The 1,112,976-nt window shown below is 41.8% G+C and overlaps 5 protein-coding genes, 2 long non-coding RNA genes, 1 other non-coding gene and 1 pseudogene across 22 annotated transcripts; 7 read left to right on the top strand and 2 right to left on the bottom strand.

Moving 5' to 3' along the window:
• The first annotated feature begins 32,323 nt into the window (after positions 1 to 32,323).
• Positions 32,324 to 78,885, top strand: LOC129541373 (cytochrome P450 2J2-like). Its single transcript, XM_088834854.1, has 9 exons — positions 32,324 to 32,602; positions 41,952 to 42,114; positions 44,708 to 44,857; positions 45,084 to 45,244; positions 51,617 to 51,793; positions 54,929 to 55,070; positions 55,422 to 55,609; positions 73,282 to 73,420; positions 77,964 to 78,885. The coding sequence occupies exons 1-9, from the start codon at positions 32,393 to 32,395 to the stop codon at positions 78,140 to 78,142; spliced, it is 1,509 nt and encodes a 502-aa protein (XP_088690980.1). The 5' UTR covers positions 32,324 to 32,392; the 3' UTR covers positions 78,143 to 78,885.
• A 28,587-nt stretch (positions 78,886 to 107,472) lies between these two features.
• LOC129541501 (cytochrome P450 2J2-like) lies at positions 107,473 to 137,867 on the top strand. Its single transcript, XM_055403450.2, has 9 exons — positions 107,473 to 107,781; positions 113,681 to 113,843; positions 116,299 to 116,448; positions 116,813 to 116,973; positions 120,289 to 120,465; positions 122,151 to 122,292; positions 122,640 to 122,827; positions 126,140 to 126,278; positions 134,884 to 137,867. Exons 1-9 carry the CDS (start codon positions 107,473 to 107,475, stop codon positions 135,060 to 135,062), a joined length of 1,608 nt encoding a protein of 535 aa, XP_055259425.2. The 3' UTR covers positions 135,063 to 137,867.
• A 13,092-nt stretch (positions 137,868 to 150,959) lies between these two features.
• On the top strand, positions 150,960 to 186,414 carry LOC129540938 (cytochrome P450 2J2-like). The gene is made up of 9 exons (XM_055402505.2): positions 150,960 to 151,268; positions 157,716 to 157,878; positions 160,408 to 160,557; positions 161,235 to 161,395; positions 163,820 to 163,996; positions 177,908 to 178,049; positions 178,397 to 178,584; positions 181,242 to 181,380; positions 186,083 to 186,414. The coding sequence occupies exons 1-9, from the start codon at positions 150,960 to 150,962 to the stop codon at positions 186,259 to 186,261; spliced, it is 1,608 nt and encodes a 535-aa protein (XP_055258480.2). The 3' UTR covers positions 186,262 to 186,414.
• Positions 186,415 to 194,435: 8,021 nt separating this feature from the next.
• On the bottom strand, positions 194,436 to 265,516 carry HOOK1 (hook microtubule tethering protein 1). The gene is made up of 22 exons (XM_055402022.2): positions 265,268 to 265,516; positions 257,778 to 257,863; positions 253,165 to 253,237; positions 249,044 to 249,094; positions 247,506 to 247,638; positions 243,965 to 244,032; positions 242,721 to 242,783; positions 241,931 to 242,014; positions 233,708 to 233,874; positions 225,686 to 225,826; positions 224,355 to 224,556; positions 223,260 to 223,370; positions 217,947 to 218,034; positions 217,800 to 217,860; positions 209,603 to 209,743; positions 207,279 to 207,372; positions 205,446 to 205,480; positions 204,740 to 204,822; positions 204,032 to 204,132; positions 200,938 to 201,039; positions 198,991 to 199,059; positions 194,436 to 196,835 (listed from the first exon to the last, which is right to left on the bottom strand). Exons 1-22 carry the CDS (start codon positions 265,328 to 265,330, stop codon positions 196,665 to 196,667), a joined length of 2,187 nt encoding a protein of 728 aa, XP_055257997.2. The 5' UTR covers positions 265,331 to 265,516; the 3' UTR covers positions 194,436 to 196,664.
• Positions 265,517 to 265,902: 386 nt separating this feature from the next.
• Positions 265,903 to 328,441, top strand: LOC148778029 (uncharacterized). 2 transcript variants are annotated; one of them, XR_016037187.1, is made up of 4 exons: positions 265,903 to 266,363; positions 280,581 to 280,659; positions 316,666 to 316,759; positions 327,998 to 328,441. It is a non-coding gene; the product is annotated as an uncharacterized LOC148778029 (long non-coding RNA). The 2 variants fall into 2 exon arrangements; XR_016037186.1 differs by lacking the exon at positions 327,998 to 328,441 and having other exon boundaries at positions 316,666 to 316,784.
• Positions 293,608 to 295,546, top strand: LOC129541629 (isocitrate dehydrogenase [NADP] cytoplasmic pseudogene; annotated as a pseudogene).
• On the bottom strand, positions 316,899 to 833,671 carry FGGY (FGGY carbohydrate kinase domain containing). Of its 11 annotated transcripts, XR_016037181.1 has the most exons (17): positions 833,564 to 833,671; positions 802,741 to 802,955; positions 791,208 to 791,319; positions 784,864 to 785,015; positions 751,999 to 752,087; positions 646,427 to 646,542; positions 574,104 to 574,232; positions 532,932 to 533,035; positions 486,365 to 486,472; positions 463,802 to 463,863; positions 450,017 to 450,164; positions 430,080 to 430,154; positions 423,090 to 423,210; positions 416,794 to 416,888; positions 323,689 to 323,750; positions 317,633 to 317,798; positions 316,899 to 317,000 (listed from the first exon to the last, which is right to left on the bottom strand). XR_016037181.1 is itself a non-coding variant. In XM_055403664.2 (16 exons), exons 2-16 carry the CDS (start codon positions 802,939 to 802,941, stop codon positions 317,717 to 317,719), a joined length of 1,656 nt encoding a protein of 551 aa, XP_055259639.2. In that variant the 5' UTR covers positions 802,942 to 802,955; positions 830,681 to 832,138; the 3' UTR covers positions 317,343 to 317,716. The 11 variants fall into 11 exon arrangements, 10 of the variants coding, with proteins under 10 accessions (XP_088691462.1, XP_088691463.1, XP_088691464.1 ...); XM_055403664.2 differs by lacking the exons at positions 316,899 to 317,000; positions 833,564 to 833,671 and adding an exon at positions 830,681 to 832,138 and having other exon boundaries at positions 317,343 to 317,798; XM_055403661.2 differs by lacking the exons at positions 316,899 to 317,000; positions 833,564 to 833,671 and adding an exon at positions 833,332 to 833,485 and having other exon boundaries at positions 317,345 to 317,798.
• On the top strand, positions 389,859 to 425,334 carry LOC148778028 (uncharacterized). 4 transcript variants are annotated; one of them, XR_016037183.1, is made up of 11 exons: positions 389,859 to 390,059; positions 390,576 to 390,810; positions 400,627 to 400,689; positions 401,865 to 401,913; positions 404,346 to 404,446; positions 405,135 to 405,184; positions 408,029 to 409,654; positions 410,917 to 414,120; positions 422,739 to 422,815; positions 423,961 to 424,048; positions 425,021 to 425,334. It is a non-coding gene; the product is annotated as an uncharacterized LOC148778028 (long non-coding RNA). The 4 variants fall into 4 exon arrangements; XR_016037185.1 differs by lacking the exon at positions 423,961 to 424,048; XR_016037184.1 differs by lacking the exons at positions 422,739 to 422,815; positions 423,961 to 424,048 and adding an exon at positions 401,110 to 401,239.
• A 161,506-nt stretch (positions 833,672 to 995,177) lies between the features above and the next one.
• Positions 995,178 to 995,281, top strand: LOC129541858 (U6 spliceosomal RNA). The gene has a single exon (XR_008682916.2). It is a non-coding gene; the product is annotated as a U6 spliceosomal RNA (small nuclear RNA).
• The last annotated feature ends 117,695 nt before the right edge of the window (positions 995,282 to 1,112,976 follow it).

Genomic DNA, 1,112,976 nt, shown 5'->3' with positions numbered 1-1,112,976 from the left:
TCTAGCCAAGTTAACTAAGAAAAAGAGAGGTGGTGTAAGTTACTGCTATAAATGAACATGCAACATCACTACTCATCTCATGGACATTGTAAGAAGGGAATATTATGAACAACTGTGTGCCCACAAATTTGATAAATGGGTCAATTCACTGAAACACAGTCTAGAAAAACTCACAAGGAGAAATAGATATCTCAATAAGCCTGTATCCATTGAAGAAATAAATAATTAATAAACTTTGAAAAGTGAAAGCACCAGATCCAGAAGCTTCCAAATATATGTTCTACTAAACTTTAAGAAGAAAATTATAGCAAGTTGCTACAATTTCTTCCAGAAAATCAAAGCATAGAAAATACTTCATAATTCAGCCCTTGAGACCAGCATTGCACTAATGAAAAAACAAAAACCAAAGACATCAGAAAAAGGGAAACATCAATCTCTCTCTGATATAGGTGCAAACATCTTCAAACAAGTATTAGTAAATCAAATCCAGAGATTACACAAAGAGTTATACAGCATGATCAAGTGGAATTTTTTCTATGGTGCAAAGTGGGTTTGAAATTCAGTTAATGAAGCTCCATCACATCAACAGGCTAAAGAAGAATATTCGTATGATTTCATCAACAGATGCAGAAGGAGCATTTGACAAACTCCAACATGCATTAATAATAAAAACTCTTAGCAAATGAAGAATAGAGAAGGACTTCCTCAACTTGATAAAAAAAAATATCTATAGAGAACTCATGGCTAACATCATAGTCAATGGCGAAAAGCTAGATGCTTTCTTCAGAAGATCAGTAAAAAGATATGGGTGTCCAACTTATTCAAGATTGTACCAGAAGTCCTAGCTAATGCAATATGACAAGAAAATGAGACAAAAGATAAATATATATATATATATATGTATGTATATATATATATATATCAGTAAAAGATATGGGTGTCCAACTTATTTAAGATTGTACCAGAAGTCCTAGTTAATGCAATATGACAAGAAAATGAGACAAAAGATATGTGTGTATATATATATATATATATATATATATATATATATACATATAAACTACCAAGAAAGAACCAAAATGTCTATGTAGACAATCACAAGAAATTAACAAAATGCCTTCTGGAACTAGTAAGCAATGATAGCAAGGTTGTAGGATAGAACATTAGATTATACTACAAAAGTATTAAGTAAAAAAAGATTAACACAGAAAATTTAATTTCTTTAAATACAAGCAAAGAACAATAGGAGTTTGAAATTAAAAACTTAGTATCATATGCAATCTAAATATGGGAACTTTCTTTGCTTATCTCTCATTTTATGTAAATTTATAATACAAAGTTGACAATCTGTTCCTAAAGTTTTTATGGAAAGACAAAAGATCCAGAATAATAAACACAAAATTGAAGGAGAAGAACAAATTTGGAGGACTGACACCAGCAGACTTCAAGACTTACCATAAAGCTGCATATCAGGATGTGTGGTATTGGTGGAGAATAGACACATAGATCAGCAGAACAGAATAAAGACCCCAGAAATAGACTCAGAAAAATACAGTCCTTTGATAAAGGAGCAAATGCAATTCAATGGAGGAAAAATAATATCTTCTGAAAGTGTTGCTAAAATAACTGGACATCCCTAGGGAAAAAATAAACCTGAACACAGATCTTACACTTCTCACAAAAGTTGACTCAAAATGGATCACAGATTTAAATGTAAAACTCAAAACTATTAAACTCCTAGAAGATAACAAGGAAGCTATTTAGATGACCTTGAGAGTTTCTCAATGATTTTCCATACAACACCAAATGCATAATTTATGAAACAAAAAAGTAAGCTGGACTTTATTAAAATTTAAAAAATGAACACTTATTTGAAACTACACTTTTAAAATTAGCCATATTTACTTCAGATAGTAGCTGTTCCGGTAGCTGTGGTTGAGAACATCTAGTGGACTGTATCCAGAGGAAACTGATTAGAATGGATAAGATTCCCAAATTGACCGAAAGCCTAGTAGATATCAGATATCTCAGAACTTTTGCCTTAATCTGATTTAATTCTTACAACTCTCTGCATGAAGTGAAAATATTATTCTCATTATATAGACAGCCCAAAAGAGTGAAGTGTTTTGCCAAAGCTCACCAAGGAAGAATGAATGGCACAGCCAAAATAATAACCTGGGTTTTTTTAGTCAAAGACCTTTGTCAATTATATTCAAATATGACTTATAAAAAATTAACTATAACAGTGGTAGCAATGAAATAGGTTACCAGTGAGTGCTAAACATGACTTATCATTCAGTTCAGTTCAGTTCAGTTCAGAACCTAGTCGATCTGTTCACATGGACCACAGCTGAATGTGGTTCCCTGGAGAAGGGAATGGCAAACCACTTCAGTATACCTGCCTTGAGAACCCCATGAACAGTATGAAAAGATTTATCATTCAGTTCAGTTCAGTTCAGTTGCTCAGTCATGTCCGACTCTTTGCAACCCCATGAATCACAACATGCCAGGCCTCCCTGTCCATCACCAACTCCCGGAGTTCACTCAAACTCATGTCCATTGAGTCGGTGATGCCATCCAGCCATCTCATTCTCTGTTGTCCCTGTCTCCTCCCACCCACAATCCCCCCTATCATCAGACTCTTTTCCAGTGAGTCAACTCGTCGCATGAGGTGTCCAAAGTATTGGAGTTTCAGCTTTAGCATCAGTCCTTCCAATGAATATCCAGGACTGATCTCCTTTAGGATGGACTGATTGGATCTCCTTGCAGTCCAAGGGACTCTCAAGAGTCTTCTCCAGCACCACAGTTCAGGGAAATGTAAATGTCAATGAGCTATCCCTTCATACTTGTCAGAATGGCTATTATCAAAAGACAAAAGATCAAGTGTTGGCAAGTACATGAACAAACCATTGTACACTGTCGATGAGTAAGTAAATTGGCACAACCATTATGGAAAACATTATAGATATTACTCAAAAATTTAAAATAGATCAACCTCATGATCCAGTAATCCTACTTCTGGGTAAATATCTAAAGAAAGTGAATTTGTTTAATGAAGAGACATCTGTACTACTATGTCCACTGTAGTATTATTGACAAGGACCAAGACATGGAAACATCATAAGCCTCTTTCAAGGATTGAGTGAATATACAAAATATAAAGAATACATATAAACAAATATATATGTATATGAAGTGAAGGTCACTCAGTCGTGTCCAACTTTTTGCAACCCCAGGGGCCATACACTCCATGGAATCCTCCAGGCCAGAATACTGGAGTGGGTAGCCATTCCCTTCTCCAGGGGATTTTCCCAACCCAGGGATCTAACCCAGGTCTGCCCCATTGCAGGAAGATTCTTCACCATCTGAGCCACGAGGGAAGCCCATATATGTATGTACATAGTCACTTAACACAAACACACCAATAAGGGTAACTTCAGAGATGACCTATGTTAATGTTGCTTCATTGCAGTGATCTCTCATTTTATGTACTTAACATATAAAAACATAAAGTTGTACTTCTTCAGTTCAGTTCAGTCACTCAGTCGTGTCTGACTCTTTGAGACCCCATGAACCCCAGCATGGCAGGCTTCCCTGTCCATCACCAACTTCCAGAGTTTACTCAAATTCATATCCATTGGGTCAGTGAGGCCATCCAACAATCTCATCCTCTGTCATCCCCTTTTCCTTCCAACTTCAACTTTCCAGGCATCAGGGTCTTTTAAAATGAGTCAGCTCTTTGTATTAGGTGGCCAAAGTATTGGAATTTCAGCTTCAACATCAGTCCTTCCAATGAATATTCAGGACTGATTTCCTTTAGGATGAACTAGTTGGATCTCCTTGCAGTCCAAGTGACTCTTGAGAGTCTTCTCCAACACCACAATTCTAAAGCATCAGTTCTTCAACACTCAGCTTTCTTTGTAGTCCAACTCTCACATCCAACATGACTACTGGAAAAACCATGGCCTTGACTAGAGAGACATTTGTTGGCAGACTAATGTCTCTGCTTTTTAATATGCTGTCTAGGTTGGTCATAACTTTTCTTCCAAGGAGTAAGCGTCTTTTAATTTCATCGCTGCAGTCACCATCTGCAGTGATTTTTGAGCTCAGAAAAATAAAGTCAGCCACTGTTTCACCATCTATTTGCCATGAAGTGATGGAACCGGATGCCATGATCTTAGTTTTCTGATTGCTGAGTTTTAAGACAACTTTTTCACTCTCCTCTTTATCTTTCATCAGGAGGCTCTTTAGTTCTTCTTCACTTTTTGCCATAAGGGTGGTGTCATCTGCACATCTGAGGTTGTCAATGTTTCTCCTGGCAATCTTGATTCCAGCTTGTGCTTTATCCAGTCCAGCATTTCTCATGATGTACTCTGCATATAAGTTAAATAAGCATGGTAACAATATGCAGCCTTGATGTACTCCTTTTCCTATTTGGAACCAGTCTGTCGTTCCATGTCCAGTTCTAACTGTTGCTTCTTGACCTACATACAGATTTCTCAGGAGGCAGATCAGGTGGTCTAGTATTCCCAATTCTTTTTTTTTTTTTCAATTTTAGGAATCTTTACTTAAAGACAACCTTATCTAAAATGGAGTAACTTTGGTTTTACGAGCAGCAAGAGGCAAGCAAAGTACAGAATCAAAAATTGCATTACAGAAGCATTAAGTTCTGCATTAGGTTACAGCATTTAATCTGAAATCACACCCATAATATCAGTTTTCAGGATATCTGGGAAATAGTCATTTCCCAGGATGTCTGAACCATAGCTACTCTATTTTGACTTTTAATAGTAAAATTTTTTTCATAGCCAAAGCAGATGTCACCATTAATGACGTCAGTGTTTTTCTAGGTATGAGAAGATGCAAGAATTGTAACTCATAAAACCTTTTTCTGAAAAGATCTGACTATCTGAAGGCTTGTTCTGCCAGTTTTTTCAGAGCACAGAGTGCCTCATTCCTGATTTTCACCCTGAACTTCTTTCAGGGGGTGTTGAAGTTCAGCAGCTTGCAATGGTCATGACATAATCTTTGTAGAGGCAGCTGGCAAGTACCAACTTCTAGTCAGTAGGGTCTCTTCATAGCCACATATCCGACCATGTGACACCATTTTATGGCCATTGTGTCCCACGGTGCTGGGAAGGCTCATTTCCCAGGTCTAGGGAAGCGATGGACCACTCAGTGTGCTAAAATTGGACCAGGCCTTGCAATTCTTAAAGAATTTTCCAGAATTTTTTGTGGTCCACACAGTCAAAGGCTTTGGCATAGTCAATAAAGCAAAAGTAGATGTTTTTCTGGAACTCACTTGCCTTCTCTGTGATCCAACAGATGTTGGCAATTTGACCTCTGGCTCCTCTGCCTTTTCTAAAACCAGTTTGAACATCTGTAAGTGCATGGTTCATACACTGACTTGGAGAATGTTGAGTGTTACCTTACTAGCATGTGAGATGAGTGCAATTGCATGGTCCTTTGATCATGTCCATCGAGTCGGTGATGCCATCCAGCCGTCTCATCCTCTGTCGTCCCCATCTCCTCCCACCCCCAATCCCTCCCAGCATCAGACTCTTTTCCAGTGAGTCAACTCGTCGCATTTGGTGGCCAAAGTATTGGAGTTTCAGCTTTAGCATCAGTCCTTCCAATGAACACCCAGGACTGTTAACAACTTGCATGTTATAATTGATGAGTCCGTATTGATATATTATTTCTAACTACATACTTTATATTAGTCTGTTGTACATTCCAAGGGCCTTTTATCTTTCCATAATTTTTAGAATCAATTTTCAATTTGTCAACAACATTTTAATAACCCACTGGAATTTTGTTTTCAGTTCAGTTCAGTTCTGTCACTCAGTCATATCTGACTCTCTGCGACCCCACAGACTGCACCACACCAGGCTTCCCTGTTCATCACCATCTCTTGGAGCTTTCTCAAACTCATGTCCATCAAATCGGTGATGCCATCCAACCATCTCATCCTCTGTTGTCCCCTACTCCTCCTGCCTTCAATCTTTCCCAGCATTAGGGTCTTTTCCAACGAGTCAGTTCTTCACATTAGGTGGCCAAAGTATTAGAGTTTCAACTTCAGTGTCAGTCCCTCCAATGAATATTCAGGAAAGATTTCCTTTAAAATGGACTGGGTGGATCTCGTTGCAGTCCAAGGGACTCTCAAGAGTCTTCTCCAACACCACAGTTCAAAGCATCAATTTTATTTAGGAATTCATTAAATTATATACACATTTTTCCATTTATGTATATATTTGGGAAGAATTGACACCTTGATAATATTTTCTTCCTATCTATGTCCATAGAATATATCTCCATTCTTTTGTATTTCCTTTGGTTTCTTTCATCATGGTGTTGTAGTTTTCTTCTTGTTGTTAATATATAACTAAATATCTCATCATTCTTTTGTTTTTGTTTCTGTTTTGGTGCTCATTGATGTCGGATGGTGCCTGGCAATTCTGAAGCATTTCATAAAAACCTGTTGGATTGAACTTGAATTTGATTGCCACAGACTGTTCTCAGAAACCTGGCATAAACCCAAGAAAAACTACCTTTGAAACCTGGAATCTTAGTGGGTGTTCACGTACTCCCGGGGATTGGTGAACCCCTGAAACTATATTCATGTGTATAGGATTTTCGTGGACATACACTAATTTCTCAAAGGATTCTATGATTCAAAAAATATGAACTACTGTTATGAGACTTTATTCTGTATGTCCTTAGGTTTCTTTATTGCCCTTCATTGACTGGAAACACTTGTTAACTATAAGAGCAATGCAAGCACATTGAGACATTTAAAAACACAATTCAGCAAGTGAGAGAATCTTACCCTTCCATGTGCCTAAGCCTTCACCAATCCCCCACCACCGCCCCTCCAACACACACACAGAGACACATACACAGACACAGTGGGAGTAAGAATTGGTATAAGGGTAGGAAGTCAAAAAACACCTGGAGTAACAGGCAAATTTGGCCTTGGAGCACGAAATGAAGCAGGACAAAGGCTAATAGAGTTTTGCCAAGAGAACGCACTGGTCATAGCAAACACCCTCTTCCAACAACACAAGAGAAGACTCTACACATGGACATCACCAGATGGTCAACACCGAAATCAGATTGATTATATTCTTTGCAGCCAAAGATGGAGAAGCTCTATATAGAAAGCAAAAACAACACCAGGAGCTGACTGTGGCTCAGATCATGAACTCCTTATTGGCAAATTCAGACTGAAATTGAAGAAAGCAGGGAAAACCACTAGACCATTCAGATATGACCTAAATCAAATCCCTTATCATTATACAGTGGAAGTAAGAAATAGATTTAAGGGACTAGATCTGATAGATAGAGTGCCTGATGAACTCTGGACAGAGGTTCGTGACATTGTACAGGAGACAGGGACCAAGACCATCCCCATGGAAAAGAAATGAAAAAAAGCAAAATGGCTGTCTGAGGAGGCCTTACAAATAGCTGTGAAAAGAAGAGAAGCAAAAGGCAAAGGAGAAAAGGAAAGATATAAGCATCTGAATGCAGAGTTCCAAAGAATAGCAAGGAGAGATAAGAAAGCCTTCTTCAGCGATCAATGCAAAGAAATAGAAGAAAACAACAGAATAGGAAAAAAAAGAGATCTCTTCAAGATAATTAGAGATATCAAGGGAACATTTCATGCAAAGATAGGCTCGATAAAGGACAGAAATGGTGTGGACCTAACAGAAGCAGAAGATATTAAGAAGAGGTGTCAAGAATACATAGAAGAACTGTACAAAAAAGATCTTCATGATGAAGATAATCATGATGGCGTGATCACTCACCTGGAGCCAGACATCTTGGAATGTGAAGTCAAGTGGGCCTTAGAAAGCATCACTACTAACAAAGCTAGTGGTGGTGATGGAATTCCAGTTGAGCTCTTTCAAATCCTGAAATATGATGCTGTGAAAGTGCTGCACTCAATATGCCAGCAGATTTGGAAACTCAGCAGTGGACACAGGACTGGAAGAGGTCAGTCTTCATTCCAATCCCAAAGAAAGGCAATGCCAAAGAATGCTCAAACTACAGCACAATTGCACTCATCTCACACTCTAGTAAAGTCATTCTCAAAATTCTCCAAGCCAGGCTTCAGCAATCTGTGCACCGTGAACTCCCAGATGTTCAAGCAGGTTTTAGAAAAGGCAGAGGCACCAGAGATCAAATCGCCAACATCCGCTGGATCATGGAGAAAGCAAGAGAGTTCCAGAAAAACATCTATTTCTGCTTCATTGACTATGCCAAAGCCTTTGACTGTGTCAATCACAATAAACTGTGGAACATTCTGAAAGAGATGGGAATCCCAGACCACCTGACCTGCCTCTTGAGAAACCTGTATGCAGGTCAGGAAGCAACAGTCAGAACTGTACATGGAACAACAGACTGGTTCCAAATAGGAAAAGGAGTACTTCAAGGCTATATATTGTCACCCTGCTTATTTAACTTATATGCCGAGCACATCATGAGAAACGCTGGGCTGGAAGAAGCACCAGCTGGAATCAAGATTGCTGGGAGAAATATCTATAACCTCAGATATGCAGATGACACCACCCTTATGGCAAAAAGTGAAGAGGAACCAAAAGCCTCTTGATGAAAATGAAAAAGAAGAGTGAAAAGGTTGGCTTGAAGGTCTACATTCAGAAAACAAAGAACATGGCATATGGTCCCATCACTTCATGGGAAATAGATGGGGAAACAGTGGAAGCAGTGTCAGACTTTATTTTTTTGGGCTCCAAAATCATTGCAGATGCTGATTGCAGCCATGAAATTAAAAGACGCTTACTCCTTGGAAGAAAAGTTATAACCATCCTAGATAGCATATTAAAAAGCAGAGACATTATTTTGCCAACAAAGTTCCATCTAGTCAAGGCTATGGTTTTTCCCGTGGTCATGTATGGATGTGAGAGTTGGACTGTGAAGAAAGTTGATCGCCGAAGAATTGATGTTTTTGAACTGTGGTGCTGGAGACGACTCTTGAGAGTCCCTTGGACTGCAGGGAGATCCAACCAGTCCATTCTAGAGGAGATCAATCCTGGATGTTCATTGGAAGAACTGATGCTAAAACTGAAACTCCAATACTTTGGCCACCTCATGTGATGAGTTGACTCACTGGAAAAGACTGATGCTGGGAGCGACTGGGAGCAGGAGGAGACGGGGATGACAGAGAATGAGATAGATGGATGGCATCACCGACTCGATGGACATGAGTTTGAGTGAACTCCGGGAGTTGGTGATGGACAGGGAGGCCTGGTGTGCTGTGATTCATGGGGTCGCAAAGAGTTGGACACGACTGAGCGATTGAACTGAACTGAACTGATGACTGATTCATGTTGATGTTTGACAGAAAACAACAAAATTCTGTAAAGTAATTATCCTTCAATTAAAAAATAAAAAACAAGAATTGGTATACTTTTCTTTTTTTTCCTTTTTCTCTTTTTGTACCTTTGGTCAGTTGGTTTTGGGTTTAAGAACTTGATAGACTCTCCCTCAACTTATCTCATCTCACTAACTCACCACTTCTAATTTTTTTATTCTAATCATTTATTTTGCTCTCTTTTATTATTTAAGTGCCTGGAAAGGATTGGGGAAGGGAGGAATCAGGGACGACAGAGAAAGAGATGGCTGGATGGCATCACCGACTCTGTGGACATGAGTTTGAGTGAACTCCAGGAGTTGGTGATGGACATGGAGGCCTGGCGTGCTGTGATTCATGGGGTCGCAAAGAGTCAGACATGACTGAGCGACTGAACTGAACTGAATCCTACACTTGATATTTTTATCCTTCATAGGATAAACTTCTTGTAACCTATTACTTTTATTTGCCTTTTTTTTAGCTTCTATGTAAATCCTTGTTTTTCTATAATCATTTCTGATTTTATTCTGTGTTAGCCTCTTGAACCACCTTATTTTTAACCTTTTATTCTTGTAAACTGTTTCTTTTTTGATGACTTGCCTGTTGTACATGGAAGAATATTCTCTCCCTGACAAAGTATTCTCAGATGACTTTGGTTCACACATTTTTTTCCATGTAAAGCAATCGGCCCAGTGACTGGCATGGTGTGCTCAAGAATTGGTAGACATTACCATCATCAATACCAGGGCTTCAGGACTCACTTGACCTATCCATGTTTACATAGTACCATTACAGTGTTTGATCCAGTCCCCTTGGACTGAAAATATACATGGACAGAGAATTGGCAGAGATGAAACTCTGAAGAAATTCATTTCAGAAGGTGCTTCAAGCTGAAATTCCAGGTTGTACACCTTGTCAGTGAGGAGCCCCTTAGCTTAAACTGAGATTTTCAGCAGTTCCAAAAAAATCCTTATTATATATTCTAAATTAATTGAGAAATCTTTTTAAAATAAAACCCTAGAAGTTCTTCCAGGTGTTCAACAAAATGAAGTAAAAATCTGATTTCCATCCTACCCTTTCTTAGAGAAAGACATGTACTTTAGAGGCAGACCAAACTAAGATAGAACCTTGGTTCTGCTCTTTCTAACAAGACAGACTTACTGTGCTAGGGATGAATAAACAAGGCTGGACGGCTCTAGACCTACTAGACAATGGAAGGCTTGAATTCAGGCTTGTTCTTTCATATGGGTGCAGGGTGGTGGAATGAGACTAAATCCATGATGTTTTCTCTCATGGGGTGACACAGTCCATGGAGTTCTAGGTGACTTGGGAGAGCATCAGTGCATGGCAGTTGAGTCGGTGGGGCAAATCTGGAGGAAATGAGGGCTCCTGTTTAATACCACAGCCTGCAGCAAGACAGAGCCCTACAGACTGGAAGGAGAGGCAGGGTCTACATAGACCCCTCTCTTGATTAAATTTGTCAGGGAAGATTTCGACTAGTGATAACTGATTCTCCTCTGTTATATTTGCACACACCTGCACATTTGTGTTGGAGAAGGCAATGACACCCCACTCCAGTACTCTTGCCTAGAAAATCCCTAGTAGGCTGTGGTCCATGGTGTCGCGAAGAGTCGGACGTGACTGAGCGACTTCACTTTCACTTTTCATGCATTGGAGAAGGAAATGGCACCCCACTCCAGTGTTCTTGCCTGGAGAATCCCAGGGACGGGGGAGCCTGGTGGGCTGCCGTCTATGAGGTCACACAGAGTCGGACACGACTGAAGCGACTTAGCAGCAGCAGCAAGTAGCATGGTATCTGATTTTGGGCTCTACCCCCATACAAAGTTTTGCTTTGTACATTCAACCTGCAGCCCCTCCCTCCCCCAAAGCGCATGGAGTTGGGATTCTTAAACAGTAAACAGTTAAAATAATTCAGTGTTCTTGCTTGGAGAATCCCAGGGACGGAGGAGCCTGGTGGGCTGCCGTCTATGGGGTCGCACAGAGTCGGACACGACTGAAGTGACTTAGCAGCAGCAGCAGCAGCAGCACATTTGTGTACATTTGCAACACACCCCTACACACTTCTTTTCTCTCTCTTCCTCTCCTGACCCTCACTCTCATTCTCACATTCATGCTCTCACATCCATGAAGCTGTAAGGTCCTAGTGCCATCGTAGGTTCATGTCTTTATCCTCAAATCTTACATAATGCCTAGAAAATAGCTCCTATCCCCAACATGTTTACCACCTTGGCTAAGTGACTCCTGCTGACTCATTTCCTCCAGAGAGATGCTGACATTCATCACTACCATAGGATGGTTGTGAAATTAAATGAAATACAACACAAAAGGTGGTTAGCATGGCACCCAGTGGATGTGGTTGTCTGTGCCACAAGACTCTCTCTCCTGCATATCATACCTGTACTGGTCCTGTCACCAGGTGTGCATGCATCCATGTCCGTTTGCACACAGAGTCTCAAGTGGATGTCGGCCAGCCGATAAACAAAGTACCTTTCACATTGCTATTCTCATTCTTCCTCACAGAAGCTTTGTGGGAGGAACATTTTTCTCCCTTTATTGCTGGGGAGCTGAGACTCCAAAAAGTGAAGCAACTTTCCCTGGAGCTCACAACTAGTCAGCTACAGAGTTAAGATTTGCACAGGGCCCCGGGAGTTGGTGATGGACAGGGAGGCCTGGCGTGCTGTGGTTCATGGGGTCACAAAGAGTCGGACACGACTAAGCGACTGAACTAACTAACTAACTAACCAGAGCTAGAGTACTGTTCTCCATACCTGATCCCAGCCCAGTAATAAATTTCCTGTCTTTTGAACTTCTTGAGGAAAGGGTCATTCTTGCCTGGTTAAGCAGAGAGAATTTACTAAGTCCATACCTGCAACACCATTGGTTTAATAAACATATCTTGCCTTCACTGATGAGTCACATGCAATGATCTCTCTTCCTTCTTTAGACTCCAAGATGCTTAAGGATATATACCTTGTTTATTTTATTATATCTTTTTGCCTTATTCTCAAGCTGCAGTGGTTTATGCTCACTCAATTCGAGTAGGTTGAACATATGAGTGAATGTTTATAATGAGTGCCCATGTCCTATAGTGCAGTCTAGTTGAGAGGAGGATAAATAGAGACAAGTAGAAACATCCCCATCCTACCAAGGTGTACACACAATGCTCCACACACAGACTCCTCTCTATGTGCATTCCATCAGCAACATACACCCTTCATTCCTGGACAGACATTCGTGTGCTTATTTACCTGTGATTATTCCACTGTTTTTCATTTGTGAAGAAATACGGGAACATGATTAGCCTGGAAATGGGTGGATTTTCCACAGTTTTTTTAAGTGGATTTCCCGAAATCAAAGAAGCCCTTGTCCACCAGGACCAAAACTTGTGAACCACCCCATATACAGCCTATCCAAGAAAATATCTTTAAGAAAAATGGTTTCTTGACTAATGTAAAAGGTGAATGTTTGATATTCTTGTAGTCTGTGAAATGTACTTTTGTGACTGTAATTCTCCAATACTCCAGGGACCTGCCCCCTCGTAAGTTCCTGCCCCTCAAGGAAGCTGAGTCCCTCATTTCCCTGTTGAAGACATCCCCTCAGGGCACCTGGCAGGGTCAGTGCTAATATCATGGATTTGGGAGAAGTGACTTTACCTGCATGAACTCACTCAGGACATTTTGGTAAATAAGTATCCTCATCACTCAGTGATGTAATGTGTTGTTTAAGCAAAGGAAAAGCTCTATTTCTGCTTTCCCACTCAGATCTCTTCCCCAGGAAAATGGAGGTGTATCAGCTTCCTCCTGCTGACTATGTGATCCCTTCTTGCCTCTAATTTCTTATGTCCTGTTATTAAGGCTGTGCTCACCAGGTACTTTGAACATACAATCTATAAGAGTTTGGCATGAATACTTAAAATGATCATAAAATAAACTTGCACGTTTAAAAATCTAAATGAAAAGCTCAAATATATTATTCTACCCAAGTACCATTTTTTCAAGTTTTTCTCAATTCCTCTTTGTAATATTTCATCCATTAACTCTACATCATGTCACTCTGTTATTTGTCATGTGAAACCTGGTGCTAGGCACCAGTGACAAAACAGTGAGGAGAGCGACGAAATCCTTGTTTTTCTGTAACTTACACTCCATTCAGGAAACCAGTATCAATTACTCTAATAATTTAAAGCCATAGTGTTCTGAAGATAAGAGCACAATGCACTTCTTAGGAGTATCTAACATCCTGCGACTCAGGAGAAGCTAACATAGGTAACAATTAGTTTAATAAAGTGAAGAAACTATCAGACAGAGGGAATATAATGGGAAACATCTCTTGAGTGGGAAGATGAACACAGAACTGAGGCATTGAAGGTGGCTAGTGTAGGAAGAACAGAGATTAAATGGAGATCAGATCAGATCAGATCAGTCGCTCAGTCGTGTCCGACTCTCCGCGACCCCATGAATCACAGCATGTCAGGCCTCCCTATCCATCACCAACTCCCAGAGTACACTCAAACTCATGTCCACAGAGTTGGTGATGTGATCCAGCTATCTCATTCTCCGTCGTCCCCTTCTCCTCCCGCCCCCAACCTTTCCCAGCATCAGAGTCTTTTCCAGTGAGTCAACTCGTCGCATGAGGTGGCCAAAGTATTGCAGTTTCAGCTTTAGCATCAGTCCCTCCAATGAACATCCAGGATTGATCTCGTTTGAAATGGACTGGTTGGATCTCCTTGCAGTATAAGGGACTCTCAAGAGTCTTCTCCAACACCACAGTTCAAAAGCATCGATTCTTCGGCGATCAGCCTTCTTCACAGTCCAACTCTCACATCCATACATGACCAAGGGAAAAACCATTGCCTTGACTAGATGGACCTTTGTTGGCATAGTAATGTCTCTGCTTTTTAATATACTATCAAGGTTGGTCATAACTTTCCTTCCAAGGAGTAAGCGTCTGTTAATTTCATGGCTGCAATCAGCATCTGCAGTGATTTTCGAGCCCAAAAAAATAAAGTCTGACACTGTTTCCACTGTTTTTCCATCTATTTCCCATGAAGTGATAAGACCAAATGCCATGATCTTTGTTTTCTGAAAGTTGACCTTCAAGCCAACCTTTTCACTCTCGTCTTTCACTTTCATCAAGAGGCTTTTGAGTTCCTCCTCACTTTCTGCCATAAGGGTAGTGTCATCTGCATATCTGAGGTTATTGATATTTCTCCCAGTGTACTCTACATATAAGTTAAATAAGCAAGGTGACAATATTCAACCTTGACGTACACCTTTTCCTATTTGGAACCAGTCTGTTGTTCCATGTCCAGTTCTAACTGTTGCTTCCTGACCTGCATACAGGTTTCTCAAGAGGCAGGTCAGGTGGTCTGGGATTCCCATCTCTTTCAGAATTTTACACAGTTTATTGTGATCGACACAGTCAAAGGCTTTGGCATAGTCAATGAAGCAGAAATAGATGTTTTTCTGGAACTCTCTTGCTTTCTCCATGATCCAGCGGATGTTGGCAATTTGATCTCTGGTGCCTCTGCCTTTTCTAAAACCTGCTTGAACATCTGGGAGTTCACGGTTTACATACTGCTGAAGCCTGGCTTGGAGAATTTTGAGCATGACTTTCCTAGCGTCTGAGATGAGTGCAATTGTGCGGTAGTTTGAGCATTCTTTGCCATTGCCTTTCTTTGGGATTGGAATGAAGACTGACCTCTTCCAGTCCTGTGGCCACTGCTGAGTTTTCCAAATCTGCTGGCATATTGAGTGCAGCACTTTCACAGCATCATCTTTCAAGACTTGAAAGAGCTCAACTGGAATTCCATCACCTCCACTAGCTTTGTTCGTAGTGATGCTTTCTAAGGCCCACTTGACTTCACATTCCAAGATGTCTGGCTCTAGGTCAGTGATCACGTTATCATGACTATTTTGGTCGTGAAGATCTTTTTTGTACAGTTCTTCTGTGTATTCTTGCCACTTCTTCTTAATATCTTCCGCTTCTGTTAGGTCCATACCATTTCTGTCCTTTATTGAGCCCATCTTTGCATGAAATGTTCCCTTGGAATCTAGATGTAGAGTTAGGTTATTTAGTTGATTTTTTTCTTGTTTCTTGAGGTGTGCCTGTATTGCTATGAACTTCCCCCTTAACACTGCTTTTACAGTGTCCCAGAGGTTTTGGGTTGTTGTGTTTGCATTTTCATTTATTTCTATGCATATTTTGATTTCTCTTTTGATTTCTTCTATGATTTGTTCATTATTCAGCAGCGTGTTGTTCAGCCTCCATATGTTGGCATTTTTAATAGTTTTTCTCCTGTAATTGAGATCTAATCTTACTGCATTGTGGTCAGAAAAGATGCTTGGAATGATTTCAATTTTTTTGAATTTACCAAGGCTAGATTTATGGCCCAGGATGTGATCTATCCTGGAAAAGGTTCCATGTGCACTTGAGAAAAAGGTGAAATTCATTGTTTTGGGGTGAAATGTCCTATAGATATCTATTAGGTCTAACTGGTCTATTGTATCATTTAAAGTTTGTGTTTCCTTGTTAATTTTCTGTTTAGTTGATCTATCCATAGATGTAAGTGGGGTATTAAAGTCTCCCACTATTATTGTGTTATTGTTAATTTCCCCTTTCATACTTGTTAGTAGTTGTCTTACATATTGCGGTGCTCCTATGTTGGGTGCATAAATATTTATAATTGTTATATCTTCTTCTTAGATTGATCCTTTGATCAATATGTAGTTTCCTTCTTTGTCTCTTTTCACAGCCTTTATTTTAAAATCTATTTTAACTGATATGAGTATTGCTACTGCTGCTTTCTTTTGGTCTCTATTTGCGTGGAATATCTTTTTCCAGCCCTTCACTTTCAGTCTGTATGTGTCCCTCGCTTTGAGGTGGGTCTCTTGTAGACAACATATATGGGGGTCTTGTTTTTGTATCCATTCAGCCAGCCTTTGTCTTTTGGTTGGGGCATTCAACCCATTTACGTTTAAGGTGATTATTGATAAGTATGATCCCATTGCCATTTTCTTTATTGTTTTGGGTCCGAGTTTATATACCCTTTCTGTGTTTCCAGTCTAGAGAAGATCCTTTAGTATTTGTTGGAGAGCTGGTTTGGTGATGCTGAATTCTCTGAGCTTTTGCTTGTCTGTAAAGCTTTTGATTTCTCCTTCATATTTGAATGAGATCCTTGCTGGGTACAGTAATCTGGGCTGTAGGTTATTTTCTTTCATCACTTTAAGTATGTCTTGCCATTCCCTCCTGGCCTGTAGAGTTTCTGCTGAAAGATCAGCTGTTATCCTTATGGGGATCCCCTTGTGTGTTATTTGTTGTTTTTCTCTTGCTGCTTTTAATATTTTTTCTTTGTGTTTGATCTTTGTTAATTTGATTAATATGTGCCTTGGGGTATTTCGCCTTGGGTTTATCCTGTTAGGGACTCTCTGTGTTTCTTGGATTTGGGTGATTATTTCCTTCCCCATTTTAGGGAAATTTTCAACTATTATCTCCTCAAGTATTCTCTCATGGTCTTTCTTTTTGTCTTCTTCTTCTGGGACTCCTATGATTCGAATGTTGGGGCGTTTAATATTGTCCCATATGTCTCTAATATTGTCCTCATATTTTTAAGTTCTTTTTTGTTTTTCCTTCTCTGTTTCATTTATTTCTACAATTCTATCTTCTAGCTCGCTTATCCTGTCTTCTGCCTCCGTTATTCTACTGTTTGTGCCCTCGAGAGTGTTTCTGATCTCATCTATTGTATTATTTGTCATATATTGACTCTTTTTTTTTTCCTCTAATTCCTTATTGAACATTTCTTCCATCTTCTCAATCCTTTTCTCCAGTTTATTTATCTGTAACTACATTTTGCTTTCCAGATTTTGAATCATTTTCACAATTAAAATTCGAAATTCTTTATCGGGTAGGTTCCCTATATCTTCCTGTTTTGCTTGTGTTGGTGGGCATTTATTCTGTTCCTTTACTTGTTGGGTATTTCTCTGCCTCTTCATCTTGCTTATATTGCTGTGTTCGGGGTGGCCTTTCCGTCTTCTGGCAGTTTGTGGAGTTCTCTTTATTATGTAGTTATCTCGTTGTGTGTGGGGTTGGATGGGTGACTTGTCAAGGTTCCCTGGTTAGGGAAGCTTGAGTTGATGTTCTGGTGGGTGGAGCTGGATTTCTTCTCTCTGGAGTGCAGTGAAGTGTCCAGTAATGAGTTTGAGATGTCAGTGGGTTTGGGGTGGCTTTGGGCAGCCTGTATATTGAAGCTCAGTGCTATTCTCCTGTGTTGCTGGATAGCTTGCATAGTATGTCTTTTACGGAAGCTTGTTGACCCTTGGGCGGTGCCTGGTTTCAGTGTATGTATGGAGGCATTTGATGAGTACCTATCAATTAATGTTCTCTGGAACAGGAGATCTCTGGTGTTCTCAGGATTTGGCCTTAAGCCTCTGCCTCTGGTTTTCAGTCTTATTCTTGCAGTAGGCTCAAGGCTTCTCCCTCTGTTACTTCCAAGGCAGTTCCTTCTGTTGAAAAAGCTCTTCTGTTTTCTGGTCTCCTCAGTGTCTGATTCCCGTCCTGACACCAGGATGCGGTGGTGGACACTGTTTATTTTTTCCCCCCGCTCACCTATTCAGTCCTGCTATGGGGAGGGAGGAACAGCTAACAAATATCCCTGGCATCTGTGGGGAGTGCTCGCTGTGTCTCGGCTACACTGGGAATGCTCCCGCTCGAGGCGTGTGTGCTTTCCCTGTTTATGCTGCTTAGGCTTTAGTTTGCTCTGCTGCGAGCTGTCCGCGGCTGGCGCTGGGTTGCATGTACTTCCCAGGTTTGAGCGGCTCAGGTTCAGGTCCTCGGGCACTCGACAAAGGCGCAGACTTGGTTGGGCCTGCGTTTTGTGCCTTCCCCGGTCTGAGCAGCTCAGGTGACCAGGCGTTTGGCGACCATTATCGCCTTCCCGGTCCCTGCCGCTCAATTTTCTGGGAGTACAACCGGCGCACTTTCTCAGGCGGATATCGACCGGCCCAAACCCAAGAAGTCCTGGCCAGCAGGGAAGCCTGCCTGCAGCTTGGCAGGGAAGCCTCTCTGGGGCCACGGCTGCCCTAGCCCTGGCGCAGGCTGCCCTCCCCGCCGGCGTTGATGGGGGCTGGGGGAAGGGCCGCCCGCTGCCGGCTCGCTCTGCTCTGTGCCCTGTTTGTGGGCAGGGCTGGCAGAGTCCTGGCCTGGGGCTTTTCCCAGGCTTTTCCCAGCCCTCTCGCCCTTCAGCTGCAACCTCTGCTCTGGAATCTTAAGTTCAAGCCCTCAGTTTGCCCAGGGGCGTTCAAGCCCGGTTCTCCCTCTAAGCCTCCCTGCCCAGCCCCCGCCTGCTAGTGAGGGGCGCCGGCGTCTGTGCCGCTTCTCCGCTGAGAGTTTCCTCTGGGCACTTAGTCTGTGAGTTTTAATTATTTATGTCTTTTGTCTCCCAGTTATGCGGCCCTCTGAGGGTCCACTCGCCAGTGTTTCCAGGTCTCTCTTTTTATCTTTTTATTATTTCCTACCTCCTTTCGTCGACTATGGGCTGCTTTTCTGAGTGCCTGATGTCCTCTGCCAGTATTCAGAAGTTTTTTTGTGGGATTTATCCAGCGTTCAAATGTTCTTTTGTTGATTTTGTGGGGGAGAAAGTGGCCGCCCCGTCCTATTCCTCCGCCATCTTCTTTGAAAAAATCTCTCCTGAGTTTTATTCTTAAAAAGAAATGAGATTCTGGCTTCTTACTGCTGCTCTACCAAATCACCAAAAATGTGGAATCTTAAAAAAACACAGATTTATTCTCTTATAATTCCAGAGGTCAGAAGGCTGAAGCCAGTTTCTCTGGACTGAAGTCAAGGTGGGGGCAGGGCTGCTACTTCTGGAGGTGCTTGGGCAGAATCCATTGATGGACTTTTCCAGCCTATAGAGGCTGCCTGTGCTCCTTGACTCAGGGCCCCTTCCTCCATCGTCAAAGCCATCACTTAGCATCTTCTCTGCCCCCCATCCTCACATCTTCCCTTTATGCCTTTCTTGTACCCCTCTTAAGAGACTCTTGTGATTGTATTGGGCCCACTAGGATAATTCAGCATAATCTTGCCATATCAAGATCTTTAAGTTAATTGTATTTACAAAGTTCTGTCTGACATTTAACACTCATGGGTTCCAGAGATTAAGACATGGACCTCTTTGTGGGTCTTTATTCAGCCTACCACAGGGGAGGAAAAATATAGGCAACATTTCATAGAGTGTAGGAATAACATAACTCAGAATTGTTGATACAAGTAAAAATAAAGATAGAGATTTAATGGTATTTGACTTGAAGTCTTTGGAAAGCTGAAATACTGCCTTTTTGAGGTCCATTCTCTATTCTTTCCCCATATCTGAAGGACATACACAGAAAAGGAGAACTAAGTATTGTTTCATGATTCGTTGGATCAATACTCAGTCTCCTACCCTTTTCCCCAGCTCCCCAGTGCAGAACACAAGTGAAGCTGAGTCAGAAGCCAGAGTTTAAGCATGAGGAAGTTTTGCTTTCCTCCCTCATCCCCATGTCTTGCACTTTTCCAACATTATAGGCCAGAAGCAGGAAAAAAAGTGAAATTGTATGTATATTCTTTAACACAGTAACCCCTCTGGTTAATACACGTCACTGTAAAGTGATATCATCTTTGACATAGATTATTTCTTCCTTCTCCTCAAGTTGGCAGAATTGTACATTTCTTTACAGCTCCTTTTTTATTTCCCCTTATTGGCATACCATTAATAGAAGCATTGATACCTCCACAGAGGAGGATACTTCACTTGCTATAAAGTGTGCAGGTGTGGAACTACACACAGGGAGGAGTGTTGACACACTGAAGCTCCTGGAGGAAGGTGGGAAAGATGCTGGAGTGCCATGAGGAATGGCTGATGGAATCAGACATGTTTAAATTAACCTAAAAAGTTGAGCATAGTGAAGGACACCAACGGATATGCACCTCACAGAAGCAGAATATATTAAGAAGAGGGGGCAAGAATACACAGAAGAACTATACAAAAAAGATCTTAATGGCCCAGATAACCACGATGATGTGATCACTCACCGAGAGCAGTAATTCTTGGAGTGTGAAGTCAAGTAGTCCTTAAGAAACAATTCTACGGACAAAGCTAGTGGACGTGATGGAATTCCAGTTGAGCTGTTTCAAATCCTAAAAGATGATGCTGTTAAAGTGCTACACTCAATATGCCAGCAAATATGGAAAACTCAGCAGTGGCACCAGGACTGGAATAGTTCAGTTTTCATTTCAATCCCAAAGAAGAACAATGCCGAAGAATGTTCAAACTACTGCATAGAAGCACTAATTTCACATGCTAGCAGAGTAATGCTCAAAATTCTCTAAGCCAGTCTTCAACAATAGATGAACCGAGAACTTCCAAATGTTCAAGCTGGATTTAGAAAAAGCAGAGGAATCAGAGATCCAATTGCCAACATCTGTTGGATCATAGAAAATTAGCAAGAGAATTCCAGAAAATCATCTACTTCTGCTTCATTGACTATGCTAAAGCCTTTGACTGTGACTGTGTGGATCACAATAAACTGTGGAAAATTCTTTAAGAGATGGGAATACCAGACAACCTTACCTGCCTTCTGAGATACCTGTATGCAGGTCAAGAAGCAACAGTTAGAACCAGACATGAAACTACAGACTGGTTCCAAATAGGGAAAGGAGTATGTCAAGGCTGTATATTGTCACCTGCTTATTTAAATTATATGCAAAGTACATCATGCAGAGGTGGAATGAGATGGGGTCAGCCCTGCATGGGGAGCCTTGGCAGGGAGATTCCAGGTCACGATGGAGGGAAACATGGTGTAGAGACAAGGTACCTCATACTTGAGAAGGCTTGATCTGATGTTCACTTTCTTATACTTCTCAACAGTTTTCTTTTGAAGATTGAAAAAAAATTAAAACAGAATTTTGCTTTTTGTGTGTTTTTATAGTCATGTTTGCTAATGGATGTTTGAAAGAATTTAGGCTAGATGTCATTTGGAGGTCAACCCAACCCCTCACTTGTTCTATCCACAGCCTGCATCTTCACCCTGTACCTCACCTGCCTGACCCCTGAAGGTACTGAGTGTGCACTTGTGGACTTAGGTCCTTGGGCTTCAGTTTACCCAGGTGGCTGTGATTAAATAAGTCGAGTACATAAAGCCTCAGGACCTAGTCAAGTACATAAAGCCCCTCCCTTTGCTCAGATTGTGCAGAACTTCATAGAAGGTTTCACTCCTTGCTCCACACAGACACCACCTAATCAGGAAGCTTGACTCATATTTTTGTGTTTTAGGAATGCGGATGTGCCCTGGAGAACAGTTGGCCAGGACTGAGTTGTTTATTTTCTCTACCTCACTTCTACAAAAATTTACCTTTAGGCCTCCAGGTGATGAGAAGCTGAGCCTGCAGTTCAGAGTGAGCCTCACCATCTCCCCAGTCAGCCACTGGCTCTGTGCTATTCCTCGAGTCTGATTGTCGGGGAGCAGGAGGGGAAGGAAAGCAGGAAGAATGAGCTTGTACCCCTGCCCCCCCATCTCATGGCAGGGCACCTGCTCAGAAGTGAGGGAGCAGCATTCAGTGCCTCTAGGACAAGTCATAGGAACTGGACTCAGAGGAAACTGGATCCAAACCCCAGCTTTACAATCTCCAGTGGAACGTTGAGCAAATCAGTTACATTGTGAGTGATTTCATTTTATATAAAGTAGAAAATGATCCTTCTCTAAAGAATGAGTTGCTGTAAAAACCAGAGGAAATAATGGGCTTCAAGTGGCTTGGAAACCATAAAGTGTATCATAAAAGTCATAATTCTGGTCTGGCTCCTTCTGTTTCCTTCCTTAGATAGGGACTTGCTTCTGGCCTGTTGAGATAGCCTAGGTGAAAGTAGTGCCAAATGGCAGATAAGAGTTAAAAGTTTGGCCTGGGGCAGCCATGGAAGTCACTCAGAAAGGCCCTCACAATTGGTAGCTTTGGGCAAGTTTATCCTGCTTCTTCCTCAGACTGGCCCCTGGGAAGTCAGTGGACAGGTAGATTCCTGATTGATAGACAGAGTTCTATAGACAAGAGGTTTATCTGGTTTACCTAAGAAACACTACCTTGGCCTTGGACACTGGAGCTAAGAAGAATGTCACTACATATATACAAATGTGGAAATCAGGTTAGGGGAAAACAAGTATGGAAATATTTCCTATCTGTAAGGTGACTTCTTACTTTCAATCCTCTCTCATCCATTTATTCTCAATCCCAACTCCATTATTGCTGTTAACAATGTGGTGGTTGTGATCTTTTCTTGAAAATTGATTGTCTGCTGTGATTGACAAGCATTTCCAGCCTAAACACAGCTGATGAGCACTGGTAGCTGAAGCTGAAGCACCAATACTTTGGCCACCTATGTGAAGAGCCAACTTTTTGGAAAAGACCCTGATGCTGGGAAAGACTGAGGGCAGAAGATGTGGGCAACAGAAGATGGGATGGTTGGATGGCATCACCAACTCAATGGACATGAGTTAGAGCAAACTCCGGGAGATGATGAAGAACAGGGAGGAGGCCTGGTTTGCTGCAGTCCATGGGGTCAGAAAGAATTGAACATGACTTAATGGCTGAATAGCAACAACAACTGCAGAGTATTTTATAGCAGGAAACAGAAATTTGGGAATCCTGCTCAGTCCTCCTGTGTGTGGTCACTGAGGGGGGAAAATGGCATCAACCAAAGGGCCAGGTTCCACTGAGCATCCTGGGGTTTGGATACCGACCCCAATTCAGATAAAATGAAACCTGGTAAACTGCCCTAAACCTTGTAGAAGGTCTTTTTTCCTCAGGCTGTTAGAATTAAGGAATTTAAATAGCTCAGAACGAAAAGGACCATGAGAACATGGGGATATTCGTTCCTATTGCTTTCAGTTCCAGGCCTCCCTGTCCATCACGAACTCCCGGGGTTCACTCAAACTCATGTCTATCGAGTCGGTGATGCCATCCAGCCATCTCATTCTCTATCGTCCCCTTCTCCTCCTGCCCCCAACCCCTCCCAGCAACAGAGTCTTTTCCAGTGAGTCAACTCGTCGCATGAGGTGGCCAAAGTATTGGAGTTTCAGCTTCAGCATCAGTCCTTCCAATGAACACCCAGGATTGATCTCCTCCAGAATGGACTGGTTGGATCTCCTTGCAGTCCAAGAGACTCTCAAGAGTCTTCTCCAGCACCACAGTTCAAAAGCACCTACTCTTCGGCAATTAACTTTCTTCACAGTCCAACTCTCACATCCATACATGACCACAGGAAAAACCATAGCCTTGACTAGGTGGACCTTGGTTGGCAAAGTAATGTCTCTGCTTTTCAATATACTATCTAGGTTGGTCATAACTTTCCTTCCAAGGAGTAAGTGTCTTGTAATTTCATGGCTGCAATCAGCATCTGCAGTGATTTTAGAGCCCAGAAAAATAAAGTCTGACCCTGTTTCCACTGTTTCCCCATCTATTTCCCATGAAGTCATTGGACCCGTGCCATGATCTTTGTTTTCTGAATGTTGAGCTTCAAGCCAACCTTTTCACTCTCCTCTTTCACTTTCATCAAGAGGCTTTTGAGTTCCTCTTCACTTTCTGCCATAATGGTAGTGTCATCTGCATATCTGAGGTTATTGATATTTCTCCCAGCAATCTTGATTCCAGCTTGTGCTTCTTCCAGCCCAGCGTTCCTCATGATGTACTCTGCATATAAGTTAAATAAGCAGGGTGACAATATACAGCCTTGACGTACTCCTTTTCCTATTTGGAACCAGTCTGTTGTTCCATGTCCAGTTCTGACTGTTGCTTCCTGACCTGCGGATTCAGTAAAAGCCAATCCAATGAATACCATTAGAAAAGGAAATAGACCAAGTGAGGGGGAGAGAAAGAGAGAGAATCTGGTTGGAGCCAACCTGAGCCTGTTGGAGCCAAGAGTAAGTCTCGGTGAAATGGTTTTGTTTCCTAAACAGGAAAAAGGGAGAGTTTGGTGTAAACTAGATAGGTGTGGCCTGGAACCCCACCTTGGGGTGCTTGTCAGTAAAAGCTGTGTCTCATCCAGAATGTCACAGAACTTGTCATAGAATCTGAATTTGGTCATAGAATTTGGTCTGAATCCCCAGCCACTTCCCACCAGAATGCACTTTCTGTGTAACTTCCTGGAAAGTTGCATGTCTGCAAAACACCACAAGTGATATTTCTAGAATAAAACCAATATAACCAGACCTTGAACTTCCTGAATATCTGAGATCTTGTCTTCCACTTCTTTTTCCACCAATCAGATCATCCATATAGGAAACTGAGAAAAATGGCTGTTTAATGAAGGACTGTGTTGGAGTAATATCTGAGGTCCACTCCTGCTCTGCTATGCATTTTCCATGATTCCAGAAGGAGAAGCATTTACCTTCACCAGTGGAATCAGTGGAAAACCCCTGAATACTCATCCTGCCTAACAGATGCAGTGGGACCCAGGCGAAGTAGCATGTGACCACAGCTAACCTGAAGCTTGGGGACACAAGACTGAGAGTAGCTGAATTTTCTGACCATGTAAAATGTCCCTTTTTTCCTCAAGCTCATATTTTAGAGACTCCAAAATATGAATTCTCTACTGTAAAAGCATTACACAAGGATTTTGTTTTCTGTCCTTTTGTAACTCTCTTATTCCTCATCTGTTTTGGAAGCTCCAGCTCCCCTTTCCCTCTTCCTTTGTATCTGACATAGTGTGGCCAGCATATGACCTGTTCTGTGACATTGTGGGTGAGATGCAGATTTTACTAAAAAGCACCCCAGACTTGAATATTCCCTTCACCCTTGCCCTGCCTTAGAGACCCTGACATGCATAGGCTGCTGTGAAAATTAGAGTCAGATTGGAGGTTGGACTCTTACAAGCAGATGAGGAACATGGCACTCTGGATACCCTGAGTTGTATAGAAATGTGTTCTGGTTCGGATGGCTGGAAGTTGTGCACCAGAGGGGGATTTCTCAGATGGGGCCCCCTCCCAGGCCCCTATGTATTTATAGAAGCCTGACAGGAGGTGGAGGCTGGCAGATGACTAAGAAACAAGGGCAGCTACCTGGATGTTTCTTTGTTAGACCTGGGAACTCCACGGTCTGCCTGCATGTCAGGCTCTTCTCCCTGTGATCTGATTCAAGCCTGTTTGTTGCTAAGATACCAGGACAGAAGCTGGAGGGCACTAAGAATGAGAGTCTAGGGACATTTGTCCATGTCAATCATCCCAAACTCCAATCTATATTTTCTCTTCTTAGCAAGATGAGATTCAGTTCAGTTCAGTCGCTCAGTCGTGTCCGACTCTCCGCGACCCCATGAATCACAGCATGCCAGGCCTCCCTGTCCATCACCGACTCCCGGAGCTCACCCAACTCTGTTCTAAATCCACCCCACCCCCCAACTTTCTTGTGTTTCAGTGAATTGGCCCATTTCCTCTAGGCTATCAAATTTGTGGGCTTATAGTTATTCATAATATTCCTTTCTTATAATGTCCATAAGATGAGTAGTTATGGCACTTGTTCAGTTATGATAATAATTTATACCCTCTCTTTCTTTTTCTCAGCTACTTGGCTAGATGTTTGCCAATTAAAATTTTTTTTTTCAATTTTGATTTTCTTCAATTTCTCCGTTTTGTTTCTATTTTCGATTTCATTCATTGCTGCTCTTGTTTTTGTTATTTATTTTCTTGTACTCTCTTTAGATTTAATTTTCTTTCTATCTTATACAATCGTGAGTTTGTCATTTAGATTGTTTATTCCAGACCTTTCTTCTTTTCTAATATATGAATTCAATGCTTTAAATTTTCCTCAAAGCACTGACTTCACTTCATCCACATATTTTGATAAGCTATATTTTCATTTGTTCAAAGATATTTTTTATTTTTTGGAGATTTCTTCTTTGAGCCATGTTTATATATATCAGTATGTTGTTCAATATTCAAGTGGTTTGAAGTTTTCCACCTGCTATCCTTTCATTGATTTCTAGTTAACTCAATTTTGTTATGAAAGCATAATTTGTGTGATCTCTATATTGATATTTGATAACATGTGTTTTATATGAGAATATGGCCTATTTGGTGAAAGTTCTATGTGAGCTTCAGAAGAACATGCATGCTGCTCTTCTTGGATGATGAATTCTATAAAGGTTAATTGGATCAAGGTAATTGATAATGCCATAGACTTCAACTTTGCTTTTATTGGTTTTCTGCTGCTTGGTTCTGTCCGTTGATGGTAGAGGGGTATTCAAGGCTCCAATTATAATAGTAAATTCATCTATTTTTCCTTGCAGTTCTATCAGTTTGCCTGCATGTATTTTGAAGCTCTTGCTGTCTTTTTGGAAAGCTGACCTTGTTTCATTACATAATGCCCTTTTAAAATTTATGATACTTCTGCTTGCTCTGATATCAGCAATTCATACAGTTACTTCAGTTTTCTTTGATTGGTGTTAGCATGGTATATCTTCCTTTAACCCTTTAATTTCAATCTATCTATGTCTCCATAATTAAAGTAGGTCTGTTCTAAACAGCATATAGTTAGTTCTGTGTGTGTTTGTGTGTGTGTGTGTGTGTGTTTGTGTGTGTATGGTCAAAGCCAGTTAATAGATCTACTTGCTTTAGGAGCTTCCCAGGTGGGACTAATGGTAAAGAACACGCCTGCCAATGCAGGAGACACAAGAGACACCAGTTTGATCCCTGGGTTGAGAAGATCCCCTGGAAGAGGTCACCGCCACCCACTCCAGGATTCTTGCCTCTGTGCATGGAGAATTCCATGAACAGAGAAGCCTAGTGGGCTACAGTCCATAGGGTCACAAAGAGTTGGACACAACTGAAGCAACTTAGCTTGCACACCCTTGTTTTATAACTTCTCTGGTGGTTCAGTGGTAAAGAATCTGCCTGCCAAACAGGAGACATGGATTAGATCCCAGTAGGGAAGATACCCTGGAGGAGATGACAACCCACTCCATTATTCTTGCCTGGGAAATTCTATGGGCAGTGGAGCCTGTGGGCGACAATTCATAGGGTCCCAAAAGAGACATGCCTTAGCAAGTGAACAACAGCTACTTGCTTTGTTAAATTTATGTATACTGTACAATACTGTTAACTCTAAAGACAGTATCGTGCATAAGACTTCTAGAAATTTTCCATCTCCCATGGCTGGAACTCTCTACTGATGAAACAGAAATTTTTCATTTCCTACTTTCCCAGGAGATTCCAGGTGGCACTAGTGGTAAAGAACCCACCTGCCAATGCAGGAGATAAAAGATATGTTGGTTCAGTCCTTGGGTCAGGAAGATCCCCTGGAGGAGGACCTGGCAACCCACCCCAGTATTCTTTCCTGGAAAACCCCATGAACAGAGAAGCCTGGCGGAATACAGTCCATAGAGTCTCAGAGAGTCAGACATGACTGAAGCGAATTTCATGCTCTCCTGCCAGTCCCTGAAAACTACTAAGTGTAGGGGAAATTGGGACATTGGCACTGTTGGTGAGAATATAAAATGGTGCAGTCAGCACAGAAAAGAGTTTGGAGGTTCTCCCATTTTATCCACCATTATGTGGCATTTATCAGAAAGAATAGAAATCAAAATCTTGAAGAGAGATTTTCATTTCATTGCAGCATTATACATAATAGCAAACAGGTGGAAACAAATGTCTATTAATGAATGAAGAGATAATGAAATTGTGGACTGTACGTACAATGAAATATTCCTTAGGAGTAAAGAAGGAGGGAACCCTATCAAATTCTAGAAATAGATAAGCTGTGAGAACTTTATGCTAAGTGAAATAAGCCAGCCCAGAAGGACATGATTATATGATCCTGCTTCTCTCAATTATCTAGACTAGACAACTCTTAGATGAAAGGGTAAGGTCTCCAAGGCTGTCTGGCTATTTACAGTTTTGAGGTTTCACATGGATTTTAGGATTATATTTTCTATTTCTGTGTAAAACATGCCTTTAGCATTTTTATAGGAATTGTTTTGACTAACATGAACAGTTTAATAAAATTAATCCTTCCGGTTCATGGACATGAGATATATTTCCATTTATCTGTGCCTTCTTTTATTTTCCTCAGCTATATTTTATAGTTTTCAATGAATAAGTCCTTTGCCTTCTTGGTTATATTTATTTCTAAGTAGCCTGTTCTTTTTGATGCTGATCTAAAACTATCTCCGTGTGCAAATGACATTATCTTAATGTGTAAAAAATCCTAAAGATTACACACACACACACACACACACAGAGTCATAAATGAATTCAGCAAAGCTGCAGGATAAAAATCAACCTACAAAAATCAGTTATGTTTCTGAACATTGAAAACAATTATCTGAAACAAGTCTTGGTTTGTTTTTTTTTTAATGGGCTCTGGGAAACTGTCTTTTATTTGGTGTGTTTAGAATATTAACATTTAATGTGGTTATCTATACAGACTGCTAACTACTGTAGTCATTACTATTTTGTATTCATTGCTTTTAGGGGTTTTTGTCTTTCACTTTTTCTTCTCTCTTGTCTAGTTTTAACTGAGCATTTTGTATAGTTCCATTTTCTTTTCTGTCTTAGCATGTGAGTCATATTTCTTTTTAAAAATATCAGTGGTTGCCCTATAGTTCAACAGTATACATTTCCAGCTGATTCAAATCCACTTGGAACTTCACTACACTGCTTGATTGTTAGTGCAAGTACCTTATAATAGAATTTTCCTAATTCCTTCCTTCTGTCCTTTCCAACTACATCATACATACCACTATCTCTAGCTAGAATCATTGAATACAATGTTAATATTTTACTTTGAACAAAATCTTATGTATCAGATCAATTAAGAAAAAGAAAGTAAGAGATTTAATGCACCTTAAGTTTTTTCTCTAATATTCTTACTTTAGATCTGAGTGTCTGACCCACATATTTTTCCTTTTTTATGAAGAACTTGTTTTAAAATTTCTTATGAGGAAGTTCTACTAGCAACAAATTTCCTCAAATATTGTTTGAAAAGATGTTTCCTTTTCCTTAACTGCTAGATGGAACAAAGAACTGTATCTGCACAATTTTATCATTGAAGAAATCCATGTAAACAGGTAAGTTCAGTGCTTCAAATATAAGAGCTCACAAGAAATGTGGTACTACTGTTTTTCTGATTGTTCATGAGGCTGGGTTTTAATCCTTTGGTGAGAAGTTGATTGAAAAACACATAGCTCAAGTGTCTCTGGTGCACTCTGAAATGCAATGACCATAAACCTTAGAGCACCATTGGTCTCAGAGAATGACACACTTGGAGGTGGAACAAAACAAAAAAAGCAGGAGGAGAGGATCAGGCGGGGTCCAGTTGGCAGGATGTTGGCAATTTGATCTCTGGTTCCTCTGCCTATTCTAAATCCAGCTTGTACAGCTGATAGTTCTCAGTACATGTACTGTCCTCTGATGGATAAGAATCTTGTGCAAGCCCCCTGATTGGAGGGACTCGTTTGTTCATTCAGTCGCTCAGTTGTGTCCAACTCTTTTCGACCCCATAGACTGCAACATGCCAGACCTCCCTGTCCTTCACGATCTCCTGGAGCTTGCTTACGTTCATGTCCATTGAGTCGGTGATACCATCCAAGCATCTCATCCTCTGTTGTTCCCATTCTCCTCCTGCCTTCAATCTTTCCCAGCATCAGGGTCTTTTCCAATGAGTCAGATCTTCCCATCAGGTGACCCAAGTATTGGAGTGTCATCATGAGTCCTTCCAGTGAATATTCAGGGTTGATTTCCTTTAGGATTGACTGGTATGATCTCCTTGCTGTCCAAGGGACTCTCCAGAGTTTTCTTCACACCACAGTTCAAAAGCATCAATTCTTCAGCACTCAACCTTCCTTATGGTCCAACTGTTATATCCATGCATGACTACTGGAAATGCCATAGCTTTGACTATACAGTCCTTTTTCGGCAAAGTAATGTCTCTGCTTTTTATTATGTCATCTAGGTTTGTCATACCTTTTCTTCCAAGGAGCAAGCATCTTTTAATTTCATGGCCACAGTCACCATCCACAGTGAATTTGGAGCCCAAGAAAATAAAGTCCATCACCGTTTCCATTGTTTCTCCACCTATTTGCCATGAAGCAATAGGACCAGATGCCATGGTCTTAATTTTTTGAGTTGAGTTTTAATCCAGCATTTTCACTCTCCCCTTTCACTTTCATCAAGAGGCTCTTTAGTTCTTCTTCACTTTCTGCCATAAGGGTGGTGTCATCTGCATATCTGAGGTTATTGATATTTCTCCCGGCAATCTTTATTCCAGTTTGTGCTTCATCCAGCCCGGCATTTCTCATGGTGTGCTTCCCTGGTGGCTCAGAGGTTAAAGCGTCTGCCTCCAATGCGGGAGACCTGGGTTCGATCCCTGGTTCGGCAAGATCCCCTGGAGAAGGAAATGGTAACCCACTTCAGTATTCTTGCCTGGAGAATCCCATGGACGGAGAAGCCTGGTAGGCTACAGTCCACGGGGTCGCAAAGAGTCGGACACGACTGAGCAACTGAAGGGAACGGACTCTGCATATAAGTTAAATAAGTAGGGTGACAATATACAACCTTGACGTACTCCTTTCCTGATTTGAAGCCAGTCTGTTGTTCTATGTCCAGTTTTAACTGTTGCTTTTTGATCTGCATACAGATTTCTTAGGAGGCAGGTAGGGTAGTCTTGTATTCTCATCTCTTTAAGAATTTCCCACAGTTTGTTGTGATCCACACAGTCAAAGGCTTTAGCATAGTCAATGAAGAAGAAGTAGATGTTTTTCTGGAACTCTTTTGCTTTTTCTATGATCCAATGGATGTTGGCAATTTGATCTCTGGTTCCTCTACCTTTTCTAAAGCCAGCTTGTACATCTGGAAGTTCCTGGTTTACATAACTATTGAAGCCTAGCTTGGAGGATTTTGAGCTTTACTTTGCTAACATGTGAGATGAGTGCAATTATGTGGTAGTTTGAACCTTCTTTGGGAGGGACTGGATGTGGGGAAAACTGGGTCTTGTTCTGGTTGGCAAGGCCATGCTCAGTAAGTCTTTAATCCAATCACTGCTGATGGTGGGGCTGTATTCCCTCCCTGTAGTTTGGCCTTAGGTGGTAGGGGTAATGGCAATAATGGCTACCTCCTTCAAAAGGACTTAAGCAAGCATGCCATGGCTCCCAGGAATGTTGTAGTCAGTACCTCTGACACTGCAGCAGCCCACTGTGGACCCATGCCTCCATCAGAGACTTCCAAACACACAAAGGCAACTGTGACTCAGTCTCTTGTGGGGTCGCCTCTCCTTTCTCCTGGGTCCTTGTGTACACAAGGTTTTGTTTCTGCCCTCCAAGAGTCTGTATTCCCAGTCCTGTGGAAATTCAGTAATCAAACCCCACTGACCTTCAAAGTCAGATTCCCTGAGGATCCTCAGTGTCTTTGCCTGATCCCCAGGTTGGGAAGCCTGTTGTGGGGCCTAGAACTTTCCCAGCAGTGCGAGAACTTCTTTGGTACAATTGTTCTCCAGTTTATGAGTTGTCCACCTGGCAGCTCTATAGTGGGGCTAATGGTGAGCTGCAAGAGGACTTCTGCCATACGCTGTGCCTCCCAGCACTGCTGTTGCCAGAGCCTCTGCCCCTGCAGCAGGCCACTGCTGACTCATGGCTCAGGGAAGCCTGATGTGCTGCCTCCATGGGGTGGAAAAGATTCAGACAGGACTTAGGGACTGACCAACAAATTGGCAAGAGGAGAGGAAAAGGTGGGTCATGGAAGGGTGGAAGGGTACAGTGGACCAGGTGCCAAGGGGAGCAAGGGGCAGGGCTCATTTGAGTGGAGGGGGAAGGGAAGAGTAGAGGTGGGAGCAGGGAAGGACAGAAGAGGGAGGGAGGGAGGGCAGGGTCTGACAGGAAGGGCGGGACGTGGGCTGGACACAGGGCAGGAAAGGCATGGTGTAGGGATTATAAATTCACAGGTGCATGGACCTTCCTTGGCTCTGATTGCTGAAGAGGAACCAGACAGCGCAGCCATGTTGGAGGCGTTGGGCTCCCTGGCGGCTGCCTTCTGGGCCGCGCTCCATCCTGGCACTGTCCTGCTGGGGGCCTTTGTCTTTCTCCTCTTTGCTGATTTCCTCAAAAGGCAGCGCCCAAAGAACTACCCACCGGGACCCCTGCGCCTGCCTTTCGTAGGCAACTTATTCCACCTGGACTTGGGGAAAGGAATCGTGGTTTCTCAGCAGGTAGGAACAGGTGAAAGTGCCCAAGTACATCCTGACCTGCAGGACCAGGGCCATTCTGGGCACTGAGTATGGAAACATGGGTGTTCTGAGCCTAAAATGATCACTCGGGTACATCCTGCTTATGAGCCGCTCTCTTCTCCCCAGCAATTGGCATGATTCAACCTGTGCTTTGTAGGGATGAAATATTGTTAACTGTTTACTGTTTAAGTGTGCTAAACAAGATATGCTTTGGGGGGATGGTGGTGGTGCAAGTTTATTGTACAAAACAAAAAGAGCTTCTTGGTCCATCTAGTTGATGGAAATAGTGTAAATATTGAACTGTAGCGCTCAAATGAAGCCTCACATACTGCCAGGAGCTTTGTTGTTGTTTAGTCTTCTCTAGCACCACAGTTCAAAGACATCAATTCTTCTGCATTCGGCTTTTTTTGTTATTCAGCTCGCGCATCTGTACATGACTACTGGAGCTGTCATCTGCATAGTTTCTCTCATATCAGGGATCCTTGGATAGAGTATAGTTCAGAACCCACTCTGCATCCTCCGTAAATCTTTTTGATTGACCAAGTGACCCTTTGTCTCTTTGTTGTTGTTGTTGTTGTTTTTAACTGGAGCCTCAAGAGTAACAGACACAATACGTATTTTAAATCATTTAGTTATGTCTTTTTACATATTACTGGGACATTCTATTTAGAGCATGATCACTTTGTCTTTTTAATATTATTATCCCTGGTGGGGGGAGGGGGGAATGCTAAGCTTTCACTCTTAGAGGTTCTGTTTCCCATGTGTAAAATGGGGATACTGCTACCTAAGTCCTTACCATTTTTCAACTATATCCCTACCAAGACAGAGCCCCCACCTTCAGGCTTGTCCATCTGCAATCACTCTCAAGTATTAATTTAAAAATGTCATTCCTCTGCCTAGGTTTTCTTCGTGCTTCCTGCTGCTTCCCAGCTCTGTGGTAGGTGGTTGTGATGATGAAATAAAAGGAATGTTCAGTGTTAACATAGCTTATAGTTGGCGCTCAACAAATAATAGGTCTAGTTCCCTAGGAATGGCTGGAAAAGTTTAAACACAAGCCTATAGTACAAAGTTCAGATGCAGATGACTTTACCAGTTTCTGTAAGAAACACCCCATTGGTGTTACTAAGTCATAGGATTAGTATTTAGAATATTAAAGCCCTAAACCTATACCCTTTTTAAGAACTGTGTTGTTTTTCAAGTATTGTGAAATATTCTTGTTTTCTTAATGTTAATAATTTCCAACTGGAGTCCATTAGAGCAGAGGGCATACACTGATTTCAACCTTGAACAAGTATGTAAAGATCGGTTTTATGACCCATGACAGATACTTGAAGCAATATGTCTTCTTCTATTGTTCAGAGGAGTGTTCTGTACTCTGTGTCAGGTAGACCTTATTAGATGTTTGTGTTGTTTAAGTATGTCTGTACCCTTGTCGATTTCTTTTCTACTAATTCTATCAATTACTATAAGAATCCTGATATCTGCAACTGAAAAATACAGGTTTGTCTATGTGTTTATTTATTTCTGGTGTGTGTGTGTTGTTGTGTTGTATGTGTTAGTCACTCAGTCATGTCCGACTCTTTGTGACCCCATGGACTGTAGTCTGCCAGGCTCCTCTGTTCATGGAATTCTTCAGACAACAATACTGAAGTGGGTTGCCCTTCCCCTTGCAGGGAATCTTCCTGACCCAGGGATCAAACATGTCTTGCGCAAAGCAGGCAGATTCTTTACCATCTGAGCCACCAATGAATTTGGCAGCTCTTTTATGGCATACACACAGACATTAAAATTGCTATGTCATCTTGGTGAATTGGCTATTTAATTACTACATTTATCTCTGATGACTGTCTTTGCCTGAACTTTATCCAATATAACCACAACAGCTCTCCTTTGGTTAATATTTGCATTGCATATGCTTTTCCATTCTTTCACTTTTAGCATATTTATGTGATTATATTTGAAATGAGTTTTTGTATATAACTTTAGGTGGACTATTATTTGATTCTACCAAACTCTCTTTTAATTGGTGAATTTAGACTATATATATTTAGTGTATTTTTTGATGTGTGAACACTAAAGTCTACTGCTTTATTATTTCTGTTTTTCACTTTGTTTTCTATTCTTCTATTTCTCCTTTCTTCTCTTACTGTGAGTCACTTAAACATTTTGTAAAAACCCCATTTTAATGTATCTGTAGTGTTTTTTAGTACATCTCTTTGTATTGCTGTAAAGCTTACAGGCTATGCATACATAGCTTATTGCCTCATCTGATATTGTTTCCATTTTAAGGCTGAAGAAACTGAAATCTGTCAAGTTATTTGCCTAGGTTATTCAAAATTGATAATGATCAAACAAGGACTTGAACCTAAGACTCTTTGAATCCTACACACAATCTCTACTTAGGCTACGTGACTTTTCCTGATATAGTTAATGAATAATTGATTTATTCAAAGGTTCATTTATCCAAGAGATATTTAAGAAGTGCTTATCATATGACAGGTATAGTGCAAGAGAGTGTATGATGTAATGTGTGGTATAACCCACGTTAGGGTAACCAAATGAAATATCATTAGGGGGCTTCACTGTGATTGGGAAGCTCTGGGAGAATCTCTGTAGAATGTTGAAATAAATTTGGCTGAACTTGAAAGGCATGTTATGCAAGTGGTTATATGGAATAAAGTAGACGGGAGATTTTTAAATAGGGGAAAGTGACATGAAAACTATAATGCTTCTGTCTTACTGCTCTGGTCCTGCAACAGTGCCATGTGTGAGTACTGTACCATGACAAGGGGAAAATGGGAGATGATGGGAAGCTAATTTCTTTTAAGACACGACCTAGTGGATGCACACATCACCACTACTCACGTCCCATTGGACTCATGTGAATTTGATAGAGAAATAACACGGCCTGTTAACCCTAGGGAATTCATCACTCAGAAGAACAGAGAGTATCTCCATGCTTTCATTTAAGGATGAGTCATACAGAGGGAGCTAGAGAAAGCCCTACTTTATGCTCATTAGCTAGGCTCTATATCTCTGTGCCTCTCTTTCTGAAAGCTGGGAGTAAATTCTAGGGTTGTTATAAGAATTAAACAAGTCATGAATATCAGTTAACTGCCAGGATGCCGAGCACATAGTCGATGCTTATTTCTATATCTCCCACCCTCTCCCATTCTTCAGAACTTTATAGTAACAAATTCAAGGAAAAACCAATTGTTGGTTGCATACCAGGCATCACTTGTCTGACCTGATCACTGCGTGGGCTCCACCCAACCAGTCGCTGGCCACTTCCCCTAAATCCTTTCACTAAAATACACTTCCTAAAATACACTTCCAAATAGATCAATAACCATAAATAATTTATTATTAATTTTAGTATTATGATCACTATTTTTGCTGGCCGAAATCTTGACTTTCTCTGTCCACTGAAGCCAAATAAAAGAGAAAGACAGGAGGATATAGAAAGTTGGCTTTAACTCTCAGCCAACAGATAGGGGGAACACAATAGGCTCATACCTCAAAAACTGTGCCCCTCCTCTGCCCCTGAGGAGTCTTCAGTTCAGTCGCTCAGTCATGGCTGACTCTTTGCAACCCCATGAACTGCAACATGCCAAGCCTCCCTGTCCATCACCAACAGCCAGAGTCTACCCAAACCCTTGTCCATCGAGTCGGTGATGCCATCCAACCATCTCATCCTCTGTCGTCCCCTTCTCCTCCTGCCCTCAATCTTTCCCAGCATCAGGGTCTTTTCAAATGAGTCAGCTCTTCGCATCAGGTGACCAAAGTATCGGAGTTTCAGCTTCAACATCAGTCCTTCCAATGAATATTCAGGACTGATCTCCTTTAAGATGGACTGGGTGGATCTCCTTGCAGTCCAAGGGACTCTCAAGAGTCTTCTCCAACACCACAGTTCAAAAGCATCAGTTCTTCAGCACTCAGCTTTCTTTATAGTCCAACTCTCACATCCAAACATCACCACTGGAAAAACCATAGCCTTGACTAGACGGACCTTGGTTAACAAAGTAATGTCTCTGCTTTTTAAAATGCTATCTAGGTTGGTCATAACTTTCCTGCCAAGGAGTAAGCGTCTTTTAATTTCATGGCTGCAATGACCATCTGCGATGATTTTGGAGATCCCAAACATAAAGTCAGCCACTGTTTCCACTGTTTCCCCATCTGTTTACCATGAAGTGATGGGACCAGATGCCATGATCTTAGTTTTCTGAATTTTGAGCTTTAAGCCAAACTTTTCACTCTCCTTTTTCACTTTCATCAAGAGGCTCTTTAATTCTTCTTCACTTTCTGCCATAAGGGTGGTGTCATCTGCATATCTGAGGTTATTGATATTTCTCCCGGCAATCTTGATTCCACCTTGTGCTTCCTCCAGCCCAGTGTTTCTCATGATGTACTCTGCATATAAGTTAAAATAAGCAGGGTGACAATATACAGCCTTGACGTATTCCTTTTCCTATTTGGAACCAGTCTGTTGTTCCATGTCCAGTTCTAACTGTTGCTTCCTGACCTGCATATAGGTTTCTCAAGAGGCGGGTCAGGTGGTCTGGTATTCCCATCTCTTTCAGAATTTTCCACAGTTTGTTGTGATGCACACAGTCAAAGGATTTGGCATAGTCAATAAAGCGGAAGTAGATGTTTTTCTGGAATTCTATTGCTTTATCGATGATCCAGCAGATGTTGGGAATTTGATCTCTGATTCTTCTGCCTTTTCTAAAACCAGCTTGAACATCTGGAAGTTCATGGTTTGTGTATTGCTGGAGCCTCACTTGGAGAATTTTGAGCATGACTTTACTAGAGTGTGAGATGAGTGCAATTGTGCATGAGTTTGAGCTTTCTTTGGCAGTGCCTTTCTTAGGGATTAGAATGAAAACTGACCTCTTCCAGTCCTGTGGCCACTGCTGAGTTTTCCAGATTTGCTGGCATATTGAGTGCAGCATTTTCACAGCATCATCTTTCAGGATTTGAAATAGCTCAACTGGAATTCCATCACCTCCACTAGCTTTGTTCATAATGATGCTTCCTAAGGCCCACTTGCCTTCACATTCCAGGATTTCTGGCTCTAGGTGAATGTGAGTGATCACGCCATCATGATTATCTGGGTCGTGAAGATCTTTTTTATATAGTTCTTCTGTTTATTCATGCCAGCTCTTCTTAATATCTTCTGCTTTTGTTAGGTCCATACCATTTATGTCCTTTATTGTGCCCATCTTTGCATCAAATGTTCCCTTGGTATCTCTAATTTTCTTTCCCATTCTATTGTTTTCCTCCATTTCTTTGCATTGATCACTGAGGAAAGCTTTCTTATCTCTCCTTGCTATTCTTTGGAACTCTGCATTCAAATAGGTATATCTTTCCTTGAGGAGACAAGGGGCTTATATAAGGTAAAGGTTCACAGTCATGAGTTAATGATGAGGAACACAGGTGTTAGCATTTTTTTTTTTTTCCTTTTGCATTGTTTCAAAAACAGTCATAGGCTGGGTTAGGTATCCCAGTAATTGAGTCTGGCAGTTTGGCGGTCCTGTGGCCTTCTTTCTGATGTGTAAAATAGAACTACAAGGGGAGGAGTGTGTTAGAAGGATCAGCACCAGACAGAGGATGTATTCAACACAGTCAAAGGAAAATAGGTGTGAAATGTTGCTCTTGCAGAGAGCTAGGGGGCAGAAAAGTAAACTTAGTTACAGACACGTTGAGTTAGGAGTGCAGAAAAGCAAACTTACTTATGGACATGCAGAATTAGGAACAGTTGGGTGGTGCTAGTGAAAAAGAAACTGCCTGTCAATGCAGGAGATATGAGACATGGATTTGATCCCTGGGTCAGAAAGAGCCCCTGGAGGAGGGCATGGCAACCCACTCCAGTATTCTTGCCTGGAGAATCCCATGGATAGAGGAGCCTGGCAGGCTACAATCCATAGAGTCACACAGAATCAAACATGACTGAAGCAAATTAGCATGCATGCACACACCCACGCAAAGTAAAAAAACTCAGAATGTTTTTACTGCACACTGTTCTTTTATCTGCATTGTTTTCAGGAAAGGGAAGGAAAAATTCCTCTTTTGTTTCCCCTTTTCATTGCAGCACTATCACCAGAATCCCAAATTGTAAAAGGTGTCATTTTATACATTTTGAAATTGAGACAGAGGGACTTTAAATAACTGGACTAAATATCACACAGAAAGTAACAAGTGGAAGCTGAATGAAAGGGATTTGTAAGACTTCAAAATCCAAGCTCTGAGGCACTCACCTTACCTTATCTATTCAGTTTTCTGATTACAAGCAAAACAAGATCTAAAGTATTTCACTTGTCATTAAGACATCCTTGGTCCAGCTCACAGTACCCCGCCAGCCTGTATCCCATCTCTCTACACAGTGAGAGCTATTTTTTCCAGGAACCATTCCTAGCCGCTGGGTCCCTTATGTGTCTGTGACACACCCACACACTCTCCCTTTCCCTTTCTTTCTCTCTGCTCCATTACTCTCATTCTCACTTTCATGCCGTCACATCCACGAAACTCTAAGGTCCAGCACCATCTCAAGTTCATGTCTCTGTCCTTACACGTTACATAATGCCTGGCACATTCCCTCCAGCCACCAAAGCTCTGTCACATTGGCTAAGTTACTTCTACATGACTAATTTTCCTTACTAAAACCTGAATAAAATCATTAGTACTGTAGGTTGGTGTGAAGGAAATGAGATAAAAGGTGCAAGTAGTTCACATGGCACCCAATAGCTGCGGTTGTCTGTGAACATCGGTGCCTTTCTTCTGCACATCATCCATGTGCTCTTGTCCTGTCTGTCCCCTTGAGCAAGTGCATGCATGTCTCTTTGCACAGAGACCATTCATTCCCTGCACTATAGAGAGGCTATCTGACATGACCCATGGCACAAAGTGCATTTCACATTATTGTTCCCATTCCTCCTCACAGAAACTGTTTGGGTTCTAGAGTGTGCGGTTTTCCAGCACACCGTTCTGCTTGTGGGGTTTTTGTTACCTGTCCAGGGATCATACCTGGGTCCATGGCAGTGTATGCCCTGTCCTAATCCAGACTTTATTTTGGGGGCTCCAAAATCACTGCAGATGGTGATTGCAGCCATGAAATTAAAAGACACTTAATCCTTGGAAGGAAAGTTATGGCCAACCTAGATAGTATATTAAAAAGCAGAGACATTACTTTGCCAACAAAGGTCCGTCTAGTCAAGGCTATGGTTTTTCCAGTGGTCATGTAAGGATGTGAGAGTTGGACTGTGAAGAAAGCTGATCGCCGAAGAATTGAGGCTTTTGAACTGTGGTGTTGGAGACTTGTCTTGAGAGTCTCTTGGACTGCAAGGAGATCCAACCAGTCCATCCTAAAGGAGATCAGTCCTGGGTGTTCATTGGAAGAACTGATGCCAAAGCTGAAACGCCAATACTTTGGCCACCTCACGCAAAGAGTTGACTCATTGGAAAAGACTCTGATGCTGGGAGGGATTGGGGGCAGGAGAAGAAGGGGACGACAGAGGATGAGATGCCTGGATGGCATCACCAACTCAATGCATATGAATTTGGGTGAATCCCGGGAGTTGGTGATGGACAGGGAGGCTTGGCGTGCTGTGATTCATGGGGTCGCAAAGAGTTGGACATGACTGAGTGACTGAACTGAGCTGAACTGAATCACTGAAGTGCCAGGGAGTTCCCCGTCACAGAAACTCCAGTGGAGGGAGGGAGAGAGTTTTCTGCATTTCACAACTGGGGAGCTGAGGCTCCAAGAAAAGTGAGGCAACTATTCTGAGATCTGAGTTGTCAATCACAGAGTTAACATGACTCCAAACAAGTGTTCTCTTCTCCATATTTAGTCCCTGACTCAGAGTGACTTTTTTTTTTATCACCTAGAACCTTTTGAGGAAGGGGACATTCTCTTGTGATTAAACAGTAAATTCTGAAAGAGATAGGAATACCAGACCACCTGACCTGCCTCTTGAGAAACCTTTATGCAGGTCAGGAAGCAACAGTTAGAACTGGACATGGAACAACAGACTGGTTCCAAATAGGAAAAGGAATACGTCAAGGCTGTATATTGTCACCCTGCTTATTTAACTTATATGCAGAGTACATCGTGAGGAACGCTGGGCTGGAAGAAGCACAAGCTGGAATCAAGATTGCTGGGAGAAATATCAATAACCTCAGATATGCAGATAACACCACCCTTATGGCAGAAAGTGAAGAGGAACTCAAAAGCCTCTTGATGAAAGTGAAAGAGGAGAGTGAAAAGGTTGGCTTGAAGCTCAACATTCAGAAAACAAAGATCATGGCATCTGGTCCCATCACTTCATGGGAAATAAATAGGGAAACAGTGGAAACTGTGTCAGACTTTATTTTTGGGGGGCTCCAAAATCACTTCGGATGCTGATTGCAGCCATGAAATTAAAAGACGCTTACTCCTTGGAAGGAAAGTTATAACCAACCTAGATAGCATATTAAAAAGCAGAGACATTACTTTGCCAACCAAGGTCCGTCTAGTCAAGGCTATAGTTTTTACCGTGGTCATGTATGGATGTGAGAGTTGGACTGTGAAGAAAGCTGATCACTGAAGAATTGAGGCTTTTGAACTGTGGTGTTGGAGAAGACTCTTGAGAGTCCCTTGGACTGCAAGGAGATCCAAACAGTCCATTCTAAAGGAGGTCAGTCCTGGGTGTTCATTGGAATGATTGATGCTAAAGCTGAAACTCCAATACTTTGGCCACCTCATGCAACAAGTTGACTAACTGAAAAAGACTCTGATACCGTGAGGGATTGGGGGCAGAAGGAGAAGGGGACAACAGAGAATGAGGTGGCTGGATGGAATCACCGACTCAATGGACATGAGTCTGAGTGAACTCTGGGAGTTGGTGATGGACAGGGAGGCCTGGTATGCTGTGATTCATGGGGTCGCAAAGAGTCGGACATGACTGAGCGACTGATCTGAACTGAACTGAACTGAGCTGAAGATTCTTAAGATAAAAGACTTTTGTTTACTTTATTATATTTTTATGCCTTATTCTCAGGACACATAAGCTCACTCAATTCAAGTAAGTTGAACATATGTATGAGTTTTATGATGAACGTCTATGTCCTCTAGTAGATTGAAAAGAAGTCTAGTTGAGCACAGGAGAAATGGAAACAGGTAGATATATTCCCAACAGCCCAAGATACACACACACACACACACAGATTCCACTCATTACAAACCTCCCCTCCGCACCCCTCCACACCCCCCACCTCCATCGCAGCTCTGCACATTCTCTATCCAGGACACATACACCTGTACATACCCAACTGTGACTCTTCTACTGTTTTTTAGGTTGTGAAGAAATATGGGAACATTATTAGCCTGGATTTTGGTGCAATTCATTCCATTATTATAACTGGATTGCCCTATATCAAGGAAGCCCTTGTCTACCGGGAACAAAACTTTGTAAACCGCCCCGTGATACCTATTCATAACCGTATCTTTAATAATAAAGGTAAGTTCCATTACCAAAATAAGAAGCATATGTTTGATATTCCTGTAGTCTCTGAAAGTGCTTCCAATGCTCCCAGGGACCAGGCCCCTCATAAAATCTCTGCCCCTCAAGGAAACTGAGTGGCCCCATTGCCTGTTGAAGTCACCTCCTCAGGGAACCTGGCCGGGTCAGCTCTAATGTCAGGGATTTGGGAGAAGTGGCATCACCTGCATGAACTCACTATGGATATTTTGATAAATAAGTATCCTCATCACTCAGTGATGTGATGTGTTTTTTTAAGAAGAAGAAAGGCAATGCTTTCAAGCCCTCTTCTGTTTTCTCATTCAAATCTTCAAATCTTGTCCCCTAGGAAAATATGTAGATCAGCTGCCTCCCACTGACTTTGTGATCCTTTCTTGCCTCTAATTGCTTGTGCTCTGTTATTAAAGCTGTGCCTCACAGAGTATCTCAAGCTTTCTGTCAATGGAAGAGTTTGGCATGAATATTTAAAAAGATCATAAAATAAACTTGGTAAATGAACTTATATTTTCAAAACTCTGAATGAAAAGCTAAAATCTATTCTCCTACCAAAGCACTCTTTTTTTTCCCCCCTAGGGGTTTCTCAATTCCTCTTTGAAATACTGCATCTATTAACTCTATGTCCATTTATTCTGTGTCTGTAATGTGAACCTAGTGGTTGGCTCTAGTGATAAAACAGTAAGTAGAACAGACAAAATCCTTGGTTTTCTATAACTTACAAGTGATTAAGAAAGACGATATAAATTACACAAATAATTTAAGGCTATGAAGTGTTATGAAGTGTTACGAAGAGTACGGTTCACCTATTACTGGTATCTAATCTAGTCCTGAGACTCAGGGAAAGCTAATGAAGTAAAAGACAAGTAATAAAGTGAAGAAGCAATCCAGAAATCCAGTGAAGAAGCAATCCAGAATAGAATATGAAAAGTCTCTGAAGTGGGAAGAAGAGTGAACTGAGGAATTGAAAGGGGGCCAATGTAGTACACACGGGGCTTAATTGGAGATAATTAACTGGACATAAAGCTGGGGAGTTTGGCCAGAAACAGTTCATGCAAATTCTTATTAAGGATGTTGCTTTTTATCCTAATAACAATGGAGGCTCCTGAGTGATTTCAGTAGAGAAAGGAATCACCATATTTACACTGTACATTTTAAGGACTTATCTAAGCTGCAATGTCAAGAATGGAATAAAAGGAGCAAGAGACTATGGAGTCTTGGAGGTTGGAGGAGGTGGTGGCCTGGATGCGGGAGATGTCCAGAAATGATAGCGTAGTAGGTTATACCAGGAAAGTGAATGTGAAGATACATGGATTTAAGCTACTCGGGAGGCAAATCCAATAGGACATGATGACCTAGACAGAGGGAGAATGAAGTGCTGAGGTAGATACCCAAGTGGGTAGGTTTAGGAAAGAAGGGAGATGTGAAGGAGGACAGATGTTGGCTGGCCTGGGTGGGGAGTTGTATGGAGCAAACGATGAATTCAGTCATTGATACACTGAGTGTGAAGCCAGGAGAGATAAGCAGCAGGCAATTGTGTATGCATCTGAAGCTGAGAGACAATAGCACATGTTGGCTATCAGTAGATGTCATTTGAAATCTTGGAGTGGAGATTTCCTAGAAATGGAGGATAGGGTAAGAAAAGAAGAGGCTTCAGACCTAGTCTTGAAGAGCTCCATCATTTCAAAATTGGATCAAAGAAGATAAGTTAACCAAAGGTTTGATAATTTCTCTGAAGTCAGAAAATTAGCAGAAAAATCTGGAGAGTGTGATGTTCTGGGGTCCATTGGCAGAGAGTGTTTCAAGAAGAAAATATTTCATGCTGCTGAGACATCAAGATGAAGCTGAAAAGGATTGTGCAGTAAGAAGAGCCATTTCACTAAGGTGGTGGAAGCCAAAGGGAGATATTAGAAGGAGTTGAATTGTGAGACGAAACGAAGAAATAAGGGGATGTTGGCCTCACCAGTGTTATAAAATAAATGCCTTTATATGACGGCATATTAAGACATATTCTTTTTTCCTTTTACTGTGGCATTCTTTCTACACAGTGTTCACGTTTCTTTGTTTTCTTGGGTGATTTATTTATCTTTTCAAGACCTTTTCTCCTTATGAGTATTGATTTTGTCTAATCCATAAATTCATGCTTAGTATGTAACATAGCAAATTCTTAAATGTGGTTATGTGACAAGTAATCAAAATGTGGGTTTTGGAGTCAGGCAGACTTGAATTTGAATGCATGTTCAGGTGTGTACTAACTCTATGACCTTGTAGTGTGTAGATTTATCCTTTGAGCCTCATTTTTCTCATCATCAAAATTGGGAGGCTGATTTGGCAGTAATGGCTATACTTACATCAGAGAGATTCTACGAGTACTAAATTACATAATGCATTAAAAATGCTAATGTACCCAGCATTGCAAGCAATCCATAAATTCAAGCCATTATATCCATCGCTTAGGGATTATTTCTCTGAATAATTTTCAAGTGCCTTCAAGTGCTTCTCCTTCCTTCCCTCTGATACGTTATCACCCATGTACCTTGTTGCCTTGCTTTTCATAACATTGCATTCATTTTCCCAGGCTTGATCAGGTCCAATGGCCAGGTATGGAAAGAGCAAAGAAGGTTCGCCCTGACAACTCTGAGGAACTTCGGTTTAGGACGGAAGAGCTTAGAGGAACGCATTCAGGAAGAGGTCACCTACCTCATCCAGGCAATAGGAGAGGAGAATGGTGAGCGGGTCGTAGGACAGATGCAGGGACTGTGGTTCACGCTTTCTCTAACCAGAAGCTCATCAATACCTACATATCTGTCCTAATACCAGCACTTTGTAGGGTACTGGGGTCATAGTCTTAGTGGTGGTTCTATAGTCTTTATGTCATACATCATGTAGAGTAGACTTTTAGTGAAATGAGAAGGAAACCTTTCTGAAGGCTCCGTCTCTTCTCCTGCCTCCAGGACAGCCTTTTGACCCTCACTTCCTAATCAACAATGCCGTTTCCAATATTATTTGCTCCATCACCTTCGGGGAGCGGTTTGACTACCAGGATGATCAGTTCCAGGAGCTGCTGAGGCTGCTGGATGAGGCCATGTGTATGCATACATCAGTGTGCTGCAAGGTAAAACAGTTCACATTTCATATCTTGAAAAAACTATTGGGTTGATGTCAGAATCAGATGAAATAGAGTCACCCTTTCCTTTTTAGCTGAAATCTAATCTTTTTCAACACAAGCTTATTTGAAATCAATCTGTTGATTTTACTGTTTGGGGGTAATATTGTTTAATATTTACTATGCTGCTGCTGCTGCTAAGTCACTTCAGTCGTGTCCGACTCTGTGTGACCCCATAGACGGAAGCCCACCAGGCTCCCCCGTCCCTGGGATTCTCCAGGCAAGAACAGTGGAGTGGGTTGCCATTTCCTTCTCCAACGTGTGAAAGTGAAGTCGCTCAGTCGTGTCCGACCTTTAGCGACCCCACGGACTGCAGCCTACCAGGCTCCTCCATCCATGGGATTTTCTAGGCAAGAGTACTGGAGTGGCTTGCCATTGCCTTCTCCGAATATTTACTATAGACAAAGGAAATTTCCAACATTCATATAAAGTACAAAACTTTACATGACAAACCATGTATGCATTTGTGTTTTTTTCCTTGAAAAACATTACATTGCCATCACTTCTGAGTTTCTCCTATCCATTTCCTCCCTAGTTCCACACCTGCATGATCCTCACATGTGTGCTTCTATGCCTGGCTCTTCCTTGGTCCATTGCTTTAGATTCATTTCTTAGTTGCTCTTCTTTTACTCTGCATAGTTTTCCACTGCATGAACATGACACTGATTTTTATTCTCTTAAAAAACACTGTGGGACTGATGAACACTTAGGGATGTTATGAATAAATCTGCCATGAACATTCTTGTTCAATCATTCCTGTGAACACATCCACTCATTTTTCTTGCATATGCACGTGGATATAAAAATATTTAAAGCTGTCCAAGTGGTTGTACAATTTACATTCCTATCTATACATGATATCATCAGTTTCCTAAACTTGTGAGATATGGATTTAAGGGATTCAAACCTCACCCCTTCCTTAGTAGTCCCTGGCCTTCCCTTTTGTCCTGCTAGGGTTTTGAGCCTGTCAAAACCTCTGCTCAACCCATTGGCATCTCAGTCCCTTTACTGGATTTGGAAGACACTTCTAGGGGAAAATCAGACCCAAGTGTTGAAGTAAATGCTTGAGTATCTAGAGGAGGATTTATTTTCATTCATTTTTAACAAACAATATTGCCTGGAAGTTTATGAAATCTCACCAAACCTGAATAAGAAGTTAACATGAATCCTAACACAGTAAAAGTATAGAATATGCCTGCAGTGCAAGAGACGCTGGAGACTTGTGTTTGACTCTTGGGTCAGAAGGTCCCCTGGATAAGGAAATGGCAACCCACTCCAGTGTTCTTGCCTGAGAAATCCCATGGACAGGGGAGCCTGGTGAGCTACAATCCATGGGGTCACAAGAGTCAGACATGACTGAGTGACTAAAAAAAAAGAATCCTAGTACAGTAAAGGGGTATAATGAATGTGAGCTATTATAATTATTATTGTTAATGTTATTTTTGAAAAACATTCTGTATTGTCATCTCTAATCTCAGTAATTCCGTTTTCTACCCTCTTAGGAACTCTGAGACCTCACTGAGTTCCTCACTGAGTATTCCCACTGAAAGGAAATTCCTGGGATGGTTGGATGGGGTAGTAGGTCAGGGGTAAAGGCAGGGGTACTATGCGTTTTTATTTTTTTATTTTATTTATTTATTTTTTAAATTTTACATTATTGTATTGGTTTTGCCTTTCACTGACATGAATCTGCCCTGGGTGTACATGTGTTCCCCATCTTGAACACCCCTCCCACCTCCTTCCTCATCCCATCCCTCTGGTTCATCCCAGTACACCAGACCCGAGCATCCTGTATCATGCATCGAACCTGGACTGGCGATTTATTTCACATACGATAATATATATGTTTCAATGCCATTCTCCCAAATCATCCCACCCTCGCCCTCTCCCACAGAGTCCAAAAGACTGTTCTATACATCTGTGTCTCTTTTGCTGTCTTGTATACAGGGTTATCGTTACCATCATTCTAAATTCCATATATAAGCCTTATTATACTGTATTGGTGCTTTTCTTTCTGGTCTACTTCACTCTGTATAATAGGCTCCAGTTTCATCCACCTCATTAGAACTGATTCAAATGTATTCTTTTTGATTGCTGAGTAATACTCCATTGTGTATATTTACCACAGCGTTCTTATCCATTCGTCTGCAGATGGACATTTAGGTTGCTTCCATGTCCTGGCTATTATAAACAGTGCTGCGATAAACATTGGAGTACACGTGTCTCTTTCAATTCTGGTTTCCTCGGTGTGTATGCCCAGAAGTGGGATTTCTGGGTCATATGGCAGTTCCATTTCCATTTTTTTAAGGAATCTCCACTCTGTTCTCCATGGTGGTTGTACTAGTTTGCATTCCCACCAACAGTGTAAGAGGGTTCCTTTTTCTCCACACCCTCTCCAGCATTTATTGCTTGTAGACTTTCGGATAGCAGCCATTCTGACTGGCGTGAAATGGTACCTCATTGTGGTTTTAATTTGCATTTCTCTGATTATGAGTGATGTTGAGCATCTTTTCATGTGTTTTAATTCGTTTTTCTTTTTTCCTCTCTGTTTCATTTATTTCTACCATTCTATCTTCTACCTCACTTATTCTATCTTCTGCCTCCATTATTCTAGTGTTGGTTCCCTCCAGAGTGTTTTTTATCTCATCTATTGCATTATTCATTGTATATTGACTCTTTTTTATTTCTTCTAGATCCTTATTAAACCTTTCTTGCGTCTTCTCGATCTTTGTCTTCAGGTTATTTATCTGTAACTCCAATTTTTTTTCAAGATTTTGGATCCTTTTCACTATCATTATTCAGAATTCTTTATCAGGTAGGTTCCCTATTTTCCTCCTTTGTTTGGGTTGGTGGGCATTTATCCTGTTCCTTTACCTGCTGGGTATTTTTCTGCCTCTTCATCTTGCTTATATTGCTGTGTTTCAGTTCAGTTCAGTCGCTCAGTCGTGTCCGACTCTCTGTGACCCCATGAATCACAGCACACCAGGCCTCCCTGTCCATTACCAACTCCCGGAGTTCACTCAAACTCATGTCCACAGAGTTGGTGATGCCATCCAGCCATAGGGTGGCCATATTCTGGCAGTTTGTTCTCTTTATTGAGTAAAATAAATAAAGAGGGAGTTCTCTTTATTGTGGAGTTTCCTCACTGTGTGTGAGGTTGGACAGGTGGCTTGTCATGGTTCCCTGGTTTGGGAAGCTTGTGTTAGTGTTCTGGTGGGTGGAGCTGGATTTCTTCTCTCTAGAGTGCAATGAAGTGTCCAGTAATGAGTTATGAGATGTCAGTGGGTCGGAGTGACTTTGAGCAGCCTGTATATTGAAACTCAGGGCTATGTTCCTGTGTTGCTGGAGAATTTGCGTGGTATGTCTTGCTCTGGAACTTGTTGACCCTTGGGTGGTGCTTGGTTTCAGTGTAGGTATGGAGACGTTTGATGAGCTCCTATCGATTAATGTTCCCTGGAGTCAGGAGTTCTCTGGTGTTCTCAGGATGTGGACTTAAGCCCCCTGCCTCTGGTTTTCAGTCTTATTCTTGTAGTAGCCTCAAGACTTCTCTGTCTGTCACTTCCAAGGTGGTTCCCTCTGTTTCAGCTTCTTCTGTTTGCTGGTCTCTTCAGTGTCCAATTTCCATCCTGACGCTAGGGGGTGGTGGTGGACACTTTTTAATGCTCACTTTTTCAGTCATGCTGTTGGGAGGGAGGTACGCCACTGACAAATATCACTGGCGTCTGTGGGGAGTGCTTGCAGTGTTCTGGCCACAGTGGGTTTGGCCCCGCTCATGGCATGTGTGCTGTCCCAGTCTACACTGCTCAGGCTCTAGGTTGCTCTGCTGAGTACTGTCTGTTGCCGGTGCTGGGTTGCATGCACATCCCAGGTCTATGCCGCTCAGGTTCAGGTACTCAGGTACTCCACAAAGGTGCAGACTTGGTTGGGCCTGCATTTTGTGCCCTTCCCCGGTCCAAGCAGCTCAGGTGACCAGTTGTTTGGCGAGCACGGTCACTGAGACTTATCACCTTCCCTGTCCCTGCCACTCGGTTTTCTGGGTTTACAACCGGCGCACCTTCTCAGGCAGATGTCGACTGGCCAGAAACCCTAGAAGTCTTTGTTAGCAACGAAGCCTGCTTGCAGTTTGGTATCGGATGCCTCTCTGGATCTGCGATTGCCCACTTCCGGCTCTGGCTGTCGTCCCTTGCCTGTCTCGGTGCAAGATGAGCCATCTGCAGCTGGCTAGCTCTGCTCAGTCCTTTGTTCTGTGAGCAGGTCTGGCAGAGTCTTAGGTTAGGGCTTTTCGCCTTTTCTCAGGTTAGCTATCCCAAAGCCTGCTTTGCTATCTCCAGTTAGCTGTCTCAGATTGCCCTTGTGGCTTTCAGGCCTGGTCCTCACTCTAAGCAATGCAGCTGGCTCCTCCCTACCCAGACCCCACTTGCTAATGGCGGATGCGGGTGTCTGCACTGCTTCTCCACTGGAAGTTACTGTTGGGTGTGTAATCTGTGGGTTTTGTTTATTTCTTTTTCCTCCTGGTTATGTTGTCCTCTGAGGTTCCAAGGCTTGCCCCAGACTCACCAGTGAGAGTGTTTCCTGGTGTTTGGAAACTTCTCTCTTTTTTAAGCCTCCTTCCCGGGATGGAGCTCCATCCCTACCTCTTTTGTCTCTCTTTTTATCTTTTATGTTTTACCCTACCACCTTTCGAAGACAATGGGCTGCTTTTCTGGGTGCCTGATGTCCTCTGCCGGCATTCAGAAGTTGTTTTGTGGAATTTATTCAGGGTTCAAATGTTCTTTTGATGCATATGGGGGAGAAAGTGGTCTCCCCATCCTATTCCTCCGCCATCTTCTTCCCTCCTACTATGCATTTTTAGAAACACAAAGTAGTTCAGCAACTTTGATGGACAATTTCACACACTTTACCTCAGTTAATTATTTAAACAATTCTTTAAGGATGAAATGAAATACCCTGATGTGTACAAACAGATATGGGAATGTGTAAGCAAATCCACATAGTGGTCCACTATGTACACTAATGATCTCATGTGATTTGGTCATGAAAATAACCCTGGTGCCCCAATGTCATGACAAATTACATCACCATCATTATCATCATTCATCATTCTTGAAGTGAAGTGAAGTGAAGTCACTCAGTCTTGTCCGACTCTTTGAGTCCTCGTGCACAGTAGCCTACCAGGCTCCTAAGTCCATGGGATTCTCCAGACAAGAGTACTGGAGTGGGTTGCCATTTCCTTCCCCAGGGATCTTCCCAACCCAGGGATCGAACCCGGGTCTTCCACATTGGAGGCAGACGCTTTAACCTCTGAGCCACCAGGGAAGCCCATCATCATTCTTATTGTCCCCCAAATTTGTGAGAAAGCAGCAGAGCTAATAGTCAAACCCATGTCTATTTCATTGTAAGTCAAGGAAATTTTCTATTATGTTGTGCTATTTTATACCAGAAAGTATTAGAGAAAATATACCCAAAAGTCACTTAATTTTATTAAAAATATCTTACCCACATGGAGAATATATTATAATGGGCAGATAATCAAATACATATCTATTTTTAATACAGATGGCTACCTAGCTAGACAGTGGTATTTTACACACATACCCACAAATACAAACACATATGCTAGAGACAATTGCCATGAAAAAAAATAAAGCAAAATTAAGGGAGTGGGGAAAGGGTTCCAGAGGTGCTGCTACTTAGGGGATTATCAGGATGAATGAACTAAAAGGCTAGTGTTATACAGATTCCAGAGGAAGAGCAATTGCGATTGAAAAAATAGGAAATGCAAAGGACTAAATATTGTCATCTTTGACATTATCACAGAGACCAGTGGGAATGGTCTAGAAAGACTTAAGAGAGAGTTAAGACGGCAGTGAGTTACAGCAGAGGAAGGGACACGAGGGTGAGGGGTCAGGACATGCAGAGCTCCAGGCCAGGAAAAGGATGTAGAATTTGTCTAAACATCTTCAAAAGTCACCAGAATATTGAGGAATAAACAGTGAAACAATCTATTAAACTGTCAAAGGATCCCTCAGGCTGCTCAGTAGAAGAAAGACTGGGAAGGGGGTTAAGGAGAGAATCAGGGAATCTGTTGCAGGCTTTACAGAATCCGGGTAAGAAATGGTGGTGATTTTTATTAAACTGACGAATTGGCTATATTTTGAGTGGAGGGCTGAAATGCTGTGCCAGAAGAGAAAGAAGAGGATTGAGGCAGAGAAGATGAGTCGAGGGTGACGCCAAGGGTCAAGCGTAAGTAAAGAAGAGACATAGAATGTAGAACACTGTCTCACTCCCTTGTCCACTTGACTGTGTTGTTTTCTCCATCAGCTCTACAATGCCTTTCCAAGAATAATGGATTTCCTTCCGGGAACCCACCAAACTCTCTTACGTAAATGGGACAGACTGAAAATGTTTGTTGCTAATGTGATTGAAAACCACAGGAAAGACTGGAATCCTGCTGAAACAAGAGACTTCATTGATGCTTACCTCCAGGAAATAGAAAAGGTGAGGGAACCTGGGTGTTTTCCTGAGTAGAGTTCTTAAAGAACAAGAGGGGATTCTGATTTCTTCTTGCTGCTGTAACAAATCACCACAAACTTGGGGGCTGAAACCAACCAGGGCCCCTTCCTCCATCTTCGAAGCCATTGATATAGCATCTTCTCTGCCCCCATCCTCACACCTTCTCTTTATGTTCTACTTACTTCCCCTTATAGATTCTTGTGACTATAATGGTACCCTGGGATAATCTAGAATAATCCTCCCGTATCAAGATCCTTAACTTCATCATATCTGCAAAGCTCCACCTGTCAAAAAGTATTCACCCATTCCAGAGATTAGGACATTCATATGTTTGTGAGTCATTATTCAGTCTATCACAGGGGAGAAAGAACAGAGACACTATTTCATAGTGATGAATATCATTCGGAGAAGGCAATGGCAAGCCACTCCAGTACTCTTGCCTAGAAAATCCCATGGGTGGAGGAGCCTGGGAGGCTGCAGTCCATGGGGTTGCGAAGAGTCGGACATGGCTGAGCGACTTCACTTTCACTTTTCATTTTCATGCATTGGAGAAGGAAATGGCAACCCACTCCAGTGTTCTTGCCTGGAGAATCCCAGGGACGGGGGAGCCTGGTGGGCTGCCGTCTATGGGGTCACACAGAGTCGGACACGACTAAACTGACTTAGCAGCAGCACGAATATCATTAACTCAGAATTGATGATACAATTAGAAACAAAGATATTGGTTAAAGAGTATTTGGCTTGTGTGCATCTCATTCACTAAGTCATGTCCAACTCTTTTCCTCATGGTCTGTAGTTCACCAGGCTCCTCTGTTCATGAAGGTTCCCAAACAAGAATACTGGAGAGGGTTGCCATTTCATTCTCCAGGGGATCTTCCCATGTCTCCTACATTGCAGGCATATTCTCTGCCTGGGTAGCCCATTTGATCTGAAATCTTTGGAGAGGCCAAACACTGCCTTTAGTAATCTATTCTATCCTCTACCCATATGTGAAAGACCTGTACACAAAGGAAAAAGAGGCATTGTTTTATTTTTACTTGTCTATACCCAGTCTCCTACACTTTTCTCAAGCTCCTCAGTACAGAACACAAAAGTGAAATTGAGTCTGATGCTTAGAGTTTAGCCTCAAATGGAAGGGACTTTTGCCTTCTTTCCTCATCCCCATGTCATCCACTTTTCAGTATTATTTGCAAAAAAGCAGGAAAAAGGCCAAATTAGATGTCTATCCCTTAACATAGTGAACCCCCTGGTTAATGTTCACCATTGCATCAGTGTCATCATTTTGGACTCATTAGATTGTTTGTTCCTTCCCTGGAGTTGAAAGAACAATGCATTTTTTCTGTCTCCTCTTTTTCACCTTATTGTTATAACATTCAGTTCAGTTCAGTTGCTCAGTCGTGTCCGACTCTTTGCAACCCCATGAATCACAGCACTCCAGGCCTCCCTGTCCATCACCAACTCCCAGAGTTCACTCAAACTCATGTCCATCGAGTTGGTGATGCCATCCAGCCATCTCATTCTCTGTCATCCCCTTCTCCTCCCGCCCCCAATTCCTCCCAGCATCAGAGTCTTTTCCAGTGAGTCAACTCGTCGCATGAGGTGGCCAAAGTATTGGAGTTTCAGCTTTAGCATCAGTCCTTCCAATGAACACCCAGGATTGATCTCCTTTAGAATGGACTGGTTGGATCTTCTTGCAGTCCAAGGGATTCTCAAGAGTCTTTTCCAACACCACAGTTCAAAAGCATCAATTCTTCAGTGATCAGCTTTCTTCAGAGTCCAACTCTCACATCCATACATGACCACTGGAAAAACCATAGCCTTGAAGCATTAATTCCTCCTGAAAGGAGACTTTACTTGCTATGAGGTGTGCAGTTGTGGACGGCACACAGGGCAACACTGACACATTGAAGCTCCTGGAGGAAAGTGGTAAAGATGCTGGACTGCCATTCAGAATGGCTGTTGGAATCAGAGATGCTTAACTGGGGACACGTGAGAATTGTACTTTACTGTAATGCATTTTATTCTTTTTAGTGTCAGTAAAAGCATTTGTTGAGGATTTGTTGTATGCCATTTCATACTCACATAATCCATAATGCCACTTGATGGGTGAATATTGTTATTTCTATTTTATGGAAAAGGCAATTGAAATATAGACAGGTTTGTGTGTGTGTTAGTCACTCACTTGTGTCCGACTCTGCAATCCCCTGGACTGTAGCCTGCCCAGATCTTCTGTCCATGAAATTCTCCAGGCAAGAATACTGGAGTTCATTGCCATTTCCTTCTCCAGGGGTCTTCCTGACCCAGGAATCAAACCCTGGTCTCCTGCATTTCAGATTATTTACTATCTGAGCCACCAGGAAAGCCCATATAAGTTGTGGGCCTTAGTTCAGGGCTGAGATTAAAGCCCTGGAGGAGCTGGGATTTGAACCCAGGGCCTCAGCACAAGCTCTACCACTGAGCTACACCTCAGTTATAGACAGGTCTAGTGGTTTAGAACTTGACCAAGTTGTACACATGGTGAATGCTGTGGTTAATGTTGGAACTGAAGGCTGTTTTTCCAGTGAAATAATGTGTATGTGTGTGTGTGTGTGCACAGTTCCTTAGTCCTGTCCAACTCTTGTGGTCCCGTGTATATAGCCCACCGGGCTACATGGACAGAGGATTCTGGTGGGCTACAATCCAAGGAATTTTTCTGGAGTCTGGTGGGCTACAGTCCATGGTATTTTGCAGGCAAGAATACTGGAACAGGTTGCCATTTCCTACTCCAGGGGATCTTCACAACCTAGGGATCAAACCGGTGTCTCTGGTGTCTCCTGCATTGGCAGGCAGATTTTTTACCACAAGACCCAGGATAATAATAGATTCTCCCAAATTATGGTAGTAGAATAAATTAATTGACCCATTTTCATCCACCAAAACTAACAAAAGTTTCCAGCACTTGAGCAGGAAGATGATAATGATACTTCAGTAATAAGTCTCTGCATCCTGGGATGTCTAAAGGGAAAGTCATTTCTCCTGGGGGGAGCAGGTGTCTCCTTCCATGTTCTCTCTTGGGTGAAGCCCCCTGTGCTGTGGCAACTTAGAATCATCTGAAAAGTCAATCATCACTATGCTTTCTAGCATAAAGGCAATGCTACTTCGAGTTTCGATGACGAAAACCTCATCTGCAGCACCCTGGACCTCTTCTTGGCTGGAACAGAGACAACTTCAACCACCCTGCGCTGGGGGCTGCTCTACATGGCCCTGTACCCTGAAATCCAAGGTGAGCACATCAGTGTGTGTGCCTGGACCAGGTCAGAGTGCTTCCGTAAATCAGTTCTTATAAATCTTAATGTTCCTAAAAGGAAAATTGATTTATCCTCACTAGTAAGATGAAACTAAGCTTCTACAAGCTTCAAGAACTAGCAGCAGAAATGTTGTTGAGCAAGAGTTTGGCACCAGACTAGTCTCACACCAGGGCCCACTTCGCACTTACATACCTCCCTGAGGAGCCATCTGGAGAGCTCACTATAGCTTTAGCCATTTAGATCCTGGTTATTCCATTCCTTAGCTTAACCAGGCCTAAGGAAATTTATGGAATATTAGAATAATACAGCCTCCTCTTATTTCCCAGAAAAAGTCCAGGCTGAGATCGACAGGGTTCTCGGCCAGTCACAGAAGGTGAGCACAGCAGCTCGAGAGTCCATGCCCTACACCAACGCTGTCATCCACGAGGTGCAGAGAATGGGGAACATCGTCCCCATGAACGTGCCCAGGGAGGTGACAGTGGACACCACCCTGAATGGATACCACCTGGTCAAGGTAATTAGAGACTCACTCACAGCCTCACATCTCCAAGCATATATTTTATTTATTTATTTATTTTTATTTTAATTGGAGACTAATTATTTTACAATATTGTATTGATTTTGCCATACATTGACATGAATCTGCCCAGGGTGTACTTGTGTTCCCCATCTTGAACCCCCTCCCACCTCCCTCCCCATCCCATCCCTCTGGTTCATCCCAGTACACCAGCCCCAAGCATCCTGTATAATGCATCGAAACCTGGATTGGCATTTCGTTTCACATATGATATTTTACATGTTTCAATGCCATCCTCCCAAATCATCCCACCCTACCCTCTCCCACAGAGGCCAAAACACTGTTCCATACATCTGTGTCTCTTTTGCTGTCTCGTATACAGGGTTATCATTACCATATTTCTAAATTCCATATATACACCTTATTATGCTGTATTGGTGCTTTTCTTTCTGGCCTACTTCACTCCGTATCATAGGCTCCAGTTTCATCCACCTCATTAGAACTGATTCAAATGAATTCTTTTTAACTGCTGAGTAATACTCCATTGGAACTCTGCATTCAGATGCTTATATCTTTCCTTTTCTCCTTTGCTTTTCGCCTCTCTTCTTTTCACAGCTATTTGTAAGGCCTCCTCAGACAGCCATTTTGCTTTTTTGCATTTCTTTTCCATGGGGATGGTCTTGGTACCTGTCTCCTGTACAATGTCACAAACCTTTGTCCATAGTTCATCAGGGACTCTATCTATCAGATCTAGTCCCTTAAATCTATTTCTTACTTCCACTGTATAATGATAAGGGATTTGATTTAGGTCATATCTGAGTGTTCTACTGGTTTTCCCTACTTTCTTCAATTTCAGTCTGAATTTGGCAATCAGGAGTTCATGATCTGAGCCACAGTCAGCTCCTGGTCTTGTTTTTGCTAACTGTATAGAGCTTCTCCATCTTTGGCTGCAAACAATATAATCAATCTGATTTCGGTGTTGACCATCTGGTGATGTCCATGTGTAGTATCTTCTCTTGTGTTGTTGGAAGAGGGTGTTTGCTATGACCAGTGCCTTCTCTTGACAAAACTCTATTAACCTTTGCCCTGCTTCATTCCGTGCTCCAAGGAAAAATTTGCCTGTTACTGTAGGTGTTTCTTGACTTGCTACTTTTGGATTCCAGTCCCCTATAATGAAAAGGACATCTTTTCTGGGTGTTCGTTCTAAAAGGTCTTGTAGGTCTTCATAGAACCGTTCAAATTCGGCTTCTTCAGCATTACTGGTTGGAGCATAGGCTTGGATTACTGTAATATTGAATAGTTTGCCTTGGAAACAAACAGAAATCATTCTGTCATTTTTAAGATTGCATCCAAGTACTGCATTTCGGACTCTTTTGTTGACCATGATGGCTACTCCATTTCTTCTAAGGGATTCTTGCCCACAGTAGCAGATATAATGGTCATCTGAGTTAAATTCACCCATTCCAGTCCATTTTAGTTCACTGATTCCTAGAATGTTGACGTTCCCTCTTGTCATCACCTGTTTGACCACTTCCAATTTGTCTTGATTCATGGACCTAACATTCTAGGTTCCTATGCAATATTGCTCTTTACAGCATCGGACCTTGCTTCTATCACCAGTCACATCAACAAATGGGTATTTGTTTTGCTTTGGCTCCATCCCTTCATTCTTTCTGGAGTTATTTCTCCACTGATCTCCAGTAGCATACTGGACACCTACCGACCTGGGGAATTCCTCATTCAGTATCCTATCATTTTGCCTTTTGATACTGTTCATGGGGTTCTCAAGGCAAGTATACTGAAGTGGTTTCTGGCAGAGTTCCAAAGAATAGCAAGGAGAGATAAGAAAGCCTTCCTCAGTGATCAATGCAAAGAAATAGAGGAAAACAACAGAATAGGAAAAACAAGAGATCTCTTCAAGAAAATTAGAGATATCAAGGGAACATTTCATGCAAAGACGGGCTCGATAAAGGACAGAAATTGTATGGACCTAACAGAAGCAGAAGATATTAAGAAGAGGTGGCAAGAATACACAGAAGAACTGTACAAAAAAGATCTTCATGATGAAGATAATCACGATGGTGTGATCACTCACCTGGAGCCAGACATCTTGGAATGTGAAGTCAAGTGGGTTTAGAAAGCATCACTACGAACAAAGCTAGTGGAGGTGATGGAATTCCAATTGAGCTATTTCAAATCCTGAAAGATGATGCTGTGAAAGTGCTGCACTCAATATGCCAGCAAATCTGGAAAACTCAGCAGTGACCACAGGACTGGAAAAGTTCAGTCTTCATTCTAATCCCAAAGAAAGGGAATGCCAAAGAATGCTCAAATTACCACACAATTGCACTCATCTCACACGCTAGTAAAGTCATGCTCAAGATTCTCCAAGCCAGGCTTCAGCAATATGTGAACCGTGAACTTCCAGATTTTCAAGCAGGTGTTAGAAAAGGCAGAGGCACCAGAGATCAAATTGCCAACATCCGCTGGATCATGGAGAAAGCAAGAGAGTTCCAAAAAACATCTATTTCTGCTTCATTGATTATGTCAAAGCCTTTGACTGTATGGATCACAATAAACTGTGGAAAATTCTGAAAGAGATGGAAATCCCAGACCACCTGACCTGCCTCTTGAGAAACCTGTATGCAGGTCAGGAAGCAACAGTTAGAACTGGACATGGAACAACAGACTGGTTCCAAATAGGAAAAGGTGTACGTCAAGGTTGTATATTGTCACCTTGCTTATTTAACTTATATGCAGAGTACATCATGAGGAACGCTGGGCTGGAAGAAGCTCAACCTGGAATCAAGATTGCTGGGAGAAATATGAATAACCTCAGATATGCAGATGACACCACCCTTGTGGCAGAAAGTGAAGAGGAACTAAAAGACTCTTGATGAAAGTGAAAGAGGAGAGTGAAAAGGTTGGCTTGAAGCTCAACATTCAGAAAACAAAGATCATGGCATCTGGCCCCATCACTTGATGGAAATAGATGGGGAAACAGTGTAAACAGTGTCAGACTTTATTTTGGGGGGCTCCAAAATCACTGTGGATGCTGATTGCAGCCATGAAATTATAAGACGCTTACTCCTTGGAAGGAAAGTTATGACCAACCTAGACAGCATATTGAAAAGCAGAGACATTACTTTGCCAACCAAGGTCCATCTATTCACGGCTATGGTTTTTCCAGTGGTCATGTATGGATGTGAGAGTTGGACTCTGAAGAAAGCTGATTGCCCAAGAATTGATGCTTTTGAAACTGTGGTGCTGGAAAAGACTCTTGAGAGTCCCTTGGACTGCAAGGAGATCCAACCAGTCCATTTTAAAGGAGATCAATCCTGGGTGTTCATTGGAAGGACTGATGCTAAAGCTGAAACTCCAATACTTTGGCCACCTCATGAGACGAGTTGACTCACTGGAAAAGACTATGATGCTGGGAGTGATTGAGGGTGGGTGGAGACGGGGACGACAGAGAAGGAGATGGCTGGATGGCATCACCAACTCGATGGGCATGAGTTTGAATGAACTCCGGGAGCTGGTGATGGACAGGGAGGCCTGCCGTGCTGTGATTCACCGGGTTGCAAAGACTCGGACATGACTGAGCGACTGAACTCAACTGAACTGAATATTCCATTGTGTATATGTACCACAGTGTTCTTATCCATTCGTCTGCTGGTGGACATCTAGGTTGCTTCCATGTCCTGGCTATTATAAGCAGTGCTGCGATGAACATTGGGGTACACGTGTCTCTTTCAATTATGTTTTCCTCGGTGTGTATACCCAGAAGTGGGATTTCTGGGTCATATCGCAGTTCTATTTCCAGTTTTTTAAGGAATCTCCACACTGCTCTCCATAGTTGTTATCCTAGTTTGCATTCTCACCAACAGTGTAAGAGGGTTCGCTTTTCTCCACACCCTCTCCAGCATTTATTGCTTGTAGACTTTTGGATAGCAGCCATTCTGACTGGTGTGAAATGATACCTCACTGTGGTTTTGATTTGCATTTCTCTGATTATGAGTCATGTTGAGCATCTTTTCATGTGTTTATTAGCCATCTGTATGTCTTATTTGGAGAAATGTATGTTTAGTTCTTTGGCCCATTTTTTTAATGGGTCGTTTATTTTTCTGGAATTGAGCTGCAGGAGTTGCTTGTATATTTTTGAGGTTAATCCTTTGTCAGTTGATTCATTTGCTATTATTTTCTCCCATTCTGAAGGCTGTCTTTTCACCTTGCTTATAGTTTCCATTGTTGTGCAGAAGCTTTTAATTTTAATTAGGTCCCATTTGATTATTTTTGCTTTTATTTCCATTACTCTGGGAGTTGGGTCATAGAGGATCATGCTGTGATTTATGTCGGAGAGTGTTTTTCCTGTGTCCTCCTCTAGGAGTTTTATAGTTTCTGGTCTTACATTTATATTTTTAATCCATTTTGAGTTTATTTTTGTGTATGGTGTTAGGGAGTGTTCTAGTTTCATTCTTTTACAGGTGGTTGACCAGGTTTCCCAGCACCAGTTGTTAAAGAGATTGTCTTTTCTTCATTGCATATTCTTGCCTCCTTTGTCAAAGATAAGGTGTCCATAGGTGCATGGATTTATCTCTGGGCTTTCTATTTTGTTCCATTGATCTATATTTCTGTCTTTATGCCAGTACCATACTGTCTTGATGACTGTTGCTTTGCAGTAGAAGTGAAGTCCAGCAGGTTGATTCCTCCAGTTCCATTCTTCTTTCTCAAGATTGCTTTAGCTATTCGAGGTTTTTTGTATTTCCATACAAATTGTGAAATTATCTGTTCTAGCTCTGAAAAATACCATTGGTAGATTGATAGGGTTTGCATTGAATGTTGCTTTGCAGTAGAAGTGAAGTCTGGCGGGTTGATTCCTCCAGTTCCATACTTCTTTCTCAAGATTGCTTTAGCTATTCGAGGTTTTTTGTATTTCCATACAAACTGTGAAATTATTTGTTCTAGCTCTGTGAAAAATACCGTTGGTAGATTGATAGGGGGTGCATTGAATCTATAGATTGCTTTGGGTAGCATACTCATTTTCACTATATTGATTCTTCTGATCCATGAACACGGTATATTTCTCCATCTATTATGTCCTCTTTGATTTCTTTCACCAGTGTTTTATAGTTTTCTATATATAGGTCTTTTGTTTCTTTAGGTTGATGTATTCCTAAGTATTTTATTCTTTTCGTTGCAACGGTGAATGGAATTGTTTCCTTAATTTCTTTCTATTTTCTCATTATTAGTGTATAGGAATGCAAGGGATGTCTGTGTGTTGATTTTATATCCTGCAACTTTGCTATATTCATATATATAATTTTCTGGTGGAGTTTTTAGGGTTTTCTATATATAGGATCATGTCATCTGCAAACAGTGAGAGTTTTACTTCCTTTTTTCCAATTTGGATTCCTTTTATTTCTTTATCTGCTCTGATTGCTGTGGCCAAAACTTCCAAAACTATGTTGAATAGTAGTGGTGAGAGTGGGCACTCTTGTCTTGTTCCTGACTTTAGGGGAAACACTTTCAATTTTTCACCATTGAGCATGATGTTTGCTGTCGGTTTGTCATATATAGCTTTTATTACGTTGAGGTATGTTCCTTCTATTCCCACCTTCTGGAGGGTTTTTATCATAAATGGATGTTGAATTTTGTCAAAGACTTTCTTTGCATCTATTGAGATAATCATATGCCTTTTATTTTTCAAATTGTTAATGTGGTGTATTACATTGATTTGTGGATATTGAAGAATCCTTGCATCACTGGGATAAAACCCACTTGGTCATGATGTATGATGCTTTTAATGTGTTGTTGGATTCTGTTTGCTAGAATTTTGTTAAGGATTTTTGCATCTATGTTCATCAGTGATAATGGCCTGTAGTTCTCTTTTCGGTGGCGTCTTTGTCAGGTTTTGGGATTAGGGTGATGGTGGTCCCATAGAATGAGTTTGGAAGTTTACCTTCCTCTGCAATTTTCTGGCAGAGTTTGAGTAGGATAGGTGTTAGGTCTTCTCTGAATTTTTGGTAGAATTCAGCTGTGAAGCCGTCTGGACCTGGGCTTTTGTTTGCTAGAAGATTTCTGGTTACAGTTTCAATTTCCGTGCTTGCGATGTGTCTGTTAAGATTTTCTCTTTCTTCCTGGTTCAGTTTTGGAAAGTTGTACTTTTCTAAGAATTTGTCCATTTCTTCCAAGTTGTCCATTTTATTGGCATATAGTTGCTGATAGTAGTCTCTTATGATCCTTTGTATTTCTGTGTTGTCTGTTGTGATGTCTCCATTTTCATTTCTAATTTTCTTGATTTGGTTTTTCTCCCTTTATTACTTGATGAATATGGCTAATGGTTTGTCAATTTTATTTACCCTCTCAAAGAACCAGATTTTGGTTTTGCTGATTTTTGCTATGGTCTCTTTTGTTTCTTCTGCATTTATTTCTGCCCTAATTTTTAAGATTTCTTTCCTTCTACTAACCCTGGGGTTCTTCATTTCTTCCTTTTCTAGTTGCTTGAGGTGTAGAGTTATTTAGTTGACTTTTTTCTTGTTTCTTGAGGTATGCCTGTATTGCTATGAACCTTCCCCTTAGCACTGCTTTGACAGTGTCCCAGAGGTTTTGTGTTGTTGTGTTTTCATTTTCATTCGTTTCTATGCATATTTTGATTTCATTTTTTATTTCTTCTATGATTAGTCGGTCATTCAGCAGCGTGTCATTCAGCCTCCATATATTGGGATTCTTAATAGTTTTTCTCCTGTAATTGAGATCTGGTCTTACTGCATTGTGGTCAGAAAAGATGCTTGGAATGATTTCAATTTTTTTTTAATTTACCAAGGCTAGATTTATGGCCCAGGATGTGATCTATCCTGGAGAAGGTTCTGTGTGCGCTTGAGAGGAAGGTGAAATTCATTGTTTTGGGGTTAAATTTTCTATAGATATCAATTAGGTCTAACTGGTCTATTGTATCATTTAACGTTTGTGTTTCCTTGTTAATTTTCTGTTTAGTTGATCTATCCGTAGGTGTGAGTGGGGTATTAAAGTCTCCCACTATTATTGTGTTATTGTTAATTTCCCCATTCATACTTGTTAGCATTTGTCTTACATATTGCAGAGCTCTATGTTGGGTGCTTGTATATTTATAATTGTTATATCTTCTTCTTGGATTGATCCTTTGATCATTATGTAGTGTCCTTCTTTGTCTCTTTACACAGCCTTCGTTTTAAAGTCTATTTTATCTGATATAAGTGTTGCTACTTCGGCTTTCTTTTGGTCTCTATTTGCATGCAATATCTTTTTCCAGCCTTCACTTTCAATCTGTATATATTCTTTGTTTCGAATTAGGTCTCTTGTAGACAACAAATATAGGGGTCTTGTTTTTGTATCCATTCAGCCAGTCTTGGTCTTTTGATTGGGGCATTCAACCCATTTACATTTAAGGTAATTATTGATAAGTATGATCCCATTGCCATTGACTTTATTGTTTGGGGTTCGAGTATATACACCCTTTCTGTGTTTCCTGTATAGAGAAGGTCATTTAGCATTTGTTGGAGAGCTGGTTTGGTGATGATGAATTCTCTGAGCTTTTGCTTGGCTGTAAAGCTTTTGATTTCTCCTTCATATTTGAATGAGATCCTTGCTGGGTACAGTAATCTGGGCTGTAGGTTATTTTCTTTCAACACTTTAAGTATGCCCTGCCATTCCCTCCTGGCCTGAAGAGTTTCTATTGAAAGATCAGCTGTTATCCTTACAGGAATCCCCTTGCATGTTATTTGTTGTTTTTCCCTTGCTGCTTTTAATATTTGTTCTTTGTGTTTGATCTTTGTTAATTTGATTAATATGTGTCTTGGGGTATTTCTCCTTGGGTTTATCCTGTTGGGGACTCTCTGGGTTTCTTTGACTTGGGTGATTATTTCTGTCTCCACTTTAGGGAAGTTTTCAACTATTATCTCCTCAAGTATTTTCTCATGGTCTTTCTTCTTGTCTTCTTCTTCTGGGACTCCTATGATTCGTATGTTGGGGAATTTAACATTGTCCCAGAGGTCTCTGAGATTGTCCTCATTTCTTTTAACTCTTTTTTTTTTTTCCTCTCTGTTTCATTTATTTCTACCCTTCTGTCTTCTGCCTCATTTATCCTATCTTCTGCCTCTGTTATTCTACTGTTTGTTCCCTCCAGAGTGTTTTTGATCTCATTTATTGCATTATTCATTGTATACTGACTCTTTTTTATTTCATCTAGGTCCTTGTTAAACCTTTCTTCCATCTTCTCAATCCTTGTCTCCAGGTTATTTATCTGTAACTCCATTTTTTTTCAAGAGTTTGGATCATTTTCACTATCATTATTCAGAATTCTTTATCAGGTAGATTCCCTATGTCTTCCTCTTTTGTTTGGTTTGATGGGCATTTATCCTGTTCCTTTACCTGCTGGGTATTTCTCTGCCTCTTCATCTTGCTTATATTGCTGTGTTTGGGGTGGCCTTTCCATATTCTGGCAGTTTGTGGAGTTCTCTTTATTGTGGAGTTTCCTCACTGTGGGTGGGGTTGGACGGGTGGCTTTTCAAGGTTTCCTGGTTACGGAAGGTTGTGTCAGTGTTCTGGTGGGTGAAGCTGGATTTCTTCTCTCTGGAGTGCAATGAAGTGTCCAGTAATGAGTTATGAGATGTCAGTGGGTTTGGAGTGACTTTGGGCAGCCTGTATATTGAAGCTCAGGGCTGTGTTCCTGTGTTGCTGCTGTGTTGTTGTCCATGGTATGTCTTGCTCTGGAACTTGTTGACCCTTCTGTGGTGCTTGGTTTCAGTGTAGGTATGGAGGCATTTGATGAACTTCTGTCGGTTAATGTTCCCTGGAGTCCGGAGTTCTCTAGTGTTCTCAGGATTTGGACTTAAGCCTCCTGCCTCTGGTTTTCAGTCTTATTCTTAAAGTAGCCTCAAGACTTCTCCATCTGTCACTTTGAAAGTCGTTCCCTCTGTTTTAGTTTCTTCTGTTTGCTGGTCTCTCCAGTGTCTAATTTCCACCCTGACACAATGGGGCGGTGGTGGACACTTTTTTAGGTTCTCTTGTTCAGTCGTGCTGTGGGGACGGAGGAACGCTACAAACAAATAACACTGGCATCTGTGGGGAGTGCTTGCAGTGTCTTGGCCACACTGGGTTTGCCCCCGTTCACGGCATGTGTGCTTTCCCAGTCTCTACTGCTTAGGCTGTAGGTTGCTCTGCCAGGAACTGTCTGAGGCTGGCTCTGGGTTGTATGCACTTCCCAAGTCTAAGCCGCTCAGGTTCAGGTACTCGGGTACTCCACAAAGGTGCAGACTTGGTTGGGCCTGCATTTTGTGCCCTTCCCCTGTCTGAGCAGCTCAGGTGACCAGGTGTTTGGCGAGCATGGTTGCTGCGACTTATTGCCTCTCCCATCCCTGCTGCTCGGTTTTCTGGTTTAACAACTGGCGCACCTTCTTAGGTGGACGTCAACTGTCCAGAATCCCAAGAAGTCTATGGTTAGCAACGAAGCCTGCTTGCAGTTTGGTAGATGATGACTCTCTGGGGCCGCGATTGCCCCCTTCTGCTCTGGCTACCCTCCCAGCGGGGAATGGGCCAGTCCGCAAGCTGGCTAGCTCTGCTCAGTCCTTTGTTCTGTGAGCGGGCCTGGTGGTGTCTTCAGTTCAGTTCAGTTCAGTTCAGTCGCTCAGTCATGTCCGACTCTTTGCGACCCCATGAATCAGAGCATGCCAGACCTCCCTGTCCATCACCAACTCCCGGAGTTCACTCAAACTCATGTCCATAGAGTCGGTGATGCCATCCAGCCATCTCATTCTCTGTCATCCCCATCTCCTCCCACCCCCAGTCCCTCCCAGCATCAGACTCTTTTCCAGTGAGTCAACTTGTCACATGAGGTGGCCAAAGTATTGGAGTTTCAGCTTTAGCTTCAGGTTAGGGCTTTTCACCTTTTCACTGGGTAGCTATCCCACAGTCTGCTTTGCTATCTCAAGTTAATTCCCTCAGATTGCCCTCGGGGTATTCAGGCCCATCCTTACTCTAAGCAATGTAGCCCACGCCTCCCAGCCCAGCCCCCACTTGCTAGTGGTGGATGCAGGTGTCTTTCCTGCTTCTCCACTGGGAGTTACCATTGGGCATGTAATCAGGTGGGTTTTATTTACTTATTTATTTTTCCTCCCGGTTATGTTGCCCTCTGAGGTTCCAAGGCTTGCCACAGACTCGCCAGTGAGAATGTTTCCTGGTGTTTGGAAACTTTTCTCGTTTTTAGGACTCCCTTCCTGGGACGGATCTCTGTCCCCACCTCTTTTGTCTCTCTTTTTATCTTTTATATTTTTTCCTACCTCCTTTCGAAGACAATGGGCTGCTTTTCTGGGTGCCTGATGTCCTCTGCCGGCATTCTGAAGTTTTGTGGAATTTACTCAGCGTTCAAATGTTCTTTGGATGAATTTGTGGGGGAGAAAGTGGTCTCCCCGTCCTATTCCTCCACCATCTTAGGACAGCCCCACAAGCTTATGTTTTTAAATGGTGTGAATCTCAACTGAAAAGTGACATGTTTTCTTCTCTTAAGGAAACACTTATCGGGAGAGGTATTTTTGCGGATGGAATACTAGATTTTTTCTTTCATTTGGGATCTTTAGAAGATTAGTTCAAATATATATAAATGTGTTCTGGAGGAGAAAGGGGATTCCTAGGTAAATGTGTTTATATTAAGACTGGCTTTTCTTTGCTATGAGATTGCTCAGTGTTCTTACTCCATGATGTGCCTTGTAAATATCTCTGGGGATACAGCTGAAGCAATTCTAAGTCAGACTTTGCTAGGAGGTCCTTTTGTTTGCCTTGGGAGAGCTTCTCACAGGATAGTGACCTGCCAGACTTACACTGGAAAATTCTGCTTCTTAATCCTGGGGGCAGAAAATGTTGACTTATGAGAGACGTGTGGGACCACTTGAACCAAAATCACATTATTACTGCTGTTTCTAACATAATATCCCCACAGGTATTGTTTCCAGAGTTAACTTACAGCCCCTTGATGGGACTACCTCAAAAGGGAAAAGATTCCAAGCCTCTGCAGTATTAAATAGCAGAAAAGAGGAGAAGGAAACCAATGCTTCCTTGGTTCCTAAAGCAGTCGGGACTATATAGATTCTTTCAAAATGTCTGATTCAGTCCTCAGAATAATTCTGCTATCCTCATTTTACGAATTTTAAATCCAGGCTCAGAGAGTGATTAATCTTGTTTAAGAATTCTCCGTTACAAAGTGGCAAGAGTTGGGTTCCAGAAACAGACTTGTTCTGAGTCCCAGGCTCATCCTTGTTGTCTACACCATGCTCTCTCTGTAAGAGTTGCTTTACTTTGACTTTAGAAGAGTCTCCCTGCAATTGTTCTCAATGGTTCTCTTAAATTCCCTGTGTTCACAGAGGAAATTCTGCTCTCTCTCTGCCCTGCTCTCTTAGGATCTCAGCAGATAGCTCTGATGTGCCCCCTAGTGCCCTCTCTGCACACTGCACATTCACAGTCTGCTTTCTCACCACCTTGGTCCATCTCTGTAGATGCATTGCAGTTGGTCTGAGTCCCTCTGTATGTGGAGCCCGGGTTGATCTCAAGGGAAAAGCACAGGAGCTTCTCCCGTGGACTCTCCTTGGTCTCTGTCCCTACAGAGCCTGTAAATGCAGCTATTCCTGCAGCAACTGCGTTTTCGGTTTTCTTGCTGATTGACCATCTTGTGTGTGAAATATGAGGTCTAAAGGTTTTCACAGGTGATCTTTGCATATTCACAGCAATATATTTAACTGCAAAGAACTATCATAACTCAAAAGATTCATTCCAACAGATTTTGTCTGATGTAATGTTCTATGAGACCCAAAAACAAACTAAATCTGATTTTTATTTTATTTATTTTAATTTGAAGAAAATTACAATTTTGTGGTGGTGTTTGCCATACATCAACATGAATCAGCCACAGCTGCACCTGTGTCACCATATCCTGAACCCCCCTCCCACTTTCCTCCCCACCCCAATCCTCAGGATTGTCCCAGGGCACCAGCTTTGAATGTCCTGCTTCATGCATCGAACTTGCACTGGTCATCTGTTTTACATATGATAATATACATGTTTCAACGCTGTTCTATCATATCTTCCCACCTTCACCTTCTCCCACTGAGTTCAATAATCTGTTCTTTACGTCTGTGTCTCTTTTGTTGCCTTGCATATAGGATCGTCATTACCATCTTTCTAAATTTATATACTGTATTGGTGTTTCTTTCTGACTTACTTCACTTTGTATAATAGGCTCCAGTTCCATCTATCTCATTAGAACTGACTCAAATGTGTTCTTCTTTATAGCTGAGTAATAGCCCATTGTGTATAGTACCACAACATTCTTATCCATTCGTCTGACAATGGACATCTTGGTTGCTTCCATGTCCTAGCTGTTGTAAACAATGCTGAAGTGAACATTGGAGTAAATGTGTCTCTTTCAATTCTGGTTTCCTCTGTGTGTATGCCCAGCAGTGGGATTGCTGGGTCATATGGCAGAATGGAACTGGAGGAATCAACTTCCCTGACTTCAGCCTATACTACCAAGCTACAGTCATCAAGACAGTATGGTACTGGCACAAAGACAGAAGTATAGATCAATGGAACAAAATAAAAAGCCCAGAGATAAATCCATGGGTCCCTTATCTTTTAGAAGGCAAAAATATACAATGGAGAAAAGACTATCTCTTTAACAGATGGTGCTGGGAAAACTGATCAACCACCTGTAAAAGAATGAAACTAGAACACTTTCTAACACCATACAGAAAAATAAACTCAAAATGAATTAAAGATCTAAATGTAAGACAAGAAACTATAAAACTCTTACAGGAAAACGTAAGCGGAACACTCTATCACGTAAATCACAGCAAGATCCTCTATGACCCACTTCCCAGAGTAATGGAAATAAAAACAAAAATAAACAAATGGGACCTTTGTTTATTAAGTAAAGTTAAAAGCTTTTGCACAATGAAGGAAACTATAAGCAAGGTTAATAAGGCAGCCTTCAGAATGGGGGGAAATAATAGCAAATGAAACAACTGACAAAGAATTAATCTCCAAAACATACAAGCAGTTCATGTAGCTCAATACCAGAGAAACAAACAACGCAATCCGAAAGTGGGCCAAAGAACTAAACAGACATTTCTCCAAAGAAGACACACAGATGGCTAACAAACACATGAAAAGATGCTCAACATCACTCATTTTTAGAGGCAATGGCAAGCCACTCCGGTACTCTTGCCTAGAAAATCACATGGATGGAGGAGCCTGGTGGGGTCGCTACTAGTTGGACACGACTGAGAGACTTCACTTTCACGCATTGGAGAAGGAAATGGCAACCCACTCCAGTGTTCTTGCCTGGAGAATCCCAGGGATGGGGGAGCCTGGTGGGCTGCCGTCTATGGGGTCGCACAGAGTTGGACACGACTGAAGCGACTTAGCAGCAGCAGCAGATCAAAACCACAGTGAGGTATCATCTCATACCGGTCAGAATGGCCACCATTAAAAAGTCGATAAACAGTAAATGCTGGAGAGGGTGTGGAGGCAAGGGAACCCTCTTACACTGTTGGTAGGAATGCAAACTGGAGCATGTCATGTGCAATGCTTCTCCACACAGCCCCAATATGGGAGTTCTGAAATATGGTTGCCAGGCTTCAGGATGAAACACTCTTTAGCAAGTGAAACTGACTAAAAACAAGAGAAAAGAAAATGAGGTAATGGATGCTTAAGAAAGCCAGGTACCTGACCAAGTATATACAATGAAAGTGATCCTCAAGTCATGTAAGATTTAGGTCCCACAAAGCTGGCCTTGTTGATTAGTTCAGGATAATGAAATAGAAGGACATCAACTTAACTCTTCTTATGTAAACACAAAAATCACAATTTTCTACTGGATGCTCAGTTGCTAAGTCATGTCCGACTCTCTAAGACTCCATGGACTGTACCCCACTAGGCTTTTCTGTCCATGGGATATTCTAGGCAAGATTACTGGAGTGGATTGCCATTTCCTTCTCCAAGGATCTGCTGAATAACCATTAACAAAATGGGTGAAACTTAATCAAAAAAGACATCCTAATTCCAGTTTTTAAGGAATCTCCACACTGTTCTCCATTGTGACTGTACTAGTTTGCATTCCCACCAACAGTGTAAGAGGGTTCCCTTTTCTCCACACCCTCTCCAGCATTTACTGCTTGTAGACTTTTGGATAGCAGCCATTCTGACTGGCTTGAAATGGTACCTCATTGTGGTTTTGACTTGCATTTCTCTTATAATGAGTGATGTTGAGCATCTTTTCAAGTGTTTGGATAAGAAGGCTGTGCACATATACACAATGGAGTATTCAGTTCAGTTCAGTTCAGTCGCTCAGTCGTGTCCGACTCTCCGCGACCCCATGAATCACAGCACGCCAGGCCTCCCTGTCCATCACCAACTCCCAGAGTTCACTCAAACTCATGTCCACAGAGTCGGTGATGCCATCCAGCCATCTCATTCTCCATCGTCCCCTTCTTCTCCCTCCCCCAACCTTTCCTAGCATCAGAGTCTTTTCCAGTGAGTCAACTCGTCGCATGAGGTGGCCAAAGTATTGCAGTTTCAGCTTTAGCATCAGTCCTTCCAATGAACACCCAGGATTGATCTCCTTTAGAATGGACTGGTTGGATCTACTCAGCCATTCAAAAGAATACATTTGAATCAGTTCTAATGAGATGGATGAAACTGGAGCCTGTTATACAGAGTGAAGTAAGCCAGACAGAAAAACACCAATACAGTATACTAAAGCATATATATGGAATTTAGAAAGATGGTAATGATAACCCTATATGTGAGACAGCAAAAGAGACACAGATGTGTAGAACAGTCTTTTGGACTCTGTGGGAGAGGGCGAGGGTCGGATGATTTGGGAGAATGGCATTGAAACTTGTAAAATATTATATGTGAAACGAATCGCCAGTCCAGGTGCAATGCATGAAACAGGGTGCTCGGGGCTGGTGTACTGGGATGACCCAAAGGGATGGGATGGGGAGGGAGATAGGAGGGGGGTTCAGGATGGGGAACACATGTACACCCAGGGCAGATTCATGTCAATGTATGGCAAAACCACTGCAATATTGTAGTTATTAGCCTCCAATTAAAATAAATAAATGTATATATATTTTAAAAAGACACCCTAAATACATAGCCAGTGGGAATTTGCCATATGATTCAGGGAGCTCAAACTGGTGCTCTATAACAACACAGAGGGGTAGGGTGGGGTGGGAGGGAGGATCAAGAGGGCAGGGACATATGTATACCTATAGCTGATACATGTTGAGGTACAGCAGAAACCCAGCACAATATTGTAAAGCAATTATCCTTAAATTAAAAATAAATAAAATTTTTAAAAGATACCCTAAATCCAAAGACAAAGAAGAAGCCACCACAAGATATCAGGAGGGGTGGAACTGCAACAAAATCAACTCCCATACCCACCAGGTGCTGTGCTTAGTCGCTCAATCCTGTCCACTCTTTGTGACCCCAAGGACTGTAACCCGCCAGGGACCTCTGTCCATGGGGATTCTCCAGGCAAGAATACTGGAGTGGGCTCCCATGCCCTCCTCCAGGGGATCTTTTCAATCCAGGGATCAAACCCAGGTCTCCCACATTGCAGGTGGATTCTTTACAGTCTGAGCCACCAGGGAAGCCTACTTGTCGGGTGGGCAACCTGCCAACTGGAAAACAATGATACTACAGAAGTTCTGCCACAGTAATGAAAATCGTGAGCCCCAAGGCAGGCATTCCAGCCTAGGGGTCTGGTGACAGTAGGAGGAGAACCCAGAGAATGTAGCTATAAAGATGAGCAGATTCTGATCTCAGGAATTCCACAGGGCTGGAAGGAAAAAGGACAGTCTTGGAGGGCACACACAAGACTGTGGACTGTGTGCACACCAGCACACAGGCAAGTAAAGCAGTGACCTCATAAGAGGTCACTAGTGTTGGAGGGTCACTAGTGTTGGAGGGTCACCTTTAGAGGCAGGGGCAGCACAACTCACAGCAGGAACAAAGACACTTAGAGCAGCAGCTCCAGCAGATACTCATTGGCATGAGGATGCCCAGAGGTTGCCATGCAAAGCGGCCTGGAAAATAATTGGGAACAAATGACAAATTGAGAAACCGAAAGAGACTTGATGTAGTAAGCATGCAGGCAGAAGGATGATGCCTCAGAGTGGGCAGGTGATGTGCCTATAATCTAAGAGAGATGGAAGTCATTAAGGGGTATCTCAGTTCAGTTCAGTCGCTCAGTCGTGTCTGACTCTTTGCAACCCCATGAATCACAGCACGCCAGGCCTCCTTGTCCATCACCAACTCCCAGAGTTCACTCAAAATCATGTCCATCGAGTCTGTGATGCCATCCAGCCATCTCATTCTCTGTCGTCCCCGTCTCCTCCTGCCCCCAATCCCTCCCAGCATCAGAGTCTTTTCCAGTGAGTCAACTCTTCTCATGATGTGGCCAAACTATTGGAGCTTCAGCTTTAGCATCAGTCCTTCCAATGAACACCCAGGATTGATCTCCTTTAGAATGGACTGGTTGGATCTCCTTGCAGTCCAAGGGACTCTCAAGAGTCTTCTCCAGCACCACAGTTCAAAAGCATCAATTCTTCGGCAGTCAGCTTTCTTCACAGTCCAACTCTCACATCCATACATGACCACTGGAAAAACCATAGCCTTGACTAGATGGACCTTGGTTGGCAAAGTAATGTCTCTGCTTTTCAATATGCTGTCTAGGTTGGTCATAACTTTCCTTCCAAGGAGTAAGCGTCTTTTAATTTCATGGCTGCAATCACCATCTATTGAGGTCCAAATATGGTGGGTGGATAGGAGTGACATAATTAAATCATGTCCAAAGCTAACTCAGCTTTCAATGTTTCCAGCACATTGAAGGGGAAAGAAAGGATATGGATGTAGTTAGGACTAATGTAGGAGTGTCGGAAACCAAGGTAGTAACTTGGACCAGGCAGTGATGAACCTAAAATGGAGGTGATAGAATCAAGCGAAAACTCAGGTGAAGTTGCCCAGCCCAGTGAAGCGCTGGATGAAGGCAAAATGAGGGAAAAGGAAGCATTAAGGTGGACTCCTGAGTTTCTTGCTGCATACCAGGAAGGATAGTGGTTTCTTCCACTTGGTGACCTTATTCTATTATTAAACTTTCTGTGGAATTTACTATATAATGGAGGGAAGAGAATGTGAGAAACTTAGATGAATGAGACATTTTTCATGTTGGACAAACTGCCATAGTTACCACTTGAGTAAGCAGCTGGGTCAATTTTGATCTAGAACTGCCTGCCCACTGTCACATTATTTATATATGTTTCATACATGTTCATTGATGCATATGTGTTCCCTCCCAAGTTCTACACTGACAAGTCCCTGCAGAGATCCATTCTGCACTAAGAACAGTCACACTTCCCTGATAAATTCCCAGCAGACAATTCCAGTCCATCAGTGTAAGCTGTCCCATGGCAAAAAAACAGTGCTAGGGACTGGGTTGAGAAGGTGGTGGGTTGGTGAGGCTGAGGGAGTTCAGGGTGCTGTCAGCCCAGGTGTGGGAGAGCCAGAGGACTGCCGCCCCTCTGTACATGTATGTTGTGTGGGTCAAGTCTTGCCTGAGAGTCTTCTGCTTTCTCCAGGGATCCCTGGTCCTGACCAACCTGACTGCACTTCACAGGGACCCTGCAGAGTGGGCCACCCCTGATACGTTCAATCCAGAGCATTTTCTGGAAAATGGACAGATTAAGAAAAGGGAATCCTTTCTGCCTTTCTCAATAGGTGAGTAGTAAGAAATTTGTGTGTGGGAACCCAGGACTCCTCTCTCTGCCCTTGCCTACTCTTCTCCTTGTGATGCTTTGCTTTAGTTGGAACGTCTGCAGATAGCCCTGCCCAGGATAACTCACTCTGGCTGTGGTTGCACCTCAAGATTCCCTGGGCTGAGCATCCCCAGGACTCTTGCTTTTACTTCCTAAGCCCTGGCTTGACTCTGATGGAGATTTCAGCTTCACATTGTTTTGTCCCTGCCAACAATGGGGACAGAAGCTTAGCCTCCTCCTGTTGCCCATAAAGAAGTTTGGAACCTTACCATCTGAGTAGAGTTTTAAGTGTTCCAAGATCTTTTTAGGGCTTCCCACTCACAAAAATGTAAAGTGAATTACTACGAAAGGCATGGGGGAAGTGCCAGTAAAGGAGCTGCTTGTCTGTCATTATGGGCATCGGCAAGGGACTCGGTGCCATGGACTTAGGTAGATGAGATTCTACTCTTTAAGATCTTCCTGAAGAGGTCTTTTTAAATTTTGCCTTTTTAAATTCTAATAACCCTTTACAAGTATAGTTACATCATTCACATGGTGCACGACCTGACATGTATGAAAGAGAATGCAGGGAAACGCTCTCTCATGTTTCCAAGGCAGCCAGTTCCAAAAGCTCCAAAAGCTCCAAATGTTTTTACTCATAACTGTGAAATGAGTAACAAATTTCTTCGTATGTTCCAGATAATGAGTTATGTATTTTGTTGAGATCGTTTCGAATAATTTCCCAAATCCTTAATTCTATAAATGTTTCCTGAGCACCTGTTATGTGTAAAGTATTCAGTCCTGAGGATATGAAAAATGATTCAGTAGACAAAAATACCGTGCAACTCTCGTGAACCATTTGTTCCCCTGTAACCTTCCAAGGTTCAAACTTGAATCACCACTTTGGGTTTAAGGAAGGTATCTGAAGTTTAGCAGGGTCAACTATGGAATGTACTGTCATAGAAGTCATGGGGGCAGTCCTAGGACGGAGAGCTGTTCAGGTTTATCAACACTAATGCCTCTGCCTCTTCCTAACTGTCTCCTAAAACAGTAACTATTGCTACACTGAGTTGACATTCTGAAATTCATAGTAGTTTTCTTATCATTCAGTTAAATTAAATACAGATTAATTTTATGTGACAGTATCATTTTGCTGATCATGCCACAAAGGCACAGAGAGGAAGGCTCTGGAATTTGACCCCATGTAGGCATGATCCAAAGGCCAGGCTTTCCTGCTATAGGACACTGTCCTGAGTGTATCTGAACTCATTCGATTAGATCTTCTGTGTCTTTCCTGTCCAGTTCTGTGCCACCTTTGCTCACATTGGGCAAGTCACTTTCTAATCTGAAAGCAGAAATGAGATGTAAGAAAACCTTCTAGTCTTCCTGTCTACAAGAGCTTCAGGTTTCCTATTATACTACAAAGTTTTAGTTGTTTTAAGTGTTATAAGTATTCTTCCTTAAGTTTTTGTTGTTGTTGTGAGAGTTGTAACACACCCTTCTAATTACAGATTTTATTTGCAAGGAAATTATTTTATTTAATATGTACAGCAATCCAGTTATTAGCATTTTGACAGGAAAGACATCAGTATTTCCTTTCCCAATGTAAAGAAATTAGGATTTAGAGAAAGCTGTTTCTTACCCAAGGTCATGTGCCCAAGGAATTGGCAGAAAACAGCCTAACACTCGTTTGTTTTTTTTATAAAATTTTTTTGTAAAGTAGAGTCAATTTACAATATTGTGTTACTTTCAGTAACAGCAAAGTGATTCAGTTATACATTTATATTTATAAATATATATATGTGTGTGTGTGTATATATACACACACACACCTTTTTTTTTTGTCGTTTTAGTTTTTTTCCCTTACAAGTTACTACAAAATATTGGTTTACTTCCCTGAGCTATACAGTAGGTCCTCATTGGTTATGTATGAAGTTCTAATCTAGTGTGCTCCCTAACACAATTAGAATGTAACACGTTTACTTACTTAAAAGCCCTTCCTTTTTAAGATTCACCAAGTTCATGTCATATGTATCAATTGTTATATTGCTTTATTACAAAGGTGGTAAACTCAGTGATGTAAAACAGTAAGTACGCATTGTTGCCGGAAGTCTCCAATTGGGCTGGGAGCTTGCCTGATCTTATCTGGGCTCTCTTGCCTGTGTAGGAGGTCAGATGACTGAAGACTGATCTAGGACTACCTTGGCTGGGTCAGTGGGGCTCTTTTCCAAGTTTCCTCCTCCAGCAAGCTAATCCCAGCTGGTATACGTGCAGATGATAAGACCAGGAGGGAGAAAAGCACACAGTGCCTCCTAAAGGCCAGGCTGGGAACTGGCAACCATCATTCCCACTGCATTCCGGGGCCCATGCAGGTCATACTGTGAGCCCCAGTTCAAGGGAAAGGGGAAAAAGCACAGTTTTTATGGGAGAGGGGGAAAATGGAACAAGTGTTGCAATCAGGTAATATCACTCTTTCTGCCTGAGAAGAATGAAATTCATAGAAGGTAAGCAATTTGGGGTTTTCCTCAGCTGTGGCAGAATGCAGCCTACCTAAATGGAGTAGGAAAGAGAAACCTGAGAAATGCTCTGAATCAAAAAGTCAACACTGCTATTAGGCTTTTCTCTCACCACACTCCCATTTGGGGCACAGTTGCTTTGACTCATTGTTGATCCAGCACTTTGTAAAGAAAGATTCCTTGAAGAATGGGGTGTGGAGAGCTCCTTCCCTTCTCTTGGAGAGGCGATCACGTGTGGAATTAGGACACACACACACAGTCAGGGCAGATGGCAAAGGTATTGTTGCAAACATTTTCTTTTTGTTCTTCATTTAAGTTTTTCCCTTTTGATGCAGCAAAGCAGCAGACATCTTCATGAAAGACAAGAGGCTGAGTCCTCATTTTTCAGAATAATCACTGGATCACAGGAGACAAGAAGAGAAAGATCTTTTTTCAGAAACCCTAGACCAATTCTCTCATTCCTGGTGAGATGATTGATCTAGTTATTTAGTGGGATCACCAAGAAGAAGGTCCACATTTCCCGTAGTCCAGAATGAAGTTGTAGAATCAAGTAGCCCTCCTTTTCATGATTTTAAAATCAAATTCGTATCTCCTGTATTACTCATATCTTTGTCCAGCCACATAATGTAGTTAGGAGATTATTTCACAAGTTTGACAACTGAAAATGGTTTAGGTTGGGGATAATATTTACTCATAGCCCACAACTGGTTACTGATGAAACAAACACTGTAAACCTGGACCCTGACTCTGTGGGTCCATTTTTGTCACAAATCTGTATTACTCGAGGAGAATTTGCAGTATTTACAATACAGCTGGTTTGGTACCATTTGAACAAATTTCTTCATTTGCTGCATTTTTAACTTATGTCCTCATTGTTCTATTAGTGATGTGTTAAAGAGATCAGAGAGAGGGGAAGAGAGATGATTAGAAACTGCTAGTGGGAAACACAGGCACACAGGCACAAAATTATATAAAAAGGACATAATTCTGAAGCATATTTTGATTAAACACATTTGCAGACATTTTCTAATCTTATTTTTCAACAACGGCTTACAGGCAGAGGACAAAACTGAGGCATACATACAATAACTATTTTTGAAGAGTATTTTATGACATGGGGGAAAACCAAAGTAACAATAGCAATGCCTAGAATTAAGTACAGAGAGTAATCACAGTGACGGGTGTGCAGGAGAATCTTTACAAAGACAGTGAGGAAATACGTCAAATGTTAACAAGGGTTTTGTCTGGATTATGGGATTACAAAGATCTTCTATATCTTTATACTTCTCAGACTTCTTTTTTCATTTTTGCAGTGAACATGTATTGATTAGTGAGAAAGTAAGTTATTAAAACACCCACAAGAGAGATAATGGAGACCCGAGTAGGGTATTGTAAACCAAGTCGGGAGGAGGGCATCTCGAAGGGGAGGGGCTGGGGGAAGCCTGGAAGAGATGGTGCAGAGGTGGGATGAGAGGGGGTCAGCCCTGCCCGGGGAGCCCTGGCAGGGAGATTCCCAGTCATGATGAAGGGAAACATGACGTAGAGAGAAGATGCCTCATACTTGAGAAGCCTTGATCTGATGTTCACTTCCTTACACTGCTCAACCGTTTTTTTTTTTTTTTAATACAATGATGGAAAAATATTAAAACAGAAGTTTGCTTTTTGTCTGCTTTGGTCATCATCATTTCCTAATGGATTTTTGAAAGACTTTAGGCTAGACGCCATTTGCAGGTCAACCCAGCCCCTCTCTTGTTCTGTCCAAGCCTGCACCTACACCCTGTGACTCACCATCCTGACCCCTGAAAGCACTGAGCTGTGCAATTATAGATTCTCTTAGCTGGGCTTAGGTTTACAAGGTGGTTGCCATGAAATAAGCCAACTACATAAAGGCCAGGGCCTATCAGGCTCTCACTTTGCTCAGGTTTTTTAAGACGTGGTACAAGATTTCAGTCCTTGCAAGACACAGTCACCACCTGAGCAGGTAACTCAAGTCATATTTTTGTCTTTTAGGAAAGCGGATGTGCCTTGGGGAACAATTGGCCAGGATGGAGTTGTTTATTTTCTTTACTTCACTTCTGCAAAAATTTACCTTCAGACCTCCAGAGAATGAGAAGCTGAGCCTAAAGTTCAGAGCAAGCCTGACCAACTCCCCGGTCAGCTACCGCCTCTGTGCTATTCCTCGGGTCTGAAGTTGTTGAGATGGGGAGGAGAAGGAAAGCAAGAAGAATGGGCCTGTTCCCCCCAAGGCAGAGCGCATGCTCAGAAGTGAGGGAGCAGCATTCAGTGCCTCTAGGACAGGTCATAGGACCTGGACTCAGAGGAAACTGGATCCAAACCCCAGCTTTACCGTCTCCAGTGGGACCTCGGGCAAATCAGTTATGTTGTGAGTGATTTCATTTTCAAATGGGAAATATAAGGTGTACAATAATTTCTTCTCTAAAGGAAAAACTAATGGAATGATCAGAGGAAAGAAAGGGCTTTAAATGGCTTGGAAATCATAAAGCACGTCATAAAATTCATATTTGTGATCTGCCACTTTCTGTGTCCTTCCTTAGACAAAAATTTGCTCCTGGCCTGTTGAGATAGCCTGGGTCAAATTGATGCCAAATGATGGATAAGAGTTAGAAGTTGGGCCCTGGGGCAGCCACGGAGGTCAGCCAGAAAGACCCTCATACTTGGTAGCATTGGGCAGCTTATCCTGCTTGTGCCCCAGACTGGCACCTGGGAAGTCAGGAGGGCAGGTAGATTCCTGATTGATAAGCACAGTTCTATGGAAAAGCAGTTTCTCTGGTTTACCTAAGAAAACACTACCTTGGCCTTGGACACCAGAGCCAAAAAAATATCACCAAATTTAAACAAACATGGAAAGCAAGTTGGGGGAAGTAAATGTGGAAATATTTTCTGACTTTAAGGTGCCTTCTTACCTTAAACCTCCCTCATGCATTATTTCCCAACCCCCTTATTGTTGAGAACATGGTGGTTGTGAGATATTTTCTTAAAAATTGATTGTCATCTTTGGAGAAATGTCTGCTTAGTTCTTTGGCCTGAGAAATTAGCCTGCAATTAAAATTTTAAAAAATTGATTGTCACTGTGATTGACATGTATCCCCAGCCTAAACACAGCTGATGAGCATTGACAGAGTATAGTATCGAAGGAGACAGAAATGCAGGAATCCTGCTCAGCCCTCCTGTGTGGGTGCTAAGGAGAGAAAATGCCATCAACTGGAAGGCCAGGTCCCACTGAGAAACCATGGGGTTGGGATGCCAACCTGCATGCAGACAAGCAGTGAAACCTGGTAAACTGCATTAACCCTTATAGAAGGTCTTTCTTCCTAAGGCTGTTAGAATTAAGGAATTTAAATAGCTCAGAGTAAAAAGAGCCATGAAGACATGGGACTCTTAAATCCTGTTGTTGAGATTCAGAGAAAAGCTGAATCAGTGGGCACCATTAGAAAAGGAAATAGAAAGAGGGAGGGAGGGAGAGAGTGTCTGACTGGATCTATCCTAAGTCTGTCAAAGCCGATTGGAAGTTGAGGAGAAGTGGTTGTGTTTCCTAAAGTGCATGGGGAGCGTTTGAGCTAGACTAGAACTCACTTCATGGAAAAGAGACAGGGAAAAAGTGGACACATTAGTGGAGGTTATTTTCTTGGGCTCCAAGATCACTGCAGATGGTGACTGCAGCCATGAAATTAAAAGACGTTTGCTCCTTGGAAGAAAAGCTATGACAAACCAAGACAGCATTAAAAAGCAAAGACATCACTTTGCCAATAAAGATCTGTATAGTCAAAGCTATGATTTTCCAATTGTCAGTCATACAAATGTCAAAGTTGAACCATAAAGAAGGTTGAGCGCTGAAGAATTGATTCTTTCAAATTGTAGTGCTGGAGAAGACCCTTGAGAGTCCCTTGGGCAACAAGGAAATCAAACTAGTCAATCCTAAAGGAAATCAACCCTGAATATTCATTGGAAGGACTGATGCTGAAGCTGCAATACTTTTGGCCACGTGATGCAAAGAGCTGACTCACTGGAAAAGACCCTGATTCTGGGCAAGGTTGAGGGCAGGAGGAGAAGGGGGCGAAAGAGGATGAGATGCTTGGACGGCATCACCGACTCGATGGACATGAGTTTGAGCCAACTCCGGGAGTTGGTGATGGACAGGGAAGACTAGCATGCTTCAGTCCATGGGGTCACAAAGAGTTGGACACGACTGAGTGACTGATCAACAGCAGCAGGAAACTGAGAGCGCCAGCTGCATCACCCGAATACACTTTCTTTGTTCAGTTCAGTTCAGTTCAGTCGCTCAGTCGTGTCTGACTCTCCGCGACCCCATGAATCACAGCACGCCAGGCCTCCCTGTCCATCACCAAATCCTGGAGTACACTCAAACTCACGTCCACAGAGTCGGTGATGCCATCCAGCCATCTCATTCTCCGTCGTCCCCTTCTCCTCCCACCCCCAACCTTTCCCAGCATCAGAGTCTTTTCCAGTGAGTCAACTCGTCGCATGACGTGGCCAAAGTATTGCAGTTTCAGCTTCAGCATCAGTCCCTCCAATGAACATCCAGGATTGATCTCCTTTAGAATGGACTGGTTAGATCTCTTTGCAGTATAAGGGACTCCCAAGAGTCTTCTCCAACACCACAGTTCAAAAGCATCGATTCTTCGGCGATCAGCTTTCTTCACAGTCCAACTCTCACATCCATACATGACCACGGGAAAAACCATTGCCTTGACTAGACGGACCTTAGTTGGCAAAGTAATGTCTCTGCTTTTTAATATACTTTCAAGGTTGGTCATAACTTTCCTTCCAAGGAGTAAGCATCTTCCAATTTCATGGCTGCAATCAGCATCTGCAGTGATTTTGGAGCCCAAAAAACAAAGTCTGACATTGTTTCCACTGTTTTTCCATCTATTTCCCATGAAGTGATGGGACCAGATGCCATGATCTTCGATTTCTGAATGTTGAGCTTCAAGCCAACCTTTCCACTCTCCTCTTTCACTTTCATCAAGAGGCTTTTGAGTTCCTCTTCACTTTCTGCCATAAGGGTAGTGTCATCTGCATATCTGAGGTTATTGATATTTCTCCCAGCAATCTTGATTCCAGCTTGTGCTTCTTCCAGCCCAGCATTCCTCATGATGTACTCTGCATATAAGTTAAATGAGCAAGGTGACAATATACAAACTTGACGCACACCTTTTCCTATTTGGAACCAGTCTGTTGCTCCATGTAAGAAAGACTTCCTCAGTGATCAATGAAAAGAAATAGAGGAAAACAACAGAATAGGAAAAACAAGAGACCTCTTCAAGAAAATTAGAGATTCCAAGGGAACATTTCATGCAAAGATGGGCTCAATAAAGGACAGAAATGGTATGGACCTAACAGAAGCAGAAGATATTAAGAAGAGGTGGCAGGAATACACAGAAGAACTGTCCAAAAAAATCTTCACGACCCAGATAGTCACGATAACGTGATCACTGACCTAGAGCCAGACATCTTGGAATGTGAAGTCAAGTGGGTCTTAGAAAGCATCACTACGAACAAAGCTAGTGGTGGTGATGGAATTCCAGTTGAGCTCTTTCAAGTCTTGAAAGATGATGCTGTGAAAGTGCTGCACTCAATATGCCAGCAGATTTGGAAAACTCAGCAGTGGCCACAGGACTGGAAGAGGTCAGTCTTCATTCCAATCCCAAAGAAAGACAATGCCAAAGAATGCTCAAACTACCGCACAATTGCACTCATCTCACACGCTAGTAAAGTCATGCTCAAAATTCTCCAGGCCAGGCTTCAGCAGTATGTAAACCGTGAACTCCCAGATGTTCAAGCAGGTTTTAGAAAAGGCAGAGGAACCAGAGATCAAATTGCCAACATCCGCTGGATCATGGAGAAAGCAAGAGAGTTCCAGAAAAAACATGTATTTTTGCTTCAATGACTATGCCAAAGCCTTTGACTGTGTGGATCACAATAAACTGTGGAACATTCTGAAAGAGATGGGAATCCCAGACCACCTGACCTGCCTCTTGAGAAACCTGTATGCAGGTCAGGAAGCAACAGTTAGAACTGGACATGGAACAACAGACTGGTTCCAAATAGGATAAGGTGTACACTTTCTTTGTAATCTCTTGGAAAGTTGCCTCTCTGGAAAGCACTGCAAGTTACATTTCTAGAATAAAAGGAATCAAACCAGACCTCCAACTTCCTGAACATCTGAGACCTTGTCTTCCACTCTTTATTCCCCCAATCAGTTCATCCTCTTTGGAGACTAACAATTGGCCCAAATACTTTTCATTATGTGCTCAGTCTCCTAAATTATAAAATATAGGGCTTTGTATAGTCATCTCTGAGGTCCATTCCTACTCTGTTGTGCATTTTCCATGACTCTATAAGGGCAGGCATTTACGTACTCCCATGGGATCAATGGAAGACCCCTGGACACTCATCTGGCCTGATAGATGCAATGGGGCCCAGACCCAAGTAGCATGTGACCACAATTAACCAGAATCTTAGGACACAGGACTGAGGGTAGGTGAACTTTCTGCCCATACAAAACGTCTCTTCTTTTCTCAAAAGCTCACTGAGAGACTGTAAAATAAAAATTCTTGATCTGTGAAAGCATTACAAAATAATTTTTGTTTTCTGTCCTTTCATAAGTCTCTTATTCCTCATCTCTTTTGGAAGCTCCAGATTCCCTCTCCCTCTTCCTTTGTGTCTGTGTCTGACACATAGCATGCCAGTATATGACATGTCCTGTGACATCATGGATGAGGCACTGACTTTCCTGAAAAGCACCTAGGTTGTAAATATTCCTTTCACCTCTGTCTTGCATGGGTCTCAAACAGACCCACTTTAGATATGGAGACACAGAAGAAATTAAAGAGTTGGAGGAAGATATACCATCCTGAAAATTGAAAGTTGAAAGTGTTAATCTCTCAGTCATATATGACTCTTTGCAACCCCATGGACTGTAGCCCACCAAATTCCTAGTCCATGGGATTCTCCAGGCAAGAATACTGGAGTGGGTTGCCATGCCCTCTGCAGATATACCATCCTAACACCAATCAAAAGAAAAGTGAAGTAGCTCTACTAAGTGCTGATATCAGAGCATGGAAAATTATCATAAACTTTAAAACAGAAGTACATAACAAAAGGTTCAGTTCTCCACGAAGACATAGCAATTCTATAATGTGTATGCACCTGCAAACTGATGGAACTGCAAGGGAAAATAGATGAATTTCTTATTATACTTAGACACTTGAATATCCCTCTACCATCAGTGGACAGAACCAAGAGTCAGAAAATCAGTAAAGGCAAAGGTGAACCATGCAATATAACCAATTACTTGGATTCAATTGACATTTATAGAATTCATAATCTAACTAGAGCAGCACGCATATTCTTCTCAAGCTCATGTTGAAAATTCACCAAATAGGCCACATTCTATGTATAAAACACACTTTATCAAATATCATATGGAAATCACAAAAATTATGCTTTCATAACAAAATGGAGTTAACTAGAGACCAATAAAAGAACAGTACGTGAAAAACTTAAAACTATTTGAATATTGAACAACACACATAAACATGGATCAAAGAAGAAATTTCCAAAAAGTATCTTTAAACAAAGAAAATATAAACTATGAAAACATGTAGATGCAGTGAAATCAGTGCTTTGAGGAAAATTTATACCATTGAATAAAGAAAGGTTTAAAATAAACCATCTATGCTTCTACCACATGGTTCTAGAAAAGGAAAAGAAAATTAAATCCAAAGAAAGAATAAGAAAATAAATAATAAAAATTAAAGTATCAGTGAATGAAATTGAAGATAGGAAAATAGAGAAAATGAACAAAACCAAAAGTTTAAAAAAGTTTTTTTGGTTTTTTTTTTAAATTGGCAAACATCTAGCCAAGTTAACTAAGAAAAAGAGAGGTGGTGTAAGTTACTACTATAAATGAACATGCAACATCACTACTCATCTCATGGACATTGTAAGAAGGGTATATTATGAACAACTGTGTGCCCACAAATTTGATAAATGGGTCAATTCACTGAAACACAGTCTAGAAAAACTCACAAGGAGAAATAGATATCTCAACAGGCCTGTATCCATTGAAGAAATAAATAATTAATAAACTTTGAAAAGTGAAAGCACCAGATCCAGAAGCTTCCAAATATATGTTCTACTAAACTTTAAGAAGAAAATTATAGCAAGTTGCTACAGTTTCTTCCAGAAAATCAAAGCATAGAAAATACTTCATAATTCAGCCCTTGAGACCAGCATTGCACTAATGAAAAAACAAAAACCAAAGACATCAGAAAAAGGGAAACATCAATCTCTCTCTGATATAGGTGCAAACATCTTCAAACAAGTATTAGTAAATCAAATCCAGAGATTACACAAAGAGTTATACAGCATGACCAAGTGGAATTTTTTCTATGGTGCAAAGTGGGTTTGAAATTCAGTTAATGAAGCTCCATCACATCAACAGGCTAAAGAAGAATATTCATATGATTTCATCAACAGATGCAGAAGGAGCATTTGACAAACTCCAACATGCATTCATAATAAAAACTCTTAGCAAATGAAGAATAGAGAAGGACTTCCTCAACCTGATAAAAAAAAATATCTATAGAGAACTCATGGCTAACATCATAGTCAATGGCGAAAAGCTAGATGCTTTCTTCAGAAGATCAGTAAAAAGATATGGGTGTCCAACTTATTCAAGATTGTACCAGAAGTCCTAGCTAATGCAATATGACAAGAAAATGAGACAAAAGATATGTATATATATATATATATAAACTACCAAGAAAGAACCAAAATGTCTATGTAGAGAATCACAAGAAATTAACAAAATGCCTTCTGGAACTAGTAAGCAATGATAGCAAGGTTGTAGGATAGAACATTAGATTATACTACAAAAGTGTTAAGTAAAAAAAGATTAACACAGAAAATTTAATTTCTTTAAATACAAGCAAAGAACAATAGGAGTTTGAAATTAAAAACTTAGTATCATATGCAAGCTAAATATGGGAACTTTCTTTGCTTATCTCTCATTTTATGTAAATTTATAATACAAAGTTGACAATCTGTTCCTAAAGTTTTTATGGAAAGACAAAAGATCCAGAATAATAAACACAAAATTGAAGGAGAAGAACAAATTTGGAGGACTGACACCAGCAGACTTCAAGACTTACCATAAAGCTGCATATCAGGATGTGTGGTATTGGTGGAGAATAGACACATAGATCAGTAGAACAGAATAAAGACCCCAGAAATAGACTCAGAAAAATACAGTCCTTTGATAAAGGAGCAAATGCAATTCAATGGAGGAAAAGTAATATCTTCTGAAAATGTTGCTTGTAAAACTCAAAACTATTAAACTCCTAGAAGATAACAAGGAAGCTATTTAGATGACCTTGAGAGTTTCTCAATGATTTTCCATATAGCACCAAATGCATAATTTATGAAACAAAAAAGTAAGCTGGACTTCATTAAAATTTAAAAAATGAACACTTATTTGAAACTACACTTTTAAAATTAGCCATATTTACTTCAGATAGTAGCTGTTCCGGTAGCTGTGGTTGAGATCTTCTAGTGGACTGTATCCAGAGGAAACTGATTAGGATGGATAAGATTCCCAAATTGACCGAAAGCCTAGTAGATATCAGATATCTCAGAACTTTTGCCTTAATCTGATTTAATTCTTACAACTCTCTGCATGAAGTGAAAATATTATTCTCATTATATAGACAGCCCAAAAGAGTGAAGTGTTTTGCCAAAGCTCACCAAGGCAGAATGAATGGCACAGCCAAAATAATAACCTGGGTTTTTTTAGTCAAAGACCTTTGTCAATTATATTCAAATATGACTTATAAAAAATTAACTATAACAGTGGTAGCAATGAAATAGGTTACCAGTGAGTGCTAAACATGACTTATCATTCAGTTCAGTTCAGAACCTAGTCGATCTGATCACATGGACCACAGCCGAATGTGGTTCCCTGGAGAAGGGAATGGCAAACCACTTCAGTATACTTGCCTTGAGAACCCCATGAACAGTATGAAAAGATTTATCATTCAGTTCAGTTCAGTTCAGTTGCTCAGTCATGTCCGACTCTTTGCAACCCCATGAATCACAGCATGCCAGGCCTCCCTGTCCATCACCAACTCCCGGAGTTCACTCAAACTCATGTCCATTGAGTCGGTGATGCCATCCAGCCATCTCATTCTCTGTTGTCCCCGTCTCCTCCCACCCCCAATCCCCCCTATCATCAGATTCTTTTCCAGTGAGTCAACTCGTCGCATGAGGTGTCCAAAGTATTGGAGTTTCAGCTTTAGCATCAGTCCTTCCAATGAATATCCAGGACTGATCTCCTTTAGGATGGACTGGTTAGATCTCCTTGCAGTCCAAGGGACTCTCAAGAGTCTTCTCCAGCACCACAGTTCAGGGAAATGTAAATGTCAATGAGCTATCCCTTCATACTTGTCAGAATGACTATTATCTAAAGACAAAAGATATCAAGTGTTGGCAAGTACATGAACAAACCCTTGTACACTGTCGATGAGTAAGTAAATTGGCACAACCATTATGGAAAACATTATAGATATTACTCAAAAATTTAAAATAGATCAACCTCATGATCCAGTAATCCTATTTCTGGGTAAATATCTAAAGAAAGTGAATTTGTTTAATGAAGAGACATCTGTACTACTATGTCCACTGTAGTATTATTGACAAGGACCAAGACATGGAAACATCATAAGCTTCTTTCAAGGACTGAGTGAATATGCAAAATATAAAGAATACATATAAACAAATATATATGTATATGAAGTGAAGGTCACTCAGTCGTGTCCAGCTCTTTGCAACCCCAGGGGCCATACACTCCATGGAATCCTCCAGGCCAGAATACTGGAGTGGGTAGCCATTCCCTTCTCCAGGGGATTTTCCCAACCCAGGGATCTAACCCAGGTCTGCCCCTTTGCAGGAAGATTCTTTACCATCTGAGCCACGAGGGAAGCCCACATATGTATGTACATAGTCACTTAACACAAACACACCAATAAGGGTGACTTCAGAGATGACCTATGTTAATGTTGCTTCATTGCAGTGATCTCTCATTTTATGTACTTAACATATAAAAACATAAAGTTATACTTCTTCAGTTCAGTTCAGTCACTCAGTCATGTCTGACTCTTTGAGACCCCATGAACCCCAGCATGGCAGGCTTCCCTGTCCATCACCAACTTCCAGAGTTTACTCAAATTCATATCCATTGGGTCAGTGATGCCATCCAACAATCTCATCCTCTGTCATCCCCTTTTCCTTCCAACTTCAACTTTCCAGGCATCAGGGTCTTTTAAAATGAGTCAGCTCTTTGTATTAGGTGGCCAAAGTATTGGAATTTCAGCTTCAACATCAGTCCTTCCAATGAATATTCAGGACTGATTTCCTTTAGGATGGACTAGTTGGATCTCCTTGCAGTCCAAGTGACTCTCAAGAGTCTTCTCCAACACCACAATTCTAAAGCATCAGTTCTTCAACACTCAGCTTTCTTTGTAGTCCAACTCTCACATCCAACATGACTACTGGAAAAACCATGGCCTTGACTAGAGAGACATTTGTTGGCAAACTAATGTCTCTGCTTTTTAATATGCTGTCTAGGTTGGTCATAACTTTTCTTCCAAGGAGTAAGCATCTTTTAATTTCATCGCTGCAGTCACCATCTGCAGTGATTTTTGAGCTCAGAAAAATAAAGTCAGCCACTGTTTCCCATCTATTTGCGATGAAGTGATAGAACCGGATGCCATGATCTTAGTTTTCTGAATGCTGAGTTTTAAGACAACTTTTTCACTCTCCTCTTTATCTTTCATCAGGAGGCTCTTTAGTTCTTCTTCACTTTTTGCCATAAGGGTGGTGTCATCTGCACATCTGAGGTTGTCAATGTTTCTCCTGGCAATCTTGATTCCAGCTTGTGCTTCTTCCATCTCAGTGTTCCTCATGATGTACTCAGCATATAAGTTAAATAAGCAGGGTGGCAATATACAACCTTGACGTACTCCTTTTCCTATTTGGAACCAGTCTGTTGTTCCATGTGCAGTTCTAACTGTTGCTTCTTGACCTACATACAGATTTCTCAGGAGGCAGATCAGGTGGTCTAGTATTCCCAATTCTTAAAGAATTTTCCAGAATTTGTTGTGGTCCACACAGTCAAAGGCTTTGGCATAGTCAATAAAGCAGAAGTACATGTTTTTCTGAAACTCACTTGCCTTTTCTGTGATCCAACAGATGTTGGCAATTTGACCTCTGGTTCCTCTGCCTTTTCTAAAACCAGCTTGAACATCTGGAAGTTCATGGTTCATACACTGACTTGGAGAATGTTGAGTGTTACCTTACTAGCATGTGAGATGAGTGCAATTGCATGGTCCTTTGATCATTCTTTGGCATTGTCTTTCTTTGGGATTGGAATGAAAACTGACCTTTTCTAATCCTGGGGCCACTGCTGAGTTTTCCAAATTTGCTGGCATATTGAGTGCAGCACTTTCACACCATCATCTCTGAGGATTTGATATAGCTCAACTGGAATTCCATTACCTCCAGTAGCTTTGTTTGTAGTGATGCTTCCTAAGACCCATTTGACTTCACATTCCAGGATGTCTGGCTCTAGGTGAGTGATCACACCATCATTGTTATCTGGGTCATGAAGATCTTTTTTGTATAGTTCTTCAGTGTATTCTTGCCACATCTTCTTAATATCTTCTGCTTCTGTTAAGTCCATACCTTTCCTGTCTTTTTTTTGTGCCCATCTTTGCATGAAATGTTCCTTTGGTATCTCTAATTTTCTTGAAGACATTTCTAGTCTTTCCCATTCTATTGTTTTCCTCTATTTCTTTGCATTGATCACTGAGGAAGCTTTCTTATCTCTCATTGCTATTCTTTGGAACTCTGCATTCAAATGGGTATATCTTTCCTTTTCTCCTTTGCTTTTTGCTTCTCTTCTTTTCACAGCTATTTGTAAGGCCTCCTCAGACAACCATTTTGCCTTTTTGCATTTCTTTTTCTTGGGGGTGGTCTTGACCCCTGCCTCCTGTACAACATCACGAACTTCTGTCCATAGTTCTTCAGGTACTCTATCAGATCTAGTCCCTTGAATCTATTTGTCACTTGCACTGTATAATCATAAGTGATTTGATTTAGGTCATACCTGAATGGTTTTCCCTACTTTCTTCAATTTAAGTCTGTTTTCTTTTTTTTTATTTTATTTTTTATTTTTTTTACAGTTAAAAGTATTTTTATTAAAAAAGCACAAATGCAAAGAAATGAACAGAGGAAAATTTATGCATCGAACCTGGACTGGTCACTTATGATAATATACATGCTACAATTCCATTCTCCCCAATCATTCCACCTTCACCCTCTGAGTCTGACTTTTGCAATAAGGAGTTCAAGATCTGAGCCACAGTCATATTCCAACCTTGCTTTTGCTGACTGTATGGAGTTTCTGCATCTTTGGCTGCAAAGAATACAATCAGTCTGGTTTCAGTATTGACCATCTGGTGATGTCCCTGTGTAGAGACTTCTGTTGTTTTGTTGGAAGAGGGTATATGCTGTGACCAATAGGTTCTCTTGGCAAAACTCTATTAACATTTACCTGGCTTCATTCTGTACTCCAAGGCCAAATTTGCCTGTTACTCCAGGTGTTTCTTGACTTCCTACTTTTGCATTGCAGTCCCCTATAATGAAAAAGACAACTTTTATGTGTGTTAGTTCTAGAAGGTCTTGTAGTTCCTCGTAGAACCGTTCAACTTCAGCTTCTTCAGCATTACTGGTCGGGGCATAGACTTGGATTACTTTGATATTGAATGGTTTCCCTTGGAAGCAAACAGAAATCATTCTCTCATTTTTGAGATTGCATCCAAGTACTGCATTTCAGACTCTTTTTTTGTCTATGATGGCTGCTTCATTTCTTCTAAAGGATTCTTGCCTACAGTAGTAGATAAAATGGTCATCTGAGTTACATTCACCCATTCCAGTCCCTTTGAGTTTGCTGATTCCTAAAATGTTGATGTTCACTCTTGCCATTTTTGTTTGGCCACTTCCAATTTGTCTTGATTCATGGACCTAACATTTGGGGCTTCTATGCAATATTGTTCTTTATAGCTATCAGACTTTACTTCCATCACCAGTCACATCCACAACTGGGTATTGTTTTTGCTTTGGCTCCATCTCTTCATTCTTTCTGGAGTTATCACTCCATTGATCTCCAGTAGCATGTTGGGCACCTACCAGCCTGGGGAGATCATCTTTCAGTGTCCTATCTTGTTACCTTTTCACACTGTTCATGGGGTTCTCAAGGCAAGAATAATGAAGTGTTTTGCCATTCCCTTCTCCAGTGGACCAGGTTTTGTCAGGACTCTCCACCATGACCTGTCCATATTGGGTGGCCCTACATGGCATGGTTCATAGTTTCATTGACTTAGACAAGGTTGTAGTCCATGTGATCAATTTGGTTAGTTTTCTGTAATTGTAGTTTTCAGTCTGTCTGCCCTCTGATGGACAGGGATAAGAGGCTTATGGAAGCTTCCTTATGAGAGAAACTTACTGAGGGGGAAACTGGGTCTTTTTCTGATGAGAGTTCCAGAAAAATATCTACTTCTGTTTTATTGACTATGCCAAAGTCTTTGACTATGTGGACCACAACAAACTCTGGAAAATGCTTAAAGAGGTGGGAATATCTGACCACCTTACCTGCCTCTTGAGAAATCTGTATGCAGGTCAGGAAGCAACAGTTAGAACTGACACAGAACAACAGGATGGTTCCAAATAGGGAAAGGAGTACCTCAAGGTTGTATATATTCATATTGCTTATTTAACTTATATGCACTCAGACATTATTTTTTGGGCTCCAAAATCTCTGCAGATGCTGATTGCAGCCATGAAATTAAAAGACGCTTACTCCTTGGAAGGAAAGTTATGACCAACCTTGATAATATATTAAAAAGCAGAGACATTACTTTGCCAACAAAGGTCCATCTAGTCAAGGCTATGGTTTTTCCCGTGGTCATGTATGGATGTGAGAGCTGGACTGTGAAGAAGGCTGATCGCCGAAGAATTGATGCTTTTGAACTGTGGTGTTGGAGAAGACTCTTGAGAGTCCCTTGTACCACAAGGAGATCCAACCAGTCCATTCTAAGGGAGATTGATCCTGGGTGTTCACTGGAAGGACTGAAGCTAAAGCTGAAACTGCAATACTTTGGCCACCTCATGCGACGCGTTGACTCATTGGAAAATACTCTGATGCTGGGAAATGTTGGGGGAGGGAGGAGAAGGGGACTACAGAGAATGAGATGGCTGGATGGCATCACCGACTCTGTGGACGTGAGTTTGGGTAAACTCCAGGAGTTGATAATTGACAGGGAAGCCTGGCGTGCTGCAGTCCATGGGGCCTCAAAGAGTTGGACACGACTGAGGGACTGATCTGAACTGAACTGAACTGAACTGATGGGGGCCATGCTTAACAAATCTTTAATCCAATTTTCTGTTGAAGGATGAGGCTGTGTTCCCTCCTTCTCTGTGTGCAGATGATACCAGATTAATATGCAGGATACACTAAATATACCACATACACAAAAGTTGTTAGAAATAACAAATTAATTCAGTGAAGTTTCAGGATCCAAAACCTACAAAACTCAGTTGTGTTTCTGTACATTAATAAAAAAACAATCTGTAGGAGGAAGGAAGATGGTGGAGGAATAGGACGGGGAGACCACTTTCTCCCCCACAATTTCATCAAAAGAACACTTGAACGCTGTGTAAATTCCACAAAACAACTTCTTAAGGCTGGCAAAGGACATCAGGCACTCAGAAAAGCAGCCCATTGTCTTCAAAAGGAGGTAGGAAAAAACATAAAAGATAAAAAGAGAGACAAAAGAGGTAGGGATGGAGCTCCATCCCAGGAAGGGAGGCTTAAAAAAGAGAGAAGTTTTCAAACACCAGGAAACACTCTCACTGGTGAGTCTGTGGTGAGCATGGAACCTCAGGGGGAAACATAACTGGGAGGAAAAAGAAATAAATAATTAAAACCCACAGATTACGTGCCCAACGGTAACTCCCAGTGGAGAAGCAGCGCAGATGCCTGCATCCGCCATTAGCAAGTGGGGGCTGGGCAGGGCAGAGCTGGCTACACTACTGAGAGTGAGGACCGGGCCTGAAAGCCACAAGGGCAATCTGAGAGAGCTAACTGGAGATAGCAAAGCAGGCTTTGTGATAACTACCCCGCGAAAAGGCGAAAAGCCCTAACCTAAGACTCTGCCAGACCCACTCACAGAACAAAGGACTGAGCAGAGTTAGCCAGCTGCAGATGGCTTATGCCCCATCACCCACCGAGACAGGCAGGGGAGGGCAGCCAGAGCCGAAAGGGGGCAATCGTGGCCCCAGAGAGGCAACCGATACCAAACAGCAAACAAGCTTCGTTGCTAACCAAGACTTCTTGGGTTTCTGGCCTGTCAACATCCGCCTGAGAAGGTGTGCCAGTTGTACAACTGGAAAATCAAACAGCAGGGACTGGGGAGGTGATAAGTCGCAGAGACCGCGCTTGCCAAACACCTGGTCACCTGAGCTGCTCAGACCGGGAAAGGGCACAAAACGCAGGCCCAACCAAGTCTGCGCCTTTGTGGAGTACCTGAGTACCTGAAACTGAGCGGCTTAGAACTGGGATGTGCATGCAACCCAGCACCAGCCTCAGACAGTTCCCGGAAGAGCAACCTAAAGCCTGTTCAGTATAGACTGGGAAAGTACACATGCCATGAGCAGGGGCAAACCCAGTGTGGCCGAGACACTGCGAGCACTCCCCTAGACACTAGTGATATTTGTCTGCAGTGTTCCACACTCCCCACTGAACATGACTGAACAAGAGAACCTTAAAAAGTGTCCACCACCGCCCCCTAGTGTCAGGGCATAAGTTAGACACTGAAAAGACCAGCAAACAGAAGAAGCTAAAACAGAGGAAACCACCTTCGAAGTGACAGATGGAGAACTCTTGAGGCTACTGCAAGAACCAGAGGCAGAAGGCTTAAGTCCAAATCCTGAGAACACCAGAGAACTCCTAACTCCAGGGAACATTAATTAGTAGGAGTTCATCGAACGCCTCCATACCTACACTGAAACCAAGCACCACCCAAGGGTCAACAAGTTCCAGAGCAAGACATACCATGCAAATTCTCCAGCAACACAGGAAAATAGCCCTGAGCTTCAATAAACAGGCTGCCCAAAGTCACTCCAAACCCACTGACATCTCATAACTCATTACTGGACACTTCACTGCACTCCAGAGAGAAGAAATCCAGCTCCACCCAATAGAACACCAACACAAGCTTCCCTAACCAGGGAACCTTGACAAGCCACCCGTCCAACCTAACTCACAGTGAGGAAACTCCACAATAAAGAGAACTCCACAAACTGCCAGAATATGGAAAGACCACCCCAAACACAGCAATATAAGCAAGATGAAGAAGCAGAGAAATACCCAGCAGGTAAAGGAACAGGATAAATGCCCACCAACCCAAACAAAAGAGGAAGAGATGGGGAACCTACCTGATAAAGAATTCAGAATAATGATAGTGAAAATGATCAGAAATCTTGAAAACGAATTGGAGTTATAGATAAATAACCTGGAGACAAGGATCTAGAAGATGCAAGAAAGGTTTAATAAGAATCTAGAAGGTATAAAAAAGAGTCAATATACAATAAATAATGCAATAGATGAGATAAAACAAAAAAAACTCTGGAGGGAACCAACAGTAGAATAACGGAGGCAGAAGATAGAATAAGTGAGGTAGAAGATAGAATGGTAGAAATAAATGAAACAGAGAGGAAAAAAGAAAAACGAATTAAAAGAAATGAGGACAATCTCAGAGACCTCTGAGACAATGTTAAACGCCCCTACATCTGAATCACAGGAGTCCCAGAAGAAGAAGACATAAAGAAAGACCATGAGAAAATACTTGAGGAGATAATACTTGAGGAGAAAATTTCCCTAAAATGGGGAAGGAAATAATTACCCAAGTCCAAGAAACACAGAGAGTCCCAAACAGGATAAACCCAAGTCGAAATACCCCAAGACACATATTAATCAAATTAACAAAGATCAAACACAAAGAACAAATATTAAAAGCAGCAAGGGAAAAGCAACAAATAACACACAAGGGGATTCCCATAAGGATAACAGCCGATCTTTCAATAGAAACTCTTCAGGCCAGGAGGGAATGGCAGGGCATACTTAAAGTGTTGAAAGAAAATAATCTATAGCCCAGATTACTGTACCCAGTAAGGGTCTCATTCAAATATGAAGGAGAAATCAAAAACTTTACAGACAAGCAAAAGCTCAGAGAATTCAGCATCACCAAACCAGCTCTCCAACAAATGCAAAAGGACCTTCTCTAGACAGGAAACACAGAAAGAGTGTATAAACTTGAACCCCAAACAATAAAGTAAATGACAATGGGATCATACTTATCAATAATTACCTTAAATGTAAATGGGTTGAATGCCCCAACCAAATGACAAAGACGAGCTGAATGGATACAAAAACAAGACCCCTATATTTGTTGTCTACAAGAGACCTAATTCGAAACAAAGAATATATACAGATTGAAAGTGAAGGCTGGAAAAAGATATTGCATGCAAATAGAGACCAAAAGAAAGCAGCAGTAGCAATACTCATATCAGATAAAATAGACTTTAAAACGAAGGCTGTGAAAAGAGACAAAGAAGGACACGACATAATGATCAAACGATCAATCCAAGAAGAAGATATAACAATTATAAATATACAAGCACCCAACATAGAGCTCTGCAATACGTAAGACAAATGCTAACAAGTATGAATGGGGAAATTAACAATAACACAATAATAGTGGGAGACTTTAATACCCCACTCACACCTACGGATAGATCAACTAAACAGAAAATTAACAAGGAAACACAAACGTTAAATGATACAATAGACCAGTTAGACCTAATTGATATCTATAGAAAATTTAACCCCAAAACAATGAATTTCACCTTCCTCTCAAGCACACACGGAACCTTCTCCAGGATAGATCACATCCTGGGCCATAAATCTAGCCTTGGTAAATTAAAAAAAATTGAAATCATTCCAAGCATCTTTTCTGACCACAATGCAGTAAGACCAGATCTCAATTACAGGAGAAAAACTATTAAAAATCCCAATATATGGAGGCTGAATGACACGCTGCTGAATGACCAACAAATCATAGAAGAAATAAAAAATGAAATAAAAATATGCATAGAAACGAATGAAAATGAAAACACAGCAACCCAAAACCTCTGGGACACTGTCAAAGCAGTGCTAAGGGGAAGGTTCATAGCAATACAGGCATACCTCAAGAAACAAGAAAAAAGTCAACTAAATAACATAACTCTACACCTCAAGCAACTAGAAAAGGAAGAAATGAAGAACCCCAGGGTTAGTAGAAGGAAAGATATTGTAAAAATTAGGACAGAAATAAATGCAGAAGAAACAAAAGAGACCATAGCAAAAATAAACAAAGCCAAAAGCTGGTTCTTTGAGAGGGTAAATAAAATTGACAAACCACTAGCCAGACTCATCAAGAAACAAAGGGAGAAAAACCAAATCAATAAAATTAGAAATGAAAGTGGAGACATCACAACAGACAACACAGAAATACAAAGGATCATAAGAGACTACTATCAGCAATTATATGGCAATAAAATGGACAACTTGGAAGAAATGGACAAATTCTTAGAAAAGTACAACTTTCCAAAACTGAACCAGGAAGAAATAGAAAATCTTAACAGACCCATCAAAAGCACGGTAATTGAAACTGTAACCAGAAATCTTCCAGCAAACAAAAGCCCAGGTCCAGACGGCTTCACAGCTGAATTCTACCAAAAATTTAGAGAAGAGCTAACACCTATCCTACTCAAACTCTTCCAGAAAATTGCAGAGGAAGGTAAACTTCCAAACTCATTCTATGAGGCCACCATCACTCTAATCCCAAAACCTGACAAAGATGCCACAAAAAAAGAGAACTACAGGCCAATATCACTGATGAACATAGATGCAAAAATCCTTAACAAAATTCTAGCAAACAGAATCCAACAACACATTAAAAAGATCATACATCATTTTCAAGTGGGCTTTATCCCAGGGATGCAAGGATTCTTCAATATCTGCATCAATCAATGTAATACACCACATTAACAAAATGAAAAATAAAAACCAGATTATCTCAATAGGTGCAGAGAAAGCCTTAGACAAAATTCAGCATCCATTTATGATAAAAACCCTCCAGAAGGTGGAAATAGAAGGAACATTCCTCAACGTAATAAAAGCTATATATGACAAACCCACAGCAACTTCATGCTCAATGGTGAAAAATTGAAAGTGTTTCCCCTAAAGTCAAGAACAAGACAAGTGTGCCCACTCTCACTACTACTTTTCAACATAGTTTTGGAAGTTTTGGCCACAGCAATTAGAGCAGAAAAAGACATAAATGGAATCCAAATTGGAAAAGAAGAAGTAAAACTCTCACTGTTTGCAGATGACATGATCCTCCACACAGAAAACCCTAAAGACTCTACCAGAAAATTACTAGAGCTAATCAATGAATATAGTAAAGTTGCAGGATATAAAATCAACACACAGAAATCCCTTGCATTCCTATACACTAATAATGAGAAAATAGAAAGAGAATTTAAGGAAACAATTCCATTCACCGTTGCAACAAAAAGAATAAAATACTTAGGAATATATCTACCTAAAGAAACAAAAGACCTATATATAGAAAACTATAAAACACTGGTGAAAGAAATCAGAGAGGACACTAATAGATGGAGAAATATACCGTGTTCATTGATTGAAAGAATCAATACAATGAAAATGAGTATACTACCCAAAGCAATCTATAGATTCAATGCAATCCCTATCAAGTTACCAATGGTATTTTTCACAGAGCTAGAACTAATAATTTCACAATTTGTATGGAAATACAAAAACACCTCGATAGCCAAAGCAATCTTGAGAAAGAAGAATGGAACTGGGGAATCAACCTGCCGGACTTCAGGCTCTACTACAAAGCCACAGTCATCAAGACAGTATGGTACTGGCATAAAGACAGAAATATAGATCAATGGAACAAAATAGAAAGCCCAGAGATAAATCCACGCACCTATGGACACCTTATCTTCTACAAAGGAGGCAAGAATATTCAATGGAGAAAAGACAATCTCTTTAACAAGTGGTGCTGGGAAAACTGGTCAACCACTTGTAAAAGAATGAAACTAAAACACTCCCTAACACCATACACAAAAATAAACTCATAATGGATTAAAGATCTAAATGTAAGACCAGAAACTATAAAACTCTTAGAGGAGAACATAGGCAAAACATTCTCCAACATAAATCACAGCAGGATCCTCCATGACCCACCTCCCAGAATATTGGAAATAAAAGCAAAAATAAACAAATGGGACCTAATTAAAATCAAAAGCTTCTGCACAGCAAAGGAAACTATAAGCAAGGTGAAAAGACAGCCTTAAGAATGGGAGAAAATAATAGCAAATGAAGCAACTGACAAAGAACTAATCTCAAAAATATACAAGCAACACCTGCAGCTCAATTCCAGAAAAATAAATGACCCAATCAAAAAATGGGCCAAAGAACTAAACAGACATTTCTCCAGAGAAGACATGCAGATGGCTAATAAACACATGAAAAGATGCTCAACATCCCTCATAATCAGAGAAATGCAAATCAAAACCACAATGAGGTACCATTTCATGCCAGTCAGAATGGCTGCTGTCCAAAAGTCTACAAGCAATAAATGCTGGAGAGGGTGTGGAGGAAAGGGAACCCGCTTACACTGTTGGTGGGAATGCAAACTAGTACAACCACTATGGAGAACAGTGTGGAGATTCCTTTAAAAACTGGTAATAGAACTGCCATATGATCCAGCAATCGCACTCCTGGGCATACACACCGAGGAAACCAGAATTGAAAGAGACACATGTACTCCAATGTTCATTGCATCACTGTTTATAATAGCCAGAACGTGGAAGCAACCTAGATGTCCACCTGCAGACGAATGGATAAGAACGCTGTTGTACATATACACAATGGAGTATTATTCAGCCATTAAAAAGAATACATTTGAATCAGTTCTAATGAGGTGGATGAAACTGGAGCCTATTATACAGAGTGAAGTAAGCCAGAAAGAAAAACACCAATACAGTATACTAACACATATATATGGAATTTAGAAAGATGATAATGATAACCCTGTATACAAGACAGCAAAAGAGACACAGATGTATAGAACAGTCTTTGAAACTCTGTGGGAGAGGGCAAGGGTGGGATGATTTGGGATAATGCCATTGAAACATGTATATTATCATATGTGAAATGAATCGCCAGTCCAGGTTCAATGCATGATACAGGATGCTCGGGTCTGGTGCACTGGGATGACCCAGAGGGATGGGATGGGGAGGGAGTTTGGAGGGGGTTTCAAGATGGGGAACACATATACACCTGGGGCAGATTCATGTCAATGTATGTCAAAACCTCTACAATATTGTAAAGTCATTAGTCTCTAATTAAAATAAATAAATTTAGAAAATAGATTAGGTATTTTATGAACAATTGCACATAGTTTATCCCAGTTAGTTTTTACAGTATCCTTCAAAAATGAAATGAAGCACCCTGATGTGTGTAAGCAGATATTTATGGGTTTTGTAAGCAAATGCACAGTTATCCACTGGCTCTGTGTTGAGTGCACCATGGACCTCATGCCCGAAAAACAAGAGGTTAAACTAACTCATGAGAAATTACATCAGCATCATCAGTATCATCATTATTCTTATTATTCCCAAAGTCTTAAAGCTAGAAAGCAGCAGAATTGATAGTCAAACCCATATATGTTTCATTTTAAGTCTATGCAATTTTCCTTTATGTTGTGCTATGTTCTACCAGACATTTTTAGAGAAAATATATCCAAATGCCACTTAATTTTATTAAAAAATATCTTACATAGAGAATAATCATATGGGCAGATAATCAAATACATATCTATCTTTAACATAGCTAAGTAGCTAGGTAGACAGAGGTGTTTTATGCACATACAAAGATATATACACAAACATATACCTGAGACAATTGTCATGAAAAAAAAAGATAAAACAAAGTAAGGGAATGGGAAGCGGGTTCCAGAGGTGCTACTATTTAGAGGATTACCAGGTAAGATTGGTCCAAGTTAGTCACATCTGAGCCATCCTGAATGAAGTAAAAGTTTAGCAATATACAAATTCCAAAAGAAGACCAATCTGCATTGAAGGAATAGCAAATGGAAAGAACTAAATATTACCATCCTTGATGTTTTCACAGAGACCAACAGGGCTGGACAAGGAAGAGTAAGAGAGAATAAGATTGCAGGGAGTGACAGCAGAAGAAGCTACAGGAGGGTGAGGGGCCAGCTTATATAGAGTTCCAGGCCATGAGAAGGAGGCAGAATTTGTCTAAATATTGTAGAAAGTCATTGGAGGATTGAAGGATAAACAGTGAAATTATCTATTAAATTGTTAAAGGATCCCTCAGGTAGCTCAGTGGAAGATAGACTGGGAAGAGGGTTAAGGAAAGAATCAGGAAACCTGTTGGAGGCTTTACAGCATCCAGGTAAGAAATGTTAGTGGTTTGTACTTAGGACACACAAAGATACATACACAAACATATACCTGAGACAATTGTCATGAAAAAAAAAATGATAAAACAAAGTAAGGGAATGGGAAGAGGGTTCCAGAGGTGCTGCTAATTAGAGGGTTACCAGGTAAGATTGGTCCAAGTTAGTCACATCTTCAAAGTAGATGAAGTTGTCAGAATTGGTCTGAAACAATGCTTGGCCAGAGGGGAAAGAAGAAGGTTGAGAGAAGTCAAGGGTGCCTGTGTGCATGTTAAGTCACTAAAGTCGTGTCTGACTCTTCGATCCTATGGACCATAGCCCACCAGGTTCCTCTGTCCTTGGGATTCTCCACACAAGAATACTGAATGGGTTTCTGTGCCCTTCTCCAGGGTACCTTCCCGACCCAGGGATTGAAGCCGAATCTCTTCTGTCTCCTGCAGTGGCAGGCGGGCTCTTTATCACTAGTGCCACCTGGGAAGCCCTGACTCCTAGGGTTAAGTGTAAGCCAATAGAAGACATGGAATGGTAGGATGACTTCCATGTCTTCAAAAGTAGAAAACTGTCAGCCCCTTTACTCTATGACTGTTTTGTTTTCTCCATCAGTTCTACAATGTCTTTCCAAGAATAATGAATTTCCTTCCGGGACCCCACCAAACTCTCTTTCGTAAATGGGAGAAACTGAAAATGTTTGTTGCTAGTGTGATTGAAAACCACAAGAAGACTGGAATCCTGCTGAAACAAGAGACTTCTTTGATGCTTACCTCCAGGAAACAGAAAAGTTGAGGGAACCTGAGTGTTTTCCTGAGCAGTGTTCTTAAAGAGTACATGAGGGGACTATTGTATCTTATTGCTGATGTAACAAATCACCACAAACTTGGCGGCTGAAAACAACACACATTTATCAAGTCAAGGTGACGGCAGGGCTGGCTCCCTCAGAGGCCTGAGGGAGGATCCACTGATGGACTTTTCCAGTGTCTAGAGGCTGCCTGTACTCCTGGACTCAGGGCCCCTTTCCCCATCTTCAAAGCCATTGATGCAGCTTCTTCTCTGCCACCATCATCACATCTCTTTATGTACTCCTTACCTCCCCTTATAGACTTGTGATTATAGTGGGCACAGTGGGATAATCCAGGATAATCCTCCCATATCGAGACCCTTAACCTCATCCTATCTACAAAGTTCCGTCTGTCAAAAAGCATTCAACCATTCCAACATGTACATCTTTGTGTGTTATTATTCAGCCAACCACACGGGAGGAAAAATAGAGGCAGTATTTCAGACAGTGTTGGAATATTGTTAACTCAGAATTGATGCTACAATAAGTTTTGACTTCCTCCCTCACCCCTATTTCATCCACTTTCCAATATTATATTCGAGAAGCAAGTAAAAGGCCAAATTGGATGTATATCCTTTAACAAAGTAAGCCTTCTGGTTGACGCTTATCACGGCATCAGTGTCATTATTTGGACTCATCAGATTGTTCATTCCTTCTCCTGGAGTTGAAAGAACAGTGCACTTTTTCTGTCTCCTCTCTTATTCCACCTTATTGTTATAACACTAATAGAAGCATTCATTGCTCCTGAGAGGAGGAGACTTCACTTGCTATACAGTGTGCAGATGTGGGACCAGGTTGTGGTTGACATAAAGTGTGGGTGATAGAATTAAGAGAAATTTCAAGTGAAATGGACCAGCACAGTGAAGAATGGAATGAAAGCAGAATGAGGGAAAGTGAGGCTCTAAGGAAGACTCCTGGGTTTCTTACTGCATTCCAGGAAGGATAGTGGTTCCTTACACTGGGTGACCTGATTCTATTATTAAACCTTCAATGGAGTGTGCTTGATAATGGATGGAAGTTAATGGGAGAAAGTTAGATGAATGAGATCATTTTCATGTTGTAGAAGCTCCCATAGTTACCTCTTCACTGAGCAGCTCAGTTGATTTTGGTCCAGAACTGCCTGCTCACTGTCACATCATTCATACATGTTGCGTACATGTTCATTGATACATACATGTTCTCTCCCAAGATCTGCACGAAGTCCCTCCAGAGATCCATTCTTTACTCAGAAGTAATCACAGTCCCCTGATAAAATTCCCAGCAGTTAATTCCAGTCCATCATCTTAAACTTTCCCATGGCAAAGAGCAAGGTCCTAGGGATTGGGCTCAGAAGGTGGAGGGTTGGGGATGCTGAGGGACTTCAGGGTGCTGTCAGCCTTGGTGTGGGAACCTGGGGAACTGCTGCCCCTTTGCACACATCTGTTGTGTGTGTCAAGTCTTTGTGAGGTTTTTCTGCCTTCTCCAGGGTACCATGGTGCTGACCAACCTGACTGTACTGCACAGGGACCCCACAGAGTGGGCCACCTCTGACACAGAGAATTTTTTCGAGAATGGACAGTTTAAGAAAAGGGAATCCTCCCTGCCTTTCTCAATAGGTGAGTAGCAAGATATAGGCATCTGAAAATCCAGAGTCCCTTTCTCTGCCCTTGCCTACTCTTCTCCTTGTGATGCTTTGCTTTAATTGGAATGTCTCCAGATAGCCCTGCCCAATGTGACTCACTCTTGCTGTGGTTGCACCTCAGGATTCCTTGGGTGGAGCATCACTGGGACTCGTGATCTTACTGCCTAAACTCTGGCTTGATTCTGGTGATGATTTCAGCTTCAAGTTGTTCTGTCTCCCAGAACACTGGGAACAGAAGCTTAGCCTCTGCCTGCTACCCACAGAGAAGGTTGGAACATTGCCATCTTTATAGAATTTTAAATGATCCAAGATCTTTTTATGGTGGCATACTCCATAGTGGCTCGAGGGCTTCCCAAATGGCTCAGATGATAAAGAATCTGCCTGCAGTGTAGGAGACCTGGGTCCAATCCCTGGATCAGGGAAGATCCCCTGGAGACAGGAAAGGCTACCCATTCCAGTATTCTTGCCTGAGAAATCCCATGGACAGAGGAGACTGGCAGGCTACAGTCCATGGGGTCGCAAGGAGTCGGACACAACTGAGTGACAAGACACTTACACTTTGCTTCTCTGGTGGCTTAGATGGTAAAGAATCTGCCTGCAAAGCAGGAGACCTGGATTTGATCCCTGGGTTGGGATCAAAACTAAAGCTAATTGCTAAGAAAGGGATGGAGGAGGCACCAGTAAAGGGGCTATTTCTTTATTATTATGGGCAACGCAAGTGACTCTAGGTGCCTTGGACTTACCAGATGAAATTCTATTCTATATATTCTCTCTGAAGAGGTCTTTTTGCCTTTTTTAATTTCTAATAACCTTTAAAAAACCTAGTTAATATATTTACAGGGTGTGCAACCAGAAATGTATATGGAGAATGCAGAGATATTCTCTCATATTTCCAAGTCATCCAGTTGCAAAATGGTGTAACTCTTAACAGTATGAAATAAGAAAAAGTCTTCATATATACCAGATAGTTAGTCAAATATGCTCTTGAGATCGTTTCAAATAATTTCCCAAATCCTTGATTCTATAAATGTTTCCTGAGTACCTATTATGTGTCAAGCATTCAGCCTGGAGGATATGACAATGATTAGGTAGGGGAAAAAAAAATTCAACTCTCATGAACCATATATTGTAGTGTAATCTTACAAGGTTCAAATTCCAGTCACCACATTGGGGATAAGGAAGGACTCTGAAGCTTAGCAGGGTCAAGAATGGTACCTACAGTCATAAAGCTCACAGGGGCAGAGTTAGAACTCAATGTTAACCAGGTTTATCAAATATAAAACCTGAGTTAGGAATGTGACATGATTAGATGCATCATTTAGGAAAATAGCAATTAATACAGCTACTTCAGTTTTCTTTGATTGGTGTTATCATGATATATCTTCCTCTAACCCTTTAATTTCAATGTATCTGTGTCTCCATATTTAAAATCAGCCTGCTCTAGGCAACATACAGTTGGGTTTGTGTGTGTGTGATCAAAAACAAACAACAGGAGATCTACCTGACATATAAAATTTTAAATGTAGAGTAAATCACCAGCTGTGGGGTTTCATGTTGTAATGGTTAGCACTCTGGACTCTGAATCCAGTGACCTAATTTCCCTGGTGCTTAGATGGTAAACAATCACTCTGCAGTGCAGGAGACCCAGGTTTGATCTGTGGGTCAGGAAGATGCCCTGGAGAAGGAAATGGCAACCCACTCCAGTATCTTGCCTGGAGAATTACACGGACGGAGGAGCTAGGTGGGCTACAGTTCATAGAGTCTTAAAGAGTCAGACAAGACTGAGTGACAAACACTTTCACTTCTAAGTATATAGGACAGTAGTGTTAACTCTAACCACAGCATTTTACACATGATCTCTAGAAATTTTCCATCTCATATAGCTGAAACTCTATTCCCATGGAACAGAACATTTTCATTTTCTCCTTCCTCCGGTACATGGAAACCACAAGTGTGGGCAAACTGGGAGACTTATGCACCATTGGTAAGAATGTAAAGTGGTACAGCTCCTATGGAAAACAGTATGGAGATTCTTTACAATTAAAAATAGATCTTCCCTATGAAACATTGGTGCTATAACTGGGCACTTATCCACAAGAATAGAAATCAGAAAATTGAAGAGAGAGCTTTTCATTTCAAAGCACCATTATTCATAATAACCAAGAGTTAGAAACAAGCCAAATATCCTTTAATGAATAAACAATGAAAATGTGTACTATACATACAATGAAATAATCTTCAGTCATAAAGGAGAAAGAAACCTTATCAAATTCTAGAAATGAATGACCATTGGTGACTTTATACTGAGTGAAATAAGTCAGCCATTGAAGGACAAATATTACATGATTCTACTTCTCTCAATTATCTAAAATAGACAGCTCATAGACGAAACTGTGAGGTGTCCAAGGTTGCTTTGACTATTCAGAATCTTCATGATTTCATATAGATATTAGGATTATATTTTCTATTTCTAATAAAAATGCCTTCGGGATTTTGACAGGAATTATATTGACTAACATGAGCAATTTAATAATATTAATTCTTCTAGTTCATGAGCCTGAGATAGCTTTCCATTTATCTGCATCTTTAATTTTCCTCAGCAATATTTTACATTTTCAATATAAAGTCCTTTGCCTTCTTGGTTAAGTTTATTCCTAAGTATCTTGTTCTTTCTGATGCTGGGCTAAAACTGTTTCTATGTGTAGATGACATTATTTTAATATGTGTGTGTGCGTGTGTGTGTGTGTGCATGCTCACTCATGTCCAATTCTTTGTGACCCCATAGAGTGAGTCTACCAGGCTCCCCTGTCCATGGAATACTTCCAGGCAAGAATACTGGAATGGGTTGCCATTTCCTTCTCCAGGAGATCTTCCAGACTCTGAGACTGACCTGGGTCTCTTTTACATTGGCAGGCGATTCTTTACCACTGTGCACTTGGGCAGCCCATCTTAATATCTAGAAAACTCTAATGATTACACACATACAAAAACTGTTACAAATAATAAATGAATTCAGCAAAGTCTCAGGATCCAAAACCTACAAAAATCAGTCATGTGTCTGTATCTTAATAATGAATCATTTGAAAGGAGTCCTTTTTTTTTTTTCATGGACTCTGACAGTCTTTTAACAAGTGTGTTCAGAATATAAATATTTACTGTGGTTGCTGATACAGATTATTATCTATCATAGTCATTATTTTGTTTTTCTATTCATTGCTTTTTATTTGTGTTTCTTTTTTGTCTTTCACTCTTTTTCTCTCTCCTTTGGTTTTAACTGAGTATTTTGTATAAATCCATTTTTTCTTCTGTCTGAGCATACAGTTATATTTCTTTTTTAAAACTTCAGTGGTTGCCCCATAGTTCACAGTATACATTTCCAACTAATTCAAATCCACCTTCAAATAATACTACACTGCTTAATTAGAAATTCAAGTACCTTATAACAGAATTTTCCTAATTCCTTCCTTCTGTCCAACCAACATTGCATCTTTCATATCACTTATCTATATGCTAAAATCACCAAATACATTGTTGCTATTTTTTTGAAGAAACTTTTATTATCAGCTCAATTAAGAAAAAGCAAGTAAGACTCAATATGCTTTACTTGTTTCTCTAATGTTCTTTATTTATATTTGTGTTTCTGACCTATATATCTTTCTTTCTGACGACCTTAAACATTATTAAGGCAGGTCTACTAGCAACAAATTCCTTCAAACTTTGTTTGAAAAGATGTTTACTTCTCCTTAACTGCTAAATGAAACAAAGCATGAATCCGCATAATTTTGTCACTGAAGTAACTTATATAAACAGAAGAGTTCAGTCCCTTGTTACAGAGTACCTCACAAAAATTGTACGGTTCTGTTGTTTTTCCAAAGTTCAAAAGGCTGGGCTCCAATCCTTTGGTGAGAAGGTGACTGAAAAATACAAAGCTCAAGTGTCTGTGGAACTCTCTGAGATGTAATGAAACCATAAACCTTAGTACACCCTTGGTCTCAGAATGACAGGCTCTCTAAATAGAGCAAAACAATAAACAAACCAACAAATGAGAAATGGAATATTTCCTGTTGTATTAGTAAACAAAGTATGTCAAAGTCATCAGCGATTGAAGTAACTGCACATGGTGAACTGATGACCCTTGAGGGAACTTAGGAAAGAAAGAATACTTGCCACCTAGGAGCCATCAGACTGCAGCTACTCCCTACTCAGGATGTGATGACACAGGATACTGGCCCCAGATAGGTGAGGTGCCTATCAAAGGAATGATTTCAGTGAGCCCAGATTCTTGCATCATCCCATATATAAATAGAAAAGAGTTAATTCCTTAATTTGCGATATCTGGTTTTACTTTAATTGACAATAATCTTTTGCCATTCAGACTACCTGTCCCCCCACCAACTCCTCTGAGCAGTTCTCTGTTACTTGAAATGCTGCTGTCCTAGCTGGTGACTGCAGCCATGAAATTAAAAGATGCTTGCTCCTTGGAAGAAAAGCTATGACCAACCTAGACAGCATATTAAAAAGCAGAGACATTACTTTGCTGATAAAGGTCCGTCTAGTCAAAGCTATGGTTTTTCCAGTAGTCATGTATGGATGTGAGAGTTGAACTATAAAGAAAGCTGAGCTCCAAAGAATTGATGCTTTTGAACTGTGATGTTGGAGAAGAGAGTCCCTTGGACTGCAAGGAGATCCAACCAGTCAATCCTAAAGGAAATAAGTCCTAATATTCATTGGAAGGACTGATGCTGAAGCTGAAACTCCAATACTTTGGCCACCTGCTGTGAAGAACTGACTCCTTGGAACAGACCCTAATGCTGGGAAAGATTAAAGGCGGGAGAAGAAGGGGATGACAGAGGATGAGATGGTTGGATGGCATCGCCGACTCAATGGACATGATATGAGCAAGTTCCAGGACCTGGTGATGGACAGGGAGGCCTAGCATGCTGCAGTCCATGGGGTCACAAAGAGTCGGACGTGACTGAGCGACTGAACTGAACTAGCTTGAAGTCCAAAACTTCTCATGGAATAAAACATAACTCTCAATGTTTAGGTTGTGAATATTCTTTCAGTGGACACAAAAAAACCTCCCAGCCTAGCCTTTTCTCAGATCCAAGTATGTTTTCCAGGGGATCCCATGCCTGATATCTCGTGGGTAGCAGGCAGGCTGGGCTCCAGCCCAGAGAAGGACAGATACAGGTGGGGGAAAGTTGGGGCGAGGGGAGGAGGAGGAAGAGCAAGGAGGGGTAAGGTGGACCCGGTGCCACAGGGAGCCAGGGGTGGGGCTTAGCTGAGCGCTGGGGGAAGGGAAGAGCAGTGCTGGGAGGAGGGAAGGGCGGGTGAAACAGTAGGATGGGGCGGGGCCTGGGAACTCTGCTGACAGCACTGAGGCACAGACCCTCGGGGACTTTTGCTGCTCAGAGCACAGAAGACGGACAAGGCATCGCAGCCATGTTGGAGGTACTGGGCTCCCTGGCGGCGGCCCTCTGGGCGGCTCTTCGTCCTGGCACTCTCCTCCTGGGGTCTGTCACTTTTCTCTTCTTTGTTGATTTCCTCAAAAGGAGGCGTCCAAAGAACTTCCCGCCAGGGCCCGCGGGCCTGCCCTTTGTAGGCAACTCGCTCCAGCTGGACCCTGAAAAGGTGCAATCGACGCTTCAGCAGGTAGGACTGGGTGAAGGTGTCAGAGCCGCGTCCTGACCGTTCCTGCAGGACAAGGGCCATTCCGGGTACCGAGGACCGGAGCATGGGGGTTTCTGAAGCATTAAATCGCGAACCGGGTGCACCCTGCTTTGAGCTTCTCTTTCCTCACCGTCAACTGGAATGATTCCAGCTGTGCTTTCTAGGGGTGAACTGTTGTTAACTGTTTACTATTTAAGTGTCCCGACACGATCCGCTTTGGGGGAGGTAGGGGCTGCAGGTTTATTGTACAAAACAAAAAGTGTTTCTTGGTCCATACAGCTGATGGAAAAAGTGTAAATATTGAACTGTAGCTCTCATCTGAAGCCTCACATACTGCCAGGAGCTTTAACATCTGCATATTTTCTCTCATGTCAGGGATCCTTGGATAGAATATAGTTCAGAATCCCCTCTATATGCTCAGTAAATGTTTTTGACTGACCGAGTGACCCTTTGTCTCTTCTGTTTCTTTTATTAGAGTCTGGAGTGTGATAGACACATGTTTTTAAAGTCACTTTGAAAAAATAAAATAAAATCATTTCGTTGTGTCTGGTTACATATTACTGGGATATTCTAGTGTGATCACTTGTCTTTCAATAATTTTATTCTTGGTGGGGGTAGGGGTGAATGCTATATTTCCCCTCTTGGAGGTTCGTTTTCCATATGTAAAATGAGGATGTATGTGCATGTGCTTAGTTGCTCAGTCATATTCAACTCTTTGTAATCCCATAGGCTGTAGCTCACCAGTGTCCTCTGTCCATGAGATTTTTTTTCAGGCAAGAATACTGGAGTGGGTTGCCATTTCCTTCAGGGGATCTTTCAGAATTGGGGATTGAACCCGAGTCTCCTTTGTCTCCTGCACTGCAGGTGGACTCTACCTGCTGAGCCATCCCTGCCTAAATCCTCATGACTTTTCAACTCCAGTGCTTCCATCCACACAAGGACAGAGTTCCTCAGCTTCAGGTTCCTCCATCTGCAATCCACTCTCAATAAAGTACTCATTTAAAAATGTCATCCTCTGCCTAGGTTTTCTTAGTGCTTTCTGCTGCTTCCTAGAGTTCATATTCCTTAGGGAGCCACATGGATCCCTTCTTGTAGCCTCTTTTCACTTTATAGTCATCTCCCATCAAGGCTCCCTAACTGTGGCCACCCTGAATTTCTTAAAATTCCCTTCATCACTCAACACTGTCTCAAGAATCAACTGCCTCCCTGCCTCTCAGCACAGGCACCTTCCTGACCGACGACACTGTGGTAAGTGGTTGTGATGATTAAATAAAAAGAATGTTCAGTGTTAAAATAGCTTACAGTTGGTGCTCAAAAAAGAATAGTTCTAGTTCCCTAGAAATTTCTGGAGCACTTTCAACACAAGCCTGTATTACAAACTCAAGTTCAGATGGAGATGGCTTCATCACCATCTGGGAGAAACAGCCAATCGGTTGCACTAAGTGACAGAAGGAGTATATAGAATTTTAAAGCTAAGATGCTAAGATTCTAAACCTATGCCTTTCTTTAAGAATTGTGCTGTTTAATTTCCAAGTATTGGAAGATCTTCCTGATTTCTTTCTGTTAATGATTTACAGTTGGCACTCATTAGGGTCAGAGGACATATACTGTATTTCAACTTTGAACAGATATGTAAAGATTGGTTTTATGACCTAAAATGGAGTCCATGCATGCTTGAAATAATGTCTTCTGCTGTTGTTGTTGGAGCATTCTGTACTATATATCAGATAGACTTGAAGAGGTGAGTGTATTGTTTAGTGCTTCTATATACCCTTGTTGACTTTTTATCTACTGATTCTGTCAATTATTAGGAGAGGCATGTTAAAGTTTCCAACTGTAATTGGAAGTTTATCTATGTGTCAAAGCAGTTCTGATAGTTTTACTTTATATATTTGGCAGCTCTTTTTATTTGACTCATGCACATTAAAATTGTTACGTTATCTTGGTGAATTGGCTCTTTAATTATTACATGTTCTTCTCTATCCCTGATGATTTTCTTTGCCTGAATGTTATCTGTTATAATAGAGCCACACCAGCTCTCTTTTAATTAGAGTTTGCACACTATATGCTTCTCCAGTCTTTCACTTTTAACCTACTTGTATGATTATACTTGAAATGAGTTTTTATATAGAACATATAGGTGGGTCATTTTGTCATTGTGCCAATATCTCTTTTAATTGGTGAACCTAGATCATTTGTATTTAGTGTAACTTTTGATGTCTGAGGGATTCCCTGGTAGCTCAGCTGGTAAAGAATCCTCCTGCAATGCTGGCGACCCTGGTTCGATGCCTGGGTCAGGAAGATCCCCTGGAGAAGGGAAAAGCTACCCACTCCAGTATTCTGGCCTGGAGAATTCCATGGACTGTATAGTCCATGAAGTCACAAAGAGTCGGACAGGACTGAGAGACTTTCACTTTGATGCGTGAACACTGAAGTATGCCATCTTACTGTTCCCTTTCTGTTTTTCACTTTGCTTTTTGTTCCTCTATTTCTCCTCTCTGGTCTTCCTGTGGGTCACTTGCACATTTTTGAGAATTCCTTTCTAATTTAGCTGTAGTGTTTTTAGTATGTTTCTTTGTTTGGTACTTTAAGTGTTTGCTCTAAAGTTTATGTGCTATGCATACATAGCTTATTGTATCATCTGGGGTTGTTTCTCCATTTTAAGGCTGAGGAAACTGAAAACTAAATGATTTGCCTAAGTTACTCAACACTGAAAATGGCCAAAGAAGGACTTGAATCTTAATCTGGCCTCTACTTATGCTACTTGACTTTTCATCATATAATTAGCAGATAATTGATTTGTTCAGGGTTGCACTTATCCAACAGACACTTAGGAAGTACATATCATATGAGAGGTATAATACAAGAAGAGTATATGGTGAAATGTGTGGTATAAATTTTTGGTAACCAAATGAGATGTCATTAAGTGGGTTCATTGTGAATGGGAATCCATGGGGATACCCTCCATAGAATGTTGAAATAAATTTGGCTGAACTTGAACAGAGGCAAGTGGCTCTGTGGAGTAAAGTGGACAGGAAATTTTAAGTTGGAGAAGCGACTTGAGCTGAAACAAAATAAGAAGGCAGTGAAGAAACTGGATGATTTGTTTAGCATGATTTTCCCCCCATTTCCTCAACATTCTCTACCATAGCTGTCTGGCTTATTATAGAAACATTTATGTGAATAAGAAAAATTTCTTAAATTGGACTAAGAAGGGGAAATTGTAGATAAGGTGGTTAAATGCACTATGAGGGTTTATATAGAGTTGCTTGTAACAAAAGGATTCCAAAATACAGTAGTATAAAAAAGATTGGAATTTATTTGTCTCTCACAAGTAGGTTGAGATGTAGGCAGGAAGGCTGCTTTGCTCCACAATGTTATCTAAAACTGCAGTGTTTCTGTCTTGTTGCTCTGGCCCTGCAACAGTGTCATGTGTAAGTTCTGTGCCATGAAAAGGGGAAAGTGAGAGGTGGTGAGAAGCAACTTTCCTTTAAGAACACAACCCAGAAGATGCACACGTCACCACTACTCATATCCCATTGGATTCACGTGAAATTGAGTGTGAAGTAATGTGACCAGTTAATCCTAAGGGAGTTCCATCACTCAGCAGAAGAGAGAGAGAATGTGTCCATGCTTTCTTTAAGGATGAGACATACAGAACAAATTAAAAACAGTCCTACTTTGTGCCCATCAGCTATGCACTATATCTCTGTGCCTCTTTTTCTGAAAATTGGGCATACATTATAGAGTAGTTATAAGAACCAAATTAACTAGGATTATCAGCTTACTGCCCAGGTGCCTAGCATACAGTTGGTGCTCAGTTTATATATCTACCTCCCTCCCCATCTCTTCAAACATTTATAGTAACCAATTCAAGAAAAAAATTTTTTTGATTGCAAATGAGGCATCACTTGTCTGGCCTGATTGCTGCATGGGCTCCCTTCATACACTCTCTGGCCACTTCCCCTCCATTTCTTTGTCAATATCTTACAAGAAATCTTTTGCTAAAATACACTCCCAAATATATCAATAAAAATACATAATTTTATTATTAACCTTAGTATTATGATTACTAACCCCAGAATCCTAAAGATAAGAATTTGTAAGAGCCCTCATTTTATTCATTTGGAAACTGAGACAGAGAAGTTAAATAACTTGACCAAGTATCACACAGAAAATAACCAGTGGAAGCTGGATACCAAGGGATGTGTATGCCTTCAAAATCCAAGTACTAAGCACTCACCTTACCTCTCCTATTCAATTTTTAATTGCAAACAAAACAAGATATAAAGTGTTTCACTTGACATTAAGACATCCTCGGTCTAGCTCATAGTACCTTTCCGGCCTTGTATCCCATCTCCCTACACAAGTAAGAGGTACCCTTTCCAGGAAGCTGTCCCAGCCCCAGGACCCTTCTGTGTGTGTGACACACCCAGACACTCTTCCTTTCACTCGCACTCTCTCTCCCCTTCCTGCCCCATTACTCTCATTCTCAGTTTATTGCTGTCACGTCCAGTAAACTCTAAGTTCCCAGTGCTATTTCAGCTTTATGTCTTTGTCTTTAACTCTTACAAATACCTCCAGTCCTTAATATCTTTGGCACTTTGGCTCAGTTACTTCTCCATGACTCATTTTCCTTACTAAAACATGAATAATATCATTACTGCCATAGAGTGGATGGACGAGTAGTTAAGAAAATGTGCTTCCACCACAGGAGGCAAGAGTTCGATTCCTATTCAGGGAACTAAGGACCCACAGCAATGTGGTGCAGTCAAAAAAAGATAAATTTGGTCTAGCTTCCCTAGTAGGGAATACACACCATCATAGTATGGTGTGAGGGAAATGAGACAAAAGGTGAAAGGTGGTTAACTTGGCACCCAGTGGATGTGGTTGTCTGTGACCACCAGTGCCTTTCTCCTGTACATCATCAGCCCTTTGGTCTTGTCCTGTCTGCCCCCTTGAGCAACGGCACCTATGCTCCTTTGCTCACGGAGCCCATTCATCCCCCAGAGTCTAAAGTGGCTGTCTGCCAGAATCGAAAATAAACTTTCCCATTGCTGTTCTCTTTCTTCCTCGCGGAAATTTTCTTTCTCCTTTTTCGGGGCTGTAGAGAGCACATTGCCCTGCTTGTGAGATTTTAGTTCCCCATCCAGGGTTAAACCTGTGTCCAAGGCACTGAAAGTCCAAGTCCTGACCACTGGACAGCCAGGGAATTACCCTTCCCAGAAACTGTAAGCAAAAAATCATTTTCTCCCTCTTATACATGGGGAGTGGAGGCTCCAAAAAAAAGTGAAACAACTTTTCCGAGATCTCACAGCCAGCCAACTGTAGAGTTAACATGGCTCCAGCTAGTGTGTTCTTGTCTATGACTGGTCCTAGCCCTGTAATGAATTTTTTGCCACCTAGAACCTGTTGAAGAAGGGGACACTGTCTTGTGGTTAAACAGATATGATTTTCTATGAAGTCCATGCTTTCTACCCCAGACATTCACTAAACGCATCTCTGCCTTCTCTGGTGAATCACATGGACTGAATTCTCTAGCTTCACTAGACTCTAAGATACTTGAGGTTAGAGACCTTGCTTCTTTTATTGTATCCTTATGCCTTATTCTCAGGTTACATATTCTCACTCAATCCAAGTAAGATGAATGTATGTATGAGTATTTATAATGAATCCTATAGTGGATTGAACTGAAGTCAAGTTGACAGCAAGAGAAATGGAAACAGAAATATTTCCAACAGCCCAAGGTATATACACACATACACAGAGAGAGAGAGAGAGAGACTCCCCTCATCATAATCTCCTCCAACTCCACATACCCTCCATTCCAGGACACACAGACATGTGCATGTATAACTGTGACTCTTCTACTATTTTTCAGTTTGTGAAGAAATATGGGAATGTTTTTAGCTTGGATTTTGGTACATTTCCTTCTGTTCTTATAACTGGATTACCCTTAATTAAAGAAGCGCTTGTCCACCAAGGCCAAAACTTTTCCAACCGCCCCATAATGCCTCTCCAAGAGCGTATCTTTAACAATAAAGGTAAGTTCTTACATTGGTCAGCGTATGTTTGATATTCTTACGGTCTGCGGAAAGTATCTCCAACAATCCCAGGGACCAGGCTCCTCATAAGGAACCTGAGTGCCCACATTTCCCTGTTGAAAGCACCCCCTCAGGGCACCTGGCAGAGTCAGCTCTAATGTCAGAGATTTGGGAGAAGTAACATCACCTGTGTGAACTCACTGTTGATAAATAAGTATCCTCATCACTCAGTGATGTGATGTGTTGTTTAAGCAGAGAAAAGGAAATCCATCCTCAGACTCTCTTTCTGCTTTCCCACTCAGATCTCTTCCCCTAGAAAACGGATGTGGATCAGCTTGTTCCTGTTCATTAAGTGATCCCTTCTTGCCTCCAGTTCCTTATGCTCTATTACTAAGGCTGTGTCCCAAAGGTATCTCAAGCCTTCTATCTATGTTAAAAGAGTTTGGCATGAATACTTAGAATGGTCACTAAATAAACTTACATTTTCAAAATTCTAAATGAAAAACTTAAGTCTATACTTCTACAAAAACACCATTTTTTCAGGTATTTCTCAATCCCTCTTTGAAATACTTCACCCATTATTCTACATCCATTCACTCAATTATCTGTCATGAGAACCTAGGACTAGAGGCACCAGTGACAGAGTAGTGAGTAGAACAGAAAAAAATACTTGATTTTTTAATTTATATGCTATTAAGAGAGACAGTATCAAGTACGCTAAAATTTAACACCTCAGTTTTATGAAGATAAGAGCAGAGTTCACTTAGTATGGGTATCGAATCTGGTCCTGAGATTCAGGAAAAGCTATTGTAAGTAAATAATAAGTAATAAAATGAAGAAGCAATCCACTAGAGGGAACAGAATATGAAAAGTTTCTAAGATGGGAAAAAGGACAGACAACTGAGGAATTGAAAAGTATCCAGTGTGAGAAGAACAGAGTTTAAATGAAGATGAAGATGCTAAGTTTGACCAGAAAGAGTTCATGTTTAAGGATGTTGCTTTTTATCCTAATAACAATGCAGGCTTCTAAATGTTTAAATAGTAAGAGGAATCAACATACTTATAAAGACTTCTCTAAGCTTCAATGTCAAGAATGGAATAAAAGGAGCAAAACACTATTGTAGAATTTTAAGGGAGAAGAGGTGGTGGCCTAAACTAGGGAGGTGGCAAGAAATGGCAGTCCAGTAGATTGCACTAGGAGAGTGACTATGAAGACAAGTTGATTTAAGCTATTCAGGAGGCATATTCAATAGGACATGATGACCTAGATGGAGGGAGAATAAGGTAGATACCCAAATGGGTCGGTAAAGGAAAAAAGGAAGATGTGGAGGAGAACAAGGTGTTCGTTGGCCTGGGCGGCGAGTTGTATGGAACAAATCATTAACTCAGTCATGAAAATGCTGAGTGTGAAGCCAAGAGAGTCAAGCAGAAAATTGGTTACGTGTCTGCAGCTGAGGCACAGATACAGACGTTCACATAGTTGATGTCATCTGAAATATTTGGAGTTGATGAGATTCCACAGAAATGGAGGATAAGGGTAAGAGAGAAGAGGCTTTGACCCAAGCTTGAAAAGGTCCATCATTTCAAAATTTGATAGGAGATAAGTTAACTAAAGGTATGATGATTTCTGTGAAGTCAGAGAATTAGCAGAAGAGTCTGGAGAGCGTGGTGTCCTGAGCATGACTGGAAAAAGAGTGTTTCAAGAAAAAAGCATCTCATGCTGTTGACACATCAACATGAGGCTGAAAAGGATCCTGGACTGAACAGCAGGGAGGGCCACTTCACTGAGGTGGTAGAAGTGAAAGGGAGAGATTAGAAGGAGTGGAAGAGTGTACTGGAATGCAGAATTGAGAGGGTGGTGGTCTCACCTGTGTTATCTGCACACCTCATGATGGATTTTTTTTATCCTTTGTTGTGATTTTCTTTTTGCATATCATTCACAATTCTTTGTTTTCTTGGGTGATTCATCTATCTTTTTAAGATCTTTAAGCACTTCCTCCTTATGAGTTTTGATTTTATATAGTCCATTAGTGCATACTTAGTATGTAGCATAACAAATACTTAAATATAGTATGTGACAAGTAATCAAAGCATGGGCGTTGGAGTCAGGCAGACTTGAAAATGAATGCCTGTTCTGCTGCTCCAACTCTGTGACCTTGCAGAATGTACTTTTACTCCTGTGCCTCAATTTTCTCATCAACAAAATTGGGGTGCTGGTTTGGCAGTAGTGATATATATAGGAGTATATCAGAGAGTGAGTTCTAAATCCCAGAATGCATTAAAAATGCTAATGTCTCCAGCATTGCAAGCAATCAGTAAATTCAATTCATTATATCAATTGCTTTGAAATTATATCTCTGAATAGTTTCAAGCATCTTAAAGCCCTTTTTTCATCCTTCTGATACATCATGGGTCTTGTTGGCTTTCTTTCATAATGTTGGCTTTCTTTTCCCAGGCTTGATCATGTCCAGTGGCCACATATGGAGGGAACAAAGAAGGTTTGCCCTGACAACTCTTAGGAACTTTGGTTTAGGAAAGAAGAGCTTAGAAGAACGCATTCAGGAGGAGGCCTCCTACCTCATCCAGACGATAGGAGAGGAGAACGGTGAGCATGTCATAGGACAGGTGCAGGCACTGTGGCTCATACGTTCACTAACCAGACGTTCATCAGTGCCTACCCCTTTCCTGAGCCAAGAATTTGTGTAGGGTGCTGAGGGGATAACAGGGAAGAGCCCCTGTAATGGGGCTCATGAATTAAGAAAAAGATGGGTAGTAAACATATTGGTTTTAAATCCTGGTCATCAGTTTGACTTCCCATGCATTGACTAAGTACTTGCCCAGAGTCAGACCCTGGGGTCACAGTCTCAGAGGTGGTTCTGTAGATGGTGTGTCATATGAAACAAAGAGTAGGATCTCTGAAAAATAGAAACAATCCAATATGAAGCCTCCATCTCTTCTTCTTCCTCCAGGACAGCCTTTCGACCCTCACTTCACAATCAACAATGCCGTTTCCAATATTATTTGCTCCATCACCTTCGGGGAGCGGTTTGACTACCAGAATAATCAGTTCCAGGAGCTGCTGAGGCTGCTGGATGAGGTCTTAAATCTGCAGATGTCAGTGTGCTGCCAGGTGAGGCAGTTGTCACTTCCTCTCTTGCATAAAGATATTATGTTGATGTCTGTCACAGATTAGATGGGGTCTTCCTTTCCTTTGTAGCTAAAAGATAACCTTTTGAAATTGACTTTAGCACAAACTTGTTTGTAATCAATCTGTTGAATTTAATGTTTTTTATAATATCATCAAATATTTACCATTGATAAATAACATTACTAATATTTGTGTAAAATACAGTACTTTACATGACATACAGGTGTACACTACATTCTTTTCCTTAAAAAACAGAATCCTGCCATCACTTTTGACTCCCTTCTGTCCGTGTCCCTCCCTAGTCCCACACCTCTGTGATCCTCAGATGTATGCTTCTGTGCCTGGCTCTAACTCAGCTCATTATTTTGAAATTTATTTATTGGGTCTTCTAATTTACTCTGTGTAGTTTTCCTCTGCATGCAGGTGCCACTGATTGTTATTCTCTTGAATAATGCTTGCAGATTTGTTGAACATATGAGGGATTTCTAATTTGAGGATGTTATGAATAAAACTGCCATGAACATTCCTGTTTTATTGTTCATGTAGACACATCCACTCATTTCTCTTGCATATGCTGCTCCTGCTGCTAAGTCGCTTCAGTCGTGTCCGACTCTTCGCAACCCCACAGACGGCAGCCTACCAGGCTCCTCCGCCCCTGGGATTTTCCAGGCAAGAGTACTGGAGTGGGTTGCCTTTGCCTTCTCTGTCTTGCATATGCACGTGTATGTAAAAATCCTTAATGGTTTCCACCGGTTGGTCTATTTCCATGCCCATCCACACTTGTTACTACCAGTTTTCTAAGTTTCTGGGATATGGATTTAAGGGATTCAACCCTCACCCTGTCGTTGGCAGTCCCTGAAATAAAGTATATGCAATTGTCAATCATACTGCCTGATCTATTTTGGGTCTCTAAAAAATGCATATTACCCCCTGCCTCACTGCCTCATCCAACCTATTCTGGTGGATGGGCATGGAAATAGACCAACCGGTGGAAACCATTAAGGATTTTTACATACACGTGCATATGCAAGACAGAGAAGGCAAAGGCAACCCACTCCAGTACTCTTGCCTAGAAAATCCCATGGATGGAGGAGCCTGGTAGGCTGCAGTCCGTGGGGTCACTAAGGGTCGGACACGACTGAGTGACTTCACTTTCACTTTTCACTTTCACACATTGGAGAAGGAAATGGCAACCCACTCCAGTGTTCTTGCCTGGAGAATCTCAGGGACGGGAGAGCCTGGTGGGCTTCCGTCTATGGGGTCGCACAGAGTCGGACACGACTGAAGTGACTTAGCAGCAGCAGCAGCAGCAGCCATCTCCTTTTGTCCTGCTAGGGTTTTAAGCCTGTCAAAAGCTCTGTTCATCTGCTTGGTCTCTCAGCCCCTTTTGTTTATTTGGAAGGGACTGTTAGGGGAAAATCAGTCCTAAGTGTTGGGGTAAACCCTTGTGTATGTAAAGGAGGATTTACTTGTAATCATTTTTAACAAGTAACATTGCCTGGAGATTTATGAACTCATCTCACCTAACCTGATAAAGCAGTTAGCATGAATCCTGGCACAGAAAACGGACATAATGAATGTGAGCTACTATGATTATTATTGTCAGTTTTATTTTTGAACAACGTTTCTTATTGTCACTTCTAATCATGCTGCTGCTGCTGCTAAGTCACTTCAGACGTGTCCGACTCTGTGTGACCCCATAGACGGCAGCCCATCAGGCTCCCCCGTCCCTGGGATTCTCCAGGCAAGAACACTGCACTGGAGTGGGTTGCCGTTTCCTTCTAATCATGGTAACCCCTAAATTCAGTAATTCCATTTTCCTCCTTCCTATTAAGGCAGAACTTAGGAAGTCTGGGGCCTCAGTGAGCATGTGTTGACTATTCCCAGGGAAAAAAATTCCTGAGAAGGTTGGATGAGGCAGTGAGGCAGGGGGTAATATGCATTTTTTAGAGACCCAAAATAGATCAGGCAGTATGATTGACAATTGCATATACTTTATTTCAGTCAATTTTTACAACAACCCTTTAAAGATGAAATGGAGCATCCTAATGTGTGCAAGTAGATATGGGAATGCTTAACCATATTCACATAGTGATCCACTGGCTGTGTGTTAAGTGTGGAATAGATCTCATGTGACCGAGTAAGGAAAATAACCCTGGTGCCCCAATGGCAGCGGATTATACTAAGCCCGGACAAATTAAATCATCATCTTCATTATTGTCATTATTACCATTATTATTATCCCCGAAGCCTTATAGCTAGAAAGTAGTAGAGCTAATATTCAAAGGAATGTATGTTTCATTTGAAGTCTAGGCAATTTTCCATTATGTTGGGCTATCTGTTTTCTACCAGATATTTTCAGGGAAAATATTTCCAAAATACACTTAATTTTATTAAAAATGTCTTATCCGCATGAAGAATACATCATAATGGTAAGATAGATAAACACATATCTATGTTTAACATAACTAACTAGCTAGCTAGAAAGAGATGTTTCATGCACAAAGATATATACACACATATTAGAGGAAAATGTCATGAAAAAATATAAAATAAGGGAATGGGAAGAGGTTCCAGAAGTACTGCATTATAGGATTATCAGGTAAGATATCTCCAAGCAAGAGCCAAACTGAATGAAATAAAAGGCTAGAATTATACAAATTCCAGAGGAAGACCAATCTTCATTGAAGGAATAGTGAATGGAAAAGGCTGAACATTGCCATTCTTGATGTTGTCACAGAGACCAATGGAGTTGGACTAGAAAGACTAAGAGAGAGTAAGATGGCAGCGAGTGATAGCAGAAGAGGGGACAGGAGTGGAAGAGGCCAGCTCATGTAGAGCTCCAGGCCAGGAGAAGGATGTAGAATTTCTCTAAATGTCATGGAAAATCTTTGCAGGATTGAAAGATAAATAGTGAAATGATCTGATTAAACTGTTAAATGATCTCTCTGGCAGCTCAGTGGAAAATAGACTGGGAAAGGGGTTGAGGAGAGAATCAGGGAAATTGTTGGGAGGCCTTAAAGCACCTAGGGAAGAAATGTTGGGGCTTTGTCCTAGAATGATAAACACATGGAGTACTGAGAAGTGGTCTGAAAATGGTTCTATTTTGGATGGAGTGCTGAAATGTTTTACCAGAGAGGAAAGAAGAGGGGTGTGACAGAGAAGATGAGTCAACGGTGACTCCAAGGGTTAATGTAAGCAAAGAAAATACATATAGAGATACAATGGTTTCTTTGTTTTCAAAAGTAGAAAACAGGTACCTCCTTGTCTCCATGACTGTTTTGTTTTCTCCATCAGCTCTACAATGTCTTTCCAAGGATAATGAATTTCCTTCCGGGTCCCCACCAAACCCTCTTTAGTAATTTGGAGAAACTGAAAATGTTTGTTGCTGAAATGATTGAAAACCACAAGAGAGACTTGAATCCTGCTGAAGCAAGAGACTTCATTGATGCTTATCTCCAGGAAATAGAAAAGGTGAAGGAACCTGAGTGTTTTCCTGAGTAGTGTTCTTAAAGAGCACATGAGGTGATTCTGATATCTTATTGCTGCTGTAAGAGATCACCACAAACTTGGTGGTTTAAAACAACCAACATTTATCAAGTCAAGGTTGGGGCAGGCTGGCTCTTTTGAGGCTCTAGGGCAGAATCTATTGATGGGCTTTTCCAGCATCTAGAGGCTGCGTGTACCCCTGAACTCACGCCCCTTTCCTCCATCTTCAAAGCCATTGATGTAATGTCTTCTTTTCCACCGTCTTCGCGTCTTCTCTTAGTTTGCTCCTTGTCTCCTCTTATACTCTTCTGATTACAATGGGTGTGCTAGGATAATCCATATCAACATCCTTAATTTCATGATATCTACCAAGTTCCATTTACCTGTTCCAGAGAATAGGACATAGACATTTTTCTGGGTCATTATTCAGCCTAGCACAAGGTTGGAAAAATAATAGAGACACTATTTCAGAGTATAGGTATATCATTAGCTCAGAATTGATGATACATTCAAAATAAAGATATTGGTTTAAGAGTATTCAGCTTGAGGTCTTTGGAAAGCCTACATATACTGCCTTTTGATAGTCTATTTCTGTCCTCTATCCATATCTGAAAGACCTGTACACAACAGGAAAAAGAAGCATTGTTTCATTATTACTTGAACCAATGTCCAGTCCCCTACCGCTTCCCCAGTTTCCTAGTGCAGAGTACAAGTGAAGCTGAGTCAGGTGCCAAAGGTTAGTCTCAAGTGGAGGACTTTTGCCTTCCTCCCTCCTCCCTATTTCATGCACGTTCAGATGTTGTTTGTGAGATTCAGGAAGAAGGCCAAATTGGATATAGGTCCTTTAACATATTAAGCCCTGTGGTTAATACTCATCACTGCATCAGTGTCATCATTTTTTATTCATTTTCAACTTTTAGAGTTGAAAGATGGTGAATTTTTTTTTCTGTCTCCTCTCTTATTTCACCTTATTGTTATACCATTAATAGAAGTATTGATTCCTCCTGAGAGGAGGAGACTTCACTTGCTATGAGGTGTGCAGGCACCCAGAGGAACACTGACACACTGAAGCTCCTACAGCAAAGTGGTGAAGATGCTGGAGTGCCACGAGGAATGATTGTTGGAACAGAGGAGTTTAACTTAAGGAGGATGTTATGAGAATTGTACTTCAGAGAAACTAATTTTATTCTTTCTGGTATCAATACAAGCATTTGTTGAGGATTTCTTATATGACCTTTATATTTCATATATTTCTTATATGACCTTTCCATCTCACATAGTTCATAATGCCAACTGAGGAGTGAATACTGAACACAGAGTGTTTAAGAGGTTTAGTAACTTGGTCAAGTTGTACATATAGTGAAAGGCATGGCTAATATTGCAATGCAAATATTATTACATTTCCAATATAATAATAGATTCTCCCAAAATATGGAAGTAAAGAGATTCTCTCAATTTTCATCCATCCAACGTGACAAAAGCTTCCTGCACTTGGGGCAGGAGTATGCTAATGATACTGCAATAATAAGCCTCTGCCTGCTGAAATGGTCAAAGAAAAAGTCATTTCTCTTGGGGGAGTCTTTCCTCCCATGTTCTCGCTAGGATGAAGCCTCCTATGTTGTGGCAACTAAGAACCATCTGGATAAACCAATAATCACTATATTTTCTAGCATAAGGGCAATGCTGCTTCAAGTTTCCGTGAAGAAAACCTCATCTACAACACCCTGGATCTCTTCTTTGCTGGAACGGAGACAACTTCAACTGCCCTGCGCTGGGGGCTGCTCTACATGGCCCTTAACCCCGAAATCCAAGGTGAGCTCATTAGTGGATGGGCCTAGGCCAGCTCAGTATGCTTCCATAAATTAGCTCATCTATGTCTCAATATTCCTAAAGGGAAAGTTGGTTCACCCTCACTAATAAGAAGAACTTGAGGCTCACACAGCTTTAGGAACTCGTAGCAGGAATGTTGTTGAGCAAGAGTTTTCCACCTAATTTGTCTCACATCAGGGCCCACTTCTCACTCTCATACCTCCCTGAGAAGCTAGTCTGGAGAGCCTAAGATAGCCATTTTGGTGCTGGTTATTTCATTCCTTAACTTAACCAGGCTCAAAGAGAGTTATGGAAAAACAGAATAATAGAACCTCCTCTGCTTTTTTCAGAAAAAGTCCAAGCTGAAATTGACAGGGTGCTTGGCCAATCACAACAGCCAAGCACAGCCACTCGAGAGTCCATGCCCTACACCAACGCTGTCATCCACGAGGTGCTGCGAATGGGGAACATTATCCCTCTGAATGTGCCCCGGGAGGTGGCAGTGGACACCACCCTGGCTGGATACCACCTGCCCAAGGTAATTAGGGGCTCACATCAACAGCCTCAGATCTCCAAGCTCATATTTGTAAATGATGGGATTCTCAATGGCAAATGTGATGTGTTTGCTTGTCTTAGGGAAACACTTAATTGGAAAGGGAGATATATTACCACTGATGTAATTCTAGATATTTTTCCTTATGTGGGGTCTTTAGAATATTAGTTCAAATAAATGTTAATAGTTGTTCTAGAGGAGAAGGGGGATTCCTACGTCAAACACGTTGAGACAAAGGCTGGCTTTTCTCTGCTGTGAGATTTCTCATTCTTTTTACTACCTGACGTGCATTGTTAATTCTTGTGGGGAAAGAGCTGGCAGGAATTCTTAGTCAGACTTTGCCATGAGGTCCTTTTCTTTGCCATGGGAGAGCTTTTCACAGGATAGGGACCTGCCAGACTTATTTTGGAAAATTCTGTTTCAAAATCCTGGGGGTTTAGAATGTTGAAATACGAGAGACAGTTGAGACCTTCTGGGCCAACATCATATTAAACTGGGTTTCTAACATAATATCCCCACAGGTATTGCTTCCAGCCTTGACTTACAGTCCCTTGATGGGACTACCTCACAAGGGAATCAATCCAAGCCTGTGCACACTGAATATCACAAAAGCAGTGAAAGAACGAATGGTTTTTAAGCAGTGATCATGTCCTATGGACTATATAGGTTCTTTCAACTTAATCAGTTCTCAGAATAATTCTATCTTTTATTTTTGTTTTACAAATTTATAATGAAGGCTCAGAGCTGATTAATCTTGCATAAAATCTCTGGTGTACAAAGTGATAAGAGTTGGGTTAAAGAAATAGATGTGTTCAGAGCCCCAGCCTCATCTATTTTGTACTATACCATGTTTTCTCCACAAGCATTGCTTTACATTGCTTTAAAAGAAGCTCCTTAAATTGTTCTCAGTAAGACCCTGTTATGGAGAAGGCAATGGTGCCCCACTCCAGTACTCTTGCCTGGAAAATCCCGTGGACAGAGGAGCCTGGTAGGCTGCAGTCCATGGGGTGGCTAAGAGTCGGACACAACTGAGTGACTTCACTTTCACTTTTCACTTTCATGCACTGGGGAAGGAAATGGCAACCCCCTCCAGTGTTCTTGCCTGGAGAATCCCAGGGACGGGGGAGCCTGGTGGGCAGCCATCTATGGGGTCGCACAGTCGGACACGACTGAAGCGACTTAGCAGCAGCAGGACCCTGTTGAGTTCCCTGTCCTCACAAAGGCAATTCTGCACTCTGCCAGTCACTCTTAGATCTCAGCAATCAGCTCTCCTGAACCCACTAGTGCCCTCTCTGTACACTGGGACATTCACAGTTCTGCTTTCTCAACACCTTAGTCCATTTCCATGGATCCATTTCAGTTTGTCTGAGTCCCTGTTTTTGTGTCGAACCTGGCGTTGATTTCAATATAAAACCAGAAGAGCCTCTGCTCTGGGCTCGCCTTGGTCATGGTTCCTGCAGCCCTTGGAGAAGCAGCTATTCCCACAGTGATTTCATTTACTATTTTCTTGCTGATTGACCATCTTATGGATGAATTCTGAGGTCTAGATGATATTACAGGTGATCTTCACATATTCATAACAATTCACTTAGCTCCAGAGAACCATCCTAGCTCAAGAGATTGGTTTTGTAAGATTTTTTTTTTTTTCTGATGTACTGTTCTGCAAGACCCTTACCCATTGGGTGGGCAACTTGCAAACTGGAAAACAATTATACTACAGAAGCTCTACCACAGGAGTGAAAGTCCTGAGCCCCAAGGCAATCTTCCCAGCCTGAGGGTCTGGCTTCAGGAGGTGGAGCCCCCAAGAATCTGGCTTTGAATGTCAGCAGCCTTTTATTGCAGGAATTCAACTGGACTAAAGGAAACATCAGCTCAACTCTTGGGTCATGTACACACTGAGACCCATGGAGCAATAGCGGTTACCTCATAAGAGTCTGGACCAAACCTACCTACTAATATTGGAAGGTCTCCTGCGGAGGAAGGGGGCAGCTGGGGCTCACGGCAGGGACAAAGACCCTGGCACTGGCAGGTCTAATGAGCAGTCACTGGCATGAAGATGCCCAGAGGCCACCATGCAAAAAAGTATAGGAGCAAGTGGCATGATTGAGAAACTGAAAAAGGCTTGATATAGTGGGAGTGCAGGCAGAAGGACTATGACTCAGATAGAGGGCTGGTGATATGTCCTTAATCTGAGTGATGAGAACTATCTATTTGGAGGGTTTTTATCAAGTTCCAGGAGTGTTAGGTGGATAGGAGTGACATAACTAAATCATCGGAGAAGGCAATGGCAAGCCACTCCAGTACTATTGCCTAGAAAATCCCATGGATGGAGGAGCCTGGTAGGCTGCAGTCCGTGGGGTCGCTAAGGGTCGGACACGACTGAGCGACTTCACTTTCACTTTTCACTTTCCACTTTCACACATTGGAGAAGGAAATGGCAACCCACTCCAGTGTTCTTGCCTGGAGAATCCCAGGGACGGGGGAGCCTGGTGGGCTTCCGTCTATGGGGTCACACAGAGTCGGACACGACTGAAGTGACTTAGCAGCAGCAGCAGCAGCAACTAAATCATGTCCAGGGCTAACTCTGCTTTCAGTGTGTGAAGCACTTTGAAGCGGGGAGAGGATATAGAGTTGCAGTTAGGCCTACTGTAGGAGTGTGGACAACCAAGGTAGTACCTTGGACCAGGCAGTGGGGGGGGAAATAACATGGAGGTGATAGAATCAAGAGGAATTTCAAGGAAGATTGACCAGCCTGGAAAAGGATGGAATGAAGGCAGAATGAAGTAAAGGGGGTTGTTAAGGAGGACTCTTGGGTTTCTTGCTGCAAGCTGGGAAGGATAGTGGTTCTTTCCACTGGGTGACCTGATTCTATTATTAAACCTTCTCTGGAATGTGTGAGATAATGGAGAGAAGAGAATGGGAGAAATGGATGAATGAGACATTTTTCATGTTGGGGAGGCTGCCATATTTACCATTTCACTGAGCAACTGGGTTGATTTTGGTCCAGAACTGCCTGCCCACTGTCACATTATTCTCTCATTGATGCACACACCTTTGCATTCTGCACTAAGAGTAGTCACATTTGCTGATAAAATTCCCAGCAGACTATTCCAGTCCATCATTGTAAGCTGTCCCACGGCAAAGAGCAGGGTCCTAGGGGTTGAGCTCCGCAGGTACAGGGTTGGGGAGGCTGAAAAAGGTCAATCAGCCTTGATGTGAGAGCCCGGGGGACTGCTGCCCTTCAGCACACATCTGTTGTGTGTGTCATGTCTTTCATGAGTTTCCTGCTTTCTCCAGGGAACCCTGGTCGCGACCAACCTGACTGCACTGCACAGGGACCCCACAGAGTGGGCCACCCCTGACACCTTCAATCCAGAGCATTTCTTGGAAAATGGAGAGTTTAAAAAAAGGGAATCCTTTCTGCCTTTTTCAATAGGTGAGTATCTGGAAATATGAGTGTGGGAACCCAGGGTCCCTCTCTCAGCCCTTCCCTCCTCTTCTTGTGATGCCTTGCTTTAGTTGGCATGTCTCTAGATAGCCCTGCCTAGCGTGACTCACTCTTGCTGTGGGTGCATTGCAGGTTTCCCTGGGCTGAGCATCAACAGGATTCATTCTCTTACGTCCTAAGCCCTGGCTTGACTCTGATGGAGATTTCAGCTTTAAATTGTTCAGTCCCCAGAACTTTGGGGAGAAGAACTTTGCCTCTGCCTGTTACCCACAAAGGAAGGTTGGGCACTTGCCACCTTTATAGAACTTAAAGTGTTCCAAGATCTTTTTAGTGCCTCCCACTCACAAAAACATAAAGCTAATGGCTAAGAAAGGGGTAGGGGAGGTTCCAGTAAAGAGACAGCTTCCTTATCATTATGGGCATTATAAGTGACTCTAGGTGCCATGGGCTTAAGTAGATGAGATTCTATCTATACATTCTTCCTGAAGAAGTCCTTTTACTTTTTTAAATGAGATGTTTTGATAGCATCACCAGCTCTATGGACATGAGTTTGAACAAACTCTGAGATATAGTGAAGTACAGGGAAGTCTCTGTAGTGTGGTACATGGGGTTGCAGAGTCAGACATAACTTAGTGACTGAATAACAGCAATCCTTTACAAATCTAGTTAATACATTTACATGGTGTATAACTTGAGATATATGAAAGAGAATGCAGAGAAAAATCTTTCTCTCATGTTTCCCAGCCAGCCAGTTCCAAAGGGGTGTTTTACTCATAACTTGGTGAAATAAGGAAGGAAGGAAAAGTCTTATATATATACCAGGTAATGAGTTAAGTATGTTGCTGAGACCATTTTAAATAATTTCCCAAATCCTTAATTCTATAAATGTTTTCTGAGCACCTATTATGTGTCAATTATGCAGCCCTGAGAATATGACAATGATTAGGTAGAAAAAAAAAAACAGTGCAACTTTTATGGACCATGTGTTCTACCTTAAAGTTAAAAGGTCCAAATTCCATTCACCACACTGGGGATAAGGGAGGAAACTAAAGCTTAACAGGGTCAACTATGGTATCTATAGTCATAAAGCTCACAGAGCAGAGGCTGAACTCAGTGTTGACCAGGTTTATCAAATAAAGCCTATGCACGTCCTAGAAACCTCTCCCAAGAAAGTAACTAAATGCTACAGTGAGTGAATGCTCTGAATTTCGCAACAATTTTCTTATCATGAAGTTCAATTAAATGTATATTGACTTTCTGTGACAGTATAATCTTATTGATCATGCCACAAAGGCACAGAAAGGGAGGGACTGGAAATTGACCCCATGTAAGCATGATACCGGAGAAGGCAATGGCAAGCCACTCCGGTACTCTTGCCTAGAAAATCCCGTGGATGGAGGAGCCTGGTGGGCTGCAGTCCATGGGGTCACTCAGTCGGACACGACTGAGCGACCTCACTTTCACTTTTCACTTTCACACATTGGAGAAGGAAATGGCAACCCACTCCAGTGTTCTTGCCTGGAGAATCCCAGGGACAGGGGAGCCTGGTGGGCTTCCGTCTATGGGGTCACACAGAGTCGGACACGACTGAAGCGACTTAGCAGCAGCAGCAGCAGCAGCAGCAGGCATGATACAGAGCCCAGGCTTTTCTGCTATAGGGTGCTGTCCTGCGTGTATCTGGACTGATTCCAATTAGATCTTCTGTCTTTCTTTCTCTGGTTCTATGCCTCCTTTGCTCACTTGGACAAGTCACTTTTTAATATGAAAGCAGACATGAGATGTAGAAAAACCTTCCAGACTTGTTGTCTGCCTTGGTGTGTGCTAAGTCGCTTCAGTCATGTCTGACTCTTTGCAACCCTATGGGCTATAGGCTGTCAGGATTCTCTGTCCATGGGATTCTCCAGGCAAGAATACTGGATGGATTGCATGCCCTCCTCCAGGGAATCTTCCCAACCTAGGGTTTGAACCCATGTTTTCTAAGTCTACTGCATCGGCAGGTAGATTCTTACCACTAGTGCCACCTGGGAAGCCTAGACTTCTTGCCTACAAGAGCTTTATGTTTCTTATTATAGTACAGAGTTCAGCTGTTTTAAGTGTTATAATTTTTCTTGCTTCACTGTATTTTTGTTATTTAGAGTTGAAACACATCCTTCCTATTACAGATTTCATTTGCAAGCAAATTATTTTATTTTATACTTACAGCAACCCAATTTTTAACAGTTAGGAAAACGATTAGTATCTCCTTTCTCAGTGAAAGGAAATTAGGATTAAGAGAAAGTTATTTCTCATCCAAGGTCATGTGCCCAAGGAATTGGCATAAAAGGGCCAAAGACTCAATTTTCTGGTTTCTTTTAAATTTTTGTTGAAGTATAGTTGATTTACAATATTGTATTAGTTTCAGGTGTACAGTCAAGTGATTTAGCTATGTGCTTAGTTGCTCAGTCATGTCTGACTCTTTGTGACCCCACAGCCTACAGCCTGCCAGTCTCCAAGGTTATTGGACAGGAGATCCCCTATCCAAGGGGATTCTCCAGGCAAGAATACTAGAGTAGGTTTCCATGCTCTCACTCTGCCAGGGGGTCTTCCCAAACCCACAGATCAAACCCAGGTCTCCCACTTTGTAGACAGATTCTCTGCTGACTGAACCACCAGGAAGCCCAAGTATGCTGGAGTGGGTAGCCTATCCCTTCTCCAGGGGATCCTCCTGATCGAAGGATTAAACTAGGATCTCCTTCACTGAAGACGGATTCTTTACCAGCTGAACTACTGGCTTACATGGTAAAGATTTAGTTAAAGATACATATATACCTTTTTCTTTCTAGGTTTCCACCTTACTGGTTATTACAAAATATTGAATATAGTTTCCTATGCTATACAGTAGGTCCTTGTTGGTTATATATGTAGTTCTAATATAGTGCTCTCCCTAACACACTTAGAATTTTCCTACTTAAAGTCCTTTCCATTTTAAGATTCACTAAATTCACATCATATGTATCAGTTGTTACATTGCTGCATTACAAAGGTGGCAAACTCAGTGACTTAAAACAATAAGTGTATATTATTGCTCACAAGGCTACAGTTGCACTGAGAGCTCCACTGTTCTTAGCTGGGCTCTTTTGCCCATTTGGGAGGTCAGTTGGCTGAAGTCTGATCTAGGATGACATCAGCTGGGACAATAGGGCTCTTTTCCAAGTTTCCTCCTCCAGCGAGCTAGCCCATCTGGTGTGCATGTAGAAGACAAGACCCCAGGAGGGAGGAAAGCACACAGTGCCTCCTAAGGGCCAGGCTGGGAACTGGCGACCATCATCCCCAGTGCATTCCGGGCCCAAGCAGGTCATACTGAGAGCCCCAGTTCAAGGGAAAGGGAAAATAGCACAGTTTTTATGGAAAGGGCTATGAAATCACATTGCAAATGATGGGGGTACAGGGAGAGGGGGGAAATTGGAGCCAGTATTGCAGTCAGGTGATCTCACTGTCTTTCTTTCTGCTCAAGAAGAGTGATTCAGACCAGGCTAGCAATTTGGGGATTCCCTCAGCTGTGACTAAACGAGGATTAGCTAAACAGAACAGGAAATAGAAACTGGAAAAATCCACTGACTTAAAGTGTCAACACTGCTGTTAGGTTTATTCCCACCATACTCCCATCTTTAGGGCTCAGTTGCTTTGCCTCATACTTGATCCAGCACTTTATAAAGAAAGCTTCCCTGAAGGAATGGGGTGTGAAGAGCTCCCTCCCTTCTCTTGGAAAGAAGGTCAGGTGTGGAACTAGGAGACATGCACAGTTGGGGAGATTACAGAGGTGTTATGCAAACATATATTTTCTTTTCTTCATTTAAGTTTTCCGTTTTGATCCAACAAAGCAGCAGATATCTTCATGAAAGGCAAGAGTCTGAGTCCTCAATTTTCAGAAATATCACTGAATCATGGAGATAAGATTAGGAAGATCTCTTAAAAACCCTAGGTCAATTCTCTCACTTCTAGTAACTGATCTGGTTAGTTAGTGATGGCGAGTTAGTACATGCACCAAGAAGAAAGTCTGTGTTTCACATAATCCAGGATGAAGCCTTGAAATAAGGTAGCACTCCTTTTCATGACTTATAAATCAAACTCAAATCTCCTGTTTTACTGGTATCCTTTATCAGCCATATATAGTACTTAGGAGAGTAATTACTTCACAAGTTTGACAAGTGAAAATTGTATATGTGGATGAAAATAAGTAATTTACTCAGAGCCCAGAGCTGGTTACTAATGGAACCAGTAATGTAACCCTGGATCCTGACTCTTAAGGGTCCAGTTTTATCCCAATATATGGATTTTTCTAGGAGAACTTTGGGTATTTGTAATACAACTGACCTGGTACCAGCTAAAACAAATTTTTCATTCGCTGCAATTTAAGCCAATTTCTTCTTCTTCTTTTTTTTTTTTTTTATTCAGTTCGGTTCAGTCACTCAGCTGTGTGTGAAATTTGCGACCCCGTGGACTGCAGCACAGCAGGCCTCCCTGTACATCACCAACTCCGGGAGTTTACTCAAACTCATGTCCATTGAGTCAGAGATGCCACCCAACTATCTCATCCTCTGTTGTCCCCTCTCCTCCCGCCTTCAAACTTTCCCAGCATCAGGATCTTTTCAAATGAGTCAGTTCTTTGCATCAGGTGGCCAAAGTATTAGAGTTCCAGCTTCATCACGAGTCCTTCCAATGAATATTCAGGACTGATTTCCTTTAGGATGGACTGGTTGGATCTCCTTGCAGTCCAAGGGACTCTCAAGTTCAAAAGCATCAATACTTCAGCGCTCAGCTTTCTTTATAGTCCAAGTCTCACATCCATACGTGACTACTGGAAAAACCATAGCTTTGACTAGATAGACCTTTGCTGGCAAAGTAATGTTTCTGTTTTTTAATATGCTGTCTAGGTTGGTCACAACTTTTTTTCCAAGGAGCAAGTGTTTTTTAATTTCATGGCTGCAATTACCATCTTCAGCGATTTTGGAGCCCAGAAAAATAAAGTCTGTCACTGTTTCCACTGTTTATCCATCTATTTGCCATGAAGTGGGACTGGATGTCATGATCTTAGTTTTCTGAATGTTGAGTTTTAACCCAACTTTTTCACTCTCCTCTTTCACTTTCGTTAGGAGGCTTATTAGTTCCTCTTCACTTTCTGCCATAAGGGTAGTGTCATCTGCATATCTGAGGTTATTGATATTTCTCCCGGCAATCTTGATTCCAGTTTGTGCTTCATGCATACTGGCATTTCACATGATGTACTCCGCATATAAGTTAAATGAACAGGGTGACAATATACAGCCTTGACGTACTCCTTTCCCTATTTGGAACCAGTCTGTTGTTCCATGTCTAGCTCCATGTCTGGTTCATGGCTGTTGCTTCTTGTTCTGCATACAAATTTCTCAGGAGGCAGGTCAGGTGATCTGGAATTCCCATCTCTTAAAGAATTTTCCACAGTTTATTGTGATCCACACAGCCAAAGGCTTTGGCATAGTCAATAAAGCAAATGTTTTTCTGGAACTCTCTCGCTTTTTCGATGATCCAGCAGATGTTGGGAATTTGATCTCTGGTTCCTCTGCCTTTTCTAGATCCAGCTTTAAAATCTGGAAGTTCATGGTTCACGTACTGTTGAACCCAGGCTTGGAGAATTTTGAGCATCACTTTACTTGCATGTGAGATGAGTGCAATTTTGCAGTAGTTTGAGCTTTCTTTGGCATTGCCTTTCTTAGGGATTGGAATGAAAACTGACCTTTTCCGGTCCTATGGCCACTGCTGAGTTTCCCAAATTAGCTGACAGATTGAGTGCAACACTTTCACAGCATCATCTTTTAGGATTTGAAATAGCTCAACTGGAATTCCATCACCTCCACTAGCTTTGTTTGTGCTGATGCTTCCTAAGGCCCACTTGACTTCACATTCCAGGATGTCTGGCTCTAGGTGAGTGTGAGTGATCACACCATTGTGATTATCTGGGTCATGAAGATCTTTTTTGTATAGGTGTGTGTATTCTTGCCACCTCTTCTTAATACCTTCTGCTTCTGTTAGGTCCCTACCATTTCTGTCCTTTATTGAGCCCATCTTTGCATGAAAAGTTCCCTTGGTATCTCTAATTTTCTTGAAGAGATCTCTAGTCTTTCCCATCCTATTGTTTTCTTCTATTTCTTTGCATTGATCACTGAGGAAGGCTTTCTTATCTCTCCTTGCTATTCTTTGGAACTCTGCATTCAAATGGGTATATCTTTCCTTTTCTCCTTTGCTTTTTGCTTCTCTTCTTTCACAGCTATTTGTAAGGCCTCCTCAGACAACCATTTTGCCTTTTTGCATTTCTTTTTCTTGAGGATGGTCTTGATCCCTGCATTCTGAATAATGTCAGGAACCTCTGTCCATAGTTCTTCAGGCACTCTATCAGATCTAATGCCTTGAATCTATTTGTCACTTGCACTTTATAATCTCAAGGGATTTGATTTAGGTCATACCTAAATGGTCTAGTGGTTTTCCCCACTTTCTTCAATTTAAGCCTGAATTTGGCAATAAGGAGCTCATTATCTGAGCCACAGTCAGCTCCTGGTCTTGTTTCTACTGACTGTATAGAGCTTCTCTATCTTTGGCTGCAAAGAATATAATCAATCTGATTCTGGTATTGACCATCTGGTGATGTCCATGTGTAGAGTCTTCTCTTGTGTTGTTGGAAGAGGGTGTTTGCTATGACCAGTGCGTTCTCTTGGCAAAACTCTATTAGCCTTTGCCCTGCTTCATTCTGTACTCCAAGGTCAAATTTGCCTGTTACTTCAGGTATTTCTTGACTTCCTACTTTTGCCTTCCAGTCCCCAATAATGAAAAGGACATCATTTTGGGGTGTTAGTTCTACAAGGTCTTGTAGGCCTTCATAGAACCGTTCAGCTTCTTCAGCATTACTGGTTGGGACATAGACTTGGATTACTGTGATACTGAGTGGTTTGCCTTGGAAACAAACGGAAATCATTATGTCATTTTTAAGACTGTATCCAAGTACTGTATTTAGGACTCTTTTGTTGACCATGATGGCTATTCCATTTCTTCTAAGGGATTCCTGCCCACAGTAGTAGATGTAATGGTCGTCTCAGTTAAATTTACCCATTCCAGTCCATTTTAATTCACTGATTCCTAGAATGTCTCCGTTCACTCTTGCCATCTCCTGTTTGACCCCTTCCAATTTGCCTTGATTCGTGGACCTAACATTCCAGGTTCCTATGCAATATTGCTCTTTACAGCCTCGGACTTTACTTCTATCACCAGTCATATCCACAACTGTGTGTTGTTCTTGCTTTGACTCTGTCTCTTCATTCTTTCTGGAGTTATTTTTCTACTTTTCTCCAGAAGCATATTGGACACCTACCGACCTGGGGAGTTCATCTTTCAATGTCCTATCTTTTTACCTCTTCATAGTGTTTATGGGGTTCTCAAAGCAAGAATACTGAAGTGGTTTGCCATTCCCTTCTCCAGTGGACCAGGTTTTGTCAGAACTCTCCACCATGACCTGTCTGTCTTGAGTGGCCCTACACAGCATGGCTCATAGTTTCATTGAGTTAGACAAGGCTGTGTTCCATGTGATCAGATTGGGTAGTTTTCTGATTGTGGTTTTCAGTCTATCTGAAACTCTAGTTTTATTTTCTCAACAACTGGTTACTTGTAGAGTACAGAATAGAGGCATGGTGCATTAACCATTTTCCAAGAATATTTCATTACACGGGGAAGCAAAAAGTAGCAAAAGTCATGCTCAGAATTAACTGCAGAGGATAATCCCACTGATGGTGTCCAGGAGAATCTTTACTGAGATAGTTAGGAACTATGTCAGATGTTAACAAGGGTTTTTCTGGATGTGGGAATTAAAGCATGTTTTAATATTTTTATACTTTTCACACTTTTTTTTTTCATTTTTGCCGTGAACATATATTAATTAGGGAGAAAGTAAGCTATTAAAACACCCACAAGAGAGATGATGATAGAGTCTATTGTGGGGTGTTGTTGCCCAAGTTAGGGAAGAAGGCACCATGAAGAGGAGGGGCTGGGGGAAGCCTGGAGCAGGCAAACACAGGTGGGATGAGATGAGGTTGGCCCTGTATGGGGAACCCTGGCAGGAAGATTCACGGTCATGATGGAGGGATACTTGACATAGGGAAAAGATGCCTCATACTTGAAAAACCTTGCTTTGACATTTACTTTCTTTTAACTTTAACAATATTTTTTTGAAAATTGAGAGAGTTAACCAGAGTTTTTTTTTTTGTCCTTATCGTTTGCTAATGGATTTTTGTAAGACTTTTGGCTAGACCACATTTATAGATCAACCTTGGCTGCTCACTTGTTTCATCCACAACCTGCATCTTCACCGTTGCTTAACCATCTGAGTCCTGAAGGCACTAGAGTGTGTGATTGTGGAATGACCTCACTGGGCTTAGGTTATCCAGGTGGTCATGACTAAATAAGCTGAGTGCATAAAGGTCCAGGGCCAGACAGGCCTGCCGTTTGCTCGGGTTTTGAAAGATGTGGTGGAAGATTTCAGTCCTTGCTGGCACAGACCACCTGAGCAGGTACTCATGTTTTTGTCTTTCAGGAAAGCGGATGTGCCTTGGAGAACAGTTGGCCAGAACTGAGTTGTTTATTTTCTTTACTTCACTTCTGCAAAAATTTACCTTCAGGCCTCCAGAGAATGAGAAGTTGAGCCTGAAGTTCAGAGTGAGCCTGACCCTTGCCCCAGTCAGCCACCGTCTCTGTGCTGTTCCTCGGGGCTGAAGTTGTTGGGGTGGGGAGTGAAGGAACACATGAAGAATGAGCTTTCCCCCACCACCCCAAGGCAAGGCACCTGCTCAGAAGTGAGGGGACAGCATCCAGTGCCTCTAGGATATGTCACAGGAACGAGACTCAGAGGAAACTGGAACCAAACCTGAGCTTTGCCATCTCTAGTGGGGTCTTGAGCAAATCAGTTATGTTGTGAGTGATTTTGTTTTCATCCAGAAGATTTAAGGTGGACAATGATTCCATCTCTAAAGGAGGAACTACTATAAAGATCAGAGGAAATAATGGACTTTAAGTGGCTTGGAAACCATAAAGCACATCACAAAAGTCATACCTGTGATCTGCCTCCTCCCTACTTCCTTCCTTAGCTAGGTTTTGCTTCTGATCTGTTGAGATGGCCTGAGTCAAAGGTGTGCCAAATGGTGGGATAAGAGTTAGAAGTTGGGCTAGGGACAGCCATGGAGGACAGCCAGAAAGGCCCTCACACTTAAGGTAGCCCTGGGCAAGCTTATCCTGCTTCTCCCTCAGACTGACCCCTGGGAAGTAGCAGGGCAGGTGGATTCCTGATTTATAGGCAGGTTTCTACGGAGAAACAGTTTATCTGGTTTATCTAAGGAAACACTACCTTGGACACCAGAGCCAAGAAGAATGTCACCACAATAACCAAACATGGAACTCAGGGTAGGGGAAAACAAATGTGGAAATATTTTCTGTCATTACTGTGCCTCCTTACCTTAAATCCTCTCATGCATTTACTCCCAGGCCCATGATTGGTGTTAACAACATGGTGGTTGTGATCTTTTTGTATGTATTGATTGTCAGCTTTTGATTGACAAGTATTCCCAGCCTAAACAGAACTGATGAGCACTGGTTAAGTATAGTATAGAAGGAAACAGAAATGCCAGAATCCTGTTAGCCCTCCTGTGTGTGGTCACTGAGGGGAGAAAGTAACATCAACGGAAAGGCCAGGTGCCACTGAGAGTCCCTGGAGTTTGGATGCCAACCTCATGCAGACAAATAACACACCTAGTAAAATGGACTAATACTTATACAAGGTTACTTTTCTCAAGTGTTAGAATTAAGAAATTTAAATATCTCAGAACAAAAAGGCACTTGATGATGTGGGCCTTTTCATCCCTGTTGCCTGGGATTCAAAGAACTAAATCATGGCACCATTAGAAGCAGAAATAGGAAAAGAAAACAAGAGAAAGGGAGTGAGAAAGTCTGGCTGGAGCTAGCCTGAGCCTGTCAGAGTCAAGAATAAGTCTGGGAGAAATGGTTGCGTGTCCTGAAGGGCAGGGAGATGATTTGCATTAGAGTAGAAAATGAGAACCCCAGCTGCCCACCAGAGTGCACTTTCTTTGTATCCTCTTGAAAAGTTGCATCTCTAGATAACACCCTAAATTATATTTCTGAAATGAAACCAGTCAAACCAGACCTTGAACATCCTGAGCATCTGAGACCTTGTCGTCCGCTCTGTGTTTCTGCAGTCAGATCATCCTCATAGGAGACTGAAAATTGGCCAAAATATTTTCCCTTATCTACTCAGTCTCCTCAACTGTTAAATGAACTCTGTTGAATTATCTCCAAGGTCCATTCAGCTCTGCTGTGCATTTTCCATGATTTACTAGAATCATGTTTACTAGAGTCAGTAGGGCAGGCATTTACCTACTCCCTGTGGAATCAATGGAAAACTCCTGGACACTCATCCTGCCCTAATAGATGCAGTGGGACCAGAGCTAAGTAACCTGTGATCACAGTTAACCTGAAAGCTACAGGACACAGGGCTGGGAGTAGCTGAATTTCTGAACATGCAAAATGTCTCCCTTTTTCCTCAAAGCTCATATTTCAGAGACCCTTAAATATGAATTCTCTACTGTAAAAGCATTACACAAGGATTTTGTTTCTGTCCTTTTGTAACTCTCTTATTCCTCATCTATTTTGGAAGCTCCAGGTCATCTTTCCCTCTTTCTTTGTGTCTGTATCTGACACATAGCATGCCAGCATATGACATGTTCTGTGACATCGTGGATGAGATGCAGATTTTACTGGAAAGCACCCAGACTGTGAATATTCCCTTCACCCTCGTCGTCCCTTAGAGACACTGACAGGCACAGGCTTCTGTGTTATTTAAAGTCAGGTTGAAGGCTGGCCTTTTACAAGGAGACGAGGAGCAGGGCACTCAGGATACCCTGATTGTATGGAAACGCATTCAGGTCGGGCATGACTGGAAGACATGCACCAAGGAGGGGGTCTAGCAGAGGAGCCGCTTCCCACGCCCCTGTGTGTTTACAGACAGGAAGCAGGCACTGGCAGATGACTAAGAAGCAAGGACAGTGTCCTAGTGAGTTTCTATGTTTGCCTGGGAACCCCAGAGCCTACCTCCATGACAAGCTCTTCTCCCTGTGATCTAACTCAAACTTGCCTATTGCTAAGCTACCAAGAAGGAAGGAGGCAGGCACTGAGGATGAGTGTCCAGGGACACTGGTCCATGTCAATGATCCCAAATTCCAATATGTTTTCTCCTCTTAGCAAGATGACACTGCTATGTTGCAAATTCCCACCCTCTCCTTCTTGTAAGGGATTCAAGTCAATGCCTCCAGGAAGCCACTTATTGTTCATATTTAACATATTTTGTTTAATATATTAAATATTCATATATAATCAATTAGATTTCAATTATATAGTATATAAACATATTTTATTTGAATAAATATAAATGTAATATACATATTAAATCAAGTAACAGTTTACTTTGCATATAATACCTTAAAGTATAGCTATAGTCTTAGAAAAGTACAACTTGCCAATAATGAACCAGGAAGAAATAGAAATTATGAACATGCAAATACAAGCACTGAAATTGAAACTGTAATCTAATAACAAACAAAAACCCAGGGCCAGATGGCTTCACAAGCAAATTCTATCAAATGTTTAGAGAAGAGCTAACATATAGTCTCCTCAAATTCTTCCAAAAACATTGCAGAGGGAGAAACACTCCCAAACTCATTCTATTAATATGAGGCCACCATCACCCTGGTACCAAAACAAGACAAGGATACCACCAAAAAAGAAAATTACAGGCCAATATCACTGATAAACATAGTAGTATAATATCCTCACATAAAATACTAGCAAACAGAATCCAACAGCACATTAAAAGGCTCATATACCATAATTAAGAGGGGTTTATCCAAGAGATGCAAGGATTCTTCAATCAATGTGATACACCATATTAAAACTCTGAAACATAAAAACCACGTAATTTCAACACATGCAGAAAAAGCTTTTGACAAAATTCAACATCCATTTGTGATAGAAACTCTCCAGATGAAAACTCTCTAGGGCATAGAAACAACCTACCTCAACATAATAAAGGCCATACATGACAAACAAACCCACAGCAAACATTATTCTCAGAGGAAAAAAACTGAAAGCATTTCCTGTTAGATCAGAAATAAGACAATGGTGCCCACTCTCATCACTATTATTCAATATAGTTTTGGAAGTTCTAGCAATGGGAAGCAGGGGGAAAAAAGATATAAAAGGAATCCAGATAGAAAAAGAAGTAAAACTCTAACTGGTGGCAGGTGACATGACACTATACACAGAAAATCCTAAAGATACCATCAGAAAATTACTAGAATTAATCTGTGAATTTAGTAACATCACAGGATATAAAATTAAACACAGAAATCCCTTGCAAACCTATAGACCAACAATGAAAAATCAGAATGAAATTGAGGAAACAATCCCAATCACCATTGCAACAAAAAGAATAAAATACCTAAGAATAAACCTAAGGAGACAAAAGACATGTTTGTAGAAAATTATAAGACACTGATGAAAGAAATAAAAGATGAAATAAACAGATGGAGATATATAGCTTGTTCTTGGATCGGAAGAATCAATATTGTGAAAACAACTATACTACCCAAAGCAATCTACATATTCAATGCAATTATTTTTTACAGAACTAGAATAAAATTTTACCATTTGTGTAGAAACACAAAAGACTAGAAATAACCAAAGCAATCTTTAGAAAGAAAAATTAAGCTGGCGGAATCAGGCTCCCTGACTTCAGATTATACTACAAAGCTCAGTCGTCATGATAGAATGGCACAAAAATAGAAATATAGATCAATGAAACAAGATAGAAAGCTCCAAGATAAACCCACTATGGGCACCTTAACTTTGACAAAGGAGGCAAGAATATACAATGGAGAAAAAACACTCTTCACTAAGTGGTGCTAGGAAAACTAGACAGCTACATATGAAAGAATGAAACTAGGACAATTCCTAACACCATACACAAATATAAACTCAAACTGAATTAAAGACCTAAATGTAAGGCCAGAAACTATAAAGTTTTTAGAGGAAAAGCTCAATAGAACACTCTTTGACATAAATAACAGCAAGATCGTTTTTGACCCATCTCATAGACTGATGGAAATAGAAATGGAATCTAATCATACTTAAAAGCTTTTGCACAACAAAGAAAATTATAAGCAAGATGAAAATACAACCCTCAGAATGGGAGAAAATAATTGTGAATGAAGCAACTGACAAAGGATTAATCTCCAAAATATACAGTCAACTCATGCAAATCAATATCAGAAAAACAACCCAATCAAAAAAAAAAATGGGCAAAATATTTAAACAGACATTCATCCAAAGAAGACATATGGATGGCAAATAAACACATGAAATAAATGTTCAACATTGCTGATTATTAGAAAAACGCAAATCAAAAGTACAATGAGGTGTCACCTAACACTGGTCAGAATGGCCATCATCAAAAAAATCTACAAAAAATAAATGCTGGAGAAGATGTGGAGAAAAGAGAACCCTCTTGCACTGTTGGTGGGAATGTAAATTAATATAATACAACCACTAGAAGAACAATATGGACATTCCTTACAAACCTAGGATTAAAATTAGCATATGACTTAAAACTCAACATTCAAAAACTAAGATCATGGCATCTGGTCCCATCACATCACGACAAAAAGATGGGGAAAAATAGAAAGAGTGACGTTTATTTTCTTGGGCTCAAAAATCACTGTGGACATTGACTACAGCCATGAAATTAAAGACTCTTGCTCTTCAAAAGAAAAACTATGACAAACCGTGACAGCATATTAAAAAGCAGAGATGATATTTTACCCACAAATTCTGTATAGGCAAAGCTATCAAAGCTATGGTTTTTCCAGTAGTCATGTATGGATGTGAGATTTGCACCATAATGAATGCTGAATACTGAAGAATTGATGCTTTTTACCTGTGGTGTTGCAGACTCTTGAGAGTCCCTTGGACTGCAAAGAGATCAAATCAGTCAATCCTAAAGGAAATCAACCCAGAATATTCACTGGAAGGACTGATGCTGAAGCAGAAGGTCCAATACTTTGGCTAACAGAAGTGAAGAGCTGACTCATTTGAAAAGACCCTGATGCTGGGAAAGATTGAGGATGGGAGGAGAAGGGGATGACAGAAGGTGAGAAGTTTGGATGGCATCACCGACTCTATGAGTGTGAGCACACTCTGGGTGATAGTGAAGGACAGGGGAGTATGGTGGGCTGCAGTCCATGGAGTCAGAAAGAGTCAGACATGATTTAGTGACTGAACAGCAACTGACCCATCAGTCCCACTCGTGGCCATATATCCTGAAAAAATATAATTCAAAAAGACATATGTATCCTAGTGTTCACTGAAGCACTATTTACAATAGCCAGGATGAGGAAACAATCTAGATGTTCATCAACAAATGAATGGTAAAGAATTGGGGTACATATATACAATGGAATATTACTCAGCCATTAAAAGGAATAAATTTGATTCAGCTGAAATGAGGTGGATGAACCTGAAGCCTGTCATACAGACTACAGAAAGTCAGACAGAGAAAAACAAATATCCTACAATCATGCATATATATGGAATCTAGAAAAACAACACTGATAAACCTATTTACAGAGCACAGATAAACATGCAGATGTAGAGAATGGACTTGTGGACACAGTTGAGGAAGGGAAGGGTGGGACAAATTGAGAGAGTGGTACTGAAATGCATACACTACCATGTATAAAATAAATAGCTAGTGGGAAGCTGCTGATAACACTGGGAGCACAGCCAGTGCTCTGTGACAACCCAGAAGGGGAGGCGGGGAACTCAAGAGGGAAGCCATGTGTGTATACTCCTGGCTGAGTCATAGAAAAAGCAAGAGAGTTCTAGAAAAACATCTACCTCTGCTTTTTTGACTACGCCAAAGCCCCTTTGTGTGAATCACAACAATCTGTGGAAAATTCTTCAAGAAATGGGACTACCAGACCACCTTACCTGCCTCCTGAGAAATCTGTATGCAGGTCAAGAAGCAACAGTTAGAACTGGACATGGAATAAACTGTTTCCAGATTGGGAAAGGAATATGTCAAGACTATATATTTTCACCCTGCTTATTTAACTTATACACAAAGTACATTATGTGAGATGCCAGGTTGGATGAAGCACAGCTGGAATCAAGATTGCCGGAAGAAATATCAATAACCTCAGATATGCAGATGACACCAGCCTTATGGCAGAAAGTGAAGAAGAACTCTTGATGAAGGTGAAAGAGGAGAGTGAGAAAAGTTGACTTAAAACTCAGCTTTCAAAAAACTAAGATCATGGAATCTGGTTCCATTACTCCAAGGCAGATAGATGGGTAAACAATGGAAACAGTGAGACACTTTATTTTCTTGGGATTCAAAATCACTGCAGACTAAAAAGCAGAGACATTACTTTGCCAACAAAGGTCTGTCTAGTCAAAGCTATGGCTTTTCCAGTAGACCATGTATGGACATGTCTACTGTAGACATGTAGACATGTAAGAGCAGGACCATAAAGAAAGCTGAGTGCCAAAAATTGATGCTTTTGAACTGTGGTGTTGGAGAAAACTCTTGAGTCCCTTGGACTGCAAAGAGATCAATCCAGTCAATCCTAAAGGAGATCAGTCCGGAGTGTTCATTGGAAGGACTGATGCTGACGCTGAAGCTCCAATACTTTGGCCATCTGATGCGAAGAACTGACTCATTTGAAAAGATCCTGATGCTGGGAAAGATTGAAGGTAGGAGGAGAATGGAACAACAGAGGATGAAATAGTTGGATGGCATCACTGACTCGAGTCGACATGAGTTTGAGGGAGTTCCGGGAGTTGGTGATGGACAGGGAAGCCCAGCGTGCTGCAGTCCACGGGGTCACAAAGAGTTGGACACGACTGAGTGACAACTGAACCAAGCTGTTGGCTGATTCATGTTGTTGTCTGACAGAAACCAACACAACATTGTAAAGCAATTATGCTCTAATTAAAAATAAATTTTTTAAAAAAGTGTAATTGTAAGCTTTATGATTTCTCAGATAAAGCCTCTAGCTATTTCTACTTTTTTTTCTAGGCCATTTGATTTCTTCCTCACTGGGTTCACAGAGCAATTACTGTGCTTCCTATAGACTACAGGAAGAGGAAGTTCCTAACAACAGTTACCTGAGCAGTTACTCTCTGAAAGAAATATGTCATGCACTTCCTCTAATTTTCAAAAGTGCACTTGCAGATAAGTAGGATTTTTAAAATCTTAATGAAGTCTAAATTACATTTTTTGTTTCATAGCTCATGCTTTTGGTGTTTATCTAAAATCATTGACAAGAGATGAAGGTTATCTCAGCATTTTCCTATGTTATCTTCTTGGAGTTTTAGCTTTGAATTTTACGTGTAAGTCTGTGATCCATTTTGGGTCAACTTTGGTGAGAAGTGTAAGATCTGTGTCCAGATTCCTGTTTGCATCGAGATGTTCAGTGTTCCAGCACCACCTGAATGAATATTACCCTTTTCCCATTGAACTGCATTTGCTCCTTTGTCAAAGGACTATATATTTCTATTACTGTGATCTTTATTCTTTTCTAATGACCTATATGGAGAAGGAAATAGCAACCCACTCCAGTATTCTTGCCTGGAGAATCCCATGGACAGAGGAGCCTGATGGGTTATAGTTCATGGGGTCCAAAGAGTCGGACATGACTGGGTGACTAAACAACAACAGTGACCTATATGTCTTCTTCCACCAATACCACATGCCCTGATATATGCAGCTTAATAGTAAATCTTGAAGTCAATGGTATCAGTCTCCCAAAATTGTTCTTCTCCTTCAATTTTGTGTTTACTATTCCAGGCTTTTGCCTTTCTATATAAACTTTAGAATTAGATTGTCAATTTTGTTTTACAGATTTACAGAGAAAAATACGAGTGAAAAGTAGTTACCATATTCAGTTCAGTTCAGTTCAGTCGCTCAGTCGTGTCCGACTCTCCGTGACTCCATGAATCACAGCACGCCAGGCCTCCCTGTCCATCACCAACTCCCGGAGTTCACTCAAACTCATGTCCACAGAGTCGGTGATGCCATCCAGCCATCTCATTCTCTGTAGTCCCCTACTCCTCCCGCCCCCAATCCTTCCCAGCATCAGAGTCTTTTCCAGTGAGTCAACTCGTCGCATGAGGTGGCCAAAGTATTGCAGTTTCAGCTTTAGCATCAGTCCTTCCGATGAACACCCAGGATTGATCTCCTTTAGAATGGACTGGTTGGATCTCCTTGCAGTCCAAGGGACTCTCAAGAGTCTTCTCCAACACCACAGTTCAAAAGCATCAATTCTTCGGCGATCAGCTTTCTTCACAGTCCAACTCTCACATCCATACATGACCACGGGAAAAACCATAGCCTTGACTAGACAGACCTTGGTTGGCAAAGTAATGTCTCTGCTTTTTAATATACTATCAAGGTTGGTCATAACTTTCCTTCCAAGGAGTAAGCGTCTTTTAATTTCATGGCTGCAATCAGCATCTGCAGTGATATTGGAGCCCAAAACAATGAAGTCTGACACTGTTTCCACTGTTTTTCCATCTATTTCCCATGAAGTGATGGGACCAGATGCCATGATCTTTGTTTTCTGAATGTTGAGCTTCAAGCCAAACTTTTCATTCTTCTCTTTCACTTTCATCAAGAGGCTTTTTAGTTCCTCTTCACTTTCTGCCATAAGGGTGGTGTCATCTGCATATCTGAGGTCATTGATATTTCTCCCAGCAATCTTGATTCCAGCTTGTGCTTCTTCCAGTCCAGCGTTCCTCATGATGTACTCGGCATATAAGTTAAATAAGCAAGGTGACAATATACAACCTTGACGTACTCCTTTTCCTATTTGGAACCAGTCTGTTGTTCCATGTCCAGTTCTGACTGTTGCTTCCTGACCTGCATACAGGTTTCTCAAGAGGCAGGTCAGATGGTCTGGTATTCCCATCTCTTTCAGAATTTTCCACAGTTTATTGTGATCCACACAGTCAAAGGCTTTGGCATAGTCAATGAAACAGAGTTACCATATACCCATTCTTTATTCCTCACACATTTTTCTCCTATTATTAATATTTTGCATTGGAAAGTAAGTTTTTAATTTCAAACTACAATTTTTCATTGCTGGTACTTAAGAAAGAAATTAACTTTTCTGTGTTAATCCTTTTTTTAATGAATGCTTTTGTAGTGTAATCCAGGACTCTATCCTACAACCTTGCTATCATTGCTTACTAGTTCCAGGAGACATTTTGTTAATTCTTTGTGATTGTCTACATAGACATTTTGTTTTTTTCTTTGTAATCTAAATACAGCTTTTGTTTCCTTGTCTTTGTCACAGTGTATTAGCGAGGATTACAGGTACAATGTTGAATAAGATGGTCAAAGAGGCCACATATACCTTTTTACTGATCTTATAGAGAAAGCACCTGGTTTCTCAACCTTGACTATGGTGTTAGCCATGAGTTTTTTGTAGATATTATTTTTCAACTTGAGGAAGTTTCCTTCTATTCTTTATTAGCTAAGAATTTTTATTGTGAATGGATGTTGGGATTTGTCAAATATTTTGTCTGCAGTTATTGATTTGTTGTTCAGTCACTAAGTCATGTCTGACTCTTTGTGACCCCATTAACTGTAGCTTGCTAGGCTTCCCTGTCCTTCACTACCTCCCTGAGTTTGCTTAAACTCATGTTCATTGCATCAGTGATGCCATTCAACCATCTCATCTTCTGCTGCCCCCTTCTCCTTTTGCCTTCAATCCTTCCCATCATCAGGACTTTTCAGTGAGTCAGCTCTTTTCATCAGGTAGCCAAAGTATTGGAGCTTCTGCTTCAGCATCAGTCCTTCCAATGAATATTCAGAATTGCTCTTCTTTAGGATTGACAGTTTGATCTCCTTGCTCTTCAAGGGACTCTCAAGAGTCTTCTCCAACACCACAGTTCAAAAGCATCAATTCTTTTGCACTGCCTTCTTTAAAGTTCAACTCTCACATCCATACATGGCTACAGGAAAATCCATAGCTCTGACTATTCAGACCTTTGTCAGCAAAGTGATGTCTCTGCTTTTTCATACACTGTCTAGGTTTGCCAAAGCTGTTCTTCCAAGGAGTATCTTTTAATTTCTTGGCTTCAGTCACCATCCCTCAGTGATATGGAGCCCAAGAAAATAAAATCTGTCACTGTCCGAATTTTTCTCCATCTATTTGCCATGAAGTAATGGGACCAGATGCCATGATCATAATTTTGAATGTTGAGTTTTAAGCCAGCTTTTTCACTCTCCTCTTTCACCCTCTTCAAGAGACTCTTTAGTTCCTCTTAGTTTTCTGCCATTATAGTAGTGTCATCTAATGATAGAAACTATTGATAGAATCATATATTTTTCTTTAGCCTGTTGATCTCCATCAGGAGACACATTAATTGAATTTCAAATATGGAGTACACTTTGCATGTCAAATATGGAGTCCACTTTTCATGTCTAGCAGAAAATCCCTCTTGATCATGGTGTATACTGCTTTGTATACATCTCTGGATTTGAATTACCAATACCAGTTTGAAGATTTTTGCAACTATGTTCACGAGAAATACTGATTTTCCTTCTCCTGATGTCTTTTTATTTTTTTTTAATTAGTATAATGCTAGTCTCAAGGACTGAATTATAAAGTATTTTCTGTGCTTTGATTTTGTGGAATTGATTGTAGCAACTTACTGTAATTTGCTTCATAAAGTTTAGTACAATATATCTTTGAAAGTTTCTGGATCTGTGTTTTCACTTTCGTACATTTATTAATGATTTATATTTTTTCTTTAATAGATACAAGGCTATTGAGATCTCTTTTTGTCCTTGTGTGAGTTTTTGCAGACTGTGTCATTCAATGAGTTGGCCCACTTCATCTGTGTTTTCAAATTTGTGGACATAGAGTTATTCATAACGTTTCTTTCTTATAATGTCCATGAGATGAGTAGTGATGGCACTTGTTCATTTACGATAATAATTAACACCCTCCGTCTTTTCTTAGTTAACTTGGCTAGACATTTGCCAATTAAAAAAATTTTTTAAACTTTTACTTTTGTTCAGTTTTCTATTGTTTTCCTATTTTCAGTTTGATTTAATGCTACACTGATTTTTATTATTTATCTTCTTGTCCTTTCTTTGTATTTAATTTTCTGTTCTTTTTCTAGAATCTAGAAGGTTAGATTGTTTATTTTAGTCTTCTCTTCTTTCTAATATATGCATTCAATGGTATAAAATTTCCTCAAATCACTGTTTTCACTGTATCCACACATATTGATAAGCTTTATTTTCATTTGTTCAAAGATATTTTTTATTTTTTGAAGATTTCTTCTTTGAGCCATGTTTATTTCTGTGTGTTATTCAATAGTCAGGTAGTTTGAAGTTTTCTACCTCCTATTCCTTTATTGATTTCTAGTTAACTCTGTTTTGTTATGAAAGCAAAATTTGTGTGATTTCTATATTGATATTTAATAAATTATGTTGGATATTAGAATGTGGCCTATTTGTTGAATGCTGTACATGAGCTTGAGAAGAATAAGCATGCTGCTCTTGCTGGATGATAAGTTCTATGTATATAAGTTGGATCCAGGTAATTAATAATGCCGCATGGTTCAACTTTGCTTTTATTTGTTTTCTGCCTCTTGTTCTGTCCATTGTTAGTAGAGGGATATTCAAGTCTCTAGTTATAATGGTAAAGTCATCTATTTTTCCCTGCAGTTCCATCAGTTTGCCTGCACGTATTTTGAAGCTTCACTGTTAGGTGTATACACATTATAGAATTGCTATGTCTTCTTGGAGAATTGACCCTTTATCATTATGTAATGCCCTTTTACAGTTAATTTATATTTTCCTTGCTCTGATATCAGCAATTGATATAGTCACTCCAGTTTTCTTTTGATTGGTGTTAGCATGGTATATCTTCCTCCAACCCTTTAATTTCAATCTATCTGTGTCTCCATATTTAAAGTCAGTCTGTCCTAGACAATGTATAGTTGGGTTTGTGTGTGTGTGTGTGTAATCAAAAACAAATAACAGGAGATCTACCTGGTTTATAAAATTTTAAGTGTACAGTAAACCACCAGCTGTGTGGTCCCATGGTGTAATGATTAGTGCTCTGGACTCTGAATCCAGCAATCCGGCTTCCCTGGCGGCTCAGATGGTAAACAGTCTGCCTACAATGCAGGAGACACAGGTTCAATCCCTGGGTCAGGAAGATGCCCTTGAGAAGGAAATGGCAACCCACTCCAGTAGCTTGCCTGGAGAATTCCATGGACAGAGGAGACTGATGGGCTACAGTCCATAGAGTTGCAGAGCTAGACATGACTGAGGGATTAACACTTTCACTTTCAAGTGTATAGTACAGTAGTGTTAACTCTAAGCACTGTGTTTCACACATGAACTCTAGAAATTTTCCATCTCACATGGCTGGAACTCTCTTCCCATGGAACAGAAAATTTTCATTTTCTCCTTCCTCCAGTCCCAGGAAACCACTAGTTTGGGCAAATTGGGAGACTTGTGCACCATTGGTAAGAATGTAAAATGGTGCAGCCACTACAGAAAACAGTATAGAGATTCTTTAAAATTAAAAATAGATCTCCCCTATGATCTACTCATGCGATTACTAGACATTTATCCACAAGAATGGAAATCAGAATCTTGAGATATTTTCATTTCACAGCACCATTATTCATAACAACCAAGAGGTGGATATAAGCTAAATGTCCATTAATGACTGAACAGATAATGAAAATATGGACTATACACACAGTGAAATATTCTTCTGCCAATAAGAAGAAAGAAATCTTTTCAAATTCTAGAAATAGATGCACCTTGAGAACTTTATGCTAAGTAAAATAAGCAAGCCACAGAAAGACAAATATTACAGATTTCACTTCTCTCAATTATCTCATAGACAGCTCATAGACGAAAGTGTGAGGTGTCCAAGGTTGTTTTGACTATTCAGAGTCTTTGTGCTTTCATATAGATATTATATTTTCTATTTCTGTAAAAAAATGCCTTCAGGATTTTCATAGGAATTGTATTGACTAACATGAGCAATTTAATAATATTAAGTCTTTCAGTTTTGAGCACGAGATATCTTTCCATATCTGCATCTTCTTCAATTTTGCTGAGCAATATTTTATATTTTTAATGTATAACTCCTTTGCCTTCTTACTTAAGTTATTCCTAAGTATCTTGTTCTTTTTGATGCTGAACTAATTCTGTCTCTGTGTGCAGATGACATTGTTTTAATATGTGTGTGTGTGTGTGTATGTGTGCTCACTCATGTCTGACTCTTTGTGACCCTACGGACTGTAGCTGACTGTGCTCCTCTGTCCATGGAATTTTTCAGGCAAGAATACCAGAATGGGTTGCCATTTCCTTCTCCAGGGGATCTTCCAGACCCAGTGATTGACCTGGGTCTCTTTGTGTCTCCTACACTGGCAATCAATTCTTGACCACTGCACCAAATAGGAAACCCATATTAACATCTAGAAAACCCTAAAGATTACATGCACACAAAAACTGTTAGAAATAATAAATGAATTCAGCAAAGTCTCAGGATTCAACACCTACAAAAATAAACTGTGTTTCCATATTTTGATAGTGAAGCATCTGCAAGGAGTCTTGGTCTTTTATTTTTAATTAACTCTGATAAACATTCTTTTAATTAATGTGTTCAGCATATTAATATTTAATGTGGTTATTGATACAGATTATCTACCATAGTCATTACTGTTTTCTATTCATTGCATTTAATTTTTGTTTCTTTTTTGTCTTTCACTCTTTTTCCTCTTTGGTTTTAACTATTTTGTATAACTCCATTTGCTCTTCTGTCTTAGAATGTTGATTCTATTTCTTTTTTAAAACTTCAGTTATTGACTTACAGTTCACAGTATACATTTCCAACTAATTCAAATCTAGCTTAAAATAGTACTACACTGCTTAATTCGAAGTTCAAGGACCTTAATGGAATGTTCCTAATCCCTTCCTTCTGTTCAGCCAACATTGCATCTTTCATATCACTTATCTATATGATAAAATCACCAAATACATTGTTCCTATTTCTATTGTTAACACACTCTATTATCAGCTCTATTAAGAAAAAGTAAGATGTAAATATAACTTTATTTTTTCTCTAGTGTTCTTTATTTAGATCTGCGTTTCTGACCTATATATCTTTCCTTCTTTCTGAAGACCTAAACATTATTGTAAGGCAGGTCTACTAGCAACAAATTTCATCAAACTTTGTTTGAAAAGATGTTTACTTTTCCCTAACTGCTAGATGGAACAAAGGATTCATCTGCATATTTTTTCACTGAAGCAGTTTGTGTGGAGAGCCCAGTGCCTTATTGTAGAGTAGCTCACAAGAAACATCAGAGGATGCTATTTTTCTGATGGTTCACCAGGCTAGGTTCCAATCCTTTCGTGAAAAGTTGATAGAAAAATAGGAAGCTCAAGTGCCTGCGGATCTCTCTGAGATACAACAAAACCATAAACCTTAGAGTCCCCTTGGTCTCAGAATGACAGGCTCTCTAAATAGAGCAAAAGAAAAAACAAACCAACTAAAGAGAAATGGAATATTTCCTGCCGATATCACTAAACAAAGGATGTCAAAGTCATCAGCGATTTCAGCCACTGCAATGGTGAGCTGATGACCCTTGACGGAACTCAGGAAAGAAATAATATCTGCCATCTAGCAATTCTTCAGACTGCAGTCACTCCCTATGTTGAGCCCTGAGGAGACTCAGGATGTGAAAACACTGGATACTGACTCCGGATAAGTGAGGTGCCTAAATCAAAGGAATGATTTCAGTGAGTCCAGACTCGCATTTTCCCATACATAGAAAAGCGCTAAATTCCTTGAGATACCTGGTTTTCCTTTAATTAACAATAATCTTCTGCCATTCAGACTACCTGCCCTTTGTTGCAAGACTTCTGCATAACTTGGTTCCTGCCCACACCACACTGCTGCTGCTGCTAAGTCGCTTCAGTCGTGTTCGACTCTGTGCGTCCCCATAGACAGCAGCCCACCAGGCTCCTCTGTCCCTGGGATTCTCCAGGCAAGAATACTGGAGTGGGCTGCCATTACCTACCCCCCAAATCATCCCCCCTCCTCTGAGAAGTTCTTTCAGAGTTAGTTGAGATGCTGTCTCCCAGGCTTGAAGTCCTAAAATTCTCATGGAATAAAACTTAACTCTCAACGTTAAGGCTGTGAATATTCTTTAGACAGAAATAAAAAAAAACCTCCCAGCCTGGCCTTTTCTGACATCCAGGCAGGTTCTCCAGGGAATCCCATGCCTGACATCTCGAGGGTAGCAGGCAGGCTGGGCTCCAGCCCAGAGAACAGACCCAGCTGGGGGAAAGTTGGAGAGAGGGGAGGAGGAGGCAGGACCTAAGGGAGAGCAAGGAGGGGTAAGGTGGACCCGGTGCCACCGGGAGCCAGGGGTGGAGCTTAGCTGAGCGCTGGGGGAGGGGAAGAGCAGTGCTGGGAGGAGGCAAGGGCGGGGTGAGACAGTAAGATGGGGCGGGGCCTGGGAACACTGCTGACAGCACTGAGGCGCAGATCCTCCCGGACTTGTGCTTCTCTAAGGACAGAAGCGAAACCAGACATCGCAGTGATGCTGGAGGCCCTGAGCTCCCTGGCGTCGACCCTCTGGGGCGCGCTCCGTCCTGGCACCGTCCTGCTGGGGATACTCGCCTTTCTCTTCTTTGTTGATTTCATCAAAAGGCGGCGTCCAAAGAACTACCCGCCGGGGCCCCCCCGCCTGCCCTTCGTAGGCAATTTGCTCCAGCTGGACCTTGAGAAGGCGCACCTGGCCCTTCAGCAGGTAGGAGCGGGCGAAGGTGTCAGGGCCACGTCTTGACCCTGACCTGCAGGACAAGGGCCATTCCGGGTACTGAGGACAGGAGACTGAGGGGGCTCTGAGGTTTAATCGGAAACCCGGGTACACCCGACGTTGAACTTCTCTTTCCTCACCGTCAGCTGTGCTTTCTACGGGTGCTGCTGCTGTTGCTAAGTCGCTTCAGTCGTGTCCAACTCTGTGAGACCATAGACGGCAGCCCACCAGGCTCCCCCGTCCCTGGGATTCTCCAGGCAAGAACACTGCTGCTGCTGCTGCTGCTGCTAAGTCACTTCAGTCGTGTCCGACTCTGTGTGACCCCATAGACGAAGCCCACCAGGCTTATTGTTAACTGTTTACTATTTAAGAATCCCGACTCCATGCGCTTTGGGGGAGGGAGGGGCTGCAGGTTGAATGTACAAAGCAAAACTTGCTTCTCAGTCCATCTAGCTGATGGAAAGAAGTGTTAAATATTGAACTGTAGCACTCATATGAAGTCTCATATGCTTCCAGGAGCTTGGTTATCTGCATAATTTCTCTCCTGTTAGGGATATTTGGATAGAGTATGGTTCAGAACCCCCTCTGCATGCTCAGTAAATGTTTTTGACTGACTAGGTGACCCAGTGTCTTCTCTTCAGTTTCTTTTATTAGAGCCTTGAGGGTGAAAGATAAAATACATTTGTAAGTCATTTAGTTGTGCCTTGTTACATATTACTGGGACATTCAATTTATAGTATGATAGTCTTTTTAATAATTTTATCCTTGGTAGGGAGAGGAGGGATGCTATACTTCCCCTGTTGGAGGTTCCCTTTTCTAAGTGTAAAATGAGGATGTGTGTGTGTGTGCCTAGTAGCTCAGTCCTGCCTCTCTCTTTGTGACCCCGTGAATGGTAGCCCACAAGGGTCCTCTATCCATGGGATTTTTTCAAGCAGGAAAAGTAGAGTATTGCCATTTCCTTCTTCAGGGGATCTTTCAGACCCAGGAATCAAGCCCAAGTCTCCTGTGTCTCCTGCACTACAGGTGGATTCTTTACCTGCTGAGCAATCACCACCTAAATCCTCATCATTTTTCAATCACATTGCTTCCATTCCCACAAGGACAGAGCTGCTCACTTTCAGGCTCCTCCATAAACAGTCCACTCTCACTAAAGTATTCATTTTAAAATGTCATTAAGTAGCATTAAGTGATATGATTAGAATATAAATTTTAAAGCTAAAATGCTAGAATCCTAAACCTGTACCTTTCTTTAAGAAATGTTTTTTAATTTCCAAGTATTGGAAGATTTTCTCTTTTCTTTCTGTTAATGATTACAGTTGGTGTTCATTAGGGTCAGAAGACATATACTATATGATTTCAACTTCAAACAAATATGTACAGGTTGGTTTTATGACCCATGATAGACACGTAAAAAAAAATTCTTCTGCTGTTGCTGTGTGGAGCGTTCTGTACTATATGTCTGTTGGGCTTGAAAAGATGAGTGTGTTGTTTAGTGCTTTCATACCCTTGCTGACTTCTTATCTACTCATTCTATCAATTGCTAGGAGAGGCATGTTAAGTTTCCAACTATAATTAGAGGTTTATTTCTTTGTTTGGTCAGTTCTGGTAGTTTTACTTTATTAATTTGGCAGTCTTTTATTTGGCTCATGCACATTAAAATTGTTATGTCATCTTGGTGAATTGGCTTTTTAATTATTACATAATATCATTCTTTATCCCTGATGATTTTCTTTGCCTGAACTTTATTTGTTATAATATAGCCACGCCAGCTCTCTTTTGATTAGTATTTGTGTAGCACATGCTTCTCCTTTTTTTCACTTTTGACCTACTTATATGATTATACTTGAAATGAGTTTTTATATATAACATATAAGTGTCTCATTATATCATTCTACCAATATCTCTTTTAATTGGTGAATCTAGATTATTTGTATATAGTGTAATTTTTGTTGTGTAAACACTTAAGTCTCCCATTTTACTATTTATTTTCTATTTTTCACTTTTATTTTTATTCCTCTATTTCTCCTTTCTCCTGTGGGTCACACAAATATTTTTTTAAGAATTCCTTTTTAATTTATCCAATGTTATTTTTTTTAGTACATCTCTTTATATTGTGCTTTAAGTGCTTGCTGTAAACCTTACATGCTATGCAGTCAGTCAGTTCAGTCACTCAGTCGTGTCTAACTCTGCAACCCCATGGACTGCAGCATGCCGGGCTTCCCTGTCCATCACCAATCCCGGAGCTTGCTCAAACCCATGTCCATCGAGTCAAAAACTAAGTGATTTGCCTAAGTTATTCAAAATTAATAATGGCCAGAAAAGGACTTGAAACTTACATCTGGTCTTTACTTATGCTACTTTTCATGATATAGGTAGCAGGTAATTGATTTTTCAGGGTTTCATTTATCCAACAGGCATTTATGACATACTTATCAAATGACAGCATAAAACAAGAGACTATGTGATGAAATGTGTGGTATAAATTTTTGGTAACCAAGTGAGATGTCATTAAGTGGTTCACTGTGAATAGGAAACCTTGGGGATAACCTCTGTAGAATGCTGAAATAAATTTGACTGAACTTGAACAGAATGGTAGGCAAGTGGTTGTGTGGAGCAAAGTGGACAGGAGATTTTAAAACTGGAGAAGCGACATGAGCTGAAACAAAGTGAGAAGGCAGTGAAGAAACTGGCTGATCTGTTTGGCATGATGAGAACCTTCCTAATTTCCCATGCCCCATTTTCTAATAGAATCATTTATGTGAATCCGAAAAAAAATCTTATTGGACTATGATAGGGAAATGGTATCGTCTCTGACCATTTCCCCTCTATTTCTTTGTCAATATCTTACAAGGATTACTTGCTAAAATACACTCTAAATATATCAATAATAATATTTTAATAATCAAATAATAATTGTATTATTAATTTTAGTATTATGATTACTAACACCAGAATCCTAATGATGAGATTTGTAAGAGCCCTCATTTTATACCTTTGGAAACTGAGACAGAAGGAAGTTATATAGCTTAACCAAACAAGGAGATCCAACCAGTCCATTCTAAAGGAGATCACTCCTGGGTGTTCATTGGAAGGAATGATGCTAAAGCTGAAACTCCAATACTTTGGCCACCTCATGCGACAAGTTGACTCACTGGAAAAGACTCTGATGCTGGGAAGGATTGGGGGCGGGAGGAGAAGGGGACGACAGAGAATGAGATGGCTGGATGGCATCACTGACTCGATGGACATGAGTTTGAGTGAACTCCAGGAGTTGGTGATGGACAGGGAGGCCTGGTGTGCTGTGGTTCATGGGGTCGCAAAGAGTTGGATACAACTGAGCGACTGAACTGAACTGAACTGAAATATAACATAGAAAGTAACCAGTGGAAGCTGGATACAAAGCAATTTGTTTGCCTTCAAAATCCAAGTTCTTAAGCACTCACCTTTTGACATTAAGACATTCTTGGTCTAATTCTAGCACATTTCCGACATGGTATCCCGACTCCCTGCACAAGTGAGATGCATTCTCTGCAGGCACCTCTCGTAGCCCGGGGTCCCTTCGGTGTCTGTGACACACCCACACACTCTTCCTTTCATGAGTGTGCCCTCTCTCTCTTCCTCTCCCTGCCCCGTTGCTCTTAGTTCTCAATTTATTGCTGTCACACCCAGTAAACTCTAAGTTCCCAGTGCTATTTCAGGCTTATGTCTTTGTCCTTAAATCTCACAAATACCTACAGTCCCATACATCTTTGTCACTTTGGCCAATTACTTCTCCATGACTCATTTTCCTTACTAAAGCATGAATAATATCATTACTGCCATAGGGTGGTGTGAGGGAAATGAGATAAAAGCTGAAAGGTGGTTAACGTGGCACCCAGTGGATGTGGTTGTCTGTGACCACCAGTGCCTTTCTCCTGTACATCAGCCTTTTGCTCTTGTCCTGTCTGCCGCCTTGAGCAAGTGCACCTATGCTCCTTTGCTCATGGAGCCCATTCATCCCCCAGAGTCTACAGTGGCTGTCTGCCAGTATCAGAAAACAAACTGTCTTTCCTATTGCTGTTCTCCTTCTTCCTCACAGAAACATTTTCCCCCTTTTTCAGGGGTGTAGAGAGCACACTGCCCTGCTTGTGAGATTTTAGTTCCCCGTCCAGGATTAAACCTGTGTCCATAGCACTTAAAGTCCAAGCCCTGACCACTGGACAGCCAAGGAATTACCCCTCCCAGAAATTGTAAGGGAAGAAAAATTTTCTCCCTCTTATAGCTGGGGAGCACAGGCTCCAAAAAAATGAAACAACTTTCCCAAGATCTCACAGCTAGCCAACCATATAGTTTATGTGGCTCCAGCTAGTGTGTTCTTCCTTTTTTTTTTTTAATTTTTAATTTTTTGTCTTTTTTTTTAAATTATTTTTTATTGGAGGCAAATTATTTTACAATATTATATTGGTTGGTTTTGCCATACATTGATATTAATTTGCCCTGGGTTTACATAAGTTCCCCCTCCTGAACCCCCCTCCCACCTCCCTCCTCCCTTTATCCTCCCTCTGGGTCATCCCCGCATGCCAGCCCCGAGCATCCTATAACATGCACTGACCCTGAACTAGTGATTCGTTTCACATATGACAACATACGTGTTTCAATGCCATTCTCCCAAATCATCCCACCCTCACCCTCTCCCATAGAGTCCCAAAGACTGTTCTATACATCTGTGTCTCTTTTGCTGTCTCGTATACAGGGATATCATTTGCATCTTTCTAAATTCCATATATATGTGTTAGTATACTGTATTGGTGTTTTCCTTTCTGGCTTACTTCACTCTGTATAATAGGCTCCAGTTTCATCCACCTCATTAGAACTGATTCAAATGTATTCTTTTTAATGGCTGAATAATACTCCATTGTGTATATGTACCAAAGCTTTCTTATCCATTCGTCTGCAGATGGACATCTAGGTTGCTTCCATGTCCTGGCTATTATAAACAGTGCTGCAATGAACATTGGAGTACACGTGTCTCTTTCAATTCTGGTTTCCTCGGTGTATATGCCCAGGAGTGCGATTGCTGGATCATTTTTGTCTTTTTTTAAAAAATAAATTCATTTATTTTAATTGGAGGCTAATTACTTTACATTATTGTATTGGTTTTGCCATACAGTGACATGAATCTGCCCCAGGTGTACATGTGTTCCCCACCTTGAACCCCCTCCCTCCTCCCTCCTCATCCTATCCCTCTGGGTCATCCCAGTGCACCAGACCCGAGCATCCTGTATCATACATTGAACCTGGACTGACGGTTCATTTCACATATGATAATATACATGTTTCAATGCCATTCTCCCAAATAATCCCACCCTTGCCCTCTGCCACAGAGTCCAATATTCTGTTCTATACATCTCTGTCTCTTTTGCTGTCTCGGATACAGGGTTATCGTTACCATCTTTCTAAATCCCATATATATGCATTATTATACTGTATTGGTGTTTTTCTTTCTGACTTACTTCACTCTGTATAATAGGCTCCAGTTTCATCCACCTCATTAGAACTGATTCAAATGTATTCTTTTTAATGGCTGAGTAATACTCCATTGTGTATATGTACCACAGCTTTCTTATCCAAACACTTGAAAAGATGCTCAACATCACTCATTATCAGAGAAATGCAAATCAAAACCACGATGAGGTACCATTTCATGCCAGTCAGAATGGCTGCTATCCAAAAGTCTATAAGCAATAAATGCTGGAGAGGGTGTGGAGAAAAAGGAACCCCCTTATACTGTTGGTGGGAATGCAAACAAGTACAGCCACTATGGAGAACAATGTGGAGATTCTTTTAAAAAACTGGAAATAGAATGCCGTATGACCCAGAAATCCCACTTCTGGGCATACACACAGAGGAAATCAGAATTGAAATCTAGTGTGTTCTTGTCTATGACTGGTCCTAGTCCTGTAATGAATTTTTGCCGCCTTGAACCTGTTGAAGAAGGGGACAGTGTCTTGTGCTTAAACAGATATGATTTACTACGAAGTCCATGCTTTCTACCCCAGACAGTCACTAAACACATCTCTGCCTTCTCTGGTGAGTCACATGGGCTGAATTTTCTCCCTTCACTAGACTCTAAGATGCTTGAGGTTAGAGACCTTGCTTATTTTATTGTATCTTTATGCCTTATTCTCAGGATACATATGCTTACTCAACCCAAGTAAGATGAACATATTGATGCATATTTATAATGAATGCCTGTGTCCTGTAGTGGATTAAACTGAAGTCGAGTTGAGACCAATAGAAATGGAAACAGGCAGAAATATTTCCAACAACCCAAGGTACACACACACACAAACACACACAAATTCCCTTTAATATAGGCTGCCAAAGCTCCACATACCCTCCATTGCAGAACATACAGAGATGTGCATATGTAACTATGACTCGTCTACTATTTTTCAGTTTATGAAGAAATATGGGAACATTTTTAGCTTGGATTTGGGGGCATTTCCTTCTGTTCTTTTAACTGGATTGCCCTTAATTAAAGAAGCCCTTGTCCACCAAGGCCAAAACTTTTCCAACCGCCCCGTTATGCCTCTCCAAGAGCATATCATAAACAATAAAGGTAAGCTCTTACACTGGTAAGCATATGTTTGATATTCTTGTGGTCTGTGAAAGTATCTCCAACAACCCCAGGGACCGAGCTCCTCATAAGGAACCTGAGTGCCTGCATTTTCCTATTGAAGGCACCCCCTCAGGGCACCTGGCAGAGTCAGCTCTAATCTCAGGGATTGGGGGAAGCACCATCACCTGCATGAACTCACTCTGGGTGCTTTGATAAATAAATATCCTCATCACTCAGTGATTTGATGTGTTATTTAAGCAGAGAAAAGGCAATGCGTTCTCAGGCTTTCTATTTTCCCACTCAGATCTCTTCCCCTAGAAAACAGATGTGGATCAGCTTGTTCCTGTTGATTAAGTGATCCCTTCTTGCCTCCAGTTCCTTATGCTCTATTATTAAGGCTGTGTCCCAAAGGTGTCTCAAGCCTTCTATCTATGTTACAAGAGTTTGGCGTGAATACTTAAAATGGTCACTAAATAAACTTCCATTTTCAAAAATCTAAATGAAAAACTTAAATCTATACTTCTAACAAAACACCATATTTTCAGGTACTTCTCAATCCCTCTTTAAATAGTTCACCCATTATTTAACGTTCATTGGCTCTATTATCTGTCATGTGAACCTAGCGAGACTAGGCACCAGTGACAGAGTAGTGAGTAGAGCAGAAAAAATTCTTGATTTTTCTGTAAGCTACATGCTATTAAGAAAAACAGTATAAAGTAAGCTAGTAATTTAAGTCCTCAGTGTTATGAACTTAAGAGCAGGGTTCACTTAGTATGGGTATCGAATCTGGTTCTGAGACTCAGGAAAAGCTATTGTAAGCAAATGACAAGTAATAAAGTGAAGAAGCAATCCAACAGAGGAAACAGAATATGAAAAGTTTCTGAGGTGGGAAGGACAGTGAACTGAGGAACTGAAAGGTATCCAGTGTGGGAAGAACAGAGATTAAAGGGAGATAATTAAATGAAGATGAAGATGCTAAGTCTGGCCAGAAAGAGTTCATGTTTAAGGATGTTGCTTTTATCCTAGTAACAATGGAGGCCCCTGAATGGTTTAAGTAGGAAAAGAAATCATCGTAATTACATGGAGGCCCCTGAATGGTTTAAGTAGGAAAAGAAATCATCGTAATTACATGCTACATTGTAAAGACTTCTCTAAGCTATAATGTCAAGAATGGAATCAAGGGAGTAGGAGACTATTATAGAGTTTTAGGTGAGAGAAGGGGGCGGCCTGGATTAGGGAGGTGTCAAGAAATGGCAGTTCAGTAGGTTAGACCAGGAGACTGACTGTGAAAATACATGGATTTAGGCTACTCAGGAGGCATATCCAATAGAACATGATGACCTAGGCAGAGGGAGAATGAAGTAGACTCCCAAATGAGAAGGCAAAGGAAAGAAGGAGGATGTGGAGAAGGACAAGGTGTTGGCTTGCCTGGGTGGGGAGTTGTATGGAGCAAATCATGAATAAAATCATGAATATGCTGAGTGTGAAGCCAAGAGAGTCAAGCAGGAAACTGGTTACGTGTCTGCAGCTGAGGCACAGATACAGACGTTCACATCAGTAGATGTCATTTGAAATATTTGGAGTTGATGAGATTCCACAGAAATGGAGGATAAGGGTAAGAGAGAAGAGGCTTTGACCCAAGCTTGAAAAGGTCCATCATTTCAAAATTTGATAGGAGATAAGTTAACCGAAGGTATGATGATTTCTGTGAAGTCAGAGAATTAGCAGAAGAGTCTGGAGAGCGTGGTGTCCTGAGCACCAGTGGAAAAGAGTGTTTCAAGAAAAAAGCATCTCATGCTGTTGACACATCAACATGAGGCTGAAAAGGATCCTGGACTGAACAGCAGGGAGGGCCACTTCACTGAGGTGGTGGAAGTGAAAGGGAGAGATTAGAAGGAGTGGAAGAGTGTACTGGAATGAAGAATTGAGAGGGTGGTGGTCTCACCTGTGTTATCTGCACACCTCATGATGGATTTTTTTTATCCTTTGCTGTGATTTTCTTTTTGCATACCATTCACAATTCTTTGTTTTCTTGGGTGATTCATCTATCTTTTTAAGATCTTTAAGCACTTCCTCCTTATGAGTTTTGATTTTGTCTAGTCCATTAGTGCATACTTAGTATGTAGCATAACAAATACTTAAATATAGTATGTGACAAGTATTCAAAGCATGGGCATAAGAGTCAGTCAGACTTGAAAATGATGCCTGTTTAACTGTGCCAACTCTGTAACCTTGTGGAATGTACTTTTATCTCCTGTGCCTCATTTTTCTCATCAAAAAACTGGGGGCCTGATTTTATAGTAATGATTTCATCAGAGAGATTTTGTGAGTACTAAATCCCAGAATGCATTAAAAATGCTAATGTGCACAGCATTGCAAGCAATCAGTAAATTCAAGCCATTATATCCTTGCTTAGGGATTATTTCTCTTTTTGGTTTTCAAGTACCTTACAGCCCTTTTTCTTCCTTTCATCTGATACATCACAGGTCTTTTTGGCTTTCTTTCATAATCTTGGCTTTCTTTTCCCAGGCTTGGTCATGTCCAGTGGCCAGTTATGGAAGGAACAAAGAAGATTTGCCCTGACAACTCTTAGGAACTTTGGTTTAGGAAAGAAGAGCTTAGAGGAACGCATTCAGGAGGAGGCCACCTACCTCATCCAGACGATAAGAGAGGAGAACGGTGAGCGTGTCATAGGACAGGTGCAGGCACTGTGGCTCATACGTTCACTAACCAGACGTTCATCAGTGCCTACCTGTCTGTCCCTAGTCCAGTACTGTGTAGGGCTCTGAGCGGATAATGCTGCTGCTGCTGCTGCTGCTAAGTCACTTCAGTCATGTCTGACTCTGTGCGACCCCATAGATGGCAGCCCACTAGGCTCACCCATCCCTGGGATTCTCCAGGCAAGAACACTGGAGTGGGTTGCCATTTCCTTCTCCAATGTGTGAAAGTGAAAAGTGAAGTCACTCAGTCGTGCCTGACTCTTAGTGACCCCATGGACTGCAGCTTACCAGGTTCCTCTGTCCATGGGATTTTCTAGGCAAGAGTACTGGAGTGGCTTGCCATTGCCTTCTCCGCTGAGCGGATAATAGGGAACAGCTAACTATGACCTGCCCTCATGTGGCTTGTGAATTAAGAAAAAGATCAGTATTAAACATATTATTGGTTTTAAATACTGGTCATCAGTTAGACTTCCCAGGCATTGACTGAATACTTATTAGACCCTGGGGTTGTCAGACCCTGGGGTTACAGTCTCACAGGTGGTTCTGTAGTTGGTGTGTCATATATTACACAGAGTATAATCTCTGTAAAGTAGAAACAATCTTCTCTGAAGGCTCCATTTCTTCTTCTGCCTCCAGGACAGCCTTTTGACCCTCACTTCATAATCAACAATGCCGTTTCCAATATTATTTGCTCCATCACCTTCGGGGAGCGGTTTGACTACCAGGATGATCAGTTCCAGGAGCTGCTGAGGCTGCTGGATGAGGTCTTAAATCTGCAGACATCAGCGTGGTGCCAGGTGAGGCATTTGTCACTTCCTATCTTTCACGAAGACATTAGCCTGATGTCCATCACAGATTAGTTTGGTCTTCTTTTTCTTTTTAACTAATGTTAGGTTTTGAAATTGACTTCAGCATAAACTTGTTTGAAATCAATCTGTTGACTTTAGTGTTTTTGATTCTTATTCTATTATTCATGTGGACACATCTACTCATTTCTCTTGTATATTCACCTGTTTGTAAGTATCCTTAAAGATTTCTACCTGTTGCACTATTTCCATGCCCATCCACACTTGTTATTACCAGTGTTATAAATTTGTAGGATATGGATTTATGGCATTCAACACTCACCCTGTCCTTGGTAGTCCCTGCTGTCTCCTTTTGTCCTGCTACGGTTTTAAGGCTGTCAAAAGCTCTGCTCACCTGCTTGGTCTCTTAGTCTCTTTTCTTTATTTGGAAAATACTTCTAGGGGAAAGTCAGCCCCAAGTGTTGAGGTAAACCCTTGTATACTTAAAGGAAGATTTACTTGTAATCATTTTTAACAAGCAATACTGCCTGGAGTTTGATGGACCCATCTCACCCAAACTGATAAAGCACTTAGCATGATTGCTGACACATTAAAGAAACATAATGAATATGAGCTACTAGGATTATTGTTGTCAGTATTACTTTTGAATAACATTCCTTATTGTCACTTCTGATCATGCTCAACCCCAGCCCCCATTCAGTAATTCCATTTTCTTCCATACAATTAAGACAGAACCTAGGAAGTTTGGGACCTCAGTGAGCATGTATTGACTATTCCCAGGGAAAAGAAATTCCAGGGAAGGTTGGATGAATCAGGAGGCAGGGGGTAAAATGCATTTTTTAGAGACCCAAAATAGATCAGGCAGTTTAACTGACAATTTCACATACAGTATTTCAGTCAGTTTTTCTACAACAACAATCCTTTAAAGATGAAATGGAGCATCCTGATGTGTGCAAGTAGATATGGGAATACTTAAGCAAATCCACAAAGTGATCCACTGGCTGTTGTTAAGTGTGGAATAGATCTCAAGTAATTGAGTAAGGAAAATAACCCTGGTGCCCCAGTGGCAGTGGGTTACACTGAGTCCTTCAAATTGCATCATCATATTCATTATTGTCATTAATATCATCATTATTATTCCCAAAGCCTTATAGCTAGAAGGGTTTCCCCTGTGGCTCAGCTGGTAAAGAATCTGCCTGCAATGCAGGAGACCTGGGTTCGATCCCTGGGTTGGGAAGATCCCCTGGAGAAGGGAAAGGCTACCCACTCCAGTATTCTGGCCTGGAGAATTCCATGGACTGTTATGGTCCATGGGGTTGCAAAGAGTCGGACACGACTGAGCGACTTTCACTTTCACTTAATAGCTAGAAAGCGATAGAGCTAACAGTCAAAGACATGTATGTTTCATTTTAAGTCTAGGCAATTTTCCATTATGTTGCACTATCTGGTTTTACCAGATATTTTTAGTGAAAATATATCCAAAATTCACTTAATTTTATTAAAAATGTCTTACCCCATGAAGAATACATCATAATGCACAGATACTCAAACACACGTCTATGTTTAATGTAACTAGCTACCTAACTAGAAAGAGGTGTTTTATGCACACACAAAGATATATATACACATAGTAGAGAAAAATGCTATGAAAAAAATAATAAAATAGGGGAATGGGAAGAGGTTCCAGAGTATTGCATTATAGAATTATCAGGTAAGAAATCGCCAAGCAAGTGACACTTGAGCCCACCTGAATGAAACAAAGGCTAGAGTTATACAATTTCCAGAGGAAGACCAATCTTCATTGAAGGAATAGTGAATGGAAAAGGCTGAACATTGCCATTCTTGATGTTGTCACAGAGACCAATGGAGTTGGACTAGAAAGACTAGGAGAGAGTAAGATGGCAGCGAGTGATAGCAGAAGAGGGGACAGGAGTGGAAGAGGCCAGCTCATGTAGAGCTCCAGGCCAGGAGAAGGATGTAGAATTTCTCTAAATGTCATGGAAAATCTTTGCAGGATTGAAAGATAAATAGTGAAATGATCTGATTAAATTGTTAAATGATCTCTCTGGCAGCTCAGTGGAAAATAGACTGGGAAAGGGGTTGAGGAAATGATCGGGTAAATTGTTGGGAGGACTTAAAGCATCTAGGTAAGAAATGTTGGGGCTTTGTCCTAGAATGATAAACACATGGAGTACTGAGAAGTGGTCTGAAAATGGTTCTATTTTGGATGGAGTGCTGAAATGCTTTGCCAGAGCAGAAAGAAGAGGGGTGTGACAGAGAAGATGAGTCAAGGGTGATTCCAAGGGTTGAGTGTTAGCAAAACAAATACATATAAAAATACAATGGTTTCCTTGTCTTCAAAAGTAGAAATCTGGTACCCACTTGTCTCTAACACTGTTTTGTTTTCTCCATCAGCTCTACAATGTCTTTCCAAGGATAATGAATTTCCTTCCGGGTCCGCACCAAGCAATCTTTAGTAATATGGAGAAAATGAAGATGTTTGTTGCCCGTATGATTGAAAACCACAAGAGAGACTGGAATCCTGCTGAAGCAAGAGACTTCATTGATGCTTATCTTCAGGAAATAGAAAAGGTGAGGGAACATGAGTGTTTTCCTGAGTAGTGTTCTTAGAGAGCAAATGAGGCAATTCTGATATCTTATTGCTACTGTAAGAAGTCACCACAAACTTGGTGGCTTAAGACAACCAACATTTATCAAGTCAAGGTTGGGTCAGGGCTGGCTCTTTCCAGGCTTTAGGGCAGAATCCATTGATGGGATTTTCCAGAGTCTAGAAGTTACCTGTACCCCTGAACTTATGGCCCCTTTCCTCCATCTTCAGAGCCATCAATGTAGCTTCTTCTCTTCCACCATCCTCATGTATTCTCTCAATGTGCTCCTTGCCTCCTCTTACAGAGACTCTTCTGATTATAATGGGTTCACTAGGATAATCCATATCAAAATCATTAATTTCATCATATCTACAAAATTCTGTCTGTCAAAAATCATTTACCAGTTCCAGAGATCAGAACATGAGAATTTTGTGAGTCATTATTCAGCCTACCAGAGGGTTGGAAAAATAGAGATACTATTTCAGAGTGTGCTGCTGCTGCTGCTAAGTCACTTCAGTCGTGTACGACTCTGTGCGACCCCATAGATGGCAGTCCAGCATGCTCCTCCGTCCCTGGGATTCTCCAGGCAAGGACACTGGAGTGGGTTGCCATTTCCTTCTCTGATGCATGAAAGTGAAAAGTGAAAATGAAGTCACTCAGTCATTTCCGACTCTTCGCAACCCCATGGACTGCAGCCTACCAGTCTCCTCCGCCCATGGGATTTTCCAGGCAAGAGTAGTGGAGTAGTGTGCCATTTTCTTCCCCTATTTCAGAGTGTAGGAATATCATTAACTCAGAATACAGATACACTGAAAATAAAAATATTGGTTTAAGAGTATTTGGCTTGAGGTTTTTCAGTTCAGTTCAGTCGCTCAGTTGTGTCCGACTCTTTGTGACCTCATGGACTGCAGCATGCCAGGCTTCCCTGTATAACAACAGTTCCCATAGCTTAATCAAACTCATATCCATTGAGTCGGTGATGCTATCCAACCATCTCATCCTCTTTTGTCCCCTTCTGCTCCTGCCTTCAATCTTCCCCAGCATCAGGGTCTTTTCAAATGAGTCAGTTCTTCACATCAGGTGGCCAAAGTATTGGAGCTTTAACTTCAGCATCAGTCCTTCCAATGAATATTCAGGATTGATTTCCTTTAGTATTGACTGGTTTGATCTTGCAGTCCAAGGGACTCTCAAGAGTCTTCTCCAACACCACAGTTCAACAGCATCAATTCTTTGGCACTCAGCTTTCTTTATGGTCCAATTCTCACATCCATACATAACTACTGGAAAAACCATAGCTTTGATTAGATGGACCTTTGTTGACAAAGTAATGTCTCTGCTTTTTAATATGTTGTGTAGGTTGGTCATAGCTTTTCATCCAGGGAGCAAGCATCTTACTTTCATGGCTGAAGTCACAATCTGCAGTGATTTAGAACCCCAAGAAATAAAGTCTGTCACTGTTTCCATTGTTTCACCATCTATTTGCAATGAAGTGATGGGACCAGATGCCATAATCTTCACTTTTTGAATGTTGAATTTTAAGCCAGGTTTTTCACTCTCCTTTTTTACCTTCATCAAGAGGCTCTTCAGCTCCTCTTTGCTTTCTGTCATAGGAGTGATATCATTTGCATATCTGAAGTTATTGATATTTCTCCTGGCAATCTTGATTCCAGCTTGTGCTTCATCCAGCCCGGCATTTTACATGATGTAATCTGAATATAATTTAAATCAGCAGGGTGACATTATACAGCCTTGATGTACTCCTTTCCCAATTTGGAAACAGTCTGTTATTCCATGCCCTGTTCTAACTGTTGTTTCTTGACCTGCAAACAGATTTCTCAGGAGGCAGGTAAGGTGTCTGATATTATCATCTCTGTGAGAATTTTCAACAGTTTGTTGTGATCTGCACAGTCAAAGGCTTTGGCGTAGTCAATAAAGCAGAAGTAGATAGTGAACTCCAGAAGTTGGTGATGGACAGGGAGACCTGGCGTTCTGTGATTCATGGGATCGCAAAGAGTCAGACACGACTGAGCAGTCGTGAACTGAACTGAACTGAACTGAGATGTTTTTCTGGAACTCTCTTGCTTTTTTTTAATTAATTTTTTTTATTGAAGGATAATTGCTTTACAGAATTTTGTTGTTTTCTGTCAAATCTCAACATAAAGCCACCATAGGTATACATATATCCCCTCCCTTTTTGAACTTCCCTCCCATCTCCCTCCCCATCCCACCCCTCTGGGTTGATACAGAGCCCCTGTTTGAGTTTCCTGAGCCACATAGCAAATTCCCATTGGCTATCTATTTTAAATATGATAATGTAAGTTTCCACGTTACTCTTTCCATAGATCTCACCCTCTCCTCCCCTCTCCCCACATCCGTAAGTCTATTCTCTATGTCTGTTTCTCCATTGTTGCCCTGTAAATAAATTCTTCAGTAACATTTTTCTAGATTCCGTATATGTGCATTAGAATATGATATTTATCTTTCTCTTTCTGACTCACTTCATTCTGTATAATAGGTTCTCGGTTCATCCACCTCATCAGAATTGACTCAAATGCATTCCTTTTTATGGCTGAGTAGATATGAAACAACAGACTGGTTCCAAATAGGAAAAGGAGTATGTCAAGGCTGTATCTTGTCACCCTGCTTTTTTTTTTTTTAATTTTAATTGGAGGCTAATTACTTTACAGTATTGTATTGGTTTTGCCATACATTGACATGAATCGGCCTCGGGTATACATGTGTTCCCCATCTTGAACCCCCCTCCAACCTCCATCCCCATACCCTCCCTCTTATTTAGCTTATATGCAGAGTACATCATGAGAAATGCTGGGCTGGAGGAAGCACAAGCTGGAATCAAGATTGCTGGGAGAAATATCAATGACCTCAGATATGCAGATGACACCACCCTTATGGCAGAAAGTGAAGAGGAACTCAAAAGCCTCTTGATGAAAGTGAAAGAGGAGAGTGAAAAAGTTGGCTTAAAGCTCAACATTCAGAAAACAAAGATCATGGCATCTGGTCCCATCACTTCATGGGAAATAGATGGGGAAACAGTGGAAACAGTGTCAGACTTCATTTTGGGGGGCTCCAAAATCACTGCAGATGGTGACTGTCACCATGAAATTAAAAGACGCTTACTCCATGGAAGGAAAGTTATGACCAACCTAGATAGCATATTAAAAAGCAGAGACATTACTTTGCCAACAAAGGTCCATCTAGTCAAGGCTATGGTTTTTCCTGTGGTCATGTATGGATGTGAGAGTTGGACTGTGAAGAAAGCTGATCGCTGAAGAATTGATGCTTTTGATCTGTGGTGTTGGAGAAGACTCTTGAGAGTCCCTTGTACTACAAGGAGATCCACCCAGTCCATCCTAAAGGAGATCAGTCCTGAGTATTCACTGAATCGACTGATGCTGAAGCTGAAACTCCAATACTTTGGCCACCTCATGCAACAAGTTGACTCACTGGAAAAGTTCCTGATGCTGGGAGGAATTGGGGGCAGGAGGAAAAGGTGATGACAGAGGATGAGATGGCTGGATGGCATCACCAACTCGATGGACATGAGTTTGGGTAGACTCCGGGAGTTAGTGATGGACGGGGAGGCCTGGCGTGCTGCAGTTCATGGGGTCGCAAAGAGTCAGACACGACTGAGCAACTGAACTGAACTGAACTGAATATTCCATTGTGTATATATGCATGACTTCTTTATCCATTTGTCTGTAGATGGATATCTAGTTTGTTCCATGTTCTAGCTATTGTAAATTGTGCTGCAATAAACAATGAGATACGTGTGTCTTTTTCAATTTTGGTTTCCTCAGGGTATATGCCTAGGAGTGGGATTATTGAGTCATATGGTGGGTTTATTCCTAGCTTTTTAAGGAATTTACATACCATCTTCCATAGTAACTGTATCAATTTACATTCCCACCAACAGTGCAAGAGTGTTCCCTTTTCTCCATAGCCTCTCCAGCATTTATTCTTTGTAGACTTTTTGATGATGGCCATTCTGACTGGTATGATGTGATATCTCATTGTTTTGATTTGCATTTCTCTAATAATGAGCAATGTTGAGTATCTTTTCATGTGTTTGTTTCCCATCTGATGTCTTCTCTGGAGAAATGTCTGTTTAGGTCTTCTTCCCAATTTTATTGGGTGGTTTGTTTCTCTGACTTTGAGTTGTATGACCTGCTTGTATATTATGAAAATCTTTTGTCATTTGTTTCATTTGCTATTATTTTCTCCCATTCTGAGAGTTGTCTTTTCACTTTGCTAATAGTTTCCTTTGCTGTGCAAAAGTTTAATCAGGTCCTACTTGTTTACTCTTGTTTTTATTTCTGCTACTCTAAGAGGTGGGTCCTAGATGATCTAGCTTTGATATATGTCATTGAATGTTCTGCCTATGTTTTCCTCTAAGAGTTTTATAATTTCTGGTCTTACATTTAGGTCTTTAATCCATTTTGAGTTTATCTTTTTGTATGATGTTAATGGCAACCCACTCCAGTACTCTTGCCTGGAGAGTCCCAGGGACGGGAGCCTGGTGGGCTTCTGTCTATGGGGTCACACAGAGTCAGACACGACTGACATGACTTAGCAGCAGCAGCAGCAGGAACTGTTCTAATTTCATTCTTTTACATGTAGCTGTCCAGTTTTCGCAGCACCACTTATTGAAGAGACTGTCTTTGCCCCATTGTATATTCATGCCTCCTTTGTTGAAAATAAGGTACCCATAGGTGCATGGATTTATTTCTAGTCTTTCTATCTTGTTCTATTGGTCTATATTTCTTTTTTTGTATGTGTGCCAGTCTTGATGACTATAGCTTTTTAGTATAATCTGAAGTCAGGAAGGTTGATTCCTCCAGCTCCATTCTTACTTCTCAAGATTGCTTTGGCTATTCAGGGTCTTTTGTGTTTCCATATGAATTTGTTCTGGTTCTGTGAAAAATGTCTCTGGTAATTTGATAGGGATCACATTGAATCTGTAGATTGTATTTGGCAGTATAGTCATTTTCATAATATTGATTATTCCTACCCAGGAAATTGAAATATCTCTGCATCTATTTATGTTGTCTTTGATTTCTTTCATTAGTGTCTTACAATTTTCTGTGTACAGTTCTTATGTCTCCTTAGGTAAGTTTATTCTTTGATATTTAACTCTTTTTGTTTGTGAATGGGATTGATTCCTTAATTTCTCTTTCTGATTTTTCATTGTTAGTATATAGAAATGCAAGTGATTTCTGTGTATTGATTTTGTATCTTGCAACTTTGCTAAATTCACTGCTTCAGTTCAGTTCAGTTCAGTTCAGTCGCTCAGTCGTGTCCGACTCTTTACGACCCCATGAATCACAGCATGCCAGTCCTCCCTGTCCATCACCAACTCCCGGAGTTCACTCAAACTCACCTCCATCAAGTCGGATTAGCTCTAGTAATTTTCTGATACTATCTTTCAGGTTTTCTATGTACAGTGTCATGTTATCTGCAGTGAGAGCTTTCCTTCATCTTTTCTGATATGGATTCCTTTTGTTTCCTTTACTTCTCTGATTGCTATAACTAGGACTTCCAGAATGATATTGAATAACAGTGGTGAAAGTGGACACCATTGTCTTGTTCCTGATCTTAAGGGGAATACTTTCAGTTTTTCACCATTGAGAATAATGTTTGCTATAGTCTTATCATTTATGGCCTTTACTATTTTGAGGTAGGTTCCTTCCATGCCCATTTTTTTAAGGGTTTTATTCATAAATGGGTGCTGTATTTTATCAAATTCTTTTTCTGCATCTATTGAAATGATATGGTTTTTATCTTTCAATTTGTTAATATGGTGTATTACATTGAATGATTTGAGTATATTGAAGAATCCTTACATCCCTAGAATAAACCCAACTTTATCATGATGTATGAGCTTTTTGATGTGTTGCTAAATTCTGTTGCTAAAATTTTTTGAGGATTTTTGCATCTATGTTCATCAGTGATATTGGCCTGTAATTTTCTTTTTTGTGTGTTGTCTTTTCCTGGTTTTGGTATCAGGGTGATGATGGCCTCATAGAATGAGTTTGGAAGTGTTCCTTCCTCTGCAATTTTTTGAAAGAGTTTTAGAAGGACAGGCATTAGGTCTTCTCTAAATGTTTGATAGAATTATCCTGTGAAGCCATCTGGTCCTGGGCTTTTGTTTTGGGGGAAATTTTTGATCACAGCTTCAATTTCAGTGCTTGTATTTCGGTTGTTCATAATTTCTATTTCTTGCTGGTTCAGTGTTGGAAGATGGAATTTTTCTCAGAATCTGTCCATTTCTTCCAGGTTATCCATTTTATTGCCATAGAGTTGTTCATAATAGTCTCTTATGATCCTTTGTATTACTGCATTGTCTGTTGTAACCTCTTCTTTTTCATTTCTAATTTTGTTGATTTGATTCTTCTCTTTTTTCTTGAGGAGGCTGGATAAAAGTTTGTCAATTTTGTTTATCTTCTCAAAGAACCAGCTTTTAGTTTTATTAATCTTTACTATTGTTTCTTTCATTTCTTTTTCATTTATTTCTGCTTGGATCTTTATAGTTTCTTTCCTTCTACTAATTTTCAGATTTTTTTTGTTTGTCTTTTCCCAGTTGTTTTAGGTGTAAAGTTAGGTCATCTATTCGATGTTTTTCTTATTTCTTGAGGAAGGATTGTATTGCTATACACTTCCCTCTTAGAACTGCTTTCACTGCCCCATAGGTTTTGAGTTGTCGTGTTTTCATTGTTTTTTGTTTATAGAAATTGTTTGATTTCCCTTTCAATTTCTTCAGTAACCTGTTGGTTATTTAGAAATGTATTGTTTAATCTCCAAGTGTTTGTGTTTCTTACAATTTTTTCTTGTATTTGATATCTAGTCTCATAGAATTGTGGCCAGAGAAGATGCTTGATATGATTTCAATTTCTTAAATTCACTGAGGTTTGATTTGTGACCCAAGATGTGGTCTATCCTGGCGAATGTTCCATGTGTACCTGAGAAGGTGTATTCTTCTGCATTTGGATGGAATGTCCTGAAGATACGAATGACATCCATATCATCTGTTTCATTTAAGACTTGTGTTTCCTTATTAATTTACTGTTTTGATGATCTGTCCATTGGTGTGAGTGGGGTGTTAAAGTCTCCAACTATTATTGTGCTACTGTCAATTTCTCCTTATGCCTGTTAGTGTTTGTCTTATGTATTGAGGTGCTCTTATGTTGGGTGCATAGATGTTTACAACTGTTATCTCTTCCTCTTGATTGTTCCCTTGATCATTATGTAGTGTCCTTCCTTATCTCTTGTAATATTCTTTATTTTAAGATCTATTTTGTCTGATATGAGGATTGCTGCTCCATCTTTCTTTTGCTTCCCATTTGCAAGGAATATATTTTTCCACCCTTTCACTTTCAGTCTATATGTGTCTTTAGATCTGAAGTGGGGAGCATATATATGGGTCTTGTTTTTGTATCCATTCAGCCAGTCTGTTTCTTTTGGTTGGAATATTTAATCCATGTACATTTAAAGTAATTATTGATATATATGTTCCTATTGCCATTTTCTTAATTGTTTGGAGTTTGATTTTGTAGATCTTTTACTTCTCTTGTATTTCTTAACTATATAAGTCCCTTTAACATTTGTTGTAAAGCTGGTTTGGTGGTACTGAATTCTCTTAACTTTTGCTTGTCTGAAAAGCTTTTTATCTCTCCATCAACTTTGAATGAGATCCTTGCTGAGTGCAATAATCTTGGTTGTAGATTTTTCCCTTTCAGTACTTTAAATATATCCTGCCATTCCCTTCTGGCCTGCAGTTTCTGCTGAAAGATCAGCTACTAAACAAATGGGGTTTTCCTTGTATGTTACTTGTTGCTTTTCCCTTGCTGCTTTTAATATTCTTTTTTTGTGTTTAGTCTTGTTAGTTTGATTAGTATGTGTCTTGGTGTGTTTCTCCTTGGTTTTATTGTAAATGGGACTCTTTGTGCCTCTTGGACTTGAATATTTCCTCTTCCATGTTGGGGAAATTCTCAACTGTAATCTTCAAAAATTTTCTTGTACCCTTTCTTATTCTGTTCTTCTTTGGGGACCCCTATAATTCAAATGTTGGAGCATTTGATATTGTCTCAGAGGTCTCTGAGACTATCTTCAGTTCTTTTCATTCTTTTTACTTTATTCTATTCTTCAGAAATTTTTTCCACAATTTTGTCTCCCAGCTCACTGATTCGTTTTTCTGCTTCAGATATTCTGATATTGATTCCTTCTAGACCATTTTTAATTTCAGAGATTGTGTTGTTTGTCTCTCTTTGCTTATTCTTTAATTCTTCTAGGTCTTTTTTAATTGATTCTTGCATTTTTCCATTTTGTTTTCAAGGTTTTTGATCATCTTTACTATCATTATTCTGAATTATTTTCCAGGTAGTTTGCCTGTTTCATCTTCACTTATTTGGACTTATGTGTTTGTAGTCTTTTCCTTCATTTGCATAGTATTTCTCTGCCTTTTCATTACTTTTTTAACTTATTGTATTTGAGGTCTCCTTTTCTCAGGCTTCAAGGTTGAATTATTTCTTCTTTTTGGTTTCTGCCCTCCTAACATTGGTCCGGTGGTTTGTGTAAGCTTTGTATAGGGTGGGATTTGTGATGAGTTTTTTGTTTGTTTGTTTTTCCTCAGATGGGCAAGGCTGAGTGAGGTGGTAATCCTCTCTGCTGATGACTGGGTTTGTATTGTTTTGTTTGTGGTTTAGATGAAGTATCCTGCACAGAGTGCTACTGGTGGTTGAGTGACGCCATATTTTGTATTCAGGTGGCTTCCTTTGTGTGAGTTCTCACTATTTGATACTCCCTGGGGTTAGTTCTCTGGCAGTCTCGTGGAGTCAGTGCTTTCACTCCAAAGGCTCAGGGCTTGATCTCTGGTCATGAACAGATTCTACAAGTGGTTTGCTATGGTATTAAGTGAGATTAAAACAAATACCCCAAACCAAGAAACCAAAGATGCTGCTGCTGCTGCTGCTGCTAAGTCACTTCAGTCGTGTCCGACTCTGTGTGACCCCATAGATGGAAGCCCACCAGGCTCCCCTGTCCCTGGGATTCTCCAGGCAAGAACACTGGAGTGGGTTGCCATTTCCTTCTCCAATGTGTGAAAGTGAAAAGTGAAAGTGAAGTCGCTCAGTCAGTCGTGTCTGACCCCTAGCAACGCCATGGACTGCAGCCCACCAGGCTCCTCCATACATGGGATTTTCCAGGCAAGAGTACTGGAGTGGCTTGCCATTGCCTTCGAACTCCCCACAAATGGCCGTTACAAAATCAGGTAAATAATAATTAAAATAACAGAATATACATATATACCCATAAGTAAAGTCAAAACAGTCCAACAAAAATAAAGTACTGTAGATTGACCAGGTGAGCAAAGGAAGTAAAAAATTATATTTACCAGTTAAGAACAAAACTAACTAAAGCACAAACTGGAAAACAAAACTAAATCAAGGTGCAAATAAAGCAATGAAAGCAAAACTAACAAATATGTTGAGAGGAAAGTAACAAAAGAAAGAATAGATATGCAAAGTTAAATAGATGTGGATGCAGAAGATTTATATACATTAAAGATTAACTGTAAAAGGAAAGAATAGTAGGAAAGGCAAGCCAATGAATAAATGTAGAAAAATATATAGTAGGTTTAAAAAATTAAAATTATAAAAAAGAGAAAAGAAAAAAAGATTAAAAAAAAGGAAGAAGAAAGAAAGAAAAAAGAAAACTCCACAGAACTGCAAAAGCCCAGTACAGAGGCAGAGGTTTATAACAACAATAAAAAGTGTCACTGAATACACACACACATATATATACACACACACCCATAAGCAAAATCAAAACAGTCCAACAAAAATAAAGTACAATAGATTAACCCGGCGAACAAAGAAAACCAAAAATTATATCAACCAGTTAAGAATAAAACTAACTAAAGCACAAACTGGACAACAAAACAAAAGCAAGGTGCCAACTGGGGAGTAAATGAAAATAAAACTAACAAGAGGAAAGGAAATAAAGAAAGAATAGATATGCAAAGTTAAATAGAGGTAGATAAAGAGGATTTATATACATAAAAGATTAACTGCAAGGGGAAAAGAATGGTAGGAAAAGCAAACAAAGGAATAAATGTAGAAAAATAATAATAGGTTTAAAAAGTCAAAAATTAAAAAAAGAGAAAAATTTTAAAAAAGGAAAACTCCACTGAACTGTGAAAGCCCAACATAGAGGCAGAGGTTTATAGCAACAATAAAAATGTGACTGAGAAAAAAAAAAGCTCAAAAGCTTAATTAGATTTCATAGTGCCAATAAAATCAACAACTACAACAGAAAGGGGGAAAAAAAGAAAAAAAATCCAAAAGAATCTACAGAACAAATCAAAGCATAAGAATAATAAATGTTTTTGCTGAATCACTGCTGTCGGAGTCCTTTCCCTAGCTGGGAGTCACAGTCCACCTCACCTCTCTAGGATGCCCTCCAACACTGTGCTGATCTCTGGACCTGCTGTGGGGGCAGCTCAGATTCTAATCTGGTCCCACTCCTGTGTTTTCTTCCTTCCATGTCCACAGCTTCAGAACTAGTGCATTTTCTTTTGTGCGAACTCTCAGTGTCCTTTTACATATTCCACAGGCACAGAGTCTGCCTAGTTGATCATGTGGGTTTAATTTGTAGCTTGTACAACTGGTGGGAAGATTTTGAGTCTTCTTCCTTAGCCACACTGCCCCTGGGTTTCAACTGTGGTTTTATTTCCACCTCTGCATGTGGGTCATCCATTGTTCAGTGGGGTTTGCTTCTGAGGCTGCCCTGGAGGACTTGGGATTTGCCCTTGTGAAGGCCAAGTGCAGAGGTGGTGCAGCTGTTTGAGTCACAGGGGTTCTGGCAGCACCAGATACTCAGAGGAGTTGGTGGCTAGGGCAGCAGGAAATATAGTACTCTAGAAGAGTATGGCAACCAGTATCGGCCAATATACTTCAGTATTCTTACCTGGAGAAGCCCCCTAATAGAGAAGCCTCGCAGGCCACAGTCCACAGGGTCGGAAAGAGTTGGACATGAATGAAGTGATCCTGTTGGCAGAGATGCAAGACTTTATTTTTTGGGGGGGCCTGTGGCAGCTGTGCCCCAGTGAGAGTTGAGTGTGAAGGTGGCACAGCTTCTTGGCTTGCAGTGACCCTGGCAGCGCCAAGTGTGTGAGGACATGGACTGCCTCTATCACAGGAGTTATGGCCCTCTGAGAGTCTTTTGTCAAGCCTCTTGTAGCTGGTGATTAGAAGGCCTCTTTGGCCAGCCTTTCTCTATAGCTCTGCTCATTCAGGCACTTAGAGGGCCCCCTTGCCTGTGGTCCTTTTCTGTTGTTGGGCATGTCAGGCACACAGAGGGGCCCACCTGGCTGGCATCCTACTCTGTAGATCTGCGTATTAGGCACTTAAAGGGGCACCCTGGGTGGGGTCCTACTCTGTAGTTCAGTGCATCAGGCATTTGATGGGCCAGCCTCTATATTGTTCAGCTACCGATGCTGGTGTGTAGGGAGAGAGAGGCTATGGTGATGGCTCCAGCCACTACTGCATGACTCAGAAGTATTGCTTTGCTTCCATGGCTTCCTGGGTTTTCTCCCGGGCATTTCCCACCGAGGGTGTGTGGTAAGCCCTTTAAAGCATTTTGCCTGTGGATTGGAGCACGCAGATGTCCCCTGCCGGCTCCTGGCTTGGGGTGGGACATGCTGCGTCGAGCTCTTCGCAAGCACCCCAGGTCTTGCTGATCTGCTCAGGAGAAGCAGTCAGTGTGAATGGTCTCTCCTGCTTTTTAGATGATCCAACAGATGTTGGCAGTTTGATCTCTGGTTCCTCTGTCTTTTCTAAATCCACTTTAAACATCTGTAAGTTCTTGGTTCACGTACTGTTGAAGCCTCACTTGGAGAATTTTGAGCATTACTTTGCTGGAGTGTGAGGTGAATGCAATTATGCAGTAGTCTGACATTCTTTGGCATTGCCTTTCTTGGGGATCGGAATGAGAACTGACCTTTTCCAGTCCTATGACCACGGCTAAGTTTTCCAACTTTGCTGACATATTGAGTGCAGCACTTTAACAGCATCATCTTTTAGGATTTGAAGTAGCTCAATTGGAATTCCATCACCTCTACTAGCTTTGTTCATAGTGATGCTTCCCAAGGCCCACTTGACTTCACATTCCAGAATGTCTGACTCTAAGTGAGTGATCAGACCATCGTGGTTATCTGGGTCATGAAGCTCTTTTTTGTATATCTCTTGTGGGTATTCTTGCCACCTCTTTATAATATCTTCTGCTTCTGTTAGGTCCATACCGTTTCTGTCCTTTATTGTGCCCATCTTTGCATGAAATGTTCCCATGGTATCTTTAATTTTCTTGAAGAGATCTCTAGTCTTTCCCATTCTATTGTTTTCCTCTATTTCTTTGCACTGATCACTTAGGAAGGCTTTCTTATCTCTCCTTGCTGTTCTTTGGAACTCTGTATCCAGATGGGAATATCTTTCCTTTTCTCCTTTGCCTTTAGCCTCTCTTCTTTTCTCAGCTATTTGTAAGGCCTCCTCAGACAACCATTTTGCCTTTTTGCATTTCTTTTTGTTGACCACCACCTCCTATACAATGTCGTGAACCTCATACATAGTTCTTCAGGCACTCTATCAGATCTAATCCCTTGAATCTATTTATCACTTCCACTGTATAATTGTAAGGTATTTGATTTAGGTCATACCTGAATGGTCTAGTGGTTTTCCCTACTTTCTTCAGTTGAGGTCTTTGGAAAGCCCAAATACTGCCTTTTCAGTCTAATCTCTATGCTCTGCCCATATCTGAAAGACCTGTACACAATAATAAAAAGAAGCATTGTTTTATTAATACCCATACCAGAGTCCAGTCCACTATCCCTTTCCCAGTTCCCCAGTGCAGAGCACAAGCGAACATGAGTCAGATGCCAAAGGTTAGGCTCAAGTGGAGGACTTTTGCCTTCCTCCCTCCTCCCTACTTCATGCACTTTCAAAAGTTATTTGTAAGATGCATCGAAAAGGCCAAATAGATTATATGTCCTTTAACATAGTAAGCCCTCTGGTTAATACTTATCACTGCCACAGTGGCATCATTTTTGACTCATTTTCAACTCTTGCAGTTGAAATAATTGTTCATTTTTCTCTGTCTCCTATTTCACTTTATTGTTATACCATTAATAGAAGCATTGATTTCTCCTGAGAGGAGGAGATTTCACTTGTTATAAGGTGTCCAGGTGTGCGACCACACACAGAGGAACACTGACACTCTGAAGCTTCTGTAGGAAAGTGGTGAAGATGCTGAAGTGCCATGAGGAATGGCTGTTGGAATCAGATAATTTTAGCCTAAAAAGGAAGATGTTAATGGGAAACTATGAAAATTGTTGTACTTCAGAGAAATTCATTTTATTCTTTATGGTAACAGTACAAACGTTTGTTGAGGATTTTTTATATGACCTTTCCATCTGACATAGTTCATAATACCAATTCAGGGATGAGTATTGAACATAGTTAGAAGGTTTAGTAACTTGGTCAAGTCATACACATAGTGAATGGTGTGGCTAATATTGTAGCCCAAATATTATTATATTTTCAATATAATAATATACCATTATAATAATAAATAATAGGTTCTCCCAAGATATGGAAGTAAAGAGGATGTCTCAATTTTCGTCCATTCAAGGTGACAAGAGATTCCAACACTTGGGGCAGGAGTATGCTAATGATACTGCAATAATAAGCCTCTGCCCGCTGAGATAGTCAAAGGAAAAGTCATTTCTCCTGGGGGAATCTCTCCTCCCATGTTCTGTCTAGGGTGAAGCCTCCTATGTTGTGGCAACTAAGAACCATCCAGATAAACCAATAATCACTGTATTTTCTAGCATAAGGGCAATGCTGATTCAAGTTTCTGTGAAGAAAACCTCATCTACAACACCCTGGATCTCTTCTTTGCTGGAACGGAGACAACTTCAACTGCCCTGCGCTGGGGGCTGCTCTACATGGCCCTTAACCCTGAAATCCAAGGTGAGCTCATTAGTGGATGGGCCTAGGCCAGGTCAACATGCTTCCATAAATTAGTTCATCTATGTCTCAATATTCCTAAATGGAAAGTTGGTTCACCCTCACTAATAAGAGGAAACTGAAGCTCAGAGAGCTTTAGGAACTCGCAGCAGGAATGTTGTTGAGCAACAGTTTACCACCTAATTTGTCTCAGAGCAGGGCCCACTTCCCACTCTCATACCTCCCTGAGAAGCTACTCTGGAGAGCCTAAGATAGCCATTTTGCTGCTGGTTATTTCATTCCTTAACTTAACCAGGCTCAAGGAGAGTTATGGAAAAACAGAATAATTGAACCTCCCCTGCTTTTTTCAGAAAAAGTCCAAGCTGAGATTGACAGGGTGCTTGGCCAATCACAACAGCCAAGCACAGCCACTCGAGAGTCCATGTCCTACACCAATGCTGTCATCCACGAGGTGCTGAGAATGGGGAACATTATCCCTCTGAATGTGCCCCGGGAGGTGACAGTGGACACCACCCTGGCTGGATACCACCTGCCCAAGGTAATAAGGCCCCACTCGTAGACTCAGGTCCCCAAGCTCATATTTTAAATGGTGGGATTCTCACCTGGAAAAGTGACCTGTTTTCTTGTCTTAGTGAAACACTTAAATGGGGAGAGAGAGATATAATTACTGACCTAATACTGGATATTTTTCTTCATGTGGGGTCTTCAGAACATTATCAAATCAATGGTAATTGGTGTTCTGAAGGAGAACGGAAATTCCTACATCAAGCACATTCAGGCAAAGGCTGAATTTTCTCTGCTGTGAGATTTCTCATTCTTTTTATTGCGTGGCGTGCAGGCAGCAATTCTCAGTCAGCCTTTGCCATGAAGTCCTTTTCTTTGTCATGAGAGGGCTTCTGATAGGATGGTGACTTGCCAGATTTATTTTTGGAAAATTCTGCTTCACAATCCTGGGGCTATAGAAAGTTAAAATACGAGGGACAGTTGAGACCTCCTGGGCCATCACATTAAACTGGTGTTTCTAATGTAATATCCCCACAGGTATTGCCTTGACTTACAGCCCCTTGATGGGACTACCTCACAAAAGAATCAATCCAAGCCTGTGCACATTAAATATCACAAAGGGAGAGAACTAATGAAGGCTTTTTAAGGAACGGTTATGTACTATGAACTGTACAGATTCTTTCAAAATGTCTTCTTTCTCAATCTTTCTCTCATCTTCATTTTACGAATTTGCATCAAGGCTCAGAGCTGATTGATCTTGTATTTAAGATCCCTTAACTACAAAGTCATAAGAGTTGGGCTAAAGAAATAGAAGTGTTCTGATGCCCAGGTTCATCTATTTTGTACTACACCATGTTCTCGCTCTGGAGTTGCTTCATTTGACTTGTTTTCAAGAGTCTTCCTGCAGTTGTTCTCAGCAGGGCCCTGTTAAATTCCCTCTCCTCACAAAGGCATTCCTGCTGTCTCTCTGCCCATCACTCCTAGGATCTCAGCAAACAGCTCTCCTGTGCCCCATAGTGTCTCCCCTGAACACTGCACATATACAGTACCTTGCTTTCTCGCCACCTTGGTCCATTTCTGTGGACCCAATCCAATCTGAGTGCCTCTTTGTGTATTGAACCTGGTGTTGATTCAAGGCAAAACTGGAAGAACCTCCCTTTGGGCTCATCTTGGTCTCAGTCCCTGCAGCCCTAGGAAAAGCAACTATTCCTGCAGTGATTGCATTTACTATTTTCTTGCTGATTGACCATTTTATGGGTGAATTCTGAGGTCTAAATATTACAGGTGATCTTCACATATTCGTAGCAGTTCAGTTAGCTCCAGATAACCATCCTAGCTCAACAGACTGGTTCTACAAGATTTTTTTTTTCTGATGTAGTATTTTGTGAGGACTAGAACAAATCCCTGGGTGGGCAACTTGCAACTGGAAAACGATTACAGTACAGAAATTCTGCCCACAAGAGTGAAAGTCTTGAGCCCCAAGGCAGCCTTACCAGCCTGGGAGTCTGGCAACAGGAGGAGCAGCCCCCAGGAATCTGGCTTTGAACGCCAGCAGCTTTTGATTGCAGGAAGTCTTCAGGGCTAGAGGAAACATCAACTCCACTCTTGGGTCACGTGCACACTAGCACTCAGGGAAAAATAGCGGTGACCTCATAAGAGACCAGACCAGACCTACCCACTAATATTGGAAGGTCTCCTGCAGAGGCAGGGGGCAACTGGGGCTCATGGCAGGGACAAAGACCCTGGCACCAGCAGGTCTAGTGAGGATGCCCAGAGGCCACCATGTAGAAAGTTACGGGAACAAGTGGTATGATTGAGAAACAAAGAGGCTTGATATAGTGGGAGGGCAGGCAGAAGGACCATGACTCAGAGGGCAGGTGATGTGTCCTTAATATAAAAGTGCTGGGAAATACTGCAGTGTATCTTTCAAGTTCCAGATGTAGTGGGTGGATAGCAGTGACATAACCAAATCATGTCCAGGGCTAACTCTGCTTTCCATTTGTGAAGCACTTTGAAGGGGGGAGAGGATATAGAGTTGTAGTTAGGCCTACTGTAGGAGTGTGGACAACCTAGGTAGTACCTTGGACCAGGAAGTGGAGGACATAACATGGAGGTGATAGAATCAAGAGGAATTTCAAGGAAGATTGTCCAGCCTGGTGAAGGATGGGATGAAAGCAGAGTGAGGGAAAGGGAGACACTGGGAAGGACAGTGGTTCCTTCCACTGGGTGACCTGATGCTATCATTAAATCTTCTGTGGAATGTGCTAGATAATGTAGGGAAGAGAGTTGGAGAATCTTAGATGAATGAGACATTTTTCATGTTGGAGAAGCTGCCATTTCACTGAGCAACTGGGTTGATTTTGGTCCAGAGCTGCCTGCCCACTGTCACATTATTCTCTTATTGATGCATACACCTTCCCTCCCAAGTTCTACTCTGACAAGTCCTTGAAGAGATCCATTCCACACTCAAGAGTAGTCACACTTCCCTGATAAAATTCCCAGCAGACAATTTCAGTCCACCATTGTAAGCTGTCCCATGGCAAAGAGCATGGTGCTAGGGGTTGGCCTCAGAAGGTGGTGAGCTGGGGAGACTGAGGGAGTTCAGGATGCTGTGGGAGCGTGGGTGACTGCTGCCCCTCTGCACACATGTGTTGTGTCATGTCCTGCATGAGTCACTTCTGTCTTCTCCAGGGCACCATGGTCATGACTAACCTGACGGCACTGCACAAAGACCCCACAGAGTGGGCCACCCCTGACACCTTCAATCCAGAGCATTTTCTGGAGAATGGACAGTTTAGGAAAAGGGAATCCTTTCTGCCTTTCTCAGTAGGTGAGTAACAAGAAATAGGAGCATGGGAGCCCAGAGTTCCTCTCTCTGCCCTTCCCTACTCTTCTCCTTGTGATGCTTTGCTTTAGTTGGAACGTCTCCAGATCGCCCTGCCCAGCATGACTCACTCTTGCAGTTGTTTGCACCTCAAGGTTCCCTAGGCCGTGCATCACCAAGACTCATGCCCTTACTTCCTCAGCCCTGGCTTGACTCTGATGGAGATTTCAGCTTCAAGTTGTTCTCTCCCCAGAAACTTGGGGGATAGGAGCTCAGCCTCTGTCTTACCCACAAAGCAGATTGGATACTCACCATCTTTATTGAGCTTTAAATGTTCTGAGATCTTTTTAGGGCCTCCCACTCACAAAAACATAAAGCTAATTGCGGAGAAAGGGATGGGGGAGGCTGCTTCCTTAGCATTGTGGGCATCACAAGTGATTCTAAGTACCATGGACTTAAGTAGATGAGATTCTACTTTGTAACTTCTTCCTGAAGAGGTTGACCAGGTTTATCAAATATTAAAGCCTGTGCTCTTCCTAGCAGTGTCTCCCCCAAAAAGTAACTAAATGCTACAGTAAGTTGACACTTGAAAATCATAATAGTTTTCTTATCATTGCTGCTGCTGCTGCTAAGTCACTTCAGTCATGTCCGACTCTGTGCGTCCCCATTGACGGCAGCCCACCAGGCTCCCCTGTCCCTGGGATTCTCCAGTCAAGAATACTGGAGTGGGTTGCCATTTCCTTCTCCTTTTCTTATCATTAAGTTAAATTAAATAGACTGACTTTCTGTGACAGTATAGTTTTGCTGATCATGCTACAAAGGCACAGAAAGGGAGGGACTGGAATTTGAACCCATGTAGGAGAGATTCACACCCCAGGCTTTCCTGCTATAGGACACTGTCCTGCGTATATCTGAACTCATTCTGATTAGATCTTCTGTGTCTTTCTTCCTTTGGTTCTATGCTACCTTTGCTCACACTGGACAAGTAACTTTCTAATATGAAAGCAGACATGAGATGTAGGAAAACCTTCCAGTCTTCCTGTCTGCAAGAGCTTTATATTTCCTATCATAGTACAAGTTTCAGCTGTTTTAACTATTATAATTATTCTTGCTTCACCATTTTGTTATTGTTATTGAGAGTTATAACACATCCTTTTAATTACAGATTTCATTTGCAAGCAAATTATTTTATATTTACAGCAACCCAGAAATTAACAGTTAGGAAAGCAATTAGTAGCTCCTTTCTCAGTGAAAGGAAATAGGAAATAAGAATTATGAGAAAGTTTTTTCTCATCCAAGGTCATGTGCCCAAGGAATCTGCTTAAAAGGGCCAAAAACTCAAGTTTCTGGTTTCTTCTTTAAAATTTCTGTTGAAGTATAGCTGATTTACAGTATTGTATTAGTTTTAGGTGTGCTTCAAAGTGATTCAATTATACATAAATATATATATATAGCTTTGCTTTCTAGGTTTTTTCCCCTTATAAAGAAAGAAAGTGAAGTCGCTCAGTCATATCTGACTCTTTGTGACCCCATGGACTGTAGCCTACCAGGCTCCTCCATCCACAGAATTTCCCAGGCAAGAGTATTGGGGTGGGTTGCCATTTCCTTCTCCAGGGGATCTTCCTGACACAGGGATCAAACCCAGGTTTGCAATGCAGGAGACCGCATTGCAGGCAGACATTTTACCAACTGAGTCACCATTAAAAAATATTGAGTATAGTTCCCTGTGCTCTACAGTAGGTCCTGTTGGTTATATATTAAGTTCTAATCTAGTGCTCTTGCTAACATAATTAGAACATTATTCATTTTCCTACTTAACAGCCCTTCCATTTAAAGATTCACCAAGTTTATATGGTATGCATCTATTGTTATGTTGCAACATTACAAAGAAAACTCAGTGACTTAAAATAATAAGTGTATATTATTGCTCACAAGTCTACAGTTGAGCTGAGGGCTTCGTGTTTCTTAGCTGGGCTTTTTTGCCCATTTGGGAGGTCAGTTGGCTGAAGGCTGATCTAGGATGACCTCAGCTGGGATAATGGGACTCTTTTCCAAGTTCCCTCCTCCAGCAGGTGTACATGTGGAAGATAAGACCACAGGAAGGGAAAAAGCACACAGTGCCTCCCAAAGGCCAGGCTGGGAACTGGTGACCATGTGCTTCTGGTGTCCATGCAGGTCATACTGTGAGCCCCAGTTCAAGGGAAAGGGAAATTAGCACAGTTTTTATGGGAAGAGCTATGAAGTCACATTGCCAGTGATGTAGGTTCAGGGAGAAGGGGGAGATTGGAGCCTGTGTTGCAGTCAGGTGATCTCACTATGTCTTTCTGCCCGAGAAGACTGATTCAGACAATGCAAACAATTTGGGGATTCACTCAGCTGTGACTAAATGAAGGCTAGCTAACAGAACAGAAAATAGAAACTTGAAAAATCCACTGACTTAAAATGTCAACACTGCTGTCAGGTTTACTCCCACCATACTCCCGTCTTCCATTTCTTTGCTTCATTCTTGATCCAGCCCTTTGTAAAGAAAGCTTCTTTAAAGGAATGGGGTATGGAGAGCTCCTTCCCTTCTCTTGGAAAGGTGACCAGGTGTGGAATTAGGATACACGCACAGTCCCAGGTTGCTCCTACAGTAAAGAATCCACCTGCAATGTGGAAGACCTGGGTTTGATCCCTGGGTCGGGAAGATCTGTTGGAGAAGGGCATGGCAATACACTCCAGTATTCTTGCCTGGAGAATCCCCTGGACAGAGGAGTCTGGTGGGCTACAGTCCATGGGATCACAAAGAATTGGACACAACTGAGCCACTAACGGGGCAGGTGACAAAGGTATTATTGCAAACTTATTTTCTTATCTTCATTTAAGTTTTTCTGTTTTGATTCAACAAAGCAGTAGGCATATTCATAAAAGGCAAGAGGCTGAGTCCTCAATTTTCAAAAACATCACTGAATCATGGATATAAGATAGATCTTTTCTCAAAAACTCTAGGTCAGTTCTTTCATTTCGAGTGGGGTAACTGACCTGATTAGTTAGTGATTTCCAGTTAGTGCAAGCACCAAAGAGAAGGTCCATGTTTCCCATAATCCAGGATGAAGCCTTGAAATAAGATAGCCCTCCTTTTCATGATTTATAAATCAAATTCCTATCTCCTGTTTTACTGGTATCATTGACCAGCCATACAGTATAGTTAGGAGAGAAATTATTTCACAAGCTTGGCAAGAACTGTTTAGGTCAGGGAGGATAATCTATTTACTCAGAGCGCAGAGCTGTTTACTGATGTAACAAGTACTGTAACCCTGGATCCTGACTCTATGGGTCCAACTTTATCCCAATACCTGGATTCTTCTAGGAGAATCCTGGGTATTTCCAATATAGCTTATTTGGTGCTGTTTGAACAAATTTCCTCATTTGCTGCAATTTTAGCCAATTTCCTCATTTTTCTTTTAGCGATGGGTAAGAGATCAGAATGAGGGGAACAGAGATGATTAGACATGTAGTGGTGAGAAACACAGGCACAATTATATAAAAATTACATAATTCTGAAGCATATTTTGATTTATTAAACACATTTGCAGATATTCTCTAATCTTATTTCCTCAACAACTGATTTAGTCATCAAGTTGTGTCCAACTCTTGCGACCCCATGGACTGTAACCTGACAGGCTCCTCTGTCCATGGGATTTCCCAGGCAAGAATGAATACTCAAGTGGGTTGCCATTTCCTTCTCCAGGGGATCTTCCCCGCCCAGGGATCAAACTTGCATCTCTTATGTCTCCTGTGTCTCCTACATTGCAAGCTGATTCTTTACCGCTGAGCCCAAAGAAGCACAACTGTAATTGCACTGAGAAATACAAAGTAGGAAAAGTTACACCCAGAATTAACTCCAGAGGGTAATCTCAGAAACAGTGTGCAGGAGAATCTTTACAGAGATAGTGAGGAACTATGTCAAATGTAACAAGGGTTTTTTTCTGGATTTGTGGGTTACAAACATCTTTTAATGTGTTTATACTTTTTACACATTTTTTTTTCATTTTTGTAGTTAAACATGTATTACTTAGGGAGAAAGTACATTATTAAAATACCCCCAAGAGAGATGATGGTAGAGACCAGTGTGGGGTGTTATGGCCCAAGTTGGGGCAGAGGGCGTCATGAAGGGGGTGGGGGGTGGCTAGGGTAAGCCTGAGCAGATGATGCACCGCTGGGATGAGATGGGGTCAGCCCTGCACGGGGAGCCCTGGCAGGGAGATTCCCAGTCATGAAGGAGGGAAACCTGACATAGGGAAAAGTTGCCTCATACTTGAGAAACCTTGCTTTAACACTTACTTGCTTTTACTTTTCAACAATTGTTTTGAAAATTGAAAGAGATAAACACGGAGTTTTGCTTTTGTCCTTTGCTAATGGATTTTTGTAAGACTTCTGGCTCGACCATATTTATAGGTCAACCTTGGCCCTCACTTGTTTCATCTATACTCTGCCCCTTTACCCTTGCTCACCTGTCTGACCCCTGAAGGCACTGAACGTGTGATTGTGGAATGAGCTTGGAAGGCTTCTCTTAACCCAGGTGGCTGTGATCAACTAAGCTGAGTATATAAAGGCCCAGGGCCGGGCAGGCCTGCCCTTTGCTCAGGTTTTGCAAGACGTGGTGGAAGATTTCCGTCCTTGCTGACACAGACCACCTAACCAGGTAACTCATATTTTTGTCTTTCAGGAAAGCGGGTGTGCCTTGGAGAACAGTTGGCCAGGACTGAGTTGTTTATTTTTTTTACCTCACTTCTGCAAAAATTTACCTTCAGGCCTCCAGAGAATGAGAAGTTGAGCCTGAAGTTCAGAGTTAGCTTGACCCTTGCCCCAGCCAGTCACCGGCTCTGTGCTGTTCCCCGAGGCTGAAGTTGTTGGGGCAGGGGAGTGGAGGAATGCAGGAAGAATGGGCCTGTCCCCCCTCAAGGCACAGGGTCTGCTCAGAAGTGAGGGAACAGCATCCAGTGCCTCTAGGACAGATCATGGGAACCGGACACAGAGGAAACTGCATTCAAGCTTTACCATCTCCAGTGAGACTTTGAAAAAATCAGTTACATTGTGAGTGATTCCATTTTCATCCAGAAGATTTAAAGTGGACAATGATTCCTTCTCTAAAGGAAAAATTGCTGAAAATATCAGAGGAAAGAATGGATTTCAAGTGGTTTGGAAATCATAAAGCACATCATAAAAGTCATAGCTCTGATCTGCCTCCTTCTGTGTCCTTCCTTAGACGAGGACTTGCTTCTGGCCTGTTGAGATGGCCTGGGTCTAAGTGGTGCCAAATGGTGAATAAGAGTTAGAAGTTGGGCCCTGGGGCAGCCACCGACCTAGGCCAGAAAGGCCCTCACACTTAGTAGCACTGAGCAAGCTTATCCTGCTTCTCCCTCAGACTGGCCCCTGGGAAGTCAGCAGGGCAGGTAAATTCCTGATTGACAAACAGGGTTCTATGGAGAATTAACTTCTCTGGTTTACCTAAGGAAACACGACCTTGGCCTTGGACACCAGAGCTAAGAAGAATGTGACCAAAATAAACCTGGAAGGCAGGTTTGGGGAACAAATGTGGAAATGTTTTCTGTCCTTTATGTGCCTCTTTACCTTAAATCCCCTCTTGGGCATTTATTCCCAAGCCCCATGTTGGGATAATGATGTGGTGGGTGTGATCTTTTCTTGAAAACCGATTGTCAGCTTTTGATTGACAAGTGGTCCCAGCCTTAACACAATTGATGAGCATTTTGCAGAGTGTGTATAGGAAGAACCTTTTTAAAAATATGTATATCTATTATAAATTTTTGCTTTGTCATTACCATCCATGGACAGAGGAGCTTGGTAGGCTACAGTCTGTGGGGTCGCAAAGAGTCGGACATGACTGAGCGATTAACACACACACACATTACCATCAAGTTTTTGTATAGCAATCTATACAGCTGTAGATCAGCAACTTAGAGCAATCATATATATTGCTTGCTAATCTCTTAATTCCAAATGCATTTTAAACACCCTGGATTTGTACTCTTCCCCTCATGATTACTAGTTTTATATCATATTTTGCATCTAATTGCTTGTGTATCTCTACACTGCTTTTTGTGGATGCAGTGATTTTTCTACCTTGTGAAAGTCACTCAGTTGTGTCCGACTCTTTGCAACCCCATGGACAATACTATCCAGGGAATTCTCCAGGCCAGAATACTGGAGTGGGTAGCCCTTCCTTTCTCCAGGCTATCTTCCCAACCCAGGGATCGAACTCAGGTCTCCCGCTTCACAGGCGGATTCTTTACCAGCTGAGCTACCAGGGAAGCCCAATCGTGAACTTTTTTTTTTTTTACCACCTTAGTCTTTTAACCTGCTCACCAGTTTAGGATTGGATAGTTTTCTACCTTTACTCTGTTTGCCTTTACCATACTTTATTGTTTCTATTTGTTGTCTTTTTATTCTGCCTACAGAAATTCCTTTAGGATTTGTTGTAAAGCTAGTTTGGTGCTGAATTCTTTTAAATTTTGCTTTTGATTTCTCTATTAAATTTGAACACGAGCCTTTGAGTATCCTTGGTTGCAGGTTTTCCCCTTTCATCACCTTAAATATAACATGCCACTCCCTTCTGGCCTGAAGTTTCTGCTGAAAAATCATCTGATGATTTTATGGGAATTTCCTTGTATTTTATTTGTTGCTTTCCCCTTGTTGCTCTTAATATTCCCTTTTCATCTTTTTTTTTTTTTTCATTTTGATTATGATGTGTGTGTCCTTGAGTTAATCCTATATAGGACTCTCTGGAGTTTCTGGATTTGTTGACTGTTTGCTTTCCCAGGCTAGGAAATATTTTCAGTTATCTTTTCAAATATTTTCTGAGGTTCTTTCTCTCTTCTGTTATCCTTATGGGACCCCTATGATGAGAATATTATAGTTGATGTTGTCCCAAAGGTCTCTTAAACTGCTCTCATTTTTCTTTTTTTTCTTCTGTTCCATAGCAGTGATTTCCCCTACTCTGTCTTACAGCTCACTGATCCATTCTTTTGCATCATCTGGCCAACTATTGATTCCTTGTAGTGTATTTTTCACATCAATTATTATATTAACTCTTTTTTGTTGTTTATATTTTCTAAGTATTTTTCAAACTCCTAAGTTCTCATTCTGAATATGAGAATGTGCATATATTCTCCTCCTGAGTTCTTTGATCACCTTTATGCTCATTACTCTGAACTTTTTCTCAGGTAGACTGCCTGTCTCTACATCACTTAGTTCTTCTGTGATTTTATCTTGTTCCTTTGTCCCATATGTATTCCCTTGCCATCACATTAGTTTTTATATGTATGTGGTAGGTTTGTTATGCTTTTCAATCTTGGAGATGTGGCCCTCTGTAAGAGATGTCCTATGCATCTGAGCAGAGCCCTCCCCTCTCATCACCCAAGGGTCAGGGACAAATTGGTTCCAGGATAGGGTGTAGTATACATGGTGATTAACATGGGGTTTATATAAAATATAGTTGTAACAGTCTATTTAAGATGATGATAACTTCACTTGCAAACAAATCTTTTTTCTCTCCTCCCCCATTATATGGTAATGTCACAACTTACATCTGTTTATATTGTGTATCCATTAATCAGTCTTTTATACTGGAATGAAAAATGATTTACCACCACTAGAATATGGAATTGTTTTTGTCTATGTATTTACATTTATCATGAGTTTCATAATTTCTTATGTTCTTATGTTGTTTCATATCCTTCAGCTTTTATCTGAGAAAGCCTTTTGTTTCTTCTTCGTTTTTGGACAGCTTTGTCAGATATAGTATTCTTGGCTAGCCAGTTTTTTCTCCCTGCAGCATTTTAAATATATCATCACACTCCCTTCTAGAGGGCAAGATTTCTGATGAAAAATCTTATAGTTTTATGGGGCTTCCCTTGTACCTAACAAATCACCTTCTCTTTTGTTTCAAAATTGTTTAACCTTTTAATAATTTGATTATAATGTGTCTTGGTGTGGGTCTTATTTGGTGTCCTTTAGGATTCATGGACCGGAATGGTTGTTTCTTCTCCCAGGTTTGTGAAGTTTTCAGCTATTATTGCTTTGAATAAACTTTCTTCCCCTTTCTCTCTTGTGCTGTTCCACTGTGTTTAGTTGCTTGGTCGTGTCCGACTCTTTATGACCCCATAGACTGTAGCCCGCCAGGCACCTCTGTGCATGGGGATTCTCCTGGCAAGAACACTGGTGTGGGTTTCCATACCCTCCTCCAGGGCCTCTTCCCGACCCAGTAATTGAACCGGGGTCTTCTGCATTGCAGGCATACCAACTGACATACCAGGGAAGTCCCCTCCTCCTGGGACTCTCTAAATGAACTTTCTATAAGTCCTTTAAACTATCTTTTTTCCCTTTTTACCCTCCTCTGATTTCCAACAGCCTGTCTTTTTGGGTTGTCAATGCTTTCTTCAGCTTGATTTATTGTTTCGAAGCCCATTAAAAATTTTCAGTTCAGCTATTATATTATTCACCTCTGTGATTTCTGCTTAGTACTTTTTAAAATTTTCTGAGTGAAATTCTCACTTCGTTTATGCATTCCTCTTCAGCCCTTGGTAAGCATCTTTATGACAGTTATTCTGAATTCTCTGCCAAGTAAATCACCAATCTCCATTTTATTAGGATCAGTTTCTGGAAACTTAACTTGTTCTTTTATTTGGAACATATTTCCTTCTTTGTTTTCCTTGACTCTGTTGGTTTCTCCACATCAGATAAAACAGCCACCTCTCCCAGGCTTCATGGACTTTCCGTGTATAGTATGAGATAAAGCTTACCAATTATTCTGGCCAGAGATTCTTGCCTCTCAGACTATTGTGCTTGTCCAAACTTTCATCTTTGTTTTTATTGCCCCCCAGGAAAACAAAATATGTCAAGTCCTCAGTGCCTCAAGAAAAGATGACAAGTCAGTAGGTCAAATAACAGCTAGAAAAGTTGGAGTGCTAAATGAGTAAACCAAGTCCTTCTCTAAGTGAGACATCAGAGGCTGGAGTTTATCACTCACTTGCTCTACAATGAACTTGGGTAAAGAACTGTGGCAAATTTCTGCACCCTCATTCAGACCAGCCACTCTTGCAAATGGTTGCTTTGCTGTATTGCTCCCAGGGTCTTAGCAAATGCTGTGTAATGCTAGGTTTCATAGGTGGGTTAAAAGCAGTCCCTTGGGTAGCAGCTGGAAAGTGGGGGTCTTGATGTAAAGTTCAACTCCCTGTTGAACTGTTGCAGGCAGGGGAGGGTAGGAGCTGCAGAATGCACCTGCATACCTGTTTAAACTCCCAGTAGACTGGTCATTGCCTGTCCTGTGGGCTCTCAGAGACAGGTTAGAAATCAGACCCTCAGACAGCAACTGTAAGAGCACCAGTATGCAGTTTAACCCCTTCTAGAGTGTTGCCGAGAGCTGGGTTTTTTTGGAGTGAGCTGAGAGGAGTGTCATGGGAAAAGCATGCAGGGCCATTCAGAATTGTTTTCTGTTAATCCTGGGGGACTAATGCAGGCCAGGCCCCATCTCCTCCCAAAGAAAGGCAAGTTAGACCCTCAGATAGCCAGCTGGAAAAGTGAGGACATTGACTGCTGAGTTCAGCTCTTTCTAGGGAGAAGCTGGAGGCTTGGATTTTCACTGGAGCAAGCCAGTGAGAAACCGTAGGAAATGCCCACATGCCCCTTTAAGCTCTGAAGCATAATTACCTACCCCATTAGCCCCCAGATAATACCCATTTGCACCAGGGGGCTTCCCTGGTGGCTCAGTCAAGAATCTATCTGCAATGTGGGAGACCTGGATTCGATCCCTGGAAGATCCCCTGGAGAAGGGAATGGCTACCCACTCAAGTATTCTTGCCTGAATTCCACGGACAGAGGAGTATGGTGGGGTATCGTCCATGAGGCTGTGAAGAGTCGGACATGACTGAGCGAATAATATTAACATTAGCTCCCAGATGCAGGCTGGTTAGAAGGCAAATCCTCAGACAGCAGTTGGGAAAGTCAGTGACATGAGCAGTCAAACCCCTTCCAGGATGCAGGTGGGACCTGAGTATATTATTGCCTGCTCACTCAGCACCTAGCCAAGGGGAAGGAGCTGGGCAAGTGTTGCACAAGTTTAAAACTACCTTATAGTTCCTTGAGTTCTTGGGGAACAAGCAAAGACCAGGCCCCATTAGCTCCCAGAGGATTAGAAGCCAGTCCTTCAGGTGGCAGCCATAAAAATTGGGATGCTAGATGTGTGGTCCAAACCCTTCACTCAAGCTGAAGGTCGTGGTTGACAGTTTCCTCCCAAATGCCAATTGTATGGCATGCTGTTGATGATGAAGTTCATGGAACGAGTGGCTCAGCCATTTCCACCTATTTCAATGTGGATATTTTCTTAGTCACCCAGTGTGTAGGAGTCTCTAGTTTTGTGAAGTTTATTGAATCTGTGGGTGGAGGGTTGTTTGCCTATTCAGATACTCCAACACACCCTGCCCTGATCTCCTCAGAGCATCTTGACAGTGGATTTCTAAAGAAAACATTCTTGTGTAGCATCAGCAATTCTAGTTCAGCTAGTGCGTATTTACTGACTCTGTAGAAGATACTGTGCCAAGTGTTGGGGGGAAACAGAAATGAACCAGATATGGCCAAAGACCTCAAGACACTTAGTATAGCAGGACAGACACATTTTTTTAAAAAAAGGTAGACTGCATTAAGGTTACTAGGAAAAAGATTTTGAAAGTTATAGAAAAAATAGATCTTTCATTTTATCTTGGAATTTCTGAGTTGAGACAAATGATCTAAGTTACAACTTTTAACCACTTATTGATAGTAAGTTGTTGCAGCATATTGGGCAAGGGAATGGAGCACTTCACCAGGAAAACTAGTCAGTTTAAGGATCCAACTGTAGCTCGATCCCTGAACATGTCACTGTGTGCAGGGTGATGCCTGGAAGTTTCACTTCATTATATTTTTGTTATCCCCTATAATCTGGAACCCCAGAGAGCTGTAGAGTATGCACATAGAGTATGTACATAAACCTAGATATATAGAGTGAAAGTGAAGTCGCTCAGTTGTGTCCAACTCTTTGCGACCCCGTGGACCATAGCCTACCAGGCTCCTCCATCCATGGGATTCTCCAAGCAAGAATACTGGAGTGGGTTGCCATTTCCTTCTCCAGGGGATCTTCCCAACCCAGGGATCAAACCCGGTCTCCTGCTTTGCAGGCAGACGCTTTAACCTCTGAGCCACCGGGGAAGCCAGAGATATCTAGAGTAGAGCTGTCCAATAGGATTTTCTTTGATGATAGAAATGTTCTTAATCTGCACTGTCCCTCAGGCACATGGCATTCTAGTAAGGAGTGGAGGGGAGAGAACTAGGGAAAGCATGCCCTTTCACTAGGCACCCATCACTATTAGTCACATTTCTTTGGCCAGAACGTAGTTAAATGGCCCACGCAGTTTTACAAGGTAATCTGCTGTGCTGAGTCGTGTCCGACTCTGTGACCCTACAGACTGCAGCCCTCCACAGGCTCCTCTGTCCATAGAATTTCCCAGGCAAGAAGACTGGAGAGGGTTGCCATTTCCTCCTCCAGAAGATCTTCCCGATCCAGGGATCAAACCTGCGCTCCTGCATTAACAGGCAGATTCTTTACCACTGCCCCACCTGGAAAGCCCCACAAAGGAATTTGGAAAGTAGTTAATCCACACCTCCTTCCCATGCCTCCCCTTGGTAAATCTAACAAGCTAAAGTATGAGGTTCTGCGACTAAAGAAAGAAGAGAAGAATGAATATTAAAGGACAGTATCAGATTTTGCACACACACACACACAAATTCTAGAGTCCATGATAATGCAAATTAGAGACATAAATGATACATCAAAAATCACTTTTACACATCTTCTCATTCACCAGAAAAATTCAAATGAAAAACAAAATTAGAATGAATGCAATTATTTTTTCTTTACCAGTCTAAATATTTCAGTTTTTTTATTTAAAGCAGCAAATAAATGTGCACTTGTACCCACTAAAAATACATATCAGACACAGAATCAGAAAGTTTACTTACTTAAAACATCTGACAACTCTCATATTGGACAATCATTTATTTAAAATAATATCCTAAATACTTACAAAAATAAATCCAGTATCACTTCTATTTTTTAAGTGTCAAAGTCTTTGCCATAGAAAATAGAAAGAACCTTTTATAAACTAAAAATTACATTTAAGATACATCAAGTTTAATAACTGCACACTATTTTCTTTTATGGTTGTGCTTTACAAATTTACTTCTTTGCAATGTACAGGTTCACAATATGAATGTATGCATAAAACCACATACACACATTTTTACACAGGAATGTTATTCATTAAATACACATACAGAGAACCTAACACAGATAATATTGTGGTCTAAAAGCCATCCCTTAGGGCCAGAGGTGTAGAAACAGGTACAGAAGTATTATTTGACATTCAACTTAGCACTCCAGTTATCAAAGATGATGACATCTTAGCAAGGGATTCTCAGTTTAATGTTTCTAGACAAGACATTAATTCTTAATGTATCTTAAATCATTAGTTCGACAGTCTTCTTCATTGAAAAAATACAATGAACTTCAAATATTTTGCATTACATTAAGCAGAGGATAAACATCATTGTCATATGTATACACACTTTTATTTTAAAAAGATATAGGAATTATTAATCTTAGAGAAAATGCTGAAAATTAAAGATCATTCCAAAGTGGTCTTACTTTATAATCACTGGGACGTTCACTTCCTTATCAAATAGATAAATGCTGAATTTCTCTTCCCTGGTAATATGCACTCAAGTCTCACAACACAAACATGTATAAATCATGGTTCAAGACGAATATTTATAATGCTTTACCACCCACAGGGTGTCAATCTCACTATATTAACCAGATGTGGAAAAGACTCTCACTTCTGATCAGTTCCTGAATTTCCATATGATAATCACAATAATACAGAACTTTAAATTATGTCAGTAATTTATTAGTATAGATACATATCGAGCATGTTAAATTCTATCAACTAGAAAAGTGATAAATCACAAAATTTGTTTTCTCCCTATTAAGGAAAAAGGATCTAGCCTTACATCCTTATTTAGAAATTGTATGAATTATTTAGAAATTTCAAATATAATAACTGGGAAATTATAAGCAATTGAACTGTGAAAATTCTAATTTATTGAAATTGATGTTTTACAACTGATTTCATTAAAAGGGAGCTTGAAGAGCTTCCAAAATCTCAATTACAAGCAAGTAGTAAACACTAAAGGCGCAGATGTCTTACATTAACCAAAATGTACCAAAATGCCATAAGACTTGGAAAATTTTAATTAGCATGCTAAAATAGTTTCAAAGACTTGTTTCATTTCACTAAAAGTCACAGGCAAGCAGAGACTATAAAAATATAGGAAACTGCAACCCAACAATATAATTGCACCAGTAAAGAACACCAAAATCTAAGAGGTAGTCAAAAGAAGTAACCCTGATAAAACAAAATTTCCTAGCAGATGCTCCCTAATCTCAGAGACCCAAAGAGAGTATGAAATTCTTCTATTTTCAGTGATTAGAAACATGTACTGGTATAGAATCTAAAAACCAAGTATCTGAATAATACTGTACATGGAACAATACTTGTATTTTTAAAAAAAAAGGCTAAGAATAAAATCTTTAACAGAGGTCTATAAAGCTACCAAGTCTGGCCTACTGCCGGTTTCTGTGAAGTTTTACTGAAATACAATCACACCTATTTTATTTACATATTATGTATGGCTGCTGCTTTTATACTTTCAAGTGAGATGAGTATTTGCAATAGATCATATGACCCACAAAGTCTAAAACATTTACTGAAATATTGACCATCTGTTCCTTTATGCAAAGTCTGCTGACCCCTGGTCTAGACCTGTGCTGATCGGTACTGTACCTGTTGAACAGCTCTGGAAAAATTAACTGTGAATGTCACAACACAAAGTATTCAACTGAAAGGAATGTAAGATGCTGGTTACATCACAATTCAATTCCTTTTCATATCTGATATCATCCTAACATTTTTCTTTTTTTTCATTTTTGTGTTCTAACATCAAGTATTTCCAGGTTTTTATAAAAAGATTTAGTACTGCACTGTCCAATGGAGGTTTCTGCATTTTATAACTGCACTGTCCAATACTGCAGCCACTAGCCACATGTGGCTGTTGAGCACTAGAAATGTGGCTAGTGCAACCAAGGATCTGAATTTTTAATTTGCCACATTGTGGCTTTCGGTTACATTATTGGACAGCACAGATTTTACTCAAAATTCAAAAGTGTGACTCTTAAAAATGACTAAAAATAATGGAGTTACACCTCTGAGAAAAAGAGTTTTGGACAGAAATGAACTGAATACCATAAACTCAGCCCAAGACAGGTTTCTTAATTAGTAAACAAGGTAAAACTTATTCCAAATTGACCCTTGACTGTACACTCTCTTTTCAGTGAAGAGGTAAATTACTGACTCATCTTTTTTATTTTTTTTTAGTAGAAACCCTCTTAATTTTTTGCTTAAAAAAATAATTTTATGCTTAAAAGCAATAATTATAATCTTCATTAATTAAAATAGTGTGGGCATTTCACACAAAGTATACTTTTCAGCTTGCTTCCCATCAGAAAGTCATCTCTTAAAGTCAAAAGTCCATACCCTTAACATTTCAACTATGCTATACAGAAGCCTTTGTTTATAGTAGGTACTTGTGAGAACTATGACCTTTGTCTAAATCTGCAACATTTCCAAATAGTCACTTCAATACAGTCAAATCTTCCAAATGTTATTTTCCATTACATGATAAAATATACCCATTCAATGACAGAAGGAGAGGTCAGAGGTAAATCTATATTTTTAGTCAAAAAATATAACTCTTGTATAGTTCTCCATGTGCCTACCTGTTCACTATTTTTATATGGACTAGAACAGTAGTTTTAAATTGCATATAACTGATTACACATTACAAATTGTTACTGCTACAACTGAGAACATTAAAATATACAAAGTCAATCTGAAATAATACTCTCCAAAGACAAAATGTTTGAGATGTTTACCTTATTATATCTTCCAAGTACTCACACGTGCTCCCCCAGATAGCTACTTCCAAATTCTGTTTCCACATTAATCTGGCAAGATTAACTGCATACATTTTGATTTAAAAAAAGCTGCTATTCAGAAGCATACACTTCTTTTCAACCTTGCAGTTAGTTGAAAGATACAAACTATTTTAAGGGCACTTCTGTTTGTGTGTTCTTTTGCAGTTTAATCAGTTGTCACAGCAGGAACTTTAACAGAGAGGTTTCTTCTGGTGCTGGTGATGTGCCGCTGCTGTGCTAGAAAAGACCGGGCAGGAGCACAGGCCCCCGTGTCTTTGCAAGCACCACTGCTGCTCACAAGTCTAGATTCCATCCCCAATTTCTGGAATGCTAGACTCTGAACAAAAATAAACAAATAACATGACTGTTTAGAGTCTGCAAAGTGCTTTCCACCTATACAAAGTCATTTAATCCTCAAAACAATCCTCTAAAGCTAGTTTTAGTGTTTTCCTCACTTTTTATAGAGAAAAATAAGAGTTCAGAAGCTAATCTGCACATGATAATACCCATTAAGATAGGAGAAAACCAGGGCATAAAATCCAGTTTCTCTATTTTAATCCATTACATTTGAAATCTTTAAAAACAATAGCTTAAAATAATGTTCGAGAATTAACCTTAATTATAACAACAACAAAAAAAGTTCCAAGGCAAACATTTGTGTCAGGCCATTATTCCAGCCGCTGTGAGCAGACACAGCACAAGAGAATAGCTCAGATCAATGGTTCTTGAAGTGTGGCCCGTGGATTAACACCTGCACCACTGGGAATCTAAAAGTGCAAACTCCAGACTGACTGACTAAGAACCTCTGCAGGTAAGTCCAATAGTGTATTTTAACAAGTCTTGTGATGCATGCTGAAGTTTGAGAACCACAGAATACTTCAAATTTACTATGGTCTAGCTGTAAATCTGTACATGACAAATTACCGTAGTTGTGGGCTGTTGCATTCCTTACTAAGGTAAGTCATTACTCCTCTCTCACGAGACCACATACCACAGTTACAGCTTATAGTACATAGTTAGTGTAAGTGTTAGTCACTCAGTCGTGCCTGACTCTCTGCGACCCCATGGACTGCAGCCCACCAGGCTTCTCTGTCCGTGAGATTTTCCAGGCAAGGATACTGGAGAGGTTGTAATTTAAATGCTCAAAAAACACAGGCCGAGAAATGACTAAATAATGCATTATTTGGCTCTAGTATCTTTGCTGATTTATGTGTGAAGAGGCCACAGAGCATCAAGGAAAATTTTAAATCGTCTCTGATCTTAACTAGGATGGATAACCCATGAGGGAAGGTGCTGGGAACATCTCACAATTTCCTTCAAGGTCTTGCTAAATTAAGGCAGACTTTATCAAACAGAGGAGGGAGGGAAAGAATACAGACAAAAAGTACGATGGCATGAAAGAAGAAGGCATGTTTAAGGATAACCAGCTCCGAGACGTGATAAAGTACAGGGTTCACAAGTGGGGAGTCCGAAATTCTCTCATACTATCAATAAATACACAGTTGCTGCTGCTGCTACGTCACTTCAGTCGTGTCCGACTCTGTGTGACCCCATAGACGGAAGCCCACCAGGCTCCCCCGTCCCTGGGATTCTCCAGGCAAGAACACTGGAGTGGGTTGCCATTTCCTTCTCCAATGTGTGAAAGTGAAAAGTGAAAGTGAAGTCGCTCAGTCGCGTCCGACCCCCAGCGACCCCACGGACTGCAGCCTACCAGGCTCCTCCATCCATGGGATTTTCTAGGCAAGAGTACTGGAGTGGCTTGCCATTGCCTTCTCCGATAAATACACAGTAGCTAAGGTCAAAATGGCTGTTATCATCCATGCTAGCTGGTTAGAATACCCAAAAGAACCATATACATCAAGAAATGGTACTCCTGAAAACATCCCTCTAAGGATGACAAAATGCGTTTCAAATTATTTTATACTATTTTCTTGGTTAGGACAGACAGACAATTCTTAAAGAGCAGTGTCTGGACTAAAAAAAAATAAATACAATAAAGGACATACTGAGATCAGCTTTACGGATATTAAATGCTGAGCACTAGTAACACTTAATTTTGCATTATACAGATATTTGTATTTCCACAGAAACCCTTTATGAAGAACATATTAACTGCGTTAGCTCAAATGAGGCAATTTTAAAAATGTTTATGAATTGCATGAATTCTTCATGTACATTAATTTAAAGGTTGGCGAGTAACAAAATCAATTTAGTGGTCTTGAAAAAGTCAGAATCAACTAAGGATATTAAAATAAAATATAAAGTAAATTTGGATTATGACCAGTTTGTTGGTTTTTTTTTAATAAAAAGCATACGACAAAATACCTGAGTGCAACACAGAGTCAGGTTAACTTTGCTCAATTACGCATAAACATGAACATGTACTGATTTGTACATGTTCCAATTTGTACTAACTCCTTCCATGGTTCATGGTCAAAATGTTTGATAAGCACAGTTCAAGACATCCAATCACTGGCTAAATTTCAACTCACCTTATTATACCAGGCAGAAACAATGAGTTTTTCTTCATAATCACGGAATTTTGCTACTTTACATTCACTCTGGAAAAAGACAGGAGGACTATTTAAAATCCCAGAAATAAACCCAATCTGCTGAAAATGGATCCCTTTTTCATTATGCTTATGATCAAGAGAATGTGAAGAATGTGCTGGGAGGCACATACTGCAGACAAAATGTAAAGCTGAATCACGGAGAGGATATGCCCAACACTTTTAGGGAAGAGAGTCGGACACGACTGAGCTGAACTGAACTGAAGACTGACTAATAAACTGAGGAACTTCACTGGGAGCACAGATACTGAACAACAACAAAACTATCTAGAGAAAAAAGTAACCACTGGCTTCAGTGACAAAACAGAGCTGCGCCTGTGGAGGAGTCAAAACAAAGGAGAAAAGGGATGTGGGCAAAACTAACCCAAATGATCTTTTACAATGTCCTGTAAAGCTTAGGCATCAAGTTGTTCTGTCTCAGTCCTTGGTGACTGTACACCTAGACTGGCTGTGGCCCTATCTGTTTGCCACCCTAGAGACTGACATTCATTTCTTAATTATTCTAGTACAGCGGATTTTGTAATTTTGTTGAGCATCAGATACAGCTGACTCACATAAAATGTTATAATCTAAAACATCTGAATGTTCCTACAGATGCTCGTGAAACAAACAGTGTACAGGAAACAAAGGAGGTAAGATGCTCTTCTGGATTCACATGCACTCCAGGAGGACTGCCCAAGGAGGATGCAGATAGAATAACCTCTGCTATAAACACTAGCTTTCTCCGCTTTACTTCTGCATCCATAAATTAAAAGTCCATATGCAGGGGCTTAACTGAAGATTTCCTCAGAGCCCTGTATTAGAGGCATGGCTTTATCATCACAGCTGTTAGGGAGCTGCATGTCAAGCAACGACACTGGTGTACTCGGCTCACTGGCTTTCACTGGGAAGTGAATAATCAGAGCGACTTAAGAGTTCAACAATCATTCAGTTCAAGTCCCATTACTTTACAGATGAAGAGACTGACGATTAGAAAGGAAGGTGATAACCTTAACATACATTAACACTAAAGCTGTAACCTTGGCCTCTGATTGATATGATACTGAATGCTGCGGGTACAGAGATATAAGATACAGCCCCTGTCCTCAAGACACACTAACACACGTCAAAATGAAAGATGCTATTATGGAATGAATTCATGAGTTCAAAGTACATGGAGTCACTATGGAGAGATCACTAACTGTGCCTAAGATATATATGGAGAGCTTTATAAGAGGAGATATTGAAACTGGATCCTGAAGAATGAATAATATTTCTCCTGAGAGACGCCTCTATCCAATGCCTTTTACAATGCCTGATATGGCCTGGACAAGCATTTACAGCAAGTGCCACCATAACGCTGGTGTACACGCTGGATATTTAAGTCTTCAAGTCTTTAAATATTTTTACCACACTCTATCTAATGGCTCAGAAATACTGTGAAGAAAATGATAAATGAATATACTTCCCTAAAACATAACCTTCCCAGTTGACTTACAGGGAGAAGAAAAGGGAAGAAGAATCTGGTTAACTGAGTACAGTACCTTTTTAAAAAGACCAGCTTTCTTTTCTTTTTTTAAAAAAAAATGAACTCTCATCCATCCTTTGACATTTTAAAAGGAGCATGACAGCAGAACTCTTCTAGAAAGAAGGACCAGCTATATGCCTGGCTGTTACAGACGGAGAGACGTACAATGCGGCGGGGTACACAGCTTGGAAAGGCCCATCTTGTGGGCTAGTGAAATGCTTTGTAATAACCATACTGAGTGCTAAAATGTGCTACTCTTCTAAGTTCTTGTGAAACATGATCATTAATGGAAAATGCTGACAGCAGTTAATTATCAGGATTATACAGAATTAAGAGGAGATGTATGCATATGGAAATTTTACCTCCAGAATCTCAATTCTTCTCTCTTTCTCTGCCAACTGCTTTCTAAGTAGCATTATTTCAGCTGATGCTGGATTTAATTTGGGATCTAAAGTTTTTATTACCTGTTTAAAGGAAAAAAAAACAACAAATCTCTTATGTTTACTTTTTCAAATACTGAAATATGAACAGTCTATAAAATCAGTGTAAATAAAGTGGAACATTATCCAGAAAGTGATCCAAGAGTTAACTGTAGCTTATTTTACAGTCTAACTTGAATAATAAAAATAACATTCTAAAGAAATTCAATATTAAAAATGTGAAGATACACATCCCCAAATCAAATTTCCTTTCTTCAAGACACAGTACTCAGAAATAGTTACTTAGCTTTATAAAGCTTTGAGTACTGAAGCCTTGAAATAACCCTTTTAAACATTTATCTGACTTAAATCAGATAAATTAAAACTTTTTTAAAGTTTAATTAAAATGAATTCAATGATTATACAATCTGCTGAATGTACACGGTTAAGAGTAACAAAAATTTCTTAGCAATAATCTTTTTTATCCCCATTATCTAGTTAAATGTAATTCAATACATAAGATCAATATAATAGATATTGATGATTTTGTATGTAAATTCTAGAGTACTCAATTATAGCTATGTAAATTACTACAAGTTGAGTAAAAACAAAGTTTGATCAGATATTGCTCAGAGTGAACTAAACTAGGTGGTCACCTAGTTTAGGTGTTTTCCTACTATGGTGGAAAATCAACTCAAATACCAGGTGTAAATTACAAGCAAAAACAAGTTTCCAATAATAAAGTCATTTGTTTAATCTAATTACAAAACTATTTTAAAGGATTTAAAATCTACTGAAATTCCAATACTTTGGCCACCTGATGCGAAGAACTGACTCATTGGAAAAGACCCTGATGCTGGGAAAGACTGAAGGCAGGAGAAGGGGACGACAGTGGATGAGATGGTTGGATGGCATCACTGACTTGATGGTCATGAGTTTGAGCAAGCTCCAGGAGTTGGTGATGGACAGTGAAGCCTGGTGTGCTGCAGTGAATGGGGTTGCAAATAGTTGGACACGACTAAGCGACTGAACTGAAAATTTAATGAATTCAGAAAATTTCATCTATGTTTACAGAAGTTAAGGAAAAAAAGACTAGAAGATAATAATCCCTAAAAATTGCTGTGGTTCATTCAAAACAATTTACTGAGCACTAAATGCAGCAGGCACTATGGCAGATGGAACTACAACAGTTCACCAGAGTCAGGGGACACTCCCATATGAAGTACATATTATAAAAGCAGACATATTAGTGTTTAAATCACAATTTATTACAAAAAACACATAATAGTTTGTTGCCTCTAAGTGCTAAAAGTATGGCTGTGACTTTTTATATTTTCTGAGTTTTCTATTATATGCACATGGTACTACTTTAACCTCTGCCCTGAAGTATCATAAGGGTAAAAATCAAAATCATATTTACCAAAAAAGCAGCTGTTTTTTAAATGACAATATTTGATGATGGTAAGAACATGGGATTCATCATCACTGCTTCGTCTAAGTAGTTATAATACTTTTGGAATATCATTTCAAGCATTTTAACAATGTTCTTATACTTTGACCTAATGATTTTGTTTGATAAACCTAGGAATGAGATTAAGACAATAAACCAAAATAAGGGGAAAAAATTTTTATATAAATATGCTGCCTGTAGCCTTATCTTTAGGAGCAAAAAAGAAAAAGACATGGAAACAAAATTTTTCCAACAACAGGACGTCGACTAGGTAAACTATGATATATCCACTCAACTGAAAGAATATTACCTAGCGAGTCTTTTGTTTTGTAGTCTGCTTCATACGCAAAGTGTCTTCTTTGCTGCTGCATTCCCAGTACTTAGCATAACATTAAATATTAAATTACATCTATATAACATGAGAACATTAAGTTTAAAAATACAAATCATATGTGTTATGATCATACAAAGCAAGTGTGTGTTTGTATTATGGTAAACAATCACAGAGATAATTGGCATTGAAAAAAATGCACTGTTAAGAAAATATACCAAAAGGTTATGAGCAGTTGTCTCTGGGAACCTTACACTATATTTTCACTGAAAGCATTTATACTTTTGTAACAGAGACACTGAACTGTGGCAGTCTGCCTGGATGTTTCACAAGCCTGCCTCCCTAGAAGTTGTGAGCAGCCACGTGCCTGAGTTCTGCCCAATGAAATGAGAGGGAAGTGGTTTACACCTGATCCACTGAGTATCTCCCATGCAATCTTGGCTGTCTTCCCCAATCCACAGTTGGACAATGTCAAGTGAATCTGAGAACTCCATACTGAAGAAGGCTGAGCCTCCGTCAGCTTGGGACTCTGCATGATTGCGTGGAGTAGAGCCCCTCCCACACTGATCAAGAAGTAAACTTCCACCTTGTTAAGCCTTGAGGTCATGGGGTTTACCTGTTGCTGCAGGTACAATAACATTCTTTGAAAATACTTACAGTTGATGAAGAAAATATATTCATGGAAACAAAAGATTTTATGAAAATAGTACTTACAAATATTTAAGAAAAAGTATGAAATAAGGAAAAGAATAGTCTGGTGGACAGTAGACTACTTTAGCTGTCTAATATAGACAATGCTAGAACAGTTTAAACAAGTTTCAAAGCTCAGTTTTCATAAAGGCAAACGATGCACATGAGTTTGGGTGAACTCCAGAGTCGGTGATGGACAGGGAGGCCTGGTGTGCTGCGATTCGTGGGGTTGTAAAGAGTCAGACACGACTGAGCGACTGAACTGAACTGAAAGATTACATTACTTACAATAGTCATTTTCTCCAGTGAGGTTACTACAACATTTAAACTGTCCCTATGAAGTCATGTGCAGTTATTGCACCTGTTTCTATTTACTGAATAAAAGAAGAGGATTTCATGCAGAGCCTTAAAATACTGCTAATATGTCTGCCCTGCAAATAGGAACCTGACTGGCAAGGCAGGGTGGTAAGGAGCAAAGCAATGTGACATAGATCCATGATGGGGGGTATGGACCCCATTAGAACCCGAGTCACAAAGACTAAAATGCTGGAAGACAAGCCACTCACATTTCTTGCCTTCTCTAAGTACATTTTGTATCTTTCCTCCATTGCTTTCATATCTTCATCTTTCTTCTGAAGAGCAGCTTCAAGCTCATTGATCTTTTGTACTATTGTTGGAAAAAAAGAGAGACGTGACCAATTTGAAATACTCCCTCACATAAAAAGAGTACATGTATTTTCTAAAGACTGATAAAAGAGAACTTAAAAGAGAAACCTTTTATTCCTTCTTTATAGTGAATTCTTCTCTAAAACTTTTGAACTATACCCAAGACATCCCTGTTCAGTATGTATTATTTTTTCTTAAAAATATAAATAATCTGCGTTACCAAGCTACTTTTCTCCTTTCTAGCAAGTATTTCAATGAGAAAATACAGCTTATAATTTAAGCACAACCATTACAAAATAAAATGTTCTTTCTGCATATTTGAAGTTCACTTTAATCTGATTACAAATCTTATTTACACTTCCATATTACTAATTTTATTATATTTTACAATGTTTGATACTCCTATATATCATTCATTTTATAGATTTACTTTTTGCTTTAAGATATAATCATTTATTAATTAAATTATTGAAAATTATTAATGATTTTTATTTGGAATATATTTATCTTTGCATTGCCCAAAGACTTATACACACAGTTCTAGCATCCTTCAACTAAAAAGGCAAGTCTTTAGATAAAGTCTGATTCAGGTTCTTACAAATACCCACCATTCTGGTTTACATCTGGCTGGAGGTCTTCAATGAGCTCTTGTTTCTTCTGTAGTTCTTCATGGACCTCTGTTAGTTTTTCCCTAAGTAATGGAAAGAGCATGGAGGTCTGGAGCCAGAGAGACCTAAGGATGAAAACTGCTTTCTGCCATATAACATCTGTGGACTATGGACAAGTCACTTTCTGATTCATAGTTTCCTTATCTGTGAAATGGTAATAATACCTGGCAAGTATTCTAAGGGTTGGTTGTGAGGATGTAAACTGCCTGACACATGGTGAATGGCAAAAATTTTAGTTTTTTTCCCCCAGCCACCCTAACTTTTCTAAGAAAGTTAAAATAAATATTTTACAGGCTAAACATCCCACATTGCCTAGCAGGCTACAATGGGGTCGCAAAGAGTTGGACATGACTGAGAGACTAACACTTTCACTTTTCCTTTCCACATAATCTGGTTATGACAGTTGTCTATTTTGTAAATTCTTCAAATGACACCAGCAATGGAAGAGTGTAGGAGTCTGGGATCATGAGCAGGCAGGCTAACTCTTTTACCATGTTTTTCTTTCACATTTTAGTGACAGTGCTGAACATTCAATTGCATCAGGGTTTTTACTTTTTATAAACAAAATCAGAAAAGGGTATTAATAACCTTTTAAAATAAAATCCTTCCCCTCTCACATTTGAAATGAAGTATCAGTTTTACTTACATATGAGCTTCCAACTTCTGCTTTAGTTTGCTGGACTATAAAAAGTAGAAAAAGCTGCTGTAAGATAACTATTGTGACAAAGGTAAGTTTTCCAGACATCAAAATCTCTTTACCTCCTTTTAAAGATGGATTATATAAAATAATGTTTTTAAACTTTTATTTCTAATAACATACTTTCAAAACATAAAATTTTAGGTATATTTTTACATCAAAGAAGATAGGAAAGAGAACAGAAAATTAAATTAGGAATAGTGCAAGAGTAGAAAGAAAAATGCTTCATATTTCTAAATTGAAAGTAAAATTTGAACTTGAAGAAAAATAGCAAATGCAAGCTGAATGTGATATATTGAAGAGTATCAAACATTTAAACATCTAAAGAATTATCCATCTAAAATATAAAATTTAAGATTTTAGACCTTCACTGAAGAACAGACTTAAAAAACTATATCATCTCTATAATAAAACCTTACTATTAAATGCAAGCACTTCTAATAATAACATCAAAATGAAGCAACTGGATTTTGTTAAAAAATTTTTTTAAACACAAAATTTCCTCTTTAAAAGAACAGGAATTTAAGTGGCAATAGTAGTTCTGTATCATCTACCAAATAGATTGAAAAGTTTTAAATATATAATCTGAAATGTATTTTTGATACCAATAATTTTTATTTGTTTTTGGCCAAACCACACAGCATGCAGTGTCTTAATTTCCTGACCAGGAACTGAACCTGTGCCCTTTGCAGTGGAAATGTGGAGTCTTAACCACTGGACCACCAGTAAAGTACTCCAATAAATTTTTTATAGTGATAAATTTAAAATCTTTAAAACACAGAGATCCAAAATGTACTACCCCAAAATGATCCCATTTAAAAAATATTCTCTACTGTGGCTTAACAAAATTTGTATTAGAGAGGTACAATACCGTATATATGCACATATGAGATGCCGCCATGCATGAGACGATTTCTATTTTCCAAGCCCCCAGGGAAGAAAGAGAAAATCATATAAAGCATATAAAAGACAGAAAGGAAACTCAACCCCTTCAATCTTCCTTTTCATCTTATTTACTCTCACTCCATAGTTTTCTCCCCCATCAATACAGGTATGTCACCTAACATTCTATCCAACCAAAATCTAACACACCCTTCCTTTTTGTCGTTGTTGTTTTAGTTAAATACATTCTCTCTCGACTATTACTTCTTTTTCTCTCTGCACAGAAATCAAACTAGGGAAACACTGCTATGCCTACTCAGTTACACTGTTTGATGTCTTTTAGGTTCTCTTATCTCTACACCCTCACAATTATTGACCATAAAAACCACTAGAAATGGCAAGGCCATGAGTCTGTATGAAAGGAGGGAAGAATTAAAGGGCAATGTACTTCAAGACTGCTTTAAGACTTCTGTCCTTTGGAGGCTGGTGTGACCTACTATTTCCTGAGTGCTCTTTTGGTAGAAATCCCTTTCTCACTCTCTCTTTTCCTCAATTCTGACTACTAATTACTCTTATTAGGGTTTTTCTCAGGCCAGTCCTGTTGGGATCCCAGTACTACTGCGAAGGTTCAATTGTAGCATGCTATCAACCAGGAATTACATGAATCTAAGGGGTACTATTGAAGAACAGCAGATACAAATCACTTTCCAATCCATATTACCGATTTATAGGCTCCAAATTGGCAAAGTCACTGCATCTGTTATGCAGATATATACGGTATTTAAGGGCACTCCCCAATGAGAAGGGTAGCATTTTCAAATATAAGATTAATTTGGGCATCAGGACCAATTACAGAGAGTCCATACACAACAGAAGTATCATAACTTTTAAGTTACTTACACTTTCACCTTCAGACTTAGAGCCTTGTTCTTGTAAAGACTTCTGGAGGTCCTCAATCTGCTGCTGCAACTCTCGGATTCGCTCTTTGCTCAGCCTATTATAAGATGGGTTACATGTATTTATTTGTACTGAAAGTCAAAGCAGTTAAGGATTCGTGCATGTGTGCTAAATTGCTTCAATCGTGTCCAACTCTTTGTGACCCTATGAACTACAGTCTGCCAGGCTCCTCTGTCCATTGGGATTCTCCAGGCAAGAAAACTGGAGAGGGTTGCCATGCTCCCCGCCAGGTGATCTTCCCCATCCAGGGATCAACCCCACTTCTCCTGCACTGCAGGAGGATTCTTTATCTGCTGAGCCTCCAGGGAAGCCAGGTGCATTTATGCAATTTAACTCATAGAGTATGAGAGACGCCCATGCATTTAATAGCAACAACCAAAGCTGAACAACTACCTGTGGGTAGATACAATATATGGTATACGTTCAAGGAAATATTCTTTTAAAAAATATATTTTTATCCCAAAAGCATATATGCCCGCATTTAAAAGTTTAAGGTACATAATGAGTCAGTGGAAAAAGCATAACATTTCTGCAGTGATCACTGGAATAAAAATTAGAAAACTAGCTCAGTTTTCCTTCAGTTGTATTTTTAATGAATGGAAACTAGGTTTCTGTTTCTTGTTTCAGATTTCCTAGGGTACTGCAAGAAAAGGAAGGCCACCATTTTCCAACCATTTCTTCATGACATGAAAGAGACTGGCACTAGCAACTAGTGCAGCTTTTTAACTTGGCAAAATCTCATTCTTTAAAACCCTGCTTAATCGTCACCTCTACTGAAGTTACCAGTAAAACAGTTAGTATCTGTCTTTCTCTTCATATGTACGTATATGACAAAACACCCCCTGTCCACTATAATACTACATTTTTCCTTTGTTATATATATTACATAACATAATAATTACCTAATCACATGTCTACCTTCCTATATTAAAAGCTAAAACTTAGCATCTCCAGTGCTGATACTGAATTATATAAATTAGCAATATTTAATGGTCTCTTCGGGTTTCCCTTGTGGCTCAGCTGGTAAAGAATCTGCCTGCAATGCAGGAGACCTGGGTTTGACCCCTGGGTTGGGAAGATCCCCTGGAGTAGGGAAAGGCTACCCACTCCAGTATTCTGGTCTGGAAAATTCCATGGCCTGTATAGCCCATGGGGTCACAAAGAGTTGGACATGACTGAGTGAATTTCAATAGTCTCTTCAAGGAGCTAAAATGCTATTTTTCTTTTAACTACAGTTGATATAATAGTACACATACAGGTTGGCAGACAAGGTTCAAGTGTCTAAAATGCCTAGTGATCTCTCAGATCCAATAAAGGTATGTCAAACAAATCCAAATACTTTTATTGCCAGTACGCTATTTATAAGAGGCTGGATAGCAATACTGATAACAGCACAAACTCTGAAGTCTGACTGACAGAAGATTCAAAGGCAGGATCCAGAACTCACTGGCTGTGTGATTTGGGTAAGTTTCTTAACATCCTTGCACCCTCAATTTCTTTGTTCATAAAATGAGATTATCATAGTTACCACTTCATAGAGTTATTGTAAGAATTTCATGAGTTAATATCAAAAAGAGCTTAGAAGTTCCCTAGGAAGGACCACATGTTGGTGTTATAGTATAGTCACTATGTCATGTCTGACTCTTCGCGACCCCATGAAATGTGACCCTGCCAGGTTCCTCTGTTCATGAGATTTCCCAGTCAAGAATACTGGAGTAGGTAGCCATTCCTTCTCCAAGAGATCTTCCCAACCCAAGGTTCGAATCCACATCTCCCGCTTTGGTAGGTGGGTTCTTTACCAATGAGCCACCAGGAAAGCCCAAGCACCACCTAAACATTAGTTTTTAAAAATATTTATAAATTTTAAGCACTTCACTGGTATCAAACAAGTATACCATTTGTTTTAAACATATTACCTGTAATCTTTATTACAACCTGCAAATAGGTGCCATCTCCAATTTATATCTGAGGATACTAAGTGTGAATTTAAGTAAATGCCCAGTTAAGTAAAGGTGGCATTCAAATTTGATTCCACAATCTATGTACCATCTGTGCACCGGACTCCAGTTGAAAACCAGACTGCAAACTGCTTAACAAAGTCTGCTAAAAATAATGGGTAGTGAGAGATGAAAAAAACAAAAACCGAAACTTCCACAAATCCTAATTATTTGAACTACAATGACATCTTCCACTTTTGTGAATCACGATTCTGTGGCTAGGTAATTAAATGGCCATGACTATCAATTACGAAGGAGTATATCAGTCACCTCTGCTCGGTTTCCAGTTCATTCATCTTGCGGTGCTTCTGTTCCAGCTGCTCCTGAAGTTCCTCAATACGCTCATTCTCAGTACCTTCCTGCTGTAATCGAAGCATCTTATTTTCATGTTGCAGTCGAATGAACACCTCCCTGATGTTAAAAATCAAAATTTCTTTTTAAATTTTTAAATATAACAGTTTAAAAAATGCTTTACCTTTTAAAAAAGAAAATTTCTATCTACTCAATAGCTGTCATTTTGAAATGTTACTAAAGCTTCTAAAAGTTTTTCTTTAAAAAAAAAAAAGTACACTCTAACACTATGTCTAAAAAACTAAATTTTTATTTATTTATTTTTTAATTTATTTTATTGGAGGCAAATTACCTTACATTAATATATTGGTTGGTTTTGCCATACATTGACATGAATCCGCCCTGGGTATACATGTGTTCTCTTTCTTGAACCCCCCTCCCACCTCCCTCTTCCCCATATCCTCCCTCCATATCATCCCCGTGCACCAGCCCCAAACATCCTGTATCATGCGTCGAACCTGGACTGGTCACTTATGATAATATACATGCTACAATGCCGTTCTCCCCAATCATCCCACCTTCACCCTCTCCCACAGAGTCCCAAAGACTGTTCTATATGCCTATGTCTCTTTTGCAGTCTCGTATACAAGGTTCAGGTTACCATCTTTCTAAATTCCATATATATGCGTTAGTATACTGTATTGATGTTTTGCTTTCTGGCTTACTTCACTCTGTATAATTGGCTCCAATTTCATCCACCTCATTAAAACTGATTCAAATGCATTCTTTTTGATGGCTGAGAAATACTCCATTGTGTATATGTACCAAAGCTTTCTTATCCATTCATCTGCAGATGGACATCTAGGTTGCTTCCATGTCCTGGCTATTATAAACAGTGCTGCAATGAACATTGGAGTACATGTGTCTCTTTCAATTCTGGTTTCCTCGGTGTGTATGCCCAGGAGTGCGATTGCTGGATCACATGGCAGTTCTATTTCCAGTTTTTTGAGGAATCTCCACACTATTCTCCATAGTGGCTGTACTAGTTTGCATTCCCACCAACAGTGTAAGAGGGTTCCCTTTACTCCACACTCTCTCCAGCATTTATTGCATGTAGACTTTTGGATAGCAGCCATTCTGACTGGTGTGAAATGGTATCTCATTATGGTTTGATTTGCATCTCTCTGATTATAAGGGATGTTGAGCATTTTTTCATGTGTTTGTTAGCCATCTTTATGTCTTCTTTGGAGAAATATCTGTTTAGTTCTTTGGCCCATTTTTTGATTGGGTCACTTAGTTTTCTGGAATTGAGCTGCAGGAGCTGCTTGTATATTTTGGAGATTAATCCTTTATCAGTTTCTTCATTTGCTATTATTTTCTCCCATTCTGAAGGCTGTCTTTTCACCTTGCTTAGAGTTTCTTTTGCTGTGCAGAAGCTTTTGATTTTAATTAGGTCCCATTTGTTTATTTTTGCTTTTATTTCCAATATTCTGGGAGGTGGGTCTTGGAGGATCCTGCTGTGATTTATGTCAGAGAGTGTTTTGCCTACGTTCTCCTCTAGGAGTTTTATAGTATCTGGTCTTACATTTAGCTCTCTAATCCATTTTGAGTTTATTTTGGTGTATGGTGTTAGGAAGTGTTCTAGTTTCATTCTTTTACAAGTGGCTGACCAGTTTTCCCAGCACCACTTGTTAAAGAGACTGTCTTTTCTCCATTTTATATTCTTGCCTCCTTTGTCGAAGATAAGGTGTCCATAGGTGCGTGGGTTTATCTCTGGGCTTTCTATTTTGTTCCATTGATCTATATTTCTGTCTTTACGCCAGTACCATACTGTCTTGATGACTGTGGCTTTGTAGTAGAGCCTGAAGTCTGGCAGGTTAATTCCTCCAGTTCCATTTTCTTCTTCAAGAATGCTTTGGCTATTCGAGGTTTTCTGTATTTCCATACAAACTGTGAGATTATTTGTTCTAATAAAATTTCTGTGAAAAATATCGTTGGTAGCTTGATAGGGATTGCATTGAATGTATAAATTACTTTGGGTAGTATACTCATTTTCACAATATTTATTCTTCCAATCCACGAAAACAGTATATTTCTCCATCTATTAGTGTCCTCTTTGATTACTTTCACTACTGTTTTATAGTTTTCTATGTACAAGTCTTTTGTTTCCTTAGGTAGATATATTCCTAAGTATTTAATTCTTTTCGTTGCAACAGTGAATGGAATAGTTTCCTTAATTTCTCTATTTTCTCATTATTAGTGCATAGGAATGCAAGGGATTTCTATGTGTGGATTTTATATCCTGCAACTTTACTGTATTCATTGATTAGCTCTAGTAGTTTTCTGGTAGAGTCTTTAGGGTTTTCTGTGTAGAGGATAATGTCATCAGCGAACAGTGAAAGTTTTACTTCTTCTTTTCCAATTTGTATTCCTTTTATGTCTTTTTCTGCTCTGATTGCTGTAGCCAAAACTTCCAGAACTATGTTGAATCGTAGTGGTGAGAGTGGGCACCCTTTTCTTGTTCCTGACTTTAGGGGAAATGCTTTCAGTTTTTCACCATTGAGGATAATGTTTGCTGTGGGTTTGTCGTATATAGCTTTTATTATGTTGAGATATGTCCCTTCTATTCCCACTTTCTGGAGAGTTTTTATCATAAATGGATGTTGTATTTTGTCAAAGGCTTTCTCTGCATCTATTGAGATAATCATATGATTTTTATTTTTCAGTTTGTTAATGTGGTGTATTACGGTGATTGATTTGCAGATATTGAAGAATCCTTGCATTCCTGGGATAAATCCCACTTGGTCATGATGTATGACCTTCTTAATGTGTTGTTGGATTCTGATTGCTAGAATTTTGTTAAGGATTTTTGCATCTATGTTCATCAGTGATATTGGCCTGTAGTTTTCTTTTTTGTGGGATCTTTACCACGTTTTGGGATTAGGGTGATGGTGGCCTCATAGAATGAGTTTGGAAGTTTTCCTTCCTCAGCAATTTTCTGAAAGAGTTTGAGTAGAATAGGTGGTAGCTCTTCACTACATTTTTGGTAGAATTCAGCTGTGAAGCTGTCTGGACCTGGGCTTTTCTTTGCTGGAAGCTTTCCGATTACTTCCTCTATTTCCGTGCTTGTGATGGGTCTGTTCAGATTTTCTATTTCTTCCTGGTTCAGTTTTGGCAAGGTGTACTTTTCTAGGAATTTGTCCATTTCTTTCAAGTTATTTATTTTATTGCCATATAATTGCTGATAATATTCTCTAATAATCCTTTGTATTTCTGTGTTGTCAGTTGTGATTTCTCCATTTTCATTTCTAATTTTATTGATTTGGTTCTTCTCCCTTTCTTTCTTGATGAGTCTGGATAGTGGTTTGTCAATTTTATTTACCTTCTCAAAGAACCAGCTTTTGGCTTTGTTGATTTTTGCTATGGTCTCTTTTGTTTCTTTTACATTTATCTCTGCCCTAATATTTATAATTTCTTTCCTTCTGCTAACCCTGGTGTTCTTCATTTCTTCCTTTTCTAGTTTCTTTAGATGTAGAGTTAGGTTATTTAGTTGACATTTTTCTTGTTTCTTGAGGTGTGCCTGTATTGCTATGAACTTCCCCCTTAGCACTGCTTTTACAGTGTCCCAGAGGTTTTAGGTTGTTGTGTTTTCATTTTCATTCATTTCTATGCATATTTTAATTTCTCTTTTGATTTCTTCTATGATTTGTTCATTATTCAGCAGCGTGTTGTTCAGCCTCCATATGTTCCATTTTTAATGGTTTTTCTCCCATAATTGAGATCTAATCTTACTGCATTGTGGTCAGAAAAGATGCTTGGAATGATTTCAATTTTTTTGAATTTACCAAGGCTAGATTTATGGCCCAGGATGTGATCTATCCTGGAAAAGGTTCCGTGTGCGCTTGAGAAAAAGGTGAAATTCATTGTTTGGGGTGAAATGTCCTATAGATATCTATTAGGTCTAACTGGTCTATTGTATCATTTAAAGTTTGTGTTTCCTTGTTAATTTTCTGTTTAGTTGATCTATCCATAGATGTAAGTGGGGTATTAAAGTCTCCCACTATTATTGTGTTATTGTTAATTTCCCCTTTCATACTTGTTAGTAATTGTCTTACATATTGCAGTGCTCCTATGTTGGGTGCATAAATATTTATAATTGTTATATCTTCTTCTTGGATTGATCCTTTGATCATTATGTAGTTTCCTTCTTTGTCTCTTTTCACAGCCTTTGTTTTAAAATATATTTTATCTGATATGAGTATTGCTACTCCTGCTTTCTTTTGGTCTCTATTTGCCTGGAATATCTTTTTCCAGCCCTTCACTTTCAGTCTGTATGTGTCCCTCGCTTTGAGGTGGGTCTCTTGTAGACAACATATATGGGGGTCTTGTTTTTGTATCCATTCAGCCAGCCTTTGTCTTTTGGTTGGGGCATTCAACCCATTTACTTTCAAGGTGATTATTGATAAGTATGATCCCGTTGCCATTTTCATTATTGTTTGGGGTTCAAGTTTATATACCCTTTCTGTGTTTCCAGTCTAGAGAAGATCCTTTAGTATTTGTTGGAGAGCTGGTTTGGTGATGCTGAATTCTCTCAGCTTTTGCTTGTCTGTAAAGCTTTTGATTTCTCCTTCATATTTGAATGAGATCCTTGCTGGGTACAGTAATCTGGGCTGTAGGTTATTTTCTTTCATCACTTTAAGTATGTCTTGCCATTCCCTCCTGGCCTGTAGAGTTTCTGCTGAAAGATCAGCTGTTATCCTTATGGGGATCCCCTTGTGTGTTATTTGTTGTTTTTCCCTTGCTGCTTTTAATATTTTTTCTTTGTGTTTGATCTTTGTTAATTTGATTAATATGTGCCTTGGGGTATTTCACCTTGGGTTTATCCTGTTAGGGACTCTCTGTGTTTCTTGGACTTGGGTGATTATTTCCTTCCCCATTTTAGGGTAATTTTCAACTATTATCTCCTCAAGTATTTTCTCATGGTCTTTCTTTTTGTCTTCTTCTTCTGGGACTCCTATGATTCGAATGTTGGGGCGTTTAATAGTGTCCCATATGTCTTTAATATTGTCCTCAATTTTTTTTATTCTTTTTTCTTTTTCCAACTCTGTTTCATTTATTTCTACAATTCTATCTTCTAGCTCGCTTATCCTGTCTTCTGCTTCCGTTATTCTACTGTTTGTGCCCTCGAGAGTGTTTCTGATCTCATCTATTGTATTATTCATTGTATATTGACTCTTTTATTTCCTCTAATTCCTTACTGAACATTTCTTCCATCTTCTCAATCCTTTTCTCCAGTTTATTTATCTGTAACTCCATTTTGCTTTCCAGATTTCGAATCATTTTCACAATTAAAATTCGAAATTCTTTATCGGGTAGGTTCCGTATATCTTCCTCTTTTGTTTGTGTTGGTGGGCATTTATCCTGTTCCTTTATTTGTTGGGTATTTCTCTGCCTCTTCATCTTGCTTATATTGCTGTGTTCGGGGTGGCCTTTCCATCTTCTGACAGTCTGTGGAGTTCTCTTTATTATGTAGTTACCTCGTTGTGTGTGGGGTTGGATGGGTGACTTGTCAAGGTTCCCTGGTTAAGGAAGCTTGGGTCGATGTTCTGGTGGGTGGAGCTGGATTTCTTCCCTCTGGAGTGCAATGAAGTGTCCAGTAATGAGTTTGAGATGTCCGTGGGTTTGGGGTGGCTTTGGGCAGCCTGTATATTGAAGCTCAGTGCTATTCTCCTGTGTTGCTGGATAGCTTGCGTAGTATGTCTTTCACTGAAACTTGTTGACCCTTGGGTGGTGCCTGGTTTCAGTGTATGTATGGAGGCCTTTGATGAGTACCTATCAATTAATGTTCTCTGGAACCGGAGATCTCTGGTGTTCTCAGGATTTGGCCTTAAGCCTCTGCCTCTGGTTTTCAGTCTTATTCTTGCAGGAGGCTCAAGGCTTCTCCCTCTTCTGTTTTCTGGTCTCCTCAGTGTCTAATTCCCGTCCTGACACCAGGATGCGGTGGTGGACACTTTTTTTTTTCCCCCGGCTCTCCTATTCAGTCCTGCTATAGGGAGGGAGGAACAGCTAACAAATATCCCTGGCGTCTGTGGAGAGTGCTCGCAGTGTCTCAGCTACACTGGGAATGCTCCCGCTCGAGGCATGTGTGCTTTCCCTGTTTATGATGCTTAGGCTTTAGTTTGCTCTGCTGCAAGCTGTCCGCAGGTGGCGCTGGGCTGCATGCACTTCCCAGGTCTGAGCGGCTCAGGTTCAGGTCCTCGGGTACTCGACGAAGGCGCAGACTTGGCTGGGCCTGCGTTTTGTGCCTTCCCTGGTCCGAGCAGCTCAGGTGACCAGGCATTTGGCGAGCGCGGTCGCTGTGACTTATCGCCTTCCCGGTCCCTGCCGCTCGGTTTTCTGGGAGTACAACCGGCGCACTTTCTCAGGCAGATATCGACCGGCCCAAACCCAAGAAGTCCTGGCCAGCAAGGAAGCCTGCCTGCAGCTTGGCACGGGAAGCCTCTCTGGGGCCGCGGCTGCCCCTGCCCAGGCGCGGGCTGCCCTCCCCACCCGCGTCGGTGGGGGCTGGGGGATGGGCCGCCCGCTGCAGGCTCGCTCCGCTCCGCGCCCGGTTCTGTGGGCGGGGCTGGCTTGGGGCTTTTTCACAGGCTTTTTCCAGCCCTCTCGCCCTTCAGCTGCAACCTCTGCTCTGGTATCTTAAGTTCCAGCCCTCAGTTTGCCCTGGGGCGTTCAAGCCTGGTTCTCCCTCTAAGCGCAGAACAGTACATTTTTAAAGGTACAAGATTATAGATCAATAAATGTTTATTATGCAACTCTCTAAGAGATAATATGAATTATTTTTCTTTTACAATTTAGAAACTATCCGCATTAAAGTAATATACAGCACATCCTTAGAAAACATATGAAGAAGAAAAAGCAATAGACTTAAGAAATTAGTCTGCCTAAAAATTTTAAATATACTTTTATGCTAATGACTATCTTTAGAATTTTGTTTCTAGAAAATATTTTATTAAAGGTATATATACCTATATTTTTTTAAAAAATGAAAATGATACGAATGGTGTTAACTTAAAAATAATGCTCTACTACCCGCTGCCCTCCTAAATCCTATTACCCAAAAGCAACTAATTTCAATTAATCTCAATTTCTGTTCTTCTGAATGCCAGCATGATAACTTTAAAAATATAGGCTCATAGGACTATTTTTAAATGATTAATACCACTGGATATTACTAACTGAAAAGTGCAAGTTAGTTTCCAGCCCAGCTTGTAAGGAGCTCTATCGTAACAGCAAAAAACTGAACAACTTATAAAAACTATGCAAAATGAAAGAATTCAACCACAAAAGGCCTCATATGGTATGATTCCATAAATATGAAGTGTCTGTAATAAGCACATCCACAGAGATAAAGAGTAGATTACTGGTTACCTGGAGCTGGCATTGGAATGCAGGCAGGTCTGGGTATCTTTTGGGGAGGATGAAAATGTTCTAGAATTAGATAGCAATGATGGGTGCACAACTGTGTGGCTACCAAGAAGTACCAGACTGCACATTTGTAAATGCATGAATTATATCTCAGTAATAAATAAAGAGTAGGATGTGAAGTAATTAATAAGTAAAACTGTTGCCACAAAAAGGAAAAGACGACCATAAAAATACCAGATAAGTTAAATACCTAGAAGTAAACACAGCAATAAAATACCAAAATAAAAGTTGGGTCAAGAGGAACCTCTAAAATGTGTATTTTAACTCTGGCTTACTCGTCCTGCAATTGACAGATTGTCTCTTACTTTGTTTTACTGCTGGGAATTTGAAAACTATGTATTATAAAGGTTTTCCAGAGTTTAAGAAAGGAAATTCCTGTCCATTAAATAACTGTCATTTTAAAATGATACCAAAGAGTTTAAGGATAGAAAAATAAGTTCTACACAATCAAGGCCATATTACAAAAAACCAGCATATGTTATTCAGCTAGTAAGTGAAATTTTATTTCTGGTAAATTTTTAAACTGCTACAATAGCAGTAACAATATGATTTAGAAAGTATAAGCAGATGAGACAAAGTATTTTCAAGTTCTATGACTCATAAAGTGAAAAATAAAGGCTTAGAAAATTATGAAAGTAATTCACATTTCTAATATTAAGTATGGGTTGTCAATTGATAAAAACAAATTTACCTATATTCCACTGGCATAATCTCAGCAGCAAGATTCTCATAACTTTTTGTAGCAGATGCATCTAAACAATATCAGCAACAAAAAAATAGATTAACGTCTCAGCATATCTACCATTAAAAAACCTTTTCTAAATGCAACAAAATCCACCTGCTTGGTTTAGGTGATCCTGTTGTACTTGGGAACATCGAAGCTCTTCATTTGTTTCTTTCAGAGTGTCACGCTGTTCTATTAGTCTCTAAAAAAGAATTATTTATATAAGCAAAATATTTAATTCTGCCCAAAATCAATGTACTTTATACTTAAGATAATTTACCTTAATATGTTAATCTGATAATTGTTCCCTACTTAATTAAAAATGACAACGTTTTAGTTTTAGTGTTAAGGGGTAATTTTCTCCTGCATAAATCACATAAATAACAAGACTTTATACAACACAAAGCTTGTGATTTTCCCACTAGATAGCTTATCTTTGAACCAAATGAATGTAATTATACAACAGTACAAAAAGGTAACTGTAGAGTAATAAAAGCGTATGGACTTTGGAGGCAAACAGAGCGTGGCTTGAATTCAGTTTTACATTTCCAGTTGTATTATTTAAGGCAAGCTACTGACTCTTTGGCTTTAGATCTTTATCATCAAAGTAGAGATACTGATTCATAAGCCCCTGAAAGGTTTTCTGAGTAGTGAATGAGGAGAAGTTTGCCTAATATCTAGAATACAGTCTAGTGTGTAAGAGATGCGAGAGACTTGTTATTTCCTTCTATTACTGTAAACAACACATTGGAAGTATGAATCTGTAAAAAACTATCTCCCACGGATAGTATGCTAGGACTTCATGTCATTAGCTATTTTATTTTACTTGACTGGATGCTGAACTGGATAAAGCACAAGCTTCAATCAATATTGCCGGGAGAAGTATCAATAACCTCAGATATGCGGTAACACCACCCTTGTGGCAGAAATCGAAGAGGAACTAAAGAGCCTCTTCATGAAGGTGAAAGAGGAGAGTGAAAAAGCTGGCTTAAAACTCAACATTTAAAAACAGAAGATTCTGGCATCCAGTCCCATCACTTCATGCAAATAGATGGGGAAATAATGGAAACAGTGAAAGACTATTTTCTCAGGCTCCAAAATCACTGCAGATGGTGACTGCAGTCACGAAAGTAAAAGATGCTTGCTCCTTGGAAGAAAAGCTATGACAAACCTAGACAGCATATTAAAAAACAGAGACATTATTTTACTGACAAAGGTCCATATAGTCAAAGCTATGGTTTTTCCAATAGTCATGTATGATTGTGAGAGTTGGACCATAAAGAAGGCTGAGTGCCAAAGAATTGATGCTTTTCAACTGTAGTGTTGGAGAAAACACTTGCAGAGTCCCTTGGACTGGAAGGAGATCCAAACAGTCCATCCTAAAGGAAATCAGGCTGGAATATTCATTGGAAGGACTAATGCTGAAGCTGAAGCTCCAATACTATGGTCACCTGATGTGAAGAACTGACTCACTGGAAAAGACCCCGATCCTGGGAAATATTGAAGGCAGGAGGAGAAGGGGACAACAGAGGATGAAATGGTTGGATGGCATCACCTACTCAATGGACATAAGTTTGAGCGAGCTCCAGAAGTGGGTGACAGACAGGGAAGCCTGGCGTGCTCCAGTGCATGGGGTTGCAAAAAGTTGTACACGACTGAGCCACTGAACTGAACTCATTTTATTTTACAGCTGACAGTCAATGACAAATTTCTACACTCTGAAAAAAAAGCTCAGGTTTAAACCTTTTTCCCAGAACCTGAAAAGTAACATAAAATCATACTTTAAATGTTGCTATATTTCAAATCAATCAATAAAACCCTACTAGGTCCATTATGTGGCTCAAATCAACTTAGCAGTAAATTGGTAACTGATTCCAAGGGTCCTTAGGCCAGTGTCTACAGATGTTCTAGGGATCTCTGAACACTGTAAATTATAACTACAGTCAGGCATCAGGACCCCTATAAATCTGTTCCTTCATAAATGCAATGTGAACACTTGCAATTTGTCAAAATCAACTTTTCAAAAAGTCTGAAGATTAACCAAAGGTCTGCCATGATCTGAGGAGTGCTTATTAAAGAAAATGTGCTAAACCTCAGAACACTGAGCTTTTTGTTCTTTTAACTATCCTGATTACTATCACCTTCTCCCCAACCCTGGAGAAGCCTTGAGTAGCTTTGAAAAGCAGAGATTGCCACCACCTGGAGAGGCTGACTAGCTATGAAACTCTTATTAAAAAAAAAGAAAAAGAAAACTATCACTATTTGGTCTGTCGAGCAGCACCTTGGAGAAGTCCCAATCATGCTTTTCACTATTTGAGCTAATTTGGTGCTTGCTATGCCGGAAAATATTCCTTAGGCATCTGTATAAAACAATCATCAGCAATTGCTTTCATTATAGCTGCTGAAGGCAAGATGCCAGTTAAGGCAAACAAGACTCTTGCCAAAAACTTACAAGGAAGAGCTGAGAACAAGATATCCCTAGCGGACATTAAAAAGTCCTAACATATTCCTGGAGATCCAGGAGGTCAGCTATGTACAGAGCTGTGTGCATGCCCAGAAATAACCTGAGAGGACCCCAGGTCTCAGCTCTGGATAAACCTGAAGCCCTGTGCAAACAGGAAATAAAGGCAATGGCAGAGTTTTAAACTTCCTAAGAACTGAAGATGTTTTCCAAAATAAATACACATTGAGTCCTTGGGCAAAGATTGGGAGATCTACGGAAATAGCTGACAAATCATTAACTGATCTCAGTGATTACTGAGCAGATAATTCAGGGGCTGCACATTACAAAGAAAAAAAAAAACTTTATAGAATTAGCCCAAAAGAGTCACTAAAAAAACAGCAAAAGCAAAAAACCGTGAGGTTGGGGGGAAATCTGATTTCCAGAGTTGAAACACATTATTATTTTAAAGGTCATATTTTCAACAAAAAAACAAGACATGCAAATAAATAGAGAAATTCCTACACAGGGGAAAAAAACAGACCAGTTAACAGAAAGAGTCAGTGAGATGACACTAGTGGGTGGACATACTAGACAAAGACTCTCAGTTCAGTTCAGTTCAGTCGCTCAGTCGTGTCCAACTCTCCGCGACCCCATGAACCACAGCATGCCAGGCCTCCCTGTCCATCACCAACTCCCGGAGTTCACTCAAACTCATGTCCACAGAGTCGGTGATGCCATCCAGCCATCTCATTCTCTGTTGTCCCCTACTCCTCCCGCCCCCAACCTTTCCCAGCATCAGAGTCTTTTCCAGTGAGTCAACTCGTCACATGAGGTGGCCAAACTACTGGAGTTTCAGCTTTAGCATCAGTCCTTCCAATGAACACCCAGGATTGATCTCCTTTAGAATGGACTGGTTGGATCTCCTTGAGGTACAAGGGACTCTCAAGAGTCTTCTCCAACACCACAGTTCAAAAGCATCAATTCTTCGGCGATCAGCTTTCTTCACAGAGTGAGCTAAAACCAAAACGCAGGAACATTTTCTCAATGCATTTTATATCATATCACCTTGACATCAAAACCAGGCAATGACATCAAAAGAAAACTACCAACCAATATCTCTTATAATATAGACAGGAAAACACTCAACAAAATACTAGCAAACTGAATCAAGCAACATACAAAAGTGATTATACCCTACGACTAAATAGAATATACCTTAAGAACACAAACTGGTTTAAGATTTTAAAAAATCAATGTAATACATGACATTAACACAGTAAAAGACAAAAAACTATGTGTCATCCTACTAACCCAGAAATAGAACTTAACAAAATCCAGAACCCTTTCAGGATTAAAACATGGAACAAATTAGGAATTAAAACTTCTTTAACCTGACAGAAGGCATCTACAAATAAAATCCACAACTAATAAGACACATAATGGTGAAAGAATGAATGCTTTCTTCCTAATATTGGAAACAAGAGAAAGATACTCTCACCATGCCATTTCTTTCAACAAAGTACTGAAGGTTCTAGACAGGACAATTTAACAAGAAATAAAAGACAGTCAGAATGCAAAAAAAGAAATAAAACTATTGGTATTTACAGATATCCTGATTCTGTATATAAAAATCCTAAAGAATTCACTAAAAACTACTAGAAATACTAAGGGAATCCAACAAGGATGTAAATAAAATACAAGATCAATGTCAAAAAATAAACTGTATTTCTATATGTTAGCACTGACAGAATAAAATGCTCATGAATAGTTCTAAAAGGTGCAAATCTACTTTTTCTTTTGTGTTTTTTGGTGGTGTTTCTATGACACCATTGGGTAACCTTAAGGTTATAAAGGTTTATTCCTCTGTTTTCTTGTGGAATTTTATATTTTTAGCTCTTATATTTATTCTGTGATCTATATTGAATTCATTTTTATGTGGTGTGAGATAGGTTTCTAACTTTCTTCCTTTGTGTTTAGATATTCATTTGTCCCAGCACCATTTGTTGACAAGACTGTTCTTTCCCCCACTGAATATTCTTGATACTCTTGTTAAAAATCAGTTGACATAGTCCTGTAATGATGGATATATTATACCTTTGTCAAAACTCATAGAAGTGAAACAAAGAATATACCCTAATGTAGACTTACGTCCTTTAGTTAATAACAGTGTATCACTTTTGGCTTATCAGTTCTTACAAGTAACCACACTAATGCAAGATGTTAATAATAAGGGAAACTGGGGAGTTGGTGGGAGTGGGGATGACGGAATATATGGGAACTTTGTACTTTCTGTTCAGGTTTTTTTTTTTAAAAAACCTATTAATTTTTTTAAAGTAAAAAGAAAGCATTTGGCCACAAATGTTAGAGTTTATTTATAGATTTTTAACTGCCTTTGATATATATGTCTAACTTTATGGTAATACCACAGTCATGATTACTGCAGCTTTGTACTAAGTTGAAATTGGAAAGTATACTCGTTTGAAATAAGTTCTCCAACTTTTTCTTTGGAAAGCTATCGTTTTGGTTATTCTGGGTCTCTAGCATTTCATATGAACCTAAGGGTCAGATTATTGTTCCTGCAAAATAGCCAGGGTCTCTTTGGAATGATGACAGAATTCTAAAACTATGATGGTTTCCAACTCTGAGTACAAGGAACACCATTGAACTATACCTTTTAAATAGGTGAAATGTATGATATGTAAAGTATATCCTAATAAAGCTTTTAAAAATTGCATTTATGGTCCTTGCTTTCAACGAATTGACAGTCTAGAGCTGGAACACATGCACTGAGACATGCCTTCATCTTATCATATCAAGAAAACTTACAAAACTGCATAAAGAATTTCTACAAGACTTTCTTTTACATCACTAATTTCACTTTGGAGAAAAGAATTGGTTACATCACTTCCATTCTTAAAACAGCAAGGATAATATAAAACTAAAACAGGACATACATATTACACATCAATTATATTTATGTTTACCTCTTTTTCCTTAAGTAAAGCTTCGTGTTTTTCTTCAAGCCGCTTCATTTCAAATGCTAGTGTGTCCGCCCTTTTGGATTCAGAGGAAAGTTTAACATGAAGATCCTGAACCTTTTATCAGAAACAAAAGTAGAAAATAAACAGGATATAATATTGATAGCATTTCAGAGATCAATAAATAAAAACTGGAAATAAAATTTATAGTAAGATTATAGTCTAATTCTAAATATTCGTGGAAATAGCATGTAAATAAAATATTAAAATAAGTTTTAAAATACACAAATAATAATTTAGCAAAAAAAAAATCAGTCTTCTACTGTTTCTCTAGGGTGTTTGATAAACAGCAAATTTATCCCTGGTGATCAGAAATGTTAATGAAACAATAAAATATCCCAAAAGTATACAAGCTCAGAAGCTAATAAAAATGCCACAAGGGAAGCCCAATAATCCTGGAGTGGGTGGTTTATCCCTTCTCCAGCAGATCTTCCCAACCCAGGAATCAAACCGGGGTCTACTGCATTGCAGATGGATTCTTTACCAACTGAGCTATCAGGAAGTCCAAAAGACCTAGAAAACACAAACTCAATGATCAACTCTTGAATTAAAATTACAGATAGGAGATACATGTAATAATAATAAGTACACAACTGACTACAAGTAGTGTTTATTTGGGGCTTCCTGAGTAGCTCAGTGGGTAAAGAATCCACCTGAAATGCAGGAGACCCCAGTTTGATTCCTGGGTTGGGAAGTTTCCCTGGAGAAGGAATAGACTACCCACTCCAGTATTTTTGAGCTTCCCTGGTGGCTCAGACGGTAAATAATAAACCTGCAATGTGTGAGACATGTGTTCTATTCCTGGGTTGGGAAGATCCCCTGGAGGAGGGCACAGCAACCCACTCCAGTATTCTTGCCTGGAGAATCCCAATGGACAGAGAAGCCTGGCAGGCTACACAGTCCATGGGGTTGCAAAGAGTTGGACATGACTAACTAAGCACAGCACAGCACAGTGTTTATTCACTGCTATATCCTTCTTAAGGAGTGAAAAGTTACACTCTTTCAATGTTATTGATTTAAAAAATTTAGGTATTTTCTTACCTGTCTCTTGTATGTTTCTAATTGTGTACGTGCAGCATTTGCCTTCTTTAATTCCTCTTCTAAGCTGACTGTATTATGCATGTACATCATGTTTGTTTCCTGTAAAGTTTTCACCTGCTTGCGAAGGTCATTCAGATCCTGTAGCTTCTGACGATATATCTCAACTGTAGACTCCAGTTTATTTGCTTTATCAGAGGTAGCCCTATAATAACAAAGATTAAACATTACTGTGTAAAAACAAGTAAATGCACATAACAGTGTTACTCTGGCTGTAAAATGAGTCTTCCAAACGAACTATCAACTTGTTAAAAAAAATGAGAGGGGAAAAAAAAAAAAATGAGAGGGACAAATTAAAGAAATCGTTAACTTTGTGAGAAATCTGGAAAAGGACTCAGAAAGTTCAACCCTTCTGTTATAAAGTCATCAAAATAAAATGCTCGAAATCTGACACACTGTATTATCAAATTATTCTATATATCACAACAATGTATAAAAAAAAGAATGGAATTGTAAATACAGCGGAACAATTCTGAGCTGCCTTTTAGCTTACAGGCCAGTTGTGCTCTGTGCGTAATATCTAATGTAGTTTGTTGTTAAGTATTTGATATATTCAGGAAGTTGACTGAATTTATCATTTGTTTGGCAAAGCACTTCCCTTTAGAGTTGTGCACACCTGACAAATGGGATGGAGAAAAAATAAACAAGTAAACAGAATCACTTCAACATCACATGAAGGTTAAAATTAATGCTTATAAAGATTTTGTTTCAAATGAACATTAAAAACTGTGTAAGAAATGGTTAAATTAAGAAAAATTAACATAAAAAATCATTTAAACAAGATTCTTTGCTTAAAATTTCACAGGCGAAGCTCATTATAAACTTTGTACTGTCAAAGACAATAAGAGAAACTGGGATAATCTTGAAATAAATGCTAGGATTCTTATCTATATTTTATCAAATGTCAAAATATGGTTTGTGAGAATACATTTCTTATACAAAAATTTCACAAGATGTACTAGTAAGTACAAGAAGGTCAAGTCAAATGTATCTAAAAATAACTCAGCTTACAAATTTTTAAGAAAAAGGTATCATTTTCTTTAATCGGAGATAAGAAAAAGGTTTATGGTTCTAATAGGAAAATCTGTCCTAACAGGAATCAAATATTATCCTAAAACTTCACATAACTATCAATAAACATAAAAGAAGTAAAGACTAGGAACTTGGATAAAAACTGATCAATACTTGATACACAGGTATAACTGTAAGATTCCTTAATTAAAATATAGAATACCAAAAAGAGAAGTGACATAATCATATTAGACATGCCATACCTAAGAACATCTATTTCATCTTTCAGGGCTCTTGTTTCCTCAGCAAGACTAGTCAATTCATCATTCCTATGTTGAAATTCAATTAATTGCTTTTCAAGTTCTTCACAGTGAACACGGTAATCATCTTTTGCAGCTTCAAGCCTTGCATAAAGAGAACAAGTATTTATAACGTAATTTCCATTATTTGTTTTTCCACTGAGACATGAGCTTAGCAAAACTTACTTCTAAAATGTTTGATTCCACATTCAAAAAAAGAAAAACTAAAGGAATAGGCTACTTTCTAGTTCTTAGTTTTAAAACAATAGCTTAAAAAAAAAAGTTAGAGAACTCATACTTTCCAATTTTACAAGTTACTACAAAGCTACAATAATCATGATAGTGTTGTACTACCATAAAGCTAAACATATAGATCAATGACAATTAGAAGTCCAAAAGTAAACTCTTAACATTTATGGTCAAATGAATTTTTTTTACTTAAAAAAATTAATAGACTTTTTTTTTTTTTTTTTCCAGAAAAACTGAACAGAAAGTACAAAATTCCTATATATTCTCTCAGGTTATCTCAGTCCCCAGTTTCCCTTATTATTAACATCTTGCATTAGTGTGGTTACTTGTAAGCACTGATAAGCCAGTAATGTTCTGAATTTTCATTATCACTCTGAAACACTGAGCCTGGTTCTCTAGTTCAAACTGGAATTTTAATTTCAAAAGAAAAAGAGAAACCATATAAATATACCATTTTTGGTACATTACCCAAAAATGTACATTGCACATAAAGTGGTGAAATATGAACTCTAAGTATAGACTGTGATAAAGAATAAATACTTTGAACCCAAGAGCAACAACGAAAACTAAAATGACTAATATAGTGATAAAAATATTTCAAAATTACTTGATCAGTTGACAATAATGCAGAAAAGAAAAATAAACACAAGAACAGAAATGACAAATTGAAAAATAGCAAACTGACAGACCCTAAGCACAACCATATCAAAAATTATGTAAAGGGCAAAAAGACTAAACACACCAATTAAAAAGGCAGAGACTAACAGACTAGATCAAAAAGCAAGCCTCAAATATATACTAATTATAAGAAACATTTTAAATATCAAGACACAATAGGTCAAAAGTAAAAAGATGAAAATATCACGCAAATAATAAGCAAAGAAAACTGAGGTATTTATATTAACATCAAAAAAATGGTTTAATACAAAAAGTATTACCAAAGGTATAGATATTTCACAATTATAACAGGGTCAAGCCATCAGAAAGACACATCAAAAAATTATATGTAACTAAAAACAAAATTTTAAAACAGATGAAGCAAAAACTGAGAATCAGAGCATCTATAAATCCATAATTATTGTCAAGAATGTTAACATCAGTCTCCCAATAAATGAAAGAACTAACCAAAAATGTCAAATACAGAAGAAATCTGAATACCCCTACTAATCAGCTTGATATAATAAATATCTGTGAAACATGTCAGTAAAAAATTACAGAATACATATCCTTTGCAAGTACACATGGAATATTCACTGAAATAAAACACATGAGGATCAACAGGTATCATAAATATTAAAAAGAATGAAGACTATATTCTCTAACCACGAGGAAATTAAACTAGGAATCAGTCACAATGAGAAGTTTGGAGAAAAGCCTTAAATATTTGGAAATTAAAAAATACATTTCTAAATGATTCCTGAATCAGAGAAGAAATCAGAGGGGAAATTAGAAAATATTTTGGAACTGAATAATAACAAACGCAATTAATCAAATTTTAGGGACACAGCTAAACCAGTGCTTAGAGAGAAATTTACAGTTTTAAAGGCTTATAACAGAAATAAAGAAATGCTTAAAATCAATCATCTAACTTTAGGAGGCTAGAAAAAGAAGAGCAAATCAAATCCAAAATAAGTAAAAGGAAAGGAATAAAGAACAGAGATCTAAAACTCACACTATGGGAAACTAATAAAGGCTGTTCGATTAATAAAGGGTGTAAGAATAATAAAACTGATGAATCTCAAGCAAGAGTGACCAAGAAAAATGAAAGAATATATAAATTACCAACATCAAGAATGAAAAAGGAAACACCACTACAGCTCCTACAATCATTAAAGGGACCATAAATAGAATATTATGAAAAACTTCATGCCAATAAATTAAACAACTGAAATCAAATAAACATATACCTTGAAAAAAAACAATTTAGGAAATTGACATAATATGAAACAGAAAATCTGAAAAGTCTATGACTTTTAAATAAATTACATGTGTCATGAAAAGCCCTTTCACAAAGAAAACCACAGATCCAATTGTTTTACTGATTAATTCTATCAAATATTGAAGGAAGAAATAATGTCATTCTTACATAAACTCTTTCAGAAAATAGAGGAGGAGAGAGTATTTCCCAATTATTCTATGAGACTAGTAGAACAAAACCTGAAAGACATTACAAGAGAAAAAAGTTACAGACCAGTATCTATTATAAAGACAAGGCACAAAAATACTTTCAAAATATCAACAAATCAAATCCAGTCATATGTGTATAAGATAAGAAAATATGATCAAGGTGGTTTTTCTCTGGAATACAAATTTTTCTAACATTCAAAAATTAATTGTATTAAAAGATAAAAAAGAAAAACCAAACCATCTTTTTTCAAGATGCACAGAAGTCCTAAGACAAAAATCAACACTGATAAATTATAAAAACTCTTAGCAAGGCAGAAATAAAGGAGAACTCTTTCAATCTGATAAAAAGCCAATTTAAAAACTCTACAGCATGATTCCCTGGTGGCTCAGTGGTAAAGAATCTGCCTGCCAATGCAGGGGACACAAGCTTGATTCCTGATCCAGGAAGATCCTACATGCAGCAGAGCAACTAAGCCCATGCGCCATGACTGTTGGGCCTGTGCTCTAGAGACCACGTGCTGCAACTACTGATCCGTGCGCCCAGGACCCATGCTCTGAAACAAGACACTGCAGTGAGAAACTGGCACACAACTAGAGTATCCGCCACTCTCCACAACTACCACAACTAGAGAGTACTGCCGACTCTCCACAACTAGAGAAAGCCCACATAATAACAGAGACCCAGCACAGCCAAAAATAAACATTTAAAAAAAACTATACAGCTAGCTTCATACTTGACAGTACTTAATTGGACATTTTCTCCCTTAGACTCAGAACACAGCAAGATGTTTGCTCCTGTTCAAAGCAAGGAAAATAAAGACAAGGCTGAAATAAGGAGACAGGGACGACAGAGAATGAGATGGATGGTTGGCATCACCAACTCGATGGGCATGAGTTTGAGTGAACTCCGGGAGTTGGTGATGGACAGGAAGGCCTGGCGTGCTGTGATTCATGGGGTCGTTAAGAGTTGGACATGACTGAGCAACTGAACTGAACTGAACTGAAAGGTCTATTAATAGATGACTGCAGATTCCTTAGGATTTTTTACTAAAATAAACAGAATCAGTAAGTGAATCAAGAAACTTTGCAGGGCTTCCCTGGTCGTCCAGTGGTTAAGACTTTGCACTTCCACTGCAGGAGCACAGGACTGGACCCTGGTCAGAGAACCAAGATCCTGCATGCTGAGCAGTGTGGCCAAAAAATAAAAAAGTAAATAAATAAAGTTGTTTGAACAAAAAAAAGAGGAAACTTTGCAAAACATACAAGTTTTCAAATGCCAGACATTAACATTCAAAATATAAAAGTTTCAACATATAAAAATCAACTGTGTATCTATATATTAGCAGCAACTTTTCAGAATAATTTTTGTAACTGTGTTTGTAATAGCAAAAAATTAAATATTTGAGAATAAAATGAACAGAAGACACACACAAAACTATGCTGGAAACAACAACATTGCTAGAAAAATTAAAGACAAATAGACAAAGATACTAAATTCATAAAACAGAAATTCTCAATATGGTTAAAATATCAATCACATACAACTTGAAGTCATAATCACAAAAGGTTTTTAAGAGAAACTGACCAAAAAAGCAAAAAGACAGAAGAGTCAAAAACATATTTTGAGAAGAAAGCGTTGGAATATTCCCACTACCTGATTTTAAATGACTTACTGTAGAGCTATAGTAATCAAGATCAAATCTTAAGGGCTAAAGACAGACAAATTCATCAGTAGGAAGGAACTGAGTTCAGAAAACGACCCAAATTTTGTGGCTATATCATTTTTCACAAAGGTACCAAAGCAATTTGATGGAGTAAAATAAAAATCTTTTCACCTGATGATACTGGAACAACTGGATACGCATAAGGGAAATAGAAGTAAAGCCTGACACCCGCATATTACACTATTTTCAAAAAAGTCAATTCAAGATGGATCACAGGCCTAACTGTGAAAGGTAAAACTATAAAGGTTCTATAAGAAAATACTATTTTCATGACTAGGAAGTAGACAGACTTGACAGTACAAAAAAAGCACTAATCTTAAAAATATTGATAAATCAGACTTCATCTAAGAACTTTAATTCTTGATAGATACCATTTGAAAAATGAAGTGGCAAGCTACGGAAAAGATGAAATATTATTACATGCATATCTGACAAAGATTCTATAACCAGAATATATATTTTTTAAACTCTTACAACTCAGGAATAAAGACAAACAACCCAATTTAAAAACAGGCTAACAGTGTAGAAAGACAATTCACATAGTAAAATATAGTGCAAATAAGCACATGAAAAGGTGCTTACCATTATCATTAGTTATCAGGAAAATGCATATTAAAGCCACAATTCAACATTCTTAACCCATTCCCTGGAATAACTAAAATGAAGAAGACTAAAAAAAAAAAAAAAAAAAACAAATAAAATGAAGAAGACTGATAAGGCCAACTTACGTTATATAGGCAGAGTAACTAGAGCAACCAGCAGCAAGCACTGCTGGTGGGAATGCAAAGCAACATGACCACTTTGGGAAATGGTTTGCTGGTATCTTTTAAGTATAACACAAACAAAATGTGTGACTCACAATGCCACTCTATGTAACTGCCAATGAGAAATGAAAAAATACGTTCACAAAAGTTTTATATTCCAATGTTCATATCCATTTTATTTATATTAGCCAAAATCTGGAAACTCAAAAGTCCATCTAAAGGAAAATGAATAAGCAAAATGTGTTACAATCTGCAATAATTCCATTTAGCAGAATACTACTCAGCAATAAACAAAAATGAACTGATATATTCAGCAACATCGGTAGTTTTCACAAATATGCTGAGCAAAAGAAGCCAGTCACCAAAGAATTCATATTACAATTTCTAAGAAGTTCTAGATCAGAGAAAACATACCAATAGTGGAAAATAATCGGAAGTGTCTCTGGGACATAGGGGTTATCTGGGAAGGGACATAGGGGAACTTTATGCAGTGACAGAAATGATTTATCAAATGATAAAAATGTGAGTTACACAAATGCATGCTTTTAATAAAAGATGCCAAACAGTGCTATTCACTCAATTCACAGTATGTAAACATTATCTTAAAAAAATAACTGTAAACATACTGAAGTGTAGCATTAGTTTGCACTGTAGCATTACCTTTTTATAGAAGGCATGTAGATTAGCAATTCTTACTTCAAATGTGTTTTGGGATTGAGTAAATGAATAAATCTGCTGAGGAAAATGGAAGTCAGGTTTCTCAATGTTGGAGAAGGGAGTTACAATATGAAAATGCAGAAAATCAGAATGCACCCTGAAGTCACTGGACTGAAAAGGAAGACAATGATATGAATTCACTGTTCACAACCGTAGCTATGAAAATAAATACAAGTGTATTTCCTAGCTCTGTACACCAAGATGGCCCAGAAGCAATGACAGAAAAATTCATCTAGACCACCCTTGGAAGAAAAGCCATGATCAACCTAGACAGCATATTAAAAAGCAGAGGCATTACTTTGCCAACAAATGTCCATCTAGTCAAAGCTATGGTTTTTCCAGTAGTCATATATGGATGTGAGAATTGGACTATAAAGAAAGCTGAGAGCTGAAGAATTAATGTTTTTGAACAGTGGTGTTAGAGAAGACTCTTGAGAGTTCCTTGGACTGCAAGGAGATCCAACCAGTCCATCCTAGAGGAAATCTGCCCTCAATATTTATTGGAAGGACTGATGCTGAAGCTGAAACTCCAATACTCTGGCCACCTGATGTGAAGAACTGACTCACTGGAAAAGACTGAAGGTGGGAGAAGAGGGGGATGACAGAGGATGAGATGGTTGGATAGCATCACCGACTCGATGGACATGAGTTTGAGTGAGCTCCGGGAACTGGTGATGGACAGGGAAGCCTGGCATGCTACAGTCGGTGGGGTCGCAGAGTCAGACACTGCTGAGTGACTGAACTGAACTGAGATCATAGACCTTTGTTGTTCAGTTCAGTTCAGTCGCTCAGTCGTGTCCGACTCTTTGCAACCCCGTGAATCACAGCACGCCAGGCCTCCCTGTCCATCACCAACTCCCGGAGTTCACTTAAACTCATGTCCATATAGTCGAAGCCTTTCAATTAGCCATGTGTCTTTACAATATGTTGCTATCCTTCTTTGAGTATTTTCTTCTTTCTGGCACAACAAAGTGTTCTAGACTCTAATTGTTCTTCCTCAACTCTAAAATCAGCCATTTCTCCAAGAAGTCCTGATTCCTCTTTATTCTCCACTAAAAGGAGAGATCTATGGTCTAGATGAATTTTTATATCTTGATTTATCTCCAGTAAAAAGAGAGATCTATGGCCTAGATGCATATTCTCCACTTTCAGTTCAGTTCAGTCTTTAGTGGAGAATAAATCAAGACAGAGAAATGCATCTAGGCCATAGATCTCTCTCTTATTATTCTCCACTAAGAGGAATCAGGACTTCTTGGAGAAATGGCTGATTTTAGAGTTGAGGAAGAACAATTAAGAGTCTAGAACATTTTGTTGTGCCAGAAAGAAGAAAATACTGAAAGAAGGATAGCAACATATTGTAAAGACAAATGGCTAATTGAAAGGCTTCTCAGTGGTCAAATCTGGGACAATTTAAACATAAAAATAAATGATGATAGTAATGGAATTATAGTCCATTGAGTAAGAATCCATTTCTAAATGCAAAGCACGATACTGGATTAGATTCTGAAACAAGAAAAAACTTAAGTTTTAAGGATTCTGAGATAGCTGTTAGAATTTGCATATGATCTGTAGATTAGATAATGATTTGTTTCAAAGACCAATTCACTAATTTTGATCACTATGCTGTGGTTTATAAGAGAATATTTTGTTCTTAGGAAATACACACTGAAGTACATGGGGTAAAGCAGTATGTCTCCAGTTTACTCTCAAATGGTTCCAAAAACAAAACATATATACACATGTGACTATGTAAAGAGACTGTTAAAGCAAATGAATAGAACTGTAAAACAAATGTCAAATCTGAATGAGAAATATACAGAAGCTCCCTATCCTATTCTTGCAACTTGTTCCAGTAAGTTTGAAATCATACCAAAATAAAGTAACAAAAAAACACACACAGTACAACTGGAGCGCCTATTTATCAGGGCCTTACACTGCAGGGCTCACGGGCAGGCACACAAAAAGATAATGTTTATCAAAGGTTAGATGTACACGTTTTTTTCCAAAAGAAGAAATATAAAAGTTGATATGAAAAGCATCCTTTTAGTGTGAGATTTACATATTTCTTCCACTTATTATCAAGTTCCCTCTCCTATGCAAAAATTTCTCTTCTCCCCAGGTTTTAGTAAATCATTCTTTTAAATTCCTCGTGGACTTGCCTAAGGCCTTTGTTTGGCCCTCATCACACATTATTTTGAATAGTTTTGCTTTTTATATATGTATCCCACTTGCTTAACTGGATTGTTAGCCCTACGAGGACAGGAACCACTTATACTAGACAGTATTTTCATCCACGTAGTATTCTAAACATGCGTTGTAATGCTTAATCATCAGTTGTTGCTATTATGATTTTTAGCTACTAGTTTAATAAAACTGTATAGAATGATTTCTACTAAAAATGCTACCTGAAGTTTTCTTCCTGTAATTGTTCTAGTTGCAACTGTGCATGAAAATATTTTTTTGCAACCATTGTATTTGGATCATCAAAAGATCCATCCAACTGGTCAAGTTTTTCATTCATCATCTCGTTCTCAGAAACTAGTGAATTCTTCTCATCTTGAAGTGCTGTCACCTAAAAAACAAAAACACAAACATAAGCATCAGTAGCAAAGAAGAGTTTAGAGTGGAGTTCTGGATTCTAAATCTGACCAAGCCATTAACTAGCCTGGGTAATCAGACTAGATAAATTCTTAAGGATCCTTCTAGCTCCGGAATTCTGGATCTAGGAGGTTTGGATCAGAAGAAATAAAATTAATTTTATTAATACAGAGAAAAGAGAGTTAATACATATAAAGGAGAATATATGCTTGCTTTAGGTCAGAGAAGATACTGTTTCTAAGTCTCTAAAATTGTATGCACCTATGTACTTCAAAAAAGTAATTTGTTTCCCTTTTAGGTATAAATTTATTTTCAGGATGCTGTCACCTAGTAAACTGAAATACACACAAATATGCACAAAATTACCATTTTAGGTTCATAGTAGAAAATTATCACATTCACATGGTATCTTCAGGGTAACCACATTATTTGGTTAATGAATTAGCAGCAAAAACCTGAACTCAACTGCACACTGAAACTATGTGCTTAAGATTTAAAATGGATATAAACATATAACTTTAGAATGACATCAATACCAGTACTTGACACATTTTAATTCTACCTACATATTTATGTTAACAAGCATTATTGCTCCCTTAGTTCTACTTCTTTTTCATTTTAAAATATCTTTAAACATTTAGAGATAAGGCTGCAACCTTTTGCAAGACATGCTTCCCGAGTAACTTGGTCGGTAAAGCATCTGCCTGCAATGCGGGAGACCTGGGTTCAATTCCTGGGTCAGGAAGATTCCCTGGAGGAGGAAATGGCAACCGACTCCACTATTCTTGCCTGGAGAATTCCATGGACAGAGGAGCCTGGTGGGCTACAGTTTGTGAGATCACAAGAGCTGGACATGACTTAGCGGTATCTTTCTTTCTTAGACCAGACATCTACATGGGATTTTACTAAGATTAGTTTGAGAAAGGCTGACTTATCATAACTTACAATACATTGTAAGTTATTGGGCTTTCCTAGTGGCTCAGCTGGTAAAGAATTGGCCTGCAATGAGGGAGACCTTGGTTTGATCCCTGCATTGGGAAGATCCCCTGGAGAAGGGAACAGCTACCCACTCCAGTATTCTGGCCTGGAGAACTCCATGGACGTATAGTCAGTCCATGGGGTCACAAAGAGTCCCACACGATGGAGCAACTTTCACAACATATTACTGCACAAGTTTGCTATTTATAGTTTCGAAAGGTGTAATCAATGCAGTCTAGTTACATGAATGGGACTACATATTGACAACCAAGAAATTAAAATCAAGTTATAGGGACTTCCCTGGTGGTCTGTGGTTAAGAATCACCCGTGAATGCAGGGGTCATGGGTCTGATTCCTCGTCCAGGAAGATTCCACATGCCACGGGGCACCTAAGCCCAGGCAGCACAATTACCGAGCCTGTGCTCCACAACAAGAGAAGCTACCACCATGAGAAGCTCTCTCCCTGCAACAAAAAGTAGCTCTTGATCACCAGAACAAGCGAAAGCCCACGCACAAAGACCTAGAGCAGCCAAAAACAAGTAAAGAAATAAATCTTTAAAAAAAATCAAGTTATATTATATAGTCTTCAATACAGTGTAGGCAAGTTACAAACGCTGTCCTCCAAATGAGTAACACAAAGTCTGAAAAACCATTCCTAGACAAATAGGAAACAGTTTCTCTTCCTAAATACAATGCATGCATCCATCCTTGTCATATAAGCAGTTTAGTGACTATTATCTGTCATGTAATACAATCCTGTTATTGGGATACAAAAAAAGAATGGAGGTTGCACCCTTTAAGATCCCTACAGCAGAAATGTAAACAATTACAGGACAGAAAATATGGTGCTTTGATGAAATTATGCTATTGGGGGGGCGCAAGAAAAGAATATTTCTTATTAGCTTGAGGGTAGGGGCTGTTGTAAGACTGGTAGAGTAGAAACAATACCTTGTCTTCAAACTGGATAAGAATCCCCTGAAGAAGGGAGAAGAGCAAGGGCAAACTTAGTTTTCAATATCTAGTGGGTAACCAACCTTGTTCCTAACCATGTATTTCACACAGCGGTTCCAGAGCCACCCCAGATGAGTGACTTAGAATGTCCAGAGGTGGTTCTAGATATCTCTTAACAAGATGCCACGGTGATATTTTGTTTAGGTTCACTCTGTACCTGCCTCTGTCCCTTCCTGTTTCTCTTGTTTTTCTGTCTCTCTCTAAGCTACTTAAAAGAAAGTTTTTTTAAAGAGCTAAAAAAAATCATGCTCTTTTCTCACATCACTCAGATTTAATATTTTTATCATATTAGCTTATTTAAAAACTTAAAACATAAATTTCTATAGCTGGAGTCCTGTTTCACACATAATTTGCAGACACCTTTAGGTTTGAAGATCACTGCCTCGCTATATGTGACACAATGCTGGGTAGGAGTATGCTTCTCTCTAACATACTGTAAGCAAGAATAACCAGCCTCTGTTACTGCAGTAAGTAAAGGAGAGCTACTGATGGCTGCCAGGTATTAGGATTAATGGTTGAGTAAGGCAGAGGAAAGAGCTATTGATAAACTCATCCTAACTTGCCCAAAGGCCCCATAATCACTGGACCAAAACTATAAGATTACATGACTTTCTCAAACCTTACATCAAATTCTCATGTGGATTTTTTTTTTCTTTTTAAAGTACACATAATCAGGCTTCCTCCTGACTGAGTCAGAATTTCAGTCGTTCCAGAGTCTGTAACCATAATTTGCACAGAATGCACATAGATCTTTATTTAAATGGGTTGTGCTTCACCACCAGATCTTCCACTACAGAGTTCTTGCATTTTTTTATTCTGATTAAAACATGGTTGCTAACTGGACTGTGCAAACAAGCAGTTTTTTTTTCAAGGGCTCATGAATTTGCACCAGCGCTCTTCTTCAGTTAATGCAGTTAACGCTTCTCAGTTAATGCTCTTCCTGACTCAGCATTTTGTAGATATCGCTCCTCCATTTTCTGGCATCACAGTTATAGGGGAGCCTGATTTTCTTATCTTTGTCGCTGATTTAGCTTTTCTACCTGTCTTCCAGAGTTGTTTTGCCTTTATTCCTGACATCTGAGAGCTTAACTAGGAAGAGGTTTGATGTTAATTATTCACTGATTTGTTTCTAGCTGAAATTTCCTTTTAAATCTCACTTCACTGTCCTACCACCTAGTCTACTCTACTGAAGTGTTCTTATGAAACTGTAATATTACATAAAGCAAAAGTTCTCTAAGCTTGAGTGCATGCATGCTAAGTCGCTTCAGTCATGTCCAACTCTTTGCAACCCTATAGACTGTAGTCTGCCAAGCGCCTCTGTCCATTGGATTCTCCACGCAAGAATACTGGAATAGGTTGCCATGTCCTTCTCCAGGGGAACTTCCTGAGCCAGGGATCAAACCTGTGTCTCCTGTACTTGCAGGCAAATTCTTTACCACTAAGCCACCTGGGTAGCCCTCTCTAAGCTTGGCTACTGTCTTTTCCATACACTTATCTACTTCTGGTTTTAGTCTGTAATGTTCACACAGATGTCATGCTTTTATTCTTTGCATCTAGTTCATGCTTTGCTGGTAGTCAAGATACCCTATTTGCTTTGGCAATGTTGAAGACTTCTTGTACATTCTCTCCAATGTACCCCATGGCCCAGTATGCTTTCCCCTCTAAGTTATAGCTGGGATTGTTTTTCCTCCACCACTCTATATAGCCTTGTCAATGGTGAGGGAAGGCAGTAGTTGCGGGGGTGGGGAAGAGCATATGAGCCAGTGGGCAATGTTTTTTAATAACACATGGGCTAGGCTATCATTTCTGAGGTTTAAGTACGTCATACAAGGACAGCGAGAATGGTATTCCATTTCCGTGGACAAATTCCTTTGGACATCAGTGCTGCCCCAATTCAGTGTGTGGCCCTATACCCTTTGTTTCTATCAGAAAGAGTCAGGCCCTTAGTTTCTTCTTGGCCATTATTTCTACTCATATCTAGTGTAAATAAAATGAAGAACTCAAAGAGTGAACTTCCTTCTGATTGAGACTACTCTGAGAAGTCACGAGATTTTCGTTGACTCCGCAGCAAGAGCAAGGAATGAAGAACAGCAGGTTCCTGCTCTGCAGCACCTCTGTCAATATCACAGGCCTGCTTCGTTCCTTGATTACCAAGCTTTTAAATTTAACTTTATTAGGTTAAGCCCTTTTGCTTGTTTACCTGTCCTTGGTGAATTTCTTTGCCACCTATTTTTCTTTTTTGGTTCATTTGGTTGGGTATTAAAAAAAATTCCCCCCAAATTTAAATATCACTCTGCAGTTTTGTTGTTGTTGTTCAGTTGCCCAGTCACGTCTGATTCTGTGACACCGTGGACTGCAGCACACCAGGCCTCCCTGTCCTTCACCATCTCCCGAAGTTTGCCCAAGTTCATGCATCAGTGATGCCATCCAGCCATCTCATCCTCTGATGCCTTCTTCTCCTGTCCTTAATCTTTCCCAGCATCAGGGACTTTTCCAATGAGTCAGCTGTTCTCATCAGATGACCAAAGTACTTGGGAGCTTCAGCATCAGTCCTTCCAATGAAAATTCACAGTTGATTTCCCTTAAGATTGACTGGTTTGATCTCCTTGCTGTTCACTGGACTTTCAGGTGTCTTCTCCAGCACCACAGTTCGAAGGCATCAATTCTTTGGTGCTCTGCCTAAACGGTCCAGCTCTCATGACTGTACATGACCACTGGGAAGACCATAGCCTTGATTATATGGACTCTTCTCAGCAGAGAAACGTCTCTGATTTTCAACACACTGTATAGGTTTGTCATAGCTTTCCTGCCAAGAGGCTATCGTCTTCTGATTTCATGGCTGCAGTCATCATCCACAGCGATTTTAGAGCCCAAGATGAAGAAATCTGTCACTATTTCCACCTTTTCCCCTTCTATTTGCTATCTTATATGCAGAGTACATCATGAGGAACCCTGGGCTGGAAGAAGCACAAGCTGGAATCAAGACTGCCAGGACAAATATCAATAGCCTCAGATATGCAGATGACACCACCCTTATGGAAGAAAGTGAAGAGGAACTCAAAAGCCTCTTGATGAAAGTGAAAGAGGAGAGTGAAAAACTTGGCTTGAAGCTCAACATTCAGAAAACTAAGATCATGGCATCTGGTCCCATCACTTCACGGGAAACAGATGGGGAAACAATGGAAACAGTGTCAGACTTTATTTTTTTGGGCTCCAAAATCACTGCGGATGTTGATTGCAGCCATGAAATGAAAAGACGCTTACTCCTTGGAAGGAAAGTTATGACCAACCTAGACAGCATATTAAAAAGCAGAGACATTACTTTGCCAACAAAGGTCCGTCTAGTCAAGGCTATGGTTTTTCCCGTAGTCATGTATGGATGTGAGAGTTGGACTGTGAAGAAAGCTGATCGCCCAAGAATTGATGCTTTTGAACTGTGGTGCTGGAGAAGACTCTTGAGAGTCCCTTGGACTGCAAGGAGATCCAACCAGTCCATTCTGAAGGAGATCAGTCCTGGGTGTTCATTGGAAGGACTGATGCTAAAGCTGAAACTTCAATACTTTGGCCACCTCATGCAAAGATTTGACTCACTGGAAAAGACTCTGATGCTGGGAGGGATTGCGGTCAGGAGGAGAAGGGGACGACAGAGAATGAGATGGCTGGATGGCATCACCGACTCGGTGGACATGAGTTTGAGTGAAGTCCGGGAGTTGGTGATGGACAGGGAGGCCTGGCGTGCTGTGATTCACGGGGTCGCAAAGAGTCGGACATTACTGAGCGACTGAACTGAACTGAACTGAATGTAACCTACTGTCTGGTTACATATGATTAAAAATAAACATTTTTCAAAAATAATTTTTCTTATAAAATTAGGGTATGCATCATATACACCTGTGTGAAATTCATACTGTTAAATTAATCAATTACTTTTTGTTCTGATTATATACAACAGTCATTTATTTCACATGTGCAGCAGATAGTTGAGGGTTGTCTCTATTTTGATACTGGAATTAAAATGCCAAAACTTGGGATGTCTATACTTTTCAACTAAAATCAGATCATCATGTACTCTTCACCATGAGTTACAAATACTGAAACGTTTTAACCAAATTTTGTGTTCTTTTCTAAAAAAGAATTTATCAGAAAACTGTACAGAGATCTTACATAAGGCTGGTAACACCTGAATGAGTCAGTCTTCTACTCTCTACATGAGGTACTCTGGAAGAAGGATATAATCTTACTTGAAAATAAAACATTTCAGGTGCTGTGCATGTGGTTAAGAAGAAAGAAAGGGAAAAACATAGTGAGACTAGTTTTGTTCAAATATAAACTCTGGCTTTGTTCAAACATAGAGGAGGAATATTTAATGATGAAGTTAGGAGATCTGGATTCTGGTGCCAGTTGTCACTGCCCTGCACATCTCAATCACCCTGATAAAGTCACTTCTCATCTCATTTGAAAATTCACGAAGGTTAGAAATACACCCAGCCCTATAATTTTAAATATTTAAGCAAGGGTAGAGAAGGAAATGGCAACCCACTCCAGTATTCTTGCCTGGAAAATCCCATGGACAGAGGAGCCTGGTAGGCTACAGTCCATGCGGTCACAAAGAGTCGGACACGACTGAGCGACTTCACTATTGCTACCACAAGCCTTGTTCCTTGTCCTCATACTTTTCAGAGTCAATTATTTATGTAGCTCATTATTTGAATGAAAAGTGCAATTCACATGTAGCATATTATGATGGTATATTTTTCCTTTTGTATAATTTTTCAAGACTTAGTGCATAATTTCATATTTGTACTTTCATTTAATAATAACAATATATGCAAACACATACATAACCCCTTATATGCCTGGCCCTCTTTAAGAGCTTCAAGTATATTAATTCACTTAATCTTCATTATCACTCAGGGAAATATATACTATTATCACATCATTTCTCAAAAGAGAAAAATGAAGTATAGAGAACTAAGCAATGTGCCCAAGCAGACACAACTAGCTAGTAACATGACCAGGACTTCCCTGGTGGCTCAGATGTAAATCCACTTGCAACTCAGGAGACATGGATTCAATCCCTGGGTCAGGAAGATCTCCTGGAGAAGGAAATTGGCAACCTACTCCAGTATTCTTGCCTGGGAAATCCCACGGACAGATGAGCTTGGCAGGCTACGATTAATGGGATAGCAAAAGAGTTGGACATGACTTAGCAACTAAACAACAACAGTAACATGATCAGGTTCTGAATACAGGAAGCCTGGGCTGACCATTCACCCCTTTAACTATTTAACTACTGTTTCTCATTCCCAGTTTATTTTGCTAACATGTATGTGCATACGACAGAGAAGGCAATGGCAACCCACTCCAGTACTCTTGCCTGGAAAATCCCATGGACGGAGGAGCCTGGTGGGCTGCAGTCCATGGGGTCGCTAAGAGTCGGACACGACTGAGCGACTTCACCTTCGCTTTTCACTTTCATGCATTGGAGAAGGAAATGGCAACCCACTCCTGTGTTCTGGCCTGGAAAATCCCAGGGATGGGGGAGCCTGGTGGGCTGCCGTCTATGGGGTCGCACAGAGTCGGACACAACTGAAGTGACTTAGCAGCAGCAGCAGCATGTGCATATGAACCTGAATATTACATATGTGTTCATATACACGTACATGTTGGCAAAACAAACTTGGCACCTGCATTTACTGCAGGTCAAGCACTTCTAAATATTTCCATAAAGGACTCCACTTAATACTCATACCTTATAAAGGAGATACTTTAGTTTCCCCCTTTTACAGAATAACAAATTAAGCCCTATCTAAGCAGTTGAAATTCTACAATCTGAATGATCTTCTCAATGAAGTAGTTTCGCCAGCAATTTTCAACTCTAAAAGAAAAGTGATAAATTTTATGCTTCAATATTCAGGTCTATAGCAAACTCTTTCAGTGGTCCCTCCATGAAATAAAAACCAATCTCCAAAACACTTTACCCATTAGTTAATTTAAAAAGGCTTATTAATGCAAAGAGGAAATTACTCTCATATCCGCACCTGCATATCTAGTTCTTGGCATCTGAGCCTCAGTTCTTCCTTTTCTGCGAGTGCTTCCTGAAGTTCTTCTAGGGCCCTTTTAAGCTGAAATAGAAAATGTCCTAATTCTTAGTAAATCATATTTTGAAACAAACTGAAAAACGTACTTTTATCACAACACATACATATACTGATGTTGGAAGCAGTTTCAAAATTAACAAATGCATCTGCCTCTTCTCTTACCATTCCCTTACAACCCAGGTTGGGTTATACAGAGGAAGAGAGTATCTTTTCCACCACGGAAAACAACGGGGTAAACCAACCAGGGAAAGGAGCCTTGAGTACAGAACCTCTGAGTTCAACATTAAAGGAAAGCAACGGATAAAAATCACATTTCCTTATTAAATAGATTAGAATTTAGAAGAATTTTTTAAATTGTCTGCTATTTAATTATGTAACTATGCAGCATGAGCTACATATGTATTAACAAATATCAGGAAAGTTTAATGCCACTTTACTCTTCAAACACCATCATTAAAAACTGTGGATATCAACACTACCTGCATTCATGAAGGAACGTATAATATTTAAGATCTTACAAGAGAACAAACTATCTAAATTTCATGGAGGAAAATATCTTGTACGTGCTCTCTGATGTAAGCCGTTAAGACAGTACTGGGTTTGCCAGAAAGTTCGTTTGGGTCTTTCCGTTAAGATGTATGGAAAACCCGAACGAACCTTTTGGTTAACCCAATAACTGACAGAGGAACTCTATCGCTGTTACCTTTTCCTCACATACTGAAATACTCACCTGTTGTTCTAATTCTCCAACAGCATCATTTGTGGGAGAGCTCATGATTTCTTTACTCATCAGCTAGGATTAAAATAATAAAATTAAGTACAATAAACCGAGGCTTACACAGTAGAAGTATTCACTTTCTTTTTACAAGCAAAAAGTTCTTTTACACAGTAAAAATAACAGTAAGGTGTTATGTTTAATTTTTCCTTGCCTTAATCTGATGACCTTTATTTTATTTAAATAAAAAATATATAGCAGCTTAAACTAAATAACTCAATGTTCAAACATTAGCGAAGACAAAGAGTAGTGTGCTTGAAATATGTAAATAGATATATTTAAAATACTAATGTACTGAAAGTTATAATACAAATTCTACATAAAACTGAGCACATTAAATAACTTTAAAGAATGATTCTTCTGTAACATGAGTTGGCATTTTAAAAATACAGCTATAAATGAGTGATGTGGCAAAATTCCTAATCCAAGAAGCCATTTTAAATGTAGGAGCTACAATTATATGAGAAAAGAGATTCTGTAAAATAATTTTTTTTGCATATGCAAGACACATATATTTATGCATAGTGGTGTTTTGAATTCAAACTAGCAATGCAAACTCAGGGTATACCCACTTTTCAAGTCCTATATGCTGTCTCCCTTTAAGTCATGACTCTTCCAAAATAACCCTTCACTCAATTTTCCCTCAGGCCTCCTCTTCACCTGACTTCATCTCAGCCTTCTCGTCTGACTTTAAGAATGAACATGAACATGTGCCAAATGAATTCAGAATTTTTATGGCATAATTTAAGATAACCAGACTGGACTGAACCCAGATTACCTGGCTCTGAAATATAACTATCACTGTATTTGCTCACAGTTCTAACATTCTGAAAATGCACATAAGATACACACACACTTTAAATTTCAGAGACGATTATTCCATCTGGCAGAAAAAAGAGAAGGTATAAAAATTCCTATCTGGGAAGATGCTGTTTATCTTGCTTAGGTGAAGTTACTTAAAGGAACTTAATAGGAATTTAACTTTTAAAATTCAGAGGTACTAAAATTGGGCTTGAAGTCCTTGTAAGAAATTTTGGGGAAAAAGAATGAAGAGACGACGTAACAGTCAAAGATAAGTCAACCTACTGCAAAGGGCACGTTTAAACAGTAGTGAAATATACATCCATAAAGTTTTTGTGAACAGTTTTATTCAATTTGGTTTAGGATTTTTATACACATGTGATTATGAAATAACTTACCTCTTGAATAGCAGTCATGACCACGTGTTGAACAGATTCTTCCAATGTCATTATATTCTGAATATGTTCTATGATTTAAAAAAAAATCAGATCTGATAAAAACTTTACTCTTTACCCACAGTAATTCGGCCGTTCAATTAACCACATAAAAATTCATTCACTACACATAACTCTTTATGCAAGTACAATACTTTTTCCACAAGAAATATGTCCATTGAAAACAAATATGCATAATTGAAAATATTCATATAAACATTTATAAGTGTTTTAAGGAAAATCTCTAAGTTTCTTATAAGGAAGAAAACGAGAAGAAATTGCAATTAATCTTAGAATTACTATGACAATTTCTTCTATCTTGTTAAATATTCAACATTATGGGATGAATTCACATGTACAGGTATAGCACAGAGATATTATAAGTTCAGTTCCAGACAATAAAGCAATAATCACAATAAAGTGAGTCACATGAATTTTTTAGTTTCCTAGTACATATAAAAGTTCTATTTACAAACTACTGTAATCAATTAAATGACAATAGCATTATATCTAAAAAAACAATGTACAAACCTGAATTAAAAATTGCTTTATTGCTAACAAAATGCTAACCATCATCTGAGACTTTAGTAAGTGCTAATCCTTTTACTAATAGAGGATCTTATTGATATCTTGATGCTGATGGCTGCTAGAAAAAAACCAAAGAGGGCACTGGTGAAAGCTGGGTTGTCTGTGGCAATTTCTTAAAATAAGACACCAGTGAAGTCTGCCATATCAATTGACTATTCCTTTCACAAACAATCTCTCTGTAGCAAGCAGTGCTGTTTGATATCATTTTACACACAGTATAGCTTCTTTCAAAACTAGAGTCTATCCTCTCAAATCCTGCTACTGCTTCGTCAACTAAGTTTATGTAATTTCTAAACTCTTTGTTGTCATTTCAGCAATCTTCATGGCATCTTCACCAGGAGTAGGTTCCATCTCAAGAAACCATTTTCTTTGTTCATTCTTAAGAACCAACTCATCTATTAACATTTTCTCATGAGATTTAGTCACATCTTCAAGCTCTACTTCGAATTCGAATTCTCTTGCTATTTTACCACATCTGCAGTTAAACCCTCCACTGAAGTCTTGAACTCCTTAAGTCATGTTTGAGAGTTGGAATTAGTTTTTTTCCAAACTCCTGCTAATGCTGGTATTTTTACCTCTTCCCATGAATCATCTATGTTCTTTTTCCCCTAAGGGAAACATTCCATTATCTTTTTAATTTTTATTTTACATTGGAATATAGTTGATTTACAATATTGTGTTCATTCTGGGTGTACAGGAAAGTAGTTATACATATACATGTACATCCAGTCTTTCTCACAGTCTTTTCCCATATAGGTTACTATAGAGTATTGAGTAGAGTATGGTAGTTTGCATATGTTAATCTCAATATCCTAATTTATCTGCCCTCCCCAACTTTCCCCTTTGGCAACCATAAGTTTGTTTGCTAAGCCTGTGAGTCTGTTTCTGTTTTATAAATAAACTCACTTGTACAACTTTTAGATTTCACATATTAGTATATCATATATGTCTTTCTCTGACTTACTTCACTTAGTAACAATCTCTAATTGCATCCATGTAGCTGCAAATAGCATTATTTCATTCCCTTTTATGGCTGAGTAATCTTCCATTGTATATATGTACCACATCTTCCTTACCATTATCTGTTGATGGACATTTAGGCTGCTTCCATGCCTTGGCTGTTGTATATAGTGCTGCAATAAACACTGGGGTGCAAGTATCTTTGCTAATTAGTTTTCTTCAGATATATGCCCAAGAGTAAATCAAATCTATTTTTAGTTTTTAACCTCTATATTGTTCTTTATAGTGGCTGTACCAATTTATATTCCCACCAACAGACTAGGCTGACAGAAACAAATGTAAAGATATACCATGTTCTTGGATTGAAAGAATCAATATTGTCAAAATGACTACACTACCCGAAGGTAACCTATAGATTCAATGCAATCCCTATCAAATTACCAATGGCATTTTTTGCAGCTCTAGAACAAAAATATCTTAAAATTTGTATGGAAACACAAAAGACCCTGAATAGCTAAAGCAATCTTGAGAGAGAAAAATGAAGCTGGAGGAAACAGGCTCCCTGACCTCATTATACAGTAATCAAAAGCTACAGTAATCAAAACAGTTTGGTAATGGCACAAAAACAGAGGTATTGATCAATGGGACAGGATAGAAAGTCCAGAGATAAACTCACGTACCTATGGTCAATTAATCTATAACAAAGGAGGCAAGAATATAAAATGGAGAAAACACAGTCTCTTCAATAAGTGGTATTGGAAAAACTGAATAGGTAAATATAAAAGAATGAATTAACATTCTCTAATACCATACATGAAAATAAATTTTAAATGGATTAAAGACCTACATGTAAAACCATATACTGTAAAACTCTCAAAGGAAAATACAGGCAGAACACTTTTTGACATAAACTGCTGCAATATCTTTCTGGATCCACCTCCTTAGAGTAGTGAAAATAAAAATAAATAATATGACCTAATTAAACTTAAAAGTTTTTTGCACAGCAAAGGATAGCTATGAGAAATAAAAACCTATGGAGAAGTACTCACTCGCCCAAGAAAAAACAGCCAGTTAATAATAGAGATGGCCTAATATGAAAGTTTTCTGATACCCAAACCCTTTTTTTACTGATAAACTATAGTTGATTTCATATATTTTATTTTTCTCCTTCCTGAATTAATTCTTACAGAATTTATCTTGTCTTATGTGCTCTCTTCATTAGTTAGATAACACTGAATATTTTCTAAGGTTCTGACTTAAAGTATTTTACAAACTTCAGCACCCAACATCCTCTTAAAAAGGTGATGTCCTAAAGCCAGTTTTGGATGAGTCATGCAAAAAACAACAGGATCAAAAATCTCATCACCCAAACTGATGCAAGCTCCTGAGAGAAGTAGATCCTGGTCTGTTCAGTTCATCATTTTACTCATTACTTTCAACCAAAAACATTCTTTTTGTACTCAGCTGGATATGGATTACTGTGTTCGGATATACTAATATAGTCCTCAATTCCATTTATATCATCAGACTGCTTATCTGGAGGACACATTGAAGGCATTCTTCTGAAAATAGAATATCACCTGAAGAAGGCTGGATTATAATTTAGCAGCTGCATAATCATTTATGAAAATATGAACCAACATAAGCTTCTGTATGTGAAAGAGAAAAATTATCAAATGAAAAGTACAATTTTTATTGAATATCCACTAAGTCCTAAGCACTGATTAAATTAAGCTAATTAAAGTACATTTTATTTAGCCACTGAATATGAATCTCAGAATTCAGAAATACAATTAGGATACTGAAGATCTGCACCTTTTTAAGGGAGAACTGTGCTTGAATTCAGAACCTCTGGCCTTCTGCCAACCCTCAATTGTATATTACTATGATATTTCTTATAAGTAATGTAGGTTGTTTCTAGAAAGTAGATATCCTCAAATAATGGAAACTCACTTACCTTGTTTCTTTTCACAGTTGACAGCACAACCTAAAATAAGCTGGAGCAATCTCCCAAGCTCCACAGAATCTGAACATTCAGTTATCTGGTTTAAATCAGGGATAAGTTCTTCAGAAATCTGTTGCCCCAAAAACTGCATTGTTAAAAATAAATTAGATCACTCACTTATGTAGGCTACGGAATACATTTAGTTGTTATAAGGAAGACAAATTCTATAAATAGGTTCATGAAATGATTCAGATAAATTAACAAATGACAAAACCACAATTATTGACTAAAACCAGTTAGCAAAGTTCAAGCAAGCTCCTAAAATTTTGAGAACCAACCAAATGCAACTAACATAGTTTTATACCAAGTATCATTTTACCCCACTGTCAGAGAGAGGAATTGTTTAAGAAGCCCCTGGCCTGATCTATTATGATAAAACTTATGCCTTTCCATAAAAAATAAACAGATTTATGTTAAGTCAAAGAATAGTCAAAATATTTTGATATAGTTTCAATGAACAGAGAAACACAAAATAAACTGTCACACTTTGACAAATGAATAACAGATTTAAACGATTAATCTTTGCTGGCTCTATAATTTTTCTGCATGGTATCCATGGGATCGCAGAGTGGGACACAACTTAGAGACCAAACAACTTTCATTCTATTTTTTTGTTGTGCCACGCGGCTTGTGGGATCTTAATTTCCCAACCAGGGATTGAACCAGTGCCCTGGGAGTGAAAGTGCCAAGTTCTATCACTGAATCACCAGGGAATTCCCAAGACTGTTTTCTTCAAATTACTAAAAAGTATTCTTGGCATTAAAAAGACAAAAAACAAACAAAACTTCAAAATGAGCTTTAGGCATCAGTGAGATGAAAAATTTTAGTTCGAAAATTACTTGGAAGAAACAAGTTCAAATGTACAAAAAAATAAAAAAAATTCTTTAATGGCAAAACCAGACCAAAAGCTTTCACACATTAAACAATTAACCTTATAATATCAAATAATCCTACTAGAGAATTTCTCATAATGCGTAATAAGAAAAACAAAGTACGTGAATAATGTAATATCTAATGTGACTTTAATACTACTTTTATTTTGCATTCTTCCTCAATTCACTTGCACAAGCATAATTTCATAGTGTATCTTTGCTGTTGTTTACACTGGAAAGAAACATCAGAATAATACTTTAAACAGAAAAGTAAAAAAAAAATTAAAAATTAAAAAAAATAAACAGAAAAGTACTTCAATTTAATTATAAGATCTACTTTATAGCATTGCATAAAATCAAATTATATAAAGATGTAAGGAATTTTGAGAAAATAATCAACTTAAAAAGTAGCAACATATAAACATTATTTTTCAAATCAATATATTAAGTTTTAGCCCTTTTATGTTCACAAAATTTGAGTGTACTAAAAATGGAGAAAAAATAATATCTTTCAATTATGAATTATACATCGTAAAATGTTATAAACTAAAAGCAAGTCATTTTTCATTGTCAATGTAATTATCACAGTATATTTAAACAGTCAGATGATTTTCATACCTCATTGTAGTAACTCATAATTCCTTGAAGTACCTTCTTTAAATTACTAGCCTAACAGAAGAAAAAATAAGAAATAAATCATTTAATATTAATAATGAAAGAAAATGCATGTCAAGGTGAAAGACAATAAAAACTTCCCAATAAAAAGGACAACAAAAATACGTATTAGAGTTCTACAAATACAAGTACACGGTAATTTTTAAACATCAAAGCTTTATTCAGGGTTTTATTAAAGAAAAAATGTTTTACTGCTTACATAGTTTAACCACAGTGATTCTATTTAAAATGAGCCACAACTAAGTTGTGGCTAAGTTAGAATTCAAGTACTAACTTAGAAAATTTAGCTATGAGCATGTCCACTTTTAGTCACGAGTAACAACTAGAAAACAGGAATATTATCTTCAAGCTTAGCCAAAAGACAATATAGAACTCTAATATCTGAGAGAAGAAAAACAAAAAAGGTGAGCCCTATACTAGTCTAAGATTTCTCTCTAGAGGTAATTTTCACACCATGGCATAGGGAGGTGGAAACAAAACAAAGCCTGACATTCTAGTGGATTTGAGAAGATAGACAACAGAAGTCCAGGAAGACCAAGGTAGGTGGGATTTGCAGAGTAGATAAATGAAGATTGAGAGCTATGGAAAGAAGGAGCTCCAGAAATCTGCATAGTAGTTCCTTCAACTCTTTGGCTGAACAATAATTTGTACGTGCATGGGTGAAACTATGAGATTAAACAAAAATAATTTCCAAGGAAACAACAATCCAGGGAACTATAAACTGAACACTTCCTGAAGGTTGCACAGGGCCAGAAACAGCTGAAATTCTCACCAGTCAGAGTGAGGAGACTATGACCAGGTTAACACAGATGAGCATTCAATAAAGACCTCGAAAAGATTCACAACTTAGTAGTGAATCTAAATAGTCCAAGAGGAGAAAACAACTCTAGATCTGCCTTCCATTTCCACAAACCATGAAAGAATCAGACTGATTCACAAGTATCTTAACTGCCTGTGAGAACAAAATCCAACACTCTTTAAAGGAATACAAAAAAACCCAGCACTCAATAATAAAATTCACACTATCTAGCATCCAATAAAAAATTACTACACACATGAAGAAGCAGGAATATGTGAACTATAATTAGGAGAAACCACATCAACAGAAACAAGCCCAAAAATGAGAGATGAAAGAATTAGAGGACAAAATGTTTAAATTGCTAGTTTAAAATGTTCAAGGATTTAAATAGCAGGAATATAAGAAAGCTAATGATTCACTAAAAAAAAAAACTAAATAAAGAGACTGTTCATGGATTTTTTAAAAAGCAAGACCTATTAGGTGTCCACAGCATTTTCTTTTTCTTCTTCTTTTTTTAATTTTTATTTAATAAATGGTACAAAGCACAATGCCAAAAACATTAACAGTTAAAATTTCACCAAATGAAAAAATACTATAGAATACACAGTTGTAAAAAGCTACATTAAGTTATTTAACAACTGCCTCAAGCTGCAAAAAGAAAAAAAACCCAATGCCATACCTAAGTTATCCCTCTCTCAAAATAATGCCATTTATGTTATAAACCATGAGCACCCCATCAAAAGACGGGAACTGCTTTTGTTAATTCATATATATATATATATATGACTGTATCACTTTGCTATACACCTAAAACATCACTTTGCTATACACCTAAAACAATAGGTGTTTTTTCAATATAAACAGAGAGAGACTAAAGAAAAGAAAAAGACAATAGGCAAAAAAAAAATCATAAAAAAAGTGGTTATATCAGTATCGGACAAATTACACTTTCAAACAGAAAATATTACCAGGATAAAGAAAGTCATTTCATAAAGATAAGCAGATTCATTCATCAACAAGACATAAAAAACTAATATATATAAACCATATAACATAGATTCAAATTACACGATTAAAATATTTGCAGATCTGAAAGGAGAAACTGAAAAATCCACAATCATCATCAGTGATTTGGAAACTCCTCCAACCTTAACTGACAGAATAATCAGACAGAAAATCAATAGAGATATAAAAGATGTTAACAGTACTATCAAAGAAGCTGAAATAATCCACAGTTGTAGAAATGCAGAATGTATGTTATTTTCAAGTGTACATGGAATATTCACCAAGACAGACTATATATTAGGTCACAAAATAAGTCTCAGCAAATGTAAAAGAATTCAGAGTACATTCTCAAACCAAAATGGAATTAATTTATAAATTAATAAATAAAAGATACACAGAAAATCCTCAAATATTTAGAACCTGAAATACCTATTTCTAATCTACTCAGGGGTCAAAAAAAAAATCACAAGGGAAATTATCAAATATTTTGAATGAAATGAAAATAAGAACACAGTATGTTAAAATGTGTGGATGTGGCTAAGGCAATGCTTACTATCAGGGAAAAGTGCTTTAAAACATCATTTAAGCTTTCACCTTAAGAAGCAAAAAAGTGCAGACATAAAGAAGAAAGGAAATAATACAGATCAGAAAGGAAATCAACAAAAAAGAAAACAAAAGCTATTCTTTTGAAAAAAAAAAATTTCAAAAAATGGAAAATCAAACTAGACTTATAAGAACGAAAATATAAAAGACATAAATCACCAGTATTAAGGAAGAAAGACTAAAAACAGTTCAAAGATTCATCAACAGGCTAAGCAAATTGTAGTAAATCACTGTACTGAAACACTAGTCAGCCAAAAAAAAAAAAAAAATACTAATACAGGCAACGTTGATGAATCTCTAAAACATTCAGTTCAGTTCAGTCGCTCAGTCGTATCCGACTCTCCACGACCCCATGAATCACAGCACACCAGGCCTCCCTGTCCATCACCAACTCCCGGAGTTCACTCAAACTCATGTCCACAGAGTCGGTGATGCCATCTAGCCATCTCATTCTCTGTCGTCCCCTTCTCCTCCCACCTCCAACCTTTCCCAGCATCAGAGTCTTTTCCAGTGAGTCAACTCGTCGCATGAGGTGGCCAAAGTATTACAGTTTCAGCTTTAGCATCAGTCCTTCCAATGAACACCCAGGATTGATCTCCTTTAGAATGGACTGGTTGGATCTCCTTGCAGTCCAAGGGACTCTCAAGAGTCACATTACACTGAGTAAAAGAATTCCAGAGAGTTCTTAATGTCCAATTCCATTTATATTGAACTCTAGAAATTAAGGGGTTCCCTGATAGCTCAGTTGGTACAGAATCCACCTGCAATGCAGGACATACCGGTTCAATTCCTGGGTCGGGAAGATCCCCTGGAGAAGTGATAGGCCAGCCACTGCAGCATTCTTGGACTTCCTTTGTGGCTCAGGTGGTAAATAATCCACCTGCAATATGGGAGACTCTGGGTTCGATCCCTGGGTTAGGAAGATCCCCTGGAGAAGGGAAAGGCTACCCACTCCAGTATTCTGGCCTGGAGAATTCCATGGACTGCATAGTCCATGGGGTGGCAAAGAGTCGGACACAACTGAGCAACTTTCACTTTCACACGGAAAATAAGACACCATTTTCTCTACCCTATCCGCATCTATGTAATACACTACTGAATAATAACAGTTCATGGGGTCGCAAAGTCGGACAAGACTGAGCGACTTTCACTTTCTAGAAATTAAACCTACAGTGACTAAAAGCAGATCTGTGGCCATCCAGGGCCAATTTAGGAGTGAGGATTAACTAGGAAGGGGAATACATACATGTTTTTGGTTCATGAAAATGTTCTATGTCTGATTATGATGGTATAAGAACACATATAATTATCAAAACTGAAACTATACGCAACAAAATACAGCCTTCACTTAATTTAAAACAGATTTAGTTGAGCTTAGTGAAGCTTCCCTGGTGGCTCAGAGGTTAAAGCATCTGCCTGCAAAGCGGGAGAACCTGGGTTCGATCCCTGAGTCAGGAAGATCCCCTGGAGAAGGAAATGGCAACCCACTCCAGTACTCTTGCCTGGAGAATCCTGTGGATGGAGGAGCCTGGTGGGCTACAGTCCAGGGGGTCGCAAAGAGTCGGACACGACTGAGCGACTTCACTTCACATTCACATCAGTGCTAATTTCAGAACCACTGTTTGGATCATGTACATCTAGCATTCATTCTGCATACCTTTATTCTCCAGTTGTCACCAGTATCTTCTTTAATTCGGCTTAACCAAGATTCATCGAACCAAGCTACATCACTACAACAAAAATACAAATTAACGTTAAAATGTTTTTATGACATGAAAATACCAAATCTAATCAACAGATAAAGTTATTGTCCATCTTAAAGGCTGTCCTTATTAAGAACAGTAAATATTATTTAAAATGAACCCACTGAATTTTTTGTTATCCCTAAGGGTTTCTTTCGGAATTTCTCATAGTAAATGAATTAAGTCATTAACTCCTTCAATTTAACAAAATTTACTAAATAACTCATACTAGGCACCCTGGTAGCAGGTAAATGTAAAAATCCCAATCCTAAAAGGAAACAATAGAAAACAATTTAATGTATCTACTACACATGAAGCATTGTGCCTGTTTTTCCATATCACTTCATTATAATATAACAGTAACTTAGTAAAGGGTCTATGATCCCCAACCTTACTCCTTTAGTGAACTGAGTATAAGATAGTAATTTGCCCTAAGTGACACTGCTGCTGCTAAGTCGCTTCAGTCGTGTCCAACTCTGTGCGTCCCCACAGATGGCAGCCCACCAGGCTCCTCTGTCCCTGGGACTCTCCAGGCAAGAACACTGGACTGGGTGGCCATTTCCTTCTCCTAAGTGACACTAGTATGTAGCAAAGTTTAGTATTAAATTTGTTAAGCCTTAAATTGGCATAGAAGTCCAAGACAAAGAGCTTCTATATAAAATCATTATGTATTTAATAAGGCCTTGAAGAACAACATCTGATTAAAAAGTCAACTATAATACAAGATTATATTCTGAACAATATTTGGAGGCTTACTCTCAGTAAAAAATTGAGTGAGATTAATATAAAGATGAAAAATTTACTATCCTCTTAGAGAAATAGCTACTAAAGGGAGAAAGTAAAGAGCACCCTTACGGCAGAAAGTGAAGAACTAAAGAGCCTCTTGAAAGTGAAAGAGGGGAGTGGAAAAGTTGGCTTTAAGCTCAACATTCAGAAAACTAAGATCATGGCATCTGGTCCCATCACTTCATGGCATATAGATGTGGAAGCAGTGGAAACAGTGGCTGACTTTATTTTTTGGGGCTCCAAAATCACTGCAGATGGTGACTGCAGCCATGAAATGAAAGGACGCTTATTCCTTGGAAGGAAAGTTATGACCACCTAGACAGCATATTAAAAAGCAGAGACATTACTTTGCCAACAAAGGTCCATCTAGTCAAGGCTATGGTTTTTCCAGCGGTCATGTATGGATGTGAGAGTTGGACTATAAAGAAAGCTGAGTGCCGAAGAATTGATGCTTTTGAACTGTGCTGTTGGAGAAGACTCTTGAGAGTCCCTTGGACCGCAAGGAGATCCAACCAGTCCATCCTAAAGGAGATCAGTCCTGGGTGTTCATTGAAGGACTGATGTTGAAGCTGAAACTCCAATACTTTGGCTACCTGATAAGAAGAGCTGACTCATTTGAAAAGACCCTGATGCTGGGAAAGATTGAGGGCAAGAGGAGAAGGGGACAACAGAGGATGAGATGGTTGGATGACATCATCGACTCAATGGACATGGGTTTGGGTGGACTCTGGGAGTTGGTGATGAACAGGGAGGCCTGGTATGCTACGGTTCATGGGGTTGCAAAGAGTCGGACACAACTGAGTGACTGAACTGAACTGAATCTCAAACTAAGGGATACCTGGAGACCCAGAGCCTAGAAACAGCAAGGTAGGATTATGACCTAGAGGTTTTGAAGGGAGCATGGTCCAGCCAATACCTTGATATAGGACTTGTAAACTCCTGAACTCTAAAGAAGATATTTTTGTTGTTTTAAGCCACATAATCTGTTGCACTTTGTTATGAAAATCCCAAGAAATGAATACAGTTGTAGTTACAGGTTTTCTCCCATGTGTCTTTAAAATAGTAACATGGGAGTTAAAAGTTTCTGCATTTAAAAAAGAGATATATATTATGTATTTGGACTAAAGATAACAAATAAAGAAGTGTAGAATCCTAGCAACAATTCCATGACTCATCATGTCTCAGTCAGATACTTTGGGAATTGATTTTTAAGACTGTATTATTTATTTATTTTTTAAAATTTATTTTATTGGAGGCAAATTACCTTACATTAATATATTGGTTGGTTTTGCCATACATTGACATGAATCCGCCCTGGGTGTACATGTGTTCTCTTTCTTGAACCCCCCTCCCACCTCCCTCTTCCCCATATCCTCCCTCCATGTCAAATACAAAAAAACAAACAAACAAACAAAAAAAGACTGTATTATTTAGAAGTGTATCTGCCTCAGGTAACTAATGAAAGAATTATTCACTAGATTTTGCTATTTCCTTAAAAAAGCAAACTTTCCCATCTCATTTTCAGTAACAACTTTGATGTGAGTCCCAAGAGCCATCAAAGAAATACATAATAAATTGGAACATATATAAAATGCTTTGAAGTGTTCAAAGAAATAAAGTAAAATTTGCTTATTTTTTTTTAAAGCAGGAATATGATACACTGACCCAACTAAGGGAAAACATGCCGTGAGTTTCACTGTCTAGAACCAGACTTCTAAAAAGCTTACAAAAATGGAAGGGAGTTCAAAAGAAAAATAAATTTAAACCGGCTCTTATAGGATAAGGAGGTTTACACATCTAAGTACATGCAAAAACAAGTAAATGAAGCAAGAGATTTAGGGCCAATTTTAGGTCACTGTCATTTGTTTTATGAAGAAAGATTGGTTCACTCATATTATTCCTGCAGAAAAGCGATTAGAAGATAGTAAGAGACAAAAGAGAGAATAAAAAAAAAATATCGGAGAGAGAGAGGATCAGCAATAACAACAGAAGCCAACACATTATGTAAAAATGAGTTGGTGATAAAGGATACAGTTTAACTAAAATTGACCTGACCCTATTCTAAACATCAGGTATAGTACTGGCACATAGGAGGTCAAAGAGCCATATGTATATCATCATATAATGGTAAAAACAGCTCTCATCTACTATGTTGTGGTATAAAGCTATGAAAGGTGCTTCAATACATATAAATAACATTTTTGGATATCGAAGTAAGTGAACGTTCACCAGCCTTACATCTACACCAACACCCACAACAATGAGAAAAGGCCAGACTGTACATTAAAACAATGATCAATTTCCCAAATCAACAAGACCATGTTCACAATTCTTGTGTGCGTGCTAAGTCGCTTCAGTTGTGTCCAATTCTTTCTGACCCTATGGACTGCTCCTGTGTCCATGGGATACTCCAGGCAAGAATACTGGAGAGGGTTGCCATTCCCTTCTCCAGGGAATCTTCCCGACCCAGGGACTGAACCAGTGTCTCTTATATCTCCTGCATTGGTAGGTGGGTTCTTTACCACTAGCACCACCTGGGAAGCCCAATTCTTAGTTTGGACCAATTAAATCATTTTAAAGCCAATCAGGGTAAAAATAAAATAATTAAGAAACATTTTTAAGAAAGCAGGGAAGTAAGGCATACTTCAGAATGACTGCCAAAAAAAAAATGTTAACATGCTAAATTTATCTTTTAAAGTGTTAATCTTGAGTTAACCAAAAAAATCTGTCTATTCAAATTAGATCATTTTAAAGATTCAAAGTAACTAAGATTATGATATTGTTTCAAGTTGTTTTTTTAAGAATGGTAAAAGAATTTCTGCTAATCCATTTTCTGCTAAAGCATTTTTCAGAGTCAATCATAAAAAAACCTTTATAAAAATGATGGCAATAATTAAACAATTTCTGACATCTAAAGCCATGGAGCAGAGACAGGATTCATTGAAGATATATTATCATGAATGTCAGCTAATACAAAATCAATATGACAATTAATAAATTATGACTATAGCATTGGCCCGCTTTGTCTTATTAAGAGTACAGTTCATACTGTGGCTATTATAACCCTAATCCTCTTACAATGCTTGGCAAAAATGGTGAAATAATGGATTAAGGCTCTTTTGATATTGTATGCCTTACTTCCCTGCTTTCTTAAAAATGTTTCTTAATTATTTTATTTTTACCCTGATTGGCTTTAAAATGATTTAATTGGCCCAACCCAAACAGAATCTCTTTACTGGGTAAGATTCCCTAGCATTTGTGAGCTAAAATTTCATTTATAGAACACTTCATTATTGGTGGATTCATACAATCGCTATTATTAATTCAAATATAAATTTTAAATTTAATATTTTTTTCTAAAACCAGTATTTCACGTTTAAATTATCCAAAAAACAATAATCTCTATGCATTGACATCTTAAAATGACAACAGTATAACTGGAGAAAACATTGTAAGAAATTACATCACTCATTTAACCTGCTTCTTTCCTAGTAACTATAACTTGTGAACATGACCAGAACAAGTTTAAAATTAAACATCTCTTGAATAGATAAGAATCCTGATTGGTAATTCAATTAAGATGTATCTCCATGACTAAGCAAGAAATAATCAGATGGTAAAACTTTTTGTCCCCTAGGTGCATGAATACCTCGATACCATACACCTGTCAGTGCTAAAAAGGATCAAGTTTCAGTAGCCTGACAATATAATTATTTTAGGAAGAATCTGAAACAATACTTACATTTGATGAAGAACTTGTGCCATGGCAACTCCACTAGTCAGCTGTTTGACATCCTGACAGGGTGCAGCAGTATTGAATGTCTGCAGCTAAAATGACATTAAAGCAAGTTACTTTAGTGCCATACTCCTCACTCCACTGAATTTATATACATGAACGAACACTAGAGAGAACACTCTCTGCCAAACAAAGGAAACTATACTAATAAGTTTCTATAACTGTGTTGCATTTTTTATAAGAATAAACACAACATTTCATAAAACTGCTGAATATTATATCTAAAATATTCAGATATATTGATGTCATGTATGAAGTACTTTGGAATTTCTGAAAAATACATGTAGAACTCTTAAGAGAGTTGTACTTTGTGTTTTGTCAATTTTTAGGAGAATAACATCAGAAAAAGAACTTTAAAATAACCTAATATCTGCAAGTTAAAATTTCATTCATATCACTTGCTAGGAAAACAAAGGCTAGAAATGTCAAGTTTAACACTACCTAGTTTATCACTGAGCTCTAGGCAAGACTCCTGCCTGCTACCAACAGTTATCCTTAGAGCATGAACAATCCAGGGCCCACCTACAACATCAAGTTGTTTCTATCTAGTTCGGTGTTAGATACTACTAACTTTCCAAATCTCTGTTAAATATTCATGTATATTTTGAAAAGAGAAGTGAAATGGTGGCAGCTCTTTCTAATAGGTAAATACAAGATAGAAGAATTATTTAAAAGCAAATTACAACAGAGCTAAAACAGATTATATGTTTTCTAGAAATCCAATCTCAATCTGTAACGATCTTAAATTAAATATACTATGATTCTCTTTTCCCACACTTATTCATCTCTTTTCTGTTCCGTTCCATTGCTCAGTCGTGTCCGACTCTTTGTGACCCCGTGGACTGTAGCCTACCAGGCTTCTCCGTCCATGAGATTCTCCAAGCAAGAATACTGGAGTGGGTTACCGTTTCCTTCTCCAGGGGATCTTCCCGACCCAGGGATCGAACCCGGGTCTCCCACATTGGAGGCAGACGCTTTAACCTCTGAGCCACCAGGGAAGCCCATTCATCTGTTTTACTATTCAATTATTCAATTCTAATTCCTTAGTTTACCACCATAAAACACCTTTAGTGGTTGCTGTATTTTGAGGTTCTAGAAATCTGTCTCTATTACCCTAACACAACATGGAAGATTGACAGAACCTAAATCGAGCCACAGTTACTTTCAAAGCACAAAGATAAAGATACTTTACTGAGCTTTCTACCGTACGGAGGGCACTGTAGTATAAGGTGGAATTACAAGGGAACATTACCAGGTTTCCACATTTAAGAAGCTTCAAGTGAGAATTAAGGAGAGGAGAAAAAGACACAAATCATTTCTAGAAGACGCCACTTCTCCTCCCATGACTGCAGTATGCACAAAATGTTCTGAACTGTGTAAGAGCTAGCTAATCTAACTAGGGTGTGTACTAGGAAAGACTTCTTAGAGATGATTCCAATGGATGGTCTTGAGTATAGAAAGGACCAGGAGAAGGAAGCTTTAGGAAATAGCAACATGGAAAGAGTACAAATACAAGAAAAGAAATGGTATTTTTAGGTAACACATAGTTCAGTATTGCTGGATTTCTATGCATTTCAGTGCCAAGGGAGACAACCAAGGGGCACAGGTTAGAACTTGGAAGGGCCATGGTAAGAAACTTGGAATTAACCTTCAAGGTATTATCTATACTCTGGGGAAACAGCAGAATAGTTTCTACCTCACAAGATGGTTGTGAGAATTAAATAAATCAGCAAACACAGTGTACTTAGATCTGTGTCTAGCACATGGTACAAATTCAACAGCTGTTAGCACATTAGCTGTGAGTCAGGGTTTCTCAAAGTGTGGAGTCTAAGACAACATGTATCAGAATCAGAAAATCCCCAAGTGATTGTTATGTACATCATTTTTTAAAACTATTGCTCTGGGTGATGAAGAATCACGGAAGAGTAACAAGGGAGAGACATTTTCAGTACGCTGCGGATAGCAGTAAGAGTGACACAGAGAATGAGAGAGAACAGTTTCAGGCCTGTGTCAGTCAGAAGGCTCCAGGAATGGTCTCTGTGATAACCTGGGATGCTGAGATAGGTGACCATAATACTGACTGAGAGAACAGCGTGAATTCATGGAATATTTAAAATACAAAGTAAAAAGGGTTTTGCAGTCGAGTATGTACAAGGAAAAAAACCCTAGGGTTTAGGACATTTTCAAAGGAAGATAATCACATACTTGCAGGTAAAATATGGCTTCCATTTTTCAATGCTTCCTAATTACACTTTACACCATTAAGTTTCTATAAAATGGTTATGATTAGTGATTTTAAAAAGACAATTTCATGAGACACAGAATATTAGGCAAAATAGTAAAGTATGTAAAAGGAGTAAATACACTGAGTGCCTCAAGGCCCACCACACCCGAATTAAGATCAATTTCTCCTTTTTACAGCCATGAAAAGTATTTCCTATAAGCTTTTAAACTAGTTACAAAATAGGTAACAGAGAATGTCATTTCATTTGGCTAAACTGAAAGACTTTATAACCAAGAAGTGTGAATAAATTATAAAGCCCAGTGAGGGGAGTACAGCCAAAACAGGAGGACAAAAGAAAATGCATTCTTTCAGACTACTCTTTATAGAGGTGAAGAGGCCGAAGTCTCTTTGTGAGTGACCCAAAAATGACAGACAGGGCTTCCACCTCTAAACACAGTCCTCTGGCAAATAGCATCTTACTTTCTTCTTTATTTTTAAATAAAGCTGCTGCTGCTGCTGCTGCTAAGTCACTTCAGTCGTGTCCGACTCTGTGTGACCCCATAGACGGAAGCCCACCAGCTCCCCCGTCCCTGGGAAAGCAAACGATCAGAAATGTGGAAATGCTGTTCCTGAACTGCTTCAATATAAATGTCAAAGAAATCAAGAAAGAAAAGGGGTTTTCACAACTGAAAGTCCACAAAAAATCAACTTTGAGTCAACTCTGGTCTCAAATTCTCTTCACCCAGCTGCTCATTTCAGAAAGAGGATCATTGCTTTGTTTTAAGATCTTTATAAAAACTATTCAACCGTGCCTTTTTTTGTGTGTGGGTAATTTGGGCATATCCAACACTCTAATTTAATTGGTGAAATTAGAGTCCAAAGATTTTAAAATTTCAAAATGTCACAGAGCCAAGAGGCAGAATTAAATTCATCTTCACACACATACCTTGAACTCTCTCCACCATGTAAATGATGCCAAGTTTATCTTTCAGCCCTGAATTTTTTTGCTAAGTGGCACCATAACATTTCGAAGAATTAGTTATTTTAAGGTGAGTTCCAAATCATAAAATGTAACTTTTAAAACACTGCCAAAACAGGCATCTCTTCACCTAACCAACTTATCTTGGTGACTTCTCTGTTAAGGATGGTTCTATTGTCCTAGAACAATGTGCAGCACTGAAAGTACACGGTTTACTAGCAGCTGTGTTCTCTACTCCGTTACAACATTTTTTTAAACTTCTATCTCCTACAATTTCCTCTCAACAGGTTAACGTTTCTTAGATTGGCAGGGGAACACATTAAGAGTCCAGGGATATCATGACAAATGTGTCTTCCATTACCATCTTTCAATCTATCATCAAAGAAGACCATTTATATTACTTCTAAGGGCTCTTCTCTGTGTCTTGAAAACTGATTTCTCCTGATTTCAACGTGTTGAAATTCATCAATTCTCTACGAAACAGTTAAAAATGTATCCCAGGTACTTAGTGGTGAAATAAATCAATAGTGAAATATTAGTCTTCGAGATCAGGACCAAGACTAGGATATTTACTATCATCATTTTGATTCAATGTTATACTAGAGATCCTAGTCAGTTTTTGTTCCTGGGGACAGAACAGAAAACAGGTCAGGCAAGGGCTCTGTCCCCAAAGTGCAAACAACATGACTTCAGAAAATGTTAAGTGTTTACAGACACAACAAAAAGGGGTTAACAGGTTACAACAGGATATGAGTAGGGTACAGGTAGGTCTCTGAAAGATGACACCAGACCCAAGAAATGAACGGTAAGAAGTCAATCAGCCACTGAAAGAACTAGAAGAAGGATATTTCAAAGTAAAGGAAAGATAAGTTAAAGAGGTTTGATGCATTTATAAATAAAAACAACCCCCCCAAAACAAAACCCACACAAATGCTTATCTTCCTAAAGAAAGTCAATGCAGCATGGGGGCACAGAGAAGCATGGCATGAGGGCAGTTTGTAGAAAGTTGGGGAGGTAAGCTAACACTAACAGTGAAGTGGCTGACAATCAGCAAAGTTCTCTGAGAATCATCCAAAGAAGTAAAGAAAAGCCTAGAGGCAAGACGGAGAAGGCAATGGCAAGCCACTCCAGTACTCTTGCCTAGAAAACCCCATGGATGGAGGAGCCTGGTGGGCTGCAGTCCATGGGGTCGCTAAGGGTCGGACATGACTGAGCGACTTCACTTTCACTTTCACACACTGGAGAAGGAAACAGCAACCCACTCCAGTGTTCTTGCCTGGAGAATCCCAGGGAAGGGGGAGCCTGGTGGGCTTCCGTCTACGGGGTCACACAGAGTCGGACACGACTGAAGTAACAGCAGCAGCAGCAGCAGCAGCAGAGGCAAGAACCCAAGAAACTAAGGCAGAAGATAATTTCACACAGGAACCATCAATTAACATAAGGATAATATAAGTTTCCAGTTTGCCAAACCGAGTAAGAGAAGGCGTTAAAGAAAAGAACTCAAGTGCAGTGGGCTGAGGTGTAAATAAAAGTTCAAAAAGTATAAAGGATGAGTATTTAAAAATGAAAGAAATATGACTGAAGGAAAGTGGGGGACACAGTGTGGCTCAGTAGAGAGTGACAGCTTTCTGTTTTTTACATGTAATGAGGAAGGAACTAATGGAAAGGAAAAAACAGATACTAGCCTGGAGAATCTCAGGGACGGCGGAGCCTGGTGGGCTGCCGTCTATGGGGTTGCACAGATTCGGACATGACTGAAGCGACTTAGCAGCAGCAGCAGCAGAGGGGATAAATGACAGAGCAAAGTTTCAGACAAGGTGGAAGGTGTGGATCTAGAACCAGAGCCAAAGATAAGGAGGAGGTCACTTTCCTGACGGGGCTCAAACAGGATCCTGATTAAGGTTTGCAAAGAGAAACATGAGAGGAAGTGTATGGTTAATCAAACAGTAAAGCTGGGCTGAGTATGGAAACAGGAGGATTTGGCGATAGCAGCATTTGAGAGGCAACAGTCTGCACATTAATTGCATTTTCTCCACAGTGTTTCAGCAGCCTGAGAAAGAACTGGAGAAGCAAACAACCGATTATACTCTGTCATCTATTATCATTCCTTATGTTTTAAATAATTCTTTTACATGGGACTTCCCTGGAGATCTAGTGGTTAAGACTCTGCACTCCCAATGCAAGGGGCATGGGTTCAATCCCATCCCTGGTGGGGGAACAAAGATCCTATATGCTGAACGGCACAACCAAAAAAAAATACAATAGAAATTTTACTGTTTTTAAGGAATTTTGCCTTCCATTATAAAAAATACACAGATCTACCTAACCACACCAATTAAAATGGAAGATTCTTTGATTATTCTTGATATCTTTCTTCCTCAGTGTCTTATACAAAGTAGGAACTACACTATTAATACTGATTAAAAAAATGGAAATAGTCACGAAATATTTTAAATTTTTAAATAAAATTCATGAAAATCTTATACTTCACCACCAACCCTCAGATAAGTCAATGACATCATAAAGACTAAGTTTACTATGTAAGTCAGATGTTTAGAGCAACAATGCAACAGATTATGAAACACCCTTTTAATTAGTCATTTACTAAACCACACCATTAGAAGTAACTGCCTTATTTCATGACAACCTTAAACATGGCATCTAAACCCCATACTAAGTTTAAGTGAAAATATGGGTGAACAGCAGAGAAGGCAATGGCAAGCCACTCCAGTACTCTTGCCTAGAAAATCCCATGGATGGAGGAGCCTGGTAGGCTGCAGTCCGTGGGGTCGCTAAGGGTCAGACACGACTGAGCGACTTCACTTTCACTTTTCACTTTCACACATTGGAGAAGGAAATGGCAACCCACTCCAGTGTTCTTGCCTGGAGAATCCCAGGGAAGGGGGAGCCTGGTGGGCTTCCGTCTATGGGGTCACACAGAGTCTGACACGACTGAAGTGACTTAGCAGCAGCAGCAGCATGGGTGAACAGTCAGCTAATTGCTTTTAACTCAGAAACTCCAGATGCTTGCATTTTACTTAGAGTGAAAGCTACCTCCAAAGTGTAGAGGTAGCTTTACAATATGGTTATTTACAAGAGAATTCACATACTGCCAGAAACGTTCCCTGATTTCTTTCTTTTGAATTACATGCATTGAGAGATAGAGAAACTCATCAATTACTGCCTCCTAATCTAGCCGGTTTACATTCCATTGTACACACACTCCCCGACACAAAACTAAACAACTGCTTTAGGGGTGAGCATCACTGACTGCACCTTGTGGACCACGGGGCGTCAGACTTGCCCAATATGGATTAGAAACCACATCTGAATGTCAGCTCTCTCCAATCGCTGAGCACTTCCAAAAGGTGAGACACTTTTGTTGATCGCAATACTGAGGACTAATTCTGTCTGTCCAAACCCAACACAAATTAATAGGACTACCAAGTGCGGATAAAGTGCAAACGAAAATGCCAAGGTTTTTTTCCCTTTAAAGAAAATGCTTGTCCATGGGAAGAGGAGGGGAACCAGTGAGAAAAAGAGAATACGAGCGCCCCACCCCCAACATTATCTTCTGACCCACGCAGGCTATATATACGTGGAATCACCTCTTCTAAGAGGCTTCTACAAAAACGGATGTCCTGGGGTCCGGGAGCAGCACTGACCCATGAACTGAAACCACTTCTTTGACACCTGCGTCCAAATTAGAGCTAGGTGGTTGCAGTGGGAGGGAGTTTTCAGAGGAGGGTCTTCACTTCCAAGTAGCATAAAGGTCTCTATGAGAAGGCGTTCTGCAGACGGAAGGCAGGGATGTCGGTGGTCCAGAAAGTCTAGGGCCTGGGCGCAGAGCCGGGGGGAGCAAATGGCCCAGCGGGGAGTAAACGGATGGGCGCTAGGCTCCCTCCACAGCTGTCAGGAGCTTGATCAGGGCGGTAAGACAAGTGGTCCTCCTTCCCCCACCCCCACCCCAGCTCCTTTTACCCTCCCCCCTCCCGCCCTCGAAGGCAGAACACACGTACGCACATTCACTCACCTACGCACACCTGCCGCGCTACCCGCAGGTGGCACTCTCGAGGTCAAGGGCGACTGGAGACGCGGAGGGCAAGGCAACGCGCCGAGTCCGGGGCGCAGGTGACCCTCGCTCCTCCGCAGGCTAACCTGCGAGAACCGGGCAGCCCCCCGCCCCAGGAACTCGCCGCGGCCCCTCGGCCCCCTTCGCCCCCTCGCACTCACCCAGATGATGAGGCTGTCGCACAGCGGCAGCTCGGACTGCGGAAGCGGCTGCGTCTCTTCCATGGCCAGGACCGCCGTCGACTACACCGCTGACGCCGACACGTCCCTCCTCCCCGCGCTCCCCCAGGAGCCGGCGTCGAGGACCTGCTCGCGCGCCAGGAAAGCTCGGTAGCCAGGCCCAGTGCCCTCGCCGCTCACGCGCGAAGCCTCGCGCGGCCGACGTCGCCGGCGTAACGCCCTCTTCGCCGCTGCCCCCGCCCCGCTCCGCAGCTCGCCCCCTCCCGCTTCTGGCCCGGACTGCGCCGCACGGCACCTGAGCCCCGCCCCCTCCCCTCCCCTCCCCTCCCTCCTCCCGCCCCTCCTTCCCACTCCGGCACACCTCGGCCTGCCGCACTGAGTGACCTGGGCACCCACCAGTCACAAAGAAGATAGGTGCCTGAGAGGGACGGGTGGGGCGGGAAGGGGGCGGGAAAGCGGGAATTGGTTGAACAGGAGGGATTGCTGATTGGACGCACCCTCTTGGGCTTCGACCAATCAACGTGAGACAAGACTGAGCCTCCTAGTGAGAGCTCTAGCGGGTGGGAAGGGGTTTATGACCTGGCAGGTGCAGTTAGGGCGGGGGGCAATGAGTGCGCGTGCGCGATGGGGCGTTAGTGAGGTCGATGATCGCGTAGGCCCAAGGGCAGAAGTGGCCATGGGGGCCTAAGAATATGTAAGAGAAACTCCAGGCATCTTCCCGCCTCCTTGCGAGTAGGGCAGCTCCTGGCTACACCTGTGGAGACAGACAGACTGCTTCCACAGCGTCTTCAGAGATAGATCCTACCAGTGAATAAAAACCATCCAGAGAGGGAAAGCTAATGTTCTAGGCGCTCATTAGAAAAGGATATTTTAATTTGCAGATATGGCAAAGAAGTTTTTTCCTATAGGGTAAAATACTATAAAGCTGCTTAAATCAAATAAGCTCTCACAAGATCACAAAACCATGGACAATTTTATTTTCACTTCAGTTCAGTTCAGCCGCTCAGTCGTGTCCGACTCTTTGCGACCCCGTGAATCACAGCACGCCAGGCGAGGCAAAAGGGAAGGCCATTTTCAGGTAGGAAAATAAAAAATGAAATGATCTTTTAGTTTTCAAAAAAATATGAAAGACATCAATGTACAATGCTTCTTATGTTTCTAGAGCTGTTGAAAAACCTGTCTTTTCTCAAAATGTTCATGGGGGAGGGGGAGGTGTAAAACTGGAAACTAAGGTACTGACTGATACATAGCTTAGCCTGTTGAATTGGGCTGGAATATTATTACTCTGGCTTGATTTTCATCACTCATTCATAAACTCATCAGTTCATGCTCTGTGTAAAAATGCAGCTGGCTCATTTATATTATTGCATCTTTATGTTTCAACATTGAATGTTTAAAACTGATCACTGCAATTAAAAGCCCCCCAATTTAAATCAGTGTCATTCTAAAAATAGAGTACATGCCTTTGCTATTGAGTCCCTTCACATTATTCCAGGACTTTCTTACACAGTGTGGAGTCATTTTATACTTCTGTACACTGGCAACACTAGTAATGTGACTTAATGAAAAGTAAAAGATCTAGGAATTGAAGACCTGGTCTGGGTCTTGATTTTACTCTTCACTGGCAATGTTGACAGCTTTCTCCTGTGGAACCTAACCTCCACCTTCCTAAAATGAGGAGAATGACACTAACCTCCCCTGGGTACCTCATAAGGGCAAAAATGATAATGGATGTGGAAGATTTTTATGAATGAAAAACTCTATTGCAAATATGAGTTACTGCAATCATATATGCTTAGAAGTTTATGAGAACATGTCACTAAGAGCCACATTAGTGACTAATGGAAATATTTAAGAAGGGGCATCTGAGGGGCAATTGAATTATCTTTCTGGGATCTATACAAGCAGAGAATAGATGCCCAGTTCTCTTCATGATGCTAGATTCAGTAGGAAAATATTAACATGTGAAGGACATGATTGTGAATTTAAAGAAATATTTCAAATTTGAAAAGTTAGAAAAGTGTAAAACATGAATCGCTGAAATAAAACAATACAAAATAATGTTGAAAAGAGTAAAGTGCACTCTCATATACAACTTGAACAAGCATTTTAGAAAATTTTTTATGTTTTTAGTTATAAGATTATCTTACATTACATTGGGCCAGGAAAAAATAAAGATGTTAAAAGAAATGCCTAATACAATGTAGGCTGTTATTTTCTAACTGTTGGCATTCATTTCTAAAAGTCAGCACCCATTATTTGGAGAATTGGATAAAACTAACTTTTAAGCACTAGCAATGAAATTATAAATTGGTACAATCTTCTGAAAAGTTTTTGAGGCTATCAAGAATCTTTAAAATGTTCAAGCCTTTAAGTCAATTTTACCTCCAGAATCTATTCGAAGAAAATAATCAGATGCCAACAAAGTTGTTGATTGCAGTGCTATTTATCAAAGCAGAAAAAAGAAACAGTCATTAAATATTTGAAAGAGGAATGATTAACTACATTATGATATATCCATACAATAAAATATATAGTAGCTCTTAAAATATTTTGAAAGAAGTTTAATTGCTCAGGAAAATGCTTACAAAATAATATTAAAATTAAAAAGTGATGATACAAATCTGTACATACAGTATGGCTCTCTTGAGAGAGAGAGAGAGATGAATAGTAATATAATGATAATATCCAGGTTTTGGAATAATTGTTAAGTTTTACCTCTTTGTACTTGACAATAATTTTGAAATTTTCTACAGTGATTTTTATCATTAAACAAACTAAAGAACTGAAAATAATTAAGTTTGAATATGGTTAGATCTCAACTGTGGAAGAATACATATAAGAATGCAAACACACACACATACACACACACGCACACACCACCCCTAAGTGTTTGAACAGAGAGAGATTGAAAAGAAAGTTAATTAAAATTATGCCTATGACCTAGCAATCCCACTCCTGGGCATATACTGGGAGAAAACCATAAATTGAAAAGCTTCATGCACCCTAATGTTCATTGCAGCACTTCTTACAACAGCCAGGACGTGGAAGCAACCTAATGTCCATCAACAGAGGAATGGATAAAAGAGATTTGGTATATACATACAATGGAATATTAGTCAGCCATAGAAAGCATGAAATAATGCTATTTTCAACAACATGGATGGACCTAGAGATTATCATACTGAATGGAGTAAGTTAGATACAGAAAGATAAACATCATATGGTATCACTTATATGCAGAATCTAAAAACAATAGGATACAAATGAACTTATTTATAAAACAGAAGTAGAGTCACATATAGAAAACAAATTTATGGGTACCAGGGAATAAGCGGGGGGCAATAAATTGGGAGATTGGGATTGACATATACACACTACCATATGTAAAACAGATAACTAATAAGAACCTGCTGTATAGCATAGGGAACTCTACTCAATACTTTGTAAAGATTATATGGGAAAAGACTAAAAGAGTGGATATATGTATAAGTGTAACTGATTCACTTGGCTGTATACTGAAACTAACAGAACACTATAAATCAACTATATGCCAATAAATATTTTAAAAAATTAAGTTCATATTTTAGTGTTCTAGATACCTGATGTGACTTACTGCCTGGATGATCATGGGCAAGTCACTTAATTTCACTAATCTCCAATTTCAATCTCTGTAAACTCAAATAATACTTATATATTTCTGTGCATTTCTATATTGATTAGGGATTTTTTGGTGCTAAGTGGGTGAAATATAACCTGGTAACTATTAAAATGTTTTTGCAAGGGTACAAAATCTCACAGATTCAGAGAAAAAATCTGAAGAACTCCACATGGGAAAGGGCAGGTCTCAGAGAAGCTCATCAGATCTAGGTTGCAAAAGTTATAACAAGTCTTTTCAGGAGAGTGCCACCCAGATGAATATGATAAAAATGGTTTCAAGTCTTTTTGAGTCATTCTATTCAAGATTCAAGTTGGAGAAAGAGCATCTATTGGGTCTATCATGACATATGTGTCCAATCCTTTGCCAGAAGAAGTTAAAGTGCCTAGAATGGCTGCCCTACCAGGACTGTAAACCCAAGTTGAAATCATGCAATGGTTGCCCCATGTGGATAGAGTAGGGGATATGGATGTCTGCAGACAAAAACAAAACCAGCAATTCCCTCCATGTAAACTCATATGGTTGCTGTGAATACCAAATGTATATATAATGCCTAACAGAACTCCTAGCTCATGATAGTTGCTAAATCTATTTTAGTATAACTGTTATTTACACTGCATGTATGTCTTAAGGTGTGTGTGTATGTTTGCACTCGTTAAAAAGTGAAAGAAGATACATTAAAATTTTGGTAGAGGTTATTCACAGTGATTATTAATTTTTAAATTTTCCTCTCTTACCAGAATGAACTAATACTACGAAAGATGAGATCAGGATGAGATTTTTAAGCTCTGAATTGGCCTCTAAGGGGATGGATATGTGATAAAAGGAGAAAAGCCCTAACTAGGTACCTTAAAAAGAATTGTAGGCGGTTCTAATGATAGAGTATATCTGTGCCTTGCCCATACAAGTTATGGAGTGAAAAAATGGAGAAGTCTAAGATTTTCCCTGCTGATATGTAGATACACTGAATGGCTGAGGGTGGACACCAGACAGAAGAAAACCCTGGCCTGGACAGGCACAGATCTAGACATTCAGAAAGAACAGCCATTCTAGCAGAGTGACCATATCAGCAGCAAACAACCCAGTGGACCTCCCCAGCAAAGCATTCATTCCTGAAGCAAATTATTGGGCCCCTACACACAAAATCCTACATCCAATCAGCATCTAGATCTATAATCAGCTGAATACAACAGGAGACATTTCTAGATTGTGACAATTTGTAGAATCTGGGAGATACTTTGGAATAAGAGTGTCCACACCCTGGGGAAGGGGGTTTACAAGCCCTAGGTAGACTCCCAGTGAAGAGAAATGATGATGAAAATCTACATTTTAAAACACCATCTAGTTCTTAGGCCTGTGATCAGAGCTGGTGCAAGTGCCTAGCTCTATTAAATACTGTACTGGCTTTAGGGAAGCAAGACCGCAAGACCAACCCCAAACAATAACCACAGGTGAGCTTTAGCTTTTTGATGAGACAATCTTGGACAGAATTGACTTGAGCACTCAGTGGGAGTCATCCCCACAGGTATTTTCAGACCTGGTGACTATTGGAAAGAAACTGGAGAAAATGGATCAGGGATGAGGACTACTTCCCACTGGGTATAAAAGGGAATACTTCACCTTGGCCAGGAACTGACTACTGTTACTAAAATAATGATCATTTGGAGACTTACATGATACTGAAAATATTGCTTCTGGGGCTTTTTATAGACTTAAGAGATTTTATATCACTTAATAAAACTGCTTTTAAGTGCATTTTATTTCAGTATTTAAAATCAATATGATTACTAACCTGCTGAGCTACACCAAAAGAGATTATTCTAATATTTCAATGATGAAGTTCATGTTCAAGTTCAGATCAAGAGTGAAGGCATCTCTGTCACTGATGAATATACAGATACAAAAGATTTTAAATTTATAAGAAAAAAATTGCAAGAAGTGACTCTGAGATGAAGATTAGCATTCAGGAGGTTTATTAAGAAGTGCTCTTGAAGGTCTTCCCTGGTAGTCCATTGGATAAAAATCTGCCTGCAGGGGCAGGGGTTTGGTCCCTATTCCTGGAACTAAGATCCCACATGCCTTGGGGCAACTAAGCCCATCCAGTATAACTACTAAGTCTGTGTGTTCTAGAGCCTGCACTCTGCACTGAGAGAAGCCACCACAATGAGAACCCCACACACCACAACTAGAGAATAGCCTCTGCTCTCTGCAACTGGAGAAAATCCATGCACAGCAACAAAGAGCCCATGAGCAGCAATACTACCCAGCACAGGCAATGAATAAATTAATTTATTACTTTAAAATAAAAAAGAAGTGCTCTTGGGAATAACAGCGTGGAAGGAAAGAAAAGGAAGCAGAAGTGAGCAGAGGGAGAAAGAAGGCTGAGATGGAGTCCTGTTGATAGTCCCAACCAACCCTGTGGAGCTCTGAAGCTGGGATGATGCTTCTGAGTTTTCTGAGTTTGAATGAAAGGGGTTTAATCTTTATGCCTCCATAGTCCTTGGATGTGGGCTATCCTGGAAAGGTGGCATGGCAGCCCAGGCAGTTCACAATGGCTGATGGCTGTCTGTGAACAGCACTCCCCCATGTTGGTATCTGGGCATCACATCAGAGAATCCTCTGAACAGCAGTCGTGCCCACAGTCATATAGATGGAGGTGGGGGTGCCATCACTCAGGATGGCAAGCCTGGTCAGAAAAACCTGGACAAGTAGCCCCAACTGGAGCAATAGTATCATAACCACAAAGTTAAAATGGTCCCAGGGGAAAGAACACTGGCATCTTTCGTTCTTGCACTGAGAAGGCACCAAAATGGAAAGAGAGTATAGAGACAGTTATAATTTCATGTAGAGACGTGGTGTCAAATAACTAAACAAATACTGACTTGGAGAATTTAAAACTGGGGTGCCTGGGGAAATAAAAGTTACGAAAGATAAATCACAATGTAGATTGATATTATCAATTGTATTTTAAACTGATGAGAAAGAATAATCAATTTGTCACTTATTGAGTGAAAATGAATATCACCATTTCATTTACTAAGCATATTTGAACACACTCCAAAGCTAAGTCAAATAAAGCTGAACCTGATTATTTTATCTTGCCCTAAGGTGGCACAGTGGTAAAGAATCTGCTTTTAATGCAGGAGACTTGGGTTCAGTCCCTGGGCTGGGAAGATCCCCTGGAGGAGGAAATGACAACCCACTCCAGTATTCTTGCCTGGAGAATTCCGTGGACAGAAAAGCCTGGCAGGCTACAGTCCATAGAGCCACAAAGACTCGGACATGATTGAGCGACTGATACAGACAAGGAACTAAGATGAGAAAAAAATTTAATAGCAAGGTATATTTTTCAAAAGCTATGTTTCAAAAACCTAAAAGCAACAGGTAACAAAAATAAATACTTAGTAAAATGTATTGATAATCATGTAACCAACCGAAAGCATCACTTTAAACATACAAATCCCCTGCTTTCCAGCTCAGCTTCCCTAAGCGAATCACAAGATATGTCATCATTTTACACTCTGTTAGAAGAGCTGATCCCCACTCCTCATTCTGTTGGTGACCTGTTTCTTCTACACAAAAATCCTTCTAATCCATGTAAGCAGATTTTTAAAATAAAATCTAAACACTGACACACAGTGGCTAATCACTTAATCCACAGATGTTTGTCTCTAAAAAGCAAGCAAAATCTAACTTTACAGTATAACTATCCAAGGTACCTCCTATTGTCTTCAAGGGTATTGAAGATTAATATTTTAAAAATAAGAAGTTCTTTAGTTTACACCATATAAATGGAAAGTGAATAAAATCACATTCATGAGACAAGGTTCACAGAAATAATAAAAGTATGGTTTCTAAGGATGACAGGGATCACTGTGCTAGAAATACTGCTTATATCTTTTTATAGCTTGAAAAACCTATATTAGAAACCATTATGGCTAAACATGGTACTCTGAAACCTCCACATGTATGTCAATTGAATATAAGGAAAGTGATTTTTGCCTGAGGAGATATACCTGTTCACTCTCCATGTGTTGAATACTGTGACTTAAAATACCAAAATGCCAGAAGGAAGAAATTTATCCAGAAATTAAGGACAAAAGAAGAGGGTGGGCCATCTAATCAAGAGCCATAACAAGTCACAGAAAGGCCAGGAAAGTGATGGCTTTGTTAATATGAGCAACTATAAGAAATACCTAGAAGTCCAATTAAGGTTAATAAAATTTTTGAAATGATTTAACCAAATAAATAAATACTCTATACTGCGACTTGGAAATATTTTCCAGATAGCCTGAAAATAAAACAAAAATGTATTTAGAAACTGATCAGGGCTTATTCTTTTTATTTTTTTATTTTTATTTTTATTGGAGTGAAGAGGAACTCAAAGGCCTCTTGATGAAAGTGAAAGAGGAGAGTGAAAAGGTTGGCTTGAAGCTCAACATTCAGAAAACAAAGATCATGGCATCTGGTCCCATCACTTCATGGGAAATAGATGGAAAAACAGTGGAAACAGTGTCAGACTTTGTTTTTTTGGGCTCCAAAATCACTGCAGATGCTGATTGCAGCCATGAAATTAAAAGACGCTTGCTCCTTGGAAGGAAAGTTATGACCAACCTTGATAGTATATTAAAAAGCAGAGACATTACTTTGCCAACCAAGGTCCGTCTAGTCAAGGCAATGGTTTTTCCCGTGGTCATGTATGGATGTGAGAGTTGGACTGTGAAGAAAGCTGATCACCGTAGAATCGATGCTTTTGAACTGTGGTGTTGGAGAAGACTCTTGAGAGTCCCTTATACTGCAAGGAGATCCAACCAGTCCATTCTAAAGGAGATCAATCTTGGGTGTTCATTGGAGGGACAGATGCTAAAGCTGAAACTCCAATACTTTGGCCACCTCATGCGACGAGTTGACTCACTGGAAAAGACTCTGATGCTGGGAAAGGTTGGGGGCGGGAGGAGAAGGGGACGACGGAGAATGAGATGGCTGGATGGCATCACCGACTCTGTGGACATGAGTTTGAGTGTACTCCGGGAGTTGGTGATGGACAGGGAGGCCTGGCGTGCTGTGATTCATGGGGTCGCGGAGAGTCGGACACGACTGAGCGACTGAACTGAACTGAACTGAATTATTTTACAATATTATATTGGTTGGTTTTACCATACATTGACATCAATCCGCCCCGGGTGTACATGAGTTCCCCCTCCCCAATCCCCCTCCCACCTCCTCCTCCCCTTATCCTCCCTCTGGGTCATCCCCACATACCAGCCCCGAGCATCCTGTAACATGCATCGACCCTGAACTGGCGATTCGTTTCACACATATGATAATATACATGTTTCAATGCCATTCTCCCAAACCATCCCACCCTCACCCTCTCCCACAGAGTCCCAAAGACTGTTCTATACACCTGTGTCTCTTTTGCTGTCTCATATACAGGGTTATTATTTCATCTTTCTAAATTCCATATATATGTGTTAGTATATTGTATTGGTGTTTTTCTTTCTGGCTTACTTCACTCTGTATAATAGGCTCTAGTTTCATCCACCTCATTAGAACTGGTTCAAATGCATTCTTTTTAATGGCTGAGTAATACTCCGTTGTGTATATGTACCAAGTAAAGAGAGAAGCTACACATTTCATTAAAGTATGGGGCTTCATGCTTGAATAGTGTTTAATATGAACAGGATTGGTAACCAAGAAGATATCTAGTCCTGAGGCTATAAAGACCTACAACAGCAACAATAGTAATAGCAGCTAAAATTTATGGCATAGTTATTAGGTGCTAAGCATTGTTCAAAGTGCTTCATCTTTGCCAATTCATTTATTAATATCTTTAACAAACTGACAAGGTAGGTAACACTTTTAGTCTTTTGCAGACGAAGAAACTGATTATGAATAAGCTGCATACTTCAGAAAATCTCTTTCCAAATGTGAAGAGGAGACTTCTACAAGGGGACACAAACACTGTTTTTTAAGCTTTATTATAGTATAATTGATATACAAACATTTACACACATTTCAGTTCAGTTCAGTTCAGTCGCTCAGTCGTGTCCGACTCTCTGCGACCCCATGAATCACAGCATGCCAGGCCTCCCTGTCCATCACCAACTCCCGGAGTTCACCCAAACTCATGTTCACAGAGTCGGTGATGCCATCCAGCCATCTCATTCTCGGTCGTCCCCTTCTCCTCCCGCCCCCAACCCTTCCCATCATCAGAGTCTTTTTCCAGTGAGTCAACTCGTCGCATGAGGTGGCCAAAGTATTGGAGTTTCAGCTTCAGCATCAGTCCTTCCAATGAACACCCAGGATCAATCTCCCTTAGAATGGACTGGTTGGATCTCCTTGCGGTACAAGGGACTCTCAAGAGTCTTCTCCAACACCACAGTTCAAAAGCATCAATTCTTCGGCGATCAGCTTTCTTCACAGTCCAACTCTCACATCCATACGTGACCACGGGAAAAACCATAGCCTTGACTAGATGGACCTTTGTTGGCAAAGTAATGTCTCTGCTTTTTAATATATTATGAAGGTTGATCATAACTTTCCTTCCAAGGAGTAAGCGTCTTTTAATTTCCTGGCTGCAATCAGCATCTGCAGTGATTTTGGAGCCCCAAAAAACAAAGTCTGACACTGTTTCCACTGTTTTTCCATCTATTTCCCATGAAGTGATGGGACCAGATGCCAGAATGTTAAGCTTCAAGCCAACCTTTTCACTCTCCTCTTTTACTTTCATCAAGAGGCTTTTGAGTTCCTCTTCACTTTCTGCCATAAGGGTAGTGTCATCTGCATATAAGAGATTATTGATATTTCTCCCAGCAATCTTGATTCCAGCCTGTGCTTCTTCCAGCCCAGCATTCCTCATGATGTGCTCTGCATATAAGTTAAATAAGCAAGGTGACAATATACAGCCTTGACGCACTCCTTTTCCTATTTGGAACCAGTCTGTTGTTCCATGTACAGTTCTGACTGTTGCTTCCTGACCTGCATACAGGTTTCTCAAGAGGCAGGTCAGGTGGTCTGGTATTCCCATCTCTTTCAGAATTTTCCACAGTTTACTGTGATCCACACAGTCAAAGGCTTTGGCATAGTCAATGAAGCAGAATTAAACATATGTATATTGATCAGTTTGAATATCTGCATATACCCATCATGCCATCACCACAATCAAGGTTCTAAACCTAGCCACCATCTCCAAAAATTTCCTTGTGTTCTTTGGTGTTTGTGGTAAGAATTGATTTTTTTTTTTAAGATAACATTACAGAATAAAATATAGCACATACAGTTCTTCAGTCATTATTGCTTTTGTATTGTCCCTTGCTACTGAAATATGTCTTCAGGCAGTCAAGATTCTTTTTGTCAAACACTGTGAAGCAAGTGAAGCCATCGTATCCAGATGAGTGAAATTAATTGTTGCTTTTAGAGAAATGCTGACTGAAGGCTAGTGACTATACATGTGACTGAGAGACCTTGAATGGATCAAGCTTTTGACACTTTTTATCTGCCAATGAGTCTGACTTATTATTTCACATATGATTTTTCTTATAAACATCACATGATTTTTCTAAGCAATAATTAAGTTGGCTATTTGGACTGAATAACTGGTCTACTATTGGGGTGTATTTTTTATGTTCAAATTGTTTTTATTGATTATAGTCACCATGTTCATTCTTTCTGTATGTATATTTCAATAGTAACCAAAATAATTACCCTTTCCCCTTAAATCATCAAATAATAAGAATGCTCTCTTACATAACCTGGCTGGCTTCCCTGGTATCTCAGATGGTAAACAATCTGCCTGCAATGTGGGAGACCCAGGTTGGATCTCTGGGTGTGGAACATCCCTTGGAGAAGGAAATGGCAACCCATTCCAGTATTTTTGACTGGAAAATCCCATGGACAGAGGAGCCTGGCGGGCTATAGTCCATTGGGTGGCAAAGAGTCAGACAGGACTGAGAAACTAACACACACTCTTACATAACCACCTATAATCATCACATTTGGGAAATTTAACATCAATACAATATTATTATTCAATCATGTGTGCTCGATTGCTCTCTGCAACCCCATTGACAGGAACCCGCCAGGCTCCTCTGTCCATGTAACTTTCCAGGCAAGAATACTGGAGTGGGTTGCCATTTCCTCCTCCAGGGGATCTTCCCCATCCAGGGACAGAACCCACAAATCCTGAGGCTCCTGCACTGGTAGGTGGATTCTGCCACCTGGGAAGCCATTCAACCTACAACCCCTCTTTAAATTTACCTAATTGTCCTTAATTATTTTTCTCCCTCTGGAATCCTCATTGACCCCAGGGACTGTAGCCCATGAGGCTCCTCTTTCCAGGGGATTTCCTAGACAAGAATACAGGAGTGGGTTGCCATTTCCTCCTCCAAGGGATCTTCCCCACCCAGGAACTGAATCCATGTCTCCTGAGTCTCCAAGTTGCTTTGGTTTCCTTTAATCTAGGTCAGTACCCTAGCCTGTGTGCATGTTTATGTGTGTGATTTCATGACAACACCATTTCTGAATGGCCCAGTCTAGTAACATTTGTCAGACTGTCTCTTCATAACAAGATCTGGTTTAACCATTTTTAGCAGAGATTATATGTGAGCTCAGTGAGTGTGTCACATTGGCAGGAACGTGACATTGGATAGTCTGATTATGGGAGAAGTTAAATTTTATAATTTAGATAGTATCCACCAGATTTCTCCATTGTAAAGATTTTTTTCCCATTGTAATTAGTAACTTGACACTGCGTGAATATACTGTTCCCTAAAAGTTTGTCACCCAGTGCTTTTAGCATCTGTTATTAGTTATTGCCTGAACTGATGCCTATCATGGTGGTCACAAAATGATGCTTTTCCATTTCCATCATTCTTTTTACATCTGTTAGCTGACTCTGTTTTGTTAAAAAAGACCTTTCCTCATCTCCATACCCACTTTTAACTTTTTAAAGTATGAATATGGACTCATAAATGTGTTTTTATTCAATATGATACAATTAATTCTCATTACTATTTTTCAGTCATCAAACTGTCCCAAGTTCAGCCAGTAGGAGCCTCTTCAAGTTGACTTCTATGTCCTTTCTGCATACAGTCTTCTGTTTTTATGCACTTCTCTACACAAGAAGCTCCAAGTTCCCTTTGTACTTTCCTGTTCCTATCTTGACATTGATCATTTCTCACAGAAACCCTGACTCCATTTTATGGGGAATGGTATTTGGTAGGGCTGAATTTCTGTGACCAAAGTGGGTTACATTTCTTAATTATAATTTTGTTTATTTGACATTAGATTTTTCTGTGTTGAAATAATACATCACTGTAAAAACTACAATATGGAACATAATAGTCATTTACATGTCAGGGTGAAAGTATTTATCAGCTTGTATATTTTATAAGAGACTGGAAGCAGAGAAAATGAGGACACTAGACAATGTGAAGGGAGGAGGTTGAGGGCAGTGGGGAGGTGAAACAGGTTCACGGATAGAAAGAAAGCTAATATCAATTACTTCTATTCTGGGAACATTTGTGTAAACTATTTAAATTAATTCTTACAATAATCCTTATTTTTACAAAAGAGGAAGTAACTTCTTCAAAGTTGTAATATGTATAGCAGATAGTCTAGAACTAAAACCCTTTTTGCTTGGCCAGAAAAGCCTCATCTGTGCTTTCTATTACCCTAAGGTGTTCCCCAAGGCAAGCAAGGAGGTTGATGAGCTAAAAAGACAAGTTTCGCCTACTTCAGGTTTGAAGCAGAGTAAACTATGGTCAAGCTGCTTACCCTGTTTCACCTGAAGTTGTTTGTTGTGACTTGCATGCATAGCCACCCTCACAAATACTGTCCTTCAGTTGAGAATAAGGTTCAAACATTTTTACAGTGCTCAGGAAGTCTGTGGGAAACAATTCGATTTCATTTGCTTTCACTGTTGATTCAAAAAGAACAGATAGGCATCTCAAATTGAATGTTTCTCAGTTGGATTATTTATTACAAGTCCTGCCTGTTGCCAGAAGTTTGTCTAGTGGTGGGAGAGCTTGTTGAAGGCTTGTAAGAGATAACTGAGGCAAGTTACCTGAAAAACAGGGTTGGGAACAAAGCCCACAAGAACATGCTTGTCTCCCTTTCTTATTAATACATTGGTCAACTCTCAAATTCTCTTGGTTCTGTTTTCTCACTATAAATGGGGATAATCGCTTCCTTGCCTGAAAAAAGGAGGCAGAATATCTAGGACATCAATAACCATGCATAAGTATCTTCTATTCAGTTCAGCTCAGTTCAGTCCCGCAGTCGTGTCTGGCACTTTGCAACCCACCGACAGCACCAGGCCTCCCTGTCCATCACCAACTCCTGCAGGTTGTTCAAACTCATGTCCATTGAGTCGGTGGTGCCATCCAACCATTTCATCCTAATTGTCCCCTTCTCCTCCCACCTTCAATCTTTCCCAGCATCAGGGTCTTTTCCAATATGTCAGTTCTTCACATCATGCGGCCAAAGTATTGGAATTACAGCTTCAGCATCAGTCCTTCTAATGAATATTCAGAACTGATTTCCTTTAGGATTGACTGATTTGATCTCCTTGCAGTCCAAAGGACTCTCAAGAGTCTTCTCCAACACCACAGTTCAAAAGCATCAATTCTTCGGCGATCAGCTTTCTTTATAGTCCAGCTCTCATATCCATACATGACTACTGGAAAAACCATAGCCTTGACTAGATGGACCTTTGTTGGCAAAGTAATGTTTCTGCTTTATAATATGCTGTCTAGATTTGTTATAGCTTTTCTTCCAAGGAGCAAGCATCTTTGAATTTCATGGCTGCAGTCACCATCTGCAGAGCTCAAGAAAATAAAGTCCTTCACTGTTTCCATTATTTCCCCATCTATCTGGCATGAAGTGATGGAATTGGATGCCATGATCTTAGTTTTTTGAATGCTGATATTTAAGCCAGCTTTTTCACTCTGCTCTTCCACTTTCATCAAGAGGCTCTTTATTTCCTCTTCACTTTCTGTGATAAGGGTGGTGTCATCTGCATATCTGAGGTTATTGATACTTCTCCTGGAAATCTTGATTCCAGCTTGTGCTTCATCCAGTCTGGCATTTCGCATGATGTAGTCTGCATATAAGTTAAATAAGCAGGGTGACAATATATACTCTTGACATACTCCTTTCCCAATTTGGAACCAGTCCGTTGTCCCATGTCAGGTTCTAACTGTTGCTTCTGGACCTGCATACAGGTTTCTCAGGAGGCAGGTGAGATGGTCTGGTATTCCCATCTCTTTAAGAATTTTCCACAGTTTGTTGTCATCCACACAGTCAAAGGCTTCAGCATAGCCAATGAAGCCTAAGTACATGTTTTGCTGGAATTCAATTGCTTTTTCTGTGATCCAATGGATGTTAGCAATTTGATCTCTGAACATTTCCTTTGACACTGAAAATGTGGAGAACTATACGGCAGAGTGTCTACTCTTACAATGCTGGCCATCTAGTTGGGGATGCTGAACTTGCATATGAAAAAGAGCAAATTTTGTAACACACCATGTGAGTGTCAAAGACAAGGGAAATGATTAATTACCAAGGACATTATTAGTGCACCAATTTAAAATAATAATAAAATACAACTTTCTTTTTTTTTTTCCAATGTTTTAGAAATGAAGTAAGAAACAAGGAATGAAGAGACAAAGGCAAATGGAACAAATGAAGGGAGAAAGGATGGGAAAAAAACAGGGTGAGCAATAATGATAACTACATAGGTAAAAAAAAGTCAGTATTAATGTATTTTTACTTTGTAACTCCTTGTTTTTCCTATAAAATAATTATTGTAAGTCTATATTGATGGATTCAGTTCAGTTCAGTTCAGTCGCTCAGTCGTGTCCCACTCTCCATGGCCCCATGAATCACAGCACGCCAGGCCTCCCTGTCCATCACCAACTCCCGGAGTTCACTCAAACTCATGTCCACAGAGTCGGTGATGCCATCCAGCCATCTCATTCTCTGTCGTCCCCTTCTCCTCCTGCCCCCAACCTTTCCCAGCATCAGAGTCTTTTCCAGTGAGTCAACTCGTTGCATGAGGTGGCCAAAGTATTGCAGTTTCAGCTTTAGCATCAGTCCTTCCAATGAACACCCAGGACTGATCTCCTTTAGAATGGACTGGTTGGATCTCCTTGCAGTACAAGGGACTCTCAAGAGTCTTCTCCAACACAAAAGGCCATTACATAATGATAAAAAGATTAATCCATCAAGAAGACATATTAAGTATAAACACATAAACCAAGCCACAAAATATATGAAGCAAAAACTAACAATTAAAGCACCAAACAGTAATCGTAGAACACATATATACCCCACTTTCAATGATGGATCAAACTACACAGAGATCAGCAAGGAAACAGAAGACTTGAACAACATTATAAGCCAACTAGAGCTAAGAGACATATACAGAACAGAACACCCAACAACAGCAGAATAAACTTTCTTTTGTCAGGATCATGTTGTACATTCTCCAGGAAAGACCATATATTAGGCCACAAAATACATTTCAATACATTTAAAAAGACCAAAAACATACAAAACATGTTTTCTGACCACAATAGAATAAAATGAGAAATTAGTGTAGAAGTCCTAGAAGAAAACACAGAATAAACGCTCACAACATTGGGTTTGGCAATGATTCTTGCATAACACACCAAAAGCACAAGCAACAAAAGCAAAAATACAGATGTAATCACACTAAAAATCTTCAGCACAGTGAAGGAAACAGGGTGAAAAGACAGAATGCAGAGAAGGAAAAATATTTTAAAACCATATATCTTATAAGAGATTAGCATCCAAAATATACAAGGAACTCCTACAACTCAACAGCCAAAGAAAAAGATTAAAAAATGGGCAAGGAACTTGAATGAACATTTCTAACCAGATAGGCAACTGATTAGTAGGCATATGAAAAGATGCTCAGCATCATTTATCACCAGGGAAATGCAAATCAAAGTCATAATTAGATTATCACTCACACTTGTTAGGATAGCTATTATAAATATATTTCAAAGGTAGTGAATGTTGGTAAGGAGGTGGAGAAATTGGAACTCTTGTACACTTTTGGTAGATGTCAGATATATAAAAGGGTGAGCCTCTATGGAAAACAGTATAGAGTTTCTTTAAAAAATTAATCTTAGACTTACCAGGGGATCATATAGCAAAACAAATTGGATTCAGGATCTCCACAAGATATATGCATTCCAAAGTTCTTTGCATTATTGACAATAACCAAGATATAGAAACAACCTAAATATCCAACAACAGATGAAAGAAAATGTGATATATACTTACAATGGAATATTTTTCAACCTTAAAAAAGAAGGAAATCCTGCCGTATGTGACGATATAGATAAACCTGGAGGACACTATGCTAAGTGAAACAACCCAGTCACAGGGGATAAATCCTGCCTGATTTCAGTTAGAGGAGGTATTTAAAACTGCCAACCTCATAGAAACAGAGAATACAATGATGGCTGCCAGGGGCTGGAGGAAGGGGAAAATGGGACTGCGCTGTTGAACAGGTAAAAAGTTTCAGCATTGCCACCTGAAAAACTTCTCGAGATCTGCTGTACAGCACTCTGCCTATAGTTAACCTGTAATAATACTGTATTGTGCACTTAAAGTTTATTAACAGAGTAGATACGTTTAGTGTTAACACAAAAAAAGTCCTTTATAAAAGATAGAAGAAAAAAAAAGAAAGGTGCAAAGGAAGGAAGAGAATAAGGGAGGAAGATAACAAACAGAACTGTCAAAATCACAAATATATGGAAATTAAACAACACGCTAATCAATGGGTCAAAAATGAAATCACAAAAAATTAGAAGATGCTGTGAGATGAATGAAAAAGAAAACATAACACACCAAAACTTATGGGATGCAGTTAAAGCAGTTTGTAGTGTTGTAGCCACGCATTCCGGGAAACAAACTCACTCAGAAGGACAATGCAGATGTTGTAGTGCAGTTTATTACACTGGTGGGCCCAAGGCAGAGTCTCCTCTTAGCCAAGGACCCTGACCAGTTTTTGTGAAAACCTTTTATATCCTAAGAGTATGTGCACAAACCCCCTTCCCAAATTCCCTGAAACTAGTATGAACAAAGGAAAAAGAAAGATACAATCAAAGTTAACCTGTGATTCATATGCCTTAAGCCTAGGTGGTTAACAGTGGACAATTATCAATAGGCCTGTGGTCATACCCCAATAAGCATAATAGAATGTATGATTCTATTCGGTTACACAGATAATTAGGGTATTCTTTTAAGCTAGGGAGAGTCTAGGTAGGAACCCTGGGCTCTTTCTTCTGGGGGCCTGGTTTTCCAGTTGGTATGTAGTTTTCTTCAATACTGGGCATATAGCTCAAAATCCACACAGTCCAGCCCAAGATGGAGTCCTGCTTTCAAGATGGAGCCTGTTCTGTTTCCTCTTTCAGTAGAGGAAAATTTGTTGTTCTAAAATGCTTACATTCAAAAAAAAGAAAAACCTTATTATCGATAATCTAAACTTCTAAGAAACTAGTAAAGAAAAACCCAAACTACCAAACTAAATCCAAAGCAAACAGAAAAAAAGAATGAAAGTTTGATTAGAGGTAAATTAAAGAGAAAAAAAGATTCCATTTAAGGTCAAAATGAATAAAATACTTAGTATAACTAAGGAGGTATAAGACTCATACCCTAAAGACAATAAAATATTGCTCAAAGAAATTGAAGAAGACCTAAATAAATGGAAAGGCATCCCACATTCATAGATTGGAAAACCTAATATAGTTAAGAGGCAAATTCCTTCCTTGTTCAGATGGTGAAGAATCTGCCTGCAATGCAGGAGACCTAAGTTTGATCCCTGGGTTGGGAAGATCCTCTGGAGAAGGGAATGGCTACCCACTCCAGTATTCTTGCCTGGAGAATTCAGTGGAAAGAGGATCCTGGAGGGTTACAGTCCATGGGGTTGCAAAGCGTTGGACATGACAGAGCAACTAACATTCACATTCCTCAAGTTGATGTACAGATTCAGTGTAATCTCTATCAAAATTCCAGCTGCCTTTTTGAAGAATGGACAAGCTGATTATAAAAGTCACATGTAATTGCAAAGGATGCCAAATATCCAAAATCTTGAAAAAGGACAAAATTCTTCATACTTCTCTATTTCAAAACTTACTACTAAGCTACAGCAACCAAAACACTGTTGTGCTGACGTAAGGACTGACACACAGATCAATGGAATATAATTCAGAATCCAGAAGTAAACCCAAATATCTATAAGATACCAAGAACAATCAATGGGAGAAAGAATAGTCTTTTCAACATACAGGGCTGGGACTGAAGGAAGAAACAACAGAACGGCTCTATCTTGAAAGCAGGACTCCATCTTAGGCTGGACTGTGGACTTTGAGCTATATGCCCAGTATCTATGGAAATGACATACCAACTGGAAAACCAGGCCCCCAAAGGAAGAGCCCCAGGGCTCATACCTAGACTCTCTCTGGCCTAAAAGAATACCCTAATTATCTGTGTAACCAAATAGAGTCATATATTCTATTATGCTTATTGGGGTATGACCACAGGCCTATTGATAATTGTCCACTGTTAACTACCTAGGCTTAAGGCATAGAATCTTGGGTTAACTTTGATTGTATCTTTCTTTCCCTTTGTTCAGACTAGTTTCAGAGAATTTGGGGAGGTAGGTTTGAGCACGTACACTTAGGGTATATAAGGTTTTCACAAAACCTGGTCTGGGTCCTTGACTAAGAGGAGACTCTGCATTGGACCTGGCAGTGTAATAAACTGCACTCCACCATCTGCATTGTCCTTCTGAGTGAGTTTGTTTCCTGGAACAACAGGACAACTGGATATCCACACAAAAGGATGAACTTAGGTATCTACTTCTACCATATACAAAAAAATAATTCAAAATTAATCAAAAGACCTAAATGTAAGCACTAAAGTTCTACAACTCTAGGAAAGAAACATAGATGTAAATCTTCATGACTTTGGATTAGGCAATAGTTTCTTAAACATGATACCTAAAGCACTGGGCTGGAAGAAGCACAAGCTGGAATCAAGATTGCCAGGAGAAATATCAATAACCTCAGATATGCAGATGACACCACCCTTATGGCAGAAAGTGAAGACGAACTCAAAAGCCTCTTGATGAAAGTGAAAGAGGAGAGTGAAAAACTTGGCTTGAAGGTCAACATTCAGAAAACTAAGATCATGGCATCTGGTCCCATCACTTCATGGGAAATAGATGGAGAAACAGTGGAAACAGTGTCAGACTTTATTTTGGGGGGCTCCAAAATCACTGCGGATGCTGATTGCAGCCATGAAATTAAAAGACGCTTACTCCTTGGAAGGAAAGTTATGACCAACTTAGATAGCATATTAAAAAGCAGAGACATTACTTTGCCAACCAAGGTCCGTCTAGTCAAGGCTATGGTTTTTCCAGTGGTCATGTATGAATGTGAGAGTTGGACTGTGAAGAAAGCTGATCGCCGAAGAATTGATGCTTTTGAACTGTGGTGCTGGAGAAGACTCTTGAGAGTCCCTTGTACCACAAGGAGATCCAACCAGTCCATTCTAAAGGAGATCGTTCCTGGGTGTTCATTGGAAGGACTGATGCTAAAGCTGAAGCTCCAATACTTTGGCCACCTCATGCGAAGAGTTGACTCACTGGAAATGACTCTGATGCTGGGAGGGATTGCGGGCAAGAGGAGACGAGGAAGACAGAGAATGAGATGGCTGGATGGCATCACCGACTCGATGGACATGAGTTTGAGTGAATTCCGGGAGTTGGTGATGGACAGGGAGGCCTGGCATGCTGTGATTCATGGGGTCGCAAAGGGTTGGACACGACTGAGTGACTGAACTGAATTGAACTGAAAGCACAAGCAACAAAAGGAAAAAAGTAGATAATTTGGACTTTATAAAAATTTAAAATAGCACTTTTGTTCATCAGAGGACACTATCCTTTAAATAAAGACAACTACAGTATGAGAGGAAATATTTGCATACCATATATTTGTTAAGAAACTTGTATGCAGAATACATAAATAACTTGCCATATGACAACAAAAAGATCAAACAATCCAATTTAAAAATGGACAAATGATCTGAATAGACATTTTTTCTAAAAAAGAAATTTTAATGGTCAATAAACCCAGTAAGTAGGAAAACACAAATACAAACCAAAATGAGATGCCGCTTTACTCCCACTGGGGGATGCTGCAAGCAAAACCAGGCCAAAACAAAACAGAAAATCACACCTCATTGATGCTTGTTAAGAAATTAAAACACTCATACATTGCTGCTGCTGCTGCTGCTGCTAAGTCGCTTCAGTCGTGTCCGACTCTGTGCGACCCCATAGACGGCAGCCCACAAAGCTCCCCCGTCCCTGGGATTCTCCAGGCAAGAACACTGGAGTGGGTTGCCATTTCCTTCTCCAATACATGAGACTGAAAAGAGACAGTGAAGTCGCTCAGTCGAGCCCGACTCTTAGCGACCCCATGGACTGCAGCCTACCAGGCTCCTCTGTCCATGGGATTTTCCAGGCAAGAGTACTAGAGTGGGTTGCCATTGCCTTCTCCACATACATTGCTGATAATAATGTAAAATGGTACATCCACAAATGCAGCTTAGTCGTTGCTCAAAAAGCTAATTGTCTCATTAGCATGTGACCCAGCAATTCCACTCCTAGGTATCTATCCTGCAGAAGGATTGAAAACAGGTGTTTAAATAAAAACTTGTATGTGAATGTTGATACCAACACTATTCACAATAGGCAAAAGGTAGTAATGATCCAGTGTCTACCAACAGATGAATGGTTACACAAAACACGGTATTTGTGTACAATGAAGTGTTATTCAGCCATAAAAAGAAATGAAGTACCAATTCACGTTAATATTTGGATGAACCTTGAAAACATTAAGTGAAAGAAGGCAGACACAAAAGGCCACATATGCTATGATTATGTTCATAAGAAATGTCTGGAACAGACAAATCCTTAGGAACAGAGCAGATTAGTGGTTGCCAGGTGCTAGAGGGGGAGGGGAATGGCTAGTGACTTCTCAATGGGCACAGCCTTTCTTTGTAGGCTGATGAGGATATTCTAGAATTAGATAGTGATAATGCTTGAAAAACATTGTGAATGTACTAACACCACTGAACTGTATCATTTAAAATGATGAACAGGGTGTTGTTACATGAATTTCACTTCAATTAAGAAAATACAGGAGGAGAGAGGAAGCATTTGATGCTGTTTATCTTATTCCCATCTTATCCTAAGCATTTTGTATTTGTGTTCTCATCGATCCAAGTGGACCATAAATTCATTTGTCCATAAATAGGTCATGACTTAACTGAAGAGAATTTCCCAGCTGGAATTAAAACTTCAGAATTTGCACGATTCTACCTCCTCTGTGAAGCATCCCCTTAACTCTTCTAAGACAAAAAAAAATTGTTTACAGATTTTGGAGCATTTTTCTGCCTTTTTCCAGCTTCTAATACCTGCACATTTTACCCCTTGGCTTTATTTTTCACATGTATTTTCTTTTACAATGTGACATGTTCGTTGCCTGGTTTCTGAGCTCCTCAAGATCAGGACTGGTCCTTTGTGTTTACAGGTCTGTGCTTAACATATCAGAGAAGGCAATGGCACCCCCACTCCAGTACTCTTGCCTGGAAAATCCCATGGACGGAGGAGCCTGGTGGGCTGCAGTCCATGGGGTCGCTAAGAGTTGGACATGACTGAGCGACATTACCTTCACTTTTCATTTTCATGCATTGGAGAAGGAAATGGCAACCCACTCCAGTGTTCTTGCCTGGAGAATCACAGAGACGGGGGAACCTGGTGGGCTGCCGTCTATGGGGTCGCACAGAGTCGGACATGACTGAAGCGTCTTAGCAGCAGCAGCAGCAGCTCAGCATATAGTACATGCTCAGTGAGGGTTTTCACTGGCCAGCTGGAATCACATATTTGGTTCCTGTAAATATACTACATTAATGGCTCCTAAAATAGCCATGCCTGTTTGACTGCCTGTGCTACACTCAGCATCCACTTCCCAGAACGAAACTAGGTCACATCTGGGATGCATGAACAGTTTTAAGAAAGTTCCGTCTGAAATTCAAAACCCTTCAGTGTATATCAAATGTAATCAAGCTGATGATGCCAAAAAAAAAAAACTGTAAAGGATTAAAACTTCATTATTACATTTTTGGTCTTTGCTCTTTTACTTCATTTAATAAGTTTTACAGCAACAGAACGATTTGCACATGTTGAAAACCAAAACAGGATGAAAATGGCAAAAAGAAAAGCAAAGCATTTCACTTTATGCATCTTTGTCTTTGTGAGTTCTCCCCTATCCTGTGGTTATTTTGTGCAAGGTCTGTCTGTTTGGTTATGGGGACAGCTTTTGGGCAAAAGATCTAAGACATCTCTGCTCTCCTGTAAAAATGTGCATCAGCAGAGAAAGGAAAAAAAAAAAAATAGATCTCTTTCTATAAAGAGGATCTGAGGATGAGAGTCTCTCCTGATGTCAGTAACATGTAGGATATTTCAGTAAGGGAAGCACTTGAAATTATGTACCTTTGGTGTTTTCTAGGGACAACAGCAAAATTTGCTGTGTGGTCACAAACCTTTTGTTGTCCCTGTGCTGGAACTCTTCATGAGTTCGTGTTATGGTCTCTCTTGTTTGTGATTCTTAAAGTATCTTTATTTTGAAAAGGAGACAAAGTACTTCCTTTCTGATTGTACATCCTTGGAAGATTATAAATCATTCCAAAATAGAACAGCGTATGAGCACGCTAGGCATTCCATTAATTATGTTTATGTCCACTCACCTATATCCCACCCCCAGGTATCTGAAATGGCACAAAGAAAATTCACATACTTGCTTTCCGCTGCATCATTTCTTTTTGAATTTTTTCTGAAACCTAGAACAATAGTTTACATCTTCATAAATGCTGGAATTTTGTTGTGGTTGTGCAGGTTAAGCAGCCTGATTAATCCTGCTTATTCCTCTTTCTTCTGCTGACATTCCATACTGGGGAAAGGAGGTCATCTGATGGAAAGGATCCGAGTCCTATGCCTCAACTTCTTGTGTGTGAAATCTGTTCTCCTTTATCCTTCTCATACCCCTTACTTCAGTTTTATCAGCATTTATTGAATATCTGCTATAAATATTGACTGGTCTATGGTTGGCTTGTAGTTGGGGCTCAAAAATCAACTCTATTCAGTCAGGGCCCTGACCAGAAATAGAAAATATGCTCACATTGGATTCTGGGGAGAATTTAATGAAGGGGCTGCTTACAGAAATATGAATGGAGTTGGGGAAACCAACAAGTGATCCCGAGATACCCTGTGATAGCAATGTCAAGTAGGTGTCACCTCCTTTGACCTAAAGAAGGAAGGGGAGGCCACAGTCTTAGAACCTGGTGAGAGTTGGTGGTCTGGGAGGTAGCTGCCCATTAGGAGCTACAGTAATAAAGGGACCAGCTACCATAAGACTCTCAGCATTGAAGAAGTGGGGAGAGGTTTCTCCTTGTTGGTTGAATGGAATAGGAAGCCTGAGGGCAAAGGGAGCCCAGGATATGCAGCCTGCAGGGCAGAGAAGTGAGGGGAATGGATCTCGGTGACCAAAGGAAAGATAAAGAATATGCTCACTTCACAGTTTAACTTCGGAATAATTCAGGAAGCAGCATTATTATCCCACGTTTACAAATGAAGACGCTGAGGCAGTCAAGTTTAAATAACTTGCTGAAGGTCATAAGGCTACTAAGTGGCAGCCTATGTGTGTGCATGCTGAGTTGCTTCAATTGTGTCCGACCATATGGACCATAGGTAGCCTGCCAGACTCCTCTGTCCATGGGATTCTCCAGGCAAGAATACTGGAGAGGGTTGCCATGTCCTCTTCCAGGACTAAGCGGCAGACCTAAAATTTAAAGTTATGCCTTCTAGTGCCACTTCTATTTCTTTCTACTAAAATGTTTGTCCTTCTGTCCTTACACTTTACTTCCATGACCAGCCTTATATTTTTCACAATGTGAGCCTTGTAAATTATTATGACTTCCATATTTAATTTGGTTGTTAGGAAATTCAGAGTCAAATATTAAGCCCCCATTGCTAATTGTGCAGGATTTTATGGCTTGCATATCTCAGTGGTCTTACCTACCTTTTGCCTTGTTTTTTAAAATCTTTTTATATTACACGTCTTTTTTGAAGAGGTGAAGGATAAACAAATGAGTAAATGAGTAGCTGCTGCTGCTGCTAACTTGCTTCAGTCGTGTCCGACTCTGTGCGACCCCGTAGACGGCAGCCCACCAGGTTCCCCCGTCTCTGTGATTCTCCAGGCAAGAACACTGGAGTGGGTTGCCATTTCCTTCTCCAATGCATGAAAGTGAAAAGTGAAAGTGAGTCACTCAGTCATATCCGACTCTTCGCGACCCCTATCAGGCTCCTCTGTCCATGGCATTTTCCAGGCAAGAGTACTGGAGTGGGGTGCCATTTCCTTCTCCGATGAGTAGCTAGTATCTGAATAACCTTGGGGATCTGTGCTTGATTAGCCTTTTCCCTAATACAGACCATCACTGTATAGGGACTGCTAATGTTGACCTCCATTCTCAAATACACACATCTGTTAACTTTGTGGTAGAGTTGGCTTTATTATCACAGCCTTTTTCAATAAAGTATACCTAACAGCCACTACCCATCAATTAATATTGACAGTGGAGTTGAAACCTATTTGCTATGCCTGGTGTAATACGACCAGTAAATTAACCAATAGTTCTTCAAGACCTCTAATATGGAAATGCCCTACTGAGAGAGTGGCTTTTATGTTTAATCGCAGACATCCTGAGAGCCTTTTATTTAAGCTCACTGTATGTGATGCACGTCATTATAGTCTGACTGCTTGCCGTGCTTCAAATACTTTAGTAAAAGGCAATATGTGCAATATAGGAGTGCACTCCTTCTCCAAATAATTATTTTTTCTTCTTTAGACTCAAGTATGTGGCATTATTCCAACGATATCTCAAGTGGTTATTTTAAAGTGTTGCTTGCTGTTTGTTTTTTTTATCATCCTAGATAAAGGCCTCTTTGGCCTTATTAATAGAGCTAGCACTGTTAAAGCTGCTGGGTCACAATAACATTATCTCACATCCTGCAGCAGCACTACAACACTATTCAGAAAGGAGTGGAACTCATTTAAGCAATTTGAGACTTGGACTTCATTCAAGTGCATTTAGTGAAAGTTTCAAAGGACTATTATTATGAAGTCTTGCCTGTGAGATTTTAGTGGCACTGGAACAGTATAACAATCAAAATATTGCAGATAATAGCAGTTTCTTGGTTAGATAGCATCACCAACTCAGTGGTCATGAATTTGAGCAAACTCTGGGAGATAGTGAAGGACAGAGGAGCCTGGCATGCTGCAGTTCATGGGGTCGCAAGGAGTTGGACATGACTTAGCGAACGAAAAACAACAAAAGCAGTTTCTTAGAGTTCCATACACACTGGTCGATTTTAGTGTGTTTTCACCTATGTTATCTCAAATGAAGCTTTAACAAGTTTCATAGTAATGCACATATTTAACTGTAGGTATAAAAATGTATAAACAAAAGGAGTTTAAGTCTGTGGAGAATCTACCTACACTCACTGATCAGCATCATTAATATGTTCTTTAATCAAACCATTCACCTTCTACTCTGTTGTGTGAAACAGGTTCACTGACCTGAGAGCTTTGATCATAAGAAATGATTATTTTTTTATCCCAGTGAAAGCCTGAGTACTTTTTCTTTCTCCTCCAAGTCCAGTTTATGAAACTTTGACATTGACACAGATGTGGCTACTTCTGATTCAGTTATAGTCTGTTCTTTGATATGTTTGAGAACTAAAACTAAGAAAATGTTCAGGATTCTGACATCTTCCAATGTAGAATCTTCCTGGCAGTTCTTCTTCTCCATGTTCTTACTATTCCTCCATTTGTTTCAAATATGAACAATGGACATTTGATGATGTTTTCATGTTTAAAAATTGCTTTTTCTTGTACCACCTCATTATTTTTCCATATCACCCTGTGTAGTGGATATCAAGGTTCATACTTTACCAATGAAGATATTAATGTTCTGGCATTCAGAGCTAGATCAGCTATGGGAGAGTCAGCTGAGCCAATGGTGCCATAATCATTGGTGTTCATCATTTATTGTTGATTTTAAAATATCTGTTCTTTATTTCTGTGTGTACCACACCATACTAGACATGGGGAGCAATACACAGATACACAGAACACTTCGGGGCATGTGAAGTGTTCTGTAAGGGAAGACCTCCAGGTCTTTCCAAGTGCTGCTTTTTCTGCCTAGAAGTTTCTTCCTAACCCTTCTTCCTTTCTCCAAAATCCATGAATTGAGTAGTAGGTCTGTATTTACTGCTGTGTTCCTGTCACTAGTGCTCTATACATGGCAAATGCTCTGTCAGTATTTGCTTTCTTAATAGGGCATGTCTTGTCTCATTCTGCTCCAGCAGTAATTTCACTTCCTTGCTGCCCTGTTGTAACGACAGCTCACATTTCTCTTGCTTTGGAGTCCTACTGCTGTTTCTGCTTCTGATTCTGAAATAAACTCCAGAAAACAGGTGATACAGAAGGTCTCAAAAGTCTTTTTCTGTGACAGTTTGTCATCTTACTTGGCTTGCGCCCACTGTCAGGCCAAAAGAGGAAGAAGTTATCAGGACAATCAGTTCAGTTCAGTTCAGTCCCTCAGTCGTGTCCAACTCTTTGCGACCCCATGAATCACAGCATGCCAGGCCTCCCTGTCCATCACCAACTCCCGGAGTTCACTCAAACTCATGTCCATCGAGTCAGTGAGGCCATCCAGCCATCTCATTCTTTGTCATCCCCGTCTCCTCCCACCCCCAATCCCTCCTAGCATCAGACTCTTTTCCAGGGAGACAACTCGTTGCATGAGGTGGCCAAAGTATTGCAGTTTCAGCTTTAGCATCAGTCCTTCCAATGAACACCCAGGATTGATCTCCTTTAGAATGGACTGGTTGGATCTCCTTGCAGTCCAAGGGACTCTCAAGAGTCTTCTCCAGTACCACAGTTCAAAAGCATCAATTCTTCGGCGATCAGCTTTCTTCACAGTCCAACTCTCACATCCATACATGACCACGGGAAAAACCATAGCCTTGACTAGACAGACCTTTGTTGGCAAAGTAATGTCTCTGCTTTTTAATATGCTATCTAGGTTGGTCATAACTTTCCTTCCAAGGAGTAAGCGTCTTTTAATTTCATGGCTGCAGTCAGCATCTGCAGTGATTTTGGAGCCCCCCAAAATAAAGTCTGACACTGTTTCCACTGTTTCCCCACCTATTTGCCATGAAGTGATGGGACCAGATGCCATGATCTTAGTTTTCTGAAAGTGGAGCTTTAAGCCAACATTTTCACTCTCCTCTTTCACTTTCATCAAGAGGCTTTTGAGTTCGTCTTCACTTTCTGCCATAAGGGTGGTGTCATCTGCATATCTGAGGTTATTGATATTTCTCTCGGCAATCTTAATTCCAGCTTGTGCTTCTTCCAGCCCAGTGTTTCTCATGATGTACTCTGCATATAAGTTAAATAAGCAGGGTGACAATATACAACCTTGACATACTCCTTTTCCTATTTGGAACCAGTCTGCTGTTCCATATCCAGTTCTAACTGTTGCTTCCTGACCTGCATATAGGTTTCTCAAGAGGCAGGTCAGGTGGTCTGGTGTTCCCATCTCTTTCAGAATTTTCTACAGTTTATTGTGATCCACACAGTCAAAGGCTTTGGCATAGTCAATGAAGTAGAAATAGATGTTTTTCTGGAACTCTCTTGCTTTCTCCATGATCCAGCGGATATTGGCAATTTGATCTCTGGTGCCTCTGCCTTTTCTAAAACCTGCTTAAACATCTGGAAGTTCACGGTTCACATATTGCTGAAGCCTGGCTTGGAGAATTTTGAGCATGACTTTACTAGCGTGTGAGATGAGTGCAATTGTGTGGTAGTTTGATCATTCTTTGGCATTGCCTTTCTTTGGAATTGGAATGAAGACTGACCTTTTCCAGTCCTGTAGTATCAGGACAATACTAAGAACTAAACACAAAAAAACTGGGGGTTTCTGCCGAGGCAGAATCCACAACAGTTGGGGTCCAGCCAGGATTGCCAAAGTGGACACTGAGTGACTGTGTGCCCCTGGGTCATCGCCAACGTACCTTCCCTGCAGGAGATACGCTGAGTCTGCAAGACTGAGAGGAGTTGGGGTGATTAGAAATTGTAAAAAGGTTTATTGAAGTCAAAATGTCTCAAAAAATCCAAGGCAGGTCTGTGGTTGAGATGCAAGGAGACGAAATGACACGAATCATTTGGGAGTTGATTAAAGAGAAACTCATTTTTCCCTACGTGGAACTGGACCTGCACAGCTACGATTTAGGCATAGAGAATTGCAATGCCACCAATGACCAGGTCACCAAGGACGCTGCAGAAGCTATAAAGAAGTACAACTTTGGTGTCAAGTGTGCCACCATCACCCCCGATGAGAAGAGAGTGGAGGAGTTCAAGTTGAAAGAAATGTGGAAATTTCCAAATGGCACCATCCGAAATATCCTGGGCGGCCCTGTCTTCAGGGAAGCTATTACCTGCAAAAATATACCCTGGCTTGTGAGCGGTAAAACCCATTATCATAGGTCGTCATGCTTATGGGGATCAATATAGAGCAACCAATTTTGTTGTGCCAGGGCCTGGAAAAATAGAGATATCCTACACGCCAAGCGATGGATCCCCCAAAATGGTATACCTAGTACATAACTTCACAGAGAGTGGTGGTGTTGCCATGGGAATGTACAATCACAGTTCTTTCCAGATGACTTTGTATCTGAGCACCAAAAAAACTATGCTGAAGAAATACGATGGATGTTTTAAAGACATCTTTCAGGAGATACATGACAAGCAGTACAAATCTGAGTTTGAAGCTCAGGATATCTGGTATGAGCACAGGCTCATTGATGACATGGTGGCCCAAGCTATGAAATCAGAGGGGGGCTTCATTTGGGCCTGTAAGAACTATGATGGGGACGTGCAGTTGGACTCCGTGGCCCAAGTTTATGGCTCTCTCGGCATGATGACTAGTGTGCTGGTTTGTCCAGATGGCAAGACAGTAGAAGCAGAGGCTGCCCACGGGACTGTAACCTGTCACTACCAAATGTATCAGAAAGGACAGGAGGCATCCACCAATCCCATTTCTTCCATTTTTGCCTGGACCAGAGGCTTAGCCCACAGAGCTAAGCTTGATAACAATAAAGACCTCAGCTTTTTTGCAAAAGCTTTGGAAGAAGTCTGTATTGAGACCACTGAGGCTGGCTTCATGACCAAGGACTTAGCTGCATGTATTAAAGTTTACCCAACGTGCAACGTTCTGACTACTTGAATACATTTGAGTTCATGGATAAACTTGGAGAAAACCTGCAGTTAAAACTAGCCCAGGCCAAACTTTAAGGTCATTTCTTGTCTTTGGAGGATGCTTCTTTTTCTGGTAACTAGGGTCTGCTGCTGCTGCTAAGTCACTTCAGTCGTGTCCGACTCTGTGCGACCCCATAGACGGCAGTCCACCAGGCTCCCCCGTCCCTGGGATTCTCCAGGCAAGAACACTGGAGTGGGTCACGATTTCCTTCTCCAGTGCATGAAACTGAAAAGGGAAAGGGAAGTTGTTCAGTCTTGTCTGACTCTTTGCGACCCCACGGACTGAAGCCTACCAGGCTCCTCCGTCCATGGGATTTTCCAGGCAACAGTACTGGAGTGGGGTGCCACTGCCTTCTCCAACTAGGGTCTACTGGTTTACATTTTTCTCTATAACTCTCAAGGGTAAAGGCAAAATCAATTTTGTAATTTGTTTAGAAGCCAGAGTTTATCTTTTCTATAAGTTTACAGCCTTTTTCTTATGTATACAGTTATGCCACCTTTGTGAACGTGGCTGGGGACTTTTTTTAAAACTTTATTTTCTACTAATAGCCTAGGAATTATTTTTAATGTTCACTTGTACTCACTGTCACTTTTTCTCATGTGTTGAGATCAATGACCAAAATGAACAGTGCTCAAAAGGATAAACTATAGCCACGGTATTATTCCCTGAAATTGTATAAAGCAGAGATTCATTCCCTTTCCTGCTTTCCATGGCCAGGGGCCCTGGGTCATTCCAATGTAATAGATATCTCATTATTTGCAGTAGAAGCTGTATGTTAGACTTACACATGATTTGAAATGAAGAGCATGGCTGTAACTAAAACCTGTTGAAGACTCATCTTTGTAAAGAGCTCCCGTTGAATCTTTTAAAAATACTAAATATTTTTGAATTCCCTGGAGAATCCAAAAGAAATACTACCTGGCAGTGGGGGTGGGGGGGTTGTCCTCTGTTTGTCTCCTCCTCCTGGCCTTGTGTGGCCTAAGTATTATGCAACCTTGAGCAGCATGTTTCATCCAAGTGCAATAATACAAGTTGCACCTTTTTTTTTTTTTGGACCTCTACTGGCCTCTGTTTCATTTATGTAAATGTGATTTTTCAGAAGTTGATTGTAAACACTATTCTAGTTCTGTTCTTCATCTAAACTATTGATTTTAATTAAAATTCAGTGCTAATGAAAAAAAACACAAAACCTGATAAAATTCACAAATTTAGTAAAAATTTAGCCAGTTTCTAACTTTTTTTTTTACTAGAAATAGTAGAATCATCAATCATACAGTTGCAATCATACAGTTGCAAATTCAGATTTTCAGTTACATTAATTGGTAATGCTTAGTATATAATATCTATGACAAAGTTAGAAGAAATGTATTGCTTTCAAAATAAGTAAAACAAATTTTATTGGTTTAACAAGAGGAAATATCATAACTCCATGATCATGTTCTGATGTTACATAGATGTAATCTAAGAAATACTATGTACATGTTTAATTCTATGAAACTTGTTTTCATCATGATCTTCTATTCAAACATCTCTAGATATCTGGCAAGAGCACTGGGGATGATGCATTGTGTGTACTCAGCAAACATTTTTGAAATGAATGAATACATATACGTATACCATGACTGACCCTTAACAAGAAATTTATGGTGTAGAAAGTGGGCCATTTTACAGCAATTATTCCATTGGAACCTCATTACAGCTTAGCAGTTTGGATAGAGGGATAACTACAAACTCTATCTTAAAAATAAAAGAAGAGCAATTCAGAAGGATTGATTGATTTGTCTGAGTTCACACACAGTATGTAATAGAGCTGTCTTTTAAATCCAAGTTTTGGTGCTGATACTTTTCTGACTTGACCTTCAAACTTAAGTTTATGTATGGTATAAGGACTGAGAATTCTTTAACAAGTCAACTGGCACTCCATATATCTGTAAAATGTCAAAATAAAATTGTTCTAATTTTTAAAAATCAGAATCATTAATCTAAATAAACACAGACACCATTAAAATAAATTTAGAACCTGCAAATAATTGAACACATTGTCTTAGGACTAAAATGGGAGGAAATCACAGGTGTGTGGGATAAAAACAATCATGCTGTTAGCGAAATGTCAGCATCTCTTAGTCTGAAGGACTCAGTAATTATCACAAGAGGAAAGGAAAAATAAACTGTAATTAAGCAATGACTGTAATGGTGTTCTTCTGGTGATAATTGTTTGTCTTTATTGCACTCCAGCAATTCTACTCTATAGATGATATAGAACCTACTATTTTCATTTCAGTAGTTACATTTGATCCATGCATTTTAAAATCTATGATTTTAATAAACAAATTGCTTTCTTAAGGTATTTTAAGCTTAGAAAACCTTTAATTTTACATAAGGCACAATGAACATTTTAAACAACCAGTACCCCATTATTTAACAAAAACAAAAGACCATTGTTAATTCATTTGGCCCAACAATCAACAAACATTAATAACTCTGCAGTAATTGGAGCTGTTCAGAGAAACAGAGCAACGTCAGGAGCTCTGTGTTGCTGAAATCCTCAGGCTGAGGCTCGTAGTGGTGCCAGAGAGAAAATTCTAGGCTCGAGTAGTAGGATAGCCTTCTTATTTCTTTGTTCATTAAAAAAAAAATATATATATATATATTTTTTAATGGCCCTCACTTCAAAAAATATCTTCAATTTGTAAAAGTACAGATATAATAAACTATCCGAGCAGTCACTATAATTGACCAATCAGTAAAAGAGGAGAGGAGAAATTATTTTATCAAGAATTCACAGGAAAATACAACTCAGTGTATCACATGTGGTCCTGAACTTCATAGCAACTGAGCAACAGAAGGAAACATTATTCTTACTATTCAGCACAGCATGGAGTTCTGTGAGGCATTGGATATAAGTCTGTTCATAGAAAAGGCTTTCCATAAATAATGTGAATGAGAGCACACTTAACAACAAAAGCATATAGGTATCCCTCATATGACTGCATTTCATAGATACGGCCTTGGTGAAATCCAAAACAAACTGGAAAGATAAGACTGTGGTGTGGACCACAGTGATATGGCTTCCTGGGGATGGGTGCCAGCAGAGACAAGCTTACAGGAGAGGGGGGAAGGAGAGCTGAGGCAGCTGAGAGTGGTTCCCACTTCACACAGGCATACATTTCTACGTGAATCAGGATGCACCTCCCTCCCTATCTAAAGCCCTTCAATGATAACCCATTGCATTCATGACAAAACCTGAAATTCTCATGGCCTTCGAGGCCATACATGATTTAGCCTCTGCCCATTTATAGTTACATTTCCATTGGATCTCTTTGCTCTCACCATGATGGATCCCTTCCACTTCTGCAAATGCAAGAGCTCTTCCTACATAGTGTTTCTTAAGAGGCTGTTCCTTCTGCCTGAAATGCTCTCTCCTTGCCTTTTTTGTCTGGCTAATTCTTGTTCATTTATAAGATTTTGGCTTATGTATTCCTGCTACAAAGAAGATCACACTGGCCACTGCTTTGCCTCATTTACAGTAAGTAACACCTGTAATTCCGTTAAATAGAATGTGGCATTTTTCTTCATAGCTTATGTGTAACAACCTATTTGTGCTTTCATTTACTTTAATTCTTCTTATGTGGATACGCATGGAGTAGTATGCATACATACATATATTTTCTAGCACCAAGAGAACCTAGAACCACATCCAGCACCCATATCTTGGTTTCTAACATCTTTCTCAATATAAGGAGTAAGGGATCCTTGGATAAATGATGATTCTAGGGGCAGAGGGAATATATATGAGCCTAGAGTAGCATCTCATAGTGACAGAAAGCAATGAAGTGCTTTTAAAAATGGTGATATGTGAAAAGGACATAGCAGTCAACCTCAAAGAGCTCCCAATGGCCAAAGCTGGAACAGTTTTGCAACAGAATATTGATAAATAGCAATACTGGTAGTATTGAGTTATAATTTAAAGAGTAAAACAAACATCTATGAAGCCATACTGATATATGTGATCAAATAAATAAATAATTGGAGGAGAAGAGACAAAATTTTTTTACAGAAGAATTGCAAATAATAAGGGCAGTTGCTCCCCCACACCTGGAGATAAAACTTAATTCCTCTCACCTTGAGTTTAGGCTACACTTAGTCACGTCCCTTCTAACTAATAGAATATGAAAATAGTTACTATAAAAATAGTAACTTTACAGTAGAGAAATATGACATACACCACCTTCACTAAATGATCAAGGTTAACATCACCAGTGATAAATCATGTTTATAACATATCCTTGACATGATGTGAGAAGGGCACTGTACCTTTAGATTATTCATCCAAAAAGTCCATAACTCCAGTCTATTGTGAGAAAACATCAGACAAACCCAAACTAAAGGATTTCATACAAGATACCTAATCTTTAATTTTCAAGAGTCTCAAGGTTATATATATATATATATATATATATAAAGAAGTCTGAGAAATTGGGACAGATTGGAGAGTAGGAAGACATTGCTGACTAAATGCAATGTTCTGTCCTGTGTGGAATCCTGGAACAAAAATATTAGGGGAAAATCTGGTGAAGTCTATTAAAATCTGTAGTTCAGTTAGGAGTATTGCACCAATGTTAACGCTTAGTGATAAACACTCTTTGGTTATGTTAGATGTTAACATTAGGGTAGATGGGGGAAGCATATACTGATACTCTCTGTACTATTTACAACTGTTCTGTAAAACTATTTCAAAATGAAAAGCTAAAAATATCTTCTTCCACAGAAGTCCATCAGCAGGAATCATCTCATCAGTCTATTCATTCCTAGAAGAGAATGCTGTTATCCAGGTATGCTGGATAAGAGTTTGGTTTCTAGAGCCTGGCTGTATATTTAATTCCTGTCCTGGCCACTCATGAGCTATGTTCTGAACAAGTTTCTTAAGTACTCCATGTTTCAATGTTCTCCTCTGTAAAACAGAAGATAGGTGGCTATGAGGATGGCAGTGTTTAATATGTATAAAATACAAATAACGGTGGAACGTTAGTTATCATTGATTTAATCCCCATTCAATATATCATTGTTGAATGATTGAAGAATGAATGATGCAAGGTTTTTGCTAAGAGGGAGTTGCGAATCAGTTAAAGTCAGAGAGAGTTTGGAGAAGAAGCGGAGGGCATAACGTGGAGGCTCCATGAGGCACAGTGGAGGGGTTGGCATAAGATGGCAGAAATATAAGAATAAATTGTGACGGGTGGAGCAGTACTGATATGGAAGTGTGTCTGAGTGCCCTGAATTCTGATTAACAGTGAGGAGCGAGTAGTCTCTCTAGGGCATGCTGCCTTAGGTAGGTTCTTCACTTGAACCCCACTCTGCTCTGCGTTTGCAGGAGGCTGTCCCCTGCAGGCTGCATTTATCAGCCTTCCATTTCTGCTGGTTTCCAGCTCAATATGGTCAATTGGGCTTCCCAGGTAGCTCTGTTGGTAAAGAATCTGCCTGCAATGCAGGAGACCCCAGTTCAATTTTTGGGTCGGGAAGATCCATGAGAGAAGAGATAGGCTACCCACTCCAGTGTTCTTAGGCTTCGCTTGTATCCTTGGGCTTCCTCTGTGGCTCAGCTGGTAAAGAACCCACATGCAATGTGGGAAACCTGGGATCGATCCCTGGGTTGGGAAGATGCCTTGGAGAAGAAAAAGGCTACCCACTCCAGTATTCTGGCCTGGAGAATTCCATGGACTGCATCTGCCATGGGGTCTCAAAGAGTCGGACACGACTGAGCCACTTTCACTTCACTTTCATGGTCAGTCGGAGGCAATGTTCAGACACTGCAGAGTGGGAGACTGGAGTCCCTGGCTGGGGCAATGACTCCAGCAGCAGTGACATTCCGCCCATGAACAGTCCTGCCATGGTCTCAGTTTTTGCCCAGGGGCCAGTCATGTCACCACTTCCTCTGTCCCTGTAACTTAAGAGTCTTAATGGCCTCCTTCTGTGACCATTCTCAGAAAATAATTCCTTCTGTGAGTTATTCTCTGGGTTGCCTCCCAGTCCTCTATTTGGCTCTCAGTCCCTCCATTACCTGTGCAACTTGTTCCTAGTTTTGAAATTGCTGTTAATGAATGCTCAGGTGGTTTCTGTCTCCTGGTTGCTGCTGCTGCTAAGTCACTTCAGTCGTGTCCGACTCTGTGTGACCCCATAGACGGAAGCCCACCAGGCTCCCCCGTCCCTGGGATTCTCCAGGCAAGAACACTGGAGTGGGTTGCCATTTCCTTCTCCAATGTGTGAAAGTGAAAAGTGAAAGTGAAGTCGCTCAGTCGTGTCCAACCCTTAGCGACCCCACGGACTGCAGCCTACCAGGCTCCTTCATCCATGGGATTTTCTAGGCAAGAGTACTGGAGTGGCTTGCCATTGCCTTCTCCGGTCTCCTGGTTAGATTCTGACAAAAACAAAGGTCATGGTGAAATTCCCTGTATTCCAGACCGACTGAAACTCTGGGGCAAGGTTTCCCAGTGCTCCATGGCTTGTTTTCCTAAGTATCTGTGACAGTCAGTGTGCTGTGAAGCATCCTGGGCTTCAGGTATTGTGAAGTTTAGAAGAAGGCAGTGCTTCTGGGAGCCAGTGTGGGATTACTGAAGCACCACTGCTTTCCAGATAGTCCCAGACAGGTAAGAAACATCCGATGGGAGGAGGAAGTGTCAGAATCCCAGTGGCACACAGCCAACCCCAGTGATGGGTCATCAGGGTTTATATGGGCAAAAGAGCCCCCCTGATTAGAAGTATGCTAGAGTATTGGAGTCAGAGAAGGGGCATCCATACCATTCCAGGTGCTTTAAATAAAATTGACTTAGCCATGTTGGTACTTCATACACAAAGATGCTACTATCATTAGCACTGTGTCTCCCAACATTCATTTAGACAGCCTCTCACACACGTTCTTGCTCTCTTTCTCCTTGTTTGGGATCCATTTCTCACACTTATTCCTCACTTTGCCCTTGGGAAGGGCTACCTGGCTTGGCCGGCTGCCCTACCTTGACCTTGGTGTTTCTTCCAGGACATCATTCTGGAATTTGTCTCTCAGCTCCTCATACCCCCACCACAGTGATGAAAGACCCTCCTTCCATACACCCACTTAGGACCTCACCAGGTCTTCCTTTCATTTCAATTAAAAATAGGAAACCAAATGAAAGATGGGTGTGAGAGTTGATGGTGAGGTTGGCAGCAGTAGTCAGGTTAGAATAATGGGGCAAGTAGTTATCTAGGGAGCTGTTAAATGTAGTTAGAACCTGGACTCTGAGAGTGGAAGAAGCGAAGATGTATGGGAATGCCAAGAGATTACTTTAGAGAGAGAGATAATGATAGTAATAATATTTAATAATAAAGACACAGCTTACAGAGTATCTAATCCCTTCCTTTTGGCCTCAGTTGGATGGTTCCGTAAACATCCTTGCCTATCTGAGGGACACTAGCAGTGACAGGTAGGGTTTTTAGGGTGAGGGAGGTTTTTGCATTTCTACAATTTCCACTGGTTTTCCCCTACAATTCTTTGATCTTGGATAGTTCACGTTTTCTCATTCCTATGGAAAGGGTATTGCATAAGCAGTTTTACAAGAAGTCTGTTAGTTCCTCCTTTCAACCAAATTGAGTCCTTAAAGAAATTCCTATATAGACATTCTCAGTTCTCTACTGAAAGAGGCAATTTATGGCTATTAAATATTGATCATGGCACTTACAATTGAGAAAGCAGTACCATTAGTTAGTGATTTAGTTAGAGAGTGCAACCACGTGCACTCTCATGCGAGCCAGGCTCATAAATGCCTCTTCTCGTCACCTAAAAAGGTGAGCCTGATCATGTTCACATCCCCAGAGGTGACTCTTTGATGAAAAATAATGAAAACATTTATCACCACAGGCTGATACTGAGAAGTTACCTGCTCAGCCTAGATAGCAACTTATTTTTAGCTAGGAATCCAGGAAGACAGTGTATCTGAAGTGTGATATGTAAAAAAAAAAAAATGAAGTGTGATACTGTGAACAGTATGGGTTTTGCATGGATGAACACCTGCTTTGAGTACTGGCTTCACTATTTACTGGCTGTGTGACTATTGGTAATGTATTTAACTTCCCTGTGCTTCAGCTTACTTACCATTTATTATTTTTCTATCACAAAAATCAGGAAAATAATGTATCCCTTATAGTGCTTTTTAAAGGATTAAATGAGTAATACTACAAGATCTAGCATAGCTGGTATTTAGTGGCTTGTTATTGTTGGTGATGGTGTTTTTCAGTGTATTTCCTGAAGGATAGTCTCTCTCACTCCTGTTCCATAGAGCCATCTCCCAGAGATAAAATGAAGTTAGATTGCGATGGTTCTTTTATGGGGGAGCCACACAGCGTGGAATGTGGGATGTTAGTTCCTTGCCAGGGATCGAACCCATGACCCCAACATTGAAAGCTTGGAGTATTAACCACTTGAATGCCAGGAAAGTCCCCTCCAATGTTTCTGAGTGACAGCTACACTTTAGAATTACTTGGCAGAGATTTTCAAATATACCAATGCCAGGCCACATCTCAGAACAATTCAGTTGGAATGTCTGGAGGTGAAATCCTAACAGGTTCTTCTAATATGCAATTGGGAGTGAGAATCACCAGCTTAGAGGAACCATGGATCTGAAGTTGGCTGGCATGATGGTTAATTTTGTGTGTCAACTTGACAGGGGCCATGGGGGGTATGGGGGCCCAGATATTTGGTTAAATGTTATTTCTATGCATGTCTGTGGGGGTATTTCTGGAAAAGATTAGCATTTGAATCTAGTAAACTAAGAAAAGCAGATTACCATCCCCAATGTGGGTGAGCATCATCCAGTCTTTTCAGGAAGTGAAGAGAACCAACAGGTGGAGGGAGAATTCTCTCTAATTATATAAGCTGGGACATTGCCTTCTGCCCTTGGACTGAGATTTATACCATTGGCTCTTTCTGGTCTTTTTGGCCTTTGAACTTGACAATACCACCGGATTTCCTGGGTTTCCAGCTTACAGACAGCAGATTGTGGGATTTCTGAGCTTCCATAATTTTGTGATCCAATTCTTTATAACAAAGTATTATACACAGCTCCCCTGGTGGCTAAGGTAAAGAACAAAGTATATATACATGGCTCCCTTGGTGGCTCAGTGGTAAAGAATCCACCTACCAGTCCAGGAGACACAGGTTCAATCCCTGGGTTGGGAAGATTCCCCTCAAGGAGGAAATGGCAATCCACTCCAGTACCCTTGTCTGGGAAATCCTATGGACAAAGAAGCATGGCAGGCAAAAGAGTCAATGGAGTCGCAAAAGAGTCAGACACAATTTAGTAACCTAACAACAGTATATATATATATTCTGTTTCTCTGGAGAACTCTAATACAGACAACAGTCTTATGATCCTTTGTGTTCCACAGATTTGAGAAGACTAGTATTCTTTCTCTCTTATGAGGAATATGAACCTTCATTTTCCTAAAAGAGACAATTTCAGTTTACTATCACCTTATATTCAGATCTAGGGTGGAAGGAATTTACTGAATCTATTTGCATAAATATGATTTGATTAGCAGTATGTTGCAGAGTTATCCAGTGGATAAATGTAAATTAAGTCATGTTTATATTTAGGGACTACCCATGGATGTTTCTGGTGGCTCAGAGGTTAAAGCGTCTGCCTCCAATGCGGGAGACCCGGGTTTGATCCCTGGGTCGGGAAGATCTCCTGGAGAAGGAAATGGCAACCCACTCCAGTATTCTTGCCTGGAGAATCCCATGGCCGGAGAAGCCTCGTAGGCTACAGTCCATGGGGTCGCAAAGAGTCAGACACGACTGGGCGACAGAAGGGAACCCATGGATGTTTATATATTGATATATACCTATTTATCCATTATAGTTGTTTCTTTTTTTTAATGCAATAATTGCCGTATTTGGCCAGTGGAAACACTTCAAGTTGGCTCTAGTGTTATTTTAATATGACCCAATCGTCTTTGATAATACTTATCCAATGTAAGATTTTATCATTATTAGTTATTTTTATTGGTACATAGACTATAAATACTTGAAATGAGAGCTGGGATTAAAGCATTGTATGAGAAACAATAATTTTTAGAACACTGAATTAAGTACAAACACTAAAGTTTGTGAAGAGAGTAAAATAATAAGGAAAGGTTTAAAAGGGTAACACATTGTTATCTCATTCTACATTTACAATCATAAAGATGTTTTTTTTCTTAACCACTTCCTCACCAACTCAATCACCTTTATAACAAAGTCAACATTGTATTTATTTCTGGTAGATTTCATAAGCTCCCAGAAGTTTCCTGGCAATACCTAGTATTAAAAAGAGCAGGTGATACCAAGGCCAAGTATATGTTCCTGATATAAATAGCAGGAAGTCTATGAAGTGTTTGTTTTAAGAAGAGTAGGTTTGAAACATATGCTTGAATATATAGATGCACAATACATTCTCCAGCACAGTATAACACCTGTGTAGAACAGCTAAGCCATATGTTTCAGAAATTATACTTTGAAAATTACTACGTAGATGTGAAAAAGGAAAATGCACGTTTACAAAAAAATAAACACGTTTGCTATTAACACAACTCAACTGTATGTTTTCTTCAAATCCTTTTTAAGGCAACAAGTTTTTAAAAATCTAAGATATGCCAAAACTTCTAAAACCATTAAATATAATAAGCCAAAAATCGAAGTCTATTGTCAAAAGGATGATACTAAAATTTCTATGCAATATTGAGATTTAAATCAACCCAGTTTTAATGCAACTCACAAAATGTAGTATCAGAAACTCCATGTGTCACAAAATAGCTACTGGCAGATATATTTTCCATTGAAATTTTGCTGGTCTCAGGGAAAGAGCTTTCTACTATTTTTAGCTGAAGATCTAACAATGTGTTAAGGTTGTTCATGTTGCAGGCGTGGTTTAGGGTTAGGGTGTGCATAGGAAAGTAAGGTAAGAGTGAGATGTCCTCAGGCTGCTGCGTGTGACTGCAGAGTTTCTTACCTGGAATATATTACAGAGCAGAGGAAGACTCAAAGTTGGAATAAATGGAAATACTAAACTTGATAATATTACCAAGAAAGGCAGAATTGTATCTTCAGCTGTATTTAACACTAGCTGCTACCCTAATGATTTGATCTATGCTGCTCTAAGAGCTAAAATTTAACTGAAAGGATAATTTGATTGAATTGAAAGATTTATGATAATGTGTTCCTAAATAAACACCTTCTTTGAGCCTATTTTTAATGACTAGTTTGTGCATGCTCAGTCATTTCAGTCATGTCAGACTCTTTGCAACCCTGTGGACTGCAGCCCACCAGGAGCCTCTGTCCATGGGATTCTCCGGGCAAGAGTACAGGAGTCGGTAGCCATGCCTTCCTCCAAGGGAATCTTCCTGACCCAGGGATGGAACACGCGTATCCAGCTTTGCAGATGGATTCTTTACTACTGAGCCACAGCGGAAGCCCCAGTGACTAGCTTAGACCTTGATAATTAATACTCATTTGTAAGGTAATATTTGAAGTAGCCAAGTAGTGAATACAGTACATTGATATATTAAAGCAATTTGTTTCTATAATTAGGTAAAATAACCAAATTTCATTTAATAGCTGTTAATTTGCTGAATAAACCTCTTATTTACAGATAACATGAAAGAAACATTCATACAACTCCATTTAAAATATTACAAACTCTTGGTCAGTTTGGTTCAGATTACTGTAGTGGTTCTATATGAGTGCAATAAAAGGGTCACTACAAAAATGAAATAAGTCTGGAAGATGCCTCACAACTTCTCTCTCTCTCTCTAGGAGATTCAGAGTGCACATAGGATAAGATTATTCTAGTTCAGTTCAGTCCAGTCATTCAGTTGTGTCCGACTCTTTGCGATCCCACAGGCTGCAGCACGCCAGGCTTTCCCGTCGATCACCAACTCCTGGAGCTTGCTCAAACTCATGTCCATCAAGATGGTGATACCATCCAACCATCTCATCCTCTGTTATCCCCTTCTCCTCCCGCCTCCAGTCTTTCCCAGCATCAGGGTCTTTTCCAGTATGTCAGTTCTTCACATCAGGTAGCCAAAGTATTGGAGTTTCAGCTTTAGCATCAGTCTGAATTATTCTAAGATATCCTATAATAACAAAGCCTGTTTTAACTGTTTTCCAAAGTTAGCTGTTCCTGATCATTTTCCCAAGAAAAACCTTTATTCTGGCAAACCCTGTTGGCTCCTTATACAACAGCTCTTCCCTCCTCCCCTTTTCTAATAGAACAATGATTTCCTTGGAACAGCAACATGCCCAGTCCCAATGCATCTTGCATTCTTTAAGCCAGTCTTGAGAATCCCTAGTGGCAGACCTGTGATGCAGAACCTGGCCAATGAGACCTAAGGAGAAGTTTCCTGACAGATTCTTCCTTTATCACAAAGTGTGGCATTGCGAGCCAGGCCTATTACCCTATTATCCTTCGGATATTGTTCTGTGAAAAATAAGATACCTCTAAAAGTGACAGCCTCTTACAATCAGGAAGTTACAAACTTGAGGTCAAAAGCCTTCTGGCTGAGGTGGCAGGAACAGAAAGATAAAAAGGACTTGAATCTTTGATGAAATTGTTGAATCCACAAGTCAACTTGATGACCGCACCTGTCTCCGTATTTCTTAATAAGAAAATGCAAATTTTATATAAGCTACTCTCAAACGTGATTATTATCACTTGCAGCTCAAACCATCCCAACTGACAAACATTCTCTCGGGCAATGGAATTAAGAGGGTGTCTGGCTGATTACCTGTGAGATTGAGTGCTCAACACACACTAGTTGGGGAAGGAAGCATGAAGGGCTGTTCAGGGCTGGGACCAAGGGGATTAATTTAACAAGACTGAGCCTGCTGTTCAGATCATGGCAAACTTAGTTTCATATGAGTCAGCCTGGTGCTAACAGTATGAGGTCTATCGGCTGTGAAGTACATCAGTAAGGATAAAAAAAGATTATGCTGAGGGAAGAGACAATCTTAAAAATTTAAGTCTCATTCAAGCTGCAAGTCCTGTGGGTTGACTGGGGTCTCTGCTCTGACTCATCTTCACTCTGGGGCCCAGGAGGAGGGAGAATCCTTGTCTGGACCAGTGCTGGTTGTTGTATAAGAGAAAAGAAAGCTCTGGGGATTCTCACTTGACAAAGGCTTGGGCCAGAAATAACACCCATCATTTCTCACAGCTCATTAAACAGAACTGGTTACAAGATTCCACTCAACCATAAAGAGGCCAAGAACGGGAAGCACTCAGAGAACATCTTCACTGGCTATGGCTCACAGCAATGGGGCTGGCACCGCAACAAAAGCTTCTAGCCAGAAAGAATGCTTGAGTCCCTTGGATTCTCTCTGGGAGGTCTGTCTGGGCAAAAGCCAGGCCTGAGTTGGTGGCTGGAGGATTTCATGGAACTGCATTTGGCCTTGGGGGAGAGAGCTCATAAGTGCTAGACAACATGTCAGGGTTCTATCAAACAGCTCAAAATCTAACCAGGACTCTGGCCCCAGGAGGGAAACTGGAGGCCTAGATGTTTACCTCAAGTTTCTATTTGCTGAATTCAGGTAGATAAACCTTCCATATGGTTTAATTTGAGAGGAATTTCTGGGGTCAGGTGGGATGGGAGAGAGGATTTGTAAGTCAGAGTAGCAGGAAGGTGAATTTAACCAACTTATGGTTGAAGGAGAGCCAAGGTTCTACCCACGGAGATAGTTTCAAAAGTCAAATTTGAAGGGATTAGTGAGGCCAGAAATAAGAGAATAAGTAAACAAAGCCTGAGTTCAGGAGGATTACATGTGGAACGCAGTGTAATGTGAGGCATGGACTTTGACAAGTGGCTTAGGAATAACACAGTGAACCATGTGACTGGACTCAACATTTCTTTCTTTGTCCAGCATAAGAAGAATTACGCAATTTCAAGGGGTCATGCCAGACTGGACAAACATGTTTGTTCCTTAGGGAAGAAACCTGTGATTTATTGAGGTTCCCAGTGCCTTGGGCCTAAGAGCAGAGGACAAATTCCAGAGTCACTGGCTGGGGAAGAGCTGCAGCTGGTCTGAACTGGGGGTACACAGCCTGGGTGTATCTTAGGGAGGGAGCAGAGCTGAATCTTCAGGTGACAGACCTTCAGTGACTGAGCTTAGCAAAGCTGAGAAAGGAGGGCTGGATGTTTCATCACTTACAGATGACTTTTCAAGACAGACCTACATTACTGTCATCCTTGGGCCTTTCTCAACACCACTCACTGGGCATCTAGAATGAGATTTCTGGGCATTTTACATCTCTATGTATGTCCCCTTTCTCAGTGACTTGCACCTGGCCCCTAGAGGCACTGACAAGAACTATTCCGGCACTCTTGACCTAGTAAGAACCCATTAATCACTGGTTGTTATGGATGGAACATAGAACTTTTATTCACAGAAACTGGATATAAAGTTGTCCAAACTGACTGGAAGCAATGCTTCTAGAAACTTTATAATGTAAAATTGGATTGATTGAGGAGAAAAACTGCTATTTGTTGCAAATCTATTTTATATCAGGCACTGGGCCAGGTGGGGCTTCCCAAGTGGTGCTTCCCACGTGCCAATGCAGGAGACATGAGATGGGGGTTCTATCCCTGGGTCCGAAAGATCCCCTGGGGAGGATACAGCAATCCACTCCAGTATTCTTGCCTGGAGAATCCCATGGACAGAGAAACATTGTGGCCTATAGTCCACAGGGTCATAAAGATTCGGACATGACTGAAGCAACTTAACATTCACACACACGCTGGGCCAGGTACTTCAAAACATCATCCCATTTACATCTCACATTAGTCATAAGGCAGATTTTCTTTTCTTTCACTTTATAAATAAGGACCAGAGACTCATAGGTTAACTAGCTTGCATCAGTTTATACACTGTGTGGATCAGTAAGCAATGAAGCTGTGTTCTGAAGGCAGGACTCCACGGCTCAAGACTTTATCACTTCACCACTCTGCAGACAATAGAAATAACACAGTACTCTGATGAACCAGTGAGCATCAGAAGGGGCCTCCTCAATTCAGTTCAGTTGCTTAGTCGTGTCCGACTCCTTGCAACCCCATGAATCACAGCACGCCAGGCCTCCCTGTCCATCACCAACTCCCGGAGTTCACTCAAACTCATGTCCATCGAGTCGGTGATGCCATCCAGCCATCTCATTCTCTGTGGTCCCCTTCTCCTCCTTCCACCCCCAATCCTTCCCAGCATCAGAATCTTTTCCAGTGAGTCAACTCATTGCATGAGCTGGCCAAAGTATTGGAGTTTCAGCTTCAGCATCAGTCCTTCCAATGAACACCCAGGATTGATCTCCTTTAGAATGGACTGGCTGGATCTCCTTGCAGTCCAAAGGACTCTCAAGAGTCTTCTCCAGTGCCACAGTTCAAAAGCATCAATTCTTCGGCAATCAGCTTTCTTCACAGTCCAACTCTCACATCCATACATGACCACGGGAAAAACCATAGCCTTGACTAGACAGACCTTGGTTGGCAAAGTAATGTCTCTGCTTTTTAATATACTATCTAGGTTGGTCATAACTTTCCTTCCAAGGAGTAAGCGTCTTTTCATTTCATGGCTGCAATCAGCATCTGCAGTGATTTTGGAGCCCCCAAAAATAAAGTCTGACACTGTTTCCACTGTTTTCCCATCTATTTCCCATGAAGTGATGGGACCAGATGCCATGATCTTAGTTTTCTGAATGTGGAGCTTCAAGCCAACCTTTTCACTCTCCTCTTTCACTTTCATCAAGAGGCTTTTGAGTTCGTCTTCACTTTCTGCCATAAGGGTGGTGTCATCTGCATATCTGAGGTTATTGATATTTCTCCCAGCAATCTTGATTCCAGCCTGTGCTTCTTCCAGCCCAGCGTTCCTCGTGATGTACTCTGCATATAAGTTAAATAAGCAGGGTGACAATATACAATCTTGACGTACTCCTTTTCCTATTTGGAACCAGTCTATTGTTCCATGTCCAGTTCTGACTGTTGCTTCCTGACCTGCATACAGGTTTCTCAAGAGGCAGGTCAGGTGGTCTGGTATTCCCATCTCTTTCAGAATGTTCCACAGTTTATTGTGATCCACACAGTCAAAGGCTTTGGCATAGTCAATGAAGCAGAAATAGATGTTTTTCTGGAACTCTCTTGCTTTTTTGATGATCCAGTGGATGTTGGCAATTTGATCTCTGGTGCCTCTGCCTTTTCTAAAACCTGCTTGAACATCTGGGAGTTCACGGTGCACATATTGCTGAAGCCTGGCTTGGAGAATATTGAGCATGACTTTACTAGTGTGTGAGATGAGTGCAATTGAAGGGACCTCCTAGATATTATTTATACATCTGCTGAAGAGGGGAACCACAGAGGAGAGAGCAATTAGCTAACTAGTGAATCATCCTCTGTTGCACAAATAAGCTAATTGAATTTACTTAGGAAGAAGCAAGGCCTCCCTGTTTCTGCTACCCAGTCTTGGGCCAGTTAATTTACCTCTTGGAGCCATGGTTCCTGTATCTATAAAATGTGATCTCCCCCTTTGTCAGGGGTTCCTTTACCAATCCATTTATAAGGAGTAGCTGAGATTATATATGCACAATCAATAAGGATACTGAAAAGAAACATTCAAATGGAAGGCATCATTATTGACTTTGCCCACCAGACATTATAAGTAAAATATTTTCCACTTCAAATGTGTTAAAATTGTACAGTAGGGAGCCAGGCTAACCCTAGATTTTAATGAGAAAACACTTCTAATCAGGACATCAGGCATAACTTAAGTAAACAAAATTAAGTCTTTAGAAAAATTTATTCTAATATGTAATTTTAAATGATTATCTGTGTAGAATAGAAACTGATCATAAGATTAATGAGTGAGCTAATCATAAATTAGGAAACCTGAATTTATTAGCAGTTGTCTTTAAGTTACTTTTGCTTTATAAATTTTATATAATTGTTAAATATTTAGAAGTACAGGCAGAAACATCCTTTTACAAATGTACTGCTTTTCAAGTTCTTTCTATAAAAACTAGGAAAGGAAAAAAAACATTTTTTATATGCAAGACTTCCTCCTATTAACCGTCAATAACAGTTAAGTGTATTTTTGGAGACATGAGACAGCACAAAGATGCTTCTGTAATTCATTAGAAGGCCCTTCTTAAGTATAATTATATTACACAGCTCTGCTTGGTCATTAGTTTCTTGTTTAGCAACAATGTCCTTCATTTTAAATCCTTTGATGGTAATCATTTGTAACTATGCCCTTGAATTCTGAAAGCGTGTGTACCGCAGCCCTGATGAACAATGGGTATTTCTGGACAACGATGTAACTGGTTTCCCGTAAGAGATCATACAGAAATGGCCTGTAACAACACCAACAATTTGCAAAAAGTTTCTGAGCTTGAAGTACAACCCCAAATATGGTGTGTGGTTATGCATGTGTATGTGAGTGCACTTATGCAATAAAAAACTAAAAGCAAGTCGTTAGATACAAGGCATGATTTTCTTAATGGCTTAATAACCATGTCACATTTTAAAGTTTTTGATGCTGCTTAAATTAAAATGTGTTAACATATATCATAGATTGACCTGAAAGAGATATTTTGGAGATATTTTTAGTTTTACCTGTCTTCTTTGTGCAGAAAGGTGTCTAATGTTTGTGTATTTACTTACATATATATATAGAGAGAGCACCCATATGCATTGGGAACTATTTAAGTGCATAGAACACAGGTCTTGGTTTCCACAAGAGCAACCAGGTCAGTGGCAGGGGAACAAATAAGTCAACCTGAATAACCTGATTATCCTCCGGCCTGTGAGAAACAGAGGATCACGTTAATGTTAAGACTTTAATGCTCCAGCTTGTTACCCTCGCCTGCTGATCTAGTGCCTCCTCAAAGCTGGGAGTTTCCAGGGATGTCCTACAATACTTTGACCACGCCCCTTGGAACAAACTCTATCCTTCTGCCCACAAGTGCAACCAGCAACAACATAGACTGCGCTCTGATACCAAGACCACTGCCCCGCTGGGATCCCCCTGAGAGAGGGCATCGTGTTCCGCTGCTGCATTTGGACGCGAGTGTCAGGTCCTGTTGTTTATCCCTGCTCTGTACCACATCACGCGTTCTGCTGTCCCTGTCTTTTCTTCCCTGTTTCCCTCCTCTCCCAACTTTTGTTCTCCTAGGCTCTTTGGAAAGCCACATTTATATTCGTCACATATGGCAAGTGTTTTTGGTCAAAAGAAAAAAACCTGCAATGTGCTCCTTAGCACACTGATTTTCGAAACAAGGCTGGCTTCAACTTTAAAGAAAGTATGTTGTCATATGTGAAATGAATCACTAGTTCAGGGTCAATGCATGTTATAGGATGCTCGGGGCTGGCATGCGGGGATGACACAGAGGGAGGATAAAGGGAGGAGGGAGGTGGGAGGGGGGTTCAGGAGGGGGAACTTATGTAAACCCAGGGCGAATTCATGTCAATGTATGGCAAAACCAACCAATATAATATTGTAAAATAATTTGCCTCCAATAAAAAATTAATTAATTAAAAAATAAATAAAGAAATAAATAAAGAAAGAAAAGCTTGTGGTAGGCAACCAAATCAAACAAAACTCCCCGGAACCACTCTGACCACACTGTAATTCTTATTCATAAAAGCTAAATGCACTTACACTTTACAGGTGTGCATTAAATACCACCACCCCCTCCTTACCAGTGCAAGAAGTGAGTACTGGAGTCATTAAAATTTTTATTATTGAGCCACTAATGGTTAAAGAAAGCCATATAGACGTCCACATTTTCCTAAGACATTGGTATTATAGTAGGAACCAGAATTATTTTCTTAGGGATTAGCCATCTGGCCAGATGGCACCAGAGAACACTGTGGAAACAATACTTGCAGAGTGCCTATTACCCACTGAGGTAGGGCCTTTATGTTTTCTTCACTGAATCCTTATGCTCAGCATTAGGAGGTAAGCAACAGGTAGGTAAGCACCGACAGAGAGACTGAGGCTTGCAGGTTACGTATCTTGCCCAAGGCTTTTCTGTCCTTGTAACTTACTTCAGCTCGTTACTCTTAAGATGCCAGAGCATTTCTAGGATTCCCATGATCCTTGCCTCTTTTGTGTTTTCCTTTCTCTGTAAAGCGGTGGGAACCTGAGGTCAGGTTTGGTTTGGATAGGAGTTGCCTCAGAGAATGACCAGTAGCTCTGCTAGTCACCCGCGTCACAAGCACTCTAACCAAAGAGCAGATGGATAGTAGGGACAGATTCCTTTGTGGCTGTTATTAACACAACAAGGAAACACTCAAAGTTTCGCACCCCACACAGATCTGGATTTGTATCCTGTCTCTACTACCACCTGAGGGACTCGGGGCAAGCTGTTTAACTTCTCTGAGCCTTAGCTTTCTTAACTGCAATGTGAAGTTAATGCTACCTACTTCTCTACACTATGGTAAGGATTACAGGAAGGACTTGGCAAACAGTGGCTAATTATTCTCCCTCCTACCTCTGCAGTTCCTGGTCAGGCACAGCTCCTGCATTCATCACGGCTTTGCCTGAGTGGGGCCAGGCCTGCCCTGGTCTCTAAGTCAGTGCTGATCAGCATCGGGAGCCTAGGCCTGTCAGATTGTGGTCCTGACATCTTGCCTAGATCCTGCTGTACCTGACTTCTCAGTCTTTCTCATCCCTAGCTCAGGTTCTGTCTGGGGTCTAGGTGAATGAACTGGTCTTCCTGCTGCCAAAGCCTGCTGGATTGGACGGCCACACTCATTTTACACCCTGCTGCTGCTGCTAGGTCACTTCAGTCGTGTCCGATTCTGTGCGACCCCATAGACGGAAGCCCATCAGGCTCCCCCGTCCCTGGGATTCTCCAGGCAAGAACACTGAGTGGGTTGCCATTTCCTTCTCCAGTGCATGAAAGTGAAAAGTGAAGTCGCTTAGTCGTGTCCGACTCTTAGTGACCCCATGGATTGCAGCCTACCCACTTTACACCCTAGTCCATGCCTAAGATCTTGATATCCTTTAGATGCTATAGAATGCTATTACAGAGCTGGCCTCTGCAACTGGGTATGATCATCCTACTCATAATTTGTATTGTTATTGTTCTGAGCATCTCCTCAGAAGTTAGAAGTGAAACCAGGCCTAGCCTGCAATGCAGGAGACCTGGGTTTGATTCCTGGGTTGGGGAGATTCCCTGGAGAAGGAAATGGCAATCCATTCCAGTATTCTTGCCTGGAGAATCCCATGGACAGAGAAGCCTAGCAGGCTACAGTCCATGGGGTCACAGGAGTCGGACATGACTTAGCAACTAAACCACCACTGAGCATCTCCTAGGTGACAGGTCCTGCAAAAAGACAGGTATGGTCCAGACAATGGAGCTAAGTGCTTTACAGGTATGATTTCACTTAATCCTTGTTATGATCTGGTAAAGTAGGTACTATGAACATCTTCATTCAAAAACTGAAACTTGGGAAGATTGAGGGCCTTTCTTCAAGTCATGCAGGAAGTTAGAGGTGAAACCAGGCCTAGAATCCCAAGCCAAAGGTCACAGCCATTATGTCATAATGCTCCATCCAATCTGTCAATCTTCCACTTTTCTGGGTATTTGATATGCTCTGTGGCAGCAGGTGCCTTCTTTCAATGCAGCAACTCTTAAACAATGTGCTGTGATTAATTTATTTGTTTCTGTTTTTCTTTAGACTGGGAGAGCCCTGAGGGCAGAGACCTTTTTTTTTTTTTTTTAATCACTGTACTCCAGGGTGTAGCACAATACCTGGCACAGAATAAGAAATAAGAAATCCAAAAGAGGTTTGCTTACTGAGTGGTAGTGGTTTTTTCTTTTCTACCTGCTGACTTATGTTGCTGAGGTTCCATATGCTTTCTATCCAAACTCATCTGAAGGATGACAGCTCTAGAATCAACACTAGCAGTTACTCTTGGGTCCAAAATGGTATGTGTGTGTATGTACATTGTGTTTGTAGGTATGTGTTATGGTATCAACTAAAGTAACTGTAGTTGTGTTTTCAAACACTTGTCTACATCAAAAACTTTAAGCCACCATGCTTCTTTTCCACACACTTCGCATGGCATAAATACTTTTAAAGAATATAGTCTATTAAAAGAATAAAATGCTGCCCAATTTGGGTTTTGTCTAATGCTTCCTTCTAATTAGATGCAGGCTATGCGTTCCCAGCCAGAATGATGTTGTGTCCTTTTCAGGTTGTCACATCTGGAGGCCCCTGATGTGTATTTACCCATCTGAAGCTAATTTTGATCACCCAGTCAAGATGCCGTCCTATGTCTTCCCTGCGTGGTAAACATTTTTTTTCCCTTCTTTTAACTGATAAACAATCTATGAGGAGACATTTTAAGACGACACACACATCCAGTTACTCATCACAATTTCCTCCTGGATTCATTGATGATTCCTGCCTGTACCAATCTTTAATATGATGTTTGCAAGATGACTCTTCTGCAGTTAAAAGGAGTGGTGGTGGTGGTTTCATCATTAAATTGTGTCCAACTCTTTGCAATGTTTCAGTCTAAACTGGATCCTATGCAGGAGGGAAAAATGCTGAAGACATTATTGAATTATTGACAAAATCAGAATACGAATGGAGGATTAAATAAAAGCACTATATAAAAATTAAGGCTATTGAAATTTACTCTCAAGTGATTCATAAAAATCTGTGTGTATGTGTATTCTTATGTGAATGAATATACATGAGTATACACACACACACACATACACATAGAGAGAGGGAACATATAAATGAGAAAGCAGATGGATGGGATAATTATTCAAAGGTAATGTGTGTTCCCTCTATTATTCCTATTCTTGCAACTTTTCTGTAAATTTGAAATTATTTCCAAATAAAAAATTAATAACAAGCTTTCAGCCACCTCTAGAACAAACATTGGATGTCCCACATGAAGTGATGTAAGTCTTTAGTGGCTGACATCGAATCAATTACCAAGGACCATTTCTCCTGGATGGAATGATCCCCAAGTTCCAGTCCCATAGGAGATCCTATGATACCTGGTGAAACTTCTGTCTCCATGATGGTGCCTGTGGCACCTACCAAGTAAATAATGGTGGTATTTTGAAATGGAAGACTCTAGTTTTGGTTGCACATGTCTCAGCTTTCTTTATTAAAAGACAATGCAGAAATGAATGAAATGATACCTAAGGGTCTCGAATGTAAGGTGAAATGACAGAGCTCCCCGATGCAATGATATGAAACCTGGCATCAGCCCCTGCAAGCTCTGCTCAGTCCCCTTTCATGATGGCTGCATACTCCTTCTGGTGTTCAACCAGCTTCAGGAATACTTGATATTTCTTGTCGTAATATCTGTAGGAAAAAAATAATCATGTTGAATGATCTCAACAAAACCGTTGTGCAGCTTCCCCCAAGGTTTAGAAGAACAGGAATGTGCCTGTTACGGTTTTGCAGACACTCCCCACTTTGTGGATGTGGACAGCACCCCGAGTCAAACATGTTTCATACCCACTATCTTTAACCTCCATGGGTGAATCTACATCTCCATTTTAGAGGTAAAGGTTTTATATCTGAGAGTTGCTCAAGGAGGCAAATCTAAAAGAGTATCACTAAAAATGGGCAGAGTTGGAATTAAAACTCAGGGCAACCTGATTTCAAAGCCTCCACTATAACAGTGAAAAACCCAGGATTGACACAGGACTTTTCGCATTCTCAGCTTCAATAAGTATTTCATATATGACTACTCCACCCCGACTCCAGTTTAGTGACTGGTTTAAAGTCATAGCCTGCCCAGAGATGAGACTGAGTGTGGTAATCACCCTTTGCAGATTCTGCACCTGTATTTCCTTTGCAGACTGCTTTATCTGGGAGTAAAACCCCATGAAAACATGACTAACACCTCTCCTGGAGCTGCACCCTGCCTTGCAGGCATCCCACAGAGGACCCTGCTCGCCTATACTCTCTGGCTGAGTCTTCAGAAGAGACGTGTTAAAACTAGTGTTGGCCATGAGTCAGACAGCAGAGCAGCTGAAGCTACCTTGGCATCACAATCTTCAAAAGGACAACAGTAGCTAAGACCAGTTATACTTGCAAATGGCGGCGTGGCCCTTATTCCTTTTGGTTGGGAGAAAGGGGTAAGGGGTTAATGAAACCTGTCTAACATGTCTTGGTAGATTCTGAGGTTCTTTGAAACGAAGTCTTCATGAAGTAACTTTGGGGCAAGCTTGGGAATTCAGGGTTAGAGAGCGTAAGAGTAACCCTGGATTACACACAGGGACTTCTACCTGTAACATGCAGGGCTAAATGGATCAATAGGAACACAACCCCCCAATCCCACCCCACCCCCAACCCCTAGCATTTCTACTTTGAGAATTCTGGTAACTTAAGGGCTGTGATGGGGCCAAACACAGGGTTAAGAAGTGGACTTTGAGGCCTGGGTTTGAATCTCACCTTGGCCTCATTGCTAGTTGTGTGACCATGGATATTTTACTGAACGTATTTGTTCCTAAATGTCCTATTTGTAAATGGGACCGCTCTCAACCTCAGACAGCTCTCTACCTCAAGAGAGGTGTTATGTGAACTAAATGAGGTAATATTTGAGAAGCTCTTAGAACAGCACTGGGATCATAGCAAGTGATATCAAATGTTGAGTAGCAGTATTACAGCTACTCCTTAAAAATTAACGTCCAGTATTATCATCAATCTCACTATACGTAGGTTCTACTAAAATTCACTCTATGAGCCTCCAAATTTATTAACCACAGCATGATTTGGGGAACAGCAATTTGCTTCTTCTAATGTTACTCTCTGACAGTCTAATGTCAAGAATTTTTTTTCACTATATGAGATGGACTTTCTGACTTTGGGGAAACTTCTAGAAGGGAGCTTGGGTCAGTATTCCTTCTCATACACTTGAAGATTTCCAGTTTTAATACTGAAACCTTCGCAGCAACTTTGTACAGTGGGAAAAGCATCGGCTTTTCAGGTACAGAAGCCTAGGTGATTTGGGGAACTTCTTTAAATGGTCTGAGTCTTAGTTTCCCTGCTGTTAGAAGGATGATAACAGTACTTAATGTCATAGAGTGACTGAACTTTAAACATGAAAATGAACATTAAGTACTCTGCAGGCTGTCAAACTCTTATACATGTGAGCTAATGTTCTTATATCTTTCTAGGATTCTGAAATGTCAAGAAATGGATAGACTGTTATTTAGGCATAAAAAAGAATGAAATAATTAATGAAATTTGCAACCACATGGATGGACCTAGAGATTATCATACTAAGTGAAGTCAGAAAGAGAAAAATGCCATATGATATCACTTATACGTGGAATCCAAAAAAAATTATACAAATTAACCATTTACAAAACAGAAATAGACTCTGACATAGAAAACAAACTTATGGTTACCAAAAGAGAAAGGGAAGGAGGGATAAATTAGGAGTTTGGAATTAAAATACATACATTACTATATATAAAATAAATAAGCAACAAGAACCTACTGTATAGCACAAGGAACTATACTTAATAACTTGTAATAAATTATAATGGAAAAGAATCTAAAAAAGTATATATATATATATACACACACATATGCACACATATATACATATCTGCATAACTGAATCACTTTGCTATATGCCTGACACATAGCACAACATATTATAAATTAACTACACTTTAACAAAAAAAAGCTGGATAGACTATATTTTCCGTTTTTTATACATGGCAAGCTGAGATCCCAAGGCACTTTTTCCCCTGTGCTTTTTATTTTTCAGTCTTTTTTTATTGTGGTAAAATATACATACCATCGGAGAAGGCAATGGCAAGCCACTCCAGTACTCTTGCCTAGAAAATCCCATGGATGGAGGAGCCTGGTAGGCTGCAGTCCGTGGGGTCGCTGGGGGTCGGCCACGACTGAGCGACTTCACTTTCACTTTTCACTTTCCACTTTCACACATTGGAGAAGGAAATGGCAACCCACTCCAGTGTTCTTGCCTGGAGAATCCCAGGGACAGGGGAGCCTGGTGGGCTTCCGTCTGTGGGGTCGCACAGAGTCGGACGCGACTGAGGTGACTTAGCAGCATACATACCATGGCTTCCCTGGTGACTCAGATGGTAAAGTGTCTGCCTGCAATGTGGGAGACCTGGGCTCGATCCCAGTGTTGGGAAGATCCCCTAGAGAAGGAAATGGCAACCCACTCCAGTACTCATGCCTAGAAAATTCCATAGACAGAGGAGCCTGGTAGGCTACAGTCCATGGGGTCGCAAAGAGTTGGACACGACTGAGCAACTTCACTTCATACATACCATGAAATTGACCGTTTTAGACATTTTAAACTGCACAATTTAGTAGTATTAAGCACATTCATATTACTGTGCAGTCATCACCACCATCCATCTATGGAACTGTTTTCACCTTGCAAAACTAAAACTCTACCCATTAAACGGTAACTTCCCTTTCTCTCCTTCTCCCTAGTCTCTAGCCACCACCATTCTATTTTCTGTCTCTATAAATTTGACTATTTTAGGTCCCTCATGTAAGTGGTATGCTATGCTAAGTCTTCATGTATTCAACTGTCAATGGGCACCTAGGTTGCCTTCACTCAGCCACTGTGAATAATGCTGCTATGAACATGGGTGCCAGAAGTGGAATTTTTGGGTTATGTGATAATTCTACCTTTAACTTTTGAGGAACCACTGTATTATTTTCCACAGAGGATGCACCATCTTACATTCCCACTGGCAGTGGGCAAGGGATCCAGTTTTTCTGTACCCTTGTAAATAAAAGTGAAAAGTGAAAGTGTTAGTTGCTCAGTCTTTGTGACCCTATGGACTGTTGCCCGCCAGGCTCCCCTGTCTATGGACTTCTCTAGGCAAGAACACGGGAGTGGGTGGCCATTCTCTTCTCCAGGGGATCTTCCCAACCCAGAGATTGAACCCAGGTCTCCTGCATTGCAGGTGGATTGTTTACCCATTTGATCCACCAGGGAAGCCCATACTAGTTATTTTTTGCTTTGTTGACAGTAGCCATCCTAATGATTGTAAATTGGCATCTCACTGTGGTTTTGATTTGCATTTCCTAAAGATGAGTGATGTTGATCTTTTCATGTGCTTACTGACTGTATATTATTTTGGGAGAAATGTCTATTCAAGTCCTTTGCCCATTTTTGATTTGGGTTGTTGGTTTCCTTGTTGTTGAGTTTTAAGAGTTATCTGCATAGGGATATTAATCCTTGAGCAGATAATCCTCGATCCTTCCATCTTAGGTCTGTGTGGCACAGACCTGAGTGAGCGTCCTGTTCAGACAAGAACCGTGATTTGAGTCAAGGAGATGCTGAGAAGGGCCCAGAAGGGAACTAGCTCTCTTTCCACTTGCAAATCTTCGGGCTACCTGCAGATGGTGCTAGCGCACCGTGTGTGGCTCCCTCACAGAGGCCTGCTCCCAGCTGACAGCAAGAAACCAAGGATTCTTCTAAAAGAACTGAAAAACAGACTTTCCTCAAAAGTCTTCAGAGGGTCAGTGAGGAGATGGAAAGAAGAATCTGTTTCTAATTTCAACAAAAGAGGGATGTTGCTAGCCCAGGGCTCCCACCGCCACCGGGAACTCAGATCTCTCCATGTTCTGGCATCGAGCTCCTGCCGGTACCGGTATCCTTCACAACCCCGGTGTTTAGAGAGGGGTTTATATTCAGGGGATTAACAGCTCCCATTTGGAGATCTTCTAAGAAAATAAAAGGTGGATGGCTTTTGCCATGGACCATTCCACTCTGTTAAACGTTGATCATGCTTTGGTGGGATCAGCACCTTTTTCTGTCCGTTACATAAGGTAGAATTTGCTTTTATGTCTTAACCTCAAATACTTTCTGAAAATGATAAAAGCCACTGACACAATTGTTCCTTCATCTCTAAACTGACAACCAGTGAGTCAGTATAGGTTCTTTTCATCTCTCGAATGGATTGTTGAAAAATTTTCCATCTGGTCTCTCTGCTTCTACCCTTAGGCCCTCTCATGCGTCCTTTAAGGATCTTTCCAATATCTGCATCTGAACAGGTCCCACTACTCCTTAAAATTCACTGTCTCCATTCTGCTGGTAGGATGAAACCTGAGGTCCTTAGCTCTCTCACAACTCCCTATGAGAGGAACCCTCTGTTCCCCCCACACCCAGTTCCACTGGGTCGGGAAGATCCCCTGGAGAAGGAAACAGTAACCCACTCCAGTATTCTTGCCTGGAGAATCCCATGGACGGAGAAGCCTGGTAGGCTACAGTCCACAGGGTCGCATAGAGTCGGACACGACTGAGCGACGGAACGGAACGGAACAGAATGGAATATACAATGCTGTTCCCACCTTTATGACTTTGCCTTTGTTATTCCCTCTACTGACAAAGTTCTTTTTGGTTTTGGCTTGGCAATTAAGCATTTAAAGTCAGGTAGACTTAACCTCCTCTCAAAAGCTTTCCCTTACCAAGTTTTCTTCTCCTTTGGGTTACTTTATCACCTGGTAATACTTTTATTATACAACATACCTGTTTTTCCTGAAGTGATCTATTGCATAAATAAGATTGTGTCTTACTCTCTTCTAAGTCCTGCCTAGATGTCAAAGAGCATAATGGCTTGAAGACAGGAAGGACTCAACAAATAAGTGTTTTGTGAATTGGGATTAAAACATTAATCGAAGTCATGTTGGTCTACTGTATAGCACAGGGAACTATACTCAATATTTTGTAATAACCTATAAAGGGACAGAATCTGAAGAATACACACAACACAAACACACACATGCATATATATATATATAACTGAACTGCTGTGCTGTATACCTGAAACTAACAGGATACTGTAAATCAAATATACTTCATTTTTAAAAGAAAGTCATGCTGTAACCCTCAAAGTCACGTAATGCAAAGGCAAAGAGTGGAGGAACAGATAGATATTACTGTGTGGGAAGACATGAGATTTCCATTTTAGGACAGATGAGACCAGATTTGCTGTTAATGACCTAAGGAAAAGAACATTGATTTGAAAGTTCAAAAGTTAATATTTGACCCCCAGGTCTGGCCCTTCCTAGCTCTGTGATCTTCGGGAATTGAAAACGACTTTACCTTTCTGTGATGTAGTTTTATCAACTATTAAATGAAAAGGCTGGCTTGCTGACCCCTGTGGTTTATTCCAGCTCTAGAGTTGCATGTGTCTGTTGTTTTCATTCCTTAGTATTGTGCATAGAAAACTTATAAACTTACCTTTTATCCTCATGTCTAGGAAATACAACTTTTCCAACTTTGCTCATTTTTGCCATTGCCTCCTGTCAAATAGAAAACAGAACACAGCTAAATTGGAAAGTTAAAACCTAAGTGAGGCCTATCATAGGCAAAAACAGGCTAATGAGAATTTATTTCCCCTAAGTGATTCAGTGAGTCCATTATCTTTTCAACTTAATTTCTCTCGTGTTAAGATTAAAACCCAATGAATATTAAAAGTTATATCTACCACCACAAGCCTGGGCTTAATAAATGATTGCCTACTGAGACCTCCAGTGCATAAACAACCTGGAAGGCAGAGTACTTTTGTGATGGCTCGCAGGGGCCTATGGGAGGGAACTATTTCCCCTTCCCATTGCCCAGTCATGAGGGCCTGAGAAGGCAACATAATCTGCCACTGAGCCTGTCGTCCACTTAACTCACAACAGTAACCAAACAGAAGCCACTCTGCACCCCAACTTTACGTCAGAATATTTAAGACCTCTTCATTTCACTTTCAGTTCTTTCCCCAGTAGTCTCTGCAACTGTGAGTGCAGATGTGAGACCTCTGGGCTGAGTCTAACAGACTCGACCTCAGGACATTCTTGTCTTTACAGTGGGGCAGGTGGGCAGTCAGCAAGTTGCAGTGTCTTGGGTGGAGATGGTTAGAATGAACAGCAGAAGATCAACCACAGATTGCGTTGGCTCCACTGTATGAATGGCGAGGTCAGGTTTCCTTGGGTGGTCTCCCAATGTTGTTAAGTCTGTGAGAAAGTTAGGGGAGTAGAGTGAACCCATATTTTGTGGAGTCCAAAGACTTGACTTTGGGAGATTGAAAGCAATAGCATAACAAAGCTCCTCAGAAGAGGTCCTGTCTTGGGAACAGCTACTGAACTCTTATTATTAAGGATGTAGTCATTCTTGGGTCACATATGTACAACTTCTTACTCTATACAGGTATTGATTACTCACTATGTACCAGACACTGTGCTAGGGATACAGATTTGTGTAAGACACGCTCTATGGCCTAGAAAAACTCACATACTAGCAGAGGAGGAAAGAAATGTAAGAAGCTGGCTACCACACAGAATGTGAAAGGCCCTGGGTATCTTCAAAACATGCCCAAGTGTTTCCTTGAACATCCTTACCACTTTACTGGTGATTTATTTATTTACATACACATACATATGTATTTATACAATTCTATAAATATTATATTTATTATTTATCACTAGTTCTTTTGTGACAAGTCACGTACTTACTAGTTTATATTCCTTTTCTTCCTCTTCATCCTTTGTTCTAACCAGAATGTAAGCTACATAGGCTGGGAGATATGTCTATTTGCTGCTTATTCTCAGTACCTAGAATATTCATAAAACATATTGAGCCCTTTCCATGTGCCAAGCACAGCATTCAATATATATGGAAAACAGAGATGAAGAATAAATGGTCCTTTCATCAAGGAGCTCACCACGGAATGGAAAAGACATTTACTACAATCAAAATAGAATGTGATAAATACCATGCTAGAAGCAGATAAACTTCTTTTCAATAGTTATTCAAGGAGTAAGAAACTTAATACTTTTTCCTCTATTAATCACTTACACATATTTCCAATCTGGCAAATATGTTCTACCAGCTCTTTCCCAAGGATGACATGGACATTCTGACTAGTTATCTGGTTTCCTAGTGTCCAGTGGTTTTAAAAGTGCTGTTTGGGAGATCAGAGATGCTGAGAGTAAGAAGCCCACTGACAGAAGGAAGAAAACAGCAGGCTTACTAAGGAGGAGGTTTGAAAAACTATGAAAAATTATTGAAAAGGGAATCAAGGTGAAAGGATAAGAACCAACAAATGGCAGCCTAGGGACATTTTGTAAAACAGCAACCATATCTTAGTGTGGTCCCTGCTGTTCCACTTAACGAGCATTTAAAGAGCTCTGTTCACCCCAACGTATGTCAGAACGTTCTTCTTCATAAACTAAATTCTGATTGCCTTTAAAGCAAGTCCCATGTGTTGCTGAGATGGTCGCAGTCACGCCCCACCAACTTTGCCACTAGGCCTCCTGTTTTGGGCTTGCTTCTTCCTTTACAGCGGTGCTCTGTTCTGCTCGACCTGTTTTAGGGCAGACCTGCCTGCTCTGAATCTTGAAAATTCCCTGGGGGAATTCTCAGCATTGGGCTTAGGCTTTAGACTTGAGCTGACATTCCAAGACCGCCTTCATGGGTGGGATCCAGGAAACTTGTATTACACAAGAAGCATCATAAATGTCACTTCCCTTCTCACCGTAATGGATGTGTAGACACATGGCAGATAGCAAGGAATTCTTTCTTCCTGTCTTCATGTTACTTTTGCTTATTTTTAAAATAAATTTTTGAGGAATAACAGCAATAGAGATTTCAAAGGTTTCACAAGAGGTTATTTTGTTTCTCACAAAAGTATAGATTTAAGACATTAAGCTGAGCTCAGGTACTGATTCCACAGAAGGTCTTTCCTGACTCATCCTCACTGCCTGCCTCCCACCTAGAATGAGTTATCTGCTTCTCTAAAAACTTGTGCTTCCATCTATCATAGCATTTATGACACAGTACCACAATTTTTTATTAGCACATCAGCTGCCCCAACTAGAGTCCGGCTCCTTAAGCAGCAACTCTTTTAACTATTTCCATTGTCAAACTCAGCATCTGGTGTATCATACGTGCCCAGCAAATGTCTATGGGATGAATGAATTTAAGGACCATACACGTGAAGGAATGTTAAAATGGAAGTTTTGTCTGAGAGCTAAAGTTGACAGATATAAGATACCAAAGTGAGCTGGAAACAGACCACCCTGAAAGGGTAGCTGAGGACCCATAAATCAACTCTGAAACCTTTCATCCATGTGGAAGGTCAGAAAAAGAGATGGAATTTTAGGAGGGAGCTGTGTGTAGACTGAGCATCAGGGCTCCTTCCAGGGGAGGGGGTGAGAGCATGGTTTCACTGATATCAACTGGTATCTGGACACATATCCCTGAGGTTGTGGGACAGGGTGGGCTGAGAGTACCTCCTGTCTGGAGGAAAAGCGCTGGCTGGCAGCCTTGGTGTAGAAGTGAAGGAGTGTTGTCCTGGGATCAGCCAGTACTGCCAGTGTCAGACTTCAGAAGGCATGACTGTTTTCCACAGACCTGAGGTGGCCACAGGTGAGAGGGTTTTGTGGGTTGTCTTAGATCCTGGCCAGTATGGCTATCTAATGAGGAGAGGGAGCCTGCACTGGGAACCTGCTAAAAGGACAGAAAGCTCAGCTCAGTGCTCTGTGATGAACGCCATGGATGGGATGGGGGTGGGATGGCAGGGAGGTCCGAGAGAGAGAGAGAGGATATATGTGTACAAATAGCTGATTCAGTTCACTGTACAGCAGAAACTAACACAACATTGTAAAGCAATTATATTCCAATTAAAAAAAAGAAAAAAGAAGCTTGAGGCAACCAACTGGATTTTTAAGGAATTAAAAGAGCTACTAGAATAGAGAAGGACAAGGACAAGATACAATGAGATGTCTACAGAAGTGGAGCGTCTCCCTGAAAAATCTGCAATGGAGCCTAGCTGTAAACACATTTTCGACTTAGCACTAAGTCCATTTATGACAGTGCTATTCAAGATAAGAACTTTCCTATGGGAAATAGATGGGGAAACAGTGGAAACAGTGTCAGACTTTATTTTTTGGGGCTCCAAAATCACTGCAGATGCTGATTGTAGCCAGGAAATTAAAAGATGCTTACTCCTTGGAAGGAAAGTTATGACCAACCTAGACAGCATATTAAAAAGCAGAGACATTACTTTGCCAACAAAGGTCCATCTAGTCAAGGCTATGGTTTTTCCCGTGGTCATGTATGGATGTGAGAGTTGGACCGTGAAGAAAGCTGATCACCGAAGAATTGATGCTTTTGAACTGTGGTGCTGGAGAAGACTCTTGAGAGTCCCTTGGACTTCAAGGAGATCCAGCCAGTCCATTCTGAAGGAGATCAATCCTGTGTGTTCATTGGAAGGACTGATGCTGAGGCTGAAACTCCAATACTTTGGCCACCTCATGCAACGAGCTGACTCACTGGAAAAGTCTGATTCTGGGAGGGATTGGGGGTGGGAGGAGAAGGGGACGACAGAGAATGAGATGGCTGGATGGCATCACCGACTCGATGGACATGAGTTTGAGTGAACTCCGGGAGTTGGTGATGGACAGGGAGGCCTGGCGTGCTGTGATTCATGGGGTCGCAAAGAGTCGGACACGACTGAGCGACTGAACTGAACTGAACACACTTTAACTCTCTTCTTTTCCAGCTTTCAACCACCTCTGAAGAACAAGAAGAAAGCTAACATATTCTTGGAGAGAAACTGAATGAGGAAAGAGAGAAGAATCTCATCACAGCCATCTCTTCATACCTCCCGCAGTCCTGGCTGGAGGAATGACGAGCTGTCTTATCTTTAGATGAACACTGAAGTGATGAGCATGATACAGTTCTTGATATTCTAATGTTGGAATTTTGGTTATGTCTCATGACTTACAGGGACCATAAAATCCATATTATCTGTGACTTTCTGCTTACTTAAGAAAGTAATGGGACTACCAAAATTTTTAACTAGGCCAGAGAGAAACTGGTTAAAGTGCACAGATATAAAGGGACAGTGGGAGTAAAAAATACAGTTGTTTTTCAATTCTGTCTCAAAAATTGTGTATATGTGCATAATAAACAACAGATGAAAAATATTAAAAAAATCAACAGGTTCAGGAGCAAGGGTGGTTAGTTTTTTACTGTTCACTTGTTTTTTCTGTCTTCACTTGATCCAGTGGCATAAAGGGATTTGATCATTTGAAGAATAAAACAAAACTGCACTCTTAAAAAAAAAAGTTATGCTTCTAGAGGCAATCAAAATGACTCGTGCTCATTCTCCTCTCTTCTGGGAGGCAGGGCTCATTCAGGGTATTCGACACAATATGGAGAATACCCAGAGAATTGGTGCTGTCATCAGAAATGGTACTGCTGAGTTTTCCCATTTTTCCAAATCATTAACATAAAACTGAAACCTCATGAACCCACTGGCTGCAGTAAATCTGGAAATTACCACAGCATAACAATATGAATTTACTATGGAAATGCTGACATGTGCTAAATATAGTCACCCCCCACAATATATTTCTGTTCAAAAGGGTTTATTTGAAGTTGGCCTCAAAATTCATTCTTTTTGTCAGCAGGCAAGAGCTGGACAATCTGGATTTGTAGCACGCTACCCTCTTTGTTGGGGAGTCTAGACAGAAGCAACGAAGACAGGGGCTTTTCTCTTTCCTTTTTGCCCACACAATGAGAGCTTTTGAAAACAAAATATTTGGTAAAATTGCCTTTTAATCACTTCTTTTCTTTCTCTCTATAAGGCCGAGCTATAAATAAACCATGAAAGTTCACATTTGATCGTCACTTCTGTAAGAAAAAATAGGAGCCCTGTACCAGGGCCATGAAAGACTGCATTCATGGGGTATAACCCTTCCCTGCCGTGTCAAGGCCGAGATACCAGTCCACACACGCAGCTCACCACTTCCCTGGGAGCAGCACTGGCAACCACCAGGCCTGTGTAGGCCCAGGGAACTCCCAGTTCTCACATGTTTCAGACTGGCTTGGGAGTCACCAAAGGGCTGGCTGTAGGCTATACTGGGTGGGGTACCCAGGGAAGTTAGGTTCAAGAAAGGAAGGCGCTCATCAGCACCCATGGAGGAGAAGGGGATTCCGAGAGTGGCAGACAGAAATGTTGGCAATTTGGGGAGCAGGGGATTTGATACTTTCCCTCCCACCCAGGAGAAGGGGAACAATGACCTTAAGACTTTGGGAAGGCTGACAGGTAGTCTAGACTTAGGCACCAAAGTGCAATGCAAGTTTGGCAGTGTCGCGTTATGATCTGGAGGGAAGAATAACCACAACCTGGCCTGATGGGAGCTATACTGTGACTCCCTAAAGGCAGGAACCATGTCACTGTAAGTCTCACACTTAACATGGTCCTAGCACATAAGTGCATAGTTGCTTGGCTAATGTTGGATGAGCTGCTGAATGAAAGGGTGGTGACATTCATGACAGGGGTAATGAAGATCACCTAATGGTGTTTCTAAAATAGCATACATGTGCTCCAGGGAGTGCTGGAGATGATCTACTAAGATTTCAGAAGAACATATGGGAAGTGCTACTTATATGACTTTTAGTCTCAGGAAATTAATTCAGCTTTAATATGCAGATTGCCACCAGTTCTAAAAGTTGGTCCACACATCAATGATGAATGAGTAAGATATGTGAGGTCTCCTTTTAAAGGGAGGATGAGAGTGCTACAACACCACAGAGGACAGCAGGGCACTCCAATCTGCGTCCCCAGCTTCCAGGGGTTTGCTACATGTCGTCATTTACATGTTCCAGGTTGATAGGTTCATGTGCAAGCGTGTGTCTGCAATTGCTAAGTCACGTCTGACTCTTTGTGACCCCATGGACTGTACAGTCAGCTAGGCTCCTCCATCCATGGGACTTCCCAGGCAAGAATACTGGAGTGGGTTGCCATTTCCTCCTCCAGGGGTCTTCCTGACCCAGGGATTGAACCTGTGTCTCCCATGTCTCCTGCTTGGCAGGTGGATTCGTTACCACTGAGTCACCTGGAAAGCTAATAAGTCAGATAAAAAAAGATAAATACTGTATGACATCACTTATATGTGGAATCTAAAAAAATAATACAAATGAATTCATATGTAAAACAGTAGAGGACAAACCAGTGTTTACCAGTCAGGACAAGGAAGGAAGGATGGGTAAAATGGGGGTAGGAGATTGAGAGAAATAAATTATGTATAAAATAGATAAGCAATAAGCATATACTGTACTATTGGACAGCACAGGGAATCATAGTCTTTATCTTGTAATAACTTCATGGAGTATAATCGGTAAAAATACTGAATCACTATGCTGTATACCTGAAATTAACATAATATCATAAATCAACTGTAATTAAAAAAATAAAAATAATACTGTTTGATATATATAGAGGCACATACAAAATCATTTAGAATCATCAATAGTCATTTAAAAAATCATTAAAAACTCATCTGGCTATAGAAGTGTAACTTCAGATATTGCATAATGTTAATATGATGCTATTATTATGAAACAGTATTTTATTTCATTCTTATTTCAGTTGTTTTATGTGTAAATAATCTACAAGCACAGTAGATTATGTATATGCTTTTTCATAAATAAGTTTCCATGTATTTAGCATGTAAGTTCAATTTTTTTTTAAACTGATGGAGTTTATGAGCCAAAAAGCAAGGTGTCCATTGGGCCAGCAGTCAACTCCCATGGTTGTTGCTAGGTTACCAGTTCAGCCAAGATATTGCAGGTGCTACTTTGTGATGGGCATTGTGCTAATCACTTTATGTACATGACTCTTTAAATTCTCAAAATGACTATGACACAGATATCATCTATCTTCACTTTATGGACCAAGAAGTGAACGGAGAGAGTATGAGGAACTTGCCTAAGGTAAGAAAGTGAATATGCAGTAAAGCTGGAATTCAGACCCACCTCTGACTCCAGGCTTTTGCTGAGCCCTACACTCAGCCGTGACCCTACTGTCCTCCTTGCAATGCAAAACCCTGGCGCTTGAGTCCCCTGGTGGCGGTGGTTTAATAAGTCGTGTTCAACTCTTGTGACCCTGTGGATTGTAGCCTGTCCATGGGATTACCCAGACAAGAATACTGGAGTGGGTTGCCATTTCCCTCTTCAAGGTAGCCACCAGGGAAGCCCTGAGTCCCCTGGGCTTGAGTTCAAATCCCACTTCTGCTGCTGATTAGCCATGTGATCGATGTGTGTGTGTTTGTGAGACGCACCAATACAGAACACTGTACCTTTTTTCAAAGATGCTGACACATAGCTCTGAAATACATGAATCTGCCTTCTTGAGGAACTCTGACTCATTTTACTGGAACAACAAGTTCACATGCTAATGTGTGGGCTGAGGCACATGACCCCTCCGTAGGAAAACAAAGTATAGCAATGTGATTTTCCTCCAGCAAGTGTTAAGAAATGGCTCATTGTTCTTCTATTGATTTTGTTTTTCATTTTGACACACTCATCTTTTGACCTGCACCTGGTATTCTGTGTAACCTCCATGACAACAACAATTGAGAAGCAAGAAAGGATGAGAGAAAAGGAAGTCTTCATCACTAACCATGACACAAAGACTCACACCTCATTTATAATTTTAAATACATGCTATCAATCTACCTACCTGAACCTGAAATTATATTGCAAATTTATCTGCATCCTTGCTTACTATTTCTTCCTTGGCTTTCATATCTACTCCTTCCTTGTAAACCTAAGCTCTATGAAATCAGGTTCTTGGCTTTCTTATTCATTGATGTATCCTTAGTATTCTTGCCTGGAGAATCCCAGGGATGAGGGAGCCTGGTGGGCTGCTGTCTATGGGGTCGCACAGAGTCGGGGATGACTGAAGCAACTTAGCAGCAGCATCGTTAGCTTTTAGGAGGATGTTAGCTGAAGGTTATTTGAAAGTATACACTAACTAAGTGTCTGTTCTGGTAAGGCACTGTGTAGCTATATCTTGCCTCATTTGATGCTCACAAACATTCTGTAATGAAGGACTTATTATCTAAATTTATAATGAGGAAACAGAGGCTCAGAGCAGTTAAGTGACTTTCCTAAGCTAGTAGATGGATTAGCTAGGATTTGAAACTTGCTTTAACTCATGAGTAAGACCAGGCCTATTCCTTGACAAGCTCACAGTTAATAGATCTCCAGCATTAGTTCAAGACAATTTATCTTGCTCTGATGACTTTAAGGCCCTGTAAAACCCTAAAAGCTTGCTTTCTCCACCATCAAAGACAAATTCAATTATAGTTATGATGTTGTGCTCACAAAGGCAGGAAGATTCGTTGATGTATGGAAAGACTGTTCATATTAATTTTTGAAGCAAACAAAATTTTTGCCAGCTGTATGACCTTGAGTAAGGCTCTAGCCCTCCGTGGGACTCACTTTCCTTATCAGCAAAATAAAGGGATTGGATTAGATTATTTCTAAAATCTTTGCCAGCTTTGCAATCTGTTGGTTCCATGTACATGTCTTTTTTTGATTAACTCTCAGTTGACAAATTAACCAGTTACTTTCAATGGTACATTTTATTAGGGTTTTTTTTTTTTTTTTTTAAACTAGGTTCACTCTAAGAGGGAATATACCTACTGTGTTTCCCCAGCAAGGTACAGCCTCATTCCAACTCAGTCATGCAATCATGGCAGAGGGGAGAGATCCCATAATAGGTAAGGATAGCTACCACTGTGATATTTTGAAATGCGGTCCTAATACAGGGCCTGGTTGCAAAGGGGTTGGGCCCTAAAATGAATAGTTGAGTGACTATTCATCCTACTTCATTGGTTTGACTTGGCTCTTAGGAGTTTTCTCAAAGGCAAAATATCAAGCTTCTTACTAAAAGCATCAGATTATAGACTTCAAAACTGCAAGCTATCACCCATTTAATAATCTGTCATTGACTGAAAACGAAATGGTCCTGCTGATATTTCTGGCTAAGTACTGCAGTGAGCTATAACAGAAATAATACTAATAACAATAACTCAACAACAAAAATAATAATGGCAGCTAATGGCCTAATACTCTATTAAATACTTTGTTGTTGCTGTTTTGAGTCACTAAGTTGTGTATGACTCTTTGTGACCCCACTGACTGTAGCTTGCCAGGCTCCTCTGTCCATGGAATTTTCCAGGCAGTAATACTGGAGCCAGGTGCCATTTCCTACTCCCTCCAAGGGATCTTCATGACCCAAGGATTGAACTCGTGTCTCTTGTGTCTCCTGCATTGCAGGCAGATTCTTTACCATTGCGCCACTTGGGAAGCCCCATTAAACACTTTACCTACTTCAAAACTCCAACTGAAAGATGAAGAGACAAACAGTTTCGGAATTCTATTCTTAACCATTCACTGTGGAACAAAGGCTTTGGTGATAAAAGAGACCATAATTCAAACCCTAGCTCTGCCATTCAACATTCTGAGTCTCAGTTTTAAAAATGGGAATCTTTGAGAGATGCCCGGCTCCGGCGGCACGCAGGCGCGAGAGACGCCCGGCTCTGGCAGCGCAGATGTGAGAGACGCCCTGCTCCGGCAGCGCAGATGTGAGAGACGCCCTGCTCCGGCGCAACCGACCACGTGCAGAATCGTGGCTGAGAGGAGCTGCCCCGCGCCCAGGGTTAGGGCGGTGGCCGAGAGGAGCTGTACCACGTCCAGGAGGCGGTGGCTGCTTGGGCACCGGAGGGCCGAGAGGAGCTGATCCACATTCAAAGCAGGAGGGGCGGCCTTGAGGAGATACCCCTTGTCCAAGGTAAGGTACAGTGGCTGCACCTTGCTGGAACAGCTGGGAAGAGATACTCCACGACCAAGTGGAATATAAGAATCCAGTGTTCTGGGGAGGAAGGAACAAGATGGTGGAGGGATAAGATGGCGAGACCACTTTCTCCCCAACAAATTCATCAAAAGAACATTTGAACGCGGAATAAAGTCCACAAAACAACTTCTGAATACTGGCAGAGGACATCAGGCTCCCAGAAAAGCAGCCCATTGTCTTCTAAAGGAGAGAGAAGAAATCCAGCTCCACCCACCAGAACACGGACACATGCTTCCCTAACCAGGGAACCCAGACAAGTCACCCGTCCAACCCCACACACAGCGAAGAAACTACATAATAAAGAGAACTCCACAAACTGCAAGAAGAGGGAAAGGCCACCCCAAGCAAAGCAATATAAGCAAGATGAAGAGGCAGAGAAATACCCAGCAAGTAAAGGAACAAGATAATTGCCCACCAACACAAACAAAAGAAGAAGATATAGGGAATTTACCTGATAAAGAATTTCAAATTTTGATGGTGAAAATGATTCAAAATCTTGAAAGCAAAATGGAGTTACAGATAAATAACCTGGAGAAAAGGATTGAGAAGATGGAAGAAAGATTTAATAAGGACTTAGAAGAAATAAAAAAGAGTCAATATACAATGAATAATGCAATAGATGAGATCAGAAACACTCTGGAGGGAACAAACAGTAGAATAACAGAAGCAGAAGACAGGATAAGTGAACTAGAAGATAGAATTGTAGAAATAAATGAAACAGAGAGGAAAAAAGAAAAACGAATTAAAAGAAATGAGGACAATATTAGAGACCTCTGGGACAATGTTAAACGCTCCAACATTCGAATCATAGGAGTCCCAGAAGAAGAAGACAAAAAGAAAGACCATGAGAGAATACTTGAGGAGATAATAGTTGAAAACTTCCCTAAAATAGGGAAAGAAATAATCACCCAAGTCCAAGAAACCCAGAGAGTCCCCAACAGGATAAACCCAAGGAGAAATACTCCAAGACACATATTAATCAAATTAACAAAGATCAAACACAAAGAACAAATATTAAAAGCAGCAAGGGAAAAGCAGCAAATAACACATAAGGGGATTCCCATAAGGATAACAGCTGATCTTTCTTTTTTCTTTTTTTATTTCTAAAAAAGAATTTTATTAAAAAAGCACAAATGCAAAGAAATGAACAGAGGAAAATTTATGCGTCGAACCTGGACTGGTCACTTATGATAATATACATGCTACAATTCCATTCTCTCCAATCATTCCACCTTCACCCTCTCCCACAGAGTCCCAAAGACTGTTCTAAATGCCTATGTCTCTTTTGCAATCTCTTATACAGGGTTCAGGTTACCATTTTTCTAAATTCCATATATATGCGTTAATATACGGTATTGATGTTCTTCTTTCTGGCTTACTTCACTCTGTATAATTGGCTCCAATTTCATCCACCTCATTAAAACTGATTCAAATGCATTCTTTTTGATGGCTGAGAAATACTCCATTGTGTATATGTACCAAAGCTTTCTTATCCATTCATCTGCAGATGGACATCTAGGTTGCTTCCATGTCCTGGCTATTATAAACAGTGCTGCAATGAACATTGGAGTACATGTGTCTCTTTCAATTCTGGTTTCCTCGGTGTGTATGCCCAGGAGTGCGATCGCTGGATCATATGGCAGTTCTATTTCCAGTTTTCTGAGGAATCTCCACACTGTTCTCCATAGTGGCTGTACTAGTTTGCATTCCCACCAACAGTGTAAGAGGGTTCCCTTCTCTCCACACCCTCTCCAGCACTTATTGCATGTAGACTTTTGGATAGCAGCCATTCTGACTGGTGTGAAATGGTATCTCATTGTGGTTTTGATTTGCATTTCTCTGATGATGAGGGATGTTGAGCATTTTTTCATGTGTTTATTAGCCATCTTTATGTCTTCTTTGGAGAAATGTCTGTTTAGTTCTTTGGCCCATTTTTTGATTGGGTCACTTAGTTTTCTGGAATTAAGCTGCAGGAGCTGCTTGTATAATTTGGAGATTAATCCTTTATCAGTTGCTTCATTTGCTATTATTGTCTCCCATTCTGAAGGCTGTCTTCTCACCTTGCTTAGAGTTTCCTTTGCTGTGCAGAAGCTTTTGATTTTAATTAGGTCCCATTTGTTTATTTTTGCTTTTATTTCCAATATTCTGGGAGGTGGGTCTTGGAGGATCCTGCTGTGATTTATGTCGGAGAGTGTTTTGCCTACGTTCTCCTCTAGGAGTTTTATAGTTTCTGGTCTTACATTTAGATCTTTAATCCATTTTGAGTTTATTTTGGTGTATGGTGTTAGGAAGTATTCTAGTTTCATTCTTTTACAAGTGGCTGACCAGTTTTCCCAGCACCACTTGTTAAAGAGACTGTCTTTTCTCCATTTTATATTCTTGCCTCCTTTGTCGAAGATAAGGTGTCCATAGGAGCGTGGGTTTATCTCTGGGCTTTCTATTTTGTTCCATTGATCTATATTTCTGTCTTTATGCCAGTACCATACTGTCTTGGTGATCTTTCAACAGAAACTCTTCAGGCCAGAAGGGAGTGGCAAGACATACTTAAAGTGATGAAAGAAAATACCCTACAGCCCAGATTACTATACCCAGCAAGGATCTCATTCAAATATGAAGGAGAAATCAAAAGCTTTACAGACAAGCAAAAGCTGAGGGAATTCAGCATCACCAAACCAGCTCTCCAACAAATGCTAAAGGATCTTCTATAGACAGGAAACACAGAAAGAGTGTATAAACTTGAACCCAAAGCAATAAAGAAAATGGCTACGGGATCGTACTTATCAATAATTACCTTAAACGTAAATGGTTTGAAATTTTCAAAAAGGCTAGGAAACAATTCTCATAGCCATCAATAGTTCAGTGTTGAGTTCATGAATAGTTTTTAAAGTTTGGGACAAACTGTAGTATTTGCTATTTGAAGTACTATTTGTAATTGGCATATTACGATGTAACATTGGTCTTCATTTCCAACTTAAAACGCCTAAAAATGCCTAACAGGTTTTTAGATTTGTGAATTTTAGTTGAAATGTATTTTACGAGGTTACTAAACCTGCAGAAATATTGAAATATTTCAGAGAACTTATTCACTGTACATTTAATTTATTTATAAAAGTTATGAACTGAAAAAAAAAGAAAACCAACATTAAAGAAAGATATGGAGAAACTGGAAAAAAAAAAAAACCCTGTTCCCCATACCTCTCTACCCGCCCCCAAAAAAAAGACCCTATGTGTTATCTATGCAATTAAATACTTAAATTTATAGCAGCTTTAAAAAAAAATGAGAATCTTAATATCTATTTTATAGGCATATTGTTATGATATAAATGATTAAAAGTATAGTTGTTGTTATTATTACTACTACTATTTACCCATCAACTGAAACAAACCTTATTTTCCCAAAAGCTTTATTAAAAGCAAGAGTTAACATGTATTACTACTACTTGGATATATGTTTCAGGTTGGTGGGGGTGGGTGGATTAGGGAAGGTGGTAGATGTCAGTCTCATGGCTCCTTATCATCATTTCTGGATGATTGCTTCTCCATCTGCAAGCAATCACCTCTACTCTGAGTTTTATGCCACCTAATGATAGAGATATAATCATATTTAGTTCCCCTGCATCTCCTTGCTGTCATCATTAGCCTCTTGCTGATGCCAAATGAGCCGAAGGCTTAGATCTCATCTCCCTATCCATCAAGGGGTTTGTCATCATCATGTAAGACTTCAGCGTCTGTTTACAAGACCCATCCAATGCCTGAGTCTTGTGGTTTCGAAGCGTTTTCAATATTATAACTGCCACTTTCTGAATTCAATTGCCCATTAATTTAATCTTGTTTGCCACATCATTCCTATCAAATGTCTTCCTCCACCTGACGGTTATTGCCAGAATCTCAGTCCCTTTTTTCAGTCTATATACCTATTCTGACTGATTTCTTCCATATACAGGAGTGGGTCCCCGTCCATTAAATCAAACACTGAGTCACCACTAATTCTCTTTTATTTGTCAAATTCAATTGATACATCTAATCCACAGACATTCCTTAGCCAGAATATGCTTCATTTATGACTGTAGGAGAAAAACAAAGTTTAGGAAGGAGTGGGCTGATGGGAGATTGCAACTTGAGAAAATACAGGGTCCTGAAAGTTCTCAGGGTCCAAACACCTTGGAAATTTACACTTCCTGTTTCAAAGCTAATTTTGTATTGTGAAGATTCTTTTGGTCAACAGATCAGGCACCATAATTGATAGCAGAAAATAAAAATGTGATAGCATTAATAATTTTTTATGTTCCAAATGTGATGTATTTATTTTATTATACTCTGTTGTAAAACCAAAAATTCCCCCATTGCATAGAGGCCAACATCCTGTAAGATCATGAAAAAGTGGTGTAGGACACGCAAGACATGATGACTGAGCTGCAAGGGATGTTGGGTAGTCACTAGTCAATTTCTCTGTGTTTAGGTGGGTAAATCGGAGAAGGCAATGGCACCCCACTCCAGTACTCTTGCCTGGAAAATCCCATGGACGGAGGAGCCTGGTAGGCTGCAGTGCATGGGGTCGCGAAGAGTCGGACACGACTGAGTGCCTTCACTTTCACTTTTCACTTTCATGCATTGGAGAAGGAAATGGCAACCCACTCCAGTGTTCTTGCCTGGAGAACCCCAGGGACGAGGGAGCCTGGTAGGCTGCCGTCTATGGGGTCGCAGAGAGTCGGACACAACTGAAGCAACTTAGCAGCAGCAGCAGCTGGGTAAATAATCAAATTTTCAAAGACACAGGTATTTTTCCATCTATCTTGCCCTCCACACTCCTTAAAGCTCTACATTTTAGATTTCCAACTCTCCTAGATCAGAGTCATGTTAGAAGTGGGGCATGCACATCCTGGTCTAGCCTGTGGAGCTGGCCTTAGACTGCTTTACGGCACAGATCTGCTTCCGGCTATGCCAGAATGCATTTCAAACCTACATTAGAGGACAAAGACAAGCAGAGAGGATGCGTCTGAAACCAGGAGTAGAGGAGCCCGAAGATGTCAGCAAAGCACCAAAAGCATGAGAAAGCCTGGAGGGAAACTGGGAAGGAAGGAGAGAGCAGACGTACAAAGAGTAAAAAAGCACAGAAGGCAGGTCCAGGATAAATCACGTATGTCCTTTTAGGTTGGTTTATAAGCTTTTCTTGTGTTCCCAAAGCCCCCACTATCTTAGCACTTGGCACGCAGTAGGATAAATGTCTGTTTACTTACATGTTTCTTACACTAGGCAGTGAGAGCTCAGAGAAGAGAGGCCATTAATTTTACCAGTATCCTCAACAATCGATATAATGTGACTTTTCAATAAGTAATGTTGAGAGACTGAAAGAACGAATGAGCAGACAGATCAATGAATGAATGGATCAAGGATGGGATATTTGCATAAATCAACTTTGGGACCTCCCTCAATCGTACTTTTTGGTATTTCCTGTCAGGTCGATCTATTCTTCACTTTCAGATATCACACAGTTAAGATCATGGGCTCTGGACTGCCTAGATCAAAGCCTTGGCTCTTTTAACTGAATGGCTTAGGCAATTTAATAACCTCTTTATGCCTTGGTTTACTCATCTGTAAAATAGAAACAACAGAAACAATTACTCATAGAGTTAGTAAGACAAGAGAAAATACATGCAAACCATCTACTTTAGTGCCTGCCATAAGTGAGAGCTAAAAAAATTTGTTATTTTTACAAAAATCTCCACTATCTCCATCCCAGCACTATACAGGATCTTGTATTGTTTTCTTGAGCACTATTATTTAAAGAAGGCCCTTCCTAATCTTCTGCTACATGTGACATGCTGCCTGGGCAGGGGATTGATAAAGAGCATGGAATGAAGGCATTGCTCAACCCTGAATACCAGCTGATGCCTCTGGTTAATGTGGGGAAGGAAGAAGGACAATGAGCAGAATGGGTCCTGTAGGCAATAAAAGTTGTAGGAGCTTGTAGGTTTAGAAATACAGAGTTTATTTTTGGGTTGGACTTCCAGGCCTTTTACATAAAACAAAGAAAACAATAACTATGCCAGCTGTGTTTATGAACATGAGCTTGTGCTGGCTTTCTCAAAACATAGGGAATTCAGTCTGCTTCCCTCTATTTACTAAGTTATTGACAAACACATGATGTACTGGAAAGAAGACTGGCCTGGAAATCAGGAGACTCTGGTCCTGTATGAATCTCAGTCTGGGCGCTGTAATTTTGAATGGATTGCTTCCTTTCTTTGGATACTAGTTTCCTCATCTCTAAAATAAGAAGTCTAAGCCAGATAATGTTTTACTGTTCAACAAATAGTTATTGAGGACCCACTGTGTGCCAGACATTGTACTAGGCACAGTGGATTCATAAGTGAATCAGATAGCTCTGATCCTTGACCTCATGGAGTTTAGAGTCTATTAGAAAAACACAGGAGCTATGTGAGAACGCCAGATGGAGACAAAACTAGTTTGGGGGCTTAGTAAACAATCTGAAAGTTCACAAGGTCATGGGCAAACAGTTAAAGAAAATTGATGAAGAGGGTCCCAGGCTGAAGAAAAGGCATATTTGCAGGTCCCAAGTCAAGATAATATGGCGCATTCAAAGAACTAAAAGAAGTCCAAGGTGGTTTGAGCAGGCAGACTGCAGGGAAAGAGTGAAAACAGACAAAGCTACAAATGAAGGCAGGAATAGATTTTGGGGTGGCCTTTTAAAATCATGTTAAAGGTTTCCAACATTATGCCAAAGTCAAGGGGAAGACACTGAAGATTTTTAAGCTAAAGCATCCTATTCAAGTTTGTAAAATATCACTTTGGCAGATGTGTAGAGAATGGATTAGGGGGATAAAAGTGGTGGTAGGGAACCCATTCAAGAGGCTCTTGGAGAAGTCCAGGTGAGAGCTGATGGTGGCTTGGACTAGGGTGGGACTGTGGAATTAAAGCAAAGTGGAGAATTAAAGAGACACAATGAGTAGTTTAGAAAGAGACCAGGAGAGACCAAAGTGGAGGAAGAAGAAGAGGGTGGGCTCCGAATGTCCTTGAGGTCCTGGCAGAAGTGACTAAGTAGATACGGTACCGTTAGCGATAGTGCCATGTCCTAAGCTAGCGCCAGTTTTGCAGGCAAAGGTGGAGATGCTGAGTTCAGGTTTGAAACTGTTTAAATTGAGATGCCTGTGAGACCTTTAAGTGTAGATGCAGAGCTGTCTGCATATCAATAGAAAATGAAGCCTTAGAAGTGGATGAGAGGGACAGAATCTTACAGAAGACCAACACAGAATTCTAGGTAGAGGAGAGACAGGGGCTGACAAGGAATCTGGAAAACGCGTTAAGAGCATCTCAGTAGGAGGAAAATCAAGAAAGTATGCTGTCAGTGGGAAAGTGTTTCCAAATGAACTTATCTATGAAACAGAAACAGACTCACAGCCAGAGAGAACAGACTTGTGGTCGCCAAGGGCAGGGAGGGTGGGTGGGGGGGAATGGATTGGGAGTTTGCAGGTAACAAGGTCCTACTGAATAGCACAGCGAACTATATCCAGTATCCTGTGATAAACCATAATGGAAAAGAATACAAAAAAGAACGCATATATATATATATTTATATTTATACATGAATAATGGAATTACTTTGTTGCACAGTAGAAATTAACACAATGTTGTAACTCAGCTATACTTTAATCAAGTTAAAAATAATGAAAAGTGTTTCAATGAAGCGAGTACGCTACATTGCAAAATGCTGCTCAGGGTAAAGCAGGGTAAGGTCCAGACAGTCCTTTGTGGTGTGCAATGACCTACGTTAGCATTAGTGACCTAAACTAGAAGGATTTTGGTAGATTTGTGGAAGCGGAAGGCAGATCATCCTTGGTTGAGGAGAGAGGTGGTATATAAGAAAATCATGACAGGGCTTCCCTGGTGGCTGGGTGGTAAAGAATTCTGTCAATGCAGGAGACATGGGTTAGATCCCTGATCTGGGAAGATCCCATATGCCACAGAGCAACTAAACCCCTGTGTCAAAACTATTGAGGCTGTGCTCTAGAGCCCACACACCACAGCTTCTGCAGCCTGCATGCCTAGAGCCCATGCTGAGCAACAAGAGAAGCCACCCCAGCGAGAAACTGGTGCACAGCAACTAGAGAGTAGCCCCAACTCACCACAACCAGAGAAAAGCCCGCATCGCAACGAAGACCCAGAACAACCAAAAATAAATAAGTAGATTTATTTTAAACAAAGAAAATCATGACAATGACGCGGGCCACTTTGTAAAGCATTTTTGACTGTGAGAGGCAATAACTGGAGGGGCTGATAGGGAAAAGAAGTGATTTTATTTTTAAGATGAGAGTTTGTGGTAGCACTGTCCAATAGAAATAATGTGAATTCTGTAAGTAATTTTAAATTTCCTAGAAGCCATTTAAAAAAGTGAAAAGAAATTGGTGAACATTATTTTAATGTCTTTTATTTAACCTATTATATCCCAAATATCTTTTCAGCAACATAAAAATTATTAATGAAATAGTCTCTGTTCTTGTATTCATACTAAATCTTCGAAATCTGGTGTGTCTTCCACACATTTCAGTTTGGACTGGCCACATTTCAAGTGCTCAGTAACTATGTCTGATGAGTGGCTACAGTGTGGGACAGCACAACTTCAGAGCAGGTTTAAATGCTGATGAGGAATTAATATGGAAGGAGAGGCTAAACACACCAGAGGAAGAGATCAATGGATTACCAAAGGTAGTGGGAGGTGGAGGAGCCTCTGATAACAGGTGGGGTGTCTCTTCCACTATACCAAATGTAAAGGAGCAAAAGGCTGCATCTGGATGTAAGGAGTGGCATGCTGATAAATGCTCAACAACTGGTTCTATTAAAAAATAAAAAAGCTCTGATTCGTAGCAGTGGGGTGTAAAGACTTCCACTAAGGCTGATTTCATGGGGAAACAATGGAAACAGTGAGAGACTTTATTTCTGGGGGCTCCAAAATCACTGCAGATGGTGACTGCAGACATGAAATTAAAAGACGCTTGCTCCTCGGAAGAAAAGCTATGACCAACCTAGACTGAATATTAAAAAGCAGAGATATTACTTTGCCAACAAAGGTCCGTCTAGTCAAAGCTATGGTTTTTCCAGTGGTCATGTACGGATGTGAGAGTTGGACTATAAAGAAAGCTGAGTGCCGAAGAACTGATGCTTTTGAACTGTGGTGTTGGAGAAGACTCTTGAGAATGTCTTGGACTGCAAGAAGATCAAACCAGTCAATCCTAAAGGAGATCAGTCCTGCATATTCATTGGAAGGACTGATGCTGAAGCTGAAGCGCCAATACTTTGGCCCCCTGATGTGAAGAACTGACTCATTGGAAAAGACCCTGATGCTGAGAACGATTGAAGGCAGGAGGAGAAGGGGATGACAGAAGATGAGATGGTTGGATGGTATCACCGACTGTATGGACATGATTTGAGTAAGTTCTGGGAGTTGGTGATGGACAGGGAAGACTAGCATGCTGCAGTCCATGGGATCACAAAGAGTTGGACATGACTGAGTGACTGAACTGAACTGAACTATATGTGATGTCACTGAAAGTGAAGCCGGGCAGAGATGCCCACAGTTGCCTCCTGGGAGCAGGCAAGAGTCAGCTTCAGCACATCACTGGGTATGAGAAACACAGGTTTGACCGTAGGTGTCTTTCCAATGGCTTTTATTTTCTTTTTGAGGTAGTTGGGGGTTGAGAATAAACAGAAGGTCATATGCCTGAATGTGAGAGCAAAGACAGGGCTGGGAATGGAGAAGATTTGATATCATGTGGCAGAAAATTAGAGACTGATCTGATGTATTAGTCTGGTTTCTGTGAGGAAACAGATGGACACTCACATTGGGTAAGTGAAGTAAAGCTTAACAAAGGGTTTGTTTTAAAGAAGGTTTAGGAAAAGACTAGCAACAGTGGAGAACCATACCGCCTCCTGGCCTGAAGCAGCAAGTGGAAGGAATGATTCCCATCACCTGGAGAAAAGATGGGAAGAGGGAGAAGGCCACATGCAGGAACTGTGGTCTATGGTATAGACACATGGTAGATGGATCAGCTAAACTGTGGCAATTCAGCAAGGAGGGAGCTGGGGAAACAAACAGCTCCATCCACCCTCCAGGCTTCCTCTGGTGCCCAGGGGCCAAATGCAGCTAGAAACTAGAGGGTGAGGCAGGCTGTCTGGTTATCATTCATATATAAAGTTAGAAGTCGGCCTTATTGTTGTATGCATGCACGCGTGAGTGCTACGTCGCTTCAGTTGTGTGACTACGGACTAAGCCTGCCAGGCTCCTCTGTCCATGGGATTCTCCAGGCAAGAATACTGGAGTGGGTTGTCATGCCCTCCTCCAGGGGATCCTCCCAACCCAGGGATCGAACCCAGGTCTCTTGCAGCTCCTTCACTGCAGGTGGATTCTTTACTGCTGAGCCACCAGGGAAGCCCCCTATGGCTGTATAGTGTTTCCCTATAGTGTTCAGTGGCCTTCAGGCAGGCAGAAGGTTGAAAGCTGGATTCATCCTGGATTGGGATTTGGTAAAAGAAGAAGAAAGGGAAAAAGTGAAAAAATCAAACAGTCATAAGGAGATTGGCCAGCTGGAAGGAGAGAAGAGGGGTAAGAGGAAAGGAAAGAAAGTCCCACAACAGCCTTTCATAGCACATGTTAATTCTGTTTTAGAGACAAGAAACTAGAAGTAAAGAGTGGCCTGCCTAAGAAGTAAGCTTAGTTAGTGGAGGAGTCAGGAGACAGGTCTGCGGAGTGTGCAGGCAGTTTCTGCACTGCTGGTCCACTTGCAAGCTAAGGAGTGGTCTGATTGATTTGGGGAGAGGGGGTACACTTTCATGTTCATTTAAACTCTTCATTGAAACCAAAATATTATTGGAATTTTCCTATCCTGTATATATGAACTCACACACACTGAAAAACTAAGATGTCCTTTGGTTTGTCATTGCAGATGCTCACTCCCAAGGGACAAGCTAAGAGGCGGGTAAGGAATGTGCGAGGGGGTCTGTGATGAAACAGAAGTGGTGTTATGCCCTCAGACAGGCTCTTTTCTCCAGTCTGCATCTGCTCTGGTCTCCCCTCTAAGCAGTACCTGACTAGGTTACCTTCTTCCTTACACCCAATGGGATGGGCAGAGGGGGCGAGAGAGTGCCATACGATTCCCCCTGTGTGTCTGGTACGCAACTATAACCCATGCATATTCCCAGGGGCACAGCCTGTGACAAATGCTTAGTGGTTACAGGTTAAATGGAACCTTTCAAGGGCCATATTTCTGTGTCAAATATTACATGGTCTGACAACAGGATAAAGATTAGAAATAAGAATTCTCTAATTGCAAATTCTAATTGGGAGAGGTACACAGAAAGCACTGGAAATTGCTAGATTGGAATTCCTGTGATATGACCTTGGAAATTAATCTCTCTTGGTCCATTTACAAAATCTCCTTTTTTATAAAATTTGGCCAATACTTAAATGGGTAGTTGTAAAGATTAAAGGAGACCAAGGGTGCAAAGCTCCTGCCTCATGCAAGAACTCAGCTAAAGTCCATTCTTCCCACCTTCCTGTCCCTCTCTGGTCCTTCTGTTATTTAACTCTTTCTTTCATTTCCCACAATTATCACTTTCTTCAGATGCTGTATTCCACTGACAGAAGATAGTGGTGGTTTGCCTACAACTTCCCAATCAAGATTACTCTAGTTTTGTGTTGTTTTGTTTTGGTCACTTCGGGGCCTTGGTTTGGGTCTTGGTGACCTCAGGTGACCATTCCGTGGAAACCATGGCATTTCGGATCATGGCTTTTCCCCCATCTTTGAATAAACACTGAAAGCTTTCTTTACCTTTTCTTCCAACTCTCATTTGCCATCTGGTGCCTGGTTTGGCTGCATCTGTGTTTGCTTAATGATTTGAGGCGAAGACTGAGTTTACATATGGGAAGAAGGAAAGGGCTTTGCTTGATTTCTTCCATATGTTCATTTATTCATATATTATGATTTTTGTAATCTCACCAGCACAGATCCCTTCAGACAATCCTTACCCTGTTCCTTGGAGACTCCCTCCTTTGTGTGTTCAGCTGGAAGTCTCTGTGAGAACACGTTTGCAATGCCCAATACCTTTGGCTTACTTACCCAATACATACAGCTTGGCATGGCTTTTAGATGGGGACAAAATCAGTGTTCTTAAAAGTCCTTCTTTTTGAATGGAGGAAGCCTATTTGACCCTGGCAATTCTGTGGAGTCAGGAGACCTGAGGTCTAGTCTCAGTTCTCTATCTCTAACTGGTGTGAACTCAAACAAGTTCTATGACCATTCTGGTCCTCAGTTTGTTTGTCATGTATCCAAAGGCTCAGGTTGGGTTTGCTCTGACACCCAAGAGCCTCACAGCACCCAATGTTCCCTCTTCTTCCTCTTCCTCTGGTACTGGGTCTGTGACTCTTACAGGCGAGTATGTGAAGTCCCAATGTGTGTTTTCCCTCTTCTCAGGTCCCAGGTAGAGGTGTGTACAAGGGAGAATCCAAGAAAGGTATTTCATCTCCTGCATAATGCATGAATGAAAGAGGATGAGCTCTGTTTCTTGTTTTGTAAAAAGTCACTGTTATTTCTTTCCTTACAGTACACTTGGGACTCAGCTTAGTGTGATGGAAAGAGCAGATCTAGGTTTGAAACCCATCTTCACCAGCCTACGGACCTGGGAAATTTTCTCAATATTCCTAAGTCTTAATCTTTCTTTTCTGTAAAATGGGAATAATATCTACCTCATAGGGCTTGTGAGTAGATAGTTCAGTTCAGTCACTCAGCTGTGTCCGACTCTTGCAACCCCATGGACTGCAGCACGCCAGGTTTCTCTGTCCATCACCAATTCCTGGAGCTTGCTCAAATTCATGTCTATCGAGTCGGTGATGCCATCCAACCATCTCATCCTCTGTCGTCCCCTTCTCCTCCTGCCCTCAATCTTTCTCAGCATCAGGCTCTTTTGCAATGAGTCAGTTCTTCACATCAGGTGGCTAAAGTATTGGAGTTTAAGCTTCAGCATCAGTCCTTCCAATGAGTATTCAGGACTGATTTCCTTTCGGATTGACTGGTTTGATCTCCTTGCAGTCCAAGGAACTCTCAAGAGTCTCTCAAACACCACAGTTCAAAAGCATCAATTTTTCAGTGCTCAGCTTTCTTTATGGTGCAGCTTTCACATCCATACATGACTATTGGAAAAACCATAGCTTTGACTAGACAGACCTTTTTTGGCAAACTAATGTCTGCTTTTTAATATGCTGTCTAGGTTTGTCATAGCTTTTCTTCCAAGGAGCAAGCATCTTTTAATTTCATGGTTGCAGTCACTGTCCAGAGTGATTTTGGAGCCCCAGAAAATAAATTCTGTCACTGTTTCCATTGTTTCCCCACCTATTTGTTATGAAGTGATGGGACCAGAAGTCATGATCTTAGTTTTCTGAATGTTGAGTTTTAAGCCAGTTTTTTCAGTCTCCTCTTTCATTTTCATCAAGAGGCTCTTTAGTTCCTCTTCACTTTCTGCCATAAGGGTGGTGTCGTCTGCATATCTGAGGTTATTGATATTTCTCCTGGCAAACTTGATTCCAGCTTGTGCTCATCCAGCCTGGCATTTCACATGATGTACTCTGCATATAAGTTAAATAAGCAAGGTGACAATATACAGCCTTAGCGTACTCCTTTCCCAATCTGGAACCAGTCTGTTGTTCCATGTCTGGTTCTAACTGTTGCTTCTTGATTTGCATACATATTTGTTAGGAGGAAGGTAAGGAGGTCTGGTATTCACAGTTTTTTTGTGATCCACAAAGTCAAAGGCTTTGGCGTAGGCAATAAAGCAGAAGTAGATGTTTATCTGGAATTCTCTTGCTTTTTCTATTATCCAATGGATGTTGGCAATTTGATCTCTGGTTCCTCTGCATTTTCTAAATCCAGCTCGAACATCTGGAAGTTCTCGTAGCCTGGTGTTTTGTGTAAAGCAAATGTTCACAAATGTTGGTTGCCTCTGTGAACAGTGGGTTCAGGGGTGACATCCATGCTGCTGAAAAAGCTTCAAAGGAGGAAACTGATGGTACTCAGAGATCATAGAACCAGCTGGTGTCAAAGCCAGGATGAGAACTTGGGATTCTGGGCTGAAGATCTTTCCCATGAGCTGAAGAGGGTTTGGGGAGAGTGGAGCACTGGATGGGATACACTGGGGAGAAGACACAGGAGAAGGGGGGAAGGTGGCCTACGCCTTGCCCCGGAAAAGAGTCTCAGTGTGGCCAGGAACGTGTATGGGGGAGGAGGAGGGCAAGTGGAGTGCTTTCTGTGAATGTCCTCAAGTCACTCTGAGCAGGTCTCTCCCACCCCGGCTCCCTTCTCATCCCTCTCCCTCTTCCCACTCCAGCCTAGTCTGTGCTGGGAGTTGTTGTTGTTGTTTAGTCACTAGGTCCTGTCTGACTCTTTTGCGACCCTATGGACTAGAGCCCACCAGGCTACTCTGTCCATGGGATTTCCCAGACAAGAACACTGGAGTAGGTTGCCATTTCCTTCTCCAGGGGATCTTCCTGACCCAGGAATCGAACCTGCATTGGAAGGTGGGTTCTTTCCCACTGAACCATCAGGGAAGTCTCGAGTGTAGCCAAAAGGAAAAAAAAAAAAAATTCTTTGAATGAATGTTTTGGATGTGGCTAGAGAGATAGGTGAGGTTACATTTGATAGTTTGGGCAGAAAAGCTTTGCAAGTTTGCTTGCAGAAGTCAAATTAATCTCTGCCAGGTAATCAAGGAATGATCTGCCAGATGTTAGAGACAAGGTGAGAAGAAATGATCCTGTCCACAGCCTCCCCTTGGACGGTCTGCTCAGGAGCATGAGGAGGAGCAACATGACAAAGGTAGTTCAGACAGCTATCTCCTCAGATCCTTTCTCTCTCTGTCAGAGAGCCGGCTGAATCAGAGAGATGAGGGCTCACTCTTCCCCCAGGGACTGGTCCACTGCCTCTTGTGATGGATGGCATGTGTGTATGTATGATATGGTATGTATGTGTGTATGCATCCTACATGTTATGGCTTGGCTGACATTCAAAGATGTGCCGGCATGGGGGAAGCATGCATCCAGCAGAGGCGAGGACCATGTGGAGGAAGGGGAAACTGACACATTTGAGGCAGGAGAAGGCCAGCATGTTTGGAACAGACAGAGCAAGGGCAAGGGTGGACGACACACAGCTGAGAGGCAGGCAGTGCCCGCACAGCCCTTGCTTGCAGTCTCCTTTCCCTGGGCACAGGGAAGCCAGAGGTCCACCACTGGGTTGCTCTGTTGTGTTCAACCTGGCAGGGGCCAGGTGCAGGGGTCCAGGGGAAAATCAGGGTGGTGCTACTGGACAAGAGAGATGCATACAGATATAAGAGGTGCTCGGGAGGCTTTGGTGATGGAGGTGTTAGGGAGCAAACAGATGGGGGTGTTAGGGAACAAAAGTTGTTAGAAGCAACTCAAGAACTCGTAGATATCTGGGTTCTGGAGGCAGAGTGAGGATTGGGATTGAGGGCTGTCTGCATACAGCCTGTTTCTCTAGATCTGTAAGGGCACACTCAGGGTCATGGAGCAGCAAAGCCTTAGCCCTGTCTCTTCCTATTCAGAGGACATCAGGTATAAGAAAAGAACTTTAGCAGAAATAATGTTGCAAGGTTCCTCACAGACCTGGCCAAAGCTTACATCAGCCAGTCATGTGGGTTTTAAGCTCCATTTCTCAATAAGAAATGGATTTGTCCTTGTAAGTGCTACAAGATCTGGCACCTACTTCTGAGATGTGAAGGCACTTTATTTTTTTTTTAAGCAGCAGAAGCTCTGGATAACCTGAGAGTTTAAGTGTAACTTCTGGACACTCAGCACAGTATCTGTGGCTGAGACCCTCCCAAAGAGGTATCTCCCGGTTTCCTGAGGGTGGTCAGGAGGAGATGGGAGGGCAGGAAAATGTGTCAAGACAGAAGACACGAGGCCATGGAAAATGCTAGAGCACTTATGAACAGACATTTTCGAGCAAGCAACTATGGCTGCTTGGAACCACAGAGCCTTTACCTAGGGGTGAATGGGGTGGGAGCCTCCAGCCAGGAGTGAATGTGTGCAGGACATGCATACGGAATTCAAGGGGGAACTTGGGAGCTTTTCAAGGCTGGAATGGACATGAAGCATGCGTTCAAAGTCGCTCTTTGTGACCCTATGGCCCATAGCCCGCCAGGCTCCTCTGTTCATGGGATTTTCTGGCAATACTGGAGTGGGTTGCCATGCCCTCCTAGGGGGGGAACTTCCTGACCCAGGGATTGAACTTGTGTCTCTTAAGTCTCCTGCATTGATAGGCAAACTCTTTACCACTAGTGTTACCTGGGAAGCCCATGGACATGGAGCGGCCCATTTAAATCAGACACTGGAAGGAAATTTCCTTCTGCCTCCTACTCTCTCACATCCCCAGCAGATTTCTGCTCAGGGGCCAGATCTTACTTCCACCCTTGTAGAAAAGAGGAAAATAAGAATCACCACCACTCCTTAAACACTCATAGTAATCATGGCTAACATTATTTGGTGTCATATGCCTTTTGCACCATGTTAAGAGTGTACATGCCTTATCTCATCAATATTCACAGTGACCCTGTAAGATGGGTGCTATAATTATTAACCCTATTTTAGAGGGGAGAGAAGAGAGGATACTGTACACCTGAAACTAACACAACATTGTAAATCAACTGTACTCCAATAAAAACTAAAATTATAAAAAGGTAAACAGAGGTTAAGTAACTTGCTCAAAATTACCCAGACAGTAAACGATAAATCCAGAATTTAAACCCAGGTAATAGAATCTATCTGTTTAACTCAAAGGGCAGGGTGGTATGAGCCATTCACCTTGAGTGTGGACAATGTGGGTGGCAAGGCTGCACTCTCTATAGAGAACTAAGATATAAGAAGAAGACTGGTTAAAAGGTTCATCTGATTTTATTATCACAGGCATTGGCAATTTGTTGGTGGTAAATCTCCCCTCCAGGGCACACTTCCCATTCTCATAAGACAATTGCCCCAGAAGGTAGCAATCACTAGGCACGTTTACAGATCTCAAATTCCATTTAAACACTCCTATCACAGCCTGTACCTCTTCCTTAAGTTCTCATAATGAGTATATTGGTTATATGTACAATTATTTCTTTATTCTCTGACTTTGTCAACAACTTTTGGGCCAACAACTTCTGGGGGGGTAGGAACTATGTATACAGGTCATACTGAAGCACAGAGATTAGCTTGCTGGTGATGCTCACCCAGTAAATATTGGCTGAATGAATGGATGGTGAATAAATGGTCAACCTAAAATGCCACTAGCTTCCCAGGTGGCTCAGTGGTAAAGAATCTGCCTGCCAATGCAGGAGATGTAAGAGATGTGGGTTCAGTCCTTAGGTCGGAATATCCCCTGAAGGAGGAAATGGCAGCCCACGCCAGTATTTTTGCCAGGAGAATCCCATGGACAGAAGAACCTGGCAGGCTACAGTCCATGGGGTCACAAAGAATTGTACATGACTGTCTGAGTAGAAAATGCCACCTCTTCCAGGAAGTTTTCCTTCAGGAATGAAGGACTCAGCTTTTCAGAGTAAAGTGCAGTGAGTGATGTTGGAAGAAGCTGTGTTGATGGACTGGGCCCCTCTTACCTCCATGGCAGCCCAGGAAGTTCTCTTCCAGGTGATATGAGCGTGGGTCTTAGTGTAGCTTTGAGCTTTGAACCCCAACACTTCTTCTTATGGAATCACCCTCCCCAGGAAGAGAAGACACCCTTTTTGAGACTGATGTTTGAGAACTACTAGTGACTGGATCTAAGGCCTGAAACTACTTATACTGAGACACAGATTTTGGATTATCTTTAGGACTGCTGAATCTTTGATCAGAATCTAGATATTAAAAAAAAAAAATCCTTAGAGAAATCTACTGTTTCCGCATGTTTCTCAGGTGCTAGATAAATGCAAGTCTGCAGACAACCCTATGATATGGGATGTAGTTTTTACTCCAAAATGGAAGCATGTTGGTTTATAAGTTCACTAAAACTAAGACACACTTTGCTAGAGCACTAGAGTTGGCATCCTCACAGGCCATTTCAAACCTGTTTGTTAAATGAGACTGTAATCCTTTATAAATTGTTCTAGATATCATGCTGTATCATGTCCTCTTTTTCATCCTTTAAAATATATATATATACTTCCACCAAAAATAAAATGATGCTCCAGGTAGCCTTTCTAAGTGGTCTACCTGTAAGAGAAGAGTTCCCAGGTCTCCTCTGACAGGTGGGTCACAGCAAAGTCAGTCCTTGTATTGGGACACCCAGGAGGGAGGCTGTGTGAACTGTACCAGGAGGGGCATAGACACTCTGGGGTCACAGCTGGCCAGTGGCAGCAACCATTGGAATGGCTTAGCATTTAACATGCAGTCAGGCAGAGCTGAGGTCAGATGAAAAGCCTCCTGACCCCCAAATTCTGCCATGATATCTTTGAACATTTCTATGATGTTGGAGGAAGGGCCTTCGTAAGTAAGGTCCCCAGGGGACAGGTGACACCAAAAGCTTGCTTATCTCTATGGCTCACTACCTGGAGTTCTGATCCTACAAGAGTTTAATTAAGATAGTATCTCCAGAGGACAAATGTCTGCCTTTCACTGTGTTTAATAAGAAGGGATTAGTGAAACAGTCAATATGCTGGAAGGTATCTAGATGGAGATGCCTAGAGCAAGTCCTAGAGGGGTGGGAAACAAGAAAGAGAAGTGAGGACAGAGGAGGCTAGATGTACTCTGTAGCCCTTTATGTCCTAAGAAGTATGAGAGAATCAGATTCCAAGGAGAGTGAGCTTTAGAAGTAATTTTTCTTTTTGTCCCAATAATTCGTTTCCTTTTCCCTTGTCCTGCTTCCTCCCTCCCTCCCTCCGGTCTTTTCTCCTTTCTTCCTTTCTCCCACCTCCTTTCTTTCCTCCCTCCCTTTATATACATTTATTGAACACCTAATATGTGACAATCCCTATTTTAGGCTCTGGCAGTTACTGGTAAACCAAATCAGCATAGATTTGAATCAGTTCTAATGAGGTGGATGAAACTGGAGCCTATTATACAGAGTGAAGTAAGTCAGAAACAAAAACACCAATACAGCATAGTAATGCATATATATGTAATTTAGAAAGATGATAACGATGACCCTATATGCGAGATAGCAAAAGAGACACAGATGTAAGGAACAGTCTTTTGGGCTCTGTGGGAGAAGGTGAGGGTTGGATGACTTGGGAGAATAGCATTGAAACATGTTAATTATCATATGTGAAACAGATCGCCAGTCCAGGTTCGATGCATGAGACAGGGTGCTCAGGGCTGGTGCACTGCGATGACCCAGAGGAATGGGATGGGGAGGGAGGTGGGAGGGGGGTTCAGGATGGGGAACACATGTACACCCATGGCTGATTCATGTCAATGTATGGCAAAAACCACTACAATATTGTAAAGTAATTAGCCTCCAATTAAAATAAATAAATTTTTAAAAAATCAGCATAGTTCTCACCCTTGATAGACTTACCAGAAACAAATAGCGAACAAATATCCTCAAAAATATCTATACCAATTCATTACACTTGTGGAATGGAAGTACTGGGCTACAGGATATCATGTGAAAAACACTAGATTAGGGGGTGTTGGGAAATAACTTTTCTCAGGAAGTGACATTTAAACTTATGACAGAAAGAACAGGAGGACCTAGGTCACAAGAAAAAGTCTGTGTGTGGGGGAGGGGCGGCATTACAGCCAAGGGAATAAACAAAATAATAATAACAGTGATGACGACAATAGAGCAGTCACGTGCCAGTCACTGTACTGAATACCTGCAACTATTTATTCATTTAATCTTCACATCGACTTTCTGAGGCAATCACCATTAGTGTCCCCATTTTTCAGATAAGGAAAACGAGGAACGAAGCTGTGAAGTAGCTTGCCCAACCCAGGTCCCATAGCTCGAAGGCAGACACCTGGATAGAACTCGGGTGATGTGGCTGCAGGAAAGGAGGGCCTAGAGAGGGAGATGATGGAAAGGTGGTGGACTGAGCTGTGGCAACAGGGGCGGAGGTGCAGGGGCCTCTCCGCTCAGAGGCCATCTCCAAGGGAGACTGCACTTTCCAGTGGGAAAGCAGCCTGGAGCACCAGATCAGCGGGAGGATTCTACCATCGTAGTCCCGGAGGGAGAAGAAGCTGTTTGCATGAAACAGCCAGTTAAATAACTAGCTACCTCACTGAACTTCTGAAACTCCACCTTCCCTTCAGCTCTTTAGCTGGGTCTCCACGGTTCTCTCTGATCTGCCGCCCATCCAGCCCCCCACCCCTTCTTTCTTTCTTTGAGCACAAGGTGGAGGACACAGTAATGGGACCCCCCCACAACCCCGACCCTGCTGTTTGCCAAGCCCAGGCAGGCTTTGGCATTCCTCCGTCTTGTCTGAGGCACCTTTTCTCCCTTCAGATCAGGAGCATCCTCTTGGGTGCCTGTGTGCTGAGAGACAGCAGCTGCCGGTATTTAGAACAACTCCCAGCTGTTCTCCCAACTTTTCTCAAGTGTTTCTCGGTGTCAATGCCTCTGCTTAGTGAAAAGAGGAAGGGGGGCGGTAAACAGAGGAGCAAAAGAGAGGCCTAATTTTAGCTGTAGCCAAAAGGACTTTCCCTTAAATACACTGTGATCTCAAAATACTTAGCTAAGCCCATATGGACGAGGCAGGGAGAGGATTTAAAGAAACATTCAAAGGCCAAAAGGGACAGCCCCTGCCTTCCTTGACGACTGGCGGGGAGAGGAAAGGGATAAAAGCCGAATGTGTCTTTACTCTGTGCCAGGCTATGTGCTGGGTCCCATGAGTGCATCAACTTAGTCATTCATCTCCTCCATATGGGTAATGGTGCAAATACTGCTGCTGCTGCTAAGTCACTTCAGTCATGTCTGACTCTGTGCGACCTCATAGACGGCAGCCCACCAGGCTCCCCCGTCCCTGTGATTCTCCAGGCAAGAACACTGGAGTGGGTTGTCATTTCCTTCTCCAGTGCGTGAAAGTGAAAAGTGAAAGTGAAGTCGCTCAGTCATATCCGACTCTTCACGAACCCATGGACTGCAGCCCACCAGGCTCCTCCGTCCATGGGATTTTCCAGGCAAGAGTACTGGAGTGGGGTGCCACTGCCTTCTCTGGGTGCAGAGACTAGGTCCCCTCATTTTACAGATGAGGAATCTGCTGCTGCTGCTAAGTTGCTTCAGTCATGTCCAACTCTGTGCGACCCCACAGACGGCAGCCCACCAGGCTACCCCGTCCCTGGGATTCCCAAGGTAAAAACACTGGAGTGGGGTGCCATTGCCTTCTCCGTGAGGAAGCTGAGAGCTGGTCAAATTGCAGTTGCTCTCTCCAAGATGGCAAAGCGAACCCGAGAGCCAGGATTTAAACCGGGGTCTATCTGATTCCACTGTGTCTAGCAAGAAGATGTCAAACTGAGGCCAGATGGGGCACTGGGTAAATGGGTTAAGTGGAGATTCAGGGCAGTCTCCGAGCAAGAATCCTGAGGATGCTGGCTCTCAGAACGCCAAGAGGCATCCTTGTGAGAACTGGCATGAATTGCTCAGGGCCTCGACTTTTTCCAATCCTGAAATCCCTTCCAACCCTCCCAAGATGGGCTGGAGGAATGACCAGGCTGTCACCAACCATTTAAAGTAGATAAATCATTTGGTGAATGCCCCCCACCCCTGACTCTAGCAAAAAAAGACCTGCACTTTCCACAATCAAAGAAGATGCACTGTTGGGCAAAGGCATCTGAACTGGCTAATCCGCACACCCTACCCCCAACCCACCCCCGCCTTCTCAAAGTCATGGTGGAATCTGGGTGCCTTCAGAAAACGGGCCACCTGGTAGGACTCATCACGTCAACTTCCTTCATCTCAGTTCAAGCTTAAAAGGCCTCTTCACTGGGAAGCTCCCCAGTGAGGTTTTCCACACACATCTGGAGATTTCCCACAATAGGCCTTTGAAGCGGCCTGAAGTATTCCGGGAAGTCCGCCTCACTGGGCTGAGGTTTAAAGAGCAGAAGCCCACATTTATTTTTCTTTCCCGCCTTCTTTGACAAAACTCCCCCCAGTGGTTTGTGGGCATTTGCAAAGCAGCCCTGATTTGCAGCTGACTACTTCGAGGGCTGCAGTCTTAAAGAAAAACGACAATGAAGCAAATTCAAAGGGAGCAACTGGCACCAGAAAGATCTGTTTACGTGTTTGGCTCCTCCACCAGGCTCTGACTCTGCTTTAGTCATCTTTGCGGCAGGAGGAAAATGGACTCTGGACTCAAAGGGACTTGCTCCATGGCTCAGCATTGGTGACATTCTGTCAAGTCACTTAAACTCTCTGATCTGTGAAATGAATTAATGGTGCCCGCTTTGTGTGGCGCACTAAATGTTACATGAGTTGTGCTGAGAAAATCACTTTACACGTTGTCGTACATGAACTTTAACAGGTCCATGCTGGTTCCTCTGCCAGTATCACCCTCCCTTATATAGGCTAGAAGTGACTCGTTCTTTACAACTCAACTCACGTGGTGGTTTCCTCCTCTGGCAATGTTTTACCTCCATACTGCTTAGGCTAGTTTAGGTAGGTGTCTTCCATGCTTCAATACCTACCTATATCCTAATTTATAGATTATTATTATTTCCATTTGCAGTATGTCTACCATGCCCCCTACTACCACTGTAATGGCTGTAGACACACGGGAACTTTTTCATTGCTCTGTCTCCATACCAAGCACAGTGCCTAGTATACTGATGTGCCCAGTGAATATCAACTGTTTAATCAGTGTACCTAACAAATATTTATTAAGCAGCTACTTTGAGTCAGGTACTATTTCAGCTATTGAAAACATACTAGTGAATAAAACAGACACAGCCTTTGCTTTCATAAATTTATATTCTTGTAGGAGAATCAGAAAATACACTAAGGAAATATATAGAGTGACTTCCTTTTATAGCTCCAGTGTGTAAAGAACTTAGAAGTCATTATTCCCATTCCTATAATAAGAAAGAGCTAACAAATGGAAAATTACTGACGGCTCTCAGATTGTTGCCGCCTGGAATGCAGGAGACCCTGGTTCGATTCCTGGGTCAGGAAGATCCACTGTAAAAGGGATAGGCTACCCACTCCAGTATTCTTGGGGTTCCCTTGTGGCTCAGCTGGTAAAGAATCTGCCTGTGAGGTGGGAGACCTGGGTTCGATCCCTGGGAAGATCCCTTGGAGAATGGAATGGCTACTCATTCCAGTATTCTGGCCTAGAGAATTCCATGGAGAATCAGTGGGGTCACAAAGAGTCAGACATGACTGAGCAACTTTCACTTCCACTCAGATTGTTTGGAGAAATGAGGTTACAGGGCAAACCACCAGCCTGAGTTCTGGAGAGACAGGAAGATTCCAAAGAGTTGCAGGTGAGATCTCCTTACCTAGAGTAGAAGCCACTGAAGTCATAAACTGGTAGAAACTTTTAAGTGACAATTTTGATGAAGTGCTGGGGGCTGAGTGTGTATTAGCGTGCGACTGAGAAATTTCAGGGGCTGTAGTTTTAGGGGGAGGCCCACTAAAACTACAGTCATGAATTTTACCTCTGGGAACCCTACCAGGTACTCACTGTAAAGAAGCAAGAATGATCCCCCACTGGTTCCAGCAGGAGTGAAAAAGAAGAAACACTGTGAAATATGCCAGAGAGTTCTTTATAACAAAGGTCTACTTTCAAGGATAAAAGGCTCAACCAAAGCCTCATCCTATCCAGGGGAGGGATATCTTCTGAACTCTAGCCCCTTCTAACCTCCCTTTCTCACTTAACAAGGGGGGTAAAAAGGTAAGAAACCTTTGTGAAGGTCTTAACCCAAGGACACAGGCTCAAGATTAAATCAAAAGATTCTAGAGTGCTTTCCCACCCCTTAAAACCACACTGTCAGTGCTCCAGTAAAATAATAGTGGATTACAGCTGAAAGATGCAGCCTCTGTTTATGGAGGAGTTCCTGGGGAAGCCCTAAGACAGAGAAACAATTTAAGCCTATATCAAAGAAAGAAAGAAGAAAAAAAAGCAAGAAAAAAATAATAAAAGGCAGAAATCAATGAAACTGAACACAGGAAAACAACAGAGAAAAATCAATGAAACTAAAATCTGGTTCTTTGAAAAGATCAATTAAATAGATGAACCTTTAACCAGGTTAACCAAGATAGAGAGAGGACACAAAATACTAATATCAGATATTAAAGACAGATCATGATTACTGATCCCATGGACATTGATTAGATAAAAAAAGAATCCATGAGCAACTATATGCCCACAAATTTTATAACTTAGATGAAACAGACTATTCAATGAAAGATTCAAACTTCAAAAAGCCCACAAAGTACCAGGCTCAGATGGTTTTACTAGTGAATCCTACCAAACACTTAAAAAATAAATTATACTAGTTCTTCACTATCTCCTCCAAAAAAAATCAGGAGCAGAGGATAGACCTTCTGACTCATTCTGAGGCCAGCATTACTCTACCAAAAATCAGATAAAGACATTTCAGGAAAGGAAATCCAAAAACAAATACGTGTCATGAATATAGATGCAAAATCTTTAATATTATCAATATATTAGCATGTCAAATTAAACAATGTATAAAAAGAAATATACACCACAACCAAATAGAAATTATTCCAGTTACACAAGACTGGTTCAACACTTGAAATTCAATCAGTGTAATTCACCAGGTCAACAGGTTAAAGAATAATAATCATATTAATAGATGCAGAAAAGACATTTGATAAACTTTAACACCTATTCATGATTAAAATCTCTCATCAAACTTGGAAAATATTAGAACATATCCAATTTGGTAAAGAACATCTACCAAAACCTCTACAGCTAACATCATACTTAATGAGAAAAAGCTAGATATTTTTTCTTTTAAAACTGGGAACAAGGCAAGGATGTCCTTTCTTACCATTCTTGTTCAAGATTGTATTGGTCTTAGATGGTACAAGAAGACAAGAAAAGGAAACAAAAAGCATACAGATTGGGAAGGAAGAAATAAAGCTGTCTTCATTCTCAGATGACATAACTACCTATGTGGAAAACTCCAAATAATAAAAAAAATGAACAAACAAAACACCACACCTTTTCGAACTAATAAAAGAGCACAGTAAAGTCACAGGACATAAGGTAATATATAATTATGTCCCACAAGTTGCTAGCAATGAAATACTGGAATTTGAAGTTAAAATAATTTATACTGCTACTGCTGCTGCTACTGCTAAGTCACTTCAGTCGTGTCCGACTCTGTGTAACCCCATAGACGGAAGCCCACCAGGCTCCCCCATCCCTGGGATTCTGCAGGCAAGAACACTGGAGTGGGTTGCCATTTCCTTCTCCAATGTGTGAAAGTGAAAAGTGAAAGTGAAGCTGCTCAGTCGTGTCCGACCCTTAGCGACCCCACGGACTGCAGCCTTCCAGGCTCCTCCATCCATGGGATTTTCTAGGCTAGCATACTGCAAAATCTAAAGTATTTTGGCATAAGTTTAACATAAAATATACAGAATCTATATATGGAAAAGTACATAACTCTAATGAAAGAAATTAAAGAAGATCTAAGTAAATGGAGAGATATTCTGTATTCATGGATTGTAAGATTCAATATTGTTAAGATGACAAATTTTCCCAACTTGATCAATAGATTCAACACAGTCCCAACTGGACACTCAGAAAGATATTTTGTAAATCATCAACAAAAGGATTCTAAGATTTATATGGAAAGGCAAAAGACTTAGTCAACATAATAATAAGGAAGAAGAACAAAGTCAGACTTCATGACTCACTATGTGAAGTGAAAGTTGCTCAGTCATGTCTGACTCTGTGACCCCATTGACTGGGGCCTGCCAGGCTCCTCTGTGCATGGAATTCTCCGGGCAAGAACACTGGGGTGGGTAGCTGTTCCCTTCTCCAGGGGATCTTCCCAACCCAGGGATAAAACCCAGGTCTCCCACATTGCAGGCAGATTCTTTACCATCTGAGCCACCAGGGAAGTCCAAGAATACTAGAGTGGATAGTCTATCCCTTCTCCAGGGGATCTTCCAGACCCAGGAATCAAATTGGGGTCTCCTGCACTGCAGGCAGATTCTTTATTGGCTGAGCTACCAGAAGAAGCCTGTGACTTACATAAAGCTATAATAGTCACAATACTGTGGTACTGGTGAAAGAACAGGAAAACAGATCAATGAAGTCAGTCTATAAATAGGCCCACACAAACACAATTAGCTGATCTTTGACAAAGGAGCAAAGTCAATTCACAGGATAAAGGGTAGTCTTTTCAATAAATGATGCTGAAACAACTGGACACACACATGCAAAAAAAAAACAATAAAATAATCTATGCACTGACATTATACCTCCCACAAAACCTAACTTAAAATGGTTCATAAACCTAAAGGTAAAATGTACAACCATAAAAGTTCTAGAACATAACACAGGAGAAAATTAAGGTGGCCTTGAGTTTAACAATAAGTTTTAGATACAACATCAAAAGAACAATCCATGAAAGAAAAAATCGATTAGCTGGATCATTAACATTTAAAAACTGCTCTGTGATAGACAATTTCAAGGGAATGAATAGACTAGCCACAGACTTGGAGAACATATCTGTAAAACATATATTTGAGAATTTGTATCCAAAATATACAAAGAATACTTAAAATTCAACAATAACAAAAGAAGCAACCCATTAAAAAGATCACCAAAAGATATGAACTTAACCAAAGAAAACAGGCTGACGGCAAATAATCATATGAAAAGATGCCCAACATCATTTTCCATTAGCGAATTAAAAATTAAAACAATAATGATATATCACTACAAACCTATATATCACTACAAAGTAGCCCAGATCCACAAAACCGGCAGTATCAAACTTTCACATAAATGGTGAGCAACAGGAACTCTCAATCTTAGCTGGTGGAACTGCAAAATAGCACAGCTACTTTGGAAGACAGTTTGCTCTTTTACAACAAATGTGAATATAGTCTTATTGTGCAACCTAGCAATTGTATTCCTACCCATGTGAAAACTAAAGTTCATACAAAAACCTACGTGCAAATATTTATTCATAGTCACCAAAAACTGGAGACAACCAGGATGTCCTTCAGTAGGTGAGTGAATAAATAAACTGGTATATCTGTACCATCTACAACAACTGAATATTATTACACAATAAAAAGAAATGAACTACCAAGGCTGAGTAAGACATGGATGCATCTTAAGTGCATGTTACCAAGTGAGAGAAATGAGTCTGAAAAGGTTCCAATTATGTGATATTCCAATTAATGATTCCAATTATGTGACATTCTGGAATGTAACTGTGTATATGCAACATTATGCATTTGTCAAAACCACTGAATGTTACAGTACAAAGAGTGAACCATAAGATATGCAAATTCAAAAAATAATTTCAGAGATGAGGGGAATTCTATGTGGAATACAGTAGGTGTCAAGCAATCTAACTATAATACAATGTATGATATGAGACAGTCTCACTGTAGGTTGTGGGAGATTAAGGTGCTGATCTAAGTAACTTTGGAAATGAGCAGAGTTTATAAAACTAAAGGCAAAAGAAACTGTACATAAACACTGTACTCTAGTTGATACAGCTCTACTCCATAAGAGTCTGGCTTAACAATTCTGATATTTCCATACAGGTACACTGGAATTGAACAATTAAAAAATGATGGTGAATGGTGGGAGTCAGGTTTCTCACTATTTGATTGAGGGTTTACAAATAAGCAAAAGGGGAAGGTTAGAATGATTCATGTGGTAACAGACTACAGTTGTAGACATCAGTATAAACTAATGTAGCTTAACGTGGACAGAGATGATTATATATACAAATATTATACAGATGGGTATATACACAGATTAGTATATTCACATTTATTTCCTTTCACTGTCAGCTGGCCTCCCTAGAAGCAAAAACAGCTCAGTAGCAGTGAGCACACTTGAAGCCCAGATTTTGGTTTCTAATATTATTCTCTAATAAAAACAATCAGAGTTCCTTGGAGAAGTGGTCCATTCCAGGTCTGGGGCAAGAAATATAAAAGATGAGCCCGGAACATCTTGTACTGCCCAAAATTAAAGGAGTAATTAAAAAAAAATACATACAGAATTATGAGGTTATAAAGAAGGCAATTAAGGAGCTTGCAATGGTCAAAAGTGGAAGAACTGGGAAACAGAGTAAGTACTATTGGATTATAACCCAAATATACCATAGCTATCTATGAACCCGAACTACCATAAAGAAATGACTGCAGAAATACAGAAACAAGGAAGGAATGAGGAGGTGGATCTCCCACACAGAAGAACTCTAAGTCTGTGTACATATTCCACCTTAAGGAAATAGAGCATAATTTCCATGCTGTGAAGTGTGGGACCCACATAGTGACTTCCTCCCAGAAAGACAGCATATAAAGTAGAAAAAGAGTAATTTTACAGTGGAGAAACGTGGCCTGCACTACCTCAGCTAGGTGATCAAAGTCAGCATCAACACTGACAAATCATGTTGACAGTACGTACCTTTGATGTGATGTGATAAGAATGGTATTTCATGCCTGTGGTCCTCCTCCCCCAAACTTACCACCACAGTCTAATCATAAGAGAAGCATCAGACAGATGCCAATTGAACATTCTATAAAACTCCTCCAAAATGTCAGGGTCACCAAAAACCAGAGGAGCCTAAGGACACATGATGTTTAAGTGTAATCTAATATACTGGATGGGATCCTGGAACAAGTAAAGGATATTATGTTAAAATTAAGGAAATCTAAATAAAGTATGGACTTTAATAATAACCTATCAATACTGGTTAACTAATTGCAACAAACATACTATACTAATGTAAGATGCTAATAATAAGGGACACTGGGCATGGGGTTTATGCCCAGTTTATGAAAACTCTATGTTTTTACAGAGATAAAATTACATAATTTTATATAATTTTCTATAGATACAACATTCTAAAAAAGAGTTTATTAAAATAATATATGAATAAGTATACATACACATATGTTAGGTGGTGATGAGTACTAGGGAAACAAAATCAAGCAGGATAAGGGGATGAAGAATTCTCTACAGGAGTAAAGAAGGCAGTTTGTACAGGGTAGTAGGAATGGCATCTCTCTGATACAATGATATTTGAGCAGAGATCTGAAAGGGATGAGAGGATGAACCGTGCAAATATCTAAGGAAGAGGATTCTACACAGAGGGAACTATATGTCTGAAAGCCCAGAGGTGGAAGTGTGCTTAGTGTATGGACAGAGAGTGAAGGGGCCTGGGCAGATATGCAACCTGGGAAAGGGGCAAAGAGCTGGAGATGAAGGCAGAAAAGGACTGCGTGCCAGGTGGGCAGCCTTGTAGGCCACAGTGAGGATCAAATAAATGAATCAATAAATGAGATGAATGCAAACTGTTCATTTTGAAATTTATTTTAGGTACTCCAGTCTTTCAAAAAAGTTTAAATGAAGAGACATCCTTTGTAATACACCTCCCTCCCCCAAGTATAAGCACATATTTTATCATAAGAACACAAAATCTCTTAGCCATTAATTGCTCTAACAAGACCCTCTAGATCCACCAAAGCAGTCTAAGGCATGTCATCTCCTCCCTAAAACTAAATTTCAGTCTAGTTTCTAGACAGGCAAAGTGAAATGAAGGCTTGAGGCCAACTTTTTACATAATTCAATTTAAAAAAAAACTACATATGCCTGAAATCTTTAGATAATGGAAAGAAAAGTGGATTTTCCTCTCTTCGTTATTAGAGCAATTGGCTCAAAGTCTCATTTCATTTTGGACATGTAGGCACAACCCAGAATCTGTAATTAGTTTCAAACCACCAAAGTAGAAACAGAATAAAACCTCAACTAACTGAAGGAACGTTTTTTCCCTTGACATACTTGGCTTTCAATGGCTAGAGGCATAAGGCATTGATCCAAAAAGCAAGCTTATGACTGAGACTGATTTAAAAAACAAAACAAAATACTTGCAAAGTATGCCTTGGGTGAGTTCAGTATAAGCTCCTTACCTACTGCCTTTCCCCTCTCTAATTCCAGTCCCACATAAGGAGAGAAGTTATCCTTCAGGATGACAGAATCCCCATTCATTGGAGGACAGCCCCCAGGCTCATCACTGGCATGCTAAGATAGGCACAGAACTCTCACCTCTTTCAGAGATTTGTACCAATAGGCTGAAATAAAAAATACTTTTATTTGAACTTCCTTTTTTAACAGAAGGAAATGGCAACCCACTCCAGTACTCTTGCCTGGAAAATCCCATGGACAGAGGAGCGTGTTAAGCTACAGTCCACGGGGTCACAAAGAGTTGGACACGACTGAGTGACTTCACATTTTTCACTTTCACTTTTACCAGAAAGGTACATAAACAAAGGCATTCAATTGCATGAATATGAGAATAAAGTGTGAATCTCTCAATAGTGGGGACTTGATCTCAGAGTATCTTGGTTTATTTATGGCTACACTCAATCACTGGACATGTCTTTGGAGAAACCAATCTTTCTGAACCTCGGTTTCTTCATCTGTAAAATGACAATTCTAATGTCTGCCTGAAAAGCTCTTGTCAAGATGAAATGTAAGTTCATTTGTATCTTTTTTTTTTAAGAAACTTATTTACAAAACATACACAGACTCACAGATTTAAAGAATGAATTTATGGTTGCCAGTGGGGAAAGGCGGGAAGGAGGGATAAATTGGGAGTTTGGGATTGATATGGACACACTGCTATATTAACTCATATATGTGGAATCTAATAGTACAGATGAACATATTTCCAGGGTGGGAATAGAGATGCAGATATAGAGAATGGACATGTGGTTACAGGGAGGCAAGGGGAGCGGGGGATGAGTTGGGAGATTAGACTTGACAGATAGCTAGTGGGAACCTGCTATAAAGAACAGGAAGCTCAGCTTGGTGCTCTGTGATGACATAGGTGGGTGGGATGGGCGTGGGATTGGAGGGAGGTCCAAGAGGGAGGGGATATATGTATATATATACAGCTGACTCATTTCACTGTACAGCAAAAACACAACATTGTAAAGCAATTATGTTCCTATAAAAATAAATTTAAAAATGAGATAAGATAAACAAAGTGAAAGTGTTAATCGCTCAGTTGTATCTGACTCTGTGATCCCACGGACTGTAGCCCGCCAGGTTCCTCTGTTCATGGAATTCTCCAAGCAAGAATACTGGAGTGGGTAACCATTCCCTTCTCCAGGGGATTGTCCTGACCCAGGGATCGAAAGATAAACAAGTACCTACTGTAAAAATATTAATAAGTAAAAAATACATGCTTTATAAGGTTAAAAATAAATTAAAAAAACAATTATACATAAAAATAGATAAAATGATATCAGTTCAGTTGAGGTCAGTCACTCAGTCGTGTCCTATGAATCACAGCATGCCAGGCCTCCCTGTCCATCACCAACTCCCAGAGTTCACTCAAACTCATGTCCATCGAGTCGGTGATGCCATCCAGCCAACTCATTCTCTGTCGTCCCCTTCTCCTCCTGCCCCCAATCCCTCCCAGCATCAGAGTCTTTTCCAGTGAGTCAACTCGTCGCATGAGGTGGCCAAAGTATTAGAGTTTCAGCTTTAGCATCAGTCCTTCCAATGAACACCCTGTCCCTAAAAATGCCTAGAATAGGGTATGGCCTATAGTAAGTGATTAACATGCATTGCTTCCTCTCATAAGCATACATCCTATATTTGTACCTGGCATAGATGTGGCAAAGAGCAGCCTCCTGATAAATGTCTGCTGAGTAAATAACTGAGTGAACTATCTCCAGGGAGTCGTGAAAGATACTTATGTAATGACACTTAATATCAAGCTGGTAATAACTACCACTTATTGAGAACTTGCTGCTGGTCAGGTGGTGTGACATGTGCTCGCATACATCGTTTCACCAAAGTCTCACAACTACCCCAAAAGACAGACCTTTCCCCCTCCACTTTACAAATGAAGGACAGAGACAGAGCAATTTTCCTGGGGTGACACAGCTAGCAAGTAGCAGAAATGGATTTTGAACCCATATGCTTCTGATTTCAGAGGCCATGACTTAACTGCTATAGCATTCTGGGTAGAATTTTAATGCACATTAAAAAAAACAAACAACAAACAAAACGACAATGAAAGGCCTTTTGACTTCTTTTGTTAAAGACTCCACTAGTGTGAAGAAGTCTTTGCTGCTCCCAGAATAGCCTCATCTAGTTGGATTGGCAGCTACTGGGCCAGGAACAGGTGGGACTGGTAACACTGTCAGGGACCAGCCCTTGAGAAAGTGGCTGAAGAAGCTGTCCAATTCTGTTTCCAGGATCCAGTATAAATCTGATGGGGATGCCATTCATGTGGGCTGGCACTGGAGGGAGGAAGCTGGGTGCTAGAGTCTTACCTTGAACAAAGAGGTAAAAGTGTCCCGGGGCAAAAACAAATTATTCACAGATAGGGAATTCAGTTCAGTTCAGTTCAGTCGCTCAGTCATGTCCGACTCTTTGCGACCCCATGATTCACAGCACGCCAGGCCTCCCTGTCCATCACCAACTCCTGGAGTTCACTCAAACTCATGTCCATCAAGTCGGTGATGCCATCCAGCCATCTCATTCTCTGTCGTCCCCGTCTCCTCCCACCCCCAATCCCTCCTAGCACCATAGTCTTTTCCAGTGAGTCAACTCGTCGCATGAGGTGGCCAAAGTATTAGAGTTTCAGCTTTAGCATCAGTCCTTCCAATGAACACCCAGGATTGATCTCCTTTAGAATGGACTGGTTGGATCTCCCTGCAGTCCAAGGGACTCTCAAGAGTCTTCTCCAACACCACAGTGCAAAAGCATCAATTCTTCGGCGATCAGCCTTCTTCACAGTCCAACTCTCACATCCATACATGACCACTGAAAAAACCATAGCCTTGACTAGACAGACCTTGGTTGGCAAAGTAATTTCTCTGCTTTTTAATATGCTGTCTAGGTTGGTCATCGGAGAAGGCAATGGCAAGCCACTCCAGTACTCTTGCCTAGAAAATCCCACGGATGGAGGAGCCTGGTAGGCTGCAGTCCGTGGGGTCGCTAAGGGTCGGACACGACTGAGCAACTTCACTTTCACTTTTCACTTTCACACATTGGAGAAGGAAATGGCAACCCACTCCAGTGTTCTTGCCTGGAGAATCCCAGGGACGGGGGAGCCTGGTGGGCTTCCGTCTATGGGGTCGCACAGAGTTGGACATGACTGAAGTGACTTAGTAGCAGCAGGTTGGTCATAACTTTCCTTCCAAGGAGTAAGCGTCTTTTAATTTCATGGCTGCAATCAGCATCCGCAGTGATTTTGGAACCCCCCAAAATAAACTCTGACACTGTTTCCACTGTTTTCCCATCTATTTCCCATGAGGTGATGGAACCAGACACCATGATCTCTGTTTTCTGATGGGGAACTGGAGGTATGTTATTGGGCACTGGTGCTACAGGATTGGGAAGCTAGAACCAAGGGCACTGGGTATGGCCAGGAGCCAGGAGGTGGTGGGGGTGGGAAGGGGTGGGAGTAGGGTCTGTGCGGAGGATCCAGTGAAATGTTCCAGACAGGCTGTGAGAAGTACCAGGCTGTGGCAAGGAGTCTTCTCAGTGGGAGGTCCCTGACCCTGTGGTGTAGAGGCAGGGCTGTCAGTGTGAAGGTTATGGGGTGGGATGTGGGTGTATGGGTGCTCAGTCATTCAGTCATGTCTGATTCTTTGTGATCCCAAGGACTGTTGCCGCCAGGCTCCCCTATCCATGTTTCTTTTTTCAGGGAAGAATAGTAGAGTAGGTTGCCATTTCCTCCTCCAGGGGACCTTCCTGACCCAGAAAGCGAACCTGAGTCTCCTGCATTGAATGGTAGGTTCTTTATCACCGAGACACATGGAAGCCCTGATGGGTTGGGACAGAACAGCCTTAACCCCAGAACCGTCCCTGAGGTAAATGTGCCTCAGAGACTGTATGAAAATGACTAAGAACAAGGACTCTGGTGCCAGACTGCCTGGGTTCAAAGCTTAGTTTCTCTATTTACCAGCTGCGTGACCACAGTCATGTTCCTTAAACCTCTCTGTGCTCAGTCTCCCCATCTATCCAAAGTGGATGAGAATGCTCCCTATCTCGTGGGTTTTTTTATTAAGATTAAATATATAGAGAGAAATGGTTAGAAGAGAACATTAAAACTGTTGGTTTCAGAAGTATTGACGTATTACCTATTGTTATTATTACCACCTCCAAGAGTTGATCAGAAAACACTTAAGATGCTGTCTAACTCCAGCAGCATAAAATTACTCCCCCTTCCCTCTTCCTTTACAAGCGCAACTTTATCAGTAGAGCCAGGACTTGAACCTAAATCTTCAGGCTCCAAGTCCTATCTTCCTCAGGCATGGCTGACTAGTAGAAAGGTCTAAGCAGTGTTGGTTTTGGCCCTCTGACTGCATATACATGCCCCTCTCCTCTTGCGAGATCCACTTCAGTCATCCCAAACCTAAGCTCTTACAGCTCAATCCAAGGAGGGCTTACAACTGCATATCACACTTGTGGGTTCATATTCCCTCCTTCCTGATGAGCCAGTCAATTCCTAGGAAGGTTGATAAGAAGTCCAGGGTCCCCAAGTAGGAGATCACGCCAGGCCTCCCTGTCTATCACCAACTCCCGGAGTTCACTCAAACTCATGTCCACAGAGTCGGCGATGCCATCCAGCCATCTCATTCTCTGTTGTCCCCGTCTCCTCCCACCCCCAATCCCTCCTAGCATCAGACTCTTTTCCAGTGAGTCAACTCGTCGCATGAGGTGGCCAAAGTATTGGAGTTTCAGCTTTAGCATCAGTCCCTCCAATGAACATCCAGGATTGATCTCCTTTAGAATGGACTGGTTGGATCTCCTTGCAGTCCAAGGGACTCTCAAGAGTCTTCTCCAACACCACAGTTTAAAAGCATCGATTCTTCGGCGATCAGCTTTCTTCACAGTCCAACTCTCACATCCATACATGACCACAGGAAAAACCATAGCCTTGACTAGACGGACCTTTGTTGGCAAAGTAATGTCTCTGCTTTTTAATATGCTATCTAGGTTGGTCATAACTTTCCTTCCAAGGAGTAAGCATCTTTTAATTTCATGGCTGCAATCAGCATCCGCAGTGATTTTGGAGCCCCAAAAAATAAAGTCTGACACTGTTTCCACTGTTTCCCCATCTATTTCCCACCTTGTGAGGGGACCAGATGCCATGATCTTCGTTTTCTGAATGTTGAGCTTCAAGTCAAACTTTTCACTCTCCTCTTTCACTTTCCTCAAGAGGCTTTTTAGTCTGTACTAAGGATTATATGGTGTTGGAGAAGACTCTTGAGAGTCCCTTGTACTGCAAGGAGATCTAACCAGTCCATTCTAAGGGAGATCAATCCTGGGTGTTCATTGGAAGGACTGATGCTAAAGCTGAAACTGCAATACTTTGGCCACCTCATGCGACGAGTTGACTCACTGGAAAAGACTCTGATGCTGGGAAAGGTTGGGGGCGGGAGGAGAAGGGGACAACAGAGAATGAGATGGCTGGATGGCATCACCGACTCTGTGGACATGAGTTTGAGTGAACTCCGGGAGTTGGTGATGGACAGGGAGGCCTGGCGTGCTGTGATTCATGGGGTCGCAAACAGTTGGACACGACTGAGTGACTGAACTGAACTGAAAGGCTTTGGCATAGTCAATAAAGCAGAAATAGATGTTTTTCTGGAACTCTCTTGCTTTTTCGATGATCCAAGATGTTGGCAGTTTGATCTCTGGTTCCTCTGTCTTTTCTAAATCCAGCTTGAACATCTGGAATTTCATGGTTCATGTACTGTTGAAGTCTAGCTTGGAAAATTTTGAGAATTAGTTTGCTAGCCTGTGAGATGAGTGCAATTGTGCGGTAGTTTGAGAATTGTTTGGCATTGCCTTTCTTTGGGATTGGAATGAAAACTGACCTTTTCCAGCCCTGTGGCCACTGCTGAGTTTTCCAAATTTGCTGACATGCTGCGTGTAGCATTTTCACAGCATCATCTTTTAGGATTTGAAATAGCTCCACTGGAATCCCATCACGTCCACTAGCTTTGTTCGGAGTGATGCTTCCTAAGGCCCACTTGTCTTCACATTCCAGGATGTCTGGCTCTAGGTGAGTGATCACACCATCATGATTATCTTGGTTGTGAAGATCTTTTTCGTATAGTTCTGTGTATTCTTGCTATCTCTTCTTAATACCTTCTGCTTCTGTTAGGTCCATACCATTTCTGTCCTTTATTGTGCCCACCTTAGCATGAAATGTTCCCTTGGTATCTCTAATTTTCTTTAAGAGATCTCTAGTCTTTCCCATTCTATTGTTTTTCTCTGTTTCTTTGCATTGATCACCAAAGAAGGCTTTCTTATCTCTCCTTGCTATTCTTTGGAATTCTGCATTCAAATGGGTATATCTTTCCTTTTCTCCTTTGCCCTTTGCTTCTCTTCTTTTTTCAGCTATTTGTAAGGCCTCCTCAGACAACCATTTTGCCTTTTTGCATTTCTTTTGCTTGGGGATGGTCTTGATCCCTGCCTCCTGTACAATGTCACGGACCTCCATCCAGAGTTCATCAGGCACTCTATCAGATCTAATGCCTTGAATCTATTTGTCACTTCCACCATATAATCGTAAGGGATTTGATTTAGGTCATACCTGAATGGTCTAGTGGTTTTCCCTACTTTATTCAATTAAAGTCTGAATTTGGCAATAAGGAGTTCATGATCTGAGTCACAGTCAGCTCCCAGTCTTGTTTTTGCTGACTGTATAGAGCTTCTCCAACTTTGGCTGCAAAGAACATAATCAATCTGATTCTAGTATTGACCATCTGGTGATGTCCATGTGTAGAGTCTTCTCTTGTGTTGTTGAAAGAGGGTGTTTGCTATGACCAGTGCATCCTCTTGGCAAAACTCTGTTAGCCTTTGCCCTGCTTCATTCTGTACTTCAAGGTCAAATTTGCCTGTTATTCCAGGTACCTCTTGACTTCTTACTTTTGCCTTCCAGTCCCCTATAATGAAAAGGACATCTTTTTTGGGTGTTAGTTCTAGAAGGTCTTATAGGTCTTCATCCTTCATTTTAATCCTGTTATCTTAAAATGTAAACTGTGTGAGTGGGTCTGATAAAATTTTTACAACCTTGAGACATTCTTTTGATTCACTGTAATAACCAATTAAAAAGTATATAACCACCTTGCTTAGGTTTGTGAGGGGGACACTCTCCATCTCCCTTCTGTTGTCTATATCAGAAGCTTTCTCTGTCCCTTTTTCACTTTAATAAAACTCTCCTACACAAAAGCTCTTGAGTGACCAAGCCTAGTCCCTGGTGCGGAAGCTAAATCTTCTTCAGAGATTATGAATCCGACACTGTTCACCATAAGCTATCACTGATTTTTCCAGCTCCCAACCAGCTTGACTTTGTTGGCAGAGTAGTTTCCTCATTATGGCATCTCCTGCTCCAAAGAATTCCACGGCTCCCTACTGCCTGTGACGGGACGTATCATAGTGGTCCAGGCGTAGAGCCTCCCTCTAATTTCTGATGTTCTCCATCTGAGTCCACGGGCAACCAATAGTAGATTATAGGATCAGAGCAAGTGAGGACAATTTTAACAACAAAGCCTAGGAGTATACTGTATGGACATATCTAAAACCCCAACTGAAAGCACATGCACCCACAGAAGAAGTGAACAACACAAAAACCCTGTGCTGTTGAACTAGGCCTGTGGAATATTTCTGATTTTCCCATTAATATTTGATTGCTACAGTATAAGTCTCAATGTTCTCATCTGCAAGATAGGACAATACTAACTGTGCATCACGGATGGGTTGTTAGGGTTAAAGGAGAATATGTATCTAGACTGCTTGGGTCAGCAACCCTTTGCCAAAGTGTTACCATAATTAGCACTTTTATTATTCTAAAGCCCTCTCTCAGCCTTCAAAGTCCTGTACAATCTGTTCCTACTCTATTTACCCATTCACAGGGTTGTTCGATGGATTGAGATAATGGGTATATAATCGCCCAGAAGTCTGCTGAATTGAAAACACACTCTGGTAGAAGAGAAAGATAAGGCAATCAGAATTGACAGTAACCTGCAAGGGGAGGCAGAAGGAAAAGGAGAACCATGGAGGAATGCAAAAGATTGCTAAGGCAACAGATATCAGGCATCTCCTATGTGTCAGGCACTGCACTAAATAATTCATATATATTACATGTAGGATACTGGTGAAGATCACAAGTTCTGGATCAGGCCACTAGATTCCACTCCTAGTTCTATCTGTCACTAACTGAATGACCTCAGTTAAGCTATTTAAAATACCCATGGCTTATTTTCATCTTTCAGTTGGGATGATTTATAGCAAGGGTCGACAAATATGTTTCTGTAGAAAGCCAGATAACAAATACTTCAGGTTTGGTTGGACATACAGTTTCTGTTGCAACTACTCAACCCTGGAGCTATAGCACGAAAGTAGCCACAGAGTAGACATGAACAGATGTGCATAAGTATGTTCCAATAAAACATTATTTGCACAAATAAGCGGTGGGCAAGAACTGCCCATCACCATGGGCAGTTTGCAACCTCTAATACACACTTTATCTTATAGGGTCTCTAGAGGATTGAAAAGAATACTGTTCATGCTTTTACTTTTTTCTTTTTTTAAAAACTTTTTTTACTTTTTAAAATTAATTTATTTTAATTGGAGGCTAATTACAATATTGAGTGTTTTTTGCCATACATTGACATGAATCAGCCATGGTTGTACATGTGTTCCCCATCCTGAACCCCCTTCCCACCTCCCTCCCCATCCCATCCCTCAGGGTCATCCCAGTGCACCAGCCCCGAGCACCCTGTCTCATGCATTGAACCTGGGCTGGCGATCTGTTTCACATATGATAATATACATGTTCAGTTCATGCTTTTACAACACTGCCTTACACATTGCAACTGCTCAACAAATGTTCACTGTTGTTATGAAAATGAACCCATGGAAGAGGTGTTAGGATGGTCTTTTCTAGGGAAAGAAATTTAATCTCAGAAATAACCAGGTAACTTCTTCAAGATCTGATACTGTCTAATGGCAGCAGAGTCAGACTCAGAGCAGAGGCTGGTTGGTCTTTAGAGTCTATAATTTTTCCACTGTAATTTTGTCAACCTCGCAGATCTTATCAGAACCAAGACCTTATTTCACAGACCTGCAGAGAACCTGTAACTCTGACCCTTTATCTACAAGTGTTCTGGGGACTCAAAAGCTAGTGATACCCAGAATGATGAAATCAGGACTGGGATCCAAACGAGCACTGTTGGCAAGCCCTTGTCTCTATTTCCCTTGAGTCTTGATCCAAGTCAGTGGGGAACAGGTGTGGAATTCACGTTCACCCCCTCCTGGGTGCTCACAGTCTCAGCCTTTGCTGGCTCTGGCGTCGGTTTCCTATGACACTGATGGATCAACTGCCTTTGGGGAGCCCTAATTAAGTGCACAAATAGGGCAGCTTTCCCAAATCTCACATTAGTTCTGCTGTGGAATGCCAGAATTTTCTACCATGGAAAAATGCTTTATGCCCTGACTCTTAACAAACCCAGCAAGTTCAAATGCATTTCTGGGGAGGGGGTGGGGGACAAGAATCCCAAGCTGTTATGTGAGAAGGCAAGGAAAGAAAGGGCTTTTCTTGAAAGGGGGGAAAAAAAGGGCATCCAGAAATGTCACCAAAATGCTCTGCAAACTCTCCAGCTTGCCTTGAGCTGTTCTTTGTCTGAAGAACTTGAAAGTGATTTATGTTTCTCTTTCCTTGGGTCATCAATCGGCTTCTTAAACTTGAGACTCTGAAGCAGGTACTGACAACGATTTCTTTCCATATGGATAAAAAGAAATACACATGGGATAAAAAGAAAAAGTAATCCCAATTCAACGGCACAGACTTTGTACATTTCAAAACTGCACACCTCTGCCACGTGTTGTTTCTCTTTTCCCTCCTCCTCCCCTTCCTCCTCCCTCTCACTTCTCACCCCAAAGCCCAGTTTGCCAATGCCTATTCTAGGGAAAGCCTCTCTGGTTCTGTAACTGAGAAGAGGCCATAATGGTTGGTTTTGAGCATGTGGGTTTAGCACTAATCAGCTGTCTGCTTTATGTCTAATGTCACATCTTTGGGAGTAAAACTATTTAGGCTACAGACCCCAAAAGGCACTGTGTGTTGTCTATATCCAGAGTTCAGCGGACCACTGTGTTGATGTATTTTCCCTCATCAAAGGACGGAAAGCCATTTGCCCTTCAACTTAATGCTCCTACAAAACAATACAATGGTAGGAGGCACTGAGCTGGGAGTCACAGAGATTTACCACCACAAGGGGATCTTCCAGGCTCCAGGCTGGCAGGACAGATGCAACCCTTCAACTGTCCACAAGTGGTTCCTGCTCAGGTAAACAGTAGCCTCTCTGGGGCTTGCTGCTTCAGGAGAGATGAAAGTGAAAGTCGCTCAGTCATGTCTGACTCTTTGCAACCCCATGGACTATACAGCCCATGGAATTCTCCAGGCCAGAATACTGGAGTGGGTAGCTGTTCCCTTCTCCAGGGGACCTTCCCAAGCCAAGGACTGAACCCAGGTCTCCCTCATTGCAGGCAGATGCTTTACCAGCTGACCCACCAGGGAAGCCCTAGGAGAGATGAAGGGGTCTTTAATAAAGTGAGCCATAGTTTATTAACCCAATAAACTCTCTTTTGAGTCCTGGACAATTTAATGATCAATTATTAATAATTAGACTAGGACATCAGACATAAGCTGGCTTTGCCCTGGGTGTGTTATTATTTTCCATTTTGCTTCGGCAGAGCTCTTGATGGTTGGGAAATTTAGAGAAATGATCTCTACGGTCACAGAAAACTGAGTTTCAGAGTTTGAATTTTGATTTTGATGCCCTTATTCTGTGTTGCCTCTTCTCACAGATTCCACCAGACTTTAGACTTCACAAAAGCAAAGACGTACCTAGAAACTACTGAAATATACAATTACTAAAGGTATGCCATTCTGATGCTGGCAGCTGGGGAAGAAGCTCCATTCCTAACAATCAGGAAGGACTATCTTCTTGGAAGCCCCAGCTCAGGAGTTCCCAATCTCTGGACTAATATAATCTCCAAACCTTTTGGAGATCTACAAAGAATTGTCCGCTTCTTATTTTGCTTTGTCATTTGGGCTCAGACGGTCAGTGCTCAGTTGTGTCTGACTTTTTGGGACCCCATGGACTGTAGCCTGCCAGGCTCCTCTGTCCATGGGATTTCCCAGGCAAGAATATTGGAGTGGGTAGCCATGTCCTTCTCAAGGGGATCTTCCTGACCCAGGGACTGAACCCGTGTTTCTTACTCTCCTGCACTGGCAGATGGATCCTTTACCATTAGCGCCACATGGGAAGCCCATATAAGCACCTTAAAAAAAAAAACAATAACCAAAAACCTCCTCAACTTTTACTCTGGCCATCATGTCCTAATGAAAAAGAGTTTTAAATGGGCAGGAAATCCAAACAAGAGGGCTTAACAAACACGTGTAGCTGATTTACTTTGCTGTACAGCAGAAACTAACACAATGTTGTAAGGCAACTATACTCCAATAAAAGTTAAGTAAAAAGTAAATCCATATACCACCAAAATATAAATAAATAAATCCAAGAAAAAAAAGATTTCAACACTAAAGCGGGGAAAAACAGTTATCCTAATCTCAGAGTATAGGGAACTCATTTACACTGTTCACATACAGTTTTGGTAAAACCTTGATGGACTGCCCTCACTTTTTCATTTCCCCTCTACTAGTGACATCCTGTTAAAGAGCTGCAATAATGATCAATTTTATGGGTATGTCACCTGTGCAGCTGCCCAGGGCCCTGTGCCAGGAAGGGCTCAAGCTTGGGGTTCTGTGATTTGCAGGCCCTCCCTGTTTGGAAATTCTTGATTTTATCTTTGAATGTGTGCTTTGCAGATGAAGGCTGATGGAACAATGGAGCATGTGCTGGGCGGGTGGGGGAAGACCTGCTACTGCCTTTCCTTTTCTAGGATCAGTTCTTGGCTATCTGCTCCTTGCCTTTGGGGCACTTTACCCCATTTCCCCACTGCTGACCACGTACCCCCAGGGTGGCATGGGGAGGGGGGAGTACAGGGACAAGCACAGGCACGGGGAGAGCCAGGCCAAGCCATGAGCCTACCTGTGGTATCTCAGGGCCAGACAAGCAGTGCCTCTCCCGCCCCATGCCCCACTGCCATGGAGTGTTGTGTAGACAACTGGGAAGCCAGAAACCCTTGGGGGTGGCCTGTCAGCCAGCTGCAGGTGCCCCTCATCAGTTTCTTGACTTTAATAAGTTCTATTAAGGTTAGATTTTATCTGCAATGGATTAGCCTGTGCTAAGTGAACTTCATATTTTAAGGATGAATTAAAGGGTCTTTAATGACTTCTTCTTCGGAGAAGGCAATGGCAAGCCACTCCAGTACTATTGCCTAGAAAATCCCATGGATGGAGGAGCCTGGTAGGCTGCAGTCCGTGGGGTCGCTAGGGGTCGGACACGACTGAGCGACTTCACTTTCACACATTGGAGAAGGAAATGGCAACCCACTCCAGTGTTCTTGCCTGGAGAATCCCAGGGACAGGGGAGCCTGGGGGGCTGCCGTCTATGGGGTCACACAGAATCGGACACGACTGAAGTGACTTAGCAGCAGCAGCAGCAATGACTTCTGCTTACCTGACAGTGACCTATTCCTGACTGATCAGTTGGAGCAGAGAGTGGGGTCAAGAAATTAACCATCACCATTAAAACCAAGGGCTTCCCAGGTGACACTAGTGGTAAAGAACCTGCCTACCAATGCAGGAGACATAAGAGATGGGGGCTCAATCCTTGGGTTGGGAAGATCCCCTGGAGGAGGGCATGGAAACCCACTCCAGTATTCTTGCCTGGAGAATCTTATGGACAGAGGAGCCTGGTAGGTTACCATCCATAGTGTCTCAAAGAGTCTGACGCAAAGCGACTTAGCATGCATGCATGTCACTGAGAGACCCTGGCCCCTAAAGAGCCCCTACACTCCCCTTCTTGTAAGTAGACTCTTTGAGCAACGGCTTCAATACCCAGATGTCCTTGTGGAAGGCATATTTCCCCAGGGGCTAAATACCTGCCTGTTGGGAGTCATTTCCTGCTTGGCCTGGATTGAGTGCTAATTGTCATCCTCACTATCCTTCACGGGTGGGTGGCTCTTCACAGTTTAGAAAGTACACACTAATCTCATTTTCTCTAGCCTGGTGAACCTGAAAGAGCTTACACTTTGGAATTTGGCGCCAATCTAGGTTCAGGCCCCAACTCTCTCACTTTCTAGCTGTGTGGCTTCTTGTTCCTCGTTTGTTAAGTGGACATGATAGTATCTACCTACCCCACATAGCCTAAATTGAAGATTAAATGGGGTTATATAATCCAGCATATTATCAGACAATCAGTTAGCATCCAGTCCTTTCTTCTTCCTGGCCTTCCCCTGGAGATGAGAAATGATGTTTGGGGAGGCCTTGTCTCACCTGGGAAACCCACCCAACAGGTGCTGAGCCAGGCATCCTCTCGGTCTGGGCACCTATCCATTGTTCAAGAGGTTGCACTGCCACAACAGGAAAAAGCCCTGGACAGGGGAGCAGCAATGAACCCTGGAAACCCGAGAAGCTGCTTCTCAGGGATCTAGATTTGGGCTCACAGAACTAGTTTTGACAGGTGAGAGGAAACACTGAAATGCAGGACAGACATGGAGGGGAAGGCAGAATGCATCAGGGAGAGGCACAACGTCCTTCCTACCTCGCCTATCTTTCATTCTGCCCTTTGAAGAGGCTGGTGGGAACCTTGTGATTGTGTTGGCAAGGCTCAGGAGGGCAGCATGAGATGTGTTTTAGACTAAGAATCAGGAAGCCCTGATTCTAGTCTCAGATTTTCTCTCTATAACCTTGGGAATGTCACTTCCCACTTGGGAAACAAAGGTCTCCATATATTAAATGCATTAGATGAGATGACTTAAGTCAATCTCATCTTTGATACTTTATTTTTAATTAGAGAAAGGATAGCTATAAAAACATATTCTATAACCAGTTAGGGCAGGCCCACTGAACCAGGATGGACCCCTTCAAAGCCGTGGCTTTAGGAGGGACTGGCCCTAGTCCAGGATGCTGGCTTCTTGGGCAGGCCATTTGGTGAGACTTCACAATAACTGGTCATCTGATGATTCTTGTGTCTCTACTCACACCAGGCCGCCTCGTGCAAATGGGCTGTGACTGACTCGGTGAACAGTAACAGAGTCAGACATTTCCATGCGAAGTGTTTTGACAGTCGTCTCCAAACAGAAGGAGCACATTGGGCTGCTGTGATGAGAACTGGGGAGTACTATTTATGGCTGTGTTTTGGTTTACCCTTGGCCTAGTACACAGGGTACAGTTGAAAACTGAAAACACTTTCTTGTCTTTCGGGGCAAAATTTCCAAATTTTTACATGCAGCCTGTCAGCTCCAGACCTGCTGCCCCTTCCTCCACCTCCTCTGGTCTCCCAGAAAAACAGGGTCATGCCCCGACTCCACTCTGCTCCCGCTGGGCCTCTGAGTCATTCCCAACAGAGGCGGGACATATATTAACAGCATGTCATTAGGGATTTGGAGCTGGACAGTCCTGGGCTCAAATCCCAGTTCCTCCACTTGCTACCCGTGTGATCTTAAGCAAGTCACCTTTACCTCTCTGACCCTCAGTTTTCACCAGGTGATAACTGGAAATAACAGGACCTACCCAATAGAATGATTTTAAGAATCACAAGGAGATACATTGTTGAACTAAATCCTGCCAGACATCCTTCACTGTGTTTCTCTCTCTATGCAAACCACTCTGGATGATCTGTAAAAACCAGGCTTTTGCTCAGATTCCCTTCTTGAGTTTTGGCCCTTTTTCTTATCTTCTGGTCCAAACCCAGCAGAATGGAATGGGTATGGGCTCTGGCTGTGCTGCTGTTCCTCCTGCCCAGGGACTCCAGACTGCAGGCGGGAGTCTTTCCAACGATGGACAGGAGATGTAAGTAACAAGAACAGTTAATTTTATTATGCACTTTCTATGTTCCTGGTTTATCATCATTTCCTCCTCATATCAAACCTAGAGGTAGGCACCACTCTCAATCCTATTCAACAGAGCAGGAAACTGAATGTCACAAAGGTTTAGGTCCAAGGTCAGAGTCAAGAGTAGTGGAGGCTGAGTTCTAATACCCAGTGTGTCTGACTACAGAATCTTCTCTTTAATTACCAGTCTGTTTTTCAGTGTTGAATCCTCCCTGCATATTCACTGCTGGCTTTTTCAATAATCATCACCACAGTAGCAACCAATAATTGAAGTCGTATACTCATTACAGGGCTTCCCTGTTGGCTCAGTGGTAAAGAAGCCTCCTGCCAATGTAGGAGACATGGATCCCTGGGTCAGGAAGACCCCTTGGAGAAGGAAATGGCAACCTACTTCAGTATTCTTGCCTGGAGAATCCCATGGACAGAGGAGCCTGGTGGTTCACGGGGTCATGAAGAGTCGGACATGACTTAGTGACCAAACAACATAACAATACTCGTTACATACATTATCCCATTTGACTTTCCCAGCAATCCTATGAAGTAGATATTTTCATACCCATTTTACAAATGAGAGAGCTGAGGTCAGAATAAGTAGGTTACCCACAGTCAACCAGCTGTGAAAGGAGAATCCAGGATTCAGAAACCATCTATGATTTCTTTGTAGCTCCTGGATCACAGTACTATGTACCAGGGCTTTATAAGTATTAATTCTCCTAACAGCCCTATGGACTAGGTAATACTAGTATTCCCATTTTACAGAAAGGGAAACTGAGGTAGACAGCAATTAAGATACTTCTTCCAGGCTGGCTCTTACACCCAGGTAGTTTAAGTCAAGTGTCTGTGATCCTAACGTTGAGTGTTGTGTTGCTATAAGAAGCAAAGGATGCCAGGCAAGGGATGGAGAAGAGGAGATGATTTCAAAGGAGAGCAGACTGTCCTTGCACAGGCAGGAGCTCAGTGAGTCCAGGAACTACTAAAGCTCTCTGCCTACATGGATTGTGTCCCCCAGAACCCTGGCTTCTGTCTGCCAGAGGTGTCGGCCACCCTGGAGAATTTTCCAGTATTGAGCAATCGTGTAGGTGTTTCGTTTCCTTTAGGCCCACAGAGATGTATCATGAGGAAATTGCCTCAGACTCTTGGGTAAGCTGTGACTCCACGATTCAGCTACAAAATCCTCCAAAGAAATGGAAGTCAACAGTTTTCAGTGACCAATTACATTTAAATGTGCAGGGAAGATAAAAAAGACTTGTATCAAGAGAGGCAGAAACAAACATGCATTAAGTGGGCTGGGACATGGAGACATTAAACCTCACAGTAATCCTTTGGAATTGTGATTTGCCCAGTTTTACAGAGAAATAAACTAAGGCTCAGAGCAGCAAAGTGATGTCCCCAAATCAAGTGGTAAGTACAGGAGCCGGGCTATGCTCCAATGCCCACATATAAGACTGTGGGCTGCCTAGCTAGTTCCCTGCGGCCTCTCATTTGCCTATGACTGATCCATATGGTTTCAGAATTTCCCCATCGTTAATGGTGAAATAACCAAGAATGTCTGCAAAAACACAGAAGCCATTCTGCCAACCTGGTGTGTTGTAGCGCACAATGTTATCATTCTGAAAAACACAGCTTCAGGAAAAGAAATAGTTTACAGGAAAAACTTGCAAGAAATCTTGAAGCCATAAAGAAAGAGATTCATGGATGTGAACACATGAAAATTAAAAACTCTTATATGAGACACCATAAGCAAAGGTAGATATTGAGGGTCTTATCACAAGAAAGTCTTTAATATATACGACAAAGAATTGGTGTACAGAGCACACGAAGAACCCCTCCAGACCCCTGAGGGAAAGACACACAACCTTATGGGAAAAGGAAGAGAGGATAGTAATAGGCCACTAACAGAAAACAGAGGGTCTTTCCAGGTGTTGCTAGTGGTAAAGAACCTGCCTGCCAACGCAGGAGACATAAGTGACGTTTATACAATCCCTGGGTTGGGAATATCCCCTGGAGGAGGGCATAGCAACCTACTCCAGAATTCTTGCCTGCAGAATCGTATGGACAGAAGAGCCTAGCTGGCTACAGTCTATAGGGTCGCAAAGAATCGGACATGACTGAAGCGACTTAGCATGCACAACAGAAGCCAGTATTAAGTGACTGCAGATAAAGAAAATGTTCATTCTCACTAGCAACAGGGCTGAGGCAAAGGAAAGGAACAATGAGCTGTCATTGTCTGCCTAAGAAATGGGCAAAAATGTTAAATGATTAACAATATGCAGTGCTGGCAAAGGCACGGGGGCACCACTGGCAGGGAGACAAACTGGGACAGCCTCTTTGGAGGATAGGTTTGGCCACAGCTAACATGATTTCAAACACACAAATCCTTCCAGTAGAAATGCCACCTTTTGTATCTCTCCAAGAGAACTGTTCATATTTATGTATAAAGAACCATACCCAGGATGATCTTTGTATCTTTGTTTGCAAAAGCCAGACACTAGAAACAACATGAATGTCTGTCAATAGGACACTGGTTAAATAAATTCTTATGTATGCAGGCTCTAGAATTTCTATCAGTATATAACAGACATGGGGTGGCTCTACATGCACTGACATATTCCAAATAACTAATAAGTGAAAAAAAAAACCTTGCAGAACAGTTTGTTCTATATGACCCTATACATGCACAGATATCTATCTATCTATCTATCTATCTGAATTCACAGAAGATATATATATATATATATATCTGTGACTGTATTAAAAAGATTAGAAAGACAAATAAAATGGACAATATGATTACCTCTGTGATCAGGGGATATTTGTGTCTTTTGCCTTTTACTCTATGTGCTTAGTTGCTCAGTTGTGTCTGACTCTTTGTGACCCCATGGACTATAGCCCAGCAGGCTCCTCTGTCCATGGGATTCTCCAGGCAAGAATACTGGAGTGGGCTGCCATGCCCTCCTCCAGGGGATCTTCCCAACCCAGGGATCGAACCCAGGTCTCCCACATTGCAGGTGGATTCTTTATCAGCTGAGCTACTAGGGAAGCCCATTGCTATGTTGTTTGAGATTTTACAGTATAAATGTATTTCCATCATTTTTCAGTTATCTAAAGAGGTGCAATTCACAGAAGTGGAGATACTTGTCTTGGGTTCTGGGTAATGTCCTGTTCACCCAGGATTGAGAAGTACCCTGATCCAGGGCTGAGACTCCCTCCTCTGCAGACGGTTCTCGAAAGCAGCTCCTTTGGAAGCCTGCCCCCACCCCCACCTTCTCTCCCTCTCATTTCCAGAGGGGCTCACCCATCTCAACAGATGCACACTGTACACATTCCTCTTGGGCACATATTCACTCCGAATAGCTACTGCATAGGTCAGTTCAACACCCCAGAGCTTCTGAATCACAGACAACAGATTCTCGTCACCTTGATAAAACTCGTACACAGTCACACCCCAAAAGAACCACAACAGCAATAACAAATTGTCAGGCTCCCTCAGCACAAGCCTTGATTTAAACCATGGGGTTCAACAGACACATACTGGATGCAGAGCTCCTTAAATAATGGCTCTGCTAGCCTAAAACATATCAGATGTTCCTTTAGCCTTAGCTCGCCCAAGACATAAACTATGTGTTCGGGGGAAAGCAAAGTCAAATGACTCATGACAGAGTTTGTTTTTAGTATGAATTATTTTTTCTGGCTCCTTGCTTTTAAAGACGGATCCTTTTCAGATGGGCGGACACAAGGGCTGCTGGGAGCTGGGCTCAGGAGCCTAGCAGTCCCACCTCTTCTGAAAGCTGGCAGTGGATGACCTGGGAAGGAGAGCTGATCTCCACAGCATCACTCCCATGATGCACAACTTCCTCCTTTCAAAACAAGCCAGTGTCAGCCTGGGTGAGGTGGGGAGAAGAGCACTGGATTTGGAGTCTGAGAGATCTGAGATCTGAGCTCTGATTCCAAATGTGCCATTTACAAATTGCCCCCTGCAAGGAATGTCACATGACTCCTCTGGTCTCTGGGCTGAGGCCTGAAAAGAATTCTGAGAATAAGTATCGCTCTGGACTGAGGTGGGGGCTCAGTGAGGTAGCCAAGGTGAAGCGTGTCCCTCACAGTAGGCACTGGACTGGACTTCTCGGGGCAGAGGTGTCCTACATACCACAGGATCCATCCTATTTGCCGAGAACAGAGCAGAAAATGTTTAAGGAAGGAAGGCAGCAATGCACATTGTACCTGCAGTGTACCAGGTACCGTGCTAACTGTTTTATATGAATGATTTCATTCCTCTTTACAAACAACTCTATACATTTATTTACTATCCACCAGAGATTAAGACACCTGATGAAGGCTACACAGGTGGTTAGTGGAAGGGCTGGGATATGAATGCTTGTAATATGGCTTAAGAGCAGGAAGGAAAGACGGAAAATAAGTGGCCCAGAGGCTCAGTGTGGGACTCTAAGGAAAGGGTACATCAGGAATAGCTGAGCTCTTGCATCACTGTAGAATAGACACGGGGAGGAGAAGGCCACCAGGAGTGAAATCATGCATGGCTCTGCAGGAACACAGGTGAAGGACAGTCAGACCCACCCATGAGTGTGGCAGATCAGGACAGCTCCTTAGGGTTCTCTGGGCCAGGAGATGCCAAGGCTTCCTGGGGAGTAAGCACTCCAGGGCAGGGCTGGTACCTATACATACCTACTCCCTCCCTCTCTTCACCTGGTGGAACTAAGATGATCACAGAATTTCAGAGCTGAAAGGGATCTCGGCCATTGCCTGGCATCACTCCACTGCACGGGATAGAGACCAATGCCACACCACAAGCAGAGCAAAGACCAGAAGCCAGGTCCTTGCCTCTTGCAAGCCAGCACTCTTCCTCTCGCATCTCGAACACTCTAACAGCCACAGGTCCTTCTATGCACAGCCTTGAGATTCTGACTTCATTTTTTAACCCTTCATCCATCCCACAGTTCTTATCTAAGTAATGTTCAGGAAAGACAGGAATGCTGGTCATTGGGCTTGGGATAGATCCATTCCCCAGGTTAAAAATGATGGCTAAACTCACTTTTCCAATAAATCCCTGCAAGATCTATGAGGCAAACTGCCTTCTGATAATGACACAGGTTTTCATGAGAGTTCATCCACAGGCACAGGACAGACAGCATTTGGACTTATCAAGGTAAATTAACAAAATGTCTTCTGGCTTTCTACTTCCATGTTAGCAGCTGCTCCTTCAAGACCAAAGCGTTAATTTGTTCATTCGTTTATTTACTCAAATTCATATTTTCATCCAGTAGATACTGAGTTCACCTTTAGGTTCATGAATCCTTTGTTCCCAAGATCTAAAATTCTGTACACCCTCCCCCATCTCAGCCACACACACACACACACACACACACATCTTTGTTTAGTTCATACTTCCAAGTCCTGGTGCAACCATCATTCCTTTGGAACGTTTTCTCTGCCTCCCAAAGGCTGGGTGAAGTACATCACCTATTATAACACAGAGCAGACTCTAGTACGGTTGGTTGTCTACTTTACTGTATTTTTCCTCTGCAATAGTGTAAGAAACTTGAGAACAAGGATTGGGTCTTTCTTGTTCAGACCTGCATCTATGGACAGAGAGACAGACCCAGCATAAGCGGCTGGCACTCAGAAACAGTGCCAGATAAATGAATGCAAGAAGGAAAAAGGCTTGGAGAATGATTCCGACATAGACTCTGCCCTCAGTAAGCTTCTGGCCTGGTGGGAGGAAGAGTTGCCAAACATATGAGGAGGAACATGTGCCAGGTCTGTTCTGTACTATGGGAGCACAGAGGGATGAATGACTCACTGTGCCAGGAAGGGCTGGGACCTCACTTCTGTCTTATGCTCACTTTAATCTGACTTTTCACAATAGACATACATTACATGTGAGTGTGCCTGGCAGACACGGGGAGTGTAAGCTCTCCCAGTCTGATCCTCTTGCCAGTGTCCCTCCCTGCCCCCTGACTTCCATGAATATCATCCCAGGATTCTGTCACTCCAGATCATTTCTTTGAATTCAGCAAGACCAGGGTCGGAGGCAGAAAATGGAGTGTCAGAGAGCTGAGGAGGGAGAGAAAGAAGAGACCCATTCCCCGTTTTTTTCTGCTCTTCTTTAGACATTCTTTGCACCCTCTGTGCTCTCTGCCATGCCATGCCAGTCTTATCTCAAACACCCATCCTCAGGAGGGCCCTTCTACCACACTGCTCACACAGCCAGTCCCACCCGCCCAATCTGCCTGGCCTCTCTTTGTTCCTTTACGTTGCTTTACTTCCTCTTATAGCAATTTTTTTTTTTTTTGCTACCTGAAATCCTATTATTAGTTGTGACTACTTGTTTCCAGAATTACTTGGATGAGGCTCCTCCCAATGAGAGTATAAGCTCTGTGAGGGCAGACATTGCTCTTTCAGGAGATAAAGCTAGAGTCACCCAGTGAGGAGAAGTTGACAGGTATAAAAGGGTGGAGCAAAGCATAAGCTCCCAAAGGGACAGTTGGTTAATGAGACAAAGAAAAGTGACCCAAACTAATTCTTAAAGTCCAAGAAAGAGCCAAGAATATTAACTTTTTAATTGCACACTAGCTATGGCAGGCTCATACACTGTAGACTTTTCCTTTTTGGGAACACACAAACGTTCCGTAAACACGTATAAAAGGGGAATACTTTTAGATCTTATCCCATGATATTGTTTTGGTGATTAAATATGCTAATTCATGCAAAGTGATCTGAACAGTGTTTGGCATGTAGAAATCATCAAGTGATGCCTAAAATCATTATCACCACCATCATCATCTACAGAGATATGGCACATAGTAATACCTGTTTACAAGACTTTTATGTACTGCTATGCGCTGTATTTAATTTTTCTTTTTCAAGTGAACCATAGAACATCTGCAGTGTACAAAGTTAAACACGTTAAATTTTGGATTCAATATGATGCAAAAAACAGTGGTGTAAGTATTATTTATCAGCACTAATATAATCAAAGAATTGTATTGTGTTTTTAATAAACACATTTGTGGTACTTTTAATCAGGTTTTAAAACGTTTTCAGATGGAAACACAAAGAACTGTGTAAGAACTCCAGAAACAGGAAGAAATGATCATGAAACATGAATGGAAAGCATAAATAGGCTGAAGGCTGAAATAAAACTTTATAAGGACTAATACAGAGAACAATGAAGAAAGAAGAGAGCACGTGCAAATGTGAGAGGCAACTAATTACTATAAGGGAGCAAAACCGAAGCACCACATGCAAGAATCATTTCACCGCAATCATGTTGGAAAATGCCTGTTACAAGGATGAAAACAGCAAGAAAACTACTGGACACAAGAACAAGAGTGAAACACGTTAAATAAATACAATGATGTTTCATTAATAATTAAAAAAAATTTGCTAGAACAGAATATTTTACTCCAAGTGTGGCTAGTTCTTTATAAAAGGAATGCTTTCTAGTTATAGCTCTTTTTGGTTTGTCACCAGCTTGAAAACCTGGTGGATGGAGATAGTAAACTAGCTCATCAGGCTACTACTGCCTCCTCTCTTCTTCAGTCCCAAGACCCACAAGCCTTTTGTAATTACATCCTGAAGAGCAGGGGAATTGCTTTTTAAAAAGGTACTAAGAACATTGCTAAAGCTGAAACTGCAATACTTTGGCCACCTCATGCGACGAGCTGACTCACTGGAAAAGACTCTGATGCTGGGAAGGATTGGGGGCGGGAGGAGAAGGGGACGACAGAGAATGAGATGGTTCATGTTGGATGGCATCAAAAACTCGATGGACATGAGTCTGAGTGAACTCCGGGAGTTGGTGATGGACAGGGAGGCCTGGTGTGCTGTGATTCATGGGGTCGCAAAGAGTCGGACACGACTGAGCGACTGAACTGAACTGAAGAACATTTTAGCAGCACGTGCAATGTTCCCCAGAGCCTGTAGGTGGTGCTATTGCAAAACTAACAGAAACGTGAATCATCACAAGGGGGAAAAATGAACACAGAACATTTAGTACAAAACACTAAAAGCAATAACAACTCAAAGGCAGACACCATTCGTTACAGAAACTACAAACAATTTACTATCTCCAAGACACTTATTAACTTCCTTTTAAATTCAAGGACTCACCCCATGAAGAAGAGATGTTTCATTTTTCAGCCAGAAAAAAAAAAAAAAATCTCAGGGTTATTCTCTTTCTAAAACATTTACATTTAAGGGAACAGTGCAAATGATGCTAAAAGTCTGTGGTATAAATTGTTTATGATCAAACTTGGCTTGATAGCACAAAAGAACTAGACTAACATTCACAGTAAAAATATAAGACAGTGACTGAGGGCTGGCTGGGGAAAAATAAAGTTATGTTAATACAGCTTGAAAGTCAACCAAAAGCCATAATATTACTAAATATATTTAAACATGGTTTTCATTTAGATTTGGCATCTTGACTAATGGGGATGTATTAAATAATACCTGGCTGCTAAGAATATACGTTTTTAGGAATCAGTGCCACATAACACACATATACAGTTCGTTTCATTGTTATTTAAGGCTTCTCTTCTTTTGGCTGTGGGCACACACACATATTAAAAATTAAGTACACACTCAATGTATGCTCAACCCTTTTAAAATGCTTTCTTTTTAAACAGAAACACACAATGGAAAGTGAACTCTACTCTGGTGAAATGTCATGGATGCATCCCTTTGGGGACAGCTGTCCTGTTTATCAAAAGAAAGAATATGGGAGGGTCAAATCCAGGGGGGAAAAGAAATCGTGAGTGGTCAGCAAGGAGAGTGCTGAGAGAGGAGCCCAAATCAGTTTCCATCTGCAGGCTTCCTTGTCAAATGAATGGTACCTTTTACCATGAGGCCATGGGGATATTGGAGTGGGAAGAGAGAGAATATCTTGAGATATGGGGATGTATTAGTGGCCAAAGAAATGCAGGCACATGTTGAGTGATTCTCAATGCATTAAAGAAACAGTTTTTTAAAAAAATGGCAGCAGGGCGAGCAGGAGCTGTAGTTTTCTGGGCATCTTGCAGGGCCTGATGAAGGGTGGGAGCTGGGGGACAAGGATGGTGAAGACAAGACAGCAAGACAGTAAATGCTAATGATGTAAAGGGCCAAGGGCCATAATAGAGTACTACTTAGAGTTTTGGATGAAAAAGTACTATATCTGACATACAGAGGCTGCATAATAAATGAGCATTCTCTCCTTTCCAATATCACGAGGTTCCCTAGAACTCTCAGCCTGGAATAAGACGTTTCAGTGGCCAAAATGTCAGAACATCACATTGCATCTCTGAACAATCCAGTGGAAGAAATTACCGATTATTATTTTTCAGTTTGAGAAACTAAGTCCAGAAACGATATCTTACCACAGAGAAGGAGAAAAAAAAACAAGCTTTTTTTTTTTTTTTGTGATTCTGCACAGAAATTTTATTCTTATTAAAAATTACAATATCTACTTGCAATTATTGGTGCAATGTCTTGCAAGTAGTAGGTATTTATAAGTATTTGTTGAATAATTAGCTAAACAAATCTCTTCAAAAGTTCCAGGAAGGAGCTTCAACATGTCTTCTACAAGCAAAAGGTCAGATAAGGCTGCAGGGCCGGGGTTGCCTAACAGTCTGGAAGACCATTCTATACCTATGAGACAATTCCCAAGCAAGAAACAAAGATTGAATAACAAGCTGGATAAAGGTTTTGGTGTCAGATTGGGAAAAAATAATTCAGGAAGAAATTATATTATCAGCTTGTAAAAACCAAAATTCTACTTTACTTAGTCCAGAGCCAGGGTCTCTCCTTTTTCAAAGCTTATGCTATTTATATCTCTTCTGTTTTGCCTTGAAGAGACATCCCTATGAAAATAAAATGCAAAGCATAAAATGTTAATCTCTCTCTCTCTTACCCTCCTACACATCGCTGTGACCCTGCCCTCTGTAGTTTGGTACTATATTTGTTGTTGTTGTTCAGTTGCTCAGTCATGTCTGACTTTTTGTAACTCCCTGGACTGCAGTGCACCAGGCTTCCCTGTCCTTCACCATCTCCCAGAGTTTGCTCAAACTCATGTCCATTGAGTCGGTGATGCCACCCAACCATCCCATCATCTATCACCCCCTTCTCCTCCTGCCCTCAATCCCTCCCAGCATCAGGGCCTTTTCCAATGACTCTGCATCAGATGGCCAAAGTATTAAAAAGAAAAATTATATACAAGTATTATTCTATCTATCCACAGATAACAGAAGCATAGCTTTGAGAGTTAATCACATTATCCATGATCCTAGATTTAGTAAGTTACAGAGGCTAGACTGGAATCCAAGGCTGTTTTACTTGAAAATCCACTTTTTGAATCACTAACCACCACCTCATGGTTCCTTTGTGGCTGACGGAAGACTTGAGGTAGAAGCAATGAAGGGAACTGGGGGTGAGGGTGGGAGATACAGCAAGCAATCTCATTTATCTCCCTTGTCACCTGCTTAGAAAAGATTGGAAGATGAAGGCTTGAGTTCCTCTTAGATACTGATTTTCACTGCTGCTGTCATCCACAACTGAGCTATCTATTTCCCCCACTGGAGCAAAGTCACTAAAATAGCAAGCATGCCAAAGTCTTCACAGTGATGATGGGTATAATCAGGAACCACAGAGAACAGTGTGTGTCACATCAAGAAAACCACCAGGAAGGACAGAGATTCTGACACAGGCTACCGTGAGTATGGCTCTTGAGGACACTATGCTAAATGAAAGAAGCTAGTCACAAAAAAGGCAAATATGTATGATTGCATTTATATATGTACTGACAGTAGTGAAATTCACAGAGATAGAAAGTAGAATCATGATTGCTAGAATCTGGAGGAGAGAGGAGTGGGGAACAGTTGTTTAATGGGTAGAGGGTTCAGTTTTGCAAGAGGAAAAGAGTTCTGGACGTTGGTTGCACAATAATGTGAATAATACTTAACACTACTATATTATTTATGCAAAAAATGGTAACTTTTGTTATGTTTATTTTACAATTAAAACAAACAAATGAATAGAACCAGGAATGCCTTCTCCAGTGATCATTTACAATGTTCCGCTTGGCATAGGATGAAGCATGACCTCCCAAATTTTTAAGTTTGTGAAAGTAAAAGTCCTTTTGTGGTATATCCCTGCTACTTTTCTGGAAAAAAGGAGACAGGGTTTTTTTTTTCTTTTTACATGTAACTTTTTTGTTTGTTTTTTGCAGCCGCACCTCTCAGCAAGTAGGATCTTAGTTACCTGACCGGGGATTGAACTTGCACGTCCTGCATTGGAAGCATAGAATCTTAACCACTGGACCACCAGGGAAGTCCTTACATGTAACATTTTATATCTGCATGTTTTATATGAATTCTCATCCTGGTTTGATCAGCTAAGAGCTCTGAACAAAGCACTTCTCCTCTCTGGGTCCCAAGTTCCACATCCATAAAAGGCAGGATTGGGTGAGATGATCTCTGAGTGCCCTTTCAATTCTCAGATTTCAATTCCTGTTTTTGCAAATGCTAACACTGTCTATGTTAGTAAGTATATATGTTATTTATTTTTGACATTCATCAGAACATTTTTGCAAAGTCATGAGTCACTTCTGAAATACCTACTCACTGCATTATTACTGAGGGATGAGTGGCTGGGTGAGGCAGACACAGTTAAAGGTGTCCTGGAAGGAGCACTGGACTGGGAGTCTGAGGCTCTGGCTTAGTCCTGGGGTCTGCCACTTGCTGGCCCAGTGAATCAGAAAGAAAGGAAGCATTTACTCAGGCCTTCTATGTATGAGGCTTCCCTGGTGGCTCAAACAGTAAAGAATATGCCTGCAATGCAGGAGACCTGGGTTCAGTGCCTGGGTTGAGAAGAGGCCCTGGAGAAGGGAATGGCAACCCACTCCAGTATTCTTGCCTGGAGAATTCCAGGGACAGAGGAGCCTGGCAGGCTTTAGTCCATGGGGTCACAAAGAGTTGGAGACGACTGAGCAACTAACACTTCTTTCACTTTCTATGCATGAGACACTTTCACACATGTTACTTTATTACTTCACAAATTTTAGTTATTCACATACCATCTTCATAATTGTTTCCATATTCAAGTATCATGTGTAGTATTATATTAATATAATACTTTTTTTCTAAGTTTTGAATAAATTCTTTTTTCTCTTTTTTCAAAATTGCCTTGTTCTAGGCAAAAATGTCTATGAAAATATAGGTATGATGCTGGTTACCTTTTTCTAATACATGTTAAATTAAATATATATCTATTACAAAAAGAGTGTCCACAAGCCAGTTAAAATCCTGGGTGCTACCAATGGCATACCTGTGCATGTGGGGAGAAGCCATGTTATTCTACTTTGTATCCATTTATGGCTCCTGGACACTTGAGTCCATGGAGTTTAGTAACTCATTAAAATTCGAACCAACAGACCCAAAGCAATGTGCTGGTTCACATTCCTCTCATCCTTCCTGTCACCACTCTCACTGTGTCTGACCCAGAGGATTGCTAGGAGGATGTAATGTGACAACACCTGGGAAAGTGCACTGACAATGTGTTACCTGTTGTTCTTACTGTTCTTTGGATCTCAGGTTAGAAGTTCCTTCCCCTGGGAAACTCCTCTTGACCTACGAAGTAGGAAGAAGTAGGAATAAGAAGCCCCTGTCCTTGGTACCACAGCACCCTTGCTTTCTACCCTTCACCTGCATCGCTATTGCCAGGCAATTTCTCTATCACCCCAAAATGCTCACAAGAGCTCCAAGACAGTAAGAGTAGAAATATATGGATCCTGTTGTCGCTTCTCCACCATCCAGCATGAAGTCACTGCCAAATACAGCACTGCTGTTCACTCGCTCAGTTGTGTCTGACGCTTTGTGACCCCATGGACTGCAGCACACAGGCTTCCCTGTCCTTCACTGGTGAAGGACACACAGGACTGGTGCCCTTTTAATGTGCAAAATGGACACATGAGTGATGGGAAGATTGGTGGGATTTTTCAAACCTGTTACGTGGTACTACTTGTACACTTGATGGTCTTGACTCTGAGTTTACAGCAGCACTTTTCAATGTTTGGTCTTTTAGCAAAGTAAAATGCTCCATGAAAAACTAATTTTTTGGTCAAGTAAATTTAGGAAAGTCTGTATTCTAAATGCCTCCCCAACATGGGAGATTCACAAGGAATGTTAATATATTAAACTCTTATGCAAAGTCTTACTATAACTTGAATGTAGTGTTTTCCAAAGGAATTATTTCCAGGAATATCTTCTAATGTCCAAAAGAACAGTCTATGGGCAATCCTGGCCTAGAGGGAACTTGGGCTGTGAGTAAATTTTTCTCATGATTTCTGTGAATTCTGTGCCTTGGTTGTCCTTCCCCAAGTTAAAAGCACAGCCGGAAGGAGGAGAGACATGCACGCTGGGCTGGACAGAAAGGCAACACAGACAATAGAACCTTTGACAAAACTGAACACAGGAACGGGCTACCAGCCCAGGAACTAACCAAAAATATTTTGACAATGAGTAGAACGCCCTCATTTGTATCACACCTCAGAGCTTCCACAGTTCTATGCACGTACATCATTGCACATCACTGCAACTGCTTTTCTTCCTCTTTCCCTTTCCTTCTTTTCTTCTCCAGCATCAGCACCACCATGGTTAAATAACATAGCACACTGTCTATGCCAGACATTTGCTGTCAGTGTAGTAACTGATGAGATGATATTACATTGCATTTTGTAGATCTAGAGTCTCAAAAAGCTACTACTAGTGGTAGCAATAATAATGACAAAATTAATGATAGCCACCTCTCACTTTTGGTGAGCTTACTGTTCAAGGCAAAAGAACTCAGAAAGGGCAGATTTGAGGCTCAGATGCAAGTCTTCTGATGCCAAGTCCAGAGTTTGCTCCACCCACGAAAGATGGGTCTCTCCAACAAGACCATAGCATGCTCCCAGCCGAGGCAGGGGAGAGAGGGTTACAGCACCAGCTCGGCATTCAGATGGTGTGGTTTATAAAGTGACTCAACATCTGTCATTAATTAGAGTTCTTGTTCCCATGGTGATGGCTTATTATTGCTAGGCCGATAAGATGACCAATTCAAGAATACTATCTTCCTCCCCTTCCCTCTCACTCTTGAACAGAGATTTTTCTCTTTTTTTCCTTCCTTTCCCCTAACATAATTGATCATTTGCAACAAGGTAGGATATAGCGTTCCTGAGTCAGCGACTCCCTGTTGGATCCCTGATGATAATCTTTGGAATTTTTTCCCTTTCGCTCAATGCAGAGTCTCTGTCAGACCAACTTGCATTTGTCCCAGACATTTAGACTCTGATCATGTACAAGTTAATTAATTACTTGGACATTCCTTTTTCATCTGGAATAAGGGATAAGAAGGCCTAAACAGCAAGGTTCTTTTGAGAATTTGATGCACTAAATAGGAAGGTACTAGCACACAGCTTAGAATATGGTGGATACTCAAGAAATGGCAGAAGTTATGTTAGTCAACATAATACCAATAATAGTTATTTACAAAGAGATGAGACAGATTTTGAGTTGGCAGTTGGGGTCATTTTCCTTTCATTTATCAATCATTCAAATTTGTCCTTCCACTGAAATTGTTCTTTTCTCTTTAGAGCCCTTAATCCAAGATATACTATATATTTATTTGGATTTACTTTTTTAACGGTCTCTTACACTCCACTGTAAATGGGATGAAACCTGGTACAATGGTTATTTTATACACTGCTGTACCTGTGGTGGGGTGGGGATGGGGGGGAGGTTGTATTTGTTGAATGAAATATAAATATTTACCAAGCAGTCCAAGTCAGTCTCTGTGTTAGGGACTGGAGATTTGGAAATAACAAAATAACTAAAACTAGATTCTTACCCGTGAGTCATTCACATAAGAAATCAGTGAAAATTGACAAAAAAAAAAAAAAACAAAAAGGAATGGGGCATTCATCCCTGACTCCAAAGTTTTTTTTTTTTTTTTTTTAATAAATCCAGTGACATAAATGGAATTAAATCTCTAGTAATCTTCTAGAACAAAATATCAATGAAGAGGATGGTATGGATCTCTCAAAGTTCTAAATGCCAAGTGGGATTCAAACTGACAGTGTTAAGCTCTCAATCAGAAATTCCCCTTGAAACATACAGTTAAAAAATAAAGAAAGGAAAGGCTTTTGAGAGGGTTAGCTCACGGCTCCTCCCAGGACAGTCTGATCCCCTTGGCTGGTGAAGCAAGAGGTCAGATCCCCAGGCAGAAAATCAACCTCTAAGAGTCACTGGCTAGAATTTCTAATTCACCAGTGCCACAGCACACAGTCTGTCTTCAGTCAAGGATGATGGGCCCAGAGGCTTTAGCTTCCCCAACCCACTGTACACAGTCAAGCCACACACCCTCTTCCTCCAGGAGCACACAGAGAAGCATTCAACAGAGAAGCAGGCACAGGGGTCTCGCTGGGAGCCCTTGAACCCATTTTTTTTTTCAATGGCCTGGATCTTCCATTCTGAAGTCATTTTAATTACTGTACTATTAAGTATCTATGTTGATTACCTTAATATATTTTGGATTATTGCCTCTGAAACAATTGAGAGCCGTGCTTCTTATATTCAGCTGGGACGCTTGGTGAACAGGAGACATGGCTCAACTTCCACATGTTTTACATAGTGGCCTCCTAAGTGGTCCACTACTTTAAATTGTTTGAAAATCAGGACCTACAGCGTAAAGATGAGGAATCTGAGGCCTAAAGTGGTAGACCTCTTGTCCCAGGTTATATATTGAGTTGTTTAGTAACCAAACCGACCTTGAGGATGGGGACTTTATCTTTGGAAAAAAGAGAGTACCTGAGAATCACAGGGAACAGTCTGGAGTGAATGCCCATGAGAATGGGGAAAGCTGTTTTCAGAGACAGAGCTAAGAACTAGGTAGTCTTGTGTCAGGTTTTACCTGCTAAGGGTTTTCAATCCACATCTATCCACAGCACCACTTCTGCTGTAAGTGGCTGCTCAGCCAGATCAAGGGAGACTATACATTCTCTGTCAATTTCACCTCCTCTTTGGTACCACACATGTTTATGCAGCACCCACTACTGGTTAAGGATGAGGACTTCTGGGATCCTTCCCTGGAAGCCCATACCCAAGTTGGGTAAGCAGACACTGAAACACCTAAGGGCAATACTAGAGAGAAGCACAGGCCTGGGTGGGGAGTGTAGAGGTGGGCCTGACCACGAGGAAATGTCCCAAGGCAGTTTTACAGATGGGTTCCAGTATTATTCCAGTGGACAGACTACAGGGTCAGAACATCACCCAAGTATATCTTACCAGCTTTGTGACCTTGGGAAAGTACTTAATTTCTCTGTGATTTGACCTCCTTATCTGCAAAGACCTCTTTATCTGCAAAGCACTAGGAATATCAGAATTGAATGGAATTGTTGTGAGGATTAAGTGATTTAATCCACAAAGTCACATGGACAATGACTGGTGAAATGACATGAATACCCTCTGTTATCCTTTTAGGAGCCCCTTGAAGAGCAGGTTCCTAGTTCCCCACCACGTCACAACATGCTGGACTCACAATGCCCGCTGCTCTTCAGTAGTCTAAGCACTTGCTTGAATCACCACTTTAGGGCTGTCTATAAATTTTTCCTCTGTAAATGTCTGTTTGTAGTGGTTAATCAGCTTACTAAGATGACTCAGCTGGGCTTCCCTGGTGGCTCAGTTGGTAAAGAATCTGCCTGCAATTCAGGAAACCTGGGTTCGATCCCTGGGTTAGGAAGATCCCCTGGAGAAGGGAAAGGCTACCCACTCCAGTATTCTGGCCTGGAGAATTCCATGAACTATATAGTCCACAGGGTCACAAAGAGTTGGACATGACTGAGAGACTTTCAATTCACTAAGATGAAGACAACCACTATAATCCAATTACCTAAACCAGTCTGGTCTCTCAGGATCCCTCCTCATCAGAGATGCTGACAGGTGAAACTGACATGGCCAACGTGGTAGGAATTTCAGTCTGATCAACTCCATCCAACATACAGGCTCCTCTGGCCAAGGTGTCAGTTGAGGTGGGGAGGGGAAGGGGTAGGATTTGAGGCGGGGTGAGGTGGGTTGCTTGCTTCCCGTTATCTCAGTGGCCTTGTCTCAGAAGGTGCCTTCATCCTGAAATTCTCAAACATGATATGCTATAACACTCTATACACAAATGTTCTCTTGTGAAATAGGATAATTTTCCAGGGGCATTTAAAGACCTCAAAACTGTTAGAGATAAATAATAAATCTTTGTTGTTACTTTCAGGTTGAATTAGTTTACAGGCTTTTTTTTTTTTTTAAAGCGGGAAGCAGTATTATCATCTAAGAAGCACTTGATGTTGTTGATTTAAAAAAAAAATAAGACTATTAACCTGAAACATTAAAAAATCAAAAACAAAAAACAACTGATAGAGTCACGCGATGTTGGGCAAAGCATGCTCCCTGATCAAATTCCTAATAATTTGTTCATAGGTGGTGACTCCCATTCCCAGTCAAGTGTGGTCCTTATGTATCAAGCTTTCTCTTTTGTTCCTCGTGAACTGCGATGCTTTCCTAGGAGCTGAGTTGATATCTCTTCTGTCTGTGTTGTTCCTTTCCTTTCACTAGCATCTCTATCTGAAAAGTCCACTTCCCACTGCTTCGCTGCTCCTCCTAAGTTACCATTTCCACTTCAAGCCCTACTTCTTATACAAAGTCACACTTCTCTTTCCTGCCTGTAGCTGTTACCAGGGAGTAGATTATGTAACAGCTCTCTCTGGTTTCAGGTCGCTTCATTTTTTTTTTTCTAGCCTGTCAACTCCTTGAAGGTGGGGAACCTGGCCTTGTTTTTCCCCTTTTTCTTTTTTAAAACTGTAAAACATTTGGCTTTCTATCACATAATCCAGTGCTTGGACGTCACCAGTAGAAATAGTGTTTGCTTGGGGACAGGAAAAACCTGTATTCAAATTTCAGCTTGAATATTAACACCTAGTGTGACCTTGGGTAAGTTCTTTTCGCTTTCTGTTTTCTCATTTGTAAAACTGAAGGCAAGAAAATTTGCACATACATCTATTGTGAGAATAAGGGGAGAAAAGGCTAACTATTGATTCTGCAAGGGAACGTCTACAAGAAGCCCAGAGCAAATATGAGTTTTTCAAGTAGTTTTCTTATAATTTGCTTTGAAACAGGAAGAAAGTTTGGAAAACCTTGAGTAAAAGATATGTCTCAATAAACATAAGCTCCGAGACATACAGACTTAAACTAACACCATTACTTAATAGCTACGGGATGCTGGGCAAACTGCTTGTCCTTTCTGAGTCTCTATTTGCTCATTTGAGTGATGAGAATAATGACACATGTAATATAATGACTCACTTATAATGGTCCAGAGTTCTGGTTCAAGAAAGAGGAGATTCTATTCTTTTTGACTAGACACTCCCTTGAACTGGGCCTGGTTCTGACCTGTAATCCAGCCGTGTCTCCTGATGGAAGTGGTAAGCTATACACAGCCACTGTCCTCAATGCCTGACTCAGAGTTCGATTATTCAGAGCTGGGTATTCACTAGAGTTGCTAAGGTCAATTTCTTGTCTGTTGGTGTTACTTCATCAAAGTGAACTGCTCTTCATGAGAACCAGCCACCCTTCCTCCCACCGGCCTAGCCCATTCCAACAGGCAGAGAGAAGGGGAAGTGGATTCACCATAAGGACTGACTTCTCTTTTAATATTTAAAAGCAGCTGTATCATTAGAGTCCAGTCAGGAGACGCAAAGCCACTCTAGGTCATTTAACAGAAAGAACTGAGTACAAGAAATTGTTTTCACTGACGACAGAAGAAACTAAGAAGCCAAACTGATGATGCCAAAGAACTCAGAGATCAGGGATGGCAAAAAGCTGCTACTCCTCTCAGGGGTCAAGAGCTGATGGGAGGCAGTAGTGTGATCAGAAATAGGGGCTGAGGATGTCGGGCTGGAGCTGAAACCAATAAAGGGCTGAGTGCTCAGACTGGGACCTGAAGGGGAAGGCTGGAAGCTGGAATCACACAGGAGATGCAGCTGCTGCTGCTTAAGTAAAAGAGAGCAATGACCTGACTTCTCCCTGTTTCCTGCATACCAATCTCCATCAGCATCTCCCATTAGCCAAATACTAAAACTAAACCAAAAACAGTGCTAAATACTACTTAATGGCCAGTTGCAAGATAGTCCAGGAAATGTAATGTACAGAAGTAGAAAGCTACCTGAGAGCAAACAGGCAAATGAGTGGCCCAGCTGTGTTTTAATAACGTACCTAAAGAGCTATGACAATGTGGAATTTACAGTCGGCTAATAAGAAGAGGTATCATAAATATTTCTCTAACTTTGTAGAATTCTCACTGAAAGTTTATTCATACCAGTAACTGTTCTCAATACTTTCTACATATTATCTCATTTAATCTTCACGGCACTCTTACAAGGCAGGCGCTCTTAACAGTGTCATTTGTACTGTGAGAACACTAGTTTAGACAGGAGAGGTAAAGGGACTGACCTAACATACAGCTTTAGCATCTGAACTCAGGACTGGAGCCCAGACTTCTGTGACATCTGAGTCTGTGCTCTTAACTATGGTCCTATTTATTGCTTATAATATGAATCATACTTCTAACAGTAAAAGGGAGGGTACTAGATAAGCTGAACATGAAACATCTCATAATTACTGGGAGGGTATTTTGAAGACCTACACTTCTAGGGCTGAAAGCCTAGAACACTCTGTGAACATTAAATCTGCCCTTAAATAAAAAATAGAGATTAAGAAAAAATATATCACCTAATGCAGTTTATAAAAGTCCATGGCGTTCCCTCTTGAAGGCAACAGTGTATTTTTGCTAGGAGGATGCCAAGTTCACTGGCCTCTGTAGGCTTGTTGTTTACTGACATCTGATAGGCTTCAACATCTGTTGCCCTTCTCGATTGATGGGTGCTTCATTTTAGCACGTCCCTGATGCCAGGCTGGTAAAAAGCTTTAGTACTGAGGTCTTCTAAGACACTCCTAGGTCAGTGACACAGCTTTGTTTGTGAAGCTGGCTGAGGGAAGGAATATTCAGGGAAGAGTGGTAAGGGACATGCCATCCATCTACCATGCTGGGTATTCTCAGTTTTACTCTTGGGTCAAGAGACAGCCCCACAAAGTTATAAACCTGGGCAATTCTTAAGTTCAAGTCAAGTTTCAATGTTCTGCTCTGGACTCTTAACAATGTAATATAGGATGAATTCTTTTGCTGTTTCTGTAAAGTTTCATAGAAAGATTTCTCAGTTTGCTTTTAAAGAAATGGCAATATTATACAGAGTGAAGTAAGCCAGAAAGAAAAACACCAATACAGTATAATAACGCATATATATGGAATTTAGAAAGATGGTAACGATAACCCTGTATACGAGACAGCAAAAGAGACACAGATGTATAGAACAGTCTTTTGGACTCTGTGGGAGAGGGCGAGGGTCGGATGACTTGGGAGAATAGCATTGAAACATGTATATTATCATATGTGAAATGAATCGCCAGTCCAGGTTCGATACATGACACAGGATGCTCGGAGCTGGTGCACTGGGATGACCCAGAGGGATGTGATGGGAAGGGAGGTGGGAGGGGGGTTCAGGATGGGGAACACATGTATACCCGGGGCAGATTCATGTCAATGTATGGCAAAACCAATACAATATTGTAAAGTAATTAGCCTCTAATTAAAATAAATACATTTTAAAAAATTAAAAAAAAAATAAAGAAATGGCAACTTTAGAATTTGGTAGCAGGGAAGACATAGTCTCTTTTGGAGAATGGGTGTATACTTCCTTGACTCTGTGGACACTATCTGACTTGACCTATTTCCCAGTTCTGTGTTGGCTGCTGGGAAGCTCCAAGTAATCCCCTTACTTCAGGGTCAGAGACCCACAGGCCAAATCTGCCCCATAAATCTGCTTGGTCTGGCACTCACCAAAGCAGGGTTAAAACAACCTGAATGCCAAAGTCCTTAGGCAGAGTATATATTCTCCAGCCTGCTTAAGAAATCATCTTGGCCTTTGCTGGTATTGTCCCATGCTTATACAGACTAGTTGGCACCTGAAGGCATATATATATGAGGATCTCCTAGTCTAAGTAGTTGGGGTATTCTCTTTCTACATAGCTTCTAACTTGTGTTTTATTTTGCTTAGTTTTATTTTGCTTAGCCCTTTATTATAAGCTTGCTCAAATCCTTTATGGAAGAGGAGTATGAATGATAAATAAACTGTTTTCTTCCCAAAGCAAAACTGCCAAGATGAGTGCAAGTAGCTGGCATCCATTGCATCCAAGGGATGATCATTTCGGGTGAGTCTCTTTGGCCTACCCCATCTGTTAAAGGGAATCCTGTTATTCCTTCAAGCAGGAGAAAAGATTTCTTCCTCATTAGCAAGTGAGGGGCCTGGACATAATCAAGTGATATCTTCCCTACTTCTAGCATATAATAGGTAAACTGAGCTCCAGGTGCTCTCTGAAGCACTGGGCAGCAAGGGAGATGCAGAGGGTAAGCCTAGAGTTAGATGGCTAAACAGGAACCCTCCTCCCTGCACCAGTCATCCATGTGACCTTAGAAGCTCATCAACATCCTGATGCCTCCATTTCCTGCTTTATAAAGTGGGATGTTACCACCTACTTTACTGGATTTTAGGTAAAGATTAAATCAACAGGAAATAATAACAGTACTTTTCTATATGCTGAGTATTGTGCTAAATGTGCTTTCATTCACAGAATATTTGCAGTTATTCAGTGGGGTCAGTTAATATGGCACAGAGGCTGAGAGAAATGAAGTATTTTGCCTATCGGGATGGTTCACCCAGCTAGCAAGTCAAGGAGATGCCATCACCTTGAATGGAATAAGGTGACCTAGTGGGCTACTTTTTACTGCCCCATTTGATTTCCTCTTCTCTTGCCCACAACAGGTATAGCTCATTTGCCCTCTTCCACTCCCCAGAACTTGGCAGGCAGTTGCCATAACACAACTGAACTCCATCAGTTATTACTATTTATTGTGTGGGACTGAAATGGAGAGAGATTCGTGCAGGATTGAAGTACAAGCTCCTTCCTCTGCTTCCAGAGAAGGGGCTTCAGTGCAAAGATTAAAAGCCAGCCTGGGTCACATGCCCCTCCAAACAGAGTTCCAGCTCTTGAGTAATAATGCTATATGGCCTGGTTCAAATGTCCCCTTCTCAGAAGGACACTCATAGCCCTAAGGCAATGGAAGACACTCCTTCCGTGGTGCTCCATTATCCATCGTAGGGCAAGTGTAGTTAAGTAATAGCCAACATTAAGTAGACAGGATTCTACTTTGTTGTTGTTCAGTTGCAAGTAGTGCCTGACTCATTTGTGACTCCATGGACTATAGCACACCAGGCTCCTCTGACCACAGGATTTCCCAGGCAAGAATACTGGAGTGGGGTTGCCATTTCCTTCTCCAGGGGATCTTCCCAACCCAGGGATTAAACCCACATCTCTTGCCTTGGCAGATGGATTCATTACTGCTGAGCCACCTGGAAGGCCCGTTTTACCCTACAGGTACTCATGCGTTTGCCTCTTACAACACAAACTGTGAGATAGCATGTCATGATGCAGATATTATGGTTAGGCTTACAGATGAGGGCTCTGAGGCACAGAGAAATTAAGTCAGTCACCCAAGGTAAGTGGCAGAGTCCTGATCTGAGCCCAAGCCAAGGCACACTGATCCTTGCCATTACACTTAGTGCTGACTTTTTCATGACTGTATCTATCTGCCTGTGTCCAACTTCTCGCCTTGTGATTGGAACCCCATGGGTCCTGAGATGTGTTTAATTCTTCTTTGTCCTGCTAACATCTAGGACTGTCCCTGACACATGGCAGCCTTCCTCTGATGAGCTCTGGGTCAAACAACGAAGCAGGGAGCCTCGGCACCTAGTTGAATCAGGCCCAGACACATGCCTTTTCCAGATCCAGCCCACTATTATCTGTCAGCCCAGCTATCACAGCCCACCCTATCTCCAGCAGCAGAGGGAGAGCAGAAAATGCATCCTGACATCACAGGAAGGACCCAAGTAAAAGGTGCATTAATGGGGGCAAAAACAAGCCAGCAGAGTGATTAATTTGGCCTCCCCTTCAATATTATGTTTACACAAGTTGATTATATAGCACTTAATTACTAATTTGCCCTACTTAAACCAAGAGTGCTTTTAATTTTTAATGAGATAAGGGAATGAGATGCCTTTACTTAGTAAGGAGCAGCTATTTTATTTCCTTCTCTTGTTTTGCCCAGCCAATTAATAACATTTCTAAGGAAATGTATCCCTCTCATGAATTCTTTCTCCTCATCTTTCCAACCTCCCAGATTAAAAAAGAGATAGAAACAGACAAGAGGTCCTTAGAAACAAACTGACTTCACCTTCTGATCTGGCTGGCTGGGCTGGGAAAGGCCTTATAAAGCTGAGTGACATGGGATCCATAAATGGTTCTATTTTTTGGGAGTTGGGGTGTGTCTATTCCCAGAAACCATGACTTGGTTGTTACCGACACCAGAATACAGCTCTGGGCCTCCAAACAAGGCAATCCCCCCAGAACTCTGCATTGTTTCCTAAATATTAATGTCAGATAATTTTAAGCATGGCCCTAGGGCAGCCCATAGGAAGAGCCTACGTTTTGGAGTCAGCTCTGGATTTGATCACCACCTCTGCTACTTGTTAGATGATGTATTTAAACTTTCTGAGCCTCAGTTTCCTATCTGTAATGGTGAGGTGAATCACCTATTTTTAAGAAGTAAATGTCATCTCCAGTACTTCAGCACACTGCTCATCTCAGAAGAGGTACAGACAGTTTTCCTATCTTCAGTGGAAGGTAAGGGAGGAAAATAAAGGCAGATATAAGGTGGTTCTCTTTGAGCATGCTAGGCTGTCTGTCATCTGCAGAGCTGGCAGATCTGATCAGTGCTACTCAAAGGGGCTGTCCATGACATAATGACAAAAAGAGTTGCGCCAGAAAGTAAACAAACACACCGATTCTTTCATTGAGAACACTGTGCTATGAACAAAATGTCATAATTGAGTTACATTCTGAGCCAGTGCTTTATCTCATTGCAAATCTGTAACAAACCATTCACAGATTGGCCTCTGGTCTGCAGACAGACCTGCCTAGCCCAGTCTGGATGACTGCAAAGGATGGCAGTACATGCTCCTGAACACTCTCTTCCACCCTCCCCTGGGCTGAGCCAGGCTCATGGGTATGGACCATATCAACGAGCTTCCTTGACCTCTGACTTTGACTCCACCCAATGGAAGCCTGACAGTCAATCAGTGAGAGGGAAGAAAAAGGGGTCAATAATCCAACTCTTCACTTCCAGGGTCACTGGCAAGATAGCTGACTTAGTAGCCTCCACATAGTCCTCTCTTCTGGGGTTCAGAGGTTCTAGGAACTGTGTTCCTCCTTCACCTCTTAAGGTCCAGCTCTTACAGCTTCTAGTGTACAACATCTTCCCTTGTGATTTCTCCAGAGCCAGTCTGCAGTCTGTAAACAGCCCCTTTACTAAATTCCCTACAACTATCCATTTGAGGGTATCTTCTGTGAAGACCTTGACTAACACAGTGACATTTTAATGTATATTCAAATCTAGTTGTCTAGAGAAGCAGACTCATAGATATAGAGAACATATTTGTGGTTGCCAAGGGTGGGGCGGAGTGAGGCAGGGATGGATTGGGAGTTTGGGATTAGCAGATGCAAACTACACAGGATGCAAAATACACAAGATGGATAAACAACAAGGTCCTGGATAGCCAAGGGAATGATATTCAATATCCTGTGATAAACCATAATGGAAAAGAATATGAAAAAGAGGGCATATATATATAACTGAATCATTTTGTTGCACAGCAGAAATTAACACAATACTGTAAATCAGCTATACTTCAATAAAATAAATTTTTAAAAATTAAAAAAAAAAATAATGGTAATCACACTCATCCCCACAGGAGTCCACTTCCAAGTATGACTGAGTTGAACAATCTTCAGCTTTGGAATTCTAGCCTAGGCCTTGGATTCTGGCTCCCACCATTTCTAGCCTTTGACTTTGGTAAGTCACTTAAACCTTCCTACCCTGTTTCTTCCTTTGTAAACTTTACGATGATAATAGTATAGGAAATTTCCTTATGCATAACTTTTAACATGGTACCAAATTTTTACATGTTCAAATTTCTTTGATATGTATATGATTAGAGATGACATCCAAGTTTCTGTACCCATAGTACTTTATGGCTCACTGCAAAGTATCAAACATTTCCAATAAGTAATGGTAATAATGATATTTTTCTCGCGCATACTTCTTGATCATTTGCCTCAATGATGGAATCAGAAGTCTTTCATAAATTTCAGAAAAACCTTTAAATATTCCATGGCTCTGAATCAATCTGTGTCCAGTGGTATCTATATCTATACATGGGCATTTATGTGTGCGCATTTGTAGCCATTTTTAAGAACTTTTCCCCAATTACAGACAATTCCTGATTTAACTAAAGGTCTTATCTTCCCCCATGTCTTATTTGCTTCTATAGTTTAATTTACTGTGTTGAATATTAAATTTATATTGCACAGATCTTCTATTCCTAACATCCTAAAGAGAAAAAAGCCCAACTTATTCATTTCTAATTTATCCCAACAAGGAAATTAACCATAAAAAGTAGAAGTATAAATGATAATTAGAATGAGGACTTAAGTACGTATAGACATTCATTTCTACAAAATAATCTAACATATTTTTCCAGATTTGTACCAGTATAAAATGTTGTCTTGAAGAAAATTAAGTCAAAGAGAAGTAAGTAAACTTTATTTTAGAATTACAGTCCTGAAATCCTTCTAAGCAACTAAAGGACTCAGTAGATACTTGGCTATTGTTTGCTTTTATAAAAGCCCAATTCTTAAGTTCCTGAGTAAAAACTTCGGGAGGAAGGAGATATTTGAAAAAAATGTTTGTTAGCCTAAACCTCAGTGTTAATACTATAATCAGTTCAGTTCAGTTCAGTTGCTCAGTCGTGTCCGACTCTCCGCGACCCCATGAATCACAGCACGCCAGGCCTCCCTGTCCATCACCAACTCCTGGAGTTCACTCAAACTCATGTCCATCGAGTCGGTGATGCCATCCAGCCATCTCATTCTCTGTCGTCCCTTCTCCTCCTGCCCCCAAGCTTTCCCAGCTTCAGGGTCTTTTCCAGTGAGTCAACTCGTCGCATGAGGTGGCCAAAGTATTGCAGTTTCAGTTTTAGTATCAGTCCTTCCAATAAAACCCAGGATTGATCTCCTTTAGAATGGACTGGTTGGATCTCCTTGCAGTCCAAGGGACTCTCAAGAGTCTTCTCCAGCACCACAGTTCAAAAGCATCAATTCTTCGGCGATCAGCTTTCTTCACAGTCCAACTCTCACATCCATCCATGACCACTGGAAAAACCATCGCCTTGACTAGACGGACCTTGGTTGGCAAAGTAATGTCTTTGCTTTTTAATATACTATCAAGGTTGGTCATAACTTTCCTTCCAAGGAGTAAGCGTCTTTTAATTTCATGGCTGCAATCAGCATCCGCAGTGATTTTGCAGCCCCCCAAAATAAAGTCTGACACTGTTTCCACTGTTTTTCCATCTATTTCCCATGAAGTGATGGGACCAGATGCCATCATCTTTGTTTTCTGAATGTTGAGCTTCAAGCCAACCTTTTCACTCTCCTCTTTCACTTTAATCAAGAGGCCTTTGAGTTCCTCTTCACTTTCTGCCATAAGGGTGGTGTCAGCTGCATATCTGAGGTTATTGATATTTCTCCCAGTAATCTTGATTCCAGCCTGTGCTTCTTCCAGCCCAGCGTTCCTCATGATGTACTCTGCATATAAGTTAAATAAGCAGGGTGACAATATACAACCTTGACGTACACCTTTTCCTATTTGGAACCAGTCTGTTGTTCCATGTCCAGTTCTGACTGTTGATTCCTGATCTGCATACAGGTTTCTCAAGAGGCAGGTCAGGTGGTCTGGTATTCCCATCTCTTTCAGAATGCTCCACAGTTTATTGTGATCCACACAGTCAAAGGCTTTGGCATAGTCAATGAAGCAGAAATAGATGTTTTTCTGGAACTCTCTTGCTTTCTCCATGATCCAGTGGATGTTGGCAATTTGATCTCTGGTGCCTCTGCCTTTTCTAAAACCTGCTTGAACATCTGGGAGTTCACGGTTCACATATTGCTGAAGCCTGGCTTGGAGAATTTTGAGCATGACTTTACTAGCGCGTGAGATGAGTGCAATTGTGTGGTAGTTTCAGCATTCTTTGGCATTGCCTTTCTTTGGGATTAGAATGAAGACTGACCTTCTCCAGTCCTGTGGCCACTGCTGAGTTTTCCAAATTTGCTGGCATATTGAGTGCAGCACTTTCACAGCATCATCTTTCAAGATTGAAATAGCTCAACTGGAATTCTATCACCTCCACTAGCTTTGTTTGTAGTGATGCTTTCTAAGGCCCACTTGACTTCACATTCCAAGATGTCTGGCTCTAGGTCAGTGATCATGTTATCGTGACTATCCTGGTTGTGAAGATCTTTTTTGTACAGTTCTTCTGTGTATTCTTACCACCTCTTCTTAATATCTTCTGCTTCTGTTAGGTCCATACCATTTCTGTCCTTTATCGAGCCCATCTTTGCATGAAATGTTCCCTTGGAATCTCTAATTTTCTTGAAGAGATCTCTTGTTTTTCCTATTCTTTTGTTTTCCTCTATTTCTTTGCATTGATCACTGAGGAAGGCTTTCTTATCTCTCCTTGCTATTCTTTGGAACTCTGCATTCAGATGCTTATATCTTTCCTTTTCTTGTTTGCTTTTCACTTCTCTTCTTTTCACAGCTATTTGTAAGGCCTCCTCAGCCAGCCATTTTGCCTTTTGCATTTCTTTTCCATGGGGATGGTCTTGGTCCCTGTCTCCTGTACAATGTCATGAACCTCCATCCAGAGTTCATCAGACACTCTATCTATCAGATCTAGTCCCTTAAATCTTTTCCTCACTTCCACTGTATAATCATAAGGGATTTGATTTCGGTCATATCTGAATGGCCTAGTGGTTTTTCCCTGCTTTCTTCAATTTAAGTCTGAATTTGGCAATAAGGAGTTCATGATCTGAGCCACAGTCAGCTCCTGGTCTTGTTTTTGCTAACTGTATACAGCTTCTCCATCTTTGGCTGCAAAGAATATAATCAATCTGATTTCAGTGTTGACCATCTGGTGATGTCCATGTGTAGAGTCTTCTCTTGTGTTGTTGGAAGAGGGTGTTTGCTATGACCAGTGCGTTCTCTTGACAAAATTCTATTAGCTTTTGCCTGCTTCATTCCGTGCTCCAAGGCCAAATCTGCCTGTTACTTCAGGTGTTTCTTGACTTCCTACTTTTGCATTCCAGTCCCCTAAAGGACATCTTTTTTGGGTGTTAGTTCTAAAAGGTCTTGTAGGTCTTCATAGAACCGTTCAACTTTGGCTTCTTCAGCGTTACTGGTTGGGGCATAGGCCTGGATTACTGTAATATTGAATGGTTTGCCTTGGAAATGAATAGAAATCATTCTGTCGTTTTTAAGATTGCATCCAAGTACTGCATTTTGGGCTCTTTTGTTGACCATTATGGCTACTTCATTTCTTCTAAGGGATTCCTGGCCACAGTAGTAAATATAATGGTCATCTGAGTTAAATTCATATGAGTTAAATTCCACCGGCGCAACTGACCATGCAAAGAGGCGCGGCCCAGAGGAGCTACCCCATGCCTGAGGCCAGGGCCGGTGGCCGAGAGGAGCTACCCCACGTCCAATAGGCGGTGGCTTCGCGGGAGCAGGAGGGCTGAGAGGAGCTACTCCACGTTCAAGGTCAGGAGGGGCGGCCTTGAGGATATACCCCTCGTCCAAGGTAAGGTGCAGCGGCTGCGCTTTCTTGGAGCAGCTGTGAAGAGATATCCCACGCCCAAGGTAAGAGAAACCTAACTAAGACGGTAGGTATTGCGAGGGGGCATCAGAGGGCAGACACACTGAAATCATAATCACAGGAAACTAGTCGATCTGATCACATGGACCACAGCCGAATGTGGTCCACTGGACAAGGGAATGGCAAACCACTTCAGTATACTTGCCTTGAGAACCCCATGAACAGTATCAAAGGGCAAAATGATAGGATACTGTATGAGGAATTCCCCAGGTTGGTAGGTGCCCAGTATGCTACTGGAGATCAGTGGAGAAATAACTCTAGAAGGAATGAAGGGATGGAGCAAAAGCAAAACCAATACCCAGTTGTGGATGTGACCGGTGATAGAAGCAAGGTCTGTAAAGAGCAATATTGCATAGGAACCTGGAATGTTAGGTCCATGAATCAAGGCAGATTGGAAGTGGTCAAACAGGAGATGGCAAGAGTGAACATAGACATTCTAGGAATCAGTGAATTAAAATGGACTGGAATGGGTGAATTTAACGCAGATGACCATTATATTTACTACTGTGGCCAGGAATCCCTTAGAAGAATACTATTAAGTGTCCTTTAACTAAAGTTCTTAATTAGTTAAGTGCTTTTTTATATCTGTCTCTATAAAAAGTAAATGGACAGGTTATGATTAAATACAGAAAGATAAAACATTACTGGGAACATGGTATGAAGTCTTCTCCAAACAAAAGAAGTAGAAAACTTCCAAACCAAAGAGGGTATGTTTCTTTTTATTTCTAAAAGTCATAATCAACAAAGTAGCAATGATAAACATGGATGCTGATATATTTTATTATCCATTCCACGCTGTACAAGGGCAGCTGAGCTGCCACATTGCAATTTCTGCTTTTTCCAAGCAACAGATATAAAAAGCATGGTTTGATGGAACAAAAAGAAGGGTTATATGACCTCTCCATGCCTCACTGTCCCCATCTGCACAGTGGGGACTGTTAACATCCACTGGTTGCTGCAGAGATTCTATGAATGACAAACCAAAGATTCCATGACTGACACAGGATGGAAAGTAACAGGCCTTGATCTAGGATCACCCTATAAAGAACAGGAGAGTCAAATGTCATATATCTTATATATTGAAATAATCTCTTAAAAATAGAATTCTAATTTTGAGCTATTTTAATATCTGTATTTATTTTTATTGGAGTATAGTTACTTTACAATGTTGTGTTAAAGTTTCTGCTGTACAGCAAAATGAATCAGTTATATGTATACATATATGCTCTCTTTTTTAGATTTTGTTCCCATTTAGGTCACCACAGAGCACTGAGTAGAGGTCCTTGTGCTATACAGTAAGTCTTCGTTAATTATCTATTTTTTTACTCAGTAGGGGATCTTACTTCCCCAATCAGGGATCGAATCCATGTCCCCCTGCAGTGGAAGCACAGAATCTTAACCACTGGGGAAGTCCCTAATTTTTGACTTTTACATCCATGATGCCATTTTGCAAACTGGATTAGAGTAAGAGATATGTAATTTATCAGGACCTGAATTTGTTGTTGTTGTTGCTGTTTTGAGTAGGAACAATTCTCAAGAAAGATAAGAATGTACTGTTAACCAGGTATGGCAATAAGTATAAAGAATGTTAAGGGTAATATCACATTCTTAATTTAATCTTTCTTTAAATTAACTACAATTCCAAGATTTTTGTTGATTTTCTATGAGGCACTCCCACATGGGATAGGACATCGAAAATCCAATCAGAGACCTGAATCTACTTAATAAGAAACCAGAATCTCATGGCTCTTGAAGCACATGCTTAAGCAGCAGAAAGTAAAAGGCTACTAAAGAGAGCTTACAGTATCAGGGCCATATGTGAAACGAACAGGATTTTAAGAGGCCTGGGAATGAAAACCAAATGAAACTAAAATTCACAGCAAAAGACTCCTTACACAAAACAAGAAATGTGAGCCCTGAAATTTCACTCACTATTGGTGGGAATATAAAGTGCTGCTGCTAAGTCACTTCAGTCGTGTCCGACTCTGTGAGACCCATAGACGGCAGCCCACCAGGCTCCCTCATCCCTGGGATTCTCCAGGCAAGATATAAAGTGCTAATATGTATCAAAATCCTAAGGCTTGGGCAAACTCTTTGACCAAACAACTATACTTCCATAATTTAATTTCTGGAAATAATTTAGGGTATGGGCAAATTTTAGCTACAGAGATGTTATTAGTTGCAATGTTCCTTAAAACAACAGAGACAACCTAAATATTCAAAACTAGAGGACTGGAAAAAATAAGTCATGGCATTTTCTATGGGGCAGAAAATTATACAGTCTACAAAAATGATAAATAAAGATGCTTACTATGTATTTTGGGGTGCGGGAAAAGGTTATAAAACAATATGCATTGTATGAATACATTTCTGCAATCAAGAAAAGTATAAAGTAACTTAAAAATATGGACCAAAGGATTAAAAGGATAGAAACCAGAATCTAATATAGTGATTGTTTTAGGATAGTAATATCAGTGTTTTCTTACTTTCATTTCTTTCAGCTTAACCGAATTTTCTTATTTTTCCCAATGAACATGAATTATTATTTGTATTCCAGAAAAAGGAAAAAACTCAGCAAATTAAGATTGAATGTGCCAAGAAATGGGATGGTTTCATATTTCTGAACATCCATTATATCAATATATCAGTCCTTCCAAACCTCCAGAAAGCAAGATCATGATAATCAACTTTACTTTACAAAATGTAAAACTGGTATTTATGGTGAGAGAAAGCCAAACAGAACTGAAAAGCACAGAAAGTTGACTCTCACAAAATAAAACAGAATGGAGACGTATTGTGTCACATACAAAACCACAGGCTTTGAAGCACATAATAGGTGATGAATATAAACTGGCTCCAAATGAAGTAAAATCTCGCAAAAAAGAACAGAAAGAAGGAGAGGCTTTGGCTAAGTAGTGAGGGTGTTTGCAAGGACTGACCTTGAGGGTAGACCACTGCGGTCAGCGTGGATAGTTTGTCCTGTGGGCACACATTACAGAGAGGGTGAGTAATCACCGCTCTCCACTGGCCGCTTACATGTATCGGTCTGCGAGACACAGGAGTCTGTCTGGAACGTGACAAGGAAAGCTGATGGTGGGAACGCATGGAGTCAGTGGTTTACAGAGGCAGCAGCCCTCACACCATGGGAGGAAAAGAGGTTTGGATTAATTGGTTGATTTCAAGGGCTTGTTTTCCTTACCCTGAAAGATGGCTGAATTCATTCTGATCTCTTGTCACTGTCTCATTTTGCTGATTTTTGCTTTGGAGGCTTCTCTCTACTGCTTCCCCCCACCCCGCCCGAGGTGGGGAGGGCGGGTGTCAAGACAAATAGCACTGTTAGAATTAAAGCTTATTTTATATAAATAGTCTTGGGGGAAAAACCGCCTTATAAGATAAGAAATTACAGGAAGCTAATGACTTCTGCAGAGGGGCTGAAGGAAGCAGAAAGTGGAAAGCCATTTTGTATCTCTGGCTGATGTCATCCATTCATGGGCCTAAGAATTTGGGAAATCCCATCTCCCCAGGCATGTAGGCCTCTTCTTTAAGTGTAGCCTGGGTCTTTTGGAGTCTTCTTATCCTTTCTTTCATCTGAAGGAGGTGCCACTGGCTGAGTATACCAAAGTCAACCCATCTAGATAAGTGAAATTCTTTATCCAACTACCATATGTGTAGCCTATAAGAACACAAAACATATGGTCCACAGGAATCACTGAGTTGCTGGCAAGCTTTGCTCAGCTTTCTTAAAGGAAGGGCTAGCAGGCATCCTGAAGATCAAGTTAGGATCTATGAAGTTCAGGTTTGAAGTTTGAAGTTCAGGTTGAAGAATATGAATCGCAAGGAGGAAGTTATTCTGTTTTTTAAGTAATTAATTTATTTTTTATTGGAGGCAAATTATTTTACAATATTATATTGGTTGGTTTTGCCATATATTGGCATGAATTCACCCCGGTTTACATAAGTTCCCCCTCCTGAACCCCCCTCCCACCTCCCTCCTCCCTTTATCCTCCCTCTGGGTCATCCCCGCAACCAGCTCCGAGCATCCTGTAACATGCATCGACCCTGAACTAGTGATTCATTTCACATATGACAACATACGTGTTTCAATGTCATTCTCCCAAATCATCCCACCCTCACCCTCTCCCACAGAGTCCCAAAGACTGTTCTATACATCTGTGTCTCTTTTGCTGTCTCGTATACAGGGTTATCCAGAGAAGGCAATGGCAAGCCACTCCAGTACTCTTGGCTAGAAAATCCCATGGATGGAGCAGCCTCATAGGCTGCAGTCCGTGGGGTCGCTAAGGGTCAGACACGACTGAGCGACTTCACTTTCACTTTTCACTTTCACACATTGGAGAAGGAAATGGCAACCCACTCCAGAGTTCTTGCCTGGAGAGTCCCGGGGACGGGGGAGCCTGGTGGGCTTCCGTCTATGGGGTCACACAGAGTCAGACACGACTGAAATGACTTAGCAGCAGCAGCAGCAGCATACAGGGTTATCATTTGCATCTTTCTAAATTCCATATATATGCGTTAGTATACTGTATTGGTGTTTTTCTTTCTGGTTTACTTCACTCTGTATAATAGGCTCCTCAACCTGCCAGAGTCCTGATCTGGTCCCTAGACCTGGGGCACACAGGTTTGCATCTCTTCTTTAGAGAGAGATGAATGAATCCAAGTGTACATGCATTTGCATCTACATTTCCTAACATAATCATTATAACAATGTTGATAATTATACCTGGGCTTCATGGAGGTTCATGGAATCCAGATTGCTGGGAGAAATATCAATAACCTCAGATATGCAGATGACACCATCCTTATGGCAGAAAGCAAAGAACTAAAGAGCTTCTTAATGAAAGTGAAAGAGGAGAGTGAAAAAGTTGGCTTAAAACTCAACATTCAGAAAACCAAATTCATGGCATCTGGTTTTATCACTTCATGGCAAATAGATGGTGAAACAATGGAAACAGTGACAGACTTTATTCTTGGGGGCTCCAAAATCACTGCAGATGGCAACTGCAGCCATGAAATTAAAAGATGCTTGCTCCTTGGAAGAAAATTTATGACCAACCTAGATAGCATACTAAAAAGCAGAGACATTACCTTGTCAACAAAGGTCCACCTAGTCAAAGCTATGGTTTTTCAAGTAGTCATGTATAGATGTGAGAGTTGAACTATAAAGAAAGCTGAGTACCGAAGAATTGATGCTTTTGAACTGTGGTGTTGGAGAAGGCTCTTGAGAGTCCCCTGGACTGCAAGCAGAGCCAACTAGTCAATCCTAAAGGAAATCAGTCCTAAATATTCATTGGAAGGACTGATGATGAAGCTGCAACTCCAATACTTTGGCCACCAGATGTGAAGAACTGACTCATTTGAAAAGACCCTGATGCTGGGAAAGACTGAAGGCAGGAGAAGAAGGGGATGGCAGACGATGAGATGGTTGGATGGCATCACACTCGATGGACATGAGTTTGAATAAACTCTTGGAGCTTCTGATGGACAGGGAGGCCTGGAATGCAACAGTCCATGGGGTTGCAAAAGAGTTGGACGCGACTGAACTGAACTTCATGGTGGTCACTGAAGCTTTCAAAGGCGCTATCTCAGCAGTTCCACAGGTGTGGCAATTCTTAATTAAACATTTTTTTAAAAGGAAATAAACAAATGAAACAAGCACCTGGAGAGTTCAAGTGACAATGAGGATGTACAACAACCACACACAGAAGTCAAGACCACATGGGTTCTCTCTGGCATGTGATGACAGGTAAGATTCAGGTCTCTTGCACCTGTGGACTTTCTTTACTAGATTATAGTGTCTCCTAAAAATAATCAGGAGAGGCACTTAATTATGTGGGTTGAACAGGGGATGGGAGCTTGTCTTTAAAATGTGGTAAGCCTTGCATTTGCTACTCAAGTCACTGATTCCAACATTCAACCTACCTTATCTTAGATACTGTTCCAGAAGACTAAGGGAGAATATTATGTAGTGAAGAAGAGGTCAGTGTGGGATGAGGCTCAGTTTTCACCTAGGAGAAGATGTGAGTGGAATTTTCTCAGAGTTAGAAACTACAAATATGACTAAGATATCAATGAGGAGCCATAAGTCATGGTATGAAGAATAGCATGGAACAGTCAGATCATGTCACACTACTCTCTTTTGGCTGTAGACGATCTCCTTTGAGACCAATGACATTCCTTTCCAGAAAATTCACCCTTGAACATTTAAGAAGCCAAAAAATATTTTTTGAGAAAAAAGAAGAAAATAAATTAAAACAGAATCAAAGTCGGCAGAGGATATATTAAATCCAGAGAGACCTTGATTTCAATTTTGCTTCTGTCCCTTATTAACCGTAGCCTTGGGCAGATTTCTTAAAACATCACTGAACCTGGTTTTCTTCATATATAACACAGGAATGAAAAGCCCCACCCTGCAGGCAGGGGAGACTGTCAAGATTAAATGTGGTGTCTTCATCTGCTTCGGCTGACATCACAAAATACCATATTGAGTGTTTAAACAACATAAATGTATTTTCTCAAGGCACCAATATCAAGGTGACAGCAGGGTTGGTTCTGGTTTGCAGATGGCTACCTTTCGGCTGCGTCCTCACATAGTAGAGAGAAAGTAAGGTCCGGTATCTCTTCTTAGAAGGACACTAATCTCACCATAGAGGTCCCACCCTCATGACCTCATCTAATCCAAATTACCTCCCAGAGGCCACATCTCTAAATATCATCATGCTGCAGGATTAGGGATTCAACATTTGAATTTTAAGGGAATAGAAACTTTCAGTTCATAATATGAATTAAACTATGCAGAGCCTTAGTAAGCATCTCTACTGCTTTGTTTTAGCAATTATGCTTTATCCCAGGGAGGGCAAGGCAGCTAGTTATGAGAACATCTTCATCAATCAACACATTAAAATAAGTCACTAACATTTCAACAATAAATACCTCCATGTGACATTTCTGACAGTTACCAGAAAATCCAGAAAAATGTTGAGAATTCAACTCTCCCATCTTTGTTTAAAAACTCCGGTTAAAATCAACAAGCATTCATGTATGGGTTCAACTCTTTGGAAGAGATATTTCATAAGCATCAGCTTGAGAGGCCTGGACAGGGTGCAGGGCATTACACTTTCAAAAATGTTGGAATGAGACTCTTGCATGTGACTATTTCCAATATATACCCTTAAATTCTGTAATCTTTCTGGATCTCTGTTGCCCATATGGGTTGTGAGAGGTACCAGGAAGATTATATGAAAAGCACCTAGCATAGTTCTTGGTACAAAAGAAGGTTACAATAAATAAAACTCTCATTACTGAGCTACTAATGGAAAACCTGGCTTCTAGTCCCAACCTTGAGACCGTGGGCAAGTCACTTAAACTCTCTGATGCTCAGCTGAACCAATACTTCCTTCACTTTCAGTTACAACTTTGGAGCCAGACTTCTTGGTTTTGGCATTTACTAGCTGTTCCAACGTAAGACAAGTTATTTAACTTCTTTTTCCTCAGACTCTTCAACTATAAAAGGGGGATAATAGAGCTGTTGTGGGACTGAATGTACATTCCTGATTCAGAGAAAGAACTCATAATGTGCTCCTGATTATTATTATAGATAAAAAAACAGAGTGGAGAGAAGATCACAGAACTTGTACGAAGTCAAGTGAGGGCTGACTCCAGAGCTTGTGCTCTGAGCCCTATTCCATACTGTTTCTCTACCTTTTTGTAAACCTATTGTTAACCTTATTATTTTACAACTCAAAATCTCTCCATAAAACCCACGTGTGAAATGTCCTTTGCAATTTGGTGGTAGGAAAAGCTTTGTCTCCCAAAGAGACTAATACGCTTCCTCTTTTTGAAAATAAGAATTATGCAACTTATCATGTGTTCTTTTTTGTCTTGGCTGCCAGGAAGCTCAGAGTCAAATTGTGTGCTCCATCATCACCATCAAGTTGTTTCCTTCTTCCTGTATCTCTGTTCCTTATTTTTTCTTTTAATTCCCTTTTACTAACATTTTCATTTGCGTCTCTTGTTGAAAGAGGCCTTGGAGGTATTTAAAAAGTGGTGGGTGGAGATGAAGGAAGCAAATAAAAATCATAAATTCACATGAAAAATTTTAGTTTTCTACCTTACCTGTTTTACTTGCTAAAAGAACAAAAAATGGGGAAATTTAGATGAAATCATGTAAGAGCTATTTTAAAGGAGGAAAAAAAAAAAACAATAGAAGAACAGAACGACTCACAGTAACGAAGGCCAAGTCAAATGAAAACTGCAATAAATATGTCTGAGGCTAGAAGTGTTTGTGCTTTCCCTGGCTGGAACCTATCATTTCTTAATTATATCCTGTGTGTGTTTTGCAAGACATGAGCTGCTGTCAAGAGGAAGGACAGCCCCAGACAGGGGAGGGGCCAGGACCCACCCCTTGGTCCTCACATACCTGTACAGAAGCGAAATCCCCCGAGGCACAGGCCCCCAGAATAGCAGCACCCACAAGAACAGACTCCACCTCTTGCGACAGGACCACAGGCATGCCTGCGCAGAACAAGGCCACACCTTGGTTAGGGAGCAGGGCCAGGGGAGCCAGTCAGCAGCCCCAGCAGCACAAACACCTGATGCAAAGGCAGTGGCAGGGCTCCCTCCCTGCCCCTGCAGTTTCCAGTTCTTTAGGATTACTTGGTTCTAAAGGATTTCCCTGTCTCTGCCTGCCAGTACAGTAGACAAGGGTCCCTTGGGAACCAACACACACACACACACACACACACACACACACACACACACCAACACTTGGGAACCAACACACACACACACACACACACACACACCAACACAGACCCCAACACATACACCAACACACACACACCCCAACCAACACACACACACAACAACACACACACACAACAACACACACACACACACACACACACCCTCAACTCAGGAGACCTTTCTGCCTAGGGTTTCTAGGCTTCTGCTAGCTGCTACCTACCACTTCAAGTAGTTTTCTACAAACTTTTCTGAGGTGCTCTACTGAGCCTATGGTACACAGAGATGAATCCAACTTCTCTGCTACTCAGGTCTCAAAGAAGAGATGGATGAGAAAGAGAGAGAGGCCTCACATGGGGTTGGGTCTGTAACTGAGATGCACTAAGTAAAGGGAAGTGTTGACAGAGGGTGCGATGAACCTTTGCGGGGGCCTCCTACATCTCTCAGAGTGCAAGTGAAAGCCCTTACCAAGGCTGACAAGGCACTCCAGGACCAGGGCCACTTCTCCCACACTGACTGGCTCCTCCTCTCCTCCAGGCCACATGATCCGGTCACCTTGCTCTTTCCTGAATCAGCCTGTGCTGTTCCTCCTGTCTGGGTCACTTCCTTCAGGATGTCCCCAGGGCAACTCCTTCCTGCAAGTCTGTGCAAACATGTCTTCCCATTGTGGCTTTCCTGACCATCTGAAGTAAAATGACAACTTACCCACAACATCCCTTATCCCCCATGACTTCCTCAATGCCCTCCAACACTGTATTATCACTTCTCTGCTTTACTGTCTTGTCTGCCAGAACACAAACTCCATGAGGGCAGGGGCTTTATTTTGTCCACTGTTGAATCCCTGGAATTGAGACTGGTATTGAGCACATGTAAGTGCTTATATGATGAATGAATAAATTTTTGAGATGGGGAAGGGGGTCAGAGCAGTGGAGCTCAGGATTCAATAAGAATATGAAGGATGAGTAGGGGTCCACCAGGCAGGGAGGAACACTCCTAGCTCAAAGTGGACTTAAGATGAATAGGAATAATTTAGAATTATTAGTATTTTATATGTGTGCATATGAAATAAAACATACATAAAATATAAATATTTTTGATAATCAGGAGATGGCAGCAAACTCCACAGAGGTAAGCTCTGTAGCCAGACCTGTAAGATCTTCCTTTACTCAAGACATTGTTTTTCCAAAGACTGGATTTTTCTTCCAGTCTTTTCTGGGGAAGACTTCCCGGACATAGCCTCCTCTGCCCTCCCACCATCTCCTAACTCATCATCCCACTCCAAGGTTGGGGCCCCTTCCCCAGCTACCCGTGATGAAGGGACTAGGGGACAGAATTCTCACACATATCTCAGGGGACTTAGGAATACCAGTCCCATCCACAGGGGCAGTGCTGGAGACTGCTGACAAGGTGGGGTGGGGTTTCTGGGAAAAGCTCAGCCTGGTTCCAATAGCCCTGTGTTCTTCAGCAAGTCACTTATACACTTTCAGCCTCAGTTGCCCCCTGTGTAAAATGGGGATAATAACAGGTTTGCTGGAATTTAATGAGAAAGGCTACATGCAGGGCTCAACACAACCCCTGAACGGTGGTAAGCCTTTCAGAATGGTGGTGTTAGGATGAATCTCAATGAGGGGCGAAGGCCTTCTAGATGCACTTCACCTGGGCTGGAAAGTGGACTAGCGGGGAAAGAATGGGGTAGATGCCCGTCAGTCGTCCAGAAGGCAGGAGAGATGCCAGGCCACATGGGAGGCCTGTGTGGGCCACATCTGGAGAGGGCAGGACAAGCCTTTGCAGAGTCTGGGGATCATGGGGATGGGAATGTGATCTTGACCATTCCACGGGCTTTGGACTTATTACATGACATCACCCAGCCTTCCCTTCCCTGTTAAAGCCTCACTGGTCTGAGCAAAGAAGAACTGCTCACAGCCCCTGTCGGGAACAGGGGCCCCTGTCCCCTGTCCCTCCCCTGTCCAGAGGGAGCTGGGTGGATGCCCTGTCAGCTCTCCAGTTGCAGCCCAAAGTACTCTGGAGTCAGGCTGCCAGGGTTTGAATTTTGGCTTCCTCCCTGTCTTAACTGTGTGACCCTAGGTGAGTTATTTAACGTCTCTGTGCCTGTTTTCCCAGCTGCAAAATGAGGTTGAAATTCCACTGATCTCACAGAGTTGTTGTGAGAATTTACAAGCTTATTTGAGCATTTTTAATACTGTTTTGGAACATTCTCATAAAAAATTGACCCAACTTCTATACTTTAAAAAAAAAGTGATATTGTAAATAAGGCACTTAAAAGAGTTTGTGGCTTAGAGAAAGCACTAAACTGGGCTTCCCAGGTGGCGCTAGTCACAAAGAACCTGCCTGCCAATGCAGGAGACATAAGAGATGAGGGTTTGATCCCTGGGTTTGGAAGATCCCCCGGAGAAGGGCATGGCAACCCACTCCAGTATTCTTGCCTGGAAAATCCCAAATTCTTCATGTTTATCTGATCTGGGTCCTGGGACACTGACCTGTATGGACCATGTCTGTAGGCCCCCTGCCCTCTGATCGGAACCTTGACTGAGCTCATCTGCAGTCAGGCGGCCCCTTAGCCTCAGGTGGGTTACCTCCCGCCCCGGCCGCTGGAAGCCTCAGGGTAGTTAGACTGTGAGTAGACTCATGGTACTGCCTAGTGGCCGGGGTTCCCCTCAACCCTGCCCATGCCTCTGTAAACAGACCCTTTACTGGACTTTTCTCCAGTTAATCCAATGTGAGTGTGTCATCTGTTCTCTGCTTGGATCTGACTCATACTGACACCGATGTCCTCTGGGTCTCCCTATCCTCTCTGGAGAGTGGTCAGAGCACAAGAGCACTTTTTCTCTTTGTAATGACCCTTTTGGCAGGACAGGATTGTTCTTCTTTACATGCTCGTGCCAAACTCAGAGAATGAATACATGAAAGAGTAAATGATTGAATAATGAATAAGACAGGCAGAGGGAAACCCCTACTGAAATGGCCAGAATTTTTCAAAACAAAATTTAGGAGGAACATTTAGTCCTGAGTCAGCGAGAGAAACCTATAATTACTCAGTACACACCAAATATTTCTTGAAACCACAGTTAACTATATGCCCAGGGTACAACAAGAGTCTTCTTCCTCACGTAGAGGACATTTCTCAAGTTGGCAAAATCCTGCTCTCCCTGTTTGCACGGAGCAGGCAGGAGCAGACTGTTCCCCAAATGGCAAAGACTTGCTTACAAAATATTTAACTTCTTTTTTTCTCAAATGCACCTCCTTCTTTTTGGCGTGGGGCTGCGTGAAGGGAAGAAGTGAACTAACGTTCATTGAACACTTATCTTAAGCTAAGCACAGAGATTGGTGCATGCAAACTCATGAGTATTTATTCCTCGGCATGCTCTCTCTGAGGGAAATAATATTATTTCTACCTTTCAGAAGTGGGAAATGAGGCTGAGTGGTAAAGCAATTTGCCTAAAGTCACAGAGCTAGTCCTCTGCTCCATTATTCCATACTATCTCCATGAATCTGCCAAATTCCATTATGCTTTCACATGTATTCCTGAGAATCATCTATCAGGTCTATGCTTCTTTCTATAGCTTTGTTTGCAGGAAAACTAAAGCAATTACAATTTTAAAGGCACCAAACACTCTACCTACACGCCCACAGCTTGTGTACCCGTCTTTTACAGAAACAAATGCAAATGTGTTCTTTTTGCAGAGTGCTGGGTGAAGGAGAGGAAGAAGGCAGATTTGCCTGGAATGTGAACTATTTTATCTGATGCATTAATGAGTCTAGCAGAACCCAAAGCATTTCAAGGCAGATGCACTTTGCCATCACTTGTCAATCACAGGCTTCCCCAGGCAGAGGCATTTCAGGCCAAAGAAAAGATCCCTTTGTTCAAAACTGTAACTGGTCCACAGTCAGAGACAAAGGGTCCAGTTTCAATCGGAATCCAAATAACGATTAACAGCCTTTTCATTTGACAGCCTAAAGGAGAACAGTTTCCAAAGTAGAACTTTCTATGAAGCCGCTGCAACCCTTGCTTCTGAGTCAGCTCAGTGGTGTGAGGCCTGGAAGAGAACTCACTTTCCTAAAGGCTGGAGCCACAGAGTCACGGCCTGCTGCCCTTCTCTCGGGCTGTTGTTTCCTATTCCCTCGGGTGATGTGTCAGCAAGGGTTGATTCTATCTCTCTTCCTAGATCCAGGTAGGAAGTCTTGGTGGCTCTTTGGAGGCTGGGTATTGGAAAGTCACTCACAGATCAGATCTGAAGTATGAATTGTATTTGAACAAGCTAGCCGACTCTGAGATAAAACGTAATTATGGCTTTTCTCTTAGAGAAAATTATAAGGTAATCTGTGCTCCTTTTTCATGTCTTCTTTTCTGCCTCCAAATGGCCCATTTCCATAGGTTTTGGACACTTTAAGAAAGGGGGATTCATCATTAAATGGTTATAAACTGGGCAGAAAAGTTAAGAAACCTGGGTCAGCAGCACAGCGTAGAGGACATCAGGTCTGGACACATCATCCTAGTCTGGCACCTATCAGGTGTCTGACCTTGGACAGTCAATATAAGTCACCTCCCTGACCCTCAGTTTCCCTGTGTGTAAGACAGGGGCACTGATTCCTACCTTTTGGTGGTGTGTGCAGATTAAGTGTAAATAAAGTGATTTATATTGACACAGAGGAGGAGTGCAGGTGAGTGTAGTCAATTCTACACTTATTTTTACATACTTACCCTTAGACCGTGTGCTTTTGATACTGTGCACTGGCCCATGCTTCCGTTTCCCTACCCCTAAGAAGGGGTTCAGCAACAGAGTTTGATCTCATAATGTGAAGGGGGTGATGTTGCCCATCACGTGTGGGAAAGCTCTCACCTGTGGGGATCTGTGTGGCCTGGAGGGGGGAAGGGAGAGTCCTGCAGAAAACTGAACCCCCCCATTCATCAGAAGTATGGCATGCAGGGGACAGGGGGGCAGCAAGAGATCATGATGAATGGAGGCCAGTGGAGGGATAATCAGATGAGACTGGAGTTTGGGCTGTGAGCAGGGTCCAATCCTTTCCCACTTCCCTCTGCTTGCCCTGCCCTGGTGCCTGGCCTCCGTGTGGTGGTGGGGAGTGGGAACATCAGTTCCAAGGAGACAGTGGGAGAGAAGGCAGCAAAAGGCACGAGGGCAGCAGATCCAGAGGGATAGGAGCCCAGGTCAGCCACTGGGACTCAAGTAGGCCTCCTATTCATAGGGCCCCTTTCATGGGGCTCAGGAGTCTGCACTATGAAGCCTGCTTGCTTTTGTCTGCTCAGATCACAGAGGCATCAGCCCATTACCCAGGATTCTCTCCATCTGTGTCATGATCTCTGGTTCTGATGAGCTGAGAAGGAATCACAGGATCTTGAAATTTGAATCAGGGCTCAAATTCACACCAGCAGCCAGACACCCGTAGCTCCCACTATAGCTAGGCTCTGCAATCTTTCTTCAAGACAGTTTGCTTATCACTTCCTCCAGTCACTTGCCCTGCACTGTTACAGATCCAAACTAGGGCAAGGTCATGGTGTTTCCATAACACCCTGTGCTTTTCTCACTCAGAGCTCTTGCTACACTAGATTTGACGTGACTGTTTGCTGTCTGCTTTCTTCCATAGACCCTGAGCTCTCTGGGGGCAAGAATCATGTCTTCATCTCTGTATCTTCAATACTACCCAAAGTGGTATCAGAAGAGGTACTCAAGACTGTTAAGTAAATATTTGAAAATTCAGATCTGGCCCTTGCTAACTTCTCTTATTTCTTACCATCATCCAGTAGTTGGATACACATAGAAGTCACTTTCCCTGGTATGACAATAACAGTTAACTTCAGAAAAAAAAAATCATTTTAACATAAATGCTCCAAATAATATGGCACCCCACCTATATCCTCCCTTTTTCTACCCTGTCTAGATCTTGGTCACATTCATGTGCTGTCAAGTCTAGTCTTCTCCTCCTCCTCAGACTTACCAGTGACGTCCGCGTGCATTTGCACAAAAAGGGGATTCTTGCTGAGGCCACCACACAGGAAAAGGGTGCTGATCGAGTGCCCTGCTGACTCCATGGCCTCTATAATGAGGCGCGTCCCAAACTGAAAGGGAAAAATAGAAGAAAGCATCAGCATGGTAGCAAAGGGAAATGATATAGAACAGTTACTAAGTGTTTACCCAGCAGCAGACACTGCACTCGGAGCCTGACATATATATACTCTCTTAGAAAGTCAGGACTCAAGGAGATTACATTGCTCATGATAATGCCATTATATTAAGTTGCAGAGTGGGAATTCCAACCTGGGTCTGCCTGATTCCAAAACCTCCTGAATTATTATACCATTTCCTTCTATCAGCAGTCATACAACATTGACAAAACAAATTGACAGTGTTAACACAGTTCATTCAAATACACATATTTGATGAGTATCCACTATGGCCCAGATTCTCTACAATAAACTTTTTTGGCACCAGGGTCTAGTTTTGTGGAAGATTTCCACGGACTGGTGTGGGGTTGATGGTTTCTGGATGATTCTCATAAGAAGCACGCAACCTAGATCTCTCACATGTGCAGTTCACAGCAGGATTCGTGATCTTATAAGAATCTAATGCTGTGGCTGATCTGACAAGAAAGAGAGCTCAGGTGGTAATATGAGCAATGGGGAGCAACTGTAAATACAGATGAAGCTTCGTTAGGTCACCTGCCACTCACCTCCTGCTGTGCAACAGGAGGCTGGGGACCTCTGCTCTATGAGTTATGGGGAATGGAGTGACTGGAAACTCTGCTCCAAAAAACTCTGCTTCGAAAGATCTCTGCTGGAGATCTCTGAGTCAGTTTTCTTTCCCTAAAGAGGAACTAAAGAAGTTTGTTCCTTGGAAATGGCACCAACAAACTCAGCAGCAGAAACATGGCAAGAGGGCTCTCACTGCACAAAGAAGGTGAGCCACAAGACTTCCGGCTGGCAAAGGGCTGAAAGGACCTTTGTTATCACCTGAAGCCAGGTAGTGGTTTTCATGAGATGGTTTCCAGTGCCAGAATCCATTCCTCATCAGTCCTTAGTGATCTGAGATGATGGAAACCACATGCCCTGTTTGGCTCAAGCTTCACCGTATTTTCATTTCAGCCCTTGTGTTTTTCTATCTTTCAAAAATGTGTTATTTTCATCCTTGTCTTGCTCAGTTCACGAAACTCAGTAAAAACTGATGCTTGACAAGAAGATACTACCATAGGGTCATTAAGGTGAATCTGATACATAAGTCATTAGTTTTAGCTAGGGTATTAGAGTAGCTAAAAACCATAATTTCCTAGAAAGTTAAAAAACTGGAAGTCTCCAAATCATCATTTGAGAGAGGATTAAAAACAAAAAGATGAACTGTGATATGATGTTAGGAGGCAGCGGCATGGTGATGTTAGAGAAAGTGGCTCTGGGAAGAAATGAGGGAGAAGGTATTTTGGTGTCACGATAGCCCTTGAGATGTTCAGGGAGAGCACCTTTGGGGAGGACCAAGTCCCAAGTGTGCACACAGGAAGTGGCTGAAGCAGATGGAAGAGAAGGTCAAGGGGAAGGAGAAGGTCAAGGGAGAAAGGGAGGTTAAGGATCTGGGAGGTAAAAGATGGTGCAAACACCAAGAAGGTGGGGTATAGGCTTCACAGGTTCAGTGAAGGTGGACAGTGGCTCTGGTCAGATGGCATTCAAGTGCACAGAGAAAGAGACAACAGCTTAGCTTGAGGGCATGCAGTATCTCAGCTTCACCAAAGGAAGGGAAGAGGGCTTAGGAAATCATCAGGATGCAGAAAATCCTGATTGCTATGGAGTAGATGGTGAGGGATGGTCTTAGGGGAAACACACTGACTGAAACCACCCTCCCTGGCCAGGCACCAGAGTAACTGTGTGAATTATTTTACGACAGGAGGTCCTAGCAAGGAACCTGGAACTAACAAGTCACCACCAACTGGAAGGGTTCAGGAAAAGTCAAACGGAGACACCACATGTCCTCTACTTCCCAGAATCCTTCTTGCTGACATTCACCTTGACTGAACAGTGCTTGTACCACCAGGAAGGACCCTGGCCAGAATAACTGGCCAGAGACAACCTGGAAACTAATCCCATCACCATAAAACCTGGAACTGTGAGCGACATGGCAGAGCAGTTCTCCTGGGTTCCCTACTCTGCTGCTTTCCGCCCGGGCGCCCCTTCCCAATAAAGTCTCTTGCTTTGTCAGCACGTGTGTCTCCTTGGACAATTCATTTCCGAGTATTAGACCCCTTTTTGAGTCTGAGAAGAGGTCCCCCTTCCTGCAATAGTGGGGGTGGTTCAGGAGCTGCTGCTGCTGAGTCACTTCAGTCGTGTCCGACTCTGTGTGACCCCATAGACGGAAGCCCACCAGGCTCCCCTGTCCCTGGGATTCTCCAGGCAAGAACACTGGAGTGGGTTGCCATTTCCTTCTCCAATGTGTGAAAGGGAAAAGTGAAAGTAAAGTCGCTCAGTCGTGTCCGACCCCTAGCGACCCCACGGACTGCAGCCTACCAGGCTCCTCCATCCATGGGATTTTCTAGGCAAGAGTACTGGAGTGGCTTGCCATTGCCTTCCCCGGGTTCAGGGGCAGAACCAAGCATTTCCAGCCCACAGGTCTTCAGGTTTGTTGGAGCTATTAGCGAGTCTCGTTAAGAATATGGATTAGGTAAAACTTGGGCCTCCAAAGATTATCCACAGATGTAGTGTGTTAAAAAAAAATTAAAACATGTTGTACCCTATAAGACCAGATCCTGCTTATTGAATATGCCTGATTACCCCCAGGTGTTCTTTCTTAAGCTTTTGGGAGCGGTCATGAACCCTCTTGAGAATATGATAAAGCCTACTGACCTCCCCAGAAAAAGTCATATATAAAATAGTATTATAATTAATTTTAGGAGCCCTACAAATGCCCTTACATCTGCCATGGATCATTTGGTGTCTGTGGATTCCAGGTAACCCTAGTCTACCCCAGGAGCTTGAATCTGCATCTAGGAAATAAGAGTGTGGCTTCTGAATTAAAAAAAAAAAAACAAACCTGGGAAGGCATTCAGGCATTTTACCTACTTTTAGAATCAAATACACACCTAACCTTTCCATGACTCAATTCTCATTTTTAAAATGGGAATAAAACATCATATTTTTCATTTGATAACTCCATGGACTGTCTAAAATGTTAACACGCAACGAAAATTTAAAATGTGGTCTTAGACTTGATGAAATACAGAAATATCTGCCTTGCAAAGCTGATGCTGTAGACAGCATATGTAAAGCTTACGGAAGAGTGTCTAGTACACGGAAGGTATTTAGAAATGACAGCTATTCTGGTTATTAGCTATAGGCTAAGCACTCTGCTATGCTCTTTAACATCACTTCTAATTTTATGAAAAAAAATCAAAAGCTGCATATTATTATCCCCATTTAGGATTTCCATAATTTGCTTAAAGCCATGCAGTCTGCTTCAGGGGAGGGGAAGCTGCCTCCTAACATGCATGGAGATGCCGTGCAAAATGGATATTTTTGATATTTCTAAAACTAGAAACCTGGGGGCTCATGTGATTAGCAGGCCTGAGAGGAGAGTAACACAAAGCACATTCTCTGGGAAAAGGCAAGAAGCGATCAGAACAAGAGGCGCTCCCTCCAGAGGGGCTGGGATGGCCGGTCTATCCTCCGTGTGGCATTGTCAGCAGGAAATTCCCACTCAGGCTGCTGGTTAGTTACAGGGCCTTCCCTTTTAGTGACTTAAACGCCACTCTGTGTGAAACACTCCACCCTCCTTAAACGCCCCACCAAAGGGCTTTGTGCTAAAATGATTTTGTGCTCACCTTTCTGGAAAAAATGTTTTCACAGAGAAATTTAAATTAAAATCAGGCTGTTCCACTGGGAATGTACAGAACCAAATGCAAATAGAGAGACTTCAAATGCAAATAGTACTTTTAAAGGGTCTATTCTGCCAAGAAAGCTATAGATGAACAGGCTATGGATAAAGAGGGTGTTTGACAGGTCTTTCAATTAAGCTTGGTCAAGAGAGAATTTCACTTCATGAAGGGTTTTGCATAGTCTCAAATTAACTTCACTACAATATCTCTTTAATTTAATTCTGTTCTTAGAAAATGTCAACCATAGATATTGCTATGGAGAGGAATGTGCTTAACTAACTTTATAATCAATAGGTGTAAGGGCGATATTCATAGTCAGTGAACACATTTTTTTGAACATCATGGGAAAATCTCTGGTATTAGAATGCTCATTAAAATGCACAAATGAACTAAAAGATCAGAACACCCAGATACTTTTGCAAAACAGACTGAACTCCTCACAATTCAATGGACTGCACAACATAGCCTTATTGAAAAATCTGTCTTCAATTGCCTTTCCTTTCCTTCGTGGTGCTATAAAGGTCATTAAAACGATGGAGAGAATAAATATGATAGTTTTTAATACATGTACGACCTATTACATACAAAAGTGATTTGCCAAGTGTGTGGTGTTCGGGAAAATGTACTTCCCCCACCCCAGCCTACCCCCACCCCCGGCCTGCATTATACATTCTTGGATTTCTGCTACAGTGTTCTTACCAGGAAGGGGACTCTGTGAGACAATCCTGGCCAGATTAACGATGTTTTCTAAGATGTGTCAAATCAAAACTGTTCTCAGGAAGGCCTGAAGGCTTATTTCAATCACGTAGCTTTTACAAACTGATCCAAGAGCAATGTAGCATGGTAACATGAACGAGCAAAAGCCAGAGAGCAGGACAGAGGTTCAGATTCTGACTCTGCCATGCACTAGCTGTTTGACCTTGGCAAGCAGTGTTCTCTGTCTGTAAAATGAGACAAGCCCACCTACTTACAGGGTTAGTCACAGTGGGTAAGGTACCCTGTTTGGTGCCTGGCACAGGCAGTGGCCATCAGTGAGAGGAACAGTGACGATCATCAGATGATGGTGACCCTTGGCTCATCCTGGGTGGCCTCCTTCTTCATGTCTCCCTCTTAGCAGGGACTCAGAAGGATGAGCCTCATGCAGCTCTGCTATTTTCCAGGATTATTCATTTTAATGCCTGTGATTCATTCCACTATAAGACTTTCCACACATTAACATCAGAAAATAAAAGCTCCTCAATACACTGTGTACCCAGTTTTATTTTAGAAAGCTGTGGGTTCAAATCCCAGTTCTGCCACTTACTAACTGTATGAAACTGAGCAAGTTGATTAACCTCACTTAGGCTTAGATTCTAATCTTTGGAATGGGGATTATAATTCCTCCCTCATAAGGTAAAATCATATAATGTATGTAAAATATTTAGCCTATTACCTGGTACACATCTCAGAACTATATCATTTATTATTATTATCTTTACTATAAAGCAAGATCACTAAATAACTACCTTTACTACTGATGCATATTTCTGTTCTCCATTTTTTCATGTTTTCGTACTAGTCACTCTTGCCATTTTGAGAGACGTCAGAACTATCCTTTTTCTTTTTTTAACCAAGTTCCCATAAATAAAGCAGGCTGACTGGTATGACTGAACTGGACAAGCTCTTAAATCAATAAGACAGTGCTTCAATAAGTTGTTTATAGATAAACTTGTTCATAAACTAAAAAGGGTTATTTAATTGTGTTGGTAAACTCTGCTCTTTTATTGTATGTATGTGGTACCTGGGTAAACCCAAACATAAGGGAAGTACTTTAGTTGATGATATGGATATACAGAAAATATGTATGTAATTCTATTCTTTAAACCAATGAGGATATGAAGGTGGTATGTAGAGAACAGAGTAATTGAATAGCATATAGCTATATCTATATAGTATGAATAAAATTACTTTGCTTAAGTAGGTTTATTTCTGAAAAATAAACTATGACTCAGAATTCAGTGAACTGATTTTCCTTTCCTTTAGTTCCCAACTCCCTTTCCAGAACAGAGCAACTAAGCCTCACTGGATTATTGTTATTTTGGAGTTCCTAACAGCTCTGACAGAGAAGGCAATGGCAAGCCACTCCAGTACTCTTGCCTAGAAAATCCCATGGATGGAGCAGCCTGGTAGGCTGCAGTCCCTGGGGTCGCTAAGGGTCGGACATGACTGAGCGACTTCACTTTCACTTTTCACTTTCATACATTGGAGGAGGAAATGGCAACCCACTCCAGTGTTCTTGCCTGGAGAATCCCAAGGAAGGGGGAGCCTGGTGGGCTTCCGTCTATGGGGTCACACAGAGTCGGACACGACTGAAGTGACTTAGCAGCAGCAGCAGCAACAGCTCTGAGATCCTGAAGGCCATGACTCACTCCCTTCAAATGCACTTTCTAACATGCACATACATGCAATCTTTCATATGTTACTTCAGAGTTTAGAACCCTCCTGTACCTCACTCACAGATCACCTCTAGAGAATGAGTCCTCAGACAGTGATGCTTGAGCTTCTAAAAACTTGTTTTCATTTCTGATTGATCTTTAGTTTAGGAGTTCCTAACACTGAATTCTCCCCTTTCTCCCTCCCTAACCATCCAACGCTTCCATTTAAGCCACTAATTATAAAAACAAACATTTTCACGTTCCAAGGAAGCTTACTATTTAAAGGAACCCCAGACTGGATGCTTTTGCAAAGTGAACAATAACACGTATTTTATAAATTTGGACATTCTTAACGCCAGCTCTTCTTAATGCACAAGAACATGGCATCTGCTTGCTTGCTTCTACTTAACTGAACTTAGAAGACAAATTAGATAAAAGGTAGGTAAGATGTTCTAAGATTTTAACTCCTTTTAGTTCTCAGCTATGTGAAGCTATTAGTAAAGCAGGTAAAGATCTTCAGAATTTCCTTCTGGACAAGCATCTATTTTTGGCAAGCTCTCTAGAATCTCTGTCACAACAGTATATGATGTATCCTGAGGGATTTGTGGTCTCCACCTTATCAACAGACCTAAATCTCTTTTAAAATGGCATTCAAGTGTCTTACAGCAATGGCTTGAACTGTGGCCAGGTAGAGAATGGCAAGATCATCGAGGTCCTGAGATAGTTTCAATCCAGTGACCTATGGGGATGAAGAAAAGAAAAGATGGAGCCATGGTTAGAGATAGTTCCCATGAAACACGCTCAGATGTGTTTTCTTGCCGAAGTAAGTTCATATGCAAATCCCCTTTTTGTAAGCCGAACGTGAAGCGACTACTAAATTGTTTAATCTCCAGACCTGGAAAAAGTATTCTTTCTTCCCCCTTCTTGGATTAGAGAAAAACAAACCAAATAGTATAAGAAGATTGTGTGTGGTTTTTCTTAGGAGATTGTGTTTGTATTTATTAGCATGGAATGAATTAAATATTTTTCTTCTTATCTGAAAACATTGTTTTATTACCAACACCTATTTTCTTTGGCTTACAGAAATCAACATGTAGCACTGGCATTCTAGTGAATGATGATCTTATTCTGAGTTCTGCTACTGTCAGAAATCAGCAGGGTATTCAGAGTAAACTAACATGTCTCCTATAAATGTTATACCTACTAGGGGATAATTTAGAATCTGTGGTTTGCAAGAGAATTCCATTAAAGTCAATCCAAACCACATGCTTTATTACGGAGCATGTCAATTTCTGAGAGGTTCCAGGACAACAGGTTACTGGATTTGGGTAGTTTCAAGACTTGTTCATGGTCTCACTTTCATGTCTCCCATTTGTGAAGGTGTTCTCTTGGGACATTTCTAGAGGGTGAAGACTGCCGGTTTCTTTAAGTCTAGTCCAAAGCTGGTGGGCATCAGCGCCACAGTTCACTTTAGATTTTTATGACAAAATTAATTTATGTCCAGTACTCTTGCCTGGAAAATCCCATAGGTGGAGGAGCCTGGTGGGCTGCAGTCCATGGAGTCGCTAAGAGTCGGACACGACTGAGCGACTTCACTTTCACTTTTCACTTTCATGCATTGGAGAAGGAAATGGCAACTCACTCCAGTGTTCTTGCCTGGAGAATCCCAGGGATGGGGGAGCCTGGTGGGCTGCCATCTATGGGATCACACAGAGTCGGACACGACTGAAGCGACTTAGCAGTAGCAGTAGCAGCAGTATATACATTCCTGAGTTCAGTGAAGTGGTGACATGCAGCCTGTACTAAAATGGGGAAGCCTAGTGGTCTGCCCAGGTATCTGTCCTTCAATGGCTCCAGCCCCATTTATCATTTTCTCCAGATTCCATCCCAGGCCAGGACTAAGGCGCCGGCCTTGGCCTGTTACAGGGCACAGATATCCCTCCACTACCCACACCAGAAGCCTGGGAGCATCTTCCCCGGACTTTTCTCTCCCTTCTCGTGCTTATTCAGTCTCCAAGTCTTAGACATTTGAGCTCCCAAATCTGTTTTGAATGCATCTCCTCTCTTCATCCTGTCAGTCACCTCCTTAATCCAGATCCTTCAGCACATTCTTCCGGATGGCTGAAATAGCTCCTGATCAAATCTCCCTGTTTCAAATGGGGCTTGCTCCTCTCCAAGGGAGCTAGTGCTTATTCTCAAAAGTAAACTGATCATGTGGAAAATTTTCCCCCCACTGCCTTCACCCTGAGCAGAAGCCCCTTCCCTGTCTTCTGTGCGAGATTCTGCCCATGGTCGGTCCTGCTCTCTTCACCAGCGTCTCATCTTTTCTGTTCTCACTTAACATCCTGTATTCCGGCTGTTTTTTTTTTTGGGGGGGGGGCGCTGATAGCTCAGGGGGTAAAGAATTCGCCTGCAATGCAGGAGACACAGGAGCTGTGGGTTCGATTCCTGGATTAGAAAGATTCCCTGGAGTAGGGAATGGCAACCCACTACAGTATTCCTGCCTGGAGAATCCCACGGACACAGGAGCCTGGCAGGCGTCATTTGTGGGGTTGCAAAAAGTGAGACACGACTGAGCACACGGCACATGCACATGCTTATTTATTTATATTTCAGCTTTTTGGCTGCATAGCCTGTGGGATCCAGTTCCCTGACCAGGGATCTAACTCACGTCTCCTGCAGTGGAAGCACAGGGTCTTACCCACTGGACCACCAGGGAAGTCACCCAGCTGTTCTGATTATTCATCTAAGTCTGCTAAAGTGGGCATTCCTGAATTCAGCAGAGCTACCTGCTGATAGATTTTTGGGGGCAGATTATGAAGCCACTCAATAATAGTAATGGTGTTGATATGAACACAAAGAAGCATGGGAGGTTTGAAGGAGAAACCAGAAAGGAGCTCTTGGGGTACATATTCTCCAGCCAAGAACTCTGAAGGAACATCTCTCAGAAAGTTCTCCAGAGGCCTAAATATGCAGTAAGAATGTTGTAACTAGGAGAACACGAACCACACTGATACTATAGAGGTTTATGACACAGAGGAGAAAACAGTTTGCTTAAGAGAGAATCCAGAGGTCCATGGAAGCCAGAACCTAGGTGTTCTGACAGACTCTGTGTTACTCACCACAGTCTCTCCCAGGCCTGCCACTGAGCCTGGTACACAGCAGCACAAAGTTAACACTTGTTGAATGTGTGACACTTCAATGCTCCTTTTTCTTTATGAATGCCATTCTCTCTTCTAACATCCTATCCCTCTCTGTCATATACAATTATAAAAGTGAAAAAAAAAGTGAAAGTGTTAGTTGCTCCGTCAGGTCCAATTCTTTGGGACACCATGGACTATAGCCCACCAGCCTCCTCTGTCTGTGGAATTCTCCAGGCAAAACACTGGAGTGGATAGCCATTTCCTTCTCCAGGGGGTCTTCCCAATCCAGGGATCAAACCTGGGTCTCCTGCACTGCAGGAAGATTCTTTCCTGTCTGAGCCACCAGGAAGAACAGTATTTATTACCTCAGCCCCTCATAAATTCACAGAGGTGGAGTGGGTGTATCTTCTCCACTCCCCGAGAAAGAAAAACACTGGATCATCACTTAATAGTTGCTTACTCCATGCTCTTCCCCTTCCCCCAACCTCCACACTTTCTCTTCCTCATCAGAGAAGTGATTTCTGTGAGACTGCAGTAAAAGAAAGTAAGTTAAAATGTTAAGTTGCTCAGTCATGTCTGGCTCTTTGAAACCCCATGAACTGTAGCTTGCCAGTCTCCTTTGGAATTCTCCAGGCAAGAACACTGGAGTGGGTAACCATTCCCTCCTCCAGGGAATCTTCCTGACTCAGGAATCAAACCCAGTCTGCAGGAAGATTCTGAAGGCAGAACCCTCATTGCAGGCAGATTCCTTACTGTCTGAGATACCTGGGAAGCCCAAAGAATACTGGTGTGGATAGCCATTCCCTTCTCTAGGGATCTTTCCAACCCAGGGACCAAACCCGGGTCTCCAGCATTGCAGACAGATTCTTTACCATCTGAGCCACCTGGGTCGCCATTTCCTACTCCAGGGAATCTTCCTGACCCAAAGATTAAACTCGTGTCTCCTGCATTGGAGGCAGATTCTTAACCACTGCACCACCTGGGAAGAAAACGTGACCCTGTAGGTTATATGGAGCTTTTGTGTGATTTAGAAAATGGTGCTCCTGCTAGGTGGACTAAATGCAAGGCATTCCATCAAGAAGAGTGAATTATAAAAAGGAGCAGAGTGGACAGGATTTCAGCCCTGCCCTAAGTCCCCTCAGCCGAACACCCTGTGTGAGCACCAGCCCCAGGGAATGAAGTGGTCCTTGGTAAAGATCACAAGTCATAAATGGTTTCTCTTTCTCTCTTCTTCACAACTGGCCTGACCTCAACAGGTTAGGAAAAGTTATTGGGCCACAGTTTAGAGCTCTCTTCCAGAGTCAGTCCAATAGGTAGTCTACCTTTGGCTTCCTCTCGCTGGCTATCAATGAGGTGTGAATCAGATCATTATCCTCCATGTGGTTGGGTACGAGTCTGTTTGGCAGATCAACATCCATCCACTGGAGGGTCCTGAATGCCACATGTGGATAAACTGTGATGGAGGGTTTTGACTTTTTATATAGATGCATTTTCCTATTAATTTATTAGGGCTCTGTATAATAACATTGACAATGTAACTGGTTCTGATATTCTTCTCAATTAGTAAGAACCCATAAGAGAGGAGGACGAAAATACCCCTAGATTTAGTTTTCTTAATCCCAGCAACTATTCATGAGAACTTCCCCAAAGTATTTATATTCAAGCAAAAAGATACCATGGACCCTTCTCTAAATTCTGAGTGTTTTCAAAGCTCAGAAATCATAGGGAAGAAATGAGAAGATAGTTTCTTTTCTTCAGAAATTGAGAATGAGATGATCAAGGTAAATGAGTACTAAATTTAACTCTTGAGCTGGTTTACTAGTAGCTATGGCAAAAAAAGAAACATGATGGATGGGACAGCCTTTCTTTTATGACAAATAAAACATATCATTCTTCAAGAGAGACAAAATTATTCCTGGGGAGGAATTTATTACATGGACCATCATATGGAAGGCATTCAGTATCAAAAGGGAGTAATAAGCAAGAATGGTTCTCCCATGGCTATTTCCAACATTCCTTCACCACTAACACCAGAGCCATGAGTTGAAATGTGACTCAGTGAAAGACACTTCTCTCTAAACTGTGAAATACTATGGCCTAGGGTCCCTGCTTTCTTAACATCTCACCTGATTTGCCAACGGAGACAGTGTAAGAACAGATAATCATTTGATTCTCCCTCAAGTATCAGGCATCCCAGCCTCATCTTGACAAAAATCAAATGGCAGTCAACCCAAGATGGAACTTTCTAAGGTGTGTCTGTCATGTGGACCACTCAGGAGGCTACAGAGGACCCTCATGGAGCTATCATGGCAAGAGGTGGCAGAGCCCTGGAAATGCCAGGATGTCCTGGGGGAGGTACACCTTTGCAACCAGCTGGAACAGGCCAGAGGAGCTGATACTCTTGGCTGAAGGCTGAATGGTTCCATCAGTAAGAAGATATGAAAAGGAAGCGTTAAGTGGAAGGAATCTGTTTATAGATGCACATGTGCCTGTTTCAAATGCTTGGGAGAGAGTGAAATGAGTGGGGAAGCCCCCATGGAGAGTTCCAATGGTAAGCATATTTATTTTGACTATTGTGAAATGAAGATTGTAACAGAAAACATTCATAATTAATATTTAGAGGCATATGGTGGCCAAAGAGATGTGAACTGCAATGGATAATTTCAACCTCCTAGGTACAATTATAAAACATTTATGTAAATACTATTGGGATTTATAAAGGTGAAAGAAACATGATACACTTTGGAGTAAGATGTTCTCTCTAATTGACTGCAGGACAATTGTGAGTTTTGTTATCTGTCTGAGCCTCAGTTTTTTAAAATCTGTAAAATAAGAATAATAATACCTCAAGGTATTTAATGATTAAATGAGTTATCATTTGCAGAGCATCTAACTTTTTATGCAAGCTGTACCAAATCGACAAGAGCTAGACACTTATAGCGCTTAATAAATGTTCATACTCTTTCCTTTCCTCTTAATAAATGTTCACTTCTGTTCTTCTGAATTACATGAGGGGCTCAATCTCATTCACTAATTGGGATATAGAAATAAAAGATCTCCTGCAACATGCTGTGGGTACTCCCAGGGTATCAGCGATGGGGACTGAGGACCAGTAGTGAAATAGGGCGAGGAAGGTAGAGCAGAAAGAGTGCTGGGCGTCAGCATCAGGATCATGTGAAAATGGTCTGGACGTCTAGGAGTGTGGAGAAGCAGTGTGCCCCTGATGAGCGCCCAGCAATAGGACAGTGGAAGACTCACTTTCAAGGACTTCTTGGAGAAGCCTTAGTCCTTATCAGCCTACACACTTCCATTCATTCTGTGAAAGGAAAGACACAGGATCTTCACCCTAGACTTCAGCTGAAATCCTGTTGCCCCTAGGCAGCTGAGTGAACTTGGGCTTATCACTTAACTCTTTCCCGGTATCTGAGTTAAAGGCAGATTTCCTGTGATCCAACTTGTAGTTACTGAACTTTTGGTGGGGGCCCAGCAATCTGCATTTTTAGCAAGGCCTGAATGCACAATAAATTGTAGGAACAATTGCCCTAAACCTTGGTTGTGTCAATTATAGGTCCACAGCCCATGGAGTAGTTGAGATTATAAACAAAGGTCTGTTAGCTAAGGTTTTCCCTTCTTAGCTGTTCAAAAAAATTAAGTGATTATGTATATTGGTAAGAAAAAAAATGCTTAGAAATAGAGCTCGAGGGGTTTCTAAAGATTATGAAAGACAAGAAAACAGGATTCTCTGTCATAAGATTTTCTGGGGTCATCAGAGCTGATGGAGTATCCAAGGCTCAAGGGAATTGACTGAAAGCTTTTCAGAACACAAAGGAACAAAAAATGCTCCGCTTGTTCAGTCAATAATGAAGGAGGAGATGATGGGTGTATATAAGGAAATAAGGAGGATCAGAGAAAGATTTCTGGTAAACCTCTGGAGAGAGGCCAGAGATTGGAGAACAGGTCTCAGATAGTCAGCAGCTTGGAAGAGAAAGGGAGATAAAATTCCCCCCAAACATTTATAGGTTATCAGTATCGGGGATGGAGACCAACACTTGGCATTGTCAAAAACTCACTCAGAAATGGGAAATGCATATAAATTTATTAACACAATGTGATAGGCCAAATTTAGGTTAACATCCCCTGACTATCCTGCTGCTGCTGCTAAGTCACTTCAGTCGTGTCCGACCCTGTGCGACCCCATAGACAGGAGCCCACCAGGCTCCCCCATCCCTGGAATTCTCCAGGCAAGAACACTGGAGTGGGTTGCCATTTCCTTCTCCAATTCATGAAAGTGAAAAGTGAAAATGAAGTCGCTCAGTCATGTCCGACTCTTAATGACCCCATGGACCGCAGCCTACCAGGCTCCTTCATCCATGGGTCTTTCCAGGCAAGAGTACTGGAGTGGGGTGCCACTGCCTTCTCCCCTGACTACCCTATCAAATACTAATTTGGGCACTGCTGTAAAGGGCCTTTGTAGATGGAATTGGTTACTAGCCAGTTGATCTTAAAATAGGGAGATTACCCTGGATTATCCATTTGGGCCCAATGTAATCCTGTGAGCTATTAAAAGCAGAAGAGGAAGACAGAAGAGTCAGTCAAGAGATACAGTAGAATAATGCAAGAGAGATGAGGTAGAAGTGGAAATTAGAGAGATTCAAAGCATGGGAAGGACTTGATCTGCCATTGCTGGCTCTGAAGATGGAGAAAGAGGATGACGAGCCAAGGAATTCATGTGGCCTCTCGAACCTGAGGATCCCTAGCTGACAGCTATGTTGGAAACAGGCACCTCTGTCTTACAACTGCACAGAGCTGAATTTGGCCAACAACTTGAAGGATTTGACAGCAGATTATTCCCAGAACCTCCCTTAGTTCTGGTCTTGTGAAAACAGGAGCAGAGAAACCAGTTGGGCCAGCCTGGGCTTCTGACCTACGTAACAGTGAAATAATAAATTTAAGCCTTGAACTTCCCCTGTGGACCAGTGGTTAAGAATCTGCCTGCCAACGCAGGAGACAAGGGTTCGATACATTGTCTGGAAAGATTCCACATACCATGGAGCAACTAAGCCTGTGCAGTTCAACCACTGAGGCCTGTGCACCCTCAACAAGAGAAGCCACCGCCATGAGAAGCCTGAACGCCGCAACAAAGAGTAGCCCCCACTCGCCACAACTGGAGAACATGTGTGCATGCAACAAAGACCCAGCAGAGCCAAAATTACATAAATCATTTAAAAATAAATATAACCAAATACATTTAAGCCACTAAGCTTGTGGTAATTTACTACAGAAGCAATGGACAACTAATACACATATGACAACTGGAGGATGGACTGACATTCTCCTTCACAGCCTATTCTGTTGATGAACTCTATACCAAGAACAACAGTCCATTTGCTGTTTCCCAGATGTACCAGGTGGAGTAGGAAATGGCAACCCACTCCTATATTCTTGCGTGGAGAATTCCATGGGAGCCTGGCAGGCTATGGTTCATAGGACCGCAAAGAGTCAGACATGACTGAAGTGACTTAGCACAGCACAGCACAGATGTACCAGGTACTTCACACCTTCATCTGCCTTGCTTCTGATGTGCTAAATCTAAGTCTAAAAACTCTAAAATAATCATATATTTTAATATGCACTTGTACCAGTATAAACAAGGCTGTTTTGGTCAACAGTCCTGATTCACATTTGCTGTCGTATAACCCTGTCTTGGATTTACACACAACTTGGATCCCATCCTGGGTCCTCTGGCCTTAATTATTTCCCATTATTCATCTCTTAGGTCTTCCTGGCAGATTTCCACCCGATTTACTCCTTAATCTTTTATCATTATACACTATCTTGAGAAAGGATCCTGTTCACAATCCACACTGCCCCCCTAGCCCCAGTTTTATTTGTCATTTGGTGTATACAGGGAAGATAAAAAGCACTAAGAAAAGACTGATTCTATACTGCAATTAAAAAAAAAATCACTAAACTGAGGGAGAAATATTTCAGACATATTGAAAACAGAGCAAAAGGAATGCCAAAAATACAAAGATCTAATTTTTCATTTGAGAATGTCAGTGACCTCGGTTTGAACTGACTGGGTTCTACTACTACTTCTGGTCTTTTCTTCCCTGAGTGAATTACTTAGACTCTCTGACCCTCAATTTCTCCACTCTTTTCAATGTGGTAATAATACTGTCTTGCAGGGTTATAAAGAAAGTTGGTGATGATGCTTGGAAGGCATCTATCATGGTGCTTGGTAGGTCATGATTCCTGAAAAAAACAGCACCTGTTACAAATCATCATACTAGCTGGTAAATTAGTTGCTTTAATAAAAAAAAATACATTATCTGAAAACCAGTTAAATGATACTGAAGATATTAAACTTCATTATAGGAGTCAATTTTTCATAGGCAAAAACAATATGTGAAAGAATGGTATATAAAACAATATTAAATCAGAACAAAAAAAATCAATAAACTCACATCAAAGAGTCCATGTGTTTCCAAGGCTTACAAATATATCACTCAAACGCTGCTTAATTGGTCCATGAGCTTCCAACTCGATCATCTATCTCCCAATCAGACGAAGCCATAGGGATACAGCCTCTGGCTTCTCTGCACACACTCACCAGAATTGCCGACTCCACCACATCTGACCCTGTTTAGCGACGTCGGTCTCTAGCTGGGAGTCAGTCCTCTGGGAACTGGCTAAGATCTCAGAGCGCTTCTTTCCTGACTCCCTTCTAGTTTTCCACACACACGTTGCACTGTGCTTGCTTTGAAGAGCCCTTGGAACAGCACTCAACCTCTCCAGCAGTTTGAGCAGCATATGGCCTTATGTTAGAAATCACAGCTCTTCAAAGAACCAGAAAATAACTTTCCATTCTGCGTAGTGTTGTACTTGCAAAATGAAGTGGGGAAAACGCGATTCAGCCAATTGGAGAATATGGTGTGTTCTCACCTCCCAGTATGTCTCTGAGGTAATTTACTTCTCTGAGTGGGCGTTTCAGGAAAAGAATTTTTTAAAACCCACCATAACAAAGAGGTCATATTGATTTGAGAATAAACACTGGTTGTGTACACAAGGAGGCAAGGACTCTTTTACAACTCCTACAGCCCTAGCTGTTTTGTAAGGCACACCAAAGCGGAGTTTCCTATCATATTGATGAGGAAACTTGAGGGCTAAGAATTTAAATACTCAAGTGTGAAGTGTGCTCAGTCACTCAGTTGTGTCTGAATCTTTATGACCCCATGGACTGTGGCCCACCAGGCTCCTCAACCTGTGGGATTTTTCAGGCAAGAATACTGGAGTGGGTAGCCATTCCAGGGTCCTCTGGGAAGACCTCAGGGATGGAACCCACGTCTCTTATGTCTCTGGCATTGGCAAGTGGATTCTTTACCACTAGTGCAACCTGGGAAAGAGAAGGCTAATCTCTAAACTTGTACGAAACATGGTTCCTATGATGGTCCAAGTGATTGTTTAGTTTCTCGAGTGATTGATTGTGGCTGGAGGCCTTGGTGGCTGGCAGGTGCCATTGGTTCTGGGCCTAAGGTGGATGGCTTGTGACCAGATGCCTGGGATTCAAAGGCCATCTTGTAAACATGCAAAGGGCCACTAAGTGGGACCTACAATTCAAAAGTAGCTGCCGCTGCTGTCTGTCTGCTGTGTGACGGTATCTCCATTTGATTCTGACAATGACCTTGCAAGGAAGCCTCTGCTGCTCCTGCTTACTGACAAGCAGACGGACCTCACAGACCTAATCTCAGAGGTCACACATAGCTGGCACATTTTCAAACTACATCTGACTTCAAATCCTGGGCTCACTTTACTGTTCCACTTGAGTAAAAGCTATCCAACCAATCATTCAAAATAAAAATCCAACATACACCCACTGTCTAAGACACACAACCATTATTGGTGGTATTTAGCTTCATCTCTCTCTATGACCACATCATACTTCTTTAAAAAGTATTGTTTTTGTTTTTAAAGAACCTAGAATCATTGGTGTTAAAGGTTTTGATGTTGATTGCTGTTGCCCAGTCTCCTTTCAAACATCAGATTCATGCCCCTTACCTCTCCATGCCTCATTTATCAAGTGGCAAGGAGAAATATTTACATAGGTGACTACTTGGTTCAAGAATACTATTAAGTTGCCCACCCTCTAACCATCACTCTTTTGAGTCCAGTGCCACAGGTCAATCCTGCATCACTGAAGGAGAAATGAAACAGCTAGTAACACGGCAGGAAGCCAACTCTTACCAGAATAAAAGAAAGTTGATTCTATCAAGCCTCATGGAAGGACTCCTGAGTTTTGCCCTGTTCTATTTAAGAGGGTAGGCACCTAAAATGGAAGGGTTTAGAGCCAGGTCAAACCAGGAGTGGTGATTACTTCTGAAATCTGAGTCAGTGAGAGTAGAAAGAAAAATAGAACCATTATTGAGAAAAGATAGGGTTAGAGCTTAAATCCAAGAATCAGAGTAAGGGGGAAAATGGGATAACAAGCAAGAAAGCTAGTGGTCAGACAAGGGGAGCAGGGACTGGGCTGTGGAGTATGGTTCAGTGTGAAATCATGCCTGATAGAACTGTGGGGACTCCTTTTTACAGTCAGTGCATTCCATGAAGTCCAGAGGTATAAGTTAAGGAAGCCTCCGGGATAGGTTACCCACTCCAGCATTCTCAGGTTTCCCTGATAGGCTCCCCTTAGGCTCAGACAATAAAGAATCCTCCTGCAATGCGGGAGACTTGGGTTTGATCCCTGGGTTGGGAAGATCCCCTGGAGGAGGGCATGGCAACCCATTCCAGTATTCTTGCCTGGAGAATCCCCACGGACAGAGGAGCCTGGTGGGCCAGTGTCCATGGGGTCACAAAGAGCTGGACACAACTGAGCTACTAAGCATAGCACACAGCACATGGGTGTGCATCCCAAAAACTGGGATTCCTGTTTTCATCTGAGCTCTGCTGCTTCTTGGTGTTGTGACCTTGGCAGGTCACTGTTCCTCCCTCCCTTGGCAAGTGAAGGCTGAAATAATTGCTTAACCAGAAGGCAATTATTCAGTGCCATCTTTGATCTAAGCACTGTTGAAATTAGAAACTAAATAAGCCATAGCCCTTACAATCAAAATTTTTTTCTAATACATTGAAAGCACATGTTGCTTTGTGACAGCTCTGATCTTATTTTTTAGTACAAATTATGAATTTTGCATTCAAATCTTCAACACAGGTTTTAATCTTGCTACTATATTTTCAGTTGTCTTTATTATTTCCTTTGTTTTCTCATTCCATTGCCTCTCTGTCTGAACTCACTTTTTTCTAATAAGTTTCTGCCCTCTTTCACAGAGATATGCTTTGAAAAAAAATCCTACTGAATATGCCAAGAAGTTTTAAAATATTCTCTTTTGGTTTCAGTAGTAAGTAATTTTTAAGAGGCCTTTCCCTTAAGCATTCAAAATGGTATTTCTTTTACTTTGTATGCAACATGTTTTTCCTAAGGGACTCACTTGATTATTATTTTTTAAATTCACTTTTAATAGGGCACTATGCATATTCAGTATTTCCCAGCACACCGTACACATGATTTACTCTCAGCCCCACTCACTGTAACTTGGGTTTGCCTCTTCAGATCTTTAGCTAGTTGCCAATTCCCAGAGTCTAGAAGTTTTTAGGCAAGCCACTCCAGTACTCTTGCCTAGAAAATCCCATGGACGGAGGAGCCTGGTAGGCTGCAGTCCGTGGGGTCGCTACGAGTCAGATATGACTGAGCGACTTCACTTTCCCTTTTCACTTTCACACATTGGAGAAGGAAATGGCAACCCACTCCACTGTTCTTGCCTGGAGAATCCCAGGGAGGGGGGAGCCTGATGGGCTGCCATCTATGGGGTCACACAGAGTCGGACACGACTGAAGTGACTTAGCAGCAGCAGCAGCAGCAGTTTTTATTGTGTGTAGCTTTGTTGGCCTGAGCGGGATGACCACTGCCTGAGTTTCTAACCCTAGAGCAGATGACAGACGTGTAAAGCTACCCGCCTCTGTCAAACTGAGAGTTTCTCTATCTCTGCCCCACTAAGAGAGTTTGATTCAGGGTCCTCAGACTGCAGCCCATCAGCATACATTCTAAATCAGCCTTCCAGCCCAGCTGGCTACTTGGGATGGCAGTTTTCTAATGGACTGAACTGAAAGGGAAGATAAGATCCGGGTTGTGGAAGAGTTCTGGGAAACTAAGCACACTGGCTGCTTCCAAAAAGCAAAGCAAAACAAAACAAAAAAACTTAACCATCAGCAGTAGAGTAGAGGGATGACTGCTCTGTTTTTAGGCTTAAAGGGACCTTGCATTTTTAAGCTAGGGACCAGGAAGTGGAGAGGTCCCAACTTTTGCAAGGCTGATGGTTTATTTTGTTCCTATGTCAGACATTATATTTCTCAAACAAGTTATAAAATACATTTAATCTTTTTGATTCTGCAAAACCTTCCCAGATTCTCCCTGAGAATGTCAACTCTAGTTTTTCTAGTTGAATGCCATCTTAAATATTTAAGTCAACACAAGGTTATGCTTTTTTCTTGAATCTTCACAGATATTTTCAAGTGAAGCAGAGAAAGGCTGCATCAGGGTTTGTTGCCCAAATGCCACCTAAAAAATTCAAACTCAGGCACTTACTGAGTACCTCCTTTGGCTTGTGGGACTTCCCTGGTAGCTCAGACGGTAAAGCGTCTGTCTACAATGTGGGAGACCCGGGTTTAATCCCTGGGTTGGGAAGATCTCCTGGAGAAGGAAATAGCAACCCACTCCAGTATTTTTGCCTGGAAAATCCCATGGATGGAGGAACCTGATAGGCTACAGTCCATGGGGTCGCAAAGAGTCAGACACAACTGAATGACTCCACTTTCACGTTTCCTTTGGCTTATACAGATGTCTGTATTACAGGGATCCCATGTTATGTACATATACACATATACACACACACTCACACATGTACAATATTATTCCCCCAATTATCATGTGAACTTGGAACAGGTACAGTTTCTTTTTAAGTCTGTTTTCCCTCAGTTTAGCCTAGGCCTGCACAGAGTAGGTGATCAATAAAGGGTAAGAGAAAAGAATCAACCATGGAGAGAGAAAAGAATTGGGAGAGTGTGCTGTTGGTGAAGCAGAAGAACAGGGAGTGGCCATTGTTTCTCTGAGAGATTTTTTATTTCCTAGATAAAATGCTAAGTGCAATCTATCACTGGTTAGACAGTGACATATGGGCCCCAAAATTGTAAACATTCACCCACCATGCTCTCCTCCCCTCTAGAACATTGCACATACTGTGATTCTGTTGGTCGTAAACCCTGTTTTCTATTTCACGCAGTGTCAGTGTCACCTCCTATCTGAAGCTTTTTGTCAATGTCACCTCCTATCAGAAGCTTTTCTTGACTGCTGAGACCATGGGGGCCATCATTTTCTATATGTCTATCGAGCCTTGGACAGTGAGTGGCATCTGGAGCTTGAAATTGCATCCCCATTGCCTGTTTATATAAATCATATATTGTTCTTGCCCTACTGGGATTTTTTTAGTAGGGTTTGGCACAAAGTAGGCATCAAATAAATTTTTTCTGAATGAGTGTTTCAGAAAGTAGTCACTGTAGGTTCTTGCAAAAGGATAAAATGACAAATAGATTCAGGGTGATTATTTGGATGTTATCCAAAACTGGATTGAGTGAAAGAGATTTGAACATAGATACAAAAATCCTCAAGAAAATACTAGCAAACTGGATCCAACAATACATCAAAAGGACCACACACCATGATCAAGTAAGGTTTATCCCCAGGACACAAGGATTTTTCAATATATACAAATTAATCTAGTTCTTTGAAAACTGATACAAATGTGATACAAACTGAAGAATAAAAACCATATGATCATCTCAATACTTTCATAAAAAACTTTCAACAAAATTCAACACCTATTTATGATTAAAAACTCTCCAGAAACTGGGCATAAAAGAAAACTATCTCAACATAATAAAGGCCATATATGACAGACCCACAGCTAACATCATACTCAATGGTGAAAAACTAAAAGCATTTCCTCTAAGATTAGGAACAAGACAAGGATGTCTACTCTCGCCACTTTTATTCAACGTAATTTTAGACGTCCTAGCCATGGCAATCAGAGAAGAAAAAAGAAATAAAAGGAATCCAAACTGGAAAAGAAGAAGAAAAACTTGTACTGTTTGCAGATTACATGACACTGTGCATAGAAAATCCTAAAGATGCTATCAGAAAACTATTAGAGCTCATCAATGAAATCAATAAAGTTGAAGTAAACAAAAGAAGCTTGGCATCTGGTCCCATCACTTCTTGGGAAATAGATGGGGAAACAGTGGAAGCCGTGTCAGACTTTATATTTTTGGGCTCCAAAATCACTTCGGATGCTGATTGCAGCCATGAAATTAAAAGATGCTTACTCCTTGGAAGGAAAGTTATGACCAGCCTAGATAGCATATTAAAAAGCAGAGACATTACTTTGCCAACCAAGGTCCGTCTAGTCAAGGCTATGGTTTTTCCTGTGGTCATGTATGGATGTGAGAGTTGAACTGTGAAGAAAGCTGATCACCGAAGAATTGATGCTTTTGAACTGTGGTGCTGGAGAAGACTCTTGAGAATCCCTTGGACTGCAAGGAGATCCAACCAGTCCATTCTAAAGGAGATCAATCCTGGGTGTTCATTGGAAGGACTGATGCTAAAGCTAAAACTCCAGTACTTTGGCCACCTCATGAGACGAGTTGACTCACTGGAAAAGACTCTGATGCTGGGAGCGATTGGGGGTAGGAGAAGACGGGGACAACAGAGAATGAGACGGCTGGATGGCATCACCAACTCGATGGACATGAGTTTGAGTGAATTCCGGGAGTTGGTGATGGACAGGGAGGCCTGGCATGCTGTGATTCATGGGGTCACAAAGAGTTGGTCATGACTGAGCGACTGAACTGAACTGAAGGAGGCAAAAGGCCTGTACTCTGAAAGCTATAAGACACTGATGAAAAAAACTGAAGATCACACAAACAGATGAAAAGATATACTATGTTCTTGAATTGGAAGAATTAATATTGTCAAAATGACTATACTACCCAAAGCAATCTACAGAATCAAAGCAATCCCTATCGAACTGGCAATTTTCAAAGAACTAGATAAACAAAATTTTAAAATGTGTATGGAAACACAAAAGACTCTGAATAGCCAAAAGAATCTTGAAGTAGAATAGAGCTGGAAGAATCATGCATCCTGACCTCAGACTATATTACAAAGTTACAGTAATCAAAGCAGTATAGTACTGGTCCAACAGAAATATAGATCAATGGAGGAGGATGGAAAGCTCAGAAATAAACCCACACATCTATGTTCAATTATTCTATGACAAAAGAGGAAAGAATATACAATGGAGAAAAGACAGTCTCTTCAATAAGTGGTGCTGGGGAAACTGGATAGCTATATGTTAAAGAATAAACTACAACATTCTCCAATACCATACAACAAATAAGCTTGAAATGGATTAAAGACTTAAATATAAGACCAGATACTATAAAACTCTTAGAAGTAAACAGACAGAACACTCTTTGACATAAATAACAGCAATATCGTTCTGGATCCATCTCTTAGGATTGATGAAAATTAAAACAAAAATAAACAAATGGGACCTAATTAAATTTAGAAGCTTTTTCACAGAAAAGGAAACCATAAACAAAACCAAAAGACAGCCCAGAAAATTGGAGACAATATTTGCAAATGAAGTAACTGACAAGGGATTAACCTCCAAAATACACAAGCAGTTCATGCATCTCAATCTAGAAAACCAGACAACCTAATAAAAAATGGGCAAAACATCTAAATAGATATTTCCCTAAAAAAAAATACAGATGACCAAAAGGCACATGAAAAGATGCTCAACACTACTAATTATCTGTTGTTGTTGTTGTTCAGTTGCTAAGTCATGTCTGATTCTTTGTGATTATTAGAGAAATGCAAATCAAAATGCAATGAGTCATCACCTCATCAGTCAGAATGGCCACAATCAAAAACTACAAACAAAAATGCTAGAGAGGGTGTGGAGAAAAGGGCACCCTACTACACTGTTGGTGGAAATGTAAGCTGGTATAGCCACTGTGGAGAACAGTATGGAGGTTTCTTAAGAAAACAAAAAACAGAACTACCATATGATACGTCAATCTCACTCCTGGGCAAATATTTGGAGAAAACCGTAATTTTAAAAGATACAGGTACCCCAACATTCATTGCCGCACTATTTACAATAGCCAAGACATGGAAGCAACTGAAATGTTCATTGACAGATGCTGAATGGACAAAGAAGATGTGGTACATATATACAATGGGATATTACTCAGCCATCCAAAAGAATGAAACAATGCTATTTGCAGCAACATGGATGGACCTAGAGGTTATCACGCTAAAAAAAGTGACATAAGTTGGGCAGAGAAAGACAAATATCAATGACATTACTTATATGTGGAATCTAAAAAAATAATACAAATGAATTTATTTGTAAAACAGAAACAGACTCACAGGCTTCAAAAACAAACTTATGGTTATCAAAGGGGAAAGGTGTTGGGGAGGGATGAATTAGGAGTTTGGCATTAACATATATACACTGCTGCTGCTGCTGCTAAGTCACTTTAGTTGTGTCCGACTCTGTGTGACCCCATAGACGGCAGCCCACCAGGCTCCCTCATCCCTGGGATTCTCCAGGCAAGAACACTGGAGTGAGTTGCCATTTCCTTCACCAATGCATGAAAGTGAAAAGTGAAAGTGAAGTCACTCAGTCATGTCCAACTCTTAGCGACCCCATGGACTGCAGCCTAGCAGGCTCCTCCGTCCATGGGAGTTTCCAGGCAAGAGTATTGGAGTGGGTTGCCAGTGCCTTCTCCGATATATACACTACTATATATTAAATAATCAACAAGGACCTACTGTATAGCACAGAGAACTCTACTTAATATTCGTAATAACCTATATGGAAAAAGAATCTGAAACAGAACAGATATATGTATACGTGTAACTGAATCTCTTTGTCGTTACACCTGAAACTAACACGGCATTGTAAATCAGCTATACTCCAATATTAAATAAATTAAAAAAATGAGATTTGGGGAAAAATTTCTAGCCTAGAATTTCCTTTCTTGTATCTTATCTAGGTCATCTTCTCCTTCCAATTTTGTGAGGTAAATTCATAGAATGATAGCTATTCAAAGGTAAGGCCAACCCAAGGGCAATCATGAAGGGAAATCCCTGCTAAGAAACACCAGGTGATGTATGAAGTATGTTTATAAAACAATAAAACTTCTAAAAATGTAAATACAGGGACTTCCCTTGCGGTCCAGTGGTTGAGACTGTGCTTCTACTTGTAGGGGGTGCAGGTTCAATCCCAGGTCAGGAACTAATAACCCACATGCTGCACTGCATGGCCAAGACATTAAATACATCAACAAACAAACCTGTATTCATATACTGCTTCAACAGAGAGATTATATTTTTTTAAATATAGCAGGATTTTTTAATACAGTTGGGCATCTGTCCCCATGCAAGACATCTCCTTTGGTGAGTACATACCTATTTGTACTTAATCTGACAAGACAGATGCTCTTCGAAGCACTCATTGGCTTGTTTGGAATCCCATTCTGTGTTTGAACTAACTTTATTGGACTCCTGATGATGGCAATTCTTAAGTCTCTAGATGTCAGAGTTGGTTTTAAGAAACAGACAAAGCCCTTGGGAAGCCATGGCACTTGCCATGCTGGGTGGTGAAGCTGGTACAGCAGGTGCCGCAAGGTAAGGACCCTAAGGGAAGGACTCTGGATCCAAGCCCCGGACTTCAGAGACACGATCATTTTATGATAAAACCCTGCTTTTCTGGAGGGGGTCATTTTATGAACCAGTCATCCTTCTTAACTTCTTTAACATTTTTTAAAAGTTTTAATTTTTCTTTCTTTGTTTCCAGTTTTTCATTCTATTTCTTTTTTCTTTTTCTTTTTGGTTGTGTCATGTGACATGTGGCATTTTAGTTCCCCAACCAGGGATTGAACCTGGGTCCCCTGCAGTGGAAGCATGGAGTCTTAACCACTGAACTGCTAGGGAAGACCCTTCTTTAACATTTTAAGTGTCTCCTATATATTGCTTTAGATATTTGTCTCTAAAACATCGATTTTTGTACTCATACAAAATGTGTCCTTCCCTTAAGTTCTGTTTGTACCCAGAAAGTCAGTCATCTGAAAGTAGCCTAGGGCACATGGACCTCTCCGGACATTCCTCTTCTGTTTCCATGGGTCAAATAGGAAGCCAAGTTCATTATTTTTTGTACGGGCACGTTTCATGGACTCCAGACAGACATTGCTTTTGCTATGTCCAATTTCCTTTTCTATCATGACTCCCTTTTATACACAGAAGTTGTGTCAAATAGGTAATGAAAGTAAAGACTGGGTCTTTCTGTTGGCTACACAAAAATATTTAAAATAATCCTAACAGAATTAACCACAAAACCAAAGCTTGTTAAGTCTTGAAGTTCCTCAAGCCAGCAGGCCTGCTCCGCTGTCACACAGTGCATAAAGCTTGCACTGCTTAGGGCTTCCATTCTAAAGCCCTGCCTTAATGCACCTCATACTATGCTTCTCAATGGGACATCTGGATTCTGAATTCATGGCTTCTTTTCCTGTTTGTGGTCTCTCCTGGCCTCTTGGACCTAAAGTTTATCTCTTTTTCTCTAGCTTTCACATGCTTCATCCATCCTCAAACACGATTCTTGGTGCTAAGCTACTCTTAGCCACCCAATCTTGCTTGGCCATTGAGATATTATCTCTTAGTTTAGGTGGTTGTGAGCACTTCCACCAAGGTCATGCTGGCACCTCCAGCCCCAAATCTCTGAACCTAAAGTGAGTCTAAAGGTAACTAACAGCTGAATTTACCCACTAACCTAAGTTATTAACTTTATTTTACTTTTACCAATGTTTTTCTGAAATTCCAATAATGTTAGCCTACACTCTGAACATCCCTGACTCAGAGCCTAGGCAGATGTGTGGCTGTGGCAAGACAGACCTTGGGTGGTATTATTTACCACTTATTTACCCAGCAGCCTGGAGATGGAGATGGAAAGCATGACTCCACAAACTGATGTAAATAGAAAAATTGCATAGGCAGGCTCACAACTTCTAGTCGCTCCATGGGACAAAGAGGCAGCAGTAGCTATAAGCAAGAAATCCCGCTTTTAACACTCTCAAGGTTGGCTCAGAAACAATGAGAACTTTCAGCAGATCGTCCTGTGTAGTTGCAAGAACCTTCTCAACAGCAGTACATCTGCAAGAAGCCAGTGGGCTATTGGCCGACTTTGTTTATATTTCCTCTTTTTTCCTTCTCCTCAACTTTGCTTCTTCCAACTATGGAGCCCTTTGGCCCACCTTCACCTTCATGCAAGAACTGACTGTTACTTACCATGCCCTTTAGTGTCAGATCTGCTAAGGGAGACCGGTTGCCATGGAAATCTGGCCAAACATGTAAATCAACAGTGAGGAAACCCACAGGCTGAGCCTTCTTAATCAGATCCAGGTGACTGTTCAAATATGCATATATACTCTGGCGTCTGGAAGAGAAGAGGATGTTGTTTTTAAAAGGGGGGGTAGGGTCAGGGAGCAAACTGCTCTGTAGAAAGAAACTGTTTGTACTCCCACATCAGATCCAGAAAGTAAGTGGGGTCCCAAAAGCTTCAGCAAAGAAGCTACCCCAACTTACAGAAATCAGCAAACCACACTCTCAGATCACATAGTGCTCTCACCAAGGACAGGAAGCCTGTCCTGGTGGAAGGTGGAAAGGTCTGGACTCGGAAGACCAGATCCAAGAATGGCTTTTCTCCATTGTAGGTATGTAACCATGAAAAAGTTATTCAAACTTTCTGAACCACTCTCTTTGCATCTGTAAAAAAAAAAAAAGCCATTACAATTCCTGCCCAACTGACCTCATAGGATTATTGTGAAGATCAAAGGAGACTATTCAGGTGAAGATACACGATTTTGCAAACTGTACAGTGCTGTACATATGTAAAGGGTTTTTAAAAATCAGTATTACTAATTGTAATAATAATTTGACATATGGAGACAAATATAAGTTCCCAGACTCAGGATGGGAGTTTGCTGAAAGCAGTGATAGGATGGGCTGGATGCAGTTGGGATCAACAGCTGGGAGACTTGATTTCCAACCCAAACCTACCCAATGACAACACATTAGTTCTTGTTCTTTTTAAACCTTAGTTTCTTCATATGTAGAATGAAAGAGATGACCTTTCTCATTGTCTCAGTCTATTTACTTGAGAGAGAGCCAGAGAGGTTGGGCTTGGGAGGATGGGCTTAGGGCAGGCGGAACCAGGATCTCTATCCCAAGACCATGCTGGATAGAGATCCTGGTTCTACCTGTTCTCACCGGGTGACATAAGCCAGTGACTTAACCTCTCTGAACTTCAGTTTTCCATACATATAATGAGTGGGAAATTTTACCTGACTGGGTGAAATCTCATTGCATGACACAAAGATTAAAGTTGGTTAACCTTCCTCTCGTTAAAGGTGCTTCCTTCTCTTAAACTGACAATTCTAGAAGAAAGTGGACCAGTATCCCATGCCACCACCCACTGTTGCCCTTGGAACCATAGCTTTAAAGTATAAAAACACAGCTTGAATAATGGCAAGTAAAAAAGTATAGGAGATCAATGACCAAGGGATGTTGATACATAAGATACCTAACATATTTATTATTTACATTTAAAATGCTTTAGGAGTACAGCTCAGAGATTCCTAGTTCTAGTTTTGTGAAACTGAATGTCTTTCTGGATCCTATGAAATTCCTGAAAATTTTTTATATCAGGTATAAACAAGTGGTATTTTTCAAACTCTTACAGTATATAAATTTTATATAGAACTCCAAAATAGAAAATATAGAAAAACAAAACTAATCTATGTAAGTACTTGCATGTGTATGTGAGAGTGTGTGTGTGTGTGTGTGTGTGTGTGTGATGTGTGCTGGGTGGAGGTGTGGACAGTCCTCTTTACCAGGCACTCTCGTGTGTGTGTGTATGTGTGTGTGTGTGTGTGTGTGTGTGTGTGAGATGTGTGTGATGTGTGCTGGGTGGAGGTGTGGGCAGTTGCATGTGTATGTGAGAATGTGTGTGTGTGTGTGTGTGTGTGTGTGTGTGTGTGTGTGATGTGTGCTGGGTGGAGGTGTGGACAGTCCTCTTTACCAGGCACTCTCGTGTGTGTGTGTGTGCGCGTGTGTGTGTGATGTGTGTGATGTGTGCTGGGTGGAGGTGTGGGCAGTTGCATGTGTATGTGAGAATGTGTGTGTGTGTGTGTGTGTGTATGTGTGTGTGTGAGATGTGTGCTGGGTGGAGGTGTGGACAGTCCTCTTTACCAGGCACTCTCGTGTGTGTATGTGTGTGTGTGTGTGTGTGTGTGTGTGTGAGATGTGTGTGATGTGTGCTGGGTGGAGGTGTGGGCAGTTGCATGTGTATGTGAGAATGTGTGTGTGTGTGTGTGTGTGTATGTGTGTGTGTGAGATGTGTGCTGGGTGGAGGTGTGGACAGTCCTCTTTACCAGGCACTCTCTTTGGTCCTTGACCTGACATCTCATTTCCCTTTGGAAAAATCTTTCAACCTACATCAGAAAATGAAGATCTTGTTGGGAAAAGGCTTACTAACCACAGCAACGTTAACTGCTGCTCCTTCTTCCTCTGGCCTTCAACCACAACCCAGTGAGCCAGGTACCAGTAACACCCCTTATAAAGGAAATGTGTAAGGAGTGAAGACATGTGACCAAGTTCAAACTTAAACCCTCTCTGTGATTCTGAAGCCATGTGCTTTCTGTATCTCTGGCCAGGGATGATGTGTCAAAGCCCCAAGTTTAAGCTCTGTTTTAGAATGATTCTATGATACTGTTGGGCTTCCCTGGTGGCTCAGCAGTAAAGAAGCTTCCTGCAATGTAGGAGATGCAGGAGACTCAGTCTTGACCCCTGGGTTGGGAAGATCCCCTGGAAAAGGGCATGGCAATCCACTCCACTATTCTTGTTTGGAGAATCCCGTGGACAGAGGAGCCTGGCGGGCTACAATCTAAAGGGTTGCAACAGTCTATACAGTGGGACATGACTAAAGCAACTGAGCACAGTGCATGCATGATAGTGTTAGGCAAAAGTCCTCCGAGGTCTTCACAGATGATAAGGTCAGAACCACAAATCTGGGGAGAATATGACTGTACCCTGCTTTTACATTTCCCAGCTTCTCTACTCCTGGTTCAACAGAATCACCCCATCAACAATGGCCATAGAACATCCTTTCCACCTAGAAGTCAAGAGTCTGCATTAATTCTAGCTTCAGAAAAACATCACTGCACTTAGAGTTAAGGGATTTAAAAAAAAAAAAAAAAGCACATGTCTATAAATCTTTTGTCTCTCAAGGAATCTCAGAGCAGGGCATTTGGTTTCAGACATCTGGGTCAATAAGAATCTATTGGCCTAATTACTATTGATTCGTCATTGTCTCATTTACTGTGGGTCTTTGCAAACAGTGAGATTCATTTAGCCTCTACATATATGGTCACTCATGCACTAATGAGATCCCTGGGGGATGGGGCATATGCTTACCCCTTTGACTCCTAACCTCCTCACAGCTGTATGTTTATTCTTTGAATGCAGCCATTCTCCTGCACATTTTTTCAATTATCCCTTACCATGTGTGCTATCTGAGTATATCATTCAAAATGAAATGCACTTGGAAAACATTAAAATAACAAATGCACATCATTATTCACATAATTTTAACCTTACATGGTGCCTTTTTGGTTCTGATTTTGTCTCAGTTTGTATGTTTTATCAATTCTTCCCAAATGGCGGTCTGCCCTCTTTTAGCTTGGGAATCATATATAAACTGTTCTTAGTGGATCTGTCTCCCTCATTCTCATGAAAATTCCAGGTTCATATATCCTCTCTTACAGAGAGAAATCCTTGCTCTCCTAGTCTTGGTGCATATGAAGAAAATACAGTTTCAACAATCACAAAGCGACTTCACTGTGAGCCCAGGTGGCTGACCAGACATACTAAACCTCTCCAAGCCTGGTTTACTTTTTTGCCATCAGGGCCAATACTTTTACCTTATAGGCTGCTCTGAAGATTAGATATGGAGTCCTGAGCACTACAAAATGATAGATGATCGATAAATAGTTCCCTCTTGTTTCTATCACAGGACATTCATTTCTAGTTTTTTAAAAATATGAGTCAGGGAAGATTTTTTTTTTCCCAGACTTTATGGCTCACAATCTTCAATGCAGACAGGACCCCTGGAATCTCTCCTTTCCTTCTCCATAAATCATTTAATTCTTTGGATCCACAGGCTGCCCTAAAGTACGGTTACCACACTTTCAAATCCCAAATCAGAACATATGGTGTAAGAAGAATTTGTGCCCTTTCTAGGAGAAAGAGAAAGTCTTGGAAAAGAAACTTCCACTCTTTCTAGCTCCTCATTCTTGACCCATTGCAAAAGGTATTCTGCTTGAACTTCCCCTCTCCCTTACCCCACCCCATTCCACTGAGACCGGTCCCACCATAAAGATCAGTCCCCTCTTTGTCACTATCGCCAATGGACCATGATTTACCTTTATTTCACTTGAACTGTCTTTTGCATTTTGTACCGCATGATCATTCATTACTCATTTGTTTTTATCCCCTTGTTTCTAGGCCACAATTCTCTTTTGGTTTCCGATCTCCTCTCCAGCTGGTCCTCTTCCTCTGTTTGTCCCTAAGTATATGAAGACTCCCAGAGTCCAGTCCATGGTCCTCTTCTCATTGTTTCTCTACCCTTGGATGATTCCATCTTCCTTTCACAGCTCCAGTTAACTATCTAGTGCTGAAGACTTCCAAATATATGCCCTTATCTCCAGCTTCTTTCTCTGTGATGAGTTCCATGTCAAATATTCAAGCACCCATCAAATGCTTCCCCCTGGAAGCCCAAAGGGACTTGAACTAAAGATACCTATTAGGACACACATTGTATTTTCTGACATACTCAATCTTCCTTCTATGCTCTTTGGTTTGACCAAAGTCAAGTTCACTTAACTTCCCTGGTGGCTCAGTGGTAAAGAATCTGCCTGCAACATAGGAGACATGGGTTTGATCCTTAGGCAAGGAAGATCCCCTGGAGAAGGAATGGCAACCAACTCCAGTATTCTTGCCTGGGAAATACCATGGACAGAGGAGCCTGGTGGCTACAGTCCATGGGGTCACAAAAGAGCTGGACAAGACTTAGCAACTAAACAACAACAACAAGCTCACTTAAGTGATTGCTCAATCATTTTAGGGGCAGAATCAGAGAGGGTATCATATTTGACTTCTCTTTGTCCCTCAGTTTCCAAACTTAGGTTTTCATCAGAATCTGTCAATTTATTATTTTAAATATTCCTCTAACCAGCATACTTTTCGCTTGTGCAACTGCCACTCTTTATGCATGCCTCCTTAAATGCCCAGATTAGAGCTTTGGCCTCAACTTATCTCCCCTGTTGAAATATTGTCCCCTCCAACTGGGTTTTCTGCACTCCTTCCTGGGTGGTTCATTGAAAATGCAACTGATTATGACTCCATACCTACCTAAAACTTTTAGTGGCTCCTTCCCATTGCCCTCAAGATAAAGCATAAATTTCCTTGTTTGACATAGATGTTCTTTCTTATTTAGTCCTTATCACACTGTTCCATACTACAGACATGTTTTCCATTCCTCCTCCCTCCTCACCCCTGCACACATCATGCTCCAGTGACAGTAAACTACTTCTGATTTTTCAAAGTATGCAGGTCTTAACCTCTGAATGTTTGCATATTCTCCTTCTCTCGTAGAATTCTCTTCCTTGCCTCCTTTACCTGCTTATGGTAATCATTGTTCAAGACTCTTTTTATTTTTAATTGAAGTATAGTTGTTTTACAGTGCTATGTTAGTTCTTGGTATACAGCAAACCGATTCAGTTTATATATAAATAACCTGGGCTCCCCCGGTGGCTCAGCAGGTAAAAATTCACCTGCAATGCAGGAGACACAGGACACAGGTTTGATCCGAGGGTTGGCAAGATCACTTGGAGAGGGCATAGCAACGCACTCCAGTATACCTGCCTAAGAAATCCCATGGACAGAGGAGCCTGGCAGGCTACAGTCCATAGGGTCACACAAAGACAGATATGACTGAAGTGACTAAGCACACACACACACATATACACATACACATAAAAACATGCATACACATATATGTATATACACAGGCATATATGAATGGGTGTTTTATATATATATATATTCTTTTTCAGATTACTTTTCTCTATAGTTTATTATAAGGTATAGAATATAGTTCCCTCCACTATACAGTGGAACCTTATTGTTTATCTATTTTATATATAGTAGTTTGTATCTGGTAATCCTCAGTTCAGTTCAGTTCAGTTCAGTCGCTCAGTCGTGTCCAACTCTTTGCGACCCCATGAATCACAGCACACCAGGCCTCCCTGTCCATCACCAACTCCCGGAGTTCACTCAAACTCATGTCCATCGAGTCGGTGATGCCATTCAGCCATCTCATTCTCTGTCGTCCCCTTCTCCTCCCGCCCCCAATCCCTCCCAGCATCAGAGTTTTTTCCAGTGAGTCAACTCGTCGCAAGAGGTGGCCAAAGTATTGGAGTTTCAGCTTTAGCATCAGTCCCTCCAATGAACACCCAGGATTGATCGCCTTTAGAATGGACCGGTTGGATCTCCCTGCAGTCCAAGGGACTCAACAAGAGTCTTCTCCAGCACCACAGTTCAAAAGCATCAATTCTTCGGCAATCAGCTTTCTTCATAGTCCAACTCTCACATCCATACATGACCACGGGAAAAACCATTCTTTTGCATTGCCTTTCTTTGGGACTGGGATGAAGACTGACCTTTTCCAGTCCTTGGCCACTGCTGAGTTTTCCAAATTTGCTGGCATGTTGAGTGCAGCACTTTCACAGCATCATCTTTCAGGATTTGAAATAGCTCAACTTGAATTCCATCACCTCCACTAGCTCTGTTCGTAGTGATGCTTTCTAAGGCCCACTTGACTTCACATTCCAACATGTCTGGCTCTAGGTGAGTGATCACACTCTACTGAAGTATAGAGTGAATAAATATTGATCCCACATGGAATATTAGAGGTTATTTTTTAACCTCTCCATCTCAATGTAGCACAGGGCTGCCATAGAGTAGATTTCTGTAGTCGCATGAACACAGCCTTCCAGGAATATGGATGTATCCCACAGAAGAGGTCAGAGAAAAGGAATAATCATCTTGTGACATCCACCCCCCTGCTTCCACTTATGTGCCAGGCGCCATGTTGGGCTGCAGTGAATCTGCTGAGAGGCAGAAAATAAAGAATTGATTTCCTAAGTCAGCATAGCCCTCAGTCTTCTTAGCACCATAATGAGCACTTTCTTATACTTGCCTGAAGAACAGAAGCCAAACAAAGGCATTGTAATATCCAGCTTATGTCTGTTTAAAAAAATGTTTCTCATCCAAGAGACATCAAGAATTTACTGATTATCCTGGCACACCCTAGGGGATAAAAAGTGTTAATATTGTCACCCTGGCTCTATGATTGCTAGAGCTCAGGGGAGCCTAAGTAAATACTTGCTGATAGACTGATGGTCCCAGTTGTTGGAGTGAGGGACCAAGGTTGAAGAATCCATACAGGCCAAGGGAACACAAGAATGGACAGTGAGGACAGTGATTACAAGTGGAGTCCCTATAATACTCATTTCCTCATCTAGAATTAAATGAGATTTTACATATATATATATATATATATAATTATCACTAAGCACAGTGCTAGGCACATTGCAAATTCTTAAAAAATGTTCTTGGCCTTTCTTTCTCCAGAGGGAATTTATACAGATTTTAATGGAAAGATTTAGATATACCCTGAGATTTGGCACATGGGAGACCAGTACATTTTAAAAGTGATCCTCAGTGGGATTATAGAAATCCCAGAAACAAAAGAGGTTTGAGGAAGAAATCAGATCAAGAAAAACTGATTGTCCTCAAAGGAATAACAAAAAACTCCAGGGGAAGTGGGATAAAAGAAACACAGATTGAGCAAGAGGATGGGAATTAGCAGAACCTTGCACCTCTGAGAGACTGGAAGTGAACAAAATCACACCACTGCCTGCAAAAGTGAGAGCTGCAAAAGTAGCTCAGAATGGGGCTGGGCTTCTCTGTCTCCAGTCCTCCTCCTCCAGGAGATTATTAGCCTTCTGAGGTCAGGATCCCTGGATTCCACTGACCCCTCTTCCCACCAAGGGCCTAGTTTATTCTCTATAGAGCACACCAAGTCATCCTTTTAAACAAAAGTCTTTAATAAAGTCCAGTGGTCTCACAGCTTTCTACAATGACCCACATGGTTTTACCTTTGGCTAAATTTCAGCTCTCATCTGTCCCCCATTCTCTTCCACTTTGGTCCAGCCATAGTGACCTTTACAATGTCTACTGAGTTTGCCAAGCTGACTTCTGCATCCAGGCCATGGGACTTGCTGCTCCTTTCATCCAAAGGGATCTTCTTTGCATAATCATGGCTTGTTCCCTCTCTTTATTCAGAGTCCTCTTTGAGTGCAACCTAATGAAGGATGGCTCCCCCACCTGAAATACTCCCATCCATCGCCTCAACGCGTCTCACTCTATGTCTCCTTATTCATCTCTATTTTTTCTGTAGAATGCTGACCAGTTCCTGGAGTCTGTGCTCTCTCTCTCTCTTCAGATACACATATACAGACATGTATGTGTATGTGCATGACCATAGTTTCCATGGAAACAGGGACTTCTTTATTTCTTTGTTCACTGTTATACCATAAGTGTTCATAAGACACTTAGCAGACGGTCAGAGGACCCAGATTTTAACCTTGGCTCTGCTGCCAACCTCGAATCCAGCACTTATGGATTATTATCTTCCCACCAAATCCTGCCATCACCATAACCTCATTCTGAAACATTGGTAAAGAGTCTTTAAGAAAAGTAAGAAAATAATAGGCAGGCTAGAGGAAAAGACCTGAAGGTATAACCAATGGAAGCTGATCTCTGGCAAAGCAGTAAAATATTTGGATATTTGGCCCCACATAGAAAGAGACTCTGGTTGTCATTTAGGTGCATGGGTACATCTAGTTACTGTTTACTCACTTCATAAGTTCATAAAACAGTCCTCTTCAGGATGAACTCTAGGAGGACAGTACATGGAGAGTATAAAATACTAAGTCTGTTTATCAACATTTATCTCTATGGTTTCAAATAGGATTTGCTGATGCTAAGCTCTGAGACAGGGGTGACCTGCATTGCTGTTTTCAGAGAGCCTCAAGTCACACCAAAAGGGGCATACAGTTTTTCATTCCAAGAGATTTGTTGTCCATTCCAAATAACCAACTTCACATAATACCAACTGTTCTTATTTGGTTCTAAGATCTGAAGTATAGTGAGTGCTATAGTCCTGATACAGTCTATTTATAGATCTGATAAATAGAGACACATTTTCCTTTGCAAGATAATAGAAGGAAACTAGAAGGGAAGAGAATCAACGCTGAATGCCTACTAAATATATGAGCTGGAGATAAAATATAGAATTAAATGAAGCCAAGGATGTAGATGGGGTTATGGAAAAAGACCACAAAGAAAGAATAGCTCCAAGAATGTCGCTGTGATGAACTCTGATGTCAGTGATCAAGAAGAGGATCATGAACTTGAGAAGGAGATTAAGAAAAAGTCAGACATACAGGAGCAAAACTGGGTGAAGACGACATTCTAGACAATCAAGGGAAGAGAGTATTGGAAAGAGAGGAGTGATCACTGGTGCCGCATGCAGCTGGGAGCTCAAGGAAAGGGACTGGAAGGAATCCAGTGTTTGCTGAAAACTGGAATATTAAATGTTTCAGGGGCTGATAATGACAGAATTCAAACGTGAGTGGGCAAGGGAGGAGTGAGGAAACTGACCAGGAGTATAGGCAGTGCTTTGGGGCAACTTAGCTCTAAAGAGAAGGAAAAATATAGAGGTAGTTGGAAAGGGGGTTGAAGTCAGCTGGCACGTGAAGAGATGTGGGATTTAAATCTAGCCTGACTTTAAGAGTGAATTCTATAAATTAATGCTTCTGGACCACCCTATGCTATGGTTTCTCTGAGTTTGCATGCTAATCCATAAATTCTTTCTCCCTATTTTCAGTCAGAACTACTTACATGAGGTTCAGCTACAGAAAAAAGTTCTGGAAATTTTGAGTATTTCATGGCAAAGTCTAAACTATCCCTTAGGTTTGTGTTGAGCTTTAAGGTCTTCAGAGACTGGCATTCCCATGGTCTACTTTCATCCTCATAATACTTGGAAAACAAGTTAAGCAGGGTGGTATTATTGTAATTTTATGGGTGAGGAAACTGAGTCATCAAGAGATTTATGGCAGAATCAGTACAAGAAGCCAAGACCTCTGATTCCCAGTCCAGTGTTCTTGCTACTCCCTGAGAAGGCAGGCAGGTGATGGATGACGGACATCTGCTGCTTAACCCTAGAACAATCCCCTCCAAAAAAATCCTCCTCTTTTATGATCATTTGTAATAGCAGTAGAAGTTGTGGTAGTGGTGGCTGACATTGTCATTGTATCAAGTTTATGAAGGCTTTCCAAATACTCAAATTCTTGGAGCTACCCACAACTGGCTCTCTCCTGTCTACTATTCCAAGTCAGTTAAGGAAACTAAGGTTCACACAACAATGCATATGAGATCTGGGATTTGAATCCAGATCTTGGAACTCTGTATCTGTGCTCTTTTCTGTGGGTTCAGTTCAGTTCAGTTCAGTTCAGTCGCTCAGTCGTGTCCGACTCTTTGCGACCCAATGAATCACAGCATGCAAGGCCTTCCTGTCCATCACCAACTCCCAGAGTTCACCCAAACTCATGTCCATCGAGTCGGTGAGGCCATCCAGCCATCTCATTCTCTGTCGTCCCCATCTCCTCCCACCCCCCAATCCCTCCCAGCATTATACTCTTTTGCATTGAGTTCTGTGGGTTAGAGGTTTATAAATGCTGGATCTCCTCGAGAATCTGATAAAAGCTATGGCCTCTCTTTCCAGAAATACACACATAAATATGTAATCAACAAAACTCTGCACACAATTAGCAGTTCACTGATGATCTGAGGTTAGGCATCCCTCCTCTAGGTTATGTGGTTTCTAAGCCAACTAAAATGCTAATTATTGGTTAAGTGGTGTGATCCCTCTAGTACAATGGTAATGACCTTGTACTAGAGACTTCTAGAAGGAAAAACATATGAAGCCTTTCTGAGACTCTTGGTTGGGTTCAAACCCCCTCTATACCCTGACAACACAGTGTTTATATTCTAGTCAGTATGCACTTCCTTCTGCTCTGTGCAGGTGTGCCTTGCCATGAATGTATGTCCCTTGGTGGAATGGAAATGTCTAATACAAGTGACTACAACCCCTTTTATCACTATCTCTATCATTTACTGAATACCTGTTACAGCTCAGCAAGTGTCATTGTATCCCGGACATTATTCAAATTCAGTTAATTTTCTCAACAACCTAATGAGGTGCTTACTATTATTTTCCTGTAGCGTGACGTATGAAGAAGGCACAATGAGGTTAAATAAGTTGTGAGGGTGACAAGCTACTAAGGGCTGAAGCTGAGACAGGAAATTTGGTTCCAGAATTTATGATAATAACCTTCACCTTAGACTTTCTCCCTTTTGCTACGTACTAGCTACACTGATGGAACTTCTCTGATAATATTATAAAATACCTTATTTTTGTTAAAAACCCCAACAACTAGCATTAATATCATGAAATTAATCTGATAATTACTCTTCAAACTTTTTCCAAAATCATTTTAGATTTACAGAAAAATTGCAAAAACAGTATGCAGACTTCCCTTATACTCATCATCTAAGAAATTAACACAAACACCATAGTACTACTAATCTCTATACTTATTTGAATGTTGACAGTTTTTCCCCACTAATGGCCTTTTTCTGGCTAAGATCAAAACCAACCCATGATCATATATTGTTTCCAGATACAGTAGCATCTTATTCTCTTCAAATCTGAGACAGTTCTCTAGTAATTCCTTAAATTTCATAATCTTTGAGGTGTGTTTGCTAATAATTTTGTAGAATGTCGCTCAATTTGGGTTTGCATAATATCTCCTCATGTTTACACTGAGGTGACGCATTTTTGGTTAAACATTGTCAAAATGATGTTGTATTCTTCTCAGTGCATCATAAAATGAGGTCCACGATGCTGATGGATCTTATTGCCAGTATTGCTAGTCTTGGGTAAGGTATTGCCTGCCAAATTTCTCCACTGTGAAGTTAAGATTTCTTCACTGTTTTTCTTTTAATAAATATCTTACAGTGAAATACTATGGGACCCTGCTTTAAAAAAAATTATTTATTTTTTTATTGAAGGATAATTGCTTTACAGACTTGCTTTCTGTCAAACCTCTCAACATGAATCAGCCATAGGTATACATATATCTCCTTCCTTTTGAACCTCCCTCTCATCTCTCTCCCCATCCCATCCCTCTAGGCTGTTACAGAGCCCCTGTTTGAATACCCTGCTTTGTATCAGACTCTCACTCACTAATTTTATTTATTTACTTGAAATACAGTTGATTTACAATGTTGTGTTAGTTTCAGGTATACAGCACAGTGATTCAGTTGCACATATACACATATTCCTTTCCATTATGGCTTATTACCAGATATTGAATGCAGTTTCCTGTGCTATGAGTAGGCCCTTGTTTTATATATATATATATATATATATATATATATATATATATAGTAGTTTGTATCTATTAATCCCAAACTCCTAATTTAATCCTTCCCCAACTTTCCTTTTTGGTAACCATGGGTGTTAGGTGTACACATTGCTATGATGGTGTCATTACTTCTAAGCCATCTCAGCAGAGATCGCTAGAGAACAAATAAATATGTCACACCTACTCACACATAAATATATGTATCTATATTTATTTCTACCTAGATCCAACAATAAATAAACTAAAAAGCCACAAGTTGATACTGATACCTCTGATTTCCATCCATTACCATACTGTTCATTCTAACCTTCTCCTTTTCTTGTCTATGGGAAACCTGGCTCTCATCATCTGCAAAAAAAAAAAAATCTATTTTTCTGCTCAACTACAGTATACACATAAAGGATTTTCAGAATAGCTAACTGATACTATCAAAAACAAACTCATTAATAACAGTATATTATTTATGTAATTATTTCTATCTTTAGCCATACAGCATACTCTCAAAATATTCTTTCTCAGAGTTACTCAGGTTAGTTTTTTTCTTTCTCAAATCCCTGTTAGTGTGATCATGTTACTATTAATATAATAGGTTCTTTTTTTTCTACTATTTGCATTTCACCCCCATCAGACACACCTATCCAAAGTATCTATCTATCCATCCATCCATCCCCCTATCCATCTATCTATTATTTATTTTTAGAGGGACATGAAGTGTCATCATGATTCTAAGAGTTAGAGTTATATAAGAAGGCATACTCAAAGAAGTGTTGTTCCCTCCTACTACCCTGTTCCCATTTCCCCATTATTTCCATCTCATTCCTACCCACACCCCTCTATAGTTAATAACATCACTAGTTTCTGATTTAACTTTCCTATACTTCTTTAGCATAAATGAGTAGATACACATATATTTTCTTATATCACCTTCTTTCTACATAAGAAAGAGTATACTGCAAATCTCCTTTATACTCTGCTTTCTTCCCTTAACAATATATTCTAGAAACCACTCCTATCAGTTACTATGCTGTTTCATAGATGAAAAGACAGGCTTAGAGAGATCGAATAACTTACCTAAGGTCACACAGTTAATAAGCAGAAAAACTGTATTTGAATCCAAGGAGTTCTGACTCCAAAATCCATGCACCCTCTTCTACATCAGAGCATCTCAACCATGGTCACTAGAATATTCTATGGGGATCTCTAGGTTCTTTGTGAGTTATCGCAGGCTGTTTAGAAAATGAATACATGTATGTTCTGAATCATCCAGATGACTGTCTTATAACCAAGAACTGCCAGGCGTTTTCATTGCTCACAGAATCTGAAAATCGTGCAGCCGCCTAGTCAGTGTTACCAGTGCAGTTGGGCGTGGAAAGCTGTAGGAAACAGAGAGAGCCATTACCTGGCTGTGGCCTTGGCTTGTAGTTCAGGGAAGGCAGCATGGCCCTGCACCATGTGGTCTATCTGAAAAACAAGAGAGAGGGGTCAGTTTTATAGCTTCTCTAGCTTATGTTTAAGCCAGAAGAAGATAGATTAAAATGTCTGTTTCTTTCAATTCTTTGTCTACAGAGGAGCCAAGAATGCTAGAAAGCTAACTCAGCAAGAGTGTCTCAGCTCCTTCAGAAATCTAGCTTTGTTTAACTAACTGCTGGCTTCTTGAATTTATAAAACAAAGAAGTTTAAAGAGAAGAACAGTAAGAAATGAAACTCCCAAGGCTGAACTGGTAGCAACAGGTAGTGTCAGATCTAAGAGTGAGGTTTGAGAGAGGTGTGAGAAGGAGGTGTAACTCAGAGAAAGTGTTTGGGATTGGGGAGGGGGACCTGGGTATTAAAAACACTGACCTCTGGGTTACATTATCTCCCCCTCCTCCTGTTACCCCATGCTATCACCCCAGGGCAGTGCCAGACCTTGAATTACTCTCTGCATCTTACTAATGGAAAAGATAAGTGAAAGAGACTGTGAGGAGGGAGTCCGAGTTTAAAAGAGCACCAAAGAGCTGCCCCAGAGCTGTCAAGAGAACCTCTCCTGACTGAGAAGTTATCCTATGGGAAAGTGAGACAGAGCTTTCCAAAGACAGAAATGTCTGAGCTCTGTGGACAATGGTCTTCTCATTTGAAATTCCATGCCTAGGATTTATTCCTTAATCCACTTGGTGGCTCTAAACAAAATAACATGTGCTAAGTATCAGGAAGGGATGTGTTTCCCCATGCTGTGACTCTGCTTGCTAAAACACACCCAACACCCGGCTTGAGTTCCTGAACCTAATCTATGTATTTTCTCAGTGTTTACATGAGTCTCCAAAACAACCATTCTGACCTATTTATTTTCATTCAAACTACGAACAGACCAGTTACTGTGGCCTCATGGAGACAGTTTCTCTGAGCACGCCTCCAGAGAGTCAGGATTGTGTAGAGAAAGAAGCTTTGTTCTGGAGTTGCCTAGGCTGGGTCTGGGGCTCTGGCTCTGATAGGAACTAGCTGTGTGACTTTGTGCAAGTCATTTTACTGCTCTGAGCCTCAGTAAGCTCCTCTCCCCCTTTCCCTATCCTAGTCTCCTTTTAAAACAGGGTTTCTAGGACACAGAGTGTGCTTACCATAATGCCAACAACAGTATAAATGATATCACCTAAAATTTATTGACTCATTTACTATATACCAATACTACGCTAAGCATTTTACATACATTATCTCATTTATCCTTACAACACTTCTGTAAAGAAGATACCGTTATTCACCAGGGAGGTGAAAAAACTAGAAGAGATTAAGTAACTTGCCTAGAGTCATAGGGAATAAGTGGCAGATTTAGGTTTCAAACCTAGGTCTCTCAATTTTAAGTCTCTGGTCTTCAGCACTATGTCACATTGTCTCGTGAACTTCTAGGTATAAGGTGTTAAACTCCATTTGTGTAGAGCTGCAAAAATGTTTTAAAATAACACCAAAGCAATTGGTCATTTCAATGGAAAGAAAGTCATTCAGGTTTTGAATGCTTACTTCCTAAAGGTTCAATTTTCGGTTACTGTAATGAGGCACAATCCGAGCCTTAAAGAGTTTGTAATCTAGTAGGAACATCACAATGAACCCACTGGCATCAATAATGGATAATTAAAGCCATTACTTGATTTGATGCTAGTTTCTATGGGAAGTGCTTTAGGAGGTCAGAGAAAGGGGATTTAGATGAGCTTCTCGGAGGAAGCACAGAACCTAGCCTGTGAACCACGTGCATGAATGCAGTTACTTGGTATTTGCCAAGTGCCCACCTCACCAGGTACTGTGACTAGGTTCTGGGATAGAGTGGAAAAAAGAAACGCATGTAACGCATAGTAGCGAAAGGAAAGAAGTAAAGAACAAGCAGTGAGGAGGAGTAAAGGGCTGCAGTCAAGGGATGCCAGAAAGTAGAGTGATGAGCAGAGATATGAAGATGGAAAGACAAATCTGGTACAGACAGCAGGAGACTGGTCTAGCCTTGAGACTGGCAACTGTAGATGCTCAGTAAGTATCTAATGAATACACGTGGGATGTATGGACCATAATGGACCACATGCTCACAGAATACCATGTACTTCTTGGGAACACTTACCACCCTTTATATTTGTATCTGTTTGTGTGGGGCACATGTGGTCAGAGAGTAACTGTATACTAAATTAGAGAATAAATGGAGTGGTAAAAATATGGGTACCTGAGGAGGGTGTGGACTGACAGTGGTTCTTAAAAGTCAGATAAGTGACTATAGTTTTACTGAACTATAGGCTGTAGGAAATCATTTTGATTTGTGGAGCAAAATAATGACAAGTTAAGGAAAATTAACCCAGCAGGGTAGGCAAAACAGGGTAGGAAACACAGACAGGATTCAGAGGCCGATGTTGGGAATACAAGGCATGAATATCCCCTGCCTTTGCTCTACTGTAGCATTTATCAAGTTAATCAAGTTTTTCTCAATTACTAGTTTATATGTCTATCTCTTACCTTACCTTCTGAACTCTTTAAACCAAAAGCCTTGTAATTTCCCATTCTTCTGTGCCTACAATAATGCCTGGCATCTCGAATGGATGAATGAGATACATTTTGAAGGAAATAAAACAAACTTGAAAGAAAGTGAAATTGCTTGGTCATGCTGCTTTGCAACCCCATGAACTGTAGCCTACCAGGCTCCTCCGTCCATGGGATTTTCTAGGCAAGAGTATTGGAGTGGGTTGCCATTTCCTTCTCCAAGTGATCTTCCTGACCCAGGGATTGAACCCAGGTCTCCCACATTGCAGGCAGATGCTTTACTGTCTGAGCCACCAAACTTAGTGACTGAATTGTTACAGAATATAAGAAAATCAGAGTGAAAAGATGCTTTGGACTTTTGGGTCTAAGTAAAGGAAATGTGGTCATTGTAATCACATCTTTTTATTTTCTATATTTATGATGCTTTGGGATCTGGGGCCCTGGTAACCCTGGAGAGACTGTTCCTTCCATGGTTAGCCAATTCCCAGGGATAGTGAAGGACTCACTGGCCTGTGAGCATTGTCTTTCATATGTAAAGTAGCTGATCCAGAGCCCACCTCCTCACCAACTCCTCTATGGGCCACTATGTTCCTGCTGTAATCACCCCAGAGTCAGGAACCAGACCACTCGGGACAACCCTAGCATTTCCTGTGTGGCCCTGCATGGTGTGGCCAGCCCCGGCTTTCTGAGAACCGGGAATAACAAGTTATCCTTTTAATGGTAATTGTCTCCTGATCTGCGGGCTTCCGGGGCTTTTCAGGTGGCACTAGTGGTTAAGAACCTGCCTGCAGGTGACACGAGAGACTGGGATGGGAAGATCCCCTGGAGGAGGACATAGCAACCCACTCCAGGATTCTTGCATGGAGAATCCCATGAGCAGAGGAAACTGGCCAGCTACAACATAGTTGCAAAGATCAATTGAAGCGATTGAGCATGCACACACACGCAGCGCGGGTTTCATCAAACCTGAATAATAATAAAATCTATATTTTAAAATAGTAGCTGAAACATGGGTCTTGGGAAAAGGCTTAGGTTCAAACTCATGGTCTATACTTACATTCTCTGCTATCTAAGTTACTTGACCTCACAGAGCCTCTTCTCTTGAACCTCTAGAATGTGGATAGTAAAATTAGCTTTGCAGGGAAGGTTGTGGTGAGTGATATAGAGATGGTTTTCAGATCATAACACCTATTATTAAAAATAGGAGGTACCACCCAAACAGTAAAAATGGCTGGAAGAACAGGATTTAAAAGGTCAGCTGCAGTTCGTTTTTCCACAGCATCTGATGGTAAAGGCCCACCCTGATTAATAAACAAGGAGCCAGTCTGTCAAATAACTGAGCACTCATTTCAAAAGTCTGGAGTGCCTGTTCCAAGGGTTGATCTTTCTACGTATGTTCTATTCTCTAGCATTTAGCACAGTATAGAAGATCACAGAGTCCCATTAGTGGTTATTTGTTTCTCAATGAAATAACCAGTTTTACCACAATAACTATATTTGCCAAGTGGTTGCCATAGAAATATATAGACAAAACTACCCTAACTCTATGACTCTTTTCTTGTTTATTCCATCTTCTCAGATTTCAGCTCTGAGAGCTGGCAGTTGTAGGAGTAGGCAGAAAAGACTACGAACTATTTGGAGAGGTAGGAAGCTTACACTGGCTGGGTGGAGTCGCATCTGCAGGATGGCTTTCAGGTCAGGATCAAGAGGAAAAAGGCCATCTTACAATACACAAGTAGAATTTTTGTTTCTTTTTTGCATTTCCTTATAAAGGTGGAATACAGGAAAAACAGAAATGCAATACAATAGAAAACAGAGATCAAACATGTGTAGTATGAAGTGGCATCTGGACCACAGATGTACTTTATTTGGGATATATAATGTTCTTAAAAATGAGCCAATGTTTTAAAATTGAGAGATGTCGCTTTCAGTCCAGATTTTGGTTTCTCTTGAAGAAGCAGTGAATATAAAATACTGGGTCACCCAGATTTCCCATGGTAAGAGTCAGCTGGAGCTGAGTGGGGACTGATCCCCTCAGACAGGCCTGTACCCTTCACTTTGTGAGAGGTGCCACCACTCAATTTATCATCATGATGGCACTAATGCTTTACTCGGAGTAGAGATTTATTTCTCTATGCCCATCTCTCAGTTAAAGGAGGGAACATGGAATTCAGCCCAAGAGTACTATAAGCTGAAAAGAGAAACTGCTCTGGAGAAGTAAAAAATATCTCTTTGCCTGGTCTGTTTGTTCATTTATGCTGTCTGACTCCTTTAAGCATTGGAGTTTTTGACCCTTGATATGGCAAAGAGAGCACAGTCAAGGACTCTTGAGATTTGAGCTCTGCTCTGGCTCAGGGCATGACCTTAGACAAGACCATTTCTAATTTTCTCTCTAAAACATTTAATAATATGACAAATAGGCATGAGCTTGTAAAATTACAGAGAACTGCACCCTTTGCAATATCAAAACTGTTGGCAAAGAGTTTATAGTCAAGGAAAAGACAAATTTAAAATGTAAGAATTGTAGGTTCCATAATTGTTTTTGCTAAGACAAAGCTGTCTTATTGCATGATGGGCTTTCCTCTATTAAAAAAAGCTTTATGTATTAATCTTGAGACTATCTTTTTCCTTCTTGACAGATAGGAATCAATCAGGCTCAGGTTCCTCCTTGGGACAACTGTCTTTTTTCCATTTGTATTTACCTGTAACATCACTTTTTCATCTAAGCTATTTCAACCCTTTTTGAAAAAGATTATTTATTTCTTTATTTACTTATTTAGCTTTGGCTGTGTAGGTCTTCATTGCTTTGTGGAACTTTGTCTATCTGTGGTGAGCAGAGGCTACTCACTAGTTGCAGTGGGAGGGCTTCTCACTGCAGAGGCTTTTCTTGTTGTGGATCATGGGCTCTAGGGCTTGTGGGCTTCAGCAGTTGGGGCTCCTGGGCTCTAGAGCACAGGGTCAATAGCTGTGGCACACGGGCTTAGTTGCTCTGAGGCATGTGAGATCTTCCCAGATCAGGGATGTCTGTTCTGGGACCCATGTTTTCTGCTTTCGTAAATGGACTCTTTACCACCGAGTCATCAAGGAAGTCCACTACTTCAACTCTTTATTTAACGAATATTAGCTCAAAGCAAAAACGTTTTGCCTGATTTTTCCAAGTTTTGAAATTCTCATGAAAATCTAACGAAAGAAGGAAAAAAAACATGATTGTGAGTTTCAAACAATGTTTGTTCCTAGGAACAACAAACATTCCTGAAAGAAAATATAAACTGTGTTTTTATTTTTGTTTTTTACAACTTTAATATTAGCTCTTCAAAGGACAATTTCTCTTTCAAGTAGATCAATTCTGACTTAATGTAGGGCTAGTTCAGTCAGTTTCATTCATCATCAAAATTGGTGGCTTTGTTCATTTTTATAGTTTACTTATTCATGAAACTAATGTGATACATATCTACTTTGTGTGAGGCATCATTCTAGTAACTCAGGATACAAAGGTAAATAGAAGTCATTGCTCTCACAAGTTCTCCCAATGAAGGGAAAATGGGCATCCCAATATTTGAATATAGTCTAGCCTGGACATGGAACAATAGACTGGATCCAAATAGGAAAAGGAGTATGTCAAGGCTGTATATTGTCACCCTGCTTATTTAACTTATATGCAGAGTACATCATGAGAAACACTGGGCTGGAGGAAGCACAAGCTGGAATCAAGATTGCCAGGAGAAATATCAAGAACCTCAGATATGCAGACGACACCAAGCTTATGGCAGAAAGTGAAGAAGAGCTAAAAAGCCTCTTGATGAAAGTGAAAGAGGAGAATGAAAAAGTTGTCTTAAAGTTCAACATTCAGAAAACTAAGATCATGGCATCCGTTCCCATCACTTCATGGCAAACAGATGGGAAAACAATTTTTCTGGACTCCAAAATCACTGCAGATGGTGATTGCAGCCATGAAAATAAAAGATGCTTACTCCTTGAAAGGAAAGTTATGACCAACCTAGATAGCATATTAAAAAGCAGAGACATTACTTTGCCAACCAAGGTCCGTCTAGTCAAGGATATGGTTTTTCCAGTGGTCATTATGGATGTGAGAGTTGGACTATAAAGAAAGCTGATCGCCGAAGGATTAATGCTTTTGAACTGTGGTGTTGGAGAAGACTCTTGAGAGTCCCTTGGACTGCAAGGAGATCCAACCAGTCCATCCTAAAGGAGATCAGTCCTGGGTGTTCATTGGAAGCACTGATGTTGAAACTGAAACTCCAGTATTTTGGCCACCTGATGAGAAGAGCTGACTCATTTGAAAAGACCCTGATGCTGGGAAAGATTGAGGGCAGGAGGAGAAGGGGAAAACAGAGGATGAGATGGCTGGATGGCATCACCAACTCGATGGACAGGGTTTGGGTGAACTCTGGGAGTTGGTGATGGACAGGGAGGCCTGGTGTGCTGTGGTTCATGGGGTTGCTGAGTCAGACATGACTGAGTGACTGAACTGAACTGAACTGATAAGGTTTTTTATAGATGCAACGAATATTAGGATTTCCCTCGTGGCTCAGATGTAGAGTCTGCCTGCAATGCAAGAGACCCAGGTTCGATCTCGGGGTCAGGAAGATCCTCTGGAGAAGGAAATGGCAACCCACTCCAGGATTCTTGCCTGGAAAATTCCATGGATGGCGGACTCTGATGGGCTATACCCCATGGGGTCGCAAAGAGTTGGGCATGACTGAGTGACTAACACACACACCCACACCCACACCCACACACTCACCCACACACACACACACATACACACACTCACTCTCTTTTGGTCACAGTCAATAAGCACAGGGAATTCTTTCTGTTCACATGCAGATTTTCTTTTTCACATGGAGAGTATATTCTATTGATATATAGAGTCAACAAATATATATAATAATTAAAGATTATTATTAGTTCTTTGAAGGAAATAGATAAATCACTGTAATAAAAATCACTTGTTTGGGGAGTTCCCTGGTGGTTCAGGGTTAGGACTTGGTGCTTTAACTGCTGTGGCCCCAGGTTCAATCCCTGGTTGGGGAACTAAGATCCTGCAAGCTGTACAGACAGACCAAAAATTAAAGAGAGAGAGAGAGAGAGAAAAAAAAAAGGAACACTGATTTCAGATAGAGGATTCAGTAAAGATGGAGAGATCTGAAGGTGAAATTTGAGGAAAGATATGAACAAAAAATAAGAACCAATAATTCCCAGTAGAGAGAATGACAAATGCAAAGATTCTATAGTAGAAAAGAGCTTCATGTGTCCTAGGAATTGATAGGTGTCCAAAATAGCAAAGAAGCAGAAAAGTTGTATGAAATGAAGATAAAGAGGTAGGAAGTGGGGCAGATCAAGTAGGCCATCTCAAAGGCTTTAGATTTTACTCTAAGTACAATTGGAGGACATAGAAGGCTTTTTTTTAAAAATTGAAGTATAACTGATTTACAGTATTGTGTTAGTTTCAGGTATACAGCAAAGTGATTCAGTTATTTTTTTCTAATTATATCCCACTATGCTGCTGCTGCATACAGGACTACCCTATAGCTTAGATAGTAAAGAATCTGCCTGCAATGTAGGAGACCTGGGTTTGATCCCTGAGTTGGGAAGATCCTCTGAAGGAGGGAATGGCAACCCATTTCAGTATTGTTGCCTGGAGAATCCCATGGACAGAGGAGTCCGGTGGGCTACAGTCCTTGGGGGTCTAAGAGTCAGACAAGACTGAGCAACTAACACTATTACTATAAATTTATTATATGGCATTGGATATGGTATCCTGAGCTCTACAGTGTATCTTTGCTGCTTATCTATTTTACATAGTAGTTTTTATCTGTTAATCCCATACTGCTAATTTATCCTCTCCCTACCTTGCTAGCAATAACTTTGTCTTCTATATCTGTGAGTCTGTTTCTATTTTGTATATAGATTCGTGTTATTTTTTAGATTCTACATATAAGTGAACATGATATTTGTTTTTCTCTTCTGACTTACTTCACTTACTATAATATTTTCTAGGTTCTTCCATATTGCTGCAAATGGCAGTATTTCATTATATTTATAGCTGAGTAATATTCCATTGTAGGTCTTCATAAAACCGCTCAACTTCGGCTTCTTCAGCATTACTGGTTGGGGCATAGACTTGGATTACTGTAATATTGAATGGTTTGCCTTGGAAATGAACAGAAATCATTCTGCTGTTTTTAAGATTGCATCCAAGTACTGCATTTCGGACTCTTTTGTTGACCATGATGGCTACTCCATTTCTTCTAAGGGATTCCTGCCCACAGTAGTAGATATAATGGGCATTTGAGTTAAATTCATCCATTCCAGTCCATTTTAGTTCACTGATTCCTAGAATGTCAACGTTCACTCTTGTCATCTCCTGTTTGACCACTTCCAATTTGCCTTGATTCATGGACCTAACATTCCAGGTTCCTATGCAATATTGCTCTTTACAGCATCGGACTTTGCTTCTATCACCAGTCACATCCACAACTGGGTATTGGTTTCGCTTTGGCTTCATCCCTTCATTCTTTCTGGAGTTATTTCTCCACTGATCTCCAGTAGCATACTGGACACCTACCGACCTGGGGAATTCCTCATTCAGTATCCTATCATTTTGCCTTTTGACCTACAAGACCTTTTAGAACTAACATCCATAAAAGATGTCCTTTTCATTATAGGGGACTGGAATGCAAAAGTAGGAAGTCAAGAAACAGCTGGAGAAACAGGCAAATTTGGCCTTGGAGCACGAAATGAAGCAGGGCAAAGGCTAATACAGTTTTGTCAAGAGAACGCACTGGTCATAGCAAACACCCGCTACCAACAACATAAGAGAAGACTCTATACATGGACATCACCAGATGGTCAACACCGAAATCAGACTGATTATATTCTTTGCAGCCAAAGATGGAGAAGCTCTATACAGTTAGCAAAAACAAGACCAGGAGCTGACTGTGGCTCAGATCATGAACTCCTTATTGCCAAATTCAGACTTAAATTGAAGAAAGCAGGGAAAACCACTAGACCATTCAGATATGACCTCAATCAAATCCCTTATGATTATACAGTGGAAGTGAGAAATAGATTTAAGGGACTAGATCTGATAAATAGAGTGCCTGATGAACTCTGGATGGAGGTTTGTGACATTGTACAGGAGACAGGGACCAAGACCATCCTCATGGAAAAGAAATGCAAAAGGCAAAATGGCTGTCTGAGGAGGCCTTACAAATAGCTGTGAAAAGAAGAGAAGCGAAAAGCAAAGGAGAAAAGGAAAGATATAAGCATCTGAATGCAGAGTTCCAAAGAATAGCAAGGAGAGATAAGAAAGCCTTCCTCAGCGATCAATGCAAAAAAATAGAGGAAAACAACAGAATAGGAAAAACAAGAGATCTTTTCAAGAAAATTAGAGATATCAAGGGAACATTTCATGCAAAGATGGGCTCGATAAAGGACAGAAATGGTATGGACCTAACAGAAGCAGAAGATATTAAGAAGAGGTGGCAAGAATACACAGAAGAACTGTACAAAAAAGATATTCACGATGAAGATAATCACGATGGCGTGATCACTCACCTTGAACCAGACATCTTGGAATGTGAAGTCAAGTGGGCCTTAGAAAGCATCACTACGAACAAAGCTAGTGGAGGTGATGGAATTCCAATTGAGCTATTTCAAATCCTGAAAGATGATGCTGTGAAAGTGCTGCACTCAATATGCCAGCAAATTTGGAAAACTCAGTGGTGACCACAGGACTGGAAAAGGTCAGTCTTCATTCCAATCCCAAAGAAAGGGAATGCCAAAGAATGCTCAAACTACCACACAACTGCACTCATCTCACACGCTAGGAAAGTCATGCTCAAAATTCTCCAAGCCAGGCTTCAGCAATATGTGAACCGTGAACTCCCAGATATTCAAGCAGGTTTTAGAAAAGGCAGAGGCACCAGAGATCAAACTGCCAACATCCGCTGGATCATGGAGAAAGCAAGAGAATTCCAGAAAAACATCTATTTCTGCTTCATTGACTATTCCAAAGCCTTTGACTGTGTGGATCACAATAACATATGGAACATTTTGAAAGAGATGGGAATCCCAGACCACCTGACCTGCCTCTTGAGAAACCTGTATGTAGGTCAAGAAGCAACAGTTAGAACAGGACATGGAACAACAGATTGGTTCCAAATAGGAAAAGCAGTACGTCAAGGTTGTATATTGTCACCCTGATTATTTAATTTATATGCAGAGTACATCATGAGGAACGCTGGGCTGGAAGAAGCACAAGCTGGAATCAAGATTGCCGGGAGAAATATCAATAACCTCAGATATGCAGATGACACCACCCTTATGGCAGAAAGTGAAGAGGAACTCAAAGGCCTCTTGATGAAAGTGAAAGAGGAGAGTGAAAAGTTTGGCTTGAAGCTCAACATTCAGAAAACGAAGATCATGGCATTTTGTCCCATCACTTCATGGGAAATAGATGTTGAAACAGTGGAAACAGTGTCAGACTTTATTTTTTTGTGCTCCAAAATCACTGCAGATGCTGATTGCAGCCATGAAATTAAAAGACACTTACTCCTTGGAAGGAAAGTTATGACCAACCTAGATAGCATATTAAAAAGCAGAGACATTACTTTACCAACCAAGGTCCGTCTAGTCAAGGCAATGGTTTTTCCTGTGGTCATGTATGGACGTGAGAGTTGGACTGTGAAGAAAGCTGAGCGCTGAAGACTTGATGCTTTTGAACTGTGGTGCTGGAGAAGACTCTTGAGAGTCCCTTGGACTGCAAGGAGATCCAACCAGTCCGTTCTTAAGGAGATCAATCCTGGGTATTCATTGGAAGGACTGATGCTAAAGCTGAAACTCCAATACTTTGGCCACCTCATGCGACGAGTTGACTCACTGGAAAAGACTCTGATGCTGGGAAAGGTTGGGGGCGGGAGGAGAAGGGGACGACAGAGAATGAGATGGCTGGATGGCACCACCGACTCTGTGGACATGAGTTTGAGTGTACTCCGGGAGTTGGTGAGGGACAGGGAGGCCTGGCGTGCTGTGATTCATGGGGTCGCGGAGAGTCGGACACGACTGAGCGACTGAACTGAACTGAACTGAGGTAAACAGAAAAGATTATGTTTTGTTTCTCAGAATTTCTTTGAAATACATCTGATTGTTATGGACTAAATGGTATCCTTTAAAAATTCAGATGTTGAAGTCCAACCCCCAATAAGACTGCATTTGGAGATGGAGACATTATGGAGGTAACTAAAGTTAAATGAGGTCATAAGGGTGGGGCCCTAATATGTTAGAATTGTTGTCCTTATAAGAAGAGGAAGGGATACCAGAGCTTGCTCACTATGTCATACGCCTAGCAAAGGCCATGTGAGGGACACAGTGAAAATACAGCCATGTGCAGGCCAGTAAGAGAGTTCTCACCAGAAACCAAACTTGCCAGCATAAATAGAACCTTGATACAGAACTGTAAGAAAGTAAATGTCTACTGTTTAAGCCACCTAGTCTGTGGCATTTTGTTATGGCATTCCAAGCAGACTGGGTTAAAGCAAACAGTACAACAACTACTGTACTGTTGAGTGTACAGCTTTGTAGATACCACACAACTACAACATAAAGAGTTGGGGGAACTAGTAAATGGAATTATGGAGTTGAATGCTTTTTGAATTTTACACGACGTTATATAGTATGCACTCTACGTAGACTGAAAAGTTTAGAATGTTTACTATAATTCCTAAAAAAGGCATTTAAAAAGAATGGGAAAATGCCTACAAACCAGTAGAAAAATGAAATTTTCAAAACTGGAAAATATTCAATCTAATTAAAGACAAAAATGAGAGATGAAGAAAGCAAAAAACAAAAGTGACCACAGAAAACAAAGAGTAAAATGGAAGACTAAATCTGAGTATACTCATCTTTACATTAAATGTTGATTGCTTAAACACTCCAAGAAAAATCAGAGGTTATAAAACAAAATAGGAAAGCAAGACCTAATTATATGCTGTGTACAAAAGATGCACCTTACATGGTCCAGAACACAGACAATGGTGGTTTGGCCAGTTGGTGCTGGGAGTGAAGGTAAAGAAAAACAGCTAGATTGGTGATATACATTTTGGAGTTAGAAACAAGAAGGTTTTCTGATGAACTGGACATGGGCAGAGAGGGAAAAGAGGGAGGTAAGTACGCATCCTAATTTTCTGGCTTTAATAAGTATATAAATGATGGTGTACTTTACCAAGATGAAGACAAACAACGGAGGGTCACAGTGAGTTTATCAGTTACTGTAGTCAGAAAACTGAGTAATCCTTCACTCCTTCTGCCCTCTACTTCCTTGATATTTAATCCACTGTCTCCATCCATAGAAAAATTATCCTTCAAAACCCCTCTCCTTTCTCTTTTCTGCACACTTCACATTCAATCCAGTAGGAAATCTTTTTGCTTCTACCTTCAAAACATATCCCAAATCTGGGCGCTTTTCACTAAGCCCACTGCCATCATTCTCACCTCTCATTTGGCCTACTCCAAGAGCTTCAGACTTTATTTTTTGCCGCTCCAAAATCACTGCAGATGCTGATTGCAGCCATGAAATTAAAAGACGCTTACTCCTTGGAAGGAAAGTTATGACCAACCTAGATAGCATATTAAAAAGCAGAGACATTACCTTGCCAACAAAGGTCCATCTACTCAAGGCTATGGTTTTTCCCGTGGTCATGTATGGAGGTGAGAGTTGGACTGTGAAGAAAGCTGATCACCGAAGAATTGATGCTTTTGAACTGTGGTGCTAGAGAAGACTCTTGAGAGTCCCTTGGACTGCAAGGAGATCCAACCAGTCCATTCTAAAGGAGATCAATCCTGGGTGTTCATTGGAAGGACTGACGTTAAAGCTGAAACTCCAATACTTTGGCCACCTCATGCGATGAGTTGGCTCACTGGAAAAGACTCTGATGCTGGGAAAGGTTGGGGGCGGGAGGAGAAGGGGACGTCAGAGAATGAGATGGCTGGATGGCATCACCAACTCTGTGGACATGAGTTTGAGTGAACTCCAGGAGTTGGTGATGGACAGGGAGGCCTGGCGTGCTGTGATTCATGGGGTCGCGGAGAGTTGGACACTACTGCGCGACTGAACTGAAGAGCTTCTTTCTAGTCTTCCTGCTTCTACTTCCCCTACTCCTATCCACAGTTTATTCTCAACAGAGCAGGCAACAGAGCAGAATGACACTTTAAAGACCTAAGTCATACCGTATCTTTCCTGTGTTCATCATTCTTCAGTGACTTCCCATTTTACAAAGTAAAAGCCAAAATCCTTACAGTGGTCAAAATACAGCCCCCATTACCTCTCTGACTGTATTCCCTACACTTCTCATTCTGGTTCACTCTGCCCCATTCCTGTGGCCTTCTTGCTATTCCTACATTATTCCAGGTAAGCAACCCCCTCAGGATCTTTGCACTGGTTTTCCCTTGGCCTGATATGTTCTTCTCCCAGGTTTCCAAATGGCCAAGTGAAAGTCGCTCAGTCGTGTCCGAATCTTTGCGACCCCATGGACTATATAGTCCATGGAATTCTCTAGGCCAGAATACTGGAGTGAGTAGCCTTTCCCTTCTCCAGGGCATCTTCCCAGCCCAGGGATCGAACCCGCCAAATGGCTAACTCCCTTCCAAACCATATTTGTTAGATGTTACTTCAATGAGGCCTGTCCTGACCACCCTATTTAAAACTGCAAAGTCAACTCACAAGTTGACTTCCTCTATTAGTTTTACAACTTATATCATAAAATAAAACTTACTTATCATTTTATTGTGTATTATCTGTCTCCTGTTGTTAGAATGCAAGCTTGACAAGGGGACAGATTTTCAGAGGAGGGGCAGGAGGCACTGTTTTACTTATTGCCTTTTTCTCACTCAGAACAGTGCCTTGAAAATAGTAGGCACTCAATAAATACTGACTGTATAAATAAACATCACTCAAGTTTAGACTTTAAAGATAACTGGAGAGCTAACAAGAGAGACAGGGTCATCTCTATGCTTTAGAAAGATTGTTTTAGCTGCACTCTTTAGAGAGGGTGATGTGACTAAATATGTCCCCCTACCCCCGCCCCCCAATTCATACTTTTAATCTTAACCACCAGTGTCATGGTATTGGGAGGTGAGGCCTCTGGGAGGTAGTTAGGTCATGAGAGTAGAGGCCTGATGAATGGGATTAGTGCCCTTATAAAGATCTGAAGAAACCAGAGTTCTCCTTTCCTACCAGGTGAAGATGCAAGGAAAAGACAGCCTTCTGCAACCCAGAAGAGGGCCCTCACCAGACCCCAACCATGCTGCTACCTTGATCTTGGGCTTCCAGTGTCCAGAACTATGAGAAACAAATTTCTGTTGTTTATAAGCCACCTGGTCCATGGAACTTTTTTTTTAATAGCAGCCCAAACTAGTACACAAGGGTCAAATGGGGAAAGATTAGAAGTGAGAAGGTAATTAGGAAGCTGAGCAGGATCCAGGGGGATATACAAAAAAAAAAAAGTGCAGACCTGGGCAGGAGGAGGGAACAGAGAAGCATCTGTTTATGCAGAGCTGGTCTTTGTATCCATGAAGTCGTTCCAGTTAGCTAATGTGAGATGCCTGGCATGAAACACACCTATCTCTATATATCTAGATCCTGCCAACAATGATTCACACACTTTTCTCTTTCATGACCCCACAAAGTCTACTAGCTGTATGTACTTTAATACACTTGAAAAGAAAAGTCACACTAGCTGATAAAATAATTGCTTCTCAAGGAAGTGTACAAGAGAACTGTAAGAAAACATTCAGAAAGGCAGCTCTACAAAAGTCAGGTCCAGTTCTGGGGCTTCCAGAAGCTGACTTGGGTTTGAATCAAGGTTCTCTTCAGCTATAGCTGTTAGACCTTAATCAAGTTACCTCACTGTTCTGAGCCTATTTAGTCACTAGTAAAACTTATAAAGATGGAGAAAGCAAGAGAGTTTCAGAAAAACATCTATTTCTGCTTCATTGACTATGCCAAAGCCTTTGACTGTGTGGATCACAATAAACTGTGGAACATTCTGAAAGAGATGGGAATCCCAGACCACCTGACCTGCCTCTTGAGAAACCTGTATGCAGGTCAGGAAGCAACAGTCAGAACTGGACATGGAACAACAGACTGGTTCCAAATAGGAAAAGGTGTACGTCAAGGTTGTATATTATCACCTTGCTTATTTAACTTATATGCAGAGTACATCATGAGGAACGCTGGGCTGGAAGAAGCACAAGCTGGAATCAAGATTGCCGGGAGAAATATCAATAACCTCAGATATGCAGATGATACCACCCTTATGGCAGAAAGTGAAGAGGAACTCAAAGGCCTCTTGATTAAAGTGAAAGAGGAGAGTGAAAAGGTTGGCTTGAAGCTCAACATTCAGAAAACAAAGATCATGGCATCTGGTCCCATCACTTCATGGGAAATAGATGGAAAAACAGTGGAAACAGTGTCAGACTTTGTTTTTTTGGGCTCCAAAATCACTGCAGATGCTGATTGCAGCCATGAAATTAAAAGACGCTTGCTCCTTGGAAGGAAAGTTATGACCAACCTTGATAGTATATTAAAAAGCAGAGACATTACTTTGCCAACCAAGGTCCGTCTAGTCAAGGCAATGGTTTTTCCCGTGGTCATGTATGGATGTGAGAGTTGGACTGTGAAGAAAGCTGATCGCCGAAGAATCGATGCTTTTGAACTGTGGTGTTGGAGAAGACTCTTGAGAGTCCCTTATACTGCAAGGAGATCCAACCAGTCCATTCTAAAGGAGATCAATCCTGGATGTTCATTGGAGGGACTGATGCTAAAGCTGAAACTCCAATACTTTGGCCACCTCATGCGACGAGTTGACTCACTGGAAAAGACTCTGATGCTGGGAAAGGTTGGGGGCGGGAGGAGAAGGGGACGACAGAGAATGAGATGGCTGGATGGCATCACTGACTCTGTGGACATGAGTTTGAGTGTACTCCGGGAGTTGGTGATGGACAGGGAGGCCTGGCGTGCTGTGATTCATGGGGTCGCGGAGAGTCGGACATGACTGAGCGACTGAACTGAACTGAACTGAACTGAAAACTTATAAAACTGACCACACAGACATGTGGTGTGTGTGTGAAGATGTGATATGTGCTTCATATGTGCTGTGAAGATCAGATAAAATCCTGAATCTTCACAAGGGCCTGAATGTGCTTAGCATAGAACAGATTCTTTCAGTCGTCTGTAGGGGTAGTGCAATTTACTTTTATGTGCTACAATAAATTATAATTACCAGTTCTGTATCCAACTTTCCCATTAGATGATAAGCTACTGTAGGACAGGAATCATGTGACCATGTCCTTGCCTGACCCAGAGTAATCCCTCAGGAAATCTCTGTAACAGGAAGGAAACAGTGACTAAATGAAGTCACAGGAAGTGACATCACTATCTCTGTAAGCTGGATCTCTGTAAGCTTATGTCTGTAAGCTGTGTACACTCTAAGCTCTTCATGTTGTTGCTGTTCAGTCGCTAAGTCCTGTCTGACTCTTTGTGACCCCATGGACTGCAGTGTACCAGGCTCCTCTGTCCTCCTCTATCTCTTGCAGTTTGTTCAAATTCATGTCCATTGAGTCAATGATGCTACTTAACCACCTCATCCTCTGCTGCTCCTTCTCCTTTTGCTTCCACTATTTCCCAGCATCAGGGTCTTTTCCCATTGTGTCTGCTCTTCACATCAGGTAGCCAAAGTATTGGAGCTTCAGCTTCAGTATAAATCCTTCTGTTAGGTAGTTAGAATAGGAAAAAGGAGTCCAGAATGGCGGTGGCTAAAAGACAAGGTAGGGAGAAGCCCGTTAAAAATAGAACAAAGGAAGGTCTGAGGACCTCAGGTAGAACAAACAGCACTCCTGGCTCGTCCAATTTACATAGGGCAGGCCCAGGGGGAGGAGAAGAAACATATAAAAAGAGGAGCCAAAGGACCGGGCGTCTCTCTCTTCTCTTTGTGTCTTCTGGGTTGGCATGCCCTCACACCTCGAGGATGTATTCTCCTTTATTTTCTAACTAAAACTGAGTTGTAACACAGAGCTGTAACAGTGGTCTGTCCGAGGGCTGTAATGCTGGTCCATTGCTTCAAATTTTTGTTGTGACGAGACAGAACTGAGGAAATTACACACTTCCCTAACACTTCCAATGAATATGCATGGTTGATTTCCTTTAGGATTGACTGATTTGATCTCCGTGCTGTCCAAGGGACTCTCAAGAATCTTCTCCAGCACAATAATTTGAAAGCATCAATTCTTTGGCACTGAGCCTTCTTTATGGCTCTCACTTTTGTACATGACTACTGGAAAACCATAGCTTTGATTATATGGACCTTTGTTGGCAAAGTGATATCTCTGCTTTTTAATATGCTATCTAGGTTTGCTCTAGCTTTCCTTCCAAGGAGCAAGGTTCTTTTAATCTCATGGTTGCAGTCACCATCCACAGTGATTTCAGAACCCAAGGAAACAATCTGTCACTGCTTCTACTTTTCCCCCTTCTATTTGCCATGAAGTGATGGGACTGGATGCCAAGATCTTAGCTTTTTTAATGCTGAATTACAAGTCAGCCTTTTCACTCTCCTCTTTCACCCTCACCGAAAAGCTCTTGATGATGTTCCTCTTCACTTTCTGCCATTAGAGTGGTATCATCTGCATATCTGAGGTTGTTGTTATTTCTCTGGGCAATCTTGATTCCAGCTTGTGATTCATCCAGCCCAACATTTTGCATGATGTACTCTGTATACACCCAGTTATGGAGGACTGGCTGAGCTCCTGAGGCTAGCCCCAGGCTGAAGGGCATTGGTGATAAAGGAGGAAGCAGACAGGCACTCATGATGCACAAATCCTAAACTCCAAGAGCAAACAGCTGCTCACATAACCCTGTGGCTCAAGCTTATAAAGTTAAATTCTGACTTCAAGCAATTCAATGTTAACTCCCACCAAGCCCTAGGGTCCCAGAAAGCCAGTGGACCACAGGGGCAGCTTAGGAATCTGTCCTAGTCTCTTTTGCCCAGTGCCTGCCCCAATAAAAATGACTTCAAGTAAGATAGAGAAGACAGCTTGTAGAGAAGGATGGCTGAGGTCCAGTTGGAAATAAGCTTCAGCATCTGGACGCAGTGACTGCACGGGTTGGTATTCTGTGGAAAAAATCTGGGCAAAAAACGATGGTTTTTGCACAGCTATTCTGGAAAGAGTATCGACAGCACGAGACAGTCTTTGATGGGTGTTTGGTGAGCTGAAATAAATCATCCATGGGAACGGGGTATGTGCCCTTCTAAGAGGAAATAAATAGCGGCTGCACAAGTTTGAAATGAGTGGAAAACAAGCCCAAATCTCAGGCAGATGAAACTGCAAGGACTCCAGAGCCAGAAAAGATCCTATCCTGTTTTTTTTTCTTCATCCTGAAGTTAACCAGATGGAGACTTTTTTTTTAAAGTACCAATCTATTCATATACTTGGAATGAAAGATTTTGATTTGTGATAGAAGATCTGTATTTAATTGCAAAAATAAGACAAAATATCTTTTTTTCCAAATCTAGAGTTCAGAAAAATTTTATTTTTTTTCCCTCTCTCCTTTCCCCTCCTTTACTTCCCTTTTCTTCTTCTGTCTCTTCTCTTCCACTTTAGATGATATATTTATGACTGCATGTTTCTAATGTATTCTGGACAGTGTAACAATAGAGCAGACTCTTACAGACAAAGTATACGAGAGAAGGTGTACATATGAAACACAGAGCAAAAGCGATGTCACTTCCTCTTATAGTGTTCTGTACAATGACAATATGCTGAAAAACCAGAGATAAGAATTCACAAAACATGAACCAGAATAAGTAAATAAAAAGGAAAGATAAGTGGCAAAGGAATCATGTAAAAAGGCCATTGACAGTGCATCAGGAAACTCTCCAGGCTGCGCTTGAGACCCTGAGTTTCAGTTCATCTGTAAAATATGGATAACAACTGTACCTAACCTGTAGGGGTTCCAAGAGGATTAAATAAAATAGAACATGAAAGGCTCTTGGAATAGAGACTAAATAAGTCTTCAAAATAAATATTAGGCATTGTGATTATTATGACTATCACTCAAGGATTAACAAGATTATAAATATAAATCTTTCCCAAGGGAAAATGCACTCAATAAGGTACAATTATTGTTGCTAATATTATTATCATCATCATTGCTATTCTTTTTATATTTCTGTTTTCTAGGTGGTTTATGTCTCTTTGCTTGGCCTCTTTGAACTGATGCTTTATTGGATAGTCTGTTTTTTTCTTGATTCAGATTTGGCTCCATTTTGCTAGCTTCTGGACTTCCTTAGATTTTGCTTTCTGTAACACATGGGTCAATCATGCTCCATCCGGAGGTCCAATGAAACTATATACACAGAATTATCCAAAGTAGAACTCTACATGCAGCTTTATTGATGGTGCAAAATCAAGTAACTAGATAAAGGCCAACAGTTCCCATGATTCTTGTCAAAAACCATAGTGGACTCTTATGAAGATTTTGTTAATGGTCGGAAAAGAGTCAGTCTTTAAAATTTAATTTCAGGCTCAGGAAGTAGGCATAACCAATTCTTGTCCACCAAAATACGTCATAATGTTTGGGCAAAGATGGCTTATATCCATAGCAACAGAACAAACTCTAAGCCAAATACTAGGAAAAGCATTTCTTGATTGACACAGATGTTCAACTGGCATACTAAATCTCTGAAAACCTGTTGATGGACAGCTTCATGGACAATGCATCCTGCAAAAAGAGTTAGTTTAATGAATCACTATTTTTGTTATAAAAGACTCTAGGTTGTATCTGGTATGAATTCTGAGTCTTCCAAGGTAATTATACCATAACATGGGCTTGTAAAGGTGTTTGTTTCAGTAATGGGTTTTCTTTGTGTCACAGAAAGGAAGTGGATATTTAAGTTGAAAAGTTGTGTAAATACATGACACTACATTTAAATAAGAGATCGTCAAGTTCCGATCCCACTGCACCTTTGGCACAGGGTGATGTCTTCTCAACTGTTCTATTGAGAACAATCAAATGTTACTTAATTTATACTTCCCTACTAGACAATGAGCTCCTTAAACCTGGGACTATTAGGGAACTAATTCATATATCTTTATAGTCCGGCACAAGAGTGGAGGCACACAACTGGCCCTTTGAATCTAGCCATTCACCTATGCATCCATCAACTTTGAGAGAATGCAAGGCATCTAAGAATAAAATACAAACACACTGAGAAATGGAAATTAATGGTCACTTGTATCCACATTCAGCTTGGGATCAGCCCACTTTTGATTTGGCTGAGCGTTCAGAAGAGCTGGAGAGGAACAGACCATAAACAGATGATTTCAATACAACACAGTAGATGTGACGCTGGGTAACCCTGACTGGATCTCATTTTCTCTTGCTTTTCCATATTTAATCCCTCAAAGGTCTGCTGATCTCTCGGCCTCAATTCTCAGTCATTATTGCCACTGTCCTCATCCAAGCCCTCATGGCTTTTTGTCAGTGGGCCATTCTATTGAAGCTAGTCTCTTTTCGTTGGGGTATGTATGCCTAAGCCTTCTTCTTGATGGCTACTAGCCAGTTTTTATAACAGAGATCTGACAACATCTGTCACTCTTCCAATCTTTCACCTGTTCCTCTTGGTCTACTACCTAAAGTTCAACTCCTTAGCATGTTTGGTAGGGACTTCTTCTGTGAGTCCCTGACCAGCTCTCCCAATTTTATTGTAAGCCATTTTTCTAAGAACAGTTTATGCCACAATTGAAAGTTTGCAATTATCCTCAAATATGCCTTGTTATTTTTCACTCAGATATCTTTGTGTCTATGCCAGTTCTCCTACCTAGAAAATATCCCTGCCTTTCTTTGTCTGGTTGGTCCCTATTTATTATTAAAGTTCAGCACAAATACTGTCTCCACTGCCAAGAATTTCTTAATCTAGCTTTGTTCCAGCTCTGTGTTTTATACCTCAGGTATAGTACACATCTCACTTTTATTGATCTTCTGTCTTCCCTATGAGATGACCCCATGAATTCAACACATTTTCTCTAAGCCCCTTTTATGAACCAGGCACTGGGCTGGATACAAGAAGTACAATATGGCCCATACTTTTAAAGAGCTCCTGCATGTAAGTCATTTCAGTCGTATCTGACTCTTTGTAACTCATGGACTGTAGCCTACTAGGCTCCTCTGTTCATGGGATTTTCCAGGCAAGGATATTGGAGTGGGTTGCCATGCCCCTTCTCCAGGGGACCTTCCTGACCCAGGGATTGCACTGGGCTGGATACAAAGAGAAGTATGATATGGTCTACACCTTTAAAGAGCTCCTAGATTTCTGGAAAAGACAGATTATCTCAAAATGTGCTAAGAACTGAAGTTATGTCTTAAAGATCAAGCAAAACTAGCAAGTGACAAAGAACTCTCCAAGCAGAGCACATACAAAGACACAGAGGAGTCGAATAACAAGAGCCATGGGGAAGCCGTGAGCAGGGCAATCCAGCCTTAGTGACAAGTACCCATGCCAGACTGGAAGGGATAGACCACAAAGGGATGATGTGCCCAGAAAACTATCTGAACTATGCCCCCAGCGCTATGAGGAACCAGTGAAGGATGCTGGCTAGGGATGAACACAGTCTTTTTCACGGAGTAGAACATCACTCTTGTTGCCATGAGAAAAATGGGTTGTTATGTGAAAAGAAAGCTAGGTGAGAAGATCGGTTAGTCATCAATGCCTGGACCAACATTTATTCCTTTGGCAAACACAGGCTGCATATGCTCCATATGTGAGGTTGTGTGCTAAGGAAAAGTTAATTCTGATTTAAGAGTCTGTAAATCTTTCAGATACTGGGTATAAAGAATATGACAAAATGGACTAGTCAAGGGTGGGAAAACATTAAAGACCATAGGAAGAAAGTGTCAACTTACCAATTTTCCAGTAACGCTCTGACCACCTTCATTCAGCCAGAACCCAGGGACCATGGCTGAGAAATAAGGGCCCCAGACACCTGGTACAAAGATTGGGTTTTTGCTGATCTGGAAAGAAAGGGACAAAGTATGTGAAAATATTGACCCTCAAGGCTAGAAGCAGTCTTATCTTCTTCCCATGTGAGGTCCCTCTGACCATGGAATTCCGCTTCTTGCTAAATACCTTTGATGGTGGGGAAGTCACTCCTGCCAAAGAATGGGCCTGGCTTCTTCTTTAAAGGCTTCTTCTTTAAAAAACCTTTCTGATAAACTCATCCAGGTGTCAAGGTAACAAAAGAGATCATTTTGGAAAGAAACTGATGTGACAGTCCTTGGCTGGCTCCCTCTCTGTAGTGAACTGATTGCAGTCGTGGTCCCCATTTTCTAGCCCTCTCTGCATCCACCTGCTCTGCAATGTGACTTCGTAGTCCCTGTCATTGAGAGGTGGGGTTCCCATCCCTTGAGTCTGGATCAACTTTGTCACCTGGTCTGGCCAACAGAATGGAGCAGAAGTGACACTGTGCACCAGTTTTCAGGCCAAAACTTCAAGAACTGTGTGCTTCTTTTCTTCCTCCTCTCCCTCGGCCATGAGTACATGCCCCAGTGAGCCTTCTGGATACATGTGCAGAAAGCTGAGTCAGTCCAGTTGTCACACGTGATGATTCAGATACATGAGACAGCCAAAATCGGACCAGCAAATCCTTTCAGTCAACCAGCAGCTGGCAAGCCTGGATCACCAGAATCACTCAGCCAACTGATAGGACTTATGAACAAAAATACACGTCTTGTTGTGTGTCATGAGGATCTTATGTTTGTTTTCCACCTAACACATTTAAGGCAAGAGATAACTGATACATCCCCTTACTTCTACAAACATTTATTAGACACCTAATAGCATACTATCTCTCTTGACTAGGGACACAGAGATGAATGAGAAAGAGCTCTAGTCTGCAAGAAACTCCTCATTTAGGGGGAGCTAGATAAGTAAATAGTCAAATAGAAAACAGTGTGGTCCACGGGATGGTAAAGACAAAGCATGGAATGCTGTGGAAGGGCACACTGGGTAAGGAATGAAGTGGTCCAGACTGTGGCTTCTTAGAGAATGGGACATACACTTAGACTAGTAAGATTTAGCAAGATGAAACAGAACAGGCATTCCAGGTCAAGGGGATAGCTTGAACAGAGCCATGCAGGTGAGACAGATGCTCCTGGTATTCAAGATATGGCAATGTCTTTTTGTAGCAGACCATGGAAGTCCATTAGGTGTTAGGAAAGTACATCAAGGGATGAGACAGAACAGGCAGTGATGGAACACGTGTTTACTGATCTGGAAAGGCATGAGCATCTCATCCACCCAGTGGGGATGAATGCTGAAGTGATGTTATGGGTGTGGGAGGGTATATGAGAAGGTAAGGATGAAAAGCGAGTTGGGTACACTGGGTCTACTCCTGAGTGTCCTGAAGCTGGGCAGAGAATGTATGCATTCATTTATTCTACAAATGTTTATTCAGCTCTTACTATGCCCGGCCCTAGGGATACAGAAGTGAACTGAATATATCTATAATTTCTTCCCTCATGGAGTTTATAGTACAGAACTTCAGCATATGGATAAACCTTCTAACTATTCTGGTTCTCTTTTCACTAAATGAGTGAAATCAGTCAAATCAGTAGGAGTTCCAATCCCCAAAAAGGAAGGGGGTGAGGGAAGGCAGGAGACTATACAATATTATCAACTTTAAATTTTGTCAAATAAAGATAGTTTATAAAAAGGGTAAACTTAATACCTAAAGTCATCTCAGAGGTAAAGAGCTTTTTGGGTGTTCTTTTTTCCCTGCAAGGAAAGACCATTTAACTTTGATATATTCATTCATTTCTTGATGGGTTCAGCAGATGTTTCCTGAGTTACTGTTGTGATCCAGGCACTGGAAGTAAACGTACAGAAAAGAGTGCAGTCTCCACCTTCATGGAACCGCTCTCTTAAGAGGAAAGCAGACTAGGGGGGCTGATGATTCAGGTTTGGCCAGGATTCTCTCAGTTTTAGCATTAAAATTCCTATGTCCTAGAAAACTCTCAGTACTAGGCAAAAGGGACAGCTGGTCACCCTAAGATGGGTATCACACAAATGTATAAATACAAACTGTGATAAGTGAATGAAAGAATATCAAAAGGTATTATAAGGACTCATAAGTGAGGTACTTAATGCAACCTAGGGGTCAGACTTTGCTGAAGAAGTGGTATTTGAATTAAGGTGAAAACATACACAGAAATTATTTAGGCGTGAGCATGTATACATCTGTATTTTGTACATATATATGGGTGTTTGTATATGTACATGATAAAGAGAGTGCTCCAGACAGAAGCAGCACACACTAAACGGTCTTCATTTTTATCATTTTGTCTTTGCCAGTGAGAATTTTATCACATGCCAGCTCTAGAAACTACTGCCCTACTCTGCAATGCCTGAGCCACTGTGGGGTGAATAAGACAGCCCGTGCCCATAAGCACGTAAGCCCCAGGGTTTAGATGGGTGGATGGACACCCACCAAAGTCAAGCCATCTTTTTTCATGCCCTGCACCCCTTCCCATCCAGAATTCTTCCAGCACCATTCGACAGATTAGTTTCAGAGAGGTGGCATGTTGTCCATAGTCACAAAGGTTGTAAATGGCTGAGATGGGAGCTGAGCCCAGGGAGATACTGGCCTAAAACCCCAGGAAATGCTTTTTAAAAACAAACAAAATTTGTATAAATTGCTTAGGAGGGTATTGTATCACTCCCGCCACCCCCACAACTGTCCCTGCACTTCAAACCCCACGATTTAGAGATGTTTCTGTATCCATTTTTGCCGAACTCCACTGGCAGACTGGACTCTGCTGCTCAGAAATGGCAAGCGAAGGCTCTGTCTGACTGTCCAGAATGCTCTGAGCTGATTCCTGCTTGTGTTCACTCATTTGGAATGGCACATGCTTCTCATTGGGCAGCCGGACTACAGCAAGGAAACATACAGATATATGTTCCCCGAGCACCTCCAATTACTCCCAAGCTCTGGGAGAAAACAGGTAAGAGTTTGTTTAGACTGAGTGCACATTCGTGTATTTATGTGTACTTTAATCCTCTGCAGTAAACCTAAATACGTTAGAAAAATAGGCTGCCCTGGGACTCAAAGGGAAGGAGTGCATTTTCCTCCACTAATAACAGGTGTCCATACAGGACACTGACTTTCCAGCAATAATACGCTATTGGCAACAGCAACCACTACAATTGATTGGGTACTTATTAAAGACCACATTCTAAGCACACTGCAGGAATTAAATCACTTGATCCCCACAATAACCCTAAGCGGAAGATTCTATCATTATTCCTATTGTTCAGATATGTAAACCGAGGCAGAGACTGTTAAACAGCATACATGCTCATGCTCAGTTGCTCAGTCATGTCTGACTCTTTGTAATCCCGTGGACTGTGGCCCACCAGGCTCCTCTGTCCATGGGATTTTTCTAGGCAAGAACACTTGAGAGGGTTGTCATTTTCTCCTTCAGAGGATCTTCCTGACCCAGGGATTGAACCCACATCTCCTGTGTCCCCTGCACTGGCAGGTGGATTACCAGTGAGCCATCTGGGGAGCCCTTTAAATAGCATACACAAGGTATACAGGGTTATAAAAATACAAAGCAGTCAGGCTCTGCAGGTTTTGTATTTGTTCCTGTTCTGTATTTCTTCCTGATTTTAGGCTACCATTGCTTCTTTGAGTTCTTCATTTACCTTTAAAGGGCAGAAAGCAAGGGTCATTAGAGCCAAAAGAGACTCACTTTGAACCAACCTTCTGGCCTTGATGACACATAGGTTAGGGAAGCTTCATATGCAAAAGGCTTTTGATAAGTTTCTCCCTATAGACTTGTGAAGAGCAGAGGGGAAAGAAAGGATTGAGTCAAAGGCCTGTCTTCACTCTGTCGTGACTACCATGTTCTTAGCCAGGTGACCTTATGAAAGGGAATCTTTCTGAGCCTCAGTTTCCTCAGTTTCAAAATGGGAAGAATGATATAAATGTGGTAGGACTTTCATGAAAATAAAATAAGCTGTCACCTATAAACAGCTTGCTGCTACTGCTACTGCTGCTAAGTCACTTCAGTCGTGCCCGACTCTGTGTGACCCCATAGACGGAAGCCCACCAGGCTCCCCCGTCCCCGGGATTCTCCAGGCAAAAACACTGGAGTGGGTTGCCATTTCCTTCTCCAATGTTTGAAAGTGAAAAGTGAAAGTGAGGTCGCTCAGTCCTGTCCGACCCTTAGCGACCCCACGGACTGCAGCCTACCAGGCTCCTCCATCCGTGGGATTCTCCAGGCAATAGTACTGGAGTGGCTTGCCATTGCCTTCTCTGATAAGCAGCTTATTATATGTTAAATATCATGTAAACGTTAGTTCTTGAAATGAGGAAGGTATGACAGGAGAGTCAGGTGACTGGGATGAAAGGCCATAGGCAAAAGTAACTGCTATCATTAAGCACATAGCCTGGTAACTCAGTTGGTAAAGAATCTGCCTGCAGTGCAGGAGACCTGGGTTCGATCCCTGGGTCAGGAAATCCCCTGGAAAAGGAAATGGCAACCCACTCCAGTATTCTTGCCTGGAAGATCATACAGACAGAGGAGCTTGGCGGGCTATAGTCCATGGGGTCGCAAGAGTAGGACATAACTTAGCAACTAAACCACCACCACCACCATTAAGGAAGTCTCTAGATGAATTCTTGGTTTCATTTAGTCAACATTCTTAATAATGAAGTAGAGGATGGGCTTCCCAGGTGGCTCAGTGGTAAAGAATTTGCCTACCAATGCAAGAGACGCAGGGGGTGCTGGTTCAATCCCTGGGTCAGGAAGATCCCCTGGAGAAGGAAATGGCAACCTGCTGTGGTATTCTTGCCTGGAGATCCCATGGACAGAAGAGCCCGTCAGACTACAGTCCATGGAGTCACAAACAGCTGGACATGAGTTTGAGTGACTTAGCAGAGCACACAGAAGCTGATACAGAAGCAAAGTTTATCATATTTTCAGGTGGTATAAACTTGGGAGGATTACTTATCATGAGCCATGTCCAAATCATGATTCAAACTTACTTTAAGAACTGGAACATTAAGCAAAATACAACAAGAAAATAGTTAACATTTATTAAATCGTAAAGTCAAAATTTTACACTTAAAAGGTACTGGTAATATTCCCTTCTGGAATATTCCTTTTAATGGGTGATGTTACATGAGCATTCAATTTAGTATGAATTATATGGAAACCTTTGACATATTGCTTAATTATGTGTAATAAAGTTATAAAAACCTACAATAAACCAAAATATTTGCTTGCACACTCTATGCCAGGCACTAAGATCAGCAACAAGGTTAACAAAATAATAAGGCAGAATAATAATAATAATAGAAGAAGAAGAAGAACAGTGAGGAGAGAGAAGGGAGGAGAGAAGAGAAGAAGGAGAAGAATTAACAATAAAGCAGAGCCCTTTTCCACAAGGTGCTCCTGGTCAGACGGGGTAGACAGAGGTGGAAATTAACAAATTATAACAACACATGCCAAGTGCTACAGTGAGTTGGGTGAGGAGTGTGGTAGGAGCCCAAACTGCCTGGGAGAAGAGCGAGCACTTCACAGAGGTGGCCACATGGGAGCCAGGCCCTAAAGGATGAATAAGCGCTTCCTTAGGTGGACAGGGAGGGTATCCAAGGTAACAAGCCTCAGAGGCATGAAGCTGTGCAAGCATCTCAATTTTTATGAGGGCTTAAAGTTCTCCATTTTACTTTACATAAAAGTTCACAAGGTCTGAAGGATGGGTGTATTTTTGCAACAACATATCCTTTTGCTTGTCAAAGATTCCATTTTAAAAATCTGGTGAAGGGGAAAAAGTCTCAGTGAAACTACCCTCAAAGTCAGAAAGAAGAAATAATAATAATAAGTAATAAAATAGCAATTGCTAACAGTTATTGTGGGTTTATTACACGCCAGACTCTTCGAGGCACTTTACAGACATTATCACATTTAATACTCATGACAACCCAATGAGATAGATACTATTATTATACTTACTCCACAAATGAGGAAATCTAAGCTGAAGGAGGTCAAATAACTCGTAAATACAAAAGGAGTAATTGCAAGGTCCAGGCAGGATCCAAGCTATGATCTACCAACTTATTTTTCTCTCCAAATCATATTTTCCTTACCCATAAAATAGCCTGGACTAGAGATGTTTAATATCTCTTTTGTCTTTGAGATTCTCTGATTCCTGAAAGTTGAGTCATTCTCCCTTAGCTGGCCAATCGGAACTCTCCAGAACGCTATTAATATTTCAACACAGACTCCGCCCTCACATGGTCTGGGGCTCATGGGGTTGTCTAGGGTTGCTTCTTGGGGCATCTCTAAGTACCCAACTTTGCTCTACCAACTTCTGACGTATGGCTAACATTACTGGGGGCTTCTCCAGATCGCCAACTTCATGGATTATATTCAATGGCTATTATCTGTAATATCTTACATTAGCTGAGTGAATATTCAGCAACTACTTACGAGATACACGCTGACTTCAAACTACTGTTTTAAATATAAAAAGAAAGATGGGTGTTGAGAGCCATGTAAATGACATAATCCCTGTTTACAATCTAGTAGGCACAGGAGAGCAGGATGACCTGGGTAGTCACCCAGGCACAGTGACTTCTGAAAGTACATTTGCATTCAGACTTAAAATAATCCTACTAATTCATGGAGTCAAACACACACAGCCCGTTTTACAGGTGAAGACACAGGAATGGGGACAGTAATCGAACTACCCAGGATCACAAGGATCAGAAATGGTGGAGTTGGGATTAGAAGTCTCTCTACATGTGCTCCTGCTTCTTTTCATGTCTGTTTCCGAGCTGGCTCCAGGATGGATGCCACTGGCTGACTTTTCATCTAGGGCTATGCTACAGTCAGCTGAGTTTCCCTGTGGTGATAAAACCCAGGCGCCTGCTTACACGTTTCTGGGAGCAGTGACCGGGTTCAGGGCAGGGAGCTGCTCCAGCAACGTCCACTCTGCCTTCCCCCATCCCATCATCCCAAGCTTGGCCTAAGCCTCTGGCAGGGGCAGGAGGCAGGCTGCAGGCGCCAGTGGTCCTGGGAGGGAACAGGAGGTTTTGTTTTGAGTGCCTCCAGCCAGGTTGGGAATTTAAGAGGGTAGCCGCAGGCATGTGTGGGACTGGGTATTTCCGTGGTGGCTCATCTCTCCCTCCAAATGGACTGTGCTATCGTCTTACTAGAAAAAACCATTTACACACATTCCAGCCAGCTCCCAGCTCACTACACAGTACAAAAAAAGAGCACAGAGAATTCTGTTTATGAATGGGGGCTTTTAGCATTCACCTCTATTTTTGCACTTCTCAGGCTGAATTGCAACGAGCCTCTCCTACAAAATGGTGAGAACAATGTGTTATCTTAAAGGTAATAAATAAACATGGTTTGGTAATATGAGCATAGACCTTGGAGTCAGGAAAAGTGTTGTTAGATGTTCAGTTGTGTCTGACTCTTTGTGACCCCATGGACTGTAGCCTGCCAGGCTCCTCTGTCCACCAAATTCTCCAGGCGAGCATACTGAAGTGGGTTGTCATTTCCCACAGGGGATCTTTCTGATCCAGGGATCGAATCCAGGTCTCCCGTATTGCTGGTAGATTCTTGACCAAAAGCTGGCTGTCAGTTATGGTTGGGTTGCATCCTAGCCATGAAACTTTGAATCTCTTTGAGTCCCTTTCCTCAGCTATAAATGGGGATAATTCCAGATCCTATCCCTCATCAGCTCCATCTCTCTGGTGGCTCTTCTTCCTCCTTCCTGCTGGATTTGTCTCACTTACCACACCTCTCGGGGTCAGCTCACTCTCAGGTAGTTATGACAATTTTTATGCTGCTGAGCTTCAGATTTTTATTCCAAATGCAGGACATTTGACCCGAATGTCTAATCAACATGTCCAATATAGACAGACCTTGTCATTCTTCCTCCCAGGGCTCCTCCTGTCTTGGGGTCCCTGTCTTACTAGATGGTACCCTATTCACTCAACCAGCAGAATATCATTCTTGACCTCTTCATCTCACTCATTGCTCTACATTAGGTCGCACGTACGGTCAACTCTATTTTCAAACAGAAACCTTTATGTTTCTCCCCACAGACATCACATTAGTCAGTCCTTTACCTTTTCTTGCTTGGGTTCTTGCAAAAGCAATTAAACTGGTTTATTTGCCTCAAATATTGTCCTCCTCCCTGCAATCTGTAAGCCCCATCAGAGACTAACTTCCACACCTGCAGACCAGTGGTCTTTCTAATACACAAATATAATTCTATCACTTCCTTTACTTACATCCTTTAGACATTGACCAGACATTCCCACCTCTCTGACCTGATCTATGTATGATTTGGCCAAACAGACCTTTGGTACATGTGGTCATTTCCCCTACTCTTTGCCCTATCATTTTTATTTTTTCCTGCAGTAAGCTCATCACAGCATAGAAATTCCACAAGTGAGCCATTTTCTTTCTCATCTCTGAATCTTCATCAATTCTCCTCTCTCTTCCTAAAAGGCAGCCCCAGGAATTCCCAGGTAGCCCAGAGTTTGAGACTGTGCTTCCAATGCAGAGGGTGCTGGTTCAATCCCTGGTTGGGGAACTAAGATCCCACACGCTGTGGGGCATGGCCAAAAAAATAAAAAAAAGAAAGAAAACCTCACTGCTTATCTGAAATATACATTAAAAAAAAAAAAAGGGCAGCCCCTCTCACCTTCCCCTGACTAACTCTAAAATGTCCTTTTATAAGACTCTGTTCCATATTACCTTTACCTGCTCTGGGAAACCTTCTCTGAACTCTGACTTCTCTCCCAGTTCCCAGCTGGGTATGCCTCCTTGCATCTTCCCTTAGCTCTCTGTACTTCCATGACGTAGGCAATTCTAACATTACATTTGTAAATGTATATACCGAGATCTATAAATACACACATAATATGTACTTATATCTACAGAGTATGCTTTGTAAATGAAATCATCACACATATGCAAGAAATGGCTAAAATTACTATTAATTTATTAATAGTTTAAATAAATTTACTAATAATTAATATTAATTATCTCACCTACATTAAGAACAAAAGTAGAATAAAACACATATCCAATCACTATAAGTGACCTGTGGCTAATAAAGCTCAAACCTGCCAAGTTTTCCTCTCCTCTATTTGGAGGTTTGGGAAAGGTTCAGAGTCCTCCAGTAAAGTCTGCCTTTCCTAGAAACTCAATCCCTTTATTTCAGTTTGAGCAAAATAAGAACACATAAAATCCGTTCATAGATATTTTCTGGGGCAAGCCACTCCAGTACTCTTGCCTGGAAAATCCCAGGGATGGGGGAGCCTGGTGGGCTTCCGTCTATGGGGTCACACAGAGTCGGATACGACTGAAGTGACTTAGCAGCAGCAGCAGCAGTCTGAGTGGGCAGGCGGGGAGGGCACTGAGCAGGTGTGTCACCCAATAGAATAGTCCCCAATCTGGGGATGGCGGGAGGCTGCCAGATATTGCCTGTAACGTCCTGAATTATTTGCAAAGGATTTTAGACCCTTTAAACCTCCTTCTTCGTCATCTTGAAATTGGTATGTGATCACAACAGCAATGTCATTCATCTGTTTCTTATCCACTCATATTGAACACACCCAAAGTTGACTGCAAGAGAGACTGAATAGCCAAGAAGACTTTGGGGGTCCTCCTGAAGTTCCCCCAGTTTCCTTTCTGCTGCAGGCCAGAAGCCACACTCAACCTTCTCTGCACAAATGCCTGATGTGCTCCAGGGAGCTCAGACTGGCTTCAGCTTTGGAAGCTTTGAGACCTGTGTGACCCCAAAGATGTAAAATCATATCTGGCCTCTTTTTCACAGTCCAAACAATCTGTGGTGGGTAAACTACAGTTTCTTCTGTAATGGGGGAGGGGCCACCGGGGAGTGCGGGAGGGAGCTAAAGAGGAGGAGGGTGCTCTGAGTGTGCAGTGTTCACCCATCAGACAGACTCTTAGCTCTGTTGCTCTGATGTTACATAGTGAATTGGACCCTCAGAATCAGAACTGTATTTTCTATTTTTGTCACACCCCCCATAAATGAGCACAGTGCTACTAAGCAGTTCTCAAATACAGTTCAACCAATGCTCTTTTGATTCCAAATTAGCTGTTATGTAAAGCAGCTCCCCCTTATAGAATTTAGGTGCCCTTTAAAAAGGTGCCTAGAACAGAGAAGCTGAAATATCACATGATATCCCTTATATGCAGAATCTAAAAAGAAATTATATAAATGAACCTACTTACAAAACAGACAGAGATTCACAGACTTAGAGAGTGAACTTATGGTTGCTGGGGGGAAGGATATGGGGAAGGGATAATTAGGGAGTTTGGGATGGACATGTACACACTGCTATATTTAAAATGGATAACCAGTTAGGTCCTCCAGGATAGCACAAGTAACTCTGCCCAATCTTATGTGGCAGTCTGGATGGGAGGGGAGTTTGGGGGAGAATGGATACATGTATATGTATGGCTGAGTCCCTTGGCTGCCCACCTGAAACTATCACAACATTGTTAATTGGCTATACTCTAGTATAAAATAAAAAGTTTAAAGGAAAAAAAAAAGTTATAGCGGGGGGTGGGTGGGGTGGAAATGATGCCAGGGAGTTGTTTCATAACTAAGGCTGAGCAAATCAGCAGGTCCAGAGGGGGATGACACAGCCTTTTCCCTCGTGACAGACCCTTGGCACCTATGACACAGCACCACCATCAGACGTGCTCTGACTCTGCCTGCTAAGTTCTGGACATTTCTCTCCCAACCCTGCTCCTGATCTCTTTCTGCATGTCCCTTATTAAGATCGTGGTCTGGCCTCAGCTATCATCTCATAAATCTGACCATGGACTCTGCTTTTCTGGTTTAATATTCAATGTTCTGTCTTAACTTGCTGTGTGAACTAGCCCCTTGGGGGTGGTCATCTGAAAAATGGGGTGCAGAGGACCTCTTTTTACAGATTTGTAAAGATTAAATGTGCCACAGTCTATTATAGGCATTGGTGCTGTGCCTGGTACATTCAGTGACCCAGGGAAATGAAGCCTGTATTAATATCATCACCTCCATACCGGCCAAAGTGTATTTCTTATTTATGGATTGGCATACACGTGGGTGTTTAATTTTAAAATGTACAATCTGACATGCTCTTGACTAGAATGCTAAAGTAGGGTACAGAAGTTGCACTGGCTCTAGAGAAGAGAATGCAAGATAAGAATCAAACTCTCACTCGGATGAGTTCAGTTCTACTGGCAAGATCTGTCACTGGGATTAAACACAATCGAGGTTTTACCCTGGTAAAAGCATATAATATAAAGGCAAAGAGAGCCTTGGCTGATTTATTTGGGAGCCTCTTTTGATAAAAGAATTTCTGTGCATATGCATCAGTTATTGCCTTTTGGAAGTGCTCCCCAGACCTCCCACTCCTGCTAATCAGGGGATACTCAGGAACTTGAGCCATGTCCATGCAAGTCTAGACCTGAAGAATCCTCCTCTGCAGAATTTTCTCTCCATTCTTGGCCTCATAGAAGATAAAGCCAGAAAAGAAACAAAAAACTATCCATATTTATGATACTTCCCTCAATGAGTAACTACAAAAGTATTATAAACAGAGAAGTTTATTCAAAACTCAGGGTGAAGAGCTTTACCCCTTACATTTTCTCTATAACAACAGAGACTGAGAACATCAAAACACAGTGATGGCTGGATGGAGGTGAGGAGAAAGAAGATGGGGAGAAATGGTGTGAAACCCAGCCTTCTCTGGCTACCAGCATGTCCAGAGCAGACAAGTGATCATGGCCCTCTGTCCTGCCATTTCTGGACCAGGCATCCAGGGTGCTGAAGAGTCACTGCCATCAAATGCAGTGATATGTCCTGAAACTTCTCTGTCATCCGATGGGGACGGGGGGCACTTTCACATATATCCCAAGATGCTGGGATGGCCTGTGCTGTATGTGATTCTGATGGGAAAGGGAGCTGAGCTTTACAGATATTAACTCAAGTTCCCAGCTTCCAAAAGGCAGAATCAGGATTTAGACTCAGATGGGACGTAAGAGTCCCTATCTTTTCTGAGACATTGTTTTAGAGGAAAAAGTTTGTAAGAACACAGGAGACAGGGAGCCCTCTCTTCCATATTTGGTCTGGAGCAAGCCCAGTGCCTTCTGGACCTTGATGGAATATATATCTCGCAAATTCAACAGGCATGATGAGATTTTCCTACACTGGGGAGAGAAAGAGAAAAAAAAAAAAGAGAGAACCCACACATTCCAGAGTATTTTTTTCCTCCTCTCTATGCACGCGTGCGTTCTCGTTGTGTTCGACTCTTTGCAACCCCAAGGACTGTAGCCCTCCAGGCTCCTCTGTCCATGGGATTCTCAAGGCAAGTATGCTAGAGTGGATTGCCATTTCCTCCTCCAGGGGATCTTCCCCACCCAGGGATCGAACCTGCATGTCCAGCTTCTCCTGCATTGCAGGCGGGCTCTTTACTACTGAGCCACCAGGGAAGCCTCTGATCTATACTCAATAGAAATTAAGAATATTAAGGGAGTCTCATGTTTAGATAAAAAGAAATTACTTCATAAATTGCTTTCCTATTTAAATGAGATCTTATAAAAGAGACATGACTTGTACCACAGAGGCAAAGGGACTAAAGAAGAAAGGATGCTGGATGTTCAGAGGGGAAGTTGACTGAGGGGTCTTATAAAAGACCATGCTAATATAGGCGATATGTAAACACTGCAGAACAATCAGAAACAAATGAAAGGAGGGCTGCAGAGTAACAAAGTTCAGCAGTGGGCAACGGCCAGGAGGCAGCTTTTGTTATGCATCGGTCACCTGCACGTGAAGCAGGCCTGATTCCAACTAGGCTATAGGCTAGTTAGTGTACGAGAATGGACCAGGGCCCATCTGGATTTCCTTAGAAAACAACCATGGGGGAGTGGGCAGAAAAAGAGAAAAAAGCAGGTATCTGCAAAATATAAACTAAATGACCTGATGTAGGTCAGGGTTACAGTTCTGGAAGAGTGGTTTAAATAAAATTTCTTTGTTATAGATCAGTCATGTATTTAGTTGTGCTAAGTTGTGTCCGACTCTTTGTGACCCCATGGACTGTAGTCCGCCAGGCTCCTCTGTCCATGGGATTTTCCAAGCAAAGAATACTGGAGTGGGTTGCTATTTCCTTCCTCAGGGGATCTTCCTTACCCAGGGATAGAACCTGTGTCTCCTGGATTGGCAGGTGGAATCTTTACCACTGAGCTACCTGGAAAGCATATTTAGCTCACAGTGTAACAAATGACAATTACTGGGTTGGCCAAGAAGTTTGTTCTGGTTTTTCCATTACATCTTATGGAAAAATGAAATTATTGGCCAACTCAATATAATGGTTTTTATATATATATATATACATACATACATAAAGGCACTGCAAATAAACACAGGGGAAAAGGGAAGGGAAGACAGCTAACATTTGCCAAAGAGTTAGTATGTCTGATGGTTTTTACATATTTATAGATTTTCTTTGATTTACAGAGGGCCTCCCTGGTGTCTCAGACAGTAAAAGCATATGCCTACAATGCGGGAGACCAGGGTTTGATCCCTCTTAGGTAAGGTCCCCTGGAGAAGGAAATGGCAACCCACTCCAGTACTCTTGCCTGGAAAAGCCCATGGATGGAGGAACCTGGTAGGCTACGGTCCTACAGCTATGGGGCTGCAAAAGAGTACGACAGGACTGAGCAACTTCCGCTTTGATTTACAGATGAAGAAACCATAGCTCACAAAATTCAAAGCCCTGTTCATGGTCACACAGGTACCAAGGGGCAGAAAGGGGATGGGTCTGGGTCTGTCTGTCTGACTCCAAAAGCCGTGCTCTTCCTTCCATAGCTAGCTGCTTCTTGGCTGTCTGGGAACCAGAGCAGTCAATGGATTTAAGAGGGTCGGTGGAAGCAGCCCTTCCCATTCTGGGTGTAAGCCTGGGCTGTGGGTTTAGAGAGGCCCTTGGTGCTTGCAAGAATAATGGCACTGCCTAAGGCTTCCCTTAATGAGTGAACCAAGCCCGGGCTCTGGAGCTCAGTGCGCTTCCCTAGGGTCCTGCTTCCCTCTCTCCACTCATCATGCAGCAATCAGAGATAAGATTAAATGAAACTGGCCACCAGGGCCAGCCTGGCTTCCAGGATGTGTGAATTCCGGCAGAACGCTGTGTGTGTGGTGTGGGCTTATTTGCCACTGGCCTGGCAATCTGAGAATCTGGCTCTCACCTGAGGGACAGATGTCAGGGTAAGGAGTCAGCGCTATTTTTCCACTTCACTGGCAGGCTGTCGGAGGGTGGTGACTGAGCACACAGCCATGGTGGGAAGAGATACTCCTCGACCCTCCACGCTGGCCTCTGGGGGATAGAGCTCTGGTTAATGGGGTCTGGGGCTGGTGAGACTCCTTCCTCAAGGCCAAATAGTGCCATAAAGAAGAGGATTTCGGCTGAGCCAGGTAGGGAATCAAAACTTGTGCAGTGAGTTATGAAAGTGAAAAGTGTTAGTAGCTCAGTCATGTCTGACTCTGCGACCCCCTGACTCCGCGACAACCAGGCTCCTCTGTCCATGGAATTTTCTAGGCAAGAATACTGGAATAGGTAGCCATTCCCTTTTCTAGGGGATCTTCCTGACCCAGGAATCAAACCCAGGTCTCCCTCATTGCACACACGTTCTTTACCAAGTTATGAGACTCTGGTGAATCCTGGTTTCTCCCATGTCAGCGACAGACAAGAGTATTTAACTTCCAGAAGGTTCAGGAGTATTAGCGACAACAGAGAGAAAACCCTGACATAGTACCTGAACGCAGTAAATAATCAACAAGTGATAGCTGATTATTTAACTTCCTGAACCAGGAAATGGTAAGCCAGGCAATGTTTAATCTACATTTTTCTGAGTGGAGAGAGCAGACTGGCCTGGTTAATCCTGCTCAGGTGCAAATAACTGAGATGCCGGAAGAGGGTGCGAATGGCTGGCGATACAGTAGGGTTTGGGTGGAAGGAATGTGGGTCTCATTTTTTTTTAGCCAGACCATGAGGATGGCTTGGATCTCAAGTTGTGTCCCTAATGGGCTGATGGTTTAAAAAAAAAAAACCCAACTAATGTTTACACTTGAGGCATTTCTGTTAATTGAGGCTCTGCACTCATCTGTGAAGAGCTCCACAGCTGCCTTCTAGAGCTGGGGCTATGAGCTGTGACTGCATGTAAAGCACCTCGTGTGGTTTCTGACACCCAGCAGGTCCCTAAGACGGGGGAAGAGAGGAGGGCCCAGGCAACATCTGGGGCCTCTGTGGAATCAAGATTCTCTGGAACAGAGACACTTCACACACTGCTTCAGCAAACGTTTAATTGAGCACCTACTACGTGTCAGGCCCTGGAGAAATAAAGATGAAAAAGATTCTGTCCTTGTCCTAGTTTTCAGTGTCGTCATCATGTCCAACAGCTAATCCCCCAATGGCAAGTGACTCTGATAAACTTTTCAATAAAGGTGTAAGTTCTTAGCATAATAATGGCTTGAAGAAGCTGTTATGATTTGGCTAAAGTGTAGAATATATAGTAATAATAACAAAACTCATACACATGTTGAATTGGCACAAGGTGTGAGCAAGAGACTGTGTCAGTGGCTTTACCTGCACTATCTCACGTAACAATTATTATAGGCTTGTAAGATAGCTACCTGTATTCCCATTTTACAGATGAAGGAACTGAGGCCCAGGAGGGTTATATAACTTGCCCAAGGTCAGGCCGCCATGGAGCAGGACAAGAAAATATTAAATGTCAGACATATGCGTGGAGAGCAGGAAGAGGTTGGATGATGAAAGCCTTTTCACGACATGCTGAACAGTAGAGAATTTTTTTCTTGCAGACAATGGGGGAAATACATTCCCAGTTTCTGTTTTGGTTACTTTGCAGCTGGAAGTCCACAAACCCACTGCTTCCCCCATCTCAAGCACTTATTCAGGATTACCAGAGGCCAAACTTGCACAGTGGTTCAGTCTGGTTTGTTTTGATTCACAATTGAATGCATAATGAATGATAATTGTCTGTTATGTGGCCCGAAAGTTCCTGCGGTCACAGTCTACGTAAGTGTCCACACAGAGCCCGGCCTTCCCTGGTCTCAGGAATCTCCAAGCTCTGGATCGGCCTCCTGGTGCGTAAGGATGTGTGGTTTCTTCTACTTTGCTAAGTCAACAGTTCTAGGCAGGGGAACAGAGGCGTCGCCTCAAATACATTTCCCCAGAATATCCTTCACCTCATTTAACCATCTACTCTTCCCAAACTGTGCTCTTTACCACCTTCTGCCGCTCCATTCTTTGAATGTTTCAGACCTGCTGCTCTGACCGTGGACCTTTAAAACACCTGACCAGCCCAAGCCAGAAAACCCAAAACATACATGTGAGCCTTGGACCTCTCAAAGCGGACGGGGGCTGTCAGCCCTTCAGACCTACTTCTGTCTTGATTTAGGTAACATTTCGCCCAAGACCTTCATCTCCATCTCTCACTCATGACATGCCTGGTCTTGAGGTTCTGGCCTTTGAATTTAGTCTAAATCCTGACTGCTCTTGGCAATGCTGGCTGAGAAGCCCTCCCCAGCTCTCCTTGCTCTGAAAGCAGCTTTTCCCTTAGTGGCAGTAAAGGGCAGATACTATGAGACCATCAGATCTGGGTGAGGAAGCTGCACCTGTCATGCCAGAAGTTCTCAGTGCAGTACCCAGGCACAGGGGACACCAGGAAATCATAGCATTATGGAATGGTGGGTTTCTTTGGATCCTCAAGACTGGGAAAGCCCTCAGGAATACCTTCAAGATACCAAGATGAGCATTCAACACCACCACACCTCCAAGGCTTGTCCCATTTCCAACCTGAGTCCTAAGTGAACAATCGTTTAATTAAAAATTCATCAAAAGCCAACTTTGTGTCGGGGTTGTAGCAGGCACTCATGATACAGAAATGAACAGGCCACAATATTCACACCACTGAGCAAGGATGACGTATACCCAGCTAACAACAAACAAACAGCACAAAAAGCCCTGTGATAAAGGTACGTACAATGGGGCACACAGATATCCCACCGAGTGGAGTCTGAAAGCTTGCAGAAAGAGATGATGTCTGAACTAAGATATGACAGCTAAGAGGGAATTAACCCGGAGGAGTGGGAAAGGGCCACTGAAAGAGGGAAGGAGAGGAAGCAGGGAGTGCAGCACTGCAGGATTGTAGGAGAGAGAAGGGAAAGGAGACGCTGTGTGATGTGGGGTCAGAGAGGTCAACAGGGGCCACTCTGTGCACAGGGTTGTGGAACTTGCTAAGAGCTTAGGGGACTGCCTGTAGGGGGGATCAGAAGGGGAAGGATCATATGATTCCAGCTGGTAAAGGAGATGGTGGCCAAGACCTCTGTCCTCTCTGGGACTCCACTTTGCCATCTGTAAATGAGAGAACTCAATTGGATGGTCTTTAAAGTTCCTTCTGGGCCCCTTATTCTGATTCTTCTCTGAATGGATGCTCACAGTTCTAGAAATATTGTTCACGCTGTTATAGAGATGGTAGTTAAATCTTATCAATGGGTGCCTGAAAGATCTTTTAAGCTCTAAAGGAAGGGAGAAAGAACACAGTTCTTGGCTCTCAGTGACCTGAGCTCAGACACCTGTGCTACTGACTGACTGCATGACTAGGTATATCACTCACATTCTCTTTCATCTGTAAGAGGGACAGCAGTGCTTTAGAGGTTTACTACAAGGAATCAGTTCAGTTCAGTTCAGTCGCTCAGTCGTGTCCGACTCTTTGCGACCCCATGAACCACAGCACGCCAGGCCTCCCTGTCCATCACCAACTCCCGGAGTTCACTCAAACTCATGTCCATCGAGTCGGTGATGCCATCCAGCCATCTCATTCTCTGTCGTCCCCGTCTCTTCCCGCCCCCAATCCCTCCCAGCATCAAAATACTTCAAAATACCTGGCACATAGTAGTTACTCAAGAAATGTCCACTGACTATTGATGGGACAAGGCAGACTGGAGCTCAGTATATGCTAGACCCTGAGCATCAGAGATGAATGAGCCACCGTCATGGCCCTTGGGAGCTCAAGGACTAGGCTTGGGAGCTCAAGGGCGAGTGGCAGAGACACACACCATTTGCTACCTTTTTTAAAAAATAAAAAAAAACTTTTTATTTTGTATTGGAATATAGCTGATTAACAATGACAGCTTCAGGTGAACAGCAAAGGGACTCAGCCATATACACACGTATCCCTTCTCCCCCAAACTCCCCTCCCATTTAGGCTGCCATGTACCGTTGAGCAGAGTTCCCTGTGCCATACAGTAGAGGTCCTTGTTGGTCTTGCATTTTGAATAAAGCAGTGTGTACATGTCCATCCCCAACTCCCTAACTCTCTCTCTCTACCATCCTTTTCCCCGGCAACCACAAGTTCATTTTCTACGTCTGTGAATTTGTTTCTGTTTTGTAAGTAACTTCATCTGTACCATTTCTTTTTAGATTCCACATATAAGGGATGTTATACAATATTTCCCCTTCTCTGTCTGACTTACTTCACTCAGCATGACAATCTCTAGGTCCATCCATGTTACTGCAAATGACAACATTTCATTCTTTTTAATGGCTAATATTCCGTTGTATATATGTACCACATCTTCCTCATCCATTCCTCGGTTGCCATTTGCTACTTCATAAAATAAAATGAATGCAATGACATTCATAAGAATAAAGTGCTATGACAACACAAACAAACTTGCGATGACTTTTGCCTGGGATCATGGGAGGAGGCTCAGGTATTAGAAATGAGGTGCTAGCTGAGTTGGTGACCAATAGTAGATAAACAAGCTGTTTAACCTACTGTTTAACATATCTCAGTCCATAGAAGCTGTGAGAGAATTTCTCTCCAAGTTTAATTTTGTCCATTACAGAGGTTCTCAACGAGGGATTCTAATGAAATTCCTTCTCATGCAAATGATTTCAGGGAATAAAAACAGGGAGGAAGATAAAAAAAAAAAAAAAGCATAAGTCATCTGTAAATTTTTAATTTCAAGTTTCATCATGAAATATTACCATCTTCTTGGCCAAAAACTTAATGGGATCTTTCTAGGGAGGCACTGAGCTAAAGTGATTGACCAGCCTCATCTCCCAAACCATTTCAGGGCAGACAGAAAATGATTTCATGTGCTCAATGGCCCAATGTCATTTACCCCATGCACAAATTAATATGTCTTAAAATTACTCAGTGGATTAAAATTATTAAAATAGTTAATAAAAACAAAAGCTTCTACACTTCCACTTCTATAGGGTTTGTAAAAAAAGCAAATTGTCTACTTGAAAAAAACACAGATGACAAGCTTACCAAAGTCAATATTGACAGACACCATTTTGTTTTATAACATTAATGGTTAGAGGCTAACAGTTGGGGGCATTTCAGCTGTTCCACAGGCCAATTGAGAAAAAATTCCTTACATAGCATGGTCACAGGGCAGGCCAGTCAATGGAAGAGATGGACTTTCTCCTTGAGTAGTAAATGAAAGAAACTTGAAAAAAATGACGGACATAAAATGTGTGCTTGGGACTTTCTTATGATGAAGAAGAGAAGAGAACAAATGAGGAGGAAGAGGGAAAAGAGAAACAGAAAGCTGAGGGATAAGAAAGTCTAGGTTTGCGATTTATCCTGCTGTATGGAATGCAAAGACAGCTATCTACAATTCTACACCATGAGGAGGACCTGTGGTTGTTGAATGAGTCATCTCTAAAATCTAAACATGGAGAAAGAACACGAGCTCTTCTAGTGGTGAACAGCCTGAACTTGATTAAAGTGAAGTATAACTGGGAGGTTAGAGTTCTGCAAGTGTGACAGCATCTGACTAGGGCACTGGCACGGAGACGGTGGTATGGAAACGGGGTCTCAGAGGATGCACGAGAAGACTCTAGCAGGTTCGTTTGGGGTGGGAGACAGGAAGAAAGAAAGGAAGGGAAAAAAAAGTTTTTTCACCTGAAGGAACAGAATATGGAAAGGCCAAAGAAAGTCAGGAAACATTCCTTTAAAAAAAACCAAACAGACAAGCAAACAAAAAAAAATTGTCTCTGAGACTGGAATCTAGAAAAACAATAAGATGATTTATTGCAAAGCAGAAACAGACACACAAAAATAGAGAACAAACCTGTGGACAACAAGATGGGAACGGAGAGGTGGGATGAACTGAGAGATTGGGACTGAAACATGCACACTATTGATGCTTTATATAAAATAGATAAATAATGAGAACCTACTATATCACTCTTGGGTTCCCAGGGGCCCAGACAGTAAAGCGTCTGCCTGCAATGCAGGAGACCTGGGCTTGATTCCTGGGTCGGGAAGATCCCCTGGAGAAGGAAATGGCAATGCACTCCAGTGCTCTTGCCTAGAAAATCCCATGGATGGAGGAGCCTGGTAGGCTACAGTCCACGGGGTCACAAAGAATCGGACATGACTGAGCAACTTCTCTTGATCTTGACTATATAGCTCAGTGAACGCTACTCAGTGCTCTCTGGTGAACTAAATGGGAAGGAAATCCAAAAAAAGAGGAGATATATGTACAGCTGATTCACTTTGCTATACAGTAAAAACTTATACAACACTGTAAAGCAACTATCAGTTCAGTTCAGTCGATCAGCCGTGTCCGACTCTTTGCGATCCCATGGACTGCAGCATGCCATCTCCCAGAACTTACTCAAACTCATGTTTATCAAGTCAGTGATGCCATCTAACCATCTCATTCTCTGTAATCCTTCCCAGCATCAGGGTCTTTTTTATGAGTCAGTTCTTCTCATCAGGTGGCCAAAGTATTGGAATTTCAGCTTCAGCATCAGTCCTTCCAGTGAATATTCAGGACTGATTTCCTTTAGGATATACTGGCTGGATCTTCTTTCAGTCCAAAGGACTCTGAAAAGTCTTCTCCAGCACCACAGTACAAAAGCATCAATTCTTCGATGTTCAACTTTCTTTATAGTCCAAATCTCACATCCACAGATGACCACTGGAAAAACTAGTTTTGACTAGACGGACCTTTGTTCGCAAAGCAATATCTCAGCTTTTTAATATGCTGGCTAGGTTGGTCATAGCTTTTCTGCCAAGGAGCAAGCATCTTTTAATTTCAGGGCTGCAGTCACCATCTGCAGTGATTCTGGAGCCCTCCAAAATAGAGTCTATCACTGTTTCCATTGTTTCCCCATCTATCTGCCATGAAGTGATGGGACCGGATGCCATGATCTTAGTTTTCTGAATGTTGAGTTTTAAGCCAACTTTTTCACTCTCCTCTTTCACTTTCATCAAGAAGCTCTTTAGTTCTTCTTCACTTTCTGCCATGAGGGTGGTGTCATCTGCACATCTGAGGTTATTGATATTTCTCCCGGCAATCTTGATTCCAGCTTCTGCTTCTTCCATAATCTGGCTCCGATATGTCCTCAGGGTAGGACGCATGTCCCAAAGAGACTCTCCCACGATGTGGTTTTGTTGATTCACGACAAGCCCACTGAGGACTCCCCGTGGCCCCACTGGAGCGTGCTTTCTTGCTCTCTCTCCCTCCCTTTTCACTGCTCTGCTCAAGAGTCCCTTTCATTCCTGGCCCTCAGTGGTAAATCCCACTACTCCTCCCTCATTCCTTCTGCACAAGATCCCCTGTAAGATATACCCTGCTGGGCTGCTTGTGCCAGATCCACGCGCACACCTCTGCCTTGTCTTCAGCAGACACATAGCCCATACCCAGAGCAGCCCTCACTTTTTGCCTTAGTATCTCATACACAACAGCCAACCCTGGCCTCTTTCCTCAGACTTCTACTTCTGATTTGTATCCTCAGGGTGGTTTTTAACACTAGTTTAACAAACTTTTAGGAAGCCCTACATAGGCAGTCTGGTCTCTGGGGCCTCTTCTAAAAGCCTGAGGAAAGGAAGACCCCTACTGAAGATCTCCTTAGAGGGACTGGAGCAGTGTGCGCACGGCGGGAGAGGAGGCGCACAGAGCTGGCCAGGGCTCAGTAAGCCGACTTACTTTCTGGCTACAGTAGCCATCAAAGACCCAAATCAGGAAAATGCCATCAATTTCTGAACACCAGACATTCTAATACTGGGTGTTACTTTAACTAACTTACTAAATGAAATCCCCCTTGAAATGAGAAGTACATACAGGATGATAAAGAATTGTAAAGAATTCAAAACTACTATGATATTCTTACCTAATTTCCTATTTTATGATAACCAACCTCCCTCAGTTATTCACCAATAAATCTGTATATAATCTTACCAGAGTATTCAAATCTATCTTTTTGGATGTAAGCCTGAGAATCTACCAACCCCTTTCCAATTTCATACTGAAATTGTGAACCCTCTAGTAACATACTAAGATAATCCTTTGTGAGTACTTTTGTTTTAATTCAGAATAATCACTTTCAATACTCCTGGCGACATATACAAATTGAAAGATACAGGCATGAGATGAATGGCCAACTTTAAGGAGAAAATGAAATTAGCAATTATTCCATTAAAGAAAGTATTTTATGTTTGTCTTGATTAAATCATCTTAACCACCTGGCTCCAGTTCCAATAAAAGTGAATCATTAGGGACAAAGTCTAATAGCTAGCAACAGAATACTCTCTGACTGATTCATTCATTTCTACCTTTCTGTGTTCAGTGCTCATCTGACTGAGCCACATGCTAAGATAACATAAGAATGGCAGCACCACACTCAGCTCCTGGTGTGAGGGGTGTGGAATGTAGCATGGTTTCTGGTTCCCCTTAAGAAAACAATTTGCTAACTTTAAATCATTCACTCAACAAATACTTATTAAATATCTTCTATTCTTCATTCAATAAATACTGAGCCCCAGGCACTAGAACAGACACAGAGGATACAATGGAGACCTGATGGTCCCTACCTTTGTGAAATTCAGAGTGATGGAGTTCCTTGGCCCTGGAATGGAACTGTCAAATAAAATCACCTTTAGTGGTTATTCAAACACGGGCTACTGATCAACTGTCCTGAATGCTATAGGAGATCATTTTCTCAATTTCACAAAAAGAATATCTATATTTATATATCTATACATCTAAAAACTCTCCAGTAAATACCACATTCACTAGAGAAATTTCAGACACAGCCCCTCTAATATCTGGAATAAGATGATATCGCTTTTTAATCATAACTGTTTAATATAATACTGGAGGTCCTGATAAACACAATTATACAAAAACTGACAACAACAAAAGGTATAAAGAAGGGAAGAGAGAGAAGAAATTTTGTAGGTGATAATGATCTTTCAGATAAAGTTCATACGTATCCTGCTAAGACCTCTTTCTTTTCTGACCAAGATATCACACTTCCAACATCACGGCCTTACAGAAGCCTTCTGTGACCATCCAAACCACATAAGATCACCTGGTTCTACGGTTTAAAACTTACTGTGAAAGCTATCAGGCATGTAGAGATTGTTTAACACATGCACACTTTAAAATTTCAGTTCAGTTCTGTCGTTCAGTTGTATCTGACTCTTTGTGACCCCATGAACAGCAGCATGCCAGACCTCCCTGTCCATCACCAACTCCCAGAGTTCACCCAAACTCATGTCCATTGAGTCCATGATACCGTCTAACCATCTCATCCTCTGTTGTCCCCTTCTCCTCCTGCCCTCAATTTTTCTCAACATCAGGGTCTTTTCCAATGAGTCAGCTCTTCACATCAGGTGGCCAAAATATTGGAGTTTCAGCTTCAGCATCAGTCCTTCCAATGAACACCCAGGACTGGTCTCCTTTATAATGGAATGGTTTGATCTCCTTGCAGTCCAAGGGACTCTCAAGAGTCTTCTCCAACACCACAGTTCAAAAGCATCAATTCTTCGGCACTCAGCTTTTTTTATAGTCCAATTCTCACATCCATATATGACTATTGGAAAAACCATAGGCTTGACTAGACGGACCTTTGTTGGCAAAGTAATGTCTCTGCTTTTTAATATGCTGTCTAGGTTGGTTGTAACTTTCCTTCCAAGCAGTAAGCATCTTTTAATTTCATGGCTGCAGTCACCATCTGCAGTGATTTTGGAGCCCCCAAAAATAAAGTCAGCCACTGTTTCCACTGTTTCACCATCTATTTCCCATGAAGTGATGAGACCGGATGCCATGATCTTCGTTTTCTGAATGTTGAGCTTTAAGCCAACTTTTTCACTCTCCTCTTTCACTTTCATCAAGAGGCACTTTAGTTCTTCTTCACTTTCTGCCATAAGGGTGGTGTCATCTGCATATCTGAGGTCATTGATATTTCTCCTGGAAATCTTGATTCCAGCTTGTGCTTCCTCCAGCCCAGCATTTTAAAATTTAGTAAAATGTATATTTACAATAGGTAACACATGGAAGCAACCTAAATGTTCATTGACAGATGAATGGATAAAGAAGATGTGGGGTGTGTGTGTGTGTGTACTCAGTCATAAAAAAGAATGAAATAATGCCATTTGCAGCAATATGGATGGACCTAGAGATGATCATACTAAGTGAAATAAGTCAGACATAGAAATCCAAATAGCATATGCTATTACTTACATGTGGAATCTAAAATAGGCTACAAATGAACTTACTTACAAAATAGAAACAAACTCACAGACATAGAAAACAAATTTATGGTTACCAAAGGAGTAGGTGGAAATAAATTAGGAGTTTGGGATTAGCAGATATAAACTAATACATATAAATTAAACCAGGTCCTACTATATGGCACAGGGGACTATATTAGATATCATGTAATAATCTATAATGGGAAAAATACGAAAAAGATCTATCTAGCTACCTATCTATATCTGTACTGCTTTTCTATACACCAGAAACACAACACTGTAAATCAACTATACTTCAATTACAAAATTAATAAAGGGCATTCAGCAAGATTAGTGGATATAAAACCAGTTTTAAAAAATCAAATATATTTCTCTATTTCAGCCATAACTAAATAGGAAATACAAGACAGAACTAGATGAAATTCATTAAAGTAATTAAAAGTCACTGTATAGGAATTTGACTCTTTGCTTTATCTGTTCTCTTTTGCTATACACAAATGGAGAAGTACTTAACACTTCCCAAAGAAACTATTATATTTTAACTTTATTTACTTTAAAAAAACATATTTTGATGTTACTTCTTTTCACAAAGGGTGTGGTAAACTGAGTAATGATCCCCTCAAAGACAGCCATGTCCAAATCCCGGCAACTTGTGAATGCTACTGTATATGGCAAAAAAAAAAAAAAGTGTGTGTGGGGGATGGGAATATAATCCTGGATTATCCAGGTGGGCTCTAAATGCAGTCATGAGTATCCTTCTGAGAGAGAAGAGGGAGATTTGACCACAGAGACGGTCTTGTTACTATAGAGCCCTGAAGTGACTGCAGAGCACTGAAGTAGTGTATCCTCAGGCCAAGGTATGCTTGCAGCCACCGAAGTTACAAGAAGCAAGAAACAGCTTCTCCCCTGGAGTCTCCAGAGAGAGGAAGACCCTGTTCACACCTGATCTCAAGTGTACTGAACCTGATTTTGGACTTCTGGTCTTCAGAACTTTAAGAATATGAATGTGTATTGTTTTAAGCCACCAAGTGTGTAATAGTTTATTACAGCATCCATTGAAAACTAATTCAAAAGGTTTTAGAGATTTTATACAGCCCCCTTCAACACACACACACATACACACACATGTTATCGTAACTCATAAACAAAAGCTGTAAATATAAAACGAGTGAAAAGAAGAATGGAAATATGATAAACCAAATATGATAAACCATTTTAGCTTGAGTGTTAGATTTCAACTCTAAGCTTCCTGGTTTACAGGGATAGAAGAAAAATGGGATTGGTTGTATAGTTTGCATTACTGGAAAGAAGGATATGTAAGTTCAGATTAAATAACATTTTAACCAGTAAAGACTAAAACAAATTCTCCAGTGGAACTTTATATGGGGTACAGTGAGTAACATATTAACTTACCAGCATAGTTAAAGTAACAGAGGTATGACTTTCATATGGCTATTACTCTTTAGTTTTTGCATTTAAAATTTTTTATTAAAAATAATTTCAGACTTAAGAGAAAAGTTGCAAAAATAGTACAAAGAATTCAGCATACCCTTCATTAGATTCAGAGTCTCTTAGTATGTTGTACAGGCATTCTTTCTTTCTATCCACTTACCATTCATTCCCCTCACACACACTGTGTGTATGTGAAAAAAATTTTTCTGAACCAATGTGAGTTAAGTTGCAGATATAATGCCCATTTACCCCCAAATACTTAAGCACATTTTATTTTTAAAAGGCTATTCTTTTATATGGCCCTAATAAAATTATAGTATCAGGAAATAAAAATGGACAAAATTCTATTATTTTATCTATAGGCCTTATTCAAATTTCACCAATTGCTACAAAACATCTTTTACAGTAAAAGGAAAAAAGAATTTTCTAGGACTCAATTTAGGATCATACACTGCCTTTAGATGTTAGTTTCCTTAACATCTGTGTTAATCGGAAAGGTTTCTTCCCCGCTGGGAAGCCTTGATTGCATCCACCCTGCAACCCTGGCATTTCCACTACCAAAAGTACCATCAATTTCATCTTCTAACTGTCTTCAAATACATCCACTCCTCTCCATCTCCCCTGCCATACTCTGAGACAAGCTATTGCAATACCATCTCACCTGATTTCTAAGGTCCTTCTATCTAGTCTTCTCGCATCCGCTGTGGTCTCTCTCCAATCTGTCCTTCAAATTGCAATTATTTTGATCCTCTGTAAATCTACTTATGTTATCCGCTGTGCTTAAAATCTTGGTTTCTCTTAAAAGACTACCATCTTTCACAAGGATTATAAACCCAGCATGTCTCGCCCCTTTTTGCTTCTCCAGGCTTAACTTGAGTCATGCCTGTACCAAACCCAATCTGCTAGTTTCCCTCCTGTCATCCCACTGTACTCTTCCTGGACCACTTTGCACTCATCCACTGCCATGTTCAACCCTCCCTGCTCCCTACTACACTCTGCTTAGTTATCTAATCACAGTATTTCATCTCAAACATCCCTGCCTTATAAAAGCCAATCACCCAAACTTCATCAGTCGCTTGGCTCTACACTCTCATGGTTTTTCCTGCACTTCACAGCACTTTGCAGTAGTTGTTCAGTTACTAAATTGTGGCAGACTCTTTGTGACCCCATGGACTGCAGCACACCAGGCTTCCCTATCTTGTATATCTCCCAGAGTTTGCTCAAACTCATGTCCATTGAATTGGTGATGCCATCCAACCATCTCATCCTCTGTCATTCCTTCTCCTCACAGCATTTACATACCAGACACATATATGTATAATTCAGAGACTGATAATAAAAAGACTCATCCAACCTTCACCCGGAATGCTACTTGTCACAAGCCTCTCCTGGAAGGCATCTTTTTTTTTTTTAACCTTACTAACAAGCAGCCGCAGCCATGTAATTAACCAAATGTTCTGTACTTAAAGCCAAAAAATTTCTTGCTTGTCTTTCAAGGTTCATCACCTATATATACATTCCTAAAATGTGTTGTCTCTCTTGTCTCTTTAAATTTTATTTGAATAAAATAATTCTGTATTTTCTTTCATGCCTTGTTTCTTTCACTTAAAATTGCTTGACATGTATGCTGCTGCTGCTGCTAAGTCACTTCAGTCGTGTCCGACTCTGTGCAACCCTATAGACAGCAGCCCACCAGGCTCCGCTGTCCCTGGGATTCTCCAGGCAAGAACACTGGAGTGGGTTGCCATTTCCTTCTCCAATGCATGAAAGTGAAAAGTGAAAGTGAAGTCGCTCAGTCGCGTCCGACTCTTAGCAACCCCATGGACTGCAGCCCACCAGGCTCCTCCATCCATGGGATTTTCCAGGCAAGAGGACTGGAGTGGGGTGCCATTGACATGTATAGGTAGCTGTAATTCCTTCAGTCTAAGTATGTATGCCAGTGTAAGACTATAATACAATTTAGCATATTCATTCTATTATTAGGAGAAACTTGGATTGATTCAAATTTGGAGTTATCATGAAAATAATGTGATGAACACTCTTTGTACTAATCTCTGGGTCCATATTGGTAGAAGGGTATGATAGTTTCTCCAGGTTTTTACTTAGGAATGAAACTGGTAGAGTGCAAGATATGTGCATATATCATATATGTGCATATATCATATAATGCTTCACTGTCTTCCTAACTAATTACACCCACTTGTATTCCCATCAGCTGGGTATCAAACCAGTCAGTCCTAAAGGAAATCAACCCTGAATATCATTGGAAGGACTGACGCTCAAGCTGGAGCTCGAGTATTCTGACCATCTGATGTGAAGAGCTGACTCATTGGAAAAGACCCTGATGCTAGAGAAGATTAAGGGTATGAGGAGAAGGGGACAACAGAGGATGAGATGGTTGGTTGGCATCACCGACTCAGTGGACATGACTTTGATCAAACTCAGGGAGATAGTGAAAGAAGCCTGGCATGCTATGGCGTCACAAAGAGTTGGACACGACTGAGCAGCTGAACAACCACAGCAGGGTATGAATGTAAAGCACCTGTCAAGTTCTGTAACTACATATTTTTGTGATTGTTTGCTTAGTATCCATCTTCCCCATTAGACTGTGAGGGCTGTGGCTACTCGTGCTTACCATTTCACTCCAGTGCCTGGCACAGAGCAGGAGCTCAAGGACAACTGGCTGAATGAAAGAAGGCCCTCTGGATAAGAAAGTTTAAGTATTTTGGATGTGAACATAAGTCTATCTGACTTCACAACCCATGTCTTTTCTATCATTTACATTTTCCTTCTCTGAAAATAGTGATGATCATTTGTATCCTACTTACTAGTTTCCAGTGCAATGCAAGTGAAATTCGCCCAGTCGGGTCTGACTCTTTGCGACCCCGTGGACTATAGTCCATGGAATTCTCCAGGCCAGAATAATGGAGTGGGTAGCCTTTCCCTTCTCCAAGGGATCTTCCCAACCCAGGGATTGAACCCAGGTCTCCCACATTGCAGGTGGATTCTTTACCAGCTGAGCCACAAGGGAAGCCCAAGAATACTGGAGTGGGTAGCCTATCCCCTCTCCAGCAAATCTTTCTGATCCAGGAATCGAACCGCGGTCTCCTACATTGCAGGTGGATTCTTTATTGAGTTATCAGGGAAGCCCTGAAAGTGAAAGTTGCTCAGTTCAGTCCAGTTCAGTTCAGTCACTCAGTCATGTCCGACTCTTTGCGACTCCATAAATCACAGCACGCCAGGCCTCCCTGTCCATCACCAACTCCCGGAGTTCACTCAAACTCATGTCCATCAAGTCGGTGATGCCATCCAGCCATCTCATTCTCTATCATCCCCTTCTCCTCCTGCCCCCAATCCTTCCCAGCATCAGAGTCTTTTCCAGTGAGTCAACTCGTCGCATGAGGTGGCCAAACTATTGGAGTTTCAGCTTTAGCATCAGTCCTTCCAATGAACACCCAGGATTGATCTCCTTTAGAATGGACTGGTTGCTCAGTCGTGTCCAACTCTTTGCTACCCCATGAACTCTACAGTCCATGGAATTCTCCAGGCCAGAATAATGGAGTTGGTAGTTTTCCCCTTCTCCAGGGGATCTTCCCACCCAGGGATTGAACCCAGGTCTCCCTCATTGCAGGTGGATTCTTTACCAGTTGAGCCACAAGGGAAGTCCAAGAATACTGGAGTGGGTAGCCTTTCTCTTCTCCAGGGGATCTTCCCACCCAGGGATCAAACCCAGGTCTCCCACATTGCAGGCAGACTCTTTACCAGTTGAGCCACAAGGGAAGTCCAATGCAATGGTAGCAATCAAATGTGATTACAGATGTCACTCCAATAAGCATGGAGTATCCACTAAGTGTCCACCCTAACATTCCACTTCTATGCACCTGGACTCGAAGGTCCACAGATGGGGTATATGAAAGGTGACTGTCAATGGCAAATGGTTGATGAATGTATGTGGATTAAGATTACTTTGTACACAAATACAGGGAATTCAGAAGTCACTACAGGGAAAACCAGGGAGCTCAATTAATGCTTTCAAGTCCAAACTGCACCTGTGTCCCAAATTATTCACCAGCATAAACAAAAGAAGCTTGCTCCAAGCCCCTATCAGAACAAACATTTGAAAATGTTTTTACCCAGATGGCATCACTTTTCTTCTGTGCCTGGGCTCAAGGAAAGGCTGGGCAGAGAGCTGTATTACACACTGAACTTCAGCTTGGCACTGTGGGTTCAAAAAGTAAACTCTGACTTCCTATTTACACTGAAAGATCTTAGGCCCCTGCGGTTTCCTGTTGCATCCTGGTGTGTCTGCGCTTTGGTTTCTGAGTTGTCTGCACAGAGCAGCAAATGGGGTTCCTCACGGTTTCACTTCATCCTGCTTTTCATAAGAAAATAAGAATTCTACAGTCTCTAATTGTTAGCAGATTCTACGAGGTATTCTCTCCAAGTCCTGACTTCTCAATCTGTCTGGACCTAAGCCTACCAAGAGACATTTTCCTTTGAAAAGACGGAGACTCATGGAACCTCCAAGTGTGACCCAAGCCAGCAGGGACAGACTGACCATTCAACTTAATTTACTACATTTTATACTACTTTCACATTTTCTTCACTCTTAACATTAATCAAGTATAAATTTAGAGTCCCTTCTATGTACAAAGTGCTCTGCTGGGCACTGAGGAAACCATGATGAGAAGGTATAATTGCTACTCTGAAGGAGCTTAAAACCTTTTTTCTGCAAGTTCCTGATTAGAATCACTGGGCCACCTGTTAAAATGACAGTATACTCCTTCCCAGCAAGACTCACTGACTCACTCCCTGTGGGAGTGGCACCTGAAGAATTGCATTTGTAAGGAGTCTTCAGGGACATTTTATGCACAGTAATTGAGAACCACTGGTTGGCAGATCAGTGGAGAATTTACAGTCTCGGCAGGGGGTGGGCAGTGACAGAATCAGGGGCCTTTCCTATGATATATCAGACTTCTTCCAATCGCAGGATCCTTCAATTTGAGTAAATGAAGGTGAACCAACTAAGCATGCAGCAGAAATGGCTTTGGGTTTGCTCACATATGTATCTGAATCTCGGACCTAACCCTTACTATTAATAGCCAGGGGACTTCGGACGGATCATTCAGTTTCTTTGAACCTCATTTAAAAAAAGAAAACAACACCTGCTCTGTCTACCTCACTTAGTTATTCTGAGTATCACATTCCACAAGGCATTTTACAGACTCTAAAGCACCAAGAATGAGTCATTTTATGATCACAAAAACTTTAATAAAGAAGAAAATTCAGCCAACCCAGAAGGTTTCTCTTAAGCAGTCAGAACTAGCCCCTCTCTTAACCATCCTGAACTTGGCTCCCACTTTCTCCTAAACGCTGCAACTGTGTATAATATGCTTCCTTCCAAGTTCCAGCAGCTTTTTCCAGAAGCAGAACTCGAAAGTGGACCTTCTGGGTAGGACAGTGGGATGCACTCTTAGCACCATGTTAACATTTTCGAGGAATGAATATAAAAGACAGGAGACCAGCCAGACCTGGCTTCCTCTGCCTCGGCCTAGCTCTGGAATCTCTGCCCTCAATTCTATCATCTCTTAGATGGAGAAATAAGCTCTATTGGGTCATTTTAGGTTCCTACCCTTTAAGGACATTTGACTTCTGTTTAATGTGAATGTATTAGCACTACCCTTTATTCTGACTTAAAACATGCCTACTACACCTTTCTCTTTCATAAGTTAATCACCCATATTTGTTATGAGGATTAGATATTCTATACACAGGCTGCCAGACAGAGGAACTAGCACAAAGTAATTATGTAATAAATCCCAGCTACTGTTATTCCTAAATATAAACATGTTGCTTGTTCATCCCTAAAATGCTGTCCCCAGAAAATTCCTCTTCTTTACATATGACGCATAAACTTGAGTAGTCTTTTGTTTGGTGGATATTTCCTTCTCTTTTTAAAATTTGAAATTTTATCCCTCAAATTGTGGTGGTGTTTACTATCTAACTTCACCAGGATTACAGATCATTTACTGTCTATTAGAAGACCTCTTTGGGTGGACTTGAAAACATGTGGTATGCTGAATTCCTCCTGTGTGCCCTAGGGATAGAGCATGAAGGAGGCGTCTCCTTGACTCCTCAATGAGCTCAGGCATGTAGGGAAGACAAGGAGTGATAAGTGCTGCTCTGGAGCTGGGCTTAGAGAGCTATGAGGGCCCAGAGGAGGCACAACTCACCAAACATGCTGGAGGAAGGGACAAGAGCCACCTGGAAGTAACACCTGACCTTAAGGGAACTTTGTGTAAGACATGCACTAAGGATACTGTTGTGACTAGAACACAGGTTCTGGGGTCCCTGAGCTTTGGTTCAACCTCTGGTCTGCCTCCTCCTCACATTGTGAACTCCTTAAGCCTCAGTTTCCTCCTCATCTGAACATTTGGGATCATAATACAATGAGAGTCATCCTAGAGTTTACTGGGAGTATCAAAAAACATAGTAAATGTTCAATAAACGTGAACTCTAATAATGATGATGATTCCAGTGGTGATGAGACTCACCAGGTAGAAGAGAGTTGTGGCCATTCCAGCCAGAGTTAAAAAAAAAAAATATGCCTGAAGGCCAAATGAGAAAGTACAGACTCTTTGCAAGAAGTCTATACTTCTTCAATCTAAAGCATTCCAAATACCAAACGCTTTTTTCATGTTTCATGGAAAAGTGAATGGCAAAGTGGATAAATAGCTTACTATTTAGAACCTATTTAACATCCCTGCTGTGAATATTCATAAGCTTTACTGTAGAAATACAAATGTGATTGATTATGGGTGCTATCCCAGATCTCGCTAACATTGGTATGTAAGATACTGTATACATACAGTATAAACTTTAAAAATATGGATATTCTCTATTCTACAAATCTTTGGCCCCATGGAATTCACAAAAGGATATGGGATGTACCTGTTATTAGAATATAGGATGAAAATTCAGGAATAGCAGGGGATGAGGCCAGGGGTGGGCAGGGCTCAGGTCACACATGATCCTTTATGACCTGCTAGGATTCAGGAGACTCACTGAGAGATTTTAACTGGTAGCGTGAAGTCATCAGACTTGATATTCAGGACCACCTCTACTGTGAGTCTGTCAAAGTAGGTCCATGCAAATTAGGGCTTTGCATAACACAGAAGAATGAGTACATGTGTTAATATAACTGGCCATTCTCTCCATGGGCTCCCTCTTTTTCAAGGATCATTTCCCTAATTCCAGAGAACACCAGCCCTGACTTTCAAGATCATAGCTAGTCTTTCAATGAAGAGTTACATGGAAACCTGAGGAACTTTCAGTAGATTTTAACTGGTAGGCAGATGGCAGGGAGGTAAGCCAGGATGGCCCTGTGACTCATCTACTTCAAGCAGCTCCTGGATGGCTGACCAATTACTAACAAACACCCTCCACTTAAACATCCCCTCAATCAACAGAATCAAGGCTGTCTCTGCCTGGCTCGACATAAGGCTGAAATCAAGGCTCAAACACAAATCTGGCAATTGGATGATATGGACACTTTTCAATCAGTTTTATGCTTTTGCTTATGGCCTGCTTCAAGGTATAATCCAGTGAAACAAATCAGTTTTTATGTGGATGGAATTTTGTGACTGAATGTAGTAATGCTGTTGTAATAAGTGGGAACGATCAGGTCATCAAGGAAAGAACCTGTTGTCTTCTTGAAAACCAGAGGGTGGACATGCTGGATCTTCCTTCTTTCACCATGTAGCCTGTCAACCCATCACAGAAAAGCACACCAAACTGGTATGGCCTGATTTGTTCTTCAGAAAACCTAGATAGTTGCTACCCAGTATATTTCTGTTTGTCCTTCTATCTATCAATTCAATATTTACTAGACCCATACCACGTATCAGGTGTTATCCTAAGTGCAAGCAGAAATGGAAATTTACTGTTCTGTGTTATTTTTCTGTTACCTCTGTAAGTAATAAAACCACATGCTGGTATCGTTCCATAGCATAACCTGAAATATGAGCGCTAAATCTTTCTCTTTCTCAAACATCACTTAACTCAGTTCTCAAAAATACATGACAGGGGTGAGTTTTATGGTATGTGAATTATCTTTCAGTAAAAAGTTAAAAAATAATACATTATAGCACTGCAGTAACTTTCACCTCCTTGAGATTTAAGACTTTCATTCTTTTTAAACTGAATATATCCCAAATCTATAACAACATGGCCAAATTCCCCACTGGGTTTTCACACTGAACCTCTCTTTTTTTTTCATATTGGCAGTAGTGAGCCACTGATGTTCATTAGGGAGGGACTTTCAACCTCAACTCTTCAGCACTGATTGCTCAAAAAATTTCTCATGGGTTTTTCTGGGACCTTTGTTCTCTTACATGTCATTTCTCCTGGTGTTCTCACACTGGTAAAATAGAAGAACAGAAATGACACCAAACTTCTGATGGCTCTGAAGGTCAAAAAAAATAGGAAAATTTAATTAAGGTGTAAAAAGAGGTCCTTGGAGCACATACACAAGGAGAGCGGGAGATGGGGAAGAAAAATAATGGGGAAGCGGAACTTCCCTGGTGGTCCAGTGGCTAAGACTTCATGCTCCCAGTGCAGGGGGCCTGGGTTCAAACCCCGGTCAGGGAACTACAGCCCACAAACTGTAGCTAAGAAGTGGCACAGCCAAATAAATAAAGATGAAAAAATATATATTAAAAAAAAAACAGAAAACAATAAGGCAGAAGGAATAAGGCAGAAGCTCTGAAACCCCAGAATGTATGCAGAAGTGGAGGAATTGATGTGTACTGAGAAGCACAGTAGAAAAGCCGATGCTTAGTGAGGGTTCTGCCCTGCCTGTCTCAGACTCCTTTACATCCTCACTGATTCGCTGGAAGGGCACTAACGCTGCCACCACTGCCTGCTCACCCTCAGCAACCGCAGTACCAGAGTCATCCTTTTAGCAGATGAGTGGTAGATAGGAAAAGGGGGAATAAAAATCAATGTGGTTTTCATTTCATTTTCTTCCAAACGAATACAAAAACATCTCCGTGATTTGAGAAGTTAGTCACATGTCTTCAAATTGCCTAATTCAGTACTTGACCACAGAGCAGTGGGGAAACAGGGAAGATGATAAATAAGAAGTCTCATAAATACATGCCCAGGGGACAATGGTGACAAGTGATGCTGTTTATTTTTATTGTTATCATTAGTCTGGGGGCCCCTTAAAGGGCAGTGATTTGAGAGATTGGGAAGGAGGGAAAATGAGAACATTGTGGTTGAACTGCACCCAGGCCTCACTGTGCAGTTATCACCAGACTTTGAAAAAAATCTGCCTTGTAATCACTTCACCCCATTCCCACAAAACACCCATGGGCACAACCAACCAACCCATGGCCCCTGTCTCATCGTTCTGCAGAGTTGACAATGTGAGCTCTGGAATCAAACAGCCTGGGTTAGAAACTTCTCCAGGCCCTACCAGCTATGGACTTGGATAAGTACTTTGCCTCTCTGAGACCCAGGTTCAGTCCCTATAAAACAGGAGGATGATGTTGGTAACTGCACAAGGTTATTATGAGAGTTAGATACAATAATATATGCACATTTCTTACCCCATGATAACCATGCAGTAAATATTAGCTGCTGTTATTACTGCTGCTAACTTCGATTCTTCTCTCTGCTTCAACCATTCTTCCAGGCGAGCTGCCGTCTTTTGTGGAAAACTGGGCTCACGCCAGCTGACACACTCTCATTTGTTCTGACCTCATGAAAGGTCTTGTGTTACCTGGCTTTGCTGTGTTCCTGGTGGGCTTCCAGAAACACGGGACCAGATGGCCCTGCCCAGCTTTTATGGGAGCGGAATGGCTGGATCACACAGTAGATGTGAGAGTCTCTTATAAGAAACTGCTCAACTATTTTCCGAAGTGGTTGTGCCATTTCACGTACCCGGCAGGAGCCTGTGAGGGTTCCAATTCCACTGCTCATCAAACTTCAGTCCTTCTAACAAGCACGTCGTGGGTCTCACTGTGGTTTGAATTTGCATTTCCCTTGTAAGTAACCATGTATGGCACCCTCTGTCCCTCAGTTTGGGCCTGGGTAGAGCACTCCACTGCTATAATCATCACCCAAAGAGCACAGTTCCAACAACGTGGCCTGGTCTGAGAGGGGTTTTCTCTGATTAGAGCTCAGGACTATAGGACTCCTGAGCCCTCATTTCCCAACAGGACAGAGATCAGGCTGCAGATCCACCCTGGACCAAAGTGCATCCTGAAGAGCTGCTGGGAAGAGATCCTGTTCTCTTTCAGGGACCCATGATGGATGGGAATGGAGAGCTCTGGAGGAATGTGAGGTGGAGGAAGGAAGAGAGAGCAGGTGCGGCCGGCTTTTGCCTCGCAGGTCCCGCTGAAGGAAAGCTGTTTAGTGAGGCTGTCACTTCCTAGAGAGGCCAAGTGAACTCCCAGGTATCACCGGCGAGGTGGGGGTAGGGGACAGGCTGACAGCACCCTGGACATGGGGGGCTTCTACCAGTTGGTAAGCCGTACCCCACTCGCCCATTCAGCAGAAACATGATGAAAGATGGCCCTACTGCAGTGCGAAGGTGTGAAAGGAGACTTAGGAAAATTTAAGCACTTGCACGCTTGTCAGCAAGGGAAGTGGTGGTGGTGGGGGAACAATCCAGCCATGTAGTCACTAAGCATCTATGAATATTATAGACCAGCTCTAGACTGCCAGGATGGGACGAGAGGGGCAACAGAGACATGGACCCTCTAGTGTGGACCTGATAAGCAAGTCAGCTTCCTCGGAGATATCAGCCGGTGCCATTAAAGAGAATCTTGTCCAACTCTTTGTGACCCCATGGACTGTAGCCCACCAAGCTCCTCTGTCCATGGAATTCTCCAGGCAAAAATACTGGAGTGGGTTGCCATTCCCTTCCCCAAGGGATCTTCCTGACCCAGGGATTGAACCCATGTCTTCTGCACTGCAGGCAGATTCTTTACGGTCTGAGCCACCAGGGAAGCCCCACCATTAAAACACAAATAAGCACACCTGGTAATCATGAGTGGGGAGGGAGAATGGGAGGAGGAGATAGGGAGTTTGGGATCGACATGTACACACTGCTATATTTAAAATGGATAACCAACAAGGACCTAATGTATAGCACATGAAACGCTGCTCAATGTTATATGTCAGCCTGGATGGGAGGGGAGTTTGGGGAGAATGGATATATGTATATGGATGGCTGAGTTGTTCTGCTCTATACGTGAAATTATCACAATGTTGTTAAACAACTATATTCTAATATAAGATAAAAAGTTAAAAAAAATACAAATAACCATACCTATCAGTCTGTGCTAGGGACCAAAAGAACAGAACAGTAAAATACGTCAGAGTACCTAGAGAATTCAGTTGGGTCAGAAGGAAAGAAGTGACAGCCAGTATTTATTGAGCACCTACTATGTACTATTTTCAGTGGAAACAGTGACAGACTTTATTTTTTGGGGCTCCAAAATCACTGTGGATGTTGATTGCAGCCATGAAATTAAAAGACGCTTACTCCTTGGAAGGAAAGTTTTGACCAACCTAGATAGTGTATTAAAAAGCAGAGACATTACTTTGCCAACAAAGGTCCGTCTAGTCAAGGCTATGGTTTTTCCAGTGGTCATGGATGGATGTGAGAGTTGGACTGTGAAGAAAGCTGATCGCCGAAGAATTGATGCTTTTGAACTGTGGTGCTGGAGAAGACTCTTGAGAGTCCCTTGGACTGCAAGGAGATCCAGCCAGTCCATTCTAAAGGAGATCAATCCTGGGTGTTCACTGGAAGGACTGATGCTAAAGCTGATACTCCAGTACTTTGGCCACCTCATGTGATGAGTTGATTCACTGGAAAAGATTCTGATTCTGGGAAGGATTGGGGGCGGGAGGAGAAGGGGACGACAGAGAATGAGATGGCTGGATGGCATCACCGACTCGATGGACGTGAGCTTGAGTGAACTCCGGGAGTTGGTGATGGACAGGGAGGCCTGGCGTGCTGTGATTGATGGGGTCGCAGCGAGTCAGACACGACTGAGCGACTGAACTGAACTGAAGCCATTTTTAGAGATACTGTGCCTGGAATATAGTAAGCACTGTATAAGTTACTGGAGGCAGTATTATTATTGTTCTTATTTTCTGGTATTCTTTATTTTTTTAAAGCTTTACTGAACTATAATTGGTATTAAGTTGCACATATTTAAAATATCTGGTTTGATAAATTTTGACATAGCAGACAACCACCAATGAAGATATTATTATAATCAAGGTAAGTATATCCATCACCCCCAAAAGTTTCCTTGTGCCCATCTATAATCCTATCCTCCTGGTCCTCACTCTGCCCACTGCCCCACTGTAGGCAATCACTGATGTGCTTTCTGTCATTATATATTAGACATATATATATATATAAAATGCATTTCCTAATAATTTTTAATAAATGGAATTACATATAGTTTATACTGTTTCTGTTCGGCTCCTCTCACTTAGCATAATTAATATTTTGAGATGAATCCATGTTGTATCTTATATTAATAGCTCATTCCCTTTTATTGCTTAGTAGTATTCCATTCTAACACTGGACCAATAGTTTATCTATTCACTGTTGACAGACATTTGGGTTGTGTCCAGTTCGGGGCTATTACAAATGAAACTACTATGAGCTTGAACTACTATGAACTACTACTATTATTCCTGCATGAGTTCTGTATAGACATAATGCTTTTATGAGTGGAACAGTGGGATCACACAGTTGGTGTACGCTGACTTCGTAAGAAAGTGCTAAACTATTTTCCAAAGTGGTTGTACCATTTCACATTCCCCTCAGCAGTGTGTTACGTTCTGGTTTCCCGCATCTTCATCACAATGTCAGCCATTCTAACAAGCATGTAGTGGATCTCACGGTGGTTTAAATTAGCATTTCCTTAGTGACTAATGACCTGAGCATCTTCCCAGGTATTCGTCATTCAAATCTTTTGTTTGATGAGATGTCTGCAACAACACTGGCCCTTATTTCAATCATGTCTGATCTCCCTCTCCCCTGGGGAATTGAGAGAAGCTATGGACCTGAAAGGGAAGAGCAAGGACTCTGGGCTCAGTCCCCTGGAGGGGGTCATTCCCCACTTCCTGCACATGGTGTGACCCACTTAACTGCTCTTTACCTCCATATCCTCACTTGTGAAATGAGGACAGTAATGGTGCCCAGCTCACGGGACTGTTGAGCTGATGACAGACATAAAGGATTTAGCACAGTGCCTGGTACACTGTAGGTGCTCAATTGATGGCAGCCGCTAATGCTAATGCCTGTCTTCTGATAATGACTGAGGCTGGACCAGGGATGCTGAACTTTATCCATTCAGCGCAGTACAGAACTGTCCTACCTCAAAAGCCGGGAGAAGCACTACGCTGAGTTTTCAGATTGCATGAGCTGTCTTACTGCTCACAGAACCATGCCAAACATCTCCTTCCCAATCAATGCCTAGCATACAGTCTGTTTTCCAAACATGTTGCTAAGGAGCCTCAGTATGGAGAGACTAACTCCTGAGAACACTGGTCCTAAAGGCTGACAACTGCAGGCCCTAGTGAACCACGCGCAGGAACCTGGCTCCTTCCCTGGGAGTTGTGACTGTGGACCTATCTGTGCCTATGGACTCCCTTCCCTCTCCACCTCTCTCGTGACCTCTGCAGATGCCACTTGCTAAAGAGACTAAGGCAGAGAAACCTGCCCTCTCTCTCTTAGCTGTGACATTCTCCTTTCCTACAGTGTTATCCCAGTGGGTCTGCAATACCCACAAACCATCCAGGAGCAGAGGAACTCAGTGGAAGGTACTGTAGACACAAAAGACAAAGATAAAGAATAAGAGGCTGAGAGTAGGCGGAGATCTGGTGCCTGAAACTGAGTAGGAACAGCATCCCCATGCAGTGGGGAGACTACAGTCCTCTAAGTACCACATGCTACAGGAAAGCTTCCCTGTCTACTGAAGACTTGACTGGTCCCATTCTCCATGTGAAAGTGAAAGTGTTAGTTGCTCAGTCGTGTTCAACTCTTTGCAACCCCATGGACCACCGTCCGCCAGGCTCCTCTGTCCATGGGATTTCCTAGGCAAGAATACTGGAGAGGGTAGCCATTTCCTTCTCCTGGAGATCTTACCGACCAAGGGATTGAACCCCAGTCTCCTGCATTGCAGGCAGATTCTTTACTGTCTAAGCCATCAGGGAAGCCCCCGCTGCTCCACATTCCAGTCTTAAATTTACCAACAGAATTACTACTCTGAGCTGTGGTCACCTCCTCCTCATCTGTCTTTGTTCATGAAGGCAGGCATGACACTTTAACTTATTTATCTTAATACCCTTAGAACTTAGCCAGGCACATACAAGAAAACATTTTGGTAATGAGTGAATGATTTAATAAATATTTTTTTCAATGAACTTTTAATTTTAAAACAGCTTAGATTACAGAAGAGTTGAGTTGGGGAAGATAGTACAGAGTTTCATAGATCTGACACCTAGTTTTGTCTATCATTAATATCTTACATTAAGCTAATATGTCATGATTAAAAAATCATTAACTAAAGACCTCCCTTGATTCAGATTTCCTTAGTTTTTATCTAACATCTTTCTTCCGTTTTAGAATCCCATCCAGGATGCCACACTACATTCAGTTGTTACATCACTTTAGACTCCTCTTGACTGTGATAATTTCTCAGATTTTCCTTGTTTCTTGAGGACCTGGATGGTGATGGTCAGGTATTTTGTAGCATGTCTCTCAAATGGAATTGGTCTGATGTTTTTCTTATGATTAATTAGACTGTGGTTATGGGTTTGGAAGAGGAAGATAACAGAGATAAAGTGCCATTCTCATCACATCATGGCAACAGTACATACTATCAGCATTATTTATCACTGCTGGTGCTGACCTTGATGAACTGGCTAAAGTTAGCAGGTCAGATTTCTCCATTGCAAAATTACACTTTTCCCCGCTTTTTGTACTGTCCTTCCTCTTTGAAAGGAAGTCACCATGTGTAGCTCACGCTTTAAGAGTAGGAAGTTATGTTCCACCTCCTTGGTGGGGGGAGGAGATACATCTACATAAATTATTTGGAATTCTCCTGCCTGAGAGATTTGTCTCTTCTATTTACTTATTTATATCAGTATGGGCTCATACTCATAATATTTATGTGACACTTTGGGTTATAATCCAACACACTTTATTTATATCTCCAGGCAAGAATACTGGAGTGCGTTGCCATTCCCTTCTCCAGGGGATCTTCCTGATGCAGGAATCTAAACAACTGAACCATGGTTTCCTGCATTGCAGGCAGATTCTTTACCATCTGAGGCACCAGGGAGGTCCCCTCAAATTGTTTCAGTGTTTGCTTTTTTTAACACTTCTTTATTTTCTGGTGCTACTACAAGATACTCTAGGGTCATCTTGTACCAAGATACTCTAGGTCATCTTCCTACCTCAGTCCTCAGTTCAGTTCAGTTCAGTCGCTCAGTCGTGTCCGAGTCTGCCGACCCCATGGACCGCAGCACGCTAGGCCTCCCTGTCCATCACCAACTCCCGGAGTTCACTCAAACTCATGTCTATTGAGTCGGTGATGCCATCCAACCATCTCATCTTCTGTCGTCCCTTTCTCCTCCTGCCCTCAATCTTTCCCAGTACCAGGGTCTTTTCAAATAAGTCAGTTCTTCGCATCAGGTGGCCAAAGTATTAGAGTTTCAGCTTCAGCATCAGTCCTTCCAATTAACACTCAGGACTAATCTCCTTTAGAACGGACTGGTTGGATCTCCTCGCAGTCCAAGGGACTCTCAAGAGTCTTCTCCAACACCACAGTTCAAAAGCATCAATTCTTCAGCGCTCAGCTTTCTTTCTGCAACTGAGCAAATGAACTGAACTGAATTAGGTTGGTCAAAACTTTCAAGGAGTAAGCATCTTTTAATTTCATGGCTGCAGTCACCGTTTACAATGATTTTGGAGCTCCTAAAAATAAAGTCAGCCACTGTTTCCACTGTTTCCCCATCTATTTTCCATGAAGTGATGGGACAAGATGCCACAATCTTAGTTTTCTGAATGCTGAGCTTTAAGCCAACTTTTTCACTCTCTTCTTTCACTTTCATCAAGAGGGTCTTTAGTTCTTCTTCACTTTCTGCCATAAGGGTGGTGTCATCTGTATATCTGAGTTCCTAGAATCAACCATTTCTCCAAGAAGCCCTGATACTTTTTATTGGAGAATGGTATTAGAAATGAAGATACAGGCACCAGGAGTGCTTGCAGCAACTAACTGCTAGGGTGCCCTTGTTTCAAGGCTCCCTCCACTATCACAGCTAGGAAATACATGTAGGTTTACTAAACTGAGTACCTACATATGTTTATAAATATTTCTGTATATATATCCATCTGAGATCTACAATAAACTCAACATGAGTTTATCTTGATGTTTTTAATTTGAATCCACTGTCACATGGATCATTCTAGCATTGTTGCTGTTTCTGTTCAGCTGCTAAGTTGTGTCTGACTCTGCAACCCCATGAACTGCAGCATGCCAGGCTTCCCTGTCCTTAACTAACTCCAGAAGTTTGTTCAAACTCATATCCATTGAGTCAGTGATGCCAGCCAACCATCTCATCCTCTGTTACCCTATTCTCCTCCTGCCTTCAATCTTTCCCCCAATCGGGGTATTTTCCAATGAGTCGGTTCTTGAATCACTTTTAACAATAATGTCATATTTGGTATATGGTGCTAGGAACAGTGCCAAACAGCTTACAAACATTACCTCACTTAATCCTCAAAACAATGTTATGTACATATTATTGCCCACATAAAACAAATGAAGTCACAGAGGTACTAAAGGATGAAGCACCTTACTAAGTGAGTGGTAAAGTCAGTGTAAGAGCCTGCCTTGGAAATTGCACCCACTATGTGATAGCTAATCACCAGGTCTACATTCACCTAAAGTGAACAAACTTCAGTTCTGAGTGATTTAAGATGCAGATGTAATTCCTAGGTCTCACCAACTATTGTTCTGCTCAAACCTTACCTCTTCAATGCTTCCCCACCCCCCGCCCCAGGGTCCTCTCCCCATCTGTCATGCTGACTGAAGACAAGTTGCCAAGTTACGACCTGACTTGACAGCTCGAGAAAAGGGGTGCTGGAGCGATGGCAGGGATCAGCTCCATCTGACCCCATGACTTTTCAACCTCTGGCTCACCCCTGCTGTGTATGATCTTGGGTTTTGGTGACTTGGTAGTAATTAACTCTGAACAAGCAGCTCTGCTTTCATGCAGTTAAAAAAAGAACAGTATTCTTTTTCCTTGTTAATTAAATCATCTACAAGGAAGATAAATGTGCAGCCCACACTTGTATCTTCTAAAATATCAAAGGCCTGATTAGTAAGGCTTATGTTCAACCTCAGGCTTTTTCTCTAGATTCCTGGAAGTAACAGGGACGTGAAGAAAGGCAACTCTAAAGGACTTGTTACTTGGACATTCCTTCATTCATTCAGTCTGGGTGAGCTAGAAAGAGGCAACCTGGATCAAATGCAAAATATTCCTGGGAGTTTTGCCCCAATCAAAATTAGAATTAGAAACATCAGCAGTGAGCAGACAGGAAGAAAGAGAATCTTTCTTGGAAACCACTTTTTGAAAAGCCCACAGACCCCTCTAGTCCCTGTGTTCTGTTTGGAGAATTTTTCCTGACAGTTGGTGGTTTTATTTGCCAGAACCACAACAAAGAGGGTTCTTGAGCTTCCTGGAGAGTGTTCCCTCAGACCTGTACCTCTCCGAGACCTCACAAAGGTGTCATTGTTGCTGGCTCGCTGGGCGCCCAGCACCTGAGCCAGATCAAAGGCATTTTCCGATGCCGGCATGACCACAGTCTAGCCCTCACCACATAACATTAAAGCTGATGATTAATCCCCTTGGCCCAGGAGGTCCCTTCCCACTCCCAAGTACAAAGCGGGGTGGGGGTGGGGACTTTATTTCCAGCACAACACGACCATAATAAACCGGCATTTTATGGCCCTCATTCATTGCAACCAACTGCAGCTGCCCATCAAACTTGTTAAAGTCCAAACAGTTGCTTCATGTGAGCCTTTTATATCACTAGGGAAGTGTAATAAGAATCCCCACCATTTCTGAGTGTCTATTATGCATGGGGGATGTATGTACATAACTCATGTTATCCAGCAACCCTTTAAGATGGGCGTTCACACCCCCAGTGTGATGGATCAAGAATCTGAGGCTCAGAGAACTTCAGCAGCTCACCTCAGGTCGTAGGGTCAAAACATGCATGAACAGATGTCCAAACCTACACCTGTCTGACTCTGAAGCCCAAGCTTGTTCCATTCTAGTACTGGCACTTTATAATTGTACACAGCACAGGAAGGCACTGAGCAGGATGCACCTGGGACTCAGACAGAGTTGGACCTTCATTCTCAGCTCCAGCTTAACAGTTTTGTGACCTTGGGAAAATGCCTGGGCTTTCTTAGGCTTTAGTTGCTTAATTTGTAAAATAGATGGTATACAACAAGCCAGCACCGTTTTCATGAAGAGACCAGGAAATTAAGACATGGGGATGTCACAGATTCAAGTTCGAACAGATTTGCTGTTGCTCACAAATCCAAACTGAGTGGGGTAAAAGTATTCAATACTTAGATTTTATAGGAGAAACCAAGTTAGACGTGTCCCTGTGAAAATGGGAGATGATTTAAACAGGCTTAAAACAGTGTTCAGTGATGACAAGCTAGCAAGTGTAGACTCACAGAGCGGGAGATGAGGGCTGAGTGTCCTGGTGGGCACCTCCTGCCCGCCTGCTCACGGCGGCCTTAGGCCTCCATTGACTTCTCCCTTAAGCGACAGCCAAGCCTTAGGACAGGGCTGCTGAGGGGAAGACAGAGGCCAGGACTTTTCAAGAAGTTCCATTTGAAAGTGTGTCCACAGAAACAAGTAGAAGGAAATTTTTTTTGAGGCGGTTTAAGAAGTCCAGTGTACTGTCCCCTTAGGAAGCTGTCTCTAAGCTTGGACTCTTCCTAGGCAGGCACTGTATCCTTTCTGCCCAACACACCAGTGCTAGCGATGGGGAGCTAGCCCCGGCAAAGTGCTTACTTTCCGTGATGCACACCTCGATTCATCCTCAGCGCACTACGAGACACGTACTATAACTCTCACATCTCACAGATGAGGAATCTGCGGTCCAGAGAGGTTAAGTGCCTCGTCTAAGGGCCCATCGTTAGGAAGGGGAGGAAGTGGGATTGGAAACCAGTCAGATGGCCCCATCATCTCTATGAAATGTGTGAGAACCCCTGATACCATGTCTGGTGCTTACTAGATGCTCAGCATCTCAAGTTCATCTGAACCTACACTGAGGGGCCCTGTACCATAGTACCTGTTATCATTCTATCTCACCAATGGGAGGACTCATATCATGCCTATGTCCCCAGGGTTTAGCACAAGAGCAAAGGATCAGTGGGTAAGTAAATGTATCGATATTTACTCAACCAAAGTATTACATGGTAGAACAGGCTCATTGGTCCCAACAGTAACTAAACACAGTTGCTCTGGGCCCACGAGTCCCTCCACTGTGTAGGGTTTCTGCCCTGGACTGTACCCCAGATCCCCCTCTAACCCTTACCCCATCCCCAGGCTTTCCTTCTCCTCCCCCACACTCCCCTCTATTTTACTCATCTGGGAAAAATCCAAGGATCGTCCATCTAACTTTAACAGAGTAATGACTTTTAAATAAAAATATGGTAGAAATGGGTACTTATCGAAATGGAATGCTTTCAGACTCAGGCATTTAAAGGAGATATAAATTTTAGAGCAGGCACTAAATTTTAACTGTAATCTTGGAGAAAGCCTTTCCACTAATTCATGGAGAAAAATTAACAGAGTGAAAATTGCTTATCAGTGTGCTTTTGAAGTCATGATATGCAGCCTAATTCTATACATCATCAGACCATTCCCAGGGAGATGGATTTATATTGACTGAGGGAGAGCCTGGCCGCCAAGGAAAACAGACACCTCTGGGCAGAGAAGACTTGGCTACCCGTTAGGGACAGATTGTCTGCGAGTGAGGCATCGCCATCTCTGGATCTGATTTCACTCCTCGCTCCTCAGCTCTCTGGCCTGGGTGACGTCAAAGGTAGGTTCATTCCTTTTTACACATTTTACAAATCTGACCCCTCTAAAAAGATCTGGCAAATCAAAGCAAGGCTATTGGAAGGAGGGCTGTGCTTTCCGCTTGACACGGCACAGGGGACAGAAAGGGAAGTTGCTGAGGGGGCCCAGGGGCCAGCAGCTCGGATCTCCTCCCTGGCTGGGCTGTCCACCCCAGAGTGTGGCGGCCCCGCCCTCACCCGCTCGGCAGACTCACACCCATGTGACAAGAAGATGTTCCACAGATGACAGCCAGCCGTGACGTCACCGGCTGTCCCTCACAGGCGAGGCCGTGCCCCTTCACATCTGCTCCAATCACTCCTGTGAGAAAACAGAACAGAATCCTCTTAAAAAAGCAAGCAAGCTAGAACACACCCAAGACACTCTTTTATTTATTTATTTTTTAACACCAAACAACGCTGAGAAGGCATTCCACGTATAGGCCAGTCTCGACTAGAAACCAAAAGAGCATACCAGCCTGCCAGGGGAACTAAGAGGCCTGTTCTATTTCTGCTTTTCTCTGGTCAGTGTATGGCTTCCAGGTGGCGCTAGTGGTAAAGAACCTGCCAGTCAAAGCAGCAGATGTAAGAGAACTGGGTTGGGTTTGACCTCTGGGTTGGGAAGATCCCCTGGAGGAGGGCATGGCAAACCACTCCAGTATTCTTGTCTGAAGAATCCCATGGATAGAGGAGACTGGAGGGCTATGATCCACAGGGTGGCAAAGAGCTGGACGTGAACTGAAGCAACTTAGCACACATCTAGCACACACGGGTATGGTCTCGAACACTGGAATAATAATAGTGACTCTAACTAGAATAATAGAAGCAACGGTCATCAGTGAGTTTTGGTCCCAAAGTACCAGGCACGGTGCTGAGTAGTTACAGGTATAGTCTCATTTTACATGAAGCCTGTCAAGTTGATGCTATTAACACCACACATTAGTGAAAGAGGGAAGGCCTATGTATGGGTGAAGTGACCTGTCCAAGATCACACTGCTAGTAAGAAACAGGGCTGAAGGGAACCCAGTTTAACCCATCACATTTCAATCTCAAAGAAGGCAATAGAATCATTTGATGAAGGGATCTTCTTAGCATCTCTGGGTCACCATTCTTAGTACTACTCTTTCCAGAACTCTCAGTGTAAAGGGTAGAATGACTGACAGTAAGTTTCTGTTGAAAGAACGCCAGGTGGCAAAGAGTTTTCCATAAATGGTATAAGGTCAGGCTGCTCCTCCACACGGACTGTGTTCCTTGATACTTACTGGGCAGGTGAAGTTACAAATGCAAGGGGGGAGTTAGACTGTTTAGAGCCTTAAGTCATTCATCATTCATTCAAATACTCAGTAAGCACCTTCAACACATATACAACATACTGGGTTTTATACGTGGGAGACGCAAACACGGAAACATCCCCAGCAAGGACACAGGCAGGCGGTGGAGGGCGTCAGGGCAGAGCACAGAGGCCAGGATGCGGGAGAGGACAGCTCCTTCCCGCCTCATGGGCTCCGGGCCATGCTGCCCCTCTCTCCACCTCTAATCCTCAGCGCTCCTTCCCACCTCCAGACCTCTGCATTCACTCTGCCCTCTGCCTGAAATGCCATTTCCCAACCTCTCTGCCAGGCGAACTCCAATTCCTTCCTAACTCAAATGTTATTTCCTGGGAAGGTTTCCCTGCTCCTCCAGGAAAGATGCGGCTCCCTGGTCAAGGTTCTCATACCTTCTTGGACTTTCCTAACAAACAAGACACTGGTAATTTACAGAATTACTGCAGCCCATCTGCCTCTCTTGCAATCATAAAAACTGCTGGAAGCTGGCATTGCCTTGCATACATGCTTAGACCCCCAGCACCAACCACAGTGGCTAGTACACAGTAGGAAGTGAAAGTACCTATGCTGGGGATGTGATGATAAGATGACAGTTCTTGTCCTAGGGCTGCTCACAGTCCTGTGGGAGGGAGGGAAGGAGAAGCCTAGATAGAGCATTTAAATGTAGGGATCAGATGGGACAAGAAGAACTGCAGGGCCTATAACCACAGTGGAAAACAACATGGAGGTGTCTTAAAAAACTAAAAACAGAACTATAACATGATCCAACAAATCCCACTCCAGGGTATATATCCATAGAAAAGTACAATCTGAACAGATACAAGGCCTCTGATGTTCATTGCAGCACTGTTTACAACAGCCAAGACATGGAAGTCACCTAAATGTCCACCATGAAAGAATGGATAAGGAAGATATGGTGTATTTATGTATACAATGGAATATTCCTCAGCCACAAAAAGAAGGAAATAATGCCATTTACAGCAACATGGATGGACCTGGATATAAATCAGAGAAAGACAAATATCATATAATACCACTTATGTGTGGAATCTAGAAAGCACACATATTCAACTTATTTACAAAACAGAAGTAGAATCACAGATGTAGAAAACAAGCACATGGTTACCAGGGGGAAAGCAGGGGTGGAGAAGGACAAACTGGCAGAATGGGATCGATATGTTATTCAGTCAGTCATGTCCAACTCTTTGTGACTCCATGGACTGCAGCACACCAGGCTTCCCGGTCCTTCACCATCTCCCAGAGCTTGCTCAAACTCATGTACATTGAGTCCATGATGCCATCCAACCATCTCATCCTCTGCCATCCCATTCTTCTCCTACCTTCTAACTTTCCCAGCATCAGGGTCTTTTCCAATGAGTCAGTTCCTTGTATCTGATGGCCAAACTATCAGAGCTTCAGTTTCAGTCCTTCCAATAAATATTCAGGGTCGATTTCCTTTAGGGTTGACTGGTTTGATCTTGAGGTCCAAGGGACTCTCAAGAGGTTTCTCTAGTTGAAAGCATCAATTCTTTGGGCTCAGACTTCATTCATTATGGTCCAACACTCACATCCATATATGACTACTGGAAAGACCATAGCTTTCACTAGATGGACCTTTGTCAGCAAAGTATTGTCTCTGCTTTTTAATATGCTGTCTAGGTTTATCATAGCTTTTCTTTCAAGGAGCAAACGTCTTTTAATTTCAAGGCTGCAATCACTGTCCACAGTGATTTTGGAGCCCAAGAAAATAAAGTCTGTCACTGTTTCCATTGTTTTCCATCTATTTGCCCTGAAGTGATGGGACTGGATGCAATGATCATAGTTTTTTGAATACTGAGTTTCAAGCCAGCTTTTTTACTCTCCACTTTCACTTTCATCAAAAGGCTCTTTAGTTCCTCTTTGCTTTCTGCCATAAGGGTAGTGTCATCTACATATCTGAGGTTATTGATATTTTTCCCAGTGATCTTGATTCCACCTTGTGCTTCATCTTGCCTGGCATTTTGCATGATGCAGTCTGCATAGATTTCCATCTCTTGAAGAATGTTCCACAGATTGTTGTGATCCACACAGTCAAAGACTTTAGTGTAGTCAATGAAACAGAAGTAGATGTTTCTCTGAAATTTTCTTGCTTCTTGCATGATCCAACAGATGCTAGAAATTTGATCTCTGGTTCCTCTGCCTTTTCTAAATCCAGCTTGAACATCTGGACTTTCTCAGTTCATGAACTGTTGAAGCTTAGCTTGGAGGACTTTGACCATGACGTTCCTAGCATGTGCAATTGTGCATAGTTTGAGCATTCTTTGTCATTGCCTTTTTTGGGGGTTGGAATGAAAACTGACCTTTTACAGTCCTATGGCCACTGCTGAGTTTTCCAAATCTGCTGGCATATTGAGTGCAGCACTTTCACAGTATCACCTTTTAGGATTTGAAATAGCTCAGCTGGAATTCCATCACCTTCACTAGAGTTTTTCTGAGTCAGGCTTCCTAAGTTCCACCTGATTTTGCACTCTGGGATGTCTGGCTCGAGGTGAGTGATCACATCATCATGATTATCCAGGTCATTAAGATCTTTTTAATACAGTTCTGTGTATTCTTTCCACCTCTTCTTAATATCTTCTGCTTCTGTTAGGTCCATACTATACTTTCTGTTATTGTGTCCTTTATTAGCGTTCTGTATTAGCATCTTTATTGACATATACACACTACTATTAACATAGAAAACTAAAAAGACCTTCTGTGTAGTTCTTCTGTATATACAGAAGAACTATACAAAAAAGATCTTAATGACCCAGATAACCACAATGGTGTCATCACTCGCTTAGAGCCAGACATCTTGGAATGTGAAGTCAAGTGGGCGTTAGGAAACATCACTATGAACAAAGCTAGTGGAGATGATGGCATTCCAGCTGAGCTATTTCAAATCCTAAAAGATGATGCTGAGAAAGTCCTGCACTCAATACGACAGCAAATTTGGAAAACTCAGCAGCGGCCATAGGACTGGAAAAGGTCAGTTTTCATTCCAGTCCCAAAGAAAGGCATTGCCAAAGAATGCTAAAACTACCGCACAATTGTGCTCATCTCACACACTAGCAAAATAATGCTCAAAATTCTCCAAGCCAGGCTTCAACAATACATGAACTGTGAACTTCCAGATGTTCAAACTGAATTTAAAAAAGGCAAAGGAAATAGAGACCAAATTGCCAACATGTGTTGGATCATACAAAAAGCTAGAGAATTCCAGAGAAACATCTACTTTTGCTTTATTGACTACACTAAAGCCTTTGACTGTGTGGATCACAACAAACTGTGGAATATTCTTCAAGAGATGGGAATACCAGACCACCTTACCTGCCTCCTGAGAAACCTGTGTGCAGGTCAAGAAGCCACAGTTAGAACCAGACATGGGACAATGGACTGGTTCTAAACTGGGAAAGAAGTACATCAAGGCTGTATATTGTCACCTTGCTCATTTAACTTACATACAGAGAACATCATGTGAAATTCCAGGCAGGATGAAGCACAATCTGGAATCAAGATTGCTTGGAGAAATATCAATAACCTAGATATGCAGATGACACTCAAGAGTCTTCTCCAACAACATGGTTCAAAAGCATCAATTCTTCGGCACTCAGCTTTCTTTATAGCCCAACTCTCACATCCATACATGACTACTGGTCCCATCACTTCATGGCAAATAGATGGGGAAACAATGGAAACAGTGACAGACTTTATTTTCTTGGGCTCAAAAATCACTGCAGATGGTGACTACAGCCATGACATTAAAAGACGCTTGCTTCTTGGAAGAAAAGCTACGACAAACCTAGACAGCATATTAGAAAGCCGAGACGTTACTTTGCTGAGAAAGGTCCAACTAGTCAAAAAGCTATGGTTTTTCCAGCAGTCATGTATGGATGTGAGAGTTGGATCATAAAGAAAGCTGAGCACTGAAGAACTGATGCTTTTGAAATGTGGTATTGGAGAAGACACTTGAGAGTTCCTTGGATTGCGAGGAGATCCAACGAGCCAATCCTAAAGGAAATCAGTCCTGAATGTTCATTGGAAGGACTGATGCTAAAGTTGAATCCCTAATACTTTGGCCACCTGATGCAAAGAACTGACTCCTTAGAAAAGACCCTAATGCTGGGAAAGATTAAAGGCAGCAGGAGAAAGGGACGACAGAGGATGAGATTGTTGGAATGCATCACTGACCATGATGGACATGAGTTTAAGCAAGCTCTGGGAGTTGGTAATGGACAGGGAAACCTGATGTGCTGCAGCCCATGGGGTCACAACAGTCAGACACAACTGAGTGACTGAACTGAATTGAACACAAAGACCTACTCTATAGCACAGAGAACTCTAATTGATAATCTGTAATGACCCTTATGGGAAAAGAATCTAAAAAGAGTGGATATATGTGTAACTGATTCACTTCGCTGCACAGCAGAAACTAACACAGCACTGTAAATCAATTATACTCTACAAAATTTTCAGAAAATAATCAAAGAAGAAAAAAGAGAAGGAGAAAAAGGAGGAGAAATGGGAGAAAGAAAGGCGGAGGAGGAGAACTGCAGGGCACCTTAGCTCATCTTCAGGGATTCAGGGGATTTCCAAGGAGGGGGGTCTATGCTGAGTTCTGCAGGAGTCAGCCATGTGAAAAGAGCGAAGGTGCATCCTTAAGCCACAGATCCTTAGCTACTGAAGGCTGTGGCTGCTCAACAAGCAAGCTTTTCCAGAAAGCAGAATCTACTGGGCCACTATGAGGTCTCTTACGTGCCAACAACTTTCTACGTTTTTTTCTAAAGCTTTTTCCAAATTCCACTTTCTTGGGCACAGTGACTTGGGAACCTCAGTTATTGTGCAGAGGCCCAGTGATGGAGGAAGTAAGCCTCTTTGTAATTCTGTGTTGGTTATCACAGCCTGTTTTGTGTTATCACAGGAATTAGGTCCCAGCAACCAGGTGATTGAAGTGTGGGACTAAGGCTGGAAAAGTCCTGGGCCTGAGGGCCTTCACCAAGTCCTGAGCATCATGTGCTGCCCCTGTGGCCCATGTTTCCCAGACACTAGGTCACCCAAGCAGGGCCCTGCCATGAGATCTGAAGGCTTAAGGCACTGGGGAGCCAGAGTGTGTCTCCCCTGCCCTCCCTATGTCAAGGGGCTGCTTCTTCATGACTTCAACTGTGCCGACAGGGCCGAGACTCCCACTCGGCCCATGGTGACCACTCTATGCCTCTGGTTACACCACCTCCTCCTATGTCCCTCCAGCAAGGGGTGGCAACAGCTTCCATTTTGCTGTTTCCCTGACTTGCTTTGCAGGGAATATAGCCCTTTACAGCTCCTTCATAATCTAAGTCACCATTTTTGTGTATTAAATTCCCTGTTTTTTTGTATATACTTAGAGTGCTTTAAATTTTTTCTGGGAAATCCTGGGTGATAAATTTCCCCATCCAGGGCACAGAGACTTTCGAAAGAAAGAAACCCTAGATAAGAGATCATTTTATTTGAGTTGTATTTGCAGTCTCTCTCTCTATGAAAGTGTTAGTCGCTCAGTTGTATCCAACTCTTTGGGACCCACTGGATCATAGCCTGCCAAGCTCCTCTGTCCATGGAATTCTCCAGGCAAGAATACTGGAGTGGGTAGCCATTCCCTTCTCCAGGGGATCTTCCTGACCCAGGGATTGAACCCAGGTCTCTTGCACTGGCAGGCGGTTTCTTTACCATCTGAACCACTAGGGAAGCCCCCTCTCTGTACATGTCTCATTTTATTCTTACAACCAATGAGTGTGATGGGTGTTATTAAAATCCTCATTTTTACAAAGGAAGAAATTGAAGCTTAGAAATGAGAACTGAACCAAGGTCACACAGCTCATCAGAAGCAGGGCTGGGAATCCCATCCAGGTAGCTTGATTTCGAACTGCTGGGTCTTAGGTTTCTCTCCAGAATAAAAATCAGATAACCAGGTAGTCAATGTTTACTCATCTGTTTATCTCAAAATATTGGGACCTTACAATATTGATCCTGAGATCCTTGCTGGAAAAGGGGTTGGACATTTGTGGTCCACCATGTTATAAGCATGTTCAAAGAATTCCTGCTGATGACTGCTTTTTGGTCCCAAACATATAAACATGGGCAAAGTTTATCTTACAGGGTACCTCAATCCTGAAAGGGAGTTATGCAAGGCAAGAAAAGAAATTTATGGAAAATATTTCTTTGTTTCCTCTCTGATTAGCAGATTCATTGTTGATATTACTAGGTTTAGAATCTGAGAATGAGTGTATTACCATGAAAAAAGAATGAAACTGCACAATGTTCTTCATAGCAGCCACACTGATTTGCAGGGAAGAGATGGAGACACAGACTTAGAAAGCAGACGTGCAGACACTGGGGCGGGGTAGGGGTGGGAATGGGATGAATTAGGGGGTTGGGCCTGACTTATATACATCGCTGTGCATGGGATGGATGACTAATGAGGACCTGCTGTGTGCTGCAGGGAGCTCTGCTCAGTGCTCTGTGCTGACCTGGATGGGAGGAAATCCAATGGGGATGGGATATATGTACATATATGGCTGATTCACCTTGCTTGTGCAATGGGAAGTTAGCACAACACTTGGGAGTAACTAAACTCCAATAAAAACTAAAAAATAGAAAATAATTTAAAAGCTGCTGTCGCATCTTAGGGAAAAAAGAATGGGATTTGGAGACAGTAAGCTCTGCTATAACATGAAGAAAATAACAATATCACATGGTAGCTGTGATATAGAGGTAATGCTTAATAATAAAACTTGGATTAACGGGTGCTGTGTCACCACCATCACTATCCAGCAGCAGCATCAGTATCATCTGAACTCTTCTCAAGAGACAGTTGTATTCTTCCTATGCTATGCTATGCTATGCTAAGTCACTTCAGTCATGTCCGACTCTGTGTGACCCCATAGATGGAAGCCCACCAGGCTCCCCGGTCCCTGGGATTCTCCAGGCAAGAACACTGGAGTGCGTTGCCATTTCCTTCTCCAGTGTGTGAAAGTGAAAAGTGAAAGTGAAGTCGCTCAGTCGTGTCCGACCCCTAGTGACCCCATGGACTGCAGCCTACCAGGCTCCTCCATCCATGGGATTTTCCAGGCAAGAGCACTGGAGTGGCTTGCCATTGTCTTCTCCGGTATTCTTCCTACGTTTTTAGAAAACTGATCAGATGGCTAGGATAGGCTGGATACTGCATTAAAGTCTTTCAATATTGTCTCACCATTTTCACAACATTTGTGAAATATGTTCTTTCTTCCCTTCAACACATACAGAAGCAGCAAAGTAATCTGCCCAAGGTCACAGAGATATAAGACCAGTGCCAGAATGTGGCACCTTGAATTTATTTGGTCTGACCCTAAAACCCATGTTCTTTCCAGAATCCCTCACTTTATAATGTGATAATCATCTTATACAAAGGAAATATATTTATAAGTGTCAGTTCACCAGGGACCATTTACTCAGAGCCATGGATTTAGAGTTTGAACATCTGAGTTTGAGCCATAGTTCTGCCATGAACCACCTGAAAGTCTGAACTATTCCCTCACATCCACTAGGAGAGAAGTGGATCACAAATGGAGATTCTTTTTCAGCCATTTTCAGGAAATAACATACACAGTGATGCTTTGAAAAAGTGTCTCCTGGCCTGGAAACAGGAGGGCTGAAAGAAATCCCTCCCAAGATGGTATAGTCTCAAGTCCTGAGGGAACTTAGAAAACCTCAGGCCAGGCTGACACAGCACCAGTGAGAGGCAAGTATTGCCTGGTTCCCCCTCCAGAGAGGTTCTGAGCACTCTGCCTAATAGATCTGATCCAAGGGCTGATACTCCTGTGAGACCACGTGAGTCTCAGCCCTGGCATCCCTCATTTTGTCTTCGGCCACATAGAGCTTGGAGGGGCCGACCCGGAGAAGAAAGGTCCAAGGCCCAGGAAGCAACAGAGGGGAGGAGGAGCTTTCTCTTTTCTGCATAAACACATTTCACAATCCATAGAGGGATCATGGGCCTCATGTGTACATCAGGAAACAACTCCTAAGATGGGGTTTTGACAAGCACAGCCCTCAGCACTGCTGGGGCCCTTCACATGACTATGCAAGTGCCAGTGAATTCAGCATTCTGGAGAAAGTTTAAAGAGCAAAATTAGCAGCTGAAGAAATAAGCACCAAAAAAAAAAAAAAACTGCGAGATTCAACTGGGTTTTTCTTGAACCTCGCATAATGCTCAGCTGATGGTAGTTACTTAACATATTTTTTTTTGTTGAATGAAAAACAAATAGCTTACTGAGTCAATGAATCAATTCAGGGCCTCTTATTTAATGACTCTTCCCCTTTAGTTCATATCAAGAAATGTGTTTTAAAAACACAGAATTAAAAAGGGAAAATTAAAAATCCATGAACAACTCTTATTTTCACTTATGTGCTCTTTCCGTCCCTCTGCCCCATCCACCAAACATCCTTTCTTCCATCCAAACACTTATTGAATATCTACTCTATTTCTGTCAAAGAAAAAAGAGACTTTGCAAATGTTATGATTAACAGTGGGTTTGTTATCCTGTAATTTATCAAGCCACAACTGCTTTGAAAACTTTAAAGGGTTGTACAGAAGAAAAACATCCCAAGCTCTAGCATTTGTGCTATAATTATCTCATACTTTATAGCTATATAAAATACTTTATAGTTTGCAAAGCATCCTTAAACACTGTACCCTTCATGAAGCTTTTTTAAAAAAAAATCCTGTAATATGTGTTATTTTGAGATCACAGTTGAAGAAACAATTTAAGAGAGGTAAAGTAACTTACTCAAGTTTATTTAGCTACTTAGAGGCAGAAGCAGGACTCAATTAGGAGTTTTAACTCTCCTAGTCTGAAAAGTTTTTCCTATCTTTGAAAAATATAAAGGTTTGTTTTAGATGGATTTACATCTTGAAAATGATGCTCTTAAAATAACAACCCCAGATACCTTTCTGAAGGGAAAAAGGATGAGAAGGAATTTGAACATTACCTAAGACTGCATGAACTTGAGACTCTTGAATTGGCCATGTGGAGGAATAAACTGACTGATAGATTTCATCAAATGAGTTGTTTGACTAAGCCGGCCAAGGGGTTTAGAGGTTCTTCAGGAAGAGGCTCTTTGGAGACCACCAGCCTCATGTAACCAAAGATTTTTCAATAATTGTAAGCTCCCAGAATTTTTTCTGCAGAGGACCAGACACTAGTTTCTACACAAGAAGATACTGAATTCTGTTCTTTTGATGAATATTCATTCATTTTATATAAAAAAAATAATAGACGGGTTTGGCACTAGAGTGCTTAAAAACCTGGACTTGTTCATCGTGGGCCCTTGGTTAAGTTTCTCATCTCCTTTATGCACCAGTTTCTACATCTGTACAATTTGAATAATTGTATCCTCCTCATCGGATAGTTGTAAGGATTAGATATGTTAATATGTGTAAAGTGCATACACCAGTGCTGTCCAGAGAACATTCTAAGATGATAGAAATGTTCTGTATCTGCATTTTCCAATACAGCAGTCACCAGACACAGATGGCAACTGAGCCCTCAGAATGTGGCTAGTGCAACTGATGAACAGAATTTTCCATTTTCATTAATTTCAGTAGCACATGTGGCTAGTGGCTGCTGTATTAGTTAGAGTGTGCTGAGGACTATATGAATGCTTGCTGTTTTTATTATCGTTGCTATTATTGTTGTCTTCAGACAGCCTTGAATCCCACTGACATATTCTTAGGCAAATGCCTTGATCTCTAGAACCTCAACTTTCAAATCTAAAAATTCTGGATAACAATGCTTACCTTACAAAATTGCTGTGGGTGGGGATTAAGTGAGATGTAGGTGGACTCTACCAGTACTCAACAAATGGGACCTTCAGGTGTGCTTGGCACAAATGTAGAGATTTCCTACTTATTCCTGAATGCTCCTTGCTCAGCCATGCCACTGAACATTTCCTCATGCTCTTCCTTCTCCTTGGAATGTTCTTCCCCTAGTACACTTCATCCCCCAACAATCTACCAGGGGAACATGGGCTCCAGGGTGCAGACCCAGCTCTTTCATCAGCAGTCTTTCCAGACTGTGTCTTCCCCCATCCCACTGAGCACCCCAGTCAGGGAGAACTGGTCAAGCCTCTTGTATCTGTAATGTACCTGTCTGCACAGCTGTCTCCCTCTAATAGACTGTGAGCAGACTAAGGCCAGGGAAGGCTCACTAATTTTGGTTGTTGTTTAACAAATGAATGACTGCATGTTGCACAAGGTGTATATAATACTAGTGAGACACAAGATGTTTTCTAGATAAAGGTAGTGGATTTAATCACGGGCAGATACGCTGTGTCTTAAGTATGACTGACAGTGAAAGATAACGAGTTTTGAAGGACAATTTATAAGTTATGGTGAAAATCTTACTGGAGTCTCACAACTCACCTTGTTTAGAACTGTCAAAATCACTGGTAAAGATAAAGGTCCTAAGACCCTTCTGATTATTGAAACACTGTATTGTGTCTCAGACCTTACAAGTATTATTGTATTAAATTCTTAAAATGATCTCGAGGGGTAGCTGTTATCACACCATTTTACTAATTCAGAAAAGGAGACCAAAAGTTGTTCAAGGAACTTGTCCAAGGTCCTTCAGAGTCAGAGTGGGGGAAGAAAACACACAGATCCACCCAATGCTAAATCTCATGGAGCTACAGAAACTAGTTCCTTTCTTTCCAACGACTTACAAGAATTTCAAGTATTCACAGACAGCAGAGCTGAACTCAGATCTCTTTCAGGATTTACTGTCATAATCCACCATAGCAAGCCCAAAGGGTTCATCTCAAGCCTAACAAATCAAGGGGAGTGAAACAGCTGAAAAGATTTCTGTGATCCCGGTGTTTGATGAAGCATCACTTTGGCTTTGAAAGAAATGCCACTTAGAATGCATCCAGTCTAAATCCTAAAGTAGGTGTATCTTAAAAAAAAAATCCTAGGTAAAAATTCTACAAAGAAATTTCACACACCTTGACACTGCCACCATCTCTGTTCCCCTCAGCCCACATCCCCATCCACAGAACCGGAAAGATAATAGGAAAGGTTTTTGTCTAAATGAGATGTGAACAGACTTTACAAGATATGTGCACTATTTCGGGCATAATGGTGAAGAACAACTGCTCGAGAATCAGACTGCCTGACTTCAAGTCTGCAAGTTGGTCAAGTCACTTAACCTTGTTGGGCCTCGGTTCCCTGGCCTATGAAACTGGAATGACGATAGAATGTAGCTCTGAGCGCTATTGTGAAGACAACGTGAGCAGATTGGTACCCGGATCACAGTTCGCTCCATATAGTTCTGCCATCATTGTTACTGTTGACCAATCTCAGTCTTCGGTGTTAAAGCAGGGCTTGGCACGACTGTGCAGGCATTCCCTCTCAGCATGCTGCCTGCTCTGCCAGAGGGATTTGGGCTTACATAGAGTGACTGGAACATTTGTTTTCTGTCCTTGTGTGTACAACTGATGACAGAATAATGGGGGGCTCAGGAGAATCACAAAAATGAGATACCAGGTAGTTGGAACAATCCAGGCTAACATTTTAAACACTCTTGATGATAAACCAAAAGCTATTTATATTCCTAAAACCCACAATAACATGTAGGTCCATTCATCCTACAGTACAACTTGGTGATGGCAAACATCGATTCTAAATGTCACAATTGTCCAAGACTTACAACCATCAGACGCCAATACAAGAGCTTTGGGAAGGTCAGAGAACAAAGAAGAGACCCTCAGATAACTGTATCTGGGTCTCACTCCTCTGTTCTCCCTTCTACCCAGAAAGATCAAACCTCAAAGGTAATAACTTGGAAATCTGAGACTCAGAGAACACTGGCAAAATCCACAGTAAAGACTAACCAAAAACTTGATTTCAGAAATTCCTTTCTTCTTAACCGCAACACAGCCTCTAGATTACTTGGACATTCTCATCTGTGACATCATAAAGATCAGTTTTTCATTCACGGGCATTAGACATGGAAAAGGGTCAAGTTGAAATCCAATCCAAAGAGCCAAGTTAAGTCACAAAAATCACTTACCATCTAAGTAAAAGAAATAATATTAAGAGAACTGGTCCAAGTATCACAAATGTGTCTTCTGGAATAAATCCTTACATAGATCTAAAACTGTGACTCTTAATCACACAGTTGCCTACTAATGTTTTATAACTTAGCTAACTTGACAGCTATTTATTGTTTCCCAGTTGTAAGCCAGGCACTGTGAGGAGCAAGAATGCTAAAGATGAAATTGTTTCCTTTTATACTACTGGATCCCAGTCTAGGAGGGAGGAAAGGGACACAGGCAGACACAAGACAATAAGGAACAACCAGTGACTCAGATCTGAACCTGTTCAATCAGAGTATGGAGCCAGGACCCCTGATCTAGTTTGGATGGTCAGGAAGGACCTCCTGAAGGAGGGGAGGCAGGAGTCTCCTCAGTCAGCACGGGGAGAGAACAGGAAAAGAAAAGCATTTCTGGTAGCCTAGAGATAGACAGGAGAAGGCAATGGCATCCCACTCCAGTACTCTTGCCTGGAAAATCCCATGGACGGAGGAGCCTGGTGGGCTGCAGTCCGTGGGGTCGCTAAGAGTCGGACACGACTGAGCGACTTCACTTTCACTTTTCACTTTCATGCATTGGAGAAGGAAATGGCAACCCATTCCAGTGTTCTTGCCTGGAGAATCCCAGGGACGGGGGACCCTGGTGGGCTGCCATCTATGGGGTCGCACAGAGTCGGACACGACTGAAGCGACTTAGCAGAGATAGATAAGACAAAGGAGAGAGAAACAGGTGATGTGAACTGCTGGCCTACAGAATCTGAGGACGATGCAACCCTGTATTCTGAAGAGCATGGTTGGACAAGGCTCTGGATCAGAAGGCAGACAATTTATACTGGGTTCCCAGGTCCACCACACGTGCATTGTGCAGCATAAGCTAGCACATAAGCATAAGCACACAGCACATAGCATAAGCTAACTCACCTCTTGGGGCCTCAGTTTTCTCAGGTGGGAGGTGGGAGTAATCGTATCTACTTGGCCACCAGATGCAGAGAGCTGACTCATTGGAGAAGACTCTGATGCTGAGAAAGAGTGAAGGCTGGAGGACAAGAGGGCGACGGAGGATGAGGCATCCTGAACTCAAGGGGCATGAGTTTGAGCAAACTCGGGGAGACAGTGAAGGACAGGGAAGCCTAGTGTGCTCCAGTTCACGGGGTCGCAACTGCACATGATTTAGTGACTGCACAACAACGATAGCACTGTACACCCAGTGTCCTGGGAAGCACGGCCCCATCCCAAGTCCTGAGCAAGCTGTAATGCATGGTTACCCTACACGTGTGGCAAGCAGCCTTGTGCCTGGGATATAAAAACTGCCAAATAAATATCAGTGTCCAACTTCTCCCAGGAGATAGTAATCTTTTCTTGGCCCTAGACAAATGGTCTCATTTATCAAATTATCTGAAGGCTCTCAGAAGGTGAGAAAGAAAGTAGTCACCCCGACAGTCCCCTCAAAGACATAGAGCAGACCGGTGAGATGATTCAGCACAACACTAAGGGCAGACGGGGCTTTCTCAGACAGATTCTTTTGGACACCTGAGCCTGGGGAAGAGGCCTGAGATTTCAGAGGAAAATATCAGAGTTGGCTCCCCAGTTCTCTCTCCCTAGCCTCTGAGCCCACACTCGGTGCCTCCTCCCTTGGTGTGAGTTTTGGTTCCATCAAAAAATGTCCAGAGGTTTTGTGGGGTTAGTTGAACATTGACAGATTCTTCAAAGCCTGGAATTCACTCCCAGAGCCAAAACCAGCCAAGTTTCTATGGGGCTAGGATTTCCCCCAGAGAGGGTTACAGGGCTTCACTACACCTAGACTGATTGATCTAACCTTGCACCACGCTTCAGACAACAGGAGACAAAAAAGAAAAATAGATTTTTGAAGCTGGATCCTCTGTTCCTGGCCCCTATTACTGGCAGAATGGGGGTGGGAGTGTAAGGTGACCCATTGCTGGATAAGAGTCAGGCCAGAGAATCGGAGAATTAAGTGCTATGCAGAGCAGCTGGAGAGAGGAAAAACAAAACAAAACCTGAGCAGGATAAAGGGTCCAGGGTTTTAACACAGCGAATGAATGACATGTGGCTCAAATAGTTTCAAAGAGATCAAAGGCTTAGGTAAATAAATAGTGTGGAAGACGAGAGCAAAAATGAATTATAGAAAATCCCACAAGGAATACACTGGGATTTTTCAAAAACTGCAGATGAAACGACAAGAGATCAACATTCAGCCCTCCCTTTCCACCTACACACCTGCTCCCGACATCCACGTTCTTGGGATAGTTAGCCCTGGCCAGGCTCCCCTCTTCTTTCTCTGGGCCTGCCCTGGGCTCTGGGGGGAAAGGGTATGATCTTCTAGAGCCCTGGACTTCAGGGAGAAAGAGACATTTCCAGTTACATGACTTTGAGAAAATGAGCTGAGTTCCTTGAGCCTCTAATACCTCCTCTGCAAAAGTGAAGTGATGATTTCAAAGTAAAAAGTGTAAAAAGGCAATCTTGTTTTGGAAGAAAAGATATGTGATCACATCTTAGGCCCTGAATAATATTCTCTCCCTCCTCCATTGGGTAGGAACCAACTGGATGAACGTTTACTGACCACAGCTCTCCATGAGGCAGGGGAAACAGTACCTGAAAAACCATCATCGCTGTCCTCCTAGGGCTCACAACCTCCTGGGAGCCAGGGATGCGGGTACCCGGCAGCCTGACCATGGCTACCAAAGGAGCACAGCAAGCGACAAGCAGAAGGAAGGGTCTCACCATGTGTGGGTCCAGACAGGCTTCCCCACTGAGGGCCTGTTTCCTCTTTGACCTGGTGATCAGAGGTCTCCTCTACCTCGGCTGTGGCCACTCACTCCAGGTCTCGCTGCAGCCTACCTCAAAAGCTTTAGGCCTTCTCTACAACACCATCATCGTAAGAGCTAACACCTGTGTAGTATTTACCTGCTCCAGGAACTCTTCTAGGTGCTTTTTGTAAATTATCATAGAAGTGAATCCACACAATTATTGTTATGAGACCCATCTGGGAAACAAGAACCCGTGAGCCAGCAAGGTAAGTAACTGACCAGTGATCACAGAGAGCAGGTGATGAGTGGAATAAGAATCAGGCTGTCGGGCTCTGGAAATCATGCTTTATTCCAACCCTGAGACTGTAGGAATGGAGCTGTGGGTATTCTTGGGCAGGGTTTTTTGGTACACCCAGGTACTTATTTCTATTGGATATATGCTGTGTGTTCATATTATTTTTTCACTCTGCCTTTGCTCTCACTCCTTCTAAATTCTTTATTATGAAAGGAAGAATTCTTGAGTGATTAAAAAAAAATAACACCCAGTCCATCACTTCAAAGCACCTCTGGGCAAACCTGGAGTGTGTCCATCTCTTTGGGCACTCTTTGGAGAGATAACTCCCAAGGCCATCAGCAGTGTGGACCACAGGCAGCAATTGAACAGACAACGTGAAGCAGCGTCCACTTGCCAGGCCTTCCAAACTTGCATTGTCCAGGCACACCTGTTACGCTGTCACTGGGCACTGTCCCCCAAAGCTGGCCAGTCCTCATCATCATCCACAGCCTCCCCACATTCTGCCATCTGCCAATCTGCAACCTAGATTCTGGCAGGTCCACAGGTGTTCTTTTCTTTACTGCATTCTTTTTCTTTGGAGGTGTGTGGCTGGAGTTCATTTGGGCTGTTACCAATCAAGCGATGAAACCAAATTTTATTAAGAACAAAAATAATCTGACTAGCAACCTGGAATTTTTTAGGATAAAACTTAAACTAGAATAGTGAGAAGAAAAGAAACTTCTCTGGAAAAGAAAAGAAAAACCAACCTGTAAACTAGTAAATTTTGCTTTTACTCTTACCCTGGCAGAGGGAGAAACACGCAAAAAATACAAATGATGAAAGGGTTCAAAGTCATTTTCACAATTCACTGCAGTACTGAACCACTGTCAGTTATCAGAACTTAGCTGGGAAGGCTTGGTATCCATTCCCCATTTATTTTTTTCATTTTTAACTTTTGACCTCCTTCATCCATTTCTCCCACTTCTCACCCCCTGCCTCTAGCAACCAACAACCTATTCTCTGTATTTATGAGCTTGGGATTTGTTTTTCGATTCCAAATATAAGAGAAACCATACAGTCATACAGTATTTGTCTTTTCCTGTCTTATCCATTTCACTTAACATAATGCCCTTGAGGTCTATCCATGCTGGCACAAATGGAAAGATGCCATTCTTTTTAATTACTGAATAATAGTCCATTGTCTATAAATTGGATATAAAATCCACCGGAATTTATTTTTAATGTATGGGGTTTCCCTAGTAGCTCAGTGTAAAGAATCCGTCTGCAATGCAGGAGACCCCAGTTCCATCCCGGGTTTTGGAAGATCCCCTGGAAAAGGGAAAGGCTACCCACTCCAATATTCTGATCTGGAGAATTCCATATATAATCCATGGGGTTGTAAAGGGTTGAACATGACTGAGTCACTTTCACTTTCATGGTATAAGGCAAGGGGCAACATCCAATTTTTCCCATGCTGCTGCTGCTGCTGCTAAGTTGGTTCAGTCGTGTCCAACTCTGTGCAACCCCATAAACGGCAGCCCACAAAGCTCCCCCGTCCCTGGGATTCTCCAGGCAAGAATACTGGAGTGGGTTGCCATTTCCTTCTCCTACTGATATCCAATTAGCACACCTCACAGATCTGCAGTACTACCCCTGTAATAAATTGTTTATATATGAGTGAGTCTGTTTCTAGACTCCTTAATCTGTTTTCCTCTGGTTTGTCTACCCGTGCCATAATACCAGTCTTTATTACTTTATAACAAGTTTTTTTTATATATCTGGTAGTATTAAATTCTCCCAACTTTGTTCTTCTCCAAAGTTATATTGTTTATTATTGGCTCTTTCCATAAAGTTTCAGAATTTGACCATCAATTTCTACCCCCTCACACACAAATCTGCTAGAATTTTGAACTGGACTCACTGAGTCCATACAAGACACTGGAAAGAACAAAAAAAGGAGAATATAATATTGAGTCTTCCAATCAATGAACATCACATATCCCTCCATTCAATTGTGTCTTCTTCAGTTTCTTTCAATAATATTTCATAGATTTGTGCATAGATGTCATTAACATCTGCCATTAAATTTACTTCTAGGTGTTGGATTTTTTTATATTACTGTAAATTATGCTATTTAAAATTTTAATATTTTAAATAAACATTTCTCCTTTATGAAAATCAAATTTATTTCTGTCCTGACTTTTTGAATAGCAATATTGCTAAATTATTTATAGATCTGAATACTTTATCTATAAAATATTAAAATTTCTATATGTGTGTTAGATCATTTATGATGTCAATTGTATGTCGTTCTCATAATCTTTATATTTTTCTTGACTTACTGCTCTGGCTAGGACATACACTAAAATGCGGAATAAAAGTGGTGAGATGAGAAAGTTTTATTTCAACATTAAGTTTGATGTTTGAATTAAATGTTTTGTTCTGTATGCATCCTTAGTCAGAATAAAGAAAGTTCCTTTCTGTTCTACATTTGCCAAGATTTTTTTTAAAGTCATGAATCTGTCTTACATTTTATTTATGAAAGGTCTTTCTTTAAACAGCTATTAAAATAATCCTATCATTTTCTTCTTTTTTAAATATGAAACTGCATTAATAGTTGTTTTTTTTTTCAAATGTTAAAATGATTCGCTTGAGTTCTTTTACCAGTTTTGGAAAAATTTTGGAAATTATCTTTTCAAATATAGCTTCTGCTTTATAATATAGCTCCTCTCATTCTAGGCTTCCAATCACATCTCTGCTAGATCCCTTTACCATGCCCATATCTCATATTCCTATGTATTTTCCAACCTTTTGTATACTATGTTGCAGTATGGATATTCTCCTGACCTACTGTCCAGTTCATTAATTCTTTCTTAGGCTATATCGAGTCTGCTGTTAATTTCAGTTATTGCATTTTCAGCTCTAGAATTTCCATTTGGTTCTTTTTAAACTTCCAAGGTCTTTGAATTCTCCATCTTTTCTTATAATTTCTTGAATATAATACTCCCAACATCTCAATCATCTGTGGGTTTGGTTTTTCTCTTGATTTATGAAAATTCTTATATTTTGCATACCTAAGATTGTTTTGGTGGAGAAACTGTAAATGAAAAATATTATGTATAAGTTGAACCTCTTATGTTGTCTTCCTCCAGAAAAAATACAGCTTTGCCTCTTGCAGTTAGCTGAAAAGGGAGAGATTTAACTGTATTTAATTAGGTGCTGACTTGATTCAAACCGAGGCTTCAGTAAAGTTTGTCTTTTCCAGTTTACTCTTATGGTCTCAACTAAAAGTATAGAGTTTACCAGTATCCTTCATCCTTAATGATCCCTGAACTCAAGTTGTTGTCCTTCTGTCCTGGGGAGGTTACCAAATTGGTGCTTAGCTTGCTAGAATCTCAGCTGCAGATTTCAAATAAGCAAATGTCTTGTGTAAAGGGTAGAAATATCAAGCCAAATTCTCTGGGCTTCTCTTTTGATCACGGCCCCTCAAGTCAAGTAGATACCTCCATTAAATAAAATAAGTTTTAAGGAAAGTCCAGCTTAAAATTGAATAAATTATTCTGACTACTTTAAAGTTAACAAGTTATTATATTTTGCCAATTATGAGAGAAACTTCATTTGAAATTAAAAAAGATACTTTCATACATTTAGTAATAGGAGAAATATAAAGAGCATCCAAAATTTTCAGTTACTTTTGCATAATCAATGAATTTAGAAAAGAAGGAGAAGAAAAGTGGAGGAGGAGAAAGAACGGGAATGGGGAGTACAGCGAGGCGGAGGAGGAGGAAAACTGTCAAATTCCCTGTATTCTGTTCAAATTCCCTGTATTTCTTTCAAGGTCCCCTGCTACAACGCTATTACAGGCTACTCCTTCTCCTTTGCACTTTCTTCTTCCCAAACTTTTGGGAAATATAGAAATGTCTGCTTGGAATAAGTATCTTGTTTAGAACCACCTTCAGTGGTGTTACGATGCCTGTGAAGAGGCGGGGAGCACAGATTTTCAATGTGATGTTCAAGTACTGCCATTTTCTCCCTGCCTAATTGATACTTATAACCCATCTTACGGGAATCTCTTACAGACATTACAGACTTTGGCCAAATAGAAACGCTTACCATTTCTCAACACCATTCTCGTGGTTTCATGGATGCTAGTCTCTCCATCCAGACTACTTTGTATTTCATTGCTTGCAATGGAGAAGATCCTTATTACTCTGGGCTCAGTTCAAAGGCTACCCCTCACACTTTCCTAAAGGACTATGGCAGCTGACATTCTAGGGCTATCATTACTAGTTGTGTGATCTTGTGTAAGGTGCTGGAGTTGATGTGACGATCATAAAAGTAGACTGCTGCTCCTGCTATAAGTTGCTTCAGTCGTGTCCAACTCTGTGCGACCCCATAGACGGCAGCCCACCAGGCTCTGCCGTCCCTGGGATTCTCCAGGCAAGAACACTACCTAGCACATTACTGCCATGCTGAAGTTATTCAAAGAATTTTAGTATCTTGTCTTTCCACTGTCTTACTGTTTCTCCTGAAAGAGACTTCTCCCTTTTCCAAATTCCTATAGAACTTAGTCCTCAGGCCAAGAACTTCTTTACATCGTTGATTTTGCCACACTATTAATAGCATAGTGCTTAGCATGTTTATAGGCAAAAACACTAACTGAAGTATATACTTACTGGGTTAAGTGCTGGGCTCTGAAGTTATGGAGATGAATATGACCAGATTCACTGCCCACAAGAAGCTCACAGTCTAAGTAGGGGAGACAGTAATATAATCATCTACTTAAATGTCTAAATGTTATTCTCTGTGTGTTATGTTTAAAGATATGTACACGGGGAAAGAATTATTATCCCACATGCATTAGGCTGGGCAATAAGGGTTACACCACAGTAAACCAGACAGTGTGTGAATAACACACATATTATTCAAGAACATTTAATGTGTTTCACAGAATTGAGTTGTGTGGGTTTTTCTTTACAAGTTTCAGTGGTGAGAGGCCTGAATACGAAAGGTGTGTGGAGTCTTCACTCATGTCACCGACACTGGTGGCGGGGTCGCCCGCCCTCCCCACCTCACTTTTCACAGTGGTGAGTCACAAGGCTGGCACTCTTTTAACTCACTAGGCTAAATTCAGCCCAGGAACCTGTAATAACACAGCTCAACAGCCTAACACAATCTTTTTAAACAGAATATAAGAACCTCAGCTTTCCCTAGACCTGAACACTTGATTCAAAGATTCTCCATGTTTTCCCGTTTTTCAACATCAAAAAAAAAAAAAATTGTCTAAGGCTAACTCAGTTATAATAGGCTTGGGTCAAGCTACCTGACGGTAAGAACAGGAGACCCAGAGTCAGACAGACCTTCGAGGTTCTCCTCTCATCCCACCCACATGCCTGAATCAAAGTAAGTCTCATTTGACCTTTACAGGAGGGTGGGAAGAACGTACATAGCCAGAGTTGTAAGTGTTGTCAAAGTGAACACTTATGCAGTGCCCAGTTTATGGTAAGTGTACCAGACTGGAAGAGCTCTTTATTGCTCTACTTTTCAAATAAAAAATTTTAAAAGCAGTCCTTCAATTAGCCTGGACTCAATTTCGTTCTTTCTGGATTGTAAACAGATAACCTTAACTGGAACCAACTTGAGTTCTGACCATCCCTCTCACATCTTTCAAGGTGCCAGTGGTGAGGTCCATTAGTATCACATGGGGACTGGATACAAGGCAGATGTTTAGGCCAGAGTCAAACCTACTATTCAGTATCTATGGTAGTGGTGGTTGTGGGAACCCAGTACTCTGCATTTTAATTAATTCCTTGATTAACTCTGCATATTCAAACCACTACAATAAATAAATAAGATCAGGAATCAGATGTACAAACAAACGAAAACTTATGTCATTCTATGTTCAAATTAAAATATTTGGGGTTTTTTTTTGGATTATCTGGATTATGATTTCAATTTACTACAGAGAATTGGAAAGAATGTAAATGACTTATTTTCTCATATTGCTCCTCTGTATATTTTCCATTTTCAGTCTCCAGTACATAATAATTTCTAAACAAAATGGGAACGGAGGGAAGCTATGTGGGAACATTTGTACTGCCACCAAAAAAATGAAGATGGAATATTGAGATACATGGGCATAGAAATCCTTAAGGATTCTGGAAGAACATTCAGCATCTCAGGCTACAGTGAGCATGGGCAGACTTTGTACATTCTCTGTTTGGATTTGAAGAAAGAAATACTATGACCAGAGATAAAATTTCTCTTATAAAGACAGTGGCCAAGATCAGGGTGGGCACAAGACAGTGAAAAGTATCGCTGCCACCCTCAGACCTGATGGATGAGAAACAATGATGCTGAGATATAGAAGTCAGGCTGGGAAGTGATGCTGCAAAGGAAGAGTGCAAAGCCCTGGCAGAAAAAAGCAAGTTATTTCTGAATTCCCAGGGCCTGGGAGAACAAATATCTGCTTCATTCCCTTGAAGTAAATTTTTGTTTTAAGCTTAAATTGAGATGACATATTACTTTTACTGCTCTGTTTCTTTTGGACTATCATCCATTGGTATTACAAACCATAGACGAACTCCCAAGCAAATGCTTCCTGCAGAACACTTGACGTAGTTGTCACATGACAATCAGTGCTGGGGAAGCTATTTGAATAGATATGGTTGATCCAACTTAATTTTAGCATCCAGTCTAAGACTTGGAATTCAAGGCTTTTTACATTTGAGCTTCTGACCTGGAAGAGCTAACACTTAAGGGTTAGGAGAAGGTGTCTACACAATTCCAGAGGATCATCTCCATTTATAGAAAAGAACTCTGAGGCGCAGAGCAGCTATGTAACTTGTTAGAAACCAATGGCAAAGCTGGGAGCTCAGAACCCATACTATGGTACATGGCTTCTGCTTTCTGGGTCATCTCTCACTGTTCCCCTCACAGATGAACTGCAGGCTTGCCATACTGAAAGGATCCTTGATGGAGTCAGCCCTTATCACACTCAGAAATTTTTCACATTCTGTTCCAGCCTCTTGAAATGCTAATCCCATTTCCACCTTCTAAGTGATGCTTCTCTCACTTGACCTGGCAGAGGTGGTTGATCTATTCCCTGCACTCTTGTGAAACATCCCTTTCATCTGGGAAAAGCAGGGTGCAGCTTCCAATGAGATTTTCCTGATGACAGGTCTGCCTTGTCTACCAGCTGCTAAGCTCCTCTACAGAAAGGACTGGGTCATCTTCACCCCGGTAGCCTCAGTTTCCTGTATGGCATCTGAGGGCCAAGTATGGGCCTAACACTTATTTGCTGACTGAATTAACTGCTACTTGCTTCTTAAACCACAAAATGTTCCCTCACTCCACTAAGGTCTGTTTCCTCAAATGTCACCACTCTGGATTAAACTTTCCAGAACTCTCTGTACTGGCAGCAACTACTGGCTCTCTGCATTGCTTTACACAGACCTGATCTTGTAACACTTAGCAGTACCTGATAAAGACACATGAATGCATATATACATATACACATAAACCCACACACACACTATACTCAAGTGTATGTGTGTGGGTATACTGGCACGTGCATATGTACACACAAACATACATACAAACATTCAGCCAAACATACATATTTACGAGCATGCAGATATAGGAACATTTGTACATGCATAAGTACAGACACAGCATGTATACATACATGCAGATGGAAGTGTATAACAAACGAAAACATATGGACTCACATAAGCACATGCATGAACATGTCCATCCACGTGTATGTGTGTGCCTGTGCATGCATGCATTCAGAGCATATAAAACATATACACATATGTGAGGTTATGAGCACTTCCAGCAAGATAGAACACCCTCAGCAAATAGAAGCTCTACAGAGTAGGAACTTGTTTCTATTCAATACCATATCTAACACTCCTATAATAACACATGGCACATAAAAGAAAGATATCACATAAATATTAAAGAAAAGAATGAAACTTTGAATTTTTCTTGCCCACTATCATTCATAATGTAAATCTGTTGAGATCCCACTGCTGACACATAAATATACAGACACTGTTCTAAGTGCTTTACAAATACTAGCTCATTTATTCTTCAAACAACTCTGAGGTGGGTGTGATTTTTATTCCCATTTTACAGGAAGAAAAACTGAAGGATGGAGTGTCAATCGACTTCCCATGGTCACATAGACAGCACGTAGAATCAGAATTTGAATCCATTCAGTTCAGTCGTTCATCGTGTCTGACTCTTCGCAACCCCATGGATTGCAGCATGCCAGGCCTCCCTGTTCATCACCAACCCCCGGAGTTTCCTCAAGCTCATGTCCATTGAGTCAGTGATGGCATCCAACCAACTCACCTTCTGTCATCCCTTTCTCCTCTCGTTTCCAATCTTTCCTAGCATCAGGGTCTTTTCAAATGAGTCAGTTATTTGCATAAGGTGGCCAAAGTACTGGAGTTTCAGCTTCACCATCAGTCCTTTCAATGAATATTCAGGACTGATCTCCTTTAGAATGGACTGGTTGGATCTCCTTGCAGTCCAAGGGACTCTCAAGAGTCTTCTCCAGCACCACAGTTCAAAAGCATCCATTCTTCGTGATCAGCTTTCTTCACAGTCCAACTCTCACATCCATACATGACCACAGGAAAAACCATAGCCTTGACTAGACGGACCTTGGTTGGCAAAGTAATGTCTCTGCTTTTTAATATGTTATCTAGGCTGGTCATAACTTTCCTTCCAAGGAGTAAGCGTCTTTTAATTTCATGGCTGCAATCAGCATCTGCAGTGATTTTGGAGCCCCAAAAAATAAAGTCTGACACTGTTTCGACTGTTTCCCCATCTATTTGCCATGAAGTGATGGGACCAGATGCCATGATCTCAGTTTTCTGAATGTTGAGTTTTAAGCCAACTTTTTCACTTTCCTCTTTCACTTTCATCAACAGGCTCTTTAGTTCTTCTTCAATTTCTCCCATAAGGGTGGTGTCATCTGCATATCTGAGATTATTAATATTTCTTCTGGCAATCTTGACTCCAGCTTGTGCTTCATCCAACCCAGAGTTTCTCACGATGTACTCTGCATATAAGTTAAATAAGCAAGGTGACAATATACAGCCTTGACGTACTCCTTTCCATGACTCTGTTGTTCCATGTCCAGTTCTAACTGTTGCTTCCTGACCTGCATACAGTTTCTCAAGAGGCAGGTCAGGTGGTCTGGTATTCCCATCTCTTTCAGAATTTTCCACAGTTTATTTGGTCCACACAGTCAAAAGTTTTGGCATAGTCAATAAAGCAGAAGTATATGTTTTTCTGGAACTCCCTTGCTTTTTCAATAATCCAACTGATGTTGGCAATTTGATCTCTGGTTCCTCTGCTTTTTCTAAAACCAGCTTAAACATCTGGTAGTTCACGGTTCATGTATTGTTGAAGCCTGGCCTGGAGAATTTTGAATGACTTTACTAGTGTGTGAAATGAGTGCAATTGTGTGGTAGTTTGAGCAATCTTTGGTACTGCCTTTCTTTGGGATTGGAATGAAGACTGACCTTTTCCAGTCCTGTGGCCACTGCTGAGATTTCCAAATTTGCTGATTAAATTGAGTGCAACACTTTCACAGCATCATATTTCAGGATTTGAAATAGCTCCACTAGAATTCCATCACCTCCACTAGCTTTGTTCATAGTGATGCTTCCTAAGGCCCACTGTACTTCGCATTCCAGAATGTCCGGCTCTAGGTGAGTGATCACATCATTGTGATTATCTGGGTTGTAAAGATCTTTTTTGTACAGTTCTTCTGTGTCTTCTTGCCACCTCTTCTTAATATCTTCTGCTTCTGTTAGGTCCATACCATTTCTGATTCATTTGAATCAGTTATGTGTTCTTAATTGCTGCCTTGTGTTACCTCAAGAGTTTTCATTTTCATTTTCAGAAATCAAATTCTTACATCAAAATCATAGCACAGAACATGATAAAATTAGAATTATCAAGGTGGGTGGGGGAGACGCTACTAAAAGATCTTACTAGAGACTAATGCAATATTTCAGTATTCCAAAAATTTTTCTCCCTTAGTTTCTCTAGACATCTATACTGGTTGCAGGGTGCCAGGAGGTGATACTCAAGATTCCCAGTGTAGGAAAAAATTTTTTCTTCCTCTTCGCCTTTTATTATGACTCATACGAATGCTTAGTTAAGAGAACTTTGAAAACAAGGAAATTCAGCAGGTCCGTGGAGAGATGATAAGGAAGCAGCCAGCAGTTTAGATGTGAGGCCGCCGCCACTGAGCAATAACTGGAGATGTCCATTTTCCCACCAACAGCTGCGGATGTGCAAGCCCCAAAGTAAACATTAGCACTTGGGGATATTATATGGATGTGAAGCACCATGTGTTGAGTTTCTGTGCCATGAAAAACAGTGGACCTGTAGGGTAAGCCTACTCACACCGTCAGTGACGCAAGTGCAATCTTAGACCTCAGGCCCCCAAACAAACACTTTTCCAGCAGTCCTCTACCTTTTGAACTTGGAGTGGGATGTCCTCCTAACAGGTGGCGGCAGTGTCAGAACCTAGGACCAGGTTATTCTGTGTTTTTGTTTTTGTTCCCAAGTTCAGCAAAGGAAAACAACAGCTCATGTTTTCAGTCACATATTAATACATGAGAAAATAAGTAGAGCCTCCTGGTTAAAAATTGCCTCTGGATACCAGATAAGTTTCTGAAGCTGATGAGTTTGTCACAGTTTTACTTGAAATCAGGGCCTCCGGGCCCAGAAACTCACACTGAGTCAAGACATTCTGCTCTATTTAGAAGGAAGCACTTGCTCAATTGTTTGATGAAAAGTCTTCACCAAAGTAGATGTAAAGTCCAGGGGAGAAAGAGATCATAGTCTTGAATATAATCCTTCCTCACCCTATATCCCTAAGCAAATTCCTTTACCTGCTGGAGTGTCTGTTTGCTCAACCATTCATGGAGGTAAAAATACCATGATGGTGGTTAGAACAGCAAGTCACTGCACAAGTAAGTTTAGTGTCAACATTCATTTCAGTATTAATCAAAAAAATAATCAATGAAACTTTATCAACTTTAGTATTACTGATCTCTCCAGCATTCAGTCAAAAAATAGCCAGCCTGGTCAATAAGCCTGGTCTTAATTCCCCACAACTGGGAGGACCCCAGAAATCTGTGCTGGTTTAATTATATTTTATTAAGCCCCTTCTCCACTCTGTGCCTCAACTCTCTCATCCATAAAATGGATTTAAAAACACACCAATCTGGAAGAAGGTTAAATATTATAGAAGCTCTATCTTCTGCTTTACATATAGACATATGTTTGGGTAACTGCAGGCTAATGTAAGTAAAGGCATAGATATATCGAGACAGACATAAATATTCTTGCAGGGCAAGTAGGAGAAAGCTTATAGACTCTGGAGTTAGAAAGACTTGGACCTAGGGTCCAACTTTATCATTTATTGAAATGCCATGCTGAACAAGTTTTTTTAAACCTTGATATCCTTGTATGTCAAATATAGAAAACAATGGTATGTCCCAGCATAGTTGTGAGTTGATGACACTATTTAAGTGCCCAGCACAAAGTTGGGCACAGAATGAAACAAAAAATAACCGCTTTGAACTTCCCAGAAAGACCTTTGAATGCCAGGTGCTTTTATTATTATTATTAAGGACGACTGTGATGACAAAATGGAAGAGACTTGCTCATGTGTGGCTTAGAACAACTAGTTTACCTATTTGATGGCCACCTAGGATCCTAATTATAGTCTTTAAATGGGATATGATGTGTAGAATGAAGTAACAACGTACACGCACATGCAGGGATTTACTGGCACATATACACGTACATGTAGTAGTTGCAAACACATATGTAAGCACCTGTGTGAATATACCTGCTTCTCACCTATTTTCTACAACTGATAAGTGTCCCAGATACCCAAAACCATTCCCTCTTCCTAATTTGGAGATAGTGTGGTAGAACGGGGTCAGAGCCCCTGACCAATGAATTAGGAGGTTCAGTTTCTAACTCCAATTCTGATGGTGATGTGAGGGCAACCCTGATGACTCACTGTTTTTCTGGGCTTTGGTTTTCTCATTTTCATATTGAAGAATTTGATATAGAAAGTCTTTGAGCAAACTTTTAGTTCTGAAGCCTATGATCACTCATTATCCAAACAGCAGCATGTGTATCAAATAAAGAAACAACCTTTTCAGGGTAGGCTCATGGCTGTACATCCTGGGTTGTGCAGTAGAGAAGGGTAGGGCACAGGAGCTGGCTGCAGCCCCATGGGCCCACATTCCTCCCGGATTTCTGGCCACAGAAAAGACTGGTCTCTCCCATCCCTCACAATCCAGAGAAGCACAGTGTTCCAAGAAAGCCCTGGGGCCTGGGGGCAGGAAATCCAAAGCTGTCTTGCCCACCCACTTTTCTCCTCTCTGCCCCTCAACAAGTCTCACGCAGCTGCTCTGGTATCAGGCAGCAGTGGTTCTCGTTAAACCAAACCTCATCCTAAAGCAACAGTCTTAAAAATCACACAAACTCCTCCTCCCCCTTCTGATTCACATCCAGTAACTCCCAGAGTCACCTTCACTCTATCTGTTTGGGGACTGACACCGCTTTTCTCCTTCAAGATTCGCCAGCAAGACTTTATCTGCTCTTCTAATCCCCTCCATTCCTTACAGAAAGTCTGCCTCCTTGGATCCACCTTTGCTTTCTTGCCGGATACACTCTTCCTGCCTCCAGCTCTTGATCCGAGTCTAGGCCTGGCTCCTTAGCATCATTCTGGTTTGGTCGGATCTGTCTACCTGAAAGCTGTACATCCTCTCTGCTTCTCACCTGTGTACTCAGTACCAACTTGTCCTGCAGGCCTTCTCCCCTGGGCACCAGGTGACACCTTCCATCCTATAATCGGTTTTCTGGACCCACCTCATACACTCAGATTCAGGATCCTTGGTGGGCAGGCCATAAGTATCTACATTTTTTTAAAAAGCTCCCGTACCTAGATCTACCAATTCCTGTTTTGGATCTTTCAAAATCCTCTCACTTTTAGTATCTTAATTAACTCACTGCTACCCGGAGGACAGACTCTTTGGGTTCTATGCTGAATGATGGGTAGAAAAAACATGATATGGTGTGAAAAGTGAAAAAGGTGAAGGTGTAGCAGAGACACAAGGAGGGAGCGATTCTTGGTTTCTAAGAATGAGGTTAAGTTTGGAGACGTCACCACTGTGGGAGTGATATTTAGCCTGATTTCTCACGTATGAGTAGGACTGGGGAGGTGGGAAGGAGGGGAGCACCCCAAACAGAGCAGACAGCCCAAGCAAAGGCCAGAGGGCAAGTGTATCTGATGTGTTGAAAGGAGGACAAGTGTTATAGTGTTAGACTTTGGGTAAGACAGAAGGGGCGGGAATCATCTTACACTTCCTATTCAGAAGTCTTCAGTTTCTTTTCTCACAACTAGTTTCACTGAAGAGTTCATTTCAGAAAGAACATTTTAACGAAGTACTAACGTATCACTAAGACAGTTAATTGGGGCTCTTTCCTGGTTTCTACAGAAAAACAAACAAACAAAAAACCACCTGAATCAATGAAGGGAAATAATATCATTGGAAGGGTTTCAGTTAAGAGTAGGACTCCTCATCCCCAGCACTACTGACATCTGAGGCTGGATAACTTTCCGTTGTGGGGCTGTCCTGAGTGCTGTAGGGCATTTAGCAGCATTCTTGGCCTCTACCCACCACATGCCATACCAGTTCCTCTTTTCCAAATGACAATCAAAAAAAAATGTCTCCAGATATGGCCAAATGTCCCATGGGAGTGGGGCCGAGGAGTTAAAATCACCCTTGGTTGAGAACCACTGAGAAAAAGAAGAAGATCATGAGCTTTGAAGTCAGTCTCAGGTCCACATCTTACCATGATACTAGCTGTTTGATGGTGGAAATGTTCCTCTTTCTGCCTTCAGCTTCCCCATGCATAGAATGGGAAATAACTTCGGCCTGGGAGGATCATCATGGGAAGCAACAGATAAAGTATATGAAGTGTTAGCCACAGTGCTTCGCATGTGGAAGGCAAGTAAGAAACAGTTACAGTAACAGTGGTACCAATAAGAGTAGTGGCTCTTGTTTTACTAATGATATTGTTGTTGCTGTTGTTTTTAGGAATAAAGCCTCATTGAAGTTTGAAAGTTTCAACAACTAAATAAATTTAATTTTATCAGGAAGCAATTGTGTCCTAAGTCACTTCAGCAACCTAAGGACTATTGCCTGCTTGGCTCCTCTGTCCATGGGATTCTTCAGACAACAATACTGGAGTGGACTGCCATTTCCTTCTCCAGGGGATGTTCCTGACCCAGGGATTGAAGGCATCTCTTACTATGTCTTCTGCATTGACAGGCAGGTTCTTTACCACTAGCTCCACATGGGAAGCCCGAGAAGAAATTATAGGACAGGAAATGTTGCAATTACATTACAGACATCACTTGCTCTAAGAATCCTTTTACAATTCTTCAAGTCTCAATTTTGGGCCCATTCCATATTTTCCCAAAGCCTTATATACTTGGAATGTATAATTGTGTTGTATATTTAATGTTTATTTTCACTACTAATAGATACAAGTACCCAGAAGTTTAGTTCTCTCTCATATTTACCTTAGACCCCTGTCAACTAGTCCAGTGAACCATCAATATTTATCGAAATAATTTCTTTTGATACTTGCTACTTTCTCATGTACTATTTTTTTACTTTTTGTTTTATATTGGAGTTATTAGTTCAGTTCAGTCGCTCAGTCGTGTCCGACTCTTTGCGACCCCATGAATCGCAGCACACCAGGCCTCCCTGTCCATCACCAACTACTGGAATTCACTCAAACTCATGTCCATCGAATCGGTGATGCCATCCAGCCATCTCATCCTCTGTTGTCCCCTTCTCCTCCTGCTCCCAATCCCTTCCAGCATCAGAGTCTTTTCCAATGAGTCAACTCTTCACATGAGGTGGCCAAAGTATTGGAGTTTCAGGACTTTAGCATCAGTCCTTCCAATGAACAACCAGGACTGATCTCCTTTAGGATGGACTGGTTGGATCTCCTTGCAGTCCAAGGGACTCTCAAGAGTCTTCTCCTGCACCACAGTTCAAAAGCATCAATTCTTCAGTGCTCAGCTTTCTTCATAGTCCAACTCTCACATTCATACATGACCACTGGAAAAACAATAGCCTTGACTAGACGGGCCTTTCATGGCAAAGTAATGTCTCTGCTTTTTAACATGCTGTCTAGGTTGGTCATAACTTTTCTTCCAAGGAGTAAGCGTCTTTTGATTTCATGGCTGCAATCACCATCTGCAGTGATTTTGGAGCCCGAAAAAATAAAGTCTGACACTGTTTCCACTGTTTCCCCATCTATTTCCCATGAAGTGATGGGACCAGATGCCATGACCTTAGTTTTCTGAATGTGGAGCTTTAAGCCGATTTTTTCATCCTTTCTTTCACTTTCATCAAGAGGCTTTTTAGTTTCTCTTTACTTTCTACCATAAGGGTGGTGTTATCTGCAAATCTGAGGTTATTGATATTTCTCCAAGCAATCTTGATTCCAGCTTGTGCTTCTTCCAGCCCAGTGTTTCTCATGATGTACTTTGCATATAAGTTAAATAAGCAGGATGACAATATAGCCTTGATGTACTCCTTTTCTTATTTGGAATCAATCTGTTGTTGCACGTCCAGTTATAACTGTTGCTTCCTGACCTGCATATAGGTTTCTCAAGAGGCAGGTAGGGTGGTCTGGTATTCAGACTTAAATTGAAGAAAGTAGGGAAAACCACTAGACCATTCAGATATTGGAGTAGAGTTGAGGTCAAATGCAAGCCTAGGCTGGATCATACTGTAACAAATATGCATTCCATAAGGCACGGTGATTAGAAGTGTGGAATCAGATCAGTTCAGTTCAGTTCAGTTCAGTCGCTCAGTCATGTCCGACTCTCCGCGACCCCATGAATCACAGCACGCCAGGCCTCCATATCCATCACCAACTCCCTAAGTTCACTCAAACTCATGTCCACAGAGTGGGTGATACCATCCAGCCATCTCATTCTCGGTCGTCCCCTTCTCCTCCCGCCCCCAACCTTTCCCAGCATCAGAGTCTTCTCCAGTGAGTCAACTCTTTGCATGAGGTGGCCAAAGTATTGCAGTTTCAGCTTTAGCATCAGTCCTTCCAATGAACACCCAGGATGGATCTCCCTTAGAATGGGCTGGTTGGATCTCCTTGCAGTACAAGGGACTCTCAAGAGTCTTCTCTAATACCACAGCTCAAAAGCATCAATTCTTCGGCCATCAGCTTTCTTCACAGTCCAACTCTCACATCCATACATGACCACGGGAAAAACCATTGCCTTGACTAGACGGACCTTTGTTGGCAAAGTAATGTCTCTACTTTTTAATATATTATCAAGGTTGATCATAACTTTCCTTCCAAGGAGTAAGCATCTTTTAATTTCATGGCTGCAATCAGCATCTGCAGTGATTTTGGAGCCCAAAAAAATAAAGTCTGACACGGTTTCCACTGTTTCCCCATCTATTTCCCATGAAGTGATGGGACCAGACGCCATGATCTTTGTTTTCTGAATGTGGAGCTTCAAGCCAACCTTTCACTCTCCTCTTTCACTTTCATCAAGAGGCTTTTGAGTTCCTCTTCACTTTCTGCCATAAGGGTAGTGTCATCTGCATATCTGAGATTATTGATATTTCTCCCAGCAATCTTGATTCCAGCTTGTGCTTCTTCCAGCCCAGCGTTCCTCATGATGTACTCTGCATAGAAGTTAAATAAGCAAGGTGACAATATACAGCCTTGACGCACTCCTTTTCCTATTTGGAACCAGTCTGTTGTTCCATGTACAGTTCTGACTGGTGCTTCCTGACCTGCATACAGGTTTCTCAAGAGGCAGGTCAGGTGGTCTGGGATTCCCATCTCTTTCAGAATTTTCCACAGTTTATTGTGATCCACACAGTCAAAGGCTTTGGCATAGTCAATGAAGCAGAAATAGATGTTTTTCTGGAACTCTCTTGCTTTCTCCATGATCCAGCGGATGTTGGCAATTTGATCTCTGGTTCCTCTGCCTTTTCTAAAACCTGCTTGAACACCTGGGAGTTCACAGTTCACATATTGCTGAAGCCTGGCTTGGAGAATTTTGAGCATGACTTTACTAGCGTGTGAGATGAGTGCAATTGTGCGGTAGTTTGAGCATTCTTTGGCATTGCCTTTCTTTGGGATTGGAATGAAGACTGACCTTTTCCAGTCCTGTGGCCACTGCTGAGTTTTCCAAATTTGCTGGCATATCGAGTGCAGCACTTTCACAGCATCATCTTTCAAGATTTGAAATAGCTCAACTGGAATTCCATCACCTCCACTAGCTTTGTTCGTAGCGATGATTTCTATGGCCCACTTGACCTCACATTCCAAGATGTCTGGCTCTAGGTCAGTGATCACGTTATCGTGACCTTCTTTCTCGTGAAGATCTTTTTTGTATAGTTCTTCTGTGTATTCTTGCCACCTCTTCTTAATATCTTCTGCTTCTGTTAGGTCCATACCATTTCTGTCCTTTATCGAGCCCATCTTTGCATGAAATGTTCCCTTGGAATCTCTAATTTTCTTGAAGAGATCTCTTGTTTTTCCTATTGTTGTTTTCCTCTATTTCTTTGCATTGATCACTGAGGAAGGCTTTCTTATCTCTCCTTGCTATTCTTTGGAACTCTGCATTCAGATCCTTATATCTTTCCTTTTCTCCTTTGCTTTTTGCTTCTCTTCTTTTCACAGCTATTTGTAAGGCCTCCTCAGACAGCCGTTTTGCTTTTTTGCATTTCTTTTCCATGGGGATGGTCTTGGTCCCTGTCTCCTGTACAATGTCATGAACCTCCATCAGATAGCGTGGGTTTAAATCATGCATTTACCACTTGTTAACCATGTGACTTCAGGTAAGTTAGGTAGTTCTGAGCCTCATTGTTTTATTTAATAAAGGAAACAAAACAATAGTGTGTATAAAGCTGCTCTGAGAATCAGTATGGCTTCTAGAGTACCGACAATGGTGAGATGTAAAGTTGGCAAGTTTTATTGCTCAATGGAATAAACCATGTTTTTTCTCTAAGAGGGCACTGAACCAGAAGTTCTTTTCGCAAGATGGGCTAAACCAATTCTTCTGCAAAAAGAAAGGAAGGAAGGAAGTGGAGAGCAGAAGGGAAGGGATGGGAGGAGAGGGAGAAATGAAAAATTCTCATTTGGTCTGATGCTGCAACTCGAGTGATTTAAACCAATTCAACCTCTGGCCTAGATGAGCAATTTAAACCAAATCAACATGTGGCAAAGAAACCAGTATCTGCAATCAGACTGATGCCAAACCAAGGCACTACGTTTGCTCCGAGCCAACACCTGCTAATGTGAGAGAGCAAAAAGGACAAGAGTTTCCAGACATCCCAGACTAGATCAGGGAGTGCTCAACACAGCCCTTTTGCCTTGTGCAGACTTGAGCCAGGTACACCTACTGTGCAGGAACAGTTTCCTCTGTAATGGGAGGTACCCTATTTCCCAGCTGAGTGTCCATCCCTCATGGAGGGGATGCCATTCACTCACTCATTCACTAAATGTGCATGGTGTTAACCATCCTCCACATGCAAAGCACTGTGCTGGTTGCTGGAATATAAGAATGAAATGGCATGGGGCTTACTCTCAAAGAGTCCACAAAGTCGGAAATGAGACAAATGAGACATCACATACAAACCTGGGTGATGGGTACAGTAATGGAGGCACATCTCAGACATCATGCGACCGAGAGAAAAGACCCCTTAAGTCAGCTTAGGGGAGTCAGGGAAGGCCCCTTGAGGAATTGGCCTGATTTCAAGATGTAAAGGATAATTAGAAGTTGGACTGGTAGAGAAGAAAAAGTGGGGGGAGAGGGCCAGAGACAGGAATCAAGTTGTTATTGCCTTTCAGGACAGCTGGGCTGCCAGAGCCAAGCATAGATCTGGAACCAAGTTAATACTATTTTTGTAAGCTAGAAAAATATCAGCAGCAGGAGCCTCGGCCAGAACCACCCCCACAAAGAGCAAACAAAATTACTCCTATCTTCTGGCTGTCTGCTGGAGTACTTACTAACCAGCACCTTAAGTACGAAATGTCCTTTTGTCTTTGATTTTTATTCCCACCAAGTCCTGCCTCCTCTTTTTCCAGACCTGGAAAAAGCAGGAGTTGAGTGGCACTTGCTTCTTTGATCTTTATCCTCCTGTTCCCAGGCTTCCCTGGAGACTGAGAGTCCAGGAGCCTTTCTCCAAAGCAGAATGTTGACTCCTTCTGCCAGTCAGAATGTGGGGTCTGAGGCAGGTCACACCAGGTCAGCACTTGAAGGAACCGTAATTGTTCAGGGCTTGTGTGAGGCCTGGATGACATCCAGTTCCAAAGTCAGATTCTTAACCTGACTCTTGGCAGTCTCTCAGCATGGAGTTCATCTAATCAGATCTTGAGGTTGTTTCTGACCTCAACCTAAACAGAATCTTAAAGTAGGAAACCCTGCATTCCATGAAAGAGTTCTGGGGAAGGAAATATAGGGTAGAGATTCAAGGAAGGCACATGACATCCAGAAGCCTGGGTGGGGTTCTTCTCCCACTGCCTATGCAAAGGGAAGATAATTCTCCTGGATAATAACTATGAGAACTTCCCTCAATAAGGCTCCTACTTTGTGTCAGGCACTGAGATTCCAGAGTGAGAAAAAACAAAGGAAGATACCTCATTACTGCATGCTGCTATGTGCCAGATGCTAAGCCAGCTGCTCTACTTGTGTACATCCTAACATATCTATGAGGAGAGTATTGCCATCCCCTACTGCCTGAGGGAAAATTCAGAAGAATGAAGAGGTATGATATTTGACCCAAAGTACACAGGTAGAGAGAATATAAACATTTAAATCCAGATCTTCAAACTCCATGTTCAGAGCCCTGACTACATATCACAGTACATCTCAGGGGATGGTTGTCTCACACCAATACCGTTAAGTCACAAACATGCAGGCCAGGGGAGAACAACTAAAAGGTTTGGGACACTGGCTGCTCGGTTCACTGCTGTAATCTCTAGTGCCTGGACCAGCTGTTGTTCAGTCGCTCAGTTGTGTCCAACTCTTTGAGACCCCATGGACTCTAGCCCAACAGGTTCCTCTATCTGTGGAATTCTTTAGGCAAGAATACAGGAGTGCATCACCATTTCCTTCTCCAGTAAGCACCAGGTTTGCAAGCTTTCAATATATATCCTTAGCAACTACATGCTTGGATGGGTGAATGACTTTTTAAGACGTTTGAGCCTCTCTTCTCCTCCCATCCTGAAAGGAGGATAGGCAGGGTGGGAAACCAGAGGGGATATTTGCTCCCAGGCCTCCTTTCCTTCCGAGACATTCTAACTCTAAACTGGCTAAGAGGTGAGGAGGAGAGATGGAGGTAGAAGAACGATAAAACTTGGTCAAAACTGCTAAATAGGCTCTCCTTAGCCACTCCTGGCCCATAAGCTAAACCCTTTAAGAATCCAAGGTCCGGTCCTTCCTTTCTGCTTAAAAAACTTACTTTTGGAAAACAAAAGGGTAATTTATACACTTCTGGAAGAAACGGCCTCTTAAATCCACAGAGTGTTGAGGTGGGGAGCCCCCAACCACGTCAGATTCATTTCACATATGATAATATACAGTGTATAAATTAGCCTGGGATAGAACCTGCACGCTGAATTTACTAATTAAGAAATGAGAAACCAGAACTATAAAGGTGGCATAGAAATACAAGAAATTATTCTTAAGTAACTAAAAATTAAAAAAAAAAAGAAAAGAGGAAACACTAATGTAAATGCATTTGTGTTTTAAAAGCAACAAAAACATCTGGGCCAAAGAATCTAAATAAATATCTGAGAAAATAAGAGAAGCTAAAGGCAAAGTTTAGACACATTTGAATGCGGAGTTCCAAAGAATAGCAAGCAGAGATAAGAATGCCTTCCTCAGTGATCAATACAAAGAAATAGAAATAGAATGGGAAAGACTAGAGATCTCTTCAAGAAAATTAGAGATACCAAGGGAACATTTCATGCAAAGATGGGCTCGATAAAGGACAGAAATGGTATGGACCTAACAGAAGCAGAAGATATTAAGAAGAAGTGGCAAGAATACACAGAAGAACTATACAAAAAAGATCTTCACGACCCTGAGAACCATGATGGTGTGATCACTCACCTAGAGCCAGACATCCTGGAATGTGAAGTCAAGTGGGCCTTAGGAAGCATCACTGTGAACAAAGCTAGTGGAGGTGATGGAATTCCAGTTGAGCTATTTCAAATCCTAAAGGATGATGCTGTAAAAGTGCTGCACTCAATATGACAGCAGATTTGGAAACTCAGCAGTAGCCACAGGACTGGAAAAGGTCAGTTTTCATTCCAATCCCAAAGAAAAGTAATGCCAAAGAATGGTCCAACTACCACACGATTGCACTTACTTCACATGCTAGTAAAGTAATGCTCAAGATTTTCCAAGACAGGTTTCAACCATGAAATTCCAGATGTTCAAGCTGGTTTTAGAAAAGGCAGAGGAAAAAGAGATCAAGTTGCCAATATCCACTGGATCATCAAAAAAGCAAGAGAGTTCCAGAAAAACACATACTTCTGCTTTATTGACTATGCCATAGCTTTGACTGGATGGATCACAACAAACTGTGGAAAATTCTGAAAGAGATAAGAATACCAGACAACCTGACCTGCTTCATGAGAAATCTGTATGCAGGTAAAAAGCAACAGTCAGAACTGGACATGGAACAACAGACTGGTTCCAAATTGGGAAAGGAGGATATATCAAGGCTGTATACTGTCACCTTGTTTATTTAACTTATATGCAGAGTACATTATACAAAATGCTGGGCTGGATTAGCACAAGCTGGAAACAAGATTTCCAGGAGAAATATCAACAACCTCAAATACGCAGCTGATGCCACCCTTATAGCAGAAAGTGAAGAAGAACTAAAGAGCCTCTTGATGAAAGAGAAAGAGGAGAGTGAAAAAGTTGGCTTAAAGCTCAATATTCAGAAAACTAAGATCATGGCATCTGGTCCCATCACTTCATGGCAAATAGATGGGGAAACAATGGAAATAGTGACAGAGTTTATTTTGGGGGCTCCAAAATCACTGCAGATGGTGACTGCAGCCATGAAATTAAAAGATGCTTGCTCCCTGGATGAAAAGCTATTACTAACCTAGACAGCATGTTAAAAAGCAGAGACATTACTTTGCCAACAAAGGTCTGTAGAGTCACAGCTATGGTTTTTCCAGTAGCATGGATGTGAGATGTCAGAGTTGGACTATAAGGAAAGCTGGGCACCGAAGAATTGATGCTTTTGAACTGTGGTGTTGGAGAATACTCTTGAGAGTCCCTTAGACTTCAAGGAGATCCAACCAGTCAATCTTAAAGGAAATCAGTCCTGAATATTCATTGGAAGGACTGATGTTGAAGCTGAAACTCCAATACTTTGGCCAACTTATGCAAAGAACAGACTCATTTGAAAAGACCCTGATGCTGGAAAAGATTGAAGGCGGGAGGGCAAGGGGATAACAGAGGACGAGATGGTTGGATGGCACCACCAACTTGATGGACATGAATTTAGTAAGCTCCAGGAGTTGGTGATGGACAGGGAGGCCTGGTGTGCTACAGTAATGGGGTTGCAAAGAGTCAGACACGACTGAGCAACCAAACTGAAAGCTTCTAAGGGTAAAATTTCTGCCACTGACCATCTCTGGTTTAGGAAAACTTGGGGGTGCTCATTTCACAGCCCGGAATCCTCTCAGTGTAGGTCAACTTACACTCGTTGAGTGTCTTCAAGTACCAGGTAGCACACAGAACACAGCCTCCTCTCCTAAAGGGTACGGTGAGCCCTGGGCAGAAGTGAGAAAGCAGGTTTGGGTTTGTTCCTTAGGGAGGTCTGGAAAACTGACAAGGGGACCAGAGTTCTGAATGTTCCCAAGTGTAGCCCTTTTTCTTTCCTCATGTGGTGGTCCAAGTCAAGTCCTTGTCTCCTGGGGTGCAGGTGGATGACTGAGCCTATGGCCCCAGGAAAACTGAAAAAGCTTGACGGAGGCTTCCCTTGCCTTAAGCGGGATATGAGAGGTCAGGATTACCAGGATATAGGAACACTCTAAGTCTGTCTAGACCATGACATTCTAATCAAAAGCGCACACTGCCCACATTAAAAAGGGAAGGAAACACCCTTGCCTATAATCAGTATTGTCCAATGCACATGCATTATTGGCTTGTTACTATTTCTCAGGCACTGTGTTAAATTCTGAACACATAAAGATAAATAAAACAAGCATGTTTGTAGATACCTCTTCTGCTCTGAGAGACCATGTCGAAGACTAGACATTGCTTAATAATCTGCTGTGTAAGAAAACATTAACTTTCACTCTACAGCTTAGGACCATTTTATCTTATTCTTGACTTAATGGGACTATATTCATTTAATAAATTTATCAAGCGCCTGTGAGAACCAGAAACAGGGCTGGGCATAGGTTATACAGGATGAATAATACAATGCCCATGCCTTCAAGGAGTTTATAGTCTAGTGGGAAAGATAAGCAGATAAAACAGCAACTATAACACAATCACTTCTTCCATTGGGGTAGGTAAAAACAATGAAAGAAAGAAAGCGTAGAGAGTTAAGATATAAATGGAAGAGTCGTCCATGAAAGGCTACACAGATGATAAAGCATCTAAGATGGTCTTCAACTTAAAGTAGAAGTTAGCTAGTGGCAAAGTGGCGGATGAGTCATCCCCAGGCAGAGAAACACATGTGCAAAGACACAGAAATAAAAGTGCAAAGACACGGAAATAAAAATGTAAAGACAGAGGTCTGTGAGTGCAGTTTGATGTAAGCATTTGATAGATAACTTGACTGTAATATGAAGTATGGACTAAAATATTTTTCAAAAATTTTTGATGGTAGTCCATAGTAAGAAACTCATTTTCATTATGGAGTAGTATACACATCCAGATACATAAAACTGCAGTGGAAACGTATGCTGTACAAAAAAGTATCCTCTGGTCAGTCCACTCTGTTCTGAAATCTAATGGTCAAGATCTCCTAAATTGATCTCAAGAAGTTTGAACCATAATTTAAAAAGAAATAGTGTTAGAAAGAAAGGCTAGGGAAAAAAAAAAGTTTGTCTATAGTTGAAGTAAGAAATATTGAGAATATGAAAAATCCACCCCCCCCCAAAAAAAAAAAAAACAACCTGCAATGAGAATGAAGAAGAGGATAGAGTCATCACACTTTACAGTAAACTTTGCCTCACTGTCTGCCTTCCAATGGGGGATGAAACCTTGTGTTGTTTTTTTTTTTTTTCATTGTTTCCTAGCACCATGCTTGGGACACACCAAGTGTTCAATGGTTCTTTGATGAATGAATAAATGAATACAAGCATGCCAGGTTGTAGATTTACTTAAAAAATGAAATCAGGAATATACCCAAGTAACTGGACAAAGGATATAGGCCAAATATATCACGAAAATAAAATTAGACTTGCAAGGGCTTTGGAGTATGTGTAGAAAAAAGTAGTACAGGTAAGTACACCATTGTCATACATGCTAGTTGGAAGTTAACGTATCTTTATCAAGTTTTCAGTAAACCAAAGAGCCATACAGGTATTAATTTATATCATTTTTCTATTAGTTTGTATGGGTAAACTGATAAAATTATAAATGAATTCTACAGTTAATGAAAAGTTCTATAATTCTATACATATGCTTAAGTGTAACAAGGCTTTTTTCTCTAACTTAAATCACTAGCTCTCAATCTTTGCTTTAAAAATAGAAAAGCAGGGTCTTCGATCCTAGAGAGTGACTGAACATAGTGCTAGTGGAGAAAGAGATTACCTAGTCCTCCTGCATGAGCATCAATTAGTGAGGCTGCCACTGCAATTCCAGGAGGAAGGCCAAGGTCCTCTGCTGCCTCTGGTGTGAGCCCACTTCCAAGAGAAGCTCCAGGAGGCAGCACTTGGTTTCCTGGGTAGACAGGAGAAAAAATAAACACCTGTCAGTTTGAAAAACACAAAAGCAAATAGAGAGTTTTTTTAAGAGAACCTCTTGGCCCCCTCCCCTCTCCTCTGCCTTTTCTCAACTTCATGAAGATAGAAACCATGCAGCTACAAAGAGTCCTTGTGCTCATTTGGTGACTTAGGTGTATGAGCTTGGTTCCCATAGGTCACGCTCTAGAGTGCTTTACAAAGCCAAGAGCTCTAAGGCATCTTTCAAATCAGAGAAAGATTCCATTCATGGGAAATTTCAAAAGATACAAATACAGTGGCCTCTTGGAGACAAGGTTGAAATGGTCAAACTGTTCCAAAAGTGCTTCCTAACATAGCAGCCCTACCAGCATATGTTATACACACATACACACACACACACACACAAAATCACATATCCATACATACTCCCTGATTAATGTATATTCCCAAGAAGTTAAGAAAATTTACTTATGTAGTTGCTCCCTGTCAGAAGATAAGGAAGGGAATTATTTTGTTCCAATAAAGAATTTCTTAGAAGTTTATCTCAGTTGGGAATGAGAGCCCAGCTTAAACCTTGCAGACTTCATAAGACTGCTACTTGCACAATCACAGTATAGTCTGAATGGTGTTCTTTGGAGTTGTGCAATGCATTGACCCTGATATTTCAAGTGACCTTGAATTCCTGCAGTCAGCCAGGCCTTCAGTTAAGAATTTATTGATTGTCTTCCTTTGTGTGGGCGCCACAGCACTGTAAAAGGCAGTTCTTGCCCCTAACCTAGTTAGGGAGAAGAGATCAGGACAGACAACCATGCAAGTCAGAAGAGAATGAAGTGATCCATCTGCTCCCAGGTGTTTAGCAGAGGCTGAGTGCCCCCTGCCTCCCACCACCCCTGTTCAGCCAAAGAATTTATAGTTACTATTTCTGTAAAATAAGAAGGGTATGGAGCTGGACCTCTGTACATGCTAAGATCTTTCTGGGCTTCAAGGTTCTAAGATTCTGAATGGGTGTCATTTGCTCATACTTTGGCCACTTCATGCGACGAGTTGACTCACTGTAAGAGACTCTGATGCTGGGAGGGATTGGGGGCAGGAGGAGACGGGGACGACAGAGAATGAGATGGCTGGATGGCATCACCGACTCTGTGGACATGAGTTTGAGTGAACTCCGGGAGTTGGTGATGGACAGGGAGGACTGGCGTGCTGTGATTCATGGGGTCGCAGAATCGGACACGACTGAGCAACTGAACTGAACTGAACTGAAGATTCCCACCACTTGTTAATTGTTTCATGGAGTGAAACAAGGATGAACAGAGGCACTTCAGGACTCCTGGGGATAGAGGTGAGAGTGGGAATTAGAGGGAGGCAGAGCGTGAATGGCTCACCAATCTCCTGTAACCAAAAACAAAGCACCTCTACAATACCATTTTGTATCCATTTTTCAAATTTTCTCCAATTTGGAAAACGTTTAGCTAAGAAAAGAAAGCAGGAGAAGACTGAACCCACTGCATGGCCTTTACAGCTTCACTGTCCAGTATGGGAGCCACTAGGCATATGTGGGTGGAACTTTTGAAATGTGGCTGGAGTAACTAAGGTGCTAAATTAATTTCATCTGAATTAATTTCCATTTCAATTTCAAAACTGATACTCAATTCAATTACTGAAAAACTTTTAAGTACATTTGGAACAACTAGCACAAATCGATTTTTCAATATTAATTCAAGAAATCTAAATCAAGTATTCACAGTGAAAATGTAGAGTCTGAATTGAGAGGAACTAAGTAGAAAATACACATCAGATGTCAAATATTTTGTATGAGGAAATGAATGTCAAATAGCTCATTAATAATTTTTAGATCAATTATATACTAAAATGATGTTTTGGATATGGTAGGTAAAATAAAACGTATTAAAATTAATCTCACCTATGTCTTTTTACTTTAAAGTGGCTACTGGAAAATGTTACATTTCAGGGCTTCCCTAGAGGCTCAGTGGTAAAGAATCCACTTGCCAATGCAGAGGACATGGGTTCCATCTCTGATCGGGAGGATCCCATATGCCTCGGAGCAACTAGATCCGTGTGCCACAACTATTGAGCCTGTACTCTACAGCCTGTGTGCTGCAGCCACTAAGGCAGTGTGTCACAGCTATTAAAGCCCTCACGCCCTAGAGCCTGTGCTCTTCAACAGAAGTCACTGCAATGAGAAGCCCATGCACCACAGCTAGAGTAGCCCCAACTCGCCACAACTAGAGAAAAGCCCACACAACAACGAAGATACAGAACAGCCAAAAGTAAAAAATAATAATAATAAATAAATATTTATTTTTAAAAATTACATGCAAAGTTGTGATTTCCTATGTGGCTCACATTATATTTCTATTGGACAGCACTGGACTGGAGGATAAGGTCCAGATACTCAAATGATGGGGTGCAGGGCCCAGAGAACCTCTAGTCTGCTTTGAATGCACAGCCAGCAGAAACTTGGAGGAAAGCAACACCCCTGGGTGTGGACAGTCTGGCTCTGGACACTGTCTCCATCGTGTCACTATGTCTAGTATCCAGCACATACCAAACAGCATTCCCATTCACTGAGCACTTCTATGCTGGGGACCATCCTAAGGATACATCACACATTTTCTCACTTCATTGTCACAGAAATCCTATGCTCCTGTGGGAACATTCCCTATGTGGGTACTATTGTAATTTGTCCCCATTGTGCAGACAGATGGGGAAAATAAAATTTATGAATGGAAAGTAAATTTACCACAATCACACGACTTACAGTGTTGGAACACGGGCATGGATTCCAATCTGATGGATACCAACCCTGTGCTCCTGTTCTTTACATTTCAGTGCAGCTTCTAGGTGAAGGAAGGAATCAAGAGAAGTATTTGTAGAACAAACATTACATGTGTTTAAAAAGTGGCCCATGTAGAAATCATGTGCTCTATATTCAGATTTCTTTTTAAAGGGTGAATTTTCATAGGAGGGTCAAAATGGGAACTTCTATTCATCCCCAATCCCCACAAACACAAAGCCTGCAATTTTCAATGAGAAAAAAAAAAGGTTCAGAAAAGAAAAAGGGTTAGCTGGGTGGGGTACACTTCCAAGCCTTTTGGACAGTAATTTAGAAAGGAACATTGGCTGATGAGATGCAGAGGGAGCCCTGGGCTTGCAGTCAGAAGATCTGGATTCAAATGACATGCTGGAGGAGTACAAGTAGATGTCCCAGTAAAGGCAGCATTTTGAGCAAAGGCCAAGAAAAAGGAGACCACCAACAGGGCTGAGTAAGCTGGTATAGAAGCTGGGGTGGGGCCTAGTAGTGGGTGGAGGATGCTGATAATGCTGGAGAGGTACATGCGGAAATCCAGATGAAGGTGTCTCGATTTATCACAAAGATCGCTGTAAGTTTCTGAAAGAGTTAAGCCTGGGAGTGAGGTGAATGAATGTTTGCTTTTGCGTGTGTGTGTGAAGCATAATTGTTTTACAATATTGTGTCAGTTTCAGGTATACAGCAAGTGATTTGGTTTTATATATATATATATACACACATACATACACACATATATTCTTTTTTCCACTCTTTTTCATTATAGTTTATTACAAGATATTGGAAAACCTGTATGCAGGTCAAAAAAACAACAGAAACAGACATGGAACAACGGACTGGTTCAAAATTGGAAAAGGAGTACGTCCAAGCTGTATATTGTCACCCTGCTTATTTACCTTATTTGCAGAGTACATCATGCGAAATGATGGGCTGGATGAAGCAAAAGCTGGAATCAACAATGAAGGGAGAAATATCAACAACCTCAGAAACGCAGCTGACACCACCCTTATGGCAGAAAGCAAAGAGGAACTAAAGAGCGTCTTGATGAAAGAGAAAGAGGAGAGTGAAAAAGCTGGCTTAAAACTCAACATTAAGAAAACTAAGATCATGGCATCTGGTCCCATCACTTCATGGCAAATAGATGGGGCAACAATGGAAACAGTGAGAGACTTTATTATCTTGGGCTCCAAAATCACTGCAGATGGTGATTGCAGCCACAAAATTAAAAGATGCTTGCTCCTTGGAAAAAAAGCTATGACAAACCTAGACAGTGTATTAAAAAGCAGAGACATTACTTTGCCAACAAAGGTCCGTCTAGTCAAAGCTATGGTTTTTCCAGTAGTCATGTATGGATGTGAGAATTGGGTCATAAAGAAGGTTGAGTTCCTAAATATTGATGCTTTTGAACTGTGGTGTTGGAGAAGACTCTTGAGAGTCCCTTGGACTGCAAGGAGATCCAACCAGTCAGTCCTAAAGGAAATCAGTCCTGAATTTTCATTGGAAGGACTGATGCTGAAGCTCCAGTACTTTGGCCACCTGATGTGAAGAGCCAACTCACTGGAAAAGATCCTGATGCTGGGAAAAATTGAAGGCAGGAGGAGAAGGGGACAACAGAGGATGAGATGGTTGGACAGCATCACCGACTCAATGGACATGAGTTTGAGCAAGCTCCGCGAGTTGCTGATAGGGAAGCCTGGCATGCTGCAGTCTGTGGGGCTGCAAAGAGACAGATACGATTGAACAACTGAGCAACAACAACAAGATACTGAATACAGTACTCAGACTCCAAGCTGAAGCTCCAATACTTTGGCCATGTGACGTGAAGAGCCAACTCATTGGAAAAGACCCTGATGCTAGAAAAGATTGAGGGCAGGAAGAGAAAGGGGCGACAAAGGATGAGATGGTTGGACGGCATCAGTGACTCAATGGACATGAGTTTAAGCAAACTCAGGGAGATAGTGAAGGACAGGGAAGCCAGGTATGCTGCCATCCACGGGGTCGCAAAGAGTTGAATGTGACTCAGTGACTGAAAAACAACAATCCGGACTCACAGACATGAATTTGCATATTTTTAAAGATCTCTCTGGCAGTGGACAGAATGAGGTAAGGAAAAACAGCAGTAAAGCTCTCTCAGTGACCAGAGAATAGAGAAGGGCGTTCATTAAGGTTCCTGGCAAGTGAGATGCAGAAACAGAGGCAGATATGAGGGATTTTGTGGAGTAAGAAATGGCCGGAGGTCTGGTAGATAGGGAGCCATCACCACTTGGATTTCCATCAAGGGTGGACATGCTGTCCAGTGGGCGGTCAGGTTAGCAGACAGCCTCCAACTGCCAGCTCCTCAAGGTCATCAGATAAGGTGATGACTTTCCCAGTATGGTCGCAATTGGAGACTCACCAGAATGGGAGCAGAGGGCTCTGATGTGCACCACTCACTCCAGAACAGAATACTCTGCCCAGTGAGCCAAGGTCTCATCAGACTTCATCACATTTGAATTCACCCTCTGCCCAGTTCTACTACAATCCCCTTTCTTTCACAGATGGAAACCCCTAAAAACCATCCTATACCCCCAAATCTATCTCAGCATCTGCTTCCAAAGAACACGAACTTACACGGTGAGCCAGGCTTTCTCCTCAAGCTCATGGTCTAAGAACAGAAATAAATATGCACAAAGATTAACATCCTCTTTTGAACTGGAACCACAGCCTTCAGAAATCATTTCCCTGGACCCCAAGCAGAAAGAAGCTTTGTTTAGCTAGAGCCCAAAGGAAAACAGCTTGGTATAAGATGGGATGATAGAAACAGGTGGGGACCTCTAAGAAGGCATCCCAGGAGATCACACTTTATCAGCCAGAGGTGCACTGGGGACCAGAGGAGCTGTCAGAGTAGGCTTTAGTGTGTCTTGACAACTTTTCCGGAAATAATCTTCCTTTCGCTCTTCTTTCACCATAAAATTCAATTAATCACAGTATCGGTTTTCCCAGACTTAACGAGAACTTTACAGCCCCAGCATTTGCAGTCTCTTCCCTTCTTCACTCAACTGTTTATTCACGCATTTTAGCAGACATTTCAAGAACAATGGTAATGAGGATGGCCCCAGATATTTTCAATTGTCTTGTGCCCAGATCTAGGTGCTGGAGAATGAGTGATAGATTCAATGAGGAGCTTCTGACCTCAGAAGGCTCACACAGTGCTCTGTGCAAACCAAGGCTCTCCAGACCATAGAGAAAATGCTCTCAAGGTGGAATGTGCATGTTGGTCCCAGAGCACCGAGGAGGGACAGTGAGGGTGGCCTGGGGGAGAGCAGGAAATCAAGATGAAGGTGACATTTGAGCCTGGTTTGGAAAGACAGGTGGCAGATTGCTGGTTTCAGTGCTTGGAGAGATGGAGGCCATTAGAGCGAAAAGCGAGTTCACTGGAGGGAGCCTTGAGGGGCACACAGGGTGTTTGAGGCTTTCATATGTTGCCAAAAAGGGCATCAGGGAGGAGAGAATGGTGGCAGCCTGGACAAGAAAGGCAGTGGGGGACCTCAAGTGGGGCCAACTAAGGCCATGTGGCCTGATGACCAGTGACTTTGAACTCATATTTATTACTTAAGATAAATCTGCAGTGAGAAATGCTAGAAAAGAAACTTCAGGCTGGGAAACATTATGTAGAGGTGAATTCTTGTTAAGGACATCAATAAGATGGACTTACTGATAGAAATACATTCCTAGGGGGGAAATACAGAGGACAGGTTTTCTCTGGATAGAGAAATTATGGTTTTTTTCTTTTTACTAACCTATACTTTCTAATTATTCTACCTGGAACATGTGCTTCTTGTGTAATATTTTTCAAGGTGTTTCCCCCTTAAGTCTGTGCAGGGTGAATCAATTAGGGCACATGCATTCAGCAGCATCCTTCATAACCATTCAAATGAATGAGGAAGAATTAAGGTATGGATTTGGAAGGGAGTCCAAGATCAGTCAAGTGAAAACGGCAAGATGCAGAGTGGTATTCAGAGTATGCTCCCACTTGTGAATCCTGTTAAAGGATACAGAAATGTAAGCACATACACTTCCAGAAAAGTCCTAGGAAAAAAGCACAGAATATTGTTACAGTGGGGACAGGGATTCAGTGTCTCTGCCACTTGTGTTTCATCTGTACCTGGCCTTGAACTTCTTCTGTGATCAAAGCAAACTGGTTAAGTTAAAATAAAAGCAAGATTAAAATAAGGAGAATTCTGCATACTTTTTTCAAACAGAACTCCTCCGCTGAAGGCAGGGGAGAAAACCTAGTCGATTTTACTTACTTTCTTGATCTGGTTGGCTTCTTTTCCCGTGAACACACCCTCTCCTTGGGGTGTAAAAAAGCAATTGCTTTGAGGGCTCTTGGGCCCCTCTGTCCACTGATTCCCATTCTGATGGGCAGGGTCGGTTTGAGGGTCACAAACTGGGGCCTACAATTAGCTGGTGGTTACAGTCTCTCTGCACAGGCAGGGGCTACTATTACACCAAATCTTCCTCTACCAGTTTTTCAATTATCTATGACTAATGAGCACTTTGGGAACAGTTTCAGACACACACATAATCCTCTTTCCTGACGTCAGCAGCAGAAATTAATGACTGTGTGTATTGCTGGGAGACAGAAAATGCATTATAATGGTCAACAGAACTGTTATCCTCTCCAGGAAGGGGGAGGTGGGGGCGGGGTGTCATATTAACTGGAAGGTTCAGTGTTCCTTTGTATTCCTACAAACATGAGATGAAACCCAAGGGGAGAGCTGGCTCAAAGCCCGTGGAAATGTCAGAGAGAGGTTTGGGCGTGGGTGGTATGTGACCCTGGTTCCTCTGTGCTTTGGCACTGGACCCCTGGTCCCTGCTCATTTTTGCCAAGGTCACCAGGTCAACCGGATCAACTAGGACAGTGCTAAGTGACATTCTGCCCTGCCTGCAGAGTGGGTCTCTGAGGACTTTCAGATTGAATCCACTTTCAATCAGGTTTTGAGATGGGAGAACAAAACACACGAACATGCAACTCTCAAACAACAGGCTGGGAATTACTTCAAAAGAGTGTGGTGGTTTCTATGACTGTTGTTTCACATGGGCAAACTATGAGCTGGGATAGTTTCAAAGATTTGTAAAGACCTGGTCCAATTCTGGTAGAGCTCCAAAGTTATGTGAACCATGAGGCCTCAAATTATCAAAACATAATACCATTATATGCTTAAGGCTGCCAGTAGATTGGTTATTGATACTTATTTTTAAAAGAACTGACAGAATCAGGGGCTTCAGCCATACTTAGCACAAAAATTCTCCTACAGAGATCTCACCTGGGCAGGTTGGTTCAGGTGGCTTTCTAGACCTGGAATCAAAACTGATACAAGACTTATTGAATAACATTCCAGTAATTCTTGCTCCCAAACGGGAAGTACACATGCCTACAACTATTCACTCAGAGTAAATAATGAAAAACTCAAACGTGACATGTCCTGCCACCTGTTGAAAGACATCTTCTGAAACAACAAGTTGTTCATTTCCCTGCTAAAAATAACCTTGTTTCAACTGGGAATTAAACTGTATTTTAAATTACTTATTTAATAATTTTCTGATGATAGCCTCATCATTCATTGGTCATTAAATAAATGTTTACTGAATACCTACTATGTGCCAAGCACTGCTGTCATGATAAAAATGCATTAAGGAACAAGAGAGATGAGGGTCTCTGACCTCATAGACACTATTCACAACCAATACGTCTTCTGAGTTATATCTTGTAACTATTCCAATCCTGTAAGTTCTTCTGTGATTTGGACTCTTTTATATTAGTATATGTGAGAGTTGGACTGTGAAGAAAGCTGATCGCCGAAGAATTGATGCTTCTGAACTGTGGTGTTGGAGAAGACTCTTGAGAGTCCCTTGGACTGCAAGGAGATCCAACCAGTCCATTCTAAAGGAGATCAATCCTGGGTGTTCATTGGAAGGACTGATGCTAAAGCTGAAACTGCAATACTTTGGCCACCTCATGCAACGAGTTGACTCACTGGAAAAGACTCTGATGCTGGGAAGGATTGGGGGCGGGAGGAGAAGGGGACGACAGAGAATGAGATGGCTGGATGGCATCACCGACTCGATGGACATGAGTTTGAGTGAACTCCGGGAGTTGGTGATGGACAGGGAGGCCTGGCGTGCTGTGATTCATGGGGTCGCAAAGAGTCAGACACTGAGCGACTGAACTGAACTGAACTGAACTGATGCCTACCATTCTATTCTGATTCACAGTAGGTATTTACTCAATAAACACATAATATATTTTAAGTCAAGCTTTGAATAATCCTTACCTTATGTTTTGTTTTTTCCCTGTTTCTCTTTTCTCCTCTCCTATTAGAGAACAGCTCAAAAACAATTGTATTTATCTCTGCATTCATTTCCCCTCCCTGCAGGACCAAGCAGTGTTTTCTAGAACACACATTCTCAGGAATGTTCATTCAACTGAACTTATAGATTCCTTTTAGAAAGAACATAAAGTTGCGATCAACTAACTTGGAAAGATTATACACACACACAAGGCTGAATATCAGTAGTTGGGACAGCTAAGAGCAGAGACTGGATTGAAGGTTAATTCTTCAATGCTACTGAGATAAGGAACATGTTTCCTTATATAACCCCACAAGTAATACACTCTCATCTAACTCAGGCACAATGTAATGTATTAAGATATATGCACGTGCCTAGAAAATGATTGACCAGCAGGTCCAAGGCTCTCACTAGGCACAGTGATGCTATGGTGACAAGTCATTGTGGATATCATCCTGAATGAAACAGAGGCTCTCAAACTCTCCTTGCCTGGTCAAGTCAGAATCAACAAGTGGATGGGTTAAAGCCCCAGGTCTTACAGCTAAGTGGGCCTCAGGAAGGCAGGATGGACACTAGGCCAAGGAGTTTGGACTTGTTCTAACAAGCAACTGCCACTGTAGGTCAGTGAGCCAAGAAGTGGCATATATGACTTATATCTTAGGAAGATAAATATCCTAATAATAATACTGTGTATTTGTCAAAACCTATGGACTCTCAGTTACTGTTCCTGGCATTGCTCAGTTGCTATCCACTTCAGTAATAGCAACAAACCCGTGAGGCTAGTATTAGAATCATCATGTTTATTGTTCAATAGCTAAGTTATGTCTGACTCTTTGGGACCCCATGGACTGCAGCACGCCACACTTCCCTGTCCATTATCTTATGGAGTTTGCTCAAATTCATGTCCATTGAATTGGTGATGTTATTCAACCATCTCATTTTCTGTTTCCCCCCTTCTCCTTTTGCCCTCAATCTTTCCCAGCATCAGGGTCTTTGCCAACGAGCTGGCTCTTCACATCAGGTGGCCAAAGTATTGGAGTTTCAGCATCAGTCCTTCCAATGAATATCCAGGGTTGATTTCCTCTAGAATTGACTGGTTTGATCTCTTTGCAGTCCAAGGGACTCTCAAGAGTCTTCTCTAGCACCACGATTTGAGAGCATTAATTCTTCAGCACTTAGCCTTCCTTATGGGCCAACTCTCACATCTGTACATGACTACTGAAAGAACAATGGCTTTAACTATACAGAACTTTGCTGGCAAAGCAATGACTCTGCTTTTTAATACATTGTTTCAGGTCAGTTCAGTCACTCAGTCATATCCAACTCTTTGCAACCCCAAGTACATTGTTTAGGTTTGTCATAGCTTTCCTTCCAAGGAGGAAATGTCTTTTAATTTGGCTGCAGTCACCATCTGCTGTGATTTTGGAGCCCAAGAAAAAAACTGTCACTATTTCTCCTTTTTCCCTTCTATCTGCCATGAAGTGACAGGACTAGGTGCCATGATCTTAGATTTTTGAATGTTAAGTTTTAAGCCAGCTTTTTCACTTCCTCTTTCACTGTCATCAAGAAGTTCTTCAGTTCCCCTTCGTTTTCTGCCATTAGAGTGGTATCTTCTGCATATCTGAGGTTGCTGATATTTCTCCTGGCAATCTTGATTCCACCTTGTGATTCATCCAGCCTGGCACTTTGCATGATATACTGTACTCCTTTCTCAAATTTTGAACCAGTTTGTTGTTCCATGTTCAGTTCTAACTGTTGCTTCTTGACCTGCATACAGGTTTCTCAGAAGACTGGTAAGGTGGTCTGGTATTTCCATCTCTTGGCTTTAGTGTAGTCAATGAAGCAGAAGTAGATATTTTTCTGAAAATCCCTTGCTTTCTCTATGATACAGTAATATTGGCAATTTGATCTCTGGTTCCTCTGACTTTTCTAAATCCAACTTGTACATCTGGAAGTTCTCAGTTCATATACTATTGAAGTCTAGCTTGAAGGATTTTCAGCATACCTTGCTAGCATGAGAAATAAGCACAATTGTATGGTAATTTGAACATTCTTTGGGATTGGAAATGAAAACTGACCTTTTCCAATCCTGTGGCCACTGCTGAGTTTTTTCAAATCCGTTGGCATATTGAGTGCAGCATTTTAACAGCATCATCTTTTAGGATTTGAAATAGCTCAGCTGGAATTCCATCACCTTCACTAGTTTTGTTCATAGTGATGTTTCCTAAGGCCCACTTGACTTCACACTCTAGGTTACCTGGCTCTAGGTGAGTGACCACACCATCATGGTTATCCAGTCATGAAGATCTTTTTTGTATAGTTCTCCTGTGTATTCTTGTCACCTCCTCTTAATCTCTTCTGCTTCTGTTAGGTCCTTACCATTTCTATACTTTAGCATGCCCATCCTTGCATGACATGTTCCCTTGATATCTCCAATTATCCTTATGCGAGCTCTAGTCTTGTCCATTCTACTGTTTTCCTCTATTTCTTTGCATTGCTCACTTAAGAAGGCTTTCCTATCTCTCCTTGTCATTTTTTGGAACTCTTGCATTCAGATGGGTGTATCTTTGCCTTTCCCTTCTTTACCATCTGAGTCACCAGGGAAGCCCAGAATCACTATGTTACAATTGTAGAAATAAACACAACAGAAAGGCTACATAATTTGTTGAAACTCATCTATCTGTTGAGGGACATGGTCTGGGTTTCAATCCAGGATTCTCAGATTCCAAAGTCAGAGATCTTCCTACTATACCACATAGCTTTGAGGTGGGAGATACAGAGCCAGAGAGGATGATCTCAAGAATATATTAACTGCCATGGATATAACAGGAGGAAGCATTATTTTATAAGAGGCTCCCAAGTAGGTTATGTCCAGGAACACGAAATCCCAGCATGCTGATCCATCTAGCTCCTTCCTTTTCTCTCCTAGGCAAATTCCAAAGACAGAGACTTCAAATAGCCATTAGGAACCAACAACTTTAGTGTATTCCTCTTACAGCAGAAAACACTGAATCAGAGAGGAAGGTGGGTTCCCTGGGGTCACTCTCTGTGGTAGTAGAGTCTGGAATGAACCCTAGGGCTCCCAACCAGAAGCAGGCTTCCTCCACTTCTCCATACTCCCATCCTGCCCCCAACCCCAACAGAAGCAGGAAGCTCACCTAAGCCAGGGTCTAAGTCACAGGGAGAACAGGAGAGTTGGCAAAAGTCCAGTGGATTCCAGCAGTGTAGGCGGCCAATTCTAAACTATTCAGAGCATAAAGTGCAGTTTTTTTGGCTTGAAATCATCCACTTTGACACCCACAGTGACCTAATTCTCTAGATAATTGCTGATGCCCTATTTTGCCCTCACCTAGCCTAAGGCCACCTCCAAAGAGCCTTTCCTGGGTAGATCATAATCTGTCTTTCCTCTACAATCCCACAGCATGTTTCTTGGAATTACATCATTCTGTTCTACATAATGGCTTTTTTCCCCCTTGTGCTTCCTTCTCCTATTTTAGATTCTAACCACCTTGAGGGCAGAGCTCTTTTGGTTTAGCAGAGCACTCGGAAGGCCAGGTTAGAAGGTGGGCAGGCTTGGGTGAAGATCCTGGCTTTACCAATCACAGGGCTTGTGACCTGGGCAAAGGATGCAATTTCCCTGCTGCAATATCTTCATTTTTTTTTCCCCCAAAGTGGTTGTGAGACTGAAACAAGGTGATACACATAAAAGGACTTTAGGATTCTGTCTGCCACGTGGGAAATGTTTAATAAATGTAGATATCATGGTTATTGTGACTCTGTATTGCTGGTGAATAGGTACTGCCTGGCACACAGTGGTTACTCAGTTCATTCTGGCTGAGGTTATAAAGCTGAGGAGAGAGACTCAATGTTAGGGCATGTGGAGATATATGCTTTGGGGTTTATGAGAACAAACCAGAGAAAATGTGAAAATCTGTTAAAATATTCACAGTAATGGAGTTCAGTTTTCCAGCACAGAAAAGTATCTCCCCACGGCTATGTCTCCATGGTATGTCTCCAGAGTGAAATGTTTTAAAAGCGTTGAAGGTGTTCCCCTCAGAGTTAAGGACCAAATGTTTGCTTCAAAAGGAAAAATTATGATTTTGTCAGTGAAACACTTGACTGTTAAGATGACCAATGATTTTAAAACCCAGGCATACAGTTCTGCTGTGGAGACTTCCCCTATTGCTAGGGGAAGGCAAATTCAGGAAGTATATGAAAATATTTTAGCTGTCATTGTGCTGAAGATATTAGAGCTGTGGTATGGCCAGTTTTATTTTCTCTTTGCATAATTCAGTTAAAAAAAAAACCATATGAAGAAAACTGGGGACTGACATTGGATTCTCAATTTTTTATTTAGTTTCCTGGATTCATTTTTTAAAAAATCCTAGAATTGGGATCATTTGTCACAATGCTCTATCTCTGAAAAGAAGAGAAAGGGGATGACCTAAAAATAAAGGACATTCTCTTAAAATTAAATATATTTCCTTTTATAGAATTTATTTTCTCATCCTATCACACACCAGTGAACACTTTGCCAGGGGCCATGGTCGGTCTCTAGTCAAGACTCCTGTTTGCAAACTGCTGGTTTACAGAATGCTAACAGACTTCTAATAATGGGGAAACCAAACAGCAAGCTCTCACGTGAAGAAGTCAGTTGGTGGGTCCAGTGTTAACCACACATCATCAAACATCTGGTGATCTGTAGACATCTGGGGCTTTTCTATCATGTAGACCAAACACGATTCAGGTAATTGACCAAATTTTTCACTTCCCAACCAGATGTCTTAGTTTCATATAAATGAAGCCAATCTTGTACTTTCATGTGCAAATAAGTGAGATATAAATTCGCCCTGGAGGGCAGAATTAATTGCTTATTTTCAATGAATAGTAAATTACATATTATTCCTTTTTTCCCCAATGATTTTACCTTAAAAAAGGTTTTCCACTCCTGTTTTGAAAAGCATATATTGTATCTTAGGAGTGTTCTGTCATTTTAAAATGTTTATTCCTTATTTATTTAGTTATCTAGTAAGTTTTGCAGTGAGTCAGTATGCTATAATGAAAAGAGTGGTCTTAGGAGTCAGGATGAATCAGGTTCTAGTTCTGTGTCCATTCCCACCCTCAGACTTTTAAGGGCCTTGGACAAAGCTACTTAAAGTCTCTGGATTCTGATTTTCTTTGCAGATATAAATCGTAAAACCATTTATAAGGAACACTGGGAGGACTTGAGATCATTTATTTCTACAATATGTGTTGGACATTTATTCAGTCTATTTCAGAGACACAACGGGGAACCCCAGTGCTGTCCTGGGGCCTCTGTCAAGAGCACAGGTGCTCAAGGTGGGGTGCTGTTCAAGCCCTGTTTAAAATGCTGGAAGGACAAGCATACTGTCCAACAAGGACAGTGCCTTGATTCAGGGTTTTTAATAAAAGTATGAGCAACTCCAACTGAAGCTAATGTTTAAGGGAGTATCAAATTTGTAAACGGAAGGACCTGTCTGAAACCCTTCCTCTTCTTTTATGGCTCTCAAGCACATGCTGGAATTTGCTCTCATCACATTTGTTTAAAGAATTCACGTGGTTATCAATGACCCTCCACCTTCTATGCTGTTGTCCTGACAACCAACCATTTACCAGACAGAATATGGAAAGCAGACGACAACGTGTCCCTTTGGTCAGGTTTAACAGCAAAACTCAACAATACTTAGACAATATTAAAAGACCAGGGTCTCAGGGTGTTGAGATCCTTCAAGGGGATATAAATACACAGATACAGACATACAGATATACATATAAAGGAGAGGGGAATGTATGGTGAACTCAACTGGGCAAGGAGAGACTGCTGTGAAGAACTCAATTTAACAGCTGTTTAATAGCTATTTCATTTCAATAGCCAAGCTACAAAGAGAAACACTGCACATAAAGGCAAAAAGGGCTGAGTTTGTTGTTGTGTTCTAAGAAGTTAAATTCTTTTATGACCAAAGTTTAGAAACATCTAAGATATATGAATAAACAGAATGTGGCTGTGGTTTTTAAACTTTTCCGAAAAAACCAGAGCTTTTTTTTCCCCAAATGGAATCAATACATAAATCTGATTTGGTTCAACTAGACAGGCAATGTCCCAAAGTGATGGATGCCCTAGCCCTGACATCTATGAGACATCCAGATCTGGGGGCTTGAGGTTCAGGGGTTCTAATGTCAAACTTAATCTATAGTGAGAAACTGTGATGGGAAGGTATTCTACAGGGGAGTGATGGTAATCTGGTGCTGGAAAACTGTAGGTCTGTAAGGCTGTTGTTGTTTAGTCTCTAAGTCACGTCGGACTCTTTGTGACCTCATGGACTGCAGCGCACCAGGCTCCTTTGTCCTCTACTACCTCCCAGAGGTTGCTCAAATTCATGTCCATTGAGTTGGTGATGCTATCTAACCATCTCATCCTCTGCCACCCCTTTCTCCTTTTGCCTTAGCTCTATCCCAGCGTCAGGCTCTAAGGCTGTGTTGTAGAACAAAAAGTGAAGAGCAGAAAGTGTCCACTATTTAACCACAAAGACAGTGACCTCATTCTGAGTGAGTGAAGATGCTGACACTGAAGGACCCACAAGTAGGAGTGGAATATGCCAGGCTGGCATTGAGCCAAACATCAGAGTAAAATCCCTGAACCCCCAACCATGGGAATTTAGCAGGAAAAGTTTCCAAACATGATGCTCTAATTTAATGTCTTTTAAGTCTCCGTCTGGCTCATCCAGTGTGTATGTTGGGAAGGGAGAAGGCTCATAGAGATATTAGGGAAAATACTCAAGTGATAAGAAGATGCAACTTTAAGCTTTGTAAATAAAACAAAATCTAATTTCTCCATTTCAAAGTCTCATTTTCTGGACACAGGACTGGGGAGATTGAACAGACCATGCCCAAATGGAAGGCTGGCTCAGAGCCCAGAAGTGTCACTGGCCATCTCATCCTTTCACAATGGCCACAGGGATTATTTCCAAAGAGGGAACTGGGTGCAGAGGGAGCTAGCCCAGATTTCTAACAGGCTTCAATGCCTTGGGTCAGGAGAAGAAACAGACAAACTGTGCAGGATTCTACCTTTGGCATAGAGTTTTGGGACTGTGTAGCCTCTGGAAGGTGAACAAGGGTGGACATATATGAGGCAGGTTGGGGAGGTGTCTATGAGGTTAATCCACCAGGCCCTAGCTTGCATAGCCAGAGTCGACTATTTTTTAAACAAAAATCAAGATCACAAAGCTATTATGCAGAAATATAATATGTAGAAAAACTGTTTTTTTCCTCTCTACAAAGATAATACAAATTCCTACAGCCAATTCAAACACTACAAAAAGACAGCAGAAAAAATTCCCCACTTATTTCCTTCCCCCAGAGATAATTACCCCTGAAACTCATAGAGAATATCTTACCAATATATTAAGGTACCAGTGGTTCAGTGGTAAAGAATCTGCCTGCTAATGCAGGAGACGCAGGTTTGATCCCTGGGTTGGGAAGATCCGTTGGAGGAGGAAATGGCAACCCACTCTAGTATTCTTGCCTGGGAAATCCCATGAACAGACCAACCTGGCAGACTACTGAACACACATGAACATACCATACATACATGTCTACTTTTACGTACAAGGGATATAACAAGTATGCCATTTTATAGTTTGCCTTTTTAGCTCAGCAGTATGTCACAGACCTCTTTATTCATCAGTGAGTACATTCCTTTTGAAAATGTATCATTCTGTAATATGGATGTGCCATATTATTGAACTAAGTCCTTAGTTTCAGAAACTTGGTTTCTGTCAAATTAAAAACAGATCTAAATTTACTTAGGACAGGCTTCAATTCAATTCAATTGCTCAGTCGTCTCTGACTCTTTGCAACCCAAGGACTGCAGCAGGCCAGGCTTCCCCATCCATCACCAACTCCTAAAGCTTGTTCAAACTCATGTCCATCGAGTCAGTAATGCCATCCAATCAGGTCATCTTCTGTTGTCCCCTTCTCCTGCCTTCAATCCTTCCCAGCATCAGGGTCTGTTCCAATGAGTCAGTTCTTCACATCAGGAGGCCAAAGTATTGGAGCTTCAGCTTCAGCATCAGTCCTTCCAATGAATATTCAGGACTGATTTCCTTTAGGATGGACTGGTTTGATCTTGCAGTCAAAGGAACTCTCAAGAGTCTTCTCAAACAGCACATTTTAAAATCATCAATTCTTCGGTGCTCGGCTTTCTTTATAGTCCAATTCTCACATCTATACATGACTACTGGAAAAACTATAGCCTTGACTATGTCAGCAAAGTAATGTCTCTATTTTTTAATATGCTGTCTAGGTTGGTCATAGCTTTTCTTCCAATCGAGCATCTTTCAATTTCATGGCTGCAGTCACCATCTGCAGTGATTTTGGAGCCCAAGAAAATAAAGTCTCTCACTGTTTCCATTGTTTTCCCTTCTATTTGCCAAGAAGTGATGGGGCCAGATGCCTTGATATTAGTTTTTTGAATGCTGAGTTTTAAGTTAGCTTTTTCACTCTCCTCTTTCACTTTTATCAAGAGGCTCTTTAGTTCCTCTTTGCTTTCTGCCATAAGGGTGGTGTCATCTGCATATCTGAGGTTTTTTATATTTCTCCCAGCCATCTTGTTTCCAGCTTGTGCTTCATCCTGCCTGGCATTTCGCATGATGTACTCTGCATGTAAGTTAAATAAGCAGGGTGACAATATACAGCCTTGACATACTCCTTTCCCAATTTGGAACCAGTCTGTTGTTCCATGTCTAGTTCTAACTGTTGCTTCTTGACCTACATACAGATTTCTCAGAAGAATTTTCCACAGTTTGTTGTGATCCACATAGTCAAAAGCTTTAGTGCAGTCAGTGAAACAGAAGTACATGTTTTTCTGGAATTCTCTTGCTTTTTCTATGATCCAATGGATATTGGCAATTTGATCTCTGGTTCCTCTGCCTTTTCTAAATCCAGCTTGAACATTTGGAATTTCTCGGTTCATATACTGTTGAAGCCTGGCTTGGAGAATTTTGAGCACTACTTTGCTAGCGCGTGAGATGAGTGCCACTGTACAGTAGTTTGAGCATTCTTTGGCATTGCCTTTCTTTGGGATTGGAATGAAAACTGACCTTTTCCAGTCTGTGGCCACTGCTTAGTTTTCCAAATTTTCTGGCATACCTAGTGAAGCACTTTAACAGCATCATCTTTTAGGATGTAAAATAGCCATTACCTCCAGTAGCTTTTTTCTGTGTGATGCTTCCTAAGGCCCATTTGACTTCACACTCCAGGATGTCTGGCTCTAGGTGGGTGATCACCAGGAAAGACTTAGTATGGATTATTTTAAGGGGGTAAAGGGGCTTTTGCAATAGGGGAGGAAAATTTTACTGCAATATGGAGAATACTGTAACCATAAAATCTGTAAGTGTCTGAAGCGTTACACATAAATTGTGTGTCTTTTATAGAGTAAACAACGCTAGAAAGAATAAAGTGTAGGGAAATGGCAAGAAACAGTGGTGTGATTAGAGAGTAGATCAGAGTGTTTTACTTTGAGGCCAGTTTATTTCTGGGGAGGGACCCATGATAGTTTATTTTCCATGTTACCCTGACTAGGCCACAGGGTGACCAGATATTTGATGAAATGTTTTTCTAGGTATGTCTGTGAAGGTGTTTTTGGATGGAGATGAACATTTAAATCAACAGACTGAATAAAGCAGACTGCCCTCCCTAACATGGGTGGGCCTCATCTAATCCGTTAAAGACTTGAACAAAAAGGCTGATGCATTCCTCGACCTACCTCCAACCCCCACTAAGACAGAATTCAGTTCAATTCAGTTGCTCAGTCGTGTCCGACTCTCCGCGACCCCATGAATCACAGCATGCCAGGCCTCCCTGTCCATCACCAACTCCCGGAGTTCACTCAAACTCATGTCCATCAAGTCGGTGATGCCATCCAGCCATCTCATTTTCTGTTGTCCCCTTCTCCTCCAGTCCCCAACCTTTCCCAGCATCAGATTCTTTTCCAGTGAGTCAACTCGTCACACGAGGTGGCCAAAGTATTGCAGTTTCAGTTTTAGCATCAGTCTTTCCAATGAGCATCCAGGATTGATCTCCTTTAGAATGGACTGGTTGGATCTCCTTGTAGTACAAGGGACTCTCAAGGCTTTTTTCCTGCTTTTGGACTTGAAATGAAACACCAGCTCTTCCTGAGTCTCCAACCTGCCATCTTCAGGATGGAACTACACCATCAGCTCTCCTGAGTCTCAATGTTACCAACTTACCCTGCAGATCTTGAGATTTGCCAGCCTCTACAACTGCATGAACCAATTCATTATAAAATGCACATGCTCTCATCCACATGCACCCTATTCATCTGTTCCTCTGGAGAACCTTTATACCAGACTCTTAAGGAGGGCTGTATGTTGGTTCAGGCTGAAGGTGGGCCAAAGGTCAGGGGCCTGAGGAAGCACAATGTATGGTTAAACCTGTATTTTGTTCTAAATGATCAGTGGGGACATGCAGTGCAGCTAATCATTCATAAAGCAAAGAATGGGAATGTGGAGGGTCTGTGTCTGGCCTTGTTGGAAGTAAGCAAAGGAGCCACTCATGAGTCTTATCCAAGTCACACAGGGAAGGACAATTCTCTGCAGCTGCCATTTCCTGGAACACAAAGCTTGGGGGCATTTGTAAACCTTCCCAGCTTTCCAGGAGCACAGGCCTCAGATAAAACTCAACACTGTCATTTCTAACCCTTCTTTTTATAAATAATACTGTAGAGAACATCTTTGAATTCATCCTCAACTACATGGCACCATGGCTTACTTGAGGAGTTTAGGAATGACACCTCTGCTATCCCTCACTTAGAAGGAGAAGCCATAAATAAATGTCTAATATTCTCCAAAGCTCACATCATTAAGGAACTAGAAAAACAAGGCAAAAGTATGAAAACTTTTTCCAGCCAGAAAGGTCACACCCAAAACACTTGCATCTCCTTCCTTAGACAGATGCTGTCCCAGATTCCTTGCTCAGTGAGATACGATGGAAGGAGCACAGGTGTTGAATTTGGACATACTAGGGTTCAAATCCACTTGAACACTTACCAGCTATAAAAATTTGTATAATCCGGTGAGAATAGTATACAAAAGGAATGCTATGAAGAAATGAGTAAGATGATGAATATAAAACAATCTAGCATACTGCAAGGCACTTAACCGACTTTCCTTAAGTATTTCCCTCTTTTCCCCCCATAGACATGAAGTTATAAAGAAGGAAATAATGGAAGAGGCCACATTGCATTAAGCACCAACTGTGACCCAAGCATGATACAATGTACTTTATGCTTCTTATATTCATTTAAAGTCTCTTATTAAGCCTGTGAGGGAGCAGAGGTCATTCCCATACTGTAGATGAAGAAACCAAGATAGAGGATGGATTTATAACATGTCTGAGTTCCACTTCAAATAAATAGCAGGGTTGGAGTCAGGATCTAGTTGCTCTGGTTGTAAAACTCATTTCCCTTTGTTTCCCAAAGACCAGGTGTTGCTATTAGCTCTACTCTTCCTTTCTGGGAAAATGACAGTCTTCAAAATGTGCTTGCAAATTCTCTCAATAAGATTCTGCTTAGTAACCCTAGCCTCCCTCTCCAACAGAAGGCCGGTATTGCTTTCTCCCCAAAGCCAAAACTCCAGGCCATGAGCTAGCGGCCTACCCAACAGATGCTCCAGGATTCTACCATTTTTCCACCTTGCATATGCTCTTGGGGACAACGAAGGAGCAGGAAAACATGTCAGAAGAGATACCAACTATATCAGGCCTAACTAATTCACAAAATGAATTCACACTAGAGCTCACTTCCACAGCCTGAGGAAACCTCCTGAACTAAAGACTAAAAGTGAAGCCTTTGGGATTTCACGATTCTTTCCTAAGGTAAGTGGAAAGGGAAGAGATGGAGACCAAGACTCTATTTATGAAATTTCTGGGAGGCAGTTATGAGCAGTGCCATTTTTCAGCTGGAAAAACTGGAGCCTGGAGCCTTCATAAGCGGTGAAGCTGGGAACTGATGCCAGCTGTCAGATTCTAAACCCACTTCAACATCTCTCTTCCTATTTCTGAATTAAAATGTTTGGTCAGAATTAATTAAAACCTCAAGGACTTAAGGAAACTGCATGAGCATTTGCCTTCTAAGTGCCAACTCTCCTGTTCTCATCACTTTGCTCTGTTCCCTCATTTTTTACCTGCTGCATCACACTGGTGTTATCAAAGCAGGTTCCCCAGTGGCAGCATGAATGGCACCTGGGAACCTGCTAGAAAGGCACATTCTTGGGCTGCACTCCAGACCTCCTGGAGCAGAAGCTCTGGGGTGCAGCCCAAATGGCCCTCCAAGCGATCTTGATGAGAACCACTGCTGAGACGGCTGAATGGCATCACTGACTCAATGGACATGATTTTGAGCAAACTCCAGGAGACGGGTGAAGGACAGTGAAACCTGGCATGCTGTGGTCAATAGGGTCGCAAAGAATCAGACATGACTGAGCGACTGAACAACGGCAACTGCATTATCACCTAGAGCGCCTTCGAAAACAGCAGTTCCTGAGCCCCATCTGACTTTTGCTCAATGGTCTTAAAGTGCGGCCTGAGAATCCTTACTTTTAAAAGTTCCCCTGATGAGCCTGAAGCATAAGCTGATGTAGGCACAGAATCCCCAGAAAATAAATGTTTACAATTAAATCATTTAGTGACACTGTGTACTGGATGCGTGAACTTCACAAATGAACACTTGGTTTAAATAATGGCCTCTCTTCTGATCAGCTGAGTGACCCTGTGCAAATGACTCCCCAGCCGCTTTCTCCTCATGTTCAAAACAGAACTAATAACACACACTTAGGGTTGTGAAAATTAAATGATAATATACAATGCTTGGCACAGTGTCTGGTACCTTATAAGTAGAAGCTATTTCTTTCAATCATCTAATAACAATGAAGAAAGCATAATCCACGTAAAGTACCTCTATTCTATCAGACAGAAGGGGCTGAGCACACAGAAGCGAGATTGTTGGGTATCTGTGAGATACCTTTCCATTTCCTTGGGTCCTGCTGTGAGCGAGACTCTCTCCTGTGGGAAATATGACATCCTCTCATTATGTTGCCTTGCACCAATGAGATGCAAATGAACTTGGAAGGATGTGGAAGGGAACACCACACCGGGAGGCAATGGGAGAGGATGTGGAGACAATGTGAAGACAGGGAGGATGGTGCTACAGCACTGGAGGTACTCACAGGAAACCCACGTTCCAGGAAGGCTGAGCCACCTGACACAGGTGAAAAAAGTGCACAGCAAGGGGCTTCTGTCTGCCCTTCCCAAGACAGAGCTGTACCGCGTGTGCAGGGCAGGGGAGAAAAAGGGTGTGGAAAGGATACTGGGAAAGTGAGAGAGGCCAACAAAGGCAACAGAGGACAGGTGCCTACTGGACAGCAGAAATCAGCAGTTGACACTAAAATCCAGATTAGGAAAACCACATCCTATCATCTCCATTTTAAAACAACTCTTTCCACTACAGAGTGAAACAATGGATTCTGTCCTGCTTGAAGTCTGTGCATCTATTTTCCTAGGATAATAAAGTGGCTATTTGGGTCTCGATGTCTGTACTCAGGCTGTTATTTCTCTATGGAATATCCCTTTCCTTGCTTCTTCACATAGCTAACTTCTCTTTCTGCCATAGGAAGCAACTCAGGGCTCAGCTCCTCCCGGAAGGCCACCCTGAATGCCTACCTCTTCCACACCCTGAACTCTGTTCGTTCTCCTCTCAGCGTAGCCATCTCACCTGGCATATAACTTAATTGTCATCTTTCCTTAATTCAGTGTTTCCCAGGGTGTATTTCACACTCCATGAGTTCAAAAATCTGTTAGAAGATGTTATTTAAAACAAACTCTTGGTGTTTTATTTGGGAAATAAAGCTCTTGGTGTTTTATTTGGGAAAGGCCAAGCTGAACTATAGATTTCTATACTGATCCTGGAAATTTTTTCCTAAAAATCATCTTTAGTCTCAGAGTGTACACTGCAGGCTAGGCTGCTATATTTTCATGGCATTGTCTGCTCTTTCTTCCTTCAGTTCGGTTCAGTTCACTTGCTCAGTCATGTCCGACTCTTTGAGACCCCATGAATCACAGCATGCCAGGACTCCCTATCCATCACCAACTCCCGGAGTTCACTCAAACTCATGTCCATCAAGTCGCTGATGCCATCCAGCCATCTCATTCTCTGTCGTCCCCTTCTCCTCCCGCCCCCAATCCCTCCCAGCATCAGAGTCTTATCCAGTGAGTCAACTCATCGCATGAGGTGGCCAAAGTATTGGAGTTTCAGCTTTAGCATCAGTCCTTCCAATGAACACCCAGGATTGATCTCCTTTAGAATGGACTGGTTGGATCTCCTTGCAGTCCAAGGGACTCTCAAGAGTCTTCTCCAGCACCACAGTTCGAAAGCATCAATTCTTCGGCGATCAGCTTTCTTCACAGTCCAACTCTCACACCCATACATGACCACGGGAAAAACCATAGCCTTGACTAGACGGACCTTGGTTGGCAAAGTAATGTCTCAGTTTTTTAATATAATTTCCTTGTGGGCCACAGTGTCTGCTCATTGCTGCATTTCTGGTGTCTACCTAAGCACTTGCTATATGGTAGACACTTGGTGAAAATCAACCACATGCTAAAAGGCAAAATCATCACATCATTCCCCTTCTGAAAACCCTCTGATGGCTTTCTCTCATCACCCTGAGGGAAACTCCATCTGCCTTACCTCAAGGCTCATGAGGCTCCACATTTAAAAAATCTTTTACCCTGCCTCTTGCCAATCCCCTCTCTGACTACATTCTGCTAAATTGGTCTTTTTGACTTCCTTAAAAGAATTAGTCTTAGTCAACTCCTGGGGCCTAAACACATGCTGTTTCTCATGCCGTTTCTATGGCCAATTGTTCACGTTGCTGAAACCATCTCCACTTTAAGGTCTCAACTCAAAATTGTTCCCCACCACCACACTGCAGTCAGGATTTTGTTTCCATCATGACACACATCAATATTTGCCACTGTCCTGTCTGTATATGTTTTTGCTATTGTATGGAATCCCCTCCTCTCACTGTAATGCAATATAAGCTAAATATTTGGGCTCACTGTTACCATCAAGAATGATGGAACGAAGAAGATGCTAAAAGAACATTTGCTGGTTGCTGAATGAATCAATCAATCAACGCATCACAGCAGTTAAGAGCCCCTGCCTTCCTCCCAGAATGAGATCAAATCCTCACCCACCAATGACTAGCTCTGTGACCAGGGCAAGTCATTTAAGTTCCAGAAGGCTTCCTATAAAATAGGAAATGATGGACTTCTATTTACATAACAGATTGAGTATATTAATTAGTTTTCTCTCTCTCTCAGGTTGGGAGTGAAGTAAAAGTAAAGGGGTATTCCTTTTTTTCAAACTGTAGTAAAATAAACACAATATAAAATTTAAAATCTTAACCATTTTTAGCTCAGTGTGCAATTAAGTGCATTCACACTGTTATGGAACTATCACTATCATCCATCTCCAGAACTCTTTTCATCTGGCAAAACTATAGCTCTACATGCATGAAACAATAAATTCCCATTCTCCCCCTACTCTTGGCCCCTGGCAACCACCATTCTAATTTCTGTCTCTGAATTTAATTACTCTAGGTACCTTATATCAGTGGAGTCATATAAGATTTGACCTTTTGTGATTGTCTTGTTTCTCTTAATGTTTCCAAAGTTCATCTTTGACCATGTCAGAATTTCCTTCCTTTTCCAGGCTGAATAATATTCCATTGTATGTCTATTCCACATTTTATCTGTTCATCTGTCACTGGACACAGCTATTGTCAATAGCTATTTGAACAGGGGTGTACACATTTATCTCTTCAAGTCCTGTCTTCAATTCTCTTGGGTATATACCCAAGAATGGAATGCTGGATCACATGATAAGTCTATTTTTAATTGTTTAAGGAACCACCATACTGTTTTCCACAGCTGATACACCATTTTACATTCCCATCAACAATACACAGAACATTCAGTCTCTCTACATTCTTGCTAACACTCTCATCCTGGTGAGTGTGAGGTACAAGGGTACATCTTTTAAAAGAAATAAGGCCCCCAAAATGTAAAAGGTGATAGCAGCAACAAACTTTTGGAAGCTTGGAAAGAAGAGCCATGAACCCCAAGTGACCTGAATCCTCAACTGGTTGTTAGAAAAGGTAAGAAGCAACACCATCTGCCCTGCAGAACCTCCAAAGGCTTAGGAATTTAGTGGTACACATTATCTCTGGAAGTGACATTTGTGGTTGAAAATAGGAGGTCTGCTTGAAAGCCTATATAATAAAAAGGTAAGCTCAACACTGACATGACATTGGCATGACCATACCTTTCCCCAGCCTGGCCAAAGACTTATTCCCTGGAAAGAGCAAAACTGGACCTGGATACAGGATACCAGGCAAGTGAGAGTAGGGAAGCTGATGTACAAAGAGTAAAGAAAGAGCAAAAGATTTCATAATGAGTATAGAGACATCCAACCTCATTCTTACCCTGCTTTCTTGAACTCCAGAAGCCAGGCCTGTATCCCTGCTATGGGATATTAAAATATCAGAAGATTTTTTTTTTTTTTCTGGGAAAAAACAAGAGAAGAAATTCAAAGATTCTCATAGTAAGCAAACCATCCAGCTTGCCCTATAGGGAGGACTGTGCTGATAAGCCCTATAACAGAATTTTCGATCAGCTATTTAGTACCCCATTCTCAAATATAAACAGCCAAGAATCACCCGAGCATCTGAAGACAGCCTCTCATACAAAAGACAGAACCCAAATAAGCAGGGAGATTCAAAAGATAACAAAACTTTAGAGGAAACAGAGGAATCACACTATGCAGAGAGATTATACCTCTCTTGATGCATATACTACAGTGTGGGGCCAGACAGTCCATGCAAAATAAATGAACAATAGTTATTATCAAAATGATGGGTAGAGCTGTAGAACTAACTTAGCCACTGGCCCTAAAACAGTTGAGAGCTGAAATATGATATTTTGTTTTTACACATCCTAAGAGTATTCAGCCATTTTCTTATAGAATTCCAGAGTTGGGAGGATGAAATCTGAGAAAAGGACACAGCCTGATTCTTTGTATCCAATAAGGACAACCTGTGTCTAATACTACTTTATAAGAGCAACATTAGATAAAAAATTATTTTCATGTTTTCAGAAAATTTTACACTTTATAATTAAAATTATGCTTATAAAGGGCATAATGAAAAACAGAAATATGAATACATGATAGTGTTACTTTAAAGACTGCAAGTCACAAACTAGTATATAAATAGGGGTTTTAATTGTGTTAAATTGTCCAGGAAAAAAAAGGCAAAGTTAATTAAAATTGTATTGGGGTGTTTGAGTGTTGAGGTTGTTTTTTGCTTTCATTTACTTTTTGACTTTTCATTAGTTCTCTTTACTTTTACTTTTTTTGCAAAATAAAAGAAAAAATTAAGAGGGAGGAGATCATGCTGGTGTTACCTGGTTGCCTTTTCGGAAACCAACACTGACATATGCTCAAGATCACACGGCAGTGAAATTCCCTTGTGAAAATGCCTCCTCAAAGTCAGGCTGGGGAGAAGCCTTGGGGCCTGGGGCTGGCAGTGGGAATGGTGAGATGAGCATTTAGAGGTGGGGGGCTTAACGAGGTGATAATGAGCCAAGGTGGTCCAAAACTCCTAAGGCCTTTCATATATCAAGTGTCTCTGGATAATTATCAGTTTCAGGAGTTTCTGCAGCATTAGAGTAGCACCAGCCCAGGCAGATTTTATCTCCCAGCAGGCTTAACTGAGTGCCTCAGCAGCTCTAGATTTCAGCCCTAAGTAACTGAGAAAGCTGCTCAGTGGATTGTCTTGAAGCCCGGAGACTAGAAAGCCACATCAGTGTTTGACAAGGAACTGCCTGGCAAAACTGACTCAGGTACCATGTTGGTTCTGAGCTACAGCAGGTGGACATGCCCCTGCCCTCATGGAATGTGTAATCGACCATGAACATTAAGCTTATAATTACAAACAATCCATGAAAAATTCAAACATAATGAGTGTTATAAAAGGAAGTGCACAAGATTTGTGGTGTGCATAGAAATGACACAAATTCAAGTGCACACAGGATTCAGGAAGCAAATGAAGATGCAGAGAGAAATTAAGCAATACAAATAATGCAATTGATTTATTTCACCATCCCACTCAGGGAACCCAGACCTAGAGTAGGATGCAAATCCACTCTGCTGGGTTTCGGCTTCAGCTCTGATTTTCTCATAGTGTGTCTCCTATTGTTACATATAATTCTTAAACAAGCCCTTGTATACAGTTCTGCAGGCCCTGAACTTCAGAGGGCACCATTTTTATCACGGTCTCCTACCTGAGCTCCTGGGGGTGCTCAGCTGAATGTGATATAATTCTTTCATAAACTTAGACCCTAAAATAGGCCAGTATCTCAAAGGAAGAAAAACTAAATACTGCAGTTTTGCTTCTGCTGTTTTGTCAGTTTCCACTGTGGATCCTGCTGCCTATGGGATTTTCAAGGATAATTCTGGCTGACAAAATTCTCACAATAGGTACTGACTTTAGATGGGTTTTTTTATTTTTTATTTTGATGGGTTCTACCACATTCAGAGGGTGTATTAGAGAGATCTGGTCTACTAAGAAGAGCCTCCTTGTAGGTCACTGAGAGCAGGAGGATGAGCAGAACTTATCTAGGGAGAAAGGCTGGGAAAGTATGGCCAGCAGCGAGAAGAGGATTAGGTACCAAAGCAGGTAAGCATGGAATTGAAGAACTAAACCTGTGACACAGAAAGGGCAGAAAGGAGAGGGCAGCCTAATTTACCTACTACTAAGAGTTGGACACGACTGAGCAACTTCACTTTCACTTTTCACTTTTGTTCTTGCCTGGAGAATCCCAAGGACAGCAGAACTTGGTGGGCTGCAGTCTATGGGGTCGCACAGAGTCGGACACGACTGAAGCAACTTAGCAGCAGCAGCAAGCCAAATTTTACAAACTCTGTAAGACTCCCTCACTGATTGATTTACCCTTGAAGTGAAGTCGCTCAGTCATGTCCCACTCTTAGCGACCCCATGAACTGCAGCCTACCAGGCTCCTCCAGCCACGGGATTTTCAAGGCAAGAGTACTGGAGTGGGTTGCCATTAAGAGACCTACTCCCTGAGAGCTTTGGATCCCAAAGATCTCCATTCCTTTTGATTCACAATATTGATTTCTTCCTGCTCACACAGCACTTAACTATGGGCTGCCACTTCAGTTTTGGAAACACTCATGGGTTCCCTGGGTGTGGTAATGTTGTTCTGTATTTCCCTTGTTTCTCAGCCTTACTCAAAGGTTCAGGTCTCAACTCTCTGACCAACCTGTGTAGTCTTTTGGTCAGGGCTATCATGAATTCATTTATGTGCCTGGCAAAGTGCCAGTCCCAGAGTGGATGCCCAATACACATGGTTCAGTTCAGTTCAGTCACTCAGTCGTGTCTGACTCTTTGAGACCCCATGAATCACAGCACGCCAGGCCTCCCTGTCTATCACCAACTCCCAGAGTTCACTCAAACTCACGTCCATAGAGTCGGTGATGCCATCCAGCCATCTCATTCTCTGTCGTCCCCTTCTCCTCCTGCCCCCAATCCCTCCCAGCATCAGAGTCTTTTCCAGTGAGTCAACTCTTCGCATGAGGACGCCAAAGTATTGGAGCTTCGCTTTAGCATCAGTCCTTCCAATGAACACCCAGGACTGATCTCCTTTAGGATGGACTGGTTGGATCTCCTTGCAGTCCAAGGGACTCTCAAGAGTCTTCTCCAACACCACAGTTCAAAAGCATCCATGCTTCGGCACTCAGCTTTCTTCACAGTCCAACTCTCACATCCATACATGACCATGGGAAAAACCGTAGCCTTGACTAGATGGACCTTGGTTGGCTAAGTAATGTCTCTGCTTTTTAATATGCTATCTAGGTTGGTCATAACTTTCCTTCCAAGGAGTAAGCATCTTTTAACTTCATGGCTGCAATCAGCATCCGCAGTGATTTTGGAGCCCCAAAAAATAAAGTCTGATACTGTTTCCACTGTTTCCCATCTATTTCCCATGAAGTGATGGGACCAGATGCCATGATCTTAGTTTTTTGAATGTTGAGTTTTAAGCCAACTTTTTCACTCTCCTCTTTCACTTTCATCAAGAGGCTTTTGAGTTCCTCTTCACTTTCTGCCATAAGGGTGGTGTCATCTGCATATCTGAGGTGATTGATATTTCTCCTGGCAATCTTGATTCCAGCTTTTACTTCTTCCAGACCAGCGTTCCTCATGATGTACTCTGCATATAAGTTAAATAAGCAGGGTGACAATATACAACCTTATACTCCTTTTCCTATTTGGAACCAGCCTGTTGTTCCATGTCCTGTTCTAACTGTTGTTTCCTGACCAGCATACAGGTTTTTCAAGGTACTGTCATATGAGAAGTTCAAGGAACAGGGGGAGTCCGGGAAAGCTACAGAGGACACTCAACATAGTGACAGTCAGGTATAGGGGGTAAATCTGCTACATGGGGAAAAGCTGGAGTCTGAATCTGGCTTTTTCTTCTAATCTATGATTCAGTGGGTAAAGAATCTGCCTGCAGTGCAGAAGACAAAGGAGACTGGGGTTCAATCCCTGGATCAGAAAGATCCCCTGGAGGAAGAAATGGCAAGTTACTCCAGCATTCTTGCCTGGAAAATCCCATGGACCAAGGAGCCTAGTGAGTAACAGTTCACGTGGTTGCAAAGAGTCGGACATGACTGAGCATACAGATATAAAACACACTTCATCAAATATCTAGCTTTTACTTGTTTGTGAAATGTTGTTAAGTCACATCCCCACAGTGGTTTAGGGAAAGTTCTAGACCTAGATTGGTTTCAACTCCTGACTTGGTTGTATGAAACTGGGTAAGTGATTTAACCTCTCTATGCCTCTGTTTCATCACCTGTAAAATGGGGATAATAGTCTCTTAGAAGACTTTTGAGTGAGTAATGTGAGCTATAACAGATAAAGCTCTCAGAATAGTTCCTCGCACACAGAAGGGGCTCAATAAATAAATACAGCTAAACTTATCATGTTCATGTTCTTTCTGTTTCCTCTAACCTGCCGAGTCACTATTTTATTAGTTATAATTAAATGTAGTTACAAACCCACAAAAGACTGACATACAAAACAAAAACAAATTTCTCTTGTAAAGGAATTCAACAGAGCAAATTCAAAACAGGTTCCGTAGCACCACATATGCTCACTACTCTGCCATCGTTGTCAAACGACTCTTGTCTTCCTTATCTAAAATGGCTGCAAGAACTCCAGCCAGTTTACTTGATTCAGGTATGAAGGAAGGGGGCCTTTTCAGATGCCCCTCTCCCCACTTAAAGGAGCTCTCTGAGGAATTTCACAGGATACTTCTGCTTACATCACGTTGGTCAAAACTTAGATGAACATATGTAGCTGCAAAGGAAGCCAGGAAATGTAAAGATACCTATATTCAGCTAAAAGTCTGAATTTTGTTAAGAAAAGGGTAAGAATACATAGATGAGGTGGGCCTGTACCTGTGGGTCATGTGCCACTAGCTGGCAGTGAAAGGGAGAATTTAATCTCAGTCCTATTCAGTTTTATCAAAGCTTTGGGGTTCACAGCAAATCAAAGGACATTTTCTGAGCACATTATCTCAAGATCTATAAAGCTGCCTCAACTTTAATTATTGTGAAAGCATATCTCTTTTAAGGGAAATGTACAATAAGGGTCTGATTCACTCTAAATTATTGAAAAATTGATTTTTTAAAAAGGTGTTTGCTAGCCAAGACTTTTGGAACCATCTTAATGAGCTTAAAAAAAAAAACAACATTCTTCTGAAGAGGAGAATCAGGTTTTTTTTCCTGACAAAAAGAGAAAAACTAAGTCCCCAGATTAATGTGTTTACATACTCCTTAGTGATGGATAATCCATCTATCATAAGTCTTTGGCTTACAAAAAAATAAAAACACATATTCTCATCACCATGGTGGTGAATCTTAGTTTAAAACACAGATTATTTACTATATATTAATTACATATTATCAATAATTTGAGTGCTTTCTATTGCCAAATCTTTAAAAATAAATTCATGTGATAGTGAAACTTCATGGAGGCATTGCTTACGGAAGCATTTTTCCAATCACAAGGAAATAGATGAGGCTCATAAAAAAGTCAGATCTGTGATTGAATATCCCTTTCAGAAAACATTATAGTCCTGAACAAACACACTTTTACTCCCTGGCAAACTTACCAGACTTCTACTGCATCACAGGAACAGTCCATAAGAAGTTACTGCTTTACGACCAATGGAAAGAAAGGTGATAGACTAGGTGCGCTACGCTGGACAAAAGGGCAGGGAGAAACAGAGCGCAGAAGACACACTGGATCTGGCCCTGTATAGTGAGATGAGTCAGAACCAGGAAGCCGAATGATTCAGCACCATCCCCATGAAAAATGCATGAAATGACTGGGGATGTAATTTACTGGTAAGAAGCATGAGCTTTTGGAGTAATGCAGGCCTGGTTTTGAATTCCTGCTCCTTCACCAAATAGCTATGAAGACTTTAGGCTAGTTATGTAAACTCTGTGAGTCTTGATTTTCATATCTGTAAAAGGAGATATAAATAGGACTTGTACCTCATTGGTCTGTCAGAAAATTTACTTGATAATTCAAATAAAATGCTTGGCAACAGTTCCTGGCACATAACACATACTCAACAAATGATAACCATTATCAGGACACTGTTCCCTTTCCTCCCTTTTGTTAAAAAATTATTTTTTTATTGAAGGATAATTGCTTTACAGAATTTTGTTGTTTTTGTCAAACCTCAAGATGAAACAGCAATAGGTATATAGATATATCTGTATGTATACATATAGATACAGAAATGTTATGGACCTAATAGAAACAGAAGATATTAAGAAGAAGTGGCAATACACAGAAGAACTGTACAAAAAAGATCTTCACGACCAAGATAATCACAAAGGTGTGAACACTCACACTCACCTAGAGCTGGACATCCTGGAATGTGAATCAGGAGGGCCTTAGGAAGCATCACTGTGAACAAAGCTAGTGGAGGTGATGGAATTCCAGTGGAGCTATTTGAAATTCTAAAAGACAATGCTGTGAAAGTGCTACACTCAATATGTCAGCAAATTTGGAAAACTCAGCAGTGGCCACAGGAATGGTAAAGGTCAGTCTTCATACCAATCCCAAAGAAAGGTAATGCCAAAGAATCCTCAAACTACCACAAAATTGCACTCATCTCACACGCTAGTAAAGTCATGCTCAAAATTCTCCAAGCTTGGCTTCAGCAATACGTGAACCATGAACTACCAGATGTTCAAGCTGGTTTTAGAAAAGGCAGAGGAACCAGAGATCAAATTGACAACATCCGCTGGATCATCAAAAAAGCAAGAGAGTTCCAGAAAAACATCTATTTCTGCTGTATTGATGATGCCAAAGCCTTTGACTGTGTGGATCACAATAAACTGTGGAAAATTCTGAAAGAGATGGGAATACCAGACCACCTGACCTGCCTCTTGAGAAACCTGTATACAGGTCAGGAAGTAACAGTTAGAACTGGACATTGAACAACAGACTGGTTCCAAATAGGAAAAGGAGTACGTCAAGGCTGTATATTGTCACCCTGCTTATTTAACTTATATGCAGAGTACATTATGAGGAACGCTGGGCTAGAAGAAGCACAAGTTGGAATCAAGATTGCTGGGAGATATATCAATAACCTCAGATATGCAGATGACACCACCCTTATGGCAGAAAGTGAAGAGGAACTAAAGAGTCAGTTGATGAAAGTGAAAGAAAGAGTGAAAAAGTTGGCTTAAAGCTCAACATTCAGGAAACTAAGATCATGGCATCCGGTCCCATCACTTTATGGCAAACAGATTGGGAAACAGTGTCAGACTTTATTTTTCTGGGCTCCAAAATCACAGTGGATGGTGATTACAGTCATGAAATTAAAAGATGCTTACTCCTTGGAAGGAAAGTTATGACCAACCTAGACAGCATATTAAAAAGCAGAGACATAACTTTGCCAATCAAGGTCCATCTAGTCAAAGCTATGGTTTTTCCAGTGGTCATGTATGGATGTGAGAGTTGGACTATAAAGAAAGCTGAGCGCTGAAGAATTGATGTTTTTGGACTGTGGTGTTGGAGAGAACTCTTGAGAGTCCCTTGGACTGCAAGGAGATCCAACCAGTCCATCCTAAAGGAGATTAGTCCTGGGTGTTCTTTGGAAGGACTGATGTTGAAGCTGAAACTCCAATACTTTGACCACTTGATGCAAAGAGCTGACTCATTTGAAAAGACCCTGATGCTGGGAAAGATTGAGGGCAGGAGAAGAAGGGGATGACAGCGGATGATATGGTTGGATGGCATCACCAACACAATGGACATGGGTTTGGGTGAACTCCGGGAGTTGGTGATGGACAGGGAGGCCTGGCATGCTGTGGTTCATGGGGTGGCAAAGAGTCGGACATGACTGAGCGACTGAACTGATATATATATGAGATATATATATATAACCCCTCCCTTTTGAACTTCCCTCCCATCTCCTTCCCCATCCCATCCCTCTCGCTTGACACAGAGCCCCTGTTTGAGTTTCCTTAGCCATACAGCAAATTCCCCTTAGCTCTCTATTTTACAGATGATAATGCAAGTTTCCATGTTACTCTTGCGAAACACCTCACCCTCTCGTCCCCTCTCTCCATGTCCACACGTCTATTCTCTACATTTGTTTCTCCACTGCTGCCCTGTAAAAAAATTCTTCAGTACCATTTTTCTAGATTCTGTATATATGCATAAGAATATGATATTTATCGTTCTTTTTGTGACTTATTTCACTCTGTATAATAGGTTCTAGGTTCATCCACCTCATTTGAACTGACTCAAATGCATTCCGTTTTATGGCTCAGTAATATTCCATTTGATATATATACCACAGCTTCTTTATCCATTCATCTGTTGATGGACATCTTGGTGCTTCCATGTTGAAGCTATTGTAAATAGTGCTGCAGTGAACAACGGGATACATGTGTCTTTCTCAATTTTGGTTTCCTCAGGGTATATGCTTAGGAGTGGGATTGCTCAGTCAGTTCAGTTCAGTCGCTCAGTCGTGTCTGACTCTTTGTAACCCCATGAACCACAGCACGCCAGACCTCCAAGTCCATCACCAACTCCTGGAGTTTTCCGAAACTCATGTCCATTGAGTCGTTGATGCCATCCAACCACCTCATCTCTGTCATCCCCTTCTCCTCCTGCCCTTAATCTTTCCCAGCATCAGGGTCATATGGTGGGCTGATTCCTAGTTTTTTAAGGAATCTCCATAATGTCTTCCACAGTGGCCATATAAATTTACATTCTCACCAACAGTGCAAGAACGCTCCCTTGTCTCCACACCCTCTCCAGCATTTATCATTTGTAGACTTTTTGATGATGGCTATTATGACCAGTGTGAGGTGATAGCTCACTGTGGTTTTGATTTGCATTTCTCTAATAATGAGCGATGCTGAGCATCTTTTCATGTGTCTGTTAGCCATCCGTATATCTTCGTTGGAGAAATGTCTGTTTAGGTTTTTTCCCACTTTTTGATTGAGGTGTTTGTTTTTCTGGCATTGAGTTGTATGAGCTGCTGGTATATTTTGGAAATAAATCCTTTGTCAGTTGTTTCATTTGCTCTTATTTCCTCCCATTCTAAGGGTTGTCTTTTCACCTTGCTTATAGTTTCCTTTGCTGTGCAAAAGCTTTTAATCAGGTCCCACTTTTTTCTTTTGTTTTTATTTCCATTACTGTAGGAGCTGGGTCATAGAGGATCTTGCTTTGATTTATGCCATCGAGTGTTCTGCCTATGTTTTCCTCCTAAGAGTTTTATAGTTTCTGGTCTTATATTTAGGTCTTCAATCCATTTTGAGTTTGTCTTTTTGTATGGTGTTACGAAGTGTTCTAATTTCATTCTTTTACATGAAGCTGTCCAGTTTTCGCAGCACCATTTATTGAAGAGGCGGTTTTTGCCCCACTGTATATTCCTGCCTCCTTTGTCAAAAATAAGGTACCTATAGGTGCACAGATTTATTTCTGGGCTTTCTATTTTGCCCCACTAGTCGATATTTCTGTTTTTGTGCCAGTACCATACTGTCTTGATGACTGTAGTGTTGTAGTATAATCTGAAGTCAGGAAGGTTGATTCCTCCAGCTCCATTCTTCTTTCTCAAGATTGTTTTAGCTGTTTGGGGTCTTTTGTGTTCCCATATGAATTGTGAAATTTTTGGTTCTAGTTCTCTGAAAAATGCCATTGGTAATCTGATAGGGATCACGTTCAATCTGTAGATTACATTTGGTAGTATAGTCATTTTCACAGTATTGATTCTTCCTACCCAGGAACATGGAATATCTCTCCATCTGCTTATGTCGTCTTTGATTTCTTTCATTAGTGCATAATCTTCTGTGGACAGTTCTTTTGTCTCCTTAGGAAAGTTTAGTTCTAGATATTTAATTCTTTTGGTTATAAAGGTAAATGGGAGAGAGGCCTTAATTTCTCTTTCTGATTTTTCATTGCTATTATATAGAAAAGCAAGTGATTTCTGTGTATTGATTTTGTATCCTGCAACTCTGCTAAATTCACTGATTAGCTCTAGTAATTTTCTGACACTATCTTTAGGATTTTCATGTACAATATCATGTCATCTGCAAACAGTGAGAGCTTTACTACTTCTTTTCTGATCTGGATTCCATTTAATTCTTTTTCTTCTCTGATTGTAGCTAGGACTTCCAGAAATATGTTGAATCAGTTCAGTTCAGCTCAGTCACTCAGTCATGTACGACTCTTTGCAACTCCATGGACTGCAGCACGCCAGGCTTCCCTGTCCATCACCAACTCCCAAAGTTTACTCAAACTCATGTCCATTGAGTCAGTGATGCCATCCAACCATCTCATCCTCTGTTGGCCCCTTCTCCTCCCATCTTCAATCATTCCCACCATCACAGTCTTTTCAATGGAGTCAGTTCTTCACATCAGGTGGCCAAAGTATTGGAGTTTCAGCTTCAACATCAGTCCTTCCAATGAATGTTCAGGACTGATTTCTTTAGGATGGACTGGTTGGACCTCCTTGCTGTCCAAGGGACTCTCAAGACTCTTCTCAACACCACAGTTCAAAAGCATCAATTCTTTGGCGCTCAGCTTTCTGTACAACTCTCACATCCATACATGATTACTGGAAAAACCATAGCTTTGACTAGACAGACCTTTGTTGGCAAAGTAATGTCTCTGATTTTTAACAAGCTGTCTAGTTTGGTCATAACTTCTCTTTCAAGGAGCAAGCATCTTTTAACTTCATGGCTGCAGTCACCATCTGCAGTTATTTTTCAGCCCCCCAAAATACAGCCTGTCTCTGTGTCCACTGTTTCCCCATCTATTTGCCATGAAGTGATGGGACGAGATACCATGATCTTAGCTGTCTGAATGCTGAAATTTAAGGCAACTTCAACTTATGTTGAATAATAGTGGTGAAAGTAGACACACTTGTCTTGTTCCTGATCTTAGGTGAAATGCTTTCAGCTTTTCACCACTAAGAATGTTTGTTGTAGGCTTATCATATGTGGCCTTTACTATGTTGAGGTAGGTTCCTTCTATGTCCATTTTTTGAAGAGTTTTAATCATAAATGTTTGCTAAATTTTGTCAAAGGCATTTTCTGCATCTATTTAGATTATCATATGGTTTTTATCTTTCGTTAATATGGTGTATCACATTGATTGATTTACATATATTGAAGAATCCTTGCATTGTGGAATAAACAACTTAATCATGGTGTATGAGCTTTTTATGTGTTGCTGAATTCTGTTTGCTAGAATTTTGTTGAGGATTTTTGCATCTATGTTCATCAGTGATACTGGCCTATAGTTTTCTTTTTTTGTATTGTCTTTGTCTGGTTTTGGTATCAGGGTGATGGTGGCCTCATAGAATGAGTTTGGAAGAGTTCCTTCCTCGGAAACTTTTTGAAAGAGTTTTAGAAGGATTGGTGTTAGCTCTTCTCTAAATGTTTGATAGAATTCTCCTGTGAAGCCATCCGATCCTGGGCTTTTGTTTTTTGGGAGATTTTTGATCACAGCTTCAATTTTGGTGCTTGTAATTGGGTTGTTTATCATTTCTATTTTTTTCTTGGTTCAGCCTTGGAAGATAGAACTTTTCTTAGAATCTGTCCATTTCTTCCAGGTTATCCATTTTTTTTTTTTTGCCATATAGTTGGTCATAGTGGCCTCTTATAATCCTTTGTATTTCTGCATTGTCTGTTGTAACCTCTCCTTTTTCATTTCTAATTGTGTTGACTTGATTCTTCTCTTGCTTATTCTTGATGAGTCTGGCCAAAGATTTGTCAATCTTGTTTATCTTCTCAAAGAATCAGGTTTTAGTTCTATTAAACTTTACTACTGTTTCTTTCATTTCTTTTTCAGTTATTTCTGCTCAGAACTTTATGATTTCTTTCCTTCTACTAATTTTGGTGGGTTTTGGCTTCTTTTTCTTGTTGTTTTAGGTGTAAAGTTAGGTTGTCTATTTGGTATTTTCTTGTTTCTTGAGGTAGCTATATTCTTGTATTCTTGTATTACTATAAATTTCCCTCTTAGCACTGCTTTTACTGTATCCCATCAGTTTTGAGTTGTCATGTTTTCATTGTCATATGCTTCTAGAACTTTCTGATTTTCCTTTTGATTTCTTCAGTAACCTGTTGGTTATTTAGAAACGTATTGCTTAATCTCCAGGTGGTTGTGTTTCTTACAGTTTTTTTCTTGTAATCTAGTCTCATAGCATTGTGGTCGGAGAAGATGCTTGATAAGATTTCCACTTTTTAAAATTTACTGATTTCAATTTTCTTAAATTTTTTGATTTGTAACCCAAGATGTGGTCTATCCTGGAGAATGTTCCATGTGCACTTGAGAAGAAGGTATATTCTTCTGCATTTGGATGGAATGTCCTGAAGATATCAATGAGATTCATCTCATCTAGTGTATCACTTAAGACTTGTGCTTCCTTCTTCTGTTGTGATGAACTGTCCATTGGTGTGAGTGGGGTGTTAAAGTCTCCTACTATTACTGTGTTACTGTCAATTTCTCCTTTTATGTCTATTAGTGTTTGTGTTATGTATTGCAGTACTCCTATGTTGGGTGCAGAGATATTCACAGCAGTGTCTTCCTCTTGGGTTGATCCCTTGATCATCATGTAGTGTCCTTCCTTATCTCTTGGCATCTTCTTTATTTTAAGGTCTATTTTGTCTGATCTGAGGATTGCTACTCCATCTTTCTTTTCCTTTTCATTTGCATGGAATATATTTTTCTATCCTCTCACTTTCAGTCTATATGCGTCTTGAGATCTGAAGTGGGTTTCTTGTAGATAGCATATATAAGGGTCTTGCTTTTGTATCCATTCAGCCAGTCTGTGTCTTTTGGTTCGAGCATTTAATCCATTTACGTTTAAAGTAATTATTGATATATATGTTCCTACTTCCATTTTCTTAATTGTTTGGGGTTTGATTTTGTAGATGTTTTTCTTCTTTTGTGTTTCTAGACCACATAAGTCCCTTTAACATTTTCTGTACAGCTGGTTTGGTGGTACTGAATTCTCTTAACTTTTGCTTGTCTGAAAGCTTTTTATTTCTCCATCAATTTTGAGTGAGATCCTTGTTGGGTCCAGTAATTTTGGTTGTAGATTTTCCCCTTTCAGTACTTTAACTATCCCTTCTGGCCTTCAGAATTTCTGCTGAAAGATGAGCTGTTAAAGGTATGGGGTTTCCCTTGTATGTTACTTATTGTTTCTCCCTTGCTGCTTTTTAACATTCTTTCTTTGTGTTTAGTCTTTGTTATTTTAGTATGTGTCTTGGCCTGTTTCTCCTTGGGTTTATCCTGAATGTCTCTAAGACTTGATTGACTATTTCCTTTTCCATGTTGGGGAAATTTTCAACTATAATCTCTTCAAAAAATTTTTCACACCCTTTCTTTTTCTCTTCTTCTTCTGGGACCCCTATAATTCAAACTTTGGTGCACTGGATATTGTTCCAGAGGTCTCAGACTATCCTCAGTTCTTTTCATTCTTTTTACTTTATTCTGCTCCTGAAAAGTTATTTCCATCATTATATCTTCCAGTTCACTGATTCAGTCTTCTGCTTCAGATATTCTGCTATTATTCCTTCCTATTTTTAATTTCAGTAATTGTGTTGTTTGTATGTTTATTCTTTAATTCTTCTAGATCTTTGTTAATTGACTCTTTCATTTTCTCCATTTTGTTTTCAAGGTTTTTGATCATCTTTACTATCATCATTCTGAATTCTTTTTCAGGTAGTTTGCCTATTTCCTCTTCATTTATTTGGAATTCTGTATTTCTAATTTGTTCCTTCATTTGTGTAGTATTTCCCTGCCTTTCCATGATTTTTTTATTTAACTTACTGTGTTTGAGGTCTCCTTTTACCAGGTTTCAAGGCTGCATTTGTTCTTCCTTTTGGTTTCTGCCCTTCTAAGTTTGGTCCAGTGGTTTGTGTAAGCTTTGTATAGGGTGAGATTTGTGCTGAATTTTGTTTGTTTGTTTTTCCTCTGATGGGCAAGGCTAAGTGAGGTGGTAATTCTTTCTGCTGATGACTGGATATATATTTTTGTTTTGTTTTTTGTTTAGATGAGGCATCCTGAACAGGGTGCTACTGGTGGTTGGGTGATGCTGTGTCTTGTATTCAAGTGGTTTCCTTTGTGTGAGTTCTCTCTATTTGATACTCCTTAGGGTTAGTTCAATGGTAGTCCAGGGTCTTTGAGTCAGTGCTCCTACTCCAAAAGCTCAGGGCTTGATCTCTGGTCAGGAACAAAGATTCCACAAGTGGTTTGTTATGGCATTAATGAGTGAAGTTGCTCAGTTGTGTCCGACCCCATGGACTGTAGCCTACCAGGCTCCTCTGTCCATAGGGTTTTCCAGGCAAGAATACTGGAGTGGGTTGCCATTTCCTTCTCTAGGAGATCTTCCTGACCCAGGGATTGAACCCAGGTCTCCAGCATTGAATGCAGACACTTTACTGTCTGAGCCACCAGGGAAGGCACGATGCATTACATGACATCAAAATAAATACCCAGAAAGGAAAAACTGAAGATGAACCTCAGACAAATGGCAGTTACAAATTCAGGCAAATAATAATTAAAATAATGGAATATACACATATACATATATACCCATAAGCAAAGTCAGAATAGTCCAACTAAAATAAAGTACAGTAGACTGACCTGAAAAACAAAGGAAATCAAAAATTATATTTACCAGTTAAGAACAAAACTAACTTAAGCACAAACCAGAAAACAAAATGAAAGCAAGGAGCTAAGTGGGGAATAAAGCAATGAAAACAAAATGAGCAAATATATTGAGAGGGAAGGAGAGAAGGAAAAGAAAGAAAGAATACATATGCAGAGTTAAACAGAGGCAGACGAAGAAGATTTATATACACTGAAGATTAACCACAAGGGGAGAAGAACAGTAGGACAGGCAAATAAAGAATAAAGGTAGAAAAAATAATAATAGGTTTAAAAAAACTAAAAATTAAAATTATAAAAAAGACAAAAGAAAAAGAAGAAAGAAAAAAAGAAAAAAAAAAAAAGAAAAGGAAAACTCCACAGAACTGCAGAAGTCCACCATAGAGGCAGAGGTTTATAACAACAATAAAAGAGTGACTCAATATACACATATACATATACACCCATAAGCAAAATAAAAACAGTCCAACAAAAAGAAAGCACAGTAGATTGACCCAGTGAACAAAGAAAACCAAAAATTATACCTACCAGTTAAGAACAAAACTAAAGCATAAACTGAAAAAAAAAAAAAAATGAAAGCAAGGTGCTAAGTGCGGAATAAAGCAATGAAAATAAAACTAACAAATATGTTGAGAGGAGAGAAAAGAAAGAATAGATATGCAAAGTTAAACAGAGGTAGATGAAAATTTGTATAAATTAAAGATTAACTGCATGGGGAAAAGAACAGCAGGAAAAGCAAACAAAGGAATAAATGTAGAAAAATAATAATAGCTTTAAAAAATTAAAAAAAAGAGAAAAGAAGAAGAAAAAAAAAAAAAAAAAGGCAATCTCCACAGAACTGCAAAGCCCAACACAGAGGCAGAGGTTTCTAACAACAATAAAAAACTGACTGAGAAAAAAGCTTAATTAGGGCCAATAAAATCAACAACTACAATGGGGGAGCGGGGGGAAAGAAAAGAAAAAAGAAAAAAATAATCCAAAAGAACCTACAGAACAAGTCAACACATAAGAATAATAAATGTTTTTCTTGAGTCACTGCTGTCAGTCCTTTCCCTTGCTGGGAGTCACAGTTCACCTCCCCTCCCCATGATGCCCTCCAATACTGTGCTGATCTCTGGACCTGCTGTGGGGGCAGCTCAGATTTTTATCTGGTCCCACTCCTGTGCATTCTTGCCTCCAATGTCCACAGATATCAGAACTAGTGCATTTTCTTTTGTGGGAGCTCTCAATGACTTTTTATATATTCCATACACACAGAGTCTGCCTAGTTGATCATGTGGATTTAATCTGCAGCTTACACAGTTGATAGGAAGGTTTTGGGTCTTATTCCTTAGCCACACTGCCCCTGGGTTTCAACTGTGGATTTATTTCCACCTCTGCATGTCGGTCGTCCACTGGGGTTCGTTCCTGAGGACTTGGGTTTGCTCCTGTTGAGGGCCAGGGGTGGAGGTGGTGCAGCTGCTTGTGTCGCAGGGGTTCTGATAGCACCAGGTACTCAGGGGAGTTGAAGGCTAGGGCAGGCAGAAATACAGTGCTCTAGAAGGGTATGGAAACCCATATTGGCCAATATGCTCCAGTATTCTTGCCTGGAGAACCCCCCTCCCTGACAGAGAAGCCTGGCAGGCCACAGTCTATAGAGTCACAAAGAGTTGGACACGACTGAAGCGACCCTGTGCGCAGAGGCGCAAGATTTTTTTTTTGGCTTTGCCTCAGGGAGAGTTGAGCGTGAAGGTGGTACAGCTGTTTGGCTTGTGGGGACCCTGGCAGCACAAAATGTGAAGGGACACGGACTGCCTCCACCCCAGGACTTATGGCCCTAGCAGTCTATTTTTGAAGCTCTTATAGCTGGCGACCAGAAGGCCTCTTTGGCCAATCTTCCTCCGTAGCTCCACCTGTTCAGGCACTAAGAGGGCTCCTTTGCCTGGGGTTCTCTGTGTTCAGCTCATCAGGCACAAAGAGGGGACCCCCTGGTTGGCGTCCTACTCTGTAGATTGGCGCGTCAGTCACTTAAAGGGGCACCCTTGGTGGGGTCCGACTCTGTAGTTCGGTGCATCAGATGTTTGATGGGCCAGGTTAAGCTCCCGATGCTGGTGTGCGGGGAGAGAGAGAGTATGGTGATGGCTCCACACCCTACACGTGACTCAGCAGTATCGCCTTGCTTCCATGGCTGTCAGGCTTTCCCCCACAGGCATTTCCCACCACAGGATCCTCCCTCACATTCCCTCGATTCATCTCTCTGTAGTCAATAGCAGCCCTCACTCTGGGATTGCTCCACAATCCCTAAACTCCAGCTCCAAACCCCAACACCTTCCAGGGGACCTGCGTCCCTGTCCAGGCTATGTACGGCTGCATCAAGGGCTGTCTGATTCTCATTCCATTTAGGCTGCCACAGAACAGCTGTTTCACTCTCAGCCTTAAATGTTCCTCCTCTGACTCAGACAATTGCCCCACTGTGGAGATCAGACCCCTGCTTCAGTTCCCCCACCTGCCGAGGGCAGGTCCAGTTGTACTAACACTCCTGTTTTTCCCCCTAGTTCCTTCATCCTACCAAGTTTTGCGAGGTCCTATATATTCTTTTCCACTGGTCAGGTACTCCTGTCCACTCTCGGCTGGTGGTCTGCATGCACTTTTCTGTCTGAAGGTGTGTTCCTGATGTGTTCGTGGAGAGAGATGTACTTCACGTCCACCTACTCCTCCACCATCTTGTTCTCTCTTTCCTCCTCTTTTTATACTAGACATCCTCCTGTCACAAACCCTGCATCTTTAAACTTTTATTCTTTAAAAAAAAAAAAAAAGCCACACTGCTGGAGGTATGGGTGGGAGTGCAGATGACTATTTGAGTTCATCCCCCCAGGACTTCTAATTTCATTGAAGTTGGAATAACAGTGCAGAAATTGTTTTAGACAAGGGTTTCTGCTCTGCTGTTGATTTAAACTGTCACTACCTGCTAAAAATGAAAATGCAAATTTGAACAAAGCCAAGGTTTCATCTAGGACAGGAAGGCAGCATTTAAGTTGGCAAAAATTGAATGAAAATGCCACTTACTGAGCTGGCACAACAGAAATACCTCAAAAAGTCAAGAAAAAAATTAAACTAGATATAGCGAACAGACAATTCATGACTTAAGACCATAGGAGAAGGTAGACCTGTTTAGGTAAAGTTTGAAAATACCAGCTAAAATTCTGGAGAAGACTACTTTATTTTTATATGGCCCTGTATATCCTTTTCAGTGACAATAACAAATGAATAATCTGCTTTCTCCATAGACTATGTGCACATCCCAGGCAGGAGCCAGATGTGTTTTTATCATACTGTCTCCAGTATTTTGCACAATGCTTGGCACGTGGAATACTCAATAAACTTTGGTTGAACTAATTAGTAAATGAATACATGAAGGAATAATTTTCATCAGGATTTTTTCTCCAACTCATACTGAGACTTTTCCTGGATCATCACCAAATTTGGCCAAAGACATTGGGAAGTCACTACATGAAGTATTAATAGTAATATTTCTGCTTTGCAGGAGATGAAGGAAGTTAGCCAGGTCGCAGGCCCTCTGGCAGGAAATGGCTGGGAAGAATCTAAAAGATCATCTGCTTCAATGGGTCTCAAAGTGTGGCTGGAGACCATCACCTGGGAACTTGCTGGAAAGGCCCCACTCCATACCTTGAACCAGAAATGCCACAGGAGGCCTGGAAATCAGTGTTTTAAGAAGTCCTTCAGTTTGAGAAAAACTGATAACAGTGGAATCTCCTCAGTTTACAGGAGAGGAAATGGAAGCCCAGAAAGGGAATATCAGTTGTTTTTACCAGAATCAACTTCTGTAATAAGTAGAAAGTTTCAGTTCAGTTCAGTTCAGTTCAGTCGCTCAGTCGTGTCCGACTCTTAGCGACCCCATGAACCACAGCACGCCAGGCCTCCCTGTCCATCACCAACTTCCGGAGTTCACTCAAACTCATGTCCATCGAGTCGGTGATGCCATCCAGCCACCTCATTCTCTGTCGTCCCCGTCTCCTCCTACCCCAATCGCTCCCAGCAACAGAGTCTTTTCCAGTGAGTCAACTCGTCGCATGAGGTGGCCAAAGCATTGGAGTTTCAGTTTAGCATCAGTCCTTCTAATGAACACCCAGGATTGATCTCCTTTAGAATGGACTGGTTGGATCTCCTTGCAGTCCAAGGGACTCTCAAGAGTCTTCTCCAACACCACAGTTCAAAAGCATCAATTCTTCGGCGATCAGCTTTCTTCACAGTCCAACTCTCACATCCATACATGACCACGGGAAGAACCATAGCCTTGACTAGACGGACCTTGGTTGGCAAAGTAATGTCTCTGCTTTTTAATATGCTATCTAGGCTGGTCATAACTTTCCTTCCAAGGAGTTCAGTTCAGTTCAGTTCAGTCGCTCAGTCATGTCCGACTCTCCGCGACCCCATGAATCACAGCACACCAGGCCTCCCTGTCCATCACCAAATCACGGAGTTCACTCAAACTAAGCGTCTTTTAATTTCATGGCTGCAATCAGCATCTGCAGATATTTTGGAGCCCAAAAAAATAAAGTCTGACACGGTTTCCACTGTTTCCCCATCTACTTCCCAAGAAGTGATGGGACCAGATGCCATAATCTTCGTTTTCTGAATGTTGAGCTTCAAGCCAAACTTTTCACTCTCCTCTTTCACTTTCATCAAGAGGCCTTTGAGTTCCTCTTCACTTTCTGCCAAAAGGGTGGTGTCATCTGCATATCTGAGGTTATTGATATTTCTCCCGGCAATCTTGATTCCAGCTTGTGCTTCCTCCAGCCCAGCGTTCCTCATGATGTACTCTGCATATAAGTTAAATAAGCAGGGTGACATATACAACCTTGACGTACTCCTTTTCCTATTTGGAACCAGTCTGTTGTTCCATGTACAGTTCTAACTGTTGCTTCCTGACCTGCATACAGGTTTCTCAAGAGGCAGGTCAGGTGGTCTGGGATTCCCATCTCTTTCAGAATGTTCCACAGTTTATTGTGATCCACACAGTCAAAGGCTTTGGCATAGTCAATGAAGCAGAAATAGATGTTTTTCTGGAACTCTCTTGCTTTCTCCATGATCCAGCGGATGTTGGCAATTTTATCTCTGGTTCCTCTGCCTTTACTAAAGCCTGCTTGAATATCTGGAAGTTCACGGTTCACATATTGCTGAAGCCTGGCTTGGAGAATTTTGAGCATGACTTTACTAGCGTGTGAGATGAGTGCAATTGTGCGGTAGTTTGAGCATTCTTTGGCATTCCCTTTCTTTGGGATTGGAATGAAGACTGACCTTTTCCAGTCCTGTGGCCATTGCTGAGTTTTCCAAATTTGCTGGTATATTGAGTGCAGCACTTTCACAGCATCATCTTTCAGGATTTGAAATAGCTCAATTGGAATTCCATCACCTCTACTAGCTTTGTTCGTAGTGATGCTCTCTAAGGCCCACTTGACTTCACATTCCAAGATATCTGGTTCCAGGTGAGTGATCACGCCATCGTGATTATCTTCGTCATGAAGATCTTTTTTGTACAGTTCTTCTGTGTATTCTTGCCACCTCTTCTTAATATCTTCTGCTTCTGTTAGGTCCATACCATTTCTGTCCTTTATCGAGCCCATCTTTGTATGAAATGTTCCCTTGATATCTCTAATTTTCTTGAAAAGATCTCTTGTTTTTCCTATTCTGTTGTTTTCCTCTATTTCTTTGCATTGATCACTGAGGAAGGCTTTCTTATCTCTCCTAGCTATTCTTTGGAACTCTGCATTCAGATGCTTATATCTTTCCTTTCCTCCTTTACTTTTCGCTTCTCTTCTTTTCACAGCTATTTGTAAGGCCTCCTCAGACAGACATTTTGCTTTTTTGCATTTCTTTTCCATGGGGATGGTCTTGGTCCCTGTCTCCTGTACAATGTCACGAACCTCTGTCCAGAGTTCATCAGGCACTCTGTCTATCAGATCTAGACCCTTAAATCTATTTCTTACTTCCACTGTATAATCATAAGGGATTTGATTTAGGTCATATCTGAATGGTCTAGTGGTTTTCCCTACTTTCTTCAATTTAAGTCTACTCATGGTGGTTATAATAACTAAATGATATTTTATATAACGAACATAGAATATGGTAGACTTTCAACCAAGTTAAGTTCTAATATCACCATGTTCCCTCATGCTTTAGGGTAGACTGTGAAACAGTCTCATAGGATTTGACACTCATTTCTACTAAAAATAGAGAAAAAGATGTTGGGAAACTCACATTCAACTTAATTTGTATGGCAGAGACTAATATCTGGTCCCCAACATACATCCTCTGTCCCTTCTATGGTACAAGGTATTTCGGGTGGACACATGGCCATCAGCTAAAGAATGCCTTGTGACTAGGTTCTGGTCAATGGGATGAGAGCACGAGTGATCTGTATAAGTACTTGTTCATGACCTTGAAGAAGAGAACCATATGTTCCCCCTCCTCTTTGTTCCTGAGGGCTGGAATGGTTCTTCCTTCACACATATGGTCAAAGCCCCGTGAATGACAGAACACCAGTGGAAAAGCCTGTATCCTTGAACCCATTCAGGTGCAGTACAGCCCTGAACTACAAGAAACAAAACCCCCTTTTTTTGTTTGTTTGAGCCACTTTAATTTGAGATTTTATTACAGCAATAGCTTATACTCTAAGTAATAAAAATCAGAAACTCTAGTCATATATATATGCTCATCCACAGACAACCATAAAATTATATGGTATATATACTGGATTCTGTCTTGCTATGCCCAAAGGGGTTAGAACGTTCCAGCAAAGGTAATTATTTCAATATATAAACTAAATCTCAGACTATGCAGGGTTTTCAAATAAATAAAAACTATTTTCTGGTCCTAAAACTACACACAAGTGTGTGCAGAGTACACAATTTTATTTCATATAAATAGGAAATAGGATTCTATACAGAATACATATACACACATATGTACATAGACACAAAATTTCCCCCTTGGGAAATGTAGTCAAGATTCTTACCCCCAAACTTATTAAATGTTTTTATGCAGCCTCTCTCTTTTAAATAAGCGGTAATTTTTCCAAGGGTGAGAACTTGCTCAAATATGAAAACATTTGCCCATGATTCATATAATTGAGCTTGAGGTTGGAGTTTGCTACCATGAAAACTGCAGACTTCACTTCAGATTTGTGTCTGGCAAGCCCACAGGAGTTCTAACATCAGTCTGGTTTTTGAAATAATTCCAGGGTGACCTAAGCCATTAAAAGAGGACTCAGCTTGTGATAAAAAGATCCTGGTAAACACAATCATCAACTTGACAAACACATTCATCTAGAGACATCTAACCCTTGGTCTATACCCCTATAAACTGAAGTTTCTGAACAGTTTAGCATACATGAGAGAGCACAGATTGTGTTCACCATCTGGTTATCAGCCCTGTTCTTCCCTTACTTGCAGAGCTCGGCTGATGATGGCATGAGGAAATAAATCAATTACCCTAGCCAAAAAGCAGTTAACATAGAACTGAACTAGTATTCACAGCATCAGGAAATAGGATACTATAAAGCAGAATTTTTTTTCCTATCAGTTTTCAAAGATACTCTCTGTGAAATATAACCCAGCACAGACACATTCCCACAGGAACACGTGTTTCTTCATATGCACATACCCGACGTAAAGCGGAGCAGCGCACCCCTTGGGAAGTCTGTCTTCCCAAGTCAGAAAGCTGTTCAGTTCAGTCTCGAGCCCCTTAGTTTTGCTGATACAATGTCTAAAGTTTTTCCAATGAGTTGAACTTCACATGGTTTCAGCATGATAGCAAAACAGACCCTGTAGGAACCTGTGCCTTGTAACTTCTAGGTTGAAAGTGAAACAGTCAATAGAATTGAAGGTTAAACTGGCTAATTTACTTTCACAAAAACTCTATTTTGTTGGTGTTTATGTTTAATGGAAATACACACCTTTGCTCTCTTCCTGGCTCCCACAAGTCTATGGTTGTGATGAGAAGAGTAATTGTTGAAGAAAGATGAGAATCAGGAAGAGAAGAAGTGTGTAGCTAAAACGCACAAAGAAAACAGAATGTGGGTTTAAGCCCAGGATCTGCCTCAAACTAATTCAGAGACTACCCCTAGTTATTTCACCTTTGTGGGCTTCAGCTGTTTTCCCTGTAAAGCCAGTAGATGCTCTTCATGTTTATTTTTAAGTACTAACATTCTAAAAGTATTAATTTAAAGAACTTTATATTGTTAAGGAAAGAAATGACAAAATGAACCCCACTATTTCCTTGTTTAAAATGCTTCAATAGTTCCTTGATGCCTAATGCAATAGTTTTTAACATTTTGATTGTGCATGCTACTAAAAGTCTTTAGCATCAGTTCCCAATATATACTTATTACTTATAAATTATATATTTGTGCTATTGAATTTATGCATTATGTGTGCATTATGAAACATACACAAAAATGGAATTTAAAAATAATGAAATTAAAAGTAAACAGAAATTCTAAATTTCTTTCCATACTCAGTGGACCATCTTGGCTGACATCATTTGAGGTATAAAATCTCATTTAGAGAACATGAAGATATAGGATAACATTTAAGCAACTCATTGTGCATAGAAAGGTCATTCATTATAGTTTGATTCCTGCCTACTTTTCCAGTTTCATCTCTCCCCTTTCCTGGCCTCTAACTCAATGTTCTAGCAATTTCTTCCCTGAACATACCCTATCACTCAGTTTGAATCTTTATGTATGCTGTCATCAGCAATAATATTTATGCTTCTATCAGCAATACCCTTCACCTGGATAGCTCTTCACCTGGAAAACACCTTCTCATCTATGGCAAAGACTATGACTTGCCTCCTTAGTTACAGAACCTCCCCCTTCTTAATAATACAATTCTTGTTTTTATTGGAGGCTGAAATGTAACCAGCGAAAAATTTATCTTTTTTTATCAGCTTCCCTTAGTTGCAATCATGTAAAACCATTCTGGCCAATGAGACGGAAGCAGAAGTGGTGGAAGAACTGTCCGAGGTAACATTCTAACATGGAAGCAGATTTACTGAACATGAACAGTTTTGCTCTTGGTCTTCTTCTTCCTAGAACATGGCCTTGACCCTGAAGGCAAGACAGTAAGACCATCAGGGGAGGCTCCATGGTGAGGACAAGGGTGCGATGTGCAGAGGACTGAAAAAGGGCAGTCAGCCAGAAGACAGACGTCAGAGGGGGAAACGGTGCAGAAGGCGAGGCCAAGATGGGGGTTTGTTTCGTGCCCCAAGAGCATTCGGAATTCTCGAGGTTAATTCTGTGAAGTCACAGGACTTGATTTTCATTATAGAAAGTTCCTGCTGGCTGCAGTATGCAGAATGGACTGAAGAAGGCAAGTTTCCACTCAGTGAGAGGTGTCAGAAGCCTGCTGAATAGCCCAGAAGGGAGATTGCTGCTGCTGCTGCTGCTAAGTCACTTCAGTCGTGTCCGACTCTGTGTGACCCCATTACGGGAACAGAAACTTGGTGGCATTTAAGGTGGAGAGTGCATGAATTAGAGATACTCAGAAGATGAAACTGACAGCACTTGGTAATTGATTATACATGGGAAATCAAAGAAAAGGAGATGTCAAGGGCTTGAAAAACAAAACAACAAATGAACGATCCTCACCCTGTGTGTTGACAATCCCAACGTGGAGTACTGCTGGAGAAAATCACACAACAGGGCAGATTAATAATAAGTTCATGACTGTCCCTCACCCGGGCTCTCAGGACTATTCATTAATCCTCCAGGTTCTCTCTAATTACTTTGCTCCCCTACTCCCTACTTAAACCTGGTCTACTCTTCTCAGACTTCTGACTCTTCTAGTTCTCTACCACACTCACAGATGATCATCTCACCTCCAACTTCACAAAGAAAATATAAGTCACCTGAAGAAAGCTCCCTCAACTTTCCACTCTGAGCTTCCCCACGTCTGCGCTCTTTTTTTTCAGATCAATAGTAGGGTTAAATCCCTGCTCTTGTCTAGAAGTCATTGCTTCCTGCCTTCTCCAAAACCTTACAGTGCTCATTCTCCCTTCTCTCTCTGATGTCCCTAACCTGTCACTCACTGCTAGAACCTTTCCATCAGCAAGTACACCTGCTCAAGCAAACCTCTGTCATTATCAACCGACCAACCAAACAAGAAACTCCATTCACTTTCATTCACTTCCATTAGCAACTGCCCCCATTTTTCTCTTTCCCTCCCGAACAAATTTCTTAAGAATTGCCTAAACGTGCTGGCTCTGTTTTCTCAGCTATCATTCTGAGTCTGGCATCTGAATGTCTTGGCTTGAATCCTGACTACCTAGCTGGCCTGTGGCTTGAATCCACCCTAGCTAGCTGTGCAACTCTGGGTGATTAAATTTCTTTAGACTCAATTTACCTCTTCTGTAAAAAGTGGTGGGGGAGGTACAAGATGACTACATGCTGCAATATAATAATCCATTTTAAGCACTTGGCATGGTGTCTGGCATTCAGTCATTATTAGGTGTAGCTGCTGTACTAATCATCTATTCCTCAACCCTTATCATCTGCCCCCAGTAGTATAAAAAAGTCACTTTATCAAATAGACAGTTTTCAGTCCTAATCTCATTTCCTCTCCCAGCCTCCCTGGAGGCTGTTCCCTCCCATTTTCAGCTCTCCTGGTCTGATTAGCTCTTGTTCATTATTCTTTAGCCCCCCACTTTGCAGGCGCATCCTCCTCTACCGAGTCTAAGTGCTGCAATTCCTTTGCACCAAATTCATTATTCTTCTGCTAGAGCCTCTCACACATATCTACAGTTTCAAACATCACCTACACTGACAGCTTCCAAATCTCTACCTCTCTCCTTATCTCTTGTCTCAGCATAGACCCAACTGTCTACTCCTTGTCTTCATTTAGATATCTCAGAAGCAGGACTCATGATCTTAACCCTTTTTCCTTTGTTTTAACTCCTCTGAAGCCTGTCTTTGCATTTCCTAACACTTCTATCAATACATCAATCCATTTACCAAATATCTACTGAGTACCTATGTTCCAGAGTTTTTTCTAAATGAAAATATTTTTCTAAACAAAAATATTTTTTTTTAGAAAATATTTGAGAGAACTTATAACTAGTAAGCAAAGATAAACAAGAAGGGTGGGATTAAAGATGAAATAAATATTAATTAAAGATTAAATAAAGCCAAAGACGGGAACAAAATGAATTGGGATGGGCCTAAACACATATACCAGTGGCTTTGAAATCCACTAAAAATGAGTCTCAGATTTGCTTTAAATTCTCAAGCAGCTAAAGGGGTGAGGAATATCTTGCCAGTGACTCAAGATGATACCCAGGAGAAACTAAAAGTAATTATTCAGAAAAACTAAGAGAAACTAAAAATAATTTAAATAATTTAAAGATCGGACAAGATTTTTTTTTTTTTTTTTCTGTGAGGCCTGCGTTACGAGGTCTGTATGTGAGGTCATCCTAATGACCAGGTATTATTTAGGAATTACCTTCTCAGTGTGCCAGGTGGGTGAACTCAGGTTTAACAACTTTCTTGATACTAGTCACACAGCTAGGGAATGGCAAGGCCAAGATTTTAAACTCATATATACATATGGCTACCAAACCCATGTTCCTTACGTAACCCCAAAGTGCCTTTTAAAAATAAACATCCCTGGGCTTTCCTGGTGGTCTAGTGGTTAGCAATCTTCCAGCCTGTGCAGGAGACAGGGGTTCGATCCCCGGTCCGGGAAGATCCCACATGCCTTGGAGCACCTGAGCCCATGTGCCACAACTACTGAGCCTGTGCTCTAGAGCCTGGGAGCCACAGCGACTGAAGCCTGTGTGCCCAGAGCTCATGCTCCACAGTAAGACAGGCCACCACCCTGAGAAACCCATGCAACTGCAGCTAGAGAGTAGCCCCTCTTCACTGCAACTGGAGAAAGTTCCATGCAGCAATGAAGGCCCAGCATGGCCAAAAATAAATACATCTTTTTAAAAGCATCCCCCACCCAGCATCTCTGAGACAACAGATGTCTACATACAGCATCCATAACAATGTAACATATGATACTGCAAAAGCTCTCTATCTTGAAGACCCCCTGGTGCTTTCAATTTAAAGACAAATCCATAGTCCTTGGTAGAAAAGATTGTGGGGAGGGAAGAATACGATGTATTAATAAAACATTGTAAAATCATTACCTGGTCCCTTAAGTACCCTCTGAAGTAAGGGCAGTGGGGAAAAAAAAAAAACAACAAAAACTGCAGGAGGTTTTTTTTTCCCCTCCTAATAGATCATACATTTCAGCAGCTAAAAGGGTATGAAAATTTAACGGAATTTTTAATGTCTTTCTAGGTTTTACAATACCACAAAGAGATCATTTTTGTTCTCCTCGCCACGAGAACAGATGGGTGACAGGGTGGCAGGGCCGTGACTCACCATCTCCTCCTGCCCGCAGAGCCTGCCTGAGCAGTGGGCAAACTTCTGGGATCAATAGGATTCAAGGCAAGGCGGTATCAGCCAGCAAACCTTGGAAAAGGCCATTAGTCAACCAGTGACCTGCCAACCTGACCACAGTGGCCTTCTAATGTGGATTCTCAGAAAGGTTAGCCCATGCTGGGAAACTGAAAAGGTTGTGGGTATCTCACCATCAAAACTCTACAGGACTGGGGTAAAGGGCAGAGCAGAAGAGCTAGGCTGTCAGAGGGAAGGGCCACCTCAGAGGCCAAGGTCATCACCCATCGCTGCGTGACTGAGAGAAGCTAAGTGGAAGAGGCAGCAGCTGACATGCTCCGTGCAGCAGAGAACGGAAGCCACCAGAAATGGCTGCCCTTCCTTCAAGAACACTGAGTGGAATGTCCTCTAAATGGATGACAATCGTAGCATGAGCTCAGGTGTCTAACAGGATCTAGAAGCGAATACCTTTCAGAAACAGGGAAAAGAAATCCAAAATGGAGCTGTACATTTTAATGTGATTAAAATACATGCCACTTTGTATAATACTGTCCAGTCCTTCTTCTGGGATTTCAGAGGGACTTAGACAGTTCTAATCATCTGAGAACCACATCCTTATGCCTCTTTTATCTATGTTATATTTCAGAGAAAGGGAAGAAGGAACCTCTGAGATGGCAGGCATCTCCTGTGATCTTCTTGAGCAATGTCCTTGAGTTGGCAACGAGAAGGGGCTCCGGTGTCCAGCGGATCTTGACATGGATCTAGCTCCATGATTTATTAATATTTTGACTTTGGGCAGGTGATTTCATTAGATCAGACAACCCCAGACTCTTCAACTGTTTCACTTTCACTGGGTCGAAAGTATCATTTTTATCTGGGTCATTTTCCTGTAAATAAACTAATTTTTTTTGTCAGTGGCCTTTATAGGCCTAGAATAGGAAACAGGATTTCAGATATAATCTGACGAGAAGGGGCTTTTGCTATCTTGGTTAGAATAGTGCAGCTGTATAGATGCAGCCCAGCCCCAGGAGGCTGTGCAGCCTTGTGGTCAGATATGCCGGCTCTAGAGTAAACTTATCTCTAGCTCCATTACTTACTGCGTGACTTTGAGCAACTTACTCCTCTGTACCTTAGTTTACTGATCAGTAAAATAAGTATAAAATAGTACCTTAATAGACTGGTTAAGGGAATTAAATAAGTTAATAGATGTATCTAGAAGTGACTGGTATGTAATAAATACTCAACAAATATTTACTTGGTTTATTACAACGATTCTCTAAGAAATTTAGGCTACTACTGAGTTCACATTTATACCACTGAAAAGATAATTTTTCCATCCTTTTATTTTTTATTATAGCATAATTTATATACAACATTACATTGGTTTTAGGTGAACAACATAATGATTTAATATTTGTAGATATTACAAAATGAGCATCACAATAAATCTAGCTAACTTTCATCACCGTTAGCCTCTGGCAACCACCAATCTGTTTTCTGTTTTGATAAGCTTGGTTTTATTATTTTTTTAATTCTATGTATAAGTGAGATCATAAGGTATTTGTGTTTCTCTGACTTATTTCACTTAGCACAATGCCTTCCAGGTCCTTCTATATTGTCACAGATGTTAAGCTTTCATTCCTTTTATGGCTGAATAATATCTCATTGTATATATATTCCACATCATCTTTACCCATTCACCTCTTGGTGAGCACTGAGGTGGTTACTTTAGTATCTTGGATATTGTACATAATGCTGCAATGAACACGGAGATACAAACACCTTCTCAAGTTAGTGTTTTCATTTTCTTCAGATAAATAGCCAGACGTAGATTGTTGCATCAAGTGGTAGTCCTATTTTTAATTTTTTGGGAAACCTTCATAATGTTTTCTGCGGCGGCTGTACCAACTCAGAGTCCTACCAACCATCATAAATGTTCTCTTCTCTCCATATCCTTACCATAACATTTAGTTATTTATTGTCATTTTGATAATAGTCATTCAGGAGTGTGAGGTAATATTTCATTGTGGTTTTGATCTGCATCAAATGTTGAACATTTATTCATTTACCTGCTGGCTATCTGTATGTCTTTTTGGGGAAAAAAAAATGTCTATTCATATCTTCTGTCATTCTTTCCTTGTATTTTTTTATGAAAAGACATGACTATAAACCCTTGATAAAAATTCACATTGTTAAGTTTAGACTACCTTCCAGTCCACTGATGTTTAAACTATTTTTGGATTATGTTGTTCAATGTATTAATTATGGTTCTTTGTTTTCTATCATTTGCATTTTTATTCAGCAAGTCTCTTGTGTATTCATCTAAGTTGTTGATCTAAAATACTGACAAGGGCAAGTCAGAATGCAATGCTGTATGTCATACCAGCAGGGACACACGGGTTGAGATTTGGTCCATTACAGTCTTTGAGATACTTCCTTGTACATTTGGGAATCCATTTTTGAACACATTTATTTCAAATATCTCTTTTCATTATGAGAAAATTTTAAAAATTCTCAAAAATATGTTGAATGCAGGATACTTTTCTTCTATGCCATTTTATTGATCATGTTCTCAAAATTCCAAATAATCAACTCATTTATTTATTCAATAACAATTAATGAACAGCATTCTGTCAATAAACAGATAAATAAATTTAATAACAAGGTAATCTTATATAGTGACAAGCGCTGAGAAGAAAATACAACAAAGAAACAGAATATGGATAGAGCAGAGGTGGTTAGCATGGGTGGGAAAGGAAGGCTCTTCTCTAATGACATTTGAGCTGAGACCTGAAAAGAAAGAGATGGCCCTGCAGATATTTTGAGAAACAATAAGCCAGAGAGAAGTTAGAGATAATGAAAAGGAAATATATACTGGAAATCTTTGAGGATAGAAAGAAAGTTACTATGGTTGAATGGTGACTATGGGGCTCATGGTAAGCAATAAAAAAGACAAAGAGGCAGATAACACATGTGACCTTGTAGAGCATGGCAAGGGATTTAGACTTTTTTTTCCCCCCCACTGTAATGAAAGGCCACTGGCTGGGAAGAATTTAGGCAGGCGAGTAACATGATCTAATTTACATTTTTAAAATAATATTCTGGCTGCCGTGTAGAAAACAGATTATCAGAGGGAAGAACATAATCAAGGAAACCAATGAAGAGGCTGGGACACTAACCTAGCAACAGATGAAAGTACTATGAACTAGGAGGGTAACAGTGGAAGAGGGTAAGAATAGCCTGCTTCTGGGTTCCCTTTGTAATCAAACAGAAGGACCTGTTGATGAATTGAAGGTAATGTGCGAGTGAAAAAGCAGCATGAAGAATGACTTCTAGATTTGGGTCCGGACCAACTGGAGAATTGTGGTACCCTTTACTGAGATGGAGATACCCAAAGGAACAGCATGTTGTATGGCTGGGCTGTGTGAGCAAATGAAGAGTTCTGTGTTGGAATTAATCTTCCCCATGCATCTATGCCCCTATTAAATGTTTATTTTGTGGTGATGCTAGGACACAGAGAGGAGACAAGGAGTCTTAAAACAGAGTCTACAAGAAGATATAAAAGCGGATAGACAAGATGTAAGCACCAGGTGCTACTGGAGCTTGGTTTATGTACCAGCTACCAGACAGGGAGAGTGTTACTGAGAAAAGAATTTCAAGAACAGATAACACCTAAAGTCAGGGTAGCAGGACTTACTCACAGCGACCCTGGGTTACCTCCTAATAACATTTTCTTTCGCAATTATAGGCTTAACAACCAAAACCAAGGTATCTTATATCATTAATATAAAGGACACAGACCAATAGTTTTGAGCGATTGAACTTTTGGAAAATTGGGATAAAGTATGACAATTTCCTACCTCTAGGAAGCAATTCAGTTTTATTCCCAGGGGCTCCAAGATCACATTTAAAACTTATTTTCTTCATTGTGAATGTCCAGCTGGACATAAAATTGACTGAGACAGTCAAAATGCCGTCTAAGGTTTTATTGTCTCTCAGGCACGCTTGGTCTGAATGAAGCTAGTTCTCTGGAATAATTATTTCAGCATCGTGCATCCTATAGATTTTCAACTTTCTCAGCTCAGGCCACAGTAGCCTCATTTCACCATGCTCCATCCTGCCACAGACTCATTCAAACGCTGTCACCTCTGCCTGAAACACTGTTCACATGTCTCTTCACAGCGTTAATGCACATTAAGTTACATAAACATCACTTTCTCAAATATTTCCTAATTTCTCTGACAAGTTCATATTCTCTCTTCTATTCTTGAAGCCCCTTTCCCGGTTCTTTGTAGCATTTACCTCAATGGCTGTTTTGTGATGGGTTGTTAATGCTCTCTCCACTAGTCTAAACCCTCTAGGTAGACAGAAATCTAGTTGGCTTTAGTTCACCATTATTCTCCTGCATGGAGCACAATGCTTACTACTGTTAATTTGAAGAACAAAAGCAAAGAAAGAAAAATAAAAGTCTTTCCTCTCTTTTGATACACTGTCATTACTATTACCATGTTTTTGTATCCCATTAAGCCCAACCTTCTTACTTTCCCTTCCCCTGAATAAAATTACCAAAAGTCCCTTTTAGTTTATTCATAGAATTTGGCATTAGGGCAGCCCGCTGTTAGTTCTACTATGATATTTTATGGAGTACTGAAACTTGTGTTGGTTAACCTAGTTAATGTTTGTCAAGGTCTTAACAGAAGTCACAACACACATACAAACCCACTCCCTCATAAGGACAATGCAAGGTAGGTATTCCTATACATGTTTAATAGATGCAGAAACTGAGTCTCAGAGAGGCTGAGTGACATATCCAAGGTTCCACAGCCAAGTGGTAATTCTGGGATTTGATCCCTGGTCCTTCTGACCTCGAAAGCTTGTGATTTCTGGTTCTCCCAAATGTAAACTTCTTTTTTCAGAGCTGATGGGAAACATAAATGTGATAGTATATGATAAAAAAAAAAAACTCTTCTAAAGTTGTAAAGCATTGTAGGAAATTAGTCACTGAGTTTCCCAATTAATTATTACCAATGCACCCTGTATTTTTTTATTTGCCTGTGGTTATATGCTGTTTTGCTCATTAAAAAAAAAAAAAAAAGGTTGCCAGTTATGAGACTGAAGGAAAACCTATAATTCAAATCAAGGTAACCTCTTAAAAGGACTTCACAGTTGGCACAGTGGTAAAGAATCTGCCTGTCAATGCAGGAGGTGCAAGAGACATGAGTTCAATCCCTGGGTTGGGAAGATCCCTGGAGTAGGAAATGGCAACCCACTCAAATGTTCTTGCCTGGAAAATTCCATGGACCGAGGAGCCTTGGAGGCTACCACCCATGGAGTCACAAAGAGTTGGACACAGCTGAGCATGCACACGCACATACACACACACACACAACCTCTTAAATAGTTAAGAATGTGATTATGACTTAGAAGCAGACATCAGCTTCGTCTATTATATCCAACTTGGGGGAAAAAAGCTGTGGGAACCCAAAAGTGAAGCTCAGAAAAAGATAGTCCCCAAATTTATAAGTTGGTAATAATTATATGGGATTGTTTAAGAGGAATGGGTCTTAGAAGACAAGATCTGTCACTTAGAGAAGAGTTTGTGTTCAGAACAGACAGCTGTTAAGATACCAAGAACTAATGTTTTCTGAAGGCATAGGATGTGTTAGGAACTATACCTGCAATATTTCCTTTAATCCTGATAATATACCAATTAAGGCTCAGAAATATCAAGCACTTCATGCAAAATCACATATGACCGAGCCAGAACTGAACTCAGGCATCTGACTCTGGTGACCGCATCTTTAAACATTAAAATTTGTAGTTGTTCACTGTAACCCCATGGAGTATAACCTGGCAGGCTCCTTTGTCCATGGGATTTCCATTTCCTTCTCTAGGAATCTTCCTGAACCAGGGATTGAACCCCTGTCTCCTGCATTGGCACATAGATTCTTTACCAGTGAGCCACCAGGGAGGCCTTAAAGTTTAAAATTGGCAATGACAAATATATTACTTATTTTATTTATATCAGTCATTTGAAAGCTTGCTTGGTACGGTCCAAGATCCAACCATTTCCAGCTGTTTTGGTCAAAGCAGTTTTTTCATCTTCAAGATTGAACAGTGGACAATGGTTAGGTTCACCTATGTAGGTCTTTCCCTCAGTGACTTTCTTCTAGAGCTTACTCCCTTTTAAGTGATAGTATCCAGATTGGCTAAGTGACCAAAATTTACTGAAAAATGTCAAAGAGGAAAGTTGACAAGGAGTAGTGAAATGGTACTGGTGATCAGAAGATCTGGTTTCTGATGTCAGCTCTGTCACTAAGATGATGCAAGATGAAAGAAATTCACCCTGACTCCCAGAGTTTTGGGTTTTCATCTATAAAATGAGGGTATTAGAGCAAAATCTTCAAGATCTCTTTTGGCTCTGGTACTCACTGGCTGTCCAGTGGTAGGAAGAGAAGCTGGAGTTTGACCTAACTTTTGGAAGGCTCCCAATTATTTTCCAGATGCCATGCTGAAAAGAGGAGCAGTTCCATGAAACCTTATATAGATCAAAACAGTCATTATCTTACAACATGATGTGGTCATCACTGTTCCCTTATCCTTCTGGCTTTGCAGGGCTATTCCTGGAAGCACCAGCAGCTGAAACAGTACTTCTGGGAATCTAAGGGTGCTGAACAGTGGGGAACATAGTTACTTCTTTCAGGCCCACTGATAGGAAACAAGGAGTATCCAGGGAGTGAAGACTGCTGTCCTCTAGTGCCAAGGCACACTTACAAATGATAACAGATAACATGTCTACAGGTTTTGTAAATCACATTGTCCTCTGACCTGATATCTCATTTAAGCTTCTCAACAAACTTTATGGAAGGGAAGGTAGGTAATGGGTACTAAATGTGACTGAAGGAAAGAAATGGGCTTGGGAAACACACATACACACACACACACAATTTCTCAACTTCATAGGAGCTACGAAACTCCTACAACTCCTTCACTTTTATCTACTTTATTTATAGCATTGGCAGGAATAATTATTGGAACCATCTCTTGAGAGCAGTGAAGCCAATTTTTTGACACTGAGTCTCTTACCAGTGGCCCCATATTCAAGGAAGGATAGAAATGTCATTAGAAGTTAAACCCAGTCCCCTCTCCTATCTCATCCTCTGCCACTCATCCCCACCCCATGCCAAGTCCACTGCTCCAGCGACACCCAACCATTCACTGACATTCTTCTGTATCTTCATGCCCTTGTCTGTGCTGTTTCTTCTGCCTCACAAGTCATTTTCCCTTTTTTTTTGGTAAAATACTACTCATATTCTTTCAGACACATCTCAAATGCCATCTCATGCGAAGACTTCTTTGATACAACCTCTAGTTATTGGTGACTTCCTGCTCTGCTTGCCCAAGTAATTTGTACATCTCTAGATTACTGAAAAACATAAAAAACACTGAGAATGTTAATTCAATTCTCTCCACTCCTCACCCCATAGATGTGAGATCCTCAAGGGATGGACCATGATGAATCCAATTTTTCTATCCCTGATAATTAGCCCAGCACCTAGTACATAGGAGACACTCAGTAGTATGGCTAGAGGGATGGATGCATGATTGGCTAGGTCACTAACTGACAGGAAGACCTCCAGGTCATTCCCATCAGGAAGAAGTTTAATTTGAAAGGGTAAAGTAAGATACTATGATACTCAAAGGATATGTTATTGTCTCAAGTCGTGGAAAGACCTTGTTCTGGCACTTGGACAAGAAAGAAAAAGATGATAAGAGTAGAAAGGATAAGACCAAAGATTCATGGTCAAGGGTAATGCCTAATCCACAGCACCCATAGGGATGGTCTCCATCAGGACAAGGAAGAGATAGTACAACAGACCCTACAGAGCCTAGAAAATATTGCAATTACCTGTGGCCGATGGTTTCTCCAGACATCCCAATGTAAATTACCAAAAACAGCACTGACATCTTGTGATACCAAGATGGTACAACAAGCAGTTCAGCAAAGCTTGAAATGACAAACAAGTCTCATATTCTAAGGAACAAATGGATAAATCCTTGTAAACATGTCTAGTTTTATTGGGCAAATTCGAGTGTTCACAGATAAAAGGACTTTATAATATCTACAGCTATGGATGACATTGCTGGACTCAGGCTCCCAACATTGTTTCTGATGAATACTGCTGGTGAAAAATCCTTGGGTATGTTTCCACCATGGGATTTCCTCTTCTTTCCTCAAGGATGTGGTAGAATTCACAGAAACACTCCCATTTCGTACTTCTATACTCTTATTTAATCCTAGGAAAAGGAACTGCCTTACTGATTCATGAGACTTGGGGAAAAAAACCAATACACCATGGGGCCATTTTAACAAGGAAGTAGAGCCACAGCCTTGAAAGGGGTCAGTGCAGGCGTGGCGTGAGTCTCTCTTCTTGAACCACCTCTAGGTCAGTGGGCTCTTGGAGTCTGAGTTTGAATTTAGCAGATCAAACAGCACATCAAATGCTGAAACAAGCCCAGCCAGATGTCTTGTCTCTTTGTCCCAACTCCTCGGCCTGCCAATGAATGGATCAAGTCAGTGCCATGCAGTTTCCAGGGCCCAGGCAGGTCCAGAAAAGAGGGTAAGATTCCCTCCATGTTCTTTAATTTAGTCTAACGAAAATCAAAACAACACTTTGCTTCAGGTGTCTCTGCAAAACAATCTCAACTGGTTAGACTCTGCGGCAGAACAGTGGTGAATACTAGCAGATCTATGTCCCCAACATTCACACAAGACGTCATTAGTCAAGATCCTTAAGCTATACTTTTAAGCCTAAAGGACAAAAAATATCTAAACTGCAGCTTCAGTTAACTGCAGGATTTATTTTACTCTATGAAAAAAGTGGTATTCTCAGGGATTCCCTGGTGGCTCAGTGGTAAAGAATTTGTCTTGCAATGCAAGAGCTATCGGTTCAATCCCTGGTCCAGGAAGATCCCACATGTTGCAGAGCAACTAAGCCCATGTACCACAAGTACTGAGCCTGTGCTCTAGAGCCCGCTTGCCACAACTACTGAAACCCCCATGCTCTAGCTCAGTCTCTGTAACAAGAGAAGCGACCACAATGAGAAACCTGTGCGCTGCAACTAGAGAGGAGCCCCCACTTGTCATAACTAGAGAAAAAGCCTGCGCAGCCATGAAGACCCACCACAGCCAAAAATAAATGAATAGATTTTAGAAACCACTAGAGGCAGACGCGGGAGACGCCCGGCTCCGGCGGCGCAGACGCGGGAGACGCCCGGCTCTGGCGCAACCGACCACGTGCAGAATCGTGGCTGAGATGAGCTACTCCGCGCCCAGGGTTAGGGCGGTGGCCGAGAGGAGCTGTACCACGTTCAGGAGGCGGTGGCTGCTTGGGCACCGGAGGGCCTAGAGGAGCTGATCTACATTCAAAGCAGGAGGCGCGGCCTTGAGGACATACCCCTCGTCCAAGGTAAGGTACAGCGGCTGCGCCTTGCTGGAGCAGCTGGGAAGAGATACTCCACAACCAAGTGGAATATAAGAATCCAGTGTTCTGGGGAGGAAGGAACAAGATGGCGGAGAGATAAGATGGCAAGACCACTTTCTCCCCAACAAATTCATCAAAAGAACATTTGAATGCGGAGTAAAGTCCACAAAACAACTTCTGAATACTGGCAGAGGACATCAGGCTCCCAGAAAAGCAGCCCATTGTCTTCTAAAGGAGAGAGAAGAAATCCAGCTCCACCCACCAGAACACCGACACATGCTTCCCTAACCAGGGAACCCGGACAAGTCACCCGTCCAACCCCACACACAGCGAAGAAACTACATAATAAAGAGAACTCCACAAACTGCAAGAAGAGGGAAAGGCCACCCCAAGCAAAGCAATATAAGCAAGATGAAAAGGCAGAGAAATACCCAGCAAGTAAAGGAACAAGATAATTGCCCACCAACACAAACAAAAGAAGAAGATATAGGGAATTTACCTGATAAAGAATTTCAAATTTTGATGGTGAAAATGATTCAAAATCTTGAAAGCAAAATGGAGTTACAGATAAATAACCTGGAGAAAAGGATTGAGAAGATGGAAGAAAGATTTAATAAGGACTTAGAAGAAATAAAAAAGAGTCAATATACAATGAATAATGCAATAGATGAGATCAGAAACACTCTGGAGGGAACAAACAGTAGAATAACAGAGGCAGAAGACAGGATAAACGAACTAGAAGATAGAATTGTAGAAATAAATGAAACAGAGAGGAAAAAAGAAAAACGAATTAAAAGAAATGAGGACAATATTAGAGACCTCTGGGACAATGTTAAACACTCCAACATTCGAATCATAGGAGTCCCAGAAGAAGAAGACAAAAAGAAAGACCATGAGAGAATACTTGAGGACATAATAGTTGAAAACTTCCCTAAAATGGGGAAAGAAATAATCACCCAAGTCCAAGAAACCCAGAGAGTCCCCAACAGGATAAACCCAAGGCGAAATACTCCAAGACACATATTAATCAAATTAACAAAGATCAAACACAAAGAACAAATATTAAAAGCAGCAAGGGAAAAGCAGCAAATAACACATAAGGGGATTCCCATAAGGATAACAGCTGATCTTTCAACAGAAACTCTTCAGGCCAGAAGGGAGTGGCAAGACATACTTAAAGTGATGAAAGAAAATACCCTACAGCCCAGATTACTATACCCAGCAAGGATCTCATTCAAATATGAAGGAGAAATCAAAAGCTTTACAGACAAGCAGAAACTGAGGGAATTCAGCATCACCAAACCAGCTCTCCAACAAATGCTAAAGGATCTTCTATAGACAGGATACACAGAAAGAGTGTATAAACTTGAACCCAAAGCAATAAAGAAAATGGCTACGGGATCGTACTTATCAATAATTACCTTAAACGTAAATGGGTTGAAATTTTCAAAAAGGCTAGGAAACAATTCTCATAGCCATCAATAGTTCAGTGTTGAGTTCATGAATAGTTTTTAAAGTTTGGGACAAACTGTAGTATTTGCTATTTGAAGTACTATTTGTAATTGGCATATTACGATGTAACATTGGTCTTCATTTCCATCTTAAAACGCCTAAAAATGCCTAACAGGTTTTTAGATTTGTGAATTTTAGTTGAAATGTATTTTATGATGTTACTAAACCAGTCCATTCTAAAGGAGATCAATCCTGGATGTTCATTGGAGGGACTGATGCTAAAGCTGAAACTCCAGTACTTTGGCCACCTCATGAGACGAGTTGACTCACTGGAAAAGACTCTGATGCTGGGAAAGGTTGGGGGCGGGAGGAGAAGGGGACGACGGAGAATGAGATGGCTGGATGGCATCACCGATTCTGTGGACATGAGTTTGAGTGCACTCCGGGAGTTGGTGATGGACAGGGAGGCCTGGCGTGCTGTGATTCATGGGGTCGCGGAGAGTCGGACACGACTGAGCGACTGAACTGAACTGAACTGAACTGAAACCTGCAGAAATATTGAAATATTTCAGAGAACTTATTCACTGTACATTTAATTTATTTTATTTATAAAAGTTATGAACTGTAGAAAGTTTTACTTGTTGGGTCAAATGCTTGTTGCTTCAAATGCTTGTTGCATTTGAAGTGCTAGGTACAAGAAAATCAAATACCTTCAATGTATAAATGCTATTAAGTTTTTAAAGGACTCTGGAATATAAGTAAGTTTGTTTAAAGAAATTTAGTCTGTTCAACTTGAAAAAAATAAATAAATAAAATTGAAAAAAAAAAAAAAAGAAACCACTAGATAATTACTATGCTTTTTAAAAAATGTTTTAGTAAATTTTATACATATAAATAAAAACATTTTATAAATAAAATGTTTTTAAACATAAAAAAAAAATAAAATAAATGAATAAATAAACTTTAAAAAAAATGACATTCTCAATCTCTTGAAAATATGTTGTGCATGTTGCTTTTGGGGTTTTTTTTTTCTGAAGGAGTCTAACATTTCCTTTTAGGAAAGTCTCTGACAGACTTGCTGTAGGAATGAGCTCTGATTCAGGTGGGGGTGTGTCTTCCACAGGAGTCCCTGCTTAAGTGGCAAACAGGTTAGTGAAAAAAGGACTATGAACACTGGATTTATGAAACAAAATCATTGTCTATCATCTAATACTATCATTTAATTCAAAAGGAGGTACAGAGTCCATTAACTGTTAGGTTAATTGTTTCCAACTAGTAGGAGCAATTGAAGCCAAAGAGGGGCTTATTTATCAAATCCTTTGTTCAAACACATATTCGCTCAGTCAGGTACATATTTCATCAGTATGTACTAAGTGCCAGATAAAGGGCCCACAGTGTCCAATGCCTAAAATACGGTCTCATGAAGGGAGAGGAAACAAGATAAAAAATGCAGCGTCCCTCCTCTTAAGGAATGGCCCCTTTACGTCTGTTTCATCATCATTTCTGCCTCTCATGTAACAGTTAATAACTCCTTCTACTTGGACTTAAGTTTCTGTGTTGTCTGGCTTCCCTGACCCCACAAAACAAGTGATCTATAAGCTAACATACTGTACCCTTTTAGGCATTACAAGGCTCTTTCTGTAATGCAAATTATCACTCTATAATTCAGCCATGCTATACACATTCATAAAATGGCCTGCCCCAATAACACAATGAAACACTTTTCCCAGGAAGATAAAAAGCAACTGGGACCTGCTTAAAGAGAGCCTGGATAATCAATTAGAACAAGTACGATGCTGCTTCTCTTCCTAAGGATTCTTTCTCCCTGTTGATTTCTTCCTTCCTATTTGCTTTTGATTGATGTTTGGGATCAGATAGGTAACAAGGCAATGGTTCACACAGAAGGGGAGGTCAAAATCTATTGACACAGATCATTTTATTGGAATATGGGTATATAATTCCCTACAAAATACTGGGCTTGAGGTTTCTCTATCAATTCTGAACATGAAATTAACTATTATAGTTTTAACCATCCAAAAAAAGTCTACTATATTCTTCTGATTCACAAAACTGTTTTTTTCCCTTATTTTGTATAATGCTCCCAAACCAAACCACCCAAACATCTTCCTGAAGGAAAGAATTGAGTAGTAACATTTTATCTTTAGAAATTTGCAAGTAGTTACTTAAAACATTGTAAATTTCTTCCCCTGTCCTTGAAATGCACCATATAAATATTGCATTCGATCCTTAACTTACACTTCATAAATAATTTATTTCAAAAATATCCCTCCATAAGGCTATCAGCTGCTGAGATGTTCAGTTTTCGGGGAAAGCATTTATTTACTGCGTGAGCCCAGGAAGGTTGGTAAAGACTTGGCTAAAAGCTCCACACGGAACGAATTATGGTAATTATATTAATGATCAAATCCATGATGTGCTGTTCAAATCTGTTAAAAGGTTTTGCGCTGTATTGCCCACGTCTGACGGGCAACGAGTCCACCGGAAATGTTTAACACTTCATAGGGAGGCTTCCAAGATACATTTCTCATAGTTTCAAGAATTGTGACAGACTGTCTGGAGGTAACTTCCAGAGGAGTCTCTGAAAGTCACAACTGGAAGTGCATATTTATCTCTTTAACAACTTCCACTTCTGGTTCAGACTGAAACTACAAGCTCAAGTCACCAGAAATGAAAATTAAAGGAAACATCACACAATTAATTTTGATGAATGGGTAAGTTTTAATTCACGTATGGTAATATTCTGGTTAATGATATGTCTCCTTAGGACATCCATTAAAAATCCATTAACTTAACAGGCAAAATCTAATAAAGTTACTCTGGAAATTTTCTGTGAGGTTAACATTGTAGACTTTTAATGAATATTTCCTGTAGGTATTGCTCTATTAGCAGAGCTAATATACTTATTAAACAAGGATCTTGTGCTGGGGGGGAGGGGAGCACAAAAAGATGAAAATAATCAGAAAATCAGAGTTGAGACTGGACCCAAGCCACCTAAAATCCTGCTAAAATTAGTAAAGAGAGCTAGAGTTTTTAGAAGTGAAAACTGTGGCTATCCCAGTACCAGCCACCCCAGTCATTCATTTATCCTTATCCACTTACTAATCAAAGAGTAATTTAGCTGCTAAAATGTGCCATTTCTTGCGGTGGGACCACAATATGAAGGTAAAGAAGTGAGAACTCACAGATCAATAAGCTTACAGTCCTCAGTAAAATTAAGACATCTAACAGGTAATCAATTTATACTATAATAAAGGTGCATTCAACACACCGTGGGAATACTCAGGAACAAACAACTAAATCTGAGGGAAAGGGTGGGCAAATAAATTTTAAAAATCACTGAAACAATGAAGCAACTGAAGTTGAAATTTGTGTTCCAGTAAACTATTAGCTCTTCTAGGCTATCCCACAGGGAAAGTTTTAATTCTAGACATCACTTATTGATTCTGCATGTGGTTACAGAAAGTTCGTTCTCTCTCTGATTCTAATCTAAAAAGAAAGTAACAGTACACTTTTGTCACTGGTGGTGAAAATTACATGCAACAAGGTACATAAAAACACATAGAAATGTGCTTGAAATACAGAAGGGGAGGAGGTTTAGCATTTATTTATTGCCTACTATAGACCCCAATCAATATTACTTGGAATTCAATACAGTGTTATGGTTAAGGCAGGATTTGGAATCCTCCAAACATAGGTTTGAATTCTGCCTCTACCGTTTGCAAACTGTGCAACCATAGGTTAGACATCCTTCCCTTTTCTGAACTTTGGCTGCTTCAGCTGTAGAACAGGATAACTAAAAATAACTCTGTTATGCTAAAGTTTTTAAAGAGTAACCTAATTTATAATATGTGATTATAATAAAAACATGGAAAACTAAAAAAAAAAGAAAATTCTGAAAGATAATGGTTGTAATGCAATAGTATCATGTCTCAGAAACAATACAGTATTATTTTTAATTCTACCATTAACTATATCTTTCATAGACAAGACTATAGAGATAAAAAAGCATTATGAGACTTAAGTTCACACAATTAATGTTAAAACTAAAACTACCCTTGCTCCCAGTTCCATGTTTTAGATCCAACTTTCCAGCCGTCCTCAATTAAATGACAACAATCCTGCCCCTGGGATCCAGTCTTGATGAATCTTCTTTGAAGCAGGGAACTTATGGGGTACCTCCAGAACATCAGACTGGAGACTTAGGACTTAGGGGCCCTGCTTTAGTGCCAATGACCAATGAACTTGTACCCTGGGGTTGTAGGCTATATTATGTACCCAAGATTCATATGTTAAAGGTCTAGCCTCCAATGTGATCGCATTTGGAGATTAGAGTTGATAAGGAGGTACTCATCTTACATGCTAGCAAAGTAATACTCAAAATTCTCCAAGCAATTCAACAGTACATGAATCAAGAATTTCCAGATGCTCAAGCTGGACTTAGAAAAGGCAGAGGAACCAAAGATCAAATTGCCAACATACGTTGGATCATTAACAAAGCAACAGAGATCCAGAAAAACATCTATTTCTGCTTTATTGACCATGCCAAAGCCTTTGACAGTGGGCATCACAACAAACTGTGGAAAACTCTGAAAGAGATGGGACTACCAGACCACCTTACCTGCCTCTTGAGAAATGTGTATGTAGGTCAAGAACCAACAGTTAGAAACAGACAAGGACATGGTTGGAGCTTGGGAAAGGCATATGTCAAGGCTGTATATTGTCACCCTGCTTATTTAACTTATATGTAGAGTACATCATGAGAAATGCTGGACTGGATGAAGCACAAGCTGGAATCAAGACTGCAGGAAGAAACATCAATAACCTCAAATATGAAGATGACACCACCCTTATGACAGAATGCAAAGAGGAACTAAACAGCCTCTTGATGAAAGTAAAAGAGGAGAGTGAAAAAGTTGGCTTAAAACTCAACATTCAGAAAACTAAGATCATGGCATCTGATCCCATCACTTCATGGCAAATAGATGGGGAAACAAAGGAAACAGTGACAGACTTTATTTTCTTGGGCTCCAAAATCACTGCAGATGGTGACTGCAGCCATGAAATTAAAAGACCCTTGCTCTTTGGAAGAAAAGTTATGACCAACCCAGATAGCATATTAAAAAGCAGAGACATTACTTTGCCACCAAAGGTCCATCTAGTCAAAGCTATGGTTTTTCCAGTAGTCATGTATGGATGTGAGAGTTGGACTATAAAGAAAGCTGAGTGCCAAAGGATTAATGCTTTTGAACTGTGGTGTTGGAGAAGGCTCTTGAGAGTCCCTAGGACTGAAAGGAGATCAAATCAGTCAATCCTAAAGGAAATCAGTCCTGAATATTCATTGGAGGGACCGATGCTGAAGCTGAAGCTCCAATACTTTGGCCACCTGGTGCAAAGAACTGACTCACTGGAAAAGACCCTGATGCTGGGGAAGATTGAAGGCAGGAGAATAAGGGGATAAGAGAGGATGAAATGGCTGGATGGCATCACTGACTCAATGGACACGAGTTTGAGCAATCTCCAGGAGTTGGTGATGGACAGGGAAGCCTGATGTACTACAATCCATGGGGTCACAAAGAGTTAGACGTGACTGAGCAACTAAATTGAACTGAACTTCCCAGTCCATCTCAATTCAAACAACTATGCCTATATTGTACACATTCTGTCAGTAGATATTTATCAACATCTTCTATGCCAAGATACTCAAGGGTAAGGCAGACACAGTCCCTGCCCTCCAGAAGTTTCTGGTTTAGCATCATTTTTCTGTCTGGCTGCCTGGCTCCAAGTGGTATGAATGTCCAGAATTTTAAGGTACTATATGTTTTAAGGTATTAATATTTTTTGTACCCTGTGAAGTTATATCCTCTCATCAGTTGAGGGTCTATCACACTCAGACTCTAATCTTTCTAAGTATGGACTATGGATGTTTGTTTCAATGAAGCTCAAACTGGATTTAGATGCTAAATATTGGAATTCTGCCCAACCCTGCTGGAGGTAAGTTATACAGCCTCATCAGTCTTCTCAAGTCTCCAATAGCCCAAGGAGGATGTCTGCTTTGGTAGGAAAGTATAGAGTTAGAGACTACAGTCCTAATAATGACCCTACAAGAACAGACAAAAGAAGTGTATCTCAGTTTTTCAATCTGAAAAAATGGAAATAGCTAGACAAATAGGTTTGTGAGGGCCAAATGAGATAAATGAATTAATCACCTACCAGACCACCAACCAAAGGACTTAGAATGCCACTAAAAGCAGAGACATTACTTTGCCAACAAAGGTCCGTCTAGTCAAGGCTATGGTTTTTCCAATGGTCATGTATGGATGTGAGAGTTGGACTATGAAGAAGGCTGATCGCCGAAGAATTGATGCTTTTGAACTGTGGTGTTGGAGAAGACTCTTGAGAGTCCCGTGGACTGCAAGGAGATCCAATCAGTCCATTCTAAAGGAGATCAGTCCTGGGTGTTCATTGGAAGGACTGGTGCTAAAGCTGAAACTCCAATACTTTGGCCACCTCATGCGACAAGTTGACTCACTGGAAAAGACTCTGATGCTGGGAGGGATTGGGGATGGGAGGAGAAGGGGAGGACAGAGAATGAGATGGCTGGATGGCATCACCGACTTGATGGACATGAGTTTGGGTGAACTCCGGGAGTTGGTAATGGACAGGGAGGCTGGCGTGCTGTGATTCATGGGGTCGCAAAGAGTTGGACACGACTGAGCGACTGAACTGAACTGAACTGAAGGACTAATGACTGCTGGTTTGCTTTCCTCTTCTCTTCCTCTGGTCCCAAACTCCTGCCCTTCTCTGCAAGCTCCAATCCTACAGTGGTTTCAGTTGAGCTACAGCAAGTCCAGAAGGGTCCTTTTGCATACTACCCTGGCTCTGTTCTTTTCCCTTGATGTAGCTATGAGTAGTTGAGCAGACCATGCCCAGCTCAGCTATGCTGTCTACAGCACAGCAGTACAGATGCTACTTGGATCTTCCATGTTTCTGTCCTTATATTCTCGAAAGGTAAGAGTAGTCATGAGGACTCAACCACAGGAAAGTTGGACTGAAATAATCTACTATGTGACTCAGTTATCAACGGTGGTTGAAACTGTAGCAGACACCACTATTTTCACTCATATTTCACAGCACAGCTCTCGCTTTCTGGTCTGTCATGTGGATGGCCACAAGGCTTCCTGGTCAATTACCACATTTCCCAGCCACCCCTGCAGCCTAGTGGGGCTTCGTTAAGAAGCGCTGGTGTACAGGTTGTGATCAGAAATGAAGTGGTCCATTTTTCTGTTATGCTTCCTCCAAAGGAATGTGGATGGATTCTTCTGGTCCTTTTCTTTCTTCCCAATCACTAGCTGGGAACTGATGAGAACTGAAGGAGCAATTTGGGCCCAATCTTGGAGGTCATGTTATAAGAAAGGCAGAGCTGCCTACTAATCACTTACTTCAGTTCTAATACATAAAAGTGAAATACTCTGCCATCCTGTTTAATTCACAGTACTTTAAAATTGTCTTGTTCCAACCTCCTAGCCCACATACTAAACAAAACAGAAGTATTTTCTTCAATCAGGTGTAATATCTTACCTGATGACAGCTTACTAGAAAGGTAGGTAGTGACTATATGAAATAAGCATCTTTCTGTGACATGAATATGAACTTTATCTTGAAACTTTAACATCAGCTACCATTATATTTACCTAGTATCTGAATTATTTTACAGGCAAATTCCTATTATTCATCCACTCCTTCACTACCTAGTCAGTGCCACATAAAACTGGAAGTCAGGGATCCTATGGCTTTAGTCAAAAACAACTGGCTCACATTCCAGTTTATGCTTTGTTCCTGATCCTTCCAATTTTGATCTCTTCAATTATTTGTTTTCTCCTGTTCATGGCCTTACCTGGTTCCTTGACCCTAATTCATAACACACTTTCCAAGGTCTGACTGGGATGATCCATACATAGCTTTGATTATGCTATTTCCAGCTGCTCCATGCAAATATCTTCCCCAGTCTAGTGGCATGTCTAAGAATCTACATTTCAAGGCAGATTATCACAGCTCACTTACTATAAGCCCCAATACAAAGGCCTATTAGTCAAGGACTACCCATCATAGCTTACTCACTTCTCTTTGAAAAAAAGGGATGTGTTCCTATATTTCAACTTAGACAAAAACAAACAAAAAGCAAACACCAATATCTTCATGTATATGTACACATAATCAGAAAAATATATATTATTTTTTTACCTATTTTGCTGTAATTATCTGTAACCAAGTCTTCCAAACCAACCATCTTCCAGAAACTGTCATCCCAGCCTTTCTCTGCAGAGTATGTCCATTTGCACACCAGGGAGCAGAGAGACCTAGGAAAATAGGAGAGAGGTAGAACCATAATATGAGCCAGGCTTCCTTTATATTTTGCCAAACACTTGTTCAGATATCTGTAATAGTGAAAAAACAGAATTAACTGAAGTAATTACTCACCCCTGATTAAACCAAAGTCCTCAGTGACATCTGTTAATGATTGAGAACATCTTCTTTCACTTTCAAAAGGGTTTCAGCCCCTTATTTAGATCTGACTAAACAGTCTATATAAATACTTGCATGCATATTTCTATTCATGTTTATATGACATTTATGAGATAACCAGAAATTACAACAATGACTAGTTAACCTGGGATTCTCCAGGCAAGAATACTGAAGTGGGTTGCCATGCTCTCCTCCAAGGGATCTTCCCAACCCAGGGATGGAACCCAAGATATTCCACATTGCAGGTAGATTCTTTACCATCTGAGCCACCAGGGAAGCCCGAGAATACTGGAGTGGGTAGCCTATCCCTTCTCCAGGGGATCTTCCCAACCCAGGAATTGAACCAGGGTCTCCTGTATTTCACGCAGATTCTTTACCAGCTGAGCTACTAGGAAAGCCCTGAGATAAACAGAAATTAAAACAATGACTAGCTATTTGATGATACTGAGCATTATTATTAAGTTTTAGGTATGAAATTGATAATTGTGGTTATGTTTTGAAAAAGCTTCTTAGTTCAGTTCAGTCCAGTCGCTCAGTCGTGTCTGACTCTTTGCGACCCCATGAATCACAGCACGCCAGGCCTCCCTGTCCATCACCAACTCCCGGAGTTCACTCAAACTCATGTCCACAGAGTCGGTGATGCCATCCAGCCATCTCATTCTCTGTCGTCCCCTTCTCCTCCCACCCCCAATCCCTCCCAGCATCAGAGTCTTTTCCAGTGAGTCAACTCGTCGCATGAGGTGGCCAAAGTATTGGAGTTTCAGCTTTAGCATCAGTCCTTCCAATGAACACCCAGGACTGATCTCCTTTAGAATGGACTGGTTGGATCTCCTTGCAGTACAAGGGACTCTCAAGAGCCTTCTCCAGCACCACAGTTCCAAAGCATCAATTCTTCGGTGATCAGCTTTCACAGTCCAACTCTCACATCCATACATGACTACTGGAAAAACCATAGTCTTCACTAGACGGACCTTGGTTGGCAAAGTAATGTCTCTGCTTTTTAATATGCTATCTAGGTTGGTCATAACTTTCCTTTCAAGGAGTAAGCGTCTTTTAATTTCATGGCTGCAATCAGCATCCACAGTGATTTTGGAGCCTCCAAAAATAAAGTCTGACACTGTTTCCACTGTTTCCCCATCTATTTCCCATGAAGTGATGGGGCCAGATGCCATGATCTTTGTTTTCTGAATGTTGAGTTTCAAGCCAACCTTTTCACTCTCCTCTTTCACTTTCATCAAGAGGCTTTTGAGTTCCTCTTCCCTTTCTGCCATAAGGGTGGTGTCATCTGCATATCTGAGGTGATTGATATTTCTCCTGGCAATCTTGATTCCAGCTTGTGCTTCTTCCAGCCTAGCGTTCCTCATGATGTACTCTGCATATAAGTTAAATAAGCTAACTGATATATATTGAAACACTGATGTATAAAATGATACATTATCTGGGATCTACTGTAAAATAGCAAGTGAAGGGGAAGTGAATGACATTGCAGATGGAGCAGAATTGGCCTCGGGTTGGTAGCTGTGGGGCTGAGGGTGGTTAAATGGGTGTTCATTATACGTCTCTATTCTGTACATGTTCAAAACTCTCTGTGATAAAAAAATAAAAACCCAAAAAGGTGCCTGGTATAGATGTGATCACTGCAGTCTAAAGCAATATTCAACAGGAGGAAGACTGAGTGCTAGATGGCCTTTTCCTTTCTGGCTTCATGTCTCATCAATTCCCTCTTAGTATCCTATATTCCAGCAATAAACAATCCTTCGGAGTTCTCTGAAAAAGTCACATTCTTGCATACTTCTGTGCTTGCATATTTCTATGTGCTTGCAAAATTCTTCAGCCTGATAACTTCCTTTAGTCTAGACTGAGACCTCAGTTCTAGTTTAGATGTTCCTGCTCTGACATCACAGAGCAAGCACCAAATCTATTAGAGACCTTATCACACTGAGTAATTAACTGCTTCTTTTTTTATCTTCTTCCCAACAGCCCCAAGCCTTCCAATCTGTTCTCCATTGTGTCCAGAGAAAACTTTCTAAAGTAAAATCTGATGGTACCAACTCCTGATTAAAACCCTTCAGTTGCTCCTCACTCCCTTCAGGAAAAAGTCCAGTCCTCAGCTAGGCTTGAATGACGCTTTGTGATATGACCATGCTGACTTCCAGCTTCCTCTCCTGTGGTTCCTATCCTTGCTTTCTTCACTCTACACTAATGAATTATTTGAAGCTTTCCATAGTGGGCCTTGATTGCTCACTTCCCAGTGCCTTGAACCTCTGCTCCATTCTGCCCAAAAATGTTCTTCCCTGTTATGTGTCTGCCTGCTGATTAGCCTTCCTGACTCAGTTCAGACTCCCCTTTTCATGAAGCCCCAGTGGAGGTCCAGCAGAGTCCAAAGCCTCTTCTCCAAGTTCAACGTTCTTATACCCATATCTTAATACTTAGCACAGTCACTGTCCTTGCCCCTTCCCTTCTCTCTCTCCCACTAAACCAGCAACACCTTCAGAGGAGAACCTACGTTAATAATCTCCAGATCATCAGTATTCACATCCAGCCATAGGTCAAGCCACAATGAATACTGATCAAATGGAAGCTCGGGAGGATAACTATAGTCTGTCCACATTACCACAGGTAAGTGATAAACCTGGAGAGTTCTTGCAGTCTTATAAATAAAGCAAAACCTATCTATTTCATAGAGCCAGCAGTTTTGGCCTATCTGATTCAGCCATTAAACTGTACTCATTCACTCACTCACTTAATAAATATTTATTATTCAGTCATTATGACCCTGGCACTATGGTAGATGCTGGGGAACCAGTTACATGCAAAACAGTCGGCCTGCTGCTCTCCTACATGCTAACAGTATAATTGAGGAGACAGTGATCAAATAATCACACCTAAAGTCACATCCTAACAAAAATGTTCTGAAGGAAGTAGAGAGAGAAATGAAAAGTTTTAGCAGGAGAAACTGGCAGGAGAAATGGGGAGAAAGTGTCAGGGCGGCTTCACAGCAGAGCTCACCTTCTGTGAGACCTAAATGTCTCCTGAAAACAAAAAACATTATTTATCTTTTTTTTTTTTTTTTTTGCACATGTGGCATAGATGGAAGATTCTAGGATCAGGAAGATCCCTTGGAGAAGGAAATGGCAACCCACTCCAGTATTCTTGTCTGGAGAATCCCATGGTCAGAGGAGCCTGGCAGGCTACAGTCCATGGGGTGGTAAGAGTCGGACATGACTTGGCAAGTACACCACCACCACTGCAGATGACAGGACACGTTGAGCTAGGCTAAGTGGCACAGATATATTGAAGGAACACTAGTCCCAGTAGAAACAATATGTATGTGTAAAACCCTTCACCTGACTTAAGCAAAATAATTTTTTGAGGTATAAAGAAAGCCGCTACCTATGAAGCATGTTCTGAAGAATACGCAATAGGATAATTCTTCCTGGCACAATGCCTAAAATTTTGCCATTTTAGAAGCTATGATAACTCACTGGAAAGAGCAATGTAATGAAACAGTATGGTGTGCAAGGATTGTGTCTTATGATCCTTCCATATAGGACAACTCTTCACTCCCCAAATGCTCTGCTCATTTGCAGACTTCCGGGACTAGCCTCTACTCCGTCCCATCTATCACCAACTCAGTGTTGCTCCATTCACTCATCCTTGTCTACTTGGAAAATTCCATGTCTTTCTCATGGTCCAGCTCTTCTGCACAAGTTTCCTCACTACCTCCATGCTAAATTCACGGCTATCTCCTTTGAAGCAGCAGTACCACTTGGAAATATTTCACTGTATTTCTTAACAGCTGACATAGGTTGAGTTCATGGCCCCAGTCTTCCAATCTCTAAATATCCACACCCTTTGCCACTTAATTTGTAGTGCTGCACCTCCTCCTCTCAACCCCAACAGTGGGCCGAGCCTCCTCTGCTACTTCAAAATTTTGGATATTGTCACACAACTGGATTTGGCCAAAATAATGAGGCAGAAAAAACTGCATTCCAGTTTCAAGTTTAAGCTAAAAGCAGCATTATATGTTTCTGCTTGCTCGATTGCACTTCTGGTATTGCTGTGAGAAGATCATGCAGGGTTAGCTCACTAGTCCCAGGAGGAGGTCAAGAGGTATGTGGGTAGAGGAATGATACCAAGTCCAGTCTGGTTCACACATCCCCAGGCAGCCAAGACCTGAGGGAGTGAGTACAGCTGAGAACAGAAGAACCACCCTGCAGAACAGAGTCTAAATGTTGTGTCCATGAGGCAGATAAATGATTATTGTGTTGAACTACTGAGCACCGGCTGTGAGTCATAACAGAGCAGTAGTTAAACAACTCAACAGTTTATAGCATAACTAACTTATCCCACATAGACTGCCTGTGTTATCCCCAAAAAGAGCAAGGAGAGGGATGTCTATCTCACAGCCAGTTAGAATGAGTGGTCAGAGAGTGTGCTGGGGGTAAAGATGACTGAGCCCAACAGGCTCCAGGTGCCTCTGGTAACTCCATCCTCCGTTAGGTTTATCCAAACACTATGAGGGTCTGTCTCAATTGGGTCTCTAAATCAGCTCTTGGATAAAATGGATGCCTGAAAGTGGCAGAACTGGCAATATTTAGAGGGGTGACAGAAGATGCATAGGTTGGATAGCATCACTGACTCAATGGACATGAGTCTGAGCAAAGTCCAGGAGATGGGAAGGACAGGGAAGCCCGGTGTGCTGCAGTCCATGTGGTTGCAAAGAGTCAGACACAACTGAGAGACTCAACAACAGCAACAAGTGGGTACAACCGAGGCCACAGCGTCTCTGGAAATCTCCAGGAGAGAGGCAGCAAGTATAGGACTTCATCTTGTCAGCAAGTAAAGGCAAGTTCCCAGAAGGAGAACGAAAGGTCTGCCTCCCTCAGGGGCTTCTATTAAGGCCCCGTGTTGTCACTCCCTCAGGTGTTTTAGTGAACAACCTGCACTCTAAAGGCAAGCTGATCTATCAGTGTGTGTGTGTGTGTGTGTGTGTGTGTGTCTGTGTGTCTGTGTGTGTCTGTGTGTGTGTCTGTGTGTGTCTGTGTCTGTGTCTGTGTGTGTGTCTGTGTGTGTGGGCATGGGTGGGAGGAGTGATTTGTAGGATTAGAATTAAAGACAGGAGCCTGAAAATGACAGGGGCTACACTAGCAGGCTTCCACCAGGCTTCCCTGGTAGCTCAGAGGTTAAAGCGTCTACTTGCAATGCGGGAGACCTGGGTTCGATCCCTGGGTCTGGAAGATTCCCTAGAGAAGGAAATGGCAAGCCACTCCAGTATTCTTGCCTGGAGAATCCCGTGGACGGAGGAGCCTGGTGGGCTATAGTCCACAGGGTCCCAAAGAGTTGGACACGACTGAGGACTTCACTTCACACTAGCAGGGTGAATTGTTTCCAAGACTGGCATGAAAGGAGAGCTGCACCTCCCAGGGAAAAGGGGCCTCACTATTTGTTCCTTGCCAGCCAGAATACCATGGCAGAAACTTCTGTATCCTTCACTGCTTTCAGGTTTCTTAACATCAAAGAGACTCTAAAAGCCTACAGCCTACATGACAGTTGAAAGAACATAAATTAAGGAGAAGGCAAAATGAAAACAGTACCTAACTTAGGGGACTAGTTCACCCAAGAGAAGATCCATGCAGAAGGCCTCTAAGAGAAAGGTCTCAGTGACATAGAAACGATGGAAAAAAAAAAAAATAATGGAAGAGCACACCAATAAGGAAAGCAATGAGAAATCAGAAGGGAGCAAGAAAGACTCTGAACTAAAGCTATGAATTTTAAAATTTATTAAAAATTTCCTGAGAAGAACTAAAAAAAAAAAAAAAACCAGTGGCACTGTTAAAAATTGAATTAATAATCCCTTACTACTTGTAACAAAGACACAAAAGGAGAAATAATGAGGGAATAAATAAGGGGCCTTTTGGAGGACAGATCTGGCAGCTTAACACAAAAATAAAAGGAATTCCAGAAGGGATTTTTTTTCTTAAAGGAGAAAAGGAAAAAAAAGAAAAGTTGAAGGAGATATTCTAATGAAACAAATACAGTACTAGGTTTTTGTTTTTCTTTTTAAACTGGCTGAAGCAAGATTTAAGCCTGCAGATGAAAAGTCTCATTAAGTTCAGGAAGTGAATCCAGGAAATACTTGAATTTCAAGTGTAAACAGAAACTTATACAAACTTCCAGACAGAAAGACTAAGTTAGTTACAAAGGCAAGAAATTAAGCCTAGCTAAGGAATTCCCATCTACAACTCTGGAATGTAGAAGATGGAAGAACAATGTACAGACCATTAACAAAAATGATCCAAGAATCCTATATCTAGACAAAATATTACTCAGCTGTTAGGGGAAAGGAAAACATTTTCAGAGTGCAAGGATTCAAAAGTAAACTTGCCATAAATGTTCTCTGAGGATAACATTTGAGAAAGAACATAACCAAAAAAGCAATGGGTTTTTCATTTATGTTCTTTCATAACCAAAAAGCTCTTCAGAAGGAGTTATATCAACAGAGTAGAAATCAAAGACTAGAGGAAGCAGTGGTGGTGAAATCTGATATTAATTCATATTCTCTATGTGTATATATATATATATATACAGAATAAATATTGCTGTTGTTGTTATTCAGTTGCTAAGTGTCCAACTCTGTGTGATCCCATGCATTGTAGCATGCCAGGCTCCTCTGTATTCCACTATCGCCCAAAATTTGCTCGAATTCATGTCCATTGAGTCAGTGATGCTATCTAATCATCTCATCCTCTGCCGCCCCTTTTTCCTTTTGTCTTTAATCTTTTCCAGCGGCAAGGTCTTTTCCAAAGAGTCTGCTCTTTGCATCAGGTGGCCAAAGTACTGGAGCTTCAGCTTCAGCATCAATCTAAGAAAATAAAATCTGCCACTGCTTCCACTTTTTCCTCATCTGTTTGCCATGAAGTGATGAAACTGGATGCTATGATCTTAGCTTTTTTTTAATGTTGAGTTTCAAGTCAGCTTTTTCACTCTCTTCTGTCACCCTCATTAAAAAGCTATTCACTTTCTCTTTACTTTCTGCCATTAAAATGGTATCATCTACATATCTGAGGTTGTTAATATTTTTCCTGGTAATCTGGACTCCAGATTGTGATTTATTCAGCCCAGTATTTCACATGATGTACTCTGCATGTAAGTTAAAATAAGCAGGGTGACAATACGCAGTCTTGTTGTACTACTTTCCTGATTTTGAACTAGTCAGTCACTCCATGTCTGGTCCTAACTGTTGCTTCTTGACCTGCATACAAGTTTCTCAGGAGACACATAAGGTGGTATGGTACTCCCATCTCTTTAAAAATTTTCCACAGTTTGTTGTGATCTACACAGTTAAAGACTTCAGTGTAGTCAACGAAACAGAAGTAGATGTTTTTCTGGAACTCCCTTGCTTTCTCCATGATCCAATGAATGCTGGTAATTTGATCTCTGGTTTCTCTTCCTCTTTGAAACCCAGCTTGTACATCTGCAAATTCATGACCTGTCATTCTTGGGTGGCCCTGCATGGCATGGCTCACAGCTTCATTAAGTTATGCAAGCCCCTTTACCATGACAAGGTTGTGATCCATGAAGGGGATACTGTGTAAATACATTGCATGTGTGTGTGTGCACCCATGCATACATATATATATACACACACACGCATGTATATATAGGTGTACACATATTTAATCTAAATAGATGATAATAAAGTGAACAGGAATTTACAATATTAAGTTTTGTTGAAACATAACAAGCAAGCCATCTTAGAAGGAAAACCAAATGATAGTCTGGAAATGAAACATTAATTTAGCAAAACATCAAAGTCAGACACTTGAAAAAGCATCCATAGGAAAAGGATTTTATGTGTATACGTGCAGAGTGTAAGTTTAATGTTGGTTGTAAGAAATGAGAAGGTAATCACTAATGGAAACAGTTTAATAGAATGCTCATATTAACAAATTAAACCAAAACTGTGGTGCTGGAGAAGACTCCTGAGAGTCCCTTGGACTGCAAGGAGATCCAACCAGTCCATTCTAAAGGAGATCAGTCCTGGGTGTTCATTGGAAGGACTGATTAAAGCTGAAACTCCAATACTTTGGCCACCTCATGCGACGAGTTGACTCACTGGAAAAGACTCTGATGCTGGGAGGGATTGGGGGTAGGAGGAGAAGGGGACGACAGAGAATGAGATGGCTGGATGGCATCACCAACTCGATGGACATGAATTTGAGTGAACTCCGGGAGTTGGTGATGGACAGGGAGGCCTGGCGTGCTGTGATTCATGGGATCGCAAAGTGTTGGACATGACTGAGCGACTGAACTGAACTGAACTGAAGCCAAGAAAAATTAAAAGAGGGAATAATGTAATATATACAGAAAAGAAAAATAAAATAGAAAGAATAAAATCAACTATTTCAATTATTACAACATATGTGAATGAGCTGAATTCTGCCACTGGCTGAAAGATAACAATAGCCACAGTGGGATTAAAATTAAGGGATAGCCTGTTTATAATATGAAATTTTTTAAATGTGTTAAAGAGTTGGGTTTTTTTAAGTCAACAAAAAATAACAAATCCATATTTTAAAAAATATCAGAGTAGAATACAAGGCCAAAAATATTAGCAAGACTATGAGGAAGATTCCAATAACTAAATGCTCAATCAAAGAAGAACATGACCCTTTGTTAAATTTTATGAACTAAACAACATAATGTGAAATATATAAAATAAGCACTCCTAGATTTAAAAAAAGTACTTGAAGAGAGACACACTTTAAAGATTTTATTATTCTTTGATAATTTAAAGGACCAGGTAAACCAAAACATTAATAATAATTACTACTACTATTGAGGAATTAAAGACTCAAATACAGTCAACAAACTCAATTCTTTTTATTCATATGGGGGGAGAAAGGAAGAATATCTTATTATTCAATACAAGCAGAGACCAGATGGGTAAAGTGGTATTTCATAGGTAAATTTAAAGTTTTAACACATTTTATTTGAAAAGAATGAAGTCTGAAAATTAATAACCTAAGCAGCCAACTTATGAAATTATGAAAAACAGTAAATAGCTGAAAGAAAGATCAAAAAGGAGTAGTAAAGATAGCAAGATAAAATTCAGGGGATTAACAGAGCCAAACAATGGTTCTATGAAAAGGCAAATTAAACAAAAAAGTGTCTGGTAAAACTGAGGAAGAAAAAAGAAGAGCAGGCAAAAATAACAAATACCACGAATGAAAATGGTAGTGGTAACTGCTGATAAAGCAGACAGTAAAAGGATAAAAAAGAATTACATGAACAGTATTTTGTTAGTAAACTTGAAAATTTAGATGAAATGGAAAATTTTCTAAAAAAAAAAACAGAACTTACCATAACTGACTCAAAAAAAAAAAAAACCAAAACAGGAAATCTTAGTGAATTTATTATATTAAAGAAATTAAAGAAGTTGATCCAGCAGTTAAAAACCACACCTCAAATAAATCCTCAAGCCCAGATGGCTGTACTGGAAAGTTTAACAAATGTTCAAGGGACACAGTACCCTAAAATATATATTTCAGAATCTAGAAGAGTAGGAATGTTCCCTAAGTTATTTATAAAGGTATGGCAACTATGTTACAAAGAGCAAGCAGAGATAAACAAAAATCAGAGTCCACTATCATTATGAATATGAACATAAAAATTCTGAGTTAGACACGACCAAATTTAATATTAAAATGTGGGGAAAAAATACATCAAGAACAATATTCGAGAAATATTTAATAATAGAAGAACTGTGGATGTATTTTACCACAGTATTTTATTAAGAGAAAGAAAATGATCAACTTGTATCTAATAATAGAAAGTATCTGATAAAATTAAATGCCACATAAATAGAAATCCATTGAAGTGGGTATAATAGAAGTGTCTGCTTCTAACCATGTGGGAATATCAGAGACTGGATTTTACCACCTTGTCCTAAACAACTAGGGAAGTCCAAGAAAACGTATGAAACTGTTTTCAGACTTCAACAAGAGGCATAGGTCTCTGATCCCTGAGAGAAGGAAACAATGGGATGAGTCCTAAGACTGTGCTGGCTGTCTGCCTGGGAGAATACGCCAGACCACAAAGCAGAAAGAGAGATGCCAAGAAAACATGGCAGCTTCATGAAGCTAAGGGAACTGAGATAAGAATCCATAGAAGTTAAAGAGGCTGGAAACACAGCCTTCCCAAGAGGAGGTAGCAATGCAGAATGAGGGCCTCAGAAACTCCCACAAGAGTCCTGTGAAATCTTTGCTGATTATCGCAATGCAGATATGCATGCTGACCCTCTTGAGATCTGGTAAAGAGTGAATGGAAATCTGTGATCGATACAATTTCTGAGTTCACAAACAGCTGGGAATCACTTGAATTACTAGAATTAAGAATGGAACACCATCATTGATCACTTGAGACATTCAGTGGAGACCCCAAAAGATGTATGCCTTAGCAATGTGAGTATACTACCTGTGTTACCAAGGTTTAAAAAGACTACAAAGGATAAAACTAAGCCAAAAGTACATTGATGGCTTCCTATGAAAAGTAGCTAAACAATCCTTAAAGGAAGCTAACAAAATCCAGACACTCAACAACATAAAATTGATCATGTCAGCATCTAATAAAAAATATTTGAAGAAACAACGGCCACATTTTTTTTTCTTGACTCGATAAAAGCTATCAATCCATAGATTTAAGCTCAATGAAACCAAGGCAAGATAAACACAAAACCACATCAAGACTGATTACAATCAAATTGTTTTTAAGTGAAAAAATCAAAATCTTTAAAAGTAGAGAAAAAGAAATATTACAGAGGAAGAGGAGAAAAATGTCTTCAGACTCTTTGCCAGAAACAACACAATACAGAAGAAAATAGAATGAATAATGTCTTTAAAGCACTGAAAAAATTTTAAAAGAAAAAATCAATATAGAATTCTATATTCAGCAAAAATAGCTTCAAAAAATTAATGTGGAACATAGGTTTTTCCAGACAAACAAAAGCTGAGAAAATTCATTTCCAAGAAACCTACACTACGTAAGAAATGTTAAAGGAAGTTCTTGAGGTAGAAGGAAAATGAGAATAAGGGGAAATATGAATTTACACAACGGAATGAAAAATATCAATCAGTAAATATATGGGTAAATACAAAGGACCTTCTTATTTATAAATTTATTTAAAAGATAATTGACCTTAAACCTTTATCTTTAAAGGATAATTTAGGGAAAACAATCAATGCATTGAGGGATTTATATGTACAAAGAAAACACACAACAATAGCAGCATAAACGATGAGATATTATGAAGATATATGTGATGGGGTATAAAATTATTTTAAAGTAATGGTATAAATGAATTTATTTGCAAAGCAGAAACAGAGACACAGATGTAGGGAACAAATGTAAGGATATCAAGAGGGGTAGGGGTGTGGGACAGATTAGGAGATTGGGATTAACATATGTGCACTACTGTGCATGAAACGGATAACTAATGAGAACCGACTGCATGGCACAGGGAACTCGACTCGGTGGTCTGTGGTGACTTAAATGGGAAGGAAATTCAAGGATTAGGGGATACCTCTATATGTGCAGATGATTCACTTTGTTGCACAGCAGAAACTAACACAACACTGTAAAGCAACTATATTCCAATAAAAAGGTAAAAATATTTGTAGCCTAAGGACCATGTAATCCTGAAGGAACACAAAGATTAAATGAAAAGCAAAATATTCTAAATAAATTTGATCATTTATTCCCTTAAAAAAAAGCTGTGATTACTTAAAATGCATATTATATATCCGTGAAGAGCCAGTGAAAAAGATAAAATGAATAAACAAACTTGGGGGATAAAACAGAATACTAAAAAATAGTTCAGCAATCTAGAAGAAGGCAAGAAAAGGGTGAAATTACATAGAATATGTCGAAAAAATAAAAAGCAAATAGCAAGATGGTAGATTAATATCCAAACATTAAATGTAAATGGCCTAGGGACTTTCCTGTTGGTCCAGTGGCTAGGACTAGGGACTTTCCTGATGGTCCAGTGGCTAGGATGCTGCATTCCCAACGCAGGGGGCCTATGTTTGATCCCTGGTCAGGGAACTAGATCCCATATGCTACAATTAAGAGTTCACATGCTGCAACTAAAGATCCAGCATGCCACTGCTAAGACCCAGCACAGTCAAATTAATAAATTAACTGACTGATTAAAAATATGTTGAAAAATGTAAATAGCCTAAAAACTTCAATGTAAGGACAGAAATCATCAACTGGACATCTGAAAATGAAAAATAAAATTCAACTATATGCTGTCTGTAAGAAACATTCTAAATATAAACATACAAACAGGTGAAAGAGTACAAAGGTAGAAAAAGATATACAAATGTTAGTAATAAAAAAGTATTATAAGTAACTATATGAATATCAGAAAGTAGACTTGTCAGAACAAGAAACATTACCAGTGAAGAAGAGATACATTACATAGTGATAAAAGGGTCAATTTGTCAAGAAGACTTGTGACTTAAAGAAGAAATGATACTTTTGTAGAATGGCAACTTGAATGCAACTGAGACTGGGACGACAGAGAATGAGATGGCTGGATGGCATCACCGACTCTGTGGACATGAGTTTGAGTGAACTCCGGGAGTTGGTGATGGACAGGGAGGCCTGGTGTGCTGTGATTCATGGGGTCTCGGAGAGTCAGACACGACTGAGCGACTGAACTGAACTGAACTGAAACTCAGATTTCTTTTTTCCTTATTTAGCTCAGAACTAAAAAACAAGCAGTGTAAAAAGTGCATGTGAAATCAAGTATTCAAGGTGGTATAATTGGATGTGGTTACCTAGGGTTGAGCTTCCCTGGTGGCTCAGCAGTAAAGAATCTACCTGCAATGCAGGAGAATCCAGGTTCAATCCCTGGGTCAGGAAGATCCCCTGGAGAAGGAAATGGAAACCCACTCCAGTATTCCTACCTGGGAAATCCCATGGACAGAAAAACCTGGTGGGCTATAGTCCATGGGGTAGAAAAAGAGTTGGACATGACTTAAAGACTTAACACCACCACCCAGGGTTGCCTTTGTTTCTTATACAGGCATGCCTGAAATTTAGTGGTCTCAGTGGCCCATGTTGATTAAACAACCTGACAGACTGGAGAAATCCAGAACTGTGGGCTTGCTGCATTTTACAGTATTTTGGACAAGAGTGTATATGATTGGGTAAGGCCAGAAGGTTCTGAAGGATCTACCTCCTAATCATAACAGAACGTTATTATTTTATTTTGTTTCATTTCCTGATGTTCTATCTGTTCTTCTGGGAATTTCAGTATATCAGGCCTGGCCATGACCTCCCATAGCAGGGGCCATCTCTATCTCATCCAACATGCCATTCCCTAGCACCAAGCAGAGTGCCTCTCTGGCAAATTTTGAATGCTCAATGCAAGCTTATTAGGGTATGAATGAGACCTCTCGGAGTTCAGTTATAGAAGGAAACTTTGCAGTTCCTAATCATTTTTGAATTATTTGTATTTTAAGGCCCAAATCTTTAGCTATTGCCTTCTGTGCAGGTCCTAAAGGAGACAGAAGTGAGACCTCTGGAGGGTCCAAGGGCAGTAGCAGAGCCCTGGGCTCCTTATACAGATCATCCCCCTCCACAGAACACAGACAGCTCTGAAAATGCATTGTGCCTTCCTTCCAGATTGAGTTGGTGTAGTGTATTCTTGGTTATCGAATAGCTTTGGGACTCTGAAATGGTAATGGACTTTGAAATGTGTGAAACAGCATGATATGTAACTGCGTGATCTTAATTACATAAAAATGGATGCTTAGTTGTGAAAATAAACAAATAAAACCTAGAAGAACACATCAAAGGGTAAACTGCTTGTGATTATGAACGACTTTGTTTTTTGCTTCTTGTGTTTTTTGTTTCCCATTATGTACATGCTAACTTTTAAGAAATAAATGTTATCTTAAAAACCTTAAAAATAAAAAAAAGAAAGAAAATGTACTCTGCCTACCTCACACAGCTCCCATCTCCTATTTCCCTAGACACAAAATCATGTCAAATCTCAAATACATGTACTTTCCTTTTCTGATAAATGAAAAACAAGGAGACTTTCAGATAAAGACATCAGATTGACTAGACATGACTTATGCTCCCTTTAAAAATTCTAATAAAATGGCAGTGGAAGAAAATTTTAAAAAGGCAAAACTCTACCATGTCAAAGAAGACAGAATAAAAGATGACAGTGGCAGAACTCTAAGAGCTAGAAAATATGCATGGATGAGTAGTAACTCACTCGGTAGACTTGTAAAGATAAAAATTAAGTAGCAGTGGAAAAAACCCAGAATCACAATTACCCTAAAGAGACTCAGACAAGTTCAGGACTTGGTGGCACCTGGTACCTCTGAAAAGTGGGGATAAAAATGGAGCTAAAATGAAAGGGCTTCCCAGCTGGTGCAAATGGGATTCTTTAGAATTCACTTGTCTATGAAGGAGATACAAGAGATGTAGGTTCAATCCTTGGGTTGGGAAAATTCCCTGGAGAAGGAAATGGTGACCCATAGTATTCTTGCTGGAAAATTCCATGGACAGAGGAGACTGGCTGGCTACAGTTCATGGGGTAGCAAAGAGTTGGACATGACTGAACAACTAAGCACACGCACAAAATCAACAGGATGGTTGAAAGCTGTGTAAGAAGAAACTAGAACCATCCCACCCTGCCATGTGCCCTCATGATGAGCACCCTAAATACCCTCTCCCACACCCTGAAGAAGATTCAGGTTCACCCTCAGACAGAGTGGGGCTCAAGGCCCAGATAAGAGTAGGGGGCATCCTGACAAGAACAGAGATGAAGTAAGGCCCTGCCTTTGTGCAGGTCAGCCTTCAAGATCCTTTCCCAACTCAGCTTCCAGAGATCTGGCTGCCAGGTTTATACCCTGAAAATCTGTTTTGGGGGAATCTAGCCTGACACAAGTGAAAAACCTAAGGTTAGTTGGGAGGACAGAGGGTGCAGAACGAATAGGCCAGCCAGATGACTCAGGTCTTAAGAGGATTAAAATGAAACAATATAAGTAAAGACCATTTTTCATGATCAGTAGTGGTAATTCTATAATTATCATCACTATTTAAAAAAAAAACAACCATTATTAAAAAAATATTACTGTGGGCTCACTAGGGACATACCAGAGTATTTCCAGGCTGGTGGGAGCCCCCAGACTCTGGGAGAAATAAAGAGAAAGTATCACCAAGATTCTGGCCAGACTCCTGAGACCATGAACAGTCTGAATCAGAACAAGGAGAACTTTTGACTTTCCTGCTTTTACCCAGAGCAAGGCACACATCAAAAGCACATGCCTGCTGAGTTCCAGGGGCCTGATCATTATCACATATTTCTCCAACATGATTTTATAAAAATGAAGTCGGCACTGCTGCATTATTTATAAGCAGTTCACTGTACTGACGCTGCCAGGCCCCCACTTTCAAGGGAAACCTTTTGTTCTCTGCTTGGGGAAGGCAGGGCCTGGAGAGTCTCAATCGAACAAGCAAGTGGATAACAGAATAATTAGAGCTGAGGGTAGGGATAAATTACCAAGATAGTCCTGGCTGCGGCATTCAGTATATCCCAGGCCTATGAAGGCTCTGTTTTTCCAAGCCATACAAGAGACCAAGTTACTAACACTGAAGATACAGCTCATGGGGAGATATGACTTGAACAGGATTGCTAATTGTATCAACAAAGGGACCAAGAAGGCCTTATTTCTGAAGAAATACCACTGCACCCATCAGAGTTGCTCCTGTTAAAGAGCTGTCAGACTCCAGGCTTGTTACTATTGGCTCTGCACTTCATCAAGACTTGCTGACAGGTCAGACCGAAATAATATATGCCATGATGCAAGGCAGGGCAATATTAAATTGCCTTTTCAGTTAGGATTGCCTATAATATAGTTTGAAGGTGGCCATGACAATACGGGAAGCATGAAAGAACTGAATACATGATCAAGTGCAGGGAGCTTTCCCATGCCCCCAAGAGAGTGAGACTCAAGATCCTAAGGATGCTACGGTTTCGGCGAAAACATTCCAAGATCCTGATGAACCCCGTGGGTGCTGGGATTCGGATTTATCCCCTAAAGAATAAGAATGGCGATAATTAGATGATGACCAAAAAGAAATGAAGAGCTCAAGAAACAAAGAGCTCAGGGAGCAAATGGATTGCTGCCTTAGGTTTCCTGTGAGGATGGTTTGATAAAAGTCACCCTGTTAAGGAGATGCATCCCATAGGTGGGGACACAAGGACAACAAAGAGATGTTCTCTCAAGATAGGGAAATTAAGACTGCTTTTGAGAGTTCAGCTGTTATATTAATTCATCATGAATAGGAGTCCAAATCTGCAAAATTTTCCTAAAAAGACAAAATGGGTTCCAGGACCTTTAGGGCTCCCAGTAACCAGACTGACAGCATAATGATGGTCAAGAAAAAATGTCAGTCAGATGGATGGCTGGTCTGCATGAGTGAGGAAGAGGCAGGAGCAGAAGAGGGAGAGGCAAAGATCAGTGTCAATGTGGGGAGGGAGGAAATTTCCAGGTAGAAAGAACCACGTTTGCAGGAGGCTGGAAGTGGGAAACAGGCGATCGCAAAGCACATCTCCGAGAGTCTCTCAGTGCAAACCTCAAGGGCTGAGCGTCTTCCCCAAATAGGAAAAGGAACAAAAGGGCCATTCACTCCCTGTCCTGCATTCACTAACAATTATTTAGTAAGCTCATATGTGTACCAAGAAGAGATATTGTCTCTTCCTTCATGGGGCTTAGAATCTAGCCAAAGGGAAAAATCCATGAGGGGCTCACTCAAATTTCCAACAAATACTATGAAGGGTAAGTGAAATGAAGAAACATTACAGGCTGTACAGAGAGCTTATGGTACCAAAAGACATAGAGAACAAGAATTTATATCCTGTCTCAGGTTCTTCCACTAAGGGGGCAGGACTTGGGCACAAGGGTTTGCACTGGCGGATCCTAGAGCTAAAAGGCATCAAAATGGGGCTGACTTTTGACGGAACCATCCTCAGATTTTGCCCTCTCCTCCTGCCTCTGGTTCACCTCTGCCATTGCCTTGAAGCCTTCTCCATTCTGGTGATGTTGGGTTTCTAACTCAATTATTTCAGGCTTACATTGACATATATACACTATCATGTGTAAAACAGATAGCTAGTGGGAAGCTGCTCTATAACACAGGGAACCCAGCCTGGCACTCTGAAATACATAGAGGGGTGGATGGGGGGAGGTGAGGAAGGTTTAAGAGGGAGGGGATATGGGGATATGTATATGTGTATATATATATTAGCTGTTGTTCAGTCGTGTTTGACTCTTTGCGACCCCATGGACTACAGCATGCCAGGCTTCCCTGTCCTTTACTATCTCCCGGAATTTGCTCAAACTCACGTCCATTGAGTCATGATACCATCCAACCATCTCATCCTCTGTTGCATATATATATATATGTATAAAATTATGACTGATTCGAGTTGCTGTATGGCAGAAACCAATACAACATTGTAAAGCAATTTTCCTCTAATTAAAAATAAATTTTTTAAAAAAGAACAGAAACTGTTATGATTTGGGGAATTTCATTGGATTGGCCAAATAAGAAAAACTATTTTATTTCTTGGGCATGAGACTTGATCTCAGCCTTTAGGCTCTGGTCATCTGAAGATTCACCACTGGTTCCCCTTCTAGTGGGCTTCCCTGGTGACTTAGTGGTAAAGAATCTGCTTGCCAATGCAGGATACACAAGTTTGATCCCTGGGTTGGGAAGATCCCCTGGAGAAGGAAATGGCAACCCAAAATTCCCAGTATTTTTGGCTTGGAAATCCCATGGACAGAGAAGCTCAGTGGGCTATAGTCCATGGGGTTGCAAAAGAGTCAGACACAACTTAGAGGCAAAAAAAAACAAATCCCCTTCTAGCTCTTTCAAACCTCTTGGTTTCAAGGTCCCAGAATCTGCTGCTGGCTTCCTCTGTAAGGTCTATCCTAGTAAGGATATGAGGTTTTTGATACCAAGATCTATTTCCAATCATATCTGTATCCTAGCATAACTTGGAAGAGACTGTAAGGGCATACAGACCTATCCCAGTCTGACTCAGAAGGGAGACATTTCCCAAACATTTTATAAGTTCCAATACTAAAGTATCTCTTCCAAGGTTAACTCATTTTAGCCTATCCTATCACAGGGCAACACACTGTGTATTAACGAAGACAGACAGTGGTGTCTATATAAGCCTTATCTCTCAACATTCCTTAGTCCTAATGGCATCCCAAATGTGCCATTTGTTAAGCTGAGCACTGGACTGATCCAAAGTTATCTAAAGTGCACACATCAGTAAGTCTGCAACCCAATGTTACAGACAAGAAATACGTGAAAAAGAGCAAAGCTATTCTAATATAACTCCTTAGTAGGGAGGGAAGCAAGGAAAACAGAGTTACATTAATATATGGTCATTCAAGGCTGCTCTGCTGTTAAGAGATAATTTAAGATTCCTGGCAGAGGATGAGAAAGAGGCAGATTCAAACAGCTCCTGCCAAGTGGTTCTATGGATTCCTTTATTTCATTTGGCCTTTTTGGCTATAAGGCCTTTGGAACACCCAACAAACCTTATCTGAACTCAAGAATACTTTTCAATATAAATAAATGCATAAACAAATTATAAAAACAATCTTTCCTTGATAAGCTGGGATTACCTTTGCAAATCCCCTCAGTAATAACAACAATTATACTATGCTATAGTTTAGCATAGTACCTAACATACTCTAGGCACTCAACAAACATGTTTTACTTTATCTTTTATGAGACACTGACAAGACATAGTGTCTTCTTTTACAATAAACATTCCAAAGTGCTACACTTGATTTTTTTGTCCAGTCCTGAAAATAGCTCTATGCTTCTAGTTTTCTTTCTCTATCAGTTTTGGTTTGGTCTCTAGAAATGATGCCACTCTTCTCCCATGGCGCAAAATGCACAAGTGTTTAGAGACTTCTTTCCTTGTTCTCCTTTTGTCAGGACTCATTGTACTCCAGGCACTGAGGATGCCAATATGAGGATGGCCACAGTGATAAGTGGAAGTCACCATGGTGATGCCAGTACCCTTTTCAGTAATCACGTCAACTGTGCTAGAAAATGAGGAGCTGCCTGCTTACTTATTGCAGAGCAGAGAGTTTTAACATCAAGTAGTAGCTCTCTAGAACAAAGAAGAGAGAGCCAGGTTAAGACTTTTCAAACAAGACAAAGAGGAGAAAACACTAAAAGAAAGAGATGGTGTACAGAAACAATAAATGCTGGAGAGGGTGTGAAGAAAAGGGAACCCTCCTACAAACTGTTGGTGGGGATGTAAATTGGTACAGCCACTCAGGAGAACAGTAGGGAAGCTCCTTAAAAAATTTAAAAAGAGTTATCATATGATCCAGCAATCTGGAGAGATCTATAATCCAAAAAGATATATGCGCCCCTCTCGCCTATATTCATTGCAGCACTATTTACAATAGTCAAGACATGGAAGTAACCTAAAAATCCATCCACAGAGGAGTGAATAAAGAAGATATGGTACATTTATACAATATTACTCAGGCATAAAAAGGGGGAAATGCTGCCATTTGCAGCAACATGGATGGACCTAGAAAATATCATACTAAGTGAAGTCAGAGAAAGACAAATGGCATATGCTATCACTTAAATGTGGACCTGAATTAAAAGTGACACAAGTGAACTTACAAAACAGAAACAGACTTGTAAATATTGAAAACAAACTTACAGTTACCAAAGGGGAAAGAAGCATGGAATGGGGGGACAAACCAGGAGTTCGGGATAAACATATACACGTTACTATATGTAAGACAAGTAACCAACAAAGACCTACGCAAAGACCTAAGCACAGGGACCTCTACGCAATATTCTGTGATAACCTATAAGAGAAAAGAATCTAAAAAGTAATGACTATATGCATATGCATAACTGAATCTCTTTGCTGTATCTGAAACGAATACAACATTGTAAATCAACCATACTCCAATAAAATTAAAATTTTAAAAAAGAGTTGGTGAACTCTAAGTAAAGACTTGAAGTTTTCATAACTTTCAAGATATCATTTCTAAAAAAAAGGAAGGAAAGGAGAGGAACAAAAATGGGAAAATGAAATGGAAATGGAAAAGAAAAAGAAGCAAACAAAAATATGACCTTAAATCTAGGTTCTCAAAGGATGAACTGGCAGAACACAGAGGGCTTTCAGGACATTGAAACTACTCTGTGTGATTCTATGATGTTATTGGTGTTCAGTCAGGCAGTTGTGTCTGACTGTGACCCCATGGACTGCAGCATGCCAGGCTTCCCAGTCCTTCCGTGTCTCCCGGAGGTTGCTCAAACTCATGTCCATTGAGGCAATGATGACATTCAACCATCTCGCCCTCTGTGGTCCCCTTCTCTTTCTGTCCTCAATCTTTCCCAGCATCAGGGTCTTTTCCAATGAGCTGGCTCTTCACATCAGGTGGCCCGAGCGTAGACATATACCTATATAATTCTGTAAATGCCAGACACACATCTATATTTGTCCAAACTCATAAAATGTGCAACACCAAGAGGATATTAATGTTAGTCACGGATTTAGGATGACTGTGATAAGTTCATCAATTGCAACAAACGTACCACTCTAATGGGGGAATGCCGCTATGCAGGTGTTAGGGAAGGGGTATATGGAAATCTTTGTACCTCCTGATCATTTTTTTCTGTAGACCAACAACTGCTCTAAAAAATAGCCTATTAAAAACAATGATGACAACAACTTCAGTTCTCAATGTCCTTCAGGGGTCAAGATCAAGAAACTAACTGTCATAAACCACACGTCAGCTCTTCAAAAGGAAGATACAAACAGACTTGCTATTAATGTCAGGAAAATGGCAATTCTGTGACTTAGTCACTTAAGCCATTTATAGTATAAACAGTACCTCTCTAGCTTCAGGGAGGTTTACAGTCTCTCAGGGGAGCAGCACACCCTAAGATCACCCAGCTAACATGAGGAGAGAAAGTGGACCCCAACAGCTTCAGAGCCGTGTCCTTAACAAAACACACTGCTTCGAGGGAACACACCGTTTGCATGACACTGACCGGGTGGGGGAGCTTTTCACAGGTGAAATATAAGGTATAAAAGAGGAACAACAGACGAAGGAAGAAGACACCCTACCTGGGGCTCTTGAGGACACTTTCCTCAGAGGAGGAGTTTGAGCTGTGAGCCCTGAAATGTGAACAGGAGTTCCCTGGCAGGGACAGAGGCTGTGGAAGAGATGTTTCAGGCAGAGTGTATGTACCGAGGCATTCAGTTCAAGTGTGATCCTGCCATCAGATGGGAGACAGAATACCTGACTTCTCGGGGCTCCTCTAGTCTTTTGATTTCACTGCTGCTAAGAGGAAGGGATTACTGAGCATGTACAGAGTCTAGGTCAGACATGATGATGCTTCCCTGCACTTCATTTTCTTTATCCCTTAAGCCGAGGAACAGTAGCATTTATCTCATAAATTAATTCACATAATGCATGTAGCACAGCACCCGGAACACAGCATATAAACAATGAACAGGAGTCATTTATGTTCTCGTTGTTTTCATTACCACTACCATCATCATCATCTCATAGTTACTTATCAAGAAAATACTAACAAAAGAAATACTCAAATGAAAACATGCTTCAAGACAACGCTAAGAATACTACAGAGAAATAAGCTGGGTTTTCCGCTCCATGTTGATGAGCATTAATTGAACTGAATGAAAAATAACCTAAGCAACCCAGCTCAATTCAATATACAACTAGGTCAAAAACCAAATTTTTGTTTCATATCTGGCATACCAATATCGGACCCAAACTGTGCCCCCTCAACAAAGTTGGGGCAGAACCAGTCAGAATATTCCATGTATTTCTGGAGTGATTCATTCATTCCCAGACACAATTTTGCCACCACTGGGCATGGTGTCACAGAGATACAGAGGCAAGGACTAGATCTCCTCCCTCAAACAGCTCAGAGAGAAGAAGGGAACATAGTCATATAAAGGAAAATGAAAAAAGCAAGGTAAGAAGGGTTTTACTGAGAGTATATGAAAGCTCTAGAAGAGCACAGAAACCTTGAGAAATTAACTCCATGTATATATTCTAGACGGAGAAGGCAATGGCAAGCCACTCCAGTACTCTTGCCTAGAAAATCCCATGGATGGAGGAGCCTGGTAGGCTGCAGTCTGTTGGGTCGCTAAGGGTCGGATACGACTGAGCGACTTCACTTTCACTTTTCACTTTCACACACTGGAGAAGGAAATGGCAACCCACTCCAGTGTTCTTGCCTGGAGAATCCCAGGGATGGCGGAGCCTGGTGGGCTGCCGTCCATGGGGTCGCACAGAGTCGGACACGACTGAAGTGACTTAGCAGCAGCAGCAGCATATATTCTAGAAACCTTGATAAAATACCAGAGAAAAATTTAAAATGTGCCTGAGATATACGTCCCAGGGAACCTAGGCTGAGGAGTACTAAGTTGCCTATTCTCTGGTTCAAAGAAGCCGCAGTCCCCTAAATAGGTCCTGCTTTCACTCGCTTCTGTGCGTGACACGGAGTTCCCTTTGTCTGAGGCACCCTTACCCTGCGGACCCTTGGTAAATCTTAATCACCTCCCGATACCGATCTTCTGGGAGTTTGTCCAAGGGTGTGCTACTCACCCCTCCATGGCGCTTCCCCTGGTCCCCATCCTAGCCTGTACTGCACTACGATTGCCTGCTAAATCGTCTGCTTCCCACTCAACTGCAAACTACATGCACAGTCTGCTTTCTGGACTTTTTGGTAAGGCTGACACACAGAAGACATTAAGTAAATGTCTGTGGACTCAATATTATCATCGCTGTCTTCTTCAGCCTGCACACATACCCATTTTATTCCTGTACTGGAAGTCTGCTTGGAGTGTTGAACCGGAGTTCTACCACTGCAACTCAGTCCATATGTTGAGGTTTTAAGTGCATTCAAACTAAAAACAAACAAAACAACCAACCCATGAAAGGGGGCCCAGAGACCTCTGCTCAAGTTGCAAGTCCATATCCTTGGTAAACTAAATGAGGAAAGGAAGTCGCCTGTTTGCTATTCTTTTTAATAACTAGCACAAAGGAGCTCATGGGGTTTCTTAATAGAGAAACCACACAAAAAGGTAAAAGGGCACTTACAGTGTACCGTGTTCTTTTTTTAATCTCCTTTAAAATGATCACGTGTTTTTCTAATTGAGAAAGGTTTATTTATAAACCAGATCTGAAGAAAAAAATCCACAGCCTAAATTTGCTCTGTTTCCCATGTGCATCATTTCTGTTTCTTTTGAACCTTGCAAAGCAGTTTATGACAAACAAATCATGTCTTGTAAATTAAGCAACTGGAGAATCTGAGATGGGAATGGCTGATGGCAGGCTTAGAAAGAAACCGTCATATATCACACACGGCCTCAGTATTTCAGTTATTCACCAACCTGGCTGGATCCACTGATTTTAATGGTGTGAGACATATTTCCAGGTACATCTGAAATCAATGATCACTTACTAATCATCCCTAGCCTGAAGTTTTTTTTTTAGGCAAAAGACCAATAAATTAACAGTGTAGCATTTAATAGTTTGGAAATGGAGAACGGAAAGGAATGTCAGATGGAAGGGAGAATTACACCAGGGGAAGAGAAGGATGTGGAATGATGGAATAACCATCTTTGGAAAGGGAAATATTTTCAGTTGAAAGCAGCTGGTTTCCATTTCTATGAAAGCAATGAGCATAAATTTCAGTAAGGGAGGATTCAGATTAACTGAGAGAACATGGCCTAACTTACAAGACTAGAAGACATGATGAGTTGGTATGAGATGACATTCTCCTTTAATGGGATCTTTGCAAAAGGACAGCCATATCAGTTTCAGGTGGCTGAAGAACTGTCTGAAGAGAAGGGAATGGATCACATAGATGACTTCTAGTTTTTATCCTTATTACTGCTGTTATTCTGGTCCCGAGATTCTGTGATTTATTTCATTTACTGTAAAGCCAACCTCTTGGATCTCCACAAAAGAACAATCCTGAAGAGTAACGTTTCTGAGAATTTTGAATTCATGAAGACGGCTGTGCTGAATTTATGGGCTTATTTAAATAAAAGCACACAGGCTTCCTTTTAAATTGCAATTTAATAAAATATATTGAGTGGCTATGAAGTGCAAATTCTGTGGGAGGTGTCAGGAGCATGGAGATAAAACATGAGCCTCAGTCCTCAGTCCAGCGAAGGACAGAAACTGAGCCCATGAATTACTGTGATGTAAGTGAAACTAATAAGTAGCATTACAGAAATCCAAACCGTGGGGCAACAAAAAATAAATAAAATAAACACAGAAAGGAGACATGCAGTTGGGCTGTCAAGCGCTGGAAAGAATTTGAGGAAGAAGTAGACTATGAAGTTGGTATTAAAAAGCCGTAAGATGGTAAATGTTATAAACATTATAAACAAAGACACAGAAGTATGAATATCTGAATCATGCCTGGGAACAGGGAATGGCCTCGTTTAAACTGAACCAAGGTTGCTGTTGGGAAGTAATAAGAAAGAAAACTCAAACGTGGGCTTGGGTCATAGAAGTAACCCAGTTTGTAAATGTCTAAAGGTGAGATTAGAGATATTTACTATCCTTAGGTCAAAATAAAGTCATTTCCTAATTATTTTCCCCTCAACTGGAAGAAGTCAGATCAAATTTATTATGATGTTACTTTAACACAATTCCTGATGTTGAATGCTACAATTCAGACAATTAACAAATAGCTGCTAAACACACACACAATCTTTGGTTTCCCAGCCACTTATTGCATCCATAAGGAGCCAATATGGATTGGATTGCCTAGTGGAGGACCAGCTAATGGAATGGCTGTGGCACTTTCAGTAAGGGTTTAAAAATATTACCACAGTAGATACCTTACTCTGAAAAATCTTTCCAACTAGAAGCAGAGAAACACCACTGCCAGCTATTTGGGGGGAAAAACAAAAAACAAACTATGATATGCCTAAACCTTAGAGCTGGTCACTTCTGCAGGATTTGCAAAGAATTCTGGGTTTCCAATGAATAAAGAAAGAAGAGAATAAGTTCCCAACTGGTACGGACCTCTTAAGAAAACAAAAGGATGTTTCAGGATGCTGTGTAATGTTATGGAAAGCGCAGAGGTTTTGGAAATAGGTAGGTCTGGATTGAAATTTTAGTTCTGCCACTTGCTGTGTGATTAGGCATGGGCAACTCTCTGAACCGCTCCATCTTCTCACTTCTAAGGTGGAGTAATGACATTGAATGTGAAACCTTATTGTGAAGAACAGATATACTCTAAAGGACCTCCTGGCACAGCAGGCCCTCATTAACAACACCTAATATTACCAGTAATCCTTATTCTTCACCCTCACTTGACACACTTAAACACTCATATACATCACACACACACACACATACACGCAGGCACTACATATGTCTCCTGAAATCTGTCCATCAAACCTTATGGAAAATCTCAATAAATAAGCTCTCCTGAAACCCTGAGATCCCCCTTTGATTGGTGCAGAGACCACATGGGGAGGGTCGGTTTTACATCATCACAGAATTCTCCTGTCAGTCCATAAACTGGCTTAGATTCCCTACAGTCAGTCTGTTCCCCTGAGCTTAATAATCCTCTAGCTTGACAATCGGTATGAAATATTCATGTTTTCAGTGGCATTTATGTAAAAACCCCAAACGAGAACATTTCCAGCAAAATGTCTGCGCTCATCCTGGTCCATCAGCACAATCACTTACATGCCTATGTGCGCATGGATGTAATCTCCAGTGAGAGCCACATGCTGGCACATCAGTAACACAGTGTTCACTTGTACCAAGTATTTCCCTAACACTTCCGCCAAGGCAATCACCAGACCCATTGCTTAGGAAGTAGGATGAAGGTGGAATATGTTCAAATATATTCTTAGTCACTTACATGTAATGGGTATATGAAATTTCTTTTCTGGTGACTGTTGTGTACCTTTGAAAATTTCCACAATGAAAAGAGAAATCAAGTAAAAGAGGATTTAGAGACATGAAGTCTAATGCTGACCTTCAGTTCAGTTCAGTCGCTCAGTCGTGTCCGACTCTTTGCGACCCCATGAATCACAGTACTCCAGGCCTCCCTGTCCATCACCAACTCCCGGAGTTCACTCAAACTCATGTCCATCGAGTCGGTGATGCCATCCAGCCATCTCATTCTCTGCCGTCCCCGTCTCCTCCTACCCCCAATCCCTCCTAGCATCAGACTCTTGACTCTTTTCCAGTGAGTCAACTCGTCGCATGAGGTGGCCAAAGTATTGGAGTTTCAGCTTTAGCATCAGTCCTTCCAATGAACACCCAGGACCAATCTCCTTTAGAATGGATGACCTGGGAGGTTCATCTTTCAGTGTCCTATCTTTTTGCATTTTCATAGGGAATGTTAATTTGAACAATTCTGTGCCAGTCACTGAAGGAAATAAGATCAATATCCTGCAGCCAGAATGGGGCTGCAGATCCCAGTGTTTAACATAAAATTATATAACTAGTTACAGTCTTCTTAAGTGGGAAAGGTGCAGGGAACCATGAAATCTTATGATATGAGAGGCCCAATTTACTCTGGGGGTCAGGGCAGGACTGCTTAGGGAAGTGGCAGGGAGAACAAGCCCAGTGCACTGAGGTGTGAGGGGGAGGGCAGTGTTCCAGCCAGGAGGACGGCCTGGTGGATGGAAGGAGAAAACCGAGGGGCACCTTTGGCACATCTGATGTTTGCCTCCTAATAGTCCTGGTAAAGAGAAACAGAATTTAAGTAACTGATTCAAAGTTGCACAGCCAAAATTACTCACTAATATTAGCAACTGCGATTTCTCTTTCAGATCCTCTTCAGCAAACATCAGTTGCCTGACATTTTATACACCCTATGGATGTGTATACAGTGAGATGTGTATACGCCAGGTAGTTGCATTGTTGGGATTAGAAACCAATCAAGTCCTAGGTCACAAATAGTGTCATTAACTAAAAAGGCATGAGTTGGTGTGCTCACTTTAGGCAGGAATAGGTACAGAAGCCCTGGAGATGAGCTCATGAGCCAGGTCTGGGTCTTACTGTGACTGAAAACAGGCCAGTCCAGGGTAGTGTAGACTTGGGTGCATAGCTAGTGCCTGGCCTGCAGAGAAAGCTCAACTATGGGGTGGGTGGGGGGATCATCATTCTGATGGCAAGGGAGTGGGTTATTTCTGCCTCACGCTTTCCCCTGCAGATTGCATCTCTGTACAGAACTGCCCTCCTACCACCAATCTAAAAGAACGTCACTCAACCTGGTGGTCATCCAGACATTGTCATCTTTAATGCAAATTAAAACACAGTGCACCTCAGGCAACAACAGAGCTCTGAACCGATGCTGCTGCTCAACCTCCTGAGCAAGAAGAGAAGCTACTGGGGAGCTGGAATCACAAGGACTTGGGGAGAGTGAGCACTGAGGGGGAGGAGGAGAACAAAGACTTGAGGGGGGCACCCTGGGCCATGGATCCTTCTTCAAAGACGAAATCCATGTCTGGAGTTGCCTCTTCAGCTCTAATTAACCAAGGGTCAGGGAAACGAGGGGCTGGGAACCCTGGGCTAGCTGGGAAAGGACTTGTAAACAACCACCTCCTGTCTGGTTTCCCTTAACCTTTCTCCAAGAACAGTAACCTTGGGCAATGGGAAACAAATTTCAGCTCAGTTGAGTTCAGTAGCTCAGTCGTGTCCGAATCTTAGTGACCCCATGAATCACAGCACACCAGGCCTCCCTGTCCATCACCAACTCCCAGAGTTTACTCAAACTCCTGTCCGTTGAGTTGGTGATGCCATCCAGCCATCTCATCCTCTGCCGTCCCCTTCTCCTCCTGCCCCCAATCCTTCCCAGCATCAGGGTCTTTTCCAGTGAATCAGGTCTTCGCATCACATGGCCAGATGATTGGACCTTCAGCTTTAGCATCAGTCCCTCCAAAGAACACCCAGGACTGATCTCCTTTAGGATGGACTGGTTGGATCTCCTTGCAGTCCAAGGGACTCTCAAGAGTCCTCTCCAACACCACAGTTCAATAGCATCAATTCTTCGGCGATCAGCTTTCTTCACAGTCCAACTATCACATCCATACATGACCAGTGGAAAAACCATAGCCTTCACGAGATGGACCTTTATTGGCAAAGTAACATCTCTGCTTTTTAATATGCTATATAGGTTGGTCATAACTTTCCTTCCAAGGAGTAAGCGTCTTTTAATTTCATGGCTGCAGTCACAATCTGCAGTGATTTTGGAGTCCAAAAAAAATAAAGTCTGACACTCTTTCCATGGTTTCCCCATCTATTTGCCATGAAGTGATGGGAACAGATGCCATGATCTTAGTTTTCTGAATGTTGAGCTTTAAGCCAACTTTTTCACTCTCTTCTTTCACTTTCATCAAGAGTCTTTTTAGTTCCTCTTCACTTTCTGCCATAAGGGTAGTGTCATCTGCATATCTGAGGTTATTGATATTTCTCCCTGCAATCTTGTTTCCAGCTTGTGCTTCCTCCAGCCCAGCGTTTCTCATTATGTACTCTGCATAGAAGTTAAATAAGCAGGGTGACAATATACGACCTTGACGTACTCCTTTTCCTATCTGGAACCAGTCTGTATTTCCATGTCCAGTTCTAACTGTTACTTCCTGACCTGCATATAGGTTTCTCAAGAGGCAGGTCAGGTGGTCTGGTATTCCCATCTCTTTCAGAATTTTCCACAGTTTATTGTGATCCACACAGTCAAAGGCTTTGGCATAGTCAATGAAGCAGAAATAGATGTTTTTCTGGAACTCTCTTGCTTTCTCCATGATCCAGCGGGTGTTGGCAATTTGATCTCTGGTTCCTCTGCCTTTTCTAAAACCAGCTTGAACATCTGGAAGTTCACGGTTCACGTACTATTGAAGCCTGGCTTGGAGAATTTTGAGCATGACTTTACTAGAGTGTGAGATGAGTGCAATTGTGTGGTAGTTTGAGCATTCTTTGGCATTGCCTTTCTTTGGGATTGGAATGAAGACTGACCTTTTCCAGTCCTGTGGCCACTGCTGAGTTTTCCAAATTTGCTGGCATATTAAGTGCAGCACTTTCACAGCATCATCTTTCAGGATTTTAAATAGCTCAAATGGAATTCCATCACCTCCACTAGATTTGTTCATAGAGATGCTTTCTAAGGCCCACTTGACTTCACATTCCAGGATGTCTGGTTCTAAGTGAGTGATCACACCATCGTGATTATCTGGGTGGTGAAGCTCTTTTCCATACAGGTCTTCTGTGTATTCTTGCCACCTCTTCTTAATATCTTCTGCTTCTGTTAGGTCCATACCATTTCTGTCCTTTATCAAGCCCATCTTTGCCTGAAATCTTCCCTTGGTAGCTCTAATTTTCTTGAAGACATCTCTAGTCTTTACCATTTTATTGTTTTCCTCTATTTCTTTGCATTGATCACTGAGGAAGGCTTTCTTATCTCTCCTTGCTATTCTTTGCAACTCTGCATTCAAATGGGAATATCTTTCCTTTTCTCCCTTGCTTTTCACTTCTCTTCTTTTCACAGCTATTTATAAGGGCTCCTCAGACAGCCATTTTGCTTTTTTGCATTGCTTTTCCATGTGGATGTTCTTGATCCCTGTCTCCTGTACAATGTCACGAACCTCCGTCCATAGTTCATCAGGCACTCTATCTATCAGATCTAATCCCTTAAATCTATTTCTCACTTCCACTGTATAATCATAAGGGATTTGATTTAGGTCATATCTGAATGGTCTAGTGGTTTTCCCTATTTTCTTCAATTTAAGTCTGAATTTGGCAATAAGGAATGATTTGAGCCACGGTCAGCTCCCGGTCTTGTTTTTGCTGACTGTATAGAGCTTCTCCATCTTTGGCTGCAAAGAATATAATCAATCTGATTTCAGTGTTGACCATCTGGTGATGTCCATGTGTAGAGTCTTCTCTTGTGTTGTTGGAAGAGGGTATTTGCTATGACCAGTCCATTCTCTTGGCAAAACTCTATTAGCCTTTGCCATGCTTCATTCCGTGCTCCAAGGCCAAATTTGCCTGTTACTCCAGGTGTTTCTTGACTTCCTACTTTTGCATTCCAGTCCCATAATGAAAACGACATCTTTTTGGGGTGTTAGTTCTAAAAGGTCTTGTGGGTCTTCACAGAACCGTTCATTTCAGCTTCTTCAGTGTTACTGGTTGGGGCATAGGCTTGGATTACCCTGATATTGAATGGTTTGCCTTGGAAATGAACAGAGATTATTCTATCGTTTTTGAGACTGCACCCAAGTACTGCATTTCGGACTCTTTTGTTGACCATTGACAATGGCTACTCCATTTCTTCTAAGGGATTCCTGCCCACAGTAGTAGATATAATGGTCATCTGAGTTAAATTCACCTATTCCAGTCCATTTTAGTTCACTGATTCCTAGAACATCGACATTCACTCTTGCCATCTCCTGTTTGACCACTTCCAATTTGCCTTGATTTATGGACCTAACATTCCAGGTTTCTATGCAATATTGCTCTTTACAGCATCGGACCTTACTTCTATCACCAGTCACATCCACAACTGGGTATTTGTTTTGCTTTGGCTCCATCCCTTCATTCTTTCTGGAGTTATTTCTCCACTGATCTCCAATAGAATACTGGACACCTACCGACCTGGGGAATTCCTCATTCAGTATCCTATCATTTTGCCTTTTCTTACTGTTCATGAGGTTCTCAAGGCAAGAATACTGAAGTGGTTTGCCATTCCGTTCTCCAGTGGACCACATTCTGTCCGACCTCTCCACCATGACCCGACCGTCTTGGGTGGCACCACACGGCATGGCTTAGTTTCATTGAGTTAGACAAGGCTGTGATCCGTGCGATCAGATTGGCTAGTTTTCTTTGATTATGGTTTCAGTGTGTCTGCCCTCTGATACCCTCTTGCAACACCTACCGTCTTACTTGGGTTTCTCTTACCTTGAACGTGGGGTATCTCTTCACGGTTGCTCCAGCAAGCCGCAGCCACTGTTCCTTACTTTGGACAAGGGATATCTCCTCATGGCCACCCTTCCTGACCTTGAGCGTGGAGTAGCTCCTCTTGGCCCTCCTGTGCCCGTGCAGCCGCAGCTCCTTGGACGTATGGTAGATCCTCTCGGCCGCCGCCCCAACCTCGGACATGGGGTAGCTTCTCTCAGCTGAAGTGCAGCAGCTGCGAGCACGGCCAAGAGGAGCTACCCCTTGCCCAAGGTCAGGGGCGGCGACCGAGAGTGCCAGGCTGTGATGGGGCAGGAGCAGCCGAGAGGAGCTACCCCATGTCCAAGGTCAGGGGCAGCAGCCAAGAGGAGCAACCCTACGTCCGAGGTCTGGGAAACAAAGATCACCCCCAAAGGGCTAATTTTAGTTCTCGTTGTAACATTCAGAGACGAAGCTCTTCCCTTTCCTGTGCTGGGGCAAGCCAAACGCAAAGCTCCCTATCCTCTCCGGTTAACCCAATACAGGCAGACTTCTGTGAAGGGCAAGCTCCAGCCTGGGCCGTGGAATCTTATCAGTGAGCTCTCTCAAAGAAGACAGTGGTCATAGCAGATTCAGTTGCTCTTCATTCACCCACTCTACACTCATCCTTCTATATACTCAGTCCCCTGACAAATGTTTCCTCAGCATGTGCCATCTAACAGGTCTAGGAGTTGACCCTGGGTGCACAGAGATGAGTGAGATGAACTGGCTGCCCTTCCTGGAGGCCTAAGGAGAACAGCCAGAATCAGACAGTAAGTCACAAAAATGACTATGTAACAGCAGTGGTGATCAATGCAACGAAGGGTACTTGAGAGGCCTCTGGTCTGGTCCAGGGGCTTGAGGACAGACTCCTGGGGAAGGATTATTTAAGTTGAAACTTGAAGGATAATGGAAGCTTCAGGAAGAGAACATGGAAAGGGCTGGACCTGCCAGAATGTGGCCTGACTGGGCAGTGGTGATGTCACTGAGGCTATAGCAAGAGGGGAGGGTGTACAGACAACTGGGGGCTGTGAGGCTAGAGGCCATGCAGGGGCAGCATGAAGGTCTATAGCACATGCCAAGTGCCAAGTGTGGGAAGTTAATGTGACAACCAGAGGGAAGGCAATGATGGGTTTCAAGCAAGGCACTTGAAAATCCCAACTGTGCTTTGGTTATCCATATGACATCAGTTGGGTTTCCATTCCTCTGATTCTGCGCTGTGAAGACAGCCTCCTCCCATATCTTGCCTTGTTCGATCAACAAACAGGGCTTCATCATGTGTCCACTTTGTGCCAGCCATGTGTCATCAATGGCATGCAACAGGAAACAGGACAGGTCCTGACATTCTTGGAGCTTACATCCCAGCAAGGAGCATCAGCCAGGAAAACACATGTGCCAGAGAGGAAATGAGCAGGTTGATGAGGAAGAGAGCAACCTGGGAGGTTGCCTTTGGACGGGCAGGCTGGGTGGGTCTCTGCAAAGAGGACCCTGGATCTGAGGCCTGAGGGATGATCCTGGTCCCCCAGAAGAGGACTTTGGCAGAGGGGAGGGTGACCGTAAAGCCTGGGGCCTATGCAGCTGAGTGAGTCGAGCTGAGCATGGAGCCTGGGGAGCATGGCTGGCAGAGAAGGGGCATCCCCATGGTACAGGGCCCCCTTGGAGTAGGGGTGAGGCTGCACGAGCAGTTGGGAGGCTGTGATGCCTGATCGCAGTGACTCTGTGAGGTCACCCAGGCTGCAGGGTAGGGGAGAAACAGCAGGAGGGCTGCAGAAGGAGTGAGACCCAGACGGCGTGCTGTGCCCCACTGCTGACAGCGCATCCCGCTGAGCCACCAGCCAGTGACTGGCTTCACAATCGTGGGCAGGTTACTCCACCTCTCTGCATCTTAACTGTCCTCCTCTATAGGGGCAATAATACCCGCTACCTCACACAGGGCTGTTGCGAGGATTAAATCCAAGTTGTCTTTTGTAAAAACAGCACGTGGCTGAGGGCTCAATCCATCTTGGCTACTCCTAGGTCCTCACTGTTCATTTCCGTCCACCTTTGCACAGGACTCTGAGCACCTCACCTCTATCTGCCCAGCACCTGTCCTACTGTTTATCCCAGGTACTCTGTAAATTAAACAGGAGTCACAAACGGTTGCAGGAAGACTTAAATGGGCCCACAGACATATTAGCTTTGGCTGATGCAGAGACTTCCAAATTCATGACCATGAATGTCTTCAGGCTGCAGGTGCTCTCCCCAGATGCCTGGGCCCCTCCCCACCTGTCTCGTCTTATACTTGCCAGAGTCTTACATGTGGACTGCCTCTCCAGGCACTCAAGTTTGGGACCCCAAGAAACACTCTGTGAACTCTTAAAAATATGACTGCTTGGAATGTCTTTCACAAATATAAGTGACACATAAACCATAGAGTCACTCTCTACCCGTGTCTCCAACCCCCAAGGGGTCAATGGGCCACAGGGTCTGACTTTCCAATTTTTCTTCATAGACTCATTCATCAGGTATTTACTGAGTACTTTCTAGGTCCCGGGAACTGGGAGAAAAAGACAGAGTCTACCTCAACTGAACTTTAAACCAGTCCCCACGAACAAGGATGCTGCAGTCTTCTTGGATATAAAAGGTGCACTGGCAACCCACTCCAGCATTCTTGCCTGGAGAATCCCAAGGACGGAGGAGCCTGGTGGGCTACAGTCCCCGGGGTCACAAAGAGTCAGAAACGACTAAGCGACTTCATTTCATTTCAATAGTATATCACACTGGAGAGTCTAAGCCTTTTGCACAGATTATCTTATTTTGTTCTTATAATAACTCTGCAGGGGTAAGTTACGCTCATTTGCAAACAAACGAAGGACCAAGGAAGCTAAGTATACTGCCCCAAATGACACAGCCAATAAATGGCAGATTTTGAATTCCTGCCCCTTGTCATCAGTCAAGGCAATGCAAGCATGAAAGTGTCAACTCCATTTGTAGAAAAGACTTATAAAGTTTTCTTCTTGCAACATGCTGCAGGTCTGAGAAAAATAAAGGTGATAGTGATACCCAGACACTGACCACCACGTGGAGACAGAACGTAGATTGGCTTAGATGGCAGGAAAAGTCATGACAAGGGGGCTGGCAGAGAATAAGGAGAGCCTTGGATTCCAACAGAGTTCTCCATGGGCTCCACGTGTCACCAGTGACACATCTGGAAACAGAAAAGAGAAGTCGGGAAACAGAACACGGTCCCTGTTTTGCCAGGAGTTACAAAAGCATATTTTTGGGTAAGATGACGATTTTGCCAGGTGGTGCCAGGCCAGAGAGCAGATCTGCACGGCCCAGCAAGCTCTGCCTCCAGAGGGACCCTCTCTAGTATTTCCCAAAAAGGCCTGGAACACGCAGGGAGATCACCATAGCTGCCTCTGCAGACATACTCTGAGTGGAGCAAGACTCCTCTCTGCGTGCCAGACACAGAGGCCTGGAAAATACATCAGCGTCTTTGAGAGACTCAGGCGCCTTACCAGTCCTGAGATGTCCTTTCTGGATGTGAGTGCTACTTAAGGCTCCTGAGCTGTCACTTGATCTAAATCAGTGGTTCTTAACCAGGGGGATATTGCCTCCCAGGGGCCAGTTGATTGTCTGGGGACACGTTCGGTCTCCCTGACAGGGGGTTAGAGAGATGTACTACTGGCATTTAGTTTGTGGATGCCACGGATGGTGCTGAACACTCAACAACACACAACTGCACAGCCGCACAACAAAGAATGAAGATTTTGGAGTACAGAATGAGGCAGGGCAAAGGGTAATAGAGTTTTGCCAAGGGAACACATCAGTCACAGGAAACACTCTCTTCCAACAACATAAGACTCTACACATGGACATCACCAGATGGTCAACACCAAAATTAGATTGATTACATTCTTTGTAGCCAAAGATGGAGAAGCTCTACACAGTCAGCAAAAACAAGACCGTGAGCTGACTGTAGCTCAGATCATGAACTCCTTATTCCAAAATTCAGACTTAAATTGAAGAAAGTGGGAGAAAGCACTAGACCATTCAGTTCAGTTCAGTTCAGTCACTCAGTCGTGTCCGACTCTCCGCGACCCCATGAATCACAGCACGCCAGGCCTCCCTGTCCATCACCAACTCCCGGAGTTCACTCAAACTCATGTCCACAGAGTCGGTGATGCCATCCAGCCATCTCATTCTCCGTCGTCCCCTTCTCCTCCCACCCCCAACCTTTCCCAGCATCAGAGTCTTTTCCAGTGAGTCAACTCGTCGCATGAGGTGGCCAAAGTATTGCAGTTCCAGCTTTAGCATCAGTCCTTCCAAAGAACACCCAGGATTGATCTCCTTTAGAATGGACTGGTTGGATCTCCTTGGTATGACCTAAATCAAATTCCTTATGATTATACAGTGGAAGTGACAAATAGATTCAAGGGATTAGATGGGATAGACAGAGTGTCTGAAGAATTATGGACAGAGGTTTTTAAAACTGTAAAGGAGGCAGGAATCAAGACCATCCCCAAGAAAACAAGTGCAAAAAGGCAAAATGGTTGCCTGAGGAGGCCTTATAAATAGCTGTAAAAAGAAGAGAAACAAAAGAGAAAGGAGAAAAGGAAAGATATATCTATTTGAATGCAGAGTTCCAAAGAATAGCAAGGAGAGATAAAAAAGCTTTCCTCAGTGATCAATGCAAAGAAATAGAGGAAAACAATAGAATGGGAAAGACTAGAGATCTCTTCAAGAGAATTAGAGCTACCAAGGGAATATGTTATGCAAAGATGGGCTCAGTAAAGGACAGAAATGGTAGGGACCTAACGGTAGCAGAAGATATTAAGAAGAGGTGGCAAGAAGACACAGAAAAACTATACAAAAAAGATCTTCACGACCCAGATAATCACGATGGTGTGATCACTCACCTAGAGCCAGACATCCTGGAATGTGAAGTCAAGTGGGCCTTAGAGAGCATCACTGTGAATAAAGCTAGTGGAGGTGATGGAATTCCAGTTGAACTATTTAAAATCCTGAAAGATGATGCTGTGAAAGTGCTGCACTCAATATGCCAGCAAATTTGGAAAACTCAGCAGTGGCCACAGGAATGGAAAAAGTCAGTTTTCATTCCAATCCCAAGGAAAGGCAATGCCAAAGAATGCTCAAACTACTACACAATTGCACTCATCTCACATGCTAGTAAAGTCATGCTCAAAATTCTCCAAGCCAGGCTTCAACAGTACATGAACTGTGAACTTCCAGATGTTCAAGCTGGTTTTAGAAAAGGCAGAGGAACCAGATCAAATTGCCAACATCCACTGGATCATGGAAAAAGCAAGAGAGTTCCAGAAAAACATATACTTCTGCTCTATTGACTACACCAAAGCCTTTGACTGTGTGGATCACAAAAAACTGTGGAAAGCTCTTAAAGAGATGGGAATACCATACCACCTGACTTGCTGCCTGAGAAATCTGTGTGCAGGTCAGGAAGCAACAGTTAGAAGTAGACATGCAACAAGAGACTGGTTCCAAATCTGGAAAGGAATACGTCAAGGCTGTATATTGTCACCCTGCTTATTTAACTTAAATGCAGAGTACATCATGAGAAATGCTGGACTGGATGAAGCATAAGCTGAACTCAAGATTTCTGGGAAAAATATCAACAACCTTAGAGATGCAGATGACACTACCCTTATGGCAAAAAGTGAACAACTAAAGAGCCTATTGATGAAAGTGAAAGAGGAGAGTAAAAAAGTTGGCTTAAAGCTCAATATTAAAAAAACTAAGATCATGGCACCAGATCCCATCATTTCATGGCAAATAGATGGGGAAACAATGGAAACAACGGCAGACTTTATTTTCTTGGGCTCCAAAATCACTGGAGATGGTAACCGTAGCCATGAAATTAAAAGACGTTTGTTCTTTGAAAGAAAAGTTATGACCGCCCTAGACAGCATACTAAAAAGCAGAGACGTTACTTTGTCAATAAAGGTCCGCCTAGTAAAAGCTATGATTTTTCTGGTAGTCATGTATGGTTGTGAGAGTTGGACTATAAAGAAAGGTGAGCACAGAAGAATTGATATTTTTGAACTGTGGTGTTGGAGAAGACTCTTGAGAGTCCCTTGGACTGCAAGGAGATCAAACCAGTCCATCCTAAAGGAAATCAGTCCTGAATATTCATTGGAAGGACTGATGCTGAAGCTGAAACTCCAATCCTTTGGCCACCTGATGCAAAGAAGTGACTCACTGGAAAAGATCCTGATGCTGGGAAAGATTGAAGGTGGGAGGAGAAGGAGACAACAGAGGATGAGACGGTTGGGTGGTATCACCGACCCAATGGACTTGAGTTTGAGTAATCTCTGGGAGTTGGTGATGGACAGGGAGGCCTGGTGTGCTGCGATTTATGGGGTCTCAAAGAGTCGGACATGACTGAGCAACTGAGCTGAACTGACAACAAAGAATTCTCTGACTAGCTGGTGGCTCCAGTTATCACAGGGCAGAAGCAGCCCAGTAGTTATTTTCTCCCCAATTATGGTTAATTCTCTGCAAGTTTCTCTGGGCTCTCCAGGTGGATCAGCAGTGAAGAATCCACCTGCTAATGCAGGAGACACAGGTTCGATCCCTGGGTCAGGAAGATCCCCTGGAGAAGGAAATAGCAACCCACTCCAGTATTCTTGCCTGGAGAATCCCTATGGACAGAGGAGCCTGGCGGGCTACAGTCTACAGGGTCACAAAGAGTAGGACACAACTGAAACGACAGCATACATGCATACTCTGCAAGTTAATTCTTAGCTTTTCTAAAACAGGACCCCAAAATTAGCTCTTCACATGCCAGACTACAGATATTGGACCCAGCAGCAGCTTCTCACTGCTGCTGCTGCTGCGTCACTTCAGTCGTGTCCGACTCTGTGTGACCCCATAGACAGAAGCCCACCAGGGTCCCCCGTCCCTGGGATTCTCCAGGCAAGAACACTGGAGTGGGTTGCCATTTCCTTCTCCAATGTGTGAAAGTGAAAAGTGAAAGTGAAGTCGCTCAGTCGTGTCCGACCCTTAGCAACCCCACGGACTGCAGCCTACCAGGCTCCTCCATCCATGGGATTTTCCAGGCAAGAGTACTGGAGTGGCTTGCCATTGCCTTCTCCGGCTCCTCACTGCGGTTACTCCTTATTCCTACTTCTTAAGAATTAAGGAGAGGGCAGGAAGTGGGGTTTTAACTGAGGCAAGTGGAGAGAAAAATCTCCCTTCCGCTCTGAAACAAGATCGTGCAGCTATAAAATTTATTGGACGCAACTCAGGCAAGGGTGTTGGGTGAAAAGAATCAAAGAAAGAGCCATGGGCTGAGCTGAGAAAGGCGTAACGAAATCTGCACCTGTTGTCACTCACTTATTACCCCAGATCTCCCAGGCAGCTTCAATTTAAACCAGACAAGCCTAATGCCCACCCTAGCTGATTCTGGCATTTTTTTACCTATCAGCACAAAGTCAAAACCATGTGCAAGCACACGTGTGTGTGCATGGGTGTGTGTGCGTGTCTGCTACAAACACACTGGGGTGCGGGGACCAAGAAAAGAGTGAGACTTCTTGTTGTGGGGTACAGGCAGGGGCAAGACAGCAAATTTACTAGCAAACGACTTCAGCTCAAAAAAGCCAAATTCCAGATTGCCTGATATTTGCAATTTGAGGCTTGTGTTTTCAAGTCTATTTTGATCAAATCCCCAGAATTAATCTTTTTCATAAAACGAAAGCAATAGCACCAAATGAATTCAGCTGATTGGAAAGACAGAAAGTTTCCCAACAACAACAAAAAAAAGGACTGCTGAAACATGAAAGTATTATTCCATTTACCCTCTCATGGGCCCTATTTTCACATGCATTGTAAATACCTACATATATACTTAGGTATCTGTATGTATTATTCTTTAACCTTTAAGTTTCTAAGGTAGTTTTAAAAAGGCCAAAATTATTGAAAATAGCAAATCCAGCAGGAGATACACTTTTCTAAAGGTCTCTTTACTCTCTTGAATCCAGTGTAGTCACACATCTGATCGTCCCATGTGTTCAGTTTTCATGAAGGTGAAGAAAGTTTCCTGCTGCACGAGGTCAGTCACGTGGTTATCGGCCATTCATGCGCACGCTAGCCAAACGCTCCTCGCCCAGAGCAGTCCCCTGGCCCCAGGCAGGGGTTGGTGGCCAGGAAGAGCAGCTGGGAAACTTCCCTGCTCATACTGGTAAGTAAGGGCAGGATTTTTCCAAGTTCTAGAGAATAGAAGAAACCTAAGTGAGGGGGATATTCACCCCACCTTTCATATTCAAAAGCACCTCTAATGTTGCCAAGGGTTCCACTCAGGATGCATCAGCACCAACAGGTACCATCAGAGACTCCAGAGGCAGGCAGGCCTTGGCTTGAGTACCAGCCACCAAAGGCAAGCTACCTTACTCTACAAGCCTTATCTTCCCTGAAAAAGAGGGGTAACAGTTTTGAAAGTTTACATGAAATAACCCAGTTTTTTTTGTTTAAATCTGTACATGTCTTTAGTATCCTGTAGGTATCCACAGTATTTCGAAAGTACTTTGTAAACTCAAAAGAGACAGGCAGATAACAGTTAATAAATCTCTCGGGCAACTTTCTGATCTCTGTATCCTTAGCAACCAATTCCATACCCACAGACATTTAATGTTAACCTCCAGCTGAAGAGGGTTGCAAGGTGGGGATGGAGCACTTAGGTTCTGAAGACAGATCTGAATTTGAATTCAAGATCTATTGCTTATTAGCTGAATGCCTTTGGGCAAGTCATTTAAAAGATTCTGTATAAGGAGGAGGGGTAAATGATGGAATCTCCAGCTCTCAATAAAAGTCAGACTGTGTGTGTGTTCCTCACCTTTATTAATAAAGTTTATTCTCAGGCAGTGATCAAGACGGGAAACTGTTACATGATCCCTGAAGGACATATCAGTTCAGTTCAGTCGCTCAGTCACGTCCAACTCTGTGACCCCATAAACCAGCACACAAGGCTTCCCTGTCCACGAACTCCTGGAGCTAAAACAGGGGCAGATATTACCATCAAGTCAGGCAATATACAGCATGTGAACTACAACCCACATCCATACACTTGGAGAACATCAAGAGTGACTGTTTCTTGGGACTTCCCTGGTGATCAGTTAAGACCGCACTTCCACTGCAGGAGATGCGGGTTTGATCCCTAGTTGGGGAACTAAGATCTGACATACAGCAGGGTGCAGCCAAAAAAAAAAAAAAAAAAGAGTGGATATTTCTTTCTGGCTTAGCTGAGACTGACTTATCTGTCATCCCTTGCCCTGCTCCAAACAGCAATTTCCAATTAATAAGAACAGACTGAGAGCTAAGCTATATGATGTCCCAATCCAGGCCCATCTTCATGAGACAGCAGGAGGTTATGGAGGTTAAGTGACCTGCCAAGGGTCCCACCTCTAGCAGATGACAATCTTGGCCCCAGAGAAGAAACCATCCATCTCCCCATCCCTGCACCACCTTTTCGAGCCACCCACACCATCTCAGGCAGATGGGAGAAGCCACTCCTCAGGGCTGCCCAGAGTGGGAGGCTGTAATTCATGAACAACTGCTAAGCTAACTCCAGCAATCCTGTCTGTGGCAGGTGAAGGAGGAAGGGAAAAAATTAAGTACCTTTGTCAAATGCTTTGATTGAAGGCGTACACATTTACAAATAAACCCAGCCAAGTCTGCTTCTCACTGGCATGAGCAGACAGAATGCCTGCAACCCACAGAATCTGACATGAAGCTTCAGCTGAGGCAGAGTGAGTCACCTCAGCTGTGGAGGGAACGCAAGGTGACCAGCCCTCACCTCCACCATCCCCATCTCTGTCTCCCTGGCCGTGAGTAAAGCAGCAGCTATGCAGTCCATGCCACTGGATCAGCGGCGGCCCGAGGCCATCTGTTTCTGTCTGGCAGGCAGGATCCCAGCATGAGCTGGTTCCAACGGGATTTTTGTGGGGAGGGAGGCAGAGGAGGTCCCAGCTGCTGTCACCAGACAAGGAGGCGCCTTCTCTTCACCTCCATCCTGGGCTCCCTCCACGGACCTGAGTTCCCAGCTGTCCTGTGGCTAGAGACTCTTCTTGCCTGACTCAGAATATAAATGTGCCATCCCTCCAAAGACAGCATTAAAAACAATTGGGTATGTGTTTATTCATATCTGTGATAAGGAGTGGAGGCTGGGGTAGAAAAATCAGACTTAACTCTTTTGCAGGTGGTACCATCTGTCGCAAGACTTTTACTTCCCTCAGTCCACAACATGCCTAGCATCCTCAAAAGGGTTTGAAACAAAATACTAATCGTGATGATAATAACCAAGCCTGTATCAGCATTGCCTGACCTGCCTTAGAGAACTGTAGGCAACTGCACTCCTTTCTTCAACATTAATCTCACCAAAAGCAACTTAGATTGCCACAGTCATTCCTGTCCACTCATTCAACACGTACTGATTTAAATAGTCTATTTCCAGATACAGTTCTAGGCACTGGGGAGCAAGCAGGCAGATCCCTGCCTTCATGGAGCTTAGATGACATCTGGGGGACTCTGGCAATTAAATATCGTTTAGACAACTAAACAATACAAAAGAATAAACAATGCATTTCCAGAGAGTAGTAAGTGCAATAGGGACTTAAACATGGAGTGTAGAAGAAGCCCACTTGAGATGGTCTCCCTGAGGGCATCACTTCTAAGGTGAGAACTATGAACAGGCCACCACATTTTGGTGCGAAACCATATTGTGTTGGTTATTTTTAGTCCTAAATTACTGTGGGGTTTTTTCTGTTTGTTTTTTTATATAATACTGCTATTTCAGACATCAGTCAGCAACTGACTTTCTTTAATTGACTTCAGTTGATTTTAATTGACTTTAGATGATTTACAATGTTGCGTTAGTTTCTGGTATACAGTGGAGTAATTCAGTTGTATATATATATATATATATATAAAAAATACTTTTTCATATTCCTTTCTATTATGGTTTATCACAGGATATTGACTATAGTTCTCTGTACTATACAGTAGGACCTTTTTGTTTATCTATTTTATATATAGTAGAGTCTGTCTGCTAACCCCAAATTCCTAATTTACCTCTCCCCTATCCCCTTTCCCCTTTGGTAACTGCACATTTGTTTTCTACATCCGTGAGTCTGCTTCTGCTTTGTAAATAAGCCCGTTTGTTCTATTTTTCAGATTCCACATATAAGTGATATCACATAATTTCTTTGCCTGACTTCACTTAGTATGATCATCTCTAGGTCCATCCATATGGCTAAAAATGACATTATGTCATTCTTTGTTATGGCTGAGTAATCTTCCATCGTGTATATGCACCATATCTTTATCCAATCATCTGTCAGTGAACAACTAAGTCATTTCCATGTCAACTTTCTCCTCCTTGACTCTACCATCCAATAGCTCCCTCCTTCCTGTCCTGGATACCCTAATGGCAAGTACTCCTGGCCTGTCTTTGCTACTCAGCTCTGGTAACCTCTCTGCTGGGACTCATCTTCCGCTGGGGAAGGGGAGGATTTGGGTCACCAGCAGGGCCATCTACTGGATTCATAGAAAGAAAGTGAAATTTAAAGTCACTCAGTTGTGTCTTAACTCTTTGCTACCCCATGGACTATACAATCCACGGAATTCTCCAGGCCAGAATACTGGAGTGGGTAGTCTTTCCCTTCTCCAGGGGATCTTCCCAACCTAGGGATTGAACCCATGTCTCCCGCACTGCAGGCGGATTCTTTACCAGCTGAGCCACCAGGGAAGCCTGCTGGATTCATAGGGAGAGGGACAAAACCACCTGCAACAGTCTAAAGCAGAGGAAATGCCTGAAGGCTCAAGTGGGATGAGGGAAAGGGTGCAGGGGTTATTGTTAACAACTCTCCATGAAGAGATAGTAGCTCTACAGGGAGCCCAAGGGAGAGAAGTGGTGGTGGTTTAGTCCCTAAGTTGTGTCCAACTCTTTTGTGACCTCATGGACCGTAGCCCCCCTGGCTCCTCTGTCCATGATTCCCAGGCAAGAATACTGGAGTGGGTTGCCATTTCTTTCACCAGGGAATACTGAAAAAAAAAAAAAAATTCCATGATGCCAAGGAATAGATCTTGGCACCACATAAAATAAATAATGAAAAAACCAATACTGTTATTTTGCTCCAGTACCACTATAGGAAAAGGAGCCTGCTGATTTTCTGAAAAATGAAAGAGGCAGAGGAGAATTTCAGTCAAAGGGATTGGCAGATTCAAAGAATCCAAGGCAGAAAAGAACTTGGCATTTTCTAGGAGCCCAAGAGAAGCAGAGATGGGTGGAGAAAGGGAGAAATGTCCTAATAGAAAGGGGAAGAATTAGGTAGAGGTCAGGATCGTGACCACAGTGAAAACTCTCACGCCAAGGTCTACAGGGAAACACACACAAACACATACACACAGCAGAAGGAAAATCAGGTGCATGTAGTTTGTCATGGGAAGAGCAGTTCTAATTTTTCTACCTAAAAAAAAAAAAGCTTATTTCCATCCTCCTCTTCTTCTCATCATGATCTCCTGCCAGAAAAGCCTTACCTTGCAACAGGTCCCCGGTGTTAGGGCAGAGGGAATCTATATACCAGGTGGGTAAGATGGAGGCACATCCCCCTACCTCAATTTCCCAAAGTTAAAAAAGTACAGACAGAGAGAAATCTTCAAAGCACATGAAAACAGCTACAGTATTGTGAAATCTACTGTAACTCTGATTCTTCTGTGCCAGTTCAACAATTGTGCCATTTTCATTAAATTTAACTACCTTCTCTAAATAATCCGTTTCCCAGGCATTCAGTCACACTATATCTGTATAAGGTTTTACTTACCATTGATGGAGAGCCTAATACGTGCTCTGCATTATGCCATGTGCTTTATAAATGATATTGCTTGAATTCCTCACAAGAATAAAGACAATAATATCAATCTCATTTTACGGGTGAAGAAACTGAAACTCAGAGATCTTTAAGTCACAAAACCGGTAAGTAAAAGAGTCCAAATTTGAACCTAGATCTCTTTGATTCTAAAACCCATCTTCCTTCCAATATACCAAGAACCCTACAAAAATTCTGGTCAAGACTAAAACCACAACCAGTTCCTCTGATTCCTTGAAGCCTAATTCCTTCACAACAGGTACACTGTGAAGCCCTCCTTGACCACTCTGGCCATAACCATGCTTTCTTTCAACCTTGAATAGCACTGCATAGTGACAACCATTCATCTGTTCCTGGAATCATTTAAGTGGGCACCTACTACGCACTCGGCATTGTTCCACACTGATGATACAACAGGAGACAAGTTAAAGACCATGCTCTCAGGTAGCTTACAGTACAGTGGGAAAGACAGGCAGCAAACACACGGAAAAATGAAATCCTGCCAGGCACCATGCAAGTCAGAACTAAATTTTATCTATTTTCTTGGGGTTCTTTTCCACTCTGTTTCCAGGATGGGCTACACAGCTATGAAGTGCGAGGACTCTGGATGCTCCTGATGCAGGGAGGGGTAGAAAATGCAGGAGGGACACAGCCAGACCAGGAAGGGTCTGCAGGGGGGCACAAGGGATGGGGAGTCACTGAAGGGATTTCACTAGGGAGGAACATAATCAGATCTGCATCTTTACAAGGATTCTCTCTGAGCAAAGTGTCTTGGAAAATAGACCACAGAAAGGAAGGCCAGAGCACGAGATACCAGCTGAGTGACGTACTCAGTGCCTGGAATCCACTGGGGGAGGTTTTTCTTTCCAGCTGACATTCTGACCTTCCCCACTATCAGAGAAGGCCAAGGTGCTGGACAGTGCTCAGAAAACCCCCTACATTTCAAGCCTACGACAAGGTTCCCTATATACACAAATTCCGATATGGGCAAACCATCCAGAAGAGGCTTCTGTCCCTCAGCTATCATGTTCCTTTGCCCAACAGTTCCCCGCCATGACACCCTGGTATTCTGAGCAGCAACAAAGCTTTCAGTGGGACCCTTAATCCAGTTGTGGACCAAGAAAAACAAACATGCCTGTACAGCCCAGCAAAGGACGCTCTGGCAGCCTGCCCCATTGGTCGGGTTTCCTGACCTCTAAACAGATTTTCACTCGTGGCACACAGTCCTCTAAGGCTATGAAAGGACTGGGAAATGAGCAGCAGGGTTTAGGAGGGCTGTGTGGTGGAAAAGACAGGTAAATCTGGCTTCAATACTCCTTCTGTCACAGGTTCACTGTGTGTCTTTGGCTATAATATTGAACTTCTCTGAGCTTCTGTGCCATCAAGTATAAAGATGGACAGTAATAACTGCTCTCCAGAGCTCTGGGAAAAATCAAAGGAGAAAATATAAATGATGAGTCAAGTCGACTACCATAGTAGGCACTTGATAAGTACGTTATCTTTTTCTTGACTTTCTTTTCTGTATTTGCCATTTGTTTATCTTGCATGCATGTCTGTGCTCAGTCATGTCTGACTTTTTGCGACCCTTTGGACTGTAGCCTGCCAGGCTCTTCCGTCCATGGCATTTCTCAGGCAAGAATACTGGAGTGGGCTGATATTTCCTCCTCCAGGGGACCTTCCAAACCCAGGGACTGAGCCCACATCTCCTGTGTCTCTTGCAATGACAGGCAGATTCTTTACCCACTGAGCTATCAGATGCTTATGCAGTAACTACCAGATGCAAAACCTTGTTCAGGAACAAGTCATCTTACAAAAAAACAATTATAAACAGTAACTAACACCAGTGGAAAACTTGCCATATCCATTGTAATAAAGCAGAATTCTATGGAAATACAATATAAATCTGCTTCCTGAGCAACTAGAATCCCTCCAATCTGTCAAAGAATGACTGAGTCTACTTGGACTTCCCTGGTAGCTCAGTCGGTAAAAAATCTGCCTTCAATGCAGGAGACCTGGGTTTGATCCCTACGTTGGGAAGATCCCCTAGAGAAGGAAATGGCAACCCACTCCAGTATTCTTTCCTGGAAAATGCTATGGATAGAGGAGCTCGGTGGGCTACAGTCTGTGGAGCTGCAAGAGTTGGACATGACTGAGCGATAAACCACCACCACAAGTAGTCATATAGGCATGTTCGACTCTTTGAGACCCCATGTTCCGACCCAGGAACTGAACCTGGGTCTCCTGCCTGCAGGCAGATTCTTTGCCATCTGAATCACTGGGGGAGATTCCCCAATCTAATGATCGTGAGAATCATGAGAGGCTAACAAAACTATGGATTTTCAGCTTCTGTTTCCATTCAGATCTCAATCAGAATTCCCAGTGAACTGCCCAAGTATCTCTACTGAAAGGTGTTTTTTTTTTTTTCTAAATCTCTACAGGTGATTCTCTCCCTGATTTACTTTCTAGGCTAGTTTGGGAGTCAACAGTCTAATCTACTCAGACAGTGATCAAATCAGACCAACCTCACAGCAAAACTTATAGGAACTGACTGTTGTGGGAGGGTGGTCTAGTCAAGTTTTGTCCTCAGCCAGTAGGACTACTTAGTGGTCAAGCAGGTCCTGGCAGCCTGCCACACTCATATGAGTCTCCAGAAAGTGCCCAGCCCTTGTGTGGCCCAGATAATATGTCCCAAGTATATCTGCAACTTGATACAAAACATATGTCTTGTCTTCTTGTCAACTCCAGTGAAGGTCAGAAAAGGAAAGAAAAGGAAGAAATGAAGACAGGAGAACAGAAAGACAGATGAAGGAGAGTGGGAACAGAAAGACAAGTGGATAGAATGTAGGGAGGGAAGCAGGGAGAAACAGGGAAACAGCCACAACTAAAGGCGAAAACATCCCTCCACTGGGATTTAGGGAGGTGTGGAATAGAAGCAAATGCAACCAAGAGTAATTCCTTTAGGAACCCAAGGCTTTCAGAGATTCCAAACTATTAAAAAAAAAAAACCACAAACCTCTTTAGTATGTTAAATTACAAACATATTCAAAATTAGAAAGAATAGTTAATGAACTCTCAGGTACTTACAACAGCTACATGTAATTTCAATTCATCTCCTTCTTGTTTCATCTGTACCCCATTCAGATTCCTTTTAAGAGAATTCTAGACTTTGTACTATTTTTCTGCACAGCATGCAGTTATAAAGTACAAGATATCTTTTAGAACGTAATTGCAGTAGTATCACATTTTAAAATAATTCCGTAGTATCACCACTATCCAAGATGTGTTCCTACTTGTAATACTTTACTTTCTTCTTTAGCAGTTGTTTGAATGAAGGTTCAAATAAAGGCATACATTGCAAGTGGGCCATATGCTTCTTATGTCTCTTTTCTTCATAGTTCCTCATCCCTCTCTCTATTCGTCCTTCTCCTGGCACCGTTTTGTTGGTTTTGCTGAAGGAACTAGGTCACCTAACTAGCTTTTTATGCTAGAGTTTATTCTTTTTGACAAAGAGATTTCCCTGTTCTAAGAAATGACTTGAGAAGCTTCATTAAAAAATAATAAAAGTTAATGACTGCTGGAAAACTCACTCAAAAACAGCTTTGCTGAGCAGGTATATGTAAAGTAAATAAGAAACACGTCCTAGAATAGTGCTGTAGCAAAAACACCCCAGAAAATACTCGTGGCCAAAGCTTCTTGGTGTCCAGGAAACTGGGGGCAAATTTAGGCCTCTTTGTGATCACTGGGATTACCCATTTCTGTTAGTCTCATTAAAAAGCAAAAAGGATATTTAAAAATTCAAAAGAACTCTTCTGGATGTCACACATCTCCAAAATACAGTGTTTTGATCATTCCGGGGTAAATGAATCAGAAATGTACAGAAGGCACGGCCCTTAGCAGACACCAGTATGCAAACACTTGGCAAAATACATTTGGGGAAGTCCTGAACCCTCCAAGCCTGAAAAATAAGTCAACAAACAGTGAATGCTATTTGCCTGGATTCAGTCTGTCCCTCTGTTCAAGGGTGTTGGACTCAGAACGTCAGAGACTGCCATTCAGGGAGATCCATGGCCTCTGCCTGTGGAGACCGACCGGAGAGGCAGCGGACCTGTGCTTCCACAGGGGCCTGCAGGAGCATATATCCACCCACTCCCACCCTGGGAAAGATGCCTTCACAAAGCAGGCCTGGTCAAAGGGCCAGTCGCTTTTCATATTATCCCCTCTATCCACCCTACCCTTGAAAACACTCATAATTCCCACTGGACGTAGGTCTGACTACTTAAAATTAGGCTCAAAAGGTATTTTCTGATGCTCACAGTATTTGAAGTCAGGACATCTGGAGAGAGAGGGAAAAAAAAAAAAACACAAAAAACTGTGTGTGTAAGCTATTCATTCATTTTCATTCTTCAGGTGAAGTATAATTCAGCTTTGTGAAGAGCTCAAAGCTGCTTCTTATATTTGAATTTATATGTCATAATTTAGGTATCACTGAGGATTTAACTAGTGAACAAGCCACGACACTTTTTTGACAAGTATGCATGTGTGCTCAGTCGCTAAGTCATGTCTGACTCTGTGACCACCATGGGCTGCAGCCCACCAGACTCTGTCCCTGGAATTTTCCAGGCAAGAATACAGAAGCATGTTGCCATTTCCTACTCCAGGGGACCTTCCCAACTCAGGGATCAAACCCGTGTATCTTGTGTCTCCTTCATTGGCAGGTGGATTCTTTACCGCTGTGCCACCTGGGAAGACCTCTAATATGCTTACAAGTAGGAAAACCAACCTAGCAACAGCTTAGCAACACTTATTGTAGAGTTCTTATTACTCAGTCTGCAAAAACTGTAGTGTACTCACAGGGTAGGATTACTATGTTTAAAAAAAAAAATCCATGGACACATAACTTGTATTTGCTACTTTCAGAGTCCATATGGATAATTTATCTTCACTGGTGGGAGAGAGTCTGGGGCAAGCCTCCATATTGTGGTTAACTCTGGACTTAATTCATAAATGAGGAGTTCATCAAGTTTTCCTTGTCCCCTTCAGGGGTCCTTTCAGAATTAAGCCATGGAGGATGAGCTCATGTCCCCATTTAGAAATAACTCTTCCAAGGCCACCATGTCTCTCCACTCAACTCCAGCCTCACAGCTTCCAAAAGTCACCAATGTTCTCAGCGTTAACAGTGGTGGTGGTTTAGTTGCTAAGTCGTCTCCAGCTCTTTGGTGACACCAAGGACCATAGCCCACCAGGCTCCTCTGTCCATGGGATTTCCCAGGCAAGAATACTGGAGTGGGTTGCCATTGCCTTCTCCAGTCTCACAGTAACATTCTGCACCAATTCTCTGGAATTCAAGGTGAGTCTCCTGGGATATGAAAAGACTACATTCAAGTCCCACTCTTCACATTTCATTTAAATCAACATCACTTCTTGCCCAGTTCACAGTAAAGACATCAGTGGGGACAAGCTATCTGCTTGGTTGTTAGTATCTATACTGATGGCAATTAACATGATGATTAGCAGATATTTATGTGAACCCAAGACACAGAGGTTTAACCTCTGTGTCACTATCACTGGTGTACTGTAAATAGATGGACTGACATGATTAGGGACACACACGTGTATATTCCTTAACAGAATGACTTGGTTTATACTACTGCTTTTGTTCAGGCTCTTCAACAGCCTCTTAATTGGTCTTCTCTTCCTCTAGCCTCCCTTGCTCCAATCTACTTTTCATAATGTTGCCAAACGTCTAAAAAGTCAACATAACTGCATAATTTCCAATTTAAAAAGCTCTGGTGACTTCTTGTCACTACAATATTTAAAAAACAAACAAAAATAGCAGAACAAAACAAAACAAGCTTTATATGCATTAAGGATCCACCCCTATGATCTGGTTGTCTCTCTTCCTAGCCCTCTTGATATACCATTATCCTTGAAGCCTATTTTCTGGCCATACCAAACATCTTACCATGCCATCCACTGCAGCATAGTAGGCCCCTCTTAACCCCCATATTTTTCTAAATAATGTTACTCAAAACACATGGTCCATGGGCCAACTCCGGCCCACAACCTGTCTTTATAAATCAAGTCTGATTAGAACACTGTATGGCGCATTAACTTATATACTGTCTCTGGCTGCTTTTTCACTAAAATGACAAAGCTGAACAGTTATGACAGATACCATATAGAAGCAAAGCCAGGAATATTTAGCATCTAACTTTTTACAGAAAAAGACTGCCAGTCCCTGATCTACAATTTTGGCCTCCCACTCACCCCCTGCCCCAGCTTTTGCCTTGGGAAAATTCTATATATTTTCAGGAGATATATATTGAATATGCAGATCCGTATCTTTAGGGATCAGGATATCTTACTCTTTCTGAAGAATGTTTTATAGTTATATTCCATTTCTCTTAGCTTAAGAAAACTCTGATTTTTGTTTCGAGTGGCCATGTGCCCACCTCCAAGTGATCAGTGTTGATGGTCTAAGCCAGTGCTGTCCAATATACTCTGTAGTGATGGAGATGTTCTATACATGCACCATCCAACAGTGCAGCCATTTTCCACATATCGTGACTGCTACTGCTAAGTCACTTCAGTCGTGTCCGACTCTGTGCGACCCCATAGACGGAAGCCCACCAGGCTCCCCTGTCCCTGGGATTCTCCAGGCAAGAACACTGGAGTGGGCTGCCATTTCCTTCTCCAATGTGTGAAAGTGGACAGTGAAAAGTGAAAGTGAAGTTGCTCAGTCGTATCCGACCTTTAGCGACCCCACGGACTGCAGCCTACCAGGCTCCTCCATCCATGGGATTTTCTAGGCAAGAGTACCGGAGTGGCTTGCCATTGCCTTCTCCACTGAGCACCTGAAACATGGCCAGTGACACTGAGAAACTGAGTCTTAAAATTTATTTCATTTTCACTTCAGTTCAGTTGCTCAGTCATGTCTGACTCTTCGCGACCCCATGAACTGCACCACGCCAGGCCTCGCTGTCCAACTCCTGGAGTTCACCCAAACCCACGTCCACTGAGTCAGTGATGCCATCCAGCCATCTCATCCTCTGTCATCCCCTTCTCCTCCTGCCTTCAAGCTTTCCCAGCATCAGGATCTTTTCCAATGAGTCATCTCTTCGCATCAGGTGGCCAAAGTATTGGAGTTTCAGCTTCAACATCAGTCCTTCCAGTGAACACCCAGGACTGATCTCCTTTAGGATGGACTGGCTGGATTTCCTTGCAGTCCAAAGGACTCTCAAGAGTCTTCTCCAACACCACAGTTCAAAAGCCTCAATTCTTCGGCACTCATCTTTCTTTATAGTCCAACTCTAACATCCATACATGACCATTGGAAAAACCATAGCCTTGACTTGACAGGCCTTTCATGGCAAAGTAATGTCTCTGCTTTTTAATATGCTGTCTAGGTTGGTCATAACTTTCCTTCCAAGGAGCAAGCGTCTTTTAATTTCATGGCTGCAATCACCATCTGCAGTGATTTTGGAGCCCAGAAAAATAAAGTCAGCCACTGTTTCCACTGTTTCCCCATCAATTTGCCATTGCTTTGGAGGAAGTCTGGTATTTCTTCAAAGGGTTAAGCATAGAGTTATCATACAATCTAGTAATTTCACTCCTAGGAATATACCCAATAGAACTGAAAACATGTTCACACAAAAACTTGTATGTGGATGTTGATAGTAGTATTTATGACGACTAAAAAGTGGAAATGACCTAAATGTCCATCAGCAAGTGAATGGATAAACAGATGTGGCATATCCATGCAGCTGACTATTGTTCAGTTGCTCAGTCGTGTTCTACTCTGCGACACCATGGATTGCAGCACGCTAGGCTTCCCTATCCTTCCGCATCTCCCAGAGCTTACTCAAACTCATGTCCATCGAGTCAGTGATGCCATCCAACCATCTCGTCCTCTGTTGTCCCCTTCTCCTCCTGCTTGCAATCTTTTCCAGCATCAGGGTCTTTTCTAATGAGTTGGCTCATGAGTTGAATATTACAAAGTCATAAAAATTAATGGATTTTATAGAAGCACTGATAGATGCTGTAACTTAACCGAAACTTGAGAAACTTATGCTAACTGAAGGAACCCAGATACAAAATGCCATATACTGTATAATTCCATTTTTATGAAATGTCCAGAACAGACAAATCCATAGGCACAGAAAGTAGATTGCCAGGGCCTGGGGGTAGAAGAAATGAGTGAATACTAATGATATTGGATTTCTTCAGGGGATGATGAAAATGTTCTAAAATTAGATAGTGATGCTTGTACATGATCTTGTAACTATATTAAAAATCACCAAAAAGTACATTTAATATGATAAATATTACGGTATATGAATAGTCTTAATAAGAAAAATTTTACATAGTCATAGCTGGCTATCATATTAAATTGTGTAGGTTTAAGTGAGCCATGATGATCTTGTTCTCCCCTTTCCCTGCCTCTCTTATAGCTACAAGTGATGATGCAACCTAATTCGACCCAGTGATACCTAAGCAGAAGTCAAGTAGGAGAGCTCTTGGAAAAGCTTTTACTCTGCTCGTTAAAAAAAAGAAGGAAAAAAAGGAGACACTGCTTTCTTCATTTCTTCCACATTCTTCTACCATTAAAGGTAGATGTAATGTCTAGAGCTACAGTAATTATCCTGTAACCATGAGATAATTAGCATGAAGGAAAAGTGTACAGAACTAAAGATATGCTGGTTTTGACATGGTCAGACCACCTTTGAACTTTCATTTAGGAGTAGAAAAATCAAGTAGAGTAAGAAATCAAGCCTACTTGTTTAAGCCAATGTAAAATGGTATATTGATGGGTATTTTGTTAAACAAAGTTAATTTAATAAAACATCCAAAAAAATTCCTAGCACTTGCTAAGTACTGCATAATTGTTAGGTATTATTGTTGCTATTAGAACTCAGTGTTACTCAACAAGTTTTTCAACATCAACCCCACTAAAGAGAATTTTCAAACATTCCTTTACATCCCTGCCCCTATCAAGTTTTAACACCTGCATATCTGTTTACAATGTCAGGTACAGCTGAGTTTTAGAAGGCCACAAACTATTTTAATGCCTGAGATTTTTTCATCCTCCAAAAACCAATGTTTGCATTCCTGCAGATATATTCCTGATCCATGCTTCTTCCTCACTGCAACTCACTGATTTAAATGATAGCTTCTTAGTGTTATGAAGCTGAATGCATTCTTAATTGATTCATCCTCCTCCACTGCAACCCATGGGTTTAAGTAAGAGTTGATATGATTGTATAGACCCTACCCCACTCGCCAGGACAAGTTCCCTGAGAATGGACACTTGCCTAAAGCTGAGACCGTTATAACATCTCACGTCCCTGGGTATAGTTTAAACAAGAAAGACAGTGGACCTGACTCATATGAAAATAATCAAAATTCTTTCCCGGGATTTTGGAACTTGTTGTTCTCCACTGTAGAAGCTACAGTATGTGAGCCTGAGAACTCCCTGCAGAGGTGTAGAGGAACCTGGGCAACAGGAATGAAGGCAGCATTTACAAACAGGAGACAAGGCTGGTGATAAGAAGATGAATAAAACATAATAGCACGACCTAAAGAAGGTCCCAGGCTAGTAAAGGAAGGAACTGCAACACAATGTGCTAATGCTGGGAATAGCCTTGGGAGATGCCGGCCCCGGCAGCGCACCTGCGAGAGACAACGGCCCTGGGCAACCGACCACACAAAGAGTCGCGGCCTTGAGGAGCTACCCCACACCTGAGGCCAGGGCCGGAGGCTGAGAGGAGCTACCCCACGTCCAATAGGCGGTGGCAGCGCGGGCTCAGGAGGGCCGAGAGGAGCTACTCCACGTTCAAGGTCAGGAGGGGTGGCCTTGAGGAGATACCCCTCATCCACGGTAAGGTGCAGCGGCTGCGCTTTCTTGGAGCAGCTGTGAAGAGATATCCCACGCCCAAGGTAAGAGAAACCCAAATAAGACGGTAGGTATTGCGAGGGGGCATCAGAGGGCAGACACACTGAAATCATAATCACAGGAAACTAGTCGATCTGATCACATGGACCACAGCCGAATGTGGTCTACTGGAGAAGGGAATGGCAAACCACTTCAGTATACTTGCCTTGAGAACCCCATGAACAGTATGAAAAGGCAAAATGATAGGATAATGAATGAGGAATTCCGCAGGTCGGTAGGTGCCCAGTATGCTACTGGAGCTCAGTGGAGAAATAACTCTAGAAGGAATAAAGGGATGGAGCCAAAGCAAAAGCAATACCCAGTTGTGGATGTGACTGGTGATAGAAGCAAGGTCCGGTGCTGTAAAGAGCAATATTTCATAGGAACATGGAATGTTAGGTCCATGAATCAAGGCAAATTGGAAGTGGTCAAACAGGAGATGGCAAGAGTGAACGTCGACATTCTAGGAATCAGTGAATTAAAATGGACTGGAATGGGTGAATTTAACTCAGATGACCATTATATCTACTACTGTGGGCAGGAATCCCTTAGAAGAAATGGAGTAGCCATCATGGTCAACAAAAGAGTCCGAAATGCAGTACTTGGATGCAATCTTAAAAAACACAGAATGATTTCTGTTCGTTTCCAAGGCAAACCATTCAAATTTAGAGTAATCCAGGCCTATGCCCCAACCAGTAACGCTGAAGAAGCCGAAGTTGAACGGTTCTATGAAGACCTACAAGACCTTTTAGAACTAACACCCAAAAAAGATGTCCTTTTCATTATAGGGGACTAGAATGCAAAAGTAGGAAGTCAAGAAACACCTGGAGTAATAGGCAAATTTGGTCTTGGAGCACTGAATGAAGCAGGGCAAAGGCTAATAGAGTTTTGCCAAGAGAATAAACTGGTCATAGCAAATACCCTCTTCCAACAACACAAGAGAAGACTCTACACATGGACATCACCAGATGGTCAACACCGAAATCAGATTGATTATATTCTTTGCAGCCAAAGATGGACAAGCTGTATACAGTTAGCAAAAACAAGACCAGGAGCTGACTGTGGCTCAGATCATGAACTCCTTATTGCCAAATTCAGACTTAAATTGAAGAAAATAGGGAAAACCACTAGACCATTCAGATATGACTTAAATTAAATCCTTTATGATTATACAGTGGAAGTGAGAAATAGATTTAAGGGACTAGATCTGATAGACAGAGTGCCTGATGAACTCTGGACGGAGGTTCGTGACATTGTACAGGAGACAGGGACCAAGACCATCCCCATGGAAAAGAAATGCAAAAAAGCAAAATGGCTGTCTGAGGAGGCCTTACAAACAGCTGTGAAAGAAGTGAAAAGCAAAGGAGAAAAGGAAAGATATAAGCATCTGAATGCAGAGTTCCAAAGAATAGCAAGGAGAGATAAGAAAGCCTTCCTCAGCGATCAATGCAAAGAAATAGAGGAAAACAACAGAATAGGAAAAACAAGAGATCTCTTCAAGAAAATTAGAGATTCCAAGGGAACATTTCATGCAAAGATGGGCTCGATAAAGGACAAAAATGGTAGGGACCTAACAGAAGCAGAAGATATTAAGAAGAGGTGGCAAGAAGACACAGAAGAACTGTACAAAAAAGGTCTTCATGACCAAGATAGTTACAATAATGTGATCACTGACCTAGAGCCAGACATCTTGGAATGTGAAGTCAAGCGGGCCTTAGAAAGCATTACTACGAACAAAGCTAGTGGAGGTGATGGAATTCCAGTTGAGCTATTTCAAATCTTGAAAGATGATGCTATGAAAGTGCTGCACTCAATTTGCCAGCAAATTTGGAAAACTCAGCAGTGGCCACAGGACTGGAAAAGGTCAGTCTTCATTCCAATCCCAAAGAAAGGCAATGCCAAAGAATGCTCAAACTACCGCACAATTGCACTCATCTCACAGGCTAGTAAGGTCATGCTCAAAATTCTCCAAGCCAGCCTTCAGCAATATATAAACCGTGAACTCCCAGATGTTCAAGCAGGTTTTAGAAAAGGCAGAGACACCAGAGATCAACTTGCCAACATCCGCTGGATCATGGAGAAGGCAAGAGAGTTCAAGAAAACCATCTATTTTTGCTTCATTGACTATGCCAAAGCCTTTGACTGTGTGGATCACAATAAACTGTGGAACATTCTGAAAGAGACGGGAATATCAGACCACCTGACCTGTCTCTTGAGAAACCTGTATGCAGGTCAGGAAGCAACAGTCAGAACTGGACATGGAACAACAGACTGGTTCCAAATAGGAAAAGGAGTACGTCAAGGCTGTATATTGTCACCTTGCTTATTTAACTTATATGCAGAGTACATCATGAGAAACGCTGGGCTGGAAGAAGTACAAGCTGGAATCAAGATTGCCGGGAGAAATATCAATAACCTCAGATATGCAGATGACACTACCCTTATGGCAGAAAGTGAAGAGGAACTCAAAAGCCTCTTGATGAAAGTGAAAGAGGAGAGTGAAAAGGTTGGCTTGAAGCTCCACATTCAGAAAACAAAGATCATGGCATCTGGTCCCATCACTTCATGGGAAATAGATGGAAAAACAGTGGAAACAGTGTCAGACTTTATTTTTGGGGGCTCCAAAATCACTGCAGATGCTGATTGCAGCCATGAAATTAAAAGACGCTTACTCCTTGGAAGGAAAGTTATGACCAACCTAGATAGTATATTAAAAAGCAGAGACATTACTTTGCCAACAAAGGTCCGTCTAGTCAAGGCTATGGTTTTTCCTGTGGTCATGTATGGACGTGAGAGTTGGACTGTGAAGAAAGCTGATCGCCGAAGAATTGATGCTTTTGAACTGTGGTGCTGGAGAAGACTCTTGAGAGTCCCTTGGACTGCAAGGAGATCCAACCAGTCCATTCTAAAGGAGATCAATCGTGAGTATTCATTGGAAGGACTGATGCTAAAGCTGAAACTCCAATACTTTGGCCACCTCATGTGACGAGTTGACTCACTGGAAAAGACTCTGCTGCTAGGAAAGGTTGGGGGAGGGAGGAGAAGGGGACGACAGAGAATGAGATGGCTGGATGGCATCACCGACTCTGTGGACATGAGTTTGAGTGAACTCCGGGAGTTGGTGATGGACAGGGAGGCCTGGCGTGCTGTGATTCATGGGGTCGCGGAGAGTCGTACACAACTGAGCAAGTGAACTGAACTGAACTGAACAAGTGCTCCAGAAGAAGCACTGGTGGGGGGGGGGATGTGCTGTCCCCAAGCTTCCACAAGATAAGAACTGAGAGAACCGAGGCTATGGCCACATCACAAGAAATGACATAAGAAAGATGGTCTGTCCACAGTCAAGCCAGCGCTGCTGTGGCTGCTAATTTCCACACCTCCGTAAGGCAGAGAGAACAACATTCGACGATAATAATTTGGAAGCTGGAACCAACATATCTGGGCTTTCCTGGTGGCTGAGATGGTAAAGAATCTGCCTGCAAAGTGGGAGACCTATGTTCAGTACTTGGGTTGGGAACATCCCCTGGAGAAGGGAATGGCTACCCACTTTAATGTTCTTGCCTGGAGAATCCCATGAACAGAGGAGCTTGGCAGGCTATAGTCCTTGGGATCGCAAAGAGCTGGACACGAGTGAATGACTAACACACCAACGTATTTATTAATAGCCTTTGTGGATGTTTGTGTTGATGCTAGGGAAACTGGAATACAGAAAAAGTATAGTGAAAAAAATGATTATCTCACAACACAGTTATATCTGTTTTATACAGAAAAACAGCTTCACTGAGGTATACTGATCATTTTACCATAGCTTCTTCCAGACTTTCCCAAGGTCCTGTTAACAGCACTGAAATATTCTCTTTTGAGCCTCTCCAAAACTTTGTGATGTAGCATTAGTCTTGCTCCCATTATGTGATGAGGAAATATGGGCTTGGTGAAATTGGAAGAACTGAAGGACTGATATTGAATCTGAAATTCCAATCCTTTGGCCACCTGATGCGAAGAGCTGACTCATTTGAAAAGACCTTGATGCTGGGGAAGATTGAGGGCAGGAGGGGGACAACAGAGGATAAGATGGTTGGATGGCATCACCAACTCGATGGACATGGGTTTGGGTGGACTCCAGGAGTTGGTGATGGATAGGGAGGCTTGGCATGGTGCGGTTCATGGGGTCGCAAAGAGTTGGACACGACTGAGTGACTGAACTGAACTGAACTGAGCCCAGTGAGTAGGTGGAGCAGATGTGATTTTTGTACCAGATTCTGACTCCAAAGCACAGCAACCCCACACCACCACCTGACTCCTCCACAAATATCTGACCACAAGCAGCAGCAGTCAGAATGAACACCACCATGTCCCAGCATCTTCCATCTGCCTCTCCAGATTCACTCTCTAACCTTCTCTCCGCTGCTTTCTCATCACAATGCATTTGGTGTGGATCACACCAAAAGGCTCTCTGCCCTCTGGCCTGGGTTTGGGTATCAGCAGGCAAGAGGGAAGTGTGGCCCGACATGGCTCTCTACCAAAGGTCACACTGCTGAACCTCTCCATACATAATCTCTCCAGGACTTGGTGACACACCTGCCCCTTGCCCTTGATACAAGCTCCACATTTGGTAGCCTGGGGCTCTTGCACACTATCCTTGTGGTTACCCCACACTTGCCCGCTCTTCTCAAACTACGTCACCAGGGTATGCCACCAGCTTCTTGCAGGGATTCTGGCTGATGCTCTGACAAAACAGAATGAACACAGGTGTCCCAGAGGGGACTGGATGAATACCAGTGGAACTTTCTCCCACCTTCTCTCTCTTCTCATAACAGCAGATTCCGGAAAGGAAGACAAAGAAGAGCTATGAACATGTGGAGGTTAAGTATAATATCCATCTCATTCCTCAGAATCCTGCCTGATCTGTATACCCTGAATGGACGTAAGATATTGCCAGGTAACTAGAAACTGGATGAAGCAGTATTTGTGGTGAATATCTAGGACTTATAAAAAGCTTTGTTCCCCAGATTGAGTAGGATGCCAGGTTACTATTAATCAACTTCTGCTTTCCACCCCTACCCTCTGTTCTCTTCCTGGTCCTTCAAAAGCTGAACTTTCTGCACCAACAGAATAGACCAAGTTAATTTCAGCATAGGAAGGTTAAGTGCTGTCAACACCAAGTTCCATTTCCCCTTAACTAGTAAGAACAAGTGTCAATGTTAGAAGAAAAATTCAAACACGTTTTGATAGAGTTATCTGCACAATTTTCATCTTTCCAATGGATTTTTGTAAGGGATACATACTAAAGGATCAAGAAATTTTGGGAGAGAGAAAAACATCAGAAAGTGACCTGGGACAACCCTTAAACTGATCTTGGCCTTATGACTTTACCTCGAAACCCAAAAGTAAAACTCTCTTGCCAAAAAAATGCCCCAAAGTATAAATGGAAACCTTTTTATATTTTCCCCCAATAAACTAAGTTTGCTAGATCGCAATACAATTATCAGCTTTTTCTTAAAGACGAAAAAAGATGAGAGAGTGCTTGTTTGTGCTGTTCAGTCAATAGGCATAAATGATGGTGTTGTTAATGTAGCACCTCTGGTCACCTTTTAAGGCTGGCTTCTTCTTTATTTGCTAAATAAACCTTGCTCAGCTCATTCTCCCTACTTGCTCATCCTCCTTTTCTCTCCTCAAACGAACACAATCAAATCATCAGTTACTTAGGCCCACTGATTTCACGTCCCCAGTACACTGGCTGCGTCCCTTCACTCTGTCACTCAGGAGCTCATGCTCTCTTGATAGCTCAGTTGGAAAGAGCAGGGCTTCTCAATCTTGTCACTACTGCCACTGGGGCTGGATAGTTCTTTGTTGGGGGGGGGCTGTCTTGTTAGGAGCAGATGTTTAGCAGAACCTCTAGCCTCTGTTACTAAGATACCAACAGCACACCCCCTCCTCGTGTCTACAGACTTTGCCAAGTGTCCCCCGAGAGGCAAAATCACCCAGGTTAAGAACCACTGAATTGGGGAACAGGCTCCTATCAGGTCCACCTGCATATGCTCTTCTCCCTTTGGAATTTATCCACCTTATAAGGGACAGCTATGTCATTCCTCTGCTTAAACCATCCCCTGACTACTCCCCACTTATTCTACATTGAAATCTAAACTCTTGAGAAAAAATATAAAAAGACACCCTGATTGGGCCCCCACTGGCTTCTTGGGCCCCCACTGGCTTCTCTAGCCCCTACAAGCTCTGTGTCCTGTGGGTGGACAGGAGTTATGCTAGTTTTCCAATATCCCATGTAATTTTCACATCTCCAGGCATTTCCTCTTACTGCAACTCCCTCCTTCCTTCTATCCACACTGAACTGTCCCCTTTTCTCACTTCCCACTTGGAGAATTTTTCAACTGCTTTCTGCATTAGAGGTTGCAAACTCAAGTGTATTCAAGGTCAGGTTTGTTGTAGTTCAGTTGCTAAGTCTGTCCAATTCTTTGTGACTCCATGGACTGCAGCACGCCAGGCTCCTCTGTCCTCCACTGTCTCCCAGTGTTTCCTCAAATTCACGTCCATTGAGTCAGTGATGCTATCTAGCCATCTCATCCTCTGCCATCCCCTTCTCCTTTTGCCTTCAATCTTTCCCAGAATCAGGGTCTTTTCCAATGAGCTGGCTCTTTGCATCAGATGGCCAAAGTACTGGAGCTTCAGCTTCAGCAACAGTCCTTCCAATGAATATTTGATTTCCTTTAGGACTGACTGGTCAGTCGGGATCAGGATGGTTAACATAAATGAGTAAAGATGACAGGACTGTGGAACAGTCGCCCACACATAAAGGCAGCCCCTGCCCCTCAGTTTCTCCAGCTTGAGGATACTGTTTCATGCAGAGAATGGCCCAGCATTGCCAAATATGGGAAGCCGAAAGAATTTTATATTGGGGTACCTGAGTTTTTTTAAATAAATAAACAAACACGGAGTGGCTGAAACAAGACACATCTACAGGCAAAACCTGTTGACCATCACTTGCTATTTACACTCTAAGGATCTCTAAGCATTTATCACTACACTCAGAGTGTTTACATTCCTGTTTCCTCTATAAGCATGGCAGTATCTTAAGGTCATAGGGTCAGGTCCCTGTTTCTTTCATTTATTTATTTGTCTGTCTTAATTCACATATCATTTTTCTTCTTTCTCCCACCTACTCGTTCACTCATCCATCCAACTCACCAACAGATAGAATCACATTTCTATAAGCACTCTGCTAAGAAGGCAAAAAAAAAGAGACGTGATCCCTGGTCTCAAAGTGTTCCTAGGCCAGTGAGCAGAGACACAGACAAATGATTATAATACACACACTCATGAGAATATTATGAAGGAATCACATACTCAAAGCACAACACTCAGACAACAGAAAAAGCACTGAACTATCCCTGGTTGAGTCAAGTTGGCTTCAGGTAAGATTTGAGCCAAAGGCAGAAATATGCCCCTTGGTAAGTGACAGTGTTCAGGCCACACAAACAGTCTGTGCTGTGGTGTGTAGGCAGGAGAGAGATGGCACATTTGAGGGACTACAGTAATGTAGTTCTGATTTGAAACAGGGAATAAAACGAGTGAAAGTTCACAGTATATCACTCTTAAACGGGCAGTATTTAGTGCAGTTCTTGGCACCTAAAGGATACTCAAAAAGTGTCTGTTTAATTCATTCATTCATTCAAAAACTGGGCAGGAAGGAATGCTGATCAAGCACAGCTTGACAATAATTAAGCAGTCCCTTAGACATGAGATATATGCTGGGGGAATACATAATAGGAATTGATTGAGGAACTGTTACCTGATCTAAGAACTATTCAACTGATACAGTATTAACAGTAATAAGTGACATTTATTAAGTGCTTACGATAGTCCAAGTACGTAACTAAGGGTTTCACCAGCATCACCTAATTCAGTGGACATAAGGATCCTATGTAGTATTATTATTCCCACTTTACAGACTAAAGATAAGCTCAGAGAAAGGAGTTGGGGCTCAAACCCAGGGATGGCTGAATCCAAACTTCAACCTCTTATTCAACACAGTTTTGTTTTTGTTTTTTTTTTAATGGAAAAAATCCCTGAGGATTTCTTGCAAAGGTTTTTGGTTGTGTTTGAACCCAGAGCATCAGAGTACCAAGGAATAAGCTTGCTCTCTTTGTGGGTGACTAAAATTTGTCCAAAATAAAAGCTACCTTCTAAAGTAAGCGGAGAACTGACCACCAACTGGGAATTGCCACATAGGCATAATGCTGTTGCCAGCAGCTCTCAATTAAAAAAAAAACAAAACTTTCTAGAAAACTCCATGGAGGGAGGAGGCAGGGGGAGACTCCTTCCAGAGCTAGCCCAGGCCAGGCCTGTCTGCTGGGTGAAGCTATCAGAAGACCGTACAGAGAACCCGTCCAATATTGAGACTCCGAGACAGTAGGCAACAGGTTCCCTGTTACAGGGGGCAAATTTTTGTTTACTTTCAGACACCTGGATTCCCTTATATGTCATACTTGTATTTGACATTAAAGTGTCTTCAATGTGAACACTGAAATTTCACAAATTTGTAGTGAACTTCTTTGTGATTTGCCAATTTCAGTTCAGTTCAGTCACTCAGTCATTTCCTACTATTTGCAACCCCATGGACTGCAGCACGCCAGGCTTCCCTGTCCATCAACTCCCAGAGCTTGTTCAAATTTACATCCATCGATTTGGTGATGCCATCCAACCATCTTCATCCTCTGAAGTGCCAATACTTTGGCCACCTGATGTGAAGAACAGACTCATTGGAAAAGACCCTGATGCTGGGAAACATTGAAGGCAGGAGAAGGGGATGACAGTTTGAACCCAGGTGACATTAATTGCAGAATGTGTATTCTTTATCAGTATAAAATAACGAACTGTTCATCTGTGTTATAGGAGATATAAGTAACAAGTGTATGATCTTGATCATCATTGCCTATTGATTTCATGGATAAAGCAAATGTATCTAAAACAAGGAGCTAAAATCCACAAGGGAAAGATGTGTTTTCAAACACCCATTGAGTACTTATCAAGCACCACTTTATATTAAGATCATATTGTAACTGAGAGAAAAAAAATTATATATAGGTAGCAACTTACTCGGAGAAGGCAATGGCAAGCCACTCCAGTACTCTTGCCTAGAAAATCCCATGGATGAAGGAGCCTGGTAGGCTGCAGTCTGTGGGGTTGCTAAGGGTCGGACACAACTGAGCAACTTCACTTTCACACATTGGAGAAGGAAATGGCAACCTGCTCCAGTGTTCTTGCCTGGAGAATCCCAGGGACGGGGGAGCCTGGTGGGCTTCCGTCTATGGGGTCACACAGAGTCGGACACGACTGAAGTGACTTAGCAGCAGCAGCAACTTACTAGAAGAGGTCTGCTATAAGCAAATCTAGGTAATTCTAGTTGATTGCTTCTACTTCTTATCCATTTGTCATTTATTTTCTATTTTTAAAACATTTTATTTCTTTTTTCCCATTCTTATTGAGGAATAATTAACAAATATAATTGTGTATATATTAAAGTATACATAATGAGTTGACATACATATATACACTATGCAATGATGATCAAGATCATACACTTGTTACTTATATCTCCTATAATACAGATGAACAGTTCATTGTTTTATACTGATAAAGAATACACATTCTGCAATTAATGTCACCTGGGTTCAAACTGCAACTCTGCCACTTGCTACTATGTGATTTGGACAAATGACAAGTTTTCTCCAAGTCTCAGTTTTCATCATCTATAAAATGGGTGTAATAATGGAGACTTGGATATATTCCTTCCAAAGCTACCTGAATGACCAAATTAATGTTGTAGAAGAAAGGGAAAGAAGAAGGCACATGGTAAAACATTTAGAAAGTAACACAAACAAGTCACAGAGATGGACTTCTGAATACATTTGTCAGAAAGGCAGGAATCAAGAATGAAGCCAGGTTTCAGCCTGGATCCCTCAGAAAAGGTAGTGAATCGCGTGAATGAAGCGACCAGAAAAGAGGTAGGTTGGTGAGCAATGTGAATCTGCAACCTTCTGGTGGAGACAACAGTGGAAAGCTACCTATGTCCCATGGCCACTTCTGTTTTGAAGAAGAGTTCTGGAAATACAGATTTGGAAGTCACAGGCTCATAAACTAACAAGAAAACCAAGCCATGTACACTGAGTTACCCCAGAAAGAATATTTCAGCATTAGTTGCAAACCAGTGGCCTACGGACCACATCTGGAACACAGACTTGTTTTGTTTGGCCTCCACAGAGTTCTAAAAAAAGCTCCAGCCAGCATACAAAAATCTTAAGATTGTAACTCTCTTAAAAATTGGATTTCTGGTTTGTCTTGAAAAACCATAAGACTTTGCAATATGGGGCCAGCATCCCCTCTCGAGATCATTTCAGGAAGCTCCCTTGAGACCAGGCTCACGCGACACAGTTAGTTCACTGCAGTTGTCCCCACCCACAAGGTATGGACGTATACAGTTATCTCAGCCTGTTTCTCTTACACGATCTTCTGGGATCCCACAGAAACATGAGTTTGTGTCTTTTGTTGCACAGTTCCTGGCAGAAAAGAAAGAGAAACGAACCAAGGTCAGGAGCCTCTGAAAACTCACATAAAGAGACTCCAGAAGAGGAACCTGTGAATGAGACACAGACAGAAGTGTCAAAAAAGGTGTAAGCGTGAGAATTATCATCAAGGTCAAGGGAACAGAAGGGTCACTGATTCATTCTTGATTACTCTTTGCCAGAAGCTCCCCTCCCCCACACCAGCAAGTCTTTTTAGCCTGAAACTCCCCTCCTCCACACCAGCAAGTCTTTTCAGCATCAGCCTCATAATAGATCCCCACTCTAAACACTTTCCATCATCTTTATGACTGTGGCCCAAAGCACAGTCATTTCTCACTTGGATTATTGCAACCGCTGCTTGCCTGTTTCTACTCTTATCTCCCTACAATCCTTGCTCCACACAGCAGCTAGAAACAGCTCCTTAAAATGTAAATCGGATCATGTCACTCTTCTGCCAAAACTATGCAGTGGCCTAGAATCAGCTGATTCCAAGGCTGGACAAGCAAAGTACTAAGTGACATCCTATGGCACCTGGAAGTAAACATGTCCTCAAAAAAAAAAAAAAAAATGGGGCACAGAAGGACACAGAAGCCGACATGAAGGGGTTCCCAATGGTTAAGTCAAAGACTGTTTAGGAAACAAAATAATGATAATAATGGATTATAACCAACAGAATAAAATAAGAATTCAGAAGCACATATTAATAATAAATAAATATTTGAAAGAATAAATAAGTAAGAGACAAGGGGAAAGTCACTAACAGAAGAGTTCCAGTTAATAAATATAGAAGAAATTATAAACATAGAAAAACACTACCTGGCAAAACAAAAGGAATAATTGTATCAAGCAAGAATTAATAATGAATGCTAAAATTACTGGGCAAAGATACTATAGGAAGCATGATATTTACATAGTCTCAAAGGATCTCCCCAAAAGGTAATATTAATTACAAAGGAGGAAATTGTAAGTTTATACTGAAAAACCAGGGAGACACAATCTTAACCAAGAGACATCACAAGCGGACCTCACCATGATGGGACAAATCGACATCACATGCCTCCTGATACCATTCACTGTAAAGAGCACATCATTCCTCTGGGTTTCCTGCCAAAAGTGCATAATGTAAATGGAATCCTGAGGAAACATCAGATAAGTTGAGGGACACAACACAAAATAACTGGCTGGATGCTTTAAAAGGTCATGGTCATAAAGAACAAGACTGAAGAACAGTTCCAGATTAAAGCAAAGACTATGTCACAATTAAATGCACTGTAATTCCAGATTATGTTCTGGACCAGAAAAAGAGACATCAGTAGAACAATAGGAAAGAGTAGAATAAGTTCTACACATCAGATAATAGCACTGTATGAATGTCAAATACCTGATTTTGACCATTGTACAGTGAACATGGAAGATGTCAGTGGGAGAGAGGAGAAAAATGTGATGGGCAGAGATACACAGAAGGTTCCAATAGTACCTGAAAGTGGTGGGTCATTTTTCAGTAGGTAACAGTATATGGATGTCCACTACAATATTCTTTATTCCTTATTATATGCATTATATTATTCTGCATGTATAAGCATGTCATAATACTTTTTTAAGAGGAGAAAAAATTTAAATACAAGGTATAACAAATATTTCTGTGCCCTTTTAGATTCTGTTGTCTAAGCCTCAGAGCCTGAACTCTGTTTTCTCTTTTTATAAAAAAAAAAAAAATGAAGTATTAGAAAGCTATAAAACGCATTAGTGCTCCTAATACTTTCTCCTTTCTGCAATCCGATGGTCTATAAGACAGCTGAAAAGGGGCATGCCACTTCTTCACTATGTGAATCACTGTTTTATAAGCCCTGGCCTGTACTACTATAAGTCATCTTATGTATCACATGAGGTCCCCACATGTGTTCCCAGGGATGTGTGTCTATATGCTGAGTAGAAGGAGAATACTGTTGGTGTAAGAAATAGTTTTGATGTAGGTTCAAAGCCCATTCCTCCACTTTCCAGTAGTGTGAGGTGCAGCAGGGAAGTGACTCCACTTCCCTGAGTATTTCCAAATCTGTAAATGAGAGAAAACTCTGAAGTTGTTATATGGCTGACCTGAAAGAATAAATGATAAATCAAAACCCAAGTACCTGTGCCTGGTATATAGACACAGATATTCACATCTGAGCAACACTCATCATTACTGTCTTTCCTTCATTTCCAACTGAGACTAAGAAAGCAAGTCTACCTCTGCCATAAATCCCTAGAAATAAATGATATTGCAATAGAGCATGACACACCACATCTGCACTGATGGCCACATACCTATCACTTTTGAGAGGCTTCACCGTAATATTGGGGCATCATCCTAACATGGGGATCTGGTACAGTGGGCGAGGCAAAGTTTCTGCAGCCACACCTGGACGCCAAAGAGTCACCTCCTTGCCCCATGTAATCTTGGACAAATGACTGAACCCTCAAAGCTTCAGAGATTTCCTGTTTAAAATGTGGAAACCACCACCCTCCCACAGGATTTTGATTAAAATGGACCCTGCATGAATGTATAAAAACAGTGCCTGATGCATCTATTAAATCCCAAATCCTAATTTATCTCTCCCTAGATATAAATGGCAACCCACTCCAGTGTTCTTGCCTGGAGAATCCCAGGGATGGCAGAGCCTGGTGGGCTGCCATCTATGGGGTCACACAGAGTCGGACAAGACTGAAGTGACTTAGCAGCAGCAGCAGCAGATATATATTACTATATGTAAAATAGATTAAAAAAAACAAGGACCTACAAGCACAGGGAACAATATCCAACATTTTGTAACAATCTATATTGGAAAGAACCTGAAAAAGAATACACACTGAGCTATAAAAAAAAGAATGAAGTAATGTCATTTGTAGCAACACGGATGGACCTAAGATCATACTAAGCAAAATAAGTCACAAAGAGAAAGACAAAAACCATATGGTATCACTTAAATGTGAAATATGAAATACAACACAAATGAACATATCTACAAAACAGAAACATACTCACTGACATAAAGAACAGACTTATGGTTGCAAATGGGGATGGAAGGATTGGGACTTTGGGATTAGCAGATGCAAACTACTATACAGAAGATGGATAAACAGCAAGGTCCAACTGTACAGCACTGGGAAGTATGTTCAATATCCTGTGATAATCCATGATGGAAAAAAGTATGGAAAAGAATGGACATATATATTTATCTGTATAGCAGAAATGAACCTCTTTGCTGTATAACAGAAATTAACACAGTAAATCAACTATACTTCAATTTTAAAAATTAAAAAGAAAACATTAAAAAAAAAAGTTTCTGATGCATTTTAGATACTTCAAAGATCTCAGTCTCTCCCTTTGAAAGAATATCAAAAGAAACTAAGCTCCAAAGAAGGGCCATGAAAATCAAGTAAGGAAAAGGGGAAGGGAAAGGCAATACACAAACTGGTTAATCCAGACCCACTCTAATCCTGGTTAGACCCTAAATTTCCTTCACCTTGAAAAGCTTCAGTTTCCCCCTTCTATAAAAGAAAACTGCTACCATCTCTTTTGCAAGTCTGTGAGGGTTGGTGGAGGTAATGAAGTATGTCCTATGCGGCCAGGGATCTGCTGGGAGATCAATACACACAAGACGGAGCTACTGGAAGCTAGTGGAGGTAATGGAATTCCACCTGAGCTATTTCAAATCCTAAAAGATGATGTTGTGAAAGTGTTGCACTCAATATGCCAGCAAATTTGGAAAACTCAGCAGTGGCCACAGGACTGGAAAAAGTCAGTTTTCATTCCAATCCCAAAGAAAGGCAATTTCAAAGAATGTTCAAACTAAGGCACAATTGCACTCATCTCACACACTAGCAAAGAATGCTCAAAATTCTCCAAGCAAGGCTCTAACAGTATGCAAACTGAGAACTTCCAGATGTTCAAGCTGGATTTAGAAAAGGCAGAGGAACCTGAGATCAAATTACCAACACGCACTGGATCACAGAAAAAGCAAGAGAATTCCAGAAAAACATCTACTTCTGCTTTATTGACTAGGCCAAAGCCTTTGACTGTGTGAATCACAACAAACTGGAAAATTCTTAAAGAGATGGGAATACCAGACCACCTTACCTGCCTCCTGAGAAATCTATATGCAGGTCAAGAAGCAACAGTTAGAACCAGACATGGAACAATAAACTGGTTCCAAATTGGGAAAGGAGTATGTCAAGGCTGTATACTGTCACCCTGCTTATTTAACGTCTATGCAGAGTACATCATTCAAAATGCCAGGCTGAATAAAGCAAATGCTGGAATCAAGATTGCCAGGAGAAATATCAATAGCCTCAGATATGCAGGTGACACCACCTTTATGGCAGAAAGCAAAGAAGAATTAAAGAACCTCTTGATGAAAGTCAATGTGGTCAGTGAAAAGCTGACTTAAAACTCAACAATCAAAAAACTGAGATCATGGCATCTGGTCCCATCACTTCATGGCAAACAGATGGGGAAACAATGGAAACAGTGACAGACTTTATTTTCTTGGGCTCCAAAATCACTGCAGATGGTGACTGTAACTATGAAATTAAAAGACGCCTGCTCCTTGGAAGAAAAGCTATGATCAAGCTAGGCAGCATATTAAAAAGCAGAGACATCCCTTTCCCGACAAAGGTCCATCTAGTAAAAGCTATGGTTTTTCCAGTAGTCATACATGGATGTGAGAGTTGGACAAAAAAGAAAGTTGAGCACCAAAGAATTGATGCTTTTTAACTGTGGTGTTAAGAGAAGACTCTTGAGAATCCCGTGGCCTGCAAGGAGATAAAACCAGTCAATTCTAATGGAAATCAATCCTGAATATTCATTGGAAGGACTGATGCAGAAGTTCTGACACTTTAGTCACCTGATGTGAAGAACTGACTCACTGGAAAAGACCCTGATGCTGGGAAAGATTGAAGGCAGGAGAAGGGGACAACAGAGGATGAGATGGCTGGATGGCAACACCGACTCGATGGACATGAGTTTGAACAAGCTCTGGGAGATGGTGAAGGACAGGGAAGCCTGGCGTGCTGCAGTCCGTGGGGTCACAGAATCAGACACAACTGAGGGACTAAACTGAACTGGAGCTACAGGAAGCTGTATGGGGACTCCCCCAGCCTGTTTCAGCCTCTTGCTCCCTTTCTGAAGAGCCTGAACTATCATTTACCATTCAAAGCTTAGGGTCTGGAAGCAGTTATCCCTTCAATCCTTCTCTGTCTAAACCATCCACAGCCCTGGCTCCTGGACCGTCACAGAAGAAATAAAAGTCCCCCCAAGGCCAAGAGAAGTATCGCAGTACTTCTAAAACCCACACCCCTACTCCCAAGCCGCACCACAACTTCTGTCTGTGCTTTTTTGAATTCTACATTCTAAAACCTGTATTTAATCTTCCTAAGCAACCCAGAAAAAAAAAGTCCTAATTCAGTATGTGTGTTAAGATTTTAGACACTTCCTAAAAGATGGACTTAAATGTCATACTCTTGACTTTGGAGGAAAATCTGAGGACAAAAGAGGGATTAGGAATTGTGGGATGGGGAAGGATGGAGATTTAAAAACAAAATTAGGTTAAGGTTACAAGGATAAAAGTTAAATAAGAAAACAAAAGCCTGGTTAACGCTGCTGTGGTTAAATTTACAAATAAAGTCAAACACTTCATAGATCTCTAGTTCGCGTACCCAAGAGAGATCTGGGGCGGCTCTCATAAGCTTGAACAACAAGCTAATTTTAAAGTAGGAATCAAAGGGGTTGAGGCCCAGGACAAACAGGTTGAAAGCCCAAGCATAAGCCTGGGCTCAGAGTTAAAAGGAATGCAGACTGCCCCCAAACACAGCAGTCGTTTGTTTTTTCTGCCACCTTTCCAACGGTCATGTCTGGAGTGTGGATAAACAGTTCGGGGGAAAAAAATTCTGTGAAGTACAGACTTTAAGAAAATAAAACACCAGAAGAATGTTTCTTAAAGAGTTATATGTGTGCCTGCATATATATACAAACATAGTGAAAGAGAAAGAGAAAAAATAAATATATACATATATATATATGCAAGTACACGCATATGCCAAAATTAACCAAACTTCTGCATGTTTTCAGGTGTGAATAACAAAGGCTGTAACCAGTCTTCAAGAAGTTGTAGGTATTTTTAATAACAAAACCAAAGTGTTGTTTTACAAAGGTATTCCATAAATAGTGAAAGGTGTCTGAGCAACATTTCGGGTTTATTTAATAAGATTAAACTGTGTGCTTTTGGTTATTATTAATAGTATATTTTATTCTAGGCTGCTTGGAAATGTGTTTGGAAAGTCCCAGATAGAGGACTAAGAAAATGAGACAAGAAAGCTGCCTTTTATGGCTGCCCCACTGGGGGCCAGGAATTGTGCTCATTACTGTTCCCATTCTGTCCTGTTTCAGCTACATGACCACCTTAAACGGTAAACGTGACCACTCAAACTACACAGCTTGCAAGTGGCAGAGCCATTCTTGCCCCAGAATCTAAGGCTTTTTCCATCATTATTCCGCATTTCTTCCCAATGAAATACTCAAAGCCTGTAGCAGTCTTTCCAAGTATTGCTACAGGCAGAGTAATGTACCATATTCCTGGGACAGGAAAACAGCACAGGCAGGAATGGAGGGTAACAAGGCAACTTTTCTGTGATCTACTTCAGCAAAAATGAGACAAGAAACCTTTTGGTCCAAGAGGTAAAGCAAACAGATGAACAACTTACACATGGTAGTTGATATATATTTAATATCACTTGGTACAGTGATTCTTCAAAAATGTCTTTCAGCTCTGAAGGCCTTTCCGTAAATCCAAATTTCAGCAGTGTGGCCAAGGCTCAGAAAAAATACATTTTTAATAAGGACTGTGCCAAGATGAAAGGTTGAAAATGGAATATAAGACCCACAGGGGACCTCACACTCTAGGGAGACAGGGTCCTAATGTGAAAAAGGGAATAAAAAGAGGCCAGAAACATATATATATATATATATATTCTAGGGAGATATACACATACATACATAGACATATTCTAGAAAAATACATACATCTATATGTATATTCTTGGAGAAGGAAATGGCACCCCACTCCAGTATTCTTGCCTGGAGAATTCCATGGACAGAGGAGTCCATGAGGTTGCAAAGAGTCAAACATGACTGAGTGACTAACACACACACACATATATATATATATTCTAGGGAATGAGGCCCTGTTAGAACTCTGTCAGAATAATTATCAGAATGGATTTTTTTTCCTTCCCTTAGTGGATGATCTAGTCAGGTTAAAGGGCATCATATTCCAGACAAACACGCTCAGGTCACGAGGCACTGACTACTCTCCAGCCACCGATGGCATCTCAGCTGCTTAACCTGTGCCTGCAGAGTCCAGTGCCACACACTCAGCACATACGGCCTCAGGCTGAGGGCTCTCTCCACCCCTTTCTCAGTCTCTCTCGTACAGTGTCGGACCCTTGCTATTAGTCTCTCTCTTTTTTTCTTGGTCTTGTTTTGGTGTTTGAATCTGATGCTTTACCCAGGGGACAGAGAAGATTAGCGACAGCAGGAAGCTGCTCCCACTCATGGGCTGAAAGGACAAAAGGAGGAGGTGTGGTTGCTGGGGTCACTCAGCAAAAGATGGAGCCTGCCCTGTGGGTGGGAGAGCCACAGAGGGGAATGTGGCCACTGCCAGCAATGCCGTCCAAGGCAGAGAGTGAAGGACAATATATTCCGGCTTCCCTTTCTCCTATCCTCCCATTTCCCACTGGTGTCAAATTGTCAGAGGGCAGGGGTCAGCCATCTGGAATGCAGAATAGAGCAGGACAGGGCAACAAACAGATCTGGGCCAAAGGCCAACACCATTGATGAGTTAAGGTACATCACAGACCACTGATGAGTTAAGATATGTCAAAGAACAGTGTGTCTTGTGATACTACAGTTGCTAAACATATGCACATATAATTTAAGCAAATATACACACACTGGGGCTCCAAAATCACTGCGGATGCTGATTGCAGCCATGAAATTAAAAAACACTTGCTCCTTGGAAGGAAAGTTATGACCAACCTTGATAGTATATTAAAGAGCAGAGACATTACTTTGCCAACCAAGGTCTGTCTAGTCAAGGCTATGGTTTTTCCCGTGGTCATGTATGGATGTGAGAGCTGGACTGTGAAGAAAGCCGATCGCCAAAGAATTGATGCTTTTGAACTGTGGTGTTGGAGAAGACTCTTGAGAGCCCCTTGGACTGCAAGGAGATCCAACCAGTCCATCCTAAAGGAAATCAATCCTGGGTGTTCATTGGAAGGACTGATGCTGAAGCTAAAACTCCAATACTTTGGCCACCTCATGCGATGAGTTGACTCACTGGAAAAGACTCTGATGCTGGGAAAGGGGCAGGAGGAGAAGGGGATGACAGAGAATGAGATGGCTGGATGGCATCACCCACTCGATGGACATGAGTTTGAGTGAACTCCAGGAGTTGGTGATGGACAGGGAGGCCTGGCGTGCTGTGATTCATGGGGTCGCAAAGAGTCGGACACAACTGAGTGACTGAACTGAACTGAACACACACTGCACACAACAGATATTGAGGCATTGTGAAACAGAAGAGAAAACAAGAAGAGTAGAAAGACACACTGTCCATTCTCAATAGCCACCAAGGTTTAGATTATACGAAGTCTCCACAAACATGGCTCCATCGTTCCTAGGGGAAATACAGGGTTAGGTTCCTGCAAGCCTCTGGTTCTGTTTTCACCAACTGATGAATACGTAACCTTGTGTTTTGTGCTTCTCTTTAAAAGCACACCATTTACTATATGCTGTTGATTCATTAACAGTGAATGCAACAGCCAATAGCACTTAACTCATGTCTGAACAAAGTTTATCTAACATAGTTTCTCTATAAGTCACAGCAGAGCCTTCCTATACTTAGAAACACAGACAATACCAAGTCTGGGGGTCATTTAAACAGTAAAATCACCAATGCTGCTAAGTCACTTCAGTCGTGTCCGACTCTGTGTGACCCCATAGACGGAAGCCCACCAGGCACCCCCATCCCTGGGATTCTCCAGGCAAGAACACTGGAGTGGGTAGCCATTTCCTTCTCCAAAAATCACCAATAAAAAGCACAAAAATAAGAAAAATAGGGTACTAATAGACCACAAAAGGACACATATAGAGTGACAACAGAAACAAGAAGGCAGAGTGTCACCTAGCACAAACTCTGCTGGGCATACGCACACAATTCAGAAAATTTTTGCTGCTCCGTGCTTATCTGACAATGACCACAGAGGGACCACCAATATTAATTTGGGAGTTCCAAACAAATTTTCTTGAGTAGGTGAATTTGAAAATACAGAATTTGCAAACAATTAGAACAAAGCACATATCAAGATATTTAAAGAAAAAAAAAAGTTATCCCTAGATGGTAGAAGATGAAATGTTTTTTATTTCATTATATATTTTGACTTTTTATTTTCAACTGTTGCTAGTCTGCATTAAGCTTGTAATTAGTGGTGGAGGGCAGAGGAGGAGAGAGATTCTAAACTTAAGAGTTCAAAAGAAAAAGAAAAACTGGGAACAAAAGTATTGAGAAGTAGAATCATTTAGCTGAGCAGGAGGTGGTGCTAGATATGGCCCCAAGAGCAGAGTGGGTCATCCTCACTGCATGATGTGAAGGGCAGTTCCAAGGTGCCCCTCCTCCAAATCTCTACCACTCCTTCAGCAAACGACCCAAGGTGTGAGGAGGATGGCTGCAAAGGCCAACCATGGGGCAGGCTGAGGGCAGGAGGGGCACATGAGCTGACTTCCTGAATGAATGGACAACATTCCCCAAACAGCCTTGCCGGGCTTCACAGACTCACACCCTCCTCATCCATCTGGAGCAAAATCTCCTTATGCTCAATTGACTCATGAGAAAATGTGAGCCTCTTTCAATTCAATTCAACAAATATGATTTGAACCCCAACTATGTGAGCTATGTACAAATTTCTGTACAAGGGGCCAGAAGAATTAAGCATAACTCTGCATGTTTTTGTCTCTTCTTTGTTTTGTGTGTTTGTCGCTCAGCTGTGTCCGACTCTTTGCGACCCCATGTACTGTAGTCTGCCAGGCTCCCCTGTCCACGGGATTTCCCAGGCAAGAATACTGGAATGGGTTGCCATTTCCTTCTCCAGGGGATCTTCCGCACCCAGGGATGGAATCTGGGTCTCCTGCATTGTAGACAGACTCTTTACCGTTTGAGCTACCACTTTTGTGTTTTCCCTGTTTGCAAATAATAGTCTACCTAATTTGAGAATAATCAGAAGGTTTGGATCCCTAACTTCATCACCTTATACTGGTAAATGTAAAGCACTTTATATTGCTAACACCCTTATATATACATTATCTACTGGCTCTAAATGTCTGTGTTAGTGATTAGTGATCTCTCTGCCACTGTAGATACCTCTACTATGACATTTTACATAATCTCAATTTATTTATTGGTTTATTTTCCCTTTCAGTCTCTGAGCTAGCTTCTTGAGGACAGGCACTGCCCAAGTAGGCTTAGTAAGCACTGCAGAGTTATTGCATTTAGCTTAAACCTCCCAAGAACACTGAAGTGGGAATTAGATATTTATTTTTACAGGGACTTACCTCGCAGTCCAGTGGTTAAGATTCTGCACTTTCAGTGCAAAGGACATGGGGTTTGATCTCTCTTTGGGGAACTGAGATCCTGAATGCTACATGATGCAGCCAAAAAATTAAAACAAATATAAGAATCAGAATTACTGCCCATGTAGAGGCGTTCTCATGGCAGCACACTAAGTGACAAAAAGACAAAAGAAAAAAAAAGCTAAAAAAAAATAATACTTTCTACAGGTGAGGGAAGAGAATCAGAGAGGTGAAGTTATTTGTCCAAGAGCATGTTATAAAGTGCTGACTCTGACCCTAGGCCCAGTGTTCCTGCCCCATATCAAAGCTGCTGCATCTCCCAGTGTGGGTCACTCAGTTGTGTCCAACTCTTTGTGACCCCATGGGCTGTAGCTCACCAGGCTCCTCTGTCCATAGAGTTCTCCAGGCTAGAATACTGGAGTAGGCATTCCCTTCTCCAGGGGATTTTCCTGACCTAGGAATCAAACTTGGGTCTCCTGCATTGTAGACAGATTCTTTACCATCTGAGCCACCAGGGAAGCCCTGGGTGCATGTTATAAAAATGACATGAATCCAGCCAAGTTCTAGAAGCACAACTACACACATATCCACTGAAACATCTCTTTTTTTTAACCTATAAAGCAAGAGAGGGAGAAAAGTCTGTACTCTGGTACTGCTTTCTATCTTTGTGTTCAAAAATATTTACCAGCAGTAAAGGACCCTTCTGGATTGAGAATGGAGATTCAAATAACAAGTGTCTATTGAGCTTATTTTAGATGCACAAACCTACTCTAATGATTGAAAAATAAAATAACTTAAATTTATGAGATTCTTAAGCTTCAAACTAGGGATAAAACTAAGTTGCAGAACTGGAAAAGCATTAGCCTAGCAGAAAAGCATAGTAATTTAGCTCTCTGTTCATTCCTTATGCCATTAACGAGCAACTTTTAATCTTTAATCCTCCTTCACTAAGCTGCTTTTACTGTCCCATCTGCTCCTCTTACTCATGCCGTCAGGATCTTATAATTAAATTCTAATTAAAGTTTAAAGCATGTAATAAAGAAAACACTTGCGGAATGCCTTTGATTCAAGAGGCCAAAATAACATTTCAGCAGTTTGAAAAATGAATTATATCCTTTTGCTTAACAAGCATCTTTAAAATGGAATTAAAATGGGAAATTCCAATCTTCCATGATTTCACCAGCCACACATTATGTAAATATGGTCATCATCAAGGGTTACATTTAAGTCGGCTGAAAACATCATGAAGAGAACGCTGCCCAGCATGCACAATATGGATGTGAGCTAAACTGGCAATGCGAGGCAGAGCTTTCATAAAAACCATGGTGGTACCTTGAAATATGAACATGCTGGCCCTTAACATCAGCATCTATCTAGCACAACTCCTAAATGCTGAGAAAAGAGGGTTCTCACCCTTCTCATCTAATGGCTCACCAGACTTGAGCAAGTCTACCTTTCTAGCATCTGCCAGATCCACCTCCACTTCCACCATGTTAGATCAGACCTCCAACATCCGTTGAGGACAGTGCTATACTTGCCCACCACCAGCCCAGATCCTGTGTTCCAATTCACACTCCATTCCACAGGGTCGACAGTGACCTTTCTTCAGCATCACTCTTATCAGATTGTTCCACTCCGACTACAGGTTACGATTTAAGAACAGTGCATGCTAAGTCACTTCAGTCATGTTCGACTGTTTGTGACCCTATGGACTGTAGCCCACCAGGCTCCTCTGTCCATGGGATTCTCCAGGCAAGAATGCTGGAGTGGATTCTCATGCCCTTCTCCAGGAGATCTTCCCAATCCAGGGATCGAACCTGCATCTCTTATGTCTCCTGCACTGGCAGGCACGTTCTTTACCACTAGCACCACTTAGGAAGCCCTTAAGAACAAAAATCACTGTTAATTATATGATTCTACATCTTATACAATAATCATAATTATAAATATGCCAGACATTACTTAAAATTCCTTGTTATTACTCAAATTCTCACCACCACCCTATGATGCATGTTCTATTATTTTATCAGACGAAAAAAGGAGGGACAGAAAAATCAAGGTGCCTGCACAGGATCACAGGGGCACACAGCAGTGGGTCCAGGGTTTAGAGCCATGACATCTGGCTCCATAGTCTGTGTCACAAAGCCCAAAGCCTGAGTAAAGTACACGGGGACATCTTGGTCTTCTTTCCAAATGCTCCTAACATGCGCCCCATGTTCTGGTTATGTCAACAAGCCCCACCTTTGCAGAAACATCAAGCTCTTTCATACCTATGGCTTTGCACATGCTGTTTGCCAGGTGGCCCTCATGACTCCACCTGGTAAATTTTTGCTCATTCCTTTCCTATCTCATGAGGACTGTCCCGATTCCCTGGATAAAGCTGATCACTCACCTCTTTGCGACTGCAGAATCTAGAAACCACAGCACCTCCATTATGGTGCTAACTGCACTGCAATGTGACTGCAGCTTGGTTTCATCTCAGAGTCCCTTAAAGGCAGGACACAGAGCAGGACTCTGATAGACTCATGACAAGTAAAGAAACTGAGAGTTCTCGAAATCTATACATTGGCCATATACACAACATGGCCTAGTATTATTAGTATAGAGAAAAATGTTACTCTCTGGTTCAATTTATAGAGAGAAAGGAAAGAAAAACCACATTTTGCTTTATAAATCTAAGAACACTTATAAACTTCCCAAAGCATCCAGTTCACTGATAATGCACACCCTATTTTAGTTTTCTGACAATCAAAATGCATTAAGTTCCTTTCTTCCATGACCCTACAATCCTTTAAGATGAGCCCTAGCCAGACCACAGCAGGGGCCAAACAGTAGGCTTAGGCTCAGCCACACAAGGTAGTCTGGACTTGACTGTGCTACCTGTGTCCTAGCTTGGAGTCCAAGGCCTCAGCAGACCAGGCTCCCCACTCTCAGGCTTCCTAGATCTGTGGCTTCTTTACCAGCTGAGATCTGAGCATCTCAGCTGTTACTTATTTGTCCTCCAGAGTTCCACTGAGACTGGAGCCTTTTCCTTGACCTGATGAGCCCCAACAAACCTCGTTTCCTTTCAGTAAATAGTCCATCTTGCTGAGGATTTGAGCACCCCCAGCCCACCCTTTGGAGAAGGAAATGGCAACCCACTCCAGTGTTCTTGCCTAGAGAATCCCAGAGACGGTGGAGCCTGGTGGGCTGCCATCTATGGGGCTGCACAGAGTCGGACACGACTGAAGTGACTTAGCAGCAGCAGCAGCACACCCTAGTACCAGCTTAGTTCTCTTCCAGGCAGACTGGCCATTGTGAACCATACAGCTGCTACCATGTCTAAACGTACAGTCCCTTTCGCCAAGAAATTCCTAAGCTATGTCTCCTACTCAGTGAATAAATATCAGGCATGGTACTAGGTCTTTTATGTAGTTCTATCTCAAATTCCTCAAAGCCTACTTTCAAATAGATATACTAATTAGTCCATTCAACAAATCTTCAGTGAATACATACTCTATAATAAGCAGGACGACAAAGCTATGTGACATGTCCAACGTTACACAGATGATGAGCAGAAGTGGCATATGAAAAGAGACCTTTTGCATTCCCATGATATATTCCAGTTTTTGGTCTTCTTTGTTCGTGAAAAGGTGAAGATGTATTGAAGAAAGGCAAGCACTCAAGAAACTGAAGAATATCACCCTTAATCATGGCATACATAAGCACAGATGACTGGCCCAACCCTTCACAAGACCCCAGTTCATATTTCCATGCCCTGTCCACTCCATACCACCCACTTTTCTCTGAACATGCAATGCATTTTCACACCTTCATTCATGTTCAGGTCTTTGGCTGTAATGTCCTATCTCCCCCTGAGGACTGTATTCACCCCTGCAGCTCATTCATTCACCATTCTGTATTTATTAAATACCTGTTAGGTACCAGTTCCTGTAGAAAATGATGGAGATATAAGATTTAGGACCCATCTTTAGAGAGCTTACGACACAGTGGGAGGTGAGGATAAGTAAACACATAAGCACACCGAAGAGTCCGTCCATCCCACGGCAAGGGAAGCCGAGGCTGCCCTGGTGGCTCAAAGGAAAGGCCTGGAACCGAGTCTGGGTGCCTCCTCCCTGATACACTGTTCTCCCCGTTCTGCCTCCAGTCCCACCCTAATTCATTGTCCCTCACGTTTCTTACTGTCCTATACATTCTGCAGTTATGTTTTTCACAGTGAATCATAATGCATGACGTGATCATGTATCTTCATTTCTAGAATTGAGGGAACTGATTTTTTTAATTGACAAATATTTATTGAGCATCTTGCAGGACTGTAGTGGTTAAGAGTCTGAGTTTTATTGTTTAAATTCTGGCAAGTTATAACAAGCATGTGACCTTGGGTACGTTATTTAACATCTCAGTCCCACAACATTTTCCACATCTCTAAAGTGGGGAAAAAAATCAGGAATATACCGAAGTTTAGCATGATGACTGTATTTATCCCAAGTCATTGTGAGTTTCATCTTTGGCCTCAGTCTTCACCTTGCTTGTTTCAACCCCACTTCTAGCATCACTTAACCTATGTGTGACCAATGATAATGATCACAGTGAGGATCTCCACCACCTCTATACAGTGTAAATATGTCAGTAACACAAGATAGCTTTGGGATTTAATGTAACTATCATAATATCACTTCTAAATATGGTAAGCAATTTAGATCAAACTTGGAGTTTAAAAAAAAATCTCTTTATGGGCATTATATGCTGAAGATGTGCCAGTTAGTTTAAATATAAATGTATAGGTATTATTACAAAAGAAAAATGCTATTAATGATGATTTGGAAAACTGCTAATATTATGTAAAAAATCAATGATTAAGAAATATAATTTATGTTGATTGATTATTAAATCATATGTCAAGAGAGACGGCATTAGAAACTTGAGTTGACAGAGAACACTGCCATATAAAGTTAAATTATATAAAGCAAGATATTATTAACAAGGAGAATGTAATTCTAATCTTTATGGTGCTATTTGGTCCTAACATTCATAACATAAAACAATAATAAAGAACTACATATAAGGTTTGATTCCATTTATGTCAAAAGCCCTTTAAGGGGTACTTCTACTTAGGAATGCTTCATATCTTATACAGGTTAATTAAAAGCAGAATGTCAACCTCAGGATCTCCGTATTTTATAAGGAAGAAAAATTTCAAAATTAGGTACAAGAATATATTTTGCTCCTACTAACTTATCTTCAAATTACAAACTTTAAAGTAAGTGTTAAGAGGACAATTTCTTAAAAGTGTGTTTCTGGAGAGGGGTCCTGATATTCAGGGGAGACTATGTCTGGCATGGGTGTTTATGACATAAATCACAATAAAGGAATTACCAGTGTCCTCCAAGGTGGGTGGTTAGGGTGAAACCATATTGTGGGGCATTAAGTAATGAAAGAGTAATTGAATAAAAGAAGGAAGTGGGTGTGAATCCTTCATATAAAGGTTCTGATGCCAGAAGGAAAGGGAGAAATAGGGCAGTAGTTTGCAGTCCAATTTTACAAAGTGTTTTGACTTACTAAGACAGGCGACATAAGCTAAAACATCATGGAACACATTACATTTTTACATACCAGTCTGAAGGATTACTGTTGCTTCTGAATGCAAAATATGTATGCATAATGCTGACTCGACCCAACCCATCCAAACTTATTCGGTTCCCAAATGCTTGGCTTCAGCTGAGCCAGTTTTCTTAACAACTTCCAGAATAAAGAGAAAAGCAAAATGTTGAGACCAAGATGTTTTCATGTTTAAGTCCACGATCCTGAACATTTGTGAGTTTCCTTACATAGCACCCGCATTTAGTACCCATCCATCTACTTCTAGACTGGATACAAGTACACATATACACCGATACGCAGACACCAAATATAGCCCCAAATCAGACAGGAGATTCTGAAGTTCTCAGAAATGTAAGAATCCATCCTTAAGAACTTTGCTTTAATCCCTACAGACATATACCTAATATGAGGAATAGAAAAAAGAAAAATTCTATTGCATGAGAGCTGTAATCAAAGGTGATGATACCATCACAGTGCATCGTGTCAAGAGTGCCCAGTAGTTACCAAGCACTTTATGTACAATATCCAATCCCAATGAAGGGTTATTGTTATTCCTGTTAGAAATAATAAAACCATGGCTTGGGGAAACCTAACTAAAAAGTCAACTGAGAATAAGAACTCAGCTTTGCTACTAAACTAGCTCTGTTACTTTGGGTAAGTTTCCTAATATCTCTAAAACCTGACTTTACTCATCTATAAAATGAGTATAATCATACATACCTTGAAAAGTCAAAGTAAGTTTTGAGAGAGAAATAATGTAAGGTACCTAATATTATGCTTGGCAGTATAAGTTATATTCAAAAAATGGCAGCTATGTTGATCGTTATCAGTATTGTCCAGGACTATATGCCTTGTGAGTGACAGAGTGGGCATTTAAATTCACATTTGACTGATTCTAAAACCAACACAAGCAATAGTACTTACTGATAATTTATCATGTGCCAGCATTGCTTGCTTGCTAAGTTGCTTCAGTCATGTCCAACTCTGTGTGACCCTATGGATAGTAGTCTGCCAGGCGCCTCTGTCCACGGGACTTTCCAGGCAAGAATACTGGAATGGGTTGCCATTTCCTTCTCCAGGGGATCTTCCTGACCCAAGGATCAAACCTTCATCTCTTGTGGCTTCTGCACTGGCAGGCGGGTTCTTTACCACTGCTGCTGCTGCTGCTGCTAAGTCACTTCAGTCGTGTCCAACTCTGTGTGACCCCATAGACGGAAGCCCACCAGGCTCCCCCATCCCTGGGATTCTCCAGGCAAGAACACTGGAGTGGGTTGCCATTTCCTTCTCCAATGTGTGACCATAAAGTAATATTATTACTATTTTGCAGACATAAACAAGTTGCACCAGGAATTTTATTGTCCTAATTAGCCAACAAGGTTCTAGTTGAATCGAGTCAGACTTCTCTTTGATTTTCCTTTCTCATTCTGCAAAATTTCAAGATCTCTGTACTGCCTGAAACATACCAAAGAATGGTCCCAGAAGCAACATGTGAACAGACCTTTGGGCCCAAAAGCTCCCAAATGGACATAAGTGAAAAGGTCACCATATTCTATTTTCCCATGGCAAATGGCCTTTGAAACTACCCCCCCCCCCGGCTTTTTTTAATATGCTTTCACAGTCAAGTGATCATGATCAACAAGAATGAGATAAAATTGACTGCAGCTGGAGAAAAATGCTGACATGAGTGGTTAAAAACACCATGTATAGCTTGTAATAAAAGGGTACAGGACCATAATGTAAGTTGAGGCACCACAGAATCGACCCGTCTAAAGTCACATCTCATTAAGACTAGAAGCACAGCTGGTTTCTCCCAAAACAAGTCCTGGATGATCAAAATTAGAAGGGTCTCCGTCCTTTAGATGTGCTCTTGAAAATATCACGTCTTTGATCTGCATGGATTTCTTTAGATAGTTGACAGAGCGCATGTTGCACATGTACTCTGGTCAGACCTGAGTGCATGTTGTTCTAAAGGTCAAAGAATTGGCAAAAGTGGATGTGACTGTTGTCAAACAAGAATGAGCTCTCTCTGAAGTTGGAGGCTTAGATGAGCTGATTCTGGAATGCTCTCTTCAAAGGTGAGGGTGAAAAGTAAAAATGCTGCCCTGTGTAAGCTGAAACGTCTTTAAGTAATACAGAGTACACTACCCTGCCATCCTGGCATGACCCACTGTTAAAATCTGGGTGAAAAAGAACAATCCCTGAAGGTAGAATGATATTAGCATTAGCAAACAGCCATCATGAACACTCCGCTCCCTACATCTTGCAAAGGCCCATGAAAAAACTCCCTCGAGGTCCTTCTGCTTCCAGTTTAATCAGCTCATTATTTGCCTCACCCTCTATTTACGTGTGCTCATCTACTAATAGGCTTCCCAGGTGGCGCAGTGATAATGAATCTGCCTGCCAACGCAGGAGACACAAGTTCAATGCCTGGGTCAGGAAGATCCCCTGGAGAAGGAAAAGGCAACCATGACTGGGAAATCCCATGGACAGAGGAGCCTGGAGGGCTACAGTCCATGGGATCACAAAGAATCAGACCCTACTTAGTGACTCAACAACGACAACCACCTACTAGTTATTCCCCCTAGCTTGTATTTTGTTCTGCAGATGACTTCTGGCCAAACTTGCTGTCATGCCAAATACTTGAGTTGCTGCTGTGGTTGTTATCACTCAAGAAGTTTCACTCTATTGCTATCTGAAACTCTTCTGACTTTCAGTTTGGTAAATCAGACTCCTGTTCCACCTCATAAATCAGAAACACAACCCTGTGTCGCTCGTCCTTGTGGCCCCAGTAGCTGTGGAATGGATATCAGCAGAATTAAGGGAAGTTCTTGCAGACTCAAATATCACAGAAATGTGGTAATTTGTCTTTATTAATAGAAGGTCAAATACCATGTACCTCTGACAGTTGCATCAATATTTTTACAGTCCTTAGGTCTTAACTTGCACCAATGGCCTCTTTAACACACACAAACACAAACACACACACCAACCCCCGCCACCCTTAAGACTAAATCTTGACTTTGTTAAACCACTTTTTGAAAACTAGGAGATTTAAGGCATAAAGCATCTCACCTGGGGCATGGTTTTCTCTGGATCTGAACATCCCAGAACTCCATTCCTGGGATCAGCCACTGTGTGGAGTTTTTGCCACCCTGTAAAACCTATAAATATTTTCTTAGGAAATGCCCTGGTAAAGATGCTAGTGACTAGTTCTAGCTCTTAGCACTTCTTTCAAAACAGTATTTTGTTTTCCAAGTTGCAGATTTTATCTCAGACAACTAAATTTATTAGCAACAACAACTATTACAGGTTAAACGTTCATAATATGAGCATTTAAAATCCTCATATAATCGTTATTAAGTAGGTAATATTATCCCTATTTTACAGATGAAGAAACTGCTGCTCAGCAAGGTTACTTCCCTAAAATCACATATGCAAAGAGGCTGAACCAGGATTCCAAGTCCAATTTGAAGTCCAGTATTCTTTTTTTGCTGCTGCTGCTGCTGCTGCTGCTGCTAAGTCGCTACAGTCGTGTCCGACTCTGTGCGACCCCATAGACGCCAGCCCACTACTGTATATAAATCAAGAGTCCATAGGGTTGAGGCTCCTTCTGAGAAGTGTGACGGCAAGAAACTCTGGTTCCCCCATCCACTGGTTCTGTGACTTCCCCTTTTCTATTATCCCTGCATCTCTGGCAACTTCTTTACCATCCAGTCAGGGGAACCTGAGAAAGCAAGGCTGGATGGAGAAGGTCTTATATTCTTTCAGTTCCCAGATTCTGAAATCTGTCAGGACTGAAAAAAGAAAAGCATCAAGCTATAGACACACCCCAAATCTCAAAGCCTCTCAGGAACCTCAGCAAAACTATTCAGAGTCTAGTAGTGAGTCTCCAACATAAATGTCACAAAACTCAGGACTACATAGTGGTGAGATACTCAAAAAGTATGTTTTAAGAAAAGTCAAATATACCATGAAAAAAAAGGTCAAAGAATCATGAAAAAGGTAATAAGTGCTCACAAGCAAGTGGACAAAAGGGAACCCTGTGCACTGCTGATGGGAATATATATTGGTGCAGCCACCATGGAAAACAGCACGGAGGTTTCTTGAAAAAATTAAAAATAGAACTAAAATATGGCCCAGCAATTTCACTTCACTTCTGGGTTTAGATCCAAAGGAAATAAAAACAGGATCTAAAACAGCTATCTTCTCTCCAGTGTTCACTGCAGCATTATTTACAAAGTAGAAATGATCTAAGTGCCAATGGATAAAAGAATAAAGATATGGTATATAAATATATATACATATATATGTATATATACAATGAAATATTATTCAGCAAGGAAAAAATAAGGAAATCATGTTACTTAACAACAACATGGGTGAACCTTGAGGGAACTGTGCTAAGGGAGATAGAAAAAGACAAACACTGTATGATATCATTTATGTGTGGGACCTGGAAAAGAGAAGTTCATAGAAACAGAGGAGGATGGTGGCTGCCAGAGGCTAGAGGTAGGAAAAACAGGGAGATGTTGGTGAAAGGATATAACCTTCCAGTTATAAGATGAATAAGTTTGGGGGTTTAATATACAACACAGTGATTATAGTTTATTATACTTCATTATATACTAGAAAGTTGTTAAGAGAGTAGATCTTAAATACTACCATGGTAATCATTTTGAAATATGCAGTTGTATCAAATCAACACAAGGCACACCTGTGTGCATGAGTGCTCAGTTGTGTCTAATTCTTCGGGACCCCATGGACTGTGTAGCCCACCAGGCTCCTCTGTCCATGGGATTTCCCAGTCAAGAATACTGAAGTGTGTTGTCATTCCCTTCTTCAGGGGATCTTTCTGACCCAGGAATTGAACCCATGTCTCCTGAATTAGCAGGTGTATTCTTTACCACTGAGCCACCTGGGAAATCCTTGTAATCATTTTGCAATATGTAATTGTATTAAATCAACACAATGTACACCTTAAAATTATGTAATGTCATATGTCAATTATATCTCAATAAACTAGGGAAAAAATTTAAATGTTCTTATTTTCTACCCAGGAAAGGAAAGGATAAGTGAAAAGAGAAAGGGAAAGAAAATTCCAGAGAAAATGATTTAGTCTTGGACCATGGTTCTCATCAGAAGCTTCTGTAAGATCAGAGCAGATGAATGGGTCCTGCTCCCTGAGTTTCCAATTCAGTAGGTAGGGTGAAACCAGAGAATCTGCACTTCTAACCTATGTCCAGATGATGTTCACACTGCTGGTCTGGGGATCATGCTCTGAGAACCACTGGTTTAGAGTAAATAATCACCTAACAGATGAACACTTCAGAAAAACAGGTATCTAAGAGATTCCCTTAATAATCAGGTAACAAACAAGTGCTGAGCTAGTTGGTACTAAGCAGAGAGAGTACACCATTGTGGTAAAAAGTCTGCATTCTGGGGCCAGACTTCTTGTTGCTATTTTCAGACTGCCTGGGTTCAAATCCCAGCTCTGCTGCTCACCAACTGTGTGATTTCACACAAGGTCCTTCGCCTCTTTGAACCTCGGGTTTTCTTATCTGTGAAATATTCATGCTAATTATAGTATATATACAAAACACATGCATTTTGGGAGGACTGATGGGGCTTGTATATCTAAAGTGCTCACAACAGTGCCTACACATGCTGAGTACTATTATTAGTATTTATTTTGTTAGTTGCTTAGTTGTGTTTGACTCTTTGCGACCCTGTGGACTATAGCATGCCAGGCTCCTCTGCCCATAGAATTTTCCAGGCAAGAATACTGGAGCGGGTCACCATTTCCTTCTCCAGGGGGTTTTCCTGACCCAGGGACTGAACCCACGGCTCCTGTGTCTCCTGCATTTCAGGTGGATACTTAACCTGCTGAGTCACTGGGGAAGCCCTATTATCAGTATAAACTACTTCTAATATTACTATTATAGCTTTCTTCTACTAGAAGGGGTAATAGCTTTTCTAGAACTATTAGAACTATTACCCTGTGTCAATGTCAGTGTTAGATCTTGGGGATAGAGCTGTAGACCAAACATGCAATGTTCTGTACTAAGTTAGTCTAGAGCAAAGAAGACATGATTTAAATAGCTGTTTACAGGGCACATCCTTAAATCAGAGGGCTGAAAGCAGGGAAACAAAGAGAAAACTCTACAGAGTCATTTCAAATTGGAGATCAATCAGACATTAAGAACATTTCTTCAAGTGGAATAAAAACTAGCGGAAAAACATGATTCTGTGTAATTATACCATGCAGCTCTTCTGAAACAAACTGTTATGGCTTTTAAAATATAATGAAATATGAAGAAAAATTCTTTTCAGTAAATCTCCCCCCAATTTCTCTGCACTCAATATGTGTCACGTTCTCAGCAAACCACTTCAACAAAGGCCAGGTCTCAGGGCCAGAGAGAAGGGGCCAGTTCACTACAGACCAAACAAGACGTGGAGACAGTACAGTATGAGAGGCACTAGATTTTCCATTCTTTCTCCCCTGCTAGAAAGATGGGCCACAGCAAGAGCCATGCAAACCTTGGTTCAGATCCAGCCTCTGCTCCTTAGTAACTGTGTGATCTTGAACATGTTCCTTGACCTCAGTTTTGGTTACCTCATCTGTAAAAATGACACCCTAATGAGACAGAAAGAAAAGCTCTTTACCATCAATCCCCTCAAATTTCTCTGCAGCTAATATGTATTGTGCATACTGTAAAGGTGGATAAATTGTGGTTTCTTTATACAAAGGGTTCCTAAGTTACTAGGAAAAAAAAACACTTGTGGAGAAATAATTACAGTATGGTGAGGGAAGTGCTAGAAAACTAGAGTAACAATGAAGAGGGAGTGGCTAGCTGCCCCAGGGAATCTGAAGGGCTTCACAAACAACAGGATGTTTAATGTGGGTCCTGAAGGATGAGCAACAGCTCAGCAGGGAGAAGAGCAGGCAGGTGATATTCTAGAGGACTGGTCTGTGTAGAGGTGAGAAAACACGCAAGAGCCTAGGGATCAATGAGACATCTAACGGGGCTGGAATGTTGGTGTGTGACAAGTGGCAGGAGATGAAGACAGCTCATGTCTTGGTTCTGTGAAAATATCACCAGTTTTTCACATAATGAAATTTATTTGAAGCCATCTGGATGACGGTCAAAGATGATAAGGAAATCAGTGCATTAAGGGATAGTCTGTGGGCTTTTTAATGTAAGTCTGAAGTTATCCTGGCACTCTTCCCCTCAGAAGGTCAGTGTTCTAATGGCAAACTTGGGTATTCAGCTCCATCTATATGGGTCTCATATACCAATAACAGCAACCACTGCACTGGGGGCTGCTGACATCTACTGACCTCTAAGCATGCTGTCCTATAAGCTCCACATATGTGAACTCTTACAATCCCCACAGCAAGCCCGCAGGGTACAAAGAGGTAAATGAAGTGCAGAAAAGGTAAGAAGCTTGCTCCAGGTCACACGATCAGTCCCAGGGCTGGCACGGTACCCCAGAGCCCAAATTCAATGGCTACCTTGAGTTCCATTCCTCCCTCCACAAAGGATGCTCTCACATCACTTCCCTGGGCAAATCCACATCTTGAAGGGTCTGAAGCTTTTACATGGGGGAGGGGGCGCTCTTAGAGAAAGGAATGCAAACCTATGACTATAAAATCAGGTGCAATAATGAATATTTACAATAAGAAAAAACTAACTGGAGCCTCGAGGATTTAGGTTCCCTTTTCCTTAGATCAGAAATGCCTACATAGAAATGCTTCCTGATTGTAACCCCTCCCCACCTGGAACATTTTACAACTCCCAACAACTACCTGAACTCTTGGGGCCCATCTGAGTAAGGGTCCCTGAAGTTTAAGCTCCATTGCGTTCATTTCACAGTGGAGGTGAAGCCCAACTCCACTACCACTTAAAAGTCTCTTGTGTGTGCCTACTCAGTTCCTTCAGTCTTGTCCAACTCTGTGCAACCCTATGGAATGTAGTTTGCAGTCTCCTCCGTCCAGTGGGATTCTCCAGGCAAGAAATCTGGAGTGGGTTGCCATGCCCTCCCCTTCAGGGGATCTTCCCAACCCAGGGATCGAACCCACATCTTTTGTACCTCCTATATTGGCAGCCAGTTCTTTTACCACGAGCATCACCAAAATTTTCCAAACCCTTTGACAAAGGCCAGATCTGAGGGTCAGAGGGAGATGGCCAGCTCACTACAGACCGCCCAAGAGGAGGAGACAAACGCAGCAAGAGAAACACTAAGGTTTCCGTCCTTTCTCCCCTGCTAGAAAGGTTGGCCACAGCAAAGGGCTCCAATTTGAAGCCATGCAAACCTAGGTTCAGATCCAGCCTCTGCTCTTCAGTGGCTGTGTGACCTTGAACATGTTCCTTGGCCTGTTGAGTTTCTTAAGTCTCAGTTTCCTCATCTGTAAAAATGAGACACTGGAAGAATCAAATAGGATAACTTGCATACTTCCCAGGACTGCCAGCTCCCTTCCTCTAGGTGGGCCTTTCCTGAGCTTCCTCCTCCTTTTTGACCCTTACCCCACCCCAAGTTTGGGGGTGGGTAGACCGGTCCCTTCTATGTCCTCCCAGCATACTCTGTAGAGCCTCCACTAGAGCATATCACTTCTCTTATTAATTCAGAAAGTACTCTCTGGATACACAGATGAACATGGACAAGCTATAGTCTTCCAGAAGCTCACTTCTAGTTCCAGAAGTTCAGGTCAGGGAGCCATTTTCCCTGGAGGCCAGGGCCATGTCTCATTCCACTGGAGACCCTCAGACATAAGGTAGATTGTACCCAACTGAAAACAAGTGAGACCACCTTCCACTATGCCAACTCTCAGTTAGCGTCTTCGCCAGCAGCCTTACTCGCCTGACCCCCTCCCCCGGCCCCTCAGCTCCGCTCTCACCAGGCCCCATTGATGCTGGTCTGCACATCCCCCCCATGGCAGGATCAATGGAGTTTGGTTTACAGTGCACTGGGTCCATTGTTGGCTCTCACCTCAAGAACAAAGAAGAATACTGGCCCTTCCAAGGCGAAACAAAGGCTGACTTCTTCCCCATGGATCCCTTTTCCTTTATGGGCAGCAGCATGCAGACCCCCGGTCCTCCACTGAACTACATTTAAAATAGCTTTTGTGAAGGGCAGACACAGTGGCCATTTTCATGTATGTGCGTGCCTGCAGCAATGAACTGATTGTAATATGAACAATGTGCACTTCTTCCCACTTCTGACAGAATAGATGACATTGTGTCGTGGGCCCAGGAAGGGGTGGGGCCCCAGCGAAAGAAACCAAGCCTTCAGGTTTATGACATGAAATTCTGATAAAAAGCATTTCGAAGCCTCTTTCCCATCATCAAGAAACCACACTGGGCAAGATCAGAGCTTAACAGCCAACAACAACAAAAAAAAGACACATTCAATCCCTGAGATCATTTTCCTGAAATAGAAAACTACATATGTTTCTCAAATTTCACATCAAGCCACTGCAGAGGCCAGACTGCCGGGCTGAATTGGGCCAAAGAAAGTAAGGGAGAGAGAGAGAAAGAGAAAGGGAGGGGAGAAGGGAGGAGGCGAGAGGGGGAGGGGTTGGAAAAGGGAGTAAACAGAAGAAAATGAGCCCATTCTTCCACATCACCACATTTCTCTAGCACAATCTAAACTTACAAACACCCCCAGTTTCACAGAACTTGTAGTTAGGGTTGCTTATCGGGCAGTCTTTACTTTGTCAAATTAAGACACATTGCCTTGGATTAGCAAGACTCCTTAAATTCGAAATGACTTCATGGTTGGCTCAGAGTTCAGTGTCTCTAGGGCCAGCCGCCAGGAACATATCCACTGTGGGCCTCCCTCCCCTCTCCATACTGACCTGCCTGACTTTTCCATGGAGACAGCAGAGCAAAATCCCAAGCAGACAGGCTGTCAGTGTTAATTAAAAGTCCAAACACTTCTTTAGAAACTATCTCCAGCTCAATATTTATACAGAATATAAGACTCCTAACAGGCAGGGTTGGAGAAGGGAGCAGGAGGTTGAGGGCGGAAATAGGTTTGAATGGCATTTGGAACCCATTAATTTTTAAAAGACACGCTGCCACTCTACATAGACCCAGAGAGGTTCAAAATTTAACAAAACCAGGAAGATGAATGAACCGAAGATTGTTTAGAAAGCCTGGGGACAGCACTCAGCTTTTGAAAAGAATAATATCTGGGCAATAATGAGAGCTGATGCTTTTTTTGGTGAACTCAGGTTCTGGCACATTTTCACAATACAGGTTGACAATTTTTTGTATTTAACAAAAGGAAAGGCAATCTTCTAAATGACGTGGGAACAAAGGGCTCCCTGAATACAATTTCTTAATAACATTTAAGAATTATCTTCAAAGGTCCCTGACAATAATTTAGATAGAGGGAGGGAAGAAAAGTGAAGAAAACAATGAAAAAAAGAAGATAAATTAAAAAATAAACTAATTAGAAGAGGTGAAAAAAGAGAAGGAAAGAGTTTGACACTAAGTGACATCACAAAGGGTTGAATTTAATGCTCAACTTTTAAAATACTTTTTCTAAAAATGGTGAAGCAAGAAGTCAAAGCAAGACTTTGATCAATACCATTACCTCTCAAACTCAAGAGTTTTAATCCAGGGAGAAGCTAAATGGATCACCTAAGCCAACCAAGGAGATCCAACCAGTCCATTCTAAAGGAGATCAGTCCTGGGTGTTCATTGGAAGGACTGATGCTAAGGCTGAAATTCCAATACTTTGGCCACCTCATGCAAAGAGTTGACTCACTGGAAAAGACTCTGATGCTGGGAAAGGTTGGGGACGGGAGGAGAAGGGGACGACAGAGAATGAGTTGGCTGGATGGCATCACCGACTCAATGGACATGAGTTTGAGTGAACTCCGGGAGTTGGTGATGGACAGGGAGGCCTGGCGTGCTGTGGTTCATGGGGTCGCAGAGAGTCGGACACGACTGAACGACTGAACTGAACTGAACTGAACTGAAGCCAACCATCAACTTCTGCAGACAAACTGAGTTCCAGGAGACCCAAGGTTATCCGATTGAACCAGACACATCTTCCCAGTTTCAAACCATGACGCCTTATGTACCTAATGATGTGGGTCCTGGCCACCGCCAAGGTCTCAGAGCCCTTACAGTATCATGGACTCCAAGAATGAATATGCATACCTTCATCAGATTGACAGAAATTTAGAGGCTACCCAGAATCACACAGGCACAGTATATTCAGAAGACCCAATAATGAAATTCATAAGAGTTCACCTACAATGACAGCCACCCTGGACAACAAACTACAATGTACTAGTTTCACCCTCAGAGTGAGACCCTTCTGAAATTCTGTCACATTACCTGGAAAATGAGATCTCTACTCTTTAGCATTTTTACAGTTCCAAACATTTTTTAGCAAAGAATATACCACCATAGGGCTTCCCTGCTAGCTCAGCTGGTAAAGAATTCACCTGCAATACAGGAGAATCTGGTTCGATTCCTGGGTTGGAAAGACCCCCTGGAGAAGGGATAGGATACCCACTCCAGTATTCTTGGGCTTTCCTGGTGACTCAGATGGTAAAGAATCCACCTGCAATATGGGAGACCTGGGTTTGATACCTGGGTTGGGAAGATCCCCTGGAGGAGGGCATGGCAACCCATTCCAGTATTCTTGCTTAGAGAATCCCCATGGACCAAGAAGTCTGGCAGGCTACAGTCCATGGGGTCCCAAAGAGTTGGACATGACTGAGCAACTAAGCACAGCACAGCACATACCATCAAACTGTTTTTAAATGAGGTATCCCATCCCAAGATTGTTCCACTTTATTGTATTCTAAAAGTGATACTAGGTCTCAGAGAAAACTATTAAGTAAAGGAAATGCTATAGAGCTGCTCAGTTGGAAAATTACAGTGATACTGACCATTATCTTTCAGGTGTAAGCACTCACATCTAGGTGTGTGTGTGTAGGGGTGTGTCTGTGTATGTGTGTGTGTGATGGAATATTACTCAGCCAAAGAAAGAATGAGGACTGTCATTTACAGCAACACAGACCCAGAGATTATCATACTAAGTGAAATAAGCCAGACAGAAAAAAACAAATGTCATATGATATCACTTAAATATGGAATTTCACTGAAAAAAGATACAAATGAAATTATTGACAAAACAGAAATAGACCCACAGACATAAAAAACAAACTTAGGGTTTCCAAAGGAGAAAGGGGAAGGAGAGGGACAAGCTAGAGGAATTTTTATGGGATTTCTTAATCCCATAAAATATGAGACTAACATATACACATGCTGATTGCAGCCATGAAATTAAAAGACGCTTACTCCTTGGAAGGAAAGTTATGACCAACCTAGATAGCATATTAAAAAGCAGAGACATTACTTTGCCAACAAAGGTCCATCTAGTCAAGGCTATGGTTTTTCCCATGGTCATGTATGGATGTGAGAGTTGGACTGTGAAGAAAGCTGATCGCTGAAGTATTGATGCTTTTGAACTGTGGTGTTGGAGAAGACTCTTGAGAGTCCCTTGGACTGCAAGGAGATCCAACCAGTCCATTCTAAAGGAGATCAATCCTGGGTGTTCATTGGAAGGAATGATGCTAAAGCTGAAACTCCAGTACTTTGGCCACCTCATGCGAAGAGTTGACTCACTGGAAAAGACTCTGATGCTGGGAGGGATTGGGGGTGGGAGGAGACGGGGACGACAGAGAATGAGATGGCTGGATGGCATCACCGACTCTGTGGACATGAGTTTGAGTGAACTCCGGGAGTTGGTGATGGACAGGGAGGCCTGGCGTGCTGTGATTCATGGGGTCGCAAAGAGTCGGACACGACTGAGTGACTGAACTGAACAAGAACCTAGTGTACAGTACAAAGAACTGTACTCAATATTCTGTAATAACCTAAGGGAATATATATATGTGTGTGTGTATATATATATATGTCTGAATCACTGTGCTGTACACCTGAAACTAAAACAACACTGTAAATCAACTGTATTTCAACATATATATGTCACTTCAGTCGTGCCCGACTCTTTGCAAACCTATAGACTGTAATGTCTCTTATGTCTTCTGCATTGGCAGGTGGATTCTTTACCACTGGTACCACCTGGGAAGCCCCTGCTCAGCATACATATATATATATATATATTTTTTTTTTAAAAGACCTGTTATCTGTGCCTTGATATCTAGATACACAGCAAGTACTCAATAAAAATTGGCTGTTATTATTTAAGTTATGGAAACTAAGTAAATTCCAATTAGTAGTTCTTAATGAAGGGTGAACATCATAACCACCCAAGGTCACACATTTTTACCTCCTTTGTCCCAAAGGACAAAGGTAGGGGATTCTTAACCTTTTCCATGGAGATTTGCTTTACTGATAACAAGTGAAAGAAGAAATCCTTTCCCAGGATTTCACTCAACATAGTAGATAAAGAAGGACAGTCACTGACCCCATAGTTAAGCGATACTGCAGGCAGCAGCAGGACTCCCAGGCTCTGGGTGTCTGTACCTCAATTCTGATGCTTTTGATAGGTGCGGGTGAGAAGCAATGACAGGAACACTGCATTCCCCTCCTGCTCCAACAAGCCTGGGTATATTCAATTCTCTCCTGCCCTCCCTGGACTTGCAGCCTCTGAACACTGATAGCCTGTGGTTTCCTGGCATCTGCTCATTTTTTCACACCAACAATAGCTCCTAGAGCTTTGGTGACACTCTCACACTCCCTGACTCACAGCACCCTGATCACATCCATAGGAAGGCTAGACAAAAGCTGCAAATGGGGGGAGACAGGTTGCCCAACAGATTGTTTCTAAATGGCCCATTGTCCACACCCCACCTGGAAGCTGTTTAACTAAATTTAGCTTCACCTTGAAAGTTAAAACTAAAACTAAAAAATAGAGACTAAAGAGAAAGATAAATGAAAGTAGAAACTTGTGTGCACTATTCTGTATAGGTTTCACCACAATGCTCCATTTTCTCCCAAAAAAAAGCCATGAAGTTTTTGTCCCTCTTTAACCAAAAAAGGGGAAGGAACTGGCAACCCACTCCAGTATTCTTGCCTGGAGAGTTCCGTGGACAGAGAAGCCTGGTGGGCTGCTGTCCATGGGGTCGCGCGGAGTCGGACACGACTGAAGCGACTTAGCAGCAGCAGCAACCAAAAAGGGAACCTGGGATTGAGGATTACATAACTTACCCAAGTTCACGAAGCTGATAAATGGCAGAGCAAAACTTTGAGCTAAGGAGTATTTGGCTCCAGCCCTTACATTAATTTGTATAGTTTAAATAAATGTGTACCTACCTACTGTTAGGGCTTCCCTGATAGCTCAGCTGGTAAAGAATCTGCCTACAATGCGGGAGACCTGGGTTCGATCCCTGGGTTGGGAAGATCCCCTGGAGAAGGGAAAGGCTACCCACTCCAGTATTCTGGCCTGGAGAATTCCATGGATTGTATGGTCTACGGGGTCTCAAAGAGTCGGACACGACTGAGCGACTTTCACTCACTCACTCACCTAACTGTTAGAAAAGACAGAGGAGGCCTCTTAGGTGGTCTATTAATATATATGCAAAGAGCAAGTGAACGAGTGAGTGAATGAATGGACAGATGAAGGAAACTGTAAGCCAAGGTTGTTTCAAACTTACGTCACCGCCTCTATGACCTGTACCACACTCACCCTTCTCTCTGTCACTGTCACAGAAGGCTTATAAATCAGTATCTGGGATATCAATTAATATTTACTGAGAAGTTACAATTTGTGATTATCTTTTTACTTGCTCAGTATTAATTCTCCCTTTTCCTTTAGTAGTAAGAGAAACAATTTTACTCAAGTCACAAGGCATTCAGCTTTATCTGGCTCCTGTCTAGTTGCATGCGAACATAAACCAATGATATGCAAGCAAAAGTATTATGCAGATCTTCAAAGAACGCTCTTTAAAAAGGCTGACTCAGGTGTGAACATCCTTTTTATGCAACTCCCACCTTCCTTCTTCCTGCTACATGGAATGTGGGCTGAAAAGTCTCTACTCCAGCAGCCATTTTGAGGTCTCAAAGCCATGAGGTGTCTTCGAGGACAGAAGTCAGGCCAGAAGATAGTGAAGTAAAAATGCCAAAACAGTTAGTGTCCTTGATGAGTTCATGGGACTTTCAAAGTAGCCCAAGACTGTACATCTGGATATATTTACAGAAGAGAATGAACATTTATGTGTTCAAACCACTGTGATTTCAAACTTTCTACATTTCTATTACTCATCAGTGAAGAGATAAGGATCATGTTTCCTCTGTAAGAGTGAGAGAACTCTTTTTTCCCAAAAAATTAGGATAAAGGAAATCTAATATTTACAGCCCATTTCTCAGCACTATTATAAAGATACTTAAAAATAAGCTGATGCAAAAGGATGGCTGAATCATTTTTCATAGAACCTAGAAGAAATGTTTTATACTGTTGTTCTGAGAACACAACCATAAAACAATGCAAATCAAAGAGTTTTTGCATCAATCATATCAGAAATACATGATATTTTTCCCAGAATTCTTTAATTTTATGATACTACCTCTAGAATCCTTGTCAAGTTTCAACAAAGTTATGGCCAAAAAATGTTACCTCGAAAACAACCTAAATTCAATCAGTTTTCCTTTAATTCAATAGATTGCTAAAAAAAAAAATCAAGTCATTAACAACAATGAGAATCCATTTTGCAGCTATGAGAGTAGATATAATTTAAAAAAACAACAACAACAGGAAAACAAGTGTTGGTGAAGATGCAGAGAAATCAGATTCCTTATACATGGCTGGTGGGAATACTGAATGATGCAATTGCTATGGAAAAGTTCAGTGGGTCCTCAGAAAGCTAAACAAGGGATTGCCATGTGACCCAGCAATTAAACTCCTAGTTACATACCGACAAGAACTGAAAGAAGAGACTCAAAAATATATACCAATATTCCTGGTAGGATTATTCATTATAGCCAAAAGGAAGAAACAACACAATTATCCATCAAGGGTCCACCAACAGATGAACGGAAAAGCAAAATGCAGTGCATGTATAGAATGGAATATCATTCAGCCATAAAAAGGAAGGAAATTCTTACACAATACAACATGGATGAATACTGAAAGCATTGATAAGCCAGACATATAATATCCTACTTATAATGAGATATCTATAATAGGCAAATTCATAAAGACAGAAAGAAGGTTGGACATTAAAAAGGACAGAGGGAAGGAATGAACTGGGAGTGGTTACTTAATGGTTAGAATTTGTATTTGAGTAACAAGTTTTGCAGATAGTGGTAACAGCTGTTCAACACCATGAATGTAATTAATGCTATTGAACTGTATACTTAAAATGGCTTAAATGGTAAATTATATGCTGTAAATATTTAGCTATTATAACTCATAAAATAATCTATCAAAAGCACTGGCCTATATAAATGAGTCACTTGTATAGTATATGAATTCTTTCACAACAAAGCTGTTTTTTTAATCAAATCTTATCTTAGCTATGCAATGAGAGAGGTGATCAGGACATCAAGTACTAAGGAAGGGATGTGGACAGCAGGCATGTCACCAGAGGCAGATATTATCATAGAAGTCTCTTCCTCCTTCCTCCCATGCTGCTGTCTTGGCCCGTAGGAGCGTGAGATGGCTACCCACTGGCTCTCTCCACTAAGAGCAGCAACAGAGGAAGCAGAGCTGACTTTGCACCCCAGTCACTGACTTAATTTTCTCCAAGAGGGTAAGGGAAATCCATCTGATTATTGTGATACTGGAATATATTAAGCCATGTTTTAAGGGGTCACTGTGTTAAAGATAAGGTGATAAGTCATTCTTAGAATAACATGGAGCCCACACCATTGCTCTCTATGACCAGGTGCAACCAGCATGCCTTGGCTTCAAGAAAGCACACCTGAGCGGCATCTGCATTCATGTTGCTGACTCAGTTACTTGATGACATTTGGTTGGCATATCAGGCCAGCCTTCCTCCATATAAGTACATATACACCTGCATATGTGGTTGCTGGTTTAGCCTCACTTCTGAGTTGCTTTATCCATCCAGTATACTAGAAGCTCTACACATTAATGAGTATTTTCTAAAATAACGAGGTAGGTTTTCATTGTTCATTTAGCTAATACGCTCTTTATGTAGTCTCTATCAGTCAGAACCCCAATGGCAAGGAAAGGTAAGTAGCACTTTGAATACTTAATCAATAGGTAAGTGCATGTAAGTCACTCAGTCATCTCTGACTCTTTATGACCCTAAGGACTGTAGCCCACCAGGCTCCTCTGTCCATGGAATTCTCCAGACAAGAAAAGGGAGTAGGTTGCCATTCCCCTCTCCAGGGGATCTTCCTGACTGGGAGATTGAACCAGGGTCTCCCATATTACAGGCAGATTCTTTACTGTCTGAGCCACCAGAAAAGCCCCAACCAAGGGTACCTGTTGGGAATGTACATAGTGGGTGTAGTGTTACTCAGTTGTGTCCAACTCTTGTGACCCACGGACTGTAGCCACGGACTGTAAGGAATTCTCCAGGCAAGACTACTAGAGTGGGCTGCCATTTCCTACTGCAGGGGATCTTCCTAACCCAGGGATCGAACCCTGGTCTCCTTCATTACAGGCAGATTCATTACCATCTGAGCCATTAGGGAAGCATTGGCAGGCAGGTTCTTTACCGCTATCACCACCTGGAAGGCCCAAAATAGTGAGGATTAATGCTAATTGTCCTAAGCTTGAATAACAGCACTGTGGTTAGATAGGAGAAGGACAGTACTCTTGAGGCCCACATTGCAGAATTTATGAGGAAAAATATGGTATTTGGAATTCATTTATAAATGGCTTAGCAAAATAATATGCTCTGACACATATTGCATGTCAGAGCACTTTTGAGCACAATGTAACAAAAACATTAACATTGAATGAAGTTTATTGTAAAGATGCGGTGTTCCATATCATTCTCTCAACTTTTCTGTAGCTTTAAATTTTTTCAAAAATAATACCTTGGGGGAAATACTAAAACAAACAAACAAAAAAATGAATGCTCACCAATATTTAAGAAAACACTGAAATCCAACATTAATATTAGTAGCTGACATAAACAGGTAATTGATACCTATAATACTAATAGTTATTGATGTTAATTGGCATAACTTAACAGAGCAAGTAGTTAATAAACATAAGAAAAAGTAACTGCATTTAATAAATACACATTAAAATAAGCAATCATTTTAACGTTAAAAATTGACACAGACATATCATATAGATATAGGATAGAATATTAAACAGGTATCAAAAACACGTATTCAGATAATATCTATTGATATGGAAAATACAATAATGAGTAAAATAAATTGTGCAAGGCAGATTTATAATTTAATAAATGAAACACAGTAGTAACAGTCTAAATAATTTTACTAAATTTTTGAAATCTTGGAGATTATACTTGGAAAATGACTATAGATTTGGATCAATAACCTGCCAGAATCTTCTCCTGACAGCAAATAACCATAAGGAAAATAACAATATATTAATATCCCTCAACCCCAAACATAGAGAACCATACAAATCCAGACAATAAATGCCATTTTAAAAAGGTTACAGTTCTAAAGAACATAAATTCGTCTCTTAAAGTAGAAAATATTTACCGACAACCTTCACAGAATCGTACATTGCAGTAGGGGGAGAGAAGCAATATGTAACATATACAGAATGGAAGGAAAAATAAACCTGAGACTCTAGAAGCCTAGTCCTGGTTTCCCACACGCCATAGAAAAGTCTCAGAAATGCAAACATACAGCTTCTAAAGCAAGCTAATCAAACAGTCTTGTGCATAAGGAACCTGGTCATCATTTCTCTTAGTCCTAAGCAATAAAAAACAAATGAATTGAGGACAAATCTCCTATGAAAATTCAAAATAATTTATGTAGATAACTCTATCCTTAAGAAAATAAAGCATAACTCCTTTCTGCTCCTTGTTGTGGACTGTGAATGGTGATTTCTTTCTAAAAAGTACAAGATAGGAAGAGGAAAGGAGTAACTTTACATTGGAGAGACCTGACAAACGATACCTCAGCCACAAGATCAAGGTCAACATCAACACTGATATCATACTAACAGAATGTACCCTTGATATGATGTGATATGATATATGATATGACATGATATGATAATAACAGTACTCAACAGAAAATGGCACTGTAGTCTTCCAAAACCATACTGCTCATGTCTCATCATGAGATAAACATCAAACAAACTACATTAGAGGGACATGCTATAATATATATAACCACTCTTCAAAATCATCAAGGTCAACAAAAACAGAGAAAGTGGAGAAACTGTCAAAGCCATGAAGAGACTAAGATATGATTACATGTATGTGGTATCTGAAATAGGATCTTGGAATTAAAAAAAAAAAGCCCATTAGGTAAAAGCTAAAGAAATATGACTAAGTACAGAATTTAGTTAATAATAATACAGCAACACTGGTTCATCAATTGTTTATAAATGTATCACACTAACATACGATGTTAATAATAAGGGAAACTGGGTGTCAAGTATATGGGAACTCTCATACTATCTTCACAACTTTTCTGTAAATCTAGAATTAGTTTAACATAAAGCCTACTTGAAATTATAATTGAATTTAAAAGGACATACTCTTAGCCAGTTTACAGAGTATTGCTAACCCTTGATAATCCAGGAGGACCTTCTCTCAGATCCCAGTGTGAGTACTCCTGAACAGCAACTGGGTTCTCATCTGTTCACTCAGTTCATCATGATTATGTTCTCACTTTTTCTTTGGTGACTACAAGTTTGGAAACAAATCTGCTGGTAATTAAGAAGAACCACATAGTTTCTATGACGTTCTTAACTTTATGTTATTCTATTGATATTTCACTCCATTGTGATTTCATTCCATTTTTAACATCTTCATCACGGTTTTTATCTTCTATTACTAGTCACTTCAAATCTCTTCAGGGAGATTTATATGTATATATGGTTTTGTCTGATAACACAAAATTTCATTATACAAATTTCTGACTTCCCATTCCTCATGTTACCAAAATTCTGGTCTATTAGCCACTAAAGGCTGTGACGTGGCAAATTACTAAAACATGGAGCTTCAGTTCTTGAATGGTAAAATGGTGATACCATAACCTGTTTTACCTGATGGTTAGGAAGACTAATGGGGTTCACACTTGTTAAAATATTAGCTCAGATACAGAGAATGCACTCAATAAATGATGATGATGATTATATAAATTACTATTAACAAAAACAGCAATAATTATTTTCATCAACATAATGAAAAGAATGGGCTTCCCTGGTGGCTCAGTGGTAAAGAAGCCACCTGCCAACGCAGGAGGTGCAGGAGACGCGGGTTTGATACCTGGGTTGAGACGATCTCCTGGAGAAGCGAATGGCAACCCATCCAGTATTCTGACCTGGGAAATCCCATGGACAGAGGAGCCTGGTAGGCTACAGACCATGGGGTCGCAAAAGAGACACAAGTTAGCAACTAGAACAACAAAGCTAAAAAGAATGGAGCTGAATTACAAATTAACCAAAGGCCAAAGTGATGGTTTTCTCAGTGACCCAGATAAACTAGAGTAGCTGCCATATTTTGGAGGATAAGATCAATAAATAAAGGGTGCAGGGCAAGCAAGAGAAGAGAGAAAAACAGAAAAGAGGAGGAAGAAGAAGACTCCTTACATAGTCACTGCCAAAAACAAGTCTGAAGGCTTAAGACAAGGTGAAATCTGATCACTTTTTAGCTATGACTCCACTAGAATAATAAAGAAAAAATAAAGGAAAAAAAAAACACCTTCTAGCCTTTTTTTGGCACCCATTTACCCAAAAGCTCCCAAAACAATCACAGTAAGAGCCAGATAAACACCAAGTCTGACCCTCTCATTGGCGCAGAGGATGCCAAGTTCATTTTCCACTGCCCAAAGTTTGTTTGGCATTGGTACATTCAAACACAGATCCTCATCTTCCTTATTCTAGAAGATGGACAGACAATGGGGAATTTTCATTACAAGAACTATGAGTTCTTTAAATTCATAGCCACAGTACCTCTAACCCTGATCAGATGTCCAGATAAGGACCTGAATTTGAGTTGGGGGAATTAGTAGTAATTTCCTCCAGTTTCTCACAGACAGGACATGGCAGAGACACTGAACCCAGGTCCCCTGACTACAAGGGTTTCCCTCTTTCTGCTATGCCAGAAACTTAATGCAAAGATTCCCTGCCAAAATCGATAAAGAAAACTAAATAAAATTGCTAATTCTTTCAAAAACTTTCTCAGCGCTGTGTCAGAAGTTTTTCTGTCACCTCAGTCAGTCAGTCCATACAATAACTCCATGGAGTAAGTACTGTCATTCCCCCAATTATGTTTATAATTGAGAAAGCTCAGAGGTTTCCTGTTTCACCCTGATCATGCAAGTTGAAATAGAGAAGAAAGAAAGAATGAAGAGTTTGAAGAAACAATAGAAAAGACAGATGTAAGACAGACATGTGCCAGGGAAGGGGCAACCGTCTTAACAAGAGGAATGTGATGCCCAGGGTCCAAGGTCCATGGCTCAGCGTTTCAGGAGAGGGAAGCTGGAAGAGGGGCCTCTGAAGGTGCTGGCAAGTACTGGCAAAGGGTGGGGGAGGGGTCTGCAAATTCATACTAAGTAGAATGAGTCATGAGTGTCTCAGTCAAGAAAAAAATGGCAGGGTTGCCTGGACTAGTCAGTAAGTCATTTCTGAGCACTAATCTTTCTGCATCCTCAGGGTTTCCGATTGTCACGGGTGGGCAACAGAAGCCCCCAAGCATGTTCTGATAAGCCAACCAGAAGTTGTCCATTTTTAAATTCACCAAATTAACTTGACTCTTTAAAACACTTCTAATCAGAGTCCCTTGGACTGCAAGCAGATCCAACCAGTCCATTCTAAAGGAGATCAATCCTGGGTGTTCATTGGAAGGACTGATGCTAAAGCTGAAACTCCAATACTTTGGCCACCTCATGTGACAAGTTGACTCACTGGAAAAGACTGATGCTGGGAAGGATTGGGGGCGGGAGGAGAAGGGGACGACCGAGAATGAGATCGCTGGATGGCATCACCGACTCGATGGACATGAGTTTGAGTGAACTCTGGGAGTTGGTGATGGACAGGGAGGCCTGGCGTGCTGTGATTCATGGGGTCGCAAAGAGTCGGACATGACTGAGCGACTGAACTGAACTGAACTGAATCCTTCACAGGAATGGACCAACTTACCATCACATATTACTTCCATGTACTCTTTAGGCACTGTTGTCCCAACTTACCTGACCATATAAACTACCTGGGGCCCTTGTTAATCACACATATTCCCAGGTATCCCATGGAGATTCTGATTCAGTAGGCGTAACACTGGAAGTCCTGGGGATTTGGGCTTTGAATGATACAGCTGATTCCTATAAGCAGGCTAGTTTGGAAAAAATTGTTTTAACAGGACTTTGCCAATAGGCTTGCAAGGTACATTTTATAGATAAGGAAAGAGAGATACAAAGAAGGGAAGGCCATGCCCACGGTCACCAAACACTTGTGTGGGAGAACTGAGGATAAGTTACTCTGTAACTCCACAGCAGATATGCATGCCACAGCATTTAAATCTATCTGAGCCAGATCTAACTTCAAAAGCAAGCTTCCTGGTGTCTTAACATGACATCAGAAGGGAAGGCATGGCCTTCCCTTCTTTGTATCTCTCTTTCCTTGTCTATAAAATGTACCTTGCTTGGAAATGGGGGTGTGGACAATCTAGCACCATCAGAAAAAAACAAGGGATAATAGTTAGGGAGCTTGGAATTGACAGTTAAAATAACCAACAAGGACCTGGTGTACAGCACAGGAAATTCTGCTCAATGTCATGTGGTAGCCTGGATGGCAGGGAAGTTTGGGGAAGAATGGATACATGTATATGTATGGCTGAGTCGCTTTGTTATGCACCTGAAACTATCACATTATTAATCAGCTATACTCCAATACAAAATAAAAAGGTTTAAATTAAAAAAAAATAAAAACCCAGGAAGACATCATTACACTGGACTGATTAACACCCAAGGAAAGAAAAGGAAAATTGAGGTCCTCTGCCATCTTTAGTTCTGCTTTTAAGTCCTCAAGGCTTGCAGGCGAACGGATTGTTACTGGTACCCACACTATTAGCACTGCTTTGACTTCTAGGTCCATTTGGCTAAATTAATCAAAACACTTCCTTCACTACTGCACAAAACTAGGGGGAAAAAAACGAGAGAGAGGTCCTTCCTGAAATAACGGTGGACAATCAATATCACAACAAAAGAGGAAGGTCCAGATGAGACATTCACCCAAACCCCGGCTCCTCACTGATGGTAACAAGGTGATGGTGACTAACTGCACGTTCCGGGGTCAAGTTCAGGCCACTCCTCCAGAGCCCTCTCCCCAGAGAAAGGTGGGTGCCTGAGGTCTGCCAAGGCCATTTTTATACACTTGTGAATCCCCTCTACTCTAGCATTTCACTAAGAGGAGGGGAGAATAATTAACAAAATGAATAAAGTGCTTGTAAAATGTATCTTCTACTTTCTGGAAGGCCCTGCTGCTTAATGAACTACTATACTCTCATCAACTCTCCACTAGGAAAGTCCATATCACACAAAATGAGACAAACAGAAAGAGCACAGGGAAAATGGAACTCCCCGTCCCAGCTTCTCATTAGTTTAAATAAAAAGGAAAATGGAGAAGATATAAAAGAGATGAATTTAAGATACACCTAAATATATACACTGAAGCAGGTTTATCTGTCCTTTGGGAAATAATCTTCTTTCTTGTATGCAATTATGAGTCATTTCCAAGATAAGAAGACCTCTGCCCTTGTGCATCCCCTGAAATCTGAGGTCAAGATGACAAGAGGTTTGCACGCTTTCAGAGTTCATGTCCTATCTATCCAAATATACGCACATCTGCGCACACATCCACTCTGTTTACCTCAGCAGCTGCAATCACACTTGAGTATTTTTTTAAATTGTCAGGTGTGTGCCAGATAGCACATGACTTATGTAAAACAATCAAAATTTATTGAGAAATACTACTGATTTCAACATACATACCTTTATACTCTCGGATGATTCAGGTACCTTGGCACAAAAAGCAAAATAGCTTCATTAACACACCAATCTAGTTAAAGTGAAAATCAGCTTCCTTAAAAAAAAACGTATCTCTTGCCTTAATTTTAGGGGCCTAAAATGTTTCTTCATCATGTAAAAAAGTGGCTTTGGAAAAATAGTCACATTTCACAATGAACTATTCACATCTTCTTTAAATGTGTCCAGTTTTAATGAATGGTCTTCACCTTGGATACACACATTTCAGGCCCCATAAAAACAATGGTGTTTGGGCATGTGCAGTGGAGGTGGAAGATGGATTCAAGATGTTTCAAGTATGCAAAATCACATGCAGATGTACAAACAGTACATTCAGTCAAAGCGAGTTAAGAAAGCAATATATACACAGACACCCAGGAATGGATGAACACAAAAAAAATCCAACTTGTAATTAACATACCGTGCTGTGACACCTGTTGCCTTCCACGATAAGAAGTCTGGGAGATCAAAGAAATGTCCCGCCTTATCCCAGCAAGTCTCTCTCAAGTTCTGCCAAATTAAATATATATTAGAATCAATTACGGGCTATTTTTTCCTCCTCCTCTCCTCTCTCAATAATGCTTCAAAATTTTCAAAACAAAAGCATAGCCAACAATGCCCAAGAAGACATCTGTGCAGGGAAGGGAAGTGGTGGTGGGGAGGGGAGTATAAAAGCAGTACACAGGAAAAAAAATTGGCAATTATTGATCCTTCCAAAAATGACTCTAATTTCCCTTTTATTCCTCTTTGCCAACCTGGAGTGGGGAGAAGTACACTTTGCAAGGGTACACAATCCATCTTTCCAGTGAAGGGCAAGGGGATACATTTCAAGACATATAAAAAGACTTCAAAGCTGAACAGCTGTGAACTGGGGAGAAAAATCACACTAGGAAACTACCTGATGAAATGTGATGTGTCCTGCCATGAAAACATCTCCCCATGCTAACAGGTTCCAAAAACAACAGGAATGATAGCCCCTTGTCCACAAAGAACTTTCGATCTAAGCCAGAGAGAATGGTACTGAATCAACCTATCCTTAAACCGTTTTTAAAATATTTGTTGCTTCCAATTTCTTCCACATTGCCAATTTGGCCAGATTTTTTTTTTTTTTCTCACCACAGGGCTTTTTCTTTTCTCTGCCACCTGTGTCTGGAACCCTCTTTCCTCACTCACCACCTTGCTCCCTCCCAGGGTCCACGCTGCCCTGCCCCTTTTGGTCAACCAGATCCACCCTTCCCTAGGGAGGTCATTCAGGATCTCCTCCTCAGGGGGCGTCTGGCTGTCATACAACCCCTATCACCTCACAAGTATCTGTATAATGTCCTTCTCTCCTGCTAGACTGTAAGCTCCATGAGGGCAAGGTCCTTTTCAGCTTCATGTACTGTAATATCCCACGATTGTCTTCTCTCCCCCCGCCACACAGGACTGGACCCTTAGCTATGAAGTGGAAATCACATGACTCCAGTCCCAGTCTGGAGTCTCCCCCAGGGGTAGAAGACAACATGCTTAACTGGACAAGGGACAGCCATGTGACCTGGCTGGGCCAATTTGATTCCTTCTCTCAGGAATTTAGAAACAGGATCCAATTAGAGTCATTTAACTTCTGCCTTTAAGTGGAATGGGAGGTCAGATAAAGCTTGAAACTGTGAAGTGGCCACTTTTTACCAAGGACCTGGAGAAGTAGGACTTCATAAAGAAAAGAGCAATGCAGACAAGTGGCAGCAAGAAAGGTTTCCTACCATCCAGGCAACTCTCCGTGTCCTGGTTTCACTTACTCCCTCCCCAGGAGGCTACAACAAACATGAATGTACCAAAAGCTCAAGGGTATCTTTGGGAACCCAGAGGCAACAAGGCAGAAACTCCAAAAGAGACATATTCCAGTATCAGTTAGCGGGTGATGTAGAGCAGACATTCAATAGATATGGGCTGAACAACCAGACAAACTGCTCATTTTCACCTGTCAAACTTTCTCAGGTGAAGGGCACTTCAGAGTTTACGAAGGGTTTTCACGTGTGTTATCTCCATTGCTTGTGGTTCAGTCACTAAGTTGTGTCCAGCTCTTTGTGACCCCACTGACTGCAGCCCACCAGGCTTCTCTGTCCATGGGATTTTCCAGATAAGAACCCTGGAGTGGGTTGCCATTTCCTGCTCCAGGGGATCTTCCTGAACCAGGGATCAAACCCACATCTTCTGCATTGGCAGGCAGATTCTTTACTGCTGAGCCACCAGGGAAGCACCGCGTGGCATACAAAAGTCCCAAGTGCTGCTATATCTATTTTACAGACATACCACTGGCCTTCATCTACATTTGCCCTCAACTTCTGTGAGTTCTTCCTATTTTCTCCTTCCCCATCACAACTTTCAGAACACAGACACGTACTCACAGCAGAGAAAATGAGTATTAACCCAGAACAGGGTCCCATTAAAACAACACTAACATCAAAAGGGCTCAGATGTAAAAGGCAGTATTAAACCCATTTTCTGTTACTGCTGGTTGTTTTAAATTACTAAGCATCTGGGTGAGCACTTACATGCAGAAGGGGCTTCCCTGGTGGCTCAGACAGAAGAATCTGGCTTCAATGCAAGAGACCTGGCTTCAATTCCTGGGTCAGGAAGATCCCTTGGAGAAGGGAATGGCTACCCAGTCCAGTATTCCTGCCTGAAGAATTCCATGGACAGAAGAGCCTGGCAGGCTACAGTCCATGGGGTCACATAGAGTTGGACACTACTGAGTGACTAACACATTTTCACTTTACAGGAAGAAAGGGATAAACTTTGCTTTGAACAACCATATATCTTAATGTTAAAAAAAGTAATACTTAAAGTTAACTAAATAGACCAAATGTAGTTCTGAACTAGCAGTACCTTTGTACACTGATAGATCACAGTCAGGAAATGGTAGCCTTTGAAATGATGAGTCAAATTACTAGTATGTCTTCTGGTTAGTCCCCCAGATTGATTTCCATATGCTCTGTGGTTTCAGTGATCAGTTCTCAGGGAGAAATGGCAGCCTCCTTCTAAAGACTCCAGAAATTCAAGGCCAATCAGCAAAAAACCACGAAACTGCTACAGCAACAATCAGTGCTACCAGCCAAAGCCAAGCAGTCTTCCTCAACTGGGAAAACAACAGCTTCTGTTAGATCTAGTATGCAGTCATTACAGACCTGCAGAATCGGAGCTTTCAGCCTGTAGCCAGGCAGATGGGCCGCTGTGGACAATGGAACCCAGGCAGTACATCTCAGAGAGAACTTCAGGCCTCTGGCCAGAAAGAGACACTTCAGGGGCAGGAGGGGCAAGGCAGCCTGGTGGGTCATCTTATCTTGAGACAATGCCAGCATCACCAGGCAAAGTCAGAGATCCCAGCTCAAACTCTCCATAGAATGAGACACCAGAAATGGTATCATATTAGGAGTGTGGAGTATCCTTAAGAATGCCTGTGGTTTCGGGAGAGAAGACTGCAGTATGTACTCCCTGTCTTCTCCACAAAACAAAGTCTGCAACTCAGCCAGAAAAGGAGAGGGGGCAAGCGTATGCCTGGATGAAAGGGATGCTCCGAAAGCCTGATCCCTGACTGGGAGATGTCGACACTGCTTACCAGGCCCCCATGATGTTCTTAGGTTGGGCTACATGATTCACAAGTGTTTAGTCATCACATGCCAGACTGGCCAAGGGCCTATTACCCCTTGTGGATGGCTTTTCAATCCAGTTCTATGAGAAAATCTCTCCATCCTGCCCCTGCCCAGTCAGTAGAGTCCCAGCCCAGGGCCTCAATCTTACTGAATTAATCGTGCCTTTGGAACCACTGGGCCTGTATCAGACACAGTGCCTGTGCTCTAGGATTCTTCCATAGCTTACAGTGCCACCGTCTAAAGACAGTGCCTTGTTTCAGTGGATTCTCAGAAGGGTTCAGAGGTTGTAGGTGATACACAGTAGTCCACATGTCAAGGATATAGAAACTGAGGTTCAGGTGATAATACTTTGCCCAAAGTCAGATAAGACTTTGCCCAAACCTGCTCTAAAGTGAGGGTTCCTTTTTTCCACCAGGCCACAGTCGCCACCCTGAAGCTCCCTGATCTATCAGAGCTGTAGGTTTTGGCCTTTTGAAAGCATCATGATAGAAGCTATTGCTGACAAAGGTCTGTATAATCAAAGCTATGGTTTTTCCAGTAGTCATGTAGGGATGTAAAAGTTGGACCATAAAGAAAGCTGATGTTTGAGAAGACTCTTGGGAGTCCCTTGGACAGCAAGGAGATCAAATCAGTCAATCCTAAAGGAAATCAACCCTGAATGTTTATTGAAGGACTGATGCTGAAGCTCCAATAATTCAGCCAACTGATGAGAAGAGCCAACTAAGATCCAGCTGCTGGGAAAGACTGATGGCAGGAGGAGAAGGCAGCGACAGAGAATGAGATGGCTGGATGGCATCACTGACTCAACGGACATGAGTTAGGGAAGCCTGGAGTACTGTAGTTCACTGGGTCACAAAGAGTCAGACATGACCCAGTAACTGAACAACAACAAGAACAACATTAAATTTCAGAGATTTCACTCTCAATCCTGGGCAACTCACTTAACTTCTATCTCCCTCAAAACCCTCATAAAACACAAGTGGTACATGGGCTGCAGCAAACACAGATCAGGTCCCCATCACAAGATAACTTTAGACATATCTCATAATGTGGGCACTGAATCCAGTTCAAACTAGGAGGTCTCTGTGCTAAAGGAGTTAAGTCTCTCCTACAGTTACCAAGCAACTTACAAAAAGTAGTCTTTTCAAGAAAAAAAAAGAAGAAATCAGCGGTTACTGGGGTGTGTGACTTGGCAATCAAGGCTTCTGCATTCCAATAACAATCCTTTGAGCTAAGCAATCCCTCAGGCTTGGAAGCCACCAAAGAGAACTCTTCAAAAAAAAAAAAAATCAGCTATTACTTCATTAAAACCACAGCCTTTCTTGGGAGGAGACTACCACTCAAAGCACACACAGCTTTGGGTCTCAGCAGAGGATGGAGGTGGAGTAGTAAATCCAAGGTTCAAGGCCAGGCAGCAACCACCTCACCAGCCTGGGCCATAGAGATGAAGCTTTTGCCCTTTCCTTCTCACTGCCATGTCTAGGGAGGCAGTGAGGTCTCTGCTGGCTTCTAGATGCCAAGGGAACTTTGGGATAAAATGAAGCAGATGCTGCAATGTTATGTCGGGAGCTGCCAGGGTCCAGGAACAGCATGGGGAAGTAGGGGTGACCAGTTAAGAAGGGATCATGAAGTATTTTGTTGTGACTTGCAAAGGGATTTTATCTGGGCTTCCTGCTGTGTACACTGAATGAAAGGGAGGGACAGGGCTTCCTACCTCCCCTCCCAGTAAAGGATCCTGCTGGATCATCTCCAGTACTCACGCTGTTTTCCAGCACAAGGACATTCTGAAAAGAAAAAAACTTATCCTCGCTCTCCATTTAGGACTGAGAAGTAGGGCACAGGCTGATAGCCCAGAGAGGAGAGATGTTTCAGGATAAAATTTTAATCCTTAATGTCATTCTTAAAAAAAAAAAAAATGCTAAAAACATGGACTGGGTCATAATCCCCAACTAGAAACTTTCCAGAATGAATGAAACAACTGTGCTTCAAACTCCCATCTACAGAGAAAAAACAGCAAACACTGGAGGTATTTCAAGTCAGACAGACAGATACGCTGAGAGGTTTGTGCTACCAGAGGTATCTTTCTAAAAAACTTTAAACATACCATGACATTCCTTTGTTTAAAATGGTTCGACAGTTCCCCATGGCGTGGAATCACATTTTATCTCCTTGGCACGGCTCTCGGGACACTTAACCTAGCTCCAACTTGGCCATTACTTGTATGACTCCTTCTGGGCTCACTGCCCATCACCTCTCTCTTCGCCACTCCCCACCCTTATCTCACCTCATTTCTTTCCCTTCCCCAAATGCACTGTACTCTTTCATACTTCCTTGTCTCTGTCGAGGCTGAAGCCTCTACTATGGGATTGACTTTCCCATCTTCTCTCATGATCAAATGTCTACCTAATTCAAATGCAGCTCAAATGTCACCTTTTCAGTGAATCTCTTCATTCCCTGCTGTGTCCTTATTATATACTCATACAACTAAGTCCATCTCAAAAGGACAAACTACTGGAAGGCAAAAGCCAGCTAACTCCTGGAAAAAAAAAAAAAATGACAAAAGTTTCATGAGGTATAAAGAAATTTAAGATCAAACACTTCTACAGTAAAATTACAATGAAGCTGGAGAAAGATGTGTGCAAAGGAAACAGTCGGTAATGAATAAGATGATGTATGATGATCATGTAATGAGCCTGATACCAAGGTTTGGTGAGTCAGCCTCATAACTCATTTTTTTGTGTGTGGCCATATATCTACCTCTAATGACTAATCATAGACATTGTTCAGAGAAGGGAAAGGGTTTTGGGGCTGAGGTGGCTAGAAAAGACTTCATGGCAGAGAGATTTGAGCTGAAGCCTAAAGATCAAGTAGAAAAAAATATTTATGATGCTGCTGAGAATAACACTCAAAAAACGAATGTACAGATACCAAGGGTTTAAGAGAGGTGGGATAAACTGGGAGATTGGGAATGACACACATATACTCTACTGATACTGTGTCTAAAGTAACTAATGAGAACCTACTATATAGCTCAGGGAACTCTCCTCAGTGCTGTGTAATGACCTAAATGGGAAGGAAATCCAAAAAAGCGGGGCTATGTGCATACATATAGCAGATTCACTCTGCTGTTCAATAGAAACTAGCATGACACTGTAAAGCAACTATATTCCAATAAAAATTAATTAAAAAATAGAAGTGAATCTTCCTCAAAAATAAACTGACAAGGTAGATTATCCTTTTAGAGAAGGATTTGTTTTATTGTATCTTCACAGAATTTATTTATAAAATGAAATAATTCCACTGGAAGATTTCAATTAATCTTCAAGAACTAGATATATACATGCATCCTCTCCCCACACCTTCCCTGAAGCCCTGCTATTATACAGAAAGGTGAATTGATAATTCACACTAGAAATGATTCCCTCACCATAAAAATGTTATCATTTGCAAGAAAACTGATCATATTCTGCAAGGCTGACTTTGCCCAGGAATGTGATACCACCACAAGCATTAGGGAAACAAGGCTTTGGTATGTGGGCTCTAAGATCTTTGGAGTCAGGCAGGCCTGAGTTTGATTACTGTCCTTGCCACTTCCCAACTGAGTAGCTTTAGGCAAATTAATTTCTCTAAGCCTCAGTTTCCTCTAATGCCACATGACCAGTACTGACCTCAAAGGATGTTGTGAGGGTTAAGTGAAATAACACGAGTGCCCAATAAGTCAATAGATCTTATTCTAATTACTGCTTCAGAGCTTCATGAGTTTTAAAACACTTTGACATGCATGATCTCATCTGATCTGCCTAATTCTTTAAGGCAAAGAATAAGGGGAAGGCAAGAAATTATAAACCTCACCTTGCATGTTGACAAAGTAAAAACCAGAAAGGGAACACAACTGTCCCAAGGTCACATAACACATTAAGTGGAAAGACAGACTAAAACGTGGCTGGCCTCTTGCTAGTCAGGGGTCTGCCTCCCCTACATCACAACGAAGTGAAGAAGGGGGAAAGGAGAAAGATGCTAAGGTGACCTAGATACCACAGTTTCAAGTAGGTGGTACTGTCTCTGGAGGGGAGGATCCTAACAGAAGAGAGGGCTTTGGACTGGGTAAGGTCTTGGAGCAGACATGACACAAAGTGGAATATTTGGACAAGTAGAGGTTGAGTGGGGTCTTGCTTATCACTTCATTCTCCTGGACTCCTTCATGCCCTTCTCATCATTGCTTTTCTATCTCCTTCCCGAGCTCCTTTTCTTTACTTTCCCTTTAAATGCTGACTTTCTTGTCTCATCTAAATGCTCTTCTCAGTGTTCACGTTCTCCCTGAACAAGTTAAATTATTTCCAAGGTTCCAACCAATTACAAGTCAAATAACACGCATGATCTCAAACTGCCCCACTGAACCTCTAACTTGACAGGTCCATAACAGAATCCATTAGTTTCCCCAAATGTTTCCCTCCTCCTCAGTGGACTAGTTACGCAATAAGTCATCTTCTCCTTCTCTCTCACTGCTTATATCCAATTATCCTTCTAGTTTAAATTCCCAATTAATCCATGAAGCAGTTCCCACCTCTTCATCCCCCTGTATTAGTCAGAGCTCTCCAAAGAAAAATAATCAATATAAAAATGTAAGTTGGTGCAGACACTATGGAAAACAGTTTGGAGGTTCCTCAAAAAAGTAAAACTAGAATTACCATACAATCCAGCAATCCCACTCCTGGACATATACCCAGAGAAAACTACAGTTCAAAAAGATACATTCTCCCCAATGTTCACAGCAGCATTATTCACAATACCCAAGACACGGAAACAACCTAAATATTCATCAACAGATGAATGGATAAAGAAGATGTGGTACATATATACAATGGAGTACTACTCAGCCATAAAAAGGAACAAATTAATGCCACTTACAGCCACATGGATACAACTACAGATGATCATACTAAGTCAGAAGGAGAAAGACAAACACGCTATCACCTATATGTGGAATCTAAAATATGAGACAAATGAACTTACCTACAAAACAGAGACAGACTCATGGACATAAATAACAGACTTGTGGTTGCCAAGGGGGAGGGGGCTGGGGAAGGGATGGATTGGAAGGTTGCAATAAGCAGATGCAAACTATTATATATAGAATAGGTAAACTACAAGGTCCTACTGTATAACACAGAGAACTATATTCAATATCCTATGATACACCATAATGGAAAAAATACAAAAAAATTACATATATGTATAAACGAATCACTTTGCTGTACAGCAGAACATAACGGGGTAAATCACCTATATTTAACCTTTAAAAAAAAAATGGTGAACCTGTTTCTCCACCACATGAATTGGGGCTGGGCATAGCACCTGGTTTAACCAATGCAATGAAGCAGAAGCACCACTGTGATACTCCTGAATAAAGGTCTCAAAGACCTTACTTTTTTCTCCTTGGAGTGTAGAGCTGTAGCATAAGGAAACTCAGAAACCTGGAGGATGAGAGAACCCTTCCATCTCGGCTAAGACTCCATGCTTTCAAGAGAGATGAAAAGAGCCCAGATCAGGAAAGCCAGCAGCCCTCCAGAGACTCTTGAACACATTCAGCAGAGACTAGAAAATCCACTTCCCTTCAGTTCAGTTCAGTTCAGTTCAGTCGCTCAGTCGTATCCGACTCTTTGCGACCCCATGAATTGCAGCACACCAGGCCTCCCTGTCCATCACCAACTCCCGGAGTTCACTCAAACTCATCTCCATCGAGTCGGTGATGCCATCCAGCCATTTTATCCTCTGTCGTCCCCTTCTCCTCCTGCCTCCCAATCCCGCCCAGCATCAGAGTCTTTTCCAGTGAATCAACTCTTCGTATGAAGTGGCCAAAATATTGGAGTTTCAGCCTCAGCATCAGTCCTTCCAATGAACACCCAGGACTGGTCTCCTTTAGGATGGACTGGTTGGATCTCCTTGCAGTCCAGTACTCGCAAGAGTCTCCTCTAGCACCACAGTTCAAAAGCATCAATTATTCGACGCTCAGCCTTCTTCGCAGTTCAGTTCTCACATCCATGCATGACCACTGGAAAAACCATAGCCTTGACTAGACGGAGCTTTGTTGGCAGCCCATCCCAAATCAGTAACCCGTGTAATTACAAGGTAAATAAATAGTTGCTTTTTTACTCTATTAAGTGCTGAGGTGGTCTGTTATCTCCCTAGCCGATACGGTCTCTTTCAAACTTTAAACCCCTTCAATTCCCACCCTCTACACAGCCAATTGTAATACAATGGCCTACGTAAAATGTGTCTTTGACTATGTAAATCATTCACTCATTCTTCATTTGGTATCCTCCACATGTCAGCTTCTGTGCTTAGTGCTAGGGAAAGGAGAGCAAACAGTAGACACAGCTCCACCCACAGGGAGCTTCCAAAGTTTTCTACCATCTTTGGAGTTAAAGACTAGGGACTTCCCTGGAGGTCCAGTGTAAGACTCACCGTCCAGTGTGGGAGATGCAGGTGTGATCCCTGATGGGTAGCTAAGATCACACATGACTTGTAGTCAAAAAACCAAAATGTAAAACACAAGCAATATAATAACAAATACAATGATGACTTTAAAAATGGTCCATATAAAAACAAACAAAAAAAGACACTGTCTTCTTTAAAAAAAAAAGATTAAATTTATTTACATGTAAATTTATTCCAAGTAAACCATGTCTTACTTGGCCGCTTCCTCTCTGATACTCTCCATCTCTGAGATACTGCACTAAAACGTCCTTTTTCTATTATTATCACGTCTTTGTCCAGAGTGTTGCTTATCTGAGTACCCTCTCTCTCTCACCTGGCCAACATGTGATCATCATTTAAGACTCACGCACTCCATGACATCTGTGATTCCCCCACACCGGGTGGGGTGCTGCCGTGCTGTGCTCCTCCATAACACTCAGTGGCTAGCCCCACCATGACACTTCCCACTGTCTGTCTCCCTAGCTACACTAGGGACTGTGTAGTGTGTTCAGACTGTGTTTCTGTTCAGTCTCTCTGCTGCTAGGGCCTTGCATTCTATCGGATGTACAGATGATGGATAACATTAGCTGAGTGAATGAACAAATAAATGAATGAGCATCGCTGTGCAACCTAAGTAGGAGTGCATGGAAATGGAAATGAGAAATGAACGGAGAAATGAGTGAGGCTGTGAATAAGGACTGTCCCAGTCTCTCTTTTCTCATTCAAGTTAATGGCTTTTCACTGTCTGTCTTAGGGGCACAGACATATCCTAGCCAAGCCAGACTGCCAGGAAGATAAATTTCTCTTCTCAGGGTGAGTAGGTCCTTTGGAGAAGTTTCATTTTAATTGGAAAATGGATTCATTCACTTCCTGGCTGGGACTCCTGGGTCAGTGCAGCACTACCCTGAACGTCTGCCAAGCACCCTGGAGAGGGGGCTGAAGCGGGAAAAGTGCTCCATCAGATGGCGCGTGCTCTGGGACATCTGAGGACAAGCTGGTGGCGGATCCAGGCGGGCTCGCAGGGATGGCCTTTCTCTTTTTTCTCCAGTTTCCTTCAACCCAAACGTTACTTATACCAACACATAAAGGATGGGTGTACTTCACGGTTCCATTTGGCCCTTCCCACGGGACTTATCTGGGTGTGTGTGTGTGTGTGTGTGTGTATGGAAACAACCTAAATTTCTACTGACAGATGAATGGATAAAGAAGATATGGTGCATATCATATGCATACATATATATATGTACATCGTATATACACATATATATCATATGATATATGATATATATGTATGTGGACAAGGTCCACAACTGAGAAATCCCTTCACGACTCAAGTAGCTCAGAACTTCATGAACTCTTCCTTATGATGGTGCATAACTGCCCAACATCACAGAAAACATCCTTTCTAAGGAACACTTCTGCATCTTCTCTAAAGAGTCCTTACAGAGGGCACTGAACACTATAAGGATTTCGGACCTGGCCACAGGCTTCCCTTTAGCCTCATCACTCAACACATTTGCCTTTCAACACCACCCCTGCCCACCCTGTCCCTGATTCCTCAAACTGACTGATGCAAACGTAGCTCTGGTAACACAGTGTTTTACTCTGCACAGAGGTGCCTTTGCTCTCTCCACTGCTTCTTCTTCACAGACAGACTGCAAGAGTAAAAATCCCAGAACTAATACATCATAGCCTTGGGAAAGCTGCTTCACTACCCTGCACTTCAATTCCTCTGTCTGTGGTGACTACAGAGGGCAACAGTACCACCTTTCAGTTCAGTTCAGTCGCTGAGTCGTGTCCGACTCTTTGCGACCCCATGAACCACAGCACGCCAGGCCTCCCTGTCCATCACCAACTCCCGGAGTTCACTCAAACTCATGTCCATCGAGTCAGTGATGCCATCCAGCCATCTCATTCTCTGTCGTCCCCTTCTCCTCCTGCCTCCAATCCCTCCCAGCATCAAAGTCTAAAATTCCCAAGCCAGGCTTCAGCAATACATGAACCATGAACTTCCAGATGTTCAAGCTGGCTTTAGAAACAGCAGAGGAACCAGAGATCAAACTGCCAACATCCGCTGGATCATGGAAAAAGCATGAGAGTTCCAGAAAAACATCTATTTCTGCTTTATTGACTATGCCAAAGCCTTTGACTGTGTGGATCACAATAAACTGTGGAAAATTCTGAAAGAGATGGGAATACCAGAACACCTGACCTGCCTCTTGAGAAACCTGTATGCACATCAGGAAGCAACAGTTAGAACTGGACATGGAACAATGGACTGGTTCCAAATAGGAAAAGGAGTACATCAAGGTTGTATATTGTCATCCTGCTTATTTAACTTATATGCAGAGTACATCAAGAGGAACGCTGCTCTGGAAGAAGCACAAGCTGGAATCAAGACTGCCGGGAGAAATATCAATAACCTCAGATATGCAGATGACACCACCCTTATGGCAGAAAGTGAAGAAGAACTCAAAAGCCTCTTGATGAAAGTGAAAGAGGAGAGTGAAAAAGTTGGCTTAAAGCTCAACATTCAGAAAACTAAGATCATGGCATCTGGTCTCATCACTTCATGGGAAATAGATGGGGAAACAGTGGAAACAGTGTCAGACTTTGTTTTTTGGGGCTCCAAAATCATTGTGGATGCTGACTGCAGCCATGAAATTAAAAGACGCTTGCTCCTTGGAAGGAAAGTTATGACCAACCTAGATAGCATATTAAAAAGCAGAGACATTACGTTGGCAACAACGGTCCATCTAGTCAAGGCTATGGTTTTTCCAGTGGTCATGTATGGATGTGAGAGTTGGACTGTTAAGAAAGCTGAGCGCCGAAGAATTCATGCTTTTGAACTGTGGTGTTGGAGAGGACTCTTGAGAGTCCCTTGTACTGCAAGGAGATCCAACCAGTCCATTCTAAAGGAGATCAGTCCTGGGTGTTCACTGGAAGGACTGATGCTAAAGCTGAAACTCCAATACTTTGGCCACCTCATGCGAAGAGTACCACCTTTACCACACAGCTATTGAGAGAACAATAAGCAAGTGTAGGTCAAGTGTCCAGAACAACATCTGGTGCAGAGTAACCAGTTCTTAAGTGATTTCTGTATTAGTTAGAATGTCAGTTCCACCACATTTCCATTTTCAGGAAGGACAATGGGCTTTGGAGACTGACATACTTTAGTTTAAACCTTGTTTCTTCCAAAGGAACTCTCCCACACTGTTGGTAGGAATGTAAATTGGTACAGACACTATGGAAAACAGTATGGAGGTTCCTCAAAAAGCTAAAACCAGAGTTACCATATGATCCAGCAATCCCACTCCTGGGGATATAGTGACAAAACTATAATTCAAAAGATGCATGCACCCCAATGTTCACTGTAGCACTGTTCACAATAGCCAAGACAAGGAAACAACCTAAATGTCCATTGACAGATGAATAAAGAAGATGTGGTACATATATACAATGAAATACTCCTCAGTAATAAAAAAAATAATAATGCCATTTGCAGCAACATGGATGTAACTAGAGATTATTATACTAAGTGAAGTTGGACAGAGACAAATAGACGCTGATGCTGATGTGACACTGAGCACACATGTAGGATTAAAAATATGACACAAATGAATTTATCTACAGAACAGAAACAAACTCAGGCATAGAGAACAGAGTTTTGGTGGTCAAGGGGGAAAGAAGGTGGGAGAGAGATAAATTGAGTTTGGGATTGGCAGAGGCAAAATATTACACATAGAAAGGACAAACAACAAGGTCCTATGGTATAGCACAGGGAACTGTATTTGATATCCTGTGATAAATCATAATGAAAAAGAACATTTAAAAGATGTGTATACATATATATAGACACACATATATATAACTGAATCACTTTGCTGTACAGCAGAAATTAACACAACATTGTAAATCAATTATACTTTAATAAAATACATTTTTAAAATAATTTAAAAATTTAAAAATCTAGGTTCTCCTACTTGGTAACTATATTACTTCTGAACAGTAGTCACCTAATATCTCTGGGTCTCCCTTTGTTCACTTACAGCAATGTTTAATTTGCACTGTTTGTAGGATTCAATTCAATGAGGTTATACATGTCACAATGTTCATCCTGGCACAATCACAAGTAAATGTTAGTTTCCCTCACAATCCTTACTTTTCTCAAATTATATGGGAGCAATCCATCTCTCTTATTAGACTCTTAGGTCCTTTTAAGAAGAGATCGTAATTTACTCACCTGTGTCCCTGAGATAACATGAAATAATGATTTCTTAAATGAAATATTTATTGACCATGCAATTTGCCCATCAGTCCCAGTTTGTGGCTGGGTGTATGTTACACCTGAACGTAACCATAGATGAAAGGCAGGAATATACTAGTCCTAATTCTCAGCTGAAACTCCAATACTTTGGCCACCTCATGAGACGAGTTGACTCACTGGAAAAGACTCTGATGCTGGGAAAGGTTGGGGGCGGGAGGAGAAGGGGACGACGGAGAATGAGATGGGTGGATGGCATCACCGACTCTGTGGACATGAGTTTGAGTGTACTCCGGGAGTTGGTGATGGACAGGGAGGCCTGGCGTGCTGTGATTCATGGGGTCGCGGAGAGTCGGACACGACTGAGCGACTGAACTGAACTGAACTGAACTGAATTCTCAGGTTGCTCATTGGCTAGGTGGAGCAAAGAGTCTGCATAGGAAACACTCAGCAGGGATGGATAAGTAGCAAAAAATAATTCCTAAGTTTGAAAACATCTGATTTATAAACTGAGGATGCTGCATGGTCATGAAAGAAAGGCATTGCTGTGGGCAGGCAGCAGAGAGGTGGTACTACTTGAGAGGGAGAGTCTGACCTCAGTGTGGAGAGGAGGCGAAGACTAAGGAAGACGGGATGGAGAACAGTCCGGCTGCGGTGATGGCTTGAGCAAAGTGCAGGAAGAAGCAGCAACACCATCCGTGGTCATGCGAGAGGAATGCTGGGAAGGTCAGCCTGAGAGACGTGTGCCAAAGCGGAGGAAGAGGGAAATTCATGTTAGATGCTCAAGTCAGAAGCAATGGGTGCCACCTTGAGTCCTGAGCAGGGGGGGGATTTGTGGATCCAGTTTCGGGAAGGGGAGGATAGCAGCAGCATGGAGGGAGGTCTGGAGGGGAGGGAGAGGTAGGAGGGCCAGCTTCCGTGCACTTTTCTGACTCGGAAGGAAGAGAAAGAGCAGAGGAAAGGGAAGAAGAAGGAAGAGCAAGGCAAGAGAGCAAAGAAGATGAGCGAGAAGGAAAGTGAAACAAAGAAAAGTAGCAGAGAGGAAGGAAGAAGAAAAAGACAAAAGCAAAAGGCAGAGAGAGAAGGGGGAGTTAAGGTGAAGGGAAAGAACAGATTAAACATGAGAAGTGAATAAAATGAGAAGGACAGAAAAGCAGCAAAGTGAAAGATGTGTGAAAAACAAGAGCAGGACCACGACAGCGTCCCCAGGACGAGACAGAGGTGGAGAAGGAAGGGCAGAAGCCGGAGCCCCGCACGTGGTCTGCAGCCGCCTCTCCTCTCAGGGAATGAAGTCATGGCTGATGTCACCGCCTCTGAGTCACACGCCCACCAAGGAGGTGGAGCAGCCCCCGCCCGGTGTTCCAGCCCACCCTCCCAGACAACAGGGGCTCATTCCCTGCCCGGTGCTCTGGGACAATGTCTAGTCTGGGCCTGAGAGGACTGAAATGAGCAGGGTTCTCCTTGGGCACAGGGAGGACACTGCAGCCACAGGAGCACGCCAAGCCTGTCACCATTGGTCCAGACCCCGCGGTGGGATGGTCAGAACATGTGGGACAGAAAGTTCTGACTTTTCTCTGACTGGGGCTAGGGCTACATTCCATAATGTTTACAAAGGAAATTCCCATGATGAATAGTAGCGAATTCGCAAAAGGGTCTCAAAAGGTGCTTTTAGACTGACTCACAGAACTGCTTTCTCACATTTGAGGCTCTCACCACGCTCCCACTGCAGCCCCAAGGAGGCCTGCTTTCCTTGGACAGCCAGACCCCTCCCTGCACCAGAGATCCACCCTGCCGAGTGCCCGCTTCCATCAGTTCCCAGCCAACACGTCATCTCCTGACTCCTCTCCCCTGACATGGGTGTATTTCCATCCTGCTTACAGAGCGCTGTGCCTTTATTTCTGTTCCTCTACTAGAATATGAGCTGCTTAAGGACAGGGACTCTGGTTTACTGCATTTAACCAAATACCTGGAATAAAACACATTTTCAGTAAGTATTTGCTGAATGAATGAATGTCCCTGGTCAACTCTGAAAGGAAGTGATGGGTACCATGCAAGCATTTTCAGACTTCTCTGAAACAGGGGTCTGCTCTTATAGCCATAGTCCTAAGAATCTGCTTGCTGAAGACAGTACCCTAAAGCTACGCGTAACAGTGCAAGTGAAATTGCTCTGGAAGCAGTTGCTTGGGGCATCTGAGGATGGATTTTCTCTCTCCCTGGGAATGTAAGCTGCTGTAGGAAGGGCAGAGGATTGAGTTAGCCTTGATTTAGATGCCCTGCTCTAACACTCACACTCAGCCTGTCCCCATTTGCTCAAACACAAATGACACTACCCATTCCCCAAGCTGTCCATCAAGGTTAAGCATAGTTTAAAGAAAAAAAAAAAAAAAGTGCTTACCTCAAGAAATTGTGGATTTTTACTTTCATGCTTGGCTTTCTTAAGTGCATTTAGAGATAAGCATATGGAAAATAGACTTCATTAACCTCCTTTTTTATTTTTTTTCCAAAAATCAACTTTTTCTGTTCTAATCATCATCAGAAAATACATCACTACCACCAGCACTCTACAACTTACCAAATACCTTATGATACAAAATACTAGTGTCAATACCTTTTATGGACAGGAAACTAAGGCCTGTAAGAGAAATGAATTTCCCAAGATCATGCTGAGAGTAAGTGAAACCCCAGCCACTTGAACTCCAAACCTAGAATTTCTTCTTTGCTGCCTCGGTTGCTGACTCCCAGGACATGGGAGGTGCTCAATAAATACTTGCACAGTGATTCACTCCCTTTCTCAGGTCCATGGGCTGGTCTCTGACCCCTGGCCAAAGCCAGACCACACGGCCTCACGCCAAGACAACTGCAGTAGGCTTCACTCTGGTCCTAATTCTCTCCCTATCTATCTTAGGCTCACAGAATGCCAGCACTGAAAGAGAACTTCAGGGGTCATGGAGAACAGCTGTTCCCAAATGCCAGACCCTGACCGCTGCTAGCCCTTGACTGGTCATTTTCACTAATCAGTGGTGAATGATACCAATAGAGAAGATGAAATCCTCATTATTAATAATACTATGAATAATTGATTGGTGAAAAGATCTCATGTCCTGGTAGCTTGCTTTGCTTTCCCTGGGCAAGCTGCAGTACTCTACAAACACAACATTACTGGGAGAAAAACATCGATCTGTGCCACTATTCCAATCCGTAAGCAAAGACTGAAGAAGAGATAGAGACCAAACAGGGCAGCCACTACCCAGGCAGCTTCTATTTCCCTCTGAACACTCCCTAGTCTTGTGTTTTTGAGCCAGAAGATACTGACTGTTGAGATGACAGAGCCTGGAAGCCAGACTAAAGCAGCTTTTTGAGAGGGTGTGGGTAAGAGTACTGATGAGGCTGTAGAGCCGAGATCAGACTTTCTTTTATTACTGGGGTCGTGCCCAAGTTTCACCTAATCCCCAGCCTCTCCATACAGGAAAGATTCAGAGAAATGGGCTTTCATGTGGATCCTGGAACCCCTTTATCATTCAGCCAGCAAAGTGGCCACAGCTTCATGCGTAGAGACTGGCCTCCGGTGAGGTCTTAGCTACAGAAGTACTGCCAGGACCCCCAGGTTCAGAACAGTTAAAGAAGTAGTTGAGTCATTTATTCATTTTTTCCAGCTGCAAACATTTCAGGTGAATGCAAAGAGAAGGAGGAGGCCAGACCTTTGGGAGGTAACTTCATGTGCTGGACCACAGAGGAAAAAAAGAGGAATGGGTTGGAGCTTGTGTAGCAGAGGAAACCTCAGATTTCACCATTTGAAGCATGATTCTTCAATCATATGTCTAAATTAGGAGAACTTTTTATTCTAGAGTACATACTTATCTTAAAAATTTGAATTAGACAAAATGCTATCTGGGATTTGAAACTTAAACTAAGAGAACTAGTTCTCTTTACCTAGGTATTTCATCCATAGAAGACATGGTGGGGGGGGGGGCGCGCAGCGTTGCCTAATAGAGGCTGGAGTTGACCAGACAACCTTTACTTCTTCTTAAATCCATTTCCTAGAGTTAGAAAACCCAGGTTTTCGCACTCCAGCAGTGCCGGAAGTCATAGAGCCAGGAGGTGGTAACCCACCTAACTCTCTCCATCCTCAGCTTCTTTATCTTCAAAGTAAGTGATAACATCTATTTCACAGGATTTTCAGACGAATTAACTGAGCAGACTTAAGAGCACATCGTAGAATATTTAATAAATTATAGTGCAGGTAAGGATGCTTGGAGCTCTAGTTCTTCGTTCTCCTAGCAAACACGTTTGCTGCTGTACTTTACTAACTCTATGGTGTGCTTGTGTGAATGAATGAAACGCCCTGCGTGAAGCAAGTGAGGAGCCCTGCTCTGCGGTTCCGTGGTGACCTCATACGGCTTACGGCAGAAACTTGTCGAGGGTTTATACCGACCTGCCAATGCCAAGAGGCACCCAACGCCTCCTTCGGGGACCGGCCAGAAATGGGCAAAGCGCATGGATTGAACTTTCCTTTCTCGGTCAAATTTTTCGGTCTCTTTCTCCATTTCATAACTTCTTGGAAATTATCTAACAACTAATTTGTCAGATCATAGACTTTCAAGAGACTTGTGATCTATGCTGTTACTGTGTACTATGACTTAGGTCCCAAACTTCGACTGGTAGTCAGGAAGCTCCTAGCCTCGCTAGGAATCAAAAGTTTGGAAGTTAGATGGAGCTCTAGCTACAAGAGCATCTCTGAGAAAGGTTACTCAGATTGGAACTACAATGGGTTTTTTTCCCCTCTGGTAATGCTGGCTCTCAGTGGACCAGTGTAGACTCATACTGGTGTGGTGACGCTTGGAAGAAACATCTCAGTTTTATGTTCGTATCCATCTTATTGTGGTCAGGAATATACTCAGGGTCATGCACAGGCACTCAGGTGACGAACAGTGTCCCCAGCCGAATTAGACTGGGAGGCATTCTGGAAGGTTACTCTGATTGCACCCTGGGTGGCATCAGAGGTAATGGTGAAGAGCTGGACGTCAACTAGGGATGCCATCAGGTCTACCCCTGATACATCCCCACTCTGTCTCGGTGTTAGAACCGGGAGGGACGAGTAGGTCGCCTGTGTCAGTAAGGGACAGATTAAGTCCGACCAGGAAAGAAAAGCTTTGGTGTAAAATCTGTCTACATCCCCATCTAGAGCAGGGAGGGACGCCTCTGGTAGAAAGATGGCGCTGGTCACTTTTTTTCTCTCTTACAGATGCTGCTGCTGCTGCTAAGTCACTTCAGTCGTGTCCAACTCTGTGTGACCCCATAGATGGAAGCCCACCAGGCTCTGGGATTCTCCAGGGATTCTCCAGGCAATTCCCTGGGATTCTCCAGGCAAGAACACTGGAGTGGCTTGCCATTTCCTTCTCCAATGTGTAAAAGTGAAAGTGAAGTCGCTCAGTCGTGTCCGACCCTTAGCAATCCCATGGACTGCAGCCTACCAGGCTCCTCCATCCATGGGATTTTCTAGGCAATAGTACTGGAGTGGCTTGCCACTGGATGGGAGCTAACAATTCCAGCCTCACTCCTTTGAATTGTATCCTGAAAAACTGGGATAGATTTGATCCCCAGGGCTTAAAGAAGACACACCTGGTTTTCCTATGTGATACTGCATGGCCACGGTATCCATTGGAGGATGGTTGGAGGTTCTCCTAAGTATAATACTGTTTTACAATTAGACTGGTTCTGTAGGAAACAAGGGAAATGGATCAGAGAAGGCAATAGCAAGCCACTCCAGTATTCTTGCCTAGAAAATCCCATGGACTGGATAGGCTGGTGGGCTGCAGTCCATGAGGTCACTGAGAGTCAGACACAACTGAGCGACTTCACTTTCACTTTTCACTTTCACTCATTGGAGAAGGAAATGGCAACCCACTCCAGTGTTCTTGCCTGGAGAATCCCAGGGATGGGGGAACCTGGTGGGCTGCAGTCTCTGGGGTCGCACAGAGTCGGACACAACTGAAGAGACTTAGCAGCAGCAGTAGCAGTGTAGGTGTCAATAATGTTCATGGATAGCAATCAAACACGGACAATATCTTGAATAATACTGATAAGCATCTCAAAAAAGTAAAGGGTTTTAATATTTCAAAATGCTTTCACAAGTGTAATAATGTCTTGTGCGTGCATGCTAAGTTGCTTCAGTCCTGTCCGACTCTTTTATGGACTGTAGCCCATCAGGCTCCTCTGTCCATGGGATTCTTCAGGGAGAATACTGGAGTGGGTTGCCGTGCCCTCCTCTAGGGGATTGTCTCAACCCAGGTATCGAACCAGTGCCTCTTGGGTCTCCTGCATTGGTAGGTAGGTTCTTTACCACTAGCACCATCTGGGAAGCCCAACAGTGACTCAGCCTATTCCAAAAACTTAAGATGGCCTGATTGGATGGACAGAAGGACAGATGGATGGACATACACATGAAAAGCCAAGTACAGTACAATATTAACGATAGAATCCAGGTGAGAGTTCTATGTGCTCATTATAAAACTGTTTCTACGAATCTGTATGTTTGACAATTTTGACAATAAAGCGTTGGGGGAAAATGGCTTTGGCAGCCTGTTACACTTGATCCTAGACTTGGGAGCCCCTTGAGATAAAGGATGCTCTTGGCTTCCACTCTGCCTCCCCATCACTAGGCACAGTGCCTTTCTCACAGTATTTACTAGATGAATGTTTGTTTCGCTGATTAAATGAATATAGTTCTACAATAGCAGAACAATTATTCTCATTTTGAAGACAACAACAGAACAACAAAAGAAAATAAAACCAACCTGTATGTTCAGAGAAATGAGACTTACTAGTTCAGAAGAATGCTCTGACTTATATCTTTCCTGACTTCTGAACTGCCTCCTCCCTTTCCCTAATTAACATCCACCTATCCTGGCCTCCAGATTTCCAATGGAACAGTTCACCTCAATGAAGCTGACCATGCTAATGAGTTCCTATATATCACAACAAGTATTAAATGCACTGTCTTTTTTAGCATATTTTCTAAAGACAATTCTTTCCTCCAATAGGTGTGACCTCCATTTTAATCCAGTGAGAAAAGAATTTTGTCCAATCTTTGTCTTACATTGAAAACCATATCATGTAGGCATAAAGCCAGTGGAACACAGCAATTGTTCTCTCACTTCTCTGTAAGTTCCTAGAAGAAGCTGACATCCCTACCTAGTTGTCAGGACAGCTGGCAGCAAGGAAGCTGGGGACAGGGGCTTTGCTATTTATTACAGCTATAAGTCTGCCTTAGACCAGAAAACAAGGAATCATTTGGAAAATATTTATTGAGTATGTTTTCAATGCCAAGCACCACGTTTAGGTAAGGGGAGGAAACAGTCAGGTATGGAAAGAGATTTGGTACCTAGTTTTATGGAGCTCAGAAACCACCAACCTAAATGAGAAAGGAACATGATGCAACAGATAACAAACAAACAAAATAACAAGACAGGATTTAGGGCCAGAAGCACCTTCATGAAGACTCAATCCTCATACCTGTGGTCAAGGCACTGCATCTATTTGAGGCTTACCGTGTTTATCCATAAAATGCAGAAAACATTCAATATTTAACTCACAGGGCCATGTCATCACTCAAATAAAGAAAACATAGGTTCAAGCCATGTAAAGTAAAATACAAAATATAGTATCATAACAATAGCTGACATTTATTAAATGTTATTAGGTATTAGGCCAAGTCCTTCTTTTTTAAAAAATTTTGGTCTGCTTTTTAAAATCACTTTGTTGGACTGTAAAACTAAAAGAATACTGCACATAGTTGGCATAAATCAAATATGCAAATCCAGGGATAAGGAAAAGATTCACTGTCCAGGTAAATGAAGACAGGCCATCAGCCTCAACACTCCATATATTTCAGTTACAAGCCCAGTTTATGGGAAGACCACCCTGGAGAGAAAATCCACAACAGATGCCCTAACACCAGCTGACAATACGGTCAGCCGTGCTCAAAGGCTGGGAGAAATCTGGTCCAAACGTAATATGGCCCTAGTATAAACACTCTAAAAAAGAGTTTGTTTGATTCAGATGATGTGCCTTGGATTTTCGTGGGAACGAAAGAAGCAACACAAAGGGGTTAGTCCCCTCAGAGTACAAAGACAAGGAGAGAAGCCCAGAGGAGTTACTGCCTCTTATCTGGAGGCTTCACTTCACACAAAATATGCAGTGACTTGAGGTGACAGGCTGCAGCCAAGGAGTGGCTCTGGGGTAGAAAGGAGCAGTAATACTCCAAACTGCCTTTTCCACAATAGGGAAGAGAAAAGTGACATATGCTCAACATGCAGTGGATCTTTACTTTGGAACAGAAGTATCTGAACAGACACACCCAGCAACCAAAAATGGCATGACAAATGATTTAGTAAGTTCACCCATCCATCCATTAAAATATTTACTGAGTCATCAGTGTTAGATACAAAGCAAAGCAATGCCCCAGACATCACAGACGTGGAGATAAATGAGGTGCAATGATAGTTTAAGAAATTCCAGGGTGGGGGTAAGAGGAAGATGCCATAGGCGGGGCAGAGGGTTGGACCCTAATCAACACTCCATGGTGAAAGTCAAAGAAGGCTTCTTGGAGCTTGAAGAATTGGTGTAAATTTCCCCAAGTGAAAAGAAATCACTGCAAGTTTGCTAGGCTGAAGGAAGACCTCAGGAAAGATCCCGAGGTGAAAGAGAACATGGGTAAGGCATCCTTAGATTCACTGATCAAGAAATGCACCATCTGGCAAGACTTTCCATTTCTCTAAGTATTCCGTTACAGGAAAAGTAATGATGGAGTCCTTGAACAAATTCTCGTGGCCTGGGTCTAGGCTCCAAGCATCCAGAGGGTTAGCTGCTGGAAGAGGAAATGGTGAAGCAGGCTGGGTGGGGAACGCTGGAAAATGCAGGACACTCGCCCCTTCTTGAAGGGCAGCCCCAGCGCAGCTCTGGCCAGTTCCTCCCACATGGGAATGTGAACCCAGGACTGCCAAGTCCTTTTATTATTTTTTCGAGAGAAACAGAGAAATCTGGATTTTTATGTGAATTTTTTTTTTTTTAATGTTGGACACTAATTCAAAAAGGAATTTTTTTTTCAAGTACAGGGTGGGTCCAACAAAACCCATCTGGGGATCAGATTCAGTCTGTGGGCTGCAAGCCTACAACCCTGCACGTGGGCAGAAATGACTCACAGAGCAGTGCAGGCCAATGGACAGAGCCCAGGGCTGGAGGTGGGCTGGACCTGGTGAGAATCCTGGTTCTACCACTCACGTGTTGTGTAGCTTTAAAGAAACTACTCAAGCCCCCCGGGCCTTGTTTTCCTCATCTGTATAACAGAATAATAATACCTGTCACAGAGGGGCTTAGATGAAATAATGCATGTAAATCCCTTCATATAGTGCAGATGGTTTAAGGAAATAATCCCAGCGGGGGGTGGGGGGTGGGAATCCCACGCTAAATAATTAAGTGTTGTCGACCAGAAAGGATACCTGGCACTGTAAGATTATTTTTTAATGGAAAAGTACTAAGAAGTAATAAAAGCCTGAGCACTGTGCTTTAACAGTAGCAAACTATTCCAACCATGGAATAGTATCTCATTATTGTGTTTTGTAATAATAAATGCAGCCATTTTTTCCTATACTGTAAATTTCTTAAAACAAATGTATTTGTAAGACTGTAGAGCCTCATAATTTTTCCCTTTAACATTGCAGTGTAAACTCTGTTGTTGCTATACAAATATTTATTATCCAGTACATGTGCCAGAATTTTTTTTCCAAGGTCGTAACATAGATCATGTCACACCCATGTTTAAAATCCATCAACCATTTCCCACTGCTCTTAGAATAAAATCCAAATTCCTGCCAATGACCTCTAGGCTGTGTAGGACCTGGCCCTTGGTCACTTCTCTAACTCACCTTCTGCCCCTGTCTGTCGCGCTCATACCCTGCCCCTGGCCCTGCTGACCTAGGCAGATCTCAAAGGTGCTTTTCTCCCCTCAATGAATCTGCTGCTCCTGCTTCCTGAAAATTTCATCATTCTTGTCAACCAAAACCTCCCAAGAGAACACACCAGCCATGCCAAATCTGTTCACCTGAGTTTCTCCCTCAAAGCATTTTCCAGGAAACAAAATCACTTTGCATATATATTTGTCTCTGTGTCTATTTTCTGTCTCTCTACACTAGAATCTAAGTTCTCAGAAGCCTACGCAGGGCGCTCATCTATCTTGCTCACCTTGCCATCCCCAATAGTCATTACACAGGAAACACTCAACCAATACTTTGTAAATGAAAAAAAATGATCCCAGCACCCATTGTTCCCAGCCTGAGATTCTCCAGAAGTTGTCACATCCAAGTTTCTTCCCTGAACTAGTTTATCCAAACCCTGGAAGGCAAACATTTGAAGAAGCAGTAGAGTGAAATGGTGATCAGCCCATTCCGTAGGTCTGAAATGCCAAGGTTCAAACCCCAACCTTGCCATTTATTAGCTGAATAACCTCAGGCAAGTTGTTTACCATTTCTGAGGCTGTTCTGTCATCTGTAAAAGATGAGACTAACTTCCTAGGGTGGTTGTGAAGATCAGGTAAGTTTAACTGGGATGAAATGCTTGGACAAGTGCTAGACACATAATAAGCACGATGTATGTTTTAGCTACTGATTTCAGCTATTTCCCCTGATGTTGCTGTTGTTGTTGTTCAGTCGCTCAGCTGTGTACGAATATTTGTGACTCTGTGGACTGCAGCATGCCAGGCTTCACTGCCCTTCACCATTTCCTGGAGCTGGCTCAAACTCATGCCCATTGAGTCGGTGATGCCATCCAACCATCTCGTTCTGTCATCCCCTTCTCCTGCCTTCAATCTTTCCCAGCATCAGGGTCTTTTCTAATGAGTTGGCTCTTCACATCAGGTGGCCAAAGTATTGGAGCTTGAGCATCAGTCCTGTCAAAGAATATTAAGGATTGATTTCCTTTAGGATTGACTGGTTTGATCTCCTTGCAGTCCAAGGGACTCTCAAGAATCTTCTCCAAAACCACATCTATTTCCTTATTCTGTTCTTACTGCTTAGTTCAAAAGGGCTATAATTTTGTGAAAGCAGAGATGACTTTTTTTGTGAAGGCAGGTCCCCATAGGAAGGGAATAGAGGATGGAGCTGTTTGTATGGTTTTTGATGTACATATACTTACATGATATGAGGCTAGGAGTAAGACATTTAACCTTTGTGGGGGGGGGGGGGTCTCAGTTTCTTCATTTATGGGCTTCCCCAGTGGCTCAGCAGTAAAGAATCTGCCTGTAGTGCTAGAAGACTCAAGAGATGCGAGTTCGATCCCTGGGCCGAGAAGTTCCCCTAGAGGAGAGCATGGCAACCCACTCCAGTATCCCTGCCTGGAGAATCCCATGGTCAGAGGAGCCTGGCAGGCTACAGTCCATAAAGTCACAAAGAGTCGGACACAACTGAAGCAACTGAGCACGCATACATCTTCCTAATTTATAAAAAAAGATAAATCTAACAAGAGAGTATAAAAATTAAATAATCACTGTGGAATAAAATAACTCTGGGGCTGTAAGCATCGGTGAATTTTAGGGGAAACATGTACAAGATATTCAGTGAGTCACTCTGCTTTGCAGTTCAAAGCTAGCTGTCTCCTGGTACAGGTATCATAGATAGGATACGGAGGATTCAGATAAATGAATGACTCTGAAAACGTGTTTTATACTCTTCTACTATTTTCTATGACTGTTGATTTTTCTGACAATTTTGTGGTCATTTTTAGATGCTTTCTTTAGCTATTATTCAAACAGGAAAAACATGCAACTCATTACACTCAGTGACTTGAAATAAGATATTCTAGTGTTTAACATTCTCTCAAATGGCTACAGAATGTTACTGACATATCCATCAGTACAGACAAACATTTTAAAACATAGTGGAACTGAGAATTAAACTACTATTTGAATATCTACTGTACATTTTACAAGTATCTGACTAAATTACAATTAATTCCACAAGACTGATACTATTGTCATTAGTCATCTGACAGCTTCACATGCTGAAAATCACAGATGTTGATTTAGTCAAAGGTCATGCAAAACTGGTAAATGGTGGAAAAGGATTTAAATGCAAGTGTCATTTGCCTTCAAATCCAGTACTTGTTGTTGTTACAGAACTGTGCTCTACCTCCCAAAGTTCTTTGCTCTACTGCAAAGACCTGATGAATGTAGGTAAATAATATCAAGACCTATGCATGCATTTAAAGCCAGAGTAACTAACAGAGAAAGACTATAGTTTCCACTATATTGCCATCAAAAAAGAAATGCTTCCTTTTTAAGAAAGAAACTGACACTGTTTATCTTTCATAAAGTTTCAAGACAAGAAACCTGAAGAAAAGAAAATAGATCTTACTATATAATCAAGAGGAACAGAAGAATAAGGCTGGTCAAGGCACTTATTGTGCAAGCCTCTCACTGTACAGAGGAGACAATGATCAGGCTTTCTTGAAGTCTAACAGTTTTCTTTTTAATAGTTCCTACTGCAAAGCAAGGAGATCCAACCAGTCCATTCTAAAGGAGATCAGTCCTGGGTGTTCACTGGAAGGACTGATGCTAAAGCTGAAACTCCAATACTTTGGCCACCCCTTGCGAAGAGCTGACACATTGGAAAAGACCGTGATGTTGGGAGGGATTGGGGGCAGGAGGAGAAGGGGACGGCAGAGGATGAGATGGCTGGATGGCATCACCGACTCGATGGACATGAGTTTGAGTGAACTCTGGGAGTTGGTGATGGACAGGGAGTACTGGCATGCTGTGATTCATGGGGTTGCAAAGAGTCGGACACGACTGAGCGACTGAACTGAACTGAACTGCAAAGCATTCAACTGACACCTTGCACAGCCAGCAGGAACTTATCAAACCACCTCTCTGGGCATCCAAACTCCCTGGTTGCTCCCAAGAACCTACATACAAAGGAAAAAGCACCGTTAGAACCAATCAGAGCACCACTTACTCATTTTCCCAATATGTTACCAAGAGAACAGAAGCAGAAGGGTATGGACTAGGGAAATGAAACAGACAGATATGTGTTCTAAACTCATCAACAAAATTCTCTGACATTCTAGCCAGTTGCTTCCAGCCTTTTGGAATGAACAATGAAAACTGCAAACTATAAAATGAATAGCTTTCTGCTCTGCTGACAATGGCAAAAAAAGGAAATGAGTTAAAAGAGGGGTTGGAATATCTCCATGCATCTTCTACAAGCCAGTTAATTATCTTCCATTAACACTGAGCTGTCAGGATCAGCATCAGCCCGTTAACTTGCTTGACCTTCCTCAGCCTGCACCTCGTTACCCTACAATGTTTCATGTTTATAAAGATAGGAGACTCCAGCTGTTCCAGCCTGAGAGAACTTAATTTACATTTGGCCTTCATTAGGATGAGAGTCAGAATCATTGAGACCAAATGGAGAAGCCAGACTGCTGGGGGTTATGAAAAATTCAAATGGCATTTTTCCTTTTATCTGACAATTCTTATTAAGGAGACATACGTCAACCTAAAACACATAAACCTTAAATGAAAAAAACACGATTAAAATTCCATATTGCGGAACTAGGACCCAAGTGGCTTTGCCCATGAGCCATGGTGGTCCTAGTACATCACTTCTGTCTTCTGGGAAGTCTGAACTCCAAATTCTATCCCACTGCCTCTGACATTCGATTCCAGGCTAAACACAAGGAGTGCATGAATGACAGCAATACTGAAATGAGTGGTCAGCTCTGACTCCTCCACCTAGCTCACCCTTCGTGGCCAATCAGCCTCAATGTCCTGCTGACATTAATCCCTAACAGTTTTGGGAACCTGTCTCTTCTCCATCCCATAATGCCTAATTCAGGTCTCATCACTTCTCACCTGGAGAACTGTAAGAGCTCCTTATTGTCCCACTCAAGTCATTCAAAAAATATTTATTGAGTACCCATTATGTGCCAGGCATTTGATTAAGAGTCAGACATGACTGAGCGACTTCACTTTCACTTTTCACTTTCACACACTGGAGAAGGAAATGGCAACCCACTCCAGTGTTCTTGCCTGGAGAATCCCAGAGACAGGGGAGCCTGGTGGGCTGCCGTCTATGGAGTCACACAGAGTCAGACACGACTGAAGTGACTTAGCAGCAGCAGCAGGGACACAGCAAGGAACAAAATGGACATCACCTCCATCTTCCTGTGGATTACAATGGTTGGAAGGGGTGAGCTTTATACAAATCATTAAACAAATGGACATGTCATTACAATTTATGAAGGATATAATGAAATAAAATTAAGAGTAAAATGACAGGGCTTCCCTGGTGGTCCAGTGGTTAAGAATCTGCCTGCTAATGCAGGAGACATGGGTGTGAACCTCAGTCTGGGAAGATCCCACATGCCTCAAGGCAGTTAAGCCCATGCACCACAGCTACTGACGCCCACCACTAGAGAAAGCCTGCACGAAGCAACCAAGATCCAGCTCAGCCAAAAATAAATCAATTAATGTTTTAAAAAAGAGTAAAATGACAAAAGACCTCTGATTTACTTGAGGGTCAGAAAAGGCTTCTTTAAATATGTGACAGTAAAACTGAGATTTACATGATGAGTTAGAATCAATGGTGAGTAGAGGGAAGAATATTCAGTCAGAAGGGACAGTGTCATTTAAGACCAGGGATCTGCAAACATTTTCTATAATGATCCAGAGAGTAAACATTTTCAGCTTTGCAGGCAATGCAATCTCCATCTCAAACACTCAGATCTACTACTGAAGTGTAAAAGTACCTCAGACAGTACATAAACAAATAATGTGGTTGGCTGCCAGTAAAACTTCACAGCCACCAAAGTCTTAATTTCATCTCATTTTCACTAGTCACAAAACATGATTCTTCTTTAAATTCTTTTCCAACATTTGAAAAGGTAAAAGCCACTCTCAGCTCCCATGACATCCAAAAGCAGGCAGCAGGCCAGATTTGGCCCATGGCCATAGTTGGTCAACCCGTAGTCAAAGACTCTGAGATGGCAAAGACCTGGAGTGGCTGAGGCACTCTGAATGGATCCCTGTGGACAGACCAGAGTGAACAAAGAGAGGGACACACAGCAAGCAGCGGGGGGAGGTGAAAATGATATCCTACACCATCTTCTGAGCCAGGTTACAAATTTTGGAGCTTATCCTAAGAGCAAAGCAAGGCCAGCAAAGTGCTATAATCAGAAAAGTAAGAAAACTGATTCTTGGAGAATTCCCTGGTGGTCCAGTGGTTAGAACTTGGCACGTTCACTGCTGGGGCCTGGGTTCGATCTCTGTAAAGAACTAAGATCCCACAAGCTATGTGGCATGGGAAACAAATAATTTTTTTTTTTTTTTTTAAAGAAAACTGGTGTTTACTCTCCACCACACACACATTTCCTTACTCCTAATCCAATCTTTTCACCCTGCCCAAGGTATATAGGATATTTCCTTCCTCGGCTAACAACCATCCCTAATCTCTCTCACCAAACAGGCCCTTAACAAATCAAGCCCAGGCTACTTACCTGGTCTCATTTCCTACTACTCTCAGGGAAGCATCCCAGGCTCCTGTCCTGGGGCCTATGTACCTTACAATAACAAAAAACAGTGTCTCTAGAATATCCTTCCTTTCTTCTCTACTAGGCAAAACCTCCAGTCGTATCTTGAGGCTCATCTCAAGTACCTTGTCCAGGAAGCAAATTATCTTCCCCAAAAGCACTTTTCGTATTCCTGTATCACAGTGCTCAGCGCATCTTCTGCTGGCTCTGGGTCCATGTTTCTATCCTACTTATGCTTCCCCAGGGCTTCCCTGGTGGCTCAGAGGTTAAAGCGTCTGCCTCCAAAGCGGGAGACCCGGGTTCGATCCCTGGGTCGGGAAGATCCCCTGGAGAAGGAAACGGTAACCCACTCCAGTATTCTTGCCTGGAGAATCCCATGGATGGAGAAGCCTGGTAGGCTACAGTCCACGGGGTCGCAAAGAGTCGGACACGACTGAGCGACGGAACGGAACGGATGCTTCCCCATCACTGTTCCCAGTGGACACTGTGCCCCTCGAGGGTAAGGCTGAGTCCTCCTTGTACCCATGCCCCCAGTGCCTACCACACTGCCAGTTGATGGTAGGACCACAAGGAAGACTTGACAAATCAAGGAATGAACGAAGAGTAGACACCTAGCAACCCTGTGAACTTGGCATAGTCTCACGTTCCGATGTTGAACGTGCTGTTGAACAGTTAGTGAAGCTATGTGTATGCGTGTATGCTAAGTCACTTCAGTTGTGTACAGTACTTTGTGATCCTATGGACTGCAGTTCGCCAGGCTCCTCTGTCCACGGGATTTCTCCAGGCAAGAATAGTGGAGTGGGTTATCATTGCCTCTTCCAGGGTAACTTCCAGACCCAGGGATCAAACCTGTGTCTCTTACATCTGCAGGTGGGTTCTTTACCACGAGCGCTGCCTGGGAAGCAGTACTTCCCTTTGTCTCAGTTCCCCATAGGCCCACCAAAAAGAAGGACCTGCTTCCCACTTCTCCATACATGGATGCTTTTCAGGATATAAGGGTAGAAAAGCCTTTAGAACTGAAAGTGGTTTTGTGAATCTGCAGGCAGCAACATCAGCACCACCTGGGAGCTTGTTAGAAACCCAAATTCTCAGGTTCCAGCTCAGGGTTACTAAGTCAGAATCCACAGTTCAGTAAGATCTCCAGGTGATTCATTTACACATTAAAGTTTGAGAAGCTATAAAGCCACTGGCATGCTTTAAGGAGAAGTTGTGAAAACTGATTTTAGAAGTTGTTTTGACTTTGAATTTGCAAACACAGTAAAACCAAAGGAATTCTCAGCAAGGATTCCTGGGTATGCTTACCAAAAAATAGAAATCAATTAAAAAAATCTGAAACACAGGTTTGAAGCTCAGTGTTCAGGTAGTTGAATACACAGTGAGGCATGGTTTAGAGCCTTACTCAGAAAATTCTGAAATGGAATCAACTAAATGAATGGACGAATGGATGGTCAGTCTTAGGTCATAATCACAGCCAGGCAATCTAGATATTGATTATTTTCTGTGGGCTTTTACTTTGATCTCAAGCACATAGGTAAATATCTGGACAAGCTTATAATTGGATGTATATTAAGATCTCCTGGGATACAAAGCACTAAGCTGGCTACAAAGCAGGTGCTCAGGAAGGGGCTGGTATTGCACCAATGACCACATGTCCCATTCTCCTCACCTAATTTAGAATAGCTCTTCCTCACCTATGGCCAAGACGGGTGACATAGCCAACCCATTTGTTCTTTTGTACCATGTTTAGGCTGGCTTAAAGACCACCATCACCCCTGTTACTGGTACTTCCTGCACAGGCAAGCTTTAAAGAGGGTTTCAGCACTGCATGACAAATGGAATGAGCTGTGATTTAGAGACCAGAAGACACCGGTTTACATTCTGGCTCTATCATCTTTTGGGAAAGTCATATAACCCTCTCTCTCAGCTTCAATTTCTCATGCCATCAAGCAGGCAGAGGTTGCTAGAATGAAATCAATTAAAGCCTATCAAACACAGAATAGAGTGTGGGGGCAGTGCAGGGCAGTTCGGTAATCTGATGTGTATTTCAGGATATTTTGGTATCCAGTTTTCAAAGTGACCCAATTCAACTCACTCACTTTCTAGACAGAAAAAGTGAAGCCTGGGATGAGAAATGCTTTGCTCAAAGTCATACAGTGTGATGCTAGTAGAGTCAGAATTAGGATCCTGAAACCCCAATTCCTAAAACACTGTATTTTCAAACTCCTAGCAAATACAGACATCTTTCTGCAAATTCAAACTTACAAAATAGCTCAATATACTAAACAAGTAACAACCCAAGCCTGACTTAATTATCAATATCCTTTTTGCTCACCTCTCTCTGTCCCATGGTGGCAATGTTAGGACACCTTCTCAGTACCCTGAAACTCCCCCAACCCCACATTTGAGTAACTGAAGAATCAGCTCACCAGAGCCAGTAAATGAATCACGGCAGGTCTTACCCTTAGATGAATTCTCTTCTCACCAGACCACCTAGGGGTTTTCAAGTCCTTACAGGTCCCAGAGGACCTGAACTTTCTCATGCATCCGTATCTACCAGGAACCATTAAGTTGACATCACCATTCTCCACACTTCATAAATGATCCTAACATCTGGAAATGGGAACCACCTGCAAGTGCTTTGTCCAGAGATCACCTTATCACACAAGGACATGGAAACTCAAGTTCAGGTGAGATGAGAAAGGCATTCCATAAAATGTCACCAAGGTCAAACATTAATCACTGGGGGCTAAAAGTATGCAGAGAATGTTCCAGTTAGAAGATCAGGACTTGAATCCCAGCTCTGCCACTTTCTAACTGGAATGGTAATTAACCTCTGTGAACTGCAGTAGAGAAGTGGAAATTAGGAAAACTCAATTTCAGAATAAGTTTTAGGTTCAGATTCTGGCTCTGTTGCATGCTTTCTGAGTCACTTAGGGTGAGCTGACAAATCTCTATTAGTTTTTGCTTTTACAAAACACGTAAAAAAGAAAAAGAAAACTACAGGGTTGCTGCTAAGATTCTGAGTCACTTAGGGTGAGCTGATGAATCGCTATTAGCTTTAGTTTTTATAAAACACAAAGAAGAAAAAAAAACTACTTTTTAGGGTTGCTGTTAGGATTCAAAGAGATAATCTCTGTCAAATACTTATCACAGTGCCTTGCACGAGTTAAGCAAAATGACTTAACTGCAACTGAATCAATAAAATGGGATCAACCTTCTGAGAGTTGCTGGAAAAATCCAACACAGCAAACTTGAGCAGGGTGCCTGGTACGGATAGATTCCCTGGAAGGAATCCTCTGCTACTATGAGCACTCTCTCCCCAAGCCTGTGCACTCACCTCTTTTAGCCACAGAAGCTTCGGGGCCTGCATCTCCACAGACATCACGCCCCCGACGTACTGCAGGACGCTGTGCTTGGTCTCGTTGATCCGGTGGACCTGACTGACCGCCCGGTGATCCAGCCACATGATGATGTTTCGATGGGAATCCCCTAGCAAAAACAAGGAAAGTGAGGACACAGGTACATCCTTGTCATTCTAATTCAAGGGGGGTGTTTATGGATTCCCAAGGGCAGAAATCTTCACAATTGCTTCTATAATTCCACATATCAACAGGGAACACCACTACCACTGACAAGGAAATCCCATCCAAACCTCGATCTCCCTTCAAGAGAGGTACTCTATGAATATAGCTCCAAGGTTAAATGTCTACACAAAAACCTAGTCAAGATTCACCGATTAACCATACAGTACTGCCATTCATTCTCTCAACTTTTCCCCTCTCCTATCCCTTATATCTAAGAAAAACTTTTCTGGATGTATACTCAAGCAAAGAACCAATGAAATAAGCCTAAACAATACTTCAGTTTTTTAAGGTATGCCTCCTGGAAATCAGGACATATATTGCCAGGAGGACATATATTTCCATTATGTAGAATGGCTATTATCTGCTTATAGTCTGCTGCTGCTGCTGCTAAGTCACTTCAGTCGTGTCCGACTCTGTGTGACCCCATAGACGGAAGCCCACCAGGCTCCCCCGTCCCTGGGATTCTCCAGGCAAGAACACTGGAGCAGGTTGCCATTTCCTTCTCCAATGTGTTAGAGTGAAAAGTGAAAGTGAAGTCGCTCAGTCGTGTTCGACCCTTAGCGACCCCACGGACTGCAGCCTACCAGGCTCCTCCATCCAGGGGATTTTCTAGGCAAGAGTACTGGAGTGGCTTGCCATTGCCTTCTCCGGCTTATAGTCTACATAATGGCTATTATCTGCTTATAGTCTCATCGTCTCCAGTCACTTTAATTAAAATTAGTTAATTTAAGTGCTTCTTCCTCACTTGGTTGGTTTTGTGGAGTGGGAAACACTGGAATATTTTTTTTTCCATTTGGGGAACCAAGCAGACCTAATGTGGAATGCTCTTTCAGTACAGAGATACTGAAAAAGTTGTGGAATTTTTCTCAGCCTAAGTGTTCTTCTCTATAAAATGGGGATAACCAGGCCTAGACGGATTAACTGAGATTTTTCACTCACTGAACAAAAGATAATGTGCATAAAGATATGGCACATACTTGTCACATAGCAGACCCTCAAGAGGAATGTTTCATAAGAAGCAGAATTTGAACCAGCTGGAAAAGAAGCATAGGCAGCGCCCCTCACACCCTACCTCTGACACCCTGTAGCCCACAGAGGAACAAATTGCTCCTTTGTCCCTCCCCCAGCCTTTGTTAATTCATACTGCAATGATGGGCAAGTCACTACTCTTCTCACAGTCCTCTGTTTCCTCCAATGGCAAAATGCAGAGAACAGCAATGAATATACCTGGCAGATTATAAATGGGAAAGAGAAAGCAGACTCCAGAGGAACTGAGCCAGGCACTTCACACCTTATCTTATTTACTGGCAAAATATCTGCAGCTATTATATAATTTTGCTAATGACAAATGTTTATAAAGCTTGTGTGTGTGTGTGTATGTTGGCAGCCCTGTGCTAAACATTTAATATACATCATCTCATTTAATCCTAAAAACAACTCTGAGATCTAGGTCATTTTCAATGACAAACTGCCTTCAGGCTGAAAGACCTGCCTGCTCTGTCATAGCTGGGAAAAGCACAAATGTGTTCTGAAAGTAGATCTCTGCAGAGAAATGGATAAATAAATTAGTAAAACAAGTTTAACCTTGAGCTACACCAGTTGGGGTATTTTTAAACACAATATATATTGTTTGTTGTTGTGGGTAAACACACATGGGATAAAGGCACAGAAAAAAAGCATTTGTGAACACCAGCTACAGCAGAACCATCACCTGCAGGACAGAGGAGAGGAGGCGGGCATGGACTGAAGTGGTTTTTTCTTAAAAAAAAAAAAAGGATTGTGTCAAATATGATAAAACGTCATCTGTTTATCCTCATACATATCTAGGATATGTTATTTTATTTTCCTTACTCTTCCACATGTTTGAAAAAGAATTTTTAAAATGTAACCAAACAAGTGAACCTGAGAAAATATCTAAATTAGGTCATCTTTGAAATAAGTCAAGGCCTCAGTCACTCATGTGCCTGACCAGAGAGACTTCAGGTCTCAAAACGCTCCTCAAACAACGTTAACACATTGAAAAGAAAAGAAAGGACCTGAAACCTTCCATAAGCACATCTAAGGTTTTGTGTAAAGGGCTGAGTGGATTCTACTATATAACAAAACCACTTACAGCTCTGGTTCTCAACCCTAATTGCACATTAGAATCTCCTGGGATAGCTTTAAAAAATACTAATGTCCAGGTCCTATTCAAGAACCATCACAGAATCAGAATGTGGGTGTGTGAACACATATCATGCACACACACACACACACATATGTGTGTGTGGGTGTTGGAAAGGACGGTATCAGTATTGCATCTTCAATATTGTACAGAATGTATTTGCAGCTGCTTCAAGACAAAAACACCTGTTGCTAAACTATTAACGGTAAAGACAGACTGATCAGCTACTACTGCTCTACATGAAGAGGCTCTCAGAATGACATAATAAAGACTGTGCAGAATCAATTACTTTATTCTATTATGATTATTAATTAATATTGTTCATTATAGACAATAACATGGAAGTTAATCTTTCCAGTGCCTATAGAAAAATACAAACAAATGACTCCACTGAAAGTTCACTTCATCTTTTATTAACCATTTGCTACATGCTAGACACAGTGCTGGGTGCTGAGATACCAAGAAGAATGTGCCATAGACTCTGCCCTTATGGAGCAGGTGGGTAAGTGGAGAAAACAGTCTGCATGTAGTGATGACTGCTAGGACAGAAGACCTGGACATGCTACCCAGAAGAGGAGGGGCACAGAGAAGGCCCCAGTTAGTGAAACCTGAGGCTGCACAGGGAGCTTCCGACAGGCAGGAAAGCTTTTGGTTAATTCTGAAAATGACTGGTCACTGGGTAGGCAGGTGATGAAAGAGTGAGGGAAGAGGGACCACACAACAGAGACAGCATGTGAGACCAACAGAGCACAGACCCAAGACGGCATCATATTTAATACAACTGGAAACAATCTAATAGAGAAGAATTAGGGTTACAAAGTCAGTTTACCCTTGGGCAGATTACTCATCCCTGTACTCATTCAATTAATACTGTGAATGCCTCACAGGAGGTGTTCCAGGGATACTTGAAGGAAATGACTAGATCAGAAAACCATCTAAACATTAGGTTTCTGTTGCAGAGGAGCCTAGGTAGTAACTTCCTCCCTGACCCTAAATTATCACCCTCAATTCCTCTCCCTCCCAAGAGCTCCTGTGACTGGAATGGTTCACCCAGAGTTATGGTCTGAGCCAGGTGGGCTGCAGAGGTAGGAAGCACAGAGCAATGGCACCATGGTCCAACCCAGAGCTGCTCTGTCCTTCAAAGGAAGAGAAAGCAAACAATGAGATGATTTTATCACATAGATCAGTGTCCTTAAACTGCTGTACTTAGTTTACTTGGGAATGTTTCTCTTTTTTTGGTTACCATCTAAAGATGGTAAATTTTGCCAGTCTTGTGGGTTTGGTTTCAGTGTCTGTGTGTGCTCAGTCATGTCCGACTCGTGGTGGCCCCAAGGACTGTAGCTCGCCAGGTTCCTCTGTCCATGGAATTTTCCAGGCAAGAATACTGGATTGGGTTGCCATTTCCTACACCACTGGATTTTCCCAACCTAGGGACTGAACCTGCATTTCTTGTGTCTCCTCCATTGGTAGGTGGATTCTTTACCACTCACACCACCTCAGAAACCCTTGGTTTTAATGGTGATAGCTAATTTTTTGATCCCACTCCACAAATTACTCCAGCTGACCAATCAAGTATGGGTCATTGCCAGGTAAGGAGACGTCATTAAAGACCCTTTAATTCATCCTTAAAATCTGAATTTCACTTTCCAATACAGGCTAATCCACTGCATATAAAATCTAACCTTAATAGAACCTACTGAAAGGCAAGAAACTGGTAAGGGGCACCTGCAGCTGGGTGCATTTGATGAATGGGTACATTTTAACCTTTTAGGTGGAATACAATGTTTTTCAACACTTATAATTAGGGCTGCAACCTGGCTACTCTTTTCTTTAATAGGTTGCAACCTAATTACCCAATATTTTCAACACTTATAATTAGGGTAGCTACCTACATACCCTTTTAATTGTTAATAGGAAGCAATTCTACCTACACTGAGAAGAATAGATGGTATCTGAGGATGCTTGTATAAGCAGATTTAACAAAGAACTCTTCCTCCATTTCAAATGTTCTTGTTCCTAATATATTAGCTGTTCATTCACCTGTACCCAGTGATTCTCCAAATACTAGAATTATTGAGAAGACTTTATAAAAACACTGATAGACTAGCTTCCCCCAAGCCAACTGAATAAAAACAACCCTGGGTAGGGCTCATGAACTGATAATCTTAAAAAAGATCTCCAGTTGATTCTAACATGCAACCAGAGTTTAAAACCATGTATTTTAGCAGATTAGAGGTATAGAGTCCTTGGAACTTAGGGTTCTTAACATCTAAAGCCCCATGCAAAATGAGAATTCCTCACACAACATCCCTGACAAAACATCACCTGACTGCGCTCCTTAAAGCCAGCCTAACAAAGCAGCCCCGGCAGCCTCCCCAGGCGGCCCGCTCCATGGCTGGAGAGGGCTTGCTGCTGCTGAGCTGGGTGCACAGGTTCAGTCCCATTCTTTGGGTCTCTGCTCTCTGAAGTGGTCCAGACAGGGGCCACTCCTGGACCAAAACAATGCCAACTGAGCCAGTGGTTGGCCACTGAGAACAAGGACCACTTGTATTCATCTTTGAAGCCTTAACACTTAGTAAGACAGGGATTGACACACGAGGGTTGCTAGTAAATGTGGCATAATTAGAAAAAATGCATGTGTGGAAAAGATGGTCACCATTACTATTTGTGTTCTAATCATTCATCCATTTGCATACTTCTTCAGGAATGTCACTTATAAATATCACTGTTCCATGCATCAGGTCCATAGGAATGAGTGGAACACATTCACCTAAGTTAAGGAATTCATAATCGGATGGAAGAAACTTTTCTAAACAATCAGGTATCAGTCTCTCACTTAATTCTCACAGCAAAGTGCTGTTTCATTACTCCAAGTCTTTCAGAGATGAAACCAAGTCATGCAGAGGTTAAATGATTCACTCACGGTGTCACAGCTCAGCAGTAGCAGGGTTAAGATCTGAAACTGTCTGACTCCAATTTCAGTGTCTCAGAGTGCCCCAGTGTCTACAGCCACCATTCAAGAAAGGTGCTACTACAGCAGTGTCCACTACTAAGGATTTTTTAACACAGCCCAAAGCATGCTGTGATATCTATGCTGGTAACAGCCAACTGAAAATGCAGAGAGCCACACTCCTTTAGATGCAGCATGCAATTTCCAATGTACCATAGTCTCCACCACTCCCAAATGTCTGCCACTCATTTAAAGGGTAAATATCAGTTGAAATTTATCTCTGCACACATGCTGTTTGGCCCACTTTACTCACTTACATTACCTACCTGACTTTTGGGGTTGCAACTTCAGGGCTAGCACTACTGGCTAAAGTATCCCAAAAGGGCACACATTCACCCACGAAAATTTTCTGATGGTAGGTGCAAGTGGAACTTAAACATTTGAAACAGCTCATTACAGTACTCATGAGTGTCTATTAGAACAACATCATTCAATGGGAACATCTTTGGTCTGACTATTGAAAATAGAGACCATTTGTTTCCTGCTTCTGTGTGATATACGGTTCTACCTGTCTTATTCTATTTCCTTTAAATTAACTTGACTCACCCACTCAAATGAATGTGGTGGAAGAAATTCATATGCATAGGCAACTCCAGGCTACCTTCCTTGGAAAGGCCTAGACGACTTACCTGTTTCAAGGCTATTCACTCTGAGCTAATGATTCCATGTCCATCCTACATCAAACTTTCTACTATTGCTCTTGTGCCCTAGGGAGCAGAGTCTCTTCCTAATCCACCTAATCCTAATGTCACCCCTTTCCTACTAACTGCTGTCCAAGCTCTTAACCTCTGGGGACGTGATTTCTGGTCTCCATGCTCCACATGTAAATCTCACTCATGGCGATAACAGACACTTGATCTCATGTTCCACCTAGGCCCCAGCCACTCTCCCAACACCAGAAAAAGAGACAGAAATGGTCCTACCTTCATGATTGACTGGTAAAGGACGAAACTCCTTATCCAAAACAACCAGAGAACATGTGGCATCAAACCCAAGCCCTCGAATTTGCTGTAAATTGACCCCTTGTACAACTTTCTGTTTTAAAAACAAATAAACAAAAATATGAATTACAACACAGGCTTTTAGAAAACTTAAAACAGTTATGACTAGAAGGAAATGAATAAAGGACTCACAACAAAACACAGATAAAAACTCAATATCACTAAAATATCAGAATATTATATACATTAATTTCAAAAAAGACAACCAATCTAATTGGAAATTATGCAAAGGACATGAGAAGTCACTTCATAAAAGAAACAAAGAATATATAAAGAGTATATAAAACAATTCCCAACTCCACTAAAATTAAATAAATGCAAATAAAAATACTCCACTCTTCATCTTTCGTATTGGCAAAAATGTAAAAATTAAAAATATATATTATTCATGTGGCAAGATAGGGAGAAGTGGGCCTTCTTTACATTATTCTAACAATGTGATAATTTAGTACAGATTTGAAGAATATAGTATAGTATTTATTAAAATTAAAAACATATATAACTTTTGACCTAGAAATCACACTTCTAGGAAACTGTCGTAATGAATTATTAGCATAAGTAACTAAAATATTATATAAACCAAGGTTAACTGTTTACAAATATAAAAATTAGTAAAAACCATTTTATTAAATAAACTATGATACACCTATAAAACATAATTTTCTACGCCATTAAAAAAAAGTAAAGAAGCATATTCTGGGTTTGGTAGTATGAAGAAGTTGGCAAATCCGCTTAACAAAATAAAAGCATAAAACTGGACAAAATCATCAAAAACAACTATTTGAGAGGAATAAAACTTAATCGAAGTCACATAAGAAACTGAGAAGTAATCTCTCTTGAAAAATAAAACTGTACCTAAAACATTTCCACAAAACATATGCAAAAAAACCCCATACTTTTAGACTTTTATCTTATACCATACATAAACATTAACTCTAAAATGTATCATATCCCCAAATGTTAAGAATTAAGACTATAACACTCGCAGAGAAAACCTTTGTTTTCTAACATGGGTTAGACAAAGATTTATTAAAAAGCAAGACACATAAAAGAAAAAAATAATAAATTTGACTTCATTAAAATTTTAAAATTTTGCTCTTTAAAAGAAACAAGATAGTGAAAAGATAAGCTAAATATTAGAAGAAAATATTTTCAATTCATACATCTGATAATAGTCACATAGGAAATATATAAAGAACACTTATAACTCAATAACAAGAAGATAAACAATGCAGCTATTTTACGAAGTGCAATAAAATTTATCACACAATCCAGCAATTTCACTCCTTGGTATCCCAGCAGGAAAAATAAAAACATATGTCAACATAAAGACTTGTATGTGAATATTCACAGCAGCAATATTCAAAATACCCTAAAACTGGAAACAAATCAAATATTCATCATGGCTTAACCAAATGATGAAACCACGTGTGGCATATCCATACAATGATATGTGTGACTACATGAGTTAACCTTAAAAACGTTATGCTAAGTGAAAAAAGTCAGACACAAAAGAAGATATGCTGCATGATTCCATTTATGTAAACTTTCTAGAAAAGAATAACTATAAAGAGAGAAAAAAATATCTATCCAGGGCTGAGGACTGACTACAAACAGGAATAAGGGAACTTTGGGGGTTTAACAGAATCATTATGGGCTTCCCTGATAGCTCAGTTGGTAAAGAACCTGCCTGCAATGCAGGAGACCCTGGTTCAATTCCTGGGTCAGGAAGATCTGCTGAAGAAGGAATAGGCAACCCACTCCAGTATTCTTGGGCTTCCCTTATGGCTTAGCTGGTAAAGAACGCACCTGCAATGCAGGAGACCTAGGTCTGATCTCTGGGTTGGGAAGAACCCCTGGAGAAGGTTCATCTACTCACTCCAGTATTCTGGACTGGAGAATTCCATGGACTATATAGTCCATGGGGTAGCAAAGAGACAGACACGACTGAGCGACTTTCACTTAGAAATAGAAAGAAATGTTCTAAAATTTAATTATGGTGATGATTATACAAAGGTGTAAATTTAATAAAATCATTGAATTATACATTTAAATTGATGATTTTATGGTATGCAAATTATACCTCAAGCTGTTAAATATTTTTTTAAAAATTGAGCTATAAAACACAAAAAATGGAAATATATCCATGGTACATTATTAAGGTAAAAAAAAGAGCATATACAACTGTTACTAATGCTTGCCTCTGACAGCAGAAACGACAGCTGGAGAAGATGGGAGATTTTTCACTTTGAGTTGTAGAATAACAGATTTATTAATTCTATTTTTTATTTTTGTTTCCACAGTTTCCTTTTGTGAAAAAGCACAAGTGATTATATTCATTAACATTTTCTGGAAACTTAAAACAGATAATAACCTTTTAAACCCCACAAAAATCAATTCAAAAGTGTCCATCAACATTAAAAAAGTAAAAAAAAAAAATTTTTTAATAAATTTAAAGAGATAAAATGTACAATTCTTCTTTTCCCCTGTTACAGAAGGCCAGACTTGTCATTTAGGACTCTATTTCTTACTTTGAATGTGTTCCTCAAATAAGAGTTACACACAACTATTACATATTTTCAACAAGGAAAAGCATTAATTTTTTTTCAAATACTAACAACAAATAATAAAATGTCATCGTGTATTGAGCACTTACTGTGTGCCAGGTACTTTACAAGCATCACCTTATTTAATCCTTACAAAGCCTACTGAGGAAACATTTAGTATTTTCATTTCATAAAAAGAGTAAGTAGAAGACTAGAGAGAGAAGGGAAGAGCAAGCACACCCCAGAGATTGAGAACTTGAACTTAATTCTGTTTCAGAGCCAGTCAATGGCTATGCTCTTCCTACTCCACCACACTGCCTGCCTGCCTGCCCGAGAGACTCATCCTGCAGACAGGGCATGTGTCCTCAGAGGAACAGGTGTGACCCACCTGTGACTCCAGGCAACATCTTTGCCCCACAGTAACAGGTAAATCTTTACTACATTGATTCATCTAGAATTAGAAGAGCAATTTCAATTCAGTCGCTCAGTCGTGTCCGACTCCTTGAGACCCCATGAACCACAGCATGCCAGGCCTCCTTGTCCATCACCAACTCCCAGAGTCCACCCAAACCCATGTCCATTGGGTCGGTGATGCCATCCAACCATCTCATCCTCTGTCATCCCCTTCTCTTCCTGCCCTCAATCTTTCCCAGCATCAGGGTCTTTTCAGATGAGTCAGTTCTTCACAACAGGTGGCCAAAGTGTTGGAGTTTCAGCTTCAACATCAGTCCTACCAATGAAGAGCATGAGGAGCATATAAATTCATGACAAAGAGCCACAAAGACCTGGTTTCAAATCCTAGGTCTGTCACTCTGGCTACATGATCCAAGGCAGGTTATGCAATTTCAGTCCTTCCAGTCATCGTGTCTTGCTGGATCATGTCTCTGCAGAGTTTATAAGCATGGCCAACTCTGCCTGGAATGTCCTTCCAAGTTGGCTTGGAAATCTCTAGGTAGTAGCTAATATCAATGGTGCTGGGTGAAGACTACCTGAGCTTGAAACCTGGCTCCACCACTGACTAGTCTTGTGACTTTAGGAAGCTAAAAAGCCAGTTCCTTTGGTTACGCAAAGCTACTGCCTAGACTGTATCTCCTAATTATGTTAGGAGAATTCAGCAAAATAAGGTGTGATTAGCCCAACATCAGTGCACAAGAAGTAGCTGCCATTATACGAGTAAATTAATTGCATCCAGTCTTTGAACTCACGGAGCCTCAATCTGTAAATGCATAAACCTGCCCTAACTTCCACCTGCCATGCAGCCCTATTGGTCTCTGTACCAGAGAGCGCATGCCTAACTTAGGCAAGCCCATCCCACACAGGCCTACAGAAGGTCTCTAGTCAGGACAGGAAGTGGGAGAGAACAGGTAGAAAATGCAGTAAAACTCAATACAAAAAGGCAGCTCTGCAGTAGAAAGGAGCATACGCAATGGTATCAAAAGCGCCAGCTTCTGGCCCCAACTCCCAGTTCACGTAATCTTGCACTGATATCATCGCCTCAGGTTCCTGACAGAGAGACAGGTAAGGATCAAAAGTGTCAATTAGTTTGAAAGTGCTTTGGAACCGATCAACCTTTGTAGGAAATGTGAAGGATGGAAAAACTCACTAGATGCTTCATTAATTGTGTTTACGGAATCTTATGTATGAAGTACAGCATGCTCTCTGTGTCATGTAATCACATATAAAAACCACAGGATGAACTATTGAAAGATTAAACTCGAATCCTCCTAAGAATTGTGGTGAAGGTGACCTTCCAGTAGAAGTAAAGAAAATATTCCCTTCAATCTATTTTATGAATCCCCTCTGAAGACCTACAGAGTTCTATATTCTAATTATGGCTTTTCAGCAACAAAGGTTCAGCGTCTCCATCTCTAAAAGGGAAACCTGTCACAAAGAACTAGAGAAATAACTGTCATGCATTTAAATCTGATTTGGTTAGGCAGCCACTGTCATTGGCCCAGCCTTATATGGAAATACCTTATGATCATGCTTATCATGATTGAGACCCCTCACCACAACTCCTCCACCCCACCCCCCAGTTAAACCATCTCAGAGAGATGGCTGTCAGAGTCACACTACCCAGAAGGCCCCTGGGACTTTGACCTGCTGACCTGAGGATTCTTTTTTATACTCTCATTAATGGAAGAAGAAAGCAGGCTAGTAAACTCACCCCAACAACTTGGCATCAAGGGAATTTCCTCAGCTAGAGAGAAAGCACATTGCTCTGCTAAAGAATTTCCAGAGAAGGAGATTTCTGCAACTTCATTCTGTAACCTGGTCCATGTCTCGCAACTGTCAACTCGTAGCTATGGGGCAGCAAACAAATATTTGGGGAAGGGATTGTGCATCGCTTTGTTCTGACTGTGGGAACCAGTTCAATCCTGCATGTGTTTTAAATCAGCAGGCTCTGCCATATTGGGTGGGGAGACAGCGTTCTTCAGAAATCTTCCAAACTGAGAAATGGAGGGTCAGAGGCATACCTGGTTTTATCTTTAGCTCTATCTGAATCAAGGGTCAAGGCCTAGGGCCTCACGGAATTCAGCTTGCAACACAGTTCCATGTGGCTGGTACTGTATTATTTTAAATCTTGATTTGAATGCCTTTGTCAGCTTTGGGGGTGTGCATGAGGTTACGAAATCCCTAGTTCCCTCAGGCCCATCAGTCCCCATTGCCTACACAATTCAATTACTCATTCATTCAATCAGTCAGCAAATATTCAATACCATCAAGTCCCTTCTAAGGTCACGCTATGCACTCTTCCAAGTATTTGGGAAGCAAGGGAAAGAAAAAAAATTTTTTTTTAATTCCTTACCCTTTTGGAGGTTACATTGTAGGGATAGACAACAGCCATAAACTGAAAAAATTATATAGTGTATGTACAGTATACTAGAAAGTGATGGCAGGGTAATCAGGAATGCCGGGGAAGGCAGAGAGTTGCCAAAAAGGTGAGATTTGAGGAAACACTCAAAGGACCTGAGGAGCTGACCTTGTGGAAACCTGTGCAAAAAAAAGTGTTTACAGGAAGCGAATTTTGACCTACACTTCATTTTAACTAAAAGTAAATGGTGACATGTGGCTCAGTTTAGTCTCTCAGTTGTGTCCGACTCTTTGTGACCCCATGGACTGCAGCACACCAGGCCTCCCTGTCCATCACCAACTCCCGGAGTTCACCCAAACTCATGTCCATTGAATTAGTGATGCCATCCAACCATCTCATCCTGTCATCCCCTTCTCCGCCTGCCCTCAATCTTTCCCAGCATCAGGGTCTTTTCAAATGAGTCAGCTCTCCACATCAGGTGGCCAAAGTATTGGAGTTTCAGCTTCAACATCGGTCCTTCCAATGAACACCCAGGACTCATCTCCTTGCAGTCCAAGGGACTCTCAAGAGTCTTCTCCAACACCATAGTTCAAAAGCATCAATTCTTCGGTGCTCAGCTTTCTTTACAGTCCAACTCTCACATTCATACATGACTACTGGAAAAACCATAGCCTTGACTAGACAGACCTTTGTTGGCAAAGTAATGGCACTGGAGCAGCGAGCGGCCGAGAGGAGATACCCCATGTCCAAGGTCAGGAACAGCGGCTGCGCTTTGCTGGAGCAGCCATGAAGAGAAACCCCACGTCCAAGGTAAGAGAAACCCCAGTAAAACAGTAGGCGCTGAGAGAGGGCATCAGAGGGCAGACAGACTGAAACCACAATCACAGAAAACTAGCCAATCTGTTCACACGGACCACAGCCTTGTCTAACTCAATGAAACTAAGCCATGCCGTGTAGGGCCACCCTAGACGGAAGGGTCATGGTGACGCATTCTGACAGAAATGTGGTCCACTGGAGAAGGGAATGGCAAACCACTTCAGTATGCTTGCCTTGAAAACGCCATGAACAGTATGAAAAGACATGTCGCTAGCGACTACTATATTGGACATTATGGGTCTAAGGATGTATGGGAGTGAAATATGTTGGCTGAAGGCAGGAAGAAGAGAGAATATGTGTGAAAGAGAGGAAGCACTGCATGCGTGAAGACAGGAAAGAAGGAAAATGTAGGTGGAAGGCAGAGCTGAGAGAGGGATCATGAGATAAACCAGAAGAACAGGCTAAAACCAAACCATGCAAGGCCTGGAGGGCATGTTAAGAGTTCTGAGTTCTATCTTAAGAGTAGTTTGAGAATATAGAAGAGTTTTCAGGTCAGCATTAAAATGTCATTCCAGCTCAAGAAGGAGAACAATCACAGCGGGGAAGACATTTAGGAGGAGGTTACATTCCAGCGCTGATCTAAACAAAAGATGAAGGTACGGGGTGTTGGAGACGGAGAGAAAGCAGAGATATGAACTGACTTCAGCCTTATCACCCACTTCCTGGATGACTTAGGAAAAGTCACTTCACTCTCTGGATCCCAGTTGTTCGACTATAATCTGGAAGGAACAATCCCTCTCCTACCCACCTCGTATGACAATCAAGTGGATAGGAACATGCTTTGTAAACCATACAGGTTCTATGAACGGGAGGAGGGTGACATCATTGCTCAGTCCCACATGTGTGACGACTTCTTCTGCGCTCTCTCTCGAAGTATATATTACTCATACAGCTGGTGCAATTTAGGAAAAAAAATGATACTTCGTTGACTGTGTGGATATTTTTTTCGCATGCAACTGAACTATTTCATCCTTAGAGGCAGAGAACTTGTTGTAACCCCGCTCCCATATATACTCTAGTTCTTAGCCAAGAGCATGGCACACAGTACTGCCTAATAAATATTTGCAGACTAAATGACACCTCCAGCTTATCATCTTCTTCCTAATGGAATCTGTTACTATACACTAAACTTGCAATGTTCTTGCCTTGTTGTTCATCGCAGCACTGTTTATAATAGCCAGGACATGGAAGCAACCTAGATGTCCATCTGCAGACGAATGGATAAGAAAGCTTTGGTACATATACACAATGCAGTATTACTCAGCCATTAAAAAGAATGCATTTGAATCCGTTCTAATGAGGTGGATGAAACTGGAGCCTATTATACAGAGTGAAGTAAGACAGAAAGAAACGCACCAATACAGTATACTAACACATATATATGGAATTTAGAAAGATGGAAATATAACCCTGTATACGAGACAGCAAAAGAGACACAGTTGTATCGAACAGTCTTTGGGACTTTGTGGGAGAGGGTGAGGGTGGGATGATTTGAGAGAATGACATTGAAACATGTATGTTGTCATATGTGAAACGAATCAGCAGTTCAGGGTCAATGCATGTTACAGGATACTCGGGGCTGGTATGCAGGGATGACCCAGAGGGAGGAAAGAGGGAGGAGGGAGGTGAGAGGGGGGTTCAGGAGGGGGAACTCATGTACACCTGGGGCGAATTCATGTCAATGTATGGCAAAACCAACCAATATAATATTGTAAAATAAAAAATAAATAAATAAAGATAAAAAAAAAACAGAAATTTAAATACAGCAAAAAAAAAAAAGAAAGAAATGTTTAGTCACTAAGTTGTGTTTGACTCTTTTGCGACCCTGTAGACTGTAGCCTGCCAGGCTCCTCTGTCCATGGGATTTTCCAGGCAAAATACTGCAGTAGGTTGCCATTTCCTCCTTCGGAGGACCTTCCTGACCCAGGGATGGAACTCATATCTCCTGCACTGGCAGGAGAATTCTTTACCACTGAGCCCCTGGGAAGCCCCCAAAAGGAACAGAAGCCATTAAAATCAGTGATGACATAGAAATCAAGACATGGAAGCAACCTAAATGTCCATCAACAGAGAAATGAATAAAGAAGATGTGGTTCATATGTACAATGGAATAATACTCAGTAAAAAAAAAAAAAAAAGGAATGAATAATGCTATTTGCAGCAATAAAGATGGACCGAGAAATTGTCTTACTAAGTGAACTAAGCCAGGCAGAAAAGGACAAAAGATTCCATGTATATTACTGCTTGTACCTGAAATCTAAAAAAAAAGATAAAAATGTACTTAGATACAAAATAGAAATAGACCTACAAACACAGAAAACAAACTTACGGTTACCGAAAGGAAAAGTGGGGCAGGGATAAATTAGGGGTTTGGGATTAATATATACACACTACTTCCCTGGTGGCTCAGACAGTAAAGAGTTGGCCTATAATGCCGGAGACCTGGGTTTGATCCCTGAGTAGGGAAGATCCCCTGGAGAAGGAAATGGCAACACACTCCAGTATTCTTGCCTGGAAAACCCCATGGATGGAGGAGCCTGGCGGGCTACAGTCCACGGGGTCGCAAAGAGCTGGACACAACTGAGTGACTTCACTTTCACTATATGTAAAATAGGTAACAAACAAGGACCTACACTACAGCACAGGAAACTATACTCAATAATTTTGTACTAACCAATAAGGGAAAAGAGTCTGAAAAAGAATATATGTATATGTTCTGAATCACTTTGCTGTACATGTGAAACTAACATAACACTGTAAATCAACTGTACTTAATTTTTTTTAAAAAAGAGATTTTTATGTAGATAACAAGGAGTGATTGGTATGGAGTGTTCAGCATGATACCTGGAACAGAATTAGTGCCCAAGAAATGTTAGTTGCCATCATCATTATTATTACTGCTAATATTACTATTATTATTATTACTGCTATTATTACTATTACTAATAATAGTGGTAACTATTATTACTGTTGCTGCTGTTCTTGTTGTTTTTATTAATTTGACTACGGGAAAACCATCTCAGGCAATGTGAGCAACTTAGAGAAAAGGAAACAATACAACAGCTCTCAAGCCCTTGAGCTCCTTAAGTCTTCGAGAACAAGACAGGTCAGTATGTATTTTATGTCACCCTTTGCCCCAGACCATTGCTTCTCAAAATCTTACGTAGACAGAACCCTAACCAGAAAAGGACTGAATATTCCCCGTGAGGTACCTCCCTTACTGACTTTGACTTTTCAACATTCTATCTTAGAAATTCATTCTCCTCCATAATCTACTCATTTTTGTTACTGTCATCAGCACAATCGCCATAGGAATCACCGTGCTTACTCATTTCCAGGTACTGTTATGACATTTTGTATGCATTAACACATTTAATCCTCACAGCGACCCAATGCAGATACGTACAGTCATCATTCCCATTTTACAGATGATGAAACTCAAGCAAGAAGCCAAAAGTGATTTTTTCAAGATGACAAGCTAATAAATGCTGGAACTGCAATGTCAATCCAGGCAGTCCAGCTCTAGAATTCGTGTTCTCTGATGCGTTACTTCTCTAACATAAACATGCTTCCCTCCTTCAACGTCACACAGTGATGAGCTATGAGCAGATGTGTCATGCTTATCCCACGGCCACGTGGCCGTGCCCCACGTGAGAAGAAGGGCCTAAGACCCAAGAGTGTTATCCAGGTTTACTCTAGAAGCACAGCCTCAAGAAGGACAAATGCCCAGAGCACTCACATGGCTGAAGGGGCTCAAACAGATAATGTGGTGGCTGCCACTGCAAGATGATTAAAAATCCAACATTAAACCAAGCTGTACTTAGAGCAGACCTGTTTTAAAGTAGCTTTTCATCAGGGGATTATATTTTCTTCTCGACAATTTCCTTAATGGCAAGAAAGGCTCTATGTTGGAAGGACAAAGGAGACCCAAGGGCAAAGAGTAGAGGATTCTCACCAAGGCAAGGGCTCAGAGGGGGAGGGAGGAAGCAAATTAAACAGGCAGAAGAAAAGACATGTCTCCCTTTTATTCCTGTATCATGCTCTAGTGCTGCCCACCCCCTGCCTCCTCTCCCTGCCTTCTTCTCTGGGGGCACTAACAGCAGCCCAGAGCTCATGAAAGTTTAAACAGACTGATCAATACGGACAGAATGGTGAATTGTCCATCTGCAAATTACCAAGCCCATCATGAATATTTAAGGAACTAAACTAGGAACAGGGAGAAGACAGAACCCAGGTCTTTATTTTTCCCTTTAGAAAAAAAAAAAAGACAAAAACATCTCTATCGTTCCTGATTATTGGGATATAAAACCAGTCAAGAAGAACTGCTGCTACTGCTAAGTCACTTCAGTCGTGTCCGACTCTGTGCGACCCCATAGACGGCAGCCTACCAGGCTCCCCTGTCCCTGGGATTCTCCAGGAAAGAACACTAAAAGGGAACAATTCTCACCCAGCGTCACTTTTTCCCAAGTCAGCAAGCTGACTGCAAACAAAAGCCACTCAAGAAAAATGCCCACCTGCTACAACTCAGAGATGCACTGGTCTTGTCTGACTTTCTTCCTTTCTCAGAGCCCACCTTGCCTTTGCATAAGTTGCTCCCTCTGAACAAAAGAGGTTCCCTTCACTTGTCCACCTGGAAGGCAGGACAGTTCAGTGACTCAGTGCAGCAGTGGAATCAGACTGCTTAGGTTCCAGCCCTGCCTTTCCTACTTACTAACTGCATGAGCATGGGTAAGTTATCTAATGTTTCTGTGTCTCTGTTTCTGCCTCAATGAAATGAGGGTGTTAACAGCACTGCCTCTATACAGTCATTGCAAGGATTCCCCTCTACGATGCAGGTTAACCTGTTTTACACAGAACGGGGCACACCTGAAGGCACAGCAGAGGTGAGCTATGGTTATCAGCGACATCTTCACATCCAGTCACACCCAACCGAATCCTCTGACGGCATGCTCCGAGTCCTCCACCATCTACCCTGCCCCTCTGGGCTGGCCCCATCCTCAGCTCCAGCCACAGTCACTTTGTTCCCACACCTCTCATGTCACATCCCTGCTGACTGTTGGTCTCTGTCACAGACCCTGAGCTCCCAAAAGGCAAATCCAGTGTCTGAAGTTACCCTTACGTTGTCCCTGGCACCAGATGGACACACAAGAGACACTCAGCAGAGGGGTGGGGGGAAGGAAGCGTGTGCAAGGATAGAATGCCAGAGTCAGCGCCACACCTTTGAGGCAACGCAGCACGCGGCCCAGATGTCCTCAGACGACTGCTCATGGTGGTTGAACTGAGGTCCCCACTGATTGATGGGCTGGTCTGCGAAAGCCAAGAGGGTGCCCCTCTGGTCCACAAGGGCTGCTCGGACACTGCCGGTCCCCACGTCCACGCCCACGTAGTAGCTCCTGGGTTCCTCATCTCCACCGAGCATTGCTATCCCTCCACCTGTGGGGTCAAGGGCAAAACCATGTCAAGACCAAGCGGGTCTGCAAAGTCCAGCACGGGCCATCTTGAAAGTGGAAAGGAAGGCGCACAGCTGACAAACTGGATGAATATTCGTTAATCCAAGAAAGATGCTCACTGCTGCCAGTGTGTGAGCAGGCACTGAGGTAGGCGGCGGGTGAAAAGGCAGGTGTGGCCTCAGACACGGAGTTTCTGTTCTCCAGAGGGAGTCAGATGATGAGCATTTACAAGCTTCACCATTATTCAAGCAAAGTCATGATACTGGATGAAAAGTGCAATGAGGATAAACAAAGGGTTGCAGAACTGAGAATCTGGAAGCAACAGGTATGCATTTTTTTCCTCACTGAATTTGAATCTAAAGGACAATGGCCATGGTGCTAAAAAGGAACTCATCTACCCGGTCAGCCATTCATTCAAAAAACTTATCTACTGAGCACCCATCACGTGCCAATAAGCACTTTAAACAGTACATGAGTGAGTGAGTGAATTCGCTCAGTCCTATCCGACTCTTTGCGACCCCATGGACTGTAGCCTACCAGGCTCCTCTGTCCATGGGATTCTCCAGGCAAGAGTACTGGAGTGGGTTGCCATTGCCTTCTCCAGGGGATCTTCCCGACCCAGGGATTGAACCTGGGTCTCCTGCATTGTAGGCAGATGCTTTACCGTCTGAGCCACCAGGGAAGTCATAGAGGCCCTCTACTCACTGTGATGCTACAAGGTGAGACTATTTTTATTTCAATTTTATTAAGGTATAATTGACATACAGAACTGTTTAAGTTCCAGGTACACAGCATAATGATAATGGCTTACATATCTTAAGAAATGATTATCACAATACATCTAGTAAATATCTATCATCTCATACAGATTGAAAAGTAAAGAAACAGAAAAATATTTATGTCATGAGGTCTCGTAGGATCTACTCTCTTAACTTTCATATACAAATACAGCAGGTTAATTATATTTATCTCATTGTACATTATATTCCTAGTATTCATTTATAACTGGAAGTTTGTACCTTTTGCCTGCTTTCATCCAATTCCCCCCTCACGCTGATGGTGAGTGTCTATTTTATAGGTGATTATGATGAGACTCCAAGGAATATGTAAATTTTCTCTTAACGCTACGAACAGTAAATACAAGTTGCAATAATCATGCACATTATACAGATGGGCAAAAAGGTTTCGGAAATTCAGAGATGAGGCAGCACGACTGAAGAGCAGCCTGAACCCACAATCCCACATCTGGACGTTCTCTTTTTCTTCCTAACAGCTCACAGCACAGATTTGGAGAAGAGGCAAATACACTGCAGCCATGCTGTGAACTGACGGACTGGGAAGGAGCCTCGAGGGAGACAGGATCAGGAATTTGTTAGACAATCTGTTTTCTTTACAGACCCCTTGCGAGGTACAAGGAAACCTGACCAGCGAACACTCAAGGAATTCCTTGGCCTTCACCGCCGCTCTGGGTCCCTTTAAGATTAGCCCCCACGACGCAGACATCTCACAGAGGCTTTCATTTTCCAGACTAGCATTTTAAAGAATAAGAACAAGCCCCCAAGACATTTATGCTGGAGAACGTGCTACAGCCCCCTAGGTGAGCTCAGGTTGGCCTCAGCGCCCAGGGTCTAATTTCAACCACGGCAGTGTTCTGTATCCCTTCACTTCAAAGAGGTCATGTTTCCTCAGCAAGATCATACTTCGGGATTCGAAAACAAAGTCAGCCAGCAGGTGTTCCGTTAAGGTTTCCTGGGTATTTATTCCAGTTAAAAATGGCTTCGTTAAACATGATGGCTTCTGACTTGCTCACGATGATCCCCCAACAGCATGTGGCCCCTATGGTTCACGGGCAGCTGGAGAGGCGAAGGTGGAAGCTGGCGTAGGAACAAGGGCTACCCTCCTCTGAGCTTCAGAGAACAACTCCCAGCCTCCAGCCTAACTGCTTTCTCATCTCCTTGCCCACAGGATCAGTGGCACCAGTTTTCAAATCATGCATTCCTTCAAACATCCAACAGGGACATTTCCTTCAAGCCATTACTTGAAGGAAACTGAAATAGATCAAAGCACAGCAGCGCTGTGTCAAGCAAAGATCATCCTTGCCTGGCCCTCGACCCTCCCCCGACAGTGGCTCTGCCAAGTTCTTCCCAAGGACTGAAAACCATTGGCTGCGGCCCTCAGCACAGCATCCCAGGCCCTCCGGGAGCTGCCTTCTGCCTCCCATCCAGCCACATCCACCACAGTCCTGCCTGATGCACTGAACCTCAGAGGCTCCCAGGTGCACCACAACAGGACTGTCTCCACTCATACTTCTCTTTCCTTCCAACTTCCTTTCTCTCTCGTGTGCCTCAGTTCAGTTCAGACGCTCAGTCGTGTCTGAATCTTTGCAACCCCATGGACTGCAGTATGACAGGCCTCCCTGTCCATCACCAACTCACGGAGTTTACTCAAACTCACGTCCACAGAGTCGGTGATGCCATCCAGCCATCTCATTCTCTGTTGTCTCCTTCTCCTCCTGCCCTCAATCTTTCCCAGCATCAGGGTCTTTTCCAATGAGTCAGTGCTTTGCATCAGATGGCCAAAGTATTGGAGTTTCAGCTTCAGCATCAGTCCTTCCAATGAATATTCAGGACTAATTTCCCCTAGGATGGACTGGTTGGATCTCCTTGCAGTCCAAGGGACTCTTAGAAGTCTTCTCCAACACCACAGTTCAAAAGCATCCATTCTTCGGCGATCAGCTTTCTTTGTAGTCCAACTCTCATATCCATACATGACTACTGGAAAAATCATAGCTTTGACTAGAAGGAACATTGGTGGCAAAGCAATGTCTCTGCTTTTTAATATGCTGTCTACTGACTTTCATGTTAAGATCTTGCTCAACCAACACTTTTTTTTTTTAATTTGTTTAGCTGCTCTGGGTCTTAGCTATGGCACGTAGGATCTTTGCTGCCATGTGCGGGATCTTCACTGAGGCATGTGGGATATAGTTCCCAGACCAGAGATCAGACCTGGGCTCCTTCCCCTGGAAGCACAGAGTCTTAATCACTGCACCACCAGAGAATCCCAACCATCACCTCTTGCCTCTCTCCATGCCCCAGTGCCACCAGAGTACTGTGTCCCTTCTTTCTTTTAAACTTTTTAAAAATCACTCTGACCAAAATTTTCGCTTCTGTGTTCACCTCCCTCACTGTCCTGAACCTGAAGAAAGGAACTGATTGATTTCTATATCCTCAGCTCCTACAGTACCTGTATCCCCAAACCAGTACACTGTCTGGTACATAACAGTTCTCAGTAAGTGCTTATGGAATGAACACCTAAATCAGTGAATCAACAAAAAAATAAGGATGAACAGGTTCATGCTTTAATACTTCAGATTTCTAGGTTTGTATTTATCTGCACTAGTGTTTTGCCTTGATCCTAATATCTGTATGCTTCATTCATCCAATTAATAAATATTTACTGGATGCTTACAACCACATTTTATTAATTCTAAGATACTCGTTTCTTTTCACATTTAGCTTCTCTGAAATCAGTGACTCTTGAAAACCAATGGCATCTTATAATTAATCCGTTCCGTTCCATCGCTCAGTCATGTCCGACTCTTTGCGACCCCAGGGACTGTAGCCTACCAGGCTTCTCCATCCATGGGATTCTCCAGGCAAGAATACTGGAGTGGGTTACCGTTTCCTTCTCCAGGGGATCTTCCCGACCCAGGGATCGAACCCGGGTCTTCCGCATTGGAGGCAGACGCTTTAACCTCTGAGCCACCAGGGAAGCCCTATAGTTAATCAGGATGTATTAATTCTTAGTGATGTATGAAATAATGAGGCATGTTGCAATCAGTGACTGATATTAGAAGAAATGCAGATTGTGCCAGGCACCAGTCACCCTGCTAGGAACTGAGGATACAGTGAAGGGCAAAACAGGGCAGTGCTGTGGCTTATATCTTCCTAGATTTCTTTATCTGCAGAGGAGGAAGACTGACTAGGCTAGCCGCTCGACCGCCCCCAAATGACCATGCGCCTCCACTGAACTCAGGACTCCCTCTCTCGGTGTCCCACAGTCATCACTTGGAAGGACCCAAGGACGCTGCTATCCAACACTGATCCTGGCAAGTCAACAACTCTGTCCTTGACTAGAGCTCTTCAAAACTATTCTAAACACTGCAGGGAGAAACAAGCGGAAAAAAATAGGAAAGAAAGAGTCTATGCAAACATTCTGGCTTACACAGACCTGGCCAGCCACCCACGCTTCTCTATTCCTCCCACAGCCAGTGACAAAAGAGGCCCCCAGGGGGCTGGCCCGGCTCCTCAGGCCTGGTTCCCTCACTTGAGACTGTCTTCTTCTGCATGGAATATCTCATCTCACCACCCATCACCCAGACATCCTGATTTATTCCCAGTAAAATCCAACGAGGCAGATTTCCACTCTGTAGCTGACTCAGGGCCTACCCTGGCTCTGGGTTTTGGACCTATTTCTTGGCTAAAGAGGAAAGAACCCATCTTTCCGGAGAACCCTCCCCCACCACTCTGACTTGTATGGAGACTGGAGCTTTGCAATTAGAGAGTTAACTCCGGTGCTGCCTGGACCACAGCGGTACCCCTAGTGCCAGCCCAGTGTCTGGCACATGGCACAAACTCATCAAGTCCCTGAGACTCAGAGCATACTCTTAAAACCAACCTTTAGGGAAATAATAAAAGGTAAAAATTTACTGTGCATCTGATGCTTTACTAAGCAGCTTCCTTATTTTTTTTTTAATTGGAGGCTAATTATTTTACAATATTATATTGGTTGGTTTTGCCATAAATTGACATGAATCCGCCCTGGGTGTACATGAGTTCCCTCTCCCGAACCCCCCTCCCACCTCCCTCCTCCCCTTATCCTCCCTCTGGCTCATCCCCGCATACCAGCCCCGAGCATCCTGTAACATGCATCGACCCTGAACTGGTGATTTGTTTCACATATGATAATATACATGTTTCAATGCCATATTTTTAAATCCACTTTTTGTCCTGATATCAACGCTTGAAGAGAATTACTAGGACCATTCTCATGTTACTGATGAGGAAAACCAAGTCCTAGACTAGTCAAGTAACTTGCTCCCGTATGTCATATAAATAGCAAGTGATAGAGGTGAGAGCCATCTCAATCCCTCTGGCTGCCAAATCCATAACCGTTCTCAGAACACCATGCTAACAGGTTCATGAACGCTAAATTGCTTCAGTTGTGTCCGACTCTTTGCGACCCCATGGACTGTATGTAGCCCATCAGGCTCCTCTGTCCACAGGGACTCTCCAGGCGAGAATACTAGAGTGGGTTGCCATGCCCTCCTCCAGGAGATCTTCCCAACTCGGGACAGAATCCCCCTCTCTTATGTCTCCTGCATTGGCAGGAGGGTTCTTTACCACTAGTGCCACCTAGGAAGCCCCATGCTGCAGGATACCCTCCACTGAGTTAATGTATGTTTGCCAAGGACTCTGCCTACTCTGTACGTTGTTCTTGTTGTTTAGTCGCTAAGTTGTATCTGACTATTTTGTGACCCTGTGAAATGTAGCCCACCAGGCTCCTCTGTTCATGACAAGAATACTGCAGTGGATTTCCTTCTCCAGGGGATTTTCCTGACCTAGGGCTCAAAGCCATGTGCCTACTCTGTCTACAAGTGGCTTACTCAGAACTCAGGCTGCCTACCTTCAGAGATTGTCCCTTCCCCAGTACCAGGTGGCCTCTCTCTGGTACAACTATCCATTTCTAGACTGTATGACTGAGACATCAGTCCAAAAGAGAGTCAAACCCACGGGAACAAGGGCATCATACCTTCTCTGCACTGTTCACACACACACCCCAGTTCATGTTTTTGTAAGAAATAGATCCTAATTAAATATTTCAGGTTCACTACGTTTCCTATTACTATAGTTTTAAGTGATCTCTTTATGATTGTTTCCACACCTGGATCTTGAAAAGTTCAAGCTGTAGGGCAGCTTCCCTGAAACTTGACCCTGTGAGTTATAAAAACTCTGCCAGAGGATTTTCTGCACTCAGGTTCCTCGTCTCCCCTCTGTGCCCTTTGTCCCTGGGTCATAAGTACTCTCTGATGTGTCGTAGATTCCAAACTATATTCCAGTTCCTCTTGGCCTCAGAGAATAAAGTAACTGCAAAATGGAAAACATTATTCCCTTTTATAATTTGCTTTAAAAAAAAAAAAAAAGGATTAGGATCCTCCTGCACGCTTGGCACTTTCATACATTTGTTCATCTCTTCCAACTGAAATGCATTCAAGCTGGGAAACCTACCACCATTTTATACCTTGTTGGGAAAGGAAAATTTGCCCCAAGTCACACAAAGACTAAACAGCAGCAGCATCTGCATTTGAACCCTGGCCTCTTAAGGCAACTTTAGTGCTCTTTCCAACCTAAAAGTGAAAACCGAATCCTTCAACAACAGTATCAACAACAAAGGCAGCAACAGTTGGCACTTATGAAGCTCTGCTCTGCAAACCACCCACCTGATTTTGTGATTTCACTTGTAACAATCCTGTGAGGTTGCCACCACGAGCTCATTTTCCAGTTAAAGAGACTGAGGTTCTCAGCAATAAAGCAGTTTAAGGTCACAGAGCACAACACCAGAGGAGCTGGTTTTTGTCCAGGTCACAATAGTGTGGCTTTAAAGTCCAATAGATGAATGCTGAGAGTCAGAAAGTTGATCCCACTTCATTCATCTGAGGCAGAGATAAATTCTCTAAAAAGAAAGACAACTAATAAGGAATACGGGGCATCCGACTCTTTGCGACCTCATGGACTGTAGCCCACCAGGTTGCTTTGTCCATGGGGATAATCCAGGCAAGAATACTGGAGTGCGTGGCCATGCCCTCCTCCAGAGGATCTTCTCAACCCAGGGATCAAACCCAGGTCTTCTGCATTGCAGGCGGATTCTTTACCATCGGAGCCACCAGGGAAGCCCATTAAAAAAGAAACACAACTAATAGAGAAAATGGGGTGGCTGGTCAGACAAGAGAATTAAGAGCATAGACTGTGGAGGCCAAGAGAAAGAAAAGCTACAGGGAGAAATTCAAGCTGGCTGCACACATGTCCCAGGCCTTACCTAACTCCTAAGTCTACAAGAGGCTCCAAAGGGCAGAACAGCTTCCCAGCACGGACTGAACTGGTTTTTAGCCTCTGTTCATGATCAAAAGGCTGCTCTTATGATAAATATTTATGTGGTGCATTAAATAATAGCCTGTACAAACATTATTAGAAATGTGCCACAGGAAACCACAGGCTTCACGGCTGATTCCTCAACAAACGTGAAAGCTGCTCAAAGGCAGTGTGAGAGAAGGAGACGGTGTCAGGGACGTGGAGGCTGTTCTCTGCATAACTGTCCCAAAAATTCTCAAAAGGGGTCATGCGACACATTACCGTGCTGAAAACCACTCTGTGGGGCTGTTCTCTTATATTTGCTTCCTTCTTTTCCCCTAAATGACTAAAGAGCAGAACACTGTTCCCTAAGACTGCAACCCTCCAGAGTGGATAAGCTTACCTGCAGTCCTACTGAGTGGGCCACTCCCCCAGGACCAACTTGTGGACAGTGTCTACAGATACAGCGTCCCAGGGACCTGGGAGTGAGCTTAATATCCTCTCATGACTTTGATCTTTGGTCTTGGCTGGGAGTTCAGGTACACGAGTCACACAATTTTTTTTTTTAGTTATAATATAATCAGGGGGTTGGGAGATTTGGGAAGAAAAAGATAAGCAATGAGTATGCGGCTCCACTTTAGTCTCCTTAAAAGAAAGAATTAAATACCACTTTGAGCAATTCTCCCATGCTCTAAAATGGAGAGAAAATTTGGCATGGGAAGGAAAGAGCTAATCTGGCAATAATACCTGGTTCTCCATCGGCTTTACCAAAAATATACATGGGAGAACAAGTACAGCTTCTTGACAGGTACTTCTCCTCTTAAAGTGAAAGGCTGTCTCCCGCAGCTCCAATCTTGCTGTATTCTTTGAACGATTAACTAAGATTGTATAACCAGAGTGCCCAGCACAGTGCCTGGTATTAATATATGGTATGCTCAGTAACAGCCTCCCTAGTGGCTCAGATGGTAAAGAATCTGCCTACAATATGGGAGACCCAGCTTCAATCTCTGGGTTGGGAAGATCCCCTGGAGAAGGGAATGGCCACCCACTCCAGTATTCTTGCCTGGAGAATTCCATGGACAGAGGAGCTTGGCAGGCTACAGTCATAGGGTCACAAAGAGTCAGACATGACTGAGCGGCACACACACACACGCTCAGTAAACAGCAGCAATTATTAGGACTATTAAGATATGCCAACCTTCTCTTTCATGACCAAATCATCCCTGAACATCTGCAGGGATGTTTAGTACACATGATCTATACCTAGGTATTCACACCATGTCTAACAGCTCAAATTCCAGTAAACAAATGTAAAGTGCTTTCTCTAGGTCAGGACACTAGGAATAGGAAGCTGGAAAATATATCATTTCTGATTTTAAAGAGTTGACAATTTAGTGAAAGGATCTTATTTTTGAAAGTCAAACAGTGATGCCTCAAGTTGTGCCTAGTTTATGTACTTGAAGGGCAACTAATGCCCCTGGTAATTTTGCACATGGCAGTGAGGGGGCTCCATTTGCCAGTGGAATCTCGGCTGTACTCTTGAAGGCAAGCATCTTCTTCCAACTCCACCTTCCTTGGCAGAATACGGAGATGTAAGTTGATAAAAGAAGTACCAGTTTACTGTTTTCATCAGTCGTCCAAGCATTAGATCAGAAGCCCAGTATTTTTCAAGACGTTGAGGATCTTCACGTTTTGGACTGAGCCCATCTTTAAAGACAAATTCGAGGTGACTGGACGAGGGGTGTGGAATTAAATCACACAGAAGAAAAGCTGGCTGTCGTCTTAGATTCAAAGTTGGATTCCAACAGGTAGAAAAGGCAAACTTAACAAAGCATCCTGCGTGCCTCACAATGTGGTGGCCACAAGGATCAACAGTGAGGCAGTCCTGGGCAGTGGCCAAAACCCACCACCCTCCCAAGAGCCACACAGGCAATGCTCAACAGCTGACGCAGAGAAAATACAAAACCCAGCCATGCTGAGGCCAAATGCACGGTACAGGTCCTAACGAAATCATGGGTGGAAAATCTGATGCATCAAATGACATCCCCAAACTCCCAAGACAAACATCGCCCGAGAGCAAATTAAACTCTGGATCTCCCATGTCCTCTGCTATAAAACCTCACTTACATTCCCTTCTCTTCAAACCTTATGATCCAATAAAGCAGCTCCTTACTTGTTAAAATGCCTTCCAAGCCCTTTAAAATGCCCTTCCAAGCTATTCTCTCTGCAGAGAAAGGGAGAGGGGGAACCCACATTTATGACACCCACCCTTTCCCCACTTACAGGGGGATGACCCTGAAGTCCCGAGAGGAACAAACTCCAGTGGATGGTCACAAAGCTGGAACATGAAAGAGGCTGTATTCAAAATTCAGGTTTGTCGAGGCCAGAACAGGACTCTTATCCATCCCTGAACTGAATTGACTTTTCCCACCTCCCAACCAAATTGCTTTCATCCTTAGCATACTCAGAACACAATTCCAAGTCAGTTCATCCTGTGAAAACTTCTCAGACACTCAACCATCAGAAACACCCGCTCCGTGCTCTGATTAATGACAACCCTATGTCACTATACAGGCTACTATGAGAAGCACTGGATATTGAGAATGTTCTGCCCTCTACTTCCTTCTGCCTACAGGGAAGCATGCCGTGTGTCCTGCAGTAACAGGGGAATTCCTGGGCTGTGAGGGAGGAGGAAATTATTAATGTATAAAAACAGTCGAATACCTTTTAAAATAAAAAGCCTCTAAAAACTCTCCAGGGAGAAGCACGGTCAGCAAGCCTCTCTTCTGTATGAAGCACTGCACCCCTTCCCAGGGCATCCTTCCTCCTTGACCTGCAGCCCACTTCCGCATACTCAGGCATGGAGGAGAGAAGTACTGGGTATAGCAACAAAATCCAATCCCTGCACCATCTCGCAAAACTCTGCCCTCAAAGACAGTGCCCAGCCTGAGGATGGCTGGTCTCTGGTCTACTCTTTTGGCTTTTTTTTTTTCCTTTTTAAAGAAATTCTATTAATTTTTTTCTATTATTTTACTAATATAAACATTTTTATATTATTATTAATATATAGTATACACATTATATATTATTATATAGTATATATATTATTAATATATAGTCATTTATTTTTACTTACTGCTAACAATTACTGACCATTTTTTAATTGAAGGATAACTGCTTTGCAATGTTGTGTTAGTTTTTGCTGTAAAACAACATGAATTAGCTAGAAGTATACATGTGTTCCCTACCTTTTGGGCCACCCTACCACCCCCCACACACACCCTATTTATGAAGAATGGCTAGGTGGCTTCAAGGCCCCAGGTGAAAGGCCTAAAGAATGAGTTATTGCAAGATCACTGAACAGTGTGCCTTTCCAGAAACAGGCCCTGTTAAAATTATCACGAGCTGCAGTGTAAGCTTCAGCACCAACAATGCGGCTCCTGCCCAAAGTGAAGGCCAAGTTCTTTATCTGGTCCACAAGGAACTCAAAGATCCTGCTACTGCCCGAACCACTAACCCTACTTCCCAACCTCATCTCTGATCACAACTCCTAATATGCCAGCCTTACAACATAATTAGCAATCCCTCAAATGAAAGTTTGCTGCCTTTGTTCATGTGATGCAAAAAATACAAATTTGCAGTTCATAGAAAAAGATATTCAATCCATACATTGACCCTTTAACCTCACAAAAAACGGAGGGAAACGCAAATCAAAACAACACTGAGATACAATTTTATACCTTAAAAAATGGGCAGAAAATGAAAACGCAGATAATATCCATTTTGGGCAAGAGCTTGGGGACATAAGCAGTTTCAGATACTTTTAGGAGAATAACTGGTTCATCCTCCTTTAGGACAATTTGGCAATATCTATCTGTTTTCCAAATCTACCCCTTTTCCCAAGAGCTGTAACTTCTAAAAATTTACCTTCTAAGAACTGAAGATTGGCTCATCTAAAAGATATATACAAAAATGCACATTTCAGCTTTTTTTTTAAAGGCAAGGGCACACTCACAAAAACCCTGGAAACAAATTCAATATTCATTTATAGTGCCTGCATGCTAAGTCGCTTTAGTCATGTCTGACTCTTTGCAACCTCATGGACTGTAGCCCGCCAGGCTCCACTATCCAAGGGATTCTCCAAGCAAGAATACTGGAGTGTGTTGTCATGCCCTCCTCCAGGGGATCTTCCCAACCCAGGGATCAAACCTACATCTCCTGCAGCTCCTGCATTGCAGATGGATTCTTTACCGCTGAACCACTAGGGAAGCCCCATTCATTTATAGGGGACTTGCTAAAACTGATAAAGAAGCAGTTGTTAAAAATGAGACATAGCTAAAGAAAATTGCTAATTATACGTTATTGAGTAAAAGAGCAAATTCTTAGACACTACAATATGACTGCATTTGTAAGAACTCTGTAAAGAGCAAAGCACATAAGTGGTTCTCAAACTGTGATCTTCAGAGAAGCAGCATCAGCACCACTAAGCAATGTGTTAGAAATGCAAACTCTCAGGCTCCAGCCCAGATCTACTAATTCAGAAACTCTAGGGAGTATGGTTCACAGTCTGTGCTGTTAAAACCCTTCAGGCTACCCTGAGTGCTGCTGCTGCTGCTAAGTCACTTCAGTTGTGTCCGACTGTGCGACCCCATAGACGGCAGCCCACCAGGCTCCCCTGTCCCTGGGATTCTCCAGGCAAGAACACCGGAGTGGGTTGCCATTTCCTTTTCCAATATATGAAAGTGAAAAGTGAAAGAGAAGTCGCTCAGTCATGTCCGACTCTTCGCGACCCCATGGACTGCAGCCTACCAGGCTCCTCCGCCCATGGGATTTTCCAGGCAAGAGTACTGGAGTGGGGTGCCACTGCTTCTCCGAAACTGTGTAAGGACCTAACATACAAAACTTCAGGAAGAATATGCAAAAGCCTGCTTCCTGCAGTGACATCTAGAGAAAGAGGTACAGTGGAAGCATGGAGGGCAATGTTTAACCTCCCCTTTCTGTGCTGTTTGAATTGTCACAATAGGCAGCTACTATTGCAATAATAAGAAAGATTCTTGTACTGAGTTGAAATCTACTTTATGTGGCTTCCACCCTGTAGTCCACATTTTTATCCCATGGGATCATCCAAACCACCTAACCTCTTTTAAGTGAGCTAGCCCTTGGATATGCAGCCCTTAGATACGCAGATGACACCACCCTTATGTTAGAAAGTGAAGAAGACTAAAGAGCCTCTTGATGAAAGTAAAAGAGGAGAGTAAAACAGCTGGCTTAAAACTCAGCGTTCAGAAAACTAAGATCATGTCATCTAGTCTCATCACTTCATGGCAAATAGATGGGCAAACAATGGAAACAGTGACAGATTTCATTTGGGGGGGGGGGCTCCAAAATCACTGCAGATTGTGACTATAGCCATGAAATTAAAAGACACTTGGTCCTTGAAAGAAAAGCTGTGACCAACCTAGATAGCATATTAAAAAGCAGAGCCATTACTTTGCCAACAAAGTTCCATCTAGTCAAAGCTATGGTTTTTCCAGTAGTCATGTATAGATGTGAGAGCTGGACTATAAAGCAAGCTGAGCCCTGAAGAACTGATGCTTTTGAACTGCAGTGTTGGAGAAGACTCCTGAGAGTCACTTGGACTGCAAGGAGATCCAGCCAGTCCATCCTAAAGGAAACTAGTCCTGAATATTCATTGGAAGGACTGATGCTGAAGCTGAAACTCCAATCCTTTGGCCATCGGATGTGAAGAGTTGACTAACTGAAAAGACCCTGATGCTGGGAAAGATTGAAAATGGGAGGAGAAGAGGATGACAGAGGATGAGATGGTTGGATGGCATCACCGACTCAATAGACATGAGCTTGAGTAAACTCTGTGAGTTGGTGATGGACAGGGAGGCCTGGCATGCTGCAGTCGATGGGGTCGCAAAGAGTCAGACACGACTGAGTGACTGAACTGAACTGAGCCCTTCAAATGTTTTAAAATGATTCTCATGACCTCCTCAAGGAAGGAGCTTTCTTTCCTCTTTGTTATATACTTTTAGTTTTGACAACTGCTCCTCCATGCCAAAGCTTTTCCTAAAATCAAGAGAAAGAAAGGATATGGTGTGTGCTTAGTACATTTAAAAAGAATAATCTTCAGAGTCCAATGTTCCCACGTGACTCTGTGTGGAGATGAGGGAAGCTGGGCTAACAGCAACCTGTGAGCACACAGTAGGTCTTCTTTATCTCCCTGGAGGCTCCCCAGATGGAACACATGCTGGGACAAATCACTGGCCCATCCAGCCCAAAACCCCATCTCACACACTAACAAGGGAACTATCTGCAGAAGAGAAAAGGCAAGGGGAGTTGGGGTATCTTTGCAAAGTGCCTTTGAAGGTGAGCTTTGAGGTAGCCTCCTCAAGTACCCGTCTTCCTTTAAGGTCCCTAGAATTTGGTGTTATCTATGGAGAGTGAAAAGGTTGGCTTGAAGCTCAACATTCAGAAAACAAATATCATGGCATCTGTCCCATCACTTCATGGGAAATAGATGGAAAAACAGTGGAAACAGTGTCAGACTTTATTTTTTGGGGCTCCAAAATCACTGCAGATGCTGATTGCAGCCATGAAATTAAAAGACGCTTACTCCTTGGAAGGAAAGTTATGACCAACCTTGATAATATATTAAAAAGCAGAGACATTACTTTGCCAACAAAGGTCCGTTTAGTCAAGGCTATGGTTTTTCCCGTGGTCATGTATGGATGTGAGAGTTAGACGGTGAAGAAAGCTGATCGCCAAAGAATTGATGCTTTTGAACTGTGGTGCTGGAGAAGACTCTTGAGAGTCCCTTGGACTGCAAGGAGATCCAACCAGTCCATTCTAAGGGAGATCGATCCTGGGTGTTCATTGGAAGGAATGATGCTAAAGCTGAGACTGCAATACTTTGGCCACCTCATGCGACGAGTTGACTCACTGGAAAAGACTCTGATGCTGAGAAAGGTTGGGGGCGGGAGGAGAAGGGGACGACCGAGAATGAGACAGCTGGATGGCATCACCGACCCTGTGGACATGAGTTTGAGTGAACTCCGGGAGTTGGTGATGGACAGGGAGGCCTGGCGTGCTGTGATTCATGGGGTCGTGGAGAGTCGGACACGACTGAGCAACTGAACTGAACTGAACTGATGTTCTATCAATATGTATCATCACACGAATAGCAATCTTTCTCAAACTTGTATTTTGGGCCAACTGTCGCCTTGGATCAACAGATTTCGTGTGAGCATTTACTCTCTTCCAGGCCTGCTACTAGTGACTTAGTAGATGGCCTTGCTGAAACTTCCAACAACTTTGGAGGGTTCACAAACAAGAATGGATGCTTTTGAACTGCAGTGTTGGAAAAGACTCCTGAGAGTCCCTTGGACTGCAAGGAGATCCAACCAGTCCATCCTAAAGGAAACTAGTCCTGAATATTCATTGGAAGGACTGATGCTGAAGCTGAAACTCCAACCCTTTGGCCACCTGGTGCAAAGAACTGACTAATCAGTTCTTAGGGGGAACTAAGGTTCTGTGCATTTAGGTCACTTGCCCAACATCACAGAGTCAGTAAAAAACAAGAGAGGGACTTCAACCCATGGTCTTTCCACTATGTTGTATGATGATTTAAAACAGTCACATTCTAATATCAACGTTGGCCACATAATTCCATAATCCCAGAATCTGATAAACTATACTGAGTTTGGTGTATCTAAATCACGCTTGATTTTATCACCTGTCTTCTCAACTTTCATCCCCTATAGGTGTTCAGTAACTGAGTCCTTTCCAAATCTCTTCATCCCATAGCCACTTTAGCAGAATTCAAGATACTCAGCTCTCAGCCTGGTCTGCAACAGATTTCAGTGTAACCGGCCCAAAATCCAGATAGCTCAAGGGACAGGCAACACATACGTTTAGGCTGAATGATTTTTACTTTATATTCCCCACTCTTCCTAAACCCAGTCCCCACACAAATCACTGTATATGTACTTGCTCTATAAGCTCTGCTTCATCATCCATGTTGATAAGGACCTTCTAAATAATTTAAAACGATAGTTATAGGACTTCCAGGGAAAACCATCTCATCGTTTTTCCTTGTGTCAAACCTACTTTTGCCCGAACATACTGTGCCTTTTCTCTTCTTTCCCACCAAGTGGCACCACCAACCACCCTGACACTGTAGCCAGCAACCTAAAAATTATCACTGATCCCCTGTGCAGGTTATTCTCTGTTTACCCACCTCTTCCACACTCAACCCTTTTCTGCCTACTCTGTGTCCTGGGGATCACAGTCTTACCTCTAAGGCTCTCTAACCCTTTTATCTTCTACTTGGTTTTGCCCATGGAGAGCCATTAGCAGAACCGCTTTTGAACTGTGGTGTTGGAGAAGACTCTTGAGAGTCCCTTGCACTGCAAGGAGATTCAACTAGCCCATTCTAAAGGAGATCAATCCTGGGTGTTCATTGGAAGGACTGATACTAAAGCTGAAACTGCAATACTTCGGCCACCTCATACGACGAGTTGACTCACTGGAAAAGACTCTGATGCTGGGAAAGGTTGGGGGCGGGAGGAGACGGGGACGACAGAGAATGAGATGGCTGGATGGCATCACCGACTCTGTGGACATGAGTTTGAGTGAACTCCGGGAGTTGGTGACGGACAGGGAGGCCTGGCGTGCTGTGATTCATGGGGTCGCGGAGAGTCGGACACGACTGAGCGACTGAACTGAACTGAAAGGAGGAAGGAAAGTAAGGTGAGGGTTTCCTTCCTTTGGAGCTGCCTCAAACTTGATGCATTTTTTTAAGATAACAGATCCTCTCAAGGCAGCTTTATCCACAGGATTTCTCCTTTTGAGTTCTCCATCCCTTGCCCACTTAAGTAGAAAGGTATAACAATACAGATAAGTAGAAAGGTATAACAATACCACTAATATTAGCTCTAAGCATTTATGCTGCCCTCATCTTTTTAAATAGTTCCTGTATTTAAAATTAAACAAATCTAAGGGTGTCTTTCCTTCTGATTTATTCCTTCACTGTGCCCTTTCAGGCCTCAAGCAGTAAAAGTCCCTGAATAACTCAAATTCCCTTCCTCAGAAACTCTAGTAGTCTCTTTTAAAATTTTCTTCAAAATTTCCAGGTGCAGACCTCCACTTCTAGCCAAGATGGAGTCAAGGGCACCAAAATGGAGTCAAGGGCACCATATTTACCCTCCCACCTTAAATAACTAAAATAATGAATACAGGAAACAAAGGTTCTCAGGATACTGGACATCAGGCAACAAAATACAGTGCTGTCAGAGAGATGGGGAGAAAAACAGGTATCCTGAAACTGTTCAAGCTGAATGCCTGGGACCTGAACAGAGGAAGAGAAAATCCACACCAAGGCCTGCAGTTTCCTGAACTGAGCAAGAGCTAGGAGTCTATGCAGAGCAAGGCGGCTAGAATTCTTGGGGCAAAGTAGGAGATAGGAAAGTTGCCCCAGAAGGTGTGCTCGTCAAGTATTCAGGACGGTACCAGTCACTGTACACATGTGAAGAAATTGTCTGAGCCAGAAGCACTCAAAAGGATTACAGTGAACAATCAGCAGACTTCACAAAGGCCATGAATAGTGGCTATTCACACCAGCCAGTGAGGAAAACCTCATAATTAACAGGGCTTGGGGGAGAGTACACAGACGGGCTTTACCTCAGCAGTGAAGAAGCATTCAGTTCAGTTCACTTCAGTCGCTCAGTCGTGTCCGACTCTTTGAGACCCCATGAATCACAGCATGCCAGGCCTCCCTGTCCATCACCAACTCCCAGAGTTCACTCAAACTCATGTCCACAGAGTCGGTGATGCCATCCAGCCATCTCATTCTCTGTCGTCCCTTCTCCTCCCGCACCCAGCCTTCCCAGCATCAGAGTCTTTTCCAGTGAGTCAACTCATCGCATGAGGTGGCCAAAGTATTGGAGTTTCAGCTTTAGCATCAGTCCTTCCAATGAACACCCAAGATTGATCTCCTTTAGAATGGACTGGTTGGATCTCCTTGCAGTCCAAGGGACTCTCAAGAGTCTTCTCCAACACCACAGTTCAAAAGCATCAATTCTTTGGCGCTCAGCTTTCTTCACAGTCCAACTCTCACATCCATACATGACCACGGGAAAAACCATAGCCTTCACTAGACGGACCTTGGTTGGCAAAGTAATGTCTCTGCTTTTTAATATACTGTCTAGGTTGGTCATAACTTTCCTTCCAAGGAGTAAGCATCTTTTAATTTCCTGGCTGCAATCAGCATCCACAGTGATTTAGTCCTACTCAACAAAGCTTAAGCAGGACGCAAAAGGGTCAAACTGTTTCCAAATAACTTAGACATGCTGCAAAACAAAGATCAAGTGTATTTATAGAAATACGGGAATATCTAGCATTGAACAAGGTAAAACACATAACGTCTGGTATTCAGTCAAAAATTACCAGTATGCAAAGAAGTAGGAAAATACAGCTTAAAATGAGAAAAATCAATGGACTCCAACCCAGAACCGACCTATCTTATAGAATGAGTTGATGCAGATACTGAGCCAGTTACTATACGTGAAAGTCCTACATTCAAAAAGCTAAAGGAAAGAGTGAATTTAAAAGTTCAGGCATATAAGGTTTTTAAAACAATCAAGTTGAAATTATAAAAATGAAAACGAAAATATCTGAGATAAAAAGCTGACTGTATGAGATTAGATAACACAGAAAATCAGTGACCTTCAAGACACTGTAATAGAAACTATCAAAAATATAACAGAGAGAAAAAAAGATTTTTAAACAATAAACAGAGCATCAGTGAGCTGTGGAAAAACTTAAGTGACCTAATATATGTGAAATGGGAATACCTGAAGGGGAGAACAAAGAAGGGATCAGGAGAAATACATTAGACATAATGGTTATAAATTTCCAAATATGATGAAAACTATAAAACCACATATTCAAGAAGACAAACTCCAAACAAAAGAAATATAAAGAAAACTCAGCCAAGCAACATCATAACAAAATTGTTCAAAACCAACAGTAAAGAGAAATCTTAAAAGCAGTCAGGGTGGAGATGGAAAATTATTCAAAAAAAAGAAAAAAGAAAAAAATGTGAGAATGTCAACAGAAATAAAGCAAGCTATGAGACAGCAACGCAAGATTTGATGAACTACAAGAAAAAACTTTATACTAGAATTCTTTATCCTGTGGGAAAAAAAATCTTTCAAAACTGAAGCTGAAATAAAGATTTTTGTGAGACATACCAAAATTCATCATCAGAGGAAAAAAAAAAGAACAAAACATCTGTGGCTTTCCTGGTGATCCAGCGGTTAAGACTCTGCTGTTCCACTGCAGAGGGTGTGAGCTCTATCTCTAGTTTGGGAAGTTCCACATGCCTCAGGGTGCGCACACAAAAAAAGAAAAAAAGATCAAAATTTCTCAGCAGCAGAACTGTACCACAAGAAGTGGGAGAAAATAATATCTCAAGGAAAGCTGGATCCATAAAATAAAAGGAAGAGCATAAAGGTAACTATGTGGATATATATACACTTTTTTAAAAGTTCGGAATCTCTTAAAAAGATAATTGACTGCTTAAAACTAAAATAGTGACCATGTATTGTGGGGTTTCAATATACGGAGCAGTAAAATGTATTGTAGAAGGCAGTGACAACCCACTCCAGTACTCTTGCCTGGAAAATCCCATGGACAGAGAAGCCTGATAGGCTGCAGTCCATGGGGTCGCTAAGAGTCGGACACGACTGAGTGACTTCACTTTCACTTTTCACTTTCATGCATCAGAGAAGGAAACGGCAACCCACTCCAGTGTTCTTGCCTGGAGAATCCCAGGGACGGGGGAGCCTGGTGGGCTGCCGTCTATGGGGTCACACAGAGTCAGACACGACTGAAGCGACTTAGCAGCAGCAGCAAAATGTACTGTATAACATAAATAGCAGTAGTACAAAAACTATGAGGCAAGAATTAGAAAAACACTGTTATATAGTCTTTTTAATTTATTTTTAATTGGAGAATAACTGCTTTATAAAATTGTGTTGGTTTCTGCCATATATCAATATGAATCAGCCATAGGTACATGTATGTCCCCTCCCTCTTGAAATTCCATCCCACCTCCCACCCCCATCCCATCCCTCTAGGTTGTCATAGAGCACTGGATTTGAACTTCCTGTGTCATACAGCAAATTTCCACTGGCTTTCTAATTTTACACATGGTTTTATATTACATATGAAGTGGTATAATATCACTTGAAAGTTGACTCTGATAAATTAAAGATGTATACTACAAACTTTAAAGCAACCACTAAAATAATATCTGAAAAAAGGATATGCTTAATTAGCCAATAAAGGAGGAAAAAAATGGAATTAAAAAATAATCCAAAAGAAGGCAGAGAAAGAGAAAAGAGAACAAAAGACAGATGGAACAAATAGAAAAGAAAAAAAACAATATGCTATGTTTAAAACAAACCATAGGAATTACATTATATATAGTCCAAACACCCTAATTAAAAGGCAGAGATTTTTATGTCTTGCCTTGTTAAGCTGTCTATAAAAAGCCCATTTAAAATATAAGGAAACAAACAGGTTAAAAAGGAAAAGCAGGAAAAAGGTATACCATAAAAGAACAATCAAAAGAGAGCTAGACTTTGCTATATTCAGTTCAGTTCAGTTCAGTTGCTCAGTCATGTCCGACTCTTTGCGACCCCATGAATCACAGCACGCCAGGCCTCCCTGTCCATCACCAACTCCCGGAGTTCACTCAAACTCATGTCCATCGAGCTGGTGATGCCATCCAGCCATCTCATTCTCTGTCGTCCCCTTCTCCTCCCGCCCCCAATCCTTCCCAGAATCAGACTCTTTTCCAGTGAGTCAACTTATCACATGAGGTGGCCAAAGTATTGGAGTTTCAGCTTTAGCATCGGTCCTTCCAATGAACACCCAGGATTGATCTCCTTTAGAATGGACTGGTTGGATCTCCTTGCAGTCCAAGGGACTCTCAAGAGTCTTCTCCAGCACCACAGTTCAAAAGCATCAATTCTTCGGCGATCAGCTTTCTTCACAGTCCAACTCTCACATCCATACATGACCACTGGAAAAACCATAGCCTTGACTAGACGGACCTTTGCTATATTAGTATAACACTGTTCACTGGAAGGACTGATGCTAAAGCTGAAACTCCAATACTTTGGCCACCTCATGCGACGAGCTGACTCACTGGAAAAGAGTCTGATGCTAGGAAGGATTGGGGGTGGGAGGAGACGGGGACGACAGAGAATGAGATGGCTGGATGGCATCACCGACTCGATGGACATGCGTTTGAGTGAACTCCGGGAGTTGGTGATGGACAGGGAGGCCTCACGTGCTGTGATTCATGGGATCGTGAAGAGATGGACACAACTGAGCAACTGAACTGAACTGAACTGAAGTAGATTTTAAAAAATATTACCAGAAATAATGATTCAGTAGATATTGAAGAAAAACTCGCATCTGAAATTATGAAATAATAAAGTGGATGATTCACCAATATGACCTAAAAATCCCAAATATTAATCCACCTAATAACAGAGTGTCAGAATACCTAAAGCAAAATCTGATAGAACTGCAAGGAGAAACGTGTATCTCTACAATTATCGTGAGAGATTTAAATGTGCCACTCTCAACAACTGGTAGAACAGGTAGACAGAAAATCAGCAAGTACATAACACATTCCAGTAGTCAATAAAGCTAACTGACATGTAAAAAGCACTTTTCCCAACAAAAGTAGAATATATTTTTTCTTTTCAAAAGCACATGAAATACTTATTAGGTTGGTACAAATGTAACTGTAGTTTTGGACTATGAATTTTAAATTATAGCTAGACTCAAACACATCTTTATTAATCAAGATAGGAACCACTATAATCAACACATTTTTGCCAATGAGAAATCAGTTTGTTTATTCCTGTAGCATAAAAATCTATGCTTTAGGATTTCACAAAACCTTGGAAAGTATTTTTGCCTCCTGTTGGTTGTGGAAACATTTTCCCTGAAAAACTTTTTCTAGATGCTTGAAGAAGTGGTAGTCAGTTGGCAACAGGTCAGGTGAATACTGCAGATGAGGCAAAACTTCATAGTCCAATTTGTTCAACTTTTGAAGTGCTGACTGTGTGACGTGCGGTCAGGTATTCTTATGAAGAAGAGGGCCCTTTCTGTTGACCGATGCCAGCTGCAGGCATTGCAGTCTTTGGTGCAATTCATCCATCTGCTAAACATACTTCTCAGATGTGATGGTTTCACTGGAATTCAGGAAGCTGAAGGACATCACCAAATGGCCAACACCGAAATCAGATTAATTATATTCTTTGCAGCCAAAGAGGGAGAAGATCTACACAGTCAGCAAAAACAAGACCGGGAGCTGACTGTGGCTCAGATCATGAACTCCTTATTGCCAAATTCAGACTAAAATTGAAGAAAGTGGGGGGAAACCACTAGACCATTCAGGTATGACCTAAATCAAATTCCTTATGCTTACACAGTGGAAGTGAGAAATAGATTTAAGGGACTAGATCTGATAGAGTGCCTGATGAACTATGGACGGAAGTTCGTGACATTGTACAGGAGACAGGAATCAAGAACATCTCCAAGAAAAAGAAATGCAAAAAAGCAAAATGGCTGTCTGGGGAGGCCTTACAAATAGCTGTGAAAAGAAGAGAAGTGAAAAGCAAAGGAGAAAAGGAAAGATATACCCATTTGAATGCAGAGTTCAAAAGAATTGCAAGGAGACATAAGAAAGCCTTCCTCAGTGGTCAGTGCAAAGAAATAGAGGAAAACAATAGAATAGGAAAGACTAGAGATCTCGTCAAGAAAATTAGAGCTACCAAGGGAACTTTTCATGCAAAGATGAGCACAATAAAGGACAGAAATGGTGTGGACCTAACAGGAGCAGAAGATATTGAGAAGAGGTGGCAAGAATACACAGAATAACTGTACAAAAAAGATCTTCACAACCAAGATAATCACGATGGTGTGATCACTCACCTAGAGCCAGACATCCTGGAATGTGAAGTCAAGTGGGCCTTAGGAAGCATTACTATGAACAAAGCTAGTGGAGGTGAAGGAATTCCAGTGGAGCTACTTCAAATCCTGAAAGATGATGCTGTGAAAGGGCTGCACTCAATATGCCAGCAAATTTGGAAAATTCAGCAATGGCCACAGGACTGGAAAAGGTCAGTCTTCATTCCAATCCCAAAGAAAGGCAATGCCAAAGAATGCTCAAACCACTGCACAATTGCATTCATCTCACATGCTAGTAAAGTCATGCTCAAAATTCTCCAAGCCAGGCTTCAGCAATATGTGAACCGTGAACTTTCAGATGTTCAAGCAGGTTTTAGAAAAGGCAGAGGAACCAGAGATCAAATTGCCAACATCCACTGGATCATGGAGAAAGCAAGAGAGCTCCAGAAATACATATACTTCTGCTTTATTGACTATGCGGAAGCCTTTGACTGTGTGGATCACAATAAACTGTGGAAAATTCTGAAAGAGATGGGAATACCAGACCACCTGACCTGCCTCTTGAGAAATCTGTGTGCAGGTCAGGAAGCAACAGTTAGAACTAGACATGGAACAACAGACTGGTTCCAAATAGGAAAAGGAGTACATTAAGGCTACATATTGTCACCTTGATTATTTAACTTATATGCAGAGTACATCATGAGAAACACTGGGCTCGAAGAAGCACAAGCTGGAATCAAGATTGCTGGGAGAAATATCAATAACCTCAGATATGCAGATGACACCACCCTTATGGCAGAAAGTAAAGAAGAACTAAAGAGCCTCTTGATGAAAGTGAAAGAGGAGAGTGAAAAAGTTGGCTTAAAGCTCAACATTCAGAAAACTTTGATCATGGCATCCAGTTCCATCACTTCATGGGAAATAGATGGGGAAACAGTGGAAACAGTGACAGACTTTATTTTTGGGGGGCTCCAAAATCACTGCAGATGGTGACTGCAGCCAGGAAAATAAAAGACGCTTACTCCTTGGAAGGAAAGTTATGACCAACCTAGATAGCATATTAAAAAGCAGAGACATTACTTTGTCAACAAAGGTCCATCTAGTCAAGGCTATGGTTTTTCCAGTGGTCATGTATGGATGTGAGAGTTGGACTATAAAGAAAGTCGAGCACTGAAGAACTTATGCTTTTGAACTGTGGTGTTGGAGAAGACTCTTCAGAGTTCCTTGGACTCCAAGTTAATCCAACCAGTCAATCCTAAAGGAAATCAGTCCTGAATATTCATTGGAAGTACTGATGCTGAAGCGGAAACTCCAATCCTTTGGCCACCTGATGCGAAGAGCTGACTCATTTGAAAAAACCCTGATGCTGGGAAAGATAGTCATCAGGAGGAGAAGGGGCCAACAGAGGATGAGATGGTTGGATGACATCACCGACTCAATGGACATGAGTTTGGGTAAACTCTGGCAGTTGGTGATGAACAGGGAGGCCAGGCATGCTGCACTCCCTGGAGTTGCAAAGAGTCAGACACAACTGAGGGACTGAACTGAACTGAAAGTAAATCAAACCAGCAGCAGACCACCAAACAGTGACCATGACCTTTTTCTGGTGCGAGTTTGCCTTTGGAAAGTGCTTTGAAGTTTCTTCTTGGTCCAACCTTTGAGTTAGTCACCTCCGGTTGTCATATAAAATCCAGTTTTCGTCACACATCAGAATCCGATAGAGAAATATTTTGTTGCTGTTGCATACAGTAAGAGAAGACGACACTTCAAAATGACAATTTTTTTGATTTTCAGTCAGCTCATGAGGAACACACTTATCAACCTTTTCCATCTTTCCAATTTGCTTCAAATGCCAAATGAATGTAGGATGGTCGACACTGAGATCTTGGGCAACTTTTCATGTAGTTGTAAGAGCATCAGCTTCGATGATCCTCTCAACTAGTCACTGTCAACTTCCCAGTGGCTGGCCACTATGCTCCTCATCTTCAAGGCTCTCATCTCCTTTGAAAAACTTCTTGAACCGTGGCTGCTTCTTGTACACTTGTTAGCAGTTCCTGAGCCAGATACGTTGCTGATGCTGAGTTGTCTACTTTGCTTTATGATTCACTTTGAATTCAAATAAACAAATCACTTGTATTCACTTTTTTAACCTAACATCATTTCCCTAGTCTAAAATAAATATAAAATAAACAGTAAGTAGTAAGTCCTTAACAAAAAAATAAAGTGAGAAATGTGCATTAAAATGATGTATAACAAAACCACATTTAAGAATGTTTTCCAATATCAAACAGCAAAGTTCAACACTGTAAAACCGCAAGAACTTTTGCACCAACCTAATACAAAGACAGACCACATTCTGGGCCATAAAGCAAATCTCAAAAAGTTAAAAAAAAATTCAAAGCATATAAGCTACTTTCTTTGACTTAAATGGAACTAAATTATAAATCAATAATAGATATGTGGAACATCCTCAAATATTCAGAGATCAAATAACACACTTCTATAAACCATAGGTCAAAAAGACACTTTAAAAAAGTAGAAAATGTATTCACTGAATGAAAATAAAAACAACAAAACTTGTGGGATGCAACTGAAGCCATACTTAAAAATTTACAGCCTCAAATGCCTATATTAGAAAAGACATCTCAAGTAAATGATCTTAATTTCTACCGTAATACATTAGAAAAAAAAAAAGAGTAAGAGGGATGCAAAGTTAGCAGAAGAAAGAAAATAAAATTTTGGGTATCAATAAGTTAAAAAATAATAAAGAGAATAAATAAAAACAAAAAGTTGACTTTTTCAGAAAATCTATAATATTAATAAATTTCTGGCAAGAATGATCAAAAAAAGAGAAAAGAGACAACCAGTATGAAATTACAACAGATTCTATAAATTTTTAAATGATAATAAAAGTGTTATGAGCACCTTAGATGATATGCACAGATTCCTTGAAAGATATTAATAGAAACTATCAAACCTCACTCAAGAAACATAATCTGCACAGTCCTCTATTATTAAGTCAATTGACTTTTCTGTCTCCTCCATTAAAAAAAAAAAAAAAAACACCCAAATGGCTTCACTGATGAATTCTACCAAACACCTGAGAAAAGAAACAATGTCAATTCTACATGAACCCTTACAGAAAACTGAAGAGAAATATTTCCCCGCTCATTCTATGAGGCCAGAATTATCTTGATAACAAAACTTAAAAGACAATCTAAGGAAAGAAAATTATATCATTACCAAACATTAACACAGATGCAAATATTCTTAAAATTTTAGCAAATAGAATCCAATAAAATATAAAAAGGAAATAGGTCCTGGCCAAGTGAGATCTACATCAGGAATACAAAGTTAACTTAAAGTTCAAAAAAAGAAAAAAAAATCAATGAATGCAACTGACCATATTAATAGTCTTTGAAAAAATTATGATCTCAATAGTTACAGAAAAAAGCAACTGAGAAAATATTACATCCATTCTTCATTTAAAAAAATTTAAAAAACCTCTAAGCACAGGAGATTCTAGCCAGTGTACTATGGCAAGAAAAGTTAAGACATGATTCTCATTGAAGGGAAGAAGTAAAATTGTCTTTTTTCACAGAAAACATGATCACACAATCTGATGGTACCAGCAAAAAGTTATTAGAACTAAAGAAGTAATTTAGCAAGATGGCAAGACACACGGTCAATATACAAGTAGCAACAAACAATTGATAGCTGAAACCTAAAAGGACAACATTATTTTCAATAGTATCAAAAAATGAGAACTACCTACAGATAATCTGACAAAGATTCATCTACTGAAAGCTAGAAAAATACTGCTGAGAGAAATTAAGGAAGACCTAAACAAATGAACAGATATACTCTGTCTAAGGGTAGAAAACAAAATTGAAGATGTCAATTCTCTCCCCAAATTAATGTATAGATTAAACTAAATTGCAATTAAAATCTAGGCAGGGCTTTATTTTGAAATGATTATAAAATTAATATGGAAATGTTACAGATGTAGAAAAACCAAAACAACCTTAAAAACAAACAAATTAAAGGATATTCTACCTGACTTTAATACCTATTACAAAGCTATAGTCATCAAAACTAAGTGGTAACAGCATTAAAATAGACAAAAAAAAATCAATGTAATGAAATAAAACATCCAGAAATGGGTGCCCATATACACATGGTAAACTGATTCTGTTCAAAGGTACAAAGACACTTCATGAGCAACGACAGCACAGGCTTTTTATCAAATGGTACTGGAACAGCTGATACCATATGCAAAAAATAAAGTTTGTCCATATTTTGTTCTACAGGTTAACATAAAATAGATCCTGGATGTAATGTAAAATAATAAATAAAGCTTCTTAAAAAAAAAGAGGAGAAACTATCTGAGATGTCAGACTAGGCTCAGCTTTTTAGATACCAAAACCATGATTCATAAAAGAATAAACTGATAAAACAGACATCATTAAAATTACAAACTGATAAATTAAACTTCACCAAAATTAAGAAATCTGCTTTTCAAGACACTGTTAAGAAAATGAAAATATAAGCCACAAAATGGGAGAAAATTTTTCCAAATCACAACTATGATTTAAAAAAACTTGTAATGAGAATATACATAAAAACCTCTCAAAAATCAATAAAGAAATAGGTCATTTTTTAAAATGGACAAAAGATGTAATAAACACCTTAACCAAGAAGATATATGAAATATATATGGGGAAATAAGCACATGATAAGAAGCTAGAGATTATTAGTCATTAGGGAAGTACACATTAAAACCTCATGAGAGAATTCCACATTAATAGAATAACTAAAATTTAAAAGTGACCACAGCAGTTGGCGCAAACTAGAATCACTCTGAAATACAGACTGGATGCACCTTAAAAAGTTAAATACACACCTACCATGTAAACTAGCCATTCCACTTCTAAGTATTTAACCAAGAGAAACAAAGGCTGTACAAAGACATTTATACAAGTAATCATATCAGCTTTATGTGCAGTGGCCAAGAAGCAGCAAATAATTCAAATGTCCATCAACAGGTTAATAGATAAACTAAATATAGCATAGTTGTACAATGGAACACTACTCAGCAAAACAAAACATAAGCTATGTATGCACACACCACCTGGACAAATCTCAAGAGGATCATGCTAAAGAAAAGTCACCGTACATAAAAGATACATATTGTATGACCCTACAGATAAAAATTCTAAAAGTTTAAATAAGCTATCCTGACAGAAAGCAGCTCACTGGTTCTTGGAGGGAATTAGAAAAGGGCACAAGAAATCAACAGGGGTATAAGAAATGTTTTTTATCTTGATTGTGATGACAGCGTCATGGATAATATTAAAACATCTCAAATTAGACACTTTATATATGTACAGTTTACTGTATGCCAGGTATACCTCAGTAAAGCTGCTGAAAAATATCCCAGTAGTGAATGCCTTTTCTTTCCCAGTGTATCCTGACTGCTATATTCTTTCCTCATCTCCTACATTCAATCAGTAATTATTCTTAATCATTCTATTCTAATCCCTCTCTTCGAGTCCCATAACTATGCTAACCCATCTCTCACCCGCGTTAAAAGTCTCTTCAGTCCTCACCACTTCATTTGCCACCTTGCAGCCAGAATTAACTTTCTAAAACACATCCCTGAGTGTCAGTCACTTTAATAGCTACTGCTTGCTCTAGAGATACATTTCAACCTCCTTAAGCTGATTCACCTAACCCTCCCTGAGCCGGCCTTTGCACTCTCCCCATCCTCCTTTTTGGTGATTTCCCACTTCACCCTCTCCTGTCTGCCCATAATCAGCAGTGCACCAGCCTTGCATAGTTTTGCCCATGCTGTCCCAAGTCAGATAATCCACTTTCCTTTGTCTTTCTCCAGCCCACTCATACTGAGGCTTTGCCACTCTCCAGTTGGGTATTATCTCCTCTGAGCCTATAGTGAGTGGGTCATCTGGACTTCTCGCAACTCCTGAGAATCTTTTAAAATGGATTTTTATTGGAGTATAGTTGATTAATAATGTTGTGTTAGTTTCAGGTGTACAGCAAAGTGAATCAGCAATATCCACTCTTTTTTTAGATCTTTTTCCCATACAGGCCATTACAGAGGAGAATCTTCTTAAACCTTGCTACAGCATCAATCTCACTATCATATAATCTCCTTTGCCAGACTAGACAGAAGCAGAATGGATGAAAGCTTGAAAGCAAAGACCAATCCTTGCTTTCCCAGAGCCTACCACAGTGCTCAGGCCCAGAGCACATTCCCAAATCAGTGAACAAACAAATGAACGCAATAGCTGGTTTGGGTGACTTCCTCTTACATAATCTGAGTAGACTCTAAATTCCACCTTATAAAAATAGGGGCAGGTAAGAGGCTGAATACTCTCTGTAGTACATTCTGGTAAAATAATTATTTCAAATATTTTGGGGTGGGAGTAGGGAAGATTCACTACCTGAAACTGTTTTCAGAACCAGCTGATAACAGATAGTGATTTGAACTAAGTGAAGTAGGTTAGGGAAAGGGAACCAGATTCCAGGAAAAGACAAGGTCCACAGTAACAATTAACAGACTGGAAGAAGGTCCAGTCTCCGCCCAGTAAACTTAACTTCACCCAGAAAGACACAGATCTCCACCCTCTAGGTTAGTTCCTTCTCCCAATACACATGTTTTGACTTCCAAATCCAGCAGGGAGGCTCCCTTCCCCTCAAAATCAATCTCCAGGCCTTCTTACCCTCTGGGTTCCTTCAATCATCCTTAATAAAGTTTTCTGAGCCTGCCACCAGGAAGTCCTCCTTAGCTGATCCCTCCAAACTTCAGGCCAGTGGCCACCAGGTCAAAAGCCAAAGACAGGACCTCATTAACAGGAGACTCCCAGAAGACCAGGAGGCAGTCAGAAGGCTGGAAGGACCAGCTGGCAACCTAAAAAGTACAACTTCAGGATGCATATTTGGCGGATTATAGGGAAGAGGGGAAAAGCAAGCAAAATAAAACAGAACTCTACCCTCTTACACCAGCCACAAAATAAAAGGCAGCTTGCCTTCTATCTCACTGCTCTGAGATTCAAAAGCATCATCACTTCCTTCCCCTAATACCGTATTTTAAAAATTAATCTAATGACGACTGCTTTTCAGTATTTTGGAAATGACTTGACTCTTTAGTGACGAAATCAGAGACTCTTTGGAGACAAATGTTAAGACATGAAAAGTGCCTTAGTGGAACACAGTCAAGGATTAGGGTAACTGACCACTTTGCATCTTGTTCTTAAAAAGAAAGTGAAGTGAAGTCGCTCAGTTGTGTCCGACCCTTAGCGACCCCACGGACTGCAGCCTACCAGGCTCCTCCGTCCATGGGATTTTCTAGGCAAGAGTACTGGAGTGGCTTGCCATTGCCTTCTCAGAAAAAAGAAAGGTCATTAATAAAAATTGAAAGATACTCCTAGGCCGTTTCTACCGAGGATAACTGTAACCTAAGAGAATTATACCATCTAATCTAAACTGCGCCTCAAATATTATCACAAGTTGCTGAAAGTGTTGAAAGCTACAAGCAACACAGGTCTTAAAATGCCTTACAGTAGCCAGAGTGAAATTAAAAGGCTCAAAAATGCCTAAGTGAAAGTCGCTCAGTGGTGTCCGACTCTTTGCGACCCCATAGACTACGCAGCGGAGAAGGCAATGGCAAGCCACTCCAGTACTACTGCCTAGAAAATCCCATGGATGGAGGCGCCTGGTGGGCTGCAGTCCGTGGGGTCGCTAGGGTTCGGACACGACTGAGCGACTTCACTTTCACTTTCACACATTGGAGAGGGAAATGGCAACCCACTCCATTGTTCTTGCCTGGAGAATCCCAGGGACGGGGGAGCCTGGTGGGCTTCCGTCAGAGTCGGACACGACTGAAGTTGACTTAGCAGCAGCAGCAGCAAACTATGCAGTCTATGGAATTCTCCGGGTCAGAACACTGGAGTGGGTAGCCTTTCCCTTCTCCACGGGATCTTTCCAACCCAGGGATCGAACCTCGGTCTCCTGCAATGCAGGCGGATTCTTTACCAGGAAATATCCTGAAATAAGGTGGTAGAGAGCCCTGGGGGGATGGAGGGGAAAGAGAGAAAATTAACATAATTAACTGGATAGTGACTGCACAGCAGCCAGAGTTCCAGACATCTCAGGCAGCATGGGGGAATGCAGTAAAGGGCCACCCGTCTCTTGAGTGGCCGGACGCCTCACCCAGGAGTGAACACAGGGGACTCAACAAGATCTCGGAGGCCAAGGGCCCGGCTGGCGCTGGCTGGCGTTAAGACTCAGGCGGTTAGAGGAGGAAGAGGAGGCGGCGACTGCGGGGAAAGGGGAGGGAGGCTTGGGCCAGAGGCGCTCTCCGGTTGGAGAACGTTCGCGTTGCGAGCCTGCGCTTCTGCTAAAGCCCCTGGTAGACACGTGGGATGAGAGGAGGGTCACTTACTTGTCCAATCTGAGAAATTACATTTAAGCTATCAGGGCTCTGCAGGTCGCCGAGCGGAGCCCCACCACGCCTGGACTGGGCGGTCCGCCGCGGCAGCTGAGGCTCCGCCCCGCCCCGCGCGCGGCCCCGCCCCCTCCGGCCGGGCCCTTGTAACGCGTGCCGCGATTGGCCCTTTGAACCGGGCCGGTGATTGGCCCCCGCCTGCCCCTGCGGTCTTACGGCTCCGGCGAGTGGTGTGGACCTCAGTCACTAACAGGTTTTTCCACCCTCTCAGGGACCTTTAAGGCCTGAAGTTGGCTCTGTCTTCCCAAGCAGCGAGTTTCCTGCTCTGCAGGCTCTTCTGGCAGAATTTATCCACGCAAACCCTCTGTAGCCTCTGGTGGGTATATGTGTCCAGCGTGTATCCTGTAACTTTGCGTTTCAACAATGCACTGAACACCAGGACTCAAGCAGACAGTTGCTTAAATAAAGTGGTGGTGGTTTAGTCGCTAAGTCGTGTTCGACTCTTGCGACCCCATGGACTGTGGCCTGCCAGGCTCCTCTGTCCATGGGATTCTCCAAGGCAAGAACACTGGAGTGGGTTGCCAGTTCCTTCGCCAGGGCATCTTCCTGACTCAGGAATCGAACTTGGGTCTCCTGCATTACAGGCAGATTCTTTACCGACTGAGCTAAGAGGGAAGCCCTAATAATATTTATCAAATGTTTTTAGTTTGTGCCAGATCCTATTCCTGATACTTTATTTAAATTTACTCATCTAATTTTGTGAGCAACCATCAGAAAAAGTGCCACAGTTTATAATTCTACAAATGGGTCCCAGCCTCTAAGGAAATTACAGTCTGGTGGGTCCTGGATACATTTAATCTTCACTGTCCTTACATACTCAATATGCCAGCAAATTTGGAAAACTCAGCAGTGGCCACAGGACTGGAAAAAGTCAGTCTTCATTCCAATCCCAAAGAAAGGCAATGCCAAAGAATGCTCAAACTACCGCACAATTGCACTCATCTCACATGCTAGTAAAGTCATGCTCAAAATTCTCCAAGCCAGGCTTCAGCAATATGTGCACCGTGAACTTTCAGATGTTCAAGCAGGTTTTAGAAAAGGCAGAGGAACCAGAGATCAAATTGCCAACATCTGCTGGATCATGGAGAAAGCAAGAGAGTTCCAGAAAAACATCTGTTTCTGCTTCATTGACTATGCAGAAGCCTTTGACTGTGTGGATCACAATAAACTGTGGAAAATTCTGAAAGACATGGGAATACCAGACCACCTGACCTGCCTCTTGAGAAAGCTGTATGCAGGTCAGGAAGCAACAGTTAGAACTGGACATGAAACAACAGACTGGTTCCAAATAGGAAAAGGAGTATGTCAAGGTCGTATATTGTCACCCTGCTTATTTAACTTATATGCACAGTACATCATGAGGAACACTGGGCTGGAAGAAGCACAAGCTGGAATCAAGATTGCTGGGAGAAATATCAATAACCTCAGATATGCAGATGACGCCACCCTTATGGCAGGAAGTGAAGAGGAACTAAAAAGCCTCTTGATGAAAGTGAAAGAGGAGAGTGAAAAGGTTGGCTAGAAGCTCAACATTCAGAAAACAAAGATCATGGCATCTGGTCTCATCACTTCATGGGAAATAGATGGGAAAACAGTGGAAACAGTGTCAGACTTTATTTTGGGGGGGCTCCAAAATCACTGCGGATACTGATTGCAGCCATGAAATTAAAAGACGCTTACTCCTTGGAAGGAAAGTTATGACCAACCTAGATAGTATATTAAAAAGCAGAGACATTACTTTGCCAACAAAGGTCCGTCTAGTCAAGGCTATGGTTTTTCCCGTGGTCATGTATGGATGTGAGAGTTGGACTGTGAAGAAAGCTGAGAACCGAAGAATTGATGCTTTTGAACTGTGGTGCTGGAGAAGACTCTTGAGAGTCCCTTGGACTGCAAGGAGATCCAACCAGTCCATTCTAAAGGAGATCAATCCTGGGTGTTCATTGGAAGGATTCCTGTTAAAGCTGAAACTGCAATACTTTGGCCACCTCATGTGACAAGTTGACTCACTGGAAAAGACTCTGATGCTGGGAAGGATTGGGGGCAGGAGGAGAAGGGGACGACAGAGAATGAGATGGCTGGATGGCATCACCAGCTCGATGGACATGAATTTGAGTGAACTCCGGGTTGGGTGATGGACAGGGAGGCCTGGCTTGCTGTGATTCATGGGGTCGCAAAGAGTCGGACACGACTGAGCGACTGAACTGAACTGATCCTTACATTTCCAGTTAGCTAGGTCCTATTTGTCCCTAGTTTACAGATGCAGGGAGTCTGAAACGTTTTTTACCTTGTTTTGAGACACCCAGTAAGTATGTGGGAGGGAAGATTCCACAAACTTAGCTTAAACCTGAGCCATGTCTTTTAAAAAGCCGGGCTCTCAGGCTGATGGGACTGGCATTTGGAAGGTAGTTTATGAAGTCTAAATTTTTTATTTTTCTAGAAAAGGAGACTAAGGCACAGTAAAAGGAAGTGATTTCCAAGGACATGCCAGCTATGAGAAGTAAGCCTTTGTAATCACTGTGCTTTCACTGGACTGGAATGTGTGCCATGTGTGTGATAATCACTCTGCTCTCCTCATAACTACCCCAAATACATGTTCTTCTCTTGGTCTTACAGGTGAGGATACTGGCTCAGTGAGGCTGAGGCTGCATGATTATTTCCTAGAGCTCCTGGTTTGGGGTTGTCAGGAGGAAGTTCTTTTCTACCCGTCTAGGTTCTTCTGGCTGGTCTAAGAATTGAATTTGCAGATCGATGGGAGAAAACCAAATGAAAATTCAGTCACATGTGTACGTGGGAAAGATCCAGTAAAACTGAGTAACTGAAAAACCATCCTCAACTAAAGATTAAAAAAAAAAAAAGACCAAAGATGTTGGAGGTAGTGGTTTGAGTTTTCAGAAGGGAGGAAGGCAATTTACATGAAGATGGAAAAGAAAATGTTTGGTAAACAAATGTTTTCTGGATGCATAGAGACAGTAGGACACAGAATGGAATTAGAAAAAAAAAAAAAAAGCACCTGCCCGGGTTTCTCCCAGTCTACCATACCTAGTTCATACTATAGTTATCTATGATAGCCTCTTGGAAGAGGTTCCCTGTCTACATTCTTCAGGCAGTTAAGGGGAGACATCAGAGTTTTTTTCCTGAGTCTTCTTGGGCTTTGAATTTTTTCAGTTCTAAATAATTTGCATGCCAAAGAGACATTTTGGGGTGGCAGCTCTAGCCCCCCTACAGGGTCACTTTCTTTCTTCTACACCATGACTGTTCACCTTCATTTCCAACAAGTTTCCAAAGCTTTAACCATGGACTCTTTGGCAATGTGGGAAGTACTTGGATGTGGTTACTTGGCACCTGTGTGAATCATAATGTATTAATACAATAGGAATGATAACATTAAGACCTATTCATCTTACCTTTCCAGAGTATTGTGATGAGTAAATAAGGTAATAAATATACTTGGTGAAGTGTTAGAAGCTGAATACATGTAAGACGGCTTCTGAACCTTCCTCAGTTGTACCTCAGGAATAGAATAAATGAAATATACTGATTGCCTTAGGAAATATGGCAGGAAATCTCATCTTGGCTAGACTTGAATTAATGTGGGTTTTCTTCCTGGCCTTTATAGATGTCTCTGCTAGTAGGCATTTGTATTTGATTTGGGGTTTGTTTCCTCTTATCATCATGCTGTCGTCAGTGGTAATAGCAACAATAGCACAGTGGCTGGAGCTCCAGCAGCCATCTTGGACCATGAGAGGATTTCAAGAATGAAGGCTACACACCCCAGGGTGCAACGGCTTGAGTTTCTAACACCATGCAGTACCAGACCAACACCCACTGCCCAATTCCACTTGTAAGAAAGAAACTGCTTTCTTGTGTAAGACACTGCAATTTTGTGTTTTCTGTCCATGGGGCCAAACATAATCATAACTGATACATATACCTTATGTCACAGAAATCCTGGAGCATCTCTGTGATAGATGCAGAAGGAGACCTGGAGAATGTAAATGACTTGTTCAGTGTCGTCCAACCAAGTGATAGAGACATAATTTTGTGGCCCATTCTCATTTTCTTTTTCAACTATGACCCACTGCCTATTGTGCATGAACAAATCTTATTATTTTTTTCATCTGCTACATGTCCCCTACATATGAATGAGTTCTGTTTGTGAGCATATTCATTAAGTCCAACAAAATTAGACTAGGTACCCAACTAACACAGTTGGCTATATAGTACTGTACTGTAATAGGTTTATAATACTTTTCATACAGCAAACACATTAAAAAATTTAATTTTATAGTACAGTATCTTGAAAAGTACAGTAGTACCATATAATAGCTGGCCTACAGGGACACATTCACATCTTTGAAAGTTTGCAACTTGAAGGTTTGTATATAGGGGACTTACTGTACTTCCATTCCATTTATTTACTCTAGGAGGTGGCAAACTTTTCCTGTAAAGCACCCAATAGTAAATTTTTTGGATATTGTGAGTCATCTAGTTTCTGTTGCAACTACTCAACTCTGCTTTTGTAGGGCAAAAGCAACCATAGATAAAAGTAAATAAGTGGGTGTGACTATTTCAATACAACTTTACAAAGGCATTCAATGGCCTGTGTGACCCAGTGTTCCTTAGCTTGCCGACCCCTGATTTATTAGATTCCAAAGTCCCATCACAAAAGTACATCAGAAATATATTACAGGGTGTAGGGGGACTGTGACATTCCAGGCACCTGTACACTGTTGACCAGTATAAAGCTAGTGAGTGACAATGAAATCCAAAAGAAAGAAAGATCCCTAAATTGATAATCATAAGATCTGGACACTTAGTTCAAATCTGCCCTGAAACCAGACCTATATCCTAAAGCAACCCCAGTCGCCTAAGTTTCCTATATATTGGGATCAAATAATGCAAATATTATCCGTACTTCCCCATTTTTCATGGCTACAGGGAAGACTGAGATAAGATGATATACATAACCATAACTTGAAAGCTGCAAGTGTTATCCAACTATGTGTACACTGCTTCACTTTAGGCGGGGTTGTAGCCTCCTTCAGCTCCCTATCCTTACTTCTATCATGGAACTGTTCTGTTCTGTTCTGTTCAGTCGCTCAGTCGTGTCCGACTCTTTGCGACCCCGTGGACTGTAGCCTACCAGGCTTCTCCATCCATGGGATTCTCCAGGCAAGAACACTGGAGTGGGTTACCATTTCCGTCTCCAGGGGATCTTCCCGACCCAGGGATCGAACCCGGGTCTCCCGCATTGGGGGCAGACGCGTTAACCTCTGAGCCACCAGGGAAGCCCAGGAACTCAGTTCAGTTCAGTTCAGTCGCTCAGTCGTGTCCGACTCTCCGCGACCCCATGAATCACAGCACGCCAGGCCTCCCTGTCCATCACCAACTCCCGGAGTTCACTCAAACTCATGTCCACAGAATCGGTGATGCCATCCAGCCATCTCATTCTCCGTCGTCCCCTTCTCCTCCCGCCCCCAACCTTTCCCAGCATCAGAGTCTTTTCCAGTGAGTCAACTCGTCTCATGAGGTGGCCAAAGTACTGGAGTTTCAGCTTTAGCATCAGTCCCTCCAATGAACATCCAGGATTGATCTCCTTTAGAATGGACTGGTTGGATCTCCTTGCAGTATAAGGGACTCTCAAGAGTCTTCTCCAACACCACAGTTCAAAAGCATCGATTCTTCGGCGATCAGCTTTCTTCACAGTCCAACTCTCACATCCATACATGACCACGGGAAAAACCATTGCCTTGACTAGACGGACCTTGGTCGGCAAAGTAATGTCTCTGCTTTTTAATATACTATCAAGGTTGGTCATAACTTTCCTTCCAAGGAGCAAGCGTCTTTTAATTTCATGGCTGCAATCAGCATCTGCAGTGATTTTGGAGCCCAAAAAAACAAAGTCTGACACTGTTTCCATTGTTTTTCCATCTATTTCCCATGAAGTGATGGGACCAGATGCCATGATCTTTGTTTTCTGAATGTTGAGCTTCAAGCCAACCTTTTCACTCTCCTCTTTCACTTTCATCAAGAGGCTTTTGAGTTCCTCTTCACTTTCTGCCATAAGGGTAGTGTCATCTGCATATCTGAGGTTATTGATATTTCTCCCAGCAATCTTGATTCCAGCTTGTGCTTCTTCCAGCCCAGCGTTCCTCATGATGTACTCTGCATATAAGTTAAATAAGCAAGGTGACAATATACAACCTTGACGTACACCTTTTCCTATTTGGAACCAGTCTGTTGTTCCATGACTGGTTCTAACTGTTGCTTCCTGACCTGCATACAGGTTTCTCAAGAGGCAGGTCAGGTGGTCTGGGATTCCCATCTCTTTCAGAATGTTCCACAGTTTATTGTGATCCACACAGTCAAAGGCTTTGGCATAGTCAATGAAGCAGAAATAGATATTTTTCTGAAACTCTCTTGCTTTCTCCATGATCCAGCGGATGTTGGCAATTTGATCTCTGGTGCCTCTGCCTTTTCTAAAACCTGCTTGAACATCTGGGAGTTCACGGTTTACATACTGCTGAAGCCTGGCTTGGAGAATTTTGAGCATGATTTTACTAGCGTGTGAGATGAGTGCAATTGTGCGGTAGTTTGAGCATTCTTTGGCATTCCCTTTCTTTGGGACTGAAATGAAGACTGACCTCTTCCAGTCCTGTGGCCACTGCTGAGTTTTCCAAATCTGCTGGCATATTGAGTGCAGCACTTTCACAGCATCATCTTTCAAGACTTGAAATAGCTCAACTGGAATTCCATCACCTCCACTAGCTTTGTTCCTAGTGATGCTTTCTAAGGCCCACTTGACTTCACATTCCAAGATGTCTGGCTCTAGGTCAGTGATCACGTTATTGTGACTATCTTGGTCATGAAGATCTTTTCTGTACAGTTCTTCTGTGTATTCCTGCCACCTCTTCTTAATATCTTCTGCTTCTGTTAGGTCCATACCATTTCTGTCCTTTATCGAGCCCATCTTTGCATGAAAAGTTCCCTTGGAATCTCTAATTTTCTTGAAGAGGTCTCTTGTTTTTCCTATTCTGTTGTTTTCCTCTATTTCTTTGCATTGATCACTGAGGAAGGCTTTCTTATCTCTCCTTGCTATTCTTTGGAACTCTGCATTCAGATGCTTATATCTTTCCTTTTCTCCTTTGCTTTTCGCCTCTCTTCTTTTTACAGCTATTTGGAACTAGTATGTATCAAATGCTTAGTGGTTATTAGTACATCTGTTTATTTCCACTCAGCATAAAGGGTTATCATGTCGCATTGGATTAAAAGACTCAATTATTGGAAAGTCTTGACATCCACTCTAGGTTATTGGCAGGCAGTGTGGGGATCACGCAGAGTCGTTGTCCAGTAGACAGGTCACAAGTCACATCAGTGACGCAGCACATCAGATTTAATTGAGACAGAGCTGGGTTGTGAAACTGGAACCAGCTGAACTGGAAGTTTGTGTAATTTCCTTCCTGTTCAGAGATTATTATGTGCAACACCGGGAGGCAGACAGGAGACCTGGTGCTCTCCCTGGTGATCCATCGTGACCCGCTGATGCTCCAACTGCATTCTCTGAAAGCTTTTTCTAATTAACCACCCCCTCCCCACTACGGAGAAGACATGTTTTCCGTAAGGTTCTTAGAGTCATGGCACAGAAATAGGTATGGTTATTCATTTATTCATGAATTCAGACATTTATGTATTCACACATCTAACAGAGATTGAGAGACTGTTTTTTTTAATTTATATATTTGTTTTAATTGGAGGATAGTTACTTTACAGTATTGTTATAGTATTTGCCATATATCAGTATGAATCGGCCACAGGCAGACATGTGTCCCCTCTGCCCTGAACCTCCCTTTCGCCTCATTCCCCATCCCATCCTTCCAGGTTGTCAGAGTACCAGCCCTTCATCAAACATCAAACTCCCACTGGTCATCTATTTTATATATGCTAATGTATGTTTCAGTGCTATTCTCTCAAATGATCCCACCCTCACCCTCTCCCTCTCCCTCTCCCACTGAGTCCAAAAGTCTGTCCTTTATGGAGATGGTGTTGAGAAGAACAGATATTGTCCATGTCATCATGGAACTGACAGTCACAAAACAGACATTCAATATATAAGCATACAGATACATACATATATATATATATATATATATATATATATATATAACTGCAACTGAATCCATGTAGATGGATCCAGTTGCAGGTAGGACGGGATGTGGGATACTATGACAGAGGGAACATGATTTCAACTGAAGTCTGAAATTGGTGATTCTGAGGAGCCTGGTGCATTACATACACTGAAGACCTAAGGGTCTTCAACAACCTTGTAAAGTAGCTACTCGCAGAACCACTGACAACTAGGGAAACTGAGGCTTAAGGGGAGATTAGCTGATTGGCCTTAGGTTGCACTGTTAGTAAGTTTGGAGCAGGCAGTGCTCTCTCCACTGTTCTACACTGCACAGCACAAACCCAGAGGTCGCATTTTTCCAGCTTCCACCTTTGCCCACACTATCCCCCCTTCCACCTGGAAAGCCTACCCCTCCATCCTTCTCTTATTGGATTCATAATCTGCCTTCAGCATCTAACTGAGGACCTGCTCCCTCAGCAGGCCTCAACGCATCTCTTGTTTTCTAAGCTTCCGTAACAGCCATCATGTATTACTCGTGTGGTGCTGGCCCTGAGACACCTGGTGAGGTTCTTTCTCCTTCTCGCCTGCCCTGATGCCTTTGTTCACAGTCCTGTGAGCAGCACGAGGTCATCAAAGCAGACAGACCTGGGTTCTTCTCCCAGTCCTACTTGTTTGTTGAATGACCTGGAGAACATTGCTTAACCTCTCTGTAGTTTCTTTGGAGAATAGTAATGTATTTCTTGAGATAGGTCTTAGAGCACGTGTCCCAGTGCTGAATGGATAGTACTTGGTCCTTGCTTCACAGTCTTATGTGCTGTGCTGTGCTTAGTTGCTCAGTCGTGTCTGACTCTTTATGACCCCATGGATGGTAGCCCACCAGGCTCCTCTGTCTATGGGGATTCTCCAGGCAAGAATCCTGGAGTGGGTTGCCATGCCCTCCTCCAGGGGATCTTCCCAACCCAGGGATCAAACCCAGGTCTCCTGCATTGCAGGCGGGTTCTTTACCATCTGAGCCTCCAGGGAAACCCCCAGGTCATTACCTAGATCAGAAGCCTATGGAGGGCAAGACCTATGCCTTCTACTTTATAGTCTCAGCAATGATCACAGTGCTCTGTGACAGCAGGTATCATGCTTGTGCTATCACTCAGCTGTGTCCAACTCTGTGATCCCTGTGGACTTTAGCCTGCCGGGCTCCTCTGTCCATGGAATATCCCAGGCCACATTACTGGAGTGGGTTGTCATTTTCTTCTCTAGGGGATCTTCCTGACCCAGGGATCAAACCCATATCTCCTACATTGTCAAGCAGGTTCTTTACCGCTATGCCACCTAGGTATCCTCGATAGCAGGTACAGCACTGACATATAATTATGGCAGTGACAGCCCTTACCTGCCTCCTATATCCCTCCCTCCTAATCAAACCTGTTCTCTCCTGTCTTACCCACTCCCTAGTTCCCAGACCTCACCATCCTGTTCACTACCTATATCCTTCTCCCCTAACATCTCCCGACTGTAACCCCACAGCCTCTTGGCCATGAGTCATTTTAACAAAAGTGCAAACTGTGTGATAAGCCATGAGAAAAATGTGCAACCCCAAACTCCAATGAGTGTTTTTCTACAGTGAGGCAACAGACGGAAGAGGAGAGCTCAGGACCATGAGATGGTGACAAGGCCAGAGGAGAGCCGGGAGTCAGCCTGCTGGAAGCACATAATGCCAGGCCCCGGGGGCTGGGTCAGAGGAGGCCCCTGAAGCCCGTGTGGTATGTGGACTTCAGTTGGAGGAATGCTGCCATTCACTTCTCTAGAACCATGGCATTTGGGAACCATTAGAGAACACTGGTTTGGGTAGTTTTCAAACTGCATCCCATCGGAAGAGGCCTGCACAGCACAAAAGAAGCTGAATGGACTCATAGGCCTTCCAGAACGTCCCCCACCTCTGCCAAGCTGTTCTCTTCTGCGAGACAGTCAGTAAGTGGGAGCTGGTGGGGACTGAAACCAGTCCCTGCTCTGCCAGCCAGACTGTGGGCCTGTGAGGCTGCCCCACCCCAGCCAAGAGGGCAACTTTTCTGAGTTTGTGCAAAGTGCAGAATCATGTTGTTGTTTAGTTGCTTAGTCATGTCCAACTCTTTGCAGCGATCTGGATTGTAGCCCTCCAGGCTCCTCTGTCCTTGGGATTTTCCAGGCAGGAATACTGGAGTGGATTCATTGTGACTAACGTTGAATTGAGCTAAGTATTCACTGACAGATGAATGGATGAAGATGTAGTGTGTGTATACCATGGAATACTACTTAGCCATTAAAAAGAATGAAATAATGTTTACAGCAACATGGATGGATCTAGGGATTATCATAACAAATGAAGTAAGTCAGAAAGAGAAAGACAAATACCATATGATATCACATATATGGAATCTAAAACATGATACAAGTGAGTTTATCTACGAAACAGAAACAGACTCCCAGACCTAAAGAACAGACTTGTGGTTGCCTAGGGGAAGAGGTGTGGGGAGGAATGGATTAGGAATATGAGATTAGCTGATACAAGTTATTATATATGAAATGGATAAATAACAAGGTGCAACTGAATATCACAGGGAATATACCATGATAAGCCATAATGGAAAAGAATATATACGTGTATACGTATAACTGAATTACTTTGCTGGACAGTAGAAATTAACATTGTAAATCAACTATACTTCAATTAAAAATTATTTTAAAAAGCAGTACATGATTAAAAATATGAAAAAAACCTAAAGGATATTTTCATTAAAAATTATCTAAATCATGTCTAATTATATCTACAAGAGATTTTCTCAGTATTAATAAAAGTTTAAAAAACTTAGAAAGCTTCCTCATGGCTTAATTGCCAAAGCTTTTTCTTTCTAAGACATATGTAAATTAAGAGTTCAGCAGGTGGCCTCTTAACTTTGATGAAATAAGATACTGAAACCTGATGCCTCCCCCAGGACTTTCTTCCGGTTTCTTTATTGTCTAGCCTGTAGATAAGGTGTCATATCTGAGGGCATTCTGTGTAGAAACTGTGCTAAAGGCTTTACAAACATCCTCTTGAGTGTCTCACAGTAACCCTGTAGGAGACACCATTATCTTACACTTCTAAGGCTGAAGAGACTGAGATATCCTGCCCGAGGTTAAACAGTTTACACCACTTCCTTTCTGAAATTAGTGGAGGATCACAAAATGAACTTTTCCCAGCCCAGATAAATGATAATGCATCAAGCTCCTGTCTCTTCTTTAAAAAATTAATTCTTATTAATTATATTTGCTTTACAGTGTTGTGTTAGTTTCTACTATACAGAAAAATGAGTCAGTCATACATATACATATACCCCTTTTTTTTGGATTTCCTTCCACAGAGCCTTGAGTAGAGCTCCCTGTGCTGTACAGTAGGCTTTCATTAGTTATCTATTTGATGGAGAAGGCAATGGCAAGCCACTCCAGTACTCTTGCCTAGAAAATCCCATGGATGGAGGAGCCTGGTAGGCTGTAGTCCGTGGGGTCGCTGGGGGTCAGACACGACTGAGCGAATTCACTTTCCCTTTTCACTTTCACACATTGGAGAAGGAAATGGCAACCCACTCCAGTGTTCTTGCCTGGAGAATCCCAGGGGTGGGGAAGCCTGGCGGGCTTCCGTCTATGGGGTCACACAGAGTTAGACACGACTGAAGTGACTTAGCAGCAGCAGCAGCATATATATGTAGCCATCCCAATCTCCCAATTCATCCCACTCCACCCCTTTCCCCCTTGGTATCTATATCCTTGATCTCTTATGTCTGTCTCTACTTCTGCTTTGCAAATAAGATCATCTATATGATTTTTCTAGATTTCACATATACACTCCTTTGTCTTGGGACGGCACTGGAAGAGGCTTAGAACAGCCTGTCACACACACCCTGAGGACGGCAGGCAGCACATGCAGTGGAACAAAAATCGGCTTTGAAATCAAACAGAACCAGGTTATAACCTCAGCTGTAACATATAGATTGTGTGAGTTTGCACAGACTTGGTTGTCGGAGCCTCAGTTTCCTCTTCCGTAGATGGAACTGTTGATACCTACATCCAAGAGTTGTGTGAGAGTTAAGTAAGTTCACTCAATTATTCACTCATTCCACAAATACCTGCAGAGTACTTACCTCATGCTAGGCACTGTATGTAATATAAAATGAATACTATACAACAGTCCCTAACAGCTGGATGGCTACATAGCAGACACTCTGGGGAAATTTATTGTTTTGTTTTTATTTTTCTGGACCAATTTCCCTCTTCTACTAGCACCTTATTTTTATATTTAGTCCCTTCCACTTCCAATCTAGGGGCTTCCCAGGTGGCTGTAGTGGTAAAGAACCCGCCTGCCAGTGCAAGAGACCTAAGAGACACAGGTTCGATCCCTGGGTTGGGAAGATACCCTGGAGAAGGGCACAGCAACCCACTGCAGTATTCTTGCCTGGAGAATCCCATGGGCAGAGGAGTCCATAGGGTCATGAAGAGCTGGACACGACTGAAGCAACTTAGCACACTATAGTACATTCTGTAATCAGGTGCCCTGCCCTTCCCTAGCCTGGGGGTGAGCATGTGAACCAAGGTAGGTCATGGCCACACTCTCTCTGGAATTTGAATCTTCAGCAGAATGATACAGAGACTAAAAATGGTAGGAGCTTATGCATTCCACCCTTGCCAAAACTCTTCCACCTGGGAGCAAAGATGTCTTGGTTCCAACTCACTTCCAAGCCTAATTTCTCCAGTCTTACTATCATTTTTGTTTGTTTTGAGGTCACATTATCATTCCAAAAATTCCGTTCTGCATAAGCAATGAAGAAGCAGTGTTTGTCATAGGCAAATATATCAGATGCCCACTAAAGATGAAAAGTTAACTCTCCCAAGTATTGCTGAGTTAAAAGGACAGAAGAGTTACTAAATAGTATAACTAATGGCACATATAGGTTAGAAGTGCCCACTTCGGTACCATAGATCATAAATTCGGAATAGTGCATGTCCGATATTCTAAATAAGAACGCCATTGACTTACATTGGTTGGGCGGTAGCCCTTACCATGGGATGTGCATGGTACACACATTGTCCCATCCAAAGATTGAAGAAATCTGTGGAGTTAATGTCCTTATCACATCTTGTCTTAGGTGAGGATGTTAAAGCTCAGAGGGGTTAAATAACTTGCTTACAGTGATAATGATTTGTGGAGTCTAGTGCAAAATAGAAATACAGGGCCCCATGCTGAGAAATTATTGAAGAATTTCAAGATGGTGAGAGCAGAGCATTAAACCAACTTCAGATTCCTTCTGAGCTTGAGCCCCCCCACCCTTTCCTTTACTCCCATGACTGCAGAGGTCACATATCCATAAAGTTGGTCCAGCTTACTTAGTAAGGTCATTTCCTAGATCAGAAGCCAAGGAGGGCAAGACCTATGCCTTCTACTTTACAGTCTCAGCAACGATCACAATACTCTGTGATAGCAGGTATCATGCTTGTGTTATCACTCAGCTGTGTCCAACTCTGTGATCCCTGTGGACTGTAGCCTGCCAGGCTCCTCTGTCCATGGAATTTCCCAGGCCACATGGGAAAGTCCATGGTCTCAATTCATGTTGTCAAGTCACTCATGTTGTCTACGTATTGCCCTCATCCCCTACTCCAAAGGGAAGCTGGGCGACTCAAATAAGGTTGATAATGATGAGAGCTTCAGAGATTCACAGGGAAAAGTAATCCAGGATAGTAGTGATAAGCTTAGTTCTCCCTTGCCTTCTTCCTGGTGTTCAGTCTCGCCCTACCCTTTGAGAGGGTCCTAGACCACTCAGAATGAATTTAGAAGAGCCTGAGCAGGATAGTGATGGGACTGCACACACCCATCTCATGCACCCATGTACTTCTCACCCTGAAGATGAGAAGAGTCACAGTGGTCATCAAATCTCTCTCCTGCTGAGACATAAGCTCTGTAAGAGCCGGATCTGTCCTGCTCACCAAAATACCCCATGTGTGTGGCACAGTGTGTATGATATGATTATTGCTCAATAAATAGTATATGGAGCATTAATTAAACAGTTCACTGAATGTCTGTTAAGTGGAAGAGGGGTTAGATGTGGTTTTCCCCACCCCTCCAAGGAAGAGATCAGTTCCAGTGGGGTAGACGGATTTTGACTCTTCGGTATAAAAAGCTCTATGGCCCCAGGATGGAAAAGACTATTAGAAGGTCCCCTTCCAAAAAGGGGCTCCAGTGTGGAGATGATGACAAGGATATTCCCCAAATGCATTCCCTAGAATACCAGACATGGCAAAGAAGACTCTGGTCCTAAGGCACTTCCAGCTGAATGATAGTAGCCATCTGGGCCTCTGTTGGGAAGCTTTTCAGAGGGAAGCTCTGTAAGAAACAGTGCTGTCCCTTAGACGGCCTTCTAAGCTTCAGTGTTGCTTAGAACACGTTGTGTGTGCGTGCTCAGTGGCTCAGTCGTATCTGACTCTCTGTGACCTCGTGGACTGTAGCCCACTAGGATCCTCTGTCCATGGAATTTTCCAGGCAAGAGTACTGGAGTGGGTTGCTATTTCCTACTCCAGGGAGTCTTCCTAACCTAGGGATGTTTAGAATCTATGAATCTGCATGTTTTATCCAAGCTGTAAATGTTGGTAAGGCCAACTTCAGTATTCCAAAGTAAGGCAAATTAACTGAAACTTAAGTTCACTAAACTTGTGGGGGTTTTCAGGGTTCTCTGCTTCTTAGCTTTGGGCTTAGATAAAGTAAATATAATATTCAACCCCAGTGGGCGATCCGGATGTCAGATTCACCATGCTTACAGACAGCTGTGGAGGGAGAACTCTGAATAAATCTGTCTAACTCGTAATGATGAATTACATTACTTCATAGTGATGTTAACCTTCGGAGGCAAAAGTCCAGACAGGTTGAGGAATGGAAAATGAGGACATAAGTGGGGAACAATTCCATTAGCTCTAATCAAAGGAAGAGGCCAAAAGGGGATTAAAATCTATAGCATGCACAAAAAGAGCAGAGACTAAACCACTCCAACTTCGAAAAGATTAAATATTTGCCACTTGTTCCTGTTTCTTCCACCAAAAGAGTTTATTAATTTACACTTAACAGTCTGCCTACTTCAGCTAACAAGAGTTTTTAAAATGAATAATAGACCTACTTATTTATAACCAAGGAAAAGAAAATCTACGGTGTAGTTCCCATTTCCTCTGACCTATATTTTCACCTTTATTTAGACCAGGTATTTTAAGCCTGGGGGTCCAAGTACTCTAGAATTCAGGAGGTCACCACAATTTTATTAGAATTTTAAAATAATATATACATAGATTACTTTTTTTTTTTCCTGGTGAAATGACTCATAGCTATTTAAGACTTTAAGAGGATATCTGCCTACATCTCTGGAAAAAAATATTAAGAATTTTCTTTTTTTTTTTTTTTGCCACTGTGTGGCATGTGGGATCCTAGTTCCCCCACCAGAGATCAAACCCACACCCCCTGCACTGGGATCTCAGAGTCTTAACCACTGGACCTCCAGGGAAGTCCCCGAGAAATCTTAGATCAACTTCCTCTTTTCAAGCTTTCTTCTCTTCTTGATTCAGATATTCATTGTATGTTGAGCCCAGTGCTGAACACTATTCTCAATATTTGTACGGAACACATCCTCATTTAACCCTCCTGGGAGGTAGGTAATATTGCCTGCCTCTCACTTTTTTTTAATTCTTGAAGCAAACAGAGAGTTTAATAGTAATTGCTGCCATTTATTGAATACTTCTGATACAATCATGGTTTTTCAGTTCCGTTCAGTTGCTCAATCATGTCCGACTCTTTGCAACCCTGTGGACTGCAGCACGCCAGGCCTCCCTGTCCATCACCAACTCCTGGAGTTCACTCAAACTCATGTCCATCGAGCTGGTGATGCCATCCAACCATCTCATCCTCTGTCGTCCCCTTCTCCTCCCTCCTTCAGTCTTTTTCAGCATCAGGGTCTTTTCCAACTGATGTGAGTCAGTTCTTCACATCAGGTGGCCAAATTATTGGAGTTTCAGCTTCAGCATCAGTCCTTCCAATGAATATTCAGAACTGATCTCCTCTAGGATTGACTGGTTGGATCTCCTTGCAGTCCAAGGGACTCTCAAGAGTCTTCTCCAATATCACAGTTCAAAAGCGTCCATTTTTTGGCACTCAGCTTTCTTTATAGTCCAACTCTCACATCCATACATGACCACTGGAAAAACCATAGCTTTGACTAGACAAACCTTTGTTGGCAAAGTAATGTCTCTGCTTTTTAACATGCTATCTAGGTTGGTCATAGCTTTCCTTCCGTTGTTTTTACATCTCATTTAATCTTACAACGTGGCTTCCCTGGTGGCTCAGAGGTTAAAGCGTCTGCCTCCAATGCGGGAGACCCGGATTCGATCCCTGGGTCAGGAAGATCCCCTGGAGAAGGAAACGGTAACCCACTCCAGTATTCTTGCCTGGAGAATCCCATGGACGGAGAAGCCTGGTAGGCTACAGTCCATGGGGTCGCAAAGAGTCGGACATGACTGAGCAACCGAACCGAACCAAACCGAATCTTACAACAATCCAGTAAGATAAAATGTTGTTTTCTGCCTGTGTCATTAGTTACAAGCTAAATAATCAAAAAAGTTGAGTAACTTATTCAAGGATATTTAACTAGGTAGATGAAACATGAGCCCAAATCTAATTCCAAATCCTGTTCTTTAGTCACTGCAGCATACTGTTTTTTTCCTGATAGTCTGTAGTACTTGCTCGTGTGTGCTCCTATCACTTACCAGAAGCCACTATAGTATTCACTGTCTGACTGACCTCTTTTATAGTCTCAGTTCAATTATACCGACTTTCTTTCCATCAGTGGACACTTTCGGAAGATGGGAGATATTTCACCAAGTAGGTGTAATACAAAAATATCTTACAACTTTCCCCCTCTGGAAATTGTTTCCAGGCCATCTAAAGTTGTATCCACAAGTGCTTTTTTATGTGTTTCCTGTGAAGCTCTCACAAGAGAGTAATCTCCCTTCTTGGGTCTCACAGGACCTCTGTTTCTAGGCGGGGGAGAGTCTTCTGGGTGTAGAACCAGAAAGACAGCAACTAGGGACTGATGGAGTCCACAGAGAAGATACTCCCTTTTCCAGATTTCTGATCCTTCAAGGCTCCCACTAAATCTCTTCTCCAAGAAACCTCCCTGACTGGACATTTGGTCTCGTTAGCACTCCCATGTCAGCACCACACTACAGTCAAAGAATTGCCTGTGAGCAGAGGAGGTATGAAATGTTTGTTATAACAACCTCTCACTCACTCCTACACGTCTTTAGTTTCTTGTCTGTAGTGCACCAGACACTTCTGAGGTGAACAAGATATAACCCTTCCTCAGAGCGGTAGGGGAACCACATGTGAAGAAATAATTTCAATATCTGTGTTAGGGGCTAAAATAGTGGTATTTTTCAAGTAATGCAGGAGCCCAGAAGAGACAGCAACAGCCTTCCTGGGGCTGCTCAGGAAGGCTTCGTGGGGGAAGTGACATTTAAGTGTGGTTCAGAAAAAAGAGCAGGAATTTTCCGAGAAAGAAAAAAAAGGGTGCTGAAGGCATTCAAAACGGGTACGGGGTAGAGGTGTAAACAGTTATAGCATGCTGGGGAACAGCAAGACTTTCGGTTTGACTGGAAGGGAGGTGTATTGAGGGATGGGTTTGAGCTTGGTGCAAGACTATGAGAGGCCTTACGTGTCGGCTCCGAGGTCTCGGCTTTATCTTGTCAGTGCTAGCATTTTCTTTTCAATTATTTGAATATCTTACTGCATGTCCCCCTTATTGTGTTACAAATATAGGTGAGAAGTTAGAAAAAACATGATGGAAAAGAGAAACAGACAACGGTATAATTAAAACAGTTACCAAACATAGAAACAATTTAAGCATAGCAATATCGTAATTTTTAGCTTTAATTAAAGATGTGTGGACAAAGGATCCTCCCTATATGCATTGTGAAGGAAACAAACACATTAAAGAAAATGCTTTGCTCTTAAAAAAAAATTGTTGGAAGAAGAAGGTTAGCGAGGAGACAAGGAGACAGGAAGGTATATTTATGGAATGCTTATCCTGTGCTGTTTTGCACAAAACTGAATTCATTCTAATCCTTAGTTCGTGGTATACTTTCATCATGTTAGCAATGAGGAAATGTCCATCATCATTATTAATAGTAAAATAAAATATTCTTGAAATTGCCACCAAGTTCAACAATTAGAACATCGGTGTTTACCGGTATGTTCCTCTTCTTTCCTTTTCCCTCCACCCCCAGCCAAATTAACCCTTCCCAAAGGCTACTGACTCTAGCAGTGTTTATTCCTTACTTTAATATACAGTATGCACACACACACATACAATTGCATATATTATATTAGAGATTCACCACTCTGGAGCATATGACTATGGTTTATTCCTTTTACTGCCTTTTTTCCTTTACTGTCTTCTATTGTGTGACTGTATCACTATATATTTAGACATTGTGCTGTCAGTGGGTATTGGGGGTTTTCCTTGACTGCCTACTCTTATGAAGAACTCTGATTTTTTTTTTTCCTTCTCCAGTTTCAAATCTCCCACCAACTCTTTGAGCTGGGTATGATTATCTTCACTTTAGGTATGAGGCCACTGAAACTCAAAGAGCATTAGAAACTTTTCTGTTGTCACATGGCCACAGAGTGGCAGAGCCAGGGTTTAATTCAATTCTCTGTGACTCCAAAGCCTGCAGTGGCACTTCCTCCCTTCCTTGGAGGACCAGTTCTCGTCTCGATCCAGTGTGTTTCAGGCTCAGGAGACTCCCCCAGCACACTTTTGCTCTGAGTCTCTGTGAGTCACTGCTGGAGTGAAGAGGGGATTTCCTGAGCTGCCCCTGTCAATATATGTCAAAACATCCTGTTCAGTCAGACAATTCCACCAGTAGTAGTCAGCTGCACTAGGAGCTTCTGGTCCAGCCACTTGGGTGGGGCTGCATTGGCCCAGCAACCTGCTAGAGTGAATCTCCTTCTTTCCCCCATTTGTGTCCTCAACTAGGTAATAATGATAATAACAATCTTTTTCTTGTAAAGAGATCTGTACCTTTCCCCAAACTCTCTCTGAATTAGGAAAGTGATTTCTATTCGTCCCATTTTCCTGATCAGGAAACCGGGTAGTAAATGGTAGCTTGAAAAAAGGACACCTAGTCCAGGGTATGTTCTGATTTTCTATACAAATATCTTCTACTTAAATATATTACACTATGCTGAAGACTTTCTGAAAACCCAATATTCAGGCCATTCTCCCAACATCATCCTTACTACGAAGAGTGCCATTATTTCCAAAGGAAAAGTAGTCAGCTTTCTTTTTCTTTCAGCAAAACCACAGATTTGCTAAATGATAGTCACAATACATATGATGTGGTTTAAAGGTGCTAGAACATCATCACCCTTAATGTCTCTTGTCACTGTCTGTCACAGGGACAGAAGTTCCACTATTCCTCCATTTGTGCCTTGGTTGGTTTTGGCCCTCAGAAAGTTTTTTAGGAAAAGGTAAGATCTAGTATAGATACTAGTTTTGTTTTGTTTTCAAATTCCACATATATAATTGTCGATATTCTTAAAAAATTATTCTTTGAAAGTCCACATTTAATGCCAAAAAATGATCGTTTTCTAGTCATTATTACCACATAACAAATTACCCTAAAATGAGTGACATAAAACAGCAACCATATGATTTACTCCCAGTATAGTGGGTTGGACCTTTGGGAAGGGCTTACTGAGGAGCTTTTATTTGGGGTCACTCATATGGTTAGAGTCTGGGGTCTTCTGAGGCTGTAGGCCACAGTCTTGGTTGGTCTGGGTGTCCAGCGTGGCTCATTCCCAGGCTGCAGTTGCTGCTGGGTGCTGACTGGGAGCTCAGCCGGAACTGTCCACAGGAGCCCCTGTCCATAGCCTCTGTAGCATGGTTGGCTTGAATCCAGACTTCTTAGAGGGTGGCTGGCTTCCCCAGGGCAAGCATTCTGAGAAGACCAGATAGAACTGCATGGCCTTTACTGACCTACTCTGGGAAGTTGATAGCATCATTTCTGTGACACCTCATGATCAAGGGAAGGGGACATAGACCCCACCTCTTTTTAGGCAGAATGTCAAGGAATTTTCAGACTATGTTTTAAAAAGTCACGTGGGAAACCTCTTTGAACCTCATAGTGAGAAGGAAGTTTACATTTGCGCTATTACATTAGCAAAAACATGGCTGTGGACAAAGCGAACAAGAGAAGGTCAGAGAAATAGATGTAGGAAATCCAGAAAGCAGGTTTTGTGCTACTCGAATTAAAAAAGTGATTAGAAACTTTATCCATTTAGGATCATAAGAGAGGAGGGAAAAAGCACACAAGTGCTAACTAAGTTACTTCAGTCATGTCTGACTCTTTGTGACTTCATGGACTGTAGCCTGTTAGGTTCCTCTGTCCATGGGATTCTCCAGGCACAAATACTGGAGTGGGTTTCCATTTCCCCTTCCAGGGGATCTTCCCAACCCAGGGATCAAACCCTCATCTCTTATGTCTCCTGCATTGGCAGGCGTGTTCTTTACCACTGGCAATACCTGGGAAGCCCCTAGAGGCACATGTTAGAGAGAATTCAGATTAAAAATTGAGACAATATGGTAGCTGACTGGCTGAGATCTGCCCTATTAGCTTTATAGTAAAGAATCTCATTTTTTTTTTTTTTCTTTTTTGATGCTTCTAAGCCTCACCCTCTTCTTCTCCCCGAACTCCATATCTGAGCACACTGCTAAGTCCAGTAGTCCCTCCTTTGGCACAAGTGGGAAATTTAAATCATGCGTGGGAACCCTCACCCCATCCTCACCCTGCAGCCTCCATAAAATCCCAACCACGTTTCCTGCCCCTGCCCTCTCTCAAGCCATTTTTGGATGTGCCTGGCAGCCACTCTGGTCTCCCCAGAAAGTCTCATTATAGGAGTAACAAATTATATGCCCCCTTTTATATTTAATAACACTTTTACTGTGTGAACAGTGTCATCACACTAAGAACCACCATTTAATAGGGGTCCATCCTTTGTCCTCAGACGACCATGGCAAGGTTCCAGTTACAGAAAATATAGCTCCTGAATTTAAAAATTAATAAAGCTTAGCATTTATTGCCTTCTATATGCTGGACGCTAGGAGGGAGGCAATATTATTATCCCCGTTGGACAAGTGCAGAAATGGGCCAGAAAAGAGCAGCAAGTGGTAGGGAGAAATTGACTCAGATGAACTTACTGACTTGAAGTTTGGTTGAGAAGCTGATGGCATCACTAAGAGTAGGAGACTTGGAGAGGGTCCATTTCTATGGGAGGAAAAGCTCAGTTTTAGACTTGTTTAATTTCTGATGAAAGGGACTGTATAATTGACGATGTCCTTTGTCAGTTAGAGATAAGGAATTTATTGGGCACCATGTAAGTGCCAGACTCTAGGTAGGTACCCAACAGAGCTCTGGTGAGAAAATGAGAATTGTAGAGTCACCAACATAGTGGATGCTGAAGCTGGAATTTAGATGTCAAGAGAAAGAGCAGAGCAGAGGATTATGAACTCATGTTTAGAGCATAGGAGAATCAGAAGGAGCCAGCAAGCTGGATAGAGAAAGGACAGTGGTGTAAATGTAGTGGGGTATCTGAGTGGGGTCCAAAGCACTTTTTTAAGTAACCTGCCATTTTAAAATTGTCTCTCTGCCTAGGAAAAAAGCCTGGACACCAGTGGAGTCATCTTTCTTTGATCTGGAAGGTGTCTCTTCACACGATGGCCCTTTCTAGTTGCACATACATGAGGCAAGTGGGCACACAGTGCCTAAGGGAATTCTGTAGTAAAGTCTTTTATTTGTGGCTTTGGGAGGCTTCTCTCCCTTCAAATTAGAAGAAAATCTCTTGGATGGCTATAGAAATATTTGCATAGAGACAAAAGGCATTGAGACCTGAACTTTCGTTTCGGTATTCAGCTGTAGTGTGGACTAGAGACAGCCCAGCTGAAGTCTGTTGGCGAAAAGGACAGTTAGAGTTGCTTTAAAAAAAAAAAAGAAAATGAGCTGCTTGAGCTCATGCAGCTCAAAACCAGAAAAATAAACGACCCAATAAAAAAGTGGGCCAAAGAACTAAACAGACATTTCTCCAAAGAAGACATACAGATGGCTAACAAACATGGAAAGATGCTCAACATCACTCATTATCAGAGAAATGCAAATCAAAACCACAATGAAGTATCATCTCATGCCAGTCAGAATGGCTGTCATCAAAAAATCTACAAACAATAAATGCTGGAGAGGGTGTGGAGAAAAGGGAACCCTCTTACACTGTTGGTGGGAATGCAAACTAGTACAGCCACTACAAAGAACAGTATGGAGATTCCTTAAAAAAACTGGAAATAGAACTGCCATATGACCCAGCAATTCCGCTTCTGGGCATACGTACCAAGGAAACCAGAATTGAAAGGGACACGTGTACCCCACTGTTCATTGCAGCACTGTTTTGGACATGGAAGCAACCTAAATGTCCATCGGCAGACGAATGGATAAGGAAGTTGTGACACATATACACAATGGAATATTACTCAGCTATAAAATTAATGCATTTTAGTCAGTTCTAATGAGGTGGATGAAACTGGAGCCTATTATACAGAGTGAAGTAAGTCAGAAAGAGAAACCCCAATACGGTATATTAACGCATATATGTGGAATTTAGAAAGATGGTAACGATGACCCTATATGCAAGACAGCAAAAGAGACACATATGTAAAGTACAGACTTTTGGACTCTGTGGGAGAAGGCGAGGGTGGGATGATTTGAGAGTAATGCATTGAAACATGTATACTACCATATATAAAATAGATGACTAGTCCAAGTTCAATGCATGAAGCAGGTCACTCAAAGCTGGTGCTCTGGGAAAACCCAGAGGGATGGGGTAAGGAGGGAGGTGGGAGGGGGGTTCAGGATGGGGGGACACGTGTACACCCATGGCTGATTCGTGTCAATGTATGGCAAAAAGCACCACAGTATTGTAAAGTAATTAGCCTCCAATTAAAACAAATAAATAAAATTTTTAGAAATCCATGAGGAAATTTCTTGACTGATTATTGTTACTGTTGTTTAGTTGCTAAGTCTTGTCCAACTCTTTTGCAACCCCATGCAGTGTAGCCTGTCAGGCTCCTCTGTCCATGGGATTTCTCAGGCAAGAATATTGGAGTGAGTTGTCATTTCCTTCTCCAGGGAATCTTCCCAATGCATATATCGAACCTACATCTCTTGCACTGGCAAGCAGATATTTTTTTTTTACCACTGTGAAATAGGGAAGCATATTCTTGACTGATTATCCATGTTCAATATCAGCCCTCAAAGGTACAAAGGGAAGATCATTTCAATCAACTATGTGGCCTCTGATTCTGCTGGTGGAAATTCTTTGAGGATAGTTGGAAGCACAGATGTGGAGCAACCATGGCCAAGAATAGCATTGAGAAGATAGTGTTGTCCTTCCTTAAAAAAAAAACAAAAAAAAAAACCTCTGAAACTTTGAAAGGGTCTGAAAAAATAAGAATGGCACTAAGGCAGGAGGTGAGCATGAAGGTGACTAGGCGGGACCAGACTGTGATGATGAGCCCAGGCAGTAGTGTCAGAAGCTAGAAAGCAGAGCCACTCATACACGGATTAAAGCTTCCTTTTCTTCCTTTGAGAGTTATTAGAAATAGCCTGAGTTTTTGGATGAGGAAAGCAATTCAAAGAGAAGAAACAAAATGAAAGAGGGAAGCCAGAGTCATGCTCATCATAATGTTTAACCATGAAAATATGACCTTAATTGCAACCCAGGTTATGATGCAACTCATGCAGTTAGGACAAAAAAGGCATATTTATAATCACCCTGCTCCCATGCTTTGAATACTGATTATGCACATTGTTTTGCACTGTTCCTGATACATAAAAGATGTTCAGTGTATGGTAACTATGATCAGTAACATTATTATTATTAGTATATTGTTGGTTAAAGTAGTTATGAATGTACAGTCCTGGTAGAATATTAAGTAATGATGCTATGGTCATCAGCACGGTCATTAGAATTCTGACCAGGGCCTGAAGAGCTATTGTTTGAGATACGGAAGGAAAGGCTGCTGCAAAAGCCATCGTCACAGCAAGTGGTGACCATCCTTACAGCTGAGACCTTAATGAAAGAGGAGAGGCATGTTCCTCACCCTCTAGGGATAGTTATTAACCAGGTTCCCAAGTAGCAGCAGGAGATGGCTTTGTCTACTTAATTTTTCACCCTCCACACAAGCCCAATTCTGGGGGATTCTGCCAAGGGAAAAAGTAATTCCGTGTAGATAGGGGCAATCTGATAAATCTCTAGGTTTTGAAGGGGAGCCTTCATCCTTGGAGAGGTGTCTCCTCCCCTCCTCCTTTTTCTCATCTGCCTTCTCTGTCTCACCCGCTTCCTCCTCCTTGACTTCTCTGCATCCTAAGCACAAACCCCATATTTCTTCATATTCCCGTCTATGTGACCTTGGGAACATTTCCCCTTCCCACAGATGTTCCACCTACAGTGGCTCTGTGGTTAAGGAGTTTTGGGAAACCCAGGATCCCAAATAACCCTTCCTAGAAATTCACAGTGCAACTCACCATGCGGAAAGTGCTGAGAAATCCTGTGGTGAAGTCACCCTTTAACTCTAGTTAGCCAGGGCTTCCTCATCGTCTTTGCTAAGGAAATGGCAACCCACTGCACTATTCTTGCAGTGGGAAATCACATGGGCTAAGGAGTCCGGCGACTTACAGTCCATGGGGTCGCAAGAGTTGGACATGACTTAGCAACTAAGCCACTACCACATTAATATCCCTCATTATTAGACTCCAAGGGATTTGGATCAGGGCATTCCAGGAAGACAGAAGAAGTGAAAAGGCACAGCAGTGTGAAACTATTTTGTTTGATGGTGTGTGGTAGGAGGAGGGCTGGGGGAAAATATTAACAAGTTGTATATGCCTCGTGTTTATAGAAAAGAAGAGAGTGCAAAGAAGGATCTAGTCCTCAGGAGTCAGTTTCATGAAGGTGCCTACAAAGGCTACTCTGAAATCAAGTAGGGAGGAAAGGTGGAAGGAAATCCCAGCTCCCCACTAAGACTCATCTGTGTCTATATCATGAAGGTGAATTGGAAGACTGTGACTGATGTACATGGCAGTGAAATTAGAGAGGAGAACTAAGTTGTAAGCTAGATATTTGAATTTTATTCTCATTGGTGCTTTTCAGCTTTTGTCTCATCATGGTGCTCATAGAAAATTAGAGTATATTTTATTTCCTATGGCTGCTGCTGCTGCTAAGTCACTTCAGTAGTGTCCAACTCTGTGTGACCCCGTAGATGTCAGCCCACCAGGCTTCCCCACCCCTGGGATTCTCCAGGCAAGAACACTGGAGTAGGTTGCCATTTCCTTCTCCAATGCATGAAAGTGAAAAGTGAAAGTGAAGTCGCTCAGTCGTGTCCGACTCTTAGCGACCCCATGGACAATATCCCACCAGGCTCCTCCATCCATGGGATTTTCCAGGCAAGAGTACTGGAGTGGGATTTCCTATGGCACAGTGGAGTAAATGGAAGAGGATGCCTACTCCAGGGATGGAGGGACTCTATAAGTCATTTGTGACACAGCAGTGTGCCTTGATGCTGTTGGAAAGTGCTGTTCTAGGTGATGAGAAGTAATATAAGAGCTTTAGGTAGGTAAATGACCTGGTTAGGTTTGCATAAAGAGATAACTTCAGTGGGCTTTAACCAAGACCCAGAAAGAGATCAGAAGCAGCTGTCCTTCTAGTTGCACAAACCTGACTTGCTTCCCCCATGACAGGATCTTTTACATACATTTCCTTCCATCTAGAAATCTTCCCTCTATCATCCCAGGTCTTCACTTTGTTTTTGTCTACTCATCCTTCTGATCACAACTGAAACAGCACTTTTCCAAGGAAGCTGTCCCTCCTTCCTCAGAGTCAGGTCTTCTTTATCACATCTTCATATATATTTTCCTCCATGCCACTAAATTTAATTTACACCTGTGTCTTTGTGTTATTACACAGTCAGCTCCTAACCAGACTACATTGCTTCCCCACCTGGTAAGGCCTCCCATCTCCATATGCTCATATCATAGCCACCCTTCCAGGTCTGTTTGGAATTCTCTTTCCCACCAGTCTCCCCACCTGGAAATATTGTTACCCTTCTTCTCTCAGTTCAGTTCAGTTCAGTTGCTGAGTCATATCCGACTCTTTGAGATCCCGTGAACTTGAGCACGCCAGGCTTCCCTGTCCATCACCAACTCCCAGAGTTTACTCATGTCCATCAAGCCAGTGATGCCATCCAACCATCTCATCCTCTGTTGTCCCCTTCTCCTCCCACCTTCAATCTTTCCCAGCATCAGGGTCTTTTAAATGAGTCAGTTCTTCGCATCAGGTGGCCAGAGGATTGAAGTTTCAGCTTCAGCATCATTCTTTCCAATGAATATTCAGGACTGATTTCCTTTAGGATGGACTGGTTGGATCTCCTTGCAGTCCAAGGGACTCTCAGAAGTTTTCTCCAACACCACAGTTTAAAAACATCCATTATTTATTTAGTGCTCAGCTTTCTTTATAGTCCAACGCTCACATCCATACAGGACTACTGGAAAAACCATAGCTTTGACTAGATAGCATTTTGTTGACAAAGTAATATCTCTGCTTCTTAATATGCTGTCTAGTTTGGTCATAGCTTTTCTTCCAAGGAGCAAGCGTCTTTTAATTTCATGGCTGCAGTCACCATTTGCAGTGATTTTGGAGCCGCCCAAAATAAAGTCTGTCACTGTTTCCATTGTTTCCCCATCTATTTGCCATGAAGTGATGGGACTCAATGCCATGATCTTAGTTTTTTGAATGCTGAGTTTTAAGTCAACTTTTTCTTTCTTTAAGGCAACTCTCCTCTTTCATTTTCATCAACAGACTCTTTAGTTCTTCTTCACTTTGGGTGATGTCATCTGCATATCTGAGGTTATTGATAATTCTCCTAGCAATCTTGATTCCAGCTTGTGCTTCGTCCAGCCTGGCATTTCTCATGATGTACTCTGCATATAAGTTGAATAAGCAGGGTGGCAATATACAGCCTTGATTTACTCCTTTCCTGATTTGGAATTAGTCTGTTGTTCCATGTCCAGTTCTAACTGTTGCTTCTTGACCTGCATACAGATTTCTCAGGAGGCAGGTCAGGTGGTCTGGTATTCCCGTCTCTTTAAGAATTTTTCATTGTTTGTTGTGATCCACACAGTCAAAGGCTTTGGCGTAGTCAATAAAGCAGAAATACATGTTTTTCTGAAACTCTCTCGCTTTTTTGATGATCCAGTGGATATTGGCAATTTGATCTCTGGTTCCTCTGCCTTTTCTAAATACAGCTTGAATATCTGGAAGTTTACAGTTCACATACTGTTGAAACCTGGCTTCGAGAACTTTGATCATTACTTTGCTAGTGTGTGAGATGAGTGCAATTGTGCGGTAGTTTGAGCTTTCTTTGGCATTGGCTTTCTTTGGGATTGGAATGAAAACTGACTTTTTCCAGTCCTGTGACCACTGCTGAGTTTTCCAAATTTGCTGTCATATTGAGTGCAGCACTTTCACAGCATCATCTTTTAGGATTTGAAATAATAGCTCAACTAGAATTCCATCACCTCCACTAGCTTTGTTTTTAGTGATGCTTCTTCTGTAATCATCTCTAAATATGGTTTCTGGACATCTCTGATTGCTTTGTAGAACAGACATCAGAGAAATTCCTGCCTACTGCTAATTGTTTTCTGGAACTTGCTCTGCTTGCCCTCCAGCTCCTGTCACATAGTTACTGTGGGACCTGCCATGCAACATGAGTGTGACTCTACCCAAGACTTTAGCTCTAGGGGTGACCAAGGCATATACTTGAACTCTGGGCCAATGAACCCTTACCTTGGGATTTTTAGATTTGCTTTAGAAAGAGTTCTTTCAATCTGTCTCAACAGCTGAAGCTCTAAGATGTGTGACTCTGGAACTCTTAAGGGCTATGGTTTTGCTTTGTGTAAATCATGCGCTTCCAGTAAAAGAGAAGAATGAAGTTGTTCACAGAGAGAAACAGAGACAGGACAGTATCCCATCAGTCTTGGAGTCTCTGGTTCCAATAGTTCCTGGGCTCCAGCTATATCCAACATCTGCCTAGCCTTGGAGCTGAGGTACCTATGGCTGCGTGTTCAATGGCTTCAGTCGTGTCCGACTCTTAGAGAACCTGTGGATTGTAGCCCGCCAGGCTCCTCTGTCCATGAGAGCCACCAGGCAAGAGTACTGGAGTGGGTTGCCAGGCCCTCCTCCAGGAGATCTTCCCGACCTGGGAATCTAACACATGTCTCTTGTGCCTCCTGCATTGACAGAAGGGTTCTTTACACTTGCACCACCTGGGAAGATACTTCCAATAATTCTCTCGCTTTGTCACCAAGAATATGAACTAATTAATACATCTTGATCTCTTTTGAGAGCTCCCCGAGATGGGATTTGTTGCTTGAATTCAGGACAACCAGGGTAGAGAATGTTAAACTGCAATGAAGCATCTCAGATTTTAACATATAGTTTCTAAAATATGTTTATCTGAAGTCTCCACTGGGAGAGAGCATGATATAATGGGAAGATTATATGCTTTGGAGTCAGACTTGGGTTTGAGGCCAACTCTATATTTCCTAGTAGAAATTGTTACTCTAGACAGTTGACTGCACTACTCTGAGCCTCGTCAAATGGAGATAATCGTACCCACATTAAAGAGTTATTATCACATGGTATAATGAATAATGCATTAAAGGACTTGACATAGAATCTGGTTCAGTATAGGCACTTGGCATTCCACATTTCACTGAGTCAAAGATGCTATCAGATGTAATAGGTATGATTTGGGGTATCACTGAAAAAAGGAAAAGCCATTTAATCTGCGACATGCCATTGATGATATAAGGCATTCTGATTTCAAAACATTTAAATTGTGAAAAAAAAAAAAAGCACCTTAGAATTGATGAAATGCAGTATATTTGTTGGGCACAGATGATATGAGCAATAATGTTAGGCACTGGTGATATGAGTGAACGAGACTGATATAGCCCCTCAAGATGCTGGGGTCTAATAATTAATACAATTCAGATTTTCAAAAGGACTCACAATAACCTTGTGTGGTAAATTCCTGGCTTTCAAAACTGCCTCGGACCAAGAAGTAAAGCAGGAGAGAAATACTAGACTTTAATCCTCTTATATGTTGTTAGATCCTATAGCAGTTATATTTTCATGCTCTGCATACAATCCAAAACAAATTGTCTGCTTACAATTAAAATCCTGCTGAGTTTCCAAGAGCCCGGCCCCCAGGGAGCTATTTGAACACCACGTCTTATCCACAATGACGCAATTCTACTTTTAAGGGACAATTAAGGGGTTTCCTTGTAAGTCAGGCCAGACTTTCCCCAAAATACATGAAGGAAGTGCCTAGAAAAGAAAATGTTTGAGGCTTGTTTTCATACTGTCATTTAAGAAAAACAATTTCCAAAAAGGACTGGATTTTTTTTTAATTAAATTTGGAAGGCTTCTACTTTTATAGCCCTTTGCAGCCTTTTAGTAGAATAGAACAGAGTCCCTTAGGAAACTTAATGTAACAGTAACCAAATGTCCTTGTTAAGCAGCCATTTATTGGTCTATTAAATCTGATCTGAACTGTGATATTTTGCGGTAAATCTCTTCTCCAACATAAATTGCTTAAGATGGGCTTCTTTAGGCATCTACCCCACTAGAGACAGATTCAGCATCATCCCAGAAAAGACAAATGTGTTTGCATCTTCCTGGAGAGCTTTTCCAATAGGGGAGATCTAAAAAGAACATTTTGTCTCTTTTGCTTAGGAAGAGTTAAAAATGGTTTTAGAGATCATTCAGCCCAATTTTACAGATGAGATGGAGACCAACAATTAATTATTCATTATAGGCTAGGTGCTATCTTAGACCCTGAGGTTGGAGAGATAAATAAGATATTTTCTCTGCCCTCAAGGCACTCGCCATCCAGTGGGGATAAGAGATCGGTAAATAGAGCAAGCTAAGTGCCAGGCAACCGAGTGAGCCGCCCAAATGAGGGCTGGCAGTTGGGAGAGGAGAGGAAAATAAGGAGCCAGGATTCATTCAGAGAGTTTAAATGTAGAGACTGTAATGAATAGTCTTAGAGAGTGATGAGAACAAACAAAGGACTTGGGGGCACCTGGAGAATACACTCAATGAGAAGCTAGTATCTCCTCTAGAGCCAGAGGACAGGAGGTAGAGATAGTGTATTACAGTCTGGTAAGAACTGGAGCCTTGGAAAACAGCCTTTCAGCAGGGGCTTCAGCCACAGAGAGTCACAACAGCTGCCAGAGAAAAGGCACCAAAGCCAGGAAGAAATGCCCGAGCCTCTCTCTGCTCAGTTTCCTAATTTTCCATTGGTGCTTCCCATTGTCTGAATCCAGTGGAAGCCAGATCACAAATGTGATGTAACCTGACAGAGTCAGCCTCCTGAAACACAGAGGAGGGCAAAGTAGAGCAGAAAATAGGTCCTGGGAGAGGGTAAATGGAGACTAACCATCACATCTGGCATTCAGGGTATCTTCCATGTATGTGTGCATGTGCATACACACACATTATTCATTCATTTAGCAAATAATTTGAAATACCTACTATGAAATAATAGAGATAAAATCTGCTGAAGACAGTTTGTTCAACTATGGAGATGAAAAGGTAAGCTAAATAAATACCATTTTACGCTACGGGCTTTCAATGTAGTGAAAAAAAGACAAAATAAATAATTCATAAAGCTTAATGACTATTATGTTAAAGAGAGGTCAGGGGGCTTTGGTAGTATAATGAGTGGGAAAGTAGCTAATCAAATCTGGAGCCCATAGAATATTCCCCTGAGAAAGTGACCTTTAGGTTGAGACTTGGGGGTGAATAGGAAGTCAGCCACCTAGAGGAGTGAGTTCCAGAGAGAGGCGTGTTCCTCGTGGAAAGAGTGCAGAGGCCCAGAGGTGACAGTGGGCATCAAGTTCAAGGTCTGAAAGACGATCAACATTCTTGGACCTTGGAGCATGAAGTCTTGAAAGATGAGACTGAAGTGACAATCAGAACTAGATTGTTTGAGGCTCCATGTTTCCAGATTTTGATCCTAAAGGCAATGAGGACTTATCTGAAAGCTTTAATTAGGTTTTCTCCAGGTTCAAAGGGTCACTCAGGATGTATGTTTCTGTTGGCCATCCTGACTTATAGGGACACGGGCATGGGTATGCGCAAGAGATGAGTCCTAAGGACAGTAGGAGCCAGTCATTGATAACAATTAAGAGCGTTGTTTCAAGTGGAGGGAAGAGTACATGCCAAGGCTCAGAGACAAAGCAGAGCAGAATCCAGGAACATTAAGTCATTTCTACTGATGAAACATTGACAGTGAGTGAGGAAGTTGGTGAAGTGGTGGCACAGGTTAGAGATGACTGAGTTATTATACCCTTCGTCCCGTGCGCCCTGCATTTCAAGGCCTTCCACCCTCTCACTGCCACTAGTGCTTATGCTTCCATCTCTTATATGGTCAATACCTGGTACTGACATATGTTTCATTTTTAATGAAAGTTCTCAGGTTCTCTCTCTCTCGTGCTAATTCCTGTGTCTAGAATCCTCTTTCCACCATCTGTTGAAGAAAGCTGCTTGATAGTAGTCGCAGAAACTGAATATCAAGAGTGTCAGGGCAAGACAAGAGGATGGCCAGCAGGCAGTAGCCAATTTGGAGCAGGACTGGGGAGGCAAGTCAACAGGCATAGGACTTGCAATGCAGAACAAGTACCAAAAGTGCTGACGGTAATTTCAAGATGGAATCTTTGAAACATGGAGCTTATAAAGAGCAAGTTAGTTTCAGATCACCACATCTAGTCAGCTTCTTCTGGGCTGTTTTGTACTCACTTAGCTTCCCTGGTGGCTCAGATGGTAAAGTGTCTGCCTGCAATGCAGGAGACCTGGGTTCGATCCCTGGGTTGGGAAGATCCCCTGGAGAAGGAAATGGCAACTCACTCCAGTATCCTTGCCTGGAAAATCCCATTGTCAGAGCCTGATAGGTTAAAGTCCATACGGTCTCAAAGAATAGGACACCACTAAGCAACTTCACTGACTCACTCAAAGCTGCAAGTCTCAGTACTTGTTGCCTAACCCCACTGCTCTGTTCTTTCCTTTTAATCTGCTGCAACACCTGAGCATAGTTTTCTTCATTATATGGTGTGACAGGCCCTGTTGTAGTCTGGTGAATGAAATGTAAACTGGTACAACCATTTCAAAGAAATTGTGTGACGTGTATGGCAGACCTTTCATATGTCAATATTCTTTAATACAGGGATTTCCCTAATGATAATAGGTAATCGTGCCATGCTTAGTTGCTCAGTCACATCCAACTCTTTGTGCCCCCTGGCTCCTCTGTCCATGGCAATTATCCAGGCAAGAATACTGCAGTGGGTTGTCATGTCCTCCTCCAGGGACTCTTGCCTACCCAGGGGTCAAACCCAGGTCTTCCACACTGCAAACGGATTCTTTACCATCTGAGCCACCAGGGAAGCCCAAATAAAAATTGGGCTTAATCATTAATTTTATGTGTCAACTTAACTGGGCCAGAAGGTGCCCAGATATTTGGACAAGCATTCTGGGTATTTCTGTGAGTATGTTTTTGGATGAGGCTCACATTTAACTTGACAGATTAAATAAAGTAGGTTTTCCTTGCTAATGCAGTGGGCCTCATTCAATCAGTTGAAGGCCTGCATGGAACAAAAGGCTGAGGACCTCCTGCCTGACTGCTGTTAGCAGGGGCATTGCTTTTTTCCTGCCTTTGGACTCAAACTAAAGAAGCATCTGCTGTTACTGGGTCTCAGGCCTGTTGGTGTTCAGGCTGGAACAGCACCGTTGGCTCTCCTGGGACTCCAGCTTGCTGACTGCAGATCTTGGACTTGGCAGCTACCATAATCACATGAGCCAATTCGTTTAAAAAAAATGAAAAGGAAAATGAAAAAAAAAATTAAGTCAATCAGTGTTTGATTGGTTCTGCTTCTCTGAAGAATTCAGATACAATCATCAAATAGTATGTACAGGCAATGTTTTAAGTGAGTTACATATTAGGACAGTTACATCTCATTAAACCCTATGTGATAGATACTATTATTATTGCTATCTTATTGGTGAGGGAAAAGGTAAGGAAAGTAGAGCAGATATACCATGCCCACACTTGCACATCTGGTAATTTGCAGAGCAAGAATTTAAACTGAGGCAGTCTGACTTCGGAGCCGGCATGCTTAACAGCATGCTTCATGGCCTTTCCAATTTATGTAGATAGGTATACGGGTTAAGATGTACACGCAGAAATATGCAGAAGCATATTATTTATCCTAGGGAATATTTTGGTACTTTTTAAATGTATAATTGACTTGCAGTATTGCAAAATCTTAACTGTTTGTTTCAGTCAGTTGTTTCATACAAACATAGATCGTGTGACTGCCACTCTCATCAAGCTTTAGAACATTCCTCTACCCCAGTGGTCTCCTGCTTTCCTCTTCCACTTTAATAACCCATACCCAGAGGTAATCACTACCCAGCTTCCATGAACATAGATTGATTTTGCCTATTCAACAACTTCATAGATAGAACCATACAGTAAGTGTCTTCTGTGATTCTTTCATTATGCTTTCTGTTTGTAAAGTTCATCCATTTTTGTGAATATAAATAGGAAATGGCAACCCACTCCAATACTCTTGCCTGGAAAATTCCATGGATGGAGGAGCCTGGTAGGCTACAGTCCATGGGGCCGCAAAGAGTTGGACACGACTGAGCGACTTCACTTTCTTTCTTTTTTCCTGTTTCTAATTCCATTGTACACATTTTTCACAGTGTTTAATATCCATCCTCCTGTTGATGGACAGTCATGTTGTTTTTCCAGTTTGGGTCCATTATGAATGAAGTTTCTATAAATATTTTTGTACATGTCTTTAGTGTATATTTGGGCTTCCCTCATAGCTCAGTTGGTAAAGAATCTGCCTGCAATGTAGGAGACCCCAGTTCGATCCCTGGGTCAGGAAGATCCCCTGGCGAAGGGATAGGCTACCCACTCCAGTATTCTTGGGCTTCCCTTGTGGCTCAGCTGGTAAATAATCTGCTTGCAGTGTGGGCGACCTGCGTTTGATCCCTGGGTTGGGAAGATCCCCTGGAGAAGGGAAAGGCTACCCACTCCAGTATTCTGGCCTGGAGAATTCCATGGACTTTATAGTTCATGGGGTCGCAAAGAGTCAGACACGACTGAGCAACTTTCGTTTCACAGTGTATATGTATTTTCATCCATATCCTGAATCTTGGTTTTCATTGATACTGAAAAACGGTTTTCCAAAGTGCCTAAACTAGTTTACAGTGATACCATTAATTTATGAGAGTTCCAGTTGTTGCATATCCTTGATTACCCTTGATATAGCTAGTCATTAAGTTTAGCCATTTTGGTGGTTTTATGGTGGCATCTCATTGTGGTTTTATCTTCCCTTATGACTAATGAAATCAAATACTTCTTAATGTTCTCGCTATTTGAATAGGCTGTTTAGTGCAGTATTGCAAGTATTTTTGCCTTTAAAAAATCAGGTTGTCTGTGTTTTTTTATTCATTTTTGCAAGTTCTTAATATATTGTGAGAATATGTTTTATTTGTTGGATTTGTGTGTTATGAATAATAGCTTTCAGTCAAACTATGGCTTACTTATTCACTTTTTGATAAACAGAAATTCTTCTTAACATTAGTATAATCCATTTAATCATTTTTATAGCAAGTACTTTTGCATCCTATTTATTTTGTGTCCTTTAATATATATTAAAGTCAGGATATTTTTATATATTTTATGCTAGAAGCCTGATTGTTTCAGCCTTTACATTGAGATTTTTAATCCACTTTGTTTTTTGTTGTTTTTTTTTTTTTAGTTTAAAGCTTTTCATAATAGGGAATTTTTTTTTCTTTTTTTTTTATTGGAGGCTAATTATTTTACAATATTATATTGGTTGGTTTTGCCATACATTGACATGAATCCACCCCGGGTGTACATGAGTTCCCCTTCCTGAACCCCCCTCCCACCTCCCTCCTCCCCTTATCCTCCCTCTGGGTCATCCCCACACACCAGCCCTGAGCATCCTGTAACATGCATCAACCCTGAACTGGCGATTCGTTTCACATATGATAATATACATGTTTCAATGCCATTCTCCCAAATCATCCCACCCTCACCCTCTCCCACAGAGTCCCAAAGACTGTTCTATACATCTGTGTCTCTTTTGCTGTCTCGTATACAGGGTTATCATTTGCATCTTTCTAAACTCCATGTATATGCATTAGTATACTGTATTGGTGTTTTTCTTTCTGACTTACTTAACTCTGTATAATAGGCTCTAGTTTCATCCACCTCATTAGAACTGATTCAAATGCATTCTTTTTAATGGCTGAGTAATACTGCATTGTGTATATGTACCAAAGCTTTCTTATCCATTCGTCTGCAGATGGACATCTAGGTTGCTTCCATGTCCTGGCTATTATAAACAGTGCTGCAATGAACATTGGAGTACATGTGTCTCTTTCAATTCTGGTTTCCTCGGTGTGTATGCCCAGGAGTGTGATTGCTGGATCATATGGCAGTTCTATTTCCAGTTTTTTGAGGAATCTCCACACTGTTCTCCATAGTGGCTGTACTAGTTTTCATTTCCACCAACAGTGTAAGAGGGTTCCCTTCTCTCCACACCCTCTCCAGCATTTATTGCATGTAGACTTTTGGATAGCAGCCATTCTGACTGGTGTGAAATGGTATCTCATTGTGGTTTTAATTTGCATCTCTCTGATTATGAGGGATGTTGAGGATTTTTCCATGTGTTTGTTAGCCATCTTTATGTCTTCTTTGGAGAAATGTCTGTTTAGTTCTTTGGCCCATTTTTTGATTGGGTCATTTATTTTTCTGGAATTGAGCTGCAGGAGCTGCTTGTATATTTTGGAGATTAATCCTTTATCAGTTGCTTCATTTGCTATTATTTTCTCCCATTCTGAAGGCTGTCTTTTTACCTTGCTTATAGTTTCCTTTGCTGTGCAGAAGCTTTTGATTTTAATTAGGTCCCACTTGTTTATTTTTGCTTTTATTTCCAATATTCTGGGAGGTGGGTCTTGGAGGATCCTGCTGTGATTTATGTCGGAGAGTGTTTTGCCTACATTCTCCTCTAGGAGTTTTATGGAATCTGGTCTTACATTTAGCTCTCTAATCCATTTTGAGTTTATTTTGGTCTATGGTGTTAGGAAGTGTTCTAGTTTCATTCTTTTACAAGTGGCTGACCAGTTTTCCCAGCACCGCTTGTTAAAGAGACTGTCTTTTCTCCATTGAATATTCATGCTTCCTTTGTCAAAGATAAGGTGTCCATAGGTGCGTGGATTTATCTCTGGGCTTTCTATTTTGTTCCATTGATCTATATTTCTGTCTTTATGCCAGTACCATACTGTCTTGATGACTGTGGCTTTGTAGTAGAGCCTGAAGTCTGGCAGGTTGATTCCCCCAGTTCCATTCTTCTTCCTCAAGATTGCTTTGGCTATTCGAGGTTTTTTGTATTTCCATACAAATTGTGAGATTATTTGTTCTAGTTCTGTGAAAAATATCGTTGGTAGCTTGATAGGGATTTCATTGAATGTATAAATTACTTTGGGTGGTATACTCATTTTTACAATATTTATTCTTCCAATCCACGAACATGGTATATTTCTCCATCTATTAGTGTTCTCTGATTACTTTCACTAGTGTTTTATAGTTTTCTATGTACAAGTCTTTTGTTCCCTTAGGTAGATATATTCCTAAGTATTTAATTCTTTTCGTTGCAACAGTGAATGGAATAGTTTCCTTAATTTCTCTTTCTATTTTCTCATTATTAGTGTATAGGAATGCAAGGGATTTCTGCGTGTTGATTTTATATCCTGCAACTTTACTGTATTCATTGATTAGCTCTAGTAGTTTTCTGGTAGAGTCTTTAGGGTTTTCTGTGTAGAGGATCATGTCATCAGTGAACAGTGAAAGTTTTACTTCTTCTTTTCCAGTTTGTATTCCTTTTATGTCTTTTTCTGCTCTGATTGCTGTAGCCAAAACTTCCAGAACTATGTTGAATAGTAATGGTGAGAGTGGGCACCCTTGTCTTGTTCCTGACTTTAGGGAAATGCTTTCAGTTTTTCACCATTGAGGATAATGTTTGCTGTGGGTTTGTCATATATAGCTTTTATTATGTTGAGATATGTCCCTTCTATTCCCACTTTCTGGAGGGTTTTTATCATAAATGGATGTTGAATTTTGTTGAAGGCTTTCTCTGTATCTATTGAGATAATCATATGATTTTTATTTGTCAGTTTGTTAATGTGGTGTATTACGTTGATTGATTTGCGGATATTGAAGAATCCTTGCATTCCTGGGATAAAGCCCACTTGGTCATGATGTATGATCTTCTTAATGTGTTGTTGGATTCTGATTGCTAGAATTTTGTGAAGGATATTTGCATCTATGTTCATCAGTGATGTTGGCCTGTAGTTTTCTTTTTTTGTGGGATCTTTACCAGGTTTTGGGATTAGGGTGATGGTGGCCTCATAGAATGAGTTTGGAAGTTTCCCTTCCTCAGCAATTTTCTGGAAGAGTTTGAGTAGAATAAGTGTTAGCTTTTCTCTAAATTTTTGGTAGAATTCAGCTGTGAAGCCGTCTGGACCTGGGCTTTTGTTTGCTGGAAGATTCCTGATTACAGCCTCTAGTTCCATGCTTGTGATGGGTCTATTCAGATTTTCTATTTCTTCCTGGTTCAGTTTTGGAAAGTTGTACTTTTCTAGGAATTTGTCCATTTCTTCCAGGTTATTCATTTTATTGCCATATAATTGCTGACAGTATTCTTTAATAATCCTTTGTATTTCTGTGTTGTCGGTTGTGATCTCTCCATTTTCATTTCTAATTTTATTGATTTGGTTATTCTCACTTTGTTTCTTGATGAGTCTGGCTAGTGGTTTGTCAATTTTATTTACCTTCTCAAAGAACCAGCTTTTGGCTTTGCTGATTTTTGCTATGGTCTCTTTTGTTTCTTTTGCATTTATCTCTGCCCTAATTTTTATGATTTCTTTCCTTCTACTGATCCTGGGGTTCTTCATTTCTTCCTTTTCTAGTTGCTTTAGATGTAGAGTTAGGTTATTTAGTTGACTTTTTTCTTGTTTCTTGAGGTTTGCCTATATTGCTATGAACTTAGTACTGCTTTTACAGTGTCCCAGAGGTTTTGGGTTGTTGTGTTTTCATTTTAATTCATTTCTATGCATATTTTTATTTCTCTTTTGATTTCTTCTATGATTTGTTCATTATTCAGCAGCGTGTTGTTCAGCCTCCATATGTTGGCATTTTTAATAGTTTTTCTCCCGTAATTCAGATCTAATCTTATTGCATTGTGGTCAGAAAAGATGCTTGGAATGATTTCAATTTTTTTGAATTTACCAAGGCTAGATTTATGGCCCAGGATGTGATCTATCCTGGAAAAGGTTCTGTGTGCGCTTGAGAAAAAGGTGAAATTCATTGTTTTGGGGTGAAATGTCCTATAGATATCTATTAGGTCTAACTGGTCTATTGTATCATTTAAAGTTTGTGTTTCCTTGTTAATTTTCTGTTTAGTTGATCTATCCATAGATGTAAGTGGGGTGTTAAAATCCCCCACTATTATTGCATTGTTGTTAATTTCCCCTTTCATACTTGTTAGTAATTGTCTTACATATTGCGGTGCTCCTATGTTGGGTGCATAAATATTTATAATTGTTATATCTTCTTCTTGGATTGATCCTTTGATCATTATGTAGTTTCCTTCTTTGTCTCTTTTCAGAGTCTTTGTTTTAAAGTCTATTTTATCTGATATGAGTATTGCTACTCTTGTTTTCTTTTGGTCTCTATTTGCATGGAATATCTTTTTCCAGCCCTTCACTTTCAGTCTGTATGTGTCCCTCATTTTGAGGTGGGTCTCTTGTAGACAACATATATGGGGGTCTTGTTTTTGTATCCATTCAGCCAGCCTTTGTCTTTTGGTTGGGGCATTCAACCCATTTACGTTTAAGGTAATTATTTATAAGTATGATCCTGTTGCCATTTTCTTTATTGCTTTGGGTTCGAGTTTATACCCCCTTTCTGTGTTTCCTGTCTAGAGAAGATCCTTTAGCATTTGTTGAAGAGCTGGTTTGGTGATGCTGAATTCTCTCAGCTTTTGCTTGTCTGTAAAGCTTTTGATTTCTCCTTCATATTTGAATGAGATCCTTGCTGGGTACAGTAATCTGGGCTGTAGGTTATTTTCTTTCATCACTTTAAGTATGTCTTGCCATTCCCTCCTGGCCTGAAGAGTTTCTGTTGAAAGGTCAGCTGTTATCCTTATGGGAATCCCCTTGTGTGTTATTTGCTGCTTTTCCCTTGCTGCTTTTAATATTTGTTCTTTGTGTTTGATCTTTGTTAATTTGATTAATATGTGTCTTCGAGTAGTTTGCCTTGGGTTTATCCTGTTGGGGACTCTCTGGGTTTCTGGACTTGGGTGATTATTTCTTTCCCCATTTTAGGGAAGTTTTCAACTATTATCTCCTCAAGTGTTCTCTCATGGTCTTTCTTTTTGTCTTCTTCTTCTGGGACTCCTATGATTCGAATGTTGGAGCATTTAACATTGTCCCAGAGGTCTCTAATATTGTCCTCATTTCTTTTAATTTGTTTTTCTTTTTTCCTCTCTGTTTAATTTATTTCTACAATTCTATCTTCTAGCTCGCTTATCCTGTCCTCTGCCTGTGTTATTCTACTGTTTGTTCCCTCCAGAGTGTTTCTGATCTCATCAATTGCATTATTTATTGTATATTGACTCTTTTTTATTTCCTCTAAGTCCTTATTAAACCTTTCTTCCATCTTCTCAATCCTTTTCTCTAGGTTATTTATCTGTAACTCCATTTTGCTTTCAAGATTTTGAATCATTTTCACCATCAAAATTCAAAATTCTTTATCAGGTAGATTCCCTATATCTTCCTCTTTTGTTTGTGTTGGTGGGCATTTATCTTGTTCCTTTACTTGCTGGGTATTTCTCTGCCTCTTCATCTTCCTTTGCTTGGGGTGGCCTTTTTGTCTTCTGGCCATTTGTGGAATTCTCTTTATTAGGTAGTTTCTTCGCTGTGTGTGGGGTTGGACGGGTGACTTGTCAAGGTTCCCTGGTTAGGGAAGCTTGTGTTGGTGTTCTGGTGGGTGGAGCTGGATTTCTTCTCTCTGGAGTGCAATGAAGTGTCCAGTAATGTGTTATGCGATGTCAGTGGGTTTGGAGTGACTTTGGGCAGCCTGTATATTGAAGCTCAGGGCTATTTTCCAGTGTTGCTGGAGAATTTGCGTGGCATGTCTTGCTCTGGAACTTGTTGACCCTTGGGTGGTGCTTGGTTTTAGTGTAGGTATGGAGGCGTTTGATGAGCTCCTCTCAATTAATGTTCCCTGGAGTCAGGAGTTCTCTGGTGTTCTCAGGAATCTGGCTTAAGCCTCTTGCCTCTGGTTTTTGGTCTTATTCTTGGAGTAGCCTCTAGTCTTCTCTATCTGTCATTTCCAAGGTGATTTCCTCTTTTAGCTTCTGTTTGCTGGTCTCTTCAGTGTCTAATTTCTGCCCTGATACTAGGGGGCGGGTGGACACTTTTTAAGGCTCAGTTGTTCAGTCCTGTTCTGGGAAGGGAGGAACACTGCAGACAAATATCTCTGGCGTCTGTGGGGAGTGCTCGCAGTGTCTCAGCTACACTGAGTTTGCCCCTGCTCACAGCGCGTGTGCTGTCCCAGTCTACACTGCACAGGCTCTAGGTTGCTCTGCCAGGAACTGTCCGAGGCTGGTGCTGGGTTGTATGCACTTCCCAGGTCTGAGTCACTCAAGTTCAGGTTCTCGGGTACTCCACAAAGGTGCAGACTTGGTTGGGCCTGCGTTTTGTGCCTTCCCTGGTCCGAGCATCTCAGGTGACCAGGTGTTTGGCGAGCACGGTCACTGCTACTTATCGCCTCCCCAGTCTCTGCCACTCGGTTTTCTGGGTGTACAACCGGGGCACCTTCTCGGGCGGATATTGACCAGCCTGAGCCCAAGAAGTCTTAGCAACAAGTCTGCCTGCGGTTTGTATCGGATGCCTTTCTGGGGCCGCGGTTGCACCCTCCACCTCTGGCTGCCCTCCCTGCCTGTCTCGGCGGGCGGATGGGGAATGGGCCGACCGCAGCCAGCTCGCTCTGCTCAGTCCTTTGTTCTGTGAGTGGGACTGGTGGAGTCTTAGGTTAGAGCTTTCCGCCTTTTTGTGGGGAAGCTATCCCAGTCTGCTTTGCTATCCCCTGTTAGTTCTCTCAAATTCTTCTCGCAGCATTCAAGCCCAGTCCTCTCTCTAAGCAGTTCAGCCGGCTCCTCCCTGCCCAGCCCCCGCCTGCCAATGGCGGATGCAGGTGTCTGCGCTGCTTCTCCGCTGGGAGTTACCATTTGGAGGGTAATCTGTGGGTTTTAATTATTTCTTTTTCCTCCCGGTTATGTGGCCCTCTGAGGTTCCAAGGCTCGCCACAGATTCGCCAGTGAGAGTGTTTCCTGGTGTTTGGAAACTTCTCTCTTTTTAAAGCCTCCCTTCCCGGGACAGAGCTCTGTCCTTACCTCTTTTGTCTCTCTTTTTATCTTTTATGTTTTTTCCTACCTCCTTTCAAAGACAATGGGCTGCTTTTCTGGGTGCCTGATGTCCTCTGCCAGCATTCAGAAGTTGTTTTGTGGACTTACTCCACGTTCAAATGTTCTTTTGATGAATTTGTGGGGGAGAGAGTGGTCTCACCCTCCTATTCCTCCACCATCTTGCTCCTCCCTTTTTAATCCACTTTGAATTAGTTTTTGTGCATCCATTGAGGTTGAGATCAAGGATCAAATTTCAAAAAATGAACCATAAGGATATTCAGTTTGCCTTGCACCACTTGTGGAAATCTTGCCTTTTTCCTACTGAACTTCAGGGTTGTAAATCAAGTGCCCCTATATATGGGGATCTGTTTCTGGATTCTATATTCTGTTTCACTGATCTACTTTTCTAACTTAGCACCAATGCTATACTGGCTTAATTACGGTAGTTTCATAAGTCATGAAGTCTGTTGAGATCCTTCAGCTTTGTTCTTTTTGAAAAAAGATTACTTTGATAGATACATTTTTTGATGTCCAATAATAAAGAAATAAGTTATAGCACTCCTATAAAAATGCAGTAGTATGGATCCATAAAAGTCAAGTTTATAAAATTTTAAATGATGTAGGAAAACACATAAGAAATAATACTGAGTCAACAGAGAAGGACATCAACTTGGAAAACCTGTATGATCTCAATTATGTAAATGGAAAATACATTAAAAGAGGATGAAAAGTAAATATGCCAGCATGTAAACCATGGCTGTCTCTTCAAAGTGAAGTTTTAGATATCTGTTTCTGTTTTCTTGTTTGATCTCAGACCCATTCACCAGTTTTGTAATCTTTGTCATAGTATAAAGAGCCAAGCCTTGCAAACTACATTTCTTATAATCACACATTCTTGCTTTCTGTCACTCTGTTAGGATTGGCCAATGGAAGGCACTAGACAGAGGTGGGGGGTGGGAGGGGGAGGGCATTTCTCTATGCCCCTCCTCTGTCTCAGGCAGCATTTGCAGGTGGCAATGATTCTACAATTGTTTCATCTCCCCCTGGCAACCCCTCCCTCTGTGCGGCTCTGCTTCTCAGTTCTGATACCATTTTTTTCCTTTGTCCTGCCATCCTTAAGGGTGACAATGAGTTTCTGCTAATTTCTGGGTTACTCCTCTATCCACTATTTGTACCTTTAGTTCTCCCAAGACACATGAAATGAGTTTCTCCTATTAAATTTCCTCTATTGAATTACTTGGCCTAGCTTCTGTTTTTCTAACTGGACCATGACTGACCTGGTAATTATTATTTTCTTAATGGTATTCTTTTACATTTTTAGAAATTTGCTCAGCTATACATAGATGGCTGTTATAATTTTTTTCTTCCAATTTTTATCCAAGATGATAGAGAGGGAATCAAACCTTTGGGTGATTTAAAAATTACTGAAGGTCTACTGTGGGCCAGGTACAAAGCTATCAATGAATTGGCCACAAATGATTGTGCTAGGTGCTATGGATACAAAAGCTACAAAAGATGCTACACTTGGACCAACTTGCTGCTAAAACTCTTCTGATCTAATTTTCTTTGTTTCTCACTACTATAATCACAAACAGTATAAAGTATATCACGTAGGAAATGAAACAGAGTAAATGCATTTTTTTGAGCAGAAAGGATAAACCTGATTTGTTTGGATTTTGGAATCATGTAGAAAGGGCAGGCTTGACGTGCTGACTCTTGAGAAGGAGTCTAAAGACAGGATAATTGGACTACAGAAAGAGGGATTGAGAGGGAGAATGTGAATCTGGAGTGTTTTTTCTGCATTGGCTGAGTTCTCCTGAGGGTTGAGCCAGAGCAGAGCAGTGCCTTCTTCCCATTATGTCTTTCTGCTTTTATCTTAACTATCCTGTCAGCATAAACCCCTTAGAGTCATAGCCATAGTGTTGTCGTTTCGTTCATTTGTTTTTCAGAAGCTGGGGAAAGATAAACTGAACTCTACAGACCAACAGAAAAGCAGACTCTGGAAATAAGCAGTGGCCAGGTGGGTGTTTCATCAGGGGTGGAGTCCTATGGTGTCTCTCTACTCTTCACGCTGTACATCTTTGGCAGGACCTTAGAACTCAGTCTCTCCCTTTCAAAAGCACTTACACTCAGAGAGACTATGTGTGTGTGTTAGTAGCTTCAGTCGTGTCCGACTCTTTGCAGCTCCATGGACTGTAGCCCATCAGGCTCCTCTGTCCATGGGATTTCCTGGTCAAGAATACTGGAGGAGGATCCATGTCGTCCAGGGGATCTTCATGACCCAGCAATCAAACCTGGGTCTCCTGCACTATAGGCATATTCTCTACTGCCTGAGCCACTGGGTGGTGTCTAAAGAACCTGGGATTTGGACTCAGAATACCTGAGTCTTGGTTGAGGCTCTTTAACTCTCTGTCTCTCTCTCACACACATGCGAGTATGTTATTTATTCTGTGAACCACAGTGCCTCCATCACTGCAGCTGGGGATAATAACACTCACCTAACAAGGCAATTTGTAAATCAAATCCGCTGCTTTCCACGATTTAATAGCCCCCTATGTCCCTGTGGTGGTGGTGGCTTCCCTGGTGGCTCAGCTGGTAAAGAATCTGCCTGCAATGCAGGAGACCTGGATTCGATCCCTGGGTTAGGTAGATCCCCTGGAGAAGGGAACTGGCTACCCTCTTGTATTCTGGCCTGGAGAATTCCACGGACTGCATAATCCATGGGGTTGCAAGGAGTCGGATGAGCAGCTTTCATTTTCACTTTCCCTCTCTCCCTCCCTGTGGAGAGTCCATATTCCGTACTACGACGTATGAAGCCTTCGTCTCACTCTGTACTTGCTGCTGTCTTTTCCTATCACTGTCCTCTTGAGTCTTGGGGACTTCCCCATACCTGAGAACTGGCACGTTTCTCTCAGTGATTTCTCACAGCCCTAACTCCTTTACTCTCTCATGCAAAACCCCTTTCTCTATGATCTGGATAGCAAACTTCTCCTCTTACTTGAAAACTCAACTCTTACTTCTTGGTCATCTTCCCTTTGTTCTGCAGGCCTAATTAATGACTTCTTTTGGCTAATCCACTTCATCTGCGCAAATCTCCAATAGTAACTGTAACTGTTTATGTATCTGTCTTCCCTAGAGGACTAGGAGTTCCCATAGTGTAAATTTTTGTATTCTCCGGGACTAAACCGTTAGTTGTCCCATAGAAAGCGATGAGTAAATATAGACTGAATAAATAAACACAATTTCAAGAGTTGAGAGGTGAAATATTTCTGGTGAGGTGTCAGGAAGGGCAGAAAGGCTGATGAAGAGGTGAGATGGATTCTGACTCTGGTCGCAAATCATCCAACAACCCTGTCTCTCTGGATCTTGGTTTTCTCATCTTAAAGCTAAAATATGGAACCAGATGACTTTCTTTAAGGTCCCTCTCAGCTCAAGTATCTTCTGCCTGTCCTTCCCTTGTATAACACACCAGAGATTCTAGCTCTTTGGCTAAAGGATCACATCTGAAGGCAGTTAAAAATAATGAAAAATTAAAGTACAACAGACAAACTTTGGTATTGGGGGAAGGTGTTGTATTAGACAAGAAAATCTAGTTTTAAGTCTTATCTCTGCTACTTCCTAAGAACAGTATGATTTTGCTTAGATAAGTCATTTCTTTTCTTGGAACTTTATCTTTCTTGTTTGTAATGTGGGGTAGAATAAAGTTTCCACAAAACCCATGTCAAAATTAAATTAATACATTTTAAAACTCTAACCCTCTCAACCAAACAACAGAGTATTATTATTTCGATTATTACCTCTTTCACCAATTTGGGTCCTTAAAAGATCTACCTTGAAAACCAGAGGAGCTTTTTTAGATGATTTCTTAAAATGGATCATTGATGTTAAATTACTGGCCAGAAATTTGCACTCTAAATTTTGTAGTCAAAGCCGTTTTTACAATGTTCACCCTGCCAACTGTTTCATTGCTCAGCTGCAGCCCTCAATTGCTTCAGCTTTGAAGTTAGACATGAATTAAACTGTCTCCAGCTTTGACATTTGGAGGGAAATTATTCAGTGGTAAGTTGTCTCATAAACCCTGAACAAATGTACCATAAAACCAACACAGTGGACAATGTAAGCTGTGTAATAATTTCTCAGTGACACTGGATAGAGCATGAAGGCTTCCAGAATGCAAGAGAAGTTGATACATATCTCCTCAAATAAAGCAGTTTTTCTTCTTAACTGTTACTTCACTGAGAATAAGCTGCCAATGGCATATGTCAGTATACTTGGATATGTGTATATGTTAGTTCATGACCCATATGATTCAGGCACCAAAAATATAAAACAGTTCATAATGTTTTCATGATAATGAGGATTGAGGAGCAAATGGTTTTCTTGCACCTTTTCACCCCAGGTTTTTTCTCAGAATCCAACAATTGACCTATAGCTAAACTTTCTGGATAATATAGAGGATACAAAGCAGATGCTCAGTTGTCTACGTGGTCTGGACCACTCATCACTCCTTGTCCCTATTAAGGGCTCTGAGAAGCATCAAGCTAGATGGATTTGAGAGCCACAGAGCACCACCCTGCAATTCCTGCCAAGACTGTAGAGTTGTGGGGTGGGGAGAAGGAAATGGCAAACCACTCCAGTGTTCTTGCCTGGAGAATCTCAGGGACGGGGGAGCCTGGTGGGCTGCCGTCTATGGAGTCGCACAGAGTCAGACATGACTGAAGCAACTTAGCAGCAGCAGCAGCAATAGGGTTCTGGAATGACTTCAGAGAGGACCTGGACTCCAAGGAAAGAGACTAGATGACTTCTTCCCTTATCTCCCACCCAACACAACCTTCCAGAGAAGTGGGAGAGAGAAATGCTTTCCAAAGAGGGAAAGGGAAAGATGTGGGAATCATTTTACAGTTTGTCAAGATACAAATTCACACAGGACCTCCTTAGCAGTCCAGTGGTTAAGATTCTGTGCTCCCAAGGCAGAAGGCTCAAATTTGATCCCTGGTTGGGGAACTAAGATGCCACATGCTGCATAGCGTGGCCAAAAAGATAAAGATTGATTTATTTTTTAAGATATAATTTGTAATTTGTACAACTAGTCTTTTCAGAAAAATAGCATTGAGTGTATTGCTTGGCCAGTACTGCTTTCTATTAGTGGTTTTGTTTTCATATACAGAATAAATAATATTATATGATGGTGAATGGTTCAGTCCCTGAGATCAGAGAATTTGGAGCCAAATCCTGATTCTGCCATTTATTAATTCTGTGACTTTGAACAGGTTACAATAGCTCAGTGATTTCAATTTTCTCATCTCTAATGGGAGATAATCTGAACACTTACCCCATAGGGATGTTGTGATGCTTAATGGAAAACCACCTGTAAGGCACTTACAAGCATGCTCAGCACTTAGACTTTCCCAGTGCATGTCAGCTGCTTATTTCTCTGCTTTGTGAGATTCTCAGGGGCAGAGACTATGGATTCATTCATCCAATAAGCAGTTTTCAACCATGTACTATGTGCCAGGAATGGCAAAGATGGGTAACACACCAGTGCCAACAAGGGACTCAGCATCTAGTGAAAACAAATAGGTACCTTTCTACAAACACTAAGATAAGTACTATACCATGAATGTGGGTGATTTTAAGGGACCCTTGTGTTATAATGAATAATTCTGCTCGAGAGAACCAAGTAAGACTGAGTCTTGAAGTTTGAAAAGCATATGCCAGATTAACAAGGCAGAACATTCTAGGGGAATGTATATTTTCTCTGTGTTAGAAACTTAAATGTATCTGTGTGTGTGTATGTGTGTGTGAGTGTCTGTCTGTTTGTCTGTGTGCAAATGCATATATATTCAATATTGAATATATTTCAGTCATGGTTCTATATTTGCTGATGTGTCACTTTTTATTCTATGTATTTCATTAGGTTTTAGGTAAATACAGGTTTATGATTTTCCATCTTCTTGGCAGAATTCCTTTTAATTATTATTTAGTATTCTTTACTTCACTAATCCCTTTTTCCTTAAATTGTTTTTGGTGTAATTCTAATATTGCTGTACCAGCTTTATTTGATTCATATGTGGCTGTTAACTCTTGTTTCATACTCTTAGTTTTGATGTTTGGGCCACTGTGTTTTGGCTGTCTCTTTGATGAGGCATTTAACAGGATGTCTTAAAAATCCAATTGGATAATCTCTAGCTTTCAGCAGAGGAATTTAATTCACTTATAATCAACTTTATTATTACTTTTTATATATGGTATATATTTCTACCATTTTTTTGGTAATTTTCATTTCTCATTAGTGATAAATAGCTTTTAGTGGTTCTTGAAGCAAGTATCTATAGGTAATAAATGCTCTAGTATTTTTGTGGGTCTGAATATGTCTTTCTCTTATTCTTTGCTATGGATTGAATTGCATCCTCTCCCCCAATTCATATGATAAAGCCCTAACCTCCACTACATCAGAATGTGCCTATATTTGGCAGTAGGGCCTTTAAATGGTTAAGTTAAAATGAGGCTATTAGCATGAGCTCTTATCCAATCTGATTTCCCTCTATGAAGAGAAAATTTAGACATGCAAAAGAGACACCAGGAGTTTATGTGCCTGGAGGAAAGACCATGTGAGGACATAGCACAAAGGCAGCCATCTGCAAGCAAAGGAGAGAGGCCTCAGAAGAAATCAAATCTGCTGATACCCAGATCTTTGGCTTCCAACCTCCAAAACTGTGAGAGAATATTTTTGACTGTTTAAGTCAATATGTGGTATTTTATTATGGCAACCCTTCACTTTCACTTTTCACTTTCATGCATTGGAGAAGGAAATGGCAACCCACTCCAGTATTCTTGCCTGGAGAATCCCAGGGACAGAGGAGCCTGTTGGGCTGCCGTCTATGTGGTTACACAGAGTCGTACACGACTGATGTGACTTAGCAGAAGCAGCAGCAATCTATTAATATACCTTTAATTGATAGTCACACAGGGTATAGAAGTCTAGGTCAGATCTTTCCCCCATCAGCACTTTGTAGGTATCTGTTGAGTTCTGGCAGAGATTGCTGCTGCAAAGTAACCTGCCATCTGCCTCACTATCGTTCTGTGTTAGACAATCTGTCCTTTTTCTCTAGTAGTTTTGGAGATTTTCTTGATGTCCATGATATTCTGCCCTTTATATGTAAATACAGTTCATTTTTTGTTTATCTTTAGCCTTCCTTGTGTTTCAAAGTCCAATGGTCTATCATTCATGCTGGAAAAATTCTCATCCATTATCTTTTCGTATACTGCTTTTCCACCCTTGTCTAGAAGAGGGTCAGTAACAAATCACTTGACACAAATCCTAGTTTCACAGTTGTCTGTTTCCTTCCTAGAGCATTATACAAATCACAGCCCTGGACAATGGGTGGTATGACTTTAAGCCTTTTTGAATGGATTGGAGAGACCTGCCTGAGACTCTAAATTTTAGCTTGTGAGAGTCACTCGGTTCCCTGCCCCATGTGGTTCTCCTTGCCTTGGAAGCTCAACTACTCAATGTTGACTGGCTAGGTAAAGAGCCTGCTGGGCCACACCTTTAGCCCCTGATTATTGCTGTAATTTGTTTCTATTTCTGGGCCACAGAGATGCTTATCTTTTTTTCTCAACCACAATTTTTTTTTTAACTTTTCTTGCAAAGTACTTTTGGATTCTCAGAAGAACTTCAGTGATAGTACAGAAAGTAACTGAATACCTTCCACCAGCTTCTCCTAATATTAACCTCTCATATAACACAGGTTTTTAATGTTTTTTCCTTTTTGTAGTTGATCTCTCATTTCTGGGTATTTGGCACTCAAGGACACTGGAAGCATGAACTCATCAGACCATATTGACCAGGAATCATCCCATTGACTAACCATTTAGTCATCCACCCATTCATTCAATAAGTATTTTTTAAGCACTTATTTTGTTTCAAGTACTATTCTAGGCACAGAAGTTATAGCAGTGATCAAAATAAGCAAAAATTCCTGCTCTTGTGTTCTTAAAATGTTAGTATTGGAGAGAGAAACTAAAGAAGATAAAAATGGTAAAATATGTGGTGTATTATATTGTGGTAAGTAAGTACTGAAGTGAAAAAGCATGAAAAGAGGATAAGAAGTATTGGGGGCAGGTAGGGGTGTATTCAGTATTAAATATAAAGCTTGGGGAAACCTCCACTGGGAAGGACAATTGAGTGAAGACCCAAAGAGCTGTGGTCATGAGGCATATAGATATCTGGGGGAAGAGATCAGCCCTTGAAATTAACCTGAAGAACTAGGCACTAGAGCCCCAAGGAAACTGAGGTTCAGAGGAATTAAGTAACTTGCCTCTGTACAGAAGTAGTAAATGAGAGAACTGTGATTTGGACCCAGGTCTTCTTGACCTCAGAACTTGTGTTCTTATCTGGTTGACTAAGCACAGATTTACAAAGAGACACACATCTCTTCAAAGGTGCATTCTGGCCCTTTCACTCACATAACTTAGTGCTAAGCCATGGTGTTCTCATAAACCTTTCAAGAAAACCCTAGAAATCTATTTAAGGACTACTTGAGGTTTTTCTTTTTTTTTTTTTTTTGAGTTTTTTTCAACACAGTGTTTTCATTGAACTAGCTGAGCTTCATAAAATATGACTTTGACTTTTCTAGCCATTGGTCTGGAGCTTGAGTGGTCATGGCCAGCCTGGAAGGTAGCCAGTGCCTCTGTTTAGGGAAGCTCGTTTGTCAGCTCCTGCACTAATAGGAAAGCTAATAATTCTCCCCAAGAGTGTTTGTTCTTATTTTCCTATCTTTGGGTACTCATATCATCCACTTCTATCAAAATATATTGTGGAAAATGAGCCCTTATGAGCAAACTCTACTGACTCTTATGAAGCAGAGAGACAGCCAGTTTATATTACAAAAAAGCTTGGATTACAGATAGTCTTGAAGGACAAGAGCACCTATAATTTGTTCTTTAGGAAGAATGTAGTAATAATGACCTGCTCCCAGGTGGAGGTCTCATGGAGTCGTTTTATTGTCTGTTGAGACTATCCTGGACTGTTTAAATGCAGATGATTCCTGAGCCTAACTTTTATGAATTGGATTCAGGTCTTTCGGATGACAGAGAATGTGCTTATTCATCACTTACCCCTCCTACAAGTTTAGTCCAGAAGGTCAAATGCAGATTCCTCGTGAGGGAACTAATGGCTTCTCCAGGGTCAGCCCCAGCCTCCGTCAGTAGTCCTGCCACTCCCTATCCCTTGCTCTTTCCTCCTTACCCTTATCCTCTCGTGTACACATGCTCTGACCACTCACACTAGTTCTTGCTTCCTTGAATTTCCCCACCAATACAGTTTGATGCAGTGAGTCCCTTGCCCGGAAAGATTTTTCTCTCATCCTGCGTATTAAAGTCTTGCCTCTTGTTCATGACCCTATTCAGTCAGGGCTTATATTCCATCAGTTCAGTTCAGTCGCTCAGTTGTGTCCGACTCTCTGCGACCCCGTGAATCACAGCACGCCAGGCCTCCCTGTCTATCACCAACTCCCGGAGTACACTCAAACTCATGTCCACAGAGTCGGTGATGCCATCCAGCCATCTCATTCTCCGTCGTCCCCTTCTCCTCCCGCCCCCAACCTTTCCCAGCATCAGAGTCTTTTCCAGTGAGTCAACTCATCGCATGAGGTGGCCAAAGTATTGCAGTTTCAGCTTTAGCATCAGTCCCTCCAATGAACACCCAGGATTGATCTCCTTTAGAATGGACTGGTTGGATCTCCTTGCAGTATAAGGGACTCTCAAGAGTCTTCTCCAGCACCACAGTTCAAAAGCATCGATTCTTCGGCGATCAGCTTTCTTCACAGTCCAACTCTCACATCCATACATGACCACGGGAAAAACCATAGCCTTGACTAGACGGACCTTGGTTGGCAAAGTAATGTCTCTGCTTTTTAATATACTATCTAGGTTGGTCATAACTTTCCTTCCAAGGAGTAAGCGTCTTTTAATTTCATGGCTGCAATCAGCATCTGCAGTGATTTTGGAGCCCAAAAAAGTAAAGTCTGACACTGTTTCTAAGTCTTTCTAAATCCTCCAGTTAGAATGAATTCCCCCTTTTCTATGCTTCCATAGTTTGAAAGAAACAGAAGGAGAGGGAGAGGACAAGAAAGACAGAGAGGAATGGGGGAGGAGAAGAGGAAAAGGAGAGAGGAGGAGAGAAGACAAGAAGGTCAGGGAGGGGGAGGGACAGTGGAGAAGAAGAGGGAGGACGGGGAGAGAACGGAGAGGAAGGAATATCACTATGAAGGACCTTAGCATGGCTTGCCCTCGGTAGGTTCAAGTGGATCATTTTTATCTTTCTGCCCCTCTGAGGCCCAGCACTGTATTTTGCACTAGAAGATAGTCACTAAATTCTTATTGACTCAACAGATGAGGATCATTAGCAATTAGCACATGGATGATTACTATGAAATAAGTGAAGTTCTACTCAAGTGCTAGAAATCATAGATTTCCTAAATAGATTTAAATGATGCTGCCACAATATTGCCTATATATTTATATACTTGGCTAGAAATTCCTTGTTTTTTTATTTTCCTTTTCACATTTAAATTTTTACCCTAAACTATGGCTCAAATCTAGTTAAATTTTTAAAAAGTTATTTGTAGGTAGGCTCTACACCCTTGCTGAGGTTGTGGAACACAGCAGGATTTAGAATAAGAAGCATAGATTATCACTACATTATCACTTCTACCCATTGCCAAATTGATAAATCTTTCTTTTGCTTTAAAAATTTTTGTTGATGTATAGTTGATTGATTAGGACAACTGGTGGCTCAGATGGTAAAGAATCTGCCTGCAATGTGGGAGACTTGTGTTCGATCCCTGTGTCAGGAAGATCCTCTGGAGAAGGGAATGGTTACCCACTCCTGTATTCTTGAGAGCTGTTCTCTCTTTCTATTTTTGTGCCAGTACTATTTTGTTGATTGTAGCTTTGTAGCATAGCAACCCACTCCAGTGTTCTTGCCTGGAGAATCCCAGGGATGGGGAAGCCTGGTGGGCTTCCGTCTATGGGGTCACACAGAGTCGGACATGACTGAAGTGACTTAGCAGCAGCATCTTTGTAGCATAGCCTGAAATTCTTCTTTTCTCAGAATTGCTTTAGCTGTTCAGGGTCTTTTGTGGTTCCATACAAATTTAAAAATTATTTTTGTTCTAGTTCTGTGGAAAATGCCATTAATAATTTCATAGGGATTGCATTAAATCTATAGATTGCCTTGGGTAGTATGGTAATTTTTAACAGTATTGATAAATTTCCCTCTTATTGAAACAGTTCTGTTTTAGAAAACAAATATGCTCTGCCCATTTCCTAAAATGTGGACAATACCTCTCTCAGAGGCTTCTTTACATCTTAGATTAGATATTATATAAGGAGAGTAACACAAAGACTAACTCAATAAGTGCAAAATAAATGGTGTAACTATTATTAGAGTTGTTAGCAATGATTCCCTCTCCTAAGTCACTGTCGGTACAGAGCTGTTCTCAGTGGACTCATTTGTAGCCCCTGTACCCAAAAGGTCAGGTACCATCCTAGGCATGAACAAACCAGGCAAAACTGTTCTGTGGTTACTCATGTCTTGTAGGTATCTGACTATTTCTGATGAACTTGGTCAAAGCGATCACCTCTTTCTGCCATTGGTTCTTTCCTTTCCCAATTGAGCAAGGACATATAGGCTTTGGTGGAAGTTCTTCTCACCTCTCAGGAGACCAGCTTATTCTCAATATAGTCCTTCAGAGAAAGTATAATGATGGCATTCTGGGTATAATTTTTTAACTTTCCATTTTGAAATAATTTCAGACTTATAAAAAAGTTTCAAAATTAGAACAAAGAATGTCTACATTTTACTCTAATCCCCCAAATGTTAACTTTCTTCCATATAGCTATTGTATAACTGTCAAATTTATGACAGGAACGTTAATACAATGTTTAGTATCTAATTCAGGGACTTAATGCAGAAGTCTCCAGTTGTTCCACAGATGTCTATTTTTCTGGCCTAGTGTCCAAACAGGTTGAATTTTATTGCCATATCTACATGATCTCCTTTAATATAGAATACTTCCTGAGTCATTCTTTGACTTGATACTTGGTGTGTGGCTCAGCAGTAAAGAATCCACCTGGAATGCAGGAGCCACAAGAGACAGACTTCAATCCTTGAGTAGGGAAGATCCCCTGGAGGGAGGCATGGCAACCCACTCCAGTATTCTTGCCTGGAGAATCCCATGGACAGAAGAGCCTGGCAGGATAGAGTCCATAAGGTCATAACAAGTTGGACAAGACTGAAGCAACTTAACATGCACACACACAGGCATGCACACGAACAAGGAAATTTGTTTCCTCATCATTCATTCTGTCTTCCATTCATATATTCATTTATTATTATCAATATGAGCTAACTGACTCTTATTTTAGTCTTTGGTTATCATCTATTAACATTCACTATTTTATGGCTAACATTATCCCAGACTTGGCCATCTGCAGCCATTTCAAGTTGGCTCTTGAATCCCTTTGACAAATTCTTACATCTTAACATTGTTTTGCCTTCTGAGAGTTGTGTTGAGTTTGTAGTGATATAGATCAGAAAAATAAAATGTCTCTGATCCACCCCAGTGAATTTAAGTGGCTCTGTTGATAACACTGCCCTTCCAAGGATTGTGATTTAGCTGTGCTCAAAGGCTGTTCTATATACCCTGTATGTAAGTATTATTTAGATGGTGTTTGTGTGTACATCTGGTTTTTTCAGCTACTCCTGTGTGGTCTGCCATTACTGCCTCTCCATTGGTAGTTTCTTTGAAACCTGACAACACAAATCCCTGTGTCCTCTTGGGCTCTAAACCATGCTCTTTCTGCATCATTCTTGCACTGGATTCTATTTAATTAACATTTGATTTTGCCTTGCAAGACCCTGATATACATTAGGAGGTCACCACCCATCCATTAATCTTTTAAAGTAACTGGGCTGGTTATTTTTTTTAAAGTTCCATCAGGTTAAAACAGTTAGCAATTTTTCTCCTTGCAGTGTCCCTTCATCCTGGACCAGACGGATAATAGATCAGTGTAGGTTCAGATGCATTGCAACATTAGTCATCAATTAGGTTTAAACCGGCACTGTAATATATCATTTATCTTGCCTGCCATGGTTCTTCTGAACATTTAATTTTTTAAGGCCTCTTAGGTTTTTTTTTTTTGCTTTCTAACTGGCCTTCTGCCTCTCTCCTTTGTCTCCGACATAGTCATCTCCTTAAGGAACAATAAAAATTAGATTTGTTTGACCTGCTCTCAGGGTTTGTTTCAGCAAGATGGATTTTAATAGCTTTGACTGGTTGGGCAGACAGCTTTTATGTAATATTCCAGACATTTACGCACTGTCTTCACTGGGCCCTGAGCAGGTGTGTGTGTTAGAGGATGTGTCTGGGTGACACTAAAGAGCTCCTTACTATTCCTTTCACAGCAGAAAATCCTCTGGGAAATTGCTTACTGCTAGATACAGTGGGCATCTCATTAAAAGCTCGAGTCATTGGCATGTCTTTCTCATCCTAATAACGTTTTTCTAATCTCCTGCATTCAGCATGTATTGCATTGTTAATGTTAAAAGGATGCTCTTTGTTCAATGGGGATCTTTCTAAATTGACTTGGATTGTAATGGGGATCTCTCAATTTTTTCTAGGTGTGCAACAGCACCTCTCTGTGAATATTTTAATTGAGGGATGGGTCAATTTCTCATTGCAAGGTAGATTGAGGTCATGACAAGAGCAAGAGTTTTCAGGCCACACACACTAGGGTTTGAATTGTGACCCTGCACTTTATTAAGTGAACTGCTCTGTGATTCGAACTGGTGACCCTTCCTTTCTGAGTCTCAGTGTCCATCCTACTAGAATAATGATATTACCTACATCACAATGTGTCAGCAGTTTTCAGTGAAAGTGTGGAAGACTTGGAGTGTCTGACACAAGATCAGGAATTTTTTTCTTAGCATCACTAAATTTAGCTTTTTCTGAGAGTGAAAAGGTTGGCTTGAAGCTCAACATTCAGAAAACAAAGATCATGGCATCTGGTCCCATCACTTCATGGGAAATAGATGGAAAAACAGTGGAAACAGTGTCAGACTTTATTTTTTTGGGTTCCAAAATCACTGCAGATGCTGATTGCAGCCATGAAATTAAAAGACGCTTACTCCTTGGAAGGAAAGTTATGACCAACCTTGATAGTATATTGAAAAGCAGAGACATTACTTTGCCAACAAAGGTCCGTCTAGTCAAGGCTATGGTTTTTCCTGTGGTCATATATGGATGTGAGAGTTGGACTGTGAAGAAAACTGATCGCCGAAGAATTGATGCTTTTGAACTGTGGTGTTGGAGAAGACTCTTGAGAGTCCCTTGTACTGTAAGGAGATCCAACCAGTCCATTCTAAAGGAGATCAATCCTGGGTGTTCATTGGAAGGACTGATGCTAAAGCTGAAACTGCAATACTTTGGCCACCTCATGAGATGAGTTGACTCACTGGAAAAGACTCTGATGCTGGGAAAGGTTGGGGGCGGGAGGAGAAGGGGACGACAGAGAATGAGATGGCTGGATGGCATCACCGACTCTGTGGACATGAGTTTGAGTGAACTCCGGAAGTTGGTGATGGACAGGGAGGCCTGGCGTGCTGTGATTCATGGGGTCGCGGAGAGTCGGACACGACTGAGCAACTGAACTGAACTGAACTGAACTGAAGGATAATATTTATTCAATATTCAAGCTATGGATATTTACTGAATATAAACTTGGTACCAACACTCTTCCGGGGAAGCAGCAGTGAACAAAGCAGACAAAGATTCAGACCTCGTGGAGGCTAAATTCTTGTGGAGGAGACCGATAGTAGACTAGGTAAATAAATAAAATGTATGGTATGTTAGATAGTACTAAGCACTGCAGAGAAAAAGATGAAGCAGGGTTGTTGAAAAGATTAAGATGACATGTAAAATGTTCCTGGCCAGTGTCTGGTGCATAATCAATTGTCCATTAATAGTAGTTATTCATATCAATCATTTTTTCATTATTTCACACATTTATTCAGTATCTGTTGAAACCACATTTCAAGCTAAGCAGAGATGTTGTAATTCGGATACACTCCTAGAACTTTTAGGTGCTAAATTCATTTATTCCTTCTCACATTTTTTGAACTCCTATGTTACACAAGACCTTTGGCTAAGTGCTGGGATCTGGAGATGAATATAGTAGGTCCTTGTCCTCAAGTTACTCAGAATCTTATGGAGTCTTAACTATGAAGCCAAAGAGCTGAGAAGAGAAATTTGACAGGGGCCTAGAAGGAGGTTGGATTCGGAATGGTACCATAGAAGAAAGGAGGAAAGCAGGTTAAGACTTCTAGCTTGCTGTGATCAGGCTTCTAGTAATACTTACAATTTCTTGATGCTGATGGCAATGTCCTTCGACGCCCCAGGCTCTTAGACAACCCACTCCAGCATCTCAGGTCTTTCTCTGAAGCCACCTCTGAAGCTTATCTATATCTCAGTGAGAGCAGAGCATAGGTGTGAGGTGGAACTCAAGCCCACATGCTCTGCTGTTAGACAGCCCTCAGCTTCTGTTGGAAGAACTATGAATTACAGGCTGAATTGGCATTTCTTGTGCTGGGGAAAAAACATCACTGGAGAAAATAAGTAAAATTAATCAAGAATTTTTACTTTATTTTAGTATATTGAAATGACTCAGTTTTAATCTTAACCCTACCAAGAATGTGTTGTTTACATGTGGGCTCTGAAAAATGCAGGGGTTCGATTAAATAAACTTCTGGCTCTGAAAATAATTCTACGAAATGAGTTAATTCTCATTCACAGAGTGTTCATCTGACTATCCATTTGTTCATTATTTTTTCATTCAACTAGATTTTTGAGCGTCTTTTCTGCCAGTCATTGTGCTGCAGGACATAATACAATAAACCATGGTTCCAGTCTCAAAAAACTGACTCTCTGGAGAGGGTTTTTTCAGAGATTTTTTAAATTCTCTTTTACTTTACTAGACATAATAATAATAACAGTATAATTCTCCCTCAACAATACTGTATAGAATAATAACCCTGTGAGTGACACAGGACAAGTATTAGTCCCCTTTGTTCCCATTCTAAATGGAAAGAAATCAAGGCCTTGAAAAGTCTAGTGAGACTAGCAGAGGCTCATCACATACCAGGTACTGGCAAGGCTGCTAGTAATACAGTAGTGAACAAGTAGGTTAATCAAACATCCAGACTTGCCTGACACTGTTTAGTTTTAAAACTGAAAGATCTTGCATCCTAAAACCAGGATGCAGCCAGGGCAGGTGATCCCATAAGTTATCCTATAAAATTGTACCCCCATCACAAGACACTAAGTGTCGTGCCAGGAACATGAAATGAAGTTCAGTATGATTTTATTGATTTGAATTTAAACAAATGGAAGTCATGACAGAAATATTTATTTCCCTAGAGAGCCGAAATATGTCTTGTTCTTTGCCTCATGAACCCTCAGTTTAGATAACTACTAAACAGATAGGAGACATCTGCTTCATGGAAAAACCAGTGATAGTAGAAGACGTTGATATTATGATGTTGCAGGGGACCAGTTGAGGCCCCTTCCCTTCACCGTCTTGAGTGTTGAATGGTGAGCACAGGAACCGCAGGCTGTCCTTGAAGGATGTATTCCTTAGGGTATCTTCGACAAGTAGTTTTACTTTGGGGGATGGGGGTTGATGGGGAGACAAAATTCCGTGAATGCTATCAGCCATGAATGAATCACCTTACATTCCATAAACTCTACCCTTCTTGAAGCAGAGAGCTTCCTGTCTCTAGTTACTTTTAAAGACAGCCTTTTGCAGGTCATTTCATTGAGTGAAGATAGTGGTAGATTGAGGATCAGGGAAAACTCAGCCCTACATATAATTTGAAACCTTAGTTCAGTTCAGTCGCTCAGTCGTGTCTGACTCTTTGCGACCCCATGAATTGCAGCACGCCAGGCCTCCCTGTCCATCACCAACTCCCAGAATTTACCCAAACTCATGTCCATCGTGGAGAAGGAAATGGCAACCCACTCCAGTGTTCTTGCCTGGAGAATCCCAGGGACAGGGGAGCGTGGTGGGCTGCCATCTATGGGGTCGCACAGAGTCGGACACGACTGAAGCAACTTAGCACCAGCAGCATGTCCATCGAGCCGGTGATGCCATCCAGCCATCTCATCCTCTCTCATCTCTGTGCCAAGAAATAAAGAGGTGCCCCCCACACCCCTTGCAAAATTTCCTGAAATCTTGGAAGGGAGGTCCAGGTGATCATCACTTCATGATTAGACTGTTCAGTTTTAATCAACAAATAATCCTGGCCCTGGTACTAAATTATGGATTATGCTGGGCAAATCACATATCTTTTCTGATTTATTTCCTTATCTGAAACTTGGGGAATTACATTCCTATAACAAAATGTTGTTGTAAGGTTTAGAGATAACATTAAGCAGAGCCCCCAGCATAGCACTGAACCCTGGGTGAGGTAATAAGATGTTGTGAGAACTTGCATTGGATCCAAAAGGTGTTTATGTTGTTACTACATGAAACACCTATTTTCATCAAAATTGTACTCATGTTTATCCAAAAATTTCTTTTCTGGAGCAAATTCTATTGAGCCAGTTTATAATTTTGATTGAATTTCTATACAGCACCATTCACTATTTCTGAGTGTCCTATTTATATTTTATTAGAATCAAATATTTCTTTGTAAATTGTAAACTGAATATTATTTTAACCAATCATTTTTCCATATCATATTGATCTTATAATAGCTTCTGGCACTGCCAGTTTTCTTTTGTAAACATTAATTCTATAAAATTCAGTTTGAAAATCTATTCTTACTTAAGGAGAGTTGACATTTCTGTTAACTGATAGCAAATAACATCTTATACTATGTGTGGTTTTATCATTATCAACTGTGTTTTATGCCAGTTATTTTTACCAGTGGTGTTCATTAAGAATTAACCAGCATAAATCAATTATACTTCAATTAAAAAAAAAAAGAATCGACCAACAGTTGAACATAAAAGACTGAGAAAATCAATGGCATCTGTGTTTTCTTTTTTAAAAGCAAAGGAGAAAGGACATTAGTATAGCAGAGAGGTCATCCAGTATGATGGGATTCCCTGGTGGCTCAGAGGGTAAAGAGTCTGCCTGCAATGTAGGAGACCTGAGTTCGATACCTGAGTTGGGAAGGTCTGCTGGAAAAGAAAATGGCAACCCATTCCAGTATTCTTGCCTGGAAAATCCCATGGATGGAGGAGCCTAGTGCGCTACAGTCCATAGGGTTGCAGAGTCAGACGTGACTGAGCAACTTCACTTTCTTTCTTTCATGCAGTATGAGTCAGAGTCAAGATGATGGGGTCAAAGCATCTGACTTTTCTCCTGATCCCTCTCTCACCTCACCTTGCCAGACCTGAGCTCCTGACCTTGGCCTTTGCCTGAGCCCCACCTGAACGGGCCTTATTCTTTAATTATGAAGTATTGGAGCAAAGGGCTACACTGAAGGGCTTTGTAAGCTTGTCAGTTTTCCTGTTCACTTCATGCTCAGTGCCAGCCTTCTCCCCACTTCACTAGCTCATCTCAGCAGGGCTTGCACCCGGGTCTGGAAAAAACTTGTTGTAGCAAAAATCTCATTTTGAACAAAAATTTATCTTGAGGAGTGAAAGAGATAGCATTGATAATGAACTTCAGCTTGATACCCGACGTGGCAGCCCTTGATATGTAAACTTCATTCCTCTACCTTTGTGTTCTGGTTCCTTCCTTCTTAGGGAGAGAATGTAGCCCAATGAATGGGAATGGGCTCTGAAATCAACTAAGCTGGGTTAAAATCTTCTCCCATTTCTTTTTTTCCTGTATGTTCTTCTATGAGTTATTTGGGTGTTTTTTTTTTTTTTTTTGAGCTTCAGTTTCATTAACAATAAAATGGGAGAAAAATATCACTTCTATCTTAACATTGTTATGGAGATTTAATGACAGTGTATGTGGAACAGTCATCTAGGCACTGAGAATACATGATAAACACAAGCCTCTGTCTACATACAATTTAGTGGGGGACCCAGTTCAGTTCAGTTCAGTTCAGTCGCTCAGTCGTGTCCGACTCTCCGCGACCCCATGAATCACAGAACGCCAGGCCTCCCTGTCCATCACCAACTCCCGGAGTTCACTCAAACCCATGTCCACAGAATCGGTGATGCCATCCAGCCATCTCATTCTCGGTCGTCCCCTTCTCCTCCCGTCCCCAACCTTTCCCAGCATCAGAGTCTTTTCCAGTGAGTCAACTCGTCGCATGAGGTGGCCAAAGTATTGCAGTTTCAGCTTTAGCATCAGTCCTTCCAATGAACACCCAGGATCGATCTCCCTTAGAATGGACTGGTTGGATCTCCTTGTGGTACAAGGGACTCTCAAGAGTCTTCTCCAACACCACAGTTCAAAAGCATCAATTCTTCAGCGATCAGCCTTCTTCACAGTCCAACTTTCACATCCATACATGACCACGGGAAAAACCATAGCCTTGACTAGACAGACCTTTGTTGGCAAAGTAATGTCTCTGCTTTTTAATGTATTATCAAGGTTGGTCATAACTTTCCTTCCAAGGAGTAAGCATCTTTTAATTTCATGGCTGCAATCAGCATCTGCAGTGATTTTGGAGCCCAAAAAAATAAAGTCTGACACTGTTTCCACTGTTTTTCCATCTATTTCCCATGAAGTGATGGGACCAGATGCCATGATCTTTGTTTTCTGAATGTTGAGCTTCAAGCCAACCTTTCACTCTCCTCTTTCACTTTCATCAAGAGGCTTTTGAGTTCCTCTTCACTTTCTGCCATAAGGGTAGTGTCATCTGCATATCTGAGGTTATTGATATTTCTCCCAGCAATCTTGATTCCAGCTTGTGCTTCTTCCAGCCCAGCGTTCCTCATGATGTACTCTGCATATAAGTTAAATAAGCAGGGTGACAATATACAGCCTTGATGCACTCCTTTTCCTATTTGGAACCAGTCTGTTGTTCCATGTACAGTTCTGACTGTTGCTTCCTGACTTGCATACAGGTTTCTCAAGAGGCAGGTCAGGTGGTCTGGTATTCCCATCTCTTTCAGAATGTTCCACAGTTTATTGTGATCCACACAGTCAAAGGCTTTGGCATAGTCAATGAAGCAGAAATAGATGCTCTTCTGGAACTCTCTTGCTTTCTCCATGACCCAGCCTGTCACAAATAATGATCCAATTGATAAATTATTACAGTCATGATGACTATAGTGAAAGAGGTGCTATAAGGGCAAATAAGAAAATCTCATCTTGTTGAAGGTTGGTTGGGAGCATCACTGAAAAGGCACACACGATGGTTATGCCATGTTTCCCTGTGTGTGTGTGCAAGCAGTGATTACAAGTAGAGTCTTTAGAATTAGGCATTCATAATCTTGAATACTGGAGAATTTTTGCAAAGTACTAAATTTCCTAAATCTCAGTTTCTCATCTGTAAAATGAGGATCATAACATAATTACCATGTGGAGCTGGCCTGAGGATTATCCTCCCCTTTCTCCACATCTCTTAACTTTATTGAATGTTTTCTATGTGCTGGGCACCATATACTTAATATGAATAATATCATGAAATTGGGACTTTTAATGTCCTGAGAAAACTGAGGCAACCGGAAGTTAGGCAACTTGTCCAGAGTCATACACTCGTGATAGAGTAAGATATAGTTCCAACCCAAAAATCTGGCTCATAAGGCTGTGTACTTTTCATGCGCTGATCATATGGAGAGAGAGTCTAATACTTTGGTGTTTTCGCTGTGATTCTTTATCATGGGACTCGTTTTCCACAAAAAGAGCATAGGAATGTACTTTCCTCTCATCCATCTGCCCAAGACCCCTTGCTCACAATAACTGCTCTGTAAGTGCCTCTTGACTAGATGAGTGAGCTGGACCTGGCAAAGGCAGCTTTGTTTTAGGGCAGGTGGGTAGAGGTGGGAAGGGAGTGAAGACCCACACCCCTCCCCCAGCACCTTCAGAAAGGCTTTCAACACCCTTGATTGCTATGTGCTCTGGCAAATGCATAAAATATGGTTCCCTTCCAGCTGTTCACTCCATTCATTTCTGGAGAGGTGCCAGCCACCTATTTGATCACCTTTGAGCAGCAGTAAGGTAGTTAAGGTTGAGCAGGGTGCAGTCGGTTGATAAAAGGGTAAATATTTTATAAACTGTATGGTAAATAATGTACACATTCAGAGAAACAAGCTGAATCTTTTATAGGTCTCAGTCCGTTAAGTCTGGAATTAAATGCTGGTGCTGGAAGAAATAAATGCTAGTCTTAAATCTCCCTACCTTACAGAGAGTCAAAGGCTTGCTCTTAAGCCCTGGATAAGAAGTTCTGTCTCTGTTCCCTGCTGCTGAATTGCTCAAATTGTACTATCTTTCCTGCAAGAAAAAAGGTCCAAGGACTACCCTAGTGGTTATAAAACCCCACGCTTCCAATGCAGGGGGCGTGGGTTCAGTCCCTGATTGGGACCTAAGATCCCATGTGCTGAGTGGTATGGCCAGAAAATTTTAAAAGAAAAAAGGTCCATTTCCTTATCCCAATGCCATACATAAAGATATATATATATATGTATATACACACACAAACATTTCTTTACCAACATTTATATTTTTATATTATTTTTTGGATTAAGTGTCTACTGTGAGCTGTATTCTGACATGTACTATATTTTAGTTCTCACAGAAATTCCAGTGAGATGCACAGAGTAGGTTCATATACATATTTGGAATTTCATTTATATTTGTTGGGAGCCTGTCTTGTGCCAGGTCCTCTTCTGGATAATGGGTACCCTAAGTCTGGCGTATATAGTCTGATGGTAAGAGATAAATAATCAACAAGAGTTTCAGATGGAAATAAGCCCAGTGGAAAAAAATGAAACGGAGCAAGAGGAACAGCAAGTGCTAGGGGAGAGGCCTTACTTGCAAGATGGCATTTGACATTCTGTGGCAGTGTGAATGGTGGTGGTAAGAATGTTCCTATAATTTCACGGTATTATAGAGAATGTATTTCACGGTATTGTAGAGAATGTTGTATTGTGTGGCCCACATCAGGACCAAGGTATTCATTTCCCTGGCTTCTGGAATCTGCTGGTGGCCCCCACCTGCACCTCTCCCCTGGAACTGCCCCTCAACAAAGGAGCTACCTGGATCACATTTTGCCCCTACTGTTTAGGGGCAGTTCACATCCAATGCAGAGTTACAAAGACCTGACCCCTTGTCTCAGTGGGTGCTAACTCAATGGGCATCCTGGCAGCCAATGAGGGCCCTCCTGCTGGGGATATGTAGAGCCCTGATAGCCCTGGCAGTACAACTGTTAACACTTCAATTAGTGGTGAATGGGAGACCAGTGGAAAGGAATGCACTAGCTATGCTGTATCTCAGCCATTTAAGAGGTTTAAAGGAAAGAGTAATTATAAAGACAATGGAATCAGATGGTTGAGTGTAATTAACACATTGGGAAGACATATAAAAGGCTGGGGTAATTAATCACCAATTTATGGCAAAATGTGAAAGTCAGTGGTCCTCCTTGGCAGCACACAGACAGACTCCCATGTAATGCAGGCAGAGGGCAGGGAAAAAAATATCTGAGTCTCAGCCCCAGAACTTAATTATAATGATAGCAGAACTCTCTTTAGAGAAGACTGAATTCTCAGCTACAGTGAACCAGCTAAACCACCTTCAAGTTCATTGATTCTGATCATCAGCAGGAGGTAGAGCTGTTATTATATGATAGGGTCGTGGAGGGGCCAGTTTGACACCCATGGGAATCACAGGGGCATCATTTGATACTCCTGTAACCAATTTTGATAATGAATGGACAGGAAGAACATGATGGCAGCGTCTCAGACTTCATAGGTGAGAATCTGGATTGCCCTCTATCTTCCCATGTAAACTGCCTGGATTAGCAGAGGCTCTAGAAAGTAAGGTGGATACAGATGGGTAAGGAGAGGAAAGTGATGCGAATCTGTTGCCTCCAGGAGGCCAACTGCAGTGGCAGGGACTGGTTCATCCTACTAATTTTCCCCCTGTAAGTTTCCCTGGGAAAAGAAAACAGACTCCAAGAGGAGCTATTCAGTTGAGTTGAACTTATTATTCAAAGCACATAGAGTCGAATGGTACAGCTGTAGTGCTATACCCCCAGATCATAATACACTCATTCTCCCAGTTCTCAGGTGTCTGATGAGCTTCCAAACTGGTGAATTTTTGGAGGGGGAAGGGACCATGGGCTGAATGTAAGAAGGAAGACACCTAATCAGTCAAATTGCCCCCATCTGTTGGATCATAGCGAGAACAAAGGCATTCCAGAGAAACACCTACTTCTGCTTCATTGACTGCACTAAAGCCTTTGACTGTGTGGATCACAACAAACTGTGGAAAATTCTTAAAGAGATGGGAATACCAGACTACCTTACCTGTCACCTGAGAAACCTGTATGCAGGCCAAGAAGCGACAGTTAGAACCAGACATGGAACAATGTTCAGAATTGGGAAAGGAGTATGTCAAGGCTGTATATTATCACCCTGCTTATTTAACTTATATGCAGAGTACATCATGCAAAATGCTGGGCTGGATAAATCACAAGCTGGAATCAAGATTGCCAGGAGAAATATCAACAACTTCAGATATGCAGAAGATACCACTCTAATGGCAGAAAGTGAAGAAAAATTAAAAAGCCTCTTGTAAGAGGGTAAAAGAGCAGAGTGAAAAAGCTGGCTTAAAACTCAACATTCAAAAAACTAAGATCATGGCATCTGGTCCCATCACTTCATGGCAAATAGGTGGAAAATAGGGGAATAGGGGAAATGGCAAATAGGGCAAAAAGTGGAAACAGTGACAGATTTTCTTTTCTTGGGCTCCAAAATCAATGCAGATGGTAACTACAAACCATGAAATTAAGACACTTGCTCTTTGGAAGAAAAGTTATGACAAAGCATTTTAAAAATCAGAGACATCACTCTTCCAACAAAGGTCTGTATAGTCAAAGCTATGGTTTTTCCAGTAGTCATGTACAGATGTGAGAGTTGAACCATAGAGAAGACTGAGCACTGAAGAACTGATGCTTTGGAACTGTGGTGCTGAAGACTCTTGAGAGTCCCTTGGATATCAAGGAGAACAAACCAGCCAGTCCTAAAGGAAATCAACCCTAAATATCATTGGAAGGACTGATGCTGAAACTGAAGCTCTGTACTTTAGCCACCTGATGTGAAGAACCGACTCATTGGTAAAAACCCTGATGCTGGGAAAGATTGAAGTCAGGAGGAGAAGAGGGTGACAGAGGATGAGATGGGTGGATGGAATCACCGACTTGATGACATGAGTTTGAGCAAACTCCGGGAGATTGTGAAGGATAGGGAAGCCTGGCATGCTGCACTCCATGGAGTCTCAGAGTTGGACAGGACTTAGTGACTGAACAGTAGCAATCAATCTCCAGTCCTCTTCCAGTGATATAAGAATGTAGCGGAGGAAACAGCCACTGCTTGAAAGATTCACTGAATGTTGGGTTAATCAATTCCCTCTGTTTAACAATAACAACAACAAAAACCCAGGATATGGGATGGGGTGGGTATAAGAGTTTGAATTACATAATGTCCCAGAGTAGATTTGCAGTAGATACAGGATTTGAACTCAAAGATTTTATTTTCTATATTGAAGTATGATTGCTAAACAATATTATATACATTACAGGTGTACAGTATAGTGAGTCACAATTTTTAAAGGTTACACTTCATTTGTAGTCATTATAAAGTATTGGCTGTATTCCCTGTGTTGTACAATATATCCCTGTAATTTATTTTATACATAATAGTTTGTACCTCTTAATCCCCCTACGTCTAATATAGCCTTTCCTCCCTCACTTTCCACACTAGTAACCACTAGTTTTTTTCTCTATGAGTCTGTTTCTTTATTGTTATAATCACTTCTTTGTTGTATGTTTTAGATTCCACATATTAGTGATATCATACAGTATTTGTCTTTCTCTGACTTACCTCACTTAGCATAATACTGTCCAAAGCTTCCCTGGTGTCTCAGTGGTAAAGAATCTGCTTGCTAATGCAGGAAACACTGGTTCAATCCCTGGTCTTGGAAGATCCCATATACCACAGAGCAACAAAACCTGTGCACTACAACTCCTGATCCTGTGCTCTATAGTCCAAGAACAATAGCTACTGAACCCATACACCACAACTTCTAAAGCGCACACGCCCTAGAGCCCATGCTCTACAACAGGAGGAGCCACCCCAATGAGACGCCTGCACAACACAGCAAGAGAGTGGTCCCCACTCTCCACAACTAGAGAAAAGCCCATGCAACAACACAGACCCAGCACAGCCAAAAATAAATAAATAAAATTATTTTAAAAATACCATCCAAGTTCTTCCATGTTGTTGCAAATAGCAAGAATTCATTCATTTCTGTGGCTGAATAGTATTCCATTGTGTATATGTGTGTGTGTGTATGTGCATATTATGAATATGTATATATGTTGCTTCCATATCTTGACAATTATAAATAATGGTGCGGTGAACATTGGGGTACATGTATCTTTTTCAATTAGTGTTTTTTGTTATTTTTGGATATAAACTCAGGGGTGGAATTGCTGGGTCATATTGGAAAGAAAGTTATGACCAGCCTAGATAGCATATTAAAGAGCAGGGACATTACTTAGCCAACCAAGGTCCGTCTAGTCAAGGCTATGGTTTTTCCCGTGGTCATGTATGGATGTGAGAGTTGGACTGTGAAGAAAGCTGATTGCCGAAGAATTGAGACTTTTGAACTGTGGTGCTGGAGAAGACTCTTGAGAGTACCTTGGACTGCAAGGAGATCCAACCAGTCCATTCTAAAGGAGATCAATCCTGGGTGTTCATTGGAAGGACTGATGCTAAAGCTGAAACTCCAATACTTTGGCCACCTCATGCGACGAGTTGACTCATGGAAAAGACTCTGATGCTGGGAGCGATTGGGGGTAGGAGGAGACAGGGACGACAGAGAATGAGGTGGCTGGATGGCATCACCGATTCAATGGACATGAGTTTGAGTGAACTCCAGGAGTTGGTGATGGACAGGGAGGCCTGGTGTGCTGTGGTTCATGGGGTCGCTCAGAGTCGGACACGACTGAGCGACTGAACTGAACTGAACTGAACTGATGGTAGTTATATTTTGAGTTTTTTGAGAAACCTTCATATTGTGTTCCACAGTGACTGTACCAACTTACATTCCCACCAATAGTGTACAGGGGTTCCCTTTTCTTAAAAACCTTTGTTATTTGTGTTTTTTTTTTTTTTTTTGATGATAGCCATTCTGACAGGTGTGAGGTGATATCTCACCATGGTTTTGATTTGCATTTCCCTGATAATTAGTGATGTTGAACATCTTTTCATGTCTTCACTGACTATCTGCATGTCCTATTTGGGAAAATGTCTATTTGGGTCTTCTGAACATTTTTAAATCAGATTTTTTATATTGAGTTGTATTAGCTGTTTATGTATTTTAGATATTAACCCTTATTGGTCATATCATTTGCAACTACTTTTCCTTTGATATACTAAGTTTGAGTCCCATTTGTTTGTTTTGCTTTTATTTCCTTTGCTTTAAAAGACAGATCCAGAAAAACATTGCTATGATTTCTATCAGAGACTGTTCTGCCTGTGTTTCCTTTAGGAGCTTTTATAGTTTTCAGTCTTACATTTAGGTCTTTAATCCATCTTGTCTTTATTTTTGCATATGGTGTTAGAGAATGTTCTGATTTCATTCTCTTACATGTAGCTGTCCAGTTTTATCAGCACCAGTTGAAGAGATGAGTGTTATTTCATTGTTTATCCTTGCCTCCTTTGTCATAGATTAATTGACCATCAGTTCAGTTCACTTCAGTCGCTCAGTCGTGTCCGACTCTTTGAGACCCCATGAATCGCAGCACGCCAGGCCTCCCTGTCCATCACCAACTCCTGGAGTTCACTCAAACTCATGTCCATCGAGTCGGTGATGCCATCCAGCCATCTCATTCTCTGTCGTCCCCTTCTCCTCCTGAACCCAATCCCTCCCAGCATCAGAGTCTTTTCCAGTGAGTCAACTCGTCGCATGACGTGGCCAAAGTATTGGAGTTTTAGCTTCAGCATCAGTCCTTCCAATGAACACCCAGGACTGATCTCCTTTAGGATGGACTGGTTGGATCTCCTTGCAGTCCAAGGGACTCTCAAGAGTCTTCTCCAGCACCACAGTTCAAAAACATCAATTCTTCGGCGATCAGCTTTCTTCACAGTCCAACTCTCACATCCATACATGACCACGGGAAAAACCATAGCCTTGACTAGATGGACCTTGGTTGGCTAAGTAATGTCCCTGCTTTTTAATATGCTGTCTAGATTGGTCATAACTTTCCTTCCAAGGAGTAAGCGTCTTTTAATTTCATGGCTGCAATCACCATCTACATTGATTTTGGAGCCCAAAAAATTAAAGTCTGACACTGTTTCCACTGTTTTTCCATCTATTTCCCATGAAGTGATGGGACCAGATGCCATGATCTTAGTTTTCTGAATGATGAGCTTTAAGCAAACTTTTTCACTCTTCTCTTTCACTTTCATCAAGAGGCTCTTTAGTTTCTCTTCATTTTTTGCCGTAAGGGTGGTGTCATCTGCATATCTGAGGTTATTGATATTTCTCCCAGCAATCTTGATTCCAGCTTGTGCTTCTTCCACATCGGCATTTCTCATGATGTATTTTGCATATAAGTTAAATAAGCAGGATGACAGTATACAGCCTTGACGTACTCCTTTTCCTATTAAGTGTGCTGAATTATTTCTGGGCTCTCTATTCTGTTCTGTTGATCTTTGTGTCTGGTTTTGTGCCAGTACCATACTATTATGATGACTGTAGTTTTATAGTATAGTCTGAAGTCGAGAAACATGGTTCCTCCAGTTCTATTCTTGTTTCTCAAGGTTGTTTTGTCTATTAAGGGTTTTTTGTTTTCATACAAATTTTAAAATTATTTGTTCTAGTTCTGTTAAAAATATTCTTGGTACATGTTCCTTTTGCAATTTGGATTCCTTTTTATTTCTTTTTCTTGTCTGATTGTGGCTAGAACTTCAAAAGTGGTAAGAGTCTGCATCCTTGTCTTGTTCCTGATTTTAGAGGAAATGCTTTCAACTTTTCATCATTGAGTATGATGTTAGCCATGGGTTTTTCATATACAGTCTTTATTATGTGGAGGTATGTTCCCTCTATGCCTGATTACTGGAGAATTTTTATTATAAAGAGATGCTGAATTTGTCAAAAGTTTTTTCTGTATGAATTGAGATGATCATATGGTTTTTTATTTTTCAATTCATAAGTGTGTTTTAGCACATTGAATAATTTGTGGATATTGAAATACCCTTGCATCCCTAAGATAAATCCCACCTGATCATGGTGTGTGGTCATTTTAACATATTGTTGGATTTGATTTGCTAATGTTTTGTTGAGGATTTTTTCATCTTTGTTCATCAGTGATATTAATCTATAATTTTGTTTTTGTGTGTGATACCTTTGGTGTGGGTATCAAGCCAATGCTCACATCATAGAATGAGTTTGAAAGTGTTCCTTCCATTGCAATTTTTTGAAACAGTTTGAAAAGAATAAGTGTTAGCTCTTCTCTAAATTTTGGTAGAATTCACCTGTGAAACCTTCTGGTTCTAACTTTTATTTATCAGGAATTTTTTATTAGATTCAATTTCATTACTGGTAATTGGTCCGTTCATATTTTAGATTGTACAATTCTAAGAATTTGTCCATGTCTTCTAAGTTTCTGTTTTATTGGCATAGAGTTGTTCATAGTAGTTGCTTATGTTCTTTTGTATTTCTTTGATGTGAATTGTAGCTCGCCTTTTTTCATTTCTGATTTTATTGATTTAGATCCTCTCCCTTTTTTCTTGAGTCTGGCTAAAGTCTTCTCACTTTTGTTTACTTTTTCAAATAACCAACTTTTAGTTTCATTGATATTTTCTGTTTTTTAGTCTATATTTCACTTATTTCTGCTCTGATCTTTATGATTTCTTTTCTCCTACTAATTTGGGGTTTTGTTTTTTCTTCTTTCTCTTGGTACTTTAGTTGTAAGGTTAGGTTGTTACCTGAGGTTTTTGTTTTCTGAGGTAAGCTTGTATCTCTATAAACTTCCCTCTTAGAACTGCTTTTGATGCATTCCACAGATTTCTGATTATTGTGTTTTCATTTTCCTTTGTCTTCAGGTAGTTTTTATTCCCTCTTTAATTTCTTCAGTAATCCCTTGATTATTCAGTAGCATATTGTTTAGCCTCCACAAGTTTGTATTTTTTGTATTTTTTTCTTGTAATTGATTCTGGTCTCATAGCCTTGTTGTTAGAGAGGTGTTTGATTTTATTTCAGTTTTCTTAATTTTACCAAGACTTGTTTTGTGGCTTAGTGTGTGATCTATTCTGGAGAATGTTCTGTATGCACTTGAAAAGAATGTGTATTCTGAATTTTCAGATGAAATATTCTGTATATATTAATTAATCTATCTGATCTAATGTGTCATTTAAGATCAGTGTTTTCTTATTGACTTTCTGTCTGTATGATCTGTCCATTGATGTAAGTAGCATGTTAAAGTCCCCTACTATTATTTTGTTAGTGTCAATTTCTCCCTTTATGTCTGTTAATATTTGCCTAATATATTGAGGTACTCCTATGTTGGGTGCATATATATTTACAATTATATATATTCTTATATTGATTCCTTGAACATTATGTAGTGTCCTTCTTTTTTTTGTAACAGTCACTATTTTTAAGTCTATTTAGTCTGTTATGAGTATTGCAACTCCAACTTTGTTTTGATATCATTTCCATAAAATACCTTTGTCCATCGCCTCGCTTTCAGTCTCTCTCTTCAGCCACTCTGTGTCTTTTGATTGGAGCACTTAGTTCATTTACATTTGAAGTAATTATATATATATATATATATATATATATATATATATATGTTCTTATTGCCATTTTTTTGTTTTGAAGTTGTTTTTGTAGAATGTTTCCCCCCTGCTTATTTTGTTCTCTTCTCTTGTGATTTGATAACTATCTTTAGTGTTGTATCTGGATTCATTTTTATTTTCTGTGCGAATATCTATTACAGATTTTTGCTTTGTGGTTAGCATGAGATTTTTATATAGCAATCTATATATATATGTGATTGTTTTCAGTTGCTGATCTCTTAATTTCAAGTGCATTTTTAAAACATTGCATTTGTACTCTCTTCCCCTCATGATTGTTTCTTTTGATATCATATTTTACATGTAATTGTTTTGTGTATTCCTTAACTGATTATTGTGAATATAGATTATTCTTACTGCTTTTGTCTTTTAACCTTCCTGTACTTGCTTTGTGTGTAGACCATTTCCTATCTTTACTGTATCATTGCCTTTACTGATGAATTACAAAATTCATCTTGTAATTTTCACATTTCTAGTTGTGGCTTTTCTTTTTTTCACTTAAAAAGATTCCTTTAATATTTCTTGTAAAGTTGATTTGGTGGTACAAAACTCTTTTAGCCTTTGCTTGTCTGTAAAGCTTTTGGTCTCTCTCTCCATCAAATCTGAATAAGAGTCTTGCTGTGTAGAGTAGTCTTGTTTGTAGGTTTTTCCCTTTTATCACTATAAATATATTGTGCCACTCCCTTCCATCCTAAAATTTCTGCTGAAAAGTCAGCCTATACTCTTACAGGAGTTTTCATTTAATTTCATTCTTATTTTCTTTCTTTTCTATAGAGCAACAGTGATTTCCACTACTCTGTCTTCCAGCTCACTGATCCGTTCCTCTATATCATTTAGTCTACTGTTGATTTCTTCTAGTATATTTTCCCTTTAAGTTATTGTATTCATCATCTCTGTTTGGTTGTTTTTATATTTTCTAATTCTTTGTTTAAAGCTTCTAACTTTTCACTCCGTTCATCTATTTTTTTCCTGAGTTTTTTGGTCATCTTTATGATCACCACCCTAAATTCTTTCTTGAGTAATTTGCTTATGTCCACTTCCAGGAGGAGAAGGGGACGACAGAGGATGAGATGGTTGGGTAGCATCACCAACTCAATGGACATGGGTTTGAGTGAACTCTGGGAGTTGGTGATGGACAGGGAGGCCTGGCATGCTGCAGTTCATGGAATTGCAAAGAGTCAGACATGACTGAGCGACTGAACTGAACTTCACTTACTTCTTCTCTGGAGTTTTGTCTTATTCCTTCATCTGGAACATGTTCCTCTGTCACCTCATTTTGCCTAAGTTGCTGGGTATTTTTATGTACCTAGTCTATTCATTACGTTTCCCAAACTTGGAGAGTTGGCCTTCTATAGGAGACATCCTACACATCCTAGCAGTGCACTCCCTTCTTATCACCCAAGCTATGTGCCCTAGGAATTTCCCCTATTAGGGTTTCATGGGTCCTTCTCTTGTGTTGGGCTGACTACACAGGTGGCCTGGTAGTCTTGAGTGGCCTCTGATCTGGTTGGTTACTAGGCTTTGCCTTGTGCAGATATTCCCAGCTGCTGGTTGACACGTCCAGGTCACGATGTGGCTGACTACAGAACCCCAGGAGGCCCTGAGTCTAGTGCTGGCTCACTGGTGAGTGAAGTCAGGGTCCAGAAAACTCCAGAGCTATTATCCACCCACTTGTGGTTTAATCTAGATCCTAGGGTTAGTGCCAGATGGACCTACTGGCAGGCAGAACCAGGTCTTAGATTTGATTGCGAGGCCCTGGGATCCCTGGTATCAGATCTGGTGGGGGGTATGGGGGAGCTGTCTCTTGACACAATTGAGTATGGGGCTTGGGGTGTCCCAGAGCTTGTGTTGGCTTGCTAGTGTAAAGTGCTGTGCCCCAGCTAGTTCCAAGGCAAGGTCTACCCTGCTGTTAGCTGGCTGGGTCTGCAGGCTTCCAGATTGTGGTTTTCTTGAATTTGGTGTCTGCCCTCTGGTGGGTGAGTCTGGTCCAGAGGCTTGAGCAGTATTTCTGAAGGGCAGGGCCAAGGCTCAGGGGATTCTGGAGCTAGTGGCTGCCCAGTGGTGGAATTCGGACCTGGAACCTCTGGTGGGCAGGACCATGTCCAGAGGGGAATGTGGGCTCAGAAAGTCTTGAGGCAGCATGTCTGCTGATGGGTGGGGCTATGTTCCTGCCTGGTTAGTTGCTTAGCCTGAGGCATCATAGCACTGGCACATACAGGACATTGGGTAGAGCAAAGTTTTGGCACATAATGATCTAAGGTAGGAGTCTACAGTGGTGCCTGCCAGCCCCATCATCCACGTGACAGAAAGAGCTCTGAAGAATGGCTGCTGCCAGTGTCTGTGTCCCCAGGGTGAGCCATAGCTGACCCCTGCCTCTCCAGGAGACCAAGACCAGCAGGAAGGTCTGGCCCATCACTTCAGTTCAATTCAGTTCAGTTCAGTTGCTCAGTCGTGTCAGACTCTTTGCAACCCATGGGCTGCAGCACAGCAGGCTTCCCTGTTCATCACCCACTCCCAGAGCCTACTCAAACTCATATCCATTGAGTCAGTGATGCCATCCAACCATCTCATCCTCTGTCATCCCCTTCTCCTGCGGCCTTCAATCTTTCCCAGCATCACGGTCTTTTCAGATGAGTCACTTCTTCACATCAGGTGACCAAAGGATTGGAGTTTCAGCTTCAACATCAGTCCTTCCAATGAACACTCAGGACTGATCTCCTTTAGGATGGACTAGTTGGATCTCCTTACAGTCCAAGGAACTCTCAAAGAGTCCTCTCCAACACCACAGTTCAAAAGCATCCATTCTTTGGCACTCAGCTTGCATTATAGTCCAACTCTCAGATTCATGTATGACTACTGGAAAAACCATAGCTTTGACTAGACAGACCTTTGTTGGCAAAGTAATGTCTCTGCTATTTGGCCCAGGTTCCTATCAAATTACTGCTTTGGTCCTGGGTCCCAGAGTCTGTGAGATTTTGTATGTGTCTTTTAAGAGTGAAGTCTATTTCTCCCAGTCTTGTGGGTCTCCTGAAACTAAGACCCACAGGCCCTCAAAGCCAAATCCTCTGGGGACTCATCTTGCCAGTATAGGACCCCTGGAGCCTGATGTGGGGCTCATAGCTCTCTCTCCTGTAGGAGAGTCTCTGCAGTATAATATTTCTGCAGTTTGTGACTTGCCCATCTTGGAGTATGGGACTTGACTATATCATGAGTCCACTTATCCTATCCAATCTCTGTGGTCCTTTCTTTATGTCTTTAAATGTAGATCTTTTATGGAAGGTTCCAGTATTTTTCATCAAATGGTTCTGCAAATGGTTATGATTTTGGTGTGTTCATAAGAAGAGGTGAGCCAAGGGTCTTTCAATTCTGGCATTTTGGCCAATCTCCCTGAGCTCAAAGATTTTAATTAAAGGCGTAAGATACTTCTGACTTCCAAGTGGGGTTTTTTAAGCTTCTAGTCCTAAAATCTGATTTTGCAGTGGAGGACACTGAGGTTCTGGTAGACCAGATCATGTGTCCAAGACTTGCAACCAGGTCTTCTGACCCAGAGATACAGATTCATTCTGCAGCACCATTTCAGTGAAACACATTGTACCAGAACATGAGCTTGGTGGCTTTGAGATAGGTTTTGAGGAATTGGGCTGTCAAAAACTGTCCAGTATCACCCTACTAGTCACAAAGGTCTGTCTGATTTCCAAGCAGGGCTCCTTCAATTGTACATCCTTCTTTATATATTTAGATTTAGATGATGCAGTGAAAGTGCTACACTCAATATGTCAGCAAATTTGGAAAACTCAGCAGTGGCCACAGGAATGGAAAAGGTCAGTTTTCATTCCAATCCCAAAGAAAACCAATGCCAAAGAATGCTCAAACTACCACACAATTGAACTCATCTCACACGCTAGTAAAGTCATGCTCAAAATTCTCCAAGCCAGGTTTCAGCAAGATGTGAACCGTGAACTTCCAGATGTTCAAACTGGTTTTAGAAAAGGCAGAGGCACCAGAGATCAAATTGCCAACATGCACTGGATCATTGAAAAAGCAAGAGAGTTCCAGAAAAACATCTATTTCTGCTTTATTGCCCATGCCAAAGCCTTTGACTGTGTGGATCACAATAAACTGTGGAACATTCTGAAAGAGATGGGAATACCAGACCACCTGACCTGCCTCTTGAGAAACCTGTATGCAGGTCAGGAAGCAACAAACTGGACATGGAACAACAGACTGGTTCCAAATTGAGAAAGGAGTATGTCAAGGCTGTGTATTGTCACCCAGTTTATTTAACTTATATGCAGTGTACATTATGAGAAACGCTGGGCTGGAGGAAGCACAAGCTGGAATCAAGATTGCCACGAGAAATATCAATAACCTCAGATATGCAGATGACACCACCCTTGTGGCAGAAAGTGAAGAGGAACTAAAGAGCCTCTTGATGAAAGTGAAAGAGGAGAGTGAAAAAGTTGGCTTAAAACTCAACATTCAGAAAACTAAGATCATGGCATCCAGTCCCATCACTTCATGGGAAATAGATGGGAAACAGTGTCAGACTTTATTTTTGGGGGCTCCAAAATCACTGCGGATGCTGAATGCAGCCATGAAATTAAAAGATGCTTGCTCCTTGGAAGGAAAGTTGTGACCAACCTAGCAGCATATTAAAAAGCAGAGACACTACTTTGCCAACCAAGGTCTGTAGAGTCAAGGCTGTGGTTTTTCCCGTGGTCGTGTATGGATGTGAGAGTTGGACTATGAAGAAAGCTGAGCACCGAAGAATTGATGCTTTTGAACTGTGGTGTTGGAGAAGACTCTTGAGAGTCCCTTGGACTGCAATGAGGCCCAACCAGTCCATCCTAAAGGAGATCAATCCTGGGTGTTCATTGGAAGGACTGATGCTAAAGCTGAAACTCCAATACTTTGGCCACCTCATGCAAAGAGTTGACTCATTGGAAAAGACCCTGATGCTGGGAGGTATTAAGGTCAGGAGAAGGGGACGACAGATAACTGGATGGCATCACCAACTCGATGGACATGAGTTTAGGTAGACTCTGGGAGTTGGTGATGGACAGGGAGGCCTGGCATGCTGCAATTCATGGGGTCGCAAAGAGTCAGACATGAGTGAGCGACTGAACTGAACTGAACTGAAAAGTTAATTGAGGACTTCAGCACAGGTCAGTCTATGGCACGTGGCCAGCACAAGGTGGATGCTTAATAAATATTTGTCACTTGAATGAAGCATACACCTTTGCTGGCCACGTGCCGTGGACTGACCTGTGCTGAAGTCCTCAATAACTCCTGATTAAAGGAGGCCAGTTGGATTTGGGAAAAACAGAATGGCCTTATGTCTGAGAACCTGGGCTTTGGCATTAGATACCTCTAGGTTCAAATCCAGGTTCAAGAACATTTGCTGGATGGTTGACTTTTGCTAAGTTATAATCTCTTTGAGTCTTAGTTTCTTCATTTGTAAAACGAAGGATTGTAAAACCTACCACAGAGAACTACTGAATTATTAAATGGCAACAGGTATATCAAACTTACAGGCTTGGTACATGGAAGCATTCAGTGAAGATGAGATATTATTAGCTACTCTTTGGCTTGAATCTCGACTTTCTCTTTGTACCTCAGGTTGTCTGTGAATTCTTTGTTTTTACTCTACTGCCAAATGTGCCCAGGTTTCATACTAGGTATTGACCCCTAGAATCCCACTTTCCTTCCCCTTAGCTCTCACTCTGAGTACCCTCTGCTCTTACCCAGTCATTGCTGGATCCAGGACTGTTTTCCTGCCTTATTCATGAGGTCCATCACTTTTTTTGTAAGAACCCAATTCAAAGAACTCATATTGACACATTCTGGCCATGCTAATTATTAGGATAAAAGCAATTAATTTATTGGTGCTTTTCTAAGCCATTGTATGTATTATCTCATTTAAAACTCATAGCAATCCCAGAGATAAATTGTGTTTTAATTTCTTTTACAGAGCTGGAGAATAAATCTCCCGGAGGTTAAGTAATGTGCCCAGGGCCCAGATTTTTAAATTAGTGGGATGAGTTGTCATCTTCAGCTGTCTGACTTCAGAGCCTGTTTTTTAAACTCAGAAAATCACTCCTGCTGACATCTGTGGACACTGCCTACCTGAGGACAGAGGCTGTGGCCAACCTGTGGGCCCCTGCCAGGCCTTCTGCCTCCCTTTGGAAAGCTGAGGTTGATTTGTCTGAATCAGGGAAGTACATATTACCTGAAAGATACCAGTTTATTTTTGTTTCACTCCTGTTCCTCCATTAGCATTTTAACTCCAGGAAGACAAAGGCAATGACTTATTCTCTTCTGTGTCTCTAGTTTCCAGGACCAGGGGCTGACACATAGTGGATGCCCAGCAGAGAGTTGTTGAATGATTGCTGAATGAATCCCAAGAAGCTTACCACACCCCTCAGACCCCACTCTCTCAATGGTGGCCCAGCTGCAAGTTCACATTCAGGCAGATAGCCAGGCCTGCTCCTCTGGCTGCTTGGCCTCTTGGAAGCTCTGTTTCTCCCTTTATGTTGCTGGATGAAGTTTCTGCTTTCCCTTCCCACACCTTCAAGACCTCTGGAACTGTGAATGGAAACCAAATCAGCCTCATGATTTGTATTCATCTGTAGGGACCCAGGTGATTCAGAGAGGGCCTGAACTGTGCATGTGGCACCTGGCCACTCCACCCAGCTGCCTTTACCTAAAATATTAATTGTTACTGATGGAGTTCCCCCCTAGGATGCCAGACCTAAGGCTTTATTACATTATTTCATTCAGTCCTTTAAAAAAATTTTAGGGAATTGATGTGTGTATCCTTTGGGGACAGGTGAAAAAATTGAAGCTCAGAAAGATGAATTCACTTGGCCAAAATCACTGTCAGTGGCACAATTGGGTGTTGAATCCAGATGTTTGATTCCACTAATCAGAAGTTGGATACATCATCAGTGGGTTTGCCCTGGAAAGGACTCCTGTATCCAGAAGACAGGGATGGAGACAGAGGGAGAGACATCCCACCCTGACATGGGCTCATGTTACTCTCTTTGGAATCAGACTGGAGAAAGCACCTGGCTCAGCCTGTGGCAGCTTTAGCTGCTCACCTCTCCCACTCCCCCAGGGGCTCCCTGGGGTGGGTCATATTTCTCTCTGACATTCTTGGAATATTTTATGATTCATCTATGGAGCATGACCTTCTTAACTCTTTTCCCATGGAGGAATTTCTTCTTCCTTAGCTGCAGGGCTGCGTGGAAATGCACAGAACTTATACGAACAAGAAAGAGGGACACCCTTTGGTGCTTCATCTCCTGTTCTCCCCATAAGCATCACTTATTGGCGTCTCATCATCATTTATTAGCTTGATTTAGAGACCATCAATCCTGGACAGGGCCAGAAGGGACCTCATCTTCCAGAGAAGGGACTTGGGATAGACAGAGATAAGAGCTCAGGACTTATACTTGGAGTCCTAAGCTCTTTGCATTCCAAGTTCATAAATTTGTGATTCCTGACATAGTACAGTGTACTAACAAGTTCAAGACGAACCAAAATTTTCAGTTTGGTCAATGGCATCCATGTTTTCAATTAATATGTTCCCTGTTCCTTCTAGATTCCACACATATATGTGTTAATATATTGTCAACTGATCCTTTCCTAAATCTCTTTTTAGGGCAGAACAACTGAACTGAGTGAGCTGCAGATGACCAATAAACGAGCGAAACTCCACAAGGAGAAAATTCTTGCAGAACTAATATATGCTGCGAAAGAGAAGTGTTAGTTGCTCAGTTGTGTCCTACTCTTTGTGACTCCATAGACTGTAGCCAGCCAGCCTTCTCTGTCCATGGAGTTCTCCAGGAAAGAATACTAGACTGGATTTCCGTTTCCTTCTTCGGGGCTTTTTCTTGACCCAGGAGTTGAATCTGGGTCTCCCTCATTGCAGGCAGATTCTTTACTATCTGAGCCACCAGGGAAGCCCATATACTGCCAAAGATAATTACAAATAATTTCTTCTATGGTGCTCCTGATAACCCTGTGAGAGAGGCATTGTTATTCCCCATATAGATATAGATATATGTTCATATAGGTATATGTTCTTATAGATAAAGAACTAAGACTCAGAGAAAGTAATTAATTTGCTTAAGATCTCCCAGCTTGTAACAGAGCCAGGATCCAAACCCAGATCAGCTTCACTACAAAGCTTGAGGTCTTTTCATAACCCTATCGTTTCCTGAAATAATTTGGGTTTTACAAAAGGTTGAATTTCTCCAGAATTGCAAGGACTCTTTGATCAGCAGCCTGGGGAGGGATTGCAATGTCTCAGGAGGAAGGAGGGGGGACAGTGATGGCAGAGGTTACACCCCACTCCATTCCCCACGCGCCACCCCTCTGACATCATGTGCATGCAGCTCGTTTCTGGAAGGCCCTGCCTAGTGAGGCTCCACCCAAGTGGCCCAACACCATGGAAAGGAGCCCATCCTCTGGGCCAGGGGTGTCAGTCCTTGCTCCCAAGGCGCAGGAAGAAGCCAGAGGCTGCGTGAGTTTCAGGCCAGACATCAGAGCCTAGGACCCAGAGGTAAATGGTTGGAGGCATCCAAGAAATTCCAGTAGTTCCATCCCAGTGACTTAAGATCCTAGTTCTGTGGAATATTCCTCAAATGGCTCTCAGTAGCAGTCAGAATAAAGTTTGAAGTCTTATCCAGGCATATGAGACCTTTCATGACCTAGTTCTTGCCCTTAACACCTATCTCCTTCTTGCTTATGCCTTTTCTCTAACCGCACAAACCACCACCACTGTTCCATGCCCTGGTTCTTCTACTCCCTACAACACTTGTCACTTCTTTGGATAACTCCAGCCTTTCTTTCAAAACTCATCTTTCAGCCATAATACGTCTTCTGGGAATTCTTCTTGAAAGTCCAAGTCTGGGTGCGATGGCCCACCTTATCAATACAACTCTCCTCCATCACATTGCTCTGTTTCATGGCTGCCATCTCCCTTAGAATGTGAGGTACTCCAGAGCAGGGGCTGTATCTTAATCTGTGTTGGTGTGCCCAGCACTTAGGAAAGGCTGGTCCTTGTTTGAACAAAGTATCAGAAAGAGCTTATGGGTATTTCTCATCATCAAAATGAAAATGTTTTTTATTTCTGAGCACATGTAAAGATGATCCTAAATGTTTATTTTCTCACTTTGTCATCTCCCATGCCAGAGTCCAACTGACATACACATTTGGGATCCAGGGACTTTGTTCCTCCCTTTTCTATTCACTTCTTTTCTATGCTTACTTCCTGCCTATTTGTCCTCCTCCCCTGCCCAGAATCTCGGGTTCAATCCAAAGGGCAGCAGTAAATCTATAAGGCTTTAGGATCTTTCAGTTCTTCTGAGTGGAATAGCAGCATTCAAAGCCAAACCAGCATTTTGAGTCCTAATATTGACCAGCTTTCTTAGTAAACCTTCAATGTATTTTTGTGCAGACACAACCTTTTTATCTTTATCCTGTCTTACTAACAATCACTTCTCGCAAAGGATTTGTGTCAGGTGAAAGAAGGAAGTGAGGGGGAAATCAAATGCTCAGTTTTATGGAAAGATTTCATATAGAAAACGATGGGCGGAGGGTTGGATGGATGAATCAGTGAAGGGCAGGATATGCAGATGAGTAAATAAGTGAAGTGCCCTGGTTTGGCCATAGCCCCTGGCTCTGCAATTCTGACCTTTCTTGAGCTTGCTGCCTTGTATAGTCGCTGTCTTGAATCCCAGGTCCCTGAGCAGAAATACAGATTGGGATTCACTTATTGCAGAATCCTAGCTGAGACTGATCACTGTAACAGTCTTCCTAGTACCTCCTAAGCTTCTAACTTCCTAGTATCTCCATATCCATAGACCCATGTACGTGTCAGTGTAACCCCCTTCTTGTCAAGGATGTCACAGAGTTGTTTATCAACAGTTGTTTATGAAGAATCTACTAAGTTCCAAGCCCTGTTATTGGCTTTTTAAGTAGACTATAAGCTGCTGCTGCACCACAGTCTCTCATGGTCTAATTGTTCCACACACCACTTTGAACCCCCTCCAAGAATTTGTAGGTACACCTGTGTACCCCAAAACTTGTTGTTGTTCTTTAGTCACTAAATCATGTCCGACTCTTGGCAACCCCATGAACTATAGCTCCTCTGCCCGTGGAGTTTTCCAGGCAAGAATACTGGAGTGGCTTTGCCATGCCGTTCTCCAGGGGATCTTCCTGACCCAGGGATTGAACCCGCATCTCTAACGTCTCCTGTATTGGCAGGTGGATTCTTTACCACTAGTGCCACCTGGCCTTACACATATAAAGCCAGAATAGTAGGTTAGATAGAGCACCTGTTAAGATATCTGCCATTGGAAGTCTTCTCTGATAGGCCCTCATTCAGCTCCTGGGTTACCTGTTCCTGCCGTGTGCCTGCAAAGCATCCTAAACTTCCCTACATCCCTCGTACTGGTCCTGAGAATTGACCCTTTTGTCTGTCCTGTGATAAACTGTAATGGAAAAGAATATAAAAAAGATTGTATACATGTGTAACCAAGTCTCTTTCCTGTACAGTAGAAATTAACACAACATTTTAAATCAAATTTAAAAAAGAAATGGCCTGTTGTCTCCTTTCCCTTACATACTTCAGTGAGTTCCCTGAGGGCAGAGACTCATGACTTTGCTCACTCTTGGGCTCACAGGCTTTCAGGGAAAGTCTGGTACACTTCCTGAATTGCTGCTTTGAGGCATGCACAAAGGAACACACCCCACCTCTGTTTTATAAAACTGAGTCTCTGAAAGTTCCTGTTTCTTGCTCAGTCTGTCCCTTGGCGTCACCTGTCTGGTGAGGTCACACTCTCAGGACAAATAAGTCCAGTCACTGCAAAGGGACAGGAGCCTAGATGACCGGGTCAAAGCAAATGGTGGAGCACCGCCCCCCCACCCCGGAAGGTGTGTGTTGAGGGGACGGCGCTGGAATGCACATGATGTAACCACATTGCTAGGCCTGGTATTAGACCCCTCTAAATTGGTTTTGAAAACATGTGGTTTCGTCCTTGTTCAAATATTGATTTTAAGTAACTTGAGCCTGGCAGAACATGTCTTTGCCAAAGCCAATGGGGCTGTTTGTTGCCTTAATGGCATTACTGTGTGTTTGTATAACACAGGCCGGCGGTCGAGTTGTCGCTCCCCGGGAAGATTTACGGGACTTTACACTTTGGAAGATATTGAGGCAAACTGTTGATGAAGGCCCAGGGCATAAATCAAACCCACTCGGGCCAACAAAGGACACTTTGGAAACTTTGCCAACCACCCCTCTGGTGTGAGTGAGGGGTTTGGATTAGGTCAGCGGGTTCCAGAGTGTGCTACCCACAACCCTTGGATTTCAAGGAGCAGTTGGAGGGAGGCAGAGAAGAGGAGCGCTTTTGGGTATGATGAGCAGGCAGGGTTTCATGACCTTCCAGAACTTTATCAGTTTTGTAATTATGGTTCTTACTAGATCTCTGCAAGTAACAATAAAAAAAAAAAAAAAAATTGAAAACCATGGAAGTAGTAGACTCTCAACATGCTTTCCAGACCCTAAACTCTCATACTAAATTGCCCTGAGTCCTAGCAGGAAACAGATGGCTTATTCGAATGGAGTGATTGAGGACAGTTTAATGAAGGGACTACTAAAAAGGTTTGAATGGAATTAAGGGAAACAAACAAGAGTAACCAGGCCCTTAGAGAGAGCAGGAGCTATGCAGTGGCTTCAGCAGAGAGCTACCTAATGGGAAGTGAGGCCTTTGGTAAAGGGGCACAACCACTGCCAACCTGTGGTCTCGGAGGAGGGAGCATGGAATAAATACTCTGCTCTCAAATCTCCTGAAGTTGCCTCCAATTGGTTGAACCCAGTGGAAACTAGAGGGTTGATGGGGTCGATGGAGGCCATACTTCTGGGGCTCAGAGAAACTGAAGTGAAAGGGGGATTTGCAAGGGTGAATAGAAACCACCCAGTTTATATCAGGATTTTGGAGACCAGTGCTATGGCAGGAGGTAGAAGGCCCCGTGTCTCCTCCACCCTCTGTCCATGGCCAGCCTTCAGCCAGGCATCTCACATCTTCAGCTGCCGCTGCTAAGTCACTTCAGTCGTGTCCGACTCTGTGTGACCCCATAGACGGAAGCCCACCAGGCTCCTGGGATTCTCCAGGCAAGAACACTGGAGTGGGTTGCCATTTCCTTCTCCAATGTGTGAAAGTGAAAAGTGAAAGTGAGGTCGTTCAGTCGTGTCCGACCCTTAGAGACCCCACGGACTGCAGCCTACCAGACTCCTCCATCCATGGGATTTTCTAGGCAATAGTACTGGAGTGGCTTGCCATTGCCTTCTCCGCATATTCAGCTAGCTTGTTTCTATTTTTGATCAAATAGAGTTTGGTGATTTCTCCACATCTTTTCCTGTGTTAGGAAACATCATATCTACCTGAACAGGGAGATGCTGTTTAGCAGAGTTTAAAGAGAAAGAGTGAAGGATGTTGACTAAGATCCTGGACCATAAGGTCATTGACAACTGGGTTTCAGCATTGGCTCCTGTCTCTTAATAGCTGGATGACTTTGGGTAAGTTATAGCATGTCTTAGAGCCTCAGCTTCTCCCCTGTGAAATGGAGACAATTGTATTACTTTACAGCATTGGAGCAGTGACAAAATGAGTTTAAACATGTAATGAGTGTGCTTAGAGTTAAGCACCTGGTTAGGAATCAACTGTCAGCAGTTATTCAAGAGTTCACTCAGATATGCAACAGTATTAACATTCTCATTTCCTGTTAATCTTTGCCTTCTTCTCACTCTCTGTCGCCATCTTTCTGGATCAAGAATCCAGCAGTTTGGAGGGAGTTCTCTTGGGTTAGTACCAAACGACACTTAATGAGATAGCCTGTAACCCTTGAGCTGAGCAAGTTAATTTCAAATTCTGCTCTTGGGGAGGAACATCCTCTCACCTGTCGGAGACTAAGTTTCTTCAGCTCTGCCATTCTTGTCACCACAACAAACTGGCATCTTCAGGGCACACCAAAGTGTCCTGGAGTCCTCACTGAGCAAGGCAGTTTCCTGCTTTCTCTCTCTTTAGGTGTGAGAGGTTCAGCCAGGGCAGCTTGGCCCCCCCTGTACCTCTTGGCACATAAAACCCTAGCTACTATCAAAGCCAAGTGGACAGAACCGTGGGCACTGGTGACCTAAGGCTTCCTCCTCCTCGTTCTAACAAATGCTACTCCCCTGGGGCCTGTGGAGACAAATAAGCAGTTCACATCTCAGCAGCTGGCCCTGGCTGTAAGTCTGCACGATTTACCTTGGCTCTCTTTGGCATTGTGAATGAGGTCATAGAGGGAGGGTACAATGGAGAAGACCTCTAGGAGGGCAGCAGTAAAACACGCCATCAGGCGGCGGGAGAGGACACTTGAGTCACGGGGTCCTTGGCAGCTGTCTTTGAGAGGTAAATAACTTCAAAAAGTCCTTGACTGGGAGATAAAATGTGTGCTTTTATGCTTACTAAAGGCCATCTCTAGACTCTTCTCTCATTTATTTTTATGAAATCAATTTCCTTAAGGCCCAGGAGTATGGAATGGAAAACGAACAAGACTTGAGGTAGTGAGAGGAGAGAGATTTCCTGCACCATACAGGGGTCTGTGGTGGGCTAGGAAATCTAGTCCATGCTTACCTCTCTGGGACTGTCCTCACTCCCCATGTGCCAGTCGTACTGGAATTTTCCCATCAGTTTTCCTGAGATTTGTACCCTCCGAGTCCTTCTGGAAATCTCTCCTCGTCACTCTTCCTTTGGTTGATTCCTGCATATTCTTCAAATTTTTGTGTATCTATGTCACTCTTCGGGATCCTTCCCTATTTCACTTCTTTTTTCCTTTTATCCTTTCTGATATCTGAGATGCAGTTGTGATTACTGAGATTTGAGTAGCCATTCTGGAGCATGAGGTAAAGGTTTAAGCTGTACATGGCAGAACTGCAAAGTAGAAAGAGTATGAATCCCTTAAGTTGTCAAAAAGATGCATACCAGTTTTAAATTTCCACCTCTGGATTTATTTTTTTTCTAATTGAAAAAATAAATGTAAAATTTATGTAACGTAATTGGCCATTAACCATTTTAAAGTGTACATTTCAGTGGCATTTAGTGTATTTACTAGGTTATGAAATAAGCATCTCTGTTTAGTTCCAAGATCTATTAATCACCCCCAGAAAGAAGCATCGTACCCATTATGCAGTCACTCTCCTTTCCCGCCTTTCCTCAGTCATGAGAGACCGTGAGTCTGCTTTCAGTCTCTATGGATTTCCCTATTATGGACATCTCATATACATGGAATCGTAGTATCTGTGACCATTTACGTCTGGTTTCTTTCATTTAGCATAATGTTTTTCAGATTCATGCACATCAGATGGATTATGTATCAGTACTCTATTCCTTTCTATGAATAGTTCCTTACATGTTTATACCACATTTTGTTTATCTGTTCACCTGTTGATGGACATTTGGGTTATTTCCACTTTTTGACCATAGTGAATAGTGTTCTATGAATGTTTGTGTACAAGCATCTCTAGATTTCTTTTACACAAGACAGGAGTATGGTTCTGTCTATCTAACCCATTTTTGTTTAGAGTTTTGTCATTCTCAGCTGGCCATAATTTTAGCTTTTATAATGTGTAATGTGCTCAACTGTTCAGTCGTGTCCGACTCTTTGCGACCCCATGGACTGTCGCCTGCTGGGCTCCTCTGTCCATGGAATTTTCCAGACAACGATACTGGAGTGGGTTGTCACTTCCTTCTCCAAGGGATCTTTCCAGCCCAGGGATTGAACCCACGTCTCTTACGTCTCCTGTATTGGCAGACAAAATCTTTACCACTAGCACCACGTGGAAAGCTTATATATGGAATCTAGCAATTACTATTTTTAAAAACCTTATTTCTTCCTTATTTATCCTGTCTAGAAGTAGAGAATATTAAGAAGAAGAAAGATCTGTGTTATCATTTTCTCTCCACCAACATTTCCTGTGTTTCTTTGGACCTCAGCAACTTTATCTATAAAATGGGGATAAACAGGCCCTTGAAAGCAGAGGTCTAAGCCACATAATCTCTCCCGGTCTCTTGTGTTTAATTCTTCAAAGTGTGTTTTGAAAGGGCTAGAGGTTACAGGAAACTGCATGAAACCCATTAAAATGTCATGTCGTTTTCTTTGGAACACTTTCCCAATTTCATCTCCTTTCTATTGTCTGTGAACTGGATTTTTTGCTTTCATCTCCCTGCCCTGTCACACTTCTAAAGCTGCATTTTTCACAGTCTATCTTACATTTGTTGTATACATATCTGTTTTCTTGGTAGAGCCTATAGTCCTTGAAAAATAAGTCATTTAAATGGAGTCTGCTCTTCCAAACAGAGAAACACGTAAAACCTAAGCACAGAAACAACATATATTCTGGGTGTTTCCCAACTCCTTGTCATTCCCGTGGCCTTCTGATCCCTTGGGCCTTGGTATCTTTGTTCTGGTATCTCTTCCAGTACTCCTTGATAAAGACATTGTTCTTTCGATGCCAGATCATTTCCATCTGATCATTTGAGCCACAGATGAGGCTTAGAGCCATGCCATACTCTAGGCTGTTGCCTTGGACCGTGAAACTCTCAGTGGCTGAAAGACCTCAGTTGATCAAAGTTTTTGTTTTGTTTTTGTTTGTTACCAAGGAACAAAACCTAGAGGCAAAGCACAATCCTGGTCCTTGTGGTAATCTAGGTTGAAGATGGTGAATAAAACTATTAGGCAGAATTCTTTAGTATAAGTCTAAAGATATGCTTCTAAAATTCCTGTTTCTCTCTAAACTACCTCTCCCTTCCGCCCCCAAAACGAGTCGATTCTTGGCATATACCAGGGGCATGTTAAATGAATTAAACTTGGAAACTTTAAAAAGTTAATATAGCTAATGTGTATATCGTACAAGTGCTTATCACATGCCAGGCATAATGAAAATTCCTTTAATGGACTCTCTCAGTTATTACCTGCAAAACTCTATGTGGTAGATACTTTAATTATTTTAATTTCATATCTGAAAACATGGAAGGTTTTTTGACAAGCTAAGTAATTTGCCCCAAATCCCATAGCTAATAAGTAAGGGGACCTTGTTTCACTCAGGTCATCTGATGTTAGTCTACACACATAACTACTCTTCTATGCCCAAATGAAATTCGAATTTATACAAGTATTTCCATGCATCCCTTTTTCCATTCATCAAGCTTGTACTGAGTGTCTCTGTTTAACTACTTGCTTAGGATAAAGAGGTAACTAAGCAGGACATCTATGCAAAACATAGAAATATGAAGACATTCAACATTATTTCTGGTACACTCTAATAGTCCCTAATCCTCAGCTTCAGTAACAAGATATTTTTAATGTTGAAATCCTTCTGAAGCCCTCCATCTCTATATTTTTTTAAGGGTTTTAGAATAACATTTATTTCTTAAAAGTTAGCATGTGCATACTATGAAACCAAAAACATAAGCAAAAGACATCCATAATCACAAGCAGTTTTCAATTTGATGTGTCCTTCTAGGTCTAATTTTTGTATTTAGACAACAATTCATCCATTTTTATGTAATTAAGTTAATAATAAAGTGGGATTCCCTGGTGGCTCAGCAGTAAAGAATCCACCTGCCAAGCAGGAGATGTGGGTTGGATCCTTGGGTCGGGAAGATCCCTGGAGAAGTAAATGGACACCCACTCCAGTATTCTTGCCTGGGATATCCCACGGACAGAGGAGCTTGGCGGGCTACAGTTCATGAGGTCGCAAAGAGTTAGACGTGACTTAGTGACTAAACAAGAACACAATAAGCATGGTAGGCAAACTACTACTTAAATATCTCTTAAGTATCGCTGAATAATAGAACTCAAAGATATCAGGTCCTAATCCCTAAGACCTATAAATGTTACTTTATGTAGCAAAGACATTGTAGATGTGATAAAATTAAAAATTTTGAGGTGAGAATATTTTGGGTTATTCATGTGGGCCCTAAATGCAATCACAAGTGTTCTTATAAGAGGGAGGCAGAGGGGGATTTGACTACACACAGAAGTTGTTGTCATTTTTGTTCAGTCTCTACATCATGTCTGACTCTTTGCGACCCCATGGACTACAGCACACTAGGCTCCTCTGTCTTCCACTATCACGTGGAGTTTGCTCAAATTCCTGTCCATTCAATTGGTGATTCTATCTAACCATCTCATCCTCTGCCACCTTCTTCTTTTGCCCTCAATCTTCCCAGCATCAGGGGCTTTTCAAATGAATCAGCTCTTTGCATTAGGTGGCCAAAATAGTGGAGCTTCAGCTTCAGCATCAGTCCTTCCAATAAAAATTCAGGGTGGATTTCCTTTAGGATTGACTGGACTGATCTCCGTGCTATCCAAGGGACTCTCGAGAGTCTTCTCCAACACCACAGTTCAAAAGCATCAGTTCTTCGGTGCTTATCCTTCTTTATGGTCCAACTCTCACATCCATACATGACTACTGGAAAAACCATAGCTTTGCCTATGTGCACCTTTGTCAGCAAAGTGATCTCACTGCTTTTTAAGGCAATGTAACCATTGAGGTTGAGACTAGGTTGATGCGGCCACAAGCCAAGGAAGCTAAAAGAGGTAGGAATAGATTTTCCTCTGGAATCCCCAGATAGACATCCCAATTTTGGATTAGTGAAACTGATTTCAGACCTCTGGCCTCCAAAACTGTGAGAGAGTAAAATTCTTTTGTTTTAAGCCACCCAATTGGTGTTAATTTGTTACAAAAGCCACAAGAAACTAACATGCCAACTTCGCATACTTTGCTGCTTTGATGACCTCTGAGATGACTAGGCCAGGAGGAGTATGAAACATACAATGTAGAAAATTGTTTCAAACAAGCAGATTAATTTGCCCAGGGTCTGAGTGACTTCACTTTCACTTTTCACTTTCACACATTGGAGAAGGAAATGGTAACCCATTCCAGTGTTCTTGCCTGGAGAATCCCAGGGATGGGGGAGCCTGGTGGGCTTCCGTCTATGGGGTCACACAGAGTTGGACACGACTGAAGTGACTTAGCAGCAGCAGCAGCAGCACATGGCTAACAGGCAATGGAGCTGGGATTAAAACCTACTACTGATTAATTTCTGAGTTTTGCAAACCACTTTATAGTTTGTAACTACCTTTACTTAACTTTTTTTTTTTTTTTTAATTTTCATGGACACCCAGAGCAGATTTTACTTCTTTTAAAAAATTTATGTAGATAGGGAATTTGAGGTTCAGCAAAGTGAAGGGACAGACCTTACATCACAATAGAGTAGCTGAGTTTGGATCCTGGTTGGGTCTTTAGCTTCCCCTCCCCTGAAACCACCTCCCTTGACTGAATTAGGGGTTCCTGCCATGAGCTTCCTGCAAGCCTGGTTTCAGGCACCCCCAGCTTATCAGTCTGACCTTTGGTTTTTCACGGCAAACCCCTATGTGGAGGAAGCTGCCATTAGGCAGTCAAGTCTCTGCATTGTCCTTATTTAGAATTGCTTTCACTTAAACTGGCTCTGCTCTTGCAAAACATGTTTATTCTGGTTTCCTCTCCCTCCTGGCTACTTGACTGTTGTGAGCTCAGAGCACAGCAGCTCTGGCTATCAGACCTGGGCCAGGCCAGGCAGGGCCAGGAAGAAAACATGAGACTCCAGAAAGAGGGCACAGGAGGGCTTCATTTCCCTTCCCAAGTTGTGGGCCAGACAGGATGGACACCCTCTCTTTGCGGTGTTTCTGTGGGTCCTGGGGAGAATGGGCCGTTCAACATACACCTCTGCTGAGACTGACCTCAGAGAGTACAAAGAACTGAAGGAGAGACCTTTACTTTATTGAACTCCTAATAGCTCTAGAGTACCAATAACACTAATAATAATGATAGTTTGGTAGAGCTTTACTTTCTTGAGCTCCTAACAGTTTTAGAGTGACAATAACACTAATAAGAATAATGATAGTTCTAATAATATAGCAACTTCCTTTTCTTCAGTACTGACTGTCCACCAAGCAAGCTACTAAATATGTAGTTTATTTTGTTTAATCCTCAGGATAACTATATTAGATAGATACTTTTAATAACCTTGTTTAGTAAACAAAGGAAACCTTCCTAGTAAACAAGGAAACTTTAGAGAGGTCAAGGTTATATGGCTAATAAGCCAGAGGAAGTGATTTGAAGCTAAGTATGTCTGTGTCTAGAGTGTGTTCTCTTATGCAACACTCCCTATTAGGGACCCCACTTTGTAGAAGATGGAGGTTCACAGAGCGGAGTGACTTGCCTAAGGTCACACAGTGAGTGCCAGCAGAGCTCATTGTTCGGGATTCCAGAACAGTGTTCTTTCGGATAGGTTACCCCAATGTGAACTGTAATTTTAAAAAGAAGAAAAAGCAATTCAAGATTTCCCACTTGCCATCATTTGAAAGGCTTTTTCTCCACTCTGTTTATCCCTTTGAGTTCATTTTCAAGATGTTATTGTCTTTGGGTCAGTACATTTCTTCCATGGGCATATCTGGGTATAGTTTGGCAGCGAGAGGAGAAAGAAAGCTATGAAGTTGAGAAGGAGTGAACCTGCCAAGTTCACCGTGACAGCTTTACATGGAGAACATTTTATGAAGCATGTTTCCTGGCATCACAGAAGAGTCTTCCCACTTCTGGGGAGCGTCCTCATTTCACTATTGAGTAAAGTTAAGTTCAGAAACAGTATGTCATGTATCCCCTGCAAACAGCCACTAAGGAGTAGAGCTGGTCCCCTGAGTCTTCTGCCTGCCTGGTGACAGGGGACAGAAACACTGCACACAAGCTGGGTTTCTCCCGGGCCAGAGAGTCCCCTCCCCAGCCGTCATTCCACTTTGTTATCTTTTGGAAATCAGTGTGTGTTGGCAAGTTGGCTCTTGCTCAGGAGAGTGAAGGAGAGGGAAAGGAATCTCAAGTGAGTTTTCTTCATTGTAGGAGAGAAGCTGACAATTTGAGACCAAAGCAACCCAAAAAGCAATACAATAGCTCTTTTACTCTCAAGTCACTCTCTCATGGGATCTAGAACACATATTTTCAAAGAACTGTTTAAAAACATGCGCCATGCACAAAAGGGTTTAGCCCTCTTCCAGGTGTCTGGCCCCTTGTTGAGTTCTGATGCAAATGTCGACATCTACACGGAGAGTGTCGTCAACAATTAAAGGGGGTGGGTGAGTGGATGGGTCAGGGGCAGGGCTATACTCCTGCCCTGTCCAGCAGATTCGGAAGTGAAGATTCCTTTAGGGGTCAGCCAGTCTGTCCATTGGATATATATGGTTTCCTTTCATTTGCCCCCGTGGCAAATGAAACTCTTGTTCTGATTATCTTCTGTTTATGGTGCTCTTCCAGGAATCTCACAGTTTTCGATGAGGTTTGTGGTTGGCCTTTTAAAAGGTGAAATGACACCAGTTTAATGAGGATGAAAGAGCTGTATTCACAATCTTCTTATTCCCTCTAATTTTTCTGCCTCATAACAAACAGTGTGATCAGCTTACTCTCCCCAGAGTAGGAAGAGAAGCTGTGGGCATTTTGCTAAAAGTAAGGTTTTATTTTTCTCATCTGTGTCATAGACATAATAATCTTGGCCTTTCCTATCTCATGTGGTATCAAAGATCAAAGAAACATGGAAACTTTACAAATGCTAAAGTGCTAGAAAAGGTGCTAAATTATTGAGCAGACTATGATTTGGAGAGTTCCCTCCCTTTAGTAGGAAAGCAATCCTAAGTAATCATTAATGTAGCAAACTGTTGCTACCCAGAATCTTCTCTCTGCTTCTTAGAGTAGAATACCAAGGATGAATATGTGGGCAGTGAGGGTGGGGGTGATGAGTAGTAGGGTGCTTCCAAGGTTGAATCAAAGATGATTTTCAAGTCTCAGAGATGGCATTTACTAGCTATTTGTGCTAAGCAAAGCACGTGCTCTTTTCCAGGTCCAGCTTCCTGATCTGTAAAATGGGACTACAATGCCTATCTCACAGGGTACCAACATGATTGCCAAATACTGAACACTTGGTTTGTATCAGCTATTTGATTAATGACCTCAGCACTCACAATGTCTTGGAAACCCATGCCTCATTAGACTGTTTTTAGAGTTAAGGGAATCTGAAGCTCAGAGGAGATCAACAATTATAATGTGAGTAGAAGAGGTAGAATTCTAACACAGATCTAATTATTCCAAAATCTCGTAACTTTTCACTGCCTCACTTTGCTTTTGAGGGTATATGTGGCAATGCTTTAAAATCAGTCAAATGATGTGGAAAGCCACTTGCTTCATGAAGAAACACTTACTTAGGATCTGTTTTGTCAAAAACCTGGGATGCAGTCTAGGGGCAGAAGCCATAGGTTTAGTATCTCCTTCCTTTGGGCATCATTTTTCCTGTCGGTCAAATTAAAGAGGAATCTCTTAGATCCTCTTTAAAGTGCCGTTTTGCCTAGCTCTGACTTTCTAAAAGTATGTATCAAAGGGACTTTGGAAAAGTAATGAGACACAGTGAATATGGGGAGGAGAGAACAGATGTCCATCCAAGTCTATGATATACCATGTATGTATGTGTCATATACTGTGTGTTCGTGAGCCTCCAAAGGTGGCTGCCCCCCAAACTCCCCTCTCTGTACCTGCGTTCAGCTCTTCACATGAAGAGCTGAAGTCCAGTTCCATCTTCCCCTTGAATCTAGTCTGGCTTCAGTGACTCACTTGGCCAACAGAATCTGCAGAAATGGTTATCTGGGACTGCCAGGACAAAGTCGCCAGAAGCTTTGTTAGTACTGGTTCTAGGAATGCTCCTTCTTGGAACCCAGCCCTGTTGCAGCGTTGTTGTTGCATGTTTCTGTTCCATGCCACGTGGAAAGTCCGTGTTAGGTGTTTCAATCAACAGAAATTTAGTTGAGCTCCCAGCCGTATGAGTGCCCCATCTTGGATATCTAGTCCAGTTGAACCTTCAGGTGACTTTGGCCCCAGCAAATATCTGACTACAATTCATGAGAGGCAGTAAGCAAAAACTGCTTGGCCAAATCCAGGCAACTAAGAGAACTGTGAGAGACCATTGTAAGTTGTTGTTTGAAGCCACTAAATTTGGGGTGGTTTGATAGGCAGCAGTAGATTACTAAACACATGATTTAATTGCCACAGTAAGACGTGATTTTAGCCCTTTTAATAGGGAGGACATCTGAAGTTCAAAGAGATTAAATTAATTGTTTAAGGTCATATGGAATGTGGCAAACCTTTGTTCAGAAAGGAAATCTATTTGATTTTAAATCCTGCATTTTAAACTTCATTAACAAAGGATTTTTTTTTTCCCTTTAGCCATTTATTTACAAAACCATTAAGTTGAAGTAGAAACTGAACCTAGATACTGCTATGTATATAATAAGATTTGGGGAAAATTATAAAATAATAGCTCTAATTTTCCTTTATTGGCTATTAATTATATTTTAATGACATGTGTTTATGGCTTATAAAACTAGGATTATTCTTCCCACATTTTCGGTGAAAGTTTGGCCAAATTGCTGGTCCAACTCTTTGTGAAATATCTACACATGAGTCAAAGTGTGTGGTATCCCTTTGTCTTTCCCAAGTTTTCTCGGCCCTGTCTCCAGCTGTGCAGATACGTCTGCCACCTACCACCTCTATTGCCCTGAGAACCTGGCCCTTTATTCAAAGCTCATTCAGAAGAAGATAAGTGAATGTTGATTCTGGAAAGGCACCATGCTTGACCCTGGGGACTTGGAATCTGGGATTGAGATTACAGACAGACAGACAAAGAATCGCACATCAATAACCCACAGTCAGGATGGAGTGGAGAGGCGCTTGAGAGGTTTGTGAGCCCTTCACTCCCCTCTGCTCACGGTCAGCATACACTGAGCTACTTTTAAGTCCGTGAACGTGCTGTCCTGTTTCTCAGCCCTGGCTTTATTCATGCTGCTTTTTCCTGCCCTTCTTCACCTCACAAGCCTCTACGAAGTTTCATTACTGGCAAACTTAGCAAATGGCTATGCAATTGTCTGCTACTCTGTGTATTTCTCCTTCTAACTGCATTCCTTCAAAGCAGGGATTGTCTTTTGTCTTTTTTTCCATTTTGTTTCCCTGCCTTTTAAAAAAGAGATCAAATTAATAACATCTAATGGCCACCACTAAAAACAATACGACTCGATTAATGAACACAGACATTTTTCAATCATTGTCACCCGTTTAACACTCTTCTGCACTTTGTTTTGGTTGTTTGGTTTGAAAGACCCAAATTGCTTTGGTGAGAAGTTTCCAATACTATATTTAGAGAGTGAGCTTTCTAACTTCAGGGGCGTGGGGTTCATAGAGGGGACAGGCAAATTCTCGTTCACAACATCCACAAAGACAAATTAACTTGGCAGCATGTGACATCATTACTTAACAACAATGCAATCAAAGAAATAAACAAGGTAAGTGTAGATTGTGTTCCGGATTGAAGAGGTTGAAAAGAGGGTGATGTTTCAGAGAGTACTGGAGCACAAAGAGGAAAGAGGGATTTGAGGTAGGAGCTGGGGAAAGTCCCTTTGGGAAACAGCAAGTTTGAGGAGATAACTAAGAGTGAGAATAACCCAGGTATGCAAACAGCAAAAGGAAGAACATTCTGAAGATTACGAAGGCCCCTGAGCAGAAAGAAGCTTGGGAATGATCCTGAACATTCCTTTTAGGAAACCACACCAGGTCCTTCAGATAAACCTAGATATTCCCAGTGACCCTGTATAGATGCCTGACCTCTTTTGTCAAACACAGTGTCACTTGAGCAAATTTGGGACACACTGGACCCATTTGACAGCTGAGGAGTTGGATGGAAATATGACAACTGGTTACTGACAGGCCATAATGAGGTCCCAGCAACAGTCTGGCTTCAAGTCCAAGAGTCCTAACCACAGCTTCACACCACTCTGCAGCGAGAAGGTAGAGTCGTTCCTAAAACCCAACCTTCTTCCACCAGAAACCGGGGACTTGGTGCCAGGGCACAATTTATGACCTAGTAACTGAGGACAGAAATAATTGGTTGCATTAGTACCTGGCAGCCCCAGACTGGGCTCCCCTCCGGAGGGGCGGCATGGATTGAAATAGCTGAGGAAAGTTTACTTTTCTCAGCCCAGGTGCTGTACTGTGGCCAACGTAGCCCTAATGAGCTCTGCATATTCAGGACACAAATAATTGATGGTCCAATTTAAAGTGTGCAGAGGCCACATTTCTTTCCAGGCTCTGAAGGAAAAACACCAGCTGAGGAAAAATGAAGAACTGCCTGTTCTAAGTTATTTTCCTTCTGTGGTCATTCAATCCCCACGAAGACTGTGCCTACCCAATCAAGGGCCTGGATAAAGGAGGCAATTACCCAAAGAAGTCAAGCAAAAAGAAAAGGACAAAGGGAAATCATGTGCTGGGGATGAGGGGCTGGGCTACATGCTAGATTGAGTACAGTCTTTAGCATAACCTGCTATGCACCAAAGCTTGAGTTAAGGTTTTGGACTTTGGGGTCAGATAGATCTAGATTTGAAAATGAATTCAACTACCTTTAAATGGGTAATCTAGGCAAGATTTAACTGCTTGGTGCCTCGGTTTACTCATTTGCTAAGTGGGGATGAACAGATTTTTGGGGCAATCGGACTTGGATTTCCATCCCATCTCTGCCACTGACTATGTCATCAAGGGCCAGTTACTCAAACTCACATGTTAACTTCTTTATTTCTAAAGAGGAAGTGAGTAAGTAGTTACCTCTGAGTTCTTCTGGGAGGACTTCTTGAGACATAAAATGAATGTGCATAGCCCTCAGCAGGATCATTGTGAATTTGTTACTTACCTGGTTAATGTTTGAGAACAGTGGTTCTCAAAGTGTGGTCCCTAGACCAGCAGCATTAGCCTCACCTGGGGACGTGTTAGAAATAACCCAGACCCAGTAAGTCAGAAACGTTGGGGGTAGACCCAGCATGCTGTGATTTATCAAGTCTTTCAGAAGATTCTGGTACATGCTCAAGTCTGAGAATCTCCTCTCTCCATGGTAATACAGAACGCACCTGACACATTGCAGTTCTGCAGCTGTCTCATACTTTTAAGTGCTGTAATCTTTCCAGATGAGCTCTTTGTTCATTCCTTTCTGCTCTCAAAACAGCGAAGAAATACTTTATCACCCAGGAGAAAGTATTCATCTCATATGAGGTAACATATACTATAAGCATACTATATTCCAGGGATGCTGATAACAGCATCACATGTATTTCACATGGCTTTGTTTCACAGGGATTGTTGCAGTTTGTCTCTTTCATCACCCTCTGTGGTAGCTATTTTGGGTTTCCCCAGTGGCTGAGCAGTAGCAGATCCACCTGCAACGTAGGAGATGCGGGTTCAATCCCTGGGTCAGAAAGATCCCTGAAGAAGGAGATGGCAACCCACTCCAATGTTCTTCCCTGGGAAATCCCATGGACAGAGGAGCCTGGTGGGCTACAGTCCATGGGGTCCGAAAAGAGTAGGACATGACATGGTAGATATTATCTTTGTTTTGTAGATAAAGGAACTGAAGTTCTGTGACGTGGAGAAAATTGCCCAAAGATTTACAGTTAGGAAGTAGTGAAGTCTGGAGTCAGACCTCAATACTCTATGTCTAGAGCCGTCACACTACCCTTTTATACCAATATGAGGAGCCTGGGTGCATGGAGGGTGGCAGTCCTGTGGGATCATCTTAACCTCTCTGGGCCTCCATTTTTTCATTATGTAGAGGGGTCAATAGGGAATTCCTTACTGAGGCTTGAAGGATTTGAGGAGCTTGAAATATGGTTCCTCATACCCCATGCTTCTCTCTAGTCCCCCCCTGCAAATTATAAAATGTCTTTGGGAGAACATATTATTTTTCTTTTCATTTTTTTGTTGCAGTATAATTGCTTTTGAATGCTGGTAGTTTCTGGTATACAGCAAAGAGATACATATATGTTCTTTTTCATACTGTTTTCCATAATGGTTTAGTACAAGATATTGAATATAGTTCCCTGTGCCATATAGTAGGACCTTGCTGTTTATCTGTTCTATACATGAGTGTGCATCTGCTAGTCCCAGGCTCCCAATCAAGCCCTCCCCGACCCCCATCCCCTTATCAACCAAAAGCTTGTTCTCTGTCTGTGAGTTAGTCACTATTTCGTAGATAAGTTCATTTGTGTCATATTTGAGATTCCATGTATAAGTGATATCATACGGCATTCGAATTTCTCTTTCTGACGTACTTCGTTTAGTATGATCATCTCTAGGTCCATGTTGCTACAAATGACATTATTTCATTCTTTCTTTTGGGGGCAGCTGAGGAATTTTTCATTGTATATATGGACCACATCTTCTTTACCCAGTCATCTGTCGATGGACATTTAGGTTGTTCCCATGTTTCGGATATTGTGAAAAGAGCTGCTAGAGTTTTGTCCAGATAAATGCCCAGAAGTGTCATTGCTGGATCTTATAGCAAGTAGATTTTTAGTTTTTTGAGGCATCTTCATGCTAGAGGAGAATATATTTACAATTCATTGAGATATCGTTTCTATTGCTTTCCACTCATCTCTAACTCCTGCCTTCTCACCTGAAATATAGGTATTCTATGTCTATAAATACATAACTGCCTACCTATTATGTACCACATATTTAATTTAAGAACAATTTAGCAAATAAGGGCCCTTTCTCCTTTGCTACCAGTCATCTGATAGACACCCAATCTGGGTGAACATTTTCTTGGACACACCATGGTTCCTGTGAATCTGTGTGCATGCACTTAACAGAATAATCTACAACACCCCATAATATGAAGAGGCCTATAGGAGGAAAGAGGGAACGGGAAAGAAAAACCTGAACTAATCTCTCTATAGGCAACTAATGGAAATTTTGTGGTTATTTGGGGCACTTGATTACTGTGGAAAGAACCTAGTCTCTGGGGTAACAGGCCGCACACAAACCGATCTCCATTTTGAACCCCTTTGATAGGGAGCAGAGTGTTTCAGGTGCAGATCCTAGAAGACTTAAAAGCAGGTCTGTTTTTAAGCACACTGCAGATTGAACTTTCTCCACTGTGGGAGGCAGGCCAAGTAGTGACTTTTGAAGCTTTTAAAGGCTCACTGGCCCTTCAAAAAATGGCTGTTGTGGACATATGGTTTTAGAAGCTTTTTAAAAAGCCTTGTGAGCTTATTTTTAGAGCAAACCTTAACCTTGTAAAACTTCTTAAAGGAGCCACAGAGGGTCCAATCACTAAAGCCCCCAGGCAGCTGCTCCCAAAGTTTCCAACATAGCTTCTCCCTGTGCTTGATGTGAGTACCAGGCTGCCAAAGGAGCCTGGAGTTAGCTGCCTCTTGAAAGGGTTGTGTCCTTGGAGCCAGGAGGCCTGGGACCTGGGCCATAGGTGAGTCACGCAAGTAGGCAGGGTTTTCTCCCAGTGAGTGGGGACCCTAGAATCACTGACTCATAGAATCTCAGAGACTCCCTTGAAGGAAAAGGACCTTAAAAGTCATCCAGTCAACTCTGATCTGATGCTCAAACCTCCCCTGAAACACATTTATAAAGAGATGATTCCACCTCTGTGTGCATACCTCTAGCTGCAAGGAGATCATTGTCTGGACACTTATTATTCAACACATTTGTGACTGAGCACACATTACTTCCCTGGCATTGTGGAAAGTGCTGGGGATGCAACAGTGAGTAAAACATTAGTCTCAATACAGACTAAACATTGGTCAGAAAGTGATCAAGTGATCACTTCCATCCATAATTGCAAGTGAAAAGTATCATTCAGAAAAAACTCAAGGATTCATAACTGTTTCTGGCCAGACCTGATGTGGTCTGAGGGATCAGGGAAAGTTTGATGAAGAAGCAACCTTTGAACCAGGACCCCATGAATGAATGTAAGCAAGGCAAAGGAGGTTGGAGGAGGGCATGGAGAGCCAGGGGAACATCTCTGAGAGGCTTATAGGCAGTTGGGAATGCAGTATTTTAGAAGAAATGAAAATAGTCCAGGTATAGATGGTAAAGAATCTACCTGCAATGCAGGAGACCTGGGTTCAATCCTCGGGTTGGGCAGATCCCCTGGAGAAAAGAATGGCAACCCACTCCAGAATTCTTGCCTGGAGAATCTCCATAGACAGAAGAGCCTGGCGGGCTACAGTCCGTGGGGTCACAAAGAGTTGGACACAGCTGAGTGACTAACACTTCTACGACTATATAACATAAAGGGGAGAGACCTGGTTTGAGGCTGGGGACATGCAGTGTGTGGGTCATGCCTGGCCTGGCCTTGCTGTCATGTTGAGGATTTTTATTTCAAACAGAGAGGTGTTGGAATCCTTTGGTTCATTTTAAACAAAGTCTAGGCAATTCACACCAGAGCTGCAAATTCTTTCTCATTTGCTAAGTGTAGTGGTCAAAAATATGTCCATCATTCTCCTGTGCCTAATTTCCTTCCCTTGACTGTGAAAAAGTGAAAGTGAAGTCACTCAGTCGTGTCCGACTCTTCGCGACCTCATGGACTGCGGCCTACCAGGCTCCTCCATCCATGGGATTTTCCAGGCAAGAGGACTGGAGTGGGGTGCCATTGCCTTCTCCATTAAATGCCTGCTGCTGCTGCTGCTCAGTCACTTCAGTCGTGTCCGACTCTGTGTGACCGCATAGACGGAAGCCCACAAGGCTCCCCCATCCCTGGGATTCTCCAGGCAAGAACACTGGAGTGGGTTGCCATTTCCTTCTCCAATGTGTGAAAGTGAAAAGTGAAAGTGAAGTCACTCAGTCGTGTCCGACCCTTAGCGACCCCATGGACTGCAGCCTACCAGGCTCCTCCATCCATGGGCTTTTCCAGGCAAGAGTACTGGAGTGGTTTGCCATTGCCTTCTCTGCCATTAAATGCCTAGCATAACCTTAATAAATATTTGAGTAAATCAATATAAAATGACCATCATATCATGTGAGCAATTTTCTGATTTATAAAAAGATGCAGGCAGTCTTAATTCTATTAATAACTAATAAAATGTGACAGAAGTGATTCTATGTGGCTTCTGCAGCTAGAATAGCTTCCCTGACATGCTCTCTCTGCCAAACTGCATGCTTCACCATGCTGTAAGGACACTCAAGCAACCTATGGCGAAGTCTAGATGAAGAGGAACTTCAACAGTACCAAATTGCCAGCCATCGCAGCTGGAAACAGATCCTTCAGTCCCAGTCAAACCTGTAGATAACTGTAGCCCCAGCTGACATCTTTTTGAAAAAATATTTATTTATTTGCCTGGACTCAACATTCAGAAAACTAAGATCATGGCATCCGGTCCCATCATTTCATGGGAAATAGATGGGGAAACAATGAGAAACTTGATATTTTTGGGCTCCAAACTCACTGCAGATGGTGACTGCAGCCATGAAATTAAAAGACAGTTGCTCCTTGGAAGAAAATCTATGACCAAACTAGACAGCATATTAAAAGGCAGAGACATTACTTTGCCAACAAAGGTCCATCTAGTCAAAGCTATGGTTTTTCCAATAGTCATGTATGGATGTGAGAGTTGGACTGTAAAGAAAGCTGAGCGCTGAAGAATGGATGCTTTTGAACTGTGGTGTTAGAGAAGAGTCCTGAGAGTCCCTTGGACAGCAAGGAGATCCAACTAGTCCATCCTAAAGGAAGTCAGTCTTCAATATTCATTGGAAAGAGTGATGTTGAAGCTGAAACTCCAATCCTTTAGCCACCTGATGTGAAGAACTGACTTATTTGAAACGACCCTGATGCTGGGAAAGATTGAAGGCAGGAGGAGAAGGGGATGACAGAGGATAAGATGGTTGGATGGCATCACCAGCCCAATGTACATGAGTTTAATCAAGCTCTGGGAATTGGTGATGGACCTGGCATGCTGCAGTCCAGGAGGGTCGCAAAGAGTCGCACATGACTGAGTGACTGAACTGACTAACTGCTGCGCCTTAGTTGCAGCATGAGGGATCTTCAATCCTTGTTGTAGCATGTGGGATCTTTAGTTGTGGCATGCAAGCTTAGTTGGAGCACATGGGATCTAGTTCCCTGGCCAGGTATTGAACCCAGGCCCCCTGCATTGGCAGCAAGGTGTCCTAGCCATTGGACCACCAGGGAAGTCCCTCCAACTGACATCTTGACTGTCTCCTCATGACACAGTCAGAACCACCTAGATAAGCCAGCCCTGAATTTCTGGCCTACAAAAAACTGTGAGATAATAAGTGCATCTTGTTTCAAATTATTGACTTTGGGTCATTGTTAGGCTCTAATAGCCCATAGCACTAATAGTGGGAATTCCTATAGCGTAGTGGTAAAGAATCTTCCTGCGATGCAGGAGACTTGGGTTTGATCCAGGGAAGATCCCCTGGAGGAGGAAACAACCCACTCCAGTATTCTTGCCTGGAAAATTCTATGGACAGAGGAGCCTGAAGGGCTACAGTCCATGGGGTTGCAAAGAGTCGGACACGACTGAGCACACACACACACAAAAGCTATCTATTTTGGTAAGGCATTTCAAAGGATGAGGATGAAAGTAGGGACTCTGGGGTTGGTTGGAAAGACTTGTATTTTGAAAACCAACTCTTCGGTTTCCTGGTTGTTGGAGTGAAGGCATGTCATGTTACTTCCTGGAGCTCCCACATTACATCTATAATATGACATGAGGCCTGCAGAACTTCCATGAGATAGAAGCATACCATCATTCTCAGTTTCCTTGTCCTCTTCCATTTCATATACAAATAAGACATGCTACTCTCAAAGCAGAGAAGAGTTTAAAAAAGATTGCTATATATAAAAAAGATGACTAATAAAGACCTACCATATAGCACAGGTAACTCTACTCAATACTCTGTAATGGCCTATATGGGAAAAGAATCTGTAAAAGAGTGGATATATGTATATGTATAACTGATTTCACTTTGCTGTTTATCTGAAACTAACACAACATTGTAAATCAACTATACTCCAATAATTTTTTTTTTAAAGACTATATGTCAATAAGCACTGCAGACTATGGGTTATCATGATTCTCTTATAATGAGAGGGCTTGAGAATTGTTTGGCTGAAGTTGCCTTAGGCCAGGTTTTATTAAAGCACGATAGATTTTCAGGCCTATTCCCCATTGGGATCAATGAGTTTAACAAGTCTATCTCCTGCCTTGGTAACAGAATTGCCTTTAATTTATTTGAAATTCACCTCCTCATAGTTGCATAGCTTATTTTCTTCATTTGCAATGCAATAAGGAGTAGATTTTTGATGAGTCTTCTTATGAAAGGGATTATTACATCAGTTCTTACTATGTGTCATATACTTTGTGAGAACATTTTTAGTTAAATCTCAAAACACAATCCTGTAATATCTGTCATTTGTGCCATTTTATGGATTCAGTTCAGTTCAGTTCAGTTCAGTCACTCAGTCGTGTCCGATTCTTTGCGACCCCATGAATCACAGCACGCCAGGCCTCCCTGTCCATCACCAACTCCCGGAGTTCACTCAAACTCATGTCCATAGAGTCGGTGATGCCATCCAGCCATCTCATTCTCTGTCATTCCCTTCTCCTCCCGCCCCCAATCCTTCCCAGCATCAGAGTCTTTTCCAGTGAGTCAACTTGTCACATGAGGTGGCCGAAGTATTGGAGTTTCAGCTTTAGCATCAGTCCTTCCAATGAACACCCAGGATTGATCTCCTTTAGAATGGACTGGTTGGATCTCCTTGCAGTCCAAGGGACTCTCAAGAGTTTTCTCCAGCACCACAGTTCAAAAGCATCAATTCTTTGACGATCGGAAACAGATACAAAATCAATAATAATACTTTGCCACCTAGTATTATGTGACCTTGGCTAGTTATTAAACTTCTAGTATATCTTAGTTTCCTCATCTGCAAAATGGTGTAAAATAACAGAACCTATAGAAAATAAGGTTGATATGAAGATGAAAGGAGATGATGTGTCTCCAATACTTAGAACAGTGTCTAGCATATTCTGACATATATCTGATTATTATTTTTCTTATGTTTTAACCAATATTTCAAAAATTCAGAGCAAAGATTCCTCCTAAGCCATTTTCCTTGAGTCATGATATTTCTCTCCTGTAATATTAATCCTTCCCATTTTTTATAACATTTTTTACATCCAGTTGATTCTTTCAACAGGTTAGTGCCTCAGCATCATTATATTGTTTCTTCTTCAGCTGAACAAACTAAGGCTCAGAAAGGTAAATGAAAATTGCTCAAAGAACTTTAGCAAGCTGCAGAAACCAACTGAATCCAGCTTAAGCTGAAGTTCATCTCAAGATGCAGGGGTGATTCAGGAAACCCAGTCTCATATATGAACCACATGGAAGGGAGCCAGGAATGAAAAGATGTGGGAAGAAGGAAGCTCCAGGGAACTTGGGGAATGCTGCTTCTCTTTTTTGCTTCTTTTCTCTGTTGCTCATGGGCTGTCTCTTTAATTTTCTCTGAAGACTGGCTTTCTCAGCTGCTCAGAACAAATGGTTGGAAGAATCAAAGTCTCCCACAACTTCCAAATTCACAAGTTATCACTCCAACCATAGGGGAGATTGACCTGCTGCTCCTCTTTGCTTGGATTCCACATGACCACAGATGGGACCTGGATGGACCAGCTTGGGTCTGGGGCTTTCCCCTGGTCTGGTCAAACTTGGTCCATGAGTGGCACCGTGGTGTACACACTGCTGCTGGACACTCACTCCTGTAGGTTCCTTCAACTGTGTCCGATTCTTTGTGATCCTATGGACTATAGCCCGCCAGGCTCCACTGTCTATGGGATTCTCCAGGCAAGAATATGGGAGTGGCTTACATGCCCTCCTCCAGGGGATCTTCCCCACCCAGGGATTGAACCTGCGTCTCATGTCTCCTGCATTGGCAGGCAGGTTCTTTACCAACTGTGCTACCTGGGAGCCCAGGAAGGTCTTGAAAGCACTCCAGAAGGAGCCTACAACATAAGGTAAATTTCCTTCCATTTTACTCATTGGGTTGACTGAGTAGGATTATCTTCTAGAGTTTCTTTATCAAGAGGACAACACTTTTCCTACAAGACTTCATCTACTTCCCTTCAGGAGACCAGCAATCCTGGGATTCGGGCTAGGAGAGATGTGTGTACTTTTCTAATTGTGGTCTTTCTACAGATGAAACCAGCCTTATACACAAGCAGTGTCATATATTATTCACTTCTCCTGGTAAGAGAATTCTATATTCCTATCATTTGCCCTGTGACTTGCAGTGTCTTCCTGGAGAAGGAATATACTCTCCCAGATTACTAGTATCAAAACTGTGGACATATGATTTGCTTTAGCCAATGGAACCTTAAGTGGGAGTGACTTAGACTGAGACCAAGCAGAAATATTGAGCCATTGCAAATGTCAGCCATGTCTGTTTTCCCTCTGCCACTAGAATGGCATGTCCCTTCAGTTTGGATCTTGGAATAAAAAAGACACACAGAGCAGAGCACTGCCACCCTCCATTTGCCTCTGACAATAACCCAAAAGAGAAATGATCTTTTAAAAGATAACTCATCTGAGACTCTCTCTTGAGAGTAGGCACTTAAAAGGGGTGAGGGTAGGAAAGAGAGGGAGGCAGTAACTGGGTGATTCCAGATTTTTTTTTTTTTTTGCCATCAGGGGAGATGGTTATTAGACCTTTCACTGAGCGCAAGAACTTTGGAGGAGATGGTTGGTGGGGAATGGTGATGTGTTTGGTTTTGAATATGCCAATTTGAGGTGCATGGAGGGGGAAATGCAGTAGATAGTAGGATTAATTAGTCTGTATTAGGAAGGAGACCAAGCAAGAGTTATGGGTTGGTGTTTGTCTGCTCATAGAGCTACTTGAAGCCTTGAAAGTCAGTGAAATAAAAAATAATAGAAACATAAGAGAAGCAAGGAAATGGTGTTAAGGCACACCAATGTTGGTGGAAATGGTAGATGAGGAGGAGCAGGGTTAGGGGATGGGTGGAGCCTAGGCAGGCAAGCAGAGGAGATGGGAGAGATATATGCTACGAGGGATAGTGAACTAAACCACTGGCATCTGAATTCCTCTTGGGAAAAAAATTGCCTTTTTTTCTTTCAATGCCATCAATTTATATGAGTTTCAAAAGAGTCCCATGAGGTGTATTTAGAGGGGAACATATATATTTATCCCTAATTATCAGTGAGGAAACTAAGATTCAGAAGGATACATTCTTGCCCAGAGGGTTTTTTAATTTTAACTTTTACTTGGGGAGGGGGAATAACATACAGTTGACCATCTTAACTGTTTCTAAGTGTGCAGGTCAGTGGTGTTAAGTATATTCACACTGTTGTGTAACTCATCTCCAGAGTGTTTTCATCTTATCAGGCTTGGTACTCGTTAATCAATCCCTCCCCATTTCTCCCCTCCCTCCAGCTTCTGGCAGCCACTAGTCTACTTTCTGTTTCTATGATTTTGACTACTCTAGATCATGTATTGGCTTGGCCAAAAAGTTCCTTCAGGTTTTTCCACATGATGGTATGGAAAAACCCAAAGGAACATCTTGGCCAACCGATAAGTGGAATAATACAGCATTTATCTTTTTGAGACTGGTTTATTTTATTAGTATAATGTCCTCAAGGCTCATCCGTGTTGTAGTGTGTATAGGAATTTCCTTCCTTTTTAAGATTGAATATATTCCATTGTGTGCATATAGCAGATGTTAATCTACTCATTTGTCTTTGGCCACTTGGGTTGCCTTCTCCTCTTGGCATTGTACATAGAGCTTCTATGAAGATGGGTGCTTTGAGACATGTTGGACAGAAAGGGAATCCTGGGAACATAGTGAGAAGACAAGAGAAGGGATGTTATTACTGCTCCATATAAGAAAATGAGGGGAGCTTACCTCCTGAGAGGGATTGGGAGAGAAGAGATAATTGGGGCCAGGCAGGAGAGGTAGGAAGAGGTGATCCAGGGAGATGAGGTGATGTAGGGAACACCTAGAATGAGGGGCCAGTGTGTGTGTTCAAAGACCAGAGATGTAGTTACAGATGAAGTGGTTACGGTAATTGTTTTACTCCATCCCCACTACTTAACACATTTTGGGAAAATCGCCTACACACATACACACACATGTTCTGTGTAAGTTGCTTTTGGTGGAAACTGAGAAAAGGATTAAGTTTTCGGTCTGGTTTGATATGGAACAGGCAGAGTGTGTGAGCAAAGGAGAACAGAACAGGCTTTCAATTGTCCCATGCAGGAGAACAGTTCTCCCAGAGTTAGCAGAGGTGACTCTGAGAGGGTTCAGTTCAGTTCAGTCACTCTGTCGTGTCCGACTCTTTGCGACCCCATGAATCACAGCACGCCAGGCCTCCCTGTCTATCACCAACTCCCGGAGTTCACTCAAACTCATGTCCATCAGGTCGGTGATGCCATCCAGCCACCTCATTCTCTGTCGTCCCCGTCTCCTCCTGTCCCCAATCCCTCCCAGCATCAGAGTCTTTTCCAGTCAGTCAACTCTTCCCTGGAAATTCACGGATAATTCGAGGAGGAATTTGGGCCTCCCTGGTGGCTCAGATGGTAAAGAGTCTGCCTGCAATACAGGAGACCCGGGTTCAATCCCTGGAGAAGGAAATGACAGCCTACTCCAGTATTCTTACCTAGAAAATCCCATGGATGGAGGAGCCTGGCAGGCTATATCCCATGGGGTCACAAAGAGCGACCAACACACATTTGGACTTCCACAGAATATACACTAGGGATTTGGACTTCCACGTAACACAGCTTGGAGCTTGGATGCAATCTTACATCGAACTGCTGCTGCTGTTGCTAAGTTACTTCAGTCGTGTCCGACTCCGTGTGACCCCATAGACGGCAGCCCACCAGGCTCCCCTGTCCCTGGGATTCTCCAGGCAAGAACACTGGAGGGAGTGGGTTGCCATTTCCTTCTCCAATGCATGAAAGTGAAAAGTGAAAGTGAAGTCGCTCAGTTGTGTCTGACTCTTCAAGATCCCATGGACTGCAGCCTACCAGGCTCCTCCGTCTATGGGATTTTCCAGGCAAGAGTACTGGAGTGGGGTGCCATCTCCTTCTCCATTACATTGAACAGTGCTTCTTAAATTTCAGTGTGTTTCCACACCACCTCAGGGTTTTGATGAGATGTAGATTTTGATTCAGTCAATCTGGAGTGTGATGGTGGTGCTGTTGTGATCTTCCCACCACACCTTGAGTCCTAGGGCTCTTGCTCTGAAAAGAATGGAAAATTCCCGATGGCTTCTTACTGCCTCTCTGTCTCTCTCTGTCTTTCTGCCTTTCTGTCTCTGTCTCTCTCTCCCCACAATACCCCCATCATCATCATCATCATCTTCATCTCATCCTCCTCTCCCAGTGTTCCTGAGAAATCTGGGCTCCCGTGTCCTCTGATGACAGAGAAAGCTGTCAAGAAACCACGGCTTCCTTGTTAGCCCTTCTCCTCAGTCCCTGCTCTGTCCCCACCCAGGCAGCGTAAGAGGTCACACCGGGTATGCTCAGCATTCCCTTCTGCCTGCTTTGGCCCCGGGTATTAGAACAACAATCTGCAGGGGGGGAAACCAAAGGCTCTTTCTCTGTAGTTGGCCTCAGAACTCCCTCTCTCAGAAAGAGGGAAGGAGGTGGAGAAAGAGCTTTAAATGGTATTTTTCTTGAGAAAGGTCGCTCTGGGGAGCCAAGCATGAAATGAGAGTGTGATTGGGAGAGGGCCGTGTGGTCAACTCCCTTGTTTTCCACAGATGTTGCAGGAGTCGGAGCCAGAGTTCAGGAAAAATGTTTTCCTGCAGACCCACCCCTGCCCTAGAGGCTGTGAGGAAGTTGGCAAATGACATCCAGATCTAGTTGGGCCCTGGCAACCTCATGGAAATGGGAAAATTCACCAAATCTGAGGGGAAATGGTGGCCGGAAAGCATCTAACGTGAAAAGAAGTGAGGAAGAGGCAGGAAGCCTCACCAAATGATGTAGAGCCTTGTGCTAGAAGCTTCCCAGTACGTATCTCAGCTGCTGGAGGAACCCCCTTGCTTGCTCAGCAGGTGCTTCTTATGCTGGGAAGGCTGTCTGCCTCAGAGGCAGTCCAACTCGCTCAGAAGCATCCACTGTGATCTCAGGTGGCCTTGGACTGTGGTGGCTTGAAGTAGGGTTTCAGTTCCCGGCCAGAGATTGAAGTCAGGCCATGGCAGTGAGAGTGCAGAATCCTAGCCACTAGACCACCAGGGACCAGTGGCAAGACCCTGGCCTGTGACCTTTGTAGAAATGAGTTTTTATAAAGAGGCAGAATGTAGTGAAACAAATAATGTGTTTATTAGGAGGAAAAAGTACATGTGAGTAGGCGCACACAGACTGAGAGGGAGAGTGCCATGCCCTCGTAGTAATTTGAATCACTTATTATAGGGCGCTTTTTCCGGGTTTCTTTTGGCCAGTCACTTTGCTTTGCCTGCCTCTGAGTCCATATTTGGTTTATCTCAATGTGTGTGTACACACCACATCTCTTCGCCAAAATGGATTCTAGTGAAGAGGCCAATGGGTACATTGACATCACCTATTAAGAGGTGAGAGTTGGACTGTGAAGAAAGCTGATCGCCAAAGAATTGATGCTTTTGAACTGTGGAGCTGGAGAAGACTCTTGAGAGTCCCTTGTGCTGCAAGGAGATCCAACCAGTCCATTCTAAGGGAGATCGATCCTGGGTGTTCATTGGAAGGACTGATGTTAAAGCTGAGACTGCAATACTTTGGCCACCTCATGCAACGAGTTGACTCACTGGAAAAGACTCTGATGCTGGAAAGGGTTGGGGGCGGGAGGAGAAAGGGACGACCGAGGATGGGATGGCTGGATGGCATCACCGACTCTGCGGACTTGAGTCTGAGTGAACTCCGGGAGTTGGTGATGGACAGGGAGGCCTGGCGTGCTGTGATTCATGGGGTCGCGGAGAGTCGGACACGACTGAGCGACTGAACTGAACTGAACTGAACTGAACCCCTCCCTTTGACCTCTGAAGAGCCTTTCGGTGCACGTGTAGTTGGGAAGGTGTCCTTGACCTCGGGAATGAGGAATATGAAGTCTCTCTCTGGGCAGGGCCCAGCTTCTCCCTCCTGCTATTATCTTCATCTTGGGGTATCTGTCCACAGGAAACTAACTCCACCTGATCAGCCGAGGGCCCATCTATCTCCTGCCTCAGAAAGTCTACCCTTACCTGCAGCTGAAATCTTCTTTTCTCATCTGTGCTGAGAACCTCTGTGCTAATGTGCTTGCTTGCATGCACAGTTGCTTCAGTTGTGCCCGACTGTCACCCTATGGACGATAGCCCACCAGGCTCCTCTGTCCATGGGATTCTCCAGGCAAGAATACTGGAGTGGGTTGCCATGCCCTCCTCCAGGGGATCTTCCCAATCAAGAGATCGAACCCGTGTCTCTTACGTCTCCTGCATTGACAGGTGGCTTCCTCACCACTAGTGCCACCTGGGAAGCCCCTTTGTGCTGATGCTGCCCTCCAAAACCACAGCAAGCAGGACACCCCCTGCATTTCTGCCATGCTTCCCCCAGTCAACAGAGCACATCTCAACCATGTCCACTGGCCTGTCCTATCCTCAGAGCTTCCTGGAAGAAAGCAGGGGGCAGTTCTTCTCCCAGGGTTTCAGATAACAGAGTGGAAACCTTGAGACACTGCCTGTGCTTGTGGGAGAGGCTGTGAGTGCGGACTCTAGAGTCTGGCTGCCTGGGTCACACCCCAGCCATTGTTGTCTGTGTGTCTGTCGATGGGCTTTCTGACCACTCTGAGCCTGTGTTCCCTAAAGAGAGTTGTAGTGAAGTCAAAAAAAGAGAAATCAAGTCCTTAACCTGGGTTTGTAGGAACTTCCTGTCTGTTCTTGAGGAGGAAGAGGAGAAAAAGATAGAGGTTAAATGACTCACTCAAGCCCAGAAAATGGTGCCACCAGATCTAAGACTTAGACATTCCGAGGCTGAATCCAGTACTTACCCCTTCCATTCAGTATCTTGCACTCCTAGGCCCATCAAAGACTGAAACTCTCCCCTGACCCTCACCTTGGCAAGGGAAGTCAACCCTCACCTGCACTGACCTGTTCACAGTAGGTGGTCAGCCCCTGATGGGGGTTGGGATGGCCTTCCTGACCTGCCTCCCCAACCCTCCACAACAAGCCTGAAAGGGCTGTGTCAGCTCTTCTGACCTTGGAGTTAGGCACTGTCCTTTCCCCTTCAGCCTCTTTTCAAATACGGACACCCTCACTGGGTGGGAGGAACGGTGGGAACCTCCCTCTGCTGAAGCCTGTCCTGGTCTAGTCATGCCACAGATGCCGACCTGCTGATCCTTCACAGCCACTGTGCCAAGCAGTGTGACTCCCTGTGCCACAGGTGAAGAGAGAGAAGTCCAGACAGGTTAAGGAACTCGCCTGAGGCCACACACTAGCACTGATGGCACGGGGCTTTGAACCGTGCAGTCTGGTGGCAGTGTCTGTGCTTATCACCAGAGGGTCTAGTCCCCAGTTCCTTCTGTCTTATACGAGGAGGCGGAGACAAATATTTCTAGAAGGTTTCCCCTTCACAGGATGGTTTCTAACTTGTGTCCCCCTTCCTTGCTTGCACTCTCTAGTCTGTTCCATGTCAACCCAGACAGAAAACGGAATCCCTCCCTCAGTTTCCACCAAAAGAATAATAACGTAATCTCATCTGATCCTCCCTGCAGCACTCTGAGGGGATCACTAGTGCCTTTAGTTTGACAGCAGATGGACATCAGAGAGGAGAAGTAACTTGCCCAGAGGACAGAGCTGCATTCAACAGAGGTTCAGCTAGTGCTTCCTGTACAACCCCGCCTCCAAGCTTGCAGGCAGCATCCAACACCCTGGGGGGCCTTCTTCAGATTCTTTCAGGATGTCACAACAGGCGCTCGGGGCTGGGCAGACCCTAGATCTGGCTCCTCCAGAAACAAGCCTCAATCAGCAGGGTGGGGAGGACATCAGGGAGCCATAGGAGGTGATGACAGTGTTGTCCTGTGAAGCAGGCGGAGCAGGTTTCCAGAGTCTGGGATGGGGAATGAGTGAAAGGTCCAGGCAGGCTTTCAGGTCAGGAGTTGCAGCTGTTTCCACAGAGTGGGGAGCTGTGGAATCCAGCCATGGGATTGGAGAGAATCCAGTGCATAGGGTCGGGGAGTCAGCAGGCGTGTTCCATGAGGGTTTGCCCAAACACTGATAGGATTAAGCCCCAGGGAGATGACTGGAGAAGTGGGATATTATACCTGCTGATCAGGAGAGAAGATTTCTGAGGCCACACTGCCTAGATTCTCACCCTCTTGCTTCCATTTGTTACCTGTGGGACCTTGGTGAGTTACTCAAATCTTTGGTATCTTGCGTTCAGGATCTAAGTCATAAATAGGATTCTTATGAAGATGAAATAGATTAGAAAGAGAAAAGCAGCCAGGTATCTGTAAACTGGCCCAGCACTAAAAGCTAGGTTGTTAGGTGCTGGTCTTGTCCTTGCTGCCAGGTTAGTGTTCTCTTATTTATATATTCTTTGGCTGTGCTGGATCTTAGTTGCTGCATGCAAGCTTTCTTTGGTTGCAGCAAGTGGGGGCTACTCTCTAGTTGCCATGTGCGGATGTCTCATTGCAGTGGCTTCTCTTGTGGAGCACAGGCTCTAGGATGGGTGAGCTTCAGGAGCTGGAGCACATGGGCTCAGTAATTACTAGCCCTTCAGCATGTGGATTCTTTCCTGAGTGGAGATCGAACCCATGATTCCTGCATTGGCAGGAGAATCCTCAGCCACTGGATCACCAGGGAATTCCTGCGGTATTCTCCTGCTGAACATAAATAATCTCACAAATGAGACCAAAAAAAAGCTATTTTATATTTTTTCCAAGTATTTACAGAGACAAAAATACCAGACATCCCGCTTTCCCGGCTAGGAGGAGCCTGGTAGGCTGCAGTCCGTGGGGTCGCTAAGGGTCGGACACAACTGAGCGACTTCACTTTCAATTTTCACTTTCACACATTGGAGAAGGAAATAGCAACCCACTCCAGTGTTCTTGCCTGGAGAATCCCAGGGAAGAGGGAGCCTGGTGGGCTTCCGTCTATGGAGTCACATAGAGTCGGACACAACTGAAGTGACTTAGCAGCAGCAGCAGCAGCCTCTTTATAAATTACTGTTTTAGCCTCTGTCTATTCTTCACTCTTTCTTGATAACATCCACTAAGGTATCAAATTAGAATTATACTTGCTTCTTTTTTAAATTTTATTGAAGTATAATTGATTTACAAGGTTGTGATAATTTCTTCTGTGCAGCAAACTGCCTCCATTTACCATAGGGAAAAGAATGTGCATGTGTCACACAATTCTTTCCCATATCTTTTCCATTATGGTTTGTCACAGGATATTGTATATAGTTCCTTATGTTATACAGTAGGACCTTGTTGCTTATCCATTCTCTATATAGTAGTTTGCCTTATCCTTGCTCCTTGGTAGCACCCAATATGGAGCAAATCCCCACTTTCTAAATTCTCTTCAAGACCACCTGACTTCAGCTCCTTTAAGTACACATCCTATAAGTCCTTTTGGACACCCTCTGCTGAAACACCCCATGTGCACTCTCCCTCATTACAATGAGTCCATCAATCCAGCATTCAACTACAGATCGTCCTGGTGGTCTTTGGTTGGAGGGCATGGACACAGTTAATAAGCGGAAGCATGTAGAACAGTTTCTGACACAGACTAAGCACCATGCCAGTGATGCCATCGTAATTACTGAGTATCTTACAAAGACAGCCTCAGGGACAGGGAGATCTCAGAGAAAAAGCTTCAGTGGCCAAGTGGAATAGAGGATATACAGTCAGGAGACTTCACTCTAAGTCATTACCTGCCCTTCCAAACAGTAATTCACATTTTACTTTACACTTCAGAAGAGCCCAGCACAGAGTTGAGTGTTCAAAGTGAATGATCTCACTTATTCACTGAGGTGCCTTGGGTCAGTTGCTTAACCTCTCTGAGCCTCAATTTTTCCGTCTGTGAAAAATGGAAAAATAAAAATGCAGGCTTGTTTAAGTCTTAAATGATATATTAGATGAGATGGATCTCATTGATATCTTCAAGACATTCCATCCAAATGCAGAAGAATACACCTTCTTCTCAAGTGCACCTGGAACATTCTTCAGAACAGACCACATCTTGGGTCACAAATCAAACCTCAGTAAATTTAAGAAAATTGAAATCGTATCAAGCATCTTCTCCAACCACAATACTATGAGACTAGAGATCAATTACAAGAAACAAACTGTAAGAAACACAAACACATGGAGATTAAACAACACATTTCTAAAAAACCAATAGGTTACTGAAGAAATAAAAAGGGAAATAAAAAATTTCTAGACACAAATGACAATGAAAACATGACAGCTCAAAACCTATCAGTTCAGTTCAGTTGCTCATGTGTCTGACTCTATGAGCCCATGAACCGCAGCACGCCAGGCCTCCCTGTCTATCATAAACTGCTGGAAACCATACAAAACCATGTCCATTGAGTCAGTGATGCCATCCAACCACTCATCCTCTGTCGTCCCCTTCTCCTCCCACCATTCAATCTTCCCCAGCATCAGGGTCTTTTCCAATGAGTCAGCTCTTCACATCAGGTGGCCAAAGGATTGGAGTTTCAGCTTCAGCATCAGTCCTTCCAATGAACACCCAGGACTGATCTCCTTTAGGATGGACTGGTTGGATCTCCTTGCAGTCCAAGGAACTCTCAAGAGTCTTCTCCAACACCACAGTTCATCAATTCTTCGGTGCTCAGTTTTCTTTATAGTCCAACTCTCACATCCATACATGACCACTGGAAAAACCATAGCCTTGACTAGATGGACCTTTGTTGACAAAGTAATGTCTCTGCTTTTTAATATGCTATCTAGGTTGGTCATAACTTTCCTTCCAAGCAGTAAGCATCTTTTAATTTCATGGCTGCAGTCACCATCGACAGTGAATTTGGAGATCAGAAAAATAAAGTCAGCCACTGTTTACACTATTTCCCCATCTATTTCCCATGAAGTGATGGGACCAGATGCCATGATCTAGTTTTCTGAATGTTGAGCTTTAAGCCAACTTTTTCACTCTCCTGTTTTACTTTCATCAAGAGGCTTTTAGGTCCTCTTCACTTTCTGCCATAAGGGTGGTGTCATCTGCATATCTGAGGTTATTAATATTTCTTCTGGCAATCTTGATTCCGCTTGTGCTTCCTCCAGCCCAGCGTTCCTCATGATGTACTCTGCATATAAGTTAAATAAGCAGGGTGACAATATACAACCTTGAAGTACTCCTTTTCCTATTTGGAACCAGTCCATTGTTCCATGTCCAGTTCTAACTTTTGCTTCCTGAAGTGCATACAGGTTTTTCAAGAGGAAGGCCAGGTGGTCTGGTATTCCCATCTCTTTCAGAATTTTCCACAGTTTATTATGATCCACATAGTCAAAGGCTTTGGCATAGTCAATAAAGCAGAAATAGATGTTTTTCTGGAACTCTCTTGCTTTTTCCATGATCCAGCGGATGTTGGCAATTTTATCTCTGGTTCCTCTGCCTTTTCTAAAACCAGCTTGAACATCTGGAAGTTCACAGTTCACGTATTGCTGAAGCCTGGCTTGGAGAATTTTGAGCATTACTTTACCAGCATGTGAGATGAGTGCAATTGTGCGATAGTTTGAGCATTTTTTGTCATTACCTTTCTTTGGGACTCTAATGAAAAACTGACCTTTTTCCAGTCCTGTGGCCACTGCTGAGTTTTCCATGTTGCTGGCATATTGAGTGCAGCGCTTTCACAGCATCATCTTTCAGGATTTGTAATTCCATCACCTCCACTGGCTTTGTTCGTAGTGATGCTTCCTAAGGCCCACTTGACTTCACATTCCAGGATGTCTGGCTCTAGGTGAGTGATCACACCATCATGATTATCTGGGTCATGAAGCTCTTTTTTGTACAGTTCTTTTTGTATTCTTGCCACCTCTTCTTAATATCTTCTGCTTCTGTTAGGTCCATATCATTTCTGTCCTTTATTCAGCCCATCTTTGCATGAAATGTTCCCTTGGTGTTTCTAATTTTCTTGAAGAGATCTCTAGTCTTTCCCATTCTATTGTTTTCCTCTATTTCTTTGCACTGATTGCTGAGGAAGGCTTTCTTATCTCTCCTTGCTATTCTTTGGAACTCTGCATTCAAATGGGTATATCTTTCCTTTTCTCCTTTGCTTTTCGCTTCCCTTCTTTTCACAACTATTTCTAAGGCCTCCTCAGACAGCCATTTTGCTTTTTTGCATTTCTTTTTCTTGGGGATGGTCTTCGTCCCTGTCTCCTGTACAATGTCACGAACCTTCATCCACAGTTCATCAGGCACTCTGTGTATCAGATCTAGTCCCTTAAATCTATTTCTCACTTCCACTCTATAGTCAGAAGGAATTTGATTTAAGTCATACCTGATTGGTCTAGTGGTTTTCTCCACTTTCTTTAATTTCAATCTGAATTTGGCAATAAGGAGTTCATGATCTGAGCCACAGTCAGCTCCCTGTCTTGTTTTTGCTGACTGTATAGAGCTTCTCCATCTTTGGCTGCAAAGAATATAATCAATCTGATTTTGGTGTTGACCATCTGTTGATGTCTATGTGTAGAGTCTTCTCTTGTGTGGTTGGAAGAGGGTGTTTGCTATGACTGGTGCATTCTCTTGGCAGAACTCTATTAGCCTTTGCTGTACTTCATTCTGTACTCCAAGGCTAAATTTTCCAGTTACTCCAAGTGTTTCTTGACTTCCTACTTTTGCATTCCAGTCCCCTGTACTGAAAAGGACATCTTTTTTGGGTGTTAGTTCTAGAAGGTCTTGTAGGTCTTCATAGGACTGTTCAACTTCAGCTTCTTCAGTGTTACTGATCAGGGCCTAGACTTGGATTACTGTGGTATTGAATGGTTTGCCTTGGAAACTAACAGAGATCATTCTGTTGTTTTTGATACTGCATCCAAGTACTACATTTCAGACACTTTTGTTGACTATGATGGCTACTCCATTTCTTCTAAGGGATATTTCTGGGTAGGAAGAAGCAATATTTTGAAAATGACTATACTGCCAAATGCAATCTACAGATTCAGTGTGATCCCTATCAAATTACCAATGGTATTTTTTACAAAACTAGAACAAAAATTTCACAATTCATATGGAAACACAAAAGTCCCCAAATAGCCAAAGCAGTTTTAAGAAGGAAGAATGGAGCTGGAGGAATCAACCTTCCTGACTTCAGATTATACTACAAAGCTATAGTCATCAAGACAGTATGGTACTGGCACAAAAAAAGACATATAGACCAATGGAACAAGATAGAAAGCCCAGAAATAAACCAATGCACCTATGGGTACCTTATTTTTGACAAAGGAGGCAGGACTATACAATGGGGCAAAGAAAGTCTCTTCAGTAAATGGTGCTGGGAAAACTGGACAGCTACATGTAAAAGAATGAAATTAGAACACTTCCTAACACCATACATAAAGATAAACTGAAAATGGATTAAAGACCTAACTGTAAGATCAGAAACTATAAAACTCTTGGAGGAAAACATAGGCAGAACACTCAATGACATAAATCAAACAAGATCCTCTATGACCCACCTCCTAGAGTAATGCAAATAAAAAACAAAAGCAAACAAGTGGAACCTGATTAAACTTAAAAGTTTTTGCACGGCAAAGGAAACTACAAGCAAGGTAAAAAGACAACCATCAGAATGGGAGAAAATAATAGAAAATGAAACAACTGACAAAGGATTAATTTCTAAAATATACAAGCAGCTCATACAACTCAATGCCAGAAAAACAAACAACCCAATCAAAAAGTGGGAAAAAGACCTAAACAGACATTTCTCTAAAGAAGACATACAGATGGCTAACAAACACACGAAAAGATGCTTAACATCGCTCATTATTAGAGAAGTGCAAATCAAAACCACAGTGAAATATCACCTCATACTGGTCAGAATGGCCATCAACAAAAATTCTACAAACAATAAATGCTGGAGAGGGTGTGGAGAAAAGGGAACACTCTTGTACTGTTGGTGGGAATGTAAATTGATTGCAGCCACTATGGAAGAAGGTATGGAGATTCCTTAAAAAAAGAAATAAAACTACCTTATGACCCAGCAAACTGACTCCTAGACATATACCCTGAGGAAACCAAAATTGAAGAAGACACATATATCTCATTGTTCATTGCAGCACTCTTTACAATAGCTAGAACATGGAAGCAACCTAGATATCCATCAACAGATGAATGGATAAAGAAGTTGTGGTACACAATGGAATATTACTCAGCCATAAAAGGAATACATTTGAGTCAGTTCTGATACAGTGCATGAACCTAAAGCCTATTATAGAGAGTGAAGTGAGTCAGAAAGAGAAAGATAAATATCGTATTCTAACTCATATATACAGAGTCTAGAAAAATGGTACTGAAGAATTTATTTACAGGGCAACAATGGAGAAACAGATATAGAGAATAGACTTATGGGGAGAGGGGAGGAGAGGGTGAGATGTATAGAAAGGGTAGCATGGAAACTTACATTACCATATGTAAAATAGATACCCAACGGGAATTTGCTATATGGCTCAGGAAACTCAGAGAGGGGCTCTGTATCAATCTAGCAGGGTGGGATGGGGCGGGAGATGGGAGGGAGGTTCAAATGGGAGAGGATGTATGAATACCTATGGCTGATTCATGTTGAGGTTTGACAGAATCCAACCAAATTATGTAAAGCAATTATCCTTCAATAAAAAATAAATAAAAAGAAAAAAAATTACAGGCTTATTTTGTGACTCCAATGAAAGTGAGTGTGCTGTAGTCTAGGTTATGGTCATAAAGCTATCCAATTATTCCAGCTGGTACCTAAGGCTGACAGAGCACACAGAGCAAGGCTGATTTAAAGTCAGATTCCTGAAATTCCTGCATTTTTTTACCTTCTTACAGAAGAGGCCAGAACTGTCCCTCTGAATTGTGTGGCTCTATAGCAGTGGTGAAAAGGCATCTGTCAGGAACCCCTTCCTTAGCCTCAAGTTTCCATGTAAATCTTTTTCCAGGGAGATGAGGAATGATGAAAAGCTTTTGGCTTCATGTCACTTATTAACACGAGCAAGGCACTTCTTTGAAACTTGGTTTTCCTACAAAATGGTAGTAAAGTTAATTCCAACCCCATATATTTGTCATGGGGATCAAATAAAAAGGTGAATGTGGGACCCTGTTGTCAGCCACAAAAAAGAAATTATCTATTCCTCTGGGACTGCCTCCCACAGTGTGGTCTCTTACCTGGGGACACAAGTGTCTGCTCCCTGAGGGCTGAGCTGCTGGCCATTGGCCAAGGCACTCTTTCATGGTCTCTGGCCATTAACCCCTCATGTAAAGCTACAGGTGTCAGGGAGGCTTCAGGAAGCCCCACACTGGGCTGATAGAAAACAGATTTCTTCCTCTTTTAACAGACCAAAGGGGAGCAATGGGGTGAGTGGGGTGGCTGTACTCCACAAGCCACACAGGTTTCTTCCAGCTGATTTCTGTACCATCTTTATTGATTTTTAAAAGGATGCTCGGGGCTGGTGCACGGGGATGATCCGGAGGGAGGATAAAGAGAGGAGGGAGGTGGGAGGGAGGTTCAAGAAGGGGAACACATGTACACCCCGGGCAGATTCATGTCAATGTAAGGCAAAACCAATATAACATTGTAAAGTAATTAGCCTCCAATAAAAATAAATAAAGAAAAGAAAAAAATTAAAAAAATAAAAACTTTTTAATAATAGGAAGTGCTATCTTTATTTTTTTTTTCAGTTTTTTGGCCACACAGAGTGGCTTGCAGGATCTTAGTTCCCCGACCAGGGATAGAACACATGTCTTCTGCAGTGGAAGCACCAAGTCTTACCCATTGAACCACCAGGGAAATCCCTTGTATCATCTTCAGAGTGTCATCCTTTTCTCTGGTTGAAACTGGGTTGCTATCTTGTCAGCTTTCCAGCATGCAGAGAGGAAAAAAACCAAGTCCTGCATAAGGGATTTTATATTTAAGGAGGTGACAAGAGGTTCCATGCATCATTTACCCTTAATCATGTCCCACTTCAAGGAAGGATGACAGATGGAGTCTCTAGCTTGGTGACCGTGTGCTCAGCTTCAATTTGAGAGTTTTATTGTTCTAAGTTCAAGATCAGGAATAACAGAAGCAAGAAAAACATCAGGGAAATGAATATAGTCAGCCCTCAATACCTGCAGATTCCACATCCATGGATTCAATCAAGCAAGGATAGAAAATATTTGGAAAAAAATTCTAGGATGCTCCAACAGCAAAACTTGAATTTGCTGTGCAAATTTACGTGCCAATTACAATGCATTTACATTACAACACAACTATTTACATGCCAGTTACAATGCATCCAGTGTTATAGATAGTCTAGAGATAATTTTAAGTATACAAGAGAATGTGCATGGTTATATGCAAGTACTATACCATTTTATATAAGGAACTGAAACATCCATGGATTTTGATGTCGGGGTTGGTGGTCCTGGAACCGATCCCTTGCAGATACCTAAGGACAGTTGTACAGATCAATTCACCCAACAGGTCACTGAGTCTGAGCCAGCATCTGTACTGAGTAAATATCTGGGTGAAAAGCAGAGAGAGGGTCTAGTCAGTTGCTTTACTTTAGCATGACCCAATGCTAAAGGTCAAATATTTGGAATCATCCCTGTGAATCTTCACATTTTTCAGTTTCCCTGTAGATATTGGCACTGGGCAGAAAGAGCCTTGGCCGCGTAGCTCAGTACATGAACACCCACATAACCCCCACACATAGGTGTATGTGTACAAACCTATTGAATACATACACATGCAACATAGATTTACACTTGCATAGATCCTAATCTTATACTAGAGGAGGAGAGATCACACCTAGTTACTTTTCAGTGGTCCTATGGCTTTGCTGAAAAAAGCAGTCTTAGGAGTTATAAGAATTGATGCTTTTGAACTGTGGTGTTGGAGAGGACTCTTGAGAGTCCCTTGGACTGCAAGGAGATCCAACCAGTCCATCCTGAAGGAGGTCAGTCCTGGGTGTTCATTGGAAGGACTGATGTTGAAGCTGAAACTCCAATCCTTTGGCCACCTGATGCGAAGAGCTGACTCATTATAAAAGACCCTGATGTTGGGAAAGATTGAGGGTGGGAGGAGAAGGGGACGACAGAGGATGAGATGGTTGGGTGGCATCACTGACTCAATGGACATGAGTTTGGGTAAACTCTGGGAGTTGGTGATGGACAGGGAGGTCTGGCATGCTGCGGTTCATGGGGTCGCAAAGATTCGGACACGACTGAGCAACTGAACTGAAACTGAACTGAAGGAGCCAGAGATCTAGATTCAAGTGCAATCCATGACATTAATACATAGTGTAACTCTGGGCAAGTTACTCAATCTGTCTTAACTTATGTTTCCACATTTGTAAAATGAGTATACTATTATCTCTCCTGAAGTATTTTACAGTTAATTACAATGTCATACTTATTTGTTTGACATAATACTTTAGGTAGTTATTTTATTATTATTAGGATAATGAGGCCCAGAGCAAATTAATATCAGATCATGAATTTCCCATCTCCCTCCTTAATATAAGGCAAGATCCCTTTCTGCTCTCAAGTACACTTGTTTCTTTTTAAAAATTGGTTAAGTCCTTTTTTAAAGCTACGTTGTTTTTAAGTAAATGTACATACAGAAAAATGCATAAGTCATAAGTGTATAGCTCACTGAGTTTTCCAAATGGAGAATGTGCCCCATGTTATTAGAGTTCAAATCAAGAATCAGAATATCACCAGCAGCCCCCTTACTACCATCTCTGAAGGTAACTACCAGTTTACATTATGGGTTTCCCTAGTGGCTCAGTGGTAAAGAAACTGCCTGCCAATGCAGGAGATGCAAGAGATGTGAATTTGATTCCTGGGTCAGGAAGATCCCCTGGAGAAGGAAATGGCAGCACACTCCGATATTCTTGCCTGGGAAATCCCATGGACAGAGGAGCCTGGCAGGCTATAGTCCTTGGGATCGCAAAAAGAGTCAGACATGAGTTAGTGACTAAATACCACCAAACAACATAACAACTACATTATAGATGAATTTTGCCTTTTTATACTTTATACAAATGGAATCACAAGTGGATGTTCTAATGTCTGGATTTTTTTAACTCTACGTGATACTGGAGACGTGCATTCATATTGTGTGCAGTTGTATCTTGCTTGATCACTCTTATTCTGCACAGTGTCCAGTGTATATACTGCAATTCACTGATCCATTTTACTGTTGTTGGGCATCTGGATGGTTCCTGAGTTTGGGCTATTATCAATAATGCTGCCATAAAAATCCTTGGATGTGTCTTTAGTTCATGCATTTCTGCTAAGTACATATCTGTGAGTGGAATTTCTGAATGTTAGGATTTGTACATGTTCACCTTCTGTAGATACTATCATGCAGTTTATCATGCAGTTTTACAAAGTAGCTGAATGTTCCCTGCTTTTAATTGGTAGGAACTCAAGAAGCTTTGATAGTTCTGTCTGTTCGCAATCTCTCTCATTGTAATTCGTGCTGCTGCTGCTAAGTCGCTTCAGTAGTGTCCGACTCTGTGAGACCCCATAGACGGCAGCCCACCAGGCTCCCCATCCCTGGGATTCTCCAGGCAAGAACACTGGAGCGGGTTGCCATTTCCTTCTCCAATGCGTGAAAGTGAAAAGTGAAAGTGAAGTCGCTCAGTCGTGTCCTACTCTGCGACCCCATGGACTGCAGCCTACCAGGCTCCTCCGTCCATGGGATTTTGTAGGCAAGAGTACTGGAGTGGCTTGCCATTGCCTTCTCCATTGTAATTCCTAGAACCTATGAATTGTAATCTTACTCTTTGGGTATAAGAAATCAATAGCTTTTGGGTAACCCAATGTACTAGTTATCTATTGCTACACATACACACACACACATAAAACCTCCTCCAAATAAGTGGCCTAACTAAATGAAAAATACATATTTAATATGTCTCATGCTTTAGGTGGGTGAGGAATTGGGGGATGATTTGGCTGCTGATTCAAACATTCAGACTCAGAGTCGAATGAGATCGAATCAGACGTTGGTCTGGGCTAGATAAAATCGAGTGGGGCTAGATGACCTGCTTTCAAGGTGGTTCTCTCGTATGTAACTAGGAAGTTGGTACTGAGTGTTGGCAGAAACCCTCAGTTTCTATCCACGTGAGTCTATCAACAGGGCTGCTGAGTGTCCTCACAACATGGTGGCTGGCTTCCTCCATGCGAGTAGTCCCAGAGCCCAAGGCAGAGGCAGCGATGTGCTTTATGGCCTCGCCCTGGACATCATACAGTCACTTTCTCATTATTTTATTGACCACCCCAGTCATCCTTATTCAGCACAGGAGGGCACACTACTAGGGCACGAAGATCATAAATTGAGGATCCTTTGGGGCAGTTTTGAAGGCTGGTCAATATGCCATTAAGCCCTTCTTTCCACCAGTTGAAGACTTTTTTCTGTAATAATTGGAGCCCTAAGTGATTAGCACAGTTCAGTTCAGTCACTCAGTCATGTCTCACTCTTTGCGACCCCATGAACTGCAGTACGCCAAGCCTCCCTGTCCATCACCAACTCCCAGAGTTTACCCAAACTCATGTCCATTGAGTTGGTGATGCCATCCAACCATCTCATCCTCTGTCATCCCCTTCTCCTCCTGCCCTCAATCTTTCCCAACATCAGGGTCTTTTCCAATGAGTCAGCTCTTCACATCAGGTGGCCAAAGTATTGGAGTTTCAGCTTCAACATCAGTCCTTCCAGTGAACACCCAGAACTGATCTCTTTTAGGATGGACTGGTTGGATCTCCTTGCAGTCCAAGGGACTCTCAAAAGTCTTCAGGAGCAGGTAAATTCTGATGGACAAATAGAGAGAAAGAAGAAAGAATACATAGAACAATACATAGAACAAGTCAAGTGTAAGGAGAAAGACTTGGCTGAATATAGCAGCCAAGAGGCAGCTTTAGTATTTTGAGTGTCTGAGCAGGAGTGAACAAATAAATAATGTATGAGTTTGAGTCTTTAGGGGGTGGCGTGAGAAACTGTATACAAAGTGCCAGAAATGCCTTTCTTTGTTTACTAATTAGATCATGGTTTTGGACCATAAAGACTCAACTCAGGCATTGCTTACATAAAAACAGTAGCCCAAATTGAGTATTCTCAACTTTTCTCACAGGTTATTCAGTTTACCACCTATCCATCTGTTCATGCATCCATATCTTATTAAGCATACAGCAAATACCAGGTTGTATTCAAGAGGGCACTGGGGGTGCAGAAATGAACAAATGCACCAACCTTACTTGGGTGATTATGAAGAGGGAACTACCATTTATTATTCACCTACTGTGTTCCAGTACTTTCACATTTATTGTTTTAAATAATTCTCATAACTACGCTATATGTTGGGCATAATGGTTCCCACTTGGCAGATGGATAAACTTGAGACTTGAAAACTTAACTGATTTACTCAGAGTTGGAGCTAAAAAGTGGTGAAACTGAATCCTCTGCAGATACAAAGTAGAAAGTGATTAAATGTGAAAGAAATATACATATACAATGGCAGCTCAGAGAATGGGGTGGATTATTTGGCCTGGGAAAGTAAGAGAAGACTTAATGGAAGAGGTGGAATTTCAGCTAGATCTTGATTGATGAGTAAGAGATGATGGAAAAGGCCATATGTAAGAAATAAAGAATATCTAAAACAAATGCATAAAGGTAGGAATGAATATTAATAATGATATACACAGAGATGCACAGAGACATACACATATAATGTGGCTAGAGAAATATGCATAAAGGAGAGAACCAGCTGATAGAGGTGAACAATATGTATTAGGGCCACATAGACACTAGGCAGATACCAGACCTAGTTATTCATTAATGCAACAGGAAATCCGAGAAGGCTAGATCATCATTTGTATAACTAAGTGTGAACTCCTTTCAGATTGTGTGGATAACATCTTCTTCAAGGTTATTAATAATTACATCAGGAGTATACCTTGACACCCAGTAAAAAAGCATAGATCAACAAACTACATAAGTATACAAATTATTGAATAAAAAATGAGAAATGTCATTGATTAGCAACAATCAAATACTGATGATGAGGTCTGCTGCTAGTTAATGAAAAGAGTAGAATGTCTAGAAAAGACAACAGGCCCTGAGGCTAGTTAAGTACCAGAGAAATCCAAGAATCTCAGAGCTGGAAGTTGCTGAAGCATTATTTATTCCATCTTTGCCGTTTACATATGAGAAAACCAAGGCCAGGAAGTAGAAGTGACTTGTTCTTCTAGAGCAGAGCTCCATCTAATTCACCAGACCCTTGTGAAAAGAGCAAGACATAATTCCTGACCTGATTTAAGCTATGAGATTAGAGAGTGCTGTGAAAAATCACTAGGTAAAAAATGAGGAATTGAACTGTGTCTTCCACAAATTCATAATTTGAAATTCTAGCTTCCAGAACTTCAGAATATGGCTTTATTTGGAAACAGGGTGAGTGCAGATGAAATTAATTAAGATGAGGTCATATTAGGGTAGAGTGGGCCCTGAATACAATATAACTAGGGTCCTTATTAAAGGGACGTTTAGGTGTGCATACAAGGAGAAATGCCAAGTAAACATGAAGACAGAGATCAGGACAGTGTATCTACAAAGCAAGAACACCTCAAATTTCCAGCAAACCACTTGGAGTGAAGAGAGAAGCATGGAACAGAATCTCCCTCACAGCCCTTAGTAGGAACCAACCCTGTGACATCTTGATACTTGCCTCCTAGCCTTCTGAACTGTGAAACAATATATTTCTGTTCTTTAAGCCACTCACTTTGCAGTGTTTGTTATGGAAGCTTTAGGAAACTAATACAATCACTAGAAGAAAGAAAAGTTGTGTGTCAGGGGGGCTTCCCTGCTGGCTTAGTGGTAAAGAATATGGCTGCCAAAGCAGGAGATATGGGTTCAATCCCTGACCAACATGTTGCAGAGCACCTAAAGCCGTGTGCCATAACTATTGAGCCTGTGCTCGAGAGCCTGGGAGAGCAACTACTGAGCCCACAAGCCACAGCTATTGAAGCCCATGCACCTAGAGCCTGTGCTCCACAACAAGAGAAGCCCACGCACCCCAACTAGAGAGTAGCCCCTGCTCTCTGCAACTAGAGAAAAGACTGCAAGCACAGTCAAAATTGAATAAATAAACAAGCTTAAAAAAAAATAGCCAAAAAGTGGTAGCCATAAATAGGCACTGTGAAGGAAGGAACAATGCCTTAATGAAACAATAAAGCAATGTATTTATCATTCAAACACTGACTCTGTACTAGGTAACTTTCGCTTGGTCCTGGAGCAGATACACGAAGAATTAGAAAACCACAATTCAAAAAGATAGATGCACCCCAGTGTTCATTGCACCATTATTTATAATAACCAGGACATGGAAACAACCTAAACACTCATCAACAGAGGAATAGAAAAATAAGATGTGGTACGTTTACACAATACGATATTGTGTGTGTGTGCTCGGTTGTTCAGTTGTGTCTGACCCTTTGCCACTCCATGGACTATAGCCCTCCAGGGTCCTGTCCAGGAAATTTCCCAGGCAAGAATACTGGAGTGGGTTGCCATATCCTATTCCAGGAGATCTTCCCAACCCCGGGATCAAACCTATGTCTCCTGAATTGGCAGGCAGATTCCTTACCAGTGCACCACCTAGGAAGCCATATAATGGAATATTACTCAGTCATAAAAGGGAACAAAATTGTGCCATTTGCAGAGATGTGGGTGGACCTAGAGAACGTCATACAGAGTGAAGTCAGTCAGAAAGAAAAACAAATATCATATATTAACCCATATGTGGAATCTAGAAAAACGGTATAGATGAACATCTTGAGACACAGATGTAGAGAACAAACACATGGATACCAAGAGAGGAAAGGAGGGTGGGGTAGACTGAGAGATTGGGACTGGCATATATGCACTACTATGTATGAAGGAGATAGCTAATGAGAACCTACCGTATAGCACAGGAAACTCGACTCAGTGCTCTGTGGTGACCTAGAAGGAAATCCAAAGAAGAGGGGATATATGTATATGTGTAGCTGATTCATTTTGCTGTATAGCAGAAATTAACATTGTAAAGCAACTATACTCCAATTTTTAAGAGATGAGTTAGAATATGATTCTCTTTGCCTTTGAGAAGCCCCAAATATGGTCCAGTTAGGCTCAAAACAGAAGTAAATGTTATGGGGCCCCAAAGGAATGATATAGACAAAGGTTTGGATGCAGAAGGTGACATCTGAGCCAGGATTTTAAAGATGAGTATATTTGCTTGCTACTTGCTTAATGGACCTAATTATTTCTGTCACTGGAAAGAGCCTCCTAAAATCTCCTCCCTGGTCTGGATAGTCATCAAAGAGGCAAAAATCACAGGCTTGCTAAGTTTGTTCAATCTGGCATTTCAAAAAACAGCCTCAACCACATAGGCTGGTTGTCTGGATCTCCTGCCCCAGTTGGCCTGCCATTTGTGGGAAAAACAGGAAGAGAGATGCTGACCTCTGGCTGCTCAGGCCCAAATCCCCTTGGAGCTTCAGGCTCGTGTAAGAACTGGCTCCAGAAAGTCACTCTTGTGGGGGGTCTTCCATCCTGGCTGCCTAGACCTCTCTGTAGTGCTGAAAAGTCAGATTGTGTTATTTATATAAAAACAACAACAAAAATAACTTTTTCTTTCCAAATATCACATGTACAAGAAGCCAAGCCTTCAGCGGGTCATTTAATATGTTGACGTTTTGAAGAACTGTGCTTCCAGACCTTGAAACAGAAGCCAGGTCTGCTGGCCTTGGCCTTGAGATCTCTTGGCTCTCTCATATTAAGGACCCCCAGGCTCTCAAATTTGAGCTCCCGGCAGCCACTGCTCTGCGTAATGCTGCTAAGAACAGAGCCAATTGCAGCTGGAGCCACATCTGCCTCTGTGGAATGATGTCAGGAGTGCTGGGGGGAAGACAAGGGGTGTCTCTTGATTCTAATTACCTCCCCACTGGTCAGCCACGCTCCCTGAAATTCCATTAAGATGATGGAACCTATTCTGTTAGGCTTATGAGGGATAATGATGGGATAGGAGAAGACTTGCATGCAAGCCAGCATTTTCTGCTTGGCAGATTACATTGGAAAGGTTTTGGGCAGGACATGTGTGGTCATTTGCCCCAGGCCCTGTGGTCCCTTACAGTATTACATCAGGTCTATTCACTGTGATTTTACCTGCCTGAATTCTCCAAGCATTCGTTCTTGTAACCTTTGCTTGATTCATCCATACACATGGTTTTGACATCCACCTGGATGGAAATACATCAAAACTTCTCCAGTTTGTGCCTCTTCTTGTCAAGCGTCTGACCCTTCCATCTAAATTCCCAACCTTAGGTGCCTTGTTTTCAACTAATTCATCATATTTGCTCACAAAGCTATCCCTAAAAGTGGTCTCTTTATCCAGTTTCCCAAGTCAGAAGACTGGAAAGCATCCGTCCCTTACTAGTAATCCTTCCCTTACTAGCATATCAATTCAATCACTAAGATCCACTAACCTTATTTCCTAAAACTCTCTTATAACTTTTCTTGCCTCTTCATTCTTCCTGACAGTTTCCTAATTCAGAATGACATTACCTATTGCTTCAACTAGTACAAAAGGGAATCCCCTAGTGGTCTAGTTGTTAGGACATGGCACTTTGGCTGCCGTGGCCCAGGTTTAATCTCTGGTCTGGGAACTAAGATCCACAAACCACGTGACACAGCTGAAACAAACAAACAAACAAACAAACTAGTACAACAGCTTCCCGAAAGCTTCTATCATATCATCCCCACCCAGTCTATTCTCCACTGAGTAGCCCAAGTGTCTTTAAAAATGTAATCTGTACTCAAAAGACTAGGAACAAAGGGGGACTACCTTAACATAGTAAAGACCATGTGTGAAAAAAGCTACAGCTAACATACTAGCATGCATGTATGCATTGGAGAAGGAAATGGCAACCCACTCCAGTATGCCCGCCTGGAGAATCCCAGGGACGGAGGAGCCTGGTGGGCTGCCATCTATGGTGTTGCACAGAGTCGGACACGACTGAAGCGACTTAGCAGCAGCAGCAGCGACATATTCAATTGTGGAAAACTAAAAGCGTTTCCTCTAAGAGCAGGACAGGCAAGAATGCCTGGTTTTGCCACTTGCATTAAACATAATAATGGAAGTCCTAGCCAAAGTAATTAGACAAGAAAAATAAAAGCCATCCAAATTGGAAATGAAAGTATAAAATTGTTTCTGTTCACAGATGGCATGATCTTATATGAATAAAATTTAAAGATTTTTTAAAAACTGTTAGGACTAATAATAAATAAATGAGCAAATTTGCAAAATTCAAAATCAATGAGCAAAATATCAGTTGCACCTGCCTATGTTAACAATGAACCATCTGAAAAGGAAATTAAGAAAACAATAGCATCAAAAAAGAATAAAATATTAATGAGTAAACTTAACCAAGACAGCAAATGACACTGAGAACTACAAAATGATGCTGAAAGAAATAAAAGATACAAATAATGGAAAGGCATCCTGTGTTCACAGGCAAGAAGACTTAATATTGTTAAGATATTAATATAACTAAAAGCTATCTACGGATTCAATGCAATTCCTGTTAAATTCCCAATGATTTTTTTTTTCAGAAATAGAAAAGGGCATTCTCAAGTTTATATGAAATTTCAAATTTCAAGGGACCCAGAATAGCCAAAATAACCTTGAAAAAAAGAAGAACATAGAAGTTTCATGCTTCCTCATTTCAAAATTTATTGAAAAGCTTTGGTAATCAAAAAAAGTGAGGTGTTAGCATAAGGATACACATATAGACCAATGGAACAAAATAACCAGAAATAAACCCTTGCATATACAGTAAAATGATTTTCAACCAGCATGCCAAACCATTCAATGGGGGAAAGGGCAGATTTCCAACAAATGGTGTTTGAAAATCTGGATATTCATGTGAAAAAAACAGAAGTTGGACCCTTATACCATATACAAAAATTAACTCAAAATGGATCAAAGCTAAATATAAAAGCTAACACTGTAACATTTTTATAAGTTTATGTATATATGTATGTGTATGTATGTATTTATATACATACATATAACTTGCTTTTGTTAATGTCTTTTACTTTAGGCACAGTAGAAGCACTTTATGCATTACCTTCAAATTTTACAGAAATTCCATTTTATAAAAGAGGAAACAGATACCCGAGAAGATAAGAAATTTGCTTAAGATCAGTCTGAGCTTAACCTGATTGTGGGCAGATTCTGAACTCTTCTCACAGTCAGATTTCTGGCCAACTCAAAGTAAAGCCTTACAAAGAGTACTTTAAAATCAGAAAGAACACTGACGAAAGCCATGTGGTTGTTTTAGGAAACATTTTTAACCTTTCTGTTGACTCAATTTCCTCATCTCTAATATGCAGATAATAATATCTGACCTTTTGCAAGTCGTAGGTGGTGAAGACTAATTAAAAGGAAATAGGGACAAACAGAAGAATGATTTCTGACTTAGTCATTCTGTCTCTCTAGGGCTCATGCTGCTGCTGCTGCTGCTAAGTCACTTCAGTCGTGTCCGACTCTGTGTGACCCCATAGACGGAAGCCCACCAGGCTCCCCCGTCCCTGGAATTCTCCAGGCAAGAACACTGGAGTGGGTTGCCATTTCCTTCTCCGATGTGGTCACTATAGGTATACAAATGAAATGTGTCTCATCTAGATTATAGCTGTAGCCTCCCAACTGTTTCCTTGCTTCCGTCTTGCCCTGTTAAAATTTTCAACACAGCAGCCAGATTGACTTTTTCAGAATACATCACTCTTTTATTCCCCCACCCCCATCTCTCTCAGAATAAATGCCAATATCCTTATAATGGTCTCCAACATCTTTATCAGGGACCTGGAAGGAAAATAGGTAGCAAAATTAAACTGGTAATAGAAGGGAGTTTAATAAAGAGTCTACTTATAAAGCTGAGGGCGAGGTTTCAGTTCAGTTCAGTTCAGTCGCTCAGTCATGTCCGACTCTCCGCTCATAGATACATGGAAGTCAACACAATGCCAGAATATGAGATGTTTGGAGAGGTGATTCCTACTCTGGAAATGGGAGAAAATGGAAATAAGAGAGAAGGAAAATCAAGATGAAGGTGAACACTGTTTCTAAGAAACTAGTGTGAGAAGATATTTTGGAAGCTCTTTTGTCTTGTTTATTAACTGGAAAGGAATTATAAATTGGTATGTCATACAGATTACCTCTATAAAGCAATTCGGAGTTGGCACTGTAATATAGTAAAGAGAGAGCTCTTGAGTTCCAGCTCATGATGAAATTTGGGCATGTCATGTAAATCCTCTACATCTCCAGGTCCCTATCTAAAAATGCAGGAACATTAAAACCTACCTAACATTCTGGGGAGAACAGTGAGAAAATAGAGTTACATGTTATTTGAAAAGTTAAAGTACCATTTGGGTCGAGGTTAAAGTCACTTCTACTAAACATATGGCTGAAACCACTCATTTTTCTGAACCTGTTTACTCACCTCTAAAAGACGTAAGTAGAGCCTACATCCTATAATTGTTAAAGGGATAAAATGAAATAATGCAGGTAAATGTTAACATGGTGTTGGCTCATAGAAAGGACTCAATAAGTGGCTGTGTTTCTGCTATATACCAACAACAACAGCAATAGAAACCTTCCTTTATTGCTTGGAATTAAAGAAAATGTAAGATCTGTTGAAAAGTTTAGGACCTGAATCCATGGAAATTTTTTTAAAATCCAGATTTCTCAGTCTTCTTAATTTTTCCTTACCCTGAGAAACTGCAAGAGAATGACATGCCTGAGGTAACCTGTTTCTCTAAATTTCTTTGACTCTACAAGGTTAGAAGCTTCTCGTCTTCTGTGATTGAACACTCCCAAGACATTGGATCATTTCCTGAATTTCATTTATTTAATAACTAATCTTTTATTGCCTTCCCTCTTTGAAGCCAGCCAGCAAGTCTGGTTCCCTCCCCTACCCCTCTTCAAGGTCTCACCTCTTTAATCATTTGGATAAAGCTGGGACACACTACAAACCATTTTAATGGGAAGCTGATAAGTGAAGGCCATTTTTCCTCCCAGCTACTTCTCAACCAGGCTGTATTTCAGATGATTTCCAATCATCCCAACAAATCACTCATGTCATTCTCCCACGCCACCTAGTTAATATCAGCAGTCAACAGGTTTCTTTTGGCTCTTTTGTCTGGGAATACTTGCTAGGCAAGGCCCCAGAACTCCAGAGAAATGAATCTGAATCTGGAATTCACACAAACTGAGCCCTCAGCTGCAGGATTAACATTTTCCCAAGTGAACATTAATAGCTATTGTCTCTGAGCCCTACTTCTATGTCAGGCACTAGGCCAAGCAGTGTGTCTGTATTATCAGGTTTAATCCTGATAATAAAACTTACTAGGGATTACTCTCATGTTTTGTGGACAAAGAAATTTAGGACTAGGGCACTGTTACTAGAAGTGTGGTCCTTGGAGGTACACCAGATTACCAGAGAACTTGTTAGAAATGTAAATTCCTCAGCTCCATCACAAACCTCCTAAAACCAAATCCCTGTGGGGTGGTGTTCAGGAATCTGTGCTTTAACAAACCCCTTGGTGATTCTGATGCAGACTAACATTTGAGAAGGACTGGACTAGAAAAAGTGAGTAACTTGCCAAATTCCCAGAGCTAGTAAGTCACAAGAAGAAGTTTGAAAATAGAGTCTAGCTGTCTCCTAAACCAAAGTCTGGGAGACTCTGTATTGAGATGGTTCACAAAGATTTAGGATTTGAAATAAAATTGCCTTGCACTGTAAGAACATCTATTATTTCATGTAATAAGATGTGCAGAAGTAGCTCAGTTCCAGATTTTATTTAATTCAGCTGTTCAGTGGCTTTATGGCTCCAGCTCAACAGTATCTCCCATTCTCCTGACTTTTTCTTCATGGTCACAAGAAGACTGCAGCAGTTTCAGACATCAATGAAGAAAGGGCATGTCTCTTCTTCTGTGTCTTTTTTAAGAGAAATACTTTTTTCCCCCAAGGTTTACTCTTCCCCCAAAGACGTCCTCTCATGTGTTGCTGTACTGAATTTCATCACACCCACATTACCAAGCCAATCACTGGGAAGAAAAATGGAATAACGTGATTGGATAAAAGCTATTTTAGATTTGCCTCATTTGAAGCATGTGGATGCCTGAATGAACACAGTGGATGGAAGTGCTAAATCAAAGCAATAGGGACACATTTTGAAATGGAAATAAGTCTGAATTCACAGGATTGCATCAGATGAAGGAATCCAGATAGAAAAATTAAGAGTATATGCTATAAGCCCTGTAGAACCTGTTAATCTTTGAATAAGGGATAAGAATATGTAAGGACATGCATGGTAAGAGTCCACTGATGATGAGTAGCAGAGATGAGCACTAGACTCAGGGGAGGGATTGATGAGAGGCTGTGAGAGAAGTTCAGCTATTGCTGCAGCCTTGGTAGAATTTGCCAAGGATTTGGTCTAGATAGGTGGCATGAGTAAGAAGGATGGCTGAAGATGAGTCATCTGGAAGGAAATTGGCAAGAGTGGATGACTGGCCATAGGGAGATAAAGAAGGGGACAAGTCAGAGGTTACACACCATCTTTGTGTGTGTGACCAGTTGTTCTCCTGGCCATCTGTGGTCATGATGAAGAGTGCTATTTCCTACAAAAGGAATGTAAGCAAGTTAAAGGAAAACTGTCAAATGTATTAATAATGGGTTATTTAGGGGTATATGCTTAAATTCTCAAATTCAGTCTTGGCTCTATGATGTAATAATAATAGTAATAGTTGAATTTATTGCCAGCCTATTATGTCTTGCTGTTTTATTTCTTTAAACTTATTTTTGTTATAGAAAATTTCAAACATATATAGAAGTAGGGAAAATAGTACAATGAACCTGAAGGTACCTATTAACCAGCTTCTACATGATCAAATCATAACCAATCAATCTTGTTTCTTCTAGTCTCTCACTTACTCTCCACCATCAACATCAACTTAGGTTTTATTTTTTGAATAACAACATTCAGTTCAGTTCAGTCGCTCAGTCATGTCCAACTCTTTGTAACCCCATGGCACGCCAGGCCTCCCTGTACATCACCAACTCCCGGAGTTTACTCAAACTCATGTCCATTGAGTTGGTGATGCCATCCAACCATCTCATCCTCTGTAGTCCCTTCTCCTTCCACCTTCAATCTTTCCCAGCATCAGGGTCTTTTCCAATGAGTCAGCTCCTCTCATCAGGTGGCCAAAGTATTGTAGTTTCAGCTTCAGCATTAGTCCTTCCAATGAATGCTGCTGCTGCTGCTGCTGCTAAGTCACTTCAGTCGTGTCCGACTCTGTGTGACCCCATAGACGGAAGCCCACCAGGCTCCCCCTTCCCTGGGATTCTCCAGGCAAGAACACTGGAGTGGGTTGCCATTTCCTTCTCCAATGTGTGAAAATGGAAAGTGAAAAGTGAAAGTGAAGTCGCTTAGTCGTGTCCGACCCTTAGCGACCCCACGGACTGCAGCCTACCAGGCTCCTCAATCCATGGGATTTTCCAGGCAAGAGTACTGGAGTGGCTTGCCATTGCCTTCTCCGTTCCAATGAATATTCAGGACTAACTTCCTTTAGGATGGACTGGTTTGATCTCCTTGCAGTCCAAGGGACTCTCAAGAGTCTTCTCCAACACCACAGTTCAAAAGCATCAATTCTTTGATGCTCAGCCTTCTTTATAGTCCAACTCTCACATCCATACATGACTACTGGAAAAACCATAGCTTTGACTAGACAGACCTTTGTTGGCAAAGTAATGTCTCTGTTTTTTAATAAGCTGTCTAGGTTGGTCATAGCTTTTCTTCCAAGGACCAAGCGTCTTTAAATTTCATGGCTGCAGTCACCATCTGCAGTGATTTTGGAGCCCAGAAAAATAAAGTCAGCCACTGTTTCCACTGTTTCCCCATCTATTTCCCATGAAGTGATGGGACCAGATGCCATGATCTTAGTTTTCTGAATGTTGAGGTTTAAGCTAACTTTTCACTTTCCTCTTTCACTTTCATCAAGAGGCTCTTTAGTTCTTCGCTTTCTGCCATAAGGGTGGTATCATCTGTGTATCTGAGGTTACTGATATTTCTCCTGGCAATCTTGATTCCAGCTTGTGCTTCATCACTAAGATACAATTAACATACCATACAATGCACGTATTTAAAGTGTGTAATGCAATAATTTGTAGTATATTCATAGAGTTGTGCAACAATCACCACAATCAATTTCAGAACATTTCATCACCCCAAAAAGAAATTCCATACTCTAGCTGTCATTCCCTGTTCCTACATCCCTCTTCCTCCAGCCCTAAGTAACCACTAATCTACTTTCTGTCACTATAGATTTTCCTATGATGGACATTTTATATAAACGGAATCATACAGTATATAGTCTTCTGCGACTATCTTCTTTCACTTAGCATCATGTTTTCAAGGTTCACCTATATTGTAGAATCTATTAGCACTTCATTTCTTTATTCTGCCACATCATACCCCATTGTATGGATAGACTACATCTTACACATTCATCCAGCAGTTGATGGACTTTGACCTCCCATTTTTGGCTATTATGAATAATTTACTAAGAACATTTGTGTATAAGAACATTCATATACAAGTGGACATATATTTTCATTTCTCTTGAGTATATACTTAAGAGAGACATTTCTGGGTCATAGAGTAACTTTATGGGGCTTCCCTGATAGCTCAGTTGGTAAAGAATCTGACTGCAATGCAGGAGAGCCTGGTTCGATTCCTGGTTCGGGAAGATCCTCTGGAGAAGGGATAGGCTACCCACTCCAGTGTTCTGGCAGAGATAATTCTGTGTCATAGAGTAACTTTATATTTAACCTTTTAAGAAACTACCAGACTGGTTTCCACAGTGGCTATACCATTTTACATACCTACCAACAGTGTATAAGAATTCTAATTTTTCTACATCTTCCTCACACTTTTTGTTATTTTTATTTATTTAAAGTTGTTAACTTTAAATTAAAATTTTTAAGGACTTTATTTTTAGAGCAGTTTTAGGTTCTCAAAATTGAGTGCATGCGTGCTCAGTTGTGTCTGATTCTTTGCCACCCCATGGACTCTAGCCCACCAAGTTCCTCTGTCCATGGGATTATCTAGGCAAGAATACTAGAGCGGGTTGCCATTTCCTCCTCCAGGGGGTCTTCCTGACCCAGAAATCAAACCCACATCTCCTGTATTGGCAGGCATATTCTTTACTGCTGAGCCAACTAGGAACTGCCTCCCCGCCCCCCCCACCCCCGCCCTACATATGCTTGCTGCTGCTGCTGCTGCTGTTGCTGCTAAGTCGCTTCAGTCGTGTGACCCCATAGACGGCAGCCCACCAGGCTCCCTCGTCCCTGGGATTCTCCAGGCAAGAGCACTGGAGTGGGTTGCCATTTCCTTCTCCACCACATATACTTAGCGTTCCCTATTAACTTCTTCCACCAGAATGGTACATTTGTTACAATTGAAGAATCTATATTGATCCATAATAATCACCCAAATTCCAGTTTACAGTAGGATTCATTTTGGTGTTGTACATTCTATGAGTTTGAACAAATATATAATGATATATATCAGTCATTACAATAGCATTCAGAGTATTTTGACTGCCCTAATAATAATTCTGCATCTTTGTTTTTATTAGTATTTCCTTGATTGCTAAGGATGTTGAGCATTTTCATGTGCTCAGTGGTCATTTGTACAGTATTCCCTTCTTATCCTCAATTTCACTCTCTGTGGTTTCTGCTACCCACAGTCAACCATGATCTGAAAATATTAAATGGAAAATTCCAGGAATAAAGAACTCATAAATTTAAAAATTGTGAACTGTTCTGAGTAACAGGATGAAATCTCAACGCAGTCTTGTTCCAGCCTACCTAGGATCTCCAACCTTCCATATCATCTGTTTCTGACATCCAAGCATCAACATCATCACAGCTCAATGACCCAGGATCACCTGAAGCTGATGATCCTCCTTCTGATGTATCATCAAAAGGTCAACATTAGCCTAGCGTGACGTCACAATGCTTATGTCATTCACCTCACTTCATCTCATCATGTAGGCATTTTATCATCTCCCATCATCACAAGAAGAAGGGCATGGTACTATAATTTTTAAAGAGAGTCAGAGAGAAAGAGGGAGTCCACATTCATATAACTTTTATTACAGTATGTTGTTATAATTGTTCTGTTTTATTTAATTGTTCTGTTTTATTATTAGTTATTGTTTAATTTCTTACCATGCCTAATTTATAAATTAAACTTTTTCATAGCTATTTATCTGTAAGAAAAAACATAGTATGTAAGTTTCAGTATGATCTGCAATTTCAGGCCTCCATCGTGGGTCTTGGAACATGCTCCCAATGGATAAAGGGGGAACTACTTAGACAAATATTTGTTCAGATCATTTGGCCATTTTTAATTGAGTTATTCATCTTTTTATTATTAAGATGTGAAACTTCTTCATATATTCAAGATATGTGTCTTATCAAATAAATAATGTTTAAATATTAATATTTTCTGCTATTCTGTGGGTCATCTTTTTCTGTATGCTGTCCTTCAAAGCATCAAAGTTTTTGATTCTGATGGAGTCCAAGTTACCTATTGTTTTTCTTTTGTTGCTTTTATTTACGGTGTCAAATCTAAGAAACAGTTGCTTAATTCATGATCATGAAGATGTACATCTATGCTTTCTTATAAGAGTTTTATAGCTTTAGTCATTATATTTAGGTGTTTGCTTCAAGTTAATTTTCATACATGGTATGAGATACTGTCTCACTTCATTCTTCTGCAAGTGGATGTCCAGGTGTTATAGCATCATTTATTGAGAACAGTATTCAAAAGACTGTTGAATTGCCTTGGTTCCCTTTTGGAAAATCAATTGACCATGATATCCTGTTATTTTGAAGCAAATTGCAGACGTGTCAGTTCATCTGTAAATATGTCAGTGTGTATCTCCAAACTTCAGTGCCCCACCATTTTATCTGTCTTATCACTAATCCTTACAACAACCATCAAGGTACCATTATCTGCATTTAACAGAAAAGACACTGATGCTTAGAACGGTTGCATGACTTGCCCAAGGTCATACAGCTATTTAAGTGATAGAACCAGATCCAAAGACTATGCCCTTCCTATTATACCATCACCCATTGAGGCCAAAAACAGTGAAATATAGGATAGTGAGGGCAGGCTGACCCAGGCAACCCTTGTCTTCAGTTCTCTAAAGGTATCATTTAACTTGTTTACTTTCTCCCCTGGCACCACCACCATTTCTATTTGCCCTTTATCCAGCATTCTACCCATCAGATCAGGAGACAGACAGCTCTCTAAAGACTCATAGTTCACAGCCTCTGAACTCAGGGAGAATGAGAGGTAGAAAAATCAACAGCTCAAGGTGAGGACATTGAATTTGTATCAATCTGAGAGGTAACCCTGTCCATTCTGAAATAAGGAGCAGATTGAACCATCTTAAATTTCAAATGGGCACTGAAATTTTGTTTACTAGAAGGATGGCTTGAATTACCAAATCTTAGCATGGAATGACACCTTCAGGAGGGCTTCGTCTGACCTCTTATTTGGCTGATGCAAAAATGTTCACTGACTTCCTCAAGGTTACAGGCTAGCTGATGGCAGCAAGGGGGCTCAAAGGCAGGTCCTCTGATTCCATTTTAGGGAATGTCAGAGTTTTCTTCTGTTCCTGGAGCCTACCAGCTATGAAGTGCCAGATAACCTGCCCTCACCAAGTCAAGGGTATATAATAGTGTCATGTGATTCTAAAACAATTATAGGAAGGTGGGAAGGGGAAGAAAAATCATGAAAGAGTGCGATTTTTCTGAACCTGTTTCTGGGAAACAGGAATTTTCAAATACCTATAGGACAATAAGCAATTTAACTTCAGAGTCAGAGGGAAGGAAGATTATGATCCAGGGATTGGAGAGCATCTTGCACACTCTGTCATATATATATATATATATTTTTTTTTTTTTTCCCCAATGAGGCAAAGAAAGAGAATTGAGCTGAGACTCAACTTCAATATACTGCCTAGGGCACAACAGAAGTATCAATACATTGGTGAGAACCTGGATTTAAAAAACTGGGGTGAGGATAAGATCTTCAGCCGATGCTGAAAAGGTTTAGGTCTAGGCCAGAGAGCAGAATCCCACCAAGCTGGACTATGTAGGGGAACCAGTGACGGGGCCTTCGGGACTGATACCACATGAATTTCTTTTCAGCCCTCATTCTACCTCTAGCAGAAGCTATGCTAGCAAAGGTACTGATGGCAGCCAAGTGTAGGTGCTATAAAAAAGATTTAGGATCAACTAGGCAAGGTTTCAAATTCTCATTCGTTTACTGCCTAGCTGTGCGATCTTAGGCAAGTCATGTCACTTCTCCAAGTCTCAGTTTCTTCCTCTGTACAAAGGATATCATCAGGGTGAACTGAGGCCTGAGGCGATGGTACATTGCATGCAGCACTGTTCCTGGGACAACAGTGGATATTTCACAGGTGCACTTTTGTACCCCTCTTTAGTCTTTCTCAGCTTCATATGATTTTTATGCCACCTCTCTAGATGCTCTTTGGATCTCAGGACCTATCTCTTTCAGTATGAAATTAAATATTAAATTATCCTAATGGAGAGATTTGAAGAACTAAAGTTCCAGAGCTACGGAACCCAAGGCCAGAGCATTCGTGGCAGAGTGGACAACTAGACTCTCCATCCAGTGCTCCCTCCTTGGCATCACCATGGTGTTCTTGGGATGCTGGTTGCCATGACTACCTGATCACTGCCTCTAGGTCTGACCATCACAACAGACTGAAACACTTGCCAAACTCCCAGCCAGACAAGCAGCAGATGTGCGATGTGGGAAACATAATTCCTGGACAGTAATGTTGTTTTCTCATTCATCACATGGGCCCATCCACAGAGACGGAGGCAGAGGGCAGCTACGGCGAGAAACCAGGAATAACACCTGGGATGCAGAAAGACCCACACTTATCTCTGTGCATTCCGCTGGATGACCCATGAGGGGGGCATTCTTTCTGATGTGACATCCTGATTCATTTATGGAGTCCTTGACTCTGTTCAGTTGGTTTTATGACAAGTTCAGAACGACCATACAGGAGCAGTGAAGGACAAAGCTGAAGCCTTCAGAGTCAGACAGGTGTGGGTATCATTGCCACTTTTGCCTCTGACTGGCTGGGTGACTTTGACCAAATTCGCTTCTCTGAGCTCCATTTCCTCATACAGAATGAAGATTATAATACGTGCCTTATACAGTTGTTGTGGGATTAAAATAAAAAGCAGGGATGTAGCACAATGCTTAGACCTAGGAGGTTCTTAATGAATGTTATAAATTTGACTTAAATTGTCAAGGAGTTTGATATACCCATTCTGCCATAATATGTCAAGAAGAATGATTGCTTTTGAGATATACAGAATCTCACCAAACAAAGGGAGTCTTACAAAGTATTTCAAACAACACTCTTATTTTACAGAAGAGGAAATTGAGACCCAGAAAGAATAAGGTCTTTGCCTGATATCACACAGCTAACTAGTGAACAGCAGGGGTAGGGTTAGAACGCCAGGGTTCTAACATCCAACCCAGTACTTTTTCCAGCATCCAGTAGTGACTGAGAAAGGGAAGGAGAGAAGAGAATTTTCAGAATTTGAGCATCTGCTATTCACAGGTATTCTGCATGAGCTCTTCTGCTTAATTCATACAGCAATAATAGATGTAATATATTATTAATCTTAATAAATGAGCAATCTAGAATATAGGCTTTAAAGAGCAGGAAGTATGTCTCTCTTGTTCATTCTTGTATCCTCAACAGGCAAAACAGTGCTTGTCACCTAGTAAGTGCCCAGTAAATATTTGCCAGTGAGCAAGATAAAGTAATTTGTCAAACCCAAATAACTAATAAGTGACAGAACCAGGACTTGAAATAAAAATCTGACTCTGAAGTCCATCCTTTTTCTGAGCTGGCTCTTGTACTTCCTTCCCTAGTGGAACTGTGAGGCCTGAATGAAAAAGGAAAGGAAATCTCATTCTTTAAGAAAGTTGTAAATTCTAAGATATTAAACTAAGCATATTTGTATATATTATATCATTTACTTTTCACAATCACCAAGGATAACTACCTTCATTTTTTAAACATATGAGGAACTATTGAAATATAGAAAGCTTCGGTGACTCTTCCAAGTAAAACAGTGAGAAGAAAAAAAAAAAAAAACAGAACCCAGTGCCAGAGTTTCATCTCCATCAGGGACTCTTCTGTTAATTTCACACCTGCTTATACTATGGGACCTGAAGGGGGCTGGTGGTATGCCAGGGACAAATCAGACCTGTACACAATGGGGCAAGTATCGTCCCTTTGGGATTGCCACTGGATTTTTTAAAAACTTTTTATTTTATATTGTAGTATAGCTGATTAACAATGTTGTAAATTTTCAGGTGGACAGCAAAGTGACTCAGCCATACAAATACATGGATCCATTCTCTCCCAAACTCTCCTCCTATTGCTATTGGATTTTGGTCAAGATGCCCAACTCTGTGGTAGCCTTCTATGACCAAAACCACAAAGATAGAAAACTAATAAGTTGAGGGTGGCTGGGTGCCTGAGGACACTGTTGGGGCTTGCAACAAATCTGTCTATTGCCTGCTTCCCCCCTCCTAGCTAAGTGTAATAACAAAATGCATTTGTTTCTTAAGCTTTTATTAGTATTATTTTGTTATCTGCAGCCAATTTTTTTTTTTTTTTTTTTTAGCAGTGAGAGAATAGTAAAGACCACGGCACTCACTGTCTCTTCTCTCACAAACAGGCAAATCTGTATACTTCCGAATTCTCAGTGTCCGTATTCTCATTGGTGGGAGATATCTGTTGGTTGAAAGTGTCAGAAAAGAATTTGAGCCAGCTTCTATGAATGTGAGGAAATCGTTAATAAGAATAAGAGGCATCTCTTGGAACCCAAGTTGAGCTCAGCTGAGCCTGGTGGTGGAATGTAAGTAGGATCTCAAAAGCACTTGGCACTCCGTTTCTAAGAGTATCTGCTCTTTTCGTTTCTCCTCCTCCTTCTCCTCTTCTTTCCCCAGCCATCCCCTCATCCTTCCACGCCCATCCCCCTCTTCTTCCCCTTACCCCTCCTGCTTCTTTCCTCTTCCTCCCCTCCCTCTCCCTGCTCCTTTCTCCATCTCCTTCCTCCTCCTCTTCCTCTTCTCCCCCCAACCGTCTCTCTCTCACTTTGAATAACAGCCTCCATTGGTGTCTACATTTAGTTGTAACCAATTCAACCACCAAAAAAGAAAGTGAATCTCAGTCCAGGTTAAAGTTTCTTGCAGAGCAGATATCATTGGCCACACGCCAATCTTGTGGCCAATGCTTCAATAAGCAAGTCTGACCAGGAGGAGGGATCACAGAGGAGGACTCTGACTTCCTAGGGCTGGTGCCTGGACACCACGTAGATGATGGAGCAGGGAAGTTCTGACAATAGATGGACTGGGGCACAACCCAAAGCTGTCCCATCTCCTCTCTCTTCCTGAGGCATGGAGTGCTGGTGTTAGTTATGAGCAAGGCCAAGTGAGAACCCTGGTCTCACTGAAGTTTGGTGCTTTATTCACTTAACATTCAACAAGGTCTTCTCCAGGTATTGGGCCTGGAGCAGTGACCAAAGCTGGCTAGGTCACCGCTCTCAGAAATCTGATGCCTTCCCCCCTTCAATTATGGGATGTTTCACATCCTTTCAATAAGTTATCCCTTTGTCCAAGCTTATCTGAGATGGGAATCTAAACTGGGATAGATTAGGGAGTTGAGAGGACTCTGCCATACAGGGTGGATATATTAGCGATCCTTATTAGGAGGTAGAAAATCAGTTGAGTTAAAAGATTATCTGTGAACATACGATAAGTGTTCTAAGTTGTATGTAAAGAACAACAGTAAGTATTCCTTATATATACTGAATACAAATTCCTTGGATATGAAATTTGCAAATATTCTCTCCCATGCTGTGGGTTGTCTTTTCACTTTTTCTTTTCACATAAAAGTTTTAAATTTTGATGAAGTCTAATTTATGTTCTTCCCTTGTCATTCATGCTTATTGTATTATATCTAATAAACTATTGCTTAATCTGAGGTTTAAAAATAATTATCAGTTGTCTGCTAGAATTCAGAACATTGCCCACAAAATAGGAACTTGAGGAACCTGGTAGAAAAATGTCAAAATATTGCCACCTGTTCTTCTCCAAGTAACTTGTTGATTTTGGCCTAATAGCAGATAATGAAAATAGTTGGACAGATTTACAGTCCTGTTAAAAGAATTAATTTATTTCTACCTGTAGTGAGGAATTTGAATCTGTTGAATCAGATAAAACAAGTTCCTTAAGAATCTGGTCTTAAAGTTCGTGCAGCAGAATCTAGGAATCCTAGTGATCAGATTCTTTCTGAGCAACTCTCCTGTGCATCCCTGCCTGGGAACTTTGGAAATACACACTTGGATGGTAGCAAAGGTGAGACAGGAGCTACATGGCAGAAAAACTGAGCCTTTCCTCATTACTCTAGCAAACTTTGAGGCACAGGCCAGTAAGCTAAGATCTGAGGAGATGTGCAGAGTCCCTAGTATTGATATTAAGAAACTTATAGTACAAATATGTGGTCCAAATTCAAAAATAAAATTTGGGCAAGATTTCTGGTATTGGGTACCAGCAAACTGGGTCTCTCATGCCTCCTCCCTCCTCTAACCCAATGAAATCAATAGGCTTGGCTAAGAAAAGATTTTAAAAAGCTGTGCTGTAAGAAAGACTCAAGCCTAGGAAAGAGAGACCTGTGCTTATTGAACCCTGAAAGCAACACTTGGGGCATATTCACGACTCAAACAGAAATGAACCACCAAAACTGTACAGTCCCTTATGATGGAACTCTCCTCAATTCTCTTATCAGTTTTCGTACTGACTAACACTGGCCAAAGAAAGCCCTCTTGGTAGTTAGAACCCAGGGCAGCTAGAATAACTGGTCAAGGAACAAACAGAGACCCATGAGAGTGAGTAGTGCAACAGAATCCAGGAAGTGACTCCAGTATCTACCCAAGTATCTTGCTGCTTTCTCTCACCCTCAATAGGGAGTCTTGTTATCCTTTATTTCCCCAATGCTTGTAGAATGAGTGTATTGGGCTGTTGAGTACATTATTTAGCCCTTGACTTGAAAAATCTCAAGGAGCCACAGTAAGCCATGCTCAAGAGGAGGAATTGATACTCATCAGAAAACTTGAGCTTAGAAAAAACTGGCCCCAGGTTTCTCTTCTGGATTTATCAACTGGATGGGACTTCAAGATTTTTCCAATGGGAAAAGGGTTGACATCAGATGAAAAACTGATTTCTGCAATAATAATAGCTAATGCTCATTGAATCATTGAGTACCAGGCACTGATCTAGGTCTTTATGTGCATAACTCATTTAACTGTCCCAACTCCCCTATGAGGAGATACTATTATCATCTGCATTTTACAGAAGTAATTAGATACCTTGCTTAAAGGTAAGCTGATAATTGAATCTATGGCTTGCGTTCTTAACTATTATGTTACATTTATTTTAGGTTACTTCCCTTGCTCATATTTGCTTTTATTTTCTTCTATTTCTTACTGCTGTATCTTCTTGACAGCCTATCTCTGCTGATTTTTCGAGATGCAGTTGATATGCAATAACCAGTAAAAACTGATGAGTTCTGACATATGTTTACACTCATAAAAAATCACTACAGTTCAAATAAGGAGCATATCCATCATTCCCTCTCCTCGTCTTCCTCATATCTCTTTGTAGTCTAGCTCTTCTCCTGCTCTCCCCCATCCCTTGGTAACCACTGATCTGCTTCCTGTCATTATAGATCTGTTTGCATTTTCTAGAATTGGAATCATATAGTACGTATTATTTTTCTGTCTTCCTTCGTTCACTCAGCATAATTATTTTGAGATCCATGACTTAGAGTATATCAATACCTTGTTCTTTTTTATTTATTTTGTTTCATTGTATGGATGCTTCTGTGTATAACAGTATGCACATCAGCACAGATGTAACTGCTATGAATATTCATGTACAGGTCTCTCTGTGGACATATACTTTTATTTAAATAAATATCTAGGAGTGTAATGGCTGGATTACATGGAAGGTGTATGTTTAACTTTTTAAGACACTGTCTCAGAGTTTTCCAAAATGAGTGTACTATTTTACCTTCTCACCAGCAATGTTTGAGAGTTCCAGTTGCATTTATCCTCATCAGCACTTGATATGATCAGTCTTTTTAATTTTAACCATTCTAGCTATCAAGTAGAGGTATTTCATTGCAATTTTAACTGATGTTTCACTAATGACTAATGATATTAAGCATGTGCTTATTTGCTGTGTACATCTCTTTGTTAAAAGGCTTATTTTGGCAAATATTTTGTCCCTTTTATTTTTATTGGATCGTTTGATTTTTTTAAAAAACTGTTCTAGTTCTTCTCCCTGGAGTCAGCTTCATTTTTTTCTAAGAGGATATTCCAGAGATTAGAACACAGATGGAGTTGATGAGCATGGTTTAGTAGATAGGGCACAGGTTTGGAAATAATCTGATATATTTAGATTTGCACTTTAGCTCTATTACTTGATAAATTATGTTGCTTTGAGCAACTCAGTTCATGCCCCCGCACCTTAGTTCATTTGTCTGTAAAATGGATCTGGGGAACCTATTTTCCAGTGTTTCTATGAGGAATAAAGGAAACACTCATTTTAAACAAGTGGCATAAAACAATGAGAAATAACCCTTGTTAAGGCCAAGTCCTGAAAAGAAGACTACTTATAAGAATTTTAATTGTAAGAATTATTAGAATACTCTCAATACCAGATATTAATGTAGAATAATACCTGGAATGGCATCTTGCTTATTATTTCATTGTTTAATATTTTGTTCCTTTCTGTATATACAATATACTTACTTTGCCGAAGAGGTTTCTCGTACACACATATCTAACACACCCCGATATTATCACACCCTAATATATCCTGTGGTATCAGTCTCTCACCAGGGATCGAGGAGCCCTCTGATCTAGAGGCTCTTCTTAGTCATCCTGTTTTTACAGTTTTCATCCCTTTTTGAGTTCCTCCTTGTCCATGTCCTGCCTAGGTAGACAAAGCAAGAGTCACTTCCACATGGGTAATCGGCCTGCCAGTGAAGGAGACACGGCTTCGATCCCTGGATTGGGAAGATCCCCTGCAGAAGGAAATGGCAACCCACTTCCCTGGGAAATCCCATGGTCAGAGGAGCCTGGTGGGCAACAGTCCATGGGGTTGCGGAAGGGTTGGATATTTAGCGACAAAACAGCAATAACGACAAAGCATTCCTCCTCTCTCAGTCTTCAGGGGCTTAAAGATACAAGTGGCCATCAACAGCTAATAAGGAGGTTTATTTTCTTCCGGGTGCACAAGGTACAAGGCACAAGTGGTAGCTCAGTGGACCTCTACCTGGACCTCTGAGTATCTCTCCCTGGGCCCTCAGCTGCCTGCATGGCTTTCTTGGTGGGGGGAGGGGCAGGAACCGATGAACAGGATGATAGCTATTGCCCCTTGCTCTTTGACAGGAAAAGAGCAGCTTTCAGACAGGGTTCAACCTGCAAAAAGGCTCCCCTGCTGTGCAGGAATTATTCACTCTAGGATAAGCTTCCAGTGCAGTAATATCAAATATTCCTGCGGCCTAAACTCAGAACTTGACAGCTTAACTGTTTCGGGCCCAGTCTGCAAGAGCTTCAGAATCCTCTGCACACAATGTTGTGAACACAATGGGTGTCCAGTAATGGTAGTTTTCTTCCTAATTCTGATTTCTACTCCCCGAAAGGAATCCGGGCCATCTCTCCAAGCTCCCCTGTGGTTAATGTTACTGTGTTTCTGTATATGTGTCCTCACTCCTGGAGACCACTTCAATTTCTGTGAGGTTTCTTCCTTTAGTCCTACCAGTCCTGGATGAACCTGTCAATCAAAAAATATTGCCTGCTGTGTCAGTTAACCAAGGGTGTTGCAGCCCTCAAGCCACTACAGACTAACAGCGAGCCCTGAGAGAACTCAGGATGGAATCAAGTGGACTGCCAAGCCCTCAGCCCCTGCAGCCACGCCCTGGTGGGAAAGGAAAGCACAGGATACTGCACCTGGATAGCTGAGGTGTGTGTCAAAGGAATGGTTTCAGTGAGCTCAGACTCTCGCGTCTTCCCTTGTGTAGAGGCGCACTAAGTTCCTTAACTTGAGATAGCTGGTTTTCTTGAATTAACAGTAGTCTTTTGATGTTCTGACTTCCTTGTCTTTGTTGCAAAAACCCCTATATATCCTAGTTTCTCCCTCTCCTGAAAAATATTTTCAGATAGCAGTTTCTCAGAGCTGTCTGAGATGCCGTGTCCTGGGCTTAAGTCCTCAGTTTAGTTCACCATATAAAACAGAATTCTCAACATTTAGGTCGTGCATTGTTTTCAGTTGACAAACCCAACAACCAGCCTCATAAAAGAGGCCGAGGGACTCATAGAAGATCGTGCATGCTGTGTGTGCCATGTTGCTTCAGTCTGACTCTTTGTGACCCTATGGACTGTAGCCCACAGTCTCCTCTGTCCATGGGATTCTCCAGGCAAGATTACTGGAGTGGGTTGCTATGCCCTCCTCTAGGGAATCTTCCTGACCCAGCCATCTAAACTGAGCCGCGTCTCTTATGTCTCCAGCATTGGCAGGCGGGTTCTTTACCACTAAGTCCACCTGGAAAACCCTTATGGAAGATCACAGACCCATTAAAGGGATAAAGAGCCCTCCCAGTGTGTTAGGGCTTAGACCTGTCCTGAAGAACTTCACTTATTCTCGACCCGAAGGCAATAGGACATACCTTGGTGAAAAGGCGGGTGAGATATCTGAAATAGCCATCTCTCTCACTAAGTGGAAACATTCTGGCCTTTTTGGCGGAGAAATTCATCACAATAAACCTGCAGTGGATTACAAAGGGTACATGGAAGGAGGCGGATGTCCTCCGGGATGCCGCAGGAAGACTGGCTGAGACTCAAATGCTAATAGCCCCACTGATGAGCGTGGACAACTTGATTACACAGGGACTGCAAGGCCAAGTTGTGCACTCTCGCCCCAGCTGGCAGGAGCAGGCTTCCTGGAACAGCTCCCTCCTACCTCCCAGCCTCTCTGCACTTAAAAGAACTTCCGGGAATCTTACTTCCTGCCTTAAGCATTTTCAGACAAAATGAATGGATTGAGAAGTGGCCCCTCACACAAATCTCAGTGCCTTACCTTCCAGCACCACCATTAGAAAACAAAACACTAAATCAGCTCTTTTATGGAGCAAAGTGTTACCACTAGAAAGAATACCAGGCTGGATCTGAAGGATGTGCAGAGATTGAGGATCTGCAGGGGTCCTGGGGAGAGCTCTGTTCCTGGAGCTCCCTGTGCTGGGCTCCTTATCCTCTAGGATAAGGACTGTAATCATCTGTTTTAGGAGTGAGGGGACAGAGGCTCATGGAGTGAGTGGTAAAGAACTCTTGCCAATACAGGAGACGTAAGAGACATGGGTTCGATTCCTGGATTGGGACGATCCCCTGGAGAAGAGCATGGCAACATACCCAGTGTTCTTGCCTGGAGAATCCCATGGACAGAAGAGCTTGGTGGGCTATAGTCCATGAGGTTGCAATGAGTCTGACAACTGAAGTAACTTAGCATGCACACACACATACAGAGATTAGCAATGGACCTGGGATTTGATGATGAGCAGGTCTGATGTCCAAAGCACATGGATTTCCCACTGTAAGTATTTTAGATTTTAGCAACATGTCCCTCATTTCATGTGCCCGTATAACAAACAGACGAACCCTGTGGTCTCTCGTCATGCTGTGCCTCTGACTTTTGAGGTTGTGCCCAGCAGTACTTATTCTTTTTTTTTTAAATATATTTTTTAATGTGGACTATTTTTAAAGTCTTCATTGAATTTGTTATAATACTGCTTCTGTTTTCTGTTTTGGTCTTTTGGCTACAAGGCATGTGGTATCTTAGCTCCCTGACCAGGGATTGAACCCTCGCCCCCTACATTGGAAGGTGAAGTCTTAACTACTGGACCACCAGAGAAATCCCAGCAGCGCTTATTCTTTTCTCTGTTCTTCACAGTTTTCCAGGCTGTTGAGACTGCTCCCAATCTCTTCCCCTTCATTCTTTCCTGACTTCTCCACTGGGCTCTTGAGGGGCCAGATGCTTCTGTGAGGAGAGACCCATAGTGGGAACAAAGTCTGCATCCTTCTATTTCAAAGCTGACACTACTGTTTCAGCTATTCATTCAGTTCCTACTTTCTGTTATTTTAGTGGTGGTAGTGTGTTGGGCTTCCCTGTTGGATCAACAGTGAAGAATCCACCTGAAATTCAGGAAATATGGGTTCAATCCCTGGGTCGGGAAGGTCCCCTGGAGAAGGAAATGGCAACCCACTCCAGACAGAGGAGCCTGGCAGGTGACACTCCATGGGGTCTCAAAGAGTTGGACCCAACCTAAGGACTAAACAACAACAAAAGTGTGTTGTTCACTGGTTGGTCTGATAGCAACTCTGACTTCAAAGCTCTTTTGGTGAATACAGATAAATGACCTGCACCTCTTTAATTCTGGTTAGTGGCTCCACTCACTTCTTTAAGGGGTTCATTTTCCAGAAACTTCTCTTAACAATTTTGGACGTGAAGGATACAAAGATGAATGAGACTTGATCTTAGCCTAATAGCACTCAACCTCTATCATTCAGTGTTCAAGAAATAGAAGCCATTCTAGGTATTTCAAGCAGAGGATTTCAAAGTGGGGATTAGAGGCTCATAGGATCATTGCAAGGGCTGGAAGAGTGGACTGTAGGCTCCAGGATAACTTCCAGAGAGACCTGCTACCTCTGCTCCATCAGAAAGGTGAACATCAAGAGGACTCAAATTCAATCATGAATTCTAGATTCTAGAACCTGTAACAAATCCCATATTTTTATCTAGGGAATCAGATAAAAGCTTTAAGAAGCTGTTATTGCTGCTGTTAAAACTGACTCTTGAAAATCATAAAACTGTTGATGAGTTACTAGAATATAATGCAGAAAAGCTACATGTCACCACAACTGTGCTTGCCAGCAGAAAACGTCTAAAAGAGCAGAATTTCCTTTGTTTCACTTTTACTTTTCAAATCTCATTCATGTACATCTATTGGCAGAACTTAATTTGCATTCAGAACCCTATCTACAAGGAAGTCTGGAAAATGGCCTTTTATTATGGAAGATGAGAATTGGGACTGGGAGAATAATTAGCAGTGTTCCCCATGGACTCGTGAATGTATACACACACTAAAGTGTTAGAGTTAGCATGTTATATAATCACAAAGAGAGAAATCAGGTCTACTTGGGGTTCAGGGAAAGTAGCAGAGAAAAGAGTCCTCCTGCTGAGTCTTGAAGAATATCCTGTAGAAGTTAACTTAGAAGCAGGAAAAACAGGAATATAGAGAGGATACTGTTGAGAGGATACTGGAATATGGTAGACAAGACATGGTTAGAACCTAAATAGGATTATGGATGTTGGACTGGAGAAGAGAGGGTTTGAAATATGTCAGGAAGATGAAAATCAATAGGGCTTGATTGAGCTGAAATAATTGGAAACAATTATTGCATGTATACTGTGTGCCAGGCTCTATTCTATACATTTTGCATGTATGAACCCATTCAATCCCTACATAGCCCTATGAAATAGGTTCAGTTATCCATCCACAGATGAGAAAACTGAAGGATAGCTGGCAAATGTTACAGCCTGGTTTGAAACCAGGTTGTCTAGCTTTAGAAAATGAATACTCAACAAATTTACTATGAAACTCCTTTGCTTTTAGACATAAAGTTTGCCTTCCTGTACTTTATTAATCTGAATTTTATTTCTTAATTCTGGTTTGGACCCTGAATCAGGAGTTCTTTTAACCTGGATGTTCATGGATGAATTTCTGCAAGTTTAATGAACCCTGAAATTGTAATCAAAGTTTTTCAGCATTTGTGTCTTGTTTTTCTGGGAAGTGGTGGCAAGACTTATCAAATGGGTTATCAGAGATTCTCAAATGGGTTTTTGACCCCAAAATACATTTAAGAACTTTGCTTTAGAGCAGTGGTTCCCAAAATGTAAAAATGTGATTCCTGGACCAGCAGCATCAGCATCTCAAGGGCACTTGTTAGGAAATGTGTATTCCCAGGGCCACCCAAGACCTAGTAAGCCAGAAATTTTGAGGGTGGGGCCCAGAAATCTGTTGATGAGTCTTTCAGGTGCTTCTGATATATGCTTCAGTTTGGGAAATACTGCCTTAACACAGGCATAAACTTGAGTGATACGGCATTAGACATGGTTCTCTGGCCTAAGTGGGATTTTGACAGTGCATACGATCGAAGAAGATAGAGAAAAATCTTAGAAGCCTGAGATCCTTTTTGGATTCTCTCAGGAAGGAGACACTGAGGCAAAGCTTTGAACTCTGCCAATATTTTGACAAAGCATTCCCTGCGGGCTTCTGTGGCTCTCAGAGCAGGCATTTCTGGGAGCTACTGGACTCAGGACTTGCAGCTGAGAAGATGCACGCCATGGACCTGTGCACCGGTCCCACAGTGCCTGGGCTGCCATCCTCTCCCCTCCCCCATACAGTAACTTCTAGGGCTGCAGATTAGGTATCTTGTTTCATCCAAGGTAACACAGACCTCTAAGGACATTTCAGCAGAGGATAACCTGTCCAGCCTCCTGGAGCATCTAGTATCCTCTGACACCCTCCTCACCGGGAGGTGCCAGGACCTCTGGACCATACCTTGCCCAGTTGACACAACAGCTGTGTGGCCTGTGCAGGATTGCTGCCTGCAATGCCAGTCTCCTTTTACATCTTCTGGGAAACATGAAAATGTCCAGAAACACCCTGCAGTGCCGGCTGATGGGAATGGCAAGGAGGCTTGCACCCTGCTCCCCTGAGGCCTCTGTCCTCTAGAATCCCGGCCCTGACTCCTCCTTTCTGCTAAGTCACAAAGCTAGAAAGCTCTTAGGGTAGGGAGAGAGCAAGTGCCTGCTGGTTGGCTTGGAAATGTTCTGGGAATTCATTATGATCTAAACAACTATTCCAGTTATTCATGTGACTCAGCCCCGGAAAGCTGGATCTTCCTGTGTCCACGGGGCTGGGTGTTGCTGACTCAGTGCTGAAGAGGGCACCTTGTCAGCCCTCCTGGGCTCCCCACCTCCAACCTCTTCCCCGTCATTCCCAGAGGACACCAAAGGGAAGCAGACAGCAGAGCTGAGCTTCAAGGCATGTTCAGTTTCATTTCTAAGAAGGCAGCCAACCTCCTCCTATTACAGCTCTCACCACACACATCTGTCAGTCTTTTGGGCATTTTGGAGGGGAAGTAATAAGAAACAGTAACTCAGACATCATACATGCACATATGCATTTAGCATATGTTCATCCAGCACCTACTATGTGTCTGGTTGATTCCTAAGGGCTGTGATTCAGAGAGACGTGGTTGAATCTGCACATACCGTTCAGGGCTCTGGTAGGGGAAAATGCATTCACAGACATTTAGGAAGTAATGGGGAAAGCACTGTAGCTGAGCCAGAGAGAGAGCTTTGAGAACCCTGAGCAATGAGTGGCAACCATTGCTAGGTGTCTGGAATTCCTCTTTAACATGCAACAAAATTCAGTGTGGGTGGGAATTACTTTTGTCTCTGGGGAGCCAGAGAGAGAAGAAAATGCCAGGAACCAAAATGGTACAAAAGGACTTTCTGGAAGTAAGGAGGCTGAAGAAGGAGACAAAAGGGCGGGGAGACTAAAGTGCTAAGTTTTACAGTTTTGCCAAAGGGTCTTTTCTTAACTTGAACCTGTTTCACTCTATCTGCTAGGCAGGATGGTGAAATTTCCCTGAAATAGTAAGTAAACTGCTTGAACTTTTCTCGTTTGAGAAATAAAAAGAGAAGGAGAGTAGAAAGATCCCATGCTGCTGTATAGAAATGAAAGAAAAACTACAGATACTAATGTGGGCATCTACTGTGTATCAAAATTTTGTATGTATAGTATACCTCACTAAATACTAACAGAACATGCACACACACATGGTAGATCTTGTTACACAAAGGGGTAAAGCAGCTACCTGGGCTGAGATTAGGACCTGTGTTCCTGCCACTTACAAACTAACCTTGCATATAGGTATATAATGTAAAGTGAAAGTGCTAGTCACTCAGTCATGTCTGACTCTTTGTGACTACAAGGACTGTAGCCTGCCAGGCTCCTCTGTCCATGGAATTCTCCAGGCAAGAATACTGGAGTAGGTAGCCATTCCCTTCTTCAGGGGAACTTCCTGACCCAGGAATCAAACCCAGGTCTCTTGCATTGCAGGCAGATTCTTCACCATCTGAACCACCAGGGAAGCCCAGAATGTAATATAATGTAAAGAAATACTCATATCCCCATTTTACAGATGGGGAAACTGAGATACAGGGAAATTAACTAAGCTCTCCAGGGTCAGACTAGTAGTGAGTAAAGTAACAGGACTTTAGACCCAAATCTGTCTGAATTCAGAGCATGGACCCTTTCATCACACCACCCTGCTTTTTTTTTTCTTCTTCTTCATTTTTGAGACCAGATTTCATCTCTCTGTAGTATCTACTGTCTGAACTTCTGTAAAAATGGAACCTGATGTCATATCCTCCAGGATTATGATTATCTACTATAATGTTAGAATTAAAATAGTCATAACTCCAAGCATGCTTTCTTATTCATTCATTCAATACATTTATATTGAGTATTCATCTACTTTTCCCAGACACAAGGTCCCGAGTGTGGAGCAGTGAAAAAGGCAGCCATTTTCTTCTCATGGAGTTTTCAGTGTAGCCTGGAGAAGAAAGCAGGAAATTAAATATATAATTCTTGTATAAGAATTATACAACAATCAGTTTATTACAATGGCAGTAAATACTATAATAATGATAGCTAACACCTCAATAAAACTTACTTTGTGCCAGGGATTATTCTGAGTACCACATATTCACACAGTTTTACTCATTTCTTACATGCCAGTGAAGGAAGTGAAGAAATCAGTGAAGGCTTCCTGAAGGAAGTGTCAGCTTATTCCAGAAACAGGAAGAGTTAATTTTGTTGAGGAGGGGAAGGAAGATCAGGAGTTTGAGTCTAGGGTGGTGAGGTCCATGTATTCACTAGTCACGTGAAGCTTTAGAGTACTTGAAATGAAGCTAGGCTGCATTGAGGTGTGATATGAGTGTAAAATACATTCGTTTCAAAGACAGTATAGGAAAAAATAAAATATCTCATTAATTTTTGTATTGATTACATGTTGATAAGATGCTATTTTGGCTATAATGGGTTAAATCAAATCTGTTAGTAGAACTAATTTTGCCTATTCCTTTTTAGTTTTGCTTTAATGTGGCCACCAGAAAATTTTAAATAACATGTGCAGCTGATACTATATTTTGATTGGACGGTGGTGCTGTAGAAGCCTGGGGTGTGTCGGGGAGCAGGGGCATCAGGAAAAGTAGAGCCTGGAGGAGGCGTGGAGAATGAGGGAAAGGAGAAAGAAGGATGCTGAGGCAAGTGGAAACAGCTCACCGTCTGTCCTGCAGGTTAGAAAAAGTAAGTATAACCTGTATTAACTATCTGAGCTGGTTGGCCTGACTAACCTACTGAAAATTGTCTCTCAGAACCAGCTCCAGCTGTGAGTCAGATTAACACTATTCTTAAACTTGGAATTGTAGATGGAAGAGGCAAGAACAGGACAAAAAAGTAAAGAAAAGTGGAGAGACATTTTAGGGTAAAAGTCAAGCCCTATGAATGGTCCCTGCACCCCAGCCCTATAGCATCTTCCTGCCTGCCCCGTGCCTCTCTGTCCTCAATCTCCTGCTCAGCTCTTTCCATTCCCCACCCCACCCAGTTACACTCATCTCTCCGTGGGGCCTCAGATATGCTCAGCATGCTCCTACCTCAGGACTTTTGCTCCAGCTCTTCCCCTTAGCTGAAAATTCTCCTCTCTGCTATCACATGGTTGCCTCTTGGTTCAAATGTCACCTTCCCAACAAGGCCTACCCTGACCATCTTGTTTAAAATTGTACTCAATGGCACTCCCTTACCTTACTTGGTTTTTTTACCCCCATAGAATTTTTAATTTATTTCTAGCATACTACTTTCCTAAGTTTATTGTTAATCTGCCTACTGGAAAGCATTCTCCTTAAGACATTGACCCCAGTTTTATTTCCCTCATTATCCCCAATACCCAGCTGGTATCTGGCTGGCGTAGAGTAGCTGTTTGATGAACAGGTTTGGAGTAAGTGTCAGTGGCACTGGTTGTTGAACAGGAATCCTCCATCCACTCTCCTCGCCTGAAGAAAAGGACTTTTTTCTCCCTTTCCTGGAGGTGGACTTGATTAACATTGCTTTCCACTCAGCTTTCACTCCTAAGGGTTCTGCCCTGTTCTGGATCCCAGTTCTACCCCGGAAATGGTAGAGAAACGGCTGCTGCTACCAGACAGCTTTGGGGGCTGGGAGCTGGGATTCCTGGTACCCTTGGGCTTTGCCCAAGCTTTGCCTCTCCTCCCCTGCCTGTTTCCTTAGCTGTCAGGGGTTCCGGACTCTGTGGGAAGCTGAACAAGGTACTTGGTGGATCAAAGAGGAAAAGGAGGGAGACAGTTATCCCATACTGGGCAGTGGTTTTCAAGCCTGGGTCCGGGGACCAGATATGTCAACATCACCTGGAAACTTAATAGAAACGCATAGCCTATGGCTCCAACTTAAACCCACCAGTCAGAAACAGGAGGGTGGGGTGGAGCGGCAACGAGGGGGTTTAACAATAATTAAATCATTGACTTAATTAAATCGTTCAATTAAATGAATGAACAAAGCCTCGCGGCGATTCTGATGCACTCAAGTGTGAGAAGCCTCGGGCTGGGGGAAAGGAGGGACTCTGTTAGAGCTTTGAAGACAGGGAGGGACTGAAAAAAGTCAGGCCAGAGGACAGGTCCCGTGGGCAGGCTAGCTCAGGGTGGGTTTCCTGCTCCGGAGGCAGCGCGGGGTGGTCTGACCTGGGAAGTTAAAGGCCAGCGCTGTTCCCAGGTCCTCCACCCCCACCCCAGGAAAGTCCCGCGGCGCGGCCGTGACCTTCTGACGGCCACGGCCCTCTACAGGCTGGGCTGTCTGGAGCCGTGGGCGCAGGGGCTGCGCTCGGGGTGCGCTCTCTTCACCGCTGCCAGGCCACCGCCCCTCCCGCTGGGGTCCCCCCGGCCGAGTCCCCTGGGCTTCAGCCAGCAGAGTCCCTCCCTCTGCCCCAGCGCCAGCCGCCTCAGGCCCCTCTGGCTGTCTTCTCTATTTTTGTTGTAGCTCTGTCTCTGTTTTTCTCTCTTCCTGCCTGATTTGTTCTCCTAGCCTCTCTTTATTTTTCATTCTCATACTTCTTTTTCTTTTAACAGAGTTACTAAGCGCCCACCATGTGCCCTGGGTGGTCCTAGGCTCTGGGCAGTGAGCAGTGAAAACAAGCAAACCTGTGGGCAGGGAGCTTACTGGGTCTTGAATCCACTTCTCCCCACCTTCCTCTGCTCCCTCTGCACCCCAGCTCTCCTCTGCCTTCTCAGCACTGGCTATTCTTCCCTCTACCTCTGCTGGTTGTATCTAAAGGAACTTTTCTTTGGGTCCCATGGAAAAAAAGCCTACTTCTATTATAAAGTTGCAGTTAAAATGGCAATCTTACCTTCAAGGACACTAGTTTCAAATGTTAGCAGCTGTGGACACCTCAACCAAAATTAGTTTATTAGCTTAACGCAGACAGTCGGATCCTGTGAGGTCACCTAGTATCTGCTTGTTAATACATTGACCTTTGTGCTGCTGCTGCTAAGTCGCTTCAGTCGTGTCCGACTCTGTGCGACCCCAAGACGGCAGCCCACCAGACTCCCCCGTCCCTGGGATTCTCCAGGCAAGAACACTGGAGTGGGTTGCCATTTCCTCCTCGAATGCATGAAAATGAAAAGTGAAAGTGAAGTCACTCAGTTGTGTCCGACTCTTATCGACCCCATGGACTGCAGCCCACCAGGCTCTTCCGCCCATGGGATTTTCCAGGCAAGAGTACTGGAGTGGGTTGCTATTGCCCTTTCCAACCTTTGTGCTAGACACTCATTTATTCGAGAAAATGCATGCGTGCATCCAATGATGCATTGAAGACTTAGTCTTTGCTGGAGATTGCTCAGAATGAGCTCTGTCCAATAGATGGTGTTCTTCACAGCTCTCTTAAAAAATTAAAACAATGATGCAGCGTGACCAAACAATGCCACATTTAACCCTTTCAAGTCTCTTCTAGGTGAATAAGACTATATAATAATTTGATAGATGTGAAAACTGAGGCTGAGAGACTGTGAACCTTGTCCAAGTACCTACAACTGAAAAGCTGCATGACCAGAATTTAACCCCCTGTAGGACTGACTCCCGAATTGGTTCCCATTAACCTTCAAGGCCAACTTGGAGGCAAGGCTACCACAAAGAAGATGGAGGTGAGGAAGGAGGAGTGGAATGGCTCTGGAGAGGAAATTTTGAGTACTGAACTGAGGTTTGGGTGGTGCTGTGTGTTATTAATGAAGTTTCATGATCTCTCTGGGTCCTCCGTATAGGTAAAATGTAGAGCTTGGCTCTTTGGCTACAAAGGCCTTCTTCAGGTATAATATGTAGGTTAGCACATAGGGTCTGGAGCCAGACTAGCTGGGCTGGAAATTTGCTTCCATTACTGAATTGCTGTGTGATCTTGGACAAGTCACTTAAGCTTTCTGGGCCTCAATTTTATCATCTGAAAGACTGCTATAATGATTTCAGCTTCACTGGGGAGATGACAGGGTACACGGTTCCTAAGGTTGGAAAGGATATTTAGCACAAAGTAAGTACATGGCAACCCACTCCAGTGTTCTTGCCTGGAGAATCCCAGGGACGGTGGAGCCTGGTGGGCTGCCATCTACGGGGTCGCACAGAGTCGGACACAACTGAAGCGACTTAGCAGCAGCAGCAAGTACCCAGTGAATGTTATCTGGGTCTTTTGTTATCCCAGCTCTAAACGGAGGCTTCTTCACCCAGGCCAGGAACCTGTCACCCTACAGCCCAGGCCTGTCTCATGCCTGGCTCCTGCCCAGTCTAAACCCTTTCTTTTGCAAAGAAATGAAAGTCATGATCTCTGGGCCTGATTGTGAAGAAACCAGGATATCCTAGGAGTCTTGGAACCCAGTGGATTTTCAGTCTGGCTCACCCACAAAGGAGATAGTTTAGTATAGAATAGTTAGAAACTTTTCATCATTAAATGTATCTGCTTCCACAAAGGTTTTATGCAAAGCTCAAAGCATGTTATCTTTCTTTCGGTGGGCTAGACTAGAGTCCGAAGTCAGAGAAGACAGTTGCATGCATGCCTGCTCAGTTGTATCTGACTCTTTGTGACCCCATCGCACCAGGCTCCTCTGTCCATGGGAATTCCCAGGCAAGAATACTGGAGCGCGTTGTCGTTTCCTTCTCCACGGGATCTTCCTGACCCAGGGATTGAACCTGCGTCTCTTTCATCTCCTACATTGGCAGGCAGATTCTTTTCCAGATGACCCACCAGGGAAGCTCAGTATTACATGGTGCCAAAGAGCAGGGCCTTTGTGTGGTGGTTGATCATCCTAGTGGGAGGACCTTAACTGGTTTTGAGTTTTGATTTTCTTTATTTTAAAATGAGTTTGACAGCAGCATCTCTCTCATGGCAAATTTGTAGAAATGAAATGCAAAATTGCACACAAGCATTGAACACAGTGGCTAGCACACAGAAATCATAGGATGGATATTGGCTCTGATCATATTAATAGACCTCATGGACTTTGTAGTTTGAATTTTAGTTTCCTCATCTAAAAAATGGGAACAAAAATATTATATATACAGTCTGCCACGTACTGTCTTCCTAAAGGGATGGAGAAGTGTGTTGAACATGATAAACCTTCATGTAAGTATGAGGGAACACTCCCTGGCATTTTTCCGATGTGTAGCTTGTCTCCCCTTTCCCAGCTCCCAGCCCTGCCAAGCAGTCACACAGAGCCACTTACCATCACCTGTACAGGTGTCTGCTGTTTTATGCCCCAGTGCCTGTGATCTTTGCACAACTCAATTTCTCTGTCTGGTATGCCCTTCCCCTCATCCTTCAGCTTACATCCTTCTTGCAGGATGCCTAAGAAACCTGACTCATTCTCCAAGGCCCAGCTCCCAAGGGTCTCCCCTCTCAAATCCTCTTAGATCCAACCAGCCAGTCAGTCATCTCGTCCCTGCTTTGTAACCCACTGTAATGGTTCAGACTGCCATCACCTTGCATTACAACTATTGTTTAACTTTTCATTTAATGGCAACAACGATGAAGCACATAGGTTCTGGAACCTGAGTTCCAATCCTGACTCTCACACTTATTAGTTGTGTTACCTGGGTAAAGTATAACTTACCTTCTCTGTGCCTTAGTTTCCCTGCTAAGTAGGGATGATAATAATACCTCCCTCATATGGTTGTTGTTGAGGCAAGTCACCTTAAACAGAATAATGGCTGGTCATAGTAAGTACTGTGTAAATTTCAACTTTCATTAGTGTTTCTGTCTTTCTTATCTGATGGCACAGACTGGGACTTTTCCTCAGTACCTACAATGAGCCCTGGCACACAGGAGGAGCTCAGCAAATGATTGTTGAATGAATGGCTCCGAATCCCATGGTCATGAATTCTTGTGTCTCCATTCAGTCATCTCTGCTCCCCACCAGATTTCTCCAGTTTTCCTTAGAAGTGGGTGTTTGTAGCTTTTGCCCTCTGTTGAGTACCAGTGCTGCTTTCTCCATCAGAGGTTTCCCCTCCTCTGTCCAGCTTCCTCCTTGGCTTTTCTGACTCTGAGTCATCTTGTCCCACCTGAACCCACAGCCCTTCTTCAGACCCTGCCTACCAGCACATTGTTCCCTCCATGCAGCCTCTGCTTCTGATCCTTCTAGAGTTTGTATTCTCTATTGAATTAATTCAGAGGTCTTTAGCCAGGGCTTTCCAGGTCCCCTAGGATTTGGGTCCCCACCACCATGAGTTTATCTTCTCAAGAAGGGTTTGCTTGGGCGCTTCCCTGAGCATGGTGAAGACCCACCATCTTACTTACCATCCAGTCATCTATCCACCCGTCCGTCTCCCCACTTTTCCTTTCACCCAGAGCACCCGTACATCTGTTCACCCACCTGCCACTCATCACCTTTCTATCTGTTATTTATCCATCTTGACCTATCTTCTCACCTACCCACAGACCCACCAACCAACTTACTATCCATCCATCCATCCTTCCATTCATCCATCTATTTATCCACCAGATCAATTAACATTCACTATATACTCCCCCCTCTCCAGTCATTATATGGAAGGCAGACTTGAACAAGAAGAGCTGGTTTCCTATTTCATGTAGTTAAAAATCTACCTGGGGAAATTAGAAAACTGAACCACAATTTGTGGCCAGAGGTAGTTTGTGTCATATGGGTGCTATGGCAGGTGATTAGAGTCCATCGATGAGCTTCAGGGATCTGGAATTCTGTGGGTGACAAGGTGTGCCTGGTGTCTGTTTATATACATGTGCATTTTCAGGGAAGAGGCTCCATGGCTCTCATGACATTCTCAAAGGGGGCCCCTAGGAAGCATTAGAGGCTGCACAAGGAAAAGCGTGAAGAAGAGACAGCCCTAGTTCAGGGCCTTGAGGTGGAGGAAAAGTGGAACTAACATTTATTTTGAAAGTGAAAGTGAAAGTCACTCAGTCAACTGACTGTAGCCCACCAGGCTCCTCTGTCCATGGGATTCTCCAGGCCAGAATACTTGAGTGGGTTGCCATGCCCTCCTCCAGGGGATCTTCCCAACCCAGGGATAGAACCCAGGTCTCCCACATGGCAGGCAGATTCTTTACCATCCGAGCCACCAGGGAAGCCCCCACTGTATTATGAACTGAATGTTTGTATCCCCTTAAATTCATAGGTTAAAGCCCTAACCCTAAGGTTAGTCATTAGGAGGTAGGGTCTTTGGGAGGAGATTAGGTTTAGATGAGATAATGAGGGTGGAGCCCCCACGATGGGATTGTTATTGTGGTGTTAGTTACTCAGTCGTGTCTGACTCTTTTGAGACCCCGTGGACTGTAGCCCGCCAGGCTCCTCTGTCCATGGAATTCTCTAAGCAAGAATACTAGAGTGAGTAACCATTCCCTTCTCCAGGGAATCTTCCTGACCCAGGGATCAGACCCTGGTCTCATGCATTGCAGGCAGATTCTTTACCATTTGAGCCACCAGGAAAGCCACTGTGATGGGATTAGTGATTAGTGACCTTATAAAAAAAAAAAATGAGGATGTTCTTACTTTGGCAGTAGTACACTAAAATTGCAAGGATACAGAGAGGATTAGCATGGCCCCTGCCCAAGGTTGCCACACAAATTTATGAAGCTTCCATATTTTTCTGTGGCAATCTAAAGGGATGGGATGGTGGGGGGTGGGAGGGAGGTTCAAGAGGAAGGAGACATATATATATTTATGGCTGATTCACGTTGTATGGAAGAAGCCAGCACAACATTGTAAAGCAATTATCCTCCAATTAATAAATTTAAGAAAAAAAAAGAAGAGGTGGAGACATCAAAACTTCCTCCCTCTGCCACGTGAGGATACAGCAGGAACACAGCCATCTACAAGCAAGAAAGAGAGTCCTCACCAGACCTGACCATGTAGACAGACACCCGGATGTCAGACTTCCAAGCCTCCAGCACCATGAGGAGTAGATGTCTGATGTTTAAGCCATCCAGTCTTTGGCATTTTGTGATAGCAGCCTGAGCTGACTAAGGCTCTTATGCCAGGCACCACTTCTAGTTATGCAAACTTCAGAGAAGGGAATGGCAAGCCACTCCAGTACTCTTGCCTAGAAAATCCCATGGATGGAGGAGCCTGGTAGGCTGCAGTCCGTGGGGTCGCTAAGGGTCGGACACGACTGAGCAACTTCGCTTTCACTTTTCACTTTCACACATTGGAGAAGGAAATGGCAACCCACTCCAGTGCTCTTGCCTGGAGAATCCCAGGGACGGGGGAACCTGGTGGTCTTCCGTCTATGGGGTCACACAGAGTCGGACACAACTGAAGTGACTTAGCAGCAGCAGCAGCAGACATGTCCTTATCTGGAATATAGGAATGAAAGAGAAATATGGCCAAGGAAATGAGCTTTCCCCAAGCACTGGTCTAGGCAGAATCTTCTTACTGAACGCTTACAGCAACCTTTCAAATAGGCATATTATCCTTATTTTACAAAAGAGGAAGCTCAGAGAGGTAAAGCAAGGACCGCAGTCACTCTGTCACGTGGGGCACAGAGAATTTGAATCCAGGTCACTGGAGCTCTAGGGCCCAGGAGCTCTGCCCTTCCCCCAGGCTTGTTTATGGATCAAGGGTGACCCTGAGTGAGTGCTTTAGAGCTGTAGAACCCCGCTCAGGCTAAGAGAAGATGCTATTGTTGTCTGTGCTTAGAGAAATGTTAAAAGAATTTTACAAGCCTCAGGAATTGCTGTCATTAAATTTTCAACAACCTTTTCCTGCGGATTCTGCCCATGGAAAAGGTCAGTGAGTGTTGGTTCTCACCCAGGGAGTGTTATCACAGCGGTTTCCAGGAACAAGGCTGGCCCAGGGCAGACACTTAGCAAGCACTCATAGGTGGGTCTGTTGACAGAAAAGTGCCCTCAGCCCCCAGCCAATCTCTGTGGCCCCCTCTGCTGAGGGAGTAGGGGTGGGCAGCAGCCTGCTCCATCACAGCTGGCAAAATAGATGTCGCCTTAAAACTGCCCCAATGCTTAGAACCAGGGGCCCCACCAGCAGGGTATACCGTCACTCAGGTCCAGGGCTTTCTGAAACTTCGAGAAAGCTTGTGTCCAGGCCAGCTGCCCATCCAGACTCTCTTCAGGCTGCCACCACTGCCTTCCCTCACTGAAGGAGTTCAAACCCAGGTTGAAAACCACTGGACTTCTTGCAAAAAAAGAGATTGAACTGAATGACCCTTAAACTCCCTTCTGGTCCCTTTAAGACTGGGATGAATTAAGGGAGAAAATGTGTTTTCAACTAAAACTGTTTTCTCCTTGAAGGCAGGGACCATGTAATTTGTTGATTTGGCCTTATAACCAGATATTCCCTCCCTCACCATTCCTTCAGCCACCACCCTAGTCTGAAACACACTGGCATGACCCTGAACCATTCCCGCTGCTTCCTCACTGGTCTCCCTTTACGCAGTTTATCCCATCCCGTTCAGACTGGCCCTTCTAAACGGATCGTATTGTACCTCTGGCCTTCTCCTTGCTGAATTACAAGGCCTAAAGTTTTTACCAACTGCTCTGCATTCTTAACTTACCTCTTTACACTCTGCGCCATTCCACCTATGCTCTGGCCAGCTCCACACCTCCCCCAACTCATGTTCTCCTGGGCTGTTTTTCTGCTCCCAGAACCCTCAGATTCCCCAATGAACTCTTCAGCCACTCAACAGGGAGCCAACCGTTCCCCTGAAGCCCTAAATCTGGGTAGGTGGCCTACTCTGTGCTCCACAGTACCTGCAGGCTTGTTCACTCTGTATTGTAATTTTCTGGTCCATTTTCTGTCTTTCCCACCAGCTGTAAGCTCTGGGCAGGCTACATCTGTGATTGCTTGTTTATCATATTCTCAGAGTCCAGCCTACAAGACCTAAGACCCTCACTCGTAAGAGGTGCTTAATGAACACATTTGCATTCCTTCGAGCATGGCTCTACTTGGAGGCAAGGTCAGATTCCTTGCCCCCGTGCTTGAGAGGCCTCTCTGCAGAGGCTCCCAATGTGGAAACCATTAGCGCGCCCTCCCCCTGCCCTTAACTGAATTTGCTCGGAAGAGGCAGGAGCTTTTGGAAGCACCTGAATCCGATTATAGAGCTTGGAAACAAAGCCAGGCATAATTGTGCTGCCTCACCCACCCCACCCCCCTTTTTTAGATGACCAGCATCCTACCCCCGCAGGCAGCCCTCCTGCCTCTCTGCCAGCCTGTGCTGGCTGTGACAGCTCAGCCACCACTGAATGGGCAGCTGCAGCCGCATTTAGAGAGGGTGAGGCAGAGACACTCACTTCAACTCTGACATTCAGTCCGTCTCTTGTGACTCAGGTTGCCCCCGGGGCTGCAGGATGCGAGCAGGGCTCGCCCTTTCATTAGATATCTGTGACATGGGAAAAGGTCAGACAAGTGGACTGTGCTGCTGAGTCACCGAGCGTGAGTGTCCATCCTGGCAACCTGCCCATCGCAAGGGGCACCCATTTGCCCTTTGAAGGTGGTGTGATTCCTGGGATAGAGTCAATGCAGGGCATGCGGGGGAAGATGGATCTTGTCTGTTTCTGTAAAAGGAGCCGATGTAACATGGTCAGGAGGAGAGCTGTCTTTGGAGTCAGATGCACCTGCTTTGGAGTCTCAACTCTACAGCACTGGCTGCAGTCCCAGAAGCAAGTTCTTAACTTCCCTGACTCTCAGACCTTCATTTATATGGTGTATGCGTGCTAAGTCATGCATACTAAGTCGCTTTAGTCGTGTCAGATTCTTTGCAATCCCATGGATTGTAGCCCGCTAGGCTCCTCTGTCCATGGGATTCTCCAGGCAAGAATACTGGAGTGGCTTACCATGTCTTTCTCCAGGGGATCTTCCTGACCCAGGGATCAAATCCTCTACCCTTATGTCTCCTGCATGGGCAGGCGGGTTCTTTACCACTAGTGCCACCTGGGAAGAAGGCCATCCTATACCTAAGGCACAGAGCTTCTGTGAGAATAAATGAGGTAAAGGATGTAAGAAGCTTAGCAGAGAGCTCGGCGACCAGCAGATGGTCCATAAATAGTAGGTATAATTATTTGGACATGCTGAGGGGGTACTTGATCCCCAGGGAACACAGTGTCTCCTCACAGTCACCAGGGTCTTGGCCCCCACCTGCCACATCCATAGTCACGTAGTTCTGGCTTGGGGCAATTTAGTTAAAATGGGGATGAGCTAGGAAGAAATGAAAAGGAAGAAAAAGGCTAGTGACATTTAAAAATTTTTACTATCTCACATGGACAAATTGTTTCCTCATGGTTGTGTTCGTCTCAGTGGAAACCAGATGCATAGGTAGATACAGGGCCACACACAGGCAGCCGGGCAAGCAGGGTCTTACCGTGTCTGCCTTGTTGTCCTCGACAGCTGGAGAAAGCAGAGTTTGTTAACCAGACCTCTGAAATGCACACTCCTTTACCATTCACTGAATTCCCACCCACCAAGGCTGCGCCCTTTGGCTCTTGGCTCAGTATCCATCCTCCATCCAATGCTCTACTCCTCCAAATAGAGGGAAAACATCAAAGAACTCTTCGGACATCGCGGAGACCACATTTGCTCAGTGTCATTTGGCAAGCTGTTTAACCTCCCTTGTAACCTAGCTATCTTTAGCCTCCTCGATGCTATTTTGAAATGTCAAACTAGCAAATACTGCTTCCAGAATGGTTCTGATCTGGGATGTGACAGGATGCTTGGGGAAAGGGAGACGAGTGGGAGGTGGGGATGGGAAGGGAGCTTTCTGGTAGAGGGGGAGAAAATGCACTAACTTTACAAGTGCCAAGTCTCTCCCTTCTACTGGCTCAGCCACCTCCTCCAGAAAGCCAGCACACTTAAGGGGTAATGGGGGCATTGAGTCCCACCTGAACCTAACCCCGAGGGATGTCTGCTTATCTGACTCTGGAGCCAGACCTGGCTGTCCCATTAGCCAAAAAAGCAAGCTGACTCTCGTGTACCCAGTACAGTCTAAAAATATTCATTCAATCACTCACTTACTCACTCATTCATTCAGCAGGTATTTACTGAGTAGTAATTATGTGCCAGGCATGGTACTAGGCACTGGGAACACAAAGATAGCTTGCAAAGATTGATACCCATTGGAATCATCTGGGCAGCTGATTAAACTAGAACCCCTCCTGCAAGCGTCAGTGCAGCAGGTTTGATGCAGATCTGGGAGTCTGCGTTTTGAACGAGCACCCAGGCATTCTGCTGCACATAGTCCAGGGTATGAGAACCCCTAATCTAGCTTGTAGCAACATCTGTTTTCTAAGTAGCTCCCCAGTACCAAAAGCTAGGAGCAATGAAATACATGTCACAGCCTTAGACCTTGAAGAACTCCCCATTCACAGACTCCCGAAAGAGACAGATGTCATTTCACAGTGCTAAGTGCTCTGAAAGCAGAGGTACAAAGTGCAGTTAGGCCTCATCAAGGAGGTAACCTGCTCTTAGGAACTTGGGGCCTATATAAAGGAGGTGATATTTGAGCTGGGTCTTGAAACATAAGAAGGGTTTTTCAGACAGAAAAGAGTGGATAGAGAGTATACCTTTTAGAAATGGACTCAGCAAGCTATATCTCCTGTCCCATGTGCTCCTCTCACAACGAGACTGGCCCGCCTCATATGGAGAAGCAGGGGGATCTGGGTGGCGGCTTTTGACTACTTCCTCCCAGAGAGGGCAGAGAAGCGATGGATGTGACTTCTGAGGTTAGGTCACCAAAAGGCAACCTGGATTCTGCTTGGTTTTCTCTCTCTCTCTCTCCCTCTCGGGACATATGACTCGGGAGACCCGAGCTGTCTGGTAAGACATCTGGCTACCCTGAAACTGACATGCTGTAGACACCACGTGGAAAAGCCATGCACAGTGGAGGGAGATGCCTAGGGACCCCACCTTTGGTTAATTTCAGCTCCCCGGCTTTAGAGGCACCCAGCTGACTGAATGAAGCAGAGACGAGCCGTTCCCTCTCAGCCAGCCTAAATTGCAGATTTGGGGGCAAAATAGAGACTATTGTAGCTTCATTATAAAGCATCATGTTTGGGGTGCTTTGTTAACACAGCATTAGATACCTGAAACAGGCTGTAAGGGTTGCAGGAAGTGGACACAATAGCAGGTACAAAGATTTCGAGGGGTGAAAGGCTGCCTATCTGTTCTTGGAATCTGAAGAGATTTGATATCCTCGTGAAGAATTCCAAGGTCTTGATTCACCATGGAACTGACGAGTACAGTGAAGCTACCTGTGTTTGCTGAGTGGTGAGGTCGAAGCTCTTGCTCCAGGCCACATGATCCACAAATCTGGTGACCATTCCCCCTTGCCTGCCCCGCACCAAATTGGCATACGTGGTGTTAACTCTCCTCTGGTTGTGATGTCATTTTAAGGATATCGGTGCTAACTTCTCAGCTCCTAGGAAGAGATTCACTGGGCGTTAAAGCTGAAGTGATTCAGGTGTCATTTCATCTAAGTGCCTCTCAGATCTTACTGTGCCCAACAGGCCAGCAGCAAATGTTGACAGGCTTTGAATGAGGCTGGTGTGTGAGGGGCAGCATCAGAACAAAGCCGGCATCCCTGACTCATGGGATCTCAAAATCATGGGCCGGGAAGGGTGTTTGCAGGTCATCCTTCCAGAAAACCTGTCCATAGCAGGGACTCAGAAACCAATCCTGCCTGCTCTGAAGTTCTTTCTTCAACTGGGTCCAAATCTTCTTCCCTGCGAGGCAGATAAAGCAGGTAATGTAACATCCAGGCCACAAGGGATGAAATTGAAGCTCAGAGACACCACGCAGCTTCTGTGTGATAGCAGCTCAACGCAGCCCCCAGGGTTGAATTAAGTCTGATATCTTCCCACTCCCACAGTCTATGCACCCCTTGAACACACCAGGAGCCCATGACCTCTACATGTTTGCCACACTGTTTTCTCCACCTGAAATGCCTTCCTCATCCTGTCTGTTTGAATCTTTATCTTTGTTGAAGTCCCCTCCTTCAACCTTAACTCCCCTGGGAAGACTCTTCTTGTTCATATAGCCAGCTGCTGCTGTTGCTAAGTCGCTTCAGTCGTGTCCGACTCTGTGCGACCCCATAGATGGAAGCCCACCAGGCTCCCCCATCCCTGGGATTCTCGGCAGGGGTCTGCAGTTACCCACACTTCCCTGTGGTCTTCCCTTCCTGACCACTTACCTGTGGATGTTGTTGCTTAGCCAGCTCCCCCAGTTACACAGGATAATTAACAACAATTATAACAATAATAATCATAAACTAATAAGTTTTCTTTAAAAGATTTATCTTTTTTAATGTTAGATAATATAAAATTATTAATATAGAAAACGTGAATACTTAGTCCATTTCTTGTTAAATTTATTTTGGAGGGTAGTCTACAAATGAGTCATCATGTGATAGGTTTTCATCAGAGTTTATAATATTTTAAGCCTGTTCTTCAGTTTGTTTGCATATGCTTTCTATAATGGTGGTGATGGTGGTATAATCGCTAAGTCCTGTCTAACTCTTGTGACCTCATAAACTGTAGCCCACCAGGCTCCTCTGTCCATGGGATTTTCCAGGCAAGAATACTGGATCGGGTTGTCATTTCATTCTCCAGGGGATCTTCTCAACCTAGGAATTGAACTCAGGTCTCCTGCATTACAGGTAGACTCTTTACCGACTGAGCCACCAAGGAAGTCCTATGCTTCCTATACATAAAACCAAAAGCCCTTAGTTTATTGAACATATGAAACATGACTGGATTTTTTAAATCTATAAATAAACTGATTTGCTATTCTTGCTTTCAGACAAAAATCAATGGGATTTTTAGGTATAGAAGATTTTATCCTAAAATAGTTGGTATTCTGTTAAAAAGCAAACTTGTGCCATTCCTGAAACAACATGGATTATAAAATTCCTCCTTTTTTTTGGAGTGGTATTACTTAATAAAATCAAACAAGAAAGAGACAAAAATCAGGCACATGAACTTCTTGGTATTGACTCAACAACTTTCCTAAGTTTCCTAAGTGTTTTGAAACAGCGTCCTTCCTTTTATTTATTTATTTAACATTTTAAAAAACTGAGATATAAATGACATATAACATTGTATTGTTTTTAGAGGTACAACATGATGAATGAACATATGTCTATTTTGTATTAACTTTCCACTAATGAATCTATCATCTATCAATCATCTATTGTCTGTCTATCTCAGTCATCTGTCTTTCATACTAGTTGAGCTCTGACTGATACACAGAAGACTTCTGTGCCCCAGTCTTCCTTCTCCAGCTTTTCAGTCTTAGTTTCACCTATGTTCTTTATACAGTGTGGCTTTGAGTCCCTTCACCATGCCTCCAGACACACTACATTTCTCTGCCTGTCCTTATAGTTTACCCTTTCAGCAAGTATTCATCACATCCTTGCTGCATGCCAGGGAGCATCTGGGACCACAAGAAGGAGCAAGACTCACCAGTGCCTGCCTTCCTGAAGTTTCGACCCCTGATTCTAAGCCTTCATTCCTGGGAGGGTGTAGACCAGATCTTCAAACACTGGAGGAGGAAGGCTGTTTAGCTGTTCGGCTATCAGAACCATAACCCCTCAGCAAGCATCACTCAGTGCTGTGAGGAAGCAAGCTCTTCTTGCTCTTAGAATTTAATGAACATCATTTGATGACAAGGCTGGACAACAGTTCTATCAACTGTCAGACATTTGAAAATTAGTTAGTCCGTATAATCCTCACAGCGACCCTAAGAGGTAGACATGACCCAGGAGATTGCATGGCTTGTACCAGCAGAGCCAAGCATTGCTCAGAAGATTGTGAGATCCCTGGACCCTGTATGGCTGAACATCAATACGTGACCTTTTCTTCTCTGAGGCTCCCAGGGAAGGAGTCAGTTGTCATCTATTTGGGGCCCAAGTTCTTTTCTAGGCACTCTCATCCCTGTAGCTCTAATTTTACCATGACCTTTTGTACTCAGCCCAGCCAAGTACAGGAAAGAACTTTGTGCTCTTCAAAGGCTCAACAAGGCAAATTGCTTGGACAGGAATAAATTATACTGAGAACAATGCTTTCTGCAGTTACCCTTCTGGGCCTTTGATATATGATGGAACATGAACATGGACTGCTGTTCACTGCTGGGACTACTGCTTTCAGAAGAGCAGTGGAGGGGAGGTAGGGAACTGGTGATTGTGAGCACCCACATGGGCCATGTGCAAACAATAACAGCAACAGCAGTAATTAATAAATATCAGCTGTGTACTCAGTGTGTGCCAGGCACTATTCTAAACTCTTTACATATGTTAACTTATTTAATCTTCTTAACAACCCCATGAGTTGACTACTATTATTATCCCCATTTTATAGATCAGGAAATTGGTTTAGTAATTCCTTAAGTGATACAATTAATATGCGGCCACATTGGGATTTGAATGGAGGCAGCCTGGTTCCAGTTCTGTTCTGTGCTCTTATCAAAATCAGTGGGCTCTCAAATACTTTATCTCATTTAATCCTAATGGTCCTGTATGTCAAGTGATATCTCAGCCCTGATAATCCTCCCACAGCAAATACTTTGTTCTCATAACTTGTCAAACTCTTCCCTTATTCCATAAGCTTCTGGGAGGAGGGGGCCCTATCTGTCTTGTTTGCTTTTGGATGTCCAGTGCCTAGCACAGTGTCCAAATGACATAGTAGCTACTGATAAACAAGAAAGTACACACACATTTTACAAATAAGGCAACCAAAACAAACTATTCAAGATCAAACTGGTAATGTGTGATAGAACTGAAATTGAAATCCAGGTTTCCATGATGTCAAATTCCAAACTTTCTTTCTGTCACATGTTTTTCTCTGCAAATACCCAGGTCCCAGATGAGGGTTTGGCACATAGTATCTCCTTAATAAAATGTGCTGTTAAAGAAATGAAATGACCTATTCCCCAACTTTACCAGCATGTCATCCCTCTACCCCTTTACTTTAGGGTTCTGCCTTTTCCATCACGCCAGTGACATAGGACATATTCTCCACGCTCACCCTCCATCCCACCCTGAGATCTCTAGCTGCTCCTTGGGAGCCCATCACGTTTATATCATACTTTGCACACCCCCCATTTTGGAAATGCCTGCTTTTTGAGCTTGAAGTTTGAAGCTACCAAACTTCATAGTAATGTGGCTCACTTACATAATACAAATGCTTTTTCTTTTTTTTTTTACTCTGAACTTCTCCAATTTTTATTTGGTTTCTTGGAATCCATATGCTTATAGATGAGGAGGATTTGCCTACCAAGGCATCAAATGGAGAGAATTTCTTGAGTTTTTAAAAGGAAAGACTTATACCAAGGGAAGTATGGCAACTTCCTGAATTAAATGGAATTATTTCAGACCCAAAGGTTGCAACTGGAAAATCTCAAGCAAGTGATAAAGTCAAGCTAGAGAAATTAAAATTTGGGGGAGTTAGAGGTAATTCGAATTGATTGAATGAACACTAACCCAATGAGGCCATGACTTCTAATGAAATGAGCTATAAATTCCAGTCCTAATTGTTCATTCATTCATCCATCCATCCATCCAAGGAGAAAAGTTTCAGGCAGATGGATAGCACGTTCATCAACCCAGCAGTAAGAAGGATGTTCTATATGGGAAAGATAAAGATGTTCCATATAAATGAAAGTGTTAGTCACCCAGTCATGTCCAGCCCACCAGGCTCCTCTGTGCATGGAATTCTCCAGGCAAGAATACTAGAGTGGGTTGTCATTCCCTTCTCCAGGAGATCATACTGACCTGGGGATTGAAACCAGGTCTCCTGCATTGGAGGCAGATTCTTTAGCATCTACTAGGGAAGCTGGTATAAATGGATGATTTCAAAGAAGGAAAGACAAGAGATGAACCTTGACTGTTAAGCAGAGACCAGCTCTTGAAGGATCTTGTAAGGCTTGCCCTGAAGCTTGTCCTTCAGTGGTATTGAAGAGATATAGGCAAGGGGGTGCTTATATTAATTCATCAGTTAAAAAAAAAATACTTTGAAGATTTTGGGAGCATGTATGGAGCTCTACACATACTCCTTGTGTTTCAGTGATCCTGAGGTTGCCAGACAGGACTAGACTTACTTCCATTTCTAACCCATATTATAACTGGGATGAGTTACTTCCTATTTGAGATCCTTAGTTCTCTTATCCATAAAAAAGAATAAGGAAAGAAAGGGGATTGGAAAACTGAGCCTGCAGAACAGTTTTCCTTTGCTAAACTGTTCCCAGAAGGGCAACCAGCCTTCACTAGGTGTGATTAATAAATTACAAAAGGTAAATAGAGTGCCTTGAAAGATTTTACGTTCTTTTTTAAAATTTTACCTGTCTTTCGAGTCTGCTGGGAAACCTGTCACTCAACTCTTAGTAATAAAACAGCCCTGCACAAAGAAAGGAAAAATAAATCAGAAGCTGTATGCCTTTAAACTCACTAAATGAAAGCCCAGCACGCATGCTGCCTCCCTCCAAACTAATCACTGGGTTAAATGCAAGATGCACACTCCAAATCAATAGCTGGGGAGAGCTCCTGCCTGTGCCTCAGGAAAATTCCACTTCCTCTCCGATGTTGTCACTTGACATGTCAGGAAGTTTCCACTCACCACCCACTCCTGAAAAGGCCGCCATCACCATGCTTCACATTTCCTGGCTGCCTTTCTTCAAAGGAATCAGGATGTCTTGCAGAGGGAGCCCACTCCTTGTCACAGGCTCTCCTGGAGCCTGAAAGTAGGGCTGTGTGCAGAGAGGAGAGGTGTGGAGATGCCTGCTTTAGACAGAGGAAAATCAAAGTGTAAAGAAGCCCACGTCTTGTTCAAAAGTCCCAATGACACAAGACTTCCTCCCTTGGAAGGCAATATAGCAAGTGGGAAGAACAGGAGATATGAACATAAATCTTGCCCCTGAAACCACTCCCTGTTTCACTTTTCTTGACTATAAAATAGAAGAAATAAAATACTATATATTAGTAGCTGCTTTAACCTTGGGCAAGTTACATAACTTCTCTGTGTCCGAATGTCTTCACTTGTAAATGAGGTCATTTAGGTTAAATGTCCAACTCATTGTCACTGTTCAGCACATGATAATAATGGGATATTTTCACCTCTGGATCAAGGCTACGTCTTCTTTCTCTACTCTTCAAGACTCGACTGAGGCATCACCTTCTCTAGTAGCCTCCAGACTGGGTTAGGTCCCTTTGCTGTGCTATTATAATAATATTTATAGTAATTTGAAAAATCAGCGATGATACTAACACTAAAAGCCACCATTTATGGATCACTTACTACACAACAGTTTCTAAGCCTTATATTGGACTTAGCTCCTTTAGTCCTCATAACAATCCTATGAAATATGAATATAGGTACATCCTGCATTTTACAGAGGAAGACACTGAAGCACACAGAGTACACATCACCTGCCTGAGATGTCATCAGTGAGAAGCAGGCGAGCTCACCTGTCTCCCAGAGCACCAGGTTTCCACTCTTTCTTGATATAACTGTGGGACCATGATAATCCCATTTACCTGGCTTTCATCTCCACTGGACTTCAGGCTCCCCTGAAATAGGGGCTGAGTATTATCCATTTTTGTATTCCCAAAGTCTAGCACAGAGTAGGTGCTCCTTGACTTTGAAATGAAATGCAACTGACTTATCATACAAAGGCAATAGAGTACGCGTATTTAATACCAAGGGATCAAAATTGAGACGGTGACTTCCCAGGTCAGGATGCTGCAGAGCTAGACATCATCTCACATGGGAGGGGCTTGGCCAGACTGAGACAAAGCAAAGGCAAGAGCTGGGCAGACGAGTCAACTGAAAAAAAGACCCAAGTACAACCCCTCCCGCCTAAACTCTTTCGTTAGTCACACAAATGAAAGACGCTCAATAGATGCTTCATGAGGACGGCCTGAAAGTTGCCCTCAGAACCTCTGTGAATTATGTGCATGGTTGACAAACACAGAGATGGCAAAAGCAGAAACTTTTTGGAGCTCTAATTTCAGAGAATTATCTCTTGTCATTCTTAACAAAATTTTCCCTCACTGTCATGTAGTTTTGAATTGAAAACTTAATGGGGTGTTGTTAGAACTGGATCTCAAGACTGAGTGGGACCCACTGGAGTCAAGATTCTGATGCTAACAGCAATGGCACAAAATAAGAAAAAAAATAAATATCCTGTAAACATAGAAAGATGCTTATTGGCACTAATCATCAAAGAAATTCAAACTAAGTAATGAGATTTTTTCCCAAGATTTGCAAAAGTTTAAAAGATCAACAATGTTCAAGGTCCATGAGGCTCTGAGAAAATGGGTGTGATTATATTCAGTTAGTGGGATTCTAAATATAGAGTCTCCACCAAAATTCAATTTCCAGGACACTAACACATAGGTATATCAACACATGTGCTCACAAATGTATTTTCAAGCACGTTTACTTCAGCATCATTTGTAATAGTAAAAAAAAGAAGCTTCCACACTAGGGAAATGCTTTTTTTAAAATGATGGTACATTCATAGAAAGGAATGGAAGGATGGCCAGATTCTAAAAAATGAACACCTGTCTCCCCAGGAGCCCTTGATCGTCTAATTACAACTCTCTTCTGATTTGTCCCTGGGGGTGTCACACCAGATACATAACTAAGTGGTTATAAGGAATAGGGATGGGAAGGGGGTGAGACTCCCCTCCCCCATTTGTATCTGTGGTTTCCTTTCTTCCCTTCTTTCTTCCTTCATTCTTTCCTATCTTCTATTCTTTCTTCCTTAAGTCTAATAAACATGCATTTTTGTTATCAAGATTGCTTTATCTATTTGTTTGTTTTTTTTACAAGATTCTGGTACCCAGCAAGGCAGAACAGGTTTAGTTCAATAATAAAAGTATGGACAAAACTCCATGCTAATACAGAAGAGAATGTAAAACAAAAACCTTTCCAGAAACACAGGAGAAGATGCACAGAGAGGAGGCTCTGGGAGTTAACCTGAGCTTGGCTTGGGAAGAGATGCTCTCCAGGGGAAGACAATGAAGGCAAAGCTTTCTAGGCAGAGGTACACAAGAACCCAGGCCTAGGGCCTGAAACAGGGTGGACTGTGCTGTGTTTGCAGCTGGAATGTGACCCTCAGTACTCAGATGGTTTATTCAGTCCTGAAACAGGGCACCAGAAGAAGCACAGGCCGAGGAGTGGCCTGAATTTAGTTCTAGTTTGGAGGAGCAGCCACGGAGGAAGAAGGCAAGAGAGATGGGTGAACGATTTGCACATAGTTTTCATCTGACCTGCTGTGGAATGTGGCTCATAATTCATCTATATGGGCAGCTAGCTACTGGAATGGACAAAGGAAGCCCAGCCAGTGGAAATTCCTGGGAAACTGTCATGGGGCCCAAATAGGAAATGCCACTCAAGAGATTTTACTGGTGCCAGGCTTGGACACCAGTGTCGGAACCATGCTCCTCCAAGAACCATTTCTTCCTATCAGCCAAGAGAGAGACACTTCGGCTGATACATATGTGGATAATAAGCAGGGTCTCATCCACATTATTCTTTTCAGCCATGTTACATTCACCATCTAACTTGATACTTCAAGAACTGCTGAATCAGGGATCATTATCTTCATTTTATAGATCTTGGAATGGAGGCTAAGGGAAATTTAGTGACTCATGTAAGGTCACACAGCTAAAGGAGACAGAAATGTGTCATTAAAAATCTTTTGCTTTTGGAATGATACAGGCTTATTTTAAAATCTTTATTCCATTAAGTAGTGATTCCATACTCACTACTTCATATGACTTTGGGAAATTTACTTTCCTCTCTGAGTCTATTTTCCTATATGTAGAATGGGAATAACTTTATATATCTTATAGAACTTTTGGAAACATGGAGTGAGATTATATATGCTGCCCACTATGTATGTCCTCCTTCCTTAGGACTCAAAACTAATTTGATGTGGTTATTGATGCTTTAATCACTGACTTGTGTCCTACTCTTTTGAGACCCCATGAACAGAAGCCCACCAATCTCCTCTGTCCTTAGGATTTCCCAGGCAAGAATGCTGGAGTGTGTTGCCATTTCTTTCTCCCGGGGATTTTTCTGACCCAGAGACTGAATCCATGACTCCTGCATTGGCAGGCAGATTCTTTACCAATGAGCCACCAGGGAAGTCCAGTTTGATGTGGTATGCTTAGTTGCTCAGTCATGTCTGACTCTTTGCAACCCCACGGACAGTAACCTGCCAGGCTCCTCTGTCCATGGGGATTCTCCAGGCAAGAATACTGAAGTGGGTTGCCATACCCTCCTCCAGGGGATCTTCCTAACCCAGGGGTCAAACCCAGGTCTCCTGCCTTGCAGGCAGATTCTTTACCATCTGAGCCACCAGGGAAGCCCAATTTGATGTGAAGGGGGCAGCAAATGCACCCAGTTAAAGTATTCTATTTCCCAGTCTTCATTGCACTTAGATGTGGCCATGTGACATAGTTCTGGCCAATGAAATGTAAGCAGGAGTCTCTAGAAAGGGGACCTGGTCTTGAATAAGAAAATTAAACCTTTTTCGCAAAAGCCTTCCTTCTCCCCTTCTTCCTTCTTGGGATGAAATTACATTCCAAGGAATAGAGGGGAAAATAGAGATTCAGCAGCCAGTTTGGAGAGATGCAAGAGCTTGTACCTCAGGTAGGATTGTTGGTTGGGTTGCTTTTCCCTGGACTTATTGCTTGAGACAAATCCACCCTGGCTAGCTTAATCAGGTTGCAGCTGTCCATATTCCTGACTGATGGAATAATCTAGGCTTTGATACACCACACATACTCAAATGAATGGCAGTCATTTTGATTAGAGCAGGGACTTTTCTCTGAAATGCAGGCAAGAATTTAAACTCCTGTGCTTCATTCTTAAAATAGCATTAACCTGCTGAATCATCCCACTCCCCACACTCTACACAGTGTTCCTGTCTCTGTTCTCTGTCATGCTCACCTCCAAAGTTGGGCACATGGGACTCTCCACCTGCTGGTCCTTCTCAGCTCAAATAAAACAACGTGTATAAAATCCCTAGCTCGGTGCCTGGCACACATGAGTGAAACAAATGGGATTTATTTGTCTTGAGTCAGATGTTTTAAAGCAGCCTCAGCAAATCAGAGTCTTCTTTGACAAGCTTTAATAAACTTTAGCAAGGCTTTACTTTAACAAACACGTGTGAGTTTAACTTCAGGAGCCCCATGACCTACCAGGTAAAGAAACTCCAGCAGTTATTACATGGTGTTCAAGGTCCTAACTCCTGCTACAGCTCTGGACTCCTCCCGGGTCCCTAGATAATGTCCTTTCCCCAGCTTCCACTCAACAGGGTTTTCATCTCCTCTGCTTAGGGCTCATCTGATTGTAGCCACTGAGTTTGCCTCCTCCTCTGAAGGTGAGGCTTGCATCTTATTTACCTTTGACTCCTTGGTAGCCCTGCACAGAGCAGTACTCAGCGAATTATAACTGAATGAATAAATGTGTTTCCAGTCAAGGCCCAGGAGTCTGTTCACAGAGGACTTAGCTCTTCCCTGAAAATGGAGGAGCATGTTCATGCTTCAGGAGTTTTGCACCTGCTATTTCTTTTATTCGGAATTCTTTCCCTCCACTTTTGGCTATAGGACTCCTACTCACCCACACACCTCAGACATCACCTCTTCCAAAGCATCTGATACTTCATTCTACTATGGCGTATGACTCACTATTTATTATTATGATCATTTGTCTACATGCTTCTTTTCCCTTAAGTCTGATTTCTTAAAGGCATTTAGTCATTTTTTCCCTGTCAGTTGTATTCAGTAGAATTCCTGGATTATAGTAGATATTGAGAATTTTGTGAATCTAGTTACAATTTTGAATTTACACAGAATTGTGACTTGGGATTGTTGCCCATCCTTACCCCTGTAATGAGCTTGTGACATCTGGTACTGAGAAGGTAAATGAAAAAAAATGAGTCTAATTTAATTGGTACCTTCTGTGGACCAGTCATTATCATTGTCCATGATATTAGTATTTAAATGATTGGTTTAAACTGAGGTAACAGTCCCTTTGTCAGAGTCATTGGGATGACTATTTGACACACAATGCATCCATGGTTCTAAGAACCTTGGAGGACCCCAGTGACTCTGTTTGCACTGTGACCTTCCACACCCTACCTCCCAATTAAGACATGAGAGTTTGACCCAAACAGGCTGTATCAGATTCTTTCTAACAGAAATATGAAATTTGGAATGGATTGCTGAAGAGCCTGGGAGTTGTTGGAGCTGAGTCACATTTGTGGCAGCCCTCCAAGGTGAAAGGCCATGAAGAATTCTGAGATACCAGAACTGCCTTGGGTTCTCCTATCTTGGTAGTTCAGCATTTCCTTTGATTCTCTGAGACACTCCCAGCATCCTTCCAATAAATTTCCCTTTAGCTTAAGCTAGACAAAGTCCATTTCAGATGCTCATAAGTTTAAAAATATCAGAACCAATGCAGTCCAAATCCAAAAAAGAATTTCCTGTTTGATCTCTAAATTGGTTAAGATTTGCATCAGCTGTAAGTGACAGAAAACCAAATATAAGATTCAGTTCAGTTCAGTTCAGTCACTCAGTCGTGTCCAACTCTTTGCGACCCCATGAATCACAGCACACCAGGCCTCCCTGTCCATCACCACCTCCCAGAGTGCACTCAACCTCATGTCCATCGAGTCGGTGATGCCATCCAGCCATCTCATTCTCTGTTGTCCCCTTCTCCTCCCACCCCCAATCCTTCCCAGCATCAGAGTCTTTTACAGCAAGTCAACTCATCACATGAGGTGGCCAAAGTATTGGAGTTTCAGCTTTAGCATCAGTCCTTCCAACGAACACCCAGGACTGATCTCCTTTAGAATGGACTGGTTGGATCTCCTTGCAGTCCAAGGGACTCTCAAGAGTCTTCTCCAACACCACAGTTCAAAAGCATCAATTCTTCGGTTCTCAGCTTTCTTCACAGTCCAACTCTCACATCCATACATGACCACTGGAAAAACCATAGACGGACCTTTGTTTTTCTCTCAAACGTACATAGGCAACCAGAATTAATTACCTGATCATCCAAGTTTCCCTTCTCATGTTTTTCTGCCAATCTCAGGATGGAGATTTCACCTCATGACCAAGATGGCTGCTCAAATTCCAGCCACCAGTCCAGCATATAGGAAGGGGAAAGACATGCCCCATCTTTTAAAGGTGTGCCCCTCAAAGCTGATCACACTATTTCTAATTCTGTTCCACTGGCCAAAGTGTAGCTGCGTAATTCCCACATGCCATCTATTTGATACTCCAGGCCCACTGCCTGTTCCTCTTCATCTGCTCTTTGCCATGGCGGGTGGCCTGTGGGCACCTCATCAGTGGGAAAGGGTAATCCCTGCTTTTATGGCCCTAGTTCAGACAATAGGGGCTCTTGTGTTACGGAGTTGCTAGGTCCAACTCTTTGTGACCCCAGGGACTGTAACCTGCCAGGCTCCTCTGTCCATGGGATTTTCCAGGCAAGAATACTAGAGCCATTGTCATTTCCTTCTCCGAGGGGCTACAGCAAGAGATCAAAAACGAACCAAACAAACAAACATGAAATCAGGCATTTATTTATCTGGATCCCTCCCTTCAAGGTTGCACTGAGTGGTCTCTATACTTTAACTGAGGGTTACTTATCCTTGAAAAATGACTGATTTTACCTGCTTCTCTCTTTTTCTAGTCTCTAGTAACTGCTCCCTCTCTTCATCCCATTAGGCCCTGAGGGAGATAACAGCCTAGTTGCTATGAGCCCTGGATTACTGCATTATACTTAGTTCCTCCACACCCAATCTTAGTAAATAGGCCCTTTATAAATAAAATCTCTTTGACTTATCCCATTTTGAGTATGTCATCTGTTTTCTGTTGGGATTTTGACACACCTACCCAACTACAAGGTTTTTATTATGGGACAGGCACTTACCTAAAAATTAACAGTTCTATTACCAAAATAGGAAAGGAGAACCCATATAACAAAACAGCTAGCAGTCTTTGCTATGGTCCCATCAGTTTTTCTTGATCCATTCTTAGGTCTGCTTTTTGCAGGCTGAACCTCTATCCTTCAGTATTGATCTCCATAATGCAAGGAAATCACCATCTTTCTTACCCAATACAACCTTGCAAGAATATCTCTATACATGGGGGAATTATAATTATTAATAAGTTATCCATATATTTGACCTATGGAGGATAGTAAAGTCGACACATGTTGAGTGAACGTATGAATGAAATGATAAATCTATGTTTTTAGTTTTTTGGTGACGAAATTGGCATATTGTACCACATGGTGCCTGACTGCCTTCTACTGCTGACTTCCAAGTATTATTTTGCCAGCTCCTTGTCATAATTTTCCATGAGTCATAGAAATAAATATGGGAAGTCCCATAGAAAAATTAGATAGACCCGATAAGTTACCCAGCCTGGTAGTCCAAGCAGAACCAGGAGAGCAGCCAGGAGTATTGGCTCACACAGATTCTGTTAGAAGAGGCAGGAGATGAAAGGCAGCTTAGCAGACAGGAAACAATCTCAAATACCCAAAGGAAGTACACAGGCCCAGGTAACCAGAAGGCTAGAATCACACTCGTAGCAAAACAATAGTCAGTTCAGACAGAGACAAAGAAATCTGCTATCCCTTAATAGAATACTTGAGTCATCCTAGTGAAACTCCAAGTCCTGTCTATGGCTTCTGCCTCTTTGCTACTCCCCGTATCTGGCCAGTCTTCAGGCTCTAAAGTTGTTTACAGCTTCTAAATACCTCTCACTCATCTGCCATCTCAGTTCTCATTTCTAAAAAAAGCTTGGGTCCAAAGCATCTTTTGCCTAAATTAATGCTAAGTCTTCCTGATGGAGTATTGTTTCCTCCATACAGCCCTGTTTTCCAAACTGCAGCCCATGATATTTAAAAAGAAATTATACCATGATATTCACCTGGATAAACTATTCAATAGTTCCTCAGTTCTCCTAGAAAAGAATTAAGTTTTTAAATAATACCTTATATTATTCAGCTCCTACATCTCTTTTTAGCTTCATCTCACTCCACTCTTCTTCTTTCCACGTGACAATTCATCCACTCCGAAATATATATAATTCCCTAAAGAAATTAAATATAGTTTTACATGTGTGTGCTTTAACCCTAATTCCTCCCACTTTCTTCATCTGACACATTCTTACTCATTCATCAAGACTCCACTCCTAAGTCATTATCTCCTGTAGACAGCCATCTGTTTGTTTTTTTTTAATTTTCCATACGTCAAAATTTAATCCATTGAAAACATTGTCCTTTATCCTTTTTTTTAAAGACTAAGATGTCTTTAGTTTTATGAAATAATGGTGATAATAAATAGCATGGATTTGTATATGTAATGTCTTGACAGCTTCAAGTTACCCCTCAAATATGGGAAGTGTCACAACTGGTCCAAAGACACAAAGGTATAGACGTGCATCTTGATCCTCCCACCTTTACTCAAGTTGGACAGCTTTCCATCCTTTGTGTTCTCATAACCCCTGGGATTCTCTCTCCTGTCTTACTTATCATGACGTATTGTTATTTCCATGTTGTCTATTTCTCCCTAGCCTATGAGTTTTTTAAAGGACAAAGGCTCTATCTCATTCATCCTGTTAGCTTAGCACAGTGGCTTACAACAGTGACAAAAAAAGTGCTCAAAACATATTTATGGAATAAATGAATGAAGGAGCAAGGCCAGTTGTGTGTGGAGTGGGATTAAGCGGGATTATCACTTTCCGAGTCTTAGACACCATACTTCCTTTAATGAACACATCTTAGACATCACTCTTTGTACATGTTTCATTTTGCTATTGTAACATGATTATCCCTGCTTCCAGTCTTGAGGTTTACCCTTTTCTCTAAATGTACAAATAAAAGTATAGTAGTTGAACTTCCATTTCAGGCCATGGTGGGGTGATAGGGTCCAGACATATTTTCCCATCATAAACAATAAGGAAACTGGAAAAAATTATACAAAGCAACTGTTTTCAGATATTGAACAACAGACAGTATGTATTATGATTCCCAAGAAACGGAAATAAGTGAGGTAAGCCCTTGACTTTCTGCTTGGAATCACATTCTGGATCTCACTGCAGCAAAGGGAATCCTAAGCAGAGCACCGCAGTCTAAGTAAGTTGAGAAGACAGATATCGAAGCTCTGGGGAGGTTGCTGCTGCTACTGCTGCTAAGTCACTTCAGTTGTGTCTGACTCTGTGTGACCCCATAGACGGAAGCCCACTGGAGTGGGTTGCCATTTCCTTCTCCAATGTGTGAAAGTGAAAAGTGAAAGTGAACTTGCTCAGTCATGTCTGACCCTTAGCGACCCCACGGACTGCAGCCCACCAGGCTCCTCCATCCATGGGGAGGTGACTCAAAATTGTGGAGTAGACTTTCAGAAAAAAGAGAGCAACATAGAAAAAGTACTTCAGAAACTTTGCTAAATACTCATACATGTATGCCTACGGCATAACTCCATGAGGCCAGGCAGTAGATGATTGGGGAGCTATAGGCTGAGCAGTTCACAGAAGTCACAGAGTTGGGGGACTCCAAACACTGTAAGCAGAGAGATCACCTGGGACATTCAGTAGAGACCAGAGAGGTGTCAAGCCTTAGTAGAGGGTTAAACTGTCTCTAGAGTAAAGACTTCTCTAGACTTGCTCTAAAACATCTTGAAAAGAAGTCTGGAAGGGATCAGGCTGATCAGCAAGTTATTTTCCCTGCTAGAACAAAGCTCAACACTCTTTAAAGGATAACCACAAAATCCAGACACTCAGCATAAAGCACAGTGGTCATTATCCACTAATATGTGGATATGTCAATTCTTGATCTGTCAAGAAGTAAATAAATGTTATCTATAATCAGGGAAAAAAAAACAGTCAATAGAAACAGACTCAGAAATTATACAGGTGATAGACTTGCAGAGAAGGACTTTAAACAGCTCTTAAGTAATATGGACTTAGTGAGAAGAGGAATGGAAGACTTTTAAAAAGACAAAATGAAACTTCTAGAGATTAAAAAAATATATGCTAAGGACAACTTCTCTAGAAAGATTAACAGTGTGTTATATACTGAAGAAGAAAATATTAATAAATTGAAGATATGGTAGTAGAAGGTATACAAATGAATCTCATAGAAGAAAACAATTGAAAAACATAACTAACAGTGTCTTAGTGACATTTAAGACAGTTTTGAAGTGGTTTAACAGAATTACAAAAGAAGAGGCTAGGGCAAAGGGAAGCAGAATACTATTTTTAAATGTAGTAATTAAAAATGCCCAACTTTGATCAAAAATATAAGTTTAATGAGCCTCAATCAAGGTAACAAAGATAAATCCACCAGGGCACATTATAACCAAGTTTTTGAAAACAAGTGGTAATGAGACAAATCGTCAAAGTAACCAAAGGAAAAAAAGACACATTATGTAGAGAGGAACAAAGATTAAAAAAAAGATTATAGTGACTGCTTATCTGAACCTATGTAAGAAGACAACAGGACACCATAGTTAAAGTGCTGAATAATAGAAGAAGAAAAAGCAAATGTTGACCTAAGATTTTATAGCCATGAAAACTGTCTTCAGAAATGAAGATGACATAAAGACTTTCAGTTAAATATGAGCTGAGATCATTTCTTACCAGAAGAGCTGAACTATAATACTGAAGGATGTCCTTTAGACAGAAGAAAAATTTCAACAGATGAAAACTTGGATGTAGAAAAGAAATGAAGAATGCAAAGTATGGTAAATGTATGAGTGAATATGAAATACCTTTTATTTCTTAATCTCTTTAAAAATATTGTACTCTTCAAAGTAAAACAACAAAATGTATTTGGGGGTTATAATATATGCAGTAATAAAATATAGGACAAAGAACAGGAGGGGAAAAATGAAAGTATATTGTGTTATAGTTTTTATATATGAAGTGGTATATTTGAAGGTAGATTGTGATAATTTACAGAAACATAGTAAACACTACAGCAGGAGCTGGCAAACTCTTTCTACAAAGGATCAGGTAGTAAACAGTTTAGTCTTCTGGGTGAGAAGGTCACTGTCGTGACTACTTAACTCTGATTTATAGCATAAAACTCATTAGCTACATAGACAGCTAAAGAAAATACAAAAGTAAGTGAGAATGTGTTCCAATCAAAATTTTTTAATAGAAATAAATAGTGGGTCAGATTTGACTACAGGCTGTATTTTGCTAACCCCTGCCTAGAGCAACCACTGAAAATAAAATGGTAAACAAATAAGTTTATAATGGAGAGAAAGTGGAATAATCAGTCAAAGGAAGGCGTAAAAAGGTGAATAATGGCCGAAGGACAAATGGGACAAATGGAAAACAAATAACAAGATGATAGAATGAAGCACAATATTGCTAATTACAGTAAATGTAAGAAGCGGAAATACTTAAATTGGAAAGCAAATATTGTAAGACTGCTGCTGCTGCTGCTGCTGCTGCTAAGTCACTTCAGTCGTGTCCGACTCTGTGTGACCCCATAGACGGAAGCCCACCAGGCTCCCCCGTCCCTGGGATTCTCCAGGCAAGAACACTGGAGTGGGTTGCCATTTCCTTCTCCAATGTGTGAAAGTGAAAAGTGAAAGTGAAGTCGCTCAGTCGTGTCCGACTCTTAGCGACCCCACGGACTGCAGCCTACCAGGCTCCTCCATCCATGGGATTTTCTAGGCAAGAGTACTGGAGTGGCTTGCCATTGCCTTCTCCGATTGTAAGACTAGATTTCAAAAAAAACAAAAATGCAAGTCTCAACAATAGCCTATTAGAAACCTCTTTAACTGTAAAAACATAGAGTAAAAGGGTGGGGAAAAATTACCATGAAAACACCAGCCTTGAGAAATTTGGATTGTCTGTAATATCAGACAAAGTAGGCTTCAGCGAAAATAATATGACCAGGGATATAGTGAGATGTTTCATAATGACAGAAGGGTTGATACATCTGAAGGACACAATAATCCTAAATTCCTCTCCTAGATCTTCAAAATCCTGGAAGCAAAAAATTGACAGAGCAGAAAGGGGAAATAGACAAATCCACAGATTGTTTGTTATAAAGAAATAGATACATGTATATGTATGGCTGAGTTCCTTCCTTGTTCGCCTATCACAACATTGTTAATTGACTAGATCCCAATACAACAGAATAAAAAGTTAAAGAAATGTAGCAGACTTCAAAAAAGGTATCACCAACTTGATATTATTGATATTTATGGAACATTCTACCCAGAATGCAACTACTTTTCAAGTGCACATGGAACATAAAAGAGATCAATCCTGGGTGTTCATTGGAAGGACTGATGCTAAAGCTGAAACTCCAATACTTTGGCCACCTCATGCGATGAGTTGACTCACTGGAAAAGACTCTGATGCTGGGAAGGTTTGGGGGTGGGAGGAGAAGGGGACGACAAAGAATGAGATGGCTGGATGGCATCACCGACTCGATGGACGTGAGTTTGAGTGAACTCCGGGAGTTGGTGATGGACAGGGAGGCCTGGCGTGCTGTGATTCATGGGGTCGCAAAGAGTCGGACACGACTGAGCGACTGAACTGAACTGAACTGAACCATAGGCAAGAGGGGCTTTCCTCATAGCTCAGACGGAGAAAGAGTCTGCCTGCAATGCAGGAGACCTGTGTTCGATCCCTGGGTCAGGAAGAGTCCCTGGAGAAGAAAATGGCAACCCACTCCAGTATTCTTACCTAGAGAATCCCATGGACAGAGGAGCCTAGCAGGCTATAGTCCATGGGGTTGCAAGAGTCAGACATGACTTGGTGATGAGACAACCACCACGCCATATGCAGGGAAATAATACTTTTCCTTTTTTTTTTGGCTGTTCTGAGTCTTTATTACTATGCAGGCTTTTCTCTAGCTGTGGGAAGGAAGGCCTACTCTGTAGTTGCAGTGCTCAGGCTTCTCATCACAGTGGCTTATCCTGTGCCGAGCACAGGCTTTAGGGAGCAAGGGTTTCAACAGCCATGGCCCATGGGCGCAGAAACTGCAGTTCCAGGGCTCTAGAGCACAGGCTCAACAGCTGTGGTACATGGGCTTAGTTGCTCCTCGCCATGTGGAATCTTCCCAGCTCAGCGATCTAACCCATGACTCCTACATTGTAGGCAGATGCTTTACCACTGAGCCACCAAGAAAGCCCAGAAATAATACTTTTTAAAATATTAAAATCATATGAAGTATTTTCTTTGACCACAATAAAAATATATTAGAAATCATATTACCAGACATGTGTGGAATATTCTCAAATATTTGGAAATTAAATAACACAGTTCTCTCTAACTCATGGGTCAGAAAATAATCACAGCATATACTAGAAAATATATTGTACTGAATGAAAATGACAACACACATCAAAGTTGGTGGAATGCAGTTGGGGGAGAAATTTATGGCTTTACATGCTTACGTTAGAAAACTAGGGATATCCAAAATCAGCTAGAAAAAGATAACAACTTCAAACCTAAATATGTAGAAGTAAATAAATAATAAAAATAATGGCAATTACATATAATAGAACAATCATCTTAGGGAAATCAATGAATCTAAAAGCTGTTCTTTTTAAAACATAAATAAGTGGATAAATCTCTAGTAGATTCATCAAATAGGAGATGAAGAAAGCATAAATGATCAATAATAGGGATAAATGAGGGAATATTGTTATAATTACAAATTTACAATCCTACAGAAATTTAAAGAATAATAGGTAATATTTTAAGCAATCTTATACCCAAAATTTGACAATGTAAATAAAATGCACAAGTTTCTTGGTTTATTGAAATACTCAAATTACCAAACTAATACTAGAAAAAAGAGAAAACCTATAATGCCCTAAATCACCTACAGAATTTGAAACTGTTATTAAAATCTTCCCATTGATAAAAATAAAGGCTTCCAAGATAGATTATATTAAACATTTAAGGGAGAAATAATATATTGTTCAGTCACTAAGATGTGTCTGACTCTTCAAGACCAGCAGGCTTTCCTGTCCCTCACTGTTTACCAAAGTTTGCCCAAGTTCATGTCCACTGCATCAGTGGTGCCATCCAAGCATCTTATCCTCTGTCACCCTTATCCTTATCCTCTGTCACCCTCTTCTCCTTCTGCCTTCAATCTTTCCCAGCATCAGGGTCTTTTCCAATGAGTCGGCTATTCACATCTGATGGCCGAAGAATTGGAGCTTCAGCTCCAATAATAATAAATATGAAATAATATGAATCTTGCATAAATTGTTTCAGGAAACACTTCACAATTTACTTTATAAGGTTAGACTTATCTTGCAATCAAAACCAAATACTTTATAAGAATAAACTCTATAAACTAATACCCTTCCTGAGGTTGGTGTAAAAAACCTCTTAAAAAATAACAAGTAAAATCCAGGAATACTTTAAAAAGGGTAATAAACTGCATCCAGTTGGGGTTTATTCCAAGAATACAGAGATGGTTTAACATATAAGAATCTGTTAATATAACTTAACATATTGACAGTAAAAAGAAATGTTTAAAGGGTGGAAAAAAGCATATGAAAAATTATATTCATTCATTATTTTTATGAAAAAGAAAGAAAATACTTCTCAACCTAAGAATAGAAGGGAACTTCCTCAACAACTTGATAAAGAGCATCTATGAAAATCTTACAACTAATATATGTAAAGGTGAAAGACAGAATACTTTCATTGTAAGATCAAGACCATTAACTCACAAACTTATATCAAGAAATCAAAAAAATTACTTGAAATGGATCATAGATCTAAATGTAAAAGCTAAAAGTACAAATTTGCAGAAGAAAACATTGAGCAAATATTTTCAACCTCTCTGTTGGCAAATATTTCTTGAACAGAACACAAACAGTATAAGGACAATTAGATAAACTAGACATCATGAAAAATTAAAGCTTCTATTCCAGAAACATCATCAAAAGACTGAAAAGCTACCCCATAGACTGGGGAAATATTTGTCATAGCTAATTCTGACAAAGGACAAGTATTTAGTGTATATAGTTAGTTAGTTCAGTCGCTCAGTCGTGTCCGACTCTTTGTGACCCCTTGAATCACAGCACACCAGGCCTCCCTGTCCATCACCAACTCCCGGAGTACACTCAAACTCATGTCCATCGAGTCGGTGACGCCATCCAGCCATCTCATTCTCTGTCGTCCCCTTCTCCTCCCGCCCCCAATCCCTCCCAGCATCAGAGTCTTTTCCAGTGAGTCAACTCATTGCATGAGGTGGCCAAAGTATTGGAGTTTCACCTTTAGCATCAGTCCTTCCAATGAACACCCAGGATTGATCTCCTTTAGAATGGACTGGTTGGATCTCCTTGCAGTCCAAGGGACTCTCAAGAGTCTTCACCAGTGTATATAAGCAGTTCTTATAACATGACAAAAAATATTTTTAAGTGAGCAAAAGTCTAGAGCACATACTTTCCAAAAGAAGATATAAAAGTGGCCAATAAGTATGAGAAGATGCTCAATAGTATTAATCATTAGGGAAATATCAAATAAAATCACAATGAGACACAAAGTCATTAAAATGCCCAAAACTTAGACTGTAATATCAAGTATTGACAGGATGTGGATTAACTAAACTTTTTTGTGTCGCTGATGGTAACAAAGTCAGCACAACCACTCTGGGAAAAAGCACTTTCTTATAAATATATACCTCTTTGACTACCCTATGTGCATGCTAAGTTGCTTCAGTCATGTCTGACTCTGTGTGACCCTATGGACTGTAGCCCACCAGGCTTCTCTGTCCATGGGATTCTCCAGACAAGAATACTGGAGTGGACTGCCATGCCTTCCTCCAGGGGATCTTTCCAACCCAGTGATTGAACTTGTGTCTCCTGTCTCCTGTGTTGGCAGACAGGTTCTGTACCACTAGCACCACCTGGGAAGCCCCTGTGACTACCCTACACCATAGCAATTCCACTTCAAGTTGTTCACTTAAGAGAAATCAAAATATATGTCCACACAAAGACTTGTACACAAATGGTCATAACAGTTTTTTTGATTCTATCCCCAAACTGGAAACAACCCTAATGACCACCAACAGATGAATGGATCAACAATCAAGCCATCAACCAATCAGTCTACTGAAAAATGCAACCACCTGGAGGAAACTAAACTACCATTCTATACAAAAGGGTCTATAGTGTATAATTCTATTCATATGAAATTCTAGAAGAGACAAAACTGATCTACAGTGGCAACAACTTGTTTAACCATTTCTTACCAACAGAGATACATGGGGATTTATTGACAGAATGAGCAGAAGGAAAGTTTTTAGGTGATGGTATTAGAGATCTTGGTTGTTTGTATACATTTGTCAAAGTTGATTAAACTGTACAAATACAGTGGGAGTTTTTTATTGTATGTAAACAATATCCCCTGGGCTTCCTTTGGTGGTTCAGTGTTAAAGAATCCACCTGCAATTCAGGCGATGCAGAAGATTTGGGTTCAATGCCTGCGTGGAGAATATCCCCTGGAGAAGGAGATAGAATCCAGTATTCTTGTCTGGGAAATCCCACAGAGGAGCCTGGCGGGCTACAATCCATGGGGTCACGAAGAATCAGACCTGATTTAGTGACTAAACAAGGACAAATGATATCCCCCAAACCCCAGGCTTCCAGTAGTCTTCTCAAACTTTCCAGAGGGAGGGTCCCTCAAGTTTCTGCAGATTGCCCTGTGAAGCCCTTCCTCTTTGTTCTATGAATGTCCCCTCCGCCTCAATTCTCACTCACTTTTCACTCTCAGGTCCCCGTTCCCCATGGCTATTTGAGTTCTCTCTAGTTATTTCATTGGAAAACCCCAGCATGCTCCTCTCTCCTCATCTCCCAATGCATTACCAACACAGAGCCATTTTGTATAGAGCATTTTACTAAAGATTTGCTGATGAAGTAAGGAAGTCACATCACCAGAAAGGAGACAAGTAAAGCTAAATGTCAGACAGCATTCATCACCTGCCCCTTGAAGGCAGTGACTCACTCTTGGCTACAGCCTCCTTCCATGGGGCCGGCCATGTTCTTTTCTCTCCCAAGTCCAAGCACTAAGATTTTGACAGGGGCTGACACTAGGAAAACCTTCAAGTCCTACTATGTTGTAAAAATTTTGAAAATGTAAATCTCTTCTTTTTTTGACCTCTCTCATCAAGATGAGTCGTGGCATCTCCCTTTGCCAAGTCCAAAAAGCCAATTAATTTCTCAAGCAAATGAGAGTTTATTTCCTAACATGAAGTTTTCCTAGATTTGTGGTTTTCACCTGGTATGATTATTAAAAATGCAGATAACAGCATCCAGGCAGATTCACCAAATAAGAATTTCTTGGCCTGTAACCTGGGAATCTGCATTTTAACCAGCACTGTCCCAGATCGCTCTGCTTTGATTTCTTAAGGCAGTTTAAAACAGAAAAATTTCCCCTTGTTTTGTGATGAATAAATCTTCTCAATATGTCCCTCAATAGATACGATTTCAGTCAGGGGTCTGTCAGCCTTGATTTCATAGTTAATACTTGAATTGTACATACAGGAATGGTTTCTCTCCCATTTTCCATCCTCACAGCCCACTTTTGGATCAACAGTCCATTGGAAGTGGGGGCAGAACCACAAAAATGTTTTTGTGTCATTGGCTTTCCTCTGGGTTCCTGATGGTATTTAAGGCTGGTAACCTGGGAAATATCTTAAAAGTCCATATATAAACTCTGTCTGTAGCTCCTTTAAATCACAAAGTCACTTCATTATCACTGCTCTTAACCACAGATTACTGTGGGCTTCCCATGCCACCAGGAAGTTTTAGAGCAGGCTCTGAAAACATGGATTACCCAATAGGATCTTTAGATCGGCAAGATCTAGTTGAAGGTGTTAGACAAAGTTCTGGAAAACCGTCTGGGCATGTGCTCTGTCTAGAGCCAAGAAGTGCTTCGGGGAAACCTTAAAATAGCAAATGACAGAAATTTCCCTGAGTTCTCAGATGTTTCTCTACCAATTCTAGAAGTATGCCAAGAGCTAAATTTCATTTGGGGCACCTCTTATCAGCAAGCAGAGATCAAGTCTTAACACCGAACATGTGGTTTGATGTGAATGAAGTTTTCAAAGCCCTGCATTTGCCTTTTCAATAACTGATTACAGCATGATTCTCTTCCCTGCTCCCCACTGCTCCTCCAGCCCCTGGCCCCCAGATCCTGCTGAGTTGCTTTGATCCCTTCGGGGTCTGTGAATGCAGAGAGTGAGGCATATGTGTGTTAAACTCTGTCTTTCATCACAAGTCTTTCAGGGGCACATTGTTCCTCTGCTCATAAAAATTATGGTGTTCCTCGCGGTTCAGAGATCCACATGAGAAGTAAGGGTCCTTCTCATTTTTTAAGTATAAATACCACGTCTGTAGGGCTTCCCTGATGTCTCAGTGGTAAAGAACCTGCCTACCAATGCAGGAGTCGCACAGTCAATCTCTGGGTCAGGAAGATCCCCGAAGAAGAAAATGGCAACCCACTCCAGTACTCTTGCCTGGAAAAATGCCATGGACAAGAGGAGCTTGGCAAGCTACAGCATGGGGTTGCAAAAAGGTCAGACATGACCTGGTAGCTAAAACAGTAACTGTGTTTGTACTTTCCTATTGCAACTGTTGAGTCTCATTGACTGTATTTGAGGTGCTGGTTTTTACTAACCATGAGGATGTTACCTTATGAACTCCTGTGGATCATCAGAGCAGATACCATTTATTTTGTGCTTCTATGTTAATGCCACCTTTTGTGTTCATTATGGCCTTCTATCTGAATAGAATCCCATGGAAAATATTTTATGTTCACCCTCTTTTGCAGAGGAGACAGTGAGGTGAAGTCCTCAACTGCAGAGTGAGGGCCAGGAGGTGCATCTTCAAAGCTCTCATGCCTGACTACACCATGCAAAGATTTGCTCCATGTTCACTATGAGCCAAGCACTGCAGTAGGTGCTGAGGATCCCTACGCCCAAGGGGCTTAGAGTGTATTTCACCTCTATCCTGGGAACTTGTGATTGTTTATCTAACCAGTCTCTGTGGTGAAAAGTTTCAACTCTTTCTGCTTTAATGCTCTTTATGAGGGACAGTGTTCTGATTGGTAAATCTTTTTCCAAGCCTTTGTTTATTTCATGAAGAGAGTGAGGATGATGCAGTTGAAAGGTATGAATATTCATTCAAATTCTTGACACATGTTACCAAATACCCCTCAGAAAGGGTGTAACGATTTACACTTCCATCAGCTTCAGCAGGTTCTGAGAATGGCCATTGCACCCCACCCTTGCCAACACTGAATATTCTGTCTTTCTCTTTTTAATCTCGTGTATCTGATAGGCATCACACTCATAGCTCTGTAACCACAAACTGTACTTGATTTTATTTAGAGAAAAATAGATGTCACTGACTCAGAATAGTTGAAGAATGACAGTTTGTTGTTAAAACACCTCTCATTCCCCCATAATTAAATAGAAAATTCCCATGCTTCCTTCTTGGGGCATATGGATATGATTATTAAGCTATCAATTTTGTCTGAGAAGCACACGAAGTGCTTACTGATGTGTAAATCTCTCTGGGGAAGAGCTCATCTGTGTTTCCACACCTTGTAACCAGGAAGCCTGGGAGTAATTGGCTTTTTTCTTTTTATTTGGTGAGTGAGTACTTGCCCATCCCTGAAGGACTCCAAAACTCTGCTGGAGGGACATTTGATCAGGCCTTTTTTAGAGGCTTCTTTGCACTGCCTCTCTTTATTAGATGTGCATGCTAAGTTGCTTCAATTATCTCTGACTCTTCATGATCCTATGGACTGTAGCCCACCAGGCTCCTCTGTCCCTGGGATTCTCCAGGCAAGAATACTGGAGTGGGTTGCCATTTCCTTCTCCAATGCACGCATGCATGCTAAGTTGCTTCAGTCAACTGAAAGAAAAGAAAGTGAAAGTGAAGTCGCTCAGTCGAGTCCAACTCTTTGAGACCCCATGGACTGTAGCTTACCAGGCTCTTCTGTCCGTGGGATTCTCCAGGCAAGAGTACTGGAGTGGGTGGCCATTTCCTTCTCCAGGAGATCTTCCCAATCCAGGGATCGAACCCGGGTCTCCCGCATTGGAGGCCAAGGCTTTACCATCTGAGCCACCACAGAAGCTCAGTCAACTGAAGGGGACGGCAAAGGATGAGATGATTGGATGGGATCACCGACTCGATGGACATGAGTTTGAGCAAGCTCCAGGGGTTGGTGATGGACAGGGAAGCCTCACATGCTGCAGTCCATGGGGGTCTCAAAAAGTTGGACATGACTGAGTGACAACTGAAACTGAGCATTATCTGATTTAACTTTCATGGTAATTTTCCTGAGATTTCATGGTAATCTTCTTAAAGAGATGGGAATACCAGACCACCTTACCTGCCTCCTGTGAAACCTATATGCAGGTCAAGAAGCCAATTAGAACCAGACATGGAACAATGGACTGGTTCCAAATTGGGAAATGAGTATGTCAAATCTGAATATTGTCTCCCTGCTTATTTAACTTATATGCAGAATACATCATGTGAAATACCAGGCTGGATGAAGCACAAGCTGGAATCAAGATCGCTGGGAGAAGTATCAATAATCTCAGATATGCAGATGACACCACCCTTATAGCAGAAAGTAAAGAGGAACTAAAGAGCCTCTTGATGAAGGTGAAAGAGGAGAGTGAAAAAGTTGGCTTAAAACTCAACATTCAGAAAACTAAGATCATGGCATCTGGTCCCATCATTTCATGTCAAATAGATGGGGAAACAATGACAGACTTTATTTTCTTGGTCTCCAAAATCACTGTGGTTGATGACTGCAGCCATGAAATTAAAAGACGCTTGCTTCTTGGAAGGAAAGCTCTGACAACCTAAACAGCATATTAAAAACAAGAGACATTACTTTGCCAACAAAGGTCTGTCTAGTCAAAGCTATGGTTTTTCCAGTGGCCATGTATGGATGTGAGAGTTGGACTATAAGGAAGGCTAATCAATGACAAATTGATACTTTTGAACTGTGGTGTTGGAGAGTCCCTTGAACTGCAAGGATATCAATCCAGTCAATTCAAAAGGAAATCAATCCTGAATATTCATTGGAAGGACTGATGCTGAAGTTGAAGCTCCAATTCTTTGGCCACCTGATGCGAAGAGCCAACTCATTAGAAAGGACCCTGATTCTGGGAAAGATTGAAGGCAGGAGAAGGGGAAAACAGAGGACAAGATGATTGGATGGCATCACCGATTTGATGAACATGAGTTTGAGGAAGCTCCAGGAGATGGTGAAGGACAGGGAAACCTGGTGTACTTCAGTCCATGGGGTCACAAAGAGTCAGACACAACTGAGTGACTGAACAACAACAATCTTCCTAAGGGGGGAAACTGAGGCTCAGAGAGTTTGGCACTTGTCTGAAGTCACCGAGCAAGTCAGTGGCCATGCTGGGCTTCATATCAGGCATGAGTGACTGCCCGAACTGAGACCCTTCCATGTAGTTCAGCCCTGGGATGGAGGAGAGGAACTGTGCAGCATCCCTTGGCCTGCTGGGGCAGGTGAGGCGTGGGACCCACTGTCAGTGTTTGCAAGTGTTCCTTGCCAGCAAATTCCTGATTATAGGTAATTGCATAAAACAGGGGAGATTTTTCCCTTGTAAGTAGATATTATAAATATAGGAATTAAATAACCCTGACTTCATCCCCAGCCAATCAACCCTTGATGGTTTGCATGCTGCATATGTACAGCATGACTCAAAGGACCCTGAGGCAGTGGGTGGGTTAAAATCAATCAAATAATAATAATTTTCATAAGTGAGAACTCCCTGGCTTCCCAATTGGCTGTTTGGTTATTCATGAGTCATGAATTTCCTTTTGAGGATAATATTTACCATAGTGCATGGCTGGTTATAAGGAATACGTAATATCCACTATCTGATGGGAAACGTGTTATTAAAACATTACCTAATGATAGATTTACCTGATAAATAATCCCTAGGATTAAACAAAAAGGTTAGGGAGGAACTAGGGAGAGATTGAAGGGAACAGAAAAGTGAACAGGAATAAGCCATGGTGTGGTGCTAAATAGAAAAGGGTTTTGTCCGGAGGTGGGTGTTGAAATAATCCTGACTCTAATAACTGGAAGAGATAGAGAAAAAGACAGACACAAGAAGGAGAGTGAGAATGAACATTGGAAAAACTTAATAAGCGCCTTTAATTGTATTGTTAGAATATGCAAGCACTGGGCTAATTATCTTACATGCATCTCCATTTTTACTCTCATGAAAATCCTGGGGTTCACTCTCACTACCATCCCCATTTCTCAGATTCAGTCAGGATTGCAAAATGTTAAGAGCACAGACTCTGGAGAGAGTGTCTGAGTTTGCATCTTGGCTTCCTGTTTACCAGCTGTGAAACCTTTCTCTCTGCCTCAGTCTTCTCATCTGTGGAATGGAAATAATGGTAATTTTGCCCACCTTCTAGGGTTGTTTAGAGAACTAAGTAAGTTACTACATAAAGCACTTGTAAACTCATATTCAGCTACTATTTCAAGCAGAAGAATCAGAGGTCAGAAGTTCAATCACTTGCCCAAGTTCACAGAACTGCAAAGTGGCAGAGGTGGGATTTGAATCCAGGTCTGTCTGACTCCAGCCCCTGTGTGCTTTTAACCATTCTTTGCTTGATGGAAGCAATAATGGTGGGGACTGGAGAGACAGAGTCTATTTTCCTAAGACACATGATGCCAACACTAACAATTTGAATCAAGCTATCCTAAATTTATGGACTATTGTATAGAGTACAATCTAGAAGCCACCCTAGAGATCATCTCTTTTGAAGGTTCAGTTCAGTTCAGTCGCTCAGTCGTGTCTGACTCTTTGCGACCCCATGAATCACAGCACGCCAGGCCTCCCTGTCCATCACCAACTCCCGGAGTACACTCAAACTCATGTCCACAGAGTCGGTGATGCCATCCAGCCATCTCATTCTCCATCGTCCCCTTCTCCTCCCGCCCCCAACCTTTCCCAGCATCAGAGTCTTTTCCAGTGAGTCAACTCGTCGCATGAGGTGGCCAAAGTATTGCAGTTTCAGCTTTAGCATCAGTCCCTCCAATGAACACCCAGGATTGATCTCCTTTAGAATGGACTGGTCGGATCTCCTTGCAGTCCAAGGGACTCTCAAGAGTCTTCTCCAACACCACAGTTCAAAAGCATCGATTCTTCGGCGATCAGCTTTCTTCACAGTCCAACTCTCACATCCATACATGACCACGGGAAAAACCATTGCCTTGACTAGACGGACCTTGGTTGGCAAAGTAATGTCTCTGCTTTTTAATATACTACCAAGGTTGGTCATAACTTTCCTTCCAAGGAGCAAGTGTCTTTTAATTTCATGGCTGCAATCAGCATCTGCAGTGATTTTGGAGCCCAAAAAAATAAAGTCTGACACTGTTTCCCCATCTATTTCCCATGAAGTGATGGGACTAGATGCCATGATCTTTGTTTTCTGAATGTTGAGCTTCAAGCCAACTTTTTCACTCTCCTCTCTCACTTTCATCAAGAGGCTTTTGAGTTCCTCTTCACTTTCTGCCATAAGGGTAGTGTCATCTGCATATCTGAGGTTATTGATATTTCTCCCAGCAATCTTGATTCCAGCCTGTGCTTCTTCCAGCCCAGCGTTCCTCATGATGTACTCTGCATAGAAGTTAAATAAGCAAGGTGACAATATACAACCTTGACGTACACCTTTTCCTATTTGGAACCAGTCTGTTGTTCCATGTCCAGTTCTAACTGTTGCTTCCTGACCTGCATACAGGTTTCTCAAGAGGCAGGTCAGGTGGTCTGGGATTCCCATCTCTTTTGTTACAAGCTATCAAATCAGGGTCTCTTTTATTTTCCAGACATGTGTTTTGTTTGGGCTGCATAGTGTTGTTTGGCGCAGAGCTATGACAATTTCTGAATGAGTTGCCAAAATGAAAATTGTAACACTTCACAAGAAAACCCAGATTTATGTCTTCTCTAGAAAAGCTGGAGGATCTGGACCCATACAGCTCTGAAATTGTCATCACTCAGTTTCCGGGGAGTATGTTTACACTACATCCTCTTCTGCATCTGGCCCACTTCACACATTTCTGTCCCCATGACAGCCCATCAAATATAGGACACCAGGACCCAAGCCTTCTGAACTTCCTTCCCTCAGACTTGATGTCTTAACTCAAAGACTTTGTCAGTGAATTCAATGAGGGGGGAGTCCTTGTCCACCCTCCAGCTGCCCCTGTCCCCTGTCTTCTGAAACCTTGCATTTATTCAAATCCGTCTGATAGGAGGGTCTCTGAATATACCAAGCTCCAGAAGAGAGTGCCGAGGGAGAGTTGACTTAAACCTATTGAGATCTTCTGAGATCTCCCATCAGAGCTTCTCCTGTTGGACCAGCCTCGCCAGGTCAATGGGAACTTCCATGCTGCTCTCCTATGCTTCATGGTGACAAGGAAGCCCAGGATGTTCAGAATTTCGGTCTGTCTCAGGGCCCAAAGTGGACACTTGAGAAGCCTCTTGCCTGAGGTTAGATGGTTCTCTAGACACAAGGTTAAGTTGTCTCTGTTTCTAGAAGATGCAGGGTTTGTCCTCCACCACAGTCAAGCCCATCTTGTTCAGATGTTGCCAAGATCACAGTGACACTCAGCTTCCACGCTGAGTTCTCAGGGGCAGGTGATGCTAACCTTGCTTCTAGAACTAGTTTGTTTTATTTAATCTGTATAACTACTCTGTGAGGCAGGAGTTAGGACCCGCATTTTTTTTATAGAAAGGGAAGCTGAGGCTGAACAAGGTTACTTTCTTGTCCAATGACAGATCTAATTTCAAAGCTCCATGCTCTATCCAGCAGGTTTAAGAACTCAGATCTGTAAAGTGGAGGAAGGAGAGTGATGGATGTTCTTTGAGTTTGGAGGTGGTTCAGAAAAGGGAAAGATGACTCAGAGCATCAGGAAGGCTCCTGGAGAAGTAAACTAGAGTGGAGCCTTGAGAAATGGGAGGGTCTTTATGGGGGAAGGAAGATTACAGATGGAGGCCATAGCAATACAAAATCTCGGAGGTGGAGAATCTCAGGATCTGTCATTTAATTCACCTGGCCTAGAACATCTTAGGAATGAAGAGACGGAAAAGGCCAGATTATGGCAGAGAGAGTTGCTTGCCCTCCTCCCTTTCCTCTTCCGCCTTTTCCTTCTGTGGTTGAGTCCTCTTGCCATAGACAGGCTGTGATTGAAGGAGGCAGCCTGTGTAGCAGAAAATGCATGAGCATTTGAGATTGATCACAGCTGGAGCAAAAAAAGCTGCAGACTATTGATGGAGAAGGGGGCATTTGACCAGGGACAGGAAGGACAGATGAGGTGTCAGCCCTCAGAGACGAGAGCAAAGGGTATTCCAGGTGGAGAAGCCAATACAAGCAAAGAGACAGAGGCAGGAATTTAGCAGGGACATTTGGGGGACAGTGACTAATTTCCTCTTCCTGAAATGGAAGGTGAGGAGGGGCATGGGGTGCGGAGTGGGTAAAAGGCAGGGATGGTAGACTTTTGGCACATGTCAAGCTAAGGTGTTCATGTATAGTCTGAAACACAAAAGGAGGCCTGGAAGGATTGGAGGCAGGGGAGTGATGTTGATGTGTAGGATAATAGTTTGCAGGATGGATGGAAGAGAGGCAAGGAGAGACTGGAGACAGATGCTAAATACAGAGCCGATCCAATGATTCATCTAAGATGTGATGGGCATAGGAACTAGGATGATGGCCATTGGAACATAGTTCTTTCTGTCTTGGCATCAGGAATAGTGTAGCCCGGTTGTAAACAGGGCACATTCCTGCCATTATCATCATTGTCATTTTTGTTGTTGTTGCCTTCTTCTCCCCCCTCTCCCACGCATCCCCCTCCCCTTTCATTCTTCTTCCTCCTCCTTCTCCTCCACCCCTCCGCCTCCTCTCTACTCCCACCTCCTTTCTCCTTCTTATTCTTCCCCTTCTCCTTTTTCTTACTCTCTTCTTTGTCTTCTTTTCTCTTCTTCTATGATTATGTGCATCATAATAACCCTTCCAGATTTACTTTCACAATCATTTCCTCATGTGGTTGTTTTAGAATTTTGAACTTTTTCAACTCTGTAAGAATTAGAATTGGATTCTGCTGGGAGTAAGGGAAACCCAGAAGTAATGGTGAACTTTCTTTCTCTCTCTGGTTACGTGAGCAGCCGCCCCCTGATTGTCAAACCCAGGCTCTTGCTGTCTTACTGCTCCGCCATTCTCAGTTCATAGCATCCACCTTGTGATTCATGAAGGCTGTTCAAGTCTGAGTCATTAGATCAGTTTTTCAGGCAGGAGAGTGGTAGAAGAGCCACTTCCTGAAATTTGCATGCTTCAGCTACATATACTTTTGATTAACCAGACCTTAGCCACATTGCCGTATTTAGGAGCCAGAGACACTGAGAAATGAGGACTTTGTGCGGAGTCACCATTTGCTAGAGTCCAGATCTGCTAGTGTAGCCAAGAGAGAGCTGAGGGCACATTCTGAGGCCCATGCAGAGGAAATCGGTTGCATCTCTGGTAATGCCATACCCTAGTACACATCCTCACACTGACCTAGCAGGTCTGTTCTGGGTCATCAGGGGGACAGTACTGAGTGTGATGTCTGCCTTGCAGAGACTGGTGTATTCACACACTGGTATCTCTGAGCTGTGAGGGATTGACTCTAGTCTTCCCTTCTAATCTGACCTAAACACACCATCTTCAGCTCCTACTGGCACATCTTCAGACTCAGGAGCTACATCTGAGGCTGCTTACTCAACGAGGCACAGGGTTCCCTTCTTACATTAATAATATTTGCATCCTGGTAACTTTCACCCAGTGGTGCAGCGGTAAAGAATCCAGAATCTGCCTGCAGTACAGGAGACAAGGTTTCAATTCCTGGTTCGGGAAGATCCCCTAGAGAAGGAAATGACAACCCACTCCAGTATTCATGCCTGGAGAATTCCATGGACAGAGGAGCCTGGGGAGCTACAGTCCATGGAGCTGCAGAGTCAGACACAACTTAGTGACTAAACAACAACAAATCCTTTCACCTAAGAGCATTGATTCAGCTAGGAGATAGGTCTTGCTTATTCCCCATGCTACAGAATAGCCCATTTGCTATGTGAAGGCACTTTCATGTCTGTTTGTCCTCTGTTTTTCTAACCAATCTCCAATTTTCTAGAGTGCGAGTGGCATATGGTGAAGCTGACATGCTTGGCTCTCTCTTGGCCTGGCTCTGATATTCTGATACTTACTAGCTATGTGACTTGGAGCGACTGACTTATGCTATTTGAGACTTCATTTCTTCATTTGTAATATAAGGCTCATGAGGTTATTGTGAGGTTTAAATGAGCTAATGAATGCAAAACAGAGAGCCTGACACCAAATATAGCAGTCAGTATCATTGCAAACATCTTGATGATTAATAATAATAAAGCATCTCTGGCTTTTTTCTCTTCTTCAGTGAGTTGTGATGAGATACTAGATAACAAAGAGGAAGAATCTCTTAGCAGTTTTGGGGGAAATTTGCATAAAAATACCACCCACAGTTGTGACCAGGAGCCACAACATTTGGTCCCCTGAGCTGTTTCCCTGGATTGCTATTGCTGTCCATAGAAAACTGCTTCCTATGGTCACTGGTTTGCTCTATTTGCACAGTGCCTCCTGGGATGTTCCATCTGTTAGGATGGGCTTTGGCATTCCTTGGGCTGATTTGTTGTTGTTGTTGTTAGCAGAAGCAAATAGAACACAAATACACAAACATATTGGAGAACACAAAGATTATCTACATTACTGGGGGAAAAGGAGTTAGGAAGCCTGGCTTTGAATTCCCACCTCACCGCCAACTAGTTGGGGAACTGGGGATAAGTTACAGTGCCCCTCTGAGCCTCTGATTTTTGAGAAACTCATTTTTCCTCATCAGCAACCGCCACCTGGGATGGGAGAAAGGATGTGCCATGGCCTGGATTTCCCTGGAATCCCTTTCTCCCCACCTAGGGCTGGTCCAGGTGGAAGCAGCATCTGGGCGGAGGCTGGGAGCATGCCCAGGCAGCCCTGTGTGGTCTGTGAGCCAAGCTGAGCCTGCCTGCTACCAGGGTGTGATTGTTCTTGTGATTTGGCAACACTGGGCAAACGTGTCCCATCAGGGCTGGGCTAAAAATAGGTCCTGTGCCGTGGGGCCCAGGAAAATCAGCAGTCAGGCACATACAGGATTGGCCAACCAGGCAGAAGTAAACAGCCTCCAGCGCCCCAGGGGCACAGTGGCCAAAGAAAGGAGGTCTGGCTCATTTTCCCACATGCATCCCCTTTCCCCCTCTCCTGAAACCACCGCCCCCCGCCCACCACCACCACCATTAGAACCAGTGCCTTCCTCTGCCTTTCCTTGGTCTTCTCTACCTTCAGGTAAACTGATATTTGCAGAGGCACTGAAGGCATTGCATGGTATAATGGAAAGAGCTGGTGTTGAGGCATCAGTGGCTTGGGCTCAAATCCCGACTCTGCAGTTTTCTGGCTGGTGGACCATGAGCACGTGACCCTCAGTTGCCATGGTGATGTAATGGAGCTCATTATAACTATTTCTAGGGATTGTTATGGATACTAAAATCAGCAAATGGCTAGAGCAGTGGTTCGAGAAATGTATCTTGCATCTGAGTCACATAGGTCAATGGGGCACCTGTTAAAACTGAGATCTCTGGGCTCTGGCCCCCACTTTCTGATTCCATGGGTCTGGATAGCATTGATTTCCTGCACACTGCCAAGTGATGCTTATGCTGCTAGTCTGGGGATCACCACTGGGCCAGGGGTTATGTGTGTAACCTCTTGAGACAGACCTCAACGAGTTCAACTCCTGGCCCTGCTACATCTAGGAGAGGGTCCTGAGGGCGTTCCTAAATCTTACCTGGAAAATAGGGGTGATAATCATTTTGACTTTACAGTGTTGATATGAGTATTAAGTGAATTAATTCGTGTAAAGCACTTAAAACAGAGTCTGGGAAATAGCAAGCGTGGAGTAAACATTAGCCACTATGAGTTTCATAGAGTCTACTCAGACTAGGAGTTCAGTACACGTTCTTTTCTCTCTCTCCCTGTAGTGTTTGCTGGCTCCGCTCATAGCTGTGATCTGGCCTCGCCTCCCTGGGTGACAGGCAGGGAGGATGTGGGGCACCAAGAAGCACAGATTGAATGTCACAGTGTAAAGATCACCCAAGAACCTGAAGCTGTCAGTCGGGAATGGGCTTACTCAAGGGGGGTCCAGTTCAAAGGGGCAGAAGGAAAAGTAGACCCAGGTTTTCTACTTTGAAGCCAAGACACATTCCAGGACATCCTGATGTGTCCCCAGAGGCAGCTCTGGCTACCCCCACATGTGTTTAGGAAACACCCAGCTCCCCACCCCCAACTCCTGCGCCATTGCTAGGCATTTGGTTTGTTTCTCTTTTGATTGTCTATGATTGAAGATGACATGGCTGTAAACATTTTACATCTGAGTATAAATGACGATTTTCTTTTGGATTTTTTTTTTCCTTTGGGCTAGTGTCCTCAGAGTGGAATTACTGATTCCAAAAGTACAGCCAGTGTTATAGCTAGAAGAAAGCTAGACATAGCAACTCTTCCAGCGAAGCAACTTCTCATTTCTCAGAAACCGTAAGATGGCTGAGGATGTTTGGGGTTTGAAGTTAGTTAAGGCATTCTGGACTAAGATGGACTAAGTGGATGCCTAGCAACCACTGGTAATTTCCACAAGAAATGGTGTTTAAACAGTGCTTCACAAACATTAATGTGCATAGGACTTCCCTGAGGACCTTGCTAATATGCAGAATCTGATTCAGGAGATCTAGGGTGGGACCCAAGAATCCACATTTCTAATAAGCTCCAGGTGACGCTGATTGATGGAGCACACTTGAGCAGCAAGAGGTGAAGTTCTCCTGCCTTTATTCATGCTCATCCTCTGCCTAACTCATCATTCCCACCATTTTCCAGACTCATTTCCAGAGGCTTCTCCTGATTGGCCCAACCAGGCTGGGTAAGGGACCCTTTACCTACATTTGTCACAGCACTGCTCTTGCTGTACTAAATTGTCTGTCCCTTTCTCTTCCTGAGGGCATGTACCTGATTCACCACTGTAGTCTCAGCATCTAGGACAATGTCTATCATGATATGAGCCTAATTATTTATGATTGGATAAGTGAATGTGTAAATGAATGAATGGATAAATTAAGAAATGACTGTGAGAGGAAGGGAGTAGGAAGTAATAGGTTAGGAGAAGCATGGTGAACAATCAGATTTGGCCCAAAGACCGTTGCTGTCGATGTGGGGACTTCTGAACCATGTTCACTTACTGAAAGCTCAGAGTCAGTGACCCTCCTCTGATCCTTGCCAACTTTTTCTACACTCCCAACAATGCTGACCCTGAACCAAGAATGAACTCAGATAAATGAATAAGATCCAGGAAGCTTAGAGGTCCCTTACAGGGTGGCTCTAATAAATACCAGAAAACAAAAAGCAGGTGTTGGCAATCTTTCTCCTGCCCAAAGAGTTATTTACACAAGTTTCCAAAGCAATTCCCTTCATTGCTTTTACATGCCTATTACACGGTTCTCTGCAGGGAAAAGTCTGGAGTTGGTTAGCTCTGGTGATTAGAGAGCGATTCCTTCAAAGACAAGGGCAGTGGGAGCTCTTTCGCTCCTCTGCTCCATGGCTGCAGGCTGACTGCCCAGTCCTGGCCAGTGGCAGCCATGGTCCTGCTTGGTCCCAGTGATTAGAGAATACGAATGGGTCAGTGCAAATCCATCCCTCCTACTCACTGTGAAAGGTAGCGCCATGAAGAAGAATGAACTTGAGCTTTGACGTCAGACAGCCCTAGGAAGGAAAAGTGGATACATCACTTACCAACTGTATAATCTTTTTTTTTTTTTAAGTTTTGAAATAATTTCAAACTTACAGAAAAGTTGCAAGAGTGGTACAGGAAAGTCTTTGCTCAGATTCAGCAATTTTTAACATTGTGCCATGTTTTCTATCTTGTTCTTTTTCTCTCTTTTAATTTTTTATTTTAATCCCTCTCCGGTTGAAGAGGACAAACATTCATTGGCCACAAAAAATTACATTCAGAGACAAAAATGTTCTGAAACCAAAAAATTAAAGCAAAATGCTCAAAAATCACAAAAGTAAATAAAATTAAAAGAAATATAAGTAAACATTGAAGTGCCACTGCTTGGAAGTTTTTAGCATTTATACTTCTAAAGTTATTGCAGCTTAAAACTGCACTAAGATTTTTGGGACACACTATGATATTATATAATAATATGAAATTATTTCTGGAGCCACTTGAGAATAGATTACATGTATCATGCTGTGTAGATTACACCTCTTAGGATTTTCATGTGTACTACCAAAGGATAGTTCCTTAATGTAACCTCAATACAGTTTCTGGAACTTTAACATTAATATACTAATTTTATATACAGTCTGTATTTCAATTTTTTCAATGTCTTTTATAGCAGTTTTTTTTTCCTCCAGTAACTGAAGTAATTACTGGTATATTTATTTCTATTTGTATACACATTTAAATCTTTCCTTCTTGATTTAATTTTACTTTTTGAACATTGAGAACATTAACATGCTTTCTAAGACAAAACTCTACCAAAAGATGTGTTATTCCTCCTCATTCTTTTTACCTCACTCCCTCAGGTCCTGGTGGATAAACAACTTGATCACTCTCTGTTTTATTATTCCTTTATTTCTTTTTGCAAAAGTAAGCAGAAACCAAAAAATTTCTGTTTCTGTTTCCCCTATTTCTGCATCCTACTTATGCAAAATATACACTTTCGCACTTTGCTTTTTCCCTGGAAGTCACTCCATATCCATCCACAGAGATTTGCCCCACTCTTTTTCACCCGTACATGTTTGTGATAGGCTATCGTGGCCATAAATTATGTGATGCTTCTCTCAGTAAAAGGTGGAGTCACTTTCCTCTGCCCTTGAATTTGGGATGGCCTTGTCAATTGTTTGAGTGACAGCAGATGGCATAAATGCTGTTCAAGTCTACTTTTGTGTCTTTCAGATATGTTATATAGTTTTCTTGGTATAATTTCTGATCATTTCTTGTCAAAATTTAAGTTATTTTTAAGAAGTCACTTCATCCTTCTGAATCTCAGATTGCTCATCCATGAAAAAAAGGATTACAGGTTTCTTGAAGAGTTATTGTGAAAAGCAAATGAGGTAAATTGAAAATAAGTGCTGTGTAAATCCTAGTTTCCTTACTCTTTCCCTTGAAACTCAGGCTTGCTCTTGAGGAGCAGGGAGGGGAATAATTGATCACATGTGTCTTTCTAGCAAAGACATTGTTTAGGTCAGTCAATAAGTCAATCAATATTGTAGAGCTCACCATCTACCAGGGGCTTTGATAGTTGCTGGGGATATAACAGTGAGAAAAGTCAAACTTGATTCCTGCTCTCAAAGAGCTTCTGGTTAATGAGCATTTCCCATTAATCCTATGAGATTTTCTAAAAATCAAAACGCAAACCCAATTAGCAAGCATGGTCTTGCAATCCAACAGATTCTAAAATTGCACCACATAGGGAAGTAGAGGCTTTTTAGTTTTAGAATTCATATCCAAGTTTGAGTCATCCTGCAAACAGATATTACCTAAAATAAAAGAGAGAGCTAGAAGGAACACGTGGAGGAGGAAGCTGAGGGACAGTGGGTCATGATTGAACCAGGATAACACAGTTAATGAGTGGCTGAGCTGAGACTGGAGACTGAGCTGAGACTTGGTATCCAGGCTCCCAGGCTGGGGTATTTTCCAACACACACCCACTGCCATTCTATTTTCCATCTGCATCTCTTGTCACTGCCACGTTGGTATCAGGTTTTCAGCTCTCCGCACTGGTCTGGTCCTCTAGGGAACGTTGGCCAGGAATGAACAGCACATTTCTAAGAAAGACCTGCTATCACTAGAGTCACTATGTCATGAGGCTGCAACTCATTTCACCAAGAAGGCAATTTAGCAAATCTATACTGATACAGAGAGTTGGAAAGTGCGTCAAATGGGCTAAAATCAGAATCATAGCATAGTGTTGTTTGGCATCAAGCACACAATACTTTATTGTCTGTGCAACCTTTACCAGGTTTTTTAATTTCCCTGAGCTTTGTTTGTTCTCCTGTTTAGAATGAGCATGTACCTTGTGGGGTCTGTTGAAGAGGCTAATTGTTCTTAGTTTGGTTTTCTCCTTTCTCTATTATAATAGAACCCCCAGTTCTTCGCCAGGCAAATGACTGTCTGGACCCAAGACCACACTTTCCCTGTTTTCATTCTAGCAAGTCACAGCCATAGGAGTAAACTCTGCCTAGTAGAATGCCAGCAGAAATGACATGTCCAATTTCCGAGAAATGTCCCTGAAGGGTAAAACTATGATTTCCTTCTACTATTTTCATGCCTTTGGTTGAGATAACTCAACCAAAGTGGTGAAAACTTTAGCTAGAGGAGCTATTGGGAACCCAGAGGAAACCATGGGAATGAAAGTCACACCTAGTGAAGCATAGGATAGGAGTCTGGATCAGTATGCTGCTGCTGCTGCTGCTAAATCGCTTCAGTCGTGTCCGACCCTGTGTGACCCCATGAATGGCAGCCCACCAGACTCCCCTGTCCCTGGGATTCTCCAGGCAAGAACATTGGAGTGGGTTGCCATTTCCTTTTCCAATGCATGAAAGTGAAAAGTGAAAGTGAAGTCACTCAGTTGTGTATGACTCTTGGTGACCCCAAGGACTGCAGCCCACCAGGCTCCTCTGCCCATGGGATTTTCCAGGCAAGAGTACTAGAGTGGGGTGCCATTTCCTTCTTCAGTGCCAGTATGAGCCCCAACCAATTGTGAATAGCTTACTGATGTGTTGACCTAAGATTTTTTTCTCTTTTTAATCCACTGCTGTTTTGAGGACTAGCAGGCCCCAAAGTCCCCATGGAAAGAAGTCCTATCACTATTAACTCTTTGCCATAATGAGTTGTTGTTGTTGTTTAGTTGCTAAGTCATGTCTGACTCCTTGTGATCCCATGGACTGTAGCCAAGGGGCTACTTTGTTCATAGGATTTCCTAGACAAGAATACTGGAGCAGGTTGCCCTTTCCTGCTCCAGGGTATCTTCCCAACCCGGGGATCAAACCCACGTCTCCTGCACTGGCAGGCAGATTATTTATTGCAGAGCCACAAGGGAAGCCCACCATATGAGTAGCTGCTGTTTTTGCCTGCCTGGCTTCCATTTTTCCCACTTTTAATGATCACAGCCCAGTTTTCTTTGAGGAATGACCTCTTCCCCAGCCTTAGTAGAATTATTAAATAAGTTGCATCTCCTTTCCCAAAGCTAGACTTTGAATGAAATTTGAATCTTGGGCATCGTAACCCGAGCACCAAGAATGTCAGGAGTGGATAAGACCTAGGGGTGGGTGGTGAGAAAGCCTCTTCCTCACTGAAGATTAACATTTAAGAAATGTAACAGGAAAGCTAAACAGAGAAAATCACCATTTTTCAACCACGATAATACTGGATTCAAATGAGAATCATCCTGGAATGATGGTTAAATGGTTAAAACCACTTGGTGAAAAAATGGGGAACAAGGTATTCACAGTTTGAAAGTACCACTCAGTTCAGTTCAGTTCAGTCGCTCAGTCGTGTCCGACTCTTGTGACCCCATGAATCACAGCACGCCGGGCCTCCCTGTCCGTCACCAACTCCTGGAGTTCACTCAAACTCATGTCCGCAGAGTCGGTGATGCCATCCAGCCATCTCATTCTCTGTCGTCCTCTTCTCCTCCAGCCCCCAATCCCTCCCAGCATCAGAGTCTTTTCCAGTGAGTCAACTTGTCGCATGAGGTGGCCAAAGTATTGGAGTTTCAGCTTTAGCATCAGTCCTTCCAATGAACACCAGGACCAATCTCCTTTAGAATGGACTGGTCGGATCTCCTTGCAGTCCAAGGGACTCTCAACAGTCTTCTCCAGCACCACAGTTCAAAATATCAATTCTTCGGCACTCAGCTTTCTTCACAGTCCAACTCTCATATCCATACATGACCACTGGAAAACCGATAGCCTTGACTAGATGGACCTTGGTTGGCAAAGTAACGTCTCTGCTTTTTAATATGCTATCTAGGTTGGTCATAACTTTCCTTCCAAGGAGTAAGTGTCTTTTAATTTCATGGCTGCAATCAGCATCTGCAGTGATTTTGGAGCCCAAAAAAATAAAGTCTGACACTGTTTCCAATGTTTCCCCATCTATTTGTCATGAAGTGATGGGACCAGATGCCACGATCTTAGTTTTCTGAATGTGGAGCTTTAAGCCAACTTTTTTACTCTCCTCTTTCACTTTCATCAAGAGGCTTTTGAGTTCCTCTTCACTTTCTGCCATAAGGGTGGTGTCATCTGCATATCTGAGGTTATTGATATTTTTCTCGGCAATCTTGATTCCAGCTTGTGCTTTTTCCAGCCCAGTGTTTCTCATGATGTACTCTGCATATAAGTTAAATAAGCAGGGTGGCAATATACAGCCTTGACGCTACAAAGCTCTCTTCGTGGTGGAGAGGTTGGGAGAGACCACTGACCAGATGATCAAAGGAAGTGTCACCAGTGATAGGACATCCTATGGCCCCTGATGTGAGGCACCTAGAAGGATTCAGTATTCATGACAAAACTGATCAACCTGAATCTAATTAAGAAGAAATAATCAGACAAATCCAAACATACATTTTGCCTGACTGGCCTAGGCGATTCAGATTTTTCACTAGCATGAAAGCATTAAAAAAAAATCCAAAACAAAAAGAAACACTTGGAAATTATTCTAGATAGAAAGAGTCTAACAAAACATGATGGTTATAATGTGTGATCCTTGATTGGATCCTAGATATGACTGTAGAGTATATTGTTATTATGACTTTATATTATACAATGGTATCATATCATATAAGTTACCTGAGTGTGAAAATTTCAAGTGCTACACTCAATATGCCAGCAAATTTGGAAAACTCAGCAGAACTGAAAAAGGTCAGTTTTCATTCCAATCCCAAAGAAAGGCAATGCCTAAGAATGCTCAAACTACTGCACAAATGCACTCATCTCACACGCTAGTAAAGTCATGCTTAAAATTCTCCAAGCCAGGCTTCAGCAATACGTGAACTGTGAACTTCCAGATGTTCAAGATGGTTTTAGAAAAGGCAGAGGAATCAGAGATCAAATTGCCAACATCCGCTGGATCATGGAAAAAGCAAGAGAGTTCCAGAAAAACATCTATTTCTGCTTCATTGACTATGCCAAAGCCTTTGACTGTGTGGATCACAATAAACTGTGGAAAATTCTGAAAGAGATGGGAACACCAGACCACCTGACCTGCCTCTTGAGAAACCTATATGCAGGTCAGGAAGCAACAGTTAGAACTGGACATGGAACAATAGACTGGTTCCAAATAGGAAAAGGAGTACGTCAAGGTTGTATATTGTCACCCTGCTTATTTAACTTATATGCAGAGTACATCATGAGAAACACTGGGCTGGAAGAAGCACAAGCTGGAATCAAGATTGCCGGGAGAAATATCAATAATCTCAGATATGCAGATGACACCACCCTTATGGCAGAAAGTGAAGAGGAACTCAAAAGCCTCTTGATGAAAGTGAAAGGAGAGTGAAAAGGTTGGCTTAAAGCTCCACTTTCAGAAAACTAAGATCATGGCATCTGGTCCCATCACTTCATGGCAAATAGGTGGGGAAACAGTGGAAACAGTGTCAGACTTTATTTTTTGGGGCTCCAAAATCACTGCAGATGCTGATTGCAGCCATGAAATTACAAGACGCTTACTCCTTGGAAGGAAAGTTATGACCAACCTAGACAGCATATTAAAAATCAGAGACATTACTTTGCCAACCAAGGTCCGTCTAGTCAAGGCTATGGTTTTTCCAGTGGTCATGTATGGATGTGAGAGTTGGACTGTGAAGAAAGCTGATCGCCCAAGAATTGATGCTTTTGAACTGTGGTGCTGGAGAAGACTCTTGAGAGTCCCTTGGACTGCAAGGAGATCCAACCAGTCCATTCTAAAGGAGATCAGACCTGGGTTTTCATGGGAAGGACTGATGTTGAAGCTGAAACTCCAATACTTTGGCCACCTCATGCGACGAGTTGACTCACTAGTAAAGACTGATGCTGGGAGGGATTGGGGGCAGGAGGAGAAGGGGATGACAGATGATGAGATGGCTGGATGGCATCACCGACTCAATGGACATGAGTTTGGGTAGACTCCAGGAGTTGGTGATGGACAGGGAGGCCTGGTGTGCTGTGATTCATGGGGTCGCAAAGAGTCGGACACGACTGAGCGACTGAACTGAACTGAAGGAGAATATTCTCATTTCCTTCTTCTTTGGAGATCTGTGCTAAAGTATTTGAGTCAAACTATCTGGGAAATCCTGTGGACAGAGGAGACTGGCAGGCTACAGTCCATGGGGTCACAGAAGAGTTGGACATGACTGAGGAACTGAACGATAACAATTATGATTTCTGCAGCTAATATTCAAATGGTTCTGCAAAAGAAGTTAAAATGGATAAACACATAGGAGAGAAGGAGAGAGAGTAGAGAGGGAAGGACAGAGAAAATGAATGTTGCCAAATATGAACACTTGGAGGGGCTACTGGAAGGGCATATGCTCGTTGTATTATTCTTGTAGCTTTTCTGTAAATTTCAAATTTTCCAAATAAAAACTTCAGGGGGGTGGGGAATCCCTTTTCTTCCTTCTATCCTTAGAGTGAAATACACTTCAAAGCAAAGCTACAAGGCAATGTTTCCCTCTGTCACAGGCCTGGGTCCCTTAATGCCTGCGGGCCAAGGGAGTGATACCATGGCTGTCAGCACAGAGCCACAGAGCCTGTCCATTGTGAGAACACTTGAGGTTGAATCTGTGGAGTGGGTTCAGTTTGCGACAGTGGATCTCAGGACACTCCTGGGGCGGGCAGACCATCAGAAGAGGGGCAGTGAGAGAAGAATTTGAGGACCCATTGCACTAGTGGTCCAGTGGTTAAGACTCTGCGCTCCCGATGCAAGGAGCCTGGGTTTGATCCCTGGTCAAGGACATAGATCCTACAAACTACAACTAAGAGTCCACAAAACTAAAGATCCTTCCTGCCACAGCTAAGAGCCGGTACAGCCAAATAAATAAATAAATACTTAAAAATAAAAAGTCCCGCCCCTCTCTGCAGTCTTCCCTCTCTCTTTCTCTTTTTTTCTTTTTGAAATATACTTGATTTACAAAGTTGTGTTAGTGTCAGGTGTAGAGAAAAGTGATTCAGATATATACATATATATGTATACTTTTCAGTTTCTTTTTCCTTTGTAGGTTATCACAAGATATTGAATATGGTTTCCTGTGCTGTTCAGTAGGTCCTTATTGTTTATGTATTTTATGTACAGTGGTGTGTATCTGTTAATCCCAAACTCCTAATTTACCCCTTCCTCCCTTCCCCTTTGATAACTATAAGTTCATTTTCTGTGTCTGTGAATTTGTTTCTGTTTTGTAATTAAGTTCATTTGTATCATTTCTTTTGAGTCCACAGGTAAGTGATATATGATATTTGTCTTTTTATGATTTACTTCACTTATTACAATCATCTCTAGGTTCATCCATGTTGCTGCATAAGGTGTTCTTTTTCTAATTATTAAATTTTTTGGGGTTTTTTTGTTTTTAATCTGTAATTTTTTTTTTCCCTGTGTCCCTTCCTCCTCCTTGATTCTAGCCCTACAGACCTTCCTTCTCCTCACACAGGCCACATTGATTACCACCTTGGCACATTTGTGCTTGTGGGTCTACGGGCTGGAAGTGCTTTGCCTCCTGATCCTCACACAGCTGCCTTTCTGAGCTGAAAAGCCACCTCCTCCCCAAGACCTTTCCTGACCCAAATCTACTGCTCCCCTCCAGCCCCAGCCCACTCTCTGCCCCGTTACACATCTAGGCTGCCTTCACAGCCTCTGTCACTGTCTGGATGCTCCTGCTTATTGTCCATCTCCTGCACTAGAAAGTAAACCCCACAAGAGCCAGGCTTGGCCACTGCTTCACTTCTCTGTCCCAGCATGTGGATTGCTGCCTGGCCCTTTGCTGGGTACTCTGGACCCAGAGTGGGTGAGGCTCCTGGTGGGCTTACATTTGGGTAGGTAGTCAGGAGTTTGATGGGGTTCTGACCTGCGGAGGAGCTATGAGAGATAAGAGCAGACAAATAAGTGAAGAGGGGCTTCCCTGGTGGCTCCGTGGTAAAGAATTCACCTGCCAATGCAGGAGACATGGGTTTGATCCCTGCAGAGGGAAGATCCCCTGGAGAAGGAAATGGCAACCCACTCCAGTATTCTTGCCTGGGAAATCCCATGAACAGAGGAGCCTGGTGGGACACAGTCCTTGGGGACACAACTTAGTGACTAAACAATAACAAATAAGTGAAGGATGCTTCCTCTCACACCTTTCTTGCTTCATCTCAGCATCCCACCCTCACAGCATCCCTATGAACTAGATTGTTGCTGCATTTCACTGAAGAAGAGAAGCCCGGAGGTTTCAGTGAGTCGTTCAAACTCACAGAGCTCTTAAGTGGCAGAACCTGCCTCAAGTCCATACTTGTAAGATACCCAAGGACATGGCCTCAGCTGGACTCCTTGCTATGTTTTTCTCTGGACTCCTTCCTTATCAGCCTCCTTTATGTGCACCACGTCCCTGCTAGCCCCACAAGTGTCAGGGCTCACCAAGATTCTATCCACAGGGCTCCACACCTCACAAACCTCTCTTGAGAAACCTCAGCTGTTTCTGGTTCTAAATACCTACTTGCTAATGATTCCCACATCCTTATCTATAAGAACACAGAATAGCTCCAGGGGGTTACTGGACATCTGTTATGGACTGAATGTTTCTGCCTCTCAGATGCATTAGTTGAAACATTCCCCTTCAATGTGATGGTATTAAGGGGTAAGGCCTTTGGGATTTGATTAGGTCATGAGGCTGGAGCCCTCATGAATGGGTTTCATGCCCTTATAAAAGAGACCCCAGAGAGATCTGTTTGTTTGTTTGTTTTCTGTCATTTAGGGACACAGTGAAAAGAACAGCTAATTATGAATGAGGAAATGGGCTCTCATAGGCACAGAATCTGCTGGCACCTTCATCTTGGACTTCCCAGGTTCCAGAACTCTGAGAAGTAAATGTTTGCTTTTAAGTCCCTCACTCTATGGTAGCTGTTAAGGCAGTCTAAACTGAGCCAGCGTCTCTGCCTGGTGACTGTCCCCTGGCCTCATTCCTCCAGCGTGCCCCAGTCTGAACTCAGCGCTGCCTCCTGAGACCTGCTTCTTTTCTGCTCGTGCTCTCAGTATGTGTGAATGGCATGAATATCCACCCAGTCACCTGAGCGTCAGCTCCCACATTCAAGCAGTTACTAAGACCTGGTAAGACACATGCCATGAATTATACTAATTGCTTTTACTCAAATTTGTTAAATCTCCAGAAAAATCAGGGCTATTGGCTGTGAAAAGTGAGTCAATGGCTGTTGTTCAGTTGCTAAATCTTGTTTGGCTCTTTGTGACCCCATGGACTATAGCCCTCCAGGCCCCTCTGTCCATGGGGATTTTCCAAGCAAGAATACAGGAGTGGGCTGCCATTTCCTTCTCCAGGGGATCTTCCCAGTCCAGAGATCAAACCCACATCTCCTGCACTGGCAGGCAGATTCTTTACCACTGAGACACTGAGTTAATATCACGTCTAACCTTGTTGAAGCCTGTAACATGCACTTGCTTATTAAGCCTCACAATAGCATTATGAAATATAATAATATTATTATCATTTTCTTTTTAAAGATGAGGAGACTGAGACCTCAACAGATGAAGTTATTTGCCTCAGGTTACACATCTAGTAATTAATGAAGCTGGGAGTCATCTCCCAAGAATCAAAGGCTAGGCCCCAGACTCCATTGCAACATACCGCCAAAGCCATAAACTTACAATAAACATAACTATCATAAATAGTTTTGAATGTTCAATATAGTCATTGCAAACAGTTCTCAACTTCAAGACACATTTTAGGGGGTTAAGAAGATGCTGCATGTGCTTTGCAAACAGCACCTCTGAGTTAAGCCTGTCACTTAACCCCAGTCACCAGGACATTGAACATTTTTAGTTGCATCAGAGAGGTGACATGATAAAACTTCTCAGCATGAATAAATGCAAAAGACGTGATCAAGAGTGCTTTGAAAAAGCCATTTGTTCTGGATTCCTGAGTCATAATCCTCCAGTAAAGCAGCCTGAAATGAAGACTTGCTGGAAACAAACAAACATTGCATGCTCACATCCATTCCAGAAGACGGGATGTTAGAGGAGTTGGACTTGCCAGCTTTGACCTCTGGCCCCTTGGAATACAGAGGGAAGTGGAATCTAGGAGATCCATAGTGTGCATTGATTCAACGTGAATGCTTAAGTCTTCAGTAGTAGAACTGCCTGGGGCATGTAGTTACCTAAGTCCACATTTTGGGTACCAGAGTCAGAGGGAAGGAGCCAGAGACAGGTGGAGTGATGGTCAACCTGGAGTCCCTCAATCTGGGGCTGAAATTCATGCTCTATAACTTACTCTTGGTGTGAACCTCAGCAAACTACTTAAATACTCTGAGCCTCAGTTTCATTGTTGGTGAAATGGGGATAATTGTTCCCACCTTATATTATTGTGAAATTAAATGAGAAATGTCTGTAAAACTCTACTTGCTAATGAAGGATAATATTTACAGGGCATTTCCATTGCCAAGTACTTCTTTAAGCATTTTTATTATATGTTAGCTTATTTAATCCTCCTAAGAACCCAATGAAGAAGGTTCCTGAAGATCAAAAGGCTCTCCTAGGATACCAGGAGACCAGCGAGCCAAAGACGGAAGTGGCCAAATGCACTGACTGTCCCACACAGAAGATGTGTCTTGACTTGGGAGATACACAGTTTGCAACTTACTTGTAAGACTGTATTAGTTGTCCAAATAGCAACAGTGGAAATATTTTCCCACCCATTCATAAGCTGCTGCTGCCCTGATCCCTTCCCTTGGTTACCTCAGCCACCCCAGACAGCCCCCAGGACCATCTCTCACCTCCCCTTGAGTCAGCAACCTGTTGCCATTGCCCTGTAGGGAGCTGCCCAGACCTTAATCCCATTCTTTGACCTGAATGTTCTGACCCGTGGGTATCTGGACTGCGTAGGCTGTTAACGGTTTTGAATGCTGTCCTTTCCCCTACCCTCCTCCTTCCCTCCTTCACAGACCCATGCTCACCCGTGGGAAGTTCTGTCCTTGCTAATGTGGGTCCCCGAATTATGCGACGCTGAATCTGGGAAATGTACAAGAAACAGAAACTGAAAGGCAGAAGGAAAGAGAAACTGAGTGACCTGTGGAGTTGAAGAGGACAACCAGAAAAGAAAGAAAAACCTTGAAGGCTGAAATCTGAGAGATATTGCCAGTGTATTTGTGGAACGTGTACTAATTAGAGCAATAGTACAAAGCAATCAGTAAGGGAGGAAAGATTTCTCCAGAAGCATTGCTAAGAACTGGTCTTCCTTAAAGTTCCCAAGACATATATATATAATGAGTTTGTCCTTAGTTACTGCTGGGCTTGGCTTATTGCTAGTCTACTCCATGTAGAGGCTAGGCCATATGGAGCCCTGAATTTCTCAGTGTTGCAAGAAAGTAATTTCTAAGATTCCTTCTAATGTTAACTATAAACAGAACATCTGGATTGACCCTTCAAAGGTGTGTTAGGTTCTATAGGTAAGATGAAAGCTATAGTGTTACATAGCACTGAACTCAGTAAGCTTATACTGAGTAGAACAGTCTTGGATTCACCCAGAGTCCACTGCGAGTTCTTAGGGATGAATCTTACCTTTAGGGGTTTCAATACTTTTGTTTATAAAATGGGGAAGATAATCTTTATTGTTGTTACTTTTTTTTTCTGAAGTTGTGTTTGGTATTGTTACTCTTTTCAGTTCTAACTATGTCCAGACACTGTTTTCCAACTACCCCTTAATTGAACCCTTACAGTGAATTGTATATGATCATTTCCTTTCCAGAGACTAGACCCAAGAAACACGAGCAGCTTGCTCAGGGACTCCCAGCTAAGCAGTGGCAGAGTTGGGATTCAGTGTCTTCTCTGCCTCCAAATCCAGTGCTTTTTCCTTTAGTACATATCTTCCTAGTCTGCCTGCAGAACCCAGAATGAAAATCATGAGTAAGCTTTTGTATGCTTTGAAAAATATTAAATGCCATAGAAATCTGAGGGGTTTAAAATATATTATTACCTACTCATCCTCTAAAGCACTCATCTGTACTTTCTGTCATCTCATCAGAATTACCCTTCTCTACCTGGGTGGATGCTATGTTAACCAATCAGACCCCCTTCAATGAAGAACTTGTAATTAATGACCCCACCTGCTGGAAGTGCTATTAGCAGACAGCCCTCAGAGATGCTTCAGTGTGGAGAGCCACCTCCCCAAAGGTCACAGCCATTTCTGGGGCAGCCCACATCCAATGACTGATTAACCCAGGGGTGTAAAAAGATTTGGCCATCTGGACAAAGTTAGATTGGCCATCTAACTTTGGACAATATAGGAGTGCCTTCTCACTCTGCCAGTCCTGCTTCTGACCTTGCCCACTTCCATGGGTGTTAATCCCAAGGCACTCCCTAAAAACATCCTGTGTGCTCAACACCTTCTGAGTCTACTTCTTTGGGGACTCAGCCTCTGACAAAATTATATTATAGTCAGCTCTTTATAAGTTTACAAGTCTTTATTAACCTGAAAGCTTCTCGAGGGCAAGGAAACTCATTTTATTCATTCCTAAATCACCACAGCTTGGCCTGACATTAGATGCAGAAAAGATACTCCTTATTATATGTTCAATAAAGGAGGAATATACTTGTGAACTTCTAGGATAATAATAATATTGGTTCACACTTACATATGCTTCATTGGTAAAGAATCTGTCTGCAATGCAGGAGACCTAGGAGAGATGTGTTCGATCCCTGGGTCAGGAAGCTCCCCTGGAGAAGGAAATGGCAACCCACTCCAGTATTCTTGCCTGAAAAATCCCATGGACAGAGGAGCTTGACAGGCTACAGTCCATGGGGTTGCAAAGAGTCAGGCACGACTGAGTGCTCACACACGCACAGTACCTATATAGTATTTACAATTTGCCACATACTATTTTAGGGGCTTTGAACGTATCAACTCAACTATCACAATAGTCCTAGGAAGTTGTTCTTGTTATTATTGTTTCTGTTACGTAGATGAATAAAGGGATGTACCTAACAGCTACAAGTTCTTCCCAAGGTTGTGGATCAGGTGGTGGCTTTGTGTGTTGATTGCTGGGAATCTGTCTCTGAAGGAAGCTCTCTTAACTGCTACTTCTCTCCTTACTACTTCTATTATTATCACCATGCCTGTGCTTAGTCATGTGTGACTCTTTGTGACCCTATGGACTGTAACCCACCAGGCTCCTCTGTCCATGCGGATTCTCCAGGCACGAATACTGGAGTGGGTTGCCATTCCCCTCTCCAGGGCATCTTCCTAACCCAGGGATTGAACACAGGTCTTCCGCAGGGCAAGTGGATTCTTTACCATCCAGGCCACTGGGGTAGCCCATCAGTATGTCTGCTGACCTCTTACCTACCAATTTGTCAGAAAGAGATTGAAATGTGCTGGGCAGGAGCTGGGAGAGAGAGGGATGGTCCTTTCATTCCAGGCAGTCTGGCATCACCCCAGACCATTTCCAGTGATGCCAGGTCTGCTCTGTGTGCCAAGACTGCAGCATCGACCCGTTCAGGGTGGAGGGCTCCAAAGCCCCCACGTGATTTTGGTACCTCTGAGGCTCAGGAAGTGCTGATACAGATGGCCATTTCAGGCACACAGAAGGCACTTCCAAACATGCCAAATGGAGGTCCAGGGATGTGCAGCGATCTGGCAGTAGCCACGGTGGCAGGGAGAGAGAAGCAGCCAAGATGCTTGTGTTTCAGGGTCCCAGCCCAGGACTGTCTGCACTGTGCTTCTTGAGGCTGGGCCAGGAATCTGCCCAGGGCCTGGGGAACCACATACCTCATGCGAGCATCTAATGATTACTCAGGAAGTGCAGGCTTTGGGGCTGACAAACCCAAGGCACCGGAAAGGGGAGGGGAGAGCCTGCCAGGAGGGGGTCAGCAGAGCCAGCTCCCTCAAAGCATTGTCCTTTCCTTCCTCCCACAGGATGCCAGGAGCCCTGCAGAAAAGGGACTCATTTGTCTTCCTTCCCAGCACAGTCACTTGCCACTGGCCTTTCTCTTGGGCTTGCTCAGAGCAACAGGATACAGTCTCTGCCAGGAGAGAAGGAAGGAAGGACGGAGGGAGGGAGGAGAGGAAAGTCACTAAAGCTCAGGATCTCAAAGCCCCCAACGTAGACCCTGGACTCTAAAAAGACCCAGGAGCATCTGGGTCCAACAGGGCCTGAGAAGAGAAACCACTTCTACTCACAGGCTTCAGGGCAATCCTTTATCAGATGTAGGCTGAGTAATGGTTAAAAGCTCAAGCTGTCTTTCTGGGTAGCCTCCTTACAACTTTCATCTTAATCTAGTCTTCTTTGCACACTTAAAGAAGGAAATAAATAGGAGTCTTATCAGAACAGGTCTTCTTTCCTTTTTCCTTTGGTATTAAAAAGAAGAATGCATGATTTGGAGATTTTTCTTAAGCTCTTTTTTATAGTTAAGATGTTTCTGGTGTCACCCCAGACCTACAGCATCAGAAATTCTGTGTGTGGGTGGTGGGGTGGTGGTGGGAGGTTGGGTGGGGTGGACGGTGGGGAGGGACATGGTAGGAACTTAGCCATGGCAGAGACAGAGGGTAGTGTGGGTTGAAGAATTGGAATCAATACTGCAATCTGCCATCCTGTGTGCCTTCTTAGTCATCAGTTGTATCTGAATCTTTGTGATCCCTTGGACTCTAGCCCTCTCGACTCCTCTGTTCATGGGATTCTCCAGGCAAGAATACTGGAGTGGGTTGCCATTTTCTCCTCTAGGGGATCTTTTCAAACCAGGGATCAAACCTGTATTTGTAAGCAAATTCTTTACCTCTTGAGCCACCTGGGAAGCCTAATCTACCACCGTAGGGATTACCAAAACAATGAACAAATCAACAGATTTCAACAAATGTCTATTGAAATTTAAGTACATTTCAAACGCAGATAGGGATGTGTTGCTGTTTAGTCACTAAGTCCTGTCTGACTTTTTTGTGACCCCATGCACTGTAGCCCACCAGGCTCCTCTGTGCATGGGATTTCCCAGGTAATAATATTGGAGTGGGTTGTCATTTCCTCCTCCAGGGGATCTTCCCCACCCAGGGATCAAACCTGCATCTCTTGCATTGGCAGGTGAATTCTTAAGCACTGAGCCACCAGGAAGCTTCATACACAGCTAACCCGTAGGTGTTCAGTAGGTTCACAGTTCAGTAGGTGGCTCAGACAGGAAATAGATAACCTAGAGTGTTAGAATGACTCGCAGGACAAGTCAGTCGGCTGGGAGTCTGAGGGACCCTGGTGAAGAGGCCCCGCTCGCCCTAAGCACTAAGCTTGTGGGGCAGATGAGCAGCGGGACGTGAGTGCTGGGTCAGCAATCCTCCCCAGATAAGGTTGCTGAAGAAAAGTTGCACTCATCTCAGATTAACATTCTAGTCTTGCCTGTAACACTCTTCTGAGGTACAGAACAAAGAAATCATCACTGTCGTTTAAAACATGGGCCCTTCATGTGAACTCTGCTTCCTGTCAAGGAAATCACATACTTAATTTTGTAAAACTAAATTTATTTGGATTTCAGCTCAGACACATTTTAGTGATCAGGCTTGTTTCTCTCTCTCCAGTGTTTCCAATCTATTCAGCTATGCAGAGAAAAGATGGGGAAAAGGACATTTCTCTGGTGGTTCCCAAGTACAAAGCAGAAGTAACAAGGTTCTTGGCCTTCCCTATGGAACTCCCGACCTGGCTCAAGCTCAGAGCTGAAAGTAGCCGACTGGGATACAGTCTCGATGGACTAACCTAAGCCCAGGGGTCATTGTCTCTCTTCTGCTCAGAGTTGCTTTTGGAGGAGCCTTCCCAAAAAGAGGTAAGGAAAAAGGAAGGGTGAGAAAGAGGGAGAGAGGGTAGGAGGAAACCATCATTCGTTAAGTATGTACTTGGTCAAGCACTTCACACTCGATTTCTCTTATACCATCTCTATTCCCATGAATTGCAACCTCCTTTTCACCAGGGGCTGAAAAGGAGAAGTTAAAATTTTACATAACCTCCTTCTCCTTCTGCCTCTGTAACTTAGCTTGCCCCTTGCAAGGTCTAGATCATGTAGGTCACATAGTCTCAGAAAGTGGGGACTTGCAATATTAGGAACTGGACTCTTGTACTGCTGTTTGCAATCGCCCAGCCCCTGCAAATCTGCTTAATCATGCCTGTCCAGGTCAGGCATCCCCCTCCCCATCTTGACCATTGTTCCCCTGCGTGCACAACTCCTTAGTTTAAACCAGCCTATTAACAGCTAGTGTTGCCCACTACAGTCTGTCTATAAAAACTCTGTAATCCCTTTGTTCAGGGCTCAGCGCTTGGAGTGTTAACTTCTCTGGGCCTGCTGGCGTAATAAACCTGAGTTCTCCAACTCTCCCAGTGTGGCGCTTGGTTTCTCAAGTACTGGTTTCTGCAACAGGGCAAGGGTGAAAATGGAGGCTCAGAGAGGTGAATGATGGCTATTGGCAATAGGTCACAATGCTGATCAGAAGAAGAATTGGAATCCCTCTCTACATCAACCTCATTCCAAAGCACGCATTCTCTGTGCCCCGCCCCTTCTCATTCAAAACCCTTTCCTGGTTGGCTGTGTACCATCTGACAAAATTGTTATCTGATTGGCTATTGGATGAAGCTCACTTGAGCAGGAGCCCCTCAAATCTCCGATGATGAGGATGTCCTCTTTCAAGTCAACAAGGAAACTCTTTCTCAGAGCTTTTGTAATTCTTTTATAACTTGCAATGTCTCCTCCTCTCTGTAGGTATCTAGTAAGCGTTTCTTGACAGTGGAAGGAAGGGAGGAAGTTTTGTTTTTTAGGAGAGACAGGGTTTTGCTGCAAGTGTGGTCCCTGAACCAGCAGCATTAGAATCACCTGGAAGTTTGTTAGACGTGCAGAATTGTGAGCACAGACCTCCAGAGTAAGTGAGCTAATGCTAACTTCAGTCCTGGTACCCAGTGTGTGTGTTTGTGTGTGTGTGCTCAGTTGCTTATTCATGTTCCCCTCTTTGCAACCGCATGGACTCTAGTCTGCCAGGCTCCTCTGTCCCTGGAATTTTCCAGGCAAGAATACTGGAGTGGGTTGTCATTTCCTTCTCCAGAGGATCTTACTGACCCAGGAACTGAACTCGAGTCTCTTGCATCTCCTGCATTGGCAGGTGGATTCTTTAGCACCATCTGGGAAGCCTGGTACCTAGTATGCTGCTGCTGCTGCTAAGTCACTTCAGTCGTGTCCGACTCTGTGTGACCCCATAGACCGAAGCCCACCAGGCTCCCCCGTCCCTGGGATTCTCCAGGCAAGAACACTGGAGTGGGTTGCCATTTCCTTCTCCAATGTGTGAAAGTGAAAAGTGAAAGTGAAGTCACTCAGTCGTGTCCAACCCTTAGCAACCCCACGGACTGCAGCCTACCAGGCTCCTCCATCCATGGGATTTTCTAGGCAAGAGTATTGGAGTGGCTTGGCATTGCCTTCTCCGGGTACCTAGTATACCACCTGTAAATGGTACTTCCTTTCTGTTCCCATCTTCCCCTCTCCTTTTTTAGCTTTTAATTTTTCACTAAAATGTAGTTGATTTTCCATTTTACAGGTACAGAGCAAAATGTTTCATTATTTACATATACACATCTATTCTTTTTCATTACAGGTTATTATTATAAGAAATTGAATATAATTCCCTGTGCTGTATAGTAGGTCTTTGTTGTTTATTTTATGTATAGTAGTCCTTCTATTTAAAAAAAATTTTTTTTCACCTTCAAGAGTGAGCCCACTATAGAATCTGTTCTCTTAGAGAAAGAAAATGCCTCTGAAATACTAATCATATCTGTTAGACCTGTACTACTCAGTAACCACTTGCCATATGTAGCTATTAAGTTAAAAATTCACTTTCTTAGTCACACTAGCCACATATGGCTAGTGACTACCACATTGGATAGTACAGATTTAGAGCATTTCCCCCATCATGGAAGGTTCTATTGGACATTTCTCCAGGGTTTTTGCTAACCCAAGCCCAGCTGCTCACACAGTAAGAGGTCAATAAAATGCTCATAGACTTAAATTTCACAGCTTCACCCACTGGGAAAAAAAAATGGCAGGAGAGTCCCAAGATTTGTTTTCCACTTCCTGCTCTGTCTACTAAGGAGGCGCGTGACTTGGGTAAGTCATTTCCCCTCTCCCTTGCTTTGTTCATCTACACACTTAAAGAGGAAGAGGTAATAAGAGTGCCTCAAGTAAGTCTGGAAGCTTTTGTGCTTTTATCTCTAATACAGTTTGGCCAAGCTTCCAGTCTGAGGATATAACCAACTCATCTTGGTTTGACTGGTACTGCCCCAGTCTTCAGACTGGATGTCCCATGTCACAAGAGCTCCCACATTCTCAGGCAAATCAAGATGTCCCAGTTATAAAATTCTATGACCCTGTGCGAGCCTGAGAGTAGGGTGCCAGGAACCGTAAAACTGCTGTAAACAGCTGAGGACTGAGGTTAAGACCTTGGGCTCTGTAATCAGACAAACCCGGATTCCCATACTGATTCTGCCACTTGATTTCTGTGTGAACTTGGCCAAATGACTTCATTTTTCTAAGACTCGGTTTCCCCATCTGCAAAACAAGACTGCTGACAATAGTTCTTTCTTCTGTATGTTCCTGTGAAGATTAACTTAGCAAAGTTTTGCACTGTGCCTCTCAAAGCAATGTTAGCAATTGTTAATTCAGCGGATGGTGAAAAGGCGAGGTGGGTCTGTCTTTAGGGAGACTCTGACCCTGACATTTGTGGGGAACCCAGTGTATCAACTAAAAGAAAGATGACTCACCTGTGAGCTATTAAGCTCCCCTTCATCCAAATTCCTGCAACTCCTGCCCTGGATTCATCTCTAATAAATAACAGTTCAAACTGGTTATGGAGAGCACATTTCAACCCCCTGTGCCCTGCTGGGATAAAGTGATTCTGAGGGAGCAAGTTTATTAAAACACAAACTAATCACTCCTGTTGCCAAAGCAGGCTTTTGGCAGAGCCCTGTGAGAGAAAGAGAGTGAAAAAAAATGTCCTGAATTGCTGAGACAGCACGGTATTTAGACAATTAAATTTGGAAAAGCAGGATGGTTCCTGTAACTACCTCCCACACCCCCTCCTCCAAGAACAAAAGGTTTTGTTGAAAGTATTCATATGGATATTAATACCGACATGTTAATGAGCCCCTCAGTAAACTCATCAGCACTAATTACACCCACTCACAGTGCCACGGGTGGGAGGGTACAAAATCGCACCTCCAAAAATTAGTCACTTGTAAGTTAACCCCACAGTCACGTCAAGCAGCCTACACTTGATGGCTGATTCACAAAGATGCCTTGACACCGCTGTAGTTAAAAGGGCCAGATCACCATGGGAAACCTGCAGAAAGTGAACCATGGGAAAAGTTCACATTTGCAAAAGACCTACGTGTCGGAGCAAAAGTTTGGAGGAAACCAGGGACATAGCTTTGTTCTGGGTTGTGACAGTAGCCAAACTCATGCTGCTGAGCACTTGCTGTGCACCTGGTGGGGTGCGGAGCACTGCCTCTAATCCTCACCTAGATCTTGGAGGCAGGGAGGGTTCTATGATGCTCATTTTACAGATGAGGACACTGAGGCTCAGAGCATCTGAAGCGTTGATGAAGCGTCGATCCAAAGTCTCAGTGCTAAAATGGTGGGAGTGGAAATTTGAACCCAGTCCCTAGGTGAGATGTGAACCTAACCTATGAAACGGGGTTGGAAGAAAAACTGGTGATTTTTCTTCTTACTTGTGCATGCAGTTATGTCTGACTCTGCGACCCCATGGACTGCAGCCCACCAGCCTCCTCTGTCTATGGGATTCTCCAGGCAAGCATACCGGAGTGGGTTGCCATTTCCTCCCCCAGGGGATTGAACCCAGGTATCCTGCATCTTCTGCATTGGCAGGTGAATTTTTTTTTATCACTGAGCCACCTGGGAAGCCCATTCCCTCTCACTTCCTGGAGGTGTTTTAGAGGCTGGATTTTTGCCTTGGGTTTGGCCTTGACTCTCAATATGAAAATCCATAGAGGAAAGTCTCTTTGCATTTCTAACCCTTCCAAATCACTCTAAAATTTCCCTTCTTGGGCCCAGACCTTTCATCACCACCCTGGCTGCCGTATCTTTGTCCAGTTTTTCCCTTGGCTGCTTATTTCTAGAAGTAGCATGGTCTGAAAGAGATCAGAAATAAAAGAGAGTGGGGAAAAAAGAGTGAGAATGAAACAGAGGATGAAGAGGGAGCAAGTGAGAGTGAAGCAGAGAAGGTTAAAAGGAGTGAGTGAGGAGAGAGACCCAGGGAGAGACTGAAGGTCAGAGCAAGAGTGACACACAGAGAGACGGCCAGAGCGAGATGGAGGCCGAAAGAGAGACGGGAGAGAAAGAAAGGGAAAGGGAAAGGCAGGTCAGGCTTTGCGGCCGCCCAGATGTGGCTTGAATCACTGCTTTTACCAGCTGTTCAACTTTAAATAAAGCCCTCTGACTCAGTTTCCTCATCTGTAAAATGAGGATGAGACAATCTCATAGGATTGTTGTGAGGATCAAATAAAATTTTGTCTATTTTCTGCCAGTGAAAAGGAAAGTTGCTCAATCATGTCTGACTCTTTATGTGACTCAAGGAGTTCTCCAGGCCAGAATACTGGAGTGGGTATCTGCTCCCTTCTCCAGGGGATATTTTCAACCCAGGGCTCAAACCCAGGTCTCCTGCAGTGTGGGCAGATTCTTTACCAGCTGAGCCACCAGGGGAGCCCAAGAATATTGGAGTGGGTAGAGTATCCCTTCTCCAGGATATCTTCCCAACCCAGGAATCAAACCAGGGTCTCCTGCATTGCAGGCAAAGTCTTTACCAGTTGAGCTACCAGTGAAGCCCTTCAGTAGACACTCAATAAACCTCCTTCCCTCCCTTCCTCCCTCATCAGTACCACCTAAGCCCCAGGCACCATCCACATCTCTACAAACCGCATCAGTTTAGTCCTTGAAACAACTCATGAATCACATGTGGTATTCCATCTCGTTTTACCAGGAGGCCTAGAGAAGGGGCATTATCAGCTAGGATCACCCAACAAGTGACTGTCCCAGACAGATGTCCAATGCAGATCTCTCTTTCTTGTTGTTTAGTCGCTAAAGTGAAGTTGCTCAGTCGTGTCTGACTCTGTGCAACCCCATAGATGACAGCCCACCAGGCTCCCCAATCCCTGGGATTCTCCAGGCAAGAACACTGGAGTGGGTTGCCATTTCCTTCTCCAATGCATGAAAGTGAAAAGTGAAAGTGAAGTCACTCAGTCGTGTCTGACTCTGTGCGACCCCATGGACTGCAGCCCACCAGGCTCCTCTGTCCATGGGATTTTCCAGGCAAGAGTACTGGAGTGGGGTGCCATTGCCTTCTCTGATTTAGTCGCTAAGTTGCAACTAAGTCCATGTTGCGACCCCATGGACTGTAGCCTGCCAGGTTCCTCTGTCCATGGGATTTCTCTACTATTGGGGAAAGAAATAATAAGGGGGTAGCCGGGCATCTGAACTGATGGGCTTTTACAATTTTCTCCTCTTACCGGCTCCACTGGAAGGCTGTTGAGAAAATTATCCAAATCATGTTAATAAGCAATTGAGTGCTAGTGTTTCAGCTCTGCTTGGGGCTGGCAGCTACTCACTGTGATCATTATCTTAGCTGATACAACCCAGGGGCTCTCAGCTCAAATAATTAACTCAGTTGTCTCCTCTCAGGGCTGAAGTGGAGCTGCTATAACTGAACCACCTGGTTTGTGGGAACATGATTCTGTGCTCGGTGGTAAAATGCTTTCAAGGCTGTCTGGTGCTGAGTGGTGTCATCGCAGAAGCTAGGTGGTGAGTACCGATCAGACCCAGGGAGGGCCTCACGTGATCTGAAGGAGCTATCAAAGCTTTGATGTTGGTTCAGTGGAGGTGGGTCTGAATCTAACATCCATCATGAATGAGCGTGGCATGTTAGCTGATATTGGGCAGATGTGGGTGCAGCACTCAACCTGAGTCTTGGTTCCTCCTCCATAAAATAGAGTTAATAGAATTCATCCCAAGTGAGGCGCTGGGTCGATATAAAAGAAACACCTTCATAAAGGGCCCTGCACATAGCAGGTACTCTGCAGACTTGAGGTTCCTTGCCCTAGAACAGTTTTCTTTGGGGAAGGAGAAGGGGAAGGAAAGAGAAATGTAGTCCCCACAGACAGAGAACCTTATTTGCATCCCCTCTTTAGGGAAATGAGTTAACCAACTCTAAGACTTGTGGATTTGAATAGGCAAATCACTTTTACTGATGGTCTGGATTTAAAGGGTTTCTTCCGTTTGTTCTCTTCCTTCCTCCCACAAACCCATTACTACAGAAACGTTTCTTATTTATTTTTTTTACCCATAATCCCTTTTTACTGAGCACTTACTCTGTGCCAGGCACTGTGCTAAATGCCTTCCTGACTTATTTCATTTTCCACAATAAGAAGTGACTTATCTTCTACAATCCAGTGGAACAGGTATAGCTGTCACCCCTATGTTACAGAGAGGAAACCAAACATAGAAAAGAAAAAAGGAAGAACTGAGGTCTGTCTGATTCCAACCTGCTTTCAGCATGATTAGCGTCAAGGACCCTTTCTGAGATCATCCTACAGATGGTCAGCTGAGCAGGCTGGGCACATAAAAATATTCAGGAGTTTAGTCCCTCCTTCCCGGAGTCTGCTGTCTCACCACCCTCACCCTTGAGAAGCATGTTCAGAACTTCATTCAGAAATCACTGGTGACCTTTCCCAAAGCATCAGTAGGGTTGTCTGACAAATAAGACTATACTAAACTTGCCAAGCTGATTCAAAGAACCTTCTCTCCTTACCCAGCCTGCCTCTGCTCCCTGTCCTTGCTGTTGACCCATAGCCTCTTCTTCACCCAAGCACTGCCTGGCACACAGCAGGTACTTGCTCTGGGTCTCCAGAGTCTATGACCTGGGCTCTCAACACAGCCTCCTCCATCTGAGCAAAGCTCCTTAGCATGGCAATTAAGGTTCTCTGTGAACTCAACTATTTTCAGTCTTTGAAGTACAGTTCTTTCCATGTCTTTGCTTATGTACTGCCCCCTGTCTAGAAGATTCTCCCCACTTCTCTCCATCTGGAATCCTGCTCCTTCTTCAAAGTCAAATGCCATTTCCCCCTCTAGGACTCGTCAACCCTCCCCTCCCTGCCAAATTAAGCTCTTTCTCCAGTTCATCTGGAACATAGGAAAGAGGTCAATCCTGCATTGTCTTTCTTTTTGCTGTGAGAGTGTGAGCTCCTGGAGATGAAGGAGGAAGTAGGGTTATTGACACCTAACACAATGCCCAGCTGCTAGAACTTTCCATCATTCCAGCTTTGGATTAAATGTCACATCATCTCTCAGAGAGGCTGTCTCCAATCTTTCCATCATAATAAGATTTTCTCCCATACCTCACACTTTACCATCACAATAGCCAGTGGGTCCGTAGGTTTCAGATAGACCCAATGCTTAGATCAGATAGACCCTGTGCTTAGGGGTCTGACTTTCGTGTCAGACACTGGAGTTCAGATCCTCACTTAGGAATTTGTTCACTATGGGACCTTGGGCAAACTGTCTCATTTCTTCAAGTCTCTGTTTCCTCATCTATAAAATGAGGTTAATGATGGGACCTTGTAGGAGAGTCTCCAAGATTAAATAATGTTTGTAATGCGCTTAGCACAGTACCTGCATTCAAGGTGGCTACATGTTTGGCCTTTAGAAATCCAAAGTGGCTACAAGTTTAGAATGTCTGCAATGCAAAGGAAGACCCATGCTTTTGCTTTTTTTGGTGTTGATTTTCCAAGGCAGTATCTGACACAGAGTAGAATCAATAAGCGTTAGTGGACTGCATGATGAAGGAGGAGAGAGGCAGGGCCCCTGGAGCCTCCTCCGTAGCCTAGAGGCCTGCCACTGAGGGGCAGTAACTCAGCCCTGAACTGAGGTCAGTGTGCCTGCATTTGGACCCTTTCTCTGGCACTCATTACTTTGCAAACCATAGTCAGTTGTGAATCTACACCTTGGATTCCTTATCTGTGCAAGTGGGTAATAACAACTGCCTCTTGGGGTTGTTATAAAAATAATAATACTAGTGAAATACCATGTCATTATTGTACAATAATACTAATGTAATGTACTTGGATATGACTGTCATGCAAATACTATTAACAACTATTATTCCACATCTGATAATTCTGTATTATATCACACAGTATGGTAATTCTCCCCGGACTAACATGAGCTTCTTGTGGGTAGGATCTGTAGGATCTGTGTCTGCTTTATGTATCCTGTATCTTACTTTGGTGATAGATACTAGTAAATTTATCTTTAATACGCTATGTTTTTCAATATATAACCCCCTCAAAGATCTTCAAGGTACCCACAGTGGGCATTATTATCTTCTATTTAAGGACACAAGACTCTGAAGCACGAAGTTAAATGCACTGCTGAGATCACACCACCACTTTAGTGACTTGACTCAGCTTTCTGAGCTCTGATGGGCCACCACAGGGCTGTTGGGAAACTCTTTTTCTCTTCATTCATGGGAAGAGGAGGGGGATCCTATGTTGGCCATGCTATTCTCACATGAGTGAGCACAGCTGCCACTCCCTGCTGGGGGAGTTCTAGGGGCTACGTGACTGGTGTATGCATCTCTCACCCTGGAGATGATCCATCTGCTCATCTCTACCCCACCACTTCAGCCCTGAGTCCCAGCCCAAACCTAGGTAGCTCTGGGCTCCAGCAGGCAGCTGCTGCTCCCTCCTCTGCCATCCCATGGATCCGGTTGATCAAAACTCTTCACCTTTTCTGCAGGTCCAGTTCTCTTTGAGTTCTAGACCTACCTTCATAAACATTCATCCCTGAACTTTCTCTCCCCCATGTCCTCATGACCAGAGAGGGGTTCAATTCAGTTCAATTCTAGCAATATCTATTGAATAATCACAAGTCCTACTTGTAAGGTCCTTCCTCATTTAAAAATCACCCTCACATTCATTTTCACTCTTGTACCAGGAACCATGTGCTGGGGCTGTGGGAGGTGAGTAAGACATGCCCTACTCTCAAAATGCTCAGAACCTCTAGGGAAAACATAAATACATGATTACCTTAATACCACAGCAGCAGTACAAGTAATACTATAGCATGCTACCACTAGCTAGCTAGCTACCATTTATTGTTAAGCTCACCACATACCAGACACTGTTCTAAACTCATTTAAGCTCCACCATATCCTGTGAGATAAGTGAATATAACTATGAATACCATCAGAGTTGAAAAAAAGTTTGCCAGGCAGGGGAAATCCTCATCACTGAAGAAACAAGTTTTGCTGGTCTCCTACTGCAATGCTATGTGCTTACCGCATAAGGTAAGACTCTGAGTTCAAACCTCTGGTCGCTTCGTGAGCTGGACCATTAAATTACACACTTTGTTATTATGAAGGTGCAAGTCACATATCTGGGATCCTGTTTTCAATGAGATCTGAGACAGATTGCATCAAATCCCAGGTGGGCCCTGAGTCACAGAGAGGCAAATTTGTACGGGCAAATTTGTATGGGCATACCTTAGGCTTGGCCATGGTTTTCAAGTGTGTTTCCTATCTCCATTTCACAGAAATGGAGGAGAGACTGAGGCTCAGACAATAAATCATTTTTTCATGGTTTCAGAATTAGTAGAAGAAATAGCATTCTACTTCAGGGATCTAATCCCAAATATTAATATATTCATTCACTCTAGATAAAAACAAAATAGTGTAGAAGCACAGAAAAAGGAGTGATTATTAATAATTCCAGCTGAGAGAAGGTATCACAAAGGAGGCAGCATCTGAGGTGAGTCTTGGGACACAAGAAGAATTTCCCCAATTGGGGAAACAGGCAGGGACGTCCCATGTAGAGCATGGGCAGCCAGGCCTGAACACAGAAGTCTTGCAGTATGCTAGGGAGAAAGAGTGGTGTGATCATTTGTCATGGGGACTGGTGATGCTCTGGCCATTCTCTACTGAGAAATGGAAAGGTTGGACTCAAACATAATAATCACAGTTAATAAAGGTACAGCCCTTTGGAGTTAACAGTGTGCTTCCACATCCATGATGACATTTTTTCTCATAGCAACACTGTTATCATCCTTGTTTTCTAGAGGAGGAAACTGACATTCCCTCAGCTGATAAATTTTACCTATTGTCAGTCAGAAAATGGTGGAACCAGAAATTGGTTTCCGAATTCCATGGCCCATGCAGCCCTTCCTACCAAACTGTCTTTAAATTATCACTGTTGAGTCCATGTAGCCAGCCAGACTTTGATCCTAGAATTCTGGGCTAGATCTGTTACACAGCGGCATGTTGCTCACCTTCATGTCAATAAGCCATTTCATCTTAGTATGTCTCTGCCCAACACTGATGAGTTCTAGGGTCTCACTGAAGAATAATGGCCTGGAAATATAAAGAAGCAGGTCAGGAGGCTGACATGGTCTCACTCACTTGGCCTTACTGGAAGGGAGTTGAAAGATTCTTTCGGTCCCCTCCACTCCCCTCCTCAGAACACAATATGTAGGACTATCTCCCCACCTTTGAAATTAAATGACACTTACTCCTTGGAAGGAAAGCCATGACAAACCTAGACAACGTATTAAAAAGCAGAGACATCACTTTGCCAACAAAGGTCATACAGTCAAAGTTACAGTTTTTCCAGTAGTCATGTACAGAAGTGAGAGTTGGACCATAAAGAAGGCCGAACACCAAAGACCTGATGTTTTCAAATTGTGGTGCTAGAGAAGACTCTTGAGAATCCCTTGGACTGCAAGGAGATCAAATCAGTCAATCCTATAGGAAATCAACCCCGAATATTCATTGGAAGACTGATGCTGAAGCTCCAATACTTTGGCCAACTTGTTGGAAAAGACCCTGCTGATGCTGGTAGGAGGAGAAGGGGGTGACAGAGGATGAGATGGTTGGATAGCGTCTTCGACTCAATGGACATGAGTTGGAGCAAACGCTGGGAGATGGTGAAGGGCAGGGAAGCCTGGTATGTTTGCAGTCCATGGGGTCATAAAGAGTCAGACACAACTGAGTGACTGAACAACAACAACCTTTGAGAAGCTTCCATGGATTCCTGTAAGGCAAAGAGTTGGGGCCCACTTGGGACCAGACAGTTGCTTTAGATAGAATGTGAAGATTCTGTGTGGTTCATGTGTGTGCAGTCTTGCTCTGTGACCATTGGAAAATCACTTAACTTTGCCGAACCTCAATTTCCTATCTATGAAACCAGCAAAGGAAGAAATGGGCTTATACCTACAGAGAAGCAATATAGCAATACAGAGGTGAAGAGCGTGGACTGTGAAGCAGATGGCCAGGGCCCGAACCCTGCCTCTGTAGTTCTCAGCCGTGGCCGGTTTCCTTAACTTCACTGGGTCTCAGTTGTTTCCTCTACTGTAAAGGGGGCTAACAATGATTGTCCTCACCTCTCAGGACCTCTGTAAGGAATGGATAGCTAACATATGTGAAGCAGTTTGAACAATCTTTTAAAGAGCTGTCTCAGGAATTAGAACAAATAAAAACTAGCATTTGTATCACGTTACAGCATCTAAGATTTTGTCACAGAGCCTCCCTCTCCTTTGCCTCTGATGGGAACCTCTGTAAGGCAGTGGTCATCACCCTCCCTTCTCATAGTTGATATAGCCGAGATGCAGAGAAGCCAGATAACTTTCCTAAGACCATACAGCCTATGAAAGACTAAAGAGGGATGGATGCCCAGGACTTCTCCCTCCTGCAGAGCTGGCATAGCACAGCATGGCAGACCCAGACCTCCATCCTGGTGAGGTGTTCTCTCTCTCTCCCCCTCCTCCTCTCTCCCCATCTCCCTCTCTCGCTCCCCAGCCCTGAGAATGTCCACTTCACTGAAGGCTTTAGTTCCTCAACTATATAGTGAGGATGATACAACCTACGACTTGGGATTATTTGCTTTCCTCTCTTCATGTCATCGAATCCCAGGCAAAGGAGATCTAAATGCTTGTTACTTAAAAGTGTGGTCCATAGGCCAGGGGCTTCAGCGTCACCTGGAGTTTATTAGACATGCATAACCTCGAACCTAATGAATCAGAACCTGTGTTTTAACAAGATCCCAGGTGATTTGTGTGTGCATTACTGAGAAACATTGAGCTAAAGGATGTGTTTAGTAAAGTTGGGTGCAGGCCTCCCTGGTGGCTCAGTGGTAAAGAATCTGGCTGCTAATACAGGAGACATGGGTTTAGTCCTGGGTGGGGAAGATCCCCTGGATGAGGAAATGGCAACCTCCTTTGTATTCTTGCCTGGGGAATTCCATGGACAGAGGAGACTGGCGGGCTACAGTCCATGGGGTCACAGAGAGTCACATATGACTGAGCAACTGAGCACGCACACAAAGTCAGGTCACTGTGCTAGCAGGGACTTGGTAGAGATGAGCATCAGTACACCTACACACACTCAGTATTTCTACTCATCATTGCTGGCCACGTGCTCGCAAGTAATAGGGGATGAGAAAGTGACAGAAGAGAAGCATTTTCCTGATTAAGCTGATTCTTCAGCAATATACTTAAACAGGGTGTATCTATGTTAAAAATTGTTACTTACCTGAAATTTCAGTATAACTGGATGCTCTATATTTTATTTGACAATCCTATTCCTAAATAGACTCAGTATTTTCTTTTCTTTTTTGACCACACTAAGCGACTTACAAAATCTTAGTTCCCTGACCAGGGATTGCACCCAGGCCCCAGGTAGTGAAAGCACTGAGTCCTAACCACTGGTTCACCAAGGAATTCCCTGGACTCAGTTGTTCTTTGAATGCTGAATCCCTGACATTTGTAGCCAGCTGTTGGGTCCTCTCCAGACCTAACGTATGGCAGGGTAAGGAACAATGTTAATATCTGTCCCGCTTTGTTGAGCACCTGTTACTTACCGGTTCCTTTACTTACTTATCACCTCAGTCTGGAGCCTTGCACCTCCAAGTAGGGTCACGGACCAACAGCCCTGCTTATTACAAATGCAAGTTCTCAGGCCCCAGTCTGGACTGACATAGTCCCTATGGGTGATTCATATATACATGAAAATTCAACAATACTGGTTGAGGCAACTCCAGGTGAAGGATACCTAGTCAAAAACTCTCTTTTAAAACAATAATAAAAATAGATTTTTTTGAAGAGAAGTTTTAGGTTTACAGAAAAATAGAGCAGAAGGTAAAGTTCTCATATACTTCATCTCTCTGCAGAGTTTCCCCTATTATTAATGTTCAGTTAATTAAACAAAGAGCTCATAAGATAGAGGTCGTTTTCTAATGCTGTTGCTGCCTACTTAAGCAAGCCCAAACTTAACCTATAAATGCCTCAAAGCTAAGAATGTGGAACATGAAGACCACTGATCACAAACGGCCAACTAATTTTCTCCAAATGAGAATCCCAGGGACGGGAGAGCCTGGTGGGCTGTCGTCTATGGGGTTGCACAGAGTTGGACATGACTGAAGTGCCTGAGCAGCTGAGCAGCAAGACAACCACTAAAGCTGCAGCCAATCAAATGATTCCTTTGCTTTGCTTCTAGGTCTTTTCTGTTAAAGTCTAGGACCCCTCTATCCCCCTACTCCTATTACTGGAGCCCTCCAAACCATTTCCAGTTTGGTGCTGCCCTATTGGAATAGATGTTTGCTCAAATAAACTTAAAAATTTTAACATGCTGTAGCTTATCGTTTAGCATGGACACTTTCCATTAGTGTGGTACATTGGTTACGGTTGATGAACCAATATTACAATATTTTAAACCCAAGTCCATAGTTTAACTAGGGCTCACTCTTTACGCTGTACATCCTATGGGTTTTGACAAATACATAATGTCATGTATTGGCCATTACAGTATTACACAGAATAGTTTTACTGCCCTAAAAATCCCCTGTGCTCCACCTATTCACCTCTCCTTTCCTGCCCCTGAACCCTGGCAAACATTTATCTTTTACCATCAAATACCCTTTTGATTTACTAGAAAATTCATTAAAAGTCTTGCCTAAAGACAAGAGTGTTTTTCAATAATGGAACTGATAGAGAAGTTAAATGACTTATTCAAGGACACCAAACTAATAAGCACAGGTTTCTAGTTCAGTTCAGTTCAGTCGCTCAGTCGTGTCCGACTCTTTGCGACCCCATGAATCACAGCACGCCAGGCCTCCCTGTCCATCACCAACTCCCGGAGTTCACTCAGACTCATGTCCATTGAGTCAGTGATGCCATCCAGCCATCTTATTCTCTGTCGTCCCCTTCTCCTCCTGCCCCCAATCCCTCCCAGCATCAGAGTCTTTTTCAGTGAGTCAACTCTTCACATGAGGTGGCCAAAGTATTGCAGTTTCAGCTTTAGCATCAGTCCTTCCAATGAACATCCAGGACTGATCTCCTGTAGGATGGACTGGTTGGATCTCTTTGCGGTCCAAGGGACTCTCAAGAATCTTCTCCAGCACCACAGTTCAAAAGCATCCATTCTTCAGTGCTCAGCTTTCTTCACAGTCCAACTCTCACATCCATACCTGACCACAGGAAAAACCATAGCCTTCACTAGACGGACCTTTGTTGGCAAAGTAATGTCTCTGCTTTTTAATATGCTGTCTAGGTTGGTCATAACTTTCCTTCCAAGGAGTAAGCGTCTTTTAATTTCATGGCTGCAATCAGCATCTGCAGTGATTTTGGAGCCCCCCAAAATAAAGTCTGACACTGTTTCCACTGTTTCCCCATCTATTTCCCATGAAGTGATGGGACCAGGTGCCATGATCTTAGTTTTCTGAATGTTGAGCTTCAAGCCAACCTTTTCACTCTCCTCTTTCACTTTCATCAAGAGGCTTTTGAGTTCCTCTTCACTTTCTGCCATAAGGGTGGTGTCATCTGCATATATGAGGTTATTGATATTTCTCCCGGCAATCTTGATTCCAGCTTGTGCTTCTTCCAGCCCAGCGTTCCTCATGATGTACTCTGCATATAAGTTAAATAAGCAGGGTGACAATATACAGCCTTGATGTACTCCTTTTCCTATTTGGAACCAGTCTGTTGTTCCATGTCCAGTTCTAACTGTTGCTTCCTGACCTGCATATAGGTTTCTCAAGAGGCAAGTCATGTTTCTAACTCAGGTCTAACTCCAAATCTCTGTTCTCTTCAGGGTGACCAAGTCATTTTTTTCACTAGGAGAAGGCGACATTTGCGCTTCTGAACTGCACGAGAGGTTCAGAGTTCTTGGTAACTATTACCCCTATGGATAGTGTGTGCATGTAGTGGGATGGGGGTTAGGCAGACAGATAGAAACCATCTGACCTGCAGAGGTCCCCAAGAATTCCTAATATGTGCTACAGTGGGAGTTGTAGCTGAATCTCCCCACACAACTGCTTCTGCACCTCCGTCAAGCCAGTTATTAATATGATTTACAAACGGGAACTTAGAAATGCTAATGGCCCTGACTGGGCTCACTAATTACTCCTTAATCAGCTGCTAATGAGTATTAGCTGCCAGCCCAGGGTGGCCGATAGGGCTCATATGGCTCCAGCTGGCCAAGGTTAAAGGGAAGCCGGTTGTCAAAGTGTCACTGGCCTTGAAAATAGGAGGAATCCAGGGGTGGGTGAAAAGGGTCCTCTTTTCATTTCTCTGTCTTTTTGTCTGGATGTTTGGGCCCAGCCATGCAGGGATGGGAAGCAAAGGTATTTGGAGGACATGAGGAACCAGGAAGCGCAAGGAGTGAACAGTTAGCAAGCAGAGATCAGAAGACCGTCAACAACGAACTATTGAATGTGGACAGCATCAGGTATTGTGCTGAGTGCTTCCCTCCTGATGCTGTCAGGGTCATGGTTTCGGAGGGAGAGAAAGGAAGTGAGGAAAAGTTGAATGTGTAGGGAAGTGAGTAAGGATTGTGAAGGGCAGAAGTCAAGAATCAGAGGTATCTGAAGGTTGGCAAGAAAAAAAGAGAAATTAAAAAGAGAGAGAGAAATAAAACTAACATTTACAGAACATGTTTTAAAAATACTTGTTAGTCATCTGAAATCAACCTCTCTCTGTGAGAGATATTTTAACAATAATACCTGCCATGAATTGTGACATTCCCCACAATGACTATCTTCAATAGAGGTTTACTGTACCTATTTGCAGATGTAGAAATTAGGATTCACAGAGGTTAAGTGTCTTACCTGAGCTCACATTGCTATTATGTAGCTCTGTTGTATTTATGATTGAAATTTTTAACAGCTTTATTGAGATGGTATTGTCATATATAAAGTATATATGTATTTAAGATGTTGCTGCTGCTGCTGCTGCTAAGTCACTTCAGTCGTGTCCGACTCTGTGTGACCCCATAGATGGAAGCCCACCAGGCTCCCCCATCCCAGGGATTCTCCAGGCAAGAACACTGGAGTGGGTTGCTATTTCCTTCTCCAATGTGTGAAAGTGAAAAGTGAAAGTGAAGTCGCTCAGTCGTGTCCGACCCTTAGCGACCCCACGGACTGCAGCCTACCAGGCTCCTCCATCCATGGGATTTTCTAGGCAAGAGTACTGGAGTGGCTTGCCATTGCCTTCTCCGTATTTAAGATGTACAACTTGGTATTTTGGTGTGTGTATATATTGTGGAATGGTCACCACAAAACAGCTAACATATTTATTATTTCTACAAAGTTACCATTTGTGTGTAAGAAGATTTAAGATTTATTGATTTATCCTTTTAGCAATTTTAAGTACACACTACAGTGTCAGATTTTATTTTCCTGGGCTCCAAAATCAATGTGGATGGTGACTGCAGCCACAAAATTAAAAGATGCTTGCTCCTTGAAAGAATAGCTATGACAAACCTAGACAGTGTATTAAAAAGTAGAGACATCACTTTGCCAACAAAGGTCTGTCTAGTCAAAGCTATGGTTTTTCCAGTAGTCATGTATAGATGTGAGACTTGGATCATAAAGAAAACTGAGCACTGAAGAACTGATGCTTTTGAACTGTGGTACTGGGGAAGACTCTTGAGTCCCTTGTACAGCAAGGAGATCAAACCAGTTAATCCTAAAGGAAATCAGTCCTAAATATTCATTGGAAGGACTGATGCTGAAGCTGAAGGGCCAATTCTTGGTCACCTGATACACTGAACTGACACATTGGAAAAGATTGATGCTGGGAAGGATTGAGGGCAAGTGGAGAAGAAGGTGACAGAGGATGAGATGGTTGGATGGCATCACTGATTCAATGGACATAAGTTTGAGCAAACTTGGGGAGATGGTGAAGGACAGGGAAGCCTGGTGTGCTGCAGTTCACGGGGTTGCAAAGAGTCGGACATGACTTAACTGAAGAGCAACAACAGTGCTGTTAGCTATCATTACCATGTGTGCATTAGATCTCTAGAACTTAGCTAACTGAAACTTTGTATCCTTTAACCAACATCACACCATTTCCTCCTCCCCTAGCTCCTGGCAACCACTGACCTACTCTTTGTTTCTGTGAGTATGACTATTTTAGATTCTATATATAAGATCATGTAGTGTTTCTCTTTCTGTATCTTGCTTATTTCACTTAGTATAATGCCCTTCAGCTCCAACCATTTTGTTGCACGTGGCAAGATTTCCTTTTTTGAAGGCTGAGTAATATTCCACTGTGTATATACACACACACTTCATTTTCTTTATTTGTTCGTCTATCAAAGGACATTTAGTTTGTTTCCATGTCTTGGCTGTTGTGAATACTGCAGATATCTCTTTGTGCTCCTACTTTTTATTTCTTTGGGTATATACCAAGAAGTGCGATTGCAGGTTCATATGGTAATTCTATTGTTATTTCTTTTTTGAGAAATTGCCATATGTTGTCTGTAATGGCTGCACCAATTACCATACCCACCCACTGGCACAAGGGTTCCCTTTTCTTCACATCTTTCCCAATGCTTATTATTTTTTGTCTGTTTTATATCAGCTATTCTGGCAGATGTGAGGTGATATCCTATGGAGGTTTTAATGATAATTAGAAATATTGAGCATCTTTTCACATACCTTTGTCATTTGAGTTTCTTTTAAGAAGTGTATTTAGGCCCTTTGCCCATTTTTAAATCAGGCTATTTGTATTTTTGGCAAAGAGTTATAGGAGTTCCTTATATATTTTGGATGTTAACCCTTATCGGATATGACTTGCAAATATTTTGTCACATTCCATAGGTTGCCTTTTCATTTCATTGATTGTCTGTTTTGCTGTGCAGAGGCTTTTAAATTTGATCTTCTCTTTATTTTGCTTTGTTGCCTATGCTTTTGGTGTCATATTTTAAAAAATTTTGCCAGTGTCAATGTCAGTAAGATTTTTCCTTGATTTCTTCTAGGAGCTTTAACGTTTTAAGTTCTAAGTTTAAGAATTTAATCCATTTTAAGGAAATTTCTGTGTTGGGGTGACGTTGGGCCAGTTTTTTTCTTTTGCATGTAAATATCCAGTTTTCCTACCACCATTTGTTGAGGAATCTCTGTCCTTTCCCCATTGCTAAAGATCGGCTGACTGTAAATGCACGACTTTATTTCTGAGTTCTCTATTCTGTTCCATTGCTCTCCATGTCTGTTTCTCTTCCAGCACCATACTATAAATTTGTAGTATAACTTGCTACAAATTTGTAGTATAACTTGAAGTCAGGAAGTGTAATGCATCCAGCTTTGTTCATCTTGCTCAAGGTTCCTTGTGTTGTGGGGGAGGCAGGTGCTTGCATTTAGAACTGTTAGGGTTTTGTATTTATTTATCATGTCATTTGCAAACTGAGAGAAGTATACTGCTTCCCTTCTGATTGGTGCCTTTTATTTCTTTTTCTTGCCTGATTGACTTCCACTACTCTGTTGAATAGCAATGGTGAGCGTAGGCATCTTTTCCTTGCTCTAGATCTCAGAAGAAAGATTTCAGTTTTTCCCCATTGATTAGCACATCAGCTGTGACCTTCACTGTGTTTGGGTAAGAGGGTGGCATTATTAAAACTTAGAAATGCATGGGAGGGAGCTTATGGAGCTGAAACTTAGATTGTGAGAAGGGGTAATTCCTTATGATGGTGTTTTTGAGCTTGAAGGAGGGGTCCTATTGGTTGGGGACCCAGATCTCTGAGGAAGGGACTTGGGTTGCCTGGTATCACTGAGGGGAACAGTGAGGCTGCTTCTGTGAGTGTTGCTACAAAGTGAGTTCAGCGGTTGTTCCTGACAGGACTCCTGCTGCCAGGGTAAAGAAGTATTGCTCATTAACACAGACAAGAGCCCTAGGGAGACAGGAAGTAAACAGGAAGGAGTCCCCTCTCACCCCTCCAGCTGTGCAGGCTCCCTCTTTTACCCCCTATTGGCAGAGTTTATGGGTCACTAGCTAGCCTAGCCTAAAATGTGGTTTGCCAATGCCTAGCCCCAACACCTCAAAGTACACATTGTAGTGTAGTGAAAAATACCTGAAATTTAGCATCCAAAGACCTGGACTCTTGCAAAAACTAACTATTTTCACTCTTCAGTTCAGTTCAGTCACTCAGTCGTATCCGACTCTTTGCGACCTGATGAATCACAGCACACCAGGCCTCCCTGTCCATCACCAACCCCTGGAATTCACTCAAATTCACCTCCATCGAGTCGGTGATGCCATCCAGCCATCTCATCCTCTGTCGTCCCCTTCTCCTCCTGCCCCCAATCCCTCCCAGTGTCAGAGTCTTTTCCAGTGAGTCAACTCTCCGCATGAGGTGGCCAAAGTATTGGAGTTTCAGCTTTAGCATCAGTCCTTCCAATGAACACCCAGGACTGATCTCCTTTAGAATGGACTGGTTGGATCTCCTTGCAGTCCAAGGGACTCTCAAGAGTCTTCTCCAACACCACAGTTCAAAAGCATCAATTCTTCGGCGATCAGCTTTTTTCACTCTTCGGTTCAGTTCGGTTCATTTCAGTCTCTCAGTCGTGTCCGACTCTTTGCGACCCCATGAATCACAGCACGCCAGGCCTCCCTGTCCATCACCAGCTCCCAGAGTTCACTCAAACGCATGTCCATCAAGTCGGTGATGCCATCCACCCATCTCATTCTCTGTCGTCCCCGTCTCCTTCCACCCCCAATCCCTCCTAGTATCAGACTCTTTTCCAGTGAGTCAACTCGTCGCATAAGGTGGCCAAAGTATTGGAGTTTCAGCTTTAGCATCAGTCCTTCCAGTGAACACCCAGGATTGATCTCCTCCAGAATGGACTGGTTGGATCTCCTTGCAGTCCAAGGGACTCTCAAGAGTCTTCTCCAGCACCACAGTTCAAAAGCATCCATTCTTCGTCAATCAGCTTTCTTCACAGTCCAAATCTCACATCCATACATGACCACAGGAAAAACCATAGCCTTGACTAGACGGACCTTGGTTGGCAAAGTAATGTCTCTGCTTTTCAATATGCTATCTAGGTTGGTCATAACTTTCCTTCCAAGGAGTAAGCGTCTTTTAATTTCATGGCTGCAATCAGCATCCGCAGTGATTTTGGAGCCCCCCAAAATAAAGTCTGACACTGTTTCCACTGTTTCCCCATCTATTTTCCATGAAGTGATGGGACCAGATGCCATGATCTTTGTTTTCTGAATGTTGAGCTTCAAGCCAAACTTTTCACTCTCCTCTTTCACTTTCATCAAGAGGCTTTTGAGTTCCTCTTCACTTTCTGCCATAAGGGTGGTGTCATCTGCATATCTGAGGTTATTGATATTTCTCCCGGCAATCTTGATTCCAGCTTGTGCTTCTTCCAGCCCAGCGTTCCTCATGATGTACTCTGCATATTAGGTCCCTCTAATCCACTCTTAAGTGCCAGTCCCGTTGCAGTGAGGGGAAGTCGTCTGGTTAAGTTATGGCCAACGGAATGTATGTGGAAGGGATGTGTGAAGTTTTCATTCACTTCATTTAAAGGGAGCTGCTGCCCTTCCTCTTCTTCTCCTCTGCTTCCCGCTTACTGGAACACAGCATGGCTGTGGTGAAAAACGACAACCATGGGATGACGGCAGCATTCTAGGGAACTGACTGGGCACCAAGAAAAAAGAAAACTGAGTCCTGGAATGACCTTGAGGTGCAGAGGCACTGTAGTTTACTGGCCTGCCTTTTATCTTGTTTAAGAGACTGTATTTGTCCTGGTGAAGTGGCTGAAGCAATGTCCTAATTAGAAACCTCTAGGATTAAATGGCTTTGGAGTGGAGTTATTGGCAAGGCCTTCCCTGGTGGCTCAATGGTAAAGAATCTGCCTGCAATGCAGGAGACCTGGGTTCTACCCCTGGGTCAGGGAAGGACTGAATAAATAGAATTTAGATTAAGCTGTTAGAAATGAGACCAAAGTCCTGGGTAAGACAGAGACCTTCTATCTCTTCTTGGACCTTCTGTGGAATGGAAACTTTGGTTCCAAAGCTGCTCCAGGGCAACTACGACCAGGAAGAGCCAGGTTATGCCTGCTACAGTCTCCATCAACAGAATGAACCCCTGGTGCCCTGTCTCTTGATCCCTACAAAACAAGCAACCCAGGACAGGGTGTTCCACCAAGGATGCTACCAAGCATCCTCACAGCTAAGCTTGCCCCTGAAGCAGCAGAGGCAGCAGAGGCTGGTCCTTTCATGTCTGCTTTCCAGAGTTCATGTTCGTGCACCTGATTGGCCAAACCTAAATCATGCCCAGAGCTTAGCTGCAAGGGAGTCTAGGACACATACCTTTTATCTTTCTAGCCCCCACATTATAGCAATGTATTCTAGAATGAGGATGAGACAGACTTTGAGTGCTAATCCACCCTATCTGGCAAACTAGATTTATAATATCCCGAGAGTCACTCAAAAGATATTCTCTACTGAGCATTTATTATATGCTGTGGTCATAGCTGAATATGACACAGCCCTTAACCTCAAAGGATTTTTCTGTACAATTTATAGCACAGTGTGCAAAGCTCTATGAGGAATTCCTGGAGTCCTGAGGAAAGGCAGAACAGGGCTGTTTAACCAGGTCTTACATGTAAAGGAAAGACGAGGGGACACTGCTTAGGGAGGGCTTAAGCAGATGATGCTGGAGCCTCATCCTGAAGGAAATGTCACAGCTTTCTGACTGAGAATTTAGACTCTTGGATAAGACTGTATTGAATCCCACTCACTAACGGAAACCCTGAGTAAGTTCCCCTGCAGGTCTAAATATAAGGCTTCCCTAGTAACTCAGCAAGAAAGAATCTGCCTGCCAATTCAGGAGATTTGGGTTCAATCCCTGGGTTAGGAAGATCCCTTGGAGAAGGAAATGGCAACCTATTCCAGTATTCTTCCCTGGGAAATCCCATGGACAGAGGAGCCTGGTGGGCTGTAGTGCACAGGGTCACAAAGAGTTGAATGTGAGTTAGCAACTAAGCAACAAAAACAACTTGTTCCTATACCCTATCCTACCCCCAAAAAATGATCTCGGCAAAGAGGGAATGTCTTAGTCTTTGGGTGTCTATAACAAAAATACCAAGCTTGTAAACAACAGAAATATAATCCCACAGTCCTGGAGGCTGGAAGTCTGAGATTAGAGTACAAACGTGGTCACAAGAGGGCCTTCTTCCAGGTGGCAAACTTCTCTTTGTATCTTCATGTGATATAAGGGGCTAGTGAGCTTAGTGGGGTCTCTTTTCGAAGAGCACTAATCCCATTCATAAGGGGTCCACCCTCATGACCTAAGCCCCCACCCCCAAAAGGCCAATTTCCTAATACCATCCCATTGGAATTAGAATTTCAGTAAATCAATTTGGGGTAGGGGGACACATGCAGACCATAGCAGGGAATGACTTTATATTCAACTCCTTGTAGAAGTTAGTGCTTTATTTTGAAAAAGATATATTAACTTGCAATAATATTACTTGATTTGATATATGGTACCTTTGGCCACCTCATGAGACGAGTTGACTCACTGGAAAAGACTCTGATGCTGGGAAAGGTTGGGGGCGGGAGGAGAAGGGGACGACGGAGAATGAGATGGCTGGATGGCATCACCGACTCTGTGGACATGAGTTTGAGTGTACTCCAGGAGTTGGTGATGGACAGGGAGGCCTGGCGTGCTGTGATTCATGGGGTCGCGGAGAGTCGGACACGACTGAGCGACTGAACTGAACTGAACTGAACTGAACCTTTGAAAAAGAAAGCACTCACTCACAGTCACACAAATTGAGATGACTGGAGGCAGAATTGACCCTTTCTCTATCACTCACCTCTTAGCTACTAACCATACCATCCTTCTTTCCTACTGGCTTCTCCCTCCACTAGAGCCCATTTCTGAATAGTATTTCTGACATACGGGACTTTGCCTTTCTTGTGTAGTTTTGGCTCAGCCTGTACCTTCGGCCTCCCAAGGTATCTCCCAAGGTCTCAGGCAAGGACTCCTTGCTTCCAGACATGTGGCCCTCGAGAGGCCCTCTTGTGATCTGGCTCTTCTGCTGGTTGGAGCTGGACTCAGACTTTTCCTGAGTCAGATATACCCGAGTCTGAGGATGACCTCATATCCGTAGGAGCGGCCAACATTGTAGACCCAGTCTTTCTTCCTTTAGTCATGCCAACAGCCCAGGATGATTTACTCCAGGTAAGTGTGTCCAGGAAGCTCAACTCAAGTTGGGAGGAGCTTGGTTGGTTAGTATCCGTATAAGCACTGAATACTCAATCGGAGGAGATTCCCTTCTATGTAACACAGCATCCAGCACTTGACTCATTCCACCACCTATACAAATGAGAACCAATAACCAAGGGATTCCTGGACGTTTCCCCAGGCCCTCAGTTTCCAGAGGTGCCCTGATGTCACTGGCCCTGCTAGTTTTCCTACCTTTGTTGTTGTGGTTTAGTTGTTAAGTCACATCTGACTCTTTGGAAACCCGTGGACTATAGCCCACAAGGCTTCTCTGTTCATGGGATTCTCCAGGCAAGAATACTGGAGTGGGTGGCTGTGCCCTTCTCCAGGGGATCTTCTGGAACCAGGGACTTAACCCATGTCTTCTGTGTCTCCTGCATTGGAAGGTGGATTCTTTACCACTGAGCCTCCTGGGAAGCCCTTTCCTACCCTTACTAGTCCCTGAATCCACTTGGGCCCTCTCTCAAACCCTATTAGAATATGATTTGGGGTTCCATCCAGGGATGGTAGACCCAACTTCTAGACTGCAGTGCTTTATCTTACCCAGAAGTATTGTGTTGTATTAAGAGACCTGATATTCACTTTCTCTGTTGCCCTGAGACCTAGAATGCCTTCACTTATAAAATATAGAAAAATAAGTTGAGGTTCTAGGAAGACCACATGCTGGAGAGGCAGCCTAAAGGCATGAAAAGAGCCCTGGTCTGGGAGTCTAAAGATAGGAACTGAAGCCCTAGTTCTGGTGCTGAGAAGCTGTGTGAACTTAAATAGTTTCTGCAGTCCTTTCTGCTGCCTCAGCAGTCGAAATCCTGAAAGCTGGCTACACTAGATCAGATGTTAATGTGCACAGGAATCACCTCAGAATCTGTTAAAGTGCAGAATTTGATTCAGCAGGCCCAGGGTTAGTCTGAGACTCTGCATTTCTCAAAAGTTTTAGTGAAGCTGATGGACTGGGGAATATAGTTGAAGTGAGAATCTGTTTCAGAAGCTCCCTCCTGTGTTCTACAAGCATCATACTCTTTTGAGTGACAAAAATTATGTTTCTGAGGGTTTTAGATATATCCTTACACACACCATTTGTTAAATTACATATGTAATACAGACGGTTAAAATTTCAAACAATAGAGAAATACAAAAACAAAGCATGTGGAAGTGCCCTGGTAATCGACCCCCAAAAGAGAACCATTGTTAGTGATGTAAAGTATTTAAGAATCTGACCACCTGCCAAAAGTCATGCTCAGCTGTCCTGACCATGAACAGGAGCCTTTTGGGGAAAGGATCTGGTTTTTTCTTCAGCTCAAAGTCATTGCAGCCACTCAGTGTGGTAGGTGGCCAGGTAATGGGTTTGGGCTGATTACGTGGAGGAGCGGGTTTCTGGGTGTTGTCTTCTCAGGTGGGGATCTAGAGTTCATGGTGACATCAGCAAGGGATCTTCACAGAGATAAGGGAGGGAGAATGAAAACATAGAGAACTAGAAATTTGGTCACCTGGGGCTTTCCAAATAGGGGCTTTCTCCTCCTTAATTTCTCTGTGGGGGCATTGCTCAGTTATTGGGAGAGTTTGGCATATATTTTCCCTGAAAAATGCCCCGTGACATCAAAGAGTGATCTCATGGAACCCAAAGAAGATAAGAATTTTCTTCAGTAGTAGACATAGGACCAATTTGTCCTGGCTGTCTAGAGCAGAATCCTCTTAGTCCAGAGGCATCCATGAGAGGGGAAGGTTTTTAACTTCTCCCTCCACAAGCATGCAGATGAGACAGCCAGAGGCAAATTCTGGCTTTGCTGCTGGTTTAAGTGCACCTCCTGAGACACAGGTTTCCCAGTTGCCCTCAGGATTGCATTCAAAGTATTCAAGATAGCTGGGTACCTCTCTTCTTCTCCAATCGCTTCCCTTCTGCCCGTTCTTCCTCTCATGAGGGAGTCTTGATGCACTTACAAAAGCGGTTTCCTTTAATGAACCCAGCTCTTTCTCGCCTCTGGACTTTTCTAGGTTGTGCCCTCTTTCTGGAACACACCGCTGGCCCTGTCATCCCCTCCCACAATCCTCACTAACTTCCCTTCCCTCCTTTCCCTTCCCCTGATGAACTAGGATGGCTCTTCTTTCTGCTGACATCTTATACCACTCCTAGAATAACACTTCCTACACACTGTCATTTTTTGTCTCCCAAGGTAGACTGAAAATCACTGAGGACAGACACACTATTCTAGTTACGGTTTTTTCTCCTATAGCATCAAATATTTGTTAAATGAATGGATGAGATTTAACTCACTCAGTTCAGTTCAGTTCAGTCGCTCAATAGTGTCCAACTTTTTGTGATCCCGTGAACTGCAGCACGCCAGGCCTCCCTGTCCATCACCAACTCCCAGAGTTCACCCAAACCCATGTCCATTGAGTCGGTGATGCCATGCAGCCATCTCATCCTCTGTCATCTCCTTCTCCTCCTGTCCTCAATCTTTCCCAGCATCCTCTGTCATCCCCTTCTCCTCCTGTCCTCAATCTTTCCCGGGTCTTTTCCAATAAGTCAGCTCTTCGCATCAGGTGGTCAAAGTATCGGAGTTTCAGCTTCAACATCAGTCCTTCCAATGAACACCCAGGACTGATCTCCTTTAGGATGGACTGGTTGGATCTCCTTGCAGTCCAAGGGACTCTCAAGAGTCTTCTCCAACAGCACAGTTCAAAAGCATCAATTCTTCGGCAGTCAGCTTTCTTCACAGTCCAACTCTCACATCCATACATGACCACAGGAAAAACCATAGCCTGCACTACACGGACCTTGGTTGGCAAAGTAATGTCTCTGCTTTTCAATATGCTATCTAGGTTGGTCATAACTTTCCTTCCAAGGAGCAAGCGTCTTTTAATTTCATGGCTGCAATCAGCATCCGCAGTGATTTCAGAGCCCAAAAAAGTAAAGTCAGCCACTGTTTCCACTGTTTCCCCATCTATTTCCCATGAAGTGATGGGACCAGATGCCATGATCTTAGTTTTCTGACTGTTGAGCTTTAAGCCAACTTTTTTACTCTCCTCTTTCACTTTCATCAAGAAGCTCTTTAGTTCTTCTTCACTTTCTGACATAAGGGTGGTGTCATCTGCATATCTGAGGTTATTGATATTTCTCCCAGCAATCTTGATTCCAGCTTGTGCTTCCTCTAGCCCAGCGTTTCTCGTGATGTACTCTGCATACAAGTTAAATAAGTAGGGTGACAATATACAGCCTTGACAAACTCCTTTTCCTATTTGGTACCAGTCTGTTGTTCCATGTCCAGTTCTAACTGTTGCTTCCTGACCTGCATACAGGTTTCTCAAGAAGGACAATTAAAATGATAATTACTAATATGCTTACCTGAATTAATTTTTGGTTGAGGATTTTCTAATAAAGATACGGTCACTAATGCATTTGCTTTGTGACCAGATTTTTAGACGACAGTATGGTGTAGTGAAAGAGGCTGGACAAGAGATAAAAGGGACCCAGGTCTATCTTTTATATATTGTATATCTTTAGGTTGGTGCTTGGTTGGCTTCCCAGGTGGCACTAGTAGTTAAGAATCCAGTTGCCAATGCAGGAGACACAAGAGATGCAGGTTCGATCCCTGGGTGGGGAAGATCCCCTGGAGAGGAAATGGCAACCTACTCTAGTATCCTTGCCTGGAAAATTCCATGGACAGGCTGCAGTCCATGGTGTCGCAAAGAGTTGGACATGACTGAGCATGAGCACGTGTGTGTGCGCATGTGCACACACACACATCCTTTATGATACCAAAGGATTGTCACCAGTGTTAGGGATGGCTCTGTGTATAAGTCATGAAGGTATTGTCTCTGGTTTACAACCCCTCATCCCCCTCCCCACACTTCAGTTCTCTGTTTTGAGACACTGGATTGGCACTCTCCAAACCAAATGCCTCCTTTGCCAACAGCTCACATTTTAGGCTCTGCCAATACAGAATTCTAGTAGTTGTTGTTCAATCACTCAGTCATGTCTGACTCTGCGACCCTGTGGACTGCAACACGCTAGGCTTTCCTGTCCTTCACCATCTCCCGGAGTTTGCTCAAACTCATGTCCGGTGAATCAGTGATGCTGTCCAATCATCTTATCCTCTGTTTACCCCATTCTCCCCCTGCTTTCAATCTTCCCCAGCATCAGGGTCTTTTCCAATGAGTTGTGTCTTTTCCAGTGACTCAGCTCTTTGCATCAGGTGGCCAAAGTATTGGAGCTTCAGCATCAGTCCTTCAAATGAACATTCAGGATTGATATCCTTTAGGATTGACTAGTTTGATCTCCTTGTTGCTCAAGGGACTCTCAAGAGTCTTCTCCAGCACCACAGTTTGAAAGCATCAATTCTTCAGTCCTCAGCCTTCCTTACAGTTTAGCTCTCACATCCATAAGTGACTACTGAAAAAACCATAGCTTTGACTATAATGACCTTTATCAGCAAAGTGTTGTATAGGGGATCCTAGAGAGAATACTAACCCTAACCCTAACCTAACTCTAGCTGTAAGCCTGGCAGAATAAGGAGAGACTTGCTCCTTCCTATTTTCTTCCTGTTCCTGCCAGTGTTAACACTTACCTTTCCTCTTCTCCTCCCCATCTCTGGGCAGGGCAGCAGCAATTCCTTCCAGCTGAAGCCAGGTAGGAGTTTTCCAATTCTTGGAGAATTAGCCTCACTGCATCCGCCCAGGAACATCAGCACTAGCTGCTGGCACCCACAGGTCTGGAATGCAGCAACACAGAGCTCCTCCTCCAAGCTCGGGACCTCAGCCCCAGCTGAGCAACACCCCCTTTGTGTTTCAGTCCTCATTCAGCCCCACATTCAAGTTTCTACATTTTGATATTTCCAACTTCTTCCTTCATTTCCCCAGTGCTGGAGGTAGTAGTTGCTTTCTTCAATCTTTACCTCCTGTCACTCTTTTCTTTCTTAGTTTTTTTACTAGTTAACAATTCTTTATATGAAGTTCTCTCTGTTAACATAGCTGGTGTGCTTTTGTGTCCCAACTGTATCCTAAGAAGCTCTTAGGAGATCTGAAGCTGTGGTACAATCACCTTGGCCCATATGTTCTGTCAGATGATGTAATGTTGGAGATAACAGGCTAGGAAAATCTTCATTGTGAATCTTGCAGCATTTTCCAGGGAGAAGCACCATGCAGGTTCTGAGATTCTGAAAAAAGATCATGTCTCTGCACAGGGAATTATACAAATAAGCCATCAGCTTAAATTTGGTTTAAAAAAAATGAGAGCCACAAGTGAAAATGACCAGAAATGACACAAACAAGAAACATTATGCCCATGATAGTCCAAATTATTCAGGAGATGGTTTAACCACCCAGTATGTATTAATCAGAGGGACTGGGCTTACTTAGACCAAACAGTGAGCACATAGTAGGTGTTTAAAAAAATAAAAGTAGACGGTAAAGAATCGACTTGCAATACAGGAGACCCAGGTTCAATCCCTGGGTCGGGAAGATTCCCTGGAGAAGGGCATGGCAACCCACTCAAGTATTCTCACCTGAAGAATCCCATGGACATAGGAGCCTGGTTGGGCTCCAAGTCCATAGGGTCACAAAGAGTCAGATATGACTGAGCAATTAACACTTTCACTTTAGCAAAAGAGTGGGCATGTTTTTAGCTGTCTAATGTCAGAGAGTTCTTTTCATATTGGAATAGGAGCATGGCTTTGTCTCCAAAAGGAAAGATTTCTCCTTTTTCCTCAGCAGACGACCAGAACAGGATTTCCCAGCGTCTCTCCCACACTGTGGTACATGCAGGGCAGCATCCTGGGTTAAATAAGTTGAGGGTCAGAACCTAGATGCTGCCTCTTATGAATGAAAATCCCAGGTCCAGCTATCACCAAAATACTGTCCATAAACTTTCGTTCAGTTTCAAGTTTTTTTCATTTCATTTCACACTTTTCATTTTCATGAAGAACTTTATGGAAGAACATATTCAACTAGCTGAACAAACTTTTTGCCCAACCCAGTAGATATCTTATTGATGGGGAAGTTCTGTCCGAGACCATGAGCAACTCACCAGCATCAGATGCTTCAGCCCTTGACCTCAGGTCCTGAGGGAAGGATGCCTACATGCAGGGTCAATTAGACATCACCACCACTCCTGAACAGTAGTAGTATTAGACACAACATGCAACAACAATTTGTCTTTCACTTTGGAGGGGCTATCCCAAGCTTGCCCTGGACCACTAGATGTCTATCAACTTCACTGAAGTGACAGATCCATGAATCATTGTAGGGTTGATTTGCTCCACTTTGACATACATGTGTCTTACCAAGGTCTCTAGCCTACTGGCCACTGCTTGTCCATCATATCCAATCAACATGAAAGGATTGCTATAATGGATCAGTGTCCCATCTCTCAGGTTACATTAGAATGGAGGCCAGGAGAATTCCCAGGTGGTGGATGCTAGTGATAAAGAATCTGCCTGCCAATGCAGAAGATGCCAGAGATGCAGGTTCGATCCCTGGGTCAGGAAGATCCCCTGGAGAAAGAAATGACAACCCACTCCAGTATTCTTGCCTGGAAAATCGCATGGACAGAGGAGCCTAGTGGGCTATAGTCCAAGGGGTTGGACTGTAGAGTTGGACACGACTAACTGACTAAGCACAGGAGAAATTTGCATAATCCTGAGAAAAATGAATACTATTATCTGTCCCATGAGAATACAGATTGTTTCTGATTCTCTTTTTAAGTTGAAAGGAAAAAATGCATTCACCAAATCGATGGTGGTATACCGTATCCCTGAGGTCTTATCAGTCAGTTCTGGCTCGAAGGCCACGTCTGGCATAGCTGCTGCGCTCAGGGCTGCTACTTATGGAGTCTGCAGTACTCTTCAGAATCGATCAGCTTTCTGCAGGGTCTGTTCTGCAGGGGCTAGACTGGTGAATTACATGGGACCACCACTTCTGCAATTTTTAAATGTTTAATGGGGAGACTAATTCTCCACTCCCCCAGGATGTGATTGCTTTTGGTTTACTATCTTGGCTGAGGTGGGGAGCAGTTTCAGAGTAATTCCTTTTGCCTTCCTGCCGTGGTAGTCCTTGATCACAATCTAGGGATCTGATGTGGGATTATTTCAATTGCCAAATATATAAATTCCAATTATATACTCAGGCTTCCCAGGTAGTGCAGTGGTAAAGACTCTGCCTGCCAATGCAGGAGTCACAAGAGACTCAGGTTCAATCCTAGGTTGCAAAGATCCCCTGGAGGAGGAAATGGCAACCTGCTCCAGTATTCCTTCCTGGAAAATTCCATGGAGCCTGGTGGGCTACTGTCCAAGGGGTCACAAAGAGCTGGACACAACTGAGCAACTGAGCACACACAATTATATACTCATGAACTGAGAAAATGACCACTGGGTTAGTCCAGGGGCCCGCTGGGCTTCAGTTCAGTTCAGTCACTCAGTCATGTCCGACTCTTTGCGACCCCATGAATCACAGCACACCAGGCCTCCCTGTCCATCACCAACTCCCGGAGTTCACTCAAACTCATGTCCATCGAGTCAGTGATGCCATCCAGCCATCTCATTCTCTGTTGTCCCCTTCTCCTCCTGCCCCCAATCCCTCCCAGCATCAGAGTCTTTTCCAGTGAGTCAACTTGTTGCATGAGGTGGCCAAAGTATTGCAGTTTCAGCTTTAGCATCAGTCCTTCCAATGAACACCCAGGACTGATCTCCTTTAGAATGGACTGGTTGGATCTCCTTGCAGTCCAAGGGACTCTCAAGAGTCTTCTCCAACACCACAGTTCAAAAGCATCCATTCTCCGGTGATCAGCTTTCTTCACAGTCCAACTCTTACATCCATACATGACCACTAGAAAAACCATAGCCTTCACTAGATGGACCTTTGTTGGCAAAGTAATGTCTCTGCTTTTTAATATGCTATCTAGGTTGGTCATAACTTTCCTTCCAAGGAGTAAGCATCTTTTAATTTCATGGCTGCAATCAGCATCCGCAGTGATTTTGGAGCCCCAAAAAATAAAGTCTGACACTGTTTCCCCTGTTTCCCCATCTATTTCCCATGAAATGATGGGACCAGATGCCATGATCTTAGTTTTCTGAATGTTGAGCTTCAAGTCAACTTTTTCACTCTCCTCTTTCACTTTCATCAAGTGGCTTTTTAGTTCCTCTTCACTTTCTGCCGTAAGGGTGGTGTCATCTGCATATCTAAGGTTATTGATATTTCTCCCGGTAATCTTGATTCCAGCTTGTGCTTCTTACTATGAGTCAGATGTTAGACAGAATTTCATTTATTACCTGTCTCCTATAGGCATGGCTGGCTACATAATATGCAGAGCCCAGTAAAAATGAAAACGCAGGGCACCTTGTTAAAAAAAAGAGAAAAAGTGCCGTTCACACACACGTGAAGATTTTCCTTTCTTCTGTGTGTTGTCTCAATTTGTTATGTTGTTTTTATTTGCTATTTAAGGTATAAATAAAAGTTTGAAATGATTAGCATTAATTTTATCATCCATCATGCCAGCTTTCAATGTAAATATCAGAATAAACTTGTAGACAGAATCACCAAAACTACTTACTTGTATTTCATAGCTTGTCCCTAAGGGTGCCTCAAGATGGCTACAAGAGACAAATATGGCAACCCACTCCAGTATTCTTGCCTGGAGAATCCCAGGGATGGGGGAGCCTGGTGGGCTTCCGTCTATGGGGTCACACAGAGTCGGACACGACTGAAGTGACTTAGCAGCAGCAGCAGGAAGGTTAGAATGAGAAAAAAGGATCCCTGCAGACATAGAACCAGACAATACAAGCTTTGTGGGTATGGAGATACCTGCAGTGTGAGTACAAGCCAGCCTTCAAAGTAGGGCACACTGGCCTGATGTCTCCAAGGGCTGCTCTCACCAGCCACTGGACTGATGCATCATGTCTGATAAGGAATCAAGTATGAGAAGGTTGGGGCTTCCCTGCTAGCTCAGTTGGTAAAGAATCCACCTGCAATGCTGGAGACCTGGGTTCGATCCCTGAGCTGGGACGATCCCCTGGAGGAGGGTATGGCAACCCATTCCAGTATTCTTGCCTGGAGAATTCCATGAACAGAGGAGCCTGGGGGAGATAGTCCATGGGGTTGCAAAGAGTCAGACATGACTGAGCGACTAAGCCCAGCACAGCACATGAGGATGTTGAGCTGGGTGTCTTCACATCCCAAGACCCACCATCGCAGCTCATGGCACACAGGCCACCCCCAAGGATCTTTAAACCTCTGCCCCAGGACATGCAACGTGCTTGGTACCAAGATCAGGGGTGAGCAAGACACACCTTTGGCCTGTCACCCACCAGGTATACTGTGGTATTGCCAGCCCAAGGCAGTGACGGCTTCTTCCATGCCCTTCTCTGAGATGCTCTGTGATGCTGTGAACTGACCCTTCCTCTGCCCTTGTCCAGGTCTCTCCCAGGTTGGAGGACAGCAGTGATTGCAGGATGAGGAGAAGGAGTCTGGGTGGGCCCTGGAGGACAAGTAGCAGGTGACAGAGAACTTGTCCTGGGAAGGCAGTAGCAGGTGAGGGTCATGCTGGTTTTCCCCGTGTCATTAGACATTGCTTACGAAACAAAATCAAAGATAAAATTAAGAGTGTCAAAGCAGCAATCCCAGCGTGTGCAGGCCCTTTTGAGGATGGCTACACTGGTCACATGGCCAGTACAAGAGGCCCCACCCATAGGTGGGGCCATATAGCCCCCACTATAACAGGGGGCTGTGATGGTGCTTTGGACCTCTGGATATTGATGTTACTCAGACCCTGTAATCAGTAATCCTGCAAATCCTGATATTCCCGTTTTCCCCAGAATAGTCACCCATATGCATGGTCATAGGTCCATTTAAGAAGGGACTGAGGAGAGCAGCACAGTGTGTGTTTGTCATGGTCCTCCAGGGTTTTTCTTCCAAGGTTACAGCCATCTCTGCACCAGTGAGCTCTGGATCTGAAAAAGGGCTCAGGAATGAAACTGAACAAAGATCATGGCTTTTTATTAGGGGGATCGCCCTCAACCTCCTAGCCCTCCACGTTTGTTTTTCTTTGTAATAGATGTTAAGCATCATCCTTGTTAAATGTCCATTAATTTTGCCTCTGTGGACATCATGTGCTATTAACTATCTCCTCAGCTTCCTCTGGGTCAGTCTCTCTTGGTTGCCCCTCTGACCTTGCTGGTCATTACAGCAATTATGGTCTCCTGGTTTCTGGTGGTTAAGCACCACCACCTGACCTCCTTTATTTGGGTGGGTGGGTGGGTGAGGCGCCATACCCCAGGGCGATTAAGGAGCCCATCTCTGTGATGATCTCTCTGGCTATCATCCACAGCCTGCAGAGGAGGTCGCCTCTGAAGTTAGCAATCCTGTGCTCCCCTCACCAGTGTGTTCCTGGTGACCTTGGGGAACAGTGTGTCTTCAGGTGGAGATTATGGCCTTATATATTATATTAATTATAGTGTGTTTCCTCTCTCTGCCTCTCTACTTCCTTTGCTGGGACGCTTCAGGCAGTTTCATTTCCCTGACAGCTGCCCATCTGTTTTTCCAGGCTTCTAACAGCCAACCCTGTGGTGAGTTTGCCCCATCCTGGGGTCCTTCCTGGAATGTTAAGTTCCATGTCCCCTAAACGTTCCCTTGAGTCAATGAATTCTTGATTTATTACTTTCTTCATCAAGCATCCTCAAAATCCAATCCCAGCAGTAGTATCTTGGTTCCTATTGGTGTTTTAACAGCTCATTCTTACAACTCTTTAAGTGTGAGGTCTCCTTCCTCTCTTATTAAAGCCAACACACCTCCAGCTGGGTTATGTGGAGATCTAACCATAGGTTAGAAGTGAGCAGAGTCAACACATTCAGGGGGGACCCATCCAGATGTCCCTGTCCCATACTTCAGGGTCCCAGGTTTTCACACCAGGATGCTGTCCTTCATATCACAGCCCTTCCTTAACTAGGCATTCAAACATCTCTGGAGCTCTGCAGGTCTCACAGGGAGGGCTTCAGCTTGTCCTTCAGCTGGGGTTGCCCATCGGTCACAGGTGATACAGGCCTCTGTACAAGCTGATGACCCTGCTGCTTATTAAATGCCATCTCTCAGTATCTTTCTTTGGGGAGTTAATACAACTTAGGAGTAACTAGCCAACTTCCTGGTCTTTTAGGCACTATACCCCCCTATTTTTCACGTATTTACATCATTGAACCTGCCACAGCATTTCCCATCACCAGGACATTTTCTCAGGTCACCGATGGTGAAATCTTTTCCATGAGGCCACCACCTGAGTGCAGGGACCCCTGTGCCACACCTGTCGGCCACTACTGTGTCCCCCTCCTTGGCTGTGTGGGAGACGAGCTCATTTCAACTCCCCATTTTACTGTCTTTTTGTTTGGACCACTCTCAGTGCCACGGACACTGTTCTGGGTCCTCTGAGAAGCCAACACAAATCTGTACATGTGAGAAATTTATTAGGGAAATTTAAACACATGATGAAGAAGGAGCTGGGGGATCCCGGGAAGGCTGGTATAACGCTGAATGAAGAAGAGATAAAGGAAGGAAGGAAAGTTGGGTGGAATTGTCTTAGACTTCAGAGCAGTCCCAAGGAAGTTTGGCAGAGTTGTTGGGAGTCCTGAGCCAGTGCTGCTCGTCTGAGGAGTCCTCTGTCTTAACCTCACAACCAGCCTATCCTACTGTGTATCTTAGTACCCTGGTGCATGCAGTCATGGGCTGGGGGCAGCTGGTAGGAACATGACTTTCAGAGTAATGGATTTCAGAGCCCAGGGGTGAGGGCTTTTAGGCTCATGCAGTCAGTGATGTGAGAAGCCTATTTTCATGTTCATGCTCAGTCGCTCAGTTGTGTCTGACTCTTTGCAACCTCATGGACTGTAGCCTGCCAGGCTCCTCTGTCCTTTGAATTTTCCGGGCAGGAATACTGGAGTGGGTTGCCACTTCCTACTCCAGGGGATCTTCCCAACCCAGGGATAGTACCCACATCTCTTGTGCAGATTCTTTACCCCATTCACCACCTGGGAAGCCCCTCTACATCAGAAGCTGAACTCAGAGTATTGTAGAATGAAGCCTCATCCACATTTCCAAAGAGCAGAGAGTAAAAAGCCCACTAGATTCTTGTGTACTATTCATACAGAAGTGACCGTGGTCTCCATAATATTTTAGCCAACCCACATATCTTTAAAATAATTCACTGAAACCTACTTCTAACATCTATTGTGCTAATTAACAAAACTTTTGACATTAAATGGAGCAAAATATAACTGAAATGCTGTCTCTGAAGTGTGATCCCTTGATTAAATAGCTGCCTGGAGTATGTTATCCTGCTTAGGGCAGCAGGACATCCCAGGGTATAGAAAAAAATAAACTAACACAGACTTACAGAGCTCACTGAATCTACAGTGAATTATATTAAAGCAGATTGGAGATAATACTTATATCTGGAAGAAAATAGGAGAACAGTGGAAAATGGTGAAAATCTTAGGAATATTGAACTAACTCACATATAACCCTGAGAACCCCACAATGAATGGCTGGCATTGTTATTATCACCTAACCATATTGCAACTTTCGGAGAAGGCAATGGCAAGCCACTCCAGTACTCTTGCCTAGAAAATCCCATGGATGGAGGAGCCTGGTAGGCTGCAGTCCGTGGGGTCGCTAAGGGTCGGACACGACTGAGCAACTTCACTTTCACTTTTCACTTTCCACTTTCACACATTGGAGAAGGAAATGGCAACCCACTCCAGTGTTCTTGCCTGGAGAATCCCAGGGACGGGGGAGCCTGGTGGGCTTCCGTCTGTGGGGTCACACAGAGTCGGACACGACTGAAGTGACTTAGCAGCAGCAGCAGCAGCAGCATATTGCAACTTTATAGAGTTTTATAGTATTAAGGAAAAGAAGCCTAAGATACCACGGAACAATTAGTATTTCCTCATTTCTCTTTGCCAGCACATGAACAGAAGCAAGCAGAGAATAAAGATGGAACTTGCCATATTAGGAAAAGAGGGCTGAACCTTTTCATGTGCTTAACTTATCCAGGATGTGTATGGACAAGTGGCTGAATTAGGTGAGCCCTGGAAGGGAAGGCTGCACCCCTGACTCTGTGCATAGGTGGTGTGTCACAGGTGGAGAGCTGGGGAAACACCGATCCTTTCAGGTGGAACTTCTGATTCATCAGCATCTGTGTGTCAATATAATGATGAATATTTACATAGGGCTTTGCAATTTATAAAGCTCTTCCCCACAATACATTGTCTCATTTAATCCTCATAAAACTATAAGGCAAACAGTATTTTTGTCCCCATTTCCTAGATGGAGAATATGACTCAGAGATGAAGTGAACTTCCTAAGGTATACAGAATCAATCCCTGTAAAGCCTCTATTGCCCACCTGCCCCGCCATTCTCCAGGCTCCCAGAGCCACATTCGTCTCTCATGTGCCACCACTAGTTAACACTGAGGATACACATGGGATTAGGACACAGCAGGGACTTCCCTGTAGCTCAGATGGTAAAGAATCTGCCTGCAATGCAGGAGACCTGGGTTCAATCCTTAGGTCAGGAAGATACCCTGGAGAAGGAAATGGCAACCCACTCCAGTATTCTGGCCTGGAGAATCCCATGGACAGAGGAGTCTGGTGGGCTACAGGCTATGGGGTCACAAAGAGTCGGACACAACTGAGCAACTAACACCCACACACTGTGCTCCCAAAGAGGTTTTCTCCATAAGAATTCCTTGAGAATATTTGACACTGCCAGAAACTCTGAGAAGATAGAGAGAAATCATACGTTATGAGCTTTCCCCTGGAAGACTTTACACTCTAAAAAAGTGTAAAGTGAGCACTTCTTTTTTTTTTTGGGGGGGGGGGAGGAAAGTTATGACCAACCTAGATAGCATATTAAAAAGCAGAGACATTACTTTGCCAACCAAGGTCCGTCTAGTCAAGGCTATGGTTTTTCCCGTGGTCATGTATGGATGTGAGAGTTGGACTGTGAAGAAAGCTGATCGCTGAAGGATGGATGCTTTTGAACTGTGGTGCTGGAGAAGACTCTTGAGAGTCCCTTGGACTGCAAGGAGATCCAACCAGTCCATTCTAAAGGAGATCAATCCTGGGTGTTCATTGGAAGGACTGATGCTAAAGCTGAAACTGCAATACTTTGGCCACCTCATGCGACAAGTTGACTCACTGGAAAAGACTCTGATGCTGGGAGGGATTGGGGGCAGGAGGAGAAGGGGACGACAGAGAATGAGATGGCTGGATGGCATCACCAAGTCGATGGACATGAGTTTGAGTGAACTCCGGGAGTTGGTGATGGACAGGGAGGCCTGGCGTGCTGTGATTCATGGGATCACAAAGAGTCGGACACGACTGAGCGACTGAACTGAACTGGACTATCTTTATTTTTGTTTTTACTTTTTGTTATGGATTAATTTTAGGTTTATAGAAGAGTGGCAAACATGATACAGATTCCCACATAACCTTCACCTAGCTTCCCCTGATGTTACATCTTACAAAACCAAAATAAGTCTGTCAACCCTAAGAAATTAACACTGGTCCATTACTATTAGCTGGCCTGTATATATGACTCGGATTTCTCCAGTTTTCCGGCCTGTGTCCTTCTTTCTGCTCCAGGTTTCAATCTCTGATGCAGACTCCTTAGTCTCCTCCCATCTGTGATGGTTCCTCTTTATTTCTTTGCCTTTCTTAACTCTGATCTTGATATTGATCGAGTATTATGCAGGATGCTTTTCAATTTGTGTTTGTCTGATGTTTCTCTCAAGATTAGACTGAGATTATGGATTTGAGAAAAGGATACACATAAATGATGTGCCATCTCATCACATCCTATCAGTGGGTACATTGTGTCAACATGACTTATCCCCGATAATGCTAACCTGGAACACTTAGATAAGGTGGTGTCTGGCAGGTTTCTCTATTGCAAGTAGCTGTTTTTTAACCCCAATACTCTAGTCACTAGAAGTGAATTAGTCACTAAGTCTAACCTACACTCAAGGGTTAGCATGGAATTGCGTTTCATGGAATTGGAGTATCAAGGAGTTTAGGACATATGTTAAAACCACCACAGTAAATTAGGGGAAGGTGGTTTGAACCTATGCAAAATATTTTTTTTTCCTTAAGGCTTCATTAATTTTAGCCATCACCAATGAATCTTGCCTGAGGCGATTATTACTGTGCTGTTCTCATGGTGATTTTCTGCTTCTCTCATTTCTTTTATACTTATTATTGGAAATGGTCTGTAAAGAAAATTGACCCTTCCACCCCAACTTGTTTATTATTCAGTCAATCATTTATCACAGTATGGACTCATGGGTATTTATTTTATTGTGTTCGATACAATACAGTTTATTTTTTGTGTACAATTCAATACAATTGCTATTTTGTTGTTGTGCCTCAAATCGTTCTAGCCTTGGGCACTGGGAGTTTTTTTCAGTTTGATTCCTGTCCCCTTTTGACATTCTCCATCCATTTTTGGCTTACTTTAGAACACTTTTTTTGCCACTGCATGATACTCCAGGCTTACCTTGTATGTCTTCAAGGAATCCCAATTTCTTTTACTGGAGAAGGGTATATAAAAACCAAGCCATGGGCACTTAAGTTGTGCTTGTTGCTCTTGGAATGTCATTGCTTCTGGGCCCTTTCAGTGGGCAGTATCTATCTATTCTAATCTACATATACGTGCATCTCTACCCATGTGTATATTCATTAAACTAAATGAGGGTTTATGTGGATGTTTCCAGCTCCAACCCGGCACTCCACTTTTGCTTGTTATTTCTTTCTCCAACACTGAAAGCACAAAGGAGCTGTTTAAGTTGGAAAGAGATTCTACATGTTAAGGGATGATGAACTCTCTCTGCGTGGAAGAAAGATGAAGCAGAACAGGAGACCAGAGAACGCATCTGTGGGGCTACAGGCAACCCTATTGTATAGGACAGATTTGCCCAGACTTTAGACTCTTTGGAAATATTAAAGAGCTTTCATGGGGGAAAAAATCCCCAGTTAATTAAAAGCATTTACTCTGAGATCATCTTCTACGTCTTGCTTCTCCATTCCCTCCCATCACTAGAGCAGCCCCAAGTAAATAGCAGCATCTTCTTTCTATGCCCTGGGTTAGAATTCCATCTGTACAACCTCCTTATTTTGTAGGGGAAAGTACCTGAAGCTCAGAGATGGGAGGATCTCACCCAAAGTCACACAGCAAGTCAGCAGTAGAGCCAGAAGAAGAGCTCAGGTCTCCAAACTTCCAGACCAGTGCTCTTCTGAACTGTAGAATGTGGCAGAAGTGGGAGACGTCCACTGTACATGTGGAGTACAGGCCTCCTTGCTTAATTTTGACAAGGGTCTTCAGCTGCTGGGATAAAAACAGACATTCTTTGTTGAGTGCAGCTTTAGTGGTAGGCATTAAATGTCAATATCTCTTTGAACATGGTAACACTATGACACAGGTGTTACTTGCAGATTAGCAAACTGAAAATGGAAAAGTTCATAAACTAGCCCACAATCATGATGGGACTAAGGTGGGATGCAGGCCTGAAACTGTGCATTAAATGCTGACTCCTGACTTGCAGACCTGCTTGTTGCTGAGCTGCAGAAGCTGCCTTAACTGTTCCCCAGGAGGAGGGGTGTATGTCTTCCTCATTGCTGGGGGTAAGCAAGCACTGGCCTGGAAAGGGCTAATTATGATAACAACCAGAAATGCCTTGTAAAGTGGCCACATGGAGGCAGAAATACTTTGCGAAGTTGTGCAAGCATTCTGCATCTGCCCTTTCTTCTTCCTTCCCCTCCTCTTAGTCGTCTTCTCTCTCTCTGTCTCTTTCTCGCTCTCACACACACACCATTCCCACATTTCCTCCCGTATTATTGCGACTCTACCCTTGTCACTTTCCCTGAGCTCTGCATCCTTAGTAGGTCGTGGAAGAAAACCAACCTTGTTGGTGCAGGGCTATGAACCAAGCAAGGGCTTGGGAGCCTAGATGATCTGGGTTCCAATTCCAGGTCTGTTCTTTATAAACTGCCCCTCCGAGGGAGTTGTGTGACCTGGGCAATTGTGTGCTATGTCTCTTGTCACATCTGACTGTTTGAGCCCCTGTGGACCATAGCCCACCAGGCTCCTCTGTCCATGGGATTCTCCAGGCAAGAATACTGGAGACTGCTGCTGTGCCCTCCTCCAAGGGATCTTCCAGACCCAGGGATTGAACCCACATCTCTTACGTTTCCTGCATTGGCAGGCGGGTTCTTTACCACTAGTGCCACCTGGGAAGCCTGGGCAAATGACACAGCATTTATAAATGAGATAATAATACCTAAACTGTAATGTTGGGCTTCCCTTGTGGCTCAGGTGGTAAAGAATCTGCCTGCAATACAGGAGAACTGGGTTTGATCCCTGGATCGGGAAGATGCCCTGGAGAAGGGAAAGGCTACCCACTCCAATATTCTGGCCTGGAGAATTCCATGGACTGTATAGTCCTTGGGGTTGCAAAGAGTTGGACACAACTGAGCAACTAAGCACAGCATAGCACAACCTATAATGTTAAAGTCAATAGAAAAATATATCTTGAATTTCTCTACTATTCCCTTTCTTGTTCCCTTTCAGAACTGCCATGTTGTTCCCAGGAATAATCTTATAAAAACATAAATCTGGTCATTAGAGCTTCTCCCCCAATATTATCAATAATAAATGCCAAGCATTTCTCATTGCACTTAGAATAAAACCCCTATCCTTATCACGTAAGGGCCTCTGTGATCTGGCCCCTGCCTACCTCTCCACTCCCCTGCTTTCCCAGACTCCTCTGCAGACCCTCTCTCTCTTCTGCCATCACCTGAGCAGAGACTCCTTCCTGCCAGGGACCCCTCACCTGCTGTTCCCACCTCCAGGGACTCCCCTTCCCCTCTTTTCACCTGGACTTCCCTGGTAGCTCAGCTGGTAAAGAATCCACCTGCAATGCAGGAGGCCCGGTTCGATTCCCGAGTTGGACACGACTGAGCAGCTAAGCGCACAGCACACAATGCCTACTTATCCTTTAAGTCTCAACTTGCCCGCCTAAGAAAGGCCTTCCCCGAATGCTCTGTTCAAACCCAGCCCCCTCTCCCATTGTCCCTGCTGCTCTTCCTTTCCCTTCAGAGTCCTGATCACCGTTTATAATCGTGCATTTGGTTTTGTGATCCCTTGTCCGGTGTCGGGTCTCCTCCCATAGGTGGAGAACAGAGTGTGTCTCTCCTTTCCTTTCTGTCTCTCCCTGGGGTCAGTCGCAGTGCCTGGGGCAAACTAGGCAGTCAGGAAATATGTGGCGTCTGAAGGAATGAATGACAGAGTCCTGTGTAGAGCACAGGTGGGCACACTGCTGCTGCTGCTGCTGCTAAGTCACTTCAGTCGTGTCCGACTCTGTGTGACCCCATAGACGGAAGCCTACCAGGCTCCCCCGTCCCTGGGATTCTCCAGGCAAGAACACTGGAGTGGGTTGCCATTTCCTTCTCCAGTGTGTGAAAGTGAAAAGTGAAAGTGAAGTCGCTCAGTCGTGTCCGACCCTTAGCGACCCCACGGACTGCAGCCTACCAGGCTCCTCCATCCGTGGGATTTTCTAGGCAATAGTACTGGAGTGGCTTGCCATTGCCTTCTCCACACAGTGTACCTTTAACAGACCTTCGTAGCCTCAGCCCGCCTCTTCCCCAGCCTGGTGGATGCACTAGAGCACGGCTGTCGGCAGCCGGTGCAGTCTCTTCCTCATTCCAGGTCCCCAGCCCTGTGGGGCTGGCTGGGTGCAAAGCCCCAGAGGTCAAGGACAGACCCTGCCACACCTGAGAGCAGGAGCCACCTGTTGGGAGTGGGCAAAGCTGCTGGGGAGCAGGGCCCCTGGGTTCTCATCAGGCTTGAGTCCTCCCTGTACTTTCTCCCCACTGCAGAGAGCCAATGCCAGTGGAGCTTGGCTTATTTTGTTGTACATGCTGCTAGGCAACCAGCCTGTTTTTGCTTATTTACCTCCCCTGGGCTGTTTCACAACATTCTGTAATAGGCCCTGCTCTCTCTGCTGTACATCTGGTTTGGGTTTAGATTGTCAGAGTCCCCACTGCACAGCGAGCTAGTACTTTCCCCAAGTCACTGAGAGGGATCCCGTACTACTCTGGCTGCCCAGCCTCCATAGTATTGGGCCAGCCCATGGAGCCCTTCACGTGCCCAGCCCTGACTCCCTTCTCCACCCTGAACCTCCTAGTCCTTGTTTTCAACAGTGGACACATTTCAAAGCCTGAGAATAGGGACATGTTGAGTAGGAAAAGAATGATGGGGGTTCAAGAAATCCTTCAGTAGGAAGTAAGTTTACAGAGAATGAAGTCTGAGCCTTCATACAGCCACTCATCTCCTTCGACCCACAGAGAGGGGAGTTGATTTAACCAAGGAGTCACAGATAGACAGGGGCAGACCCAAGACCAAGTTCCTTGGCCAGGAGCCTTCCCACCAAGATGACAACATTAAGGATCAGTTCAGTTCAGTTCAGTCGCTCAGTCGTGTCCGACTCTCCGCAACCTAGAGTGGGTTAAATTGGTTGTTATTTTGTAGATTCATTCCTCTCTCCATTATACCCCAAAATTCCTGGTGGGGTTTCTGCAAAAGGACCAAAAAAGAACTGGAGATTTGGTGGATGGCACTTTAGAGAGAGAGTTTCTGATTTCCTTATCTACCTGCAGGGCAGGGGCAGGGACAGGTCAATGAAGAAGTGCTGCTTGGGAACAGACACAGGACCCCTCTCTCTGCGCCTTCCTCACACTCAGAGTAAAACCCAAGCTCTGACATGGCTTACAAGGCTCATCTTGTTACCTCTCTGACCTCACCCTCCCCTCCCCTGCCCTCCTACATTCAGCCCCAGTGACTGGTGCCAAGAAGAACAAGAAGTCTTCCTTGGTGCAGAAGCAGCCAGCCACCGGACAAAACTGGATGAGTCAAGTGAGGCCTGGGTTTCTCACCTGTTTTCTCTGGCAGAGAACAAAACACTCAGACAAAATACACACTGTTTTATTTTTCTCTACAGCAGGTAAGCTGCTCCTGACATATGGTTACATTTTGAATTTACTGTCAGTCTTTTCCCACTAGAATGTAAACTTCTCGCAGGCAGGGTCTTTCTTCTGTTCATTGTTATGTCCTTGTACCTGCAAGAGTTTTACATGAATATTGGGCTTCAGAAGGATTTGTTTGAATGAATGAATAAGTGAGTGAGTCTGTTTGTCCTCCTAAGCTTGTTCACATGGTGATATTCCCTTGCACCTACTTCTCACCTACAAACTGAAATGCTTTCTGAGGGCCTGGGCTCTCTATTCTCAGCTCTCTGTGATGCTCCACATCTCCTAACTTGTGGAGCACATACTTTCCCTCTGCCTGGAATGCCCCCCGCCAGTCCAACTCTGTGTCTCCTGGTAGGGTCTGACCTGGTAACTTTTCATGCTGAGATGAACCTTTGACGGTTTCTGGCTACCTCTCTGTGGCTTGCCATCATGATGATTATTACTTATTAGGCTGCTCCATGTTGATTAATCAACGAGGAATAAGGGAACCAGATGACCACGTGTGTAGCAACTGAGCAGTGGTCTTTGCTCTCGAAAGTTTTCTTCTGATTCTTTTTTCAGGCTTACTTTGTCAGTTGTTGACCTTCAATATAGACCTCTTGTGATACAAGAGTACAGAGTGTGTTAGTCACTCAGTTGTTTCTGAGTGTTTGCGACCCCATGGTCTGTAGCCTGTCAGCCTGTAGTCAGTCTCCTCTGTCCATGGGATTCTCCAGGCAAGAATACTGGAGTGGGTTGCCATTCCCTTCTCCAGGGGATCTTCCCAACCCAGGGATCGAACCCAGGTTTCCCGCATTACAGACAGACTCTTTCCAGTCTGAGCCATCAGGGAAGAATACAGAATGATATGTAAAACAGAGCTCTTGATTTTTTTTTTTTCTCAATCTTTCACTTTCTCCATCGACCCACAGTGAATGGCAACAGCATCTGTTCAGTTTCTTAAGGCAAAAACTCAGGACTTGGCTACTGATCCAGACTGGATCCATCATCTCCCCCATACCAAGCCACTGTCAAGTCCTACCAACTCTACATCCCCTGGCATATCTGAAAAGCATCATACTCTCTCCACCTCTGTGACTCCACCCTTGTCCAGATCCCCAGCATTCTTACCTGCCTTACTGGCTCTTTATTTCTACTCTTCACTGACCAGCAAGTGATTAGAATCAGGTTTCAAAAGAGAAGTTAAGTCATGTTGCTTCTTTCTTTAAAACTGCCCAAATGGCTTCCTGTTACACTTAGGGTCAGAACCTTATCCTTTCCTTACCTTGGCCTCAAAGGCTATAATCTAGCCTCTGCTGACCTCTCCTACGTCAGTTCATCTCAATCCCTAATTCCCCTTTTCTCATTCTGCCTCAGCCACACTAACCCTCTTTCTGTTCTTTGAATAAGTAAACTCATTCCAGTTTCAGGACTTCTGCACCGTCAATCACCTCTCCTTGGAATACTCTTCCTTCTAATCTTCACATGATTCCTCCAGCCACTCAAATCCTGATTTAAACAGCATGTCTTCCAAGAAGACTTCTCTGACCGTTCAGTTTAGAATAACATGACCCCTCTCTCATATACATTCTTTCTCATGTTGTTTTAAGTTCTTTCTAACATGGACCACAAGATTTTCTATTGATATATATGTTTTATTGTATGTCTTTCCTGATTTAGAATGAAACAATGAGAACAGAAACCACTGTGACCCCAGCACCTAGAATAGGGCCTGACACATAATAGACCCTCAAAACGTTCCTTGAATAAGTGAATGAATGAATCCATGGTAGCCTGAACATGGACTGAGAGTCAGGCGTCCTGAGTTCAACTCTAACCTGGCTGCTTTCACATTACATGACTTTGAACTTGTCATGTATCACTCTGGGCTTCCATCTCCACATCTGTAAAGTGAGTTCTGGTTTCATGATCCTTAATGTTCTTTTCAACTTCCAGATACTCTGATCCTATCGACCTTTTCATATTGTTCAACATAAGAAGCTGTCAAAGATGGTGATGACAGCAATGACTTGATGAAAGTTGATGAATTATTTCTTAAATCTCACACAGTGTCCCAGATTACATTAGTTATTGATGATTTGTACTTAAGCTACATATCCGAAAAGGATTTGAGTGGCTTAGGTTTCCGATCCACTTTTCCAAACATTCCCTTCCTTGTTTCATTTTCACACGCCCCCTTCTAGATTGCCGTATTACAATAGGTGCTTCTGATTGCAGCTGATAGAAACCTAACTGAATTCAACTGTAATATGAAGTCCAAGGAAAGCTGAATAACTAAGGTGTTAGAAGGAGAGCAGAAGAGCAGAGCCTCAGATGCTGCTGGAACCAGGAACTCATATCCCACTACTGCGCCCTCCACCACTTTCCCAGCATCTATCAGTGTGTTGACTGTATCCTCCTCTCTCTACGTAGCCTAGTTCTTTCCCTGTAGTTCCAGCAAAGCATTGATCACACTTTACCAGAAATGATTCACTTTGTTGCTTAGTTTCAATCTCTTTAAGTACAATAAAGTTCACTGATGGAAAGGATCTTATCCATTTGTTAACCCCTTGCCCCCAACACAGTGCCTGGAGCATAGAAGGTGCTCAGTAAATGCTAATTAGATAAATGAAGGATTAGCTCAATAAATGCTAATTAGAAAACAGAGCCACCAGCTGCTCCAGAGTTTAATACTGGGCAACTTCAGTTATTGGAGAAAGGCTAGCAAAGCTCTCTAAGACTCTAGTCAGAAAAGAAAAAAAAAATTTTTAGAAAAGAAACTTTGGTCCAACGAGGCCACATGCTTACCCTTGGCAAACAGCAGCAGCCATTGAATGTGATAGTGTCTCAGCATCCATGTGAACTGAGGGAGGAGATGCTTTTGAAATCTGAGAGGATTTCCTCCAAATCATGGTGGTAAAGACCCTGCCTGCCAATGCAGGAGACATAAGAAACCTGGGTTCAACCCCTGGATCAGGAAGATCCCTTGGAAGAGGAAATGGCAACCCACTCCAGTATTCTTGCATGGAGAATCCCATGGACAGTGGAGCCTGCCAGGCTACAGTCCATGGGGTCACAAAGTGTCAGATATGACTGAAGCAACTTAACGTATAGCACTAACACACTCACAAAATTGTTGCAGAGATCAAATGAGATATTGCAGGAGAAGGTGTTTTGAAAAGCTATTATGAGGTTGCCATTTTTATAGGTCAAAATTGGTCAAATATTATCAATTGTGTATGTTTCAGTTTACGTGGATGTCAGATATAATTGATTTGATTGTATGTCAGCACACTAAGAAGGGATGTTTTTAAGATGAAATGTTGAGTTCCTTTTTGAAATGACAGTAACTAAATGATCTACTGGGTGTTATCTTTACAAGGAACAGTGCTACGTGCCTTACGTGGATAGCTCATTATTTCTTTCGACACTTCGATGAGGTAGATCCTATAATTATCCCCATTCTGCAGACAAGAAAATTGAGATTTGGTGAGGTTAACACATTACTGACCAGGGGATTTTTGCAGAAACTAATGCCTGTGGCCAGTGATTTGTTATGTAAGTGAGTATTGAAACACTCCGTCATTAACATTTGGGTAATAGAAAATGTATTAAGGTATCTCTGGCAACAATATATTAAGTTATACATTCCAGATAACACAGCTCAAATAGTGGCAGGACCGGGATTTGAACCTCAGTTTCTGGGATCCAGTGCTATTTATTACACTACATTAAGAAAGACTTGGAGGTCCAACTCCTCCACGAAAGTTAATCCATTGCTACTAAGATGAAAGGTTCTCAGTTCTAAGAAGGCAATTAAGCCTAGAGTCTATTATGCAGGGTGAAGTAAGAAAGAGACAAATATCGTATATTAATGCATATATATGGAATCTAGAAAGATGGTACTGATGATTCTACTTGCAGGGCAGCAAAGGGGACGCAGACATAAAGAACAGTCTTTTGGACACAGTCAGGGGAGGAGAGGGTGGGACGATTTAAGAGAGTAGCATTGAAAAATATATATTACCATATGTAAAATAGATAGCCAGTGGGAATTTTCTGTGAGATGCAGGGAGCCCAAAGCTGGTGTTTTGTGCCAACCTAGTGGGGTGGGTTGCCTGGAGAATCCCAGGGACGGGGGAGCCTGGTGGGCTGCCGTCTATGGGGTCGCACAGAGTTGGACACGACTGAAGCGACTTAGCAGCAGCAGCAGCAGCAGTGGGGTGGGATGGGAAGGGAAGTTCAAGAGGGAAGGGACATAAGTATACCTGCAGCCGATTCATGTTGATATATGGCAGAAAGCATCACAATATTGTAAAGTAATTATCCTTTAATTAAAAACAAAAATTAAAAAAAAAAAAGAATGACTTTCTGTTACCTGTGAATCCACAGACTTGGGTATATCCCACCCCTAAGTCACAGACATTGCATTATAACTAGTAGTAAGTGTATCTTCTGCCTAAGACTGGTTACTTTGCTTGAGGGACCATCTTATTCATCTTTGCACTCAAAATAGGCCTTACATTTTACCTAGCATATGAAAGGTACTCTTCAAAGGTTTACTGAAGTGAATGGGATAGACAGATAAAGATGGTTCAATATTGCCAATGAGTATGATCTCTGGTCTGCATGTTTGCTGTGGTGAAGGAACAATAATATCAGGGCCAATTACAAAAACAGACCCATGTGTTAGGAGCCTATTATGTTTCAGAAGGTTTTGCCCATTGTAACTAGTTTTCATATTACCTTGCTGGGTAAGGGGTGGTATCTCCAGGTCTTTCCTCTTGAAAGCAGCAGCTGCTGCTGCTGCTAAGTCACTTCAGTCGTGTCCGACTCTGTGTGACCCCATAGACGGAAGCCCACCAGGCTCCCCCGTCCCTGGGATTCTCCAGGCAAGAACACTGGGCAGCAGAATGTATTATTTCCAAAGACTGTAAACACCTCCTCTGTGATCTAAAGCTGGGCCATGAAAATACATTTGCTCCAACTAGGGTCATACAGAGCTTTTAACCTAAAAACCATCCTCAGCTAGAATTGCAGAATTCCATTCTGGGCGTGCCCCCAATTTCTTCTAAATGCAAACCCCACCCACACTCCAGAGCCCTACAACTCTGTCAAGCAAATGTTTGATTTGATTATATGGGAACTTGATTCTGAGCCATGGAATTTGAGAGCTGTGCCTGCAAGCCTGGAATTTCAATATTAGCCTTTCTGACCTGGATAGCTTTGATCTCCCAAGTTTACGCTCACAAGTATTGATAACATGGCTCAGATCACAAGCAAGAGCACCAGGTCCACAGCCCATGGCTGCCAAGTGTGTGCATGTGTACACAGATCTCTGTTGAGATCAAAATGGATTTAGATTACACAGGGCTTATCTGATGCTGGGGCAGAGAGACTGAGTTCAGTTTCATTCAGACAATCATCCTATTGCACAGAAATCAAGAGTGAACTGCAGCTGAACTCTGGCAAGGCCAGACCTTTGCAATATGGCCCAACCTTCCTTAATTCCTTAGAGTCTGTTTTCTCACTGGGGAACGGTCGCTTTAGTTAGCCACCATTTTCCAAGCAGCTATAACGGGCACCGTAAGTCTTTACATAAAGTCAATAATAACGTGTTAAACATATAGATGCTAGTCACTTCCTTGCTTAAATGCCTTCAGCATTTCTCAGTGCCTGCAGAACAGGCACTTTACCTTTACCCCTGCTTTACCTTCCCATGATCCAGTCTCCATCTCTCTCTCTGATCTCGATTCCTACCACTCCCTCTCTCATTCCCAATGTCCTGATATATTTAAGTATTCCAAGCCTTCTGGACAGGGTGACTGCACTTCCTTTCCCTCAAGGGGAATGTCACATCCAGTTCTGCTTTCCAGTAAACACCTGCACCTCCTTCCCATCTATGCAGAATATCTTTTTTTTCCCTTTTTAGATCCACACTCCAGCTTTCTCCATTTGTGCTGTGCCCAGGAAGTTGATCTGTGGGGATGGCATCAGTGGGTGCTTGTCCGACTGGGAACTTCAGAAGGAGAGAGGGAATGCCTTCCTTCCTGCAAGCACACTGGACCTGGCATGTCCCTCACTGCTCCTTCTAAGGTGATCAACTCTGCAGGATGCTCCCTCCTCTTGTGGGAAAAGTTCAGCAGCTACTAAGCTCCTGTACCCACCCTGTGAGTCTTCTACATCTGCATCTTTGCAGATAAGCCCTTCTCTAAACACAAATAAAATGATCAGCCGTTGAGACCCTGATGGGTACATGCCGATGCAGCACAAGCTCAGGGAGTCCTAGGCACTTACCTGTTACATCAGGCTTCCCCAATGGCTCAGCAGGTAAAGATTCTGGCTGCAATGCAGGAGACATGGGAGACTCAGGAGACATGGGAGACATGGGTTTGATTCCTGGGCTGGGAGGGTCCCATAGAGGAGGAAATGGCAACTCACTCCAGTATTCTTGTCTGGAAAATCCCATGGACACATGAGCCAGGTAGGCTAAAGTTCACAGGGTCACAAAGACTCAGACACACACACACACACACACACACACACACCTGTTACTCACAATGCTCTGTTTACTCCCCCGTCTGCCCTACCAGATTGCTTCGTTTCACCTTGCTTTATAAATATTAAAGTGGCCCACCCACATTTAGTGATTAGCTTCTACACCCTGGGCTATGGCCCAGGCACAGCAGATTCAGAGGTTAATAGATGATCATTCTTGACCTTGAAGATCCCCGACTCTAGTGCCAGAGATATGCTGTAGGCTCTGTCTGTGGCTCTGAGCACAGGACTAGTTAACAGTGGGCTCGTGTTCAAATCCCGGTTCCATCTCTGACGAGCCATGTAATCTGGGTGAGTTCATCTTTCTGGGCCTCAGTTTCTCGTCTGTAAATTGAAATAATAGAAGCTACTTCAGAAGAGTGGTTATAAGGATTAAAGTAGCACTCTATAAACATTCATTATTATTTTTATTATAGCAGGTACTTAGCTGCATGCATGCATTCTCAGTTGCTCAGTGGTGCCTGACACTGCAAACCCATGGACTGTAAGACCAGCAGGTTCCTCTGTCCCTGGGATTTTCCAGGCAAGAATACTGGAGTGTGTGGCCATTTCCTCCTCTAGGGGATCTTCATGACTCAGGGATCGAATCTGCATCTCTTGCATCTCCTGAATTGGCAGGTGGATTCTTTATCACTGACCCGTCTGAAAGGCCCAGGTGCTTAGTTAGGGTGCATGAAATAATGACTGAATTTATTCTCTCATTTGCTCTCTCTAACAACACTTTTTCCATCCTTTCCACTGTATGTATTCCAAATAGACAGCAAAATACTTCCTTTCCCCATGTGATAGATGAAGACTTTAGGAGTGAAAGAATGAATATATGAATATCTAACCTGCTCAGCCTGTTCTGCATCCCGAACCTCCTCCTGGTGGCCATAGCTGCACTGTTTGTTTGGGAAGCTGGGAGCCCTGAGCCCTGGAGAAGTGATCCTGGTTTTCTTTCTGGGGGATGTGCCAAGAGCTCACCGTTATTTGGTCTGTGTCAAACACAGTTTGGGTGCAGGCGCTTCTGGGCTTTGTAAACACTGGGCCTCTGGGCTCCGTCCCAGAAGCCCCCAGCTTCCCAGAACCAGTGGCCCCAGTTCCTGTTCAGCAGCTGCTCTTTCTGTAAGGCCTTTGCAAGCCTCAGTGCCCCTTCTGGTAAGTGCAGGGGCCAGGAAGGAGGTTCCACTTTCACATTCACTACCACACCCACAGGAGGGAGATTTCTTAGTGTGGAGGGGAAATTTCCTTTCTCTTTAGGCCTAACCTCAAGCTTGCTGCTGAACTCATTTTTTCAGGACATACTCAATTTTCTGTTGAGGCTCGGGTGTCCCCAAGATCTAAACTTGGATCTGCTCCAGAAACAAGGGAGAATCATGGCCCTGCTGAGCCCCTGCGGCAGGCACGCCCTGTGCTCAAGTGTGCACTGCATGCATCCTGATGTGGCCCTGCCCCTGCCCCATTTTACAGATGTGGGGACTGAGGCTCAGGGCAATGGAATAACTAGAGCTGGCATGCTCAAATGGGGAACTCTTCCCCTTTGAGCTTTGATGCAGTTGGAAATGGCCACAGAAAGGAAATCCCCAGATGGAATTAATCTTGGCTGCTTGTGTACGACAGGCCCAACTCTGTTCCTATGCTTCCTGTAATCTGCATGTTTATTTGTGTCCAGATCTGTGTCTCCTACTTGACTGCCCCTCCTCAAGGGCAGAGAAGGTGACTCGTTTATGCCCTTTTCCTGGTCCCAGCACAAGCCCTGAGGCAGGAAGAGACTGCTGCTCTATGAAGTTAAAAGCATGAGAGCAAGCCAGTGTGTTTGGTGGTGGAGAGTTAGTGGTGGGGAACTGCAGGGCAAGGCTGCAGATAAAACCAAGGCTGGATCCTGTAGGCCATGGTGAGGGATCTGTCTCTAATTCTAAGGGAGAAAGGAGGTCACTTAAGGCTTTTGAGCAGGGCCCTTAGAAAACAAGAGAGTTCCAGCAAAACATCTATTTCTGCTTCATTGACTATGCCAAAGCCTTTGACTGTGTGGATCACAGTAAACTGTGGAAAATTCTGAAAGAGATGGGAATATCAGACCACCTGACCTGCCTCTTGAGAAACCTGTATGCGGGTCAGGAAGCAACAGTCAGAACTGTACATGGAACAACAGACTGGTTCCAAATAGGAAAAGGAGTATGTCAAGGCTGTATATTGTCACCCTGCTTATTTAACTTATATGCAGAGTACATCATGAGGAACGCTGGGCTGGAAGAAGCACAAGCTGGAATCAAGATTGCTGGGAGAAATATCAATAACCTCAGATATGCAGATGACACCACCCTTATGGCAGAAAGTGAAGAAGAACTCAAAAGCCTCTTGATGACAGTGAAAGAGGAGAGTGAAAAGGTTGGCTTGAAGCTCAACATTCAGAAGACAAAGATCATGCCATCTGGTCCCATCACTTCATGGGAAATAGATGGAAAAACAGTGGAAACAGTGTCAGTTCAGTTCAGTTCAGTCGCTCAGTCGTGTCCAACTCTCCGCGACCCCATGAATCACAGCATGCCAGGCCTCCCCGTCCATCACCAACTCCTGAAGTTCACTCAAACTCATGTCCACAGAGTCGGTGATGCCATCCAGCCATCTCATTCTCGGTCGTCCCCTTCTCCTCCCGCCCCCAACCTTTCCCAGCATCAGAGTCTTTTCCAGTGAGTCAACTGTCAGACTTTATTTTTTTGGACTCCAAAGTCACTGCAGATGCTGATTGCAGCCATGAAATTAAAAGACGCTTACTCCTTGGAAGGAAAGTTATGACCAGCCTAGATAGCATATTAAAAAGCAGAGACATTACTTTGCCAACCAAGGTCCATCTAGTCAAGGCTATGGTTTTTCCCGTGGTCATGTATGGATGTGAGAGTTGGACTGTGAAGAAAGCCGATCGCCAAAGAATTGATGCTTTTGAACTGTGGTGTTGGAGAAGACTCTTGAGAGTCCCTTGGACTGCAAGGAGATCCAACCAGTCCATTCTAAAGGAGATCGATCCTGGGTGTTCATTGGAAGGACTGATGCTAAAGCTGAAACTCCAATACTTTGGCCACCTCATGTGCCAAGTTGACTCACTGGAAAAGACTCTGATGCTGGGAAAGGTTGGGGGCGGGAGGAGAAGGGGACGACAGAGGATGAGATGGCTGGATGGCATCACCGACTCTGTGGACATGAGTTTGAGTGAACTCTGGGAGTTGGTGACGGACAGGGAGGACTGGTGTGCTGTGATTCATGGGGTCGCGGAGAGTCGGACACGACTGAGCAACTGAACTGAACTTACATGTTGTGCTGTGTGTACTCAATCACTCAGTTATGTCTGACTCTTTGCAATCCCATGGACTGTAGCCCACCAGGCTCCTCTGTCCAGAGACTTTTCCAGGCAAGAATACTGGAGTAGGTTGCTTTTTGCTACTCCAGGTGATCTTCCTGACCCAAAGATTGAACCTGCATCTCTGATATCTCCTGCGTTGGCAGGCAGATTCTTTACCACTGTGCCACCATGGCTGCCGTCTATGAGTTCGCACAGAGTCAGACACGACTGAAGCGACTTAGCAGCAGCAGCACCATGTTACAACAAAGTAATCTGGCTGTAGTGTGGGAAACAGATTGGAAAATAACAGATGAGGAAGCTCAGTGAGGAGCTGTCCCACTGGACCAGGAGAGAGATAAGAGAATCTCTTGAGGTCAGTACTTCTCAGACTTGAGTGGGCATCAGAATCCCCTGGAAGGCCTGTTAAAGCCCAGCTTGCTGGCCCCACCTAAGAATTTGTACTTCTAGCAAGGTCCCAGGTGATGAGGATGCTGCTGATCCCCAAGGACCACTGGCTTTAGGGAAAGAGAAGAGGGAAAGGGTGGGTGAGACAGTCTTACCCTTGAAGAGCTTTATCTCATGGGAGCGCAGTGTGACTAGTGCAGTTCTAGAGAAGTGGATGCATCTGCATTTTGATAGCCCAGGGAGGGAACTCTTCCAGTTTGGGGTGGAACAGGAGGTCAGAGGAAACTTTCCGGAAGAGGGAACTCTTGAATTGAGTTACAATAGTTAAGTAGGAGTCAACCAGGTGAGAAAGGTCAGCAGGAAAAATAGAAAGGAGAAGATGCTCAAATCAGAGGGCAAACCTTGAGCAAGGCAAGGAGGTGAGGAATAGTGAGATTTGTTTGAGCAATTGAACAAGAGACCTCAAAATGAAGACAGTAAGTATATCAAGAAGGGCTTTGCCTGCCTTACAAATTAAAGACTTGGGACTTGATTCTGTGGATCAGATTGTATTTCAGGAGGAGGAGGGACTGGGAAGTATGTGGTGTGAGAGATGTCACAGACCCCTCTGAGAATCTGAACAAAGTTAATGTGCACACAAATAGAACTAGGGTGTACATTTCAGGATCTTCACAGATTTGCTGAAGGCTATCCATAAACTTTAAAAACCACAAACAAACTAAAATCTCTGCAGTGGATGACGGGTTTTAAGCAGATAGGTATCTTAATTAGGTTTTAGTTTAGAAAGAACTCCCACTGGCCAAGTAAACATGGATTTGAGCAGAGGTAACTGGGTGAAAGCTAATATATAACAGTGTGGGAAGGGACCAGTTTAACACCTATAACACAAGTGTTAGGTTGGTAAGTGTCAAGATCAGACTTGCTTTTTAGCAAAGTCACTGCTCAATTCAAGAAGCATTGCTTGAAAGCTGAGTTCAGAGGCTTCTATCCTGGCTATAAACCAACAGGAAGGAGCCATCTGCACCCTCACCCCACCTACTAGAATCTGCTGGTCATCAGTCAGCTGAGGCCCAGATATCCCAGGCCTTTGAGGGTCAGAAGCCAAGGACGTGAAGGACGGCAGCGCTGTGATGAGCTGGGGAGAGGCCAAAAGGGCAAAGTGGGGTAGTGAGTTTTGGGGAGGTGGCCAGAGTGTCAGTCCTTCCAAAGGTTTTGCAATAGCCCTAGGAAGTGGACAGAACTAAGATGATTATCTCTGTTGAACAGATGGGACACCGAAGGCCAGAAAAGGTGAGAACTTGCCAAAAGACACGTAGCAAACATCAAGGCAGAACTGAGAAGAGAACTCATCAACACTGGATTCTTGGGTTAGTATCTTTCATCTTAAGCTGACCCCGGTGCAGATTTTGCCATAGCTGTAGCCTGTGGCTCTGTAATCGTGTAATTCTGTGATTCTAGCAAAAGGTTGTCTACAGTTACTCAATTCAAAGGAATATCTGCCTTTTCACCCCAAAACCATACCGTCAACCACTTGTGAAGTTTACAGCCAGCCATTTGGCCTCTCTGCCTCAAGTTTTCTCTTCACCTATAAAATAACAGGATAGCACTCAATGTCCACAAAGCCTTCATCTTCTCTGGACTACAGTGGTTCTACAAAGGCTTCAGTGATCCAAAATTCTGCCCCACAGCCTGGATGGGAGAGGGGTTTGGGGAAGAATGGATGCATCTACATGTATGGCTTAGTCTCTCTGCTGTGCCTCTGAAACAATTACAACATTGTTAATTGGCTACATTCCAATATAAAATAAAAAGCTACAAAATATTCTGCCCCAGCTTTGATGCGACAACAGGATTCTCCCTAGCCCAACTCCTTTTATATACAGTTAGGAAGAAGAAAAAGAAGAATGACAAAGATTAACATTTATTTCTTCCCATGGGCCAAACACTGATCTAAGTATAGATACTTTTATGTTTTAAAAAATACTTCTGAAGAGTACTGTTATTATTGTTTCCATTTTGTAAATTAGAAAACTAGTAACACAGTGAGAAGTTGTGTTACTTTACATAAGGTCATACAGTTAACTATTTATAGAACCAGGGTTCAAACCCAAGCAGTTGACTCAGGGTCCATGGTCCTTGGAGCTGAAGAGCGAGGGGTGAGAACTGCCAAGTGAAGTCTCAGTGATGGGAGGCTCACTCTCGTCAGCACTCACATCTTTACAGAAAGTTGTGCTGTGTCACACTACCCTCCAACCTCTGCAAAGGGATGCTTGTAAGATGTTATCTAGTGATTTGTGGAATAATTTCCAAATTAGGCAAATACAAATACAAGTCCAGTTCAGTTCAGTTCAGTTGCTCAGTCGTGTCCAACTCTCCGCGACCCCATGAATCACAGCACGCCAGGCCTCCCTGTCCATCACCAACTCCCGGAGTTCACTCAAACTCATGTCCATCAAGGCGGTGATGCCATCCAGCCATCTCACTCTCTGTCGTCCCCATCTCCTCCAACCCCTAAACTTTCCCAGCATGAGAGTCTTTTCCAGTGAGTCAGCTCTTCGCATGAGGTGACCAAAGTATTGGAGTTTCAGCTTTAGCATCAGTCCTTCCAGTGAACACCCAGGATTGCTCTCCCCCAGAATGGACTGGTTGGATCTCCTTGCAGTCCAAGGGACTCTCAAGAGTCTTCTCCAACACCACAGTTCAAAAGCATCAATTCTTCGGCGATCAAATACAAGATACCTGGTTAAATTCAAATTTCCAGGAAAAAGCAAATCATTTTTTAAGTCTATCCCATGCAACATTTGTGACATATTTATATAAAAGCTTTTTATTATTTATCTGAAATTCATATTTAGCTAGGCATCCTGTATTCTATATGACAAACCTACTTCCAATGTAACAAAAATAAGGACAAGTCATGGCAACTTCCTTTTAGAAGACTGAGTGGGTATTGTTATTGTTTTGCTTCCTGGTCTAGAAGGTTGACATGATGGCCTTGGCTGAATCATTTTCAAGGGAATAGGAATGACTGCTCCTCCCTCATCTCAAATGGGAAGTCCAGAATGACTTGGGACAGGCCTTGTTCACTGGCTGTCCGCATCTCTGGCTGAGTTTCCAGTGCCCTGCTCACAACTTGGAAGGTGACATAAACAGTGATCTGCCTCCTTCTCTGCTCCCCAGTAGATTCCCAGGGCCTTTCTAGGACATTCAGGTCTTCAAATACTAATTACTGCTCCTCTCTGAACCTGAGATTGCTTCTGGGATAGTTAGAGGAAAAGTAAGAAAAGCACATATTAGATTCTCAAGCCAGAGTGGGTCATTTCTCAGGTTTTCCTCATACTGAATGTTGTGGAGTCTGAGGAGAATACCAAGACCCAAGGATTTTCTGATTTTAACAACATGTTGTGATTTCCCAAAATCTGCCCCCTCAATCCACCCTAGGAAATGGGTTTTGAAATATAAATATGTGGGGTTAGTCCACATCTGACACAGCTATGCCGAAGCTTGCTTTCTCATGGCTGGCATCCCAAACAGACCCTGGGCTTGACCAAACTCCTACCTCCTCATCACAACCTGACCCTGGGCTTCCCTCTCTCCCTCACCACATCCCACTCATGCCCTGTGTGGAGTGGTTTTTATCAACAGAGCCTGTCTCATCTTATTGGGAAACTGGCTGCTCACATGCTTTCAATTTGCTCTGTCTCCCCTGATTACAGATGTCCCAGACCAAATCACACTTAGATGAAATGCATTTGGGTGGTGGACCCTGCCTGCCTCAGCAGAAATATTAGAGCAGCTGCCTAGAGCACAGCCAAGACTTAACATAAAATGCACATCAGCATCCCAAATGTAAAAGGTATTTTGAAAAGTGTTTTGTATTAACATTCTTGAATATATACATTTATAGGCATACTGATGGGGCTTCCTTGGTTGCTCAGACAATAAATAATCTGCCTGCAGTGCGGGAGACCCAGGTTCAATCCCTGGGGTGGGAAAGATCCCCTGGAGAAGGAAATGGCTACCCACTCCAGTGTTCTTGCCTGGAGAATTCCATGGACAGAGGAGCCTGTCAGGCTGTATGGGGTCTATACAGTCTGCTGCTAAGTCACTTCAGTCGTGTCCGACTCTGTACGACCCCATAGATGGCAGCCCACCAGGCTCTGCTGTCCCTGGGATTCTCCAGGCAAGAACACTGGAGTGGGTTGCCATTTCCTTTTCTAATGCATGAAAGTGAAAAGTGAAAGTGAAGTCTCAGTCGTGTCCGACTTTTTGTGACCCCATGGACTGTAGCCTACCAGGCTCCTCTGTCCATGGGATTTCCCAGGCAAGAGTACTGGAGTTGGGTGCCATTGCCTTCTCCCTGTATAGTCTATGGGGTTGTAAAGAGTCAGACAGGACTGAGCGACTAACACACACACAGGCATTCTGATTAGACCCCAGACAGAGGTCATAGTTACTTCCTTAAAAGAATTCATTTGAAAAAGGTTTAGAACAGAGCAAAAATAAACCCTTCTTGGCTGAGAAGGATGGGAGTCCCAGTTTTTTTTCTGAATATTTTCTTACTGAAATCCTCCAAGCTGACCTTATTAACCAGACATGTGCTTGACTTTGTCAACTGGAGCCAGAATATCCCCATCATCATTACCTTCATTACCATGGCTGAGAGTCATTGATCACTTATTTCGAGCCAGGAATTTTGCTAACTGTTCTACATGATTTATATCACTGAATTCCCTAATGATCTCCTGTGAGAAGTATAATGTTTCCATTAAGATTTCTTTTTTCTCAGAGCAGTTTAAGGTTCACGACAGAATTGAGGGGCAGTACTAAGATGTCTTATGTACCAACTGTCCCATATATGCATGGCCCACCTCATTATGAACATCGCCCTCCAGAGCAGAATGTTTGTTTTAGTTGATGAACCTACATTAACACATCTTGCATGTGTACTAAGTTGCTTCAGTGGTGTCCGACTTCTGTGTGACCCTATGGGCTGTAGCCTGCCAAACACCTCTGTCCATGGGATTATCTAGGCAAGAATATGAAGTGAGTTGCCATGCCCTCCTCCAGGGGATC

Source organism: Moschus berezovskii, chromosome 4 (genome assembly GCF_049115385.1).
Source record: "Moschus berezovskii isolate FMDL1 chromosome 4, NW_MosBer_1.0, whole genome shotgun sequence".
Classification (NCBI taxonomy): domain Eukaryota; kingdom Metazoa; phylum Chordata; class Mammalia; order Artiodactyla; family Moschidae; genus Moschus; species Moschus berezovskii.
The sequence above is the reverse complement of the archived record's forward strand: the minus strand, read 5'-3'. Positions and strand labels throughout refer to the sequence as shown.

Excerpts from the sequence above, each read along its gene's own strand:
- LOC129540938 (XM_055402505.2), top strand. The coding sequence starts at position 150,960 with ATGGGGCGGGGCCTGGGAACACTGCTGACAGCACTGAGGCGCAGATCC. Across the intron at positions 151,269-157,715 it reads CGCACCTGGCCCTTCAGCAG|TTTATGAAGAAATATGGGAA; the intron begins GTAGGAGCGGGC and ends ACTATTTTTCAG. Across the intron at positions 163,997-177,907 it reads ATCTTCAGGAAATAGAAAAG|CATAAGGGCAATGCTGATTC; the intron begins GTGAGGGAACAT and ends TGTATTTTCTAG.
- HOOK1 (XM_055402022.2), bottom strand. The coding sequence starts at position 265,330 with ATGGAAGAGACGCAGCCGCTTCCGCAGTCCGAGCTGCCGCTGTGCGAC. Across the intron at positions 201,040-204,031 it reads ACTTAGAGAAGGCAAGAAAT|GTAATAAAAACTTTAGATCC; the intron begins GTGAGTGGCTTG and ends TCCTTTAAACAG. Across the intron at positions 196,836-198,990 it reads TTTCTGCCTGGTATAATAAG|AGTCTAGCATTCCAGAAATT; the intron begins GTGAGTTGAAAT and ends ATTTTTGTTCAG.
- LOC129541373 (XM_088834854.1), top strand. The coding sequence starts at position 32,393 with ATGTTGGAGGCGTTGGGCTCCCTGGCGGCTGCCTTCTGGGCCGCGCTC. Across the intron at positions 51,794-54,928 it reads ACCTCCAGGAAATAGAAAAG|CATAAAGGCAATGCTACTTC; the intron begins GTGAGGGAACCT and ends TATGCTTTCTAG. Across the intron at positions 55,610-73,281 it reads ATGGATACCACCTGGTCAAG|GGATCCCTGGTCCTGACCAA; the intron begins GTAATTAGAGAC and ends TGCTTTCTCCAG.
- FGGY (XM_055403663.2), bottom strand. The coding sequence starts at position 802,941 with ATGCTCGGTGGAGATGAGGAACCCAGGAGCTACTACGTGGGCGTGGAC. Across the intron at positions 486,473-532,931 it reads CATCTTCTTGTCACATGGGT|ATCAGCAAAAACCCAATCTT; the intron begins GTGAGTCTGCCG and ends CTTTCTTTCCAG. Across the intron at positions 430,155-450,016 it reads ATCTGACACTAAAGGGCATG|GTCACTGGATTGAAACTATC; the intron begins GTAAGTAACAGT and ends TCATCCCCATAG.
- LOC129541501 (XM_055403450.2), top strand. The coding sequence starts at position 107,473 with ATGGGGCGGGGCCTGGGAACTCTGCTGACAGCACTGAGGCACAGACCC. Across the intron at positions 116,449-116,812 it reads GACGATAGGAGAGGAGAACG|GACAGCCTTTCGACCCTCAC; the intron begins GTGAGCATGTCA and ends TTCTTCCTCCAG. Across the intron at positions 120,466-122,150 it reads ATCTCCAGGAAATAGAAAAG|CATAAGGGCAATGCTGCTTC; the intron begins GTGAAGGAACCT and ends TATATTTTCTAG.